General features: G+C 43.0%; 3 protein-coding genes, 2 non-coding genes and 1 pseudogene across 7 annotated transcripts; 4 read left to right on the top strand and 2 right to left on the bottom strand.

Moving 5' to 3' along the window:
* Nucleotides 1–89,768: 89,768 nt before the first annotated feature.
* LOC126281431 (geranylgeranyl transferase type-1 subunit beta) lies at nt 89,769–130,967 on the top strand. The gene is made up of 7 exons (XM_049980390.1): nt 89,769–90,686; nt 90,801–91,017; nt 91,103–91,235; nt 91,361–91,480; nt 110,607–110,717; nt 110,855–110,984; nt 123,323–130,967. The coding sequence occupies exons 1-7, from the start codon at nt 90,449–90,451 to the stop codon at nt 123,433–123,435; spliced, it is 1,062 nt and encodes a 353-aa protein (XP_049836347.1). The 5' UTR covers nt 89,769–90,448; the 3' UTR covers nt 123,436–130,967.
* Nucleotides 130,968–197,860: 66,893 nt separating this feature from the next.
* LOC126281178 (tumor necrosis factor alpha-induced protein 8-like protein) lies at nt 197,861–1,058,802 on the top strand. Of its 3 annotated transcripts, XM_049979869.1 has the most exons (6): nt 197,861–197,992; nt 534,958–535,165; nt 621,525–621,644; nt 1,025,507–1,025,661; nt 1,045,966–1,046,136; nt 1,053,208–1,058,802. In XM_049979869.1, the coding sequence occupies exons 4-6, from the start codon at nt 1,025,509–1,025,511 to the stop codon at nt 1,053,448–1,053,450; spliced, it is 567 nt and encodes a 188-aa protein (XP_049835826.1). In that variant the 5' UTR covers nt 197,861–197,992; nt 534,958–535,165; nt 621,525–621,644; nt 1,025,507–1,025,508; the 3' UTR covers nt 1,053,451–1,058,802. The 3 variants fall into 3 exon arrangements, with proteins under 3 accessions (XP_049835826.1, XP_049835827.1, XP_049835824.1); XM_049979870.1 differs by lacking the exons at nt 197,861–197,992; nt 534,958–535,165; nt 621,525–621,644 and adding an exon at nt 837,762–838,665; XM_049979867.1 differs by lacking the exons at nt 197,861–197,992; nt 534,958–535,165; nt 621,525–621,644 and adding an exon at nt 1,008,207–1,008,323.
* Nucleotides 455,718–455,824, top strand: LOC126282677 (U6 spliceosomal RNA). Its single transcript, XR_007551365.1, has one exon. It is a non-coding gene; the product is annotated as a U6 spliceosomal RNA (small nuclear RNA).
* On the top strand, nt 791,910–792,027 carry LOC126282716 (5S ribosomal RNA; annotated as a pseudogene).
* On the bottom strand, nt 1,042,250–1,042,321 carry Trnat-agu (transfer RNA threonine (anticodon AGU)). Its single transcript has one exon. It is a non-coding gene; the product is annotated as a tRNA-Thr (tRNA).
* A 17,645-nt stretch (nt 1,058,803–1,076,447) lies between the features above and the next one.
* LOC126281177 (secretory carrier-associated membrane protein 1) lies at nt 1,076,448–1,136,294 on the bottom strand. Its single transcript, XM_049979866.1, has 9 exons — nt 1,135,674–1,136,294; nt 1,135,462–1,135,563; nt 1,129,534–1,129,701; nt 1,118,549–1,118,627; nt 1,109,507–1,109,635; nt 1,080,451–1,080,607; nt 1,077,702–1,077,803; nt 1,077,496–1,077,622; nt 1,076,448–1,077,407 (listed from the first exon to the last, which is right to left on the bottom strand). Exons 1-9 carry the CDS (start codon nt 1,135,725–1,135,727, stop codon nt 1,077,246–1,077,248), a joined length of 1,080 nt encoding a protein of 359 aa, XP_049835823.1. The 5' UTR covers nt 1,135,728–1,136,294; the 3' UTR covers nt 1,076,448–1,077,245.
* Between the last annotated feature and the right edge of the window lie 17,139 nt (nt 1,136,295–1,153,433).

Here is a 1,153,433-nt window from a genome sequence, read left to right as displayed (position 1 = left end):
TGTGGCAGTGTGAAACATAAACTCATTATTTTCTGTTAACTAAACTTGTGGATTCAATAACGTGGCCATACCATAAGAATTTGCAACGCTCTCTATGAACCCAATTCAAATTACAAGCATGGTATAAGCTGACACTAGTGGCACGCCTAAACAAAACAAATCATCGTTCCGCACAAGTATGTCATTCGCCACACCAGTACATCAGATCTCAAGCCCGACGGGTGATATCGAAGTCTCAAGCTGAACCAATAACTATGCTGTCGTACTGCCCGTATCCTATCTTTCCTACGGCAAATCATTGTACAAGTCAAGCGAAAATTCTGTAGCTCAGCACCGCAATGACTTTGATGAGTGGTGCGTGTCGCCGGAAAGTTCTGTTCTGAAACAACCCTTTTTCCTTTCAGACCGCTGTAGGCAGATATCTCCCTTGCTTTTGATTGTTTGAAGATAAAGGGAAGCATGTGATGAGAACGATGTGTCCTGGTGAAATTCATGGGGCGGGCCGTACAATTTTCCATTCCCGTACTTATCGCTTCGATCTACATGTTGCCGAAAGGCTCTGTACGAATAATTTTGTTTCTGTAATCAACGTACAACGCTTAACTCCGAATTTGTTTGACTTTTTTGCATCATATTGCTGTTTCTCCAACCATTTCTAGTGTTACCAACTTACTAACACGTAAAGAGTTCGAGAAGCAGTAAACCAATTTAGCTGTTCTAGTTTTATATAATCACTCTGTTTCAAGATAAGCTTCCCCATTGGATCAATTTCTTACAACCGCGCAGAGCGGTGAGAACTTACATAACGGAAGGAACCAAGGTATATCTTTAATGCATGAAAATTTTTAATATTTCTAGAACAGAAAACACACACGGGAACACATTCAGTCGACAAGTTAAGTACAGACGATAGTTTCTCTTCTAACAGCAGTCTATCGCAGGTCACTGGAGCAAAAAAAAGGTATAATTCGACTGAAAAAAGGGCAGGTCAATCTGTTTTTCAAGAAAACACAGTTAACAGTAGGTCTATATCAATGACGTTATTTCGTCGTAGAATTGTGGGATATGTTTTACGATCACGCGTTAAGTCCATCTTGTGCATCAGGAACCCCTTCTATAGAAATCAATATGGATTCCACAAACATAGATGTAGCGACATTCATCTCGCTATGATAGTCCGTGAGATCCAGAGCGCCGAAGAACACGGTGCCCAGATGAACGCCGTGTCGCTCACCTTCGGTACAGCCCAGCACTGTACTTTAGTGGAGAAAGTAGAGCTTGTTGAGTAGCGGACCAGAAGTCTGGTTGCAGCACGTGCTAGCAGATATACCTCCAAACGTGTAGCTGAAGGTCCAAGGCAGCTCTACAGGGCCGTTATTGGTACAGCATCAGGGTGTAACAGGTCAAGTCCAGATATTTCTATTGGTGACTGTGGACGGTGTGCTGAAAGGCATTACATCAGTACATACATCAAGATCGCTCGATGTGAAATAGTTTATTTCATCACCAGCCTCGACAACATGTTGCTGTAATCCTGAGATTCTCAGATCTCCCAGAAATATAATTGTACATGATTCAGTCGACGTTCTGAGAACACGGTCAATACAATAACAGTTCCGCATTTGTTTGTAAAATACATAAAGCAAACCGATATATAGCTTTATTACTATATTTGGAGAAATTTCGCAGTACATCGATGAGATGATTTATAATTATGTTTCTGGGAGATCTGAGGATCTGAGTATGACGGATGGGTACTGTCAAAAACTGGTCTTGAAATAAACTATTTCAAATCAAGCGATCTTAGCTTCCAATATTATAAATTACAATATCAGATCGTCCCAAAAACATGTGTGAATTATATAACAACTATAGAAGGGACATTTAATCAGAAATGCATAACTTTCTTTCTGAAAACAGTTTTTCTATTCATGATCTCAATACACCATATTATTCTTCCCTCTTTTGACTACAAAAATCATAGTTTCCAACGTAATTTCTTTCAGTATGGTGGCCTCATGCCACTTCATTAGACGGGTCTATAGACATGCATGGTACCATAGCCAACGTCTTCGTGCATCAGTAACCTCCACATCATCCACATACTGCTTCACGCAAAGTGCCAGAGTGCATCTTACATTGGGCCAAAGGTATGGAGTTTGGAAGGTACAAGATCTGCGCTGGAGGGTGTCGGATAAGAAACAATGAAGTGTTGTGAGTTCCTCTTGGTTGCGCGGCCATTTTGAGTCCTTCTATTGTTACGGAGAAGGAGAATATAGTTAGCATTTTTGTGGCGATGAACATTCTGATGTTGTTTCTTGAATTTTCTGATGGTAGCGCAATACAGTACAGAGTGGAACGCTGCAAAAAGAGGGAGAACATCAAACAGAATAGCCGTTTCAGAGTGCCACAAGACCGTTGGCATGACTTTACCCACTGTGGGTGCTACTTTGAAGTTTTTCTTCGGAGGAGAGGTGATGTACTGCCCCCCTCCCCCCCCCCCCCCCATGGAATCCTGGTTTGTTTCCGGATCGGATGGAAGGAGATTCGCCTGTGTTAGTCTCATAACGGTCAAGCAGTTCTGCACAGATAGTCTTCATTGATATTTGTGGTTTTCTGTTTGGCAGAGAGGCAATTGGTGACGCCGCACCTTCGAGTATCCTAACTGGTGGATGAGAGTTTCAGCACTACCAACTCTGTCAATCTTCTCTAATGAGAGTATCCACCCACGCCCGTAATGCTAGCCAGCTAGTGGGAGATCGGACAGGCTTGTGTGACAGCCGACACGCCCAACGACTCACCACGCTTTTGCTCCCTGGCAGGTCTCCATAGAAATCTGTAAGCAATGCCCTGACAATCCAATAAAAGAAATCCACTGACAGTTTTACGTTATGCCCACTGTTTTGATGGCTGCTTATATCTCTGCGGCCTATAGGAAATACACGGAACTATAGGAGCGGGAGTGGTAATACTCCACAATGTTCCACAATAAATTCTGCATTTCTTCAAAGGCAATCGGCTGTAAAAAATGTGTTGCGTTGCTTACTGAACACCCCTCGTTGATATTACAAGTTGTTTGTTGTTAGGCTGGTTATTACCGCCAAATACAGGTGGCAAGAGCAAGCCATTAATGTCTATTTCCCCCTGGGCAGCAGGTCAGGTGTTGAAGTGTGGACGCATGGACGTGAAACGACTTATCTATAATGACTGGCGATGTCCGTTTGATGTGTAGTTACTGCAAGCAGAAAACATCAGGTTGTAACGTTTGTTACGTGTTTGTGGAAGACTGTGTGATGCAGAAAAAAAAACAACACACAAGTGTTGTATGTGTGGACATACTAAGGTATCACATACAGAATTATCTGGACTTTTACCTGTAACACCCTGTATATAAATGGTGTAGTCGATCATGACGAAAGTTCTGCGAGGCTGTTTGCAGACGGTTCTGGTTGTCTGTGGAAAGGTTGAAACACCAGGAAACTTGAATTGGTTCAGGAAGACTTGCAAAGGATGGAAGCTTGGTGTAACTGACTCTGATCACACAGAAATGTAATGCGTAATTCCAGATATCCATTACTTCTCTATTGCACTACTGGCGATAAATCACTGGATACATTAAGGAATGGAAAATACCTAATAATAGCTAGCAGATGACTAGCTAAGGTCTGTTGGAGCAACCTGAAGAGAACGATAAAACTCATCAGTGAAAGAAGTGGCTTTTAAAACATTATAATGATCAGTTCCTGTGTGTCGCTCATCAATATTCGAAATGGCTCTATGCACTATGGGACTTAATATCTGAGGTCATCAGTGCCCTAGACTTAGAACTACTTAAACCTAACTAACCTAAGGACATCACACACACCCATGCCCGAGGCAGGATTCGAACCTGCGAACGTAGCAGCCGCGGGGTTCCGGCCTGAAGAGCCTAGAACCTCTCGATCATAGCGGCCTGCCAACAATATTCGATCACTATCAGTTGCTAGAAAAGAGAAAGAAGATAAAGTGAAGAGCAACGCGTTTCGTTGGCAAGCTTGAGATTTAACTGAAATACATCGCAAACTGAAGTGGCAGACATTACAAAAGAGTCGTTGTGTGTCACAGAGAGGTTTTCTGTTGAGATTCTGAGAGCGTACATTCTGAGAATAGTCGTGCGCCATATATTTTTTTCTGATAGAAGCGTCACTAAAATCCGAAAAATTTAGAGTAATTAGGTTTGCTGAAAGCCGTTCTCCCAGCTCACTATTCGAAAATGTAACAAACAAAGAGAGAAGTGATAGATGTACCACAAGTACCCTCCGCCACACACGATAAAGTGGCTTACAGAGTATAGATGTAGCGGCAGATGGTTCGTTCAAGTTTCTTTGAATTTTCCGCGTTGCCCAAAGAGCAGAGGAATGGTCAGATGACGTGGGCTCAGAACGCCACTGGCACTTAGTTTTATTTAACAAATGTTACCTGGCGCTGCCCAAAATGATCTTCCATACATCAACGTAGTATAAAATATAACAAAAAATAGAGTGAATAATCAAGTGATAAAAGTCACATAGATAAGAAAAATTCTATCAACTGAGAATATTCACTGTATTGGCTAGTTAACTAATTTCAATGATACATTATCTAACACACGAACCGTACTACTTTTACAGATTCAGTTTGTCACAAGACAGTCCCAACAGTCCGAGCGTATAAAACACCTTAGCAGTGTCCTTCACTACTAGTTCTCGCAATTGCTTGGTTGAATAACACGCTTAAAACGACACCCTATACTTAAATAATCGTAACAGAAAATGCGAAAGGACGTGGTGCTTCCGAATTTTAAATGTGAAAACTCTTAAATCTTTTTAAATAAAACAAATGTTATTGACATTCTACGTCTTTATTCTTCATTTATACATATTTGCAACCCTCTGCCACTAGAGGTCTCCAAACTGTAGCGAGTTCGTCGAAACAAGAGCAAACTCTCTTTCAGCATCCCAACGCCATACCACACACAACCGCTGCGACTTGTGCATCAATTTGACGCCTTCTGTTACTTTTACCTCACTTTAATCTTCCAATAAATTCTATCCTATCTCACCACGGTTAATTACAAAACTGCTAAGCGTCTATAGCGATATTGTAAAGGTTGTAGACATATAACATGTAACTAACGACAGCAGTCGAGAATAGCACCCTGCTCTTTGCAGTCCCAGTGGCAGAAAGAGTGAATACAAGACACTGAAATCTCGTACATAGAATTACGTAAATGAGAAATGTATTTTAAGGAATTAAATGCTATACGGAACCTATCAGCTGCAGTGCTTCAAGGATCAATCACTTGATGCAAATGTGTTTACGGGAACAGAAAACAGAGATATATGATACACATATAACACACTCCGATTTGACAAAAATGGGTGTGCGAAGCTAGAAGCAACTAGAATCGTTTGGAAGCACTTGTGCGACGACAGAAGCCGAGCCGAGTGGATGCGCCAGTAGCGATGGCAACAGCAGCATTTGCCTCATACACAGTAATTTAGTTTATTTTTTTTTTATATGCTTCTGCAATGCAGGTACCTATAGCTGTGTATTTTACTGTGTGGACTAGTGGTTTCCATATTAACCTACGTTTCTGTTTTTGCGTAAATCTTGGTGCGTATCCCTGTGTAAGGTGGCATACTACTGTAATTTCCCCCCCTCCACCAGATCCATTTCACGCCACTGTGTTCAAATCTCTTGCTGGTACAGGGCAAATAATTTCGATCATTGCATTCTAGTTAGCATACGTATTTCGTGAAGCAGCTTGATCGGTAAGCAGTTTTTCTAGTAACAAGTAGCTGTAGAAACATTCACTTCAGTAGAGAAATTTTTTTCTGTTCAAGTGCTTGACATCTCAAGGTGCAGAGAGAAATCTTCACAGCAGTTTTTAGTGTTTATTTAATCTCCTCTTTATTATTTACATATATTCCACACTCCGTAGCGCCATTTGAGATGTTATACACTTTCGCTTTGTGATAGATGGCGCTGTAATAGTCACAAACGCGTAAGTACGTGGTGTCACGTAACATTCCGCCAGTGAGGACGGTATTTGCTTCGTGATACATTACCCGTGTTAAAATGAACCGTTTACCAATTGCGGAGAAGGTCGATATCGTGTTGATGTATGGCTATTGTGATCCAAATGTCCAACGGCCGCGTGCTATGTATGCTGCTCGGTATCCTGGACGACATCATCCAAGTGTCCGGACCTTTCGCCGGATAGTTACATTATTTAAGGAAATAGGAAGTGTTCATCCACATGTGAAACGTCAGCCACGACCTGCAACAAATGATGATGCCCAAGTAGGTGTTTTTGCTGCTGTCGCGGCTAATCCGCACATCAATAGCAGACAAACTGCCCGAGAATCGGGAATCTCAAAAAATGGTTCAAATGGCTCTGAGCACTATGGAATTTAACTTCTGAGGACATCAGTCCCCTAGAACTTAGAACTACTTAAACCTAACTAACCCAAGGACATCACACACATCCATGTTCGAGGCAGTATTCGAACCTGCGACCGTAGCGGTCGCGCGGTTCCAGACTGTAGATTTTTCGCACACGATCTATTTAGCGTCATTCACCAACAGCGGTAACGTAAACCGGCATAATATGCAATATTAGGTAAGGGAAAAGCCACGATGGCTGCGACAAGTGGAACATCAGCGACGTTGGCGGGTTAATGTATGGTGCGGCATTATAGCATGAAGGATAATTGACTCCCATTTTATCGATGGCAATCTAAATGGTGCAATGTATGATGATTTCCTACGTAATGTTCTACCGATGTCATTACAAGATGTTTCACTACATGACAAAATGGCGATGTACTTCCAACATGATGGATATCCGGCACATAGCTCGCGTGCGGTTGAAGCGGTATTGGATAGCATATTTCGTGGCAGGTAGATTGGTTATCGAAGCACCATACCATGGCCCGCACGTTCACCGGATTTGACGGCCTCAGATTTCTTTCTGTAGGGAAAGTTGAAGGATATTTGCTATCGCGATCCACCGGCAACGCCTGAGAACAAGCGTCAGCGCATTGTCAATGCATGTGCGAACATTACGGAAGGCGAACTACTCGCTGTTGAGAGGATTGTCGTTACACGTATTGCCAAATGCATTGAGGTTGACGGACATCATTTTGAGCATTTATTGCATTAATGTGGTATTTACTGGTAATCACGCTGTAACAGCATGCGTTCTCAGAAATGATGAATTCACATTGGAACAACCGAAACGAAATGTTCAAACGTACCTACGTTCTGTATTTTAAATTATAAATCCTACCTGTTACGAACTGTTCGTCTAAAACTGTGAGCAATATGTTTGTGGCTATCACAGCGCCATCTATCACAAAGCGAAAAAAGTGGTCAAACAAAAACATTCATATTTCTTTACGTACTACACGAATATGTAATAAAAAATGGGGGTTCCTATTTTTAAAAACGCAATTGATAACCGTTTGACCTATGTCAGCGCCATCTAGCAGGCCTACCATAGCGCCATCTGTTTTCCCCCTTCAAGCTACACAAGTTTCGTTCTTTGTAGTTTTTTCGTTTGACGCTTATTTCGTGAGATATTTGGCCCGGTCACGATCAATGGCCCCTTTCCGGAACCGAAGCCTCAAAATAGTTCAACTGAAATCATGCCAGGACCAGTGTGACCTACGAGTAAATACAGGACACATGAAGTTGGATTGGTTGGTTGGTTGTTTCGGGGAAGGAGACCAGACAGCGAGGTCATCGGCCTCATCGGATTAGGGAAGGACGGAGAATGAAGTCGGCCGTGCCCTTTGAAAGGAACCATCCCGGCATTTGCCTGGAGCGATTTAGGGAAATCACGGAAAACCTAAATCAGGATGGCCGGGCCTGGGATTGAACCGTCGTCCTCCCGAAATTGGATTAGCAATATTCGATGACTGCTGTCTTGTTACTGAGCAGCGACTTTCACACTGGTAAAAGTGATGGCGGTTTGCAGCATTGGCATGATGAGAACGAGCCATAGACAGCATACACCCTGTGGTTCTCCATATGTATGTTTCTGATTCATGTAAAGGGCACCAACTTTGTGGATACTATCTGTTGAACAAGTAATGTGATAATTACAGCAGACGATATGTTAAACATTGATCTCGAGGCAGATATTCTGAACAAAGCAGCGTCATCTGAAAAGCTTATGGGTGAGGGTATTCGTCCTTGTAAAATTTGCATCCAAGGCGAGATGGGTGCAATGTCCCATCCATGTGGACACATTACCCCCTACGTTAAATATGCACTATCCTCTTCCTCATTTGTTGCATTTTGGAAGCCTATAGCATCTACAGTTACAGTATTCATTCCACATAATTAACACAGTGCCAGCAAATAATGTAATTTTTTCCTTCCACAATTCACAAGTTAATATGTATCTGTTGTCAAGTACAATAAATCTCTTTTTTTTATGAGCAAGTACACATATACAATCCATAAATCCATTCACAAAGTTTATCATGCATATATATGTTAACCAGCGCTCTATAGAGTGTTAGTCATATACAGCAAATCTCAGACTGTGACATACCGATTTTATTTGGAATGCACAGTAGCTAATAGTATTTACATTCCAGTCGACATATGTGTCTATTGTTGCATAAGCTGATGGGCTTGCTTAAGAACTAAATATGCGAAATTTTTGACGTTTTATATGTAGAATGACATGATTTCAGTGCACTGTGTCAGCAGTATCGGAATGTTGTTGATGTCTAACACCAACTCAGCTCCAGCTTTCTTCTGCACTCAAATCGTTTACAGCACATGAGAACTGGACGACAGATGAAAATTTACTATCAGTATCATAGCAGGTTCCACTTATTGCGTTCGAGCGCCCAATCTGGTAATGAGTCTCTTGCATGCTGTGCCTCCGTCAGTTCTGTAGACATTGGGTTGGAAGCCCCTCTGCTTTTTGTCTACTGGTGAACAGCCAGATTATATTATATCTCCATACTGCTGTAATAAGGTACTCTGACAGAAGTACTACAATAAAACAGTGTTACTTTCCACAATACCGTCGACGGTACAGTCTGTCTATCATTATTTGGTACTCTGTCACACAAATCGTGGAATTTACCAGTAAATTATCCCGTTATATCATAATTCACCCAGATTTTTTTGTAGAATATGCTATGCTGTCATTAATTTATACACAGTGCACGTATTCTATCTTACAAAATTGCACTATAAATCTACGTTAGCAGAAACAGCCTGCTTCGATAGTACTATAGAGCTTTTCCTATGTGAAGCATAGTGTTTCAGTGGAGGTGACATCTCGCATATACAGTGACACCTACGATTTTTCTGTATGATAAGACAGTTAGGGTTGACTGTTAACGGGGTGACCTCTAATTGTAGAGTAAAACACATATAATATCCAGAATGAGATTTTCACTCTGCAGCGGAGTGTGCGCTGATATGAAACTTCCTGACAGATTAAAACTGTGTGCCCGACAGAGACTCGAACTCGGGACCTTTGCCTTTCATGGGCAAGTGCTCTACCATCTGAGCTACCGAAGCACTATTCGGTAGCTCAGATGGTAGAGCACTTGCCCAGGAACGGCAAAGGTCCCGAGTTCGAGTCTCGGTCGGGCACACAGTTTTAATCTGCCAGGAAGTTTCACATATAATATATTATTTATGTGATATCACATGCACAGGAGCGGGCAACGTTATTGCTAACCACCATACAGATTTTATAGAAAGGCCAGACGCGTGACAACATGATATTACCCCTCTCGAGACCGCTACAGAATTGATCGTGTGACTGTTCCCTGTGTAAGGTAATTTAAGTATGTACTTAATGACTCGTATATTTCTTCCCAGCTACTCTGTTATGAAATCAAATTATGTCACTTCGGCAGGTAATGCCTCACGGCTATTCCTACTGTAATTATATTAATTTATCTGTGCTTCCCGCGTATTAAGATTTCGATATGTTCGTCTCAGATAACTGGTACTGTCACGTTGTTACTCTGTAATGCTGAGTTGCCATACCTCGTAATATTTAGGCTACTTTATTTGATCTTGCTTACTGGAGATCTGAACATGAACGATTTTGTTCTGGTCTTGATATTCAGCGTATATTTAAGCTGAGGCAGCATCATGGGTTGCTGGAATGTCTAACTTCGTTTATGGCTGTGATCCACAAATTCTTTTAGAAAACAACGACTTCCACATCTATATATCTGTACATTAATGAGAATGGCTTCACTTTAGTGCGAGTATTGGCATTTGTTTAGAATTTATAGCAATGAGGGGTATAGTCATAACAAAGTTTTGCATTAGCCTTTAGGCGAATTACGATAGCTCTTTGTGTCTGTACCACATCGGTTTTTCGTGACAGTTTTGTTTATATTACAATAGACATGTACGCTCCTGGAAATTGAAATAAGAACACCGTGAATTCATTGTCCCAGGAAGGGGAAACTTTATTGACACATTCCTGGGGTCAGATACGTCACATGATCACACTGACAGAACCACAGGCACATAGACACAGGCAACAGAGCATGCACAATGTCGACAATAGTACAGTGTATATCCACCTTTCGCAGCAATGCAGGCTGCTATTCTCCCATGGAGACGATCGTAGAGATACTGGATGTAGTCCTGTGGAACGGCTTGCCATGCCATTTCCACCTGGCGCCTCAGTTGGACCAGCGATCGTGCTGGACGTGCAGACCGCATGAGACGACGCTTCATCCAGTCCCAAACATGCTCAATAGGGGACAGATCCGGAGATCTTGCTGGCCAGGGTAGTTAACTTACACCTTCTAGAGCACGTTGGGTGGCACGGGATACATGCGGACGTGCATTGTCCTGTTGGAACAGCAAGTTCCCTTGCCGATCTAGGAATGGTAGAACGATGGGTTCGATGACGGTTTGGATGTACCGTGCACTATTCAGTGTCCCCTCGACGATCACCAGAGGTGTACAGTGTAGGAGATCGCTCCCCACAACATGACGCCGGGTGTTGGCCCTGTGTGCCTCGGTCGTATGCAGTCCTGATTGTGGCGCTTACCTGCACGACGCCAAACACGCGTACGACCATCATTGGCACCAAGGCAGAAGCGACTCTCATCCCTGAAGACGACACGTCTCCATTCGTCCCTCCATTCACGCCTGTCGCGACACCACTGGAGGCGGGCTGCACGATGTTGGGGCGTGAGCGGAAGACGGCCTAACGGTGTGCGGGGCCGTAGCCCAGCTTCATGGAGACGGTTGCGAATGGTCCTCGCCGATACCCCAGGAGCAACAGTGTCCCTAATTTGCTGGGAAGTGGCAGTGCGGCCCCCTACGGCACTGCGTAGGATCCTACGGTCTTGGCGTGCATCCGTGCGTCGCTGCGGTCCGGTCGCAGGTCGACGGGCACGTGCACCTTCCGCCGACCACTGGCGACAACATCGATGTACTGTGGAGACCTCACGCCTCACGTGTTGAGCAATTCGGCGGTACGTCCACCCGGCCTCCCGCATGCCCACTATACGCCCTCGCTCAAAGTCCATCAACTGCACATACGGTTCACGTCCACGCTGTCGCGGCATGCTACCAGTGTTAAAGACTGCGATGGAGCTCCGTATGCCACGGCAAACTGGCTGACACTGACGGCGGCGGTGCACAAATGCTGCGCAGCTAGCGCCATTCGACGGCCAACACCGCGGTTCCTGGTGTGTCCGCTGTGCCGTGCGTGTGATCATTGCTTGTACAGCCCTCTCGCAGTGTCCGGAGCAAGTATGGTGGGTCTGACACACCGGTGTCAATGTGTTCTTTTTTCCATTTCCAGGAGTGTAGTTTAATAGAAAAATTGGAAATTTCGGATAAGGTCCTATGGAACCAAACTGCTCAAGTCATCGGTCCCTAAGCCTACATACTATTTAATCTGACTTAAACTAACTTACGCTGTGGACAACACACACATCCATGCCCGAGGGAGGACTCGAACCTTCGACGGGGGGAGTTGCACGCAGCGTGAAAATGCACCTGAGACCGCGTGGCTATCCCGCGCGGCGTATTTTAATGAACTATACAGACAATTTAGATGCGGTAATATTTAATTTGAGCTTGCAAGGTGTGACACATCTCACGATATGTATGATAAGTCGTTTTCTCTGAGGTATCACTCTGAGATAGCTTTTGGAAATACCACATCTCTCACTGTCACTGTCATTTGTCGTCGGTTTACATGTTCTTTTGTCGTCTAAGTAATAAAATCATCTTATTCTTTCCTTCCTTTCCTAATAAGGAGTGACGGCTGCTGATACATTCCATTGTCGGTGCCAAAAAAAGCTTAATTTGGTAGCATCGAACGTATTACGGAATTCTTTCAGTAACTCATATATTTCATAACATATTACACCAAAACAAAAAACGTATAGAGAAACAGAAATAAACTCTTATTACAAAAGCGCCCTTCTTATGCTCAGTGAGAGTTTAATATATTCCTGGAGAACATGATAGCAAACGTTTCTGTGACAGAGAGAGAGAGAGAGAGAGAGAGAGAAAGTGGTTGTTTTAGCTATCTTTTTCGCATATCTGCATGAGATATAAAACTTAACACTAACTCCGAAATTCTCTCTCACACGCACAAGTGCATGCGTGTGCACTCATACAAACAGCACAGTTCTTCATTGCTCCCAGGGTATGCGTGATCACTTTCACGTCTCAGTCGTAAGTAGGGGGTGTTTTTGATGTATGGATGCTTAAGACACCGGTGGAGATCGGGGCTGAACTACCACGATAACGACACTGCCAAACTCAGTTAACAATTGTGTCGCTCCTTCTTGTTGGAAAATAAATCTGTCACTCTCAAACTGAAGTCTTCAATTTTACACACGAATGACTTTTCACTGCCAAACTCAGTTAACAATTGTGTCGCTCCTTCTTGTTGGAAAATAAATCTGTCACTCTCAAACTGAAGTCTTCAATTTTACACACGAATGACTTTTCACTGCCAAACTCAGTTAACAATTGTGTCGCTCCTTCTTGTTGGAAAATAAATCTGTCACTCTCAAACTGAAGTCTTCAATTTTACACACGAATGACTTTTCACAAGATAGCATCTGTAAGGCACTTAGTCGCTCTTCTTTCATGTTGTTCCGTAGGAACGTTTTAATTCTCTTGAGCATTGAAAAGCGCCCCACAGCTTCTGATGGCGAGGTAGGCGCCGTGATAAGCAGTTTCAAAACTTTAACACTCTCGTCTAATGTGTCACAAAGTTGTTGCTCTAGAATCAGCGAAAGAAACGGAACTGCGCGAGAAACTGCTCTCAACTCATGCCTAGAAGAGAAGACTTGAAGCTCACCCTTGAACTTTCTTTTTTCCAGAAATGCATATGTGTCTGTATTTTCAAGGTATTTATCTGGAAAATTTGTGATGTATTTGTCAAACTGATTTACGTCAAATAACATGGCTGCAATGAGGTGTCCAGTAAACTGAAAGCGTAATTTTATTTCAGAAAGGATGGCATCGGACTCTTCCAAAGCATCTCTTTTTTTATGCCCATCAAGAATCCGTGGCTTCTTGGCCGGCATCGTTTCGTCATTTTCGAAATGAATCTCGTTGAGGATGGAATGAATCTCATCTCTGATGTTTTGCACTTCCGCTTTAAAGTTCTGGATGTCTTGTGCTTCGGTTGGTTCTGTTATCTTCTTCGTAAGCTGATTAAAAAGTACATGTGCATGACGCATTATCTTATAGTAAAATGACAGCTAGAAAATGAATTCGTTATCTTGAAGTCTTTGTTTATATGAACCAGCTTTTTCAATAGCAGATGTAAAGGTTATATGCGGAGTACCACAGGGAAACGTGATTGGAACGTTACTGACTACAATATGTACAAATAACCTAGTAAAAATGGTTGGATTCTCTTTAATGCTATTCGCATATGATGCAGTTGTCTATACCAAAGTAGCAACGCCAGAAGATAGTAAGAATTTGCAGAACGACCTGCAGAGAATTGATGAATGGTGCTGGCTCTGGCAGTTGACTCTGAACGTAAATAAATATGATATACTGCGCATACATGGGAAAAGAAATCCACTACACTATAGCTACACTATTGACGACAAACAGCTGTAGATAGCGTCTGCCGTAAAATATCTGGGCGTAACTATCCAGAGCGACCTTAAGTGGAATGACCATATAAAACAGATAGTGGGAAAAACTGACACCAGGCTCAGATTGATCGGAAGAATCTTAAGGAAATGTAACTCGTCCACGAAAGAAGTGGCTTATAAAGTGCTTGTTCGCCCGATTCTTGAGTATTGTCCATCTATCTGGTATCCCTATCAGGTAGGACTAATAGAGGAGACAGAGGATATCCAACGAAGAGCGGCTCGTTTCGTCTCGGGATCGTTTAGCTGACGAGAGAGCATTACGGAGATACTAAACAAACTCCACTGGCAGGCTTTACAAGAGAGGCGTTGTGCATTTTGGGGCAGCACTTTTCAGGAGATGTCGGACAACATTTTACTTCGCCCCACATATATCTCGCGTACTGACCACGAGAAGAAAATTCCAGAAATTAGAGCCAGTACAGAGGGTTAACGGCAATCATTCTTCCCACGGACTATTCGCAAGTGGAACCGGGTTGGAGGGGTCAGATAGTGGTACCGAAAGTACCCTCCACCACACACCTCGCTTGCGGAGTGTGCTGTAGATGTAGATGTAAAACATAGTTTATGCTCTCACTTGTTTCAATGTCTTTCATAATAGTAATAAGCTTTTCCTTGTTTTCAAAAACCTCTTTTACTACTCACGAATGCTAATTCCATCTCGTAACACACACACCTAGCAAGATTTTTTGAGTAATGCTATGAAACAGCTTTGATCTCTGTGGCTAGTTAGAAAAGACAGTTGAAATACCTGAAAGATGTGCAAAGAAGATGCTGGCTTTGGATTAACAGAGGCTGGCGTATACGTAATAAGGTTGAACTGATGCGCTTAACAATGGATGTAGTTTGCATTTGGGTATTTGACTTCGGTTTCTGAACATCATTCGACTTTCCACTCATAACTTTTGCATCCTCGTAACTTTGAACTACTAGTTTTGATCGGTCATCACCAATTAATGCTTCAGTTTCTTTCAGAATACTCTCAGTTATGGTATGAGCATATTGACTTTCTGGATTAACAAAGTTCCAAAATCTTTCAACAGGTTTCCCTCAACAACATAATGCAAGACAATAAGCAATTGAAATTCGCAAGACACATCTGTGGGTTCATCCGCGATTATTGCATCATAATCTGCACGTTTTATTTCTATACGTACTTCATCATGGTACACTTTCAACATGCATTGCAGTAGTTCGTTCTGAACAGTCTTAGAAACGCGTTTGAACACTGATACTTGACTGAGATGAAGATCTTTATGCAGTTCCACGCTGAACTGAATTAGATCACGAAAAAATCCCTTATGTTGAGCGACATCAGACCCATCATGGCGACGGGGAGCCAGTTCCAAACCACCGCAGAACCACATATAGTTTATAATTAAATTAAATATGTATCTATTCTTTTGTGCACGTTTGTTGTGGCTGTCAGTTGTTTGTCTGTATTGCGAATGTAATTTCTGCAGAATGTTGGTTCTGCCTAGAAATGAAAGACTAAGCCTATTATTTTTGTGTCACTTTGACATTTCATGTACTTTCACTTTAGACCATATATGCCCAATATCGCCGGCCGCGGTGGTCTCGCGGTTCTAGGCGAGCAGTCCGGAACCGTGGGACTGCTACGGTCGCAGGTTCGAATCCTGCGTCGGGCATGGATGTGTGTGATGTCCTTAGGTTAGTTAGGTTTAAGTAGTTCTAAGTTCTAGGAGACTAATGACCACAGCAGTTGAGTCCCATAGTGCTCAGAGCCATTTGAACCATCTTTTTTAATGCCCAATATCAGTTACTCCAGTCTTACACCAATGAACATCTCCCCCAAATAACACATAAGGAAAACAAAACACAGCATTGCTTTCTTCACAGCCAGAAATCCATTTGTTCTTTAGGTAAATTTCTGGATTGAGCTTACAGCATCGGTTTTTTGTTTTTTGCTGCAGATTCAGATTCAGGAGTGGCCTACCTACTGTTTTATATCTGACCTTTTTCACTATGAGTCCTGCCGCTAAATGGCATTTTTAATAACTCATTTATTTTGTTCGTGTTTGCTAATTTCACAGTTAACTGAATTTTCCCTTACAGATAACACTGAGCACACAGCTACATACGGTTAATTATCTGACCTCACAATAACTACAATGTGTTTGCACAGAACTGTATTACACAATCGTAACAAGTATAAACAAAAATACTACTCTGTTGTTTGGCCAAACGATACTCAACAAGTGGTGAATATATTTTATTCATGTCTGCTAATTTCACAGTTAATTGAATTTTCCCTTACAGATAACACTGAGCACACAGCTACATACGGTTAATTATCTGACCTCACAGTAACTACAATATGTTTGCACAGAACTGTATTACACAATCGTAACGAGTATAAACAAAAATACTCTTTTGTTGTTTGGCCAGACGATACTCAACAAGTGGTGAATATATTTTATTCATGTCTGCTAATTTCACAGTTAATTGAATTTTCTCTTACAGATAACACTGAGCACACAGCTACATACGGTTAATTATCTGACCTCACAGTAACTACAATATGTTTGCACAGAACTGTATTACACAATCGTAACGAGTATAAACAAAAATACTCTTTTGTTGTTTGGCCAGACGATACTCAACAAGTGGTGAATATATTTTATTCATGTTTGCTAATTTCACAGTTAACTGAATTTTCCCTTAACGGTAACACTGAGCACACAGCTACATACGGTTAATTATCTGACCTCACAATAACTACAATGTGTTTGTACAGAATTGTGTTACAAACATAACGAGTACGGTATAAACAGAAATACTACTTGTTGTTTGGCCAACAGATAATCAACAAGTCGTGTATATGTTAGCATTTTGTTCTGTTGATAAATATACCAATGTTGAAATAATGCCTCTTAGTTTCAAAATCTAAGGGCATAATTATATTAAAATTATATATAGCCATTTATAACGGTATTCAAATATATTATTTCTGTTTCCATTTAATTAAGCGTTAATTTGAATTTAGGAATGCATTAATATTAACTTGCAGGAGAATTGTAGAACTGGATTACAAGAAATTTGCGACCAGATGTATTCTAAGATGATCACGAGATGGCAGGTCGTGCTTCTATACGTTCTGCATTTTACTGCCCTCTGGCGGAAGGAACATAAAGAACTGAGTCAGACTAGCTGTGGCTCCATCTCCACCATTAGAAGCTCGTAGAAACCGAAGGCCAAGCCTTTCACACAGTACATATGAAGGCAGACGGTGCCAATCTGCAGTTGGCTCCAAACTTAAGAAAAGTACTATAAAAGCGCTTGCTGAGAAAGGCGCCTCTTCAAATCAGAAAATCCATAACTCGACACGATGTTTTATGCGCAATTCGCATAGATTTCTCTTCCTTCCTTTTTCATACAAGTGGTGCCATGGCGCAGTGGCACTACCTCAGAAGCCGCCCCTGCTAATAAGGCAATTGCGTTGCGCATGTGCTTCCGACGGTGTAGTTGGAATACTCACTTTATGAATTTAACCAAGTGAACATCGGTATTTTCGTGCTGCTGACATATTTTTTAGAAATACTGTAAGGAATAATATGAGACAAATACAGTCTATAAAGCTTTTAGAGAGCCTTCTGAAAGCAAACTGATGTTATTTCAGTAGGTCTGCATCATTTGTAAACATAGCAACAAATGGCAATGAAAAGCTTCATTTATATTTTTTCCTATGAATAATACGATGCGTTATCTTTGTTTCCTCTGAATTGGTGCATACGATCTTTTTGAAATACTGAAATGTACACTTCAAGGGGAAGTTGTGGATAGGCCTCATTCGTTAAATTCTCTCTATTTCCCTGCTTAACTTCCACGTATTTCTTTCTGCATTCATAAGCCTGGTCAGGTTAGCTCTACGCAATCAAATTGTTACGCCTATTTTCTAAAATATCAACTGTTATAAGAAACTGAAATCTACCTTTGTGACACATACTTGAGACTTTTTGGGCACTAAATTGGCGACATGTGTATGTGTCGGAATTATCTCACTTTTTTTCATGTTGCGGATGTATGCACGTCACTTTAATTGATTTGAGTCATACTGTGCCTTTCCACATCTATTAACCTCAACAAGCAACGTAAAAACTCTACTTCGCGCTGTTATTTGAGGATTTAGCTAAATAGTTGGATTCAGTTTGATAATTTGCCTACTAATATACTATTTTTCTGCTGTTATAAGACTGGTCAAGGTAGTTTTACAAAATCTAACTTTTATGCCTACATTCTGAAATTTGGGCTGTTGTTAGACATTGAAATATACTATTGGGAAATATAACTTTAGAATTTTGGACGCTAATCAGGGGAATATATGTCTGTGTGAAAATTACCTTTTACTCTCTTTGATATTGCAGCTTTATTGCAATATTCTGACCTCAAACAGCGTGTTTCATGTACTAACCTCAACTAACAATGTAAACCTCGCACTCTTTCATGCTGCTGACGTATTTTGCGGACATTTTAGAATAGTTGTGCCTTTTTACTGCAGATTAATATGTCAGTAACAGTGAGAACTACTTACTCACAATGCAACCAGTGACTTTAGGACGATTTTTAACATTGGAGCCATCAATTGGCGTGGTGGAAAGATCGAACTAAGTTCGTAACTTTTCACTGCAGCCATATACTCGTGACATAAGAAACTCTGCTTTCAAACTGGATTTGCTACGATATTTAAGGTTAAATTCATGTTAAAAATACGATTCCTAAATAGTTGTTTAAATTTTGCACGACAATGTTGGTTGTTAATTATTTATAGAGAAATATCGATTTTTCAGTGGAGTCATCTGCTGGTGACAGTGGAAAGTAGGATGTGGATGTGTGTGCCGCTACACTGTACAATATATTAAATCGTGCAACAAGTCAGACATAATACAAAGTAAAATGAAAGGTGAAAAAACTCTGAAAATGTACATGCAATTAGTCGTCATAACGGTAATTTTAATGAAGTGAAATAATAATGGTACAAACAGACTCTATAAGATAACTGTATAGGATCTTTGTGGTAATTGATTGTTCTTTTAATCACTGGCGAAAGAAACTAGAAAGACCAGTGTTATTACACACTCTCTGTTCTAGTCTCGAAGCTATCGCACGCTATGGCGGCCTTTTCGCATTGTAAGTTGTAAATTTTAAATAATATATGGTAATTTATGCTGATTGTGCAGTTTTCTTTCATGTAACTAGTGACCTTCATGCAGAAGTAAAAATATTATTTGTGAGGTTTTCAGTACGCTGGATAATTAACAAGAATGGCCGGACAATCGATCATTCTTGGCAGACATCTTATGTAGGAGTAATTTCATTATAATTTCGTTGCCTTCCGTCATCAACGGACGCTTTTAAAGGACTTGCACCATAATTCTTAAGAAAAAGAAAGTGAATATATTAATTTATGTTCTATCAAGATAAAACTAAGTAAGAACATTCAGTTAAGTTCAGACATTGGCCGCTTCTCGGCAAGTCGAAGATTATTACGTTTAAAAAAAAAGGAAAGACTTTCTTTCATTAAAAGGTTTCTTTTAATTACATTTCACTACAGTAAAGATATCCTGAAGCAATATTTTAATGTGATAACACGAAATACAACCCCTGAGACTATGTTTACGTTTTTTTGTCAGTATCAACGCTCCACGTAGACGTCAGGTTCAACAAATTCTAAAAGAGTCTCAAGCAATCACATGGCGGTGAGTCGCGCGCTGTTAAGTAGCTAAAGCTCATCTAACTATTTTATGAAAGTATAGATTCCCGTCTCTCATATTATCATGATTCTTTCTTGTGTCCGCTCCGCCAAATAATTCCTGTATTCACGCTCTTGCCTCGCGTAAATATCAGTAAAGTAAGGCAGTAAGATCTTCTTACACTCTTTTCATCACATTCGCTGAAAACACTGTAAGTATACTCGAGACGGTGTCCGGACCGGGGCGGTACCGGTACATGTGGACTTGCTTTTATTTATGTTTTCAGAGCTTATGGAATAGCATTTAAGGTAAAAAAAGCTCATTTTATAGAGAAATATGCTGTCTACTTGTCCCAATAATCTATGGCGAATGTTACATAGCTTCAAATCAAGGTTAGCAGTGTGAGGACCGGTGAGCCTATAATTAAACGAGTTTTTAGAAGCCAACACACCAAACAAAATTGACGAATTTTTTGGCACTTCAGGTACTTTACTGTATTTTGCTGCAGTCCTGGTTGCATGGGGCACCTGGTGCAGGATGCAGGGTGAGGAAGGGGATACTCCACGTAAATTTTGCAGAAGCACAGTGGATGAGGAGGCCGTCCCCTCCTTGACTTCTACACATGATAGGCTGTCATGATTACTTGAATTACCATGGAGATGAAAAAATGCTGATGCTAACATCAGAAAACAGAAAAACATGATGTGCACCGTCGCATGAGATTTCCTAGCATGACCTCTAGTTCAAGGTTGGCCTGTTCTTTGCATGTCCTACTACTTGTCGCTGCTCTGTTATAGACAGAAGCCTACATCTAAATTCATATTTCGCAAACCACTGCACAGTGCACAGTATGTGCTATGTCGTAGCATTATTATCGATTTCTGCGTTCCTATTTCAATAATATGCATAATGATAAAGTAAAAACGGTTGTCTGTTTGCCTCTGTATACATCAGAATCTCCTCTGTGGCCCTTACGCCATACATGTGTTTCTTAATGGCCAAGGAAGCCCTATTGCTTCATCTTTACTATATAAGGATTACACCAAAAAATCTGATACAAACGGACTGAAATTCATCGATATGGAATGAGCGTTTATAAGTATCTCCCTGTACATATACTGAAACGTCCCCTTAGAAAAATTATGCAAGACTGTGCTTAAACTGACACACAATATTTTTTTAGCGCAACGCAATCTGACTTTCAGTGATCCCTACAAGAGAATGGCCGTGACTAACATTAACCTATACGTTTCACAAATCACTTACCGCACAAAAATCTTCGTTACTCGAACTACTGCAATACAGCGAGCGCCACTACTGCCAGCTAACTAAAAGATTCAAACTATGGAAGTCACTAACTACTGATAGGCACAATTAGCAAATGAAAGATTTTAATAGAGAACAAACAATGTATTTACCTTAATAGTCATAATATATATGCATATATATCAGTTCATGACACCAATTCTTACAAATTTCAAAACTCCGCCATCTCTCTCCTCACATCCACCACTGCTGGCGGCTCACCTCCAACTGCGCAACGCTACGCGCTGTTAACATTCAGCTGCCCAACACTACAATGGCAGACAACAATGCAAAATAGCCACAGACTGCACACAGCACAGCCAGTGATTTTCATACAGAGCGCTACGTGGCGGCGGCGTTACCAATAAAAAAAAACCTAAACAGCCTACTTACAATACTAATCATCTTTATCCCATTCCCATGATCGCTACACAAGATATTCGATGACTTGATGGAAACAAGTCTTCGTTGAAAACATAGCGTTTTGTGAGAAATACATCGTCTTTTTTCTTCAAACTGGATATAATGACATAATGCCATTCTAACAGTATCACAGAACTTCCAATATGTACACCGTCTATTGAATCATTTACATTGGTGTAGCTGTTTTGCACAACCACGTACAATCCAGAGCTGCTAAGAGATTAGTGAAACAGTTAGGATTGAATTGCAGCGTTGATCCGTTTCCTCGCCCACGCACTATTCGATAGCGTCCTGACCATTATACCCTATTCCCAAAGAGCAGTTTGCAGTGCTCATTCGTGTAGTTGTACTTATTTTATTTTTCAGAAACAGACTCACCAGTATTTACACTCCGGTCCGTACTTTAATGTCACAGTATCTAGGTGACATGATGACATGATTTACGGCTGCTCGCCTGTCTCACGTAAGTCGATCTGTCAGTTCTTAGAGTTTGAGTTACTTCCTTTGACATTGCTGCAAATGAATATGACCCCAACACATACATTCTTCTTCAACACATTCCAGATGCTTACTGCTATGTGTTTTACTGCATTTAATGTTTCCAGTGTCAATGTACGGAATTTTTAGTCCCATTAGGGTGCAACAGATTTAATTACATTCAGCTCTTCACCTCTTCTTACAAACAACTCCGTTACCTGCTAACATCCTGCATCTAAAACAAACACGCTGCAATCCGCTGTACAGTGCGCGGTAGAGGGCACATCGTACCAATATTATCAATTGCTCTTCCGGCCCAATCTCACGAGCTGCTTGAATAAAACTAAAATATCGATATACTTCCGTACGAACCGTAATCCACCTTTATTTTTCTGGGAGAAATACTTCCTCTTTCCCAGACATTTCTTTTCAGTTACATATTTGAATATACACTAACGGCCATTAAAATTGATACACCACGAAGATGACGTGCAACATACGCGAAATTTAACCGACAGGAAGAAGATGCTGTGATATGCAAATGATTAGCTTTCCAGAGTATTCACACAAGGTTGGCACCGGGGCGACACCTACAACGTGCTGACATGAGGAAAGTTTCCAACCGATTTCTCATACAGAAACAACAGTTGACCGGCGTTACCTGGTGAAACGTTGTTGTGATGCCTCGTTTAAGGAGGAGAAATGCATACCATCACGTTTCCGACTTTGATAAAGGTCGGATTGTAGCCTATAGCGATATCGGTTTATCGTATCGCGACATCGCTGCTCGCGTTGGTCGAGATCCAATGTCTGATTGCACAATATGGAATCGATGGGTTCAGGAGGGTAATACGGAACGCCGTGCTGGATCCCAACGGCCTCGTATCATTATCAGTCGAGATGACAGGCATCTTATCCGCATGGCTGTAATGGATCGTGCAGCCACGTCTCGATCGCTGAGTCAACAGATGGGGACGTTTGCAAGACAACAACCATCTGCACGAACATTTCGACGACGTTAGCAGCAGCAAGGACTATCAGTTCGGAGACCATGGCTGCGGTTACCCTTGACGCTGTATCACAGACGGGAGCGCCTGCGATGGTGTACTCGATGAACCTGGGTGCACGAATGGCAAAACGTCATTTTTTCGGATGAAATCAGGTTCTGTTTAGCAGCATCATGACGGTCGTATCCGTGTTTGGCGACATCGCGGTGAACGCACATTGGAAGCGTGTATTCGTCATCGCCATACTGGCGTATCACTTGGCGTGATGGTATGGGATGCCATTGGTTACACGTCTCGGTCACCCCTTGTTCGCATTGACGACACTTTGAACAGTGGACGTTACATTTCAGATGTGTTACGACCCGTGGCTCTACCCTTAATTCGATCCCTGCGAAACCCTACATTTCAGCAGGATAATGCACGAGCGCATCTTGCAGGCCCACCACATTCTCCAGATCTCTCATCAACTGAAAACGTCTGGTCAATGGTGGCCGCGCAATTTGCTCGTCACAATACACCAGTCACTTGAACTGTGGTATCGTGTTGAAGCTGCATGGACAGCTGTACCCTTAAACGCCATCCAAGCTCTGTTTGACTCAATACCCAGGCGTATCAAGGCGATTATTACGACCAGGAGTGGTTGTTCTGGGCACTGATTTCTCGGGATCTATGCACCCAAATTGCGTGAAAATGTAATAACAAGTCAGTTCTAGTACGAGGGTCAGTCAAAAAGTAATGCCTCCTATTTTTTTTTCTACGTTTAATTGTCAGGAAATTTAAATGCAATTACATAGGTTGAAAACCACAACATCGAGGATCATTTTGTCATTTTTCAATGTAATCTCCGCCCATCTCTACAGTTTTGGTCCATCTTTGAACAAGGGCATGTATCCCAGCATGGTAAAAATCACAGCTCTGCTTCCTAAGCCATTGACGCACGGATGTTTTGACGGCCTCCTCATCTTCAAAATGAATCCCACGATGAGCTTCTTTTAGTGGCCCGAACAGATGGAAGTCTGATGGTGCCAGGTCACGGCTGTATGGGGGATCAGGCAAAACTTCCCATCCAATTTTGACAATCTCGTCAGAGGTGTGACGACTGGTGTGTGGTCTTGCATTGTCATGCAAAAGAAGAACATCTGCCATTGATTTTGTTGGGCGAACTCGCTGAAGACGTGCTTTAAGTTTTTTGAGGGTTGTGACGTATTGAACAGAATTTATTGTGCATCCCTGCTCCAAAAAATCAACCAGAATCACACCCTCTGTATCCCAAAAAACTGTTGCCATAACTTTCCCTGCCGATCGCACAGTTTTGAATTTTTTCTTCCTTGGCGAGCTTGTGTGACGCCACTCCATTGACTGCCTCTTTGATTCGGGTTCAAAAAAATGCACCCATGTTTCGTCACCGGTCACAAGTTTTTTCAGAAACTCATCTCCCTCCAAACGGAAGCGCTGCAAGTGTTGGGAGGCTATTGTTTTCCTTGCCTCTTTATTCTGATCGGTTAACATTCTTGGAACCCACCGTGCACAAACTTTTGAGTACCCCAATTGTTTAATAATCGTGATCACACTGCCTTTACTAAGAGAAATAATGCGACACACTTCATCTGCAGTCACCCGACGGTCACCACGAATGATGTCATCAACTTGCTGAATGTTGTGTGGAGTCACTGCACTCACCGGCCTGCCGCTCCGCTTTTCGTCAGTCAACGGTGTTTGCCCTTCAGCTTCCTTACAACGCCGAACCCATCGTCTAACAGTGCTGACATCCACTGTCACAACACCATACACCTTCTTCAGTCTTTCATGAATGCGTATGGGCGTTTCACCTTCTGCATTCAAGAATTCAATCACACAACGCTGTCTCAAACGAACATCGATGTCGGCCATCTTACAAACTTCTGCTGTGCTGCCACCTGTTGACACAGAAAGTTACTACTGCAGTGGATTTCAGAAGAAGGTTTGAGGAATGGCGCCAAATTCAAATTTTTCACTTAACTTAATTTTTTTAAGTAGAAAAAAAATGGGAGGCATTACTTTTTGACCGACCCTCGTATAATACATTCGCCCAATGAATACCCTTTTATCATCTGCATTTTTTCTTGGTGTAGGAATTTTAATGGCCAGTAGTGTAGTAAGTCAACTGTACGACTCCAGCAACAACCACATGATGCTTTCATTTTGCATGTCAGCAACGTAACACGAACAGATGTGGGCTCATATGATTGGTAGACAGCGACTATGCAGTGTTAAGCTGTCTAATCGATGTTACTGTTCACCAGTGTGTATCATTTAACCACAAAGAGGTCTATGTGTGCTAATGTCTTGATACCAGTAGACAGTGACCTCAAAGTTATAGTGGAAATTGAGAATGTATGGTGAGGTAAGAATTTGGGGCTCGCTCTAATGGATTGGGAGACGATGTGTGGCAAACTGATGTATATAGCCCCATCTTTGACAGCTGCATTCTTAGTGTATCAGTATCAACGTGTGTAGTTTTGCTATGTTACAATTAACAACATATTTCTAAAGCATCAAAGTGTCATTAACACATGTGGTCTGCAGCATGTATGTGGTGCAGTGGAGCGAGAGTAGATCTGTGGTTTTGATTTGCTTGAGGCGGTGGAGGCATTAAGATGGAGATGTGGTGTTCGTGATTTCGGTCACTCACTCATTCTAAGATGGACAGGAGTTCAACACAAGATGGTATACCTACTCCAACAGTTTCTGGATGCAATAAATGTGGAATACAGAGCATACAGAATACCATTATTTGTGTAATACTGTCATATAGTTTCCAATCGCCACTCAGTGCTCTTTAAGTACAGTGATGTTGTGTGTGATATTCCCTCTCACCATTAAAAAATGTTCCATTAAAACTAGAGTCTTCCATGTCATATACTTACGTACCGACTTCCTCCACATTTCGAAACGTAATTTGCTTACGATCAAAATACCCAGCGAAGCAGTGGATTCAGATGTGTGTAATATAATTACCAAACGTCTGTTGCAGCTATCAGAGTACAATGATGGTGTGTGTGGTACTCCCTCCCACCACTTACAAATCGTTTTCCATGTCATATAGTTGGATATAGACTTCCTTCTGATACAGAAATGTAATTTGATTAAGGAAGAAAAAATACCCAATAATTCAGCGGTGCAAAGAAATCAGATGCATGTAATGTGGGTTCCAAATGGTTGTGACGTATATTTAAGCACAGTGATGCAGTGTAGAGTGCTCCCTACCTTAATTAACAAACGCTTTATTAAAACTATGGTTTTTCGCAACATATACATCCAATACTGATATTAAACAACATAATGAAAAGGATAGTTGCTGCTCACCATATTGCAGAGGTGCTGAGTCGCAGAAAGGAAGAACAAAAAGACTGTTGGAATGTTAGCTTTTGGCCGACAAGGATTTTGTAAAAAATACACACACACACGCACATATACACATACAAAAGAAACTCACACAACATGACCACAGTCTCTGGTAGCTGGGGACAGACTCAGAGATTTATTTTCCGTTACATATATGAACATAGTAGGCCAACCTATACGATTCTAGCAACATCCACATGGTGCTTAGACTGCATTTTATACCGTGATGCACGGGCAGAAGAACAAGTTGCTGGGGATCTGCCTTATGTTTTAACTAATGATGAGACGTGTGTGTCTAGAGTTTTTAAGTTTTGTGATGTGTCTGGACTCTGGCCTAAAATTTTAGGCTGGATGTTTTAGTGTATTGCAGAGTGGCTGACTCCTCCCCTTTTTTCCTTGCGGTCAGCCAGCCACTTCCATCTGCTACATTGTTTTAGCTTCTTCTATCATTTTCTTCCTGTGTTGTCCATGTTTTACTGCTGACGCTCTGCTTCATCCCACGCTTTAGTGTGGGTGAGCACATGTTTTTCGACGATTATTACCCATGTTTTCTGTTCCGTTATATATTCCTCTTCTGGGATTTTTCTTAACACCCGTCTCACTAAGTTACTGAACGGGCGCTTAAGACCTTGCTGTCGTGCGCTCAAAACCCCTCTACTACTACTACTACTTATTTGGTATATCAAAGACGTAACATGAATACATGAGGTCTAATATGGCTGGTAGACATGGACTATGTAGCGCTGAGCTGTTAAATCTATGTTACTGTTCACCAGTTTGTATCATTTAACCACAAACAGGTCTTTGTATGTCAATATCTGTCTGTCTGGCTCCACCTGCCAGACTGTGGTCATGTCTGTGCGAGTTGCCTTTGTGTGTGTGTGTGTGTGTGTGTGTGTGTGTGTGTGTGTGTATGTTTTATCTATTTTTTACATAGTCCTCATTAACTGATGCCTAATGATCTGCCTGTCTTTTTGTTTTGCCTTTCTGCAGCTCAGCATCTCCGCTATAAGGTGAGTAGCAACAATCCTTTTCATTATATTTTAACATTCCATCCTGGATTTTCCACTATCCAAAACTGATGTTCGAAATATACGGTACTTCTTTATCGCTAACATTTAGGTAGGACGAAACTCGAACAGTCCACTTGCACAGATGTAAATCAGAGTTTAAAAATAATGTTCCTTTGAACAGAGGAAGATGTAAACGTCCTTCCCAAACGTTAGGTAGACGCACATAATTATCCGAATTCATAAACTATTAGTCATCTATAGAAGGCAATTGCAGTAGTACAGGCTGATGCCCTATACAAACATCAACCAATCCTGCTTTAGACGGATTTTTTATATTCCCCTACATGCAGACCAATTTCTCCTTATACATCTCCTGCTCATGACTGTGTAAAATGGTGAAATGTTTCTGGAGTGAATAGATTTCTGTCCTGGTGAAGTGCTGATATATGAATTCGTTCTTCCATCCAACATGCATGAACCTGTAGCGACCACATGGAATGTGCTTTAGGTTCCCACGTGGTCACTACAGGATCAGACATGCTGGGGGTTGTTGCTGCTGCAGGTCCAGAGGTTGGTGCAGGTCTCGATAAGATGGCACCTGAGGTTGCCACAGGTCTGGACAAATCAGAGGTCGGGATGTTGGTGCCTCACCCTGCAGTATTGGACTCATTGAGGGCTGCTGTAGAACAAAGACGAGGAAGCATTACATGTGGACCAAGATGCGAAAACAACCAATAATAATAACAGTAATAATAATAATAATAATAATAATAATAATCACAGACAAAGATGTGATAGGGGGTACTTACTTTTCGTTTCTTCCCCTTCTGCAGGGCTGTGTTGGACTGTGACTGCTGTTGAGGCTTCATGGTAGTTGTTCGTCTTCTGCTCCTGCTGCTGCTGCTGTTGCTAGCCGACTGAGCGAGACTGAGGTCCTAGATCTGCTGAGCCTGCCCTATACCTCCTCCAATGACGTTACCAGTTACTGCCATCCTACTGGCTGAAGTCTAATACGTTACTGGATTAAGGTTTCCTATAGGTTCCTGCAATTTTTCTCCCAGACCGCCACTTTGGATTACATCATAGGAGAGACGTCAGTGCACTCTGTTGGTGGTAGTGTGCTAGGTCAGTTGGACTCTGGACCTCATGGTGAACACAATGGACCTACTGCCTATGACAGTTCAAATTGTTTAAATAAAAACTGCATGCGAAAAAAGATTTATGTCCACTCTATCCAGCAGCCCAGCACAACCCGAGTCCCTTTCCTGCCAATTCTGAGGAAGAGGTGGTGGTCGGATGACTTAGGCTAGTTGAGGTAGCCCAAGTGCCCTTTTCTCCCTGCCAGACTTTGATCTTCCTGCCATTTTCTGCTAGAGGGGAGGGGGAGGGAGGAAAGGGGGTTAGGGTAGTGGAGAAAGACAAGTTCACCTATTTTCTCGCCAAAATCTGAACTTTCTGCCATGGTGTCATAGTGACATTGCCACATCTATCGCCGCCATCTTTGATCCGCCATCTTGAATAAATTTGACAACAATGCAACGTGCAGTGGTGGTAGCTTTGTCCCACTACTCCAATAAACGCTTGGATGGACATAGGCAAAATACAGTTCAATGTATTTAGTATATCTAATAGATAAAGATTGATGTTTGTTTGTACGTTTGTTCATGTGTTGTGCGCTGATTTACCATTCTTGTGATTGCGGTAATACATTGTCAACTTATTACTTGTAATTGCACAAGCTTTATAGGCATAGTGCATTTAACTTACAATAGATGGCGCACATGTTGTACCATGAAATGTATTTGAAACAACATTGAAGTAGTGAGATGTTTGAATGTGACTGAAACAAACAGAGATCGTTTTCTTGTGTCTTACTCATTTCAGTGCCAATGAATGTGAGTAATATCTAACTTAAATTTTCCAGTGCAAGAAGGAATTTTTATATTTTTTCAGTGATTCTAAGACCAATATTTTTGTTGTACAAACGCGGATCGTGTTATTTGCTTCGTCAAAAACTATGCCTCCCATACGTTCGTCACTCAGTAGATCTGCCATCGCAGCACGTAGAAATAAGTGAATTCGAGCTTCACATACAAACGAACTACAAGTGTTCACTGAAGCAGAATGTTTACCAGTTGCAAATTCACGGGCATCAGAATCTCAAGATTGTTGTTGTTGTTGTGATCTTCAGTCCTGAGACTGGTTTCTTGCAGCTCTCTATGCTACTCTATCCTGTGCAAGGTTCTTCACCTCCCAGTACTTACTGCAACCTACATCCTTATGTTTAGTGTATTCATCTCTTGGTCTCCCTCTACGATTTTTACTCTCCACACTGCACTTCATTGCTTAATTTGTGATCCCTTGATGCCTCGGAACATGTCCTACCAACCGGTCCCTCCTTCTTGTCAGGTTGTGCCACAAACTCCTCTTCTCCCCAATTCTATTCAATACCTCCTCGTTAGTTATGTTATCCACCCATCTAATCTTCAGCATTCTTCAGTAGACCCACATTTCGAAACCTCTATTTTCTTCTTGACCAAACTATTTATCGTCCATGTTTCACTTCCATACATGGCTACACTCCATACAAATCCTTTCAGAAACGACTTCCTGACACTTAAATCTATATTCGATGTTAAGAAATTTCTCTTCTTCAGAAACGCTTTCATTGCCATTGCCAGTCTACATATAATATCCTCTCTACTTCGGCCATCATCAGTTATTTTGCTCCCCAAGTAGCAAAACTCCTTTACTACTTTAAGTGTCTCATCTAATTCCCTCAGCATCAGCCAACTTAGTTCGACTACTTTCCATTATCTTCGTTTAGCTTTTGTAGATGTTCATCTTATATCCTCCTTTCAAGATACTGTCCATTCCGTTCAACTGCTCTTCCAAGTCCTTTGCTGTCTCTGACAGAATTACAATGTCATCAACGAACCTCAAAGTTTTTATTTCTTCTCCATGGATTTTAATACCTACTCCGAAATTTTCTTTTGTTTCCTTTACTGCTTGCCCAATATACAGATTGAATAACATCAGGGAGAGACTACAACCCTGTCTCACTCCCTTCCCAACCGCTGCTTCCCTTTCATGTCCCTCGACTCTTATAACTGCCATCTGCTTTCTGTACAAATTGTAAATAGCCTTTCGCTCCCTGTGTTTTACCCCTGCCACCTTCAGAATTTGAAAGAGAGTATTCCAGTCAACATTGTCAAAAGCTTTCTCTAAGTCTACAAATGCTACAAACGTAGAATTGCCTTTCCTTAATCTATTTTCTAAGATAAGTCGTAGGGTCAGTATTGCCTCACGTGTTCCAACACTTCTATCGAATCCAAACTGATCTTCCCCGAGGTCGGCTACTACCAGTTTTTCCATTCATCTGTAAAGAATTCGCGTCAGTATTTTGCAGCTGTGACTTATTAAACTGACAGTTCGGTAATTTTCACATCTGTCAACACCTGCTTTCTTTGGGATTGGAATTATTATATTCTTCTTGAAGTATGAGGTTATTTCGCCTCTCTCATAAATCGTGCTCACCAGATGGTAGAGTTCTGTCAGAGCTGGCTCTCCCAAGGCTGTCAGTAGTTCCAATGGAATGTTATCTACTCCCGGGGCCTTGTTTCGACTCAGGTCTTTCAGTGCTCTGTCAAACTCCTCACGCAGTATCATACCTCCCATTTCATCTTCATCTACATCCTCTTCCATTTCCATAATATTGTCCTCAAGTACATCGCCCTTGTATAGACCCTCTATATACTCCTTCCACCTCTCTGCTTTCCCTTCTTTGCTTAGAACTGGGTTTCCATCTGAGATCTTGATATTCATACAAGTTGCTCTCTTTTCTCCAAAGATGTCTTTATTTTTCCTGTAATGAGTATCTATCTTGCCCCATCCTTACATTTATCCTCTAGCCATCCCTGCTAGCCATTTTGCACTTCCTGTCGTTCTCATTTTTGAGACGTTTGTATTCCTTTTTGCCTGCTTCATTTACTTCGTTTTTATATTTTCTCCTTTCATCAATTAAATTCAATATTTCTTCTGTTACCCAAGGATTTCTAGCAGCCCTCGTCTTTTTACCTATTTTATCCTCTGCTGCCTTCTCTACTTCATCCCTCAGAGCTACCCATTCTTCTTCAACTGTGTTTCTTTCCCCCATTGCTGCCAATTGTTCCCTTATGCTCTCCTTGAAACTCTGTACAACCTCTGGTTCTTCAGTTTATCCAGGTCCCATCTCCTTAAATTCCCACCTTTTAGCAGTTTCTTCAGTTTTAAACTACAGTTCTTAACCAATAGATTGTGGTCAGAGAATACATCTGCCTCTGTAAATGTCTTACAATTTAAAACCTGGTTCCTAAATCTCTGTCTTACCATTATATAATCTATCTGATACCTTCTAGTATCTCCAGGATTCTTCAATGTATACAACCTTCTTTTATGATTCGTGAACCAAGTGTTAGCTATGATTAAGTCATGCCTTGAGCAAAATTCTACCAGACCTCTTCCTCTTTCATTTCACACCTCAAATCCATATTCACCCACTATGTTTCCTTCTCTCCCTTTTCCTACTCTCGAATTCCAGTCTCCCATGACTATTAAATTTTCGTCTCCCTTCACTACCTGAGTAATTTCTTTTATCTCATCATACATTTCATCAATTTCTTCATCATGTGCAGAGCTAGTTGGCATATAAACTTGTACTACTGTAGTAGGCATGGGCTTCGTGTCTATCTTGGCCACAATAATACGTTCACTGTGCTGTTTGTGGTATCTTACCCACACTCCTATTTTTTATTCATTATTAAACCTACTCCTGCATTACCCTATTTGATTTTGTATTTATAACCCTGTATTCATCTGACCAAAAGTCTTGTTCCTCCTCCCACCGAACTTCACTAATTCCCATTATATCTAACTTTACCCTATCCATTTCCCTTTTTAAATTTTATAACGTCCCTGGCCGATTAAGGGATCTGACATTCCACTCTCCGATCCATAGAACGCCAGTGTTCTTTCTCCTGATAACGACGTCCTCTTGAGTAGTCCCCGTCCGGAGATCCGAATGGGTGACTATTTTACCTCCGGAATATTTTAGCCAAGAGAACGCATTTAACGATGCAGTAAAGCTGCATATGCCCTCGGGAAAAATTATGGCTGTAGTTTCCCCTTGCTTTCAGCCGTTCGAGGTACCAGCACAGAAAGGCCGTTTTGGTTAGTGTTACAAGGTCAGATCAGTCAATCATCCAGACTGTTGCCCCTGCAACCACTGAAGAGGTTGCTGCCCCTCTTCAGGAACCACACGTTTGTCTGGCATCTCAACAGACACCTCTCCGTTGTCGTTGCTCCTACGGTACGGCCATCTGTATCGCTGAGGCACGCAAGCCTCCCCACCAATGGTAGCGGGGGGGAGGGGGGGGGGTGATAACGTGTACTTGGTACCTAATCACACGCGTCACAATTATAAAATCAGTATGTGGCAAAAAGGAAACAGAGCGTTACGAATTGCTTATTAATGTGGATCACAGCCACAAGACTGACATACTGCAACGATCGAAAGAGAACGTTTATGTGCTATCCAATCCCCAACTGCGCCAGTCAGAATCAGTAGGCCACCATGCAGCGAGAACTGAGACAGAAAATTCACGAGCTACTCGATCTCGACAAACAGTACATGTTGAGTTGAGTCTTGCAGCATTTCAGTTCCACGTTAACTACGATTACAGTTTTCATGCCAGTGTAAATATCAGCAATATGGATAAGACATGTGGGCATTGCAGTTTACGTAGTTCAACAATTAAACACCAGGAACGTGCTGCGCGAATGGCAAGATGAAACTGCTGGCGTTGCATCAACCACCTGATCCATTGTTCTTATTGCTTTTAGGCGACTCGCTTGATTCCAAACACTTTTTTGCATAACATTCGCAGATACAATACAGCGTTTCAAATGAAATCTTTTGGAGCTGACAAAGTTTTCCAAGATCATTACATTCTCACTTTCCGAATTCAAGGACACATACATGGCGGTGTTGTTAGATGTCTACCCGTTTCCGACCCTGTATGTAATTTTCTACACAAGGGTGATGATGACGCACAAGTCGATTATTGCTATGATGCAATTGGAAGCACTAAACGCCGAATTATATCCAAGTTGCAAACATTTTTCCGCCAACACATCGTACTGCTGAAGTTATTCAAAACTTACTGGCGGATAATTATGCCGTTCAAATACGAGCCGACAAAACACTACTCAGACAGCATGCTGGACGCTACAACGCATCAATGAATATAGGATTGTTATAGTTGGTGTACAACGTGATATGCATGAGATATTTCCTCAGCAATGAAATAATATAATTCAACATGTCGCTGAAAAACGTCGATCATACAATACGCTGCAGTATCCCATAATTTTTTGGATGTGTCAGGATGGATATTTTTTATACAGGTATCTTTCTTTCATTTTATTAAATGAAAATATTATTTTATTTTCAACTTTAAGATAGTAATGAACGTAATTTCAATTTTTCCGCTCTTTCTCTTTCTTTATTCTTACAGGTGAACAACTCAATAAAAAGTATCAACAATCAATTATTTTTCACACCACATAATAATACCTCAGAATGGAAAAAATCGTCTTCTCCAATGCCATCAACTGTTTCATCAATACATGGTAAATATATATGCTAAAATTAAATCCTAACGTTTGCTATTCATCCCATTAAATCTAACAACGTAGCGTTCAGAAGAATTCATTCATTTACGAGATGCAGTTGCAAAAGATGGAAATGTTTCCGATATTGGCAAAATGGTCATACTTTCAACAACGTTCAGTGGCAGCCCACGGCATCTGCAGAATATTCACAAGATGCCATGACATATGTGCGTACATATGGCAGCCCCAATTTTTTCATCACATTTACGTGCAATCCAGAATGCGCCGAGATAAAATAACTTCTACTGTGGTCAGCGTCCATCCGATAGACGTTATTTGACAGCACGAATAATCAAGCAAAACCTCGCTAAATTAATGGATTTAATTATGAAGCATGACATTTACGGTGAAACTCGCTGCTGGATTACGCGATAGGGTGACAAACGAGAGAACTCTATGAATCTACAGTCTCCGTCAATGGTAGATATTAAATGCACGTAAAAGTACCTTAGAGACATAGTTTATGTAATACACGTTGGTGATGACAGATGTCCACAATGCAGTCGCCGAAAACTAGAAGATGGAGGTTGTATAACAATGGATTGTGCCCTATTGTCCTTAATTATTGAAAACTTTAAAGCTCAGCTCATATCAACGTCGAACATTGTCATTTTATCGAGTCAAGTCGATCAAATATGTACGCAAATACGTCAACAAAGGCAGTTAGTAGTCAGTATTGATGGACCCGAAGCGCGCAACAATGAAGTGAGTCAATTACAAAGAGGTCGAAATATTAGCAACAACGAAGCTGTTTGACGTATTTTGAGTTTCCCAATTCACAGTCGTCATTCGAATGTTGCTTATCTCAGTGTTCGTCTTAAAAATGGACAAACAGTCTATTTCACGACAGACACTGCACGAAATGTTGTTGCTGAACCAGAGCACACAGCACCTACAGCATTTTCTGCGCTTTGTGAAGAAGGTATGCTTGCCAAGACATTATTGTACGCAGAAATTCCAGCGTACTATACAGGGTGTATCATACTTAATGGCGTAAATGCATACAGTTGCAAGTACACAATACTAGAAACAAAAAAGTCTCAGTAAACATAGGGTCGAAAATGACTAATGAGCTACGAGCAATTTTTCATCTTCGATACTGTGAAGCAAATCTCTTCTACTGCAAACTCTTTGCTTTCCACATTTTGGGAAGTAGTATTATGGACGAAAACAATAAAAAATGTCCAGTAAACATTTGCTCTAAAATGCATGCCTTAAAAGTTTTGAGCAATTGTTCATTAGAAGTGTTGTGTATCCAAGTAGCGAAGATGAGCATGTGCTCATAGTTCTCAGGGTATGCATTTTAGAGCACATGTTTGCTGGAAATTTTTTTCTTGTTTTGGTCCACATTACCATTTCCCAAAATATGTATAGCAAAGAACTTTCAGTAGAAGAGATTTGCTTCACAGTATCGGAGATGAAAAATTGCTCGTAGCTCTTAAGGTATGCATTTTCGACCCTATGTTTACTAATACTTTTTTGTTTCTAGTATCGTGTACTTTCAACTGTATGCGCTTACGCCATTATTTATGATACACCCTGTATATAGAATCCTTCGTTCAAGAAATTCAAAACACATAAGAAAGGTATGCCTGTTGAAGGCTATAAAAACTTGTATTCGTCTGACACAGTGGGCCGTATTTACACAGTACATCCAAATAACGCGAGAATTCTCGTCGTTAGTGCCAAAAGCCCTACTTCGTTTGCACCGTTTTCGTACTATTAGAAACGATGGTTCCATCGATTTTTCGGACAGTATTTTTTATCAAACTCTGCTCGAAATGGAGAGATGTGCGGAAACTCACATTAAAGACGAATATGCCCCACATTTTCAAAACAGCTATTGAACATTGGTGAGGGAAAAGTACCAGTTGATGCACCCACAAAATGTTTTTTATTTCCACTGAACTTCAAAGCTGTTGTGCCATCCATCGACCCACCACTTGTATCATCATCATGAAGAATAATTAGAGATCGACCATCTCCAGACAGGAGAAACTGCTCGCACACTAAATTGTAAGCATTAATTAATCTCTCTCAATATTTATTATTCGTTATGTGTGCGTATGCATTTTTCACGGTTTTATTTCTACCTCAGTGATGTAGATGACTTAGTGCTGATACATCTGAGCAGCAGCAGCAGCAGACGTCAAGCCAGCATGCTGACAGCCCCCACTCCAGCTCCCAACACGTCGGAGTGGAAATCAAGCACATTCAAGCAGCAGAAAAACTCCCTGATGCAGCTCCTGACACACCAGAGGTGAAATCATGTCCGGTTGGAGAGTTGTTTCCAGATTTCGAGTTTCCTCTGTACCCATCACCAGCACCAAGAAGTCACCACGCAGACAAGCTCCTTAATGCAGCGCCTGATAGGAGGATACGGACTTGTTTCCAGTGTTCGACTTTCCGCTATATCTAACGTCCGCAACACTCGTCGAGCCTCAGCTAAGTCGTCAGACAGTGGTGTTGTTCAACACTATTTATCAGCTGATCTCCAATGTATCAATACATTTTAATCTTGGTTTAGCACCTGGCATAGATTTCGAAGTTATAGCGTAAATAGAGAATGTCCAGCGAGGAACAAACATACAGTTCACTGATCTGAATTGCAGCCAACTATGAAGCAAACTGAAACACAGAGTGTTGCATCACAACTGAGTTCAATCCGTTCCCTCGAGACATCAATATCTTTGGTAGCAATAGTGTACCCATAGCCGACATGTTTGGGGGTGATACAATGAAGGTGACATACCAGTTCAAGGTGAGTATTTAAAGCGTTCATATATCACAAACCTGCGTGGTCTGTACATTGTTGTATGGATCGCCATGGAGATATTCAGACTATGGTGAAGTGGTTTAACATACCACTGATCAGTGATACTGTCGAGTACTAATTGGAGCACGAAGTTCACGCTGAGGATGAGAAGTTGATTGTGCATATAGTTGTGTGTCTGTGTGCTGTATCTAAGGTTGCTGGTATTACTCCTATAAACAGAAATTCTATACAAACAGAGCTTACAGAAGGCACTCCTAATTCTATTAGAGCGCCAGTTCGATTGCGAGAAATACATCTGCGCAGTATTGCAGTGTGATGAATAGGGTTGATGTAGAAGAAAGAGAATGACGATGCTTTTTAACAATGGTGATTTACTTCCCACAATTCACCAAGTAACAAGTGTACAATAACAATGTATAGAAGTTGTATCAAAAATACATACAATAAATGAATAATATCTTTCTTTTCCAAGTTGTTACATGTTTTACATTTGCAGAGTCAGTGACACTTTACAATTATTTGTTACAGAGCAAATTTATAGCCTTAATAGTCATAAACTATCCAAATGACAAATGATAGCGACCATTACAGACTCACGAAGACCTCAGTAGAAACTGATTGTAGTGGAGGGCTGAAATATTGGAATGAAACCAATAACCCACGGGTTGAACATGCTGTGTGGTTTTCGGGGTACGTGTTACTAAGTAGCGACCATTTCAATTGATCAAAAGTCAAGCGACATTTCTTGATACATGCCAATGTAACTGACTTACACATTAATTAGAGAGCCGGAGATGCTATCCGAGAGGCGTGACAAATAAATTTGAAGCAGTAGTTCAGTTTGTCTAACATTGCCTGCAGTTCCTTTAGATTTTTGGGAGCCGGCAAACTTTCGAAGGCTCGCAAAAGAGTCTGGGTGGGGTGAATACATAGCACATTAACGACGTGTCCCAGTTACTCTATTTCCGCTTGGAAGAAAGAGCACCTGTCTTTGAGACACTTGCGGCTTGCCGATAAGAGTATTCTTCGAAACAATCTGAGGAAGAATGCAAACTTGGCAGTCACTTCTTCTAAAAACTGATGAAAAACCGCCGATGCTACCGATGGGCAGGCGTTGAAGTTCAAATAACCTGAGTACTCATACAAAGGCAAATGGAGATAAGCATCCACCAAGGCTATCTTGGAAAAATAACCAACCTTGCTTAATCTGTTCATCAGTTCCTCTGGACGGGGCAAAGGGTACGTGTCTATCACTGTCTGAAAGTTCACAGCCGGCTTAAATTCAACACACTGTCGAGGACTGTCTGGATGTTTGCCGAGGATGACTAATGGGGAGGAGCACAGACTTGTACTGCTTGGCTTGATAGCCCCAGCTGTTTGCCGTTGCCGTAATTTCTCAGCAACCTGTTTCCTAATGGCAATGGCATTTACCTAATTCGACGAAAATGCCGCATATAATGCCGTGCAAGACGCACCAGACGTGTTTATGCTGGAGGATTCGGTTGACTTGTCGCCTTGTCATCAACAGTTTGCGGATCCCATTCGATAGCCATTTACTTTCGCCTGATAATGAGTAATTGTGCAGAATCAACTGTCATTATTGGTCCCTACCTCTATGCTGACACAAATCTGAACAAACCGAAAAGCGAAAACAAAAAATAAAAAACATTTGGCATCAAGGAGATTCAAACATGGCTCGCCCAACACAAATATCCTACTGTCATAAAGGTTTTCTGAGTATCGTATCGTGTCATAATGTAGAAGACTATACTGCACCGTATACCGATGACCATAGCAGTCTGGTCCCTTTAACCCCCTACAAACCAAACCAAACCAACCAAAGTTTCGGCCATAGTTACAGTGACCTACTTTTGGGTCTAACCATGTGTTTTAGCTGTGTGGAGTCGCTTGTATACTGTCATTACCGAGTATGAAATTACGTCATAATTTTAAAGATCATTGTTATGATTAGTCACCTGAGGTGTAACGACAGGACTTTATTGCAACAGCTTGCTACGGTGTGGAGGGAGTGGGGATCTGCTGTTGTCTGTTGCTCCTATCATTGTTTGCTAAGTTTTGTGAATGAGGCGTGGGCTCCTATTTTCCTCCTGCTAGACGTAGGAGACGCAGTACAGTTACTCGACGGTTATACTTGCGTCAAGTGTGCACAGTGTAAAGACTGCAACAAGGAAAACAATTTAATGAGTCCTGCTTACTGGCTAGGCAGCCTGACCTGACGAAACGTAAGAGCAGGGAAGCCATAGAAACACTACACCGACATAACAAAATGAACGGAGAGTATGTTTACAGACTTGCTAGAGCCTGGCTGGTGGCCCTCAGAGTCCAAAGAAACTAGATTGCACCATTTTTTTTCTTTTCCTCTGAGAGCCAGGGGGGGTGGGCACGCTATCCAACCTTCCTCCCAGGTATGGGTGCCCTTGCGCTCCTACCACCTCAAATGAATTATAGCAACAACGACCATTTGAAATTATGACGTAACGTCATGCTCAGTGAGCAGCTATGACAAAATATAAGCGACTCCACACGGATGAATCACGTCAGTAGACTGTAAGTTTAAATTAGATGAAGTAGTTTGTAAGCCTTGGGACAGATGACCTCAGCAGTTTGGTCCCATAGAACTTACCACTAATTTACAAATATTCTAAGACTGTAGACGAAGTTGAAAATTCTGACGTAATTAACACAAAATAAAAGGTGATTAACCTAAGTGATGACGTAAGTGAAGAAGCTATGGAAGATGATTTTGAGTATGGGGAAAGGTAAAACGAGGTATTTGAGTTATCAGCGTCAGAAGAATTTTTAGCACTGGATGCAAAAAAGTTGTGTAAAATCTGAATGTTGTAATAACAAATCTGCTTGTGAAAAGTTATTAGAATTTTGCGAAACACTGTAGCTTGAATGGTGGCCAAAGTATCTGGAGGTACTTTTCAGCTGTTTTAAAGTCAACCGAGGGAACTTGATACTTATGCTGCAAATTATGTTAATTCATTTGAAACATTTCACACTTTTGAAGAAAAGATGATCACAACTTTGCAGTAACGTTGAAGGAAAAGATTACTAATGAATGGGGATGTGAAGTTATGCTAATACTCGTTAAACAATGTTACAGAAAGTTGCTGGGAGTGTTAGGTTAGTTAGGAGACTGTCTGAAATTTTGATGGTTGAGTTGTGTTTGTGAGAGCCCGAGGGGTGGGCGCGCTATCCACCCTTCCTCCTAGGTATGGGCACCCTTGCGCTCCTTCCGCTTCAAGTGACCTATCGTAACAACGACCATTTGAAATTATGGTGTAATGTAATACTCAGTGAGCTCCTGGCACCGTGATCTCTGGCGGCTGGCTTCGATTAGATTAGATAAGTTTACATTCAGTTTTTGTTCCATGGACCCAAAAAATGAGATAATTCTCTTGGGTGTGCAACATGTCAGAAAGTATGATATAAAAACATAATCATTTGAATATAAAACTTACCACCCTAACAGTTTCTCAGGAGATAGTCGAAAATAAGTTAATGCAATGCAGCAGACTGGGACAGCTAATATTTACAGAATGAACACACATCTACATCTACATTTATACTCCGCAAGCCACCCAAAGGTGTGTGGCGGAGTGCACTTTACGTTCCACTGTCATTACCTCCCTTTTCTGTTCCAGTCGCATATGGTTCGCGGGAAGAACGACTGTCTGAAAGCCTCCGTGAGCGCTCGAATCTCTCTAATTTTACATTCGTTATCTCCTCGGGAGGTTTAAGTAGGGGGAAGCAATATATTCGATATCTCATCCAGAAACGCACCGTCTCGAAACCTGGCGTGCAAGCTACACCGCGATGCAGAGCGCCTCTCTTGCAGAGTCTGCCACTTGAGTTTGCTAAACGTCTCCGTAACGATATCATGGTTACCAAATAACCCTGTGACGAAACGCGCCGCTCTTCTTTGGATCTTCTCTATCTCCTCCGTCAACCCGATCTGGTACGGATCCCACACTGATGAGCAATATTCAAGTATAGGTCGACCGAGTGTTTTGTAAGCCACCTCCTTTCTTGATGGGCTACATTTTCTAAGGACTCTGCAAATAATCTCAACCTGGTACCCGCCTTACCAACAATTAATTTTATATGATCATTCCACTTCAAATCGATCCGTACGCATATTCCCAGATATTTTACAGAAGTAACTGCTACTAGTGTTTGTTCCGCTATCATATAATCATATAATAAAGGATCATTCTTTCTATGTATTCGCAATACATCACATTTGTCTATGTTAAGGGTCAGTTGCCTCTCCCTGCACCAAGTGCCTATCCGCTGCAGATCTTCCTGCATTTCGCTACAATTTTCTAATCCTGCAACTTCTCTGTATACTACAGCATCATCCGCGAAAAGCCGCACGGAACTTCCGACACTATCTACTAGGTCATTTATATATATTGTGAAAAGCAAGGGTCCCATAACACTCCCCTGTGGCACGCCAGAGTTTACTTTAACGTCTGTAGACGTCTCTCCATTGATAATGACATGCTGTGTTCTGTTTGCTAATAACCCTTCAATCCAGCCACACAGCTGGTCTGATATTCCGTAGACTCTTACTTTGTTTACCAGGCGACAGTGCGGAACTGTATCGAACGCCTTCCTGAAGTCAAGGAAAATAGCATCTACTTGAGAGCCTGTATCTAATATTTTCTGGGCCTCATGAACAAATACAGCGAGTTGGGTCTCACACGATCGCTGTTTCCGGAATCCATGTTGATTTCTACAGACTAGATTCTGGGTTTCCAAAAACGACTGATACGCGAGCAAAACACATGTTCCAAAATTCTACAACAGATCGACGTCAGAGATATAGGTCTATAGTTTTGCGCATCTGCTCGACAACCCTTCTTGATGACTGGGATTACCTGTGCTCTTTTCCAATCATTTGGAACCTTGCGTTCCCCTAGAGACTTGCGGTACACGGCTGTTAGAAGGGGGGGCAAGTTCTTTTGCGTACTCTGTGTAGAATCGAATTGGTATCCCGTCAGGACTTTCCTCTGTTGTGTGATTCCAGTTGCTTTTCTATTCCTTGGACACTTGTTTAGATGTCAGCCATTTTTTCGTTTGTGCGAGGATTTAGAGAAGGAACTGCAGTGCGGTCTTCCTCTGTGAAATGGCTTTGGAAAAAGGTGTTTAGTATTTCAGCTTTAGGATTGTCATCCTCTGTTTCAATGCCATCATCATCCTGGAGTTTCTTGATATGCTGTTTCGAGCCACTTACTGATTTAACGTAAGACCAGAACTTTCTAGGATTTTCTTTCAAGTCGGTACATAAAATTTTACTTTCGAATTCACTGAACGCTTCACGCATAGCCCTCCTTACACTAACTTTGACATCGTTTAGCTTCTGTTTGTCTGAGAGGTTTTGGCTGCGTTTACACTTGGAGTGAAGCTCTCTTTGTTTTCGCAGTAGTTCCCTGACTTTGTTGACGGTGGGTTTTTCCGGTCCCTCACAGCTTTACTTGGCACTTACCTGTCTAAAACGCATTTTACGATTGCCTTGAACTTTTTCCATAAATATTCAACATTGTCAGAGTCGGAACAGAAATTTTCGTTTTGATCTGTTAGGTAGTCTGAAATCTGCCTTCTATTGCTCTTGCTAAACAGATAAACCTTCCTCCCTTTTTTATATTCCCATTAACTTCCACATCTCATTAACGAATAACTATACTGAGAAGCAGTGGTTAGGATAAAAAGTTCATTGAACAGGTTTCTACAAGACGTTCTCGAATTTACACCACAAATGATTCTTATCACACTCCTTTGCACCCTACAAACTTATGCTCAATTTGAAGAGTTGCCCCAGAATATGATCCCATACTACATAATAGAATAAAAGTAAGCGAAAAATGCAAGTTTTTTATATATTTATATGTCCTACATATAACATCATTCTCATAGCAAATACAGACTTGTTTAGGCACTTAGGCAATTCTGTGGTATTTCTTCCCAACTGAATTTATTATCGAGTTGTAATCCTAGAAATTTAACACTGTCAACCTCTTTGAGGTGCATGTCTTAGTTTTGGAAGGATATCTCTTAGGTTCTGAACTGCATATAGTGGGTCTTCTCAAAGTTTAATGACAAAGAATTAGCTTTAACCACTTATTAATGTCAGTGAAAATTTAGTTAGCAGCTGTTTCTAAATCTATACTTGACTTGTTACTTATTGCAATGTTTATATCATCTGCAAACAAAGCAAACTTAGCATCTGGCAACATAACAGATGAGAGGTCATTAATATCCACAAGAAAAAGCAATGGACCCAAAATGGAACCTTGAGGAACACCCCGTGTAATTAATTCCCAGTCAGATAAAGACTGACTGCTTACTGCACAAGTATTTTGCAATGACACACTTTGTTTCCTGTTAGATAGATATGACTCAAACCATTACACAGCATTGCCGGTGACATCATAATACTCTAATTTACTTAGGAGAATGCTGTGGTTCACAAAGTCAAGGGCTTTTGACAGGTCACAGAAAAGCCAGTAGCTTGTAATTTATTATCTATTGAATTAAGAAAATTCTCACTGTAAGTGTAAATAGTTTTCTCTATATCAGAACTCTTCAGAAATCCTAACTGTGACTTGGACAATATATTATTTGCATTCAGATGCTTAAGGAGACACTTGAACACAACATTTTCAAATATTTTTGATAAAACTGGCAGAAGTGAAATTGGTTGATAGTTTGATGATATCTCTTTGTCCCTCTTCTTGTAAAGAGGCTTAACTTCAGCATATTTTAGCTAGTCTGGAAATGTTCCACTGATAAGGGGCTGATTACACAAATAACTTAAGGCAGACCTTAACTCACATGAGCACTCTTTGATTAAAATTGTTAATATGTTATCATACCTACTGGAATACTTAGATTTTAAGGATTTTATGATGGATACTTCATCTTTGGGACATGTAAGTGTCATTTCCATTTTACTGAAGTTATTTTAAAAACTGGTCTCAGATACTCCATTGCACTGTTCACCAAACCTCATAACCCCAAGCTGTCAGTAACAGAAATGAAGTAGTTGTTTAAGAGGTTTGCAACACTAACTGTACTTGTTACCAAAGTTTCATTTATTTGTAGAGCTATCTGTTCCCCTTCCCTTTTGGCTCTACCTGTCTCTGTCTTCACAATACCCCATACAGTTTTCATTTTGTTACCTCATGTAATGTTCTTTTTCTCATAATAAAGCTGCTTCGATTTCTGGATTACTTGCTTCAATGCTTTGCAGTTTTCTTTGTAATGCATTACAATTCTAACCTCAGGGCTGTTCCTAGATAGTAGATAGAGTCTCATTTTTGTCTCTCATGATATCTTTATTACTTAATTCACTGTTTATTTTTTTTTTACTTGTGTGTGAGTTGAGTTATCTTTAGGGGAAAACAATTCTCAAAACTGCAGGCAACTTTATTAATGAATGATTTGTATTTTCCATTTGAGTCAGATGTATTGTAAACAACTATCCAGTCCATGTACTTGAGCAATTTCCTGGATTTCTCAGTTTTTGACTTATTTATTAGCCTCCTGTACTCAGATTTAATAGATTTTTTATCCTGACAAGTTTCAACATTTAACACAAGATGCTGCATGTCATGATCAGATAGCCCATTTACTATTGTTGTTGTGAAATGACTTTTTTCCCTAGATTCGTCTACAAAGATATTATCAATAGCAGTCTCAGAGCATTTACATATCCTAGTAGCAAAGTTCACAGTGGGAACTAAATTGAATGATAGTGTTACTGACTGCAATAATTGTTCACTGACAGAGCTTTTCAATAAATCCACATTAAAATCCCCATCAACCACTATTTCCTTGTTTTTTGCTATGTGATGGGACAGCAGAGCTTCCAGATTTTTTATGAAGAGGTTAAAATGTACTGAAGGAGATCTGTATATACCTACTATTATAAAGGACTTATTATGAAATACTACTTCTGTTGAACAAGCTTCTAAGTGCTGCTCTGAGCAAAATTTATTAATATCAGTACGCTTGAAATGACAACAGTTTCTGACAAATATGGAAACTCCTTCTTTCTCCATATTTCCTCTACAGAAACAAGCAATCATGTAACATTTAAAATATCTATATCATTGGTCACATGATGTTCAGAGAGGCAGATTAATTCAACAGGTTTACTCAGTTCTAATTCTTCAACACAAACAAGTAACTCATTAAGTTTGCCCCTTAGCCCACAGATATTCTTATGCAATAGTGATAGCTGATTTTGTTCACTGGGTGAATTACAGCTGGATGAACCTAATTTTCCTGACAAGTTTTGAGTATCTTTAGTTTCAATCGGAGGCTGTTTCTGTGAATTGTGTACATTAAAATTGGCTTTCTGGCTGCCTGTTTTATCAATGTGAATATTGTTTTCAGCCTATCTCTGAACAGCTTTTGTTTCTGCCCTTCCTACCCAAAAAAAAACTGCTGATCTGTGAAACAGGCAAGAGGGTAATGGCGTTGCTTGTGCTGTAAGTTGTGGCTGGAATCGACTACTGCGCTAGTGGCCTCATTTTCTTGGCTGGCCGTTGCTACTCCTACTGAGTCTGTCCTCGAATGTGTTTAATTTCAACTTGATTAGTATGCAATGTTCTAGTGAGAGCTTTAGGTGATGTGATAAGTAACATTTACTAGGGCCTGGAGTGCTGATACACTCTGGTTGTAGGTTGCTACTGTCAGTGTTTAACTATCATTGAAAACAGTTTGGCTAGTCGAATTTAAGTGTGGCTATTTGCTGTAAGTCGCTTTGTGTTTTTCGTCAGGGATGGGGGGGGTGGGGGGTGGAGGGGGAACTCGATATACCGTTAGCCTGCTCGCTTGTTACTTTCATTTTGACTTCGTTTTATCGTGACTTCTGTTGTTTGCGTTTTGTCGGGACTTCTGCTGTTTGTGTTGGTAGTGGGTGTGGGGTCCTGGGTTGTGTCCTGCTTGTGCTGTCGTGTATTTTCCAACCACTTTGCCCGCACGTGCTGGCTGGCCACGTATCTATTTCGCTCGTGGCCTAATGTATAATTGGCCTTATGCACATAAGATAATGGATTGGTACTGCTTAGCTGATGTTCATTAATAGGTTGATTAATTCTACAGATGATGCGCTGTAATGAAGTATTGTGTTTCTAGTTACTTAAAGCAGATATCAGTTTGTTGTAGATACCCACTAGTTCTGGGATTTTTCGTCCCTATTCGTGATCGTTGCTGCTCCCGTTAGGGGTCCGTGCCCAGCCTGTATTGGAAACAGCTGAGTGAGCGGGCATCTGCCCCTGGGCGTAGTTTGTTGAATTCCGTGAGGATGCCTGGTCACATGAAATTTTATATTTTATATCCTACATTCTAGAGTGCCTTCCATTTAAGTAACGTGGTTGTGTGCCATTGTATCTGATTTGTTGTTGCCTTTACTCTGAATTACTTTGGTAATACCAGTCACTGCAGTAACGAAAGACTACATTTTCTCGTTAAATTTTAGTAATTTGTTCTTCAGATTGATCATAGTTTTTGAGTAAATAATTTTTAACACATTTCACCATATGTTTAATAGGCCATAAGTGCTGTGGGGTTTATGAATGTCTAAATTTTGAAGTAACTTGCCCTCATCTAAATGGTAAATTTAAAGATGTGGTAATTTTAAAAATGTGTTGATGGTTTTATTTGTTATTTGTCTTGTTTAAATGTGCCATTAAATGTTCAGTGCAACTGTCGATGATGACTGCCCGATGTGTCACTTGGCCCAGTCCTACCGCTCCACAGTCTATTGTGCTGAACTTGTGTCGTTGTGTAAAAGGTTGAATTCCTGTTCTGACACATCAGTGGTTTCTCAGGCTTTTTAGTTACCACACCTGTAGTAGCTTTTCCATCTGAATGTAAAACCGAAACACAACTCAACCATCACGTTTTGAGACAGTCTCTTAACTAACCTAACACTCCCAGCAATTTTCTGTAACATTGTTTAACGAGAATTAGCATAACTTCACATCCACATTTATTAGTAATCTTTTCCTTCAACGTTACTGCAAAGTTGTGATCATCTTTTCTTCAAAAGTGTGAAATGTTTCAAAAGAATTAACATAATTTGCAGCATAAGTATTAAGTTCTTTCGGTTGACTTTAAAACAGCTAAAAAGTATCTCCAGATACTTTGGCCACCATTCAAGCTACAGTGTTTCGCAAAATTCTAATAACTTTTCACAAGCAGATTTGTTATTACAACATTCAGATTTTACACAACTTTTTTGCATCTAGTGCTAAAAATTCTTCTGACGCTGATAACTCAAATACCTCGTTTTACCTTTCCCCATACTCAAAATCATCTTCCATAGCTTGAAAACCATTTATTCCTACATCTACATCATTTTCTTCACTTACGTCATCACTTAGGTTAATCACCTTTTATTTTGTGTTAATTACGTCAGAATTTTCAACTTCGTCTACAGTCTTAGAATATTTGTAAATTAGTGGTAAGTTCTATGGGACCAAACTGCTGAGGTCATCTGTCCCAAGGCTTACAAACTACTTCATCTAATTTAAACTTACAGTCTACTGACGTGATTCATCCGTGTGGAGTCGCTTATATTTTGTCATAGCTGCTCACTGAGCATGACGTTACGTCATAATTTCAAATGGTCGTTGTTACTATAATTTATTTGAGGTGGTAGGAGCGCAAGGGCACCCATACCTGGGAGGAAGGTTGGATAGCGTGCCCACCCCCCTGGCTCTCAGAGAAAAGAAAAAAAAATGGTGCAATCTAGTTTCTTTGGACTCTGAGGGCCACCAGCCAGGCTCTAGCAAGTCTGTAAACATACTCTCCGTTCATTTTGTTATGTCGGTGTAGTGTTTCTATGGCTTCCCTGCTCTTACGTTTCGTCAGGTCAGGCTGCCTAGTCAGTAAGCAGGATTCATTAAATTGTTTTCCTTGTTGCAGTTTTTACATTGTGCACACTTGACGCAAGTATAACCGTCGAGTAACTGTACTGCATCTCCTACGTCTAGCAGGAGGAAAATAGGAGCTCACGCCTCATTCACAAAACTTAGCAAACAATGAAAGGAGCAACAGACAACAGCAGATCCCCACTCCCTCCACACCGTAGCAAGCTGTTGCAATAAAGTACTGTCGTTACACCTCAGGTGACTAATCATAACAATGATCTTTAAAATTATGACGTAATTTCATAATGAGTAATGACAGTATACAAGCGACTCCACACAGCTAAAACACATCGTTAGACCCAAAAGTAGGTCACTGTAACTATGGTCGAAACTTTGGTTGGTTTGGTTTGGTCTGTGGGGGGTTAAAGGGACCAGACTGCTATGGTCATCGGTATACGGTGCAGTATAATCTTCTACATTATGACACGATACGATACTCAGAAAACGCTTATGACAGTAGGATATTTGTGTTGGAGTCTGTCACTTAGTTTTAAATTTGCAGTTGTAAAGTGACATTTCGGTTCCTCATTAAATAGAGTTATTTGGCAACTCGGTTCTTCTTTATATCTGAAAATTGATCCTCGAACACATTTTTCATATTGTTAAAGCTTTCAGACATTTATTTCACTAACTTACTTTTCACACAGTTAAAGACTGTAAGTAAGTAATTTAATATTACTTATTTCAACAAATTGCTTGCCTAGAGCTTGACTGTTACCGGAAATTTGAAGGCGTAGAACGTCACAGTTTTTGGCTAAAACATTTGTAGCTGTTCCCATTTCCCTCATAGGTTGTTGAAACAATTGTTTGTTTTCTGAATCTGCTGTATCTTCCAATCTATGATCCTGATGTCCTAAAACCGAATCGTCTTCCTCAAACATGCGCTGAACTGAATTACTTTTTTCTTTCTTTAGTGCCATTTTCAAACATTGACCATTAATGTTACTTACTAGGGAAACTCCCCATCCCAGCCCCTCGAATTTAGTGGTAAGACAGCCCAGTGGACAGACCGTCAAAAACTGAACTCAGATCAAGCATGTAAACAGAAAGAAGGAGTACTGGATTGTGAAAAAGAAACGGTGAACGGTTCAAGAACAACAAGTGTAACACAGAGCAACCAAGAAGGTAAATGGGGTTGTGCTGAAGTGATAACGTTGTTGGACTGCCACGCAGGCGAGCCATGTTTGAATCTCCCTCGTGCCAAATGATTTTTATTTTTGTTTTCGCTGTTATCTTTATTCAGGTTTGTGTCACCATAGAGGTAGGGGCTACAATGACAGTCGATTCTGCACAACTGCTCACTACCAGGCGACAGGAAGTGGCTTTCGAATGGGAACCGAAAACTTTTGATAACAAGACAACCGAATCCTCCAGCGCATTACATGCCTCATTTGGTAGGAATCTCTTATCGATACACCTAATTTGTACTCCTTGTAACTGAGTGAGACATGCCTCGTTGCCCAATACAGGCGTTCATAAGGATGTGAATGTGATCACTTCCACGCAAATGATGAATAGATAATAGTTTGTCACACAAGCTGCAACAAATGAACTCAATAGTCTCACAATAACACAGTTTCTCTATGCTCCGTCAAAACAAATGTTTTTAAAGTTTTTAAAGTTGAATTCCGCTTTGGAAGTCTAGGCTCATGAATTCCCTTGTTGTAACACAGTTCACACCCGTTTATTTGTTGTTTTCATTTCTGTGATACGTCTATGTGGTATCTCGCCTGCTGTTACTATTCATCAAATTTAGTTGCGACGGTAACATGTTTTTACTATATGACATATTCTACTACCAATGTACAGTATGAGAACTGCCAAGACCACAGAAAGAGAACAAATATTTTAATGACACGATAGACAGTTGATTATGTTGCAGGGAAATAAAGAATGGCACTAGCAAGTTTTGTAAACGGCACGCCCGCTTGACAGTACAACAGTACTGAAATTATGTATATAACTTATGTTATTTTTTGTCTGTTATGTCCGCTTTGTTCTCCAGTCCTGTTTTTCACAATCTTGATTGTTCTTCCGTTTCATCACCACTGTGTTGGGTTTTCTGTTCATCATAAAATTCTGTTACCTTTCACTTTTAATTTATCAGAAACTACTTCAGATTAACTTTTATTTGTATTATGTAATTACCTTGAATGACAAACACAAGTGGGATGCATAACTCAAGTGCTGAATATTCAATAATTTGTCTTCAAAACAAACACTGATCATTATTTTCGAAGTAAGTTGCATTGCATCATACACCCAAATCTAAAATTGTAAGTTATTTCAAGGTCATTATCTCGCTGTTGCTCTCACTGTCTTCTGTAAGGGAGTGATATTGTTCGCAGATCCTGTTCTAGTGTGAAGAAAATAAACTGAGGAAAGGATTGTGAATTTCAGGTAACATGTAAAACGTATCCAACGAAGTAAAGTTCCTGAACTTTAAAATATTACACGAAATAATATTTCACAGTCAGAACAATCACCACAAAAAACATCTTCCTTCAGTAGTTTTACAATAGCACTTGATCCTCATTAACAACCATGGTCCTACCAAGACTAACAATTCACAATAATGCTACCACAGTGACTGTACACACCCGAACCACATGTGAACACAGCCAGGAGATTTGGGAGGAGGAAGGTGGTGTCGTAAGCACAGCACGCATTACCAGGCGGCCCAGAGGTGGCTGTAAGTTGACAACCCACTCCAGGAACGGCGTAGAGCCCAGTGATTGCTGCAACAAGTGGTCGCAGCAGCGGTTGTGCCTCTAGAGGAGCGATATGCGCCGGCGTCACAGCAGAGCGGGCAGTTCCAAGTCAGCCAGACTACCGAGGGGACTGCCTTCTACTAGTGAACTTCTCGCCGCATCACCTGCTTCTAGCGACTCCACACAAGCCTGTCTTCATCGAACACTCCAGTGGCACAAGAACTGTTCACTGTCCAGCCTTAGCTTCTGGAATAATAGCTGAACCACAGGGTCTGCTGCCTCAGAGGATATGTAGAAAATTGAGTATTCGTCAATAACAGTGTTATCTTGTCACTAACCATTGTCAGTGTTTCAGTCTTCTCCTTATTCTTCTCTCATAGCGATTGCCTCAGCGCACTATAAAGAGTTGAGGAAGGCGCCGAGTAAAATCTCCTTCTGTGGTTATCTCAAAAGTAAGCTACAACAGCTGGCGCCAAGGACGGATAGGATCAGTGCAAATTACAGGAATAATTTTTGTTTTTGCCCTCCCAACCACCCATGTTGCTCGTTATTTATTTCTTCCTATTTCTTTTTATATGTCCAGTTATTAGTTTGTAGACTTTTGCCCTTAGAACAGACCCAAAAAAATGGTTCAAATGCCTCTGAGCACTATGGGACAACATCTGAGGTCATCAGTCCCCTAGAACTTAGAACTACTTAAACCTAACTAACCTAAGGACATCACACACATCCATGAATGAGGCAAGATTCGAACCTGCGACCGTAGCTCCAGTCTGTAGTCAGAACAGACATTTCTACTGAGATGAGTGTGCTATTTTGTGTCTGGTGTGCGCCCCAGATTCCTTAGAGACATGGCTTCTGTGTCACGAGACGGTTCTCTAATCCATGTAATTCATTTACAGAGCGAGCAAATCCAGCAGCTGTTGCAAGTCGTGACGCAGCTAACAACAACAGAACAATCTACAAGCAGCACTGCAGCCTTAGCCGCGGTTTCAAGAAACAGCTTGAGGGCTTGTCGGAATATCTAGCTCAGCTAATGATTTATACAGTGGTACACCATTTTTAAGGTGAGAAGAACACAATTTTTTTTTCTGTAGTGGACACAGAAGTTTACAGGCTCATGCTGAAATATTTTCCTGACAAGCAACCAGAAGAAACAGAGTTGGAGACTTCAGTTAGCAAGTTAAACACTCACTTTGATAAACAAGCACTCATGCCTGCTACAAGGTTCAAGTTTTCCGCCTTCATTGAGCAGCAGGTTTAACTAGGCATTGAAAGTTTTAGTGCCGATGTGGACAATCATACAGTGTTCTATGCTGCATGATGCTGTAACCCAGCTGCTACTTTGAAACAACCTGATCCTTCTTTAGATACAGTGTTCAGTTAATTGAGGGTTAGAGCACTTATGATTTAGCTAAGTGTGACATGCAAATGCCTAATATTAACGAAATGCGTAGTAACAATGTTCCTAGTCCTGCAGAACGTAAACAGTCCGCCCGACCCGCATGATACAGCGTCTGACGTCATGTAGGGGGACAAAGACTGCCATTCCGCGCCGACAGAACGCCGGTAGACAGAGAAACTTGCCCAAAGTGCTTTAGTCGCTAGGAGCGTGCTCAGTGCCCAGGTCGCGGCGCTGTTTTTTTTTTTTTGTTTTTAAACAATAAAAGTCATGTTCAGTCAGGGTGCATGAAAAAGTTGCGTGGACAGCAAATTCTCAAGCAACATGCCACTAAACCAGTTCGTATCATTAATGTAGTTACGGCACAGCCAGCCACGGAATAGTGCGGCCAAGTGTATGTAGTAAATGTTGTGAAAGGTCGCTCAAGTACAAAATTAGCAAACCCCAGTCGAATCATTTTCATATGCCAAACACGTCACTCCGACGCAAACACAGGTCCACTACTAAATCTCTGCCCACTTTCACCTGTCGTGCATTGTTGTATCTCACAACAACAGCCAGGAAGTGACGGTTCTCTGTTAGATGTGGGACGTAGCCACGAGAAGGTTTTTGTTGCTTTGACAGTAACAATGTGCGGATAGTGTATGCAGTGGCTGATAGGGGGATATGAGTGAACAGTGTGGCATTACATTATTTAGTAAGTTATTTGCAAAAAAGTATTGTATACCAGGAGTAAATCTATTGATTGTCTCTAAGTAGAAGTCTGTAAATATATGTGTATACGAATTAGCTTACTTTAAATTGGTCTAAACTTGTAAATACTCTGACATGTCCTACGGATGAATAAAGCTACTACTACTTAGAAAGATGTGAAATTTCAACTGCACACAGGTGCTTCATTTACACTTCTAAACAAACTTACTTATGAACGATTAAGTTCACCAGTACTGAGTCCAGTTACGCATCTGTTGTCAGCTTGTAACAGACGAAAAATTCCAGTTTCAGGATCTTTCAGTATACCAACTACTTTTCAAGGTGTAACGAAGACTGTTGTATTCACAGTGCTCTCTCCTAAATATTGGCTTAGATTCGTAGGACATTTGCGTACTGTCAATCCACAAGTCAGTGTTGCAGATTTCAACAGATATGTCCACAGACAAAATTCAAGCTTTGTTTGACAAATTTAACGAACTTCTTAGCTACGGTGTCAGTTGTCCGTACAATTTTTTAGCTCATGTGTCACTCAAAGACAATGCACAACCAAAGTTTCGTCGAGTTAGGTAAATGCCATTGCCATTATGGGACAGGTTGCTGAAAAATTATGGCACTGGCAAATGGCTGGGGTTGTCAAGCCAAGCAGTACAAGTCTGTGCTCCTCCCTATTAGTCATCCTCGGCAAACCCACAGAAAGTCCTCGACTTTGTGTTGATTTTAAGTCGCCTGTGAACTTTCAAACAGTGATAGACACGTACCCTTTGCCCTGTCCGGAGGAACTGATGAACAGATTAAGCAAGGTTGTTTACTTTTCCAAGATAGACTTCGTGGATGCTCATCTCCTTTGCCTTTGTATGACTACTTACAAAAATTTCTAGTTATTTACACTCATCTCAGGTTATTTGAATTTCAACGCCTGCCCCTCGGTAGCATTGGCGATCTTTCAACAGTTTATAGGTGACAGCGAAGGTTGCATTCTTCCTCAGGTTGTTTGGAAGAATACTGTTATCGGCAAGCCGCAAGTGTCGCAAAGACAGGTGTTCTTTCTTCCAAGCGGAAATAGAGTATCTGGGACACGTCGTTAATGTGCTAGGTATTCACCCACCCAGGCTCTTTTGCGAGTCATCGAAAATTTGCCGAAAAATGTAAAGGAACTGCAGGCAATGTTTGACAAACTGCCTATTTTTTTCTGTCTCGGGTTCTTCGGCCGACGTTCGTCTGCTGATTTTACTGACGTTTCGCCAGCACGAGTGGCTGGCATTGTCAAAGCTTCAGCCTCCGTTGCCGGTGGTGAACTGGAGCCGAGCTCGCGGCCACAGACTATGTACCTGCGCACCAACGTCCGAGGGCTTCTCCGCGGTCATTTCCGGTCCGGTTCTCCTCTTGCTACCTGTGACGGTCGTTCGCTGCAGTACGGGAAGCCAGGATCCGTTTACCTTAAGGCTTTCCTCTTGCTTGTTGAAGCTGTTATCGTGTTCGTGTATTTCAACGGCTTCTCTAAACAAGCAGGTGTGATAGTGCTTCTCTACAGCCAGAACTTCCGTGTCGGTGAATTTTATTCTATGGTCGGTCTCACTCAGCGTGTGCTCTGCCACGGACGATTTCTCCACCTATCCCAACCTGCAGTGTCGCTAATTTTCTTTGATCCTGGTGTTGATTGATCGTCCAGTCATTCCGATATAAACTTTTCCGCACGTGCATGGTAAACGGTATATTCCCGACATTGCAAGTGGGTTCCTTTTAGTCCTTGCCGATCTAAGACATTCTTTGATCTTCCTTGTCGGTTTGAAAAGGTCTTTCCGCCTTGTTTGTGCAATATACGGTCGATTCTGTCCGTCACTCTGTAAATGTATGGCAGAAAAGCCGCACCCGACATTTCTTTTCCTGATTTCTTACTTTGCCGAGTGTTTGGCTCTGTTACACTTCTAATGTAATTTGTAGAGTACCCATTGCTCCTCAGAACACTTTCCAGATGCATTTCGCGTGTGAGGTGCTGCGGCGCACATATTCGTCCTGCTCGCATTACGAACGTATGAATCGTGCCTCTTTTCTGGCTCAGGTGGTGGTTTGATAGTTTGTGCTGGTACCGGTCCGTGCGTGTCGGTTTTCGGTACACGCTATGTCCCAGGCTTTTGCCGTCCCTTGTGACCAGCACATCTAGAAATGGTAGTTTTTTGTCCTTTTCTACTTACATGGTAAGCCTTACGTCGGTGTGGAGCCTGTTCAAGTGTCTTAGGAACTCACCGAGCTTTTCTTCACCATGGTTCCACACAACGAAAGTATCATAGACGTGCTTGTACCACACCTTAGGCTTACAAGTCGCCGAGTCCAGTGCCTGTGCTTCGAAAAGTTCCATAAAGAAGTCGGCCACCACTGGACTAAGAGGACTACCCATGGCAACGCCTTCAGGCTCTTCGTAGAAACTGCCATTCCACGTGAAATAGCTCGTGGTGAGACATGCATGGAAGAGCTTTCTGATGGCTTGCGTAAAAATGGAACCGATGCTATAAAAATAGCCGTTTTACCATTTATATCGAGTATTGGGCTTCAATTAAATTTTGTTGTAGCATTGTTGATCAGTAAGACATCGTAATAGCAGATTCCAGTTGAAGATGCAATTCACGTTAGTGCATACACTCCCAGCTGCGAGTTAACAGGTTTAGAAATGCATTTGTCTGCCGAGCTGAGGGAGCGAGCGGGTTCAGGCCTACCTTCGTGACGTACGCGCCGCGGCCTGTCTTTCTCGTGGCCCTCGTCCCATGCTTTCTCGGACTCTCAGAACTAATGTACAAAAATTGGGCAAGCCCCAGTTCAGAACAAAGGCGTCTCCTAAGATGCTGTTTCCAGCCCCGATCTGCTTGCTTGCTGCTGTGCTTTCTACGGCCATGTCCAGACCCATAAGAATGTGCTTTCTACGGCCATCTCCAGACCCATAAGAATATTGGGAACCAGGCACATATTTATCAGGGGAACTACAATTAAATATTAGAATTGCTGCTCCAGACTGACACCCAGAAATATACTGGAAATGTCTCCTCTTGATGGCCGTGGTTCTGGAGCGAATCTAAACATCTGCAGCACACATAATTTTTCATGTAAAAAAAAAGAAAGAAAAGGAAGTCTTTCATTCCCCTTACAGGTATAGATGTGCTGAATCTATACCTCATTCACGATAGGACACACAGTAGCGATCACCAGACACTCGTACATACACCGCAAATAGTGTTGTACAAAAGCTAGGTCAGTTCCTCTCAGTACAAAGGTGTCACAATTTCTGGCTCCGAGCTGTTTGCTGCTTTCTACACCCATCTCCAGACTCTGGGATTACAAGAACACATGTATTTTCACATGTTTTGCCAGAATGTTATACCATTTACGCGATTCTTCTCGATATTACGCACATTGCATTATCGCTCGCATAGCAGTATCGCTAGCATAGTATAATTCTGGAGATATAGACTGGAAATTATTTCTCTATAAACCAGAAAATTTAGCGAGGTGGAGCGTGCAGTAAACCATTGATTAACTAGAAACGTATCCCGTCTGCGAAGGCCTTTACGCGAAAACTCGGAAAAAATAGAGGAAACTGATATTTCCACTCATGAATACCGATGTCGGTGATGTAACAGATTCCAAATCACTCCTATATCTTACGAAGTCAACGAAGGTTTTCTCATGTCTAGAGAACCAGAAACGTGTCTTCCACCCGTCTTTCACCTGCTGGATGCAGACACCATAATCGATGTTCTCTCAACTAAATAGAGACTCGAAATGTGCAGAAGCAGCCAACCGGAAAATTTACATGGGAGGGAATAATGGCCCATCACAAAAACACGTCCATATTAAATCTTCTCAAATTTCCTGACGATCACGAAAGCAGTCCAACACATACTAAGTATCAGTTCGCTATTCGGCCGTCTAGAGTATTACGCAGGTAAGTCACCTACATTCTCGCATCCCAACAGAGCTCTCCATTCGGACAGCTCCTGCCATAAGCGGGAAACGTGAACCATTCCCTCCACAGGCCACCGCCGCCTCTGCGTGCGGTGCACCCCTAGACAGAATTGTCCTATTAAACCAGCCACATATATTTCTGATTGTTAAATTTACAATTAAATATTACGATTGCGGTCTCAGTTGGATGAAGTTCGACTGTGAGCGAAGTATCGGAAATACACCCTGTTATCGGCTGTGACCCTGGAAATAGAAATGTCTGTACCATTCTTATGACTTGACACACTTTTCCCTTTGCTACCACAGCATTTCACGTCAAATTCATGCCTTCCTTACGACTGGACTTAGTCATTTCCTTTGCACATCGCGGAACATACACACATACTTTATAAGCCTGACACTCATGGGGAGCCTACCAACCCCGCCCCCCTCCCACCTACTACTAAGTATAATACATCGCCAATAACTCATAGCCGGCGAAACGAAATAATACCTACCGAAAATCAGCGATGGGTGGAAGTGTCATAAGTTTCACCAACTGCGACATGGTCGCGTATACCAACAGTGATCCAATACTGTCAAATGTTTTTTTATTCCAGTCTTTGATCACAATATGAATTCTTTAGACGATGGCCTGTTTCAGTCTGTAATGACCATCCTCAGATCACTTTAGGACAAAATGGTTCAAATGGCTCTGAGCACTATGGGACTTAACCTCGGAGGTCATCAGCCCCCTGGAACTTAGAACTACTTAAACCTAACTAACCTAAGGACATCACACACATCCATGCCCGAGGCAGGATTCCAACCTGCTACCGTAGCAGTCACGCGGTTCCGGGCTGAAGCGCCTAGAACCGCTTGGCCACCGAGGCCTGCTCTTAGGACACGTTGTAAAATAGATCTGACTATGGTCATTACGGATCGAAACCGGTCATCGTCTAAAGAATTCATATTCTGATCAAAGACTGGAATAAAAAAAACATTTGATGTCTCATAAGTTTTTCCTGCGAGTGGTACCATTGTGTCTTAGAAAGAGATGCCTAATCGTCTTACAAACGGCCAGATGTTAAAAAAACACCATCGCAACAACTACTGTATGTTACTGTCACAAGCAGACTTAGTTCTACAGGCACACACAAGTATCCATGTTAAAACCTATACTGTCTTTATAAATCGAGGTATTGCATTACTTCTGAATGAAGTGATCTTTCCAGATAAATACTGCGACACTGAATACAGGCGGTGATCGCTGGAGTGTATATTATCAGACCAAAAGTGCTGTTACACGTCGCCGACGATGCAACCTCGTGATAAAATCACCAAATGTAGAAAGTGATTCGGCTAAGGACCGTGGTATGAAGCCAGCATTTACAACTCCCTCATACCGTCGCTAGATATTTCTCCAATATTTGTAATGCAATCTGTCTCGATGCCATGTCAGAGGGTCGGTGATATATTGACTGGGTTATAGGCCATGGGGGATTGAGACAGACCGCAAACAGTAGATGATGTGCTTATTGAGGTAGTAAGAAATGTACACTAGCTTTTCAGATCTCTAGTGCTACGCTTTCCGGTAGAGACAATGTCTGTGATTTGGAATCAAGCCTTTCCATTCAACCACATACGTGCATTGGATCCTATGGAGAAGTCCTTTAATGATTACAGCCACTGGTGAATCATACACCTGGCACTCTCATATCTCTAAACAAGCCACCTTTTCGAACGTATCTGCTACATTAAAATTTTAGATAGTCCCTATCCATCTTCCAACTACCCCTCAGAATGTGTGCTGTCACCCTGCAGCTTTGCGCATGTGATCATTCCAATTTAAGTCAGAACTGGGCAGAAGTCGGAGACAGCAATATCTACCACATTTTACAGCCCAGGTAGAAACAGGCTAAGCTGCGTTAGTGCGATAGGACCGTCTTTTGACCATTCGACGGAGATAGTAACATATTGTCATAGCTCTGCCGACAGTACGCGATATGTAAGGTCAGCGCCAAAGGAAACCTGTTCCTGGAACACGAGGTAGTACAAAAGACAGTGCCAGAACTGAGAGAAGTCGACGATTTTGCTACCACATTGTGGTGAATCTCCAAACTACATACAGGTACTTCAGTCAGAAGCAGATCCGCATCCCTCAGCGCCTAGTCACGTCCATCAGCCCAACATGCTATCGTCCTTATTCTGTACCATCCAACAGAGAAAAATTACGAGCTAACTTCTTCCAACTGAGAACTCAATAAGATTTTTACCGCATATCTCCCCTCCCATATATCAAAAACAAATACCATCTGCCTGCCGGGATGGAGCACATGTGGCAATCCTATTTAGTATACAGGTATTGATCCATTGCACAGATCAGTGTAAAGGGTCAACGCCTGTATTCTAGCACGATGACCATATCACACAGACTACACTGTCAGTTACCATACATTTTGTTTTTTCGACCACGTGTTCGAGGTCTGTATCAGACTCTAAACTGACACTATCACTTCCTGATTCTTTGCCTCTCTCAGAAAACTAGACGTCGCATGGTGTAAATCATGTTGCTGCTGCTGCTACCTAACACACACACACACACACACACACACACACACACACACACACACAAACTCACACTGGATGATTTGAAATATAAAACAGTCACAACATAAGAAAATTGGAAGAGTTTTGCAGTATTGTCGAGCGTTTCCAAACTGCTGTCTGAAGGTGATTGACGACCTCTACTTTTAAACTCATTTGCCGTTGTGATGGGATAGCTGATGGCTCTGTGTTCCATTTTGACTGATTCCTAATACTTGATCACTGTTTTGGATGTAGCCATGTTGCCCCTCCAACAAAACCCTTTCTCGATGTCAAACAAGCTATGTCAGGCAATCATATGTGGTAACCACCAGCGTATCAGTGAACGGATGGGATGGGAAAGAGACTGTCGACATTATGTAATAATAAGCATCGCAGTTTTGCAATTTTACAGTAATTTCAACACTAACCAATGATGAGACAGCATGTTTCCCAGTTTCAGTATCATCGCTAAACCGCGCCTGCTATTCTTTGCGAGTACCATTACGCATGTAAATAAATGACTGTGCTGAACGTCCATTCATTGTTAATTGCTGAGTGGAGTAGTCTCGCGGTTTGAGGTGTCATGTCACTGGCTGCGCGGCCCCTCCTGCCTGAGGTTCGAGTCTTCCCTCAGGCATGGGTGTGGTGTTATTCTTAGCATAAGTTAGTTTAAGTAGTGTGTTAGTCTAGGGACCGATGACCTAAGCAATTTGGTCCCTTAGGAATTCACACACATTTGAACATTGTTAATTCTCGAACATATGCAACATCAAAGTATACCAGACAGCGATCAATATACACTCCTGGAAATGGAAAAAAGAACACATTGACACCGGTGTGTCAGACCCACCATACTTGCTACGGACACTGCGAGAGGGCTGTACAAGCAATGATCTCACGCACGGCACAGCGGACACACCAGGAACCGCGGTGTTGGCCGTCGAATGGCGCTAGCTGCGCAGCATTTGTGCACCGCCGCCGTCAGTGTCAGCCAGTTTGCCGTGGCATACGGAGCTCCATCGCAGTCTTTAACACTGGTAGCATGCCGCGACAGCGTGGACGTGAACCGTATGTGCAGTTGACGGACTTAGAGCGAGGGCGTATAGTGGGCATGCGGGAGGCCGGGTGGACGTACCGCCGAATTGCTCAACACGTGGGGCGTGAGGTTTCCACAGTACATCGATGTTGTCGCCAGTGGTCGGCGGAAGGTGCACGTGCCCGTCGACCTGGGACCGGACCGCAGCGACGCACGGATGCACGCCAAGACCGTAGGATCCTACACAGTGCCGTAGGGGACCGCAACTGCCACTTCCCAGCAAATTAGGGACACTGTTGCTCCTGGGGTATCGGCGAGGACCATTCGCAACCGTCTCCATGAAGCTGGGCTAGGGTCCCGCACACCGTTAGGCCGTCTTCCACTCACGCCCCAACATCGTGCAGCCCGCCTCCAGTGGTGTCGCGACAGGCGTGAATGGAGGGACGAATGGAGACGTGTCGTCTTCAGCGATGAGAGTCGCATCTGCCTTGGTGCCAATGATGGTCTTATGCGTGTTTGGCGCCGTGCAGGTGAGCGCCACAATCAGGACTGCATACGACCGAGGCACACAGGGCCAACACCCGGCATCATGGTGTGGGGAGCGATCTCCTACACTGGCCGTACACCTCTGGTGATCGTCGAGGGGACACCGAATAGTGCACGGTACATCCAAACCGTCATCGAACCCATCGTTCTACCATTCCTAGACCGGCAAGGGAACTTGCTGTTCCAACAGGACAATGCACGTCCGCATGTATCCCGTGCCACCCAACGTGCTCTACAAGGTGTAACTCAACTACCCTGGCCAGCAAGATCTCCGGATCTGTCCCCCATTGAGCATGTTTGGGACTGGATGAAGCGTCGTCTCATGCGGTCTGCACGTCCAGCACGAACGCTGGTCCAACTGAGGCGCCAGGTGGAAATGGCATGGCAAGCCGTTCCACAGGACTACATTCAGAATCTCTACGATCGTCTCCATGGGAGAATAGCAGCCTGCATTGCTGCGAAAGGTGGATATACACTGTACTAGTGCCGACATTGTGCATGCTCTGTTGCCTGTGTCTATGTGCCTGTAGTTGTGTCAGTGTGATCATGTGATGTCTCTGACCCCAGGAATGTGTCAATAAAGTTTCCCCTTCCTGGGACAATGAATTCACGGTGTTGTTATTTCAATTTCCAGGAGTGTATTTCCAACACATCGACATAGTGCATAATTTACGATCATACTCTATACAGATGGGAGTGCATTCTTAGGATAAAGTTAGAGACTTGTAACAGCACTGTTGGTCTCATAATATACACTCCAGCGGTTACCGTCTATATTCAGGGTCGCAGTATTTATCTGTAAAGACCACTTCATTCGGAGGTAATGCAAAACTTCGATTTATAAAGGCAGTATAGCTGTTAACATAGATACTTGTGTGTGCCTATAAAACCCAGTCTGCTTGTAACATACAGTTGGTTGGTTGGTTGGTTGGTTGGTTTCGGGGAAGGAGACCAGACAGCGAGGTCATCGGTCTCGTCGGATTAGGGAAGAAAGTCGCCCGTGCCCTTTCAGAGGAACCATTCTGGCATTTGCCTGGAGTGATTTAGGGAAATCACGGAAAACCTAAATCAGGATGGCCGGACGCGGGATTGAACCGTCGTCCTCCCGAATGCGAGTCCAGTGTCTAACCACTGCGCCACCTCGCTCGGTGCGTAACATACAGTAGTAGTAGTAGGGGATGCTGATAGGCTCACCACGAGCATCAGGCTTATAAATTATGTGTGTATGTTCCGCCATTCATGAAGGAAATGAGTATCTCCAGTCGAAAGGAAGGTATGAATTTGAGGTGGAATACTGCGATAGCAAACGGAAAAGCATGTTGTCATAAGCATGGTACAGATATTTCTATTTCCAGGGTCACAGCCAACAATAGGGTGTATTTTCGATAATTGGCTCACTGTCGAATGTCATCCGATTGAGACCGCAATTGTAAGTATAACAATCAAATATGTATGTGGCCGATTTCCTAGGATGATTCTGTCTAGGGTTGCTTCGCACACGGCGGCGGCCGTGGCCTGTGGTTGGAATGATTTACGTTTCCCGTCAATGGCTGGAGCTGTCCGAATGGAGAGGCCTGTTTGGATGCAGGAATGTAGCTGACTTAACAGGGTCATTCTCTTAGACGGCCGAATAGCAACTAATACTTAGTATGCGTTGGAATGCTTTCGTGATCGTGCGGAAATCTGAGAAGATTCAATATGGTCGTGTGTTTGTGTTGGACCATTATTTCCTCCCATGTAAATTGTCCAGTTGACTGCTTCTGCACATTTCGCGCCTTTATTTAATTGAGAGAATATCGATTATGGCGTGTGAATCTAGCAGGTGAAAGATGGGTGGAAGATACGTTTCTGGCTCTCTAGACATGAGAAAACCTCAGTTGACTTTGTAAATTATAGGAATGATTTGGATCTGTTACATCACCGACATCTGTACTCGCGAGTGGATATATAAGTTTCCTCTATTTTTTCGAGTTTTCATGTAAAGGTCTTCGCAGACGGGATAAGTTTCTAGTTACTCAGTGGTTTACAGCACGCTCCATCACACAGGTTTCGGGTTTCTAGAGAAATAATTTCCAGTCTGTTGTTGTTGTTGTTGTGGTCTTCAGCCCTGAGACTGGTTTGATGCAGCTCTTCATGCTACTATATCCTGTGCAAGCTTCTTCACCTCCCAGTACTTACTGCAACCCACATCCTTCTGAATCTGCTTAGTGTATTCATCTCTTTGTCTCCCTCTATGGTTTTTACCCTCCACGCTGCCATCCAATATTAAATTGGTGATCCCTTGATGCCTCAGAACATGTCCCACCAACCGATCCCTTCTTCTACTCAAGTTGGACCACAAACTTCTCTTCACCCCAATTCTATTCAATACCTCCTCATTAGTTATGTGATCTACCCACCTAATCTTCAACATTCTCCTGTAGCACCACATTTCGAAAGCTTCTATTCTCTTCTTGTCCAAACTATTTATTGTCCATGTTTCACTTCCATACATGGCTACACTCCACATAAATACTTTTAGAAACGACTTCCTGACACTTAAATCTATACTCGATGTTAACAAATTTCTCTTCTTCAGAAACGCTTTCCTTGCCATTGCCAGTCTACATTTAATATTCTCTCTACTTCGACCATCATCAGTTATTTTGCTCCCCAAATAGCAAAACTCCTTTACTACTTTAAGTGTCCCATTTCCTAATCTAATTCCATCAGCATCACCCTACTTAATCGACTACATTCCATTATCCTCGTTTTCTTTTGTTGATGATCATCTTATATCCTCCTTTCAAGACACTATCCATTCCGTTCAACTGCTCTTCCAAGTCCTTTGCTGTCTCTGACAGAATTACAATGTCATCGGCGAACCTCAAAGTTTTTATTTCTTCTCCGTGGACTTTAATACCTACAATAACGAATAGATTGTGGTCAGAGTCCACATCTGCCCCTGGAAATGTCTTACAATTTAAAACCTGGTTCCTAAATCTCTGTCTTACCATTATATCTGATACCTTCTAGTATCTCCAGGATTCTTCCATGTATACAACCTTCTTTCACGCTTCTTGAACCAAGTCTTAGCTATGACTAAGTTATGCTCTGTGCAAAACTCTGCCAAGAGGCTTCCTCTTTCATTTCTTAGCCCCAATCCATATTCACCTACTATGTTTCCTTCTCTCTCTTTTCTTACTCTCGAATTCCAGTCACCTATGACTATTAAATTTTCGTCTCCCTTCACTACCTGAATAATTTCTTTTATCTCATCATACATTTCTTCAATTTCTTCATCATCTGCAGAGCTAGTTGGCATATAAACTTGTACTACTGTAGTAGGCGTGGGCTTCGTGTCTATCTTGGCCACAATAATACGTTCACTATGCTGTTTGTAGTAGCTTACCCGCACTCCTACTTTTTTATTCATTATTAAACCTACTCCTGCATTACCCCTATTTGATTTTGTGTTTATAACCCTGTATTCACCTGACCAAAAGTCTTGTTCCTCCTGCCACCGACTTCACTAATTCCCACTATGTCTAACTTTAACCTATCCATTTCCCTTTTTAAATTTTCTAATCTACCTGCCCGGTTAAGGGATCTGACTTCCCACGCTCCGATCTGTAGAACGCCAGTTTTCTTTTTCCTGATAACGACGTCCTCTTGAGCAGTCCCCGCCCGGAGATCCGAATCGGGGACTATTTTACCTCCGGAATATTTTACCCAAGAGGACGACATCATCATTTATCCATACAGTAAAGCTGCATGCCCTCGGGCAAAATTACGGCCATAGTTTCCCCTTGCTTTCAGCCGTTCGCAGTACCAGCACAGCAAGGCCGTTTTGGTTAATGTTGCAAGGTCAGGTCAGTCAATCATCCAGACTGTTGCCCCTGCAACTACTGAAAAGGCTGCTGCCCATCTTCAGTAACCACACGTTTGTCTGGCCTCTCAATAGATACCCCTCCGTTGTGATTGCACTTACGGTACGGCCATCTGTATCGCTGAGGCACGCAAGCCTCCCCACCAACGGCAAGGTCCATGGTTCATGGGGAAGATTTCCAGTCTATATCTCCAGAATTACACTATGCAAGCGATACTGTCACAATAACTATAACGCTATGAGCTTAATATCGAGAAGTATCTCGTAAAAGGTATAATATTCTGGCAAAACATCTGAAAGTACATGTGTTCTTGTATTTCCAGAGTCTGGAGATGGGTGCAGAAATCAGCAAACAGCTCGGAGCCAGAAATTGTGATACCTTTCCATTGAGGGGAACGGACCCACCCTTTCTACAACTGTCTTTTTGGCTCATGTACGAGTGTCTGGTCGTCTCTACTGTGTGTCCTATCGTGAGGGAAGTATAGATTCAGCACATCAGTATCCGTACGGGGAATGGATAACTTCCTTTTTACATGGAAAATTATGTGCGCTATAGATATTGAGATTCGTTCCAGAACTACTACTGTCAAGATCAGATAATTCCAGTACATTTCTCAATGTCAGACTGCGGCAGCAATCCAATTTTTAATTGTAATTACACTGATAAATATGTGCCTGGTTCCCAATATTCTTGCCAGTCTGAAGATGGCCGTAGAAAGCACAGCAACAAGCAAGCAGATCGCGGCCGGAAGCAGCATCTCAGCGTACGCCATTGTTCCGAGCTGGGGCTTGCCCATTTTTTGTACAACAGTTCAGAGAGTCCGAGAAAGCTTCCTGTTTATGACGATTTGGCTCATGCCTCCATCTGGACGGGTGAATATTGAACTAATACGAAATTTGCGTTGAGTCGCCATCGGGACCGGGTGTGTCGCTTGTATATTCCGTGGAAATTTGAGAAGATTCAATTTGACGAGTATTTGCGCTGGGAGTATTGACAGCGTTCGAACTCCTACCACTCACGTCCTCCTGGGGTGCGGGGTCGTCCATGGCGGCTGGCCTCTCTCTGGCTGACATGCCCCTCTGCAGCAATGGTCATGGGCCGCATTTACGGCTGCAGTTTCCTCCGATGGCGGTGCACAGCGGCACGGAGTGTATGTGGGATGTATTTGACGATCTGTAGACCACTTGCAGTGTTTAACTGTAGGTGCAATATGGCCATCTGTACAAAACAGTTCTCCCATTGAAAGTTTCGTCTGCAGAAAAAAGTGGTGGACATTTCTCCCACAATGGCAGCATCAGTAATTTGCAGGGTAAATTCCGTAAGATCCAATCAGAATTCTCCATTCATTATAAGCCTCTACAAACTGGTTCGGACAAGATGGAGGCAAGGTATCTATGGAAAGTTCTGAGAAAGCAAGTGTTCAAATACAAGTTGAAGCAGACCATCCATCTCCGGTGGAGATTCCGTCACTCATCCGCCACTATAGCATTAGGACATCTCCAGATCAGTAGCTATATGACACCGAAAATTCTCGCCATTCTTCTCTTCGTTACGACAGTGCTTCGAATTCTGTTTGTGTAATTGTTCTGTTTTCCCCTGTCTGTGCTTAGACAGTGTTCTCTTTCCAAACAACAAGAATGCATTTATGATTAAAGGTGCTTTCGCGAGTGTGGACAGACATGATGGAGACTTTTAGCGGTGAGCACATTTACCATTCCCAAGACATATGTTGAAAGCAGTATGTCAGATTTCCAAGAAGGGAACATGTGATACCTCGTTAGGACCAACAGGAAGAATGCATTCGGTGCTATTGAGTTATTTTCGTAAATAGGTCCTGGTAGGGCGAGAATATCCTTGTTGCAAGCTGAGACATCACAACAACAACAAAAGCGACCGGTAACTATACCTGCGTCCGCCCCGAGCAGCTGAGTGGTCAGCACGAGAGGACGTCAATCCTAAGGGCGCGGGTTCGATTCCCGGCTGGGTCGGAGATTTTCTCCGCTCAGGGGCTGGGTATTGTGTTCTCCTAATCAGCATCATTTCATCCCCATCGATGCGCAGGTCGTCGAAGTGGCGTCAAATCGAAGGACTTGCCCCCTGCGAACAGTCTACCCCACGGGAGGCCCTAGTCACACAGCTTCCCGCTATTCCTGAAGCACTTTACGATTTCTGAGACTTGGCTCATATTTACATAAATGTGTGACATCAGTATAACATTGACAAACTTTTAGTTGTGCCTGCGAGAGTGAATCGCTATGAAAACATCTCGCTGAGGGCGATCCGCTATGTGACCATCTCGGTAGACATAGAAAGATAGGTCCCTTATCATTTAGCTACAAAATAGCAGGTCAGCAACTGGAAGCAGTTAATTCCATAAATTATCTGGGAGTACGCATTAGGAGTGATTTAAAATGGAATGATCATATAAAGTTGATCGTCGGTAAAGCAGATGCCAGACTGAGATTCATTGGAAGAATCCTAAGGAAATTCAATCCGACAACAAAGGAAGTAGGTTACAGTACGCTTGTTCGCCCACTGCTTGAATACTGCTCAGCAGTGTGGGATCCGCACCAGATAGGGTTGATAGAAGAGATAGAGAAGATCCAACGGAGAGCAGCGCGCTTCGTTACAGGATCATTTAGTAATCGCGAAAGCGTTACGGAGATGATAGATAAACTCCAGTGGAAGACTCTGCAGGAGAGACGCTCAGTAGCTCGGTACGGACTTTTGTTAAAGTTTCGAGAACATACCTTCACCGAAGAGTCAAGCAGTATATTGCTCCCTCCTACGTATATCTCGCGAAGAGACCATGAGGATAAAATCAGAGAGATTAGAGCCCAAACAGAAGCATACTGACAATCCTTCTTTCCACGTACAATACGAGACTGGAATAGAAGGGAGAACCGATAGAGGTACTCAGGGTACCCTCCGCCACACACCGTCAGGTGGCTTGCGGAGTATGGATGTAGATGTAGATGTAGATGTAGATGTAGATGTAGATGTAGATGTAGATGGTAGTGTTCAAGTGTGGCACAGACCCCACAAAGTCATGAACCCAATCTGTCAACAAGGGATTGTGCAATCCAGTATATGTAGACTGCTGGTACAAAGGCTATGCATCATCGCACCAGCAACGGTGGCTAGGTCGACACATGTTTAGACAGATATTTCCCATTTCTCAAGTATGAAAGGGTTGCTGCTGCCTCATGCTCGAGGGACCTGAAATGACACCTGCGCGTGGTTCGGCAGCTGACGGCCGCGTCATCGGTTTGCGCGGGGAGGGGGAGGGAGGGGGGGGGGGCAACCAGTGCATCCCCACTCCTGGAAGCGTGTGCGGTGGCGCTCTGTGCGGACCAGTGGACAGAGGATGGCGGGCATAGCGTGCCTCGCGATCGATAGATTTTTAACTGTGTAATCATGTGTGATATGTGTTTCATGACGGTATTCCTTGCACAATTTCAATAAAACGAAAAGCGATAGATTTAATTACTTCTTACAATACCTGCATCTTTCCAGACACCAGAGAATGATGAGCAAGAGAAATCACATCGCGTCCCCTGATTTTTAAATAAACAATATACCCTTGAATTTCCCTTCTAAGATCCTTCCTCTCCATTGCAGAGCCACTAAGTTTGCAGGTATAAGGAGGCGTGGGGTCTTGGGGAGGGGCCATATGGTGGAGGGATCGATTTCCTGAATAATTATTTAAATAAATAAGTAAACTATATTCTATACACTGCCTTCAATTCCATAAATTGTTTAAATAAACAATATTCCACACATTGTCTAAATTGCTTAAACAATATTCCATACACTTCAAACGATTTTCAGACTGTTGTGTACATAGTTCCGCGTAATCAGCGCGTACGCAACTTTCCCACTAGAGCGCGCCCCACTAAGCACAATGCAGGCGCAGCGCTCGTCTGTCTCCGCACTATGAGATGGCGCTGCCTTAGAGACGGACCAAATTCTGCTTCCGCCTATCCGCTTATTAATATGTAACGCAGCCAATGAGATTGATGCTAACGTAGAAGCTTTTCTCCTCACAGATCACACTCGCGCAGTGATACCTGAATGCGTGACGTATTATAACAAGTGTACAGACCTCCGATTAGTCAGTCTGCATTAGTCTGTACCAGTCTATAGTCCTGTTTCAGTCTGTGCCTAATAAGATTATCACATTCCCGTGCATAGCCATGAAGAGAAATGTATAGACACTTTGTCAAGTATCAGAGATATGAGAGAATAAGATTAATGTACCAAGACCAAAGGAACTTCAGATTGTCAATTGTAAATAGCATCCAGAATCAAGTTACGTAACGTTTATGCTTGTTATTATTTTAATAAATGTGTGTGAAAATTAATCAAGTTCTGTTTAAAGTTGGTCACCGTCAATCTGCTACTCTAAGCGTGCAAGTGGCATTTCTACCATCTGACCTAATGGCAGAAGATAAACATGCCACGATAAGACCACGAGACATATTGCTGACAGTCGCCTACTTCATTAGAGTGACAAGTCATATTATCTGACGGTGTGTGTACCGAAGGTCTTACAGTACGCACACCACACCGACAAACAATTTAACTAAATAAATAAACTATCTCATACACCCTCATGAATAATTAAACAGTATTCTACCATTGTCTAAATTGTTTAAGCAATGTTCCATACACTGAAATCGAATTCCCTCCTAATGACCAATCAGTTGAGTCGTTTTCCCGCCAATTTACGGGGTGTAGGGTGGGAGGGGAGGGGTGGAGGGATTTACCAGAGAGTGAGGGGTTAATTATTCGATCAGTTTAATTAAGAAATCAGTCAAATTGGTAAGAGTGAGAGGGGCTATTCCAATAACTCAGACCTGAAAGTGTACCTGTTTAAGTGAGAGGGAGGTTTCCTGAGGGTTGGGGGAGGGGGAGGAATGGGAGGTGGACAATAGGTTAAGGAGCTGTCAATGAAAAGGAAGGATCCTTTTAGCAGAGCAATAGGTCAAGTACCTGTCCATCAAAGGAGAACAATAGGTTAACGACCTGTCAATCAAGGGAGAACAATAGGTTTGCTCCTGAATGCATACCTGCCCCTGATGTAGGCAACCCACACTAACAAAATGCACCCACTCTCTCTTTGTAGCCCCTACTCTTGTAGCTGTACAGCTGTCTGTTGATGTACTGTTAGGTTGTGATTTCATATAAAGAACCAGTGGTGTTTTGGACTACTCAGGGAACAAGCTCTTCCTCAAGTTTTGTCCAGATGAGAGATTTTAGTTGTGCAGTCATGGTCAACGGTATGAGTCAATAATGTGAATTTCGAAGAGTTCTGATTTGATATTGGACATTTGGAGCAGGATGGAGCACAGCAGTTACTAGAGTTGTTACATCAATTTCTGGCCATTTTGACCAATCATTTGGGAGCAACAGATAGAAAAGGGTATAGAATCCAAGTCACCAATCAGATCCTTATCGCTTATTGCTACCCAAGATGCGAGAGCTGAAGGCGATTGTTGAAAAGTTGATCTCAGAAGGAGTGATTAGACATATACCTTTCCATATGTGTCTCTCGTGTCTTAATCCCCAAGACCAAAGTCAATGGGTGTAGGCCCCTTGTCGACTTCAGAATGTTAAATGCAAAGATGGTTTTGGAGTCAGTTCCCTTGCCTGACCTTACCACGTGGTTCACTTGATTTACAGGAGCATGACATCTCACTGTTTTGGATCTGAAACAGACTTACGACCAAATACCTCTGGCTTAAGAGTCGAAACCAGTGATTGCTTTCTGCAACGATTCTAATTCGTACGAGTTCAACAGGGTTCAACTTGTGCACATTTCCTGGATAACATTTTATGGGAGCAGAAATTTCATTATGTGTATAATTACCTGGACGACGTGGTTGTTTACAGCAATACCTTTGATGAACACCTTCAATATCTAAAGCAGGTGTTAAACTGTCTTAGGGAGGCAGGATTAATAGACAAACCTGTTAATATTAATTTAGCCTGTTCTGAGATATCTTTCTTGGTTACTTGGTTTCCACCAATGGTGTCAAGATCAACCATGACAGCACTAAGGCTCTTTATAATTTTCTGTCATACGAAGAAAATTGCCTGCTTTGTCAGTTTTTGCTGAATTTCGTCCAACTATCTGCTCCCTTGAAGCGACTGCATCGTAAAGGTGAACCATTCATGTGGTCTGATGTCCAACAGTCTGCCGCTAATGCTTTGAAGCAAGTGCTCAGCAATGCCCCGCGTTAGCCATTCCTGATTTTCAGAATCAGCTTATTCTCTAGACATATGCTGCCAATTCTGAAGTGTCTGCTATTTTGTTACAGGAATTTAATGTAGACTGCAAGCCAGTCACCTATGCCTCAAGGGCTCTGTCAGCGACGGAGGTTAAATACACCATGTATGAACTGGAGACCTTGATATTTGTTCTGGAGAAATTTAAGTCATTTCTTTTAGAAACTGACAGTCAGGCACTATCATGGTGTTGGCGAGGCCTCAAAAAACCGTTAGGATAGCCCAATGGGCATTCAGGATTTCAGCTTTCCATTTTGTGATGAAGCATATAAGGGATGTTTGTGATGAAGCATGTAAGGGGTCCTGCAATTGGCGGCAGACGCATTGAGGCAGATGATCGCCAAGCCTCAGGAGCCTGCTAAGATAGCACAGTCCGATGAGGATAACCATATTTGTGGGGCCGTACTCACAGAGATTCCTGCACTGTTGGCGAACTTGGGAGAGCAACAGCAAGGGGATCTGGTGTTCAATGATGTTAAACAACAGCTCCTTAGTGGGAAGGAGATAGCTGACTATCAGATTAACAAGGGAATTCTATATTATAGAATGTTATGATGGAAAGTTAAAGATATGGTTTCCTAAGGAATTGGTACCAGCAGTGTTTAGGTATTTTCACAATTCCATAAGGGGACATTTAAGACCATCATGAAAACTAAGGTTCACTGAATGTGGTCGTATTTGATTCTGCTGTTAGAAAATTGGTCCATCAGCGCCATGAATGTTGTTCAAGAAAGTCCTCATCGTGGTTTGCTACATTCTATTCAAGAATTCAGCCCCATGGACAAATTGTTCATAGGCGACTTAGCGCTGCTTCCACATACAAAGAATGGCAATAAATGTATAGTGGTTGTAGTGGATGCATTCACCTATTTCATTAGGTTGGTTCCAAGTAGGGAAATGATGACAGCTTTAATGAATCAGCACTTAGCAAGATATTTTCTTATTTTGCCCCCCTCCCTCACAAAGGTATTGGTCAGCTATAATGAGCCGACTTTCGTCTAGGGAATTCAGAAAATTCTGTTTTGGTAACGCCATATCACGTATCACCACAATTCTGCACTATCCCCAGCTGTCTTTTGTAGAGCGTATTAATTGCAACCTCATACTCGCCCTTATTTTTTATCGTAGCCACTCTCACTATACCTGGGATAGGGCCATTAGCTGTCTTGACTTTTCATTCAATTCTGTGGTGCATGAAGCACATAAAACAGCCCCTGTTAAATTTATACTGGCATTCTCAGTTGATTCTAATTCGTGGTCGATCAGTGACTTCTTGCTGGAGAAAATCGGTGCTAAGACCATTAGGAAGAACTGGATTAAAGCAATTAACAGCTTTAGGTTTGCACGAAGGTGAGAGGCTCGCACATATAGTGACAGTAGATGGACTGCCTCATTAAGGGTTGGTTATCTAGTCTACATTAAGTATTTTTGGGCTCTAAGCAGGGGCGCAGACAATGTCAGTGCAAAACTTGCCACGTAAGATTATGAGGACGGTAAGTCTCTTGGTAAGGAATGTAGCAACTGGTAAAACCCATAGGATACATATTAGTCAGGCTAAGACAGGACCCTCACAGATGAGTACAGGGTCAGTCCTCTCCCACGGCGTCGAGTTTTGGGGGGGGACAGCAACGAACTGTGCACACCCTCGATACATCGAAGTTCTAGGTAACTTCTTTGGTGCCACTTTCGCGATCTCCAGCGCGAAGTGGTGTGTGTGTGTGTGTGTGTGCGCGCGCGCACCTTCCCGTAGTTTTGTGCATAATATTTCGCGACTGGGAACGTTCAGTTTAGTTCGCCTTTCCGTCGCGAACTAGGTCGCTCTTTTAGTTCGTTAGCTCCCATCTCGGTTTCCAGAAAGACAGTTCGCTTCTTTTCTTACCGCTACTGCACACGCTCTTTTATTCGTTATGCTAGTCTTTTAAATAATGACCAGTGTTGCCAATGCCTGTATTATTACAGTTTGATGTCGAGTAATTAGACTTCGAAAGGGCAAATAAACCAGTTATTTACACAAATGGGTAAATGGGGTAGTCAACTATTTTACTTAACATACAGTGCACTCATAGTATTTTAATTTTAAAATATATTTATTTATTTATTAGTTCATTGTAGGAATATTACTTACAGAATGTGCTAAATGCGTTTTTTATGAATAAAAATACACTTTCATAAATAATCGACTTTTTAAACTTTTGGAAATAACCACCAAAAAATATTTCTGCTTTAGGTACAGGTTAAGTACTATATGGCACAAACAATAATACCTTTATCATTAACAGAAGAAACACTAACACTTATAATTTGTTACGAAACAATTAGACATAGAAAAATAACTATGACCCCTGAGTGAGATCGTATTCTAAAGCATACTTTTTGTGCTGTGCATTATCATTCTTTAAATAATCATTCTTCTAATTTTCAAGTGAAGTATTACAAAAATTTACATATTATTATGTAAAAACATTAATTTGGAAACTTCGTTCGTTGATAACAATGTTCTTCGTTCATTAAGGATTTGTCCCGTCGCCGAAAACACGTGTTCGTAGGGCACTGATGTCGCTACTATGCAAAATCTCTTTAACACATATGCATATACATGAGGGTACAACTGACGACGCTCGTGCCACCACTCAAGCGGATCTTTTTTTCGATCTAAATACTCTTCATTGAGGTATTTATCGAGTTCGCGATTATCAGCAGCAAGTTGCTTATCTGGTCTAGTGATTTTTCTTATTTCTTGGTCATACTCGACCCATATAGAGTCTTTTTTTATTTTCGTTACTGCTGCTACTAGAACAAGGCGCCGAAGGGTCGCTAGCAGTAGGATCGGCCACTAAAATATCTCGATTCTCCCTATGAAGTAAATGCAATCTGACAACTTTATTTTTGAGGCGTCGTATTGCAACATCACAAGCGTTTTGATTTTTAAATCCTCCCTGTCTAAATCGGGGGTCCAGAATAGTACACTCAGCGTATAGAATGTTATTCTCTAAATCTTTAAAGCGGTCTTCCATGCCTTTCTTGAGCACTGATTGCATTTTTTATTTTTAGAAGCATGCTTCTGCAGAAAACTGTTGACCAGGTTACAAAACACAATATCTTTTGACAAAGTCACATTTCTTTCGGCACTTATTTCTACCGTAATTTCATAGTATGGACTAAGTAAGGGCAAAACTCCTTCTACTATTTGCCAGTCACTTTCTTTTTATTGTTAGGTCAGAGCGCAGAAGTGCTAACGTAGCAATGACTGCATCCTTATCTTAATTATTCGCTGAAACATGTCAAAAGTAGAATTCCAGCGGGTATGGACGTTCTGTTTGAGCTTGAGGACATGCAGATTCATTTGCTGTTGTGTAGCAATCAGTTTTTTTGGCCTTGTCTACTACGATTGAAAAACTTGACAAAATTTTTAACTTGCGCCAAAACGTCTGATATTTCTTTAGTAGCTTCTTGTACAACAAGATTTAGAGAGTGGGCGGAACATGAGACTAATCGCCACTCACCACGTCTGACAGCAGATATTTGCAGCATTATCGCTAACTATAACAGAAACTTTGTGGGAAATATACCAGTCTGTCATAACGTCTTTAATGAAATTGCACAAGTTTTGGCTGGCATGCCGCTCTTTTTAATTAATACAAGCAAGTAAGGCCAACTGAAGTTTAGTCTCTTCATTTGTAAAGTGGGCTACAATGGCTATGTAGCTTTCATTATTCCTCGACGTCCAACCATCAGTACTGAGAGATAACGCAGATACAGCTTGCACCTTCTTTTGTACTTCATCCATTATGTCATTGTGAACCCTTGATATTAAATTTTCCGATAACGTTTTTCTTCATGGAAGTTTGTAGTTTGGCCAATGAGAAACTAGTTCTATCAGTTTTCGAAAATCTTTTTCTTCCACAATTAGTAGAGCGTGATGCTCTTTAGCTGCCATCTTGACAACTTGTCTGTCTATTTCTTCAACCTTTCGGACTGACGGTGGTATTCGAATATATTGGTTCATTGATTGTTGGGAGGCAGATACCGAAATAACATTCTGCAACGAGGATGTAGTTTGATTTGCTTGCAGTGAGTTTAAACTACACATTATCGGTGGTTGTCTTTCCATCGTTATTGGGATTAAAGCGTCTTTTATTTTCATATGCCGGGTTAAATTTCCGTTTAAGCCTCCTCCAATACTTATTAATGTTGAACAGTGGTTACATTTTGCATTTCTTTTATCTGTGTCTTCAGTGAAATGTTTCCACAAGGAACTATGTTTCCTTTTTGATGACATCGTAATAAACAGCCTAAAACAAAACATAGTAACCCTATAATCAACCGATACGCATTACCGTACTCCACATCATCGCATTGTAGAAGTCCATTGTTATGTGATGATAGTCATTTTACATTACACATTTTAGCCGCGTGGGATTAGCCGAGTGGTCTCAGGCGCTGCAGTCATGGACTGTACGGCTGGTCCCGGCGGAGGTTCGAGTCCTCCCTCGGGCATGGGTGTGTGTGTTTGTCCTTAGGATAATTTAGGTTAAGCAGTGTGTAAGCTTAGGGACTGATGACCTTAACAGTTAAGTCCCATAAGACTTCACACACATTTGAACATTACACATTTTAGGTACTGTACTTACCTTACACTGTGTACGATTTTACTTCTTGACACTATGGTTATATGTCAGACGCTGCAGTGCAGAATACCGTAAAACAGAAAATTCGCAGCACTGAACTATGTAACTGCAGCTGACATACGCTCCGCACTATATGACGCTCAATGGTGGGGGGAGGGGGGGGAGAAGGGGGAACACGTGATTTTTTAAAGTCTACTGCGGGCTCTCGCTGCGTCTCGCTTTTGTCCGTCGGTCTTCGGAAAAGAGCGAACGAACTAAGTGGCGAGGGTATCCGTGAACTAGTTCGCGTAGTTCGCCTGTGGGAGTGCTCTTCCGAACTAGTTCGTTCGCGAATTACGCGAGACTACCTTGACGAGCGAGTCAATGCTTATATCTAGTAGAAGCTAGTTCCTTGGAGAGCAGCGGCTTGGTGGGGAGGTGCGGGCACGAGTCACCAAAGCTTTTGCGACAGAACTGCATCCAGAGTGTATCTGCAGGTCACGGAGCTTGCCCGATGAAGACATTGGCAACACTGCAAGGCAATTTTCCTTGCCCATGCTGTCGATTACCTGCAATGACACCAGCAGGGTGGAGCAGCACAAACATGAGGACATAATTATGTCGTGAGTATCGCATTCAGTGCTGTGGAGTTGATTGTTAAGTGTGGTGCAAGTCCCCTTCGATAAGATGGGCTTTTGCCCATGGCTACATTTGTGCATTTGAGTTCAGCCTGTGGCAATAGGGCGACAATGGATGTAAGCCCCATCTGTTACGCATAAATCATTATTACTAATGAGTAAGAATGTAATGTCTTCTCGGGGTGAGAACTGGCTCCTTTTAACAGAATTAAGTGAGCCTACTGGGGCATTTTGTTTAGTCTAAATCAAGTAAACAGAGTTCAAGGATTCTTTCCTATTAGGCTATTGATTGGGAAGTTAAGATAAGCCGTACGACTGGTTGTTGAAGCGGGCACATGTGAAATTAATCACTAGTGGCAGAGTACTGGCTGTTAAATCATTTCTGCCTGCTATATGCCTTGTTCAATAAAGAGGGAATTATTGCTTGGCTGTAAATTATATGTATTGGTTTTGTCCACTATCCTCATGATCTATAATTACCTAACCTGAACTAATTGTTAGGTTTCAATTTACGTTAGTTGTGTTATGGCAATCTGTTAATGATTCATTCCTTCTGTTTAAGTTCTTATAAGTTTGTATAATTCAAAGGGTTCAGAGCGAAAGATATCAAAAAATAGTTCAAATGGCTCTGAGCACTATGGGACTTAACGTTTAAGGTCATCAGTCCTCTACAACTTAGAACTACTTAAACCTAACTAACCTAAGGACATCACACACACCCATGCCCGAGGCAGGATTCGAACCTGCGACCGTAGCGGTCGCGCTGTTCCAGACTGTAGCGCCTAGAACCGCTCGGCCGCCCCAACCCGCTGCCACAATGAAAACGATTTTTTAGCAGGACAAAGTGTCCTTTTTTCTTAAACGAGTTTTAAAGCTCTACAATTTGGAACATTAGAGGACAAAAAAAATCCACTTGATTTATGTGTGGAGTATGACCATATGCATGTTCAAATAGCGGATGGTAAAAATATGCCAGTTGTTGTGTGGGATGAGTATATAAACACATAGCTCCAATAGAGGTGTCACCACAGTTTTCTTAACTTATGATGTTGAACGAAGCTGAAAGGAGGAATTTTTTACAGAAGTAACTGGGCTGGAAGTACATACTAATATCTCAGCATAAAGACCAAGGACCTGTGCAGCGGTATTACATGCAATAAAACAATAGTCAAGATTATTCCATGTGTTACTTCAAATACAAGTCGTTTCTTCTTCTTCTGTGTCGGCAGGCAGCTGCGAAATTTGGAGAAGACTGAGCTGGACTCAATAGCGGACTCATCATGGTTGTCAAAAACACTGCATCAGCTTTGGGTGCAAGTTAATGACACCCTGATATGGTGGTTTTGCTGCCAGTTGGCCAGATAGGTACACCTCGTTAGTAGCTCTGCTTGGAGGTGGTAACCATAATGTGTGTGTTTTCCTTCATATGCTGAGTACTCAGTCCCTCCAAACACTGGACTGTCCTCTTAGGTGCACCATGATGTTCGATTTTGTTTAGTCCTGCTGAACGCTTAAACCAGCCCACCAGTACAGTAGGTCTTCAGACCTGTCTGACGCTAGAGTTTAGAACGTATCTGACCTAGACCAGAGTCTTTTTGGTAGACCCTCGGACTACACATCAGTGCTGAATGATTCTGGAAAGTTGTTCACTGCCAGCAAAGGTCTTTAATACCGCTATGTCTCCTAAGAGTGAGGAGGTACCTGTCTTTCAGACCCAGTAATGGTGATGAAATGTTTATGCTATATGAGCTATATGAGCTATAACATGGAAATTAAGCGTTTCCGGACACATATCCACATAACGTCTTTTCTTTATTTGTGTGTGAGGAATGTTTCCTGAAAGTTTGACCGTACCTTTTTGTAACACCCTGTATATGTAGCCTTCAAAATGGCGTCTGTAACATACATTCCTAGCAGAGAGATGTCACTGTGTTATTTATGGCAGAATACTACAGCACAGCAGATATTCCTAAGCACTTGCAGGTTGTCTACAGAAACCTGGCAGTTAGTGAGTCATTGGGCAAAGCATCTGTTATCATCACAAGGTTCTGTAAATCTGACCAATCTCCTGCGTGTTAGCCAGCCACACACATCTGTGAGTCCTGCAATGCTGGAATGTGCAGATGGACCACAATGAAACACATTGCTTCATAACTGTACTTCTCTGTTCATAGTGCTTACATACTCGTCCACCACTTCCGGTACTCAAATGTGTGTTTTCAGTGGGTTCCTCACCACCTAACAGAAGACCATAAAGCGTAACGAAGAAACACCTATGCAGAACTGCTTGACAATTTTTTGTCGAACGTCGTCACAGGCGACAAAACAAAGGCTCTTCACTTCGAACCGGAAACAAAATGAAAATCCATGAAGTGGCGCTGCACCACTTCACCTCTGAAGAAAACTTTCCTAGTCGCACCCTCAGATGGTAAAGTCATGGCGCCGGTCTTTTGGGACTCTGAAGAGGTATTCTGTTTGTTGTCCTCCCTCACACTGCAATGAACAACTCTAAAATGTATTGTGCATCCTGAGGAAATTGTAGAAACGACTCCAGCGTGTTCATCCGACAAAAATACAAACGAACTTATGCTTCTCCATGACAACACAAGCCCTTACACACACAAGTCTACACACCCAAGTGGAGCTCATAAAACTTCATTAGACTGTTCTTCCCCATCCACCCTACAGCTCAGATTTCGCGTCTTCCGACTTCCTTCTGTTTGGCCCAATGAAGGATGCACTTCACATGAAGCATATGTGGATTGTGGGAAGGTTATTGATACAAAAAGACATTGGCTCTGACATGCAGACATACAGGCCGTCCGAGTAAGGTGATGTAAGACAGTCGCATTGAACAGAAATTATTAAGAGAAATAGGATTTTGTACCTAAAAGAATGAGGAATACAAGTACTGTATTGGAATCACGAATTAAACGAATCTGCTTTCACAAAAGTGTGTAGCATTGCTTATTGAATGCCCTTCACAGGTGCATTTACTTTGAATCTTTTGTTCCTTTGATCACAAACAATCTTGTCCTAGCTCAACATTATTTTTCTAGCTTGCTTCTTTTCTCATTTTACACAAAAATCTCTTACTTAAAAGTACAAATCCACTACAAAGCAATTTCATCAACAGTTGCTTCCCCTGCATGATTTACCCTCTTCCTGAGGCAAAAGTTGACTACACAAATAAAAACTAGTACCATCATAATAAATGGTGACTGATATACTGATTGTCATGGTATTTTGTTTGCGCTTCTCTTGATATCTCTGGACATGATATAATATTAAATCTACTGAAATTTGCCCTTTTTCTGCAATGACTAACTTATCTATTCTTATCTATTGTCCTTAATAAATTAGGATCTGAAGTATTATTTAGGAAAGTTAGGTTTTGCGTGAGTAATATGCTAAAGGGTTTCTTTACCCAATACAACACTGATCGAGTTCCTGTGCATATAATGGTACCTGTAATCATAGCAGAAATGTGAAACGTTGTCCCAGCTATATCACACATCATTCTGTTGACAAATAATCCACTTTGTTTCAACTCTGTCATCCCCATTAATATCTTATTGTTGTAGCAAGCTGCTATTAATTTCTCTGGTGAAAACATAGAATATAACTGGTGATTACCAGTTCTCTGGAAATATGGCGCTTCCATAACCCTAGGAATTACTGAATTTCACATGATTCTTTGTCAGTCTAATCTGGACAACTGGTTACTAACTCCTTGACACAATTGCTATGATCTCCAATCGACATAAGAACATGTGCATCTCTTTGTTCTGACACAAGTAACACATAATTGTTTTGCACTTGTACCCACTTGTCGATAATTTTCCATTTTACTGGGTATCCATGGATTGTGAAACACTTTATGTACACAATCCCTCCCAGATCACTGCCCACATTGTCCCCTCAGATGGACCGTGATGTTGGATGCCGTGTAGTTGTGCTGAATGCTTTCAGACCCGTGTGACGCTGGAGTTTACGGAAGCTTGTGCCCTGGACCACAGGCTTGTTAGATCCTCGGAGTAAACATCAGTGCTGGTCGCTGTAATGACGTCAGTTCTGAATGCTGGACTCCATCGGCTTTGGATTCGGATTGCTGATCATCTCTTGGAGTAGTAAGTGTAAGACCAACAGTAGAACAAATTCACGTACAAGATGTCAGCATATAATAACCAGAAAATTGAATGCCATCGATCCTACTGATGGAGTGCTAAAAGCGAGTGGGAGTGAAGTATTTGTCTCAATGAGGAAAGGCTCTGCTCTACAATGTCATTCATAATGACGGAATGCCTTCTGCTCTTTCTGAGCTGTCACTCGTTCTTAGTTCTGCTATATTTTGTTAACGAATTTGTTACAGCGTCTTTACTGCTCATTCAAAAGACTGCTAGCCATTGTTGCATCCTGCCTAGTGACCCTATGTAATGTTACCAGAGTAACAAATGCGATTTGATCTGCATTGTTCTAACAATATTCTGCCGAGTGTCAAGGTGGCTGTCTGGCTGATCCAGTAATGTTGTTGAAATTTTTACGCTTCCTGGCTGGCGGACGGCGACACTTCCATGTGACTGAGTAAGGCTGCCTGATCGGACTTAGAAAAAAATTTACTCTCACGTTTCCTTCATCTCCATCTACACAAGCCACCGTAGTGGGGGCTACGACCTAATCCAAACAAGACAGTAAGTGTAAACATGCATATCAATAACAGAGAGGCCAAGAGAAAGCTGAACATCTGCATGAATAACCAGACCATTAAACATGAAGATATTCCTTGGTTCCTCGGAGTAAAGCTCAATCGGTCCATAAGGTACAGAGCCCATCTAGAGGATACAAAACAAAAACTGAAATCTAGAAATGCCATTCTTACCAAGGAACCACCTGAAGATGTGATTCGAATACCTTGAGAACTTCAGCCTTGGCACTGGTATACAGTATGGCCAAGTATTGTGCACCTGTATGGGCCAGAAGTGTGCACATATCAAAAATCGATATTCAGCTGAGAGTAACAATGAGAACGACATTGGGAGCACTGAGACCTGCACCTACAGATAGGCTACGAGTACTGTCTAACATAGCACCATCTGAAATTAGAAAAAAATCAGATACTATCAAGATAATGCAGCAAAATACTGGCAAATCCAAACCTTTCCATACACCAGTACCTGTCACCAAAAAACGCCTGAGATCTAGGTCATCTATATGGCAAAGACGTGAAGAGATGTTTCCCTTCGACCCAGAAAATGAATGGAAAAGCTTATGGAGTAGAAGCGTAGTAAAGAACAGAAACCTGGTTACTGACCCAAGCATACCAATAGAGGGTTTTAAGGTTTCCAGAAGAATATGGACTATACTGAACTGTGTGAGGACAGGTGTCGAAAGATGCAGGGAGATGAAGACAACATGCAGCCTTGCAAATGACCCTCAGTGCGAATATGGATTCAACCAATCAATGGTCCACTAGATAGAGTGTACTGTGCATGGTTTTAATGGTGAACTGGAGGACATACATAACCTCACGGACGATGCTACTGAATGATTTAAAAAAGTAAGTGATATTGTATAAAATATTGTGCTGTGTAATTAAGTAATGCTGAATGTGTCATTTTAATGCTGTAACGTCCTTGTTTAATACTTCGCCTTGTGAATGCCAATTGAGTAAATGAAATAAATGATCTATAGTAAAAATGAATACTTTATTGTTTTTATCTGTAACACTACTTTCCTACAGTGTTTGTTCTATATTGGTACTTAAAAAACAGACACTGAAAATTTATTATATCTTCCTTTAACCAGGCTTTATCCTTTTCCTCCTCTTTTTGAGTGCACTCTTCCTTTCTGATTTCTGGGCACACTTTGTTGGAGGCTGAACTTTACTTAAATACAATGGTAACAAAGGTAATAATTTTGGCACAGCTTCTAGTAAAAGCAGTGGTCTCTGATGAGGGAACTCATTCCCATCAGACTCCTTGCAAATCTCTGCTCTTGACACATAGTGTCAGTGAAAATACTTAATAAAAATAACAATTTAGTTTGATGGATTTCACTCACTTCTGGGAATGTTTTTTTTATTTGCCTTTGTATTTCCCTCTTCAGTAGGGAATCTAAACAATGAGATATAACCTTCTTCCTAGCTGGATTCCTAATTCCTTCTGCAAGCAGGAATGCAAAATTTTAACACCTTAAATCAAAACACTATTATTTAAGAATAACTGAGAATTCCAATTTGTAGTACTTAGACATTGCGGAACAAAGTCTACAAATTGTGATGAATGTATGGAAATGTAGCAGACAATCACTTACAGGATGATTCATGTACTAAATTTATAAATCCAAAACATTATTTTAAAGTTCAATGCAGAACTTTTGTTCCAATACAGTTGGCAAAGGTCATTCATGCTGCACAGCTGCACATATACATGTTAGAACACTATAAGCTGTTCATAATTCCATCCTTACATTGTTTTATCTCACAGGAGCGTATGATACTGTCCATCATCAGTTACTCTATGCAAAACTATACAATATGATCAAACAACGCCCACCTCGTTAGACTACTCAGCACCCTCCTCCAAAACCGAAGGTTTTTTTGTTGAGTTTCAAGGACAACGCAGTCGCTCGAGAGCGCAGAAAAATGGTCTACCTCAGGGAAGCTTCTTGGCTCTACTTCTCTTCAGCATCTATACCAACGACCAGCCATTGACCCCAGGCACAAGGAGATTCTTATTTGTGGATGACCTAGCCCTTGCTACGCAGAGCTCTTGCTCTGAAAGAGTGGAAAGAAACCAGACAACAGCATTTAGAACACTGTCAAGCTACTACAATCGGAACCAGCTCAGACCAAACCCTTCAAAGACACAAGTGTGTGTCTATCATTTAAGGAACAGAGAAGTTAAACGTGAGCTACATATTGCATGGTCAGGCATCCAACTCCAGCATCACCACGCACCTAAATACTTGGGGGTCACTCTCCATAGAACTCTGACATTCAAAACTCACTGCAAGGACACCAAAATGAAAATCTCCACTCGAAACAACCTTATTCGCAAACTAGCAGGGACACAGTGGGGATCACATCCACAAACTATTCGCTGTTCTGCATTCGCACTGTGCTTTTCTACTGCTGAATATGCTTCTCCAGTCTGGTACAGGTAATCTCATGCCAGACAAGTAGACATTGCTCTCAGCGGAACCTGCAGGTTCATCACAGGTTGCTGAAGACCTGCCCCAACTGATGAGCTCTACTGCCTGGCTGGAATAGCGCCACCGTGGAATAGTGGCTGCCAACAAGGAGAGACTGAAAGTGGTACAGGGTAGTGCCCATCCACTGCACGGACGTAATCCACCACAGCAACGACTGAGGTAGCGAAAGAGCTTCCTGAGAACATCCGAGAAGTTCACCATTTCACCAGAGAAGGCAATGCTGGAGTTATGGAAGAAGTCGACGCCTCACCTGCAGACGCCAGAAGCTGAAGAACTTCCACCTGGACACAACGAGAGCTGGCTGGTGTGGAAATTTTAAAACAGATTATGATCAGGAGTTAGACGATCCAGAGACAACCTGAAGGGATGAGGCTTCATAACAGAAGATACGTCCTGTGATTGTGGACAAGAACAAATCACGAGCCACATGCTCCAATGCCTTTTGTGCCCTACATCCTACACAAAGATTGATCATCTGCAAGCCACTCAAAGCACCTTGGAGGTTGCAAAGTACTGGGCACATGTAATATAAATACAATTTGTGTATATGTATGTACATATTTATTGATGTGTATGGCTACTGTAAATTTGTTTGTTTCTGATTCGAGAATAATACATGTTTTATCTTTGACTGTAGTTATGACTATATGCTACAATTTTTGAAGAGTCCAGTACGATACAATTTCACTCTAAAGTCAGGTAGTGCTTAAGGGAACGGGTCTGACAATACCAGGGGAAATTTTGAGAAATTTGTCAGTTTTGTAAACAGTGTAACTCAAAGAATAAAATTTGTGACCCCATATAATGCTTACCACCTTTTAAGACATCTTTTGAGAACATTTATATGTATGAACCACGGCTTTAGCTCTCACACTTTTCTTTAATGGTATATTTTTTCTTTTTTTCCAGGTGAAATAAACCATGCTAATTATTTATGTATATCACAGGTACACATTCCTCAAAAAAACAAAGTAGAAGGTTTATTTTTTCCTGTAGGTTCTTTACACTATTATCTTTAAAGTAGACTGCTGAAAAGATGGTGCTGTCATAAATTGTAAAAAAATTTTAATGTGATTATCCAAACTTTTGGAAATGAATTCAGAGTTTTTCTTCAAAAAAGCATTTTATTTTCAAAGTTAAATCACAAGGGCAGTCTACTTTTTAGTTACACATGTTTTAAAATAGTATACAAAATTTCAGCTCTCTGTCTGTAATAGTTGTTAGCCAAAGTGTATCAGACAATGAAATACTTTAATTTTCAAGAAATTCAAGTTAAATTTAAAACTTCCTTTTTCTATCAAACTTGTATGGCACTAATGCATCCCAGGTCCATATTTATTTTGTTTCCTGTGTTTTTCTTCCTCCCTTCTCTTTTTCACACTTCTTATTATTGCTTCTTTGATGGCTTCTAACATTGATTTTTCTGCTTCAAAGTGTCTCCCTCTTATCAATGGCTATTAGAGCTCTATGCATATTTAGTCCACCAGGTACTCCAATCATTTCCATAACATTAAGTCTTGACACTGCATTGTCACTGAAACATAGAACAGCATTTAGCACCTCTACTTCCAAAGTATTTAGTCCTACTAGAACGCTTCTTCATATCTGTTCCCATATACAGTTGTTGAAACTTTCATTTGGATTCTGAGTCCTCCCATGTAAGAATTTCTCTAATAATCTTGTGTCACTAAGATACCTATAAATAGGTATTATCATTTCCATTATAGCAAATGGCAAAGAACGTTTATGGTTGTAGGTCTCTCCCTGAGTAACAGCGTTCTGGTAGTCACACCATGAATCATTGCTAGGTGGCCATTGTGCATGACATGGTTTGTCATCTGTGGAGTATTTATGAAAGAAGGTAGCCCATACTGCCTTTGTCATTCCCTCAAGCTCATTTTTATTTTGTCTTATAGTTTGTCCATAATAATACTGCAACCTGTCTATTTCTTCTTCTGCAAGCCAACCATGTCAACTCGTGCACTTTTCGTCAGCTAATTTCTTTCCATTCAAATTCCTCTTCAAGTTCTTCAGTCCTGTACCTAACCTTTTCTGGACATGTCCGACTCTTTCCATTTTTTCAATTTTTGTGTCAGCATAAGGTTTGGTACCCTTTTGAGTCGCCATCTTTTGAGTCGCCACATTTCTCCAATGAGCTGTGAAATATCTTCAAAACACCTTCAAATTCCATCCCTCCACTATAACCACTAAAGTTAATCAAACACATATGATTTTCAGTTCCACTAGTACAGCCATGACAGTACTTGGTAATTTATTCCATATCAATGACTTTACCATTGTCCAATGAAGTAGTTCTCACTACATTATTTAGGGAACTATAGCCTCTTCGTTGCCAGGACGCATCCAGGACTGCAGTCATACATGTGTTGCTGTCATTCATGCCTACACTTTCCTGAACAGCATTTTTCATACTATCATTTGCTACTTCTTATAATTTTATGTACTTGTAAAACCTTGTGGAGAAGGTAAGCCCATAAGAGCATGGAAAATTTGTGCACTTATGTACTCTTTGCCTATACACCTCATAGCATAAGTAAATTTAATATTTGTGTTGTACACTCTCTGTTTAGTTATGCTACAATTATAAGCACACTCGCTTAAATCACAAAAATTATGAACAACTCTTCATTTTGATGCACAAACTCTTCTAACACTCATCTCCTCAATCACCTTCACACCACTATTCCTACATTACTTACGCTGCAAAACTTTATTTATTAATTCTGACAGAACAGAGAGTTCAACAATAACACAACCTGAATCAATAGTTGGCATCTCTATATTGTCAGCATTAATACTGTCAAGCCCATTGTCCAGATATTTCAGATTTAGCTTCGGAGCACTTGGAGTAGTTGAAGCCATTTCAAGTGTTGTATCACGTTGCATTTCAGTATTAGCAAAGTTAATGCGTTTGGTGAACCGATTTCTATAAAATTTAAGTTATTTAACACCAAACTTCTAAATTCTTCCAATGCTATCAAGTGGAATAAGAAATTCACTCTCACAATTACTTCGCTGTAAAGAAAATATTGACACCATAAAAACAGCAAACAATGACTAAACTTTCTGTAGAAACGGAAGATAAGCAGCTCTAAATCTTTCGCAGGTTGGCCAATTTAAGAGACTAAAATGTTTTAAAAACGAGACAAATGAGACCAAAACTCTATTTTAACAGAGCTTACTGTGTGCCATGGGACATCGTGATGCATGCAGCCACTTTTAAATTCCTCTAATTTTGGTATTTTCTGTGGTTCATTTTCCTGTTAGTAAACCTTTTTTCGTTCAGAAGACTACAGAGAATTTTTTAAGGCTAAAATTTAAAAAATCGATTTGTTGACAGTTATTCGCGTGCAGTCCCCTCAACGCAATAGTGCCACATTTCGGAATTTGGCCTCTAAACTGACATTATGTTAATACTTCGGTATTTGATAGTATAGTCGTCTTTCATTGCATTCCGTTGACGTCCATTGTGAATCGGTTTTCATTCAGTCTATTTATGGACGATATGTTAGGTTCTAACCGTCCCATTTTGTCAATTATGGAAAATTAGGTGATTAATCTACATATCAGTAAAACGTAGAATGCAGGAATTATGTTTGTTTACATGTCAGAAAGCACCCATTACTTTACATCACGACACCGTCACGTCAAGGTGCATTCTCGAGTATCTTCCGGTGAAAAATGGCTCTGAACACTATGAGACTTAACATCGGAGGTCATCAGTCCCCTAGAACTTAGACCTACTTAAACCTAACTAACCTAAGGACATCACACACATCCATGCCCGAAACAGGATTCAAACCTGTGACTGTAGCGGTCCCGTGGTTCCAGACTGAAGCGCCTACAACTGCTCGGCCACACCTGCTGGCTCCCGGTGAAAGTGAGGTTATGAAGTTACTGTCCTTGATACAAAAAGTCAGTGTATAGTATCAGAACTGAGGAACTAACAACGTCGAAATTTATTCATAGACTTAGTAAATAAAAACTAGACCGCGCATTGGCGCTAGTGTCGCGTCTGCACATTGAACGTGATAGAAGCCGCCATTTGCAGGGAAACAGTGCGTAACGATAGTTCGTTCATGTGCTGCTTTTAATTGTAACAGTAAGAATGGAAGAAAAGACGAAGACGGAAGCAATGTTATATTTCACAGGTCAGTCATTTCTGGTTGTCTGTTACTTTCTATTACTTGCATATAGTATTTTCATGGAGAAACAATACATAATGAGCGTTTTTTTTTGGTTAGGTTTCCCCTTAAAAATGATTTTCTAAATCGGAAATGGATAGTTGCTACTCGGAGAGAGACTGACAGCAAATCATTTGCTGTGCTCTCTTCATTTTGAAGAGAATTGTTACATGAAAAATTATGTAAATAGACATCAACTGAAGGACGATGCTATACCGACAGTATTTGGATTTCCAACTCATGTAAAAAAGTTATAGTGTCCTGAATATCGTGCAGTATAGGCCTAGGTTAAATAGTGTGTAAGTACTGTAAATGTATATAATTTTGAACGTTCCTTTTCCAGGTTACCAAGGCAAGGAAAACGCCAAAGCCCAGAAATGTTGAGACAGCAGAAAACGTATGTGTGGATGTGCACGTTTCTGGTTACACTGGAGACCACAATTATTCATTTCTATCAAGTCCAAGTAAGCTGAAAGAAAAGTTCGAAAAAACTAAAGAAAGAAGGAAGCAAAAATTGTGCAAAATAAGACTAAATAAATACAGTGAACAAAAGGTGCAAAAGACAGATGCAGAATGTTTTCAAATTAGCAAATATATTAGAAGAACTAAAAGCTAAAAACTTAGTAAACGATAAAGTAATCTCGTTTATTAACGCTACTCACAGTAACATGTTACTGGAGATGGCCATTACAATGTTGTATGATATAAATGTCAGTGTGTTAGCTGTTACTTGTGATGGACTTTCCACTTATATTGCAATGGCAAGGGAGTTAGGGGCATATATAATCGTACTGTCTGCCACTTTAAAAGCCAGCCGCAGTGGTCTCGCGGTTCTAGGCGCTCAGTCTGGAACCGCGTGACGGCTATGGTCGCAGGTTCGAATCCTGCCTCGGGCATGGATGTGTGTGATGTCCTTAGGTTAGTAAGGTTTAAGTAGTTCTACGTTCTAGGGGACTGATGACCACAGCTGTTAAGTCCCATAGTGCTCAGAGCCATTTGAACCATTTTTTTGATACTTTAAAAGTTTCATGTCATTATCTAATTAAAAAAACTCGATGTAAACATGCTCCACATTGTCAGGAAAGAGCTTTAGATTCTTAAATTTCGAGACTCTATGCAGACGTATTTCGGAAATTAGGAAACTTCATCCTTTTAAGTAGACTTTTAAAATAGACTCGAATACACAGTTTTTTTTAAACAAACATGTGTTTAATTTTTGCTTCAATTTGCTCTTGATGCGTCTTATATACTTCAAATCACAACCCCAGTACTAGGATTCATCCCTGCAAATGGCGGCGAGCAGCTGCTTCAATTAGGGGGCAGTTGCCTCGCTTCTCCGCTACAGCGTGATAGGGGCTTGAATTTATTAACATACCAAGAAAATATAATAACTTATCTTCTTGATCGATTTTGTGAGGTAAGGTGCTGAGATGGCTTCTCACATCAAACAACGTTTCAGAAGTTTACATTTATTTGCTAGCGAAAATATATAAATACAAACACATCAAACAATATTTATAAAGGAATTACAGAGCAATTTTACATTATCCACTATGTTTTCTTTATTACGTAACAAATAACTTAATAAACTATATTTTCTCCTTCATTAGAGCTGATTTGTTCATTTAAATGTTAGTCAAGGATGACTATTTATAAACTCACGTTCTTATTTACTTACAGTATGTACATCAGCCCTGTTCCCTTCTTGTAAAACCTAAATAATTTTTCGCTTTCAGGCATCTGATCTTGCTTGTGAAAAAGTACACAATGGTAATAAATATCCAATTCCTCGTAAAATATAGTCATGAAAAAAAGCAAAATAACAAATAAGGATTAGATACTACAAGATCCCAAAAATTCACTCCTACACCATGAGAACAGTGCGGCGAAAGTAGGTTACTTTCCCATGTTGCCAGACGACAACGGCGTCAAATTTTTACCCCTAAGAAACATTGACGTTATGTGACGTGACGATCCGTTGACAGCCTAGCTGAATACAAACATTTTAAATGCAATGCAGAATGTAAATACCGGTACACGAAACTGCAACCAGACACTTTTTTGAATATTATTGATTATTCCATGAATCGGTTTTCGAACCTCTTTAGGTTCATCTTCAGATGGTTTGTTGGATGTTACATCATTATTTCTAGCATAATGCTGGTCCTGGATCTGTGACAGTATCGCAATGATTATTGTTTATTTTGCATCCATATCGACAGGTAAACAATAATCATGGAGATACATTAAAGCCTTTTGCATCTTATTGTCACAGAGCATTATGCTATAAATAATGATGTAGCATCCAGAAAACCATCTGATGATGAACCTGAAAAGGTTCAAAAACCAGTTCATGGAATTATAAATAATATTCAGAAAAGTGAATGGTTGCAGCTTTATGTACTTACATTCAATTAACATTCGCGGGTTCTAAAATATCTGTAATGGATAAGCTTAATTAATTTATAATGTTTTTACGTAACGCGATGTGAGGACAGTGTGAACTGGCCGTAGCACATTGAACAAAGTCGATATTAATTTATCGAAAGTCAAGCTTGGAGTTGGCAGTGAACATCACCAAAGGACCAAAATGTCATGTTTGTTTTGATTCGCGGTATGCGGCGTGTTGAACAATAACTTGGGATTTTTCTGTGTGTGTTGTTTTCGATATAGTTCGTTGACGGTTTTAATTGTAATTTGTTTGTGGTAATATGTTATGAACGGTGCTAACTTACCACACATCTAAAATGATTTGTGATGAATCGGAAAACCAGTTAGCAAGAAAGCAACATATTCGCTATTTGCTTCGCCATCTCGATATTCTGCCTTCACGGTTAGCATATCATGATGCTGCTAGACTGACCATTTTGTTTTTTGCACTCTCCGGATTGGACGTTTTAAACGCACTAGATGAATTGAGTGAGGAAAAAAAGAAACACATAATAAACTGGATTTACAGTCTTCAGGTCGTACCGCAAGAGACAGGTAATTTGCCTTAAGTAAAGCTGTAGGGCATGTAACCTTAGAGTAAGCGCAGTCCTTTAAATAAACTTTAGAGTAAATTAATCATGTAAATAATTAAAATCATTCTTTCGACAGACGACAAAGAAAGCTGGAAGCGATGCGGTTTTCAGGGTTCGTCTACACTAAACTTTTCGCGCGACAGCAGCGATTGTTCAGGGCCATATGTGTGTGGTCATTTAGCAATGACATATACAGGTCTTGCAGCACTTATTATTCTTGGTGACAATTTGTCTCAAGTGAATAAGAAAGCAATTATTGCTGGTATAAAGGCTTTGCAACAAGAGGATGGTAGGTATGTACTGCCCATGTTACCCCTGATGACTGATCTCTGTTGATTCAGGATCAAGTTTATGATTAAAAGTGTTTCATGTTACCAGCTTTTGCGCAACACTTTCCGGCAGTGAAAGTGACATGAGGTTTGTCTATTGTGCTGCCTGCATCTCTTACATGCTAAATGACTGGTCTGGAATGGATGTAGAAAAAACTATCTCATACATCTTAGATAGTATGGTAAGTGAGATACTTAATTTGGCAGTACCCTAATTTTATGCAGCAAATGTCATTGGCAAATTTTGAGTTTCAAGGACTTGAAAACACAAATGACTGATTCAAATGTGTTTCTACATCTGTTATAGTCATATGATGGTGCAATTGGCCAAGGGCCTGATCTGGAAAGCCATGGAGGAACTACATTTTGTGCTGTTGCTGCCTTGGCTCTGATGGGTGAGCTTGATAGAAAAATTAGTCCCATTCAGGTATTTCATGTGTCTTTTTATTGTCCAAAAATACCTTTCTTTTCCCAGTTTTCTATTTATCACATTGCTACTCAGTCTCTGCAAATGAACTGTCATGAAACAGTAGAACAAAATAGGTTTACATGTAATTTTGGGGTCAGTTGAAACTACACATTTACTGACATAAGTGCTGTGGCATGTGACATAATACTTTTGCACATAGAAGTATCACAGAACATTGCCAATATTTTTTCTGTCTATATTTTTTGGACAGTCAGTGAGAGACTGAACCTTAGCATAGCCCAAAGATTAGCTTGAAAGGTGATAATTTGGTAGTGAGTGGTTAGAGCCAATGAATGTGAATACAAAATCTCAGTAGGTTGTCGTACTGATATTGTGCGAGGTCTAGGTTAGATTGCAAGGTGACAGTTTGAAAGTTGGTATATGCATATTATTTTTATTTAACAGTTGTCTTATGATTTCATATACAGATGCAGCTCTTCACTGAAATGTTTTTAGCACAGACATGTGTAATAGATAATATGTGTTGTGCACCAGTTTACACCTATATGAAGTTCATAGTCAACAGTAACCCCAGTTCGAAAACAGAAGTGACACTAAAAGATATTATACTAAAAGGAGAACTGACCCATGCTATCCTTCACTCAGCCTTAGTGTGCAACTGAAAAATGTGAGGAACTTGGTCATAAAATAATTGACCATCCATCCAGTGATGTAAAGGATCTTATAATTCCTAAAATTAACTTCAAATGCAAACTGAAATCATAGAGATAGAGCGAGATAAGTAATTGATCACAATTTTGATCCATGGAACAAATAACTTATTATAACTAGAGACTTTCATGAATGTTTTCTAGTTAAAAGCCATGAAGCCACAGTTACACATTTAATAACAATTTAGTAAATATTATAATTACAGTACAACCATCATTGTAGGCAAAATACTTAACAACAGCCTAAGCAGAGAGATACACATACATCATAGAAAAGAGAAAATTAGTCACAATGTAATTATTAAATTGTTCATATATTGACATTCATCATCAAGTTAATAACTCTTCTTGAGTTCTTCATTTATGTGGCCATATTTTCAGTGGTTGCTTTGCAATTCCTGAGGGTATTTTTGTTCCATCATCACAGCTACAAGAAAATGTGTATTTTCTCACCAGGTGGATTTCACTTTATTGAAGTAAAGTATCATCAGTGTTCTGCAATTAAAGGTATTTTGATATAATAAACAAGTCATATTGTAAATATCTTTAATTATAGGCCACTGATGATGCTTTACTTCATTGAAGAAAATGCATCTGTTGAGAAAAACGTGCATTTTCTTGTAGTTTTAACGAAAGAATAAAAATACCCTCAATAACTGTACTTCAAAAAGTAACACTTGACAGATTACAAGCACAAACATTAAAGCATCAAGTATCACCCAATTTCATTACCACCATCTTAAAACATTGTACAAAAACTATTTCACTTGCAAACTTATGACTCCTGCATTTGTATAGTTGTGAGTGTATAGAACGAGATGCCTCATATCCCCCCCCCTCCACCCTCGTATTTTCACTCAGACCGGTAACAAAAGCGTGAATATTGCTAGGAGCACAAAAAGCAGATTTTTTTGTCAAAAAAGTGAAAAAATTTAAAATATTCAAAATTTTTTGACTACAGGAAAGCTAGTCAACATAAATTTTGTTGCCAAAACTTCATTTTTCAGTCTTTCCAACCTCATAAAGGAGTTAAAAACAAAATCTTATCTCCCACTGTTTTCAATGTGTAATCATCACTCCCCACTCCGACCCTGAGAATTAGACTGGACTGTTTCAGTATTTCCATGTGCATTTCTTTCTACTTTGAACACCCATCTGCTGTCAATAGCTCTTTTATTTGCTGGATGTGCTACATAAATCCAAGTTCCATTGGTTGGCAGAGTGTGCAGTTCTTCAATCATTGCTTTTGTTTATAACTTTATAAGTTCTTTGAATTGAGTTCATTCAAAAACAATGTACCCTCCATTTCTAGTTCACCTACTGTCAATAGACTATTTAACAACCCTGGCACTACAAGAACACCTTTCACATTTATTTAAAATTTCATTCCAGAAATGGTAATTTTAACACCAACTCCTCAAGTCTTTCTGGCAAAGAAAAATGTATGTCTTGACAACCCTAATTCTTATTAGATTTTCCATTCCCTTGACATTCATCAAAGGAACAGATTCATGAACTAAATCCTCCATTGTCCCTGAGTCTGGAAATTGCTCCACTTTGTCATATGTAAGAGTTCCAGCAACTGCAGAGGACAAAAAAAAAAATTGTCTTCACTTCCTCATGCTCAAAAGATTGAGGTGATGAATTCCACAAGTTATAAGCAGTTTCCTTGTTCGAGGAATACTCCAAGTGACAGTTTGGAACTCATTTGAATGTATGTGAATCACACTTTCTTTCGTTTTTGTGAAGTATTCGCAGAAAAGCCTTCTGTGTGTGTTGTTCAGCTGTGTCCTGAGTTGACTCTCCAGCTCACATATGAGTTTCAGTCCTAAGTATCCAGTTGCTAAAATTTGAGCCATCAAAAAATGGCACTCTGTATCTCCCTGTTTTTGTGTTGTTGTTATGGATTATAGGCCCTATATTGAATTGATGAGCTGGTTTTCCACTGTTGTTACTGTCGTACTGTAAAACATAGCTATATGCACATAACCTGCTGTCATAATTATAAATTACTGTGAATATTATCTAGTGAAAAGCTGAGAAGCAATACTTAGATAAATAATAATAATTTACTAAATTTTAGAAATACACTCACTGCAGGCTGCATACTGAACAACAGCCAAAGCAGAAAGAGAGAGTTAGTTAGTTATATTACTTGTTCCATGGATCATGAATACGATTCTTTCGTAATGATGTGGAACGTGTCAAAGTACAAAAGATTCATTTATCCCAAATAATCTTTGTTAGTCTTATATACGGTACAATTGTTAATACTTACTGTATTTCTTTAGCCTATGTCTAAAAATTCATCTATGGAGTAGAAGGAGTTGTCATTCAGGAATTCCCTTAACTTACTTTTGAATGCCGATTGGTTGTCTGTCAGACTTTTGATATTGTTTGGCAAGTGACCAAAAATCTTTGTGGCAGTATAATTCACCCCCTTTTGTGCCAATGTCAAATTCAATGAACGGTAGTGAAGGTCACCCTGTCTCCTAGTATTGTAGCTGTGGACTGTGCTATTAATTCTGAAGTGATCTGGGTTACTAACAACAAATTTCATTAGGCTGTATATATATTGTGAAGCTACTGGCAATATCCCTAATTCTTTAAATAATTGTCTACAAGATGATCTTGGATGAGCCCCAGATATTATTCTGATAACATGTTTTTGTGCAATAAATATGTTCTTTCTTAGTGATGAATTTCCCCAAAAGATGATTCCGTAAGAAAGCAACGAATGAAAATATGCATGGTAAGCTAACTTACTGATGTGCTTGTCTCCAAAATTTGCAATGACACTAATAGCATAGGTAGCTGAGCTCAATCGTTTCTGTAGATTATCAATGTGTGTCTTCCAGTTTAAATTCTGATCAATACAGACACCCAGAAATTTTGAACAATCTGCTTTAGCTAAAGATTTTCCCCCACACTCTATATTTATTTCTGGTGTTATGCCTTTCCCTGTACTGAACTGTATGTACAGTGTTTTTTCAAAGTTCAATGAAAGTCCATTTGCGGAAAACCACCTAATAACTCTTTGAAAAACATTATTTGCATTTTCCTCAGCTGATTCTTGTTTTTTAGGCTTGATTACAATACTTGTGTCATCTGCAAAGAGAACCAAGTTTGCATCTTCATGAATATAATTAGGCAAGTCATTAACATATATTAAAAACAATAAAGGCCCCCAAGACAGAACCCTGTGGTACCCCAGTCTGAATAATCTGATGCCCTTTGTGTACTATGTGGTTTTACTGTTTCAACCTTCTGCATTCTACCAGTTAAATATGAAGTGAACCATCTGTGTACTGAACCATTCATTCCATAGTACTTCAGCTTATCTACGAGGATTTCATGATCCACACAATCAAAAGCCTTAGAGAGATCACAGAAAATCCCAATTGGTGATGTTCTACTATCCAGAGCATTTAAAATTTGATCAGTGAAAGCATGTATAGCACTATCTGTTGAAACATCTTTCTGAAAACCAAACTGACATTTTGTTAATAGGTTACTCTTGAGTACACTACTTTTTCAAACACTTTTGAGAAGGATGTCAGAAGTGAAATAGGACGATAATTGTTGACGTCTGTCTTGTCACCTTTTTTATACAAGGGTTTAACTATGGCATATTTCAATCTGTCAGGAAATATTCCCTGATTCAATGAGCTATTACATATGTGGCTAAGAACTCGACTTATCAGGTGTGGACAAGATTTTAGTATTCTATTGGAGATACCATCAGTTCCATGTGAGTTTTTATTCTTAAGTGAATTTATTATTTTCTTAATTTCAGACGGTGAGGTGGGTAGGATTTCAATTTCATTTGTTTGCACCGGGAATGCCTCTTTCATATAGAGTTCTGCCCTATCTGTTGAGCAGCTAGTGCCTATATTTTCCACTACATTTATAAAATGATTATTAAAAATATTTTCAACCTGTGATTTTTCATTTATAAGCTTTTCATTGTGCTTAACAGTAATACTGTTGTCCTGTGACCTTGGTTGCCCTGTTTCCCTTTTAACTATATTCCATATTGTTTTAACTTTGTCATCAGAGGTGCTAATCTCAGACTTGATACACATACTTCTGGATTTTTTTTTATAACTTTCCTTAGTATATTACAATATTTCTTATAATGGTTGAGCTTTTCTTCATCTCGACTTATTCTAGTGTCTTGGTATAGTTCCCATTTCCAGCTACAAGAAATTTTAATCCCTTTAGTCAGCCATGGTTTTTTTATCAAGTTTATTTGAATTATGATTCACTAATTTCTTAGGAAAACTGCTTTCAAATATACCCACAAGTTTATCATGGAATAAGTTAAATTTAACATTTGCATCAGGTTCCCAATAAACATCCTCCCTGTCTACCCGTTTCAAGCTTTCCTTAAATTGTTGAATTGTTATATGGTTAATTGGGCGTATTATTATTATTATTATTTTTTTCACATTACTGTATGGAGCAAAGTCATGAATTGAAAGTAGCTGTGCATCGTGATCAGAAAGCCCGTTCTTAATAGGATAGGTGCTTACTTCTTTTAATTTATCTTGGTCTATGAAAATGTTATCTATCAGGGTGCTACTGTCTTGTACAATACGAGTAGGAAAATCAATGACTGATGTCAGATTGTAAGAGCAAAGTAATAGTTCAAGGTCGTTCTTCTTGCTTGAGTGTTTAAGAAAATCTACGTTAAAATCTCCACAAATGATAATGTGTTTTCCTTTTTCTGACAGATAATGCAGCAAGAGATCTAGGTTTTTAAGAAACATTTGAAAATTTCCAAGTGGGGACCTATACACAGTCAAAATTATGAATTTACTACTGTCCAATTCAAGCTCACAAGCGCATACTTCAATGTGCTGTTCTACACAGAATTTTGCGGTTTCTATGTTTTTAAAACCATGTTCCCCCTTAACATAAATGGCAGCTCCTCCTTTCTCCATATTGTCTCTACAAAAATAAGTTGCTAGTTTATACCCATTAATATTTACATTTTCCATTTGTGTAGTTATATGATGTTCAGACAGGCACAGTACATCAACTTCTGTTGTATTTTTAATATTCTCAAAACAAATTATTAGTTCGTCTATTTTGTTCCTTAATCCCCTGATATTTTGGTGAAATATATTAACACAACTGTTTCCTCTACCTTTATTCGAACCATTTATTTTTTTACCTTTAAGAGCTGCCTGTGTGGACATCTTGTTCAACCTAACAGGCAGCTCTTAAAGGTAAAAAAATAAATGTCAAAGCAAAGAGAAAATTAGTCACTGTGTAGTTATTGAATTGTTTGTATTTTAATTTAAACTCAATTAGCTGTGGTAATATTATCAGACCAACAAATGAAAACTGTAGAATTATAAAAAACACCTTACACCCCCTTACACCACAAAACTTTTATCTTCTTAAGTGCAATGACGTTCCGTTGTCTGTACCAGAAATTTGTTACTTGCATCTTAGTTTTACATCTTTACTAGTGTAAGTGTGTAATTATTGAGCAGATAAATAAGAAGGGTGGTACAGAAGTGTAATAATTTATTTGGTAAAAGTAATTAATTCTGCAGGCAAACAAGGAAGATGTTAGTCAGTCATGACTTCTTCATGCTATTAGCATTAAACACACATATGTGACTGAAGGCTATTTTAATGCATGTGAACCTTCATTTAAATGTACAATGTTTTGTGGCTAGGATGGTGGAGATGAAATAAATAGAGAACGACATTCTGTTAAAAATGCTATTCTGATAACAACACATGAAATAGTGCTAGACTGAAGTGGATTTAAAGATGAAGACCACTATTATGATGAATGTAGACAAGACCGTGGAATGGAAAAAGGAAGCAATAAAATACAAGATCTAATCAGGTGGTATACAGAAATAGAGAATGGAGGGACAAAGTTTTAAGAAGGAAAAAAAAGGGGAAGGTATGAGGAGAAAGAGATCAATAAACTTTACCATAGGAACTGAAGCAGAAATTTGAAGAGAAGTTGACAACAAGTAAAGTATGATAGATTGTTACTTACAGCATAAGAGGCATTGAGCAGCAGACTGGTACATTTAAATGTAGGCTAAACTGTTAGGCAGTGTCTTCCATTAGGTGCAAAAGAACACTCAAACATGCAAAGGTCTGATTTAAGGCCCAAGCCACACAACTCACCACTTGGGGCACCATACTGAGAGGGGTGCCACAACTGCAAGGTTTCTATACATGATGTGCTACAATTAGTTGTTAAAACTGACATAGTTGAAGGTGTATGAGAGAAAAGGGAGGGAGGGGAGGGTGGTGCCAAATAATGAGTCATTTCTGTGGAAAATTGTTCTTGAACCAGACCATTACATGCACTTTTCACTCCCACATGACCAGTGTTCTCTGCAGGTGCTCAGGAAGAAAGAACTAAGGAATATATACATAAAATAGCAGAGTGTTAGGATAGACAGAGAAATTTTCGTACCGATAAAAAAGATGGTCTGCATAGATAAAGAATTTGGAAGGAAACTGAGCAGCTACTCAATTATATTTCAGACCCAAAGGTATATGGACCCACCTGATTGAAAGTATTGAAGTTAGTGAACTATCTGAAGAGTTACAAGAAACCAGGAATTGATGGACTAACTGGTGAAGTATTATGGGAAAAGAGGAAGCATTCTTCATAAAGAAATCCTTTAACTCCTGAAACTGATGTAGAAACGAACCCCAGAAGACTTGTCTTTTAGGTGTGACTCAACCAATACATAAGAAAATAGACCAGGATTGCAGTCCTAAATACTGAGAAATTACGCTCGAATGTAGCCTATAAAGGTTTGTCAGGTATTAGGTTGGTGCATAAGATTGTAGTGTTTTTGTTTCGGGTGTTGATATATGCTAGTTGCTATGAGTTTATGTATCAATTGTCAATTTTTATCTGCAATCCATTGCTGCTATGTGAGTTTACTTGTTGTTATTTTGAGATAGTGACTGGAGCTGTAGAAAATGGAGTGCCAAGTGAAGGAACTGAAACATTTTTGACATATTCTTGTGTTTGAGTTCAATAGAGGAGCCACAGCAGCAGAGGCAGCCAGAAATAGTTGCGCCATGAATGGGGATAATGTTATTGGATGGAGCATGGCAAAGAAATGGTTTTCTCATTTTGAGGAGGATCATTTTGACGTTAGTGACTCTTTACATTTGGGAATACCTTCGGATTTTGATGAAGATTATTTAAATGTGTTAATCCACAATGACGCATATCATCATACTTGAGAACTGGCGAATGCAATGAATTGTGATCATTCTCCCATTGTGCAACATTTGCTTGCAATGTAGAAGGTTGAAAAAATGGGTGTGGGGATGCTCTAAGGCAAAATCACAAATATCATGGGGTGGCCATATGTGTAGCTTTGTTTGCTCATCATTAATTGTCTTGTGAACAATGCCAACCATTTCTACCCTGTACCCTTACTGGCCATGAAAAGTGGTTTCTTAAGGCTTACATAAGGAAAAAAGGAAAGGTTGAGCACAAACAAAGAAGCAACTCCCCATACAAAGACCTACATGCACCCATAAGAGATAATGTTATCCATCTGGTGGAATGGCGACAGTGTGGCGTACTACTGATTGCTTTCCCAAGGGGTAACCATCAACGAGACATCTTGCTGATGCAGTCCTAGAACAGCTACCAGGAAGATGGTGTGAAGTGATGCTGTTCCATGATAATGCCCACCCGCATAATGCTAGACTGACAAAAAAAGTACTATACAGTAGTTAGGTTGGAAAGCCATTTTGCACCCACCTTATTCTCCTGACCTTGCATCCTCAGATTTTCACTTTCTCCACTCTCTGCAAAGTAACCTTCAAGGAACTTCCTTTACAGATGCGGAATCTAAAAATTACCACAGCATTGGCAGGTTGTTGTAAATAGCGAAGAAGAATATATTATCAATGACTTAAGTCTCAGTTATGTGTATCTGTTGTGTTTATTTAACTTATGAAGAAATTCTACAAACTTATGCACCAACCCAATACACTCTACAGTAAGCTAACTCAAAATGCGAGTGAGAATTTGGGATAATATCAGTGTGTTCTAATTGACCAACGACATACCACATATTTGTCCTGTTGCAAATACATAAAAGTCATATAAAGATAACGTTGAGCTTAATAACCGATACATAGACTTCAACTGGCATCCTAAATATACCTCGCTTGCTCAGGCAATCCCGACTGATTCCAAGGCTACAGTGTGAGTGGATGGAGAACTAAGTACTTGATTCAGCATCAGTATGGGAGTAAGATAAGGGGATGCTATTTTTGTAATGCTTTTCAGCCTCAATCTGCAAGCAGTTACTCAGAAACTCTTACTAGCACAAGAGGCAGTTCATTAAAGAGGTGAAGGTAACCACACAACCCTGAGGCCTGGCTATCAGTGAAATCAAGTCCAAGTACATGATGTTTACCAGGAAGTTAAATGACAATCTGAATAAAATATCAGCAGCAGGGCCCAATTCGGGGCAAACGCAGAACTGTGAATATCTGGGATATAATATTAATAGGAAAAATTCCATGCCAGCTGAAATAAAATTGCAAATCTTAAACAGTATTAAATGGTTTCAAGGTTTAAGGAATTACTAGGCTCCAGGGTGTTAAAGACAGACAGATTAAATGGCAAATATACTTGGTCGTGATCGTGCTAGTCATGACCTACACATGTAAAACATGGATATTAGTCAATATTGATGAACAGCAGCTCAAAGTATTTAAATACAGGGTGTTGCAAAAGGGGTGCAGTTCAGGGTAATAGTCGGTGCAGTTCTGGGTAATAGTCACAATGGTACTTGGAGATCTAGAACAAATGCTCAGTTGGACCATCTTATACAAGGAGCTGAGATAAAATCAATAAAAAGTAGCAATGTAGTCTAGCTTTGCCACATTCTTGGGATGGAATGTGAAAGAATGAAAAAAAAATTATGGGGACCAATTGGAAAGAGAAAGAGAGGACGAGCGTGAAAACAGTGGATATGTTGTATATAAGAGGAAATAAAAACTTGGGCATAGAAGATAGTGGAGAACTAGTGAGATAGTGGGGGCAGAATGGAGGAAAGTTATTGAAGAGGCTGAGATTCACACAGGGATGTAATGCCATGACAAGAAGAAGGCAAAGTTGAAGAAGGAGGAGGTATACAGTTACAAAATCACCTTTGACCACAAAATATTTGTTCTGAAGCACAATGAGGTTCATTGCCTATATCTCATGTTCAGATGCAGAAAGTTTCCAGTTGCGTCTTGATTTTTACATGTGGTATAAATGTGTTGATATAGTAGTAGTAATTAATTTTCTAAATGAATAAAAAAGACATCAATTTGTCAGCACTGCTTCATACTATCAGCAAAACCACACTTAGAAAAACACATACATGACTGGAGGATGTTTTTGTACGTGTCTACCTTCATTTACAAAATTTGAGGCTATATGACAAAGGTGACAATAGTATTCTGTTTAAGAAGAAAGATTATGGAACTTACAATTGGTTGACGTAATAAAATGCAGTCATTGTATTGCTAGGCTGCTCAAGGAATTAAATTCTATGTTCGTGTTTTCATCAATTTGTTTTTAGTAGAATAACTGCACAATTAATGGTGACAAACAAACAAATTACATTTTATTTATTACAGACCAAGTTTAGGCTTGTTGGACTATCATCAAGTAACGAGGAGCCTGTTGTTACCTGATGATAGTCAAATAAGATGATGATCATACATAAATTGTATGGTTTCCACCTTTAAAAAATAATAAATAAATTCTTCGTATGCTCGTCTTACATCTACTTCAGTTCCCTTGCATTCCACAGCCTGATTACTGGGTCATTTGTACAAATGAATACCGTATTTACTCGAATCTAAGCTGCACCTGAAAAATGAGACTCGAAATCAAGGAAAAAAAATTTTCCCAAATCTAATTGAAATTTGAGACTCGAAATTCCAGGGGAGAGAAAAGCTTTAGACGGCACCTCCAAATCGAAACAAAGTTGGTCCATTGTAACATGAGACACAATTTAGGTCGACTGGATGAATATAAAGCTACACGAATCGTAAGCTTAACAGTTAAGCTTTACCAAGTAGCCATTGCTATGTGTCACGTGCTCCGTCCTTATTTGTACAGGTACCCTTCCTTTTTCACATGCTTCGTTTGGTTTGAATTGATTGCTTATTTTGCTTTTACCTGGTAAGTGCCATTCTCTTTGTTATATGTGTTTACGCACTCTAAGCTGAAACTGCATTACTGCACTGTGTAATGCACTGATTGTCGCATTCTGATAATGAGTGTTTACAACCTGTCGCCATCGCGGCATGGCTTGCTTTTGAGTGCGCTACCACCGCTTACATTAAAAAAAAATAATTTTTCTGATAGTGAAACAATGCCAAGAGACTGCTATTTGTTGTTACTTAAACTGCTGCTTTATTTGATAATTATCAACAAGAACCAAATAATAAACTGCGTATGGTAGATGATGTTCTGAACGAGAGTTTAGCGAAAAGTTTTCTCCGTTTGAAAATCTTTGCAGACACCTCTTTAGTACATTACATTCTGCACACAAATTAGAGCCATCTTAGATTTAAAAATCTAGTCAGTTGCCGTGCTTCATTTCTGGCTGTATCACTATTCAGCATAAGAATAATACGAATATAAACATGACATGATATGTATATTCTTCCACATTTGCTGTTGTCTCAATCTAGTTTCATAGTTTATTAGGCAGATAGGATTTAAATGAGATAACAGCAAACATGAAAGAATACATGGCATAATATTTACATTCTTCTATCTTTTCTTTTAATTTATTTACTGACGCAGAGGTTTTGGCACCAGTATTTATCTTTGTGCCTGCAAAGCATGCCTGTGTTGTGCTACATATGTTCGACGGCAGAAGTTAGTTGTGGTGGCACCTACCAACATTTTTCAGAACTTCTGCTTACTTTGCACTTGATTCTATGCCGCAGGCGGTTTTTTGGCTTACAAAAAACGGGAAGAAGTGTGGCTTAGATTCGAGTAAATACGGTACTTTATAATTTTGGCTTCTTTTAACTTTGAGAGCTTTCTTTGCTTACTATCCTTTGCACTAACACCAGGACAGGATATGATATATGAGCCACGGGTGTTTCTGAGTTCACAAAATGATCAAATCTGTAGTAAACCTACAGATCTCTCCAAAACAGTAGCATCTCAGTATGTGGGATTACAGGAGTACACCACAATTCTCCCTTGGAAGGTAAAATTCTTGAATAATGACAATGAAATGAAATAGTAATGGGACCTCGTTTGTAAATAATAAGAAGTTGAGCACTGTAACAGGGAAGCCAACAGATTTTTGACAATCGTGACCACCTACATGTTGCATATCACCATAATTTATTTTTTGATTTTACTAGATGAAAGCAAAAACACTTGATAGTTTCCACACAAACATACTTAACACAAATGCTAGTCATGAGTTAATGCAACTAAATGCAGTGTATTGTAGACATTAATATTTTTGTCCTAAATGTTATGACATAACTAAAATTGATTGTGTTTCATTACTTACATCTAATTGTCAATTATAGATGTTCAGGAGTACTGAACTCACATATTCTCTCATAGAGTTTGGTGTGATTATAACCTTGAGGCTCATATGAATCACTGTGCCAAGTGATTAGAGATTATTAGTCTCCACTCAAATCCTTTGAATGACTATTGAAATACAGACACCATAGTATCTGCACAGGTGTAATATAGTTGGGATACAAAGTTGTCCTAGAGGTTGCCCACTAATGACTGTTATGCCTCGCCATAATAATCCACCTCATCAATATGTAGCTCAGGCTGAGATGAGTTTATCACACACACACACACACAAGCAGAAACATTATAACCACTTGCTTAATTGCCAGTTGGCCCACCTTCATAATGTATTGCATCGATTCTGCATGGCATGGATTTGACAAGTCCTCGCTAGGTATGTGGTACAGATGTCTACAGACAGATCACACAATTTCCATAAGTTATGGGCTGATACACTGTATTCATAATTGTCAGTGTCATTGGTTTAACATCTACTTTGGAGCGTTGTGTGCAACAATGTGTGCTAAACAGAGTACTGTGAAATGCTTGTGGTTGCACCACCATTGTATTTTGTTGTCATACCTGCCACTACTGATTGTCACCCATCCTGCTTTACAGAGTCAGACATCCATACCTCACATCATAGAATGTAGAGGTCTAAGACTTGTACAGTCTTAGACCTCTACATTCTATGATGTGAGGTATGGATATCTGACACATTCTCACCTACTCATGGCTTCACAGTCCTTCAGCCACTCTCCATAGATGCTCATGATAGTAGCACATGAACTGCCAACCAGCTTTACCAATTCTTAGATGCATGTACCAGGTGCTAATCCATAAATGTACCCTTCATTTAAGTCAGTTATGTCAATGGATTCCACTATTTGCGGCTAATGATTCCCCATTTGTCTCTGTGTTGGTCATTTACTTTCCTGACTTTGTCATATGCCCAACAGCATTCAGCCTGTGTGGGGGCAGTAGTTATAATGTTTTGGCTCATCAGTGTATATCCAGATAATGTGATGTCTGTATTTCCCTAGTCATTTGTAGGGCTTCCTTGTATCCTGAAGCCAACTCTCCAGTGGTTCAAATGGTCTGCAGGGCTGTAACTCAGTCCTCTTGAACATTGATGAGTAGAGATTACATTACAAATAAAGGGATATGAATAATTTTAACAATGATTTTTTAATACAATGAAATCAGAAGGGTGTTTTCACTGGTTTTCTTCTTTTTATATCCAGGAGGGTGTCTAGGAAATGGTAGGAACACTGATTCAGTGAAAGACACTGAATTGAGTCCACTGATAGGGACACTACCTCCCATAAAGGGCTTACACATAGAAATTATTACGTACACACACTGCGCCAGTCTGTAAAGGCCAGACTACACAGGGAATGTGTAACAAAGCAACTCATGGACAAGAAATATCATATTCACCTCATCTGTGCTGTGTTAGTTGCCACTGTAGTGGAGTAGAAATAAAGTCGATACTAAAGCACAGTTGTTTTGTATCTTTGCTATTTTATTTTCCTCAACTGTTTGAAAGTAGCAAATAAAAGTAACTGCAGTGACACAAACTCAAGACAACCATCACAAGTGTCAGTACATATTCGTGAAAGCATACTACTAATTAATTGCCTCCAGGCAAACAGCTGAGCATGCAGGCAGTAGTGGTGATTAGCTAACAACTCCCACAGGCAAGCAGGTGCATGTGTCCCAGTTTAGTTAGACTTGAGTGGCTGCTGAGAAATAAATGTGGAATTAACAGCCAAAAACATAGGATGTGGTCCAAAACCATCTGTCCTTTCTTGGCTGGTTACCATTAACAGTAGCTGCAGCTACAGAGCAGATGCCAGATGAGGTGGTGATATAGTAGCAGCTATATTTGTCAACATCTGCTGTATAAATTCACTCAGCATTGTTTTTCTGTATCACAGCCACCTGTCCCATAATGGTTCTTCATGCTAGCTTTTTACCTCACGGCCGATGAGACAGTTTGTTGGACTCCTCGGGGTCAGCTTGGGATGGTAGACATTGGTGACACTGTGTAAGCAATCATCAGAAAGGATGTACTTATGCTGAACCCCAAAGGCAGTGAGGTGCATACAGCCCAGTCCTCATCTGGATGTGTATGCCGCCAGTCACTGCTTTAACCTATGGTGCTAGCTCACAAACTCTACATCAGCCCCCCCCCCCCTGCTCCCCCCCCCCCCCCCCCCCCCCACGGAGCTCACAGTCCTATCATGAGTATATGCGCGGTGAGCATAGGGCCCCAAGCTATTGCAGCCTTCCTTCTTTCTGGGGCTAGCTATTGCAGCCTTCCTTCTTTCTGGGGCTGCATTTTCTTTCCCTTCCCCTCCTTTCCTGTCCTTTCTCCATCCCCGCTGCCCTCTCCTCTCTCGGTGTCCTTGTTTATATTGGACATGCTATCATCCTGACTAATTTGGCTTTGCAATTTAGTATTGTTGAGTAATTACCTCATCCTTTCGGCATCCTCTGGCCCCCCTCTAGGGTTTGACCTCCATTACTAAATTTCTATTCAATAGAGTGAGCTATTTGGGGAAGAGCACCTTACCTAGTGTCTCCAGTGTGTGCCCTCCTAGTTCCTTCTATCTTTTCCTTCACGTCATCGTCTGATGCTAGCCTACATAGCCAACACGGTAGCCAGCCCGAGTGGTGGGGTCACTATGTACCCTTTTGGTTTGTTTATAAATAAATAAATCTTCCGCTATCAGTCACAATTTTTCTTTATTTTACACACACAAAAAAAAAACACTTGAAAATGGGAATTATTTCTCAAAAAGTGTCGTGCGAAAAGTAAAATAAAGAAAAATCGTGACTGGTAGTGGAAGATTTATTTATTTATAAACAAACCTATTGTTTCTACAGTCACAGGCTTTCAAAAACCATTTATAATGGATCACCCTGAAAACACAGGGATCACACTTCTGATACCTGAGCTGTGACCTTCTCATGTAAGCCTAGGAGCTGTTGCTCGTCTTCCTGGAGCATTTTAACTTCCGGCAATGGCCACCTTGCCAGATGGCCCTTGCTGTGGCTGGGTGGCGCCCTTGGGGAGAGCCCCTGATCGGAGTGGGTGGTATCAGGGCAGATCTATGCACATGAAACACATACGAGTCCAGAACTCTGGCCGTTTTTGTATGGCCGTCTCTCTGAATGAAACTGATTCTTTTAGTGCTGCTCTTCTGCCCCTTCAGCCTTTCCTTCCCTGTCTGCCCTCTGGGAGGAGGGTCAGGCTCGGCTAGGGGCCAAACCTTTGCCCCTCTATCTGGTTTGTACCAGGACTGATGGGGATACTTTCACCAATACCAAACCTTTATTTTTTGTGGAACACCTTGAAGAAAAGTTTGGCGAAGTGGACTCTCTGAGCAAGATGCAGTTGAGTTTCTTGTTGATCAAAAATACTTCAGCTGCCCAGTCTGCGGCCCTTCGTGCCTGTGACCATCATGGCACAATTCCTGTGTCCCATTACCCCCCCACCAGTCTTTGAATATGGTTCAAGGTATAATTTTTCACAGGAAACTCATCCTTCAAACTGATGAAGAACTTAGGGACAATCTAGGACGACGGGGTGTTCACTTTGTTGAGCGTGTTCAGAAGGGCCCGAAGGACAATCGCATTGATACTGGCGCCTTTATCCTGGCCTTTGAAGGGGATACCCTCCCTGAGATTATGGTTTATCGGCTTATAAGAAAGAAAAGGAGATACAGGAGTATAAGTCCCTTGATTGTCTAAGTTTGGCTCATAAGAAGTATGCACACTTCATCCTGTGTCAATGACGTCTAGCTGTGCTTTAGTTACAACTTCACCCCTTCCTCCCTCTTCCTTACCCCAGTCCTTAACCCCTCTCCTACCCCCCGTCCACTGCAGTTCCCACACCCTCCCCTCCGGGTGCCGCTCCCCTTCCCCAGCCGGAGAAGTGTCCCTCTTCTTTGGTGTGTTCTGGTCAAGGACGCCCCTCCCAGAACCCCTCTTCCAGGCACCTTCCATGCCAAAGGTCTGCTGCCACACGACGACCACGAGAACGACAGTCTGTGGGCCCCCAGGTCGCCCGCTCTCTTTGTTTTCCAGACCTTGCTGCAGCTGGCTTCCTTTTGCAGCACAGCCCTCCTCAATCTCAAACAGAAAAGAAGAAGAAACAAAAGTCTCGGGACAAGGAGCCTCTGGTGTCGCCAGAGGTCCCATCCCCACCTTCGCAACCTGACTCTGACCTGCTGTCCATGGATGTCGCCCCCTCCTTGTTGGTGATTGATGGTGACCCAGAGGCATGACTGGCTTTAGCCTGTTCACCCCATTTTAATCACTGTTCTGTGGTTATCCAATGGAACTGTAATGGATATTACCGTCACCTTCCGGAGTCGAAAGCCCTTATTTCGCTTTACTCTGCATCTTGTGTGGTTCTACAGGAATCACATTTTACTGATGATCACTCGCTGGCCCTCCGTGGGTTCCGTGCTTTCTGTTGAAATTGGGTCAGCCCCTGTGGGCCTCTGGTGGCATTTGTACGTTGGTCCATATGGACGTTGCTAGCACGTGGATTCCTCGTCAGACTACGTTGGAAGTGGTTGCTGTTAGGGTCCACCTGGACTCTGGGGTGACAGTTTGCAATCTTTATCTCCCTCCTGACAGGACTCTTACACCTGCTGCCTTAACTGCCCTTTTCAGCAACTTCCTCCTCCCCTCCTCCTCCTCGGGGATTTTAATCTCATCATCCCTTGTGGGGCAGTGCATTTCCATCCTGTCGGGGTCTTCTCATAGACCAGTTTCTTGCAGACCACGACTTGAGCCTTCTTAATGATTGCTCCCATACCCATTTCAGTGCCGGTCATGGTACCTTTTCTGCCATTGATCTTTCTCTTTCTCCTCCCTCCTGCAAAATGCAGGAAGATCTGCAGTGGATACGCACTTGGTGTAGGGAATGGCAACTGACCCTTAACATAGACATATGTAATGTATTGCGAATACATAGAAAGAAGAATCCTTTATTGTATGATTATATGATGGTTTTCTTTTGTGTAATGAGCCACCCCCACTTTGTGGTTGTGGAGCCTTCCAGTCAGTAGCCCACATTTTGGTGGAATGCCCCCTTCTTTAGGCTCTGCCTACTAAGTACAGTCTTCCCCGCACTTTATCTTTAATATTGGCAGACTATTCCCAGAGGGTTGAACTGGTTCTCAGTTTCCTTCGTGAAAGTGGTTTTTATTTTCAGTTCTAAGGTTTTTAATCTCCCTCTGGAGTTAGGGACTGGGCAGTGAGGGTTGGGGTGTCTCCCACTGTAAGCTGTGTTTGGAGATTCCTGACTCCCCTCCCTGGCCAAGATCCTCTTTTCTCTCCCTTTTACTCTGTTTTTATCGCTTTTTCAATTTGGTTAGTCTCCTTTTACAATACGCACTTTTACATTCTTGCGGTTGAAAACTTTTGAATAGCACATGCTCTTGTCTATACTGTGTCATAGGTGGGATATTTCCTACCTCTAGCATAGCCTTGTGGTTGCCCACTTGCTGACTTCCCTCATTTTGTTTTCACTATAGACAACATGACAGCACCTTTTTTTTTACGATTATGACTCTTCTGAGATATAAATCCATCCAAATTGACCACCTTTGAAACAAGGGACTGATAACCTTGCTGTTTGGTCCCTCCAACCCCAATCAACCAACCAACCATCTAGATCAGCAATTTGAGGCCATCTGTTACAAGGCTGTGACTGTGTGAGTTGTAGTGAGCTGCTCTGTCAAACGTGTTGAGTAACAGAATGTAATCTTTCGTTCTCGATTTAATATTGCTGACACAACCCTAATGGTTAATCATTTCACATAGATGAATAAGTTGATGGCCTGCTGGTAGCCTTTGGGTCACGTAACCCATGAGTGGACGAGTCAGATCTCAGATGGCCTTTACAACATACTTGTGTTCCTGTATGAGATTGGTTCAATGTGTGGCTCAAGGGACAATATGGGAGAAGAGGAACAACAGTCATGGTGAGTGTCCCATTGGGAACAGCTATTGCACCATAGAGAAGTTATAGTTCAACACCTGAAGCCGTCGCACAAATGCATACCTTGTAGAATTTGTAAGCTAAAGCTCATGAGTCTGCAAAGGATAGGTTGAGGTAGTATCACCAACAATTTGAAACACAGATATTGAAAGTCAGTAGTATCCGACCAGAGTACAGATCACAGAAACATCTGTGGTGGTCACTCTTTATTGGTTAAAGTAACACGGCACAACAGGGAGAGACAACTTAAGTGGCACTCCTTCAGCACAGAGAGATGTACTCACTCAGCACTCAGTGTTTGAGGACCCAAGTTATCTTGTGTGGGCTTTGCACTAAAGACAATATGTGGCATTTGAAAGGTGATATAGTGTTCTTTATTGATGATGTGAATGTTCATTGCTGCTGATCTTCCCAGAAACACAAGAGGTTGGGAAGAAAGGATTGGAAAGTTATTGGCTTACCTTGATCTCTATATTTCTTCCAACATTCCAGCAGCATCCTTAAATCTTCGATAGGAGGAGAAATTATCTTTGTCTTAGAACTGTGTTCATGCTATAGTCGTATCATTACTTGCATAATATGCTGTTTTCAATTATGTATTCAGTTTGTCATTGAAATTAGTATTAAATGACCAATGGAAATTACACTTTAGTTAGCTGATAAGTAAACTCTGTGTAAAGTTTGGAGTGAGTATTTAATGAATTGCTAGTTTGTCCTGTTTTATGAGAGAAGATCTATCATGACAGATTGTGTAAATTTGCTGCTTTATTGATGTCTCCACTTACAGTAATTTGTGGTCTCTAATTTCAGCGTTCAAGATTGAAGAAATGGTTGCTGATGCGTCAGGTGACAGGATTTCAGGGACGCCCAAATAAACCTGATGACACGTGTTATTCTTTCTGGGTTGGAGCTTCATTGAAGGTAACATTTATCTGTTTTTTTTTTAAATTTTTGTCTGAACTTTCATGTCTGTGATGGTTTACTTTCTGTCTTGAAACTAAAATAAGTAATTCTTCGTAACTTAACCTCAGTACTGTTCCATGTCTTCATATTTTCAGATACTTGGGGTTTTTAATATGATCTCATACAAGTCTAACCGATTCTACATACTTTCTACACAAGACAGAATTGTTGGCGGTTTTTCGAAATGGATTGACACAACTTCAGATCCAATGCACACTTACTTAGGTATGTCACAGAAATGCAAGAAGCATCTAAATAAAGCCATTGAAATCTTCTGTGTTCATACTTTGTGTGTGTGTGTGTGTGTGTGTGTGTGTGTGTGTGTGTGTGTGTCAAACTACTGAGATTTTTTTAACATAATTGTTATTTTATGTGTAAAATCTTCTTTAAAATATGAGATCTGACAAAACAAAAATGAGACTGCTGTCTCTGTTAAGGAACTGCTTTGACGCCATTGGTGACACTGTAGTGTGTGGCAGTAGCTGGAGGAAGCGTTCTCTTCCACTCAACCTGTTAATGCTTGTGGTCTTGTGATTAATAGTGTGCATTGTAAAAGCAAAGTGAAGCATTCAAGAACATACATTCCATTATTTTCTAACCACATTTTGTCTGTATACCAAAAAAATTTGCCTGATGGAAGTGCAGTGGAATTTATTTTACTTTGCTGTAGTAATAAAAGTAAGTTTTCCACCTTAGAACTATTATGTGCTTCTGCAGAACCATTATGCTTGAAAGTTTGGCTTAATGGAGAGATTGCTGCACCTCAACTGACTTACTGACTTCAGCTGCTAGCTAACAGCGGTTGGCCAGTGCCCAGCTGTTCATGCCTCATCACATGATGTGTCTGTGATCTATCACACATGTTGTTACTCTTACTTTGGCAAGCATAAAATCATTTGTTGTTGTAATGTGATTTTCCATGTGAAATATCTACAATAAACAGAGCGAACATAGTGCAATAACAATCATAATGTGGCAGTTGCTCATGCAGCATATGGCAGAACATTAAAGTATATACAATCAATATTAGAATTTACCAGAAAACATGAAAATTTTACAGAAGTTTGCAGCATTTTGTTAGACATGCCCACAGCACAAAACCTATATGCCATGAGTGAGGAGTGTTCCTGCAGTGAAATTATGAAAATATAATTTATTTCTCATTTTAAGGGGCCTTGATTTGGTGTGAATTGTTCTCCAAATTTAGGAAGACCTTTGGGCACTGTTGAAAATGTTGTGGTTGGCAGGAGAGCCAACACCGTGTTACTAGAGGAGGCCGAAAGGCACACGTTTTAGCTCACGCAGGCTGGCGTGAGGTCTAGAACAGAACAAGGAAATAGACTTCAGAAAAACGGACGTAGCTGGTGGAATACTTAACTTTAATCCATTAATGATGAACGTCGCTCTTGACGGTACATGATTCATAATATCAATAGTAACTGAATATGGCGTCTTGCTAGGTCGTAGCAAATGACGTAGTTGAGGCTATGCTAAACTATCATCTCGGCAAATGAGAGCGTATTTTGTCAGTGAACCATTGCTAGCAAAGTTGGTTGTACAACTGGGTCGAGTACTAGGAAGTCTCTCTAGACCTGCCGTGTGGCGGCACTCGGTCTGCAATCACTGATAGTGGCGACACGCGGGTCCGACGTATACGACTGGACCGCGGCCGATTTAAAGGCTGCCACCTAGCAAGTGTGGTGTCTGGCAGTGACACCACGGAAAACGATTTAAATTGTTTTATCATCTTCATCAGTGTGACACCAGTTCATGGAAAAGTAATGAAATGCAACCATTTAACATTCGTGCCATATTTTCCCCTCAAGTGGGTTAGGTTCAAAGTTGGGTACTGCATGCTGTAATCCAAAAGAACAAAATTCAGTTGGTGGCTGCATCTACATTTATGCTGGAACATTATTGCTTGATTCATGAACAAAGTCTGTTATCTGAATGTATTACCCTGTTGCAACTATACCTGTTTGGTTAAGAGATGTGCATAAAGGCTTAACATCCTCCATGCCAACTCTGTAGAATTATCACTTTCAAGGGAGTACTACTTTGTCTGATAGGAACCTTCTAATTGACCAGCTTCTCACTGACCACGCTCAGTGCCTCCTGAATGATAGATCTCCCACCCACTTAGTGCTGCCCATGATGTCTCTCCAGCTATTGATCTAACAGCCTCTTCTTCTAATCTTGTAACTTCGATACATTGATCATTACATGGTGACACCGAGCGAGGTGGCACAGTGGTTAGCACACTGGACTCACATTCGGGAGGACGACGGTTCAATCCCGTCTCCGGACATCCTGATTTAGGTTTTCCGTGATTTCCCTAAATCGTTTCAGGCAAATGCCGGGATGGTTCCTTTGAAAGGGCACGGCCGACTTCCTTCCAAATCCTTCCCTAACCCGAGCTTGCGCTCTGTCTCTAATGACCTCGTTGTCGACGGGACGTTAAACACTACCTACCACCACCACATGGTGACATTTCTGACAGTGACCACTTTCTGGGAGTCCTGTCATTTCCTTGTCACTGCCAGACAGACCAACTACACTGTTGGGCTCTTCACAGTGCCAAATGGCCTTTGTATGTTTCTGCTGTTACATTTGCCACCTCTCTGTTACGTTGATGAGGTTGTGCAAGATGTCTTAGATGTGACCAACCACACTGCTGGAAGTGCTGTTCCCCTTCCTAAAGGGCTCCCCCCACCATTGACTAGTGCTGCAGTAGACCAAATCATTGCAATAGTTATTCAGGATCACCAATGAGCTCTGAAATGATCCAAATGACATCTTACACAGATGAATCTTAGTACTTTTAAATGACTTTATGTGATGGCTGTCTCTGAATGCAGTAAGAAGGAATGCTGGGAGCACTATGTCTCCTCCCTGGGATGTATGCCTCTTCACCTCAGGTGTGAGCTGAGCTCCACAGTCTCATGGGCCACCAATGATCAACAGCTGTTACATGTCTTGTCCTGAAGAGTGGTCTTTGGACCAGTTCATCAGTTCTTTCAGAACACCTGGCGACCCACTTTGTGACAGCATTGTTGTCCTCCTCCTGTCTACTGCAGAAGCGACAAGTTGAAGACATCCCCTTGTATATCGCTCCCCACCAATCCTATAATGAATTCTTCATTGACTAAGAACTACGTCAGACTAGTGCCTCATCCCACGACACAGTCCAAGGCCTGGATTCAATTCACAATCAAATGATCCAACTCCTGAATGGTCCACAAAGGCAACATCTCCTCAGGGTCTTCAGCCAACTATGGCTGCAAGGTGCCTTCCCCTTGGAATGGGAAGATAGGGCCAGCATACTCTGTAAGCTGCTTGAAATGATGGTTGCCCACATGTTATGCTGAATTCTTGAATCAGTGGACCTTTTGTTTCCGTATCAGTGCAGTTTTTAGAGGAACAATCCACAACCAACCACCTGCTTAGGTTGGAAACGGCAATCTGACAGGCTTTTTCTAAATGCCAGCACCTTTTTGGAATCTTTTCTGACCCGTATAAGGCATTCAATATCACTCATCCTCTATGAATGGGGCATTTGAGGCCCACTACCAATCTTTATTCATCAGTTTTTGTCTCTCCTATTGATCAGGGTTAGAGTGCCACTCTCTTCCTCATTGCCATCAATGGTCTTGTGACCTCTGTTGAGCCACTAGTCACCCCTGCATTGTATGTCAATGATTTTTTCATTTGGTACAGCTTTACTGCTGAATGCAAGCTCCAAAAATGCCAGCTCCAGAGAGCTATTCAACAGGCCTCTGCGCGGGCTCCTTCTCTTGGTTTCAGATTCTTACCTACAAAAAAATGGGTCTTGCATCTCTGCCATCATACCAAACTCTATCCTGACGTGGAACTACTTAGCTACCAGCAGCTGGAAGTTGTTATACAGTCCTATTTCTTGGGCCGCCTCCTTTTTTGATAGAAACCTGTCTTTGCTGCTTCATATCATTAGCTGAAGACTAGCTGCAGGCAGAAGCTTAACACACTCTGCTTCCTTGCCCACTTATCTTGGTGTGTGGATTGTGCTACTCTTATCCATATTTACCAGACACTGTTTTTATTGCGACTGGAGAATGGTTGCCAGGTTTATGGCTCAGCCTTAAAACTGGTAGACGTAGTCCATCATCGTCGTGTGCATCTGGCCATTGGTGCCTTTCGGACTAATCCCATAGAAGTCAAGCTGGGATCTTCTCTCTTCAGATTCAATGGTACCAGCTCTTGGTTTCTTATGCAATCTCCATTCGACAAGTCCCTCATCATCTCACATATCCCATTCTCTTTATGTATTAGAAGTGTCATCGTTGTCCTTATTCATGCCCTCAAATGGGATAACCAGTTGGAATGTGCCTTGGTTTCCTCTGCCAAGATCTCCGTTTCCCCTCCCTGGACTGTGTTCCTTGTGTTTTCTCATTCACTCCTCCTTGGATGATGCCCAGGCCACAGAGTAGGACCTATCTCTTCCTATTGGCTCTGTTGCCCCCATCACCTTTCAACATTTGTTGCGTTCAGTTTTTCATTAGTTCCCTCTAAGCAATGCAGAGACAGTGTGTTGGCCGTGAAATCTGAATACAAGACAGATCTCTATTTGATGTCTACAATGCTAATACTGTAATTTGAACCACACATCAGAAAGAATGGCACAGTTACACTGAAGTTAGTTCAGGTATTATATTGCAATATGAACAAGGCTGGTGTTGATGCTGCAGTACAATGTCGTTTGGCACCAAAAGGTCGAATGGTGGAGGCTGTTGTATATTCATCTACTGCTAATAAGAGTGTCAACTGCATTTATGTTTTACAATTCATAGAGTAACAGTGACTGCCTTCATCACAGCATTTACAGCTGAATTTGTTGATGATAATGTACACCACTCCCCCATGAACCATAGACATTGCCATTGGTGGGGAGGCTTGCGTGCCTCAGCGATTCAGACAGCTGTACCATAGGTGCAACCACAACGGAGGGGTATCTGTTGAGAGCCATACAAACGTGTGGTTCCTGAAGAGGGGCAGCAGTCTTTGCAGTAGTCGCAGGGGCAACAGTCTGGATGATTGACTGATCTGGCCTTGTAACACTAACAAAAACGGCCTTCCTGTGCTGGTAGTTCAAACGACTGAAAGCAAGAGGAAACTACAGCCGTAATTTTTCCCGAGGGCGTGCAGCTTTACTGTATGGTTAAATGATGATGTCGTCCTCTTGGGTAAAATATTCTGGAGGTAAAATAGTCCCCCATTCAGATCTCTGGGCAGAGAGTACTCAAGAGAAAGTTGTTATCAGGAGATAGAAAATTGGCATTCTACGGATAGGAGCGTGGAACGTCAGATCCCTTAATTGGGCAAATAGGTTAGAAAATTTAAAAAGGGAAATGGATAGGTTAAAGTTCGATATAGTGGGAATTAGCGAAGTTCAGTGACAGGAGCAACAAGACGTTTGGTCAGATGAATACAGACAGGGTTATAAATACAAAATCAGATAGGAGTAATGCAGGAGTAGGTTTAATAATGAATAAGCTACTACAAACAGCATAGTGAACGCCTTATTGTGGCTAAGATAGACACAAAGCCCACGCCTACTACAGTAGTACAACTTTATATGTCAACTAGCTCTACAGATGACGAAGAAATTGAAGAAATGTATGATGAGACATAAAAGAAATTATTCAGATAGTGAAGGGAGACGAAAATTTAATAGTCATGGGTGACTGGAATTCGATAGTAGGAAAAGGAAGAGAGGGAAACGTAGTAGTGAATATGGATTGTGGGTAAGAAATAAAAGAGGAAGCCACCTGGTAGAATTTTGCCCACAGCATAACTTAATCATAGCTAACACTTGGTTCAAGAAGCATAAAAAAAGGTTGTACACATGGAAGAAGCCTGGAGATACTGACAGATTTCAAATAGATTATATAATGGTAAGACAGAGATGTAGAAACCAGGTTTTAAATTGTAGGATATTTCCAGTGGCAGACATGAACACTGACCACAATCTATTGGTTATGCACTGTAGATTAAAACTGAACAAACTACAAAAAGGTGGGAGTTTAAGGAGATGGGACCTGGATGAACTGACTAAACCAGAGGTTGTACAGAGTTTCAGTGAGAGCTTAAGGGAACAGTCGACAAGAATGGTGGAGAGAAATACAGTAGAAGAAGAATGGGTAGCTTTGAGGGATGAAGTAGTGAAGGCAGTAGAGGATCAAGTAGGTAAAAAGAAGAGGGCTAGTAGAGTAACAGAAGAAATATTGGATTTAATTGATGAAAGGAGAAAATATAAAAATGCAGTAAATGAAGCAGGCAAAAAGGAATACAAACGTCTCAAAAATGAGATGGACAGGAAATGCAAAATGACTAAGGAGGGATGGCTAGAGGACAAATGTAAGGATGTAGAGGCCTATATCACTAGGGGTAACATAGATACTGCCTACAGGAAAATTAAAGAGACATTTGGAGAAAAGAGAACCACTTGCATGAATATCAAGAGCTCAGATGGAAACCCAGTTCTAAGCAAAGAAGGGAAAGCAGAAAGGTGGAAGGAGTATATAGGTCTATACAAGGGCGATGTACTTGAGGGCAATATTATGGAAATGGAAGAGGATGTAGATGAAGATTAAATAGGAGATATGATACTGCGTGAAAAGTTTGATAGAGCACTGAAAGACCTAAGTCAAAACAAGGACCCGGGAGTAAACAACATTCCATTAGAACTACTGACAGCCTTGGGAGAGCCAGTCCTGATAAAACTCTACCATCTGGTGAGGAAGATGTATGAGGCAGGCGAAATACCCTCAGCCTTCAAGAAGAATATAATAATTCCGATCCCAAAGAAAGCAGGTGTTAACAGACGTGAAATTTACCTATCTATCAGTTTAATAAGTCACAGCAGGAAAATACTGACCCTAATTCTTTACAGGTGAATGGAAAAACTGGTAGAAGACCTCGGGGAAGATCAGTTTAGATTCTGTAGAAATGTTGGAACACGTGAGGCAAGACTGACCCTATGGCTTATCTTAGAAGCTAGATTAAGAAAAGGCAAACCTACGTTTCTAGCATTTGTAGACTTAGAGAAAGCTTTTGACAATGTTGACTGGAATACTCTCTTTCAAATTCTGAAGGTGGCAGGGGTAAAATACAGGGAGCGAAAGGCTATTTTCAATTTGTACAGAACCAGACGGCAGTTATAAGAGTTGAGGGACATGAGAGGGAAGCAGTGGTTGGGAAGGGAGTGAGACAGGGTTGTAGCCTCTCCCCGATGCTATTCAATCTGTATATTGAGCAAGCACTAAAGGAAAAAAAAGAAAATTTTGGAGTAGGTATTAAAATTCATGGAGAAGAAATAAAAACTTCGACGTTTGCCGATGACATTGTAATTATGTCAGAGAGAGCAAAGGACTTGGAAGAGCAGTTGAACGGAATAGACAGTGTCTTGAAGGGAGAATATAAGATGAACATCAACAAAAGGAAAATGAGGATAATGGAATGTAGTTGAGTTAACTCGGGTAATGCTGAGGGAATTAGATTAGGAAATGATACACTTAATGTAGTAAAGGAGTTTTGCTATTTGGGGAGCAAAATAACTGATGATGGTCGAAGTAGGGAGGATATAAAATGAAGAGCACAAAACAAAAATGATGATAGTCACTTTTTTGTAACTTTTCAGGACGACGAATTTTATGCTCTTTCTCGTATATCATAAACGTTCACTATATAATTATCACAACAACATTTTTATTGTTCTATATCTATTCGATGTCTGCTTGTGTCTGTGTATGTGCGGATGGTGTGTGTGTGTGTGTGTGTGTGTGTGTGTGTGTGTGTGTGTGTGTGTGTGTGTGTGTGTGTGTGTGTGTGTGCGTGCGAGTGTACACCTGTCCTTTTTTTCCCCTAAGGGAAGTCTTTCCGCTCCCGGGATTGGAATGACTCCTTACCCTCTCCCCTAAAACCCACATCCTTTCATTTTTCCCTCTTCTTCCCTCTTTCCTGACGAAGCAACTGCCAGTTGCAAAAGCTCGTAATTCTGTGTGTGTGTTTGTGTGTTTTGTTCATGTGTCTGTCTGCCGGCGCTTTCCCGCTTGGTAAGTCTTGGAATCTTTGTTTTTAATATATTTTTCCCATGTGGAAGTTTCTTTCTATTTTATTTACATCATGTTTAGGTAATAATTGTGATACAATAAACACATTTTCAATTTTAAGGTACTTTATTATTAATTAAGAGCTTAAATTGGTACACAAAAAACATGATAAAAAGGATGGTAGTCATAAAAAACTTGGTGAAAACGGTGAAAGTCCACTATCTTTCTGTGCTTCCACTATCTTTCTGTACTTCTTCAGTGGATCTAGTAACCTGTAAACAGATTCTGTTTACTGTTTATAATAATTCTAGATTTTAACACATTAGGCCCTTATAGATTTTATTTTAATATTGTTACTTGCTGCTTATTTTTTGTCAATGAGAAAGTTCTTCAAAGTACTTTTGAGCAGATGGACTGCAAAACTGCTTCAGCTGCTGCAGGGCTGGGTACTTTCCAGGTTTTATTTTAATCAGATCTGGAAATAAGCAAAACTTTTGGGGTAAAACAAGGGAACCTACTGGTGGTTTTTGTCATAAAATAGTAACCTACCCACTTACATAGCGTGTTATGAATTTAACTAATAACATAACTAAATATCTGTCGCAATAGTGGCAAAAATATTTCCTGTACTGATAAGTTTTCATTACTTTCAAGGTTACACTATTGTTATGAGGTATATTCTATAACTCATTATAGGTCTATAGATTATTGGTATGTGAAAGCAAAGGTAAAGTGCTGAGTCATTTTCTCTCACCTTCACACAGAATTGGTGGTAAAGAGAAGGATGAATTATTACCAGGATCTTCTAACTCTCTTGAAAGCTTGGTAAGTTGGTGTTGTGTTAGGATCGGTGACATAAGAAAGTACCCAGTGTAAGATGATCTGTGTTCAACTAACCTACAATGGTCTTTTGAAAATTTTACTTCACGAATTGGTCGTGTAGCAAATGGGTATTTCTTGTGATAGTGATTTTCCAAAAAAGCAGTCCATTTTCTAAATAGGTTTTGGTCAGCTTCAATCACAGTGAAAGGCGAAGGCTTTACTCTGGCATTCTTTATTTCATTTACCCAATGTTCTGGTATCTCTGCTGTAAATTTGCCATTTATCAGGGCCATATCTCTATTGCATTCTAGGTAAGAGTGGCTGTGAATAGGGAATATGATTGTTATGCACTTTAGTTTTCTTAGGATTTGTACCACATAATGACAGAAGCAAAACATGGTGTAGTTCTTGTTCTGTCCGCTACAAGAATCGCAAAATATGTACAAGTTTTTGACATTGGACTGTAACATGGTGAAGAAATAATAGTGCAACATCGATACTACTTTGTCTGCACCTTTACCTCCTCCTGTTTCTGGGTAAGCAAAAAAAAAAAAAAAAAAAACAAAAAAAAAAAAAAAAAGAAGAAGAAGTTGCATTTCCTGTAGATAGGCTGTGGGCATTGAACAAATACAATGACAATTAATGGCAGTAGTAAATGTCATTTGTGCTCAAATTAGGTAAGCTTAAATTTTTTTGAAAATCAATGGTAAGTACCTCAGTTTCCTCCCATTTCCTTGAAATTTTCCTACATTTTCTCTTTGTGTCATAAAATATGTTAGCTTTCCTCAAGTGTGGTTGATTCTCACATTGTTTTGTCTTAATGCTGCTTAATATATTTGCTTTTTCCTTGTCATCATTAGTCTCTTCCAGTTGGAGGTTTAGAGCTTTCATTTCTGCTTGGTTTCTGTCACATTCACTGCAGGTGTCGCTTCTGGGATATCCAAAAGCTATGTTAAACTTAGGTACAAATATCTATATATAATATTCATAGGACACAATCTTACCACTAGACCTACCTGTCTTGTACAATGTGTACATTTTTTTCAAATTTAAAATGTTTGGCAAGTACATTTTTTTAGTTTCATCAAATCTATAATGGCTTATACGGCCCTTAAACGATGCAATGTGATCAACAACACTTTGCTTAACTTCTTCTTAGGTCCTACAATGTTTGTGATCATAATTTCCTCTCTTGTCTGTTGGGGGTTTCTTGGTCTGCGATTTTTGACGTCATAAACATTGATAAGCCCAGCCAAGTACATGGACTAAGCATCATTAGATTCTAAACTATTAAAATGAGAAATTCATCTTTTTCTTTCACCTTCACAAACTCTATCAAAACACTGTAGTCTTTTACATGTGCAATCGGGCCCAGTTTCGTGAGTACAGACTTCAAGTTTTTTCATCACATCTCTTATGCTTCCGTCGGATTTTCTCTTCTTTGTGCTAGGTTTACTGACGTTTTCACAATCTTCATCCACACTTGACTCACTTAATTCACTCATTTTCACAGAAACTACTACCAAGAACACAAGCTATAAACTTTGGCAACTTTCTAACCACAAACATATGCATACAAAACTAATGTGTACAAATCACCAGGCTTCCTCGTTTTCTTCCAGTAGTTACACAACACGTATTACATTAGCAAATAGTTCTGTTGCCACATTCACTCAAAGTAATCTTCCTGTACCTTGCAATACTTTATCAAATGAATTGATCCTTAATGATCTTGCATGCAGTTTGATCAGTTATCTTTCATGAAATAAAAATCATATGACAGGATGTCACTGACAACAGTTTCCCTTAGATGGAATTGTGTTCTCTCAAGTTCTGCCACGCATTGTCCTTGATCAGTATTAACATAGAACGTAGTGACTATGTCATTATGTGCCACTCTACAAGCTGAAGTTGAGAAGCAGCATATTCTACAATAGATCGGAGTGTCTCGGGGATCACATTCAGAATACATTGCGCAGTGCATCACTTCAGTTTGGCTAAATTCATAATTTGAGTGCAGAACACATCATCTTTCAGATAACTCCACAGCCAGAAGTCACACCAATTAAGACAAAGTGATCAGGACAGCCTGGCTATGGTAAAATGACGGCCGATAATTCTAGCATTTCCAAACTGCCTCTGCCACTGGCTGTGCATTGTTTGGAGGAGTGCTGTCTTGCAAAAAATGGTCTTACCCCCACTTCCACACTGTTGAAGAGCTGGAATGACATTGGTGTGCAAAAGATTCTCATAACATTTACCACTGACAGTGCACTTAATAGTACCTGCAGGACTTGTAAAATACCGCCCTAAGAAAAACAGAGCCTCCAACCTGCACCACACAGTCACATTTGCAAAATTATGTGGTGCCAATTGACGTGTGTGTGTGCATTTCCTGTTGCCTATATTCTCCAATTTTGTGTATTTACATGTCCTTGGAGATGGGAATGGACTTCATCTATGTACAGAGTGTTCCATGGCCATTCATTGCCCACTTCCATGCAAGCAAACAATTCCAGAGTGAACATTTGTCTTGCTGGCATTTAGCAGAAAGTAACTCCTGAGCATGGTTTATTTTTGTATGGACAGCAATGCAGGATGTTTCGTGTGATTTTGTGCACCATGCTCATAGGCAGATCCAACACTCGGGCAATTCTCTATGCACTGAATCTTTGCACACCACCGCTCGACCCCTCCTGCAACACTGTGGCCGCATCTTTAACAGACATCGGATCAGCTGTTTCCTCCTGTACCATGTACCACTTCAAAAGAACTTGTAAACATTTTCTCCAAACACTTTGCAGACATTGGACCAATGCCTTTTTTCAAACTCTTGAATGAATGTATGGAACTTCTGCAGGGCTACTGACAGTACACAATCCTTTGTGGAGGTAGTGATGTTGGGCATCCTGGGCACAAACTGAGGAACTGTCATGTCAGTGCATCTGTTGGTGTGCATGTTCTGATGCTTACAGCGCCATCTATTTTCTTTTTTTTCCCCAGTGATGTTTCCCCCTGCTTCAATAATATACTGTTCAAATTTGATGTCATTCTGGTCAATGGTTCTTGTTCTATAGCATTTTGAAACTGCAGCTTTAATTACAGACACCGTGTAGATAGCACTAGTAATGGCAGTTTAGTGTATAAAGTGTTTTGTCTTGTTTTGCTTATGGTCTTGTCTTATTATGGAATAACTCAAAATATGCTCCTGTTGGCTAACACTTCTTCTGCTATACCCTTCACTTATTATACCAAAAAAATCAACTTGGTGATGGGGTTAGTCCACCTCAACATATCCATCTTTTAATGTAAGTGTAACACATTTGTCCCAACATTAGATGACTTGTTGGAGACTTTGATTGTAGAAGTCTGCATTTTGGTTCTTCGGGAAACATTACACCATTTTATTTTGGATTTTCATGTGTCAGGCCACAGTACTGTGGCACAGGGATTTCAATGTGTACCATGACTGCAAATATACACTTGAAAAGAAACAGAAAATTAATAATGATAATTAAATCTTTGTTCACACTTTGTACTTTGGGACCTTACAGTAAATGCTTGAAAACATAGTAGCAGCTGTCTTTACTGCATGTAATTTCTACATCATATTCATATCCTCCAACAGTTAATTGAAAAACTTTACTTTCACAGGTCTTTGTGGCCTTAGCCTTATGGATGAAGAGCTGCTATTACCTGTTGAGCCCAGACTTAATATCACGCAGCGGGCATTTGCTACACTTAAGAAGATTCATGAAGAGTGGTAGAATGAGCAGCACAAATTCTGCTTCATTATATGTGTATTAGCTGTGCTAGACACAGGGGTACCAAAGTCCAAGTGGTGTTCTTTTTGTATGATGATTGGCATACTGTAATTTTTTCATGAAAAGTGCTTGAATTTTGAATTCTATGGTAAGTGCTTTTAGTTTGTGCTCATGGCTGATGCCTGTTTTAAATGAAGCAGTAGCATTTGCATCATATGTAAACACACAACTGCCTAATTATCCCTGAGATATTATATAGACAAAATTTCATGAATTTATAGGCTTTTGTGTCTCAGTTTATTACTGAAGTCACTTGGAACCCATTTGAACCGAGTCACATCAGTGACTTCTATAGCAAAAGACAAATTTCTGTGAGACATTTTTGTACTGTGAAAAGAAAAACTGTGTTTACTTCTTTTCCAAGAGCTGCTTTTATGTTGTTCCTATGATGCTGTTTTCCCCCACAGAAAAAGTAAGCATTGAATTGATCAACTGTGAGTTTCATTTTATGGTTGAATTACAATCTGTGATACCTTTATAATCCTAACAGCCATGTTAGTTTGTATAATGAAAGAAAAGATTTAATAGGCATGTTACAAAAATCTCTGTATTCCATTTAATTGAACAATGATTGTAATTGGTATTTAAGAGACACAAGAAATTTTGATTGGTTTTAAGCCATGCAGACTATTATCAGTACCTGTATAACATTAAGGTAACTATGATTTACATCAGAACACTGCATAGCTGTGTACATAGAGCTATTGCAGTCTCCCATTGTATTTAAGTACATACTTATGTAGATGATGAAACTTACTGATAAACAGGCATCTGATTATTCTGTGGTATGACTTTTACATGGGTAATTACTTAAGCAGCAATTTGGTCTGTATTAGCATCTGATTAGTGTCCATTTGTGGGTGTGAAATAATGTTTATAAGCTTTATGTATTTTTTTCCTTTTTCCTCATTTGTTAAAGGAAGCTTTTTGTAAGCTATGAGGACAAGAAAACTAATTAGATTCTGTCTGCTTCAGTTAGTCAGTATGATTCTCATGAGGGTGCTGAGGAACTGATATAAAAGATTTTCATTCATCAAATGACACACTGTGGACCATGAGAGCCCAAAGCACAGACACAAAGTTTTGGGAAAAGAGATGTTTGGAAAATCATATTTATAGACAAACCACCACTCTCATAGGTCTGAACTGTTTTTTTAACCAAGTCTCAACTTCTGTTATTACCTATGAAAAAATAATGTGCCCATTTTATGGTTGAAATATTAATTAATATTTAGGATTATTTTTATTATTAATGTTAAAGCTCAAAATTTCCATGTGGAGGGTGTGACAATAGTGTTGTTTGACAATTGTAAAGTTTGTAATTAATGTGAAACTAGAATTAGAACATTTAGAACAGATAATGAATGCACCATAAACATAATTATGACCTGTTCCAACACTTCATGTTCCTCAATATCATCATTGTCATTAAGCACATTCTCTAGTTTGACATTCAGTTAAAACTGCCACTATTCCCCTGATTACAAAATGCTACTGCTATGTACATGATGTAGACACTAAATTATGTTGGAAATGCTAGATGACACTTGAGCACTGCAGAGTAACAAAATAATGTGTTGTGCTTTGGGCCTATATGCAGATGAATATCTGAGAAATGGGTGAGACATACTTTTATTAATCTTCATGTTCACAATGTGGGTCTACTGATAGAGATAAAGCTGATTCACCATAAGAGCAATAGATGGCAGGAACATGCCTACTTGCTATAATCTAAAAGTCAGTAACAGTGTGTTTTAGCCCCTTATGGTTCTCATTACTTCAGATGTAATTAGTTATTGTGATTATGTGCAACATTTGGTTTGGAAGGTTCATTAGTTACTATCCAGATGCTATTTCTTATGTACAGTGTGACAGTAGGTGTTTAAGTTTATGCATTCTCTTTACAATGTAGTTGTGAGAAGTTCTGTATACATTACATCTGGTCAAAGTTATCATTGTACATAGCATTTTCAGAAATTATTAAGCGACATTATTCAGTAAAGAATATTGTTCATTAATAACATTATTTTGACATTTATAAGTAAATATTTCAATCAAATTAAATGTTTGATATGTTACCTTCTTTTGCAAGTTACTGAGAAAAAGTATTTACATGTGTCACTTCTGCTATGACCGCAGGGTTCCTATTTGTTAGTAATAGACTTGTCCTTTATGTATAGACCTATCTTTAAATCAAAACCTCACCTCTTTATTTAACAGGTGCTCGTTGTCATTTATTGCATGTTCCTCTTCATGAAATACAAAGCAGTGTATCCCATATAAATTCAGGAAGGAAAACGGGTAACTGAAGGTTTTTTACATGTTGTATAAAGCATTGTTTTGCTACCTTTGTTGTGAGGAAGTTAACTGATAAACAAGTTTTAAAAGCTGCCTTGGTGATTATTTTGCTTGGTAGTGATATACTAAAATGGTAAAAAGTGATGAGTGAGTGGATAATTTACTGTGTATGTCAAGGGACAATAAGTAATTTACACATTGACTGGCTTCTGTTGAAGCATTTTTAGTACACGCACAATAACTTCATTTCTTCTGCTGCTTTAAGAGCATGTAACATTAGTAATTGATGCTAATACATCTATTCAAAAAAGAGGAAAGAAATTATTCCAGAACAGTATTATTTACATTTGTGTATAGCCTTTAAAGATTTTTGTCTTTCATAATCATTCTAAAATGTTTTAGTATTGTGTGTTTTATTGCTAAGGCTATATGAAAAGCTTATATTTATTTGTGTAAAATTGGAGTCTTACGAGTATACATATCTGATTTTACTTCATGTTTGCATCAACAGGAAAATTCAGTTGAGAAAACTGTAAAATTACGAAGTTAAATCAAGAAAACTTTTGAAATTATAAGGAGATAGGATAAATACCTGACCAGAGTTTACCTTCAGAAGGTGAAGTTCATGTACTCGCTGACAGGAATATATCTCCTTGTAATATTAGAGTTACTGTGTTTATGAATGAAACTATAGCACAAAGTGAAAGGTTCACATAAATATATTACTGTTATCAATAACATACTATTTTTAAAGTTTTTATTATAGGGACCTACAAAATTGCATTGGTCATTTGTATAAGAAGAAAAAAGCATATTTTTGTCTATTTTATGATTTAAGAGTATTGTGTTGCATATGTAACATTTTCATGTGGGATAAACTATTACATAGTGCATATCTGTGGTGATACGTAAATATTAAGCTTCCTTCCTTTTTTCCCTTCACTAGATTTGGCCTCATAACTTTAATAGCCCTTCTCTTGTTGTGTATTGGACCTGCACTTCGCTCACTTGAGTTGTGTGCAACAAGAAGTTACAGGACACTTATTTTTGGCGAGAGTTTGTTTTAAAGTGGTTTTTGTAAGCACCAGTGGGACAGTAACAAAAATTCAATGAATGAGTGATTAGTATCAGTAAAAAATCTTATGGGTGATCTGAGATGTTACAACCATCAGTACATTAACTGTGCAAAATGTACAACAAATTTATAATCATTGAAATTAAACATGCTTTATGCTAATATACACTTATGGGCACTGTGCAATTTCACCAATATACACATTTTAAGTCATGCTAGTTTCCCTACCTCTATTAAAAATTTAACTTTGGCATTTACTCTCAGTTCTAAGGAAATTCATTTGACATCTCTATTGTGTAGTTGAACTGATAGGTCCATGTAATGCCAAAATTTGACACTGAAGAATTTACTCTAGATGTTTATGAAGCACCTACAGCTTTTTGTGTAGATGATAAGGCATATTTTCATATTTGTTTCTGATATTGTACTTTAGACATGTCATACTGTTGGCAGCTGTGATAGTTCCCCTCTGTGAGTGTCTCACAGTGCAGAACAAATAATGATGACAGTCATAATTCTAAGTTTTCAAAAGATGGGCTTATGAAGAGGTTCAGATCCCATGATGCATATTGTTCACACACCCACATTTTATAATTGAAAACATTGACTGCAGGTATTTGGTAACCCCATACGTATACAGTGATAATTTATCCATTTTGCTGTCTGCTGAGCTCTTTGCCAGTATGGAGTATGATATTTTATTATTTTAAGATAATAAGAATAGCTACACAATGATAGGTATCTTTATTCCTTTGATTATTTGTATTCCAAGACTCTCCAGCATCATATCTGTCTATTACTTATGTTATTTTGGTTTGTTTGTCATCTCTTGTGGCAAACCAGCATTGTATAACATTTGTAACTCATTTGAGATTTGAAACCAACAGTGGACATACACAAATAGCTTACCATAAAAACTGAGCAATATAATTCTACCATGTTTGCACAGTTTCTCCTTTCTTCTGCTTAATTAAATATCCCGTAAAGTAGACACAAAATGTTTCTATGATGTCACCCAATATGACATATTATTGGCCCCTGAAACTCAAATGCTGTGGTTATGTAAGTGAAGACTTTATTTTGTTATTTAGTGAGAAATGTGGACCTTATATTATAGAACTAGAAGTTCTTTAATTTGGGAAAGTTTGCGGGAGTGAGGCTACTCAGAGAGTATGGAAAAGCAGTTGCTGGTTGTCCACTCGTTTTTTTCTCCTATGTTCCTCTCGATTTCCTACTTAGGTCCTGAACAATCCTTTTCCTTATTATATATGGTAATGAAATCTCCTTGGTATAGATAATAGTGTGTGTAAGTTAACTACTCATCATATTGTTGAGCCATTCAGTGCTCAATAGGCACATAAACAAAATGGAAAACATTTCTAAGCTTGTGGATGAGTCCTCATACAGAGCTGACTGAAAACACACACACACACCTGCATTGGCAGTTTCTGGTTACAATTTCATAAGGGAGATTCCTTAGGAAGACTTCATCCGATAACTTTAATGAGATTAAAAAAAAGTACACTTCCTTCCATATTTTAGTTTAGACACAACTTTCATCATCTGTAGTAACTGTAACATAGATTTCAGGTTTAAAAAGCATGCATACATAGTTTCATACTTACAAATATGAAGTCCCTGAACATTTGTATATGACACCAGATGATAGCCTGCTTTTCAATGAACCCAAATTCTGGTACACACCTTTACTGCCAACACATTCTTTTCCTTTCTTCTGTTTTTTATAACTGTGCTGTTTACTGGTAACTAAATATGCATCGTGCTTGCAATAGAACATTATAATATGTATGCAAAGAATTGTTCAGTAATTCCATTCAGATTGTTGAGAAAAGGAGCTGCTCTTTTTATGAACGGTGTGCAAAAGTATTTAATGTTAGCATGTCATAGTATGTGGTATTCACATTACAGACAAAATAACTTTTTATTTGAAATTTAAAAAAGTGCCTTTTGTTCAACAAAATGCAGACTTTTTTTTCTGCCTTCAGTCATTTGAACAGCAGCATATGTATTTTCTTCCAATCAGTCAAAAGGTGAACAAAGCTATTCATAATGGAAACAGTTGGTCTGTGAAATTGAAGCCGAAAATAAAATTAAATAACCATTAAAAGTGAGTCATGTTTGTGGGAGCTATTTCTTTCATTTTTATCTATTTTAAATTTAAGCTTTTGCAGTTAGAAAGATACTCTTACTCTGAAGATGTATTGCCATTAGTATCTTTCCATATGTACATATAAACAATACTCCATTTTGGTAATTATTTTCAGTGTGTACATTATCTGGCTAATACCTTAGATTACAAAAACTATTGTCAAACTATGGACTAAGGGCAACTACATCAAATTTTCAGTTTCCTAATAAAATTTCGCATGAATGTGAATTACTACTATTCATGCTGTTATCAATTAAAGAACTCTGTGTGCCCTCATTTACTTTGGGTTGGTTGGTACAACAGTTAAAAAGTGTAAGGTATTGATATATGTATAGAACACACATTCATTTATTTCACATGCCAGTTTGCCCTTCTTGTTTATTTGTGGTCCGTAATTTCTCTGGTGTTGAATTTTAATCTACATATGTGGAATGCCACATACAACCATCGTAAGTAGAATACCTATTTCTTTCAACATACTGTTTGTAACAGATACACATTCACAGTGTGCTGCAGTGCAGATGACATCCACAACAACCTGTCCATGTAATAGCAGGTGTGTGTCATGGAAATTTGTATGTATTAATTATTTTGTCTTGCTTTCCAATATGCTTGACCCATTTAATATTGAAATTGCCAGAACTTGTTTGTGTCCTGACTTCAGATATTCAGAAGAATAATGAAAGTGATATATCAGAAGGATTTTACATAATAACTGCTAATTAAAAAAGGAATCACAGTTCTGACACTGCAAACCAATCACCACAGAAATGTTTCAAAGTATCCCTGTCCCAGCCTGTTGTAATTGTGGTCAACCTTTCAGTTACCATTCAGCTGATTAAGTTTTTGACTGGTGGCAAATGAATGTGCAAACAAGTTATTAAAATTGAGAAGTATTGTATTTATGGGTTAAATGTTTAATTTAATAGTTCACTTTATCTGGTTGATGTACCAAATAATGTTATTGACTCTACCAGGGTCCAAATACTGCTGGTTTCCTTGCCTTAATTTTTTCTATTTTAATTTCATTTCTTTCTTATTGTGTTGTGCTGTCATTAAATTCACTGCCACAGTTTGATGTATGTCAAATCAAAATCACATTTTAGTTTGTCACTTCACAATAATTATTCTCTTATAAGATACAATATGTTTACTGTTGAATCAACATTAAAAATGGTGTGTGTTACTGCCAAAAAAGGAAAAGGAGGAAGAAACAAAGATTAGGGAATATCTTAAATAGTTGAAGTTACACAATTTGTAGTATTGTTTCTGAGAAGTAAACTGAGGATTCTTGTTCAAAAGGTTTTGTTCTCATATCATTCAAAATCATGTGAGGTGCGATGAAGTGCAAGATCATTTACATGAACTGTTTGTTACTGTACATTTGTTTTTTTTCCAATTATTAGTGTCATCAAAATAGTACTTCAAATGATGCAAATAAGATTTGTTTAAGAAATTGTCTGTGGCCTCGAATCACAGAACACCAATATAGCCATAATGATTATGATCTAAATATTTTGTCATTTACAGTATTACTGAGAAGAAAAATAAATTTTAATGTCAGCAAATGACTGACTGGGGGTGCCTATATAACATATGCCTGGAGCTTATAGTCAAAACACCAAAATGTGATGCTTCCATATAATACTTGTAATATGATTGTTAATATTGTTATGTGAAATCCATCAAATTTTACAATTTGCCTTATATGAGAGCAATTTTACACATGAATGAAACACCATCAGCTGTAAGTCTTACCTGTAGATCTTTTCTTCCTTTTGAAAGATTTTGTACCAGAGAATAAAATGTAATGTGTATTCAGTTGCTAATTGGTTCTGTATTCAAGAATCTTACACCCATGTTAATGTTGCATTTTACAACATTGATCCTGTAATGTTAAGCATTTATGAATATATATGTATATAATCAGAATTTTTATTTCAGTGTCTTTGAAACTACCAGATAAGTCAAAAAGCTAGTTCCCTCCTTTTACATTCCTGACTCTGCCCAGGACACTTTTGCATTGTTTTTTTCCTGTAATGGGAGCATTTTTCAGTCTAGTTCCCTACTGCTACTGTATCATAATGTTGACATAAGACTGCCATAGCTTGGCAATCAATGTAGATTTTTATTGACTCTGGTGACGACTGATATGGTGTAGGGTTTTTATTGTCTTTCGAACCGTGTTGCTTATATCATGGCAATGTATAGAGGTTTCACAAAATGACTGGAAGACCATTAATTTCATGTATTTGTCTACCTTCTTACAAAATTTGAACCAATTCGCACAAGTCTGATTTTTGTGTGTAAACTACAAATGAAGCTACCTTTTTGAAATCAAGTTTTCAAGTTTATCATAAAAATGGGTTTTTTATTTATTTGAACCACTTGAAACCATTCAAGTGCATTTAATTCACGTAAGAATTAATTTTATGTGCTGCATTTAGATTATTGGATACTAATTTTCAATTTGAGTTTATCTAATTATCTATCTTAGTTCAAAATTTGAACTCATTCATACAACTTTAAAGTTTAGAAGTGGCACTTTTCAAAAACTTCACAGAAAACAAATTTTTTTCTCTTAAAATGGGAACTGTGAACACACAAGTGATGACATTAGCTGAGCATTAATTTCAGCCCAATTAACATCATTTGCAAAAGGAATTAATCCATTTGCCTGCCTGCCAACTCTGGTTCATTGTTGAAACCTTGCTTAATATATTGTAACATAGCTCAAGTAAGATATATTTGAATGGCTACAGACTGTTTATTTTTCAAAAGTAATCACTTTGTGTTAATACATTGATCCCACTGTGAGACAAGATGGTCAATGGCTTCATGAAAAAATGTCTGAAGTTGCCTATGTACATCGTTATCCAAAGCAAATTGATGGCCACAAAAATCTTTCTTCTGGGCTCCAAAAAAATCTGCAGGTTCACATGCTTTTTTAAGAGTAGTTTGCAAAAGTTTTACTTGGAAGCCCCTACATATCCTCCATACAGTCCTAATCTGTTCATGTGCAATAAAAAAGACATTTGTGGCAGTCTATTTGTTACTGACAAAGAGGTGTGCCCAGGGTCTGTAAGCAATTGCAAACATTTTTTCGTGGGAGCAGCAACTGTCTTGTCACACAGTTGGGTTATGTAGTAACAGTTACAGTAATTACTTCTGAAATAATAAACTGTTTACTTTTTTTTCCCCATCTGCCATGTTTTTACTTGACTGCCCCTTATACTGTACTTCCACTGTGTCATTGACATTATGCAGGCATTGCATTACATAAACTCACTTTTTCAGCTGTAACTTCTATAGCCAGTGATTTCTTCTCTTGTCACTCATGACTGGTGTATTGGCTAAACATTGGATGAATAGGTGTGGGGTTGGCATAGTTTTCCACACATCTGTTTTATCACCTACATGAACAATAAAAGTGCTTGCTATCAAAGAATGAGGATCTCATTTAGGGGCTTAATTCAGATAAATCTTATATTTGACAGAATTTAAACAAACGTATCATTCATTTTCTGCACCACACACGCAGAATTAATTTATTGGTTTGTTTATTTTGACCAAATTAAAGCGCTGAGGCCATGAAGGAAGTATACAGATCACATTTTAGCAAACATTGTTTCCTTGTATCTCTTATTTTTGATGAATTCATATTATGGAATGAAATATAATCATTGCACTGAGATGTATAATGATGATGATATTTGTTAACCTTCTCCCTGACCGAGCGAGGTGATACAGTGGTTAGCACACTGGACACTCGTTCCAGAGGATGACGGTTCAAACCCACGTCCAGCCGTCCTGATTTATGCTTTCCCTAAATTGCTTCAGGCAAAGTTCGGGATGGTTCTTTTGGAACGGCATGACCTACTTCCTTCCCTATTCTGATGGGTCTGATGACCTCACTGTTTGGTCCCCTCACCTGAATCAACCAACCAACTCTCTCCCTGTTGTGTTGGTTACTACTTTGGGAATCAGCATCAACAAAAACAAGGAAGGAGAGATGTTGTAATGGCCAGTGGCAGGAATACAAAGTGATGTGTACAAAACACTTCCAGATCAATAGAATACCTTATGAGGTGTCCTGATGTTGTCTTGTCTCTCCTATGTACAATTAGATTTACTCTCTATTACTCCTTGCAGTATTCTTGGTAAGTATTGTCATCCTATTACTTAGTACTTATGCTCTCAAAGTTTGCGACCGAACTTGGTGTGACCTGTGATTGGTTAAGTCAATATTGACTGGTAGTGCTGAACTCTGTCTACCTGGAGATGTGGCACGGCCTGCTTTTTTGATTGGTGTGCAAGTCAGAACACTGATGCCATTTCACGGCGGTGCTATGGTCAGCGTGCAAACGATGCTTTAGGACTGTGAACTTCCAAAGATATGATCTTTAGTCCAAAAACATGTCACATAGTTCAGCATATTTTGTTAATTGTTAATAAGTAGATATAATTACTGAGTGTCAGTAGGGAATTAACATGAAAAACTTTTCAGAAAATGTAAGATAGATATGTCAGTGGTTGTGAATGTTAAGGAAGAAGTAATAGACAATTTGAGTGATAAAATAGGATGGGAGAATAGTAAAGCACAACAGGAGCTGCAGGCAGATCATTGAGGCGAACCACTGTGGGACATAGATAACAGACCATGAACTGTGAGAGATTTGAACATTATATTGTTCCATATTTATGTAGTCTAGACAGAGGAACATTTTGAAATGTTTAACTGTAATTAAGTGGGATAGAGGGATTTTGCTCTGATGACAACAGATGTCATGTCCTAACAAAGTGTTACCATTCATTCTTTATTTTACAAAAAAGCTAGGCATATTCACACATTGTGTGACGGTATATCTTTTCGTGTGGACCACACATCTATCTGTCCAGTCAGTCCACAGTTTTTGTGCAGTTATATTTAATGTTAACAAAGTTCTTTTTTTCTTAAATGCTTTCCACTCTGCATTTAATATCCTTTCTAGTTTGGCAATGATCAGTTATTTTGTTGCCTAAATAAAAATATACTACTTTTAGTGTCTTGTTTTCTGATCTAATTCCTCAGCATTGCCTGATTTAATTCAACTACAGTCTGTTATTACCCTTCATCTTATAACTTCTTTTCAAGACATTATCCATTCCATTTAACTGCCCCTCCAAGTCCTTTTGCTGTCTCTAAAGGAGTTATAATGTTATCAGCACAGTTGAATGTTTTTATTTCATCTTACTGAGCTTTAATTCTTGTACAAATTTATAATTTTTCCTTGGTTTCTGTCACAGTGTGTTCAGTGCACAACTCAAATCATTGGGGACAGACTACAACCCTGTCTCACTCCCTTCTGAACTACTGCTTCCATTTCGTGCCCTTTGTGTTTTACAACTGCCATCTTGTTTCTGTACAAACTGTAAATAACTGTACATTCCTTACATTTTACCCCTGCTGTCTGAAGAATTTTCAAGAGTGTATCCTACTCAACATTGTCAAAAGCTTTCTCTAAGTCTAAAAGTCCTATAAATATAAGTTTGCCTTTCTACAGGCTACCTTCTGAGGTATGCCATAGTGTCAACCAGTATTGCCTTGTGCGTCCCTACATTTCTCTGTGACCCAAACTGATCGTGCCCAAGGTTGGCTTCTACCAGTTTTTACATTCTTCTGTAAAAAATCATGTGTCAGTATTTTGCAACCATGATTTATTAAACTGGTGCTTCAATAGTTTTCACACCTGTCACCGTGTGTCTTCTTTGGAAATGTAATTATTAAAGTCGTCTTGAAGTCTGAGCGTAATTTGCCTATCTCATTTATATTTCACACCAGATGGAATAGTTGGGCCATGGCTGGCTGTGCCAAGAACTCATCAATTGTGAGGGAATGTTGTCTACCCCAGGAGCCTTGTTTCCACATAGGTCTTTTAGTGTTCTGTCAAATATATCATATCTTCCATCTCCTCTTCATTAACTTCCTCTAGTGTTTCTCTAATATTTGACAGATTAGATTTTAATGTGGCTACAAAATCCAGTTCTTCATTACTGTTGCAAAAGGAGCTCACAACTGCTGTGACTTCTTATACAACCAAAAATTTACTTCTACCTTTTAGATTAGCTGATTTTCTTCTTATTGTGTCATAAGTAGGTGGGCCGCCTTTTAAGTTTTTACAGTTGCAATGAAAGAAAAACTTTTCTGGTGCAAATCATTTTCTTGTTTCTCAAAATATTTGCCTTCAAATGTGTTTGAACCAGTTGCGGAAACTTTTTTTCCGCTAGATGTTTTTGTGACAGCTGGTATTGTGAAGATGTCAAATGAGTTCCTTATACCAGAAGTCTTGTATTGATAAGTAAATGATAATTGTGTAGTGTGGCTCTACAGTAAGGAGGAACTGCCAGTTTCCATGACACACAAATTCAGTCCACAAGGGTTGCCAATGTTTAATGTGGGAAAAGGTGTCTGTCTGCTATTACTAGTTATCTTAGTCAGTCATAAAATGGATGTGTAATTGGGGCATTCCATTTACCGTAAGCCTGCACATAAGGATCTGTATTTGCAGGCAACTACCTGCCAACCCTCTTCACGTAATATGAATGCGCTTTGAACAGTTGTGTGCTGGGATCATGTTGTACCTGAACACAGCCTTCCAAAGAAGGTTTAGTGCCTACAATTTGTGTTCAAAAGTAATGGATATTCCCCCTCACTTTAATACTGCTCTAATGAGGAATGAAAATGACAATCAACAACACAAAGGAGAGGAGGAGCTATTCAAGCACAGAATGTTACTCCCATACGTGGGCAATACTTTGTCCAAATTAAGTAGAATCCTTAAGAAGCATCATATTAAGCCTTCTCGACTCAGTAAAGGTTGCTTTAGGTTTGTGGAAAGCTGAAGTCTACAAAATACCATGCCATAATGGCATAACCTACTTTGGGCAAATCATACACACAATGGTGGAAAGGTGCATGGAGGTCGAAGCTGAGTGTGACAGTGAAGCCATCTTGTCACATATAACAGGTGTAGGTGAAACTAAGTTAATTGTTGGATGTTTTTGTCAGCCACCTGATTCTGCTGTGGCAGTTGTAGAGTCATTCAAAGAACGTCTACAGTCAGTAGCGCGTAAATACTCAGATCAGGCAATACTAGCTGGAGGCGACTTTAACCTGCCGAGTATAGACTGGGATGTCTATGGATTCATTGCAGAGGGTACAGACAGACAGCTTTGTGAAATACTTTTGAAGACTATTCTGAAAATTATCTTGAGCAGCTAGCTCGGCAGCCAGCACACAATGGAAATATCTTAGATCTTGTAGCTACAAGTAAGCCAGACCTTATCAACATCAGTATAGAAACGGGGGTTAGCGATCATGTCATATAGGAACTCTCTTCTCTTCAGTAGTAATACAGCCCTTGGTGTACCTTGGCTTCTTAAACAATCTTCCTCCACACTTCTCAGTTATTTGCTGCTCTTTTCCACTCCAGGACTCCCATACTGGTGATATCCATTATTACCTTCCATCTTCTTCTAGGTCTCCCTTTTCGCCTAGCTGAATGGATCACACCTTTCATCATTTTCTTTGGAATTCTATCCTCTGCCATTCTCTCCAAGTGTCCTAGCCATCATATTGGCTGTGATGTCACAAATTTTACTACGTCCCTGCCTTGTATTAACTCTTGTAATTCGGCATTGGAGTGTATTCTCCAGCCTTCTTCCTCCCTTATTGGCCCATAGATTTTGCGTAGTATTTTCCGCTCAGTGGTTCTTAGTGCATTTTTATCGTGTTCTGTCAACATCCATACCTCTGACCCATTTGTGATAACTGGGCGGACTAGGAAATTATATACTAGCAGTTTTGTTTTTCTTGTAACAAGGCTGCTTTTGAAAAGTTGCACATTTGCAAAGTAAGCTCTGTTTCCTGCTTGTATTCCATCCCTTATAGCCTTTCCAATACTGTTATTTGTTATTAGGGCTCCCAAGTAGCTAAAAGAGGACACTCCTTTGAAGCATTTCCCATTGATGTTTAGGTTTTTAGGGGCTCTTCTGGCCTCAGATTGCAACATTATAGGAACTATGATTACAAAAGTTGATAAATCAGTCAAGAAGGTTAGGAGAGTATTTCTGCTAAATGGAGCAGATAAGCAGTTGTTAACATCTTGCTTGGACGGTGAATTGGCATCACTTAGTACCAGGAAGATGGATGTAGAGGAATTATAGGGAAAGTTGAAGCATATTGTAAGTTGTGGTCTGGAGTGTTACGTGCCTAGTAAGTGGGTAAAGAATGGAAAAGACCTACCATGGTTTAATAATGAAATTCATATGATGCTGTGGAAGCAGAGGCTGTTGCACTCTAGGTTCAAAAGAGGACACACAACAAGCGAAGGTTAATAGAGATTCATGTGCCTGTGAAAAGATCTATGCATGAAGTATACAACAAATACTACTGCCATACCTTAGCAAAAGTTCCGGCAGAAAATCCGAGAAAATTGTGGTAATATGTAAGGCTTCTGTTCAGCCCCTTTTGCCCAGTCTGGTGTGCAGTTAAAGACAGCACAACAAAAGCCAATGTTTTAAATTTCATGTTCAAGAAATCATTCACACTGGAGAACCATGCAAACATACTGTCATTTGACAGTGGGACAGACTCCTGTATAGATGACATAGAAATAAGCATACCTGGTGTAGAAAAGCAACTTAAAGATTTGAAAACAAACAAATCACCATGTCCGGATGGAATCCCAGTTCTCTATGACATTGATCCCTTATCTAGCTTGCTTTTATCATGAATCTCTTACCCAGCACCAAGTTCCAAGCGACTGGAAAAAAGTGGAGTTGACTCCTGTATACAAGAAAGGTAAAAGAACTGACCCGCAAAATCACAGACCAATATCCCTAACTTCTGTTCCGTGAACACATTCTCAGTTTGAATATAATAAACTTTCTTGAGACTAAGAAGCTTATGTCCACAAATTGGCTTGGTTTGAGAAAGCATCCCTCTCGTGCGAAACTCAGCTTGCCCTTTTCTCACATGATAAACTGCGAACTATGGATGAAAGGCAACAAACAGATTCCACTTTTTCTAGATTTCTGGAAAGTGTTTGACACAGTGCCCAATTGCAGACTGTTAATGAAGGTATGACCATATGAAATAAGTTCACAGATATTCTTAAATAACAGAACCCAGCGTGTTGTCCTTGATGGCGAGTGTTCAGCAGAGACAAGGGTATCATCAGGAGTGACCCGCGGAAGTGTGATAGGACCGCTGTTGTTCTCTATATACATAAATGATTTGGTGCACAGAGTGTGCAAGGTGTCAAAGTTGAGTGACTGTAGGAAGATACGAGATGATGTAGACAAAATTTCGAGTTGGTGTGATGAGTGGCAGCTAGCCCTAAATGTGGAGAAACATAAGTTAATGCAGACAAGCAAGAACAACAAACCTTTAATGTTTGGATACAGTATTACTAGTGTCCAGCTTGCACAGTCCAGTCATTTAAATATCTGGGCGTAATGTTGCAATTTGAGAACTGCTCGAGTGTTTGGGATCCATACCAAGTCTGATTGAAGGAAGACATCGAAGAAGTGAGGAGGAGGTCTGCTAGATTGTTACCAATAGGTTTGAACGAAACATCAAGTGTTGCGGTGATGCTTCAGAAACTTAAATGGGGATCCCTGGAGGGAAGGCAGTGTTCTTTTCGGGAAGAACTACTGAGAAAATTTAGAGAATTGATATTTGAAACTGACTGCCAATGCTGCCAACATGCATCACGCATAAGGACCATGGAGATATGAGAAATTAGGGCTTATACAGAGGCATGTAGACAGTCGTTTTACTCTCGCTCTATTTGCGAGTGAAGCAGGAGGGAAAATGACAAGTAGTGGTATAGGGTACCCTCTGTTGCACACCGTACGGTGACTTGTGGAGTATCAATGTAGATGTAGATGAACGCGATCGCCACACTTGCCTTTTGAAGGCCAGTGACCCAGCCATAGCTGAGCATTGTAGCTTCAGGATATGTTCTATGGATTATTCTACCACGAAATTTTTGGACACAAGATCCTTCTGGGACCTTGTTATCAATGAATCTGTGGAAATATGTCTGGTGTAAGATCTTAGTAATCATGGCAGTGACTGTCAACTTGATAAGGCATAAGAACTGGTGATTTCTTTAATATCTTAAGAAAGACAAACCTTTACGCTTAGTGCTATGTCTGCCGACCATTAATTTCATTACTTTCACCTATGACTTCTAAATCTGTAGGTACATGATGTTACATACATGCAGAACTTTCAGTTGTTTTGTCCTACACTTGCCATATCAATGAAACTTAGTGAAATTAGCTGTATAATATACAAATCCAATTTATTTATAGAAATGTTCTACTGAAAACTCAAAATGTTAGACAAAGTGTCAATAAACACCAAAAATATTTGTTACTGTAGGTTATCCGTCTTGAGCTGACTGCAGTCTAATTAAAAAGAATTACACGAGATGCTTTTTGCTTTTATTTATAAAGCACCTTCAGTGGTTATTCTGCAAATTGGATACATACATTTGTACATTTTTGATTGTTTTAGGTTAAAAACGGTGTTTTCTTTATAAACTTGGTCTGCAAGTTACTTATGGGGTTTCTTTACATATTCTGCTTCTTCTCTCCTTACTTACTGTCAAAAGGCTTCATTTCACACCTACACCTGGTAGTTTTTGGCATTCTGCAGTATTTCCTGCACTGCACTATTTACAGTTCACTTTCTTGAACTGTTTCTCATTCTGCACTGCCACAGTGTTTATGCCTGTTCGAATGTCTATGGAACAATACTTTCTCTCTTAATGACGAAGTGCCCCAAAATATGATGCCATATGAAAGCCATGAATGAAAATAGGCACAGTAGGCTAATTTACTGATATGTTTATCAGCAAAATTTGCAATAACCCTAATAGTGTAAATAGCTGAACCTAACCGTTTCAGCAGATCATCTATGTGTTTCTTCCAATTCAGTTTCTCATCAATGCACACACCCAGAAATTTAGCAACAGACTTCCGTTCATAGTGTATATTTATCAATGGTGTTATGCCATGTACTGTACAGAATTGTATAAACTGTGCTCACAGGATAAAATACAGGTACACATAGTGTTTAGTGAAGCGTTCCAATTACATACAGTAGTGCACACCAAACTTGGGATTTCACTCACATGATATGTCTTTCATAGATTTCTTGCCTCACTTATATACATGTAACAGTTCTTTAAACATGCTAACACTACAACTGTAAGTAAGAGTTTCTAGCCCAGAGCCTTGTTATTTACATTACACAGTTAACGTCTCGTTTGTCCCTGTGGATCTTGTTATTAATCATGAAATTATAGACCTTCTCATTGTATTTACATAAAGAAATTGGTATTTCATATTCATTTCTATAATTTTTCCTTGTCCTTTATGTGGGTATTTACATTGTACCTTCAAACTGATGGGCAAACGTTTAGGCCAGGTTAAGCTGATTTTGCTTTAAAATTTGTTCCTATGTGGGCTTAACACTATTTAAAGTTTGCACAACAGGTTTTACCTGTGTCATCTACATACAGCAGAGCAAAGATGTATACATGTGCATATGTATGTAAAGCAAACTGGAAATAAGACTAGCCCAGACAAAGGCGTACCTTAGTTTACATACAACTTTTCATTGAAATATTCATCATCATCATTATTTACAAATACCTATTTACTTAAAGCTAATGAATTAGTGCCTCATCTAGGCTCAAAAATTTCATCTATTCTATACACTACAAGATTGATGGCAGCTTTTGCCATTATAAGGATGATTCTCGGCAACAGTTGGCAAACCTGTCTTATTGCTTACAGACAATGCATCTAATTATACATGTAAAGAATGGAAAGATTTTTTACAAGGCAATAGTATTAAGCACTTCTTGATATCATTGTACCATCCACAAAGAACCCTCATTAGACACACTTTCTGAGAATTTAACAGACCAGCACACAGCACACACATTGGGTGGGATTCATTGAACCATCTGAACACATTGCAAATAACTTGCTAATTTACTTTATGGAACTACTGAATGACTATAAAGAAACCAATGATTGGATAAACCCATAATCACACTTGTCTAAAGAAGAACCTGCACTCAAAGAAAAGGTAAGAAATACAGTCCTCATACTCACAGATCATGCCAGAACCAGAAAGTACAATTATTACAAAAGGTTAGGTCATGTATAAAAATATTTAGCTGGAGAAACAGTATTACTCAAATATTATCTAAAATCATCTGCTTCACACAAAAGAAATAGCAAATTGCAATTACTGCACACAGGGCTCTATAAAAAAGTCAACATACTGCTCCCAGGTAGCTCTCTTTTGGCCTTTCCTAAATATAATAGAATTAAAGAACTTTACTGCCACCAGGACCATGAAAAAAAATGCCTGTGTGTAGTCGTAGTCATTCTGTTCTCCAAGCTGAAGAAGTATTAGGGGTACTAAATCTTTTCTGGTATCTTAGGTTTAAAAACTGAGAAAAAGGAAAAGGAAGCCAGTGATTTCACACTGTGTGTTTTTCACTGACTGAGTAAAATGTAAGAAAAGTAATGAAATGGAGTTCACCATTTTAGATAATCTTGCTGTAATATGTCCAGGTTTCATTAATTATAGCAAATACCATCTTATTTCTTGGACAGATTACTGAGATCAATTATTCGAAAACAGTCTTAATCGCATTTATTATTATTATACCACCAACAGGTTTCAATCAGACGTAGTGGTTATCTCCTGGGCCTTTACACTGAAATTATAATTTGGAACAATTTTCTGTTGCAACCATTTCCTGTTAAATAGTATTTTCGTATTTAATTTCATGATTGCAGTTTTAATTTTCCTAAAAGTCTTTAAATCTCCACAATGCCTGCAACAGAAAATTGCTCCAAATTATAATTTCACAGTGTAAATGCCCAGAAGATGACCCCGGTTGGCGGCATAATAATAATAAATGTGATTAAGACTGTCTTTGAATATTGATTAATCATACTAATCGCTGCTTCATCTCCACAGCCATGTTGTCAAAAAAAAAAAAAAAAAAAAAAAAAAAAAGATTACTGAGAGATTAGAGGTGGGAATGATTACATAACACATAACTACAAAGGAAATTACTTTACAACTCACCTTGCTGTGTATACGGTATACTGAAATGTAGTATGAACAAAAATATGAAATGAGAAACAAGAAAGTGGAAAACTGAATTTCTGAAGAGACTATTTTCCTTTGACAAAAGTCTGAACAGTAGTTTTAACTTTGCTCAAGTAGTCATTACCTTCTTGTTAGTGAACAGTTGTTATGAGAACATGTATACGGTATATTAGGCTTCAAGTTCTACTATGCAAGAAAATTGTCATTTAACCATGACTCTAGATGATTAAAGGTAACGTGAGCTTTCAAGGTGAATACTGAAAATGAATTTTAAATATTTCTGATGGAATTAATATTTTAAGTGTAGTTGTCCTATGTTTTACTAATTTATATTTAAGAAGTGAAATGCTTTGAGAAAGGATCATATAGAACTACCAAGTACTTAACACCACCTAATGCAGTGGGCATTGACCCTCCAATATCAAGAGAGACAATTTATAATGGCTGTGTTGGTACTATAAGGCATGATTCTGTGTAGTAGCACTTATCAGTAGACTTTGCTTTCTGACAAAGTAAACAAGTTTTCAATAGCCATTCAATATACCTTCGCATATTTGGAAAGTTGTAATATAAATTTAGTTCTGTTTAAAATTTTTTGGCACCATAGTGACCCAAAGTATAATGTGTATGTCAGACTAACATGTCTTTACAAGCAAGATGAACACACACATTCCAGTGATCATCATGAACATTACATCTGTAGAATAACACATTGTTTTGAGTTTTGTAATGCTGTAAAATTTTCACAGATGATCTTTATTCGACTTTGGATCTGCATATTGCAATGTGGCCCTGTTGCTACACATATACATATCTAAATAGTATTGTCTGCAGTTCGTGTCTTTCATCAACAAAATCCTGTAGTTATGATGTAAATAAAATAGAAAGAAACTTCCACATGGGAAAAATATATTAAAAACAAAGATTCCAAGACTTACCAAGCGGGAAAGCGCCGGCAGACAGGCACAATGAACAAAACACACAAACACACCCACAGAATTACTAGCTTTCGCAACCGATGGTTGCTTCTTCAGGAAGGAGAGGGAGAAGCATCCTGAAGAAGCAACCATCGGTTGCGAAAGCTAGTAATTCTGTGTGTGTGTTTTGTTCATTGTGCCTGTCTGCCGGCGCTTTCCCGCTTGGTAAGTCTTGGAATCTTTGTTTTTAATATATAAATCCTGTAGTTAGTTATCTGTTTTGTTAAATGTGAGAGATCAGTCAGTTGTTGCAGTAGACATGTCAAAGTGTCAGCTGCAACATTATCCTTACCTTTTACATGCATTATCTTGAAACTGTATTCCTGAAGAAAAGCCGTCCACCTTGTAATCCTGTGATACAATAATTTAGAGATTAACAGAAAGCTCAGAGTGTTGTGGTCACAAAATATCTTAATGTGTTTTCTGTAAGTGTAATAGCTGAACTTCTTGAATGCTCATATTATGGTTAGAGCTTCCAGTTCGATAGCTGAATATCCACATTTGCACATTGAAAGTGTTCTACTGATAAAAATAGTACGTTAACATCCCTTTCAGGCATAGCACCAAATCACAAAAAAAATGCTTCTATGTCAATACAAAAATCTAAACTCATGTTGGGATGGCACAAAATCTCATAATTTACCAAAGCATTCCTTACTGTATACAAATCTGGATGACATTTGTGTGACCAGTACCAATACAGATTTCTTCTTTAATAAATGTAAGAGGGCTGGACTATTAATGGTGAAAAAATGAATGGAAACTAAGAAATGCTTTGCTGTTTTGTTTTCTGAGTCTGAAAATTTTTCACTGCACTTATTTTATCAGGAACAGGTATTATTCCTTGAGAAGTTATGAATTTGCCCAAAAACTTAATTTCCTCACCATCAGACTTTTTCTCCAGGTTAACTGCCACTCCAGCCTGTGAATATGTAATGTCCTCTACAGCAATTCAAGGTATTCTTTCCACATAGCTCTTGCAGTCAGGATATAATTGACATATAATGTTACTTTATCTAACTATGGACTGGGTCCTAGGACAGTGTCTAGAACTCATTTTAAGTCCAAATGGCTAAACACAAAACTGATAACTTCTGCCAGCATTGACAAAAGTTGTTTATTTCCTGGATTCATCTGACACCAGAATCAGCCAATAGGAACAGTGGAGGTCTTAACTAGTCAAATAGTGTACAGCTTGAAATTTTTGCAATTGCTCTTCTAAACTATCAGGTTGCATGTGGACTGGTACAGTTATTTTAAAAATTGCTTGGGCATCCAGAATTAGCCATACTTGGCCATTAGATTTATCCACTGTTAGCAATGGACTGCACCATGGAGATTGTGATGATTCAATAATTTTCCATTGAAGCATTCATCTTAGTTCTTAATCAATAGCCTCTCATTTCATTCACAGGATTTACAGCAAAGTATATCATGGGCATCACGTCCCTGTGCTATTTCTAAAATTTTGTCTGCCCCATCCCCCTAGTAAGAAAGGTGGTACTGATTATTATCAAACCTTCTTCTTTTATTACTATTCAAATTCTGCAGGTGTTGGTCTGCACTACGTGCATCATGATGTAGAAGGTACATGACGTAGAAGGTGACGTGACTGGAGTGATGCGATAGCCATTAGGATGGTCACTGTTGTTATTCTGCGCACACGGCTGGCTTGACTGTGGCATGCTATTGTGGCCGTTATTTTTATGGTTGGAGACTTTCATATCTTCATGAATAAAATCAATAGAATCCAGAATAGAGATAAAATGCTCTAGAGCCTCTTCTGGATTATGAACAAGTTTCTTAAGAATATCTAAAAGTAACTTTGCCTTCAGAATTCTTAACACATCTTTGTGGGAAACAGGCTCATCCCAGTAATGACTTTCGTATCAGCATTTTTCAGAATATCTTTGGAGGCTTCCTGTTTAGTACGAAAGGGCTCCAGATTGAATATGTGCTTTCTCAATCTCTCTTGATGGTCTCTTGACCAATACTTAGATAAAAATGCTCTTTCATACCACTCATAAATTTTTCAGAGTTCTGTTCTGTCCATGGCCCAAGAGGCTCCATCAGCTTGTATGTGTCCTGTGGTGAAAAGGATCTTTTGGTGTTCACTCCAAGACTGTGGCAACACACCTTTTAATACTCATATAGTATACAATTTAGCAATAAGTTATTGAAATTTATTTTGTTGCCATGTGGGCAGAAGGATTGCCATAACTATCAAGAACTATATTAGCAGTCATTCAGGTGCCTTGATCTAAACACTTGACTGTAGATAATTCTTATTGCATGTTTACTACTTGTGCTCTTTCATACCACTCATAAATTTTTCAGAGTTCTGTTCTGTCCATGGCCCAAGAGGCTCCATCAGCTTGTATGTGTCCTGTGGTGAATCTGGTAAATCTTTATTTACAGTGACTCTGATTTGAGTTAATTTGGATTTTATGAATTTGTTGCAATTGTCTCACTTGGACATAGCAGCATTGGCAGAATCATATACAACATGTTTTCATTCTGAACCTAGTTTGTTATTCACTTCTGCCTCCTTTGGGGAGAGCCTCTGTGAATGGTTCTCTACAATATGTTTGCACTGATCATTGAACAGCTTTAGAACTTTTGCACCTTGTCCGTCTATGAAAGTATCTACATTATTTTCTAGCTTTTTAAGAGCACACTTTCATTGTTTTTGATGTTTAGACAATGACTGTACAGCTTCCAGGAGACCACAATAAGTCTCCTTTAATTGTGAAAAATCATCAACTGAAGTACTGTACTGTGCTGACAATGTGTTGAAATTAGCATTCAATTTTTCCGAGTCATCAGATTGTTTTTGTAATTCGTCTGAGATCCTTTTCTGTTGTGTTGATAAGTGATTAAAGTTCGATGATTGTTCTGTTCTAAGACCTTTTATGTTTTCTTTCATTGTCTGAAGACCTTGTAATAACAATGTAATCAGATCAGTTGAGTGACTACTTATTTGTGCATTTGTTTCTAATGAAATATCATCTGTAAGGACATTTACTTTCTTAAATTCTTAACTTCCACAGTACTGCATTCTCTTTGTTCAGGAACAGACTCCACCCTACCATTTTGTCCCATAGCCATTTTTGCTTCCTTGGCTATCTTCTCTGTAACATTTACATAAACCAAAAAGTATCTTTGCAAATATTTTGAGTAATTACAATCAGAAAAGACGTCTTCTAGATAATAATATTTAGCTTTCAGTTTTATCTGTGTGAATGCTCATACAACAATGCATGACAGGACTCATCATTACACATAAAACACTTCCAAGATAACCATCTTGTGGCTCACTGTTCTAAACATTACTTATTTGCAGTGGTAGAATGTAATACAGAAAATTTTGTTATTTTCATTAATGAATGAAGATTTCACTAGTGCATGTTGTACACAGCATGATAATTTAAAATTAACAATATTATGAAAAGGAAAGTTACTACTCACCATATAGCAGAGATTCTGAGTCGAAGGTAGGCACAACAAAAAGACTGTCAAAAATAAGCTTTCAGCCAGTTAGATGTTCATCAAAAATAGAGGACACACACACACACACACACACACACACACACACACACACACACACACACACACATACGACCGCAGTCTCACGCAACTGGCAACTGTAGCCACAGTGCGAGAGCAGCATCACCAGTGCATGATGGGAGTGGCGACTGGCTGGGGGTAAGAAGCAGGCTGGGGATGAGTGAAGACAATGACCTAAAAGGGCTACCTGTGAAACCAGTCGTGTGATCTACAAGCTAAGCTGCAACCACTGTCCTGCATTCCATGTGGGCATGAAAACCAACAAGCTGTCTGTCCACATGAATGGCCACTAACAAACTGTGGCTAAGAAACAAGTGGACCACCCTACTGCTGAGTACGTTGCCAAACATGGCATCCTTCATTTCAATGACTGCTCCACAGCCTGTGCTGTATGGATCCTCCCCACCGACACCAGATTTTCTGAATTGCACAAGTGTGAACTTTCCCTGCAATACATTCTCGTTCCCATATCCCTCCTGGCCCCAACCATCATTAATCATTGTCCTCACCCATCCAGCCTCTTCCCTATTCACTTTCCTGCACTACACAGCCCTCATTCCACCATTGCACCCAGTCTTTTAACTTTTCTCCTTTTCCACTACTCCCCCCCCCCCCCCCATCTCCCTTGCCCTTTATCTAACCTGCAGCACTTCATTGTCTGCCCCACCTACCCTACTATCCCTTCTCCTCCTCCCTCCCCACCCCAGCCTCCTCCTTACCCCCACCCATTTGTCACTCCCATCATGCACTGGTGCTGCTGCTCGCAGTGTGGCTACAGTTGTCTGAGACTGCAGTTGTGTGTGTGAGGTGCTTGTTGTGCGTATCTGTGACTCAGCACCTCCGCTACATGGTGAGTTGCAACTTTCCTTTTCATAACATTGTTACATTCCATCCTGGATTTTCCATTATTTAATTTAGGGTTAAGTGTTTCTTGTTGTCCTTACTTCAAATAGTCATGCACTGATGTTCCCAATAAATATTCCTTCAGATTATTAATAATAATTGAAATTTTCTTGCTCAAAGATTAGTTATTCGTTTTTCTTCCTGGTAATTTTTTTTAATGGATAACCTCCAGCAAGATGTCATAATGCAACATAGTATGCAGACAATGTTAGATGGTTAGAAAGAAATCCAGTCTTCCCCTGAATGTTAATGTTCAAATGTTGACTTCATGGAGGGATGACTTTTCAGAATAATGTTAGGGTAAAATCTAAGTGATCGCAGGCTAACTTTGATCACGCTATTTGCTCTTAAAGCCACAACAATGATGACAGATCAATTGCATCATCATATGAAGATGACTAACACAAATTAATTTTCTGAAAAAAATGTTAAAAATGAGATTGGAACAATGAATGAACCAAATGACAAATGAATGAAGTAAATATTTCATAATATTATAATTTAAGCCGAATTTTACATCATAAAATTACACAACTTTTTCCAGTGCATCCATTCAGAAGAAATGCTGCCAAGCAAGAGAAGAGAAGACAATGCTCGGACACTGGCATTTGTCTTTGAAAACAAGCCATTAATGAAAATATAGTCAGAGGACATATATAACATTTGTGCTATCTTTGAGATCAGGAAGCTGTGAGGATGATGATAAAACTTGGGATTACCGCTTGTTGAACGGCAGTACAATTGATGAAATTGGGATAAAATTGAAGCAGCATAGGATGATGTGCCTGCATATGTCATCCAGGCTTACTTTAACTTTATGCCCACCGAGGTCGTAGAGTCATTGTAGTTGCCAAAGGGAAGAGCTCTGTGTACTTAATTTCTCATCTTTTACACCCCCAAATCACATACAAATTTAATCATAAATTATTCATATTATAGTGTACACTCAAAATAAGCAAAATTTCTGTATTTGTTACCCTTCCTTGCATTGAAATTTTAATAACCAGCTGTGTATTTCAGTATGCTGCATAAAGAATTAATTATTATGAAACTGGTATATAGCATCTGTGTTTATACAACTTAAAATATTATAATAAGCAGGGACTCTACTACTTGTAAGTACTAACTTAGTTGTAGGTTAAAGTTCCTTGGTGGTGCACTCGGAACTGAAGTCACATAATCTGAATTTGCTTTTAATGGGAGTCATACAGTTCAGTGACAAACACAACACACCCAAATTAAAATTTTCATTCGAGTGATGACCAATTTATCCTACACCAGGCTACTAGCACTTAATGTGGCATTTCGCTTACCTGTACAAGCACATTGCTCCACGTGTCTCGAAGACTCATAGCTTGAATTTATCAGTTTCAATGTTGAAATCCTCAAAGACATCAGGCCTATATGTTGCCATTAGATCCAATACATTTCCATCATTAGTGGGTTCGTAACTATCTGTTCTGGGTAGTTTACAGAGAAGGCATTTAGTAAAGTTTCATAAGATGTCTTATCATGACCACCACTAACAAAACTGTAATTTTCTCAACTAATTGTCAGATGATTAAAGTCTCCACCAATGATTCCAAGTGAACTGAGGTTTTCTCTAAAGCTAAAATTATAGTTTTATGCCCACCACTGATACTGAGTCTTGCCCAAACAATCTCAAATGTGGCTTCAATTCCTATCTCAGTGGATTTGAGTTTCCTGTCTATTGCCACAAATACACCACCTCCATTTCCCATTTGCCTATCCTTTCAATGTACACTTAAATTTTCCCCAAAAATCTCACTGGTATCAATTTCAGGTTTCAACCAGATTTCTGTATCTAGTGTGATGTGAGCTCCACTGATTTTTATGAGTGCTTTAAACTCTGGTACTTTGAAACTTCCGGGCAGGTTAAAACTGTGTGCTGGACCGAAACTCGAAATCAGACCTTTGCCTTTCGCAGGCATGTGCTCTACCAACTGAGCTACTGAAGCACGACTCACACCCCGTCCTCACAGCTTTACTTCTGCCAGTACCTCGTCTCCTACATTCCAAACTTTACAGAAGCTCTCCTGCGAACCTTGCAGAACTAGCACTCTTGAAAGAAAGGATATTGCGGAGACGTGGCTTAGCCACAGCCTGGGGGATGTTTCCAGAATGTGATTTTCACTCTGCAGCGGAGAGATTCTGTAAAGTATGGCTGTAAAACATTACGTTATTTCCTAGTGGTTTTGGACCACAACGCTGTGTGTTAGGCTTCCCTCACAGCTCTGGCTTTCTCCAGATTTATCTTCACATTGACCTCATCCAAGGCCATCCGTGCAGGGAGGGACTCTTTGGGATAAGCCTGGACTTGTTTCTGTTGTCGGAGAAGTTAGAATGATTGAAAACAACACATTAATAACCACTCTTTGCTAAAAATTTACTGAATGGTCACTGACAAGTTGTGTGTGCAGTTTCGTTCAACGGACATTAAAAAAGTCAGTGCCATGCACACTAAACTGCCCTCCTGTTACTCGTATTTTGTTTGCCACTTCCTGCAAAATATGGTTTTGATGCTGTTCGCAAGCCTGCAACTGGTGCCGGACACATCTTTTCTTTGTAAATTTTTATACTGGGACTAGCTTATGCCTGTGACTTTGTCTGCACATAAATGACACAGGCACGGATGGCGGCTCACAAAGTCCTGCCAGTACATTTGATTGTTTGCAGCAAGCGATAATGTCCTATGTGGTGTAACAGAACATGCTTTTATGGCAAAACTGTAATAACTTTCTCACCGGTGTGTCTGAATGAAAGCAGTATCACATTTTAAGACAGACCTACAAAAAGACAACTGAAAATCGCATCCAATTCCATGCATTAGTTTTTGCATGGAGTGCATACAGACACACACACAAAAATTCTAAAAATAATTTTTGTCGCTTTTTGAATGATACGCTCAATGGTTTCCACTGCATCGTAAATTTATCCATATAATAAAATTGTAACTTGATGATGTCTGTACGTACGAGATATTTAAGAAAACTGAATTGGAGGGTGGTTTTTATAACAGCTATCGAACATTTCCATTTTTCCCACATCACTGATCATTTTTAGCCACTTCCCACAGGTTTTAATGTCATTATTTCTTCGTCAGACAATTGTTAGGCTCATTTTCATAATCTGCCACCACAAAATCACTCCTTTTAATACATTTACACCCAGTTTTTTCGAAATTTTCCCGAATTTCTCCACCCTTTAACCTGTTTTGGCAGTAACACAACCACCTAACCTTTGTGCACATCATTGTTTACCAATCCAAGTCACCACAGGATCAACATAGCTCAGCTTTAATGACCACTTTTTCACACCAGATCTCCAGTTGCTTTCTAGTTCACCTTTATCTCTCCCCATATAGTTATTTTCATTTTCATTTCAGCCTCATGTTACACTTTCCACCTTCTAACACCATGTCACCCTCACAACATCCCCACAACAACCCCGTTAAGTTTTATTTACATTCCCTCCGCAAACATGCCTTCGCCAAAAAAGGCCTCTGTACTTCTGCCTCTACTGACATCTCTGCCCAAACTCATTGCCTTTACAAATGTCTGCTTGTGTCTGTGTATGTGCGGATGGACATGTGTGTGTGTGCAAGTGTATGCCTGTCCTTTTTTTCCCCCACGGTAAGTCTTTCCCTCTCCCTTAAAACCCACATCCTTTCGTCTTTCCCTCTCCTTCCCTCTTTCCTGATGAAGCAACCGTTGGTTGTGAAAGCTTGAATTTTGTGTGTATGTTTGTGTATCTATCAACCTGCCAGTGCTTTCGTTTGGTAATTCACATCGTCTTTGTTTTTAGATATATTTTTCCCTCTATTTTATATATATATTGCTTAGCATTTGCGCAGTCAACTGGTAGTAGAATAGAATAGAAACTTTATTGTCACATAACATGTCATGTACAATCAGATAATTGGGACATACGTGTCTTGTCAGTTTAAAGCTACTTCTAATTTTAAGTACACAGAATAGTCACAGGTATTTTGTAATTTTAAGTACCACAAGTTGATTTAAAATAATAATGTTGAAAATAAAGTAAAATTATGAGTAAGTATTTACGTAAAGTACTTTTTTTAGCATGGCACTATAAAATGTAATTGTTATTTGTGACAGTCAGTCATTAATTCTTCTACACTGTAATAATATTTACTTGCTAGGTATTTTTTATTTTAAATGATGTCCAAATTCTTCTGGTTCATATTTTTTGAATTTTTCGTAGACTTTATTTCCCAGCCTCATTCCCATTCAGTAAGATGTCTTCTCCAGCAGTTTTAGCCTAGGAGTTGGTAACTTATACTGATGTTTGTTTCTTATTTCATAATCATGCTTAAACAGGTTATCCTCAAAAGTTTTGGGTTTTGTTTAGAAAGCCTAATTGTCTCATAGATAGAGAGGCCAGGAACAGCCATAAGATCAAGGCCCTTGAACAGAGGTCTACACGATTGTCATTTTTCTGCACTTGCCAGGGATCTAATGCTTTTTTTCTGTAGCATAAAGACTCTCTGTAAGTTTGTTTTCTCTGATCTCCAAAAAATTGTACCATATCTAATCACAGATACAAAATATGCATGATATACAACTCTTATGACTGGTGTTTCTATTGTACTGCTTGTAACATTCATTGCAAATATTAGACTATTTAGATAGTGACACATGGCATCTACATGGTCTGTCCATGATAAATTTTTGTTCAGCATTACACCTAGAAATTTGGTACACTTTGTGGTGGTAAGGTGATTGTCCTCATATGGCATTTCTAATATAATCTGTACAGCTTGTTTTATGATAAAGTGAGTGATTTGTGTCTTTGTTAGATTTAATTTCAGACCATTATCTCTCACCCAGACCTCAATTTCAGCAAGAGACTGCTGAAGATGACTAATTAAATTTTCACTTTTCTTGCAACAGACTATTGCTGTAGAGTCATCTGCATAAAGAATAGTGTCTGAATTTATGTTATTCAGCAGGTCATTTATATAATACAATAACAATATTGGCCCAAGGATAGCTCCTTGTGGCACAGCTTGTTCTTTCTTTTTTCCAGTTTGAGAAGAATCTCTTACCAGTTTCTTCTATTACTATTCTTTGTTTCCTGTTTAATGGGTAAGATGACATCCATCACAGGGAATTTTCACTAAAACCATATGCTTGTAGTTTGCAAAGAATTAGTTTGTTATCTACTGTGTCAAAGGCTTTACTTAGTCACAAAAGATGCCTGATACATTCATATGCTTATCTAGACTACTATAAAAAGTTCGGCTTGCACAGTGCAGTGTCCTCTTTCGAAACCATGCTGATTGTTCTGGATAATATTATGCACATTATTATAGTTAACTATCTAGGTATATGCAGCTCTTTGAAATAATTTGGAAACCATTGATTACAATGAGGTTGGTCGATAATTACTCACTTCACCGTGTCTGCGAAGTAAGTGTGGCACAGATAGCCTTGCTGACAGTAGCAGTCTACCAACAAGCTGACACAAGGACACACACAGACTGAGTGCCGAGTCAAGCCTGGAGAGTGCTGAGTAAGGAGAAGTGAGGCCAGCACGCTAATTTATGCTGCAATATACTGTGGGAGTAATAACAAAAAGCTACTACTGAGGGTAAAAAACACCCTCCTGCCGGATATATATAGTGGAGTGCAGGCAGCAACAGACAGAAGCCATTAGGAAGCAGTTCGGATCTGAGGACAGACATAATCCGTGTCCGAATGTTCAGGAGTCATCCATTCACTGCCAGATGTCAACTTCAGCTCTGGAGGACGGCCCAAGTTCGGTCGGCACCATGGCTCACTAATTACAGCGAGAACTTCCAGCAGGACCAGCTGCAGCGCGGTCTTGGTCACAGGTGCCACCGAGGACTGACACCCGGACTTCACAGCGACCCGGCCCCCATGGCGTATGGTCCGTCCATGATGGGACCTCACGGACATCGCGACTGATGGCTTCCCAGCTGCCAGTGCAGCAGGCATCGGCAGCTGACATCACGGATCTAGTTAAGATGCAGCTGACCTCATGGCTCCATGGGCGAGCAGCGACAAGTTCATCTCAACCACAGGGTATCCTGTCTTCAGCGGAGCACTAGTGGCCTGAGGCTACCGAGTGCGATCAGTGGTGCGCGTTGCGCACTTTGTCACAGAATCCACACAGCAGCAGCTACTCAGAGGGATCCGCAAGGCTGGGCAGCGATGAGGGAGAAATTGTAAAGAAAGTTCAGTACATAATTGTAAAACTCCATGCCGTCTCAGTCTTTGGCGCAGCCACTGTGTCTGCTGCTAACAAGTACTGCAGAACCCATAACACCTCAAAGAAAATAATTTCTTGACAAATAGCCAACACGGATTCAGAAAATATTGTTCTTGTAAAAAATCACAACTAGAACACAACTACCTCTTTATTCTCAGTAAGTAATGAGTGCTATCAAGAAGGGATGTCAAATTGATTCCATATTTTTATATTTCCAGAAGGCTTTTGATAGTTCCCCACAAGTGACTTCTAATTAAATTTTGTGCCTATGGAGTATCATCTCAGTTGTGTGACTGGGTTCATGATTTCTTGTCAGAAATATCATAGTTCATAATAACTGAGGCAAAGTAATTCAGCAAAACAGAAGTAATATCTGGCATTCCCCAAGAACATATTATAGACCATCTGTTGTTCCTGATATATATAAATGATTTAGGCGACAATCTGAGCAGCCCTCTTAGATTGTTCACAGATGATGCTGTCATTTAGTGTCATGTGAAGTCATCAGATGATCAAAACAAATTGCAAAACAATTTACACAACATATCTGTATGCAGCAAAAAGTGGGAACTGACTCTAAATCATGAAAAGTGTGAAATTGTCCACATGAGCACTAAGAAGAATCCACGAAATTTGAGTTACATGACAAATCACTCAAACCTAAAGACTGTAAACTCAATTAAATACCTAGGGATTACACTTATGAATAACTTAAACTGGAATGATCACATAGATAATTTTGTGGGGAAAGGAAACCAAAGACTATGGTATACTGGCAGAACAATCAGAAAATGTAACACATCTACTAAAGAGGTTGCTTAAACTAGGCTTGTCCACCCTCTTCTGGAATACTGCTGAGCACTGTGGGATCCAAACCAGATAAAACTGATGGAGGACATCGAAAAAGTTCAAAGAAGGGCAGCTGGTTTTGTATTATTGTGATATAAGGAAGTGCCATGTATATGATACACAAACTCGGGGGGCAGTCATGGAAACAAAGGCATTTTTATATTAGAACAAATAAGCCCTCAGTCACAAATATTAAGTCAAAATTGACCAGGTTTCGACGCTACTATGAGCATCGTCTTCAGAATTAGACTAACTGTTTTAAAACATATTAGGTATATAAAACATTAACAAAATTAAAGTTCGTACTGACAGGAAAAAGATGCAGTACTTACAAGTCACATATTAAAAAAGATCTAAGCCCAAAAGGCGATGTCATGAATAGTTGTAAGTAAGATGGCGAGCCGCTAAGGGCTGCTCGTACTTGGGTGAACAAGGGTTGCTACAACACTGCTGCAGGACCTTCTCATGAAATTTCAATCACCAACTCGCTTCTCAGAGGGTGAAAATATTTTGCTGGCATCCACTCACACAGGGAGAAATGATTATCATAATAAAATAAACAAAATCAGGGCTTGCACGCAAAGATTTAAGTGTTCATTATTGCCAAGCTGTTGGAGAGTTGAACAGTAGAGAAGTAGGTTAAAGGTGGTTTGATGAACCCTCTGCCAGGCACGTAACTTGTGAATTGGAGAGTAGGCCTAACCAAGTAGTTGTGAACGTAAATGTACTTTCTCTGTATCAGAAATCAGTTCACCATCAACATTACAAAAACATGACTCAGTTAATTTTACCTTATCCTGACAAGAATTAAGCCCAGCAGCTTCCATATCCTTGGTGTATAGATTTTCAATTACATTGCTGTTTGAAGTGTCATTACAAACAATTCTGAATTTCAAATCAAAACTCTTTGACACTTCTTGGTTATTTTCAAAAATTTTTCAGTGTGTCTATCTTTTTGTCCATATTTTTAAGATTAATATTAATTACACCAATTCCTTTGTTACTTTTGTCTGTTTTTAAATGCAATGCTGTCATATATTTCATTACTAGTGACTGAAAATCCTCCACTTCATGCTGTCCTTGCACTTTTTCATTTTCTTCATAAAACTCTTTATTTAACCTTACTTGTTGCACAACTATTTTCTTCCCCCTTTACACTACCATCTTCCTTGGGTGAAGCCCTTGACAGTTTGTCTATTATCTAACTAGCAGTAGCTTCAACATAAACAGATGATTCTTTTAATTTACATAGTTTTCTCTTGAAGTTACCAAGCAATATGATGAAAATAGATCTTAGGAAGAATAATGGCAAATTATTCACACCTCACAATAGTTAAAATGTGCAGTTTCTTCTCACTTTACCTGCAGTTAGAAGATTTTGATGGCCAGTTCCTGTTGTACAGTTCACAGTTTTTACAGGTAAGGAGAAACTCAATGCTCCTTCTATATCTTGTTCATCATATACACTGAGTTCACAAAAGTTATGGGATAATGATACGCACATTTTCAGATGGTGGTAGAATCACATACACAAGGTATAAAAAGGCAGTGCACAGGAAGAGCTGTCATTTGTATTCACATGGTTAATGTGAAAAGGTTTCTGATGTGATTATGACTGGAATTAATAGGCTCTGAACATTGAATGGTAGGTGGAGATAGATACATTGGCCATTCCATTTTGGAAATTGTAACGCAGTTCAATAGTCCAAGATCCATGGTGTCAAGAGTGTGTCTAGAATACCAAATTTTATGTACAATGCAGTGGCTGACAGCCTTCACTTAACAACTGAAAGCAGTGGGATTGGCAAGGAGTTGTCAGTACTAATGGACAAGCAAGACTGCATGAAATAACTGCAGACATCAATTTGGGATGTATGACAAACATATCTATTGGGACAGTGTGGTGAAATTTGGCTCGAATGGGCTGTGGCAGAAGACAATTGACACGGGTCCTTTCCTAATAGCATGACATGGCCTGAAATGCTTCTCCTGGGCTTGGGACCATATAGGTTGGACCCTAGATCACTGGAAAACAGTGGATGGGTAAGATGAGTCTCAATTTCAGTTAGTAAGAACTGATGGTTCTGCATCGATGATTTCAGCCATAAATAGAAATATTAAAAAAGGTAGGAAGATTTTTCTGTTTATCAAAAGTGACAATAAGCACATTACAGAGTACCTGACGGCTCAACACAAAAGTTTTGTCTCCAGGACAGATAGTGTTGAGGATCAGTGGACAAAGTTCAAAACCATCGTACAATATGCATTAGATGAGTATGTGCCAAGCAAGATCATAAGAGATGGAAAAGAGCCACCGTGGTACAACAACCAAGTTAGAAAACTGCTGCGGAAGCAAAGGGAACTTCATGGCAAACATAAACATAGCCAAAGCCTTGCAGACAAACAAAAATTACGCAAAGCGAAATGTAGTGTGAGGAGGGCTATGCGAGAGGCGTTCAATGAATTCGAAAGTAAAGTTCTATGTACTGACTTGGCAGAAAATCCTAAGAAATTTTGGTCTTATGACAAAGCGGTAGGTGTCCAGACACTCTGTGACAAAAATGGTATTGAAACAGAGGATGACAGACTAAAGGCCGAAATACTAAATGTCTTCTTCCAAAGCTGTTTCACAGAGGAAGACTGCACTGTAGTTCCTTCTCTAGATTGTCGCACAGATGACAAAATGGTAGATATCGAAATAGACAACAGAGGGATAGAGAAACAATTAAAATCGCTCAAAAGAGGAAAGGCTGCTGGACCTGATGGGATACCAGTTCGATTTTACACAGAGTACACAGTTTGGAAATAAAAACTTTATTTATGAAAATATACAGTACAATCACCAACAAACTTTACATATTCACACACACCTTTTCCTTTAACCCAAATGAATACAGACTCAATTAGAGATATTTTCCTCCTGTTACGAGTATATAAAGACAAAGCAGAAGGAGAGACATATGCTGATTTACCAAAGTCCTTATTCGCTAGTTCAGATATATGGTAGGTGCGAAAAGCAATAATGTATCTGTCCACAAAACTTTCAAGTCCAGGAACATTGGGTACTCCAGTACCACCACGAACAATGGCTACGGACAACAGCTGGAGACAAGAAGAATCGTATTCCAGTTAAGTCTGTCGCTGCTCAAGCCCTGCTGGATGGTCCACCACGAACAATGGCTACGGTAAACCATCCGTTACCATGACCAAATGAATCATTTATATCTAAACTAAAATTAAGTCTGCAACTGACGAAAACAGCAGGACCATCCAGCAGGGCTTGAGCAGGGACAGACTTAACTGGAATACGATTCTTCTTGTCTCCAGCTGTTGTAGCAAATTTGATGTTCTCGATGATCTTGTAGACTGTCTGTTTCGAACGGCAGCGGTATCTTCTGTACGGCATCTTGGCAGCGTTCAATGCAGTTGCCTGTGCAGCAGCAGCAGCGCGACATAGCCGCTGCGTGGCGCTCGCTCACTTATATACAAGTCCAAACACGCGTGACCTTGATTCGGATTTAGAATATTTCTGCCTGCTGGCGGAGCGTTATCCCGGATGCGAGCACTAGTAAATCTAGGTGCTCGCATCCACTGTGCGCCAGGCAGGCGCGCTGCCAAGATTGCGTAAGCTGTTCGGCGGATTGCGTCAGCGGTTTAAAGGAAAAGGTGTGTGTGAATATGTAAAGTTTGTTGGTGATTGTACTGTATATTTTCATAAATAAAGTTTTTATTTGCAAACTGATCTGTTGCGAAGCTGAGAACCAGGGAGCGTACATCTAGAACTGGGGGGCTCAAGGAGGCAACAGCATGTCATGCCACAAAGGCGGCTGACGCAATCCGCCGAACGGCTTACGCAATCTTGGCAGCGCGCCTGCCTGGCGCACAGCGGACACGAGCACCTCAATTTACTAGTGCTCGCGTCCGGGATAACGCTCCGCCACCAGGCAGAAATATTCTAAGTCCGAATCAAGGTCACGCATGTTCCGACTTGTATATAAGCGAGCGAGCGCCGCGCAGCGGCTATTTTGTGCTGCTGCTGCTGCACAGGCAACTGCATTGAACGCTGCCAAGATGCCGTACAGAAGATACCGCCGCCGTTCGAAAGAGACAGTCTACAAGACCATCGAGAACATCGAATTTGCTACAACAGCTGGAGACAAGAAGAATCGTATTCCAGTTAAGTCTGTCGCTGCTCAAGCCCTGCTGGATGGTCCTGCTGTTTTCGTCAGTTGCAGACTTAATTTTAATTTAGATATAAATGATTCATTTGGTCATGGTAACGGATGGTTTACGGTAGCCATTGTTCGTGGTGGTACTGGAGTACCTAGAAGAGCATAGCGTTCCAAAGGATTGGAAAAGGGCACAGGTCATCCTCATTTTCAAGAAGGGGCGTCGAACAGATGTACAGAACTATAGACCTATATGTCTAACGTTGATCAGTTGTAGAATTTTGGAACACGTATTATGTTCGAGTATAATGACTTTTCTGGAGACTAGAAATCTACTCTGTAGGAATCTGCATGGGTTTCGAAAAAGACGGTCGTGTGAAACCCAGCTCGCACTATTCGTCCATGAGACTCAGAGGGCCATAGACGCGGATTCACAGGTAGATGCCGTGTTTCTTGACTTCCGCAAGGCGTTTGACACAGTTCCCCACAGTCGTTTAATGAACAAAGTAAGAGCATACGGACTATCAGACCAATTGTGTGATTGGATTGAGGAGTTCCTAGATAACAGAACACAGCATGTCATTCTCAATGGAGAGAAGTCTTCCGAAGTAAGAGTGATTTCAGGTGTGCCGCAGGGGAGTGTCATAGGACCGTTGCTATTCACAATATACATAAATGACTTGGTGGATGACATCGGAAGTTCACTGAGGCTTTTTGCAGATGATGCTGTGGTGTATGGAGAGGTTGCAACAATGAAAAATTGTACTGAAATGCAGGAGGATCTGCAGCGAATTGACGCATGGTGCAGGGAATGGCAATTGAATCTCAATGTAGACAAGTGTAATGTGCTGCGAATACATAGAAAGATAGATCCCTTATCATTTAGCTACAAAATAGTTGGTCAGCAACTGGAAGCAGTTAATTCCATAAATTATCTGGGAGTAGGCATTAGGAGTGATTTAAAATGGAATGATCATATAAAGTTGATCGTCGGTAAAGCAGATGCCAGACAGATTCATTGGAACAATCCTAAGGAAATGCAATCCGAAAACAAAGGAAGTAGGTTACAGTACGCTTGTTCACCCACTGCTTGAGTACTGCTCAGCAGTGTGGGATCCGTACCAGACAGGGTTGATAGAAGAGATAGAGAAGATCCAATGGAGAGCAGTGCGCTTCGTTACAGGATCATTTAGTAACTGCGAAAGTGTTACAGAGATGATAGATAAACTCCAGTGGAAGACTCTGCAAGAGAGATGCTCAGTAGCTCGGTATGGGCTTTTGTTAACGTTTCGAGAACATATCTTCACCGAAGAGTCAAGCAGTATATTGCTCCCTCCTACGTATATCTCGCGAATAGACCATGAGGATAAAATCAGAGATATTAGAGCCCACACAGAATCATACCGACAATCCTTCTTTCCACGAACTATACAAGACTGGAATAGAAGGGAGAACCGATAGAGGTACTCAGGGAACCCTTCGCCACACACCGTCAGGTGGCTTGCGGAGTATGGATGTAGATGTAGATGTAGATGTAGATGGTAGTGTTCAAGTGTGGCACAGACCCCACAAAGTCATGAACCCAATCTGTCAACAAGGGATTGTGCAATCCAGTGGTGGCTCCTTAATAGTGTGGGCTGTGTTTACATTGAATGTATTGGGTCCTCTGATCCAACTGAAACTATCACTGAATGGAAATTATTATGTTCAGCCTGTCATGGACTTCACATTACCACAGAACAATGGAATTTCTATGGATGTCAATGTGTCTTGTCACAAGGCGACTATTATTTGCCATTGGTTTGAAGAACATTCTGGACAATTTGAGCAAATGATTTGTCCACCCATATCACCTGAAATGAATCCCATCAAACATTCACGCAACACAATTGAGAGGTCAGTCCATGCACAAATTCCTGTACTGGCAACACTTTCACTATTATGGGTGGCAAAGAGACAGCACAGCTCAATATTTCTGCAGGGGACTTCCAATGACTTGTGGAATCAATGCCACCCCAGGTGAAAAGAAGTACATAGATGTTATGCACTTACTTGACAGTTGCAGAGTTTTACAAGTGAGTGAATCAAGGATGTTAAGCAACAGGTATCCAAAGCCAGATTTTTGCAGTTGTGTTAACATGATTGCTGGACCCCATAGACGCTTTTGACATAGGCATTATATGGTTGATAGTGTGACCATCACTGGCGATTTTGGTGTGGGGAGGGCTATTTAAAGACTGTGAAACATAGCAAGTTGGGATTCAACCCATCTGTTACATTTTTTCCTTCCAAGAAAAACGAAAATGTTTTCTTATATTCTTGCTATATACGACACAGGTGCACATGTTATGTATCATATATACAGGAAGATACCAAATTGTTCTCTATACAAAAGCTCTTATAAATTGATATCTCAAATTTTTATAGTTATATTACTGATTATAATAAGTTTTACTGAAAACATTAGTTATTAGAAGTGACACCTAATTAATGTTATGGCAGATCATATACAGAGGGGTCCAAAAAATGTATCCACTGTTTAAAAGTCCATAGCTTGCAAACTAATTAACGGAGTTGTCTCATTTTTGGTGAAAGTGTAGCTTAAAGTCCAACTTAAAGATATCACTGTAGGTGTTCAAAATGATCACCATTAACATCCACACCCAAATGAAGCCGCCAAACTTCAGCACGAACTATTGACTGCAACGTGTTCAGCTGGATATTTGCACATCAATGTACGATGGATTCTCGAAGTTCACCCAATGTGTGTAGCTTTTGTTGATAAACGATGTCATTTAGTGTTCCCCACAGATAAAAGTCCACAGGAGTTAGGTCTGGGGAATGTGGTGGATACTCCACAGCACCTCTACGGCATATCCATCTTCCTGGTAGATTTTCATTGAGATATGCCCTAACACGATTTTGCTAGTAGGCTGGGGCACCATCTTGTTGAAAGTAAACTCTGCCATCTCCATACAAGTCTCAGATGGCAGGTAAAGTGGATGTCTGAAGCTTCTGAAGGTACATCTCACCGGTAACTGTGCCACCAAAGAAGAATGGCCCAATCAAGCCCCGGTAAGACAACCCACACCACACATTTATACCTGGCAAATTCACGACTTTGTCTACTTGCACATTCGGATTTTCGGCAGCCCAGTAGATGCGATTGTGGCATTTTACTGTACCATTGAGTTTGAACTGTGCCTCATCAGACCACACAATCATCTTTGCAAACTCTTCATCTTTGCACCCCATGTTAGTAAACCACTCAGAGTACTCCATTTTATGATCTGGGTCGTCCTCATTCGTTGCGTTTAGCAATCGTGGGATGTAGCACTTCCACTTTGCTGTCTTCAAAATTCGCCAAACACTCGAGCGACTCACTCCAGTTTCACGGGCACACTGTCTCACAGACGTCTGTGGTGAGTAAGTGAACTGTTGTAACATACAACGGGAGTTAGCTGGACTTGTTACTGTTACAGGTCATCTGTACCTCTTCAACACAGCCTTCGGCTTCAAGTTTGTCTTGAATGCGGCGAATCATTAAACGTGTTGGTGGCTCTGTTTGATACTCATTTCACCATTGCTGTTGAACATCATTAATGTTTTCATACTTAAAATACCACTTCAAAATTAAACTTCCTTTCATCGAATGTAAGCCTTGTGCCAGCCACGTTTACTCGAGTAATTAGGTGTAACTAAGAACAAAACACTGACTATCTGGGGACTGTCATCTGACAAAACAAAACAACCCAATACAATGCTTGTGTGGTGATTGCCGGAACTACAAACTATTACACTGCCAAAGATGAGACTACTCCATCAATTAGTTTGACAGTTATGGACTTTTAAACAGTGGATACATTTTTTTGGACCCCTCTGTATTAGGAAAAACTTTGTGAGCAATTAAGCAGCACTAATTTCAAAGTAGGCACTTCCAACTTCAGTTATACCCTCATGATGGAACAATTTAGAAAATATTGGCACCAATAAATGGTTGTTCACACTAAATGCAAAGTAATTTCCAAGAAATATAAGGCAGAATGAGTAATACTAATTATGCCTGTAATGATAATTATAAATCAATGAATAATAGTTTATTAGGGATGAAGGGCAAACTTGGTTGTCAGCAAGAAGTAACTCAGAATGTAGCTATAAGCAATTTTAAATTTGACAACAGATTACAAGAAATAAGATAAGATAGAAACTCACATTCAGTCAGAAAATTTTAAAGGGGGGATCACTGAGCAGATAGGGTTAGACATATGCATTCATGACTTTAAAATAGAAAAGGAGCTCATGAACCAGAAAACTGATAAATTATCAGAAGACCTTGGCAGCTTTAAGATGTATTTTGAGAATAACTTAAAGGAAAAAGTTAAAGAAGTGCAAGTGACAGAGCTCAAGAACTGATGGAAGGACTTTAGGTAGATATAAACAATGTGAAAACTGATTATATCTGGTCCAAGAATTCATTGTGGAGAAATTAGGGGACGGTTTTGATCATTAATAGGGACTAGCTGGAAGTTTAAAATTACAAAGAAAAAGTGATAGGCTTGATTTTGAAACTATCTGAAATCAATTGAAGAATATGTATTTTTTGTAAGAAAAAGGAGAAGCTCTTACACAAGAGTACAGTTATATGGAAAGTAGATTAGAAATGGGAGACGGGGGAAAACTGAATGTAGTGAGTATAATCAACATAATAGTGTCAGTACTTTGCACATCAGGTTTCCTGAAAATAGAACAATGGTTGTGAAACAAAGAGTCCTCATGTTCAACAACAGATTTGTTAGAGGAATGGGGGTTTGAAAGCAGGACAGGTTGGCTAAAAGATACCAGCCTTTAAACCAGGTAATGGAGTTCTCATTTTTAAAATCTTTTGATGGACAAGTCCCTTTGTCATGAAGCAACCATAAGAAAATACAGTTCACTTTAGGTAATTCTGAGAAATGAGGCAGGAATGCATAATTCTTAATATGAATGATTTTGTAAATTGGAAAGAATTTTGTAGACAATTTGTGGAAGAATACTACAATGCAGGCAACCAGGAGAAACTGTGCTTAATGTTGTCTGATCATAAACCGTATAGCCGGAGATGGTGAGGTTACAAAAAAATTTTAAGTGGCATTTAAACAAGTCCTTGGATAAACCAGTAGATGGAGAGCAATCAGTAAGAATACTGACCAGCTGCTTACCTATTTCCATGTGAGAAAAATTGTTGTCTAAAGAATGTGTTAAAACTGGTGAGGTATTGCATTAATTAGAGCAGTTAGAAAATTTACACGAGAATGAAGAGGAGGAATGGAACCTTACAAATAGAAATGGAGTTCCTGATAATAAAGGAAATTACAATGGGACTAGACGTGGTTAACAGTCACTTCTGTGAGACCAAAAGAACAAGGTTTCAGAACAGTAATAACAGGAGTCAGAATTTCAGCAGTGCTAGGTGCAGTTCATCCAGCTATTAGCAGCAAGTCATGACAGTGTTCTTTGAACATGTGGGAAATGAGAAAGGTTCTATGGTAGGGGCCTTTCTGCAGGACCAAGAGATGTAAAATACAGACCCATGAGACAATGTATGCAGACAATACAACAAGAACAGCAACTGGAAGAAGATTTATTAGAAGAAGAAGAAGGCTGTCCAGTGCAGAAAAATATAAAATCTGTAATTTTAGGCCTTGTAGAGTGATACGAAGTGCGGATAATTCTGGATTCTGCAAGTGAGATAATATAATAAAGGAGTTTTTAGAGAGATAGAAATATCCCAAGTATCTTATAAGAGGAATGACTGAGGTTGAAGGTAAGCCTATTAGGGAGGAAGTGTTATCCTGTGGTAGTCAGATCATGGTAATGTGATTTAAATTTTTAATGGTGCTTATTTAGACATGTTGATTCTATTGGGCCTTGACTGGTTAGAAAAATATATTGCTGTGTTAGAGTTCTGCAACCACTGATTAATTATACCTCTGCAGAACCAAATGCTAACAGTTCCTTTACTAGGGAGTGAAACACAGGAGAAGGCCATTCGAAAACCATGGGAAGTTTTTTCTAATCCATGTGAGGGGACAGAGCATGACACTAACATAAGTAACCAAGTTAATGAATTAGTGCAGAACGAAGTGGAACATCAGTTAAGGAAAAAGGTACAAAGCAGCTCATTGCTAAGTCATCAGGGAAAGGAAGAGTTATTGGAGTCTTCCTGAAATATAAAAAGGTATTGTCAGGTCAACCTCATGTTATTTAGGGTTATGGATGCCAGTTAAAATTAAAAGAAGTAAAACTGTTTTTTTTGTGTGTGTGTGTGTGTGTGTGTGTGTGTGTGTGTGTGTGTGAAACCCTATCCTATTCCATTTGCTCTTAAGGAACCCACAGGCAGGGAAATTCATAAAATAGTGAAACAAGCAGTAATTGAACAATCACTGGTTCCTTATAAATAATCACTTATTAGTTGTAAAAAAGCCACTTGGTGACATACAGTTAGTCCTTAATGTGAGAACTCTGAATCGATATGCAGTAGAAGAGAGAGACTGACCTATACCTATTGAAGAGATTTTGGTAAACGTAGAAGGAGTACAGTACGTAAGTTACATTGATCTCAATGCTGGAAACTGGCAGGTGGTGTTGCATCCCTCATCAAGACCAGTAACTGCCTTTTTATTTGAAGGTAGATCCTCTCCTATCAGTCTATGGTTTTCTGTTTGGTTAATGTCTTCATGATGATACTAGACCAAGCTTTGTGATCATAAGTAGTACAAAAACTTTTCATATGTTTTGGTAATGTTATGATCACCACTAAGACTTGGGATGAATGTAACGAACTACTACAACAGGTGTCAGATTGATTTTTAGTGAAAGAAATTACTATCAAACTGAGAAAATCATCCTTTGGGGTGCAGGAGATGAAATACTTTGTTAGTCAGACAGGTACAAAGCTGGATCCAAAGGGAACTGAAGTGGTTTCAGAAAACCATTGGTGTATTGCTTTCATAAGCCATGTTTTGAATACACATGAAATCAATCACAATGTAACCAAGAAAGAAGCATTAGCTCTTGCCTGGAGTTTCAAACATTTCTGTTATTTCCTTGCTCGTAAAAAAGTAATTATTTATTAACTAACAGTAAATTGTCACAAGAGAAACTAAAGAGAAGGGTTCTATTTCCCTTCCAATTGTGTATTGTCTATGATTGCTGATATGCTTTCACTTTTGCTAGCAGGTGTGGAAGAGGGTTTGATTAATAACAGTCCAGAGAAAATGTTTCACGTGTATTTTATGAAGGAACAAATTAAAAAATGTGGATGAACACACTTTAGCAGATAGTGACAGAACAGAGAACAGATGCATATTTGTCACAAGTATTTCTAGAACTGAAGGTGGGTAGCTAGCCAAAGAAAAGTGCAATCATTGGGTAACAGTTCACAGCATGTTGTTTTGGAGACAAAATGTACAAATCAATTGGTGGAAAATATGTGTTTCACAGCAGATAACAGACCAGTTAACCTCCTACATGTATGATGGTTACAGCCCCTTTGGCAAACTTTGCATATGATTAGTTTCAGCTTGTACATTGCAGGGAATGAAATACAGATAAGATATCAAAATTTCATTTAAAACTGAGAGCAGAATGATATCTCATTTTATTTTCAAGTTATTGGGTTTTACATCTGAAGGATGGTTGTGTGTGAAATGCCCATTCACGTCCTTGCCCAATGTGAATCATGTGGTCATAAAAACTGTCATATCTCAGAAACAATTCAAAATATCGAAACAAGGTATTCTGCAAATGATAGCACACATTGAGGCACATAAGTTGTGTGATAAATACTTGAAACAATTTTATTCACTGATATATGAAATAACTTGTCTGCAGCACTGAGAGTTGGGAGGCTCAGCATGCATATAGACATCCATAGCTGTGTAGGAAAACCCTAATGACTGTAGTGTAACAGGGCATTTTATCGAATACCCTACTGCACCATTAATATTCATACTGTTAGACTGATTGTGATAGCTGAGCATATGTTAAGTAGGGTAAAAAAAAAAGTAAAAAAAAGTAAAAAAAAAGTAAAAAAAAAAGACGCAGATACTGTGTGCCCCTATCTGTATCTGTACAGAGTGTAGGTGAGCAGTAACAATGAAGGCAGCGGCGAGTTGTCAGGGGATGAGGGTTATTCCCTTGCTGAACAAGGATATGGATGTACTTCAACACTCCAAGTTGGCAGTGTCGTGCACAGTTAGAAGTAAGGGGGACACCAAAAATGTCAGTGGGGACCCAAAAGAATTGTGTCACTTTCTGATGTTAAAAGATGGAACTTTGATCTACAGCCTATGGGTCACACATGTAATAGTGCATTGAAGGTTTAGACTAGTCTGAATACTAAGTAATGGAATCTGTCATTGTGAGAGGGAGGAAGAATTTAAAATATAGAGATGTGAAACCAAGTTCAAAGCTTATTTCATAGCTTGAAGAAGTCATCATGATCTCTTATTTCAGCATCATCTTGCAAAGGATTTAAGTTCAGAAGAAGAGAATTTTCATACACAGTGGTGGGATAGAGTAGCTGAACCACCAGAATAATTCATAAAGGAGACCATACACAATCAGTGTTATTTAGATGTACGAAAATCAATTTCCACATACAAAACATCGAGCAAAAAGTGTTGACAATGTACTTACATTGTAAGTACAAAACAAGATTTGAATATCTGTGACATATGCAACATTATGGGGAGTTTGTGAAGATGATACTCCATATTATTGCGGCCAGCAGACTATGCATCAGTGATTGTTACACAGTCATCAACTACAAGACTACAAGCAGTGTTAAGAGTTCAATGGTAGCTGCATCTGCAGCCCCATAGAGCTACAAAGACTTCGACATCACATCGGCAATGCACTGGCAATTTGCATCAACCTTCTCTGGCACAGAGTGCCGCAGGTTTCAAATCTGCACCAGACAGCATGAAACTCGATGACCACTAGAGGTCTCTGCAGCAGTCACGCCATAAGCCATGGCTGTGTGCACTCGTGGCCCCAAGTCTAACGTGAGGGTGCCACTGTGGAGCACGTGGTCCCAGTGGTCAATAGTGACACACCCTGTTGTGTATTTAGGCAGCCACCTCTCATGCAGCAAGGCAGTCTGGTTTTAAGTCAGTAGATATCTCACTCACAGACATTGTGTTTACGATGCATGTGCTTACTTCCTGTTTACGAGTGGACGCTGTTTTGCTTTCATGAGGTTTTCTCTTGTGACCCCACTGGTTAATACTTTGTTGTTAATCATGGTGTCTTGCTCAGTTGTCTGTCGTCGTGCTTGTCCTTCCATTCCCGTTCATCTGACTTGTTTGTTCATGGTTGCTCCCATTCGGTCCCACCGCGTTTTCATTAGCGGCAACCCCGCGACTGTTCCTGTTGTGGTTACAACATTTTGGCAACAAGGTAAACGGTAGTAGTATTAGCAAGGAGGCTAAGTTGGTCTGTCTTCTCGAACAATAGCAGCAGCTCCAGTTAGACATCTTACAAAAGTCGATGCGGTTGGTAACGGAATGCATTATCACAACAGTTTCCGAGTCCTCGGGTGTCCAATGCTTTCCCACATCCGCCATCGTTCACACCTTTTAATGATGCTAAAGAAGACTGGGAAAAATATTTACATCGGCAGAAACAACATTTCATGGCTTTTCAAGTCACAGGTGACGACTTGCAGCAGTTGTTGTTTTTGTCTTGGGCCTCTCCAGACACATTTATTCTTCTCCGCAAAATTCAAACCCTTGTCCGATCCTGTGGCTCTCTCTTTCCAGGAGATATGCCTTTTGCTAACAAACTATTATTCACAGTGCTACCATGTGGTTGCCTCTCGGCTGGAGTTCAAACAGCCTGGTCTATCATATTGTTACTGAGTCACAGACTTGTAGGATCTCAGCCATTGATGCGATTTTACATGCATCAGTCAGCAGTGTAATGCTTCATATGCGGACTCCCTGATCCGGGATGTGGTGGTTCAGTTGGCTCCTGATCCTGAGGTCTGCACTGTGGCATTGAAACTCAATAATCTCTCATTGGAAGAGATTCTCTGCATTGCCAACTCATTTGAAATAGCTCAGGTGGCTAACCAGTGTCTCATGACGTGGCCACAAGTGGTGGTGATGGATGCGTCTCTGCGGGTTCTGCCTTCATGACATGGACATGGCCTGGCCAACAGAGGCCAGTGCCGTCAGGACTCCTCTTTGTCTGATGTCTCTATTGCACCAGAACCAACAGTCCCCGCTCATTGCCGGTCACGTGGCCCACTTCCATCTTGCCCACAGTGCTTTACCACACACTATTACGCTGATTGCCCCCACCACTGGAAAACGTGTGTGCTGTGTGAAAAGGAGGCCTACACCTGATCTGTTTGTCAAAGTCGCTCAACTTGCTCCTGTCCTGCACTTACTGGGCCTCAGGATACAGTACATGCTTTGCAATCGGTCGTCCTGCTGGAGGAATCATCAGCACATAAGCTCTTCCTCACACTCCACCATTTACTGAGGATGCATTTCAACTGTTTGGCTTTTCAATTTCCAATGAAGTTAAGGCCTTTTCCACTGCTGTTCCTTTTCAGGACTTTGACGATCTGTGCTCGGCTTTTGCAACATTGTTTACAATGGATCTTGGGTGTGCTTCACATTTTCAGGCACACATCACAATTTGGCTGGATGTGCAGCCTCGCTTTTTCCAGGCCAGACCCATTCCGGTCTGTCAAGCAGGAACTGGATCAGCTCCAGGCTGCTGGCGTCCTATAGCCCGTGACATACAGTGCCTGGGCAACGCTGCTGGTGGTCGTACAGAAACCCAATAGGTCCCTTTGACTGTGTGGGGACTTCGGCCCTACTGTCAATGCTCAGTCCTTAGTAGACACTTACCCCATTCCCCAACAGGAAGATCTTCATGCCAAGCTGGCGGGGGGCGAGTACTTTTCTAAGATTGACCTGGCTGAGGCATACCACCAATTACCCTTAGATGCAAATTCCCAGAACTTCATGGTTATCAACACACCTTTCGTACTATACAAGTACAAGCGCCTTCCGTTTGGTGTCTCTTCAGCACCAGCAATTTTCCAACGGTACCTGGAGCAGCTTACACAGCCTATCCCAGTCTGTGTGAATTATCTGGATGACATCTTGGTCACCGGGCATTCTTGCCAGGAACATTTGCACAACCTCAGCACTTTATTTCATATTCTGCAATCTGCAGGTTTACACTGTCGGCTGGACAAGTGTTGTGTTTTCAACTGGAAGTGGAATACTTAGGCTACTGGCCTTGCAAAGATGCCATTTGCCCTTCAGATCGCAATGTCGCAGTCATTGAGGCCCTTCCTCACCCCCCAAGGACTTACATGAACTCCAGGTGTTTTTGGGCAAGGTTATTTATTACTTAAAGTTCTTACCCCAAAGTGCCTCCATTGCTCAACCCCTCAATTACTTGTGTCACGGGTGACTTTTGACTGGACTGCTGCCTGTGACCAGGCTTTTCTGCGTTTAAAGACGATGCTGCAGTCCCTCCCTCACTTTACTCCCTTCTCTCTGGACTGCCCCTTCATTGTGGTGGCTGATGCGTCAGCGTACAGCATTGGGGCAGTGCTCACACATAGGAATACCGATGGCTCAGAACAGCCCATTGCTTACGCATCTAAGACGTTAACCCCAGCATAACAGAACTTCTCCCAGATTGAAAAGGAGACCCTAGTGATAGTGTTCGTCATCCAAAAATTTCACTTCTTTGGGGCAAAGTTCACTCTCCTGATGGACCATAAACCCTTAGTTATGCTTTTTGGACCTCACTGTCATCTTCCAGAGAGGTTATTTTTACTGAATTACACTTACACCATCCAGTATAAGCCCACCGCCCACCTTGCTAACGTGGATGCTTTGTCATATCTCCTAGCAGGCACCGACCCTGCATTTGACCAACAGGATGTCCTCTGCTTTCACATTGATTCTGCCCGCCAGGATGCACTGAACGGTCTGCCTCTTATGGCTGCTTACATTGCCACGGGTACACGCTAAGACCCTATCTCGAGGCAGGTTCTCTGCTACGAGGTCCACGGTTGGCTCTCCTATATTACTCATTTGATTCGGACCAACTTCAGCCCCTGGCTCCACCTGCCCCACAGGCTCTCCATTGTTGATGATGTCCTTCTGTTGGCCACGTAGTCAGATACCCATTGGCTGGTCATCCCTCTGGATTTTCGACATCACATGCTCAATTTGTTACACCACGGGCACTGGGGTAGGTCCCACGTGAAAGTTTTGGCTCGCCAGCATGTGTATTGACCTGGCATTGATGGTGATATTTACCACCAGGTCAGCAGGAGCACTGTGTATGCGCGTCACCAGGCAAGGCCTCCCCTCAGTCATTCGCACCCTGTCCTGTGCCTCGCCAGCCCTGGGATCGCATCCATCTCGATTTTGCGGGCCTATTTTTGGGGTCCATGTGGTTGCTTATCATTAATGCCTACTCAAAATACCCATATGTCGTCCGCATGGTATCCACCACCACAGAGGCCACACTCACGGCCCTGGCCGAAGTTCTCGCCAATGAGGGCCTGCCACACACATTGGTGTCTGATAATGGCCCCAAATACATGGCATCCTACTTCCATGACTTCTGTCATGCAAACGGTATCAAACATATCCTTAGCCCGCAGTTCCACCTTTCCTCCAATGGTGCAGTGTAGAGGCTTGTCCGAACATTTAGACATCAGATGACAAAGATAGTCGAAACGTCTCCAACCACATCGGCCTTCACCCTGCTCTTGAACACATATCGTACCATGCCAATTGATGGACATGTCACCTTTTTTTTTTTTAAAAAAAAGCTCAAGTAACAATACTAATATAAATACATACAACACATCATTTGTTTCTATTAAAAAATTCATCAATGGAGTAGAAGCAGTTGGCCACTAGTAAGTCTTTCAGGCTCCTTTTAAACTGATCTTTATTTGTAACTAAATTTTTTATGTTTGCTGGCAAATTATTGAAGATGAGTGTTCCTGAGTAGTGGACCCCTTTTTTAACTAAAGTAAGTGCTTTTAAGTCCTTGTGCAGATCATTTTTGTTCCTGGTATTGTATGTATGAACTGAGCTGTTTGTTGGAAAAAGAGATATATTATTTAGGACAAATTTCGTTAAGGAGTAAATATACTGAGAGGGAAAGTCTTGAGTACATAGGAAGTAAATATCCAAATTATCCATTAGTTATATGTGGAGACTTTAATCAGGCATCCATTGAATGGGAAAATTATGTTTATCACAGGTGGCAAAAGCAAAGATTCGTGTGAAATTATTCTAGAAATGCTCTCAGCATACAACCTTTAGCAATTGGTTAGAAAACCAACTCAAGCTGGGAACATATTAGATATCCTGGCGACAAACAGACCTGATATTTTTGAGGAAGTTAATCTAGAAGAAGGCATTAGTGACCATAATGTCGTTGTGGCTTCTATGTCAGTGGAAGCTGCAAAAAAACCAAAGAAACAGCATACAGTTTTCTTGTTTGGGAAAGCAAATAAAAGTGTCATTAATGAATATCTTCATAGTCAGCTCCAAGCATTCACCGTGGGACACAAAGATATTGAGCATCTTTGGTCAGAATTTAAAAGTATTGTCCACCATGTGCTAGAGAAGTATGTGCCTAGCAAAAATATAGAGGAGGGGAAGGTTCCACCTTGGTACAACAAACATATTAGGTAGTTGCTGAGAAAGCCAAGAATTTTGCAGAGTCATTTTAAATGTAGTCCTGTCTCGCTGACAAACAGAACTTATGCAAAATGAAAGCTGCTGTCAGAAGGACAATGAGAGATTCTTTTAACGAATTTGAAAGCAATATTTTATCTGCAGATTCTAAAAATAACCCCAAAATAATTTTGTTGTACATAAAATCTGTGAACGCTACAAATAATTCAATACCTTCTCTTGCTGACAGTGTGGGTAATGTAACTGATAATGATAAACAGAAGGCCAAAATTCTCAACATAGTTTTCAAAAACTCGTTTATGGTAGAGGACTGCAACGCCATTCCCCCTTTCAATTATCGAACAAATGCAAGGGTGGCTGACATAGTGTTTAGTGTATCTGGGATTGTAAAATGGTTAAGATCCTTAGATGCCAGGAAGGCATCGGGCCCAGATGGTATGGGACTGTAAGAAGGCCCAGGTCGTAGCAATCTATAAAAAGGGTAGAAAGTCGGATGCATATAATTACCGGCCAATTTCACTAGACTCTAAGAAGCTCATCTGCAGAAACCAGCACGGTTTTAGGAAACAGTGGTAATGCAAAACACAGCTGGCCCTTTTTGTGCATGATATACAACAGGCTCCAGATACCAGCTCCCAGGTTGATGCCATATTTCTCGACTTTCTAAAGGCGTTTGACTCAGTTCCGCACTGTTACTTGCACCAAACAGTGCACACTTACGGTCTATCCAACAGCATATGCAACTGGGTAGAAAGTTTTAGCAGACAGGGAGCAGTGTGTCATCCTGAACAGAGTGACTCGAGCAGAAACAAGTGTAACTTCAGGTGTGCCCCAGGGCAGCGTAATAGGTCCGCTGCTTTTTACAATTTATATAAATGTTTTGGTTGATGGTGTTGACAGCGGCATTAGACTGTTTGCCGATGATGCTGTAGTCTACAGGAAAATAGTACCACATGAAAGTTGTGAACAAATCAATGAGGATTTGCAGAAAATAAATGGGCGGTATAATGACTAGCAGTTATCTCTGAATATTAGTAAGTGTAACCTCCTGCGTATAACAAGGCAAAAATCTCCATTAATGTACGAGTACAAAATAAATGCCCAGTCTTTTGAGGCGGTAACATCTGTCAAGTATCTGGATGTGACTATTCGAAATGATCTCAAATGGAATGATCAGATTACACAAGTAATGGGTAAGGCAAACTCTAGATTGCAGTTTATTGGTAGAATCCTGAAGCAATGCAGTCCTTCAACAAAGGAAATAGCTTACAGTACGTTAGTTTGTCCAGTCTTAGAGTATTTTTTGTCTGTATGGGTCCCTTACCAGTTGGGTCTGATTGAAGAGATTGAGAAAGTCCAAAGAAGAGCGGCAAGATTCATGACTGGTATGTTTAGCCATCATGAGAGCATTACAAATCTTATAGAAAGTTTGAAGTGGGACACACTTGCAGATAGATGACACGCTAAACAGAAGGGGCTGCTCACTAAATACTGAAATCTGATCTTCACCAAGGATGTAGAGCATATATTATTACTACCAACTTTCAAATCATGTAATTATCACCATTTAAAGATAAGGGAAATTAGAGCTCATACTGAGGTGTTCAGACAGATGTTTTTCCCTCGCACGATCCGTGAGTGGAACAGAGAAAGTGGAGGGGGGGGGGGGGGGTTGCGGGAATATTACTTTGGCATGAATTGTGCCCTCCGCCACACACTGCTTGGTGGCTAGCAGAGTATATATGTAGATGTAGACAACAACAGTCGACGAGCCTGGGTCTTCTCCCATCTGCCGATCACTATGGCACCGTCTGGGGCGTTTTCCCCCCTACACACAAGTTCCAGGGGGGAGGGATGTGGTACTGAGTGCGGTGGGTTTCGAATCTGCACCAGATGGCACGGAACTCGATGACCAATAAAGGTCTCTGCAGCAGTCGCGCCACAATCAAAATATGATTCAGGCTGCTTTATAGTGTATTTACATTACTGCAGCAGGTTCAGTGGTTGAGTGAAATTGCCTTGCTGAAAATGATTACAGTTAATCTTTATTAGGACTTTCAGGTCTCATCTCATTAATGGTGAATTTTTTAAGGTACTTTTAGTTGCTTTTAAAAACTTGATTCCTGTATTTGCTTTACAATTAAAGTTTCTAGTCATGTCTGTCTTTATGTCTTTGTTTCGTTCTGAAAGATGACACTTACATACTTTTCTAAAATCATATGGTAGTACCTCAACATAATATCAGATTCTATGTACTTATGAAGAAGTTTTTCTGGACAAACTCAGTGTTGTAGATGACTGCATACATAGCTTTAACATAAAAAATAAAGACCCATTCTTTTGTAAACCTTATCCAGTACCTAAAAGTTCAAAGCAGTGGTATTAACTATACAATGTACCCTATTTTAATGAAGGGTTTATGTGACTTATGGTAACAGATTTTTATGCCCCTTTATCAGTGGTCAGGGAAGGAGTAACATATATCTACATACTTTTAAAATGTTGGTCAAAATATGTCACACTATATTATATTAAGTATGCAAACACAGATACAATAATTAACTGTACATGCAATTACTTTGCAGATTTTGAGAAACAGAAACAGCTCTTAACTGACAACAGTACACAATTTACATGTCTAAATTTTAAGGAATTATTAGCATGGGGAGGCATACATCATATAACTACATTAAAGTATAAACCAAAACTGAAACCATGGTAACATATTATGAAAGAAATTGCAAGACTGTGTAGAACATATTATTCTACCAAACTTGGGCACAAATTAAACAGGAATTTCAGGTAATATTAAATGAGTTGCTACATCTGTCTATAGGTTTATCCCCAGCAGAAGTAACGGGCATAAATTTATTGGTGAACCCTTGCTTAAATTATTTAAATGGCCACACAACAGCATGACTGCAGGAGAAAAATGTAAAGAAGGAAAACATAATTTTTTTCCTCAATACAGTGGACTTCCCAGAAGATTTTTGGTGGGATCAGAGGCTGTCTCACAGTTAACAAAGTGACCTAACAAACACAAGAACATGAATGTGACTATCAAATCACATACTGTCACAGTGTACTAGAATTAATGACATTAACTGAGCCTAAACTTCAAGTATAGAGACAAATAGCTCCCAGAGGAATATAGATAGAGGTAAACTACTTACCTTTCTACAAATTAACACACATTGCATTAGAAATAAGCTTTTAGAATTAGAACACTTGTGCAACAAACAGGATTTTGATATTTTATCTATATCTGAACAGTGGTTAACCTAATATCAACTAAGTATATTTGTTCCCAAAGGATATGCTCTTGCAGACATAATGTGTAGAAAACAGAGAAAGAACGGTGGGGCTGGAATTTTTATCAAAGAAGGAATAAAATTTACCAGAATTGATTTATCAACATAATGCTCAGAACTGGATGGGAAGTTTACTTGTTTAAAACTAGAGGATGAAAATATAGTTGTAATTAGTGTGTGTAGGTCTCTAGACAGAGATGTAAATTTGTTTATGAAGAATATGTCAAGGATTGCTACATATGATTGTTTTAACATAGAAATGGCAAACATAAAGGGGCAAGTCACAAGGACATTTCTGAATATGCTAAGATCATTGGACCTCAATTCTAGCCTGCAAGACGGTATTATACTGAATTTCCATAGTGAAGACTTCACAGTCAGATTTGCAGGATTATGTCTGGCAGATCGTGATTCTTTACTCCTCATACTGTCTAAGAGGTAACCAATTAAAATCGAAGAACTTAAAGTGGCACTGGTAAGAGGGCAAAAGGAAGAGTACATAAAGTGTTTATTGAGAGACTAGTTGGTGCAAACTAGGACTTCATACACAATTGCCAGTCATGAAGCAGGGGAGCTGTTTGGCCTTTGATAACTCTTTAAAGAAATATGACAATATTATGAAAAGCATAGTTGCTACTCATCATATAGTGGAGATGATGAGTCACAGATAGGCACAACAATATTTTTGATGTGTCTATCTGCAACTCAGAATCTCTGCCACATGATGAGCAGTAACTGTCCTTTTCATAATATTGTCACATTCCATCTTGGATTTTCCATTTTTAATAAATACACATTTATGGTATTCTTGTTCGCTTTAAAAAAAATATATCTTCTAGTGCACCTAAAAATATATCAGATAAACCATTGACAGTTCTGATTGAATTTCATTTAAGGAAAACAACATACAATACATTTTATTGACATGTTTTGATAATGCACGAACTTCACCCTTACTGTTCAAGAATTGATATTGTTCCTTGTTTGACAGTAGATACACATCTTTACCCAACACAGTTCCTACTAAAAACAGATTGAATTTCAGCTCAGGCACCACTAAGTACTATGTTGATGAATTTAGCCTCATTCCATGCACACAGTTCAACAGTACTGCATCTAGTCACATCAAGTAACTTTCACTGAGATTTGCACACAGTCCAGTTTCTCAAACAATCCTCTCTAACTGCACATATGCTCACTTGCACTTGTATCCATGAAATACTAATCACCTAATCCTAATCAAGGTAGGATAATATTATCCTGGCCTCGAATACATCAATAAATTACTCAGCCAGGGATATGACTTTCTCAAGTCAACCCCTGAAATCCCTTGACAAAATTCTCCCCACACCACCCAGAGTTGCCTTTCGTCGTCCCCTTAACCTCCGTAACATCCTTGTTAAACCCTGCAATATTCCCAGACTACCTTCTCTACCCAGCAGTTCCTACCCCTGTAACCGACCCTGCTGCAAAACCTGCCCCATGCATCCCCCCACAACCACCTACTCCAGCCCCGCTACTGGTAAAACATACACAATTCAAGGCAGGGCCACGTGTGAAACTACACATGTCATTTATCAGCTGACATGCCTGCACTGCACAGCCTTTTACATTGGTATGACAACAACTAAACTGGCTGAGCGGATGAACGGACACAGACGAACTGTCCGCCTAGGAGATGTCCAATACCCAGTAGCGGAGCATGCCCTCCAGCATAATTCTAGGGACCTAGGAACCTGCTACACCTTATGTGCCATTTGGCTTCTCCCACCCAACACCAGTCCCTCTGAACTGCGGAGATGGGAACTTGCACTCCAGCACATCCTTTCATCCCGCCATCCCGCTGGACTGAACCTACGTTAAACAACCTCACTCCCATTTACTTTTTTAGTTTTCTCCTCTTTCCCTTTCCTCTTTAGCCATTCATGCATCTTTTCATCCTACATCTTTATACTATACACCTCTTTACTTCTGTATGCATCCTCTTTGGTTTGAAGCTGGCACAGTACCTACAGTAGAATATCTTTGGCTTCCCTCTGACAACCATGCCTCCATCCTTGCTACCTTCCCTGTTTTCCTTTCCCTGTTGCTTCATAACCTGGGTTGTGAGTAACTAAATCCACTTTCCCTTCTTCCCTTTCTTTCCCCTCTTTCCTCCCTGATGAAGGAACATTTATTCCGAAAGCTAGGAACTTAAATTTTCGGTTGTTTTTTGTGTTTCTATCGGCTGTACTGAGCTGAGGTAAGTACTGGCCAGCCCCTCTATCTCTTTGTTAGTAATTGTTTCACATAGTAAATTAAGCTCTATTATAAGTCTGTCTGTACAGATATATTTAACAATGTGATAGTTTATACCATTGGCATACAACAACAAAAGACACACAGGATAGACATAAAAAATGAAAAAACATCGGAAAATTGGGCATTAACATAAATGGAAGAGAAACAATGCTGCTACCTTGCAACAACATTAACATTATACCACTAACAAAGTGTAAACTTCAACAGTGTGAACAGGAATCATTACCATCATTAGAACAACATCTATGCAAACTTGTAAATAAAATGTTATTTAGGAGGGAAAACGCACAGGTGCAATATTAGGAGCTATGTATTCCACAATGTGTGGAGACCATGTTAGTGTGGTTCATCCATAAAGGTTGTAGTCACTTTGGTTTCATAAATGTATAAAACATATGAAAAAGTTTTACTACTGTAAGAAGTTAAGAAAGGAGGGTGTTAGAGTGATACGGACATGCCAAATTTGTCAAAAATTTAAGGAAGGTAACAGTGATATTAATTATAAAATGTATCATATTTTACTGAAGGGTTTATATGACTTAATTTGAACGGGTCTTTACGGTCCTTTATCACTGGGTAGGGGGGGGGGGGGGGGGGTGTTACATATATTTATGTGTTTTTTAAAAAGTTGGTCAAAATATGTCACACTATATTGTATTAAGCATGCAAACACACATACAGTGATTTGCAGTGATTACTTCACACAAGCTGGAAAACAGAAACAGCTCTTAACTGACAGCAGTACGCAATTTAAATGCCATAATTTTAAGGAATTCCTAGCTTTGGAGGCACATGTCATATAACTATATCAAAATGTAACCTAAGATTGAACCCATATGAATGTCTTATTAAAGAGATTGGAAGATTGTGTAAACATATTGCTCTACCAAACATTCCACTTGGTTACAAATGAAACAGGAATTTCAGATAATATTAAATGAGTTGCTACATCTGTCTACAGATTTATCCCCAGCACAAGTAATGAAGCATAAATTTACTGGTCAACCCTAGCTTAAATAATTTAAATGGCCAAATAACAATATGATGGCAGGAGAAAATTTAGAAGATATAGTAAGGAATCATTTGCAGCAAACAGCTGAAAGGCATTTAAGTAAATAGAATGAAAATGCAAGGACACTGACATTTAATATAGATGACTTAGTATTAGTGAAAAACAAACACCACACTTATACCATAAAGAAGGAAACACACAATTTTTTTCCTCGTTACAATGGACCATGCCAGATTCAAAAACTGTTTTCTTCGTCAGTTCCAATTATGCTCAAGAAAAAGGACAATACAATGTAGATATGCTGAACATTTGTAGACCACTACTTTGTTAAAAGTAAACAATAAAGAGAACAAAATTATCAGTTATTTCCGTTATGTAATATAATAAAATAACCATAAAATACTACCAGTTGTTATTGGTTAATTGTTAAATGCACATAATGTATAGCACCACTGATGTTGAGCTACACTGAAGAGCCAAAGAAACTGGTACACCTGCCTAATACCGTGTAGGGCCACCTCAAGCACGCAGAGTGCCACAACACGACGTGGCATGGACTCAACTAATGTCCGAAGTAGTGCCGGAAGAAACTGAGACCATGAATCCTGCAGTGCTGTCCATAACTCTTTAGGAGTATGAGGGGATGAAGATCTCTACTGAACAGCATGTTGCAAGGCATCCCAGATATGCTCAATAATGTTCATGTCTGTGGAGCCTGGTGGCCAGTGGAAGTGTTTAAACTCAGAAGATTGTTCCTGGAGCCACTCTATGGCAATTCTGGATGTATAGGGAGTTGCATTGTCCTGCTGGAATTGTTCAATTCTGCTAGAATGCACAGTGCACATGAACGGATACAGGTGATCAGACAGGATTCTTATGTACATGTCACTTGTCAGAGTCACATATAGACATATCATGAGTCCCAAGCCTCCACCAGCTTGAACAGTCCCCTGCTGACATGCAGGGTCGATGGATTCATGAGGTCGTTTCTGTACCCGTACATGTCCACGTCCATCCGCTCGATACAATTTGAAACGAAACTTGTCTTACAAGGCAATACGTTTGCAGTCATTAACAGTCCAATGTTGGTGTTGATGGGCCAGGCGAGGTGTAAAGCTTTGTGTTGTGCAGTCATCAAGGATACATCAGTGGACCTTCGGCACTGAAAGCCCATATCGATGATGTTTCGTTGAAAGGTTCACATGGCAGCAATTTGGGGAAAGGTTGCACTTCTGTCACACAGAATGATTCTCTTCAGTCATCATTGGTTCTGTTCTTGCGGGATCTTTTTCCAGTCACAGCAGTGTTGGAGATTTGATGTTTTGCCAGATTCCTGATATTCAAGGTACATTCATGTAATGGTCATAAGGAAAAATCCCCCTTCATCGCCATCTCAGAGATGCTGTGTCCCGTCACTCGTGCGCCAACTGTAACACCATATTCAAATTCACTTAAGTCTTGATAACCTGCCATTGTATCAGCAGTAACTGATCTAACAACTTGTCTTACATAGGCGTTACTGACTGCACCACCATTTCTGCCTGTTTACACACCTTCATATTTGAATATGCATGCCTATACCAGTTTCTTTGGTGCTTCAGTGTGCATCAACTTTAAGAAATCGTACAGATACAGTTACTGTACTGATTAGCTTCCATATCATTAGATAACAGATATCTAAAACTAAGCTCCTCCCGAGCAGGCCATGAAGGCTGAATGGCACCGACTGGCTGCCATGTCATCCTCAGCCCATAGGTGTCACTGGATGCAGATATGGAGGGGCATGTGATCAGCACACTGCTCACCCAGCCGTATGTCAGTTTCTGAGACCAGAGCCACTACTTCTCAATCAAGTAGCTCCTCAGTTTGCCTCACAAGGGCCAAGTTCACCGCACTTGCCAACAGCACTCGGAGACCAGATGGTTACCCATCCAAGTGCTAGCCCAGCCTGACAGCACTTAAATTTGATGATTTGGTGGGAATCAGTGTTACCACTGTGAGAAGGCCATAAATGGAAAAAAGAACACATTAACACTGGTGTGTCAGACCCACCATACATGCTCCGGACACTGCGAGAGGTCTGTACAAGCAATGATCACACGCACAGCACAGTGGACACACCAGGAACCGCGATGTTGGCCGTCGAATGGCGCTAGCTGTGCAGCATTTGTGCACCGCCGCTGTCAGTGTCAGCCAGTTTGCCGTGGCATACGGAGCTCCATCGCAGTCTTTAACACTGGTAGCATGCGCGACAGCGTGGACGTGAACCATATGTGCAGTTGACGGACTTTGAGCGAGGGCATATAGTGGGCATGCGGGAGGCCGGGTGGACGTACCGCCGAATTGCTCAACACGTGGGGCGTGAGGTCTCCACAGTACATCGATGTTGTCTGCGGAAGGTGCACGTGCCCGTCGACCTGGGACCGGACCGCAGCGAAGCACGGATGCGCGCCAAGACCGTAGGATCCTACGCAGTGCCGTAGGGGACCGCACCGCCACTTCCCAGCAAATTAGGGACACTGTTGCTCCTGGGGTATCGGCAAGGACCATTCGCAACCGTCCCCATGAAACTGGGCTACGGTCCCGCTCACCGTTAGGCCGTCTTCCGCTCATGCCCCAACATCATGCAGCCCGCCTCCAGTGGTGTCGCGACAGGTGTGAATGGAGGGACGAATGGAGACGTGTCGTCTTCAGCGATGAGAGTCGCTTCTGCCTTGGTGCCAATGATGGTCATATGCGTGTTTGGCGCCATGCAGGTGAGCGCCACAATCAGGACTGCATACGACCGAGGCACACAGGCCCAACACCCGGCATCATGGTGTGGGGAGCGATCTCCTACACTGGCCGTACACCTCTGGTGATCGTCGAGGGGACACTGAGTAGTGCACGGTACATCCAAACTGTCATCGAACCCATCGTTCTACCATTCCTAGACCGGCAAGGGAACTTGCTGTTCCAACAGGACACTGCACGTCCGCATGTATCCCGTGCCACCCAACGTGCTCTAGAAGGTGTAAGTCAACTACCCTGGCCAGCAAGATCTCTGGATCTGTCCCCCATTGAGCATGTTTGGGACTGGATGAAGCGTTGTCTCACGCGGTCTGCACGTCCAGCACGAACGCTGGTCCAACTGAGGTGCCAGGTGGAAATGACATGGCAAGCCGTTCCACAGGACTACATCCAGCATCTCTATGATCGTCTCGATGGGAGAATAGCAGCCTGCATTGCTGCGAAAGGTGGATATACACTGTACTAGTGCCGACATTGTGCTTGCTGTGTTGCCTGTGTCTATGTGCCTGTGCTTCTGTCAGTGTGATCATGTGATGTATCTGACCCCAGGAATGTGTCAATAAAGTTTCCCCTTCCTGGGGCAATGAATTCACAGTGTTCTTATTTCAATTTCCAGGAGTGTATATTGCAGACAAAGTATGGGAAATATGTTATTTTGGAAGAAAACGCATGCATACTGTGGAAAAACAAGGACAGTAGATGATACTTGAGACAAAAACAATTTACAGTTGAAACCAGTTTATGAACATTAAAAAAAGTGCAGTTAGATCAGTCTCTCCAAGCATTCTATAGTGGTTTGTTGAAATCAGTTTTCATTCAGTGAAACTAAAACAAGCTGTTCTGTATGGCATGATAACGCTCTTTGTCTTCCAGCATTTCAGTGAGTAACTTATTCAGGTGGCCTATAGATTTGACATAATTCAGTTTTCCTTGAGACATTTGAGCCTCATCTTTATCTACAATAATGATGGTAGCCAAAGAACTGAACTAAAATCTGTGATGGCCGGGACTTGAACCCATGTCTCCTTGCTTACTAGGCAGGTGTGCTAACCATAGCACCACCACAGCTCTATAGCTAATACAGCTACTTGGACTGTCCCGCTCCAGTGCCTTCCCTAATACAATCTTCAATTCATGTCTTCAGCTTATTTTTCCATTCTTGTATCATTATTGTAGCTAAAGATGGACTCAAATGTCTCAAGGAAAATTTAATTATATCAGATCCATAGATCACTTACGCCTGAGGCACAGGAAGGATTTCCTCACTACATCCAATGCTGGGGTGCTGTTCCAATACCAATACCAATAAGAAGGGTAAAATAAGCTGAAAACATAAAATGAAGTTTGCATTAAGGAAGACACTGGACTATGGTAGTCCATACAGCAGTGTTAACTATACTACTGTGATAGTGTAATGGCTAGCACACCTGCCTAATAAGCAAGGAAATCTGGGTTCAAATCCCAGCACTGGCACAAATTTGAATTCATTTCTTCAGCATCCATCATTATGGAGGTGGCGCCATTAGTGGGGTGAGGCGTGGAATGGGAATCTGTCTTTGGGGTCTGTCTTCTTTTCTTCTTCAATTTCAACAAATCCACTCTTCATTTTCCTTTCTTTCTTCTCCTATAGGAGGTCCGGTCTTATTTGCCTTATTTCCATAAGCAGTAGTTTCCACTGTGGAATCCTTCTCATTTCTGTTTACCTGCAGCTTGTTTTCAAAAGATTGCCGAGAATGCTCTGCTCCCATGTGACATAAGATATTGACAATTGCAACCATTAATTTAAGTCTCAATAGGTTTAGGCACGCCAAATATTTTTGGGCTATTAGGCAGGCACAAATCAGAATATGCATAGAGGTGATGCATTGAACACATGGCGACAGAAGCATCATTTCTTTGAACAGCAGATACATGGATCCAAGAAAACACTCTAGTTATGAACACAAAGTAGGATGAGGAATTATTGTATAAAATATTATAAGTATGTGGATTTCCTTTAAATAAAACGAGGTGATTACAGTATAAGGAAGAGTAAGATATGAAATAAGCAAGAGTATAGATTGACATCTGGGTATAGTCAAGTGAAAGAACCTCTTCAAAGCAATGTAAGGGGAAAAACAGGAGAAAAGCTGAGGAGGTGTTGTGCAATTGGTTCAAAATAAAAAGTGAGGTGTACTCACATTAGGAAAAGGTTTAAATAAAAGGGCAGATACACAGATCCATGAAAGAGACTGATCTATACAGTGGGTTATGTACATTTGGGAAAGAAATGGATTGTACCACATATTAGTAGGGAATTTGTATGATGCAGTTCACCTGATTAAAATGAGTTTGTACAGTATCTACCCACAGATGGGGATCAGCAATTATGCAATAAAACAATTTAAAGTTTTTGAGTGACAACTTTGTCTCCTTTTCCAGGATTTAGAATGGAGTTACATACTTTGGTAGTAAGATATTCAACAAGCTCCTGTCTACCAGAAAGCAATAAATTGGGAATACCTTCAAATGCAAATTAACTGAAAACAGTAGCTCATTAGCCACTCTTTCCACAAATTATCTGAATATTTAGATTCAGTGATTGAAAAGTTTTATTAGCTATATGGCAAATAGAAGCATATGCTATAAAGCTGTGTTACAAGTAGTAGTGTATTGTTAATATGGCACTATTGACAGAAGTCAGAAAATACTTTCTTTGAAAAATATCATATTCAGCTGTCTGCCTCCATAGCACAATAGTCAGCACAGCTGACTGCCATACAGAGCATCCAGATTTGATTCCTAGTACTGGCAGAACTTTTCCATGGTAATAGGACTGGAACAGAGTGCATTTAGCCTCATGGTGCTGATTAAGGAGCACCTCCAGGTCGCAGAAACTGATAACAGCAGGGAGAGTGCGGTGCTCACCCATGCCCCTCGATACTGTGTCCAGTATCTCCATTGGCAGAGGACAAGATGGCAGTCGGTTGGTATCAATTGGCTTGTTAGAGCATGTAGACAGAGTTTTACACAGTAAGCTACCAATAACAGATAAACAGCAGCTATCTAGCAAAACTGAGGAGGCAGCAACTTTTTTCAAAGTATCAACTTTTGTATTTACTCAATTAAATTTAGATAGTTAATGCAATATACATATTATGTTTCTATGATCCCTTGTATTACACTAATGTATACCTTGGATTGTTCCATATCCTTAAGCGCTCTTCTTCTTTACAGGGTATACTGAACACAATGAAAGAATTAATATCACTTTTACTTTTATGTGCGTCAATTGGTAGTACTACACATTTCTTTTCCTGTTGGTAAGCAGTGGCTGACAATTCTATCTCTCTACATAGTTATGTCACTTCAATGTAATTCACTTAAATATTTGTCCTACAGACCCCTCTCCACGGATTTTGTTTTATGAATAGAAATTATTACACAATTTCTGAATGTGACTATTTTTGCCAAAATAGTACATAAATAAGAATTATTCATTGACAATAAATAGAATTCCATAAGTTTAAATAAAGCTTTGTACACTCAGATACTTTGCGTGAAGGAAATCTGTTATGAAAAGAAATGAAAATTATGTACTTTTAGCAAAATCCAATCAAAAATATGTTCAGTTCACAAAGTGACAGTTGGGCTGGTGACTACTCACCTATACAAAATGCACAACTCCTAGAAGGTGAGTCTGTCTTGTTCTGTGTTCCAGTATAGACGCTCTGCCCTCAGCACCATCCTTCCTCAACTGTACCCTCTTTTCTAAACTGAAAAAGGAATCTGTATCTCTGTAAGCTAGGACTACTGTTGTTATTTATGTTTATGTTGTTCTACTTTTTTGTGCTGGAAAATGTGCTTCCTGAAACATGTAACGGCCAGCAGCACACCTGAGGTATCTGAATGTGTGACTACTCAAATCACTCAGTATTTTATACTGCTTTAGCAACAAGGCATAATAAGTAGAGCTTGCAGTACGAGGAAAAGACTGGATGAAGGAGCATTTAGAAACAGTCTAACCACAGAATATGTTGTGAAGCTGGTAATTTATTTTTATTCTTCATTGTTGTTTAAGAGTGGTTTTTATTTTAGAGTGTATCAGAAAGAATGACCTGATTTAAAAACTTCATATTTATTCATGGAAACAGTTTATGAAACAGAAACAAATTGCAAAATACTCATAAAATCTTAAGAGTTTAGTTACATTATTAAAAGTTCTCTGTGTCCACCACAGCAGCGTGGACAACATGTATAGAACAGGTAAATTCATCATAAATTCTATGTAATATGTATACAGTGACAGAAGTCACCACGGTTCTTATGCAGTTCTTCAACACATCTATGTCAGGAGATAAATGGGGGAAAGACTTTACTTAATTTACTTCCACAAGAAAAAATCACATTGGGTTAAGCCTGGAGATCTTGGCTGCCAAAAATGTTGGGCAGTGTCTTGTTGCCCATGTACCCTATACAACGTTGAGGCAGCATGTCATTGAGGAATTGTCATGAAATGTTGCCCGAGTGTGATTGAGTTCCAACCTGTTGGAATATGAAGACATTACAGACCTTCTCAAGTTGTGAGAAATGCCAAATCTGCAGCATTTGAAGATAGCATTTTACAGTCACCGTGTATTCCTAAAAAAGAACAGACCATGAACTCTCATAAGAGATGACACAAAAAAATGTTCACTTTAGATGAGGCCTTTTCATGATCAAAATTGCATGAAAGTTTTGAAGTACTGATAGCCTGACATTCTGATGGTTCACTTTACCACTAACATGAAATATACCTTCAGGACAGAAAATTAACCCTGTCAAAAATCGGTCATCTTCTATGTCTTCCAGTAGAGTTTTGCTGAAGTCGGCATGTTTCCTTTCATCACCAGCCTCAAGAGCTTGCTGTAGAGGATGGGCCAGTCGGAAGGAAAATTTTAATTTATTTTATTAGCTCCCAGATGTAACTTCATTCTTCCATTATGACCAAGCCACAGCCAGCAGTGTTGGCTGCCTGTAAATTCTTTCATCTCATGGTCTATTAAAAGGAAGTCAGCACCAAGGAAGGGCACCTTGATGATGTGCCTCCATCGTGAGCTGACGAAGTAACGCCGTCACAGGCGTTGCTGACCAAGTCACGCTCTGGAAAATTCCATTGCCGCCCCCACGGGTTTCTTGATCCCAACCAATCAGGGCGGAGGAAGCTGCGTGGTGCGCCGAATATACCCATCCGTTTGTCGCCAGGCCCGCTCTCTTGTTTTCTAGTTCTCCTGCGAGTCAGACGCGTGCCGTGTAGCAGTGAACATCTTCCACTTCTGCTGGTGCTGCGGCACTGTGGACTTAGTTTTCGCAGACACCAACCTTTGCCATACTTTACCTTATGGTTCACCCTCACCTCCCTTGGTCCGACAATGTATTCCCTGTAGCGTAGCTTTTGCCAATAAATGGCCTTACAAAAGAAACTTTGTCCTGATCTTTCCAAAACGCTCACTGCCGTCCAATCTGCCCATCCTGTACATTGCACTAATTGTAGCCTGAATGGTTTACAGACCAAATATAACCTTAACGCTCATCACACCGTCATATGGGGAATTACAAGTTCACTGCTTCTGGAGGGAATAGACTTTCCTGGACTCCGCACGACCTTTTGCTGAGTTATTTGCTCCGTTTAATCAGAAGTGCAGGTTCAGCCTAGATTCTTACATTTGCATAAACACCCTTGCTCATCAAGCTGACTGTTGCAACAAAGAATGCTATTTTGCCGAGATGGATCAATCTTGAAATGGTAGCGAAACCCATGCTGAAGTGTAATTGCTGAGTCATTCTTGCTAAACTGTAACACACAAAATACCTTCTTTTGAGCAGAGACCATCTTATTTCAACTGCTTGAGCAGATGCATGGACTGGCATCTAACAGGGATTCTCTAAAAATCTAGGTGATGCCCATTCAGTCAATGCACATTTCCGGTCCAGCATGGCCCTTGTTTCTTAATTATTATGTTCTTGTCATTAGGCTTATAGTCTAAATCATACACAGATATGTAAAATGTGAGAGTTCAGATAACAAGTCAGATAACATATGTAATGATAGTCACAAAAAAGTTATACGGCTTACAGTGGAAATTACATATAAAGCATTCTGTCAATAAGCAAATACACAGAGCTATGTTACTGACTTCACTTAGTAATACTTAAACACAGTTCACAAAGTATTACACACTATGAAAAACTCCTACAGAGGGTAGAAAGAGCTACTCAAAAGATAAAGTTTTAGCTGTTTTTCTTAATTTAGTCAGACCCATAATGGTTGATTTGACATGCAATGAAAGTTTATTGTATACTTTTGTGGTTGAATAATGTACTTCTCTCTGTATGATGCTGAGTGCTGAGATACTTTTATATTTTTTTGCAGATCATTTATGGTGAGAATCCCAGTCTGTTTGAATAATTTCTGCAAGAACATCTAGGCTAAAGTCTGCTCATAATTCTGATGACTCTCTTCTGTGCAGTAAAGCTTTTACTGGCTTATATGTCATAAGTGAATACAGTATCCAAAGTATGCAGATTTGATCGTATCCCAGTCACAAACAAAAGCAATTGAGTGAACAGCAAATACTGCCAAATTTAATTTTTTATATTGATCAAAGAGGTGAACTGACTGGTTTAGGACGTTATTAATATGTACTTCCAGGAATCTGAAAGACTCGGGTGTATATATTTCTTTGTCACCTCATTTTATTTCAACATATTCCTAGTTTTTGTGTACTGTGTACAACTGAAATGAATTGAATCTGCTTAATATTGAGGGACAGGCCATTTGAGCTGAATCAATGTAGAACTTCTTTGAATATAGTGAACACGATGTTCCTTATACTGCAGTTGAACATTTTGTAAATCATAATGCTTGTGAAACTTCCTGGCAGATTAAACTGTGCACTGAAGTGGGACTTGAACTCGATATCTTTGTCTTTTGTAGGCCAGCACTCTACCAACTGAGCTACCCGAGCATGACTCACAACCTGCCCTCATACCTTTACCCCTGCCAGCACCTCATCTCCTGTCTTCCAAACTTCACAGTTGTGCTGTTTGAGACTTTCCAGATGTAACAACTGCTTGATTGGTTCTCAGGAGTTGCTTTGGATAATGTTGTGGAAGCTGCACAATATTTCAACAAGACAGATGCTTGTCATATTCAGGTGCTTACTGACATGTTGCTGCAGTGGCTCGCCAATATATATGCTGGCTTGCTTGAAAAGTGTAGGCATCAAGTGGTGGGGCTATAATGTCATTGTAGCCAAATCATAGAGCATGGTGACATCCAGCACTCCCTGCCAGAGAAGGGGGTCACAATCTTTGCATGTATTATGCAAGCAAAGCGCAGCCACAAATTGCAGCCCATTGCAAGTGCAGGCAGAGTGTTGGTGCTCAGTTTAGCGTCCAGACTCTGGTTCCCTATCTGTGTTGACTCGGATTCATTTGCCTGTGGCCAACGATGCCTCATTAATTAAAGAAGCAGAAGTTTTCTTGCAAAACTCATGAGACTTGCACTCCTGTAAGAAAGTATATTGTGGAGAAATTGCTTAGCCACAGCCTGGGGATTGTTTCTAAAATGAATTTTCACTCTGCAGTGGAGTGTGCACCACTATTAAACTTCCTGGCAGATTAAAAATGTGTGCCAGGCTGGGACTTGAACCAGGAATCTTTGCCTTTCATGGGCAAATGCAGCACTAATTGAACTACCTGAGCATCACACACAACCCAGCCTCACAGCTTTACTTCCATCAGTATAATCCCATAGGCTGTGGCTAAGCTTTGTCTCTACAATGTCCTTTCTTCCAGCAGTGTTAGTCCCGAAAGTTTCACAGGAGAATATCTATGAAGTTTAAAAGGTAGGAGATGAGGTATTGGTCGAAGTACAGCTGTGAGGACAGGCTGTGAGTCGTGCTAAGGTAGTTCAGTTGGTAGGACACTTGCATGTGAAAGGCTAAGGTCCAAGGTTCGAGTCCCAGTCCAACACACAGCTGTAATTTGCCAGGAAGTTTAATATCAGCCCTCACTTCACAGCGGAGTGAAAATTCATTCTGCATCATCTGCAAATAAAGTGAAGTGTGCTTTTTTGGCTCACATGCTGTGGCAGGTCATTGATAAAGATTAATAATAGTAGCACTGAGCCCCATAGTACTCCATATTTCCCTGTGTCTCAATCAGAGCAGACAGGTGCTATTGCAGCACTACTTTCTGCTTTCAGTCAACCATATATGACATCAGCCACATCCCTAATTTACTATTTAGGCCTTAGTGCTTAGACTTCCAAAGCAGAATTTTGTGATATACACAGTCATATGCTTTAGACAGATCACAAATGATTACAACATATTGTTAATGGACTCAAGGAGTTAGATCATGAATCAGAAAATGGTGTGTTCAGTGGAAATACTCTTTTGGAATTAAAACTAATTTTTAATAAGGATAATGTGTTTATGGAGATGATCCACAATCCTCTTGTAAGTGAATTCCTCTGGGATTATAGAAAGAATTTTTACCAATGAAACTGGCTGGTAGTAGGAAATCTCAGCTTTGTCATCTATTTCGAATTATTGTTTGACAGTAAAATATTTAAGTCTGTTAGGAACTGCACCTTGATTCAGAGATTCATTAAATATATGACAGAGAACATTAAGAATAAATTTACAGCAGTGCTTCAGTACTTTGACATATATTGTCCACACCAGTGGTCTTTTCGTTTTTCATTTGGCTTATAGCCTTCTCAGCCACATCAGTTGTGATATAGGGTACATGCACCTAACTAATTTTGTTCTGCATTGATTTTTGTAGAAGGTTCATGGTTCCAGCCATTGACCTTTTACAACCAGTTTGATTGGCTACTGTCAAAAAATGGTTATAAAGAATCAGCAACTAAGTATTTCACCTCCACAACTCATGCCACCATTATCGCACATTTTGATACTTTCTGTTATACTATGAACTTTTTCCTATCTGTCTTTTTACCACCTTCCAAACTGTTTTATTCTATTATTTTAGTTGTCAATTTCACATGCTCTTGGATTTTTCAATTATATTCTTTAGGATGCTGCTCTATAATTTCCAGTGCTCTGAGTGACATATAAAGCATTCTCTTCGTTTTACAACGTGTTTTGATTTCCTTAATAAGCCATTATCTCTTGCAGTCACTTGGTACTTTCTGAAAGTCTCTTAGGAAATATGGCTTCAAACAGAGCAAAAAATGCATCCAGGAGTACATTAAACTTGTTATTGTTATTTTCAGCCTGACTTACTGCATCCCACTGCAGCTACTGCAAATGCCTGTTGAAGGTTTACTGACTTTCACTGTTGATTAATCTAAAGGATCTATTGATAAAAATACTCTTGTTAGCATGACTAACATCATGTATTTTCAACAGCTGCCTATCATGGACAGAAAGACCCTTTAAGATTTGGATCACACATATGTTATCAGTTCTGTTTTTGTCTACAAAGATATTGTTACCCAGGTTTGTGCAGTTTTTTGTCTCTCTCATGGGAAAGTCAAACTGTTCTCAGATTAAAATAAATCACTTTCAAAATCTGTCCTATTATCATTACAGGTAAGAAAATTTATGTTAAAATCACTGAGTATGATTATTTCTTTGGTTTTTGAGAACAGGTGAGTTAGAAATGATTCTACTCACTTGAAGAATGTGCTCAGCATTCCTGAGGGAGCTCTATAAGCAGTAATTAAATAAGTAGGCAGTGAATTAACATGGAATTCAATGCAACAGTCCTCAAAATGATGATGAGCACAATAATTCTTTATCTACAAGCTTAAATACTGTGTTATTTTTAACAACATGATCACTCCACCTTTCCCCATTCTATTCCTAGGGTAATAAGCTGCTAAGTTCTAGTTGTCTAGTTGTAATATTTCAGTCCTTTACTTCACGTAATGTTCAGGAAAGCATGACATACAGATATTGTTTACTGTGTTGCTGTCATTAATGCAGAGAGACAGCTGGCCAAGTTTGTTTCTTAGGCCCACTATATACAAGACTTGTCATTTCCTGAATCCTTTGTTTTGGTGGCAACTGTTCTGCTGAAATTTGAATTTGAGCTTACATGAAGGACATCTGCAGTAATTTGAGCTAGGTTAGTTCTGCAACTGATGCTGGGTCCCAAAAGTCCTGTAGAGTTGTGTGTTTCCTCGTTCTTGTGCTCTTCTACTTGCCTCTAATACTACTGATGGTGAAAGCCCATCAGATGGTGGTAGATCTTGCACTGCTGGAGATTGGGAAGGGACCAATACTGTTGAAAGATTTTGAGCTATTGATGAAAGGTCAACGACTGCTGAAGTTTCTGAAACAGCTGCTGCTGAAGACAGGAGCGCACCTATAGGTTTGATAGCTGTTTTTTGAAATGGTAAAAATCACTGTTGCTGTGGTAGTGTTTCTGTTTGTTCTTCCATTGTTTGCACAGATGTGGTTGGGCCATCTATACCTGTCATTCCTGGCAGGAGAAATGGGATGATGTTTACTTTAGATATTGATAGAACAGCTTTTATTATTTTGACACACGATTTCTTTACCCCTATTATTTCTGGGCAGGCCATGTTTTGTAAAGTGTTCTCTTACAGAGCTGTCAAGTGGTGCAAATTTTGTATTGGGAAATTATTTACATTTTTTATAGACTTCTGTTAGTGTTTGTGATTTCAATATAGATACAAAATTTTTAAGTCATGCCTCCATGGAACAGCCACAACAAAAAAATAAATATGTAGGTTACTTCAAAGTTTATCTTTTAAAATCCTTGTTGTGCATCTACCTTCATTGCAGTACATGTTGTTTGCACAACACACTTGCTTCCAGCCTGTAAAGATCTTTCACAGTTTCTTAGAACTTCAGATATAGACACTCAAGGCTTAGTGTTAGTACATAAAATTTCGGTGATTTCTCTTCATGGCTATTTACAAAAACATGTATTTTATGATTTATCTTTGGTACTTGGTTATATTTATGATTCACGTTTTCACCTTATTTTGCTACTTTCCCGATCACATATTTTACTTGTTTCTTTAACCTCAGATTCATAGTTCCCACATTACATTAAGTGGCATTGAGTGACAAGCATGTAAGCATAGGTACACCAAATTGTTTCTGGCTTATCCATAAAAAAAACATTTTAATAGCAGGTTACAGGTAGTTGACTTCATTTAGGACCAATACAAAGAGCTGCAATCTAGAAATGTGTGCATTTGAGGAAAGTTAAGCCAAGAACAGAACAAAACACCACCTCTGATTCTTAGGAGGCCTAGTGCAACTTAAAATTTGATACTTTTTTTTTTTTGAGAACTGCTAGTGTTTTAATTCAGTAGAATTCATTCAATTTCTAGCCAGTTATTGCAATTTTATTGCAGTTTGTGCTCATAGGTTATACAGGAGGTATTCAGCTAACTGCTTAGTTATTTTTCCCTGGACACATTTCTAGGATTCATCTTTCAAATGGGGATTCATTATTTACTGTGCAGACTATATGCAGTAAAGTGTTAGAGCAAAGGAGAAATGACTGGGGAAAGAACATTCTATTCTGCTTCTGTTAACACAGTGCCTTCAAAGAGATTCAGTGGATATATCAAACAGAGAAAACAGATCAGATGATTCATGAATCCCTTCTTATGCTACAAAGACTGAGAAAGGAAGACACATTCTGTAGGTTATCGTATTTTACGGAGAATGTCCGATGTTTGACTTAAAATTCCCACCATTCTTAAAAATGGCCATATATTTGATGCTGCGGGAAAACAATCTCTGTCTGACAACGCTGGATTCAACTGGCAGCAACAGTGCACCGAGGCGATGAACAAGAAGAGCTAAGGGGATTCACAGAGCTTGTTAACACTGTCTTCCTCCTCCCCACCATCACAAACCCAGACCACTATCCTGTGGTGTGTCATTGCAATCTATGCTGCCAGTGAACTTAAACTGAATGTGGTTTATGTTGTCAGTAACAGGGATTTTGAAGGTCAGTTCAGTTCTATAAACTAAGAATTTTTTTTAGTCTGGCTGTGGAATATAATAATAAAAATGGCAAAAAATGTAGTTTAAAAAATTGCTTAAAAATTAAGGTGGGTCTTCTTAGTCTGCAGCCTCTTATAGTCCATAAAACACAGTACCAGCATGTAACCGAGCAAGCTGACATGATGACCAAGCATGCTTGTTGAGAATACATTCTGTAAAATTAACATATCCTGTGAGCCACTGGTAGCTGTTGAGTCAGAAGGTTATGTGTTGACAAGAGGAAGAGTGAATGTTAGTAAAGGTCAATAATCTGTGGTTGCTAAAACCAAATGTTCACATGTTGAGTTCGTCTTGATGTTTACAGATATGGGATATAGTGACACACACCCCACTCTCTACACACATCCATTCTCTCTAGGAGATTTTGTCTGATCCATAGCTTTTCACTCTGAGGCCTTTTCTTATTGTGCATATCAAGTACATACTGAAATATACTGCATTTGCATGGTGTGTGCTCCATAGTCTCATAACAAGGCAGCTGTTATATGTGCTGTATTTTCACCATTAGGAAAGGTAACCGTGAACCAGGAAAAACAAAAATAGAGTTAACTCCAATGTGTTCCACCAAAAGTGTTTCAGTCTGTCACTAATGAGAGACCTGTTGGAACAGTTATATGTGGTTGTTACTAGCAATTTTGGGGAATCCCTGGCATAATTTTCATCAGGAATTTGGGGATCTATAGTAAGTTCATGGAGAAGATAGAAATAAGGTGACATCTGGAACTATGGATGCAGCAGCAAGAGAAGATAAACATAAGTGACTGTAAAGTGGTCAGTTGACTGTAAGGAATTGAGATGAATTAAATGATCTTAATGGAATTCAATGCCTGGTTGCATTAGAAGGGAGAAATTGGGATGGACTGAGGTAAGGTTCACATGGTCTACACCAGTGAGTAGAGTTTATGTGGCAGACAGATTCGTCAGTACCGGTATTAGATATCAGTTTGGAAATGTACAAACACAAAAGTAAATGTGGTTCTGCTATAGTGGTAGCACAGGTTGGGTCTGTGATATTATTACTCAATAGTGATGCAAAGTGTGAATGGAAACAAGTGAGATGGACACTCACTTAAACACTAACAGTTATTATTTTAGTGTGTTATTTCTGGTAGTTTTGTATTATCCTTTTCATGTTTAATGTGTCATTGATATACATTATTCTCCAGCCAAATATTTCTCTTGTATTTAGAGAACTGAGCAAGATGATATGATGGCCAAGAATGCTCGTCACAAATACGTTTTGGAAAATTAATCTGGATCTCAAAATTCAATTACTAATACTTTATAGGCCCTCAGGAAATGTTTGTTAGATGGACAGCTGGATTTAACAAGCATTAAACTGAACTAGTTTCACTAGGTACACATCAGTCATGAGACCAGTGACCCCTGGCAGTTTAAAGTTTATTAGTTATTGAGGAAGGGCTGCAGTAGGAAAGCTTATTATTACTGAGCAGTCAAACTAACAGATAGGGCATCCAGCTACCTGCTGAGCTCACGTGAATAGGAAGTGAAACAGCATGGCATCTCATTTTGCCACTGGCAGTGATTGTTGTTAGCATAATTTTACAGATGCTATTGTAATATAAACTGGGACTTACTTTGAATCTTGTTTCTCCTAAAATTTTATTGAAAAGTACTGACAATGAAATAGGTTGGTAATTATTCATTCCTGTCTCAATATTATTCTTACAGAGGAGATTAAAATATTGCACTGGTACTATCTCCTGGGGATGTCTTGGTTTTCTGAGAAAAAAGTAGCGTGAACAAAATTTTCATTGAATGCTTGTAATACCACTTTTCTCCTATAGGTCAGCTGCAGAGCTTCTGAATCTGCTATGCAGATTGTCACTGTTATATTGAAAAATGGATTATTATACATGTTACCACTTAGTGCATGAAGTAAGTTATTATTTGGTCATTTTCATCAATAATTAGTTTTCATTTTGGACTTGCATTCATTTTTAACAATATTTGAATCTTTTTAATCATCCCCACTGCTCCACTTTATTTTATTTAGTTCCTATTGTCAACCTTATTTTTAATGCCCATTTTACCATGTTGCTTTTGTATTGCACTGGTGCTACATTTTACAGCTTAACTGAGAATGATCTTAGTTAGTTTCATGTTCCATGGATCATTTGCATGATAAATTGTAATTCCTAGCCACCACATTTTACACATTACAGTAAGAGAAATTCTTCTATAGAATAGTACTGTCAAGGAGAAACGTTTTGAGTTTGTTTACAAATTTTACTTTGCTCTCTTTCAGACATCTTATATCACATGTTAAGTTATCAAAACTTTTAGTTGCATCATTGTGTACTCCTTTTTGTGGTAAAGACAACATTAATGTGGAGTAATGGATGTCACTTTTTCTTCTGGTATCATTATGTACCTCATTGTTCCTTTTGAACTGCAATGCATTATTTATCGCAAACTTCATGAGGGAGTAAACGTACACTGAAGCAGCAGTCAGAATGCCCAACTCTTCAAGATGTCTACAAGACGATGTGTAAGGGCCACATATAATTCTTATGGTACATTTTTTAGCAGCAAAGGCTTTCTTTCTTAAGGATGAACTATCCCAGAACATTATTGAATGATACTATGCAAAATATGTCAACTTACTGGTTTGTGTCTACCCAAGATTTGTTTTAGAAGTTGCAAAATGCGCTCTTTCCGTTTTAAACTCACATCAATGTAAACACCTAAGAATTTCTAAGTTTCCACCATAGTTAGTATTTTCTCATTGTTGGTTGCACTTATTACTGCCGTAGTACACCTAGATGAGCAGAAGTCTTTGTGAGATTGAGGGTGAGGCCGTTCGCAGAAAAACCAGTCAATGAAATTTTAAAGAACTTTGTTTACCACATCTTATGTTTCTGTATGTGTGTGTGTGCTTGGACTGGTTACAATACTAATGTTTTCCACAAACATAAGTAGTTCTACTTGTTGTATTTTGGGCGGGAAATAGTTTTACATACATATGGAACAAAAGTGGACCTAAGATCGGGCCTTTGGGAACCCATATGTGATTTCTCCCCAGCCAAAATAAGTCTTCCCGGACTACACTGTTGATTTACTAACAAGCAATAGAAATTTTATCTCCAATAACATTTCATTTAGAATTGTAATGAAATCAAACCATTCCGTTTTCCTCGTCAACACTTTTCAATTTGCAGCTTAAATGCAATCGTGCATTGTTGTCAACAACCACTGATGACTTTGGTATTTCATACGCCCTTACATTGTCTAGCAATGTGCTGTACCCCACAATAAAAGCATTTCTCAATGACGTATATAGAAAAAATGTGTGAGGAATAACTGGGAGACACAGACAAAGCGAAAGAGCCGCGGATGTCTAATACATACGAGAGAAATAAAACGTGAAATTCCTTCGGACTGATTGGGAAACTTTCCTCTCAGGAAAATGGCTTACTTCAAAAGACGTTTATGCTTGTAGTTGCTGTATGCACTTGTAACTACAAGAAAGCTCCAACAACAACATTCATAAACAGCAAATTCTATATACGCTCATCTGAATATGAAATATACGTTCAATAGCTTTCTCGCGCGTCACATGAGCGACTATCGATAAGCAGAGCATCGATACTCGACGCCATCGCTCGCGATGAACACTCATTGCGCCGGGTCGGTCGCAGGTGTAGTGTGTTTTCACACGACGGCGCCGCGAGGTGAACAATCGGACGGGGTTGCTAGGTAGCGTAGTAGTTGATACGTGCGTGTTCCGTGATTGATCTAACACGATTTTAGATTTGGCGCGCGCAGACGATTTAGTACGCTGACATCAGACAGGACGTCCGGTGAGTTACTCGGTAGCTTGACTTGTTTAATGCCGAAGTTGTACGTAAAATGCACGAGCAGAACAATCAGTCGTATTTCAATGAGTACATAGGCACCACAAATGGTCGCACCATAGATTTGTATTGTTGAAACATTACTTTTCGATTCTTAATCATAGATCTTGTATGCGATAGTTTCAGTTGTACTAAAGCTTATGATAATATACTTTAGTGCACGAGTTACCCAGCTGAACTTCATTGTTACCCTCCTCCTTTTTATCTTCTTTTATGTACTCTATGGTATATACATGTTGTTATTTCAAGGATTTATAGTAGCAAGAATATAAGTAAAGCATTTAGCGCGGTGGTTCTGGTCAACAAATGATATGACTACTTACCAGGGAAACTTCTGTTTCCTGTAGAAGACCGCCAACTTCATACGTTAGAGGATGTAACGTATTTTTATTGTATCAAACATTCTTCATGGGTAGGTTCTACCGCTTACATTAAGTAAATCAGTTTTCTATGCCAATTTTTATTGCAGTCGTTCGCTTTAATCTGATTTTCTGCGGAAATTTATCAGCGGACTTCGAGAAGAAAAACATTAGCTTTCAAAAAATTATATTTTACTGTCAAAACTTTACATTTTGCTGTGACGAAGCTACTCATTATCTTAAAATCTGCGTGAATGATAATGACGACAGCCCGTCTCTAACATACACCACCTGAATAAAATTCATTGCGCATTTTTCTGTCAGTATGAGACGTCAGACAAAAATCAAATGAGGCCCAATTTTAGGCGTCACGAGGAGATTTTACAGAATTGCGTTTGCCGAAGTCTGCATCTACTCTACTCTGCAAACCACCTTAAGGGATGCAACACGGGGTGCTTCTGGTAACATAATCATCTGTTCCCTTCCCCGTTCTGTTCGGGAACGGAACGACGGAAGAACGACAGTCAGTAATCCTCTGAATGGAATATAATTTCTCTGATTTTTCTCGTTGTAGTGACTTAGCGAGACGCTTGTGGATGTTTCGATTCGCATTGCAACGTACGCTCTCGGAATTTGAACAGCAAACTGCCCGTGATACCAACGCTTCTCTTGCGCTTGTAGCAGCTTCTCCTGGAGTTGATCGAACATCCCTGTAACGTTCTCACGCTTACTAAACGAGCCTGTGACGAAACGCGCCTCTATTTCTTCTTTTAAGTCAATCTGGTAAGGGTCTCAGACTGATGATCAGTACTCAAGAAGCAATTGAACGAGTGATATATAAGCTACTTCTTTCGTGGGTGAATTACACTTTCGAATATCTTCCGATGAATCTCAGATTTCCATCTGATTTCCTACAAGTACCTTCTCCTGGTCATCATTCCAGTTTAAGTCAGTCTAGAAAGTTGTTCCAGTTTCCAGCGATTTTTCGCCGTTAATGCGATAGGACAATAATGGTTTTCTTTCCCTGTTTATGTGTAGTGCCTTGCATTTATTTACGTTTAGGGTCAACTCTAATCCTTGCAACAACTGTCGAGTACCTGTAGGTATTCCGGCATTTCGCTAGTCTTTTGGCGTTGCGCTCTTCTGCAGACATTGCACGTCGTTCACGAAAAGCCTCGCGGAGCAAGTCCATTGTTAATGTTGTGGAAACACAAGGGAAGCACAAAAGCTAATCATCGCTCAGCTGATATGGACCGCTAATTCTATAGTCTAGAGGTCCTTACCATCTTCAAGTGAGGACACCTGTTGCAGCTCAGGTACACATATCATTGAGGGAATGATTTGTTGAGAGGGTTCGAGGTATTGTGGTGCCGTTGCTGCCCAGGAAACACTGACCACAAGAACGAACGATTAGGATACCACAGTACAAAGAACGCCGTCAGTGGTATGTGGAAGGTTCTTTGCAGTAAAGAGTCAAGACAGATGATGTATATCGAACAGTATTAACCTGATACAATTTTTCTGTATTTTGCAGCTGTGAGCGTGACTGTATGCAATAAACAAGAAATTTGAATAAAAACGCCTACAGCCACAATTTATTTCGTATTTTATTAAATTACACGGTGCATTTCTGACCCTGAGGGCATCTTCAGGTGCAAATCGTCTAATACATAATTCACATTTGCTCTTGAGTGATATGAAATGCATTTTCATGTTATGAGAAAGTTAGATGTTAAGTTTCGTATTTCGTGAATCAAGTGCGGAAATATGTCAGGAGCAATGGTAAAATAGAGAAAAACTTGCCGAACAGACAAGGAAGAACATTTTTAACCTTTTGAGGTCAGCATACGTTGGTTACACTTACTTTCGTCGCACATCACATCACTCAAGGCGCACATTTGTTTACAGTTGTTTAAAAACACTTTGCAGATAATATTGAAACCTGATATGATCAGAGATGAAGTTCATCATATAGTGTCAGAGATCTGAATTTTAAGACGTTGATATGCACAAGGAATAAACTTAAAATAAATCTTTAAAATTAGTAAAATATCTGTGCTAGCGAAATCTACTTCTTCGTTTAATATAAACTCAGGTTTTTTGATTTAGTGGAGGTAAATTTCCAATTATTCTGCTAGAATTAGGGTCTTACCATTAGCTTTATTGTGTGCTAGATTTAGGGTCTTACCATTAGCTTTATTGTGTGCTAGATTTAGGGTCTTACCATTAGCTTTATTGTGTGCTACTATCGAACTGTTTTCTGTCTTGTTGATCACATGTTTGGGTTCTAGCACATACCGAGCAATAAGCGATTTTTCAAAGTGAATGAGTCTGAAAGCATTTATGTCTTCTTGGAAATCGGTTTTGAAATTTCTACCTCTATTCCCAATATAGAAATCAGGGCAACTGCAGCATGGTACTTTATATACTCCATTGCTGTTGAATTTGTGGTTATCTGTTTCCGTGTTGTGGACTAGTAAGTGTTCTAACTTATTATTAACGGAGAATGCGATTGTGACATCGCTTGTTATGAAAAGGTTAGCATTTCTTTGTGATGTTAATTGTTTTGGCTATGTAGCCATTGTTTGTGGCAATACTTTTTATTGTGACCATTTAGGCTAGGTTGCCCTAAGGCTCATTAAAAATGAGTGTGCTCTGTGTAGCGTGGATCTAAAGGCAGCAGGTTTCTGTGCAGTGGATGGCCTGATGCAGTGTCTGTTGTGGTGTATTCTAGAATAGTATCTCATCTTAGCGGCAATATTATTCTTAGCAAACCAGAGTTTGTGTTTCAGAAGGGTTGCTCTACTGAGAATGCCACTTACATGTTCACTCACAAGCATTAAATAATAAAATAGCACCAATTGGTATTCTCTGCTCCCTCCCTAAGGCATGTGACTGTGTGAATCACAGCATTCTCGTAGATATAATAACATTTTATGGGATTCATGGTTTAGCCAACCAATGGATAATTTCATAACTAACCAAAAGAAAAAGTTGTGCTTAGTAATCACAGCAATACAGTCCAGGGACATACTTGAGACTGGGAACTCACATATGGGGTTCCCCAAGATTCAATCTTAGGTCCATTACTGCTCCTCATACATGTAAATGATCTTCTGTCTAGTATACTGCAAGGAGAGTTAGTTCTTTTTGCAGATGAAACTAGTACTGTAATCAATTCAAGCATACATACTGCAACAGAAGAAATGGTAACCACAGTTCCTAAAAGTGTCATTGGTTGATTTTCTGTGAATGGTCTCACGATCAAATTTAAAATAACTTGACAAATTCAGTTCTGTACATCTAGAGGTATTACATGGTGAGGGAGTAATAAATAGGATGGCAACTTCAAAATTCCGATACTGATGAGATATTCTAGTATTGATGAGAAATTAAATTGGAAAAGACACATTTGGAACTCCTAAAACAACTTAGTTCAGTCACATTTGTGCATAGAATCATTGCAAATCTTGGGTGGAGATAAATCAGTAAGCTGAGATATTTTGTAGGTATATTTTCATTCAGTAATGCCATATGGAATAATGTTCTGGGGTAATTCATCTTTAAGGAAGAAAGTTTTCCTTGCACAAAAACATGCTATGAGAATAATATGTGGTGCTCACGATCATCTTGTAGACATTTGTTTGAGGAGTTGGGCATTCTGACTACTGCTTCACAGTATATTTATTCACTCATGAAGTTTGTTGTATATAATCCACTGCAGTTCAAGAGGATCAATGTGGTACATAATTACAATACCAGAAGGAAAAATGACATCGTTACTCCATATTAATGTTGTCTTTAGCACAAAAAGGAGTGCACAATGCTACTATGAATTTTATATTTTTATGGAAAGAACTGAATGCTGCAAGTATTCCTTAATCTCCTCTTTTGCGCCATCATATAGTAGCAAAGTATCAACAATATACTTCCATTAATATACTATTTTACTTTAGGATCTACTTTTTTTTTAAAAGAAATTATTGTCCAGATGATTGAGAAATATATCTGCCAAGAAACTTGATATAGTACAGCCCATGGCAGGATTCTCTCTCAGTTGGTTAAAAAAAAAAGGTTCAAATGGCTCTGAGCACTATGGGACTTAACATCTGAGGTCATCAGCCCCTAGAACTTAGAAAAACTTAAACCTAACTAATCTGTGGACATCACACATATTCATGCCCGAGGCAGGATTCGAACCTACGACTGTAGCAGCCGCGTGGTTCAAGACTGAAGCGCCTAGAACCGCTCGGCCACACCGGCCGGCTTTCAGTTGGTAAACTTTCCCATTAAAGGTAAAGTAATTATGTTACATTGCAAAATGTCGGTGACCTCTGATGGTTCTGAAACTGATAACTTTTTGTGGTTTACTAAGTTTTTAAAGATTATATTCATTGTTTTTTCAGGTGGTGTATTTGCACACAAGTTATCTAAAACATAAATGTATGAATAAATCAATGTATGGCACACCTAAAAGATTAAAAATGTTCTTTCTTGTTTGTTCAATAAGCTGTTCATTGTTTTTCCACTACAGCTCGCATACTTCCGCACGAAATACGAAACCTAATATTTGAGTTTCTCATAATAGTAAAATACATTTCACATCATTCAAGAACATATGTAAATGATGTACTAGACGATTTGCACCCGAAAATGGACCCACAGGGTCAGAAATGCATCGTATTATTTAAGGAAACACGAAATAATAATGACTGAAGGCGTTTTTGTTCAAACCTCCTGAGTTTTTTCCGGCAATGTTGAAATTCAGCGGCGGTGGTGCGTTAGTCAATGGCTGTTTTTTGTCCTATGAAATAAGCTCGGACCGACAGCACAAGGAACGCAGCTGCGCGTTATATGAAAATATTTTAAACAATAGAATATTCCCCATACTTGCGCAATTGTTTACATTCGGATCTTTTCCCTACCGACTTATTTTTGCTCTGAAGAAAATCAGATTAATTTGCAGCACTGGTTTAACTGAAAGCCCTGACATTAATACCACGGACATCTTTGGGATGAACCACCGTGACGGTGGTCTGTGACAAATATTATTTATGCCTGAGGAAGATCAAGAAGAAATTCCGCCTTCAACGTGTCAAAGCTCGGCGGGAAAATGATACATCCATGTAGCAGGAAAAAGGACGTCGTACACACTATTAGTTTTATTGGTGCTGTCCTTGGAACAACAATGGTTCTATGGAGATTTCAGTCTACGTTTTTTATATTTGTACAGATTTTCCTAGGTATGGGTTTATATGCCATACAAGGCCATTCATTTGGTTTTGTCATTTGATATTTCCGGAGAGTACGGTATTTGTCTGAAATATTTTTAAGTATAAATCTTTGTAAATCGCCTTCATTATTTGGTGCTGAGACTACATCGTCTACAAAAATCAGTGCCTCTAAGTGCAGATTTCAGATCTCTTATTATAACATACATAGCCCATCAGTCCAAAAAGTTTCGAGACTGGATAAATTAAAAAAAAACCAGAGGAAAGTTAAGATGGTGGTTTTAATGGTCCCCGCACTTGGGTACTTGGATACTTGGACAGGACGTTCATATCACCATCTTTGGGATGTTGTCCAATTCGCAGATCACACTACCTTGAATGTCGATTATGTCGTCAAAATGTTCACCCTTCTTGTGAATTTGTGCACTTTATAGTTTTGTGATAGGTCGTATTGATAACTAATCTTGACACCACTGATGATATTTTCCAGAAAAAAATTATCTGCGTTTTGCATTTCAGTTAGGTCGCGGCACCAGTTCACGTTTGGTCGGTTTTGTTCGGGAATGTGCGGGACAAACTTTGCACACGTATGTCTCTTCTTCAAAACATTCTGTAGAACGTATCGATCAGTTGCATGAGAGATGTTGTTACACTGCAGTTTGTGATATAATAACGTCGACAAACTACGGCCGCACGTCCACTACCTGATACTGCCTACTTAGTACTGACAGAGGGAAAGCACATCAGCTCTTTTATATATATATATATATATATATATATATATATATATATATATATATATATATCAAGCTGCCACGGCAGTCACTGCGCTGACGTCGCTTATATGCCGGGAATAAAATTAGCCTCGGAATGTTTTAGGCGGATATATATAGCGTGAGTAGCGTAAGATGTAACATCCTTTTTATTTTGTGAGCGCTTCAAGATATCGAAATGAGGTTTTCGTCAAATAATAGTAAGCAGGAGGCCACATTGTTAATGCTTTTAAGTTTTGTGTCAATCGAAACATTGAAACAAATAAGCATTTTTGAATGTAAAGATACATGGTTTTAACGGCATTCGAAAGCTATTTGAAAAATGATTACAGTGATAGGACGCCCGTTAATGTCGTCGTTGTAACTTTTTACAAAAGTTTCCGAGAAATGCGTTAAAATGCAGATACGTGGTGCCAAAATCGCCTGTTTTGGTGTAAAGACTGCTAAGTCGAGCTCCGCCGCCATATTCATTGTCTAATGAAAGAGCAGTTTAACGGAATGGACAGTGTTTTGAAAGAAAGGGTATAAGACGAACATCAACAAAAGCAAAGATGTAAGATGAACATCAACAAAAGCAAAACGAGGATAATGGAATGTAGTCGAATTCAGTTGGGTGATGCTGAGGAAATTAGATTAGGAAATGAGACGCTTAAAGTAGTAAAGGAGTTTTGCTATTTGGGGAGCAAAATAACTGATGATGGTCGAAGTAGAGAAGATATAAAATGTAGACTGGGAATGGCAAGGAATGCGTTTCTGACGAAGAGAAATTTGTTAACATGGAGTATAGATTTAAGTGTCAGGAAGTCGTTTCTGAAAGTGTGTCTGGAGTGTAGCCATATATGGAAGTGAAAAGTGGACGATATATAGTTTGGACAAGAAGAGAATAGAAGCTTTCGAAATGTGGTGCTGCAGAAGAATGCTGAAGATTAGATGGGTAGATCACATAACTAATGAGGAGGTATTGAATAGAATTCGGGAGAAGAGGAGTTTGTGGCACAACTTGACAAGAAGATGGAATCGGTTGGTAGGACATGTTCTGAGGCATCAAGGGATCACAAATTTAACATTGGAGGGCAGTGTGGAGGGTAAAAATCGTAGAGGGAGACCAAGAGATGAATACACTAAGCAGATTCGTAAGGATGTAGGTTGCAGTAAGTAGTGGGAGACGAAGAAGCTTGTACAGGATAGGGTAGCATGGAGAGCTGCATCAAACCAGTCTCAGGACTGCGAAAGTACCTTGGACGCCTATTAGTGAACATTAATATGGAGTGTATGGCCACCCTTCGCATTTATGAGGGTTGAAGTCTGTTGGAGACACTTTCAGTAAAACGTGTCAACGTCTGTGGAGGAATATCAGTCCATTCTTCCTCTAGAACTGAAACCAGACACGGTAGTAATGTTGGACAGAAGGCCAGTTCATTTGAGCAGTTATTGCACACATATTGCCTCACGGCTGCTGCTTTGTGACAGGGTGCATAGTCATGCCGATACTAAAAATCGTCGTCTCCGAACCATTCCTCTACAGTGCACGATACGTAATGCTGTAAAAATGCGTTCATATCCTTTGGCATTGACCGTTTTCTTAAGCGAAATGAGGTGATCACACCCTAACCACGAAAAAAATTCCCCATACTCGAACACCACTTTCTCCGTACATCATTTGTGCACTACACGTTGAAGGCAGGTTAACGTTCTCCACGAATTCGCCAAATCCAGACCCTCCCAGTGGATTGCCACAGGACATAGCGTGATCAGTCATTCCAAATAACTCATTTCTAGTCATCCACTGTCCAATGGCGTCACTCTTTACACCATCTCAAGTGTCGCTTAGGATTTACTACAGAAACGTGTGGCTTATGAGGGGCTGCTCGACCATTGTACACCTCACGCACAATCACTGCGCTTCCTGGACTTGTGTAATTCACGTGTGCTTGCTTCCACTGATTCCATTGGTTCCTTGCAACCACCTTCCGTAATGCTCAACAGTTCCTGGCCGTCAGAACATGAGGCCTGCCTGGTCTTGATTTGGCTGCGGTTGTTCCTTTGTGTTTCCGTTCCACAGTCACAGCACCAATAGCAAACTTGAGCACCTTCAGAAGACTTGAAACATCCCTGACAGGTATGTTCTTCTGGTGAGGTCCAGTGACTCGTTCACACTGAAAGTCAGTGAGATCTCCTGAATGAGCCATTCTGCTGTTACTGCTTCTCTACTCACAACACGATAACTTCCTGCCTCCTGCTGTACTGTCGGGCCCACCTCTCATGACATCTAGTGATCGATTCCGCATTACACAGGGGTGTCCAGATAGTTTTGGACAGGTAGTAGATTAGATTAGAGTAGTACTTGTTCCATAGATCATGAATACGACACTTCGTAATGATGTGGAACGTGTCAGGTTTATAAAAGTTGTCTATGCAAGATATTACATTACACAAAATATTACATGACACTTAATACTTAAATTTTTTTCCCATGACACTTAATACTTTAATTTTTTTTTGGGGGGGGGGGGGGGGGGTTGGGGAGATTACCCACTTACTATATCCAAAAATTCATCTAATCAGTAGAAGGAGTTGCCATGAGAAATTCTTTTAATTTCCTTTCAAATGCTATATGGCTATCTGTCAGACTTTTGATGCCATTACGTAAGTGACCATAGACTTTTGTGGTAACATAATTTACCCTCTTCTGAGCCAAAGTTAGATTTAACCTTCAGTAGTTAAGATCATCGTTTCTCCTAGTGTTGTAGCCTTTTGAATTCGTTCGGATTGTTAATAACAAATTTCATAAGTGAATATATATATATTGTGAGGCTACAGTGAAGATCCCTAGCTCTTTAAATGTCTGCAGGATGATCTAGGATGAGCTCCAGCAATTATTCTGATTACACGCTTTTGTGCAATGTACACTCTTTTACTCAATGATGAGTTACCCCAGAATATGATGCCATACGAACGCACAGAATAAAAATAGGCGTGGTAAGCTAATTTACTGAGATGTATATCGCCAAAATTTGCATTGACCCTATAGCATAAGTAGCTGAACTCAAACGTTTCAGCAGATCCCCTGTGTGTTTTTTCCAGTTCAACCCCTCATCAATTCATACACCTAGAAATTTTGAATATTCTACGAGTACCTTAGCTACCGATTTCTGATCGAAGTCTATATTTATTAATGGTGTCATTCCATTTACTGGTAAACTGTATGTACTGTGTTTTGTCAAAGTTTAATGAGAGCCCATTTGCAGAGAAACACTTAATGATTTTATGAAAAACATCGTTTACAATTTCACCAGTCATTCTTGTCTGTTGGATGTGATAGCTATACTTGTATCATCGGCAAAAAGTACCAGCTTTGCAACTTCGTGAATATAGAATGCCAAGTCATTAATATATATTAAGAACAGCGGAGGACCCAAGACCGAACCTTGCGGCACCCCTACATCTACATCTACATGACTACTCTGCAATTCACATTTAAGTGCTTGGCAGAGGGTTCATCGAACCACAATCATACTATCTCTCTACTATTCCACTCCCGAACAGCGCGCGGGAAAAACGAACACCTAAACCTTTCTGTTCGAGCTCTGATTTCTCTTATTTTATTTTGATGATCATTCCTACCTATGTAGGTTGCGCTCAACAAAATATTTTCGCATTCGGAAGATAAAGTTGGTGACTGAAATTTCGTAAAAAGGTCTCGCCGCGACGAAAAACGTCTTTGCTGTAATTACTTCCATCCCAACTCGTGTATCATATCTGCCACACTCTCTCCCCCATTACGTGATAATACAAAACGAGCTGCCCTTTTTTGCACCCTTGCGATGTCCTCCGTCAATCCCACCTGGTAAGGATCCCACACCGCGCAACAATATTCTAACAGAGGACAAACGAGTGTAGTGCAAGCTGTCTCTTTAGTGGACTTGTTGCATCTTCTAAGTGTCCTACCAATGAAACGCAACCTTTGGCTCGCCTTCCCCACAATATTATCTATGTGGTCCTTCCAACTGACGTTGTTCGTAATTTTAACACCCAGGTACTTAGTTGAATTGACAGCCTTGAGAATTGTACTATTTATCGAGTAATCGAATTCCAACAGATTTCTTTTGGAACTCATGTGGATCACCTCACACTTTTCGTTATTTAACGTCAACTGCCACCTGACACACCATACAGCAATCTTTTCTAAATCGCTTTGCAACTGATACTGGTCTTCGGACGACCTTACTAGACGGTAAATTACAGCATCATCTGCGAACAATCTAAGAGAACTGCTCAGATTGTCACCCAGGTCATTTATATAGATCAGGAACAGTAGAGGTCCCAGGACGCTTCCCTGGGGGAACACCTGATATCACTTCAGTTTTACTCGATGATTTGCCGTCTATTACTACGAACTGCGACCTTCCTGGCAGGAAATCACGAATCCAGTCGCACAACTGAGACGATACCCCATAGCTCCGCAGCTTGATTAGAAGTCGCTTGTGAGGAACGGTGTCAAAAGCTTTCCGGAAATCTAGAAATACGGAATCAACTTGAGATCCCCTGTCGATAGCGGCCATTACCCCATTCTTGATTGTTCCCCAGTTTCAGAAATCACCAGTTTTTTGCATATTATGTGTATGTTAGTGCCATGACTTATTGCTGTATTTCCCACTGTTTAAAATGACTTCGCTTTCTGAATATAGATATTTTGTTTCTTTTTGTTACTAGAATTCTTGTCTTAGACCTTGAGTGAGTGCTCCTTCAAATATTTCTTGAGGTAAGATGCGCGATTTTTGAAGTGATTGGATCATACCAATACTTTTGGGCACGTGATCTATTTTCTAAGCATATTTTCGTGCTGTTCTGAGCAAACAAGGTCATGCGCTTCCCTTGCAAAATTACACATGTTTTCTCTTGCCCATAACTCATAAGACACACATGGAGAATCACCTACGATTGTTGTAAGTGGAACTATAGACCTAACTGGACACTATGCCGTTGAATTTTGTCTCATTTCTGGTACACTTTTGCAAAAAGTGTCAACGCCAACATTAACAAGTGGGGTATCAATGGGCTCGGCTTTTCTAGTGCATTAGAATGCCATTAAATGTAGGTCGTTCCTCCAAAAAAAAAAAAAAAAAATTAAAAAATCTTCCTTCAGTAGCTTGACTGATATAAGATTTGAATTATTAAGTACAGAGCAAAAATATGTGCCCTCTGCGTACTGTCAGTCGTCTAGCTTTCGTTTCGATATCTTCGTTGCTGCTTGGTAAGTACTCTGCATAAAAGATCGATTTCTACTGTATCTTGCTCATCAACACTCAGGGATTTTCGTAGGCTAATGACAGTGTTGGGAAGAACATGCGCATTTCACAGTATCGCCAGGTAATTCTAGGGAGGTTTCTATAGGATTTAAAGACATGCTCTACTTAGTGCTCATTATCTCAAAAGGTCATTTAATTAATCACCGTGTATAAAAAAGCAATTGTTGAAATATTCTTTCCGTGGATCTTAAACACATCGACTGTAATATTTGATAAAATGCTGCACCAATGCGTACGCCTCATCTCCAGCGAACAGAAAAGGCAATACAACTGATGTCTTCGGTAGTGGACAGTCTTACGGTATGCTAACCTCCTCTTCTTGTACCAAGGGAAATACGCTTGAAGACTAAGATCAACCACTTTCGCTTTCATTACCATATCCCCCAAAGTCGATTATAATAAATTTCTGTGAGGCTATGCAACTGCTTGTAGTACGATTGAATGAAAATGTTCGTAACTATAAAGCAATGTACCAGAATTTTCTGACATTATAGACAAATGTGTTTTCTGTCAGCATCATTTACTGTATTTGGAAAGTTCTGCATATTATGTACGTCATTTACAGTATTTAGAAAATCATCTTCAGAAGGCAGTCTCAGTTGAGTGACTGGAGGCAATCCCACAACGCTTCGGTAGTTGACTCCACAGTTCTTACAATGGTTTTGAATGCTATTTAAGAATGTCAGTGTCATATCTCGATAACTTCTTGTGATTCCTAGGAACCTGTAACAAATTACGTTTCACCAGCTGTTGATGACCCGTAAAAAATAACATTTTTGCATTGAAAATATCTGTAGATACTTGGGTTTTATTGCGCTAGATAAGCAAGTTACGCACAGTAACCATGTGGCAACCTACTCTCCTCTTTGCGTGAATCATTTACCAAAAATCTTGTTTCGATACCTCAAACCATTTATCAGATACCAGGGTGTTATGTATTTCATTCTCGCTTTATTGTTTTGGCGTGTGGGTGGAAAAGAGAGTGGTATATACAATCCATTTTATCCTGAGTTACATCCAACATTTAAAGAATAGTTCAATACGTTAACTACATTTGCTACGCAGCAGCATATGACCTAACGTGCACCAAACTAAAGTTCATGGCAGCCTCTATTTTTCATTGCAAACTATTCGACTTTCTCGCAGTAGTTTATCTAGTTTTGAAATACCAGAAAAACCATGACGATTGGCGAAATGAAGCAGTTCATCGTGAAGCTGACGCATAAAGCTATGAGATCCGCGAGAATCAATTTTCTTGCCGAGCAGTTTCTTTAAAATCGTTTGAGAAAGACTGTAGACCGGCCGGCATGCACTTTTGCCGTCCACGCAGCCAAGCAAGCCTGTGGGACGCCACACCACTCATTGGCTCCCTTCCACTATAACTGTATACGAAGCGCAGACATACATTACTAGACTGGCAATACCGTAAACAGTATCATTGGTGTCACTTCAGAACAGCAATTTGGCGGAGAGCGCACATTACATGTAAACAGCAGTTTATTTACTGATAAAACAATCGTAAGAAATGGGGATAAACTGATATAACTACGTTACCTCTAGTGTTCTGACAAAATGGTTAATGCTTGTTTTGTGTCTGGCTGTAATATCTGGCACAGCAGATGGGAGATACAAGAAAAAGAACTTGTCACAATGCTAGAATGACTAGAAACATCTTAGCCTATGTTTTTTCGATTTTATGCTTTATGTAATCCTAAATAATTAAATTACGGTTTGTCTTGTCGGAAATACTAGGAGTGGTTAAATACACTTCTGGAAATTGAAATAAGAACACCGTGAATTCATTGTCCCAGGAAGGGGAAACTTTACTGATACATTCCTGGGGTCAGATACATCACATGATCACACTGACAGAACCACAGGCACATAGACACAGGCAACAGAGCATGCACAATGTCGGTACTAGTACAGTGTATATCCACCTTTCGCAGCAATGCAGGCTGCTGTTCTCCCATGGAGACGATCGTAGAGATGCTGGATGTAGTCCTGTGGAACGGCTTGCCATGCCATTTCCACCTGGCGCCTCAGTTGGACCAGCGTTCGTGCTGGACGTGCAGACCGCGTGAGACGACGCTTCATCCAGTCCCAAACATGCTCAATGGGGGACAGATCCGGAGATCTTGCTGGCCAGGGTAGTTGAGTTACACCTTGTAGAGCACGTTGGGTGGCACGGGATACATGCGGACGTGCATTGTCCTGTTGGAACGGCAAGTTCCCTTGCCGGTCTAGGAATGGTAGAACGATGGGTTCGATGACGGTTTGGATGTACCGTGCACTATTCAGTGTCCCCTCGACGATCACCAGAGGTGTACGGCCAGTGTAGGAGATCGCTCCCCACACCATGATGCCGGGTGTTGGCCCTGTGTGCCTCGGTCGTATGCAGTCCTGATTGTGGCGCTCACCTCCACGGCGCCAAACACGCATACGACCATCATTGGCACCAAGGCAGAAGCGACTCTCATCGCTGAAGACGACACGTCTCCATTCGTCCCTCCATTCACGCCTGTCGCGACACCACTGGAGGCGGGCTGCACGATGTTGGGGCGTGAGCGGAAGACGGCCTAACGGTGTGCGGGACCGTAGCCCAGCTTCATGGAGACGCTTGCGAATGGTCCTCGCCGATACCCCAGGAGCAACAGTGTCCCTAATTTGCTGGGAAGTGGCGGTGCGGTCCCCTATGGCACTGCGTAGGATCCTACGGTCTTGGCGTGCATCCGTGCGTCGCTGCGGTCCGGTCCCAGGTCGACGGGCACGTGCACCTTCCGCCGACCACTGGCGACAACATCGATGTACTGTGGCGACCTCACGCCCCACGTGTTGAGCAATTCGGCGGTACGTCCACCCGGCCTCCCGCATGCGCACTATACGCCCTCACTCAAAGTCCGTCAACTGCACATACGGTTCACGTCCACGCTGTCGCGGCATGCTACCAGTGTTAAAAAGACTGCGATGGAGCTCCGTATGCCACGGCAAACTGTCTGACACTGACGGCGGCGGTGCACAAATGCTGCGCAGCTATCGCCATTCGACGGCCAACACCGCGGTTCCTGGTGTGTCCGCTGTGCCGTGCGTGTGATCATTGCTTGTACAGCCCTCTCGCAGTCTCCGGAGCAAGTATGGTGGGTCTGACACGCCGGTATCCAGGAGTGTAATTTATGTACATTTTAGGGGGTTTCATAAATCTAGTATTAACAGACGTAGCTTAATGATGTGTTTTTAAACAGTTTTGATCAGCTTTGGTTTTTCTTCGGATAGTATATTCGTTATGAAAGTGCTACAAGTAGAACGTGCTATTCGTCGTTGATAACAAGTGTCTTTATTCATTTGAGTGTTCTTACGAAAACTACTGCCTGCTTTAAACTTGCGTGTATGTAACTTGACGTCCTTCTCAGAACACGATTCTACAGCGTATGTGTTAACCTCAACTAGTGCGTGAATATTTTCTCAACTGCAGAACTTGACAGACCACCTCGTAAACGTCATTTGGTTTCTGAAATGCATGTAGGACGATACACAAACTTGCTGACGCCGCCATTTTACCTCAAGAAGCGTCAGGCTTCGGTAAAAGAATGCATCTTTGCCAAGATAATTTGTTGCAGTCTGTGTTGTACTACTACTATCAGTAGTATATTGACAACTGGCTGCTAAAAGCTTTCTAACAGCCTACAAAAGGCAGATTTTGTTTCAATACTAAATTCTCTGTTTCTCCACCAAGAGCCACATAAAGCATTTAACGCTGAAAGATGTATTTATTGCCTTTACAGACGATCAGAAAGCTTTTGACAAAGAAAATGTGAAAAATCTACTAACTGTGCCATGGGCCACAACTGATTATAATGAATGTTTGAATCTAATAAAGATAACAACGAAAATTTCCAATAAAATTGCCGAGTTTGATGTCATGTAGCCTCGCACTATCTTCACAGCTCAGGATCGCCGAGATTTTTATCATGCAAAGAAACGTCTGGGCCTACTCTTTGGGTTGTTTATGCCCACAATGCCACTCTAACACAAAAGTAGCACAGCGTAACCTGTTTAAGAAAAAGACTGAGCATTCCTGAGAATGCACCCCATCGACGCGCAAGTCGCCGAAGTGGCGTCAGATCGAAGACTTGCAACAGGCGAACGGTCTGCCCGACGAGAGGCCCTAGTCACACGACATTTACATTTTTTCACCTATGTTTTGCTGGCACCTACGAGGAGAAATATTCTCTACTGTGCCACACAAATGTCAAAACATGCAGAAAGAACAACTCAATTTGCCAAAGCGACAGTAACGCCACCTCTTCAAGATCGGTGCTATCGCTATCTGGACTGTTTATTTTCTATTTTCTCGGCTACCGTGGAACAATCAATACTAATGGAGGCTTTCCACACTGACATTTACTCAATCCAAGTCACCTTCTCGTTTATTTTCTATTTACCAGTATCGGCTATACTGACTTAATACCCGAAACTGATGACATGGCTGCACTGCAGGTTCGTTTAATCCGTGAGAGAGTGTCAGAGATACTGAAGGAACTGAACTGACAGACTCTTGAAGTAAGACGTAAACTGTCCCGAGAAAGTCTACTAACAAGGTTTCAAGAAGTGGCTTTAAATGATTCTCAAGGGATGTACTACAACCCCATACGTATTGCTCACATAGGGATCGTGAGAATAATATTAGAATGATTACTGCACGCACAGAGGCATTCAGTGAGTTTTCCCGCGCTGCATACGTGAATAGAATAAGAAGAAAATCTAGTAACTGGTACAACGAGACGTACCCTCTGCCATGCACCCCACGGTGGTCAGCAGATGTAGATGCAGATGTAGTAGTAGTATCCTGTCACGGGCACATGTCAGCTGGGCATCGTAACCGGTGACCAGAGTTTAAATAAAAACGCGACATGAAATGTAACAGAATTAATGTTTAACGATCTTTCGCTGAATTCTCTGCTGCATTATGTCGAAAATTACGACGTATTTGCAATAGCACTCTGGTGAACAACTAATACTATCGAACTCGCCTTTCTTTTCAGACATCCGAGATCGATTGTGACCACTCGATCTATTCCAAATGGAGTGCTTCAGACGAAAACTCGTTTGTGAAATTCTATGTAATAAAATATGATTCTGATGTAACATAACTGACACTTTCTGCCACTACATAATATTGCTTGTCATTATCCGCTCCTTTCCATATCGATTTTTTTGCTTGTATTTACCTTATTACCTTAGCTGGTTCCTTTATGTGGATCAAGTTATCATATTTGGCTTCAATTCATCATCTTTACTATCACTTACCGGAAGTCAGAACCAGGTGAAGTAACAGGTATTTTGGGGAACAGTTAGTGTAAACTAATCCGTCAAGGGCTGATGTGAGAACACTGCGCCGGCCGGGTGGCCGAGCAGTTCTAGACGTTACGGTCTGGAACCGCACGACCCCTACAGTCGCAGGTTCGAATCCTGCCTCGGACATGGATGTGTATGCTGTCCTTAGGTTAGTTGGGTTTCAGTAGTTCTAAGTTCAAGGGGACTGAAGACCTCAGAAGTTAAGTCCCATAGTGCTCAGAGCCATTTGAACCATTTTTTGAGAACACTGCTCGCGTAAATTGTGCCACCGTTTTAGCATTCCGTACCTCAGTCGGTAAAAACGGAACTCTTACGTGCCGCATCCACACCGGACGCGGCCACAGGCAGTGCTCCGGTATGCACGCGCCCGCTTCAGTAACAATGGAGAACAAGAAACGCTGTCCAAACAGAGCCGCGCATGAATGTACCGATACAGCGCAGAACTTGTTCGTTGTTACGCAGAACGGCGCCATTTGACGTCATCAACGGTCGCCCCGAGGCCCAGGAGAAGGACAGGGCGCGGCGCGTACGTCACGAAGGTAGTCCTGAACTCGCTCGCTCGTTCAGCTCAGCAGACAAAATGCGTTTCTAAACCTGTTAACTCGCAGCTGGGCGTGTTAAGTACTAACGAGAATTGCATCTTACACTGGAATCTGCTGTTATGAAGTCTTACTGATTAACAGTACTACAGCAATATTTAATTGAAGATCAATACTCGGTATTGTTTATAGCATTTGGTCTCTTCTACTTAACAGTAACCATCACATGCTGGAAGTGGTGCCTTATGCAACTGATAATAATTTTAGCATGATTTTATTTTATTGTACGCCAGTACAGCCGTAACAAATTCTAAGAAGGCCCATGGACTTTCCATCATTACAGTATTAGTAACAGTAAGCTTCCATAATAGCGGATTCCAGTAGAAGATTCAGTTTTCGTTTGTACGGACACGCCTAGTTACGAGTTAACACGTGTAGAAACTTAGTTTGTCTGCTCATTTGAATGAGCGAGCGAGCGCAGGACTACCTTCGTGACGTACGCGCCGCGGCCTGTCTTTCTCGTGGGCCTCGCGGTCGCCCAGCGCTGCGCCGAACCTCGCTTTCAAAAATGGTTTTTCGCAGCGCGGCCGGTGTGGATTACTTTGTTGTCCTTCTGTCCGTCTGTCTATCCGACTGTTACAAATCCTTTTCCTCAGGAGCGGATACACGTATCAAGTTGAAATTTATGTCACGAATTAGCTGAGTACCCGGCGTTCTTGGGTGTGTATTTCAATTACGTTATAGATCTGAGTGGTTTCTGGTCTGTCTGACATGTCCAACCTAACAGACACCACTCATGTATACAGGGAGAACATTAATAAAAACCGGCAGTCTGCAGTGACGGATTCCTGAATGAAAATGCAGGAAGAAAGGTCCTACAAATACGTGTTCGGAAATGCATGGTTGCCATGGTAGATACGCTGACGAATGACAGTTCCTCTGACCTCGTGCCGTTTGTTCCTTGAGTGTTGCAGGCTGTGTGATTGATGGAGCGTACTCTAAGGACGAGAATGGTCCAATATTCTTGTTGAGAACAAGCTGGGATGTGTACGGGCAAGCAGATCGAGATGTCTTGATCGTCTTTACACCTGGAGCATCGACAATGGCTTTCGTTTCCTACTGATAAAAGCGTCTGTATGAATTTCCGGCCGCGCAATTGGTTTTTTCCACCATTTTTTACATCTTGGGCATGTTGCTCTTCCCTTCGTTGAAACTACGATATTCCTGGGGCTCACGCTCGATAGGAAACTCTCTTGGTCCCCCCATGTGTCTTACCTGGAAGCTCTCTGTACGCGGTCCCTCAGTGTCCTAGGTGTCGTCAGTGGTAAAAAAAAAAAAAAAAAAATGGTTCAAATGGCTCTGAGCACTATGGGACTTAACTGCTGAGGTCATCAATCCCCTAGAACTTAGAACTATGTAAACCTAACTAATCTAAGGACATCACACACATCCATGCCCGAGGCAGGATTTGAACCTGCGACCGTAGCGGTCGCGCGGTTCCAGACTGTAGCGCCTAGAACCGCTCGGTCATCCCGGCCGGCTCCTCAATGGTACTTCTTGGGGTGCTAACAGAACCACTCTCCGCCGTTTGTACCCGTCCCTTGTCCGTTCGAAACTAAACTATGGGTGCTTTGTTTATACGTCTGCATGTCCGTCCCTCTTACGCCATATCAATACTATCCACCATTGTGGCATCCGTTTGGCCACTGGCCCCCTGTTACACTAGTCCGATTGAGAGTCTGTCCGTTGAAGCTGCTCAACTACCACTGTCCTACCGCCGTGACTTTCTCCTCAGCATGTATGTATGCCGTTTGTGTGCCATGCGTTGCAATCCTTAGATGCCTCCTTCTTTGATAATTCCTTCGATCGCCAGTGTCGGGCATGTCCCTCTTTTCTGTTATCTCCTGGGTTCCGCTTTCGCTTCTTTCTCCGGCGGCTTAATTAACTTCATACTATCAGCAACTTTCCCGGTGGACGTGAACCCTTCACCACCTTAGCTTCGTGAAGCGGCCTGTGTTAACCTTGGCCTTCATTCGCTTCCTAAGGACACTACTCCAGCATGGCTCTATCATCTTCAGTTTCACGACCTTCGCGTGGCACTTCGTGATAGTAGCTTTGTGTACACTGATGGCTCTCGGACTGACCATGGTGTCGGGCGTGCCTTCGTCATTGGCGCCCACGTCTTTCGATACCGGGTTCCGGCACACGGCTCAGTATTTACAGCCGAGCTCTTCGCGCTGTATCAGGCCGCGGAGTACATCCAGCGACACAGACTTTTCAATTGCATCCTCTGCTCAGGCTCCTCAGCGCCCTTCAAAGTCTATGTGCGCTACCGCCCATCCTTTAGTGGACCGGGTCAAGGAAAGCTGTCACTTGCTCGCTCTTGGTGGAGCCACTGTGTTGTTTATGTGGGTTCCTGGTCACGTCGGTCTGCCAGGAAACGAGGGTGCTGACGCTGCTGCCAAGGCTGCAGTCCTCGTACCGCAGCCCACTAGTTCCTGTATTCCCTCCAACGTTGCTTTCTGTCAGGAGGCTGTCAGGAGGTGGTGCCCCTTTGGCTTAGCCACTGGTCTTCCCTTCATGGGAATAAGCTCCGCATTATTAAGCCTCTCCCAGCGGCTTTGGACGACCTCCTCTCGGCCCTCCCGCTGGGAGGAAGTCTTTTCAAGTAGGTTGCTTATTGGGCATTGCCTTTTTAGCCATCGTCATTTGATAAGTGGCGCTCCCCCACCACTTTGTACACATTGCGCCCAAGTTTTAACTGTCCGCCACTTCGTGACGGAATACCCATTTTTTAACCGTTTACATTCCCACTTGTGTTCGCCGTCTTCTCTTACGTCAATTGCGATTGACGTATAGTCGGTTGTTAACTCCTCTCTGTCTTCGTGTTGTGTAGTTTTCACTTCGGCGCTTAAGATCCCAGTTGTTTTTGCGCCCTAAAACAAAACAAACAGGTAGATGTAACCGCTCGAGATCATGGGTCCTTTCAGATAGAGGAACATACAGGGAAGCGGTGGACTGTGCGTACACCATATTGTGGAGGATCAGGTTCTACAGGATATTGGGATATTGAGACGAACCCTATACCTGGCCGCTGAAACATGTCACTTCAAGGTAACTCTCCAAGCGCCGTAGAGTTGGTACTATAACTAACAAACAAGTGAGGAAATAATAACAGCGCCGAACAAAAGACGGTTCTGGCGTCCACGCTACCACAGTCCCCCGCTGACATGCGGGATCCATGGATGCGTGAGTTTGTCTCCAAACCCGTACATGACCGTCCGCTCGATAAAATTTGAAACGAAACTCGTCCGACCAGGCAACATGTTTCCAGTCGTCAACAGTGCAGTGTCGGTGTTGACAGGCCCAGCCGCGGCGGTGGTGGTGGTCTAAGTTCCCTATAACTGTTCTTTCACTGAGTCCTAGAGTTTTCGAGATACGCTCTAAAACTTTATCGTCCTCTGTCTTACACCATGTTGGCGTATCACTTGCCTGGAGCTTGTATTATACACGGGCCGGCTTCCATGTAAACATTGTATGTTAGTGCGCGAACGCCGGCTGTTGTGTTTTATTACCGTCTCGACTACAGTTTTTGTTTGTTACACAATCTCACCAAAACGATGTCGTTCACCAAGCGACAATCCGTTGCGCCGTGCAGTGCCATTAAATAGTCAGGCTTTGGAATTGCCACGGAGGACGCGTGAGTTTTACGAGCAAGAAAAAGAATTTGTTTCTGTTCATGGGCATGCGTCGATTCCTGCCGATAAAGTTATAAGGAAAGACTTTCAAGACAGTGAAGTAAACAGTGTGGAAGATATGTGTGAATGCATCCCATGGAGGCCTCTTTGAACATCTGTTGTGACTTGGATGAGATGCAGCTCTGCACTGTGTTCAAGGACGATTTACTGTTCTTGCACACTCACCGTCCATTTCCAGACACATGTTCATGGGACATTTTTTTCTCCGTTTCTAGTCGGAAATTCGTACCTGCAGTTTATCAGTTTTATTAATGATTTCGGTGCGGCAAGCGGGAATTTGAAAATTTGGGTCTGACAGATATTGTGTCCGGATGATCGACTGTGGCCAGAGCTTCCGACACCTTGGCATCGTCTTTACATGCATCACTCATCGTATCACGGTGGTCAACTTCCGGCGCGCCGTCCAAGTGACCCACGAGGCCTTTCAGCAACATCGCCTCCGTCGTCTTGATGCTTTACAATGTGAGGAAGATCTGAACGTACATATACACTGAAGCGCCAAAGAAACTGTCAAAGACATGCATATTTAAATACAGAGGTACGTAAAGAGGCAGAATACGGCACTGCAGTCGACAACACCTATATAAGACAACAAGTGTTTGGCGCAGTTGTTAGATCGGTTACTGCTGCTACAATGGCAGGTTATCAAGATTTAAGTGAGTTTGAACGTGGTGTCATAGTCGGCGAACGAGTGATGGGACACAGCATCTCCGCGGCAGCGATGAAGTGGGGATTTTCCCGTACGACCATTTCACAAGTGTAGCGTGAATATCAGGAATCCGGTAAAACATCAAATCTCCGACATCGCTACGGCTGGAAAAAGATTCCGCAAGAACGGAACCAACGACAACTGAAGAGAATCGTCCAACGAGATAGAAGTACAACCCTTCCGCAAATTGCTGCAGATTTCAGTGCTGGGTCATCAACAAGTGTCAGCGTGCGAACCATTCAATGAAACATCATTGATATGGGCTTTCGGAGCCGAAGGCCCACTAATGTGCACTTGATGGCTGCATGACACAAAGCTTTACGCCTCGCCTGGGCCGCGCGGAGTAGCCGGGCGGTCTACGGCGCCTTGCCACGGTTCGTGCGGCTTTCCCCGTCGGAGGTTCGAGTCTTCCCTTGGGCATGGGTGTGTGTGTTGTCCTTAGCGTAAGTTAGTTTAAGTTAGGTTAAGTCGTGTGTAAGCCTAAGGACTGATGACCTCAGCAGTTTGGTCCCATAGGAACTTACCACCACCGCCGCCTCGGCTAGGTCCGCCAACACCGACATTGCACTGTTGATGACTGGAAACATGTTGCCAGGTCGGACGAGTCTCGTTTCAATTTGTATGGAGCGGGCGGACGTGTGTGGGTATGGAAACAACCTTACGAATCCATGGATCTCGCATTTCAGCAGGGGACTGTTCAAGCTGGTAGAGGATCTGTAATGGTGTGGGGCGTGCATAGTTGGAGTGATGTGGGACTCCTGATGAGTCTAGATGCGACTCTGACAGGTGACTCGTACGTAAGTACCCTGTCTGATCACCTGCATCCATTCATGTCCATTGGGCTTTCCGACGGTTTCGGCAATTCCAACAGGAGACATGTCCAGAACTTCTACAGAGTGGCTCAAGGAACTCTCTTCTGAGTTCAAACATTTCCACTGACCACCAAACTCCCCAGTCATGAACATTATTTAGGATATCTGGGATGCCTTGAAACGTGCTATCCACCCCTTCGTACTCTTACGGATTTATGGACAGCCATGAAGGATTCATGGTGTCAACTCTCTCCAGCACTACTTCAGACATTAGTCGAGTCGATGCGACATCGTGTTGCGGCACTTCTGCTTGCTCGGAGGGGTCTTGCACGATATTAGGTAGGTGTACCAATTTCAGTGTAGTTTCCAAGCTGGTGGACATAACGCAGATCCTTCCTATGAGATCGGCGACTGGTCTCATTGGACTACTGCCCAGTGGCTGGTAGCATTTTTGAAGTCAGATACGATACACTCACCCTCCTCTGGAGATCTGGGGGATTTGGACTCACTGTCTGGTTTCGTGCAGCGGTGTTGTATCTGAGCTCCATGGGAACGTACTCACTTGTCAACTCTTGGACATTTATAAGCCGGGCTTCATGTCCCCGCCAGTGTCGGTGGGACAGGTTGCGCCCCTATTCGATTACAAGTCTATCTTTTTAGTGATCTTAGCTATAAACGCGCTGGCCTCCCATGTTTGCGCCTCCCACGTCCAAGGTATTTCTACATTCAAGTACTCCGTATCATACCTTGAAACAACGTTTACATCAAGTATCGATTAATGTGGTGCAAACTTCATCATTCGTACTTCCTACATCAGTCGGCTGTGGAAAATTCGCCACTAACTAGCGACTAGTTTCATGGACAGTCCTCTACGCTCTACCTCTCACTCGGTTGTCGATGGCGCCCATGACCTGACGATGGCGGCCCCTTCTCTGTCCATCTGCTTCTTTTCGCTTTCAGCGTTCACCTCCTCCTCCGTCGTTCGTAAAGTCTCCTCCCTCGTTAATAAAGTCTGGACGCTGGGTCAGCAAATGGTCGCCTGTTCCCTCTGTGCTCCTCGATCCGTGATCGAACCATATGCTTTCATTCGCCCAGTGGACGTGTGTTTCCCTGCAGTCAAGACCGCGATAGTCTGGGTCAAAGGATGGACAGTCGGCTACTTTTATGGAAACTGGGTCAAATCGCGGCTGGGTCTATGGACCGACTTACAGAATAAGCATACAGTGATTGAACGACATCCACGCTAGCGTGCCTATTTCATCAGTTACTTCCGTGCCCGCTCAGCTGGGTGGTTGGCTCGACTGCTGTAGAGGTGCACAACCAACAACCTCTCACGCCATATCAAGCCCTTGGCGGGCGCAGCGCCTGATGCCGCACTGTACTTGTTTTCCATTCCTGTCTCCGCCAACTATCACTGCTGTGTCACAAGATGAAATTTCATGGTTACAATTAAATGCCTCCTGCCTTGATTTCCCTTCCTATCGACTTCAAGTTGGTTGGTGGAGTCGGGACACCGTGGCCAGGCCTCGTGTGACTGATCCCTGCCTACTCCGCCCTCGCCCAGCCATCGAGCCAGAGGTGACCTACACGTACTCATACCCCATCATCTCTACCTTCTGTCTCTTACCAGGAACTGTCAATTTTTCTTAGTTGTAGTTTCTGACGTTATCTGCTGATTTGGTGTATTGTTTGTTTGGAAATAAAGGTTATATTCCACAAACAAAATCAGCATAAAAAGCAGAGTGCCAAAAAAAAAGGGTGTTAGCACGCTTCTGAAAAAAAACCACATGGTTAGGTAATATATGACATTCTACAAAAAGGAAGAAGTTAATAAAAAAGAGCAGTCGAAGCATTAGTCTACCAAACCGCTGATCCGTGTTCCATTGTCGGTCGTGTCATTTTTCCATTCGATATTTTTTTCGCGGTGTCTGATAATATGCTGAGAATCGGAATACTTCTTTTGGCCTTTCTATGAAGTAAAATATCGGGAGGTATGACAAGGAAACCCGGCGGGTAAGGCAAGCGTTGTGGAGAAGAGGAGCATTCGGGTTCGAGCCCCAGTCTGCCACAAATTTTCAACTTTCGCTGTACCATTGCCACAGTGCCCTGTATGACTGGAAGTCATTATTTCCTTCTTATCTCTTTTCCACCCCGTTTCTTATCACCCCAGGTATTCACAAATTCTACTAACCCTTCCCACTCTTGCTGTTCATCTCTGCCGGCCGGGGTGGCCGAGCGGTACTAGGCGCTACAGTCTGGAATCGCGCGGCCGCTACGGTCGCAGGTTCGAATCCTGCCTCCTGAATGGATGTGTGTGATGTTCTTAGGTTAGTTAGGTTTAAGTAGTTCTAAGTTCTAGGGAACTGATGACCTTAGAAGTTAAGTCCCATAGTGCTCAGAGCCATTTGAACCATCTTTTTCATCTCTTTTTCCCTCATATCATCCATCCCTTCCTTCCCCTTGTCACTGTCCACCTCCCCACCGACCACTTTCTGTCCATCCTCACCTGCCCCTCTCTCTGTCCATCTGCTACTCGCCCCTCTCTCCCCTGCTCTCTGCCCATCTCTTCCTCCTCTCTCTGTCCATCTGCTCCTCTTCACTCTCGGTGTTCATCTCCTCCTCCCACTCTATCTGTCCAACTCCTCCTTCTCTCATATCTCCTGAACTGTGTGTCGTTAAATGACATAATTTTGAAGGCACTCTGAGCGGCATAGTGTACTCTGTCTGCTAAATGTGCTGCGAATAGAGTTAGTAGCAAAGAAGGAATAAATTTAAATATGACGTCATGCCTGATGCGACGGTTTTATTGCATAAACAGCGAAAACGTAGTAAGTGATACATGTATCTCGTTCATCATTTTGTGGAGGTTGTCTATTAGAAAATATTTGTATACCTTTCAAATTGTGCACTTGACCATTTTCTAATCATTATTGTACGCAAAGAAAACGAAATCATAATCAGTGGGCAACGAATCATAAAGAATATACGGTAAATTGTTTTTTCCTAGCAAAGAATAAACATCAGATCTATCGAAAGATGCAAAGAAAGATCGTTCAATTTTTAATACACTATCTAAAATTAGCACGGACTTGACCATATTCTTGGACCTTTTAATCGTAAACGAAACGAAATCAGAATGTAATGTGTAGACACCCAAATCACAAAGCATAATTAATAAACTCGTTTTTCCTAGCAAATATACACAAAACCTGAATAAAATTTTCATTCTGCAGGGGAATGTGTACTGATCGAAACTTCCTGGCAGATCACAACTGCCTGCCGGACCGAAACTCGAACTCCGATCTTTGTCTTTGGCGTGCACGTGCTCTCCCAGCTGAGCTACCCACGCACGACACAGGACCCTTCCTCACAGCTGTACCTCCGCCGGTACCTCGTCTACTACCTTCTACACTTCACGGAAGCTCTACTGCGAAACTTACAGAACTAGCACTCCTTGAAGAAGGATATTGCGGAGATGTGGCTTTGCCACAGCCTGGGGGATGTTTCCAGAATGAAATTTCTGGCGGAATTAAAGCTGTCGGGACGCGACATGGACCGTGCGTGGGTAGCTCAGTTGGTACAGCACTTGACCCGAAAAGCAAAGGTCCCGAGTTCGAGTCTCAGTCCGGCACACAGTTTTAATCTGAGAGGAAGTTTCATACCAGCGCACACTCCGCTGCAGAGTGAAAACCTCATTCTGGAAACACCCCCAGGCTGTGGGAAAGCCATGTCTCCGCAATACCCTTTCTTCCATGAGTGCTAGTTATGCAAGTTTCGCAGGAGAGCTCCTATGAAGTTTGGAAGGTAGGAGACGAGGTACTGGCGGAAGTAAAGCGGTGAGGACGGTTCCAGTAGTGCTTGGTTAGCTCAGTTCTCCACCCAGGGGGCCAGGGTTCGATTTCCGGCAGGGGACTGGGTGTTGTGTGTCCATCATTAAGGCACACTCCAGAGAATGCCGACGTGACATACTTAGTTCTTGCAATGTATTTTCTACCCTTGATAAAGTATGCAGACTAAGGTTTACGGTCCATTGGCGTGTGAAAAACTGAAGCTTCTAAGTCAATGCAATCATGCAGCTGAAGGGGAAAATCGGAAAATTGTGGATTTGTAATTATACAACATGAAAAAATTGTTATTTGTTATACTACTGTGTGTCTGTCCGTCCGTCTATTAAGACCCCTTTTTTCCGCGGAACGGGTGGACGCAACAAGTTGAAATTTATATCACGTACTGAGGTCTACAGTTCCTTGGTGGTGTAAAAAAGCTTAAGTTTCTAAGTCAGTGCAACCAAAATATGCGGGCTTTAATGTCACATACTTGACGCAAAATCAGTCATTAAAATGTGTAGGGTATTTCGCCATGGTCTAGAATCGTGAAACTTGGTAAGAAGCAACGTTTCACATTACAAGTAATTATATCAGACGGAAAAATATTTATTTTGTCTTTTGTCAATCGACTTCAAACTTAAAATTAAAACAATCGCGGAAGCCCTGGAATTCCGGGAACCGATATTTTGCTGATATCAGCGTCGATAACAGGCAAAAATCGTCGAGATTCTGAATTAGCGGGTCGGATGAACTGCCTAATACATAATTAAGTTCATACAGAGCCCTCAGAGCGTGAGTCTAACACGCACCGGGCCATTTTTTGAAAGTAATGTCTTTTGAAGCAATTAAGATATTTCAACTCAAACAAAAGATCAAAATACCTTGATTCTGATGACTGTTTTTACTTAAAAGACGATGTTTCAATTATTATTAATTAATTAAAACATCGAAGTTATCATAATACTCTGCCTGTATGAAACTTAATTTCAGTGCCATAATTGTCTGACGAAATGATATCACTGATATACATCACAATAACATTGTCTGATTTTTATTTTTACATTTTTCTAATGATTTTTATAATTTTTGTATGCGTTTCCCCTTGCGTCCACTTTCTGCCCGATTCTATCAATATATTATACAGTGGATATACATGTAAGGAGAACCAGCCGTCTGTGAGGACCCCTCAATGCTATTTTGATCCACTGAATCATCTGTAAAATTGGCCTTCAGCGTAATCGGAAATTCTAGAAATCTAGAGTCTAGATTCGTAAGTCACAGCGTACATGTGACAAAGGTAGGGCTTGTTTGACGCCATGAGAATGACGTCACAAGCCACTAGCGTAAAATAGCACCTCAGCTGAAGGTAGGCAGTTTGATTGTGTAAATCATGGAATTCTTTTAGATAAGCTAAATCATTATGGTTTGAGTGGGGCAGTGCACAAATGGTTTAATTCATACTTAACTGGAAGAATGCAGAAAGTTGAAATAAGTGGTTCGTGTAATGTTAAAACAGCTGATTCCTCAAACTGGGGTGCTATCAAGCACGGGGTCCCACAGGGTTCGGTCTTAGGTCCTTTACTGTTCTTGATATACATTAATGACTTACCATTCCACATTGATGAAGATGCAAAGTTAGTTCTTTTTGCTGATGATACAAGTATAGTAATAACATCCAAAAACCAAGAACTAAGTGATGTAATTGTAAATGATGTTTTTCACAAAATTATTAAGTGGTTCTCAGCAAACGGACTCTCTTTAAATTTTGATAAAACACAGTATATACAGTTCCGTACAGTAAATGGCACAACTCCAGTAATAAATATAGAATTTGAACAGAAGTCTGTAGCTAAGGTAGAATTTTCAAAATTTTTAGGTGTGTCCATTGATGAGAGGTTAAACTGGAAGCAACACATTGATGGTCTGCTGAAACGTCTGAGTTCAGCTACGTATGCTATTAGGGTTATTGCAAATTTTGGTGATAAGAATCTCAGTAAATTAGCTTACTATGCCTACTTTCATTCACTGCTTTCGTATGGCATCATATTCTGGGGTAATTCATCGTTGAGTAGAAAAGTATTCATTGCACAAAAACGTGTAATCAGAATAATTGCTGGAGCCCACCCACGGTCATCCTGCAGACATCTATTTAAGGATCTAGGGATCCTCACAGTAACCTCACAGTATATATATTCCCTTATGAAATTTGTTGATAATAATCCAACCCAATTCAAAAGTAATAGCAGTGTGCATACCTATAACACCAGGAGAAAGGATGATCTTCACTATGCAGGGTTAAATCTGACTTTGGCACAGAAAGGGGTAAATTATGCTGCCACAAAAGTCTTTGGGCACCTACCAAACAGCATCAAAAGCCTGACAGATAGCCAACTAACATTTAAAAATAAATTAAAAGAATTTCTAGATGACAACTCCTTCTACTCATTGGCTGAATTTTTAGATATAAAGTAAGTATATATATATATATAAAAAAAACTTAATCATTAGTGTCATGCAATATTTTGTGTAATGTAATTTCTTGTACAGACATCTTTTATTAACCTGACACGTTCCACATCATTACGAAGTGTCGTATTCATGATCTATGGAACAAGTATTAATCTAATCTAATCTAATCTAATCTAATCTGTGGACCGAGAACGTTGAGTTATGTAGACCAGTGATTATGATTATTCGATGTTATTAAATAATATGTTGACAACACTGACTAAGATATGTGTGAGGTGCGTTTCTTTTTGCTCTGAACAATAATAAACAAACATTACTCAAGATTTATCTTTGTTATTTGTAAAGTTTAATATACACTTCAATCAAAAAATGGGTTGGCAACCCTGGACTATCAACGACACCATCTGGTCACGGGTGCCAGGCCACCACTACGTAAAGCGGGATTGTCCACCAGATGTCAGGAGAGGCGGATTCGGCAATGTAAATTGTGGCGGGCAGTATCGTGTTGCCAATTGAGACGCGGGAGCAGCAGAATGGCTCGGTCAGGAGAGCTCAGTGACTTCGAACGAGGGCTGGTCACTGGTTGTCGCAAAAGGAAGAAAAAATCTTTCATGGACATTTCAATCCTTCCAATGGTGCCCACGTTTACTGTTGTTGAGGTGTCTGTGAAGTGGTATCGCGAGCGAATAACCGCGGCCAAATCAAGACCTGGCAGACCTGTCGGACAGGGATTGTCAAGCATTGGGGAAGGTGTTTGTAAAAAATTGCTTGAAATTAGTGGAAGGAGTCGCTCGTGAGTTCGAAGTGTTGCCAGCAGTCTAGCTAGCATATTGACCGTGCTCATGAAGGTAGAAAGAATGGGGTATAGCAGTGGACCGCATCTCCGTAAGCCACAAATTTCTGCAGTCAGTGCTAAGCGACGCATGAGTTGTTGCGAGGAGCGACGCTACTGGATGGAAGATGACTGGAAAACAGTTATTTAGAGTGATTTATCACGCTGTACCCTGTGGCAAAACGATGGAAGAGTTCGGGTTTGGATTTGGCGATTTCGCGGATAACTTTACCTGTCATAATGTGTAATGTCCATATTGAACTGCAGAGGAGGTAATGTTACTGTATGGGAGTGTTTTTTGCGTGGTTAGCGTGTGGTCTTCTTATTGCGCGTAACGAAATGCTAAATACGGAAGGATATTAATGCGTTATATCCTTATTATTAGGAACAGTTCTGAGACTGCGATTCAGCATGGAAATCTACCCTGTCATAGGTGGTGGTGGTTAGTGTTTCCGTCCCGTCGACAACGAGGTCAGTAGAGACGGAACACAAGCTCGGGTTAGGGAAGGATTGGGAAGGAAATCGGCCGTGCCCTTTCAAAGGAACCATCCCGGCATTTGCCTGAAACGATTTAGGGAAATCACGGAAAACCTAAATCAGGATGGCCGGAGACGGGACTGAACCGTCGTCCTCCCGAATGCGAGTCCAGTGTGCTAACCACTGCGCTCGGTTACCCTGTCATAAAGCAGCGTCTGTGGGGCATTGGTTTGTGGGCTATAACGTTCCTGAACTGGACTGCTCTTCCCAGAATCCCGACCTGAACCCAATGGAACACCACTGGTAGACCATCGACTTCGCTACAGGCTCCAGCGTCCAACAGCACTGCCTTCCCTGGTTTTGGTTCTCGATGAAGAGTAGAGCACTGTTCCCCCACAGACACTCAGGCACCTCATTGAAAGCGTCCCCAGCAGAGTTCAAGTTGCCACAAAGGCGAAGGATGGACGCACTCCTATTAACGTCATGTAATAGGCGTCGGGATACGTTTCATGAGATAGTGTATATCCACAGGACTTGCGGGTTTGAGGCTTTGCTGTTGGGGACTCGCATTTTAAAAACTGTAGCTCGAGCTCAGTGCACATAAATAAATAACGTTATACTGCAGAAGCCTCTGAGCAACCACAACGGACTCGCAGACAGAACAAAAGCAGCGTCGCAAGAAAACCTTTCAACAAGACTGTGGCCTGTCAGTCACATTTATCAGGTTTGCCAGAACCCTACTTGGAATATTATGCGGAAGAGTACTGTGTAGTTCTCAAAGATGTGTTGTATAAATACAGGATTACCCAGAAAGTAATGTGTGTGTGTGTGTGTGTGTGTGAAATCGTATGGGACTTAAATGCTAAGGTCATCAGTCTCTAAGCTTACACGCTACTTCACCTAAATTAACCTAAGGACAAACACACACACATGCCCCAGGGAGGACTCGAACCTCCGCCAGGACCAGCCGCACAGTCCACGACTGCACCGCCTTAGACCGCTCGAGAAAGTATGCACAGCAATTTTTTTTTCTCACCCGAAAACAATGCTACGAAAGCGAAACGTTACGTATATATTATTTGAGGTATCCTGAGTGAGTGGGCCAAGTTTCCGTCACTTTCGACAGATAACGTAGCTTCAGGACAGTTTCAAAATAGCGTCTGTAGGTGATGAACGTTACAAGCAACGTGCCGTCATTGAATTTCTCTCTGCAGGGAAACAAACTGTGGGGAATATTCACAAAGCCTTGTGAAGTAGTCTGTGGAGCATCTGCTGTCGACAGAAGTACAGTAAGTTGCTGGGCACGGAGGGTTAGGTCACCAGAAGGCGGTTCGGCGGAGCTCCACGATTTGCAGCGGTCGGGGAGACCATCCACGGCGGTCATACCTGACATGCTGCAGCGAGCTGGTTTTGTCATTCGCGAGCACAGACTCCACTCGTGGAAGAGATTTTGAGGACGATGAGAAGTTGATTCAAACAGTGAAGCACTAGCTCAGCCACCAGCACAGGGATTGGTACCGACAGGGCACACACGTTCTTGTTTCGGGCTGGAGGAAGGCCATACAGTAGATTGGAACGCCAAAGATAAATGACAGCGAAATTACCAGGAAGTCATCAGAAATCCAGCCACCAAACGACAGCTCTTGAAACGTACAGCTAGGTTCTATGATCCACTTGGACACATGATGTAGCGTAATTTGCTAGTATTAATTCATGCCTTGTGACCTAGGAGCACGATGGTGCACTTGGATATCGAGCTTACCATTACTGTTGTAAGTACTTGTGCCCATATTATCGCTAGATACAGCTCGTGGAAGACGTAGCAGGTGTACGTATGCTCTGATACATTCAAAAAGGCATATGGAGCAGCTTTAGAGAAGAGCGCCCTAACTTATTTAGTGTGTAGCAAGAACGAACTTGCTCCTATTAAGAAGATGACCTTGCCACCATATGAAATTTTAGCAGCAGTAGTAGGAACCCAACTACTGTTTACTTCTGCCATGCAACAGAATTTAAAATCGCTCTGCGATATTATGAACATACATTACAGTCACACTAAGCTGGATATGCAGTCATCCAAAGAGATATAATGTTCTGGCATAACCACGAGCGCAGGAACGAAGAGGAAGGACACCAGATCAGAGAAGGAGTGAGGAAACGTCATCCAATAGTCCACTGACAAGGACCACACTGTGCCAGGAGCGGCAGCTGCAAGAAGTGAATGTAAGCGCCGCTCCTGCCAGCCTCGGGTCCTGTTCCAAAACATCCGCTCCCTCCACACCAACAAATACCTCCTTATGCTCACCGTCTCCCAAAACCAAGTTGACACCTTCCTCATAAATGAAACCTTTCTCCAGCCCTACCATACTATCTGCACCTCTCCCTATATCCTGGTGCTCCTGGTCCCTGAGTGCAGGGTGAAGTAGCCATTGGCCACATTAAGCACATCCCCATCCAGCCACAACCCCTCCTCAATAAGCCCACCGAACACCTTATCCTCAGCGTTGTTCCCTATGATTTCATCTCCCATGTTGACCACACCTTCTCCACCTATGTGACTTCTGCCGACATCAACATCCATAGCCGCTCCCCTGCCGCCCTTCGGCAGTGGCATCAGCTCCTCCTCACGATCCAAGGTGACCTTGTTCCCCTTCCCCAGCACACCCGTCCCAAAAGCAACATCACTCCCCATGTCTGCCAACCTCCTTGGGTGTATCGCCATCGACATCCTTCATCCCACAGATAGTGACCACCTTCCTGTCCTTCTCACCATAATGTCTGCTCACCACCCGCCTCCAGCTCCCTGCCCTTCACCCCCTCCCAAGGTAGTCCATGACTACCATTGCATCAACTGGGATACCTACAGGGAATCCATTGGGAACCAGGTCCAAATCCACCCTTTCCTGTCACCGTCCTGGCGACATCATCCACGCCTCATCCTTCCTTCAGAAGGCCATGTAGGCCCATGTTCCTACTAAAATCATCCACCTCACTGTACCACCCTCCTTCCACGGGCTGTCCTCCTCCTCTGCAAATCCCGCCGCCTCTGTCACTCCTTTCTGCACACTCAGACAGGGTTACACTCCAATGCCACCGACAAATACAGTGACATGTTTGGAATATCATTACAGCAAAGAAAAGCTGGGACCGGGGCCAGACCTATCCATGACTCAACGCCATCCTCCCTATAAACTCCTCCAACTACTAGTCAGCCTTCCACCACCTTACTGGTACCCATTCTGCACCCCATTACTCCCTTCTCCATATCGACTGCCACCTACCTGACAGTCTCAGTAAGGCCAACCACTTCACTTCCCACCTTTCTGAGGTCTTCTCTGTCCCTGATGATCACCACTTTGATTATTCCATTTCCCCCACTGTCATGGAAACCACTGATACCTCGGTTGCTCCCAGTCCCCAGTACTTAAGGCAGTTGCCCCCTCCAACATAAACACTCAAATCACAGCACAAGACATTAAACTTATACCCTGGTCCAAACACAACATGGCCACTGGTCACAACTGTGTCACCTACTGCCACCTCAGAGTCTCCTTCCTGAGTATCCTTGCCAATTTATACAATGTCATCCTCTTCTATCCTGACCTGTCGAAGACTTCCCACGTCCTCTTATTCCTCAGACCCAACAAACGCCCTTCTGTCACCTCTTCCTATCGTCCCATCTGCTTTTCTGTCTTCAGTAAGGCCTTTGAAGGTCTCCTGTCATATCCATCACCACCTTAATCAACACCATCTCCTCCATCTTACTCAGTGTGGCTTCCGAACCTCCTTCTCCACCAAAGACCAACTCCTTAACCACGCCCACCTTCTCTCCCTCCAATGTATCTTCCGTCACTCTGCCATTTTTGGTTCCCTCAACCTCCAAAACGCCTACAATCGCGTATGTCATCCCGGGCTCCTCTTTAATCTCCAAACCTATGCCCCGGCTATCAATTTTGTCCATCTGGTCGCTTCCTTCCTCTCACACCATCCTTCCTACGTCACCCTCCACGACACCAACTCTCGTATCTTTTATTCAACTACTGGCGTCCCCCAGAGTTCCATCCTCTTCCCTCTCCTCTATCTCCTGTACACCACTGGTATGGCCAAGCCACCCCCACCTGTCCACCTCCAGTATGCTGATTACACCACTTTCCTGGCTCTCTATCCTACCCTTCAATGGTCCCAGTACACCCTCCAAACCCACCTTGACCAGTTCACCACTTGGTGCAACCAACCCCTCCAAAACCCAGGCAATCATCATAGGCCGCACCACCCACTCCTCCTGTCTCCATGATTTCTACCTACCCATTTATGGTCGTCTCATCCACTTACCCCCCTCCCCTAAGATACCTTGGCTTCACCCTCGACTGTCACCTCACCTGGATCCCTCATCTGATCATCCAGCAGAAAGCAAGCCCATTCCTGCCTCCACCTCCTGAAACTCATGTATGGCCAGACATGGGGATTGCATCCTTCCACCATCCTCCACACCTACAAACGCCTCATCTGTCCTATCCTCTGTTATGCCAGCATTGCCTGGATCTCCACCCCCCCCCCCCCCTGCTCTTATAAGGCTCTCCAAATCCTAGAATGCCATGTGCTCCACCTTACCTTCCTTATCTGCTTTCTTTCCACCACACGCCTCCTGAACAACCTCATCCCCTTCCCCCACCTCCTCCTTTTCCTCCAACATATCCACATCCTTTTCATTTTCTGCACCGGTCGCTGGTGGCCGAGCAGTTCTAGGCGTTTCAGTCTGGAGCCACGTAACCGCTACGGTCGCAGGTTCGAATCCTGCCTTGGGCATGGATGTGTGTGATGTCCTTAGGTTAGTTTGTTTAAGTAGTTCTAAGTTCTAGGGGACTGATGACCTAAGATGTTAAGTCCCATAGTGCTCACAGCCATTTTATTAATTTCCTGCAGGCTAGATCCCTCCACCCCCTGGTGTCCTCCTTCCTCTCCACCCTCCTGCCCATTTCTGTGCCTCTATCACTGCATCCCTCCCTCTCTCCAACTCCACACCATCCATCTCATTCATCAGGGCAACTTCCAGCACCTCTCCCCCCCCCCCCCCCCTGGATGTTGAACTACGCTGTGACATCAACCCTTCCTACCAACTGTAGCCTGGTCTCGTTCCACCTCCCCCTCTCCCCCTCCCCCTCTCCCCACTCCCTCCCTCCCTGGGGCATCCCTTTTCCTCTCTCCTCCCAGAACGGATTTTCCTCCTCCCCCTCTGAGTCTTTGCATCCCCTCCTTGGCTGTTCCCCTCCCTCATCCTTTCCTCCCCAACCCCCTTTGGCGCGTACCCCACCCATCTCTCCTTGTCTCCCCCCTTTCTTCCCTTCTCCCTCGTCTCCATACACCTGGCAGATCCTCTCAGTTTGTTCATCGTCGTCGGTGTGCTATGTCAGTGTTTTGTTTGGTGCTGTTCTCCCATGGTGTCAAGAGCTGCGATTTTAACCGTTTGCTGGACTTGTACATAGTGTTCCTGTCAGTGATTGTTATGTGCCACGCCGCCCATCGTAACATTTATGCTCTGGCCGTACTTCGCCTTGTGTTTCTTTTAATCGTCACAGTGTGTGGTTTTTATGTACAGTTTTAGACTTTTATCACCATTTTTACAGTCATCCCCTTTTTATGCTATCTTCCATTATGTTTCCCCTTTTATATGACTGTTTCGGCGTATTTCCTCCTTTATGTTGTTTTGAATGTCTCCCTTTTATGTACTGTCTCTCGGCTGAAGAGCGGCGCCTATGCTGGTGCCAGCCCGCCCCGTATGGGGCATTGAAATTTAAAAAAAAAATAAAAAAAAGAGACTCAGCCGCTCAGATCGGCTCAGTATACGGACATCAGTGGACGAGTGTAGACCGGCACTCGCAGAACAGATTGTAGTGATCCGTATGAAGTGCTTACTTGGACTTTGTCTATAGCAAAGATCAATTACTGTTTGCATGAACTCTGACTTGGTCGCATGTTGCTCTTCGCTTGCGACATCTTTGTAAATACAAGTTACGTATTGCCAATTTGCTTTATAAAAATGAAACTACTAATGTTATTTGCTTCAATTGTTGTACAGCATTCCGAGAACGCAGCATCCCTTAGGCACCCTATAAGCGACGAGTAACATGGACTGCCTTGGCTTACACGCCCTCCTGAGTCATGGCCATCTGATACGCTGCCAGTGAACCGATTACCTAATGAGGAGGCGAAGAATATCCATACTGGAGTTATGTCGATATCTACACTGACCAGCCTCATGAACCTAGTTAAATTCAGCTCATACTGAAGGCTCATTCGTACTATAGCATGGACACTCCGGTCTCTGCACAACATTCGTGAGAAGGAGAAATCTTAAAGATAATTTAAAGCCACTGAACTATCAGCTGCTCGACTATATTGGATACAAGAACCCAGAAAGAATCCTTCACCAGAAAACTACACAGGCTTCAAAATAACTTACCACTGCCAAGAGAGCTAAAGATCACATCGAACAATCCTTTCATGAGAGATGGAAAGATACGTTTAGCACGTTGGCTGCAGTGCACTAGCCTTGACGGTTCCCACAATTGGTTATTCGAGAGGAACGCGTCCACCTCCATCACTTCGGCGTCCGTTCTGTACTATCCGAACTCCGAACTAAATTCTGGATCCCCAGAATTCGCCAGGCGATCAGAAATAATCCTACACTCTTACTTCCAGATAGGATACTGAAGAACCCAAGAGAAGAGAAGAAACAACCAACTGTCATGAAACCGCGGAATTCCAGGGGTTTTCTGCAATCTCGCTGGTTAATCTGTTGTTGAAGTGACACATGATGCTGATGGAAGCAGTCTGCGCCGAAAATGCGAACAACACTGGACTGATTTATTCCAGAGGCCCTCGAAATTGCTCTATAGCTGATACGCGAGTTATGATTAACAGCTGTCAGAACTTATGTGTCTTAACTCTGCTCATTGCAGCAGAAATGCCGCAGCACTGAAACGTGCAAGTATTTTTACTATGCAAATTCTCACTTGACTGCTTCTGTTGTGTCATATTTCTGGAACTCTGTGAAGTGACAAAGAGTAGTTTTTTACCTCAGGGAAAAGAGGTCTGAACAGTCTGCAATGCCAGTTCGCGAACTCTATTTACGCCGTCGCGTCAATGCCTCGAAATTCTCTCTCTCTTATTCCTGAGAAAGTTCTCCTTCATAGGGTTTGTGATTAATAATTCAGTAAGGGAATACTAGAAAGGAAAACTACTTGCACGAGGGTTATGATACGCCCGCTAAACTCGCTGGGCAAAACAGGTAATAGGATTGTGGAAAGGGCCGTGGGTTGAAGTCAGTTTCTGCTTCTAATTGTCATTTATCGTAATTTAGCAACTCTTTCACGGCTGAAGGCTACCAACAAGAAATCTTAACAAGATACAAATCCAATTAAGATATCAATAAATAAATTCCAAAACAACATACGCAAGGTGCAACACAAATGGCTGAGGTCCACAATTAAATTCCAAAATTTTAGAACATATTCCCATAATCCTTAAAGGCAGAAGGCCGCAGTGTTTAAGCTTGAAAGATAAATTTAAAAACTAATTTTGCAAAATTTTAAGAAAACAACAATAACCATAACCCTAAAATTTACAATAGCTGACAACAATAATTAAACACGGGTGGCACTCAGAATGCTTTCAGGGAGGTCGGTCTGCCCTCGTTCACTTAGGCGAGACAGGGGGTGAGCTCAACTACACTTGATCCGTCGGAACCCAACCAAGGGACAGCCACGGACCGACCGACTAGCGACTTGCTTGCCACCAATCGATACATGAGAATTCAAACACAAAATCTCCCTAACAGCGAACCACACAGTACGAATGGACGTGGCTTGGGTACTTGAAACCACTAGTCCACTCTGACGTCCTGGGTCAGTGAACCACGAAGCTCGTAGCGCTGGAACAGCTCCACACACGCTCCGACACAGCGCACAGACCGGCAGCGGACCCAGCCGACAGCACAGATCCCTGGTCCGCAGCAACCGACCGACTGCCCGCTGGTCCGTCCGCGACTGCTGCTCAGTCCCGACTGCACTGCTGGTGCGTCTCCCACTCACTTCCAGACACACGACGGCGGAAATACTGGCTCGGACCCAGCCGTGCAGAGGAAACACGCCCACTGGCTTAACGACATTCTTGCACCAGCAAAGAGCCGACTCAAGTTCCACAACATGGTAACTGAAGGGGCCCTGAAGCACTCAGAGAATCAGTTACGAGTCGCCCGATGAGACGACCGACCTCTCAGAGCCAGTATGCCGACAACATTTAACATAACTTGTCAAAGAAATCACGCCAATTACACACACAACCTGAGAAACACTTGCACGAAGACCTGAACGACACCCAACAGCCGGCGGCGGTGGTCTCGCGGTTCTAGGCGCGCAGTCTGGAACCGCGCGGCCGCTACGGTCGCAGGTTCGAATCCTGCCTCGGGCATGGATGTGTGTGATGTCCTTAGGTTAGTTAGGTTTAAGTAGTTCTAAGTTCTAGGGGACTGATGACCACAGCAGTTGAGTCCCATAGTGCTCAGAGCCATTTTTGACACCCAACAGTAAGTAAACACACACGAAGACAAATCGGGAGTCGATGCACACACACACAGCCGACTCATGTACGATCGGCGAGCCAAAAGGACGACCGACTGAGGATCCTCGAAGACCGTGACCGGGCTCAAGTCAAACGTGGAGGCAATGGTCAGTGCCAGTCGGTAGTTGCAACTACCGACTGGCAGGTCCGGACTGCGCTCCAAACGCGTTCCAACTGACTGGCAGACCCGAACTCGCGATCCGAACTGGCGATCCGAACTGCTTATCCGAACTGCCCTCCGGCAGACAACGACCGGGAAGGAACAGCAGTCGAGCAAAGATACTACGAGAAGGGATATATCGATACTCGCTGCTAGCGGCGGTCACTGTCAGGCATAGCAGCTACCCAGTGACAGTAGTAATTTAAATTAACGTAGTGAGGAGGAAGTACGTTAAAACCAGGGTGTAAAATAGACCATGGCGGGAACACGACCCACGCACGGCTCAGGTTGCACCGCAGAAAGTAATGACTCCTGGAAATTGAAATAAGAACACCGTGAATTCATTGTCCCAGGAAGTGTAAACTTTATTGACACATTCCTGGGGTCAGATACATCACTTGATCACCCTGACAGAACCACAGGCACATAGACACAGGCAACAGAGCATGCACAATGTCGGCACAAGTACAGTGTATATCCACCTTTCGCAGCAATGCAGGCTGCTATTCTCCCATGGAGACGATCGTAGAGATGCTGGATGTAGTCCTGTGGAACGGCTTGCCATGCCATTTCCACCTGGAGGCTCAGTTGGACCAGCGTTCGTGCTGGACGTGAAGACCGCGTGAGACGACGCTTCATCCAGTCCCAAACATGCTCAATGGGGGACAGATCCGGCGATCTTGCTGGCCAAGGTAGTTGAGTTACACCTTCTAGAGCACGTTGGGTGGCACGGGATACATACGGACGTGCATTGTCCTGTTGGAACAGCAAGTTCCCTTGCCGGTCTAGGAATGGTAGAACGATGGGTTCAATGACGGTTTGGATGTACCGTGCACTATTCAGTGTCCCCTCGACGATCACCAGAGGTGTGCGGCCAGTGTAGCAGATCGCTACCCACACCATGATGCCGGGTGTTGGCCCTGTGTGCCTCGGTCGTATGCAGTCCTGATTGTGGCGCTCACCTGCACGGCGCCAAACACGCATAAGACCATCATTGGCACTAAGGCAGAAGCGACTCTCATCGCTGAAGACGACACGTCTCAATTCGTCCCTCCATTCACGCCTGTCGCGACACCACTGGAGGCGAGCTGCACGATGTTGGGGCGTGAGCGGAAGACGGCCTAACGGTGTGCGGGACCGTAGCCCAGCTTCATGGAGACGGTTGCGAATGGTCCTCACCGATACCCCAGGAGCAACAGTGTCCCTAATTTGCTGGGAAGTGGCTGTGCGGTCCCCTACGGCACTGCGTAGGTTCCTACGGTCTTGGCGTGCATCCGTGCGTCGCTGCGGTCCGGTTCCAGGTCGACGGGCACGTGCACCTTCCGCCGACCACTGGCGACAACATCGATGTACTGTGGAGACCTCACGCCCCACGTGTTGAGCAATTCGGCGGTACGTCCACCCGGCCAACGGCATGCCCACTATACGCCCTCGCTCAAAGTCCGTCAACTGCACATACGGTTCACGTCCACGCTGTCGCGGCATGCTACCAGTGTTAAAGACTGCGATGGAGCTCCGTATGCCACGGCAAACTGGCTGACACTGACGGCGGCGGTGCACAAATGCTGCGCAGCTAGCGCCATTCGACGGCCAACACCGCGGTTCCTGGTGTGTCCGCTGTGCCGTGCGTGTGATCATTGCTTGTACAGCCCTCTCGCAGTGTCCGGAGCAAGTATGGTGGGTCTGACACACCGGTGTCAATGTGTTCTTTTTTCCATTTCCAGGAGTGTATTTAGCGACGAAGCGTCATTCACCAACAGCGGTAACGTAAACCGCCATAATACGCAATACTGGGCAACGGAAAATCCACGATGGCTGTGACAAGTGGAACATGACCGACCTTGGCGGGTTAATGTATGGTGCGGTATTATGGGAGGAAGGACAACTGGCCCCCATTTCATCGATGGCATTCTAAATGGTGAAATGTATGCTAATTTCCTACGTAATGTTTTACCGATGTTAGTACAAAATGTTTCACTGCATGACAAAATGGCGATGTACTTCCAACATGATGGATGTCACGCACATAGCTCGCGTGCGGTTGAAGCGGTATTGAATAGCGTATTTCATGACAGGTGGATTGGTCGTCGAAGCACCATGCCATGGTCCGCACGTCCACCGCATCTGACGTCCCCGGATTTCTTTCTGTAGGAAAGTTGAAGGATATTTGCTATAGTGATCCACCGACAATGGCATGGCAAGCCGTTCCACAGGACTACATCCAGCATCTCTACGATCGTCTCCATGGGAGAATAGCAGCCTGCATTGCTGCGAAAGGTGGATATACACTGTACTTGTGCCGACATTGTGCATGCTCTGTTGCCTGTGTCTATGTGCCTGTGGTTCTGTCAGTGTGATCATGTGATGTATCTGACCCCAGGAATGTGTCAATAAAGTTTCCCCTTCCTGGGACAATGAATTCACGGTGTTCTTATTTCAATTTCCAGGAGGGTAGAACGCGTGCAAAAAATCTCTCATCGTCCCGTAATTTCTCTTGTTCCCAGTGGCAGAACTGTACACGACGTTCAAACCCGTCGCTATGTAATTTCTGGTGTATATAAATATGGTACGGGTGCAATCGGTGTTCATGTAGCATTCTCAACACCGACGTTTTTGAGATTCCCGATTCTCGCGCAATTTGTCTGCTACTGATGTGCGGATTAGTCGCGACAGCCGCTAAAACACCTACTTGGGCATCATCATTTGTTGCAGGTCGTGGTTGACGTTTCACGAGTGGCTGATCTTTTCCTGTTTCCTTAAATAACGTAACTATCCGGCGAACGGTCCGGACACTTGGATGGCGTCGTCCAGGATACCGAGGAGCATACATAGCACACGCCCGTTGTACATTTTCTTCACAATAACCATACATCAACACGATATCGACCTTTTCCGAAATTGGTAAACAGTCCAACGGGTAATGTATCACGAAGCAAATACTGTCCGCACTAGTGGAATGTTACGTACTTATACGTTTGTGACTATTACAGAGCCATCTATCACAAAGCGAAAAAAATGTGGTCCCACTGAAACATTCATATTTCATTTCGTTCTACACGAATATGTAATAAAAAATGGGGGTTCCTCTTTAAAGAAAACGTAGTTGATATCTGTTTGACCTATGGCAGTGCCATCTAGCGGGCCAACCATAGCGCCATCTGGTTTCCCCCTTCAAGCTAGACGAGTTTCGTTCTTTGTAGTTTTTTCGTCTAATGCTTGTTTCGTGAGATATTTGGCCCGGTCGGTATCAATGGACCATCCTGTATATCCTACAAGGCCTGGTAATAACGTTAAACAGGAACAATAGCAATATACTTTGGTGGCTGATCTACTTGTCGCAGAACTCAAAAACTCTGATCATTTACTTACATGTCGTTGGCTTTTTTTGTCAGTGTATATTGAAGTCACTTACTGTCGTTAACCAATCGTTTAACCCATATTACATAGCAAAATAGATTGCATTTGATGTCGGTGCTCGTTTACTGTAGTCACACTGCAGAGCCCATAGTGGTATCGCCCTCCTCCTAGAGCTCGGGGGGGGGGGGGGGGGGGGGGAGGGAGAAGCGCGTTTCGGCGGCGCCCCGGGCCCCCGTGGCAGATGGGAGGCGGCAGGCCGTGATTAGCGAGCGGCTGGTATATATATACACCAGCGACTGTGGCCGGCCTGGCTCCGCGCTGTCTGCTCAGATCGATGCGTGGGCGGGCGCCGGAGGCCGGCCCTGTAAACACGGCGCCGCCGCGCGACGCCTGCTCCGCCGCCGAGCCTCCCCTTTCTCTCCCTGTCACCTGCTGCAGGGCGTCACCTCAGGCCGACAAAGGTCAGTGCCAGTTTCCTGATAACCCTTCCCCCGTGTCCGCTCTACACTCCTAAGAATTGCTTCTCTTCGAGCAGCAATGTACCTCTACTGGTCTGTGGTGAACGCGTGGGTGCTATTCTGCGCAACGGATTAATGTGAGATGTGCTCTTTACCCTGTAAGATGCAATTCCCACCTCCACACTACTACAGAAGTCAGACAGACGCTTCTAACGTTCTAAAGAGAAATGCCTGAAAAACTTTCAGCAATAAATATCTTCTGGAGTCGTCCGCTATATGGAAATTCACAAAATTTCTTACGTATCTAGTGGGATACTTGGGTACTGGAGTAGTGCTAGTTATTGTAAGAAAAACATGAAACTAACGAAAATTATTATATTTTTGCAAAAATTCTGAGAAATCACAATGGCACTTTTAGTTATGAACTGAACAAGTTATTTCTGGGTTCTTTTCGGAATGTGAAGTTACCTCTTAAAGATAGGATTCGCTAATGAAATATCTTTACAAAGTTTAAGATTGTTATCGACTTGCAGAGTGGCTGAGAGCCGCGCCTACTCAACTTGAATAATTATCCGTTAGAACGTTGCTAGGTACGGTCGAAGCTCTCGCGTGTGAAATGCAGTGAAGTGGACTGTTGTGAAGGAAATATGGGGCTTGCAAGAGCTGTAGCGCACAATACCGTAAGCTGCGATGACTGCTGTCTGCGCCGCTCGCTGCTGTCAAATAAGATAACTCTCGTTCTATCTGGATTGACCTTCGCCAATCAAACTCTCCCTACGCCTTGATGAAGTCAAGGACACCTATTCGCCCCTAGTCTAACTGTGGCGTGGTACACCGGTCAGATAACCAGTCCACCGCAATGCCACTCAAAAATTCGCTCGCAGGTGTTTAACTATAACTCTGTCCGTTCACACCGCACAATAAGTATGGTGGAAACACAGTGAACAACGCTTAATCACAAGGACTCAGTATAGCGTCGCACTCCGATTCGCTCTCGACAGAGGTGGTCTCCCTGTGAAGTACTGAGGAGAGACTTGTTCCTCGCTCTTTGAGTACACATACGAGTGCACACGCTCTCGTTACGTGTTTTTGTTCCAAGAGCGACAACGGAATGGCCCCTCTCCATGCCAGATGTGAAGGGGTATAATTTTCGGTCTCTTCCATTACTCCTTCAGCTCAAGGCGTCAGGAATATCGTCTGCCAATCAGCATTGCTTTTCTAAAACGGGAGAATGACGTTTCGTGTCAGGCGACCAATCCGGAAATCTGTAGCATCGGCGTTTGGCTTTTGCTGTCTTCCTGTGAAAACCTCGGAAACTGTGTGCTATGTTTGTAATGAATGCGTAGGCTGGGCGCTCCCACACTATGTGGTTTGCCTCTCCCAAACTAAAAGCTTTTGTGACTGTTGTGTCTTGAATGTGCGTGTGTACGCCAGCCTCGAGTATTTCAATCTTGGTGCACACTTGCGATTTACTTGTTATTTGCATATCGTTTACATGCATTAATACAACATTGACTTTACCTTGTCGAGTTTGGGTTCGAATGAACCGTCTTAATGTGCGTAATATGATTGTGAGGGCGAAATATGTAAACAATGAAGGTCAGGAGACCACGACGTCTTACACTGGTGTTGCATGGATCGCAAATTGCATGTTACGTCGTCGCATGAATGAATATATTCATTTTTTTTATTTTCGCCGTCTACCGCCATCACTTCTTTAGGGAGTCAGTAGATTGCAGGAGGATTAGGGCGAGAAAAGTTACTACACACACCAACAAACGCTTCGCCTCACCTCCTTATTCCAAGATTCATGGCACAGAAAACAAAAAATGGCTCTGAGACATGTATACAGGTATATTCGATTTCCATGTGTACTGATTACCACATAGAGGATAAACCACCTAAAACTTGCAGCGCAAATATTGCAGAAATCGGAAGTGCGATTGATGTGCAGTTTTCGCAGAATGGATTGATTGTCACGGGCTCGTATTGTTAGCCAATAAACAAATTGTAATAATGCATTGAAAGTATATTTTTTGTGCAAATATACACTCTTTCAAATGGAACATTGACATTAACAGACTAAAGTAGGGTAAATTAGAATCTCAGTGGCGTTTACTGCAGGATTCTAGTGCGAGTCGTTTACAAGGTATCGTATCTAGAAGAGATTCCCCACCGACACTCGTTTTTGCCCTCCTCCCGCGTAGTTCCTAAGTACGGTGTTGTTTTCGTGTTTGCCAAAAATGGTGAAATGTGTGTGAAATCTGATGGGACTTAACTGCTAAGGTCATCAGTCCTTAAGCTACTTAACCTAAATTATCCTAAGGACCAACACACACCCCCATGTCCGAGGGAGGACTCGAACCTACGCCGGGGCCAGCCGCACAGTACATGACTGCAGTGTAGCGCCCAGACCGCTCGGCTGATCCCGCGCGGCTGTCGTGTTTGCCTACAGCGTGGTTTAACCTGCTAGTCAGTTAGTGTGTGACAGTCCAAGCGAGTGGACGGTGGGATTTACAAATGCAGAAACGGGCGAAATGCTCATGGTGTATGGAGAGTGTTGGAAGAATGCAGGTCATTGGTGTCCACTGTATGCGGTGAGATATCCCAATAGACGTCAACCATCTCCGCACTTATTTATCAGACTCTTCAATCAGTTACGTGGAAGTGGTAGTGCAACATCCGGACAAAGTAACAGAAGGAAACAAGTTACGAACCGAGCGAGGTGGCGCTGTGGTTAGCACACTGGACACACATTCAGGAGGACGACGATTCAAACCCACGTTCCGCCATCCTGATTTAGATTTTCCGTTATTCCCTTCAATCACTTCAGGCAAATGCCGAGATGGTTCCTTTGAAAGGGCATGGCCGACTTCCTTGCCCTAATCCGATGGAACCCATGACCTCGCTGTTTGATCGACTCTCCGATATCAACGAACCAAGCGACAAGTTACGACAGGATAGGGGGAAATTAATGTCCTTGTTGCTGTTGCAGTTGATCCGCATGTTAACTCACGCGTAATCGCACGAGGCAATGGCTTGAGTCAGGCAAGTATCCTATGCACTCCACATCGACACAGGTTCCACCCTGTGACATCTTTCTCGATCAATAGATGCACGGAAACGGTTATGCAAATCGTGTTAACATCTCTACGTAGGCATTAAAACAGAATACTCCAGATGTATCAGGTGATGAAGCCGGATTTACCAAACATGGTCAGGTAAATCACCCAAATATGCACTATCGGTCTGTTGACAATCCTCGTCGGCTTCGTCAGGCGGAACGACAGAGTCCCTGGAGTCTAAAACAACAGTTGTGGTCCTGTGACGTGACGCATTGTCGTCCATAAATATTCCATCGTTGCTTGGCAACGTAAAAAAACAGGAATAGCTGCAAATGGTCTCCAAGTTTTCATTTGGACAAGAGGATCCAGTCCATTCCATGTAAGCACAGCCGATGTCGCTATGAAGCCACAGCCAGTTTTGCACGGTGCCTTGTTGACATCTTGCGTCCATGTCTTCGCGGGGCCTGCCCCACACACGAACCCTACCGTCAGCTCTTACCAACTGAAATCGGAGCTCGTCTGGGCAGACCACGGTTTTCCAGTTGTCTAGGGTCCAATCGACACGGTCACGTGCCAGCAGAGCCGCTGCAGGCAATGTTGTGCTGTTAGCAAAGGGTCGATCGTCTGCTGCCACAGTCCACTAACGCCAAATTTCGCCGCACTGTCCTAACGGATACGTTCGTCGTGCGTCCCACATTGGTTTCTGCGGTTATTTCACGGAGTGCTGCTTAACTGTTGGCACTGACAACTTTGCGCAAACGCAACTGCCCTCGGTCGTTAAGCGAAGGACATCGGCCGCTGCATTGCCCGTGGTAGAGATAATGCCTGAAATTTTATATTTTCAGCACACTCTTGAGAGTGTGCATCTGGGAATACTGAATTCCCTAACGATTTCCGAAATGCAGTGTCCCATGTTTGTAGCTCCAACTATCATTTCACTTTAAAAGTCTGTTAATTCGCATCATGCGGCCACAACCATGTCGGAAAGCTTTTCACATGAATCACCTGAGTACAAATAACAGTTCCGTCAGTGAATTTTCCTTTTATACGTTGTGTTTGTGATACTACCGCCATATTGATATGTGTATATCGCTAATCCATGATTTTTGTTACTTCAATCTTACCACAGCCTAGCACAACTGCTTCGCTTCAGATATCTCTAAAGACAGTTCAAAATTCGACTGTACAAAACCCTGATCCAGCCTGTTGTTCCGTGTGGCTGTGAGACATGGAGTATCCGGAAACAGGATTTCCATAAGCTCCTTGTTTTTGAGAGAAAAGTACTTCGGAAGATCTTCGGTCCCGTTCTGGATGCAGATACAGGGGAATGGAGGATCAGATGCAACCAAGAGCTTGAGGAACTATACCAGCAGCCCAACAGCAAACGAATGCAGTGGGCCGGCCATGTGGCCTGGATGGAGGATCACAGATGGCCTCGGAAGCTCCTGGATTTCACACCTACAGCAAAGAGATCGCCAGAGAGACCCAAGAAGCGTTGGAGGGATGGACTCCATGAAGATTTAAACCAAGTGTCAATAGATGTGAACGGATGGCGGATAGCAGCAATGGACAGAATACAGTGGAGGAGGAATCTTGTAGATGCGTGCGGTCCACTGGGCCTGATCACGTAGTAGTAGTAGTAGTCAATAAAATTTAACAGTTAATTATCCGCGATACGTAGACAACCAGCGATAATACTTATTAATATTGCTGTCTGCTAAATTCACTGTATCTGTGCTAGCACTCACATATGAAAACAAGTATTTTCCACTTAATGAACCTTGTGGCTATTTTCAGTGAATATGAGTTAAATAACTTCCATTTACATTCATTTAACTGATCGCTGCGTCTTGAAAAATACCAGGTACCCTTTTGGATATCACTTCTTACGTTTCTCACTGTTTTCATTTTAAATAATTCTTACAATGTAAGAATGTAACGGCTGAATCATCCATCAAGATTGAAATCAAAGTAGATTTATCCGTAATTTCGTCAGAAAGTACGTATAATTCAACTATTACTTTTTATCTCCATAGTCACTCCAACTTGGTTTATTCATCACCAAAGAATACAATTCAGTTTTCATTTATCACTACATCGACATTAAATACCCGTTTTACTATTTTCATTTATTTGAATTGTACAAATAGTCGTTGCGGGAGATTTTACGTAGCTTCGGGCCTCTTCTTGCGTTGAGCGGTCGTCGAACACCTGGAATATGAATCAGTCGAATGAATTTCCCGGGCCGCGCGAAGTCCAGCCGTCAACGCTCTCCCGATCTCCACAACATTTATGCAACAAAGGAAAAAACAAAAAACTTTGTAGTTTTACTTTAAACAATATGTACTAGGAAAAATCATTAACAAACAACATACTATATGTCGTTCCTTATAGTACATCATGTAGCCCGCCATTTCTTCAGTGGTACAGCACAAAAATCTGTTCCTACTGTAGGTTGTTGAAAGAGCGAAGCGTTCCTAGCGATTATATAAAAGCGCAGGTCATTAGCGTTTTAAAGAAGGGTCAACGAACACAGGCACACAGCTAAAGATCTACATAGCCGAGATTAGTATGTTGTGGAAATTTGGAACATACACTGAAGCGCTATGGAAACTGCTATAGACATGCATATTCAAATACGGAGATATATGAGCAGGCAGAAGACGGCGCTGGGGTCGGCAACGCCTACGTAAGACAACAAATGTCTGGCGCATTTGTTAAATCTGTTACTGCTACTACAATGGCAGGTTATCGAGAGTTAAGTGAGTTTGAACGTGGTGATGTCCTCGGCGCACGAGCGATGGGACACAGCATTTCCGCGGTAGCGATGAAATGGGGATTTTCCTGTATGACCATTTCACAAGTATGTCGTGAATATCAGGAATCCGGTAAAACATCAAATCTGCGACATCGCTATGGCCGGAAAGAGATCCGGCAAGAACGGTACCATTGACGACTGAAAGGAATCGTTCAACGTGACAGAAGTGCAATCAAAAAATGGTTCAAATGACTCTAAGCACTATGGGACTTAAAATCTGAGGTCATAAGTCCCCTAGACTTAGAATTACTTAAACCTAACTAACCTAAGGACATCACACATATCCATGCCCGTGGCAAGATTCGAACCTGGGACTGTAGATCAGCGCAGTTCCGGACTGAAGCGCCTAGAACCGCTCGGCCACATCGACCGGCTGAAGTGCAACCCTTCCGCAAATTGCTGCAGATTTCAATGCTGCACCATCATCAAATGTCAGTTTGCAAACAATTAAACGAAAAATCATCGATATGGGCTTTCGGAGCCGTTGGCTCACTCGTGTGCCCTTGTTGACTGCACGACACAAAGCTTTACGTCTCGCCATGGCCCGTCAATACCGGCATTGGACTGTTGATGACTGTGAACAAGTTGCGCGAGCGGACGAGTCTCGTTTCAAATTTTATCGAGCGGATCTACGTGTACGGGTATGGAGACAGCATTATGTATCTATGGACCCTGCAAGTCAGCGGGGGCCGTCCAAGTTGGTGGAGGCTCTGTAATGGTGTGGGTCATGTGTAGTTGGAGTGATGTGGGACCCCTGATACGTCTAGGTACGGTTCTGACATTTGACACGTACATAAGCATCCTGTCTGATCACCTACATCCATTCATGTCTAGTGGGCTTTTCGACGGATTTGGGCAGTCCCAGCAGGACCTAGAAACACGGCAAGGTTTCAGATAGATTAGGTTCCAGATAGATTATGTAAGACAAGTGTCTTAGTACGAAATGTAACCAAACAGTGTTGTACTAAAGTGACTGGACAGTTTCAGTTTGATATTGGCGACCTTGACAGTACATTATGCTCACTCCATAGATATTCTTACTTTATAAATAAGAAAGCAAGGAGCATCGAGTGGGTACACGAACAGTGCTGGCAACCACAGTAAGGGATGGCAACCACGTTGTCAGCATGTTCGCAACGGGCCACACATCTCCATCCACAGTGTAGTTCGATTCTGAGCATGCCAGAGTACAGCCTGGTCGGTTGAACGCCCTCAAATGTCTGAAGACGTCGTAGACCGAGTGAGACATACTTTTTTTTAATAGTCCTACAAAATCGACCTACTGTGCTTCTCGCGAGCTGGGCGTCTTAGATGTGTCTGTCTGGCGTACAAATTAACAATGGTCAAAGTACTAAAACACGCTGATAGGACTTGATTTTTCAGGTTTTCTCGGCGCGTTTGATTAATGGTATGTGTCCGCGTTTCTGCCGAGTTGTTGTTTCCATTACATGCACAATATTTCGACGACCGACCCAATCGTCTCCTTGAGCTGTTGCGAGTTTGTCGGTCGTGTGTACTCGCTGCCTGGACGCCAACCAAACTAGGCAGTGTGGCGTCCCCGCACTCCAACCGCGTGCTGATATTGTCGATGCCGTAGAGCTGCTACTGCCACAGCTCTCGCAGTGGAGTTGAGACACGATGCGCGATGGCGTAGATCCCCGTTGGTGAACGGGGACAGAAATGCGAGCTCGTACGATGGATGCTTCTTCTGATTTAAGATTGAATGATTCATTGCCCGGATATGCAGTAGTTGTTAAATCTTATCTCATCCGCATCGTACACACCACCAATTGCGAGGAAACATTGTAATTATCAGTCTTCTCGTACGTTGTTGGCTCGTTGCTATGGAGTTGTTGAACCTGTATGAAGCGAGATCCACAGATACTCTTTGATCACGTCTGAGTGAACCTACGCCGTAATGTTAAAAAAAATGTTCAAAAGTTATCTTCTCAATTAATGAAGTAGGTACTTTGATATTCAGATTAAATTGTCCCTGCTGAACAGTCTTTGGTTAACTATCATTGATTAAATCACTTGTGCCAGTGATATTTTTCATGTCTGGTGCAAAGTGATATCAAAAGTGCGTGAGAGTTTTTTTTTGGTCATGTGTTGTTTTTTATCTTTGCCGTAAGACTATAGGATCTCTTAGTTTTTGTTACTTCTCTGTTGTTTCTTTTTAGTTTCTTTTCATTGTGAGTTTTCACGAATAAATATTTTTTCGTTAACTAATTATACCAGACGGCTTTGCAATTATTTGCTGTCGGCAAGTCGCCTATACACTTAATAATGTAGTCCACGCTTGATATTTCACTTGGAACGAACAGTTTATTGTTCCTTGACCACTAAATATTTCATAACTTTCGCACCACAGACATACGCAGTTGGATGGTAAGGTCAGTTCTATTAAAATTAAGTTTCTTGACAATTACGACAACTTGACTCTTCAGCGTAATTGTATTATCTTCGTGAAGTCGTGTAATTGTGTCCTACTCGAGACTAATTGAGTGTAGTCCTTTGATATACTATCCACTCTTCTTTTAGTTCCAACTATTTGAAAGTCATGTCCAATATTCACTAGTTTCGTCAATAAAGTTCAATTAACCCTTTGTGCACGGTTAAACGCGTCTATCAGTTCCTGTCTCTGCTTAGAAAATCAGTTTCCGAAGTTCGTGAATCACGTCACGCAAGAAACACTTCTGAACGCAAAACAATCTCGCCGCGTTCCGTGCTCTCAATAACTGAGACAAGAATTGTTCTCTCACGTCTTTACAGGACGAGAACCAGCAAGCGACTTCTTTTTTGAAAGAGTATTGTAGGCGCATTGAATTTCTTCGTTGCGCTTTCAACTCTCTTCCACATAAAAGTTATCTCTGACTAACATTACCTTGGACTTAGCTTTCAAGATATTAATTGCAATTATCACTTGGATATTTGTCCATTAATTAAATCTGAGGTTTCTTCCTCCTATTTTCATAACAAAAACTCTCAGTGATGTATAATATTGTTGTTATCAAAACTTCTTGGGTTTAGCTTATCGGCAAAGGTGTCGTATTTGCCAAGATAACTCTTCCCTACTTCATATTAGGATATTCTGTCTTAATTGACTTTAAGGTGGTCGTTGGGGTGTTATAGCAGAAACCCGAACATTTACCATTAATAAATGATAGGATTTCTCGTAAGAGCTTCTCCGGGGTAATGTTACCTCAGTTGAATAAAGACTGAAGATATCAGTGGAATCACTATCTTTAGTGATGAGTCGATTTTTCATTTACGTGATAAAGTTAATAAACACAGCTGTAGAATTTTGAGCAGTGAAATCTACGACAAATCTTATAACATGTTCGTGATCGCCCAAAAGTATCGTCTTTTGTGCATTGACCAAGACTAATCAATGTAATAACGTACCTACATGCGCTGGAAAGAATTTTAATCCCGCTAATTGACGAAGCTGCCCAAGAACGCAGCGTGACCTTCATCATGCAAGATGGCGCACCGCCGCACTACCTCACTGCCGTCCGCTTCCAGGTAAATGGATTGATCGAAGTGCGGCGGCCGCATGGGCTGTGCGGTCACCGGACCTGACACCTCTTGATTCGTTTCATCCTTATCGGTTTCTCTAGAAGATCCCAGTGCAAGACACTGTGCCACAGCTGAACACATTACGCCTGACTTTCTGCAGCGAGTTTTCCAAGACATCGACTTCAGACGGGATGTCCGAACATAGCCAGTGTCCACAGGTCATAGTCTAAAGGTCAGCGCCGCACTAGATCGCGTGGTCCTGGTTTAGATTTCTGGCGAGGTCGAAGATTTTCTTCGTTCGGGGACTGAGTGTTTTTGTTTTCCTGATGATTTCGTATCGTCTTCTCCGACGTGCAGTTTGCTAAAGTGGTGTCAAATGGAAGGTCTTGCTCCAGGCAGCCGAACAACCCCTGATGGGGTCTTCCAGCCAATAAAGCCATATAATCATTTCATTTCATCGTAACTAATAGAAGTCACATTCAACCTGTATAGGTAAAATACTGGCCATTAAAATTGCTACACCAAGAAGAAATGCAGATCATAAACGGGTAGTCATTGGACAAATATATTATACTAGAACTGATATCTCATTACATTTTCACGCAATTTGGGTTCATAGATCCTGAGAAATCAGTACCCAGAACAACCAACTCTGACCGTAATAACACACTTGATTTGCCTGAGCAGTGAGTCAAACAGAGCTTGGATGGCGTGTACAGGTACAGCTGCCCATACGGCTTCAACACGATACCACAGTTCATCAAGAGTAGTGACTGGCGTATTGTGACGAGCCAGTTGCTCGGCCACCATTGACCAGACGTTTTCAATTGGTGAGAGATCTGGAATATGTGCTGGCCAGGGCAGCAGTCTAACATTTTCTGTATCCAGAAAGGCACGTACAGGACCTGCAACACGCGGTCGTGCATTATCCTGCTGAAATGTAAGGTTTCGCAGGGATCGAATGAAGGGTAGAGCCACGGGTCTTAACACATCTGAAATGTAGCGTCCACTGTTCAAAGTGCCGTCAATGCGAACAAGAGGTGACCAAGACGTGTAAGCAGTGGCACCCAATACCATCACGCCGCGCCGGGTGATACACCAGTACTGCGATGACGAATACACGCTTCCATTGTGCGTTCACCGCGATATCGCCAAACAAGGATGCGACCATCATAATGCTGTAAACAGAACCTGGATTCATCCGAAAAAGTGACGTTTTGCCATTCGTGCACCCAGTTTCGTCGTTGAGTACACCATCGCAGGCAGCGTCAAGGGTAACCGCAGCCATGGTCTCCGAGCTGATAGTCCATGCTGCTGCAAACGTCGAACTGTTCGTGCAGATGGTTGTTGTCTTGCAAATGTCCCCATCTTTTGACTCAGGGATCGAGACGTGGCAGCACGATCCGTTACAGCCATGCGGATAAGATGCCTGTCATCGCGACTGCTAGTGATACGAGGCCATCGTGATCCAGCTCGGCGAATCGTATTACTCTCCTGAACCCACCGATTTCATATTCTGCTAACAGTCATTGGATCTCGACCAACGCGGGCAGCAATGTCGCGATACGATAAACCGCAATCGCGATAGTCTACAAACCGAACTTTATCAAAGTCGGAAACGTGAAGGTACGCATTTCTCCTCCTTACACGAGACATCACAACAACGTTTCACCAGACAACGGTGGTCAACTGCTGTTTGTGTTCGAGAAATCGGTTGGAAACTTCCGTCAGGTCACCACGCTGTAGGTGTCACCACCGGCGCCAACCTTGTGTGAATGTTCTGAAAACCTGGTCATTTGCATATCACAACATCTTCTTCCTGTCGGTTAAATTTCGCGTCTGTTGCACGTCATCTTCGTGGTTTAGCAATTTTAATGGCCAGTTGTGTATAATATAAAATAGTACCTTGCTAAAAATAGGACACCAATACAAGGTCTGTAAATCATGTGAATAAAACTGTATGAATGTTCAGTTTTGTTAAGTCCATTTAGAAACATACTCCGTGTTTAAACAGCTCAGTTTCAGTAGCTATAGACCGTTTTCTGTAACAACGTTTACAGCAGCCGACAGATTCTGCGTGCCATTCAAACGATGACGCATAGGTCATGGCTGGCACTGAAAGAAGGGAAACCTGTCGCTACGTCATTTAGCCCTAAGAGCCCCACGTACAAGCAAGGGATAGCAGTAATCGGTCGCCAGGTCGCGCGGTCCTCCCGCAGACCGGTCTTGTCAGAGCAACTTGCAGACCTTTCGTATGTAAGCGACTCGCAGATCTCAGCAGGCGATTCCAGTGTAATCTGATGAATCGCATGACATTAAGAGTGCAAAAGGAATTCCACTGTTCAACCAGAAGAGACAACTGATAGCGGGAAAGAAGACATTTAAGGCCTGAGTGGGGGGAGGAACTATTCGATGACATGACACAACAAGAAGTCGGTGTCAATATGGAAGACTTAAGGGGTCCTACATTAGAGTCAGAGTTTAACAGAGCCTTGGAAGACTTTGTAAGGTGCCTCTTACATGAGGAAGACATTTTTACTAGTTTTAATAAATTATTGTCTCTTATTGATGTATTCACGATGGTTAGGAAGTGCTGTAGTCCGTAGCCAGCCATGAGTCGGAGAGTATTTCCCACGCTGGCTGGCTAGGTGACGAAGCGACCATATGTCGACCGTAGTGGGGTGGGGCTCGTCGCTGGACCTTAGCAACAAGCGTCAGCCTGGGAAATATACATGACGGGAAGTACCGCCATCTTGGCGCAAAGTCACCGATTTTGCTTATTTATATTTAATAATTAAAGTCATTCGTGACTACATGAATACTAGGAGAAGCCTCAGGCATTTATCATAATTTTGCCTCCTTAAAATTCACACCCGTCCATTAACAAATGGTTCAAATCGCTCTGAGCACTATGGGACTTAACTGCTGAGGTCATCAGTCCCCTAGAACTTAGAACTACTTAAACCTAACTAACCTAAGGATGTCACACACAGCCATGCCCGAGGCAGGATTCGAACTTGCGACCGTAGCGGTCGCGCGGTTCCAGACTGTAGCGCCTAGAACCGCTCGGCCACTCCGGCCGGCCCCGTCCATTAACAAATGCATATCTTAGTAAGTACGAACTTGCTCGGAAATCCACGAACTGTGACGAAACTACTAAGAGATACGGACTCTACGTCAAAGTCGGCAGTCGGCGTTAAGAGCTCTTCCTGTCTTGTTCAATGGTAGCCATACTCTCGGTTAGGAGTAGTTTGTGACATGAGTGTTTCATTATTGATCTAATAGGAATAAAAGTGATATTACGGCATTCTGAATGGTAATTTCGAGTAAATAGATACCCCAAAGTTCATCGACAGCAGTTTCAGATAATTAGCTTCCGCCGACAGAGACAGCCAATGCGCCATTGAAGAATCTGCACGGGACGACATTTACGCGAGCTGCACCGCGCACAGGTAGGAGGAAATCCGACGACACGACCCACCAAGGCGGATCAAGGAAGGTCCGACTTACACTCACAAATTCCTGGTGGAAATGCTGACCAGCTATACTGTACGTCACATATACCACCCTCTACGGACTCGCGGCTAAGCTGAGTAATAACAGTATAAATTTAGAAGCGAGGGGGATTCTTCAACTTGCAATCAAATAAGGTTCAAATGGTTCAAATGGCTCTGAGCACTATGGGACTTAACTGCTGTGGTCATCAGTCCCCTAGAACGTAGGACTACTTAAACCTAACTAACCTAAGGGCATCACATACATCCATGCTCGAGGCAGGATTCGAACCTGCGACAGTAGCGGTCACGCGGTTCCTGACTGTAGCGCCTAGAAACGCACGGCCACTCCGGCCGGCAATCAATCAAATAAGGTGGAAGGTATAGATAACATTCCTGCAGGATTTCAGAAATCAGTTGGAGAAGCGGCAACGAAACGACTATTCAAGTTGATTGTACACTGGCCAGTCACATTAATGTGACCAACTGTTCAAAGCTTGAACAGCAACCTTTTGCAGGGCAGACCACTGCGAGATGTACAGAAAGAGTCTGTGAAGTCCCGGGAAATACTGATAGGAATGAGGAGCCTTGCTGACTCCAGTGTCAGATTTCTCGATTGAGGAACCACGGTACAAACAGTCTGATCGCGGTCGTCCCACAGACTCTTAAGTGGGTTTTAATCTAGGGGCAACTGGTGGTCAAGGGAAAAAGTTAACCTAGCCCTGCTGCTCTTCGAACCACGAATGTGCACTGCGAGCTATGTGACACTTTGCATTGTCTTGCTGGTAGATGTCATTGTTCCGAGGAAAAACAAGCAACTATTGGCCATTAAAATTGAAACCCCACGAAGGTTACGTGCTACAGACGCGAAATTTAACCGACAGGAAAAGATGCTGTGATATGCGAATGATTAGCTGTTCAGATCGTTCACACAAGGTTGGCGCCAGTGGCGACACCAACAACGTGCTGACATGAGGAAAGTTTCCAACCGATTTCTCATACACAAACAGCTGTTGATCGGCGTTGCCTGGTGAAACGTTGTTATGATGCCTCGTGTTAGGAAAAGAAATGCGTACCATCACGTTTCCGACTTTGATAAAGGTCGGATTGTAGCCTATCGCGATTGCGGTTTATCGTATCGCGGCATTGCTGCTGGAGTTGGTCGAGCTCCAATGACTGTTGGCAGAACATGGAATCGGTAGGTTCAGGAGGGTAATAACGGAACGCCGTGCTGGATTCCAACGGCCTCGTATCACTAGCAGTCGAGATGACAGGCATCTTATCCGCATGGCTGTAATGGATCGTGCAGCCACGTCTCGATCCCTGAGTCAACAGATGGGGACATTTGCAAGACAACAACCATCTGCACGAACAGTTCGATGACGTTTGCAGCAGCATGGAGTATCACCTCGGAGACCATGGCAGCGGTTACCGTTAACGCTGCATCACAGACAGGACCGCCTGCGGTGGTGTACTCAACGACGAAACTGGGTGCACGAATGGCAAAACGTCATTTTTCGGATGAATCCAGGTTCTGTTTACAGCATCACGATGGTTGCATCCGTGTTTGGCGCCATCGCTCTGAACGCACGTTGGAAGTTTGTATTTGTCATCGCCATACTGGCGTATCACCCGGCATGATGGTATGGGGTGCCATTGGTTACACGTTCCGGTCACCTCTTGTTCGCATTGACGACACTTTGAACAGTGGACGTTACATTTCAGATGTGTTACGACCGTGGCTCTACCCTTCATTCGATCTCTGCGAAACCCTACATTTCAGCAGGATAATGCACGATCGCATGTTTCAGGTCCTGTACGGGCCTTTCTGGATACAGAAAGGGCCACCTGTCGGCACTCAGTGAAAGTCCGGTTGCTGTCCTGGCGTCCAAATTGCAGTCTTCATCGCTTATGAACAGCAGTCAGCATGGGTGCTGCGTAGGCTCATATCCAGCAACGTTCGCTGTTCGGTGGTTGAGGAGACACTGTTGGTAGCCCTTTGGTACAGCGGGGCTATTAGTTGCTAAACAGTTGCACATCTATTCGTCCGTGCAAATCTCAACAACCGTCATTCACCCCTGTCATCTATGGTCTATTGTGTACCACAGCTGCCTCAATGGCGATTTTGTATTGCGCCTTTTTGCCATGCACAGTATACGAGGTGCGACAGTAAAGTAATGAGAGTGATGTGAAAAAAACTGTTGCGTACCGTTTTAGTCAAGTTTAGTGTTGTCTCCTTCAAGTTGTTCCCTTCTGATTGCACACAATTTTTCCAGCGCTTCTGCCATTGATGGTAACATTTCTGGAACTCATCTTCTGTAATACCCTCCAAGTCACAGCTTTTTGGACACCCTGTGTGGTTTGAAAATGGTGTCCCTTGACCGCCGTACGGAGCGATATCTGGTGAATAAGGTAGCTGTGGTAGTACTGAAATTTGTTTTGAGGTTAAAAATTGCTGTACTGACAGAGCAGTATGGGATGGCGCATTATAGTGATGCAGAATCCAATTATCAGCAATGTTGTCATAGACACGAAGAACTCTTTTTACGAAGTCTTTGTAAAATTTCTTTGTAGTAATATTGGTTAACTGTTTGTCCAAGAGGCACCCACTCTTTATGAACAATTCGCTTGGAGTTTATAAAGCACACAAACATGCATTTCAGTTTTGACTTTGACATGCGAGCTTTTTTTGGTCTGGGTGATCCCTTTGAGCTCCATTGTGAACTTTGGCGTTTTGTCTGTGGATCGTACTGAAAAAAACCATTTTCATCATCAGTGATAGCACGACTCAACAATTCTGCATTGATTTCCATTTGCTGTAATAGATTGGCTGCCACATTTTTCCGTGTTTCTCGCCTCGCTGTTGTGGTGTGAGATTTTTGGGGACCATTTTTCACAAATCTTTCTCATACCAGATCTTCAGTTATTATAAGACGAGCCGTTTCTCGATTGACGTTCAGTTCTTCTGCAATCATTTTCACGGATAATCTTCGATCTGATCGGACGAGTTCATGCACTCTGGCCAAGTTGACATTCGTCCGTGAGGTTGATGGTCGTCCACTGCATTCTTCTGTTCAACATTCGTTCTGCCTTCACTAAACATTTTATGCCAACGAGAAACTTGAGCTCTTCACATATCCTCCTTTCCAAAAGCCTTCTGAAGTTTACCGTAAGTTGTCGTCGCATTTTCACCCAATTTAACACAATAAGGAATGGCATACCGTTGCGCAATAATATGCGGATCCATTTCCGTGACGAGAGACACAAACATGTGTTAACTTATTACAGCATAACTCATCGGATGTGCCTCTTGGACTAGAAAATAGGCGGTGGTCACATTTATGTCAGTGGAGAATGTAGAATCCGTGAGTCTGCAGACACACCATCCGACTTTCTGAAAATAGCATCCACAAAAACCCGAAGATAGCAAGAACACAGTCGGCTTTAGATCCTATTCATCCAAGTTACTAACAAGAATAATAGAGAAATGAAAAAGATAACTGAATATCTGGATCAGAAGAGGATTAGTTTTGTTGTAGTAACTCTAAAGACACCAGACAGGCAGTTCTGACATAGCGCAAGATAATTTCAGCAAGAGCTAAGAAAAACAAAGACACGTTCATAAGATTTATCGACCTAGAAGAAGCATTCGACAATCTAAAGTAGTGCAAAATGTCGGAATTCTCAGAAAAATAAGAATAAGCAACAGGGAAAGACGGATAACATACAATATGTATGAAAACCAAGAGAGTAAAATAAGAGAGGAAGACGAAGAATAAACTGCTCAGATTAAAATCTGTTCAATCTGTACATCGAAGAAGCAGTGACAGAAACTAAACAAAGGAATAGGAGTCAAATTAAGGGTGAAAAGTAATCAATAATAAAATTCGCTGATGGCATTGCTGTTCCCAGTGAAAGTGAGGAAGAACTGCTTAAACAGATGAACAGTCATATGAACACACACTAAGGACTGAGATTAAACCGAAGAAAGACGAAAGTAATGAGGAACAGCAGAAAGGTGACCAGCGAAAAACTTAAAATTGAAATTGGGGACTACCAAGTAGATGGAGTGAAGGAATTCTGAAACTTCAGAAGCAAAATAATACATCGCAAGCGCAGCAAGGAAGACGTAAAAAACAGAGTTAGATAGGTAAAGAAGGCATTCCCTGCTGAAAGAAGTCGGCTAGTATCAAAGATCGGCCTTAATCTGAGGGAATATATGTTTGAGAATGTACCTTTGGAGCACAGCTCTGTATAGAAGTGCATCATGGACAAGGGATAATGGAAAAAGAAGAGAATCTAACCATTTGAGATGTGGTGCTATAGAATGATGTTGACAGTTATGTAGAATGATAAGAAATAAGGAGGTGCTCCGCAGAACCGGAGATGTAAGGTACATGTGAAAAGTGTCAACACTGATTTTATTGCGACGCTGTCGTTCACAGATGAGGCGTTGTTTCAACGAAATCAGATTGTAAATTTTCACAATCGGCACATATGGGCAGACGTCACTCCTCACGCAGCCGTTGAAGCAAGTCATCAACAAAGATTTTCTGTCAGTTTTTGGGCGGCATTGTTGGGAACTGTTTAGTAGGGCCTCACCTTCTTCCACTAAGGCTAGACGGACAAAATTATCATAATTTCGTAGAGAAAGCTCGACTCGATCTGTTAGCAGATGGCCGGCCGGAGTGGCCGTGCGGTTCTAGGCGCTACAGTCCGGAACCGCGAGATCGCTGCGGTCGCAGGTTCGAATCCTGCCTCGGGCATGGATGTGTGTGGTGTCCTTAGGTTAGTTAGGTTTAAGTAGTTCTAAGTTCTAGGGGACTGATGACCTCAGATGTTAAGTTCCATAGTGCTCAGAGCCATTTTGTTAGCAGATGTGGCTATAACTATGCGACAAAACATCCTCATTTTAGTGTTAACGCCCTTGGGATGCTAAATAACAGATTCGGTGACAGATGTAGAGATCGACCAGTTGTCTGTGCTCCATGATCTGCGGACCTAAACCCACTGGAGTTGTATTGGACCGGGGGGGGGGGGGCATTTTAAAGCTAGTGTGTATGGAACCCCAGTACAAGATGTTCGGAGTCTCCGTGACAGTGTTATGGAAGGCTGCGAAACCATTCGCAATACTCCAGGGCAACATCAGATAATCCCAGATTAACTATGAGTTCGGGTTGATGCCTGTATCAGTAACCAGGGAGGGCATATTGAACATCTCCTGTGAGAAAGAGTTGGATGTGGTATGCTGGTGCATTCTGTTCGTGTGTGTTTTCGACGGAGAAAATGAATTGTAACGTGGAAACAAAGCGTTTCCAGACCCATGTTTATATAACGTAATTCCTTCCTCTATATGTGAGGAATGTATCCTGCAGTTTGTGCCGTACATTTTTGTTACATCCCGTATGTAAACTTCATGTAGAATGGCGTGGTTTGAGAGGCATATGTCAGTAGTATTAGCCCATTTTTGAACAGTAGCACCGCTGCAGCTCCACATTCCTGATGCAATCAAATAGTTTAAGCACATGAGAACTGGACGACAGATGACAAGTCACTATCACTGAACTATGGTAGGTTCTACTCATTGTATTAGAGTACCCAATCTGGTAATGTGTCTGCTACATTTGTATGCTTTTACTCTGTCGGTTTTGCTAGCATTGGATCGGAAGGACCTTGGGCCGTAGTGGTTCGGGCGACTTCATAGCGGGAGTGCTCAGTAAGAGTATCACTGCTGTGTGCCAGTTGCTTCCATGTGGTGTCTCTTTTGTATCCCGCTTGGAAGACGGCGCGTGAGTCTGCTCCTGTGATCTGCAAAATAGGCCGAATGAAGGAAGCGAGTAGGAGCAGGAGAGATAAAGGACTTCGGTACTGCATGTAAAGTAAAAGCAAATTTAATAGAGAATATTAGTCAATGACATATAGGTAACTTTTGGTAAAGATGAGCACGTAGGTGCGAAGCCGTTATCCATGTATCAAAGCTAACAGTTACTAGTAGTTGGACAAACTATCACTGAAGTAACAGAGGCAAAGGCTGTCATGGGTAGCCCCCTATGAAGTAGAAGCTAAGTGGCTTGTTCGTCTGCTCTTGATGAACCGGCGGAAAGCAGAGCGGCGCTCGCTGAGCTCCACACCGTCGGCCAGAGGGTGCTGTGATCGGCGTAGTTTGTCCGCTATCGCAGCGCCAACCTAGAGCGTGAACCTACGCTGTGGCATGGGAACTATCGACGCCACAGTGTCAGTTAACGAATAGCTTACAGGACAGTTGCTGTATGGTGTTTAGTAACGTTTCTGTAGTTTGTCTACTTGTGTACAGGTAGACCGTTAACTATATTCTGTCTTCGTACGGCTATAATAAGCTACTATGACACCTACGGAAGTGCTACTTCAAAACAGAAGGGAGAGGCGGGACATGGCTTTCCACAGTCTGTCAGCAGTACAGTCTGTTAGTCGTGCTCAGGTACTCTGTGTACACACATCACATAATATACCATTAAATTGTCCCATTACATTATTATGCTATGACATCATTAACATATATACAACACTCGTGGGTTTCACGTACTATTCTCACCAAACTACACTATCAGTCTTCATTAACAGAACCAGCCTGCTTCGGAAGTTGTATAAAATCGTTTCTAGGTGTAGCGTTAAGTTCGCTTGCAGGTGAGATCACGCATATACAGCGACAGCCAGAACTGTACTGTACGATAAGAGAGTTGGAGTTGACAGTTTAGCGTAAGTGGCCTCCAATTGTAGAGTAATATATTTTATGTGTCAGCTCACAAGCTCAGGAGAAGGCAACGCTATTGGTAACCACCTTATAGATTTTAAAAAGTATCCAGACATGTGACTTTCGAAACTTTTTACGCCTTCCTTGGCTGCAGAATGTGACATTGCCAGGCTGGAGACCAGTACACAGTGGATCGTGTGTTTGAGCTCCATACAGGACTGTTTAGGTATGCACAAGATGACTTGTACCTTTCTTTCCATCTGCTCTGTTATGGCAATTAATTACATCTCTTAGCAATTATTGGCGATTCCTCACCGCTATTACTACTGTAATCACATAATTTCATCTATGTTTTCCGTTACAAAGTCAATATTTTCATCTCTGCAAATCAACACTGCCATGCTGTCACACTGGAGTGTGAGGTACCACACCTCGTAATATTTACAACCATTTTGTTTAAGCTTTGCTTATTGGAAGTCATCTCACTCTTACCATGTTCGGTCGTATGTTTACAGAGCGGTCCAAGTAATTTTGCAGTTTGATACTTGGTAAAAAAAAGCACCTTCTTACTTACTTCCCTAGTAAGAGAATTGCGTGGTGTGTGTGTGTTTGTGGTGGTGCAGTTGGTTATAGGTTTTTATTTTCATAAGCAACAGTTTTCAGAAATGCAACGGTACAGACACAATGCTCACTTTACTTATTTAGAGACTTGTGCAATTTTCACGTTGCTGACGTAGTTTTAGAATATTGTAAGCAGTAATATAGGACAAATACAAGCTGTAAAGCTTTTAGAGCACCTTTTGATTGCAAACTACTGTCATTTACATGGCCTCCAATAAGCCTGTGTCAGTTGCAGTAACAGCAGTAATTTGACAATTAGTATCATCGATTATATTTTTTTTAGTGGATTACATGATGCATTATCTCCGTCCCTCCTAAAATGTGTTGTGATTTAGACCAAGAGTAGGCCTAATTAGTTGATCCTGGTCAGGTTAGTTTTACGGCATCGAAATGTTACAACTAACTTCTAAAATGTCGACTATTATTAGATACTGAGAAGTAGCACTGGGATTCATGCTTTAGAATTTTAGGCGCTAATTTGGCGTACACGTGTATGTGGAAATTAACCCGCGCTTTCTTTTACATTGCAGATTTATGTGTCATGACATTACTTGATTTAACTACTACAGCGTTCTTTTTTTTCCTGTAATAACCTCAAGTAGCAGTGCAAAGACCGTATTTTTCATCTTAGATGCGGGAAATAATTAATTTACGACTCTGTTGTGTTTTACCACCATAGATCTTATTGTAAACTGCTGTTATTGTTCAAATCATTATGTAAGCTTTTTTCATTTGTAATAATAGCAATACATGGTAATAAATAGCAGCGTTTATATTGTTTCTAATGAATAACATGATACGTTATCTTTGATCCTCTTAAATTGGTGCTTGCGAATAATGTAAATTCAGAAATATTTGATTTGAGTATGTGCTGTGACTTACATCAAGAGTAGGCATAATTAGTGACATTCAGTCCATTTGCCTGCTTAGTGCAATCATTTTAGCTAACACGTATTTTTATGCCGTTATAAGTCTGGTATGTTTAGTGTTATGACATCGAATTATTTGGCGTTGAAATGTAGCAATGGGGTACATACTTTAGAATTATTGGCACTAATGTCGCAAATATAGGTATGCGTGGAAATTAACTCACGCTTTCTTTTACACTGCAGATATATTTTTGCAATGCTGTGATATCACATAAATTGATTCGAGTTTTACTGCCTTTTTTATGTATTAACATCAACAAACAATGTAAACATCGCTCTTTTTCGCGCTGCCGAAGTTCTTTGCGGACATTTTAGAGCTTTTTCAACATCTAGATGTGGGACATAATTAATTTACGACTCAATTGCCTTTTTAACGGGTGTAGCAATTTATTGGTGGCAGTAAGAATTTGCAATACGAAGATCTGACATTGCTCGATTTTACATTGCAGCCATGTGCTGGTGGCAGTAGATGCTCGTTTCCTGCAGTGCAGCCGTCTGCTGGTGCAAAGAGCAATCAGGATGCGAAACAGGACTTGCTTTTTTTCGCATTTCCGGGATTTGTGGGATAGTATTTAAAGTGAAACTCATTTTCAACACATGCGCATTCCTAATACGTTATTTCTATCATAAGGGCAAATGTTTTAAATTGTTTGTAGAGACAGATGTCTACTCATTCTAATAGTCCACGGCGAATGATTTATAGATTTAAATGAAATTTACCAATGTGACATGTGAACCAGTCCTTAAACAAACTTTGGAAGGTAATACAAACTAGGTGGTAAATTTTTCGCCAATTCAGATGCTTTATCGTATTTGGTGGCCGAGCAGGGGTATGTGGATCGTGGTCGTGGGTCATGGGGCGGGAATCGTGGGGTGAGGGATGTTTCATGCCGGACCACATATGATAATGTGCATGCAAATTTAAAATTACTGGAGGAGGGGGGGGGGGGGGAGGGGGACCTTGGAATATGGGAGGATGTCATGACTCCTGGACTGGCCTTGAAGGTAAGGAATTTCTGATGCTGCTGTCAGCAAAACATGACATGTACAATCGCCTCAACTGTAGAATGAGACCACAGGAAAGAATACACTGATGCTGATGTCAGGACATTCTCCGCCAGAACTGTCCTTTCCACCCTACTGGGACTCATTTTATAACAGATTTGCTCCAATACATGGAGAGTCTAAAAATACTTTTGTATGGAATACCTCAAATAATAACCTGTTCATTGGTTTTATGTTATGGTGCTACAAGGAAGAGTTATTCTGAAAGAAAGCAAGATTTCTTCCCTCGATCACAGTTTGTTGTATGACAACTAGAACATAACTTCATGCTGGCGTGCTGCTATCAATCCTCTCTCCAAGTGCTGAGCGATATACGTGTGGATGGTTGCCTCACGTACACATATACATATCCCCGTCCCCTACTACGAGGGTTGCACAGAAAGTCATGCACCCCATCCGTTTTATTCAACAATTCTTTACTGAACATAATGAGAATTGCATACATGAATGGATGGTTTTCCATCACCATACCCTATTTTTCCACGTAATCTCCAACCCATTCTATGGCCTTCCTCCAGCGCGAAACAAGGGCTTGTATGCTCTGTTAGTACCAATCCTTGTCCTTGTGGCGGAGTCAGTTCTCCATGCGTGAGTCATCCCCTCATCGTCCTCAAAATGTCTTCCACGAATGGCATCCTTTTATGGCCCAAGCAAGAGGAAGCCCGGAGGGCTACGTCGGGTGTGTCAGGTGCAAATCGTGGAGCTCCCTCTTCAGCGTTTGTGAATATTCCCTACAGTTTCTCCCTCTGTGTAGTGAGAAATTCAATGTCGGCACGTTTCTCGTAACGTACATCACCTACAGACGCCATTTTGAAACTGTCCTGCAGCTGTGCTATTTGTCGGAAGTGACGAAAACTTGGCGCACTCACTCAAGTGGCTTCAACTAATATATACGTAACGTTTCGCAACGTTTCGCATTCGTAGCATTAATTCTGGCTGAGAAAAAAAAAATGCTGTGCATTACTGTCTGGGCAACCATCGTACTGTGATAACTGGATATAATCATCCTTGCGGTGGCTACAGAGAGGGGGTAACCTAACTGAGTTGGGGTCGCACACCTTCGTGGACGACATAATACTAAGTAACGGTCAAGAGACCACGTGATGGCTTTTTGTCAACCCTTTGAGTGCGGGATCTGTTAGCACAGTCTAAGAACAACGCAGAGGTAAACCTTTAATCATAGTTCACCTCTGTCTGAGTTTCACTGCATACAAACAACAGATGAGTGAGATTTACCACTTGACAACATACACTGGAGTCTGCCGTTGTGGAATCTGCCAAAGATTGTCTGTCCTTGATCGTCCTGTTATTGAGCAGACATCGTTCTGTTACAGTTGCAATTTTTTCTTGTATGACAATCACTACCATTTGACAAGTATTCTCGACTACTCAGTTTACTGCCGTGTGTAGATGATGCAATCGGATTGGAGTGCCGCTGGCTTGCTTAGGAAAATTATGTGCACCACGTCTGAGATAATAGCATTCAACTCACGTGTCAATGTTTTTATGATTTCTTCGGCCATTGCCCTTCCTCTGAATTTTCTCTGATTTACGGAAGACAGTATACTAGTGTAAAATATGTGTTTCCTAACGTCGGTCCAAATGAGAAGTCAGATGGGAGAGGAAGAAGGCGCTGTGCTGCTTCTGTGGAACTGGCTGGAGCCACGGGGTCCGTGAGCACAGCTCCTGCCGATCGATTTCGCTCTGCTCGCCTTATCACGTAAATCCTACAGAGCTCCGCACAAAAAGCGCCAAGAGATTGCAATGAAGGCGGCCTCTGGACAATGAAGCCGTGAGCCGAGCAATATAATGTGGTCTCGCGTGGCTTGATCTTCAGGTACAGTCCACAAGTAGTGTGGAGCTTTTTAAAGCTAGCTCTCAGTGAAAGCCTTTCTCACTTTGTAACGTCGTCGTGATCGTGTTACATGGTTGAAAACAGAAGAACTTCCAGTTTGAAAAATTCTCTGTTGTTTTACGAGATTTCGGTCTGTATCCGACCTAAACTTTGGCTTCAATGTATTTTGCAAATGAAAAGATCGAAATGGTTCTATAAGGTCCTCCAGCTTTTCCCAGTATTCTCGAATATTAACCAATATTTTTGAATCTTTTAGAAGATTCTCGTATGTTTTAGAACATAATTTGTAAAAGACACGTGTCGCATACTAAAGATCACCACAGAAACGGAAACGTTAACCATAAAAGAAAAAGACAAGCCAGTATTAATACCACGAATTCCATTCATTTCAGCTAGCTTACCATTCAGCTTTAAAAGGCTCTGATCTCCAATAAGATTAGCGTACAGTATGACTATTTCCGCAGCTCATGGTCTAGGGGCTAGCGTTGCTGCCTCTGGATCACGGGGTCCCGGGTTCGATTGCCAGCCGGGTTGGGGTTTTTCTCTGCCCGGGAAGTGCGTCTTTGTATTGTCCACATCATTTCATCATCATTAGTAAGAGTGACTAGACTGGATCATGAAAATAAAATGGACTATGTAAAAATTGGGACTTTGTTGAGCGCCCCACAAACCAATCATCATCATCAAACTATGACTATCAATAAAGCAGAAGGGCAGACATTCCAGTGTTGCGAAGTGAGTGTGAAAGAATCATGTTTCTCGCAAGAGCAAATATACACTAGTGGCCATTAAAATTGCTACACCAAGAAGAAATGCAGATGATCAACGGGTATTCATTTGACAAATGTATTATACTTGAATTGACATGTGATTACATTTTCACGCAATTTGGGTGCGTACCTCCTGAGAAATCAGTACCCAGAACACCCACCTCTGGCCGTAATAACGGCCTTGATACGCCTGGGCATTTAGTCAAACAGGGCTTGGATGGCGTGTACAGGTACAGCTGTCCATACAGCTTCAACACGATACCACAGTTCATCAAGAGTAGTGACTGGCGTATTGTGACGAGCCAGTTGCTCGGCTACCATTGACTAGACGTTTTCAGTTGGTGAGAGATTTGGAAAATGTGCTGGCCAGGGCAGCAGTCGAACATTTGCGGTATCCAGAAAGGCCCGTACAGGACCTGCAACTTGCGGTCGTGCATTATCCTGCTGAAATGTAGGGTATCGAAGGGATCGAATGAAGGATAGAGCTACGGCTCGTAACACATCTGAAATGTAACGTCCACTGTTCAAAGTGCCGTCAATGCGAACAAGAGGTGACCGAGACGTGTAACCAATGGCACCCCATACCATCACGCCGGGTGATACGCCAGTATGGCGATGACGAATACACGCTTCCAATGTGCGTTCACCGCGATGTCGCCAAACACAGATGCGACCATCATGATGCTGTAAACAGAACCTGGATTCATCCGAAAAAATGACGTTTTGCCATTCGTGCACCCAGGTTCGTCGCTGAGTACACCATCGCAGGCGATCCCGTCTGTGATGCAGCGTCAAGCATAGCCGCAGCCGTGGTCTCCGAGCTGATAGTCCATGCTGCTCCAAACGTCATCGAACTGTTCGTGCAGATAGCTGTTGTCTTGCAAACGTCCCCATTTGTTGACTCTGGGATCGACACGTGGCTGCACGATCCGTTACATACATGCGGATAAGATGCCTGTCATCTCGACTGCTAGTGATACAAGGCCGTTTAGATCCAGCACGGCGTTCCGTATTACCACCGATTCCATATTCTGCTAACAGTCATTGGATCTCGACCAACGCGAGCATCAGTGTCGCGATACGATAAACTTCAATCCGACGTTTATCAAAGTCGGAAACGTGATGGTACGCATTTCTCCTCCTTACATGAGGCGTCACTACAACGTTTCACCAAGCAACACCGGTCAACTGCTGTTTGTGTATGATAAATCGGTTGGAATCTGTCCTCATGACAGCACGTTGTAGGTGTCGCCACCTGTGCCAACCTAGTGTGAATGATCTGAAAAGCTAATCATTTGCATATCACAGCATCTTATTCCTGTCGGTTAAATTTCGTGTCTATAGGACGTCATTTTCGTGGTGTAGCAATTTTAATGGCCAGTAGTGTATATTGCGTTCGCGTATTGGATTTCCACAAAAATGTCAAATGTAGTCTATAACAGTACTAGCTGAGAACCAGACATTGCCCGACTATGTGTTTATTCCAGTCTACTATTAGTCCATCTCCTCTTTTGCCTTTTCTATGTACACCTCCACCACTCTCTATATTTGTCCACCATCTCAGGTAATGGTGATGTGTGTGAAATCTTATGGGACTTAACTGCTAAGGTCATCAGTCCCTAAGCTTACACACTTCTTTGCCTAAATTATCCTAAGGATGAACACACACACCCATGCCCGAGGGAGGACTCTAACCTCCGCCGGGACCAGCCGCACAGTCCATAATCCACCATTTCCACACCCCACTCTTTGTCCATCTCCTCCCGCCGCTTTCTCTGTCCATTTCCCGTCCCTCCCACTCTGTTGATCTCCTCCTGCCCCCTCCGTCCATCTGCTCGCTCCCGCTATGTCCATCTCATCCTCTCCCTTCTCTCTGTCTATTTTCTTCTACCGTTTCTTTTCATCCCCTCCTCCTCGAATCTGTGACTATCTCCTCCCCCTCGCTGTATGTCCATCTCTTCGTCCGCCTTTCTCACTGCACGTTATTATCGTCACCCTAATAGGAGGCTGGTGTTTCTCACCTCTTTCCAGACTGTAACTAACATGTGTACCAAATCTGACTGAAATATTTACAGGGATTTATGTTGAGCTTTTTCCTTGTGTCTTTGCCCGCATACGTCCATGTCAAGTGTATTTCACAAGTATTTAACGTATTTCACGCGTATTTGTACACATATTTCACCTGTACGTTTACAGAATTTTAGCCTACAATCTCATTTTCACACGAGTCAATGTTTCGTATCCCGTAAACGATATGCTGTACAATGATATAATTTTGGAGCTTATCCAGTGGTATATGTGCCTACTGTCTACGAAATGTGTTGTGCATAGACTTACCACGAGTATTAAAGAAGGTATAAATTAAAACGTCGTGTATGATGTGGCAGTTTCTTACGCATCTCAGTGCTTATGGCGTCATTATCTCGTGAACTATGTGTCGTAAAACGATATACTTTTCTAAGTGCGTACACGGATAATGTCCGCGAACTGTGACGCGAGTAGAAATAATAAAATAAAAATTGATGCATAATGCGGTAGTTTTTGACACATCTCAGTGTTTATGACCTCATATCTCCTGAAGTAAGTGCCGTACAGTAACGTAATTTTTCTGATGCATTGAGTGGTGTATGTGAATACTGATGGCAAAATGTGTCGTGAGTATAACTGGTAGTAAAAATGTAATAAATTAAAACGCCATGTTTCGAGTGTCAGCGAAAATATAATAAGCGATAAATGTTTTTCCTTTCCTCATTTTGTGGGGGTAAAGGTTTGAAATTATGTGTTAAGCTTGTTGCAAGACTCTAAGTACTCTCATTCCCAAATACTGGACGATCAGAGTCGTGGGCTACACTGCTTTTTCAACCCGGCCCTAATCCTTTGATAGGTTGGTGATTCTTACGCCCCACAATTATTCTTTGCAGACGGTAAGTCACGTTTGTTGGAGTGGCCATTTTCGCAGCAGATGTATATAAATTGCAGTTTTTTCAAAGAAACTGCCTTTTGCATGCTGCACATAAAATTTGTATTTTAATTTATTCACTCAGGCGCGCTTCGCCTTTTTTACAAGGCATCTTCAGTGGGTGTCACGTAACTTTTAATTCACTGCATCTAAGCAAACTGCTTGCTTTTTTACATCTGGCAATCAGGTGGACATCTTACAATTCACTTTCAGTTCACTGTTTTCATTACACATCCACTACATATACACTCCTGGAAATGGAAAAAAAGAACACATTGACACCGGTGTGTCAGACCCACCATACTTGCTCCGGACACTGCGAGAGGGCTGTACAAGCAATGATCACACGCACGGCACAGCAGACACACCAGGAACCGCGGTGTTGGCCGTCGAATGGGGCTAGCTGCGCAGCATTTGTGCACCGCCGCCGTCAGTGTCAGCCAGTTTGCCGTGGCATACGGAGCTCCATCGCAGTCTTTAACACTGGTAGCATGCCGCGACAGCGTGGACGTAAAACGTATGTGCAGTTGACGGACTTTGAGCGAGGGCGTATAGTGGGCATGCGGGAGGCCGGGTGGACGTACCGCCGAATTGCTCAACACGTGGGGCGTGAGGTCTCCACAGTACATCGATGTTGTCGCCAGTGGTCGGCGGAAGGTGCACGTGCCCGTCGACATGGGACCGTACCGCATCGACGCACGGATGCACGCCAAGACCGTAAGATCCTACGCAGTGCCATAGGGGACCGCACCGCCACTTCCCAGCAAATTAGGGACACTGTTGCTCCTGGGGTATCGGCGAGGACCATTCGCAACCGTCTCCATGAAGCTGGGATACGGTCCCGCACACCGTTAGGCCGTCTTCCGCTCACGCCCCAACATCGTGCAGCCCGCCTCCAGTGGTTTCGCGACAGGCGTGAATGGAGGGACGAATGAAGACGTGTCGTCTTCAGCGATGAGAGTCGCTTCTGCCTTGTTGCCAATGATGGTCGTATGCGTGTTTGGCGCCGTACAGGTGAGCGCCACAATCAGGACTGCATACGACCGAGGCACACAGGGCCAACACCCGGCATCATGGTGTGGGGAGCGATCTCCTACACTGGCTGTACACCTCTGGTGATCGTCGAGGGGACACTGAATAGTGCACGGTACATCCAAACCGTCATCGAACCCATCGTTCTACCATTCCTAGACCGGCAAGGGAAATTTCTGTTCCAACAGGACAATGCACGTCCGCATGTATCCCGTGCCACCCAACGTGCTCTAGAAGGTGTAAGTCAACTATCCTGGCCAGCAAGATCTCCGGATCTGTCCCCCATTGAGCATGTTTGGGACTGGATGAAGCGTCGTCTCACGCGGTCTGCATGTCCAGCACGAACGCTGGTCCAACTGAGGCGCCAGGTGGAAATGGCATGGCAAGCCGTTCCACAGGACTACATCCAGCATCTCTACGATCGTCTCCATGGGAGAATAGCAGCCTGCATTGCTGCGAAAGGTGGATATACACTGTACTAATGCCGACAATGTACATGCTCTGTTGCCTGTGTCTATGTGCCTGTGGTTCTGTCAGTGTGATCATGTGATGTATCTGACCCCAGGAATGTGTCAATAAAGTTTCCCCTTCCTAGGACAATGAATTCACAGTGTTATTATTTCAATTTCCAGGAGTGTATATATCCGTTTTTATAATTTGTGTGGATACTTTGAACTTTGAATGAATTGCATGCGATACAAGTCAGATGATGAAACGTACATATTTTAGATTCATTACTACATTATCTGATTTAAAGATTTAAAGTATTCAGAGTGCGGAATTGTGAACTAGACGTGATACGAACTTGGCAGTATAAAAGGTTGGGGAACTGTTGTGTTGTCAATAAAGAAGCAGTGACAGGAGAATGGCTCGATCAGGAGAGTTCAGTGACTTGAAACGTGGACTAGTCACTGGGTATCACCTGAGTAACAAATCCATCAGTACGTGAGGTCTGTCTGGTCTTAGTTTAGCAATGGTTGTCCTTTCACGTACCCACTTTAATATCACATCAATGGTCGACTTTGGCAGCTTTAGAAGCGTTCAAATATCCCTGATGGATTTTTTTGTATGGTTTTGCGCCCTAAATTAATACCGTCAGGTGCCCACGGGCGTTGATATATATCAACGGGGACAGGTGAAAAGGTGTGCCCTGACCGAGACTCGAAGCCGGGATCTCCTGCTTACATGGCAGACGCTCTATCCATCTGAGCCACCGAGGGCACAGAGCACAGTGCGCCTGCACGCCTCCCGCCAGACTCACATTCTCACCTTGTATGTCCACACATTCGTAGTGTCCCACCACAACACACTCATTACTCGTGGAAGACATTCTTACGAAGTCCCGTAAGAGTTCGGGGAATATGTGTGCATCCGCTCAGAAGAAGAAGGTATTGGCCGGTATTGCCAGAACTATTTACTTATATGGATATGGTGTCTGTTCTTTGGGACATGTCGGAAAGAACAGACACCATATCCATATAAGTAAATAACAAAAAAAAAAAATCGACAGGAATATTTAAACGCTTCTAAGGCTGCCAAAGTCGACCATTGATGTGGGTACGTGAAAGGACAACCATTCCTAAACTAAGACCAGACAGACCTCATGTACTGATGGACAGGGACTAAGGAGCACTGTGAATTGTGGATGTAAAAAATTACTTGAAATCAGCAGAAGGAATCACTCGTGAAGTCAAAAGTCATAGCAACAACCCACGTACCATAGTGATTGTACGTAAGAGGTTAAAAAGAACAGGTGACTATGGTAGAAATTTCTGTAGCCAGCGCTAAGCGACACTCGTTGTGTAAATAGCGATACCATTGGGCAGTGGATGACCGGAAACAAGTGATTTGGAGTGGTGAATATCGCTATGCTCTGCGGCAATCGGATGGAAGTGTTTGTGTTTGACGAATCCTGGACAGCGTCACCTGCCACCGTGTGTAGCGCCAACAGTGAAGTGCGGAGGAGGTGGTGTTACGGTATGGGGGTGTTTCTCGTTGTTAGGTTGTGGTCCCCTCATTGCCGTTTATAGAGAAAATGCTAAACGCGATATAAACATGTTTTATAGCATTGTGTACTGTGCACAGTAGAGGAACAGTCTGGAGACTATGATTTTGTCAGCGTACGACTGTACCATGTCAGAAAGCAGATGTGTGAGGCAGTAGTATGCGGACAATAACATTCTTGCAATCAATTGGCCTGCCCACACCACCGATCTGATCGCAGTGGAACTGTTTTGGGATGAGTGAGAATGTTGACCACCTCGAGCTTCAGCGTCTAAAATCACTACGTTCTCTAGTTTTGCTCTTGAGGAAAAATGGGCTACCATTCCTTCACAGACACTTTTTTTTGAAACGTCCCCAGCAGAGCTCAAACTGTCATAAAGGCGAAGCATGGCCGCACCGCATATCAATGTTCACTAACATGGTGTCCGGATAGTTTTGATCTTGTGCAAAAGTCACGGAATATCAGACCAGCTGTGTGGCTGGATTGAAGAGTTTTTAGTAAACAGAACACAGCATGTTGTTCTCAATGGAGAGACGTCTACAGACGTTAAAGTAACCTCTGGCGTGCCACAGGGGAGTGTTATGGGACCCTTGCTTTTCACAATATATACAAATGACCTAGTAGATAGTGTCGGAAGTTCCATGCGGCTTTTCGCGGATGATGCTGTAGTATACAGAGAAGTTGCAGCATTAGAAAATTGCAGCGAAATGCAGGAAGATCTTCAGCGGATGGGCACTTGGTGCAGGGAGTGGCAACTGACCCTTAACATCGCCAAATGTAATGTATTGCGAATACATAGAAAGAAGGATCCTTTATTGTATGATCATATGACGGCGGAACAAACACTGGTAGCAGTTACTTCTGTAAAATATCTGGGAGTATGCGTACGGAACGATTTGAAGTGGAATGATCATATGAAATTAATTGTTGGTAATGTGGGTGCCAGGGTGAGATTCATTGGGAGAGTCATAGGAAAATGTAGTCATCAACAAAGGAGGTGGCTTACAAAACACTCGTTCGACCTATACTTGAGTATTGCTCATTAGTGTGGGATCCGTAGGAGGTCGGATTGACAGAGGAGATAGAGGAGATCCAAAGAAGAGCGGCTCGTTTCGTCACAGGATTATTTGGTAAGCGTGATAGCGTTACGGAGATGTTTAGCAAACTCAAGTGGCAGACTCTGCGAGAGAGGCGCTCTGCATCGCGTTGTAGCTCGCTGTCCAGGTTCCGAGACGGTGCGTGTCTGGATGAGGTATCGAATATATTGCTTCCCCCTACTTATACCTCTCGAGGAGATCACGAATGTAAAATTAGAGAGATTGGAGAGCGCACGGAGGCTTTCCGGCAGTCGTTCTTCCCGCGAACCATACGCGACTGGAACAGGAAAGGGAGGTAATGACAGTGGCACGTAAAGTGCCCTCCAACACACACCGTTGGGTGTCTTGCGGAGTATAAATGCAGATGTAGATACAAAGAAATACATATAACGCTACTTGTAAAAGCGCAGAACTAAACGCACTGCCTCAAGTCACAGGCGGAGGCGGGCGGTTTGGTATTACAAGCTCTGCTGCACGCCTCCACGTGTTGCTGCCGGAGCGTCAGCCCTAATGCTATTCCGAACAGAGCTGCAGACCGGTGATTCCACTTGTTGTGATCTTGATTCGGGGGTGATGGGGAAGAGAGGGAGAGGGCGAGGGGGTGGGGCAGGGGACACGTGGGCTGGCGGCCGATCGATGGCAGGTGTCGTGGCGACGGCAAGGAGACGGCTGGCTGGACCGGCGCCAAGCGAGCAGTGCCGGCCGTAGCTGCAGCCGGGACCAGAGGGCGAGGGGCAAAGCACGCCGTTCACACTGCCCCGGGCTCACAGCGCTGTGCCACAGGCAGTCGCTGCAAGCGTGCTGTAGCGCAACCGAGACATCGACGGGTATTATTGTTGTTCTTGCGACATTTATAAAATGTGTGTGTGGGTTCCTAAGGGACCAAACTGCAGCTTCTCAACCATCTGACCACAAATAACATATTATCAAGAACACAGTTTGGATTTCTGAAGGGTTCTGATATCGAGAAGACTATTTACACTTACAGTGAAAATATACTTAATTCATTAAATAACAATTTACAAGCAGCAGGTATTTTCTGTGATTTGTCTAAGGCATTCGATTGTGTGAACCACAACATCCTTTCAAATAAATTAGAATTCTACGGTGTCACGGGCAGTGCTGCAAAATGGTTCAAGTCATACCTCGCTAACAGGAAACAAAGGGTGTCAGTGCAAGGGACTAGTGAATTAAAACATCAGTCATCATCAGAATGGGAAGAAATTACATGTGGTGTCCCACAAGGATCCATCTTAGGGCCATTGCTTTTTCTTGTGTACATTATTGATCTCTCATCAGCTACACTGCCAGGAGCAGAGTTTGTTTTGTTTGCACATGACACAAGTATTACAATAAATAGTATGTCGAGTGTAGTTCTAGAAAGATCTGCTAATGATATTTTCATGGATGTTAATAAATGGTTTAAAGACAACTGACTGACATTAAACTTCGAAAAGACTCACTATATGCAACTCAGAACCTGTAAGAGGTTCCCTCGCAGCATATGCATAAAGTATGAAGAAGAGCAGATAGAAGAGGTTGACAGTCTTAAATTCCTGGGATTACAACTTGACAATAAATTCAGTTGGGAGGAGCACACCACAGAACAGCAGAAACGCCTTGACAAATCTGTATTTGCAATTCGAGTGTTAGCAGACATAGGCTACATAAAAACGAAAAAGCTTGCATACTTCGCCTACTTTCATTCCATAATGTCATATGGTATAATATTTTGGGGTAACGCTTCAAGTCAAACAAAAGTTTTCAGAGTCCAAAAGCGTGTAATACGTATTATTTATGGAGTAAATTCATGGACGTCCTGTAGAAACCTCTTCAAAGAACTGGGTATACTAACTACTGCCTCTCAGTATATTTACTCCTTAATGAAATTGGTCCTAAATAATATATCTCTTTTTCCAACAAACAGTTCAGTTCATACATACAATACCAGGAACAAAAATGATCTGCACAAGGACTTAAAAGCACTTACTGTAGTTGAAAAAGGGGTGGTGCACTACTCAGGAACGCTCATCTTCAATAATTTGCCAGCAAACATAAAAAACTTTAGTTACAAATAAAGAGCAGTTTAAAACGAGCCTGAAAGACTTACTAGTGGCCAACTCCTCCTACTCCATTGACGAATTTTTTTAATAGAAAAAAATGATGTATTATATACACTCCTGGAAATGGAAAAAAGAACACATTGACACCGGTGTGTCAGACCCACCACACTTGCTCCGGACACTGCGAGAGGGCTGTACAAGCAATGATCACACGCACGGCACAGCGGACACACCAGGAACCGCGGTGTTGGCCGTCGAATGGCGCTAGCTGCGCAGCATTTGTGCACCGCCGCCGTCAGTGTCAGCCAGTTTGCCGTGGCATACGGAGCTCCATCGCAGTCTTTAACACTGGTAGCATGCCGCGACAGCGTGGACGTGAACCGTATGTGCAGTTGACGGACTTTGAGCGAGGGCGTATAGTGGGCATGCGGGAGGCCGGGTGGACGTACCGCCGAATTGATCAACACGGGGGGCGTGAGGTCTCCACAGTACATCGATGTTGTCACCAGTGGTCGGCGGAAGGTGCACGTGCTCGTCGACCTGGGACCGGACCGCAGCGACGCACGGATGCACGCCAAGACCGTAAGATCCTACGCAGTGCCATAGGGGACCGCACCGCCACTTCCCAGCAAATTAGGGACACTGTTGCTCCTGGGGTATCGGCGAGGACCATTCGCAACCGTCTCCATGAAGTTGGGCTACGGTCCCGCACACCGTTAGGCCGTCTTCCGCTCACGCCCCAACATCGTGCAGCCCGCCTCCAGTGGTGTCGCGACAGGCGTGAATGGAGGGACGAATGGAGACATGTCGTCTTCAGCGATGAGAGTCGCTTCTGCCTTGTTGCCAATGACGGTCGTAAGCGTGTTTGGCGCCGTGCAGGTGAGCGCCACAATCAGGACTGCATACAACCGAGGCACACAGGGCCAACACCCGGCATCATGGTGTGGGGAGTGATCTCCTACTCTGGCTGTACACCTCTGGTGATCGTCGAGGGGACACTGAAGTTCTACCATTCCTAGACCGGCAAGGGAACTTGCTGTTCCAACAGGACAATGCACGTCCGCGTGTATCCCGTGCCACCCAATGTGCTCTAGAAGGTGTAAGTCAACTACCCTGGCCAGCAAGATCTCCGGATCTGTCCCCCATTGAGCATGTTTGGGACTGGATGAAGCGTCGTCTCACGCGGTCTGCACGTCCAGCACGAACGCTGGTCCAACTGAGGCGCCAGGTGGAAATGGCATGGCAAGCCGTTCCACAGGACTACATCCAGCATCTCTACGATCGTCTCCATGGGAGAATAGCAGCCTGCATTGCTGCGAAAGGTGGATATACACTGTACTAGTGCCGACATTGTGCATGCTCTGTTGCCTGTGTCTATGTGCCTGTGGTTCTGTCAGTGTGATCATGTGATGTATCTGACCCCAGGTATGTGTCAATAAAGTTTCCCCTTTCTGGGACAATGAATTCACGGTGTTCTTATTTCAATTTCCAGGAGTGTATATTTATATTATTAGTAGTGTTATTTCAGCTTAAGAAAATTGACATGTTCCACACCCACGAGGATCTCCGCAGCACGGATCTATGGAACGAAAAACTAATCTAATCTAATCTAATCTACACACTACTTAAACTAGCTAAAACTAAGCTATGCTAAGAACAACACACACACACCCATGCCCGAGGGAGGACTCGAACCTTCGCGGGAGGCGCCGCGAGTCAGTGACATGGCCACTCCGCGCGGCCGACATTTATACCTGACTATGAACGTAAACTTCTGAAACGAAGTCTCTACGTAAAAACGCAAATGCTGGAAGTAGCCCTCTGTAGGAACACGCGAGGCAATAATTACCCTGCTACTTGTCTCAGTGGATAGGCTAAGGAAAGGCAAACCAACATGTACAGATTTGCAGATTTAGGGGAAGATTTTGACAGTGATTTGTCTTCAGTACTCTCTTTGAAATACTGAAGGTAGCAGATCTACACTACTGGCCATTAAAATTGCTACACCAAGAAGAAATGTAGATGATCAACGGGTATTCATTGGACAAATATATTATACTAGAACTGACATGTGATTACATTTACACGCAATTTGGTTGCATAGATCCTGAGAAATCAGTACCCAGAACAACATCTGGCCGTAATAACGGCATTGATACGCCTTGGCGTTGGGTCAAACAGAGCTCGGATGGCATGTAGAGGTACAGCTGCCATGTAGCTTCAACACGATACTACAGTTCATCAAGAGTATTAACTGCCGTATTGTGACGAGCTAGTTGCTAGGCCACCATTGACCAGACGTTTACAATTGGTGAGACATCTGGAGAATGTGCTGGCCAGGGCAGCAGTCGATCATTTTGTGTATCCAGAAAGGCCCGTACAAGTTCTGCAACTTGCGGTCGTGCATTATCCTGCTGAAATGTAGGGTTTCGAAGGGATCGAATGAAGGATAGAGCTACGGGTCGTAACACATCTGAAATGTAACGTCCACTGTTCAAAGTGCCGTCAATGCGAACAAGAGGTGACCGAGACGTGTAACCAATGGCACCCCATTCTATCACGCCGGGTGATACGCCAGTGTGGCGATGACGAGTACAGGCTTACAATGTGCGTTCACGCGATGTCGCCAAACACGGATACGACCATCATGATGCTGTAAACGGAACCTGGATTCATCCGAAAAAATGACGTTTTGCCATTCGTGGACCCAGTTTCGTTGTTGAGTACACCATCGCAGGCGTTCCTGTCTGTGATGGAGCGTCAAGGGTAACCGCAGCCATGGTCTCCGAGCTGATAGTCCATGCTGCTGCAAATGTCGTCGAACTGTTCGTGCAGATGGTAGTTGTCTTGCAGACGTCCGCATCTGTTGCCTCAGATATCGAGACGTGGCTGTACGATCCGTTACAGCCATGCGGATAACATGCCTGTCATCTCGACTGCTAGCGGTACGAGGCCGTTGGGATCCAGCACGGCGTTCCGTATTACTCTCCTGAACCCACCGGTTCCATATTCTGCTAACAGTAATTGGATCTCGGCCAACGCGAGCAGCAATGTCGCGATACGATAAACCGTAATCGCAATAGGCTACAATGCGACCTTTATCAATGTCGGAAACGTGATGGTACGCATTTCTTCTCCTTACACGAGGCATAACAATAACGTTTCACCAGGCAACGCCGGTCAAGTGTTGTTTGTGTATGATAAATCGGTTGGAAACTTTCCTCATGTCAGCACGTTGCAGGTGTCGCCACCTGCGCCAACCTTGTGTGAATGATCTGAAAAGCTAATCATTTGCATATCACAGCATCTTCTTCCTGTCGGTTAAATTTCGCGTCTGTAGCACGTCATCTTCGTGGTGTAGCAATTTTAGTGGCGAGTAGTGTAATACACAGTCTATAGCTTGTAAAGAAACCAGACGGCAATTATAAGAGTTATGGTACATGAAGGTGGGTGGTGTAGTTGAAAAGTGAGCGGGACAGGGTTGTAACCTGTCCTCGACGTTATTCAATTTGTACATCGAGCAAGCAGTAAACGAAACCGAGGAGAACTATAGAAAGGGAGGTAAAGTTCAGGGAGAAGAAAAAGAAACTTTGAAGTATGGCAATGACATCGTAACCCTGTCAGAGACGACAAACGACATGGAAGAGCATTAGGACGGAATCGATAGTGCCTTGAAAAGAGGTTATAAGATGAACAAAAAACGAGTATAATGGAACGGAATCGAATAAAATCAGGCACTGATGAGGGAAAGAGACGCTAAAAGTGCTAGGTGAGTATTGCCATTTGCGAGGCAAACTAACTGATGATGGCCCCACTAGACAGGACAGAAAATGCAGGCTGGCAACTTCTGGTAAAGAGAAAACTACTAATATCGAATGTAAATTTAAATGTTATGAATTTTCTGAAGTTATTTATCTGGAGTGATGGCTTTTGGACGGCAGTGAAACGTGCATGCTAAACAGTTCAGACAAGAAGAGAATACAGGCCTTTGAAATATGATACTACAGAAGGATTCTCAAGATTAGATTGGTAGATAGAATCAGTAACGAGTAAATAGTGAATCGAATCTCAGAACAAAGATATTTATTGCAAAACTTCGTTAACCCTTTGAGGCCCAACTATATATGTGTGTGCGTAACTAATTTTAAAACTTTTTTCACAAAATTAAGCTTTTTTATCATAGTAAGCAACTAATACAAGAAGAAATTTGTAAAAAGTAATCAGTCCATTGTTTTAAGGAGCTGATTTCACTTTGGAACGACTGGCACATACAATTTCCAACAACACATCATTTCATGTGATGTGTTTGAAAGCAATTTCCCATATGTAAACACTCTCATGAACTCATGATGCCTCAAATAAATTGTAGTCCTCAGCAACAAGCAAAAGTGGGCCTAAAATTTAACTAATTTATATCAAAAGCAAATACCGCCTCAGTGATTTCACTTCGCAACCAGTAATAGTACAAACATAGACTTATGTAACAATAACTTTATACTTACTTTCACTGTCAGTGATCTAAATATCATAGTTTCAGGCAGAAACCACAAGTACTCAAAGGGTTAAAAGAAGACGTAGGTTGATTGAACACAATCTGAGAAATAAAGGAATCGACAATTTTGTAATGGAGGAAATGTGGAGGAGTAACATATCACAGGGAAACCAAGGCTTCTCTAAAGTAAGCGTCTTCAAACGGATACGTTCGCTGTACTTAGGCAGAAATTGTGGGACTTGTACAGAACAGATCAGCGTGCAGAGTTGCGTCAAAACAGCAACAGAAAGCTATTTGTTCCTCCGTTTTGGCTATTTTGCTTTATTAAATCCAAACCGTATAACATTGTATTAAATGGCAAAAATAAGGGCTGGTTCAATAGCCCCCACCCCACCCCAAAAAAGAAGAGAGCCACATAATCTTTGAAACGGCACAGTCACGAGACTTTTCTGGAACCCTGTATAAAGGATCTGCCTTGACTGCCCAGATTCAGTTTCAGATGAACTGTCACAGACGCACCGACAGGCACGAAAGTAATTTCCATGTAGACCTTGTCTCCCTGTCTTAGTGTACAGAACTGGGTGCTCTCTACTGCCTGGCTCTCGGCTTCGCCTTCGATGCCGCCAACCCGCAATGCATCTGTACTTAGCGGGTTAGCTCAACTCCTGCGGTGAGGCTTTCTTCCACGGTATCCGGCTCAGCTCCCAGAAGTCTCCCGGTAACCAGCCAGAGAGCGCAGAAGATGGCAACACGGTCGCTCCAAGCATGCACCTCTTGCTTTATCAGCCGCATCTTCGATAACCACTACGAAAATTTGCAACCTTCCTGAGCGCGGGTAATTCTGTCCGAGCGGAGCCGCCTAGAGCCAGTTGTGTCTTCGCCAGCCAGCGACTGATGTACTATCACCGTTTGGACACCGGCTCGGATCGGACGTCGCACTCGCCACCCCGATGGTTGCGTTCCCGCGACCTGCGCTCCGCCCCTTGGTGTTTTTGTTTTGAAGACAGACTTTTCGTTGGTGTCAAGAGAACGTAATGTACTCACTCACGAAACTATTTTTCCTTTCGTCGAAGAACGGTTGTTTGTGACACACTTTTCCTTCACATTACTAAAAAGGATTTCTGGAGAACGTTTATTTTCTTTCCTTATACTGCGTCAGAAACAGCAGACTGTTCGAAGTTTTCTTTTTTAAACAAACAAAGTTTAATTACATCTACTTGTGATCTTGTGGAAGTATTCCCAGTGAGGAATATTTCAGCGTATGTATTCAACAAGCTCCTGTCAGATACAGACCAAAAAATATGGAAACTCGAAAACGTCAAAAGAAAAAGAAAATTGCTCATCAGCCATTCCCACATATGTCTGATTATCTGGATCCGGTGATTGCAGCACCAAGAGAAACAGAATGTCGATTCAAATATACCTCTGTTCTTATTTGCAATTATGTAATTGTTAATGCACGATGCATAACTAGATGAAAAATACATGGTACCTACAGGAAAACTAAAGAGACATTTGCAGAAAATAGAAAAGCTGTATCAATACCAAGAGCTCATATGGCAAATCAGTACAAAATTAGGAAGGGGAAGCAAAATGTGGATGTGTGTCTTGGGGGTCTGTGTAAGGGAAACACACTTGAGACAACATTATAGAAGGAGAAGAGGCAGTAGTAGATGATGATATGAAGATATGATACTGCGAGAAAAATTTGACAGATCACTGAAAGACGTAAGTGGAAGCAAGGCCTCTGGAGTAGAAGAGATTCGCTCAGAATTATTGAGATCCTTATGAGAGAGAGCCATGACAAAATTATTCTCCCTGGTGTACAAGGGGATTGAGACAGGCGAAATAACCTCAGACTTCAGGAAGTATGTAATAATTGCAGTTCCAAAGAAAGCGGCTGCTGCCACATGTGAATACTACCAAAGTATCAGTTTAGTAAGTCATGTTTGTCAAATAGTTATTTACAGAAGAACCGAAAAACTATTATAGATCGGCCGCAGGGGAGATCAGATGTGTTTCGCAAAAATGCTGGAACACTCGAAGCAATATTGGCCCTACTACGTACCTAAAAAGGTAGGTTGAAACAAGGCAAATCTACGTTTATAGCGGTTGTATATTTAGATAACGCTTTTGACAATGTTCACGGGACTACGCTCTCTGAAATTCTGAAGGGAGCGGGAACAAAATAGATGGAGCCTTATGTTATTTACAAGATGTATAAAAATCAGACTGCAGTTGGACGATAAGCAGATCATGCGAGAAGAGAATAGAAGCTTGCGAAATGTGGTGCTATACAAGAATGCTGAAGAATAGACGGGTAGATCGGGTAACTAATGCGCTACTGAATCTAACTGGGGGAGAAAGAAATTCATGGCACAACTTAAATAAAAGAAGGGATCGGTTCGTAGAACATATCTTGAGGCATCAAGAACCTGTGGATCTGGTAAGGAAGGAAGAGTGGAGGATACAGATTGTTGATGGAGACCAAGAAGTGTATACAGCAAGTTCAAGTGTATGTAGTTTGTGGTAGTTATGCAGAGATGAAGCAACTTGCACAGGATAGACTAATATGCAGTGCCGCTAAAAACCGCACTTTGGACCGAAGAACACAACAACAATATCCTCGCCTTGCTGAATTTCTCTCAGTTTGTCCTTTCGGATTTGTGTAGCGCTAGCAGTCATGCACACGTTCTTTTCGGCCACTTGCCGTTTTCCACAGAAACCGAATAGTAGCACTCACTTATTGGGTAGTACGTAACAGAAGATTGTATGTGTGGGCGGACGTCCAACCAGAGGGTTGACAATGGCAGAGATAATGAGTGCGTTTAGAGTTCGCTTTGGCAGCGGTCAGCCTCCCAAAGCGATACGTAAAACACCTTTGAATGTAAGAAACAGTTGTACAAAGACATGTGCAAATTGTACAAATGTTTAAGTACAGCATCCATAATTCTGTACGCTGGACAAAGCTGCTTCGCGTGTCTACAAACGTCTTTATGGCAACCTCTTCATTGCTTTGTAGATGGCTATTTTTTCTCCTACAGCTATTTGTGCTTCGCAGTTGAAAGCTGTCAAAAGCACTGCAACGGGTCAGGGATTTCCTTAAGTTGACTTCATTCTAGGAGAGCCTTAGTAATAAAAAATGAAGGTGTCAAAACTTCATTCATGATGCAACATTTTCTCTCTCATCTCAGTGTTTATGACGTTATATCTGTTGATCTGTGTGTGGTAATATGATATACTTTTGTAGATACATTTATATGTTGATACTCTCTGCAAAATTTATTGCGAATGGGTTTAGTATCACAGAAATAACAAATTCTTGGAGGTATTCACGGATCTCATTGTTCATGACGCTATACCTACTGAAAAGTAATAAAATTAAACATCATGCGTACTGCGGCAGTTTTTCACGCATCTAATTGTTTATGACGTCATATCACCTGGACTATGATAGTAGATGGTTCTTAACCACACAGGAATTTTTGCCTGACGGTAACGGATAGATATGTGTACAAAGTCTGGTTTAAATCGGTCCTGTGGTTTAGGAGGAGATGTGGAACCTACACACATACATACACTACTGGCCATTAAAATTGCTACACCACGAAGATGACGTGCTACAGACGTGAAATTTAACCGACAGGAAGAAGATGCTGTGATATGCAAATGATTAGCTTTTCAGAGCATTCACACACGGTTGGTGCTGGTGACGACACCTACAACGTACTGACATGATGAAAGTTTCCAACCGATTTCTCCTACACAAGCAGCAGTTGACCGGCGTTGCCTGGTGAAACGTTGTTGTGATGCCTCGTGTAAGGAGGAGAAATGCGTACCATCACGTTTCCGACATTGATAAAGGTCGCATTGTAGCCTATCGCGATTGCGGTTTATCGTATAGCGACATTGCTGCTCGCGTTGGTCGAGTTCCAATGACTGTTAGCAGAATATGGAATTGGTGGGTTCAGGAGGGTAATACGGAACGCCGTGCTGGATCCCAACGGCCTCGTATCACTAGCAGTCGAGATGACAGGCATCTTATCCACATGGCTGTAACGGATCGTGCAGCCTCGTCTCGATCCCTGACTCAACAGATGGGGACGTTTGCAAGACAACAACTATCTGCACGAACAATTCGACGACGTTTGCAGCAGCATGGACTATCAGCTCGGAGGCCACGGCTGCGGTTACCCATGTTGCTGCATCACAAACAGGAGCGCCTGCGATGAAGTACTCAACGACGAACTTGGGTGCTCTGATGGCAAAACGTCATTTTTTCGGATGAATCCAGGCTCCGTTTACAGCATCATGATGGTCGCATCCGTGTTTGGCGACATCGCGGTGAACGCACATTGGAAGCGTGTATTCGTCGTCGCCACACTGGCGTATCATCTGGCGTGATACTATGGGGTGCCATTGGTTACACGTCTCGGTCACCTCTTGTTCGCATTGACGGCACTTTGAACAGTGGACGTTACATTTCAGGTGTGTTACGACCCGTAGCTCTACCCTTCATTCGATCTCTGCGAAACCCTACATTTCAGCAGGATAATGCACGACCGCATGTTGCAGGTCCTGTACGGACCTTTGTGGATACAGAAAATGTTCCACTGCTGCCGTGGCCAGCACATTCTCCAGATCTCTCAACAACTGAAAACGTCTGGTCAATGGTGGCGGAGCAAGTGGCCCGTCACAGTACGCCAGTGACTACTCTTGATGAACTGTGGTATCGTGTTGAAGCTACATGGGCAGCTGCACCTGTACACGCGATCGAAGCTCTGTTTGACTCAATGCTCAGGCGTATCAAGGCCGTTATTACGGCCAGAGGTGTTTTTTCTGGGTACTGATTTCTCAGGATCTATGCACCCAAATTGGGTGAAAATGTAATCACATATCAGTTGTAGTATAATATATTTGTCCAATGAATACCCGTTTATCATCTTCATTTCTTCTTGGTGTAGCAATTGTAATGGCCAGTAGTGTACATACATTTCTGTAATACGTATATGTGCATTTCCGCAAATGCCGTGTCTCCCTCAAGATAGTTGTTTTCTGATGTATGAACCATGTATTCCACTGTTTTTCTGATCCAAGAGAAGTCGCCGTATGTGCAAGGGAAGGATGCCAGATGAGCACAAAAAATCCTGGTAATGGATAAAGCACCTTCGAAACAAGTCGCAATATGTGAAATTAAAACAAAATAAGCAGTGTGATTAGTGGCAGTTTAAACCAAATAATCACTAAAAATTAGCAGTTGGAAACATTTTGAGTCCAGTTAAGAAATTACGGCAGGCATAGATGAATGTCTTGCAGATTTAACGCAATTACATTACAGGGATGGAGAGTCTCAGAAGTAAACCGTTGGGAAAAGTGATGAAACTAAATAGAGCCTTCATCTAAAAGTAATCCATTTTTTATCGAAAAGACAATCTCCCGCGGTTGGCCAAAATGTTTTCACGTTGTTTTCTATAAATATTGTCCCATCATACTTTTTTTGCAGCATCTGCACCCTTAAGAGTATTGAACAACGTTCTTTAGGAGACATAGAAACAAAAAGGGAACATCAAGCAGGTAACTGGCATAAAGCTAGATAGCTACTTAATCACCAGCTAACTACTGTAGTATCGTGGCGAATAAATGGGTATTCAGCGAGCCACAACGGTTAGCTCCTACCAGGATAGCCTATGGCAACCTTGCATGACCTACCTGCTATGCGGATAGTATCTGCCGCACAAGCAGGCGCCCAGACGTCTTGCGTGACCGCGGAGAGACCCACAAAAGCACGCTCTGGAAGGTTCCCCACGCGATGGCTTTCGTCACTGACGTTGGCTCGATAATTCCAAGCTGACGTCGCGCTGCTACCCTTTTCCATGTAGACCACCATTGTCTCATATCTTTCTTGCTGGGGTGGGGTATACAATTCATTCACTGTACGTGCGTGCGTGCGTGCGCGTATGTGTGTGTGTGTGTGTGTGTGTGTGTGTGTGTGTGTGTGTGTGTGTGTGTGCGTGTGAGTCGTTTATGTGTGTACATGTGCTATAATTTATTTTTAGCAACAAAGTTTCCAATTATTAGCTTCCTTTCTCATTCTGTTAATAAAACGTATTGAAAAATCGGAAATTTGCCGCAGATGAAAAATATAATTGGATTAAGAGTCGAACCCAGAAACTTGATCTTACTGAATAGCCTGTCTCTACTTCATAGTGATCATCGTCGTCGTCTTGTTCTTGTTCTTGTTCTTCTTTCAAGGAGAAGACTGTACACCTGTTCTGGTCACAGTGAAAATTGTCAATGTTTCCTTGGTCTTCATTGTCTCTCCTATCTTTCGGTTTGTATGACAGAATATCTCTTAGCACCCTTCCGTCTTCAATTCTGTTCATGTGTGGGAGTAATCTTTTTTTTAATTTTCATTGATTACATCTTCTGCTTAGGAAATTATTCAGATCCCTCCAAGCATTGTCATTTTGAATCTATACAGCCTCCTCCTGTCTTTCAGGAATAGCAGTACTTTCACTTCGGATCCTTATACGTTACTGAGATGTTTAGTACTCGCTACCCTCGTCATTGAGCCACGATTCAGAACTGGCACAATCGTCACTTAATGAAATCTGATTATCGTTTCGGTTTCTAGTGCGCAGTTATGAATACACTGACACTCATCCCTCTTATGGGGTGGCAAATTACCAGAAGCACGAGATCTGTACGAGTGGCAGTAAATGAAGTACTCTCGTAAATGGTCTTGTTCAAGATATATCAGGAGAACGTGAATGCATCTGCACTTACTTTTGGAGTAGTGACACCTTCTGCACTGTTTATAAAATGAAGCGTGTTTACTTTTATGTCTGGTAGGAACTCAGTTCGGGCGGAAATAATATTTTTAGACAAAGCGCAAGTTATCTGACCCACAGTCGACGTCATTTCGCAAATTTCATGCAGGTCTACGTTTGACGAGTTTGAGAGTCTTATGCTGACATGGCAGTCCATGTACTAGTTTATAATATTTGTGACAGAAAACTCGAAGTATGTTAACAAGGACAATAGCAAAGAAAGACGGAGGAAGGATCACTGTTTTGCGAGCACTTCCTTCACCCCTCTCCGAAAAGGTGTGCAGCAGTTTGCAACATACAAGTGATGTCAGCTTTCACAATAATTGGGACGGCTACTCACAAACTAAAGTATTTGTGCTACTGCAGCTGCTGCCGCTGACCGAGATAATAGTAACAATAAAAATAATGACAATAATAGTGACAATACGAACAATAATTGTAGTGGCACATTAGGAAGGATTTGTAGGTGTACAGAATAGATATTTTCTCTTATAGCGAGTTCTGGGGAAAGGAAATTTAAGGAGACTGCATCGACTAAGAATATTGGAAAACCGAGAAGATTAGGTTGGAAGGAGGAATGTACCGGGGGGGGGGGGGGGGACATGTACGTAGAGGAAAATGGTAATTGTTATTGCTGCTTTAGTAGATATGTCTCTAATTGTCTTTCGAAGCTGGAGATGTTATTCAGTTCTTTACTATAACGTGGGAGTTTACGTCCAGAAAAGCGTAAGGTGCACTTCATTGTGTTATGAGGACGTAACTCACTGGAATAAGTTCTTAGTACACAATACTGTCTATGTATAAACATCAAAAAAAGTTTTGCATCACTTCGGTTAAGAGAGTTCCGAAACCTGTACAAAAAATTAGAATGGAGATCAACATAAGCTTCATTTCCGCCCTTTTTATTCCTCATTGAAACCAGGCGTTGCATGTTTCACCACCATGCAGCGAGAACTTCAGAGGTGACGGTCGACATTGCACCGGTACCTCTAATACCCAGTACCACATCCTCTTGCATTGATGCAAGCCTGTATTCGTCGTGGCATACTATCCACAAGTTCATCAAAGCACTGTTGTTCCAGATTGTCCCACTCCTCAACGGCGATTCGGCGTCGGTTCCTCAGAGTGGTTGGTGGGTCACGTCATCCATAAACAGCCCTTATCAATCTATCCCAGACACGTTCGATAGCGTTCATGTCTGGAGAACATGCTGTCAATGTTGAGCGATGTCGTTATCCTGAAGGAAGTCATTCAGAAGATGTGCACGATGGGGGCGCGAATTGTCGTCTACGAAGACGAATGCCTCGCCATATGCTGCCGATATGGTTGCACTATCGGTCGGAGGATGGCATTCACGTATCGTACAGCCGTTACGGCACCTTCCATGACCACCAGTGGCCTACGTCGGTCACACATAATGCCACCTCAAAACAGCATGGAACGTCCACCTTGCTGCATTCGCTGGACAGTGTGTGTAAGGCGTTCAGCGTGACCGGGTTGCCTCCAGATACGTCTCCGATGATTGTATGGTTGAAGGCATAGGCGACACTCATCGTTAAAGAGAACGTAATGCTAATCCTGAGCGGTCCATTCGCCGTGTTGTTGGGCCCATCTGTACCGCGCTGCATGGTGTCGTGGTTGCAAAGATGGACTACGCCATGGACGTCGGGAGTGGAGTTGCGCATCATGTAGCCTATTGCGCACAATTTGAGTCGTAACACGACGTCCTGTGGCTGCACGAAAAGCATTATTCAACATAGTGGCGCTGCTGTCAGGGTTCCTCCGAGCCATAATCCGCAGTTAGCGGTCATCCACTGCAGTAGTAGCCTTTGGGCGACCTGAGCGAGGCATGTCGTCGTCAGTTCCTGTCTTTCTGAATGTCCTCCATGTCCGAACGACAACGCTTTGATTCACTGCAAGACGCCTGGACACTTCCCTTGTTGTGAGCCAATCCTGGCAAAAAGTAACAATGCGGAAGCGATGGACCGTCTAGGTATGGCTGAACCACAGACAACAAGAGCCGCGTACCTCCTTCCTGGTGGAATGACTGGAACTGATCGGCTGTCGGACCCCCTCCGTCTAATAGGCGCTGTTCATGCCTGGTTGTTTACAACTTTGGGCGGGTTTAGTGACATCTCTGAACAGTCATAGGGAATGTGTCTGTGATACAATATCCACAGTCAATGTGTACCTTCAGGAGTTCTGGGAAGCGGGGTGATGCAATTTTTCTTTGATATGTGTATTTGTCTTTTACGTACACTAGATTGTATTGTGACAATTATAACTCATTAAATCGATAAAATATTTGATTAGGGGAACATCCGGAACTAAGGAACATATTTATGGAACAAAACTCCGCTTCAGCTGCTACTAATTTTCTTAATTTACCCCATAACTGATTTCGAAGCTAAAAGTTTCATCTTCAGGTGCCACCAAGTAATTACGAAAAGACGAATGTGTGGCGGTAGGGCCGGTCAGTCATTGGGGATCACACTCGCGTCAAACGAACTCATGGGAGAGTAGGACTAAAAAGCACAGCTCCTACATGGACGGCACGACACAGTTCGTTGCCATATTCGCTGTTCCAGCCGTTAAATATTCTTAAAAATAGAGAATAAATACCAATACACGACAAAGTTCGAGAGAAGGAAATTATTCTTCAAATGATAACAATAGAATATATTACATACTAGAGTACCCATGAACCCATGAACCATGGACATTGCCGTTGGTGGGGAGGCTTGCGTGCCTCAGCGATACAGATAGCCGTACCGTTGGTGCAACCACAACGGAGCGGTATGCGTTGAGAGGCCAGACAAACGTGTGGTTCCTGAAGAGGGGCAGCAGTCTTTTCAGTAGTTGCAAGGGCAACAGTCTGGATGATTGACTGATCTGGCCTTGCAACAATAACCAAAACGGCCTTGCTGTGCTGGTACTGCGAACGGCTGAAAGCAAGGGGAAACTACGACCGTAATTTTTCCCGAGGGCATGCAGCTTTACTGTATGATTAAATGATGATGGCGTCCTCTTGGGTAAAATATTCCGGAGGTAAAATAGTCCCCCATTCGGATCTCCGGGCGGGGACTACTCAAGAGGATGTTGTTATCAGGAGAAAGAAAACTGGCGTTCTACAGATCGGAGCGTGGAATGTCAGATCCCTTAATCGGGCAGGTAGGTTAGAAAATTTAAAAAGGGAAATGGAATTAGTGAAGTTCGGTGGCAGGATGAACAAGACTTTTGGTCAGGCGAATACAGGGTTATAAATACAAAATCAAATAGGGGTAATGCGGGAGTAGGTTTAATAATGAATAGGAAAATAGGAATGCGGGTAAGCTACTACAAACAGCATAGTGAACGCATTATTGTGGCCACGATAGATACGAAGCCCACACCTACTACAGTAGTAAAAGTTTATATGCCAACTAGCTCTGCACATGACGAATAAATTGAAGAAATGTATAATGAAATTAAATAAATTATTCAGGTAGTAAAGGGAGACGAAAATTTAATAGCCATGGGTGACTGGAATTCAAGTGTAGGAAAAGGGAGAGAAGGAAACGTAGTAGGTGAATATGGATTGGGGCTAAGAAATGAAAGAGGAAGCCGCCTGGTAGAATTTTGCACAGAGCACAACTTAATCATAGCTAACACTTGGTTTAAGAATCATGAAAGAAGGCTGTATACATGGGAGTACTATGGAGATACTAAAAGGTATCAGATAGATTATATAAAGATAAGACAGAGATTTAGGAACCAGGGTTTAAATTGTAAGACATTTCCAGGGCAGATGTGGACTCCGACCACAATCTATTGGTTAAGAACTGTAGATTAAAACTGAAGAAACTGCAAAAAGGTGGAAATTTAAGGAGGTGGAACCTGGATAAACTGACTAAACCAGAGGTTGTACAGAATTTCAGGGAGAGCATAAGGGAACAATTGACAGGAATGGAGGAAAGAAATACAGTAGAAGAAGAATGGGTAGCTCTGAGGGATGAAGTAGTGAAGGCAGCAGAAGATCAAAAGACGAGGGCTAATAGAAATCCTTGTGTGACAGAAGAGATATTGAATTTAATTGATGAAAGGAGAAAATATAAAAATGCAGTAAATGAAGCAGGCAAAAAGGAGTACAAACGTCTCAAAAATGAGTTAGACAGGAAATGCAAAATTGCTAAGCAGGGATGGCTAGAGGACAAATGTAAGGATGTAGAGGCTTACCTCACTAGGGGTAAGATAGATACTGCCTACAGGAAAATTAAAGAGACCTTTGGAGAAAAGAGAACCACTTGTATGAACATCAAGAGCTCAAATGGAAACCCAGTTCTAAGCAAAGAAGGGAAAGCAGAAAGGTGGAAGGCGTATATAGAGGGTCTATACAAGGGCGATGTACTTGAGGACAATATTATGGAAATGGAAGAGGATGTAGATGAAGATGAAATGGGAGATACGATACTGCGTGAAGAATTTGACAGAGCACTGAAAGACCTGAGTCGAAACAAGGCCCCCGGAGTAGACAACATTCCATTGGAACTACTGACGGCCTTGGGAGAGCCAGTTCTGACAGAACTCTACCATCTGGTGAGCAAGATATATGAAACAGGCAAAATACCCTCAGACTTCAAGAAGAATATAATAATTCCAATCCCAAAGAAAGCAGGTGTTAACAGATGTGAAAATTACCGAACAATCAGTTTAATAAGCCACAGCTGCAAAATACTAACACGAATTCTTTATAGACGAATGGAAAAACTGGTAGAAGCCGACCTTGGGGAAGAACAGTTTGGATTCCGTAGAAATACTGGAACACGTTAGGAAATACTGACCCTACGACTTATCTTAGAAGAAAGATTAAGGAAAGGGAAAGCTACATTTCTAGCATTTGTACACTTATAGAAAGCTTTTGACAATTTTGACTGGAATACTCTCTTTCAAATTCTAAAGGTGGCAGGGGTAAAATACAGGGAGCGAATGGCTATTTACAATTTGTACAGGAACCAAATGGCAGTTATAAGAGTCGAGGGGCATGAAAGGGAAGCAGTGGTTGGGAAGGGAGTGAGACAGGGCTGTTGCCTATCCCCGATGTTATTCAATCTGTATATTGAGCAAGCAGTAAAGGAAACAAAAGAAAAATTCGGAGTAGGTATTAAGGTCCATGGAGAAGAAATAAAAACTTTGAGGTTCTCCGATGACATTGTAATTCTGTCAGAGACAGCAAAGGACTGGGAAGAGCAGTTGAATGGAATGGACAGTGTCTTGAAAGGAGGATATAAGATGAACATCAACAAAAGAAAAACGAGGATAATGGAATGTAGTCGAATTAAGTCGGGTGATGCTGAGGGAATTAGATTAGGAAAAGGGACACTTAAAGTAGTAAAGGAGTTTTGCCATTTGTGGAGCAAAATAACTGATGATGATGGTCGAAGTAGAGAGGATATAAAATGTTGACTGGCAATGGCAAGGATAGCGTTTCTGAAGAAGAGAAATTTGTTAACATCGAGTATTGATTTAAGTGTGAGGAAGTCATTTTTGAAAGTATTTGTATGGAGGGTAGCCATGTATGGAAGTGAAACATGGACAAGAAGAAAATAGAAACTTTCGAAATGTGGTGCTACAGAAGAATGCTGAAGATCAGATGGGTAGATCATATAACTAATGAGGAAGTATTGAATAGAATTGGGGAGAAGAGAAGTTTGTGGCACAACTTGAGCAGAAGAAGGGATCGGTTGGTAGGACATGTTCTGAGGCATCAAGGGATCATCAATTTAGTATTGGAGGGCAGCGTGGAGGGTAAAAATCGTGGAGACCAAGAGATAAATACAATAAGCAGATTCATAAGGATGTAGGTTGCAGTAGGTACTGGGAGATGAAGAAGCTTGCACAGGATAGAGTAAAATGGAGAGCTGCATCAAACCAGTCTCAGGACTGAAGACCACAACAACAACAACAACTAGAGTTTAATCTTAATTGAACCTAGATGACAATTACATACAAAAAGTTCAAATTGCTCTGAGCACTATGGATCTTAACATCTGAGGTCATCAGTCCCCTAGGACTTAGAACTACTTAAACTTAACTAACCAAAGGACATCACACACATCCATTCCGGAGGCAGAATTCGAGCCTGCGACCGTAGGGGTCTCGCGGTTCTTGACTGTAGCGCCTAGAACCGCTCGGCCACCACGCCCGGCGCAATTACATACACAAGAGACACTTACATAATATTTCTACACCGTAGCACTGATCGATGACTAGACAGAAGTGAGCTACCGCTCGAAAAAAGAAACCGCCAAAGTATTGTCTCCTTTTTTCTTTGTGCCAACGAATACTTATAATGCAAGTCGCTGATATCTTTGACAGGATATCTGCATTTTTTACAATATCGATTTGAACGACATTTATGTTTGCTACGTCAAAGAAAGAAGACTCTTGTATGCACTACAGCTATGCTCCACTCTTCATACCACTAAGAAAAAAATTACATTTTCTGAAGAAACATTTCGAGCGAGAAGACATTCACTGAGTACTTTATTCCAACTGCTCCAGAGCATCCAGTTCCCAGTAAATGTGCTGCATCCCGCTTTGCGGTACATAGTTTCCTATTAATTCCAATGTGCACAACCGACTTCGCAAAAGTTTTTTTGGGGGGTGGGGTGGGGAGGGGAGGGTGGCGGGCTTGTCAGTTTTTTGGCTGGTTTGATGAGGCGCTCCGTGATTTCCTGTGCTGTGCCAATCTCTTCTACCTGTTACGCCCAACGTCCTCATGTGACTTTTCTGTACTTATTTCAGTCCATGTCTTCCCCTACAACGCTGGTCCTCTGTGGTTATCTCTAGTACCATGTAAACTATTCTCTGATGTCTCAACACTGGCCCACCTTCATGTCCCTGTTGCAGTTAGTCTATTCTACGTATTTGTTTCCTCGCCGATTCTGCGGAGAGCATCCTCATGTCTTGTAGTATCAGTCCACCTAATTTTCAACATACTTCTGTAATACCACAGTTCAAACGCTTCGATGCTCTTCTTTTGTGGTTTTTCCGTTGTCCTTGATTCACTTCGATACAACACTGTGTTCCAGACAGATATTCGCATAAATATCTTATCCGAGTTAAGCCCTGTGTTTGATACTAGTACATTTCTTTCGGAAAGTAGTATGTTCTTTGCATGTGATAGCCTAATTCTCCTTTGCTTTTTGCTTCGTCCGTCATGGGTTATTTTGCTGTCAGAGTAACGTAATTCCTTCACTTTGATTACTACGAGGGAGGATAGGAAAGCAACGCAGAATAACTTATTTCTCCCTGGTATTGCTGCTGGAGTGTTGAAACTTCACGACGATATAGTTTTAAGTTTGCACTGCAGATGGTATTTTGTTTTCATGGGCACCCTTAGCGAGAGAAGCCTGAACCACCAAACAGACGTGGCGCTCATGTCACTTTCCTCAGCTTGTGAAGAGCAGCGAGGTGTAGTTAGATATTTGTGAGCGAAAGGGCACAAACCGCGTGAAATTCACAAGGGCATGCTTGCCATGTATGGGGATAACTGTATATATCGTAGCAATGTCTATAGGTGGTGTGCACTCTTCCAAGAGGGCCGTGTGGAATTTAGTGATTCGCCACGCACCAGGCGTCCGGTAACAGCTGCAACCACGCTGAATGTTGGAGCCATTGAGGGAGCAATTTTGAACGACCGGCACATTTCCTACGGTGCAGCGTACGATATTGTTTATGACACGGTGAAAGTTAGTGCTCGCTGGGTGCCTAAGAACCAGACAGACTAGCGCCGGCGAAGGATGACGAGCCTGGATCACTTTACGCGTTACACCGCAGAAGGCCATGAGTTTCTGAAAGGAATCGTAACTGGTGATGAGTCGTCGGTGTACCTCTACATGCCCGAAACCAAGCAGGCCTCTGCTGAGTGGAAACATGCTGATTCCTCAGTACGAAAAAATTTCAAACTGACTCAGTCTGCTAGGAAAGTGCTTGAGACAGTGTTCTGGGACATGCATGGTGTGTTATTGGCTGATTTTTCTGAACGCGGGACCACTGTGAACGCTGCAGCCTACATTAAAACTTTAGTTAAGTTGCGTCGTGCCCTTCGTGACAAACGCCACAACATTAGTGCTGACCGTGTCATATTTCTTCATGACAATGCTGGTCCCCATGTTAATGCGCTTGTTCATGAGAAAATCGCCAAATTTGTGTGGGAGATGCTCCAGCATCCTCCACACACCCCGAACCTTTCATATGTTAGATCCCATGGAGTAAGTCGTGGTCGGCCAACGCTTTGTGAGAGATGCGGTAGTGAAATCGGCAGCCCGCAGATGGCTGTACTCCAATCAAACAGACTCCTACTTAAACTGTTACCATGATGGGAGAAATAGATTGACAATGTTGGCGACTATGCGCAAAAGTATGGAAAAGATGTGTTCATTTGTGTTTTTTTTCTGTTTTACCTGTTATACTTTTTGGTAATAAAATTATTGTGCGGTTCTTTCCGATCCTCCCTCGTACATTGTCCCCAATTTGATGTTAAGTTGTTCACTAACCTATTTCTGCTACTCCATATTACGTTAAATGCTATGAAAGTGTCTTTCTTTCACACATTGCCAAATGCAACGTCAAAACTGTTTCCATGGTACCTTCATCTGTTTTTAAACCCAAAGTGATTGTCATTTTACAAATATTCAGTTTTTTTCATTCCTCTATACATTATGTCGCGTCCCAAGCGTGGGTTTTGCGAGGGATTGAGCGACACGGTTCGTAAACGGGAATTAGCCGGTTGACCTAATTGAGAGGGAGACTTTTGATCTGTCTAAGATGTTAAATTCCCTGGTGTGAAGGTACAAGGCTAGGATGTTGGTAGAAGTAAACTCGTATGGACGTTATAAAAGCTCTAATTTATTCATAAAGAATACAGATCACCCTAACTGCGTAGTGATTGTACCTACAGAATAGCCAAGCCCATTACAGAGACGGTGACTGACTTCCACCGTTCTGGCTGCCTGATAGAACTTTCCAGCACTTTGCTGCCCACACTAGCACCCTACGTCAGAGTCCCGCGGTCGCTGCCTAAACGCTCATCGGCGACTATCTCCAACTGTCTGCCTGCAGCCCGCCCTCAGCCTAAGTCGGCTGCTACTCACGCTGACTACCGTCGCTGCCTAAACCCGAGAGAGAGAGATCCCCGGAGCGGCGTGCCTCCGAGTTTTGTTAGCTCTTCCCCTTCGACCCCGCCAGCGCTTGGCATGACGTAGCGTCGAGTGCAACTTTTCCTTATTAGGGATTGTTTTAGTATTAACTTCAGTACTTTTCTTCAGAAGCTGGGTGGAGGGGTAGAAGGGCCTCTCCCTATATGGTTACGCACTGCGTCCTGAGCCCTTCATTGGCTCCTCATGACGTAGTGCGGTCCCCACCTAGGGCCCTCTTTCCTTCTCTCTCCGCTCCCAGACTTCTCCCTCTAGCCAAGAGTGTTGATACTGCAAGTTATTGTTTATTAAGGGACCTGCCCACAGCGCCCTGTTTATCTTAATAGCTGAGTCTGCTTCCTTGCTTATCACGCGCAGCTGCTTGGCCGCTTGGACCGCCGCCTCGGCTATCTGGCTGCGTCGTTATCTTTTGTGACCCCTCTGACACGCCTGGCGTCCCCTGTTAACTCTATCTCCCCGTATGATTTCTGGTGTATCGTCTGAGAACAACTGCATTTAGACTTGGCTTTTCTGCGGTTACAACAATTATTCTGATCAGAAACTTGCAAGATTTTGCGATAGCTGTCGCACGTAATCTCCCTTTCTATTTCGGGATTGCATGGATGATATCCCTCAGGAAGTCCGATGATATTACTCCACTTTTATACACTCCTGGAAATGGAAAAAATAACACATTGACACCGGTGTGTCAGACCCACCATTCTTGCTCCGGACACAGAGAGAGGGCTGTACAAGCAATGATCACACGCACGGCACAGGGGACACACCAGGAACCGCGGTGTTGGCCGTCAAATGGCGCTAGCTGCGCAGCATTTGTGCACCGCCGCCGTCACTGTCAGCCAGTTTGCCGTGGCATACGGAGCTCCATCGCAGTCTTTGACACTGGTAGCATGCCGCGACAGCGTGGACGTGAACCGTATGTGCAGTTGACGGACTTTGAGCGAGGGCGTATAGTGGGCATGCGGGAGGCCGGGTGGACGTACCGCCGAATTGCTCAACATGTGGGGCGTGAGGTCTCCACAGTACATCGATGTTGTCGCCAGTGGTCGGCGGAAGGTGCACGAGCCCGTCGACCTGGGACCGGACCGCAGCGACGCACGGATGCACGCCAAGACCGTAGGATCCTACGCAGTGCCGTAGGGGACCTCACCGCCACTTCCCAGCAAATTAGGGACACTGTTGCTCCTGGGGTACCGGCTAGGACCATTCGCAACCGTCTCCATGAAGCTGGGCTACGGTCGCGCACACCGTTAGGCCGTCTTCCGCTCACGCCCCAACATCGTGCAGCCCGCCTCCAGTGGTGTCGCGACAGACGTGAATGGAGGGACGAATGGAGACGTGTCGTCTTCAGCGATGAGAGTCGCTTCTGCCTTGGTGCCAATGATGGTCGTATGCGTGTTTGGCGCCGTGCAGGTGAGCGCCACAATCAGGACTGCATACGACCGAGGCACACAGGGCCAACACCCGGCATCATGGTGTGGGGAGCGATCTCCTACACTGGCCGTACACCTCTGGTGATCGTCGAGGGGACACTGAATAGTGCACGGTACATCCAAACCGTCATCGAACCCATCGTTCTACCATTCCTAGACCGGCAAGGGAACTTGCTGTTCCAACAGGACAATGCACGTCCGCATGTATCCCGTGCCACCCAACGTGCTCTAGGAGGTGTAAGTCAACTACCCTGGCCAGCAAGATCTCCGGATCTGTCCCCCATTGAGCATGTTTGGGACTGGATGAAGCGTCGTCTCACGCGGTCTGCACGTCCAGCACGAACGCTGGTCCAACTGAGGCGCCAGGTGGAAATGGCATGGTAAGCCGTTCCACAAGACTACATCCAGCATCTCTACGATCGTCTCCATGTGAGAATAGCAGCCTGCATTTCTGCGAAAGGTGGATATACACTGTACTAGTGCCGACATTGTGCATGCTCTGTTGCCTGTGTCTATGTGCCCGTGGTTCTGTCAGTGTGATCATGTGATGTATCTGACCCCATGAATGTGTCAATAAAGTTTCCCCTTCCTGGGACAATGAATTCATGGTGTTCTTATTTCAATTTCCAGGAGTGTAGATTACACACACCAGTTTGAGTAGTCGTTTAGTTGCCACTTACACTAATGATTTCGGGAATTCGGAAGAAATGTTATCCATCCCTTCTGCGTTATTTGTTCACAACTTTTCCAAAGCACTGTAACTACAATAATGACGATAATACTGGATTATCTACGCTGGTACTCTCTCCACCTATACGCTGTGCAGCCATTTCTTCACTTTCCTACAATTCCTATTTATTTCAGTCCACGACTTACATTGCTGTATTTCTGCCATTTTTCTTTACATTCTGAATTATCCGTTCACTACCCGCGTACACTTTCTTTGCCGTTCCATCTTTTACTCGCGATGGAATCCCGTAGACCTGAACTATTGTTGTTGGTGTTGGGTGATGCCGACTCTGGTGAGAACAATCGTATCACTGAACTGTTCACAGTAACTCTATGTCACACCTTCCTATTCGTAAAGGGTCCTAATTCATTATGCAATTTTCTGCTGCTTTTGATATTATCCAGTGTTGATCCGACCAGAAATCCTTCTATCCATTCCGCTTCACTGACCCCCACTGGATCTAGATTGAGTCTTTACATTTGGCTTTTCAGGTTTTATAGCTTCCCTTCCATAAGTATGACATCACCTGCTCCGTCTCGCAAAATGTTAGCCTTTGTTTTGTTTTTTAATCTTTTTCCCAAGATTACATCCGTCTTGGTAGGCTCCTCTCGGAAATCCGACTGGGACACTAATCCAGAATTTTTGTCAATGGAAATCATAATGACGCTTTTTCAGTTACAGGCTTCACGTCTCGTGGATACACATTATGTGTCTTTAATGCAGTAGCTTCTATTGCCTTGGCGCGAGGGATTAGCCGAGCGGTCTAGGGCGCTGTAGTCATGGACTGTGCGGCAGATCCCGGCGGAGATTCGAGTCCTCCTTCGGGCATGGGCGTGTGTGTGTTTGTCTTTAGGATAATTTAGGTTAAGTAATGTGTAAGCTTAGGGACTGACGACCTTCGCAGTTAAGTCCCATAAGATTTGACACAATTTTTTTTCTGCCTTCTGCGTCCTCATGCCGTTGATAATTGCTAATTCTTCTGCCTGTTAAGGGCAGTTTTCAAATCATAGTACAAGAGAGTGACTTTAACCTCTGTTTGCTTCTGCGCCGTCTTTTGACAAGTTGTTGACAGAACTATTACCTAACAAACTTTGCATTACCCGGATATACATTTTACCAATTTGCTATTAGGAACAAAAGCAGAAAAAAAGGAAACTGTGTTTGTATTGCAGTATACCGGGCAGTTTCTGTGCTGCTTTGCGTGTCTGCTACGCGATTTTGTTTAGGTCTCTATCGTAACGTCTCTTCATAGCTCTGTAGATTGCAATTGTTTTCGCCTAAGCCGCTTATGCTTCACAGTTGAAAGCTGTAAAAAGCGTTGAAATGTGTCATGGATTTCCTAAAATTGACTCGACTGTAGGAGTGTCTTAGTAGTAAAGAATAATTGTATTAAAACATTGATCATGCGGTATTTCTTGACGCATCTCAGTGTTTATGGCGTCCTATCTCTTGAACTGTGTGTGGTATCATGACATAATTTTGAAGGTACGTCTAGCTGTGTAAGTGAATACTCTCTGCGAAATTTATTGCAAACAGAATCAGTAGCACAGAAGTAATAAATTTAAACGTCATACCTGATGTCTCACTTCTTCACTCCTCTCGTTGTCTATGATGTCATATGACCTTAACTCCGATAGGTAGGTGTTTCTTACCTCGACAGCGATTGTTGCCAGACAGTAAAGGATATGTGTACCTAGACTGATTGATGTGGAACATACACACACATGTGAGACCTTAACTTTTCGCGACGAATTGAATGTACAAATAATTTACGGGTTTGCTGCCGTGTGACGTCGTCGACCACCGCCGATATTTCGACAGGAGCACACCCTGCCATTCTCAAGGCACAATTGCAAGGAGGAAGCAATGTGCAGGGGAATTTAATAGCAAGGAAGATTTAAGTGCTCGTTTTTCGCGCGCGCCGTTCGAGAGTGGAACGGTAGAGAGACGGCTTGAAGGTGTTTCATTGAACCCTCTGCCCGGCACTTTATTGTGAGTAGCAGATTAATCACATAGATGTAGATGTAGAAATGTTTCAGAATATCCTGGTGAAATATCGAGATAAAAACTAACGATAAGCGTCCTCAGTACCAGGAGCAATAGTATTTTAGTCGACTAATTTGTTTGTCAGAACTACACCCTTTTTGTTTTCCTCTGCTCTTTTCACAACAATGTTACTGGCACTGGTATGTAATGAGCAAATCTGTTTTCAGTATTTACAGACCATTCGAAAGCTCATTTGAAAAGTAATAATGTTTCATTTAGCCTTTTTTATCAAGTCAGCAAATTTACCCCTGACATTTCAGATAGGAATCAGCATCGGAACTCAGTTTTGTGTCATTATTTCTAGTGTGCGTATTCTGCACTAGTGCAGAATAGAGGTCAAATGTAACGATCTATCTCTCCGTATTCCAGACACGTTTTCCATTTTAATTCTGTTACTTTTCCATAACAAAATGACTATTTGCTGCACATTTCAATTCATACGGCTGCCTCATTATAGTTATGAATTTAACAGAAAAAGTAATTAGGCAGCCATAGAGGCATTTGCAATTTTGTATTACGCCACGTGACTTATGCAAAATAATTTTTATTCGCTACAAAATACATGTTATGGTTTCAGCTACTATTTGCAAGATAAACATATCATGGTACTAATGAATCTTGAATTAAATAAGTGCTTTGCCTCTCTGGTTGAGACAAATGTAATGTTGGTTAGCATTTAACATTGTGGTAACGTTAATACCATGAAGAGGAAGAAATGAAGAATAATCCCGGAGAGATGCGGACATGGAAATACGCGGACAGTGATTTGCGGACACCTCCTGTGGCAGGTGGTTCGGGCACACATCAATCGGGATGACAGAAGGTCTTCCTCGAGCTGAAGGTGTCCGTAAATCTCCGCTTTCAAGCCGTCATGTCCCATCTTTCCCGATACCACTAGTACTAAGGGGGCTCTACCAGTTCAATATTTATTTACAATGCTGTATTGTACGTCGTTCAATATATTGAAGACATCATCACACCATCAACAATTATGTCCGTATTTCCATTTGACAGCGCGATAACAAAATTAATCATGTCGATGAACGATGAAGCCTTTGTTGCTACTTTATTAATTGTGACTGTCAAAAAAAGAGAAAAGGAAACATGGATACGTAATTGAATGTGAAAAAGACGACAATGAACTCGGTGTTAATTTTCTCACTGAAATTCGATGTCTCTCGCGCATTTAAAAAAAATTATTAATGATGCCACGGGGCAGCACAGAGAAAGAAAACATGGAAATTAGTGGGGGAATTTCAGCTGAAAAAACTGTTATGTGTAACTGAAATATATGACGGTTGGGAGGTCATTTGAGTGTGGTTTAGGATTGTAATACAAGCAAACGTTAGCAGTACAATTGTCATGAAAACATGCAAGGCTATTATATATGTCGTCCAGCAGTATTTTTAGTTAGTTAAAGAAAAGTAAAGAAACATTTTTTTTATTTTGTGATTATTATTTCTTATAACATGAATATCAATGCTACTTTCTTAAATATATAAAGATTTGGATTTTGATCAATACGTAACTAAGCATTGCTACAGGTAGAATCCAGCTTCCTTAGTCGTACGTGATAATTTCGCGTCCATGACGTGCGAGCTGTTGGTATCCAGTGGCCGAAAAGTGGAAGAATAGCCACCTCTTCAGACCAGGTAAATCCTTCCGTGAACTGGTTGTATCCGCAAATCTCTGTGTCCGCATTTCTCTGGACACCGAAATGAAGGAATATTATTGTTAACCGGCCGACTGCTGCAAGGTCACTAGAAAAGGAGAATAAGCTACGACAAGACGTGGAGAGGAACATAAGTCCGTCGTGTTCGTATGGAAGGAACTAACCCGGTATTCGCCCTGATACATTTGCCGAAAACAGATATGTCCTAAATGTGGATGGCTAGAGGCAGATCTGGGCCTCATTTCTGTCACAAACGAATCCAGCGACTTCAGCAGTGCGCCAGATATGTCGATGAAGGTGTTAGAGAACGAGTACTACCTAACATTTCATAATCAACTGACTGACCGCAACTTTGAGCAGAAAAGAAATCAGGGCGGTTGGATTCCTCTAGCCCATCTTCCAGTTGCTACCTGATGTGGACCTTAAAATATGTGGCATGTTCAGCTAAACGCCGTGACAGAATTTGTCTTACTAAATATTCACGTTGAACTCTACCTAATCTCTATTTCTGGCAGGTTAACTAGCCCACATGATTCCACACTAGTAAATGATAAAAACAAAATTACCTTACATCTACACTACTGGCCATTAAAATTGCTACACCAAGAAGAAATGCAGATGATCAACTGGTATTCATTGGACAAATATACAGGATGTTACAAAAAGGTACGGCCAAACATTCAGGAAACATTCCTCACACACAAAGAAAGAAAATATGTTATGTGGACGTGTGTCCGGAAACGCATACCTTCCATGTTAGAGCTCATTTTATTACTTCTCTTCAAATCACATTAATCATGGAATGGAAACACACAGCAACAGAACGTACCAGCGTGACTTCAAACACTTTTTTACAGGAAATGTTCAAAATGTCCTCCGTTAGCGAGGATACATGCATCCACCCTCAGTCGCATGGAATCCCTGATGCGCTGATGCAGCCCTGGAGAATGGCGTATTGTATCACAGGCGTCCACAATACGAGCACGAAGAGTCTTTACATTTGGTACCGGGGTTGCGTAGACAAGAGCTTTCAAATGCCCCCATACATGAAAGTCAAGAGGGTTGAGGTCAGGAGAGCGTGGAGGCCATGGAATTGGTCCGCCTCTACCAATCTATCGGTCACCGAACCTGTTGTTGAGAAGCGTACGAACACTTCGACTGAAATGTGCAGGAGCTCCATCGTGCATGAACCACATGTTGTGTCGTACTTGTAAAGGCACATTTTCTAGCAGCACAGGTAGTGAATCCATATGAAAACATGATAACATGCTCCATTGAGCATAGGTGGAAGAACGAAACTAAAACGAGCTCTAACATGGAAATCAAGCGTTTCCGGACACATGTCCACATAACATCTTTTTTTTTATTTGTGTGTGAGGAATGTTTCCTGAAAGTTTGGCCGTAGCTTTTTGTAACACCCTGTATTATGCTAGAACTTATTTGTGATTACGTTTTCACGCATTTTGGGTGCATAGATCCTGAGAAATCGGTACCCAGTACAACCACCTCTGGCCGTAATAACGGCCATCATACGCCTAGGCATAGAGTCAAACAGAGCTTGGATGGCGTGTACAGTTACAACTGCCCATGCAGCTTCAACACGATACCACAGTTCATCAAGAGTAGAGACTGGCGTATTGTGACAAGCCAGTTGCTCGGCTGTCATTGACCAGACGTTTTCAGTTGGTGAGAGATCTGGAGAATGTGCAGGCCAGGGCAGCAGACGAACATTTTCTGTATCCAGAAAGGCCCGTACAGGACCTGCAAAATGCGGTCGTGCATTATCCTGCTGAAATGTAGGGCTTTGCAGGGATCGAATGAACGGTAGAGACACCGGTCTCTGAAATGTAACGTCCACTGTTCGAAGTGCCGTCAATGCGAACAAGACGTGACCGAGATGTATAACCAATGGCACCCCATACCATAACGCCGGGTGATACGCCAGTATGGCGATGACGAATACACGCTTCCAATGTGCGTTCACCGCGATGTCGCCAATCACGGCTGCGCCCATCATTATGCAGTACACAGAACCTGGATTCATCCGAAAAAATTACGTTTTGCCATTCGTGCACCCAGGTTCGTCGTTGAGTACACCATTGCAGGCGCTCCTGTCTGTGATGCGGCGTCAAGGGTAACCGCATCCATGGTCTCCGAGCTGATAGTTCATGCTGCTGCAAACGTCGTCGAACTGTTCGTGCAGATGGTTGTTGTCTTGCAAACGTCCCCATCTGTTCATTCAGTGATTGGGGCGTGGCTGCACGATCCGTTACAGCCATGCGGATAAGATGCCTGTCATCTCGACTGCTAGTGATACGAGGCCGTTGGGATCCAGCACGGGGTTCCGTATTACCCTCCTGAACCCACCGATTCCATATTCTGCTAACAGTCATTGGATCTCGACCAACGCGAGCAGCAATGTCGGGATACGATAAACCGCAATCGCGATAGGCTACAATCCGACCTTTATCAAAGTCGGAAACGTGATGGTACGCATTTCTCCTCCTTACACGAGGCATCACAACAACGTTTCACCAGGCAACGCCCGTCAGATGCTGTTTGTGTATGATAAATCGGTTGGAAACTTTCCTCATGTCAGCACGTTGTAGGTGTCGCCACCGGCGCCAACCTTGTGTGAATGCTCTGAAAAGCTAATGATTTGCATATCACAGCATCTTCTTCCTGTCGGTTAAATTTCGCGTCTCTAGCACGTCATCTTCTTGGTGAAGTAATTTTAATGGCCAGTAGTGTGTGTATCTTTGTTCACGAAGTTTCCCTTGACATCTGAGGTTATCTTAATATTGATACAAAGAATAAACTATACATAATATGTCTTCATTTCTTTCTCTAGAGCTCGAATAACATCTGAATGAAACACACTCATTGATTAGAATTCCGACACGGCTAGGACCAGTGTTGCCACAATAAAAATCACGTCCAGGGGAAACACTGTTCCACTATCTAAACTGGATGTTGATCTTCAGCTAGCTAAGTGCACCAACCAAAGATGCTTGAACTTCGTATATTGCCCAACTAACCATGGCTAGAAAACAAAAGAGAATTATCTCCTATTTTGCGTCCACATAAACGTGATACACATTGCATGTATAAGATTTTTCGAGAAGAATAGGGTGAACTCTTTCAAGGCTAGTGAAAAATATTGGCCAGGTGGGAGTAGGATCCGCGCTCTTAGGTTCCGTACGAGCTTGGTTTAAACGGCTCTGATCACTATGGGACTCATCATCTGAGGTCATCAGTCCCCTAGAACTTAGAACTACTTAAACCTAACTAACCTACGGACATCACACACATCCATGCCCGAGGCAGGATTCGAACCTGTGAGCGTAGCGGTCTCGAGGTTCCAGACTGAAGCGCCTAGAACCGCTCGGCCACATCGGCCGGCCGTACAAGCTTAGTTACGTATATAGACAGTTCATCCACACTGGGAATCGAGAAGGTCGCCTTTTATCGGCGCTGATACCGACAAGATACAGATCCCGGGAATTCCAAGATTTTCGAGAATGTTTAATTTCGAAGTTGGATAACAAATGAGAAACGAAATATTTTTTCGGGTGATATAACTAAAATCTAACAATATTCTGATTTTTTCCCTTTACTTGTACCGTGGTACCTTGCTTATTCCAAATTTCATGGTTCTATGTCAACGGGAGGTACCCTATAGGTTATGATGACTGAGTTTCCGAGTATCAATATATGTTACATAACTGGCCGTATATTTTGATTGCATTGATTACAAGTTTCAATTTTTTACAACGCCGAGAGACTATAGACATCACCATATGACGTAAATTTCTACGTGACACGTTAACCCGTTCATGAGAAAAAGGGGACGAACAATTTTTTTATGTTGTACAGACGGGAGCAGATTAAACGCATATTTTTCACTATTGAATGACTGGGACACGGTTTGATAAAATTAATAAAAACAGGCATGAAGTGACAGTTTTTTTAATGCAGTTTTGAAATATACATACTTTATTTAAGTTCGAAAAATAATGTCTTGGAGATGACGTCCTTCTTGTTGGATACAAATTTGGATCCTCTCCTGAAAGTTACGCATGGCTCTCTCCAACATTTCATTCGCGCACGGCTTCAATTTCCTTACGAATGGAATTCTTCAGGTCTTCGTTTGTGCGAGGCTTGTTCATGTAGACTTTTGATTTTGAATATCCCCACAAAAAGAAGCCGCATATCGACAAATCGGGTGAGCGAGGGGTCCAGTAAACACCACCATATCTCGAAATAACATGTCCTGGGATCATTTGTCGAACCACTTCCATGGAAGCTCTCGCCGTGTGAGCTGTGGCACCGTCCTGCTGAAACCATATTTCCCTCATGTTCATCTGACGCCTTTCAAATTCTGGACGAAGGAAGTTGTTTATCATTTTAACGTAGCGCGCTGATGTCACATTAACTGCAGTTTCTTCCTCTTCAAAAACAGGGTCCAAAAATCCCCAGCTTTGTTAGCTTTAAACTGTGGAGAGGTCTTTGGTGTAATTCACGCTGGTTCTCCAGCGTCCAGTACCGTCAATTTTGAACATTGACGTAACCGACTACACGAAAATGTGCTTCATCACTCATGAAGACTCTAGCTTCTGCGTCTTCCGTAAAGATTTCATCCATTAAGCGACAAAACTCTCTGCGCTGCACAAAATCCCCTTCACTTAGCTGCTGGACGGTCATTATCTTGTACGGGTGAAACTTCAGATCATCATGTGCGATGCGGTGAAGCGAGCGACGTGACACACCCAGCGCTACAGCCAGTCGTGTAGTCGATCGTTTCGGACTAGAAGAGAACTGCCATTCTCACTCGGTCTACATTTTCCAGAGTACGAACTGAACGGGGAAGACCAGGTGGTTTCTTTTTCATCACAGGTCCAGTACTTCTAAACGCTGCAACCCATCGGAGTTCAATATTTCGATCGACGTCCAACTCTAAAATTTTGACGGAAAAGGCGTTGCACTGTGACTACGGTATCATTGTTTCTAAAGTACTGTTCGACAACGAACACACGATGCTCTACGCTCCAACACTCCATAGCGACTGAAAATGCATTGTATGGGCAGTCTGCCAACATTCATTCAAGGTCAATACCCCCTCTCGTCGGCGCGTACTAGCAGTTCAAAAAACATGCGTTTCCTCTGCTCCACCCTGTATGTTTGAAACTCACCAATTTTCGCATTCTTTTCCTTTAGTTGTACTGTGAAACCTTGCTTCTTGCCAAATTTCGTGATTCTAGGTCACTGGGAAATTGATGAATGAGTTTCCGAGTATCGAAATATGTGGCATAAATGGCCGTATCTTTTGACTGCATTGACTTAGAAGTTTCAATTTCTCATACCGCCAAGGGATCATAGACCTCAGTATGTGACATAAATACCTGAGGAGAACGGTTTCAGAAGTCGGACAGACAGCAGACGGAGAAGAAAGTGATCCTATAAGGATTCTACTTTTACCGACTGACGTACGTAACCCTAAAACAAACCTGTGATAATTGTGCTGCGTCATTAAAAAATTTCGTATTATCCAGATACTGACAGGATGACCATAAAATGGATTCTACTTGAATTCACTCATGCTTTACTCATACATTCCACTACCGTGCAAAATAACAGCATGAGAAGCAGAGGGAATCCAAAGTCTGGGTATTACATTAGCCAAACCTTCAAATACATATAATTCTTAAAATCAAGTGTTGTAAACAGTGCAGACGCCTCTTGAACGACAATGATATCGTTTATTCTGACATGCTACTACTGATACCTGTTACGTGTGAAAAAAGCATGGATTTACTAATTTTAAACTGATGTTAAAATGTTTGAGCTACATGTCAATATGAAATGAAAAACATTTTTACATACTTGGTCTCTGAAATGGCATATTTACTACTAGCATTTATGTTGCCAGTCAATTTCATAGAAACGCTTACCGCAAGCTTCACAAAATCTTTCCTTCAACAGGGCATATATATCGAGTTCTCAGGAAAGTGATCTGCACATATGGGTGCTACAAACTGTCTGTTTTGAGAAGACAGGTACATGTACAAGGTGAAGTGAGAGAATGTAAAATTCGTTCCATATGTGAACCATGCAATTACACTCCTGGAAATGGAAAAAAGAACACATTGACACCGGTGTGTCAGACCCACCGTACTTGCTCCGGACACTGCGAGAGGGCTGTACAAGCAATGATCACACTCGCGGCACAGCGGACACACCAGGAACCGCGGTGTTGGCCGTCGAATGGCGCTAGCTGCGCAGCATTTGTGCACCGCCGCCGTCAGTGTCAGCCAGTTTGCCGTGGCATACGGAGCTCCATCGCAGTCTTTAACACTGGTAGCATGCCGCGACAGCGTGGTCGTGAACCGTATGTGCAGTTGACGGACTTTGAGCGAGGGCATATAGTGGGCATGCGGGAGGCCGGGTGGACGTACCGCCGAATTGCTCAACACGTGGGGCGTGAGATATCCACAGTACATCGATGTTGTCGCCAGTGGTCGGCGGAAGGTGCACGTGCCCGTCGACCTGGGACCGGACAGCAGCGACGCACGGATGCACGCCAAGACTGTAGGATCCTACGCAGTGCCGTAGGGGACCGCACTGCCACTTCCCAGCAAATTAGGGACACTGTTGCTCCTGGGGTATCGGCGAGGACTATTCGCAACCGTCTCCATGAAGCTGGGCTACGGTCCCACACACCGTTACGCCGTCTTCCGCTCACGCCCCAACATCGTGCAGCTCGCCTCCAGTGGTGTCGCGACAGGCGTGAATGGAGGGACGAATGGAGACGTTTCGTCTTCAGTCATGAGAGTCGCTTCTGCCTTGGTGCCAATGATGGTCGTATGCTTGTTTGGCGCCGTGCAAGTGAGCGCCACAATCAGGACTGCATACGACCGAGGCACACAGGGCCAACACCCGGCATCATGGTGTGGGGAGCGATCTCCTACACTGGCCGTACACCTCTGGTGATCGTCGAGGGGACACTGAATAGTGCACGGTACATCCAAACCGTCATCGAACCCATCGTTCTACCATTCCTAGACCGGCAAGGAAACTTGCTGTTCCAAGAGGACAATGCACGTCCGCATGTATCCCGTGCCACCCAACGTGCCACCCCTGGCCAGCAAGATCTCCGGATCTGTCCCCCATTGAGCATGTTTGGGACTGGATGAAGCTTCGTCTCACGCGGTCTGCACGTCCAGCACGAACGCTGCTCCAACTGAGGTGCCAGGTGGAAATGGCATGGCAAGCCGTTCCACAGGACTACATCCAGCATCTCTACGATCGTCTCCATGGGAGAATAGCAGCCTGCATTGCTGCGAAAGGTGGATATACACTGTACTAGTGCCGACATTGTGCATGCTCTGTTGCCTGTGTCTATGTGCCTGTGGTTCTGTCAGTGTGATCATGTGATGTATCTGACCCCAGGAATGTGTCAATAAAGTTTCCCCTTCCTGGGACAATGAATTCACGGTGTTCTTATTTCAATTTCCAGGAGTGTACTTTCATTAACAACTTCAATTACTGTTATAGATCATAATATAAGGTTTAAAGTCGGAAATGGGCAAATAATCCTTAATGAAATACAGAGTGACAGAAACTTTTTGGCAACTGTAACACGGCAGACGATGAATGCACACGCGTCACCAGTCACACGGAAATTATACGCTCAGAGACCAGAGTTCTTGTGCTAAAGAGGTATTTACTAATCCATGTATTATAGAATCATTGGGAACCCTTGTACTGGAAAATTTTCATGTGAAACAAGTTGACATTAGATATATAACGTTGTTCTTGCATACTTGAACAGAAGAAACACTTTTACTCGATCACGCAGTAAAACATACACACACACACACACACACACACACACACACACACACACACACACACACACGCACACACACACACACTGTAATGTACCCCTCGAAAAGAATAGTTTTCCTGAAAGAAAGTGACTGAAATTAAATCCTCCGAAAGCTCGTTGTTCGGAGTCGATATACGAGTTTCGTCCATCACGGCGACTGCGGCAGGAGTAAAATAAAGAAATATGGAAATATGGTTATATAAATATCAGTGTTCATTAATATCAAATCTACTACTTGTCCAAAAAACCTCTTTTGCCCGCTATTATGGCCTTAGCTCGGAGTGAGGTGCAGAGATGTCAGTGGATAGTGGAAAAGCTTGGTGACGGGGGTTAGTGACAATATTAAGTGCAGTGCAACATAATATTTTTATTTATTTATTTATTTATTTATTTATTTAACCTGGCAAGATTAGGGCCATCAGGCCCTCTCTTACATCTAACCAGGCATTCTACTTATTTTACAGTCATATGTTTCAGTAGGCATGTTAAACTACATCCAATACAAAAAGTGAGATAAACAATTAGAAAGGTACACCTCGAAAAATACATTATTGAAGAGAAAGATTTAAGATAGGAGTGTTGGCAGCAGGGAGTATGAGGGAGACTCATGGTGAAGGGAGGAGAAGAATAGAGAGACATGATGAAACATAATTAAGGAAAATATAAAGGAAAAGGAGACTGCGTGGCTAATAGAGATAGATGAAGAGGAAGGCATCTCAGCAGCAAGATACGAGACGCTAGCTTTGCTATTTGACAGATGATTATTTTTTGCATTGCATTGCACAAAGGCAGTAATCGGACTTCGCGCCAAGAAAATTAAACTGCAAGGTTCGCCTTGTAAGAATGTGGTTATACTAATGGCGCGTATGGCCCATAATCGACTTGTCACCAAACCAATCGCTTCCCAACGTTGCTGAACTGCTGAAACATAGACAGAGGCTTTACATATTATTAGTAGAGGAAGTTGGTACCTTTTCCAAGAAATAAAATGTATTTCAGCTGAATTAATCTTACTATTGTACCAAAATTACAGACAGCTAGAAAAAGGTGTGATTACATATGCAAAGGGCAAGGAAAAGGATGAAGAGCATAAGACATTTCGTGGCTCCATTATTTTAAAAGATGAAAAACGGAACTATCTCAACACTGATATACATTAGTAGTAGTACAGGGCACAATTTTCTCTCTGATTTCGGGAGGCAGGTCGATTTGTTACAACACACATGTGAATTCTATACCAACGAAGAAGTTCAAGACATCCAAACACAGGTAAAGTGATGTGCGTAGTCTTCTGCGACAGGCAGGAGGTGGTTGTTTTGGATGTTTTGGAACCTAAAGCAACTGTCAATGCAGAACGCTACAAGAGTGACCAGAACGAAACTCCAAATTCCATATGAAGATCGCTTCTGCCTGCTACTCGATAACATGAGGCGCTACAACAGCTGTGCGATCGTGGAACTCACTACCGAACTTGGCTGAATTATCCTGTCACATCCACCGTACAGTACTGTACGGTCCACCGTACCTTCAGACTTCCATCCCTTTTTGGGGCCACGAAAGATGCACTACGTGACAACATTTTCCAGTGTCGAACGCTGTCGTCAACGGTGTAAGACAGTGGCTATCCTCAAATGGTTCAAAATGCTCTGAGCGCTATGGGACTTAACATCTGAGGGCATCAGTCCCCTAGAACTTAGAACTACTTAAACCTAACTAACCTATGGACATCACACACATCAATGCCCGAGGCATGATTCGAACCTGCGACCGTAGCGGTCGCGCGGCTCCAGACTGCAGCGCCTAGAACCGCTCGGCCACATCGGCCGGCGGGCTATCCTCAGATGGTTCAGGATTGCACGAGGGTGGGCGTCCAGTTTCTTGTTCGTCATTGACAAAGTGTGCTTTATATAGTGGTATGAATGTGTGAAGAGAAAGACAGTATGTAGGAGAAATCTTGCTCCATTTAACTGTATGTGGTACGTTCTGCGTCTGTCGTGGTTTCCATAAAAATAAACGGGAAGATTAGTTTCGGAATGCTCCTCTTGTTTTGTTGCACGGCGATGGCACTTAACTGCGAATGGTGTATGCCAGGGGAGTGTTGGCGACAGGCGACTCTAGCGAAGGAAGAGACATACAGTGCATGGCGGTGGGCATCTTATGTCATTACTAGTAACCCTTTCCTGTTCCAGTCGGAAATGGAGTGAAGGACAAAATGACTGTGAATATGCCTACGTACAAGCCCTAATTCCTCTCAACTTGTCTGCGTGTTACTGCTGCGAAATGTACGTAGGCGGCAGTAGAATCTTTCAGCGGTCAGCCGCAAATGCCGGTTCTCTAAACTATCTCAACAGCGTTTCGCAGAAAAGAAATTGGTCTTGCTCTCAGGAATTTCCAATTCAGGGAGCATTTTCGTAATACTCACGTGTTGATCGAATCCAGCGGTAACACGTCTAGCATCACGCTTCTGCATTGCTTCTATGTCTTCCTTTAAGTCGACCTGGTGCGGATTCCGAACACTCGAGCAGTATTCAAGAATGGGTCGCACAAGTATTCTGTACGCGGTCTCCTTCATACATGAGCTACGCTTCCCTAGAATTCTCCCAATAAAACGAAGTGCAGCATTAACCTTCCTTACTATCGCCCTGACGATACTGTTCCATTTCAAACTGCTTAGCAATGTTATGCTCGGATCTTTAATCGACATGACAGTGTCAACGAGTACACCATTCATACTGTATTTGAACATTACAAGACTGTTTTCACATAATCAACTGCGCTAACTTATATATTTCACATTTAAAGTAAGCTGCCGTTCATCACACCAAACAGAAATTCTGTAGAAGTCATCCCGTATTCCTCTGCAGCCACTCAAATACGACGCTTTTGCGTACACTACTGCATCATCAGCAAACAGTAGCTCAATCCGCTGCAGAGTGAAAATCTCATTCTGGAGACGCAGATTGTCAGATCGTTTATGTACCGTTTGTTTCACAAGTCGTGTTAAACAATTTTAATTTTAATAACCAGCAGCCTCAGTTCCACCGTTTCCTAGAATTTACCTAGCTTGCAGTCGGGATAAGCCAACCTTCTTCAGAATAACAGTACCTACCGTTTGTCCATAGTGGACATTGTCAAGCTAAAACTACAAACCCATAAATTATCGTCAGAATATAAAAACTTACCTGAAACTGCCTCGGCCCCACTTCGCGACCGCTATGCAGCAGCCATGAGTGCTGCACTGAAACTGACCGTATCGTCATGAGGCCCTCCTAGGCGGACACAATACCTTGCGCTTGCGCGTAAACTGTATGATAGTTACTTGTTGGGACAAGACGCGAACTTAACTCCTGACCTTGAATTTACTAGTAAAGTGAAATGAAAGGTATAGCTGAGGAAAAGGGCGTATACGTTATCCTGTGCATAACGTACTTAGACGAAGCATTCATTGGTCATGATATGACAGGCCATACCTTGTAAGCACATGATGTCTTCCTCATAAAGTTTCTGACAGGGCGGCGAAATGTTGAAAATATTTAAAATCGTGTTATACACTTCTAGAGGCTGTAGAGGGGACTTAGCACATAAAGTGTATTATAGGAATCCATCTCCGGAAATCGGAAATAACATCCAACGACGCTACAGAGCATCAGTGTTAAAGACGCCGGAGCCTGTAAATGTACGTTTATATACGGTGATACGGTGATATTGTTACTGTCTTTCTAGGATGATGGAGAAGGATGTATGTATCAAATTGAGGTGAGGGTCCATGTACCAGAAACCGTTCGGATACCTCTAACAGAGGCATACATTTACTGGTACTGTTGTTGCTAAGACTGTAGGGTAGGCAACTTTCAGAAGTGGTAGTGCGAACCAAAACAAGGAAAAATTTCCAGTAAACACAGGCTCTGAGGCGCATAGCTGAGAAGCTGTGAACACTTATTCATCTCCGCTACTGCGAAACACAGCTCCCCTCATGAACAAATGCTCTTAGTTCTTGAGGTATGGATTTTAGAGCCCATGTTTACTGGAATTATTTTCTTGTGGTCCATACTACCACCTGTGAAAGCTGCCTACCCTAAAATCTTAGCAAAAACAGTAGCGGTACATGCACCCCACCATCTTAGCAAAAACAGTAGCAGTACATGTATTCCAATGTTAAGAGGCATCAGGACGTTTTTCGCTTATAACTTTCGATTCTTTGGTTTCCAGTACATGGACCCTTACCGCAAACTGATGTATTTGTCCTTCTCCATGACAGTTGAAAGTTTGTAACATCATCACGGAATCACACTGCATATACATACATATGAAGGGCTTATTTCAATAGTGTACAAGTCCAGTTTTGTTCATATTGAGACACATGGTCCTAAAGTTAAAGGAGCGCTGAAAAATCTGCAGTTTAGATACCAGAAATATTCAAGCATATGGCTTTTTGCTACAGATGTACCTTTCTTTCCGTTTGTTTGGCTTATTAATTTCAGAAGCATTATAGACAGAAAAGTGGAGGTAATGGACTTTTACCACTATTGAAATAAGCCCTTCACATACAGGCGCCAGCGCCTGTAACTTTGACGCTCTGTAACGTAATTGGATGACGTTTGCGGACATGCGTTCTTATATAAAACTTGATGTACCAAGTTCCCTCTACATCGTCCAGAAAAGCGTAACATGAATTGTGAGAGATCCTGTACGTAAAGAACAAGACTGTCCTCTGAGATTTCCTGGAGAACTCTTAACGATATCCTTATCTGTAATGAACACTTGCTTTCCAGGACAACTTAATGGTGTTGTTGCTTAACAAGTTTTCGAGTCTGAGAACCTGCTGCGTGTGCTCGGAATTTTGTTATTAGTCTACAGCGGGCACCGTATCAAACGCTTACGGGCAATCCGAAGTAAGAGTGATTTCAGGTGTGCCGCAGGGAAGTGTCGTAGGACCGTTGCTATTCACAATATATATAAATGACCTTGCGGATAACATCGGAAGTTCACTGAGGCTTTTTGCGGATGATGTAGTATATCTAGAGGTTTTAATAATGGAAAATTGTACTGAAAACTAGGAGGCTCTGTAACGAATTTACGCATGGTGCAGGGAATGGCAATTGAATTCCAATGTAGACAAGTGTAATTTGCTGCGAATACATAGAAAGAAAGATCCTTTGTCATTTAGCTACAATGTAGCAGGTCAGCAGCTGGAAGCACTTAATTCCATAAATTATCTGGGAGTAGGCATTAGGAGTGGTTTAAAATGGAATGACCATATAAAATTAATCGTCGGTAAAGCAAACGCCAGACTGAGATTCATTGGAAGAATCCTAAGGAAATGCAGTCCGAAAACGAAGGACGTAGGTTACAGTGCATTTGTTCATCCACTGCTTAAATACTGCTCACCGGTGTGGGAGCCGTACGAGATAGGGTTGATAGAAGAGATAAGATCCAACGGAGAGCAGCGCGCTTCGTTACAGGATCGTTTAGTAATCGCGAAAGCGTTAGAGAGATGATAGATAAACTACAGTGGAAGACTCTGCAAGAAACGCTCAGTAGCTAGGTACGGGCTTTTATTGAAGTTTCGAGAAGATAACTTCATCGAGGAGTCTATCAGTATATTGCTCCCTCCTACGTATGTCTCGCAAATAGACCATGAGGATAAAATCAGAGAGATAAGACATACCGACAATCTTTCTTCCCACGAACAATACGAGACTGGAATAGAAGGGAGAACAGATAGAGGTACTCAAGGTACCCTCCGCCACACACCGTCAGGTGGCTTGCGGAGTATGAATGTAGCTGTAGATGTAGAATACGGCACGTGCCTGTTGCTCTTCATCCTTCATCCGTAGTTCGCAGGTCAACAGCCGGCGGTCTTGTGGTTAGCGTTGCTGACTCCCGAGAGCAGGGCTGGGAATTCGATTCCCGGTCGCGTCGGGGTGCGTGCGTTGTCCTCATCACCATTTCGTAATCATCAATGTGCAAGTCGCCAAAGTGGCGTCGAATAAAAAAGAACTTGAACAAGGCGCTCGAACTCTACGAGGACTGATGGCAAAAATGCCACACACACATTTCACTTCCTGACTCGCAGGATATTGTGCGACAAAAGGGCTATCTGAGTTTCGCACGAGTGATGCTTTACTAATCCGTGCTGATTTGTGGACAGAAGGTGTCCCGTATCAAGCCAGTTTAGATAGAACTGACCATTGAAATTGCTACACCACGAAGATGACGTGCTACAGACGCAAAATTTAACCGACAGGAAGAAGATGCTGTGATATGCATATGATTTGCTTTTCAGAGCATTCACACAAGGCTGCCGCCGGTGGCTACACCTACAACGTGCTGAGGTGAGGAAAGTTTCCAACTGATTTCTCATACACAAACAGCCGTTGACCGGCGAAGCCTGGTGAAACGTTGTTGTAATGCCTCGTGTAAGGAGGAGAAATGCGTACCATCACATTTCCGACTTTAATAAAGGTCGGACTGTAGCTTACCGCGGTTGCGGTTTATCGTGGCATCGCAGCTGGCGTTGGTCGAGATCCAATGACTGTTAGCAGAATATGGAATCGGTGGGTTCAGGAGGGTAATACGGAACGCCGTGCTGGATCCCAACTGCTTCGTATCACTAGGAGTCGAGATGACAGGCGTCTTATCCGCAGGACTGTAACGGATAAGGCAGGCACGTCTCGATCGCTGAGTCAACAGATGGGAACGTTTGTAAGACAACAACCATGTGCACGAACAGTTCGACGACGTTCGCAGCAGCATAGACTATCTGCACGGATACCATGGCTGCGATTACCCTTGATGCTCTATCACAGACACGAGCACCTGTGATGGTGTACGAAACGACGAACCTGGGTGCACGAATGTCAAAACGTCACTTTTTCGGATGAATCCAGGTTCTGTTTATAGCATCATGATGGTCGCATCCGTGTTTGGCGACATCGCGGTGAACGCACATTGGAAGCGTGTATTCGTCATTGCCATACTGGCGTATCACACGGCGTGTTGGTATGGGTGCCATTGGTTACACGTCTCGGTCACCTCTTGTTCGCATTGATGGCACTTTGAACAGTGGACGTTACATTTCAGATGAGTTACGACCCGTGGTTCTACCCTTCATTCGATCCCTGCGAAACCCTACATTTCAGCAGGATAATGCACGACCGCACGTTCAGGTCCTGTACGGGCCTTTATGGATACAGAAAATGTTCGAATGCTGCTCTGGCCAGCACATTCTCCATATCTCTCACCAACTGAAAACGTCTGGGCAATGGTGGCTGAGCAACTGGCTTGTCACAATACGCCAGTCACTACTCTTGATGAGCTGTGGTATCGTGTTGAAGCTGCATGGGCAGCTGTACCTGTACACTCCATCCAAGCCCTGTTTGACGCAATGCCCCGGCGTATCAAGGTCGTTATTACGGGCAGAGGTGGTTGTTCTGGGTACTAATGTCTCAGGATCTATGCACCCAAATTGCGTGAAAATGTAATCACATGTCAGTTCTAGTATAATATATTTGTCCAATGAAAACCCGTTTATAATTTGCATTTCTCCTTGGTGTAGCAATTTTAATGGCCAGTAGTGTAGAATGTGGGAGTGTGGAGCAGTGCAGAGTAGAGCAGGAAGCGGAACCGCGCGTGCTGCACGCTGGGAGCGCAACAGTTCGTCGTCCTGGCCGCCCGCCGCTCGCCGCTCGGCGCCTGCCGCCTGTTGCTGGCCGGCTGACGCAGTGGAGTCCAGTATAAAAGGCGGCATTGACGGCTCCCAGCCCGCCCGTGGCGCTATCTCCTCCGCTGTGCCGGACAGAGGCCGCTCTGTGGCGCTGCCTTCACAAGAAGCGGCCGCAGGGGGCCACGGCGGGTCGGCACGCTGCCCTCAGGGCACGCCTCCGCAAGGGATTTACACCGCGTGCTCTACACCCGTCAGACGGCTTCGTTTCCGAAGCGGCGAAACAAAACCTCGCTGCTCGTGTTTCTTTTTTTTCTCAGTGCATCTGTTATACCTGAGCCGGCGAAACATTGCGTTGGACAGTTCATGTTCGTCGAGTTACAGTACTGGCCATTGAAATTGCTACAGCAAGAAGATATGCAGATGATAAACGGGTATTCATTGGACAAATATATTATACCAGAACTGACATGTGATTACATTTTCACGCAATTTGGGTGCATAGATCGTAAGAAATCAATACCCAGAACTATCACCTCTAGCCGTAATAACAGCCTTGATACGCCTGCGCATTGAGTCAAACAGAGCTTGGATGGCGCGTACAGGTACAGCTGCCCCTGAAGCTTCAACACGATACCATAATTCATTACGAGTAGTGACTGGCGTATTGTGACGAGCAAGTTGCTCGGCCAGCATTACCAGGCGTTTTTAGTTGGTGAGAGATCTGCAGAATGTGCTGGCCAGTGTAGCAGTCGAACGGTTTCTGTATCCAGAAAGGCCCGTAACGGACCTGCAAAATGCGGTCATGCATTATCCTGCTGAAATGTAGGGTTTCGCAGGGATCGAATGAAGGGTAGAGCCACGACTCGTAACACATCTGAAATGTAACGTCCACGGTTCAAAGTGCCGAGACGTGTAACCAATGGTACCCCATACCATCACGCCGGGTGATACGCTAGTATACCGGTGACGAATACACGCTTCCAATGCGCGTTCACCGTGATGTCGTCAAACACGGATGCAACCGTCATGATACTGTTAACAGATCCTGGATTCATCCGAAGAATTGACTTTTTGCCATTCGCGCACCCAGGTTCGTCTTTGAGTACACCATCACAGGCGCTCCTGTCTGTCCCGCAGCGTCAAGGATAACCGCAGCCATGGTCTCCGAGCTGATAGTCCATGCTGCTGCAAATGTCGTCGAACTGTTCGCGCAGATGGTTGTTGTCTTGCAAACGACCCCATCTGTTGACTCAGGGATAGAGACGTGGCTGCACGAACCGTTCAGCCGTGCGGATAAGATGCTTGTCATCTCGACTGCTACTGATACGAGGCTGTTGGAACCCAGCACAGCGTTCCGTATTACCTTCCTGAACCCACCGATTCCATATTCTGCTGACAGTCATTGGAACTCGACCAGCGCGAGCAGCAATGTCACGATACGATAAACCGCAATTGCGATTGGCTACAATACGACCTTTATCAAAGTCGGGAGCGTGATGGTACGCATTTCTCCTCCTTACACGAGGCATCACAACAACTTTCCCAAGGCAATGCCGGTCAACTGCTGTTTATGTATGAGAAATCGGTTGAAAACTTTCCTCATGTCAGCACGTTGAAGGTGTCGCCACCGGTGCCTTCTTCCTGTCGGTTAAATTTCGCGTCTGTAGCCCGTCATCTTCGTGCTTTAGCAATTTTAATGGCCAGTAGCGTACTTTGGCTATACTGCAACAGAAATGTTGAACAGTAGCCTCTGTACACATATTTCCGTTCCACCTCGTAAATGTAAGGTACCGAGCAATAACAATTCCTTTTCTATTTAGCTAGCAGACGAAGAGCAAATAAACAACCGCATAATACTGTAGATACTCGTATAACAAAGCACACGCTTTCGTTAAAGGAGCAAATAAACAGGAAATAAACACTTATGATATATATATTTTTTTAGGGTGCATAAACAACTAGGGTCGTACGCTCCCGTGTCAAAACTATAGACAAAACTATAAACACGAAGACAAAGAGAGGACTACAGTCAATCCCAGTCGACGGAAGAGAAAACAGTTAAAGACAGAGACGGAGATCCAGAACTAAAAATTGAATGGCCTTCGGCGTATTGCTACGATGCATAAAAAGTAAAACGCGGTCGTCATCCCGCGCGTCGTACGCTAAAACGGCCTATAACTCAGACGACAAACACAAACGAGAACGTAAGCGGTTAAAAAATGGGCTTTCCGTCAGGAAATGGCGGACTGTCAAAAGTTGGGCGCTATGTGCAAAAAGTGGTGGGGGAGTACCACTTAACAAATGGCGATGCCTATAGAGACAGTGCCCAATAAGCAACCTTGTTAAAATTATCTTCTCGCGGCGAGAGGGCCGAGAGCAGGTCGTCCAAGTTGCCCACAGTCGGACTTAGTAAGCTGCCATGTGGGTGTGCAGGGAGGCGCGGTTGGAGTCAGCAAACGGATAGCACACGGGAAATGGTCACTCGAGTATGTGTCAGAGAGAATGACCCACTCGAGACGATGGGCAAGCTGGGCAGTGCAGAAGGATAGATCCAAATGGGAACAGGTGTGGAGTCTGAAAGGAACGTGGGTGCTCCTTTGTTAAGACAGAAGAGGTTAAGTGGATTAAGAAGGCCAAGGGGGCGCCTCTCGGACATTTTCTGGGAGAACCCCAAAGGGTATAGCGCTCATTAAAATCACAGAGCTGCAGAAAGGGGTGAGGTAGATGGCCAATAAACTGGAGGAAGTCTGCCCTGGTGACATCGTATGAGAGAGGGATGTAAACGGTACAAAGGGAAGAGGTCAAGTGGGGAAGGAAAAGGCGAACTGCAACAGCTTGAAGGCGGGTAACCAGGGATATGGGTCGCCTACGAAAATCATCCTGTATGAGCATCATGACTCCCCCATGAGATGCCGACCGCGGTGGGAAGGTCAAGACGGACCGGGAAGAAACTCTAGAGCTCAAAGTGGTCGTGAGGACGCAATTTTGTTTCCTGAAGACAGAGAAAACGTGGACGCTGCGGTTGTAAGAGCAGCGGTAAAACCTCGTTGTTGGATCGAAGGCCGCGAACGTTCCACTGGAAGAGGGTCATGACGAGGAAAAATGAAGGGGTGTTACGTCGGCGGCTGCCGAGTGCCAGCCTCCGAAGACTCGCTGCTACAGGGCACAGAGGCAGGTGGGTCCTGCTCCATGATGTCTGCAGAAGCGTCGGCATTCTTGTGCTGTCGGCGTGCGGAGTTCACGGCAGAAAATAAAGTTGGTGGTGCGCACGGAGGTCGGCCGGGCGAGGGTATAACGTGGCGACACCGTCGAAGAGGATCTCGGAGTCGGCGAAGGAGAAGACCGCTTGCCTTTGGTTGACTTCTTCGAGCCTTTCCAGTTAGCAGAGGAAGACACAGGTGTTGGCTGGCTGGAGGGATGTAGGAAGCCTTCACGAGAGTACGCCTTCTGTCCTTTCCAGCCTGCCGGTTGTGTAGCTGGTGACTTAACCCCGTGAGGCGAGAGTTTGGTGGCGCGTTGCACAGCTGGAAGAGGAGACGGGGACGCTACCATGACGCTGGGCGGTTTCACAACCGCGGTGCTAAATTTGAGGCCGCATGTCTGCGTGTCCACGTCCTTCGTGGAGCGAGATGTAGCAAGATCAGTACTGTAGGTGCCAGATGGTAGAACGCAGCAACTTGCGGGCGACCGGGTAAGGGACTTTTTCGTTCAGCCAGATCTCCTGGCGAGCCCGTTCATCGAGATACGTGGGGCAATCGTGGGGGGAGGCGGCATGTTCGCCATTGCAGTTGATTCAGCGTGGAGAAGGAGGCAGACAATCGCCCCTGTGAGCGTCCCTACTACATGTCACACATTTGGCTGGAAGTCGACAGGACTCTCGGTGTGACTGAAACTATGACACTGGTAGCAGCGCACCGAGTTCGGAATATACGGTCTGATTGTGATAACTTCATAACCTGCTTTGATCTTTGACGGAAGAACTACACTGTCAAAAGTGAGAAAGCGAGTGCGTGTGTAAACTAAGAAGGCCGATGGACGGCAATGACACCCTGATCAGAGAGGTACGTTTGGATTTCTACCTCGGTCAGATCGTCGAGCAGCCTAGTGTAAATAACACCACGGGAAGAATTCAGCGTTCAGTGCGCTTCGACACGAACAGGAGGAGCGAAGATGCAAGCAGTTGTGGTTGATAATCGGAAGTAGTCTCCAAAAGCAAACTGCCATTGCTTAAACGAGAGCAGGACTTCACAGGACCAGAAACTGCATCAACACATTTGTGGATAATAAACGAATTTAACATAGCCAAGGACTGGCCGTCTTCAGTACGTGAGACCACGAGGAATCTTGGTACAGGCTGGGAGGGTCTTTGAATCGTTAGCGTCATTCCATTTACATTTCGTAGCCGTTGATTGTGATGATGATCGGCTCATTGCGAGAAAATCCCCGATGATTACTAGCGTCTCCGATGGCGCGCTCCTTCCAACTGGGGGCCCCCTCCGAAGGGGGGCGCACCTGCCTTACGTGGTTGTTCACGTCTCAGGTCTCACTCCCGATCACCTAACAGAGGAACCAATCGGCAATTTGGGGAGGTAGTAGCTCAGACAATCACCCCTCCCTACGTCTGGGCGTTTGATGATGACCGATATCTTCAAAACAACACCGTACATAGTTTGCTTAAATAAATGACGGGCGAAATAGCATCTTCTCGCGCTAGGTTTTATTATGACAGTGATGCAATAAATAACCTATATTCGTAGCTTTTCACTCACCAAGTTACGGCGACAGTGGCGCAATTGCATCAGCTCCCAGCGTCACTGTTGTCGGAATCTGTGCCAAAACCGCTTTCTTCGTCGTCGTTACCAACACAGATCATTAACTGTTCATGGTCACTAATGATACCCACCACTGACGATACTGCACGAATAAGTTTTTCGATGTGCTCGACCTTTTTCCTCCACGAGGCTGCGTCCACACTCGCAAGAGGTTCCCCAACAGCCTTTCTCCCTCTGTTACTGTAAAGGGCTTATTCTTGTTCCTTATTTACGTCCCTTATTTACGTCTTCACATCCCTCCACACTAACTTGATGGGGTTGAAATGGCAGTGATATGATGGCACCCTTATTACAGCATGATACTGCTCCACGGTGACTTTGGCTACTACATATGCGGCTACTACATATGAAGGGCTTATTTCAATAGTAGTACAAGTCCATTACCTCCACGTTTTTGCCTATAATGCTTCTGAAATTAACTATCAAAACAAACAGAAAGAAAGGTTCATCTGTAGCAAGAAGCCATATGCTTGAATATTTCTGGTTTCTCAACTGCAGATTTTTCAGCGCTCATTTAACTTTAGGACTCTGTATCTCAAAAGGAACATAAATGGACTTCTACCACTATTGAAATAAGACCTTCATATGTAGGCACCATAGACTTATTTCCTTTAACGAGCGAATATAGCAGAATCTTCGTCATGCTCATATCCGCAGCAATATTTCGTGCCTGTAACGACTTGATCATAACTTCTTTGCAGTCGTTTGTGGTTGGGGCTTTGTTTGGTATCACTGAATGATAAACAGCATTTTGCATTACAAGTATTGCAAAGACAGAAACCCATTTTAACACGTTCCTGAACTACCTAAAAATCGCGTGTGGTCCATTTCTTCATGATAATCACATGTATTTTTGGACCAAAAACTAAAAGTGCATCAGGAGCAAAACCACTAGAAGAACCTGCGTGGATCATAATTAACCTTGCTCCTCCGTCAGTAAGTGAGGTCTGCCGGTTCTTGGTTTAGCTGTGATTGCTACTTGGCGTTTGCACGTCAGAATCACATCACCAACAGCCGAATTGCACAGCTTTAGAAAATTTGAAATGTCTGTGACAGATTTGTTAAACAGGCGACATCCATTGAAGCGCTCACGTCCGAAGTCACTGGGCTCTCCTGACGGACCTGTTCTGTTGTCACTGCTTCTCTGCTGAAAAACTCTTCACCTCCTTTTATACTGACTGGTTCGTCTCTCGTGACATCTAGTAGTCACTCCCGCATTACACAGTGATGTTGGATACTTGGCAACAGATGTGTATGTCGATCCGTCAATTCTACTAAGAAATTTGTCGATGGCGCACAAAGGGACGACCATCAACAAATATTTCAGACGCCACTTAAACTGTGCTCTATCAATATATAGGCATTTATGATTGCTGGTAAATAATAGAAATAACTTTTCCTTTACGGTGAACATCTTTTCGAAAGAGGGGCAGGAGGTCGAACGGACCTACTTGGAGCAGGAGAGGCACCACAGGACATTTTAATTTCCACTGTCGACACTTTTACAAATAAATTCATACAACTTTGTCAGGAAGACCAGGAAGGATCCAGGATTCACACTCATAACAGTGGAAGTTCAAGAACATAACGCGAAATTTCATCGTTTTTTCACTTACTATTGGCTTCATTTGTTGCTGTAAGTACACTTTTTTTCATAAGTAAGAGAGATTCTTCGATGAATTTTGCACAACATACAAACCATACTTACAGGTGTAAGAAACTCTAGAATTTATTTAAATTATGAAAAAATGAAGAACTGTTCCATTTTAAACTTCGTGTTTAGAAAAAAACTTAAATTTCATAGTTAATTATCTCAATTTTTATCACAGTTTTTAAAATATTTTGTCACTTCTGTAGTTTCCTGCGAACGTATCAGATGGGAGCTAGACGCTAAATCCAGTCCAACTCTAAGTCCTGGTGCTGGAAAACAAGCTGGAAATTCTTTGCAGATAAGGGAACTCTGTGGGATAAGGGGCGTATACTTCTGATGAAATAACTGAGATGAAAGACGATAAGGCCACTGTCGAACCCTATGAGGCACAAACACATTGGATGTAAGTTGTGCTATTATCCTGCATGTACCCTGCGCAGCTGAGTGCCACGAGAAACTAAGTCCCGTCCCGAGCGCAGAGTAACTCAGGTCCAGCGTCTGAGGCAACTGTCGAAGGAAACTCTCCAGTAGGACTAGCGACCCTGCTCGTGTAGGCTCGTCTGATGCAATCGCCCGCGATCAGGCGCGTCTCCCGTGTCCTGTCGTCCTTCCAGAACATTCTGCCATAGCTGGTCGTGTAGCTCCAGCGTCCCTTACCACAAAAACGCAACCTTTCCTGCTTCCCAGCGCTCTGGCTGACGTTAGGTTGCTTTCCTACATATTCATCTTATGCAATCGTATTCGTTTGTACTTACATCCGAGACCTATTCGCGACAATTTGGAAAATTCTAGAGTTTCATACACCTGTAAATATGCTTCGTATGCTGTGCAAAATTCATCGAAGAATCTCTCTTATTTATGAAGAAAAGTATACCTATAGCAACAAATGCAGCCGATACTAATTGAAAAAATGATGAAATTTCACACGTAAAAATTTTTTTTTTTTTAGTCATGTTCTTAAAATTACACTGCTATGAGTGTGAGTCTTGAATCCATCCTGGTCATGCTGACAAAGTTTTACGAATTTATTTGTAAAAGTATAGACAGTGGAAATTAAAATGTCCTGTGGTGCCTCTCTTGCTCCAACTCGGCCTGTTTGACGTCCTACCCCCCTTTACATTTATTTATTGTGTGGGTCGTGCAGGTACGAATGACGACATGGAAGAGATGATACGCCCAATTCAGGAGCATCACACGCACTGTTAGACCAATTAATTGAAACAACATACACGCTCTACAAAATCTAACTCTGCCACGCGTCCTTCTGGCTGCTGCATTGCGAAGGAATGGAAGCTCATCAGAAACGGAAGCAATTCTCTTTTATCACTGTGCAGCCAACAGAAAATATTGAAAGAGGAGACTGGAAAACTGACACAGACACGAATATGGATCAGTTTAACAGAATGTGTGCCCCAAATTTGCGCAAGCTAATGAGGTCGCTTTCATGGCGCGCAGTGGTGTGTATACAACCGCGAAACGCTGGGAGAGCAGGCCTGTAAACACACAGTTATGCGCAGCCGGGTGGCTCAGCCCGCCTGCTGGTGCGCTGCTTGCTATCGTTTTGTAGGGAGATGCAGGCTATATGTGACGGGGATCTGTAAACGCAGCACTACAGTGTACCGTTGCTCCCAGTCCTTTTTTATCAAAAATATATGTGAAATGTTTTACCAAAAAATGTTTCTTTTTCAAGTACAACATTCACAAACTAATAGAGCTGAAAGATTCATCGGTAATTCTTCCACACTTATCCGCAAACCTCCCTGAATACGACGGTAACACACAAAGTAACTTACACTTTATTCTGTTGGGCCAAGTAACATTTGGCGAAAATACATGTTTAAATCCGGAGGTATGCATAAAAAATCATCCGAAATTGTGCTAAACGCATTCTCTGAAAATTATTTCGAGTAGTTAGTTCATCAGCCCACGCGGATAGTAAACGGTTGTGAAAACACGCTTGATGTCTTAGCAACAAATAATTCTAAGCTACTAGCGAGTATCAAAGCCGATTCAGGGATTAGTGAACATAGGGTTGTCGTAGCCAGATTGAAAACTGTAACCTCCAAATATAAAGGATAATTATACCTATTCAAAAAAGCAGATAAAAATTTACTTGAAGCCTTCCTGAGAGACAATCTCCACTCCTTCCAAATTAACAATGTACGTTTAGACCAGATGTGGCTTGAATTCAAAGAAATAGTATCGACAGCAATTGAGGGGTTAACACCAAATAAATTAAATGGTTCAAATGGCTCTGAGCACTATGGGACTTAACATCTATGGTCATCAGTCCCCTAGAACTTAGAACTACTTAAAACTAACTAACCTAAGGACATCACACAACACCCAGTCATCACGAGGCAGAGAAAAAATAAATTAACAAACGACGGAGCTAATGCTCCTTGGTAAACAAAACTGGTCAGAACACTGTTGCCGAAACAACGAAAAAAGCTTGCCAAATCCAAACGAACGCAAAATCTCCCATATTGGCAATCTTTTACATAAGTTCCAAATTTCTCGCAGACTTCAATGGGAGATGCTTGTAATAGTTTCGACAGCGAAACTTTGTCTTGAAACCTGTCAGAAAATGCAAAGAGGTTCTGGTCGTGTCTGAAATATGCTAGCGGCAAGACAGAAAATCCAAAGCAGACTTAGTAAACATAGCCTTCCGAAGTCCCTTCACCAAAGAAGACGAATTAAATATTCCAGAATTCAAATCAGAAACAGCTGTCAACATGGGTAAATTAGGACTAGATATCATCGGAGTAGTGAAACAAGTTAAATGACTTCATAAAAGCAAGTCTTCCGGTCCAGACTCTAAATCAATTAGGTTCCTCTCTGAGTATGTTGATGCAGTAGCTCCGTACTTAACGACCGTATACTACAACCGCTCGCTCGACGAGAGATCCGTACCCACAGACTGGAAAGTTGCACAAGTCACACCAATATTCAAAAAAACTAATAGAGTGAATCCATTAAATTACAGCCCCATATATAACGTCGACATGCAGCAGAATTTTCGAGCATGTATTGTGTTCGACCGTTACCTCGAAGATAACCGTCTATTGACACGCAGTCAAGACGGATTTAGAAAACGTCGCTCTTGTGAAACACAACGAGATCTTTACGCACAAAAAGTGTTGAGTGTTATCGGCAAGGGATTTCAAATTCATTTCATATTTCTAGATTTCCAGAAGGCTTTTGACACTGTACCATGCAAGCGGCTTGTAGCGAAAATGCGTGTTTATGGAATATCGTCTCAGTTTGGTGGCTGGATTCCTGATTTCCTGTCAGAGAGATCGCAGTTCGTCCGAATTCACGGAAAGTCATCGAGTAAAACTGAAGTGATTTCCGGTATTCGCCAAGGTGGTGTTATAAGCCCTCCGCTGTTCTTTGTCTATATAAACGATATAGGAGACAGTCTGAGCAGCTATCTTAAGTTATTTCCAGATGATGCTGTTGTTTATCGCCTAGTAAAGTCATCAGAAGATCAAAACAAATTGCAAAACGATTTAGAAAAGATATGTGAATGGTACGAAAATTGTCAATTGACCATAAATAATGAAAAGTGTGCTGTCATCCCCATCAGTGATGTAAGGAATCCGTTAAGCTTTGATTACACGATAATTCAGTCAAATGTAAAGGTCGTAAACTCAACTAAATACCTAGGAATTACAGTTACTGACATATCAAATTGGAAAAACACACAGAAAATGTTGTGGGGAAGGCAAACCAAGGACGGCGTTGTATTGGCAGAACACTTACGCAATGTAAGAGATCTACTAAAGAGACTGCCTACTCTACGCTTGTCCGTCCTTTTTTTTTTTTTTTTTTTTTTTTTTTTTTTTTTTTTTTTTTTTTTTTTTTTTTGGAGTACTGCTGCGCGGTCTGGGATTATTACCACATAGGATTAACGGAGTACATCGAGAAAGTTCTAAAAAATAGAGGAGTGACTGTCACTGACATGGTACAGGGTTTAGGGTGGACATCACTAAAGCAAAGGCGGTTTTCGTTGCGGCGGAATCTTCTCACGAAATTTCAATCACCAACTATCTCCTCCTGAACAACTGATCAAATATTTGTGATAAGACAAATGATGGGAAAGTTCTATGAATATGATATAGATCTGCATTTCTTATTCATCGACTTCAAACAAGCCTTTGACAGCATAAATCGGCAAGAACTATACAGAGTACTGAAAGAAGTTGGCATATGTGCTAAATTAATAAGACTAATCAGAATGACAATGACAGAGACAAGAGCAAAAGTAAAGGTCGTTAACAGAACAAGTGAAAATTTTGACTTTAATAAAGGTGTGAAGCAAGGTGATAGTCTCTCCACTGTCGTATTGAATATAGCCCTGCATAGTGTAGTAAACAGAATCAACAAAAGAGGCACAATATTTACGAAAACTAGCCAGATATGTGCATATGCAGATGACATTGCTATAGTAGGAAAAAATACCAATACAGTCCTAGAAACATACCTGGCAATGGAAACAGAAGCCTTAAAAATTAGCGTCGTAGTAAATGAAAAAAAATGGTAATGTCACAATCTGACGCCAAAAGAACCCCTAAAAACCTAAACATCAATGGAAAATGCTTCAGTGGAGTGTCCTCTTTCAATTACTTGGGAGCCCTAATAACGAATGATAACAGTATTAGAAGGGCCATAAGGGAACGAATACAAGCAGGAAACAGAGCTTACTTTACAAATATGCAACTTTTCAAAAGTAATCTTGTTACAAGAAAAACTAAACTGCTAATATATAATTCCCTAGTCCGCACAGTTATCACATACGGCTCAGAGGTATGGACGTTGACAGAACACTATAAAAATGCACTAAGAACCACTGAGCGGAAAATACTACGTAAAATCTATGGGCCAATAAGGGAGGAAGAAGACTGGAGAATACGCTACAATGCCGAATTACAAGAGTTAATACAAGGCAGGGACATAGTAAAATTGGTGAAATCACAGTGAATACGATGGCTAGGACACTTGGAGAGAATGATGAGAGGTATGATCCATTCTGTTAGGCGAAAAGGGAGACCTAGAACAAGATGGATCGACGAGGTAATAATGGATATCACTAGAATGGGAGTCCGGAGGTGAAAAAAGCAGAAAATAACCGAGAAGTGTGGAGGAAGATCGTTGAAGAAGCCAAGGCCCATCAAGGGCCGTAGCGCTACTGAAGAAGAACTATCTCCTCCAAATGCGAAAATATTTTGTTGACGCCAATCTACATAGAGAGAAACTATCATCATACAAAACAAGGAAAGTCAGAGATCGCACGGAAAAATATAGGTGTTAGTTTTCTCCAGGCGCTGTTCGAGATTGGAGTCATAGAGAACTATTGTGAAGGTGGTAAGATGAACCCTCTGCCAGGCACGTAAGTGTGGTTTGCAGAGTATCCATGTAGATGTAGATGTAGCCACTGAATGCAGTATGACACTACAACGTGGGATAGACACAAGAAACTACTTGTAATTTAGTCACCGAGCTTCTGTAAACAAGGGTGGGAACGTTCTACTTATCGATAACTCCACGACGACCGAAAACTGCTCCTCGGTCACGCAACGTTTCGCGGACCGCTGTGTGAACGTTCTCGAAGTTGGAAAAGGGGTTGCCACCAGACGTTTTTTCAGCTTGTCAAAAAGATGGAAACCTCATGGCGGAAGATCTGGACTGTACGGTGAATCACCGTCACCAACGTCTGTGCTACCTTACTCAAATTGTTGGCACCATTTCACTACAGCTGGACGATGAAGCCTTTGGTCTGTATCCCGTCACATTTGCAATGCGAATAAGTGTGCAAATTGAAGGTTGCCGACAAGAGTCATATTGTCCCGTGCACTTCAACTGTGTACTACGTTTTGCAACTGCCGTACCACTGCCTTCCACACTGTGATGCACTTGTCTGTACTGCAGCAGAACTGTGTGTCTGCAGGGAACCCGGAACATGTACTCCATTCTGATATTACGTCACACTTGTTGCGCAATGGTCTAACTGTGGGACGCCATGTAGAACTTCCTTTCTGCAGTCCCTAAGTACGTGGGCTGATATGAAGCCGTTCATTTCTATGTTACAGGCATCTGCATTAGGGGAAAATGCACAGTACTTTGCGCTTTGAATGACCACCAAGCATAACTACCTCTCTGGCTAGTGTTTGTTCGTTTGTCCCAGCATACACCTCATAAAAGTAATTTTAATAGATGTGGACTGTGGCAAGATAACGTCCTAATGTACAGTCGTGAGGAATTTACTACTTTTGCACGATAAGGACGCTTTTAACATACTGTACTGGCCATTAAAATTGCTACATTAAGAAGAAATGCAGATGATAAACCGGTATTCATTGGACAAATATATTATACTAGAACTGACACGTGATTACATTTTCACGCAATTTGGGTGCAGAGATACTGAGAAACCAGTACTCAGAACAACCACCTCTGGCCGTAATAACGGCCTTGATACTTGTCGGCATTGAGTCAAACAGAGCTTGGATGGCGTGTACAGGTACAGCTGCCCATACAGCTTCAACACGATACGACACTTCATCAAGAGTAGTGACTGGCGTATTGTAACGAGCCAGTTGCTCGGCCACCATTGACCACACGTTTTCAACTGGTGAGAGATCTGGAGAATGTGCTGCCCAGGGCAGCAGTCGAACATTTTCTGTATCTAGAAAGGACCGTCCAGGACCTGCAACATCCGGTCGTGCATTATCCTGCTGAAATGTAGGGTTTCGCAGGGATCGAATGGAGGGCAGAGCCATGGGTCGTAATACATCTGAAACGCAACGTCCCCTGTTCAAAGTAGCGTCACTGCGAACAACAGGCGATCGAGACGTGTAACCAATGGCACCACATACCATTACGCCTGGTGATACGCCACTATGGCGATGACGAATACACGCTTTCAATGTGCGTTCACCGCGATGTCGCCAAACACGGATGCGACCATCATTATGCTATAAACAGAACCTGGATTCATCCGAAAAAGTGACGTTTTGCCATTCATGCAGCCAGGTTCGTCGTTGAGTACACCATCGCAGGCGCTAGTGTCTGTAATGCAGCGTCAAGGGTAATCGCAGCCATGGTCTCCGAGCTGATAGTTCATGCTGCTGCAAACGTCGTCGAAATGTTAGTGCAGATGGTTGTTGTCTTGCAAACGTCCCCGTCTGTTGACTCGGGGATCGAGACGTGGCTGCACGATCCGTTACAACCAACGAGGCCATTGGGATCCAGCACGGCGTTCCCTATTACCCTCCTGAGCCCACCGATTCCATATTCTGCTAACAGTCATTGGATCTCGACCAGCGCAAGCAGCAGTGTCGCGATACGATAAACAGCAATCACGATAGGCTACAATCCGACCTTTATCAAAGTCGGAAACGTGATGGTAAGCATTTCTCCTCCTTACACGAGGCATGACAACAACGTTTGACCAGGCAACGCCGGTGAACTGCTGTTTGTGTATGAGAAATCGGTTGGAAACTTTCCTCATGTCAGCACGTTCTAGGTGTCGCCACCGGCGCCAACCTTGTGTGAATGCTCTGAAAAGCTTGTCATTTGCATATCACAGCATGTTCTTGCTGTCGGTTAAATTTCGCGTTTATAGCACGTCATCTTAGTGGTGGCCAGTAGCGTAAAAGTAATTTTCATTGATGTGGATTGTGGCAACAAAACCTCTTCATGTACAGTCGTGAGGCGTTTACTACTTTTGCACGATAAGGATGCTTTTAACATATGTTATTACACTCGCATTTTAGGATGAACGTTTTACAGCTCCTTTGCAAACGACATCGTAACGAAAAGGACTTACAGTGACACTGGCCACTGGGAACAGAAGTGCTAGTTGCTCTTTGACTTGCGTCCGTTGGTCAAAGAGAAATGATTGAGCGCTGAGTAACTTGCAGCAGAGCGCAAAATCTTATACACTACCTCATCAAAAATATCCAGACACCTCTAGTTATGGGGAATTACCCATTAGATGTCATGAGAGACCGATGCAATAGCATAAAAGGAAGTGGTCCGCCAGGGACATTTCAGCCTTTCTGAAGATTCTCGAGTCGACTCTTGGTGAAACGGTTGTGAAGTGGATGCGTCAAGCAGCAACCACAGCCGAACAAAGCCCAGCACGCTTCATATAGTGTCGGACAGGGACTATCGAGCATTGCGGAGGATGGTTGTAAAAATCGCATGAAATCAGCGGAAGGAATAACTAGTGACCACTAAAGTGCTCTACCAGTAGTTCAGCTAGTGCAATGACTGTGCGAAAGGAGCTAAAAGGAATGTGATGCAGTTCGTAGAGCAATTCCTCATAAGCCGCACGTTTGTGTTGTCATTGCTAAGCGCACATGAGGCCGTGTAGGTGGTGGTGGGTAGTGTTTAACGTCCCGTCGACAACGAGGTCATTAGAGACGGAGCGCAAGCTCGGGTTAGGGAAGAAATGGGAAGGAATTCGGTCGTGCCCTTTCAAAGGAACCATCCCGGCATTTGCCTGAAACGATTTAGGGAAATCACGGAAAACCTAAATCAGGATGGCCGGAGACGGGATTGAACCGTCGTCCTCCCGAATGCGAGTCCAGTGTGCTAAAGGCCGTGTAGTAAAGAGCGACGGCAGTGGACAGTGCGTAATTGGAGACGAGTGATATGGAGTGGTGAATCACGTTTTACTCTGTGCCAATCCGCTGCACAATTGTGGGTCTGGCGAATGGTTATGGAACGTGTAGTGCCAACAGTAAAATATGGAGGCATATGTATAAGATAAGGTTTTTTTTCCGTCGGTGAGTTGTGATCCCCTTATTGCGCTTAATAACACGCTAAGTGCAGAAGGATATGAACACATTTTACAGCATACAGGAATTTATAGGAGGCATAGTTTCCATCAGCAGGACAATACACCCTGTCATAAAGCAGCATCTATGAGGCAGTGGTATGTGGACAGTAGTAGTTCTACAGTCCATGTCTGGGACCAGTTAAACATCAGGCGTCGCATCACTTCCGGTGACAAGATGACACTGTAACTGATCAGTACATCTACATCTACATCCATACTCCGCAAGCCACCTGACGGTGTGTGGTGGAGGGTACCCTTAGTATCTCTATCGGTTCTCCCTTCCATTCCAGTCTCGTATTGTTCGTGGAAAGAAGGATTGTCGGTATGCTTCTGTGTGGGCTCTAATCTCTCTGATTTTATCCTCATGGTCTCTTCGCAAGATATACGTAGGAGGAAGCAATATACTGCTTGACTCTTCGGTGAAGGTATGTTCTCGAAAGTTTAACAGCAGTCCGTACCGAGCTACTGAGCGTCTCTCCTGCAGAGTCTTCCACTGGAGTTTATCTATCATCTCCGTAACGCTTTCGCGATTACTAAATGATCCTGTAACGAAGCGCGCTGCTCTCCGTTGGATCTTCTCTATCTCTTCTATCAACCCTATCTGGTACGGATCCCACACTGTTGAGCAGTATTCAAGCAGTGGGCGAACAAGCGTACTGTAACCTACTTCCTTTGTTTTCGGATTGCATTTCCTTAGGATTCTTCCAATGAATCTCAGTCTGGCATCTGCTTTACCGAATATCAACTTAATATGATCATTCCATTTTAAATCACTCCGAATGCGTACTCCAGTAGTAGGGCAGCAGTAGCAGTTTCAGTGCAATTTCAAAGTCGTCACTGATCACATCAATTGTCGTTTCAGGTTACGTAACTGGGCATACTAGGTGAGATTCAAGGTCACCCACCTCACCTCCCCCTCCCCTCCCCAATTGACCTCCTGCTCACATACCCCCGCCGTTTTCCCCCGCCCCCATTGGCCAAAACAACAGAAGCAACCTAACCTCATTTCTCCTTTTCTAACTAGAGCACTTAAGTGAGTGCCTTCATTCATGAGTGGTGCACCATAAGGGGAGGATCAGGGCGTGGCAGTTTGTTAATAGCTAATGTTGTTGTAGTTATGTTAATCCATGTTACTCACAGTGTACGGAGAGAATGAGGGGGTTGGTATTTGTTATAAATAATAATAATAATAATAATTTACTTATTATAATTATGTAAGTTTTATCAGTCAGTGTCTAAATTAAAACTAAATTCCATCTGAAGAGGCCTTGGAAGGCCCAACGGTACCGACTGGCTGCCATGTAATCGTCCGCCCACAGGAGTCATTGGATGCAGATATGGAGAGGCATGTGGTCAGCACACTGCTCTCCCAGCTGTATGTCAGTTTACGAGACCGGAGCTGCTACTTCTCAATCAAGTAGCTCCTCAGTTTGCCTAATAAGGGCTGAATGCACTCTGCCTGCCAACGGTGTTGGCAGACCGGATTGGCACCCATCCAAGTTCAAATGATTCGAATGGCTCTAAGCACTATGGGACTTAACATCTGAGGTCATCAATACCCTAGACTTAGAACTACTTAAACCTAACTAATCTAAGGACATCACACACATCCATGCCCAAGTCAGGATTCAAACCTGCGACTGTAGCAGCAGTGCAGTTCTGGACTGAAGCGCCTAGAACCGCTCGGCCACAGCGGCCCCATCCAAGTGCTAGCATAGCCCGACAGTGCTTAACTTCGGTGATCTGACGGGAACCGGTGTTACCACTGCTGCAAGGCCGTTGGCTTCATTGGATGGATAGGGAGAGGATATGGGTGTGGGTATTTGTCAATAACAAACTAAATTTATTATTATTACAAATACATGCGCCTCATTTGAGGTGACAGCTGAAACCAATCCAAGCAGTTATGTAAGTATTCTCATTTTCCATATTTTTCCAATTTTTAGTATTTTTCCATATTATCCACAGTTTTACGTGTTTTACAAATTTTTACTATTTTTCATATTTTTCCACAGTTTCAATAGTCTATGTGTAAATGTACTAGAATGTACTGTATATCTTCTAATTGCAACGAATTACGTAGCAACAAATATGCTGTTGCTGAGACTTTAAATGTTAAACAAATACGACAAGGAATAGAGAAACCAAATGAACTCTTACACCATCCCTACTTTTCTAGTGCATGTGTTCAGCAACATATTGTAGGTATTAAAATGAGCGCATTGTTAGAAATAATGACATCGCGGTAAAATCTCGGGAAATTTATCGATCAGAAATTTCCGGACAATTATGCAGCTAAGGGCCATCCTCTCCACGCCGTCTCTAGACCAATAAGGAACAAGCTCTCACAACCACCATGCTTTTTTATCAGAAAAGTTGTTAGAATGACGATCTCTTGATCAGCTTGTGCTACCATAAAGAATAAGAAAAAGTCAGAAGATGATTACGATATCTAAATAAATAAATCACTCATTATTAGTGTGTGATGTCACTCTAAGGTTCGTATATAAATACGGAAAACATACAAGTCCCCACCACCCAAATTAGACTGATCAATGACCCTAGTGCAGCAAAGATAAACTATTTCTGCTTGCCAAATCATCGACTCTCCGAGGTCACGGCACCTTTGTCGCCATATGGTAAATGCGGCTGTAGAGAGATGCAGTGTTCGCGGGTACGACGGTACGTTTGCATAGCCACTCCTGTCTGAGAGGGTCAGAGCGTCTCCATCTCAAGTATATGTTAACCGTCTAGATGGGTGAAGTACCGACACGCCTCTCTGTGCAACCGACACTATTCAGTTTCAGAACACAACACGCTCATTGGCTGTCTGTAACGGCCGGGAAACGACCGAACAGTGACGCCCACAAGTCTCACTCCAGATAAATAATGCCCAGACTTACTTATTATCATTCGCAGGATGCGGCTAGGTGAGACTGTCGGAAGCCTACTACACCAGCGCTGCATTAAACACACTTGATATTCTCCGAGAGACATGCAAAGGAGGCTGGAAACGTTATTTCCTCGGTGTTTATTTCTTTGGATGTAAACCTCACATCACAGTTTGTAATGTTTCTGGCTGCACTTTGGTAAAATGTTTTGTTGCCTGCAGAAATGTCAAAATACTGTAACATACTCATAATTACCGGTCGTGTGACTAGGGCCCCCGCCGGGTAGACCGTTCGCCGGGTGCAAGGCTTTCGATCTGACGCCACTCCGGCGATTTGCGCGTCGATGGGGATGAAACGACGATGATTAGGACAACACAACTCCCAGTCCCTGAGCGGAGAAAATCTCCATCCAAGCCGGGAATCGAACCCGGGCCCTTACGATTGACAGTCTGTCGCGCTGACCACTTTTTTTTCTCATTTTGTTCGTTGCATCTGCTCGGGGCGGACGTCGTAAGACATCCGTTTAAGTTCGTTGTTGATCGATTAACTCAGTTTTTTTTATTACAGAGGGCAGCTAACCCTCTGAACGAACACGCTAAGCTGCCGTGCCGGCGCCACTCAGCTACAGGCGACGGACAGAACTACCGGTGAAGAATGCTTTGTCTAAATCAGTCACATAATACTAGATTTGGTAACGGTAGGTCCAATCAACACACGAGTATTACGGAGGTGCTTCGTGATCGCAGGACAGATCTTCTTATCGCGAAAATTTATATAACTGACATTTCCAACTATGTACGAGGGCGATGAATAAGCAATGCAACACATCTTACTTTCTCGGCCAGTTTTGGTTAAAAAATGTGGAATTTGTTGGGGGGACAGACTAGAACATTCCCACTTCAGTGTGTAATTTCCCCCCTCCTTCCTAATTCCATCTATTGTCCACATTAGTCTTTTATGAATATTTGAGAGGAGTGAAGATTAGAATAAACTTTCTAGTTTACTTAGCTTGTCATGTAGAGTTGGCTCCAGCTCTGATTCCTGAAGCTGAAAATGTCACATTTTAGATCCTCAAGGTTGGATCTAAATACGGGATAAGAAGCATCCTGGCCCGAGACGCAGAGTAACGACACCAGACAATGTTGGAAGGGTAAGGAAAGCGGCAGTCAGAAACCCAGGACGGTCAGCTTAGACGTCATGCTTGTGAGTTACGAATCAATCGTGAATCGGTTAGACGAAACTTGCATAATGAATTAAAACTCCATCCCTACAAAATGCTCATTGTCCAACAACTTAAGGAAACTGATTTTTCTGTACGAGAAGACTTCGCTTACAGAATGCAAGTGATTTTGGGATCGAATGAAAATGAAATTTTATTGATGAGCGATGAAGCTCATTTTCATTTAAACGGGATCGTGAATAAGCAAAACATACGTTACTGGGCTCCAGAGCATCCACGCCTTATCCACCAGTGTCCTCTACACTCAGAAAAAGTAACAGTCAGGTGTGCTCTTCGCTCAGTTGCCATTATTGGATTTTTTTTTTTTAAAAAAAAGAAAGCGGGGCCACAGTTACTGTTAGTTCGGTTTGTTACATTCGTATGCTTGAAACATTCCTGAAACCAGAACTACGAAGACGACGAATCCCTTTAAAACGCGTTTGGTTCCAGCAGGATGGGGCAACATCGCACACCGCAAACACTTCAATGACAGTTCTTAGACACATGTTTCCTGGCCAGATTATCTCACGTTTTGGCCATGTTCCTTGGCCTCCCAGACCTCCCGACTTGTCAGTATGTGACTTTTTTCTGTGGGGGTACCTTAATAACTGTGTCAATAACCACAAACCATGAAATTTGGACGAGTTGAAGAATGCAATCATTCAAGAAATTGCTACCATCTCTGCAGAGATTTTAGTACGTGTGATGGAGGATTCTGAGAAGAGACTTGAGTCCTGCATTCGAAATGATGGACATCACCTTGACGATGTTATTTTTCACAAATAACTTTGTTAACTAAAATGGCAAATAATGAGCTTTGATTTAGTGTAAATAAGCATGCATTAATTTTAAAGTTGGCTGAGTATTATTTCATTAAAAACCGTCCGTCTGCTGTGTGTCACCCTGTACTAGGCAGAGATTTTAATCTGTCGATCTACTTTTTTGCTAAAGGCATATACCATACATCAGGCTCCATACGGTGGTAGGCGAAGTACATCTCTTTTAAAAATGTAGGGAGAGCCATCATGATGGCCAGACCAACTCATATGCAATACGTATATTAATAGTGAGACTAAAAACAACGGAGATTCTGGGACATGTGTGAAGAATTAGGAAGCGTTTCAGTCTGATAGCCATTCGGTGTAAAACCTGGTCTAGTTCCCCATCTTCACAGTAAAAAGTTCTCTCGATCTATTTTTTTGCGAGCGGCCAAGGCACCATACGGTGGTTTGCGCAGTATGTGTGTACAAAAAATTTAGGGAGAGATGACATGATCACATGATCAACTATAAGCGTAGAGCGACATATAGTTCGGACCAGAATTGAAAAAAAAATCACGAAGAAACCTTTGACATATGCGTAGAATTAGCAAGTATTTGAGTCTGATAGTTGATGGGGCACACGCTTATGTAAACCCTGCACTGGCTTCCCGTCCCCTGGCAAAAAAATTCTACTGTGGACGAGCCGCAACATAGTTCTCACGAAACTCTGATGGATAATTTTTCAGGGAATGTGTGTTTAAGGTATCTTGTGTTATTATTGTGGACTGTGTCTGTTAATATGCGATTTCAGTCTTTCCCGGCGTATTCCACTGATGAATTCTTCTGGGCTTATCTTGCCGCAACGTTTCAATGAGTTTCGTGCCCATCACCTATCTGGCGAAGATGATGGGTATGAACTCATTGAAACGTTGCAACAAGACGACGCCACCACTCGGCTGATAACCCGAGAAGAATTCATCTGTGTCTGTTAATGCCAACTGGTAATAGCTTCAGGCAGATGAGCAAACTTTGTAACCTGAACTTTTAAGTAACACAGCACGAACATCTGAATCATCGTCCGAAACGTGGTATGTAAGTGATAAATAATTATGGATTAAATCGATCATGACGGGTAATCGTGGGTATCTTAAGACAGTATACTGCCATTAAAATAGAGTGGTGGTACTGTGGCACACTTCCATGTATAACATTATCTGTTGTAGCATTAGAGCAGTGTCTAACACACAAATTGAAGACATCGCGAACCAACCAATCACGTTACAATGCCCTCAGTGGCACTGTAGCGAGAAGGAAGTGCTGCTCTGGGCTGTATCACTAACCTGGTGTCTTGCTGCGTCGCTAAGTCCCTCGTAGCACAGTTGTAGCTCTCAGTCACCAGGTTCCTTGTAGGTGGTGATCCGGCTGAAGTGGAGTGTTTAGGGATGCCAGTTGTTAATTGTCAACAACGTTTGTACTATACTTGTTTTAATACAGAAATTGATTTGTCACACACGTCACAGAATCAGAATATGCAATATGGCGCCTCTGGGCTACACCGTTATATTCGACTCTTCATCACATTAACACAGGTTTGTGACTTTACACAATGATAGACACTGCCCACGACACGTGGCGTTCTGATAACTAATAACTTCACTTTATATCTTGTTTAACAGCTGAAATATGTACTCGCGGCCGTTCTTTTAGTCGCCCCGGTTACTCGAGCGTGCGTTTTGAGTGGCTCCTCGCGACTCACACCCCTGTCTTTCTGACGGACAAGAGACACCCCATCTCTCACCCTCAACCAATAGGGACATTTCGCTCGTTTCCTACATACATTTGTATATCCAAACTTTCAGCCAATGGGCGTTGTGACGGACGTTTGTCTCGTAACACTGTCACTGATTGTAAGATCCTACTCCCAAATAGTCGGATCTTGTCCCAACTAGGGTTGCACAACAGTGCCTCCTATGATTTCATCACTAATACTCCTTGCTGACGTTTAAATGTCAAATGTACATGCAGCCTTGCAGCTATTGAGCATTCCCGAGCGTATAAATGTGCGTAATACTTGGCTTAAATTCGTGAGGGGAATGCTCGTCTGCAATACAATGTTAGGCGATCCTTTTAGCCATACAGTCAATAGGTACTCTAATTAAGTCAAGACTGGAAGTGGTGTTATGATCACGTGACCAGCTTATAAACTCGTGTTACTTCTCAGCAGACATATCGCAGGATTTCGTATATATGATTTAATAAGTAATATCTGCTCGATAGAGAGGTTCATTTAAATATCAGGAAGACCAGAGTTTCCCTAGCTCTTTGCCTGCGAAACAATCATACCACGCCTGTGTTACAGAGCAGTGTAGCTATTCCTTGCACTTTCTGATTTACCGATAGGTAGACAATAACTATCACTAGATCGGAATAAGCTGCAGGTCCATGATGTAGCGACTAGACATAAGGGACGGAATGACACCACATATGCTTGAACGGTGGAAATGCATTCTGGAGAGACATGGTGACAAGACGAAATTGTCCTACTTCCACTAGTTCTGTGTGCGTGAGGAAATGGTAATGTTATTTATTTGGATTCTGAATGCTGTGATATTCTCTCACAATCCCATACATGCTTATTATAAGTCACATGTATTTGGAAGCGTTAAAAATTTCAAAAATGCTTCAAATGGCTCTGAGCACTATGGGACTTCTCAGGTCATCAGTCTTCTAGAACTTAGAACTAATTAAAGCTAACTAACCTGAAGACATCACACACATCCATGCCCGAAGCAGGATTCGAACCTGCGACCGTAGCACTCGTTCAGTTCCGGACTGAAGCGCCTAGAAACGCTCGTCCACCGCGGCCGGCGTTAAATATTTCGATGCAGTGTACAGTCATACATTCCATAAACGAAAAACGATACGTACAGATTACGTATTGACGCTACTGGAGATGAAATCATGAAAAGCTTGCTAATAGAGAACAAAAGAGCTCTGTACACGACAGTGGTAGCAAACGTTTTATCTACATGGCTTAAATTAGCACCTAATTCTACTGCTTGGCGTTTGTCTAACTTTTTAAGTCATTAATATTACTTTGGAGCAGTTTTTTTTTTTAAATTTTTCCCTCCGGCAGTATTAGTTGTGGGAAAAATACTCCTTTCGACACATGTACAATTGACTGTTTTGGAGAAGAGTTCATGCACCTGGAGAAAGAGAAGTTCGGAGATGCTGTCAGTGCTAAGAGCATTCATGTCTTATTGCTGCTGTGTGGAAGCTCACGCTCGTCACTTCACAGTCCATCAGGGACTTTCTGTATCGTTATCTGTCAGCTAGTTAGCGCCTGTCTCCGCCTTACGGTTTTAATGTTGAACATTTTACTGGCATGTGTTTTATTTTTACAATAAACAAATACACTTGATGTTATAAAGTGGTAGAGTTACATGTGAATTATTATTTAAAAAAATCTTACAGACTCAATTTATGTTCCGTCTACAACACAATTGTTTCTAAAGCTATTATTGCATATGACTTACCTACACTACTGGCCATTAAATTAGCTACAACAAGAAGAAAATAGATGATAAACGGATATTCATTGGACGAATATATTATACTAGAACTGACATGTGATTTCATTTTCACGCAATTTGGGTGCATAGATACTGAGAAATCAGTACCCAGAACAACCACCTATGGCCGTAATAACGACCTTGTACGCCTATGTATTGAGTCAAACGCCGCCGGTGTGGCCGTGCGGTTCTAGGCGCTTCAGTCTGGAACCGCGTGTCCGCTACGGTCGCAGGTTCGAATCCTGCCTCGGGCATGGATGTGTCTGACGTTCTTAGGTTAGTTAGGTTTAAGTAGTTCTAAGTTCTAGGGGACTGATGACCATAGATGTTAAGTCCCATAGTGCTCATAGACATTTGAACCATTGGGTCAAACAGAGCTTGGATGGCGTGTACAGGTACAGCTGCCCATGCAGCTTCAACATGATACCACAGTTCATCAAGAGTAGTGACTGGCGTATTGTGACGAGCCAGCTGCTCGGCCACCATTGACCAGACGTTTCCAATTGGTGAGAGATCTGGAGAATGTGCTGGCCAGGGCAGCTGTCGAACATTTTCTGTATCCAGAAAGGCCCGTACAGGACCTGTAACACGTGGTCGGTCATTATCCTGCTGAAATGTAGGGTTTCGCAGGGATCGAATGAAGGGTAGAGCCACGCGTTGTAACACTTCTGAGATATAACGTCCACTGTTCAAAGTGCCATCAATGCGAACAAGAGGTGACCGAGACGTGGAACCAATGGCACCCCATACCATCACGCCGGGTGATACGCTAGTATGGCGATGACGAATACACGCTTCCAATGTGCGTTCACGGATGCGACCATCATGATGCTGTAAACAGAACCTGGATTCATCCGAAAAAGTGACGTTTTTCCATTCGTGAACCCAGGTTCGTCGTTGAGTACACCATCGCAGGCGCTCCTGTCTGTGATGCAGCGTCAAGGGTAACCGCCGCCGTGGTCTCTGAGCTGATAGTCCATGCTGCTGCAAACGTCGTCGAACTGTTCGTGCAGATGGTTGTTGTCTTGCAAACGTCCCCATCTGTTGACTCAGGGATCGAGACGTGGCTGCACGATCCGTTACAGCCATGCGGATAAGATGCCTGTCATCTTCAGTGCTCGTGATACGAGGCCATTGAGATCCAGCACGGCGTTCCGTATTACTCTCCTGAACCTACCGATTCCATATTCCGCTAACAGTAATTGGATCTCGACCAGCGCGAGCAGGATTGTCGCGATACGATAAACCGCAATCGCGATGGGCTACAATCCGACCTTTATCAAAGTCGAGAACGAGATGGTACGCAGTTCTTCTCCTTACTCGAGGCATGACAACAACGTTTGACCAGGAGAACTGCTGTTTGTGTATGAGAAATCAGTTGGAAACTTTCCTCATGTCAGCAAGTTGTAGGTGTCGCCACCGGCGCCAACCTTGCGTGAATGCTCTGAAAAGCTAATCATTAATATACCACAGTGTCTTCTTTCTGTCGGCTAAATTTAGCGTCTGTAGTACGTCATCTTCGTGGTGTAGCAATTTTAATGGCCAGTAGTGTACCACTATCGTCTTCTGTGTCCTTACGTGTGACAATATGCCTGCATCAAATTGTTGTGTTCAGCCTTAAGATTGTCGACAAAAGAAATCGTAGCTTTGAAAGTTCAAGCCAAACATTTCAGACGCTCCTAGTGCCCCAATTTGCAGATGCCAATAGTGAACTGCACATCGTAAGACCTTCCTCTGTGAATTTAAGATGTTACATGCCTTCTATATTTTGTAATTGTGACAGTCTGTGTCCTTTTAAACGAACTCTTGCTCATCTTTTGATAGACACATAATTTTCCTGTGAAACGAGCTCCTGCTCACCTTTTGCTTTACACATAATTCAGGATTAATCTGCAATTTGATTTACTTTTAAAGAACTTACAGTGCCTCGTCAGTCTGCTATATGAACTGAAGCCACGATTATAACAGTCTTCACAAATGTCCTGTCATCCATATCTTCTAATACACGGGGCCATGCATACCCTCAAATACAATGGTCCTCGACTGCTACGACTGTTGTTGTTGTTGTGGTCTTCAGTCCTGCGACTGGTTTGATGCAGCTCTCCATGCTATTCTATCCTGTGCAAGCTTCATCATCTCCCAGTGCGCACTGCAACCCACATCCTTCTGAATCTGCTTAGTGTAGTCATCTCTTGGTCTCCCTCTACGATTTTTACCCTCCACGTTGCGCTCCAGTACTAAATTTGTAATCCCTTGATGCCTCAGAACATGTCCTACGAACCGATCCCTTCTTCTAGTCAAGTTGTGCCACAAGCTCCTCTTCTCCCGAGTTCTATTCAATACCTCCTCAATAGTTATGTGATCTACCCATCTAATCTTCAGCATTCTTCTATAGCACCACATTTAGAAAACTTCTACTCTCTTCTTGTTCAAACTATTTATCGTCCATATTTCACTTCCATACATGGCTACACTCCACACAAATACTTTCAGAAACGACTTTCTGACACTTAAATCTATACTCGATGTTAACAATTTCTCTTCTACAGAAACGTTTTCCTTGCCATTGCCAGTCTACATTTTATATCCTCTCTACTTCGACCATCATCAGTTATTTTGCTCCCCAAATAGCAAAACTCCTTTACTACTTTAAGTGCCTCGTTTCCTAATCTAATTCCCTCATCATCACCCGACTTAATTCGACTACATTCCATTATCCTCGTTTTGTTGATATTGATATTATACCCTCCTTTCAAGACACTGTCCATTCCGTTCAACTGCTCTTCCAAGTCCTTTGCTGTCTCTGACAGAATTACAATGTCATCGGCGAACCCCAAAGTTTTTATTTCTTCTCCATGGATTTTAATTCCTACTACGAATTTTTCTTTTGTTTCCTTTACTGCTTGCTCAATATACAGATTGAATAACATCGGGGATAGGCAACAACCCTGTCGCACTCCCTTCCCAACCACTGCTTCCCTTTCATGTCCCTCGACTCTTATAACTGCCATCTGGTTTGTGTACAAATTGTAAATAGCCTTTCACTCCCTGTATTTCCCCCCTGACACCTTCAGAATTTGAAAGAGAGTATTCCAGTCAACATTGTCAAAAGCTTTCTCTAAGTCTACAAATTCTAGAAACGTAGGTTTGTCTCTTTCCTTAATCTTTTTTCTAAGATAAGTCGTAGGGTCAGTAATGCCTCACGTGCTCCAACATTTCTACGGAATCTAAACTGATCTTCCCAGAGGTCGGCTTCTACCAGCTTTTCCATTGTTCTGTAAAGAAGTCACGGTAGTATTTTGCAGCTGTGACTTATTAAACTGATAGTTCGGTAATTTTCACATCTGTCAACGCCTGCTCTCTTTGGGATTGGAAATATTATATTCTTCTTGAGGTCTGAAAGAATTTCGCCTGTCTCATACATCTTGTTCACCAGATGGTAGAGTTTTGTCAGGACTGGCTCTCCCAAGGCTGTCTGTAGTTCTAATGGAAAGTTGACTACTACCGGGGCCTTGTTTCGCCTTAGGTCTCTCAGTGGTCTGTCAAACTCTTCACGCAGTATCATGTCTCCCATTTGATCTTCACCTACATCCTCTTCCATTTCCATAATATTGTCCTCAAGAACATCGCCCCTGTATAGACCCTCTATATACTCGTTCCACCTTTCTGCTTTCCCTTCATTGCTTAGAACTGGATTTCCATCTGAGCTCTTGATATTCATGCAAATGATTCTCCTTTCTCTAAAGGTCTCTTTAATTTTCCTGTAGGCCGTATCTATGTTACCCATAGTGATATAAGCCTCTACATCCTTACATTTGTCCTCTAGCCATCCCTGCTTAGTCATTTTGCACTTGCTGTCGATCTCATTTTTGAGACGTTTGTATTCCTTTTTGCCTGCTTCATTTACTGCATTTTTATATTTTCTCCTTTCATCAATTAAATTCAATGTTTCTTCTGTTACCCAAGGGTTTCCACTAGCCCTCGTCTTTTTACCTATTTAATCGTCTGCTGCCTTCACCATTTCATCCCTCAAAGCGACCCATTCTTCTTCTACTGTATTTCTTTCCCCCATTCCTGTCAATTGTTCCCTTATGCTCTCCCTGAAACTCTGAACAACCTCTGGTTCTTTCAGTTTATCCAGGTCCCATCTCCTTAAGTTCCCACCTTTTTGCAGTTTTTTCAGTTTTAATCTACAGTTCATAACCAATAGATTGTGGTCAGAAACCACATCTGCCCCTGGAAATGTCTTACAATTTAAAACCTGGTTCCTAAATCTCTGTCTTACCATTATATAATCTATCTGAAACCTTCTAGTATCTCCAGGGTTGTTCCATGTATACAACCATCTTTCATGATTCTTGAACCAAGTGTTAGCTATGATTAAGTTATGCTCTGTGTAAAACTCTACCAGGCAGCTTCCTCTTTCATTTCTTAGCCCTAGTCCATATTCACCTACTACGTTTCCTTCTCTTCCTTTTCCTAATGTCGAATTTCAGTCACCCATGACTATTAAATTCTCGTCTTCCTTCACTACCTGAATAATTTCTTTTATCTCATCACACATTTCATCAATTTCTCCATCAACTGCAGAGCTAGTTGGCATATAAACTTGTACTACTGTAGTAGGCGTGGGCTTCGTGTCTATCTTGACGAGAACAATGCGTTCACTATGCTGTTTGTAGTAGCTTACCCTCACTTCTGTTTTTTTTATTCATTATTAAACCTACTCCTGCATTACCCCTATTTGACTTTGTATTTATAACCTTGTATCCACCTGACGAAAAGTCTTGTTCCTCCTGCCACCGAACTTCATTAATTCCCACTTTATCTAACTTTATCCTATCCATTTCCGTTTTAAAATGTTCTAACCTACCTGCTCGATTAAGGGATCTGACATTCCACGCCAGTTTTCTTTCTCCTGATAACGACGTCCTCTTGAGTAGTCGCCGCCCGGAGATCCGAATGGGGGAGTATTTTACCTCCGGAATATTTTACCCAAGAGGATGCCATCATCATTTAATCATACAGTAAAGCTGCATACTCTCGGGAAAAATTACGGCTGTAGTTTCCCCTTGCTTTCAGCTGTTCGCAGTGCCACAACAGCGAGGCCGTTTTGGTAATGGTTACAAGGCCAGATCAGTCAGTCATCCAGACTGTTGCCCCTGCAACTACTGAAACGGCTGCTGCCCCTCTTCAGGAACCACACGTTTGGCTGGCCTCTCAACAGATACCCCTCCGTTGTGGTTGCACCTACGGTGCGGATATTTGTATCGTTGAGGCACGCAAGCCTCACCATTAACGACAAGGTTCATGAGGGGTGGGGGCTCGACAGTTAGTGTGGAGATAGTTGGTACTCACTTTGACTAGACTCTTTCTGTTGCTGTGGATATGAAAATCGTGGGCTGCTTGATGAGCCGCTTTTAGCTCGAGGTTCCTTCTGTCCTTCAGACTCAATATATCTGTCCAGGGTAGCGTCATGTATTTCTGTGTCGTCCCCATTATATTTCTGAGTTATTATGTTACGTAATATCTGCGCGCTATCTCTATCTTCAGCCACGATTTAACTTTCACTTTCAGCACGTTGCAACTTTGCTCGTAATATTTGGACCACATTCGTAGGATTAATTCTGTTCATGATAACACTGTACATTGCTTACAAAGCAACCCGCAACTGATCACTCAAAGAGGGACATTCGTACTACAGCATACCATTCACACAACTCGAGCACTTCTAAGTGGAGATACAACATGCCACCGTCTAATGACGCTAGCACACAAGCGTGGAGTTGCGTGGAAATGAAACAGAGCACTGTTGCTCTTACGACCGAGTGTTAGTCTAAGCAAGGTTTAGTGCGGTTCCGAGCGATCGAGGTCAAAGGCATCCCCTGTGAGTATCTGTTCTACATTCAGTTGCTCGCAGGGTAGTACAAGCCAAGCGGCGCAGTGCTTTGAGTGAAAGCTGAGAGGCAGCTTTGAGACCTGTGTGCGCACAGTTGCGTTTCCAGTTTGTGCTGACATTTACAGAGCCATTTACCCGTCTGTATTGTGGTAGGTCTGACGCTCTTGCCTTTACACTACGCCCAACCTGGCGGTTCGTCTGCGCTCTGTCAGTACGCAAAACACCGACTACGGTCGAGGAAACAATCCTTGGTCCGTGTTAACAGCTTTCAGGTGTACAAACAGGTTTTTCAGAGACCGCTACCGTTGTTAACACACTTAAATGACTAAATATTGCAACATGTTTCAAGGTACAACAGCTCCATCGGACCAAAACATGGCAGCACAAAAACCTTTACTACGAATACTCATATATTCCTCACAATAAAAAGTGAATCACTCAGGAGACTTGGTCGAATGTCAGTGAAACTTTGTACACGTACACGCCATCACTGGGGGTGGGGGGTATGTAAATGATTTGAGTTCCAATTCTCTGTGGCTGGTAGAACGGCTACCGAAGAGCATTAGTATTTTCCGTGTTTAGTGTTGTGAGCAGGCCTGGTAGAGTATATACAGAGTGTGAGCACCGGCACATTTTGTGTGATCACTGTGAAGGACTCGGAGGTCTCACGTACCGGTAAGGGACAATGTTATCAGCACCTGATAGCGTTTGAAAGGAGACGCAGTGTGGGTCTCCATTTGGTGGTTGGTCCGATCGTACAGTGTCCCGAATAGCTGGCTATTTGGACGTGACAATGGCCAGACGCTGGATAGCATGGGCGTATTCGTGGTCAACGATACAGTAGAACACGTCTGACCTCCACAAAGGAGGATCGCCACATTATGCGCCAAGCATATCGTAACCGCTTCACGTCTGTGCCTGCCATCCGAGAACAAGTAATGGATACCCATTGTCATCCCATTCCAAAGTAGTCGGCCTAGGGAATTTAAGTGACTCGCGAAGTCTGCCGTTAACACCACAGCACAAATAGCTGCGTTTGGACTGGTGCAGTGAGCGGGAAGGATGGATTGCTGGTCGGTGGCGTCGCATTTTGTTCAGTGAAAAGTAGCGCTTCTGCGCTAACCGGATGATCACGTCGACGAGGAAGGCGGCCACCTGAGAAGAGGCCCCAATTTACCAATGTTTAGGAAAGTCACAACGGTATCACTACTGGCGTCAAAATGTGGGGAACAGTAGGGGATGACTTAAGGGCTCAAATGGCAACGAGTGAGGGAACTCTGACGGGGTAGTGGTACGTCACGGACATCCCACGTAGTCATGTACTACCTCTCATGCGACAGTGTCGTCGTGCCATTTTTCAGCATGACAATGCTCGTTCGCACATGGTATTTGTAGGACAATCTAGGGCGTCATCCCCTTCCGCTACAGTAACAAACAATGGAAAAAGAGTTCTAGATTAATCTAGTTTAAAACTGTTTAACTTTAAGTAACATTTCTCTGTATCTGTGGATGTATTGTATGTATAAACGCCTGAAGATGAACAGAACATGTTCGACACGGGTTGCGTTACGTTAGATTAAACGTAAAATAAAAAAGTGACTGATAGCAGAAACTAGAAATAAATAATTATCTCACACGATCACAGTTCAAAGATATACACGACTGGCCATTAAAATTGTTACACCACGAAGATGAAGTGCGACAGACTCGAAATTTAACCAACAGGAATAGGATGCTGTGATATTCAAATGATTAGCTTTTGAGAGCATTTATACAAGGCTAGCACCTTTGGCGACACCTAAAGCGTGCTGACATGAGAAAAGTTTCCAACCGATTTCTCATACACAAACAGCAGCTGACCGGCGTTGCCTAGTGAGACGTTGTTGTGACGCCTCGTGTAAGGAGGAGAAATGCGTACCATAACGTTTCCAACTATGATAAAGGTCGGATCGTAGCCGATCGCGATTGCGGTTTATCGCATCGCGACATTGCTGCTCGCTTTGGTCTAGATCCGATGACTGTTAGCAGAATGTGGAATCGGTGGGTTCAGGAGGATCATACAGAACGCCGTTCTGGATCCCAACGGCATCGTATCACTAGCAGTCGAGATGACAGGCATCTTATCCCCATGGCTGTAACGGATTGTGCAGCCACGTCTCGATCCCTGAGTCAACAGATGGGGACGTTTGCAAGACAACAACCATCTGCACGAACAGTTCGACGACGTTTCCAGCAGCATGGACTATCAGCTCAGAGACCGTGGCTGCGGTTACTCTTGACGATGCATCACAGACAGTGGCGCCTGCGATGGTGTACTCGACGACTAACCTGGGTGCACGAAAGGCAGAACGTCATTTTTTCGGATGAACCCAGGTTCTGTTTACAGCATCGTGATGGTCGCATCCGTGTTTGGCGACATCGCGGTGAAGGCACACTGGGAGCGTGTATGCGTCATCGCCATACTGCCGTATCATCCGGCGTGATGGTACGGGGTGCCATTGGTTACACGTCTCGGTCACCTCTTGTTCGCACTGACGGCACTTTGAACATTTCAGATGTGTTACGACCCGTGTCTCTACCCTTCATTCGATCGCTACAATTCAGCAGGATAATGCACGTTACAGGTCCTGTACGGGCCTGTCTGGATACAGAAAATGTTCGAGTGCTGCCCTGGCCAGCACATTCTCCACTTCTCTCACCAATTGAAAACGTCTGGTCAATGATGGCCGAGCAACTGGCTTGTCACAATACGCCAGTCACTACTCTTGATGAACTGTGGTATCGTGCTGAAGCTGCATGGGCAGCTGTACCTGTACACGCCATCTAAGCTCTGTTTGACTCAATGTCTAGGCGTATCAAGGCCGATATTGCGGCGAGAGGTGGTTATTCTGGGTACTGATTTCTCAGGATCTATGAGCCCAAATTGCGTGAAAACATACTCACATGTCAGTTCGAGTATAATATATTTGTCCAATGAATACCCGTTTATAATCTGCATTTCTTCTCGGTGTAGCGATTTTAATGGCCAGTAGTGTTGCCACTATGTCTGAAATAAATAGTTACAACAGTTGTTGAGCAACACGCTTAAGCGAAGGAAGCAACGGTTTTATGAAACCTTTCCTAATCGAATCAGTGCTTGCATCCAGGCCAGCAGGGATTCAACGTCATATTGATAAGTGGGCTCAGATTTAAAAAATATGACTAGATATTGCAGTAACATTACATACCCTTTGAACCCGTGAAGCTTCATTTCGTTTCTACCTGCTCTTCTGGGTGGTTCAGTTCTTTTGTCAGGTGGTGTAGTAGATGCACTGAAATTGTTTGAATAAATAATGAAAGACTCCTGCTAACTTTGCAAGGAAACTATCACAATTGCAAAACAAAGCCGGAATAAGAAATACGATTACATGACCAAGTGAATGTAACAAGTAACTAATTTTTTGCGCCGGCCACTGTGACCGAGCGGTTCTAGGTGCTTCAGTCCGGAACCGCGCTGCTGCTACGGTCGCAGGTCGCAGGTCGCAGGCCTCGGGCATGGATGTGTGTGATGTCCTTAGGTTAGTTAGGTTTAAGTAGTTCTAAGTCTAGGGGACTGATGACCTCAGATGTTATGTCCCATAGTGCTTAGAGCCGTTTGAACCGTCATTTTTTGCACTATGCCCAAAAGGGGATCACAAATACAATTTCTCTCCTAATTTTACGTATTAAAAAAAGATTTCTTACATGTGCACAAACACACACGCGCCCGTACACACATACACACATACTTACAGGAAAATACAAACAGAAAAATCAAGAACAAAAAAAAATCTAATAAGTTTGCATTGCTTATAGAAACAAATGACACATTAGACGGTAGTTAAGTTAGTGTTACGTTACGAAATTAAACAAAAAGTGTGACTTTCAACCGTTTATCCATATAGATGTAAACTACTTACATTCGTGTAATGAATTACACGTTTTTACTTTAAGTACCTTTTCGTTTTACTGTCAAATGTTTTCGAGGACCGGTTTAAATCTGAAACGCAATACGTTAAAATGAAAAATCGGAGGAAGGGGAGATTACTGTTTACCGTGCCGACGACAACGACATCATTAGAGCCGTAGCACAACCTCAGATTAGGGAAGGATGGAGAAAGCGGCCGTGCCCTTTCGAAGGAACGATCCAGGAATTTGCCTGAAGCTGTTTAGGGAAATTAAGGAAAACCTAAATCAGGATGGCTAGGCGCGGGTTTGAACGGGCGTCCTCCCGAATGCGAGTCCAGCGTGCTCAGTGCGTCACCCCGATCAGGACGAAAAATCGTGTAATATTCTAGATCTCCCACTGCATGCAAAAAGGCGTTTACTTGCTAACTCAGCCAATATAGTAGTTTTCTGTCTTTTTATGTGCTGTGGCCTGTCCGTGGAGAAGGGAAATTTAGTCCAGACGAGACAGCGTTTTCTGAGTTTGCAGGTCTCTTTCTAACGCCATCAAATGCGTTGCAGACAGGAATTGTTATGATGAACTTGAAATAGATGCACTTTTATAGGACCTAATAAGACGAGCGGTTAGCAACCTATAGGGACGCAACTGGTCGGTGGCCGTGAGTAAGCTGCATTTGAGAGCCTATAGCGCATGCAGCTACTGAAAGAACGGATCAATACTTGTCGGAGCGTAACACGGAAATCCCCAAGGCAGGGAGCACACGTGGCAGGCTTCAAATTTTGTTAATTTTGGCTGTTACGACAAAATATAAATTTCATTTTCTTTTCATGATCACAGCGTATTGAGAGACCTATTTACGTAAATTGAGAGAAGTCCATTCAGTAGTTTTCCTTTAATTGAATGAAAATCGTCTCAAAAAATATTCACTAAATTTTGAGACAGTAAATTGACGATTTGCTTATACATGTCACTCTAAAAGAGAAATGTTAAAGTTACTTCTATACACAAACATATAAAACTGTAACAATTTCGCAACTGTTAGATTATGTATCATTATCAGGGAATCCACAGTAATTTGAAACAGCACAGTGGATACAAGTGGTTTAATCAGGAATGTGTTACGGATTTAATCTGTGTAACTTTACACATTTAATAACTTATTCATTGGCGACTCCATAGAGTGCTGTTTGCGCAACTACCATATACATGAAATTAGAAGGAAGGTCAGCGTTGGCTGTAATATTGATGGTTTATTGACAGCAAAATCGATTTTCAATCACATAGTGATCATTCAGTGCTGTGGTGAACACATTAAACTCATAGGCACTGTGAGTGCCTATGAGTTTAACCGTGAGTTATTGTAATCGTTTCATATAGCTTTGGTTACGGATAATAACTTGACACCAGTGCCTATGAGTTTAATGTGTTCACCACAGCACTGAAATGATCACTATGTGATTGAAAATCGATTTTGCTGTCAATAAACCATCAATATTACGGCCAACGCTGAACTTCCTTGTAATTTCATATTTAACAACTGTAATTAAAAAATCCCTGGGTCGAGGAATTTTTAAATGCACTGCCGAAAAAAAATTTGCGCACCCTTCTAGAGGTTCCCAATTCACTCGAGGTCCGTTGTTGCAACAGTGCATATGGACTACATGAAATGATTACATTTACAGAGCAATAGCATAAGCAGTTATGAGGCAAAGCAGGTACTGAACCATGCTAAAACATTCATCTTACTGCATGGTGTAGCCTCCACAGGCGGTAATGCAAGCGCTGACTCATTCACTCCACTGTTCAGATGGCGGATACTGTCCTGACATCCGTTATGCCGTGCCTGCTCAGCCTGTCCACGTAGTTCTGTGCGAGTTGTTGGTTGACGAATCGCACGACTCATTTCTCGAAATTTCGAAATTTGTGGTAAGGTCGTATGGGACGAAACTGCTGAGGTCATCGGTCCCTAAGCTTACACACTACTTAATCTAACTTAAATTAACTTACGCTGAGGAAACACACACACCCATGCCTGAGGGGAGCGTGACAAGGCGCCTGACCGCTCGCCTAAGCCTCGCGGCAGTCATTTCTCGTCCCATCATATTCCACACCTGCTCGACAGAAGACAAGTCTGGAGATCGTGCTGGCCAGGTAAACTGCTGCATGTCTTGCAGAGCCCGTTGAGTATCACGAGCAGTGTGTGGACGAGCATTGCCCTGTTGGAACAACACATCACCTTCCTGTTGCAAGCACGGCATTAGAACGGGTCTAATAACATTCTGCACGTGCCGAGAGCTTGTTCGCGCCCTCTCCAAGAACACCAATGGTGAACGAGAGTTTTCGCGTATTGTACCGCAGACCAGAAGACCTGGGGTGGGATCAGTGTTAACTTGGACGAATACACCCTACGAGGCAGTGGTCACCAGGTCTACGTCGTACGCTCAAACGACCATCACGTGCTGGCAGACAGAATCTGCTTTACTGTTGCCATTGTTCGAGGAGGTACTGGAGTACCAAGTGTTGCTGGACTTGAAAGTTTTGTTGACAGAGACATTATTGCCTTTCGCACTTACCATATTTCGGAATTGGCTAATAAGGATTTTGGTAAATCTGCATATGTTTCTCCTTCTGCCTTGTCATTGTATACTCGTAATAGGAGGAAAATGTCTGTTAACGAATCTGTATTCATTTGGGTTAACTGGAAGAATGCAGAAAGTGGAAATAAGTGGTTCGTGTAATGTTAAAACAACAGCTGATTCCTCAAACTGGGGTGCTATCAAGCACGGGGTCCCACAGGGTTCGGTCTTAGGTCCTTTACTGTTCTTGATATACATTAATGACTTACCATTCCACATTGATGAAGATGCAAAGTTAGTTCTTTTTGCTGATGATACAAGTATAGTAATAACATCCAAAAACCAAGAACTAAGTGATGTAATTGTAAATGATGTTTTTCACAAAATTATTAAGTGGTTCTCAGCAAACGGACTCTCTTTAAATTTTGATAAAACACAGTATATATAGTTCCGTACAGTAAATGGCACAACTCCAGTAATAAATATAGAATTTGAACAGAAGTGTGTAGCTAAGGTAGAATTTTCAAAATTTTTAGGTGTGTCCATTGATGAGAGGTTAAACTGGAAGCAACACATTGATGGTCTGCTGAAACGTCTGAGTTCAGCTACGTATGCTATTAGGGTTATTGCAAATTTTGGTGATAAGAATCTCAGTAAATTAGCTTACTATGCCTACTTTCATTCACTGCTTTCGTATGGCATCATATTCTGGGGTAATTCATCGTTGAGTAGAAAAGTATTCATTTCCACAAAAACGTGTAATCAGAATAATTGCTGGAGCCCACCCACGGTCATCCTGCAGACATCTATTTAAGGATCTAGGGATCCTCACAGTAACCTCACAGTATATATATTCCCTTATGAAATATGTTGATAATAATCCAACCCAATTCAAAAGTAATAGCAGTGTGCATACCTATAACACCAGGAGAAAGGATGATCTTCACTGTGCAGGGTTAAATCTGACTTTGGCACAGAAAGGGGTAAATTATGCTGCCACAAAAGTCTTTGGGCACCTACCAAACAGCATCAAAAGCCTGACAGATAGCCAACTAACATTTAAAAATAAATTAAAAGAATTTCTAGATGACAGCTCCTTCTACTCATTGGCTGAATTTTTAGATATAAACTAAGTAAAAAAAAACCTTAATCATTAGTGTCATGCAATATTTTGTGTAATGTAATTTCTTGTACAGACATCTTTTATTAACCTGACACGTTCCACATCATTACGAAGTGTCGTATTCATGATCTATGGAACAAGTATTAATCTAATCTAATCTAATCGCTGAAGACCACGGCTCGCCATTCTATCTCCCAAGTGATCCTCTGGCGCACTAGCCGAGCCGTGCACCTCGACGTTATGGTGTGAGGGACAGACAGGCTACCGATGTGGGCGCTCGTAGTACCACTGCTAATAATCGGTTCGCAGCGTGTTGACACGTCTGGACTCACAAGCCGTCTTATCTGTGCTGTGGTGTCTGTACGATCTGCCTCTGCTGCCCTTACAATACTACGATTCTTGCGGACGTCTGTGCAGCGTGGACGTCCAGAAGCTCGTCTACGGGTGTGAGAATGTTTATGTGACCACTGATACCAGCACCCCGAAAAATCCAGATCCATAACTTGCTAGTCCGAAGGCATTGCAATAGTAGGCCAATTTAGCTTTATATGTCCACCGTCTTCGTACCAATTCACCTAATATGCCACAATGTGCATCCCTTTGTCGCATTTCCCCTGGTCACCAGTCACCAGATCTCAGTATTATTGAACCTTTGTGGTCTGCTTTGGAGGGGAGGGCAAGTGCTCTCTATCCACCTCCATCATCGTTGCCTTAAGGAACAGAAGAGGAGGAGGACATTAGTATTTAACGTCCGGTCGACAACGAGGTCATTAGAGACGGAGCGCAAGCTCGGGTGAGGGAAGGATGGGGAAGGAAATCGGCCGTGCCCTTTCAAAGGAACCTTCCCGGCATTTGCCTGAAGCGATTTAGGGAAATCACGGAAAACCTAAATCAGGATGGCCGGAGACGGGATTAAGGAACAGAAATAATTGTATAAGATTCCCTCGAAAACCGTTAAGGACACCATTTTATCCGTGTTTTGAACGACAGCTGCTTTCCTAAACCTTATTAGGCGGAGTAATGTGTTGTTTTCCGTATTTTTGTCCACCACCTACACAGATCTCGCGAACTGAGCGTGATGGTAAAATTAGAAAGAGGCTCGAAGCGTATCAACTGTCGTTCGTCCCACGCAGTTTTCTCGAATGAAACGGCGAAATATGGAAAGTGACATGGGTGTAGGAAGTACCCTCTGCCTTCTTAACATAGAAGTATGAAAAACACACACATTTTTGATAATGTGGAAAAGTCACAGTCTTCATGACATTACATCTGAGAGTGCTAAAGACTGCATGGGAGTGTCGCTGTATACAGACGGATGCCTGCAGTGTATGTATTATAAGTTGATCATTACTGAACAGTTTTTCTCTTCCGCACGTGGCGTCGTTAGTACACTCCCCTTTCGAACACCTTGCTTCTCAGTCTCACCATCCATCAAAAAAGATCATCTACAATACCAAACATTACAAAAAAGGTATAAGGAAACGTCTTTATCTCATCTTCTGCAAGAACTTACTCTACAGGAGAAGCTTTTATGCAAACTTACAGAAACTGGTCACGGCGCACGCCATCCATAAAAATGATTACATGATGGGAATACATTGGCAAAATGCGATTAGGGTAGCAAGCTGAAAATCCACAATGCCTGTTAAGTGGGTTCCTAGCGATTCAATCACACACGCTTCATTTTACCATCCACAGCGTTATGAACTGAGTTTTTTCTGCTCCATGATTGATCGCATCCTGGACTACCTCTCGGTGAAGATGCCGTCGGTAAAGAATTGATTAATTTACAATTTATAGCAGGTAGAGACGGCTGCAGTATTTCTTCAGATCAGAAGTTGTATAAAAGAAAGAAACTGAATAGTTCATCTACAAGTGAACACCCTAACAGAGAGGTAAAGTGGTCCCCCTCCCTTCCCTAGGCATGTCTTATGACCTAGCCAAGCTTTTTCGGCGTACAGACGCACTTACTGCTTTCACTGCAGATGCCAATATACAAAATCAATTTATTCATAATGAACAGGCAGAGAAAAACTACTGAGGTGCTGGTGTTGATACTGGAGAAAAAAAAATTGATGTTGATTGTATCAGGGCTGACTCGTTTGTTAACTGGTTCTCACTGTACAGTAGTCTGTCGCACAAGCCGTACCACTGCATCTGCGTGAGCTGAACCTTCCTACAAATTACCACATCCTCTGTCCCAGCTACAATGCCAGATGAAATACTTACATTGACACACTATGAACAGCAGTCGGTCAGATATAATCTCCTCATGAATAGTAGCTTGACACTAACGACTAGGTGAGCTGGTGGTTTTATATCTATGCATGTTGTCCCTCTCTCCCCATCCCCACCCCAGCTGCTGTTGTCTACCAATCACCTTCCAAAACCTACCTTAAGGGTACTTCGCTGCATGAACAAGGCTAGAATAACCTTTTTGTATCTAAAATTAATATTGTAATATGTGCTTGATTTGCAATGAGTTGTAACTCCACATTATTAGTGTGTGTGCACGAAAGTGCTCCTCAACCCATGTGTATGCCCTGTACCTACCCTCAATATTGGGATCATAGGTCCTCATTTTTCTATAACTGCGCTGTGGAGCGGTTTGTGAGGTATTTCTTTAGATGTAGCTCTTTCTTCTACAAGTTGGTTGTCATAATGTTGTACATCAAGTGCGGTGTGTCTTACTGTGTGTCGTGTATTGTGCATTAGGTGTCGCAGTAGAGTAGTGTTTGTGCAAGATATACGATTCCGAAGCAGAATTGTTACAAGCCTTCCTAAAAGACAATTTCCATTCCTTCCGAACTGACTATGCGAATGTAGACGAGATGTGGCTCAAATTCAAAGATATAGTAGCAACAGCAATGGAGAGATTCATACCTCATAAATTGGTAAGAGATGGAACGGATCCCCCGTGGTACACAAAAAAGGTCCGAACGCTGTTGCAGAGGCAACGGAAAAAGCATGCGAAGTTCAGAAGAACGCGAAATCCCTAAGATGGGCTAAAATTTACAGACGCGCGAAATTTGGCACGTACTTCGATGCGAGATGCCTTTAATAGGTTCCACAACGAAACATTGTTTCGAAATTTGGTAGAAAATCCGAAGAAATTCTGGTCGTATGTAAAGTACACAAGCGGCAAGACGCAGTCAATACCTTCGCTGCGCAGTGCCGATGGTACTGTTATCGACGACTGTGCCGCTAAAGCGGAGTTATTGAACGCAGTTTTCCGAAATTCCTTCACCAGGGAAGACGAATGGAATATTCCAGAATTTGAAACACGAACATCCGCTAGCATGAGTTTCTTAGAAGTAGATACCTTAGGGGTTGCGAAGCAACTCACATCGCTTGACACGGGCAAGTCTTCAGGTCCAGATTGTATACCGATTAGGTTCCTTTCAGATTACGCTGATACTATAGCTCCCTACTTAGCACTCATATACAACCGCTCGCTCACCGATAGATCTGTACCTACAGATTGGAAAATTGCGCAGGTCGCACCAGTGTTCAAGAAGGGTAGTAGGAGTAATCCATTTAACTACAGACCTATATCATTGACGTCGGTTTGCAGTAGGGTTTTGGAGCATATACTGTATTCAAACATTATGAACCACCTCGAAGGGAACGATCTATTGACACGTAATCAGCATGGCTTCAGAAAACATCGCTCTTGTGCAACGCAGCTAGCTCTTTATTCGCACGAAGTAATGGCCGCTATCGACAGGGGATCTCAAGTTGATTCCGTATTTCTAGATTTCCGGAAAGCTTTTGACACCGTTCCTCACAAGCGACTTCTAATCAAGTTGCGGAGCTATGGGGTATCGTCTCAGTTGTGCGACTGGATTCGTGATTTCCTGTCAGGAAGGTCGCAGTTCGTAGTAATAGACGGCAAATCATCGAGTAAAACTGAAGTGATATCAGGTGTTCCCCAGGGAAGCGTCCTGGGACCTCTACTGTTCCTGATCTATATAAATGACCTGGGTGACAATCTGAGCAGTTCTCTTAGACTGTTCGCAGATGATGCTGTAATTTACCGTCTAGTAAGGTCATCCGAAGACCAGTATCAGCTGCAAAGCGATTTAGAAAAGATTGCTGTATGGTGTGTCAGGTGGCAGTTGACGCTAAATAACGAAAAGTGTGAGATGATCCACATGAGTTCCAAAAGAACTCCGTTGGAATTCGATTACTCGATAAATAGTACAATTCTCAAGGCTGTCAATTCAACTAAGTACCTGGGTGTTAAAATTACGAACAACTTCAGTTGGAAGGACCACATAGATGATATTGTCGGGAAGGCGAGCCAAAGGTTGCGTTTCATTGGCAGGACACTTAGAAGATGCAACAAGTCCACTAAAGAGACAGCTTACACTACACTCGTTCGTCCTCTGTTAGAATATTGCTGCGCGGTGTGGGATCCTTACCAGGTGGGATTGACGGAGGACATCGAAAGGGTGCAAAAAAGGGCAGCTCGTTTTGTATTATCGCGTTATAGGGGAGAGAGTGTGGCAGATATGATACACGAGTTGGGATGGAAGTCATTACAGCATAGACGTTTTTATCGCGGCGAGACCTTTTTACGACATTTCAGTCACCAACTTTCTCTTCCGAATGCGAAAATATTTTGTTGAGCCCAACCTACATAGGTAGGAATGATCATCAAAATAAAATAACAGAAATCGGAGCTCGAACAGAAAGGTTTAGGTGTTCGTTTTTCCTGCTCGCTGTTCGGGAGTGGAATAGTAGCGAGATAGTATGATTGTGGTTCGATGAACCCTCTGCCAAGCACTTAAATGTGAATTGCAGAGTAGTGATGTAGATGTAGATGTAGATTACTTGGACTTTCTTCAATGGAATACCAAAACATACATAGAGGTTGGTTGTCGTAATACGCTTGTGTAAGTGTGAATCTCTGATCGCTATGATTACGTTAGCACCATGTAATTTAACCGAGATACAAGACTATCGAATGCAAATGAATTGTGTTATTGTAGGTGGTTGGTTGCATCTATGTCGTTAAAAATAGTGTATCATTGCTGGAAGTATCACAGACGATTAGGAGACTACGTACAGGACGACCACAGGCATTTGTTATCCATGTGTGTGTACCCTTCCTGCACTAGATTAATTGTAAGGTCCTCTATCGAGTGCTCAAACAATGCTTCCTCTTCACAAATCTCGCGTAAATATCCACATCATATGTACTTTATGCAAATTGTTTTTATAGGGAGTTCATTCTCACACGAGCTATTTCTTCTGTTGAACACATCTAATCTTGTGAACAGAGCGAAAGCAATAGAACACCACACAGCACACTTAAAGATTAAGGTGCAATGTTGTATAAGGTAGATTCAATTGGAATGACAAAGAATTTTTTTTAATTAGCTGGCATAGACAGATTATTGGTGTGGTGTGCGTACTGTAAGACATTCGGTACACACACCATCAGATTATTTGACTTGTCTCTCTGACGAAGTAGGCGAGTGTCAGCAATATGTCTCGTGGTCTTATCAAAAAAAATGGCTCTGAGCACTATGGGACTCAACATCTTAGGTCATAAGTCCCGTAGAACTTAGAACTACTTAAACCTAACTAACCTAAGGACATCACACACACCCATGCCCGAGGCAGGATTCGAACCTGCGACCGTAGCAGCCTCGCGGTTCCGCACTGCAGCGCAAGAACCGCACGGCCACCGCGGCCGGCTCGTGGTCTTATCGTGGAGTGTTTATCTTCTGCCGTTAGGTCAGACGATAGGAATGCCACTTGCACGCTTAGAGTAGTAGATTGACTGTGACCAACTTTAAACAGAACTTTATTAATTTTCACACACATTTATTAAAATAATAAAAAGCAAAGACATTACTTAACTTGTTTCTGGATGCTGTTTACAATTGACAATCTGAAGTTCCTTTGGTCTTGGTACGTTAATCTTATTCTCACATATTTCTGATACTTGAAAAAGTGCCTATTCATTTATCTTCACGGCTATGTACTGAAATATGGTAATCTTATTAGGCGCAGACTGAAACTTGACTATAGACTGGTACAGACTAATGCAGACTGGTACAGACTAATGCCGACAAATGCAGACTGAGTAATCTGAGGTCTGTACACTCGTTATAAAACCTTGGGCATTCATGTATCACTGCGCGAGCGTGATCCGCGAGGAGAAATGGTTCTACGTTAGCAGCAATCTCATTGGCTGCGTTACATATTAATATGCGGATTGGCAGAAGCAGAATTTGGTCCATCTCTAAGGCAGCGCCATCTCGTAATGCGGAGACGGACGAGAACTGCGCCTGCGCTGTTGTGCTTAGCGGGGCGCGCTCTAGTGGGAAAGTTGTGTATGCGGTGACTACGCGAAACTATGTACACAACAATTGGTGTGTTGTTCATAGATACACTGGACTACTGACTGTGTGTTAATACATCTAGATTATGTGAATATCGAACTAGACTAAGTGTGATGCATTCTTCCACTTTAATTTTTTTGTGGGGAAGAGAGCAATGCTTCCCATTTGACAGATCTCACATTAATGTCCGGATGCTTTTGATCCTACATCGTTTTATAGGATGTGCATGGAAGCAGGTCGTCAATAATTTTGCTCTGCGTACAGTGTAAAGTAGAACAAGGACAGAGAAGTGGTCTTCCCTCTCCACAAAATGATACACTGCGTACATGGGCACATCAGTTCGAAAAATTGTTTCTAAGTCCTTCTCTGAGTTGTTTTGTGTGTGTATAGAGGTGCTCAAGCACTTTGAGTGGCTTGTCTAACACATATTAGGTTTCTAAATGTGAGTGTAGTCCTCAGTACACCAGTTGCTACATATCTTAACTGATTTTTAGGTAGCTGCAAACACATACAGTGTGCTAGCACTGTATGCGTTCGACTGCCATATGTACCTGCGAAAATCTCTCGTAATGCACATCATTCGTTGTGTAAAAGCATTACATTTTCAGTCGTCACCAGTGCATTGTGAGTAATCCTACAAGCAAAAGTTTACTCCTATAGGCATTAAGAATCACCGTAACAGGTGAGGTAAGCAATGGTAGAGGTCTGAACAGTGGTATAAAGGGAACTCAGTGTCTGGGATGTAGATTGGTGCGCTGTGGTACAGAATAGCTCGATAAATCTGTGGGCAAGAATATGTTAATACGAGTAAAAATGTCATTTTTATGCAGGTCAGATACTTCGATGTGTATTGGGCTACATTGTAATAGTGACACTAAGCCCTGATTGGAGGTGTGTGAGGTATTATTTGATAAATAATTCAGGTCCTTCTGAGGAAACTGCCTGAGAGCAGGGAGTCCCTGTCAATTGATCGCCCTCCACTCCCCATTATTAGTATTCTTGTACTTACTTTCCGTCTTCATCTGCTTTCTGGAGGCAAGGGGTCCTTGCTGATAGTGTATCACAGTGCTCTGCTCACCGCAGAGGCAGAACTCCCTATTGGTCGACAGCAAAATGGCCAATCCTCCCACTCCCCTCCCCCACCCGTGCCATTCCCATCCCCCTACCAGCCCACATGTTGTCAGCGACCTTGAATATGACATACACAATTGCGTCAGCTGTAATATGACACTGTTACACCTCCTTGAATACTGTTGGCGTGTATGAGTATCTCGTTCTCTCACTGACACCCTACTGTGATGCTAAATGTCTAGACAGATTCTGATGATCGTTTATCTCCGACTAGGTATTCTCTATATTTGATAACAGATCATCTGCATTCGTTTCTCCAGATAGTATGGATCTCGTATCCTTTGCCCACACATTTTCAGTGGGGCTGGCGTCTGGTTACTTTGGCATGAAAGGGAAAAGTTTTATTCTTTGCTGGCGTTGAAACCTTTCTAGAAGGCTCTGCTGCTATGAATGAGGCTAAGGCCCTCTAAACAAATTATCATCTATTAATTTTGAAAGGATATGTTTCTGAGTAAGGCAGTAAACCCGTATTTCTGGCTGAGGAATGCCGGCACGGTAGCTCAGCGTGTTCGGTCAGAGAATTAGCTCCCCTCTGTAATAAAAAAACTGAGTTAATCGATCAACAACGAACATAAACGGATGTCTTACGACGTCCGCCCCGAACAGATGCAACGAGCAAAAGCGAACAAAAAAGAAAAAAAGTCGATAAGGTACGCCTATGTGGCGGCGCTAGATGCAGGGATAAGATGGTTCGAATTCTGGTCGTGGAAAAAAATTTCACTGCCTTTATTTGGCCGGCAATGGGAGGAGAAGTGGTGGCATAAGGTTCCCAGTCACCAGACTTTGCAGCAGTGTCCAAGGGTTTTAAATACCAAACCTCTCTGCAGTGTCTAGTGAAACGACGGCGTGTAACACTGTTGATGGTGATCCACCTGTTGGATGGGGATGTTAAGCTTACCGGTCTCGTTGGTGCCATTTGCGAGGAGCAGGCCATTGCTGGCAGTGTATTTCACCCTTCCCTTCTAAATCACATCTTCACCATACAACACACACACACACACACACACACACACACACACACACCCTACATACATGTAGTATTAAAAATGTTGTATTGGGGCAAATTGTAAACAAATAAACAAAAAACTAATATAATACAGTTTTAATTTCTGTACAGTGAAAAAATTCGATCCCTGAAATGGCTCTATCATCTAAGCTTGCCGTTTAAAAGAAAAAGAGGTTTCAGATTGCATGGTATTTCTGTGGGTGCAGCAGACAAAAAACCGCACCCACAAGGGGAGGGTGTGGTGACGGGGATGGGAATCAGAGTCTGGAATGAATGGTGATGTACTTTAAGATGCTAAGTGTCTCACGCTAGTAGGCTTTCGTTCAGGATACATCCTTCTCAGACAGCGGACGAGATTAATTTAAAATAGTGTCACGTTTCGTAATGGTGAAATTGTCAAGTATGTCTGCTGTTAGGCTGGCCTGTTTGGGGTCTTGGGTTCTACAAAAATCTGTAATATTTTACTTTTTTATTTTCGTTGGCGTCGGTATCCTTTAGTGTTTGATAAAGAAAATAGAGGAGATGTTTACTGATTTTTTGTTGAGACTATCTTTCATGGCTGGAAACGCTCATACGCTCGCAAATTCAAAACGACAGCTAGCATTTAGTTTACTATTATTTTTCTCTCTTTCCTCTTGCAAAGATACAAGAAAGATATAGATCTGTTTTGTTTTTTGTTTCTGTTTTAGGGCGCAAAAACAACTAGGGCCATACACGCGCGCAGATATTCTCTGTGGTCTTTACACACGCTCAGTTGCTCAGTGTGCGGCATTTACCGAAGGTAACCATGGCCGCCACTGTCCCCTCTTCACGCGTCGTTATACTCGCGACTTTTAGTTCTTTTGATGTGTATACATAAATAGAAGGGAAATAAACCGTATGCAAAATGAGACGATGCTGAGGAAGCAAAATGCGAGGGTGAAAGTAGTAGACAAGTTTTGCTATGTGTGCAGTGAAATACCTATTAGCAGCAGAAGTAAAGCATACACAAAATGCAGACTGGAAATAGAAAGAATAGATTTTCTGAAAAGATAAATATACCAATACTGAACACAAATTTTAGTGTCAGGAAAACTTTTCTGAATGTATTTGTCAGCCTCCCTGGTGTTATCTGATGGTGTACGTTGTTATTGTTGCAAATAAACGTGACTACTAGCTAGGCTGTACCCACGATTTGCGTCTCAGAAACGATAATAATACTCCGTGGAGTATTATTCAGTTTTTTACTCTTTTAGACACTTGGTTACAGCGCATATCTGGCATAATCTGATCACACAGAATAACGGCTACGAAAACGCATTCTTCTTGCCACTAGCGTAGTCAAGACTTCGAAACGTCGTAGGCATTATTTGCCAGCTCTATTGGCTCAAATGGCTCTAAGCACTGTGGAACTTAACATCTGAGGTCATCAGTCCCCTAGAACTTAGAACTACTTAAACCTAACTAACCTAAGAACATCACACACATCCATGCCCAACGCAGGATTCGAACCTGCGACCGTAGCTGTCGCGCGGTTCCAGACTGTAGCGCCTAGAACCGCTCGGCCACCCCGGCCGGCTCAGCTCTATTGTCATAACAGTAATTTGCAGGTATGTGACTGATTTGTCCTGCTAAATTCTCATGCAGTTTTCTCGTCATTTCGATGAAATCTTTTGACTAATTCCCACTTAAGGTGTTATACAGAGTTAGTAAAGAAAAATCCTGTAGTCCAAGAAGGTCTTTTCATGCATAAGTAACTCCTCGTTCTATCTTTCATATGCTTCCGAAATCAGTTCTAATTTTAATGAAAAAATATCAATTCCTTTCACGACTGCTTTAACTAGGCTGCTAACTGTCACAAAGAAGTGACGAATGTCAACCCTCCATGTTATACGTGTTCCGGCAACCTCGCAGGAGTTGGTATAGTTGTTTGCTTCGTGAATACGAAGTTAAATCACCAACAAAGTTTCGAATCAACTTTTAGTGACATGAATTTGTATTTTGTCCAACCTCTCGGTATCAAACAAGACCGCAAAAATTACGGAAGCACTGAAAAAGGTTGTTAGTACGCATTATCTGCAGTAGGTCTGGAGGTGGAAACGAATGAAAATGCACAACTGCACATATGCACATATGCCTACTTCTTGAGTTCTGATTCTGCATCAGTAGTCATATACGAATCTTTTTCTTATGAATCCACAATTTTACGCCGATGTGTTAGTGTATTATCCATAATGTCTCCACATTTTGTTGGTATTCCTGATATTCTAGTTGTGTTTGACGCAAGACCAGAGAAAGATACAGTCCGTCGAGGCCAACACTGTTTCTTCCTTTGGGCAAGGAAGTTTTGCTCCCATTTTAATTTTCAGCTTTCACCGAAAGCCTGTCAAGACACGAGTTCAGTTCATTCATAGTTTCCAGTGTCGTAACCAGCTGTTGGTTTCAAGCTTTCTCTTAAATCGGCGTCTTGTAGTGTAACCTCACTGTGGGCTGGCGGAGCAGGCTCTGCATGGCGATGAGGACGACGTGAACTATCCAAGAAGGTCTTCATAGTGCGAGTGCAATTGAAACTTGGCAGTATTGCTGTCATTGTTTGGCAACTCTGTGGTCGTTCACTCGCTTTCGGTATGGGTGCTGACTGATCCTGCTAAATTCTCGTAACATTCTCTTTTCATATTGGCGAAGTAATCTGAATAGTCACCACGTTTGTATGACGTCGTGATAGTAAATTTTATTTTTCGACCCTCGGAAAGTCATCTCACGCTTAAAGTGCAACTGATTTTTCATTTCCTGTTGTGAACTTCTACATTAACATCTAGCAGAGCAATAGCAGAGAGTTGAACGCAGCAGTATAATGTTTGCTCCTTGGCGCTATGTTCTTTTCGTGGAAAGGGTAATTGCTGGTTCAGATGTCGTTAGACTAGCGAGATGTATCGCTTCTGTTTTCTCTTTTCTTCTGCACCGACCCAACGATCAGCCCATTTTTATTTTTCATGTCAACCTTTTTCTGTAATGCAATAAACTTCATTTGTCATTAGTTTCTTATTGTTACCATTATTATTGTTATTCGTTCATTTGCAAGAGCATTCCTATCGGTCCTTGGTATCGATGTACATGATCAGTGGATCTGCAAGAATGGAATATCGGTTGTTTCGCCTCGCAGAACACGCACCATTTAACCTCGCGCCTTGTGTCGGAAAAAGCCCAATAAGGAGAAATGACAACAGGAGGCAGAATTCTGCAACAACTTCTGTGGATTTTCCACCTTGACGACAGATAAATTCGCTTCGCAGTGCATTATTCAATAATAGAACATGTAGTACGGACTCTGTCAGTATTACAGATAGCTACAAATTTGTGACTATGACCATGGTTTACTGTTGGCTCAGCTACTTGTTTATAGTATTACAACAATAAATGGAAGACTATGTTTGATCACTTTGTGCTGCTGCTGTTCGAATGAGCCATACAAGTGGATAAATTATGGTTTATTCTTGCTTAGAAAAACAGCTACGTCAACTAATATGGAAATTTCACTGGTGATATTCGATTTCAAATACAATCCGTAAGCATTCTGGGAGCCTTGATCCATTACCTCGTTGGAGCAGGCATACTGGTCGTTGTAAGAGTACCAGGTGACAACACACAAGAAAAGTCGCCGGAAAAATTCGAAGGGCCCATCAGTGACATGCAGCGACATAGATTTGGATTCTTTTCATCTTTTAGGAATCCGAAAATATAGGAACATTACGAAAGCATTGAATGAACTAGGTAGTATAAATTACATGTGTAGATCTCAGGGTGAAAAACGTATGAAGGCGCAGAGTTGCACATTGCCCATTATTTGCAGTCTGTTTTCTGTGTTAATGAACATAATTCAAAATTTCTGCTCTTCTGGATGCTAGAATTACTTGATTACTGTGTGGCATCGAGTAATTAGTTAAGTGCGTCTCTTTTCGCTTCCATCCCCTCCAACACACACCATGTGATCAAAAGTATGAGGACACATGGCTGAAAATTAATTACAAGTTCGTGGCGCCCTCCATCGGTAATGCTGGAATTCAATATGGTGTTTGCCCATCCTTAGCCTTGATGATAGCTTCCACTCTCACAGGCATACGTTCAGTCAGGTGCTGGAAGGTTTCTTGAGGAATGGCAGCCCATTCTTCACGGAGTGCTGCACTGAGGAAAGGTATCGATGTCTGATGGTGAGGCCTGGCAACAAGTCGGCATTCCAAAACATCCCAAAGGTGTTCTATATGGTCAAGGTCAGCACTCTATGCAGACCAGTCCATTACATGGATGTCATTGTCGTGTAACAACTCCGCCACAGACCGTGTATTATCAACAGGTGCTCGATTGTGTTGAAAGATGCAATCGCCATCCCCGAATTGCTCTTCAACAGTGGGAAGCAACAACGTGCTCAAAACATCGATGTAGGGCAGTGCTGTGATAGTGCCATGCAAATCGACAAGAGGTGCAAGCCCCTTCCATGAAAAAGACGACCACACCATAACACCACCGCCTCTGTATTTTCACCCTGCCATCAGATCGCCACTTTGTGTACCTCGATCCGTCACTCCACACAACGTTTTTCCACTGTTCAATCGTCCAATGTCGACGCTCCTTAAACCAAGTGAGGCGTCGTTTGGCATTTACCGGCGTGATGTGTGGCTTATGACCAGCCGCTCGACCATGAAATCCAAGTTTTCTCATCTCCCGTCTAACTGTCATAGTACTTTCAGTGGATCCCGATGCAGTTTGGAATTCCTGTGTGATGGTCTGGATAGACGTCTGCCTGTTACACATTACGACCCTCTTCAACTGTCGGCGGTCTCTGTCAGTCAGCCGCGCGTGCGGCTGGTCCCGGCGGATGTCCGAGTCCTCTCTCGGCCATGGATGTGTTTGTTTGTCCTTAGGATGATTTAGGTTAAGTAGGGTGTAAGCTTAGTGACTGATGACCTCGCCAGTTAAGTCCCATAAAATTTCACACACATTTTTTTTTTCTGTCAGTCAGCAGATGAGGTCGGCCTGTGCCGACCGGAGTGGCCGAGCGGTTCTAGGCGCTACAGTCTGGAACCGCTACGGTCGCAGGTTCGAATCCTGCCTCGAGCATGGATGTGTGTGATGTCTTTAGGTTACTTAGGTTTAAGTAGTTCCAAGTTCTGGGGGACTGATGACCACAGCAGTTAAGTCCCATAGTGCTCAGAGCCATTTTTGAGGTCTGCCTGTATTCTTTTGTGCTGTACGTCTCCCTTCACGTTTCCACTTCACTATCACATCGGAAACAGTGGACCTAGGGATGTTTAGGAGTGTTGAAATCTCGCGTACAGACGTATGATACAAGTGACGCCCAATTACCTGACCACGTTCGAAGTTCGTGAGTTCCGCGGAGCACCTCATTCTGCTCTCTCACGATGTCTAATGATTAATGAGGTCGCTCATATGTAGTACCTGGCAGTAGGTGCCTGCACAGTGAACCTAATATGAAAAGCGTATGTTTTTTGGGGTATTCGGACACTTTTGATCACATAGTGTATTTCTGAATTCTCGTGGCAGTCGTGAAATTCTATTTTTATATGGCACAAGACTGTATATAAACGCGGCTGAATTCGAGATGCAAAGTGTTTGATATCTGACTGTTATGTATGATATGTATTGAATTTGAAACACGAACATCTGCTAGCATGAGTTTCTTAGAAGTAGATACCTTAGGGGTTGCGAAGCAACTCAAATCGCTTGACACGGGCAAGTCTTCAGGTCCAGATTGTATACCGATTAGGTTCCTTTCAGATTACGCTGATACTATAGCTCCCTACTTAGCACTCATATACAACCGCTCGCTCACCGATAGATCTGTACCTACAGATTGGAAAATTGCGCAGGTCGCACCAGTGTTCAAGAAGGGTAGTAGGAGTAATCCATTTAACTACAGACCTATATCATTGACGTCGGTTTGCAGTAGGGTTTTGGAGCATATACTGTATTCAAACATTATGAATCACCTCGAAGGGAACGATCTATTGACACGTAATCAGCATGGCTTCAGAAAACATCGCTCTTGTGCAACGCAGCTAGCTCTATATTCGCACGAAGTAATGGCCGCTATCGACAGGGGATCTCAAGTTGATTCCGTATTTCTAGATTTCCGGAAAGCTTTTGACACCGTTCCTCACAAGAGACTTCTAATCAAGCTGCGGAGCTATGGGGTATCGTCTCAGTTGTGCGACTGGATTCGTGATTTCCTGTCAGGAAGGTCGCAGTTCGTAGTAATAGACGGCAAATCATCGAGTAAAACTGAAGTGATATCAGGTGTTCCCCAGGGAAGCGTCCTGGGACCTCTACTGTTCCTGATCTATATAAATGACCTGGGTGACAATCTGAGCAGTTCTCTTAGACTGTTCGCAGATGATGCTGTAATTTACCGTCTAGTAAGGTCATCCGAAGACCAGTATCAGCTGCAAAGCGATTTAGAAAAGATTGCTGTATGGTGTGTCAGGTGGCAGTTGACGCTAAATAACGAAAAGTGTGAGATGATCCACATGAGTTCCAAAAGAAATCCGTTGGAATTCGATTACTCGATAAATAGTACAATTCTCAAGGCTGTCAATTCAACTAAGTACCTGGGTGTTAAAATTACTAACAACTTCAGTTGGAAGGACCACATAGATAATATTGTCGGGAAGGCGAGCCAAAGGTTGCGTTTCATTGGCAGGACACTTAGAAGATGCAACAAGTCCACTAAAGAGACAGCTTACACTACACTCGTTCGTCCTCTGTTAGAATATTGCTGCGCGGTGTGGGATCCTTACCAGGTGGGATTGACGGAGGACATCGAGAGAGTGCAAAGAAGGGCAGCTCGTTTTGTATTATCGCGTTATAGGGGAGAGAGTGTGGCAGATATGATGCACGAGTTGGGATGGAAGTCATTACAGCATAGACGTTTTTCGTCGCGGCGAGACCTTTTTACGAAATTTCAGTCACCAACTTTCTCTTCCGAATGCGAAAATATTTTGTTGAGCCCAACCTACATAGGTAGGAATGATCATCAAAATAAAATAAGAGAAATCAGAGCTCGAACAGAAAGGTTTAGGTGTTCGTTTTTCCCGCTCTCTGTTCGGGAGTGGAATAGTAGAGAGATAGTATGATTGTGGTTCGATGAACCCTCTGCCAAGCACTTAAATGTGAATTGCAGAGTAGTCATGTAGATGTAGATGTAGAGGTAGATATGTGGGGCACGGTTGATTCACAATTGCTTTTTATTCCATTGAAATAAACCATCAACGTAATTGTTTTACTCACTTCTATTTTGGGGAAACAGTAATCGTTATGGAAAATCATATACTTGAATGTTTCATATGCTGTATGAGCGAAGCCAATATCACTAGCCTTGCTACTCTATGCTGAAATTATATAGCATCGGCGGTAACAACCTCCTTCTATTATAGCTGAATTCCTTAATACAGAAAGCCGACACTAGCAATTATCAGGAGATAACGTTGCATAGAAACGAAAAGCATGCACACATCCCCTATGGAAGCCCATTTAAGACGAGCACGCCAAGAATTTCGTCACAGAGCTGCCTCTCACACAGCTAATAATTGGCAACATCGATTCAAATATTTGACAAATCTCTGATGGTGCATTTACTCACGTATGCGGTCCTGAATCGTCCCGCTAAATTTAATTGGCATTCCCTTTTCACATCGATGTCTCACGCTACATCATCCACATGTAAGATAAGACAATGAGACAGAACTTAATTTTTGGACTCCAGGTTTGCCGTACTTCACATAAGTAACAACTGTTCATATTTTTAGCATTGCATTACGAGGCTCAGCGACGAATATTGCAATGGTAATAAGACAACTGCTGCTACCAGCCTCTTGTTAGCTCAGTGGATCCACACGTTTTGCGATACAGGGACAGTGTGTCCAGAATGAGATTTTCACTCTGCAGCGGAGTTTGAGCTGATATGAAACTTCCTGGCAGATTAAAACTGTGTGCCCGACCGAGACTCGAACTCGGGACCTTTGCCTTTTGCGGGCAAGTGCTCTACCAACTGAGTTACCGAAGCACGACTTACTCCCGGTACTCACAGTTGTACTTCTGCCAGTATCCGTCTCCTACCTTAAGTAAAGTTAAAAAATACAAATAAAGTTAAAAAATACAAACATTTGAATATAATACTCGCAACCCTGTCCATTTGTCAGGAGATCATTAAAATAGGTGAATACATTACAATAAACTGGAACCGCTAATATTTACAGAATTAATATTCTGTCATAACGAACATAATTATGCACTTTTAATACATTTATCATACACAAAATACCTAATCTTGACTGTTGTGAAACAGTGCTGTTAAAATTGAAATCTAACAGATATTTTTTACTTAAGCTGGTCTAACAGTCCCTGTTAAGGTATTCATCTATGGAGTAGAAGTAGATGCCTATCCAAAAGACTTTCAATCTGTGTTTAAATTGCGCCTTGTCTGAAACCACGTTTTTAAGGGTTGCTGGCACTTTATTGAAAATGTGTGTCCCTGAATGTTGAACCCCTTTTTGGACCAAGGTAAGTGATTTTAGGTCTTTATGTAGATTGTTCCTATTCCTAGTATTGATGCTATGTATTGAGCTTTTGGTTGGAAATAGAGATACATTACTTACAACAAGTTTCATTAAGGAATAAATGTACTGAGAATACTGGTTAGAATACAAAGTTCTTTGAAGAGGGTTCTACTCGATGTTCTCGAATTTACACCAAATATGAGTCTGCATGCAAAAACTTTTACTCAGTTTGACAAGATACTGCAGAATATGATCCCATATAACATAATAGAATGAAAATAACAAAGTATGCAAGTTTTTTAAAAATTTATAGCTCTTACATTTGCATCATTCTCACTGCAAGTAAAGGCGTGTTCAGGCGCTTCAGCAGCACTGTGTATTCTTTTCCCAACTGAATTTACTATCACGTTTTCATCCCAGAAATTTAACAATCAACCTCTTCGATCTGCATGTCTTCAAATGTTATACACATGCTGGAAGGAGATCTCTTACAGATTCTGAATTGCATATAGTAGGTCTTTTCAAAGTTTAATGACAATTAAATTATTTATTAATGTCAGTGGAAATTTGATTAGCAGCCATTTCTGAATCTGTACTTAACTTGCTACTTGTTGCAATGTTTGTATCATCTGCAAACAAAACAAACTTAGCACCTTGCAATGTAACAGACGAGAAGTCATTAATGTAAAGAAGAAAAAGCACCAGACCTAAGATGTAACCTTGAGGAACACCACATGTTCCTCGTCAGATGAAGACTGACTGCTTGCTGCACATTTATTTCGCAAAACACCTTTTGTTTATTGGCAGGTAGGTAAGATTCGAACCATTTCACAGCACTGCTGGCGACACCATAATATTCCAATTTAATTAAGGGACTAAAGTGATTCACACAGTCAAAGGTTTTTGACAGTTCACAGAAAATGCCAGTAGCCTCTAATTTGTTATCTAATGAATTAAGCACGTTCTCACTGTACGTGTAAATAGCTTTCTCTAAATCGGAACCCTTAAGGGGCACAAACTGTGACTTGGGCAACATATTATTTTCAGTCGGATGTTTAAGAAGATACTTGACCACAACCTTTCCAATATTTTTGAAAAAGCTGGCAAAAGTGAAATTGGTCGATAGTTTATCCTCCTTCGTGTAAAGAACCTTAGCTTAGCATACCGTAGCCAGTCTGAAAATGTTCAACTGACAAGAGACTGATAACAGAAATAACATAAGATAGAACTCAACTCGCAATCTCGTAATCTCGTAATCTTTGATTAACTTCGTTGATATGTTATCATAACCATTAGAATACTTAGATTTTTAGGATTTTATGATTGATGCTACTTCTTTGGAAGACATAAGTGGCATTTCCATTTTACTGGAGCTGTCTGTAAAGAGTGGTCTTAGGTATTTCATTGCACTTTTTACTGAACCTGATAAAATGGTTCAAATGGCTCTGAGCACTATGGGACTTAACTTCTGAGGTCATCAGTCCCCCAGAACTTAGAACTACTTAAACCTAACTAACCTAAGGACATAGCACACATCCATGCCCGAGGTGGGATTCGAACCTGATAACCCGAAGCTGTTATTAACAGAAACGAGGTACTTGTTTAAGACGTTTCCAACACTACATGCAGTTGTTACCAATGCATGATTTATTTTTACAGCTATCTGTTTCTCTCCCATGTCGGCCCCATCTGTCTCTGTCTTCATTACATTCCACATAGTTTTTATTTTGTTGCCTGATGTACTTATCATTTTCTCGTAATAAAGCTGCTTAGATTTGTGCATTACTTGCTTCCATATTTTGCAGTATTCTTTGTAATGGATTGCAATTCTAATATCAGAGCCGTTCCTAGATGGTAGATACAGTCTCCTTTTTGTGTCACAAGACATCTTTATTCCTCGTATAATCCATGATTTTTTTTAGATTTCTGTTTGATTTGAGTTACCTTTAGGGGAAAATAATTTCCAAAAGAGGAAGTAACTTCATTAATGAATGCTATGTACTTTATATTTGAGACAGAAGTATTGTAAACATCTATCCATTTCATGTCTTTGGATAATCTCTTAAAATTTCCAGTTTTTGACTGATTTGTTACCCTCCTGTGTTCAGATTTAATAGATTTTTTATGCTGACAAGTTTCAATATTTAATACAAGATGCTGCATGACTAGATCAGACATACCATTTACTATTGGTTCTATAATTTCACTGTTTTTTCTAGATTTGTCTACAAAGATATTATCAGTACCATTCTCAGAGCATTTACATACCCTAGTTGCAAAGTTCACAGTAGGAATTAAATTGAATGACAGTGTTACTTATTGCAATAATCGTTCACTGACAGAGCTTTCCAATAAACCCACATTAAAATCACCAGCAGCCACTATTTCCTTTGCATGTTACTGGCTTCTTCACTGTTGTGAGCTATTTTCACAGCCTAAGAAGGAAGATGAGCAACATGAAATAAATCGTAATTGCATTATTACTCTGTATCGTGTCACGAGAGTCTTATACCAAAATACTCAGAAGATTTCCTATCTAACCAAAAGTGCTCGGACGCATGTTAGCGATGTGTCACCCTCCGCCTTTATGACGGCTGGAACTCTGTTTCAAACACTTATAATGATGTGTCTGAATGTCTGTAGAGGAATGACAGCCCATCCTTCCTCAATAGCGGAAACTAGAAAAGACAGTGATGGGCGCTGGGATCTGGAGCGAATTCAACATTTTAACTCATCCCAAAGGTGTTCCATTGGCAATTCAATAATGCCCACTAACCGTTGTCTCACAGATGTTGCTTTATCACAGGGTGCATTGTCAAACTGGACAATAAAACATCATCTCCGAGCTGTCCCTCTGCTGTACACAGTACACAACCTTCTCCTGGCACTTGCGAAATCCAAATCCTTCCATCTGGCAAAGTGTACAGCATTATTCATCACTCCAAATCACTCGTTTCCTGTCATCCACTGTCCAGTGAATGCTCTCGTTGCACCTAAAGTGTCGCTTATCATTGACTACAGAAACTTGTGTTATGAGGACCTCTTCGATCATTGTACCGCAATGTTTCTAACTTACTATGCACAGTCACTGTCGTATATGCACTACTGGTAGCACTTTGGAGCTCATTAGTGTTTCCTTCCGGTGATTTCAGGCTCTTTTCTACAGCCAGCCTCCACAGTGCTTGACGGTCTCTATTCGTCAGTACAGGAGGTCTTAGAGGTTTTGGTTTACCTGTGGTTGTTCCTTCATGTTTCCAGTTCACAATCACATAACCAGCAATCGACACGGACAGGTTTAAAAGGGTTGAAATGTCCCTGAAGCAGTTGTTGTTCAGGTGATAGATAATGAGTTGTCCAAGTTCGAAGTCAATGAGCTCTCCTGATCGACAGATTTCACTGTCACTGCTTCTCTACTGACAACACAATAATTTCCGCCCCATTTCATACTGGCAGGCTGTCTCTAGTTTATTTATTTACACTTCAAGCTCCGTAGGACCAAAATGAGGAGCAAATCTCCAAAGTCATGGAACACGCCAGTACATGAAATCATAAAATACAACTAATAAAAAATAAAAATAAAGTGTTAATGAACCCGTAAAAAGGCAAGCCATAACTTTAAGTAAACGCAATCAATAATACAACAAGAATCAGCTTAATTTTTTAAGGAACTCCTCGACAGAATAGAAGGAGTGACCCATGAGGAAACTTAAGTTTCAATTTGAAAGCGGGTAGATTACTGCTAAGATGTTTGAATTCTAGTGGTAGCTTATTGAAAATGGATGCAGCCGTATACTGCACACCTTTCTGTACAAAAGTTAAGAAAGTCAGATCCAAAAGCAGGTTTGATTTCTGCCGAGTATTAACTGAGTGAAAGTTCCTTATTCTTGGGAATAAGCTAATATTATTAACAAGAAATGACAGTAAGGAATATACATATTGAGAGGCCAATGTCAAAATGCCCAGACCCTTGAACAGGTGATAACAAGAGGTTCGTCACCTTGCGTTACTTACTGCCTGAACCGCCCGTTTGTGAGCCAAAAATATCCTTTTAGAACGGGAACAATTACCCCAAAATGTAATACCATACGACATGAGCGAATGAAAATAAGCAGAGTAGACTAATTTTCATGTTGAACGATCACTCACTTTAGATACCATTCGAACAGTGAAAATTGCAGCACTAAGTATTTGAACAAGAGCCTGAACGTGTGCTTTTCACAACAGTTTACTATCTATCTGAACACCTAGAAATGTGAACTTTTCAGCTTCGCTAATCATACGCCCATTCTGTGAAATTGAAACGTCATTTGTGTGTTAGAAACAGTAAAAACTGAGATTTACTGTGATTTAGCGTTTTTTTATTTTCTACAAGCCATGAATTTAGATCATGAACTGCAGTACTTGCACCCAACATCCTTTACTACCGAGCTAGCGTCATCAGCAAACAGAAATATTTTAGAGTTACCTGCAATACTAGAGGGCATGTCATTTATATAAATATTGAACAGGAGTGGCCCAAACACTGATCCATGGGGCATCCCCAAATTGACTGTACCCCACTCAGACCCCACATCACAGCCATTCTCAAAAGTGTGAATAATGATCTTTTGATGTCTGTTGCTAAATTAGGAGGTGAACCAGTTGTTAGCTACTCCTTGTATTCCGTAATGGTGCAACTTCTGGAGCAATATAATGTGATCAGCACAATCAAATGCCTTAGCTAACTAAAAGAAATATGCCTAGCGTTCTAAACCTTTTGTTTAACCCATTCAATACCTCACAGAGAAAAGGCAGTATAGCATTTTCAGTTGTTAAACGACTTCTAAAGCCGAACTGTACGTTTGATAGCAAACCGTGTGATATAAAATTATCAATTATCCTTATACGCACAGCCTTTTCAATATCTTTAGCAAACAGTGATGCCATAGAAATAGGTCTAAAATTGTCTACATTATCGCTTTCTCCTTTTTATAAAGCGCTTTAGTACTGAGTACTTTAATCGTTCAGGTAACCGATCATTCCTACTGCAAAAATTACAAATACGGCTAAATACAGGGCTAACATGTGTATCACAGTATTTTAATATTCTGATAGGCACTCCATCATATCCACTTGAGGCCTTAGTCTTCAGTGATTTAATTATTGACTCAATCTCCCCCTTTTCTGTATCACAGAGGAGTATTTCAGACATCAATCTCGGAAAGGCATTTGCCAAGAGAGTTGTATAATTCCCTGTAGAAACTAAATTTTCATTTAATTCACCGGAAATGCTCAGAAAATGACGTCCATCGTCGGTGACTATATCAGTGACCTGGAGAGAAGTACTATTCTTCTTATGTTTTGCAGAATCGAAGCCATTCTACTCTTGGCAGCTTGGTGTGGGAAGCCATCCAGCAAGACCTCATGTCAGGGCTGGCGGTGACCGAGGAAACTCTTAACTGTTCGATGCAACGTGACGGTCTTCTTGTGTCCATATGTGTTCTTTGTAAATCTGACTCGTTATTATACTCACTGAAATAGCATCACATACGTTCTGAACTTGTAAAGTATGATTTTGTTTCCTCCATCTCATCCGGGTGCTTCACTTTTTTTCTCAAGCGGTGTTTCTGGCGCAGTTACGTAACGGAGACGTCACGGAATCACGGACCTTCGATACCCTGAAAGCCGACAAAGAAATGAGCTGAGCCATTCGCCATTAACAAAAGCAAAATGGCTACTAATGTTTGTTCCAGCATAGACATTGACATAATGTGTGGTAACATACGGAAGCTGTGTGATTTCGTAACGCCTGCATGACATAATTCGGCCAAGTAAATAAAATGATACATGGCCTACGATAACTCATGACGATGAAGGCGGAGGAAGTCGTCGAAGCCGGTCGGAGTGTCCGAGCGGTTCTAGGCGCTACAGTCTGGAACCGCGAGACCGCTACTGTCGCAGGTACGAATCCTGTCTCGGCCATGGATGTGTGTGATGTCCTTAGGTTAGTTAGGTTTAACTAGTTCTAAGTTTTAGGGGGTTTACAAATACTAAGATGTCGATTTCACCAACAAAATCAACGTACTTATTGCTGAAGGGACAGATAGTAAGGAACCGTACAGTTAGAATTGAAGGCTCACCAGTTATAAGACGACAAGAGACTCGCTACCTGGGCGTCATCATCGATGAAAGGTGGAACTTCGGAAGGCACATTGAGTCCGTAACCCAAAAAGCACTACAAGTACTCAACTGCCTTATTTCCATAGGGCACAAACGATTTCGCCTTCCACCACACCTAATCACGCTATATCACAATAGTATACTAAGTTCAATAGTGGGTTACGGATCGGGAGTCTGGGCACACAGGCTCACAAGGGTGGTGCCTGCCATGGCAGTGAGAAGAGTACAAAGAAACATGCTGTTAAGATCTATAGGGGCGTACAGAACATCCCCAGGAAGTGCCCTATTAGTAATAATGGGGCTCTGTCCTCCTCCTCCTCCTCATAATCATCATCATTTAAGACTGATTATGCCTTTCAGCGTTCAGTCTGGAGCATATCCCCCCTCATAAAATTCCTCCACGATCCCCTATTCAGTGCTAACATTGGTGCCTCTTCTGATGTTAAACCTATTACTTCAAAATCATTCTTAAACGAATCCAGGTACCTTCTCCTTGGTCTGCCCCGACTCCTCCTACCCTCTACTGCTGAACCCACGAGTCTCTTGGGTAACCTTGCTTCTCCCATGCGTGTAACATGACCCCACCATCTAAGCCTGTTCGCCCTGACTGCTACATCTATAGAGTTCATTCCCAGTTTTTCTTTGATTTCCTCGTTGTGGACACCCTCCTGCCATTGTTCCCATCTACTAGTACCTGCAATCATCCTAGCTACTTTCATATCCGTAACCTCAACCTTGTTGATAAGGTAACCTGAATCCACCCAGCTTTCGCTCCCATACAACAAAGTTGGTCGAGGGATTGAACGGTGCACAGGTAACTTAGTCTTGGTACTGACTTCCTTCTTGCAGAAGAGAGTAGATCGTAGCTGAGCGCTCACTGCGTTAGCTTTGCTACACTTCGCTTCCAGTTCTTTCACTATGTTGCCATCCTGTGAGAATATGTATCCTAAGTACTTGAAACCGTCCACCTGTTCTAACTTTGTTCCTCCTAATTGGCACTCAATCCGTTTATATTTCTTTCCCACTGACATTACTTTCGTTTTGGAGATGCTAATCTTCATACCATAGTCCTTACATTTCTGATCTAGCTCTGAAATATTACTTTGCAAACTTTCAATCGAATCTGCCATCACAACTAAGTCATCCGCATATGCGAGAGTGCTTATTTTGTTTTCACATATCTTAATCTCACCCAGTCAGTCTATTATTTTCAACATATGATCCATAAATAATATGAACAACAGTGGAGACAGGTTGCTACCTTGTTTTACACCTGAAACTACTCTGAACTATGAACTCAATTTACTGTCAACTCTAACTGCTGCCTGACTATCCATGTAAAGACCTTTAATTGCTTGCAAAGGGTTGCCTCCTACTCCATAATCTCGTAGAACAGACAATAACTTCCTCCTAGGAACCCGGTCATATGCCTTTTCTAGATCTATAAAGCATAGATACAATTCCCTGTTCCACTCATAACACTTCTCCATTATTTGCCGTAAGCTAAAGATCTGGTCCTGACAACTAATAGTCGCACTTTCCTTTCAACAATACCTGAGAAGATTTTACCCACAACGCTCATTAAAGAGATACCTCTGTAGTTGTTACAATCTTTTCTGTTTCCATGTTTAAAGATTGGTGTGATTACTGCTTTTATCCAGTTTGATGGAACCTGTCCCGACTCCCAGGCCAATTCAATTATCCTGTGTAGCCATTTAAGACCTGACATACCACTGTATTTGATGAGTTCCAACTTAATTTCATCCACCCCAGCTGCTTTATTGCACTGCAATCTATTGACCATTTTCTCCACTTCCTCAAATGTGATCCTATTTCCATCATCATTCCTATCCCATTCTACCTCGAAATCTGAAACATTACTGATCGTATTTTCACCTACATTGAGCAACTCTTCAAAATATTCCCTCCATCTGCCCAAGGCATCCACAGGATTCACCAGCAGTTTTCCTGACCTGTCCAAAATACTTGTCATTTCCTTCTTACCTCCCTTTCGAAGACTGCTAATTACACTCCAGAATGGTTTTCCAGCAGCTTGACCAGTAGTCTCCAACCTGTTTCCAAAGTCTTCCCAAGATTTCTTCTTGGATGCTGCAATTATCTGTTTGGCTTTGTTTCTTTCTTCAACATAGCTTTCTCTGTCTACCTGACTTCTTGTATGTAGCCATTTTTGATACGCCTTCTTTTTCCTTTTACAGGCTGCCTTGATTGTGTCATTCCACCAAGGTGTTTGCTTGATCCTACTTTTGCACACTACTGTTCCAAGACATTCTTTAGCCACTTCTAGTACTGTGTCCCTGTACCTTGTCCATTCCTTTTCCAATGACTGTAATTGACTACATTCAACTAACTGGTACCTTTCTGAGGTCGCTGTTATGTACTTGTGCCTGATTTCCTTATCCTGAAGTTTCTCCACTCTTATCCTCCTACATATGGACCTGACCTCCTGCACTTTCGGCCTCACAATCCCAATTTCACTGCAGATTAAATAACGATCAGTGTCATCAAAGAATCCCCTGAATACACGTGTGTCCCTCACAGCCTTCCTGAATTCCTGATCTGTTATTATATAGTCAATGACAAATCTGGTTCCCCTGCCTTCCCAAGTATACCGGTGAATGTTCTTATGTTTAAAAAAGGAGTTTGTGATTACTAAGCCCATACTGGCACAGAAATCCAAGAGTTGTTTCCCGTTCCTGTTGGCCTCTATATCCTCTCCAAATTTACCCATAACCTTTTCCTACCCTTCTGTTCGATTTCCAATCCTGGCGTTAAAAATCACCCATGAGCAGGACACTGTCATTGTCCTTTACTCTAACAACTACATCACTGAGTGCCTCATAAAAACTATCCATCTTATATTGATCTGTCCTTTCACAATACGAATATACTGACACAATCCTAATTTTCTTGCTAGACACTGTCAAATCTATCCACATCAGTCGTTCGTTTACATACCTTATTGCAACTACGCTGGGTTCCATTTCTTTCCTGATGTAAAGCCCTACACCCCATTGTGCTATTCCTGCTTTGACTCCTGACAGGTAGACCTTGTATTCTCCCACTTCCTCTTCTTTCTCACCCCTTACCCGAATGTCACTAACAGCTAAAACGTCCAGCTCCATCTTACTTGCAGCCTCTGCCAGCTCTACCTTCTTCCCAGAGTAGTCCCCATTGATATTAATAGCTCCCCATATCATTACCGTTTGTTTGCCAAGTCGTATCTTAGGAGTCCCTGGTTTGTCAGTTAGAGGTGGGACTCCGTCACCTTCAAGGGTCCGAGGCATTTTGCTCTGATTGTTGCCAGCATCATATTTAAAATACCAGGGAAGCAGGTTGCTAGCCTTACTTGCCCCGAGTCCCATTGGGTTTTACCCCTAACGGTTGAGGGACTAACCGGTGGATCTGGTAGTCTTTTCCATATGAGCACAAAGGTGATCACGACTCAGAATATGTCCGAGATGCCCAGCCTTATTCCAAAGTAACTGGTATCCCGACTGTCGGGACCACTTACTTGGCCACTCATACGTTGCCCGTGGTTCATGAACTAGGACATGACTACAGGAACCCACACCATGAGCCACACTATGTCCTCTAGACATAAAAATACGAGAACAAGCAGCATGGTATTGGGTTAAGAAGGGGAACAACATGAAAATACAGTATTTTCCTGGGAGCTCTGGTGAGGGACAATGGAGAAATACGAAGAAGGAATCTGGGGAAACGGATGAATCTGGCAGAAGAACCTTTGGATTCCTGCCAAATGTTATAGAAAGGTTAGACATGAGGTATTTCGAGCCAACACGGGGTCTAATACACTTTCTCACTGGTCATGGACCCTACCCGACATACCTATGTCGGTTTGGGAAAAAGGCTACACCTGAGTGTGCCTGTGGCGCTTCGGAGGGCACTCCCGGCCTTGTGGTTTACGACTACCCCCTTTTCGATGATGTAGCAGTGACATTAAGACAACAACTTCCACATAACAATACATATGACCTATTAAGGCATGAAGAGACTTTTGAAACCCTAAACAGTTTGGCAAACGAGGTATCACGGAAAGTACTGACAGCATACTTGAAGGACTTTCATGACTGGAGACAAGCATTGAACGTGTCCTATTACCCTGATCCTATACCGCCTGTGCGTGGACTTTTAGTTGCAATCCGCCACGTGCAGGACTAGGGGGACCAGGGTACACTCATTTCAGACTAAAATGGCACCGGAATTGACGTAGGTTAGTATAGTAGTTGTAGTATTAGGTATAGGCATAAAGTTAGGAACCTGCAGCGACAAGCAATTTTGGCCTGCCCAGTGTCAGGAGCACGCTCATCGGGATTAGCTCGAAGAGCAGGGCCTTCAAGTAGGTTTATATCTAGGCTGACACACCTGTAACGCTGCAGGCAGTTAGGAATTAACAAGTAGGTAGGAAAACTTAGCTGGTAGTGTAGATTAATAACTGTAGACTGCTATTAACCTGAACTGTTACGCTGTCTGTAGCTCATAATAGTAAACATTGTATCATTTGTAATAACAATAATACACTCCTGGAAATGGAAAAAAGAACACATTGACACCCGTGTGTCAGACCCACCATACTTGCTCCGGACACTGCGAGAGGGCTGTACAAGCAATGATCACACGCACGGCACAGCGGACACACCAGGAACCGCGGTGTTGGCCGCCGAACCGCGCTAGCTGCGCAGCATTTGTGCACCGCCGCCGTCAGTGTCAGCCAGTTTGCCGTGGCATACGGAGCTCCATCGCAGTCTTTAACACTGGTAGCATGCCGCGACAGCGTGGACATGAACCGTATGTGCAGTTGACGGACTTTGAGCGAGGGCTTATAGTGGGCATGCGGGAGGCCGGGTGGACGTACCGCCGAATTGCTCAACACGTGGGGCGTGAGGTCTCCACAGTACACCGATGTTGTCGCCAGTGGTCGGCGGAAGGTGCACGTGCCCGTCGACCTGGGACCGGACCGCAGCGACGCACGGATGCACGCCAAGACCGTAGGATCCTACACAGTGCCGTAGGGGACCGCACCGCCACTTCCCAGCAAATTAGGGACACTGTTGCTCCTGGGGTATCGGCGAGGACCATTCGCAACCGTCTCCATGAAGCTGGGCTACGGTCCCGCACACCGTTAGGCCGTCTTCCGATCACGCCCCAACATCGTGCAGCCCGCCTCCAGTGGTGTCGCGACAGGCGTGAATGGAGGGACGAATGGAGACGTGTCGTCTTCAGCGATGGGAGTCGCTTCTGCCTTGGTGCCAATGATGGTCGTATGCATGTTTGGCGCCGTGTAGGTGAACGCCACAATCAGGACTGCATACGACTGAGGCACACAGGGCCAACAGCCGGCATCATGGTGTGGGGAGCGATCTCCTACACTGGCCGTACACCTCTGGTGATCGTCGAGGGGACACTGAATAGTGCACGGTACATCCAAACCGTCATCGAACCCATCGTTCTACCATTCCTAGACCGGCAAGGGAACTTGCTGTTCCAACAGGACAATGCACGTCCGCATGTATCCCGTGCCACCCAACGTGCTCTACAAGGTGTAAGTCAACTACCATAGCCAGCACAATCTCCGGATCTGTCCCCCATTGAGCATGTTTGGGACTGGATGAAGCGTCGTCTCACGCGGTCTGCACGTCCAGCACGAACGCTGGTCCAACTGAGGCGCCAGGTGGAAATGGCATGGCAAGCCGTTCCATAGGACTACATCCAGCATCTCTACGATCGTCTCCATGGGAGAATAGCAGCCTGCATTGCTGCGAAAGGTGGATATACACTGTACTAGTGCCGACATTGTGCATGCTCTGTTGCCTGTGTCTACGTGCCTGTGGTTCTGTCAGTGTGGTCATGTGATGTATCTGACCCCAGGAATGTGTCATTTAAGTTTCCCCTTCCTGGGACAATGAATTCACGGTGTTCTTATTTCAATTTCCAGGAGTGTAATAGCTGCTGAAACATATAACACTGTAGTAATATTACGACCCACTAATCACTAAGGTTGTGGGTTGATTTTGTATAAATATTATAGATGTTATTAATAAATATTTTTTTTAAGTTCTAGGGGATTGATGACCTCAGCAGTTAAGTCCAATAGTGCTCAGAGCCATTTGAACCATTTTTTTTAAGTCGTCGAAAACTTGAGATTGCATACAAATCTGACGCGGCAAGAAATCCGTGAAGCATCTATCCAAGAATCACAACTCTGTTCAGCACAATAATGTTCAAGTATGATCCAAATATCGCACAACGCGAATTAAAGGCAGCCTCCAGGACGGACTCTTCGTGCCAGCATCAAGAACGGTTTCTTGTTCTGAGGCTTAGTTCTTGGAGATCGGAGTCTGTTTGTCTGTAAGTCGTGCTCGCTCGGCATTGTCGACGGCCCTAGAAAACCTCAGCGACTGGCGATCGTTGCACACCCTAAAGCTGCCTTAGCTCACATGGTAAAGTCTCACTGTAGGGGCTTTGGTAAGTTCACCGAAGGAACGATTTGTCGGGCCTTTCCAAAACTGTATATTTTCTTATAGAGGTCGTGACACGAAGTAGCTCAGATTCAATATATGAAAACGGAGTTACTTGTATATTATAAATGGGATGGTGTTCTCAGATAGAGTTTCTTAAAATTAGAGAGAGGAACATTGAGGTTAAGGGGAGTCGTACCGCCCTATCTCGACAATGTTAAATTGGCTATATAAATGCTCCGTTTTCTCAGGAACTCTTGAGTATATAAATGTGATGTTTTTATCACATGTTCTGCCATCACCGCTGCCTTATACGATCGTGAGTCTCCATCCCCAGGAAGACTCATGTAGCGAACAGCACGGTCATACTTGGAACGTTGGAACATTTTCACTGCAGAAGCAACCTCCATCCCTCCACTAGTACCTTCATAGTTTCTCTGACAATTCATTTCGGGCTTAGTTTACTTTTCAGTACTCTTTCCCGCTTGCCTACAACCCTGACAGTACATGATCAACACATCAACATCCAACACTTTCCCATTGTCGATGCTGATAATAGATGCACATGAATTCTTTGACTTTAAACCTCTTGTTTGCCAAGATCCGTCGAATAATATTGATATATCAGAACTACAATTTTCTGTTACAGCCTGCTCTGCTGCCGTAGTCATTGAGTCCATAGCACACGTCTTGACACTACTTCTTTCTTTGTAGGGCGACTAGGGAGGTTCAGCAAGCCACAAAGAGGTATACCAGCATAATGGACTCTTCCTATGCATCTAAGTCCATAGAAGTATCTTAGATTAGTGTCAAAAAGTCCATTCTTTACACTTACTTCTGAAGTCTTGAAAGTCTTTTCGTTTTTGCAGTCCAAACATATTATTTGTAAAGTGCACACCAGACCATTGCGTTTAGATAGCTTTTCAGAAATTTCGATTTCCCCTCCACACATATGACAACACACTGTTTCACACAAAGCTGAAATAAATGTATGGAGATTAGTAATAATATTACAGTTTGTTTCACTGTCTGAAACTGCGTTGTATTTTGCATCATTACCCAGCAGTTTTTTTCTTGGAAGCACTCGGAGGAGTACACTCCCGGAAATTGAAATAAGAACCCCCTGAATTCATTGTCCCAGGAAGGGGAAACTTTATTGACACATTCCTGGGGTCAGATACATCACATGATCACACTGACAGAACCACAGGCACATAGACACAGGCAACAGAGCATGCACAATGTCAGCACTAGTACAGTGTATATCCAGCTTTCGCAGCAATGCAGGCTGCTATTCTCCCATGGAGACGATCGTAGAGATGCTGGATGTAGTCCTATGGAACGGCTTGCCATGCCATTTCCACCTGGCGCCTCAGTTGGACCAGCGTTCGTGCTGGACGTGCAGACCGCGTGAGACGACGCTTCATCCAGTCCCAAACATGCTCAATGGGGGACAGATCCGGAGATCTTGCTGGCCAGGGTAGTTGACTTACACCTTCTAGAGCACTTTGGGTGGCACGGGATACATGCGGACGTGCATTGTCCTGTTGGAACAGCAAGTTCCCTTTCCGGTCTAGGAATGGTAGAACGATGGGTTCGATGACGGTTTGCATGTACCGTACACTATTCAGTGTCCCCTCGACGATCACCAGAGGTGTACGGCCAGCGTAGGAGATCGCTCCCCACACCATGATGCCGGGTGTTGGCCCTGTGTGCCTCGGTCGTATGCAGTCCTGATTGTGACGCTCACCTGCACGGCGCCAAACACGCATACGACCATCATTGGCACCAAGGCAGAAGCGACTCTCATCGCTGAAGACGACACGCCTCCATTCGTCCCTCCATTCACGGCTGTCGCGACACCACTGGAGGCGGGCTGCACGATGTTGGGGCGTGAGCGGAAGACGGCCTAACGGTGTGCGGGACCGTAGCCCAGCTTCATGGAGACGGTTGCGAATGGTCCTCGCCGATATCCCAGGAGCAACGGTGTCCCTAATTTGCTGGGAAGTGGCGGTGCGGTCCCCTACGGCACTGCGTAGGATCCTACGGTCTTGGCGTGCATCCGTGCGTCGCTGCGGTCCGGTCCCAGGTCGACCGGCACGTGCACCTTCCGCCGACCACTGGCGACAACATCGATGTACTGTGGAGACCTCATGCCCCACGTGTTGAGCAATTCGGCGGTACGTCCACCCGGCCTCCCGCATGCCCACTTTACGCCCTCGCTCAAAGTCCGTCAACTGCACATACGGTTCGCGTACACGCTGTCGCGGCATGCTACCAATGTTAAAGACTGCGATGGAGATCCGTATGCCACGGCAAACTGGCTGACACTGACGGCGGCGATGCACAAATGCTGCGCAGCTAGCGCCATTCGACGGCCAACACCGCGGTTCCTGGTGTGTCCGCTGTGCCGTGCGTGTGATCATTGCTTGTACAGCCCTCTCGCAGTGTCCGGAGCAAGTATGATGGGTCTGACACACCGGTGTCAATGTGTTCTTTTTTCCATTTCCAGGAGTGTAGAAGGACTGTCACTACTTACAACCAAATTATCACGCCCTTCGCCGCTAACCACATTGTTTACAGCTGCTATATTTGTTCTGTAGCATCTGTTTCCTTTGTTTCGTATTTTTTAAACACTCCTTTTGGTCTAGTCATGACGGAAACTATCACAGCAAACACAGAAAATAAAACGCGGCTAGTGGATAACTGCTGTCGTGAAACACAAACAAATGTACAGTTCAAGGAGTTTACTGAGAAGTACCGCCAGTGTTGGAAAATTATGAAACGGACAGTTCTCTACAAAACAAAAGAAACCACAGCCTTCTAGAATAAATAGTTTCAGAGAAAAATGCCAATATGCGAAATGATGGAAAACGAAATTCTCGGAAATGTCATTGCATGATTATTTTCAAATATTTATTTAAAAAAGTAAATAATGGAATATTTCAATAAAACCAACACCAAATTAAGCATAAACATTCATATTTTCATAATTTGCATAAAATTAAAAATGTCAAATTTTGTCATTTGGGCGGTACGACTCCCCTTAAAGGGGTTTAGGAAGAGCAGGGGAGTAGTTTATGTGGTTTCCATATATTCTTGACTTACCTAGGCGAGTGATGATTATAGATTTTGAATTTTAATTTGTGAATCGTGATGTACGCCTGTCGTGAAGGCGCCTGCGACTAAACGTAGCCGTCAGCTGTCCAGATTTTGCCTCTTCCCGGAAACGTCACGCGATGTCTGTGGCGCCTGTGCATTAGGCAACCCAGCTCGGCAATCGGTGCGGAGTGGCTGCTAAATAATCGATGCGCCAGACAGGCAGGCCTGCACGCGCCCAGCCGTTGCCGTGACTTCCGTAACGGCGGCGCCGCGCCAGGCACGGGACTGACTTCCACTGCAGTAGGGACAGCAGAGGCAACTACACCTGCTAAAAGGCGTTTCTGCGAAGCCGTTTAGACAAAGCGAGCAGGACTCGCCCATTGAGCGTTCCGTAAAAACTTAATTACGCATATAGACAGTTCGTGCCTGCCGGGAATCGAATACCTCGACGAACTTTGCCTGTTATCGACATTGGCACTGGCAAGATATCGGTCCCGGGAACACCAAGACTTTCGAGAATGTCTTAATTTCAATTTTGGACTCGAATAACAAATGAAAAGAGGCATGTTTCTGTGATATATTTACAAATTAATAGTTTCTGATTTTTCATTTAGTTGTACAGTGAAACCTTGCTTCTTGCCACCAAACTTAGGTATTCTCGACTAGAGGGAAGTGCCCTATAGATTTTGATGAGGGAGTTTACGAGTATGAAAATGCACTACTGGCCATTAAAATTTCTACACCACGAAGATGACGTGCTACAGACGTGAAATTCAACCAACAGGAAGAAGATGCTGTGATATGCAAATGATTAGCTTTTCAGAGCATTCACACAACGTTGGCGCCGGTAGCGACACCTACAACGTGCTGACACGAGGAAAGTTTCCAACCGGTTTCTCATACTCAAACAGCTGTTGACCGGCGTTGGCTGGTGAAACGTTATTGTGATTCCTCGTGTAAGGAGGAGAAATGCGTACCATCACATTTCCGATTTTGGTAAAGGTCGGATTGTAGCCTATCGCGATTTCGGTTTGTCGTATCGCGACATTGTTGCTCGCGTTGGTCGAGATCCAATGACTGTTAGCAGAATAGGGAATCGGTGGGTTCAGGAGAGTAATACGAAACGCCGTGCTGGATCCCAACGGTCTCGTATCACTAGCAGTCGAGATGACAGGCATCTTATCCGCATGGCTGTAACGCATCGTGCAGCCACGTCTCGATCCCTGAGTCAAGAGATGGGGACGTTTGCCAGACAAGAACCATCAGCACGAACAGTTCGACGACGTTTGCAGCAGCATGCATGGACTATCAGCTTGGAGATCATGTCTGCGGTTACCCTTGACGCTACATCACACAGGCAGGAGCGCCTGCTATGGTGTACTAAACGACTGGTTGCACGAATGGCAAAACGTCATTTTTTCGGATTAATCCAGGTTCTGTTTACAGCATCATGACGTTCGCATCCCTGTTTGGCGACATCGCGGCGAACGCACATTGGAAGCGTGTATTCGTCGTCGCAATACTGGCGTATCACCCGGCGTTATGGTATGGGGTGCCATTGGTTACACGTTTCGGTCACCTCTTGTTCGCATTGACGACACTTTGAACAGTGGACGTTACATTTGTGACGTGTTACGACCCGTGACTCTACGCTTCACTCGATCCCTGCGAAACCCTACATTTCAGGAGGATAATGCACGACCGCATGTTGCAGGTCCTGTACAGGCCTTTCTGGATACAGAAAATCAGAAAATGTTCGACTGATGCCCTGGCCAGCACATTCTCAATGGTACACGCCATCCAAGCTCTGTTTGACTCAATGCCCAGGCGTATCAAGACCGTTATTACGTCCAAAGGTGGTTATTCTGGGTACTGATTTCTCAGGATCTATGCACACAAATTGCTTGAAAATGTAATCACATGTCATTTCTAGTATAACATATTTGTCCAATGAATAACCGTTTATTATCTGCATTCCTTCTTTGTGTAGCAATTTTAAGGGCAGTAGTATATTAAGCTTAAATGGACGATGTTTTTATTGCATTTGTCACACCGTCAAAGGACCATACCGTTTGGCATAAATTTCAACTTGACATATCTACTCGTCCCTGAGAAAACGGGTTTTTAACAATCAGACCGACATACGAACGGACAATAAAGTGATCCTATAAGCGTTTTGTTTGTACCGACTGAGGTACAGAAGCCTAAAAAATTCTGTAAAGTATTGGACACCAAAGAATAAAGATTGATATTGCCCTTATGGTGTGTAGCGGAGCGTGCTTTCTTGACCCAGAAGCGAATGTTGCATGGGGAGGAAGATTGTTGGTACATCTAAATCTACATCTACATACATACTCCGCAATCCACCATACGGTGCGTGGCGGAGGGTACCTCGTACCACAACTAGCATCTTCTCTCCGTGCTCCACTCCCAAACAGAACGAGGGAAAAATGACTGCCTATATGCCTCTGTACGAGCCCTAATCTCTCTTATCTTATCTTTGTGGTCTTTCCGCGAAATGTAGGTTGGCGGCAGTAAAATTGTACTGCAGTCAGCCTCAAATGCTGGTTCTCTAAATTTCCTCAGTAGCGATTCACGAAAAGAACGCCTCCTTTCCTCTACAGACTCCCACCCGAGTTCCCGAAGCATTTCCGTAACACTCGCATGATGATGAAACATACCAGTAACAAATCTAGCAGCCCGCCTCTGAATTGCTCCTAGGTCTTCCCTCAGTCCGATCTGATAGGGATCCCAAACGCTCGAGCAGTACTCAAAAATAGGTCGTATTAGTGTTTTATAAGCGGTCTCCTTCACAGATGAACCACATCTTCCGAAAATTCTACCAATGAACCGAAGACGACTATCCGCCTTCCCCACAACTGCCATTACATGCTTGTCCCACTTCATATCGCTCTGCAATGTTACGCGCAAATATTTAATCGACGTGACTGTGTCAAGCGCTGCACTGCTAACGAAGTATTCTTTTTCCTATTCATCTGCATTAATTTACATTTATCTATATTTAGAGTTAGCTATCATTCTGTACACCAATCACAAATCCTGTCCAAGGCATCTTGTGTCCTCCTACAGTCACTCAACGACGACACTTTCCCGTACACCACAGCATCATCAGCAAACAGCCGCACATTGCTATCCACCCTATCCAAAAGATCATTTATGTAGATAGAAAACAGCAGCGGACCCACTACACTTCCCTGGGGCACTCCAGATTATACCCTCACCTCTGTGAGCTCGAATTTTTTTTATTCTAACTTGAGAATCGTTTCGTGAGGTAAGTATTCTACGCTAAAACATTAGTCGTTCCCCCCCCCCCCCCCCCCCACTCTGCCCAAGAAACATCACGCTAATACCTCATAACACCGCATCTGAATTCGTGAGATCTTCAGGAGCGATGACACTGTTACACAAATGTCCTCTGCGTCCGATAGGCAAAGTTTTGATATTATGGAGAGTTAGGCATTCGACATGAGGTGGAGAAAATATCGAAACACGTAAAACACAACACATTACAAAGCCTAACATGACGTTGGAACACCGATGGCATTCAAAACAGCTTCCAGGCGTCTCTGAGTGGATAAATACAGGTTCTGTATGGTTTCCAAGGGAATGTTTACCATTCTTACTGCAAAATAGTGGCGAGTTCAAATAACGGGGATGCAGGTGCATAGCGATCACGCACCCGTCTCTCCAAAGTAGGCCACACAATATCAATAAACTGAGACTGAGGTGACCAGGGGAGATTTCACAGTTCATCCTAGTGACCACAAAATCAGTCCAAGACGATACGAGCTATATGAACAGCGGCCCTGTCTTCTTGGAACACAGGATGATTGGTTGATTTGGTGGAAGAGACCATCGTTCTTATCGGATTGGGGAAGGATGGGGAAGGCAGTCGGCCGTGCCCTTTCTAAGGAACCATCCTGGCATTTGCCTGAACCGATTTAGGGAAATCCCGGAAACCTAAATCAGTATGGCCGGACGCGGGATTGAACCGTCGTCCTCCCGAAAGCGAGTCCAGTGTGCTAACCACTGCACCACCTCGGTCGGTAACACATGATGACCATTGGGGAACAAACATTGTACCATGGTCGGTAGGTGACAATGGTCACATAATCTCTGTAACACGATTTTGCTGAGTAACTACGGAGCCCATGGAATAACAAGGCATGGTTGCCCAAATCACCTCCAAACCCTCACCATGTTTTAGTCTTGACACAATCAGTCTGCGCCGTAGGCCTGGGATGGTGTACGCCAGGCGTAAATTCGGGGGGGGGGGGGGGGGGGGGGGGGTGGAAGCAGTGTGAGATAAGACTTATACGACCAATTCAGTTTTTTCTATTGTTCCACAGTCGAAGTTTTATGGCTTCGGCATTCACATGAGTGATGTGTACGGTGTGGAATTCCATCGTACCCAGCAGTTCCCTTCTCCTGTAGCTCCCTTCGTATTGTTTTGGTACTGACAGGGTTTGTGAGGTACGATCTTCAGTTCTACAGCGACTTCTGCAGATGTCGTCACAGTCCTCTTCCCTCACCGTCCGTCGCCATCACTCAACACACGCTTTCGTCCGCATTGTGACTCAGCGGATCATGTTTCTCTGCCTGGATGCGGTATAAATCTTCGGTACGATGCCTCTTCAAACTCCAAACACTGCGGATACTTTGGTTACTATGGGCTTTCAAAAAGAATTAATGGTGGCCCTCAACTATGTACCCTCAGAGTTGAAAAATTAAAAGGTTTGGCTGGTTTCGTTATCTAGGGGCTGGGATACGTAGTTGTCGCATTACAAGCCAAATATTGCTGAGTCTACAGTATACAATATGAATATACACATGAATAGTAGAAGGTTCTTACCACTCGGCAATTGCGAATTTTGAATGTAACATAGAAATTTATAAATGAAAGATTGCAATTAAATAAAAACGGCAGGTACTGTTTTTAACGACTTTAAATGATGAGTACGATAGCAGAAGTACCTTTAAGAATGCCGTTTATTACTGCAAAACACTTATTTGTGTTGATGGTCCAGGCATTAAATAAAATATAAGGTGAATAACTACACGTAATTACTTATGCCGGCCGCGGTGGTCTCGCGGTTCTAGGCGCGCAGTCCGGAACCGTGCGACTGCTACGGTCGCAGGTTCGAATCCTGCCTCGGGCATGGATGTGTGTGATGTCCTTAGGTTAGTTAGGTTTAAGTAGTTCTAAGTTCTAGGGGACTAATGACCACAGCAGTTGAGTCCCATAGTGCTCAGAGCCAGCCAATTGCTTACGAGCAACAACATAGCTCGCGAGATATTCACTCCTAAACGCTTACTACGTCTTCACTGCAAAAGTCCTCCTGCGACCATGTGCAAACTGCTCAACACTCTCCGAGTATTTCCTACGACCGTCCGTCGCGCCTTCCCGTCCAACGCTCCTCTTGTCACCTGCGACCCGACGCTCCTCCCCAACTTCCATCCAGTCTGTCCATTGGCTTCGATAGTCGCCTACCGTAGTAACGAGTGCTGTGATTGGGTAGAGCGCTCCCACCATGTCTCCAATCCAGTGCGACCATATTGAGACACATACAGAATACTGGATTTACATTTACGCAACTTGAAATTAAATGAATATTTCCATGGCTGGACCATAAACACGCTTAAACATCATTATTGGTTCAAATGGCTCTGAGCACTATGGGACTTAACATCTTAGGTCATCAGTACCCTAGAACTTAGAACTACTTAAACCTAACTAAACTAAGGACATCACACACATCCATGCCCGAGGCAGGATTCGAACCTGCGACCGTAGCAGTCCCGCAGTTCCGGACTGCAGCGCTAGAACCGCACGACCACCGCTGCCGGCAAACATCATTATTAACTACATAAAAAAATCAAATAAGCATATATCAAAGGAATAGAAACAGGAGTAGACCAGTAGCCTAATGTCTCTGCGCTTTCTGAAATATTTGACCAATTTCTTCATGAATAGTATGTTTCGGTTTCGTGTTGTAGCCGCGACCGGAGCGGTCGTGGGGTTGCCGTGAAGGAAACCGTGGCGGGACCCATGGAGCGGCCCACAAACAACACAAGCGGGAGAGGACGCACACAAACAACGAAGGACAACCGGGCGAGACCTTACGAACCAAGACACAATGGAGTCACAAGAAAACCTCACGAATCAACCACGTCCACTCGTACACAGAACAAAGTAATGTAAATACGGTGTCTGAGGCGATATTTCAATAGACGCACGCAAAGATTAGACAGACTGACTGAGCGAGAGACAGGCACTTAAATACATTATCGGGGACGGCACTATTGGCCGCTGGGACCACGTGTTCCACTGTGGCGACCTCACATTAAATGTGGGCCAGGAGGCGCACGCCGCCACGGCTTACGGCGCGATGGTGCAGAGACCTCTAGGGGTCTTCGACGTCCATGCCGTCTGACGCGGATTCAAAATCCGTGGGAAGCGGTACCAGATATCGGATATAAACAAAGACACAGACGAATGAAAATATTTATAAGCATGCTGCTACGGTTTTTTCGTGTAACTGCGCAATCAACAGTAATAGGCCACTTTGACCTCCAACAACTCAAGTACTATTCAAGTTACATGCCTGTAATTCATACCAATTTAGGCTCACACTAATAGCTTACTAAAGACATGTCGACCAACAAAATCTGATGAACCGTTTAGATTTTGGGAATTCGTTCCTGGGCGTTACGCATATATTTACAGTCAGATACTGAACCTGAAACTAATAAAGATATTGAAAATCTGACTTCACCATCAGAATCGTCGTGCAAACAATGGTAATGTACATGTTTCTTTTAAGGTATCACGATTCCTCTGGCTGTCATTAATTTCTGCATGAACTGTGGAATATCTGTCATTATGTTTTCACAACGTCCACCACCTGTGGCACTCCCGGCACACAACTCTCCCTCTTCGACACAAAGCACAGTCCTCGACACAGTGTCAGCATGGACTTCCCAGCCACGCGGTCCGCCTGGACCACGCGCTGGGGCTACCCCTCTTGCTCCGGCCAATGTTCGGCACCACGAGGTTGCTAATGAACACCGGCTTGCCGAGCGGCCTGTGGGGCCACGCCAACTCCGAACTTAGAATACCAGCTGTACCGGTATGAAATGAGAGTTTTTTGTGAAAATGAAACACTAATTTTGAATTGAAAAGTAAAAACATTTTATTCAAAGTACTGACTATTGCTTGATATATATTTTGACCACCTTTCTGGCAATTCGTGGACACCACGCCAATAGAAATGTTCGTCTTTTGAAGCAAACCAATTTTCGACTTCTTCGGAGGAGTGGAAGTGTTCCTCAGCCAGTGCGTGTCCCATTGATGAAAACAAATACTAGTCGGAAGGGGCCAAATCTGGTGAATACGACGGGTGGGGTAGCAGCTCCCAGCCAAGTGTTTTGATTGCATCCTGAAACAGTTTTGCTTTGTGTGCAGGAGCACTGTCATGTAAAAAAAATTACTTTTCTATATCTTCTGGCCCATTCTGGTCTTTTTTCGATCAATGCACAGTTCAAATTGATCATTTGTTGCGTGTAGCGATTAGTATTCACAGTTGCGCCGGGTCTTAGACGCTCATGATACATCACACCTTTCTGATCCCATCAAACACAGATCATTGTCTTTTTGACGAATCGATCTGGTTTTGCAGTCGATGTTGATGGTTGTCCCGGATTAACCCATGATTTTTCCAGTTTAGGATCCTTAAAATAAATCCATTTTTCATCGCCAGTAACAATTCGATGCAAAATTGATTTTCGATCATGTCTTTGCAGCAAAATTTGACAAATGGTTTTTCGGTTTTCCATTTGTCTTTCATTCAATTCATATGGCACCCATTTTCCACACTTTTGGATCTTTCCCATAGTTTTCAAACGGTCAGAAATTGTTTGTTGTGCAACATTTAGCATTGCTGCCATTTGCTTCTGACTCAAAGTATCATCTTCATCCAATATTCCTTGCAATTCGGCGTCTTCTAACTTTTTTGGTGGTCTTTCATGTTCTTCATTTCTTACATCAAAATAATTATTTCTGAACAGTTGAAACCATCTTTTGCATGTTGCTTCTGATAGAGCATGATCACCGTATACCTCGACAATCATTCGAAACGACTCTGCAGCACTTTTTTTCAAATGAAAACAAAAAATTAATGCTTTCCGCAAATCATCACTTTCTGGTACAAAATTCGACATTGTTAACACGATGAAAACATATGATGTTGTTTGTTCCATGACTTGATGTATAATAAATATCTTTGACGCATGTCATACCAACAAAAAAAAAATTAAGGCTCGTTCACAACAAATGTTCCCTATCGACACGTTTGTATCTTAACGCTCATTTCATACCGGTATACCTGGTATTTTCAGGGCACCATAACTCGCCCGTTATCTCACAGTTACAGAAGCACCCACCATACGAGGACCAGAGACTTGCTTACGTTCGAAGTCACTTAGTTCCAACGTAATGCACTCCCGATTACACGGAACACTGTTCTGGCCACAACTGACAGTTGCAGTGTACTGAGTACATGGTGTAGGTGCCATTCGTGGTCAAATAAACAGCGCCATCTGCAGGCTTGGCCAGCATCTGCATTTATGTTCCAGCATGCATTTCTCGCGTCGCCGTTGACAGCGGATACCCTTTCCTCGTGGGTCTTTGTTCAGGTGTCCACTGAGTAAGATCTTGGAGCTAGCGTTCGTAATAAATTTCCTTATGAAGTCCGTGAAATTAACTCCGTAATCCATTTTCTGGAGCCTCTGTGGTAGGTATTCGTGTCTAATGCGGTCAGAACTTGGTTCAAAGTCAATAAATAGCCACCTTTGATTTCCACAGTTGTGCAGAAGTCGTCTCTGCAGTTATAACGCTGCGTCCAGGTATGGTGCTGTGCTGATACATCCCAAGGCGTTTATCAAAACTGATTTCATTCTCAGTTTGACCTTTCTCGATTTTAATCTGAAATCAGCATCGAGGACTACAATAGGCGTCATTTGATCTATCCTGTTGGCCTTTTTTCTTTGTGGGCATTACAGCCTAATATTGCAGCCAGGAACTCAGGTATTCCTTCTAGCGTTGATGATGACTTCGCTGCGGCGAGGAACAGAGTCCACGAGTTTCTTCATCGCAAGGCGCTACCAAACTGAAAGGTTGTCCACTGGTCTGTTTCACCACTGTTCCGCATACTTGCAGTCCTGTGAACACGGCTGGATTGTCCACAGCATACTCACCGTAAAAAGAAAGGGCAATACTTGGTCACCAAGAAAGCTGAAATTCTTGTTCATGTCCGCGGTAACCCCAAAGATCGCAACTGCCATATTGTTGCATATTGCATCAATAGGCACGATAAATTTGACTACAGAGGTTAACAGTCAATGCTCATATTTATTATTTGTAGGCTAGACCGGTTTTGACACTCACGTCTTTCTCAAAAGCTCTTAGTTGTTGGCTGCGTCAGTATGCAGTACGCACGTTGATCTTCTCGAGGTCTTCTACAGGAGGACTCTGCTACCACACAGTGATGCAGCCGCAGGTTAAGGGCTTTCCAGACTGACATACACATCTAAACGAGTGCAGCCAACAGGCACTAAATGCAAGCACTGATAGTTCACCTCTGTATATCTGGATCAGAATAACAAAGCGATTCACAACTGAGCATGAAAAGGGAGGACGTTGTCTGTTTGCCGCCACGTGCATATGGCTCCAGTAGCAGAAGCTGTGCGGCTCTGTGCTGAATATCTAAACTCATGCTCATAAATTAAGGATAATGCTGATACATGGTGAAACAACGTTCTGGTGGGCGGTTTGCGGGTTTAAATCATCTCGGGGTATGACCATGTGGTGCATTTGACCTGCGGTCGTCGCACGGTGGCGCTGGCAGCAGTCCACATACGCAGAGGTGTGTTGGTGCTTGTCAGAGTAGGGTGCAGCGAGTAAGTGTGCAGACGTTTTCAGACGTGCTAATAGTGACTGTGTGTTGAAAATGGCTCAAAGAACACATACTGATGACGTTATGAGGGGTAGAATACTAGGGCGACTGGAGGCTGGTCAAACACAGCAGGTCGTAGCACGGGCCCTCCGTGTGCAACAAAGTGTGCTCTCAACATTGTGGCAACGATTCTAGCAGACAGGAAACGTGTCCAGACGCTGCAGTACGGGACGTCCACAGTGTACAAGACCACAAGAAGACCGATATCTCACCATCAGTGCCCGCAGACACGCACGAAGTACTGCACGTAGCCTTGCTCGGGACCTTACCGCAACCACTGGAACAGTTGTCTCCAGATACACAGTCTACAGACGACTGAACAGACACGATTTATTCGCCTGCAGACATGCAAGGTACATTCTACTGACCCCTGGTCACAGGAGAGCCCGTGAAGCCTGGTGTCAAGAACACAGTACATGGTCAATGCAACAGTGGTCTCAGGTTATGTTCACGGACGAGTCCAGGTGTAGTCTGAAACGTGATTATCTCTGGGTTTTCATCTGGTGTTAACCAGGAACCAGATACCAACCAACTTGAAAGAGATATGTATGGAGGTCATGGTTTGATGGTGTGGGGTAGGACTATGATTGGTGCACGTACATCCCTGCATGTCTTTGACAGGGGGTCAGACAGGTCAGGTGTATCGGGACGTCATTTTGCACCAGTATGTCAGCCTTTTCAGGGGTGCTGTGAGTCCCACCTTCCTCCTGACAGATGATAACGCTTGGCCTACCGAGCTGCCATCGTGGAGGACTAACTTGAAACAGAAGATATCAGGTGAATGGAGTGACCTGGATGGCACCAATGACCTCGCTGTTTGGCCCACTCCCTCAGATCAACCAGCCAGCCAACATGTAGAGTATGTCTTGGTCCATTCTCCAAACAAGTTAGACGCTCTTTTCATCTTATACACACCCAACAGGGAATTCTATATGTTTAGGATGCATTCGCAGAGAAACGATCTGGAGGCTGTGAGATAAAAGCAGCTGAAAGGATCATAATGTCATTGCCTTCAGAAGAAGCTGCGGTTGCTGTAAGAGTACTAATGTTCCAAACTCGCCGCTAGAAGGACACGAACGCACACACAGATGACAACAGAGCGAACACATTCATGTGTCAACCATCCACTGCACTCAGTAGGGATGAAAACAGTGATAGGGAAGCTTCAAAAGAAGAGCAGTGGGGTTGCGTTTCGAGAAAGCGGAAGGAGTGAGGTGAGCGTGAGTTCATTGAAGAATGAGACAAGTGTATGTAGAGCACTGCATGTCTGACGAAAGAGTCAAGGCTTGGCACAAATGATTCAGGGAAGGATCGATAACATTGGCCTGTCGTGCACTGCCTCAAACGACACAGTCTTTTACCGATGCCATTGTCGAGCAGGTGGCCTCATTATTCAAGACTGGCGAGTTGTCTGCCAAGAGGATCTGCCCCGAACCGTTCGCCTGTGTGTGTGTGTGTGTGCGCGATGGTTTCATGGTTGGGTCTGTGGTCTGGGTGCGTCGGTTCGACCGCCTAACCGCTGTCTGCTAGCCTTGACCGCTACCTGCTACCCCCCCCCCCCCCCCATCACTTTGCCAGTGCAGGCTGGTGGGATCTGCCAAGCAGTCGCCAGTGCCACACACAGTCAGATGGGTCGGCGAACATGTCGGCTCACTAGTCGGCATGTGAATGGGCGCCTTTAGGGTAGCAATGATTGCCGCAGAGGTCAAACTGAGAGTCGGAAGTGTTCTCGCCACCGTTAAGGAGAGATTGAAATTTTGCAAAGTGTGCCCTCAGTGGTGCCTCACTGTCTTCAACCAACACAGGAAGCACGTCTTATGGAATTCATCTTTTAATATCTGCGGCGCTATCCAACGGAAGGGAAGTAGTTCCTGTCTTGAGTGGTCCCTGGAGACGAGACATGGTGTCATCACTTTGAACCCTAGTTGAAACGAGAATGTCTTCAGCGGAAGCACGCAGTGTCGATGACATCCAAAAAGAACCAAAACCGTTCACACAAGTGCAGGAAAAGTTGCGTTCACGTTCTTCTTTGATCAAGAGAGCTCCCTTCTTATCGACTTCGTGCAATGTCGGAAGTTCCATGCGGCTTTTCGCTGGTGATACTGTAGTATACAGAGAAGTGGGAGCATTAGAAAATTGCAGCGAAATGCAGGAAGATCTGCAGCGGATAGGCACTTGGTGCAGGGAGTGGCAACTGACCCTTAACATAGACAAATGTAATGTGTTGCGAATACATAGAAAGAAGGATCCTTTATTGTATGATTATATGATAGTAGAACAAACACTGGTAGCAGTGGCTTCTGTAGAATATCTACGAGTATGCGTACGGAACGATTTGACGTGGAATGATCATATAAAGTTATTTGTTGGTAAGGCGGGCGGGTGCCAGGTTGAGGTTTATTGGGAGAGTGCTTAGAAAATGTAGTCCATCAACAAAGGAGGTGGCTTACAAAACCCTCCTTCGACATATACTTGAGCATTGCTCATCAGTGTGGGATCCGTACCAGATCGGGATGACAGAGGAGATAGAGAAGATCCAAAGAAGAGCGGCGCGTTTCGTCACAGGGTTATTTGGTAAGCGTGATAGCGTTACGGAGGTGTTTAGCAAACTCAAGTGGCAGACTCTGCAAGAGAGGCGCTCTGCATCGCGGTGTAGCTTGCTCGCCAGGTTCCGAGAGGGTGCGTTTCTGGATGAGGTATCGAATATATTGCTTGCCCCTACTTATAACTCCCGAAGAGATCACGAATGTAAAATTAGACAGATTCGAGCGCGCACGGAGGCTTTCCAGCAGTCGTTCTTCCCACGAACCATACGCGGTTGGAACAGGAAAGGGAGGTAATGACAGTGGCATGTAAAGTGCTCTCCGCCACACACCGTTGGGTAGCTTGCGGAGTATAAATGTAAATGCAGATGTAGATGTGGGAAAACAGTGACTGCGCAGCGATACTCACGAACCTTGACTAATACTTGCAAAGCGATCCAATCGAAATGACAGCTGCTCACCTGCGGAGTCATTTCTGCACCACGGCAAAGTAAGTTTCCATACGGCAAACTCAGTGAAGCAATTCTTGCAGACGTTCAAATGGAGGTCCCCATTTTTGGTGAGCTAAACAAGACTCTGATAGGCAAACGATTCATCTCGGACAAGGACGTCAAGCAATACATTCGAAACTGGTTCACAACGCAGACCCAGGAATATTACCAGACGGACATTCACAGCCATGTGTCGCAGTGGAACAAGTGCTTTAACAATGCTGGGCAGTACTTTCGAAGTTTCAGTTTACAGGCCTTAGGATCGTTTTTACGCAAGCACGAGCAGAACAGCCAAGTAACATAACAGCAGACTCCCTCTCCCCTCCCCTTTCTCTCCCGGTCGCCCTTTTATGTAACCCTTTGCTCAGTGCTTACGGCCGGCCGTCCGATGCAGCGTCGGCTGTTGTCTAACGAGATGATGTGGGCTTCCCTGTTCGCTGCTGAGCCGGTTTTGCACAGGCTCTGGACTGGGCGCGCTATTGCTGCAAAAATATGGCCAGGCTGTTGTCGACGCGCATTTGTCTGAGCAGCCGTATTAGACGTCGAGCATTATTGTGTGTGGCGCAGCGCTATTGAAACATTTCTTCCTGCATACTTAAGGGTGAAAACGAGTAACTGTTAGTTGTTCTGCTACTACTCGTATTTGTATTTGTGGACGTAATATTGAAGCTTCCTCGGCCACCACCAATATCAATTCAATTGAGAACATAAAGACTCCAATATATAAATGAACCTAATGTCAAACATTTCTTTATTTAGTTGTTTGCTGTGATATCGCTGTTTGCCGCCAGAAGCAAAAGAAAACTGTACAACTGCTACTACAGTCACGTAAATGGGGAAACAGAAGAAAAATTACGTTAATTGCATAGATATAAAATGATAATCTTATGTAATTAGTCTAATTATAAATAAATATATGCGGTATTGCGTTACAACATTTGCACAATATTTGTGGAAATCTGTACACATTATAAATTAGAGTACCCCGCCGAACGTTTCTGTCTGTTAGCGAAGACTAATGTCAGGAATTATTGTAGAGATTTTGATTGGATAACCATTATTAGATATACTGATTCACGAGGAAGGTATATAATTGTCACTGCAACGCCACATATATAGTCCGATCGTACATACTTACTGTTATCGGTGCGAAGCCAGTTCAAATGGTTCAAATGGCTCTGAGCACTATGGGACTTAACATGTGAGGTCATCAGTCTCCTAGATCTTAGAACGACTTAAATCTAACTAACATAAGAACATCACACACATCCCTGCCCGAGGCAGGAGTCGATCATGTGACCGTAGCGGTCGCGCGCTTCCAGACTGTAGCGCCTAGAACCGCTCGGCCACAAGGGCCTACGAAGCCGGGGTAGGTCACTAGTGTAACATAAAAAACTAACATGTTGAATTTTTATGAACACAGCACTGTCTAAACAACGTATTCTTAAGAAACTTCCTGGCAGATTAAAACTGTGTGCCCGACTGAGACTCGAACTCGGGACGCTTTGCCTTTCACGGGCAAGTGCTCTACCAACTGAGATACCGAAGCTCGACTCACGCCCGTTACTCACAGCTTTACTTCTGCCAGTATCCGTCTCCTACCTTCCAAACTTTACAGAAGCTCACCTGCGAACCTTGCAGAACTAGAACTCCTGAAAGAAAGGATATTGCGGAGACATGGCTTAGCCACAGCCTGGGGGATGTTTCCAGAATGAGATTTTCACTCTGCAGCGGAGTGTGCGCTGATATGAAACTTCCTGGCAGATTAAATATCATTTCTTTCAGGAGTGCTAGTTCTGCAAGGTTCGCAGGAGAGCTTCTGTAAAGTTTGGAAGGTAGGAGACGGATACTGGCAGAAGTAAAGCTGTGAGTAACGGGCGTGAGTCGTGCTTTGGTAGCTCAGTTGGTAGAGTACTTGCCCGCGAAAGGCAAAGGTCCCGAGTTCGAGTCACAGTCGGGCACACAGTTTTAATCTGCCAGGAAGTTTCATATCAGCGCACACTCCCCTGCAGAGTGAAAATCTCATTCTGGAATCGTATTTCCTATTATTCCAGGACCGGTTTTGACTGAATAAGGCCATCATTAGTGGTGAAATATGTAGAGGATTATAGCTATCATAGCAACATCGGTTGCTTCGCGTCATGTCCTCCCCCGTTACCGTTTTCAACTCTTGTCGCTTATTAGCTAGCCTCTTTCTCATAGCACAGCTGCTGCATTTTGTAGTACCTTATACGTCCTACATACTTATATTCTGGTTTGGCTCTGCGTTTCTTTCATTTTTCTGTCACCTCAGCGACAGTTTTCAGCAAAGACTCGTGTCACAATACACTTATCGGCCAGAACATTATGCCCACCTACCTAGTACCCGGTGTGCTCACCTTTGATACGGATAACAGCAGCGACGCGCAGTGGCATGAAAGCAAAGAGGCCTTGGTATGTCGATTGAAGGAGTTGGTGCCACACCTGCACACACAAGTCACCTAATTCCCGTAAGTTGCGGGGAGGGGGGCGATGAGCCCTGATGCCACATTCAATCATAGCCCAGATGTGTTCGATTGGGTTCAGATCTGGCGAGTTGGGGGACCAGAGTATCAATTGGAACTCGCCACTGCGCTACTCGAACTGCTCCATCACACACCTGCCCTTGTGATATGGTGGTGCATTACTGTTGAAAAATGCCACTGCCGTCGGGAGACATGATCGTCATTAAAGTGTTTACGTGGTCAGCAACCAGTGTGCGATACTCCGCGGCCGTCATGGTGCCTTGCACGAGCTCCGCTGGACCCATGGATGCCCATGTGAATGCCCACAGACCATAATGGACCCACCGCCAGCTTGTCTCCGTTCCACAGTACAGGTGTGAAGGAACTGTTCCCTGGAAGATGACAGATTCGCGCCCTCCCGTCAGCATGATGAAGAAGGTTTCGGGATTCATCAGACCATGCAACGCTCTGCCACTGCGTCAACGTCCAGTGTCGAGGTCAGTCTTCTGTCGTAGTTGACGATGTCGTCGTTAGGAGTGTTAGGCACACTGTGTCTTCAGACACACTTCTACTCTGCCCAGAATTAAAGTTTGACGTTAGTTCCGCCACTACTCGCCGCCTGTCATGTTTTACCAGTCTGCCCAGCCTACGACATTTGACATCTGTAATGAGAGGTGGCCGCCAAACTCCATGACGTCTGGACGTGGTTTCACTTTGGTTTCGCCACGTGGTAAAGACGCTCCCCGCAGCACTCCTCGAACACCCAGCAAGTCGTGCCGGGTCCGAAATCCTCGTCCCGATCCGCTGTCCCATCACAACCTGCCATGTGTCAAATTCAGATAGATCGTGCGCTACACACAGAGAGCTCGCTCACTGATGCTACATGCACCGTTATTATCGTATGCATCAATTATAGTAATACACATCTAGCAAAAGAAAGAAATATGTATAAAAGTGAACATGTGAAATTATATACAGTACACAAGTTTTAAAACGGCTCAGATTACACTCGGATGTTGATGGACTCGATCCAGCGGAGTGCCTCGTGGGATGCTTGATGGAGCTTCTCAATGCCACCAGGGAAAAGTCTGATTGGACATTCATTCACAATGTGGCTGACTGTTTCGGTGTCACCACAGTCACACACACTGTCACTTGAAAAGCCCCACTTGTGCATGTTGTATTTGCACCTACCCTCTTCAGTCCGATATCTGTTTAACTGCACCCACACCTCCCTTGGTTGGTGGAAGCCTGGAACTGAAACTGTTGGATTGTCTAGAAGTTCGTGGTTTCGGGTTCTTGTAGCTTGTCACTCACGTTTCCACTCTGCATGCTGGTCGAATCCTGTAGATAGCATTTGGACTTCCATTTCATAAGCTGGTCTTCTAGATTTTAGGTGTTTCCTGGGCAGTGATAGCAAATCGTCATGAAGAGGGATCGAGTTATTTTCAGAAATTTCCTGACAGAGGTTGTAAAGAGCAGCCTTTCGACGGAGGTCTGGTGGACAGATCTTTCAAAGCACTGTTAGCCAGCAAGTAGGTGTAGACCGGACTGTGCCATTAATTACTCTCATAACTGAGTTCAGTTGGACGTCTACTTTCTCTACGTTGGCGCTTCGGAGCCAAGCTGGTGCACAGTATTCTGCTGCAGATTATACCAGTGCAAGGGATGCTCCTCGGAGGACTAATGTGGTTGCTCCCCATGTACTGCCTGCCAGCTTTCTCACAAGATTCACTCGTGTTTGTATCTTCTTGGCCAAGGTGGAGCGGTGTTTTTTGTATGTTAAAGTTCTGCCCAGAGTGACTCCCAGGTATTTTGGGCTTTCGTTGTATCTGACTGTGCCAAGAGGGCCAAACTGTGAACTGATCTTTGCTGATGAAAGGCGATTAGAGAGGTGGAACAGGCTTACCTCGGTTTTAGATACATTTTGTCTCAGTCGCCATGTCTCAAAATACTCATAAAGTTTAGTAAGGCTGTTCGTTAGTGACACACATGCACCGTGCATGTGTGTCACTAGCAGTCTTTCCTCGCCAGGTGACGCTGCTATCGTCTGGACTGGTTTACATCAACTGTGAGTTGGTGGTCATAATATTCTGGCTAATCAGAGTATGTACCCAATCTACCCAATCGATCCAATCTTTTCTTTATTGATAGTTTGTTTCTCGTCCTTTTGTTGCCGGATGTCTTAATTTCTTACTCGAGTAAACCGTAAGATTTTCTGCAGTCTGCAGTAAAACCACATTTCAAAAGCTTCTGGTTGTTTTATTTTTGTCTGCTCAATTCCCCACATTACGCAGTTTTTCAGAGCTCCGCTACATAGGTAGCCTTTAATGACTCTTCGCCCAGTCTAATATAGCTATTTTTCTTTGTCTATAGCTGTTTCCTTTAATAAAAGCTCTTTTGATTGTGCAGTCGTTCCTACTAAGTCTTTATTGCATCTTCCTTCTTCATCTGTTCTGCCTCCGAGAAATCAGAAATCATCCACCAGTTCTGAGGCATCCAGTCCATATTTAACATTTAGCCCCCCCCCCCCCAGCACATAAACCTGCTGGCAACACGATTACCTTCGTCTTCTTCCACATCGTTGTCCAGTGTGATGTTGTGCTCCGCTCCTATTCACTTCGTCATCTACGGGGTATTGGCTCTTCCTTCTCTCTCTGTCTCTCTCTCTCTCTTTTCTTTATTTACTTTTTATCTTTTATGCTGCCTGATACAAATTCCTCTTCCGTGCCAAATTCTTCATGTCAGAGTAGCATTTGCACCCGGCGTCCTCAGTTATTTGTTGGAAGAATTCCCATATCTGTCTTGCCATGTAGTTTTTACCCTTGTAGTGGTGTGACGTCTACAGTGCGTAGTGAGGACGGCCGTGATAGCTCGGGACGCCTGCAGTTCACCACCCTCCACGTAGCTGCAGGGGGGTGGTGGTGGGTGTCAGGTGGTTATCCGACGAGGTAGTATTGTCCAATAATATCTCTATTCCATAATAAACTACACCGTGATGACTGTTGCAGACTGGCCTCACCCAATATCAGCGTTCTGGTGTCACCATTTCAGTTGCAGATTATGTTACAATTACACTATACAACCACCACCTTTTTTAAAAAATATTTAACCATTGGAAACAGTCACTTCAGCCAAATTTGGCGCGTAATTCTCGAATTCATAGGATTCTAGAGACTAAGTTATAATGCGTTTTAATGATACACTGCCTCCTAGTAAGGAGGAAACGAAATGAAACTTCATCGAATTCTAAGATGTATGATATCACTTCGATGATAACAAAATCTAGACAAATTTACAGAGAACTTGGCAGTATAAGCCCGCTTATTAGTAATACATTCCACCACTTCTGGCCAGGCTACAGTCCATGATAAGGGGTAGGTCTATGGTATCCTGCGTACTTGCTCTGGAATGGAGTTGACGTCCGTGCAGGTCTCACACAAGTTCTATCAGGGACAAATATGGGGATCATACTGGCCATAGTAGTACCTCAACACATGCGTCTGCCCATGTGTTGACTAGCATTATCCTGTTCTTCACGCTTCTGACGTTTGAGCTAAGTACAGCTATTCACATGGTACACACCTACTGTTTATTTTACATTTTATGCGAGTCTTTTGCCCTTTTGGGTGTTCTGTATTAATGCTGGACCATGCCTCTTTAGGCAGTTTGTAGTTTTAGTGTTTTCCGAAGAAGGCGTGGTTATCCGCGCCGAAACATAGGTCAACGTCCGGCTTCTATTTGCAATCGAGGCGTATTCTTTATAATCATATAATCTTTCACGATTGCAATGTTAAAAGTTCTGTGTGTCAGACCCACCATACTTGCTCCGGACACTGCGAGAGGGCTGTACAAGCAATGATCACACGCACGGCACAGCGGACACACCAGGAACCGCGGTGTTGGCCGTCGAATGGCGCTAGCTGCGCAGCATTTGTGCACCGCCGCCGTCACTGTCAGCCAGTTTGCCGTGGCATACGGAGCTCCATCGCAGTCTTTAACACTGGTAGCATGCCGCGACAGCGTGGACGTGAACCGTATGTGCAGCTGACGGACTTTGAGCGAGGGCGTATAGTGGGCATGCGGGAGGCCGTGTGGACGTACCGCCGAATTGCTCAACAAGTGGGGCGTGAGGTCTCCACAGTACATCGATGTTGTCGCCAGTGGTCGGCGGAAGGTGCACGTGCCCGTCGACCTGGGACCGGACCGCAGCGACGCACGGATGCACGCCAAGACCGTAGGATCCAACGCAGTGCCGTAGGGGACCGCACCGCCACTTCCCAGCAAATTAGGGACACTGTTGCTCCTGGGGTATCGGCGAGGACCATTCGCAACCGTCTCCCTGAAGCTGGGCTACGGTCCCGCACACCGTTAGGCCGTCTTCCGCTCACGCCCCAACATCGTGCAGCCCGCCTCCAGTGGTGTCGCGACAGGCGTGAATGGAGGGACGAATGGAGACTTGTCGTCTTCAGCGATGAGAGTCGCTTCTGTCTTGGTGCCAATGATGGTCGTATGCGTGTTTGGCCCCGTGCAGGTGAGCGCCACAATCAGTACTGCATACGACCGAGGCACACAGGGCCAACAGCCGGCATCATGGTGTGGGGAGCGATCTCCTACACTGGCCGTACACCTCTGGTGATCGTCGAGGGGACACTGAATAGTGCACGGTACATCCAAACCGTCATCAAACCCATCGTTCTACCATTCCTAGACCGGCAAAGGAACTTGCTGTTTCAACAGGACAATGCACGTCCGCATGTATCCCGTGCCACCCAACGTGCTCTAGAAGGTGTAAGTCAACTATCCTGGCCAGCAAGATCTCCGGATCTGTCCCCCATTGAGCATGTTTGGGACTGGATGAAGCGTCGTCTCACGCGGTCTGCACGTCCAGCACGAACGCTGGTCCAACTGAGGCGCCAGGTGGAAATGGCATGGCAAGCCGTTCCACAGGACTACATCCAGCATCTCTACGATCGTGTCCATGGGAGAATAGCAGCCTGCATTGCTGTGAAAGGTGGATATACACTGTACTAGTGCCGACATTGTGCATGCTCTGTTGCCTGTGTCTATGTGCCTGTGGTTCTGTCAGTGTGATCATGTGTTGTATCTGACCCCAGGAATGTGTCAATAAAGTTTCCCCTTCCTGGGACAATGAATTCACGGTGTTCTTATTTCCAGGAGTATATATATATATATATATATATATATATATATATATATATATATATATATATATATATATATATATATATACAACCCCACAACAGACCATTCACACCGCCGCCGCCCCACACTGAACCCAGGGTTATTTTGCGGTTCGGCCCCCAGTGGACCCCCGCGGGAACGTCTCACATCATGAGTGTAAGCCCAATGTGAGCGTGGTAGAGTAAATATAGTGTATGCGTACATGGAGAAAGTGTTTGCGAAGCAATCGCCGGCATAGTGTAACTGAAGCAGAATAAGGGGAACGAGCCCGCATTCGCCGAGGCAGATGGAAAACCGCCTTAAAAAACATCCACAGACTGGGCGGCACACCGGACCTCTACAATAATCCGCCGGACAGATTCGTGCAGGGCACCGGCGCTCCTTCATGTCCAGAAAGCGGTGCGTTAGAAAGCACGGCTAACCGCGTAGGCTTTATCTTTGTTAGCAAACAGGAAAGTTGTATGTATGCCTTTTTGGGTTATGGTTTTAATAGTACTACAGGATCTAAATATGCAGTAACAGTAAAGAAAGCTCCTGGGTAAGCGTAGATAGAGAGAGGGTTGGGTCGGAATGGATACAGAAAGTGGAAAGGAGGATATGGACAGAGGGAGGCAGCAGTTTGAGATGGAGAGAGAGGGGCAAGAGGGATGGACAGGGAGGGTGGGGAGATGGAAAAAGAGAGGGAGAGGAGGAAAGGGGCAGAGCCAGTGGGGGAAGGAGATTATGACATAAATCGAATTTCCATACAAGTTACAAGCGTATGCTTTCTGTTTTCTTTCTTTTCCATTTAACCAGACTGAACCACAGCAACATGTGACCGGGAACAGTTATTAATCAGGTAAAATGTTACTTCAATTTTTATCGAGTATCTCTTTTAGGTTACAGTAAACAGAGAAGTCAAACATTACAACAAATACTACGATTGCAAATGAATTTTATCTATAGTGGATGCTGTCGAACTCCGTGACTGTTCCTTTATTGGGTGTAGAAAAATATCCGCTAACAGTCACAATAAAAGGTTATGTTTTTGTCACACGACCGGTTTCGGGCTTGCGCCCATCCTCAGGTATTCATACATTCATGCACATGTTTATACTGGTGGAGATCACTGTATAAACAAAAAAAAATGTTTGTTGGTAGACAGATACAAGTGGAACAATTGCAAGTGCCAAGGCATCATTTGACGAAAATTACCACAGCGTAACTACATTAAGCCGGCCGGCCTCCATCTTCTGTGTAAACGGTGGTAATATAACCATTGCTCTTTTAATACATCCTAGAATCACAAGTTAAATTTTGTCATTTGACAAATGCAATACACTGACACAAACGTTTCATTCTCTGAAAAGTAAGTGCCAATTTAGAAATTTTTCACTGATGCAGAGCCGGCTGCTGTGACCGAGCGGTTCTAGGCGCTACAGTCTGGAACCGAGCGACCGCTACAGTCGCAGGTACGAATCCTGCTTCGGGCAAGGATGTGTGTGATGTCCTTAGGTTAGTTAGGTTTAAGTAGTTCTAAGTTCTAGGGGACTGATGACCACAACAGTTAAGTCCCATAGTGCTCAGAGCCATTTGAACCATTTTTTGAACTACATTAATGGTGCTTCATCTTTATGTAAGTACAGATATATTTTCGTCAAATCATGCCTTGCCACTTACAATTGTCCCACTTGTATCTGTCTAGTCACCAGAAAATAATTATTTTGTATTTATACAGTAATCTTCGGTAGTATAAACATGTACATGAATGTATGGACACCTGAGGATGGGCGCAAGCCAGAAACCGGTCGTGTGACAAATAAATAACGTTTTATTGTGACTGGTAGCGGATAATTTTCTACACACTACGATCTCAGTTATTTGACCAATGGAGCACATTCGTAATTACTTCCGTGTCGATGTCTCTTTACCGAGGAAAACTTAGTGCATTCTGTTTTTCAGTCCAGCTTAGCTACATATGCCCTAGGAACATAATTACTTTGGAAGGCACCTACGCAAAAGCGACTATAAAACGTTTAGAATATCGGCAGATACCGAGTCGAAAATCATGGAAATGCGAGTGAATGTGGCTTTTAGAAAATCTTGTGAGCGAGAAATCCGTTCTGTGTTTGTCGTGGAAAAGACCGTGTTTTTCAAGGTAGATCAGAATATGTATTTGAATTCGGCACCAGCGTCCGAAAGAAATAAGAGGAAGGAGTAATGACAACGCAAAGATGTTAAAAACTTGAAAAGAATTTTGAGAGCTTCTCGACTGTAAAACTTCTCTGTACCCTATGTACAGTTTAAATATACGTGTTGCAATCCTTTATCGTACTTTCTCAAGCGTGATCACCCCAGCAGATTGGTGAGGAAGTCTGTAATTTAGATTCCTGTAGGGGCTTGGCACTTGAAGCGAAATGGAGTGTCAGAGAGTTCGAGAGCGCGTAAGGGAATTGGCGTTAGTTATTGAAAGACAGCCGCTTGAACTGATTTAGCGAAACAATAGCATTCGTAAATGTGGACTGCCAGTGTTGCAGCCACCGTGCCACCTCGCTAGATAATGAAACAAAATGAGCGCTAAACCCATAGGAATAAGATAAATAAGCAGAAGCAGCTCCGTCGCGAGAATGAGGCAAGGGAACCCCCCTGGCTGGAGGCGCCTGACGCTGACAAAGCCAGACACCCGCGCCTGGCTGGAAGCTCCCCGGCAGAATGCGTGGGAGCGCCGTCAGCGGCGACACAAACCGCGCCCTCGTCTTTTTCTCTCCTCGGCCTGCGCTTCGAAACTTTCTTCTCAGCGTCCCACTTTGTTCCTTTTCAGCCGGTGTATGTGACACTACGCCCGGCGTCGGAAAACCCACTGTGCCAGACCCGTCACTACTACTTAAGAGAGATACAGCAGCAACCGAGCAACCACTTTCCTCCTCCGATTTCGGCGTTAAGGAATTACTTCCGAAACATTGCCATCAAATATCACTGTCGCTGAAAATGTTGCTTATTTGGCACTTGAGATAATAACGAAAGATAAATCTCACTAATAATGCAATATTGGTGGCGTGCGCGCTATAATTAAAAATATGTATCACCCCACTGGAGGTGTACTAAGAAGAGAGCGCAGGTAAACAATTCATAAAAAGTTAATTAGTAAATATGTCAACTAGAGCCTCTTCCTTGGAGTAAGCTTGCGAGGTGCCAGGGTTAGCAGTGTATTTAACACTAAATTCTTCTAGAATGTTCATACGGAAATGATGCTCTAAGCCCCCCCCCCCCCCCCTTTTCTAACTCCGACTTTTGCTGTTGCACATGAATTAAGAAGAAACGCGAACTGACTGTAATCGACCCTGCAAGTGGAGTAGAAAAAAAGTTTGGTTGATAGAAATTAATTTGATAAAGGAAAGTTTCATTAACGTAGTGGGAAATGAAAGGGTTGCTCTACCGATCAACAGAATGAAAGTTCTGTCCAAAATAACAATTTGATTTATTATGACTAAACTCAAATTAATAAACAAAACACATGAAACATTTGCAATACGTCAGATTGGATACTCAAATAAATACTGTGAAGTTGAAGTTGTGCATAAACTAGATTGTGACATTTATGACCAAGTGGTATGTGGAGCCAATTCCTTTAAACTCAAATCTTAAGAGAAACACCAAGCCAACCCAACATTAATTGCTGCTACAGTAGTGAGTACTCAGATAATGAACACCCAAGACAGAACCATGTTACAAAAGACGAGAGCCGGCCGGGGTGGCCGAGCGGTTCTAGGCGCTACAGTCTGGAACCGCGCGACCGCTACGGTCGCAGGTTCGAATTCTGCCTCGGGCATGGACGTGTGTGATGTCCTTAGGTTAGTTAGGTTTAAGTAGTTCTAAGTTCTAGGCGACTGATGACTTCAGAAGTTAGGTCCCATAGTGCTCAGAACCGTTTGATTTTTTTTTTAGTAAAGACAAGAACACGCGCTCTCTGCTGAGCTCTGATTGTCACATAGCAAAATTCCCTAATCTGCCGGTGCTGCGGACATACATTACCAAGCTGTCTTCTTAACTGCCAGGACACGATCTGGCGTACCGGAGGCGATGGCTGGTTGCTTCGACGTCCCGTCGTGGTGATGATAATGTCGCGAGTATAGCCCGAAACAAATTATCCTGGTCTGGTTGTTCCAGACTAAAGACTTCCTAGCACCACAAATGCGCCTGTGATGGAAACGAATAAGGCTTGCTACACAATCACTGACTATACAGTGATTGATTTTAACAAGTGAAGTCACACAGTAACTCCAATACAGTCAACTTTAGCCAAACTGCTCAAGACAGACAACATAGGCTGTTTGTACGCAGAACCCTCAATTGCCAAATGTACTCGGAAAGTTAGGTTGAAGTCGAAACTTCAGTATCTTCGTCAAACAGTTACAATGAAAGTATATTAGACAGCCAACGGAAGGCAAGCTGTCCAGAGCAGCGAGAGCTGTCTTGTAACCTATTCCGACCGAAAGGCGAGAGCCGACTCTCTCAAGGGCACCCGTACAAGCCGAACACAGAACATTCCCGGTCCCACAGCAGTGGCCGTGGCTAAATGTGCCAATCAGAAACTCGAAAACCGGCGGAAAATTCCACTCTATTGTCGACGTACTACCATTTCACCAATGGAGATACTTGGCGCCAATTTCTGCAACGATTTTGCAACGTCACTAACTATCCCCTGAGTAAGCCAATCACAATTATGATTTTGCAGGAAACGCGAGAATTTTCCCGCCAAGAGTGCCTGGGAACACAAGTCATTCCCACGCCTCGCTGGTAGCCCGTCAGAAAGTGTTTTCACTAAGTTTCTGCGAAGTAACGGAATCTCTAGCCCCAGTAGCTCCTTCAGGCCCCTGTGGGCATGTCTTCCCTCTCTTATGACAATGTCGGCGTCTGGACAGCATCCACTCGACTCCCTCACACCCGTCGGCTTAACCCTTTCAAGATCAGCAGAACTCGCCTGTCACCGGACCACCCAGGTGACGAGAGACACTGCGTGGGAAGTCCGCGTGTGAAGCAATAGCAACTTTTCACCACATGCAGTTAGAGAGGAAAATATTCATATCTTCTGAGTTCTCAGTACTATCCATTTAATGACAATACTCGGCCATAATTTCCCAAATCGAATTACTCAGAGTAAGATATAAATATGAGAGGGAGCAAGTCACTGTGTACATCGTAAAGGTATGCCACCTCTCAAGTAAGTGATTAAGTCAGACTTGCATTTGAATGGCACATTAACTGTTTGTGGGCTAACAGCCCCAAGAAATAGCAGAGTTAATTTGTCAGTTTACTTTGGAATAAAAAAAATTATAACCAATAGAAAAGTTCACTCATGTTCCTGGTGCACATCTCGGCGGAGCCTGGTGATGATGACGATAATGTTTGGTTTGCGGGGCGCTCAACTGCGCAGTCATCAGCGCCCGTGCAAAGTCCCAATTTTTACACAGTCCATTTTCTTCTCGCAATTCAGTCTAGTCACTCTCACAAATGGTGGTGATGATGAAATGATTAGGACAACACAAACACCCAGTGGAAGCCAGTTGATTGCACTGGCTGCTCCAAGCGGAGGAGGTTGATGAGCCATGGACACGCTTGATACTCCTTGTTAGCCATCACATTCGTCTACATTTCTGAAACAGTGCATGCATCCCAATGGTTCTGTTCCATGGCCATCTCAGGGACCAGATATTACACTATTCGACTTCTCCTTCTACTGGAATCAAGAGAGGCCGGCCGGTGTGACCGAGCGGTTGTAGGCGCTTCAGTCCGGAACCGCGCGACCGCTACGATCGCAGGTTCGAATCCTGTCTCGGGCATGGATGTGTGTGATGTCCTAAGGTTAATTAGGTTTAAGTAGTTCTAAGTTCTAGGGGACTGATGACCTCAGATGTTAAGTCCCATAGCGCTCTGAGCCATCTGAATCAAAAGAGCTTAGTTTAGGTGAATACTACGTGGACGTATTTGCCAGAATTGCCGCAGCCTTGAAAGTAGTCTGACAAACTCCTGGGACTCATAAGTATATAATCAGCAGATTTAGTTTTTTATTCGTGAGGGGGGTTCATATAGTATCAACTAAGGGTGGGCGTCTGCCCTTCTCTCCGAGGCCTCCACCCTCCCTCCGATTTCACTCTCTGTCACCCTTTATTTGCATTTTGTTTGCCATCTTTTTCGTATGTTCCCTATGTGTGTCCATCTCACCTTATCTTTTTTGGTGTTCCAGAGTGGCTGGATCATTCTCTTTTATTCTTGTGATCAGCCAGTGCAGACCATCTGCTCTATGGTTTTAATGCCTTCCTCTACTTTTCCTTGTGGTGTACGTTTCCCTCCTTTTTGTTCGTTTCTTTCGTTTTCTCTTTCGTTGTAGTTCCCCATTCCTTTTACCTCCTTTTAATTTCCCAAAACTTCAGCCTTGTTTGCGTCAGGAAAAAGGGACTGATGACCTTGTAGTTTGGTCTTTTATACTCCAAACGAACCAACGAACTTATGTTGCGTCGCTCTACACTCTGCCGTGATCATGGTGGCCGAAATTTTGAACAACACCTGTAAGATGACAGTTCTGCATTTATTACGTATTGTGCGCTGGCATAACAGAGTGAACACAGTGTGTTGAAAGTGTACGTGTTTTGTGTGCGGCTCGTTGCATAACTCTGTTTTCGTGATCACACGTTTCAGGCCTTTTCATTTTTGTTAACCCATTATAAAAGAAACGAAGGTAACTAGGGCAACAAACAGAGTAAATCTTAATTTCGTTATTTCTCTGCAACGACTCACAAGAAACTAATAGTGCCTCATACCAAAATACTTAGACAATAAACCTGGACAACTCCCGACTTTTTGTCGTTGGATTTCGAGATCACACGGTCCACTGCTTAGCAACGAAATTATGAGCAGCCATCTAACATCACGTTTAACAACCTTTTGCCACGGAAAGCAGCTTGCAGTCTCGAAGTCCTTCGTAAGTGGGCTAAGGTTGAGGTAAGTAAAGTTTCGGACACAGACCACGCTAGTCCTATACATGAGGGGGAAGCGACTTGTTAGATCTGGAACAAAGGAAGGAACGTTAGGGTTTATCGACCCGCTTACGACAGTACCATTAGAGACAGACCAAAACCTCGAATTGGGGGAGGACTAGGAAGGAAACTGTCTGGGCTCTTTCAAAGCATCCATCCCAGTATTTTCCTCGCGCTCTTTAGAGAAATCATGGGAAACATTAACTTGAATGTTTTGACCGGGATTTGACCCACCGTCCTGCTGGACACGAAACCAAGGTCTTACCACTGCGCAACATTGGTCGGTGTTAAGTCTGAGCAGGCTCTCGATGGCACTGCTTTATGTCCGAAGGAGTGGATATCAGGTGTTTTTGGTTCAAAATGGTTCAAATGGCTGTGAGCACTATGGCACTTAACATCTTAGGTCATCAGTTCCCTAGAACTTAGAACTACTTAAACCTAATTAACCTAAGGACATCACACACATCCATTCCGGAGGCAGGAATCGAGCCTGTGATCGTAGCGGTAGCGCGGTTCCAGACTGAAGCGCCTACAACCGCTCGGCCACAACGGCCGGCGTGTTTTTGGGGTTATGAACGTCAACTGAAGTTCATCATAAGTTCTGCAGTACATTGTAACGCGGTTGTGCCGCCAGCCGCGGTGGTCTCGCGGTTCTAGGCGTGCAGTCCGGAACCATGCGACTGCTACGGTCGCAGGTTCGAATCCTGCCTCGGGCATGGGTATGTGTGATGTCCTTAGGTTAGTTAGGTTTAAGTAGTTCTAAGTTCTAGGGGAGTAATGACCACAGCAGTTGAGTCCCATAGTGCTCAGAGCCATTTGAGCGGTTGTGCCCTTGTGAACAGGAAGTTGCACTATTGGGAAAAAAAGCTATATGTGCTGATTCGAAAGGAAAGAACATATTTCATATCTTTATTACAGGCAAATTATGAAAGATAGAAACACACTGCGCATGTCACTGGGTAGAGCAAGGTCCAAAAGTTTTGAGACGACTGCGCTGTTGTTTGTTTGTAGCGACAGGGCGACAACACCACAAGAGAAATCATTTTGTGTGGTGGAATTTGTATGAAGTCAATACGCTGTTCAAGTGCAATCGGCATCCCGCTGTCGATTCAGCAAGAAGTCGGTTCTGCACAAGCAGATTTATGACTGGCGTACAAAATTCTTGGAAGCTGGTTGCACATTCAAAGAGGTGAGCACTGGTCGGCCACCCAAGCGTGATGAAAATGTCGAGTGTATCTGAGATGCGTTCACACGGAAAAGACGTTTCATCTATTGGATAAAGTAAACCGCCATATTGTAAGAATTGGGCGGTCACAAATTTCTGGCGTCGTCGTCGAACATGAAACAGACGGACCCCAACTGAATGTGTTTTGTGCCGTTTCTGTCCATAATGTTTATGGATCTTCTTTTTTGCGGAGGTAGCTGCGACTCGAATGTTATACTTGCACATGCTGCAAAATTGGTTGTTTCCTCAACTTCACGAAATTTTCAATGATTTCATTATGCATCACGGCGCTCCGTCTAATTTTCCCCCTGAGAGACGGCGTTATCTTTACAACACCATCCCACAACGCTGGGTTGGAAGAGGTGGACAACAAGATCTTCTTCACTGCTTTTGGCCTCCCAGGCCACTAGATCTCACACCTTGCAATCTTTTTTTCTGTCGAGGTATATAAAAGGCAGAGTTTTGTCCCGCCTATGGTAGCCACTCTTCAAGAGCTGAGATCGAATTGTTGAAGCTATCGATTCAGTAAACAGGAACATGTTGATTCATTTGTGAAATGAAATTGACTACCGTTCCGATGTTTCTCGAGCAACGGATAGTGCTCATGTTGCGTATATGCAGTTTATGGTATAATGTCTGTGCGAACATAATATTTTGAACCTTCCTCTATATAGTGAAATGAGTAACGTGTTCAATCTTTCATAGTTTGCCTATAATAAACAATCGAAACCACCCACAGAGTGGCGTAAGTCAGGGTCCCATGTATCACACCCTGCAGCCATTCACTCTGGTGGGCCCTAGTCTGCGACCAATCGAGAAAACAAAATTTGAGTCCCTTGGAAAGACTAGAGCCTTGAAATTACCAGTAATTTCAAAGCACCACCGAAGCGTAGCGGATAAGTTAATTCGTACGGATGCTGAAGACTGTCAGTCCGAATCCCGCGAGCTACAGTCTACTTCTTTCTTAGGTCGTTATCTAAATGATTCAGATCATTATTTTAAATCAGTTAATTGGTTTAACTGTAATTTGTTTCATTTCTAATCCTTGGTGCTATCATCTTAATCAGTACATCAATTTTGCGCTCTTTCTTACTTCCTTTCATTCGTTTTTCATTTGCAATCTTTAGCCATGAGATTTTTAATATCATTATTCATCATGTCATATTTTCGTCGATATTATTGCAGTCGTTGTTTCTATTACGTAATCACCTATTTCGCTTGAATTTTGTTGTATTTATAAACTTTGTTTCATTTAAATCATTCTCAGCATTAATTCGTCCATGACACAACAAAAATTTATAAATATTTCCATGATTACCATCCAAAAAACGTACATCATGTAACTAAAAATGAATTTTTGATATTGACAGATTATTTTGTCTTTTATTTTTTATTCAATAGATTGGGGGTTTTCAAAAATTTAAATAGTAAGGCAGATAAACAAAAATATTTAGTATCACACGGAGAAAGAAATAAAAGTTAGAGCAAATAAAAATTAAGTGAAAAAATGAAGGGGCAAACGATTAGAAAGGAAAGTAATTAGACGTAAACCGATTAAGTGATTTAAAATATCGATCACTGTCGTGTAGATTAAGACTAAATAAATGGCTATGACACGACGGGATTGAAATCCACAACCTTTCGCATACCAGGCATGTAATTCATGCGCTACGCAATGGCGTCACTTTGAAGTTACTGATAAATTTCAACACTCTGGTCAATCGCACGAAACTATGAAATACGGCTCTGTCGATTACTTGCAAACGGGAGCCCTCCAAAGCGAATGGCTGTTGGGTGTCATACTTTGAACCTAACGAGCAGGTGGTTTTAAAATACAGTTCTGTCGATTACTTGCAAACGGGAGCCCTTCAGAGCGAATGGTTGCTGGGTGTGATACTTTGAACCCTAGCCAACGCCACGAAATAGGTGGTTTTAAAGTCATTCTCAACTCTGGCGACCTCTCTTTGTAAGCGTACTTGTTATAATCAGTGATGAACGAGTGTGTCATTAAAAGTATGCTGACAGAGAATGTTTTGGGACAGAGAAGACGCCAGGATCACTCCCTTTCAGAAACCAACGACGGCGTTACTATATTCTTTTTAATGTTTGTTATCTAGCAAAGATTAACCTGACAAGTGCGTCCTTGCATCACTACTGCAGCTGCCACTGCAGTACGTTTTTTAGACTCGAGGGGGACGCTGTTGAGACGACAGTAGAGCATTGTAGAGGCTCGGAGAAACATGGCTTCCCATTTCACCGCGAGGCTTAATTTGCGCAGCGGCGCGAGAGTAAGAGTGGGCATTTATTTCTCCCCAAGGACGGAGGTCGGCGGTATTTACGCGTCCTCTGCAAAGTCCGGGGGCGTTCCTCGCACCGCTAGACGTCGCAGCTGCTGCCGCCGTGCACGTGGCAAGGTGGAGGACATCACGTAGGGTCACCCAGCGTTAACGACTGACTTGCGCTGCAAAGACGAAAAACTGAATGTAATAGATTTCACAACATTTGTTACGTTTAAAAAACATGCCTGTGAAAGAAACCGCCTTTGGTCACAAATGCGTGTTTCATTGCGTTACAACATGCCACACGTGGATGGGATAATATACACTACTGGACATTAAAATTGCTACACCACGAAGATAGCGTGCTACAGACGCGAAATTTAACCGTCAGGAAGGGATAATATACACTACTGGCCATTAAAATTGCTACACCACGAAGATAACGTGCTACAGACGCGAAATTTAACTGACAGGAAGAAGATTCTGTGATATACAAATGATTATCTTTTTAGAGCATTCATACAAGGTTGGCGCCGGTGGCGACACCTACAACGTGATGACACGAGGAAAGTTTCCAACCGATTTCTCATACACAAACAGCAATTGACCGGCGTTGCCTGGTGAAATGCGTACCATCACGTTTCCGACTTTTATGAGGGTCAGATTGTAATGTATCGCAATTCCGGTTTATCGTATCGCGACATGCGTTGGTCGAGATCCAATGACTGTAAGCAGAATATGTAATCGGTAGGTTCAGTAGGGTAATACGGAACGCCGTGCTGGATCCCAACGGCCTCTAGCTGTCGAGATGACAGGCATCTTATCCACGTGGCTGTAACACATCGTGCAGCCACGTCTCGATCCCTGAGTAAACAGATGGGGACGTTTGCAAGATAACAACCATCTGTACGAACAGTTAGATGACATTTGCAGCAGCATGGACTATCAGCTCGGAGACTATGGCTGCGGTTACCCTTGACGCTGCATCATAAACAGGAGCGCCTGCGACGGTGTACGCAACGACGAACCTGGGTGCACGAAAGGCAAAACGTCATTTTTTTCGGATGAATCCAGGTTCTATTTACAGCATCATGATGGTCGCATCTGTGTTTGGCGACATCGCGGTGAACGCACATTGAAAGCGTGTATTCCTCATCGCCATACTGGCGTATCACCCGGCGTGATGGTATGGGCTGCCATTGATTACACGTCTCGGTCACCTCTTGTTCTCATTGACGGCACTTTGAACAGTGGACGTTACATTTCCGATCCCTTCATTCGATCCCTGCGAAACCCTACATTTCAGCAGGATAATGGACGACCGCATGTTGCAGGTCCTGTACGGGCCTTTCTGGATACAGAAAATGTTCGACTGCTGCCCTGGCCAGCAAATTCTCCAGATCTCTCACCAATTGAAAATGTCTGGTCAATGGTGGCCAAGCAACTGGCTCGTCACAATACGCCTGTCACTACTCTTGATGAGCTGTGGTACCGTGTTGAAGCTGCATGGGCAGCTGTACACGCTATCCAAGCTCTGTTCGACTCAATGCCCAGGCGTATCAAGGCCGTTATTACGGCCAGAGGCGGTTGGTTCAAATGGCTCTCAGCACTATGGGACTTAACTTCGAAGGTCATCATTGTCCTAGATCTTAGAACTACTTAAACCTAACTAACCTAAGGATATCACACACATCCACCCCCTAGGCAGGAATCGAACCTGCGACCGTAGCGGTCGCGCGGTTCCAGACTGTATCGCCTAGGACCGCTGGGCAACCACGGCTGGCTGAGGTGGTTGTTCTGGGTACTAATTTCTCATGAGGTATGGACCCAAATTGCGTGGAAATGCAATGACATGTCAGTTCTTGCATAATATATTTGTCCGATGAATACCCGTTTATCATCTGCATTTTTTTTTTTTTTTTTTTTTTTTTTTTTTTTTTTTTTTTTTTTTTTTTGGTGTTGCAATTTTAATGGCCAGTAGTGTAAGTTATCTATTGCGTACAGGAGCATTGCACAACAGTTTTTAGGGGTTGTTAAAGGATGTGTTAAAATCGCGGTCAGATACTTGAGAAGTGATATCCTTATGACTTGTAGGAAGAGTAATAAATTTCTGTTTCTTCTGGTTCTCAATCAGAATTCTATCATTGTCAGAGATGCAACGTCACACATTTCCGTAAGTCTTTCACCTTAACAAATAATAATTAAAAGTAATTACGAACACGTTTCAATGTTAATAGCATAAAAAAATCTTCTTTACACGTGCTAATAAAATATCCTCACCTTTTAGTTCTCTTTCCATAAAATTATCAGTTGATAATATAAATCATTGTGATACAAACAAATTTGTCTACATCGTCTGAAATTTTATTCTTGTGGCATTATACGTCCTAAAATTCACACGATGAGTTACATGGAAAATGGCACCATTAGAATCTTGCTCGCTTCTCGTTAAATTTTTGCAGCATCCCATACCTACGTTAAAGAAATTCTGTTATTGTTACGGTTTTAAAGTAATGTGTGTTAGTGACACGAATAGACTATAATTTCGAACGCAGGGACCGTTTACTCTGTGTAGACCAGAGCATTGCCGCAGAATGTTCTGGCACGGCGATGTCACGGGGCGCACGCCACTACTGGAGCGGCTGCCAACTCACGTGTCGGCTCAGCGGCTAGAGCCCGCCGGCGGTAATCGATATCTCGCATCGCGCGACCACGCCGCCGGCCATCGGCCGCTGCCTTTCGCTGTTCTGATTCGACGCCGGGAGCGCCGACACATCGAAACATGTCGTCGCTGCGCGTCGTACCGACACTGAGACGTGAGGCGAGCAGCGCAGAGGAGGAATGCATTCTACGGATGGCAGACACGATAAACGACCATTCTACTGTTTCAGTTTTATCCTTACCGCACCTTTCATAGAGTTCCACAATTTATCTCGTAAACTTGGTTGGTTCCACTCTTTTAGTATGCTCGTTGAATATTTTTCATATCCGAATAAATTTTGGAATACTTTTCAACTTCCCTACTTCCTCTTAGTCTGTTTGTTCCTTCTTCAGTATAAATTGGGTTATTCCTCGCGCTTTTGGATTTTTTCAGTCTCGCAGTTTAAAATGAGTGTTTCAGTTACATAAAGACACTCTCCCACATAGAGCTGTTTGTAAAATCTTTGGCGTCAGATAGCATGTGGCGGAACCTGTTTCTAGTATTTCGTGACTTTAATTACTTATAAATGATATTTCAGGTAGATCAAAAAATATTTACAACCAGTTACCTATTTTCAGCGTAACAATTCGTTTGATCTCAAAAATGTTTATCCGGCAAATATTTGTTATTCTACGAAAGAAATCTCCACTTCACGTTATGTAGAAATGCTGTCTGTAAATTCGTGTGAGTGGAACTAAATTGCATATCATTTCTCAGATTTTACACAACTGTTACTTACGATGGAAGCACTTTTCTGTTGAAAAGGAACACTTAATCACAAAATACTACCTGCACACCACACTGACGTATGTCTCCTATTAAAGTATTTCATGTAAATCGTCACAAATAATTAGGCTTCATACATCAGCAAATAAGAAATTGATATTACGTAACGTGCTGTGAACACTCTTTTTAAAGATTCATTCGGAGTTGAATACTGTTTTTTAACGTAGATCCGGGACCAACGGTGCACATTTATTTCCGTTCATTTATAGCTAACAACATTTATGTTTTTTAAAAATCTCGATTCAAAACTGCCGCGGAGGTATTTTTACTAAGATGGCGGCAGACAGACGATGGTCAATTTGTCTATTGTTATTCTCGATTTATTTTATATGAAGTTAATATATTTAGATAAAAGTCTCTTGTTCTCTATTCTTTAGCATTTAAAATTATGCTCAATGAAAATGTTTCATATTTTTTATACCAGCTACTAGAAAACTCCGCTGTAAGTTACTAGTGCTAATGGCTGCGCTCCTAATTGCGGAGCTGAAAATAAACACTTAAAAACATTAATTAGGTTGGATTACAACTGAAATAAATACAAATACGCGTCTAGACAATAGCGACTCAAGTTTTCAAATAACAATTAGCAATATAGTTACAGGTTTTCTCTTTACAGACCTCACACGTCTCACGTCCGAAGACCTCACACGTTAGCACAGGAAGAACAACTGAACCACAATTATCACAGATAACAAAAAAAGATTATAATTGTCGTCCATGAGTGTAGTTCTCTGATAATCGTTTTAATTCAGACAGAAATTAAACTATTACAGAAATAATGAAATAATTATCGTCATTTTTACACGATACAGTCTTTGTAAACGTAGTATCGATAATATATGTTTAAGTTTCAACACTTAGTTCATTTTGACATCTTGTGGCTAGAACATAGTGTCGTGGATATTACACCTTCTTCACTAGCGCTAATCTTACTCCATTAGACTATTGTTTGTGGAGTAGTCTTAATAGTGAAGTCTACAAGCGCAGAGAAAGCACGAAGGAGGAACACCTCGCTCATATTTCACATGCGTGTGCTAAAGCAAAGGACAGTACGAATGATTGCATATCACCAACACAGTTGTTCTTTACAAGAGTTGCAAAATGCACTACAGTTCACGTTGGACTTCTTGAGGAAATGTACACAAATAAACAAAAAATTAGATCGCAATGTTTCATTTATGAGGTGGGTTCAATAAATAATGCAACATACTTCTTTCCGGAAAGCAGGTTTGTTTTATTCGGGATTCCAATACACCGTATTAATCCCCACTATTTTGTCTATTGCACCCTATTTATGAACATAATTTCCGTTAAGTGCGACGGCCCTCGCCGCCTTACTGTAAGGGCCTGTATACCCGCATGGTCGACGCCGGAGATAACGTCTTGCTGCGTCAATATCCTCCCCACCATCCACGTGCTGCCTCCAGCAGAGTGCATGTTTCATGGGGCCACGCAAATGGAAGTCGGAAGGTGCGACAAACTGGCCGTGCACCTTGAATACCCCAACTAGTGGACTACCGACACAGACGGCCTATTTTTACAGTGAGGTGTTTGACTGCGGTTTGTCGATCTCCTCGAGTGAGTGTCATCACGTTCCACATTGCAGAAACCGAGCGAGGTGGCGCAGTGGTTAGCACACTGGACTCGCATTCGGGAGGGCGACGGTTCAATCCCGCGACCGGCCATCCTGATTTAGGTTTTCCGTGATTTCCCTAAATCGTTTCAGGCAAATGCCGGGATGGTCCTTTGAAAGGGCACGGCCGATTTCCTTCCCCATCCTTCCCTAAACCGCGCTTGCGCTCCGTCTCTAATGACCTCGTTGTCGACGGGACGTTAAACACTGACCACCACCACCATTGCAGAATTCACAGTTATGTACCGAAAGTGGTAGATCGGACAGGTTTGCGCGACTTGCTGAACGAAGACAGACGCTCGCCCAATGACTCGTCTCGCTTTTGTTCACTGCCAGGTCTCGTTAATGTTCTGCAAGCGCCTATGAATAACTACGATACTCTGGGTTCATGAAAAAAAACTCGACAACAGCTCACTGCATGGATCGTGACGTATCGGAAAAAATGGCTCTGAGCACTATGGGACTTAACATCTGCGGTCATCAGTCCCCTAGAACTTAGAACTACTTAAACCTAACTAACACACATCCATGCCCGAGGTAGGATTCGAACCTGCGACCGTAGCAGTCACGTGACGTATCGGAACTCCATAAAACTAACGGAGGGTGAAGCGCGATGATTCCGCGTTGACCCACAACACATTCTTCATTTTTGCAATGGAAACTGTCCCAGAAAATATGTGTTGCTTCCAATAAGTAATTATTGAACGCCCCTCATACTGTCACCTGCAACTGCCCTATTGCTCATTGTTTTCGTGAGTTTCCTCGGAAACTGTTGATAACGGGTCATATGTTCATAACTATGACCTTTGTTGTTCGGAATAGGCCGCCGGTGTGGCCGAGCCGTTCTAGCCTCTTCAGTCTGGAACCGCGCGACCGCTACAGTCGCCATTTGAACCATTTGTTCACAATAACTAATACTCTCACCCCTGAAAGCATATACCTTTCTTCCTGACTCACCCTGTATAACATACGCAAAGATGTTTCTTGGAAGACTAAAGGTAGGTTATCACATCTCAATCGTAAAAGAGAGAAAAAATAGAGAATAGAAACTAAGCTGTTGTTTCTCCAAAATTATTCAAGACTTATATACAAATCAAATTGTAAATTGTAAATTTACAATTTGTACAGAAACCAGATGGCAGTTATAAGAGTCGAGGGGCATGAAAGGGAAGCAGCGGTTGGGAAGGGGATGAGACAGGGTTGTAACCTCTCCCCGATGTTATTCAATCTGTATATAGAGCAAGCAGTAAAGGAAACAAAAGAAAAATTTGGAGTAGGAATTAAAATCCATTGAGAAGAAATAAAAGCTTTGAGGTTCGCCGATGACATTGTAATTCTGTCAGAGACAGCAAAGGACTTGAAAGAGCAGTTGAACGGAATGGACAGTGTATTGAAGGGAGGATATAAGATGAACATCAACAAAAGGATGACGAGGATAATGGAATGTAGTCGGATGATGCTGAGGGAATTAGATTAGGAAATGAGACACTTCAAGTAGTGAAGGAGGTTTGCTATTTGGGGAGCAAAAAACTGATGACGGTCGAAGTAGAGAGGATGTAAAACGTAGACTGGCAATGGCAAGGAAAGTGTGTCTGAAGAAGAGAAATTTTTTAACATCGAGTATAGATTTAAGTTTCAGGAAATCGTTTCTGAAAATATTTGTATGGAGTGTAGCCATGAATGGAAGTGAAACATGAACGATAAATAGTTAGGAGAAGAAGAGAATAGAAGCTTTCGAAATGTGGTGCTACAGAAGAATGCTGAATATTAGATGGGTAGATCACATAACTAATAAGGGGGTATTGAATAGAATTGGGGAGAAGAGGAGTTTGTGGCACAACTTGACAAGAAGAAGGGACCAGTTGGTAGGACATGTTCTGAGGCATCAAGGGATCACCAATTTAGTATTGGAGGGCAGCGTGGAGGGTAAAAATTGTAGAGGGAGACCAAGAGATGAATACACCAAGCAGACTCTGAAGGATGTAGGTTACAGCAAGTACTGGGAGATGAAGAAGCTTGCACAGGATAGAGTAGTATGCTGAGCTGCATCAAAGCAGTCTCAGAACTGAAGACCACAACAACATCATCTACAAATCGTCTTGCAGAATTGGAAAAATAAGTGGTGTAGAATGGGAATTCATTTAGAAGGCCACACCGTCTATATTATTTTGTTTGCAGATGACCAAGTGTTGGTTGCGATCGATGAAAACGACACCTCCTATAGAGCGAGAAAAGTTATGGAAGATCATAGCATATGAGGACGGAAGATGAAAATCAAGAGAATAGAATACTTAACCACTGGACCGCAATCGGTAGATCTTGAAATATCAGACAATGTAACTATTGATGGTTGTGAAAGTTTTAAGTATCTAGGGAGTGTAATCAATGAAGGTGGAACATGTGAAGATGACTTACGCAACAGATTGATCTCAGAAAGGGAAGCAATATTAGAACTGATCTCCTTTTATGGTCCAGAAAAATGAATTAAAAATGAAACTTAATATATGTAAAACTACTATTGAGCCAGTTACCACCTATGGTTCAGAGTGCTGGGCGATGACGGAGGGGATTGAACCGGTAGAAATATAGTTTCTAAAACGGTCGTCAAGGACATCCGGTTTGGGACATAGAACAAATTAGGACGTACATAAATATTATGTATTTTCAAATGATATTTGGAGGCCTATTCCTTCTGCTTTTTTTGGTGCTGTTCGGATGCCCTAACACAGGTACGACAGGTCGTCTGCAAATGCTTCGCAGAATATCCTAGTTTTGCTTCTTTCTAATTTTGTTGGTTTGTCAACTTTAAGCTCTGACTTCACTTTTCCCCACGCTTCAATTACTTTTTGTAAGATGCAGTTGAAAGATAATGGAGAGAGTCCAACACCTTCTCTGCCTAATATTTTGTAGGATTTAGTGATTCACTAATAATTCCAGTGTTTTGAGATCCATATATTGTTATTTCAGAATTTGGGAGAGACTTACGGTCCACTGAGTAAAATTTAGAGCTACAAAGTATTATTACTGTTATTATTACTTGTATTATTGTTAAACAGACACTCCCAAAAAATGTAATATACGCTTATGCCTAAGTCTTCGGGTGTCTAAGCAGCACAACCCGTGATGCAAGAACCCATGGATACCATTAAATTTTGCCTCTTCTACACTCCTGGAAATGGAAAAAAGAACACATTGACACCGGTGCGTCAGACCCACCATACTTGCTCCGTACACTGCGAGAGGGCTGTACAAGAAATGATCACACGCACGGCACAGCGGACACACCAGGAACCGCGGTGTTGGCCGTCGAATGGCGCTAGCTGCGCAGCATTTGTGCACCGCCGCCGTCAGTGTCAGCCAGTTTGCCGTGGCATACGGAGCTCCATCGCAGTCTTTAACACTGGTAGCATGCCGCGACAGCGTGGACGTGAAACGTATGTGCAGTTGACGGACTTTGAGCGAGGGCGTATAGTGGGCATGCGGGAGGCCGGGTGGACGTACCGCCGAATTGCTCAACACGTGTGGCCTGAGGTCTCCACAGTACATTGATGTTGTCGCCAGTGGTCGGCGGAAGGTGCACGTGCCCGTCGTAGGGGGACCGCACCGCCACTTCCCAGCAAATTAGGGACACTGTTGCTCCTGGGGTATCGGCGAGGACCATTCGCAACCGTCTCCATGAAGCTGGGCTACTGTCCCGCACACCGTTAGGCCGTCTTCAGCTCACGCCCCAACATCGTGCAGCCCGCCTCCATTGGTGTCGCGACAGGCGTGAATGGAGGGACGAATGGAGACGTGTCGTCTTCAGCGATGAGAGTCGCTTCTGCCTTAGTGCCAATGATGGTCGTATGCGTGTTTGGCGCCGTGCAGGTGAGCGCCTCGATCAGGACTGCATACGACCGAGGCACACAGGGCCAACACCCGGCATCATGGTGTGGGGAGCGATCTCCTACACTGGCCGTACACCTCTGGTGATCGTCGAGGGGACACTGAATAGTGCACGGTACATCCAAACCGTCATCGAACCCATCGTTCTACCATTCCTAGACCGGCAAGGGAACTTGCTGTTCCAACAGGACAATGCACGTCCGCATGTATCCCGTGCCACCCAACGTGCTCTAGAAGGTGTAAGTCAACTACCCTGGCCAGCAAGATCTCCGGATCTGTCCCCCATTGAGCATGTTTGGGACTGGATGAAGCGTCGTCTCACGCGGTCTGCACGTCCAGCACGAACGCTGGTCCAACTGAGGCGCCAGGTGGAAATGGCATGGCAAGCCGTTCCACAGGACTACATCCAGCATCTCTACGATCGTCTCCATGGGAGAATAGCAGCCTGCATTGCTGCGAAAGGTGGATATACACTGTACTAGTGCCGACGTTGTGCATGCTCTGTTGCCTGTGTCTATGTGCCTGTGGTTCTGTCAGTGTGATCATGTGATGTATCTGACCCCAGGAATGTGTCAATAAAGTTTCGCCTTCCTGGGACAATGAATTCACGGTGTTCTTATTTCAATTTCCAGGAGTGTACCACAAAGGATTTGCATGCAACGTCAGTTGTTTGACACGTTACCTCTTTTTTGAAGTAATCAGGCGTCTGAAGCTGTTTTATACATGGTAATTCGACTCTTTAAAGAATAAGGGGTAGCGGTTTCTGGTCATTTACTATTTGAAAAAACACTGGGTTTGACGTGCCTAAGGCTTTTTTTAAAAGAATTAAACTCCCATATGTGAAACGGCTTCAGAGTTATGATTAACTTGCGTATGAGTTGATGTGCAATATAGCTGACGTTAAGCATGTTAAAGCCCGCATCTCGTGGTGGTGCGGTACCGATCTCGCTCAGGAGGGATTTTCTCTGCCTCGTGATGGCTGGGTGTTGTGTGATGTCCTTAGGTTAGTTAGGTTTAAGTAGTTCTAAGTTCTAGGGGACTGATGACCATAGATGTTAAGTCCCATAGTGCTCAGAGCCATTTGAACCATTTTAAGCATGTTAAAATTTTGTAGCTGAACATACAAAACGCTGCCTATGTTGAATGCACAAGTTTCGCATTATTCACCTATAGAATAAGGAAAAGTCAAAACAGATATTGAGAAATATTTACATTTTTCCGAAAGTTGGTTTTCTCCTAAGCTGTGAGTCGTGCAGTGACATAATTATGTAGGCCTCTTCAGTAGCATATGTGGATATTATCTGCAAATTGATAGGAAAGAGAGTGTTTAGTAAAGACGTAATAAATTAAGACATTATAACTGACGCTGAAGTTTCACTGCATGAACAGGTAAAATGTAGTAATCGACTCTTTGTTTCTCTCGTTATCTTGTGGGGGTTGGGAGGGGTGATGGGGGAGAGGGGTGTGTCAGCGTGAAAAATTTTCCAAATGGTTTGAAATTATTTGTGAAGTTTGTTGGAAGTCGCTAAGGGGTCTCTTTCTCAGATACTGGATGGATATAGTCAGGCTAAAAATGGCTCTGAGCACTATGGAACTTAACATCTGAGGTCATCAGTCTCCTAGCACTTAGAACTTCTTAAACCTAACTAACCTAAGGACATCACACACATCCATGCCAGAGGCAGGATTGGAACCTGCGACCGTAGCAGTCGCGCGGTTCCGGACTGAAGCGATATAGATACCATGAGCTGTGATGCTTCAAAACATGTACACAGTTTCTAACTTGGATGCTTGACACATTATGTTAAACCTTAAACTTAAGATTATACCTCTTAATGAGTAGATTATGATGGGAATTTTAATTTTAAAGTTGATTAATAGTTGTGTGAAATATTGAAAATCAAAATTTTGTTGCCTCTGGAAGCCATTAGACAGGAAGCCTGTAACTGGGACCGGGTGCTCGGGTGAGCGTTTAATCATTTAGCGTTACAGGCAGTTACAAACACTGGCTGCCGCGTGTTCCGTAGTGATTGTGAGACCCGTTTCCGTTATCGGGTTTAGGGAATGGAACTTGATATAAAAGTGTAGCTTGGGGACTTTGAGGGGAATTTCCGAGAAGCAGCCGTTCCGCGCATCCACGGCGTTGGCTGAGGTGATGGCTGCGACCTATAAACAAACGACCTGCTACTTGGCTATTCTCAGACGTCACGCGAGCCCTCCGACTCCACGCAAGCCGCAGTGTGGCTGCGGAGAGCCGGCCGCAACCTCTGCGGTATTGCAGCAGGCCTCCTTTCCCCCACCACTTCCCTAACGAGCTACCAACTGTAACCTCCTAACAGTGTCCTCCCAAAAACGCTACTTTCAGCCTCCCCTGTCTACAATCGTGTGCACAAGATATTACCACTTTTTTTTTAAAAGTCATCCGCCTTCTGACTGGTTCGATGTAAACGATGGATGTATTCCAATCTGTGTCTTCTAGTTTTTACCCTCTACAGTTTCCTATAGTACCATGTAGGTTATTCCCTGATGTCTTAACAGGTATCCTGTCATCTTGTTCCTTTTCTTTTCAGTGTTTTTCTAATGTTTCTATCTTCACCTTGCGGAGAACCTCATCATTACTCACCTTACAAGTCCAGCTGATTTTCAACATGATTCGCTACCATACAGTTGTGTGCTGCAGAAGTTTATTCTCAGTTGTATCTTCCTCAAATTAAGACCTACATTCGATACCAGCAGACTTATCTTGCCCAGGAATGCCCTCTATGTCTGTATAGTCTGCTTTTTAAATCCTCTTTGCTTTTTCCTTCATGTATTATTTCATTCCAAGGTAACAGAATTCCTTGATCTCCAGTATTGATGTCAAGCTTATCGCTAATGTCATCTCTGCTAGTCTTCATTATTTTCATCTTTCTTCGGCTTACTCTGTCCATATTTTGTGCCCAGTGTATTGTTAATTCCTTTCCATACGTCCTGTAATTCCTCTTCACTTTCAAAGAGGACAACAGTGTCATCAGCGAACTTTATTGATATCCACTCAACTTTAATTTCAAAACTAATCTTAAACATTTCTTTTGTTTCCATCATTGCTTCTTTCACGTATAAATTTAACACTAGGAACGAAAGACTACGACCCTGTCTTATACTTCTTTTTAATCCGAGCATTTTCTTCTTGACCTTTCGTACTTCTTGTACCTTCTTGGTTCTTGTGCATGCTTTCTATTATGTGTCTTTCCCTATAACTTATTCCTATTCTTCTCGTAATTTCGAACGTCTTGCACAAATTTACAGCGGTCGAACGCTTTCTCCAGGTCGGCAAATCCTATGAACGTGTCTCAGTTTTTCTTAAGTCTTGCCTCCATTATCAAGTGCAGATTCAGAACTGCCTGTCTGGTGCCCTCATCTTTAGGAAAGCCAAACTGATCGTTATCTAACAGATCCTCAATAGTCGCTTGATTCATATTACCTGTAATGATTTAAGACTTTCTAAGGAACACTATCACCCCTTCCGCCTAATTTGATACCAAGCCCTCCAAAGCTCGGTTCCACGCTACGTCTAATATTGTATCACCTTTTTCTTCTACATCAACTCCCATTTCTTCCTTAATCACGTGTCTTAGCCATCGTAGACGCCTTCAATGCATTTTTTACCTATTCGCTCTCTCCTCTGCACTCAACAGTGGAATTCCCATTGCACTTATAATGTTTATGCCACTGCCTTTTCAGTAATTCTCTCTGTTCATCGGTTTTCGAGAGATATTGCACATCTTTCGTGGAATATATGTAAGTTTTCATGTCCGTGCCACTCCTTCATGTGGTGAACGACCTCCTGACATTTAGTTCGCCCATCGTCGTATACGCTTCGTGTCTATTGTGGCCAAACGCATTTGTCCGGTGATTAATTGAAGTATTCAGTTAATCGATCCAAGACTAATATCCCCTCTCGTTGTTAGTCCCAGGTATCTGTTTATCTTCGCTGACTCCATTTGTGCCTCATTAATTCTGCATACAAAAGTTACTGCATTTTTCGTTTTGCGAGTCGTAGAGCTTTACATATGGTTTTCTTCGTTTACAGTTAGTCACAAGTTTTTGCTCCGGGTTACAATCATCTTATGGGTTAGACGCAATTTCTATGCAATTATACTTTCATCTGGACGATTATATCGTGATAAGTAACAGCGCCGCTTGCAAATAGCTAACGTTATCGGCCAACTGATGAGCGTTCAAGATGTGTCACACTAACTTTCAGAAGTTTGGAGGAGTATTTCTCAGACAAAAAGAACTCCTAACGATGTCTTCGAAAATCCTTTGTTGCAGATTTGTTAAAGAAACAATATTTACAATACTGGCCATTAAAATTGCTACACCAAGAAGGAATGCAGATGATAAACGGTTATTCATTGAACAAATACATTATACTAGAACTGACATGTGATTACATTTTCGCGCAATTTGGGTGCATAGATCCTGAGAAATCAGTACCGAGAACAACCACCACTGGCCGTAATAACAGCCTTGATACGCCTGGGCGCTGAGTCAAACAGAGCTTGGATGGCGTGTAGAGGTAGAGCTGCCCATGCAGCTTCAACACGATACCACAGATCATCAAGAGTAGTGACTAGCGTATTCTGACGAGCCAGTTGCTCGGCCACCATTGACCAGACGTTTTCAATTGGTGACAGATCTGGACAATGTGCTGGCCAAGGCAGCAGTCGATCATTTTCTGTATGCAAAAAGGCCCGTATAGGACCAGCAACATTCGGTCGTGCATTATCCCGCTGATATGTAGAGTTTCGCAGGGATCGAATGAAGGGTAGAGCCATGGGTCGTAACACATCTGATGACGAATACACGCTTCCAATGTGCGTTCACTGCGAGGTCGCCAAACACGGATACGAACGTCATGATGCTGTAAACAGAAGCTCGATTCATCCGAAAAAATGACGTTCTGCCATTCGTGCACCTAGGTTCGTCGTTGAGTACACTATCGCAGGCGCTCCTGTCTGTGATGCAGCGTCAAGAGTCATGGTCTACGAGCTGATAGTCCATGCTGCTGCAAACGTCGTCAAACTGTTCGTGCAGATGGTTGTTGTCTGGCAAACGTCCCCATTTGTTGACTCAGGGATCGAGAAGCTGCTGCACGATCCGTTACAGACATGCGGTTAAGATGCCTGTCATCCCGACTGCTAGTGATACGAGGCCGTTGGGATCCAGCTCGGCGTTCCGTATTACCCTCCTGAACCCACCGATTCCATATTCTGGTAACAGTCATTGGATATCGACCACCGCGAGAAGCAATGTCACGATACGACAAACCACAATCGCGATAGGTTACAATCCGGCCTTTATCAAAGTAGGAAACGTGATGGTACGCATTTCTCCTCCTTACACGAGGCATCGCAACAACGTTTCCCCAGTCAACGCCGGCAGGCTGCTGTTTGTGTATGAGAAATCGGTTGTAAACTTTCCTCATGCTAGCACGTTGTAGGTGTCACCACCGGTGCCAACCTTGTGTGAATGCTCTAAAAAGCTAATCATTTGCATATCACAGCATCTTCTTCCAATCGGTTAAATTTCGCGTCTGTAGCACGTCATCTTCGTTGTGTAGCAATTTTAATGGCTAGTAGTGTAGAAACTCTCAAGTTAGACACCCATAAAAGAAAAAACGTTCTCCGTTCGCTGCTGCACACTCACAAGCCCTCGTCGGATCGTGGACTGTCACAATCTTTTAAGCACCCCTGGCCAGTGATGAATCATTTCGCAAGCTTTTGGGACACATCGATGAGAAGTCTCTACTTTACATGTTCAGTAATGATTGTACTCAATGTAACAGCCTTACAAAAATGGACAGACGAAATTCCCTCTCCCTTAAACATAAGTAAATAAGCCCTCTCCTCTCCGCTATGTCCACGCTCCACCACAGCTCTACCTCGCTGTCGCCTCCCACATCTTATCACACCCCTCAAAATCTCCACCACTCCCTCCCCCGCCCCCCCCCCCCCCCCCCCGCCACCCACCACACACACAAATCGCTTCATATTCACTCTCATCTTCCCACTGTAGACTAAATCATTTCATTTAGAACGCAGCATGTCATTCTCAATGGAAAGAAGTCTTCCTAAGTAAGAGTGATTTCAGGTGTGCCGCAGGGGAGTGTCGTAGGACCGTTGCTATTCACAATATACATAAATGACTTGGTGGATGACATCGGAAGTTCACTGAGGCTTTTTGAGGATGATGCTGTAGACAAGTGTAATGTGCTGCGAATACATAGAAAGAAAGATCTTATATCATTTAGCTACAATATAGCGGGTCAGCAACTGGAAGCAGTTAATTCCATAAATTATCGGTGAGTACGCATTAGGAGTAATTTAAAATGGAAACGGGCAGCGCTTTGCATTGCCGTGCACGTCGCTCGGGCGAGCGTTTGATACCTACCCCCACAACTACTGCTCTAGGTGCACATTCCACAATAAGCTGTTGCCAGGGAGGTTTTGGTGGTATCTGTGAAACATACGAATAATGGAACAAATTGAGTACAATGCTCAGGAGTTTTTACGAGTAAATATATGCTGTAAACAAATAACAACAATTAAATGATTTATAATCACCTTTTACTCTCTGGGTCCTAGGGCTGAGCAGTTCAGTCAATCTTTCTGCTAGTTCTCCCACCCAGTCAAATATCTCCTTCTCGTCCTCCAGAAGGGAGAGATCACACTGCCTTTCATTAGCCACCATCCTAAGGAAATGCAATCCGAAAACAAAGGAAGTAGGTTACAGTACGCTCGTTCGCCTACTGCTTGAATACTGCTCGCCAGTGTGGGATCCGTACCAGATACGGTTGATAGAAGAGATAGAGAAGATCCAACGGAGAGCAGCGCGCTTCGTTACAGGATCATTTAGTAATCGCGAAAGCGTTACGGAGATGATAGATAAACTCCAGTGGAAGACTCTGCAGGAGAGACTCTCAGTATCTCGGTACGGGCTTTTGTTGAAGTTTCGAGAACGTACCTTCACCGAAGAGTCAAGCAGTATATTGCTCCCTCCTACGTATATCTCGCGAAGAGACCATGAGGATAAAATCAGAGAGATTAGAGCCCACACAGAGGCATGCCGACAATCTTTCTTTCCACGAACAATACGAGACTGGAATAGAAGGGAGACCGATAGAGGTACTCAAGGTACCCTCCGCCACGCACTGTCAGGTGCCTTGCGGAGTATGGATGTAGATGTAGATGTAGATAGTATTTGTTTTCATGAACTAAGCATAAGAGAATAACATATTGTATAAGATATTCAAATATATAAAATATAAAAAAAATATAAAAATCTGTAGCTGCCACTATTTAGTAATGTAGGAAACTGTGTGGATGTACAGTGGCTGAAGGATTTGTGAACATAGAGCTTTAACAGTAAGCTAGAGCATGTGTGAGCATAAACCTTTAACGATAGTTAAATTTTTTATTGATCGAGTTCAGAAACTCTGAGCACATAGACAAGGTTACACAATGAAGGTACTCACCAGTCATTTTACCAAAAGCGTAATATCTAACAACGGAATACAAGATACAATAATCTACCCTCTTCAATTTCTCTAACTTTACCATAAGAGGCGTAAAAAATATTACACCAAAAATAAATACGCAACAGTAAAAGAAGAACAAGAAAACACACAGCAATAAATATTATCCAAAAATAACAAAGCCTAAAATATATACAACTAAAGCCGACACTCTAACTAACACTAATCAAGCAATTAATAAGACAACAGAAATTAGCAATAGAATGAGTGATGTGAATAAAATCGACATGCAGCTAAGTCTTTCCCGATTTTAAGGTGTATCTAAGTTGTCAACGAATAAACCTTGTAGATTCAATGCCAAGATGTATCTTGGCCTTCCGAACGGGCTGGACTTAAGCTGTGAATAAAGCGTAGAATCTCATTCACTTTTCAAGCTGAGATACAGCTTGGTTCTTTGTAAGACGGTGGTACGGCATGCTAGTTCTTAACAACCGTCCTTCAATCTGCGCGACATGGCGATGTCCCTGCGAGTCAGACATGATAACCGTTATCAGATTCGGAGGGATTTCAGTAGATGTAATGAGCTGTTACGATTCGAAACTCAAAATGTGGGCTTTTCGACTGTGGAATTTATGCCAGTAAGTGATGAAACGCATTTAGTAGTCTTGATTTCCCGAAAACAGATGGAGATACTTCTTCGTTGTGTGGGCGATCCTAGAGTCCAGACTATCGTGGCCGAGGATTTTGGAGTTTACCGGACAATAGTATGTAAACCAGTGAACGATGTTATGTTTTAAAAGCTGATGAATGGATTCGATTGCCCCTCCAAATTGCAGGAGATTAATATGGCTAATCTAGAATGGCAAAAAATATTTCGACTGCCTAATGTTTAGGGGCTTTGTATTGCACCCAAACAGAAAATAGAAAACCAGGATTAAATTATGAGAAGTTTGTCAATCGCAGAGGTTTATACCGCTGTTAATGTGCAAGCGGCCGCAGATGCTGCTGAGAAATTTAGTAGCATAAGTGCAGGATAGCCTAGTAGCGTGCATGATGCTGGAATATGGAGATGCTGTCCAATCAGAAATATAATTCCAGGGAACTACGGGGATTTTGCTTAGTTTGTGATTCAGGATACAGAATATATCCATGTTTAGTCACTTAATTGAAGCCAGCAAGAAATGGTGATCAGCGACGATTCAGTTTGATCCGTGGCAGAGGAAGAGCGATAATGGAGAATGCCTTTGGTCAATTGTAGCAACGATTCGCGATCATCGGTGACTGTATAACACTTCCTTTAGAGAGAGGGAGAGAGAGAGACAGAGAGAGAGAGAGAGAGAGAGAGAGAGAGAGAGAGAGAGAGGGAGAGTCCAAACTAACAGTAACGTGTGCTGTACTGCGCAACATCTTGTGCACCTGAAAGATCACTTTCAGTTTCATTTGGAGGACGGGAAAGCTACAGAGACGGAGACGACGAAAGTGAATGTCCTGATGAACACGAGCCTACCGTCAGGCAGCTGGAAAGCAGTGGAAGCGAGGTTCGTGATAAACAGGAGCGGCAAAAATGCTCAGATTTATTTACAAGTTTTTTCTTGGTTTAATTCTGTGCTATTCAAATGTAATATGGAACATATGAGCACTGTAACAATAACCGAAAGTCGCTTAGCTACAAGAGAACAAATAAATGTACGAATTGTATTTTTATTTCTTTCTTTGAGACAATAAAGGAAGGAATGAAAAGGATTTGGTAATGCGAAAGTTTGACAATACAATTTTTATGTTTCATGTTGGAATTTTGTTTGTGTGGATTTATCCTCTGCAGTTTTTCTAGCTTTTTCTTTTCGTTTCCTATTTGAAGGTTTTGTAATTCCAATTATTTGATCAATATAAGTCTCTGAAGTTGTGGAAAAGATAAGATTTTTTTTCATTCAGTTTCTAATGCTGCAAGGTATTTTACTCCAGGCCGAATGTATGTTGATGTCGATCATGTTGCTGAATGAGCAACAACTGGGCACATAGCTGCGTATGAGATTTCCCTCTGATCTTCATTTCCATAGCAGTGCTTAGCAGCATTTGCTTCGTGCTTGACATCAATCGAAATAGCTCCTGCAACCATTTTAAAAACAGAATTATCTTCCTAGGGAAGTAATATGGATAAATCCTTTTCCCAGTCTTTAAGTTTAATCGGATTATTTCCTGTTTCTTCACATCGGTTTTCTTTTTTATTTGGCTCTTAATATAAGCGAGCAGTTTATTAAGCGGTGCAACACTGTAATGTTTGCCATTTCCGCGTGAGAATTTCTCTCTACAATAATATTCCATGCATTCTTTTTTCCGACACTACTTTCGGTATTCTAGATTTTGGTAACACGATCATGTGCTCAGATATCAAATTGACGAACAGTTGTTTGATAACTGTGGTACTGTTGCCATCTTAACTTTCAGTGGAAGACATGTCGACAATTGGCTCGTAACATAGCACGACCTGCATGTCACGATACACTGTGAAACAATGAAAATGTAAATCGAATGAAAATAGCCAATTCCTATCAGTTCTAATGTGATGATCGCAAATATCACAAAGACAATTCAAAATTAGCTCTGGTTTTCATTTTACACCGTTTTATTACGGTGAGATAATTATATACTGATTTTTTTGTTAAGTTTAAAAAAAATATTGTAGTGGTTTCTCAGAGCCATAATAGCTAGTAACAATGGATTATATTATTGTCCCTCGTCTTACATGTGTGTACTGTTTTGGATATAAACATTTTGATACCAATTTTAGTGATTTGTTTGTTTCCCTCCTCTTCACCTTTAGTGATTTTATTAATGCATGTAATAATTTTTGCACATTTGTTTCTAGATTAACTACTAGCTGTTCAAGTTGACTGCTATTTAAGTGAAAAAAAATTATGCCACGAGTTTGTGTTAAAAGTGCTTATATATTTTGGTATGTGTGTGGAGATCTGACATTTGTTTCACAAAAACAGCAAATAACACCATTAATTAAAACAGCTTACAGTTGTTATTTTGGTTGCAAAAGAGGTGATCAGAATAAACCCTGGGCTCCACATGTGATCTGCACTACTTGTTCAGCAACCTCAGGAATTGGATGCATGGGAAAGGACGTTCAATGCCCTATGCAGTGCCCATGATCTGGCGTGAGCCAATTTACAATGTCAGTGACTGCTATTTTTGTATGGTTCCTCCTATCAAGTAGGGCATATCTAAGAAGAATAAGCGGACAGTGATCTATCCTAACATTCCATCTGCCGTACGTACAGTTCTACGTGGAAAGGATTGCCAATACCTGAACCACTTACAGAGCACGAGATTGCTTCTGGTGGGGATTCTGAATGTCCTGAACTAAGTACATCACAAGATCCAGAGTTTCTTCCAAATATATCATCAACTTATCTACTGATAATCCACAAAAATTGTCTCAAAATGAGTTAACTGATCTCATTAGAGGTTTGGAGCTCTCTAAAGCTAAGGCTGAGATTTTAGCACGAAGATTGCAATAGCGCAATTTTCTGGAAAGCAAAGTAAATCTTTCATTCTGACGCAGAAGAGAGCAACAATTCACTCCTTTTTTTCAAATATGGAAGATAGTCTTGTGGCAGTGTAGACATAAATGGTCTGATTAAGGCTTTCAGAATTAATTACAACCCTGATGAGTGGAGACTCTATATTGATTCGTCAAAGTTGAGCTTCAGGGCAGTGCTTTTACATATTGATAATGAGCTTCCTTCCATTCCAGTTGGGCATAGTGTGCTTAGGAAAGAGTCATACCAAAACATGAAAATTTTACTTGGAGCCATCAAGTATGATGACCCTCAATGGCAGACTTGTGGTGACTTGAAAGTGGTTGCACCGCTATTAGGTATGCCGTTAGTGTATACTAAATATCGCTGCTTTCTCTGTGATTGGGATTGCCCAGCTCGTGCATCTCATTACAGTAAACACGAATGGCCCACCACAAAATCTCTTCAACCAGGTATGACGAACATTAAGAGTGAATCTCTAGTACCCCTAAAAAGATTCTGCTCCCGCCCTTGCACATCAAGTTCGGTCTGATGAAAAACTTTATTTATGGAATGGACAAAGATGGTGACGTGTTTAAGTACTTAAGGCAAAAATTCCCTTACTCAAGTCATGCCAAAGTACAGGTGGGCATCTTTGTAGGCCCACAGATTCGAGAGCCTTTTGGAGACCATACTTTTGATGGAATCATACAACGTGATGAGAAGCATGCATGGGAGTGTTTTAAGACAGTCTGTTTACAGTTCTTAGGAAACAAACGAGCAATAAATTATAAGGAAATGGTAGATAACATGTTGTCATCTTATGGAAAACTCGGTTGCAACATGTCATTGAAAATGCATCTTACATAGTCATCTTGACTTTTTCCCCAAAGATTGTGGTGCAGTAAGTAATGAACATGTGGAGCGATTTATGAAGATATTGCCACATTTGAGAAGAGGTGTGCCGGAAAGTGGAGTCCTATTATTTGAGCAGATTACTGCTGGCCTGTCATATGGAGTGTTCCCGAGTATGTGTATAAAAGTCAAGCTGAGTGAAGACGATCATCTTCTGAAATAATCTCTGAACGAAATATGTAATTGTATATACTGTAAATATGGACATTTAACATTTGTAATCCTTTATGTACATTTATGACCAGTTACTTTATATATTTTCTTTTGTGCTTTACATAGTTCTGGTACAAAGTAGACTTACATAGTATTTTCATTCATGTAATATTCTCTTCATTTTTCCTTAATAGTTTACTTCTGTACTTCCAGAATGTCACTGAAATTTATCAATGCATTACACATAACACAATTCAAGTAATTATTCACTTAAAATTTGCTATGCTGAATCTTGGAACGTGAATGCATAATAGTTAGTGAGTTATTTATACAGAAATGTAGATTACTTTTATATAAAAAAAAACTAGAGCTAAATATTTATGAAGATGATGATTTTGTATCATTTTATACCGAAATAAATACAACTAACTCCAAATCACGCAATTTACACACTTTCACTTCAAATTTGTTGTTCAGTCTAATCTACATGGTACTAATGTCTGGTATGAGTACAAAGGGTCGAGAGAGTTGGGGGGGGGGGGGGGGGGGGGAGAGGGACTGGGAGCGGGGGTAGACGAAAAATAGCTGCGATTTGTCGTGAACAGGCGAACCCTGACTCACAGCGAAGAGCACGTTGTGTGTTGAAACTTCCTGGCAGATTAAAACTGTGTGCCGGACCGAGACTCGAACTCGGGACCTTCGCCTTTCGCGGGCAAGTGCTCTGCTCCCCCGAAAGGCAAAGGTCCAGAGTTCCAGTCTCAGTCCGGCACACAGTTTTAATCTGCCAGGAAGTTCCATACCAGCACACGCTCCGCTACAGAGTGAAATTCTCATTTAAGATATATGCTGTCCTTGGACTGCATCTGCTCTTGTAGAATCTACTTGAATTTTCCAACTGAACGTTGCTGTCTTTCTCGGCTTCTAATTATTCACTTCACAAATAGTCAGCGCTAAATGTAGGTCCTAGAGACTACCAAGTAGATTCTATGCCTGATTCACATCACTCAATACAACAGTCCAAGTTAGTTTCTGATGGGCATAATAAGCAAGAACAACAAAGCAGTGAATGCTAGCAACAAGAACAGAGTAAAATTTCCCTGACCACAACAACAATAAAGTAAAATTTTCCACCTTTAATACACTGGTCCTACAGTCGCCTCACCATAGTTGAAAAATACAATTCTTGACAAGTTAATTGGCCTACATAGACACACTCGACTCCACCAAAAACTGCACTAATCACAGCCAACACAGTAACCATCATAGCTTAAAACACACCGCAGCTGACAACGCTAGATTCCTCGGCACACAGTGTTACTTTCCAGGCCTCAACAACCTACATCTACATCTAATATATATTCCGCTAGCCACCAAGCGGTGTGTGGCGGAGGGCACAATTCGCGGATCGCGCGAGAAAAAAACGACTGTCTGAGCGCCTCAGTACGAGCTCTTATTTCCCTTATCTTTGAATCGTGATCATTGCGCGATTTGAAAGTTGGTGGTAATAATATATGCTGTACATCCTCGGTGAAGATCGGATTTCGGAATTTAGTTAGCAGCCCCTTCTGTTTAGCGCGCCATCTATCTGCAGGTGTGTGCAACTTCAAACTTTCTATGAGATTTGTAACGCTCTCGCGATGGCCAAATGTACCAGTCACGAATCTTGCCGCTCTTCTTTGGACTTTCTCAATCTCTTGAATCCGACCCAACTGTGGTGGTGGTGGTTAGTGTTTAACGTCCCGTCGACAACGAGGTCATTAGAGACGGAGCGCAAGCTCGGGGTAGGGAAGGATTGGGAAGGAAATCGGCCGTGCCCTTTCAAGGGAACCATCCCGGCATTTGCCTGAAACGATTTAGGGAAATCACGGAAAACCTAAATCAGGATGGCCGGAGACGGGATTGAACCGTCGTCCTCCCGAATGCGAGTCCAGTGTGCTAACCACTGCGCCACCTCGCTCGGTGACCCAACTGTTAAGGGTCCCATACAGACGAACAAAGACCAAGACTGAACGAACTTCCTTTGTTGAAGGACTGCATCGCTTCAGGATTCTACCAATAAACCACAATCTAGAGTTCGCCTTACCCATTACTTGTGTAATCTGTTCAATCCATTTAAGATTATTTCGAATAGTCACACCCAGATACTTGACGGACGTTACCGTTTCCAAAGACTGGCCATTTATTTTGTACTCGTACATTAATGAGGATTTTCGCCTTGTTATACGCAGTATTTACAATTACTAATATTGAGAGATAACTGCCAGTCATTACACGACGCATTTATTTTCTGCAAATCCTCATTGATTTGTTCACAACTTTCGTGTGATACTACTTTCCTGTAGACTACAGCATCATCGGCAAACAGTCTAAGGCCGCTGTCAATACCATGAACCAGATCGTTTATGTAAAGCGTAAAAAGCAGAGGAGCTATTACGCTGTCCTGGGGCACACCTGAAGTTACACTCGTTTCTGTTGAAAAAAAAAAGTTCAAATGTGTTTGGAATCTTATGGGTCAGATTAAGGAAAGGCAAACCTACTTTTCTAGTATTTGTAGACTTAGAGAAAGCTTTTGACAATGTTGACTGGAATACTCTCTTTCAAATTCTAAAGGTGGCAGGCGTAAAATACAGGGATCGAAAGGCTATTTACAATTTGTACAGAAATCAGATGGGAAAAAATGTATGTGAAATTTATGAGACTTAACTGCTAAGGTCATCAGTCCCTAAGCTTACACACTACTTAACCTAAATTATTCTAATGACAAACACACACACACACACCCATGCCCGAGGGAGGACTCGAACCTCCGCCGGGGCCAGCCGCACAGTCCATGATTTTCTGTTGAAGTTATCCCGTTCAGGACGACATACTGCTCCCTGTCTGTTAGAAAACTTTCTATCCAACCGCATATGTCATTGGACAGACCGTAAGCTCGTACTTTTTGTAGCAAGCGACAGTGTGAAACTGAGTCGAAAGCCTTTCGAAAGTCGAGAAATATGGCATCAACCTGGGAGCCGGTATCTAGAGTCAATGTGTTGACGGCAGGCTACCACCAGCGCCTGCTACAAGTCCTGCCTCGCTGCTTTGCTTCTCAACTTCCTGCTTCCCAAGGTCAGGCTGCTGTCTCTGGAAGTCGTTAATTGTGTTGCTTCCTATCTGGCCATCTTGAAACTCGCTCCACTCCACCGAGGTTCCACCAGATGGCGGCGTCGATCACCCCGTCCTCTATCTACACGGCGCCGCTTTCGTGACCAAGCCTCTGGGCCGGCTATGCCAGGATGTAAACAAGCTCAGCCAGCGTGCCATGCGTGGCCCAGCGCCGGATGCCAAGACTTGACTGTCACCGTCCACAACCCGCGGTTCTAGCGCCGAGCTGATGCCACTTCCTTCGCTGTGTGTTCTTTAGCTTCCGTTCCTTAGCGCGATAGCAGCTGCCTGTGCTGCGAGGCACGGGTGCTCGCAACGCAACATCCTGAACAGGCCACTCCAGGCATAAGCAAGACTAGCTGGCATGCCCCAGACGGTTCGGTAGCACACGCTGCCCACGGTCCCTGGAGCTCGCGAGCGCCTATTTTGCTTTTGCAGACTGTTCTGTCATTGAGGAAGGCAACATCAGCGCTGGCGCCACAGTCAAGTGAGTCGGTAGGCCACTCGTGGCCTCAAGACGGAGTGCTTTTTTTTCTATGTAAACGGTGGTAACATAACCATTGCTCCTGTAATACATCCTGCTGTCTTCAGTACTGAGACTGGTTTGATGCAGCTCTCCATGCTACTCTATCCCGTGCAAGCGTCTTCATCTACCAGTACTTACTGCAACCTACATCCTTCTGAATGTGCTTAGTCTATTCATCTCTTGGTCTCCCTCTACGATTTTTACCCTCCACGCTACCCTCCAATGCTAAATTTGTGATCCTTCGATGCCTGACTTAATTCGACTACATTCCATTATCCTCGTTTTGCTTTTGTTGATATTCATCTTATATCCTCCTTTCAAGGCACTGCCCATTCCGTTCAACTGCTCTTCCAACGCCTTTGCTGTCTCTGACAGAATTACAATGTCATCGGTAAACCTGAACGGTTTTATTTCTTCTCCATGGGTTTTAATACCTACTCCGAATTTTTCTTTTGTTTCCTTTACTGTTTTCTCAATATACGGATTGAATAACATCGGGGTGAGGCTACAACCCTGTCTCACTCCCTTCCGAACCACTGCTTCCCTTTCATACCCCTTAACTCTTATAACTGCCATCTGGTTTGCCGCGCGGGATTAGCCGAACGGTCTCAGGCGCTGCAGTCATGGACTGTGCGGCTGGTCCCGGCAGAGGTTGGAGTCCTCCCTCGGGCATGGGTGTGTGTGTTTGTCCTTAGGATAATTTAGGTTAAGTAGTGTGTAAGCTTAGGGATTGATGACCTTAGCAGTTTAATCCCATAAATCTCACATACACTTTTTCCCATCTGGTTTCTGTACAAATTGTAAATAGCCTTTCGATCCCTGTATTTTACCCCTGCCACCTATAGAATTTGAAAGAGAGTATTCCAGTCAACATTGTCTAAAGCTTTCTCTAAGTCTACAAATACTAGAAACGTAGGTTTGCCTTTCCTTAATCTTGCTTCTAAGATAAGTCGTAGAATCAGTATTGCCTCACGTGTTCCAGTGTTTCTACGGAATCCAAACTGATCTTCCCCGAGGTCGTGTTCTACCAGTTTCTCCATTCGTTTGAAGAATCCGCGTTAGTATTTTGCAGCTGTGACTTAATAAACTGATATTTGGGTAATTTTCACATCTCTCAACATCTGCTTTCTTTGGGGTTGGAATTATTAATTCTTCTTGAAGTCTGAGGGTATTTCGCCTGTCTCATGCATCTTGCTCACCAAATGGTAGAGTTTTGTCAGGACTGGCTCTCCCAAGGCCGTCAGTCGTTCTAATGGAATGTTGTCCACTCCCGGGGCCTTGCTTCGACTCAGGTCTGTCAGTGCTCTGTCAAACTCTTCACGCAGTATAGTATCTCCCATTTCATCTTCATCTACATCCTCTTCCATTTCCATAATATTGTCCCCAGAACATCGCCCTTGTATATACCCTCTATATACTCCTTCCACCTTTCTGCTTTCCCTTCTTTGCTTAGAACTGGGTTTCCATCTGAGCTCTTGATATACATGCAAGAGGTTCTCTTTGCTCCAAAGGTCTCTTTTAATTTTTCTGTAGGCAGTATCTATCTTACCCCTAATGATATGCGTCTCTACATTCTTACATTTGACCTCTAGTCATCCCTGCTTAGCCATTTTGCACTTCCTGTCGATTTCATTTTTGAGACGTTTGTATTCCTTCTTGCCTGCTTCATTTACTGCATTTTTATATTTTCTCCTTTCATAAATTAAATTCAATATTTCTTCTGTTACCCAAGGATTTCTAATAGCCATCGTCTTTTTACCTATCCTCTGCTGCCTTCACTTTTTCATCCCTCAGAGCTACCCATTCTTCTTCTACTGTATTTCTTTCCCCCATTCTTGCCAATTGTTCCCTTATGATCTCCTTGAAACTCTGTGCAACCTCTGGTGTAGTCAGTTTACCCAGGTCCCATCTCCTTAAATTCCCAACTTTTTGCAGTTTCTTCAGTTTTAATCTACAGTTGATAACCAATAGATTGTGGTCAGAGTCCACATCTGCCCCTGGAAATGTCTTAGAATTTAAAACCTGGTTCCTGAATCTCTGGCTTACCATTACATAATCTGATACTTTCTAGTATCTCGAGGATTCTTCCATGTATACAATCTTCTTTCATGATTCTTGAACCAAGTGTTAGCTATGATTAAGTTATGCTCTGTGCATAATTATACCAGACGGCTTCCTCTCATTTCTTACCCCCAATCCATATTCAATTACTATGTTTCCTTCTCTCTCTTTTCCTACTCTCGAGTTCCAGTCACCCATTTCGATTAAATTTTCATCTCCCTTCACTACCTGAATAATTTCGTTTATCTCATCATACATTTCATCAATTTCTTCATCATCTGCTGAGCTAGTTGGCATATAAACTTCTACTACTCTATTACGCGTGGGATTCGTGTCTATCTTGGCCACAATAATGCGTTCACTACGTTGTTTGTAGTAGCCTGCGTCGACTCATATTTTTTTATTCATTATTAAACCTACTCCTGCATTACCCCTATTTGATTTTCTATTTATAACCCGGTATTCACCTGACCAAAAGTCTTGTTCCTCCTGCCACCGAACTTCACTAATTCCCACTATATCTAACTTCAACCTATCCATTTCCCTTTTTAAATTTTCTAACCTACTTGCCCGATTAAGGGAGCTGACATTCCACGCTCCGATCCGTAGAACGCCAGTTTTCTTTGTCCTAGAATCACAAATTAAATTGTGTCATTTGAACACTATAATACAGTGACACAAACGTTACATTCTTTGAAAAGTAAGTGCAAATTTAGAAATTTTTCACTTATGCAGAACCGGCAGCTGTGGCCGACCGGTTCTAGGCGTTTCAGTCCGGAACCGCGCTGCTGCTACAGTCGGAGGTTCGAATCCTGCCTCGGGCATGGATGTGTGTAATGTCCTTAAGTTAGTTAGGTTTAAGTAGTCGTAAGTCTAGGGCACTGATGACCTCAGATGTTATGTCCCATGTGCTTCGAGCCATTTGAACCCTTTTTGGACGGATGCAGAAAACGAACAATTCGTCACCAAACTGAAGATAACTCACCGAGATGATTTTTTGCGTAAAACCCACTGCCATGTCGTTAATTTACTGCTAACTAGCAAACTGAAGGACATGTAATATCCAGGAAACGTCAATGTAGTCTTTGAGCTGTAGCTGTAATTCTGAAACGTATTGTGCTAAAATAAGAAAATGAAATATTGTCACTGATACAAATATTACGAAACTATAAGTTAAAGTCGTGGGTGACCCGTGAACAGGGTAACTTTCCCAAAATCCTCGTCCGAAAAGGCTAATTGCTATAATTTTCAGTTTGCTTCTAGAACAACAATAGTCACTGTCTTAGATAAAAATTAAACTCTCCTTCACATCCTCCATTCTATTCAACTGACGGTTGGACGAAGAACAAGGCCATGTTCTTTTCAGCCAAATATGTCGTTTACTGGGTGTGAGACGGATTCTCATTTGGGAACATTTGCACAGGGGCTGTCGCTTTTGGCATTCGCCAAAGGAGACCTCCCGAAAAGCTTAAGTGGAACAGACGAATTGGACCTATTTTAACTTAATTCTGGGACAATGTTACGAACTGTCCCGGACAACAAATAAAATTTTGTGTGTGTGTGTGTGTGTGTGTGTGTGTTTGTGTGTGTGTGTGCGTGTTTGTTTGTTAAGAACAAGAGATATAAAAAGAGAGAGAGGGAGAGAGAGAATGGGAGGGAGAGGGGGGGAGGGGGGGGGGGCGAGCGGACGGCGGGAGAAAAAAAGATAAACACAGACTCTTTGGTAAGAGAAGTTCGAGGCCGTAATGTGTCGAAGCGAAGTTACTAAATAAAATTACTCAAGTATTATCACGAAAGATGAGAAGAAAATTGTAGACCATTATTACTGACAATTCCTGTCGCGCCGCCGCCGCCTTGTTGAACTTTCATCGAGAGATTGTCACGTACCAGGAAGCAATTAATAACTCAGAGAATTAGAATTATATTTTCAAATCTGGCTGCCCGCTTCAAGATATAGGACGGGCAATTAATTTTTAGTGTAGTCAGGTCTATCAAATCGTTGCCGTATTTCTTCAAATAGTAAAGTAATGTAGCATTGAAATAGCAGTGCTCAAGTTACATTTAAAAAAATTTTTTTTATTGGTTTCCTTAACAGGACGCGTGTCGAAAATATATCATCATTGTGAAGTGATTTTTTTTACATAAGCATGTTGTGTGACGTTTGTATGTGTGCTTTTCTGCTTCTCTTGGGCTGTGGTCGTCTTTTTGAGATTATACGGCATTGTGCCTCTTGAATTACGTAGAATAACACACACACACACACCCACACACACACGCAAACCTTCATTCACACAAATTGTTTTTCATTCTAAATATTCTGCTTCAAAATCAGTGTGGACGATCGTTTCACTGTGTTTGTATGTTATTCTGCGTAATGGAGGAAAATCAGCACCTTATAACTTCAAAAAGACGAGGGCGGTACAAGAGTTCCAGAAAAACACACATGTAAGCGTCACACAAAATGCTTATGCAAACAAAAGCATTTGACAATGACAATAAATTCTCGAAACGCGTCGTGCTAAGCTAGAGAATACATATAACTGGTGCGGTATTTCATTATTTCAATCATGAATGACACAGTTGCAAGCATTCGGGAAACATCGATTGTGATGAATGACATTAAATTACTGTATTAACTGCACCGAACAGTGGTTGGACAAAAATAAGGAAACACCACGAGAGATGCGTGCTTGAGCATAAATGCAGGTGTTGGCGTAGTCTACAGGTTGTACTTGACCAAGAAGTACCTGCAGAATATGCTCAGTACGTAGCGAGCGTCAGTTGTGGTGGCAGCAGTGTTCTGTGTGGTTGTGAGTGCTTTACGTCCGAGCTAAATGAATTAGAACGTGGCCGTGTTGTTGATGGTCGTTTGATAGGTGCTCCTGTAACCAATTTAGCCGACGTTGTTGTTAGTTTAAGAGGACTGTATCGAAGACTTCTACCACATACGGGGAAAGCGGGAAAACATCGTTAGTTAACTCACAACTGGGACGAAAGTGTGTGTAGAGTGATCGTGACAGACGGTCATTCAAGAGTATTGTGACGAAAAATAAGGAAACTACAGCTGCAGAAGTACTGTCCAATCTTCCCTGACTTCTTCGATCCCGTTGCTCCCTTTGAAACACGTAACTGTCCATATCATCCTAGTTGTCTAACTTGTCATCGGTCCACAAGTCCTCAGTAAAACTCAGTCTCCTTTTCTGTACCATGCTTGACATTGATTCTACGCTCTCACATAACTCTTTCGCGGTCCATTCACATTAATTTAACCATCGCCTGTGTTCGACGTCAATGTGCAATAATCACTCGCAGACGTCATGTGGCAGTACTAGCAGTGGAGATAATACACTACTGGCCATTCAAATTGCTACACCACGAAGATGGCGTGCTACAGACGCGAAATTTAACCGAGAGGAAGAAGATGCTGTGTTATGCAAATGATTAGCTTTTCAGAGCATTCACACAAGGTTGGCGCAGGTGGCGACACCTACAACGTGCTGACATCAGGAAAGTCTACAACCGAATTCTCATACACAAACAGCAGCTGACCGGCGTTGCCTGGTGAAACGTTGTTGTGATGCCTCGTGTAAGGAGGAGAAATGCGTACCATCACGTTTCCGACTTTGATAAACGTCGGATTGTAGCCTACCGCGATTGAGGTTTATCGTATCAAGACTTTTCTGCTCGCGTTGGTCGAGATCCAATGACTGTCAGCAGAATATGGAATCGGTGGGTTCAGGAGGGTAATGAAGAACGCCGTGCTGGATCCCAAGGGCCTCGTATCACTAGCAGTCGAGATGAGACGCATCTTATCCTCATGGCTGTAACGCATTGTGCAGCCACGTCCCGAACCCTGAGTCAACAGATGGGGACGTTTGCAGGACAACAACCATCTGCACCAACAGTTCGACGACGTTTCCAGCAGTATGGACTATCAGCTCGGAGACCATGGCTGCGGTTACCCTTGACGCTGCATCACAGACAGGAGCTCCTACGATGGTGTACTTAACGACGAACCTGGGTGCACGAATGGCAAAACGTCATTTTTTCGGATGAATCCATGTTCTGTTTACAGCATCATGATGGTCGCATCCGTGTTTGACGACATCGTGGTGAACGCACATTTGAAGCGTGTATTCGTCATCGCCCTACTGGCGTGATGGTATGGGGTGCCATTGGTTACACGTCTCGGTTACCTCTTGTTCGCATTGGCGGAACTTTGAACAGTGGACACTACATTTCAAGTGTGTTACGACCCGTGGCTCTACCCTTCATTCGATCCCTGCGAAACGCTACATTTCAGCAGGATAACGCTCGACAACATGTTCCAGGTCCTGTACCGACCTTTCTGGATACAGAAAGTGTTCGTCTGTTGCCCTGGCCAGCACATTCTCCAGATCTCTCACCAATTGAAAACGTCTGGTTAATGGTGGCCGAGCAACTGGTTCATCACAATACGCCAGTACATCTCTTGATGAACTGTGGTAGCGTGGCCCGCATCTCGTGGTCGTGGGGTAGCGTTCTCGCTTCCCACGCTCGGGTTCCCGGGTTCGATTCCCGCTGGGGTCAGGGATTTTCTCTGCCCCGTGATGGCTGGGTGTTGTGTGATGTCCTTAGGTTAGTTAGGTTTAAGTAGTTCTAAGTTCTAGGGGACTGATGACCATAGATGTTAAGTCCTATAGTGCTCAGAGCCATTTTTTTTTTTGTGGTATCGTGTTGAAGCTGCATGGGCAGCTGTACCTGTAAACGCCATCCGAGCTCTGTTTGACAAGGCGTTTTCAGTTGGTGAGAGATCTGGAGAAAGTGCTGGCCCGAGCAGCAGTCGAAGATTTTCTGTATCCAGGAAGGCCCGGACATGAACTGCAACATGTGGGCGTGCATTGTCCTGCTGAAAGGTACGGTTTCACAGGGATCGAATGAAGGGTAGAGCCAATGGTCGTAACACACCTGCAGTGTAACGTCCACTGTTCAAAGTGACGTCCATACGAACAACAGGTGACCGAAACGTGTATCCAATGGCAAACCATACCATCGCGCCGGGTGATATGCCAGTATGGCGATGACAAATACACGTTTCCAATGTGAGTTACCCGCGATGTCGCCAAACACGGATGCGACCATCATGATGCTATATACAGAACCCGGATTCATCCGAAAAAAATGACGTTTTGTCATTCGTGCACCCAGGTTCGTCGTTGAGTACACCATCGCAGGCGCTCGTCTGTGTGATGCAGCGTTAATGGTATCCGCGACCACAGTCTCCGAGCTGATAGTCCATGCTGTTGCAAACGTCGTCGAACTGTTCGTGCAGATGGTTGTTGTCTTGCAAACGTCCCCATCTGTTGACTCAGGGATCGAGACGTGTCTGCATGATCCGTTACAGCCATGCCGATAAGATGCCTGTCATCTCGACTTCTAGCGATACTACGCCGTTGGGATCCAGCACGGCGTTCCGTATTACCCTCCTGAACCCACCGATTCCATATTCTGCTAACAGTCATCGGATCTCGACTAATGCGAGCAGCAATGTCGCGATACGATTAACCGCAATCGCGATAGGCTACAATCCGACCTTTATCAAAGTCGGAATCGCGGTGGTACGTATTTCTCCTCCTTACACGAGGCATCACAACAACGTTTCAACAGGCATCGTCGGTTAACTGCTGTTTGTGTATGAGAAATCGATTGGAAACTTTCCTCATGTCAGCACGTTGTAGGTGTCGCCACATGCGCCAAACTTGTGTGAATGCTCTGAAATGCTAATCACTTGCATATCACAGCACCTTCTTCCTGTAGATTAAATGTCGCGTCTGTAGCACGTCATCTTCGTGGTGTAGCAATTCTGTGGCCAGTAGTGTAACTTCTTGGTATTTAGAGATTAAAAATATGAAAACTTTACTACACGTGAGTGTAGCGTCTGGTATAATAACAACTGATTCGTTGAACGATCGTCGAGTAGACACTGTTGGTAGCCGCTTGGTTCATCTGGGCGGTGTGTTGCTCAACGGTCGCACGCCTGTTCGCCCGTACACATCTCCGCAACCATCGTCCACCCGTCTAATCTATGGTCTGTGACGCAGCACAGTTGTCTTAACGGGAGTTTTGGAAAGCGCTATTTTGACATGCATCGCGTGTTTGAACCACGGCGGCACGCCAACAATTTACAAACTTAACCGTTTACGAAAGTGTTCCACCTTTGACATGTCAGTCAATGATCATGCGCTTTTGGACGTCAGATAATAATAAATCCCTCCGTTTCCGCCGGCCGTGTTTCAGTCCGGAACAGCGCGACTGCTACGGTCGCAGGTTCGAATCCTGCCTCGGGCATGGATGTGTGTGATGTCCTTAGGTTAGTTAGGTTTAAGTGGTTCTAAGTTCTAGGGGACTGACGTCCTCATATGTCAAGTGCCATAGTGCTCAGAGCCGTTTGAATCATTTGAGCCTCCGTTTCCGCTTTACGCCAATGACTGCACTGTTTTCCGCATCCCCCTGACACATCTTAAATACCGTCCACTGCTAGTGACAATGGTTATTGCCGTTGACGTCAAACATAGGCGGCTGTCACATTAACGTGATTATACCGTGTATTATTTTGGTAGCTTTGCTTTATTAAGTTCAGCAGAGTATATTTTCTCTGCCTGCTTTCGCTCATATTTTCGGTAACAGGTAGAAAGATCACACTGGAAACCTGAATTTGTGTGTTTTTATTCTCACGTTAATTAAAACTGATAGTCAGCACGTCATGTATCTTCAGGGCCGTTTGTAGAAGTCGGTCAAGGGGGGCAGGGGGTTTGGGGGAATGGAATATCGCTTAACGAACGGAGGGGATAGTTGGGGTCCTCCACCGACAAATTGGTAAAATTTGGTGTTGCTTAAATTAGTTTTTGGTAATTATTTTGGAGTTCAGGGTTAAAACGTGTCTACAGAATGTGTGTGTCCTGGAAAATAATACGATTTGACACAGATGTCCGGCGATTTCGAAGTTTTTGTCTGTGGTCAGCAATTTAAGTGTTGGTAGGCATACCCCGCATATTTACCTTTCCTGATTATTGTAAGTGGTACTTCTACTTTTACTATACATCCAATGTATATTAATAAGTAGCCGGCCGGCGTGGCTGAGCGGTTCTAGGCGCTTCAATCTGGAACCGCGAGACCGGTACGGTCGCAGGTTCGAATCCTGCCTCGGGCGTGGATGTGTGTGATGTCCTTAGGTTAGTTAGGTTTAAGTAGTTCTACGTTCTAGGGGACTGATGATCTCAGATGTTAAGTCCCATAGTGCTCAGAGCCATTTGAACCATTTATTAATAAATAATAAGACGTCCATTTTATGTTAAAGATATTTATTGGTTTAAATAGTAAGCAATTTTTCGCTCTTAATCTTTTGTTGAAATTCTTTGCTAACTATACTGCTACATAATTATAAAAAATGATTGAATCTGTTGAAGTAATATATGTGCTGCTTTCTAAAGTCATTTTATCCAGTGTAATATGATACTCCATTGGGCGAGAGAGGGCCGGGCTATAACCCCCATAGTGCTCCCCTTGCCACCGCCCCTATATCTTTAACTACATGTCTCAAGTATGGATGACCGCTCAATTTGAATGAATGTATGTGTAATAATAAATGGTTGAAACTGCGCCAATTCAGGCGGGATCTCTTGCCTTAGCTTTGCTGTAGCAGCCATGAAAGGCAGGCGAATATTATTTTCAAAGGCTGCTCCAATGGCCATGTGTTGTCGCGACACTTTCTCGCCGAAAGCGGTCGCGTCTCTCAAGGACTGGGCTGCGCCGTTGCCCATTTCGAATCCGATCACTGGAACGCCATCTTCAAAATTTCAGTCGTTGAAAGGCGTTAAAAATTTTAGGCCGAAATGGACAGGGGAAAAAATTAGCTTGATGACTGATCAGTACACGCCGGCCGAGTTCTGTCGCTCTCTGTATGCAGGGGCGAAGTACATAGTTTAAGGTTAGGAGACGCGGAGGAGGCGAGGCGCAGAAAGCAGGTGCTGCTCCGTTATCAAATAAGTAGTGATTGTTGGATGGGAGCTAGGTCGCTTTTGAGTTAAGTTTCTCTATAACAATGAAATTGCATCGTCACTAGGAGAGCGGAATTCTTATGAAAGATTATTTCAGTATCGTTTAAAGTAAACTCAAATGGAACCAAATTTGGTGTTTTTAAGCAGTCGCAATGCACTTCATGCACCGTGTGTCCAGTTGATAGTCTTTATTGCTTTCACTGTCACATACGAAGAGGCTTTAATGATTCATTTAGTAATATAAGTGATGAATTTTGTTATCAAATCTCTGTTTGTGAGTAGTTTGAACGTCCAAGTTCAAATGGTTCAAATGGCTATGGGCACTATGGGACTTAAGATCTGAGGTTAGAAGTCCCCTAGAACTTAGACCTACTTAAGCCTAACTAACCTAAGGACATCACACACATCCATGCCCGAGGCAGGATTCGAAGCTGCGACCGTAGCGATCGCTTGGTTCTAGACTGAAGCGCCTAGAAGCGCTTGGCCACCTGGGCCGGCGGACGTCTGGGTTGTATTCCTTTAGTCCGCAAATCCTTGGTGACTAATACTGATCGACGTCGGTTGCTCCTCTAGTACCACAGAATTATTTCTTTGTGGGCGTTCCATGTAAATGCAGTTTCAGGAGTACGCTCCACCTGTTCAATAAAAGTTAATAACGCAGTTACGAGTTCATTTAACTTGCTCCCACCGTGCACTACAGCACACTTCTACTTCTTCTTGTAGTGTGTAATTACAAACATTCTGTGAGAGAAAATTACTCAATTTGTTCCATGTCCAAACCCTGATCGCTCGTTCTAGAGTTCACTAACTGAAATTCTGTTGTGCAGTTTTCTCTTCGGCATAGAGACTAGGGGCTAATAAACACGCAATACTCCTCGAACGTCAGTCGACTTGACATTCAGGGCCGAGAATGTAATGTCAGTCACAGTATTTGCGTAACAGATAGCGCTCGGCTACAAGAAGCCGTTGTTGCAAGGCGAGCTATTAACCTCACGGTGCTCCGTGCTCGCTGACAGACGATGACACGGCAGCCGGTCGGTACTAATGGAGTTGTCAGGACCTGTGGACGTAGTTAGTTACATGTATATATCTGGTGTTCGATAAGTTATGTTCAAGGTAAGCTGTTTTTCTTCTTTCAAAAGTTGTTAACATTTCTTTGTTATTTGCGTATTCGTCACAATACTTTGGTGTACGTCATGCTTGCTGTACGCTCTGTTTTAAACGTTCTGCAGTAAACACACATTTCGCAAGCTTCTACCTTCTTTGCATATTTACTGTCAGTCGTCCAGAACCATGTAGAAGTACAGACCAGACGTAGCATGATACAAATCGAACTCTAAGGTTTAGGTCTAGCTCTACACTAATGAGAATTGTCTTGAATTTTATGAAAGCATTGCAGGCGGCCTCTACTCTAAACTTTTCATTCCATGTCTGACCTCCAGTCTTTACAGAGTCATGTTCCAAAGTACTTAAATATGACCACTCTTTATTTTGGGACCACTGAATCGTATATTTGCATTTGCAAAGGAGTCGGAGTGTCATTTGACAATTATGGAATGTTTCTTTTTGATGTTGATATGCAGACCTTGATTACTGCAGTAAACTCGTACTATGTTGACATGTTGTTGAAGATCGTCTACATTATCAGAAATCAGTACTGTCTCCAGAATGAGATTTTCACTCTGCAGCGGAGTGTGCGCTGATATGAAACTTCCTGGCAGATTAAAACTGTGCGCCGCACCGAGACTCGAACTCGGGACCTTTGCCTTTCGCGAGCAAGTGCTCTACCAACTGAGCCACCCAAGCATGACTCACGCCCCGACAGCTCTATTTTTGCCAGTACTTCGTCTCCCACCTTCCTAACTTTACAGGAGTTCTCCTGCGAACCTTGCAGAACTCGCACTCCCAAAAAGAAAGGATATAGCGGAGACATGGCTTAGCCACAGCCTGGGGGATGTTTCCAGAATGAGATTTTCACTCTGCAGCGGAGTGTGCGCTGATATGAAACTTCCTGGCACATTAAAACTGTCTGGCAGAAGTGAAGTTGTGAGGGCAGGGCTTCAATTGTGCTTGGGTAGCTCAGTTGGTAGAGCACCTGCCCGCGAAAGGCAAAGGTCCCGAGTTCGAGTCTCGGTCCGACAAACAGTTTTAATCTGGCAGGAAGTTTCATACCAGCTCACACTCCACTGCACAGTGAAAATCTCATTCTGGAAACATCCCCCAGGCTGTGGGTAAGTCATGTCTCCGCAATATCCTTTCTTTCAGGAGTGCTAGTCCTGCAAGGTTCGCAGGATAGCTTCTGTAAAGTCTGGGAGGTGGAAGACGAGGTAGTGGCAGAAATGAAGCTGTGAGGTCGGGGCGTGAGTCTAGCTTTGATAGCTCAGTTGGCGTACTCGCTTCGGCGGTACATATACTAAAATTGGAACGATACAGAGAAGAATAGCATGGCCCCTGCACAAGGATGACACGCAAAATCGTGAAGCGTACCACACATTTAGCCGGCACGGTAGCTCAGCGTCTTCGGTCAGAAGGGTTGGCTGCCGTCTGGAATAAAAATACTGAGTTAATCGATCAACAACGAACTTAAACGGATGTCTTACGACGTTCGCCTCAAGCAGATACAACGAACAAAAGAAAAAAAAATAGTTGGTAGAACACTTACCCGCGAAAGTCAAAGGTCCCGAGTTCGAGTCTCGGTCCAGCACACAGTTTGAATTTGCCAGGAAGTTTCAATCACTACTGTGCTATCAGCATAGTAAATATTTTTTATGGTGGCTTTATTAACCTTTATGCTACTCCCTATCTCAACAATTGCTTCTTGGATGACACTCTCCGAATACAGTTTCAATAATAGAGCACTCCTCTACATATATTAAGGAATTCGCTGACATTTTTATTAAACTTAACCTACTTTGTCTGATTCCAATGTAAATTTTCTAAACAGCAGATGTCTTTCTGATCTGTATCCACTTTTTGGGTATTGCCACAAATTTATGACGACATATCCCAGAAAAATTTAAACGCTCGTAAAACTCTAGGTCTCACTTCTTAGCATAACTCTCGTCATGTTTGCTTTATACCGCCCATAATGAACAATAGTGGGTAAGTATCCTTGCCACACCTAAACTAACTTGAAAATCAACGTTAAATTTTCTACGGGCCAGCCGAAGCGCACGCTAAAGACTGAGGCGGCGGAATGACGCTGTTGACTGTAGTGTCACATGGTACGCTGCTCCTTGCCACTGCACACCACTCCTCCATCACCGCTTCCTCGCGTGCACACCACTATAGTGCGGTACCACGACGATAATGGAGCGTGTCCTACCTGCCACAAAAGACTGGAACAAAGGACGGCTCTCTACAGCTTTAAAGCCACCTGTAATCTGCCGGTAATTCCGCCTTTGCTACTTCCTTTCTCGACACTTTTAGCTGCGCTGTTATCGGGGCTTATCTCTGATCTGCCCCTGGGCAGGTAGCAGGTGCACTCAGCAATCTGCAGTGTGTCTGGCGGCGCCCTCTATATCTCCGGGCGCTAATGTGACGCGTCGTTACCGGAACGGCGTCTCCGGGTAATGGCTGCGTCGCTTCCAGCTTCTGCTAGCGCTCCGCACGCTGCTGCACCACTGGTTCTATTGCCAGGACGAGCGTGCTGCATTTAAGCGAGCTACGTGAAAACTCTCTATATTAGACAGATAGTGTTTTTACACTACTGGCCATTAAAATTGCCGCACCAAGAAGAGATGCAGATGAAAAACGGGTATTCATTGGACAAATATATTACGCTACAACTGACATGTGATTATAGTTTCAAGCAATTTGGGTGCATAGATCCTGAGAAATCAGTACCCAGAACAACCACCTCTGGCCGTAATAACGGCCTTGATACGCCTTGGCATACAGTCAAACAGAGCTTGGATGGAGTGTACAGGTACAGCTGCCCATGCACCTTCAACACGATACCACAGCAGTTCATCAAGAGTAGTGACTGGCATATTGTGACGAGCCAGTTGCTCGGGCACCATTGGCCAGACGTTTTCAGTTGGTGAGAGATCTGGAGAATGTGCTGGCCAGGGCAGCAGTCGAACTTTTTCTGTATGCAGAAAGGCCCGCACAGGACCTGCAACATGCGGTCGTGCATTATCCTGCCGATATGTAGGGTTTCCCAGGGATCAAAAAGTTCAGATGGCTATAAGCGCTATGGGACTCAACATCTGAGGTCATCAGGCCCCTAGAACTTACAACTACTTAAATCTTGCTAACCTAAGGACATCACACACATCCATGCCCGAGGCAGGATTCTAACCTGCGACCGCAGCAGCAGCGCGGTTCCGGACTGAATCAACTAGTGTTTGTGCATGAGAAATCGTGTGGAAACTTTCCTCATGTTAGCACGTTGTAGGTGTCGCCACCGGCGCCAACCTGGTGTGAATGCTCTGAAAAGCTAACCATTTGCATATCACAGCATCTTCTTCCTGTCTGTTAAATTTCGCGTCTGTAGCACGTCATCTTCGTGGTGTAGCAATTCTAATGGCCAGTAGTGTATAAACGAATAAGACGAATAGAGGACACTGAAAGTCGGAAATAATGCTAATGAATGTACGTTCGGAATCCAGTGGCTTCCCCTATGCGTATACACTAGTGCAGTCATGCCAATGTTCAAAGGCTGTTAATGTCTCTGCCCCGGTAACAGCTCACGCAGTGAACAACAGAACGCAGTGTCCACATGTATAATTTAAATCGGTTGCCATGGCTCCAACCACATTTTCAAATGAAGAAATGGCTGACATCAGTTTCATGTACGGGTGTAACTAATGGCGACGTACGGAAGGCAGCATGACTGTGTCACGAAGCGTCTCCTCAGACAAGTCAGTCAAATAGCAGAACGGTCACTAGGTCTCATCAACGCCTCCGCGAGGCCTGTTCATTTAAAATCAACATGTAAAATGCAGATAACCGAAGAACAGTGTGGACACCACGGATGGAGGAGCGTGCATTACAACAGAAGCAGAACTGGGAACAAGTATCAGGATTGCTGATTAGAACGCATTTCCCCCTCCTTCACATGGCGGCTTTATATTAGGGACAGTTGTACCGATATAATGTTCAAAGTATGGTAGTCCTGGCTGCAACTGGCTTTCCAGCCCAATTGTCTACTGACACTGGGTCCCTACACAATGTGGAAATGATCCACTATTCGTCGTGCACGCGTTATTCACGGACAAAGTATGCTTTATCCGAGACAATATTATGACATTCACAAAACACAAGTTCGTATTTATGATTACGCACATAATATCATTGAGTCGCTGGTGATTGGTTGACAGGATCACATTTTCTTCCTGGCTGGCTTCCTGGTCGTGTATAGCTTCATTTACTGCAACACAAGCTAATCGACTATTGGGATGATGTTCCTTATGAGGAGAGGACGCCTATATAGTGCATGCATGACGATGCACAGGCACGCTTTTATGTAGCTCCTCAGGAATATGTGTCACGAATTTTCGGCAACAAGTGTATTGTCGTGGCTGGTCAGAGCTATGGCCTCCCATATCCCTTGACTTGAACGCGTTGGAATTCTTTTGTGTTGGGATATTTAACAGTTTTGATGTCGTCTACACGTGTTGATTGTGCTGATGAACTCCGGAACGCTTTTTACATGGTTTTCAGTGTGTATAGAACATGTCTGGGATTTTTAAACATGTGTGAACATCAATGAAGAGATGTGCAGCAGGCTGCCTTCACATGAACGATTGCCATGTGCGACAGCTACTGTAAAACGCCCTCAAGTGCATATCTGCAGTTTGGATTGTCGGGGACTCGTGTAGTTAGTCATAATTAGGGCCCGGATTTTAATGACAAGTCATATTTTTTTCTGAACTATAGGGTGAATTTTAGAACAATTTATACACAAATCTAGGCATTTTAGTGCCGAAAAATGTGTTTTGATTGTGCATATTAAGTCATATTTCAACAAACTTTAGTAATAGGCCATATTGCAGCTCACTTTTAATATAGTAGATCATATTTCCGTCAACTTTTGCCAAAATTGCATATACCGTTTTTCTCGTACCTTAGGGACACACGAATAAGAAAATGAATATGTTGCTCACGAGGCAATATTTAATGTGCTATTATGAAAGATAAACAGATACAGTGGTACACAGCTTTATTTCTCAAGACTGCAGCAGAAAATCGGTGTACCACAACAGTCGTTTCGCAAACATCAAACATTGTTGCGCACAGTCGACAATACGCTCTCAGAGCCAACAAAGGCGGCTTCTGCCGTAATAATCATCGCAGTCGCACAGGTGTTCCCAGTAATCAGTTTGAATACAGCCTCTGCCTTGTTCAACACGCCTAAAGAAAAGTGCTCCGACAGCGTGAAGTTGCGAGGATATGTTCGAGAATTTGGAGAGAAGTTCTTTAGTGCTGATGGGAAAATGTTATTTTGTAAACTGTGTGAAGTTAAAGTTAGTTCAGAAAAGCGCTTTAATGTGCAACACCACTGTAATACCGCTAAACACAGCAGCTGTGTGTAACTAAGTAATGAAAATAACAGCAGGCAAACTCTGTTACTTGAACAGACAGGTCAATCGTTAACCGCGCAATCATTCTGCAAGGATTTGTGTGAGTTGATGGTGTCCTGCAGCATCTCATTGGAAAAGCTGAAGAATCCACGCTTCAGACGGTTCTTGGAGAAGTACACAACACATCCAGTTCCAGATGAATCTACACTGAGAAAGAACTATTTATCCGTATGCTACAATGATGTGCTCAACAAAATACGAATTACTATAACTGAGCAAAAGATCTGGCTGTACATAGATGAAACTACGGATATTAGTGGGCGATATATTGCAAATGTTGTTGTTGGTGTTATAAAAGTTGATGGCCCTGGAGATATGTTCCTACTAACGTGTGAAGCTCTCGAGAGAGTAAACAATTCGAAGATTGCTATTGTGTTTGACAACTCTCTGAAGCTACTGTGGCCAGATGGTGTGAAAAGAGACAACGTTTTGCTGCTTGTAACAGATGGTGCTTCATATATGGCTAAAGCAGCCAAAGGGTTTCAGATTCTCTACCCCAGTATGGTGTACGCCACTTGCGTTGCATATGCGTTGCACAGAGTTGCCGAAGAGATGCGATCAAATTACCCTGACGTGGACAAATTAATTTCCTGTGGCAAGAAAATCTATGTGGAGGCTCCGCTACGGGTGCAGAAATTCGGGGAACAAGCACCTTCAACGCCCCTCCCACCTAAACCTGTTCTTACACGATGGGGTTCTTGGCTTAATGTTGCTAAGTATTGCTGCACCAACTACACCCAAATAAAGACAATCTTCTGTGAGCTTGATAGCGATGAATCAAGTGCTATCAAAATTGTGAAAGAAGTTTTTACAGATACATTGTCTCGAAACTTGGCATACGTCAACGCCATTTTTTCAGTGATATCAAAAGCATTCAAACGACTGGAAGCTGTTGGCACTTAGCTATGTGAGGCCCTGAGTATTGTGCAACATGTGCAGAGTGAGTTGGATCGAGCTCGTGGTCATGTGGCTGACAAAGTGAAAACCAAATTGCAAAGTGTTCTCCAACGGAATACTGGATACTCCACACTGTGCAAAATTAGTGACAGTCTTTCAGGGAAAGCCAGAACATTTGAAGATACTGAAACAAAACTGAGCTCCAGTGACCTGGCTGCCTTCAAATACGCTCCAGTGCCGTCTTTTGAAGTGGAGAGGAGCTTTTCCAGGTACAAAACTATCCTCGGCGACAACCGTAGATCTTTGACAATGGAAAACCTGAAAATGCACCTTGTGATCCAGTGCAACTTTGCAGATACTGAAGATTGAGATAAGGTATTAGATAATGTGAAACGCTTTAAATACTATGTATAAATAAAGACATTGCTTTACTGTTTCGATAGATGATCTTTTTACTGTACTTTGTGTTTAGAAAATAAAACATTCAGAAATTTAAAAAAAAAAGGTCCAGATTAGCCACAAACCCTACAGAAAGAAAGTGATTACAATATTTTGAGAAGTGAATTTTGTATTAATTTATGGTGAATGAAAAAATTAAATATAGAAACAAGAATGTTTTAAATAAACTTCTATGAAGTCATATTTTATTTTTAAGGTCATATTTATGTACCTTGTAGGTCATAAATGCTTGCATATTTCACTGTTTTTTAGGTAATTAAAATCCGGGCCCTAGTCATACTACTGCAGAAATAGGGGCCAGCGAGATATACAAGCCCTGCAACGAACTTGAGGAGTCGTACTAGCCAGCTTGTCCATCACACTTCGCGAACACTCGACTACATGCAGGACCCACGGGAAATCAATACTTAATTGGAAAGTTATCTTCTAAAGGTCTTAATTTTTGTCGTGTGCTGTCGAGAACCTATATCCATTTAAACAAGCAGAGAAGAATTATTACACTCATCTGAAATAGTTATTCGCTCTCCACTGGGGACGAATGCTAGCACTCGTAAGACCTGTAGTATCACGTGCTATGACATACGCGCCGCGACCTGTCTTCCTCGTGGGCCTTGATTTTTCGGACCTGTTTCTATTAGAATTTTCTGCGTATTTCATTCTCTTCTATACGCATAATTGCTTTGTATCTGTAATAGTAAAATACACTGTACCGGTGTATATTTGTCGACATATTCTCGACATGTTACTACTATTTTCTTTCTATACGCAAGAGACCGGTTCCCCTTTTGTTGTGTAGCTGTTACGTCGTACGGGTGACATCCCTTGATACACTGCCGTTTCACTGGTTGCGAGCACAGAAGGTGCAACTGCTCGACAAGAGTCACAGCGACGGCCACTTTAAGAAGGCACCAAAGCCGACAGAACTACATTGTTACGCCTTCCATAGACATCAGTCAGCTGCCAGAAGACATCATGTTAGCGCAGAGTCAATGAGCAAGCAACCTGTCATCACGGTCAGTGGCAGCCGATCACGCTGATTGTGTGTATTCATCCGAGTGACAGTATAACCAGCGCCACTGGGCCTCTACAGTGAGTCCACACTCAGCCCACAGCGATTTCACGGAAGCCCACGGTTTGGGTCCCTACCAAGAAGCCAACGAGTGCCTTCTGTGACATCGCCTGTTAAGTGGACCTCCAGGAAGCTCAGGATAGAACGTGGTAGTTATGGACTTGTGAAAGGAAGTGTCAGACACGGATTGCATTATCCAGCTGTGAATTTAATTATTGGAAATTATTTGTTTTCAGTTATACTGGAGTTTTCTGTTGAGCGATCTACTAGATACGGTTATGATACTTGGATTCTTTATTTGTGTAGTTATCTCTGACTCTACAGTGGCGCAGTCGTACTGACGTGACATGCTACTGGACAGATATTCACGTCACAAAGTAACTTCGTTATTTTCAGCGAAATATTGGAAACTGAGGTAAGGAACGAAAAGTGCGTGGTGCACTGGAACTCGATCACGGAAAGTTGCCTTTTGTGGGCAATGTCGTTACCGACTGAGCTATCCAAGCACGGCTCACGACCTGTCCTCACAGTTTCTGCCAGTACCTCTGCCCTACCTCCAAGCTTCTCAGAAGTTCTGCTGCACACTCTTTCTTCCGCATGTGTTAGTGCAGCAAGGTGTGCAGGAGAGCAGTGTGGAATGTGGACAGTAGAAGAGCCCGACAAAAGAGGAGCTGTGAGGACAGGTCGTTACTACTGCCTGGATAGCTCATTCGGTAAGAGCCCTATCCACGAAAGACATGATTCTGACGTGCACGTGACCAAAGCTTGAACGAAGTTGCAGAATTTTTTGGAGCATCAACGCCGACAGTCCAATGTGTCTACAACTAATAGAATACCTCCAACAACCTCATAACACGAAGTAAGTAAAGAGGTCTTGGAAAGATCCTAGCCGACAGGGGCCGGACACAAGTGTCAACTCCTCGTCAGTGACATCGGTTTCATGTGCAACAGGAATTGCTGAAATCAGTGAATACTTGTCCATCTCAACCACTGTCCCAGCGAGCATGGCGAAGGACTCTGCATCTCGGAGTCTGGTGTCTCACGAAAGGCGAATATTCACGGCGTCACATGAAACCGCGCTTTTACATTTGGCCGTAAAAGACAGCAACTGTACATTAGCTGACTCGATGCGGTTAGTGTGATCGGACGAGTCGCGAATGTGCCGCTTTTGAAACCGTGCATGGTTACGAGTGCACCGGAGACTTATGTCTCTCAAATACTTCTCAAGTGATCACTCATCCATCAAAGGTCATGTAAACACATGTACGGGTCCATTCACTGGGCAGTACTTCAACACAATCGTCAGACAGGACAGTGTCTTAGCGAGTGCCTCGGGACTCATCTTAAGTTTTCACAAACATGAGCCAAATTGGACATGGTGACGTTAGCCATAGTTCACTGGGTTTAGGAGTGTTAGTTTAAAGACTGGTCAGTGCCAGTGAAGGTTGAACTATATTGCCATAAGCAATCTTCATACTGTTGTTAACGATTGTAAAATGCCTACGAATAAATCATTGCATTTTGATGTCAATACGTTTTGCCATCTATTTTTCCATAGTTTTTCCTTAACCCTGTTTGGCTTGCTAATGAATCTGTGTAGTTGGTGCGTATAAGCGAGCAGCCTCGTAACAGCAAATGATTCTTCTATGGTAGAAGGTGCTCTTCGTGCCACATTTATATGTCTGATGCCAACTACATTTGACGAATACAACAACATGGACAGGGGCCAGGAAGTTTATTTCAACATTCTCGATGACCAAGTTGTGCCCATTTTCTTCTTCATGAATATGCTGTGGGTACTTCTATCTCCCAAGAGAACAACAGCCGTGTTGACAAGGCAGCACACATGTCCACGACTTGGCGAACATTCAAGCACCCTATCGCATCTGGATTAGCCCGCTATGTAATCCCACCTTAATACCATAGAAAGTGTTTCAGACGATCTGGACAATAGGCGAAACATTGCAATCAACATCCCCACAATTTAGTAGAATAACAGGATCTAATCACTGGATATTGCATACTGAAGAAACTTTTGGACTCTCTTCATTTGCGAACTGAGGCTTTCTTAAAGGCTAGAGCCGACGTTGCACGGTATAAGAGTGATGTCTCCTGCGGTTGACAAGTTTTTTCCTGCGGCTTTGTTATTGTTAACTTACTTCTGAGACAATGCTGTGGCCTGTCACATACGAGGGTTGGGACTTAAATAGTGGCAACTATTTATTCACAATCGATACAAAAGTGTTACATGCTTGCACCTGTTACTGTCCTTCAAGGTGGTCACCAGAGTTGTGTAGAATCCGTTGCCAGCGTTGTGGAAAGCGTAGTATACCGTTAGCAGAGCCTGTTCTATTGATGGTGCGAATGGAGCGGTCTACCGCTCGTCGAATATCTGGAACAGTTCTGAAGCGAATGCCACGAAGTGGTTCCTTCATCTTCGGAATCAAGTCAAAGTCACAAGGACTTAAGTCCAGAGAGTGTGGTGGATGGTACAGTATTTCCCAGTCCCATGACCGAACAGAGCAGCCACAACTTGCGCTGTATGCACACGCACATTGTCATGCAAAATGATGGGTGGGTTGCGCAGAAAGTGTCGCCATTTCTTTCGCAAAACTGGTCGCAGGTGATGCTCCAAAAACGAAGTCTGCCGTGGAGGAACGTTATGCGTTAGGATAACACCATCACAGTCGTACACGAGAATCACCATAACTTTCACCATACTGGGGCTCTGACGCACTTTCGACTTTCGCGGCGATCCATAATGACGTCATTCGTTGGATTGGCGTTTCAGGTTTGGCTCGTACGATATGGCCCATGTCTCATCCAGTGTTACGATACGGCGTAAGATTCTACAGGCAGTAGACCGGTCCATTCGCACCATCAACAGAACAGGCTCTGGTAACGGTATACTACGCCTTCCACATCGCTGGCAACTGAGTCTACACAACCCTGGTGACTACTTTGAAGGACAGTAACAAGTGCATACATGTAACTGTTTTGTATCGGATGTGAATAAATAGTTGCCACTATTTAAGTTCCAATCCTCGTATAAAAATTGTAGAAGTATGTATGTGATCTGATCATCATAACATTTCCAAGATCTGCATCAACAGACAGGATCGGCAGCGAGGCACTTTTTCTCGAATTTAATTACATGACTGAGAATCTTTTACATCAGCTGCATTAGGTTCAGTTTCGTTACCTAATAATTACAACTGGAAATTCGTGCCAGAACGGGACGCGAAACCGTATATCCCGCTTATCGCTAGTGGTCGCGTTAACAGCTTCGGTTATCCGTGCACGCTCCACGGACGGACGCCAACTTCCGTACGTCACACTGTCTACATCCTCATATCGTAGTCGACTGAAGTTTCTAGCATCGTGGTCCACTAATATTGAGTCAGCATGGGGAGCGTCCACGGATAGCCGAAGTTAAGCCAACCGCTTGCAATTAGCTGGAAATCCGGGTTCGAGTCTTGGTCTGGCACGAATTTTCATGCGTCACTCTCAGATAGTAGTCTGTACCTAGAGCAGCTGATATAAGCGAATCCGCAGCCAGCGAATTAATTTCGGTAATACACCGATCAGGCAGAACATTATGACCACCTACCTAATAGCAGGTACGTCCATCTCTGCCGAGGATAACAGCAGCGTCGCATCACGGGATGGGAGCAATGAGGCTTTGGTAGGTTGCTGGAGGGATTTGGAACCACATTTGGACGTACAAGTCACCTAATTTCCGTAAATTCCGGGGAGAGGGGCAATGAGCTGTGTCTGCACGTTCAATCACATTGCAGATGGTTTCCATCGGGTTCAGATATGGCGAGTTGGGAGGCCAGCACATCCATTAGAACTCGCCACTGTGTTCCTCAGACTACTCCATCACACTGCTTGCCTTGTGACATGGCGCATAGCATACAGTGCATCACAAAAGTATTCGACCACCCTCATTGTTCTTGAAATGTGAAATTCTCTTCGAACGTTTGAGGCCCACGAGAAGCAATTGCCGGTCGATTCTGTAGTGTGAATATTGTCTGACAATGTACCACAAGCAGTTCGCTGTATAATATAACTGACTACGTGTGAAACGTGCCCCCTTAAAAAAATTTTACATGACTGTGCTTAAACTGACACACACTATTTTTTTAGCGCAGCGCAATCTGACTTTCAATAAGCCCTACAAAAGAATGGCCCTGACTAACATTAACCTATACCTTTCACAAATCACTTACCTCGCAAAAATCTTCGTTACTCACGATACTGCAATAGAGCGAGCGCCACTACTGCCAGCTAAATAAAAGATTCAAACTACTGAAGGCACTAACTACTGATAGTGATAGTTAGCAAATGAAAGATTTTGATAGAAAACAAACAATGTATTTACCTCAAAAGTGTTCAAAAGTCATAATGTATATAGCAGTTCATGACATCCAGTCTTACAAATTTCAGAACTCCGCAATCTCTCTCCCCACATCCACCACCGCTGGCGGCTCACCTCCAACTGCGCAATGCTACGTGCTGTTCACATCCAGCTGCCGCTGCCCAACACTACAATGGCAGACAACAATGCAAACCAGCCACAGACTGCACACAGCACAGCCAGTGATTTTCATACAGAGCGCTACGTGGCGGCGGTGTTACCAATATAAGAACCTAAACAGCCTACTTTCACGTGGAATGTATATTTGCATTATAAGACACCACAACATGCAGTCACTTTATTATTCGGTAACATGTCGTATAGGCGGCGGTGGTGATGCTAGCTGTAGACCGAGCAGGCTCATTCTGTGCTGCGTTTCCGTGTTGTTAACACGCATGGTGCACAGCACGACGGAGCGGAGAGGAAACAATACGTCATTTGGAAAGAGATGATTTGTTATTTTGAGTAACGCTAAAGGAAGTTCCGAAAGACAGATTGCCGCATTGTTACAAATGAGTAAGAGCACTGTAGGGGACATTATACGAAGATTCAACAGAGAAGATAGAATTGAAAATAAACCAGAAACAAGGCGACCAAAAAATCTGAGCAGAAGAGAGGATACCGGAGTAATAAGAGAAATTAAGACAAATCGAACTTTGTTGGCAAGGAAAATTGCTGCCGCAGTGCAGCAGGAATATGGGAAGAACGTGCACCCTGATGAGACGAGAGGTGTATAATGGTCGAGTAAGCATGAAGAAGCCTGTGATAAAAGAGAGGAATAGAAAGAAAGCAGCAATTAAATAAAAGTATCAGCTGGTGGGACGTAGTAATTTTTGTCGATGAATGTCGAGTGCAAATGTTATCCTCAGACCTTGAGAAAACTACGCGAAGAATTTCAGTCGAAGAATCTGCAACTTACTTAAACACGGTGGTGGAGGTGTCATGATTTGGGGTTCCATGTCGTAATCTGGGGTAGGGGAATTAGTATTTATTTAAGGTAAAATGTACAAGCATAAGTACCTGAGCATCCTAAACGAGAAATTACCGCGAAGTGCTACAAGTTTCTGGCTTTCGACGACGTTCAAATTATATCAAGGCAATGATCCGAAGCATAAAGCGGAAACTGTGAGACTATGGACGCTGTATAACTGCCCTGCGGTTTTGGATACCCCTCCTCAGAGTCCAGACTTAAATCCAATAGAAAATCTGTCAAGTGAATTGAAGCGAAAAGTACGACAAACACCAGTGACATCAAAACATGGTTTAAAGGAAAAAATACTGGAAGAGTGGCGACAAATAAGTCCTGATTATACGCGAAAACTCGCACACAGCATTCCTAAACGCTTGGAACAAGTGATTAAGCAGAAGGACTGCATATAAGATATTAAAATGTAAAGGGTTGTGATTGTTATATTTGCCGCTCGAAAACTGTTGTGGCTCTGATAATGGGCTTGTTTCATTATGTATTATTGTTATATTGTTTGAGTTACGTTTGCAAATAAGAAAATGCTATTTGTTATTTATTACAGGTTCTTTATCATTTTGTGCCGAGGCTACATCTGTAATATGTGATGCCTGTATATAATAAAGTAAAAATAAGAATTAACATGGTGGCCGAGTAGTTTTGTGAGTCACTATATTTCAAAAATGCCACTTCTGTCGGGAAAAAATGATCGTCACGAAGAGAAATACGAGATCTGCATACAGCGTACGGCCTCCTTGGTTATTATGGTGCCTTACACGAACTCCACTGGATCCATGGATGCCCACATGAAGGTTCTCCAGAGCATAATGGAGCCGCCACCATCCTCCCGCAGAATAGGTGTCAAGGAGCTATTCCCCGGGAAGACGACAGATTCGCGCCCTGCCATTGACATGATGTAGAACGCATCGGGATTTATCAGATCATGCAACGCTATGCCACTGCGCCAGTGCCGATGGTCACGTGCCCATTTAAGTTGTAGTTTCCGATGTCGTGGTGTTAACATTGGCATATGCGTGGGTCGTTGGCTGCGAAGTCCCATCCTTAGAACTGTTCAGACACAACTGTACTCTGTCCAGCATTAAACTCTGATGTTAGTTCCGCCACAGATAGCCGCCTTTCCTGCTTTACCTGTCTGCCCATCCCTCGACGCCCGATACCTGTAATTAGGGGTCGCCACCCAAGCCCACGACGTCTGGGCGTGGTTTCATCCTGGTTCCGCTACTTGTTGAAGACACTCATCACGGCACTTCTCGAGCACCCAACAAGTCATGAAGTTTCCTAAATGCTCGTCCCGAGCCTCCAGGTCTTCACAATCTGCCCTCGGTAAAACTCAAATAAATTGCTCGCCCTCCCCATTCTGCTCACTGATACTACACTACTGGCCATTACAATTGCTACACCACGAAGATGACGTGCTACAGACGCGAAATTTAACCGACAGGAAGAAGATGCTGCAAATGATTAGCTTTTCAAAGCATTCATACAAGGTTGGCGCCGGTGGCGACACCTACAACGTGCTGACATGAGGAAAGTGTCCAACCGATTTCTCATACACAAACAGCAGTTGACCGGCGTTGCCTGGTGGAACGTTGTTGTGATGCCTCGTGTAAGGAGGAGAAATGCACACCATCACGTTTCCGACTTTGATAAAGGTCGGATTGTAGCCAGTCGCAATTGCGGTTTATCGTATCGCGACATTGCTGCTCGCGTTGTTGAGATCCAACGACTGTAAGCAGAAAATGGTATCGGTGGGTTCAGGAGGGTAATACGGAACGCCGTGCTGGATGCCAACGGCCTCGTATCACCAGCAGTCGAGATGACAGGCATCTTACCCGCATGGCTGTAACGGATCGTGCAGCCACGCCTCGATCCCTGAGTCAACAGATGGGGACGTTTGCAAGAGAACAACCATGTGCACGAACAGTTCGACGACGTTTGCAGCAGCATGCTCTATCAGCTCGGAGACCATGGCTGCGGTTACCCTTGACGCTGCGTCACAGACAGGAGCGCCTGCGATGGTGTACTCAACGACGAACCTGGGTGCACGAATGGCAAAACGTCGTTTTTTCGGATGAATCCAGGTTCTGTTTACAGCATCATGACGGTCACATCCGTGTTTGGCGACACCGCGGTGAATGCACATTGGAAGCGTGTATTCGTCATCGCCATACTGGCGTATCAACCGGAGTGATGGTATGGGGTGCCACTGGTTACACGTCTCGGTCACCTCTTGTACGCACTGACGCCACTTTGAACAGTGGACGTTACATTTCGGATGTGTTACGACCCGTGGCTCTACCCTTCATTCGAACCTGCGAACCCCTACATTTCAGCAGGATAATACACGACCGCATGTTGCAGATCCTGTACGGGCCTTTCTGGATAAAGAAAATGTTCGACTGCTGCCCTGGCCAGCACATTCTCCAGATCTCTCACCAATTGAAAACGTCTGGCCAATGGTGGCCGCGCAACTGACTCGTCACAATACGCCAGTCACTACTCTTGATGAAGTGTGGTATCGTGTTGAAGCTGCATGGGCAGCTGTACTTGCACACGCCATCCAAGCTGTGTTTATCATCTGCATTTGTTCTTGGTGTAGCAATTTTAATGGCCAGTAGTGTACGTGCACCGTTCGTGTCTGACTAAGCAGTCATTCCTCGCCAGATGCAGCTGCTGTCGCCCGGACGGGTTTATATCGATAGTAGGTCGGTGGTCATAATGTTCTGGCTGATCAGTGTATTTAGTTGCCCCATCGTCTACAGTCTATTTTCTTTCAGACAAGCATGTAAGACACTAACTCGTTTGGGAGTCGCGGAAGCGTGTTCAACTTGCTAGTCGGGCAGAGCGACCGCCTCAGACACAGGGAGCGAGCCTGACAGAGCGGAGCACGGGGTTTGTGTGTGTGTGTGTGTGTGTGTGTGTGTGAGAGAGAGAGAGAGAGAGAGAGAGAGAGAGAGAGAGAGCAGACGCAATAAACCGAGCCGGCAGCGCCAGACACGGCGGAGCGCCTGGTCGATGTCTCCGCCTGCCTGCGTGCCCCCCCTCCCCACCCCTTCCCCCACCACCTCTCCGGCGCCTCACCACCCCACATACACCTGCTGCTACTGACTGACAGCTCGCAATGCCTTTTTCTTCCACGTGTACCTTTTTTTTTTTTTTTTGTCTTTGCACGCTTAGTCTGTCCTGTCCCATCCGCAGCGAGTCTTATCAAGTTGTTGTAAGAGGAAAGGTCGATATTCCGGGATGTCGCAAGAACATTCGTTTCAGGTACAGAAGTTCACATAATCATATGCACTGAGCCAAAATGCTTGTCATAGCTTGCTATCAACAAGCGTCTCTTACATTTTGTTTTTTTAATTTTCTGTCCTTAACAAAGCGCGCCAGTTTTGAATCGCATAGTTTGTCGGTTGACCACATCGTTGTGTACCGTTTCGATTTCCATTAAAATTCTCACTGTCGCTTCGGTCAGAATTTCTCCCACTTCTGCATTGTGTGTCTATCCATGGAGCTGTTTACCATTCTGCAGCGTGTGCTAATGGTGGAAGCATTTTATCAGAACAGAGAAAATTATGCAGCAACTGTGAAATGTCTTCGTATGATTCTATTGTACAATGAATTACCGTATGAATCGACAATTTGGAAACTTACTGGAAAGTTCAATAAAACGGGTTCAATGGTGAACATTAGAGCCTAGCCGATCTGTGCGAAACATCGTGTTGTATTACAATGTTGGTAAACATTTTTGGAATAGAGTGATCAATAGATTATTATATTTTAACTAAAGTTCAGTCTTGATCACAACACTTATGTCTCAATAACATAGGTGACCGGTTTCGGTTATATTTATATAACCATCTTTAGATCCATAACGCCTTTGGAGGATGGTAGGCGGAGCTCTCTTCAGCTGCTACGAAGTCAGTTGATCAGCCATTATATTTGAAGATATGGCAGGACCGGATGTGACAACTGGTGGAAACAGAGGGTATGCGATGATAAAGAGATTTTCTAAGGCCTCATTTCAGTGGATTGGACGTTCAACGGTTGTGGTTTTCCGCAGGATGGTGCCACCTGTAATATTTCCCACGCAATTTACCGGATCGCCTCACGTCGCGTCATGGTGACCAACAATTGCCACCAAGGCCATGCGCCCTAACGCCTGGCGCTTTTATTTCTTTGGGGTTACCTCAAATTATTGGTGTACGTCAATAAAAGTCGAAACATCTGCGCATTAGAAGAGGAAATTCGACGTGGTGTGCGGGAAATTCAAGTTGATTCTTGTAAGGCAGTCATAGCGAGTTTCACGGACAGCGCAGTAGAGGAGATCGTATGCCTGACATCAATTTTCATACGTAATATGATGAGGTGTAATGAAGATGCTTATCTATTCTGTTATGTATTTCAAAAAAAAATAAAGTTCATAATTTGATATATTGAAATTGGCGAGCATTTGCAAGGATCCTACATTTATTTGTCAGGTTGCAAATTTACTATAGTTCATAATAAATTTCCAATAGTTCACAATAAATTTACTACAGAACACAGTCGTCATAGCTCGGAGTCAGTTTTGAGAAAGAGTAACTTCAACAAAGTGTACTTTTGTAATCTCAGGGTAACATTTTGTTCCGCTTATCTTCTCTACTGAAGTGGTATAGAGTCGGTTTCCATGGTAACTAAGAGCAAATGTGTCAGTTTTATTTATGCTTTATTTACACAAGCAGCGCCGTTACCGCATGTTCATTTTTAGATGGCTGTTTACATTTCTCTTACATTTGTTGCCGTTCATGGTTCAAATGGCTCTGATCACTGTGGGACTCAACTTCTGAGGTCATCAGTCCCCTAGAACTTAGAACTACTTAACCCTAACTAATCTAAGGACATCACACACATCCATGCCCGAGGCAGGATTCGACCTGCGACCGTAGCGGTCACGCGTTTCCAGACTGTAGCGCCTAGAACAGCACGGTCACTCCGGCCAGCTGTTGCTGTTTACATTAGTTGCTGGACTATTTCCGGTAACTTATGTAAACTGCATTATACGTAATGTAAATATAAACAGTTTTCATTGACTAACTATTGTAGCAACAATGCTTAATGCTAGGGCAACCTGCACGCGGATGTCACATTGTTTACGTCTCGCCTTATACACCCGGTGCTTCGTCTTTCATAGAGGATATGCATATTCCTCGACTACTACAGCGTATAATGGGAAAGTTTAGAGGATTGCGGGTGTAACTTGGAACTCGTATTTCTTTGGATAGGATTAAGAATACTGCGCGTCCGGTAGCACAATGAACCATCCCATGTCACAAAGGGGATGGTAAATGTCCGACGGGAGGAAATTTTCAAGTGTTTTTAGCGCTAAAGGAACTGCTTACTCAATTTTTTGTCTATTATTGAATAGACTAATATCGAATTGGATTCTTAGTCCCGTCACTGAATATATGTAAATCCATCGCTACTGCAGAGTATGTGGAAGATGCTGTCAGTTTGACAACAGACTCTCAATCCACACGACTCTCTTGCACTGCTGCCACTTCCCGAATAGTAGAAACCTACTGAAACTGTGGAATGGCAATAGACTATGTAGGAGGAAAAGACAGAGCAAGTCTTACACGACAGAAACTGAAAATTAGAACGGTATATGAAGAGCAGTTTCATCGAACTTGTTCCACCCGATTTGCCTTTCTTTCACAAAAACAGCAGCTTCTAGTTAGAATCTCATTCTCCTTCTTATTTTGATCGAAGCTGAGTACATAACAGGAATTATTTCAGTGCAGACGCCTCGAAAATATTTCCTCTTTTATCCAATATTTTGACCCGTGACAGAAGATTTGTGCCCTCTGACTGCTATTTTTTCTACTTACTTAGAAGTAGGAAAGATCTTATTAGCAAAACGATTAATTTAAGGGAAGTATGAGCATGCATTCAAGTAAATGCAACATTACAATCAATACTTTATAATCTCATGATACGATATGAAAGTATATTTCTACCCTGTCTTATGTAGAGAATACAAGTAATGAGAACATAAAGACTCACATTGCATGATGTAATACCTATTCAAGATCAGCAGGAGTTCTCGAAGTTCACAGGAACTCAAAACTACATTATACTTGCTATAAACGACGAGCAAAGATTTTGAAAATAATTTTACTGATGGCAGCGATTGTGCTAAAAGCACAAGCAAAGCTTGTCTAGTGAATTGTGCTCGCGTCAGTTACCGATTTAAGTAAGAACACCTGCGCACATGAGAACGTCCCAGGAAAACATGCTAATTTTCAGAAATGACTGTGAGATCGAAGTAACGGAAGAGAAATTTGGAGTAACTTCTTATTATTATTCAACAAACAAGTGAGAACTTTCCACAGCAAGGTCACATTTCTTCTCTAACGGAGCATTTCGAAAACAGTTCCACAAGGCATTTGAATTAGTACAAAAACGTGTCCCATATAAATTTAAATTTCCATCGTAATAACGAATAAGTAAGAAAGCAATGTATGCCATTGGCTAAATTGTCGTATGAATAAATTAAATGCCGATATTGATCCTTAAACGTGGAACAAAGCCTCTCGCTTTAAACAACTGATTTAACTATGATCACAGAGTTAATACATATGTAAAGCTGAAAACTCTGTGAATGAGATGTTACATCAATGCATGCATTCACGCTACGAGCTCACCGTAAACTACTGTAGAAATGAAAACGCCCTAGAAATGAAACAAATGGACTCATCGAAATACTGCAGGCTGTTTCTCGTAATGCACCTACCCCAACGCCCCCGGAAACACAAGTGTCCTATGTCGGACCGTCTAATCGGGCACACTGCTCAAACTCTGGTCTGCTGGGCAGACTTGCCCGTCGCTTTGTAAAGTGTAGCGTATACAGGGTGTCCCCGAAATGTTGCAACAAACTTCGAGGTGTTGTAGAAGGTGTCTTGAGGAACGAACCGAGGATAGGAAACCGCGTCCAGAAACATCGTCCAACGACGCTACCATTAGGCGGTCCATTTGCCAGAAAATCGTTGTGCGCTAACTAACCGCAGGTGAAATGTTTCGCAATGTTGTTTGTTATTCAGTGATCGCGAGTGATTGCTACGATCGGCAGTGGAGAAGGTGGAGCTATCTGCTGCGTAGACAGGCCTTGTCACCTATCTATGCAATGCTCTGCTGTCTTGGTTGATTACAGTTTGAGACACGGGTTTCCATCTGCAGTTTATTTATCTCCTGTGTACCGACAAACTCTGAAGATTTTGTAGGGTGCCAGGAGAAAAATAAACTGCGGATAGAAACCTGTGTCTGAAATCGTCATCCAACGAGACAACAGAGCACCGCATTCATAGGAGACAAGGCGTTTTTACACAACAGCTAGCTCCATCTGATGATCGTGGCAATCAGTCGCGACCACCGAATAACAAAGAACATTGCGAAACGTTCCGCCTACGGTCCGTAAGCACACAGCCGGCCGTTGTGGCCGAGCGGTTCTAGGCGCTTCAGTCCGGAACCGCGCGACCGCTACGGTCGCACGTTCGAATCCTGCCTCGCGCATGGCTGTGTATCTACATCTACATCTACATGGATACTCTGCAAATCACATTTAAGTGCCTCGCAGAGGGTTCATCGAACCACCTTCACATTTCTCTATTATTCCAATCTCGTATAGCGCGCGGAAAGAATGAACACCTATATCTTTCCGTACGATGTCTTATTTCCCTTATTTTATCGTGGTGATAGTTTCTCCCTATGTAGGTTGGTGTCAACAAAATATTTTCGCATTCGGAGGAGAAAGTTGGTGATTGGAATATCGTGAGAAATTCCGTCGCAACGAAAACGCCTTTCTTTTAACGATTTCCAGCCCAAATCCTGTATCATTTCTGTTGACTCCAACCCATATTTCGCGATAATACAATACGCGCTGCCTTTCTGTGAACTTTTTCGGAATACTCCGTCAGTCCTATCTGGTAAGGATCCCACACCGCGCAGCAGTATTCTAAAAGAAGACGGACAAGCATAGTGTAGGCAGTCTCCTTAGTAGGTCTGTTACATTTTCTAACTGTCCTGCCAATAAAACGCAGCCTTTGGTTATCCATCCCCACAACATTTTCTATGTGTTCCTTCCAAGTTGTTCTTAATTGTAATACCTAGTTATTTAGCTGAATTTACTGATTTATCGTTTAACCGAAGTTTAATAAAATCCTTTTAGCACTCATGTGGATGACCCCACACTTTACGTTATGCAGGGTAAACTGCCACTTTTCGCACCATTCACATATTTTTTCTAAATCGTTTTGCAGTTTGTTTTGATATTCTGATGACTTTATTAGTCGATCGTCGATCAACGACAGCGGCATCTGCAAACAACCGAAGACGGATGCTCAGATTGTCTCCCAAATCGTTTATATAGATAAGGAACAGCAAAGGGCCCATAACACTACCTTGCGGAACGCCAGAAATCACTTCCGTTTTACACGATGACTTTCCATCAATTACTACCTCTCTGACAGGAAATCACAGTTCCAGTCACATAACTGAGACGATATTCTATAAGCACGCAATTTCAATACGATCCGCTTGTGTGGTACAGAGTCAAAAGCCTTCCGGAAATACAGAAATACGGAATCGATCTGAAATCCCTTGTCAATAGCACTCAACGATTCATGTGAATAAAGAGCTGGTTGTGTTTCACGGGAACGATGTTTTCTAATCCCATGTTGACTGTGTGTCAATAGAGAGTTTTCTTCGAGGTAATTCATAATGTCCGAACACAACATATGTTCCAAAATCCTGCTACATATCGACGTTAACGATATGGGCCTATAATTTAATGAGTTACTCATACTACTTTTCATGAATATTGGTGTAACCTGTGCAACTTTTCAGTCTTTAGCTACATCTTTCGTCAAGCGAACGGTTGTATACGATTGTTAAGTATGGAGCTAATGCATCAGCGTACCCCGAAAGCAACCTAACTGGTATACAGTCTGGACCAGAAGACTTGCTTTTATTAAGTAATTTAAATTGCTTCACTACTCCGAGGATATTTACTTCTACGTTACTCATGTTGGCAGCTGTTCTTGATTCGAATTCTGAAATATTTACTTCGTCTTCTTTTGTGAAGGCATTTCGGAAGGCTGTGTTTAGTAACTCTGCTTTGGCAGCACTGTCTTCGATAGTATCTCCATTGCTATCGCACATAGAAGGCATTGATTGTTTCTTATCGCTAACATACTTCACATACGACAAGAACCTCTTTGGATATAGCCGGCCGTGGTGGCATTGCTGATCTAGGCGCTTCAGCCTGGAACCGCACAACCGCTACGGTCGCAGGTTCGAATCCTGCCTCGGGCATGGATGTGCGTAATGTCCTTAGGTTAGTTAGGTTTAAGTAGTTCTAAGTTCTAGGAGACTGATGACCTCAGATGTTAAGTCCTATAGTTCTCAGAGCCATTTGAACAATTTGTAAGCGCACAAAGCCACGTTTGCTGGAAAAGGACTGGCCTTGTGGCAGGTGCCGGCTCCTGTAACTTCGGCGCTCTGCAGCGTCGTTGGATGAGTTTCTCTACAGTGGTTCGTATCCTCAGTTTGTTCTTCAAGACACCATCTACAGCCTCTCGTCTTTTGTCCCAACTTTTCTGGGACAGCCTACAGATGTTCCTTCGCAGTACAGCGAAAGACTGTCATTCCTGAAAAAGAAACCCGTGCATACAGTGTAATTGTACCTAGCAAGTGACTAATACTCTACTGGCCATTAAAATTGCTACAACAAGAAGAAATGCGGATGATAAACGGGTATTCATTGGACAGATATATTGTGCTAGAACTAACATGTGATTATATTTTCACGCGATTTGGGTGCACAGATCTTGAGAAATCAGTACCCAGAACAACCACTTCTGGCCGTAATAACGGCCTTGATACGCCTGGGCATTGAGTCAAATAGAGCTTGGATGGCGTGTACAAGTACAACTGCCCATGCAGCTTCAACACGATACCACAGTTCATCAAGAGTAGTGACTGGCGTATTATGTCGAGCCAGTTGCTCAGCCACCATTGACCAGACGTTTTCAATTCCTGAGAGTCTGGAAAATGTGCTGGCCAGGGCAGCAGTCGAACATCTTCTTTATCCAGAAAGGCCCGAACAGGACCTGCAACATACGGTCGTGCATTATCCTGCTGAAATGTACTGTTTCGCAGGGATAGAATGAAGGGTAGAGCCACGGGTCATAACACATCTCAAATGTGAGGTCCACTGTTCAATCGCGATAGGCTACAATCCTATCTTTATCAAAGTCGGAAACGTGATGGCATGCATTTCTCCCCCTTTTCACGAGGCAACACAACAACGTTTCACTAGGCAACGTCGGTCAACTGCTGTTTGTGTACGAGAAATCGGTTGGAAACTTTCCTCATGTCAGCACGTTGTAGGTGTCGCCACCGGCGCCAACCTTGTGTGAATGCTCTGAAAGGCTCATCATTTGCATATCACAGCATCTTCATCCTGTCGGTTAAATTTCGCGTTTGTAGCACGTCATCTTCGTGGTGTAGGAATTTTAATGGCCAGTAGTGTATCTCGCTTAAAGACTTTTTTGATGGACGCCCTCCACTTCTCCATCGACAATGTATTCAGAAATTTCCTTGCAACGCACCTCTAAAGGTATAGTAATAGCCCCGATTAAAGAAATTACTGCTACACTCTGTGATGTCAACGGCCTCCATGACGAAAAAATATTCAAATAAAAAGGTTGTTGAAATCATGCTATGCAGCAATAACCATGAGAAGCATAGTGGTTATTATAAAGTAACTGATACACTGAAAAGGTTACCTGATCGCAATATGTTTCTATTTAAGTAATCTCTGGCAGGACAGAAGTATTCATTCCATACCCTCTCCCCTGCGTCACGGTGATATATGTCGCAGACTTATAAAATAAGGCCATACTAGCAGGATCGGCTGCGACGCTGGTAGAGATTATCCAAAGTACAGAGTTTCGCACAGACTTGTCGCGAAGTTTACTGTCAACAGTTTCTAAAAGAGTCAAGCGCCGTTGTTCCTCCTACATATACCGCGCGAGATAAGAGAGACTTGACGGGATGTGTACCACTAGCCTTTCTTCCCAAGCACCACTCGCGATGGAAAAAGAGAGAGGGTAAAGAGGAAAGTCGTGTACAGCATGTGTAAAGTAAAACTGTCCTGGTAAATATTCCATGCGCTTTAACAATGGGACTGCGTCTACTAGCTGTCCAGGGTGGCCGAGCGGTTCTAGGAGCTTCAGTCCGCAATCGTGCAACTGCCACGGTCGCAGGTTCGAATTCTGCCTCGGGCATGGATGTGTGTGATGTCCTTAGGTTAGTTAGGTTTAAGTAGTTCTAAGTTCTAGGGGACTGATGACCTCAGATGTTAAGTCCCATAGTACTCAGGGCCATTTGAACTGCGTCTGCTCGCCATCACCGATTTCACAAGTATTGCAGATATGATGTACAGCGTTTTTTAGCAGTATTCTGTCACGAAGAAATCAACAAAAATATTTTATAAACATTTCAGAATTTCGTACCTATCTAAATTTGGAATCATGGTTGTTTTGCAGGGCTTTGCCATAAATAAAAGTGACAGAATTGGGATCTCCGGGTGACCAAGCGTTTAGAAAAGAAACGGAGAAGAGCGAGCTGAGGGTTCCGTACAAACTTGATGATGTATATACACACACCAAAAAAAGTTTTGCATCACCTCGGTACCTAGGGTTTCGGAACCTGTACAGAAAAGTGGAACAGAGATCAACATAAACATCATTTCCGCCCTTTTTATTGCTCATGAAAACCACACATTGCATGTTGTACCACTATACAGCGAGACCTTCAGAGCTGGTGGTCCAGATTTCTATGATCACCGGTACCTCTAATACCCAGTAGTACGTCCTCTTGCATTGATGCATCCCTGTATTCGTAGTGGCATACTATCCACAAATTCATCAAGGCACTGTTGGTCCAGATTGTCCCACTCCTCAAAGGCGATTCGCCGTAGATCCCTCAGGGTGGTTGGTGGGTCACGTCGTCGATAAACAACGATTTTCAATCCATCCTAGGCATGTTCGATAGGGTTCATGTGTGGCTAACATGCTGGCCACTCTTCTCGAGCGATGTCGTTATCCTGAAGGAAGTCATTCACAAGATGTGCTCAATGGGGCCGCGAATTGTCGTCCATGAAGACGAATGGCTCGCCAATATGCTGCCGATATGGTTGCACTATCGGTCGTAGGTTGGCATTCACGTATCGTACTGCCGTTACGGCACCTTCGATTGACCACCAGTGGTGTACGTCGGTCCCACATAATGAACAGTTACACGCAGAACCGACTCGTGGCGATAACATACTAGATCTTCTGGTGACCAACAGACCCGAACTATTCGAAACAGTTAACGCAGAACAGGTAATAAGCGATCAAAAAGCGGTTACTGCATCGATGATTTCAGCTGTAAATAGAAATATTAAAAAAAAGGTAGGAAGATTTTTCTGTTTAGCAAAAGTGGCAAAAAGCAGATTTCAGAGTACTTGACGGCTCAACACAAAAGTTTTGTCTCAAGTGCAGATAGTGTTGAGGACCAGTGAACATAGTTCAAAACCATCGTACAATATGCATTAGATAAGTATGTGCCAAGCAAGATCGTAAGAGATGGAAAAGAGCCACCGTGGTACAACAACCGAGTTAGAAAACTGCTGCGGTAGCAAAGGGAACTTCACAGCAAACATAAACATAGCCAAAGCCTTGCAGACAAACAAAAATTACGCCAAGCGAAATGTTGGTGGGGAGGGTTATGCGAGAGGCGTTCAATGATTTCGAAAGTAAAGCTGTATGTACTGACTTGGCAGAAAATCCTAAGAAATTTTGGTCCTATGTCAAAGCGGTAGGTGGATCAAAACAAAATTTCCAGATACTCTGTGACCAAAATGGTCTGAAACACAGGATGACAGACTAAAGGCCGAAATACTAAATGTCTTTTTCCAAAGCTGTTTCACAGGGGAAGACTGACTGTAGTTCCTTCTCTAGACTGTCGCACAGATGACAAAATGGTAGATATCGAAATAGACGACAGAGGGATAGAGAAACAATAAAAATCGCTCAAAAGAGGCCGCTGGACCTGATGGGATACCAGTTCGATTTTACACAGAGTACGCGAAGGAACTTGCCCCCCTTCTTGAAGCGGTGTACCACACGTCTCTAGAAGAGCGTGGCGTTAAAAAGTATTGGTAAAGAGCACAGGTCTCCCTGTTTTCAAGAAGGGACGTCGAACAGATGTGGAGAACTATATACCTGTATCTCTAACGTCGATCAGTTGTTGAATTTTGGAACACGTATTATGTTCGAGTATAATGACTTTTCTGGAGACTAGACATCTACTCTGTAGGAATCAGCATGAATTTCGAAAAAGACGGTCGTGTGAAACCCAGCTTCACGAGACTCAGAGGGTCATAGACACGGGTTCCCAGGAAGATGCCCTATTTCTTGACTTCCGCAAGGCGTTTGATACAGTTCCCCACAGTCGTTTAATGAACAAAGTAAGAGCATATGGACTATCAGACCAAGTGTGTGATTGTATTGAAGAGTTCCTAGATAACAGACGCAGCAAGTCATTCTCAATGGAGAGAAGTCTTCCGAAGTAAGAGTGATTTCAGGTGTGCCGCAGGGGAGTGTCATAGGACCATTGCTGATCACAATATACATAAATGACCCTGTGGATGATATTGGAAGTTCACTGAGGCTGATGCCGTACTATATTGAGAGGTTGTAACAATGGAAAATTGTACTGAAATGCAAGAGGATCTGCAACGAATTGAATTGACGCATGGTGCAGGGAATGGCAATTGAGACTCAATGTAGACAAGTGTAATGTGCTGCGAATACACAGAAGGAAAGATCCTTTAGCTACAATATAGCAGGTCTGCAACTGGAAGCAGTTAATTCCATAAATTGTCTGGGAGTGGGCATTAGGAGTCATTTAAAATGGAATGACCATATAAAATTAATCGTCGATAAAGCAGATGCCTAACTGAGATTCATCGGAAGAATCGTAAGGAAATGCAATCCGAAAACAAAGGAAGTAGGTTACAGTACACTTATTCGCCCACTGATTGAATACTGCTCACCAGTGTGGGATCCGTACCAAATAGGGTTGACAGAAGAGTTAGAGAAGATCCAACGGAGAACAGCGCGCTTCGTTACAGGGTCATTTAGTAATCACGAAAGCGTTACGGTGATGATAGATAAACTCCAGTGGAAGACTGCAAGGGCTCGGGACGGGCTTAGGTTGAAGTTTCGCGAACGTACCTTCACTGAGAAGTCAAGCAGTACATTACTCCCTCCTACGTATATCTCGCGAAGAGACCATGAGGATAAAATCAGAGAGATTAGAGCCCATATAGAGGCATACCGACAATCTTTCTGTGCGCGAACAATACGAGACTGGAATAGAAGGGGAAACTGACATGTGATTACATTTTCACGCAGTTTGGGTACATAGATCCTGAGAAATCAGTACCCAGAACAACCACCTCCGGTCGTAATAACGGCCTTGATACGCCTGGGCATTGAGTCAAACAGAGCTTGGATGACGTGTACAGGTACAGCTGCCCATGCAGCTTCAACACGATACCACAATTCTTCAAGAGTAATGACTGGCGTATTTTCAGTTGGTGAGAGATCTGGAGATTGTGCTGGCCAGGGCAGAAGTCGAACATTTTCTGTATCCAGAAACGCCCGTACAGGACCTGCACCATGCGGTCGTGCATTATCCTGCTGAAATGTAGGTTTGCGCAAGGATCGAATGAAGGGTAGAGCCACGGGTCGTAGCACATCTGAAATGTAACGTCCACTGTTCAAAGTGCCGTCAATGCTAACAAGAGATGACCGAGACGAGTAACCTATCGCACCCCATACCATCACGCCGGGTGATACGCCAGTATGACGATGACGAATACACGCTTCTAATGTGCGTTCACCGCGATTTCACCAAACACGGATGCGACCATCATGATGCTGTAAACAGAACCTGGATTCGTCCTAAAAAATGACGTTTTGCCATTCGTGCACCCAGGTTCGTCGTTAAGCATACCATCACAGGCGTTCCTGTCTGTGATGCAGCGTCAAGAGTAATCGCAGCCATAGTATCTGAGCTGATAGTCCGTGCCCCTCCAAACGTCATCGAAGTGTTCGTGCAGATGGTTGTCGTCTTGCAAACATCCCCATCTGTTGACTCAGGGATCGAGACGTGGCTGCACGATCCGTTACATCCATGCGGATAAGATGCCTGTCATCTCGACTGCTAGTGACACGAGGCCGTTGGGATCCAGCACGGCGTTCCGTATTACCATCATAAACCCACCGATTCTATATTCTGCTAGCAGTCATTGGATCTCGACCAATGCGAGCAGCAATGTTCCGATACGATAAACCGCAATCGCGAAAGGCTACAATCATCACGGAAACGTGATGGTAGGCATTTCTCCTCCTTACACGAGGCATCACAACAACGATTCACCAGGCAACGGCGGTCAACTGCTGTTTGTGTATGAATGCTCTGAAAAGCTAATCATTTGCATATGACAGCATCTTCCTCCTGTCGGTTAAAATTTTTGCGCCTGTAGCACGTCATCTACGTAGTGTAGCAATTTTAATGGCTAGTAGCGTAAAATTCTAACTGGAATGAATTCTGTGGAATAAAAATATACGTAGAAGTTAGGATATTTTTCTGTAGTGTAATTCCTTGTGTAGTTCAAGCTAGTGTGAACATAAATGTCGCCATTACCGATTAATTGTAAGGGCCTTGAAATGAGAGCGTTTGTTGACGAGAGCGCTTTGCCGCTGCCGGCTGAATTTGCAGCGCGCAGTTGTGAATAAATAGCGCGCGGAACTTGGGCCACGACCCATGGTAATTGTGTGTCTCGCAGCGTTAATTTGCGCCGCCTGTGTGATGTATTCCCAGTCCGCCAGATGCGACCGCCCTCCACTCCGCTGCTGGAATAAGAAGAGACGCCGGCAACAGGGAGCCCCAGTAATGTCTCTCGACTCGAATTGTGTTCAGTACCTCCTTTCCACCGTTATTTCTTTCTGCAACAGGCGGGAAGAATAGGGCGCGATCAGATAGTAAACAAATTCTTTACTTGATGTAGGATTCTTGTAATCTCCTACGAGACACGTACTGCATTGATGGTGTGTGACTATTTATAATTACGCTGCCTGACAGAGAAGGTGAAACTCCCGGAAGACATGGTACGATGTCAAAGCAACCTCGTTCAGGTGCTCACTATCAGTGATGGGAATTGTAATTCCTTGAGAAGGATAGTACGGCCACCAGAGTGCGTTAGTGTTAACACCAGGCCTGTTACGGTATATAAGAGGTATCAGATAGTACCAGATGCAAATTACAAAATGTTTCAAGGAAATGTTCTTTAGCCGTCAGGAGGACAGCAATCAGCATGATGGCTTTCGTTGTACCTTTGTTTTCTACAAAGGTATGAACGGCGGTATGACTTTTTTAAATGGCATCCTGTATTTCGTATTCGGTAATTCATTTCCTCTCCTAAAGAACTGTTTAAAAATGTATCACAGCGTACCATTCACTGAAACACAACGTTCTTCATTACATAACATAACGTTGACTTTCAGCCCGGGATCAAAAACTCGTCCATTTGCTGGAGTTGTCAGAAAACAAATGAAAACCAAGTAAAAACATAATACAAAATTGACTTTGACTCTCCTGTACCATTGCCCAGGAGTAGAACATTCAAAGGTGCTCAAAGTGCTGACCCTGGACACCGATAGATTGGTGAATTCGTTGAATGAAAGAATTGTTTACTGCTTCCAGTGTTGCCTGCTGAAGAGAATTACAAGCAAGCACGATACGTTCGTGCTTGTCCTCTGGAATTGTTGGAATATCGCGATAGGCAAAGTCTCTAATGCATCCTCAAAGAAATAAGTCCAGAGAATTTAAATCAGAAGACGTAGCAGGCCAAGTAACTGTTCCTCCTCCTCGACCAATCTATCAGGCAGGATACCTTCGGTTCAGAACACGACGTGTACGCAAGGCTTTATGTGTTGGACATCCATAGTTTTGATACCACATAATCATTCTGGTTCTTAGCGGCACTTCTTCCAGTAGAGGAGCAAGAATTCGTCCGAGGAAGTTGGCATACGCTGTGCCGTTTAGACTACCATTGCTGAAGTAAGGGCCAATAATTGTGGTACCAGGCATCGTACACCAGACGTTAACTCTTCATTCACGCTGATGTTCCACTTGTATAAGCCATCGTGGGTTGTCGCTAGACCAATAATGCATGTTCGTTGTATTTACCTATCCTTTGAGAAGAAACATTCATTGGTAAATAGAACATTGGAGAAGAAGTTCGGGTGGGCAAAGACTTGCTGCTGTGCCCACTGGCAGAACTGTACACGATTCTGGAAATCATTCCCATTTAATTTTTGATGTAGGTGTACATGGTAAGGATTGAACCGGTGACTTGCAAGAATACGATGTACACTGGTTTTAGGAATGCCAATCTCGTGTTCAAGCTGTCGTGTGCTCATATGTGGATTCATATAAACGGAAGCGGGAACAGTAACTTCGGCAGCATCGTCTGTGCGAGTGCTTCGACGATTGCGTTGTCGAGGGTGGAAACTTCCCGTTCCCTGAAGCGTCCCCAAAAGACGAGAAAGCATCCGTCGGGAAGGTAGGTCCTTGTCAAGATATGGCTCCCTGTACAGTTCAGCTGGCTCTGCAGTATTTCGCCTGCCTTCAACAACAACAATAAAACACGTTATGTCGGCGCTGTTTGTGGGAACGACAGCCTTTACTGCATGCCTACTCTATACATAAGCATTTAAAAGGACTGAACTACTGTACCCAATGTACCCTACATAAGAAAACAGTATTGCAATTACTGTTCTGCTAACTTACATTCCCCATATATGAGTAGCATTTCTACCTACTCTTCCTTGATGTAGATGCTACTCATGCAACTCTTCATCTGATGATGGTTGCTTGAATGGCGGGTGTGCGTTCTAATTATGTTTACATTCGTCCTCTGCCAACGTCAGCACGTAGATGTGTTCCATTACCCCAAGTACCTGCATTAAGCTCCGGGAAACTTCAAAAGTGGTTCAAATGGCTCTGAGCACTATGGGACTCAACTTCTGAGGTCATCAGTCCCCTAGAACTTAGAACTACTTAGACCTAACTAACCTAAGGACATCACACACATCCATGCCCGAGGCAGGATTCGAACCTGCGACCGTAGCGGTCTCGCGATTCCAGACTGTAGCGCCTAGAACCGCACGGCCATTCCGGCTGGCTCTGGGAACCTCAACGTCAATGTTGTGTTACGTAATTAATAACATACACACACACACACACATATATATATATATATATATATATATATATATATATATATATATATATATATATATGTGTGTGTGTGTGTGTGTGTGGTGTTCAGTCCAGAGACTGGACTGGTTTGATGCAGCTCTCCATGCTACCCTATCCTGTGCAAGCTTCTTCATCTCCCAGTACCTACTGCAACACACATCCTTCTGAATCTGCTTCATCTCTTGGTCTCCCTCTACGATTTTTACCCTCCACGCTACCCTCTAATACTAAATTGGTGATCTCTTGATGCGTCAGAACATGTCTCATCAACCGATGCCTTCTTCTAGTCAAGGTGTGCCACAAATTTCTCTTCTCCCTAATTCTATTCAATACCTCCTCATCAGTTATGTGATCTACCCATCAAACCTTCAGCACTCTTCTGTAACACCACATTTCGAAAGCTTCTATTCTTTTCTCGTCCAAACTATTTATCGTCCACATTTCATTTCCATACATGGCCACACTCCATACAAATACTTTCAGGAACTACTTCCTGACACTTAAATCTATACTCGATGTTAACAAATTTCTCTTCTTCAGAAACGCTTTCCTTGCCGTTGCCAGTTACATTTTATATCCTCTCTACTTCGACCATCGTCAGTTATTTTGCTCTCCAAATAGCAAAATTTCTTTACTACTTTAAGTGTCTCATTTCCTAATCTAATTCCCTCAGCATCACCTGACTTAATTCGGCTACATTCCATTATCCTCGTTTTGCTTTGTTGATGCTCATCTTATATCCTCCTTTCAAGACACTGGCCATTCCGTTCAGCTGGTCTTCCAGGTCCTTTGATGTCTCTGACGGTATTACAATGTCATCGGTGAATCTCAAAGTTTTTATTTCTTCTCCGTGGATTTTAATTCCTACTCTGATTTTTTTTGTTTCCTTTACTGCTTGCTCAATATACAGACTGAATAAGATCGGGGATAGAGTACAACCCTGTGTCACTCCCTACCCAACCACTGCTTCCCTTTCATGCCCCTCGACTCTTATATCTGATATCTGGTTTCTGTACAAATTGTAAATAGCCTTTCGCTCCCTGTATTTTACCCCTGCCTCCTTCGGAATTTGAAAGAGAGTATTCCAGTCAACATTGTCAAAAGCTTTCTCTAAGTCTACAAATGCTAGAAACGTAGGTTTGCCTTTCCTTAATTTATTTTCCAAGATAAGTCGTAGGGTTAGTATTGTCTCATGTGTTCCAACATTTCTACGGAATCCAAACTGATCTTCCCCGAGGTCGGCTTCTACCAGTTTTTTCATTCGTATGTAAAGAATTCCGTGTTAGTATTTTGCATCCGTGGCTTATTAACCTGATAGTTCGGTAATTTACACATCTGTCGACACCTGCTTTCTTTGGGATTGGAATTATTATACACTCCTGGAAATGGAAAAAGGAACACATTGACACCGGTGTGTCAGACCCAGCACACTTGCTCCGGACACTGCGAGAGGGCTGTACAAGCAATGATCACACGCACGGCACAGCGGACACACCAGGAACCGCGGTGTTGGCTGTCGAATGGCGCTAGCTGCGCAGCATTTGTGCACCGCCGCCGTCAGTGTCAGCCAGTTTGCCGTGGCATACGGAGCTCCATCGCAGTCTTTAACACTGGTAGCATGCCGCGACAGCGTGGACGTGAACCGTATGTGCAGTTGACGGACTTTGAGCGAGGGCGTATAGTGGGCATGCGGGAGGCCGGGTGGACGTACCGCCGAATTGGGGCATGAGGTCTCCACAGTACAGGAGGATCCTACGCAGTGCTGTAGTGGACCGCACCGCCACTTCCCAGCAAATTAGGGACACTGTTGCTCCTGGGGTATCGGCGAGGACCATTCGCAACCGTCTCCATGAAGCTGGGCTACGGTCCCGCACACCGTTAGGCCGTCTTCCGCTCACGCCCCAACATTGTGCAGCCATCCTCCAGTGGTGTCGCGACAGGTGTGAATGGAGGGACGAATGGAGACGTGTCGTCTTCAGCGATGAGAGTCGCTTCTGCCTTGGTGCCAATGATGGTCGTATGCGTGTTTGGCGCCGTGCAGGTGAGCGCCACAATCAGGATTGCATACGACCAAGGCACACAGGGCCAACACCCGGCATCATGGTGTGGGGAGCGATCTCCTACACTGGCCGTACACCTCTGGTGATCGTCGAGGGGACACTGAATAGTGCATGGTACATCCAAACCGTCATCGAACCCATCGTTCTACCATTCCTAGACCGGCAAGGGAACTTGCTGTTCCAACAGGACAATGCACGTCCGCATGTACCCCGTGCCACCCAACGTGCTCTAGAAGGTGTAAGTCAACTACCCTGGCCAGCAAGATCTCCGGTTCTGTCCCCCATTGAACATGTTTAGGACTGGATGAAGCGTCGTCTCACGCGATCTGGATGTCCAGCTCGAACGCTGGACCAACTGAGGCGCCAGGTGGAAATGGCATGGCAAGCCGTTCCACAGGACTACATCCAGCATCTCTACGATCGTCTCCATGGGAGAATAGGAGCCTGCATTGCTGCGAAAGGTGGATATACACTGTACTAGTGCCGACATTGTGCATGCTCTGTTGCCTGTGTCTATGTGCCTGTGGTTCTGTCAGTGTGATCATGTGATGTATCTGACCCCAGGAATGTGTCAATAAAGTTTCCCCTTCCTGGGACAATGAATTCGTGGTGTTCTTATTTCAATTTCCAGGAGTGTATATTGTATTCTTCACCCTCAGACTTCACTGAGGGTATTTCGCCTGTCTCATACCTCTTGCTCACCAGATGGTAGAGTTTTATCAGGGCTTGCTCTCCCAACGCTATTGGTAGTTCTACTCCCGGGGCCTTGTTTCGGCTTAGGTCTTTAGTGCTCTGTCAAAGTCTTCACGCAGTATCATATCTCCCATTTCACCTTCATCTACATCCTCTTCCGTTTCCATAATATTGTCCTCAAGTACATCACCCTTCTGCAGACCCTCTATGTACTCCTTCCACCTTTGTGCTTTCTCTTCTTTGCTTAGAACCATCTGAGCTCTTGATGTTCATACAAGAGGTTCTCTTTTCTCCAAAAGTCTCTTTAATTTTCCTGTAGGCAGTATCTATCTTATCCCTAATGAGATATGCCTCTACATCCATACATTTTTGCTCTAGCCATCTCTGCTTAGCCATTTTGCACCTGCTGTCGATCTCATTTTTGAGACGTTTGTATTCCTTTTTGCCCGCTTCATTTACTGCATTTTAATATTTTCTGTTTTCCTCAATTAAATTCAATATCTCTTCTGTTACCCCAAGATTTCTACTAGCCCTCGTCTTTTTACGTACTTGATCCTCTGCTGCCTTCAATATTTTATCCTTCAAAGCTACCCATTCTTCTTCTACTGTATTTCTTTCCCCCATTCCTGTCAATTGTTTCCTAACGTTCTCCCTGAAACTCTCGACAACCTCTGCTCCTGTCAGTTTATCCAGATCTCCTTAAATTCCCACCTTTTTGCAGTTTCTTCAGTTTTATATATGTGATCACTTTTAAGGCGACGAAGATGCTCTGCATTCGTATGAGAGAGCCTTATCAGCACCTGATGGATTTTGAAAGGAGCCCAATTATGGTTCTCCTTTTGGCCAGCTGATCGAATCTGTATATATCCAAATTTGTGGGGCATTCGGATGTGACAGTGGCCCCATGTTGAACTGCATGGGAACAAATGGGTACCCATACTCGTTTTCAAGGTTCCAACCTGCCACGCCCCAATATAAGGGAGAATCGCTGTGGTATGCACCAGTCACATCGAAACCCTTTCGTATCTGTGCCTGCCATTGGAGAACAACATTCGGAATCTCTCCGACATTCTGTGTCATCGTCTGCCATTATTCGCTGACTAGCAGCCTCTGGTCTAGCAGACTGCAGTTCCGCGCGTAGGCTGCCGTTAACAACACGAAACAGACGACTGCGTTCGGAGCGGTGCCGTGACCGGGAAACAAGGGTTGCTCCTGAATGTGCATTCTGATTACTGATTAATGGCGGTTCGGCTCTATACGGAATCGCCATCGACGGCGTTTATGACGCTGACCTGGGGTGAGCTGAGATTCATTCAGTGTTTTGGAGGGCACAGCGTCGTGGTGTGCCCTACCAGCAGGTACCACTTCAGGGGACAGCTGGTAGTCAGTGAGGGTACCATGATGGCTGAACGGAACGTCACGGACATGTTGCCTCCTCACATGTTACCTCTCGTGCGACACTACTATGGTAAAAAAAATTTTTGACGGCACTATGGTCGTCCGGATAAGGTACTTGGCTCATCAAATGTCTGCGTGATGTTCCGGAACTCCCATGACCAGCAAGATTCTCAAATATGTCACCAGTAGAACACGTGTGGGACCTCCTAAGACTTCAGTACCGTCCCAGTGCAGTATCCAGGACATCAAGGAGTGTTTACAACAGCTGAGGGCCTCCTGGCGTTATGAGGGGACAAAACGTCTTTATAATACGCTTCCCAACCGAATCAGTGCATGCATCATGGCCAGACGGGATGCAGGGGCATACTGGTAACGGGGCACATACTGTCAAGTCCTTTGTAAATTTCATTCCTTTCTGTAGTCATTGAAATAACATGTTTCAACACGTGAAGCTTCTTTTAGTTTCCTGCTCCGCTTGTGGGTGTTTCACTTATTTTTGTTAGCTAGTGAATTTGTACTAAAGTTGAATTTGTCCACCCAGGTAGCCTGTTTCCTTTCATACGGTACCATCAGTGGAATGTCCTAGAGAGTTAATCTAATATCTATTCAGCTGTATTTGCTACAACGTCTTCTTTCGATGTGTACACTACTGGCAATTAAAACTGCTACACCACGAAGATGACGTGCTACGGACGTGAAATTTAACCGACGGGAAGAAGATGCTGTGATACGTAAATGATTAGCTTTCAGAATATTCACACAAGGTTGGCGCCGGTGGCGACACCTACAATGTGCTGACATGAGGAAAGTTTCCAACCGATTTCTCATAAACAAACAGCAGTTGACCGCCTTTGCCTCGTGAAACGTTGTTGTGATGCCTCGTTTCAGGAGGAGAAATGCGTCCCATCACGTTTCCGACTTTGATAAAGGTCGGATTGTAGCCTATCGCGATTGCGGGTTATCGTATCGCGACATGACTGTTAGCAGAATATGGAATCGGTGGATTCAGGAGGTTAATACGGAATCCCGTGTTGGATCCCAACGGCCTCGTATCACTAGCAGTCGAGATGACAGGCATCTTATCCTCATCGCTGTAACGGATCGTGCCGCCACGTCTCGATCCCTGAGTCAACAGATGGGGACGTTTGCAAGGCGACAACCATCTGCACGAACAGTTCGACGACATTTGCAACAGCATGGACTATCAGCTCGGAGACCTTGGCTGCGGTTACCCTTGACGCTGCATCACAGACAGGAGCGCCTGCAATGGTGTACTCAACTACGAACCTGGGTGCACGAATTGCAAAACGTCATTTTCTCGGATGAATCCAGGTTCTGTTTACAGCATCGTGACGGTCACATCCGTGTTTGGCTACATCGCGGTGAACGCCCGTTGGAAGCGTGCGACCCGTGGCTCTATCCTTCATTCGATCCCTGCGAAACCCTACCTTTCACGATAATGCACGACTGCATGTTGCAGGTCCTGTACGGGCCTTCCTGGTTAGAGAAAATGTTCGACTGCTGCCCTAGCCAGCGCATTCTCCAGATCTCTCACAAATTGAAGACGTCTGGTCAATGGTGGCCGAGCAACTAGCTCGTCACAATACGCCAGTCACTACTCTTGAAGAACTGTGGTATCGTGTTGAAGCTGCGTGTGCAGCTGTACCTGTACACGCCATCCAAGCTCTGTTTGACTTAATGCCAAGGCGTATCAAGGCCGTTATTACGGCCAGAGGTGATTGTTCTGTGTACTGATTTCTCAGGATCTATGCACCCAAATTGCGTGAAAATGTGATCACATGTCAGTTCTAGTATAATATATTTGTCCAAATAATACCCGTTTATCACCTGCATTTCTTGCTGGTGTAGCAATTTTAATGGCCAGTAGTGTAAATACGAGGGGCTTTCAATAGGTAATACAGCATTCTTTTTCTGAAAACAGGTTGGCTTTATTCAGGATTCAAATACACCATATTATTCCTCATTCTTTTGGTTACAAAACCCTGGTTTTCAACCCAGTCTCTGTTCAATGCGACGGCGTTACACCACCTCACTGCCAAGGGCCTGTATGCCCGAATGGTACCACTGTACTACTCGACGTCAGACCTAACGTCTTGCTGCATCAAAAACGCTCCCATTATCCACATACTGCTTCCCGTGAAGTGCATCCTTCGCTGGGCCAGGCATATGGAAATCGGAAGATGCGAGATCCGGGCTGTAGGGTGGATGAGGAAGAACAGTCCAACTAAGTTTCGTGAGCTCATCGCGGGAGCGCTGATTTGTGTGAGATCTTCCGTTGTAATGGAGAAGAAAGAATTCGTTTCCATTTTAGTGGTGACAAACACACTGGAATCGTTTCTTTAGTTTCCTGACGGTAGCACAGTACATTTCAGCGTTGATCGTTGCACCTTGAAGGAGGACGTCAAACCCCTTCAGAGTCGTACAAGACGGTCGGCATGACTTTACGGTTGAGTGTGTATCTTTGACTTTGGAGGAGAGGTGGTGTGAAGCCACTCCACACATTGCCATTTTGTTTTCGGTACGAAGTGATGAACCCTTATTCTATCGCCTGAATCGATGTCCGGTAGAAAATTGTCACGATCAGCCTCGTAAGGCGCAAGCAATTGCGCACAGGAGGTTCTTCGTTGCTCGTTATGGCTTCTGATTGGCGGCGAGGAATTCAGCGGGAACATACCTTCGAGAACCCCAACTCGTGGATGAGTTTGTAAGCACTACAAACAGAGACGCCCAGCAAAGTGAAACAAAGGAAGTAGGTTACAGTACGCTTGTTCACCCACTGCTTGAATACTGCTCAGCGGTATGGGATCCGTACGAGATAGGGTTGATAGAAGACATAGAGCAGCACGCTTCGTTACAGGATCATTTAGTAATCGCGAAAGCGTTACGGAGATGACAGATAAACTCCAGTGGAAGACTCTGTCGGAGAGACGCTCAGTAGCTTGGTACGGGCTTTTTTTGAAGTTTCGAGAACATACCTTCACCGAGGAGTCAAGCACCATATTGCTCCCTCCTACGTATATCTCGCGAAGAGACCATGAGGATAAAATCAAAGAGATTAGAGCCCACACAGAGGCATACCGGCAACCCTTCTTTCCACGAACAATACGAGACTGGAATAGAAGAGAGAACCGATAGAGGTACTCAAGGTGCCCTCCGCCACACACCGTCAGGTGGCTTGCTGAGTATGGATGTAGATGTAGATGTAGATTTTGACTCGTCCATCACCTCGATTTAGTATGTCTGCACGTTCCTACAGTGCAGGAATCACATGTGTGCGGCCGGCCGGCACGCGGGACAAGTTTGAACGAGCTTTTTGCGATGACGACAGAACCCTCGTCCAACAACTCAGAGGGAATTTGTTCACTGCCAGATCTCCGTAGACACTCTGGAAGTGCTTATAAATATCTGCGATGATCTGGTTTTCGCCAAAAGAAACTCTCTGCCTGGAGGGCACCTCCTTACAGACGCCATTTTGAAGACTACGTATAACGCGGCCACATATTGGAACTTCATGAAACTATGGGGCTGAACCGAGAATATCTCCCGATGTCCCACAACAAATTTCATATTATTTGAACAGAAAAAAATATATTGTGTCACTTATAGAACGCCCCTCATAGTAAAACCAGTGTTTTAATGGGAATGCAGGCTTTTTCGGAGAATTTCATTGCTGAAACCTTCTCGGATTATCTGCAGTCTGAAAATGACGAGTAGGGAACTCGTCGAAACTTTTCGCACACACGCCGTCACCATTGGGCTAATAATCCGAGATTTCATCAACCAGTGCTTTGTCACTGTTTTGTTTTACCTGCCATTTTTTATCCCAGGAAAGGAGTACGCGGAGGTAGTGATCGGTCTGTCAGTGGGTGTCATTCTTTTAATGTCCCCATAAAATTTAAGTCTTCGTTTCCTCATGTCACAATGTATGTCTGTGTATTCTTCTATTTCCTTACTACGTCTCAGCCTATAAGTTTCTCCATCAGTAATTTTGGGGCCTAATATTTTCTTAATATTTTTTTTCTTTCTTTTTAATTTCTTCAATATCTCTCTTTCTATTCCCAAAAGTGAAACTTCCTGCTCCATAAAGACATTCAAGTTTGATTACAGTGCTGTAATGCCAAATTTTCCTGAATTTAGAAAGTCATTTTCTTTTATACAAATTTTGTGTTTATCTTAATGCAGTTGTCATTTTTTGACAGCGAACTGGGTTTTACCTTTTACCAGACCGTTTTTTATATGATTTTCCCCCAGTATCTAAACTGAGCAACCCTTTTTATTTTTCCGTATTTAATGTTAAAAAACTTTTGTGTTTGTTTGTTGCTTGTCATATATTCCGTTATTTCGAATGATATTCGTAGTCCTACTTTTTCCGCATCTTCTATCAGAAATTCAGTTTATTTTTGGACTGTAGTAATACCCCTAGTTAAAATTGCCACATCACCTGTAAAGACGAGGCAACCTGCTCTAATATTACTTCTACCTAACTTAATTCATCGATTTGTATGTTGACTCGACTTTTGCTATTGCCATTCTGTAATTATCTTCTCCAGCACATCGTTAAAAAGTAATGAGGAGAGCCCATCTTCCTGTATAACACCAGTCTTTATATCAAATGGTTCAAAAATTTCTCCTATGAATTTAACTTTAGAGCAGGTGTCGGTTAACGTTTCCTTAATCAGTGTTAGAAATCCACTTTGCGACTGTCTTGTAGCAAGCGGCAAAGTGGTAAACGTCTGTTCACCACTGGTGCGGCTGAAATGTCTATTCTGGAATTAACCCTCCCAGTCTTAACACTCTATCTTCACTTAAAGAGTCTGCTCAGCCCCACCTGGTTCCAGGTACAGTCATCATGCAGCATTTTGATAATCACAATATTACTCCAGGTGGTCAATCCACCTCCTTTCGGATTATGGTGCGGCCAGGTTAAAATGCAGTGTGATTCAGCAAAGGATGTCTGAGCCCTCTGTCCGACTTATTGTTCACGTGGAAGGAAGAAAAACGAAATCCCACATACGAAAAATACAAGAGAATTTGGATCATTTTTGTAAAAATTGTAGAAATAAATACCAAATCTTATTGTACACTACTATTTTCTTCAATTTTTATAGCGATTCTTTACTTTCGTGCAACGATTTACTAAGATTGAGCTATACTTATGCCCACCTAACAGCGGTGTACCTTAAGTCTCTAGAGGAACGGAAGGTTCCAAATGATTGGAAAAGAGCACAGGTAGTCCCAGTCTTCAAAAAGGGTCGTCGAGCAGATGCCCAAACTATAGACCTATATATCTGAAATCGATCTGTTGTAGAATTTTAGAACATGTCGTTTCTGGAAACCCAGAATCTACTCTGTAGGAATCAACATGGATTGCGGAAACAGCGATCGTGTGAGACCCAACCCGCTTAATTTGTTCATGAGACCCAGAAAATATTAGACACAGGCTCCCAGGTAGATGCCATTTTCCTTGACTTCCGCAAGGCGTTCGATACAGGTCCGCACTGTCGCCTGATAAACAAAGTAAGAGCCTACGGAATATCAGAACAGCTGTGTGGCTGGATTGAAGAGTTTTTAGCAAACAGAACACAGCATGTTGTTCTCAATGGAGAGACGTCTACAGACGTTAAAGTAACCACTGGCGTTCCACAGGGGAGTGTTATGGGACCATTGCTTTTCACAATATATATATAACTGACTTAGCAGATAGTGTCAGAAGTTCCATGCGGGTTTTCGCGGATGATGCGGTATTATACAGAGAAGTTGCAGCATTAGAAAATTGTAGCGAAATGCAGGAAGATCTGCACCGTATAGGCACTTGGTGCAGGGAGAGGCAACTGACCCTTAACATAGACAAATGTAATGTATTGCGAATACATAGAAGGAAGGATTAAAAAAATGGCTCTGAGCACTATGGGACTTAACTTCTGAGGTCATCAGTCTCCTAGAACTTAGAACTACTTAAACCTAACTAACCTAAGGACATCACACACACCCATCCCCGAGGCAGGATTCGAACCTGCGACCGTAGCGGTCGCGCAGTTACAGACTGTAGCGCCTAGAACCGCTCGGCAACCACGGCCGGCCGAAAGAAGGATCCTTTATTGTATGATTATATGATAGCGGAACGAACACTGGTAGCAGTTACTTCTGTAAAATATCTGGGAGTGTGCGTGCGGAACGATTTGAAGTGGAATGATCATATAAAATTAATTGTTGGTAAGGCGGGTCTCAGGTTGAGATTCATTGGGAGAGTCCTTAGGAAATGTAGTCCATCAACAAAGGAAGTGGCTTACAAAACACTCGTTCGACCCATACTTGAGTATTGCTCATCCATGTGGGATCCGTACCAGGTCGGGTTTTCGGAGGAGATAGAGAAGATCCAAAGAAGAGCGGCGCGTTTCGTCACAGGGTTATTTGATAAGTGTGATAGCGTTACGGAGATGTTTAGCAAACTGAAGTGACAGACTCTGCAAGAGAGGCGCTGTGCATCGCGGTGTAGCTTGCTGTTCAGGTTTCGAGAAGGTGCATTTCTGGATGAGGTATCGAATATATTGCTTCCCCCTACTTATACCCCCCATGGAGATCACGAATGTAAAATTCGAGAGATTCGAGCCCGCACGGAGGCTTTCCTGCAGTCGTTCTTCCCGCGAACCTTACGCGACTGGAAGAGGAAAGTGAGGCAATGAGAGTGGCACGTAAAGTTCCCTCCGCCACTCACCGTTGGGTGGCTTGCGGAGTGTAAATGTAGAATGTAGATGTAGATGTAGATACGAAATATAGATGTATGTGTACCCTTTTAATAGATACCCCTCAGGTTGGCAAAATCTCTCTAAGATAGCAGGAGAAAGTTGAAAGACTACAGAACAAAGAGGAAGAAACTGCCTCATAGGAAGCTAAGGAGGAAAAAAATTAAGCAATTAACTCGGAACCTGGTGGTCGTCACCCCGTCTAAAATGCAAAGAGGGCAGATTATCCTGAGGAATCAAACATTTTAATTGTATCAGTGTTATAAGTTTTTCATGTAGTGGGCTATCTAAATACGTAGAACTAGGTAGATGCCATTCATTATACTTCTTATATGTACCCTATGAACTACTATAATACTTCGGATCTAATAACTCTAGTGTCAGTTTTTATTGCAAACGTGTGGATCAATATTTTCTCTTAAATTTTTCTTGAAAATCTTCCCACGATTTATATTTCTTTGAATGAGCTGTTCCCCATTCCACTGTGTCAGCTAAAAAATATCTTAATGCAAGATTTATTTATTTTTTTGTTACCATTTCATTTGTGAGGCACAGATCCAGAAAATACTCTTACAAAATACGTTGGGCGTACTTTTCCTTCCCGATTTAACTTTGGAAACTGCTTAGCACAACCAACTCCACTTCCTATTTGTAATTCTTCTAATAATTCTGGCGATTATCCAATGTTAGATGAAGCTACTTTACTTCTGTGTTCCTGTTTAGTGTCTTCTAATTCCGTCCACAATTTCTGTAACTCCCTCTTATTATTAATACTATCGTCCACGGAATTCGAGATAGCGTAGTTGCTATCCACTTTTTCGTGTTCTGTTGTCTCTGCTAATTATTCTAGACGCTTCTCCAAATTAGTTAAGGTATTTGGATCACCGGAAATTTAAATAAGTTTTTTAGTTAGCTCTAATATTTCTACCCTGTCTTGAGCCTCTGAGATTTGATTGGCTATAGTTTCGTACGGCTCGAAGATGATTTCTGTGTGTCATCATTTACATCTTTAAACTATGTTTTCACTTCTTGTCTAACTATATCACAATTACTCCTTTGGTAATTTGGCTAAGGTTATATATTTTTTCTCCTTGACTTTTGCTGTTTTAAAATAGTTCATCTAGTTTTCATAATGCTCTAAGTTTTTCTAGAATTTCCGCTAAAACCGTACTATCCACACTTCCGATTGTTACAGGCGTTTAATCTAAATTACCGTACGACTTAAAGCGTTTATCACTCTAAAAGCCTTGGTTGTATTTACATCATCACCCAATGTTAGTCAACGTCGTTCACAGTCAGTTACTACAGATTAAATGACTACACACAAATTCTGTAGGCGGTGCACTGTAAATCTCACCTACTTTGCCTCGCCAGCCCCTGTAGCGCCTTGTAGAAGACGTCCTGTGCTTAGCGCAGTCTCGGGCAGTCACCGTGTAGCCGCTACCTTAGTCAACTGAAGTGCTTCCGCCACAGCACCCGTCAAACCGGTACCCGAAAATCTTCTCTGTAGTCAGCTTTTCGTTTCGTGATTTACGCGCCGCGAACATATTCTAACACGTTAATAATACGAGTATCCGTTGTTGATCTAGTTGCTATGGTGAATTGGTATTCGTTATGAGCCGGCCGTTGCGGCCGAGCGGTTCTAGGCGCTTTAGTCCAGAACCGCGCTGCTGCTATGGTCGCAGGTTCGAATTATCGAAGCCCGAGGCAGGGCTTGGATGTGTATGATGTCCTTAGGTTAGTTGGGTTTAAGTAGTTCTAAGTCTAGGGGACGGATGACCTCAGATGTTAAGTCCCATAGTGCTCAGAGCCATTTGAAACATTTGGTATTCGTTTTGTTAAAGATCGTGACAGTCTATATTGTTTGGGTTTACTTAGAGTAACAATCCCTTTAGTTTGAACAATGTTGCTGTCGTTTGTACCGTTACAGCGTATACGCTTATGATACAGCTCTTGATGATTTGTTTACTTCTGTCGCCCTAGGCAACGACATAGATCTTCCCGTTTTCCGCAGAATTTTTGTTTTATATGTCTCTTTCCGCATCCTTCACTTAGGAGGCCACATGATGTGTTTTCCTCGTTGTGGGCTGACTTCAGGTGTTCGATATATTGCCAAGTCTTTACTCCTTCCCAAGTAATAACACTTAGCATCTTTTCCGAATTTTCCGGTCGGCGTCCTGTTTCCTCTTGATGTTGTAGTCCTGCTATGCAGTGCCACGTGTTTAACCGCGGGCTTCGTTTCCGTTTGCAGAGGGGCTAAGGTTATAAGAGAGCTTCTACATTTAAATAACTCACTGTGAAATCACAGAACACTGTTAAGTAATTCTTCTATATTCAAATAAGTTCTCAACACATAACAACTGATAATTAACAAAGCTTTTGAGACAACATGTTCATAGACGATGCTTCAATGATTCACCGGAACTATAAGTTCTTCCTTAACGCGAGATAACATGGTATGGAGTCTATATCACAACATTTGTTTCTCAATAGTGCTTGACCATTGTCGTCAGGCCTGTGGGGTCTTTCTAGTATGCCCGAACTATAGAATGATACGCAGGTGTTCAGAAAAACTTTTATTACTTTAACACTTGAAAAAAAAGATAAACATAAAGAACTCTAATTCACTATGCCAACAGCGGCAAAAATTATGCTCTAATACGTAGCGATACGATCGCGCTAAACTCACGTGGCAAAGAATGTCAAAGTGTTGCCACATCAGCCCCCCGATTTTTTAAAACCAGGTGCTCCCGGTATGTCAGGTAATTTACACTTCACTTGTCTACCTGCTCTTGTAACCACTGAGGGAACCCGATCCTGTTCTTCCTGTTCCTCTGTTTTTGTTTCTGGGTTTTCATCCATGTTCTCTGGCATCACGGGTTGAGTGCTGGGAGTGTCCGCGTCGATGTACGCGGGTTTGAGGCGCTCAATGGACAAGGTTTCTTGGTTGCCGTTCTTCTCGATTCTGAACCAGTGCTGACCTCTGTCTATCACTCAGTAGGGACCACAGTAAGGAGAAACGAGTGCGGGGCGTACTGCATCGCCTCTGAGTCACACATGAGATGTTTGCGTCTAGTCTTTATGCACAAACACCTTTCGTTCCTCATGCCTGACAGGGTTGGTACACTGGAGTCGCATTCTGCTGCTAAGTTGTTGTGCAAACTGCGTGTAAAGCTCTGAAGTGGCCAATCGAGAGGATTGTGGCGGGATTAATTCCCCTGGAACTCTCAACGTCGGGGTCACCACTGTGAGGTCTTTCTAGTATGCCCGAACTATAGAATAATACGCAGTTATTCAGAATAACTTTTATTGCTCTAACACTCAAAAAACAACGATAAACATAAACAACTCTAAGTCACTATGCCAACAGCGGCAAATATTATGCTCTAAGATACGATCGCGCTAAACTCACATGGCAAAGAATGTCAAAATGTTGCCACAGTCCTTTTCTCCATTGGAGTCCACAGCATCCCTAAAGCACGACAGCAAAGTGCAAGTGACTCGTCACTGGCCAGTCCAAATTACATAACCGTCGTCGTTTTCTGCGCTTTGCCCGCATTTTCCTTCTTCACGTCTGCACAGAATTCCAACAAACTTGGACACAATAGATGCTCTTTATACTACTAACAATGAATGTCACCTTTTCACACACACATTTTTAAAATGGTTCAAATGGCTCTGAGAACTATGGGACTTAACTTCTTTGGACATCAGTCCCCTAGAACTTAGAACTACTTAAACCTAAGTAACCTAAGGACATCACACACATCCATGCCCGAGGCAGGAATCGAACCTGCGACCGTAGCGGTCGCTCGGTTCCAGACGGTAGCGCCTAGAACCGCAGGGCCACGCCGGCCGGCAAGGAAATGCAATCCGAAAACAAAGGAAGTAGGTTACAGTACACTTGTTCGCCCACTGCTTGAATACTGCTCAGAAGTGTGGGATCCGTACCAGATAGGGTTGATAGAAGAGATAGAGAAGATCCACCGGAGAGCAGCGCGCTTCGTTACAGGATCATTTAGTAATCGCGAAAGCGTTACGGAGATGATGGATAATCTCCTGTGGAAGGCTGCAGGACAGACGCTCAGTAGCTCGGTACGGGCGTTAGTTGAAGTTTCGGGAACATACCTTCACCGAGGAGTCAAGCAGTATATTGCTCCCTCCTACGTATATCTCGCGAAGAGATCATGAGGATAAAATCAGGGAGATTAGAGCCCACGCAGAGGCATACCGACAATCTTTCTTTCCACGAACAATACGAGACTGGAGTAGAAGGGAGAACCGATAGAGGAACTCACCCTCCGCCACACACCGTCAAGTGTATAGCGGCGTATGGATGTAGATGTAATTAGATTTACCCTCTACTACTACTCTGAGAACGTAGGCTACTTATCGTCTTCCTGTTACTCAGTACTGATGTTCTCGAAGTCTGCGACGAAAGGAGCTCAACCAGCTTGGGCGGCTGCTAAAGTCAGCGTCGACAATGGGCGCTGAACTCTGTCTTCTTGGAAGTGAGGCGCTGCCCACACTTTCCATTGGCACTCGTATCAGCGCCTTCTCCATGCCGTTCGGCGGTGCTGCCCTGGTCGGTGTGCAGTCGATGCTTTCGGACTGCACATTCCATCCCCCCTCATCCTCCCGGCTACACTAACTCGGACCGACGCCCGGCGCCGACCGCCCGGCAGCGCCCCGACACCGGTCCTGCGCTCGGAGGGGAATGTCGGTCGTATAATTCCCAAAAGGACCCACACCCTGTTCCTGAGCCGGTTCAACGAAAAACGGAGAGGGCAGCAGTGACGATGGAGACTGCGACGGCGACGACGTCGCCAGGTCCGCGGTGGACGCCGGGAAGGTGAGCTGCTGCGGCGGCGAAGGCGATGGGTCCAGCTCCACCGGTTGCACAGGCGGTGCCGAAGAGGCCTCCGGGCGCGGCACGCCTGCCCCTAGATCCCGGTAGGAGGCGAATCTGGGGACAGAATAATCTGCGGAAGAATCTCACAATGGACATACACGTATCTGGTTCTGATGGCGACGCAGCAACCTAGCAAGACCTTGAATTAAATACAGGGTGTTCCAAAAAGGGCTTTCCAACTTTGACAATTCATATAAATTAATTCATAGTACCTACAGAGGTGATTTTAGTGTCAATTTGTAGGGAAATACGTCCAGTTTTCTCTCGTGTAGTTCGCTAGTGCCGAATCGCACAGTAAGGAGCGCTAGCGGCAGTTGCGTTAAGGGGGGTAGGACGTCAAACGGGCCAACTTGGAGCAGGAGAGGCATCACAGGACATTTTAATTTCCAGTGTCTATACTTTTACAAACAAAATTTATAAAGCTTTGTCAGCATCACCAGGAAGGATTCAGGTTTCGCACTCATTGCAGTGGAAATTCGAAAACACAACAAAATAATTTTTTTATGTGTGAAATTTCATAATTTTTTCACTTCTAATGAGTGCGTTTGTTGTTATAGGTACACTTTTCTTCATAAATTAGAGAGATTTTTCGATGAATTTTGCACATCATACATACCAAACTCGCAGGTGTATGAAACTCTAGAATTTATTTAATTTATGAACTGTTATAGCTTAAACTTCATGTTTAGGAAAAACACAAATTTTCTAGTTAATTACCTCAATATTTACCACAGCTTTTAATATATTTGGTAAAGTCTAGAATTTGATACACCTATAAGTTTGGTTTGTATGCTGTGCAAAATTCATCGAAGAATCTTTCTTACTTATGAATAAAAGTGTACCTATACCAACAAATGCTGCCATTAGTAAGTTAAAAAATTATGAAATTTCACATGTAAAAAAAATTACTTCGTTATGTGTTCGAACTTCCATTCCGATTAGTGTGAATTCTGAATCCTTTCTGGTCATGCTGACAAAGTTTTATGAATTTATTTTTAAAAGTATAGACAGTGTAAATTAAAATGTCCTGTGGTGCTCTCCTGCACCAAGTCGGCCCATTTGACGTCCTACCCCCCTTAAAGATTGCTGCCTCCAATGGAGCCGAGCGTGCTAGCTATGTGTCGGCGACAACAGTTCAGCGTAATTTACGTACCAAGTACGATAAAGATCCTCTTAGCAGGCCTACAGTTTAAGAGTGGCATAAATATTTTGTATAAACTGTGCGCTCGGTAAGACATGGGAGATCACCAGGTCGTCCAAGCACAGCTGACGGCGTCGTTGAGCGAGTGAGGCAACGTTTTGTCAGCAGCACTAAGAAATCGACCCGGCGTGCATCTCGCGAACTGCAAATCCCACATATGGCTGTTTGGCCTGTGTTCAGAAACCGTTTGAATTTGGAGCCAATCGGACTGACGATCGTACAAGGAATAAAAGAACTTCTGTGTGGATATGGTTCAAATGGCTCTAAGCACTACGGGACTTAACATCTGATGTCATCAGTTCCCTAGAACTTAGAACTACTTAAACCTAACTAACCTAAGGATATCACAAACATCCATGCTCGAGGCAGGATTCGAACCTGGGACTGTAGCAGCAGCGCGGTTCCAGACTGAAGCGCCTAGAACCGCTCGGCCACTCCGGCCGGCTCTGTGTGATTATGGTAAATCGATTAGGCCTACATTAGGATGAACATATCTTCGACAAAATCATCTTTTATGACGAGTCGAATTTTCACTTAAGTGGCAATGTTAATACACATAACTGTAGGATTTGGAGCAGTGAAAATGTACATAAAACATTGCAACGTCTTCGCGATAGCCCTCAACTGAACGTTTTTGTGCGTTGAGCAAGAACAAAGTGTACGATTCCTTTCCTTTTCCGCGAGAGAACCATAAATGGGATGGTGTACTGGATGTGCTACAACAATTTTTGATCACACAATCGATTAGGATGACCAAGAACGAAATGCTTACTACGTGCAAGATGGTGTACCATCCCTCTGCCTGGCTCACGTCCAGGATTTTCTCAGCGACTGCTTTCCAGACCAATGGGTTGGCCATGATGCGCCAATTACATGGCCCCCACGTTCCCCAGACCTGACACCACCCGATTTTTTTTAAAATGGAGACTCATCAAGGATATCGAGTTTGTACCTCCTGTGCCGAATGCTCTGCCTGAAATTAGAGCAAGAATTTACGCCACCACTGAGAAAGTTACACTTGCAATGCTACAGCGAGTTTGGAAAGAAATTAACTGGGATGTCTGCAGGATAACCAACGGGAGCCACAAACAACAATTAGTTTAAGGTACATGATCTGTTTCCCTGCAGAATAACACGAAACTCAGCTCTATATCTTCTTGCAATAAATTTATATGAATTTTTAAAGTTGTAAAGTCCTTTTTGAAACATCCTGTGCATGCAAACAGACAAATTTCAAAGAATCGTCCGTTCTCTTCCAGAGAAAAAAAACTCTAAAAAGAATAGAAACATTAGGCGCATAGCGATACTTGCGGAGCGTGGGTAGCGCCATGTGCTCCGGTGGGTGAAGCTACTGGCGCAGCGTGCGCCGACCACGTAGGGAATTCCGCCGGAGACGGACCGTCGCAACGCTGGGAGCGGTACGTTGCAAAGAAGAGCAGCAGCGATTGCTACCTGTGTGGGAGGCACGTAGTTTGGTCATCTGTTGCTTGAACGCACCTACAAATCGTTCATATTCCTCGTTCGACTGAGGATGAAACGGAACACTCGTAAGTTGAGTGATACCATTGGCGTCACAAAACTGTTCACAGTCCTCAGCCGTAACCTGTGGTCCGTTGTCTGTAACCAACACTTCAGGGAAACCTTCCAAGCAAAAACGAGATGACAAAGCCTGAATGGTACTACGTGACGGAAGCGAGTTCATGGGCACTGCAAACAGATGTTTGCTAAAAGAGACCGCAACAATAAGCCAACGAGTGTTTCAAAATCTACATCTACATCTACATTCATACTCCGCAAGCCACCCAACGGTGCCACAGTCATGACCTCCCTTTTCTGTTCCAGTCGCGTATGGTTCGCGGGAAGAACGACTGTCTGAAATCCTCCGTGCTCGCTCGAATCTCTCTAATTTTACATTCGTGATCTCCACGGGAGGTATAAGTAGGGGGAAGCAGTATATTCGATACCTCATGCAGAACCGCACCCTTTCGAAACCTGGACAGCAAGCTACACCACGATGCACAGCGCCTCTCTTGCAGAGTCTGCCACTTGAGTTTGCTAAACATCTCCGTAACGCTATCACGCTTACCAAATAACCCTGCGACGAAACGCGCAGCTCTTCTTTGGATCTTCTCTATCTCCTCCGTCAACCCGATCTGGTACGGATCCCACACTGATGAGCAATACTCAAGTATAGGTCGAACGAGTGTTTTGTAAGCCACCTCCTTTGTTGATGGACTACATTTTCTAAGGACTCTCCCAGTGAATCTCAACCTGGTACCCGCCTTACCAACAATTGATTTTATATGATCATTCCATTTCAAATCGTTCCGCACGCATACTCCCAGGTATTTAACAGAAGTAACTGCTACAAGTGTTTGTTCCGCTATCATATAATCATACGATAAAGGATCCTTCTTTCTATGTATTCGCAATACATTACATTTGTCTATGTTAAGGGTCAGTTGCCTCTCCCTACACCAAGTGCCTATCCGCTGCAGATCTTCCTGCATTTCGCTACAATTTTCTAATGCTGCAACTTCTCTGTATACTACAGCATCATCCGCGAAAAGCCGCTTGGAACTTCCGACACTATCTACTAGGTCATGTGAAAAGCAATGGTCCCATAACACTCCCCTGTGGCACGCCAGAGGTTACTTTAACGTCTGTAAACGTCTCTCCATTGAGAACAACATGCTGTGTTCTGTTTGCTAAAAACTCTTCAATCCAGCCACACAGCTGGTCTGATATTCCGTAGGCTCTTACTTTGTTTATCAGGCGACAGTGCGGAACTGTATCGAACGCCTTTCGGAAGTCTAGGAAAATAGCATCTACCTGGGAGCCTGTATCTAATAATTCCTAGGTCTCATGAACAAATAAAGCGAGTTGGGTCTCACACGATCGCTGTTTCTGGAATACATGTTGATTCCTACAGAGTAGATTCTGGGTTTCCAAAAACGACATGATACTCGAGCAAAAAAAGTGTTTTAAAATTCTACAACAGATCGACGTCAGAGATATAGGTCTATAGTTTTGCGCATCTGCTCGACGACCCTTTTTGAAGACTGGGACTACCTGTGCTCTTTTCCAATCATTTGGAACCTTCCGTTCCTCTAGAGACTTGCGGTACACGGCTGTTAGAAGGGGGGCAAGTCAATATGCACTGGTTGCTACGGCAGTTGAGACTTTGGCCACGCTGCAAACGTTTGGGGCGGCTCCGACAGATTTTCAGCACAAGCGCGACACTGTGTCATCGGTTCAATTTGGTCGTCCATGCCCGACCAAGTACAGTGCCGACGCGTTAACTGTTTTGTGCTCACAATTCCCTAGCGTACTTGGTGGAACAATCACAACATATCTACTTGCAACACTTAAGGAATAAGCACACGCGATTCTCCAGGCTCATTACGTCACACCGTACCGGACGGAGAGGCTACGTCGACGAGCAAAATATCGGCGCACAAAAGAATTCTGATTGTTTTTCGCAAATGGTCCCTATCAGAGTCTGCTTTTGTGGTCGGTGCAATTTTTCTGTAAAGCAGCGGAAAAGTCTGTAAAAGTCCAGTGTCCTACACATCTATCGGAATACAAAATGCGGCAGTAGCATCGAATTCAGTATCAGGATCACCAGTAAGACGAGAAAGGGGGGCAGAATTTGCATGCTTCGACGTGGGCCGCTACAATTTTTCGTACTGATACTGTGATAATAACAAAGCCGAACGCTGCACCCTCTGAGATGTGTGCGGCGAGAACAGGTTTGGACGGATGAAACAAAGACTGGGGTGGTTTGCGTCTGTCACTAGGTAAGACTTCCGACCAAACAGATAAAGGTGAAACTTGGTTCAAATGGCTCTGAGCACTATGGGACTTAACAGCTGAGGTCATCAGTCCCCTAGAACTTAGAACTACTTAAACCTAACTAACCTAAGGACGTCACACACATCCATGCCCGAGGCAGGATTCGAACCTGCGACCGTAGCAAAGGTGAAACTTTGTCATGCCGTAGATAATAGCGAGCGCTTCTTTCTCGACTTGGGAATAGTTACACTGTCTTGGTCAGTAACTCGGAAGTGAAAGCAATCGACCTATTTGTGAACCAAATCTGTGCTAGAGTACAGCACCGATTCCGTACGAAGAAGCGTTCACTGCCAAAATCGCAGGCTTTGCGGGATCGAAATGAAAAAGGCATCTGTCACTCAGCAAGGCATCTTTAAGTTTCTGGAGTGCACCTTGACTTTCTTTGGTCCAAATAAAGGGCGCATTCTTCCGGAGCAGACGATGCAACGGAGCCACGATCTAATCTGCGTTCGGTAAAAACCGGATGTAATATGTCAACTTCCGGAGAACTGACTGCAATTCCGTCACGTTCCACGGGAGGTCCGGGATGGCCATCAAATGTGATTGAAGTGGATTAACACGCTGTCTACTAAGAATATGGCGTAAGTACTGAATTTCAGTCTGAAAAAAGGCACATTTGTCTAGGCAACACTTCAGACGTGCAGTAGAAAGTACTTGAAAAAGCGTACGAATGTCAGTGATGTGTTCCTCCGGTGCACGTCCTGATAGCACACTATCGCGCAAGTAATTTCACCAGAATGGAACTTTTGCATTAAGCTGGTCTAAGTAGCGTTGGAATATCGCAGTCGCAGAAGCGCTACCAAAGGATAAGCGCAAAAATTTGAACAACGTTGAATGTCCTCTTCTAGCGAAATTTGCTAATACGCATCGCGTAAGTCAATTTTTCAGAAATAGAGACCTGCGACAAGCCCGTCCTTTAACTCCTCAGGGCGAGCATGGATAAGTTGCAATAATTGTTTGTGTACTCACAGTGGATTTAAAGTCAACACAGCCGGCCGCGGTGGTCTAGCGGTTCTAGGCTCGTAGTCCGGAACCGCGCGACTGCTACGGTCGCAGCTTCGAATCCTGCCTGTGGCATGGATGTGTGTGATGTCCTTAGGTTAGTTAGGTTTAAGTAGTTCTAAGTTCTATAGGACTGATGACCACAGATGTTAAGTCCCACAGTGCTCAGAGCCGTTTAAAGTCAACACAAGGCGAAGTCTTCCAAAAGACTTTGGTAAGATTACTAAGGGAGAAGCCCGTTGATTAGTCGGGATAGGAGCAACAACACTATTGTCCTTCCATTCCTTAAGTTCACTTGCGAATTTTCCTCTAAGTGCATGAGGGGCAGGACATCCCCGAAAAAGCTTAGGACGCGCATTGTCCTTCATTGTCACACGCACCACAAAACTATTTTCTCTTTAAAGTCCTTCAGGAAATAAATCAGAAGACTCCTGAGTCAATTGAGTAACGCTGTCTTTTGGAATGAAAGCAGAAACAAAGTATATTGCCCTGAATATGAAGACCGAACAAATAAAGTGAATCACAGTCTCGCGAACGCAGAATTGTAAATGTCACTATTCTGGTGAGAGACTGGACTGTGGCAGGCAAACTACATGTAGCAACCATTGAAATGTCATGACCGTTAAACGCAGTAAGTTGTGTGCAAGATTTTGGCGACTGTAGCGAACCCAGGTGTTCATAAGTGGCACGATAAAGCACTGTAACAGAAGCGCCAGTGCCCATCTGAAGTCGCACAAAATGTCAGGCAACGACCAAGTTCAGAAACAGCTTTTTTTTTTTTACTGTCGTTGCACTGAACCAAAGCAGGATCAAGGCACATCCTGAATTTGGTCTTTACTAGTACCGATAGCAGGTTTAGAAAGAAGAACATTCACTGAGTGGAAAGGTGCTCCGCGCTTACGAGAGCAAATGTGGCAAGAGTTCTTTTTCTGTGTTGCAGGCACACAGACTGCACATGACCTGGCTTTCCACAAGCAAAGCAAGCCGCGTTGCATGAAGGACAGTGTTGTCTTTTATGTGTGGAAAAGCAGAGGCGACGTGATTTCACAGCAGACACACGAGTTGACGCTTGCGTATTCTGTCTACGGCGTGGTGACCCGATTGCGTGCGGTGGTCGGTAACAAGGCCTTACCTGTTTGTCACTTTGCGTTACACTGCAAATAGGAGCTACCACAAAGACTTCAACGGCACTATCACACGTGTCCTGATGTTCGATAATCTGTAACACTTGCTTCTGTATAGAATCACAATGTTTAAGAATTTGTTCACGGAGCCTTTTGTGTGGTACATTGTATAAAATAGCATCATGAATTATTGCATCAGTATATTGCTCTTCACAGCTACGTTGAAAACAAAACTGTCGTGTAAAACACTGAAGTTCATTGACCCACTGACGGTAGTTTGTTCTAGCCTTTTCCGCAGTCGGAAGAACTTCTAACGAACTCCAGCAACCTGTACCCGATCCTAATAATACTTAGTGAGGGTGGATACTACACCACTGGCCATTAAAATTGCAACACCAAGAAGAAATGCAGATGATAAACGGGTATTCATTGGACAAATATATTATATTAGAACTGACACGTGATTACATTTTCACGCAATTTGGATGCACAGATCCTGAGAAATCAGTACCCAGAACAACCCCACCTCTAACCGTAATAACGGCCTTCATACGCCTGGGCATTGAGATTAACACAGTTTGGATGGCGTGTACAGGTAGAGTTGCCCATGCAGCTTCAACACGATGCCACAGTTCATCAAGAGTAGTGACTAGTGTATTGTGACGAGCCAGTTTGCTCGACCACCATTGACCAGACATATTCAGTTGGTGAGAGACCTGGAGAGTGTGCTGGCCAAGGCAGCAGTCGAACATTTTCTGTATCCAGAAAAGCCCGTACAGGACCTACAAGATGCCGTTGTGGATTATCCTGCTGAAATGTAGGATTTCGCATGGATCGATTTGAGGGTAGAGCCACGGGTCGTAACACATCTGAAATGTAACGTCCACTGTTCAAAGTGCCATCAATGCGAACAAGAGGTGACCGAGACGTGTAACCAATGGCACCCCATACCATCACGCCGGGTGATACGCCATAATGGCGATGACGAATACGCACTTCCAATGCGCGTTCACCGCGATGTCGCCAAACACGGACGCGACCATCATGTTGCTGTAAACAGAACCTGGATGCATCCGAAAAAATTACGTTTTGCCATTCGTGCACCCAGGTTTGTCGTTGAGTACACCATCGCAGGCGCTCCTGTCTGTGATGCAGTGTCAACCGCAGCCACGGTCTCCGAGCTGATAGTCCATGCTGCTGCAAACGTCGTCGAACTGTTCGTGCAGATGGTTGTTGTCTTGCAAACGTCCCCATCTGTTGACTCAAGGGTTTGAGACGTGGGTGCACGATCCGTTACAGCCATGCGGATAAGATACCTGTCATCTCGACTGCTAGTGATACGAGGCCGTTGGGATCCAGCACGGCGTTCCGTATTACCCTCCTGAACCCACTGATTCCACATTCTGATAACAGTCATTGGATCTCGACCAACGCGAGATGCAGTGTCGCGATACGATAAACCGCAATCGCAATAGGCTACAATCCGGCCTTTGTCAAAGTCGGAAACGTGATGGTGCGCATTTCTCCTCCTTACACGTGGCATCACAGCATCTTCTTCCTGTCAGTTAAATTTCGCGTCTGTAGCGCGTCATCTTCGTGGTGTAGCGATTTTAATGGCCAGTAGTGTAATTCCACCTAGGCTCGGTTGCCCTAAAAGCTGTCTAGCCCACAATTCATACGCCGCAGGATCGCCTCGGGTTTGCAACTGATAATACACAGCAGTGAATGTTTTGCTTACACCACGCATGCGCAATGCCATTTCGCCGCCGCTGGTTTGAACAACAAAAGAGAAATACGTTTCGACTCTGAGCGCGAAGTGGTGTAACAATTTTAATGGCCAGTAGTGTAAATCTTCAAAACGAACAACTCTGATCTACTAGTCAGGAGTAGCTTCTGAGCAACGCAGTATATTCCTGTGCCGGCTGTTGACAAGAAATAATAAAGCTTCACTCTACATTGCAATTCATGTGTAGCACAGTGAGCGTTGAACTGAACGTACCATTCGTTCCATTCCTCTTGTTGTGCGTTGGAATCTCAGAACGGTGGAATCCCCGAAGGCGTGTGCCGTGGATGTGGCTAGCTGTTGTGGCGGAGTTGATGCAGCAGTGGCTTGTACAGTAATGAGCTGCTTTACTGCCGTCATCAACTACGACATTTGGTGTGTTTCTGAAACTGAATAAACTGCCTTAGATCGGGGCCAGCAGCAACCGGAGGCGTAGGTGCAGTTGGTGTAGGAGGCGAGGTAGAGACCTTTTTAATGAGAAGAGCGCTGGAACAAAATAATTAGAAGCAATGAAAATACGGAAATATCAGAAGTGTTGCGACTAGTCTGCAAGAGACAACACAATTAGTAGCAATGGTCATCTGAAAGGAAAAAGAGAAATATTAGTGACGCGCTGTGACGCTGTTGGGTGTGGCCGGTACTTGGATGGGTGACTATCCTGGCCGCCATGCGCTGTTACCATTTTTCGGGGTGCATTCAGACTCGTGATGCCAATTGAGGAGCTACTCGACCGAATAGTAGCGGCTCCTGTGAAAGAAGACTATCGTAACAACCGGGAGAGCGGTGTGCTGATCACACGCCCCTCCTATCCGCAGCCTCAACTGAGGATGACACGGCGGTCGGATGGTCTCGAAGGTCCACTCGTGGCCTGAAGACGGAGTGCTGTGATGTAGCGGCGAAGAGCGAAGGCAGCATTAGTTCTGTAATCCACGGCGCCGTGTGTTGTGCCTGCGAGCAGTCGATGCCTTAGGACCTCACACGAGCAATGTGTTGCATATTCCTCTGTGTCCGTTTCTGTGTCTTTGGATGCTTCTCTTTGAGTGTGATTAGTACGATTAGAGCAGCGAAACCGGTATTACGCGACACACCTAACGTTTACAAGTCTTCACCAGGGGCCCAATCTTGGAAGTCTGGAACTTTAACTTTTTCATGATCCCTATTACGAGATACACCTACCATATGCAAGTCAGGTGGGGACGGCGTGACACCTAGAGGGAGAACAGGTGAAGCTGCGATTTTAGCTGACGGTTATCCGCCGGCGAGAAACAAGAACTGCTTATTCTGCCCTGGATTCGCTCATGCGCAGTACAGGAGGTGTATACTATACACACATGCGTATAACGCAACCTCCCTACTCTTTTAATGTTTTCACCAGTGGTCAGCAGTGAGCGGGCGAGATATACGTGATCTCTTGAGGACTCTTTTGGCTAACACATGAGAGATTCTACATCTTTTTCAGAGAATAATTTCTTATAAGTACAGTACCAAAACGAAAGAAAATTCTCTTATTTGTATTTCCGTTAAGAAAAGCTGTGTTGAAACCTGGCAAGAACCCACTGGAGGTGGATAGCTACCGCCTCATTAGCTTCACCAACCTTCTTTGCAAGTTGTTCAAACGCATAGTGAGCCAGAGGTTGTGTTGGCTACTTGAGTCTAAGGTCCTTCTGGCTCAGTCTCAGGGTGGGTTCCGTAAATGCCGCTCTGCCGCCGATAATCTGGTGAGCCTGGAGTCTGCCATACACACGGCCTTTGCCCGCCATCAGCATCTGGTTGCCGTTCCTTTTTATTTTTATTCATTTATTTATTTTTATTTATTTATTTATTTTATTTTATTTTTTTTGACATGCGGAAGACGTATGATACGACATGGCGACTTCACATCCTCACCACGCTTCATGGATGGGGTCTTCGGGATCCGCTTCCGATTTTCATTCAATATTTTCTGTCGCTTTGTTCCATCTGCGTGCAAGTTGCGCCCCCCCCCCCCCCCCAGTTCCTCCCGAGTTCAGGAGCATGGGGTCCCCCAAGGACCTGTCTTGAGTTTCTGCCTCTTTTAGTTGCAATTGATGGGCTCGCTGCAGCAGTGGGAACGTCTGTCTCAGCTTTCTTGTATGCTGATGACTTCTGCCTATATTATAGCCCCACCGGCATTGCAACTGCTGAACGGCAGCTTCAGAGCGCTATCCGCAAGGAGTAGTCTTGGGCGGTAGTGCATGGCTTCCAGTTTTCGGCTGCCAAGACATGCGTTATGCATTTCTGCCGGTGTCGCACTGTTCACCCTGAGCCATGGCTTTATCTTGACGGCGAACCTCATGCAGTGGAGGAGATGCATCGGTTTTTGGGGTTGGTTTATGATACCCAGTTGACTTGGCTACCTCATATTCTGCAGCTTAAACAAGCGTGCTGGTGGCATCTTAACGCTCTTCGTTGCTTGAGTCACACCAGATGGGGTGCCGATCGGTCTACCCTTTTATGGCTGTACCAGCTTCTTATCGCAAAGTGGAGAGAAACAAACAAATAAGCATGCTTATTGAGACATACAGCAAAGAAATGTGTCTATATGATCCTCTAGATACGCGGTTCTAATCCTGCGTGGACGTGGATTTTCACATTTGCTGTTGGCGAGTGCATCCTCAGTTTGGTTCAGTTGGTAGTGTCAAGCAACGCCAGATTTCACTTCGTTGTGTTGTTAATTAGTGAAAACAAAATTTGACGGAAATACTGAATAATTTGTGAGGAGTAATTGCAATTATGAGAAGATTTACACGAATGAATGTGAGTATATTTCTGCAAATCTCTTCAAGCCCTGTGGTAACTTCAGATGATTTGTTACGCATATTACATGTACATACTATGTGCCTAAAAATTAGTGTTCAAATGGTTAAAATGGCTCGAAGCACTACGGGACATCTGAGGTCATCAGTCCCCTAGACTTAGAACTACTTAAACCCAACTAACCTAAGGACATCACACACATCCATGCCCGAGGCAGCATTCGAACCTGCGACCGTAGCAGCAGCGGTGTTCCGGACTAAAGCGCCTAGAACCGCTCTGTCACAGCGGCCGGCTAAAATTAGTGTGTCCTGGCACAGTTGCAGATGGAGGTGAGAGAAGGATAAGGGTCATATTAATCGGAAATAGTAGATATTTCTGTCAAAGAGACAGTGTTTATGGTCGCTTTGGCTAATAATAACGTGTCTAATATTTATCTCAAAGTCTGGTGGAATTGAACTCGGTGAAATAGATGTTTCTGAAACAGAAGTTTTTAGAACCTTCTACAAAGAACAAAAAAAACACTTCTTTCCACGCCATTGTGTTCTAAGAAATTATTCACCTGTCGACATACGAACGTACGTAACAATTATTTATGTATGTTGAAAGGAGCAAAGAAAAAAAAACAGCTTGGAGTAGAAACCTCCAAGAAGGAGAGATATCTTGCGAAACAGCGGGTAGTCAGGAAGTAGCTTACTGTAGATGAGTGACTGGCTGTGTGACACGGAATAGGACACCAGTTTATGAAAAAGCGTCTGGCAGAACTGCAAGAAGAATTATTCGTTGTGTAATGACTGACAATTTGACTGTTGGTCGGCGTAACATGGATGATAACGTAAGTGGTTGTTGTAGTGAACTATAATCATTTTTAGTTCTTTGGAGGTAAATGTTAAAAGAATTCACCACTGCTTGAATGTTTCTGCACACAGAACGTTTCATATATACATATATGCTGTTGGTTCTTTGAGTTTTAATTTAAAGAAGAAAACAGTTTTAATGTGTATTATATTCACGCCAACAAAATTTCATATTATTTCTTGTTTTTAAAACTATGTGTAATGCTTCTGCTTAATAATAGTTCTTCTTATTTGTGTTATACTTTTTTAAAAAGCGCTTGGTTACAGAGCGGAATATTGTACCGCTAACAGCCCACCCACCGCCCAAGAGGGTTAGGGATATGAAATAACAATAAAGGAAAAAAAATTCCACGCTCGACCCCAAATAGTACGCAACGCTGGTGACGGCCTATGTGTTCCGTTAATTACGGAATTATCGCCCAGTTCTTTTTGCGTCGCGGCCACTGCTTGCGAACGGATACGAGCGATATTTCCTGCACACTGCCGGTTGCCGGGGAACAACAGTGTCTATAAACAATCATATATTTTACTCATTTACTGAAAATATTAAGTTACCTGACAGTGTAATCCTGGCCAGCTATTACGCCTCCTACAAACTTTAAGTCGGTTCAGAGACCATGCGCACGTCCATTGTAACCCACGGGACTAGTATAGGTTACCGCAATGCAGCTTAGAAACATCTATCAAATAGGAAATAAAATCATAAAGGTCTGACAATGAACACTCAAATGAACTGTGCTTTAGCTTCACGTGAATATTCTATCAAGCTCCAGAAAAACGTGTACTTAGCGGTATAATTAAAGACGACAGAGGTCTCTGTTGGTGTACAAACATTATCGGTAGTCACTTGAGAACCAGTGCTTACTGAATAATAGGTACGAAAAGAAGCGTTAATCCAAAAGATAGGCTGCCATCAATTGAAACATGCTAGTATCCCAGAAGATCGATACACGCAAACGTTGACAACTACTGTAGCAAACTACTATCGAAAGACCTCTTCCAAAACCCTAAGAAAATTGTACCTTCAGATGTTCCTTGGAACAAGAAAACTTAGATATGTTGTAATTATTCGACATATCCATTTTTTTATTTCGTTTGGCATCAAGGATACATTAATTGAATTGAACAGCAATGATGTTACTGGTAACACAATATGCATATACTACAAATAAAATAGATTACATTCATTTATGGTAATAAAATTCTTAGATTAGATCGATAAATCAATAATATACATATGGATAAAACACTAGGATGAGTTACATGTAAAAGAGGAAATGTGGTTTTTATAAACAGTAATATTGACAAACAGAGCTTCAAGTTGTATTAAAAACTATAGGTTAATATCTAAAGTATCCAGCCAGGAGATTGCTTCCTCAGAGACCTCATGTATGCTGGTCAGAGTTCCAGCATATTTCCTTAGGGGACACTCTGTGAGTATGTGGTGTATCGTTTGTCTTTGGTGTCCGCAGTAACACTTGGCACTTTCAGCAATTCCCCACTTATGCTACAAGTCCGGGTATCTTCCGTGCTTGGTGCGTATGCGATTTAGGGTGGTCCAAGACCTCCTAGGTAATTGGAATCCAGGAGGGACTCGTGTAGGATCAGCAATGAGACCTGCAGAATCGGGATTGGCTGCGAACCATTCCTGCCGCCATGATGTTTCTGGTTGGAATCCTTCAGAAGTAAGCCTTTTTCCAAGTCTCCAGGAGGGTTTTCTGGACTTAAGACGTTGCCTTTGAGTGGCATCACAGTCCTGGTGTAGCGGTAACTCGGGATTCTTGGAGCATTTCTCCCATTCCCTCTTCAACGCTGCTTGACGTCGTAACTTCGGTGGTGCAATATTAGGCAGAACAGGTAGCCATTCTGTGGGTGTGGATTTTATTGTCCCGGATACGCTTCTCATGGCTACATTCAACTGCGTGTCTACCATGGCTATAGGAGCGCTGTTCAGCCATACTGGGCTGCAATATTCCCCAAAAGAGTATACAAGTGAGAGGGCAGTTGTTTTGAGTACTGATGCCTTAGCTCCCCAGCTTGTTCCGGAGAGTTTGTGTAATATATTGTTTCTGGTTCTCATTTTTAAATCTGTTTCGGTTAGGTGTTTTCTATATGTTAGCGAACGATCCAAGGTCACGCCGATATATTTTTGGAATGGGTTTTGTAACAGCAACTGATTTCTAAAGGAAATTTGCGGTTTATAGCGAGCATGCCTATTACTCAGATGGAAGGTGAAGGATTCATTACCAAGAAGATGGCTGATACGGAAGTGAAAACGTGTTGAAAAGCAGCTAAAACTGCTTGAACTGTAGGCCCTAGGACCTTCCATTTAGAATTTGCATGTGAACTGAAAGAAGTTTCAACCGTTATTTTGATTTTGAACATAAAGGCTTACCTTGAAATTAGGTGATCCACTCGAAGGCATCAGCATGCATCCCACATTCGTGGATCATAAGAAAACCAAACAACTCGCGTTTTTCACACACAGTGTTCTGAGCCCTGAGAGGTAACCAGGTGGATCCGTTCTTACTGCATTCTCGAAGACTGTTGTGTTCAGTATCAGGCTGTCGCCTGTTAAAAAGATACGTTCGCATCGATGGTTTAGGAATGGTTAGCTTTGAACAAAAAATTTCGCGTATATTATATTGAGTGGAGAATCATTCACAGTCACGGAAATAATGTCTGATGTACGCACAGATATATCATAGACCCATTGGTGTTACTGTTACAACTGTTAATGACGAAGCGAAGAGTTTTAGTCACCATTTCAGGGAATTCGCATACGACAAGAAATTTTATCTGATATAGCTTGTAATATTATGCCGTGAGATCTTGAAACACTATCACAGCAGATGGGGGGGAAAGAATGTTCGAAATATTGTCTGCCGCAATATGTAGTCAGGGGGGCATAGTGATGTTACGTGGGATTTACATATGAAAGTACGGTGCGTCCACCCCCCACCCCCACTTCTCGTAAGAATTGTAGCCAACGCTTAGTTGATGTTGCTGCAATCGATTTCTTGTCCGTCGGTCGCGAGCTTTAAGCCTTGTACACACTAGTGCACGAAGTCGAGCAATTTTTATATCTAGACAACGTCTATAGACAATCAAGCGATTTTTTATCTAGACAACTGAGAGACATTTCTGGCCCATAGAGACGCATTTCCAACAAAATCGCAGAACTTTTGACTCATGTTCCAAATAGGACACATGAGACAATTCTTAGACAAAGTTGCCCAACATGTCGTAGTGTGGAAGTGTTGGTAGACAGAGCCTCTACTTATTCTCTTTGCGCCATGGTAACACTTCGTCGGTTTTTCTATTACTTTTGTTTTTATTATTGTTAAACATCAATTATCAAGGTGTGGCCACCGGGGAAAGTGTTGCACCCAACTGAAGATTTCCACGTAACGTCGTGTTTGTGGCTAGTTAGTAATTCCGAATATAAAATTCACAACAAGAAGTTGGATATCAAAGAACCGCCGAAACAGATGTTAGGTATGAGTGAGTGATGTCGGAAAAAAAACATACTGACCTCTACTTACAAAGTCGAAAGTTAATTACTGCCTAAACGAAGCCCCTCCGCAAACATTTGTCCTTTCCACCAACGTCTGCTCTTTCGATTTCTTCCAGCATCTATTATTGTCACTGCACAAGGAGCGTTCCCAAAAACGTGAGCCATATTTAGCAAATGTAGAGGAACAAGGCATTCAAGCGTGTACATGAGGTGAAGTATCTAGACTGGCTACATACATTGCCTAGCTAGATGTGTATAGACAGTTCCTCTACAATGTCTACAGACAAACGCTCGGTTTTGTATTGAAGTGCAGCAAAAAGCGTAAAATGACTTGCTAGATGTGTACAGATGTGTACAGACAGTTCCTTTACAATGTCTACAGACAAATGCTCGGTTTTGTATGGAAGTGCGCCAAAAAGCGTAAAATAATATGGCAAGTGCATAAGTTTAAATACTAAGCTTAATGATAATCGTAAAATGTTAGGATTATAATTAATTTTGTATTATGGTAAAACGATTTCTACAGATAGTTTCTCGTTTATATTTATAACTAGATTGCCGGTCATTAATCATTAGTTCCCGAGCACCGTAAAAGTCTCAAAATGCTTCACACGATTTTAGAATCCAAATGAGATCGCACAAATATGTTTTCCGAGTCAGCTTTAACAATTAATTCCATCTTTACGCGTAGTTGCACTTCACACTCTATTGCGCATGTTTCCACCTCGAAAACAGATCGTAGGCTGCCTTGGATTAACACAGCATCGCACAATTACGTCATCCGAGGCACTTTTTCGACGAACTGTTCCGTCTTGACATGAGACCAGATTTTAAATACGGATTCATGTATTGCCTCGTCGGAAACCGATCGTAGACAAATGGTGAGCTATCTTAGTACTTTGGTGTCTTTCCTCTCAGGGTGCACTTTTGATTGGTGCATCCTTTCCATCAATAAACACTGACAGTAACTACGATTAGCAATTGTCGTTTTCTGATTAGTTGAGTGATATTGAAATTATTATTATTAACAAGTTCTCAGTACAAGTAACATCAGCACGGTTGGAGCTGCATTTTAACATTTAAATAGTAAATATAAATAATAAAAGATTCGCTACTTGGCGCCCAGAGTTGTAGAGGCATCCACATTGTCTCTCCCTGTTCCAGTACGATAGGGCTCTTGCTCTCCCATCCGTTCCCACCCTATGTGAACATGTGGCAAGTCGTTGTATGAGTCTGCCTTGTGATCCTACCTACTGCTAGGGCCGGGCAAACATACTCACTTTCGAACGGGCTCGAGACTTCGCGATAGGCCGCAGCGTTTGATACAGTATCGAGCTTGTTCGAACAATCACGTGATATTTGTCTCGCGCGGCGTGAGTGCGACGGCTGCGAAAGAAACTACGAACCAGCCGCAACAGTAAGCTATTGCTCAGAACACATTTCTCAATTTCGTGAAACAGTGGAGGGAACAGCTTTAAATCCTACCACTGCACAAACTCTTATTGTGTTTGGACAATTTGAAAAATACCGAGATCTCATACAGTATGCATGGAGGTACGAACATCGGAGTTTGCACCCGTGGTCACAACAGCTTGACGGGGACGCTGCTACAGATCGTCGCGCCGCGAGATCTTCGTCCACCGGCCGCCGAGGGCCACGTAGCTCCGTCTCTTGGCCACATCCGCGATTCCCTGATCGAACTGAGCTACATGACCGAGGATCTACCGGCGAAAAGGGCGCCGAGCACGAGAGATTTCTAACGCATCTATCAGGCACGACAACCCCCGTAGCAACGTTGAACAATAACATCCAACCATCCGCTGGACCAGGGTGTGGCGAGCCGTCCAAACCCCGTACCTGCCCACGTACGCTCGTTCCTTGTGGTATGTTGTGGTGAACGGCAAATTAGCCACACGCCAGCGGCTCCATTCCATACATCTCACTGACAGCCCTTTCTGTCCGCACTGTGCAGTCGTCGATTCGGACGCGCACGGCCTGGCATGTGCTGTGTGTGACAGGCAGAGGCTGGGATCTTGCCCAACGTATGCTGGCGCTTCTGTTGCGACGACAGCCAGAGTCTGGCACGCCTGACGAGCTCCTACACCCAGATACCGTTTACTTTCCCACTACCAGAAAGAACGCCGTTAACTGGCTGAAGGGCATCGTTCTGTATTACATTTTGCAAGCCGCGCCTGGAAACGCTCTGGACTTGTGGGTCCGTCTGACGACGACTCATGAGGCGTTCCACCACCATGCATCCTACCGCACACGACTATCGAATTATTTAGGCGCATTATTCGAGGATCCTCCTGCCCATTGGGGCGGTCCGAGTACTAGACGGCACACTTGAAGATGATTCACGGCACACGATTGCTCCTCAGAGAAAACGGTTTAGACTTAGACCCTTACACTCATTACGCGAAGACGACTGGGAAGCTTCTGGTGGCGTTTGTAGGATCCAATTAAAACTAAGAAAAACAAGAATAAGAAGAACAAAAAGAATTGATTGGCTGCCACTAGTCGAAGAGGCAAACCCATACAAGATACGTTCCACATGCACCATACAGAGATGCAGACTGGCTGCCAGAGATAGTATCGTATCTGATCTCCTTTCTTCCACGGAGAAGACAGAGTAGTGACATGTATTAATGAAACAAGTCGATGTGAATAGTACTATTAATATTAAGGATTATGCCACTAAATGAATGCAGTTGCTGACTTCGGTAAATATCGCATGAAAATTGTCACCACAAAGTGAGTGTGTGGGTTTTATTTTTGTCAAGTTGCCCAATGGATTGATCCAACAAGTACCATTTGGCTCCTGCAAGAAACAATTTCCACTTCACACTACTACAGACGTCAGACAGACGCTCCTAATGTACCAACAAGAACTGCTTGAAAAATATTCGGCAACAAATATCTTCTGGAGTCGTCCGCTGTGAGGAAAAGACACAAAAATATTCTATATATTCTTACGTAAGTAGTGGGATACTTGGGCACGGGAGTATTGCTAGTTAGTGTACGAAAAACATTAAACGAAAGAAAAATATTATTTATTACAAAAGAATTCTGAGAAATCAAGTGAAAATTTTTCTTATAAAATAATAATAAATTTCCGGGTCCTTTTCGGAACAGTAGATTGCCTCTTATGGATAAGAATGCTATTATTTTACAAAGTATGGAAAGTTTCTTTTCTCCCTTTTCTTTAAGAATGTTATTTACTTGGTAGAATGGCTGAGAGCCGCGCCTACACAACTTGAATAACTTTCCTAGGTACGGTCAAGGCTGTCGCATGAGAAATGTAGTGAAGTGTAATGTTAGGGAGGACAGATGGGGCTCTCATACGCTGTAGCCCACAATAGCGTGAGCTGCGACGACTGCTGCCTGCGTCGCTCGCTGCTGACAAATAACACAACTATCTCTTTCTATCTGGATTGACCTCCGCCAATCAAACTGTCCCTACGGCTTGAAGTCAAGGAATCTTATCCGCCCCTAGTCTAACTATTGGCGCAGTACACCAGTCAGATACCCAGTCCACCGCGATGCCACTCAATAGTCGCTCGCAGGCGTTTACCTTGTAATCTGTCCGTGTTCACACCGCACAATAAGTGTGGCGGGCAACACAGTGAACAACGCTTAATCGCGAGCAACTCAGTATAGAGTGTCACTCCGATTCACTAACGACAAAGGTAGTCTCCCAGTGAAGTACTAAGGAGAGACTTTGTTCCTCGCTCTTTGCGTACACGTACTAGCGCACTCACTCTTCTTACGTGTTCCCGCTCCAAGAGCGACAACGGAACGGCCCATTTTTCTGGAAAAGTTGCATGGGTATATCATTTGCTGTGTTCCCTCACTCCTCTGACTCTTTGCGTCAGAAATATTCCGCCAGTCAGCATTGCTCTTTTAAAAGGGAGAATGATGTCTCGTTTAAGTCGACCAATGCGGATATCTGTAGCATCTCCGTTAGGCATATACTGTCCTCCTGTGAGAACTCCACAACTACGCACTCGGTCCGTGAAAAAATGCGTCTTTTGGGCGCTCCCACACAATGTAGCGGAATTTGATTTTCAGTCGAACACAGGGGCAAAAGCTGTCTTCTCTCTGGGCAGTCACTTCGGCCAAAGAAGGTATGTTGTTGACCCAGCCCAATGGGCTAGTTTCCTCTTTAGAACGAAAATTCCTGTGGCCGTCATGTTGTGTATGCCAGCCTCTACTTTTTAACCTCAGTGTACACTTGCGATTTACTTATTAGATTTGCATATCGCTTACATGAACTCATACAAAATTGACTCTACCTTATCGAGTTTGGGTTCTAATGAAGCGTCTTGATGTGCAGAATACGACTGTGAGGACGGATTATATATATATATATATATATATATATATATATATATATATATATATATATATATAACAAAGAGATAGAGGGGCTGGCCAGTACTTACCTCAGCTCAGTACAGCCGATAGAAACACAAAAAACAACCGAAAATTTAAGTTCCTAGCTTTCGGAATAAATGTTCCTTCATCAGGGAGGAGAGAGGGGAAAGAAAGGGAAGAAGGGAAAGTGGATTTAGTTACTCACAACCCAGGTTATGAAGCAACAGGGAAAGGAAAACAGGGAAGGTAGCAAGGATGGAGGCATGGTTGTCTGAGGGAAGCCAAAGATATTCTACTGCAGGTACTGTGCCAGCTTCAAACCAAAGAGGATGCATACAGAAGTAAAGAGGTGTATAGTATAAAGATGTAGGATGGAAGGATGCATGAATGGCTAAAGAGGAAAGGGAAAGAGGAGAAGACTGAAAAGTAAATGGGAGTGAGGTTGTTTAACGTAGGTTCAGTCTAGGGGGATGGCGGGATGAAAGGATGTGCTGGAGTGCAAGTTCCCATCTCCGCAGTTCAGAGGGACTGGTGTTGGGTGGGAGAAGCCAAATGGCACATACAGTGTAGCAGGTTCCTAGGTCCCTAGAATTATGCTGGAGGGCATGCTCCGCTACTGGGTATTGGACATCTCCTAGGCGGACAGTTCGTCTGTGTCCGTTCATACGCTCAGCCAGTTTAGTTGTTGTCATACCAATGTAAAAGGCTGTGCAGTGCAGGCATGTCAGCTGATAAATGACATGTGTAGTCTCACACGTGGCCCTGTCTTGAATTGTGTATGTTTTCCTAGTAGCGGGGCTGGAGTAGGTGGTTGTGGGGGGATGCATGGGGCAGGTTTTGCAGCGGGGTCGGTTACAGGGGTAGGAACCGCTGGGCAGAGAAGGTAGTCTGGGAATATTGCAGGGTTTAACAAGGATGTTACGGAGGTTAGGGGGACGACGAAAGGCAACTCTGGGTGGTGTGGGGAGAATTTTGTCAAGGGATGATCTCATTTCAGGGGTTGACTTGAGAAAGTCATATCCCTGGCGGAGTAATTTATTGATGTATTCGAGGCCAGGATAATATTGGGTGACAAGGGGGATGCTTCTGTGTGGTCTGAGGGTAGGAATATTATTGTTGGACGGGGAGGAATGTATTGCTCGGGAGATCTGTTTGTGGACAAGGTCTGCAGGATAGTTATTGGTGTAATTGTTGAGGGATTCATCACTGGAGCAGATACGTTTGCCACGAATACCTAGGCTGTAGGGAAGGGAGCGTTTGATGTGGAATGGATGGCAGCTATCAAAGTGAAGGTACTGTTGTTTGTTGGTGGGTTTGATATGGACAGAGGTGTGGATGTGAGCTTCAACAAGATGAAGGTCAACATCCAGGAAGGTGGCTTTGGTTTTGGAGAAGGACCAGGTGAAATTCAGATTCGAAAAGGAGTTGAGGTTATGGAGGAAATTAAGGAGTGTTTCTTCACCATGAGTCCAGACCACAAAGATGTCATCTATAAACCTATACCAGGCCAGGGGAAGCAGCTGTTGGGTCTTCAGGAAAGCCTCCTCCATGCGGCCCATGAAGAGGTTGGCATAGGATGGAGCCATCCTGGTTCCCATGGCAGTTCCCCTGATTTGTTTGTAGGTCTGGCCTTCAAAAGTGAAGTAATTATGGGTGAGGATGAAGTTGGTAAGTGTGATAAGGAATGAGGTTTTTGGAAGATCTTCGGGTGGGCGTTGGGAGAGGTAGTGCTCAAGGGCAGAGAGACCATGGGTGTGTGGGATGTTTGTGTAAAGAGATGTAGCATCTATGGTCACAAGAAAGGTTTCAGGTGGGAGAGGAGTGGGAATGGATTTGAGGCGTTCTAGGAAGTGGTTTGTGTCCTTGATGTAGGATGGGAGTCTGCAGGTGATAGGTTGGAGGTGTTGGTCTACCAGAGCTGAGATACGTTCTGTTGGGGCTTTGAAGCCTGCTACAATGGGACGGCCAGGATGGTTTTCTTTGTGGATTTTGGGTAATAGGTAGAAGGTAGGGGTACGTGGCTCAGGTGGAGTGAGTAAGTCTATGGAAGCTATTGTGAGGCCTTGTGAGGGACCTTGGATTTTTAGGATTTTCTGCAGCTCAGTCTGAATGGAGGGAATGGGATCCTGGGTAACAGCTTTGTAGGTTGAGGTGTCGGAGAGTTGACGCAGTCCTTCTGCCACATACTCCACACGGTCAAGTACCACAGTTGTGGAGCCTTTATCCGCCGGAATGATTACAATAGAGCAGTCTGTTTTCAGCTGCTTAATGGCACGGGATTCAGCTGGGGTGATGTTGGGGGTTGTCGGGATGTTCTTCAAGAAGGACTGGGAGGCAACACTGGATGTGAGGAATTCCTGAAATGTCTGCAAGGGATGGTTTTGGGGGAGGGGAGGAGGATCCCATTGAGAAGGCGGTCGGAACTGTTCTAAACGAGGTTCAACACTGGGTCTAGTATTTGGGGGCTGTGTTTGGGTGGTGAAGTGATATTTCCAGTTGAGGTTCCAGGTGAAAGAGAGGAGATCTTTAACCAGGGCAGTGTGGTTGAATTTAGGTGTGGGGCTAAAGGTTAAGCCTTTTGATAGAACAGATGTCTCTTCAGGAGAGAGGGATCTGGATGAGAGGTTTAGAACTGAATTGGAGTTGGTGATATGTGGCATTTGACTGTGGTTATAGTTGAGATTTGGTCTGTGTGGGGTATGTGCTGGGATGGGGAGATTGAGTAGGGTGGCTAGGCTAGGTTTGTTGGCTATGAGGGGGGTTTGTTGACGGTTCTGTTGTGGTTGGTGTTTGTGAGGGATAGGGAGAGGGACCCCACTTCTTAGGTGTTGCACTAGCACTGTGGATAGTTTTTTCAGGTGGTGTGTGGCATGGGACTCAAGTTTGCGGCTGGCTTCTAGGATGATGTTCCTGAGTGTGTTCTCCAAGCAAGGGTTTGAGAGGTGGAGGACTTTGAAGAGAGATAGGAGCTGTTGGGAGTGGTGGTTACATGAAGTAGTGTAGAGATTCAGGACAAGTTGGGTAAGGGCTAAGGATTGAAGGTTCTGGAAGTCCAGGAGAGATTGGTGGAAGGAGGAATTGCACCCAGAGATGGGAACTTTTAAGGTAAGTCCTTTAGGGGTAATTCCAAAGGTTAAGCAGGAACGGAGGAAAAGTATGTGGGATTGCAGTTTGGCTACGGTAAATGCATGTTTCCGGAATGAATGTAAATAATGTGGTATAGGATTAGGGTACATAGTGGGTAACTGGTGGGTAGGGAAATTAAATAACTAAAGTTAGAATAGTAATCATAAGAAGGAATAAAACACGGAAGGAAGGGCGAGAAAGAAAGAAATTGTGTTGGTAACGTTAAATACCAAAGAAAGACCACCAAACAAGAAAAATACGGAAAAAGTTGACCAGACCAAGCAAGTATGTCCAGATCAGGGGAAAAAGAACACACGCTGCTCAAAAACAGAGATAGCGAGTAGCGAAAAAAAGATCGCGCGTGACGCAAAAAAGATCGCGCGTGCCGTAAAAAAGATCGTGCGTGCGCAAAAAAGATCGCGCGTGCCGCAAAAAGGTTCGTGCGTGCCGCAAAAAGGTTCGCGGGTGGCGCAGAAATGTTCCAAAAAATGTTTCCTGTGGCAGAGAAAGATAGGCAATGGCACAAAAATATCACCAGCAACACGAAATCGACGGAATTGGATGATACTGATAGGTGTGGAAGAGATTGTTGGCAGTGATTGTTGGCTGGAAAACAGCGAATAACGAACGTTAAAACTATGGAATGTTAAATAATGGAATGTTAAATAAATAAATCAATAAATAGAAAAAGAGAAGTGGACTATAAACCGAACAAGACATTCCCTCCATTCAGACTGAGCTGCAGAAAATCCTAAAAATCCAAGGTCCCTCACAAGGCCTCACAATAGCTTCCATAGACTTACTCACTCCACCTGAGCCACGTACCCCTACCTTCTACCTATTACCCAAAATCCACAAAGAAAACCATCCTGGCCGTCCCATTGTAGCAGGCTTCAAAGCCCCAACAGAACGTATCTCAGCTCTGGTAGACCAACACCTCCAACCTATCACCTGCAGACTCCCATCCTACATCAAGGACACAAACCACTTCCTAGAACGCCTCAAATCCATTCCCACTCCTCTCCCACCTGAAACCTTTCTTGTGACCATAGATGCTACATCTCTTTACACAAACATCCCACACACCCATGGTCTCTCTGCCCTTGAGCACTACCTCTCCCAACGCCCACCCGAAGATCTTCCAAAAACCTCATTCCTTATCACACTTACCAACTTCATCCTCACCCATAATTACTTCACTTTTGAAGGCTAGACCTACAAACAAATCAGGGGAACTGCCATGGGAACCAGGATGGCTCCATCCTATGCCAACCTCTTCATGGGCCGCATGGAGGAGGCTTTCCTGAAGACCCAACAGCTGCTTCCCCTGGCCTGGTATAGGTTTATAGATGACATCTTTGTGGTCTGGACTCATGGTGAAGAAACACTCCTTAATTTCCTCCATAACCTCAACTCCTTTTCGAATCTGAATTTCACCTGGTCCTTCTCCAAAACCAAAGCCACCTTCCTGGATGTTGACCTTCATCTTGTTGAAGCTCACATCCACACCTCTGTCCATATCAAACCCACCAACAAACAACAGTACCTTCACTTTGATAGCTGCCATCCATTCCACATCAAACGCTCCCTTCCCTACAGCCTAGGTATTCGTGGCAAACGTATCTGCTCCAGTGATGAATCCCTCAACAATTACACCAATAACTATCCTGCAGACCTTGTCCACAAACAGATCTCCCGAGCAATACATTCCTCCCCGTCCAACAATAATATTCCTACCCTCAGACCACACAGAAGCATCCCCCTTGTCACCCAATATTATCCTGGCCTCGAATACATCAATAAATTACTCCGCCAGGGATATGACTTTCTCAAGTCAACCCCTGAAATGAGATCATCCCTTGACAAAATTCTCCCCACACCACCCAGAGTTGCCTTTCGTCGTCCCCCTAACCTCCGTAACATCCTTGTTAAACCCTGCAATATTCCCAGACTACCTTCTCTGCCCAGCGGTTCCTACCCCTGTAACCGACCCCGCTGCAAAACCTGCCCCATGCATCCCCCCACAACCACCTACTCCAGCCCCGCTACTAGGAAAACATACACAATTCAAGACAGGGCCACGTGTGAGACTACACATGTCATTTATCAGCTGACATGCCTGCACTGCACAGCCTTTTACATTGGTATGACAACAACTAAACTGGCTGAGCGTATGAACGGACACAGACGAACTGTCCGCCTAGGAGATGTCCAATACCCAGTAGCGGAGCATGCCCTCCAGCATAATTCTAGGGACCTAGGAACCTGCTACACTGTATGTGCCATTTGGCTTCTCCCACCCAACACCAGTCCCTCTGAACTGCGGAGATGGGAACTTGCACTCCAGCACATCCTTTCATCCCGCCATCCCCCTAGACTGAACCTACGTTAAACAACCTCACTCCCATTTACTTTTCAGTCTTCTCCTCTTTCCCTTTCCTCTTTAGCCATTCATGCATCCTTCCATCCTACATCTTTATACTATACACCTCTTTACTTCTGTATGCATCCTCTTTGGTTTGAAGCTGGCACAGTACCTGCAGTAGAATATCTTTGGCTTCCCTCAGACAACCATGCCTCCATCCTTGCTACCTTCCCTGTTTTCCTTTCCCTGTTGCTTCATAACCTGGGTTGTGAGTAACTAAATCCACTTTCCCTTCTTCCCTTTCTTTCCCCTCTCTCCTCCCTGATGAAGGAACATTTATTCCGAAAGCTAGGAACTTAAATTTTCGGTTGTTTTTTGTGTTTCTATCGGCTGTACTGAGCTGAGGTAAGTACTGGCCAGCCCCTCTATCTCTTTGTTAGTAATTGTTTCACATCTTTATATGAGATTTTCCATTAATTAGTTATATATATATATATATATATATATATATATATATATATATATATATATATATATATATATATATATATTTTCTGTACAAATTAGAGGTAGTGAGTTATACACGTGATGCCAGAAGTTGCTCATGTTCTTCGAATTACGCATCCGGTCATGAATTACTTCCAGAGTAACGTTCGCCTGTGCAGTATGTAATGTTTCAAAGGCTGCTTCTGATGGTCGTTAGCGACCAAGACGGAAACGGGAGAGGCGGGGCGGTGAGTGGCAGTGATGGGTTGCTGGCTGGCGAACCCGAGCGCCGCGGGACGGCCCGGGGACGGCTCGGTAACGACGTGTCGGCCCTATGGAGGCTTCAGTCCTCAGCCTTTCAAGCAGCAATGTTTTCTCCTAAATTTTGTGTGCTTGTTGCTGTATTCCATATTCTCTGAAGTCCCGATGCTATTGGTTTTAAAGGCGCCAACTATATCACTAACTGCGTGTACGGTCCGAATTCCCTGCTGTCACAACGATCGATCTCCTCCAAGGACTTACCACGAAGTCCTGATACACTCGAGGCAAAATTCTGTACCGCTTGACGTGAATCATGGTAAACATGTGCTGTGGCCCTCTCCACCAGACATCACGGCGCCTAGAGTATCAGCAACCAAACTGACAGCCAGCAGCCGTGGGTTGCCCGCTCGCAGGCACACCGAAGCACTACACAACCGACAGCCAATATTGATGAACGGCCACAACAGCAACAACAATAACAATACAGCAAAGACACCAGCGGCCACCAGGGGCCACTACCGGCCCACATAAACATAAGGAAGAGGTCGCTGCAGATCCCGGAACTATTTTCACACGTCAAACCACGTGATGGGAAATAGTTCCGAGGTACTCATTCGCCGAAGCGCTATAAAGGACGGCGCTCGGCTGCACATCGACAGGTCCCACGACTCGCACACGCTCAGTGAACATTCGCCGGAGATCATCGCCATCAGTGTCTCGTGTGTGTGCCTTCGTTTGTGTTTAGTGTTTTTTTTCCGTCGTCATGCCACCACTGTGCCGTCGCCGTCATCCATGTTATGTGTGCCGTGTCAGATAGTGTTAGTGATATTTCTCGTCCAGCGTGTACGGCTCCATGTTTTTTTGTTTTTTAGTGTCTATATTTTTAGCTCGCCGTTTTGGTTGTAGTCTCTGTGCCTCCTATATATAATACTTATTGTCCAACTCAAGGCTGAAGAGCGGCGTACTCTGCTGCTCACAGCCCGCCTTTGTATAAGGTGATCAAAATAATAGTAAAGAAGAATAAAAAACTGCACATCGGCACTTCATCGACCGCCGGCAGACGTGGATAGCTGCCGCCCCGGCAGCCCAGCTTGGATCTTCTCGCTGATCTCTGGATTAGGCTTGGTATATCGGAGAAGTCTTTGGCGGAGACTAGGAGGAACTTATTTCTGTTGTTTTCTATATTATTCTTGTATGTAGTTGTGATTCGAAGACGGATCACTATTTTGTGTTGGTGTTATACTTGGGGACTTTGTTTTGGTTAATTTAACAGTCCAAAAAATTCTTTTCGGACTATGATCGTTAGTTACTTCTGCTTACGCAGACATATCATAATGTTTCCTGGTGACCAGGAGAATTAAAGTTGAACTAAATAAGCCGTCGGTCACAATTTTTAGTCTTTTTGACCAGGTTTCAACACTTCTCTGAGTGCCTTCATCAGAAATTAAATATTTAAAGTGGCCTATAACATAAGTACAAATTTATGGGAAAAGAGATTTTTTTATATAAATGTGAAAGCACAGACTAACAATAAAGAGACAGTACTTACGTGTCACGTATAAAATAAATATCAAGCCAGAAAGGCTTTAGTCACAAAAATTTTAAAACTAATACATGAAAGGCGAGACACTGTGGGCCGCTCATACCTATAAAGCCTCAGGCAGCAACAGACTGAGCCGTCCGCGTTAGCAAGTTCGGGCAGGTGAACATTACACCAAGAGTGCCATCTAGTAGTCGTAAATATAAGTAGGCTACTTAACATTCAAAATATAGACAGCTGAATGATAAAATGAACAATATTTAGTTCGTGAACTAACAGGCAAAGTTTTATTTGACAACAGCAGACATGGTAACTTTTTTCTTTCTGTAAAAGCTTAGAAATACAGTTTCAACTGATTAACAGTACACAATAAGCAGTACTTTCACGTCACGTATAAAATAAATATTAATCTAAAAAGCTTTAGTCACAGATTTAAAGTAGAATACGCGGAAAGCAAGCCACTATGTGCTGCTCGCATGTGTCGAGCTACAGGTAGCATCAGACTGATGCAGACTTCAGAGCTGGGACATCAACAAATGTTAGCGTGCGAACCATTCAACGAAACATCATCAATGCGGACTTTCGGAGCCGAAGCCCCACACGTGTACCACCGGTGACTACACGAAACAAAGCTTTTCGCCTCGCCTGGGCCCGTCAACACCGATAATGGACTGTAGATGAAGGAAAATATGTTGTATGGCTGGACGAGTAGTTTCAAATTGTATCGATCGAATGGACGTCTATGGTTATGGAGACAACCTCACGACTGCATGGACCTGTATGTCAGCGGAGACTGTTCAGGCTGGTGGAGGCTCTGTAACGATGTGGGAGGCGTGCATTTGGAGTGATTTTGCGACCACAGATACGTCTAGATACGACTCTGACAGGTGACACGTACATATGCATTCTATCTGATTACCTGCATCCATCAATGTCCATTGTACATTCCGACGGACTTGGGAATTTTCATTAGGACAATGCAACACCCTACGCTTCCCGAACTGCTACAGAGTGGCTCCAGGAACACTCTCCTGAGTTTAAATACCTCCGCTGGCCACCAAACTCTCCAGAAATGAACATTACTGAACATATCTGGCCGGCCGCGGTGGTCTAGCGGTTCTAGGCGCTCAGTCCGGTAACCGCGCGACTGCTACGGTCGCAGGTTCGAGTCCTGCCTCGGGCATGGGTCCTTAGATTAGTTAGGTTTAAGTAGTTCTAAGTTCTAGGGGACTGATGACCTGAGATGTTAAGTCCCATAGTGCTCAGAGCCATTTTAAGCATATCTGGGATGCCTTGCAACGTGCTGTTCAGAAGAGATCGCCACCCCGTCGTACTCTTACGGACTTATGGTCAGCCCCGCATGGTTTCAATTCCCTGCAGCACTACTTCAGACACTACTCGAATCAATGCCACGTCGTGTTGCGGCACTTCTGCATGCTCGCGGGGGCCTTAAATTGTGTGTGTGAATTCCTAAGGGACCAAACTGCTGAGGTCATCTGTCCCTAGACTTACACACTATTTAAACTAACTTATGCTAAGAACAACACACACACCTATGCCCGAGGGGCACTCGAGCCACTGGCAGAAGGGGCCGCGCAATCCGTGACATGGCGCCTTAAACCACGCGGCCAAACTGTGCGGCGCGCAGGTTGGCTCTTCAGTGTAATTCGAGCATTTCCTATGTATGGTTGCCAAGAGTCGCAATATTTGACCTTGGAATTGGAAAGGCCGAAGGTGACTGCTCTATCCATTTACGGGGTGGCAGGTGATAATCCTATGGTCACTTTGTTTAATTATAATAGGCACTGTGCTTGCTTTACACGTACCTTCGCCGTTTCCAAGAACCGGAAAACTATTTCTGCGGTCAGCCAGGAAGCAATGAAGAACATACTGACCATAATTTCCAACCTACAGCTCCACATCACTCTTTGTGCTCACTGGAAGCTAATGTCCCTACTTGCTACTTAAGCGGCTGGATCAGGAACTATGGTTATATACAGGGTGTTACAAAAAGGTACGGCCAGACTCTCAGGAAGCATTCCTCACACACAAAGAAATAAAATATGTTATGTGGACATGTGTCCGGAAACGCTTATTTTCCGTGTTAGAGCTCATTTTATTATTGCTCTTCAAATCACATTAATTATGTAATGGAAACACACAGCAACAGAACGTACCAGCGTGACTTCAAACACTTTGTTGCAGGAAATGTTCAAAATGTCCCCCGTTAGCGAGGATACATGCATCCACCCTCTGTCGCATGGAATCCCTGATGCGCTGATGCAGCCGTGGAGAATGGCGTATTGTATCACAGCCGTCCACAATACGAGCACGAAGATTCTCTACATTTGGTACCGGGGTTGCCTAGACAAGAGCTTTCAAATGCCCCCATAAATTAAAGTCAAGAGGGTTGGGGTCAGGAGAGCGTGGAGGCCATGGAATTGGTCCACCTCTACCAATCCATCGGTTACCGAATCTGTTGTTGAGAAGCGTACGGACACTTCGACTGAAATGTGCTGGAACTCCATCGTGCATGAACCCCATGTTGTGTCGTACTTGTAAAGGCACATGTTCTAGCAGCACAGGTAGATTATCCCGTATGAAAATCATGGCGGTGAATCGAGGAAGTACAGTACATACTGACGAATCTAAATTGAGCTCTAACATGGAAATTAAGCGTTTCCGGACACATGCCCACATAATATATTTTCTTTATTTGTGTGTGAGGAATAATTTCCTGAAAGTTGGCCGTACCTTTTTGTAACACCCTGTATAAAAGTTTTGAGATTTTTACTGGTTGATGTATCCAGTAAAAGTGCACACCCACAAAATATAACGCTTAATTGTAACTAATAGCCTTCTCGGAAAAAGCACTATTAACATTTCAGAGGCTACATCTGCGGGAAGTTCCAAGTAAAGTGCCCTATCGCCCTTCTGATCACCAAAAAACTACTCGCCTAAAAAATGTAAAATAATCTCGCCACATGCCGCACAGTCTCGTCAACGTTACGGACGGCACAGTTACTTACGTGAAATCTAAGCAATCAAGGACGGTGCACACTCCTCGCGAGTTCCCTTCCTACTTTGACGGGAAACCCTTTTTGTAGCTACCCGGCTCTGACTTCGTCCAAGACAGCGCATGCGGGCGTTTGACTGACGCCGACATCAAGGTGCGAAGTGTCTCCTGCAGGTGCCTCTCTGACCGTATTCACACTACTGGCCATTAAAATTGCCACACCACGAAGATGACGTGCTACAGACGGGAAACTTAACCCACAGGAACAAGACGCTGTGATATGCAAATGATTAGCTTCTCAGGGCATTCACACAAGGTTGGCGCCGGTGGCGCTCACATCAGGAAAGTTTCCAACCCACTTCTCATTCGCAAACTGCAGTTGACCGGCGTTGCCTGGTGAAACGTTGTTGTGATGCCTCGTGCAAGGAGGAGAAATGCGTACCATCACGTTTCCGACTTTCATGTAGGTCGGATTGTATCGCGAGTGCGGTTTATCGTATCGGGACATTGCTGCTCGCGTTAGTCGAGAGCCAGTGACTGTTAGCAGGATAATACGGAACACCGTGCTGGATCCCAACTGCCTCGTATCACTTGCAGTCGAAATGACAGGCATCTTATCCGCATGGCTGTAAAGGATCGTGCAGCCACGTCTCGATTCTTGAGTCAACAGATGGAGACGTTTGCAAGACGACAAACATCTGCACAAACAATTCGACGAATTTTGCAGCAGCATGGACTATCAGCTCGGAGACCACGGCTGCGGTTACCCATGACGCAGCATCACCAACAGGAGCACCTGCGATTGTGAACTCAACGACGAATCTGGGTGCACGAATGGCAAAACGTAATTTTTTTCGGATGAATCCAGGTTCTGTTTACAGTATCATGATGGCCGCATCCGTGTTTGGTGACATCGCGGTGAATGCACATTGGAAACGTGTATTCGCCATCACCATATTGGCGTATCACCCGGCGTGATGGTATGGGGTACCATTGGTTACACGTCTCGGTCACCTATTGTTCGCAATGAACGGCACTTTGAACACTGGACGTTCCATTTCAGATGTGTTACGACCCGTGGCTCTACCCTTCAGTCGATGCTTGTGAAACCCTACATTTCAGCTGGATAATGCACGGCCGCATGTTGCAGGTCCTGTACGGCCCTTCTGGATACAGAAAATGTTCGACTGCTGCCCTGGCCAGCACATTCTCCAGTTCTCTCACCAATTGAAAACGTCTGGTCAATGGTGGCCGAGCAACTGGCTCGTCACAACACGCCAGTCACTACTCTTGATGAACTGTGGTATCGTGTTGTAGCTGCATGGACAGCTTTACCTGGTCACTCCATCCAAGCTCTGTTTCACTCAATGCCCAGACGTATCAAGGCCGTTATTACGACCAGAGGTGGTTGTTCTGGGTACTGATTTCTCAGGATCTATGCACCCAAATTGCGTGAAAATGTAATCACATGTCAGTTCTAGTATAATATATTTGTCCAATGGATACCCGTTTATCATCTGCATTTCTTCTTGGTGTAGCAATTTTAATGGCCAGTAGTGTAGTTTGAGATCCCGTAGTCACTGGAACGCCTTTGCTTCTATTACCGTCTGCTTACAGCTGCGTCAATTTTCTACGTCAGTTAAACGGAAAGAGTCGAGCGTTGACAGCGTGTGTCTTTGTGATTGGCAGGCAGTGCAGGAAGTGTCCGGCGCCCACAGCCCAGCGAGTCGCGAGCCCGCAACAGCCGCCGCCACCGCCAGAGTGAGGGCCTTGACCCTGTGGGATGGCCACCTGTTGAGGGGCGCCAGACCAGACAGCCGCAGCCCTCGCCACCTCCCAGCCGGCGCCTGCGCCTGCGCGGGGATCCGCCGCCCGCACCTTTCGCTACGTTCCGCAGGTAACCGGCCACTGACGGCCGCCCGACACTGGCAAACTGCCAGCACGCGTCTAGATCCTTGTGCTTTTACAATATGCGTGCCATTTTAGCTTCGACTACCCTCTGCGTCCTCTAGTTTGGGACTGTATCCCCACATAATGTGGAATGTAAACTCGGGCACTCATTGGTTCTCCACGATTGCAGTATAGTTCAACAAGCCACGAGCAGTGAACACAGTAGACCAGTGAAACTTCCTGGCAGATTAAAACTGTGTGCCGGACCGAGACTCGAACTCGGGACCTTCGCCTTTCACGGGCAAGTGCTCTGCTCCCGCGAAAGACAAAGGTCCCGAGTTCGGGTCTCGGTCCGGCACATAGTTTTAATCTGCCAGGAAGTTTCATATCAGCGCACACTCCGCTGCAGAGTGAAAATCTCATACTGTACACCAGTGTTTCACAAAGTGCGATGCGAAAACCTCTGGGAGTCTGCGGCATCCAGCCAGGAAGTCAGCGACGCCTAAAATTTGAAACTAGTTTTCAGTTACTGAAAAGAAAGCAATTAGAAATTATTCCTACGTTTGTAAATTTAAATGTTTTACTGTTTTACTAAATTTTTAGCCCTGCAGCCTGTCAACCCTTATATAGGACTACCTCAAGTGCGAGGAACTCCTTCTTTCTTTGGGCATTTATCCAAAAGCCGTTGTACATTAACGGCACAACGCCTCGGAATTTCGTAGATTTCATCTCCAAGTGGAGGAAAGCTACCACCACTTCCAGCAATTGCAGTTAAAAAAAGTAAATGTTAGTCATTCCTATGCTCAAAAGTATCATGCTTCCCCCCCCCCCCTCCCCTCCCCCCTTCCAACCTGGGATTTCTAAAAAAATCAATGAGCAACTCCTCCCAAGACATGTTCCTAGATCCGCCATTGTGAGTAGCTCTTGACTCAAATTCGACGCGGTTAATGTAAAATTGTCTTGGAAGATAGATCGCAACAACCGGATAAAAATACAGACATAAACAGGAAAGCAGATCTATTGGTTTTCAGCCGTACTGAGTGTAAAGAGACAACTTACAAGGAGCCTTTGTTCCGAACGGATACTCTTCGAAGAAAAAGTGTTTTGTGCGCTTAATGAGTTCATGATACACGAATATTACGTGGAATAAATGTTCAGCTACCAGTAGGGACGGAGCACGTGCTTTTGGATTTTCGAAGACAGCCATCAGAAATAAGTCATCATTGCTTCATACACAGAGAAGCTTTAGCAGCGACAAAAACACGCTCGAGGGTTTGAAATGCATTCTGGATGAAGTAAATCATGTTATCTAAATTTCCGTCTTTTCGCAGTTTTAAGTGAAGAAATTGATAGTGAACACACTTAGCTTTTCTTATAAAGAGGCAAAACCTTATGTCGTTTCTGTGAGCTGCGTGATCAAATGCGCTTGTTTGTTTAGGACAAGCAACATTCTTTTTCAAGCGAAAAATTGTGTGACTTCGGCTGGTTGCGTAAAGCGGCCTATTCGGTTGATATTTTCTACTTTCTCAACGACTTTGACACAGACGTGCAAGGAAGTAATGTTATAATATCTTCCAGGTTGAAAATAAAGTTGAAGCTACAATTAAGAAGCTGCAGCTGTCGCCAGTACGAGCGCAAAACAATATCTATTCATCATTCCCAATGATCAAGGACTTCATTGATTCTGCAGGTGGAAAACTCTCTACTGAAATGCACAAAACACTTGTAGGACAGTTGAGTGCATTAGCTGCAAGTTTCCGAGAATATTTCACTGTTCCACAACCTGGTATTTGTTGGACTTAGAATCCTTTGACTACTATAGAACTCAATGATGAGATGGTGACATGAGCGCAATTTTGATATCAAATTGATATGCAAATTAATTAAACTGATCAATTACTTAGCCCATGTTCAGCCCTACATTGGATGAAGTCATGTGCTTTCGTCAGCCTACATGTGGGTGCCAGTCCTGTCCTCTCTCCCCACCCTTCCCCCTTCCACACCTACCCTATTGACAAGAATTTCAAAAATGATGGTAATTTCCAATTTTGTGCAGGAATTTCATTGAAACTTTCCTGATAGATTAAAACTGTGTGCCGGACCTAGACTCAAACTCGGGACCTTTGCCTTTCGCGGGCAAGTACTCTACCAACTGAAGTACCCAATCACGACTCACGCCCCGTCCCCACAGCTTTACTTCCGCCAGTACCTCGTCTTCTACCTTCCAAACTTTACAGAAGCTTCGTTGCAGAGTGAAAAATCTCATTCAGGAATTTCATTGTCCCAGGGCTGTGCTCACGTCCCATCCCACCCCCATCCAGGAATTGGCAGGAAATTAAGAATGGCGGTGCCCTTTCTGGGACTTGAACACCGGTCCTCCTGGAAGGAAGTGCGCGGTTCCTAACGAAATAATACCACCGGAGGCGCATGAAATTGACAATAGCCAATAGGAACGCAGCATCTGATCACGTCGGGGATATAAGATGGGTCCAGCAGCTCTGCAGCCTCAGTTTGCAGTCAGTCAGTCAGCGTGAAGCTCCAGTCGAGATAGTCGAGCGACGCTCAGCTGCAGCAGCAGCAGAATAGGAACAAGTCGCAGAAGACTAAGCACCTGCTGCTTTTTTTTTTGGTTATCCGTCTACTGACTGGTTTGATGCGGCCCGCCACGAATTCCTTTCCTGTGCTAACCTCTTCATCTCAGAGTAGCACTTGCAACCTACGTCCTCACTTATTTGCTTGACGTATTCCAATTTCTGTCTTCCTCTACAGTTTTTGCCCTCTACAGCTCCCTCTAGTACCATGGAAGTCATTCCCTCATGTCTTAGCAGATGTCCTATCATCCTGTCCCTTCTCCTTATCAGTGTTTTCCACATATTCCTTTCCTCTCCGATTCTGCGTAGAACCTCCTCATTCCTTACCTTATCAGTCCACCTAATTTTCAACATTCGTCTATAGCACGACATCTCAAATGCTTCGATTCTCTTCTGTTCCGGTTTTCCCACAGTCCATGTTTCACTACCATACAATGCTGTACTCCAGACGTACATCCTCAGAAATTTCTTCCTCAAATTAAGGCCGGTATTTGATATTAGTAGACTTCTCTTGGCCAGAAATGCCTTTTTTGCCATAGCGAGTCTGCTTTTGATGTCCTCCTTGCTCCGTCCGTCATTGGTTATTTTACTGCCTAGGTAGCAGAATTCCTTAACTTCATTGACTTCGTGACCATCAATCCTGATGTTAAGTTTCTCGCTGTTCTCATTTCTACTACTTCTCATTACGTTCAGCTTTCTCCGATTTACTCTCAAACCATACTGTGCACTCATTAGACTGTTCATTCAGTTCAGCAGATCATTTAATTGTTCTTCACTTTCACTCAGGATAGCAATGTCATTAGCGAATCGTATCACTGATATCCTTTCACCTTGTATTTTAATTCCACTCCTGAACCTTTCTTTTATTACCATCATTGCTTCCTCGATGTACAAATTGAAGAGTAGGGGCGAAAGGCTACAGCCTTGTCTTACTCCCTTCTTAATACAAGCACTTCGTTCTTGATCGTCCACTCTTATTATTCCCTCTTGGTTGTTGTACATATTCTATATGACCCGTCTCTCCCTATAGCTTACCCCAACTTTTTTCAGAATCTCGAACAGCTTGCACCATTTTATATTGTCGAACGCTTTTTCCAAATCCTATGAACGTGTCTTGATTTTTCTTTAACCTGGCTTCCATTATTAGCCGTAACGTCAGAATTGCCTCTTTCGTACCTTTACTTTTCCTAAAGCCGAACTGATCGTCACCTAGCGCATTCTCAATTTTCTTAATGTCTGTTTATTGCCGTGTAAGGAAGATGAACTCTTTGCGCTTCTGTCAATGCTTGTGACGGTTTTTCTTCTTTGCTCATCACCCGTCCAGGCTCTCAGTTTGATGGAGCAGGACAATGAGCTGTTATTGTCGGTTGAGGACACCCAGCAAGCCCCTCACTGTGTGAAGTGCACCCGGAGTTCTAATCAGCATGACGCATGTCGGTACTGGACCCCATCATACAAGCCATCACAGAATATTCCAGTGATATCGCATGGACAAAGTGAGGATGTGGTGTATGAGAAGATACCAGTTAAGCCCCGTGCACCACTACTATTCACTACAGTGTATAATATTTACGTATTATAGTGTGTAATATTTACATATTAGTATAGGAGCAACAACAGACAGAGACTGACGTGTTGTGACAGAGATCTAGACTGCAGCCAAAAGAGTCAAAGTGCGGCTTACAGAGGGGTCTGGGATGAACTGTGTCGTTCCAAAGCTAACTTCAAGCAGCAGTTGACCGCCGAGTATCATCCGAGCCGTCCTCCTCCAGACTTTTATTGTGCTGATCTAACTCTATCACCACAGTGTACAATGACTCGGCACTCCATGAGAAATCAGGTAAGACATCCATTTTTCTACAACACTTCAACGTTGAAAACTTTTTCGGTCTATCCATTGTGGTGAAAAGACTGAACATTGGTTGCCTTGTGTTAAGGCCGTGCGTAAAGACATTGCAGAGTATCTAAGTATGTACAGTGTGCATGAATAGACTTCTAACAATGGGTTAATATAGTGCCAGCGATAACTAATGTACAGGCAAAAATTTTGAGAGAATACATCCTGAATTCTGTTCTTACAAGAAGGCTTTATTTGCTATTTTCTGTACTGGATTTAAGGTAAAGAAAAAGCCAGTTGATGTAGATCATCCTGGGTATGGTTATTGAATAAAAACATATACAACCATGAATGTTACAATTGAAAGAAAATCAGCCCTCGGTCTCTATTTTCAACAAATTAACCTAATTTCGACACTGCTAGGAGTGTCTTCCTGAGAATTTAAAACAAAGAATGGTCTATACGCTATAATATGGTCACAGAATTACTACTAAAAATTCTGTGACCATGTTTTAGGCCGGCTGGTGTGACCGAGCGGTTCTAGGAACTATAGTCTGGAACCTGTCGCGTACTGACGAACCGATTCCACAGACCGAACGTTAATAAAAATGAGGCCAGTGGATGTTCGTGATAATAGACTTATAGATACAGTATACAATCGTACGAAAATGTAAGACGGGCACAAACAATTTAATGTATGTATGCATGTTTGTGTGTATTTCAAAACACAAGAGATCTTTAGAGAAGTCATACATGCCAAACTGGTCAACCCGAGATATTCACTGTTTCCAAAGTGCAGAGAACGAATCCTAGAACCTACCTCCTAAAGGACAGCAGTCGTACTGAAACTGCAGGATGCTTTTACAGAGAAAAGTTATATCACTAAAGAGCTGGATCAACGCTGGAGATTTGCTATATGGAAGGGTAAGCAGACCACAACCACCTCAGTAGCATAACATGCGTGATAGGAAACGCATTAGAGGAGGAATTCTCGGCAAACTACCAGTCGAATTACACATTCCTGGATATAACTACCGTGGACCTCGAAAAAAACTTCGATGACGAATGACACGCAGTGATTAGGGAATAAATCTACCCAACGAAGCGTGTATCATACACGATACTGCAAGCACGACAAATACAGATCTTCACACCGCCGATCTAATTTTAGCTGATGAAGCAAATGCAATACGTGTGAGGAGGGATGTTGGTATAATCCAACGCATTGCATAATTTGCAGTTGAAAAAACCATACGTGGTAAAGTGAATTTGGGCTTGGATGTGAAGGTCAGCAAAGTTACGAGCGCTGAACGTAGGGCGCTAAGGAAGAAAATGACTAACAAAGGGTGCATGAAAAACTGTATCGCGACAGCACTGTATGCAGCTAAAAGCGCCCTGAAGCAGCAAGGAGCGAGAAAAAAGATCAACTAAACCATCCAGTGTTCTATCTAAGACGTTGGATGAAATTATTCCCTTCATATCCTGTCCTAGCCGATCTCTCAGCCGTGGGTTCACTGGCTGGAGGTGTTGCGGCTATTGCCAGGACAGTCAAGTACGCACACAACTCTCAGGGCCAACTGCAAGAGGCACGAAGACATAACTCCTGCATGATGGGGGGCAGGAGTCATCGGAAAGCGACATACTTGAAACCATACAAGAAAGGACTAGGTCTCTTCATAAACAAAAAATAAAGCCCCTTAGCAGTCCTACCAGACAGGGCGCTTACAAATAAAGATCTGCTTCAGTTTTTTAAGAAGAAATTCGTGATTTCGAGGTATGTTTACGCGGGACACATTACCGAAGACTATGTGAAAATCAGGAAAATGCGCAATTGTGAAACTGGATGTAGTAGGAGGACGTGGAACTCACTGTGTAGCGTTTGTTAAAAAAAGAAATACAAATAGTATCTCTTATTTCAATTCATTCGGCGACCTACAACCCCCAGAAGAATTACAACGGTACTTCACAGGCAGAAGACATATGTTCTACAATATTCGACTCTATCAAGACTTGTGGTGATCTATGCATCATGTTCCTTCTGACATTTACGAATGATATATAAGGATGGGTATTAAGCATCCATTCACCAGTTAATGTTTAGATGCAATGTCTGAATTTAAAAGAACCATCGTCTTGATTACGTCCTAATTATTTCTCACCAATTGATTTATGCATTGGAGTATCGCTCTAATTCAACTGGAGACATGCAACACCGTCCCAAATACCACAGACGCTAACTATAAACTACATCTGGAAATTAATGGTTGTAAGGACTGTGTGAGAACTCTCCATTACACTGAAAACAATATAGTCAACACTATTCTTTGCATTGTGTAAGCACTCAGATATCGATAGCAACAATCTGAGGGAGAAACATGGGAGATCGATTCTAAGCTTTGTTGTGACTGTCTGCGAGAGTGGAAGTAGTGTCAATAATGGCTGAGTGTAGATTAACGAATTATTTAAGTTCAAAGTTACATTAACATTTAGTAAGCACAGTATATTATTTAGACGTGGAGAATAATTATTATTATTCGGAGGATAACCGGCAAGCAAAACATGGTATTATCGCAAATTCGGGCTAAGAATCACGAACCTAACCGTGCAACTGCTTTTGCGTTATGCTTGCGAATCTTACCTTGAGTTCCATCTTCAAGCGTAGTTAAGCCATCTGTACCTCTCCTGGCTATGTAACTGAATCCGCTCGCCTGGTGCAAGTCTTTCGATTTGACGCTACTTCGACGACTGGCGCGTCGATGGGAATGAAATGATGGTGATTAGGACAACACAACACACAGTCCCTGTGCGGAGAAAATCTCCGACCCAGCCGGGAATCGAACCCGGGCCCTTAGGATTGACAGTCCGTCGCGCTGACCACCTCCTCCTTTTTTTTTTCGTGTGACTAGGGCCTCCCGTCTGATAGACCGTTCGCCGGGTGCAAGTCTTTCGATTTGACACTACTTCGGCGACTTGCGTGTCGACGAGGATGAAATGATGATGATTAGGACAACATAACACCCAGTCCCTGAACGGAGAAAATCTCCGACCCAGCCGGGAATCGAACCCGGGCCCTTAGGATTGACATTCTGTCGCGCTGACAACTTTTTTTTTTTTTGCAATAACAAACATAAACTGCTTCTAGCAAATTTTTTTTAATATATAGGACGATGACTTCATAAAATAACATTTTTCTGGGAAACGTAAATAAGTGGACTTTCCACTTTTTTTTACGTAAGTGTGAAAAAAAATCCTGTTTCTGTCAGGACAAAACAACAACGGTCTATGTTCCTCTTTCAGGCGCCTACCTCGCTAATCCCGTCATACCTCGGGTACGTCTTCACGTGTGTTTGTGGATCCTCTCCACTGTCCTGGTCCTTTCTTGTTCTGCTACTTATAGACAATAATTACATTCTCCTACCCGGGACACCCCAACTGGGTTGGGGATCAAGCAAGGCACTCCCTGAAAAAATTGCGTAGTATGTTCGATATCTCGGATGTCTCATAAGCTGTGAGTGATGTTCCTGTAATAAGGCCCAGAAGTCAAGCACATTCTTACTGCCGTCTCGGAAAAGATAACGCACAGTCAACCCTCGAATCCAAGTCACTGCGTTTGTCTTTGTTCGGGGATAATATGCCCTATCTGGGAGAAGTAATGTGCGTGGTTTTACTGTTAGCGGCCCCACCCGAAGGAGGAAGGCGATAATTTTTTTGACCAAACACCTTACGCCCGCCGAAGGACCGCATATCAGGCGATGCTCCTCTGTGTCTATAACATTGCACTGCGGACACAGTGGCTCGTCCGCCATATGAATTGTATGCAACCTGGAACGAGTCACGTATTTCCCATTTACCACATGATACCACAGTGCGCGCGTTCCCGTATCAAGGTGTGGGTGGTGCACTGTACGCCATACCACTGACCACGTTACCGTTGGTTGGCGGCGCTCTACGGCATTATTCGGCCGTCGTCGAGTCAAGATGTGATATATATCACGTGCCGTTGCCGTCCTGGTAGTCGGTAGTTCCATACGTACATAACTGTGTGCCCTTCAGACATGTCTGGTGTCGTGTCCACATCTTTATCATTGTGGTTACATAAATAGCCACTGCTAGGTCGCGTACGTGGACTAGTCCAAGACCTCCACGACTACGAGGAAGGGTGAGGGTTTCGTATCCTACCTTAAAAAGCAGACCCGTGGTCACAAAATATCCTAGTGCCGCCAGGATTCGGCGGGCCAGCACCACCGGTATAGGAAGAACTTGTGCCAGGTGGGGGATGCGAGAGGCTAGATAAGTGTTGGCAAAGGTGACCCGTTGTATCATATCCAGTGCCCTTAACCTGTGACTTCGGACACTCGCACGAATTGTTTTGCAGAAGATGTCTGTAACTCAGTGCCGCCGTGCGTCGAACGTCTGTAGTGAAGATAATTCCTAGGCATTTCATCTTGTTGATCGGCTGTAATGGTGCTACACTTCCTGTCGGGAGTCCTCTCCCGATGTTCATCGCTCCCGACTTTGCCATGTTCAGACGACTTCCCGTAGCCATACAATACAAATTAATCCAATGCAAGGAGGTTCTTGCCTCGTCGCCTGACCGTGCTAAAAACACTAGATCATCTGCGTATGTTCGGCATATAAACTTGTTGTGCCTTATCGTCATTCCTTGGAGTCGATTCCGGAGCCCGCAGAGCAGCGGCTCGACAGCGATGGCATACAATATCGTTGACAGCGGGCACCCTTGTCTGACCGATCGTGAGATGGTGATGGGCCCCACCAAGCGTCCATTGATGAGCACTTTGGATGCGGCTCCATGGATTAGTCTCATAACGACGGTGACAAAAGTTTCCGGAAACTTCATTTTTGTCATCACGTCCGTGAGATAGGCATGACTCAGCCTGTCAAATGCGCGATCGAAGTCTATCGATACCAATACACCCCGGAGACATGTTGATGCCAGTGCGATAACATCGCGGTAGTCACTGAGTGCCGTTTGTATATTGCTGTCTCCTCCTAGCTGGGTTTGGTCTAGTGAAATCACTTGGCGTATTACGCGTTTAAAGCGTGCTCCAAGTATCCTGGCGTAGATCTTGTAGTCGCAATTAAGAAGGGTCAGTGGCCGGTAGGCCTGTATCCCTGTGCCGCCAGATGGTTTGTGGATGAGGATGATCATTCCTTCCACGAAGGCGGGTGGAAGAGGCACGTTGGGAGACATCAATTCGCAGTACATGGCAGTCCATCGTGAAATCATGAGATCTTTAAATGTACGATAGAACCCTAACGGAAACCCGTCGGGCCCCGGCGATTTGTGCGACGCTCCCTTATCAATCGCTTCCATTACGTCGTCAACTGTGATTTCACCTGTTAACTCCAGGTTGGCCGACTCGTCGAGACACACGGAGAGCGTTCGTCGGATCTCATGAAAGGCTGGCTGATCGTGTTCCGCTTCTTCATAGAGATGACCGTAGTGTTCCACGAAAACGTTGGCAATATCTTTTTGCGTTGTCATGCGGCGACCATCTGGCAGTACGACCGTCTGTATTAAGGTTCTGCGGCTACGTTGTTTTTCTCTGATGACGTGATACATCGACGGTGATTCTCCAAGGACTCGTTCAAAGGCCCTTGCACGGATTGCGACTCCCTCCAGACGGCGGCGCGTTATGGAAATTATTTTGGCCTGTGCTCGTTTTATACCGGCTCGACGCTCCTGTGAAGGTGCTTGTACGGAAAGTTTGCGGAGCATCGTGAAATAAAATTCCGTCGTGTGTCGCCTCCACATCATCTGCTCTCTTCCGTATGCAATTAACGCTCGGCCGAATGCAGGCTTAACGCATTCCAGCCACCACTGCAACGTCGTCGGATATGTCGGGAGGCGTCGTTCACATACGTGCCAAGTGTCTTCGACTATGCGTCTGCACTCAGGTTCCCTGAGGTGTGCTGTATTCAGTTTCCAAACACTGAGACTGCTCCAAACTTGTTGACGATTCAGGGAGACCGTGCAAATATATGCTATGTGATCTGAAAAGGCGACAGGCCACAATTCCGCATCGAGGATCGCAGGTTCGAGACGACGTGTTACGTAAATGCGATCGAGACGACTTGCAGAGTGACTCGTGACGTAGGTGTATCCACGTCTGTCGCCATGTATCTTCTCCAATGTATCAATGAGATTCATGTCCTGTATGAGTTGTCGCAGCTCCGGGCATGAAGTATAACGTGGGTGTTGATCTTTTGGTGCGAGCACGCAGTTGAAGTCGCCTCCAAATAAGACATGTTCATACAGACCTAAGAATAGTGTTGCAATCTCCTCTGCGTAAAATCGGGATCGGTCGCGCCGTCTGTCGGACCCCGACGCTGCGTAAATGTTAACGACCCGTACTCCCAGCACTGTGAGAGCCAGTCCTCCCGCTGACGGCAGGTACACCACGTCCTCGGCAACTATGCCGCTACGTAGAAGTATCGCTGTTCCGCTGCCGCCGTCGGTAGTAGGTGTAATGTACGTATCGTACTCATAGAGGTCGGGGAAGCTCTCAACACATACTTCCTGCAGCAGAACGATGTCGACGTCTGACGCATGTAACATGTCTCGTAATAACTGCAATTTTACAGGCGCCCTGATCGTATTAATATTAATAGAGGCTGTTCGATATGCCTGCCGCTGTTCCTCAGTGCGTAAAGCGCACATGAACGCTTATGTTAATTTGTGTGCTGCTGCCCGGTGACCTGCTGTCTGTGCGTCAATCTGCATCTTCTGCGCGGTTAACATCCGGTGGACGCAGCACTCGCCATTGCGGGTGCGTCGTCAGTGTGTGGGTCAGCATCGGATTCATCGGCCCAGTTACTGTGCTGGAGGTCCAGCTCCCGTCGCGTCTCTCCGGCCGGGCTGACCGAAGGCGGTGGCGTTGCTGCGGTGGGTGGAGGGTCTCCTTCCGTCGGCTTTCCGTCCGGTGTGTCTGTATTCAACCCCTGTCTAGCGTGATTCGCGTCGTACTGCTGTGTGGGGGGTAGAACCTCCCGTTGCGCATCCGGATGCACTGTATCGACGGTACACCCAAGTTCGTCTGACATGGACTGCAGCAAGCAGGTATCCGACGGCGCTAGCCGTCGTTTCTTGTGGTGCTTCGGCGACCGTTGTTTGCGTGTGTGCGCCTCCGTATCCGAGTGCGGAAGTGACTCCCGGTGCTCAGGGACGAAAGCAGCTGTCGGCACAACCGCAGGATCAATTTCCATATCTCCTACCGATCCTTTCCGCTCGGTTAAGGGCGTCGTCGGCGCCGGAGCGGCAGAAGTGTGCGTCGTTTCGTCACTGGAGGCGGTCTCTGCTGCAGTCGGTTGCCGTAAACTGTCAGGATTCTGTATCTGGTCATTCTTCGGGATGGGATCTGTTCGAAATGCGTCCGCATACGTTAGTGGCAGCGGCGTCAACGTGGACGTAGGTACGGGTTCGCCGTTTGGAACTTGCACTATCCTCCGCTGCATACATTCGGAACGCACGTGGCCCTCTTTCCCGCATCCTGAGCATGTTTTGGGTTGTCCATCGTAGATGACTATAGCTCTGCATCCGCCGATGAACAAGTACGAGGGTACATGTTGTGTCAGTTCTGTTCTGATTTGACGCACCCCATTGAGAACGGGGTAAGTCCTGAAGTTGGACCATTTTTCCTGAACGTGGCTGAGCACTCTTCCATACGGGCGTAAGGCGTCCATGACCAAGTCAGACGGAACCTCGAAGGGAAGTTCGAAAATGCGTATGTTTCGTAAGCCCAGTCCTGCATGATCAATAGTTACTTCTCCAACATGTCCATCAGAGTGACGAAATTTGAGTCCATGTTTAGTATCTCGGATGATTCTGTCACATACTGCATCGTTAATCAGCTTGACGTAAACGACACTGCTCACTATGGAGAGGTGGATTCCGATAAGTTCGTCGTAGTCAAGTTTAACTTCGTCTCGTAGGAACCTTTCTATTTCGTAGGCTTTCGGTCTCGCATATACATTCGAAAAACTAATCTTGAGAGTCGACTTTCGGTATGCATGTGCCATTCTGTATCGAGTCGTCTAAACGCGCGAGTACGCCGAAGAGGTAAACAACTGCGCGAGCGCGAACTTCTCCGGCAGGGACGTAAACAGACGTCCGTGCCGTAGCACCGCCGAAGGCAGACTGTGTGCAAGTCTTTCGATTTGACGCCACTTCGACGACTGGCACGTCGATGGGGATGAAATGATGGTGATTAGGACAACACCCGGTCCCTGTGCGGAGAAAATCTCCGACCCAGCCGGGAATCGAACCCGGGCCCTTAGGATTGACAGTCCGTCGCGCTGACCAGTCGGCTACCGGGGGCGGACTGAGTGTGGTAAGATCTGCCATTACTGACGTGAAGGGAGCGTGACACGTCTTCTGTCTCCGAGCTCTCGACCGACACTACTACTTCCACTCTCACAACAATGCTTAGAATCGCGCTTCCATGTTTCGCCCTGAGTACTTACACAATGCAAAGAACAGCGTTAAGTTGACTATATTGTTTTCAGTGTAATGGATAGTTCTGACACACTCCTTACATGGTAAAAACGAAATTGTGGAAATTCAACCTGGTGCATACGATACTACCGATTTAAAAGAAATTTTAAAACAGTCTGGGAAAGGGAGTGAGCTTCTTGCTAACATCAGTACCCCTAAATCTGAAATAAGGACGGTGAATGCATCCAATGACTATAAGCAGAAAGCTTCAAGAGACCCACTACTGGGTTTCACAAAGGGATGGGTTTTGAAGACGGACCCTAGTAAATTTTACAAATCTCATCAGACAGTGGATATTCTACCTGTCAGAACAAATCGCGTTGAATGTAACATTGCAACGAACTCATATCTCAACGATAGATCGCTTCATTCAATTTACGAATTCTTTCCATCGGTTGGAACAGGGTATAAGATTGTTGAGATTCCTACCAACGCTGTATACCTCCCAGTGTCAGTTCAGACACTGGACTACCTGGAGCTGCGTATTGTGGATCGGAATAAATTACTAGCTTTGCTGGTGAGGGAGTCATTGTACGACTACGTCGAAGACAATATGAGCATAAGGTTTAAAACCAGCGCACACAGCGCACAGTACAGCACAGTATAGCACTTCGCAGCAGCATTGCAACGTGATAACACGTGCTAATTATAACTTTTATAAATCAATAGACTTGAAACCTCGCAGTGATGTCGCCGTTCAATATATCTTACCCAGTGGAATATAATGAGCGGATCATACGCCAGGAATACCTCTTACATAAGCCTTATGCTTCAACGACATTTAACAAGAACGATGAAATTAGAATTGTCATTTAGCACCAAGATGATTTAACTCTTCCATTCAAGGGTTTCATATATTTAGATGGATCATTTAAGAAAAAGGATGGTAGTCATACAGAGGGATCCAAGCTTACATGTAATGCTTTGGCATTCCTGTTCCGCGTAATACGATATGAACTTAATGGGGTAGAGATTGATCGTAAACGTGCTATCGGCATAGCATCATCCCTTAAGACATACGTCTCAACATCACCCTCGGATTTGAATCGTTTAGAAAATGCAGGATGGTTCATGCAGCGAATTATTATAAATGCTAAACAACAGCTTGTTCTGGTACGGAGTGCAAGGGTTAGCTACTCATACATTCAAAGAGTTCAAGAGGAGAATCATATAATCATCAGTAAAATTATACGGAAAATGCCACTCATCACTATGGCCGACGAGGAGCGTTTGAAGCTTTTAAAAGTTCCTAATACAGGTACATATCTGCCATTAAATTTCCGCTCATGGGAGGTTTTCGAGTACCCCGTGCTACCGATAGCGATAAACGTGGGCTATTAAAACCTGGAAACGCCGAGATTCATTATACTTGCTTTTCAGACCAATATAAGGGGGAGTTTAGCAAATTATTCCACCGTATTTGACAACTGTAATTTACTAATGCCAGAGTCTAATTGAATTCAGAATTCTATCCGTGTAGCAATTTCCTGCTACAGTGGGATCAGAATGTACACATTCTAACATTTGACATCTATGCAAGATTCCGTGCTTCTCACTTGAAGGTGTTGCGGAGGAAGGATGCCTACTCAGTCCACGGAAATTCAAGGAGCTGCCACAAATCATCATAATAGACTGTTCTAAGCATAATGAGATACTTAAAACTGAGCCAATAGATGTACGAATCGAACTTGAATCTTCATCAAATTTCCCAGAACACGCTGCAACGTACGCTCCAGTTCTACCTGACCGTGTGATTAACTATTGCCCACTTTCTGGTGTTGTGCAGCGTGCTATATAAATGACCAAGTGCTGTGGCGTGCCCAGAGCATTTCACAGTGGCAACCTGCAGTGTGATCGTCGTTGCCGACATTCAACGTTTCTGTGATGACGAGTCTAGAGAAATCATATTTAAAGATGTTGCACTCATAGCATACATAGAAGATGCTGGTATAACACAGACATCCTCAGCAAGAATTGCATCATCGAGACCTTTCAAGGATGTGAATTGTGCTAAAGAACGGAGGCATGCAAATTGTCTAATACAGTTCTTTCATGGACTTCACTGGACCGATCCTGGTATACCTTATGAAGAAATGATGACGTCACTTCGAATATTTGAACATCCTGAGACCATCTTTTACGTCAAAGGCGAGGAGATTATCACATGGCTACAGCGAATCTTCAAGTTTGCACCTATTTGAGACCTGGGATTCTCTGGATGTCCTGCTGTTCATTAGCTCAAGAAGAAGATGTGTGAAAATAGTGTTGTGTCTGTTTATGAAAATGTAAAATTATTTTTAAGTTGCACTAACAAAAATAAATGGATTATTTATCTCACGTTCTGTGTTTTTCTTTCTTTCTATCTAATTCCTAATTAGATAGTTTTTAGCTTTGTCCATACCCTATGTCTGTGGCTTTGGTCAAGCACAGGAGATATATTTTCAGCCATGTTTGCTGTATGTCTTTGGAAGCGACCATGATCACGCGCCGCATGTTCCCGAAAACCTATACGTGCAGCACGGTAGGCAAAATCCCATGCAATCATAACATATATTTTGTTTCCCGCCATCTTAAACGCCACCTCCCTCCTGCTTCAACTAGTATCTTGTGCGTCTTGCACAGCCTTTATATAAATTTGTAAGGGTAATTTAACGAGAGAGCAAAAAAAATTATTATTGTTATGTGAATGGATGAAAAAATGGCGAAAAATGGCTTTAAATACTTACGTTATTTACTCTTTCAGTACGAACTTTGTTGTAGAACCCTTTATTTACATGTGGTAATAAAAATTCATTTACACAGAATTAAGCACATTTAAAATTACGTGAACCTTAGGAACCCTCTCATGCTGATAAATTCAAACTAACTGATTAATAACATTTATTTGAAACTTATTTAAATTAAATTTTTTTACGTATTTCGGCCTTGGCACACATTTTCTAGATGCAGTGGTTTTTAAATATTTACTGAATTCTTTTCCGGCGTTAGCTATGGAACACAAGACTGTCCCTGTTAGCATAAAATGGTTAAATATTGCCAAGCCGACCTGAACGTTTAATTATCATTGACAAAACACAATTCACTATACGTCTAAGCTATTTGCTTTAGAAATGGAAAGAACCAACAGATTAACAACTTCAATGTTAATTATCCGCCTATGAATGCACAAATGTAAAACCAGTAATAAATTCAGTCAGCCTCAGGATCGCTGTAAAACAAAAATATTCCGTAATTCACTGCTAATTTTACCTGCTCCCGATTTACGGATTTGGTTAATTTTATAGCGGAACAATTTTTTAAATATGCCGCCGCTGCAAATCGTTCGGTCGCGCCACAGCCCAGCAACACCAACGACAATCGCTAAAAGTGCTGAAAATTCTTTAAAGAAATATTATAGATGACATGGGCAAGCTAATTTACATTAGTAATACACAATTTTGATAAATTATGATGTATTTAGACCATAACAATAATTGAAATAACACACCTGTACAATTTCTCCTCTATCGGCGGCTAAAGATAGATACAGACAAACGAAGTCTACTCATTCATATAATGCTACGTCACGGAATCCTCTCTCTCTCAGCTCTCGAGGAAGACGACAAAGAATACACATTATGTAGCGCTTTTTATACTACTGCTGATTTTGAATATCTCTTTGTAATCTTAAAACATTATTTTCATCTGTGGCTATATTTTACATTTTTTCATCGCAGATATTAACATATTTCGTAATTACATTATGAGTATAGAAATATTACAATCGTAAATACATCGCGAATATTATTACAGAAAATATTACAATAATAACCAATGTCCTTTACACAAAATTAAATAACATTTTTTGTTAAACATTACAGTACATTCGAATTGCTCCATAGCGGCGTACATAGTACAATTAAATGTCATTTCATTTTATTAATATTGTGTGTGCTGCCAGGGAACGTTATATTGCCCCCTGGCAGCATTTGACAAAGAGTTTCTTTAAAATTCTGTTTTTTTTTTTTGTGGAATGGCTCTTTTAATTAGTCCCAGGGTTATATACGTTCATGGCTCCCCCATTTAGGCGAAGGCAGACAGGAAACCTGGGCAAAACTGTGCCGGAGCCCAGCCATCCCAGTTGGTTCATGATTAATCTTGTCTCTTTAACAGTCATTCTTTTGAAATGATTTAGCAGTTTGTCATCAACGGTTACATAACATCACAGTCACATACAGTTCAACGAAAGTTTGTTGTGTGTGTTTAACAACTCGTAATTATCATTTTTGCGATATACTGCAAGGTCACTTGTCCTAGGATATATCACTTAGTTTTTTGAAATCATTTAGTACAACCTCACTTACATAATGTTCTCGCTACTTACGTGTTACAAATCCATCTCCTACGCTTGTTAGTGTTCATTTTCTCTCGGCAATTTACGGGTATACATAATAAGTGTTCAATGTTCGTCAAAAATCGAGTTCATTGACATGTTATGCAGTTTGTGTAAATATTTTGGAATATGTCAATAATACTGTAGTTGGTGAGCGGTGCGGAGTGATTGTTGAGCGGCGCTCGGCGCGGCGCGTCTGCTCCGTGTAGGTCACCGCCACCGGTGTTGACAGCTACGGCGCGGAGAGGCGTGTGGCTGTCTGGTCTGCTACGGGTTGCTGCGGCCGCTGCATGGCTGAAGTAGCCGGATGCGCGTTGTATATCAGCTCGCTCGTGTGACATCTTCTTGCAGTGCTCCAGCGAACATGCAACAAGTTCACAAACAGTGTACTATCCTTATGGGCAGTTTTCCTGCTGTGGGAAAGAACGCACACAGTTATTGGCAGTTATTATTCAGTAGGCCTTCACTAGTCTGGTTTGCACAGTAACGCGTTTTATGGGCACACAATATTTTTTCACCATGTCATGACTTGTCATTAGTCACACGCAAGTTTTCACCTTAGAACAAAATGTATCTCTGTAGTCAATGCGCTTTCCTGGCGTCCCTTGACACACAAATAATTTTTTTTTGTACACACGCACAGTACAAGTTATATTTTGACACTAGCTTGGTCCACCGTCTATTATCGGATCACTGTTTGTGTCGTGTTAGTTCCTTGTCCACTTGCACACACGGCGATGATACAGTTTCTTACTGCTTGTTCGAAACAACCTCGTGACGTATTGCTGCAGTTTTAACAGTCACTGTCTGTCTCTGCCACACAATACTGCACTTTTGGTTAAGTTTTTTCAGTTACAATGCCCTTTGTGCAATTTTTTGTAACAGCAGATTCGTAACTTTGTTCGCTCTTTACCGAGGTGTGTGATAATTGTGTACATGGTAACAAATATTAAAATTTCATATTAGTTTGCCCAAAAATCATCTATATTTATGTTCGAGTAGATTTTATTTGTGCATTCCAGCCGGATTCAGGCATATTGTTCAATAACTCCTTTGAAACTATGTCTCACTTTACTTGCAAGGTCCTACGTAACTACAGTGTAGTCTCTGTAGGCTAAAATTGACTTGGACTGTATCAGGCTAGCTCTTTTTACTGATTCGATCTGCACATGCTTCAATTGAAGCTTTTCTGTGCGTAACTTTGCGTTACTTAATTTTGTAATAAGTTTGCCTCCCACGGTGCCCTCGTGTCATTACTGGATGCATTACTCTCTTTGATAATACTGGTTTGAAAATAAAGTTCTCAGGGTCTCATTCTGTGCAGACATTTAGATCATGTTTAAGGTAACACTAATTAAAAAGAAGACATAACACAAATAATCACAAACAAAAGAGAAAGTCAATCATATTCTTATAACTAACTACTTCTACACTAGTACATTATCTCTACAGATCACATCATTAATGTTCATTCATTTCCAAAAGAATGGTGTACCTTTTTACACATAACACAAAGGACTATTAGTCATTTACTGTAGGAATATTTTCACATTCTTACGCGGATACAGTCCCCGTACTCTCCCTGATTGGGGATCTGCTAAGAGATAGCTACTATTTTCTTCTTGGACCAAGGAATGGAGTATGAGGCTCGACAGTAGGGTTTGTGAGGCTTCACCTCGATATTGCATTAATATCCCTGGTCGTTCTGAAAATACATCTGCATAGTCAGATAATTACTGTACCAAATTCCTGCAGTTGCATTTAGTTCAAATATTCGGACTGTGATACTTTGTTCACAAGTGCGTCCACATTTGCGTTTAATTGATCACCTTGTACGTCTGGATAATAGAGATTTTGTCCTAGAGAATGATTGTCTAAATGTAGTATCCAATGATTCGTACATTTTATGTTAATAGCATTACACCACTGATTCGTACATTTTATGTTAATAGCATTACAATTAGGCACAGGTACCTCTTCAGATCTGAGCATGGACAATTCTATCCTCCTACCCGTGTTCATCAAACTTAATTTTCCCCGAGAAAGGTCGATTACTGCGTCCCTTTCTCTCAAAAAGCTACCCCCAAAATGCAGGCTACCTTTAAACCCTTCACTACCAGGAACGAGCACGCTATGGCTTCTTCCCCTATATACATCTCTACCCGCACTTGGAGTTTAATTATTTGTCGCTGTGCGCTAATGGCTCCAGTGATTTTGCAATTGTTCACAGGGAAAGTCAGCATACGCTTTTCTTTCCCCAGTACTCTGAATAAGTCCATACTCATAACACTGACAGTAGCACCTGTATCTACTGTTGCTTGCACATCAATATTGTTAAGTATTGGTCTCTGTTATCGCTTGTACTTTGTCTTTGTGCTCCTTTATGCACGTGGGTGGTTCAGTTATTAATTCATGTCCCATCTGTACCCCGTCATTATACCTGAGGATTTCCGATTTTTTGTTCTGTGTCGGGCTGCTCTCGCTCCAAACCTCATCCGACGATGGAGAGCGTATCTCGGCTGAATCTAGTTTGTTGGATTATTACTGGTGGATGGGTGTGGTTGCTCTGTGTCGCTGACCTCCACTATGTGTAAGTTTTGTTGCTTCGTCCGCCACGGTTGCGCAATTGGCGCATTTTGTGGTGGCGGTCGGTTATTGTCATATCTTTCACTGTTTTGCCGGTCGGGACTGGGCCTCTGGTTCTGTGGCCAAGTTCGGTTTGCATCGTTATAGGTATTGGTGTTCCACGGCCCCTTGGCATTTTTCCACCTACTATTGCTTGGTGGGCCTGTTTCATATCGGTCGTCGAACCTCCTTTTCCGGTCATTGTTCACCAGCGGACTATTGCCGTTCCGGTCTCTGCCTCTATTCCAGTTTTGTACATAATCTTGTCTCCTATTGTTACCTCCGCCGTTTCCATTATTTGGTGGAGGCGTGTTATTTCGACCATTTCTGTAACCGTTTCCGTTACTTCTAGCCTGTTCAGAGGCTGCCTTAACATCCTCCTGAATCAGGTCAATTGAGTCCAGAATAGACAAGAAATGTTCCATGTCGTTCTCCGGTACGTGTATAGGTTTTTCCTTTACGTGTATCGGCAAGTGTGATTTCAAAAGTCTGATCAAATCGCGGGATGAAATCTGCTCGTCCCAGTAACGGGTCTTATTAATGTATTTCTCAAAATATTTTCGCAAATTGCCTAAACGTGGAGAATACGGCTCTGGATTATATACCTCTTTCCGTAATCTCTCCTGAATACATGTTGACCAATATTTGGCCAAGAATGCCTATTGAAATTGCTCATATGTGTCGCAACTGTCAGCTGCTTCGGTTGCCCATAATGCAGGATCTCCTTGTATGTAAGACATAACGAACTATATTTTCTGTGTATGACTCCAAACACTAGGCAAAATGTTTCTAAATCCCTTGATAAATACTACAGGGTGAACAGATTTCTTCTCCGTTGTAAAGATCTGAAACTGTCGGTTTCTAATCAGGCTTTCTTCAATCACTATTTTGGAGTGACATTTGTTTGTTTCGCTAACATTGGTTGCCTGTTCTGTCTCGCAGTCGCAATTTTTCACTGCTATATTTATATGCCTATCATTGTTCGACCTGACTGGCGTCACACACGCCTGTGCGTCGCCGCGCAACGAACTGTTTCACAGCTCCGCAAGACGATGGTTGACATTTCGCTGCCACCGCGGAATGTCAGTCAGGGTGTACCGCCCTATTTAGATCCCCGTGCACCTTCTCGTCTATTGCTTGATTGAGGTCGGTGTCTTTTGCCTCTAACCAGTTCGTAAATTCCTTTTCAATTTTGTTCGCCTGTTCGGATATTTTCTGCTCTATTGCTTGACTTGTGTCAATTTCTAATTTTTCCATCCTGTACACTGATTTCATCTACCATACTGGCGTTAGCCACCTGGATATTACCTACTCTTTCACTCAGTTCTTGCACCGCTTTGGGTATTGTTTCATAGTTTTGTCTCAAACTAACAATCTCACTTTGCATAGCTTCCAAAGATTGCATTAACTGCAAGTGTCTCTCATGCTGGCGTCGATCACGCTCTGCTTGTTCATGCATAAACGTAGCTTGGAAATTGAGCATGCGCTCGAACATAACTCTTAATGATTGCACTTTGACACCTCACCACTCTCTGGTCCGTGTCTAGTGCATGTGGGTGGCACAGTGTTTCTACTTTCAACTGAATCACTGGCTGGCAGTGGCAAAATTTCTTGCACTTCTGCCCCCAGATTCTCACATTGTACTTCCTGAACTACGCCACTAACATTACTTCGTGCCCCACTTTCTAACTCGGTATCACTGCTTGCTAACTGTTGTTCATTATCCATGTTTATATTTTTCTGACTACGCAATCTAACCATAGTCAACAAAAGAAACAAAATCTGAACTAAATATCCTAACACTCAGGTTTTGCTGACATAATCACACAGGAAATGGTCATTTGTTGAAACACACTTATTATATACTACGATGACTAACTACTCTAATGTCCTGTTATTTAAAAAAAAATTAACAACAAGCACACCACTAATGATCCGAGAACACCGCACTAAGGCTACTTTACTACCCACAGGACAACTACACTGTAGCTTTACCTTTTGGTGACCTATCTTAGGTGCAGCTGTCCCCTGGTATTGTGGTAGGTAATTCATTTTTTGATATAATGAGCTCTCTTCTTCAGCTTGCCTCTGGGTATATAGTGTTCTCATGCAAAAAAATCATATACAGGTATTACCACACAATATTGGTTAGGCAATACATACAATACATGAAAATATTATTAATTGTTATCCAACAAAGTTCGACTACAATAATTCCCTAATTATCTCATGGGTATTTTGTGGCCACTGTTTATTCGAGCCCCACGTTGTTGGGCGCCAGTTTAACGAGAGAGAAAAAAAAAATTATTATTGTTATGTGAATGGATGAAAAAATGGGGAAAAATGGCTTTAAATATTTATGTTATTTACTCTTCCAGTACGAACTTTGTTGTAGAACCCCTTATTTACGTGTGGTAATAAAAATTCATTTAGACAGAATTAAGCACATTTAAAATTACGTGAACCTTAGGAACCCTCTCATGCTGATAAATTCAAAGTAACTGATTAATAAGATTTATTTGAAACTTATTGAAATTAATTTTTTTCGTATTTCGGTCTTGGCACACATTTTCTAGATGCAGTGGGTTTTTAAATATTTACTGAATTCTTTCCCGGCGTTAGCTATGGTTCAAATGGCTCTGAGCACTATGGAACTCAACTGCTGTGGTCATCAGTCCCCTAGAACTTAGAACTCCTTAAACCTAACTAACCTAAGGACATCACACACATCCATGCCCGAGGCAGGATTCGAACCTGCGACCGTAGCAGTCGCACGGTTCCGGACTGCGGGCCTAGAACCGCGAGACCACACCGGCCGGCGTTAGCTATGGAACACAAGACTGTCTCTGTTAGCATAAAATGGTTAAATATTGCCAAGACGACCTGAACGTTTAATTATCATTGACAAAACACACTTCACTATACGTTTAAGCCATTTGCATTAGAAATTTAAAGAACCAACAGATTAACAACTTCAATGTTAATCTCCGCCTATGAATGCACAAATGTAAAACCAGTAATAAATTCAGTCAGCCTCAGGATCGCTGTAAAACAAAAATATTCCATAATTCACTGCTAAATTTACCTGCTCCCGATTTACGGGTTTGGTTAATTTTATAGCGGAACAATTTTTTAAATGTGCCGCCGCTGCAAATCCTTCGGTCGCGCCACAGCCCAGCAACACCAACGATAATCGCTAAAAGTGCTGAAAAGTCTTTAAAGAAATATTATAGATGACATGGGCAAGCTAATTTACATTAGTAATACACAATTTTGATAATTTATAATGTATTTAGACCATAACAATAATTGAAATAACACACCTGTACAATTTCTCCTCTATCGGCGGCTAAAGATAGATACAGACAAACGAAGTCTACTCATTCATATAATGCTACGTCACGGAATCCTCTCTCTCTCTCAGCTCTCGAGGAAGACGACAAAGAATACACATTATGTAGCGCTCTTTATACTACTGCTGATTTTGCATATCTTTTTGTAATCTTACAACATTATTTTCATCTGTGGCTATATTTTACATTTTTTCATCGCAGATATTAACATATTTCGTAATTACATTATGAGTATAGAAATATTACAATCGTAAATACATCGAGGATATTATTACAGAAAATATCACAATAATAACCAACGTTCTTTACACAAAATGAAATAACATTTTTTGTTAAACAATTACAGTACATTCGAATTGCTCCATAGCGGCGTACATAGTACAATTAAATGTCATTTCATTTTATTAATATTGTGCGTGCTGGCGGGGAGCGTTACAGTAAGGACTTGTGAAACAACAACAAAGATGTATGGCAACGAATAACAAGTTTTTATTCAGACATAAATATTCACAGCAGTAATACAGCTTTACATCCACAAAATACACGAAGTAATACTAGTTTAAATTCAGAGTCCTTGTTACAGTTTGAAATTTTTTTATTCACACTTCTTGGATTTACAAATAATAGTATTGGTTGATAAAAAAATTTACTGTACATTGCAGTACTGATTAAAACTACTGCGGAGGTATAGTTTCTCTTATACTAATACTATTACTAGTGAAATTCCACCCAAACCAAAGACTTAATTTATAAGTTGAACTGGGTGGCTCTAAAAGATGTCCACCTCAAGCAGCTGAAATAATTGAATAACACAATGAAGTGGATGGCCCTAAAATGATCATCCCAAACAACTGCACTAAAATGAACTGGATGAATCTTACACTTAGAACTAGTATGACTTGCGCAACTAGCGGTAGTTGAAACTTAAAAACTAATCTATTTACACATGCACTCACACAATCACACATGCACGTGATGTGGAAAAGAAAGAAATACAGTAAACAACTTTTTCTTCATTTAAAAGCCTTAACTTTTTTGATGATTTTGGTACAATTTCTATTTTTTACTTATATTACAAATTTTCAATTTTTTTATAGTTTTTCCAGCATTTGTTGCTTAGATGTTCATGCACAGATGTAATGCTACTAATTCAGGAAAAAATAAACAGAATATATTTACACACAGGCATACATATCTAAACAGGCATCCACACTCAGATGCACTCACGATCATGCACACAAACATGCATAAGCACTCACATGCAGGCACACCATATATCACACATCCAGCATTGACACTATGATACCAACGCTACGCTATTAGGCACAAGCTTTCACTCAGCCAGTCACTCAGTCAGTGTCTCTCTCATTCACGCTATCGGAGGCCCCCACTTCCCGTCACGCTTCAAGTAAATAGTGTGAGTATGGGAGGGTTTTGATTCTGTCATCACAAATTACTGTTTTATCGTCATGAGATGACAATCCGACTTTAGATTGCAGTACAGTGTACACCTCGTGGACTCACACTCGAATACTAGTATGCTGTACCAAATGTAGTGAAGTGCCGCGAACAACACCTTACTGGCATTGGTCTTCGATCGTGATGACACTTGATGCCGCACGTCACACACCCTTAGCCCACCTCTGGGTGGCTCCATCTACTGTGCGATATGCTTATATTTTGGATCTTAGACCCACAATCGACAATCCATCCACCTTTCTTTAAGCCAAAAAAATGTACAAATGTGTGTTAAATCTTATGGGACTTAATTGCTAAGGTCATCAGTCCCTAAGCTTACACACTATTTAACCTAAATTATCCTAATGACAAACACACCCACCCAAGCCTGAGGGAGGACTCGAACCTCCGCCGGGACCAGCCGCACAGTCCGTGACTGCAGCACCGTAGACCACTCGGCTAATCCCGCAAGGCTTCTTTAAGCCGATAATCTTCTTGTTCTGAGGGACAATACCATAAGGATTATCGGCTGCATATCCTGATGTGTTGAATTCATTACCGTGACACCTAATTACTTCATAGAGTCACAGTTCCTCACCCAATATATGAAGTTATTTGTATCCATATAAAGTAACATTGGTTCCACTATTAATGAGTTTTAGCAAACGCATATATGCTGTAAACAAATAACAACAATTAATTGATTTGTAATCACCTTTCACTCTCTGGGTCCCAGGACTGAGCAGTTCAGTCGATCTTTCTGCTAGTTCTCCCACCCAGTCAAATATCTCCTTCTCGTCTTCCAGAAGGGAGAGATCACATTGCCTTTCATTAGCCACCATCCTAAGGAAATGCAATCCGAAAACAAAGGAAGTAGGTTACAGTACGCTTGTTCGCCCACTGCTTGAATATTGCTCAGCATTGCGGTATCCGTACCAGATAGGGTAGATAGAAGAGATAGAGAAGATCCAACGGAGAGCATCGCGCATCGTTACAGGATCATTTAGTAATCGCGAAAGCGTTACGGAGATGATAGATAAACTCCAGTGGAAGACTCTGCAGGAGAGACGCTCAGTAGCTCGGTACGGGCTTTTGTTAAAGTTTCGAGAACATACCTTCACCGAGGAGTCAATCAGTATATTGCTCCCTCCTACGTATATCTCGCGAACAGACCATGAGGATAAAATCAGAGAGATTAGAGCCCACACAGAAGCATACCGACAATCCTTCTTTCCGCGAACAATACGAGACTGGAATAGAAGGGAGAACCGATAGAGGCACTCAAGGTACCCTCCGCCACACACCGTCAGGTGGCTTGCGGAGTGTGGATGTAGATGCAGATGTAGATGTACAAGTCATCAGCATTCCAGAATAACAATTATATTCTGTAACGATGACGGTCATATTATAATCACCTTTTACTCTCTGGGTCCCAGGACTGAGCAGTTCAGTCGATCTTTCTGCTAATTCAGTCAAATATCTCCTTCCCGTCTTCCAGAAGGGAGAGATCACACTGCCTTTCATTAGCCACCATCTCACGCTCCCACTCCAGTATTTCACACTCTTCGTAATTGTTGTTTTTGTAGAACCACCGATCCATCTCATGGAAGTCATCTACAACAAGATATTGATTATAAGAAGCAAAACAACAACAAATTTCTACTGAACTTGCATACAGAGAGATACTGATTATACATGACTACAAAAAGAAAAAGAAAGAAAAAGTTCATACCAGATGAAGTGAAGACTCCTGATCATCAATTCTCTTACTAGAATTTCACATTCCTCTTGATTGATAGCAACATCTTCAACAATGAATGATATATACAGTACTGGCCATTAAAATTGCTACACCACGAAGATGACGTACTACAGACGCAAAATTTAACCGACCGGAAGTAGATGCTGTGATATGCAAATGATTAGCTTTTCAGAGCATTCACACAAGGTTGGCGCCGGTGACGACACCTAAAACCTGCTCACATGAGGAAAGTTTCCAACCCATTTCTCTTACACAAACAGCGGTTGACCGGCGTTGTCTTGTGAAACGTTGTCGTGATGCCTCGTGTAACGAGGAGAAATGCGTACCATCACGTTTCCGACTTTGATGAAGGTCAGATTGTAGCTTATCGCGATTGCGGTTTATCGTATCGCGACATTGCTGCTCGCGTTGGTCGAGATCCAATGACTGTTAGCAGAATATGGAATCGGTGGGTTCAGGAGGGTAATACGGAACGCCGTGCTGGATCCCAACGGACTCGTATCACTAGCAGTCGAGATGACAGGCATGTTATCCGCATGGCTGTAACGGATCGTGCAACCATGTCTCGATCCCTGACTCAACAGATGAGGACGTTTTCAAGACAATAACCATCTGCACGAACAGTTCGATGCCGTTTGCAGCAGCATCAGCATGGACTATCAGCTCCGAGACCATGGTTGCAGTTACCCTTGACGCTGCATCACAGATAGGAGTGCCTGCAATGGCGTACCCAACGAAAAACATTGGTGCACGAATGGCAAAACGTCATTTTTTCCGATGAATCCAGTTTCTGGTTACAGTTTCATGATAGTCGCATCCGTGTTTGGCGACATCGTGCGACAATGCACATTGGAAGCGTGTATTCGTCATCGCCATACTGGCGTATCGCCCGGCGTGATGGTATGGGGTGCCATTGGTTGCACGTCTCTGTCGCCTCTCGTTCGCATTGATGGCACTTTGAACATTGGACGTTAAATTTCAGACGTGTTACGACCTGTGGCTCTACCTTTCATTGTATCCCTGCAAAAACCTACATTTTAGCAGGATAATGCACGACCGCACGTTGCAGGTCCTGTACGGGCCTTTCTGGATACAGAAAATTTTCGACTGCTGCCCTGGCCAGCACATTTTCCAGATCTCTCACCAATTGAAAACGTCTGGTCAATGGTGGCCGAGCAACTGGCTCGTCACAATACGCCAGTCACTGCTCTCGATGAACTGTTGTATCGTGTTGAAGCTGCATGGGCAGCTGTACCTGTACACGCCATCCAAGCTCTGTCCGACTCAATGCCCAGGCGTATCAATGCCGTTATTACGGCCAGAGGTGGTTGTTCTGGGTACTGATTTCTCAGGATCTATGCACCCAAATTGCATGAAAATGTAATCACATGTTAGTTCTAATATAATATATTTGTTCAATGAATACCCATTTATCATCTGCATTTCTTCTTGGTGTACCTATTTTAACGACCAGTAGTGTACTTCACACAACTGTTTAAAGTCTAACGGTAATGTACTTACGTTGTTGCTGCATTTAGACCCCCACCGGCCGACAATGTCCATCAGCTGCTGCTCTAATGTGCAACAGCGAGATCAAAAATTTCATAAACACTTATTACTTTCTGAAAACACAAGAGCTGTTTTATGGACTTGCAAACTATTGCACAGAATTTGGAGATGTACTTGTATGATGATAGCACGACCTTTTCGGCTTGCTAGAGACTTTCAGCTTTCATTTCTGGATTTAATGTTGCAATAGGAGGAAAAAGAAGAACTTTTATAGCCACTTGTTACGATACTGTATCACAATCTCGAAAATTCTGAATACTTCCGCTACTAAATTTTACAGCTGTCGCAGTACGTATTCATAATTTTTTATAAACACATTACGTGGCAGTTGACCCAAGTTGTACCGTTCCCCACCGCCGCTACCGCTGGCATCACTGTTGGTTGACTGTTTCACATTGCAGGAATCATATGGACACAACTAGGCACTGTCAAAGACATGATGATTGTCGTGAGGATTGGGCTTTATATACCTTCAGACTCCGCTATTTTGCAGAGGACCAATAGGAACTCAGAATGCCAAATGAGCAAGTTATAACTTGCCTTGTTTTTTTCTTCAAGCAGGCTTGGTGTAAGTGTTTGAGGATCAGATCACATCTGTAGGGGAGGTTTCTGATTAGTGGCTGGAAAACTGGACGAAGCTGCTACCTCTAGAAATTCACTCTTGTTCACTCTGAGGCAAAGAGATAGCTTAATACTTCTGATGTCGGCCACAAAAAAAAAAAAAAAAAAAAAAAAAAAAAAAAAAAAAGGTTTAAATGGCTCTGAGCACTATGGGACTTAACTTCTGAGGTCATCAGTCTCCTAGTACTTAGAGCTACTTAAACCTAACTAACCTACGGACATCACACACATCCATGCCCGATGCAGGATTCGAACCTGCGACCGTAGCGGTCGCGCGGTTCCAGATTGTAGCGCCTAGAACCACTCGGCCACTCTCGCCGTCGATGTCAGCTGCTTCCCATGAAATACATGTGGTTGTTAGTTAGGTTAACGCTGTGGGGTGAGGACAATAACTTCATCTTTTCCGTCTTCAAGCAGGCTGGATGCTGGTGGTTGATGTGGGGAACCAAGAAAATTCTGTGCTACAGATAGAGGCACCCTCTGGAAACATCCTTTGTTTGCTGGCAGGTGGCTGGAAAACTTGAATGCATCTGCTATCTTTAGAAAAACACCTTTTGTTCATTCTGAGAGAGGTGGGATAGTCTGGCACGTCTAATGCCAGCTGCATCCCTCGAAACATATGTTGTTTTAGTTAGGACAGAGCTGTGGGGACAGACACTAACCATCGAAAACAATTCTATTGTCTGTAGCAGATGCCCAACAAAGCACACGTTGAGAGCAGCATTGTACATTACAGTCATCTGCCGATTTCCAACAGCTGTCTTCCCCCCACCCCCTTCCCCCTGTGGCGGATTCATCGTGCAGATTGCCCAACACCGAGACAAGCAGCGAACGTGGTACGGGTTGTGCCGTCTAACACCTACGGAGAGTTACAAATATGCGTGGCGCAGCGTCCTTTCATCTCAAGCCACCTGAGCAGACCAGGAGGCAAGGCTAGGCATGTCGGGTCGCGTCCCGCGAGGCTAGGGAGCTGCAGCAGCCGTCGTGAATGCGGACCGAGTCTGTCCTCCTCTGCCCCAAAGTAATGCAAGGCGGCATGGTGCAAAAGGTGGGAAGAGATGAACCTTGGGATGCCAAATGACTTTGCAGTCACAGTGTATGAAACGACGAAGTAATCAGAAGTTAAACAATAGCACCCTGTCCTTCAAAATGCAAATTATGTACTTCTCAGAGCGTAATTCACCGATTTCCCGTCCTACGATTTCTACCACCTATTCCCGTTTTATAAATAATTTCCAACAACAATTTCCGTTAATATCACGTCCTCTGAATTGACAATTGAATTGTACAACAAAAATTCGAAATTTCCGCCAAAAGGTGAAGGGGTAGGGCAGGGCGTAGAGTGCGGGGACCCACGTGCAGACTGAGCAAAACACATGACTTCATGCTGATGCATTAGCTCCATACTTAACAGTCATATGCATCCCTTCGCTCGACGAAAGAACCGTATCCAAAGACTGGAAAGTTGCTCAGGTCACACCAATGTTCAAGAAAGGTAGCAGGAGTAATCCACTAAATTACACGCCCATATCGTTAACGTCGATACGCAGCAGGATTTCATAACATACAAGGTGTTACAAAAAGGTACGGCCAAACTTTCAGGAAACATTCCTCACACACAAAGAAAGAAAATATATGTGTACATGTGTCCGAAAACGCTTACTTTCCATGTTAGAGCTCATTTTATTACTTCTCTTCAAATCACATTAATCATGGAATGGAAACACACGGCAACAGAACGTACCAGCGTGACTTCAAACACTTTGTTACAGGAAATGTTTAAAATGTCCTCCGTTAGCGAGGATACATGTGTCCACCCTCCGTCGCATGGAATCCCTGATGTGCTGATGCATCCCTGGAGAATGGCGTATTGTTTCACAGCTGTCCACAATACGAGCACGGAGAGTCTCTACATTTGGTACCGGGGTTGCGTAGACTAGAGCTTTCAAATGCCCCCATAAATGAAAGTCAAGAGGGTTGAGGTCAGGAGAGCGTGGAGGCCATGGAATTGGTCCGCCTCTACTAATCCATCGGTCACCGGATCTGTTGTTGAGAAGCGTACGAACACTTCGACTGAAATGTGCAGGAGCTCCATCGTGGTTGAACCACATGTTGTGTCGTACTTGTAAAGGCACATGTTCTAGCAGCACAGGTAGAGTATCCCGTATGAAATCATGACAACGTGCTCCATTGAGCGTAGGTGAAAGAACATGGGGCCCAATAAAGCCATCACCAACAATGCCTGCCCAAACGTTCACAGAAAATCTGTATTGATGACGTGATTGCACAATTGCGTGCGGATTCTCGTCAGCCCACACATGTTGATTGTGAAAATTTACAATTTGATCACGTTGGAATGAAGCCTCATCCGTAAAGAGAACATTTGCACTGAAATGAGGATTGACACATTGTTGGATGAACCATTCGCAGAAGTGTACCCGTGGAGGCCAATCAGCTGCTGATAGTGCCTGCACACGATGTACATGGTACGGAAACAACTGGTTCTTCCGTAGCACTCTCCATACAGTGACGTGGTCAACGTTGTCTTGTACAGCAGCAACTTCTCTGACGCTGACATTAGGGTTATCGTCAACTGCACGCATTGCCTCGTCCATTGCAGGTGTCCTCGTCGTTCTAGGTCTTCCCCACTCGCGAGTCATAGGCTGGAATTTTCCGTGCTCCCTAAGACGCCGATCAATTGCTTCGAACGTCTTCCTGTTCGTTCCGGAAATCTGTCTCGATACAAACGTACCGCGCCACGGCTATTGCCCCGTGCTAATCCATACATGAAATGGGCATCTGCCAACTCCGCATTTGTAAACATTGCACTGAGTGCAAAACCAAGTTCGTGATGAACACTAACATGTTGATGCAACATACTGATGTGGTTGATGCTAGTACTGTAGAGCAATGAGTCGCATGTCAACACAAGCACCGAAGTCAACATTACCTTCCTTCAATTGGGCCAACTGGCGGTGAATCGAGGAAGTACAGTACATAGTGACGAAACTAAAATGAGCTCTAACATGCAATTTAAGCGTTTCAGGACACATGTCCACATAACATCTTTTCTTTATTTGTGTCTGAGGAATGTTTCCTGAAAGTTTGGCCGTACCTTTTTGTACCACCCTGTATATTGTGTTCGAATATTATGAATTACCTCGAAGGTTCAAATGGTTCAAATGGCTCTGAGCACTATAGGACTCAACTGCTGTGGTCATTAGTCCGCTAGAACTTAGAACTACTTAAACCTAACTAACCTAAGGACACCACACACATCCATGCCCGAGGCAGGACTCGAACCTGCGACCGTAGCAGTCGCACAGTTCCGGACTGCGCGCCTAGAACCGCGAGACCACCGCGGCCGGCTACCTCGAAGGAAACGGTCTACTGGCACACAATCAACATGGGTTTAGAAAACATCGTTCCTGTGAAATACAACTAGCTCTTTATTCACATGAAGTGCTGAGTGCTAATGACAAGGGATTTCAGATCGATTCCGTATTCCTGGATTTCCGGAAGGTTTTTGACACAGTACCACACAAGCGGCTCGTAGTAAAATTGTGCGCTTGTGGAATATCGTCTCTGTTATGTGACTGAATTTGCGATTTCCTGTCAGAGAGGTCACAGTTCGTAGTAATTGCCGGAAAGTCATTGTGTAAAACAGAAGTGATTTCAGGCGTTTTCCAAGGTAGTGTCATAGGCCCTTTCCTGTTCCTTATCTATATAAACGATTTGGGAGACAATCGGAGCAGCCGTTGTTTGGAGATGACGCTGTCGTTTATCGACTAATAAAGGCATCAGAAGATCAAAACAATCTGAAAAACGATTTAGAAAAAATTTCTGAATGGTGCTAAAAGTGGCAGTTGACCCTAAATAACGAAAAGTGTGAGGTCATCAACATGAGTGCTAAAAGGAACTTGTTAAACTTCGGTTACACGATAAATCAGTCTAATCTAAAAGCCATAAATTCAACTAAATACCTAGGTATTACAATTACGAACAACTTAAATTGGAAAGAACACATAGAAAATGTTGTGGAGAAGGCTAACCAAAGGTTGCGTTTTATTGGCAGAACACTTAGAAAATGTAACAGACCTACTAAGGAGACTGCCTACACTACACTTGTCCGTCCTGTTTTAGAATACTGCTGCGCGGTCTGGGATCCTTTCCAGGTAGGACTGACGGAGTATCCCGAAAAAGTTCAGAGAAAGGCAGCACGTTTTGTATTATTGCGAAATATGGGTTGGAGTTCACAGAAATGATACAGGATTTAGGCTGGAAATCGTTAAAAGAAAGTCGTTTTTCGTTGCGACGGAAACTTCTCACGAAATTCCAATCACCAACTTTCTCCTCCGAATGCGAAAATATTTTGTTGACACCGACCTACATAGGGAGAAACGATCACCACGATAAAATAAGGGAAATAAGACCTCGTACGGAAAGATGTAGGTTGGGGTTGGGTTGTTTGGGGGGAGAGACCAAACTGCGAGGTCATCGGTCTCATCAGATTAGGGAAGCACGGGGAAGGAAGTCGGCCGTGCCATTTCAAAGGAATCATCCCGGCATTTGCCTGGAGCGATTTAGGGAAATCACGGAAAACCTAAATCAGGATGGCCGGACAAGATATAGGTGTTCATTCTTTCCGCGCGCTATACGAGATTGGAATAATAGAGAATTGTGAAGGTGGTTCGATGAACCCTCTGCCAGGCACTTAAATGTGATTTGCAGAGATATCATGTAGATGTAGATGTAGATGTAGATGTAATTAATTGATCAATTTAAATAATTTGCATATCAATTTGATATCAAAATTGCGCTCGTGGCCCCATCTCCCTACTATGCATTACATACAAGTTATGAATCTCTCTGACACAGAACAAGTATTGGAACTATCCTGCAATTCATCATGATAAAAAGTTTTTAGGTAAAATTAACTTTGTAGCTTCTGGCTGCGTGTGCGCTGTGAGTACGAAGACTTGTCGAAAAATGCATTGCAAAATTTGATGCCTTTTCCTATCACTTACTTATGTCAGCAGACCTTCTCTGCTCTTTGCAGTATTAAATCCTTAAAGCAAAACCGTCTTAAGGTAGAATCGGACCTAAGACTGATGGTGGCAAAACTTATTCCAGATTTCACTGGATTATGGAAAACACAAAGAATATCATTGCTCATGTCACACATCTGAGAACATTACTTATCAAGTGGATTTCCTTTAAAAAGAAGACATTGATTTTCAGGTACTGTACTGTACTGTACTGAAGTACTGTAATTTCTCTGTTACTGTATTTCTGTAGTCCTACTGTCTTACTGTAAGTAACTGCATTTTCAACTGAAGTTTCGTTCGCCTGGCAACAGTCATGTATCTTTAGAAAAAATTACTTATTTCATTATTTTTCTTTATCTTTTCTTGTTAGCGGTAATTCTAATTAGTACCTTTTCTAATACCATGTGAAATTTCAGAGAACATTCCAAGGCGGTTCGCAGGTCACTTTCCAAATAATCAGGAGGTCCGCATTATCGGCAAGTTTGACAACGACTGCTCCAGACAGTTAGAACTAGCGGTGAATGATCTACTGTTTTTGAGAAAGTGGTGCTCCGCAGCACATAAATACAGTGATAGAAAAAAATCGTAGCAACAAAAATAATTAACATACAGTAATGAAATTTGGGGAATACATTTGTCTAGGTAACATTGTAAGGTGCAATATTTTGTGGTTTACTTATTCTAAGATTGAAGACAACTTTGTAAGTTGAAATAACATATTTAATGTCGCAATATTAGCACAAAAATACACGCTTTTACACAATGTGACAACAAAAAACAGTTGTCAGGATAACGCATTTTGTCAACATCAAAAAGTGAAATAATCCTGAACACAAAAATATTAAATATTTGCTCTCAGAAGGTTAAATTTTCGTAAACACGACAATATTAAAGTTTAACTAGAAGTTTCTTTACAAAATTGTTTCTACACTTACGTTATGATGTTGGACAATACTACGAAAATCGTCCGATTCCGGTTCAAAGTTCGGTACTATTTTTAGGTTGACAATCAATTCTATAGAGGATGGTTAGTTGTTTGACAAATTTAGCAAAAGATTACCCAAGGTCGCTCGAGTTTACAGTGGACGCAAGCTGGAGAACCAACAAGTTTACGACTCTTCACGTGGTATTTACCTTAAGCTGCGATGAGCTGTCGTCTGCTAGGCCGCTCTCTCGTGCTGAAATTCCTATAAAACTAATTACACCTTTGCTGATGTGGCGATATAAGCGTGCATGGTTGGAGCAGCGTGCATATTGTAATACCCTCTCAGTTCTCGCAAGAACAATTAACTAATTGGCTGGTTTGTTTCTCCACAGTTGGAGCTAAACGATGCTACAGCTAATTTCTAGCTGGATATCAGCCGCTGTGAACGTACTGTTCACACATATTACTCCTCTGTGTTGTACATACAGTTATGCACTCCATTCTACACTTGACGCCTGTTCAGAAAGGAGTTCCGAAAAATTTCCATCTTGTGTTACTCATAGCCAAACTTTCTCCCTACCTGGGTTCTTTCATTCTTCACATCACTGCTTTTTTCGACCAATAGCAGCGTTCCTCTTATTTTGTGGAAACTCTCTCTACCAATCGCAAGGCCCCTACCATTAAACTGCGTCGAAACTTCCTCTCTTTTCTCCTTCCTAGCGCGTTTCCGCCAATAGGACTTTTGTGCTCATTCCAGACGCCTAAATGCCTACATTGACTCTCTCACGTGTGTACCACTCTCCGGACATGTGATCGAAAATGCATCACTGGTCTTGTTCTGTATCTACTGTATTTGGAATTACGAAATGCAGTTTTCTAAAAGCTTTTTTTCCTGTCCTCCCTCAGACGGGCCGTTATACTCGCTCTTCCCATCTGAGTCACCTGGTTGGACTTTCCGCCTGGGACACTCCTTTAAGTGGTTTAAGCAGTATCCCCTGTAGTGTGGCCTTGCCTCTGCATCGTCCCTCTGAATTCCAAACTAAAACGCCTGTCGCTGCTTGTTTCACATTCCACTCAAACATGCTTTATAGGGATGGAGTGTTAATTACCGATTGAATGTCATCCTCTTTTGCATTACATACTGCTAGGCAAATTTGCTCATTACTGCCGAATTAAGTTAGGTGCCATATTCACCTTCCCGTTGTGATGTATAAAGCTCTCATGTAAGGTGCGAATCTGACCATTTATTCTGCCACCTTACAACATATTTAAGTGATTGATGTTGCAGGTTCACAGCTTACTGTAAGCGCAGGATAGCCATTGCAAATGTGAAATGCTGATACTTAAATAGCCACTGTAGTCGCCAGAATGTTGATTGCAAGCATGCAGATGTGCATGCATTGTGTTATACAGGTACTCGATGTTAGTTTCTGGGTTCCTTGCCCTTTGCACTTGGTTGGTCAATATAGCAACAGCTAATGCTGTTTGTGGATTACGCTGGATGTTGTGTTGGCAGAAGAGCCAACACCGTGTTACTGGAGGAGGCCGAAATGCACGCGTTTTAGCTTACGCAGACTGGCGTGAGGAGGGAAGAACTATACTGACGTGAGGTCTGGAACATGACAAGGAACTAGAATTCAGAAAGCGGACGTAATTACTTTGATACTTAACTTTAATCCATTAATGATGAACGTCGCTCTTGACGGTACATAATTCACAATATTATCTGTTAGTAACTGAATATGGCGCCTTGCTAGGTCGTAGCAAATGACGTAGCTGAAGGCTATGCTAAACTGTCGTCTCTGCAAGTGAGAGAGTATGTAGACAGTGAACCGTCGCTAGCGAAGTCGGCTGTACAACTGGGGCGAGTGCTAGGAAGTCTCTCTAGACCTGCCGTGTGGCGGCGCTCAGTCTGCATTCACTGATAGTGGCGACACGCGGGTCCGATGTATACTAACGGACCGCGGCCGATTTAAAGGCTACCACCTAACAAGTGTGATGTCTGCCGGTGACAGCATTCCTCCCCCGCAAGTCGGCGGACGGTTGAGGTATAAGGCCTCCGCCCGCTGTGGGGAGGACCCCATGTTGATGTGTGCGACGAGGTGGGGAGCCTAACAACAGGCGAGGCTGTGCCACCCACACCCTGCCATTCGGACCGCGAGGAGCTAGGGAACGCCTGAAAACCTGCTCCATGGTACACGCCAACATACGGTGTATGCGCCCGTAGAGAGACAGGAGGGGCCGAAGGGTCGACCTCCATCGGGCCGGGGCACCCGACGGGCGAAGACGACATATGGTCCGGAGCGGGCAAGAGTTCCATGTTGGAGGACAACTGGTCGCGGGAAGCGATCGGCGGTGCGTGTCCCAGGGAGGCGCCCGACGGCTGCAGTGATGCCTCCACTGCGGGCGTCGCCAGCGGGAGAACAGGTGGCGGTGGTGGCACGTCGCCATGGGGCAAAATGGAAGGCAGCGTCGGAAACACCTGGGGCTGAGGCGAGCCAGTAGATGGGTCGTCCCCGGAGCGCTGACGGGACGGCACCGTCGCTGAAAGCAGACGGTGAGCGGCAGATCCCGTGCCACGACAGAGGCGCAGCTGATTGAGATGCCGGCGCACCTCACCAGAGGCCCCCAAACTCAGATACATGGTGCGTCCGAGGCAGCGAAGAATGCGCCCTTCGAGTCAACGTCGTGAACCTCGGTAGCGGCGGTAGTAGACAACGTCGCCTGGGGCAAAAGCGGGTGTCTGCCGCTGCACTGGAACCGGATGCGGCGGATGTAGCAAAGACATCAAGGTTCGGTGATGGCGACCGTGGAGCAACTCTTCCGGCGAGCGACCATCTCGGGGCCGAGAGCGATACGAGGACAAAAAGAAAAATAACGCATCCTCCCGAGAATGTGACTCTTTCAACTTCAACATCTGTGACTTGAAAGTCCTGACCAATCCTTCAGCGACACCGTTTGACTGTTGCGAAAACGGCGCTGACGTCGGATGTTGAATACCATTGGCCTTGCAGAATGACTGAAATTCTGCGGACATGAATTGTGGGCCATTGTCGGAAACAATTGTCTGTGGAAGACCTTCAATGCAAAAGATAGCAGATAACTCTTGGATGGTGGCAGAGGATGTCGTGGAAGACATCCGGAGAACAAAAGGAAAATTACTGAATGAATCTATCACAAGCAACCACCGAGCATTCCAGAATGGACCAGCAAAATCGATGTGTAAACGTTTCCAAGGGGAAGTGGCTTTTGGCCATGCAAAGAATTTCCGCGGTGGTGCTTATTTTTTGTTCGGCACACACCATGCAAGCAGAGCACATATTCGTAATTGCAGCATCGATTCCGAACCAAGTACAGTGCTGACGAGCAAGTTGTTTCGTTCTCACTATACCCCAATGTCATTGGTGGAGATGCTGTAAGACAGAGGACTGTAACGAACGTGGTACCACAACCCTGGACTGATCATTATCAGAACGCAACAGCAAAACACCACGTCGAACAAAAAGTCTCTCCTTGTGAGCAAAAAATCGGCGAGCCAATGTGTCCCCGATCCGTGACTTTGACAACAGCCATTGCGTAGCAACAAAACGCAGAACGGTAACAAGGACAGGGTCGGCATTTGTGGCTGTAGCTACACGACGAAAATCAAGCGGAAACGATTCGACCACGACATCGGTTTTCGAATCAATGAACATGCAAGCAAGTTCGGAGGAATCGAATGCCTTATCCTCAGCAACAGGCAAACAGGACAACCCAACAGCGTTTCCGTTCTTAGCAGTGGACCGATACAAGATATCGTAGCGGTACTGCGAGAGGAAAATAGACCATCGAATGAATATCTGAGCTGTACGTGGAGGTACAGGCTTGTTTGGATGAAAACGCCATGTCACAGGTTTGTGGTCTAGTTGATTTTACCCAGCACACTCTGCAGATGCTTCAAATTCTGCGGCGAAGGCAAGTCTTGTATGACACGGAGGTGCGTGGGACTGGGATGTATGCCTTGGGCATTGAGTACATGGCCCAGTTATGACAATCCACGAGCAAAAGACACACATTTGTCCTTCCCAAAGCGAAAACCATTTTGTCGCAAGACCTGAAATAATGTTCTGAGATTGGCTAAATCTTCTTCTTCCGTCTTTCCGGAGATCACAATAATCGTCCGAATGGCAGCCGTTTGAATCGATACAAACCTGGGATTCTTCGTCCACCGGTATTTGCAAGTACGCATCTGCTAGGTCCAACTTCGAAAAATATTTGCCTGGGCACAGATTTGAAACTAGTCAATCCCATCCTCGTCGCCAATGTTGTGTTGGCAGAAGAGCCAACACCGTGTTACGAGAGGAGGCCGAAATTCACGCGTTTTACATCACGCAGACTGGCGTGAGGAGAGAAGAACTGTACTGACGTGAGGTCTGGAACATGACAAGGCATTAGAATTCAGAAAGTGGACGTAATTAGTTCGATACTTAACTTTAATCCATTAATGATGAACGTCGCTCTTGACGGTACACGATTCACAATATTATCTGTTAGTAACTGAATATGGCACCTTGCTACGTCGTAGAAAATGACGTAGCTGAAGGCTATGCTAAACTGTCGTCTCTGCAAATGAGAGCGTATGTAGACAGTGAACCGTCGCTAGCAAAGTCGGCTGTACAACTGGGGCGAGTGCTAAGGAGTCTCTCTAGACCTGCCTTGTGGCGGAGCTCGGTCTGCAATCACATAGTGGCGACACGCGGGTCCGACGTATACTAACGGACCGCGGCCGATTTAAGGGCTACCACCTAGCAACTGTGGTGTCTGGCGGTGACACCACACTGGAGTTATGATCTGATGTCCCAAATGTGCTCGATTGAAGACAGATCTGGTGATCGAGTCGTCCAAAGCAGCATGTCGACACTCTGTAGTGTATGCTGGGCAACTACAGAGGTATGTGCGCTACATTATCCTGCTGGAAAACACCCTCTGGTATGTTGTTAATGAATTCCAACACAATAGGTGAATCACTGGTCTTCAAACTAACTATTGATCACAACCGTTACAGCTTGTATTTAAAGCAAATTTGATTTGTGTCCTTATAGTGGCGCTCATAGGGCCGATTTTATGCGACTGGCGCGAACACTGAATAGACATTATCTTTCAAATGTGGAAACACGCCACTCAACTTTCGTTTATGTCAGATAATTCCCTCTTAGTGTCACGATTTCTTTTCGTCAGTGTATTTGAGAAACGTCATTATTCACCAACAAGTGAGAACACAGATCTGTTCCTGAGTATCCCTAACAGTTTGATATCTGATTTTGTATGATGTAACCCAAATGGTATCCTCCCGTGTTTCGGACCTTTTCCAAATATACCACCTCCCCTTGTGATCGTTGGACAGTGTGTTCGCTATTACTAGATGAATTTTATTGCAAAACTCATTTATTGCAAAACTCATTTCCACTACGAGACCGTTTCTTATTTTTCTTCCGCTCAACAGCATTCCAGTCCCCCATCATTATTAGATTTTCATATGTTTCAGTATCCTTATATAGTTTCTGTATCTTTTTACACTCTGCTTCTGACGGCAGCATGCACACCTGAACTGTTATTATTGGCATTTGTTTGGTGTCGATTCTCATGAGAATAATCCCATCACTGAATTGTTGGCAGTAATCACTGTTTGGCCTACCTCACTATTCACAGAGTATCCCATTTGAGTTCAGTAACTTTTTGATTTACCTTTCCTGATTTTCTAGCTGCCTTACCACATCCATACGCCACACTTCGATTATTCAGTCTTTTCTTATGATCATATCCACTTGGCAGTCCCCTCCTCTAGATCAGTATGAGGGATAATAGTTACTAAGTGTTGGATTTCATCTTAAGTGTATGAAGAATGTATTAGCTGTAAGACAGCGCCTTATGCTCCTAATCATTCCAGGGCAAACAAAGAAATTGATAAGTAAAAAATATTGTCATAAAATTTTTCTGGTAGTGTATGAGTGCGTCTTGGAAAGTAGCTTTTATTTGGTTACAAAGAAAATGCTAACATATGTAAGTTAACCGCCTTTAGAATACATATATCAAAAATAGTAACACACACTACTTCTCACCACACTTTCCTGCAACATTAAACGTCTAGTAAGGATACTGTACTAACAGTCTTGGCACAAATACGTAAATAATGTCAAACATGATGTACGTAGAGAACAAAACACGGTATATAGAATATAAACATCTCTTGATGCTTCAGAGAGAGATATAGCCTAACTGAGTACTAAGTAAGATAAGAACCGTAGGGAGAACTAAGAAAATTTATTCTGAAATAAAGGTGTAATTGACTATGATACAAAAATGGAAACAAACCGTGATACTAAAGAGCCGATAATGCTACCAGTTTTGAAAAAACAATTAAGCAGTCTACAAAGAAAGAAATTTATGGACCGGATGATGTGAACATAGAGTCCTTAAAAAACGACATTCCTTCTAGGATGAAAGAATGTTGGGGGAGATATGGTAAGGTATTCCACGTACGTGGCAAATTGCTGAAACCGTATAATGATTGACAAAAAGGTAAAAAGTATCGTGGCACATCTTTGCTAAATTTGGCGTAAAAATGTATTGAAGTATAATAAACACAAGAGTAAAGACGATATGAGAGATAACACGAGGTGAAGAGCAAGTTCATTTCAGGAAAGGTCACTCCTTTGCAGATAACATATTTAGTCTTAAACAAATAATAGAAAAACGCCGAAAGTACTTTTAGAAGCACATGCCGCACTTTTAGATTTTTAACATTGTCTTTCTCAACTGTACAGAGCTAAACTTCGGGACGCCATAAATGCCAGAGAATCAAATTTCAGAAAGACTATATAGAATTATACACCAGTTCTTAGTATAGAAAGTAGGAATCATATCAAATTGAAAACGGCACGTGAAGGACGCAGTGTATCACTGACTCTTTTTAGTATTGTATAGACCACATCGCAAAATTTATGAATAAATGTAAACACTGTAAAATTTTCGTGCATTGATCTGATTGATTCTGTTTGTGAACTCTGATAATATGAGATATCTTAGGAGGACCAGGATTTTTTCCAACAGGTTGATTGTAGTGGTCTAAATGCCAGTTCACTAATATCGTAATAGGATACCACAGTTCAGTTAATGAGATAAATGTTTAAAGAATTTTAACATGACAGTGTAACTTCGTATAGACAAGAGGTAATATTAAATCATTTGCTTTTGACCTTGGCTGACCAGTATTCGCCAAGCTGAAATTATTTCAAGGAACACATAGTGGTTAAAATCAGTAGTTTTAAGGGGGATTTGGGTTTGGCATCGTAAAAACAGTAGATGTAGATTTCTGAGAAATTCCACAGGGAATTTATCAAACAATAAAAGAATGAGCAACGTCAAAGACAAAGCACAGATATTAGCATAAATTCAACTGGTCCCCGAGTGGAATTAAATGTTTCAGTATCAATTGGAAGTTGCATGTCTTAGTTGTGCATAATCATTGCAGAATAGACATGGGGATACATATAATCCCAGTCCACAGAAAAAAAATAGTCGTTTGTACGTGCATTCAAGAAATAGAACTAGAAAGTGACGCAAAAAATACGCCAACTTATTAGTGACTTAAGACCGTATAACATGATCTCTGACACTGTTCATGTGAACATGACACCTAAACGTAAACACAATCTCCTAAATTCCGCCGCGTGGAGTGGCTGCACGGTTTAGGGCGTCATGTCACGGATTGCGTGGCCCCTACCGCCGGAGGTTCGAGTCCTCCCTCAGGCATGTGTGTGTGTGTGTGTGTGCTGTTCTTAGTATAAGTTAGTTTAAGTAGCGTGTAAGTCTAGAGACCGATGACTTCAACAGTATGGTCCCTTAGGCATTCACACGCATCTGAATATTTTCCTAAATTCCCTAAGTCGCGAAAACATCATGAATTTCGATCCATTGTAAAATGCATTTACTTTCCTTAATGTTCCTCAGAGCAATGGTAGTAAAATTAGTTTCAAAATCATTAAACAAAGGCATGGTTCCTATGTGCTACCAGGGGTACATAGTTGAAACTTGTCCTAAAACAAAGGCATGGTTCCTATGTGCTACCAGGGGTACATAGTTGAAACTTGTCCTACAGACAAAGCTACTCCCTTATAAGTTCCGAAAATTCGCTTACACACATAATTGTGCTCAAATTGACTACTAAAGTCCCTACAAACATCTTAATGCTGAACTATAAAATGTCAATCAGATTATTAGCTCACATACATAATATTCCAACATCTTTGCACCATTGCATAGTTAGGGGTGCACTCAGTTTCGTGATGCCAATTGAGGAGCTACTCGACCGAACAGTAGTGGCTTAGGTCAAGAATATCATCATAACGACCGCGTGAGCATTGTGCTGACCCCACGCCCCTCCTATCCACATCCTACTCTGAGGACGACACGGCGGTCGGATGGTCCCGGTAGGTCACTCGTGGCCTGAAGTTGGAGAGAGTTCATTGCATACTTAATTTCGACCACACCTTTCTTATCTAGTGCCTGGAAGAACAATGCCATCCAATGGTCTACAGATAAACTGTCTCTCACAGAGGAGGATTTGCTGCAGGCTTACTCGTACTTGCCGGCCCACGCGACAGCTCCCTTTCAGGCTGTGTCATCTGTTAGCTCGCAGCTCTGAAGGTAATTGAGCGTTTTTTCCGTGATAACACCGGTGCTGTTTTCCTTGTGAGGCCATGCAAGGTTCCCTGAATGCTCCCTGCACTGGCCAATCGGGAGTCCTGTTTGGTGTCTGGCGTCACAGCCTACAGCATGGGAATTCTCAAACAATGCCAGCTAGCCCTCGAGACCCAAGAGAATGTACAAACTTTTGCAAACGATTTTAAAGAAACTATTCAGTTTAAAAAATTATTCTTTCACAGCTCATAGATTAATTCATCATCTTCATCATGAACTGCCTATCAATTCATTAATTGTCATATTTACTATGATATTTCAGGTTTAAGTTAACTACTGCAAGAATTCCGGATAGTTTGGATTAAAAACAAAACAAAAAACCAAAAAACAGATCGCTTGAATTTGCATTTGGTGCATTTGGGTCATACGTTGCTACTTATGAAATTTAGCTAACATGCTGAATTATTCTCCAAACCTGGGAGTATATTGCTATCAGCAGTCTCTAGAAAATCGGTTTTATGTAAAGTACTTTGTCCCGACCTCGAGCCCAAGGAAAAAGACAAAATGAAATATTCATATAATTCTTCACATATAATAAACAAAAACCAAAATTAAATATTCATATAATTCTTCACATATCATAAACAGTTTCACATATGGAAACCAGATTTTGGCAAATGATAGCACTCAAAGAGGAGAGTATTTTGCCAGATGATTAATATGCGAAATTTTCCATATCTAACACAATATTCAAGGGACTACAAATTTTTTTCAATGAAATAATGTATTATTTGAGTGCCATAATAGCTGGTGAAATGAGGATTGTTCTGAGTATGGAATAATATATGTGAAGAAATTACCGACTTGTCTTTTCTTCAGTTGCTAGTTTAATAATACGCTGTTACATGCCACTACAGCAACTTCAACACCATTAGAATGTTTTGAGATGAATATTTATAAACTCTTCTGTATTTTGTCGAAGGAAGCAGATTTGAATGTGGCAAACAAGAGGAATTAAACATATTACTCAAATCCCGATACAGTCAAAATTTCTTTGAAAAAAAAAAAGATCTGGGCAAAATAAATAAATACTTCTATTGAAACCAAATCCTATGCCCCAGCGAATTTTTAATTTTTTGGACTGAAAATGACCATTAGGTTTTATTTATATATCTCAGTTATTTAACAAATATTCAATATATCAATACATACATATATATATGAAAACAATTTACAACACATAGCATGCTATCTTTAATTTCCTGACCCTTTACAGGATGAAGGATTGTTTTTTGTTCACCACAAACATCTTATGGTTCGTCAAAGACATTTGTTTACACTTTGACGGGTTGTTGACAGGATTCTGCAAATTTAGAACTTTTCGTATCTCTGATCACTGAGATACAGAAACAGAATTCTTTGCGCAGTTTCGGTCCACATCATTCTTTATTAAAAGCGCACTGAGTTAAAGGAATCTGTTGAAATTTCGACATAAGCAGCGATTTATTTTCACCACACTTCTTATTCCCTTTATTTTTCTTCAAAGAAACGTTATCAGTTACAAGTTACGACTAATACATAAGTTCCCTTGTTGCCATGTTAAAAAGTACTTCTTTCGCCAGAACACAGGAGAATTCATAAGTATTCATCTCACTAACACTCTAATGCAGTTGAAATTGCGACAAAATCATGAAACGGTAACTGATGGAAAGAAAAGTCTACAGTTTACGAAAATGTCTATCCTTGGTATGTAAATTAATTGTAATTTCTTCACATGTATTATTCCAAACCTACAGCAATTCTCGATTCACGAGCTATCAATGGCGGTTAAATAATACATTATTTCTTTGAAAAAATCTATAGTCGCTTGAATATCGCGCTAGATACGGAACGTTTCGCATATTAATCATACAGTAAAATACTCTCCTCCTTCTCTACTGCCGTTTACCACAATTCTGTTTCAGTAACTGAAGCTGTTAATGAGATGTGAGGTATTTTGTGAATATTTCAACCTAGCTTTTTCGCTTCCACACGAGTTTGGGATGAAGTGCCTTACATACAACCCACTTTCTTTAGTTGGTTGATAGTAACATCCTTGGCACTATAACGAACTTAATTGCATTATTAAATTAATTCAGCTGCTTAAGGTGGAAAATGTTTAGAGCCAGCCAGTTCAACGTATAAATTAAATCTTCTGTCAGGGTGGAATTTCACTATTAATAGTAATACTATTAGTGTAAGAGAAACTAAACTTCTGCAATAGCCGTAATCAGTACTGCAAAGTAAGGTAAAAAAATTTTTTCAACCAATACTATTATTTGTGGAACCAAGAACTGTGAATAAAAACATTTCAAACAGTAACAAGAACTGTGATTTTAAAATCAGCATTACTTCCTATATTGTAAAAACAACAAGATTTGTGGATGTAAAGCAGTTTTACTACTGCGAATATTTGTCTGAATAAAATATTGTTATTCGTTACAATACGGCTTTGTTGTTATTTGACGAATCCCTACCCTTACAGACGGTTATAAAGGTTGTGTAAAGGTGCACAAAGTACTAATTTTAAGCATGAGGGAGGTGGCGTTTTAGATGTAGTAAAACGAAATATATGTAATGGTGCATGGGATTTCGCCTATTGTGCTGCATGCATAGGATTTTGGGAGCATGCGGCGCGTGATCGTGTCCGCTTGAAAGACATGTAGCAAATGTGGCTGAAATTATACCTCCTATGCTTGAACAAAGCCATAGAAATAGGATCTGGGTAAAACTACATACCATCTTAGCAGGAACTAGGTAGAAACAAAGAAAAACATAGAATGTGAGGTAGAAATTCCATTTATTTTCATTAATCCAACTTAAAAGTAATTTTATATTTTCATTAGAAGACACAACACTATATTTATGCATCTTCTTCTTTTTGAGCTGATGGATAGCACGTGACCCGCAGAATTTGATGTCTTGAATAGATGCAAACTTGGAGGTTCGCTGCATCCGTGCGATCTTCTCCTCTCCTTTGACGTAGATGATGGTCTCAGGAAGAGCGAATGTTCTAAGTGACGACATCATTTCTTTATAACATATACCAGGATCGTCACAGTGGAGTCTATGAAAGAAACGTGTTAGACACTTTGCAGTCCGTATTTTAGTACAGTTCACATCTTTGAAAGACCTCGGTGACGCAGTTCTTGCAGGGAATGTCTCTGTTATACCAGCATCTTCTGTGTATACTGCGAGTGTGACATCTTGAAACATGAATTGTGTACACTCATCATCACAGAATGTTGGTCACTAAGTTCACCCTGCGAGCTGTCATTGTGAAATGCTCTGGGTATGCCACAGCACTTGGTCCTTTATACAGTACACTCCACGATACCAGTAACTGGGCACACGGTGATGTAGAACTAGGGCATACGCGGCAGTGTGTTCTGGGAAATTTGATGAGGACCCAGACTCGACTCGTACATCTATTTGTCCTGATTTGATTACCTCATTCTGCTTAGAACAGCCTATTGTGATGATTGGTGGTAGCTCCTTCAACATCCGTGGACTGAGTAGGCATCCTTCCTATTCAACACCTGCTTAGTACGAAGCACAGAACCTTGCATACATGTCAAATGCTAAACTGTATACACTCTGATCCCACTGCAGTAGTAAACTGTCATAAGGATGGAAATGTGAATCAAGTAGACTTGGCATTAGTTAAAATACAGTTGCCAAACACGGTGGAATCATTTGCTAAATCCCCCCCTCTGTTCGTCCGAAAAGCAAGTATGATGAATCTCAGTGTTTCCAGGTACACGAAGGTTTTAAAAGCCCATGTTTGTCTGCTCCCTGTCGGTAGCACTGGATACTCAAAAACCTCCCACGAGTGGAAAATTAACAGCAGATATGCACCTATATTCAAAACTTTTAAAAGCTTCAAACGCTCCTCGTCTGCCACAGTGATATGTGGCATTTTCCATATAAATTTATTGACGATGATCTGATTCTCCTCTTGAACTGCCTGAATGAATGAGTTGCTATCTGTTGCAATCCGTACCAGAATAAGCTCCTGTTTAGCATTCATAATAATTCGCTGGATGTACTCAAAGTACCCCATAAGTTTTATAGAGGTATGCATACAATAAATCGGAGGTACTCTTCTGCTGTTCTGCCCACAGGCTCGTCTATGAACCATCCTGCATTTTCTAAACCATTCAGATCCCAGGGTGAACATGAGACATGTATTTTAAGGGTTGATGCTATGCCAGCATTATGGGTACGATCAATCTCTTCCCCGTTTAGTTCATAACGTATTTCCTGGAACGTGAATGCCAAAGCATTACTTGTAAGCTATGATCCCACTGTATGACTACCATCCTTTTTCTTAAAAGATCCATCAAAATATACGAAACTCTTGCATGGAAGAGTTATAGTCTCCTGAGGCTGGATGACAATCCAAATTTCATCGCTATTTGTTAAAGGTCGTTGAAGTATAAAGTTTATGCGAGGTTCGCTCATCATATTCCACTGGGTGATATATATCGAGTGATGAAGTCATTGCGATATTTCAAGCCTACTGATTTAAGACACTCTTAGTTCGCAGGTGTTATCATCTTGCGATTCTGCTGCGAAGTGCTGTGGTGTGAGCTGTGTGTGCCGGTTATTTTACCTTACGCCCATCCTGTCTTAGATGTAGTCGTACAATGATTTCCTCATATGAAACTCAACAAGTTTGGTTATTCTGGTCCACAATACGCAGCTCCAGATAGTCCATTGTCTGAACTGTCACTGGAAGGTACATGGGTTGGTAGGAGTCTCAACAATCTTATACCCTGCTCCAACTGATGGGAAGAATCTGTAAACTGAAGGGAGGAATCTATCGTTGATATATGTGTTTGCTGCAATGTTACACTCAACAGTGATTGTACTGACAAGGATAATATCTACTATCTGATCAGATTTGTAAAATATACTGGGATCCATTTGCAGACCTGTCCGTTTGTGAAAGCCAGTAGTTGGCCTCTTGAGTCTTTCTGCTCAAAGTCAATCGATGTGATCACCGTCCGTATTTCAGATTTACGTGTACTGATGTTTGCACGGAGCTCAATTCCTTGTCTAGACTGTTTTAAAATTTCGTTTAAATCGTCAATATCGTATGCACCTCAACTTCGTTGTTAACATTAATTTCCAGATGCAGTTAATTGTTAGCCTCTGCGATATTGGGGATGGTGTTGTATGTCCCCAGTCCATTCGGCGCGATACTCCAATCTCCAATGCTTAAATCAGTTGGTGGGAAGTAATTCTCACGTATACAGACAATCGTTCTTTTGCAGAGTGCACGACATTGCATCTAAACGTCGATTGGTGAATGGGTGCTTAATACCTGGCCTTATACACTCCTGGAAATTGAAATAGAACACCGTGAATTCATTGTCCCAGGAAGGGGAAACTTTATTGACACATTCCTGGGCTCAGATACATCACATGATCACACTGACAGAACCACAGCCACATATACACAGGCAACAGAGCATGCACAATGTCGACACTAGTACAGTGTATATCCACCTTTCGCAGCAATGCAGGCTGCTATTCTCCCATGGAGACGATCGTAGAGATGCTGGATGTAGTCCTGTGGAACGGCTTGCCATGCAATTTCCACCTGGCGCCTCAGTTGGACCAGCGTTCGTGCTGGACGTTGCAGACCGCGTGAGACGACGCTTCATCCAGTCCCAAACATGCTCAATGGGGGACAGATCCGGAGATCTTGCTGGCCAGGGTAGTTGACGTACACCTTCTAGAGCAAGTTGGGTGGCACAGGATACATGCGGACGTGCATTGTCCTGTTGGAACAGCAAGTTCCCTTGCCGGTCTAGGAATGGTAGAACGATGGGTTCGATGACGGTTTGGATGTACCGTGCACTATTCAGTGTCCCCTCGACGATCACCAGAGGTGTACGGCCAGTGTAGGAGATCGCTCCCCACACCATGTTGCCGGGTGTTGGCCCTGTGTGCCTCGGTCGTATGCAGTCCTGATTGTGGCGCTCACCTGCACGGCGCCAAACACGCATACGACCATCATTGGCACCAAGACAGAAGCGACTCTCATCGCTGAAGACGACACGTCTCCATTCGTCCCTCCATTCACGCCTGTCGCGACACCACTGGAGGCGGGCTGCACGATGTTGGGGCGTGAGCGGAAGACGGCCTAACAGTGTGCGGGACCGTAGCCCAGCTTCATGGAGACGGTTGCGAATGGTCCTCGCCGATATCCCAGGAGCAACAGTGTCCCTAATTTGCTGGGAAGTGGCGATGCGGTCCCCTACGGCACTGCGTAGGATCCTACGGTCTTGGCGTGCATCCGTGCGTCGCTGCGGTCCGGTCCCAGGTCGACGAGCACGTGCACCTTCCGCCGACCACTGGCGACAACATCGATGTACTGTGGAGACCTCACGCCCCACGTGTTGAGCAATTCGGCGGTACGTCCACCCGGCCTCCCGCATGCCCACTATACGCCCTCGCTCGAAGTCCGTCAACTGCACATACGGTTCACGTCCACGCTGTCGCGGCATGCTACCAGTGTTAAAGACTGCGATTGAGCTCCGTATACCACGGCAAACTGGCTGACACTGACGGCGGCGGTGCACAAATGCTGCGCAGCTAGCGCCATTCGACGGCCAACACCGCGGTTCCTGGTGTGTCCGCTGTGCCGTGCGTGTGAACATTGCTTGTACAGCCCTCTCGCAGTGTCCGGAGCAAGTATGGTGGGTCTGACACACCGGTGTCAATGTGTTCTTTTTTCCATTTCCAGGAGTGTATATCATTCGTAAAAGTCAGAAGGAACATGATACATAGATGACCACGCAGGAATGTATTAAGGTCTTGATAGCACCGAAAATTGTACAGCACATGACTTATGCATGTGAAGTATCGTTCCAACTCTTCTGGGTGTTACAGGTCGACGAATGAGTCGAAATACTAGACATTATTTGTATTTCTTTTTTTTAACAGATGCTACCCAGTGAATTCCAGATCCTCCTGCTAGATCCATATTAACAATTCCGCATTCTCCTGATTTCACATAGTCTTCGATAATGTATCCCGCGTAAATATTCCTCGGAATCTTGAATTTCTTCTTAACAAAGTTAAGTAGATCTGTATTTGTAAGTGCCCTGTCTAGTAGGACTGTTAGAGGGCTTTCTGTTTGTTTATGAAAGAAATCTAGCTCTTTCTTCTATGGTTTCACGTATAGCTGTTTTCCTATGGGTGCTGCCTCCATCATGCGGTTATGTCTTCGTTCCTCCTGCAGTTGCTGCTGAGAGTCTTTTGCATTCTTGACCGTCCTAGCAATAGCCGCAGCACCCCAAACCAACTAAACCCACCGCTGAGAGGCCGGCTAGAGCAAGAATGAGGAAGGGAATACTTCCACTCGACGTCTAGGATATTGATAGAACCCTGGGTGGTTTAATTGGTCTTTTCTTTTCTCTCCTATTTCTGCTTCAGGGCTGTTTTAGATGCATACAGCGCTGTCAGGATACAGCTTTTCATGCACCCTTTTGTTTGTCATCTTCTTCCTTAGCGCCCTACTTGCAGCAATCATAACTTGACTGAACTTCTTCACACCCAAGTCTGACTTCACTTTGGCATGCGCAATTTCTTCAACTGCAAAGCCACGCGGGATTAGACGAGCGGTGCAGTCATGGACTGTGCGGCTGGTCCCGGAGGAGGTTCGAGTCCTCCCTCGGGCATGGGTGTGTGTGCTTGTCCTTAGGATAATTTAGGTCAAGTAGTGTGTAAGCTTAGGGACTGATGGCCTTAGCAGTTAAGTCCCATAATATTTCACACACATTCTGAACATTTGTTTCAACTGCAAATGCTGCAGTGCATTGACCTATACCAATAGCCCTTCTCGCACGTTTTGTCTTAGCTTTATGAGCTAAAATTTGATCGGCGGTGTGTGATGTTCTTTATTTGTTGCATATGCCATGTTGTATTCCATACAAGCTTCGTCGAGCACTTTTATCCCCTTATTACCACGTGCTAATCGATTTCACAGAACTTATATCCAGGTATGTGTAATTCGATTAGTAGTTTGTCGAGAATACCGCCTCTTCCTGCAATACATCTTGTATCATGCATGTTATGCTACTGAGGTGGTTGTGGTCTGCGCATCCTGTTATACAGCAAAACGTCAGCGTCGATCCAGCTGTTTTGTCATGCAGGAAAACAAAGCCATTTAATTAACACTCTATTCCCTCCACGCCGTAAGACGCTCTCTACAAGACACACATCTGGTTCCGAGCTCTTCTGCGACTCTTCTGTGTAAAAACAACTTGCAGTATCAATACCAACACTGTCCTTTAAGAGGTAGGTTCTAGGATTCATTCTTTGCACTTTGAAAACTGAATATCTCGGTTGACCAGTTTGGTATGTATAACTTCTCAAATTCTGACATGTGTTTTGAAATACCTACATACATACATACAGTAAATTGAACCATTTTTTGAACCAGTTGTTTTGGGATTTTGGAATATGTCTGAGTCAGATAAAATACGTCAACAGCCATACAGCGACCAAAACAGAAATATCGCCTAATTTGGTATTGGTTTTCCACAGCAATATCGTCAAATATAAACTGTGTTTGGCTTTACTTTTTTCAGTGGAGGGATGTCAATGAACTTCTAACCTCCCAACAGTTTACTTCCGTAACCTCGCAATAAATATGTGACTAACCTCCCAATGAAAATGCGACTCATATATAACCTTTCAATAATTAACTGACGGTGAACCTAAACACGTAAATCTAGACGTCAGCAATGCTGCGTCATCGCCCTGAAGAATCATTCTGAGTAAACTGAAAATTCTTACCTCAATTAAGTCACCGGATAATGCGTATATATCTGCTCCTATAAGAAACTTCTCTGGCACAGCCCAGTGCAATGCTGGCCGCTAGATTTGTCATGTATAAAAAGAAACAACTGATTTTTCTTTGCGATATTCGGGATGACCATGGATAGGAGAAATTAGTAAAATCTTTAAATCCAGATGAATGATTGTCAAAAGTTAATTTTTTAAGGAAGATTATTATTTTTTTAACATTTACATGGGACTTGATATAACAATAGTACAAAATCATTTGTTACAAATTACGTATGCGCGCTGCTATGAATAGTAATTCATGGTTTTACCTTATATTACACCGCACAGGCACCGCCATCGCTCTCCAGGACCGGCCGAACCGCCCGACGATGAGCTACTACTACTACTACTAGTACTGCTGCTGCCGACACAGCTCTCTGGGCTGCGATTCTATTGTAGCTTACACATCGCAGGCAGCGCGTAAGCAATCTATCGAAATTACATCTGCTCGAGTGCGCTAGCAATAAATTCCTTAGTCATGGACCTCTTACATAAGCCTCCACTGGGGGGTGAAAATTAGGCAGCGATGGTGAGTCAATTGGACTTGCCATGAGCAAGAAAATTTTCTATAACGTATTTAGTTTACTAAGTCTACAGTCACATAATATTATTGATAAATAATATAAGTGCAGAACATATTAAGAAATGACATAAAGTGCATACGCAATGAGTTAAGAACATATTAAGAAATGAAATAAAGTGCACATGCACTGTAAAAGTCTGTAGCATTTTTACGAGAATTAGGAAAGGAATTGGAAGGACAGCATCACGGTTGTAGCCCAGTGGGTTGCACATAACTGCACTAAAAGTCCATATATTTCTACAGAAGCACAACACCAAGTGAGACAATCTGAAGTTCTCTTCCTTGAAGTATTTATCAGTGTAGCCAAGACACTGAAATGTTGTATTAATATTGTATGTTATCATTTTGGTAGTACATTAGGTACACCAAAGTGTAGGACCACAATCACGTCTCCTTCGGTCAGAGTGGTGGACAGCTTTATGTCAACACCACACTCTTGTATAATCCGTACTCTTATATCAACGCGGAATTAGTGCAAAAAAACAAACATACTGTTCCATGACCATGAGGATGGACAGGACATACGGATATAGCAGTAATTGGTGATAATTAGGTCAGAAGGTGAAGGATACATTCTTATGACAGTAATCATTCAGACTTAAACTAGTGTATCATCCAATTTGAATAATTATTGGCACTCATTGGCCAGTTACAAAGCATGTATGTAGTATGTACAGAGTATTAAAAAACATTATTCATAAGTCATGTAATTTCAATAATTATTGGCATAGCATTTATAGAGTATGACAAACATTATTAAGAGGTCATCTCATTGCAGTAATTATTGGCACTCATGGGCCAGTTACAAAGCATTTACGTAGTATTATAAAACATTATTCACAAGTCATCTCATTTCAATAATTATTGGCACTCATTGGCCAGTTGCAAAGCTTTTATGTAGTATTCCAGAACATTATTCATAAGTCATCTCATTTCAATAAGTATTGGCACTCATTGTCCAGTTACAAAGCATTTATGTAGTGTCTATGGAGTATTACAGAACATTATTCATAAGGCATCTCATTTAAGTAATTATTGGCATATCATTGGCCAGTTAGAAAGTATTTATGCAGCATTACAGAACATTATTCATAAGTCATCTCAAATCAATAAGTATTGGCATTCATTGGTCAGTTACAAAGCATTTATGTAGTAATACAAAATATTATTCATTATTATTCAGAAGTCATCATTCAAAACAGGAGTTATTGTGTGTATCAACAAGCTGCTAGTAGCTGTATTTGATATCATGCCAGTGACATAAGACATATTTAAAATATAAGACATTGGAACTAGTACTCAAGGTGTTTACTCCAATAATACATAGACATAATGGAATCAGTACATCAGAAAAATTTGCAGTATATTTAGGACTAGAAATATATCTTAAACTGATAGCATTTTTTAGCTGTATACTGGTAATAGTTGGGACTAGTAATACTTTTTTTGTGCTAGCAACGCACTGCATTGGGATCAATAGTAAATTGCTGGGGCATGAAAATATTTGCTTTTGACTTATTGCTGGAAATAAGAATTATTAATGTCATTCGTCATGCGTCAGCTGTAGCAATGTTATCAAACAAGTATAGTATATCTGATCACACTCATGAATGGCAGAGACAACTGGTTAAAAAAAATGCAAGCACTAGAACACGTTTAATAACTAATTTCCTGTAGCATATAACATAAGGATATATTTCAGAAATCATTTCAATGTTATGAAAAGCTTCTCCTGGAAAAAATACATAGTGGATTATTAAGCTGAAAGAAGAAATATATATTATGTTAAAAGTAGTAAACTTTGAATTAACAGGTAATGAAACGTGTACCTAATATGTATGTACTCTTTCCAAAACATTCAGTCATTATACTATACAACTTATGACATTCTGTCAAAAACAACTGAAACAAATACTTAAATAACTACATAGCATCTCTTAACTAATAGAAAATATATAAACTTCATCATTATCATCATCTGCAAAGAAAAACCTCGTTATTCATGTTACCATATTCTTTATATAACTATTCATCATCATTTATTATCATCTGCAAAAAACAGACACTTCATTATTCATTATTCATGTTACCATTTTCTTCATACAACTATTCACTATCATTCATTATTTCATAAATTATAGACTTCCTTACTTCTAGCATATTTCATCAATAAAATTAACATGTGTAGTTTTGTCTGACAGCCTGCCACAATCGCCTCATATTCTGAAAGAAAAATAATTAGTCAAGACTGCTATCATATGATGCATGTAGTATATTCTTGTTAATGCTTGTTAATTCTGATCCATTTACTTTTCTTGAAAAGTATTGCATCTTCTTTCTTTTATTCTGATGGTAAAATTTCCATTTCATAGTAAACCACTGTGGTTGTTTAATTTATTTCTTTTACACCGTATTTCTTACTGAAAATGATGAATATGGATTAAACTTGCATTTAATTCATATACCCATTAAATGAAAACTTGTTTCTAGTAATATGACTAAGCATACAGCATAGCATGACAGAAAACGTCTTAGGTCAAAATCATAGACTATTTTCAAGTGGAAAAATGTACACACAATATCATAATGCAGTAGCAAAAAAATGTAGAATATTCAAAATATTGGGATATTATAAGCCAAAATGTCAAAGTCAACTGGTGTTTGTTACATCTTAAAGATTTCGTAATGAATACAGAGAAATTCTATTTTCGACAGCAAAACCATCATATATACATAAAAAATGGAAAATGTACATGGTCTGATATATAACGACAAGAAAAGCGACCTGCTAAGCTTACCTTGCCGGATACTTGCCAAGAAAAAATAAGATCATCATCGATAACGTTCATATAAATATCTGGAAACGGCATTACAGTGTGATAAATCATAACGTATATTCATTCAATAAAGAATTTAATATTGAAAATATGGTGATTGCCCTTGATTTTTCTGCTTCTCAAAGTTTCGACATGTACTACACTGTTCTCAAAGTTTCGACATGTACTACACTGGGGCAAGGAATGCTGCGAATTCTATATGCACCAGCGTAGAGAAGCTCAAATTTACTGCATCTACTCTTTCCTCTGTTAGACAAATAGTGTGTGCGTACTAATATCTTCCGTCTTATGTGAAATTCACCGCATGTACAAACCTGTTTCTGCTGTCTTCTGCGGCGTTCTGCGGCGCGTTGGATATTGTTGAGCGCAATGTCAATTATATCATGGTGGCGTAGTCGACGAGATGTAGGAAAAGATACTAATTCTTTAATTTTGTTGGGTGGTTCAACATTTTTCAATATAACAGTTGGAGATAGCATAGCAGATTCATTTTATATGAAGTTAATTACATCCTGGAATGAGAGTATGTGTGTGTCCCAATCAATATGTCTTTTATGGCAGTATATTCTACATAGTTTACCAATTTCTTTCATCAATCGTTCAGAAGGGTTCGAAGAAGCGTGATAGCTGGATATATAGATCGGAGAAATGTTTCTAGCTCGTAACATACGTGTCCATATCGCAGATCGAAATTTGTGGTCCATTGTCCGAAATTACTTTCAATATATGTCCTACATAAAATAGAAAATGTTTTACAAATGCATTCGAAATAGATTTAGCAATAGCTCTGCATAACGGAGTGAAGGTAAGAAATTTCGAAGTGAGTTCAACAGCGACAAAGATGTAACAAAAACCTCTATTAGATCTGGGAATCGGTCCAAAAATGTCTAAAGCGGCCATATGTCTCAATTAAATGGGTACAATAGGATGTAAAGGAGGTATATGTGAAGTCGTGTCTGATTTAGCTTTCTGGCAGATTTTACATGACGCTAAAACTTTGAAGAGAGACATACATGTTCAAAGCGGACTCTATCTGGATGTGAGAACTTTTGTCTTGCCGCAGTTGGATGGACCCATAATAATTCACGTATGTCGTCGGGTAAGTGTACGCCATTCGTCTTCCGGTCTTCTTGCACACCGTCATATCTCCAGTCACTTACAACGAAGTCTTCACGCTTCACGCACCCTGCCATAATACCTACTACGTCAGGTGCTGGCGGGCAACGGGTTTTTATAGAAAATAATGAATACTATGTCTTGCCACGAGATCGACTATGTTAGTCACTGGCTTGCATGGTCTTTAACAGAGTATTTAGTTAAGTGACAAAATTTCCTGCTATTGCATGTTTGCAATGGAAATATTGGAGGCAACAGCTTTAGTACTTGCAATATAATGGGAGGTAAGAAATAAAAACACGCCAGCGGCGGTGGTCGAGCGGTTCTAGACGCTTCAGTCTGGAACCGCGTGACTGCTACGGTCGCAGGTTCGAATCCTGCCTTGGGCATGGATGCATGTGACGGACTTAGGTTCGTTAGGTTTAAGTAGTTCTAAGTTCTAGGGGACTGATGAGCTCAGATGTTAAGTCACATAGTGCTCAGAGCCAATAAAAACACGTACATTTGTTCAGTAATCATACACACGATGCACTACATCAACAGTTTCTTTCTTTATCTTAAGACCAGTACAGAACACAGAAAATAAAGCCTACTTGAAAGCACAGAATTCAGCATGTATTCCTCTCAAATTTATTGGCAGTACATTAGTTTTCGTTGGCACCATATTGACCCACTGTTCGAAGTTGTCTACCTGCACACTGTTCGTAGTTGGATACTCAGCAACGTCCCTATACACAGCTTTAACACAAGGCAGCCTTTTGTACAGCACAGCTCTGGGACAAAGGAACTTGTTGAAACTTCCGCCAAAATTCGAAATTCCCTCCAATACGGGCTGCCCACAGCCCTGCCTCTTCGATTCTACGGCCAGATAAGAATTTAATTTCCCCTTGAATGCAATTTTATCATGTTACGGTGAAGCTAGCCAGTATCAACCCTTCCATTTAATAAAGTGACAACTCTTCTAACCACCGTTTTCTCTTGGCTCTGAGCACTATGGGACTTAACATCTGAGCTCATCAGTCCCCCAGAACTTGGAACTACTTAAACCTAACTAACCTAAGGACATCACACACACCCATTACCGAGGCAGGATTCGAACCTGCGACCGTAGCGCCTAGAACCGCTCGGCCACAACGTCCGGCGTTCTCTTTTCGTATTAAATATCTGTTTTAATTAACATAACACGGAAGATAACCAAATTACTGGTGTCTCACACTGTCTCCCATATATTTTCATGGAGACTGCGACAAATACAGAAAGACTTCAGTTGCATACACAGCAGATTACAGTGTGCGATTTGCAGGGAGGGGGGACTGGGGGGATTTCTCCCCCTCTGCATCAGACCATCCCCTCCTCTGGTTTTAGTTTATGCATCCCAACCTGGGATGTTTATTTCCCACGCACTGGAGTAAAACTTAATTTAAATTTGTGGAGCCTAACACTGAAAGTTTTTAATACAGTCTTACTTTTAATACTGTTAATATGTTTGCTTATTAATTTTGAAAAAGTGTTATGTAGTAGTCAAGCATTTCAAAACATTTAGAACTAAATCATCATTCTCATGTTGTCATTGTTGCTTTCGTCTAAGGTGCGTCATCCGTTTACTTGCGAGCTTGCGAGGGAAGTAGTGTGGCAGTCATACCGCAGCAGTCGCACCGCAGAGTTGGGTGAACTGGGGGCTGCAATTCCCACCCCGGGCCCTGACACAGGGTGTTGACCGGCCCGGTACCTGTGCGAACATTTACCGTTACGCCACCTTTTGGCAACGGTATGGCGCGGACTAACGCGCCTGGGACGAAAGCACAAAGTAGTGCGAAGTGAGCAACGTTACCTACCAGACGTGGGCGGACATCTGACTTCGCTAGCCGCGAAACACGTGGGTGGAGCTTAACACAGGCTCCACAGCATCGCGTACTCCAAATTAATTGGTGCCGTTCGTTCGTTGCCTCGCGTCCACCAAACGCACGGCGATCTTGACATGTTCCCGCTTCAGTAGCTTCATTAGTGAGTTGAGTGCGTCCGTGCCTGTAAGAAATACGGAATTTCAGGATGCCATTCAAACAAAGCAAAATTTCTGATTTCCTTAAGAGCAGATTCGAGGTGCTGGAACATCTACACCTGGCTCCAAATACACTCCTGGAAATTGAAATAAGAACACCGAGAATTCATTGTCCCATGAAGGGGAAACTTTATTGACACATTCCTGGGGTCAGATACATCACATGGTCACACTGACAGAACCACAGCCACATAGACACAGGCAACAGAGCATGCACAATGTCGGCACTAGTACAGTGTATATCCACCTTTCGCAGCAATGCAGGCTGCTATTCTCCCATGGAGACGACCGTAGAGATGCTGGATGTAGTCCTGTGGAACGGCTTGCCATGTAATTTCCACCTGGCGCCTCAGTTGGACCAGCGTTCGTGCTGGACGTACAGACCGCGTGAGACGACGCTTCATCCAGTCCCAAACATGCTCAATGGGGGACAGATCCGGAGATCTTGCTGGCCAGGGTAGTTGACTTACACCTTCTAGAGCACGTTGGGTGGCACGGGATACATGCGGACGTGCATTGTCCTGTTGGAACAGCAAGTTCCCTTGCCGGTCTAGGAATGGTAGAACGATGGGTTCGATGACGGTTTGGATGTACCGTGCACTATTCAGTGTCCCCTCGACGATCACCAGAGGTGCACGGCCAGTGTAGGAGATCGCTCCCCACACCATGATGCCGGGTGTTGGCCCTGTGTGCCTCGGTCGTATGCAGTCCTGATTGTGGCGCTCACCTGCACGGCGCCAAACTCGCATACGACCATCATTGGCACCAAGGCAGAAGCGACTCTCATCGCTGAAGACGACACGTCTCCATTCGTCCCTCCATTCACGCCTGTCGCGACACCACTGCAGGCTGGCTCCACGATATTGGGGCGTGAGCGGAAGACGGCCTAACGGTGTGCGGGACCGTAGCCCAGCTTCATGGCGACGGTTGCGAATGGTCCTCGCCGATACCCCAGGAGCAACAGTGTCCCTAATTTGCTGGGAAGTGGCGGTGCGGTCCCCTACGGCATTGCGTAGGATCCTACGGTCTTGGCGTGCATCCGTGCGTCACTGCGGTGCGGTCCCAGGTCGACGGGCACGTGCACATTCCGCCGACCACTGGCGACAACATCGATGTACTGTGGAGACCTCACGCCTCACGTGTTGAGCAATTCGGCGGTACGTCCACCCGGCCTCCCGCATGCCCATTATACGCCCTCGCTCAAAGTCCGTCAACTGCACATACGGTTCACGTCCACGCTGTCGCGGCATGCTACCAGTGTTAAAGACTGCGATGGAGCTCCGTATGCCACGGAAAACTGGCTGACACTGACGGCGGCGGTGCACAAATGCTGGGCAGCTAGCGCCATTCGACGGCCAACACCGCGGTTCCTGGTGTGTCCGCTGTGCCGTGCGTGTGATCATTGCTTGTACAGCCCTCTCGCAGTGTCCGGAGCAAGTGTGGTGGGTCTGACACACCGGTGTCAATGTGTTCTTTTTTCCATTTCCAGGAGTGTAATTTTCACATGTTTGGACCCTTAACGGAAGCACTACAGGAAAGAAGATTTGAAAGTGATGAAGACGTCATTGCTGCAGTGCAAAATTGGTTACAGAGGCAACCTAAAAACGTATTTTCTGATGAAATAAAAAAACTCGTAAAACGTCGGGAAAACTGCATTGAAGTCCAGGGAGGTTACGTACAAAAATAACGCATGTTTCAGTTTTCTGTCATCAGAATGAGTACAGCTTTTCACAAATGTGCCTTGACTTTTTGAATTCCCCTCGTATACCTGTATGTAGATGATTTTGTAAATAAGCTTTACCTATAATGTACTTTTAAAGATATAACAAGGGATGGCTTTTATGATAGTGCATACGCGTGAATAGTGAGTTTCGGCATTAACACCTATTTATAAATAACTGTTTAACCATGGGCAACGCCACGGCCATGCTAGTAACATATATAATTATACTAAACATCCCCCCCCCCCCCCCCCCCCCCCCCCCACTGGTAAAAGCACAAATCGCACACTGCAGCAGAAAAAGATCTCAAGGACAAGAATACACGCGCTACCGGAGCAGCTGCTACGCCTTTCTCCTTTGCTTTGCTTCCCAGCAGACAGCCGCTCTGTAATAGCAGCAGCCCCACGCTCCCCTTGCAGTCGTAATTGCTGGCTGCGGCGCCTCTGCCGCACCGCTTTGGCGCGGAGTGTTGTCATCCGTCGCAGTAATATCCCCGGCAGCGGCGGCAGTAAACAACCTCGCGGCTTCACGGCGCCCGTCCGCCTCGCTTTACGCCCTTCCTGACACGCCTGCAGACCTCGGATGACACGCCTTGCTGCTGCAAAGACAACCCGCTTACTGCTGCTCTCGACAAATATTCAATACTCGTACGTCAGCTGCAGTGCTTTCGCGAACTATGCAGTATTGCGTGCGGTAGACAATGGCCACAACCCTCACGTGGAGAGAACGAATGTTACTACTAAACTAACGAGAACCCCATGAGTACGGATGAATAAAAGCCAGAATCGTCTTGCACAACACTAGTCTTACGATTATTACGTAGAAGGTTCGGCTTATGCATTCGGCAGCGATCTCGGGTTTCCGCGTGACGTCACTGTCGAGAAGTGGTAGCAACCCAAGGCGGATTCTCACGTTCGCGTATGACACTGTCCCGCTCAAACTAACATCACTTTATGAAAAGTGGAGGACTTTGCAATGAGTTATGGATACGATAAAACATATTCAATACAGGAACTGACTTAGTATTTTTTACGCCACTGAAACTCATTTTTTGCTTTCCTTCTACTAACTGGATGTACGTATAAATTACGACTGCTCTGTATATACGGAGTGACACTTCTACAGAAAATTCTGCGGAAATCAAAAGTGCTATTGATGTGAGGTTTTCACAGAATGGATTGGTACTCAGGGGCTCGTATTGCTAGCCGCTCAACAGATTGTTTTAACACTTAGAAACCGTAATTAAATGCAAAAATGCGCTTTTATATGGAACAATGCCTCCTGACATTAAGAAACCAAAAGTAGACTAAATTAGAATGTCAGTGGTGTTTGTTGCAGGAGTCTTGTACGAATCGTTTACGAGACACTATATTCTGAGATGTTCCCACACAGTATCTGTGGTAGCACACACTAAAGAACAAGACGAGTACATACGCAAGGTATGTGGATTCTGACCAGTAACGAGACAATTGACCATCACACTTTGTGTTCAAACTCACCACCGGCAGCGGCAATATATGCTTCCAGTCAGGTATGGAACGACTGCTACATACGTGCTAGCATTTCCGCGGAGATGTTGTTGCATATCGTTGGGTGCAGTTGGTGTCTTCTCGTAGACAGCGTCTTTCAGCTTTCCCCCAGAAAAAAATCTACAGGCGCCAAATGGTTCAAATGGCTCTGAGCACTATGGGACTCAACTGCTGTGGTCATTAGTCCCCTAGAACTTAGAACTACTTAAACCTAACTAATCTAAGGACATCACACACATCCACGCCCGAGGCAGGATTCGAACCTGCGACCGTAGCAGACGCACAGGCGCCAAATCCAGGGAACGGGCCGGCCAAAGTACAGGTCCTCTGGGTGCAATCCACCGACCTGGAAACAGTTCGGAAAGACATTCTATAGTACTTCATGCACTATGGTCTGAATAGCCATCAAGCCGGCTGTTGTGGCCGAGCGGTTCTTGGCGCTTCAGTCCAGAATCGCGCTGCTGCGACGGTCGCAGGTTCGAATCCTGCCTCGGGCATGAATGTGTGTGATGTCCTTAGGTTAGTTAGGTTTAAGTAGTTCTAAGTCTAGGGGACTTACGACCTCTGATGTTGAGTCCCATAGTGCTTAGACCCATTTGAACATTAGCCATCAAGTCGGTACCACGAGTTCCTCCTAATCTGCGGAGGAGTGTCTTCTAGCATACCTCGAAGATGGTCTGTTAGGAGGCTGCGATACTTGGGCACGTTCAGTATCCCGTCTCTGAAAAACGCGCCTATGAGCTCATGTTCACTATCCAAAACCACACGTTCACGTTACGTGAACGCTGATGTTTCACCTGACAAAGCCAATAGACCAATAGTGCCTGTTTTCGGCTGTTAATCTGGCCTTGACTGGTGAATGTGTCTTCATCCCTAAACAAGATACATGATACACCTGGAGTATCCCGTTGTAATGGCTACGTACAGAAGCTAACACGATTCTCGTAATCGTTGCACGTTGCATGCAGCTCCTGATAGAGAGAGATGTGATAGAGATGGAAGCTATGTCGATATAGATTGCGTGGGGCACTTCCTCGTGCGATCGCGCGGGAGCCAACGTCCGGATCTACTAGAAGAGCAGAAAGGACACTAATTTCTTCCTCTTCTGTCGTCACTTGTTTTCTTCCGTTATATTGTCTGGGTGTCACAGTACCACTTTCACAGCCGGCCGCGGTGGTCTCGCGGTTCTAGGCGCGCAGTCCGGAACCGTGCGACTGCTACGGTCGCAGGTTCGAATCCTGCCTCGGGCATGGATGTGTGTGATGTCCTTAGGTTAGTTAGGTTTAAGTAGTTCTAAGTTCTAGGGGACTGATGACCATAGCAGTTGAGTCCCATAGTGCTCAGAGCCATTTTTTGAACCACTTTCACGTAACTGGTTGAAGAGGATGATAAATAATTGCCAAGATGGTTGACATCTGTTGGTATATCTTGCTGCCTACACCGTACAAAAAAGGAACTGCATTCTTCCTACTCTCTCCACACACCATAAGCATATCGGCTTCTTATGCGATGGTAAGTCCCATCGTCCAGCGACGACCTACTGCTTGGACTGTCACACAATGAGGGACTGGTAAGTCACACTGTACTCGTGGAACACACAAGCACAGTGTAAGCGAGCATAACAACATCGTACCTAGCAATAAGGCAAGTGTCGTTGAGGGAACATTCCAAAATACGATATCTCGTAAGCGACTCGTACTAGAATCCTGTAACAAACACCTCTGACATTCCAATTTATCCTACTTATAGTTTGTTAATGTCAGCAGGCATTGTTCCACTTAAAAAGTGTGTATTTGCACAAAAATACGTTTTCTTAAAGTTATTACAATCTGTTGACAGGCTAATAGTACGGCCTCTGACTACCAATCCATTCTGTGAAAATAGCACCTCAATAGCACTTCCCATTTCCGAAATATCTGCGATGCAAGTTTTACGTGATTTACCCTGTATAATGTGTCCCAGAAGGAGTCAGAGATAATACTTTTGAATACATTGTGGGAGTGAACAGTGATGAAGGTGTTACAAATATTTACTATCAAAAACAGTCTTGATCAAAATTTATTTATTACGGTGACCGGTTTCGACCACTAGTGGTCACCGTGATATATAAATTGGGATCAAGACTGTTTTTGATAGTAAATAGTCAGAGATATGACAGGAACGATCATTCGAAGCAAAGAGGTCTAGTTAACACGGGCTCTAAAAAACGTGCCTTGAGAGCTATGAGTACTTCTTCGTCTTCGATATTGTGAAACAAATGTCTTTGAAAGCAGACTCTTTGCTTTCCATATTTTGGGAGGAGATAATATGGACCAAAGCAAGAAAACACTGTCTAGTAAACATAGGCTCTATACCGTAAGAGCTATGAGCACTTTTACAGTTGTTGTTGTTGTTGTCTTCAGTCCTGAGACTGGTTTGATGCAGCTCTCCATGCTACTCTATCCTGTGCAAGCTGCTTCATCTCCCAATACCTACTGCAACCTACATCCTTCTGAATCTGCTTAGTGTACTCATCTCTCGGTCTCCCTCTACGATTTTTACCCTCCACGCTGCCCTCCAATGCTAAATTTGTGATCCCTTGATGCCTCAAAACATGTCCTACCAACCGATCTCTTCTTCTAGTCAAGTTGTGCCACAAACTTCTCTTCTCCCCAATCCTATTCAATACCTCCTCATTAGTTACGTGATCTATCCACCTTATCTTCAGTATTCTTCTGTAGCACCACATTTCGAAAGCTTCTATTCTCTTCTTGTCCAAACTAGTTATCGTCCATGTTTCACTTCCATGCATGGCTACACTCCAAACAAATACTTTCAGAAACGACTTCCTGATACATAAATCTATATTCGATGTTAACAAATTTCTCTTCTTCAGAAACGCTTTCCTTGCCATTGCCAGTCTACATCTTATATCCTCTCTACTTCGACCATCATCAGTTATTTTACTTCCTAAATAGCAAAACTCCTTTACTACTTTAAGTGTCTCATTTCCTAATCTAATTCCCTCAGCATCACCCGATTTAATTTGACTACATTCCATTATCCTCGTTTTGCTTTTGTTAATGTTCATATTATATCCTCCTTTCAAGACACTGTCCATTCCGTTCAACTGCTCTTCCAAGTCCTTTGCTGTCTCTGACAGAATTACAATGTCATCGGCGAACCTCAAAGTTTTTACTTCGTCTCCATGAATTTTAATACCTACTCCAAATTTTTCTTTTGTTTCCTTTGCTGCTTGCTCAATATACAGATTGAATAACATCGGGGAGAGGCTACAACCCTGTCTCACTCCTTTCCCAACCACTGCTTCCCTTTCATGCCCCTCAACTCTTATTACTGCCATCTGGTTTCTGTACAAATTATAAATAGCCTTTCGCTCCCTGTATTTTACCCCTGCCACCTTTAGAATTTGAAAGAGAGTATTCCAGTCAACATTGTCAAAAGCTTTCTCTAAGTCTACAAATGCTAGAAACGTAGGTTTGCCTTTCCTTAATCTTTCTTCTAAGATAAGTCGTAAGGTCAGTATTGCCTCACGTGTTCCAACATTTCGACGGAATCCAAACTGATCCTCCCCGAGGTCTGCATCTACCAGTTTTTCCATTCGTCTGTAAAGAATTCGCGTTAGTATTTTGCAGCCGTGGCTTATTAAACTGATAGTTCGGTAATTTTCACATCTGTCAGCACCTGCTTTCTTTGGGATTGGAATTATTATATTCTTCTTGAAGTCTGAGGGTATTTCGCCTGTGTCATACATCTTGCTCACCAGCTGGTAGAGTTTTGTCAGGACTGGTTGTCCCAAGGCCGTCAGTAGTTCTAATGGAATGTTGTCTACTCCGGGGGCCTTGTTTCGACTCAGGTCTTTCAGTGCTCTGTCAAACTCTTCACGCAGTATCGTATCTCCCATTTCGTCTTCATCTACATCTTCTTCTATTTCCATAATATTGTCCTCAAGTACATCGCCCTTGTATAAACTTTCTATATACTCCTTCCACCTTTCTGCCTTCCCTTCTTTGCTTAGAACTGGGCTGCCATCTGAGCTCTTGATATTCATACACGTGGTTCTCTTCTCTCCAAAGGTCTCTTTAATTTTCCTGTAGGCAGTATCTATCTTACCCCTAGTGAGATAAGCTTCTACATCCTTACATTTGTCCTCTAGCCATCCCTGTTTAGCTATTTTGCACTTCCTGTCGATCTCATTTTTGAGACGTTTGTATTCCTTTTTGCCTGCTTCATTTACTCCATTTTTATATTTTCTCCTTTCATCAATTAAATTCAATATTTCTTCTGTTACCCAAGGATTTCTAGCAGCCCTCGTCTTTGTACCTACTTTATCCTCTGCTGCCTTCACTACTAAATCCCTCAGAGCTACCCATTCTTCTTCTACTGTATTTCTTTCCCCTATTCCTGTCAATTGTTCCCTTATGCTCTCTTTGAAACTCTGTACAACCTCTGGTTCTTTCAGTTTATCCAGGTCCCATCTCCTTAATTTCCCACATTTTTGCAGTTTCTTCAGTTTTAATCTACAGGTCATAACCAATAGATTGTGGTCAGAGTCCACATCTGCCCCTGGAAATGTCTTACAACTTAAAACCTGGTTCCTAAATCTCTGTCTTACCATTATATAATCTATCTGATACCTTTTAGTATCTCCAGGGTTCTTCCACGTATACAAACTTCTTTCATGATTCTTAAACCAAGTGTTAGCTATGATTAAGTTGTGCTCTGTGCAAAATTCTACTAGGCGGCTTCCTCTTTCATTTCTTAGCCCCAATCCATATTCACCTACTATGTTTCCTTCTCTCCCTTTTCCTACACTCGAATTCCAGTCACCCATTACTATTAAATTTTCGTCTCCCTTCACTATCTGAATAATTTCTTTTATTTCATCGTACATTTCTTCAATTTCTTCATCATCTGCAGAGCTAGTTGGCATATAAACTTGTACTACTGTAGTAGGTGTGGGCTTCGTATCTATCTTGGACACAATAATGCGTTCACTATGTTGTTTGTAGTAGCTTACCCGCATTCCTATTTTCCTATTCATTATTAAACCTACTCCTGCATTACCCCTATTTGATTTTGTGTTTATAACCCTGTAGTCACCTGACCAGAAGTCTTGTTCCTCCTGCCACCGAACTTCACTAATTCCCATTATATCTAACTTTAACCTATCCATTTCCCTTTTTAAATTTTCTAACCTACCTGCCCGATTAAGGGATCTGACATTCCACGCTCCGATCCGTAGAACGCCAGTTTTCTTTCTCCTGATAACGACATCCTCCTGAGTAGTCCCCGCCCGGAGATCCGAATGGGGGACTATTTTACCTCCGGAATATTTTACCCAAGAGGATGCCATCATCATTTAATCATACAGTAAAGCTGCATGTCCTCGGGAAAAATTACGGCTGTAGTTTCCCCTTGCTTTCAGCCGTTCGCACTACCAGCACAGCAAGGCCGTTTTGGTTAATGTTGCAAGGCCAGATCAGTCAATCATCCAGACTGTTGCCCCTGCAACTACTGAAAAGGCTGCTGCCCCTCTTCAGGAACCACACGTTTGTCTGGCCTCTCAACAGATACCCCTCCGTTGTGGTTGCACCTACGGTACGGCCATCTGTATCGCTGAGGCACGCAAGCCTCCCCACCAACGGCAAGGTCCATGGTTCACACTTTTACAGTATATTATTATTATTACTATTTTTTATCCAGGACAGTACAATAAGATTATGTATGAAATCAAACGTCTCTACAATATATACATAGGATTTTATACAAGTCAAATTGGTGTTGAGATCCAGAAATTGGCATTCTTGATTGCTGGAACATCTGCTGCGATCAGGTCATCAAGTGTGCAGGATTCAGGCAACTTCGGACAGACCAAGAGGTTTGCATCATCTTGAGATTCTCCGCATTCTCAGGCTGCATCTCCAGAAATTTATCCCCGTAGTTTCAAGTTTTGTTTGCTCTCCATCACTCCAGTCCGCAGTCTGTCCAAAGTCTTCTACGTCTGACAGGGTAGTTGGAAACCAGCAGCAGGCTCTTTCTTTAGGTTTTGGCTCTTGCTTCCAATTATTTTGTCCCACCAAAACTGAATTCGACGAGTGGAAGGTGAAGATGTAACTTTACGATGTTTGCAGCCTTGAACACGGTGCTTCACTTCCAAACACGGGGTGCCTGGGATCGCTTCCCTGTTTTTTCTTTTCAGCTTCTGGCGCTGTTCTTCGTCTTATCTCCGAGGGTGCTATTCCTGCCAGCTGGTAGATTTTGTCGACTGGAGCTGTTCGTAGGCAATCTTATGATGCAGCCTGTCTCGTTAAGAGCAATACCAACATGCTTGGTCTGTGCAGAGTCCTACCAGACTGGTGCTGTATATTCGACTGTGGAGAAACATAAAGCTAGGGCAGATGTGAGTGCGTAGGACATTCGGTTGAACTCTCCATAAGCTATTAGTGAGCTTCCATATTATATTATTTCGGCTGCATATATTGAGCTTTGTTTTTTCGCAATGATCTTTGAAAGTGAATATTCGGTCAAGCTTTACTCCGAACTATGTAGGGGTGTATGTACGTTGTAATTGCATTCCCTTCCAAGTTATATCCAGTTTTCTTCTAGCTTGTCTATTTCTCAAGTGAAACGCACACACCTGTGTTTTGGATGGGTTAGGCTTTAGGTTGTTGTTGCCATAGATATTTTGTCAGGTATTCGAGGACTGAAGTCACTTTCATTTCCCCCATCTTCAAATGTACGTCCATGGGCTGCAACTGCTGTATCGTCGGCATAGATGAAAAATATTGTATCTGTCCCAACAGGCTGGTCATTGGTGCAGATAGTGTACAGCACAGGCGCCAGCACACTGCCTTGGGGGAGACCATTTTTCTGTAGTCTCCGTCGACTTCTCTTGTTCAGGATGACGAAGAACAGCCTCTTTTGAAGTAAGCATTGGGTGAACTGCATTAATCGATAGTCCTTGGTGATTATATAAATCTTCCTTGTGAGCTGCTTGTGATTTACTTTATCGTACGCTGTTGTTAGGTCCACGAACGCCACATCTGCAATTTGCCCTCTCTCGTATCCGTTCTCTTTGTGTTGAGTTAGGTTGATGATCTGGCCACAAGTTGATTTTCCTGGCCGAACTCCTGTCTGTTGTATGATTAGCCTCCGGTCTACATAACCTGATATGCAGTTCAACAATATTCATTCCTACAGTTTGTATAGATGGCACAGATGAGAGATTGGTTGAAACTTCTCGGGATCTGTCGAACCTTTCCCAGGTTTCAGTGAGGCTACCACTTTCGCTTTACTCCAGATTTTGGGTATCTGTAGTCTATAAATTCAATAGATAATCAGATTTAAAATCCACCTTTTAGTGCGTGGGCCGAACCTCTTTATTTGTTCTACTCGCATATCAAATAACCCTCGAGCTTTGTTATTCTTCATGCAACGCTTGGCGTCCTCTAGTTCTGCTAATGCGAAAGGGCAGGCAATAAAGTCATTTTCTTCGACATATCTTTGTAGTTTGGTTTTGACATATCTTTTCGTTTTGCCATTTAATAGCAGATGATGAACTACTTGATCAGGAGTTACTTTAGCCATTTCAGCAGGAACTTTAGTGTGGTCATCGTTGAAATTTTTCAAGAGTTTCCAGGCTTCATGGCTGCTATGCTTCATGTCTAATTGTGTCACTTCACTGCAGCACTTTTCCCTCCTGGAAGCAGGTATTTCAGATATAAACTGTTCACCTGTGTTAATTGTTTCTTCAGAAAATGGGTCCTCATTGAATAGTTGTTCATATTTTTTCAGCAGTGCATTTGAACCTTTGTTACGTTCTGGAATATATGTAGTTCAGCATTCCCTTGAGATATGTCTTCGTGATATGGTTTTCACTAGGTCGACAAACTGGTTATTCATTTCTGGCATGGATTTCACATTTTCCACTTCCTTATCCAGATCTTTGCTAAATTGCTCCACTGTCCTCTCTTAAAATTAAATGGTCTCTTGAATGGGACTCTTTCTGGTACCACAGCTGCTTCCACAAAACGATTTATAAGTCGAAGTTGAGAATGTGAGATTAGTTCCATAACATCTTTCTTCGACTGGTGTGCTGTATGTTCACTTACGAAGATGTTATCAGAGTTATATCCGGAGCGCCACCTTCCAGTGTTGAAAGAGGGTGGTTTCTTAGGATCGTGTCTGAGCTTCAATTCCATGCTTTCGGACCAATCTTCAAGATCCTCTCCATTCTTGTTTGTGTCCACGTAGCCTCATGATGTGCTGTAACAATTGAAATCACCCATAACCAGTTTTGTTGGTTTGCGGCAGAAGTTATTTGGTTCCTTGAAAATGAAGTCTGTCTTTGGTGGTTTACATACCGATGTTACTGCGCATGACTGAACTTCAACGGTCAAAATTTCTATATCATCTTCTGCCATTATGTCTGTGGATAGGTTTAGAAGGTCCGGTTTGGCGAATATTGCGCTACCATATTGGGCGCTTAGTCTTTCAACGATCAATTTCATTCCATTTATCTTTGGATTCGGTTCATTGTGGCCTCTGTGGGTCTCTTGTATCAAAAGAAAATCACAATTTGTGTGTTTGCAGATGTCTGACAGCAGAGTTTCTTTCTCATGTGATACTCCTTCAGTGTTAATGAAGACTACTGGATTTGGTAAAAGCTTTTTGGGATTCTCATTTTTGTTATCCTGGTGGTGGAAGGATCTGCCGCTAGGATGACTCAACTTGGTTAGTAGAAGAGATATGTTTCACAATAGCTAAGATGAACAGGTGATCATAGCTCGTAATTTATGCTCTTTAGAGCCCATGTTTACTAAAGATTTTTTTCTTGTTTTGATTCATACTTCCACCTCTAAAAATGTAGAAAGGATAGAGCCTGCATTAGAAGTGATTTGTTTCATAGTACCGAGGAGGAAGAAGTGCTCATAGCTTCTGAGGTGTGCATTTTAGAGTCCACATTGACTAGACTTCGAATGATGGTTTCTGACATATTCTTGAATACTCGCCATTCTTTCTGGGACACTGTGTGTGTGTGTGTGTGTGTGTGTGTGTGTGTGTTCTGTATTAGAAAACTGCCATTTTGTGCATCACAATCGGCATTAATGTTTAATATATTTTTCATGTAGATACGAAGTAATAAGAAGACACCATAGTCACAGTTAACAGACAGCCTCACAATAATACAGAAGCCTGAGATTAATCGACACATAATAATCAAAATGTCCGAATAACAACGAAAAGAATTAGACATCCATCTTTTTTAAAATATAAAATCCTGATAGCTGTATGTTGATCACGTTTCTAGCACAAATATGTTTTCCTAGACAAAGAACGTGAAATAAGGTTTTTCCTTGTATCCACCCGACCCCAGTGGCAATTCTTCTTGCACCTAACGACACTTAATTTTTATGCCTCTGAAGACGTTTTGTAGAACTTTATGTACCTACGTCGTTATTGGTTTGCACTGTGTTAAAACTGAAGTCCTGGCATAGCTTCCTCTGCGAAAGCACGAACATGTTTTTTATATAAATGAGCACCACACGAGGTTTCGAACCCAGGATCAGCGGACTGTCTTAGCGCGCCTCCCGGCCTACCCACACTCCCACCGACCGCCATCTATTCCCAGTCCCTGTCCATTTCCTCCATGCTCGCTGCTCTGACAGTCCTGCAGGAAGTCGATGGATAAGGGGCGTTTAAAAAAAAAAAAAAAACGAGCCGGAATCTGGAATGCGCAAACCGGTGACAGGAGGGTAATATCGTGGCGTGTGTAACGAGGTGTGGTTCCGACCAGAGCGTGGAAGTTCACAGTCCGTCGCTAGAGGGCACGGATGCACGTCACGTGACTATACAGAGCTAGCAGCAGCATGCATCAATCGTCCAATGCCGCCAGTCGCATTGTATACAGTGATATGCAAGCGTCAAACGAAGAGCAAAGAGGTGTTGTTCGTTTTCTGACAGCGGAAGGAGTAAGAGGAATGTACATTCATCGACGAATGTCACAAGTGTACGGCGAACACTGCATGTCCCTTGCAAGGGTCAAGGCGTGGCACAAGCGCTTCAGGGAAGGACGTCTGTCCTTAGCAGATGATGCTCGGTCTGGAGCACCACACTGCATTACTGATGACATCGTCCAGCTGGTGGATGCACTCATTACTCAGGACCGCCGAGTAACAGTGAATGCCTTAGCCGCCGTGGCCGGTCTGAGCGTCGGAAGTGTTCACGCCATCATGAAAACGACTGCACATGTGCAGAATGTGTGCCCAGTGGGAGCCCCACAGTCTTCAACCACACCAGGAAGCATATCGAATGGCCCACTGTCTTGCTCATCTGCAGCGGTATGCTCGGTAAGGGAATGCATTCCTGGCACGAGTGGTGGCTGGAGATGAGTCTTGGTGGCATCACTTCGAACCAGAATCAAAACGACAAAGTCTCCAGTGGAAGCATCCAGGGTCACCACCACCAAAAAAAGCCAGGGGCATCCACACGAGTGCAGGAAAGGTTATGCTGACGTTCCCTTGTGTCACAGTGAGCAAGTGTCTCAACAGCCAGGGTCAATACTTCTAACATACAGGTACTGCTTTCTGTAATTATGGCTCCAGCTCGTTTCTTTCCGAACCTCCCTTATACTTACGCATCCGTACTGAAGAAGGTGGATCGATTGCTCATATAGACGAATCAGCTGTATGAATATGTGGTGTCTGTCATCTCCAATAAGTCCGATAGAATAGACACCACGAAGTGATATCATTGTATGACACATAGATCAGGAGATACGACGTCATAAACACGGAGAAGAGAGAAAACATGCTGCATCATGAATGACGTTTAAATTTTTACTTCATTGCTACTTACTATATTCGCAACATATCTCGGTGACAATATTCACATAAGCCGCTAAATGTATCTGTACAACTATATAGATGTACGACACATAATTCAAGAGCTACAGTGTAATCTCATAAATAATGAGATACGTCAAAAAATGCCGCATCATGCACTAAGTTTTAATACATTAATTCTTTACCGATAAGACACTTCTACAGTGGATTTAACGTAGAAGGAAATCACTGACACCTGGTAGCGCTTTTCTTCAACTGCGAAGCGCAAACGGCTGTAGGTGAAAATGGCCGTCTGTAAAGCTATGGCAGGCGCTGCCACAGAGATGTTTTTAAAATCGCGCTGTAGACACGCGAGGCAGCTGCACTCAGAATACGTAAACTGCCTGGGATCACGTTTCTTAATTTGTATACTGTGGTTGTGCCCTCTCGTAATGTTTTGTGGTTCCTGGCTGGATGAAGAGACGGAGGTATAATAGGTGGGTGGCCGGTTTCCTCTCACTACACCACAAAATACACCCGTGGTTATAATACAGTTTATTAGAGGAGTCAACTGAGTGCTTAACTTCAATGATGTGCAGTCTGAAGTTCTGTGGCTAACAGCATTCAAATAACATGTACTAATTATTGAATATTTTATCTGCAGATTCTAAAAATAATCTATGAACGCTATGAATAATTCAATACCTTCTCTTGCTGATAATACGGGTAATGTAACTGATGATGATAAACAGAAGGCCGAAATTCTAAACCTAGCTTTCAAAAGCTCGTTTACGATAGAGGACTGCAGCGCCATTCCCCCTTCCAATTACCGAACAAACGAAAGGATGGCGACATAGTGTTTACTGTGTTTGGGATTGTAAAACAGTTAAGATCCTTAGACGCCAGAAAGGCATCTGGCCCAGACGGTATCCCCGTAAGATTTTATGTTGACTGTGCTACAAATATAGCACCATTCTTATCTGTGATCTATCAGAGATCATTGGAACGGCAGAAACTTCCACAGGACTGGAAGAAGGCCCAGGTCATAGCAACCTATAAAAAGGGTAGAAAATCGGACGCACCTAATTACCGGCCAATTTTACTGACATCGATTTATTGTAGAATCATGGAACATATTTTGTGTTCAGATATAATGACCTTTCTAGACCCTGAGAAGCTCATATGCAGAAACCAGCACGGTTTTAAGAAACAGCGGTCATGCGAGACACAGCTGGCCATCTTTGTGCATGATATACAACAGGTTCTAAATACCAGCTCCCAGGTTGATGCCATATTTCTCGGCTTTCGACAGGCGTTCGACTCAATTCTGCACTGTCGTTTGCTACAAAAAGTGCGCGCTTACGGTCTATCCGATGACATATGCGGTTGGATAGAAAGTTTTATAATAGACAGGGAGCAGTATGTCTTCCTGAACTGGGCGACTTCAACAGAAACAAGCGTAGCTTCAGGTGTGCCCCAGGGCAGCGTAATAGGTCCTCTGCTTTTTACGATGTTCATAAACGATCTGGTTGATGGTATTGACAGCGGCCTTAGACTGTTTGCCGATGATGCTATAGTCTAGAGGAAAGTAGTATCACGCGAAAGTTGTGAACAAATCAATGAGGATTTGCAGACAATAAATGCGTGGTGTAACGACTGGCTGTTATCTCTCAATATTAGTAAGTGTAACCTACTGCGTGTAACAAGGGGAAAAATCCCCATTAATGTACGAGTACAAAATAAATGCCCAGTCTTTGGAAGCGGTAACGACCGTCAAGTATATGGGTGTAACTATTCGAAATGATCTCAAATGGAATGATCAGATTACGCAATTAACGGGTAAAGCGAACTCTAGATTGCGGTTTATTGATAGAATCCTGAAGCGATGCAGTCCTTCAACAAAGGAAATAGCCTACAATACGTTAGTTCGTCCAGTCTTGGAGTATTGTTCGTCTGTATGGGACCCTTACCAGTTGGGTCTGATTCAAGAGATTGAGAAGGTCCAAAGAAGAGCGGCAAGATTCGTGACTGGTACATTTAGCCATCACGAGAGCGTTACAAATCTCATAGAAAGTTTGAAGTGGAACACACTTGCAGATAGATGCCGCGCTAAACAGAAGAGGTTGTTCGCTGAGTTCCGAAATCCGATCTTAACCGAGGATGTAGAGCATATATTATTACCACCAACTTTCAGATCGCGCAGTGATCACCATCCAAAGATAAGGGAAATATGAGCAGGTACTGAGGCGTTCAGACAGTCGTTTTTCCCTCGCTCGATCCGGGAGTGAAACAGAGGGGGATGGGGGGGGGGGGGGGGGATTATGACTTTGGCGCGAATTGTGCCCGTAGATGTAAATATAGAATCTTGTCCGTGTCCATATTGCAACTATACACAATGATAACGTTCCCTCACAGCTACCTAAGGTGAGAGGCGACGCCTATCAGTGTAGAAGACTAGAGCACAGAGCGACGAATTGAGGTGCAGTGCGAACTGAGTCCCGATCCGATGTACTGAGAGATTGACACAGCTCGGTCGGCGGCGGCGGCCAATATGCACGCATCGGCGTGCAGGCTGGGGGCGTGTCTTGGCCTTCTCTCGTCATAGGCGCGCCTGCTTTACAATGTTTCATAGTGCCGACTGGTGTGCTGCCGAAGCCGTACGCACACTGTCATCATACATTATCCATGTTTCTTTGTACGTCTGCTTCATAATTTCAAACGTGTTTTCACGAAGACACGAAAATGAAATTTCTTCTATGCTACACTACAAACACAGTTCATTTTTTGTCGTCGTTTCTAATAAAAAAAACTGGCATAATGAATACCGTAGCAATGCAAGGTTTGTCAGCTCAATTAGGTATGAGGGTTACTCCAAAACAAATGCACACTATTTTCGGAAAAATACAGTTTTCATTCTGCATGTGTGGAAGTTTTACAGTATGTAGATACATCCTTCGCGATTGTTTTCAAACTTAGTTCAAACTGTTCCCGTGAGTGGCGCAGTCACAGCATGTCTTCCAGATGGCTGCTACACTTTACGTTCGTCAGAAGCAACGTACTGTCATAGAATTCCTGTGCTGTGAAAATGAGACAGTGGGAAACATCCACCAAGGTTGAAAAAGGTGTATGGAGATGCTGCTGTCGATCGCAGTACAGTTAGTCGGTGGGTAAGCAGGTTACGTGATGAAAGCGGGAACGGCAATATTGAGGATTGTCCTCGTATCGGCAGGCCTCGTACTGCACATACTCCAGACAATGTGCAGAGAGTTAACGAATTAGTGACTGCTGACAGACGCATCACAGTGAACGAATTCTCACGCTACGTTGGGATAGGGGAAGGAACTGTGTGCAGAATACTGAAAGTGTTGGCGTTAAAAAAGGTTTGTGCTAAGTTTGTTCCCAGGATGTTGACAATGGCTCACAAAGAAACAAGAAAAACGGTATGGAGCGAACTTCTGGAACAGTACGAGAATGGTGGAGATTAATTTCTTGGAAGAATTGCGACAGGTGATGAAACATAGCCCCATCATTTTTCACCAGAGACGAAGAGGCAATCAATGGAGTGGCATCGTGCAAATTCACCCGAGGAAAAAGAAATCAAAACCACACCTTCTGCTGGAAAAGTTATAGCTACGGTGTTTTTCTATTCCGAAAGACTCTTGCTTGTGGACATCATGCCAAGTGGAACCACCATAAATTCTGATGCATATGTGACGACACTGGAGAAACATCAAACTCGACTGAGTCGTGTTCGACCACATCGGCAAAAGCAGGATGCTTTGCTGTTGCACGACAATGCACGGCCACATGCCAGTCAAAAAACCATGAAAGCGATCACAAAACACCCGCCTTACAGTCCTGACCTGGCTCCATGTAACTATCATCTCTTTGGGAAACTGAAAGACTCTCTTCGTGGAACAAGGTTCGAAGATGATGGCTCCCTTGTGCACGCTGCCAAACAGTGGCTCCAACAGGTTGGTCCAGAATTTTACTGTGCAGGTATACAGGCGCTGGTTCCAAGGTGGCGTAAGGCAGTTGAGAAGCATGGAAATTATGTGGAGAAATGAAAATATTGTTCCTAAAGGATGTATCTACACACTGTAAAACTTCCCCCTCGTAATATTGAGGAGCAAGTTGTCAGGGGATACATAGGTTCCATATGACACATCCTTTATTTCATAGTGTCGGTGTTGCTGTAAACGGTATTGTACACTACGCTCCACTTTTAGCTCTTGTTTTGTTTTATGAAATTGTCTTCTAGCAGCATATGATGAGAAATGTTTCCTTTTGTTGTTCCTTACTTTTAATTTACTATTTCTTTTTCTGCACTCTTGTGATAAACTACTGACTTCGAACTTCTCTGTTTGTCGAATTATCGGTCGTAGTAACATAACCGTATAACACAATCACTTGCAAATTTACTAGTTGTAGCATAGAAGTTATCCGAAATACGCATTTATGTACAGCCATTATGACAGTCACGATGAAAATCACTCTTTATACTCTTATAGCTGAATCGCAAATACCTTGCCTGGCGACAGTGGGAATTTGCACCAATCCACACGTTGTCACTGATGGTGATAGCTGCCTACTGCGCATTGCAGACTGGCGACACCCAGCTCAGCTCGCAGTCAGCTTCAGATGTTACGGCTGACAATTATGGCTGCCTTTGAGCGCAACAGGCCGCATATTTGCTGTGGAGGATTGGGTGCACCATTATTAGTCATGCTTTGTTCACAATCTTTTCCGTCGCAGCGCTCGAGGGGGAAAAGAATCTCGGACGCGCTGCTAGCACGCTTTTTGCCTCCTGCGTTCTCAATACGTGTCGCACTCTCTATGATACTTCCTTTATTCTTATCACCAGCGAGCGTAGGTAAGTTGCACTGATGAGTTACATCAAAATCGAATTTTCTCTGTAGACCTAGACACAGAGCAGTGACAATAATTAACATATATCGTAATCTGTTAAATAAACTGCACTATTACACTAACTAGGCATAATGACTTAAGGAAACACATTGGCCATCCAGGAAATTTCTTTTAAGTGTACAGGGTCTTTTAAAACGTATGTCACATGTTCCTAGATGAGGCAGTATTGGTCAAAACCAGAAAAAAAGTTTCCGTAATGGTATATCCGGAAATCAATAGCTGTTGTGATATGGGCCAATCTGTTCTCTCGTTCCCCTCTCTCTGTCAGTAGAATTTGATGCTATCAGGGACGGACAAACGTTGCACGCGGCTCATGAGAGCACAGCGCTGCACGTGTGCTGCTCGCATGCAATCGTCGACCGGGGCGGTGGCGAGAGCCGGCAGGTTGCGGCTGCGTAGTGCCAGGCCAAGCTGCGGACGTTGATGCGAAGCGACCACTACGTAGTGAACGCTGGGATTTCAAGAACCGGAAAATGCAGAGTGGATCAAGGAAACGGAGAAGTGGATACCTGCTATCTTTCAAAAGGGAATGGGAGAATCATTTTTTCTTTGTGCAAAAACGTGAAAATTCGAAATGTTTAATATGTGGCAGTATTCTCGGTGGTCACAAGGACGAGTAAAATTTATTATTGGATTCTGAGCGGATGGGGAAATTGACTGACCTTAAGAAGAGTGATATGACGATACTAGATGAATCTGACAAAAGTTGCTGCTGTCACGAGAGATCTGCGGCTTTCTTTCGTCATGTCTCTCATCTCACTGATTTAACATTTTCTGGAGCACTGTTTTCAATTATTCAGGACGACAACAATGATAGCCCAGCGGTACGTGCAAGTTATAAGGTTGCGCTTAATATAGCGAGAGCTGGAAAACCATTTGCTGAAGGTGAGTTTATAAACGAGTGCATCAACGATGCTGCTGATTTACTTTGCCCACTGAATACAAATCAGTTTCGAGCTATCACTCTTTCTCGGCGGACTGTAAGTCGTCGTACAACTGCCGTGGCAGGTGACGTTTACCGTCAAGTAAGGACTGCAGTGCGAGAGTTTATTGCATTTTCCGTCGCATTTGATGAGTCCACAGATATTTCAGGCACCGCATAGTTAGTGAGTTACGTCCGCGACGTGGACACTGGTCTGTACATAACAGAGGATTTTTGTAGACATGATATCTTTAAAAAGCACGACCACCGGCGAGGACACTCAAAAAGCCGATGAAAAAGCTGTCGATTCAGCTGTTGAAAACTGGGAACGTTTGCTGTCAGTGACAACAGAAGGAGCACCTGCAGTGAAAGGGGAACATATAGGATCTGTTGGATTACTAAGAAAAAAGCCTCAGCGTACAGAGAGTCATTGTTCAGCATCCACTGCATTTTGCACCAAGAAGTACTCTGTGCAAAAGCAGCAAAACTGGGAGACGTCATGCAGGTGGTTATTCGGGCAGTTAATTATTTGAGATGCGACAGGCTTACACTTAGTTTCACACATATTTAGCTGAAACTGGGGAAAAGTACTGACACACAGTGGTTACGGTTACTACGAGCCACACCACAAGTTGGGAAATGGGGCCAAATTTCTGGTAGTTTACAGAAACTGACAGTACGGCAATAAAAAACCTTTTAAACTCATCGCTAACGGCACTCAAGTAATTTACAGCAATGCAACAGTTTAAAAATTTCTTTTATAAACGGCAGCCAAGTCAGCAATACAACAGCTTAAAAAAATTTTTTTTAAAGAACACAGAAGCTAACAATCGGCAATAACAGTCTTTCAAAACACGCCGTTAACGGCAATCAAGTAATTTATAGCAATACCACAATTTAAAAATTTTAAAGAACATTAGTAAACAGGCTACCAAAGTAAATACAGAACTTTGTTAATAAAGTACGGTGAGGTAGTGAAGCTACCAACACCGCCATTAAAAAAATCAAAGGTCTCAGCAAACACACGATTACTGGCCATAAAGGAATGGAGTAATTTAAAAAGTTTTTAAACAAACGTGTCCTGGAATATCATTAGAACATAACAGATATGACGGATGTGTAAGGCGGCCACAAATCACCCACTCTGGGATGCTCAGGCTAGGCAGAATGCTGACCAATTTAAATACGGCCGTAAAACAAATGCAACTCTCAGGCTTGTTAACATCCCACCAAGGTGAAGTGAACAGCAACTACTCGTGGAGCGATTCTGTATACAACCAACCCGCGCGGAGCTCTACCGTCAACTCGACCCGCTGGTTACACACAACCGACATACATCACGTGGCGACTCGGTACAACCGACCCCGCCTGGCCTGCGCTGGCGAGCCACACTGCCCTCCCGTGTCCACCAGACTCCCTCAGCGCACGCCCCTACTTCCGCGCCACCACACGAAGTTGCCACCGGTCAAAGATCTCACTTCCTCCATAGCAGTTTCCCGGAAGCAAACACGCAGATATCGATAGCAGAGAGAAAAGACAACCAAGCAGCCACCTAATGACAGACAACATATCAAACAAACATATCAGGGGAAGAAAAGGAAAACCAATACAATTAAAACACAAGGTGTAGCACGAGTCGACACACCACTCAAACACTGTGACATACCATATCACGGTGTGAAGTCCGCTGGCTTAGCCGAGGCAATGTACTCAAAAGATTTTTTGAGCTGAGAATACCAATAAATCAGTTTTTAAAGGACAAAGTTAGAAGATCCAGAGTGTGTTGCTGACCATGCATTTTTACTGGCCATTACCGGACACATGAACGCACTGAACACAAGTTTGCAAGGAGAAAATCAGATAATTTGTCAAATGGCTCAAAAGATGCAAGCTTTTACTAGTAAGTTTGAGCTGTGGGGACGACAGCTCTCGTCAGGGAATGCAGTGCATTTCCCTATTCTGTCTACTGTGCGAGAACAGAATTGCAAAGAATATGTTTCCGTACTTAGTACAATAAAAGAAGAATTTCTCAAGCGATTTGGGGATATATCATATTTATCCCAAGCTTTTTAATGTTACTCGAAACCATTTGCTGTTTCTGTGGATGATATTCATCCCAATTTGCAAATGGAATTAATGGGTCTACAGCGTAATTATCGTCTGAGAGACAAGTTCCTTTTGGCAAGACATGTAATAGACTTTTATCACGACTTTTCGCTGCAAGAGTTTCCTCGTCTCCATTGTGAAGATAATGTCAATGTTTGGCTCGACATACGTTTGTGAAAGATTTTTTTCTGTTATGAAAATAAGTCTCGGTTAAGAGCAAACATCAGTGGTGAAAATCTACGTAACTGTTCGCGTTTCTCTGTATGTAGAAATTTTGTTCCACACATTAAACGTATTGTCAACGCCACCTGTGACAATTAAAGAAAACGTATCGTAGGTAATAGGGTATCTTTCAAATCATGATTTCTTTTAAGCAATCCTACTAACCTTATTCCTTCATTAAATAAAGCAAGCTAGGAAACAAAACACATTACAGGGGAAGGAGTGGAGAGACGGTATGGAGGGTAGGGGAGAGAAGCTGGTGGCCAGCTTGCCCCTGTGTGCACGCAGAACACATGATAACTGCACACGTGCAAGTGCACCGCACACGTGCAGGATTCCTCCCCGCCCCTGCGTGCTGCGAGTGCATACCAAGTATCCTGACATATTCTTCAGCCCTACTTCGCCGTAATTCGCGTACTGTCTCAGGTACACCTGGCTCCGCTCGCCACGTGCACTCATCACACGACCCCCTGAGGTCTGCACACTGTCGGTGGGTTGCGCGTACACCGGTACCTTTAAACGTCCCCACAGCGAGAAATTCAACGGTTTCAGGTCGACTGAACGGTGAGGCCATGAAGTCACACCTCGAGCAATCAATCGCCCGTGAAACGAGATACTGCCATGTGATCCGTAGAGAATCGGGTGGTGGTCCGACACGCATAAACAACAGTCGACATTCTGCAAGTGCGACCGTCTCCAATAGCGCTGGCAATTAATCCCACAGAATTCGGTGATGCACAGCACCTGTTAATCTGATTCGTAAAGTGTGTGGCCCTCTGAGTCCATCACTGACAATTTCTGCCCATACACTGATACTAAAGTGATTCTGATGCCTCACCTCCATGACATCTCGAGAATTTTCATCTGGCCACGCGTGCGTATTGTGGTAAATTACTACGCTTGCGAATCCTGAATGAACCGCAAATCAAACGCAGGCTGTGAATAGGCCTACAGATATTCGATGATCCGTATCTCATCAGGTATTGGTTTCCAGATATACTGAAAGTTTTTTTCTTATAAATGCTATTGCGCTACATCAGCTGAGCGTGTTCAGTGCTCATTACTTTCTCAAAATAAACAATAAATTGTGTTTATTTTACTATGGCTTCAGTTTCTGTTACAAGTGGGTTAAAAGTTTTTTGTTTGTGGTAGGAAAATGAGTAGTAAAATGGGACACTATTTTCCGGACTACATTGCCTACTTCCAAACCGTAGCCTTCGATGTAAACGTTACCGTACATTTCGATCAGCGCACACGCATACAATAGCTATACGTACAGAACAGGAATGCTTTCTCATGATCCAGTAACTTCACCAAAACTGTTAGTATCAGCTCCCTTCAAAAGTACGTTAACATTTACAACGAACGCTGTGGTTTGGGAATGGGCAATGTAGTCCGAAACTAGTGGGGAGAGAGATGGCAGAATTTTAAGTGCGGACGATCTGGACGTGTGTCCGCCAGAAAGAGTAAACTTGTAATACTGGATATCATGAATTGATATATTATGACTTTTGAACACTATTAAGGTGAATACATTGTTTGTTCTCTATCGAAATCTTTCATTTGCTAACTATGACAATCAGTAATTAGTGCCTATCAGTAGTTTGAATCTTTTATTTAGCTGGCAGTATTGGCGCTCGCTGCATTGCAGTAGTTCGAGTAACGAAGATTTTTGTGAGGTAAGTAATTCATGAAAGGTAAACGTTATTGTTAGTCAGGGCCATTCTTTTGTAGGGATTATTGAAAGTCAGATTGCGTTGTGCTAAAAATATTGTGTCAATTTATTGATGATCTGAATAAGTAAAGAGAGAAATATCTGTGCACGTTCAATTTTGCTCAGCTGTTTCAAAATCAAATATCGTAAGGGGTTTATCAGCACAATCATTCATAAATTTTTCCAAGGGGATGTTTCACGCCGTCATTTGCAACTTAAATGGTGAAAATCGAGGGACCGTTGGAGACAGAGTGGAGGTCAGTCATGCTTGATGATGAAACGTGGTTTTGCCCCGGAGCCACTGATGGCCGTATGTTGGTTAGCAGGCCAGTTGACAGCCTGCAACCAACCTGCGTGGTAGACGCACTGGAGTTACACCTGGAGTTATGATCTGAGGTACGATTTCGTATGACAGGGGGCTGCCCTACTTACCATGACTGCAAATCTCTACGTCAGTCTGGTGATTCGACCTGGTGTGCTACCATTCATGACCAGCATTCAATGGGGTGTTTTCCAACAGGATAATACTCTCCCACATACCGCTGCTGTAACCCAACCTGCTATACAGAGTGTCGATATGTTGCCTTGGGCTGCTCGATCACCACGTATGTCTCCAAACGAGCACATATGGCACATAATCGGATGACAACTCCAGCGTCATCCACAGACAGCATTCGCCGTCACTGTATTGACCGACCAAGTGCAACATGCATGGATTCCGTCCCGCAAACTGACGTCCGGCTTTTGTACAACACAGTTCATGTTTATTTGCATGCCTGATTTCAGCATATTGGCGGTTACACCTATATTAATTTACCAGAATTTCACATTTGCAACAGCTTACCTCCCACTTATATCAACCTGTGATCCAGCTATGTTAATCACTTAAATATATTACCTACAGAAATCTATTCCCAAAATTTCGTTACACTACATTATTTTTTGGTGTTGCAATTTTTATCTGTCAGTGAATAAGGAATAGAGTGGACACAAAATTGAACCCTGTGGGGCTCCCTTTCAGATTTATCTCCAGTCACTGAAATTGTCTATCCTTCCGAAATTTTTTGAGTTATTCATCACAACGTTTTGCATTCTGTTAGTTAAGAATGATTCAAACTAGATTTGTGTAAAGGCACCAATTACATAAAACTTGCGTTTTTCTACGAGAGTAACATGATCTACACATCCAAACACCTTGGGAAGATCACGAAAAGCTCCAGCTGGCTACATTTTTCTATTTAATGCTTGTGCTGTTTAATGAGAGAATGAGTAAAAAGCATTTGCAGTTGACCAACCCTTCTGGAATCCAAACTGTTATATGCTAAGCATCCAGAATGAGATTTTCACTCTGCAGCAGAGTGCGCGCTGATATGAAACTTCCTAGCCGATTAAAATTGTGTGCCGGGCCGAGACTCGAACTCGGGACCATTGCCTTTCGCGGGCAAGTGCTCTATCATCCGAGCTACCCCAAGCACGACTCACGCCCCGTCCTCACAGCTTTACTTCTGCCAGTGTTTCGTCTTCTACCTTCCAAACTTCACAGAAGCTGTCCTGCGAACCTTGCAGAACTAGCACTCCTGGAAGAAAGGATATTGCGGAGACATGGCTTAGCCACAGGTATCGAGTTCGAGTCTCGGCCCGGCACACAGTTTTCATCTGCCAGGAAGTTTCATATTCTAAGTAAATTGTTTCCACTTAATTGTGAGACTACTATTGAGAATATTACTTTTCTGAAAATTTGGAAGAAAATGTCAGTGAGTAAATTTGACCATAGTTGTTTAAGTATGTCTTGTCATCTTTCTAGTGAAGAGATGTATTACATATTTTAGCCTGCCTGGAATAAGTCCTTGTGTCAGAGATACATTGCATATGTCACTAAGGACATTACTTTTTGAGCTGGAATAACTTTTCAGAATTATGTTTGAAATTCCATCAGGATTCTGTTTGAAATTCCATCAACACTACATGAGCTTTTGTTCTTTAGAATTTTCAGAATTAGATTAATTTCATTGAAGGATGTTGGCTCTACATCTATTTTTAATATAGTCTCATGCTTCTGGCACTGAACCATGTAATCATGGTTTTGCTGCTACATTTAGAAACTGATCTTTAAAAGTACTTGCAACCTGCTTATTACCTGTCACGACAGTGTCACTTAGTTTAATTTTTGTGGTATCTTTTACACTGACTGACTGTTCTGTCTGCTGTTTGACAATGTCCCACACAATTTTAATCTTATTATCTCCGTGATTCATTTCTGTCAGGATGTGCATACTTCTGGACGCTGTAATGACTTTCCTTACTACAGTATTTTTTGTAATATGCCAGTAATGTCTGATTTTGGCTTACTCTGGCCTTTATACAAATTTCCCTCTTCCTCCTGCATGAGATTTCAATTCGCTTAATTATCCATAGCTCACTTGTTTTTTTTTAATCGATCTTCGGAACCACTTTTTAGGAAAGCAATTTTTAAATAGCGAGACAAATTTAGTATGGAATAAATTGCTTCAGTTGCCGCTTTCGATACATCATCATCTCATCATCATATAATCTGTTTGAAAAAGAAAGAAAAAGGCAGTAGTAAAATACTTAGAAACTAAGTTATAAGCCAAACTAAGTTCTGTACAAAACACAATACGCTACATAGTAATACTTCAAGTGAACAGGACCGGAGAGGCACCACATTGTAAACATATCTACGTTCGGATCGTTGGAACTGAAAGTTACAGTTATTAATGTAACAGCATAAAGTTGATAATTGTTGAGTATCAAATATAAGACTAAAATATTTGCAATATAAAACTGATTGTTAGAGAAAACACTCCAAAAGTGAAAACTTGGAAAAAGTTACCTAAGTATTGTCTTTTTTTCTTTCTTACTTTGTTGAGGTGCATTTTGTCCTGACTCATACTTGTCTAATAATAGTTCGTTGCTACTATTGCACATCTGCAGCAGTAGTTAATCTTGTAGCAATTTTCACTTTATATGGGTAAAATCAAGCGGAGATTATCTGACTTGACTGATTGATTTCAGTACAGGTATTATTGCCGTTGTATTCTGAAAAAAAATAAACATTAATGTTTAAAACAGATTTTATGTTGTTTCAATAGTCCTGATATTTATCTTGAAAGAGACCATTTACACAGATGTGTGCTATACGATAGAACCACATGGTACTAATTACTGTTGCACGTGAAATGTGTTAAGTGTCCCTAATCCAAATTCAGTTTCGTGTGACTTATGCAGCAATTCATTGTTATAAAGTATAAGTAAACCAGATGTGATACACTTTTATAAAAATAGGTCATGAGCTTACAATGGAGCACAGCGCCGCTTGTTTGTACAGTTTAGGCAAAATAAAACACTCCCGGATACATACCACACCCCTTAAATTAAGCAGTCCAACTTACTCCTGGATGGAGACATAAGGTAGGTTGTCTGTCTTAAGGTGCGAGATGTGTTTTGTGGTCCACTTTCATTTTGCACACCCTGTAGATGGTACAGTGATGTAACAAGTGTGTGACACTGTTGTCGTTTTTCCAGAGCAGAGAAGCACCAGGCTGGCGGGCTGGGGGCTCGTGTCGCTGGGCCGCTCCACCCTCCTGGAGCTGGAGGGGTGGCTCATCTACCATTGGCTGCAGTCCACCGCGGACTACCCCTGCTGTGAGTACAGGGATCTTGTCAGCCCGCTGCACAGCTTTTAACTTACAGTATATTATCCGCCCAGGCATCTCGCCTCTATTTGCCACCCAGATTCTGTAGCCTTATAGGAATGAGCTTACACATTTGTGAATTATCCAGCCCAGACTCTAATATTCGAAATAGTGAGTTGAAAACCTATCGTAATCTTGAAAAATTAAGCTAAATATTCAGTTAAAGTGTTGAAAGAAGTTTCATCCAGACTTTCAGCCAGTATTCAGGTATGATTACCTGAAAAAGCCATCTGATTGGCACTTTTTAACGCGCTGTAGTGCCTACACGACTGTTGAAAAGTTTCCGGGGAGTAAACTGATAGATCTTAGGTAGAAATACTATTGCTTTGATGATGAGGTTTATAATGACTTTCATCTTGTAGACGAAATTCGTGCAGAACAAATGTATTTGCCATATGTTCGATATGAAACTAACCACCCATGGGAAGAATTTTTTTATTTCTGATAAATAAGAACGAAACTTATGTAGATAGACAGATCTGATGACGTCGCTGCTCCGTATTGCATACATCAGCGGACTGCATCATAACAAATTGCCTGAAAGCTGTACATATTGCGAAAAGCAGCAGAAGAGAGTCTGGTGAAGTAAGGCAAGTACTTGTACGTGGATGAAGATGGAAGGAAATGATTACGACAACAAAGACACCCAATGAATGAATATAGTCTCCGACGTGGCCGAGAATCGAGCCCTGGACCCCGCGGTCTGGAGACAGAAGAGCTTAGTACTAGACGCAGAGCTACAGACTGAGTTACCATTTCTTTCAAACACCCATGGATTACCTCGTAAACCTCGACGAAACTGCACAGTTTGCTGCTCCAGTTCAACACTATTGATAGCAGTGTGGTACACTTCACTTTTGACATGATCCCATATGGAAAAATCAAGAGGTTTGGGGTTAGGTGATGTTGGAGGCCAAGGTACAGGGCCTGACTAACCTATACGCACATCTTGGAGCATATTGGCGCGTTACATGTCGTCTGAAATCAGCAGCAAAATTTTCCGGTGCCCATCACTTATTCACTGCATTCCTCAGAATGGCCCTGGGTAAATTTGAGCCCAACTAGAAGGAGACTTAATTGAAAAGTTTATATTCCATATACATTTCTACTAATCAGAACAATATTTCAAACCTGACGTTAGCAGCAGCTCGTAACCGTGCACATGCAATTATCTTGCAAGTAGCTCATTCACAGACCCATGTTTACTGAATGTTTTTGTTTCTGCTGTCGAGAAAAGTCTCAGTGTTAACAGGGTACTGTTACTGGACTCTTCGTGCGTACCTTGAACGTCTTAGGTTTTCCATGATGTAAGAGAAAGTTTATCAGGAGATCTGAAAGAGAGAGAGGAGAAAACATTACACTTGTAGGATAACTAGCAAAACAGAGTGTATAGGACTGTTTGTTACTAAAGAAGAAGCCAATAACTAAGTAAACACAGTTCTAACTGCTTGAAAGTCTTGGAGTTGAACAATTTTCTGGATAGGATACACGGAGTACCCGTAACCGTTAGGGAAGAAAATATAAAAATGCAGCAGCCAACTGCTTCTTGTATAGCCCTAGTTATATCCAGACGCTTTCGGATTTTTACCTACCTTCAGGTGGCGTAATACATTTGTACATTTCTTCAATACTACATTTTTGGCGACTATATTTTCAACGTTGCAGCTGCATTTCATTCTGTAACCTGTAGTTGCAAATATAGCATTTATATTGCATAGCACACGCACTTTTAGCTTCGAAGTATTGGTTCTGTAAATACAGATACAAAACAGGGACTACACGTTACAAAATGAAAAACGGCTGCAGTGTTGAAGTCGTCAGTCTTTCGAATGGCCTGATGCTATCGTACAACTTTCGCTATCTTTGCTCCTGTCCTCGTCTCTGTGTATCTACTACTCCTAAATCCTCTATAATTTCCTTTATTATTTTCCCTTTTATCGCTCCTTCCGGTCCCAAAACAACTGTTCATGAATATCGTTTAGGCTGTTATAATGTTGCACCGCAGGGCGCGGGCACTGTCTGCAGCCTTCATCTCACTCGTGCGCATGCGGAACTAGTATAGGCTATGCGGCAGCCAACCTTTTACAAGCATTCTGTGTGTGGTCAAACAACATAACCAACCCGGCACGTGTGCGCTGGATCCCCCCCCCCCCCCCGCCCCAGAACCGTCACATTTTCGAATATATCTCCCTCGTCTGCTATGTTTAGCACTGCTTTATTTCTCACTTCACCTGTCCAGTTAATTTTTAACGTTTTTCAATTTCGTTTCTTTACTATAAAATGCGGTCCAGGCATACGCTTTAAGGAACAACTTCCTCAATTCCACGTCAAATTTGAATATCAGCAGATCTCTCTAAATAAAGAAGGTTCTCTTTCCTTTGTGAACATACCGGGTGATCAAAAAGTCAGTATACATTTGAAAACTAAATAAATCACGGAATAATGTAGATAGAGAGGTACAAATTGACACACATGCTTGGAATGACATGAATTTTTATTAGAACCACAAAAAAAACGGAAGTTCAAAAAATGTGCGACAGATGGCGCTTCATCTGATCAGAATAGTAATAATCAGCATAACAAAGTAAGACAAAACAAAGATAATGTTGTTTACAGGAAATGCAATATGTCCACCATCATTCCTCAACAATAGCTCTAGTCGAGGAATAATGTTGTGAACAGTACCGTAAAGCATGTCCTGAGTAATGGTGAGGCATTGGCGTCGGATGTTGTCTTTAAGCTTCCCTAGAGATGTCGGTCGATCACGATACACTTGCGACTCCAGGTAACCCCAAAGCCAATAATCGCACGGACTGAGGTCTGGGGACCTGGAAGGCCAAGCATGACGAAAGTGGCGGCTGAGCACACGATCATCACCAAACGATGCGCGCAAGAGATCTTTTACGCGTCTAGCAATATGGGGTGGAGCGCCATCCTGCATAAACATCGTACGTTCCACCAGGTGTTTATCAGCCAGGCTGGGGATGATGCGATTCTGTAACATATCGGCGTACCTCTCACCCGTCACGGTAGCAGTTACAAAACCAGAATCACGCATTTCCTCGAAGAAAAAAGGCCCGATAACGGTAGATGTGGTAAATCCAACCCATACCTTGACTTTTTCGTAGTGCAATGGAGTTTCCACGACAGTTCTAGGATTTTTGGTAGCCCAAATTCTGCAGTTGTGGGCGTTGACAGCCCCTCGGAGCATGAAATGAGCTTCGTCGGTCCACAACACGCTACTTAACCAATCGTCATCTTCCGCCATCTTTTGAAACGCCTACGCCGCAAATGCCCTCCGCTTCACTAAATCGCCAGGTAACAGTTCATGATGCCGATGGATTTTGTACGGATAGCATCGGAGGGTACGCCTAAGTGCCAACCAAACAGTAGTGTATGGAATACCGGTGCGACGTGCGACGTGCGACTGCACGAGCGCTGACTTCCCCGTGCATAGACGAAGCCGCTAGTCTCCATTTCTTCCTGAACTGTCTCAGCAGCATTGCGCCTTGTGATCGGTCGGCCACTACGGGGTCTATCGTCTAAACAACCCGTGGCTTCGAACTTCGAAATCATTCTCGCCACAGCTGCATTTGTCAACGGACCTTCAACCGTTCGAATCCCCTTCCTATGGCGATAGGATCGTAACGCTGAACTAGCACATTCCCCATTGTGATATTACAGCTTCACTAAAAGCGCCTTTTCCGGTAACGTCAACATGCTCCGACTTGGCGCATCTGATTATCTGCTGCTGCTGCCTGACAGGGACAGATGAGTCCCTGTGGGTCGGTGGAGTCTAAGCCGGAAGGCTATTCGTCCAGTCTTACGGAGCGTGCGATGTGGCCTGGCTTCATGTTTGATGCCCTGTCAGTCTGCTGGGACGATGGTCTGGACGTGCTGGCAACTCAGTGGTCGCGAAGCAGGTGGGGCCACCTGGTCGCGTTAAGACGCTGCACCCGGTGGCCCATGGCTCGAAGGAGCGGATTTTCGGACTGCGCGGTCTTCTCGTAAAAGAGCCGTGCAGCCTGTCGAAACCTGTCTCGAACAGTAGGGATGTTGGAGATGCGGTTGAGGTAGTCCGACGGGAAGTCCCGAGGGAGGTGCAATGCCAGACGTAAAATCCGGTTCTGAAGGCGTTGCAGGCGGTCGACGTGGGTCGCTGCAGCATTGCCCCAAACCACAGCGGCGTAGTCGATAAGCGGGCGTATAAGCGTAAGATTGAGAGTAACACCCAGTTCTGGCGGGAGCGCAGGTGTCTGATTGAGAAAGGGGTAGAGTTGAGTCAGTCTACCCCTGACCTTTTTGACGATGTCGTCGATATGGTGTCTCCATGTGAGCCCTCTATCGAGCGTCACACCCAGGTACTTGGCGGTATTGCCCCAAGGTACGGCGGTTCCCCTGATGGTGATCTGCGGTAGGTCGGCTGGGAAATGCTTCTTGGTGATAAGGAGGGCTTGCGTCTTAGCCCCATTGAAGCTGAGGCGCCACCTCCTGGCCCACTGAGTAAGTGTGTCAGCCGCTGCCTGCATGCGTCGTTGGAGCAGAGCTGCATTCATGCTGCGCGTGTACAGCGCTGTATCATCCGATGAACAGTATGGGGCAGAGAACGGAGGCTTGGGGAACACCAGCCCTAACCCGGCGGCGCGTCGACAGGTCCTCTGTGCGTACATGAAAGCTTCTGTCGGCGAGGTAAGATTTTAAGAGAAGGACATGCGGCAGGGGCACACCGAGGTCCAGGAGCTTGATGAGAAGCCCCTCATGCCATACAGAATCGAACGCCCGTGAAACATCCAGGAAGATGGCTCCGAAATATTCCCGCCGTTCGATGGCATCAAGGGCCTCTTCAACGAGGCGAAGCAGTTGGTGCGTCGTTGCGTGTCCAGGGCGAAAACCACAGAGATACAGCCTTTCAAAGACTTTGCTGACAGCCGGCAGCAAACTGATGGGGAGACGAGGGTCCTTCCCAGGCTTTCGGATGGAGACGACCTCGGCGTGTTTCCACTCCTGAGGATAGCAGCCAGTGCGTACGATGGTATTGAAAAGGCGAGCCAGGTGTTCAGCGGCTGTCGGTCACATTCGTCGCAGCATTTCATTTGTAATCTGGTCAGGGACTCCTGCCTTGAGTTTGCTGAGCCGCCGAAGTTGATCAGAGACTTCATCAGCATCCACGTCTTCGATACGTTCGTCACTCGTAGGGGCAGCGAGGAACACCGGGAGACGTTGAGCAACCAGGCGAACGTGATCCGGATCCATGGGGTCCATGACAGGCTGGAAATTTCGTTCGAAAACGTCAGCAATGGCGTTGGCTTTGTCCACGGGGCTGCTGACGATGTGTCGACCAACTTGTAACGGCGGAATCCGCTGACGCCGGCGGAGGAAGAGCTGTGTGGCTTTCCAGGCGGTACCATCGTCAACCCGAAGAGTGGCCAGGCGGTTGGACCATTCCTGATGGCGGTGGTTCGCAACGGCAACTTTCATGTCCCTCGTTATACTGTTGAGAGCCCTCTTCATCGCAGCGTTACGCGTCAGCTGCCATACACGAAAGAGGAAGTTTTTGGCAGTTATTGCCTCCATGATATGCGGTGGTAGTTGCCGGGATCGAACAGGCGGGCCAGATTGCGGCCGCGGCGTGGCTCGGAGTACCGCTTGTAGAGTACAGTCGTGGAGGAATCTGGCACAGCCATCAACCCCAACATCGTCCGCGTTAGGTGTGTCACGGAGACTCTCTTCCAACAGCGCCTGATACTGGTTCCAGTTGGTGTTCCTGGTAGACATGCCTCTCTGCATCACTGGCTGGGCATCGACGTCGATGTCAAATAGAACTGGGACGTGGTCCGAAGATAAGGCAGGGCGGGTGCTGGCGGATATAACATAGGGCACCCCCTTTGCCACCGCAATGTCGAGTACGTCCAGAGGCCCACCATTGTCGAGAAAGTGGGTGGGTTCATGAGGTCCGAGGATGAAGGCATTCCACCACTGGGCCGCTCGGAGAAGTTTGCGTCCGTGGTTGTTGGTGGCATGGGAATGCCATTCGGTGTGCTTAGCGTTAAAGTCACCACCAGCAAAGAGCTTTCCAGGTAATGCCAGCAAGGCTTCAACGTCCTGGAGGAGTAACTGTCGGACAGGCGGGCGGTAAACTGCAACAAACTTGATGCACCCATGCGAGGTGTTGACAGCTACAGCAGTGGCCTTCATCGCTTGTAGCCATGGAAGAGGAACTTGATGGTGCACCAGGGAAGTCCGGACGTAGACTGCAGTGCCACCGCCATGAGTTGGCCTGTCAGTCCGGTAACACACGTAGCTGGCAGCCCAGACATGGACACCAGGCTTCAGAAAAGTCTCGGAAACCAGGCAAATGTCGACGGCCTCATCCCGCAGCAGCTGTCGAAATTCGCCATCTTGGGTGCGGATGCCTTGGGCATTCCACTCACAGAAAGTGACGCCTCGTTGACTACGGGCCATGCTGGGAGGCCAGTGGTCCGGTGGAGATCTCCTGAACGACTGCACTGACAGCGGCAATGAGTTGCCGCGGGATATCTTGGAGAAGCTCCCGAAGTTCTTGCAAGAGGAGCTTCATTTCGGCCATTTTGGAATCGGCCGCCTGGGATGGGACAGTAGGAGCTCGTGAGTGTTGAGTCGGGGTCGCCACGACGTCAGCCTGTCGTCCCTGTTGGGAGTGGTCGTGTTCGCCCCGGTCGTCACCCTGCTGCCGTGCAGAGCGCCGCGCCAAAGGTCGCGCTGTGGCCCGTGGACGGCGGTTCATCTCGGCGTTGGTAGCAGGTGCAACAGTGGCAGGCTTCGGCGCAGGTGCGGAGGCCTGTGGTGAGGAGCCAGAGGTAGTAGCACCAGCAAAACTGACGCCAGGTCGGACCGGTGCAGGCCGCTTTATGGAGCCAGGTCGTTGACCACGGCTTTGTGCCTCAGTCCGCTCGAAGGTGGAACAGCCGCGGTAGGAGGCCACATGCTCCCCACCACATCCAGCGCATTTGGGCGGGCCATCTGTCGGCTGCCGTGTGCAGTCTCGACTGGCGTGCTCCCCCGCACACTTAAGACAGCGTGGGGGCAGCGTGCAGAACCGGGCCACATGCCCAACCATTTGACAGTTGAAGCATTGCGGTTCTCCCCTCTTCGAGCGCAGCTTTTCAGTAGAGACAGGTGTCGCCGCGATCTTCGTGACCTGCCACAGCCCGCGGTTGTGTGGGACATCACAGGTGACCACGAGCACCAGCGGATTCTCCTTTCGGGTGCGGCGAGAGGGTAGGCGGGTTATCGACCGGAGACCAAATCCATAGCCCATGTCCTCCAGTTGTCGCCGGACGTAATCCAGGCTGTAGTTTCGAGGGAGGCCCCGAAAGACGATCTTGAGTGTCTTGTCCGTTGCAGAAGGGTAAGTATAGAACGGCTTTCCGCGTTCCCCGAACGTAGCCGTAACTTTTCTGTAATCTTCGGCCGATTTTAAGGTGACCTTATAGAGGTTGGCGCCAGCCGGCTTGATAATGACGTTATCTTGGCCGACAAGGCGAAGTAGCAGCCTGTAGAGGCCGTCGTAGTCATCCTTGTGTTGGACCGCAATGGGCGGCGGTTTGGGTTCTCTCTTCTGGGCAGGCATCTCCACACCGTCAGCGAGCTCCTCAAAGGCGTTTGCCGTCTGAAACGGCGGCGCTGAGGAGAGCTGCGCCTTCCTGGCTGGCCGTTTGACGAGTTGAAACCCTGCGTCTTCGACGGCGACATCGGTCTGTTTCGCCTTTTTTGCCTTTAGGAGGGGCGCAGGTGGTTCCTGTCGCAGTAGTAGCGCGCCATTTCGTTGTACTGGCGGCGGCGGGAACGTCATTTCTTGCTGTCGACTCGTCGTCCGAATCGGGCAGCGGAACTTGCAGTGCATCCGAAACGTATTCCATTTCCGTATCCATATTCAGTGCCACGGTCGGCGTAGGTGGGAGGCCGGATGGGGCCGCCGACAAAGCGGGCTTTGCCGGACGGCGATCCGCCACACCTTTCGCTGTTCGGACATTCTCTTGCTCCGACATCTCTTTTTTTCCCTTTATTGTTATTTTAACCTGTTTACAGGCAGGCCTGCAGCAGCATACTACGCCGCTCTTCGGCCGCAGAGAAATATACAAGACAGAAATGATGACAATGTGAGATGAATAGATGGTGGGCATATAAACGGAGACAAACACTTTTTAAAATACACGGAGCCGTTCACGGGCGTAGAGTCCAAGATAAAAATTGTTCAGGCACCGGGACACATACATTGACGAAAGTTGTCTCACGTGAACGCAGGTGCAGAAAACGAATAACACTGAACCACTTAAGCACAAACGACGGCACACACAGAAACACGAGGCAGTGATCTTCAGCACGCGAATGTTCAGTAACCGTGTATGAGTCCGGGGACCTGCCAAGAGAGGAGGAGGGGAGAGGGGTGGGAGAGGGAGAGGGAGAAGGAGAGGGGAGAAACGATACCATGGGTAGGGGAGACAGGGGGAGGGGAGAAGGGGGGGAGCCCGGGGGAAGAGGGGTGGAGGAAGGGGATGGGGGAAAAGGAAAGAGAAGGGAGGGAGGGTGCCAAGAGGAGAGACCACAGGAAGTGGGGGCGGGTAGGATCAAAGTTGATAGGAGGGGTAGATGGAGGGGAGGAGGACATCATCAGGGAGGGGGATCTGCCGGAAGCCACCTTGGGAGAGGATAAGGAGGGTGGAGAGATGGAGACCGGGTGGGACGTGGGAATACAGGCACGGCAGCGGGCGTGGTTGGGAAAGGATGGGCGAGACAAGCGGGTGAGGAGGGTCGAGTTTGGGGGAGGTGTACAGGATCCGTATCCTTTCAAGGAAAAGGAGGAGGTGGGGGAAAGGAATGAGATCGTACAGGATCCGTGTGGGGGAGGGGAGACGGATGCGATAGGCGAGGCGGAGAGCATGGCGTTCAAGGATTTGAAGGGATTTATAAAAGGTAGGGGGGGGGGCGGAGATCCAGGCCGGATGGGCATAGCAGAGGATAGGGCGGATGAGGGATTTATAGGTGTGGAGGATGGTGGAGGGGTCCAGACCCCACGTACGGCCCGAAAGGAGCTTGAGGAGGCGGAGTCGGGAGTGTGCCTTGGCTTGGATTGTCCGGAGATGGGGGGTCCAGGATAGGCGATGGTCGAGGGTGACGCCAAGGTACTTGAGGGTGGGAGTGAGGGCGATAGGATGGCCATAGATGGTGAGATTATCTCTCTCATGACAGCTCCTTTTATACACGATTGTCATATGCAGTCACTGACGTTTTGCTGTCCAGCACCATCTGTCGGACATTTTGTGAACATTGTTTTTTTTTGTTCTAATAAAACCCCATGTCATTCCAAGCATGTGTGTCAATTTTTACCTCTCTATCTACATTATTCCGTGATTTATTAAATTTTCAAATTTATGTTGACTTTTTGATCACTCAGTACTTCTGATACCTTAGTTACTTCAGGCACCCTTTTCTAGATAAAAGAATTCCTTTACATATTCTACTACTCCACCGTACCTCATTTTGATTTTAAACAAGTGGCTATTTTTCTACTAGTCGTCGTCATGGTTGTGGTGGTCTGCTCAGTACAGCACTTTAGGTCCCAGTTTCAAACCCAGGCAGGGGCGCGGAGTTTTACTAACTCCAGTCCCTTTAGGAGGGCCACAGGTGCACTCAGCCTGCTATCATCTGGGTACCATGGAGCTTTCGCAAGGGTAAAACGCTTCTGGGGCGAAGGGTCCAGTACCCTCCCCCTTCTAGTGCCATAGCGGAGAAAGGCTGCACTCTGCATGCTGTCAGGCCAATAGCCAACTCATTGATTTGCGTCACAGACTTTACCTTTACCTTTCACTACTCTTTATCACTCTTTGGTCTGTGCTCAGTTTATCCTCAAGCCACATACTGTATTCATCCATTCCTTCCAACTGGTCTAGGTCATCTCTACGTCCGGCAGAGGCATACCGCCTGGAATAGGGCCATAGCTAGCAAAGCACTTACAAATGAACCTGCAACTGACGACAAATTGGACCAAAAATCAGTCACTCCCAGGAGATCTCACGTTAATACCGTGCCACACCGCGTCTAACCAGCTACACCACGTCCAGATAACATCACTCTTCGATGATTAGATCCACTACAGCTACCATATTATGAGGATGTTATTGGCTACGTTTCAACAGCTGCTCCAAATAGCCTCAGACATTTTCTATCAGATTCTGACCGGGTGATTTAATGGAGTAGTAGAGTTGCTTCAGCGTTCCTCAGACCAGTTTGAAACCAGTTGCTGTCATTTTGGAAGATGTAGAAGAATGTAGAGTAGCTGGTCACGGAGAACACTGAAGTGAACATCTTGATTCATGTTCAGGGTAACTTGAATGAGTGGGGCCAAGTCATGGTACGAAAAAAACACTTGCAGTCTGAATTGCACCACCTGCTCACAGAGAGTGTAACTCCCGACTCCAAATGTCCATTTCATGTACTTCCCTTCCAGAGTCCACTGGTGAACTGGTTGAGATCGAACTGCATTCACTGACAGCAGCATCTGCTGTAGAGCTTGAAACCGATTATCGCTCACAAGGCGTGATGCTTGTCCCCAGTCTCTGTCAGTCAGTATCTTTACATGGCTACGAGTACACTATTCTGGGTTGATTCAGCAACAAATCGGACAACTTTATTCAACGTGTGATCATGTGCACATCAGTAGGGCAGCGGGACCAGTTCAGAGACAGGTAAATTTCGGTAAATTTCGGGCGATGTATCACTTCCAGAGCGTCGCTTCCCGTCACGTCCGGTGAGCACCATTTCCAAAACACACAGCCAGGCATTGAGAAAAGTTCCAGGATTTCGATATGCTGCAGCTTTGTTAGCAATACATGCTTGTGACACCATACAGCCACATACGGCCACAACTGGCAAGTATTAGTTATCGAGGGCCAGATCAAGGCCACATAGCTATTTTATCACATCCGGTATCATGTTACACATCCGTTGTCATATTACACAGGTTCATTGGTGCCCCTACTCCGTCTCCCACGAGGAACCACTGGGAACTGATCAAAAGGACCCATGTGAAACCACCAGGCAACTGTGCGACCTATATTCAAGATCCTTATGTAACTCTGTAATGGTCACATGACTTAAAATTGGTGGGAAACCCATCTCAACCAATGGGACCAGTGAAGTTCAAGCACCCTCTTCTCCTTCTCCTTATCATCTTTCATAATTAGCTCAACCCTTCATTAGAGGTCATAACATCGCTCTCTCTCTCTCTCTCTATCTATCTATCTATCTCTATATATACACTACTGGCCATTAAAATTGCTGCACCAAGAAGAAATGCGGAAGATAAACGGATATTCATTGGACAAATATATTATACTAGAACTGACATGTGATTACATTTTCACGCAATTTGGGTGCAGAGATCCTGAGAAATCAGTACCCAGAACAACCACCTCTGGCCGTAATAACGGCCTTGATACGCCTGGGCATTGAGTTAAACAGAGCTTGGATGTCGTGTACAGCTACAGCTGCCCATGCAGCTTCACCACGATACCAAACTTCATCAAGAGTAGTGACTGGCGTATTGTGACGAGCCAGTTACTCGACCACCATTGACCACACGTTTTCAGTTCGTGAGAGATCTGGATAACTGCTGGCCAGGGCAGCAGACGAACATTTTCTGTATCCAGAAAGGCCCTACAGGACCTGCAACAGGCGGTCGTGCATTATCCTGCTGAAATGTAGGGTTTTGCAGGGACCGCAATGTCACCAAACACGGATGCGACCATCATGATGCTGTAAACAGAACCTGGATTCGTCCGAAAAAATGACGTTTTGCCATTCGTGCACCCAGGTTCGTCGATGAGTACACCATCGCAGGCGCTCCTGTCTGTGATGCAGCGTCAAGGGTAGCCGCAGCCATGGTCTCCGAGCTGATAGTCCATGCTGCTGCAAACGTCGTCGAACTGTTCGTGCAGATGGTTGTCGTCTTGCAAACGTCCCCATCTGTTGACTCAGGGATCGAGACCTGGCTGCACGATATGTTACAGCCATGCGGATAAGATGCCTGTCATGTCGACTGCTAGTGATTCGAGGCCGTTGGGATCCACCACGGCGTTCCGTATTACCCTCCTGAAGCCACCGACTTCATATTCTGCTAACAGTCATTGGATCTCGACCAACGCGAGCAGCAATGTCGCGATACGATACACCGCAAACGCGACATGCTACGATCCGACGTTTATAAAAGTCGGAAACGTGATGGTTCGCATTTTTCCTCTGTACACGAGGCATCACAACAACGTTTCACATGGCAACGCCGGTCAACTGCTGTTTGTGTATGAGAAATCGGTTGGAAACTTTTCTCATGTCAGCACGTTGTAGGTGTCGCCATTCCACCAACTTTGTGTGAATTCTCTGAAAAGCTAATCGTTTGCGTTTCACAGAATCTTCTTCCTGGCGGTTAAATTTCGCGTCTGTACCACGTCATCGTCATCTTCGTGGTGTAGCAATTTTAATGGCCAGTGCAACCGTTCGCTGAAAGCCTCCCATCAATGATGTAGTTACATCATGACCTTGAACATAACTCGCACAGTTGCCTGGGCGATTCCACTGGGTACTCTTGATAATTTTCCAGTTGTTCTCTGAGACGCGGGAGTGGGAGCACCAAGGAGCCCAAGTGTGTATAGTGACACGAGATGTGTATCATGACACAAATATCCACGCAAGCCATTCATCTGCAGTTATTCCACACAAGCGGCTGGCACATACACAACGTTTTAGTGCCATGACCTACGTCAGCAGTGAAGGGTACCAGTTCTAGAAGATCTACAGCGCCCCAAAGCGACCAGCGTGCTGTTTTGAGAGGGTTACCAATATTTTGTACAGTTAGCTTATACGCCTCCGTGAACAAACGGCGACTGTTCCAGACTGGTGCGTTGCGGAACAATTGTGGCCCCGTGTGCCAGCCACGTGATCGCAGCCGCCACTGGCTGACACGTGACCTGCGCACGTCGCCGGGTTAACTGCAGGAGCGGCACACGCCCACGTGTCGCGCCTGTACGCTGCATCGACGCCCAGTATCTTCAGCCAAGGTCCATAAATCACGTCTCATTAGCACTGTGGAGCGAGCGCGCCATTACGCTGCCTCTCACCAGCTATTTTTAGTAGCTGAGTTCCTTGAGTGTGGGCGACCACCCAGCTCCTACAGTTTCACACCCTGAAGGTCCATGTTTTGCTCGCGACCTAACTTCTCCTCCATTCTCGCGTTTTCAACTACATTTTCACATTTACTCTCCGTGCCACCTTAAGATATAAGATACAGGATACTTCGTGAACCACTGGCATTTCTCCACTTTTCTACTCCAGTCGCAAATGCTGACGAACCTCAAAATGAGTTGGAAACTCTCTAACTTTACCACCATGACCTCTGCAAGAGATAAATGCTGCCTTACGAAACAAATGCAGCACACAAAATGGGAGGAGACTACAAAATGAAACTACGCGTGTTGAGAGGGTATGATGTGTTATTTCAGTGATTAAAAAACAGATGCAAATTTACAAAGAACTTGGCAATATGAGCACACCTATCGGTACGAGTCCACTGATCAGTGTGGTGTTGCACCCTCTCTGACCCTCTGGTTCGGTTGGGAAGGGTGTCATAAAGCCATTATATTCTCTCGTGAGGCAATCTGGCTCACAACTGTTGTAACTGGCCCTTGATATCCTGAACGATGGCAGTGGCATGGAACAGACGTCTGAGCTGGTCCCACAAATGCTCTTCTGGGGACAGATCTGTGAATCTTGTTGGCCACAGGGGGACCTCATCATCACACTGAGAGTTCATACAGACACCTGCCATGTGTTTACGAGCATTGCCCTGTTGAAAAATGCCACCACGAAGCTGTCACATGAGATATAACACATGAAAACGCAGGATGTCTGTGATATACCGTACCGTCTCTGATATTACCCTACCCTATGGCACCAGGAGTAACACTGCTGAGCTTAACCAAAACATTAGAAGTATCGAACCTCTTCCCAGCTAGCTGCCATACACGCCGACAGTGCTTATTCAGGGTAGCGAAGAACCGTGATTTATTGCTGAACACAGTTCGACGCCACTGATCACCAATCCATGCTTCCCGGTCACTGCATCACTCCAAATGCAGCAATTTGTGTGAGTGACGTGTATGGCGGCTGTAGTCTGGCTGTTACTAGTCACTGACCAGTGTTGTGGGGCGACACACAGTATGTTGCAGGAAGTCCATTACCTGTTCTCGGATGGTGGCTGCAGGGGTGGAGGGGTCACGATGCGCTCGGCGCAGAATACGTCGATCGTCCCCTGTGGTGGTCAGGTATGGCCGATAAGAATTTTGAAGGCCAGTACGCTTGCCCCCGCGTTCCCCTGCAGTCCCACAAATTTGGATACTGCACTACTCGACCAACCGGCCTAACGGAGACCCACAATGTGACCCATTTGGAACTCTGTCAGGTGCTGATTACGCTGTCTAACACGAGCTCATGGCATCACCGTGTTCTTCACAGCGATCCGTCAACATCTGATACTGTTCATGCCCCTTATAGAAATATACCAGGCCTGGCAATAGCACTAAACACGAACGACAGTAACGCATTCCACCTGTCACAGACAATTGAAAGTCTAATCATTTACATACCTGCCGATGATGCGTACGTGTACCAAGTTACGTCGACACTGGACCATTTCTCCTGGGTGCTTCGTTTTTTCCGTCACGCAGTAGAAAGAAATGTATCGCCAGGTCTCTAGGGATGTACGTCGTCAGAATTTCAACACTAGACTACACCGTATCGCTCAACTTCTCTCTCGTAGCTACTAGATGTGGATGAGCATCTCCTCGGCGCTTTTGCGCCTAGCAAACAAATGGTGACGAGATATTCACTTTCAATTGTAAAGCTGTTCGGTGGAACAAATAGACAGCTCAGGCCACTGGTACTAATATTGCACAGCACCCTCGGTCCAGATATGCTGGTGTGGGCCACAGTCGAAGATCTTATCCATATCTACTTCCTCTGTTGGTCCCCATACTATATGAATGACGATTATTTAGATACCGCTCTCCCACTGAGCACGTCAGTGAAAGAGGAGAAAAGTACGCTCGCCACAAAACATATTACTCATCCCCCTAAACGAGCACACTGGAAACTCTGCAGCACTGTAGATGGCGCACAACTGTTAGCACACATGCCATCCTCGACCGCTGAAATGAGTCGCGCCAGTACAGTGATATTGATCGATGTGGAGATACGACAGAATGGCAAAAAGAAGTTGTCTGCTTGCACGTGCCCATGACGAACCGTAAATAAAATTGCCGGATTTCGTGCTGTATCGATCCTCGTGTTCAAAGACCAGCGTACTAAGACCGAAGCGAAAGTGCAAAAAGTGAAAAATCGGTCATGCCTCGATTTTCACCATCCTGCTCAACATTTTGAACATGACGTACTTCGCCGCCAGTTGTCTTCTACGACTGCTCACACTCATTCAAAAAGCCCACCGAAGCGAGACAACAGGTAAAATGTTCCAGCTGTGTCCCCGTGACTTTTTACTCCGTCCAATTACAATAAATTTGTGCTGGGTGTGTATCACTATGACCGCGTCGCAATGGAACAAAGCAAACAGTGGAAGCATGTGGATTCACCACCACCGACAAAGCCAAATGCCCAAGCATCGTCGGGCAAGTTAATGCTGATAGTTTTGTACGACTGCCTTGGTGTTTTGTTCACGCACTACTGCTGAAGCCTCCTGACGAGATTACATGAGGCTGTCAAAGCCAAGCATAGACTGAATCTGCCCGTGCTGGGGTTTTTGCTCTACGACTGCGCCCCAGTTGATTCTGCCATGGATGCCGTCGCACATTCTAATTCTTCTGGCTATCAGTTTCTTCTCACCCCCATCTCCCTCCATATTCTTGCTCTTTCCTCGAATCAAGAAACCAGTGCATGGCAGGCACTTCCAGAATGGCGATGAGGCGATTTTCGAGTTACAACGTTTCCTACACAGCCAAAATGAATACTTCTACAACCAAGGCCTCCAGCAAATCGTCTGTAGTTCGGAAAAAATTGCTGCGTTGAAGGGTGAAACGTAGAGAAGGAATGACACTGCCTCCAACGTAATGGTCGCAGAATTACTTACAATTAATACACTACTGGCCATTAAAATTGTTACACCACGTGCTACAGACGCGAAATTTAACCGACAGGAAGAAGATTCTGTGATATGCAAATAATTATCTTTTCAGAGTATTCACACAAGGTTGGCGCCGGTGGCGACACCTACAACGTGCTGGTATGAGGAAAGTTTCCAAACGATTATTCATACACGAACAGCAGTTGACCGGCGTTGCCTGGTGAAACATTGTTGTGATGCCTCGTGTAAGGAGGAAAAATATGTACCATCACGTTTCCGACGGATCGTAGCATGTCGCGTTTGCGGTGTATCGTATCGCGACATTGCTGCTCGCGTTGGTCGAGATCCAATGACTGTTAGCAGAATATGAAGTCGGTGGCTTCAGGAGGGTAATACGGAACGCCGTGGTGGATCCCAACGGCCTCGAATCACTAGCAGTCGAGATGACAGGCATCTTATCCGCATGGATGTAACGTCTCGATCCCTGAGTCAACAGATGGGGACGTTTGCAAGACAACAATCATCTGCACGAACAGTTCGACGACGTTTGAAGCAGCATGGACTTTCAGCTCGGAGACCATGGCTGCAGTTACACTTGACGCTGCATCACAGACAGGAGTGCCTGCGATGGTGTACTCATCGACGAACCTGGATGCACGAATGGCAAAACGTCATTTTTTGGATGAATCCAGGTTCTGTTTACAGCATCATGATGGTCGCATCCGTGTTTGGCGACAGCACGGTGAACGCACATTGGAAGCGTGTATACATCATCGCCGTACTGGCATATCACCCGGAGTGATGGTATGGGGTGCCATTGGTTACACGTCTCGGTCACCTCTTGTTCTCATTGACGGCACTTTGAACAGTGGGCGTTACATTTCAGATGTGTTACGACCCGTGGCTCTACCCTTCATTCAATCCCTGTGAAACCCTACATTTCAGAAGGATAATGCACGACCGCATGTTGCAGGTCCTGTGCGGTTCTTTCTGGATCCAGAAAATGTTCGACTGCTGCCCTGGCCAGCAAATTCTCCAGATCTCTCACCAATTGAAAACGTCTGGCAAATGGTGGCTGATCAACTGGCTCGTCACAATACAGCCGTCACGTATCTCGATGAACTGTCGTATCGTGCTGAAGCTGCATGCATAGCTGTACCTGTACACGCAGTCCAAGCTCTCACTCAATGCCCAGGCGTATCAAGGCCGCTATTGCGGCCAGAGGTGGTTGTTATGGGTACTGATTTCTCAGGATCTATGCTCCCAAATTGCGTGAAAATGTAAATACGTGACAGTTCTACTATAATTGTCCAATGAATAACCGTTTATCATCTGCATTTCTTCTTGGTGTAGGAATTTTAATGGCCAACAGTGTACTTCCAATTAATACTTTCCTACTACCCTCCGTATTTTCGTCTTACAAATCTTGCAAGACGTCATCTTAAAGGCAGTACGCCGGCCGATGAGGCCGAGCAGTTCTAGGAGCTTCAGTCCGCGCTGTTGCTACGGTCGCAGGTTCGAATCCTCCCTCGGGCATGGATGTGTGTGATGTCCTTAGGTTAGTTAGGTTCAAGTAGTTCTACGTTCTAGGGGACTGATGACCTCAGATGTTAAGTCTCATAGTGCTTAGAGCCATTTGAACCATTTTAAAGGCAGTACGTCTCTTTTGTGAATCCAAAAAATTTAACTTGCAGAAGCTGAATAATGTTAAACGCTGCAAGTCGGGAAGTGAATGGCTAGTTTCCGGCTGCTCGCCAGACTAGAAAGCATGGTTTCTTGCGGCATACTGTAGAAGCTAGTTGCATGCAGCGCCTCTTTATTATCTGCTGCGCCCCTGACACAGTGCTGACACTTCTGAGGGACGAAGTGGCGAGGCAGCAGCACAGCACACGCCAGTAGCGCAGCCACCCTGCCCAGCCCCCGACGCGTCACCTGTAGCTGGCTGGCACGGTACTTTTGTTTTGCAGCAGTTGTGCACCCTTCCCCCGTCCCCGCACCGCTCGCACTCCCTACGTCCGCTGCCGATGTCGCCGCCGCCGGGTGAGTATCACGCAACGCAATCTTCTCCTCACGCGCACGCCTCTTCGCTCTCATACGAGGGCGGCTCATTAAGCACCCGTGTTAGCGATGGAAATGACGTTCTTTAATTTTTTTATTTTATTTTTCATCGCAGTTCCCATCGTCTGGAATGCCTCAGGAAATTGTGGTAGCACCGCTCATGTTCTCTGCATACATAAACCATCTTTCAGACAGGATGAGCAGCCATCTGCGCATATTTGCTCATGACGCTGTAGTGTAAGGGTGAGGGGATGGCTTGTATAGAAATTCTGTTTGGTGAGATGATAGGCAGGTTGCGTCATATGTGGAAAAATGTAATTTGATGCAGACGAGAAGGAAAAACAGTCTTGAAATGTTCGAATACAGTATTAGTGGTGTTCTGCTTGACGTCGGTTAAACACCTAGGCGTAAGGTTGGAAGCCGACGTGAAATGGAACGAGCACTTGAGGTCGGTTCCAGTTTATTGCGAGAATTCTAGTAAAGTGTATCTCATCTATAAAGGATTTCGACTACAGAACACTTGTGCGACCGATTCTTGAGTACTTGTAGACTTTTCCGGGTTCCCACAAGGCTCGATTAATGGAAGACTTTGAAGCAATTCAGAGATAAACTGCTAGATTTACTATATGTAGGTTCAATCGAAACGCGAGTATTAAGGAAATGTTCTGTGAACTCAGGTGGGAATCATGGAGGGAACAAGGTATTCTTTTCTCGAACACTATTGAGAAAATTTAGAGAACCGGAATTTGCGATATTTTCCAGGCCGATCCTACTACCAGTGAAATACATTTCGAGTAACGGCCGCGAAGACAAGAGAAAGCAGGGCTCTTGCGGCAGCAAATAGAGAGTGCCAATGGAAGCGGAAATGGTTCAAAAACCAGTAGTATAACGTACCCATCTCCATGCACCGTGTGATGGCTTGTGGAGTACGTGTATAGATGTAGATATACACTTTTCCCAACGTTCTTTCTTACTTTCATTCGCTTACGCCATAGTCCCGCAGCGATCGCAGGGTCGGCGTGGTTACAACGGATTTGACAGTGTTAGTGTTAGGGATGGCAGGATGCCCTTCCTGCCGCCACCCCGTATCCCCCAGGGCTGAATCAGTGTACCCCAACTGTCTGCGTCTAGTCTAAATCGTAAAATAGTGCGGACGTGTTTCAAATGTCTGCGGCGCGTTTAACTGAGGCAGAACGTGGGGATCAGGCCGGTATTCACCTAGCGGGATGTGGAAAACCACCTAAAAACCACATCCAGGCTGACCGGCACACCGGCCCTCGTCGTTAATCCGCCGGGCGGATTCGATCCGGGGCCGGCGCGCCTAACCGAGTCCAGGAAGCACCGCGTTCGCGCGCTCGGCTACCCTGGAGGGGGACACTTTTCCCAACGTTCTGACCCTTGTTAAATCCTCCAAAAAATATCAGATGTCGAATTCTAAAAGACTATTCTCATTAGCGCAGAATTTTTATACCTGCGAGCCATTTATTGACGTTTCTGAACCGTAAAAAATTGCAGGATGCTATGCCATGCCAAGCAAATGTGGGGTACGGTAGTAATAATATGCGCTGGTACGCTCTCGTGGTGAAACAGCAGCACACTCTTCGTCGCCGTATGGGGCTGTCTTTCCTTCAATCTCTTTTCGAAGCAGCCCAATGTCCCGTTGTCGTATTACTAAAACGTCTATTAGTACGACGCTCCTTTTTTAGGGTCATCAACGTTGTTAAGGGTAGCTACAACCTCCTCTCCTGTGCCATCTTCAATTATTTGTTAGATATACGAGGATTACTCCATTCAAGTCCCTGTATTCCTCTACAGTTTTTACATATACAGTTCCCTCAGGTGCAATAGGAGTCATCTTTACATGCCTTAATACAGGTCCTATCAATCATGCTTCTTATGCTCAGCGTTTTAAAATATTACTTTCCTCTACGATTCTGCGAGAACCTCCTCATTTCTTGTCTCGTCAGCCCATCTAATTTTCAGTATCCGTCAATATCGCCACATCTAAAACATTTCGACTTTTCTTTTCCCGTTTTCTCACAGTACATTGTTCACTTATGCGCAATACTGCCATCCAAAAGCATATTTTCAGAAATTTCTTCCTCGAATTAAGGTCTGTGTTTGATATTACTGGACTACTTTTAGCAAGGAATTCCTGTCCTCTTCCTCTTATATCATCTATGCTGCGATCGTCATTCATAATTTTACTTCCAAGGTAGCAGAATTTCTTCACTTCGTCTATTTCATGGTCCCCAATTCTGATGTCAAGTTTCTCTCTAGTCTTATTTCTGTTGTTGGCCGTTACTTTCGTCTCTCTTCGATTTACTCTCAATCCATTTTCTATACTTATTCTATACTTCATTCCATTCAACTAGTCTCACTTCTTCCTCACTTTCACTGGTGATAGCAGAGTCATGAGCGTATCTTATCAATGATATCCTTTCAACTTAATTTCAGTCCCACTCTCGAGCACTTCTGTTAGTTCCATCATTGCATCTTCGATGTATCCTTGTCTTACATCCCTTTTAAATTTCGCTCTTGGTCTCTCATTCTTGTTCTTCCATATCTGTTCGTTCTTCGTATTGTATTTACCTATAGCGTTTATACACTTTTCTGAGAAGACCAAACAAATTGCACCAGTTTACAAAGTCGAATGCTTATTCTAGATTGGCAAGTCCTACGAACCAGTCTTGGTTTTTCTTAAATCATATTTCCATTATGCACTCTATGCATCCCAAAAATCGTCGCTGTTACTTTTTCAGTCTCTGGCACTGTCTTGGCCCTCCTGCGAGCAGTTCAACCGGAAACTAGTCTGATTTTTATCACTGGCTGGGTTCCAGGATACATTAATGAATCTAGGTCTTTTAGACAATGAAACTCGTGTAAAGCGTTCCAAACAGAGCTTGGTAGTGGAAGTCGCACCGACTTGCTCTCCACTGTCAGCAATCGCGATATCCTACGGACTCACATATTTATCACCGCCATCTTATCATGTAAAAGTAAATATAAATTGCCGTTCCTGTCTACAAAGCTATGGCCTTCGTATAATTTCGTTCGTCCAACTACAAGAATCAGATAGTGGACTTTTTCAATGTTTTCTCCGGTTCCTGGCCTGCTGAGAAATTGTCGCACAAAAGCGGATACTCGACCACGTTTAAATTCGTTGAATAATATCTCAACGTTTGCATAAACAGCATCCAGTTTCGCTCTCATTTCAACACGCACTTTCCCATCCAAAAGCGAAGAACCATATCACTGAGCGATACAACGCTTCAATCCATTTCGGCGAAAACCACGTAGCACAGCTTACTGAAACGACTTTCAAGTCCAGACTAAGTTATAAATAATTGTCATTTTTGTTTCAGCGTCGTCTAGCAGATAACCTTGCACGATTATAATACGAATTGCGTTAACAATAACATGTGCCTTCACACACGGGTATTTATTGAGCTGCACTCTCCAAGTGCACGTATGCTGTGTAATCCAGTGCTAACACCTTTTCTGCTTTCCTGATTAATAAAATACAGTAATGTTTCTGCTTTTGAAAAGTTCTTATCAATAGTTGTAGTGTAGTGTTTGCTCGCTACGGCTTAATTACAACTTCAGACTTACAATATTGTGAGCAATCAGGTAATTTTGTCTATTTTAGGATAAGACACGAAATTTATTCCTTCATGATTGTGGTTACTGAATTTTACATGTACATTCAATTTGAAGGAATCAAAAGTCTGCTACTAGAGCGAGTACGCCAACTCATGGGGGTAAGTAGTCAAGAAATATATGCAAGAAGAGCCCTTAGTGTTCAAAGCTGCAGAATATATCCTTTTGTGCAATGTTGTCAGTGCTGTTACTGCATAAGCTTTTGAGATAGAAAATTTAGCGACTCTTCTGCTACAACCAGACTCACTTTAAGTGTAAACCTAAAATATTTTCTGAACATCTGAAAATGCCAAAATAAAAGCTGTCAGTGAATGAGAGTACTCAAAGGGACGAGTGTTTTGCTGTATGGTCAGTTCTTGTAAGCTTTTTACCCGCCAGTAACTAATTAGTTATTTTCTACCCATCACTTGCACAGTTTATAGAATTTCCGTAGAATGATATTAAACTAATCATGTTTAAATACATCTGCATGCAGACGATTTATAAAGAACAATCTAAAATGGATGAGACATATAGTGAACTCGTTATAATTATTTCTCTAAATCACAGTTTTCGATCAAATATCTACAAATAGTGGTAGAAGACTAATAATATGCGACAACGAGAGCAAACAATAAGAAAATTGTGAAGAAAAAGGTTCGGAACATAAAAACATTCTTATGTTTCGTAAATGAAGTTCTAGCGCGACCTCCAGCATGTGTCCAGATGAGATGAAACGCAGATGCCAACAAAAATGCGAAGAACTATCCCACTGGAGATGAAAAAGCCAAAACGCATCTGGGAGAAATAAATACAATGCAGCAAGAAAAGGCGGTTTTTATTTACAAAACAAAGAGCTTCGTTTCGAAAAGAAATATGCAACTAACATAATTAAATATGTAATTAACCTGCACTACATAAACTACAAGTTTCAAAACAATAGTGCTTCTGTCGAAGAATAACCATGGCTCAGTTCGATTTCAGATTTAGTTTCTTATTTGACATGCATTTTATATCATTGCTAAAATGATCAAAGATTTTGACAGTAGCGTTGTACTCGTCTTCCTACGGTAAACTTAATTAAGAGTAAATAAAGTAATTTCACGTTTTAGTATTATGATTTCAGACGTCGGTATTCCTGATGAATTTCCTGAATTATTTACAACAGATCTTCATGAGAGAATATGATATGCGTTGTGATACTGTACCAAACATCCTACCACCTTGTTAGTTATCTACAAGACGATCGTGGGAGGACATAGAACATCATACTTACGTATTTCGCTCTTACGTGTAGTGGAAAGATTATCTCTTGAACACGACCCGGCCCTTAGTACAGTTGCGTAGGAAGTCATAGAATATAAACAGGCAGTGTATATTAATTTATAGATTTGTTTTTCTAGATCACTTTTCATGGCAACAAATACAGAAGTGATTGAGCTGTATCAAGCCCATGTCTTGTGGATATTTTTGAAAACATTGGAAGCATATTACACAAATTAAGGCTACAAATACAAACATAAAAAAAACTTTGCATCACCTTGGTTCCGGTACAGAAAATTGGAATAGAGATCAACATAAATAAACATCATTTCCGCCCTTTTTATTGCTCATCAAAATCACACATCGCATGTTGTACCACCGAACAGCGAGACCTTCGGAGGTGGTGGTCCAGATTTCTGTACACACCGGTACCTCTGAAACACAGTGGCACATCCTCTTGCAGTGATGCTTGCCGGTATTCGTCGTGGCAAGCTATCCAAAAGTTCATCAAGGCATTGTTGGTCCACATTGTCCCGCTCCTCAACGGCGATTCGCACTAAATCCCTCAGATTGGTTGGTGGGTCACGTCGTCCGTAAACAGCCCTTCTCAATCTATCCCAGGCATGTTCGATAGGATTCATGTGTAGTCGAGCGATGTCGTTGCCCTGAAAGAAGTTATTCACAAGATGTGCACGATGGGGGCGCGAACTATCGTCCATGAAGACGAATGCCTCCCCAATATGCTGCCGATATGGTTGCTTTATCGGTCGGAGGATGGCATTCACGTATCGCACAGCCGTTATGGCACCTTCCATGACCACCAGCGGCTTACGTTGGCCTCACATAATGCCTCCCCAGAACAGCAAGGAATCTCCACCTTGCTGCACTCGCTGGACTGTGTGTCTAAGGCGTTCTGCCTGACTGGATTGCCTCCAAACACGTCTCTGACGATTATCTGACAGTGTGTCTATGGCGTTCAGCCTGACCGGATTGCCTCCAAACACGTCTCTGACGATTATCTGGTTGAAGGAGTATGCGACATTCATCGGTCAAGAAAACGTGATGCCAATCCTGAGCGGTCCATTCGGCATGTTGTTGAGCCCATCTATACCGCGCTGCATGGTGTCGTGGTTGCAAAGATGGATCTCACCATGGACGCTGGGAGTGAAGTTGTCCATCATGCAGCCTATTGCGTACAGTTTGAGTCGTAACATGACATCCTGTGGCTGCAATAAAAGTATTCTTTAACATGGTGGGGTTGCTGTCAGTATTCCTCCGAGCCATAATCCGTAAGTAGCGGTCATCCACTGCAGTAGTAGCCCTTGGGCGGCCTGAGCGAGGCATGTAATCGACAGTTCCTGTCTCTCTGTATCTCCTCCATTTCCGAACAACATTACTTTGGTACACTCAGAGACGCCTGGACACTTCCCTTCTCGAGAGTCCTTCCTGGCACAAAGTAACAATGTGGAGGCGATCGAACCACGGTATTGTCTGTCTAGACATTGTTGAACAACGGACGACACGAGCTGTGTGCCTCCTTCCTGATGGAACGACTTGAACTGATCGGCTGTCTGACCCCCTCCGTCTATAGGCGCTGCTCATGCATGGTTGTTTACATTTTTGGGCGGGTTTAGTGACATCTCTGAACGGTCAAAGGGACTGTCTCTGTGATACAATATCCACAGCCAACGTCTATCTTCAGGAGTTCTGGGAACTGGGGTGATGCAAAACATTTTTTGATGTGTGTAGGTGCAACCAGTTATTGGATAAGATGTTTGTTCACTTCCATTAGCAGTTTAGAGATCGTTCATAATGTTTCATATGAGCATGGAGAAATTCTTAAGGCATAGTACTTGTCACAAGAGGCATATTTACTGCGATGAAATATAGAATACAATTCGTATTCTGCCTCGAGCAGTAGCTGTTCAGTAAATTATGTAGATCTTATTGTAATCTACTTTCATTATCTGTTTTAATGATGGCAATCGAAAGGAATATAGTAACATAATAATTTCAGATATATTGTCGTCTTGAACACTAGCAACTGCCTGCAACAATAAGTTTTAATAAACATTTCAAGTCACCAAAATTTAAAGTATATTACCAATTTTATTTCACCATCTTGACACGCTATCCAGGTAACTGGCAAACGGAGTTTTCAGTGGTACTACAGGTCATTTGAGACGCTTGAACCCTAAATGTTTAGCGTGTACATTTTTGAAAGATACAAGTTGTATCTCTCGTGTAGTGGACGTTGCTTGGTTTCATGAAGTACGTGGACTAAAGGCCGTGTACCGTTAGGTAGCAAAATGTCTCTGGACTAGGAGGACGTGGACCTATCTCAAACATTCTCTGGCGTTAGGGAACGTTTAATTTACTCGTTGGCTGTTATCACAGTCCTCCAGCACTTATCTCCAGAGACCTGCTCTCCAGCAACATTAGTGGGCCTTACTCCTAATTGAGTTCCCTTTGAATCCCCTGTGAATTTCCGACGTTCTGTCAGTGAAGCGCAACAATAGAGACTCTTAAATTTCAAATAAAACAGTGACTAGTCGCCCACATTATGACTTACTGTAACCACTTTCGTTCGTCACAACGGAGCATCATCAGATAATCAGTATCCTAGCAGACACAAGGTAGACTGAAAGGTACCTTGCGGTGCCACAGTCAGACACTTTTGTTTTGACTAGCAACGAATTACAGTACCAGATGCAGTTTTTTTTTAACCTACAACCGGTTTCTGCCACCAAGACAATTTTAAGGTGGTTATATTATTAAAGATACACAATAATGTTCTAAAAAGCAGGGTACAAATGCAGCGAGTTATCATTTAAATTTTACAATGGAAACGTAAATAATGTCTGAACTTGTGGATGTACAGAGATACAGACAGGTGAGGCATGACGTGACGAGGCAGAGCTTAAATGGGGGATAGGAGGTTACAGGGAGGGCCTGTAGAGGGCAGAGAAGGTGGACAGCGGGAAGTGATAAAATACATGGACTTGAAAGATTTGCAGTTGGACATGCGAATAACAATCATGAAAAGAAGTAATACGAAGAAATTAATGGAAACAGACGACGCTCAGAGTTAGAAAGCCAGCGACAGCAAACAATAAACGTCTCACTGCTCGCAAACAAGTTGTTTTCGGGACTGAAAGCCTCAAGCACGGGGTGACCCGAAAGTCTGTCGGTGGACATGCCGCCGCCTTCACACCCCATCCACCTTCTCCAGTACGCCGATGACACCGCCTTCCTTGCCCTTGCCCCCACCCTGCAGTACCCCCAACACCTCCAATCCCATCTAGACCGGTTCACCACTTGGTGCAACCAGTGGTTGCTTAAGGTCAATCCTTCCAAAACCCAGGCGATCACTGTAGGCAAAACCACCCCTTCCCTCCGCCTCCTTAATTTCTACATCACCATCTGTGGCCGTCCTATCGCCCTCACCCCCACCCTAAAGTACCTTGGTGTCACCCTTGACCGTCGCCTCTCCTGGAACCCTCACCTCCGGACATCCAAGCCAAGGCACGCTCCCGACTCTGTCTCCTCAAGTTTCTTTCCGGCCGTACTTGGGGTCTGGACCCCTTCACAATCCTCCATACCTATAAATCCCTCATTCGCCCTATCCTTTGCTACGCCCTCCCTGCTTGGATCTCCGCTCCCCCTATCTTTTACAAATCCCTTCAGATCATAGAACACCATGCTCTTTGCCTCGCCTATCGCATCCATCTCCCCTCCCCCACGCGGATCCTGTACGACCATATTCCCTTCCCCCACCTATTCCTTTTTGTCGAACGGATACAGATCCTCTACACCTCCCGTAAACTCGATCCTCCTCACCCGCTGGTCTCTCCCATCCTCTCCCGCCCCTTTCAGCTGCCGCGCCTGTACTTCCACGTCCCACCTGCTCTCCATCTCTCCACTCTCCATACCCTATTATACTATAAATGAGATGTGATTACATTTTCACGCAATTTGGGTGCATTGATCCTGAGAAATCAGTACCCAGAACAACCCACTCTGGCCGTGATAACGGCCTTGATACGCCTGGGCATTTAGTCAAACAGAGCTTCGATGGCGTGTACAGGTACAGCTGCCCACGCAGCTTCAACACCATACCACAGTTCAGCACGAGTAGTGACTCGCGTATTGTGACGAGCCAGTTGCTCGGCCACTATTGACCAGACGTTTTCAGTTGGTGAGAGATCTGGAGAATGTGCTGGCCAGGGAAGCAGTTGAACATTTTTTGTATCCAGAAAGGCCAATACAGGACCTGCAACATGCGGTCGAGCATTATCCTGCTGAAGTGTAGGGTTTCGGAGGGACCGAATGAAGGGTAGAGACACGGGTCGTTACACATCTGAAATGTAACGGCCACTGTTCAAAGTGCCGTCAATGCGAACAAGAGGTGACCGAGACGTGTAACCAGTGGCAACCCATACCACCACGCCGTGTGATACGCCAGTATGGCGATGACGAATACACACTTCCAATGTGCGTTCACCACGATGTCGCCAAACACGGATACGGCCATCACGGTGCTGTAAACAGAATCTGGATTCATCCGAAAAAATGACGTTTTGTCATTCGTGCACCCAGGTTCGTCGTTGAGTACACCATAGCAGGCGCTCCTGTTTGTAATGCAGCGTCAGGGGTAACCGCAGCCATATTCTCCGAGCTGATACTCCATGCTGTTGCAAACGTCGTCGAACTGTTCGTGCAGATGGTTGTTGTCTTGCAAACGTCCCCATCTGTTGACTCAGGGATCGAGACGTGGCTGCACGATTCGTTACAGCCATGCGGATAAGATGCCTGTCATCTCGACTGCTAGTGATACGAGGCCGTTCGGATCCAGCACATCGTTCCGTATTACCCTCCTGAACCCACCCATTTCATATTCTGCTAACAGTCATTGGATCTCGACCAACGCGAGCAGCAATGTCGCGATACGATAAACCGCAATCGCGATAGGCTAGAATCCGACCTATATCAAAGTCGGAAAGGTTTTGGAACGCATTTCTCCTCCTTACACGAGGCATCACAAAAACTTTTCACCAGGCAACGCTGGTCAACTGCTGTTTATGTATGAGAAATCGGTTGGAAACTTTCCTCATGTCAGCACGTTGTAAGTGTCGCCACCGGCGCCAACGTTGTGTGAATGCTCTGAAAATCTAATCAATTGCATATCACAGCATCTCTTTTCTGTCGGTTAAATTTCGCGTCTGTAGCACGTCATCTTCGTGGTGTAGCAATTTCAATGGCCTTTAGTGTAAGAAAAACTTGCATACTTTCATTATATTATGTCATACGAGATCATATCTTGGAATAACTCGTCAAATCGAACACACGTTTTTAGAGTGCAAAAGCGTGTAATGAAACTCATTTGTGGTGTAAATTCATAATGTAGAAACCCTTTCAAGGAACTGAGTATTTTAACCATTGCTTCTCAATATATTAATTCCTTAATGAAATTTGTTGCAAAGAATATGTTTCTATCTACAACTAATAGCTCAAGACACAGTATCAATGCTAGGAATAAGAATAATCTACATAAAGACATAAAATCACTTACCTTGGTCCAGAAAGGAGTACAATATTAAGGAACACACACTGAGGAGAAAATATCGGTTGTGGATTCCGCCGCGGACTTATTCCACGGGAGTTGTCAGAGCGTGGCAGTCCGCAATTAACAAATTGTAGCACTTGAATTGGACACCCCGAATAATTCGTAAACCGTTCAAGGTATGGAAACAAAGTTTCCGGCAAATGACCATACGTAAACGGCAAGGACAAGTCATTTGCAGTATTGGTAATGTTGGCCTTTTGTTTTTATTTGTCGAGATGTTGAAATCTCTTGCAAAAAGTTCAGTTTTATAATGTTTGTTAAGTTTTGCTTTGAAATGTTTGCAAAACACAGGCGCCATGTGTAACTTTAGGGTTCTCCAATTGCCTCAAAACATTGCACATACTTCGTGCACTATTTCTCACATCTACGAATTTCTCATATATGTTATAAAATTAAGCAAGAATGAGAAGTACAGTGCAGATTTTTAACAATCTTGTTCGCTTTTCATTGTTTTCCATGCGTAACGTGCATTAATTCTCATCTTACCTTGTTTTCTTTATATTTCAAGTATTAAATTTGGTTGATTCTTTTTTCAGTAAATTATGTATTTTATTTTGTGACCTTATTCTCCAAAATATAGCTTTATTCTTCACCTCAAATACAACAAACTGCGTACTGGTTGCACAATAACAGCCGTTTTACTCCTGTAACATGTTGAACTATGACTGCAGAGTACTGTCGCTGTGCGGTTTGACACTGTAATCACCAAAAGAGAAGTGCCCCATCTGAATATCTAGCACATATTGTTTTTGTTTTGATACTTACAAGTTTGTTATGTTTTACAATATTATACTTTATGCAGATATTTTTATACGTTGATTGGACTGACTCTCACAATATAGATGCATATTTCCATGTAACTCGTTAATTTTTTAAATAAATGTCTTGAATAAACACAATTTATTATTCGTGTTGTACATTGTTCTAAGAGATGGCAGTCGACTTAGAAACACAAAAACGAAAAAATATGTCTACCTAACATTCGTAATTTATGTAATTTGATGTGAACCAATTTTGCAACAAAACTGACTTTTCTTTGTCACGTTGTTTCACCAATGGGCAAACAATAATAGCTGACTCAATTAGAACAATAACATCAAAAGAGGCTAGGTGACAAGACGGTGTATATCCTCCGCTACAGGCGTAAATATCGTCGAATGGTGCCGCTCTAATGCTGGAAACAGTGCAGCGTGCGGATTCTATTGTCTCTACATTTGTGACAGCGCGTCAGGTGTGCGAGTCGGTAATGAAACTTGCTAGATAGTCTTTTAATTTTTGGTGAGTTTGATATGAATGCTAAAGAACCGGTGAAATTATTCGTTGAAATGCATCCCATTCGACACTACTTAAATTACCGAGATGCTTTTGCAGAAAAAACTCACTCTTAGACAATATCTACATCTACATGGATACTCTGCAGATCACATTTGAGTGCCTAGCAGAGGGTAATAAAAGCTTTATATCACAGTAATCTTCTTTCCACAGGAGAAAAATTTTATGTTCCGCGAAAACATCTACGACTGAAAAAAAGAAAAACGAGCGTTACCAATATAGCAAATTAGTTGCCCATTACCTATTACCATTTGCCGGAAAAGCCTTTCCGATACTTATTCGTTGAAGAAACAAACAGAGCGTCGAAGTTACATGATTTACCTGTTGTGAAAAGCTGATCTGACGGATAACGTAAACAGGTCCACGAAACGTACTGTGGACGATGATGTGTATAATTGGAAACATTAAGTACAGGAAGTAACAGTTGACTTTCAGCACAAATAAATATATCTTATTGCACATAAATAGACTGAAAAATACATCTATTTTTATGTTATATGCTATTTTCTTTTAGTTTGCCAGCTAGCTATGAAATAGACCAAATGTGGCACGTGAGTTGGCATGGATATAGCATATAATATCGTAATTTCAAATTTGTTAGTATAACTAAGGATTATGTATTGAAGGTACAGGGGTATCTATATAGAATATCTCCATAAATCATATCAATTTTTAAAGAAAGAAATAAAAAATGCCATACACTAACCTTTGGCCATCTGGCGCGCTGCTATACATTCTACATCTACATCTTCATCCAAACTCCGAAAGCCACCTGACGGTGTGTGGAAGAGGGTACTTCGAGTACCTCTATCGGTTCTCCCTTCTATTCTAGTCTCGTATTGTTCGCGGAAAGAAAGATTGTCGGTATGCCTCTGTGTGGGCTCTAATCTCTTCGCGAGATATGCGTAGGAGGGAGCAATATACTTCAACAAAAGCCCATACCGAACTACTGAGCGCTTCTCCTGCAAAGTCTTCCACTGGAGTTTATCTGTCATCTCCGTAACGCTTTCGCGATTACTAAATGATCCTGTAACGAAGCGCCCTGCTACTCCGTTGGATCTTCTCTATCTCTTCTATCAACACTATCTGGTACGGATAGTATTCAAGCAGTGGGCGAACAAGTGTAATGTAACCTACTTCCTTTGTTTTCGTATTGTATTTCCTTAGGTTTCTTCCAATGAATCTCAGTCTGGCATCTGCTTTACCGTCGATCAACTTTATATGAACATTCCATTTTAAATCACTCCTAATGCGTACTCCCAGATAATTTATGGAATGAACTGCTGACCCATTATATTGTAGCTAAATGATAAAGGATCTTTCTTTCTATGTATTCGCAGCACATTACACTTGTCTACATTGAGATTCAATTGCCATTCCCTGCACCATGCATGGATTCGTTGTAGATCCTCCTGCATTTCAGTACAATTTTCCATTGTTACAGCCTCTCGATATACCACAGCATCATCCGCAAAAAGCCTCAGTGAACTTCCGATGTTATACACAAGGTCATTTATGTATATTGTGAATAGCAACGCTCCTACGACACTCCCCTGCGGCACACCTGAAATCACTCTTACTTCGGAAGACTTCTCTCCATTGAGAAGATTGCTGTGTTCTGTTATCTAGGAACTCTTCAATACAATCACACAATTGGTCTGATAGTCCATGTGCTCTTACTTTGTTCATTAATCGACTGTGGGGAACTGTGTCGAACTTTTCACAAGTTGGCCAGTTATTGTGATTGTAGGGCTTCTCGATGTTGATACCTTCATTTTTAGTAACGTATAAATTGTTTTGTGTGCTGCTATCGTTAGATTGTTTTTCAAATGCCAGTTACTTAGTCTTTCAAGAACTAGCCTACTATTTTACTCTAATTTAACGCTTGTGTTGGGAGATACTATTATTAGCATATCATCTACGTAAAGAATGCACCCTCTAATGTTTGTTATACTCTGAAGCTCTATTCCAACATCCGAGAATTCTGGACCACAGGCAGAGCCCTGCGTAATCTTGTAAGCTGTTACGGGAACACCTCGGACAATCCATCTGTTTTGGTCTTTTGAACTGTGCAGGCCACCATAAATTATCAAACGCCCCAGAATTATGCCTATGACATACTCGACTTCTGAGGTGTTCGTAATATTCATTGCGTAATTCATCGCATCCTCGGTAGATTTCCCTCTCCTGAAACTGTACTGAAATGGGCTCATGCTTATTGCCTGTCTGTGGGTCGCTCTAGCGGCGACACAGAGGCTTTCCCTGTAGTTTAGGTAGAGCATTTACCAAACATAGCGGCCTGTAAGGTTTAGGCTCTCTTGGGTCTTTGTCTTCCCTCTTCATTTAGTATAATGGTATTCGAGACTTTTCCAGATTTTGCGCCCGTCTGTGCAAAAGACTGTCCTTTAATAACACTGTCATATATGGTACAATTTGGTTCACTAGATGATGAAACACTTGTGCCAAATTCTGTCAGTTCCTGATGCTTCCATCTTCTTTAACTTCATTACTGCCAGCCTACCTTCCTCCTGGGCAAATTGAATAACAACACTGTTATTCACATGTCGCTCTAGTAATTATAACTGAAGCTGCTGATGGTGCTCTGTGTCTTCTACCGTTGTATAGGCCGGCAACAGAATTCTATGTAGGTAGTGCACTGATGTCTCCCAGTCTATCGTCATCGTGCCATCGGCTCATCTCAGGCTTGATAACGGGTAATCGAACCTTGTTTGTTGCGAGTTCGAATGGAAAACTCCAAACATCTATTACCATCTTGTTCTCGACGAATGCGCTTTCTTTGGTCTAAGATTCCATCATACTGTCGTTTAACTGGTCGACAGAAACTCAGCGTTCTTCGTCGTTCCGTTTCGCCTAGGTATCTCTGGTAGTATCTTCTCTCCTGCCTTGTTCTGCGTCTTACAGACTGTACGACGGGACTGCAGTGAATTTTAAAGCCTTTTGACTTCCTAACAAATGTCGGGATTGCTTTTCTTGCGACTTCTGCAAATGTCGCACCAAATCATGGGATTTAACTGCAACATCAAATTCGCATCCTTACAGTTGATGTCTCTTGAATTTTACCTTTAAAAGTTTCCAATCCGCTTTGCTTAGATTGTGCAGCCAACGGTGGTGGATGTTAGCGTCTAATTATCTGCGCCTGTTATGGTGAAATTAATGAGATTATGTAAGTCCATCACAGATGTCCCAGTTTTCAAGGACGCAATATTTTTTGATTAGACCATTGAGAGTCAACGAAATTTCGTTTAAGGAACCATTTCGGCATATGACACATATGAAATAAGGAACTTGCGGAATGACTGCATCAAGTTCTTTGGTCTCTGCTCAGCCTGAACGGTGAGGTGTGCCACCTGCTACGGTAATTCAAGCCGAGAACGATCATGTGCAGATGAAACAAATTAAATGAATATAAACCGAGGGAGTCAAAAAGATACTGTAAGGTAGACTTGGGTCGGTCATAAATAACTAAAATATATTTTTAAATGAATGAATTCAAAGTTTTATAAAAGTGATGATATCTTCTTTCGCAGTTATGCTGTCAGGGCAAGAGAAAACAGGTGAGGGGTTCAAATGCCTGTCTATCCGCCAGGATTTATGTTCTCTGCCTTTACCTAAACAGATTAATGTTAACGATGGGTTCGTTCCTTTGAGAAGGACACGGCCGAATTTCTTCCATATCCGTTACCTCTTCCAACGATTACGTCATCCGAATAGACCTCACGGAGCTACACGACTCACACTTTTGAAATGAAATGGAGTCAGTGACAAGCAAAACGAAAAAAAAGGAAGTAAAAGTTGAAAGAAGGGAAAAAGTGAAATGGCACTTTCAGCGAACACCTGGAGTTATACAATTCTTTTTACAAGATAGCTGGATCATCTAGAGCGGCCAGATTAAAAAATTAAAGTGCAGGGGAACGAATTGATCAACATCGCTTGGCTACTGGACAAGACGTCATTCACTGAGCCGCTTAAATGGGAATATCAGCTGTGTTCTCGTTAGCGCGGATATAATTAGGTCTTGTGACATCCTCAGTGGCCTCTTCTGCTTTAGCTGTCCCTGTAGAGGCGGCGGGGCGGCGGGAGTTGACTTGTGGGCGAGAACGACCAGCTGCCACAGTCGATAAGGCACGTGGCTGCTGCCTGCTGCCTGCCACTGCCAGCTGGAGGGGGGGGGGGGGGGGAGGGGAAGCCTGCTGCTGGCGGTGGGCTCGGGCGAGCTCTGTAGCTGGACCTTCGGCTCCTAATGTGCCGGTCTGTATAATTTTATGTGGAATCGTAGTACTTCAACGCGTTCCATAAAGAACGTCCCGAGTCATACGATCAGCCAGTTGGTCAGGTACTCTGTACAGATTGAGTACAACATCAGTCGAACCCATCACAAGTGTCACCCTTATAACTTTTACAAATTGCCTCTGGATGATTCTATTGAGAGGTGACATCACTATTCTTTTAAAGCCTGTCCCTTTTATTGTTAAAACGTCCGCCCCCGGTAGCTGAGTGGTCAGCCGGCACGGTATCTCAGCGTGTTCGGTCAGAGAGCTAGGTGGCCTCTGTAATAAAAAAAAAAAAAAAACTGAGTGAAGGATCAACAAACGAACTTCAACGGATGTCATGCGACGTTCGCAACGACCAAACACAACGATCAACAACGAACAAAACGCAAAAAAATGAAAAAAAGAAGAAAAATGTGGTAAGCGTGGCGGAATGTCAATCCTGATGGCCCGGGTTCGATTCCCGGCTGGGTCGGAGATTTTCTCCGCTCAGGCACTGGGTGTTGTGCTGTCCTAATCGTCATCATTTCATCCTCATCGACGCGCAAGTCGCCGAAGTGGCGTCAAATCGAAAGACTTGCACCAGGCAAACGGTCTACCCGACTGGAGGCCCCAGCAACACAACATTATTATTATTATTATTATTATTATTATTATTATTATTATTATTGTTAAAACGATGACAGGTCATAAATTGGGTGAGTATATTGTGAGCGTTTAAGGAAACAAAGTAATGAAAAAAGGGATACTTCAACTCAATGTTTTTGTTGGATGAATTTTTTTATGTTTTCCGTAAAATCGACAACAATATCTCAAATCCCTTCCTTGAAGTGTTGGTAATCAGCCAGCTTCATGAAAAATCAAGTTTTCTGATGGTCTGGGAACTCGCCGCAATCAACCCCGTAGGGAACAAGAGACTACGTTACCAGCAAGTAGCACGTTTACCAGTAGTGTCAATGTCTAGCCATAGTATTTGTAGTGCACAATCACATCTGCAAGACTCATGTAACGTGAGAAACAACAATGTCAGCCGCTAGAACAAGGGTTTACAATTGCATCGTAAACGAAACTGAGACACCTCGGTTATCCACAGGACAGGACAGGTAACTTGAATTGTGGAAAGGGGACAAAATAATGGGTTGTCAGTTCCACTCAAACATACAATTTCATTATTTGATCAAACATTACAAGATTCAAAAAAAAATTATTTTAAACACACAGCTTTAGCCTTTGGGACTTAGTTACCGGCTGAAAACCACTTTAATTTTAAAATACACTCCTGGAAATGGAAAAAAGAACACATTGACACCGGTGTGTCAGACCCACCATACTTGCTCCGCACACTGCGAGAGGGCTGCACAAGCAATGATCACACGCACGGCACAGCGGACACACCAGGAACCGCGGTGTTGGCCGTCGAATGGCGCTAGCTGCGCAGCATTTGTGCACCGCCGCCGTCAGTGTCGGCCAGTTTGCCGTGGCATACGGAGCTCCATCAAAGTCTTTAACACTGGTAGCATGCGGCGACAGCGTGGACGTGAACCGTATGTGCAGTTGACGGACTTTGAGCGAGGGCGTATAGTGGGCATGCGGGAGGCCGGGTGGACGTACCGCCGAATTGCTCAACACGTGGGGCGTGAGGTCTCCACAGTACATCGATGTTGTCGCCAGTGGTCGGCGGAAGGTGCTCGTGCCCGTCGACCTGGGACCGGACCGCAGCGACGCACGGATGCACGCCAAGACCTTAGGATCCTACGCAGTGCCGTAGGGGACCGCACCGCCACTTCCCAGCAAATTAGGGACACTGTTGCTCCTGGGGTATCGGCGAGGACCATTCGCAACCGTCTCCATGAAGCTGGGTTACGGTCCCGCACACCGTTAGGCCGTCTTCCGCTCACGCCCCAACATCGTGCAGCCCGCCTCCAGTGGTGTCGCGACAGGCGTGAATGGAGGGACAAATGGAGACGTGTCGTCTTCAGCGATGAGAGTCGCTTCTGCCTAGGTGCCAATGATGGTCGTATGCGTGTTTGGCGCCGTGCAGGTGAGCGCCACAATCAGGACTGCATACGACCGAGGCACACAGGGCCAACACCCGGCATCATGGTGTGGGGAGCGATCTCCTACACTGGCCTACACCTCTGGTGATCGTCGAGGGGTCACTGAATAGTGCACGGTACATCCAAACCGTCATCGAACCCATCGTTCTACCATTCCTAGACCGGCAAGGTCCAACAGGACAATGCACGTCCGCATGTATCCCGTGCCACCCAACGTGCTCTAGAAGGTGTAAGTCAACTACCCTGGCCAGCAAGATCTCCGGATCTGTCCCCCATTGAGCATGTTTGGGACTGGATGAAGCGTCGTCTCACGCGGTCTGCACGTCCAGCACGAACGCTGGTCCAACTGAGGCGCCAGGTGGAAATGGCATGGCAAGCCGTTCCACAGGACTACATCCAGCATCTCTACGATCGTCTCCATGGGAGAATAGCAGCCTGCATTGCTGCGAAAGGTGGATATACACTGTACTAGTGCCGACATTGTGCATGCTCTGTTGCCTGTGTCTATGTGCCTGTGGTTCTGTCAGTGTGATCATGTGATGTATCGGACCCCAGGAATGTGTCAATAAAGTTTCCCCTTCCTGGGACAATGAATTCACGGTGTTCTTATTTCAATTTCCAGGAGTGTAGCTGAAGGTCAATAACTTAAAACGTGAGCATAATCAAAAATTTAAAGGCAAGTCTTATCTCAAAACAGTTTTTAGTTAGGCTGAAGTAACAAGTTAAATTCAAATTGGCTAAAGGCCAAACACTTAAAAGTGCATAACATTAACTTTTTTTAAAAGTACCAAAGGTTTACATGAAACAGTTCTTTAATTTAGGGTGAAGGCCTTAGAAACAACTCAAACTCATTATCGACTGAAGACCAACACTTAAAATTCAAGAACATTAAAACGTTTAAAAAGCCAAGGTCTTAAGTGAAACAGTTCTTTAAACTAGGCTGAAGGCTCTAAGAGCAAAACCATGATAAATTTTAAAAAAAGGCTAGATGCCATACAAGCACAAAAAAACAAGAAAAAATTTAAAAAATAGGGCAGTACGCCTAAGAGCGCTTAGATCTTCGAGAGTCAGCCTGGGATTCAAACACTAATGCTCGCTCAGGTGAGACAAGCAGTTGGGTCAACCATTCACGACAGTCAACGGACCCAACGACAAGATAACTTCCACTTCACCTGACCAGGGCACAACAGGGAGTTCAATGGACCAACGTAGAAGATATTGGCGCCGCCTGAAGCAATCATACATGGAGCTGTCCAACTACACACCATGCTGGACAGCAACAACACGATGAGGAAACTACACTGCCTGAAATTTACGTCAACACCCAGGGCAGGTAACCGGCCACAAGGCAGAAGATTCCGCTGGTGCACTTCAATTCAAATAACCAAACACAGTGAAACTCCACCAGAGGGTGGCTAGAATTTTCCAACTTTCAAACCACGTTGTTTGCTCGCAGGAATATCCCAACAGCCGACAGCAAACTCCAAATGACACAATGTGAACAGTATTGACTTGCTGATAGGTAAAGTGGCAACTCAACTTTCGTGACCAGGGCCAGTGAGCCACGGACCTCGCAGCAATGGGAACAGCGCCACACCCTCCGACACCGCGTAGAGACCGCCAGCGGGTCCCGGCCAAACTACGCCCCGCCGATAATTCCTCGCTGCTCCACGCCAACCGACCGACTGGTCGCACACCGTCCAGCCGGAAACTATAATCCCCTGGTCAAAGATAATCCAAGGTGCGAATATCGATACACACCGCTGCTGCCAACCGCGGAAGGAGAGGATAACAGTATAATCGCGATAACCGCAGGAGAAGAAACACAGAATCGCAACGAAGGTTTAATCCAGCACATAGCATGAACCAGCCATGGCTAAGAAACCTGCTATCAAATGCATTGGCTCTTAATTGCAAAAACTGACAGGCATACTAGTTATTTGTCGGTTACAGCGCAGTGTACCACGAATGGTGAGCGATGGTTTCAGTAAACCGTATCTATTGTTTGGCGTAGAATCCGAATATGCCATAAAAATGATGGTTCCCATTTGAAAACAAAGTTGGGGGTCCCCAAGCAGGAGGGTTGGTTAGAAGGTGTCTAGCTGTAGCACAGACAAATGTTCCCATTACTAATATTAACTTTTCATACGAATTGTAGTTTTCGAGATGTTTAGTTCTCTCAACTTAAAAACAAATACCGTGTGTTGAGTAGCGTAATTAGATTGTGGCAGCTGTGGCGCGCGCTCTGGATGCCGTGTCTGTCAGCGCACTATTTTTGTGATAGGCGAAAGAAATGAGGAAGGGCAAAAGAAAACTGGAAGCATTCGCATCAGGAGCGCTACAAATTCGTCGGGCAAAACACCGCACCGCTCGAACTGTCAACACAACTGGCACTGCTGAAACGTCCCCTTTGAACAATTTATACAAGACTGTGCTTAAACTGACACACAATATTTTTAGCGCAACGCAATCTGACTTTCAAAAATTCCTACGAAAGAATGGCTCTGACTAACAATAACCTATACGTTTCACAAATCACTTACCTCACAAAAATCTTCGTTACTCAAGCTACTGCAATACAGCGAGCGCCACTACTGCCAGCTAAATAAAAGATTCAAACTACTGAAGGCACTAACTACTGATAGGCATAGTTAGCAAATGAAAGATTTTAATAGAGAACAAACAATGTATTTACCTCACTAGTCATAATATATATAGCAGTTCATGACACCAATTCTTACAAATTTCAAAACTCCGCCATCTCTCTCCCCACGTCCACCACTGCTGGCGGCTCACCTCCAACTGCGCAACGCTACGCGCTGTTAGCATCCAGCTGCCGCTGCCCAACACTACAATGGCGAGTATTACAACAATGCCAACCAGCCACAGACTGCACACGGCACAGCCAGTGATTTTCATACAGATCGCTACGTGGCGGCGGCGTTACCAATAAAAAAACCTAAGCAGCCTACTTACACTGCTAAGAGTATTCTTCAACTTCCACATCACTGGCAACGGGTTATACACAATGCTGGTGACTACTTTCAACGTCAGTAAACTTTAAAACACGTATCTGTTTTGCACGAGCTGTAAATATATAGTTGCCAATCCCCGTATATTCTCCAACAGATGTTTCACATTTGAAAATGACGACGTTGTTCGTTGAAATTGGTAATGTAACACATTGTTTTGAAGGAGGGTTAAATGGCTCTTTATATAACCTCACTCAGGTTCTAGATGGTTCACCACTTTAAGCTTTTAGGGGACTCCAGAAAACATTTATCGCATGCGTAAAGAAAGCTATCGTTATGAGACTGTATGCAACACTGCTAACGTATAGGTTATGCCGTTGGGATCTTAACTGACCAAGTCTACCAGGAAACTACCGTCTACCATAGTCTACTCTTATTTACGATAGTCTGCGGTAGCATACAGTACATCTACATCTACATGGCTACACTACAAATCACACTTAAATGCCTGGCACAGGGTTCATCGAACCACCTTCACAACAATTCTCTGTTCCATTCTCGAATAGCACGCGGAAAAAACGAACACCTCTATATATCCGTGCGAGGTCTGATTTCCCTTATTTTGTTGTGATGATCGTTTCCCCCTATGAAGATCGGCGTCAAAAAAGTATTTTCGCATTCAGAGAAGATATTTGATGATTGGAATTTCATAAGAAGATCAAGCAGCAGCGAGAAACGCCATTGTTGTATGACGTGTACCGCATATCCTATATCATCTCTGTGTCACTATCTCCCCTATTTCATAGTAATAGAAAACGTCTTGTCCTTCTTTGAACTTTATCGAAGTAATCTGTTAATCCTATCTCGTAAGAATTGCAGACCTCGCAGCAGCTTGTGAGATATTGTGCAAAAAGCGTTCTGGACATCGAGAAACACGGAATAAATTTGAATCCCTTGTCGACAGCACTCAACCTTTCGTGAGAGTAAAGAGCTAATTGTATTTCACAAGAACTATTTTTTTTTCTAGATGCGTGTTGACTATGTGTTAATATACCGTTCTCTTCGAGGTAATTCATAATGTTCGAACACAAAATATGTTCCAAAATCCTGCTGCATATCGACGTTAATGATATGGACCTGCAATTTAGTGGATTACTCCTACTGCCTTTCTTGAAACTGGTGTGCCCTGTACACATTTCCAGTCATTGGGTGCGGATATTTCATCCAATGAGCGGTTGTACTCTACAGGCCATTAAAATTGCTACACCAAGAAGAAATTCAGATGATAAACGGGTATTCACTGGACAATTATATTATACTAGATCGGACATCTGATTACGTATTCACGCAATTTGGGTGCATAGATCCTGAGAAATCAGTAACCAGAACAACCACCACTAGCTGCAATAGCGGCCTTGATACGCCTGGGCATTGAGTCAAACAGAGCTTCGATGGCGTGTACAGGTACAGCTGCCCATACAGCTCCAACAAGATACCACATTTCATCAAGGGTAGTGACTGGCGTATTGTGACGAGCCAGTAGTCGGATACCATTGAACAGACGTTTACAATAGGTGACACATCTGGGGAATGTGCTGGCCAGGGCAGCAGTCGAACATTTTCTGTATCCAGAAAGGAGCGTACAGGACCTGCAACATCCGGTCATGCATTATCCTGCTGAAATGTAGGGATCGAATGAAGGGTAGAGCCACGGATCGTAACACATCTTAAGTGTAACGTCTACTGTTCAAAGTGCCGTCAATGCGAACAAGAGGTGACGGACTCGTGTAACCAATGGCACCCTATACCATCACGCAGGGTGATGGCGATGACGAATACACGCTTCCAATGTGCGTTCACCGCGATGTCACCAAACACGGATGCGACCATCATGATGCTACAAACAGAACCTGGAGTCATCCGAAAAAATAACGTTTTGCCGTTCGTGCACCTAGGTTCGTTGTTGAGTACACCATCGCATGCGCTCCTGTCTGTGATGCAGCGTCAAGGGTAACCGCAGCCATGGTCTCCAATCTGATAGTACATGCTGCTGCAAACGTCGTCGAACTGTTCGTGCAGATGATTGTTGTCTTGCAAACGTCCCCCTCTGTTGAATGATGGATCGAGACATGGCTGCACGATCCGTTACTGCCATGCGGATAAGATGCCTGTCATCTCGACTGCTAGTGATACGAGGCCGTTCGGATCCAGCATGGCGTTCCGTATTACCCTCCTGAACCCACCGATTTGCCGGCCCTGTTGGCCGAGCGGTTCTAGGCGCTACAGTCTGGAACCGCGCGACCGCTACGGTCGCTCGTTCGAATCCTGCCTCGGGCATGTTCTAGGGGACTGATGACCTCAGAAGTTAAGTCCCATAGTGTTCAGAGCCATTTGAACCATTTGAACCACCCACCGATTTCATATTCTGCTAACAGTTACTGGATCTTGACCAACGCGAGCAGCAAAGTGTCGATACGGTAAACCGCAATCGCGACAGGCTACAATGCAACCTTTATCAAAGTCGGACACGTGATGGTACGCATTTCTCCTCCTTACACGAGGCATCATGACAACGTTTCACCAGGCAACGCCGGTCAACTGCTGTTTGTGTATGAGAAATCGGTTGGAAAGTTTCCTCATGTCAGCACGTTGTAGGTGTCGCCACCGGCGCCAACCGTGTGTGAATGCTCTGAAAAGTTAATCATCTGCATATCACAGCATCTTCTTCCTGTCGGTTAAATTTCGCGTCTGCAGCACGTCATCTTCGTGCTGTAGCAATTTTAATGGCTAGTAGTGTATATGATTGTTTAGTATGGCGCTATTGTATCAATATACTCTGAGAGGAACCTAATATAATCTGGACCGGAAGACTTGGTGATTTAAGTTTCTTCACTGCTCCGAGGATCTACCTCTAAGTTACTGATAATGGCAGTGGTTAACAGTAGTTTTCCAACTCTAATCGCAACTGTTTGAAAGCTTCAATATATCGTCAAAACAAACTACGGTAGACAACAGGCATCACTGCGCACACGTCATGTGAATTCGTAAACTTGAGCCAGCTGCAGAAGCCAGCGCCAGCCCGGCAGCTGGCGGTCGGTCGGTCAGCGCTCTGACAGGTGGCTTCACGGTGCGGCGCAGCGCCGCAGCCATGATCCCGCGAACCGGTCAGGGACCACTGCCGCGCGCCTGCATGTCTCATGTCAGCTGGCAACTGGCGTCTCTCAGGGATCGACCGCGCCAAAGCCACGGCCGTGGCCGTCCGCACAGAATGACAACGACGCGGTACAGCGACGGCCTCGTGACTCCTGCCTTGGCAGCTGTCGCGGCGGCAGCCAGCCAGCGAACCCGGTGGTCTCCATGCATTCGCAAGTGCTGGTGCCACAGTACACGTCCCACCGCAGATGGATCAGTGTGAGTTTCAGATGTGACCCTACTGAGCGCTCAGCATACCCAGGAGCGTCACATTTATAAACTACAGAAAAGATTATATAATATACTCAAAACATGGTTTGCACTAGAGATGGGTCGTTTGCGAACTAACGAGTCCGAAGGAACGGTTCACCAAGATGAACGGAACGAGCGCGGAACGAATTCTAATGAGCGGTCTTTCATAGCTCACTTCAGTCACGGCTTTCTAAATTATAATTCCCGGAAACGAGAAACGGTCGGTATCGTTCCCGAACGCCACGTCGGCCAGTCTGGTTCCCGTCTGTCTCGGTCTCGGTCGGGTCTTTCTACTTATAGTTCCCTGGAATGGGAACGGGCGGTCTCGTTCCCAAACGGCACGTCGGCCAGTCACGTTTCCGTCTGTCTCGGTCTCGGTCGCGTCTTTTTACTTATAGTTCCCAGGAATGCGAAACGGTCGGTCTCGTTCCCGAACGGCACGTCGGCCAGTCACGTTTCCGTCTGTCTCGGTCTCGGTCGCGTCTTTCTACATATAGTTCCCGGGAACGGGTGACGGTCGGTCTCGTTCCCGAACGGCACGTCGGCCGGTCTCTTTCCAGCCTCGGTCTCGTTCCCGTCTCTTTCTCGGTCTCCCTCTGCCGGACTCGACTTTCTTCGCGTGGCTACTCATCGCAATTCCACAGCCAACTGCTCATAGTTCAGTATCGAGTTTTTGTTGTTCGTTCCCATCGCTTCGCGCGCCCATTCTAGATCTGATTCAAACCTTTTTGAACTCTGAACTTCTGGTTCTTTTCGTATTCTATTCAGCTTCCACGACCGGTAGTTAAAATGTATTTTATAATTAAGTAAATGACATAAAAATTACGTGGTATGTAATACGTACATCTTTTCAGTTAACAAAACGGCGTATCAGCTTACTTCACTATATCGACAAACAGCAGAAGAAATACTTGTAAAAAGGCAAAGATTTTTTTGTTGTTACACATGCAAAGGACGTCGGCACAGCACACACGAGTTTTTTTTTTTTTATCTGATGTACAAGAACATGTTCATTGCTACGGAAGGCAGACCGACTTCCAATCGAATGAAGCTCGCGCTTCTTAATTGAGTGTGTGGTGTCAGATTTTGTAAAGATAAGATGATAACTCCTACAATATTATTTCAGTGGAACAGGGTGGCGCACAAAAAATTGTCCCCGATTACAAGCTACTCATTGTCGCTTAGAGTCGTCGTCTATTGTTTCGAAGTTGTTTACATTAGCTTATTTGTTATTTCTTCACTGCCTAATTATTACATGTTTATCTATTCTGGTCGTAGCGGTCAACAAATCGTACGTAATTGGCGAGCAGTCTGTACTCAAGGCCGGTTATTCGTGCGCCATCTTATATTATCTCACTGCGATCAGCCATAGAACGCTACAGTTGGCTAAACGAGATGTTTTTCAGAATCACGAAAATTACAAGTCTGTGAGAATTGTGTAATGAATAAAAACTCAGTACTCCAGGGGGGAGCCAAGTGCCTCCTCTTGGCGCCTTCCATCTTCAGTCACTTATGCTACTAATTTTCAGTTTTTCAGTAGAACCGTAGACCAGACACAGTGAACGGTGAACGAGTAAAAATGAACGATTCCCAAAAAAGAGAGTAATCACCAGTGAACTAGTTCCCAAGGATGAACGAATTTGCCCATGTCTACTTTGCACCACCCCCTGCCTATCTGCGAACGTAGACTATGCAATCAAAAGTATCCGGACACTTCTTAGTTGAGATTAATGTGGGTTTGACGACGCATCGCCTTTACAACGGCTTGAAATCTGCTTGGGACACCTGCAATGAGGTGTCTGTATCACTGTAGAGGAACAGCAGCCCAGTCGTCTTCAGAAGCCTAAACCAGATATTGTAATCACGTTGGACACTGCGGTCTGGAGCGAAGTCGAAGTCCTGACTCATTCTAGAGGTGTTCCACTGGGATCAGGGCGAGAATCTAGGTAGGCCAGTCCATTTCAGGACTGTTATTGTCCACAAACCGTTGCCTCATACTGATTATGCTGCTACTTCTTCTCCGTTGAAAGCACAACACTCTCCAAGTGCTTTTAAACTGGCAGTGGTAGCACATTGAGCGTAATGTATCGATGTTTTTCGTGTGTAAGTACTACTACTTGCAGTTTTCTCGATTCCCCACCGTCATTTACAAGTCCACTACAACCCTATCGTATCACACTTCTGTGGGGTGAACTCATTCTTTTTAACACATGAATAATGCACGAACAACTTCATAACAAGTTAACGTAAACTTAGTACGTATCAAAAGCGTATTTGTTTCAGTGTCCTAACTGTAAAACATCGAAATGTTTTTATTTATTTAAACTCATGTGATTAGGGCCATCAGGCCCTCTCTTACATAGGACCAGTTTCAACCATACAGTGGTTTTCTTATACATCACAATTTCCTGTTGTTGTTGTGGTCTTCAGTCCTGAGACTGGCTTGATGCAGCTCTCCATGCTACTCTACCCTATGTAAGCTGCTTCATTTCCTAGTACGTACTGCAGCCTACATCCTTCTGAATCTGCTTAGTGTATTCATCTCTTGGTCTCCCTCTACGATTTTACCCTCCACGCTGCCCTCCAATACTAAATTGGTGATCCCTTGATGCCTCAGAACATGTCCTACCAACTGATCCCTTCTTCTAGTCAAGTTGGGCCACAAACTTCTCTTCTCCCGAATTCCATTCAATACCTCCTTATTAGTTATGTGATCTACACATCTAATCTTCAGCATTCTTCCGTAGCATCGCTTTTCGAAAGTTTCTGTTCTCTTCTTGTCCGAACTTTTTATCGTCCATGTTTCACTTCCATACATGGCTACACTCCATACAAATACTCTCAGAAAGGACTTCCTGACACTTAAATCTATGCTCGATGTTAACAAATTTCTCTTGTTCAGAAACGCTTTCCTTGCCATTGCCAGTCTACATCTTATATCCTCTCTACTTCGACCATCATCAGTTATTTTGCTCCCCAAATAGCAGAACTCTTTTACTATTTTAAGTGTCTCATTTTCTAATCTAATTCCCTCAGCATCACCAGATCTAATTCGACTATATTAGATTATACTCGTTTTGCTTTTGTTGATGTTTATCTTATACTCTCCTTTCAAGACACTGTCCATTCCGTTCAACTGCTCTTCCAAGTCCTTTGCTGTCTCTGACAGAAATACAATGTCATCGGCGAACCTCAAAGTTTTTATTTCTTCTCCATGGATTTTAATACCTACTCCGAATTTTTCTTTTGTTTCCTTTATTGCTTGCTCAATATACAGATTTAATAACATCGGGGAGAGGCTACAACCCTGTCTCACTCGCTTCCCAACCACTGCTTCCCTTTCATGCCCCTCGACTCTTATAACTTCCAACTGGTTTTTGTACAAATTGTAAATAGCCTTTCGCTCCCTGTATTTTACCCCTGCCACCTTCAGAATTTGAAAGAGAGTATTCCAGTCAACATTGTCAAAAGCTTTTTCTAAGTCTACAAATGCTAGAAACGTAGGTTTGCCTTTTCTTAATCCAGCTTCTAAGGTAAGTCGTAGGGTCAGTATTGCTACTGAATCCAAACTAATCTTCCCCGAGGTCGGCTTCTACCAGTTTTTTCCATTCGTCTATAAAGAATTCGTGTTAGTATTTTGCATCTGTGGCTTATTAAACTGATAGTTCGGTAATTTCCACATCTGTCAAAACCTGCTGTTTTTGGGATTGGAATTATTATATTCTTCTTAATGTGTGAGGGTAGTTCGCCTGTTTCATACATTTTGCTCATCAGATGGTAGAGTTTTGTCAGGACTGGTTCTCCCATGGCTGTCAGTAGTTCTAAAGGAATGTTGTCTATTTCCGGGGCCTTGTTTCGTCCTAGGTTTATCAGTGCTCTGTCAAACTCTTCACGCAGGATAATATCTCCCATTTCATCTTCATTTACATCCTCTTCCATTTCCATAAAAAATGTTCAAATGTGTGTTAAATCTTATGGGACTTAACTGCTAAGGTCATCAGTCCCTAAGCCTACACACTACATAACCTAAATTGTCCTAAGGACACACACACACACACACACACACACACACACACACACACACACACACACACACTCATGCCTGAGGAAGGACTCGAACCTCCGCCGGGACCAGCCGCACAGTCCATGACTGTCGCTCCCTAGACCGCTCGACTAATCCCATTTCCATAATATTACCCTCAAGTACCTTTTTATTAGTCTTCGCCCGGAGATCCGAATGGGAGACTATTTTACCTCCGGCATATTTTACCCAAGAGGACGCCATCATCATTTAACCATACAGTAAAGCTGCATGCCCTCGGGAAAAATTACGGCCGTTTTGGTTAGTGTTACAAGGCCAGATCATTCAATCACCCAGACTGTGCACCTACTGAAAAGACTGCTGCCCCTCTTCAGGAACCACACGTATGTCTAGCCTCTCAACAGATACCCCTCCGTTGTGGTCGCACCTACGGTACGGCTATCGGTATCGCTGAGGCACGCAAGCCTCCCCACCAACGGCAAGGTCTACGGTTCATGGGTGGGGGGGGGGGGAGGGGCACAGTTTCCTATGACATAATAATTTTAATATTGCAAACAGTATTAAAATGATTTGATATCTGCTGAAGCTACAGTTCGAGTACATTATACTGCCTATGAACTAATAAAGTTTATACAAGCAGTAGTTGTGCTACTGCAGATGGTGCCACTAATAGCGATAACAGTAATAATAGTAAGAAGAACAATGACAATAATAATAATAATAATAATAATGGCAGACATAAAAATTATTTAGAAGTGAACAAGATAGATCTTGTCTGATAAAGAAAGTTCTGAGGAAAGGCTGTTTAAGGATATTGCACCATTTAAGAATATTGAGACACGAGGAAGATGTAGTTGGAAATAAGGATGTAAAAGGGTAACGAGTGTGTACGGGGACAATGGTAATCCTTATTGTTGCTTTAGTACATATGTCATTATTTCTGAAAGTGGAAAGGTTATTCAGTTCTCTACTACAATGTGACACGTTATTCCAGAGTAGGGTTCCTGCTACTGACAAGGACTTCGAAAAGTGGCTGAACTATGGAGTGGGAAGAAAGGATTTTGCTCTGATGGGAACGGTTGTTTCTACCTCGTTGTTCATATCAGAGCGTTAAGGTCGAAGAGTGATACGGTTGACAGTGTTCGTAGTTCAGACAGACAAGGCAGGGACTATGGACATTTGTGGGCTTGGCTGCACACAGACAGTATGGGTATGCATATGATGGTGAAACATGATCAAAGGGTCGAATATCGCAGATATAACGAACGCCGTCATTCATGACCAGTTCCAGGCGCCGTGAGCTTTCCTGACAAAGGCCTTAGAGGATAATAGTTTCTTTTTCAGTTCGGAAGAGAAGAGCGTTTCATATTTATTTAAGGCATAGAGCGATGCTGATGCCTTCTTGCACACTGCACGTACATGCTCAGTCCCATTTATATTTTCGTCTGGTATCACTCCTAGACTCTTTGCTGAAACAGAGAAGATGATATTTGTCCCATTTATGGTTATATACGGTTTCACGATACTTCTGGCCAATGAGCCTGGAATGACCAACCAGCCCCACTTAAGTTTTGAATGGGTTGAACTTCAACCTTGTATGCTGTACCCATTTTGATAACGCACACCGGTTGGTACTGAGATTGTCGATAGCTATGTTCAGGTGAATTGGTTTTGCACTCGGTTGCAAATGGAAGTCATGAACGTACATGTGGTACTCGTATTAACAGTGGGGCAGAACAGATCACATGTCATATACGTACTATAAAAAGAGTATACGACCTAATATCGATCCCTGGGGGACGCCTGGTACTACCCGCCTCCATTGTGACTTCATGGTCCCATACGTGTTTCACTGCTGGCGAAAGGTCAGGTAAGAGTAAAAACATTACACTGCATTTGGTGAAAAAATCTGGCTCCTAAGCTTGACAAGTAAAATATCGAAATCGACAGTGTCAAAGACTTTGTTGAAGTCTAAGAAGCATTATTGGAATATCAGTGTATTTGTTTAAATAACGCTTTGGGGTGGTAAGAGTAAAACTTTTAAAGTCTCATAGTTGCATGTGTATTTCGATGACAGTCTTGAAAAGTGAGTATTTGGAATACTGAGAGAAAATAAGATAGTTTCAAAATTGTGAACAGTGGTCGTAGATAGTCATACGTTGGACTAATTGCACAAAATGTCACTGGCTACAGCACTCTGCGGCAAACTGCATATCGAAATGCAAATATCACTAGAATTTCACACATCAACTGTAGTGTTAGTGTGTCTGGCGTCATTTTTGGGTTACAAATTATATTAATTATAATAATTCAGCCCAGTCCGACATTTATATATCACCCACTAAACTTAAAGGAGTGAGGGAGAGGAGGGGGCCGTTTTGGGCCATAAATTATGGTAGTTAAGACGAGATTTGATCATAAATTAGACTTGCGTAAACATAACTATGAGCACAAGTGAACAGGTTGTTTACATTAGGGTTATAAATTACACCGGTTTGTTTACATAAGAAGGCTAAGCCAAGTAGCCATTTTGGTTACACAAGGAGATCAAGGGACCCTTTCTTCCAGAACCGGCACTGTCCCACTGATCATATAGTCCCCGACATTTTCTGTTGGATTAAGTGTTCTGGCGTATCGACAAGCGCCGGCATGAAGATGGAGACCTCAAGAGCAGAGAGGGCTGTGAGAAGACGTCAGCCAACAGCACGCTGACTAGGACGTCACCGCCACAGGAGCGGCATCTACCTGAAGAGAATAATCCCCAAGACTGGCGATGTTTTACAGCAGCTCGAAATTTAGCGCGGACTGCAGTGCGAGATGCTTACAACAGTTTCCACAGCGAAACTTTGTCTCGAAACCTGGCAGAAAATCCAAAGACATTCTGGTATTACGTGAAGTATATTAGCGGCAATAAACATACAATGCCTTCTCTGCGCCATAGCAATGGAGATACTATCGAAGACAGTGCTGCCAAAACAGAGTTACTAAACACAGCCTTCCGAAATGCCTTCACGAAAGAAGACGAAGTAAATATTCCAGTATTCGAATCGAGAACAGCTGCCAACATGAGTAACGTAGAAGTAAATATACTCGGAATAGTGATGAAACTTAAATCACCCAATAAAAGCGAGTCTTCTGGTCCATACAGTATACAAGTTAGGTTCCTTTGAGAGTATGCTGATGCATTAGCTCCATACTTAACAATCATATACAACCGTTCGGTCGACGAAAGATCCGTACTCAGAGACTGGAAAGTTGCACAGGTCACACCAATATTCAAGAAAGGTAGCAGGAGTAATCCACTAAATTACAGGCCCATATCGTTAACGTCGATATGCAGGAGGATTTTGGAACATATATTGTGTTCAAACATTATGAATTACCTCGAAGACTGACACGCAGTCACCATGGGTTAGGATATATCATTCCTGTGAAACACAACACGCCCTTTATTCACATGAAGTGATAAGTGCTATTGACAATGGATTTCAAATCGATTCCGTATTTCTGTATTTCCGGAAGGCTTTTGACACTGTACCATACAAGCGGTTAGTAGTGAAATTGCGTGCTTATGGAATATCGTCCCAGTTGTGTGACTGGATTTGTGATTTCCAGTCAGAGAGGTCACAGTTCGTAGTAACTGATGGAAAGTCATCGAGCAAAACAGAAGTGATTTCTGGCTTCCTCAAAGGAAGTGTTATGGGCTCTTTGCTGTTCCTTCTCTATATTAACGATTTGGGAGACAATCTGAGCACCGTCTTAGGTTGTTTGTAGATGACGCTGTCGTTTATCAAGTAATAAAGTCACCAGAATATCAAAACAAATTGCAAAACGGTTTCGAAAAGATATGTGAATGGTGCGAAAATTGGCAATTGACCCTAAATAACGAAAAGTGTGAGGTGCTCCATATGAATGCTAAAAGGATTTCGTTAAACTTCGGTTACACGATAAATCAGCCAAATACAAACGCCGTAAATTCAACTAAATACTTAGGTATTACAATTACGAACAACTTAAATAGGAAGGAACACATAGAAAATGTTGTGGTGAAGACACTTCGAAAATGTAACAGATCTACTTAGGAGACTACCTACACTACGCTTGTCCATCCTCTTTTAGAATACTGCTGCGCGGTGTGGGATCCTTACCAGATAGGACTGACGGAGTACATCGAAAAAATTCAAAAAAGGGCAGCACGTTTTGTATTATGGCGAAATATGGGAGAGAGTGTCATAGAAATGATACAGGACTTGGGCTGGACATCATTAAAAGAGAGACGTTTTTCGTTGCGCCGGAATCTTCTCTCGAAATTCCAGGTGTTCGTTCTTTCCGCACGCTATACGAGATTGGAATAATAGAGTATTGTGAAGGTGGTTCTATGAACTCTCTGCCAGGCACTTAAATGTGATTTGCAGAGTATCCATGTAGATGTAGATGTCCATGTAGATGTAGAATACAAGCGCCGCTCCTGCCAGCCTCGGCGGGACAGTAGAAGACGGACTCTACTAGACCCGGACTTGTGATCCATATCCATTACTTGCATGGACATTGGATATTGTGAAGGACATTGATTATATGTATGTCGCCAAACGCTTGCAACAGCACTGTAAACCAAAGTTAAGTACTGTCAATCATCTTTATTGTAATAAAAACCTTTAATGTGATACGCTTGAATTGTTGCGCAGCTAACCGAGAAATGAGCATCCTTTAGGCACCCTATAAGAGACGAGTGGGCAGAACCCCACACTAAGATCGGCTGATTTAGCGAGCCATTCATGGTGCAATAAGAAGCCTGTATGTTTGTCAAATCAAAAATTACGCAAGCAGCTCTGTGAACACTGCCACTGTAATTTTCGAAGACGGAAGTGTCCAAAGCATATTCATCGTGCAGATGTAGAGAAAAGGACAACATCTGATCACTGTGGGTGTTGAAGTAAACACCTTGGTCTTTGTTCACTATGTAAAGCTCCATGCCGTTACACGAACCACCCCCCCCCCCCAAAAAAAAAGACCAATTCCGGCCTGAATTACACCCTCCACTCACTGATGATTAATGCCTCGTTAGACGGTTGTTGCTATCGGCATGTCGTGTCTTGAAAAGATCTCAGATCACGCCTCGTCTGGCCACACTACACGACTCAAGTCAGCTGCTCTCCAGTTTCTGTGTTGTATGGCCCGAAGAAGACGTATATCCTTATGTACCGCTGCGGGTAATTGCCTTTTTAGGTGTCCAATTCCACATGTCCACCGCATGCAGTTCTCTCCACAGCGTTCACTCGCAAACTGCTTGATTTGGTCTTGCAATCACTGACACCATCAACTCCTGACGGTTTAGGAACCAATTACCTTCGAGAGGAAGTGGCTCTCGCTTCTCGGTTGGGATCTCTTTTACGACCGCTGTTCCTACGCCGTGATACATGACTACGAGTTGTACACCCTTCTCTTGTAGACTGTGTTAATAGACTCATAAGGCATCTTCAATCAGAGTATGGTCACGTTACCATAATTCATTTCTTCCATTCTCTCGCTTCCCCTTGTCGATCGATCTTAGGGCGCTGATACCATCTAAAGAGTGGCAGATACACACGCTGCGCTGCTATAACATACGTCAGCGATGGAGGGTTACGTGACCACCTACTACCATTTCTACACCATCTTAAATTTCTCTTCCTCCTCCTCTTGTGTTCTTTCACGATTCTCCACGGGGTCGATATTGTTACATCGGTTTTGACGACGTTAATGCCATCTGGAGGGAGGATGCCCTTCCAACGCCACGATTGCTCCTGTAAAGAATCTGCGATCCCCTCTGTCTGTGTAAATCTCATCTAAAAATACGATAACGTTGTCAAAGTATTTTCAAAAGTGTACCTAATATGCGACGTGGGTACCATCTTGGCATTCACCTTACTGGATGTAAAAAGCGCCTAAAAACCACATGCAAGCTGGCTGCCTCATCAGCCCTCGTCGTTAAGCCACCAAGCTTATTTGATCCGGGGCTCACTCGCTTTCCCGTGTTCCAGAAGCGGCGCATTAGTGAGCTCGCTTATCATGGCGGGTCACCAGTTTCATACGATCATCACTGCTCCAAATCTACCAGTGTACGCTTTTCACGTCTGGACTGATATTTTGGGCGGTGCGTTTATGTTCCCTCAGTAGGGTGTGCTATCGTCGACTCTTGTCTCCGAGTGGTTAGAAGACAAGAATATTTTACAGATCTACATCTACATCTACATCTACATGACTACTCTGCAATTCACATTTAAGTGCTTGGCGGAGGGTTCATCGAACCACAATCATACTATCTCTCTACTATTCCACTCCCGAACAGCGAGCGGGAAAAACGAACACCTAAACCTTTCTGTTCGAGCTCTGATTTCTCTTATTTTATTTTGATGATCATTCCTACCAATGTAGGTTGGGCTCAACAAAATATTTTCGCATTCGGAAGAGAAAGTTGGTGACTGAAATTTCGTAAAAAGGTCTCGCCGCGACGAAAAACGTCTATGCTGTAATGACTTCCATCCCAACTCGTGTATCATATCTGCCACACTCTCTCCCCTATAACGCGATAATACAAAACGAGCTGCCCTTTTTTGAACCCTTTCGATGTCCTCCGTCAATCCCACCTGGTAAGGATCCCACACCACGCAGCAATATTCTAACAGAGGACGAACGAGTGTAGTGTAAGCTGTCTCTTTAGTGGACTTGTTGCATCTTCTAAGTGTCCTGCCAATGAAACGCAACCTTTGGCTCGCCTTCCCGACAATATTATCTATGTGGTCCTTCCAACTGAAGTTGTTCGTAATTTTAACACCCAGGTACTTAGTTGAATTGACAGCCTTGAGAATTGCACTATTTATCGAGTAATCGAATTCCAACGGCTTTCTTTTGGAACTCATGTGGATCATCTCACACTTTTCGTTATTTAGCGTCAACTGCCACCTGACACACCATACAGCAATCTTTTCTAAATCGCTTTGCAGCTGATACTGGTCTTCGGATGACCTTACTAGACGGTAAATTACAGCATCATCTGCGAACAGTCTAAGAGAACTGCTCAGATTGTCACCCAGGTCATTTATATAGATCAGGAACAGTAGAGGTCCCAGGACGCTTCCCTGGGGAACACCTGATATCACTTCAGTTTTACTCGATGATTTGCCGTCTATTACTACGAACTGCGACCTTGCTGACAGGAAATCACGAATCCAGTCGCACAACTGAGACGATACTCCATAGCTCCGCAGCTTGATTAGAAGTCGCTTGTGAGGAACGGTGTCAAAAGGTTTCCGGAAATCTAGAAATACGGAATCAACTTGAGATCCCCTGTCGATAGCGGCCATTACTTCGTGCGAATAAAGAGCTAGCTGCGTTGCACAAGAGCGATGTTTTCTGAAGCCATGCTGATTACGTGTCAATAGATCGTTCCCTTCGAGGTGATTCATAATGTTTGAATACAGTATATGCTCCAAAACCCTACTGCAAACCGACGTCAATGATATAGGTCTGTAGTTAAATGAATTACTCCTACTACCCTTCTTGAACACTGGTGCGACCTGTAGGTACAGATCTATCGGTGAGCGAGCGGTTGTATATGAGTGCTAAGTAGGGAGCTATAGTATCAGCGTAATCTGAAAGGAACCTAATCGGTATACGATCTGGACCTGAAGACTTGCCCGTATCAAGCGATTTGAGTTGCTTCGCAACCCCTAAGGTATCTACTTCTAAGAAACTCATGCTAGCAGATGTTCGTGTTTCAAATTCTGGAATATTCCATTCGTCTTCACTGGTGAAGGAATTTCGGAAAACTGCGTTCAATAACTCCGCTTTAGCGGCACAGTCGTCGATAACAGTACCATCGGCACTGCGCAGCGAAGGTATTGACTGCGTCTTACCGCTTGTGTACTTTACATACGACCAGAATTTCTTCGGATTTTCTACCAAATTTCGAGACAATGTTTCGTTGTGGAACCTATTAAAGGCATCTCGCATCGAAGTACGTGCCAAATTTCGCGCGTCTGTGAATTTTAGCCCATCTTCGAGATTACGCGTTCTTCTGAACAGATATGTTTGAAAAGACATAGGAGGCTGTAAGTAAATGAATAGGACCACTGACACCCGTGCGCGTCTACACTGGCGCTTGTTAAGGCCATAAATACAGAACCCAGCTACCTACACAGGGTAATTTTTTCCACCGTGTACGAACTCTAGGGACTGATCGAAGAGAGGATACGGAACAAAAGAGGTCTAATGAACTTATGTCCGGAAATGCATGGTTTCCATGCTAGAGACCATTTATTAAATCATACCACAGTCACGGTATGCATGGTTTCCTCCTAAAGGCTGGTATTGTTCTTCGTACGTCATGCCCTTGCGCTCTCTCCTACCATAGTAAATGGTAATGCTGTATCCGATTCACTTCTCTTGCTGACTTACCTCGTAGTGGATGTGATACAGTGGTTCCGTGTACGAATCGACAGCTTGCCGACATGGTGTTTACTTACGCAATGGCAAATGAAACGGGCGGCGGACAGCAAGGTTGTATCGGGAGTCCTATCCCCGCCGACAACAACCACAGCATTCAATTTTTGCAACAGTGTTTCGTCGTTTGTCTGAGGTAGGGCCGTTTCAGTAAGCAGGAAATGATGAACGACGTACCCGAAATGTTCGGACACCATACTTGGAGGAAAATGTGATTAAGACTGTGGAAGGCGACCGCCGTGTCAGTGCCAGGGAACCGGCTTGCCACTGCAGGGTAAGCCAGACGACGGCGTGGGACATTCTCCAAGACAATTGCTACTACCCTTATCACTTACAGTGTGTGCAGGGCTTGCTAGCGACAGACTTTCCACATCGGGAGCAGTTTTGTCACTGGCTTCTTTACAAGGCAATCACAATTCCGGTATTTGTGTCATCCATCCTATTCACGGATGAAGCCACCTGGAGTGGTAGTTTCAGCTTTCATAACAGTCATCTGTAGATTCGTATGCAAAACCCCATGACATGGTGACATCGAATCATCAGCATCGGTGCAGTGGGAATGTGTTGGCCGGGACAATTGGCGACCGTATTTTGGGGCCAGTCTTCCATCCACGCCACCTAATAGACTGAACTATCGGCGTTTCTTGCGAGTGAATTTGCCTCCCACTCTGAAACAGATGCCATTGATGACTGGAAGGATTATGTGGCTTCTACATGATGGTGTTCCAGCCCACTTCGCCGTTAACATCTGGATGCGCACCTCAATCGCGTCTTCCCTGGTCGACAGATCGGACGAGAGGTCCATTTGCATAGTTTGCTCGTTCATCGCATCTCATCCGTTCTATTTCTGGTTATGGGGGCAGCTCAGAAGTATCGTGTATGCAGAGTCCGTCTCAGATGTGGAGATACTGAGGCAGCTTATTCATGCTGCCTTTGTTCGGATGCAGCCTGGCCGATGTGAACGTGTGAGACAGAAGATGCTTACGACGCGTCAACGCATGCGTTGAGGCCCAAGGAAACCATTTCCAACACATATTTGAAATGTGGCTGCATGGGACACCGCGTATTAGACCGGTCTCTGTAGAGTATGACTGAGTAAATGGTCTTTAGGATGGAAACTATGCATTTACGTACATAAGATCATTAGAACTTTTTTGTTCCGTTCCTCTCATCGATCAATACCTAGAGTTTATATACAGTGGAACAAAATCACCCTGTATTGTATGCGAGTAACGAGAACAATTTCCTGTTCAAAATGCATTTATGGTTGGGCATTTATAGTTATATGTATAATCTAGCATATAGATAAATAAAAGTAGAAGGTCGGAAAATGTACACGTCCTCCTCCATGTCGTTGAGGTGGTAACGCGTTATGATAGTTAACTGTATGTAAATGACGTGAATTGTGTTGGTAACTTGAATTACATTAGACTTCAGCGTCTTAATAGTGGATAACTGCTGTTATATGGCGGTATTAGATACTGGACTACATTTCAACAAATAGATGGAACACCACTGTGTTCCATATGGTGCTTTACAGTGGAACAATTCAGCCTGTTTGCAAGCTGTAAGAAACTGCAGATGCTGCAAGACTCCGCGACCCTCACCCTAAATAATGAAGAGGTTTTACAAAAACATGACTGTGTGACGGAATTTTTGCTGGACATATAGTCTCATTCCTTCGCTGACTAAGGAAACAAAAAAGTAGGTAAATATTTTCAACATTTAGCGGCCCTGTCAGCATCTGTATAAATATTAATTTTAAGTTTAAAAATCAACAGCCTCAGTTACACAGATTGCCTAGATTTACCTAGGTTTCAGTCGGGATAACCCAACCATCTTCAGAATAAAAGTAACTACCGTTTGTCCAGTATGAACAAACTACCGTTTGGCCACTATAGACAAAGGGTAGTTACTTTTATTCTGAAGAAGGTTGGTTTATCGCGACTGAAACCAAGGTAAATCTAGGTAATCTGTGCAACTGATGCTGTTGATTTTTAAAATTAAAATTAAAGAAGTAGGTAATTATATTCTTTTGATCTTAATTACAGCTCTGATGACGGCAGTGGCCGAAATGACGTTATAAAGTAATATATTAAGCTCTACTGGACTGATTTATTCACAAAAAATGTGGAAGACCACGACATGTCAGGTCAACATAAGTTTAACCTCCCGTCGAGAATTAAAAAGTGTCTTAGAATTTATAATCGAACAACGTAGGAACGGAGGAAAAGCGTCTCTTTTACTTTTGCTTCCGTCGTGACAGGGTTTTTGGAGATGCTTTTTTTCGCACACAATGCAAGTGGTTGGAGTCTTCGAGAAAAGCTTCAACGTCTACTTCCAATACTGCGCGGAAGATGTAGATGGTACGAACGCGTTCACTGCACAGTGATGTAAACGATGAACGGGCTTCACCATGGAACGGACCCAGGGGACAGGCGAGAAACGTCCCACGGACTGTGAAGCAGCTGTCATAACTCCAGCGAGCAGTGGCTCGATGTCCAGCCGTCGCATTTCCAGGAGTCACTGGGACGACAGGCCAGCTTCACGCAGTCTTCTGCGAGTCTCCCCGCAACACCCATCAAAGTTACGATGGTTGGACAACGACGCACTTATCATTTAGAGTGAGCGCTTGCCCTGTTGGATAGACACGGAAAGATGAATGATTCGCAGGCTTTCTCATGACGACTAAGGCGATTCACACATCCTGTTTACGCGACGGGCCCGTGACGGAACTGGAGGGAACGCCTCCGTCAACTGGTGGGGTGTTCACACTAGGCAAAACGCCAACAACACGTAAAGCCGGTTAGTTCAGTACTTAACGGCGGAAGCAAGGTTACGAAGGATCGTACGTCACACGAAAAGTCTTAACATAGAATCAGCATTAAGAAAGTAGTAATTGCAGCTTATTCATGCTGAAACTCAAGTTCATATAGATATTTTTAATCATGCTCTTATGGTAAATTTTCCATACAACTGAGAACTGTCAGAATAAGACAAGTGTCGTCCAGAACATCATAATAGAATTTAAGCTCTTTTCCGCTACTGGAAGAAAATAATAAGGAATAGCGAGGATCCACTATATTGCAAGAGCACAGTTTCATTTCCTTCTCCAAAGACGTTCCGTCACAGCTATGACATCTTAAGTTTTTTTTTTTCCTTCACAAAGTGTCACGAAAACAAACAAACAAACAGAAAACAAATTCCAGTACTACCACAGGAGCGAGAGTAGTGAGAATAAGTTAACTCCTAATGTTAGCAGATGGCCAGCGTGAATCAGCCTTTATGATCCAATATACGAGCCGAGCAAAGACTGGAATGGTAACGAGTAAAAAAAAATGGTTCAGATGTGCTATAAGCACTATGGAACTTAACATCTGAGGTCATTAGTTCCCTAGACTTAGAACTGCTTAAAACCTAACTAACCTATGGACATCACACACATCCATGCCCGAGGCAGGGTTTGAACCTGCGACCGCAGCAGGAGCGCGGTTATGGACTGAAGAGCCTAGAACCGCTCGACCACAGCGGCCAGCTGTAACGAGTCCTGACGTTTGATGCTCACTGTAAAGATTTTATCTCTACGTCTGCCTTCAAAAACTACGTGCACTCAGGGACCCTGGGATCAAATTACTTCTTACCGAAATTTACGTAGCAGCAGACTATGCGTGGACATCGGCATTCGACAACCGTACAGCGGTAGATTGGCGGAGATTTTTCTCGTGACTGTGTGATAACAAGCAAAACGACCTTTTTCACCGTACATTTGAAATTGCCTTTCTTACTCATGAAAAGTGGCGCACAGATAACTTTATTTGGTGATGATCTTCTTTCTAACAGTCTTGTTTTGAATTGTGCTTATAACGTTTCTTATACTTAAATTTACTATTCATATTTTCTTTTCAAATGTCTATTTGATTTACATTTTCTCTCAATATTTCTACTAGTAGGTAATATGTTTATCATAATCTAATCATCATTTTATTATTATTATTATCATTAAATTATTTCAGAAATATAACTTTGTTATTAATCATATCAAGAAACAAGTTCGAAGAATCTTATAAACAGCATCTAATTTTAGACAGTTAATATGAAAATTGCAATAATTATTAATATGGATGTCATACTGGCTATTCGCTATAGAGAAAGGGGCTGGAGGTACCTCTGGCACCAATTTTCTGTAATAACAAGCAAATGTTCGTGTGACGTTGATCTCCGACTGCACTTCACCGACTGTGAAATGGTGGAATATAACAGTGTTTCATTATTATATACAAACCCGCCGTGAGCAGATTTCATGGGCAAAAGTGATTTCCTTGGGCTAATATGATTTTTGGAGAACTGTGCACCCCAGAAGGCGTTTACTGAAATGTATTGTTTATCTACGAGGCGTTTTCGGGAAGTAAGGTCCGAATAGGCCAAAATGGAAACCACTGCGAAAATCCGATGGAACATTGCACAGATGTGTTGCGCAGTGTCTTTAATGTGCCTGTCGATCGCTGTATGTCGCTCTTTTCAGTTCAGGGCGCAAAGGGATCACGTAGAAGCCTAAAACAAGTACGTGGATTTGGTGCGAGATTTCGCCTGAAGCTGTGCGGCCAACATAACATGTATGTCTTGCATTTCTTTCTTCAAGACACTTTTCAGCCGCATTCTTCAGGGAAATGAAGACGCTCCTGCTGTGTTTTCGATGAAAAGTGTTTGATTACCCACAATACAGCCCTTAACTGGCTCCTTCCGTTGTTCATATCTACTCATATGGACCGCTGGCTACGAAGACAACATTTTGGCACAAACAACCAAAGGCAGACCAGCGTAGAGAATTGGCGGTAATCACAGGCGGCTGCTTTCTGCGACGAGGATACTGGAAAGTTTGTACAACGCCACGACAAATGTCTTAAGTCAGAGCGGCGACTATTTAGAGAGGTAGTTGGAAGGTGTCGCTAACTGCTGCGAATAAAAAATTTTTGATTTTCACTGTGGTTTTCATTTCGCGACCGATCTGATCTTACTTTCTGAACAGCCCTCGTATAAGTGGGAAACAGCTTGCGATAAAGCACCGGTATTTGGCCTACAAGCAAACATAACCATCTACAAAAACTTTTGAAAAACATTATATTTCACTGTCATGATCGGTTTTGGACCATTCTGCCTATCTTCAGTTGTCTGCAGCTCGATCATTACGCTGCCAGTTTCGTCAGTGGCATTTCGTTTGCTCCCCGGGTATTTTCCTGTGAAAGACGCATTGTTCTTCTATTGCACATATGAATTGAATAATAATATATGATTGAATGTTAATAAAACAACTGTTTCCATCTGAAAGATGAGGGTACTTGCCGTAGACCATTCATGGCAGTTGGCTGAAGTTTTCTTTGAAAAATGGTTGCGGCTGATTGCGACCTCGCTCAACAATCTGTAATAGTACTATTTAAACTTAGACTTAAAGCAAACTTACATTGTGTCCTAAGGTGTCGTATAAAAAGGTCGTCTTCGTAATAAGGGCTGTCTTTCCCTTTTAATGCAGAATTCACTCAGTTTTTGCTGGAAAATTGAGAGTTAGTTACCTGGGAGGTAGGCAGCCCACATTACCGCCGTGTGTATCGTGCGAACTGACGTCCTGGTTTGTGACCATATCCTAATGCAGCAGCCTTACAAAACTGAGAAATTACTGCGGGAAAGAACATATCTGTATAGCTGTCATTTTTATGCGTTCGTTTGCTTTGCTGTTGCCTCATCTGGCAGCGAGATGGTTCTTCACTGGGTGTATCACAGAGTGGATCAACGAGAAGCTGACAGGCATACGTATCACGTATTATGAAGTAATGTACGAGTATGTAGTGTCAGCTGTACATTGTCCATGCGCGGCTCACATCTCGAGTACACTGTAGCCATGTACATCTGCACCTACATAGATACTCCGGAGACCATCGTACTGCGCGTGGTGTAGGATAGCCTGCACCATTAGTAATCAGTTCCTTTCCTGTTCCGCACGCATCTCGTGGTCGTGCGGTAGCGTTCTCGCTTCCCACGCCCGGGTTCCCGGGTTCGATTCCCGGCGGGGTCAGGGATTTTCTCTGCCTCGTGATGGCTGGGTGTTTTGTGTTGTCCTTAGGTTAGTTAGGTTTAAGTAGTTCTAAGTTCTAGGGGACTGATGACCTCAAATGTTAAGTGCCATAGTGCTCAGAGCCAGAGCCTTTCCTGTTCCAATCTCAAATAAATCGAGGGAAAAACTACCGTCTATATGCCTCCGTATGAGCCCTATTTCCTCGTATCTTATCTTCTTGGTCCTTCCGAGCAGTGTATGTTGGCGACTGTAGAATCGTTCGGCAGTCATCTTCAAATGCCGTTCCCTAATTTTATCAACAATTTGTGTTCGAAGTTAATTTGATAAAATAGCCGCACTGGAAACGTGATTAGTTCCGTGCACCCACTTCCACATCCAGTTGTATGAAAATTTGTACCAGGTTGTTGTTTACGTATGTCTCCAACACACAGAACTGCAAGCACGACAGTAGTGTAGTCTGCCTAACACTCTAACAACCGCCCATTAGCTTCCCGCCTCAATATATTATTTCTTCATTAGCAGTAAGGATTAAAACCCACTATCATTGAATTGCTCCTTACGTGCTGCTTTATAGCGTACAATGGTAACGTCCTTCACCTACACAGTTACAAAGTTCTAGGCAACTTCATGAAGGTGTATAGTCTGCGTAATGCCTCATTGCGTGGTGGCATGTCTCGTGAACATTTGAGTGTACGCTAGGTACTGCTGCATAATATGTTTCAAACCAACATTATGAAACCTCCCTTTAGAAAAATTTATGACCCCTTACGTTATTTGATTTTCAGATGGTTGAGCAAAACTGAAAGTACTCAGACATTTCTCTCTTTACTTATTCTGATCATCACTAAACCGACACACAATATTTTTAGCTCAACGCAATCTGACTTTCAATAATCACTAAAAGAGAATGGCCCTGACTAACAATAACCTATACCTTTCATGAATCACTTTGTTACTCGAATTACTGCAATACAGTGAGCGCCAATACTGCCAGCTAAATAAAAGATTCTGACTACTGAAGACACTAACTACTGATAGGCACAGTTAGCAAAAGAAAGATTTTGATAGAGAACGAACAAAGTATTTACCTTAATAATATTCAAAAGTCATCATTTATATATCAGTTCATGATATACAGCATTACGAATTTACTCTTTCTGATGGACTCGTCCAGATCGTCCCCTCTCAAAATTCTGCCATCGCTCTCCCCACATCCACGACTGCTAGCGGCTCACCTCCAACTGCGCAAGCTACGCGCTGTTCACGTCCAACTGCCCAACACTACAATAGCGAATATTCCATCAATGCAAACCAGCCACAGACTGCACACAGCACAGTCAGTGATTTTCATACAGAGCGCTACGTGGTGTTACCAACATAAAACCCTAAACAGCCCACTTACAACATCTTCCGGGGCGTCTGGGTCCGTTAAAAAACAAAAATGATCTTTGTACTGGTTTTAGGCTGTTTTCAATCTTCTCTATGTACCTATTAGACCCAACATTGGGTCAAATGGCTCTGAGCACTGAGGTCATCAGTCCCCTAGAACTTAGAATTACTGAAACCTAACTAACCTAAGGACACCACACACATCCATGCCCGAGGCAAGATTCGAATCTGCGACCGTAGCGGTCGCGTGGTTCCAGACCCTAGCGTCTAGAACCGCTCGGCTACCCCGGCCGGCCAGACCCATCATTAACTATACCCTGTTCATCATATTATGATCTTGACATGCCCTACTATTTTTCCATCTACTAACCCATTCCAGCTTAATTATTCCTGGATGCCGTAAGAGATGTCCCACTAAGGTAGATGGATTCTTTACGTCATTATTCATCAGTTCTCTTTAATAATTCTTCATTTCGCAGTCTGTCTGTCCACGAGCTTCAATTGTCGGACTAATTGTCCGATACCTTTTACATTCATCGCAACACGCCTTTTTTGGTAAATTGAACTTACAGCCAAAATCCTCCACTATCTTTTTCGCTGCCTGCCCCTACTACTTTTCCACTCCACTGGTTCTTCCAGCTCCTTTAGACCCAACTATCTCTATATTGTAACACAGAGTAAAATGTATTCACCTCGAAAAATGCTCGTATTTACTCCTCATTCTCATTTCTAACAATGGAAATGTAAAACGTCAGAGATATATTTATTGGAAAATGATTTGTTTCAGTCATCCACGTGTCATTTCGTGTCTAATTTTAACTTACTTGTTCCTGTGTTGCTTTCTGATTCGTGTTATGTGGAGCGATCATTTTTTCAGGAGGATAGACTGTAAGTACTATTGAAGTATCTGCGCTAGCAGAACAGAAACGCGAAAAACTCAAGTCCAAAACAATTTATTGGGCTCACCAAAACGAACCAATAATGCAGTCTCCAAAAGAACAACAGACTCGATCCCAACTGCAGATCGTCACAAATATAAAACAACAAATAATAATAGAAAAGACCTGACTCTTCAATGGGAGGGATCACAATAAAACAATTCTACGAGGGCTGTCCAGAAAGTAAGTTACGATTGATCGTGAAATGAAAATCACAGTGAAAATCAGAAATGTTTCATTTGTAACAGTTAGCTACACCTTTCAGCTACTTCTCTACGTAGTCGCCGTTCTGACTCAGACATTCGTCGTAGCGCTGTACCAACTTTCCAATACCCTCATCATAGAAGGCAGCCGCCAGTGCTTTCCGCCAATTCTCTACTCTGGCCTAAAGCTCGTTGTCTGTGCCAAAATGTTGTCTTCATAGCCAGCGGTTCGTTTGAACAGAGATGAAACTCAGTGGGAGACAATTACTGGCTGTATTGTGGGTAACCAAACATTTCCAATTGAAACGATGCAGGAACATCTTCATTGCCCCTGCAGAATGAGGCTGAGAATTGTCTTGAAGAAGAAACCGCACGACAGTTATGTAATGTTGGTTGCATAGCTTCAGGGGAAAAATTCTCACCAGGCCCTCGTACTTGGCAGGAGACACTATTTTCTATTACGTCTTTACGCACTCACTAAGAGCTCAGGAATGAAAAGATCGACATAATTCTACCTATAGTCAACTAGAGACACTGCCCAACACATCTTTGCAAAGCCTTATCGGATTTTCATGGTCGTTTCCATTTCGCGACCGATCGTAACTTACTTTCTGGACAGTCCTCGTACAATGTCAAGATGTTCGTCGACTTTACGTCCATCTGCAAGACATCGGCCAGTCTGGCAGTGGCTGCTGGGTGGCAGCTCTGTATACTTCCAGGCGATGCGCCGCCCTATAAAGCCCGTTTGGTGGATTTTGCAGCAGTGCCTGGCATATCAACGTAGCTCCTGGGCTAGCTGCGACCTCTGGTGAAGCTGTTCTGAAGGCTCTGCGATCGGGGAGAGGTCCCTGGCGGCCGTTGGTAAGGACCTGGTGTTGTGTTTTGTTGTGTCCGCTGGTAAATATTTGTGTTGACAACACAGACGAAGTAGATTTTCCTGGTGAATATACTCCCTGTGATGCAGGCATCCCGTGTTGGTTGGACGTGAAGTGGGATGCCAATGCAGTAGGCGCTACGGTGTATGAAGTGGGCGGCTACAGCAACTATTTCATCTGGTTGTTGCACATTAACTGGGTAAATTGAGTTACCAAGAGCCGTTTAGGCAAATGACATTTCCCACTCCCAATTTACGACAAGGAAAAATGATGGTAACAAATAGTAAAGTAATAGTTGGTGTGGAATAGGTCACGAAACACATACTGTGGACGGTCGTTTTGTTTCACTTTTGTGCAGAGTTGAATGCAGAGGTGTGCGGTTTGAGCTCGGAAAGGTGCGACACCGAGTAAACGTCTGAACCTGCTATGAGCGGGGCCTTTTATGATGACGATGATCTGTTTATGTGGCGCTCAACTGTGCGGTCAACAGCGCCTGACAAAGTCCCAATCTTTACATAGTCCAGTATAACCACTTTCACGAATGCTGATGAAATGATGAGGGCAACACAAACACCCAGTCCCCGGGGAAAGAAAATCCACAACCCGGCCGGGAACGGAACCCGGGATACCGTGATCCAGAGGCAGCAATGCTAGCCACTAAACCACGCGCTGCGGACGGGCCTTTTATGTTTTGACGTTGCGGCTTACTGATGTCCTCAGTGTCCAAGAATGAAAAAATTAACGACCAAAGGAAGCTATAAAAAGTGAAGCGTCACTTGCTTCTTGTCGAGCCTTCAAGGCAGATGTTGTATCTGCTCGAAGTTACGAAGTAATCGTAATCTGTACACCCACTGAAACAAATAAAAGACCTTCAGTGGTGAATTGTTAAGGTCATTTCGTAGGTAGAATAGATATCGCTTTTCCTTCCACCAAAAGGGAAGAGTTGAAGTCTCTTCCAGGGTTACACAGGATTCTACGGAATACTGCTTTACAGGTCCTCCACATACAGCAGATAATTACGGCGACCGAGTTACGTTAAAGATGTTACAGATGTGAGTGTTCTGATCCATCTTCAAAGAACGGGTCCAAAACATTTCACACAGAAAACTATCATCGACGTTCAGCAGTGATCCAAACTTGAATTCGAGTCTTGGTATTTTCGTGTTAAACCTGAACAACTCGAAACATTTTATAAAGTTCTCTCGCGTCCGGACTACAGTAACGATAGATCTTCTGATCAGTGATAGTCACTTTGCCATTAAATCAATAAATTTAGAAACAGGCCGTGAGCTAAGCATAGTGGCGAACTCTCGTCTTACTGACATCATAGATTTGATCGCTGTTTCTGAGCGTAAAAAAACTATAATTGCTGGTCAAGTGAATTCTTCTAGCACTGAAGATCTCATTTGTTTTCTGCAACATGTTGTTTACACTTATTGTAATCTGAACAATAAGTTTTGTATCTGCTTTATTTGTGTCTGATATAGGAGATATACCCTATATAAGAGATAGATAAGACCCAACGAAGAGCGGCACGTTTCGTCACGGGATGGTATAGTCGGCGCGAGAGCATTACGGAGACGTTCAACCAACTCCAGTGGAAGACGCTAGAAGAAAGGCTTATTACTGAAATTTCGGGAGACTACTTTCCGGAAAACGTCGGACAAAATATGACGTCCTCACATATGCGTCTCACGCAATGACCACAACAAGAAAATTCGAGAAATTAGAGCCAGTAGAGCGGCTTGCTGACAATTATTCTTCCCACGAGCCATCCGCGAATGGAACAGAGAAAGGGGCATCAGTTAGTAGTACCAGAAGAACCCTCCGCCACCACATAGTCAGCTAGCCTGTGCACTACTAATGTACATACGCTCTGGAAACCGTTTAAATCACACACCAGCCTGCGTGTTGATAACGTCATTTCCTGTTACTCGCCATAAAATGATACGTAAGCTTTCAGAATAACGAGAGCTAAATGCTGTACGAGTTTTAGTTTCCGAGTTATTCAAAGCTACATAAACTTAGTAACGTCTCTTTACATGCAACATCCTGACACATTAATATGTTTCTGTAAACACATCAGTGGATCTAAATTGGGTCGAAAATCTGGGTCCTGAATGAGACAGGAACGGAAATTGAGAGTAGCAGAGTAAAGGGTAAAATTCTTAACTCCGCTTTCAAATGTTCCTTTAAAAAGGAAACACTAAGATAATTTCCCCAATTTAATCCTCACATCACTGAAAAGATGAATGAACTAAGTATTAGTGTCAGTGGTGTTGGAAAACATCTAAAATCGTTAAAATTGAACAAAGCTCCAGGCCCCGATGAAATCCCTGTCAGATTCTATATTGAATTTGCGGCTGAGTTAGCCCCCCTTCTAACTGTAATCTAACTAGAACTTCTAACTATAATTCCTTGAACGAAAAACCGTGCCCAATCCTTGGAAAAAGGCACAGGTCACACGCGTTTGCAAAACGGGTAGTAGAAATGATCCACGAAACTACCGGTGAATATCCTTGACACCGATTTGTTGTAGAATCTTAGAACATACTCTGTGTTTAAACATAATCTTGAACAAAATGACGTCCTCAATGTCAACCAGCATGGTTTTCGAAAACATCGACCATGTGACACCCAGCTCGCACTTTTCTCACATAGCATACTGGATGAAGGCAACCAGGTGGATGCAGTGCTTCTCCATTTCCGAAAAGATTTGACTCACTACCGCACCTGAGCTTATTGTCAAAAGTACGATCGTTTTGGGTATGAAGTGAAATTTGTGACTGGATTGAGGACTTTTTGGTAGGAAAGACACAGCTTGTTATCTTGGATGGAGTTATTTTCAGATGTAGAAGTAACTTCGAATGTGCCCCAGGAAAGTGTGTTGGGACCCTTGCTGTTCATGTTATATATTAATGACCTTGTGGATAATATTAATGGTAAAAATCTGACTTTTTGTAGATGATGCAGTTATCTACTGTATAATGAAATACTGTCTGAGAGAAGCTGCATAAATAGTCAGTCAGATCTGGATATGATTTCAACATGGTGCAGAGATTGGCAACTTGCTCCAAATGTTCAGAAATATACAATTTTGCACTTCACAAAACTAAAAACGTAGTATCCTATGATTATAATATCAATGAGTCACTGTTGGAATCAGCCAGTTCATACACGTACCTGGGTTTAACACTTTGTAGGGATATTAAATGGCATCATCACATAGGTTCAGTAGTGGGTAGAAAAAGTAGTAGAATATTGGGAATGTGCAATCACTCTACAAAAGAGACTTCTTACGTACCACTCGTGCGACCCATCCTAGAATATTGCTGAAGTCTGTGGGACCGGTGCCAGATACGACTAACAGGGGATATTGAGTGTATACAGAGAAGGGCACCACGAATGGTCACAGGTTTGTTTAATCCATGCGAGAGTGTGACAGAGACACTGAAGGCACTGAACTGGCAGACTCTTGAAGACACACGCAAACTATCCCGAGAAAGTCTATTAAAAAGTTCAACGAACAAGCTTTAAATGATTACTCTAGGAAGATACCCCAACACTCTACATATCGCTCACATAGAGATCGTGTGGATAAGATTAGAATAATTACTGGATTCACAGAGGCATTCAAACACTCAGTCTTCCCATGACCCATATGTGAAAGGAACAGGAAGGACTCTTGTAACTGGTACAATGGAACGTGCCCTCTGCCGTGCTCCTCAGGATGGCTTGCACACTATATATGTAGATGCAGAAAATTCTTAAAAGGTTATTCAGTTTTTAATTGATGAAACTTAAGCTTCAGTTGACAGCACACGACTGGTATGTCAATGTCGTGTTACACATACACTTTGTGATCAAAACTATCCGGACATCCCGAAAACCATACGTTTTTCATATTAGGTGTACTGCGCTGCCACCTACTGCCAGGTACTCCATATCGACGACCTCAGTAGTCATTAGTAGACCGCGGATTTTAGGTAAAAACCTATTTTGTTCCTCAGTTCCTATTTGCATAAAAATTTGTACTTATACGTTTCATGACTATTTACACTTAATAGCTTTAATTCTATAGGACCTAAAAAAGCCTATTTCGACGTTAGTGCCTATTTTTGCTTATTTCGGCTTTAGTATCCTAAAAAGTGCCTATTTCATCGTATAAATCAGTGGCTCCAAGTTTTTCCACACTATACGACAGATGGAAAAAAATATTTTCTGCCCAGCGTGTAACAAGGTGGCTAGCTGATATACTTCGTATTTGCCTAACACTTCGGTCTTTTTTTATTTTTTTATATCGTTATCCCTGTTAATACCAGATACTCTTTGTATGTGTTTCATTATTCATATGTAAAAAATAGATCACGGATCTTTAGGTTAAAACCTATATTTTTTTCCTAAGCTCCAAAACTACTGACAGTCTTGGCCGTTACATTGCAAACCTGATTATTGGCAAACTAGATCCAAATGCTCCATCCATGGCTCATTTGATTTACCCCAAACAGCTTGCAAAAACTAACCAACAAACAATAGCACCGTTTGTGAACAATGGGCTTAAGGTGTTATACCCAAACGGAGTGGATGAGAAAAAGGTGCTTCTGGCCGTCACTGATGCTGCTGCATATATGATAGCAGCGTTTCAACTATTAAAAGTATTCTACCCATTGATGCTGCACGTAACTTGTGTAGTGCATGGGATCAACCGCATAGCAGAGCCAGTAAGGCTACCATTTCCTAAAGTAAATAAAGCAATATCTATGGTGAAGAAAATTTTTGTTAAGGCACCATCAAGAATACAGGCATTCAAAGAACAGCTTCCAGATGTCCCATTGCCGCCAGAGCCCGTTGTCACCCGTTGGGGCACGTGGCTGATAGCATCAGAATACTGTAGTACGCATCTCTCAGCTGTCCAGAAGGTGGTTGAAAACATACCGGAGGATGCTGCATCCGTAACTGCAGCAATGGAGTTACTCAAAGATTCTTATCTTTGACTTATCTTACATTAGGGCCCACTACACATTTATGGCAAGAATAATTTCACAATTAGAAGGCTCAGGGAGACCTATCTACGACAATATTTCTTTTCTTGAAGAAATCAAAATGAAAATTGATGAAGCTCCAGGTGAAGTAAGGGAAAAAGTACGGGCAAAAATGCAAACGGTTTTGCAGAACACTGGCCTGAAGGAGTTGTGTGCAGCTGCCGACATACTTAGTGGAAAATCCAGCACTCCTGACTACAGCATTCCTGTCCAACATGTACCGAAAATGAAGTACGCCCCTGTCACATCTGTTGATGCAGAACGTTCTTTTTCAGCGTATGAATTGGTTCTGACTGACAAGCGCCACAGTTTTTCACTAGAAAACCTAGAAAAGATTTTGGTTATTTATTGTGAAGCCAACTATGGCAGGAATATGTGAAACTACGAATGTATTAATTAAACCATTGCCACATCTTTTTTACGGATATCTTTTTCTTGCAGGAACTCAAAAATATTGTGAGTTATGTTCAACATAAAGTTTGTTGATTGCTGCGCTCTGTAACTGTGTAAATATTCATTCCCCTTGTTTTAATGACTAATAAGATGTTCATACTGTCAACACTGTGTATTTTAATTTATTTTTATCTTCTCTGCATCATTTTTATTAGAGCCTATTTTAGGCTTTATATAGCCTAAATGAACTACTGAAGGAGCCTATTTTAGGTGCCTAAAACACACTTTTTTACGACCTAAAAATCCGTGGTCAAGTCATTATACATCGTCAGAGAGCAGAATGGGTTGCTCCGCAGAACTCACGGACTTCGAACATGGTCAGACGATTGGGTGTCACTTGTGTCATACGTCTGTACGCGAGATTTCCACACTCCTAAGAATCCATACGTCCACTGTTTCCAATGTGATAGTGAAACGGAAACGTGAAGGGACACGTACAGCACAAAAACGTACTAGCCGATCTCCTCTGTTGACTGACAGAGACCGCCGAAAGTTGAAGAGGGTCGTGATGTATAATAGGCAGACATTTATCCAGACCATCACACGGGAATTCCAAATTGCATCAGGATCCACTGCAAGTGCTATGACAGTTCGGCGGGAGGTGAGAAAACTTGGATTCCATGGTCGAGCGGTAAATGCCAAACGACGCCTCGCTTGGTGTAAGGAGGTTAAACATTGGACGATTGAACAGTGGAAAAACGTTGAGTGACGAATCACGGTACACACTGTGGCAGTCTGTGGGTATGGCAAATGCCCGGTGAACGTCATCTCCCAGAGTGTGTAGTACCAAGAGTAAAATTCGGAGGCGGTCGTGTTATGGTGTGGTCTTGTGTTTTATGGAGGAGGCTTACACTCCCTGCTGTTTTCCGTGTCACTATCACAGGTCAGGGTTACATTGATGTTTAAGCACCTTCTTGCTTCCCACTGTTGAAGAGCAATTCAAGGATGGCGATTGCATCTTTCAACACGATCAAGAACCTGTTCCTAATGCACGGCCTGTGGCGGAGTGGTTACACGACAATAACATCCCTGTAATGGACTGGTGGACTGGCCTGCACAGAGTCCTGGCCTGAATTCTATAGAACCCCCTTGGAATGTTTTGGAACGCCGACTTCGTGTGCCAGGCCTCACCCACCCACATCGATATCCCCGCTTTCCCCTCAGTGCAGGACGCCGTGATGAATGGGCTGCCATTGATTGAATCTATGCCTGGGAGAGAGGAAGCTGTAACCAAGGCTAAGGGTGGGCCAACCCCATATTGAATTCCAACATTAGCGATGGAGGGCACCACGAACTTGTAAGTCATTTTCAGTCAGGTGTCCGGATACATTTGATTACATAGTGTATGTACTCAGTGGTATGTATGGGACATGTACGTTGTATTACTCTTGACTGTTGTGTTATTGTAACATATACAGTACGTGTAAACGAAATATGTTTATTTGTCAGGCCATCAGATGATGGGATAATCTCTAAACACGTGATGACAAAACACAATAAAGGAATTCACAAGAAACCAGCGCATAATTTTAAGGCACCTTACAGAATTTTTAAATTCTATTTCATGATTACATTAGCGGATGACTTAAACTAAACACATTGTAGCTAAAAACTTAATTAAACATGATTGTGTTCATAACGGAATACTCTTGAGTTAACTACTGCTTTCAGTTTTTAAAGAGTAAATACTATCCTCATATGTTTGACATTATTATATTCATTTGTTTTGCTGTCAGAATAAGTGATGGGTTGAACGCATTATATATGTGACGTATGGTTCAAAATGATTAAAATGGCTCTAAGCACTATGGGACTTAACTTCTGAGGTCATCGGTCCCCTAGAACTTAGAACTGCTTAAACCTAACTAAACTAAGGACATCACACACATCCACGCCCGAGGCAGAATTCGAACCTGCAACGGTAGCGGTCGTTCGGTTCCAGACTGTAGCGCCTAGAACCGCTCGGTCACACCGGCTATGTGACGTATGTACTTTGGAATTTGAAATAATTAATGATCAATGAGAGTATGAATCAATTGTGTAATCGAGCAGTGATTCACACACATGGTATGAAATGCTGAACGTAAAGCTGCCAGTTTGAGGCTTCCAGAAACAAATTCGTTCCTTCTATCTATAAGAATAATGCTGAAATTATTTTGAGTTTATTTGCTTTTTGGAAAATACGAAGTTTCGAAAATGATTAAAGAAAATTTCGGTGTTGGAAATTAGTCCAAGAAGGAAATTATCGCGCTGTCGGTGAAAAGCTATGAACGTTATTTGCTACAGTATGTTGCAGCCAATTAGAGAGGTGAGCGCTAGCGCTTTCTGGAAGCAACTTTAGTAGCGTGAAGCGTCAAGGTCTCGTAACTTTGTAAAAAAGTTGTAATTTGCTTTTGTTGAGAAGGACAGTGGCTCGGAAAGTGATGAGATCGGGTACAAACAACTTCTCTGAAAGTATTGAGATTTATGGAGAATTTTTTAGCTCTTTAAATTCCGGGTAACATGATACGCAGTAGCAGTTCAGAAACTTTAAATTACTGAATATTGGTGAACTGTGTAGTACTGAGCGAGCATACAAAACAGCGTCTGAACTTTCCAGTTGACTGATAAAAGTTGTGGTTTTTTGGACAACATGTGGCGAGTTTTGTACTTATGCTGGCTACTAGTGAGAGATTGAACATTACAGTAGAAACTACGAGCAAGTATATGTTCGTACGTCGAGGTTAAGGCGGACTTGGTAGCAACATGGGTGGCGTTAAAATGAGATTATAGCACAGATATTTTAGACAAGAAAGTGTTTTATTTAGTAGCTTTAATCGGACCTGATAGAATGAATCATGTATGCAGCAGGAAACACAGAGTTTAATGCACAATTCCGACACGTGTAGTGCTGCTTGTTTGGGAGACAGGTTTTCCATACTGAACCGCATAGTACGCCGCTTCAGGGAAAGCCGAGTTTCGTAATAGTTCCAAACGAAAGTCAAAAGAAAGGACCCTCGCCAATGCAGATTGTTAGATGACATTTCTACACTCAACTACATATTTAGTGCGGTAACTCAGTTAAGGGGTTAGTTGGATACTGGGTAACTCTGGGAGTTTGTGGATGTTGATCTCTTTGCTAGAATATAAGTGCCCGAGACACTAAGTTTGAACAAACCCGTAATGTATAGGACAGCTCACTTACGCTAGTAGTCGCAGGAGAACCGTTGCAACATTTATTTAAATTTATTTTGTCCCAAGAAATCTCTTCACGGCGAGGTAGAGTACAATACGAGTACTAGCTATGAAGGCACATCAGTGGTTGGCGGAGATCAGTAAGACGTTAGAAATTCGTCAGTGGCTGCTGTTTCTTCTAATCTGTGCGCACTAATCACACTAAGTTGCTGCTCCAGTCAAGTGATGCTCTGTGCCACACGACACGTTGCAACAAAGGCAGAGACACGCGACTCTTAATACGTGCGACACTCGTGTTGTCCCTAGAACGACAGGACACACAATAAGAGAGCACGAACCACGTTCCCGCTTCAGTTACATTCAGTAGCTGTTCTGAAGAGGACGTTATCATGTCTTACCTTCATTTAAAGCTCAGTAAACTGAAAAACAAAAAGAAGTACTGGGTGCATCAGGACGCTATTATAAACAGCAAACATACTTCGGCTGTGGTTCCTCGTGAGCTCTCTCAGCGCGAAAACAAATTACACCAATTTACACTTTTTAGAGCAACTAACATGAGCTGCTCTAACAAAGCAGGATAACAATTTTCGACTTGCTATTTCTCTTGCTGAGAAACTACTTATTATAATAAGGTAAAACGGTGCAAGTGTGTGAGTGACATTTACGAGTAAAATGCCACTATGAAAAGTTGACTTTTATGAAGACCACCCATATGGTACGTACACTACTGGCCATTAAAATTGCTACACCAAGAAGAAATACAGATGACAAACGGGTATTTATGGGACAAATATATTATACTAGAACTGACATGTGATTAAATTTTCACGCAGTTTGGGTGCATAGATCCTGAGAAATCAGTACCCAGACCAACCACCTCTGGCCGTAATAACGGCATTGAGTCAAACAGAGCTTGCATGGCGTGTACAGGTACAGCTGCCCATGCAGCTTCAACACGATACCACAGTTCATCAAGAGTAGTGACTGGCGTATTGTGACGAGGCAGTTGCTCGGCCACCATTGACCACAAGTTTTCAGTTGTTCAGAGATCTGGAGAATGTGCTGGCCAGGGCAGCAGTCGAACATTTTCTGTATCCAGAAAGGCCCGTACAAGACCTGCAAGATGCGATCGTGCATTATCCTGTTGAAATCGAGGGTTTTGCAGGGATCGAATGAAGGGTAGAACCACGGATGGTAACATATCTGAAATATGCCGTCAATGCGAACAAGAGGTGATCGAGACGTGTAACCAATGGCACCCTATACCATGACGCCGGGTGATACGCCAGTATGGCGATGATGAATACACGCTTCCAATGTACGTTCTCCGCGATGACGCCAAACACGGATGCGACCATCACGATGCTGTAAACAGAAACTGGATTCAGCCGAAAAAATGACTTTTGCCAGTCGCGCAGCCAGGTTCGTCGTTGAGTACAACATCGCAAGCGCTCCTGTCTGTGATGCAGCGTCAAGGGTAACCGCAGCCATGGTCTCCGAGCTGATAGTCCATGCTGCTGCAAACATCGTCGAACTGTTCGTGCAGATGCTTGTTGTCTTGCAAACGTCCTCATTTGTTGACTCAGGGATCGAGACGTGGCTGCACGATCCGTTACAGCCATGTGGATAAGATGCCTGTCATCTCGACTGCTAGTTATACGAGGCGGTTGGGATCCAGCACGGCGTTCCGTATTACCCTCCTGAACCCACCGATTCCATATTCTGCTAACAGTCATTGGATCTCGACCGACGCGAGCAGCAATGTCGCGATACGATAAACCGCAATCGCGATAGGCTACAATCCGACCTTTATCAAAGTCGGAAACGTGATGGTACGCATTTCTCCTCCTCACACGAGGCATCAAAACAACGTTTCACCAGGCAACGCCAGTCAACTGCTATTTGTGGATGAGAAATCGGTTGGAAACTTTCCTCACGTCAGTCCGTTGTAGGTGTCGCCACCGGCGCCAACGTTTTGTGAATGCTCTGAAAAGCTAATCATTTGCATATCACAGCATCTTCTTCCTGTCGGTTAAATTTCACGTCTGTAGCACGTCATCTTCGTGGTGTAGCAATTTTAATGGCCAGTAGTGTAAAAGAGAAAGACAAAGCAGGTGCGCTAGCATAGCGAGTGCCACCAGCCTCGTGTACGCCGCGTCACGTCCAACCTCGTCTCAGGCATGTCTCACATGTATAAAAGATTCGTCTGACGAGGATCACTGAAGTATGTGTTCCGCAAGAGAGGCTATGGGTCACGTGGTATGAAGTAGGCGTGTTCCAAGGATAGGAAACGTGAAGATGTTGAACATTCACCGCTTACTTTCCTTCCTTTCTGCGGAGCTATAGCCAGAAAAGGTAGGCAGTGTCCTGGGAAGACGAGATACAGGGTCTATTTTCCGATCTTCTAAGAACATCAAATAGATGCTACGCTCTGTTAACGACGAGCTCGGCCTCAGGATCCTTGAGAGAGGAAGGAATTACATCGGTCAGCCCACCCTCACCGTTTCCGGCTGCTGTGTAGAACATCAACGGCGTGTTAAAATCGACAACTGGAGAAATCTGCTGTTGCTGAGCACAGCCTCGCGAATATATATAAAATACTATTTGACGAAAAAAAACGTTTTGTTCTGGGTTTCTAAATACTGGGATTCTGTAATTAAAGAGGCTGCAGAAATAAGAACGTGTGAGATCTTCAACCGTGACAGCGGGTATAATCTCAGCGGTTCATGGAAGCGAGCTTTCCGGGCAAAGAAGAGCCAGATATATTCGCCGCAATGTTTGACTTTGGCCGGAATGGTGAAGCGACCAACGCCGACGTTGACGCCATCTGCGAAGGCATGACGTAATTACCGATCAATCAGAAGCCGTCTATGCGCTATATAAGGACACCGCAGCAGAAGTTTTTAGTAGAAATAGTCAAGGTCGTCCTTCTACGTATTTTTTGCAAAACCATTTGTCATTGTCACCTTTTATATATTTTACCCATTTTTAAATACCTTTTGCTGAAGAACGATTTTTATCCGCTGCCAACACCTTCTCGTTCTGCGGAATTGAAATTACAGTAAAGAAAAAAAATGTAGTTTTGACAGTCAGTTGCTCCTAACGAAGACGGAGGGTGTAATCTTCGAAATATCTTCAACATTTCGCTGCCCTATCAGCAACTGTATAAATATTAATTTTAATTTTAATAATGAACAGCCTTAGTTACACCGTTTACCTAGAATTTACCTAGGTTTCAGTCAGTTCCAGTATAGCACTCGCAGTCGCGGAGTGGGGCCGAGGCAGTGTCAGATAAGTTTTACAGTTTGACGATCATTTATGGATTTGTAGTTTTAGCTTGATGATGTCCGCTATGGACAAACGGTAGATACTGTTATTCTAAAGAAGGTTAGGTTATCCCGACTGAAACCTATGTAAAGTCTCGGTAAACGGTGCAACTGAGGCTGTTCATTATTAAAATTAAAATTAATCTTCGAAACTTCGAGATTTTACCCTGAACTGACGCGGTAAGAAGTCCGAGAATGTTTTACGCAACAGTAACGTCGTGAAAGATTTCGTTCTCGTATGTACCACATATTTATTTGAGAGTGGAAAGAAGGTATGGATCTGCTTCCAGCGTAAACAATAATTTCTGTATGTTACCTACATTTTGCATATGGCAATGTACGATGTAAAATGTACCAAACGTCAACCGGCCAGTGAATCATTTTTCAGTAAAATCTTTTCAAAATGTGGACAGTGATTTACTTCACGTCGAAGCGTGGGCAATAGCAATGTATGAGATGAAAAAAATCATTTTTAGTAAATAATTTCCTTAGAATCAGATGAGAAATAATGCATAACGGAGGATACATGCGAATCTAAAAACTGTGCTTTTTCAACTATTTATGCAATAAGTAAAACATTTACTGGGAAACAAAGTAGAGAGACAGAAGTAGCTTTGCTTCATTTACATTAAACATTCTTGGAGGCACATCAGGACTCGAAATTTGGTTTTCCCCTTCAATCCGCGTGTATTGAGGAGAAACCAGCGTTCCGCTTTTGGTAATGACAGAGATATCGCTTTCATCCCAGTGTGAACTACGTATCTATGTCCCCCACCAACGTAGGTTGCTTCGCAAGTCACATCATGTATCGATCTCATACTGTATCGCCTAAGTGGGCACCGTGGCTGTGTTGTCTCATTGTTTTGATGTAGGACGATATTATTGTGATCAACAGGTTCAGTTTAAAAAGTGGTTTCTATTGACATCCCAAACGTGCTTTTTGATAAACAGTGTCCCTTGACTGAGGTGGCACACTTGACTGCTACCAGCATAGTAAGGGAAACAAGGGCGGATGTGAGACCACTAAGACAACCTTAGCACTCATCAACTTAAGTGAGTCATTGATTGAATTACTGCTCATTCCAAAAATGCCTATCGTGTCTGTGAACCGCTTAGGGTCTCCTTCGATACATGAGCGGCTGTGGCGAGTAAGCCAGAATAACAAAGCTATGGCAGGAAGTCATCGGTAGTATCAGACATTGTGTATGGTGTCAGTGAACAATCATGCATCTGTACAGTGTGTGTCGAGCCATCTTGGTCAAAACCAAGCCCGTTTTTTGTTATTAGGGAACACTACATGAATTCGAGATCCTGATGCCGGGTTCTGTGTGCGATCGCTTCAGGTGCCACGTCTTTGCTGGTATTCATAACATTCACCTCAACATTGCGCTATTATGTTGAGAAGAGTTCCACCGCCGTCCTTGGCACCAAACCACGATACTCCAGAAAGAGACCGCCAAACCACACTGGTGTTACAGTCAAGTCCGAAAAAAGGAGCGATCCCGGATTCAACTGCACTCCCTTTGGATCTTGGAAGGAAAGTTGAAGCTTTGAGCTGCACCGTGGACTATGCCCAGCTGCGCAGATGGCAACGCACGTCCTGCGAGAGGCAAGCGCTCTAGTTCAAGTGCCGATACAGCACGCAATTCAATTTCAACTCCTCATAAATATTCATTGCAGCTCACACTCCAGTAAGAGTAGGAAAAAAATCTATCTCACTGTTCCCGATATTTCGTATAAATTAGCCATACTTACTAATCAACCCCCCTATGTTGACAACACTGTCTGAAGAAAGGAAATTCCAGGAACACTCTCCAACGAATGAACTATGTTCTGCCTGTCATATGAAGCACCAGAACGACAAACCCTCATTTATAGAAAAAAAAATTCGACGATGTTGACTCCAATTGACTCTTTGGAATTCTGAAGACAGCGACGATAAAATACAGGAAGCGAAACGTTTTCTTCAGCTTGTACATAAATTAGACATGTCGAAAAGGACATGAAAGGGAAGCGGTTCTTTAGGCACGGTTCTAGGATGTCCTCCTCACTTCAGTGTGTGTACATAATCAGGAAGCCATCAAGGAATTTGGAAAGTGTAATGTTTCCTCCATTCTAACGTGCTAATTTTTTCGATTTTAAATTTAAATAAAAAGTAAAATGTTGGTGAAGGAAGGAAACATCACACTGCCAGAAAGAAGAGTAAACATATAGTTGTGAAAATTAGAGAAACACATTGCACCCAACACGGCTCTTTCGGCATAAAATATTTCTGCGTGAGAGCAGTTCATTGCTCATGAGAATTTTGCTATAGACCCAGAAGTCGCCGATGGAAAGCAGTAAACTTGATGACACAAAACCGTGTTACTGATAATTGGTAATCGCAAAGAAATAGTTTGCGTACTAATAATAATAGCCGGCCGATGTGTCCGTGCGGTTCTAGGCGCTTCAGTCTGGAACCGCGTGACCGCTAAGGTCGCAGGTTCGAATCCTGCCTCGGGTATGGATGTGTGTGATGTCCTTAGGCTAGTTAGGTTTAAGCAGTTCTAAGTAGTTAAGTCCCATAGTGCTCAGAGCCATTTGAGACAATAATAATAAGTACAGACGAACATCGTTATAAGCATAGGTTGCAGGTTCGCGCGCTTATGGCGCGCGATTCTTGCGCCACCAAACTGATTTCCAGCTAATTTAAAAGACTGAAAAAAATATACAAAAAATTTCATTATTACAGGTGTGCACGTTACGTATTCAGCTACTAACTTAATATCGTAAATGACTTAAATATATTCATCGTACAATGGACAATTCGGTCTTCTACTGAGGCTCGAACAAAAGAAAGAATACTGATTATCTGTTCACCTATTTTTCAACAAAAGAAAATAAAAATTCTCGCAGATAATTATGACATCGAAATAAAGTTCACACTCTAAAATATAATCTTATCGCTGATATCGTTGCAACACATAATTTGTTACAAAGGGGGATTAAAGTTCAGGGGGAAGACATTAAATCTTGAAGGTTTGCTCAGGAAACTGTGATCCTGGTAGAGACGACAAAAAGAGGACAAATGGAAGATCAGTTGAACTGTATAGGTGGTATCTTCGTAAGTAGTTATAAGAAGAACATCAAATGTAGTAAAACAAGGGTAATGGATTATAGTCGAAGTAAATGAGGTGATGCTGAGGGAATTAGATAAGTAATTGAGACATTTAAAGTAGTAGACGTATTTTACTATTTGGACAGAAAATTAACTTACGAATGAAAGGGGGGACAAATTGCATACTAACAATAGCAAGAAAAGTGCTTCTGAAAAAGAAAAAATGTTAACTAATTAAACAGCAAACTCCTATTACTTTGGTTAATGCGAGCCCGGGACTGCATGTATAATAAACAAGATATGCTTTTAACGGAAACTGCTGTTTAGTACATTTACAATAAATGCAACGTCACATCAATTGAACGCCAGTTTTATAACGTACACGTTACACGATTTTATTTCGTACCATTTGCTTTCGGTTCATATTCGGAAAATAATGGTCCAATTTGTTTTCTTTCTCTTTTTCAGTCATTTTCTTTCAAATGGCTCTGAGCACTATGGTACTTAACATCTATGATCATGAGTCCCCTAGAACTTAGAACTACTTAAACCTAACTAACCTAAGGACAACACACAACACCCAGCCATCACGGGGCAGAGAAAATCCCTGACCCCCGCCGGTAATCGAACCCGGGAACCCGGGCGCGGGAAGCGAGAACGCTGCCGCGCGACCACGAGATGCGGGCTCATTTTCTTTCATGAAGGCGACTCTCGTATCTCGAAGAGTCATAATATCGGTAGAAACAAACGAACTTTGTCATGCACACTCTAATTACAGCCCAACACATTTCAGTTTCTCGATCGCCTCTTGTTCGCTCTCTCCTTGTCCCGAACACAACTTGTTCGTTTTATTCGCCTCACTTAGGTTCTCAGTTCCCGGTTCATAGGCATCACGGACGTTGTTGTCATCTGCGTGTTCACAACCATGAATTTGTGTTCTAAATCCAAAATATTCGTTCTAATTATCACAGAATGCTTCAAGCTTCGTTATTTATTTTTCCAAAAATTGCCGAACTGCACACAGATAATCTGCACCCGCATAATCGTGAGCGTGCTGTGTTAACTCAAGTGTTTTTTCCTGAGAGTATTTGTCTGGAGTGTAGCCGCATATGGCAGTAAAAACGTGGATGATAAACTGTAAAACAATGAGATTAGTTGACAGTACGCGTCCTGAGGCGTCAAAGAACGGTTAATCTCACAGTGGAGGGACATGTGGGGGAGGGGACGGAAGTACAACTTGTCGAGGGAGAAGGAGACCTCACTACAACAAGCTGGTTCAGACGGATGTAGGCAGCAAATGGTTATTTAGAGATGAAGAGGCTTGCAGTGCAGAGGACAGGCTAGCGTGGAGACCTGCAGCGACACTACCTTGGTGTTGAAGACGACAACAACACAACGAAACTCCAGTCTACTGGACGTGCCCCACTCACCCACAGCGTACATACACAGACGCCCCCACCTCCCTCTGACCGGAAGGGGTAATTAGGCGGCGAGTCTCTCCAGCGACTGGGCCACCTCACCACTCTTCACCTCACGCTGTCAGGTTCTACATCTACTTCTACATCCATACTCCGCAAGCCATCTGACGGTACCTTGAGTACCTCTATCGGTTCTCCCTTCTATTCCAGTCTCGTATTGTTCGTGGAAAGAAAGATTGTCAGTATGCCTCTGTGCGGGCTCTAATCTCTCTGATTTTATCCTCGTGGTCACTTCGCGAGATATACGTAGGAGCGAGCAATATACTGCTTGACTCCTCGGTGAAGGTATGATCTCGAAACTTCAACAAAAGCCCGTACCTAGCTACTGAGCGTCTCTCTTGCAGAGTCTTCCACTGGAGTTTATCTATCAACTCCGTAACGGTTTCGCTATTACTAAATGATCCTGTAACGAAGCGCGCTGCTCTCCGTTGGATCTTCTCTATCTCTTCTATCAACCCTGTCTGGTACGGATCCCACACTGGTGAGCAATATTCAAGCAGTGGGCGAACAAGTGTACTGTAACCTACTTCCCTTATTTTCGGATTGCATTTAATTAGGATTCTTCCAATGAATCTGAGTCTGGCATCTGCTTTACCGACGATCAACTTTATATGATCATTCCATTTTGAATCACTCCTAATGCCTACTCCCAGATAATTCATGGAATTAACTGCTTCCAGTTGCTGACCTGCTATATTGTAGCTAAATAATGAAGGATCCTTCTTTGTATGTATTCGCAGCACATTACACTTGTCTACATTGAGATTCAACTGTCATTCCCTGCACCATGCTTCAATCCGTTGCAGATCCTCCAGCATTTTCCATTGTTACAACCTCTCGATATACTACAGTATCATCCGCAAAAAGCCTCAGTGAACTTCCGATGTTATCCAGCAGGTCATTTATGTATATCGTGAATAGCAACGATCCTACGACACTCCCCTGCGGCACACCTGAAATCACTCTTACTTCGGAAGACTTCTTTCCATTGAGAAGGACTTGCTGCGTTCTGTTATCTAGGAACTCTTCAATCCAATCACGCAATTGGTCTGATAGTCCATAAGGTTGCCGTGATGATTGTGGGACGGAGATTGTCCGTTCTGACGTTTTAGTTCACTAAACACTCAGCTCCTTTCCATTACTTGCGACAGCGGCTGTAGCATTACTATGAGAATATTAGTATTCGAGTCCTATTTAGACTAAAAATAAATGTCAGACAGGATCGCGTACATTTACATGGGCCAAAGTTATAAATGGCAATTTAAATCGTTGTGTTTCTTCCCACCTTTACTCACTGCTCCTCGATGAGATCGGAGATGAAGATGATTATAATCTGTTCTTTCGTATCGATACATCACAAGGTGTCTTGTCGGAGAAAAAGCTTATTAGATAACATGTAATGTAGTGATTAGTTAGAAAATTTGTAATAAAGGTGAACACTCTTGTAAAAATTTAGCATTTCAAAACAGGACCTGTTGATATAATACTCTAAGATAAAAATAGGCGACGCACCACGAAGGAATTATCCGAACGGGACGGAAGTCGGCAGATGTGATGTTCATGTACGGAAAAGTAAATGAGTACAGTTTCAGAAATATTGGATGATTTCTTCAAGAGAAAGAGCTTCACAAATAGAGCGAGTAAATACTGCGTTGGTCCACCTCTGGCCCTTAGGCAAGCAGTTATTCGGCATGGTATCGCTTGACAGCTCATAATGCTTGACATGCTCATAATGCTCCAAATATTTTTAGTTGGGAAGAGTTCTGCGGACCTTGCTGGCCAAAGTATGGTTTGGCAAGTATAAAAACAAGCAGTACATCTACATCTACGTCATATTCCGCAAGCCACCTAATGGTGTGCGGCCGTAAGTACTTTTGGACCATTAAATGAGCCCTGCTCCACTCGTGAATAGCGCATGTGAAGAATGATTGTCGGTAAGCCTCTGTTTTGGCTATACTTTCTCGAATTTTCTCATCGTGGTCATTACATGAGATGTGTGTGTGTGTGTGTGTGTGTGTGTCTGTGTGTGTGTTCTCTCTCGAAATTTCAGTTCTAAATTTCCCAGTGATGCACGACACCTCTTTGTAACGTCAGCCAATGGAGTTTGTGGAGCATCTCCGTAACGCTCTCGCGTCGGGTAAACGACCCCGTGACGAAACGCGCCGCTCTTCGTTGGATCTTCTCTCCCTCTTCCATCAGTCCTACCTGGGAGGGATCCCAGATAGATGAATAATACTCAAAATCGGTCGAGCAAGCGCCTTATAAGCCATTGCCTCCGTGGATGAGTTACATTTCCTTGAGGTTCTTCCTATGAATCTGAGCCTGGCATCTGTTTTCCACTGTTTGTTTTATCTGGTCATCCCACATAAAGTCGCTCTGGACAGTTACTCCTGGATATTTTGCGGCAGATACTGTTTCCAGCGGTTAGTCATCAATAGCGTAGCTCTTGGTTGTCTGGCCATATGGAGGGGAACAGTCAGGTTGGTGCCCCACTGCTGTTCGGGGTGTCTCCAGACACATCTTCAGCCTGGAACCTCATTGAGTGGAGTAAATTGTCTTCAGTGATGAGCCCTGCTTCGAACTGATCCCCGATGATCAGCTTACATGTCAGTAGGATAAGCCCCCATACACGACGACAGTTTCTGCTGCACGTCTTCGTTCTTGTACAACCCTACCTTGGCCAGATTGCCGCACGGCTCCCTAATTGAGAACGTTTGGAGCATTTTATTCAGGGTCCTCCAACCATCTCGTGATTTTGACGATCTAACGCTTCAGTTGGACAGAATCTGGCACGACATCCATCAATGCATACCAAGTCGAACAACTTCCATAACGGCCAGTGGTAGATCAAAGAGTTATTGACATGCTCAATTTGTGAAGATCTTTCTCTTAAGTAAACCATCCAAATTTCCTGAAATTGTAATCATTTATTTATCTGTAGGCGTACATCACATCCACCGATTTCTGTGCCATTCGTATAATTCCTCCGTCGTGCGTTGCTTTTTCTTTGTTTCTTGTGCTTTTAAACAACACCGTGGTTCAGGTCGAAAAAAATCGATTTTCGGTTTCCCTCATATTTCGATAGATTAAGATTTTATTTAAGTACTCTGAAAAGGATTTTGCTGAAAAAAATTTTTTCGAGCATTTAAAGAGCAACATCTTACCACGTGTGTTTATGTGCCACGCCCACTTGTCTGTCACCCGCTTTTCTCCATATGTTTTAGATCTTTATATCCCCTACATTGCACGTTAGGGATTCTTTTTACTCCCGAATGGATTGGCTATCCTTGGAAAGCAACTGTCGGTATTCTTTTGTTTCTGCTGTTTGTAAACAACACGCTTTCAAACACGCGGTTAGTTTTGTTTATGTGTGATTGCGAGTAGTTGTTATAGAAAACTTGCAGGTATACTATGGGCAAGCAATTTGGATAAATAAAGAAAATCTGGAGGCAATGAAGAGAAATGTATGGGCCATATTCTTCCGTAAGTTCTCTACTGATGATAAGCCATCTCATGGATTGTGTCCATCAGGAGAAAATTCGTGGTGCAAATACAGTAGGGCTCAGGCAACTGGAGTATCTTATTCTCACCAGTATTCTCTTCCTGCTGCTGTTATTACAGCAACTAAACCTATTTTCAGAGACTTGGCTCATCCTGACCTTCTAAGGAAATGTCGGCACGGGCAGACACAGAACCCAAATGAATGCTTCAACAGCATAATTTGGAACCACCTTCCTGAAACTGTATTTGTAGGCATGCATACAATAGGAGTTCATGATGCTGTTACTATATTCTATTGTGATAAAAGTGGAAAATGTTATGGCTACTGAAAAAGCTGGGAATTAATCCTGGTGAACATATGATCACTGGGCTGCAACATTGGGATAAAATGAGGACAGCCGATGCAGACAGGACTGCAAATAATATGGCCAAGAAATCAAGACAAACTTCCAGGAAAGTGAAAAAGAAGCTGGAAGGCCTGCTAGAGGCCAAAGAACGGCCATCATATGCAGTGGGACAGTTTTAATTAACAAATTTCAAAAGTTTTTTTTAAGTAATTTCCCGCAAACTAAAATTTTCAGTACATATGCCCCATTATATCAGAAACTATCATAGATAAATGAATGGAATTTTCAGAGACGCTGCATAACATAAACATCCACCTCTGATACAACATTCATTAATATTCCCCCATTCGGAAGTTCACAAAAAAAATTTTTGCAGAAAAAGCTTAATATATTTCGTTAATGCATTTAGAAAAGTATTTCTTAAAAACTATAAAATGGATCAAGTAGATGTTTGTATTGTTGACTCTGTTAGCATCATGTAACACACAGCAAAAATATTAAGGTCCTGCATCAAATAGTTTTTTGCAGTAATGGGTCAAATACTTGCCTAACTTAACATGGGTTAGATAGGCAGGGTGTGGTCCCCTTAAAGGAGATGACACGGTGATAAGGTAAGCTCTGGGACAAAAATAAACTATTTAAACAAATTAGTTGCGAACACTGTCGGTAGTTCATTTCTTGAAATAAATATTGTAACAGTGCTAACCTTTATTGTAAAATTTATCGGTAATGAATAATTATATGTTGTGTAATATGTTTTTTTCTACAACAGGATATTTATGTACAATGTCCGATTCAAAAGAATAAAATATAATCGCCTTTCCTTGCGATCCCATCGAGGACCAGAGAGTAAAGGTGGAACGATAACAGCGATTGGCGTAGTAGCCGTACACTGTCTTATTACGATGTACTTTTCCTCTAAGTAATCAACATATATTAATACCAGTGGAAAAAAGTTCCCATCGGAGCATAAAAATGCAAATATGTTAATGTTTTATTTAAAATAAAAGATTATAACTTGAAAGTGGGGTACCAGTTACCTCGTTCTACCTTCCCCAGCACCTTCAAAATTTTCCTAAAAATTTTGGCATGCCAACATATTCGCTCTTTTTTTAACGTGCAACTCACCTCAAACTCCCACAAGCTCCCCTAACTATAATTCACTCACACTTACAGGTCCGTCGCCCTAAATCGCTCATACCTACCCAATCCCAGTTGCCCTTTCTCACTCACTTATTCACCTAAGTCCTTGTCATCATGTCTTTGTATCTCTATGTCATTGACGCATGTGTTGTCGCAACCACAGTCCCCTTCGTTCTGTCCTACGACTACAGTCTCCTCTTACTGTTATTCTCTCTCTCGCGCCCTCTCTTACTGCTAATATTTCACTTCTACATTTCTACTGCTGTTGTCTCTTCTCGCTATCACTACGTCTCTCTTCCTCTCTGTGATTTTCATCCACTCGCTTCTCATTATCACTGGCTCTCATCCACTTCCACTTCTTTCGTCTTTATTCCCCCCTCCCTCCTAGTATCGTCTCCTTTACTCTTTTCCTAGCACTATCCTATCAACTATGTTCCACTGTGTCCCTCACTTTCTCTGTCACCGGCACTGTCTCCTCGCTCTAGAAAATAACACAAACACTACTATTATTTATTACTTTCCTGGCTCTTTGCCACTGCCAATTCCCTTCTGTCTCTTAACATACACTCCTGGAGATTGAAATAAGAACACCGTGAATTCATTGTCCCAGGAAGGGGAAACTTTATTGACACATTCCTGGGGTCAGATACATCACATGATCACACTGACAGAACCACAGGCACATAGACACAGGCAACAGAGCATGCACAATGTCGGCACTAGTACAGTGTATATCCACCTTTCGCAGCAATGCAGGCTGCTATTCTCCCATGGAGACGATCGTAGAGATGCTGGATGTAGTCCTGTGGAACGGCTTGCCATGCCATTTCCACCTGGCGCCTCAGTTGGACCAGCGTTCGTGCTGGACGTGCAGATCGCGTGAGACGGACGCTTCATCCAGTTCCAAACATGCTCAATGGGGGACAGATCCGGAGATCTTGCTCGCCAGGGTAGTTGACTTACACCTTCTACAGCACGTTGGGTGGCACGGGATACATGCGGACGTGCATTGTCCTGTTGGAACAGCAAGTTCCCTTGCCGGTCTAGGAATGGTAGAACGATGGGTTCGATGACGGTTTGGATGTACCGTGCACTATTCAGTGTCCCCTCGACGATCACCAGAGGTGTACGGCCAGTGTAGGAGATCGCTTCCCACACCATGATGCCGGGTGTTGGCCCTGTGTGCCTCGGTCGTATGCAGTCCTGGTGGTGGCGCTCACCTGCACTGCGCCAAACATGCATACGACCATCATTGGCACCAAGGCAGAAGCGACTCTCATCGCTGAAGACGACACGTCTCCAATCGTCCCTCCATTCACGCCTGTCGCGACACCACTGGAGGCGGCTGCACGATGTTGGGGCGTGAGCGGAAGACGGCCTAACGGTGTACAGGACCATAGCCCGGCTTCATGGAGACGGTTGCGAATGGTCCTCGCCGATACCCCAGGAGCAACAGTATCCCTAATTTGCTGGGAAGTGGCGGTGCGGTCCCCTACGGCACTGCGTAGGATCCTACGGTCTTGGCGTGCATCCGTGCGTCGCTGCGGTCCGGTCCCAGGTCGACGGTCACATGCACCTTCCGCCGACCACTGGCGACAACATCGATGTACTGTGGAGACCTCACGCCCCACGTGTTGAGCAATTCGGCGGTACGTCCACCCGGCCTCCCGCATGCCCACTATACGCCCTCGCTCAAAGTCCGTCAACTGCACATACGGTTCACGTCTACGCTGTCGCGGCATGCTACCAGTGTTAAAGACTGCGATGGAGCTCCGTATGCCACGGCAAACTGGCTGACACTGACGGCGGCGGTGCACAAATGCTGCGCAGCTAGCGCCATTCGACGGCCAACACCGCGGTTCCTGGTGTGTCCGCTGTGCCGTGCGTGTGATCATTGCTTGTATAGCCCTCTCGCATTGTCCGGAGCAAGTATGGTGGGTCTGACACACCGGTGTCAATGTGTTCTTTTTTCCATTTCCAGGAGTGTATTTCACCTCATACCGGACATTACTTGTAGAAGTAGAATAACTCTGTATCTTGGAAACGGAAAAAGATATCAAAAAAAAATTCAAGATTGCTCGAGATCGGGATCGTAGGAATATAAAGTAAAAAATTCAGCCATTTTCTCTGCATAGCGGTCTTGGAATCCTCGGCTCGATTTTGGTCAGCTGGCGACGGCGAAGATACAGTTAAAAAAACTTTTACGGAGTTTTCGGAGGAAACACCCATGAGCTAATGGTGTGTCCATAGGTCCTATCAAGCCCACCGAACGCCACATCTAATGCATAAAGAACCAACCGATCTTCTCCATTTGCCTAAGCAGGAGGATGTGTGTAATATTCATACTTTGACCCTGTGCTGAAGGGTAATGACACTAAGACGATCCTTCTACTGTCTATGCGAATGGCCACTACCCCAAGGCCTACCCAAAACACTTAACCCAACTTTTTCTTTACCAATAGAACCAAAGGTACGATCACCGGAAAATCCCGTTTTTATATGCACGTCTGGAACACATAAAGTACCGATTACTCTCATTGTAACTCTACACGGCAAACAACCAAAGATACCGAAACACACACACTAAGTAGAACAGAAACTGTATTGATACTTCCGCTCATACTCCAAACTGGTGGTATGTACTTCCGCGCGAGGTCTCGTAGTTCTGAGATTTTCCCTGAGGTAGTCGCCGAGTATGACCATGCTATCGCTCTCTCTGTTGCTGCTGCACTTTTCAGAGCCTTCGCATGGCTTCTGGTGGTTTCTACGCCGTTACATCTATGCTGTGAGTTCACAGCAGGGCAACACTTACTTGCATTCACTTCTGTCTCGGCTCTGTTACGTCTTTTAAGGCGAACTTCAAATCGTATTGTCAGTGTGTCATCTGTTTGTCTTCATACAACGGAGTTTTGTTTGTTTTTATGTATAATCCCATCCAAAAAAATTGCATTCGGTGCTTCTATGCTGACGAAAATATAAAATTTGTCTTTATAGTCAGTTCATACTAGGATGACCGGCTTAGACTCTAGATTCACAATTAACATATAAAAGTATTGTTCGTAAACTGCTCTAACTTCATAAGAGTACAATATACACTGTATGTAACAATTAACGGAGGACATACTATTTAAAGCTTGTTACAACGGGTAGCTCGTCAAACGCAATATAAGCGCAGCAGTGCTCCCGATGTTAACAGGTAGCTTTTATAGAAATTTGGCTTTTCTCCTGATCGGTGATTACTAACTGTCTTCGACTCACCTTTACGCTTGATTGTGGATAAAGCTGCGACCTCATCTTACGGTTTAGCGATAAATGCTGGAAGTCAAGAATTGAGCATAATTTCCCATTGCAAAAATAGGTACGATACTTCTTCAATTAATGTAGCATGTATTCTTGCTCTCAAATACCATAACTCTTCACGTTGACATCTCTCGAAAACGAGCACTACAATGATCATTCGACTTCAGTGTAAAAGTCAAATTGACAGTTTGAAATACAGGAAAGACTGCTAACATATTTGACAGATAAGTGCTTGTCTTATGCTTTGGTAACATCGTCACCATTGACAAGGCACGCTCTTTACTCGATTGCGTGCCACGAGTCTCTAAGCCAGGAGGCGGAAGCACGGAATAACTCAACGCCCAGCAGCACCGCAACTCGCGGTAACGCTGCAGTCGCCGTGCCACAGTAATGTACGGTGTCCCCCCGTATCAGTTTACATGCACAAACAATAGGCAAAACGCAAACGGCTTTCGACTCCACACTAACTAATAAATGGTTTCCACTGTCGCAATCATCTTTCGTCAGCTAGACGGACTTCGACCAAGATATCATTTACCAAAGCTGCACTGCAGTGAATACTGTGTCATTAAAACTGGTATGCATTCTGTGATGTTATATTTTAAGACAGAAGCAATCACTCGTCAGCTACTGCTTACAAAGGCGCGCACAGTTATATAATTAATTTTATCATATCAAACAAAATTCGACATTTATGTTAAATATACGTATGACACAAAGGAGACAGAAGAACTACAAGTTAAAAAAATATTCAATTTCAGTACCACATCTATGTACACTACTGGCCATTAAAATTTCTGCACCAAGAAGAAGTGAAGATAATAAACGGGTATTCATTGGACAAATATATTAAACTAGAACTAACATGTGATTACATTTTCAGGCACTTTGGGTGCACACATCCTGAGAAATCAGTACCCAGAACAACCACCTCTGGCCGTAATAACGGCCTTGAGACGCCTGACCGTTGGGTCAAACAGAGCTTGGATGGCGTGTACCGGTACAGCTCCCAATGAAGCTTCAACACGATACCACAGTTCATCAAGAGTAGTGACTAGCGTATTTTGACAAGCCAGTTGCTCGGCCACCATTGACCAGACGTTTTCAGTTGGTGAGAGTTCTGGAGAATGTGCCAGGGCAGCAGTCGAACATTTTGTTAACCAGAAACGCCCGTACAGGACCTGCAACAAGCAGTCGTGCATTATCCTGCTGAAATGTAGAGTTTCACAGGGAACGAATGAAGGGTAGAGCCACGGGTCGTAACACATCTCAAATGTAACGTCCACTCTTCAAAGTGCCGTCAATGCGAACAAGAGTTGACCGAGACGTGTAACCAATGGCACCCCATATCATCACGCCGGGTGATACGCCAATATGGCGATGACGAACACACGCTTCCAATGTGCGTTCACCGCGATGACGCCAAACACGGATGCGACTATCATGATGCTGTAAGCAGAACCTGGATCATCCGAAAAAATTACGTTTTGCCATTCGTGCACCCAGGTTCGGCGCTGAGTACACCATCGCAGGCGCCTGTCTGTGATGCAGCGTCAAGGGTAACCGCAGCCATGGTCTCCGAGCTGATAGTTCATAATGCTGCAAATGTCGTCGAACTGTTCGTGCAGATGTTTGTTGTCTTGCAAACGTGCCCATCTGTTGACTCCGCGATCGAGACGTGGCTGCACGATCCGTTACAGCTATGCGGATAAGATGCCTGTCATCTCGACTGCTAGTGATACGAGGCCATTGGGATCCAGCACGGCGTTCCGTATTACCCTCCTGAACCCACCGATTCCATATGCTGCTAACAGTCATTCGATCTCGACCAACGCGAGCAGCAATGTTGCGATACGATAAACGGCAATCGCGATAGGCTACAATCCGATCTTTATCAAAGTCGGAAACGTGGTGGTACGCATTTCTCCTCCTTACACGAGGCATCACAACAACGTTTCACCAGGCAACAACGGTCAACTTCTGTTTGTGTATGAGAAATCGGTTGGAAACTTTCCTCATGTCAGCACGTTGTAGGTGTCACCACCGGCGCCAACCTTGTGTGAACGTTCTGAAAAGCTCATCATTTGCATATCACAGCATCTTCTTTCTGTCGGCTAAATTTCGCGTCTGTAGCAACTCATTTTCGTGGTGTAGCTATGTAATGGTCAGTAGTGTACATTGTCTAGGAAGATGAAGCTGTCGCCAGCATGTTGATTGCAGATCTGAACAATAGCTTGGAGGACACTTCCGCTACGGCACAGTCCCCAAATATAACTTCGATAGCGACAAGAGGCATACGACATTGTTACTTGACGCGAGGTTTAAGTCAAGGGCTCTGCCAATGTGATTAGGCCGGTCCCCGTTAGATCACGGAAGTTGAGCACCATCTGGCGTGGACAGTACTTTGGTGGGTCACTATCCAGGTACGCCGCATGCTGTTGGCAATTTCCCCTTTGCCTTTACGTTATAGAGGACACGAGGGGTGGTGGCGTACAGTTCCTGATCACGAGTCGTTGTGCCAATGTCCTGGGTTTAATTCCAAACCCCTTCGCAGTGTCCTACGGAGTGAAGTCGTGCGACAGCGTTGATGGTGATTCGCACGTCTGGTGCGGACGTGACGATCGGCGGACCACTTGGTGCATTTCGAGAGGAATAGGCTACTTGCTGGAGCAGGGTTTCATCCTATCCCCTCTCTAACCATCTCCAACACGAAGATGGCACTACACTACGATCACATCATGATGGTCATCTACATTCCACACACCTCTCATACATCGCGAAGAAAAGATGCTTGCGGAAGTGGAAGATAGGGAAAACCCTTTCTGATCAGGCGGCTGCCCGTCGGGACTCCCAGCCATTCATGCTGTACGACTTTACTTTTACCAGCCCAGAGCTTGAGGGACCCAACTCCCTGCCGAAACCGTGACTGTACACCTGAAATGCATAGGCACCTGATCACGTCCACACTCTTCCACGACGACCATCTAGTGTGATACAAATCCTCCACCCGATGTCATTCCCGTTGCTCCGCTGTCCACCATTTACGCCAATCTTAGTGCAGTGGAATTTCCAGTGTATTTCGCAATGGATTCTTCGAGGCCAAATCGATCATATCGAGGCGGTAACGAGCGAGGTGGCGCAGTGGTTACCACAGTGGACTCGCATTCAGGAGTACGACGGTTCAAACTCGCGTCCAGCCACTCAGATTTAGGTTGTCCGTGATTTCCCTAAACTAATCTAATCAAATTCCGGGGCGGTTCCTCTGAAAGGCGCGACCCATTTCTTTCCCCATCCCTGACACAATCCGAGCTTGTGCTCCATCTCTAATAACCTCGATGAAGAAGGGGCACTAAACCCAATCATCCTTCCTTTTTCGTGGCGGTTCCGTGCTGTCTTCGTCGAAATAGCCGTCCCAGTCCAGAAAGGTAGCGCGCAGTTCTGCTGTTTTCTCCTCCGTGTACGCAAGAGCGGTAATTCGCAGCCTGCAGTCATCAGTGGGTGATGAGGTCAGGCGCCCACTGCGAGTCATATCTTCAGTGTTCTGTCTCATGATAGCAATTTGATCTTGGAATGATTCGACCGTAGTTAGTAACAGTTCGGTGGTCAAATTCCCATGCTCAAGAGCCTTAAAGAGACAGTGCACGTGTGTGCTTGGAATTACCCTTCAAGGCACACCGACAGACTGAACTTTGTGCACAAGCCGGATGGACATCATGGCAATAGTGAAAAATCTTTCGACCAGGGTGAGGTCCTCAGGTTATCACTTGTCTGTTGATGATAAATTTTTAGTACAACAATTGTCAGCCGCGCGGGATTAGTCGAGCGGTCTCAGGCGCTGCAGTCATGGACTGTGCGGCTGATCCGGAAGAAGGTTCGAGTCCTCCCTCGGGCATGGGTGTGTGTGTTTGTCCTTAGGATAATTTAGGTTAAGTAGTGTGTAAGCTTAGGGACTGATGACCTTAGCAGTTAAGTCCCGTAAGATTTCACACACATTTGAACATTTTTACAACAATTGTCAGACAAGAAACATAAAAACACGTATGTTCCTCAGGGTAGCGTATTGGGTCCAATTCTCCTCTTAAAATAATTATGTCAATGACTTTCCAGGCGGCTTAAGACAATGGAGAAAAAGTTGTTTTTTCTAATGACGGCAATATCACAATCACTGGTAAAACTGCAGAACTCCTACTGGAGAAGGCAAATGAAACTCTCAAGGATGTTTGCGATGGGGCAGTATCTAATAAATAAACATTGAAAACAAGGCAAAGGGTATGTATTTCGGCATGAAGGGGGACAACAAGTCTTTCGAATTAATCATAGAGGACTAATCTATAGATTACGAAACATACAGAAAGTTTGTAGGAATGAAAAGTGATTATCAAATAATATGGAAACACACAAAAATATTGTAAAGAAGAATGTCATCAGCACGTTATGCTATTATGATTCTACCATCAGTTTGTAGCAGCCATTGTCTTGTAGATATATTATTCCTACGTGAACTCAATTCAAATGGTTCAAATGGCTCTAAGCTCTATGGGACTTAACATCTGAGGTCATCAGTCCCCTAGACTTAGAACTAGTTAAACATAACTAACCTAAGGACATCACACACATCCATGCCCGAGGCAGGATTCGCACCTACAACCTTAGCAGCTGTGCGGTTCCAGACTGAAGCGCCTAGAACCGCTCGGCCACAGCGGCCGGCTGCACTCAATTCTTAGCTGTGGAATTCTTATCTGGGGATCGAAGGTACAAAACAAGAAAACAGTTTTTAAAATTACAGTGAAGGGCCGCAAGAATAGTAACTAATAGTAATAGTATTGGTGATAGTGGTAGTAGTAGTAGTAGTAGTCAGGCTCATTTTAAGTATCTGATTCGATTTAATCTGCGCAGGGAGACAAAACAACAGTGGTATTAGCCCAAAACTGAGTTTATTGTGCGGCTTCTCTCCCTGTCAGTCCAGTAAATTCAGCCACTACCCTTAAACAGTAGTGGGAGACCCTTTACTAATTCTTTATTAGACACAGTTTCTTCAGAAATTAATGACCCAAACATTCTGAATGTTTTGGCGTCCAACGCGTGGCACTGGAAGACTAAATGTGGTATGGTTTATTCCCCTTGTCACACAATCTACACTTACAGGCTTCTTTCTCTATAACCAACGTATGCAGGTGTTCCTTAAGTTCCCATGGCCTGTTACTACTGTTATCTTGAGAAGAACTTCTCTTGAAATATGGTTTCGGAATCAATAGTTAGCCACGTTTTTGTTACTGGATCTTAGTACTAGTATTTTACGTGCTGCCTCCTGATACAACTGCGCGGCTTTGATTTCACTGTCGGCTTGGTGATGAACAGGCTCTGCTCCAACAAACGAAATCCTTGTTCCTCCCTATGAGCTTGTTCGTAGCCACAGATTCCTGAGTGCCACGGACCCACAGTAGGTTTACCCTATTGGTTTCCTCTAGTCTGGCAAGGGCTTCGTGGCTTTCTGCAAAGATCTGTGCTCTCTTTGCAGAGCCTGATGGAGATTTCAGAGCTGCTTGGCTGTGCGAATGAATGTCGATGCCAAGATAATTGTAGCACTACGCAGATGCTCCTCCAGACATACTCTGATAGCAAATATTTCCGCCTGGAATGCCGTAACCAGCTTGCCTAGAGAGACTGCTCTCTCACGTCTAGGCTGTACCCGGACACTCCGGCCCCAGACAGTATTGTGATTCATTCCCCCATTGCTCCATGTTTCATTGCATTCAAGTTCTAAGGCCTCCGATTTTTTTTCTAATTACCTACTCACGCGAAATCGATGAAACTGGCGTTACTTCTCGACGTAATCGCCCTGCAGACGTACACATTTTTCACAACGCTGACGCCATGATTCCATGGCAGCGGCGAAGGCTTCTTTAGGAGTCTGTTTTGACCACTGGAAATCGCTGAGGCAATAGCAGCACGGCTGGTGAATGTGCCGCCATGCAGAGTGTCTTTCATTGTTGGAAAAAGCGAAAAGTCACTAGGAGCCAGGTCAGGTGAGTAGGGAGCATGAGGAATCACTTCAAAGTTGTTATCACGAAGAAACTGTTGCGCAACGTTAGCTCGATGTGCGGCTGCGTTGTCTTGGTGAAACAGCACACGCGCAGCCCTTCCCGGACGCTTTTGTTGCAGTGCAGGAAGGAATTTGTTCTTCAAAACATTTTCGTAGGATGCACCTGTTACCGTAGTGCCCTTTGGAACGCAATGGGTAAGGATTACGCCCTCGCTGCCCCAGAACATGGACACCATAATTTTTTCAGCACTGGCGGTTACCCGAAAGTTTTTTGGTGGCAGTGAAACTGTGTGCTTCCATTAAGCTGACTAGCGCTTTGTTTCTGGATTGAAAAATGGCATCCACGTCTCATCCATTGTCACAACCGACGAAAAGAAAATCCCATTCATGCTGTCATTGCACGCCAACATTGCTTGGCAACATGCCACAGGGGCAGCCATGTGGTCATCCGTCAGCATTCGTGGCATCCGACCTGGATGACACTTTTCGCATTTTCAGGTCGTCATGCAGGATTGTGTGCTCAGAACCCACAGAAATGCCAGCTCTGAAGGCGATCTGTTCAACAGTCATTCGGCGATCCACCAAAACAATTCTCTCCACTTTCTCGATCATGGCGTCAGACCGGATTGTGCGAGCCCGAGGTTGTTTCGGTTTGTTGTCACACGATGTTCTGCCTTCATTAAACTGTCGCATCCACGAAAGCACTTTCGACTCATCCATAACTGCATCACCACATGTCTCCAACTGTCGATGAATTTCAATTGGTTTCACACCACGCAAATTCAGAAAACGAATGATTACACGCTGTTCAAGTAACGAAAACGTCGCCATTGTAAGTATTTAAAACAGTTCTCATTCTCGCCACTGGCGGTAAAATTCCATCTGCCGTACGGTGCTGCCATCTCTGGGACGTATTGACAATGAACGCGGCTTCATTTTAAAACAATGTGCATGTTTCTCTCTCTTTCCAGTCCGGAGAAAAAAAATCGGAGGCCTTAGAACTTGAATGCACCTCGTATCTTAAAAGATGGAAGTTATTATATAGCTAGTCGGAATTTCCCCGACCATTCCTATATTTATCACGTTCATTACATTGGTGAGGGATTCTGGATGTGTTTACTACACCGAGTGAGTACGTCTACCAATCTCTTTGGCATATCAGGGAAATTATTATTAAATATAAGGTGTACAACTTTGCTTCCGCCGTTTTTTCCCCAACATTTGAGGCTTTAATGAAATAAATTGGTTACACATGTATCATTCAAAGTATTTTCCATCGCTGGCCACTACTTTCTCTCATCTTTCGGACAGTGTACGAATCCCGCGTCGAAAAATCTATACATCTTTTGAAGCGATCCACGAATCGACTTCTTCATGAGATCGGAAGTGTTGGTCAGGTAGGTCATGCGCCATTGATCTAAACAGGTGATAGAGGGAGCAATGTCTGGAGAATAGGAGACTACGGCGGGTGTGGTAGGACTTCCCATTTTAACGTTTCCAAGCACGTTTTGACCTCTTTTGCAACGTGGGCTCGAGCGCTGTCGTGCTGCAAAATCACTTTATCGTGCCTCTTGCTGTATTTCGGCCGTTTGTCTTTTAATGCTCTGCTCAAACGCATTAACTGCGTTCGATAACGAGCACCTGTGATTGTTTCACCTGGTTTAAACACCTCATAGTACACAACGCCGACCTGTTCCCACCAAATGCAGAGCATGATCTTGCAGCCGTGAATATTCTGTTTGGCCGTTGACGTGGAAGCGCGAACGGGATATCTCCATGATTTTTTGCGTTTAGTGTTACCGTAATGAACCCATTTTTCATCTCCGGTCTCGATGCGATGCAGAAATCGCTTCCGTTTTTGCCTCTGAAGCAAGTGTTCCCAAACACATAAACGCTCACACGGGACCCAAGTTCCTTTTTTCTGAATCATGCCCATAGCCTTGAGACGTTTTGAAATGGCTTGCTGCGTCACTCCCACTAACCGTGGCAATTCTTCTTTAGCTTGACGCGAGTCTTCACTCAGCAATGTCTCCCATTCTACATCTTCGAAATCATTCTCTCTTCCACCACTGTGCGGGTCTACGACGTTAAAATCACCGTCCTTGAAGCGTTGAAACCACTCACGACACATTCTTTAACCAATAGCGTCCTTACCATACGTACTTGAGACATTCGATGAGATTCAGCCGCTGTTTTCTTCATATTGAAACAAAACAGCAACACCTCCCGCAAATGTCGAGAATTAGGCTCGTAAACTTGACATTTCCAATCAAGAACAAGTTTATGATGCAGACACAAATCGACTAATGCAGGGCTTTCCAATGCGTGGTCCGCGGACACCTTAGGGGTCCGCCGGCTCTTTCTAGGGGGTCCGCGGCCACCTTTCACCAAATCGTGTAAAATAATGAGGAAAATGATTGAATAAAAATTTGAAAATCAAATTCATCACTTCTTTTTCGTGTGAAAAACATGTCTACTTTTACTTCAGGTCGTATTCCTAAGCAGCCTTTGCGGTTCCTAAGTGAGAACGCATACACAGTTTAGTGCCGGAAAATGCGGCTTCTCTGATCGACTGTTTCGCAACAATACGCTGGTCGTTTGTGCGCCGCCTCAGGGCGCTAGATGCGCTGAAACCTTTTACGCATGCGCGGAGTGAGCTTTGTAGACCAATCACAGCGCTCGCTGGCACGTATGTGTCCCCAGGCATCATTAAATGTTAAATTTGCTTTGTCAGAGCACTACCTATTTCATAAGTCAATTGTTGACCAGTTTATTACTTCTAACATGGATCGGTGTCTGAAGTCGGGATCATTGAAGAAGGATGCAGTTTCTCCATCGCCTTCACAACAGAAGTTTCCAGTTGAAATGAATGAGGAGTGAGGATGATCAAAGGAAGAACGATCACAAGAAGCTCCACAGCCGGATTTATCACGTGAATACGCTGCCAGTACTCCATTGGTTGCAATTTCCTGTGGAAGTGGAATAACCAAAGAGCGTAAGTACAACGAAAGCGATTTAGAAATGGGATTTATGGAGACAAAGGAAGGTAAAGCTCAGTGTGTAATTTGTGCGCGAGTCCTTCCGAAAGGTTAAATGGTTCCAGTTAAACTGCACCGTCATTTTGAAGGTACTCACCCGGATTTGCAGGCTAAGGACATCGATTTTTTCAGAAGGAAGAGTGCTGAACTAGCTGCTTCTCAGCATAGCATGAAAACTCATGCAGAAACAATTAATGAAAATTCATTAAAAACTTTTTTCTTGGTTAGTTATCGAGTGGCAAAAACAGGCAAAGCTGATACCATTGCAGAATATCTCATAAAGCCGTGTGTAAATGATATTGCTTCTTGCATACTAGACGAAAAGGCAGTAAAGCTTGTATCTTCTGTGCCATTATCAAACAATACTGTCAAGAGACGCATTGTTGACATGTCAAATGATGTGAAAGACACTCTTGTTTCTCGCATCCAACACAATTCATTTTCTCTGCTGATAGATGAACCCACTGATGTTGCAGGATTAGCGATTTTATTGGCTTTTGTCCGTTATGAATATTCTGGATGTTTTGAGGAGGACCTCTTATTGTGCAGACCACTACCTGCCAGCACAACAGGTGCTGAAATATTCCGTCTATTTGATGATTTTTTTTTAAGGACTAACGAAGTTTCATGGTCTAATTGCACAGATGTGTGCATAGGTGGTGCAAAAGCTATGACGGGTCCTACAGTCGGAGCAATAACGAAAATAAAAGAAAACGCCAGGAATTGCGCAGTAGTCATTGTGCTCTCCACAGATACGCTTTAGCCACAAAATAGATGCCTGTTTCGTTCAAATCATTATCTACATAAAATCAAGGCCGTTGAAGTCAAGACTTTTCACAATACTGTGTGAAGATATGGGAAGCCTTCATCGTTCTCTGCTTCTCCACACAGGAGTGAGGTGGCTCTCAAGTGTGAATGCACTCTCTCGGTTTTGAGAATTAAGATTGGAAGACTTAGCTTTCCTTTTGGAGCATAACACCAAATTAGCAGACTTTATTAATGACGAAAATTAGCGATGTATGCTTGCCTATTTGTCAGATATTTTCTCCAAAATGAACGAAATGAATATTTCACTCCAAGGGCAAAGTGAAACAAAAGTCTCTGCTATCGACAAAGTTCGAGCATTCAAGAGGAAAATCAATTTTTGGGCAGAGAGTGTCCAGGAGGGGGAGGTCGAGTGTTTTCTCTTCTCAAGGAGTTTTTGAAAAACGGAACATTGACGCTTCGGAACAATTTGTTTCATCAAAACCTGTAACATCTCCGAAGCTTGATGTCATTGTTGGAGCATTATTTCCCAACAGCTGAAGATGAGAAGCTGGAGAAATATGAATGGGTGGTCAACCCATTCACTGTATCCAAAAAGCCGAACATTCTATCAACAAATGAATATAAGTTGTTGATAGAAGTTGCCACAGACCCTACCTTGAAATCACGTTTTGACATTGACGGTTACTCACACGGTTCCGTTTGGTAACAAGAAATACTATCCCCTTGTTGAAAAGGCAAAACGTGTACTTTTCCGTTTGCCACAACATACATGTGTGAACCTGGATTCTCGATCTATGCTGCCCACAAAACTAAGTACTGAAACTGTCTAGATGCGGAACCAGCCATCAGTCTCCAGTTGTCAAGAATTGAACCCAACATTTCAAAATTGTGTCAGCAGAAGCACCCTCAACCATCACATTAGGATTCCATTATTATTCCTATAGAATTATCTATAGTAAAGAAAAAAGCATTTTTCTTCGTAGATGCTCAGTGAACGTATCTGAACTATAACTCTGTAGGAATTTTGTTTCTGTCTTCTGTCATTGCTGGCATTGATATTTTTGTTACGAAAATTAAAATGATCTCTAAAGCTAATTTCTTTTCTTTATAATATATTCCGTCCTCTCAGTTAAAAATATGGCCTGCCTATACTTCAGTTACAATTACTTGTATTACTTTGACACTATATTGTGGCAACTGGCTGCGAGCGTAAACAAACGAGGACTTTTCACGTGCCATCTTGTAAAAGGTAAACCTCCTCTGCCAGAATTGTTTCTTTTGAGAAAAAAAAGACTTACGTTCTGTGAACTGCTTTGTCTTCTAATATAGAAGTAAAAGTGTTTGTTTGTTTTCGTAATTTGTTTACAGTCGAGGCTGACTGCCACGATATAGTGTCCAAGTAGTAGTTGAAGTTGTCAGCTGCGGCTAAACTGTTGCCAAGCCGCCTGCCAGTTGCAACGCCGCCTGTTAGCTGCCGGCTATGGACTGACAGCTGCCGTTCAGTAGATACGCAAAGTCGTAAAAATAACTAGACGTTCCGCGCTGTTTACATGGGCACGAAAATCGATCGTGGAACTGGAAAACGGCTTTATAAAACCAGATTTCCAAAACCGATTTTTAAGTGTTTACCTGACCAACCAAAAGAGGAACTGCGACATAGGTTTACGAAATCCAGTTTTGGAAATGTATGTAAACTGCGTGAATGTATTCCCACACATTCCACAACAGATGTCACAATAGCCCTTTAAAGGCAATTCCTTGGCCTCTTTTCTTTCGTGCTGTGTTTGTATCCCGAATCATGGGTCTGCCTCTTTTCTTCACAGCCAAGCGGAATGGCCGCGCAGTCTAAGGCGCCATTCATCGTGGATTGCGCGGCTGCTCCCGCCGGAGGTTGAGTCCTCCCTCAGGTATGTGTGTGTGTGTGTGTTCTCCTTAGCGGAAGTTAAACTTAGGTTAACGTAAGACTAGGGACTGATGACCTCAGCAGTTAAGTCCCATAGACTTTACATACATTTGAACATTTTTCTTCGGATTTCACGAAAAACCACACACACACGCACACACACACACACGACTGTTACGAAATGTGCATGCTCCTTACACAACAGTAGCCAAACAGTGAAAGTGAACAGACCACAAGCGGCAGCTTGTCAACAGCGAACAGTTTGGTCGTGACGTTGATTGCTCTTGGAGGAAGGCAGCTCCAGCGTGTGAAACGTCAATTACCAAGTAATTTTAATCAGACTATAGTGTGTTGAACAAAGGGAGTAAATCCACTAGTAAGTGTCTGGATACAGTGAGAATTCAAATTGGATCGTTAATTTAAATTTGTTTTCCTTCATTTCTAAACCAAAGACTATTGATATTCAGGGGAGGGGGTGATTGGGAACATGGCACTTGCATTAACAATCTTTCAGTTCCCATGGGTTTCGCTCTGAAATTTAAAGTTACTGTGCTCTTGACTGACTAGGGGTCCGCCATGGATTTTCGACTGAAGAAGGGGTCCGCCAGCTGAAAAGTTTGGGAAGTCCTGGACTAATGTATGAATTAGGTTATACTGACCGAGGTCTAAGCTAACCGCCTGACGTCTGCGATCCGTTTCTTTCGACTGCTACTTACCGTTGTCGCCACCTATAGGCAAACGGCGGAAGCAAAGTTGTGCACCTTTTATTTCAATTACAGTTCCGTTCATAGTCCTGGACAAAGAGCCAATTTAGAGTTACATTTACCAATAAAAAACCAAAAAACTCAAAAGAGCATTTTCTGTCAGGAATGTTATAATAAACTGCTTAAGGAATTGAAAAATATTACCAAAATATACCTTGTAAAAAAGCAGCTAAAGCATATATGAATGGTACAGAATTAAAGATTGCGTAAATGAGTCAGAACAGTGGTAAATAATGAAGAGAGGTAGCTACAACATCGTGTCACATCACAATGGAATGTTTTTACAACATAGTAAGATCTATAGTGCTAGAGAGCAATGTCTTGTCATTCTCCTGAGCTCAGCAACTCATTCATCATGGGAAGGTGTTGCTGACTCAGTTTTTTGCGAGGACTGGGACGTAAGTGGTATTGTTCACCGGCCTGAAGCTCATTTTCTGAGCAGACTGGAGTTAGTGCAAGTGCCGTAGCAGTATGTTTGTGGTCCAGGAACCAACAGCGAGTGCTGTTAATGTGTGCAGAGATAAGGTGTAAAACTGTGTTTCATAAGTTGTATGAAGGAAACTTTGTGTAAATCTAAGAATATTGTACATTAGGAATCAACCGCACGGTGCTGTGCAGTTTTAAGATACTGACCTCATATTCGGGAGGACTGAGTATATTCTGTTCGGCTACACTAATTCAGCTTTTCGTGAATCATTTCAGACAAGTTGTGGGATGATTCATTCATCGAGACCACGGGCGACAACTTGTCCTATAGTCATAGAAACATACTTGCATGTTCTGCATGTATGTACATATTGAGCACTGTGAGATGGTCCCTCAATAAATAAACGAACAAATAATACCTTACAGAATATTCACGAACTGGAACCTTTTCGTCCTGCTCGCGGCTTGCTGGAATTTTTCAGAAAGGACTAAGTTTCACTACTGTTATGAGTAGCGTATGAAAGATGAAATCAAAAATCTCATGGGTAAGCAATGAAATACCTAAAAAATACTTTAGTGGCTGTACGCACGCCTAGTTCTTTTATACTGGCGTGAAAGCCGAACCATGTTAAGACACGTCAGCAGTGTGGTCATGGGGACACTAGATGAGCCGGCCGGAGTGGCCGTGCGGTTCTAGGCGCTACAGTCTGTAGCGGCGAGACCGCTACGGTCGCAGGTTCGAATCCTGCCTCGGGCATGGATGTGTGTGATGTCCTTAGGTTAGTTAGGTTTAAGTAGTTCTACGTTCTAGGGGACTGATGACCTCAGTAGTTAAGTCCCACAGTGCTCAGATCCATTTGAAGCTTTTTTTTTTGTTTTTCTTGTTTGACACCAAATGAGAATATGGCCTAATAAAATGTAAAATAACTTTCGAAGTCCACTGTGAATTATCATGTGTGACTGAACAAGAAGAAGAGTCAAGCACTCAAAACAGAAGAGCAACGCGCTCGTTCCGTCTAAATCGGTGTTATGAGTAGCGGGCGCGAACAAGCCACTGCGTAATGAAAAATCGAAGCCAGTGAGCGCTTTCCCGTGTTGGTCTCCGATACAGGTAGTGTAAAAGCTCGCCGGCAAATGAAACACAACAGATAAAATCTCTTCGCCTTTAAAAGTGTAGCTGTTCCACGTCACATTTTTAGGAATCGATGCTGCCAGAAACAGGGGTGCTCTCTGAAGTTCCAGGTCAGCTGCAACACAGGCCTGGTAGCAAGCAGGTGGCGCTGCTGGGGTAATGCGTCACTCTTCGTCGGCCCTCCTCTACTTCCCCTATCAGCGGTCACCGAATGTGAGCAATACTCTTGTGCTGGTCTAATCAGGCCTTTGTAAGTCTCATTTTGTGGTCTGTCATGCGCCGTTCCTACAATTAGTTTTATGTGTTCGTTCCGCCTTAAATACGTCCGTACTCATACTCCCATATACACTCCTGGAAATGGAAAAAAGAACACATTGACACCTGTGTCTCAGACCCACCATACTTGCTCCGGACACTGCGAGAGGGCTGTACAAGCAATGATCACACGCACGGCACAGCGGACACACCAGGAACCGCGGTGTTGGCCGTCGAATGGCGCTAGCTGCGCAGCATTTGTGCACCGCCGCCGTCAGTGTCAGCCAGTTTGCCGTGGCATACGGAGCTCCATCGCAGTCTTTAACACTGGTAGCATGCCGCGACAGCGTGGACGTGAACCATATGTGCGTATAGTGGGCATGCGGGAGGCCGGGTGGACGTACCGCCGAATTGCTCAACACGTGGGGCGTGAGGTCTCCACAGTACATCGATGTTGTCGCCAGTGGTCGGCGGAAGGTGCACGAGCCCGTCGACCTGGGACCGGACCGCAGCGACGCACGGATGCACGCCAAGACCGTAGGATCCTACGCAGTGCCGTAGGGAACCGCACCGCCACTTCCCAGCAAATTAGGGACACTGTTGCTCCTGGGGTATCGGCGAAGACCATTCGCAACCGTCTCCATGAAGCTGGGCTACGGTCCCGCACACCGTTAGCCCGTCTTCCGCTCACGCCCCAACATCGTGCAGCCCGCCTCCAGTGGTGTCGCGGCAGGCGTGAATGGAGGGACGAATGGGGACGTGTCGTCTTCAGCGATGAGAGTCGCTTCTGCCTGGGTGCCAATGATGGTCGTATGCGTGTTTGGCGCCGTGCAGGTGAGCGCCACAATCAGGACTGCATACGACCGAGGCACACAGGGCCAACACCCGGCATCATGGTGTGGGGAGCGATCTCCTACACTGGCCGTACACCTCTGATGATCGTCGAGGGGACACTGAATAGTGCACGGTACATCCAAACCGTCATCGAACCCATCGTTCTACTATTCCTAGACCGGCAAGGGAACTTGCTGTTCCAACAGGACAATGCACGTCCGCATGTATCCCGTGCCACCCAACGTGCTCTAGATTGAGCATGTTTGGGACTGGATGAAGCGTCGTCTCACGCGGTCTGCACGTCCAGCACGAACGCTGGTCCAACTGAGGCGCCAGGTGGAAATGGCATGGCAAGTCGTTCCACAGGACTACATCCAGCATCTCTACGATCGTCTCCATGGGAGAATAGCAGCCTGCATTGCTGCGAAAGGTGAATATACACTGTACTAGTGCCGACATTGTGCATGCTCTGTTGCCTGTGTCTATGTGCCTGTGGTTCTGTCAGTGTGATCATGTGATGTATCTGACCCTAGGAATGTGTCAATAAAGTTTCCCCTTCCTGGGACAATGAATTCACGGTGTTCTTATTTCAATTTCCAGGAGTGTATTTAATTGATGTGACGGTTCCAGCGTTTGTTCGACAATCGTGTAGTTATACAATTTAACGGATCTTCATGTCTATTTATGAGTAATTCCTTACATTTGTTTATGTGGAAGGTCAAATGCCAATGCCTTCAGCATGATCCTTTGTGGCTCTTCCTGCATTTCAAATGGTTCAAATGGCTCTGAGCACTATGGGACTCATCATCTGAGGTCATCAGTCCCCTAGAACGTAGAACTATTTAAACCTAACTAACCTAACGACTTCACACACATCCATGCCCGAGGCTTCCTGCATTTCGCTACGACTTTCTAGCGCTGCAAGTTTTCTGTGTGCAACAGCATCATCTACGAACAGCCTGATGGAGTAATGGTGAGCTTTCGGGTGTTCATCTGAGTTGTTGTTTCCATTTTCTGCGCAATATTTCGACGACCGACTCAGTCGTCTTCTTCAGGTACAGCGATTTTTACTGTTATGCACACACGTTGCCTGGACTTCAACTATACTATTGTTGGTCTTTGTAGCCGAGTTCGATTCCCGACGTCCACTACGTTCTTTGGGACACACTCATACTTCTTGAAAGTCAAATTCAGTCATTGTTTTCCAACTCTGATGAATGTGATGGTAGGGGAGATTTTAATAAATTGAGTGTCGGACCGCGAGAGTCATTTAAACTTAACTCTCCATTCCTCTCTACTGCGTTGTCTGACATATTTATTTCGATAGACTCCTTAACTATGCTGTCCCAGGCACTTGGCATTTGCACCACGACACTGGTCTCACCGTATTTCATTATTATATTCGAGGCGGCTGTTTTAGTCGGATATGTCGTTAATGATTTTTGTCTCTCTCCTCGACTGTTCTGACAGCGAGCCCCAAGCAAGACATGTCAAATATGAGTGGAATGTGACACACACCCTGCTTTCGGAGACCTAGATCGTCTGTCTTACTTGCAGGGAGCGAAATGCACTGGATGCCAAGTTTTCATAGGATTCTACCGATCTTTCCGGCTTTTGGGCCACAATAAGGCAGATAATCTTTTTTTAGCTTCTCTTCCTCGGCCTCAGCCTCAGTTGTTTCTCAGGCGTTCTTGATTTTGACTACAACTCCCGTTCAGCTTGATGCCCTGAATACCCATTCCTTTGGAACCCCAGCCGTAGATTTTGAAGTCTCCGACGAGGCTATCCTTGTTTGAAAGTGTTCGAAATCAGAGTCTTCAGAGTGGATCAGAGTCTTCAGCATTGAATTGCTTTGCGATGGATGGTGATGGCTCGAGGGGTGGAGATAAGATCAGAGTGGGTAGGTTTTCAACGTACACTCTGGCCCAGGGGTCCGTCAGATCTTCTCTTAACTAACATGTCTAAGAAAGGTACACTACTGGCCATTAAACTGCCATACCAAGAAGAAATGCAGATGATAAATGGGTATTCATTGGACAAATATATTATACTAGAACTGACATGTGATTACATTTTCACGCAGTTTGGGTGCATAGATCCTGAGAAATCAGTACCCAGAACAACCACCTCCGGCCGTAATAAAGGCCTTGATACACCTGGGCATTCAGTCAAACAGAGATGGGATGGCGTGTACAGGTACAGCTGCCCGTGCAGCTTCAACAAGATACCACAGTTCATCAAGAGTAGTGACTGGCGTATTGTGACGAGCCTGATGCTCGTCCACCATTCACCAGACGTTTTCAATTGGTGAGAGATCTGGAGAATGTGCTGGCCATGGCAGCAGTCGAACATTTTCTGTATCCAGAAAGGCCCGTACAGGACCTGCAACATGCGGTCGTGCAATATCCTGCTGAAATGTAGGGCTTCGCAGGAATCGAATGAAAGGTAGAGCCACAGGTCATAACACATATGAAATGTAACGTCCACTGTGCCGTCAATGTGAACAAGAGGTGACTGAGACGTGTAACCAATGGCACCCCATACCATCACGCCAGGTGATACGCCAGTATGGCGATGACGAATAGGCGCTTCCAACGTGCGTTCACCGCGATGTCGCCAAACTCGAATGGGACCATCATGATGCTGTAAACAGAACCTGGATTGATTAGAAAAAATGACGTTTTGCTACTCGTGCACCCAGGTTCGTTGTTGAGTGCACCATCGCATGCGCTCCTGTGCTGCAGCGTCAAGGGTAACCGCAGCCATGGTCTCCGAGCTGATAGTCCATGCTACCGCAAACGTCGTCGAGCTGTTCGTGCAGATTTGTTGTCTTACAAACGTCCCCATCTGTTGACTCAGGGATCGAGGCGTGGCTGCACCATCGGTTACAGCCATGCGGATAAGATGCCTGTCATCTCGACTGCTAGTGATACGAGGACGTTGGGACCCAGTACGGCGTTCCGTATTACCCTCCTGAACCCACCGATTCCATATGCTGCTAACAGTCATTGGATCTCGACCAACGCGAGCAGCAATGTCGCGATACGATAAACCGCAATCGCGATAGGCTACAATTCGACCTTTATCAAAGTCGGAAACGTGATGGTACGTATTTCTCCTCCTCACACGAGGCATCACAACAACGTTTCACCAGGCAACGCCGGTCAACTGCTGTTTGTGGATGAGAAATCGGTTGGAAACTTTCCTCATGTCAGCACGATGTAAGTGTCGCCACCGGCGCCAACCTTGTGTGTAAGGTCTGAAAAGCTAATCATTTGCATATCACAGCATCTTCTTCCTGCTGGTTAAATTTTGCGTCTGTAGCACGTCATCTTCGTGATGCAGCAAATTTAATGGCCAGTAGTGTAGTTGGCCGTCTTCTTCTAGTTTCATCGTGGGCAGAATTGAAATGTTCCTGGAACTCTCGAAGCTTTTTCGCTCCGTGTGACCACACATCAAATATGTCGTCCACGTACCGATAGAAACACGTGAGTTTCAACTTGGCGTATTCTAGTGCCTTTGCTTCAAAGTGTTCCACGTATAGATTCACTACGACAGGCCATAACAGACTACCCATCGCCAAACCATCGGTTCCGTCGACCAGAAAATAAGTTAATCTCAGAACACGCCTAAGAGGTTCTGTGAAACGATTGTCGAATTTTTTACGCGGTGAGTTAGAGTATGACGTAGGCTGATGGACCTCATTTATGACTTGGTCTTATATACCAGTAACACCTCCTCCCTTAATCACGAATGCTTACAGAATCCAACTCCCATGTACAAAACTGCTTGAAACCTGTGACTACTTTACATATTGGTTAATGTGTTGAATATTTGACGTTAAGTTTGTAAAAACGTTATGGTGAAAGATGCAAAATCGTAATTCTTTTTATTTTATTAGTTTCCGATTTTTCGCCCACCAAACCAAAATCAAATCTTTTGCATGCATCTCAATGTTTATCAGTTTATTATCTTCTGAACTAGGTGTCGTACAATGATCCAAATTTGCAGGCGCATTCAGTGGTGTATGTGGGTGCTGTCTGCAAAACGCGTTGCGGATAGAGTTATGTAAAGAAGTAATAAATACAAACGTCATGCTTGATGTTGAAGCTTTACTGTATCTTCTTTCAGTGTTCAACCCTGAGGTTGGTTTGCAGCAGAGCGCCGTTTCTGTCTTCTGTCTGCCTTCCTCTTCATTTCCACCTATGTGTTACATCCAGTGTCATTCATGATCTGCCGCATGTATGATATCCTTGGTCACCCCCGCCGATTCCTTCCCTCAATAGCTCCTTCTGCTATTGTTCCAATGATGTTGTTGTGTCGTAGTATGTGCCCTACAAGTTTGTCTCTTCTTGTTTGGATGTGCCTCCACAGAGATCTGGTTTTCTGTACTCTTCTAAGCACCTCTTCATTTGTTACTTTGCCTCTCCAACTGATGTTCATCATCCTTCTCCAGGGCCTCTACCCGTCTTCTCTCTTCTCTTCCAATTGTCCAAGTTTCACATCCGCATAGGGCGACACTCCAAACGAAACCTTTCATGATACGTTTCCTTATTTTCAGACTGATGTTGTTACTGGTGAGTATCTGTATGAAAAGCGAAAAATGTATTATTCGATAAACGTTTTTCGTTTAATTATTTTGCGGGACGGGGTGAGGTCTGCTAGCGAGAAAAAGTTTCGAAAAGGTTTCAATATGTATAATGTTTGCGGAAGTCGTTAAGTGCTCTCATTCACAAATACTGGATGAATACAGTCTGTGTAATTCGCGCGCCGTTAGGTGAGCTGCTTCAACACATTCACACATTTCTAACTTTAATATTTGACTTATAGTGTTAAGCCTTTATTGTAAGATTATGCCTCTTAATGAGTAGATTACGACAGCATTTAAATTTTTTTTTAATTTGGTCAATAATTGTATGAAATACTGGAAATCAATTTTTTTTATCCCTGGAAGCCGTTACATAGGCAACCTCCTGCTGACATTAGGTGACCAGATGGCCGTGCTAGTCGTTTAGTGGTACATATTGTTAAACAAAACAATCTGCAGTTTGCGTGCAATCCTTCCGGGCGCGATGCGCGGCCAGTTTGTAAAATAAACGTCACGTCCGATCCGTTTTTACAGGTGACCTACTTCAGCGGAGTGATGTACACAGCCTGAAGCGTGCGGGTGATTCAGTGCAGCATTCGCGGATCGAAACCATTGTTTACTTCTCGCGATTGCGACGTGCTTGTCGATTTTCTGGAAACTGCCCGTTTCTGTTTTTAAATCAGCTTACCGCTTACAACTGCAGAATCCAGCGAGCGCTCCCTCTCCAGTAAGTATCGATTTTTCTTAATGTTCTGTCTGACAGAGAAGTTCTTGTTTCATGAATTTGTGAGGAGATAAACCTGTTCATGTACAGGAGACGTCGTATTGTTATTTCACCTTAAGTTGCAGCGTCTGCGTAAGGGTTGCCCAAAAATAAATTTTCCTGTCGCTTTACTCAGAAAGAAAACGTACTTGACCAGAAATATTTCTGTAATAGACGAAGTCGTCATTGGGTAATTTCTCAACATATCTACCATTAGTGCTGAAACATGCGTCTTCCCGTGTAGTCACTTTCGTAGTTCTGTGTCTCGGAAGAAGTGGTTAAAGAATTAATACGAATATTTATAAGATGCTTTTAAAAATTCTCTAAATTGATGTAAAGATGTTTAAGTATAAATTACTTTTTATGAATGTATCACATGATTTTACAGACAGTTTTCTTAAAAATGTAGAATGCTGACGTGGATTAAGTGTTATGATAATAATTTAGGGGTATGTAATTATATGGTAGAGTAGATCCATCCCTTAATCTGAGATGATACTATCGATCTGTACTACCATTGCGCCATCTGATGTACTTATGTAAACTTAGATCGTATACGCTGGGATATGTCAGTTGTAAAGCGATGATGAATGTGCGCAAGTGTAATGGATGCAATAATATGTGTGTACAGAGCTGTTGTTTGAAAACTGACATTCCTACCTCTAATATAGTTCACGATACCAATATGGACCACTTACTGCAGTGAAGGAGAAGATTGTGTAATGATGTAAATATAGGTATATTGCTATTCCATGTACTGCAAATTTACGTGTGCTGTTATATTACATGCTGTGGCCTAGCATTTTCGGTCCCACCTTTTGCAAATCCGAAGATGGCAACAAAGAATTGTTGAAACCGGTTATTAATATGAAAAAACGATTTTAGCGAGCTTGGCTGCTGAAAATGTATTTAGTGTTCAAGAGGAAACAAGAGTAGGGTTGAGGAACGGGAGAGACAAGCTCAGACTGGAAAATGATGGAAATAAAACAGGGCCTATTCGTTTTGAAAGGAACCGTTTTGTTATTTGCCTTAAGCGGTTTAGGGAGACCTAGAAAAAAGTCAGCCCGTATGACCGGACGGTGACTTACACCTTGGTCGTACAGAAAGCGAGTCAACGACTGCGCCAACCCCTTCGGTGTGTCGTAGAAGATAGCCGATTGTGATCGGAGATGCTGTACGACAGCCGACTGCACCTTTTCACCTTTGTCAAAATACAGGGTGTACAGAAAGTCCGGGAATACATTCAGTCATTTATTGCACAAGAACTAAACATTGTGCAGATTTCATACAATATTGCACGTTGAAGAGAAACTCTGAAAGTTGTATTTTACAAAAATTCGATATGCGAACACCGATTTCTTTGGACTCCTTATGAATGTCTCTCGTACGCGCTCGACTTTCACTTCACTCGCACTGGAACTTCTCTTTGCCGGGCACAAGGAACCCGTCGTAATGAATTTGTTATGCTAGTGGTAAATGGCCTTCCTTGTTGGTGGCTTCTTACCGTACTTGGTTCTAAACATTCGTTGAACAGCTGTAGCACATTTGTTTTTGTCGAACTCCAACACACAGAGAGCTCATTCCGCACCTGAACTCGCCATGTTTGCGACTAGCGCTGACTATCGGCAAATTACCAAACTACGCTGTGGCGGTATACACCGAAAAACAAACTTTCAGGGTTTCTGTTCAAAATGACATATATATGATATCTGTACAATGTTTGGTTCTTGTGCAATAAATAATTGAGTGTGTTCCCAGACTTGACGTACACCCTGTAGTCAACAGAGAGGAGTTGTTTCTAGTGTAAAGAAAGGATCGAAACCGATGGGAGCAGAATGTATACTTCACGTAGGTAAGGCTGCCCTCAACCGAAAGTTTGATTACGGCGCCACGGCCTACGTGTCCTTCCCCTAAAGCTCGCGAAGGCAGGATACGATTATTTGCAGCGGGGGCATTCAGTCACTCATCGTTTCCGCGCTCCATACAGGACCGAAACGAGAAGAAACCCTAAGGAGTGGTTCATGGAACAATGAGAAGTATTCCCATAAAACAAACTGTAACGTTGTTCAACCTGCGTGAATAACTACAACAATACGGCACCAAACCTAACTCTAAATGATGATGCATTTTCGCCATTTGGCTACTGTTGTGCTGATCAGCGCATTGTTCACGTGAAAGAGACTTCCTGTGCCAATCCTTTCGCCGTCATGCGCTCGCACAAAATTTGAGAATTTTTTGCTCGTGGCCCTGAATGTTCTTTGGATGATATAATGATGGATCCAAATTCCTCCCTTAGTTCCAAATACTAGGAAAATGGCGAATTGGGCACTGAAGGATTCTCCAACATTTAAATTTTGTCAGAAAGCCAACATTCGCAACAAGAACACGGGTATTTTTCGTGTCCAATTTTTTTCCAGACTACGATATCAGTAATTCCTTCGCTATTTTCTTGTGAGGCGGTTGTGTTTCTACGACTACTTTTTCTATTTTTAATCAGAACGTACACATTCTCAGTGCAGAATGCTCAAAGTCAAACGGGTTTAAATTCTTGAATCTCTTTTTCCTCATTTTCTACTCCTATTGTCATTCTAACAACTTTAGCTGGCCGCTGATGACCTCGACGTTGAGCGCCCATACGCCCCAACTTTAGCTGGCTATCTACAGGTACTTAAATCCCCGTCTCGTCATTCTAATTTAGGTTTTCACCAAGGTTTCCGTGAATCATTTTTTGTGAATATCGGATCGCGCTGTCGAGAAATTTAAGATTTATACGGGAACATTTTCACACGTAGTTAGGGAAGGTCAGGCCATCAAGTCTCCATCCCATGACATCGAAATATTTGTGACGAAAACGATTCCCATTACTGGAATTCGAAGCGGGTACCTCTGTGTAAAGAGCAACACCACTACCGTAAATTAGTAGAGGTGGATTCGTCAGTGATATTTTTTCCTTGAAGTCCCTTGATTTGACACTAGCTTCCCAGTGGTCTTGTACACTGCTCTTCAAAATTTAAGGACGAGAATGATAAAATAACATAAGACATTAAATAATCGGTGTAACTGAATAAAAGCGTGGGAGCACGTCGCGAGATGTCGTCTACTCGTGCACAGAACGCCGGACATCGCATGGCGACGAGTCATACCTGCTGCAGCTCCAATGGGGTGGCCCCACAACACGAAACAGTGAAGGGGACCACACCCTGCCTATCTATCCCATGTTAATTTAGGCAAGTATTTGACCCATCTCTGAAAAAACTATTTGATGCAGGACCTTAATATTTTTACTGTATGCTACATGATACTAATAGTCAACTGTACTATAATCTACTTTATCGATCTTATAGTTTTTATGAAATACTTTTTTAAATTTATTAACAAAAAGTATTAAGTGTTTTTGCAGAAACATTTTTTGTGAACTTCCTAATGGGGGAATATTAATGAATGTAGTACCAGAGCTGGCTTTTTATGTTATGCAGAGTCTCTGAAAATTTCATTCATTTATCTATGATGGTTTCTGATATTATGGGGCATATGTATTGAAAATCTTTGTTTGCAGGAAATTGACTTTAAAGAAAAAACTGTTGAAATTTATTACTTACAGTTAATTAAAACTGTCATGTTGCATATGATGACCCTTCTTTGGCCTCTAGCAGATCTTCCAGCTTCTTTTTCACCTTCCTGGATGTTTGTGTTACTTTCTTGGCCATATTAGATGCAGACCTGTCTCCATTGGCTCTCCTAATTTTATCGCAGTGTTGCAGCCCAGTGATCATATTTTCACCAGGATTAATTCCCAGCTTTTTCAGTACCCAACACTTTCCAATATTACCTCAATTGAATCCTAGTGTCATTGTATGCATGCCTACAAATATACTTTTAGGAAGGCGGTTCCAAATTATGCTGTTGAAACATTCATTTGGGTTCTGTGTCTGCTCATGCCGACATTTCCTTAGAAGGTCAGGATGAGCCAAGTCTCTGAAAATAGGTTTAATTGCTGAAATAACAGCAGCAGGAAGAGAATACTGGTGAGAATAAGATTCTCCAGTTGCCTGAGCCGTATTTGCACCACGAATTTTCTCCTGATGAACACAATCCATGACGTGGCTTATCATCATTAGATGACTTATGGAAGGATATGGCCCAAACATCTCTCTTCATTGCCTCCAGATTTTCTTTATTTCTCCTAATTGCCTACTCATAGTATACCTGCAAGTTTTCTATAACAAATACTCGAAATCACACTTGAAGAAAACTAACCGCGTGTTTGAAAGCGTGTTGTTTACAAAAACAGCAGAAACAAAGGAATTCCGACAGTTGCATTCCAAGGATAGCCAACACACTCAGGGGTAAAAAAAAAATTCCTAACGTGCAATGTAGGGGATATAAAGATCTAAGATACATGCAGAAAAGTGGGTGACAGAAAAGTGGGCGTGGTACATAAATACACGTGGTAGGAAAATGCCGTTTAAATGCCCGAAAAAATTGTTTTTCAGCAAAGTCCTTTTCAGAGTACTTAAATAAAACCTTAATCTATCGAAATATGATGAAAACCTAGCCCGCATCTCGTGGTCGTGCGGTAGCGTTCTCGCTTCCCACGCTCGGGTTCCCGGGTTCGATTCCCGGTGGGGTCAGGGTTTTTCTCTGCCTCGTGATGGCTGGGTGTTGTGTGATGTCCTTAGGTTAGTTAGGTTTAAGTAGTTCTAAGTTCTAGGGGACTGATGACCATAGATGTTAAGTCCCATAGTGCTCAGAGCCATTTTTTTTAATGAAAACCGAAAATCGATTTTTTTCTACCTGAACCATGGTGTGGTCCCCTTAAACCAAAAGGAAATGACACAGTGTGTATCAGTCAGCGAGCAGATACGATGTACTGTGGTACTGTTTTCTACAAAATGGCCAGAGGCAACATTTGCATGATTTCACAGGGGTAGGAGTCATCGGGGAACTAAAAGAGGGACAAAGTGTGGCATATGTGACGAAGGAGTTTCGTAGTGCTCGCAGCATTGTTTCGCGTGCGTGGGGAGCGTTCCGAATCACAGGCACTCGTTTCCCAAAGAAAGAAGCTCAACTGCGGCACCAGATGACCATCACATTGCTACCTGCACGTCGACGGCACCGTTTACGAAGGTGCCAAGAGCATAAGGATTGGGCCAGCAAGGAGAGGAGTCACGTGCTCTTCTCGGAAGAGAGCACATTCATTGTGGGTAGTGATTCTGGGCGTACCCTCACATGTCGGGAGAAGGGAACAAGTAATGCACCGAAAATGATCGTTTTAGTAGTCCGGGTGCTGTGGTGGAAGAGGCATAGATGTTGCATGGTCGTACTGATCTCCAAACCTTTGAACGTGGAACACACACCGATCAGCATTGTTATGACACTGCACTCATTCCCCACGAGCATCTTTTCCGTGCTGCATGGGGCCGTAACTTCATTTTTATGAGTGACAATGAGCGACCGCATGAACAGCGCAGGTGGAGGAGCAACTGGATTGTGAGAATGTTGTGGGAATGAACTGCGCTGTCCGTTCTCCGGCTTTAATCCCGTCGCACACGTATGGAATGCGTCGTGGAGACGTTGTAGGACGCCGACGTGCACCAACGACCCATCCAGCAGATGCCAACGGCGCCGTTGTAGGAATGGAACGCCCTGCCAAAGCAACTCCTCACCAGCCTTGTGGCCAACAAGGGAGCACCTTGGAGAGCATGCGTTGCCGTCCATGATGATCACACGCCCTATTAAGAACCATGTCCTTCCATTTGTAACGTCCAGGGGACGCGGTGACTTCTTCTTCTTCTTCTTGCTTTACGGCCTCTGTAGGACCATGGGTAGCCCCTTCGTGGACTGTATTTTCCTCTTCTTCTCCCAGAACCTCTTCATTCTTTCTCTTCTTCTCTCCCGCTCTTCTTCCGAGATCTTCAGTTTCCGTTTGTCATGTCGGCTCCACTGGTGACACTCTAATCTTTTCCTGTACTCTTCTCTGTCATTGATCTCCGGCATATTTGTCGGTGTATATTTGTTCCTCCAATTTTCCTTTCCTTCAACCTTGATCCCCAATTCCAACCACTCCTTCCGAAGTTCAACAACCCACTTGGTTCCTGTCTTTCCCCTTGTCCTCCCTGTTGTTTTCCATACTCTCTTCGCCATTCCGTCCATACTCATCCTAACTACATGTCCAGCAAACCTTGCCCTTTTGAGTCTGATTTCCCCAGATATTGTTCTCATGGTCTCATGTTTCCTAGGTCTTCGCATCCACCTCTCTCCACCTCTTTTGGGACCTAGTATTTTTCTCAGTATTGTTCACTCTTCTTTCTCTAACGGTTCTGCCCCATTTTTTCCTACCGTCATTGTCTCAGCAGCACACAGTACTGCATTCCTTACCGTTGCCTTGTAGTGGCTTATCTTTGCCTCTGTGGATATATTCTTTTTATCGTATATCTCTCTCATCATGCAGAAGGCTGACCTCATTTTCTTTATTCTCTCTGTTATTCCCTCCTTGCTCTTGTTCCTTCCTGTTATAAATTCTCCCAGGTATTTAAATTTGTCCACCATTTGCACAGTGACTTCCGGTGTTTCCCAGTCTGCAGTGGTTTTTAATGTCTTTGTCTTGTTAAAGGCGATCCTCAGTCCCATCCTTCTGGCTACTAAGTTGTCGAGTTGTGTCTTTGCGTCTTTTTCTGTCTCACTATTGCTATGTCATCTGCAAAGGCTGGGCAGTCCACTTGAGCCCTGTTATTCTCTTTGTCCCCCACATGGGTCTTTGGTATTCCCTTTGTAAGTAGGCTGTTTAGGTTTTTTTATTTGTAACACCACCTCTGTATGAAAATCACTGGCTGTGCTGTGGGCAGTCGGTGGCTGGTTGGCATTGTTGTAATACTCGCCATTGTAGCGTTGGGCAGTTGGCTGCGGCGCGTAGCGTTGCGCAGTTGGAGGTGAGCCGCGAGCAGTGGAGATGTGGGTAGAGAGATGGCGGAGTTTTGAAATTTGTAAGAATGGATGTCATGAACTGATATATATATATTATGACTACTAAGGTAAATACATTGTTTGCTCTCTACCAAAATCTTTCATTTGCTAACTATGCCTATCAGTAGTTAGTGCCTTCAGTAGTTTGAATCTTTTATTTAGTTGGCAGTAGTGGCACTCGCTGTATTGCAGTAGTTGGAGTAACCAAGATTTTTGTGAGGTAAGTGATTTGTGAAACGTATAGGTTAATGTTAGCCAGGGCCTTTCTTTGTAGGGATTTTCGAAAGTCAGATTGCGTTGCGCTAAAATTATTGTGTGTCAGTTTAAGCACAGTTATGTATAATTGTTCAAAGGGGACGTTTCACCATTTCCTCGTTTATTGATCTCCACTGCCTGATTTCTTCGTCCAGTGCCATACTGAACAACAATGGTGACAATCCATCTCCTTGTTTAACACCAGTCTTGATCTCAAATTCTTCTCACAGTGCTCCTCTGAATCTCACCCTTGCTTTTGTGTCTGTCAGAATTTCTTTTATGCGTTCTTGTGTAGTTCCATCAAGTCCTCTGTTCGTCAGGATCCTAACAAGAGTCTGACTTGAGTGTAATTATTGTCTTTGACTGAAAGTGTCATTTCTGTTCATCTCACTGCATATTTCTGACCGTTATCTTCTGTGCTAAACTGTTGCCAATGTTTCATCGAGCTATGTTACTTGACAGCGACACGCCATACGAAAGTTGCTTTCGTCCATAAATTTTGCACACCATTGTATTTTACACGCTCAGAAGAATCAGATATCAATTGAGACAGCGTTTTCGGTATTTAAAAAGGGTGAGTCAGGCAGTTAAAGAATGAAGGCCACACAGACGTAACCTACGTGCACACAGGACGCAGAGATACGACGGACGCCAGTTGACCCTTGTTGTTGGCTATTCAGGCAGCTCGGTACGACACGATGTGGACTAGAACTGCTTGCTGGATCCCTCACGTGTTAGTCCTAAGATCGTTCAATAAATAATTTGCCACAATTTTTTCTCAGAGCACATTTTTTCTTGACAGAATTTGACTAGAATACCAACCGCTATTTATTTTACGTAGTATCCATCAAGCTCCATGGCCTTACGCCAGCGTTGTGCAAGAGCATGTATTTTCTGTTGGCAGAAGTCCTCGTAGCCATGTTTTCGCTCTCGTTATCCTCAGTTGAGCCCCGTGGAGTGACCCTTAAGTGGTCCAAACATATAGAAGTCCGAAGGCGCCAGGTCTGGGCTATAGAGTAGATGAGGTAACCGTGTCCTAGCTAATTTCTAGATGTGTTCCTTGGTTCTGAGAATTGAGTGTGGGTGTGCATTGTCGTGTTGGAGCAAATTCCTTATGGATTCTTGTCAGACCGAACACAGTGGAAACGATTCTTGAGTTTGTTCAGAGTCTTCACATATGCTTCTGAATTGTTGAGAATGACACCACCAGTGTATGGGGTATCGGTTGTGCTGTTTACCATACCCCTATCATACCGAGTCCACGTTCCTGATGACCTCCAGAAAAAGGAAACATCCCATATGATAACGCAAATTAATTTAAAGGAAATAATAACGTTCGTTTGAGTGCAAACGGAAATATGTAACTGAAATGATAATTAAGAGGGATCTCCCAGACAAATATGAAAATATGGGTACCAGACCACTCACATTAATGAGAGGAGTAACCAGCTATCTATAACAGAAACAAGCGGTCACTATAACATCAATGTACGAGTTAGTTACCCGCTGATATAACTGAATGAACATTTAGTATCCGGACAAAGGACCGTAATTGTAAGATCCTACCTTGGCAAACCTGAATGGGCACGATAAAAAAATAATTACGAGAGTACTTCGAAGATGACATCAGTGACTGCAAGAGTTGTTAGCTGGATGTGTGTGATGTCCTTAGGTTAGTTAGGTTTAATTAGTTCTAAGTTCTAGGTGACATGACCACAGATGTTAAGTCCCATAGTGCTCAGAACCATTTGAACCAAGAGTTGTTAGCTGATTACAGAAAGAACACGGAAAAGTAGGTATGGACACCAAAAAGCACACGAAAGTGCATATGAAAGCAACTAGCTGGCTGTGAAGAGTTTAAACTGTATAACTGGCTCCTGAAGGGAGTGAACTAACTTCACTTTCCCATTGCACTGGTGTAGCAACGCTGACCCATCTTTCCAAATTCGCGTAACACGAATGCAGCACGCATCAGCGGTACCATTTGGGGCTTTGAATTTAGCTCGCTCTCTGTACTCAGTGCTTCAAGACCCATCTCAACAGACATCTTGACTCTTCCATCTGCCAGTGCCGAATCATAACTCTCCTGTAGCCTAGCAGCAAGTGTTTACTCCTCCATCTCCTAGCAGTGTTGTCGCCCTGATACTTCCGTCAGAGCAGGAATATTGCTGGCCAATAGACGCAGACATCCGAGTTCCGTCTAGTAAAATTCAAATAATAAGGTTAAACAAACTCCTACTCTTGCGGATTTCGTCATTAGTGTTGTGATGTGAAGAAGCAACCAGGAGACTCCTTCAACTCCGCAATACGATTCTGAAGCTGAGAAATAAGATATCTCTCACGCTGTTACGTAGCGTGGCCGCCGAGGCAACGGCGGTTCTCAAGCTCTGGAAAGTGACACCCGGCTAGATTCTTTATCCTTCTGCCAGAGTCTTTCCCTGGCGGATACCTGTCTCCGTTAACCGCCCAGGGTGTGTGGGATGGGGGAACGCCAAGGCTGTGTTGGCTGCCTGAGGCTGAATTTCAGCCCTGGACTAACAAGTTTACGACCCTGCCTTTTCCTTTAAGAAAATTCTTGTCTTTTCCCAGTCAGCTCGTAGGCCCTTAGCTCTGCTGTCCCGCACCGTACTAAACGAGAAGCGAAACGAAGGCAATAAGAAGGAGAGTAACTGGTGGTACACAATATAGTCTGCAACTATGGAGCAGCATAAAAGAATGACTACGTTGATCAAGGGGATTAGCATATAGTGTGTTGTGTGACAGTTTAAGAGAAAATCTGCAACCTAATAACTGCACCAAAACATTTTTACCTACATCATACTCCGCAAGCCACCTAACGGTGTGTGGCGGAGGGTTCTTTCGGTTACCACAATCTGATCCCTCCACCCATATTCCACTCGCAAATAGTGCGTGTGAAGAATAATTGTCGGTAAGCCTCGGTATTGTCTCTAACTTTTCGAATTTTCTCCTCGTGGTCAGTACTTAAGATGTATGTGGGGGGAAGTAATATGTCGTTCGACTCCTCCTGAAAAACGCTGTCCTGAAATTTCAATAGTAAATCTCTCCGTGATGGACAACGCCTCTCTTGTAACGTCTGCCAGTAGAGTTCGTTTAGCATCTCCGGAAAGCTGTCTCCCCACCTAAACGATCCCGTGACGAAACGCGCCGCTCTTCGTTGGATCCTCTATATCTCCTCTGTCAGTCCTACCTGATAGGGATCCCAAACAGATGAACAAGTGCCTTATAAGCCACTTCTTTAGTGAATGAGTTACATTTCTTTAAGATTCTTCCGATGAATCTGAGTCTGGCGTCTGCTTTACCCACTATCTGTTTTACATGATCATTCCACTTAGCCGGCCGCTGTGGCCGTGCCGTTAAAGGCGCTTCAGTCTGGAACCGCGTGACCGCTACGGTCGCAGGTTCGAATCCTGCCTCGGGCATGGATGTGTGATGTAGTTAGGTTAGTTAGGTTTAAGTAGTTCTAAGTTCTAGGGGACTGATGACCTAAGATGTTGAGTCCCATAGTGCTCAGAGCCATTTGAACCATTTGAACCATTCCACTTAAGGTCGCTCTGGATAGTTAAGCCTAGATATTTTACGACAGACGCTGTCCTCAGCTGTTTGTCGTCAATAGTGTACCTGTACAGTAGTGAATTTCTTTTCCTACGTATCCGCAATATGTTACATTTATTTAGGTTCAGGGTCAACTGCCAGAGCCTGAACCATTCACCAGTTCTCTGCAGGTCGTTCTGCAAATTCTTTCTATCTACTGGCGTTGCTACTTTGGTATAGAGAACTACATAATCTACGAATAGCCTTAAAGAGCATCCGACGCTTTCTACTAGATCATTTACAAATATTGTAAATTGCAACGAACCTATCACACTTCCCTGTGGTACTCCGGATATTACCTTTACATCTGTCGATTTAGTTCCGTTCAGAGCGACGTGTTGAGTTCTATCTGCAAGAAAGTCTTGAATCCAATGGCAGGTCTGCTCTGATACTCCGTAAGCACGTACTTTTTTCATTAAACGCAATGTCAAACGAATTACTGAAGTCAAGGAACACGGCATCAGCCTGAGCGCCGTTGTCCACTGCGCTGTGGATCTCATGGAGGAACAGAGCGAGCTGAGTTTCGCAAGATCTCTGTTTGCGGGATCCACGTTGATTTTTAAAGAGGAGATGCTCATTTTTCAAAAACATCATAATTCTTGAGCACAAAAAAAGTTACATAATTCTACAACAGACTGACGGCAGCGATATATGTCTATAATTGTGTGTTTCTGTCTACGGACTTTCTTGAAAACGGGAATGACCTGCGCTTTGTTCGAGTCGTTAGGTACCTTTCGCTGCTCAAGCGATCTACGACTTGTTCTGAAGCCTTTTCGTTACTAAGCGATTGTAGCTGCTTTGAATGCCGCCATCGGTTATCTCAATATCTGCCATTTCGACGTTGTACGACGATTGAAATGAGGGACAGTGTCACGATCTTCCGCGGTGAAACAACTTTGGAAGACCGAACTCAATATTTCGGCCTTCTCTCTGCTATCTTCCGTTTCGGTGCCAGTGTGGTCGCTGAGAGAATGAATAGATGATTTTGACCCACTTACTGATTTTACATGCGACGAAAATCTCTTAGGGTTTTTACTCAGGTCGTTTGACATTGTCTTACTTTCAAAATCATTGAATGCTTCTCTCATTACTCTCCTTACGCTCATTTTCGCTTCGTTCAGCTTTTGTTTTTTCTTCTCTTGAATCTGAGATGAAGTGCTCTTTGTTTACGTAACGCTTTTCTAAAACGGCTATTAAATCATGGTGGATATTTCCCATCCCTTAAAACCTTACTCGGAAATAGTTGCCTAGGACGCATTGGATGATGCCTTTGAATTTTTTCCATTTGTTCTCCTCATCTTCGTCCTCATCATCGAATATTTGATACTGACTGCTGAGATATTCTAAAATTTGTATCCTGTCACCCTTGCTGAGCAAATATATCCTCCTACCTTTCTCAACGTTCCTTGTAGCATCCGTAGTCATAGATGCTGTCACAGCCTTATGATCACGGATACCTTCCTCTACGTTAACTGATTCGATACGTTCAGGTCTGTTGTCGGGAGGTCTAAAACGTTATCCACACGAGTTGTTTCTCTAACAATGTGCTCAAGGTAACATCCACCCCCCGTCGCATGGAATCCCTGATGCGCTGATGCAGCCCTGGAGAATGGCGTATTGTATCACAGCCGTCCACAATACGAGCACGAAGAGTCTCTACATTTGGTTCCGGGGTTGCGTAGACAAGAGCTTTCAAATGCCCCCATAAATGAAAGTCAAGAGGGTTGAGGTCAGGAGAGCGTGGAGGCCATGGAATTGGTCCACCTCTACCACTCCATCGGTTACCGAATCTGTTGTTGAGAAGCGTACGAACACTTCGACTGAAATGTGCAGGAGCTCCATCGTGCATGAACCACATGTTGTGTCGTACTTGTAAAGGCACGTGTTCTAGCAGCACAGGTAGAGTATCCCGTTAGAAATCATGATAACGTGCTCCATTGAGCGTAGGTGGAAGAACATGGGGCCCAATCAAGACACACCCAGCAATGCCTGCCCAAACGTTCACAGAAAATCTGTGTTGATGACGTGATTGCACAATTGCGTGCGGATTCTCGTCAGCCCACACATGTTGATTGTGAAAATTTACTATTTGATCACGTTGAAATGAAGTCTCATCCGTAAAGAGAACATTTGCACTGAAATGAGGATTGACACATTGTTGGATGAACCATTCGCAGATGTGTACCCGTGGAGGCCAATCAGCTGCTGATAGTGCCTGCAGACGCTGTACATTGTACAGAAACAACTGGTTCTCCCGTAGCACTCTCCATACAGTGACGTGGTCAACGTTACCGTGTACAGCAGCAACTTCTCTGACGCTGACATTAGCCGTCCGAAGTGGCCGTGCGGTTCCAGGCACTGCAGTCTGGAACCGCGAGACCGCTTCGGTCGTAGGTTCGAATCCTGCCTCGGGCATGGATGTGTGTGATGTCCTTAGCTTAGTTAGGTTTAACTATTTCTAAGTTCTAGGGGACTATTGACCTCAGAAGTTGAGTCCTATAGTGCTCAGAGCCATTTGAACCATTTGACGCTGACATTAGGGTTACCGTCAACTGCACGAAGAATTGTCTCGTCCATTGCAGGTGTCGTCGTCGTTCTAGGTCTTCCCCAGTCGCGAGTCATAGGCTGGAATGTTCCGTGTTCCCTAAGACGCCGATCAATTGCTTCGAACGTCTTCCTGTCGGGATACCTTCGTTCTGGAAATCTGTCTCGATACAAACGTACCACACCACGGCTATTGCCCGTGCTAATCCATACATGAAATTGGCATCTGTCAACTCCGCATTTGTAAACATTGCACTGACTGCAAAACCACGTTTGTGATGAACATTAACCTGTTGATGCTACGTACTGATGTGTTTGATGCTGGTACTGTAGAGCAATGTGTCGCATGTCAACACAAGCACCTTCCGTCAATTGGGCCAACTGAAGGTGAATCGAGGAAGTACAGTACATACTGACGAAATTAAAATGAGCTCTAACATGGAAATTAAGCGTTTCCGGACACATGTCCACATAACATCTTTTCTTTATTTGTGTGTGAGAAATGTTTCCTGAAAGTTTGGCCGTACCTTTTTGTAACACCCTGTATATGAGTCACATTTTTTATTAGGAGGTTAGTCACACTGTAGTATTTGTTGGTTAAGGAATTTATCTGTTGCGAGGTTACACTAAATGTGAATGCTATGCATTGTATTTTTTTCTGTTGGGAGGTTACAACAACTATCACTGTTGCTGGTCGTCATGGAAACCATCCCTCCTCCTCTTCATTGGCAATTTCGGGGCCTCCTAGCAGTGGGGATGATATCCAGGAGCTTCCGTGACCACCTGTCGTCTTCCATCGAGCCCCATGTCCAGGTCACTGCACTCGCTTGCTTCCGACGATTCATGCTACATTGGTATCTCGGTAAAGTTTATGTAGTTCATGCTTGTGTCTCATCCTCTATTCACCCGTTTTTGCATCTAACACCGGACGAAAGATCTTTCTAAGCACTCTTCTCTCAAATACGAGATGTTTGTGAAAGTCCTGCTTTCGTATAATCCACGTCTCACAGCCATATAGTAGCGCGGGTTGGATCATGGTTTTATATAGCCGAATCTTCAACGTCTCGAGAGACATCTGGACGAAAATAGTTGTGTCAGACTCGGGAAGGATCGGTTTCCTGCCAGGATTCTGGCATAGATCTCTACTTCGTATAACGAATTCTTCGTAAAAAGCCATCCCGGATATTTAAATAGGCGGACTCCCTTGTAGACCGATCTCCCAACCGCAGAGGCGTCAACTGCATCATTACCATACAGTGCACACAAACATTTGTGGATATTTCTTTCCCGTCAGTCAAAAATTCAGTTGCACTACGTTGCTTCTAACCGGTGAAACGCCATTCACTACAGCTCTTTCATCTGCCACAATTGTTCGAAACGTAGCACACGTATAGGAGAAACATCAAATATGAACTCCTAGAAAGGATATTTTCCCGTATATACTGACAGTTGTGAGAAAAAAACTGGAGCATTATTGAACAACCCGCGTAATTAACTGAAAAGAGACTGGAATCAACTTCACGAAAACTATGGGCTATTCATTCTGTAGTACGTTTACCATACCGAAATCCCTGACCGGCCAATCCTGACTTAGATCTGCAGTTGTCTCGCTACGATCACTACAGCACAGTACTGCCTCGGTTCCTTCGAAAAGCCCCGTCGATATAATTACCAGAAATAGTTCAGTTCGAAACTGAAGTTGGTCTTTAATGATCTCGCGGAAAATACTTAGCTTCCATCCTTCTTGTTAGTTAGCATGTCACTTAAGGCTATTTTTACACAGGCGACTTTGTGGTCGAAATGGACGGCTCGTAGTGGGTGCGCCTCCGTGCCTGCGTGTAAATCAGCAGACAACCATTTCTGTAATAGATCAGTGAGGTCAGTGATCAGCCCACTGTGCAGATTGCAGAGTTATAAGCTGAAGAGTACGTACGCACAGAACAAGGGACGGTGACGACTGCTGCTAACGTCGGAATTTATACTCAATTCTCGCCGCGTTCACTCATGTTACGGTAATGAATTTTGGGTCTTCTTCACGTTCATTTCATTTCTTACTTAGTTTTCGTGACATATGCAAAGGTTCCATGAGTACTTGACATTTTTTCCCACAAGCGTTCTCCGACAAGAAAGACCAAATGCTTTATATATACGTTTTGCAATAGATGGAGAATGAAATTCATTTCAGTACAGAAAAAGTCATATGTGACGAACGAGAGAAATAGTTTCAGATGTTGTTAGGCACTTAGGAAGATAAAAACACAAGTTATAAAGTATAACTGGTGCTGAAACTTCCTGGCAGATTAAAACTGTGTGCCCGACCGAGACTCGAACTCGGGACATGTGCCTTTCGCGGGCAAGTGATCTACCATATGAGCTACCGAAGCACGACTCACGCCCGGTCCTCACAGCTGTACTTCTGCCAGTATCTCGTCTCCTACCTTCCAAACTTTACAGAAGCTCTCCTGCGAAACTTGCAGAACTAGCACTCCTGAAAGAAAGGATACTGCGGAGACATGACTTAGCCACAGCCTGGGGGATGTTTCCAGAATGAGATTTTCACTCTGCAGCGGAGTGTGCGCTGATATGAAACTTCCTGGCAGATTAAAACTGTGTGCCCGACCGAGCTTCTGTAAAGTTTGGAAGGTAGGAGACGAGATACTAGCAGAAGTAAAGCTGTGAGGACCGGGCGTAAGTCGTGCTTCGGTAGCTCAGTTGGATGCCGGCACGGTAGCTCAGCGTGTTCGGTCAGAGGGTTACGCGCCCTCTGTAATAAAAAAAGAAACTGAGTCCAGCGATCAAAAACGAACATAAATGGATGTCTTACGACGTCCGCTCCGAGCAGAAGCAACGAACACAGTTTTAATCTGCCAGGAAGTTTCAGCACCTGTTATACTTTATAACTTGTGTTTTTATCTTCCTAAGTGCCTAACAACATCTGAAACTATTTCTCTCGTTCGTCACATATGACTTTTTCTGTACTGCCAGGAAGTTTCATATCAGCGCACACTCCGCTGCAGAGTGAAAATCTCATTCTGGCTATAACAGATGCTATTTATTGCCTTTTAAATATTGTTTTATAGACTTGTGTGTATATATTTTCTCGAGTAAACAAATGTTGGTAATTTGAAATGTTTGGACGACACTTTTTTTACTCTTTGAACGGTCAGAAGCCTGGAGAATTTACCGCAAAATTTTTGTGAAGAACATACGCAATACATTTTGATTTGGTCTTTCATAAACTCCGTTATCTTTGATAGCTCTTTGAGTCTGTTACTATATATCGACTTCATGCAAGAAGGACGGTTCCTCAGAACATCACTTCCAACTTTCATGCGCCGAACTGCACAGCAGCCAGCTGACACAATACTCGCAAATTTGGCGCCGACGTCTAAACAACAACCTCTAGTCGTGATTAGCGGGACACTGCAAGAACAATACTCCAGGAGCGCTTCAGTAGACATGCTCGCCTCGATTAGTCGACAGATCTGGGGTGTAATAACATTCGTGGGGCTCCTGGGTCAAGAACATCAAGTACGGCTGTCTCCCTCTCCTACACGCCACACGCACGCATACACACACACACACACACACACACACACACACACACACACACACACACACACCGCAAGATAACGGTCGTGGGCTCGCCGTGACTCTCGGCTAATGCCATTAATGAAATGAAATGTCGTGTGGCTAGAGCCTCCCGTCGTGTAGACCTGTCGCCTGGTGCAAGTCTTGTGAGTTGACGCCACTTCGGCGACTTGCATGTCAATGAGATGATATTGATGAAGACAACACAACACCAAGTCTCTAAGCGGAGAAAATCTACAACCCGGCCGGGAATCGAACCCGGGCCCCTTTGCGTGGTATTCCGTCGCGCTGACCACTCAGCTACCGGCACGGACAATGCCATTAATGTCATACACACACGTACACACAGCAAGATTACGGTCGTTAGACTCGACGTGACTTTCGGTTAATGTCCGATGGCGGCTGGACTTTCCGGCAATCAGGACGCTCTTCACTAGTCATGAAAGTGAACTAAGATTCGTGCAACGAAATTAGAGCAAAATGGCACCCCTATATGAGTAATTGGCCTCAGTAATGACTGACGGCCCTAGCAAAATCACTAATCAACAGTTCAAAACAATGGTTCAAATGGCTCTGAGCACTATGGGACAACATCTGAGGTCATCAGTCCCCTAGAACTACTTAAACCTAACTAACCTAAGGACATCACACACATCCATGCCCGAGGCAGGATTCTAACCTGCGGATGTAGTAGTAGCGCGGATCCGGACTGAAGCGCCTAGAACCGCTCGGCCACAATGTCCGGCTAATCAACAGTGGCACAGGTAACTTACCTACAGAAATAATAGCAAAAGGAAGTACAGTCACTGAACTGTTTATTTTACTAACATAGGCACGCACGTAGGGAAATAGCACATCCAGAAAACCTATATTCTAAAAAAAAAAGACTAGCAGTACACAGATGAAAACAATAAGCTAGCTCGTTCTCGTTTTATTCACGTATGAGAAGGATGCAAGGACACTGAAGACGGATTGTAGACGGAAACTATGTCGAGAAAGTGTACCTGCAAAGTTTCACGAACGGCTTAAAACGATGATTCTAGGAGTTTACTACAACCGCCTACATATCGTTCCCATAGGAATCGTGAGAAACAAGATTAGATAAAGCACAGAAGTATTTAAACAACAATTCTTCCCGCCCTCCACAAATGGAAGGAAAGGAAAAAAAAACAGTGTACAGTGGGAAGTACCCTCTGCCATGCACTTCATAGTGGTTTGCACAGTATGGATGTAGATACAGAAGGAAAAATGGAAGATTGGATGAAAAATCTTACTTCAGGAATCATACTGTAATCGATGTACATCGATTTGACAGAAATACAGTAACCGCGTTATAAACGTTACAAGGAGCTGGTGACATGCAGTGTAGTAAGCATCCACTCGCGGACCGCGGAAAGAAATAAATGAGTAATAAAATCATGAAGAACGATGCTACGCGAAATCAAATGTTACCACTACGCTCCGAACAATGCCTGATCGACACCAATAAATACATCAGACATGAAGCAACACTTACCCGCATACACCTAAAACATGTTCACTAGACGAATCTGTACGGCACCAGAGTCAGACCCAGAGGTCGAAGCGTCTGTCCCGATCATAGTCTGAACCCAGAGTTCCGTCTCAGCGTCTGCGGAAGAGTGTCACATTGGCGCAAGTGTCTCCCTTGAGAGCTCGCAAAAAGAAAGTCTATCAAAATTCTTTATTTTGACTCATGGCCTTCCCATGGAATGAGAGAGCGTGCCAAATCTATTATCAGCTAATCAAAACGAGTAGCTGCTTGTTGTACTATCAAACTAGACAAAATTGCCGTTTAGAATACCCAGTCTCTCCTGGTATGTCGGAAAAATCAGCGCACCAGTAGTCTAGGAGTTTTGATAAAATATCGATATATCTCTATACCCATACATTTTCCAAAAAGCTTCGATATATATCGGATGTGCTATTTCAGCTATATTTGACATATCGATATCGAAATGGCGATTTCAATTGCCGATATTTTTATTTTATACTATATTTTTTTCGCAATTTTCGGTAAATATTTGAAATTGCTCTTTTGGAATTGAAGTAGAACATTATTTTAGTTTCACTGTGCGAAAGAGTCTTACTACTTTTTGAGCATTCTTCACGTCCAGTCTTTCTGTTTGACCGTGTGAAGCAAGTATAGACGGCACAAAAAAGAAGTCCGATTGCTCTGGCAGGTGGCGGTGTGAATAGAATAACAATATTTGCGACATAGCACACCAGATGCACTACAAAACCATTTGTAACGCAACTAGTGTGCCATTTCTTCACATCGGCTTTCCTCAATAACGGTTGTTGAAAATGAACAAAAATCCGAATGACAAGTTTGGTCTTTGCTGTGAGCGGAGACATGAGGGAAAATGCTACAGTTGCTATTTCGCAAGCGTTTGCAGAAATGGAAAAACAGAGAAGTCGTCGTGAAGTGTTCTGGACAAATCCGATGTGTGACGAAACCGACGGCGGACCCATCCGCCACCTTTTCTTTTGTGCCACTTACATGCAGCTACCATTGTTAGCAAGGTGGTTATCGCCAAACGTGAACGTGCAGCGCTCTAATTCGGATAGGCAGGCTGCTAGTTTGTTGATGTACAGAATATCTAATAATAATTCAGTGCTTAAATAAAGAGCTTTAAAACCGGCAGTATATTTACAATGTGCATCCCAATATTTTCATATGCCGGTACGTCGATATTTTGTCAGTTGATGTATCGATATATCCATACTTTTCCGATATATCGATCACCGATAATAACTACTAACTATCGATGTATCAGATACCTGACATTTTTAGAAATGTCAACAGAATTGCCATCGGCCAATCAACGTCAGCAACCAGTGGCTGCCCTATAAGCAGCGGAGTCTACTCTTCCGATTTTCTCCTCTCTACTGAAACTCTGAACCGTCCGACCAGGCCAACGAAAACACAAAAATATCGCGTATTAAGTATATGAAGTGTGCAACGTCTATGCGCGGCACCAAGTAGTCGCACTGGCCCCGTACGGCAGCACACCTCAGACGCACCGTCAAGGTAAGACGCCGCGGAGCCGCCATTAAATACGTGGACACGTCATTTTCGTAGTCGCTTTTGTCCAGAAATTTTCACGGCTGGACGGCAAAGGAAATACAATACGCCGCCGCCACCCCGTGCTGTCTCCCGGAAGCGGCAGTCTTGGACTGCCACTCTCCAGGAGACTTCGAAAGTAACCGACAGAGCAATGACACACTGACCCTATCGTTGCTACATCACACAGCTTTTGTTACATCTGGAAAATCAGTATTGTTCCTGCACTGCCGTATTAACATGTACATTATATTACACAGAAAAGGGCGGTATGAGGGTACTAGTTACTTGTTAGACGGCCAGCCGCGGTGGTCTAGCGGTTCTAGGCGCTCAGTCCGGAACCGCGAGACCGCTACGGTCGCAGGCTCGAATCCTGCCTCGGGCATGGATGTGTGTCATGTCCTTAGATTAGTTAGGTTTAAGTAGTTCTAAGTTCTAGGGGACTGATGACCACAGATGTTAAGTCCCATAGTGCTCAGAGCCATTTGAACCATTTGAACTTGTTAGACGGAAATTATTTCCACCATAACTGGATATTCTTATTCTTATTCCGAATTATTGGCAGAATTTTTCCTATTTAGTGACCGAAGTAGATCTATATAAAACGAGCCAGACATTAAGTTGGCGCCGCCGGAGTGGCCGTGCGGTTCTAGGCGCTACAGTCCGGAACCGAGCGACCGCTACGGTCGCGGGTTCGAATCCTGCCTCGGGCATGGATGTGTGTGATGCCCTTAGGTTAGTTAGGTTTAATTAGTTCTAAGTTCTAGGCGACTGATGACCTCAGAAGTTAAGTCGCATAGTGCTCAGAGCCATTTGAACCATTTTTAGCCATGAAGTTGGCAGACGCGTTTCAACACACACACACACACACACACACACACACACTAGATTACATACTTCCACAGCTCCTCTCCTCCTTCGTGAGTCAAAAAGAGAAATGTAGAGTGTCCTATGAAGAAGGCAATTTTTAGTTCAGTAAGAAAACACGTGATTTATTTGAAAATTGTAGTATGTCAATAGGAATCACAAAGACTGCAACTAAACATGAAACAAAACATAAGGGAAATGTCCTCCATGACTGCGTCTTCACATCCACTCTGTGGTCAAAATTTTCGGCGAATCTAGAGCCAAGTTCCGCTTGAATTTGACCAGCGACGTGTCTAATTTCTGCCTAGAGTTGAGGGATGGTTCGTGGGTTGTTCACATAAAGACGAGATTTGACATACTTCCACAAAAAGTTCATGTGGATTCAAATCAGACGATCTCGGTGGACAGTTCTGATCGCTCCTGTGAGAGATGAGACGAGCAGGGAATCCTTCTCCCAGAAGCCTTGCTTCAACGGCAGTATGAGGTTGCCCCACGCTGTTGGAACCACATGTGTTCCACATTCCTCGAGGCCATACCAGCACCAAATAATGACTCGTTCTGGATAAAGACACTTCTCACTGACCATTCGTGATTCTCCGTGCCTCAAATCCGGCAGTTTTGTTTCTTCACATGACCATTATGCTGCAAGTGATTATCGTCTTATGAAGATTATCTTCTTATGAAAATCACTATCGAATTCTTGTTTTGTAAATACCCAATCGGCAAATGTTCGACGATTCAAATGGTCCATCGGCTTCAGCTCTTGTGTTAATTGTATAGTAAAAGGATGCAAATGCAAATCTTTTGTTAAAATTCGATGTAAACTGTTTACAATTAAAAACAATCTTGATCACAATTCATTTATTACGGTGACCGGTTTCGAATCACTAGTGATTCTCCAGCAGAATATCTTCAGACCAATGAGTAAGAACCTCCATCTGCTGGACTCAAGCAGGAGGTTCTAACTCTTTGGTCTGAAGATGACCAATGAGTAAGAACCTCCTTCTACTGGACTCAAGCAGGAGGTTCTAACTCTTTGGTCTGAAGATGACCACAGTAGTGGTCGAAACCAGTCACCGTAATAAATAAATTGTGATCAAGACTGTTTTTTGATAGTAAATATTTGTAACACATTGATCACTGTCACTCCCATAATGTATTCAAAAGTAATCGATGTAAACTGTTTGTCGGAATGGTTAACAGCTGAACAACTGAGAACGGCGGCAAACGGACTGGAACCGACTTTCTCACTGACGAGAGCAACATTCTCTACCGATCGACGAGGAGGACGTCCAGGTGATCTGATGTTTATGTCGATCCTGTATTTCTAATTTTTCTTACCACTTTCTGCACTGTTGACACTTTGTTTACCAAAAATTACACAAAGTCTTCGCTGTACTTGACGTGCACTTTCAAAATTTGGATGCGTCGATCCATCGTGTATCGCTCGATGTTAGATGATGATAATACGCACAAATACCAACTGACAATGACAATCGGTTAATGCAATACCAACAGATGACAGTCGTTTAAATTTCAGGTCCGGCAACCTAACAAACTGCAAGAGGAGCTCAATTTAAAAACTGCTTTCTTTATGTGACACCCTTCGTGTAACAAAAACATTTTTAAAAAAAGACTACTTCATTTTTAAAATTTGCTGAAGCGAAACTTAATTTTTACAATTTTCCCCTGAGCTACCCATGCACTAACAGCTCTTCATATCCGTTTAACAATAAATTCTGCACACGAGCTACGACACATGTTAATTAAATACAAAAACAAACTCTCTGATCAGGATACACACTCCTGGAAATTGAAATAAGAACACCGTGAATTCATTGTCCCAGGAAGGGGAAACTTTATTGACACATTCCTGGGGTCAGATACATCACATGATCACACTGACAGAACCACAGGCACATAGACACAGGCAACAGAGCATGCACAATGTCGGCACTAGTACAGTGTATATCCACCTTTCGCAGCAATGCAGGCTGCTATTCTCCCATGGAGACGATCGTAGAGATGCTGGATGTAGTCCTGTGGAACGGCTTGCCATGCCATTTCCACCTGGCGCCTCAGTTGGACCAGCGTTCGTGCTGGACGTGCAGACCGCGTGAGACGACGCTTCATCCAGTCCCAAACATGCTCAATGGGGGACAGATCCGGAGATCTTGCTGGCCAGGGTAGTTGACTTACACCTTCTAGAGCACGTTGGGTGGCACGGGATACATGCGGACGTGCATTTTCCTGTTGGAACAGCAAGTTCCCTTGCCGGTCTAGGAATGGTAGAACGATGGGTTTCGATGACGGTTTGGATGTACCGTGCACTATTCAGTGTCCCCTCGACGATCACCAGAGGTGTACGGCCTGTGTAGGAGATCGCTCCCCACACCATGATGCCGGGTGTTGGCCCTGTGTGCCTCGGTCGTATGCAGTCCTGACTGTGGCGCTCACCTGCATGGCGCCAAACACGCATACGACCATCATTGGCACCAAGGCAGAAGCGACTCTCATCGCTGAAGACGACACGTCTCCATTCGTCCCTCCATTCACGCCTGTCGCGATACCACTGGAGGCGGGCTGCACGATGTTGGGACGTGAGCGGAAGACGGCCTAACGGTGTGCGGGACCGTAGCCCAGCTTCATGGAGACGGTTGCGAATGGTCCTCGCCGATACCCCAAGAGCAACAGTGTCCCTAATTTGCTGGGAAGTGGCGATGCGGTCCCCTACGGCACTGCGTAGGATCCTACGGTCTTGGCGTGCATCCGTGCGTCGCTGCGGTCCGGTCCCAGGTCGACGGGCACGTGCACCTTCCGCCGACCACTGGCGACAACATCGATGTACTGTGGAGACCTCACGCCCCACGTGTTGAGCAATTCGGCGGTACGTCCACCCGGCCTCCCGCATGTCCACTATACGCCCTCGCTCAAAGTCCGTCAACTGCACATACGGTTCACGTCCACGCTGTCGCGGCATGCTACCAGTGTTAAAGAATGCGATGGAGCTCCGTATGCCACGGCAAACTGGCTGACACTGACGGCGGCGGTGCACAAATGCTGCGCAGCTAGCGCCATTCGACGGCCAACACCGCGGTTTCTGGTGTGTCCGCTGTGCCGTGCGTGTGATCATTGCTTGTACAGCCCTCTCGCAGTGTCCGGAGCAAGTATGGTGGGTCTGACACACCGGTGTCAATGTGTTCTTTTTTCCATTTCCAGGAGTGTATGTTCAGCTATAAGGAGCAACCAAATGAAAATGAGACAGATGGAAAAACTAAGTAAACTGTTTGTTATTTCATAATAAATCGCGGCAACTATTCATATATGTATGCCAGTCAATGACTTCATGGATACATGTTTGCTGTTGTCTCTGGAACCATGACTTTACGCAGGCGTGCACCTCTTTGTTCGCACCAAACCTATGAAAATCACATGGAGAGAAATCGGGACTGTATGGAAGATATTTAAGGACTTAGCAGAGAACATTTTCAGCGTACTCGAAACAACCTTGGCAACATGTGGAGCCATCATTGACTTTACACTTTATAACGTAGGAAATGTTACGCTGAATTAAACTTACCAACGTTTATTTCAGAAGATATCACCAACGTAGATCCACAGGTCACAAATGCTAGCTGAGCACAAAGTCAGCTTTGAAGACGAGTGCCTCAAAGGCCATCGGTGAATATTCATATCATTATCCACTTGCTCGCTGTTATCTGAAGAGTCCCCACTTCGAAACATAAAAATGATTTTCTCACTTAGCAGGGAAACTACCGTCAATAAATTAATACCAATAAAAGCGACTGTCTGCAGAAAATAAAATAGTAATCATCATTTAACACAGTGACACATATATTTCACAGTGTCACTTAAATCCTACCTCCGACGAGTGCTGTGACCAGAAACTTTGTAGAAGTTTCGATACATAGACCTGTTTCCTAACTAGCCACCTAGCCTCTATATAGTCATTAACGACTAAATTTAAATTGCGTGTTGATTCTACTTTCCACACTACTGCAAACGCCGCTCATAACGGATGCTTCGTCTTAGCCCTGGCTGAAACACTTGCTCACATCTAGTACCCCCTTTCATTCTGTAAATTGAGTTAACTGATTTTCGTACCTAATGCAGACTCATCTTTGACCTAGATAAGGGAAGTGAATTAGAGCCATATCTTTATGCCATAATGATTTAACACAATTTGGTTTCTCTTGATTGATCTGTTTTACTGTTTTTCCTCTTTTCGTTTGTATTTTAAAATTTCCTGAATTTTTCCTATTTTTCCCTCTTTCCCGAGACACCTACCCTTGGGGCATTGCTCCGGACGATCCAGCCAAGTTACGCTCCTGTATTAGCGCTGGATAGTTTCCTTAATTGTGTAGTGATTACTTTCGACATATCATATTAGAGTTAACATACCGTGGGGTGACGCAGGTCTCCGCCATACAGGGGTTTCTGCAGCGGCCCGCGCCATTGCTTTGCATCAGTTTCAAAAGAGGCGACTGCCCGGCAACATTAATGTGTCCGTCACAGTCATCAAAATCTTAAGAAAACCGTGAACTGTTGTAAAAGTGTAGCACTCAGAAGATGAGCCGCCAACAAAACAACAGAGGTCCCCCAATTCCTGGCATCCAAAATACAGGCGTCAAATGGAGTGCAGCTTTCTGCAGGCACATTACATAAAATCTCACAAGGACACAGATTTAACGAATACGCACCTAGTGTTATGTGTTAACCCAGGTTTGAGCAGTTCATGGCCCATCGAACATACGCCGGTGTGAGGTGGAGCATACACCATTCAGTTAAGTAGTGGTTTTGACTTTGTACATATGTACTGTTTGTGTTTTGCTTTTCTTTTTCGTTTATAAATGTATAGCTATGGTGTTCTTTTAATCATTGACAAAGGTCTTCTTAGGCACTTGTGGTTTTTTATTGTTGTTCTGAAGAAAGTGTAATTATCTACGCCGAAACCTGAGTTAACACTTAACACTAGGGGTTTTTCTCGCAATCGAGGCAGGTTTTTAGTTTTTTAATATATTAACCAACGATTGCTGCCGCGCAGCGATGTTGAAGGTTCTGAATATGGAGATCTTCGGCACTGAATTAATATTCAACGTACTTTGATTTTGAAAACCAGCAGTCCAGACCACTTATCAAGGTTTGTCGGACGCAGTTTGTGTTGGAGATGTATGAATATGATGTACCATACCTTGCAATTTCAGTAATATAGCAGTACCACAAATCCTACTTTTCTCTACGAATATTCCTTGCCAAGTTACCTCTGCATACGCTCGTAGGGACATTGTGTGACACGTCAAATGTACTGTATCACTATAGTGTCTTGAAACACACGTTTTCCACGCACATGTCATGTTGTTGTTGTTGTTGTTGTGGTCTTCAATCCTGAGACTCGTTTGATGCAGCTCTCCATGCTACCATATCCTGTGCAAGCGTCATCTCCCAGTACCTACTGCAACCTACATCCTTCTGAATCTGCTTAGTGTACTGATCTCATGGTCTCCCTCTACGATTTTTACCCTCCACGCTGCCCTCCAACACTAAATGGGTGATCCCTCGATGTCTCAGAATATGTCCTACCAACCGATTCCTTCTTCCAGTCAAGTTGTGCCACAAACTCCTCTTCTCCCCAATTCTATTCAATATCTCTTCATTAGTTATGTGATGTACCCATCTAATCTTCAGCATTGTTCTGTAGCACCACATATCGAAAGCTTCTATTCTCTTCTTGTCTAAACTATTTATCGTCCACGTTTCACTTACATACATGGCTACACTCCACACAAATACTTTCAGAAATTACTTCCTGACATTTAAATCTATACTTGATGTTAACAAATTTTTCTTCGTCAGAAACGCTTTCCTTGCCACTGCCAGTCTACATTTTATATCTTCTCTACTTCGAAAACCATCAGTTATTTTGCTCCCCAAATAACAAAACTCCTTTACTACTTTAAGTGTCTCATTTCCTTATCTAACTCCCTCAGCATCACCCGACTTATTCGACTACATTCCATTATCCTCGTTTTGCTTTTGTTTATGTTCATCTTATACCCTCCTTTCAAGACACTGTCCATTCCGTTCAACTGCTCTTCCAAGTCCTTTGCTGTCTCTGACAGAATTACAATGTCATCGGCGAACCTCAAAGTTTTTATTTCTTCTCCATGGATTTTAATACCTACTCCGAACTTTTCTTTTGTTTCCTTTATTGTTTGCTCAATATACAGATAGAATAACATCTGGGATAGGCTACAACCCTGTCTCACACCCTTCCCAACCACTGGTTCCCTTTCATACACCTCGACTCTTATAACTGCCATCTGCTTTCTGTACAAATTGTAAATAGCCTTTCTCTCCTTTTATTTTACCCTGCCACCTTCAGAATTTGAAAGACAGTATTCCAATCAACATTGTCAAAAGCTTTCTCCAAGTCTACAAATGCTAGAAACGTAGGTTTGCCTTTCCTTAAGCTTTCCTCTAAGATAAGTCGTCGGGTCAGTATTGTCTCACGTGTTTCAATATTTCTACGGAATCCAAACTGATCTTCCCCGATGTCAGCTTCTACCAGTTTTCCATTCGTCTGTAAAGAATTCGCGTTAGTATTTTGCAGCTGTCACTTGTTAAACTGATAGTTCGGTAATTTTCACATCTGTCAACACCTGCTTTCTTTGGGATTGGAATTATTATATTCTTCTTGAAATCTGAGGGTGTTTCGCCTGTCTCATACATCTTGCTCACCAGATAATAGAGTTTTGTCAGGAATGGCTCTCCCAAGGCCGTCAGTAGTTCTAATGGAATGTTGTCTACTCCTTGTTTCGACTTAAGTCTTTCAGTGCTCTGTCAAACTCTTCACGCATCTTCATCTACATCCTCTTCCATTTCCATAATATTGTCCTCAAGTACATCGCCCTTGTATAGACCCTCTATATACTCCTTCCACCTTTCTGCTTTCAGTTCTTTGCTTAGAACTGGGTTTCCATCAAAGCTCTTGATATTCATACAAGTGGTTCTCCTTTCTCTAAAGGTCTCTTTAATTTTCCTGTAGGCAGTATCTATTTTACCCGTAGTGAGGTAAGCTTCTACATCCTTAGATTTGTCCTCTATCCATCCCTGCTTAGCCATTTTGCACTTCCTGTTGATTTCGTTTTTGAGACGTTTGTATTCCTTCTTGCAAGCTTCGTTTACTGCATTTTCGTATGTTCTCATTACATCAATTACTCTTCTGTTACCTAAGGATTTCTACTAGCCCTCGTCTTTTTACCTACTTGATCCTCTGCTAACTTCACTGTTTCATCTCTCAAAGCTACCCATTCTTCTTCTGCTGTATTCCTTTCCCCCATTCCTGTAAATTGTTTCCATGGGGTCTCCCTGAAACTCTGTACAACCTCTGGTTCTTTTACTTTATCCAGGTCCCATCTCCTTAAATTCCCACCCTTTTGCAGTTGCTTCAGGTTTAATCTACAGTTCATAACCACTAGATTGTGGTCAGAGTCCACATCTGCCCCTGGAAATGTCTTACAATTTAAAACCTGGTCCCTAAATCTCTGTCTTATCATTATTTAATGTATCTGATACCTTTTAGTATCTCCAGAGTTCTTTCATGATTCTTAAACCAAGTGTTAGCTATGATAAAGTTATGCTCTGCGAAAAATTCTACCAGGCGGCTTCCTCTTTCATTTCTTAGCCCCAATCCATATTCACCTACTATGTTTCCTTCTCTCCCTATTCCTACTCTTGAATTCCAGTCACGCATGACTATTCAATTTTCGTCATAAGAACTAATATATTTTTATAAGAATTCCTACCAATAATAGAGGAATCTCAAAGATGAAACCCTATTTCAGCCAAAAAAGTGTTTTGCCTTTTAAATCATAGGTGTCTTATAAACGGATGAAGGAAGTGGTTGTTTCGCTAAAAGTCGAAATATCTGTGTGTGAGTGCTATCAGACGTTCATTTGTTTCTGGTCGCTACCAATCTAAACTTTCAGTATTGCTTGCAACGAGAATCTTCACTAAACAGATCAATAAATTTAAACCAATATAAAGATATAATGTGTCACAAGGTTTACCAAATACCGCTACCAGTCACAAACCTGACGACTACTTAAAGTATTCAATTAACAACATCTTTTGATGTTAGACCTCGTCGTAAGGCCCCAGTGGCTCTACAAAAACATTGAACACTAGTGCACGTAGATACTGAAGTCCTTTTTTTCTGTTTGGTCTTGGTATGCGCTGTACAAATGCTGTGGAGAAAGAGAAGGATAATTTACAGTCGAGATGGCGTAAGACGTTTCCTGACTGTCAGCAGCACTGTTGGCAGCTTTCAACTTTGAAGCTCAAACGACTGCAGGCGAGAACAGTAGCCTATAGAGCTGTGACAACACTTAGGCGTCGCCATAGAGACATTTACGAAATCGCGCCCAACATACTGCAGCTGCCAGGGATCAAATGGTTCAGCCGGACGGCGTGGCCGAGCGGTTCTAGGCGCTTCAATCTGGAACCGCGCTTCTGCTACGGTCGCAGGTTCGAATCCTGTCTCGGGCACGGATATGTGTAATGTCCTTAGGTTAGTTAGGTTTAAGTAGTTCTAAGTTCTACGGGACTGATGACCTCAGATGTTAAGTCCCATAGTTCTCAGAGGCATTTGAACCATTTTCAAATGCACTATGGCACTTAATATCTGAGCTCATCAATCCCCTAGACTTAGAACTACTGAAACCTAACTAACCTAAGGACATCACACACATCCATGCCCTAGGCAGGATTCGAACTTGCGACCATAGCAGTAGCGTGGTTCCGGACTGAAGCGCCTATAACCGCTTGATCACAGCGGCCGGTGGGCCAGGGATCAACTTACGCCGACTTTACTATAATAAAGGGCGGCGTACCTTTGTACGTTGGTCTTTTTTTACACGAAAAACTATAAGTAACAACTCACATTGTTTCTTGTGAAGTGGCCGACTTCTTACGATACGTTAAGATAGCTCCTTCTCTATGACTCTTTTAAACTAGTCAGCCACAGTTCAAAAACTTTTAAGGATGACTTGAAAGACGATATCGTGGACTAGTCAACAATGCAGAGAAACAAGATGACGGTCAAAACAAAGCTTGTTTCGATTTGGTGCAAATGGCTCTGAGCACTATGGGACTTAACATCTGAGGTCATCAGTACCCTAGAACTTAGAACTACTGAAACCTAATCAACCTAAGGACATCACACACATTCGTGCCCGAGGCAGGATTCGAACCTGCGGCCGTAGCTGTCGCACGGTTCCAGACTCAAGCGCCTAGAAGCGCTCAGCCACACCGGCCGGCTGTTACGATATGACTTCCGATTAATCAGTCATAGTGTTATCAGTCACTTGCAATGTCTTTTGCACATCTTTCTGTCACGGCATTGATATTGCTCGACGAAATATATCACAAAATGAGAGAGTAACAATTTTATGTTAAAAAGGCCACTACAGAAGTTTATGTTAAGGGAATTACAAAGGTATTGTAGTGATCTAGATTCACATACAATCTCAATTTATATTTTTATGTATTTTCTGTTTTAAGAGTATTGCCTTGATGTTGGTGAAGAAATGTGAGTTCTTAATCTTCCTTTTTTTATTTAGGATGTCGTTTTTCCGACTTTTGGCCAAGGAAGAAAATTTGCATTTCCACCAAGATCTCCATTTTCCAGCTTTTTTCTAAACTTTGCAGTACTTTATGACGACTTCAGACTCCATTAAATGTAACTTTTCAACGAATTTTAACTCCACTTGTTACGTCTGCTTTCGTTTACAGGTTTGTATACAGGCACACTGAAAAAAATGGCTCTGAACACTATGGGACTTAACTTGTGAGGTCATCAGTCCTCTAGAACTTAGAACTACTTAAACCTAACTACGGACATCACACACATCCATGCCCAAGGCAGGATGCAAACCTGCGACCGAAGCCGTTGCGCGGTTCCAGACTGTAGCGCCTAGAACCGCTCGGCCACTCCGGCCGGCTAGGAACACTGAACAGAGGTCGATTGCTACCCGGTGTTGACTGGATGTTTCGCACTTCTTTACATCAGAATGATTCCAAAACCCACCTTTGATTTGGGGAATGACATCACTTGGCTGATATATTTTAGCTATTTTTCCCAATTTTTCTTTACATTCTAATCCTTCTTGATGTTTCGGGGGCCAGAAGCCCCGTATACTCGGAGACCCAGCCCAGTGACGCCACTGCGATGGGGACATGAATGTGGCTGGTATATGAGGAGCTTTAGGCGCCAGCAACCGCCGCCAACTGCAGACGAGTAATGAAACGCGGCCCCCAGATTGGCAGCGTGTGAGGCACTGCGCCCCCCCTCCCCCCCCCCCCCCCCCCCCCCCCCGCGTTCCTCGGCGTACCGCCGCCAGATGCCACGCCGCGGCCGGAACTGGTGACCCACATTTAAAGGAAGTCAGCACATGTCGGAGCGCCAGCCACCAGTCAGCAGCCACCAGCCGGCTGGCCGATATTGGTTCCCAGAGGCGCAGTTCAAGGGGGCGTTGGCTGGCAGCGCGTAGAGAAAATCTGTCGGAAGACACAACGTCAGTGATAACGTGACTGCATCCAGGTTATACGGAACTCCATGGCTTCACAACATTGTACGTTACAAGTTATGGTACAACAAAATAAAGATACATCTACGGAGGGTACTTTGCTTAGCAATTTCTCAATTTTCTAGTTCCAATCACGAATGGTGCGCGCGTAGAGAAATTATAGGTAAGCCTTTGTGGCAGTAAGCCCGAATATACACTACTGGCCATTAAAATTGCTACACCACGAAGATGACGTGCTACAGACGCGAAATTTGACCAAAAGGAAGAGGATGCTGTGATATGTAAATGATTAGCTTTTCAGACCATTCACACAATCTGCTGATACGAGGAAAGTTTCCAAGCGATTTCTCATACACAAACAGCAGTTGACCGGCGTTGCCTGGTGAAACGTTGTTGTGATGCCTCGTGTAAGGAGGAGAAATGCGTACCATCACGTTTCCGACTTTGGTAAAGGTCGGATTGCGATTTATCGTATCGCGACACTGCTGCTCGCGTTGGTCGAGATCCAATGACTGTTAGGAGAATATGGAATCGGTGGGTTCAGGATGGTAATACGGAACGCCGTGCTGGATCCCAACGGCCTCGTATCACTAGCAGTCGAAATGATTGGCATCTTATTCGCATGGCTGTAACGGATTGTGCAGCCACGTCTCGATCCCCGAGTGAGCAGATGGGGACGTTTCCAAGACAACAACCACCTGCACGAACAGTTCGACGACGTTTGCAGCAACATGGATTATCAACTCGGAAACCACGGCTGCGGTTACCCTTGACGCTACATCACAGACAGGAGCGCCTGCGATGGTGTACTCAACGACGAACCTGGGTGCACGAATGGCAAAACTTCATTTTTTCGGATGAATCCAGGTTCTGTTTACAGCATCATGATGGTCACATCCGTGTTTGGCGACATGGCGGTGAAAACGCATTGGAATCGTGTATTCGTCATCGCCATACTGACGTATCACCCAGTGTGACAGTATGTCGTCCCATTGGTTACACGTCTCGGTCACCTCTTGTTCGCATTGACGGCACTTTGAACAGTGGGCGTTACATTTCAGATATGTTACGACCCGTGGCTCTACCCTTCATTCGGTCCCTCCGAAACCCTACACTTCAGCAGGATAACGCACGACCGTATGTTGCAGTTCCTGTGCGGCCCTTTCTGGATACAGAAAATGTTCGCCTGCTGCCTCAGCCAGCACATTCTTCAGATCTCTCACCAACTGAAAACGTGTGGTCAGTGGTGTCCGAGCGACTGGCTCGTCTCAATACGCCAGTCACTACTCTTGATGAAATGTGGTATCGTGTTGAAGCTGCATGGACAGCTGTACCTGTACACGCCATCCAAGCTCTGTTTGATTCAATGCCAAGGCGTATCAAGGTTGTTATTACGGCCAGAGGTGGTTGTTCTGGGTACTGATTTCTCAGGATCAATGCACCGAAATTGCGTGAAAATGTAATCACATGTCACTTCTAGTATAATATATTTGTCCAATAAATACCCGTGTGCCATCTGCATTTCTTCCTGGCGTAGCAATTTTAATGGCCAGTAGTGTCCTTTCGACCGTAAGTTTTGCACACCAGAGTGTTTTCAATGAGAGTAGCCTGAAAATAAGTGACACTATAAATGAGACGGAAGTCGCTGCATAGAGCCTAGACATTGCCAGCCCGCAGTAGTGGATGCGTCCTTTCCTGGTGCTGTTCCGCCACGGGGACTGGGGAGAGCCCATCGCACCGCCAGCCCACGACAGTTATTTGCGGCTTCGGCCAGCGAGCCAGCCGTTCCTTGGCGCGCCGTGGGAAATTAGCGAGCGTGGCCGGCGCCCATCTCCTGGGCAGCCGGTGACGCGGGGCAGCGCGTGGCCTTACCCTGTCCCTGGCTGTGAAATATTGTTCCCGCCTCCCTGGTGAACTGCTCCACTGACGTTTACGCGGTCCATATTTTACAGCAGTATGTGGCCGCAATAATACTGTAGTTAATATTGCAGCAATGCGACCATATTACGGTATGGCGTGACAATATTACTAATAGATCAGCCTATTATAGGCTGTTGCAGACGTATTGTCGAGCTGTTGCTGGTGTTTTTGCACCATGGGCGGGGGGGGGGGGGGGGGGGGGGGGGACATTTCATGTTACTAAGCCACATCTACCGGCCGGCCGTGGTGGCCGAGCGGTTCTAGGCGCTTCAGTCCGGAACCGCGCGACCGCTACGGTCGCAGGTTCGAATCCTGCCTCGGGCATGGATGTGTTTGATGTCCTTAGGTTAGTTGGGTTTAAGTAGTTCTAAGTTCTAGGGGACTAATGACCTGAGATGTTAAGTCCCATTGTGCTCAGAGCCATTTGAACCATTTAATTTGAGCGGTGAAAAAATGTTTTTGTATTTCACCTCATTTCGAATGATGCCGCATATACATAGAGGCACTCAGTTTATTTGTTGTCGGTAGGAACGCATAACTGTGCAAACAAGGTAACCACGAATGCCATAAATGTGAACGGACCGTACATCCACGACCAGAGCAATGTGACACTGACGCTGAAAAGATTAGCCTGTCCTTGGCTAGAGGTGGTGCAGTTTAGACAAAATTTGTCATTCCTGCCGTTCCTGTAAAAGAGAGAAAGGTATATTACCACTCTTGTTGATTGGTCCTAGCTGGTGTAACCAGAACAAGATAAAGATACACTCTGGCGAGGGATTAGTAAACTTAATCCCTCAGCAGGTCAGGCCAAGAGAAAGCAATGTAATACAAAGACCGAAATCTGGTAAAGGTCATTCCCGCTGCCACTGTCGCCGCAGATCGTCTGCAGTAGGGGGTCAGTCCGTGAAAAGTGAACGTTTTGTTAGTCTAACACTTCCTGTTCCTTTTTTGTTGGCAGATTACCACAGAGGAAACTGAATATTATTTTTCGTCCGTTTCAGTCGCACTGAATTCTGCTGCAGTGGTTACCGGTACTATTAGCAAGGTATGTGGTTTGAGAATGGCCCTGGCAGCGCGAAACCGGCAAGCTTGTAGCAGAATTTTGTATCAGTGAAACTGAGACGGATGAAATAAAAAATTATCCAATTTCCTAAGCAGTGACCAGTTGCGGACTTGCCAACCCGACGCAGCGTACCCCGCATAAGCAAATCATCAAACCTTCGATTCTATATTGTTCATATGCAGGTCTGTCTGTTTATTTTTTTATGTTCATCTTACTACTTCAATGAACATTGTACAAATGTGATGTCCGTAACCATGGAACGAGCCAATAGCGAGCCATAATTTTTTCCTATCTAGATTCTGAAGACGTATAAAAGTTTTTGAAGGCTCATCACTTGTGACTTCAGGTCCCTGTCCGACAGCTCCGCCCTCCCCCTCCCCCTCTCCTCTCTCTCTCTCTCTCTCTCTCTCTCTCTCTCTCTCTCTCTCTCTCTCTCTCTCTCTCTCTCTCTACGTTACATGTTCAATATCTCTGCTCCTAGATGTAGAGCAGTTTTGAAATACATAGTTCTATCACTGTGCTGACGAACCACAGTAAAAATTAACAGACATTTGATTGTTATTTCAATATAATTAAATAAATTTCTTAAGTCCTTCCAGAAAAGGGCCGCAACTCCCGGTACCAAAAGCATATTGACGAAAAGTAGGTCTACACTTTAAAGAGATGCATCAAACTTATATATGAATCGGCCGTAACCAAAAATTAAGGTGATCACGTCTGTGTGTAACTAGTATACTGTCTTTCATATACCTATTGATCTTACCAGATCTCCGAGGATTTGCTTTTAAGCGATATGTTCAAAATCGTGTTTCAACCTTCTGAGTATGGTATGTGCAGTTCATAGCTTAAAGTTTCGGAAGCAGCTAACTCACTTAAAAAAAGACCGCACCCACTGAGCCCGATCTCTCCTTTTCGCGTTAACTTTCTTCCTTGTGAGAAGCAAACGCTGGAGAAGGAAGGAAGAACATCGAGGTCATTAGAGACGGAGCACAAAGGGATTACGAAAGGATTGGGGAGGAAATAGGTGGTGCACTTTTGAAAGGAACCATCCCGGCATTTGCCTGGAGTTGTTTAGGGAAATCACGGAGAACCTAATGCTGAAGTGGCCAGACAAGGATGTTGCAAGACACCTTTGCGAGGCTATGCTATCGTCAATATGCAGTTTTTAATGGCTCATGTGCACGTAGTCTAAAGTTACTCGAGAAACTTTCGACTTACTCTGTTTTAGCAACTGTGATATCTCATGACAAAGGAAAAATTAACGTTTTCACTATATGATTATTGTAACCGTGTACACTTATGAAACTTCCTGGCAGATTAAAACTGTGTGCCGGACCGAGACTCGAACTCAGGACCTTTGCTTTTCGCGGGCAAGTGCTCTACCACTCTAGCACTCCTGGAAGATACCCTTTCTTCCAGGAGTGCTAGCTCTGCAAGGTTCGCAGAAGAGCTTCTGTAATGTTTGGAAGATAGGAGACGAGGTACTGGCAGAATTGAAACTGTAAGGGCCGGCCGTGAGTCGTGCTGGGTAGCTCAGATGGTAGAGCACTTGCCCGCGAGTTCGAGTCTCGAACGGCACACAGTTTTAATCTGTCAGGAAGTTTCATATCAGCGCACACTCCGCTAGAGAGTGAAAATCTCATTCTGTGTACACTTATGTTACTAACGGTCATCAAACGCTATTTTGCACCATGTCAGCTCACATGTGAGTGTGTCTGCAGGGCAGTACGATGACAGTCTGCCTTCTACGATCATGAGTGCCATGTGGTGGGTCTTCGGCCAGTCATCGGTCTTCTGCTTTATTCGATGTGTATCGCCACGAATGTCTCTCTTGTGACAATCTCTTCATCTCAGGGTAGTATGGACACCTTGCGTCCTCAATTATTTGGTGCATACATTCCAGTATCTGTCTTCCCCTACAGTTTTTACCGTCTACAGTTTCCCCTAGTACCATGCATACTATTCCTGATGTTTCAACACATGTCTTATCATCGTGTCCCCTTGTCAGTGTTCTTTCCCTTCTTCGCCGATTCTGCCAAGAACTTATTCATTTCTTAATCTGTAACTCCACCTCGATTCTCTTCTGTTCCGCTTTTCACACAGTCCATGATTCACTGCCATCCAATCCTGTGCTCCAAAAGTACATTCTCAGAAATTTCTCCCTCAATTTAAGGCCTATGTTTGATACAACCAGACTTCTTTTGGTCAGTAATGCTCTCTTTGCGTGTGTTAGTGACCTTTATATGTCCTCCTTGCTTCGTCCGTCGTGCGTTATTTTGCTTCCGAGCTAGCAGAAATACTCCATCTACTTCGTGGTCCACAATTTTGATGCCAAGTTTCTCGCTAATCTTATTTCTCCTACTCATCATTACGTTCCTCTTTCTTTGGTTTACTCTCAATCCAAATTCCGTACTCAAGCTCTTTATGTTCAACAGATCCTGTAATTCTTCACTTTCACTGAGGATTGCAATGTCATCAGTGAGTCCAACCATTGATATTCTTTCACCCTGAATTTTAATCCCGCTCTCCAATCTTCCCATTATTTCCGTCATTGCTTCTTCGGTGTATACACTGAACGGTAGGCGAGAAAGACTGAATGGCTGTTATACACCGTTTTTAATCCGAGCACTTCGTTCTTGGTCATTCAGTCTTTTTCTTACCTCTTGGTACATCTTGTACATGTCGCATATTTCCCATCTTTCCCTATAGCTAGCTCTTGTTTTTCTCAGAATTTCCAACCATTTCACACTGTCGAACGGTTTTTCCAGATCATCTGATTCTACGAAAGTGTCTCGATTTTTCTTAAGTCTTACTTCTATTATCAATTCTAATGTCAGAACTGCCTCTATTGTGCCCCAACCTCACGTAAGAGATCCTCAATTTTCTTTTCCAATATTCTTTTTCAACTATGGGTTATTTGGTTAAAAAAGCTCAGTGGTCGATTATCTTGCCCTATAAATGTCACACTATTTAAAAAGACTCATTGCAAATTAGAAATAACGCATCCAAATCCTCCAATTTTTCGATATAATGTTGTAGTCTCCGCACCCCCCTTTAGAAAACTGACTGGTCTATTTACAAAGACATATTTAGCTCTTTTTCTGCACTGTGTAGTTAAATAACAAAAGTAATTAGGTTTAGAGAAATTCAATGGACAGTAGAAATCTCGACAGTCAGAAAAGAATTTGCTTTCAAAACACTAGGAAGGTGATAGAGGATTTATAATTTAGCTCTTATAAGTCCTCGACCGTACACTATGTGATCAAAAGTATCCGGACACCTGGCTGAAAATGACTTACAAGTTCTTGGCGCCCTTCATCGGTAATGCTGGAATTCAGTACGGTGTTGGCCTACCCTTAGCCGTGATGACAGCTTCCACTCTCGTAGGCGTACGTTCAGTCTGGTGCTGGAAGGTTTCTTGCGGAATGGCAGTTCATTCTTCACGGAGTGCTGCACTCAGGAGAGGTATCGATGTCGGTCGGTGAGGCTTGGCACGAAGTCGGCGTTCCAAAACATCCCAAAGGTGTTATATAGGATTCAGGTCAGGACTCTGTGTAGGCCAGTTCATTACAGGGATGTTATTGTCGTGTAACCACTCCCACAGGCCGTGCATTACGAATGGTTGCTCGACCGTGTTGAAAGATGCAATCGCCATCCCCGAACTGCTCTTCAACAGTGGGAAGCAAGAAGGTCCTTAAAACATCAGTGTAGGCCTGTGCTGTGATAGTACCATGCAAAACAACAAGGGATGCAAGCCCCCTCCATGAAAGATACGACCACACCATAACACCACCGCCTCCGAATTTTACTGTTGGCACTACACACGCTGGCAGATGTTCACGGGCATTCTCCATACACACACCCTGCCATCGGATCGCCACATTGTGTACCGTGATTCACCACTCGAAACAACGTTTTTCCACTGCTCAATCGTCCAATGTTTACTCTCATTACACCAAGCGAGGTATCTTTTGACATGTACCAGCGTGATGTGTGGCTTAAGAGCAGCCGCTAGGCCATGAAATCAAAGTTTTCTCACCTTCTCCCTAACTGTCATAGTACTTGCAATGGATCCTAATGCAGTTTTGAATTCCTGTGTGATGGTCTGGATAAATGACTGCCTATTACACATTACGACCCTCTTCAACTACCGGCGGTCTCTGTCAGTGAACAGGCGAGGTCGGCCTGTACACCTTTTTGCTGTATGTGTCACTTCACGTTTCCACTTCACTACCACACCGGAAGCAGTAGACCTAAGGAGTTTAGGAGTGTGGAAAACTCGCGTATAGATGTATGACACAAGTGACACCCAATTACCTGACCACATTCGAAGCCAGTGAGTTCCGCAGAGGGCCACATTCTGCTCTCTCACGATATCTAATGACTACTGAGGTCGCTGATATGGAGTGTTTGGCAGTAGGTGGCAGCACAATGCACCTAATATGGTGCAAATGGCTCTGAGCACTATGGGACTTAACATCTGTGGTCATCAGTCCCCTAGAACTACTGAAACCTAACTAACCTAAGGACATCACACACACCCATGCCCGAGGCATGATGCTGTCCGAGGTATCGAGCAGCATACATAGCATACGCCCGTTGGGCATTTTGATCACAACAGCCATACATCAACACGATATCGACCTTTTCCGCAATTGGTAAACGGTTCATTTTAACACGGGTAATGTATCACGAAGCAAATACCGTCCGCACTGGCGGAATGTTACGTGATACCACGTACTTATACGTTTGTGACTATTACAGCGCCATCTATCACAAAGCGAAAGAAGTGATCCAACTAAAACATTCATATTTCTTTACGTACTACACGAATATGTAATAAAAACGGGGGTTTCTATTTTTAAAAAAACGCAGTTGATATCCGTTTGACTTATGACAGCGCCATCTAGCGGGCCAACCATAGCGCCATCTAGCGGGCCAATCATAGCGCCATCTAGCGGGCCAACCATAGCGCCATCTGGTTAGTAACTTTCCTTTGCCAGATACGTTTCCGATGCGTTAAAGATCTAGTTATTCTCAATTTATCATACACACATTTAAATGTACGACGTCTAGGGTGAATACCTTTCAGCGTATAAGTCTATAGCTCTCACTGAATTTCATTGGCATTCTCCGTTAATGAGACGCATATCCACTTGTTCTTAGAAGGAATGCGTCATTCACATCAGCTTGATTCGACGATACTAGTCTTACGGTTCCTATTAGCGTTGTATTGCGAAACCGTCGAATAGTCTTTACGTGTCAATGGCGCATTAGATGGATAAGCCGTATTCGGTGAATATTTACTGTTTGCACGATATACGAGAGAGAATTGTCTGAGAAGATGCTTCGAAAGTGCTGAAGTGATAAGGAAAGCACTCAATTCATGATAAGAAGATTGCACCACTGCATTTATACCAATGATCATCACTTCGAACACCTTCTGTAAATGGACTTTCATGCCACCTTTGTGACCTTCGTTGACCTTCAAAGACCTTAGTGTTGCACAAGTATCAGACTATAGCATCCCATTTAAAAAAAAAAGATAAAAAAGTTGATCTTCATATTTCTGACGCGACCCCACCTAGCAACAAAATACCAACGTCATGTTATGGCCCCCGTTGTCTCATGCAACATTTGTTCCACTAACTTTTTAGCTACTATCATACTTTCTGTGTTATTCTAGGTGGCAGTAGTTAGTGACTCACCCTGCATATGTAGTACATAAATGGGAAATATTGCAACCGATTATCTCTAAAAGTCCTTGGCTAAATTACTTCAAATTTATATGAATGAACGGGCGTAGACTAATTATTTTAATATATATAATGTATAAATATATATGTGTTTGTAAAGGGGAGATGTTGTTACCACAAATCTCGATACGTTCTTCACCGATTTACTTCAAATTTTGACACGATACACTAAGAAACATTCAATGGACATAGGCTACATATTTTTTCAGACGGTAATGTACAGTTTTCTGTTGAAACTCACTGTCAGAAAGAAAATGTTGTGCTGTGTTGTGAAAATGTGCGGTTACCTTTTTTTTTTTTTTTGCAGTCAGTGTCAACTATAATAGGAAGGCATGTAAACCATCTGACAAATGGTTTCTGTCTTGTATATTCTTTCTACTTATTAAATATAATTTCAAACAGAACTTGCATAAACATCAATCTATTGTTTTGCTTTCTTCCTCGCTGTCGGTTTCACAGCAAACAAGAAGTGTGTATCTACCGCTTATCAGGTTTTAACCTTTTAATGTTCGGATTCGGATTATAAGTTTCCGTCTCTTAAATCTAAGAATAGATGATCAATGCAGCTAGCCGCTATCTCTGTGTAATGTCATGTCTGTATAGACGTGTATCTGTTGTCTTTAAGATCCCTTCACCTTCACACATAAGTCTACACAGTAAAGTAAGGCCCTCCCAGTTCTTGGCTGATCCGTGATAAGACAAGCGAAAAATTAGACTAATGGATGATTATTAGTATTATCTCTCTTTTCATTCGCTCTCTCCTTGATCTATGTATAGTTTTTAATATAAGATTTCATTACATCATTTAGTGATAAAAAGAATCAGCCAAATAGAATCTTTGGTGGAGTCCTTCGTCTTGGTAATCAGCGGCTGGCTTGCTGTAAGAGATCTTTACATTTATTATTACTGTTAATATCTACATCTACATTTACACTCCGCAAGCCACCCAATGGTGTGCGGCGGAGGGCACTTTACGTGCCACTGTCATTACCTCCCTTTCCTGTTCCAGTCGCGTATGGTTCGCGGGAAGAACGACTGTCTGAAAGCCTCCGTGCGCGCTCTAATCTCTCTAATTTTACATTCGTGATCTCCACGGGAGGTATAAGTAGGGGGAAGCGGTATATTCGATACTTCATCCAGAAACGCACCCTCTCGAAACCTGGCGAGCAAGCTACACCGCAATGCAGAGCGCCTCTCTTGCAGAGTCTGCCACTTGAGTTTGCTAAACATCTCCGTAACGCTATCAAGGTTACCAAATAACCCTGTGACGAAACGCACCGCTCTTCTTTGGATCTTCTCTATCTCCTCCGTCAACCCGATCTCGTACGGATCCCACACTGATGAGCAATACTCAAGTATAGGTCGAACCAGTGTTTTGTAAGCCACCTCCTTTGTTGATGGACTACATTTTCTAAGGACTCTCCCAATGAATCTCAACTTGGCATCCGCCTTACCAACAATTAATTTTATATGATCATTCCACTTCAAATCGTTCCACACGCATACTCCCAGATATTTAACAGTGTTTGTTCCGCTATCATATAATCATAAATAAAGGATCCTTCTTTCTATTTATTCGCAATACATTACATTTGTCTATGTTAAGGGTCAGTTGCCACTCCCTACACCAAGTGCCTATCCGTTGCAGATCTTCCTGCATTTCGCTACAATTTTCTAACGCTGCAACTTCTCTGTATACTACACCATCATCCGCGAAAAGCCGCATGGAACTTCCGACATTATCTACTAGATCATTTATATATATTGTGAAAAGCAATGGTCCCATAACACTCCCCTGTGGCACGCCAGAGGTTACTTTAACGTCTGTAGACGTCTCTCAATTGATAACAACATGCTGTGTTCTGTTTGCTAAAAACTCTTCAATCCAGCCACACAGCTGGTCTGATACTCCGTAGGCTCTTATTTTGTTTATCAGGCGACAGTGCGGACCTGTATCGAACGCCTTACGGAAGTCAAGAAAAATAGCATCTACCTGGGAGCCTGTATCTAATATTTTCTGGGTCTTATGAACAAATAAAGCGAGTTGGGTCTCACACGATCGCTGTTTCCGGAATCCATGTTGATTCTGGGTTTCCAAAAACGACATGATACTCGAGCAAAAAACATGTTCTAAAATTCTACAACAGATCGACGTCAGAGACATAGGTCTATAGTTTTGCGCATCTGCTCGACGACCCTTCTTGAAGACTGGGACTACCTGTGCTCTTTTCCAATCATTTGGAACCTTCCGTTCCTCTAGAGACTTGCGGTACACGGCTGTTTGAAGGGGGGCAAGTTCTTTCGCGTACTCTGCGTAGAATCGAATTGGTATCCGGTCAGGTCCAGTGGACTTTCCTCTGTTGAGTGATTCCAGTTGCTTTTCTATTCCTTGGACACTTATTTCGATGTCAGCCATTTTTTCGTTTGTGCGAGGATTTAAAGAAGAAACTGCAGTGCGATCTTCCTCTGTGAAACAGCTTTCGAAAAAGGTGTTTAGTATTTCAGCTTTACGCGTGCCATCCTCTGTTTTAATGTCATCATCATCCCAGAGTGTCTGGATATGCTGTTTCGAGCCACTTACTGATTTAACGTAAGACCAGAACTTTCTAGGATTTTCTGTCAAGTCGGTAGATAGAATTTTACTTTCGAATTCACTGAACGCTTTACGCATAGCCCTCCTTACGCTAACTTTTACATCGTTTAGTATCTGTTTGTCTGAGAAGTGTTGGCTGCATTTAAACTTGGAGTGAAGCTCTCTTTAATTTCTCAGTAGTTTACTAACTTCGTTGTTGTACCACGGTAGGTTTTTCCCGTCCCTCACAGTTTTACTCGGCACGTACCTGTCTAAAACGCATTTTACGATTGCCTTGAACTTTTTCCATAAACGCTCAACATTGTCAGTGTCAGAATAGAAATTTTCATTTTGATCTGTTAGGTAGTCTGAAATCTGCCTTCTATTTCTCTTGCTAAACAGATAAACCTTCCTCCCTTTTTTTATATTCCTATTAACTTCCATATTCAGGGATGCTGCAACGGCCTTATGATCACTGATTCCCTGTTCTGCACATACAGAGTCGAAAAGTTCGGGTCTGTTTGTTATCAGTAGGTCCCTGATGTTATCTCCACGAGTCGGTTCTCTGTTTAATTGCTTGAGGTAATTTTCGGATCGTGCACTCATATAATGTCACTCGATGCTCTCTCCCTACCACCCGTCCTAAACATCTGAGTGTCCCAGTCTATATCTGGTAAATTGAAATCTCCACCTAAGACTATAACATGCTGAGAAAATTTATGTGAAATGTATTCCAAATTTTCTCTCAGTTGTTCTGCCACTAATGCTGCTGAGTCGGGAGGTCGGTAAAAGGAGCCAATTACTAACCTAGCTCGGTTGTTGAGTGTAAACTCCACCCATAATAATTCACAGGAACTATCCACTTCTACTTCACTACAGGATAAACTATTACTAACAGCGGCGAACAGTCCACCACCGGTTGCATGCAATCTATCCTTTCTAAACACCGTCTGTACCTTCGTAAAAATTTCGGCAGAATTTATCTCTGGCTTCAGCCAGCTTTCTGTACCTATAACGATTTTCAGCTTCGGTGCTTTCTATCAGCGCTTGAAGTTCCGGTACTTTACCAACGCAGCTTCGACAGTTTACAATTACAATACCGATTGCTGCTTGGTCCCCTCATGTCCTGACTTTGCCCCGCACCCGTTGAGGCTGTTGCCCTTCCTGTACTTGCCCAAGGCCATCTAACCTAAAAAAACCGCCCAGACCACGCCACACAACCCCTGCTACCCGTGTAGCCGCTTGTTGCGTGTACTCGACTCCTGACCTATCCAGCGGAACCCGAAACCCCACTAGGCGCTCAGCCTGGACCGGGCGACTGCTACGGTCGCAGGCTCGCATCCTGCCTCGGGCATGGATGTGTGTGTTGTCCTAAGGTTAGTTAGGTTTAATTAGTTCTAAGTTCTAGGCGACTGATGACCACAGATGTTAAGTCGCATAGTGTTCAGAGCTATTTGAACCGAAACCCCACCACCCTATGGCGCAAGTCGAGGAATCTGCAGCCCACACGGTCGAGAACCGTCTCAGCCTCTGATTCAGACCCTCCACTCGACTCTGTACCGAAGGTCTGCAGTCAGTCCTGTCGACGATGCTGCAGATGGTGAGCTCTGCTTTCAACCCGCTAGAAAGACTGGCAGTCTTCACCAAGCCAGAGAGGATTTCCTCCGATCCATAGCGACACACATCATTGGTGCCGACATGAGCGACCACCTGCAGATGAGTGCACCTTGTACGCTTCATGGCATCCGGAAGGACCCTTTCCACATCTGGAATGACTCCCCCCGGTATGCACGCGGAGTGCACATTGGTTTTCTTCCTCTCTCTTGCTGCCATATCCCTAAGGGGCCCCATTACGCGCCTGACGTTGGAGCTCCCAACTACCAGTTAGCTCACCCACTGCGACCGCCCGGATCTTGCAGACTGAGGGGCAACCTCTGGAACAGGACAAGCAGCCATGTCAAGCCGAAGATCAATATCAGCCTGAGACAAGCCTGAAACCGGTTTGTCAGACAAACTGGAGAGACCTCCCTTTCTGCCCTCCGGAATGTACACTCCTGGAATTCATTGTCCCAGGAAGGGGAAACTTTATTGACACATTCCTGGGGTCAGATACATCACATGATCACACTGACAGAACCACAGGCACATAGACACAGGCAACAGAGCATGCACAATGTCGGCACTAGTACACTGTATATCCACCTTTCGCAGCAATGCAGGCTGCTATTCTCCCATGGAGACGATCGTAGAGATGCTGGATGTAGTCCTGCGGAACGGCTTGCCATGCCATTTCCACCTGGCGCCTCAGTTGGACCAGCGTTCGTGCTGGACGTGCAGACCGCGTGAGACGACGCTTCATCCAGTCCCAAACATGCTCAATGGGGGACAGATCCGGAGATCTTGCTGGCCAGGGTAGTTGACTTACACCTTCTAGAGCACGTTGCGTGGCACGGGATACATGCGGACGTGCATTGTCCTGTTGGAACAACAAGTTCCCTTGCCGGTCTAGGAATGGTAGAACAATGGGTTCGATGACGGTTTGGATGTACCGTGCACTATTCAGTGTCCCCTCGACGATCACCAGAGGTGTACGGCCAATGTAGGAGATCGCTCCCCACACCATGATGCCGGGTGTTGGCCCTGTGTGCCTCGGTCGTATGCAGTCCTGATTGTGGCGCTCACCTGCACGGCGCCAAACACGCATACGACCATCATTGGCACCAAGGCAGAAGCGACTCTCATCGCTGAAGACGACACGTCTCCATTCGTCCCGCCATTCACGCCTGTCGCGACACCACTGGAGGCGGGCTGCACGAAGTTGGGGCGTTAGCGGAAGACGGCCTAACAGTGTGCGGGGCCGTAGCCCAGCTTCATGGAGACGGTTGCGAATGGTCCTCGCCGATACCCCAGGAGCAACAGTGTCCCTAATTTGCTGGGAAGTGGCGGTGCGGTCCCCTACGGCACTGCGTAGGTTCCTACGGTCTTGGCGTGCATCCGTGCGTCGCTGCGGTCCGGTCCCAGGTCGACGGGCACGTGCACCTTCCGCCGACCACTGGCGACAACATCGATGTACTGTGGAGACCTCACGCCCCACGTGTTGAGCAATTCGGCGGTACGTCCACCCGGCCTCCCGCATGCCCACTATACGCCCTCGCTCAAAGTCCGTCAACTGCACATACGGTTCACGTCTACGCTGTCGCGGCATGCTACCAGTGTTAAAGACTGCGATGGAACTCCGTATGCCACCGCAAACTGGCTGACACTGACGGCGGCGGTGCACAAATGCTGCGCAGCTAGCGCCATTCGACGGCCAACACCGCGGTTCCTGGTGTGTCCGCTGTGCCGTGCGTGTGATCATTGCTTGTACAGACCTCTCGCAGTGTCCGGAGCAAGTATGGTGGGTCTGACACACCGGTGTGAATGTGTTCTTTTTTCCATTTCCAGGAGTGTATTTCGCCCCCTGCCACCCCTCGAGACGACCTCCCACTCTACCACAGGTGAGGGATCAGCCTCAATGTGGGCAGTATCCTGGCCAGCCACAGTCGTAGTCCGATCGGGGTATGCGTGGGACGAGCTGGCCGTCCCCGACAAACCCCCATCCGGACCCCCACAGTGATGCCCATTGGCAGCAGCCTCAAGCTGTGTGACCGAAGCCAACACTGCCTGAAGCTGGGAGCGAAGGGATGCCAACTCAACCTACATCCGAACACAGCAGTAGCAGTCCCTATCCATGCTAAAAACTGTTGTGCAAAGAACGTCTGAACTAATCTACAGAGAGCGCAAACAAATCGACTCAAAATTTAAACGGTTATTAAAGTACAAGATTGCCTAGTAAATGCAGTAATGCTGCTACTTGCGTACTGGTGACACACTGCTCGGCGGCGGAAGGAGACTACGCGATTTTACACTATTCAGGTATTAAAACGCGATGCTTCAACTCTCAAATACTATATTACGCCCGAAATTTATGAATTAAACAATGCAAGTACCAAAAAAACGCAAAGAAATTAAGAATTAAACTATGTAACAAAGTGAGCTAGGAGTATACGACTTACTGCTTCAGCTGCTTATCCATTGGCGGCAGGGAGCACACTGCAGTCAGTCGGGAGAATCATTCGTTTGGATAATTAGTTCCTTTTACGAAAGATTGCGAATTCTAGATGTGTACGAAGCCTTTTCGGACGATTTAACACAGAGATTGCAGGCTCTCTTCGACGCAGCTGAAACTTCCCCACTAATTACAGGGCCAACGTGATCAAAAATGATTCAGAAAAATCTCCTTCGTTCATTCCCTCCAGAACAAAAAAGTCACAAACCTTATTTATGGAGGAAATAGTGTATTAAATCCATCTCCATTACATGTCCAGATCTCCGGTGATTCCCCGCCTTAATTATTTTCCTTTTACAATCTCTTTCTCTTGAAAACAAACCGCTAGCGGCACAAATGTTAATTGGCTCGCTTTAGCGAGAAGAAAAGCAGAATATGTATCTCTCAGAAACACGTCAATCCCTCAACAGATACTCCAGAAGCTGTCCTAGTTACCACTCTTAACAACCACGAAGAATGCATATATGCATCTGTGTTATTTCAAAGAATAAATGCACTAGAAAATACTTTGGCGTCGACAAGCTGTCGCCGCATATATTACGAGAAAATCAGATCAGATAACTTTTCCAAAGTGAATGAATGTGGATGGTTTGATTGAAAATGATTAATTGGTGCGTGGTAGAGGGTATTTGCTGTGGGGACATTACAAGTTTATGGTTAGATTACTAAGACGAAATCTAAGTACTTCAAAACTTTGTAATACTGCCGGTTCATAGATTAAAAGTATGTGAAATGTCATTAAAGCTACTAACCTCATAGATCCAGCAGCTGAAGACTTCTGCCCCATAAACCAATTATCCCAGTCGATTTACCCACTCATTTTAAGCGACTTCCATTACTAATCAAGGTTTCGTCCACAATAACAATAAACAAAGCTAAGGGCCAGAGAGGGGAGAGGAGATAGGAAGGGGAGGGGAAATGGACAAACGCTGAGGTGACAAAAGTAATTGGATAGCGATATGTACATATATAGACGGCGATAGTACCCGTACACAATGTATGAAGGGGCAGCGCATTGGCGGAGCTGTCATTTGCACTCAGGTGATAAATGTGTAAAGGTTTCCGTTGTGATAATGGCCTCACGACAGATACTAACAGACTTTGAATGCGGAGTGGTACTTGGAGCTACCAATTTCAGGCATTACCTCTCGCCTCGGACAGCTATGACGGTACAAACCCCCGTTACTAGATGAATGATTCTAGTTTGCAAGGATTGCTTTGTGGAGAGCGAGCGCGCTACATGGAGCGTGATTCGGGGAGCGCGTGGTGCGCCCGCACGAGATTTGCAATGGTCGGTGTGATGTCTCCGCCTGGGGGGCGGCCACGTGGCCCGTACCTTGGGGCATTGTTTAGTTTTCCGCGCATTACGCGCAAACTATGTAACTTGCGGTGAAGAGCAATGCGGCAGTGGATTGTCGCCAGCAATATGCGCCTTCTGAAAGATCGGCCTTTATTTCAAGTCACGAGGCGCAAAAGTTATAGTAACCTAAAAATGGGTTAATATCATAAATACTGAAAGATTAATAAAAATAGTAAATAACAACTTACAGGAACGAGCGAGCACTTATTAAAAACGTCTCGTCATAGCAGATCGAGTGCCGTAGTCATATGTTAAGATTCATAAATAATTAAACCCGTAAAGAGCAATAAACAAAGTTTGAGGTGAAATTGTTTATAAAATTCAATAGAACATTCATGACGTAAAGAACAGCACTATATAATATTTTGGGCGGCATCACACGTATTTCAAACTCGTTAAATTATACTATACATGTAACTTGCAATAGTTTTCATTGCTTGCAAATTATTATTAACATTTTACGCCCATTATTGATTAATTATTATAGATATGAAGATTTTGTGCAGCGCAATGTATAGATTGCTATAGATTACCTCTAAAAACAGTGCCAAATGCAGATCTATGTTGAAACTTTGCAGCACAGATGTAGACAAACAAATTTGCGCTAAGTGTCGGAATTTTGCAAAAACTAAAACTTGATTTACGGGTGATAGAATAATCCTGGAAATTAATGTAACAAAGTAAATGAGATGTACTTTTTAGCGCGGTTCCGATGGTGTACTTATTTCTGTCGAGGGACGTATGTATCAAATTTTGTAACCTTAACTGGTGAGACTGGTCCTTAAATAACCAGGGGGTTGGACTTCCGAGCCTATATAAGCGAGGGCCATCTTGGCCAGGGTCAGTCGTTGGTCAGTCGTTTTGGAGGATGAGTAGCGAGCGAGCCCCACTTGAGGGTGGCCCATGTGCTCATTTGAAAATTTTTTCTCTCGCCGGTTTATTTCGACAAAGAGTATTGTTTAATAGTGCAAGTGTGTAAGCATATATTTGGTGAACTGGAAGTGCTACGATTATTTGTGTGAGTGCGAATTACGAGGAATACATCGGCGTAAGTGAACATGTGGCGATCTGTGATTTCGCGCCAAAACTGCTAGAACAAAGAGGACTTGTGGTTCTCTTCGAATTGATTCGTTCATAGCAACCTACATTACTGCTATTGGGGGCTCGGAGTCAAATTATTATTAAAGTAAAACTGTAAACCGTCTGCTACGGTCGCAGGTTCGAATCTTGCCTCGGGCATGGATGTGTGTGATGTCCTTAGGTTAGTTAGGTTTAAGTAGTTCTAAGTTCTAGGGGACTAATGACCACAGCAGTTGAGTCCCATAGTGCTCAGAGTCATTTTTTTTGTAAACCGTCTCACAAGTGCCAATTTCATTGTGTGAAAGAAAAGGACAACACCAATAAATACTAATTGAACTGTGTCGTGAAAAACTGATTTTAGTATAATAATCGCCTAATTCTTGTTCCCTAGCATAAACTGTACTTAAGTCTGAGTGAATAATTAATTCAAAAAACTATAACAAATGCGCGGGTGTGGAAGAGTACTTAATGCACCAAGTGTGGAAATCATCCCCTGAGACTTACGTGAGGGCCAAAATTTGCAATAACATTTTTAACCAACAGTTGTGCATGCACATTCGTGTGGACTCTGCAATCGCACTTCTTCATTATTTTACCACCCCGTCTCACAACGCACTGGCCAGTGGCCTTCACTTAACGACCGAGAGCAGGGGCGTTTGCGTGCAGTTGTCAGTGCAAACAGAGAAGCAACACTGTCTGAAATGGCCACAGAGATCAATGTGGGACGTACGGCAAACGTATCCTTTAGCACAGTGTGGCGAAATTTGGCGTTAATGGGCTATGGCAGCAGACGACCGACGAGCGTGCCTTTGCTAACATCACGACATCGCCTGCTGCGTTTCTCCCGAGCTCGTAACCATATCGGTTTGACACCAGACGAAACCATGGACCCAAGTTGTCCACAAAGCACAGTACGTGGTGGTGGCGGCTCCATAATGGTGTGGGCTGAATTTACATGGAATGAACGGGATCCTCTCGTCAAACTGAACCTATGGTTGACTGGAAATGTTTATGTTCAGCTACTTGGACTTCACGTTCCCGAACAACGATGCGCCGTTTCACAGGGCCACAATTGTTCACGATTGGTTTGAAGGACATTCTGGACAGTTCGAGTGAATTATTTGGCTACCCAGATCGCCCGAAATGAATCCCATCTAACATTTATGGGACATAATCGAGAGGTCAGTTCGCGCACAAAATCCTCCACCAGCACGACACCGCCTGCTGCGTTTCTCCCGAGCTCATAACCATATCGGTTGGACACCAGACGAAACCATGGACCCAAGTTGTCCACAAAGCACAGTACGTGGTGGTGGCGGCTCCATAATGGTGTGGGCTGAATTTACATGGAATGAACGGGATCCTCTCGTCAAACTGAACCTATGGTTGACTGGAAATGTTTATGTTCAGCTACTTGAACTTCACGTTCCCGAACAACGATGCGCCGTTTCACAGGGCCACAATTGTTCACGATTGGTTTGAAGGACATTCTGGACAGTTCGAGTGAATCATTTGGCTACCCAGATCGCCCGAAATGAATCCCATCTAACATTTATGGGACATAATCGAGAGGTCAGTTCGCGCACAAAATCCTCCACCAGCACGACATCGCCTGCTGCGTTTCTCCCGAGCTCGTAACCATATCGGTTGGACACCAGACGAAACCATGGACCCAAGTTGTCCACAAAGCACAGTACGTGGTGGTGGCGGCTCCATAATGGTGTGGGCTGAATTTACATGGAATGAACGGGATCCTCTCGTCAAACTGAACCTATGGTTGACTGGAAATGTTTATGTTATGGACTTCACGTTCCCGAACAACGATGCGCCGTTTCACAGGGCCACAATTGTTCACGATTGGTTTGAAGGACATTCTGGACAGTTCGAGTGAATTATTTGGCTACCCAGATCGCCCGAAATGAATCCCATCTAACATTTATGGGACATAATCGAGAGGTCAGTTCGCGCACAAAATCCTCCACCAGCACGACATCGCCTGCTGCGTTTCTCCCGAGCTCGTAACCATATCGGTTGGACACCAGACGAAACCATGGACCCAAGTTGTCCACAAAGCACAGTACGTGGTGGTGGCGGCTCCATAATGGTGTGGGCTGAATTTACATGGAATGAACGGGATCCTCTCGTCAAACTGAACCTATGGTTGACTGGAAATGTTTATGTTCAGCTACTTGAACTTCACGTTCCCGAACAACGATGCGCCGTTTCACAGGGCCACAATTGTTCACGATTGGTTTGAAGGACATTCTGGACAGTTCGAGTGAATTATTTGGCTACCCAGATCGCCCGAAATGAATCCCATCTAACATTTATGGGACATAATCGAGAGGTCAGTTCGCGCACAAAATCCTCCACCAGCACGACATCGCCTGCAGCGTTTCTCCCGAGCTCGTAACCATATCGATTGGACGCTAGACGAAGCCATGAACCCAAGTTGTACACAAAGCACTGTACAAGCTTGTGGCGGCTCCATATTTGTGTGGGCTACGTTTACATGGAATGAACGGTATCCTCCGGTCCAACTGAACCTGCGGTTAATTGGAAACGGACGGCTATGCAGGCAGCATGGCTCAGTATTTCTGCAGGGGTTTCCAACAACTTGCTGAGTCCTTTCCACGCCGATTTGTTGCACAATGCCGGATAAAAGGAGATCCGACACGATATTAGGAGATGTCCCATGAGCTTTGCGATCTCAGTGTAAAACGGGGAAGAAGGACATGAACAGATAGAGAGGGAGGAAGAAATGGACAGAGAGAGGGGAGAGAGGAGTCGATAAACACAGATATGCTGGGAGGAGGAGGAGATTGACAAAGAGAGGGGTTTGAGAACATGGGCAGAGAGAGAGAGAGAGAGAGAGAGAGAGAGAGAGCGGAAGCAGTCTAGAACACAGATTCACTTGCCATACAAATTTAGTAATTCCGAATCATTGTCAGGTTCGCTAGTTAAACATATTGCTTTTTGTAGAACATTGACAACTGTAGTAACTCATATCAACTTTCCTTTTCCTTCTCGTACTCTCCCATACGAAACAACTTTTAATTTACATGTACACATTTAGTTGGCACTACTTTAGCAACGAGTGTACGTTATGACACAGAGACATTTGCAACTCTTGCACCCATCGAAAAAGAGTCTGTGTTGAATTCAACTGTTTGTTGCCAAAAGTAGATTTTAGCATGATGCGTAACCAGAGAGACTAAGCCGAATATCGCACATAATACTTGTCCCACAATTGGCAACATTTCCACTTGCTCTCGAAAACTTGTTTCCCATTCTAAACTTGAGCTATGTTGTCCCCACTGAAATAATTTTTTATCCCCTATTGCTCACATTCTGTATCTCGGCGTTTTCAGTCTCCTCTTCTGCACGAGGTACAGACTCGCAACCGATACATAAGACGTAGTATCTAGTAAAAACTTATACTCTCTTTCATTAAACCAAGCAGTCAAGCAACAATTCCTCTCTGCCTACGTTTTTACCACTTTACTGCCCATGCTTCCCGACGGAAGGAACTTGCCCGTTGGCGTTTAACGTTTACTTTTTCGCACTGTAGTTGCCCTGTTTCCTAAATTCACAGTCCCGAGCCTTATGCCCAAACTTGTCAATTATAGCAATGTGATTGACAACACTGTGACTTTATATGCCCCTGCTGACCACAACGATTACTTCTTTACTAGATCTGAATATCTTCCATTCAGTACACACCCTAGTTGCACTGACCACTTGTAAACGCGTATCAATACAAAGCGCTGCGGCTAAATCTCAGGGTTTTCTGTTCGCACCCGTCGTGAAAAATCTGGTTGGATTCCTCTGAGACACATGTCCAACGCTCTATTTTTTTCTCCTTCGAGCGAGGCTCTTCAGGCGCTCAGTCCGGAACCGCGCGACTGCTACGGACGCAGGTTCGAATCCTGCCTCGGGCATGGATGTGTGTGATGTCCTTAGGTTAGTTAGGTTTAATTAGTTCTAAGTTCTAGGGGACTGATGACCACAGATATTAAGTCCCATAGTGCTCAGAGCCATTTGAACCATTTTTTTTTAGCGAGGCTCTGCCCGCATCTGGTTTATGTCTCAGCTTATAAGCATGTGCATTGATTTTGCGTATTCTGACAGAAAATGATTCCAATGTTTCGTTTAGCTTGTATGTTAAACTATGAGTTTCTCCCTGAAAAAAATCGAGTACTGGTTTGTTTTCTATACCTCTGATGCAAAACCTGCGATAACTCACTGAGTGTGGATTCTTATTTAGCACTTCTTGGTACAAGATACACGTTGTTGCCTGATACATAACTTGCCCATCCGCAAGCATGTTTCATCTGACCAGCTTCTTAATGCGGCCGTGGCTAATACATCGTCTGCAAACACAGTAACTTCCTCCGATGTTTGCCGGAGAAGGAGTTATGTAGTTCATAGCGATAGGATCAATGGATGCAGGGGCAAAATTTACGACAGTAATTTCATTCAAAGAAGATTGTGGTTGCTGTTGTGCCAATAAAGCTTCGAACTGCTGACTTAGCTGTTTATTAAGTGCTTCCTCTCGTTCATTATCCTCTAGTAATTTGGAATTTTGCTCCGTAAGAGCGTCTATCACCTCGTTAATACTAGCTGAAAGTCACTGTGTTGTTTTTGTGCAGTTTGACGTTCCCTTTTTTACACGAATCAGACAAGTACTGCTCCCAGTAATAACTCAGCAGCCACACTCCTGTCATCCTATCATTTATTCTTGTCAGTGTTTCGCATGTATTCCTTTCCTCGCCGATTCTGCGGAGAACTTCCTCATGATTACTTCAAAATTTCCACTTTCTTCCGTAGTGCTACATCTCAAATTCTTTCCACAGTCCATGTTTCATTAAAAAAACATTCCGTGCTCCAAACGTACATTCTCAGATATTTCTTCCTCAAATTAATGCGTATGTTTGATACTAGCTTACTTCTCTTGGCCATGACTGCTCTTTCTTCCAGTGCTAGTCTGCTTTTGATGTCCTCCTTGTTTCGTTCTCCGTGGGTTATATTGCTTCCAAGGTAGCGGAATTCCTCTATTTTTCTATTTAGTGACCTCTAATTCTGATGTTAAGTTTCTCGCTGTTCCCATTTCTGCTACAACTCATTACTTTTGTCTTTCTTAGATTTACGCTCAGTCCATATTCTATACCCATCATACCGTTCATTCCATTCAACGGGCACTAATTCTTTTTCACTTTCACTGAGTATAGCAATGTCATCAGCAAATTTATCGCTGACATCCTTTCACCTTGAATTTTAATCTCACTCTTGAATCCTTCCCAGCCGGCCGCGGTGGCCGTGCGGTTCTGGCGCTGCAGTCCGGAACCGCGGGGCTGCTACGGTCGCAGGTTCGAATCCTGCCTCGGGCATGGGTGTGTGTGATGTCCTTAGGTTAGTTAGGTTTAAGTAGTTCTAAGTTCTAGGGGACTTATGACCTAAGATGTTGAGTCCCATAGTGCTCAGAGCCATTTGAACCATTTGAACCAATCCTTCCCATATTTCCGTCATTCCTTCTTCGATTAACAGCTTCAACAGTAGGGGCGAAAATTACGTCCCTGTAGTACAACCTTTTTGATCAGAGCACATCGTTCTCGGTCTTCCAATCTTCATGTTTCGCCTTGGTTCTAGTGCATATTGTATATTACTCGTCTCCCCTATAGCTTACCCCTGTTTCCATCGGAATTTCGAACACCTTGTACCATTTGACGTTGTTGAACGCTTTTTCCAGATTGGCAAATCCTAGACAGTGTCTCGAGTTTTCTTCAGTCTTGCTTCCGTTATGAACAGCAATGTCAGAACTGCCTCTCCGGTGTCTTCACCTTTCCTATAACCAAACTGATCTTCATCTAACAGATCCTCACTTTTCTTTCCCTTTCTTCTGTATATTGTTGTTGCCAAAAAATTAGATGCATAAGCTGTTAAGCTGATTATGCGGAGATTCGCACACTTGTCGGTTCTTGCTATGTTCGAAACTGTGTGAATGACATTTTTTCCAAAATCTGATGGTATGTCGCCAGTGTCATACATTCTACGCACTAACGTGAATAGTCGTTTTCTTCGCAGTTCCCCCAATAATTTTAGAAATTCCGATGGAATGTTATCTATCCCTTCACCTTATTTGACCTTAACTCTTCCAAAGCTCTTTTGAGGTCTTATTCTAACACTGGATGCCCTATCTCTTCCTTATCGACTCCTGTTTCTTCTTCTATCACGTCATCAGACAACTCCTTCCCCCCATAGTGGCCTTTAATGTACTCTTTCTATCCATCCGCTCTCCCCTCTGCATTTAAAAGTGAAATGCCCATTGCACTCTTAATGTTATCGCCCTTGCCTTTCATTTCACAAAAGGTTGTCTTGATTTTTCTTTTTCATTTCTTTTTCGATCATTTCTTTTCCGATTTCTTCACATTTTCCATAGAGCCATTTTGCCTTCGCTTCCGCGCACTTTCTATTTATTTAATTCCTAAGTGACTTGTATTCCTATATTCTAGGATTTTCCTGGAAATTTTTTGTACTTCTTTCTTTCTTCGATCAAATGAAGAATTTCTTGTGTTGTCCTTGGTTTATTCGCAGTTACCGTAGTTATGCCTATGTTTTCTTTCCACCCTTCGTGACTGCCCTTTTTAAAGATGTCCATTTCTCTGCAACTAAACTGCCTACTGGCTATTCATATCGCATTATCTATAGCCTCAGAGAATCCTTCGCTCCTTAGTACTGTCGTATCCCACTTCTTTGCGAACTGATTCTTCCTGACCAGTCTCATAAACTTCACCCTGCTCTTCATCTTTACTAAGTGGTGATCTGAGTCCGTATCTGATCCTGGGCACGCCTTACAATCCAGTATCTGATTTCGGAATCTCTGCCTGCTCATGATGTAGTCTAATTGGAATCTTCCCGTACCTCCCGGCCTTTACCAATATACCTCCTCCTCTCGTGATTATGGAACAGAGTATTCGTTACTACTAACTGAAATCTACTGCAGAATTCAATTAGTCTTATCCTCGCTTCTTCCCACAACGAAGCCCATACGCTCCCGTAATGGTTTCTTCTACTCCTTCCCCTATAACTGCATTGCAGTCCCCCCATGACTATCAGATTTTCCTCTCCCTCTACGCACTGAATTACCTATTCAGTATCCTCATATACTTTCTCTGTCTCTTCATCTTCTACTTGTGACGTCGCCATGCATACCTGAACTATTGATGCCGGTGTTGGTTCTGATGGGGATGGTCACTGAACTTTTCGCAGTAACTCGTTCTCTGCCTACTTCCCTATTCATAACGAATCCTGCTCTCGTTATAACATTTTCTGCTGCTGTTGGTGTTAAGCTATACTCGTCTCACCAGAAATCCTTGCCTTCCTTCCATTTCACTTCACTGACCCCCATTATATCTAGTATTTAGGCTTAGCGTTTCCTTTTTCGGATTTTCTGGCTTCCCTATAACGTTCATACATCTGACATTCCACTCCCCGACCCGCAGAACGCTACTCTTTAATTGGTTATCCAAACTTTTCCTCATGTCAGTCCTCTCCGGAGATCCGAATGGAAGACTAGTCCAGGACCTTTTACCAATCATCACGACATTTTTTCAATAACAAGCCACATGTCCTGTGGTTACAAATTGTGTGTCTTTAGTGCAGTAGTTCCCCTTGCTCTCTACATCCCCATGCCATTTGAAACGTCCCCTTAGAAAAATTATTCAGGACTGTGCTTAAACTGACACACAATATTTTTGGCGCAACGCAATCTGACTTTCAATAATCCCCACAAAACAATGGCCCTGACTAACATTAACTTATACCTTTCACAAATCACTTACCTCAAAAAAATCTTCGTTACTCGAACTACTGCAATACAGCGAGAGCCACTACTGCCAGCTAAATAAAAGATTCGAACTACTGAAGGCACTAACTACTGATAGGCATAGTTAGCAAATGAAAGATTTTGATAGAGAACAAACAATGTATTTACCTTACCAGTGTTCAAAAGTCATAATGTATATAGCAGTTCATGACATCAGGTCTTACAAATTTCAAAACTCCGCCATCTCTCTCCCCACATCCTCCACTCCTGGCGGCTCACCTCCAACTGCGCAACGCTACGCGCTGTTAACATCCAGCTGCCCAACACTACAATGGCAGACAACAATGCAAACTAGCCACAGACTGCGCACAGCATAGTCAGTGATTTTTCATACAGAGCGCTATGTGGCGTTACCAATAAGAAAACTTAAACAGTCTACTTACACATTGATCACTGCTAATTCTTCCGCCTTTTAGGGACAGTTCCCTATCCCAAGGGAAAGAGATTGCCGTGAACCTCGGTCCTCCGCCCTCTTTGACGAGATAGTTGGCAGTATGATGATGACTTCTTATGCCCAAAGTCTTCGGCCATTGTTGTGAGTTTTATTCAAAATTTAAGCAGTGGTCAGTTTAGAACGTGGGACCCAGGACGTTTTGATTAGAAGCCAGAGACGCTATTTCCCCTATTCTTTACCCCTAGACCACCCATATAATATTCAGCGTTCTCCTGAAGTACCACATTTGAAGAGATTATTCTGTTGTCTGAAATACTCATTAACACGTCTGAGTCCCGTACGACGCTACATTCCAGACAAATACCTTCAGGAAAGACTTCCTCTTTTTCACAAATTTTTCCTTTATGTTGCCAGTTTATATTTTATATCCTCTCTATTTCTGTCGACATCATTTATTTTTCTACCTAAATATCAAAATTCATCTACTAATTTTAATGCCTCATTTCCTAATCCAATTCCTCTGCATCGCTAATTAAATTCTACTATGTTCAATTAACCGTGTTTTTATTTTCATTGATGTTCATATTCTAATCTCTTTTCAAGAGAATCCATTCCATTCAGTTGCGCTTCCATGTTCTTTGTAGCCTGTGACAGAATCGGCAAACCTCAAATGTTGTACATCTTCTCCTTGAACTTTAATGCTCTTTCCAAATTTCTCCTTGGTTTGCTTTACTGCTTGCTCAGTGTTCTTGTACACATTGCTTAACATTGTCTATAGGCTCACTTCCTTCTGAGCCGCTGCTTCCCTTTCATGTCTTACGACATAACTACAGTTGTACATAATCTTTCACTCCATGTAGTGTAACTCTGCTATTTTCAGAATTTCAAAAAGTTTATTCCAGTTAACATCATCTAAATCTGCAGATGTTCTAAACATATGTTTGTCTTTCTTTAACCTATCTTCTAAGATCAGTAGAAAGATCACTGATGATCATCGGATGGCACTGATGGCTGGTAGCCCCACCGGGGAATTTAGGCCGCCGAGTTGCAGGTCCTTTCAGTTAACGCCGCATTGAACGACTTGTATGTCGATGACGATGAATACAACTCAACAACCAGTCCCCGAGAGGAGAAAACCTCCGACCCGGACGATAATATGAACCTGACCCCAGTGCATGGAAGTAAGACGCACTGCCTACTCACTTAATGAGGCGGACAAAAGGTCAGTATTGCCTTGGGTGTTCCTACATTTTCCGGAGCCCAAACTTATCTTGTCGTCGCTCGGCGTTTACCAGTTTATCCATACTTCTGGAAACAATTGGTGTCACTATTTTTGAAGAATTGATTTATTAAATTCATGGTTCGGTAATACTCATAGCTTTTAGAACCTGCCTTCATCGGAGCTGGAATTATTATATTCTTCTTGAAGCCTGGAAATATTTCCCTGTCTCTTATATCTTGCATACCAGGTTGAATAGTTTTGTCGTGATTGTTTCTTCCAAGGACCTCAATAATTTTGCGGGAATGTCTTAGAAGGCTGCCATGCGGCATGCAAGGGACCCGTGTTCGATTCATGACCAAGGATTTTTCCTTGTTGTGAATAAAGACACGATGTGGACTCACCCTCATGATGCCGACTGAGGAGCTACTTGATTGAGAAACAGCAGCTCCAAGGTCTGGAAAGTCGGCAAAACAGCCGGGAGAGCGATGTGCTGAGCACGTGGCCCTCCATATCGCATCCACATAGTCGTCTGCTCCAGGGATCCAGTTTCCACATCCACATCAATACTTCACAGACAACATGAACACCTGAGGGTACCACCAACTCATTCGCCCATCCGTGTACCACTCGCGCATGGCGCGTGGAAAAAATGATTGTCGGTAAGTCTCTGCATTTTCTCGTCGTGTCATTTTGTGAGATGTAGATGGGAGAGTGTTATACGTCGTCCGATATTTCCCAGAAAGTGCTCTCTCGAAATTTCGGTAGCAAACCTCTCCACGATTCACAACGAGTGTCTTGTAGTGTCTGCGAATAGAGTTCCTTGAGCGTCTCCTTAACGCTCTCGTGCCGACTAAACAATCCCGTGACGAAACGCACCGCTCTTCTTTGGACCTTCTTCTAGGAATCCTTCCTCGTAAGGATCGCAGAGTGATGGACAATACTCTAGTGTCGGTCTAACAAGCTCCTTGCAAGCAACTTCTTTACTTTTCCTTAATATTCCTTCCGGAATCTCAATCTGCCATCTGCTTTTTCTACTATTTGTTTTAAGCGGTCATTTCACTTAAAATCGCTCCGGATAGTTTACTCCTAGATATTTTACGGTATATATTGTTTCCGGCAGGCTACGACCTTGCCGCAGTGGATACACCGGTTCCCGTCAGATCACCGAAGTTAAGCGCTGTGGGGCGTGGTCGGCACTTGGATGGGTGACCATCCGGGCTACCATGCGCTGTTACCATTTTTCGGGGTGCACTCAGCCTCGTGATGCCAATTGCGGAGCTACTCGACTTAACAGTAGCGGCTTCGGTCAAGAATACCATCGTAACGACCGGGAGAGCGGTGTGCTGACCCCACGCTCCTCCTATCCGCATCCTCAACCGAGGATGACACGGCGGTCGGATGGTTCCGGTAGGCCACTCGTGGCCTGAAGACACTGTGCTATTGTTTCCAGCAATTTGTCATCAAATTGTTGGAATGGCTCGGAGCACTATGGGACTTAACATCTGAGGTCATCAGTCCCCTAGAACTTAAAACTACTTAAACCTAACTAACCTAAAGACAGCACACACACATCCATTCTCGAGGCAGGATTCGAACCTGCGACCGTAGCAATCGCGCAATTTGTCATCAGTAGTGCAGTTGTACGGTAGTGGATTTCTTTTCCTATGTATGTTACATTTATTTCCGTTCAGGGTCACCTGCCAAGGTCTGCAACATTCATAAATCGTGCGTAGGTCATTCTACAAATCGAAACTGTCTTTTGGCTTTGTTGCTTTCTTATAAACAACCGCATCATCTGCGAACATTCTTACAGAGCTCCCGAAATTTCCTTCTACATTTTGTACATTGTAAACAGAAACTGCCCAGTCACGCTTTCTTGGGGTAATCCGGAAATTACTTTTTACGTCTCTTGATTTTTCATCTTACATCTTTCAGTATTCTGTCAAATTCTTCTCCCAGTGTCTTGTCTCCCATCTCATCCTCATGTACCTCATCTTCCCTTTATGTAATATTGTTTTCAAGTTAGTTTCCCTTGTACAGCCCTAGCCCTTCTCTCATTATATTCCTCCCATCTATTAGTTTTCCCTTCTTTGCGCCGGCCGGTGTGGCCAAGTGGTTCTAGGCGCTTCAGTCCGGAACCGCGCGACCGCTACGGTCGCAGGTTCGAATCCTGCCTCGGGCATGGATGTGTGTGATGTCCTTGGGTTAGGTAGGTTTAAGTAGTTCTAAGTTCTAGGGGACTGATGACCTCAGATGTTAAGTCCCATAGTGCTCAGAGCCATTTGAACCTTTTTTGAACCCTTCTTTGCTCTCTGTCGCCATCTTAACACTTGATATCCATACACTTGCTTCTGTTTCCTCCGAAGGCCTCTTTAATTTTCCTATACGTGGCAACTTTATTTCCCATATTCATGCAAGCTTCTACAGCCTTGCATTTGTCCTCTACCAAAATCTGTTTAACCACTTGGCATTTTGCACCAATATCATGTTTTAGACGCCTGTATTCAGTTTCGCCTACTTCATTTGCTGCGTTCGTCAATAAATTCAATATCTCCCGTGTTATCAAAGAACCTCTACAAGACCTTGTCTTTTTACATATTTTATCTTCTGTTGGATTCACTATTTCATCTCTCAATTCTCTCATTCGTTTCCTAACGTATTTCTTTCCGTTGATTCTGTCAGTCGTTACCTAATCCTCCTCCTGAAACTCTCAGTAGCGTCTGGTTACTTCAATTTATCCAGTTCCCATTGCCTTAACTTTCTACCTTTTTGCAGTTTTAACTTGCAGTTCATAATCATTAATCATAGTCTAAGTCCATACCTGCCCCTGGGAACGTCTTACAATTTAAAATCTGCTTTCGAAATCGCTATATTACCATTCTATAATCAATATAAAACATTCCATTCTTTCCAGGTCCTTTTCATGTACACGACCTTCACACACGATTCTTAAACCAAGTGTTAGGAATGATTAAATTACACTCTTTCATTCCTTTCTCCTGTCCATGTTCTCCTACTTTTTTTCTAAGGTCCACGGTCCCTAGGGTTACACACAGCTTAATCTAACTTAAACTAACTTACGCTAAGGACAACACATACACCCATGCCCAAGGGAGGAGTCGAACCTCCGACTGGGGGAGCCCCGCGAATCATGGGAAGGGGTCCTAGACCGCACGGCCAACCCAAGCGGCATTCTCCTACTATTCTTCCTTTTCGCTACAATTGAATTTCAGTTCCCCATCGTCTCTTAACTGCCTGAATAATTTCTTTCATTCGCTCATACAACCTTTCAATCTCTTCATCATCTCCGGAGCAAGTTACTATATAAACTTGTACTAATGTGGTGAGCGTTGGTCTCGTGTCTACCTTGGCTACGATAATCCGTTCACTATGCTTTTCATAGTAGCCTACCTGCCTCCTATCTCGTTATTTATTATTGGACATACTTCTGCATTACACCTATTTGATATTGTATTTAAAACTGTACTAGCCTGACCAGAAGTCTTGTTCTCTCTACCACTGCCCTTCACGAATTCCCACTCTATCTAACGTCAAACCGACCATTTCCCTTATTAAATCCTGTAACTTATCTCCACAGTTAAGGAACCTAACATCCCAACAATCCTACCCGTAAATGTCAGTTCTGTTTTTCCTGATGACTACGTCCTTTTGAGAAGCCCACAGCAGTAGATCCGAATAGGGAGCATTTTACCTTCAAAGATTTTTACACACGATGCAAGCATCAAGAGTAAGTCTGACACAAGAGCTGCTAGCCCTCAGGAATATAATACCATCAGTAGTTAAGGGGTTAACAGGCATAACACGCTGAGTTCGGAGCCTATTTTAGTTTAGTTAGTTAGTTAGTTAAGTGGTCCATTGATCAATAACACGGAAAACCGTTATCATGTGGAACGTGTCAAATGCACAAGAAATGCGCTCAGGAAACAAGTCTTTTTCCTTATAGTGTTATACCTAAATATTTCTATTATCTATCCCATTCCCTTAAATGGCACAAAATGCATGTATTATATCTCCAGATTTATTTACTCATATTCAAGAATTCATCTATGGTATAGAAGGAGCTGTCAAGGAGATATGATTTCAATTTGTTTTTGGAACTATTACTGCTGTCTGTCAGACATTTTATTTTATCTGGTAATTTATCAAAAAGTTTTATAGCAGCATATTTTAGTGTCAAAGATAGGTTAAGTAAAGGGTAGTGTAGGTCTTTCTTTTTTCTAGTATTGTAATCATGAATGTCGCTGTTGATTTTAAACTGGTCCATGTTGTTGAGAAAAAACTTCATTACTGAGTAAATGTACTGTGAAGCAGTTGAAAGAATTCCTAACTTTTTAAACAGATGCCTAAAGGATGTGCGATTATGAACCCCACACATTATTCTAACTGCTTTCTTTTGAGCAGTGAATACCTTTTGCCTAAGTGTTGAGTTGCCCCAGAATATTATTCCGTATGACATCAGAGAGTGGAAGTATACGAAGTATGTTAGCTTACTAATTTGTACATCCTCAAAATTGGCAATTATTCTGATTTCAAAAGTTGCTGAACCTAGTCGCTTTAGGAGATCCAAAATATGAATTTTCCAATTATGATTCTCATCAATACGTACACCCAAAAACTTAGTATGCTCTACCCTGGCAACTGATTTCTTTTGATGTGTTATGTTTATTGAAGGAATTATACTTTTTGCAGCAGAAAATTGGATGTACTGTTTTTTTTTTTTTCAAAGTTCAGAGCAACCCCCTTCGCAGAAAATCAATTAATAACTTTTCCAAAGACCTTATTTGTATCATTTTCTATAGGACTTTCTTTTACTGGATTAATAATTATGCTTGTATCATCAGCAAACAGTGTCAGTTCAGCACCTTGTTTCACATAAGAAGGGAGGTCATTCACATATATCAAGAACAGGAGGGGACCCATGATCGAACCTTGTCGAACACCTAATGTAATTTCACCCCAGTTAGGTTGGTTGGTTGGTTGGTTAGTTGGTTTAGGGAAGGAGACCAGACAGCGAGGTCATTGGTCTCATCGGATTAGGGAAGGACGGGAAAGGAAGTCTGTCGTGCCCTTTGAAAGGAACCATCCCGGCATTTGCCTGTAGCGATTTAGGGAAATCACGGAAAACCTAAATCAGGATGGCCGGACGCCCCCAGTTAGGTCAAGTGGCAAACTCCTTTGAATCACTTGAAGCATATAAAGAGACTTTTTGCTTCCTGTTCTGCAGATATGACTTAAACCACTCATATGCTGTTTCATTTATACTATGGAATTGTAATTTCTCTAACATAATGACATGGTTCGCACAATCAAATGCTTCGGATAAGTCACAGAATATTCCTACTGGCGACATTTTATTATTTAAAGTCTCTATTATGTGGACAGTGAAATTGTATATTGCTGTCTCAGTGGAACAGCATTTGTGAAATCCGAACTGTGATTTACTAAGTATCTCATTACTGTTCAGATGGCTAACCACTCTTGAGTACATCACTTTCTCAAAGTTTTTTGAAAATTTTGTAAGCAAGGATACTGGCCGGTAGTTATTGACGTCTGTGGTTTCCTCATTTTTGTAGAGAGACCTGACAATTGCATATTTTAACCTGTCTGGAAAAATACGCTGAGTCATTGATGTATTAAATATGTGAATCAAAGCATCAGCTGTCCTGTTGTTCTTCTGTTGAGGCAGCAGTTTCGCGTGCTGGCGACCACTTATCGTCTATGAAAAACTAACACCTGTTACTGAATATAACCAGAGGAAAAAGTGCTACTGACCTTGCTGATGAAATTAGTGCTTATAACAGTCCACTGGAAAAGACAGTAAAATGATATCGAAAGTGAGCGTTCGAAATTTTTTTTAACACCGCTGTTGTGGTTACCTTATACGTATCCCAAGATGTGATCGGACGGCAAATATCAAGCGAAAATGTTCGGAAACAGTTAGCAGATACGCTTTCTTAAGAAGGAACTCCAGTCAATGTCGATGCAAGAAGAAACAAACATCAGTTGCAAAAAAGTAGAAAAAGGCACTTAAAGTACACTACTGGCCATTAAAATTGCTACACCACGTAGATGACGTGCTACACACGCGAAATTTAACCGACAGAAAGAAGATGATGTGATATGCAAATGATTAGCTTTTCAGACCTTACACACAAGGTTGGCGCCAGTGGCGACACCTAATCGTGCTGACATAAGGAAAGTTTCCAACCGATTTCTCATACACAAACAGCAGTTGACCGGCGTTGCCTGGTGAAACGTTGTGATGCCTCATGTACCGAGGAGAAATGCGTACCATCGCGTTTCCGACATTGATGAAGGTCGGTTTGTAGCCTATCACGATTGCGGTTTATCGCATCGCGACATTACTGCTCGCGTTGGTCGCGATCCAATGACTGTTAGCAGAATATGGAATCGATGGGTTCAGTAGGGTAATACGGAACGCCGTGCTGGATTTCAACGGCCTCGTATCACTAGCAGTCGAGACGACAGGCATCTTATCCGCATGGCTGTAACGGATCGTGCAGCCACGTCTCGATCCCTGAGTCCACAGATGGGGACGTTCGCAAGACAACAACCATCTGCACGAACAGTTGGACGACGTTTGCAGCAGCATGATCAGCTCGGAGACCATGGCTGCAGTTACCCTTAACGCTGCATCACAGACAGGAGCGCCTGCGATGGTGTACTCAACGACGAACCTGGGTGCACGAATGGCAAAACGTCATTTTTTCGGATGAATCCAGGTTCTGTTTATAGAATCATGACGGTCACATCCGTGTTTGGCGACATCACGGTGAACGCACATTGGAAGCGTGTATTCATCATCGCCATACTGGCATATCACCCGGCGTGATGGTATGGGGTGCCACTGGTTACACGTCTCGGCCACCTCTTGTTCGCATTGACGGCACTTTAAACAGTGGACGTTACATTTCAGATGCGTTACGACCCGTGGCTCTACCCTTCATTCGATCCCTGTGAAACCCTACATTTCTGCAGGATAATGCACAACCGCATGTTGCAGGCCCTGTACGGGCCTTTCTGGATACAGTAAGTGTTCGATTGCTGCCCTGGCCAGCATATTCTCCAGACCTCTCACCAACTGAAAACGTCTGGCCAATGGTGGCCGAGCAACTGGCTCGTCGCAATACGCCAGTCACTACTGTTGATGAACTGTGCTATCGTGTTGAACCTGCATGGGCAGCTGTACCTGTACACGCCATCCAATCATGCCCAGATGTATCAAGGCCGTTATTACGGCCAGAGGTGGTTGTTCTGGGTACTGATGTCTCAGGATCTATGCGCCTAAATTGCGTGAAAATGTAATCACATGTCAGTTCTAGTATAATATATTTGTGCAATGGATACCCGTTTATCATCTGCATTTCTTCTTGGTGTAGCAATTTTAGTGGCCAGTAGTGTGGATATGTTTCTGATTGTTAAAGGACAAACACAAAAACACTCGAGTGCAGTGCTGCTAGAAAATTAACGAAACAGTCAGTCACCTTTTGTAATGTGTGTAAATTTAAGCCGCATTTCGTATCGAATGTTTTAATTGGCTTTATTAAAATTATATTTGTTTTTTAACGTTGCTAACACCGTTTCCATACACTGATGTCCAGACGTAAAGTGCACTGTATAGAGTAAAAGGCGTCGGCGTGCAGGCAGCTTTCGTGCTGGCAGAGGGCGCCGCTGTCGCCGTACGCCGTACGTGCACCTGTAGAGGAGCCGGCGGCGGCGGCTGGTGGAGCGCTTATCTGCCCCGGGTCGTCAACCGTGGATGCACAGCTACCAGCGGCCGTCTCTGCCAGATAGCGGCCGCTGTTTGACTTCCCTGCCCTGCTCTATCACATCGTTGCCCTTGTCCAGAGACGACCGCGACAGAGGAAATTGGTCTTGCCTACCTGTTCCCTAGCTAACACGCCACTTTCCAATACCGAGCAGTTCTCTCCGTCTCCCTTTTATGTTGTCGTATGCACGATTTTCTGCATTAAAATACACTGCTGGGAAGAAAAATTAGTACATCTGGAAATATGACGTCGATTTTGGTTTCCCAACGGCATATGCTACTTGGGGTAGAACATGCGCTGATAATGGTTTCTACACATCTACATCTATACCTACGTGATTACTCTGCTATTCAGAATAAAGTCCAATGAACCACCTTCATGCTGTCTCTCTACCCTTCCACTCTCGAACGGCACGTGGGAAAAAACGAGCACTTAAATTTTTCCGTGAGAGCCCTGATTTCTCTTATTTTATCGTAATGATCTTTTCTCCCTATGTAGGTGGGTGCCCTATAGTTAGATTTTACATTAAATACAAATATTTAAGCAGAATCTCTTGCTTGGCGAACAGTCTCGTGTCACTCCAAAAGAGCACAAATCACTTCTGTTTACGAAACCTGAAAATATACACGGTGTTTCAAAGTTTTTGCATCAAACGTTAAGCGTAATATATCACGTCATGGGGAACACCGTTTGTTAGAGACAAAATGTCTACTGGCGCTTCCCGGAGAAGCTGGACGCCTTTTTGTAACTGGTTATTCCCCTGAAGGCAACAGGATATAGGCACTCACTCTGTGGCGTGCCTACGCAGCTTGTTGTTGCCAATCAATCAGTTATGTGATCCGCGTGAAAGGGGATAGCCCGAGGAACATTTAAATGCCTCATTCGCTTCTACATTTTCCTCCTGCACTTACAAACACTCATTCTTAAGATCTTTTTGTCGAAATCGTTCTATCAGTTTACTGGTGTAGGAAATATGGAGACGCAGCGCACCTGCTAGGTAAATCCTGCCTGTCTCTAGAGCACAACCAAAGTTGTGCAACTTTTGTATTGTGGTGTGAATGGCAACCTACGCATGGGACGCTAATTTCGAAGTCCCGACACTGCTAGTCTCGGACCAATGGTGCGGCAAGACACAGAATGTTGCAGGGCAGATTGTCCACTACTCGTTTTCGGAAGACAGGCGTAGATGTGAAGAGATCACAATGTTTTCGGTGCACAGCATGGCGACCCTCCCTCCTGGTGGTCAAACATCATGGACCAGAGCCCCGACGACAGAGGGCAAAGAGGAGACACGGATAGCTGCTTTCCCTGTGAAACGTCAACGACGCTAGTAAAACATTACTAGGGTTCAGTTATTTATTCACAATGTTTACAAGCCATCTTCCTTCCGTACCAGCCTCTGTTGTTGCTTATTCAGCTGCATTTTGGATTCCATCTGACGTCGTTAGAGTCAGCCCAGAGTTTGCACGCCCGGAAGTTGTTAAGGACCCAAGCGGCGAGGTGGACGGCTATTGAGCGAGGCGGCGGCTTCCTAGCGCGAAGTGGTTCTTTCACTGGCTGTTGAAGTGTACTCGGTTGCACTGCGAATACTACAATGACCCTTGTAGACTCATCCGCAGTGTACCAGGTGCCGGTAGTCGTGTGATCGGTTGATCTCCACCATATCCTTGGTAAGTGACAGCACCCGAAGACACTTTAGTGTTGAAGAGGAACACGAACTACAAGAGGGCCTGTTGCTGGTTTCCATGTCGAAATCCAGCACTGGCAGCACTCTGTGATGTGGTGTTGTGGGAAGACAATTAGTTCCCCCATCCATAGCAGGCAGGAGGTGAGCAGGATGAAGATCATCAGGTGAGGGCCATCATCCTGAGTACATCTTTGGCTCGTTCAGAGTCTGTGCTGCAACATCTAGGACATAGATTCACTACCAACCATGGAATCAGGTGCTATTACTACGAATTCCATTGATCCAAATGATTAGCTCTTCACTAGAGCTCGGGAGCTGGTGTACTGAAAGGGTTCTGGCATGAGGCTATGATGAAAAGCTCAGCACCTATCCTCCTTATTCTTCTTTACTCACTTGACAGGCTGTTAGCTGCTGTGTCAGTTCCTGACTACGTGCTCTTGAGAAAGAGATAGAGTTTCTTTCAACATGTATTACCAGCTAACGAATATGCTTGTCTCGTTTCCTTTCGTTTTCTGCTGAATGTCACGGCAAGAAAGGAAAAATGAATTGATTGTTGGTGTTAATAACGATCACCCTCCTTTACCTCCTCTGCTTTCTGCAGATGATGTGCCACTCAGCACATTTGTTCTGTGCATGCAGTACACGTGAGGTGCCTAGTTGTTTCCACTGCACTGTGTGGAATACGAAGGTTCTGTTATAGTTCACTAACCTGCTGTCTTCAAGTTGATGTCCGCAGCGCAGAAAACAGCACGCAGGTCGTACGTTCTGTATCTTGGGGCTGAAACTGACTTTTGGCGAGGTTCTGTTCTGAAATAACGTATCACTTCTTTGGGATGCCACTTTTAATATAGCCACACGAGAAGACTACATGATCTTAATACAACACCTTTTCAAACACATGCTGCCACAGACAACATGACTATACATCTCGACTGCCTAATCCAGATTGACGAATAGGAACTTAAATAAAAATTGGAAACACATCCTACGACAGGCAACATATCTCGACTGCCTAATCCAGAGTGACGAACAGCCCGAAACACTTCGCGCGCCATACCAGGGGCCCTATTCTGTATCGATCGGTCGGTGTTGTAGTTTAGCCTTGGTAGTGCCGTCATTTGCGGTTCTTTATCGAAATATCCAATGCAGTAAGCTACTGCGACCTGTTACCGAACGGTCCTCCCATCGATTTTAGGACAATTGTACCGAGAGGTTTTGGATTTCGGTGTGGCCATGACGATTGGTGAGCTGTGGTTTATGTACACCTATAATTTGTTTTTTTAAACATATTTAGCGGTTTTAGCTTTGGATTTAGTGATTATGTTACTAAAGAATCACCAGAAGACGCATCCGGTTGGAAAGTGAGTTCATAATAAACTATTTTCCTTTGTAAGAAATATTGTTAGGTTAGCTTGTTACTGTCAATGATTACATAAAAAAAGAACGTTTTCGGTCAATATTCTCTCAAAATACGTGTTGCTTTTATGCAAATAAGAGTTTAAAGATCATTAAATATCAAGACAAAGAAGAGTTTAAAGATCATTAAATATCAAGACATCGGCTCTGCTTACGTGTATTACATGAGTGTGGACTGACGTTACTAGTGACTTTGTGTACTTTTTCCCACAAATGGTTTAGTTACTAACTATCGAAAAATTTACAACGTTCAAGTAACAATGGAAAGCAGCTATGTGAAGCCTGATATTGGAAACCTTCCAAACCATCACTCATTTATGACTTACGCAGAACCGTTTGGCAACGAAGTCAGACTACGTTTCTCTACGTAATAGTACAAGAATCAAGGACTGCGCTTGAACTCTGTGGCGTGCGGGAATGCGATGCGAAAGGAAACGGGTTCGCGCACGTATGGGTGCCAAGAATTTTTTTTCCTCTTCGCAAATGCAATACGTTCTGAGACATTGTTATTCGTGGAAGTTAAGACATTTCTGCAATATTCGTTATTACTTACATGTTAGAGCGCACTCCCTAAGTAATGATTTCGTGAATTCTGTGTGCTTAAAAAATAAATATGAAACTGCTGTGAGTGAAACATCCGACAGTGACCTTTATATTTTTTCTTATCAGAAATAATTCACCATTTTTTCCGAACATGTAGCCATTTCCGACTATGCGGTTAGACAGAAATCTAAAAGAGCACAACTTAAATTACTGGGAATGTAAGTAGCAGCAGTCATCTTCATAATCTTGCTTGTCACAAGTATCTATCTGAAATCGAATCCTCGACAACAGTAGACAGAGATGAAACATTTCCACCGTAATATTTTTAGACTGTAGCTCCATATACGAAACATTTTCATTCATAAGATGCATGTTATAAACTTCGTGGACCTGCAGGAACTCTCGAAAATGCGTTTTTTTTTCAAATTTGTTTTTAAGACCCAAATTGTTGATGTATTATATGGGAAAGTGGGCTACTTAATCATTCGCATCTCAAGGAGCGAGTTATAACCACATTCTGTTCATCTTCTTATTCGTTGAAACTCTCAGACTCAATTTTTCGGGTCTTTTGATAGATGTACAATGTGATACTACACACTATTCTTACCTCATTTTCCGAAACGCAAAACCCAAAACACGATGTCAGTGTGACTGAGAATAAGATATAATACAGAATACAGTCAAATACGCTATCGTTATTATGCATGCATGGAAACATGCGGTCAGGGAAACTGTAAAAATGTCTATGCATTTCAGCTGAGAATCATGGAAATGAATATACTGTGTCTGATACTGTTAAGCAGGAGGCAAGACCAATGAAGGCGCGCACATCAGCTCGATGGAGTGCGGCGTCATGCATTATGGCATCGTAAACGCAATTTTCGGTACTTCGAACAATAGCTCGCCTGTGTCGTCTGCTAACCGCTTTGTGCTCGTGGAGCTGTGCGCGCTGCAGTGCGCATGCGCGGATCGGTGGCCCCTTTTCATTGGCTTGCGCGACACGAACCGACAACAGCGCTTCGGTTCTCCAGACCCGAACGGTATCGCTTCCGAAATGCATACTGAATAACGCAGAGGCTCTAATTCGAGTACTAGACCGTTCGGTGCTCTTGAGTACCGAAACGATCGGTACAATGGCGGAAAGATACAGAATAGCCAGAGAAGGCGTGACCCAAACGCTTCCGAAGTGTTTCGTATGCAATTTCGTCAGTCTTTTGTTTTTTATTTAAATTGTTTTTAACAATTCTAAAATGACTGATTGGTAGCTGTTGAGAGATATTTAAAGTGAAGTCATTCCAATGAGTAGGTTAACTAATAATAACAACTATACTTTTAACGTTTCGGCGCCCTTGGTCCGAACACAGCAGCCAATCACAGAGCAGTAGCATCATGCAGACGGTCTTTCTCACGGGAATAGTTCCGAATCTAACATCTGTCACAGGTACCTCACACCACATTTCGTCATCTATATACTTCTTGCATCTCCCCGCTCTGGGAACAGCTTCTTGGAGCCTAATATGACGGCTGACTTCTTCTTCTTCTGAAGTGTCAATCCAAGGATTGGTTTGCAACAGCCACAATGGCAGCTTGTCTCCATTCTGTGCATCTTTCAGCTTTTCTCTTCATTTCTTTGTAGATGTTACATCCCGCATCCTTCACGATTTGGTCCATGGACTTCCTCTTGGTCTTTTTCCCTCGACATATCCCTCTATGATTGTGTTCAGGAGTCCTTTATGTCTTAATAGATGGCCTCAAATTGATTTCTTCTTTTAACAATGAAACTCCAGAAGCTTCTCTTCTCACCTGCTCTTTCCAGAACCACTTCGTTTGTGACATTGTCGATACATTTTATTTTGAGCATGCATCTATAGCACCACATTTCAAAAGAATTTAGCTTCTGGTCTTCCTCTGTCCCGACAGTCCATGTTTCACACGCGTAGCATGCCACACTCCACACATATGATTTCAAAAACTCTTTTCTTGATTTCAACGGTGATGCTCTTAGATGTTAAGATGTTTTTCTTCTTGTTAAAGCCAGAAATATTAAAATGTGTATCCTCACTCAGCAGACAGTGTCGTAAAATGTCTACAGCCTAAACCACTTGCGATATGCTGGCTCTCTTCCGGCTCCAACCTCTGTCTCTGGCATGAATTTAGTTTGTCTGTGGCAGTATGAAAAAGTTTTGATACGTTTTTTTTTAATTTCCACTGTTCTGTGCCAGAATGTCTGTACTGTACTGTGACATCCGAATGACCCCGAAAGCTGGATATAACTGGCCAAATAAAGCCCCACATTGAGGCCCCTTTCAAACTGTGCCAGGTGCTGATAATGTTGTCTCGAACGAGTACGTGGCACTTCCATGTCATTCACAGAGATTACTCAACATCTGATGCTGTTTACGCCCCTTATACGTCCTACCAGGTGCACTGTGCTGGCAGAGGTATATGCCACAGATTACTGCAGCTTTGTTCATTCACATACCGCCGATGGAGTGTATCTGTACGAAGCTACACTACTGGCCATTAAAATTGCTGCACCAAAAAGAAATGAAGGTGATAAACGGGTATTCATTGGACAAATATATTATACTAGAAATGGCATGTGATTACATTTTCACGCAATTTGGGTGCATAGATCCCGAGAAATCAGTACCCAGAACAACCACCTCAGGCCGTAATAAAGGCCTTGATACGCCTGGGCATTGAGTCAAACAGAGCTTGGATGGCGTGTACAGGTACAGCTGCCCATGCAGCTTTAATACGATACCACAGTTCATCAAGAGTAGTGACTGGCGTATTGTGACAAGCCAGTTGCTCGGCCACCATTGACCAGACGTTTCCAATTGGTGAGAGATCTGGAGAATTCATTGGCCAGGGCAGCACTCGAACGTTTTCTGTATGCAGAAAGGCTCGTACAGCACCTGCAACGTGCAGTCGTGCATTATGCTTCTGAAATATAGGGTTTCGCAGGGATCGAATGAAGGGTAGAGCCACGGGTCGTAACACATCTGTAATGTAACGTCCACTGTTCAAAATGCCGTCAATACGAACAAGAGGTGACCGAAACGTGTAACCAATGGCACCCCATACCATCACGCCGCGTGATAGGCCAGTATGGTGATGACGAATACACGGTTCACCGCGATGCCGCCAAACACATATTTGACCATCACGATGCTGTAAACAGAACCTGGATTCATCCGAAAAAATGACGTTCTGCCATTCGTGCACCCACGTTCGTCGTTGAGTACTCCATCGCAAACGCTCCTGTCTGTGATGCGGCGTTAAGGGTAACCGCAGTCTTGGTCTCCGAGCTGGTAGTCCATGCTGCTGCAAACGCCTTCGCTGGCTGGGGTGGCCGAACTGTTCTAGGCGCTATAGTCTGGAACCGCGAGACCACTACGGTCGCAGGTTCGAATCCTGCCTCGGACATGGATGTGTCTTATGTCCCTAGGTTAGTTAGGTTTAAGTAGTTTTAAGTTCCAGGGGACTGATGACCTTAGACGTTAAGTCCCATAGTGCTCAGAGGCATTTAATGGCCAGTACTGTACATTGTCATCTGACCTCATCTTCTAGGTCTTTTTGTCGTGATATTCTACATGTACATCTTCATCTACATCGATACTCCGCAAGCCACCTGACGGTGTGTGGCGGAGGGTACCCTGAATACCTCTATCGGTTCTCCCTTCCATTCCAGTCTCGTATTTTTCGTGGAAAGAAGGATTGTCGGTATGCTTCTGTGTGGGCTCTAATCTCTCTGATTTTATCCTCATGGTCTCTTCGCGAGATATACGTAGGAAGGAGCAATATACTGCTTGACTCTTCGGTGAAGGTATGTTCTCGAGCTACTGAGCGTCTCTCCTGCAGAGTCTTCCACTGGAGTTTATCTATCATCTCCGTAACGCTTTCGCGATTACTAAATGATCCTGTAACAAAGCGCGCTGCTCTCCGTTGGATCTTCTCTCTGTCTTCTATCAACCTTATCTGGTATGGATTCCACACTGCTGAGCAGTATTCAAGCAGTGGGCGAACAAGCGTACTGTAACCTACTTCGTTTGTTTTCGGATTGCATTTCCTTAGGATTCTTCCAATGAATCTCAGTCTGGCATCTGCTTTACCGACGATCAACTTTATATGATCATTCCATTATAAATCACTCGTAATGCCTACTCCCAGATAATTTATGGAATTAACTGCTTCAAGTTGCTGACCTGCTATTTTGTAGCTAAATGTTAAGGGATCTATCTTTCTATGTATTCGCAGCAGTTTACACTTGTCTACATTGAAATTCAATTTCCATTCTCTGCACCATGCGTCAATTCGCTGCAGATCCTCCTGCATTTCAGTACAATTTTCCATTGTTGCAACCTCTCTATATACTACAGCATCATCCGCAAAAAGCCTCAGTGAACTTCCGATGTTATCCAGAAGGTCATTTATTTGTATAGTGAATAGCAACGGTCCTACGACACTCTCCTTCGGCACACCTGAAATGACTCTTACTTCGGAAGACTTCTCTCCATAGAGAATGACATGCTGCGTTATGTTATCTAGGAACTCTTCAATCCAATCACACAATTGGTCTGATAGTCCACATGCTCTTACTTTGTTCATTAAACGACTGTGGGGAACTGTATCGAACGCCTTGCGGAAGTCAAGAAACACGGCATCTACCTGTGAACCCGTGTCTGTGGCCCTCTGAGTCTCGTGGACGAATAGCGCGAGATGGGTTTGACACGACCGTTTTTTTTTGGAAACCCATGCTGATTCCTACAGAGTAGATTTCTAGTCTCCAGAAAAGTCAGTATACTCGAACATGATACATGTTCCGAAATTGTACATCTGATCAACGTTAGTGACATAAGTTTATAGTTCTGCACATCTGTTCGACGTCCCTTCTTGATAACGGGGATAACCTGTGCCCTTTTCCAGTCCTTCGGAACGCTACACTCTTCTAGAGACCTACGGTACACCGCTGCAAGAAGGGGGGCAAGTTCCTTCGAACTGGTATCCCATCAGGTCCAGCGGCCTTTCCTCTTTTGAGCGATTGTAATTGTTTCTCTATTCCTCTGTCATCTATTTCGATATGTACCATTTTGTCATCTGTACACCAATCTAGAGAAGGAACTACAGTGCAGTATTACTAACAGCTGATGGTTATCCTAACACAGCAGCGCATATATCGAAATGGTTCTAAGTAACTGCATAATAAATCTGGAAAGAAAAGACAGAAAATTTTCTCGCGTGTCTGCGCCTTGAATTTGTTGTGCCATTACAAGTCGCAAGTCACGTTGAGAAGTACGTTCCGCGTGATGCTCCAGCTGCTTCCTCAGCGTGCGCCAACCGCGTGTGGCGTGCACCGCGTTGCGAAGCACATCCCGTGTGGGCCGTCATTACGTGCGGCCGTCCTCGGGTGGGTGGCCAGACTGCGTAAGAGGAAGAAGTGTGCCCGCCGGCAGCTGGCCGCCGGCCGCTACAGGATGACGCGCGCGCGTGCGCTCAGAGGTGATTCAGGCGCGACTATCAGCGATAAGAGCGCGAGCCGTCAGCGACCGAGCTGCGGCAGGTCAGCGCGGCGAAGCTGCCGCGCCAGCCGGGCGACAGCCAGCCGGCCTCCCCAGAGCACCTGCCGAGCTCAGTAGTAGCTGCGTTCCCAGGACAAACGCTCCGTGCCTCACGTTCCCTCCACGATTTTGGCTACGAGCCTGCTCGTCTGCGCATCCCTGCCCGAATAATCATACGGGATTTGGTAAGAAAAAAAAAAGAAAAAAAAATCGCCTCCCAGGATGCATCAAGCTAATATCGAATAAGCACGCCCTTTCCAGTAACTGACTTTAAATTTCGTATACAGAGTGGTCCATTGATAGCGACCGGGCCAAATATCTCACGAAATAAGCATCAAACCAAAAAACTACAAAGGACGAAACCCGTCTAGCTTGAAGGGGGGAAGCAGATGGCGCTATCGTTGCCCCGTTAGATGGCGCTGCCGTACGTCAAACTGATATCAACTGCGTTTTTTGTTTTTAAATAGGAACGCCCATTTTTATTGCACATTCGTGTAGTACATAAACAAATACACTCCTGGAAATGGAAAAAAGAACACATTGACACCGGTGTGTCAGGCCCACCATACTTGCTCCGGACACTGCGAGGGGGCTGTACAAGCAATGATCACACGCACGGCACAGCGGACACACCAGTAACCGCGGTGTTGGCCGTCGAATGGCGCTAGCTGCGCAGCATTTGTGCACCGCCACCGTCAGTGTCAGCCAGTTTGCCGTGGCATACGGAGCTCCATCGCAGTCTTTAACACTGGTAGCATGCCGCGACAGCGTGGACGTGAACCGTATTTGCAGTTGACGGACTTTGAGCGAGGGCGTATAGTGGGCATGCGGGAGGCCGGGTGGACGTACCGCCGAATTGCTCAACACGTGGGGCGTGAGGTCTCCACAGTACATCACTGTTGTCGCCAGTGGTCGGCGGAAGGTGCACGTGCCCGTCGACCTGGGACCGGACCGCAGCGACGCACGGATGCATGCCAAGACCGTAGGATCCTACGCAGTGCCGTAGGGGACCGCACCGCCACTTCCCAGCAAATTAGGGACACTGTTGCTCCTGGGGTATCGGCGAGGACCATTCGCAACCGTCTCCATGAAGCTGGGCTACGGTCCCACACACCGTTAGGCCGTCTTCCGCTCACGCCCCAACATCGTGCAGCCCGCCTCCAGTGATGTCGCGACAGGCGTGAATGGAGGGACGAATAGAGACGTGTCGTCTTCAGCGATGAGAGTCGCTTCTGCCTTGGTGCCAATGATGGTCGTATGCGTGTTTGGCGCCGTGCAGGTGAGCGCCACAATCAGGACTGCATACGACCGAGGCACACAGGGCCAACACCCGGCATCATGGTGTGGGGAGCGATCTCCTACACTGGCCGTACACCTCTGGTGATCGTCGAGGGGACACTGAATAGTGCACGGTACATCCAAACCGTCATCGAACCCATCGTTCTACCATTCCTAGACCGGCAAGGGAACTTGCTGTTCCAACAGGACAATGCACGTCCGCATGTATCCCGTGCCACCCAACGTGCTCTAGAAGGTGTAAGTCAACTACCCTGGCCAGCAAGATCTCCAGATCTGTCCCTCATTGAGCATGTTTGGGACTGGATGAAGCGTCGTCTCACGCGGTCTGCACGTCCAGCACGAACGCTGGTCCAACTGAGGCGCCAGGTGGAAATGGCATGGCAAGCCGTTCCACAGGACTACATCCAGCATCTCTACGATCGTCTCCATGGGAGAAAAGCAGCCTGCATTGCTGCGAAATGTGGATATACACTGTACTAGTGCCGACATTGTGCATGCTCTGTTGCCTGTGTCTATGTGCCTGTGGTTCTGTCAGTGTGATCATGTGATGTATCTGACCCCAGGAATGTGTCAATCAATTTTCCCCTTCCTGGGACAATGAATTCACGGTGTTCTTATTTCAATTTCCAGGAGTGTATGAATGTTTTAGTTGGACCACTTTTTTCGCTTTGTGATAGATAGCGCTGTAATAGTCACAAACGTATAACTACATGGTATCACCTACCATTCTTCCAGTGCGGACGGTATTTTTATCGTGATACATTACTCGTATTAAAATCGACCGTTTGCCAATTGCAGAAAAGGTCGATATCGTGTTGGTGTATGGCTATTATGATCAAAATGGCCAACGGGCGTGTGCCATGTATGCTGCTCGGTATCCTGGACGCCATCACCCAAGTGGTGGTCGTTAGTGTTTAACGTCCCGTCGACAACGAGGTCATTAGAGACGGAGCGCAACCTCGGGTTAGGGAAGGATTTGGAAGGAAATCGGCCGTGCCCTTTCAAAGGAACCATCCCGGCATTTGCCTGAAACGATTTAGGGAAATCACGGAAAACCTAAATCAGGATGGCCGGAGACGGGATTGAACCGTCGTCCTCCCGAATGCGAGTCCAGTGTGCATCAGCTAAGTGTCCGGACCGTTCGCCGGATAGTTACGTTATTTAAGAATACAGGAAGTGTTCAGCCACACGTGAAACGTCAACCACGACCTGCAACAAATGATGATGCCCAAGTAGGTGTTTTAGCTGCTGTCGCGGCTAATCTGCTCATCTGTAGCAGACAAATTGCGAGAGAATCGGAAATCTCAAAAACGTCGCTGTTGAGAATGCTACATCAACATCGATTGCATACGTACCATATTTCTATGCACCAGGAATTGCATGGCGACGAATTTGAACGTCGTGTACAGTTCTGCCACTGGGCACAAGAGAAATTATGGGACGGTGACAGATTCTTTGCACGCCTTCTATTTAGCGACGAAGCGTCATTCGCCAACAGCGGTAACGTAAACCTCCATAATATGCACTATTGAGCGACTGAAAATCCACGATGGCTGCGAGAAGTGGAACATCAGCGACCTTGACGGGTTAATGTATGGTGCGGCATTGTGGGAGGAAGAATAATTGGACCCCATTTTATCGATGGCAAACTAATTGGTACGATGTTCTACCGATGTTACTACAAGATATTTCACTGCATGGCAGAATGGCCACGTACTTCCAACATGATGGATGTCCGGCACATAGATCGCGTGCGGTTGAAGCGGTATTGAATAGCATATTTCATGACAGGTGGATAGGTCGTCAAAGCACCATGCCATGGCCCGCACGCTCACTGGATCTAACGTCCCAGGATTTCTCTCTGTGGGGAAAGTTGATATGCTATCGTGATCCACCGACAACGCCTGACAACATGCGTCAGCGCATTGTCAATGCATGTGCGAGCATTACGGAAGGCGAACTGCTCGCTGTTGAGAGGAATGTCGTTACACGTATTGCAAAGGCATTGAGGCCGACGGACATCATTTTGAGCATTTATTGCATTAATGTGGTATTTACAGGTAACCACGCTGTAACAGCATGCGTTCTCAGAAATGATAAGTGCACAAAGGTACATGTATCCCATTGCAACAACCGAATTAAATTTTCAATCGTAGCTAAGTTCTGTATTTTACTTTAAAAAACCTACCTGTTACCAACTGTTAGTCTAAAATTGTTAGCCATATATTTGCGACTATTACAGCGCCATCTATCACAAACCGAAAAAAGTGGTCCATCTAAAACATTCATATTTCTTTACGTACTAAACGAATATGTAATAAAAAATGTTGGTTCCTATTTTTAAAAAACGCAGTTGTTACTCTTTTGACCTACAGCAGCGCCATCTATCGGGCAAACCATAGCGCCATTTGGTTTCCCCCTTGAAGCTAGACAAGTTTCGTCCTTTGTAGTTTTTTCGATTGATGCTTATTTCGTGAGTTATTTGGCCCGGTCACGATCAATGAACCACCTTGTATAGATATACGTACAAATTTGATAAACACTATAACTTTTTTGCTATAAGTAGATGTAAATTTGTACTTGGATAGTCAAAAGTGACAGTTGTTAACGATATGTACAAACTATAGTTGGCTGTAAGGTCATCAAATCAAAATCTATAAATATATAAATAAAATCGACTACACTACGTAAAATATGCCAAATATGCAAGGTGCTCCTGGACGAACGGTCGGTATTCAGAGATATGGCACGAACGATCAAGCAATACAGTCCCATAAACATGGGCTCTAAAATGCATATCCTAAGTGCTATGAGCACTTTTTTCATGTTCGACACTGTGAAAAAAGTCTGTCCAACTGCGAGCTTTTTCGTTCTATATTTTGATAGGTAGTAGTACGGACTAAAACGAGAAAAATCTCCAGTAAACATGGTAACTCTAAAGTGCATATCTTAAGAGCTATGAGCACTTGTTCATCTTCTCTACTGTGAAAAGACCTTTTCTACTGAACAAGTGCTCGTAGCTCTTAAGATATGCATTTAGAGCCCATGTTTATTGGACTTTTCTTAAACTTACTGGCACATGAAAACTGCGTGCTTGATCGAGACTCGAACTCGGGACCTTTGCCCTTCGCGGGCAAGTGCTCTACCACGTGAGCTACCCAAGCACGACTCACAGCCTGTCCTCACAGCTCTACCTCCGCCAGTACCTTGCATTCTAACCTCCAAAAACTTGCCCGCGAAAGGCAAATGTTCCGAGTTCGAGTCTTGGTCCGGCACGCAGTTTTGATCCGTCAGGAAGTTTCATATCAGCGCGCGCTTCGCTGCAGAGTAAAAATTTCATTTTGGTCTTTTCTGCTCCGAATGATCGTTCCTGTCATATCTGTGAATAATGACCATTCCTCCTCGGACACCCTGTATAATACAGCCGAACCCCCTATTCTTTAAAGAATCGAACTCCCATGTATAAAACAGGTCCAAATTTCTGTTCACTTTACAAATGAGTTAATGTGTTAATTATTTCACGTTTATGTACGTAAGCGACAAAAAGTATAGGAAATGGTTTAAAGTTTTTTTGGAAATCGTTAAGTAGTTTCATTATCAGACACTAGACGAATACAGTCTGGGTAATTTGAGGTCTATTTTAAGAAAAAGTTCGCTATACATACAAATTTAATAAAAACTGTACCACGCGGGGAAGGGGGGGGGGGGGGGGGGGGAGCGAGAAGAAATATAGGAAAAGCAAGTGCTCTCATTCTGAGATAGTAGATGATAAAGTCTGGGTATGTGCACTATTGCCACGTAAACGCTACAAATACACCTACTACGCCTCAAAGAAGCCCACTGAAAATCTTTACAAACTTGTGGGCTTATTTTATTTTTCGATATGGTGCAATATTGTACACAAAAGATTTTGCTGAAGCTGCAGTTATGATCGAGGAAGTGACGTAGCGACATACACTCTTTTCATAACACGTTATTAAGCTTCGTAAAAATCAAGTAAATGATTCTGCTGTATGTTTAACAGTCGTTAATCGGCCATCTAACGATAGTCGTTCTCACATTTTTGTTTTGTTTAAACGACACTTCTTCATGAATTCACTGTGTTTACAAATGTGCGTTTCTCATTTCGGGAGGTTAGTGATTTCACTACGAGTGTTGTGTACGCGTGTCGGTTTTGTACGTTCTGTGGTTGTACAACGTGCTAGTAACGCAGGTTTTTATTTTATTTTATTTTATTTTATTTTATTTTATTTTTTTGTGTCGTCAGTCTACTGACTGGTTTGATGCGGCCCGCCACTAATTCCTTTCCTGTGCTAACCTCTTCATCTCAGAGTAGCACTTGCAACCTACGTCCTCAATTATTTGCTTGACGTATTCCAATCTCTGTCTTCCTCTACAGTTTTTGCCCTCTACAGCTCCCTCTAGTACCATGGAAGTCATTCCTCATGTCTTAGCAGATGTCCTATCATCCTGTCCATTCTCCTTATCAGTGTTTTCCACACATTCCTTTCCTCTCCGATTCTGCGTAGAACCTCCTCATTCCTTACCTTATCAGTAGACCTAATTTTAAACATCTCAACTGCTTCGATTCTCTTCTGTTCCGGTTTTCCCACAGTCCATGTTCCACTACCATACAATGCTGTACTCCAGACGTACATCCTCAGAAATTTCTTCCTCAAATTAAGGCCGGTATTTGATATTACTAGACTTCTCTAGGCCAGACATGTCTTTTTTGCCATAGCGAGTCTGCTTTTCATGTCCTCCTTGCTCCGTCCGTCATTGGTTATCTTACTGCCTAGGTAGTAGAATTCCTTAACTTCATTGACTTCGTGACCATCGATCCTGATGTTAAGTTTCTCGCTGTTCTCATTTCTACTACTTCTCATTACCTTCTTCTTTCTCCGATTTACTCTCAAACCATACTGTGTACTCATTAGACTGCTCATTCCGTTCAGCAGATCATTTAATTCTTCTTCACTTTCACTCAGGATAGTAATGTCATCAGCGAATCGTATGATTGATATCCTTTCACCTTGTATTTTAATTCCACTCCTGAACCTTTCTTTTATTTCCATCATTGCTTCCTCGATGTACAGATTGAAGAGTAGGGGCGAAAGGCTACAGCCTTGTCTTACTCCCTTCTTAATACGAGCACTTCGTTCTTGATGGTCCACTCTTATTATTCCCTCTTGGTTGCTGTACATATTGTATCTATAGCTTACCCCTACTTTTTTCAGAATCTCGAACAGCTTGCACCATTTTATACTGTCGAACGCTTTTTTCAGGTCGACAAATCCTATGAACGTGTCTTGATTTTCCTTCAGCCTTGCTTCCATTATTAGCCGTAACGTCAGAATTGCCTCTCTCGTGCCTTTACTTTTCCTAAGGCCAAACTGATCGTCACCTAGCGCATTCTCAATTTTCTTTTCCATTCTTCTGTATATTATTCTTGTAAGCAGCTTCGATGCATGAGCTGTTAAATTGATTGTGCGATAATTCTCGCACTTGTCAGCTCTTGCCGTCTTCGGAATTGTGTGGATGATGGTTTTCCGAAAGTCAGATGGTATGTCGCCAGACTCATATATTCTACACACCAACGTGAATAGTCGGTTTGTTGCCACTTCCCCTAATGATTTTAGAAATTCTGATGGAATGTTATCTATCCCTTCTGCCTTTTTTGACCGTAAGTCCTCCCAAGCTCTTTTAAATTCCGATTCTAATACTGGATCCCCTATCTCTTCTAAATCTACTCCTGTTTCTTCTTCTATCACATCAGATAAATCTTCACCCTCATAGAGGCTTTCAATGTATTCTTTCCACCTATCTGCTCTCTCCTCTGCATTTAACAGTGGAATTCCCGTTGCACTCTTAATGTTACCACCGTTGCTTTTAATGTCACCAAAGGTTGTTTTGACTTTCCTGTATGCTGAGTCTGTCCTTCCGACAATCATATCTTTTTCGTTGTCTTCACATTTTTCCTGCAGCCATTTCGTCTTAGCTTCCCTGCACTTGCTATTTATTTCATTCCCCAGCGACTTGTATTTCTGTATTCCTGATTTTCCCGGAACATGTTTGTACTTCCTCCTTTCATCAATCAACTGAAGTATTTTTTCTGTTACCCATGGTTTCTTTGGAGCTACCTTCTTTGTACCTATGTTTTCCTTCCCAACTTCTGTGATGATCCTTTTTAGAGATGTCCATTCCTCTTCAACTGTGCTGCCTACTGCGCTATTCCTCAATGCTGTATCTATAGCGTTAGAGAACTTCAAATGTATCTCGTCATTCCTTATAACTTCCGTATCCCACTTCTTAGCGTATTCATTCTTCCTGACTAATGTCTTGAACTTCAGCCTACTCTTCATCACTACTATATTGTGATCTGAGTCTATATCTGCTCCTGGGTACGCCTTACAATCCAGTATCCGATTTCGGAATCTCTGTCTGACCATGATGTAATCTAATTGAAATCTTCCCGTATCTCCCGGCCTTTTCCAAGTATACCTCCTCCTCTTGTGATTCTTGAACAAGGTATTCGCTGTTACTAGCTGAAACTTGTTACAGAACTCAATTAGTCTTTCTCCTCTTTCATTCCTTGTCCCAAGCCCATATTCTCCTGTAACCTTTTCTTCTACTCCTTCCCCTACAACTGCATTCCAGTCGCCCATGACTATTAGATTTTCGTCCCCCTTTACATACAGCATTACCCTTTCAATATCCCCATACACTTTCTCTATCTGTTCATATTCAGCTTGCGACGTCGGCATGTATACCTGAGCTATCGTTGTCGGTGTTGGTCTGCTGTCGATTCTGATTAGAACAACCCGGTCACTGAACGCACCCTCTGCCTTACCTTCCTATTAATAATGAATCCTACACCTGTTATACCATTTTATGCTGCTGTTGATGTTACTCGATACTCATCTGACCAGAAATCCTTGTCTTCCTTCCACTTCACTTCACTGACCCCTACTATATCTAGATTGAGCCTTTGCATTTCCCTTTTCACATTTTCTAGTTTCCCTATCACGTTAAAGCTTCTGACATTCCACGCTCCGACTCGTAGAACGTTATCCTTTCGTTGATTATTCAATCTCTTTCTCATGGTAACCTCCCCCTTGACAACATCGCGGAAGGAATAATTACAGTCCACGTAGGCCAGGATCCAACCGCTGCCGAATACCGACATGTGCAGGTAGACGTTTCTGCTTCTTGGACAAACTACAACATGACCTTCTAACAAGCAAATAACATCCAAGTGCAACTGCTGGCCATGAAACTTGTCAGATGATCTTTCCTAATATACATAATGTAGGTGGCGTTATAACCAACGGCCTTGCAGCAGTGGCGACATCGGTTCCTGTCAGATCACCAAGTGAAGCGCTGTTTCGCTTGGCTAACACTTGGATGGGTGGTCATCCTGGTCTGCCGAGCGCTGTTGGCAAGCTGGGTGCACTCAGACCTTGTGGCGCCAGTTGAGGAGCCACTTGATTGAGAAGTAGTACCTCCGGTCACGAAAACTGACAACGGCCGGGAGATGGGTTTGCTGACGACATGCCCCTCCGCATCCACATCCAGTGACGCCTGACACGGCTGTCGGTCGGTACCGTTGGCCCTTCTGGGGCCCCAGCCACTGTCCAGAGACGGACGCGGTCGAACGCACGGCCGGCGCTGGGGCTGTCAAAATGTCGCTGACGTACGTGGCTGCGGCCGGCAGAGCAGCGCAACTCGCCCCCCCCCCCCCCCCCTCCACCCGATCCCACCCGTGACGTCAAACAGTATCCCGGAAACGAAAAGCGAGAATTTCGCGCGGACTGAAAACTCAAGAAATGAACGTTGAGCCACACACACCGATTTTAATCAACGGAAGATGAGACCTTCCAAAAATACCGAAAACTGTGTAGTTCTACTTATCGAAATCCGTTCCGGATGGCATAAATAACGTGGAAAGGGGCAGCTGAAACTGACGTTACCAAGAAGAGAGACAAATCATGTCCAATCAGGTTGACGAACAAAGAGCAAACTCGCGATGTTTCATAAAGAAAAAAGACTTCACTGAAAGGGCAGTCAGGACCAGAGAAACAAAAACAACGGAAGCAATCCCTGTCTCAGCCCAAGTAAAAGAACCAGCAACGTAAAAGACCCAGCAGCCAACTGTCTCACACCAAAAAGGGGACAATTTGAAGTAAGAAATTAAGATAAAACCGTAGGTGCTCTGGACTGAACCATTAAAATGAAAGCGAAGGAGAAAAATCAGAAATTGACAACTAATGGATCACTTCAAATTTATGTAAGTTTGCAGGCTTTCGTGGCCATTGTCACTGAAGTCAAAATCTTCTGGGTTATTAGGCCGCGTCATGTTTCTTCTAAAATGTTCGACGTTTCGACCCCTCTCCTGGGATTATCCACAGGATCTTTTGGTGTCCACTACTGCTATGACAGTAGTGTTCTAGCAATAGTGGACACCAAAAGATCCTGAGGAAGATCGCAGCAGAGGCGTCGAAACGTCGAACATTTTAGAAGAAACATGACGCGGCCTAATAACCCAGAAGATTTTAATTTCATTTCAAATTTGATTGATACAGGAAACGATGATGATAATACCTTCATGGAATCAATCCAGAGTCGTTGTGGTAAACAATGGAAATCGACAGTATTGCTGTACTAGGGATTCCGTAGAAATACCGGAACACGTGAGGCAATACTGACCTTCCGACTTATCTTAGAAGAAAGATTAAGGGCAGGCAAACCTACGTTTCTAGCATTTGTAGACTTAGAGAAAGCTTTTGACAATGTTGACTGGAATACTCTCTTTCAAATTCTAAAGGTGGCAGGGGTAAAATACAGGGAGCGAAGGGCTGTTTGCAATTTGTACAGAAGCCAGATGGCAGTTATAAGAGGCGAGGGACATGAAAGGGAAGCAGTGGTTGGGAAGGAAGTAAGACAGGGTTGTAGCCTTTCCCCGGTGTTATTCAATCTGTGTATTGAGCAAGCAGTAAAGGAAACAAAAGAAAAATTCGGAGTGGGTATTAAAATCCATGGAGAAGGAATTAAAACTTTGAGGTTCGCCGATGACATTGTAATTCTGTCAGAGACAGCAAAGGACTTGGAAGAGCAGTTGAATGGAATAGACAGTGTCTTAAAAGGAGGATGTAAGATGAACATCAACAACAGCAAAACGTGGATAATGGAATGTAGTCGAATTAAGTCGGGTGATGCTGAGGGAATTAGATTAGGAAATGAGACAGTAGTAAAGGAGTTTTGCTATTTGGGGAGCAAAATAACTGATGATGGTCGAAGTAGAGTGGATATAAAATGTAGGCTGGCAATGGGAAGGAAAGAGTTTCTGAAGAAGAGAAATTTGTTAACATCGAGTATAGATTTAATTTTCAGGAAGGCATTTCTGAAAGTATTTGTATGGAGTGTAGCTATGTATGGAAGTGAAACATGGACCATAAATAGTTTGGACAAGAAGAGAATAGAAGCTTTCGAAATGTGGTGCTACAGAAGAATGCTGAAGATTAGATGGGTAGATCACATAACTAATGAGGAAGTATTGAATAGGACTGGGGAGAAGAGAAGTTTGCGGCACAACTTGACCAGAAGAAGGGGTCGGTTGGAAGGACATGTTCTGAGGCATCAAGGGATCACCAATTTAGTATTGGAGGGCAGCGTGGAGGGTAAAAATCGTATAGGGAGACCAAGAGATAAATACAATAAGCAGATTCAGAAGGATGTAGGTTGCAGTAGGTACTGGGAGATGAAGAAGCTTGCACAGGATAGACTAGCATGGAGAGCTGCATCAAACCAGTCTCAGGACTGAAGACAACCACAACAACATATTTACTTTTTCTTTTTCTTCTTTGAGTGACATGAAAATACAATGCAGTCAAACGTAGTCTAGTATCAGCTCCAAGTATCTGATTTTTTTCTTCCACAGTATATCGATAGCGTTAGTTCTAATTTTAACGTCTTAGGTACACTTCTATGCGAGGCATCGGGGGTATAAATGCACATACACTACTGGCCATTAAAATTGCTACACCAAGAAGAAACGCACATGATAAACGGGTATTCATTGGACAAATATATTATACTAGAACTGACATGTGATTACATTTTCACGCAGTTTGGGTACATAGATCCTGATAAATCAGTACCCAGAACAACCACCCCTGGCCGTAATAACAGCCTTGATAGGCCTGGACATTGAGTAAACAGAGCTTGGTTGGCGTGTACAGGTACAGCTGCCCATGCAGCTTCAAACAAGATACCACAATTCATAAAGAGTAGTGACTGGCGTATTGTGACGAGCCAGTTGCTCGGCCATCATTGACCAGACGTTTTCAATTGGTGAGAGATATGGAGAATATGGAGAAAGTGTTGGCCAGGGCAGCAGTCGAATATGTTCCGTATCCAGAAAGGCCGGTACAGGACCTGCATTATCCTGCTGAAATGTAGGGCTTTGCAGGGATCGAATGAAGGGTAGAGCCACGTGTCGTAACACATCTGAAATGTAACGGCCACTGTTCAAAGTGCCGTCAATACGAACAAGACGTGACAGAGAAATGTAACCAATGGCACCCCATACCTTCACGACGGGTGATACGCCAGTATGGCGATGACGAATACACGCTTCCAATGTGCGTTCACGGCGATGTCGCCAAACTCGGATGCGACTATCACGATGCTGTAAACAGAACCTGGATTCATCCGAAAAAATGACGTTTTGCCATTCGTGCACCCAGGTTCGTCGTTGAGTACACAATAGCAGGCGCTCCTGTCTGTGATGCAGCGTCAAGGGTAACCGCAGCCATGGTCTCCGAGCCAATAGTCCATGCTGCTGCAAACGTCGTCGAACTGTTCGTGCAGATGGTTGTTGTCTTGCAAACGTCCCCATCTGTTGACTCAGGGACCGAGACGTGGCGGCACGATCCGTTACAGCCATGCGGATATGATGCCTGTCGTCTCGACTGCTAGTGATACGAGGGATCCAGCACGCAATCGCGATAGGCTACAATCCTTCATCAAAGTCGGAAACGTGATGTTACGCATTCCTCCACCTTACACGATGCGTTACAACAACGTTTCACCAGGCAACGCTGGTCAACTGCAGTTTGTGTATGAGAAACCGGTTGGCAAATTTCCTCATGTCAGCACGTTGTAGGTGTCGCCACCGGCGCCTAAATTTAGTGTCTGTAGCACGTCATCTTCGTGGTGTAGCAATTTTAATGACCAGTAGTGTATTTCTAGTGCTGCCTGGGGACCATGTACTGAGCAACACTACATCAGCATTTACTTCATTTGCAGACTAGTAATTACAGCTATTACGAGTAGTATATTTTTACGTTTATTCGTACACAGGGCACCAGGCAGCCATTGAAGTTTTTCCCTGGGCAGCAGCTCAGGTACTGAAGTGTGGATGCAAAAGGATAGTCTGTTCTGACTGATTTAATCCACTTCCTTGTGTAGTTGCGACCGTGCAAAAATACATCAAGTGGTAAAGTAAATGATAAGTTTGCGGGAAGGCAGTTGGAAGCAGAGATAAAACAACTTACACACTGAAGTGCGGACATATTAAGGTATCAATGTTCACAGTATTTGTACTTATACCGCAAAAACCCTGTACGTAGAAAGGTTGGCATCAATCATCCCAACAGTCAGAGTGACCTTCCAAAAAGGGTCCATGGTTGCATGTCGTCTAGATCTTCCTGAATTTTTGTGCAATATTTTTTATGTTGTAGCTGCTTCTATACATGGCTGTGTTGTCGGCAGAAGAAGACAATCGGCCTCCCAATTGTTGTGGAAAGTCGTTCGTGTAGAGAGTAGGGCTGTTGATAAAACATCGATGTATCGTAACTATTTCTAAAACATATCGATATGTATCGGCCATATTTATTCCGCCTTTTATCAGCATATCAATATCGAAACGATAATATCTATTGCCGATATTTTTATTTTATATTATATTTTTTCTCAGTTTTCGGTAAATCTTTGAAGCTATTCTTTTGAAATTGTAATACAACATAATTTTACTTGCTCTGTTGGAAGGACTCTTACTACGTTTTGAGCTTTCATTACGTCCTGTCTTTCTCTTTAACAGTGTGAAGCAAGACCCGACATTCCACTGTATTTGATGAGTTCCGACTTAATTTCATCCATCCCAGCCGCTTTATTACCCTGCAATCTATTGACCATTTTCTCCACTTCCTCAAATGTGACCCTATTTCCATCATCATTCCTATCCCACTGTACATCGAAATCTGAAACATTACTGATCGTATTTTCACCTACATTGAGCAACTTTTCAAAATATTCCCTCCATCTGCCCAGGGCATCAACAAGATTCACCATCAGTTTTCCTGACCTGTCTAAAATACTTGTCATTTCCTTCTTATCTCCCTTTCGAAGACTGCTAATTACACTCCAGAATGGTTTTCTAGCAGCTTGACCCCAAGTCTCCAACCTGTTTCCAAAGTATTCCCAAGATTTCTTCTTGGATGCTGCAATTATCTGTTTGGCTTTGTTTCTTTTTTCAACATAACTTTCTCTGTCTACCTGAGTTCTAGTATGCAGCCATTTTTGACTGTGTCATTCCATCAATCTGTTTGCTTCATCCTACCTTTACACACTACTGTTCCAAGACATTCTTTAGCCACGTCTAGTACTGTGTCCCTGTACCTTGTCCATTCCTTTTCCAATGACTGTAATTAACTACATTCAACTAACTGGTACCTTTCTAAGATCACTGTTATGTACTTGTGCGTGATTTGCTTATCCTGAAGTTTCTCCACTCTTATCCTCCTCCATATGGACCTGACCTCTTGCACTTTCGGCCTCACAGTACCAATTTCACTGCAGATTAAATAGTGATCAGTGTCATCAAAGAATCCCCTGAATACACGTGTGTCCCTCACAGCCTTCCTGAATTCCTGATCTGTTATTATATAGTCAATGGCAGATCTGGTTCCCCTGCCTTCCCAAGTATACCGGTGAACGTTCTTATGTTTCAAAAAGGAGTTTGTGATTACTAAGCCCATACTGGCACAGAAATCCAAGAGTTGTTTCCCGTTCCTGTTGGCCTCCATATCCTCTCCAAATTTACCCATAACCTTTTCATACCCTTCTGTTTAATTTCCAATCCTGGCATTAAAATCACCCATGAGCAGAACACTGCCCTTGTCCTTTAACAACTACATCACTGAGTGCGTCATAAAAACTATCCATCTTATCTTGATCTGTCCCTTCACAATGCCAATATACTGACACAATCCTAATTTTCTTGCTAGACGTTGTCAAATCTATCCACATCAGTCGTCCGTTTACATACCTTACTGCAACTACGCTGGGTTCCATTTCTTTCCTGATGTAAAGCCCTACACCCCATTGTGATATTCCTGATTTGTCTCCTGACAGGTAGACCTTGTATTCTCCCACTTCCTCTTCTTTCTCACCCCTTACCCGAATGTCACTAACAGCTAAAACGTCCAGCTCCATCTTACTTGCAGCCTCTGCCAGCTCTACCTTCTTCCCAGAGAAGCCCCCATTGATATTAATAGCTCCCCATCTCGTTACCATTCGTTTGCCGAGTCGTATCTTAGGAGTCCCTGGTTTGTCAATTAGAGGTGGGACTCCGTCACCTCCAAAGGTCCGAGGCATTTTGCTCTGATTGTTGCCAGCATCATATTTAAAGTACCAGGGAAGCAGGTTGCTAGCATTACTTGCCCCAGGTCCCATTGAGTTTGACCCCTAACGGTTGAGGGAGTAACCGGTGGATTTGGCAGTCTTTGCCGTCTGAGCACAAAGGTGACCACGACTCAGAATATGTCCGAGATGCCCAGCCTTATTCCAAAGTAACTGGTATCCAGACTGTCAAGACCACTTACTTGGCCACTCATACGTTGCCCGTGGTTCATGAACTAGGACATGACAACAAGAACCCACACCATGAATAGCTACACAGGATAATTGAAATGGCGTGGGAGTCGGGACAGGTTCCATCAGACTGGACGAAAGCAGTAATCACACAAATCTTTAAACATGGAAACAGAAAAGATTGTAACAACTACAGAGGTATCTCTTTAATCAGCGTTGTGGGTAAAATCTTCTCAGGTATTGTTGAAAGGAAAGTGCGAGTATTAGTAGAGGACCAATTGGATGAAAATCATTGTGGGTTTAGGCCTCTTAGAGGTTGTCAGGACCAGATCTTTAGCTTACGGCAAATAATGGAGAAGTGTTATGAGTGGAACAGGGAACTGTATCTATGCTTTATAGATCTAGAAAGGGCATATGACCGGATTCCTAGGAGGAAGTTATTGTCTTTTCTACGATATTATGGAATAGGAGGCAAACTTTTGCAAGCAGTTAAAGGTCTTTTCTTAGATAGTCAGACAGCAATTGGAGGTAAATTGAGTTCATGGTTCAGAGTAGTTTCAGGTGTAAGACAAGGTTGCAACCTGTCTCCACAGTTGTTCATATTATTTATGGATCATATGTTGAAAACAATAGACTGGCTGGGTGAGATTAAGATATGTGAACTCAAAATAAGCAGTCTCGCATATGCGGATGACTTAGTTGTGATGGCAGATTCGATTGAAAGTTTGCAAAGTATTGTTTCAGAGCTAGATCAGAAATGTAAGGACTATGGTATGAAGATTAGCATCTCCAAAACGAAAGTAATGTCAGTGGGAAAGAGATATAAACGGATTGAGTGCCAAATAGGAGGAACAAAGATAGAACAGGTGGACGGCTACAAGTACTTAGGATGCATATTCTCACAGGATGGCAACATAGTGAAAGAACTGGAAGCGAGGTGTAGCAAAGCTAATGCAGTGAGCGCTCAGCTACGATCTACTCTCTATTGCAAAAAGGAAGTCAGTACCAAGACTAAGTTATTTGTGCACCATTCAATCTTTTGACGAACTTTGTTGTATGGGGGCGAAAGCTGGGTGGATTCAGGTTACCTTATCAATAAGGTTGAGGTTACGGATATGAAAGTAACTAGGATGATTGCAGGTACTAGTAGGTGGGAACAATGGCAGGAGGGTGTCCACAATGAGGAAATCAAAGAAAAACTGGGAATGAACTCTATAGATGTAGCAGTCAGGGCGAACAGGCTCAGATGGTGGGGTCATGTTACATGCATGGGAGAAGCAACGTTACCCAAGAGACTCATGGGTTCAGGAGTCGGTGGTAGACCAAGGAGAAGATACCTGGATTCGGTTAAGAATGATTTTGACGTAATAGGCTTAACATCAGAAAAGGCACCAATGTTAGCACTGAATAGGGGATCATGGAGGAATTTTATAAGGGCGACTCCAGACTGAACGCTGAAAGGCATAATCAGTCTTAAATGATGATGATGATGACTATGAAGCAAATATAGGTGGCACAAAGGAGAAGTCCTATTGCCGTTGGGGGTGACGGTGTGAAGAAATAGCTGACCAATTGCATTAAAAAACAATTTGCTGAAAATGATGAACAAAAATCTAAATGATAAGATTGGTCTTTGCGGTGGGCGGACACATGTGAGGCTGAATGCTGACGTAATCAGCTCTCGGGGCTGCCAACGTTTAACTTCACCACGCAATTTTGTCTCTACAACTGCTAGGTCACTGGTGTTGGCAGAGATGGAAAAAAAAATAAACAGAGAAGTCGACATGAAGTGTTCCTGACAAATCTGATAAGTGACGAAACCGAATTATGGACCCAACGGACACCTTTTGTTGGGCCACTTAGGGTAAGGGCCCAAAATATCGTCTACCATTATTATTTCCCTGTTTATCAGCCTCTTGGTTGGTGAAATCAAGCTTTAAACTGAATATTAGTAGAAACTATCCTTCTTTGGTTTCCATAGGCCAAATTACTTCTAAAGCTATGCTACTTTGAGTTATTTTGGAAAATTTAGAAAGCGTTGACAGGAAATTGTCTGAGAGTGGGTTCCTAATACCGCTTACCCCTGTTCCTGTTATCGCCCAACCACCGAAATTAAGAGCACAGCCCATATTTGTTTAGCTTTTGTAAGTGGTTTTGAACATGGTTCTCGGAAAAAAATTTAAGTTAAAAGTAAGACCAAATCAAATTGTTTGGAATTTATTGGAAAACTATAACGCAATTGTACAATTAGATGGGATTATTTACAGCAGGATTATGTAAAACATATTTGAGAGTTAGTTATTTAGACTGAAAGAACATATCTATTTTTTCCGCTCGTCACTCGCTGCATCACAAAATTTGTGATTCCAGTTGGAACACGAAGAGCACATAAGCCACTGTTCTCCACTAAAATCGTAGGAAAACTTCTTATTACAAAACGCTCAGTGGGCATCTGTAGAAGCATCATCAACATCCAGATCATTATCGTCATCGGTGTCTGTCAGTGAAGGTTCACTAGCAAGCTCACTGTCAGAAGAACTTGAGATGATTGACTTTCTTTCAACTTTCCTCTTGACGGCAGGATTCCTCTTTCGTATTGCTCCACTTTTTGAAGCCTCATTGGACTTGTTTGTGCCTTTAGAAGCATAAAAGGTTTCCAACTTCTTATTATAAGGTCTCCCCACACTTTCTTTTGTGAGATGCTGGTTGAACCTTTGGTACAGCTTTCATGTCTTTGGGCGAGACTAAAGGATGGAGTGACATGGAAGCAGATGAGGAATGAGATTCATTTTTAGCAGCAGACGGAAGTTCTTAGTCAACAACATGTGAAATAGGCCTACTTGCTAGATCAACTGTGGCAGTATTTGCAAGTAATTGAGGCCGACACCGAACTTCAGAAATAGGCTGTAGTCTATTATCGTTTGCTTCATAAATAAAATCAGCTTCAGTAATTACTGATTCGTCGTAAGGATAGATACCAGGGCACGAAAACCATTCAGTGCATTACTCATGGTTGCTGCTCTAATGTATGCTTCGCCCACGAGTTCAGCGACGTCCTATTGAGTCACAATTCTACCCTCATTATTGGAAGTCCACTTCTCAATTTCTTGATTGTAGAAGGTTTTAAATGGCTTCATGAAGGCAACATCCAGTGGCTGCATCATATGCGTGCTATGAGGTGGAAGGCAAACCATTATGATGTGATTTTCTCTGGCAAAGTTTATAACGTCTAGGTTTCTTGTGTGTGAGTAGTGTCCATCTAGGATTAAAACAACTGAGTCTTTTGCAGTAGACTTTACAAAAGAGGTAAAATGCTTCATCCACTTACAAAGCAAATCACACTGAATCCAGCCTGATGGGTGAAATCCTGGAGTAGCTCCAGGAGGGAATCCTTTCATTAGCTTCAGGTCCTGCTTCTTTCTGGGGAACACTATTAGCGGAGGAATATACTGGCTGGCAGCTGACATACAGGTGATGATGGTGTTCAGCTTTCCTCTCTCTGCTGATGACATTTTCTAGACTGCCGATTTTCCTTTTGTGCAAATCACCTTCACATTTTTGTTTTTGACAGTTGTTATTCCAGTTTCGTCAACATTAAATGTTCTAGCATGGTTGAACTTGATTTTATCAAGCTCTGCTCTAAAAATACAAAAAAATGACCACACATTGTCTTGAGTAAAGCCTATGATTCTAGCTCTTGACAGTCATTTTGGCGTTCGCATTGTTAACTGGTAACAATTTCTTTTCATAGACACATTCAACCACTTGCGACCTGCCATGCTTCCTGTTTTTGAAAAGGGATGGGGCAGATTGTTCCTTAAGGCAAGTAGGAATGCCATCAGCTTTACATCATTTCGCGTCAAACTAAAGACTTTTTTTTCCATTTCCGTACAGTACTCAACCAGCTCTTTCACAGCTTCAGGTGTCAACCCAGGTTTCCTTCCAAGTTTCTGTCTTATAACTGCAGCTTCCTGTTCATTCTCCCCTTTGGCACATCTTTTAATGTACTCTCGGATCGGTGATCTCGATACTTCAAACGTCTTTGACTCTCTCAGCGTGACTTTTTTTTTTTTTTTTTTTTTTTTTTTTTTTTTTTTTTTTTTTTTTTTTTTTTTTTTTTTTGCCGCCCAGCATGCAGTCTCAAGATTCGACGTGCTCCAAGTCTGTCACTCAAGAGCGTACCGATCTGAACTGGGGGGAGGTGGGGGGGGGGGGGGGGGGGGGGTGCAGGTCATACTAGTCTCAGAAAACAAATCAAACAGTAAACCAGTGAAAAGCTGGTTATAATAAACATTTTAAATACAAGAATGCACTTGTACAAACATGCACCATTTCTTATTAAATAAAACAGTAAACTATTCAAAACTGCGATATCTTCTGGGGGGGGGGCTGCCCCCCCCCCCTGCCCCTTGCTGGGTACGCCCATGCTGTCACTCCTTCTTTTCCCTTGGCATCTTGTGTATGAGTCCTACAACAACAAAAATGAGTAACTGAATAAAATAAATCATTTTGAAGGAGAAAATAGGTTTGAGATAAGTACGAGATATATCGGTTAACAAATTAAAATAGCTGCTCCCAATGTCGTCCACTGGCGATATTACGATCCAGTTGATGCGCGATATTGCTAACACAGTACAATCAACCAAAACATACACGTTACTGTTTTCCAAAACACCTTTTGTCGCTATTAATAATACGATTTCAATCCTTATTTAACATACTTCCTAGTAGGATAAACGAAATTATTATCAGTAAACCTGGTAGTTCCCTCGTTTTGCTGCAGGCAGTAAAAACGATTGACACAGCCGCAAACACTTCAAATGCTACACTGTTTCCGCTATTACTCTTAGGAAGCTTGCAACTAGTGCCGTCTGTAGCAAAACTGCAGAAGCTCAAGTTTACTACACACTCATAGATGGCACACGGAACAGCTTGAAAATACAAATAGGTGATATTAGGCGCAGGGGCGATATTTGGGACACCTTGGGACACAATGCAGTTGCCATTGTTAGTAAAGTGATTATCTCCAAGTGTGGACGTGCATCGTTTTCAAAAAATGGTTCAAATGGCTCTGAGCACTATGGGACTTAACATCTATGGTCATCAGTCCCATAGAACTTAGAACTACTTAAACCTAACTAACCTAAGGACAGCACACAACACCCAGCCATCACGAGGCAGAGAAAATCCCTGACCCCGCCGGAAATCGAACCCGGAAACCCGGGCGTGGGAAGCGGGAACGCATCGTTTTCCTTTCAGTCCTTGTTCCAACGGGGATAGGCAGGCTGATAGGTTGTTGACGTACAGAATATCTCATAATAAATCGATGCCTAAAACTACAGCTCTAAAACTGACACTATATTTACAATTTGCTGCCGATATCTTTATAGGCCACTACGTCAATCTTTCTTCCGACACGATATCAATATATCGATACTTTTTCGATATACGGCGCCCCCATCGTGATATTCTTTTAACTATCGATATATCGGACTCCTGATATTTATAAAAATATCAACGGTCCTGGTAGAGACAGTAAAGTAAAGGGCCTTTGACTCAGTTTTGTGGGACTCCTGCAGCTGTGCTGCGTATTTGGCTATTGTTACGTTTTATAGTTGCGAACAGCTGTCCGTTTCGCAAAAAGAGAATAAAATTTTGACCAAATGGAGACGGCAACCAGTGTGGATGTCTTTATCTGCGAGTCCCATGTGCCAAACCTTATCGAATGCGGTTTTAGGGCGAGTACGGCTCTCCCGGGCGCAATGTATTTATTCGCAGTATCGCGCAAGCGACCGCGCCCGGCGCACACATTGGTTACGCCCACCACAGCGCCACGAGACAATCTGTTGGCTGGACAACACGAGTATCTCTGTCCGCGCGGCGAAATCGTTGATTAAACTTCAAGATCGATAGTCGGACTGGGCGGTGAATCTGAATCGCTATCAAATACCAACTGCTGAATAATCAATACGCGGGGAGATAGTGATGTTTAACACATCTGGCGTTGAGTTAGGCGATAAATTTGCATTCGTAAGGCAGCTGAGAAACATTACAGTTGGACACTGAAACTAAACACAATGAAGAGAATCTGAACGCGGAACTGGAACGCCGTCTTCGAAAGTATATTCGCATTCAATAAAAATGTATTTGCCTCCTACTCCCCTGTTACCATCAAACAGAAACTGTAAATGTGATGGAAAAAAATGAGAGTCGCTCAACAGAGAATGAAAAGAAAGATTTTAAGAATAATAAGTGGGATAGGAAGTTTAGTAATTAAGTAAGAGAGAAATAAATCCAGTACTTGAAGATGTAATATGCAGTGTAGCTGGGTTTATTGAGGAAGACAAAATTATGGACGATGGACGATGTAATTTACCTGAGTTCCTCATTGTAAGAAGAGACGTAGGCATAATGGAAGATGTGGGTAGATGAAAAGGCACACCATAGACTGTCATTTCACATCATAACACACACGTCCTGGATGTCACACCTAGAGGATGGAGATAGTGACATATGCCACAAGATGTGCTCTGGTGAAGCAGATGAACAAGTTTGTTTCTATACTCTGGCTTCTGCAAAACTCGGCGTATTTCTTTTTCTGTTTTCCCAGAGATGTTTCGGCACCTTTGTGCCATCTTCTGTGGGTCTCGATTTATTTCTGTAAAATGTTCATGGTTGTCTTTTTACTTTAGGCATAAAAACTATTACAGGTATATTTTATTTATTTCGTCCCGATTGTTAACTTGAAACAACATTACTTCTGAAAACTGGAGTTCTACACGTTGGCTAGTTATTTTGCTTTTTATCTTTTGACAGTGTGTCATCTGCGGAGAAGTCACAAGGAATTTGCTTATTTTTTAAAATACTTTCTCAAAAGCAGTATTTATGTATATTTTGTACTTCCATTTTTTCGTTAAGCTGTGAATTTCTACGTGTTTTTTTAGTGTAATTATATACACTGTTTTCTACACCTTTCTATATTTTACCCACCTATTTTCACACGATTTATACACAAAAACGAGATTTGAGAAAACAGTTTTTAGAGCTGAAATAGGAAAATAACCATGAACTTTGTATGATATTTTACAGAAATAAATCGAGACCCACAGAGGATGACACACTGGTGTCGAAGTATGTTTAGGTAAAGAGAAAATAAATACATTGTGTTTCGCAGAAGACGGAGTATAAAAACCCAAATTTTATTCGCAAGCACGTGAAAGTCAACAGGAGCACCCAATCCCAGCAAGACGACAATCGGATAAATAATTGGACTGACTGACTATTTTTAGACATTTCTCTAACTAGTGTAACGTGTAAAACATTTTCAGAAAGCATTCTCACCAATTTTCGGTTCATTCTTCAAAAACCAAGTTTATGAACTGCTCGCCTACCTTTATGGTGGAATGCTATTGTAAATGGCCTAGTTCCTAAAAGGATGGAGCTCAAGAAGCCATTGACGTTAAAAGTGATTACAACTGTGCTTGAAGACTGTGCACATCTCTGTATGAATGACTGTCGGTTGAAGAGAGTATGGAATGTTCTAGGAGCAGGTCCCATATTTCTCGAAGCATAGCCCAAGTGAACATCAATGCCTTACGTCATACGTTGTGTCGGCTTTGTGAATCCTCCATCACACACCCTTCTACCGAAGTATAACGAACACAGACACCAAGGCTCCAGATTCGTGGAAGACGCGTACTGGCAGCTTCTAAAGTAACTGGTAGCTTGTCTCTGGGTACCTGCGAATGAACGTGATCTTTGTTTCTTCAATCGTGCCAGTAATTGGATTAACTCATTATAAAAACAAGAATGCAAATCATATCTTCTACAATGTAACACGAGAAAGAAGTTAAAGTAATTGTTCCAGACGATCATCCTATTGAAATCTAAAAAAATATATACAAAATACAAAGATAGTAAGTGAATGAATACAGAATTTCCCCGCTTTTCGCACCAGGAACGGCATAGTTGTCCGTATTGAAAACAGCCTTTCTGAAAGTCTCTGCTGCCATTTTTTTTAGGGCGACCGCCTCTTCAGCATTTTCCTGGACAGTAATCCAACATCTTACTAGGCCGTCTTTTGTACTGCGTTCTCCCATCCTGGCATAAGAAAACAACTGCTAATTGCTACCTCTGAAAATTGCGGTATCCTAGGCATAAAACCTAGTTCTGAAGTCTTCTTTTCTTCCACGTTACATTCGTGATATTCTTGTTGCTCGATCATTTGTCCAGGTCTATTAGCACCTTGATGGCCAATATTCTGACATTTGTAAATGGTTCAACTACAGCCTTATTCCGTATACCTGTATCTTTGTATTCTTTCTTCCCAATGTTGACTATATGAGATAAATGAGAGTTCTTATTCTTCCCGAAGCCGAGGAAACACTCTTCCTGATTAATTGTCACATTGCCCATTTGCTGTCGTAACTGTTCTGTTTTAAACTCTTTGTGTGTGTGTGTGTGTGTGTGTGTGTGTGTGTGTGTGTGGAGTGTAATACACAAAATTACTGAAAAATGTGATTATTTAAGTCCTGTATTGCGCAGTCGGGTAAACGGTGGTGTGTTTCCTTACATCACAGTGGACTGCTTTCAACATAGCAATAGTATAGCAAAGAATTACTTTATAACTTGACTTTCAGCACCGTGGCCAATATTGACTTTATACAGAAATGATTGCTTTTAGAAACAACTCTAACATACAATTCTAGCATTACGATGCCATTACGGCATTATCGCATTAGAACATGGTGTAGAACAGATCTGAAGATGCTCATTACTGACTGAAACCGGTCATCGTCGAAAGAATTTATATTCGGATCAAAGACTGGAACAAAAAAACATTTGACAGTGCCTAGATCACTGTTTGTATTGGCAACAGTCTCGCAGCTGGTGATGAAACTAAGTAAGTAGCTGTATAGCATGTATCGTCACAGTAAAATATTTCTTTTCCAGAGCGATAAACTTAATTTAAAGGCTGCAAATAGAAGTGAAATTATTTACAGTAAACTATAATATGGCATTCTATTGAATAGCTAAAATTGCACAAACAAATAACAACGAACCGTTTATATGTGTAAACTATCCTGTCAGATCTAGGGATAGTGTTTACATTGTGAACAGATACAGTATTTGTACACTAAATGGAACCAGCATTGAAAATGAGACATTAGCTGCCCAGAATTTGTAAAGTACAAGAATACAATCCAACATGTTTTATTCATCCACAGTTCACACTATGTCCACTCTTGACAAGATACCGAAACTATGCTGTTTATAAAACTCGTAAGACACCCGTAGACCTAACCCAGATTCATATAACATAGATAAATTTAAATTTCACAAGTGTCAGCGTAGTTTAAGCTGCTACATAAAGTCTCACAAAGGGCCTGCGACCATCGTATGAATTGTGAGCGTATCCTTATCTGGCCGCTAATAACAAGGATGCACTTCTTAAAAGTTTATTTACATGTTTCGGCCATGGTTCATTGTCAGAACATCAGAGAAGAACCTGATACAGAATATCATGTGAAAAAATACCTACCGTAACACCATTTCACACGATACTCTGTATTGATTTCTTCTTCGATCTGATGATGAGCCATGCTCGAAACGGGCAAATAAAGAAAATTCTGTGTGCACAGATCCGATCTGTGCAACGTATTTTTCGTGAAAATCTCTGCATAAAATCATGATAAAGGTTTCGTACTAATATATAATTTAATTATCAATATCTTTAGTACAATAGTTACACAGAATAGTCTAATGGTTGCAGAACAGATAAATCACAGGTTTGGACTGCCACTGTCCGATGTGTGCCCGATGAGCCAGCTAGGTAGTCGCATTGCGCCGTTTTTCCATTTCCTTCTCGACGCTGCCGTAACTTTCGCATTGGCTTGCCACTTCTCTTTTTAGGCGTTGTGGATTCCTTTCGACCGGAGCTTTCCCTTGGCCAGCGTTTTCTATCATTCCGAGCGTATGTACTAGACATATGGATCGACATCTTTCATTAGTAGTGCCTCGTAAGCCCTTCACAATAACACCCGAATCAATGTCTTGGCTACACGCGTTTCTACACTACAAGCGATACTCGCGTTCGAAGGGATTCGAGACAGTATAGAGCTTGTTCGAACAATCGCGGCACGAGTTCTAGGGATAAGCAAGAAACTACGAGCTAGCCACAACAATAAGATAGGGCTGCGCATAAATTTCACAATTTCGTGAGACAGTGGAGGAAAAAGCATTAAACTCTACTACTGCACAAACTCCTATTATCAGTTATTATTGATTTTCCATCTTGAACTTACTGCAAGTAAATCAAAGAGAACTACAGCAGACGCCTTTCTCTTTGGTTATAAAGCATCTTCCGTGGTTACTCAGCAGATTGGATACAAATATACATTTTGGTTGTTTTAAATCAAAAACGGCTATTTGTTTGTAAAGTTGCAGTGCAAGTTGCTTACAGCATTAACATATTCTCCAAACCACTGCCTCTTCCCTCCTTGTTAGCAGCGGTTCACGTCGAAACACATTTGCGCTTGGCAGTTTTTGCCAGATTGCATTTGGGTTATTTACACTTCACTTTTGTAAACTGAACTGAAATTATTATATTTCTCACTCTGCACTCTGCGAGAGACGGATGGACCTTGCACTAGGATGTGGGCGCACCGGTAATCGCTGTTGCTGACTCCTGTCCACTGACAGCCGTTAATGTCTTAACCGCCCCCGGGTTAACAGTGCATTTCGCAAGTGTAAAGTATGTCCGCAACTGAAATTTCAGCAAAATACAGGGTGTCTCACTCAAACCTCCCTGACTTCAAAGACCCAGGAAAAAAACCCACAGTAGATACGACTATGAAAAATGCACCACATTGTAGAGCATCTCAAAGAATTTATTTATTTATCATCAATACTCCTCTACATGTGAACCATTTGTAGCACGAAGACTACTGAGTCTATTTTAATTCTTCTTTATAACATCTCCTCTGTTACTGTTGCAATCGCATTAGTGATACGATGTCGCAACGTAGGAATATCGTCCACTTTGGTCGCATACACGCGGTCCTTCACGAATCCCCACATGAAGGAATCAAGCGGCGTAATGTCGGGTGAACGTGTTGGCGAGGCAATGGGTCGTCCGCGTCCGATTCAACGACTGGGAAATTTCCTATGCAGGAACTCGCGAACAGCCGTTGACCAAGGCGGCGGAGTGCCATCTTGTTGAAAAATGATGTTGGGTTGCAAGTATTGTATCTGCGGGGACACAAACTCCTCCAACATGTCCAGATGCACTGACCCATTCACTGTTTGTTCCGCAAAAAAGAACGTTCCAATAATTCTGTCGTGCATTAGCCCGCCCCAGACGTTTAGTTTAGGGCTATCAAGAACATGTTCTATGACAACGTGCGGATTTTGCGAACTCCATATCCGAACATTATGCCTATTAACCCTTCCTGATAGATGAAAGTTCGCCTCATCGGAGAATAAACATCTTTCCAGGAAGCTGGCATCCATATCAACACGCTGCAGCATATCCGCAGCAAATTGTCGGCGTGGTTTGTCGTTCGGCGTCAGATGTTGCAGAATTTGCACTTTTTAAGCACACATACGAAGTAGCTGGTGAACTACACGATGCAGTGTTGATCGAGGTACATCAAGTTGCCTAGATGCTTGACGAATTGACTTACGTGGGCTTCTGAGAAACGTTTGTCTGATGTTCTCCACTGTCTCTTCTGAAACTCCGTAACGTGCACCGCCAGAATGTCTCAGAACACTTCTTGTTGCCAGAAACTTCAAATATCATTCCTTAATTGTTTTCACATCAGGTGAATCACATTCATACACTCTACGATACTGAATTTGCACAGTAATCAGCGATTTTGTTTCTGCAAACCACACTATTGCTTGTGTGCGCTGCTGTGGAGTCGCCATTTTCACTTGGAGAGACCTTGATGCACTCTGGCGACGATAATTGGCACTTCAGACACGGGAATATAAATTCTTTGAGACACTCTACGTGGTGTAATTTTCATTGTCGTATCTACTGTGGTTTCTCTCTCGTGGGTCTTTGAAATCAGAGAGGTTTGAGTGGGACACCCTGTATATACCTAGAACGTTTAAATGTAAAAAATAAAAAAGCGTTTTATGTGTAACAGCTTTTAATAGCTTTTAAATGCTTTTAATAGCACACTTCGCCCCTGATCTGCATGTCCTGTCGCAAATTCCACACACTGTGATTCGTCGAGCACACAACTCACCGCCTAGAGGCCTAGACCATCTAGACTACAGGCTTGCGCGCACACTTGTGACGTCACATACTGATGGCAGGGTCTGTATCGGAACGCTCCTGTTAAGCACTCTGCAGCTATACGAACTTGACGAGTTTTAGAACTGAGACCGCATAGAGATACTCGTGCTTTCCTCTCCTACCTGTCCTTGTAATGAAAGTATGGAAATTTATATCATTGCGTAAAGTAACTGAACAAAACTGCCCTATGTTATTTCAAAATGTAAAATTATTTTGACGATTTGCCTTAAATATGCGTTTCTAGGCTTGAATATAAACTATAATTTTAAATTCTGTCTTTTACCTCAGGAGCTACGCTTTCTCGCAGTAAAAAATCGTCAGTATGCAACAACTAGCAGACGTTTCCGGTTTTAAATAAAGCAGCTGGAGCTCCAACAGAATTTAAGAATTTGTTGCCCTGGTTATTTTCGTAAATTTTTCTCTCCACTTCAAAATTTGCTGATCTCACACGAAACTCAAATCATTCGACGAAATGGAGCACCTCCTGACAATGTTCAATAAATCAAAAAACTCGAAAAATATTTTATTTCCCTGTTTCAGCAGAACTTTAGAACTTTAAACATGAAAAGATTGTTTCGCCTATATCCTTGATTGAAATTCGTGTCACAGAGTGCTGTTAATTTAATTATAATGCACTTACCTCAAAATTCTGCTTTCTATACTGCTTAATCTGTCGAACACTGAATCAATGAAAGCAGTTTTCTAAGGTAGTCTACTCAAATGGAAAACTGAACAAAATAATTCTGTAGCTCTTCCAAATAAAAGTACTGGAAACTAAATAGTCTGGTAGGAATGATAAGGAATACTAAATATTTTCGAGTCACACTAATTAATATAACTATTCTGTGTGACAATAGTGGCAAATATGAGAGACATTTCCTAGCCAGCTTTGTATTAACCTCGCAGCAATGGTACAGAATTAAGAAGCAAATGATACTGGTACATGATACGTAACTGTTTTTAAAAACAATTGGTAAATGTGGGGCAATGGAAACAAATAACACGCAACAAATTTTTTGTCATTTACTTACCCTTGAATGATGTGTAGACACAAATTCCTGTCTGGAATAGCTGCAATCCAGCGATTTCTCAACTTCGCACATTTGGGAAATCGAAACATGTGCACTTTCATGCCTTTTTGGGATTTATAATTTCCCTGGCAAAAGGGAACGCAGCACTTGTATCCCATACTTCGAAGAACTGTAGGCGAATACTGTATGAAATACAGGGTGTTACAAAAAGGTAAGGCCAAACTTTCAGAAAACATTCCTCACACACAAAGAAAGGAAATATGTTATAAGGACATGTGTCCGGTAACGCTTACTTTCCATGTTAGAGCTCATTTTATTACTTCTCTTCAAATCACATTAATCATGAAATGGAAACACACAGCAACAGAACGTACCAGCGTGACTTGAAACACTTTGTTACAGGAAATGTTCAAAATGTCCTCCGTTAGCGAGGATACATGCATCCACCCTCCGTCGCATGGAATCCCTGATGCGCTGATGCAGCCCTGGAGAATGGCGCATTGTATCAAAGCCGTCCACAATACGAGCACGAAGAGTCTCTACATTTGGTACCAGGGTTGCGTAGGCAAGAACTTTCAAACGCCCCCATAAATGAAAATCAAGAGGGTTGAGGTCAAGAGATCGTGGAGGCCATGGAATTGGTCCGCCTCTACCAATCCATCGGTCACCGAATCTGTTGTTGAAAGGCGTATGAACACTTCGACTGAAATGTGCAGGAGTTCCATCGTGCATGAACCACATGTTGTGTCGTACTTGTAAAGGCACATGTTCTAGCAGCACAGGTAGAGTATCCCGTATGAAATCATGATAACGTGCTCCATTGAGCGTAGGTGGAAGAACATGGGGCCCAATCAAGACATCACCAACAATGCCTGCCCAAACGTTCACAGAAAATCTGTGTTGATAACGTGATTGCACAATTGCGTGCGGATTCTCGTGAGTCCACAGATGTTGATTTTGTGAAAATTTACAATTTGATCGAGGAAGTACAGTACATACTGACGAAACTAAAATGAGCTCTGACATGGAAATTAAGCGTTTCCGGACACATGTCCACGTAACATATTTTCTTTATTTGTGTGTGAGGAATGTTTCCTAAAAGTTTGGTCGTAGCTTTTTGTAACACCCTCTATATGTCACTTTCACGTGTTACACACTTTCAACACAACATACACGCCAACAGGACTGCAGACTGAAGATAAGATGGCCAACAGTTTGTGACGTCGCGTCCCAATATGGCCGCTGTGAGTAGGCCCTGTATCTGGAAGGCTTTGCCTAGACCTAGAGGTCCTGCCGGTGCACGCAGGGAGCGCAGCGTGACGTCACGGGCAGCTGTCATCGCAGCGCAGCCAGCGAGCGGCCAGGTGGCCAGTCCGCTGGGGCTGCCCCTCCTAACCGTCGCGCCGCAGCCGCTGGCCTTCCTTCAAAAGCGGCCGCCCGTTGGCGCTGTAGCCAGTCAGCGCGCAGCTGCCGCCACGAGGGGGGGACACTGTGCCGGTGCGTGTGCCAGTGCGTTAGCGCGTGCCTGCGTCTGCGTGCGCCCGCGTGTTGGCGCCTCCAGCCCCGCTACAACGGTCTGCAGCTGACTGACAGCACCCGCCAAACGCCCGCTGGAATCCGCGCCCGCCACAGCCAGTACCGCTTCAACCGTGCCACCTGTGGAAAAACGCAGCTGTCAAAGAGACGCACCTGCTATTCCTCGACGAGTGTTTTCTCTGCTCCTCGCAAGTGCCGTTAGTTACCACACGCAGTATCCGAGCGCGCTGTGCAACGTCCTTTCCCTACTGGTCCGCGCGGATTTGACGTCACTAAAACACAGTGAAGTGTAGACTCTCCAGGAATTCTCCCAGAAGAAGATATAGTCGAAGACCAGGTGAAAGGATTGCAACGGTTCCAGTAAGTTCCGGAGCGTGGGCGCGCGCGTAACGTCATTATTGCCGCGTCAAGGACGTTCCAGTGTGCGGATCTTGGATAGCGTCCAGCGACCGTTGCTGGACCAGCTCCGCGCAGCGTCTGGCCGCTCGACTACGTATTTTGCAAAAACCAGAACTGCCGCGAGCCATGGCGCTGCTGTGTTTCCAGCGTGCGGGGACGGTAATTGCAGTCTCTGCCGAGCGGAGGCCAGCCGTTTGATATTGTGTCGCGTGTGTTATTGTTCCTCGCTCTCTACTGTTAGCTCTCGCCCCGAGGCATTGTGCTGCAGCGTTTAGTCGTGACACGAGCCACGAGAAACTACGACAGCGCACAATAATTGTGGTGGTGTTTCGTCTCGCAGGAGGCGGTATCTTTTCAAAACAGTCTCCAAAAGTCAGTCAAGATTTCGTCCGCCATTCGTTCCCGCCTGACAGGTAAGAAATTTACTTTCCTGCTGAATGCATTTACGTTGTCGTTACCTACCGCTCTGACCGCACACACACACACACACACACACACGTGCGAACAGGCGAAGCATCTTAACTGTTTCGCATGTGCGTATGCCGCCAACGGTTGCTTGGCAAAGGCTATGTGCCATGCAAATCCTTTCTACCTATTCTGAGAGTGAGCGTATTGAGAAAAGTTCCACAGGGCGTTATGACCGTTCGACTTGACTGCTACACATGAGTAGAAAAGTGGAGTTTGGCTGTCTAGTTACTGTTTGCGAAGTCTGTAAATGTTAGCCCATATAGTGTCCGTGAGCCATTTGTGGACGTTTATGAAGCATTTTTTTTTTTTTTTTGCCTAATGAATTGATGATGATGTCATATGAAGCAGTTTTCGTATATGGTTTGATAGATTCCCTCTCGTATCTTGAGAGTTAACATTAATCTTTTCTTAAGGGCTGAATATCCAAGCAAGGACATCTGCTGTAAGATTCTTGTATATCATTCAGTAACGCAAAAAGTGTCCCATATCTTCAGCAAAGGTATAAAACTTTTTAGAAATAAGTCGTGTTGCATCTACTTCCGAGGAGTGAATGTAGCGTAAAGATGTAGAATTGTGGAGGCACCTTGCGTGACATTTTTGCCTACACATTTAGCTCTTCACTTTACATGGTGGACGAGCGGTGTGTTGACTGCTCTGGGTAAATGATGGTTTGAAGAGGAACACAGAGGTATACTTTTGCCATGCTAATAAAAAGACATGCAAAACAATTATTACATCATGACGTATATAGGGATCAGAGAAACGTAACCAAGGTACACAGGAAATATAGAGCATTTGTGTGACAAATATGCAGCACTTTCTGTTCAGCTAATGGTGCTGCACTAAACCGGCATCTGGCATTGGCTGTTTGTTATTACCAAGTCAGTCGTATGATTACAAAAGTAACAATTATTAGAGTTACAGGAAATCTATTTTGCCTCTCCTTTACCGGGAGGAATCGGATCGAGTGTAATAGAGTCTTTTCTATTATTTACGTAAGATAGGTCAGAATGTGGAACCCTGATCCATCCATTTTCGCACAGCTTCCGCCTTGTATCTTGGAGGTTTGCAAGAGGAGTCTAGAAACGGCCTGTATACATGAACACCGTTCGGTACAAATCTCTGCTTGGCGAAATCTCTGATTATTTGGAAGAGGCAACTTTACCTCGTGGTGGCCGTTTGAAATAAAAAATGACAAAGGTGGTGATGTAGTGAGAGTAAAATACTTGTTGAACAAAATAGTATTAGAATGTGTTTTCGTTACTAAATGATTGTGCGCCAATTGTTCCAGTAAATCTATTTTTTTCATCCTCTTGTATGCTCTGAGCAGGAAACCCGTCCTTTTTGGATCCTCACAGCAGACAGTGTGTAATGTTGGAGAGGCTCAAAAAAAATGGCGCTGAGCACTATGGGACTTAACTTCTGAGCTCATCAATCCCCCGGGACTTAGAACTACTTAAACCTAACTAACCTAAGGACATCACACACATTCATGCCCTTGGCAGGATTCGAACCTGCGACCGCAGCCGTCGCTGTAGCGCCTAGAACTGCTCGGCCACTCCAGCCGGCTGTGGGAGAGGTATCAGACAAGAGTAGAATTAGGGAAATAAAAAGTGCTTGCAGAGTACAGACGTAATAGTAGATCCAAATGCGACTACACTGAGGAACTAATTGTCACTAATTTGAAGCAGTAAAGGAATAACAAGATTAAGCTAAAATAGGGCGTGACGAAGCGGATTTGACACTTGAGTTCATCAAGATTAAGTTGAATCCTCATAGGGCTGTAATTTTTGTAGAATAGTACCACAGTTATTTGATGGTACGTTTGAGGCGTGCATGATAAACGCTCATAATACTTCAGTTTCATGGTCCACTTCCAGGGCTCTTATTATGGTCTCGGTTCTATTTGCAACGTGCGAACATTCCACGTCATATGTCGCAAATGTACCAGTCACTCAGATTTGTGTTCTTCCGTATTGTGGATAATAATGACAGAGAAATTAGGCTTCTTATTGCACCCCAAGCTCAGACATCCCCTTCGTATATTATTTTCACGTCAGAATATATCCGGATTTTGGCAGTATTTCTTGTATTTAATCGTTTCAGCATCACAGTCCACAACTGTTGAGGGCTCTCCTACTATACGACTGACGTGGTAGTAATAAATAGCCAATGCCAGAGGCCGGTTTAGTACAGCACCATTAGCTGAAGAGAAAGTGCTACATATATGTCACACAAATGCTCTATATTTCCTGTGTACCTTGGTAATGGACATTGTTACGTTTCTCTGATCATTATATACTTCATGATGTAATAACTGTTTTGCATGTATTAGATTTTTCCATACTTTCAGTTTTCAAAAATCGGGCAAAACTGACCGTCCGACGTTAAGCAGTTGAAGCGCTGTAAGTAAAAGGAATGGCGATTTGACTACAGTGAAGAGCCGTGTCGCCGTGCGTGTCAGGCCGGCCGCCAGTTCCACCCCTGCCTACGCATCCACTCTCGAGTGTGGAGTGCGTGAGTCACGGTGGAGCGCCGTTGAAGCTGCCTTGCTGTTGTCATAGGGAAGGGGGCAGCGACGCACAGTGTGGGACGCAATCTGCTCTCGCGCGCATCACCAGACGCGTTCGCCCGGTGGCTGGAAGGCGCGCAGATTCCGGTAGCCCGGCGCTGACGTCACCTGAGGTCACTCCGCTCGCTTCAGCCGGCAGCGGCCGACTGGCAAGTGGTGCTGCGACAGCAGCGCTCACCGCGGACGCCACAGGAACTAGGCTGCCCGCCGACACACACTTGTCGCTGGGTTTTTTCTGTCCGTACGCTTGTGTGTATCCGTGGTCCGTTTCCGGATCGCTGCAGCCTCTGTAACTCTGAGAAAGGCACAGGCGCCGCTCTGTTGTACAAGTAACTGTTTATTATACAGGGTATATCATAGTTACGTTAACTGTCACGTGTGAAAATGTACGTTAGTTTGTCGGTGTGGTCTTTGATTACTGATCTGATGCAGCTTTTCACACTGTTCTTGATCTCTGCATAACTAATACAACCTACATTAATTTGAACTTGCATATTGTATTCACATCTTTGCCTCCTCTACTTCCTTCCATCAACAATCTGACAAGTCCTTGATGCCTCGGGAGGTGCCCTATCAGCCGATCCCTTCTTTTTATTTCAGCTGTGCCATAAATATTTTACCGCTATTCGCTTTACTGTCTCCTCATTACTTATTCAGTCTACTGCACACATCTAATTTTCAACATTCATTTGTAGCGCCACATTTCAGATGCTTCTCTCTTGTTCTCGTGTGCGCTGTTTATTTCCACTTTTCAGTTCCGTGCAAGACAAATCTCCAGACAAATCACAAATGACTTCTGAACATGTAAAATGACATTAGGCGTTAACAAATTCCTGTTTTTCAGAAACGCGTTTCTCGCTGTTGCCGGACTACATTTTATAGCCTCTCTACTTCGCCATCATTTTGCTGTTCAAATAGCAAAACTCATCCGCAACCTTAAGCGTGTCGTTCCTAGTCTAATTCCGTCAGCATCACCTAAGTTAATTCTACTGAATTCCTCGTTTTGCTTTTGTTGATATTCATTGTGTATCCTCCTTTCAAGGCACTGTCCATTCTGTTCAACTGCTTTACCAAGTCCTTTTGCTGTCTCTAACAGAATTACAATGTTATCGGCAAACTTCAAAGTTTTTATTTTTTTCTCCCTACTCTTCTTTTTCTCCTATTCGCTTTACTAATTCCTTATTAGTTATTGTTCTTCCTACTCTAATTTTTCCTCGATTTTCCTTTACTGCTTGCTCAAGTACAGCTGAAATAACATCGGCTATAGCCTATAATCCTGTCTTACTCCCATGTCAACCATTGTTTCCTTTCACGCTCCTCGACTCTTATAACTGCCGTCTGGTTCCTGTTCAAGCTGTAATTAGCCTTCTGTTCCTTGTATTTCAAAAAGAGTATTCCAGTCGACGTTGACAAAGCCTTTCTCTCAGTCTACAAATGCTACAAGTGTTGGTTTGTCTTTCATTTACCTATCACCTAAGAGATGTCGTTGGGTTAGTATTGTCTCGCATGTTCCAGCATTTCTCTGAAATCTAAACTGATCGTCCCCAAGGTCGGCTTCTGCCAGATTTTGAATTCTTCTGTAAAGAATTCGTGTTAGTATTTTGCAACATTGACTTATTAATCTGAGAGTTCGGTAATATACGCACCTGCTTTCTTTGGAACCTGCAGATGGAACGATTTTGTCAAGGCTGGCTCTCTCAAGGCAATCAGAAGATCTGTCAGAATTCGTCAACTCCGGGGCCTTGTTTCGACGTAGGTCTTTCATTGCTCTGCCAAATTCTTCACTCTGTATCATATATTCCATCTCACTTTCATCTACATCCTTTTCTATATCCATAATATTGCTGTCGAGTACATCTCCCTTATAAAGATTGGTCCATTGATAGTGACTGGGCCAAATATCTCACGAAATAAGCATCAAACGAAGAAACTACAAAGAATGAAATTCGACCAGCTTTAAGTGCGACACCAGATGGCGCTATAGTAGGCCCGCTAGATGGCGCTGCCATAGGTCAAATGGATATCAACTGCGTTTTTTTAAATAGGAACCCCCAGTTTTTATTACATATTCGTGTAGTACGTAAAGAAATATGAATGTTTTGGTTGGACCACTTTTTTCGCTTTGTGATAGATGGCGTTGTAATAGTCACAAACACTTCATGATACATTACCCGTGTCAAAATGGAACATTTACAAATTGCGGAAAAGGTCGACATCGTGTTGATGTATAGCTATTGTGATCAAAATGCCCAACAGGCGTGTGCTGCTCGGTATCCTGGACAATATCATCCGAGTGTCCGGATCGTTCGCCGGATAGTTACGTTATTTAAGGAAACACCAAGTGTTCAGCCACATGTGAAACGTCAACCACGACTTGCAACAAATGATGATGCCCGAGTAGGTGTTTTAGCTACTGTCGCGCCTAATCCGTATATAAGTAGCAGACAAATTGCGTGAGAAGCGGAAATCTCAAAAACGTCGCTGTTGGGAATGCTACATCAACATCGATTGCACCCGTACCATATTTCTATGCACCAGGAATTGCATGGCGACGACTTTGAACGTGGTGTACAGTTCTGCCACTGGGTAGAAGAGAAATTACGCGACGATGACAGATTTTTGCACGCTTTCTATTTAGCGACGAAGCGTCATTCACCAACAGCGGTAACGGAAACCGGCATAATATGCACTATTGGACAACGGAAAATTCACGATGGCTGCGACGTGTGGAACATCAGCGACCTTGGCGGGTTAATGTACGGTGCGGCATTATGGGAGGAAGGATAATTGGCCCCCATGTTACCGATGGCAAACTAAACTCTGCAGGGTATGCTTATTGCCTACGTAATGTTCTACCGATGTTACTACAAGATGTTTCACTGCATTACAGAATGGCAACGTACTTCCAACATGATGGATGTCCGGCACATAGCTCGCGTGCGGATGAAGCGGTAATGAATAGCATATCTCATGACAGGTGGATTGGTCGTCGAAGCGCCATACCATGGCCCGCACGTTCACCACATCTGCCGTCCCGGATTTCTTTCTGTGCGGAAAGTTGTAGGATATTTTCCATCGTGATCCACCGACAACGCCTGACAACATGTGTCAGCGCATTGTCAATGAATGTGCGAACATTACGGAAGGCGAATTACTCGCTGTTGAGAGGAATGTCGTTACACGTATTCCAAAATGCATTGAGGTTGACGGACATCATTTTGAGCATTTATTGCATTAATGTGGTATTTACAGGTAATCACCTGTAACAGCAGCCGTTCTCAGAAATGATAATTTCACAAAGGTACATGTATCACATTGGAAAAATCGAAATAAAATGCTCAAACGTACCTACGTTCTGTATTATAATTTAAAAAACCTACCTGTTACCAACTGTTCGTCTAAAATTGGGAGCGATATGTTTGTGACTATTACAGCGCTATCTATCACAAAGCGAAAAAAGTGGTCCAACTTAAACATTCATATTTCTTTACGTACTAAACGAATATGTAATAAAAAATGGGGGTTCGTATTTAAAATAAACGCAGTTGATATCCGTTTGACAAAGGGCAGCACCATCTGGCGGGACAACCATAACGCCACCTGGTTTCCCCCTTCAAGCTAGACAAGTTTCGTTCTTTGTAGTTTTTTCGTTTGATGCTCATTTCGTGAGATATTTGGCTCGGTCACGATGAATGGACCACCCTGTATATACTCTCTATACAGTCTTTCCATCTTTCATATTTCCCTTCGTTGCTTGATTGGTTTTACATCTGAGCTCTTGATACTCACACAGCTGCTTAGTTTTTTCCAAACGTCTCTCTGATTTTCCTGTAGGTGGTATCTATTTTTCCCTTAGTGATGTATGCTTCTAAACCCTTACATTTGTCGTCTATCCATTCCTGCTCAACCTGTTTGCACTTCCTGTCAATTTGGTTTTTTTTAGACGTTGTATTCCTTTTCATTTGCTTTATGTGCTGCGTCTTTAAATATTTTTTTCTTTTCATCAATTAAATTTAATATGTCCTGTGATATCCAAGGATTTCTACTACGCCTTTTCTTTTTACCTATTTGATCCTCTCCTGTTTTCACTACTTCATCTCTCAAAACTACTTGCAATATAAAGTTCATAAGCAACAGTACAAGGATAGTTTGAACAATTCTGGAAACGAAGCTAAAAGATATGCCTTACTTCAGTGGATCATTTTTATTTTTAAATGTATTCTCTCTGTAGAGTGACGTATTTCGGCCAGTTATGTTTCAATGCCTTGATCCCATCACGAAAATTCAACTTCGGCTGCCACTTCTTAAATTGAAGAGAATGTCCGTCCACCGAGGAAAATTTTGAGCCTGAGGAAAAGATTGGAGCTAGTAGAGCCAAACCACACATGTTTCACCACCTGTGAAGATGTTCGACAAAAAATTGTCGCACTCAGCTTCGTAACGCGCAAGCAGTCCTGCGTAGATGGTCTTTCGTTGGTCTTTAAAGTCTCGTGTTTGGGCAACCGCGCTGGCACACTCCGTACTTACAGTACCCCAACTGGTGGGCCAGTGTTCCAGCACTACTGACAGAGACACGGTCTTTCGTTGGTCTTTAAAGTCTCGTGTTTGGGCAACCGCGCTGGCACACTCCGTACTTACAGTACCCCAACTGGTGGGCCAGCGTTCCAGCACTACTGACAGAGACGCTGAATTGTGCAGCTAGGTCCTTGCTTACGAACCCCTGAATCACCTCGAATGAGAGAGCGCGCACGTCTAACATTGCAGGAGTCACAGCTGTGTGCGACCGGCCTCTAGAACGGACGGGTATGTACGACCTTGTTGTGGTAATGGCAGACGCATCATCCACCTGCTCAACGTGCTTTTGTTCACTGTAAGGTCTCTGTAGACATTCTGCAAGCGCTTATGAAGATCTGTGATTCTCTAGTTTTCCTCCAAAAGAAACTCAATGGCAGCTCTCTGCTTGGAACGAACCTCCGTTACAGATGCCAATTTGAAGGATACGATAGCGCCGCCACTTATCGGGGCTTGTAGGGGCTGAAGCGGGAGTACTGCACGATGTCCCACAACACATTCCAAATTGTTCAACCTAAATTGGCGTAGAAAACAACATATGTGTCGTTACTTATTGAATTCCCCGTGTTTTTTTAATTTGATATATCAGATAATTCGTAGCCTATGAGAAACCTCCACACCGGAAGCCGGTCGCCTACCGCCTGTTGCCGCTTCCCCGCTGCTCCGCTCTTCGGAATGTTGCAGAGGATTTTTTCCAACAGAATTTACTGAATAAGTGTCTCTCGGTGTACATGCCGCGTCAATTCAGGATAAAACTCCAAGCTTTCGACCACTACCTCCATGGCCGTCGTCAGGGCTAAAACTGACTGTCGTAAACTAGCGAGGCTCACGGCTTCTGATTGGTTGGAATACGTCATAGCCACAGCGATATGGCGCGGCATATACACCGAGACAGTCTTATTCAAGAAATACGTCGCGAAAGACTTCGTAGCCAACAGAATTTACTGTCTAATTTGCGCACCGCGATTGAAAGACACGTACGTACATGGTCCGATAGTATCGTCGCATATTGCTGATATGTAGAGCGAGGAAAGACTGAGAAACATTTAGACTCTAGGAAATAGAAGCGAGAGCGAGAAGCAACGCGTTTTGCTCAGACTTCCTCCATTTTTAATATCTTTTGTTACTTCGTCACAGTTGCGACACTCGCTTCTTGGTACTGCAAGAAGAGGCCAGTATCTCACAAACAGGAAACCACATTAAAGAAGATTAAGGTTTTGCTGTCCGTCGACGGCAACACCATTGAAACAGGAGTTCGGATTGGGGAAGGATGTGAGGAAGTCGTTCATTCTCTATAAAAGGGAATATACCGGCATTCTTCTTTTAATGGTTTGGGGATAGCACTGGAAACCTTAACCTGGATGGGATGACGGGGATTTGAAACGCCTTCCTCCCGAATATGAGTCCAGTGTTTTCCTGCTGCGACGCCTCGATCGTCGGATTATTTCGAAGGCTGCAGAATACGGCAAGAAAGGAAGAATGAATTGATTGTTGGTGTTAATAACGATCATCCTCCTTTACCTGCTCTGCATTACTGCAGATGACGTGTCACTGAGCACATTTGTTCTGTGCATGCAGTACACGTGAGGCGCCTAGTTGTTTCCACTGCACTGTGTGGAATACGAAGGTTCTGTTATTGTTCACTAACCTGCTGTGTTCAAGTTGATGTCCCCAGAACAGAAAACAACACTCAGGTCGTAGGTTCTCTATCTTGAGGCTGAAACTGTCTTTTAGCGAGGTTTTGTTCTGAAATAATGTATCACTTCTTTGGGATGTCACTCGCGTATATAGCCACACGAGAGGACTACATGATCTTAATACAACACCTTTTCAAACACATGCTGCCACAGACAATAGGACTGTACATCTCTACTGCCTAATCCATAGTGACGGACAGCCCGAAACACTTCGCGCGCCATACCAGAGAAGGCGTAACCCGAACGCTTCCGAAGTGCTTCGTCTGCAATTTCATCAGTCTTTTGATTTTTATTTAAATTGTTTTTAATAATTCTAAAATGACTGATTGATAGCTGTTGAGAGAGATTTATATTAAAAAGTGAAGTCATTCCGATTAGTAGTTTAACTAATAGTAGTAACTATACTTTGACGTTTTGGCGCCCTTGCTCCGAACACAGCAGCCAATCACAGAGCAGTAACATTATGCAGGCGGTCTTTCTCACGGGAATGGTACCGAATCTAACATCTGTCACAGGTACTTCACACCACATTTCGCCATCTATATACTTCTTGCATCTCCAGTGGTCTGGGAACAGCTTCTTGGAGCCTAATATGATGGCTGACTAAGCCAGAAATATTACAAGAACACCGCCAAATGCTCACCAACAGGAAGTCGCCTTTCGCTTTCTCGGTCCGCTTGTGTTATAGCCGCTCTCCCACGCCATCGTAGCGCGAAGGCCTCAAGAAAGACAATACTGGTAAATTAAAGAGGAGGGTCAGTCAGGCGTCAAGGATACCTCTGCTCGCGCTTTTGTCATTCGTCGCTCCACGTAATTATACATTCGAAAGCATGGTTAAAACGAGGCCCTTGGTTGCTGTGGCTTTGGAAGGACATGTAGCTGCTGTGTGCTTGAAGACGTCCAGAGAAAATTTAGATAAATATTTGAATAACGTTATCCCAATATTTACAGTGGTTGGACAAGAATGTGGAACTTCGCGGGAAATGCATGCTTGAACATAAATGCAGATGCTAGCCAAATGTGCAGATTGCGCTGCTTTATTTGACCACGAACGGCACCTGTACAATATTCTCAATACACTGCAAGTGTTGGTTGGTTTGGAGACTAAATGGACTAAACTACAGGGTCATGAGTCCCTTGCAAGTGTCTTCATGGTCCGAACAATGTTCTGCGTAGTTCTGAGTGCATTTCATCGCAGCCAAGTGAATTCGAACGTGGGCAAATTGTTGGTGCTTCCGTAACCAAGGTAGTCAAAGTGTTAGGTGTTTCAAGAGGCACCTTATCGAAGATTCATACCGCACAGAGAGGAAGCACGAAAACACATCTCCTCTAAGTCACAACTCGGACAAAAGTGTGAGTTGCGCGATAATGACAGACGGTCATTGAAGAGGATTGTGAAGAAAAATAAGAGAACGACAGTTGCGGAAGTCACTGCACGCGCGAATCCTGTCAGCACCAAATCAGCATGAAGGGAGTTCCATAAGCAAGGAATTGCAAGGCGATCTGGGAACACTCAACAGCGATGCAGATGCGCCAACAGGGAAACGTCGTGCCGAAGCCATAAAACCAGGACTGTGGAACAGTGGAATAATGTCGTTGGGTTGGATCAGTCTTGTTGCACACTGTTACCAACTTCTGCCGGAGTTTACTTCCTAAGAGTAAGACATACGGGGGTTCGGTGATGTTTATTTATTTATTTTATTTAAATGTCGAGTTCCGTAGGACCAAAGTGAGGAGCAAATCTCCAAGGCCATGGCACGTGTCAGTACATGAACTTACAACATAAAAAGTAATAACAGATAAAAGTAAATGTTCATGAACCTGATAGAAAATCAGTCCATAAGTTCAAGCAAACGCTATCAGCAATCAATGAGAATCATCTTAATTTTTCACGGAACTCCTCGACAGAATAGAAGGAGTGACCCATGAGGAAACTCTTCAGTTTCAATTTGAAAGCACGTGGATTACTGCTAAGATTGTTGAATTCGAGTGGCAGCTTATTGAAAATGGATGCAGCAGTATACTGCACACCTTTTTGCATAAGAGTTAAGGAAGTCCGATCCAAATGGAGGTCTGATTTCTGCCAAGTATTAACCGAGTGAAAGCTGCTTATTGTTGGAAATAAACTAATATTGGTAACAAGAAACGACATTAAGGAATGTACGTATTGAGAGGCCAATGTCCAAATACCCAGACTCGTGAAAAGAGGTCGACAAGATGTTCGTGAACTCACACCATTATAGCCCGAACCGTCCGTTTCTGAGCCAAAAATATCCCTGTAGAATGTGAAGAGTTACCCCAAGACATAACACCATACGACATAAGTGAATGAAAATAAGCAAAGTAGACTAATTTACGTGTCGAAATATCACTCACATTCGATACCGTTCGAATAGTGAAAATGGCAGTATTAAGTCTTTGAACAAGACTCTGGACGTGGGCTTTCCACGACAGCTTACTATCTATCTGAAAACCTAGGAATTTGAACCGTTCAGTTTTACTGATCATATGCCCGTTCTGTGAGATTGAAACGTCAGGTTTTGTTGAATTGTTTGTTAGGAACTGTAAAAACTGAGTCTTACTGTGATTTAACGTTAGTTTATTTTCTACAAGCCATGAACTGAGGTCATGTACTGCTCTACTTGAAACCGAGTCAATGTTGCACACAACATCCTTTACTACCAAGCTAGTGTCATCAGCAAACAGAAATATTTTAGAGTTACCATAATACTAGAGGGCATATCATTTATATAAATAAGGAACAGGAGCGGTCCCAACACTGATCCCTGGGGCACCCTCCACTTGACAGTACCCCACTCAGATCCCACATCACAGCCGTTATCAACATTGTGAATAATGACCTTTTTCTGCCTGTTGCTAAAGTAAGAGGTGAACCAATTGTGTGCTACTCCCCTTATTCCGTAATGATCCAACTTCTGGAGCAATATTGTGTGATCAACACAGTCAAATGCCTTTGTTAAATCAAAAAATACTCCAAGCGTTCGAAACTTTTTGTTTAGCCCATCCAGTACCTCACAGAGAAAAGAGAATATAGTGTTTTCAGTTGTCAAACGACTTCTAAAGCCGAAATTTGATAGCAAATCGTGTAATATAAAATGATCAATTAACCATACATACACAGCCTTTTCGATAACTTTCGCAAGCACTGATGGCATAGAAATAGGTCTAAAATTATCTACATTATCCCGTTCTCCCTTTTTATAAAGCGGCTTTACTACTGAGTACTTCAATCGCTCAGGAAACTGACCATTCCTAAAGGAAAAATTATAAGTATGGCTAAATACAGGGCTAACATGTGCAGCACTGTACTTCAATATTCTACTAGACACTCCATCATAACCATGAGCGTCCTTAGTCTTCAGTGATTTGATTATTGTCTCAATCTACTTCTTGTCTGTATCACAGAGGAGTATTTCAGACGTCACTCTCGGAAAGGCATTTGTTAAGAAATTTACATGTTTTCCTGTAGATACTAAATTTTTATTTAATTCACCAGCAATGCTCAGAAAATGGTTGTTAAATACTGTACATATATCTGGTTTATCAGTAACAGAAATACTATTACTGCAAACTGACTTAATATCGTCAACCTTGTGCTGCTGACCAGACACTTCCTTGGCCAGCCACATTGTGGTATTCCATGTGCCCCACGTTACTCTGCGCTGTATCTGACTATTTTGGCTGATCAGGTTCATCCTATGGTACAGCATTTGTTCCCCAAAAATTATACTGTGTTCCAAGATCCCATAGGGCCCCTTTTCCCTGCTCGCATCGCGCTAGACTGGGTTTTTGACTACAGGGATGAATTGTCCCTTCTTCCCTGGCCACCAGGGTCACCAGATCTCAATATTATTGAGCCTTTGCGTTCTACGTTGGATAGACCGCGATTGCTATCCACCTTCACCATCGTTAGCTGAACTTGTTACTATTTTATAGGAAGGCTGGAATAAGCTACCGTGGTAAGCCATACGGGATATGTATTTATCCATTCCAACACGACCGGAAGTTGTTTTGAATGCCAGCGGTTTTCCTACACCTATTAGGCATGGTAATGTGTTGCGGTTTTAGTGTTTCCATGTTTTTAAGTACCACGTGTATGTACCTCTGGAGCATAACATTGTACGGACGTGAACTGTGGGCTGTGGGGGAACTGGAGAAGTAGAGAACTGGAGCTTTTGAGATATAGTGTTATGGAAAGATGCTGAAAATTCGGTGGACTTATAGGAATCGAGGAAAAAAAATGGCTCTGAGCACTATGGGACTTAACATCTGAGGTCATCAGTCCCCGAGACTTAGAACTACTTAAACCTAACTAACCTAAGGACATGACACACATCCATGTCCGAGGCAGGATTCGAACCTGCGACCGTAGCAGCAGCGCGGTTCCGGACTGAAGTGCTTAGAACCGCTCGGCCACAACGGCCGGCGAGAATTGAGGAGATTCTACATCTACATCCATACTCCACAAGACACCTAACGGTGTGTGGCTGAGGGTACTTTGAGTACCTCTGTCGGTTCTCCCTTCTATTCCAGTCTCGTATTGCCCGTGGAAAGAAGGATTGCCTCTGTGTGGGCTCTAATCTCTCTGGTTTTATCCTCGTAAGTAGGAGGGAGCAATATACTACATCACTCCTGGGTGACTGTATGTTCTCGAAACTTCAACAAAAGCCCGTACCGAGCTACTGAGCGTCTCTCTTGCAGTCTTCCACTGGAGTTTATCTATCATCTCCGTAACGCTTTCGCAATTACTAAATGATCCTGTAACGAAGCGTGCCGCTCTTCGTTGGATCTTCTCTATCTCTTCTATCAACCCTATCTGGTACGGATCCCACACCGATGAGCAGTATTCAAGCAGTGGGCGAACAAGTGTACTGTAACCTACTTCCTTTGTTTCCGCATTGCATTTCCTTAGGATTCTTCCCATGAATCTGAGTCTGGCATCTGCTTTACCGATGATCAATTTTATATGGTCATTCGATTTTAAATCACTCCTAATGCCTACTCCTAGATGATTTATGGAATTAACTGCTTCCAGTTGCTGACGTGCTATATTGTAGCTAAGTGATAAAGGATCTTTCTTTCTATGTATTCGCACCACATTTCACTTGTCTACATTGAGATTAAATTTCCATTCCCTGCAGTATGCGTCAATTCGTTGCAGATCCTCCTGCATTTCAGTACAATTTCCCATTGTTACAACCTCTCGATATACTACAGCATCATCCGCAAAAGGCCTTAGTGAACTTCCGATGTCATCCACGAGGTCATTTATGTATATTGTGAATAGCAACGGTCCTACGGCACTCCCCTGCGGCACACCTGAAATCACTCTTACTTCGGAGGACGTCTCTCCATTGAGGATGACATGTTGCGTTCTGTTATCTAGGAACTCTTCAATCCAATCACACAATTGGTCTGATAGTCCATATGCTCTTACTTTGTTCATTAAACGACTGTGGGGATCTGTATCGAACGCCTTGCGGAAGTCATGAAACACGGGATCTACCTCGCCCCATGAGTCTCGTGGACGAAAAGCGCGAGCTGGGTTTGACACGATCCTCTTTTTCGAAACCCATGAAGATTCGTAGAGAGTAGATTTCTAGTCTAGGTTCTCTTAGATCCGGCGACGACTAAAGTAGGTGGAAAACATTGACAAGAAGAAGGGGCAGGACGTATGTTAAGACACCACGGAGTAACTTTCATGGTACTAGAGGGAGATGAAGTTGATACAAACAGTAGAGTAAAATAAAGACTGGAATACATCCAGTCCTCAACTCTTTTCGTATAAACTCACCAAAATGTTCAAATAGTTATGTTATCAGCATACATCGTTCGCAACAAGTCTATTGCATTGTCAACACAGTCCGTAACTTAGAACTCAAAAAAACTCTCTCTGCCAAACATTGCGTCAAAATATAAGGGGCACTCAAACGAGAACCGAATACCCGGCACAACTGGGCTATGGAATGTATCCAGTCAAAGGTAATCACCACACGCGCTAAGACAATTACACTACTGGCCATTAAAACTGCTACACCAAGAAGAAATGCAGATGATAAACGGGTATTCATTGGACAAAAATATTATACTAGGACTGACAAGTGATTACATTTTCACGCAATTTGGGTGCATAGATACTGAGAAATCAGCACCCAGAACAACCACCTCTGGCCGTAATAACGGCCATGATACGCCTAGGCATTGAGTCAAACAGAGCTTGGATGGCGTGTACAGGTACAGCTGCCCTTGCAGCTTCAACACGATACCACAGTTCACCAAGAGTAGTGACTGGCGTATTGTAACGAGCTAGTTGCTCGGTCACCATTGGCCAGACGTTTTCAATTGGTGAGAGATCTGGAGAATGTGCTAGCTAGGGCAGCAGTCGCACATTTTCTATATCCAGAAAGGCCCGTACAGGATCTGCAACATGCGGTCGTGCATTATCCTGCTGAAATGTAGGGTTTCGCAGGGATCGAATGAAGGGTAGAGCCACGGGTCGTAACACATCTGAAATGTAACGTCCACTGTTCAAAGTGCCGTCAATGCGAACAAGAGGTGACCGAGACGTGTAACCAGTGGCACCTTATACCATCACGCCGGGTTATACGCCAGTATGGCGATGACGAATGCACGCTTCCAATGTGTGTTCACCGCGATGTCGCCAAACACGAATGCGACAATCATGATGCTGTAAACAGAACACGGATTCATCCGAAAAAATGACGTTTTGAAATTCGTGTACCCAGGTTCGTCGTTGAGTGCACCATTGCAGGCGTTACTGTCTGTGATGCAGCGTCAAGGGTAACCGCAGCCATGGTCTCCTAGCTGATAGTCCGTGCTGCTGCAAACGTCGTCCAACTGTTCGTGAAGATGGTTGTTGGCTTACAAACGTTCCCATCTCTTGACTCAGGGATCGAGACGTGGCTGCACGATCCGTTACAGCCATGTAGATAAGATGTCTGTCATCTCGACTGCTACTGATAGGAGGCCGTTGGGATCCAGCACGGCGTTCCGTATTACCCTCCTGAACCCACCGATTCCATATTCTGCTAACAGTCTTTGGATCTCGACCAACGCGAGCAGCAATGTCGCGATACGATAAACCACAATCGCGATAGGCTAGAATCCGACCTTTATCAAAGTCGGAAATGTGATGGTACGCACTTGTCCTCCTTACACGAGGCATCAGACCAACGTTTCACCAGGCAACGCCGGTCAACTGCTGTTTGTGTATGAGAAAGCGGTTGGAAACTTTCCTCATGTGAGGACGTTGTAGGTGTCGCCACCGGTGCCAACCTTGTGCGAATGCTCTGAAAAGCTAATGATTTGCATATCACAGCATCTTCTTCCCGTCGGTTAAATTTCGCGTCTGTAGCACGTCATCTTCGTGGTGTACAATTTTAATGGCCAGTAGTGTATTCCACTCGGAGACGAGACTATCAGTTCCTAAAAACCGGTGTCCATGCATGCCTTTCTTCTGATTTCGGGCTGCACAGAGAGTGTTCCAGTGTTTAAAAAAATGCTGAAGCGTAGCCTTCGTGTGATTGGCAATTGGAGGCGGGGGGGGGGGGGGGGGGGGGGGGCGTTATCGCGCAACAGGCTACTTCCTCTCCTCGTAGAGCCCCTCGAGCGGGGAACCACAACCAATGCCCAATGCTGTGAAGACGCTTTGCTGAACACGTGACGCGCCAGCACGTCAAAACGGCCTGGAATGCTCTCGGACGGAATCAACCTGTTGCACGATAGCCGGCCAGTGTGGCTGGGCTGAGCGGTTCTAGGCGCTTCAGTCTGGAACCGTGTGACAGGCTCGAATCGGGCATGGATGTGTGTGATGTCTTTAGGTTAGTTAGGTTTAAGTATTTCTAAGTTCTGATGACCTCAGATGTTAAGTCCCACAAGGCTCAGAGCCATTTGAATCATTTGTTGCACGATAACGTCCGCCCTCACGCTGCCAACAAGACGAATGCTACACTTCAGGTATATGGTTGGGATACACTACAACATCCTTCGTATAATACGGACCTTTCAGTGTGCGGTTTTCACATCTTTGGCGACCTTAAGAAAGGCAGTCGGTCGAGGAATGCAAGAGTAGCTGCGGTTGTGGATCCGTCAGCCGCCGACCGCGTTCTGCGAAGCAGGAATCGACCATCCCGTCTTCCAGTGCGATAGTGTCGTGATTACTTGTGAATGGAACGATTCCATGCTCCAGTAGTGGCGGTAGTTCAGTTTTCATTTGACTGCCCCCCTTACTGACAAAGTCAATAATGTATTAACGATAATTTTCGAAGGTTTTACATTGATATTAAAATGTGAACTGTGATATCAATATTTTTGGTACATTAAAAGGTAGAAATTCATGCGATCTTGCAGACTATGATTTGTATTTGTATTTATAATTATTATTTTAACAAACTCTATATTAATTAAACATGACTAACATTTCGCTTTCTTCTGAGTATTTACAAAATGCCTAGATAAACTTCACATAGGGCAGAGGAATGCTAATAACCGCAAATAATATGGATATAACAAGTTCCCCTGGAAAAGCCGAGATAGGCACGAAAGCTAGCAACAATTTCCGTTGCAAAAATGGATGTCAGTGCTATAAAGTTTACAGGGCATTAATCCTGGGTCGTTGCAGGCTGTATCTGCATAAAGCACATGACAGAGGTGCTTTATGCTATATCATAAATTAGGATATCTCCCTGGTCAGTTCATCGATGGAGGAAATGGAGAATGACAGTTTGCATGCCTCAATGCGAGGTCATATTTCTGCGATTTTATCTTCGTGAGTCTGCGAATTATGCTTAGTTAAGTTCCTGCGAGATATTGGACATCTTTCCGCTAAAGGAAGCAAGACTGTAGTTCCACGTCCTGCTGATAACCTCAGTGGATAAGGAATTTCACGTTTGGTGGGCTAAAGACGGGGAAGGAAATCATCCACGCCTTTTCCGAAGGGCCATCCCAGCATTCGCCTTAAGCTATTTAGCGACATAGGGCAGTGGTTAAGAAACGTTTCCATCACCCAGATGCAGATTTTACTTGGCTTCCCTTACTCGCTTCAGGCAAATCGTGGATGATACGGGCACGGCCGATTTCTCTCTCCAACCTTCCGCAATTCGAGCTTGTACTCCCTCATTAATGAAAGGACATTCGGCTCTTAATCTTCACACCTTCCTTACCGCAAACCCAAATCTAAAAGATCGGAGTGGAATTTATATGACCACTGACCCTCGCTTAGTATCTATCTTCGTTGTGTCTTTGACGTTTAGCAGAAATGACACAGCTCCGTATTTTAGGACCATTTGTATCCAGCTTTAGCGGATCGAACTTCGTTACTTCTCTTGTTACAATTTCAAGAGTGGATATCCCATATGTCTGTTGTGTAGTGAGACTGTTTACGTAGCTTGCTAATGACAAGGCAGCTAGTATTAGTAGTAGCGTCAGATTTTATTTTTTATTTTAGTTATTTATTTTTTGCGTATCTGCTGTTTCACATAAGGAAGCGCTGTCTGAAAGGATTTGGACGAACATCCAAATATTAATAAAAAAATTATGTGTGCAAATATTATTAACGTGCTTTAAATGTACGGAAATATGGAATTCATCAGTTCTCAAAGCGAAAATAATGTGTTATCGTATAACCACAATACCAGTGAGTCTCAATTGGAATCGGTCAATTCGTACATACGGGATGAACAACCTAAAACTTGCCACCGCAAATACTGTGGAAATGGGAAGTGCGGTTTTCACAGAATGGATTGGTAATCAAGGGTTCGTGTTGTTATCCAACCAACAGATTGCAATAATACTTAGAAAGTGTATTTATTTTCCAAAAATAAGTTTTTTTAAATGGAACAAGGCCTATTGGCATTAACAAACTAAAAGTATAGCAAATTAAAATTTCTGTGGTGTTCTCTGCAATATTCTATGGCGAGTTGTTTACGAGATATCGTAGTTTGAAAAATTCCCACGCCGACACTTGTACAATACGTGTGGTAGCACAAACTAAAAAACAGTGCAAGTGTTTACCTAGTTATGTGAATTCTGAGCAGTAAAGTGACAATTTACGATCACAGATGGTGTTAAAAACGACCGCAGGCAGCGGCAATACAAACTTCCAGTAGGGTAAGGTTCAAATGGCTCTAAGCACTAAGGGACTTGACATCTGAGGTCATCAGTCCCCTAGGCTTAGAACTACTTAAACCTAACTAACCTAAGGATCTCAAGTTGATTCCGTATTTCTAGATTTCCGGAAAGCTTTTGACACCGTTCCTCATAAGCGACTTCTAATCAAGCTGCGGAGCTATGGGGTATCGTCTCAGTTGTGCGAGTGGATTCGTGATTTCCTGTCAGGAAGGTCGCAGTTAGTAGTAATAGACGGCAAATCATCGAGTAAAACTGAAGTGATATCAGGTGTTCCCCAGGGAAGCGTCCTGGGACCTCTACTGTTCTTGATCTATATAAATGACCTGGGTGACAATCTGAGCAGTTCTCTTAGACTGTTCACAGATGATGCTGTAATTTACCGTCTAGTAAGGTCATCCGAAGACCAGTATCAGTTGCAAAGCGATTTAGAAAAGATTTCTGTATGGTGTGTCAGGTGGCAGTTGACGCTAAATAACGAAAAGTGTGAGATGATCCACATGAGTTCCAAAAGAAATCCGTTGGAATTCGATTACTCGATAAATAGTACAATTCTCAAGGCTGTCAATTCAACTAAGTACCTGGGTGTTAAAATTACGAACAACTTCAGTTGGAAGGACCACATAGATAATGTTGTCGGGAAGGCGAGCCAAAGGTTGCGTTTCATTGGCAGCACACTTAGAAGATGCAACAAGTCCACTAAAGAGACAGCTTACACTACACTCGTTCGTCCACTGTTAGAATATTGCTGCGCGGTGTGGGATCCTTACCAGGTGGGATTGACGGAGGACATCGAAAGGCAGCTCGTTTTGTATTATCACGTAATAGGGGAGAGAGTGTGGCAGATATGATACACGAGTTGGGATGGAAGTCATTACAGCATAGACGTTTTTCGTCGCGGCGAGACCTTTTTACGAAATTTCAGTCACCAACTTTCTCTTCCGAATGCGAAAATATTTTGTTGAGCCCAACCTACATAGGTAGGAATGATCATCAAAATAAAATAAGACAAATCAGAGCTCGAACAGAAAGGTTTAGGTGTTCGTTTTTCCCGCTCGCTGTTCGGGAGTGGAATAGTAGAGAGATAGTATGATTGTGGTTCGATGAACCCTCTGCCAAGCACTTAAATGTGAATTGCAGAGTAGTTATGTAGATGTAGATGTAGATGTAAGGACATGACACACATCCATGCCCGAGGCAGGATTCGAAACTGCGACCGTAGCAGTAGCGCGGTTCCGGACTGAAGCGCCTAGAACCGGCCGGCCCAGTCGGGTATGGAACGACTGCTGCACACATGCTGGCATTTCAGCAGAGATGTCCGACCAGACTGCAGTAATACATGGCCGCATACCATCGGATGTAGTTGGTATGTCCTTGTAGGCACAGTGTTTCATGTTCCCCCCCAAAAAAATGTCTACAGGCGTCAGATACGGGGAATAGGTCGGCCACGGTACAGGTCTTCTGCGTCCAATCTAACGATTTGGAAACAGTTTGTAGTTCTTTGTGCACTATGGGCTGTACGGCCTACATGTTGGTACAACAGGTTCCTCCTAGACTGCAGATGAACATCTTCCAGCATCCGTAGAAAATTGTATAATAGGAGGCTGCGATACTGGTGAGTTGTCTTCTGTCTATGAAGACATGCTTAGCCTCTATGGACGCTGACGTTCCACCTCACGAAGCGAACAGGGATTGGTCGAAGGTTCAGTAGTGTGTGCTTCAGTGGTTGACCTGACCGTTATTGGTAAACGAGCTTCATCGCTAAACAAGATGCATGACACATCAAGAGTGTCCTGTCTTCATGTCCATGTACAGAAGACGGCATTCTCCTGCTTCCATGCTGCTCTTGATAGAGAGAGACGTTATAAGGATAGAACCTATGTCGATGGAGAGTGTATAGGACAGTAGCCTGCCTCACGCCATTTCCTCGTGCGATCGCGCAGGAGTTAACGGGCTGATAACGGCAACAGCGGCAAGAACATTGATTTCCCGTGTTCTGTCGTCGCTTGTTTCCTTCTGTTACGCTGTGCAGGTGTTGCTCTACCACTTTCACGTCATTGCTCGAAGAGGATGATAAATAAATGCCGAGATTGTTGACATCTCTTGCGATAACTTGCCGCATACACCGTACAAGAACGAACTGCGTTCTTCTTACACTCTCCACACAGTTGATTTATTATGACCTCGAGAGCGCCTGGATTTCCTTTTACCTATTTTACATCCGCATTTAAGTCTCTGGCCGCGTCCTCGTGTTCGCGTCTGAGACTTATTACTTCTTGAGCCATTTGTGTTTGATTTTCAGAAATTTGCCCTGTCTTCCGAGACATTTCGCCTACTTGTGCCGACACTGATTCGTGACTTTTATGTGTGTCATCTACTCGCGTATGTATGTCATCTAATCGTGTTGACACGGCTTCCTGTTTTTTATTCACCTATTTGAAAAAAATTTAGCGGAGATGGTACTCGTCACGATTCGTAGTTGCTTTTGTATAGTGGGAAGATTTTCAGCAACTTCTAATTCCTCAGTCCCACTAGTCTCCAATTGTGCTTCGCCTACTTCCTTTAAATCCATGGCTACACACGTCAATTTCAAATCTCAGGCTAGTCGTCACACGGAATACGGATAAATATTCAGGGACGCATGCCCCTCACGCTTAAGCGGCAGCCTGCTGTGATTACTCTTGGCCGTTGTTCCACTTACCTACAGCACTACCCGCTACGATACATGCCGTAGGAAAGGAAAATTGTTCACTTAGTATCGGTTGGAAACTATTCACTACACTTGGGTGTTCTGCAGGTAGATAAACAACTAGGACAAAATGAAGTATGTTGCTCAGCTGAAACGTCGATTTTGAAGAATTTGCTTAGCTCTTATTCGTTTGTGGCTCATGTTGTTGTGCTCTCTTTCACCCATTCTGATTGTTTTGATTTACTCCCAGTTGAGAAGTGCTCATTTTGGCATTTCACTTTTGCATATTTCTCATCTTGCTAATAAAATGCTCCTTAGCTTTTTACAGTTGAATTGATTAACATGGTCTCATTTACTGTTTGTTCATTTCAGCCTGTTCATGTTTTGATGTTCTTTAAATACTGTCATAATTATCGGAAGCATTTCTTCCCTTAAACTTGTGTAAAGTATTCTCGATGTAGGATTTGTTCTGTGACACAGGTGTAAGGTTTTGAATATAAATTATATACGAAACTGTGCTTTAAAAGGAATTTATTTTTTCAGTTTTTACTACATCAGACTACAATTTTGTAATATGAGGGAGAAATCTGAGTGGCGAACTCATGGAAATAGTCTTAAGTGATCCCCTTTAAAAATAAAAATTTGTGAGTCTGTTGGCTTTTTCAATGGTGCATTGAGTTCTGCAGCTGACGCCCTGTTGTTTTTCGTCATAATTCTCTTCAATGTCCGCTGTCACGATCACTCAATAAACACCGTCACCCGCTGAGGGTAGAAGCTGAAGCAATAAATGCTTAACGAAGATAAAGTTAAGACTTATATGTTTCCGGAGAAATGTTATTCTACTTGCATGCGCGTTGTGATGTAGCAGATGATGATTTCCCGCGTACCCTGTACCCGGTAAGAATCTTGATAAGGCGCCTCTTGAAACACCAAATCCTTCGACTCACATGGTTACGGAAACACTCACCAAAAGAAACACCAACAATTTGACGTCGTTCGAATTCACTCACAACCACGTAGAACTTTGTTCGGACCATTGCAGACACTTGCAACGATTTGAGAGCTTTGTAAAGGTGCCGTGTGTAGTCAAGTACAACAGCGCATTGTAGAGTCTTGGCTGGCAACTACATGTATGTTCAAACATGCATTTCTCGTGGTGTGCGGTATTTTTGTCCACCCCCTGTATTTCACTTATATTTCCACGAGATAAGGAGCCCAGTTGAAGTTTTTCTCTAACCGTATCTGAGTTAAGTATTTGCCTACATCTGGCGTAATAGGGCTACCATTTGTGGGAGCTCTTCTTCTGACGACGTTACTGTGATTTGTGACGTTGTTACTTTGTAATTATTTGGTCAACTTCCAAAGATGTTATGTATATTTAGTTCCATAAAAAAGTCGTCATCATAATTCAGCTGTTAAAACGTTAGAAATTATTTGTGAGCGTCAGAATATTCACCCATTATCCACTATAACTCAGCAAAAACTTGTCTTGGTTATCAAAGCGACAATAATGGAAGTATAAGAAATAGACGGCAATGATTTAATCAGAAACATTTTGTCAGAAAGTTGTCTGTGACTGGTCTGATAGATGCAGATTCGATTGCGTGAACCAGAGTAGGTCCGCGTCTACTTCCGCACAGTGCAGCTGATTCGGTTGCGACGGCCTCGTGTGCTGAAGGTCTGAACCCGCATCTCACTATGTGACCGTCTGTTTAAAGCGACACACTGGGCTTTTGCTGGCCCGTCTGTGCTCTGGCAGCAGCTGCCCCTAGCGGCTTCACGGCGTGTACCTCCTGCCTATATATTATTATTATTATTATTATTTTGTTTGCGTCGAAACCCTGTAGGATCACGCAAAGCATTCTGCCTCATTTGAGTGTTCTTTCTAATCTTCCACGATTCTCTCATTGTTTCTCCATGAAGTCTCTTTCTATCTTCTGTCCACTTTGTTCCTGGTTTCTTTGGGACTTCATTCTCTGACCTCACATTTCACTTGTGTGTCTTTTCCTGCATACATTTCTGTCTTCAGTTTTTATTGGATCGAGTTTTGCTGCTTCTAGGTCCAATTTGACTTGCGTGATCCATGGTACTGTTGATTTGACCCCTGGTACGTATGTTAGAATTCTCTCGGTGACTCGTTTTGGTGATTAGCCTGATGATGTGCCCATAGAACTTCAACCTTTTTCTGACATCTGCTGCTATGTTTGACAGCGCGTTCATTACAGATGGAACACAAGCAAGCATTAGAAAGGTCGGGGAAGGAAATCTGCTGTGCCCTTGTCAAAGGGCCTGGAGCGATTTAGGAAAATCGCGAAAAATCTAAATCTGCATGGCTGGAAGGGGATTTGAACCGTCGTCCTCCCGAATGCGAGTCCACAGTGCTAACCACTGTGCCACCTCGCTCGCTTGTGAGCTGGACTCGTAAAATCATTTTATGACTTTCGAACTTGTATGAAACTATTTTGGAACAAACGGTAAAAGATTTTGTTGCTTCCATACGGACACAACACAATAAAAGAAATCAAAGACGCGTACGAAGGCGCACAGTCATCATTCCTGATCATAACGATTTGTTGTAGAAGGTAAGTTGAAGAAACACAAAGCCGCATTTGTACCATTTGTGGATTTTGAAAAACGTTTTTGACAATGTTGATTGGAAGACGCAAATTCTGGAATTATCAGCAACAAAACACAGGGAGCGAAATGTTATCTACAACTTCTATAGAAACCAGACTATAATAACTCTAGGCGTCGGAGGGCATGAAATGAAGACATAGCGAAGGAAGAGAGGCAGAACTGTAACTTATCCCCCACGTTATTCGATGCGTGCATGGAGCAAGCAGTGTAAATGAATAAAATAAAATAAAAAAGTTAGAAACGGAATTGAAGCTCAGGAAGAACAAATAAAAACTTTAACATTTCCCAACGACATTGTAATTGTGCCAAGAGATACAAGAGGCTTTGGAAGATTGGTAGAATGGAAGGGAACAAGTTATGTGATGGACATAAATAATCTGAACAGTAAGGGTAATTGAATGTTGCAACATTACGTCAGGTAATACTGAGGGAGACTAGATTACGAAATGGGACACTTGCGAAGTAGCAGAGGAACAGCTATTGCTACGTGAGCACCAAATGAATTCACGTTCGCAGAAGTAAGCAGGAGATAGAAAATAGATTGTCAATACCAATAAAACCTCTCTTGCAAAACAGTTAAAGAGACACATTTTAGTATACAAAATAAGTTCAGATATTAGGAAATATGGAAACAGCGCAAGAAATACACGCTTGAACATAAATGGGAAAGTAGTCAATCCTGCAGGTTGCGCTGTTGCATATGACCAGGAACGGCACCTGTGCAATGTCCGCAGTACGTTGAAGTGCCTGTCATGATCATAAAAACGTCCTGTGTAGTCTTTGAGTGCACTATGTTGCAGCTAAGTGAATTCTAACTAAGCAAATTGTTAGTACTCGTATGATCGGTCCTTCCGTAACCAAGGTGGCAGAAGTGTTTGGTGTTTCTAGGGGCACCACATCAAAGATTTATATCGCATACAGGTAAAGGGGAAAACAGCACCCGCTAAGTCACAACGTGGACGAAAATGTTTGTTGAGTGATCGTAACAGACGATTATTGAAGAGGAATGTGACAGGACACTTACAGAAGTGACTGCAGAACTGCATCTCGCACTCGAGAATCCTGTCACCACAAAACCAACACGAAGCGAACTCCATAAGCGGGGAATTTCAGGGCGAGTTGGAATTCCAAAACGGCTCATCAGTGGTGAAAATGCCCCTAAAAGGAAAATGTGGCGCTGAAGCCATAAAGCCTGGACTAGAGAGCAATGGAAGAAAGTAATTTGGCCGGATTAGTCTTGTTTCACATTGTTTCCGACTTCCGCTGTTCACTGAGCTCAAATCGTCCATACTTGGTTTTGTGAGCACGTAGATGAATTGTCCCATCTCCCCTGGCCACCACGTCACCAGATCTTAATATTATTGAGCCTTTTGATCCATTTTGGAAGGAGGAGTGCGTGACGGGTATCCACCTTCATCATTGTTAGCTGAAATGGCCACTATTTCGCAGGAAGAATGGTACAAGGTTCCTTTGAAAACCATCCGTTCCGAGACTACTGGAAGCAGTTTCTAAACCCAGGGGCCGCGCGGGATTAGCCGAGCAGTCTAAGGCGCTGCTGGTCCCGGCGGAGGTTCGAGTCCTCCTTCGGGCATGGGTGTATGTGTTTGTCCTTAGGATAATTTAGGTTAAGTAGTGTGTGAGATTTGGGACTGATGACCTTAGCAGTTAAGGAGTGGTAACGTGTTGTGACTTCGGTATTTCCATATTTTCGCCCGCCCTTTGTAGATACTGAAGGCGTTTGTTTGGATTGTTGCCTAATATGGAAGAGGAAAGTGGTTCAAAATGGTTCAAATGACTCTGAGAACTATGGGACTTAACTTTTGAGATCAGTCCCATAGAAATTAGAACTACTTAAATCTAACAAACCTAAGGACATTAAACACATCCATGCCCGAGGCAGGATTCGAACGTGCGACCGTAGCGGTCTCGCGGTTCCAGACTGTAGCGCCTAGGACCGCTCGACCATACCGGCCGGCGAGGAAAGTGGACCAAAGTACAGACATGAAGTAAATAGAAGCTTTCGACGCTGTAGATTCGATGGGTAGATCCAGTTCCCGATAAACAGGTGCTGAATGGAATTTGGGAGAAAAATAATTTATGACTCAACTTTACGAAAAGAAGGGATCGGGGGACAGGGCACGTTCTCAGGCATCAGGAATTGTTATTATGGTAATAGAGGGAGTGGGTGGTGAAAGCTGAGGAGGAAGGCTGAGTTTGAATGTAGTAAGCAGGTGGAAATGTACGTAGGATACAGTGTCGGAGGAAACTGTTACAAGATAGACCAGCTTGAAAAGAAGCATAAAACCAGTTTTCGGACTACAGGCCTAAAAATGCAATCTACAAAAAGGACGTTACTGACACACGGCACACGGATAACTTACGAACTATTTCAAGTTCTTGTTCGGCATTCATATATGATACCATTTTATACGTGTGTACGAGTGCTATCTATTAAGGATGGCCGGCCGCTGCGGTCGAGCGGTTCTAGGCACTTCAGTCCAGAACCACATGGCTGCTACGGTCGCAGGTTAAAATCCTGCCTCGGGCATGGCTGTGTGTGATGTCCTTAGGTTAGTTAGGATAAGTAGTTCTAGAGTCCAGGGGACTGATGACCTCAGATGTTAAGTCCCATAGTGCTCAGAGCCATTTGAATCATTTTTAAAGAATGGATAGTAGGACAAAAGACAGATATAGAGGTAAAAAGGTCAGAGAACCTCCCGTTGACGCTGAAATCGCTAGAGACAGATAAATTGTCTCTGGTTAAAAACTATGACAGAGTGGCTGTCTCGTTGTGTGAGGTTAGCGATTCGAATTCTCGGATATTATGAAAGTTTTAAGTATACAATTACTGTGTACGCCCTCTAGAGTTACGGGGGAGATTGAAGCAAATTCCTACATTAGCGTCTGATTATTGTGAGGAAATGTAATAGTACACTGAAAAAATATACTTTACATTCATGTGTGAGCCGTACATGCAAGATGGCTGAATATTCTAACTTGATTAAATGAAAGCTGACGTAGATTGCAGAAAACCTTGTGAGTAAACATCTTGGGGATTGAGAATCCGCCTCAGCTATAATTAATCTTAATGTTATCAGATCACAACCGGGTCGTGGGACACCTACGGATATGGTTTTCAGTGTCACTAAACCTGTTGTCATCTGATTGTAAAAAGATAAATGCATCTGAAGCGGCTTCTTAAATCCGCAAGAATTTTAAAATGCATCATTCCTATATTAGACTGTGGAAAGTTACAGTAAGAATGGAGGGGCCTTAGGAGGAAACTAACTTGTCTCTAATCCGTGCCTTAATCACTTCTGTAAATCACTTCTGTATGTCGTAATCTCGTGTAAACTCAGAGACTGCGTATCAAACGCCAGGTGCTTTGCTTTGAGGTTTTAATTGTAAAGTAGAAAGTCCTACAAACGTCTTCATTTTGTGGGGTTGTATGGAAGAGACGCTAAGATATTGAAAGGTGAGGATTCGCAGCTTCGGCAAGAAAGGGCCACGGAAATCTCGTACACACACGGACAAACATAACGCGCTCTGGCATCTCACACGTCAGAGATTTACGCGGGTGTTTTGATTGCTGCCAACGTACACTGTGCTATACCGGTACCCACATATTTCCTGTTCTGTCACAGGCCTTGCGAAACTTCCGCCTCTCCTTATGCGCCAGCAATACTACTTACTGTTTCTCCGCTCCAGGGTTCCAGTCCATGGTATGACGTGTGCTCTCGTTCTGTGTTTAAACTGCAGAGTATTCTGCGACTCGTAACCTGACGACAAGCGGCAAGTGCTTTCTTGACTCTTGTTATAATCTCAAATCAGTTCCGCACATCCTATAATGGCTGTAAGCATCAGATTCTGCCGACATACGTAGATGTTTGGAGTGGATTTGGAGTGGATTATATTGTCGACGATTATCATAATTCTGTAATTTTAGGAGATGAAGCTATCAGTACAATCTGGGGACTAAGTGACATTCAATGCCATGACGTTCATCGTTTTCCCCGCCTCCCAAAAAAAAAATTGGCTGACGAAATCCAAGATTAAAACGATATTGTTCTCCTTTTTCGACAGCAAGGGCTTGACGCGCCATGAATTTCTTCCCCAGAAAGGTGAACAAGACGATGAACATCATGCCACTGACTATTGCTTGGTCTCCGTATCGCATTGGTAGGCCCGCGTCTCGGTCTCCTGTAATGATTCGGCTATCCAACAACGCGCGACCACGGTGTTTCGAGCGATTCCACACGAAGCGTGTGATGCAGTTTCCACAGCTTTACAGAAGATGTCAGAAGGGTGTTGTAGCTAATGGCGATAACTTTGAAGGCCAGTAAAAATATTTTGTTTGTAACTCTTGTCACCTTTATTTTCTGAGGTCATTCACCGGACTTTTCAGACGCACGTTATAGGAAGACGGGAAAGAAAACTTATGCGAAATTATCGATTGAATACATAAAGTCTGAAAATGACTCCGTGATCGTATTTTTAGCACTTTATTTTACAGATCCGTCTCGATCACACAAAATTTTACACGTCACTATCACCAGTTTCGGCTACTGCTATCTTCAGATCTATTGCAAACAAAAACAGTGTGTAACCAACAATTCCACGTATAGTAAGTCAGTAGATATTATAAGATGCTCGTTTTGCCATGTCAAGTACACTACTGGCCATTGAAATTGCTACGCCAAAAAGAAATGCAGATGATAAACGGGTATTCATTGGACAAATATATTATACTAGAACTGACATGTGATTACATTTTCACGCAGTTTGGGTGCATCCATCCTGAGAAATAAATACCCAGAACAACCACCTCTGACCTCAATAACGGCCTTGATACGCCCGGCCATTGAGTCAGGGCTTGGAGGACGTATACAGGTACAGCTGCCCATGCAGCTTCAACACGATACCACAGTTCATGAAGAGCAGTGACTGGAGTATTGTGACCAGCCAGTTGCTCGACCACCATTGACCAGACGTTTACGGTTGGTGAGAGATCTGGAGAACAGGATCTGCAATATGCGGTCGTGCATTGTCCTGCTGAAATGTAGGGTTTCGCAGGGATCGAATGAAGGGTAGAGCCACGGGTCGTAACACATCTGAAATGTAATGTCCACTCTTTAAAGCGCCGTAATGCGAACAAGAGGTGACCGAGACGTGTAACCAATGGCACCCCATACCATCATGCCGGTGATACGCCAGTGTGGCGATGACGAATACACGCTTCCAATGTGTGTTCACCGCAATGTCGCCAAACACGAATGCGACCATCATGGAGCTGTAAACAGAACCTGGATTGATCCGAAAAAATGACGTTTTGCCATTCGTGCACCCAGGTTCGTCGTTGAGTACACCATCGCAGGCGCTCCTGTCTGTGATGCAGCGTCAAGGGTAACCGCAGCCATCGTCTCCGAGCTGATAGTCCACGCTGCTGCAAACGTCGTCGAACTGTTCGTGCAGATGGTTGTTGTCTTGCAAACGTCCCCATATGTTGACTCGGGGATCGAGATGTGGCTGCACGATCCGTTACAGCCATGCGGATATGATGCCTGTCGTCTCGACTGCTAGTGATACGAGAGATCCAGCACGGCGTTCCGTATTACCCTCCTGAACCCACCGATTCCATATTGTGTTAACAGTCATTGGATCTCGACCAACGCGAGCAGGAATGTCGCGATACGATAAACCGCAATCGCGATAGGCTACAATCCGACCTTTGTCAAAGTCGGAAACGTGGTGGTAAGCATTTCTGCTCCTTACACGAAGCATCACAACAACGTTTCACCAGGCAACGCCGGACAATTGCTATTTATGTATGAGCAAGCGGTTGGAAACTTCCCTCATCTCAGCACGTTGTAGGTGTCGCCACTAGCGCCAACATTGTGTGAATGCTCTGAAAAGGTAATCATTTGCATATTACAGCATCTTCTTGCTGTCAGTTTAATTTCGCGTCTGTAGCACGTCATCTTCGTGGTGTAGGAATTTTAATGGCCACTAGTGCAACTGTAATTAATGACTACGCATACCGCATTTTAACCATTTTTGGAATACTGGTTAATCATTTACACTAGCTATAGTGTCTTCTGCTGGCCTCAGTTTCCTTGTATACATACCAGACGCATTCTAATCATCACCAGCACTTACTATGTACGTACATGTTTAATTTGACGTTGATACTATATCGGAATATTTTATGGTAGATATGGCTGATATAAATGGCTGTTAGTCATGTAAACACTTTTCTTCTCTCTTATGTAGCACCAGGACTTTTATAGATTTAGCGTCAGCAAAGTGAATTTAATTGAGAACACACTCTTTTTGTTTGTAACAGATATGAAGATGGCAGTAGCCGAAACTGGTAATAGTGAAGCGTAAAATTTTGTGTGATCAAGACGGACCTGTGAAATAAAGTTAGGCGAAATTGCTAACATAATATGCGAAATAGCAATCATTGAAGAGTAATCGATATTTTTTGCATACAGCTGCTACTGTTGTCTTCAAGTGACGAACCTAGTCCCATTTAATGCGTCAATATTTCGTTAAATTTAATCTACAATGAAGCATTCAGTTTTACAATATTCACCCGGTTTATCTTGTTGTTGCAGACCTCGATATACCGGAGATGACTACACTCAGCAGTCATAATTAATAAATAAAAGTTGCTGATTATTAATCAGACATTCATGTTTATGTAAAGCTATCGCCGGCCGCTGGACTCATTTCTGATGCAGCAGGTTGCTTAAAAACATTTTTGGTGATTTAATGCCTCATAAAATTATTTGCTCGAGTTGAGCGCAGCGCATCACGGTACAGCTTTCACCGTTAATTCAGCGTGGAGTTAATTAGTTTTAGGGCAGGGAACACATTACGCGCTATTTACGCTTGAAGCTGCACAAGTTGGTCGACCATTTCTCGATTATTCTTCCGAATTCCAAACTCGATAAATTTATAGTTGTGCTCCACAATCCACTGTGGCGGAGCGATCGTGCCGTGCCCCAGTCGTTTCTGCCGCCTTTCCTTTCCCTTTCCCGCTCACGGAAGACCGACTGTCCAACTGTGTAAGATCTAACCCCTCATCACTCTACGGTGGAGAAAGTAGTGTGTCACTTCACTGATTTTAGGATCGAGGCTCTGTTTATACACAACATCTAAACTGGAGCATCTGCCACTGGAAATTGAAGAATTTTTGCTTCACTTTCTAATGCTGATCAAAAAAAACGTGACAAACTGAGCCGTTTTTCCCTGAATATCATGGCTCTTCCTTTAATCCAACGCGGTTAAATTCGCACCAGCGAGTAATTCCCAATAATGAGTTGAATGAGTGACGTCCTTCGTGGATGAGTTGTAGTTTGCGGTTGTCTTACATAACAGGCTTACTCACAACTAGCTTATGACTGACTGCGTCTTTGATGGTGCAGTGAAACCCGTATCTAGTCTTTTCGCCAGTTTGAACGCGTGGGGTTAACTGAATTTGAGTTATGTTGAAAGTCAACTTCCAGTATTTCGAAAAAGAGTTGATCTCTTGCATATTAGCCTTGTGTCTTTATCTCTAAGGATTCAAGAAATTGCCGGCCAGGATGGCCGAGCGGCTCTAGGTGCTACAGTCTGGAACCGCGCGACCGCTACGGTCGCAGGTTCGAATCCTGCCTCGGGCATGGATGTGTGATGGCCTTAGGTTAGTTAGGTTTAAGTAGTTTTAAGTTCTAGGGGACTGATGACCTCAGAAGTTAAGTCCCATAGTGCTCAGACCCATTTGAACCATTCAAGAATTTGATGTCCAGTCGATGACAAACGCTTGACGAATACAGGGAGTAGACAAAAATATGGAGACACCACAAACACAACACATTACAGTCCCTAATATGATGTAGGAAAACCGTTGGCATTCAAAACAGTTTCCAGTCGTCTCAGAATGGATAAGTAGTGGTTCTGTATGGTTTTCAAGGGAGTCTTGCACTGTTCTTCCTGCACAATGGTGGCAAGTTTAGGTAACGATGATAGGGGTGGATACCGATCACGGACCCTCTTCTCCAAAGTAGAATGAAAAGGCTCAGTGATACTGAGATGTGATGATTGTGAAGGCCGGGGGAGGTACAGCTGATACTCATGCTGGACTATGTGAGCTGTGCGAACAGGAGCCCTGCCATCTTGGAATTCACCATCACCAGTGGAGGAGCGAACCTTGTGCAATGTCCTGATCAGCCAAAATGGTCACATAGTTCTTGGCAGTGATGCGACCTTGCAGAGTAACAACGAGGCTTATGGAATGCCACGGTATGGATGCGCAGATCATCACCGAACCTCCACCACGTTTCGGTCTTGGAACATAAACTCGTCCAGAAGTTGGAAACAGTCTAGAACAAGACTTATCCGATCCACTGACTTCCCTCTAATGCTCCATAGTCCAAGTTGTATGGCTTCAGCTCCACGTTTTCTTTTTACAGGCATTTGCATCACCGATGACTGGGTTCGGTATTTCAGTTAGCCCTGCAATTCCCTGCTCCCTTGGTGTTGTTTTTTATGCTGACAGGATTCTCGAGTGCGACATTCAGTTCTACAGCTGTTGTTCCCTTATTTTTCGCACAACCCACTTTTGTCCGCATTGAGACGTAACGGATGTTGATTTTCCGCATTCCCTGTATGCGGTATACATCTTCGATACAGTGGCTCTTGAAATACCAAACATTTCGGCTAGCTTCGTTACGGAAGCATCTACCATACGAGGACCAGCCATTTGCCCACGTTCAGATTCGTCGAGCTCCGACATAATACACTCCCAGTTACACAGAACACTTTTCTGCAAACGACGGATCTTTGCAACGTGTGAGAACATTGCGCAAGCGCCGTTCGTGGTGAAATACAACACCGCAGCCGGCCGAGAAGTTCTAGGCGCTACAGTCTGGAACCATGCGACCGCTACGGTCACAGTTTCGAATATTGCCTCGGGCATGGATGTGTGTGATGTCCTTAGGTCAGTTAGGTTTAAGCAGTTCTACGATCTAGGGGACTGATGACCTCAGAAGTTAAGTCCCATAGTTCTCAGAGCCATTTGAACCATTTGAGCCACTTCTGACATCTGCTGTGAAGCTGTGGAATCTGCATCATACGCTTCTTGTGGAATCTCTCGAAGCACCGTGGTCGCGCGTTGTTGGATAGCCGCATCATTACAGGATACCCGGGGCTACCAATGCGATCCAGGGACAAACCAATATTCAATGGCATGATGTTCATCGCCTTGCTTACCTTTTTGGGGAAGAAATTCGTGGTGCGTCAAGCCATTGCTGTCGAAAAAGGAGATCAACATCATTTTAATCCTGAATTTCGTCAGCCAACTTTTTTTGGGAGGCGGGGAAAACGATGACCGTCATGCTACTGAATGTCACATAGTCTCCAGATTGTACTGATAGTGCTAGGCTTCATCTCCAAAAATTACAGAGCTATTTGAACCAGAGCCATGTTCAGAGCTCAGAGCCATTTGAACCATTTGAACAACACCGCAACCTGCAGGCTTGGTAGCCATCTGCATTTATGTTCAAGCATGCATTTTTGTCCAGCCCCTGTACAAACAATGCTTGGAGTGTTTGACTACGTAATGGGGAATTGACCACAATCTTTCGAAGGACAGGTCCAACGTACGTCGGGAACTATTTGCCGCAAAGTGGATACTTGGAAGGGAACGAACCCAGTGTCTGCCGAATGCGAGGACTGTGCCGCGGACCCCCTCGGCCTCCCTCCTTCGAGGCGTTTCGAGACAGGTCTTCGTCCGGGAATCTCACTGACTGGAGTGGAATTGTCTTCAGTGATGATTCCGGCTTCGAACTGAGCCGCGATGTCCAGCGTGGGCGTGTCTGGAGAAGACCGGGACAGCGACGGGGTAAAAACGGCTCGACAAGTGGGAGTGATGGTATGGGATACCATTTCGTTTCGTAGCAGAAGCACTTTGGTTCTCATCCACGACACCCTTAGAGAATAGAAGTTGGTCGAGCATATTCTGCATCCCGCTTTGTTGCCCTTCGTGGCAAGCCATCCTGGGCTTTACGTTGCAGCAAGATAACGCTCTCCTGCACGGGTGAAAGTTTCTGCTGCTTGTCTATGCCTGCCAGCCCTACCTTGACCAGCAAAGTGGCCCAATCTCTCACATGTAAGAAACTTTGGGACATGGCCCTCCAAGCACATCAAGATTTTGACGACCTAACGCACCAATTGGACAAGATTTGGCACGATATCCCACAGGAGTACATCCAACAAGTCTGTCAATCAGTGCCAAGCTGAATAACTGCTTGCATAAGGGCAGACGTGCTGAGTTTGTGAAGCTCTTCTTCTCGAATAAATCACCCAATTTTTTCTGAAACTCTAATGATTTGTGTGTACATGCACATCACATCTGGATAATTCCTTCGTGATGCGTCACTGTTTATATCTTTTGAGTGTATTTTGCTCTCTCTGCAGTCACGCGTTTCTCGACATCTACATCTGAACCAAGCCAGCACCGTGTGTGTTGACATAATCAACACATAATCGAGGCAGAAGCCCTAGAAGTGGACCCTCTTAGCTGCAACTGACCCTGCCATTCGAGTAATCCGGTGCTGGAAGGAATGAAACAAGCACTGGACACCGCATAACAGCGTCCTCCACCAGAGCGGCTGGTGTGTCGTGGGACCGCGTCACGGCAGCTGCCCATCGGGACAGCAAGCCGGCAGACGCCGGACGTCTGGGCGCCGTGCAGATAGCAGGCGCCTTCCCTGATAGTCACTGGGACTCGCTGCAGCTGCTGTCCTCGCGGCCCCGAGTCGCAGCAACTTGTGGGCGTGTTAGCTGGCGCCGACGCTGCAGCCGGAACTACTAGCATTGACCCGCTTACCACACTAACCCTCTAACGGCTAATGACATATACAGGGTGGCCCATTGATCGTAACCGGGCCAAATATCTCACGAAATAAGCGTCAAACGCAAAAACTACAAAAAACGAAACTTGTCTAGCTTGAAGGGGGAAACCAGATGGCGCTATGGTTGGCCCGCTAGATGGCGCTGCCATAGGTCAAACGGATATCAACTGCGTTTTTTAAAATAGGAACCCTCATTTTTTATTACATATTAATGTAGTACGTAAGGAAATATGAATGTTTCAGTTGGACCACTTTTTTCGCTTTGTGATAAATAGCCCTGTAATAGTCACAAACATATGGTTCACAATTTTAGACGAACAGTTGGTAACAGGTAGGTTTTTTAAATTAAAATACAGAACGTAGGTACATTTGAACATTTTATTTCGGTTGCACCAATGTGATACATGTACCTTTGTGAACTTATCACTGCAGAGAACACATGCTGTTACAGACTGATTACCTGTAAATAGCACACTAATGCAATAAATGCTGAAAATAACGTTCGTCAACCCCAATGCATTTGGCAATACGTGTAACGACATTCCTGTCAACAGCGAGTAGATCGATATCCGTAATGTTTGCACATTGCAGGGTGTTTTAAAGGTCCTCATGCCACAACAAGGGAAAAAAACGCTATGTTAAAATTAAAGATTTCTTCGATCTTCAGCTCCTACCAACTGCACTGTACCTCTGTAACGCCAGTTGTTACATTCTGGCTACATGTCAGTGGAAATGTTCAAAGTGACCTCCTTCTGGCTGAATACAGGGCACCGTTTGTCGCCCCACTGAATTCCGCATACGATCAGAAATGCCTGCTGTAACTCGTACCGTCTGAATGACTGCCTCAATGCATGCACTGAGAATACGTTTATCCACAACAGCGGTCGATACACGAGAGACTTTACGTGACTACACAGGTGAAAGTTCAGGGAGTTTTACGAGGGTAACTCCAAAAGAAAGGCACACTATTTTTTAAAATACATCTTTTATTCTACATGTTTGAAAGTTTTACAGTGTGTAGATACATGCTTAAGGAACAATATTTGCATTTCTCCATATAATTTCCAACCCTCTCAACTGCCTTAAGCCACCTTGGAACCAGCGCCTGTATACCAGCACGGTAAAATTCTGGAACAACCTGTTGGAGCCACTGTTTGGCAGTGTACACAAGGGAGTCATCGTCTTCAAACCTTGTTCCACGAAGAAAGTCTTTCAGTTTCCCAAAGAGATGATAGTCACATGGAGCCAGGTCAGGACTGTAAGGTGGGTGTTTCGGTGTTGTCCATCCTTGTGACCGCTTCCATGGTTTTTTGACTGACATGTGGCCGTCCATTGTCGTGCAACAACAAAACATCCTACTTTTGTCGATGTGGTCGAAAACGACTCAGTTGAGCTTGAAGTTTCTTCAGTGTCGTCACATATGCATCAGAATTTATGGTGGTTCCACTTGGCATGATGTCCACAAGCAAGAGTCCTTCGCAATCAAAAAGCACTGTAGCCATAACTTTTTCAGCAGAAGGTGTGGTTTTGAATTTTTTTTCCTTTTTGGATGAATTTGCATGATGCCACTCCACTGATTGCCTCTTCGTCTCTGGTGAAAAATGATGGAGCCATGTTTCATCACCTGTCACAATTCTTCCAAGAAATTCATCTCCACCACCCTTGTACTGTTCCAAATGTTCGGTGCATACCGTTTTTCTTGTTGCTTTGTGAGCCACTCAACATCCTGGGAACCTACCTGGCACAAACCTTTTTTAACGCCAACACTTTCCGTATTCTGCAAACACTTCCTTCCCTTTTCCCAACGTAGCGTGACAATTCGTTCACTGTGATGCGTCTGTCAGCAGTCACCAATTCGTTAACTCTGTGCACATTGTCTGGTGTGTGTGCAGTAGGAGGCCTGACGCTGTGAGAATAATCCTCAATATTGCCGTGCCCGCTTTCATCACGTAACCTGCTTGCCCAACGACTAACTGTACTGCGATCGACACCAGCATCTCCATACATCTTTTCAACTTCTTGTGGGTGTTTCCCACTGTCTCGTCTTCACAGCACAGGGATTCCATGACAGCACGTTGCTTCTGACAAACGTCAAGTATAGCAGCCATCTTGAAGACATGCTGTGACGGCGCCACTCACGGGAACAGGTTACTAAGTTTGAAAACAAGCGGGAAGGATGTATGTACACACTGTAAAACTTTCACACATGCAGAATGAAGACTGTATTTTTACAAAAATAGTGTGCATTTCTTTTGGAGTGACGGAGGGTGGCCAAGCAGTCGGTCCGCCTCTACCTATCCAGTGATCAGACAAATGTGCATTCTCGCGGTGCCTCCGGGCAGACAGAATGAAGCGTGCGGGAGCACCTTCGTGCAACAAGTACAGTTGTCGACGCGATACAAGTGACAAGTCTTCCAAGTAGTCAGGCAATGCAGTGCTGAAGAAATCTGTATAGTTCTGTTCAGTAAGCCTCCTTGGAAGGACGTTTGGTCCCAACGTGTAGTTGCCATCAACGACTGCTTTGACGATAATGGAGAACCTCTGTTGGTGAGACGATTGGATAGTTGCTTACCGATTCGTGTCTATCCACTCCCGGTGGTTATGCAAATTTTGGTTCAAATAATGGTTCAAATGCCTCTGAGCACAATGGGACTCAACGGCTGTGGTCATTAGTCCCCTAGAACTTAGAACTACTTAAACCTAACTAACCTAAGGACATCACACACATCCATGCCCGAGGCAGGATTCGAACCTGCGACCGTAGCAGTCGCACGGTTCCGGACTGCGCGGCAAATTTTGGATTGCATCCTGTGTGAATGTGGCTTCATCTGTGAATAAAACAACAACTGCTTAGTTGGGCGTCATAACACATTGCTGCAGGAATCACTGGCAGGACGTTACTGTTGGAGGATGATCTGCAAGAGACAAGGGTTGTACACACTGCAGATGGTATCGATACAGCATTTTTTCACACATATATGTCCAGGTCGTCACGTGCTGATGCCAGGACTTTCCACCACAGCGCTGAGTATATTGCCCTCATCTCTGGTGTACGTCTTGGCAGACCCCTTCTGCCTGATGGACATGTGAAACTCCCGTATTCACATAGGCAGCCATGAATTCCTGCAATGCCTTTCGCTCTGGTAATCTGCCAAATGGGCAGAGTTCCTGGTACAAGCGACGTGCCTTCAATGCACTGCTGTCCGCCTAAAGAGTACATGCAATGCATGGTCAAGATCTCTTGGTGTACATTTGCAGACTGCGAACCACGTACACAGGCAAGTACAAACCACCCTATATACTTATTTGCTAATGGCTACGGATACATTTTACATTCAAAAGTGGTTCAAAAGGCTCTGAGCACTATGGGACTTAACATCTGACGTCGTCAGTCCCCTAGAACTTAGAACTACTTAAACCTAACTAACTTAAGGACATCACACCCATCCATGCGCAGGGCGGGATTCGAACCTGCGACCGTAGCGGTCGCGCGGTTCCAGACTGAAGCGCCTAGAGCCGCTCGGCCACAACGGCCGGCTAACACTCCTAGCACTTTTGCGTCACTTCAGAGCAGACTGCACATCACAATTACTAACCACACCTAAGCCGACAGCTTCGTATTTAACTGGTGATCACTGCACTTCAGTTGCGTTTCCTGAAGAATATTCAGGCCCAAATCACACTGATTCACAAATTTATTACTTGTGTAACACTTGTAACCGGCATCTTGCGGTTTCCTCCTGCAGTGCGTTCTGCGTAACATGATTGAACAACTCTGTAACTATGCATTTCCGCCGGACTCGTGCTGACATAGCCTTTATTTCTCCTCGTTATATGAGGAACCCATTCCTGAAGTTTTAGCGCCAAGTTTTGAAACACCCCCTACAATATAGTGACTTTTCCTCTTTTGAACAGCAATGGTGTTGTAACAGTTCATAGGAGTGCAGCCGAAGCTACTTTTACGACATGCTGTGTTCTATTTCTTGGGAACTGTTCTGGCCAGTAACAAAGCTATTAGGATATCCCGTTCGTTCGTATTTTGTTTATTAGGCGACAGTGTGGCAGCCGTAAACTCCAACACAGTTCTAGGTACAGAATACTACATTGCGAATTGATATACTGCAGAGCAGCTCTCTACAAAAGCTGTGGTTCGTTAGCTTTAGTACAGTACATAAATAATGTAGTAAATGGTAGCATTGATAGGTAAAGAGACATAAATGAATTATGAGAGAGAAACTGGGAGACGACGACTTCTCCGTAATTAGAACCACACATCGTTCAGTGTTCGTGTGAAAATCAGTTGCTCGTCTAACTTCTCGCAATCACAAAGAAGTCTATGTAATTATCATTGTTACTTTGTACTCTGTAAAATGTTCTTCGTCATGATCGAAGTCAATTGCTTCGTCCTGTTATTGATAAGTGCTAGAGTTGTTTGGGAATAACGGAAACATGGTTTTATGTTCGACGAAGTATTAAAGCGACATTTGATATGTTTTTGTTCTGTGCTTTTTTTATTGTACCTTTTTTGAGGAAATAGCTTTTTCCGTCGCTATATGATAAATTTGTATTGCTTTTTTTATTTTTACTTCAGCATCCGTCTGTTTCACGTTACAAATCGAGTGAAACCTGAATGGAACACTGACAGTTTCAGTTTTGCTATAAATACTTTTTACTTTTAAGTAACAGACTCGAGGAAAACCATCCAGAACAAAATTGTTCCGTATGTCGCGCGGTCTACATCTACATGGATACTCTGCAAATCACATTTAAGTGCCTGGCAGAGGGTTCATCGAACCACCTTCACAATTCTCTAATATTCCAATCTCGTATAGCGCGCGGAAAGAATGAACACTTCTTTCCGTACGAGCTCTGATTTCCCTTATTTTATCTTTGTGATTGTTCCTCCCTGTGTAAGTCGGTGTCAACAAAATATTTTCGCATTCGGAGGAGAAAGTTGGTGATTCGAATTTCGTGAGAAGATTACGTCGCAACGAAAAACGCCTTTCTTTTAATGATGTCGAACCCAAATCCTGTATCATTTCTGTGACTCTCTCTCCCATAATTTGCGATAATACAAAACGTGCTGCCTTTCTTCGAACTTTTTCGATGTACTCCGCCAGTCCTATCTGGTAAGGATCCCATACCGCGCAGCAGTATTCTAAAAGAGGACGGACAAGCGTCGTGTAGGCAGTCTCCTTAGTGTATGTCTGTTACATTTTCTAAGTGTCGTGCCAATAAAACGCAGTCTTTGGTCAGCCTTCCCTACAACATTTACTATGTGTTCCTTCCAGTTTAAATAGTTCGTAATTGTAATACTTAGGTATTTAGTTGAATTTACGGCTTCTATTTTAGACTCATTTATCGTGTAACCGAAGTTTAACGAGCTCCTTTTAGCACTCATGTGGATGACCTCACACTTTTCGTTATTTAGGGTCAATTGCCTTCTGATGACTTTATTAGTCGATAAACGGTCCTCACTCAGTTTCTAGACGGTTCACCGCTTCCGGTTTCAAGAGGTATCTATTAAGACACTGATCGCACACGCAAACAAAGCGATCGAAATGAGGTTACGCCCTACAGCTATGCAATGCACCAAACGTACAGCTAACGCGGTTACGATCTTAACCGACCAAAACTACCGTAGTCTGCGCTTCCTTACGGCAGTGTGCAGTGGCTTACGACAGTTTTGCAACTCTAATTATGATACATGTGAGGCTGCTCTAGACTGCTGGAACAGTTAAATGTTTCACCCTTCGTGGAGATGTGCCTGTCATTTCCTTTACACTGCAGCCGTTCTCGGCGTTCTCTTGTCCCATTATCGTAACCCATTCGAGTTACTAGGAACATAACGTGTTAGAACAGTCATTTTCTTTGTCCCCTTTACCAGCGCGCTAATTATTTCAGAACGTGTGACGACGACTGTAAAAATACTCGTAGTTCCCTCCGACACGCTTCGCTCGACGCGGTGTGTAGGTAACTGTGTCTCACTGCTTCGACTCTTTCACTGTTCTGCCGTTGTGAGCTTTTCACGCACATCGTGTTTCCGGCCAGTGTTTGAGTGCCACAAAATCCGCCTGTAGCCGATCGCAGGCTGCACCCATCGTGTTGTTATCATCCTCACTACGATGACTGTTTTGTATGCAGTTCTCCACGCTAGTCTAGCATGTGCAAGCGTAACTACTGCGAATTACATCCATTTCAAACTGCTAGCTCTAGCAACCGCTTGGTCTCCTACAATTTGTAGCCACCCCCCCCCCCCCCCCAAACACACTTTCCAAGTTTTCCGAACTGACGATTCCTTGACACCTCAGGATGTGTCCAATCAACCGATCTCTTTTAGTTAATTTCTGATTTCTCTTCTCACAAATTCCATTTGCTACATCCTCATTAATTATTCGACATATCCACATAACGTTCACCGTTCTTCTGTAGACTACATATAAAAATCTGCCATTATTTACTTATGTGGACTCTTTATCGTCCATTTTCACTTCCGTGCAAGGCTATACTCCAAAAAATATTTCCTGCCACTTAGATTTATATGCGATTTTAAACAATATAGTAATTCCAATCCCAAAGAAAGCAAGTGCTGATAGGAGTGAACATTACCGAACTCTCAGTTTAATAAGTCACTTCAGCAAAATACTAGGACGAATTCTATACAGATGGAAAAACTGGTAGAAGCCGACGTCGGAAAGTACCCCTTCGATTCCGTAGAAATGATGGAACACGTGAGGCAATACTAACCCTACGACTTATCTTAGATCAAGGAAAGGCAAACCTACGTTTCTAGTATTTCTAGACTTAGAGAACGCTTTTGACAATGTTGACTGGAATACTCTCTTTTTGAAATTCTGAAGGTGGCAGGTGTCAAATACATGCAGCGAAAGGCTATTTATAATTTTTACAGAAACCAGATGGCAATTATAAGAGACGAGAGGCATGAAAGGGAAGCAGTGGTTGGAAAAGGAGTGAGACAGGGTTGTGGCCTATCCCAGATGTTATTAAATCTGTACATTGAGCAACCAGTAAAGGAAACAAAAGAAAAATTTGGATTGGGAATTAAAATCCGTGGAGAAGTAATAAAAACTTTGAGGTTCGCCGATGACATTGTAATTCTGTCAGAGAGAGCAAAGGACTTGGAAGAGCAGTTGAACGGGATGGATAGGGTCTTGAAAGGAGTGTATAAGATGAACATCAACAAAAGCAAAAGAGGATTATGGAATAAAGGCGAATTAAGTCGAGTAATGTTGAGGGAATTAGATTAGGAAATGAGACACTTAAAGCAGTAAAGGAGTTTTGTTATTTGGGGAGCAAAATAACTTATGATGGTCGAAGTACAGAGGATATAAAATGTAGACTGGCAATGGCAAGGAAAGCGTTTCTGAAGAAGAGAAATTTATTAACATCGGGTATAGATTTAAGTGTGAGGAAGTCTTTTCTGAAAGTATTTGTATCGAGTGTAGCCATGTATGGAAGTGAAACATGGACGATAAATAGTTTGGACAAGAAGAGAATAGAAGCTTTCGAAATGTGGTGCTACAGAAGAATGCTGAAGATTAGATGGGTAGATCACATAAGTAATGAGGATGTACTGAATAGAACTGGGGATAAGAGGAATTTGTGGCACAACTTGACTGGAAGAAGGGGTTCGGTTGATAGGACACGTTATGAGGCATCAAGGGATCATCAATTTAGTATTAGAGGGAAAGCGCGGAGGGTAAAAATCTAAGGAAACGAAGGCAGCAATACACGAAATAGATACAATAGGATATAAGTTGCAGTAGTTACTCGGAGATGAAGAAGCTTGCACAGGATAGAATAGCATGAAGATCTGCATCAAACTAGTCTTTGGACTGAAGACCACAACAACAAAAACCAATTTTTCTTTTTCAAAAATGTTTTTCGTTTTTGCTGCACAAATAACACCACTCAGGTACTTATTTGAGTACCTCATGCTGTAATCTAATTCACTCAGCATCGCGTCATATAGTTCCACTGTATTCCATTACCCTTGTTTTAGTTTAGTTGATAATCATTTTGTAGCCTCTTTTCATGGCAGCATCAGTGGCCTACAACTGCTCTACCAAGTTCTTTGCCGCTTCTAACAGAAATTGTAATGTACTCCCTAACCTTATATTCTTTTTTTTATTTCTTCACGTTCCTGTAAAACAGGGGATCACTCAGAGCATCCTGAAATATCCTGTTAGCATAAGGGTGCGCAGTTCGATCTGCCATCACGACGGCAGTGATAACGCGATTTGTGTCGCACACATCGTATCCTTGTAGACATACATGTTGCTGCCCTTTCCTCTGGAAATGTTGTTTCAGCGCAGTACAATGGAATACTTCGCCAACGTCTTCGGGAAAGATAGTCTCCGAGCGTTAGCAGTAGCGATGTGGAATAATCAGATCACGCCGAATTTACTCGTGGAGCGAACGAAATTGAAATTCCTTCTGAAGCATAACGCTGCACGCAGCAGATCCCGTGAAACGGCGCCAGATTTACGCCGCAGACCGTTCTTCTGCTCGGAGTAGGACAGCGAACATCTGGGGAGAGCTGCGCTGTTACAACTTTTTGTTGACACGGGCGCTGTGTTCTGGACTGCGCTGAGCTTCCGCTGTTAACAACCGCCGACCGCTGTTCCAGTGACGCTCCAGTGTAACAGAGTTGCAGGAACTAACAAACTAATGCAGCACCGACTTATAGACACCAATTGCAAGTTTCTGTTCAGCACTAAATTCTGAAAAAGTTGTACACAGTTAACGTTGGAACACTTAGACAACACATCTATAGCATATACCAGTCCATTAGCAAAATTTTCCTAGATATTAAGTAATCTTGATTCTATTCCACGTAGTGGCTGATTGCAGTGCATCCGTAGATACGCAGTTTATTTGGCGGAGAAAGGAAATTCACCTAGCGGCTACCATTTTTATGTAATAACACTGTTCCTTTTTTTTTTGCACTACTGCCCATTAAAATTGCTGCATCACGAAGATGACGTGCTACAGACTCGAAATTTAACCGACAAGAGGAAGACGCTGTGATATGCAAATGATTAGCTTTTCAGAGCATTCACACGAGGTTGGCGCCGGTGGCGACACCTGCAACGTGCTGCTATCAGGAAAGTATCCAACCGATTTCTCATACACAAACAGCAGTTGACCGGCGTTGCCTGGTGAAACGTTGTTGTGATACCTCGTGTAAGGAGGAGAAATGCGTACCATCACGTTTCCGACTTCGATAAAGGTCGGATTGTAGCCTGTGGCGATTGCGGTTCATCGTAGAGCGACATTGCTGCTCGCGTTGGTCGAGATCCAATGACGGATCGTGCACCCACGTCTCGATCCCTGAGTCAACAGATGGGGACGTATGCAAGACAACAACCATCTGCACGAACAGTTCGACGACGTTTGCAGCAGCTCGGACTATCAGCTCGGAGACCACGGCTGCGGTTACCCTTGACGCTGCATCACAGACAGGAGCGCCTGCGATGGTGTACTGAACGACGAACCTGCGTGCACGAATGGCAAAACGTCATTTTTTAGGATGAATCCAGGTTCTGTTGCCGGCCGCGGTGGTTCGCGGTTCTAGGCGCGCAGTCCGGCACCGTGAGAGTGCTACGGTCGCAGGTTCGAATCCTGCCTCGGGCATGGATGTGTGTGATGTCCTTAGGTTAGTTAGTTTTAAGTAGTTCTAAGTTCTAGGGGACTGACGACCACAGCAGTTGAGTCTCATAGTGCTCAGTGCCATTTGAACCATTTTTGAACCAGGTTCTGTTTACAGCATCATGATGGTCGCATCCGTGTTTGGCGACATCGCGGTGAACGCACATTGGAAGCGTGTATTTCTTCATCGCCATACTGGCGTATCACCTGGCTTGATGGTATGGGGTGCCATTGGTTACACGTCTTGGTCGCGTCTTGGTCGCGTCTTGTTCGCATTGATGCACTTTGAACAGTGGACGTTAACATTTCAGATGTGTTACGACCCGTGGCTCTACCCTTCATTCGATCCCCGTGAAACCCTACATTTCGACAGGATAATGCACGACCGCATGTTGCAGGCCCTGTGCGGGCCTTTCTGGATACAGAAAATGTTCGACTGCTTTCCTGGCCACACATTCTCCAGATCTCTCACCAACTGAAAACGTCTGGTCAATGGTGGCCGAGCAACTAGCCCCTCACAATACGCCAGTTACTACTCTTGATGAACTGTGGGATCGTGTTGAAGCTGCATGGGCAGCTGTACCTGTACACGCCATGCAAGCTCTGTTTGACTCAATGCCCAGGCGTATCAAGGCCGTTATTATGGCCAGAGGTGGTTGTTCTGTGTACTGATTTCTCTGGAACTATGCATCCAAATTCCGTGAAAATGTATTTGTCCAATGAATACCCGTTTATCATCTGCATTTCTTCTTGGTGTAGCAATTTTAATGGCCAGTAGTGTTTAATATGTAACGGAGCTGTATGGTCTTAAGACGGTCTAGTAGTACACTTTATAAAAATTATAACTTTTTTTTTCCTCTTCAAAATATACTATATAATCCTTACGTATGTAAAATGAGTGTTTGTCTTTCTGTTATGAACGTATGAGCTCAAAAAGTGATAACCTCATTTACGTGCGGTTGTTTACACCATGATCGGCACTCTCCGGAGTAAGTTTGTAGCTATATTGTTATCCAGTAATATTGTACCGCCTTTCTTTTAAAATCTGACATTCCTGAAAGCTCCCAATTGTCAGTAGTCCTATTTAACAGTTTGTTTAAAAAAAGTGAGTAGCCTATACAATAATTTTAGTGCATAAGCAAAGTAATTAGATTAGAACAAATAAGCCCTCGGTCACAAATATTAAGTCAAAATTGACCAGGTGTCGACGCTACTATGGGCGTCTTCTTCAGAATTAAACTAACTGTTCTAAAACATATTAGGTATATAATACATTAATAAAATTAAGGTTTGTACTGACTGGAAAGAGATGCATTACTTACAAGTCACATTTTAAAAACGAAACTTCCTGGCAGATTAAAACTGTGTGCCCGACCGAGACTCGAACTCGGGACCTTTGCCTTTCGCGGGCAAGTTCTCTACCATCTGAGCCACCGAAGCACGACTCACGCCTGGTCCTCACAGCTCTACTTCTGTCAGTATCTCGTCTCCTACCTTCCAAACTTTACAGAAGCTCTCCTGCATATCAGCGCACACTCCGCTGCAGAGTGAAAATCTCATTCTGGAAACATCCCCCAGGCTGTGGCTAAGCCATGTCTCCGCAGTATCCTTTCTTTCAGGAGTGCTAGTTCTGCAAGGTTCGCAGGAGAGCTTCTGTAAAGTTTGGAAGGTAGGAGACGAGATACTGGCAGAAGTAAAACTGTGAGGACCGGGCGTGAGTCGTGCTTCGGTAGCTCAGATGGTAGAGCACTTGCCCGCGAAAGGCAAAGGTCCCGAGTTCGAGTCTCTGTCGGGCACACAGTTTTCATCTGCCAGGAAGTTTCATATCAGCGCACACTCCGCTGCAGAGTGAAAATCTCATTCTGGCTCATTTTAAAAAATCTAAGCCTGAAAGGCGACGTCATGAATAGTTGTAAATAAGATGGCGAGCCGCTAAGGGCTGCTCGTACTTGGGTGAACAAAGGTAGCATCGAAACCTGGTTAATTTTGACATAATATTTGTAACCGAGGGATTATTTGTTCTAATATAATTCTGACACGGCCACTGAACCTTAGCAGCTATGTTCAAAGCTTTACAAAATAATTAGTTTATACGATTGAGTGAAACTTTGTACAGTTGTCGTTACTTTCTCCTTCAAAACGATAATCCGTCCTAAACTCGCATCAGTTGGTGGCACCAGTTGGTGGCTCCACCAGCCAGGCACGAAGAAGGCAGTGATTACCTGCAACTCAAGGATCGTTTATGGGTTGCTCACTAACTGGCAAGAGATTTATGTGACCGTTTACGAGCTGCTCGATCGCGTGCTTTGGAATCACAAGGGCAACGAGCAGCAGTAAATTTAGCTAATCGTTTACGTGAACGTTTCCCCACAAATTGTCAAGAATTACAAAAATCATCGATGGCTTTCCGAACGTGTTATTTTGGCACCAGAAAACACCGACGTCGGTGCCCTCAACTACACCATCCACGAACAGATTACCTCTCATACAACTGCCACTTTTCGCATCATTCCGATATTTCTTCTAAATCGTTTTGCAGTTTATTTTGATCTTCTGATGACTTTATTAGTCGATAAACGACAGCGTCATCTGCAAGCAACCGAAAACGGCTGCTCAAATTGTCTCCCAAATCGATTATACAGATAAGGAACAGCAAAGGGCCTGTAACACTACCATGTAAGGACAACCCCCTATGGTCTTCTGTAGTCAGCATTGTTTCAGAAAGAGAACTATTTCCGCAGGCGTGAGTCCCGAAACCGGTGCATAAATTTCATGTATGTCAATGTACATTATTAACCAACTTCATTTCTTCATAAAACAGCAAAGTAAACATGTTAGTTGAATAGGCGATGTACGCCGCCACTTGAAGATGGGAGTTAACTGTTTACGGATAAATACGCTGAAGTGACTTAAGTCATGGGACAGTGATACGACAGTATCGTGTACACAAGGTATAACAGGGCAGTGCATTGACGGAGCTGTCAGTTGTACTCCGGGGATTTGTGTGAAAAGGTTTCCGACGTGACTATGGCCGCACGATAGGAATGGTAGATAGAGCTCGAGGCATAGGACATTCCATTTCGGAAATCGTTAGGAAATTAGTATTCCGACATCAACATTTTCAAGAGTGTGCCGAGAATATATAATTTCAGTCATTAGCTCTCACCGTAGACAGCTTAGTGGTTAACGGCCTTCACTTAACGACCGAGAGCAGCAGCGTTTGCGTAAAGTTGTCAGCGCTAACAGACAAGAAACACGGCGTGAAATAACAGCAGAAGCAATGTGGAACGTGCGATGAACATATCCGTTTGGACACTGAGGCGAAATTTGGCGTTAATGGGCTATGGTAGCAGACGACCGACGTGATACCCTTTGCTCACAGCACGAAATCGCCTGAAGCGTCTCTTCTGAGCCCGTGACCATGTCCTATGGACCCTAGGCAACTGAAAGACCCCGATCTAGTCATATGAGTCCTGATTTCAGTTGGGAAGAACTGACTGTAGGGTTCGAGTGTGACGCAGACCCTACGAATCCATGGACCCAGGTTGCAAACAAGGCACTGTGCAAGCTGCTGGTGGCTTCATAATGGTGTGAACTGTGTTTACATGGAATCAACTGTGGTCTGACGGAACCGATCTTTGACTGTAAATGTTATGGTCGGCTACTCGGAGACTATCTGCAGCCATCCACGGACTTAATATCGCAAAAAACGATGAAATTTTTATGGATGAAAATGCGCCGTGTCACCGGTCGACTGCTGTTCGCCGTTGGTGTGAAGTTCTGCACAATTCGAGCAAATGATTTAGCTGTCCAGATCTCTCTCTCTCTCTCTCTCTCTCTCTCTCCCTCTCCCTCTCCCTCTCCCTCTCCCTCTCCCTCCCTCTCTCTCCTCAGCGATCACAGGCCCTGTAGACCACGCGCTACAACAACGAACTGCTTCCAGCGCCTTCTGTCTCTCGCAGCCTCTCTCCACCCCGTGGAAATTCCTAACGCTGCGATGTCCTTCTCTGTGTCGTCTTTCCACCTTGTACGAGGTCGGCCCAATGGTCTTGTTGCCTAGAGAGTTCATTCAACTGCTTTCTTGGTGATTCTGTTGTTTACCATTCTGGCCACATGTCCAGTCCATTGCCGTCTCCTAATGGCTCTGAGCACTATGGGACTTAACTGCTGTCGTCATCAGTCCCCTATAACTTAAAACTACTTAAACCTAACTAACCTAAGGACATCACACACATCCATGCCAGAGGCAGGATTCGAACCTGCGACCGTAGCAGTCGCAGTCTCCTACTTTTTAATTTCTGGATGATAGTGGGTTGCTTCATTAACTGATAAATTTCATTGTTCTTTCGAATTCTCCTTATACCATTCTCCAACACAGGTCCCCGTTAACATCTATGGTCATCAGTCCCCTAGAACTTAGAACTACTTAAACCTAACTAACCGAAGGACAGCACACAACACCCAGTCATCACGAGGCGGAGAAAATCCCTGACCCCGCCGGGAATCGAACCCGGGAACCCGGGCGTGGGAAGTGAGAACGCTACCGCACGACCACGAGCTGCGGACCATTCAGTTTTTCTTTTTCATTCTTTGTAAGCGTACAGCTTTCTGATACGTACAGTACTATGGGGCAGATAATAGTGTTGTATATATTCATCTTTGTGGTGATTGACTAAGTAGTACTTTTGAGTGGCTTGCTTTGTGAGTACGGTCATCTTGACCCTGAGGCCATATCCATTGTTACGATATTTTTACTGTTGAGTTATTTTAACTGGAGCACTTTTCTGAATTTAGAATGTTGGTGAATTTGTAAGTAAGGATTTGGGTTCATGACTCGAGCTATTTCCATATATTCGGTTTTCTCTTGGTTAACCAAAAGCCCGATTCTGCTGGCACTGTGCCTGAGAGATCTGTATATATCTTTCAGTTCTTCTTCAGTTTCACTCAGTAACACTATATCATCTGCATAAGCCAGGAGGTTTCACTGTGTTCGCTATCCAGATCAGCCCGTGCACAAAATCCTGGACCGACAATACTTCGATAATCATGGACGGCTATAGAAGCAGTATGGCTCAATATTTCTGCAGGGGGCTTTCGTTGACTCCACGCCACGTCGATTTGCTGCACTAAGCCGTGCAATAGGAGATCCGATACGATATTAGGAGGTATCCCGTGACATTGGTCACCTCAGTGAACATCGTTCGTTCGATGAAACTGTAGATAGTTACGGCGTTTCTTTTTGCTGTCGATTAAAGTAGCTTCGGTGTACTAAAGCCATCATCTACAAATAAAACATCAATTTATTCCTCTGCAATGAATAATGTAGTCACGTATTACAGGAATTACAAGTTTAGCCGCTGAGACATGTAGGATAACTTCCAATTTCTTGTTTACGGCATTTTTAGTATCATGCGTAACAGGCAGCACTGCTGGTGTTGGAACCCTGCCGTAGTTTCGCTGATCCGCCGCCGTCATTTCTGCGCCAAAGCAAATATGGCCGTTTGTTACTCGCGCGTGACAGACGCCTACTGAGAATTCGTGAGTCATACTGTCTGGCGAGCGGAAGTCTAACTGAGGTTTATGTCGTCATGCCCTGGTTCTTATCAAGGAGAAACCTCTCGCTTCGACGATGCCCTCTCAGAGCCGTCGCTGAAGTTCGTGAAGCCAGTTAGTTTCGGCCCGCTACACTCATTAGGCGCGGCCAGAAATACACGGCAGCGGCGCCCCCTGTTCCGTCTCCACCCACCTTTTCATCATCGTCAGTGCTTCATCCGAGCAGTTAACCTCGCTTTTACTCGTGATACAGCGAGGCAGAATTTTACTACACACTCGCAGCTTATATTTTTATTTCAATGTAACTTTCACATCTCCTAAGGGACACCGCAAAAGAAAAAGAATATACAGGGTGTTACAAAAAGGTACGGCCCAACTTTCAGGAAACACACAAATAAAGAAAAGATGTTATGTGGACATGTGTCCGGAAACGCTTAATTTACATGTTAGATCTCATTTTAGTTTCGTCAGTATGTACTGTACTTCCTCGATTCACCGCCATGATTTCATACGGGATACTCTACCTGTGCTGCTAGAACATGTGCCTTTACAAGTACGACACAACATATGGTTCATGCACGATGGAGCTCCTGCACATTTCAGTCGAAGTGTTCTTACGCTTCTCAATAACAGATTCGGTGACCGATGGATCGGTAGAGGCGGACCAAGTCCATGGCCTCCACCGTCTCCTGACCGCAACCCTCTTGACTTTCATTTATGGGGGCATTTGAAAGCTCTTGTCTACGCAACCCCGGTACCAAATGTAGAGACTCTTGATGCTCGTACTGTGGACGGCTGTGATACAATACGCCATTCTCCAGGGCTGCATCAGCGCATCAGGGATTCCATGCGACGGAGGGTGGATGCATGTATCCTCGCTAACGGAGGACATTTTGAACATTTCCTGTAACAAAGTGTTTGAAGTTACGGTGGTACGTTCTGTTGCTGTGTGTTTCCATTCCATGATTGATGTGATTTGAAGAGAAGTAATAAAAGGAGCTCTAACATGGAAAGTAAGCGATTCTGGAGACATGTCCACATAACATATTTTCTTTCTTTGTGTGTGAGGAATGTTTCCTGAACGTTAGGCCGTACCTTTCTGTAACACCCTGCATTTCGTGAATTCCACTTACTAGTAAAAAAGTTCTATTAATGTTTAAGCAAATGATATTATCTTGATTGGACATCAATGTAATTTCTATTAACATTTCACCATAACGCGTTTTGGAGTCTCCAGTCATCAGATCTGTCAGCAACAGTGTACAGTACCCTGGCGCCTCCTGCTACAGTCCTGCTACCAATTTGGACTCCCCCAGCTCCAGAACAACCCATTCTACTACCGGTTTCGCCCTTCCACTCACCAAAAAGTAGCTCCAAACTTCAGACACGCAGAGCCTCGACTCTGGACATCTCATTGTCACCGGCTGATTCCAACCCTCGCTTCCATCATACTGAAAGCCCCTGACGCTCTCTTATTTTCTTCCATATAAGCTCCCCAACATATATACCAAAGAACATCTTTCTCCGACTACACTTCTAGCTTGTAGGAACCCAGTCTCAGCCCTGCATTCTTAGCCCATGACTGGACCTTTTTTGGTTAATAAGAGCCACCGTCTCCCCAAATTCGCACGGTAGTTAATAAAAGTAACCTCTTCCCCGATTGTTTAAAGAATCGGTATACGAAAAGCTGGTTTTTCACGCCTCTCGACTTTTATGACGTCATATCTCCTAATCTACGTGTCATTCACTGATTTAATTTTGCAGGTACATTCAGTGGATAATGTGTATGCAGTATCAAAAATGGGTTGGTATTAAAGAATTAATGAATTATAATATTATGCTTCATGCTAAGGTTGTACTGCACGAACACCGAAAATGTGCACGGCCCAACAAAATTAAAGGATCACTTATTCGAAACCTCACGATTTTGTATCATTCCAACGAATAAATTTAAAATATGGCTGAAAGGTGCCTGTAACATTCTTCTGTAACGACGCAAAAGTGCGGCGCCGTGAGACACCGCCCATGGACTCGACGGTGCTTCAGACAGAGTGTCACACTGGCACCAAATTTCACCACAATTCTGCTCGACGCCATCGTGGACGTGTAACACGATGGGAAGGTTGTTACAACGCCATTTCCCCACAGTTAACCCCTTCTTTTGATGCCTCTGCGATGGAGGTCAGAGCCAGGACGAACAGCGCTGAAATCATGCGATTTTCTTGTGAGTGGCCTAGGAAACATTTCAGACGTAGCGCCGCTCAGAATCGAAACGAAAAGGCCTCAGGGAGTGGCAAAAGGGCGTCAGTGAAATCGGACCCTACCCTGGGACGCAGAGTCACACACATTTGGTGGTCGAAAGCGACAAGTCAGAGTGCGATCAACAAAAGGGCGTACTGGACCACATTTGGCACTGTTGACGGCTCATTGGCGATTCAACCCATCTCGACAGACATAGTGGGCTGAAACTCAAACAAATGGTTCAAATGGCTCTGTGCACTATGGGACTTCTCAGGTCGTCAGTCCCCTAGAACTTAGAACTACTTAAACCTAACTAACCTAAGGACATCACACACATCCATGCCCGAGGCAGGATTCGAAACTGCGACCGTAGCGGTACCGCGGTTCCAGACTGTAGCACCTAGAATCGCTCGGCCACTCCGGCCTGCGGCTGCAGCTCCATTGAATATGTTCTCTCCTTTGGAGTGCAGTGCGACCGCAATTTTTGCTCTGGTGTTAAGGATGGAACGACTAAGGACTATTCAAAACCATTTAAAGAAATTTTAACCTGATCTTAACTAGCAAAGGGTCCTTATGTTTTTCTCATTCGTCTGTTTCTCGTGCTCCTATGATGTGACCGTGGAGAGGTGCAACATTGACACATGCATTAATAAAATGGCAGAGGATCCCTCTAATACACCACCAGTCCTCAAAATTCTAGGTGGCACCAGCATGCATTTATTGCGTATTTCACAAGTGTGTGCCGGCCGCGGTGGTCTCGCGGTTCTAGGCGCGCAGTCCGGAACCGTGCGACTGCTACGGTCGCAGGTTCGAATCCTGCCACGGGCATGGATGTGTGTGATGTCCTTAGGTTAGTTAGGTTTAAGTAGTTCTAAGTTCTAGGGGACTAATGACCACAGCAGTTGAGTCCCATAGTGCTCAGAGCCATTTGAACCATTCACAAGTGTGCCTTTACAGATAAAACCTGCAAAATACTCCTAGGCGCCTCCAGGCAGACAACTGGCCTCAAACATGTGTCAAATGGTTGCTTACAGGCAGGCCCCCTGCGAGATTTTCTCAGTAAAGGTACAGTTTTAAAATTCTCAATAAATGTGGTTCGGTGGCACCGAGGCTTTTGCCAAACTGGGGAGTCTTAGGGGTTTTTTTGCAGCTTTATTCTCACCTGTGTCCATGTCACACCCCTCTGTGAGCACACCACAGGAGGCCATGAAAGAGCAGCAGTGAAAAAGTATAAGGACTCTTGGTTGCTTCAGATCACATTAGTTTGTCAAAAGGTTTTGTACAGTTTATAATGGTTCCAACCTGCGAAAGGAAGCAAAAATTGCAGTCGCACTGCACTTTAAAGAGATGTGATCGCATTCATTTGGGATGCAATCCCACAATCTCCATATAATAGGGTTAAAATGTACGAGGCTGTCAGCACTCAAAGGTTGTCGACAACTTCTTCCTATTGCTCACACACTGTGAACTGCACTTTTCGACCGCCAAATATATTGGAGTCAACATCCCATCACCATTTATGCCCTTTATGATACCCACTAAGGCCTTTTCGTTCCGATTCTGAGCAGCGGTATGTCTGAAAAGTTGTCTTCAGCCATCGATAAGAAAACCGCGTGATTCAATGTTGGGCATCGCAGATATGACCTCTGTCGCAGAGGCGTCAAAAGAAGGGGTGAAATGTGGGTAAGATGGACTGTGACGAGATTCTTGTCGCGTGAAACGTCTGGGTTAGGGTTGGGCAGAATTGTGGTGGCATTCGGTACCGATATCACAGCACTAACCCACCTAGCACCTCATATTTATTCTAGGTTCTGGTCTTTTTTTGCAAGTGCCGACACCTTGCTATTTGAAGCGTCGACGTGCCCAAGGGTGACGTCGCACGCCCCGCGCCTTTGCAGCATTACGCGCGAAGGTTTTCGGCACCGTTGAGCTCACGTGACGGTATGTGACACAATTACGGGGCTTCGAAACAGTGATCCTTTAATTCTGTTGCACGTTGTAGTAAGCGGTGAACTGCCTCCTAAATTTCGCGGTTTTGTGGACGGTCTCAGTGAAAAAATTTCAACATGCTTTGAAATTATATGCGAGATTTGTTGGAAGTTGCTAACTCTTCTCATCCTCATATACTGGAAGAACATAGCGTGGATAATTTGTGCGCCATGAGTTACACAATGCCAAGACATGTACATAGTTTCCAAGTTTAATTCTTGAGTTGTTGTCCTAAACCTTTAACGTAAAGTTATACATGTTAATGAATAGATTATGGCAGCATTTTAAATTTTAAAATTCGGGAAATAACTATATGAAATACTGAAAACTGAGTTTCTTTCTGTCTCTGGAAGGCATTAGGTAGGTGATGTGCCACTGGGACTGAGTGACAGTTTAGCCTACCAATCCTATAATTCGCCACTGACCACAATTTCGCTCTGCGGCTTAAAGTTGTTATTACCTACACGTTTTGTGCAGAACACGAATTTCCTGCTTTTCAAGGGCTGTCGCGTAAGTTTTTGGACTATCCGAACACGCCTCCAAGCCTGATCCAAAGTAGAGCTGGTTTGGGGACCCGGTTAACCGTTAAGTTAGTAAGGATTTCCTGCTACCGGTGATTTACTGCACTTCCTTAGCAGGCGACGAGCAATCTGAGATCAGCCGGAACAAACAGAGCGGACAATGAGAGCACCTAACTAGAGCAGAGGCAGAGTGCCCGATAACTGCGCTCCGAACGTGTTTATAGGTGCTGTTCTATGGGGAAAAAAACCGAGGCTCTCACTTGACGAAAAACAGTGCTACGTTAATGTGAAATAAGTTGTACCAAGGTACGTAGTCCACGTTAAACTACAACTGAGAGGATGCGTCAGTTGTAAGGACGTAAGAATGCAACAGTCTCCCACCTGTAATATGACGGTACCTTGTAAAGCGCAGGTGTTCAGACTAATCTCCAGGATGAGGAGAGCTGTAGCTTTTATGTCAAAACGAAGATCAGACGTCTAGCAACTGCTTTAAAAAGCCGACAACCAAAAAGCTTTCATTGCTGTGCGAAAATGACGATTGTTTATGAGGGACTGCAAGATTACTGTTGATAAAACGTTTTCTTTTAATATGACTGGGTAGAGACAACATTTTTTTTAGTTACATTGAGAAACTTAGATTTCATTGTTTTCAATTACTTTTTTCCTGATTTAGCCGTCAAAACTAACAATATTCATGTTCCTTCAATCGAAATTTTCAAACTTTTCATTCCCTTCTAACAGTTTCATCCTCTTAGGCAACAAAATCTGCTTATATGCAAGTAAACACGTATCAGTTTTGCTCATAACAAAAATACTACGAATTTGGACGTTTTTTCCTATGAGTTCAAAAGACAGCAATATATATCATACAGTTTTCATCTTCTCTGGATTCTAATCTCTCTGGATCCCACAAAAAACGATAATTTCTGAATATTTTTATACCCAGGTGTATCAAAAATTTCAGACGAAAGCAGAAGGCAACCAGATGATCCACGTGTTTGAACTTCCTCCTCTTCCTGTACAGGTGGATGAAGTCGGAAAGACGCGAAACTTCCGCCTCCGGAACAGTCGTACCATGAGCAGCCCTAGCTAAGACTTTTATTTACACTGATGACTCCACCTATGATTTCCATGCAGTATAACCGTAGCTCCTCCCACGGAGTATATGGGAATCAAATAGCACCACGGCGGGAACGAGTTTACTTGAAAACTATGGCTTACGTTATCACAACCGCAAAACACTGCCAAACAAAAAACAGTGAACCACCCGTAAGACTTGGTCGGTGCATTAGTATCATTCGTGTTTATTGTTGTTACGAGCGTTGGTAGGGCATATAAGGAGCGTGAACAGCGTCAGACATTGGGTAATCACGGTGAAGGGCACAGAGTTGCTGTGTACTCGTGTGAGACAGTGTTATGAGCACGTGAGAGAGTTTCAAAGTGGGCTCATTGCGGGACTCCATTCGGTCCGCTGGTTGAATCGTGGAGTATGCAGATTTGTGTGGCATTCGGATGTGACATTGGCCCGACGTTGGATTGTAAGAGAACGTGAGGGCAGGTCTTTTTTTTGTCATCAGTCTTATGAATGGTTTGATGCGGCCCGCCACGAATTCCTCTCCTGTGTACTTCATCTCAGAGTAGTACTTGTAACCTACGTCCTCAATTATTTGCTGGATGTATTCCAATCTCTGTCTTCCTCTGCAGTTTTTGCCCTCTACAGCATCCTCTAGTGCCATGGAAGTCATTCTCTCATGTCTTAACAGATGTCCTATCATCCTGTCCCTTTTCCTTATGAGTGTTCACATATTCCTTTCCTCTCCCATTCTGCGTAGAACCTCCTCATTCCTTACCTAATGAGTCCACCTAATTTTCAACTTTTGTCTGTAGCACCACATCTCAAATGCTTCGATTCTCTTTTGTTCCGGTTTTCCCACAGTCCATGTTTCACTACCATGCAATGCTGTACATTCTCAGAAATTTCTTCCTCAAGTTAAGGCTGTTATTTGATATTAGTTGACTTCTCTTGGCGAGGAATGCCTTTTTTTGCCATAGCTTTTGATGTCCTTCTTGCTCCGCCCGTCATTGGTTATTTTACTGCCTAGGTGGCAGAACTCTTTCATTTATTTCGTGACTATCAATCCTGATATTAAGTTTCTCGTTGTTCTCATTTCTACTAATTCTCATTACCTTCGTCTTTCTTTGATTTGCTCTCAGTCCATACTGCGTACTCATCAGGCTGTTCATTCCGTTCAGCAGATCATTTAATTCTTCTTCATTTTCACTCAAGATAGCAATGTCATTAGCGAATCGTATCACTGATATCCTTTCACCTTGAATTTTAATTCCACTCCTGAACCTTTCTTTTATTTCCATCATTGCTTCTTCGATGTGCATATTGAACAGTAGGGCTGAAAGGCTACATCCTTGTCTTACACCCTTTTTAATACGAACACTTCGTTCTTGGTCGTCCACTCTTATTATTCCCTTTTGGTTGTTGTACATATTGTATATGACCCGCCTCTCCCTATAGCTTTTCAGAATTTCGAACATCTTGCACTATTTTACACTGTCGGACACTTTTTCCAGGTCGACAAATCCTATGAACGCGTCATTTTCTTTAGTCTTGCTTCCATTATTGACCGCAACATCAGAGTTGCCCCTCTGGTGCCTTTACCGTTTCTTAAGTCCAACTGATCGTCATCTAGCGCGGGACGCCATCTAGGGCAGGGGTAGTTATCAAGATTCCGGTCGACTATGTCTGAAAAACCGAAAGGGAATATCGCCGTATCCTGCACCAAGCACACTGCAACCCATCTACAACTGCGCCTGCCATACGAAAACCAGTAATGGACTCCGTGCAACATTCTGTGTCATTGGCTGTAGGCTAGCAGCGGCCAGACTAAGGAATTAGTGCTCCATGCGCGGACTGCCGCTAAAACCACAGCACGAACGGCTGCCGTAACCGAGGAGCACGGACTGCTGATGCACGTCGTCGGACTGTTTTCAGCGACGAATCGCAGTTCCGCACTAACCCAGGTGATCGTCGTCGGCGAGTATGGCGGCGACCTCTGAGGAGAGGTCCCGTTCTTCCAGTATCTTGGAAAGCCACAGCGGTGGCGACATGGTGTGGACAGCCATCGGGGTGACTACAGGTCTCGGCTGGCGGTGACCGACTGAACTCTGACGAAATAACATTACGTCAAGGACATCCTACGTCCTCATTTGTTACCTCTCGTACAACAGGATTGTAATGCTTGTCTAGATATGATACGTGTCTGAGCCGTGGCGGGACTGATGCCAGGGGCTATCTTTGGTTAGGCACTATCGATTCCCTCTGGCAGAAGTTTGGCTTTTGGGCCGGGGCCGGCTCAGGATATAGCGGGCAGTACGGAGTGGAAAGGGTCAACAACGTCGGGCACGGCACGCGGACGTGCGCGTAGTAGCGAGACGTTGGAGAGACGACAGCGAGAACGGTGTGCCTTGGTAGGGGCGGCAGTTGGCGCTTGATCGTACTGGGGTCAGCAACAGCGGGCCGGCGCTGTGGCTTCTTGGCAACCTCGTGAAGCTATGCGTATGCGCGCTTCCGTGAAGGAGCAAACTGTTACTACCGGACTAAGCAACGTTTGGTGTCTTCGCCACATTGCTCCAGCAGCTGGCATCAAGTTAAGTAATTCAAGTCCTGCCAACGATTAGTGAAATATAATGATGATTGCTCTGAGGCAGCAAAGCGTTGCAAGGACTGTGATGTGATATTTCATACCTCTTATTAAGTGTGTGCTTCGCTCCTTAATAGTATTGTTTTTACTTCAGCTGGCAAGTGTCTAAAACATTGATACGTGTGCGCAGTCTTACCGAACGATGTATATTCCGTGTCTAAAGGTTGCCGTGTGGTACCTTACAGACCCACATAAGTTGCTCCATGTGATGCTTGGGTTTTAATGAGCCAGTTCCGTTTGCATCATTCGTGTACGTGGTTCTGCTTAAAGGAATGAAATCAGTTTTATTATTGTCAGTTTTATCGAAGTAGCTGTCTATATAAGTTTGAGTATAAGGTGAGTTGTTTGGTTCCTTGTTATCGCTTCTGATTTATGTTTGAGAGATCGGAAGCAGTGTACCACTGAAGTGCAGAGCCCCCCTTTTTAAATTACTAGCGGGCGTACGGGCGGTGGACTTCACCTGAGCTCGCGTGTACTGTTTGGTTCCGATTTCGGTGCTCTGAACGGGGTGGAAGTACAAATGGAGTCCGGATCTTAATTCGAAGATAAGTACTCAGTCGCCTCCACCGTTCGTGGCCAAGACGCGGCCTCACAATCTCGGGCCTCAGTTACTGTGCAAGCTGCAGTTTTCTAACACTTGTGGCTAGCGGAATCTCCAAATCTGGCCCCGACAGAACGTGTCTGGTACCAGCTCGGACATCACCTCTATCTCAGTGCCAGTATAGCAGTTGCAACATTTGTGTGCCAGCTTGCCTTAGAAGAGGATACAATGGCTTTAAGACACCCTTCCCAACCGAATCAGTGCATTCACCCACGCCAGAGCGGGTGCAACGTCATACAGATAAGTGGGCTCATACGACCAAGTTCTTTCTAATTCTGACTCGGTAATCACTGAAACAGTATCACATACCCTCTCAAACCGTAAAGTTTCATTTCGCTTCCTCGTCCCCTTCTGACCGCTTCACGTTTATGTGTCAGCAGTGTACATCAACTGAACGAATTTCATTTAAGTGTAATGAACGGATCCATGTGGATGGCATCAGGGTTGATACACTGACATGATATTAGTGAACGCTGGTCAGAAATGTTGAACCTAGAATACAGAGGGGTCCAAAAAAATGTATCCACTGTTTAAAAGTCCATAACTTGCAAACCAATTGACAGAGTTATCTCATTTTTGGTGAAAGTGTAGCTTAAAGTGCAACTTAAAGATATCACTGTAGGTGTTCGAAATGGTATCCATTAACATCTACACAAAAATGATGCCGCCGAACTGCAGCACGAACCCCAGACTGCAACGTGTTCAGTTGGATATTTCCACATGAATGTACGATTGATTCTCGAAGTTCATCCAATGGCGCGGCTTTTGTCGATAAACGACGCCCCTTAGTGTTCCGCACAGGTAAAAGTCCAGAGGAGTTAGGTCTGGGGAACGTGGTGGATACTCCACAGCACCTCTACGGCCTATCCATCTTTCTGATAGATTTTCGTCCAGATACGCCCTAACACGTTTTTGGTAGTGGGCTGGAGCACCATCTTGTTGAAAGTAAACTCTTCCGTCTCCATACAAGTGTCGGATGGCAGGTAAAATGAATGTCTGAAGCTTCTGTAGGTACACATAAGCCGCGCGGGATTAGCCGAGCGGTGTAAGGCGCTGCAGTCATTGACTGTGTAGCTCGTCCCGGCGGAGGTTTGAGTCCTCCCTCGGGCATGGCTGTGTGTGTTTGTCCTTAGGATAATTTAGGTTAGGTAGTGTGTAAGCTTAGGGACTGATGACAACAGTTAAGTCCCATAAGATTTCACACACATTTGAACATTTCTTTTGGCGCACCTCACCAGTAACTGTGCTGTCAAAGAAGAATGGCCCAATCAAGCCCCGGTAAGGCAACCCACACCACACATTTACTCCTGGCAAATTTGAACTGTGCCTCATCAGACCACACAAACATCTCTGCAAACTCTTCATCGTTTCGCACCATGTTAGTAAACCAGTCGCAGTACTCCATTCTACGATCTGGGTCGTCCTCGTTCATTGCGTGTAGCAATCGTGGGATGTAGCACTTCCACTTCGCTGTCTTCAAAATTCGCCGAACACTTGAGCGACTCGCTCAAGTTTCACGGGCACAGACTTCTGTGGTGAGCGAGTGAATTGATGTAAACACACGACGGGAGTTAGCTGGACTTGTTACTGTTACAGGACGTCCAGATCGTTGTTTGTGTACATCTTTAACACGGGCTTCGGCTTCAAATTTGTCTCGAATGCGACGAATCGTTAAACGTGTCGGTGGCTCTGTTTGATACTCATTTCGCCATTGGCGTTGAACCTCATTAATGCTTTCGTACTTAAAATACCACTTCAAAACTGACTTCCTTTAATCGAATGTGCGCCGTGCATCAGCCATGTTTACTCGAGTACCTAGGTGCAACTAAGAACAAAACACTGACTGTCTGGCGACTGTCATCTGACAAAACAAAACAACGCAATATAACGCTTGTGTGGCGATTGCCGGAACTACAAACTATTACACTACCAAAGACGAGACAACCCCGTCAATTAGTTTGCCAGTTATGGACTTTCAAACAGTGGATAAATTTTTTTGGACCCCTCTGCATTATGAGTTTGTCGTGACTGTCAGACTGGGATAAACTTAAATCCTGATTGATTTGACGACACTGCATCATCGTTTCAGAGAGTCCACTTCAAATAAGGTACTCCTACGGTATATCATTTTCCGTACTTCATTTACGATGACGTAAAGAACGTCTTTCTATGGAATAGTGAACTGTTCGTGCATTTTAGGGGTAGACAGCGTTCAAGGTGACTTGTCAGACATCGTGTCCTAGGTGGACTCGTGCTCGGACTAAATCCCCGTGCAGCCAGCCGCGCACAGGTTTTGTACGGTTTTGTTCACCCTCTCAGACAAGCCACGGCCCACTGGCTTTGCAGTTTCTGTCCAACTGAACAAGAGTAACTAATGAAAACTGTAGGAAATTTATGGTAGGAGTGATTCCGTCGGACTGCTATCAGTGTTTGTATACCTATAGCTAATGGAAAATAAAAAATGAACATTAGCTCCTGTAGTCTGGTGCTGCTATAAAATAGGCAACAACTGTCACGATGCTACTTGAGCACCCTATCCACCCTGCTCGCCCTTATCGCCGACGTCTGGTTTGCAGAATGATAACAGCCTAACGTTGTCGTTTGCAGTGCCACGATGTATCATCACAATCCCTATGTGACGTGGACTGAGACTGATATGGGCCACAAGTGGCCACCGTGTTTAACGAGATTAAATGAGCATGTGGAAGTCCGTGGTAGCGTAAAAGTTCCGAGAAAAGTAATGAAAGTAAATCGAGATGATTTGTCAGTGTTTAGGGCTGTGTTCTCTCTCGTTACCAAACAAATTCATCTTAGCCGCACTAATATCTGACACATGTGAACAGCGAGTTAGTAATGGATGGACTATAATTAATCACATTATAGTAGCGATTTTGAGACTATGTGTGTGTCTTGCTGGTCGAATGTAATTTATGAAAAGAATTAAATTCATACGGTAATTAATGGGCCAATGACGATGAAATCAATGAACAGGCCATGATTAGGGAAAGTGTCTGACGACCGACGCATAGGTTCTAAGCCCGGGTTGCATCCAAGTCGCAGCTTAGAGTCTGGATAATGTCATCAGCTATTGTGGCCGAAGACTTCCGCCTTAAGTAATTACCGTCATTCTTCCAGTAGACTTGTCAAAGTTGGCCGAGGAACGGATGGAAGTTAAAGGGGTTCTCTTTAACTTAGGATGGAAAGCTGCCACTAATCAACGGCAATGGAATGATCAGTGACTCCAGGATGCACAATACAACGGAAACTAGAGACGCAAAGTATAGCTCCAGGACATGTAGCCTTCTGAAAACACATCATGACCAATTCCTTCGCAAAGCATTCCAGAGGTTATCTGGAGATGGATTGCATGAAGGGGTTATCAGGGGGAGAACTAATAAAGCTAACGTTCTATTAATCAGGGTGTGAAATGTCGGAGTTCTGAAATCGTCATAACAACCAAATTTTCGTCATGAAAATTTCTCCCGTCAGCGGCATTAGGGTTGGATACTACTGGGCGGGCGCCATCGCACTAGCGTATCCTGACAAACTCAGCTTCAGGGCGGTCTTAGTGGCTACGGATATAACCACACCTGCAGGAGGCACAGCACCAATACCGTGTAAACCCGTCTCTGCCTCGATGATGGCGTCATTTCAGCGAGGAGAGAGTCCACGAGTTTCTTCAGATAGGGTGCCCGAGTGTTCGCACAAACCAAGAAATATGGGTACAGCCCTTTGAACGTGGCTGTTGTCATCTCGGAAGACAGGAGAGTCCATAGCACACTCGTGGTGAAGATGTAGAAAAAAAATTTAACACTCGGTCACGAAAATGCTGAAATAATTATCCTGCCCCAAGTTCACAATAAGATGAATTAGTGGGCCCAAGTCATGGTACGAAGAACACTCTCAAAATATCACAGAATGGGTTGACATTGCCCCAACGGTTAGGATCTTTTATGACAATTGTTCGTACTCCATGTTATGTGGCTGCGAGTGGTACTCCATTTCAAGCAGTTGACTGGGCCCATTTACTTTCGTGAACAAACTCTTGCCTGGCACCATTGTCTTTCGTGGGCAAGCGCTTGCCTGAGATCATTGTCTCTCAAAGGCAAACACTTACCTGGGACCACTGCCTTTCGTGAACAAGCTCTTGCCTGGTACCATTGTCTTTTGTGGGACACCGCCTTGCTTGTGATCATTGCCTTTCATGGACAAGCTCTTGCTTGTGATCATATCCTTTGAAGGCAACGTCTTGCCTCGGACCATTGCCTTTCACAATCAGGCAACATCTTAGATCATTGCCTTTCATGGGCAATCTCTTGCCTGGGACCATTGCCTTTCTCAAGCAAGCACTCGCCTGGGACCATTACCTTTCGCAGCCAAGTACTTGTATGGTACAATTCCTTTCATAGACAAACATTTCCCTGGAACCATTGCCCTACACATGAAAGTACTTGTCTGGGACTGTTGCCTTTTGCAGACAAGCAGCTCTCTGGGACTATTGAGTTTCATGGGCAAGCTGTTGCCTGGGAACATTGGCTTTCATGGGAAAGCGCTTGCTTGGGACCGGCCGGCCGGTGTGGCCGTGCGATTCTAGGCGCTTCAGAATGGAACCGCGTGACCGCTACGGTCGCAGGTTCGAATCCTGCCTCGGGCATGGATGTGTGTGATGTCCTTAGGTTAGTTAGGATTAAGTAGTTCTAAGTTCTAGGGGACTGATGACCACAGATGTTAAGTCCCATAGTACTCAGAGCCCTTTGAACCATTTTTTGCTAGGGACCATTGCCTTTCATGAGCAAGTACATGCTGGGAACCATTGCCTTTTAGGCAAGCACTTGCCTGCCTGGGACCATTGCCTTTTATGGGCAAGCACTCGTCTGGGACCATTACCTTTCGCAGCCAAGTACTTATCTGGTACAATTCGTTTCATAGACAAACATTGCGTGGAACCATCGCCCTAAACAGAAAAGTATTTTCATGGGACCATTGCTTTTCACGAGCTAGTTCTTGCCTGGGACCATTGCCTTTCGCAGGCAACGTCTTGCTTTCACAAGCTAGCTCTTTCCTGGTACCATTGCCATTTGTGGGGAATGGCTTGTTTGGGATCATTGCATTTCATGGGTGAATTCTTTCCTGGGACCATTGCCTTTCGTAGGCAAGCACTTGCCTATGAACATTGCTTTTAGCAGGAGAAGCACTTTCTGCGAAAGACATTGCTACTGGGTTCGAGGCCCTGTCCAGTACACCGTTTTGATCCGCCAGGAGGTTTCAGATCAGTACACTTTCCGCTGCAAGCTGAAAATTTATTGATTCTGCCAACCTCGACATGGATGCATCTTACTGCACTGATTCTCCTCAATCGACATCTACGTTTACATCCGTACTCCGCAAGACACCTTACGCTGGCTCTCCTATTCCCGCCTCGTATTGTTCGTGGAAAGAAAGATTGTCGGTATGCCTTTGTGTGGGCTCTAATCGCTATGATTTTATCCTCATGGTCTTTTCGCGAGATATACATAGGAGGGAGCAATATACTGCTTGACTCCTCGGTGAAGGTACGTTCTCGAAACTTCAACAAAAGCCCGTACCGAGATACTGAGCGTCTCTCTTGCAGAGTCTTCCACTGAAGTTTATCTATGATCTCCGTAACGCTTTCGCGATTACTAAATGATCCTGTAACGAAGCGCGCTGCTATCCGTTGGATCTTGTCTATCTCTTCTATCAACCCTACCTGGTACGGATCCCACACCGGTGAATAGTATTCAAGCAGTGGGCGAACAAGTGTAGTGTAACCTACTTCCTTTGTTTTGGGACTGTATTTCCTTAGGATTCTTCCAATGAATTTGAGTCTTGCATCTCCTTTACCGACGATTAATTTTATATGATCATTCCATTTTAAATCACTCCTAATGTCTACTCCCAGATAAGTTATGGAATTAACCTGCTATATTGTAGCTAAATGATAAAGGATCTTTCTTTCTATGTATTCGCTGCACATTACATTTGTCTACATTGAGATTCAATTGCCACTCCCTGCACCATGCGTCAATTTGTGCAGATCCTCCTGTATTTCAGTACAATTTTCCATTGTTAGAACCTCTCGATATACTGCAGCTTGATCCGCAAAAAGCCTCAGTCCGATGTTATCCACAAGGACATTTGTATATATTGTGAGTAGCAATGGTCCTATGACACTCCCCTGCGGCACACCTGAAATCACTCTTAATTCGGAAGACTTCTCTCCATTGAGAATGAAATACTGCGTTCTGTTATGTAGGAACTCTTCAATCCAATCACACTATTGGTCTGGTAGTCCATACGCTCTTACTTTGTTCATTAAACGAATGTGGGGAACTGTATCAAACGCCTTGCTGAATTCAAGAAACACGGCATCCACGTTGGTACTCGTGTCTATGGCCCTCTGTGTCTCGTGGACGAATAGCGCGAGCTGGGTTTCATACGATCGTCTTTTTCGAAACCCATGGTGATTCCTACAGAGTAGATTTCTAGTCTCGAGAAAAGTCATTATACTCGAACACAATACGTGTTCCAAAATTCTACAACTGATCGACGTTAGATATATAGGTCTATAGCTCTGCACATCTGTTCGGCGTTCCTTCTTGAAAACGGGGATGACCTGTGCCCTTTTCCAATCTTTTGGAACGCTACGCTCCTCTAGAGACCTACGGTACGCCGCTGCAAGAAGGGGGGCAAGTTCCTTGGCGTACTCCGTGTAAAATCGAACTGGTATCCCATCAGGTCCAGCGGGCAATCGACACGTTGATTGCCTGCCATGACTCACGTTAGCAGCGGAGGGTCACATGAGCGATCTTGTGCTCTTTTAAGAGCACCAATATTTTATCCGATGAGATTGCGAGAGAAGCAGAGATCAAACCACTGGAAGACGGTCCTCAATTACATTTTCTGCGCGGTCTCTGAATTACAGTGGTTCCTGGAAACGGTCTACAGCCAGTTACTCGCACGACTGCATTTCCGACTGTGATACTGTTCCGCGTGTCACGGAACGGTTGACTCGTACGCCCCTTCCTCTCTTTGCGTTGTCTACGGTCGCAGGTTCGAATCCTGCCTCGGGCATGGATGTGTGTGATGTCCTTAGGTTAGTTAGGTTTAAGTAGTTCTAAGTTCTAGGGGACTGATGACCATAGATGTTAAGTCCCATAGTGCTCAGAGCCATCTGAACCATCTCTTTGCGTTGTACAAATGAGGGAACCTGCTTGTGGCGGCGGGAGGAGGTAGTGAGCTGTGGGCGCCTCTCCTCTGCTGCCCGCCTGTCAGCTCGCTCTACCGCCCGCCTGCGTTCCGGCGCCTTTTTGCGGCCGCAGTGTCCGCCTGCGCCAGCGCCGGCCGCCGGCTTTTTCCCGCCGCCACTTGTGCCGGGGCGAATTACGTCGCAGCCTGCATCCTGCCGCCGCTGCACGCGCGTCGCGCTCCCTGCTGGCTGCCAGCCGCTTATATTGCCTCACAGTACCACCTGCTGTCCTAGGCCAGGCGTGTGAAGTGTTATTACGGGCTTTAACAATGTCAGAAGCACGTTAACAGATGGACAAGTATGTAGAGATTGAAAGAATGGCGTGGAGAAATAAGGTCAACGTAGTCTCCCAATAAAAAGTTTATACACAAACGAATAGTCAGATCAGCTACCAGTGTACATTACTTTAAATAAATTGGGGAAGTTGAAAACTTGTGCCGAAATGGGATTCGAACTCGGGTCTCCTGCTTACTAGGTTGAAGCGCTGACTACTGCGGCATCCGGACAACCAGATTATCAGCTTATCACACACTACTGGTGCAGTGCTCTTTGCCCATTATCTTTGTTACTCGCGGCATTTTGCCGATTCCCATAAGCGTTCCAGGATGGTGCACATCCGCAATGAAGTGATCAGTTGGTCGCCCTCACCTTAACTACACTACTGGCCATTAGAACTGCTACACCTAGAAGAAATGCTAAGGATAAACGGATATTCATTGGACAAATATATTATACTAGAACTGACATGTGATTACATTTTCACGCAGTTTCGGTGCATAGACCCTGAGATGTCATTACCCAGAATAACAACCTCTGGCCGTAATAACAGCCTTGATACGCCTGGCCATTGTGTCAAACAGAACTTGGATGGCGTGTACAGGTACAGCTGCCAATGTAGCTTCAACACGATACCACAGTTCATCAAGAGTAGTGACTGGCGTATTGTGACGAGCCAGTTGCTCGGCCACCATTGACCAGACTTTTTCACTTGGTCAGAGTTCAGGAGGATGTGCTGGCCAGGGCAGCAATAGAATATTTTCTGTATCCAGAAAGGCCCGTACACGACCTGCAACATGCGCTCGTGCATTATCCTGCTGAAATGTAGGGTTTCGCAGGGATCGAATGAAGGGTAGACCCACGGGTCGTAACACATCTGAAATGTAACGTCCACTTCCACTGTTCAAAGTGCCGTCAATGCGAACAAAAGGTGACCGAGACGTGTAACCAATGGCATCCCATACCATCACGCCGGGTGATACGCCAGTATGGCGATGACGAGTATACGCTTCCAATGTGCATTCACCGCGATGTCGCCAAACACAGATTTGACCATCATGATGCTGTAAACAGAACCTGGCTTCATCGGAAAAAATGACGTTTTACCATTCGTACACCAAGGTTCGTCGTTGAGGACACCATCGCAGGCGCTCCTGTCTGTGATGCAGCGTCAAGAGTAACCGCAGCCATTGTCTCCGATTTGATAGTCCGTGCTGCTGCAAACGTCGTCCAATTATTCGTGCAGATGGTTTTTGTCTTGCAAACGTCCCCTTTGCAAACGACTCAGGGATCGAGACTTGGCTGCACGATCCGTTGCAGCCATGCAGACAAGATGCCTGTCTTCTCGACTGCTACTGATACGAGGCTGTTGGGATCCGGCAAGGCGTTCCGTATTACCTCCTGAACCCACCGATTCCATATTCTGCTAAAGTCATTTGATCTCGACCAACGCGAGCAGCAATGTCGCGATATGATAAACCGCAATGGCGATAGGCTACAATCCGACCTTCATCAAAGTTGGAAAGGTGATGTTACGCATTCCTCCTCCTTACACGAGGCATCACAACGAGGTTTCACCAGGCAACGCCGGTCAACTGCTGCTTGTGTATGAGAAATCGGTTGGAATCTTTCCTCATGTGAGCACGTTGTAGCTGTCGTCACCGGCGCCAACCTTGTGTGAATGCTCTGAAAGCAAATCATTTACATATCACAGCATCTTCTTCCTGTCGGTTAAATTTCGCCTCTGCAGCACATCATCTTCGTGGTGTAGCAATTTTAATGGCCAGTAGTGTATATACATATTGTCCATTCTTTCACTTACTTGCCCGTGTTACTACGGAACCCCGAGATAATGGAGGGCGTCTGTTGGCGATGCTTTAAGGGTCGCATTGCGTGACACGTCAAGGCTTCCTCCTGAAGTCCCCTGAGAGCCGAGTAATATACTACTAAAATCGCGTTGGAGTTTCTGCCTTACACATAATCGTGCCGATGGTCATTCTCTGCAAATCAGGTACATAATGGACAAAATTATGTTCGTCACACACTGCCGCCCATCCGAGTTGAGGATATAAACGTTGAACGGCCTAGTCTATTGCTGACTTCCTGCATGTGGGATTGTAACCTGTATGTGCTGTACAGTAATTTCAGAAATTGTTCACAGCATTCCTCTCCAATGCAGTTAAGTCCCATAAGGTTTCATACAATTTGGAAAAAAAAATTATTTCTCTGTTGCATTGTTGAATCATATCGGATTGTCTCTTAGAAACTGTATCAGCTCTCTTCGAAAGTTGTGTTGCCTCTTTACCCGTGACTTGCGAGTAAAACCTGCCTCGTGACTGGACAGTGTGTTGATACTGCCGGTCTCGTCTGGATCTGCCTGCATCCGTCCTCGACTGCCGCTGACCGCATCCAGTTCCTTTGTTTGTCCATTTCCGACACATGTTAGCCGGCTGCCTACCTCGGGCTAAATCTCATCCGTCTACTCACGAAGGACACTTTCTCTTAAAATCCTTATGTGTCGTTCGACAGTCGTATAATATTTTCTTAGCCGTTCCTCCCCATACTTAGGGCAAAATGTTGTACCTTGGAACATTTGCAGATTTTCGTTTCTAGCCAACCCGGTAATAGAATTTTGATATATTTTCTTATTCCATTTTTAAATAATAGCATTCACTTTTAATGTTCTGCAGTCTTTTTCTGAAATGACTAAAATTTTCTAGAAAAGTAATGTTTTTCCCAATGTGAAAATGTGTTCCAAGGTAGAACAGGGTTATGTGACCAGGAACAAATAATATATTGAAATTGAAATTTCCCCATGGAGAATATCTTGCCAGTACTGTACTGAATAGTCTATCTGTTACATTATCACTTCAAGACATCTTAATAATCAATAACTTACATTAGATTACGTATAATTATTATCTAAAACTAGCCGCGTGGGGTAACCGCGCGGTCTTCCGCTCCGCCCGTCATCTTAATAATCAATAACTTACATTAGATTACGTATAATTATTATCTAAAACTAGCCGCGTGGGGTAACCGCGCGGTCTTCCGCTCCGCCCGTCGAAGTTTCGAGTCCTCCCTCGAGCATGTGTGTGTGTGTGTGTGTGTGTGTGTGTGTGTGTGTGTGTGTGTGCGCTGTCCTTAGCGTCAGTTACTTTAAGTTAGATAAGTAGTGTGTAAACCTAAGGACCGATGACCTCAGCCGTTTGGACCCATAGGAACTTACCACAAAATACCTAAAAAAATTAGATGTAATTAAGTATATTTTGAAACAGAAGCTACTAAAAATAATCCAGATTTCCATATTCAAGACAGGGTTAAATTTTAAGACGTTAAAGAAACTCTGCAAATATCAAATGTTCCATCATACAAGACCTTCTACCGTTTTAGAATACAAGATGAAGCAAGACCGAGGAAGTATGGCCTAAGCGTCCACATGTTATACAACTAGTTTTGAAAATTTCTAGAATTTAATTCAACATTAAATTCTGTAAATGTAGAATTAAGAATACTTTCGAAATAGCTTTACTATATTATGCAGTACTTAAATGTACATAAGTAAAAATATTTACAAACTGTGAACAAAACACAACCTCTTGTTCCTCAACAAAAAATAGCAGAAAATGCCGGAAACTGCTTAGATTGTCTCTAGTGCACATACCTTCAGGTGCTCTTAAACCCTGTCATTAGACTGAAACACGGAGCAGGAACCATCAATTGTTCCTAGCTATGCTATTCACCAGGTACAACATTCCCCCCTACGTGTATATAAGTGTATGTATGCGTGTGCGTTTCTTCCAGAATAGGTCTGGAACTGCTGGAGCGATTTCAGTCAAGTTTGCTACACCTGTGTCGTGCTGTCTGGAAAACAATACGGTGGTGTGGGACAGCCCTATAAACCCTAGATCTTGGTGTGTAGCTTCTGTAACACCTGTGGTATTTGTAAGCAAACTTTGTATATGCCCATAGTGAAACCGAAATCCACCGACAGTATTGCGAATTTTGCAGAGGGATATTTTCTGAGTATTTTGGGTATAAGAAACACCTGGTCTCCGGTGGAACGTTACAGAGGAATTGGATTTAAGAGAATGATGTCGTTCCGACCAGCCTGTTGTTTTAAATGGTAAAATGGCTCTGAGGACTATGGGACTTAACATCTGTGGTCATCAGTCCCCTAGAACTTAGAACTACCTAAACCTAACTAGCCTAAGGACATCACACACATCCATGTCCGAGACAGGATTCGAACCTGCGACCGTAGCAGTGTCGCGGTTCCGGACTGAGCGCCTAGAACCGCTAGACCACCGCGGCCGGCTGTTGTTTTAAAATAGTCCTTTATTAAGCTCTTGCACCTAGTTCGGAGCCTTGCTCATTCTCAAGTACATTACGTGTGTGGATACGTCAGTTTCCATATAACGGAGATGCTGAGTCGCATATAGGCACAACAGAAAGATTTTCACACTTAAAGCTTTCGGCCAATGGTCTTTATCAACAATAGACACACATACGCACACACACACACTCACGCAAACGCAATTCACCCACACGACTGCAGTCTCAGGCAACTGTGTGTGTGAATTGCGTTTGCGTGAGTGAGTGTGTGCGTATGACTAGGGCCCTCTTCATGCAGGCCGTTCGCCGGGTGCCGGTCTTTCAATTTGACGCCACTTCGGCGACCTGCAGTCGATGAGGATGATAGGATGATGTTGAGGACAGCACAACACACAGTCCCTGGGCAGAGAAAATTCCTCGAAACAGCCGGGAATCTAACCCGGGCCCAGAGGATTTACAATGCGTCACGCTGACCATTCAGCTACCGGGGGCGAATAGCTTTAAGTGCGAAAATCTTTTTATTGTGACTATCTGCGACTCAACACCCCAGAATAACCACCTCTGGCCGTAATAACGGCCTTGATACGCCTGGCCATTGAGTCAAACAGAGCTTGAATGGCGTGTACAGGTACAGCTGCCCATGCAGTTTCAACACGATACCGCAGTTCATCAAGAGTAGTGACGAGACAGTTGCTCGGCCGCCGTTGACCAGACGTTTTCAGTCGGTGAGAGATCTGGAAAATGTGCTGGCCAGGGCAGCAGTCGAACATTTTCTGTATCAAGAAAGGCCCGTACAGGACCTGCAAAATGCGGTCGTGCATCATCCTGCTGAAATGTAGGGTAGAATGTAGGTTGAAATGAAGGGTAGAGCCACGGCTCGTAACACATCTGAAATGTAACGTCCACTGTTCAAAGGGCCGTCAATGCGAACAAGAGGTGACCGAGACGTGTAACCAATGGCACCCCATAATATCAGAAATGGTTCAAATGGCTCTGAGCACTATGGGACTTAACTTCTGAGGTCATCAGTCCCCTAGAACTTAGAAATACTTAAACCTAACTAACCTAAGGACATCACACATAACCATGCCCGAGGCAGAATTCGAGCCTGTGACCGTAGCGGTCACGCGGTTCCAGACTGTAGCTCCTAGAACTGCGCGGCCACTCTGGCCGGCCCTTTACCATCACGCCGGGTGATGCGCCAGTATGGCGATGACGGATACACGCTTCCAATGTGCGTTCACCGCGATGCCGCCAAACACGGATGCGACTATCATGGTGCTGTGAACAGAACCTGGATTCGTCCGAAAAAATGACGTTTTGCCATTCTTGAACCCAGGTTCGTCGTTGAGTACACCATCGCAGGTGCTCCTGTCTGTGATGCAGCGTCAGGGGTAACCACAGCCAAGGTCTCCGAGCTGATAATCCATGCTGCTGCAAACGTCGTGGAACTGTTCGTGCAGATGGTTGTTGTCTTGCAAACGTCCCCATCTGTTGACTCAAGGATCGAGAAGTGGCAGCATGATCCATTACAGCCCTGCGGATAAGATACCTGTCATCTCGACTGCTAGTGATACGAGGCTGTTGGGATCCAGCACCGCGTTCCGTATTATCCTCCTTAAGCCATCGATTCCATATTCTGCTAACAGCGAGCAGTAATGTCGCGATAGACTACAATCCGACCTTTATCAAAGTCGGAAACGTGATGTTACGCATTTCTCCTCCTTACACGAGGCATCACAACAACGTTTCAGCAGGCAGCGCCTGTCAACTGCTGTTTGTGTACGAGAAATCGGTTGGAAACTTTCCCCATCTCAGCACATTGTAGGCGTGGCCACCGGCGCCAACCTTGTGTGAATGCTCTGAAAAGCTAACCATTTGCATATCACAGCATGTTGTTCCTGTCGGTTAAATTTTGCGTCTGTAGCACGTCATCTTCGTGGTGTAGCAATTTTAATGGCCAGTGGTATGTCCTAATGACCAATAACGTATAACAGAAAGGTGTAGAAAGTTACTCAAGGAACATTTTTTGAGAGTATTAACACTGTCTGTGGTTTGATGAATGCAATGGGAGAGCTGAAGCTGCTAGCGGTGTCGCAGCTTCAGGCACTTTGTGAGATCGCAGTGTTGGCGGTGGAATGGCGGGGAAACTCCGACACGCTACACGCTCGGTGGAGCAGCGGTGGAGAAGGAGGAACTGCATGGTTGGTCCATTTACCAGCACTGAGAAGTGGGCCTCCCGAGGTTACTTGCGTTGAAGAACGCTTAAATCAGTAGTCTTTAACAAAAATTAGTCCTCCGTTCTTGCTAATGTTTCTAGGCGAATTTGTTTTCCTAGTTTCTCGCAGCATATTCGTTGGGTTCCTCACGACTTACTCTTACATCCTCTTTACGATGCAGACAGAGAAATGTGGTCCATTAGCCTTGCTTGGCGCCCTTCTTCGTAGTAATGAGGAACAGATCGGGCACACGGTTTACATGAAGCTAACGCACGTAAATGTAATCGACTGCTGTAGCGACACACGGAGAAGCCATTCTGTTTGTGGGTTTTTTGACATTAAACTCTCTAGAGTGTGACAAAAGAAATTCTCAGAAATTTCCTCTCCATATTGAGGCCAATGTTTGATACAAGTTTGTTTCTTTTGGCCAAGGATGCCCTCTTCGTCTATGCTAGTTTGCTTTTTAAGTGCTCCTTGCTTCGTCCGTCATTTATTATTTTTGCATCGAAAGTTGTAGATTTCCTTCACAGTGCCTACTATGTAATCACAAATTTTGACGTTAAGTTTATCGCTGCTCTCACCTTTCCTATTCCCCATTGCTGTCGTCTTTCTTCGATTTACTCTCAAGCCATATTGTACACTCATTAAACTGTACATTCCATTTAATTAGCCTTGTAATTATTGTTCGCTTACACTGAAAATAGGAATGGAAACAGCAGATCTTAAAGGTCATGTCCTTTCAGTCTGAATTTTGGTCCACTTACCAGATTTCCTTCATCGCTTCTTAAATACACGGGTCGAACACTAAAAGAGGGAGACTTCATTCCTGCTTTGTGCCCGGTTTTAATCTCAGCTGCATATTTCGTTATTATTGTTCCCCGTAAGTTCTTCAACACAAATGCCCTCGATACAGGCGGCACGCTGGGCCAGAGGCAGAGTTTCCGTGTGTCAGAGACGTGTCCGTGGCTGTGGCGGCCATCATTAATGCACGCTGCGTGCCGGCGAGCGGCGGCGCCAGGAATAGGATGACCTGTGACCGCTCTGCTGACAGTCGGCGCTGCCCTCGCTGCCGGGCCGGCACGTACAGCGGAACTAAAAAAAACAAACGAAAACAGAGCTGCAGGCATTCGGCTGCCGAGACCCTGTACTCCGTCCCGTCGTCCTCACCCTAAAGGGTGGTTCACAGTAGGTCAGTAAATCAGCCGAGCAGCGTGTGATTTAGCTGCTAAACGTGTGCGGACCACATTCTTTACTCAAGCAGTTCACCACAGTGCTTTCGTGGTCATGGTACAGCAGGTACGGATAGTAACCAGTCAGCGATCTCCCCATCCCTGCCCTCACTGGCGCACCGCTGGTGAATAGCTGTTTACAACGCAAAGAGAAAGCCGCCTCAGATCGCGTATTCTTCTTATCATCATCATCATTATTATTATTATTATTATTATTATTATTAGCAGCTTTGCCACAGTGATAAAGCTAATTCCCGTCAGAGCACCGAAGTTCAGCGCTGTCGGGCTTGGCTAGCGCTGGGATGTGTAACCGTCCGGGTCTGCCGAGTGCTGTTGGCGAGCGGGGTGCACTCAGCCTTTGTGACACCAATTGAGGAACTATTTGACTGTTAAGTAGCGGCTCTCGTCACGAAAAGTGACAATAGCTGGTAAAGAGCAAGCTTAATAAAAAATATAAAAGAGTAAAGATCACCTCCTAACAAAGTCAAAGCCAGTAATATACTTATAAACACAATTATAGTATGCACCGGTAAAAAAATCAAAGTAAAACCGCCTGTGCCAAATACATCTACTTTTATACTCCGCAAACCACCCAACGGTGTGTGGCGGAGGGCACTTTACGTGCCACTGTCATTACCTCCCTTTCCTGTTCCAGTGGCGTATGGTTCGCGGGAAGAACGACTGCCGGAAAGCCTCCGTGCGCGCTCAAATCTCTCTGATTTTACATTCGTGATCTCCTCGGGAGGTATAAGTAGGGGAAAGCAATATATTCAGTACCTCTTTCAGAAACGTACCCCCTCCAAACCTGGACAGCAAGCTATACCGCGATGCAGAGCTCCTCTCTTGCAGAGTCTGCCACTTGAATTTACTGAACATCTCCGAAACGCTATCACGCTTACCAAATAACCCTGTGACCAAACGCGCCGCTCTTCTTTGGGTCTTCTCTATCTCCTCTGTTAACCCGACCTGGTACGGATCCCACGCTGATGAGCAATACTCAAGTATAGGTCGAACGAGTGTTTTGTAAGTCACCTCTTTTGTTGATGGAGTACACTTTCTAAGGACTCTCCCAATGAATCTCAACCTGGCACCCGCCTTACCGGCCGGCCGCGGTGGTCTAGCGGTTCAGTCGCTCAGTCCGGTCGCAGGTTCGAATCCTGCCTTCGGCATGGATGTGTGTGATGTCCTTAGGTTAGTTAGGTTTAAGTAGTTCTAAGTTCTAGGGGACTGATGACCACAGATGTTAAGTCCCATTGTGCTCAGAGCCATTTGAACCATTTGAACCCGCCTTACCAATAATTAATTTTATATTATCATTCCATTTCAAATCGTTCCGTCGCATACTGCCAGATATTTTACAGAAGTAACTGCTACCAGTGTTTGTTCCGCTATTATATAATCATACAATAAAGGATTCTTCATTCTATTTATTCGCAATAAATTACATTTGTCTATGTTAAGGGTCAGTTGTCACTCCCTGCACCAAGTGGTTATTCACTGCAGATCTTCCTGCATTTCGCTACAATTTTCTGATGCTGCAACTTCTCTGTATACTACAGCATCATCCGCGAAAAGCCGCATGAAACTTCCCGACATTATCGACACTATCTACTAGGTCATATATATATATATATATATGGCTCTCCACATTCGCATCCAGTTACGTCTATCAGCCGAGGATGATACGGCGGTCGGTCGGTACTGTTGACCCTTCCGAGGCCCGTCCGGACAGAGTAAAGTGTTTTAGAAGAGGTAGAAGCAGTAGTACGAGTCTCATTCGGAATTTAATACCTACCGTTTATTTTCTTGTAAACAATAACAGATACAAAACTCACAATAACACCTTTAAACAGAGCGAGCTAAGAGATGTGTGCTTTCACTTTTGCACGCAATCAGGACATGTCGTTATGTACACTCTAAGACAAAGGACGCACCACGAAAGAATTGTTCCAATGGATCGGAAATCGGTAGATGTGTTGTGCATGTACAGACAAACAAAAGATCACAGTTTCGTAAAAATTGGATCACAAATTGAGAAATTCAGTAACGCGCTGGTCCACCCCTGGCTCTTATGCAAGCAGTTATTCGCTTTGGCATTGATTGATAGCGTTGTTAGATGTTCGCCTGAGGGATATCATGCCATATTCTGTCCAGTTGACGAGTCACATCCTAAAAATCTAGAGCTGGTTGGAGGTCCCCTCCCATAATGCTCCAAACTTTCTCAGTTGGGGAGAGATCAGGCGATACTGCCAATTCAGGGTTTGGCAAATACTAAGACAAGCAATAGAATCCCTTGTCGTGTGCGGGTGGGCAGTGTCTTTCTGAAAAGTAAGCTCAGGATTGCTTGTCATGAAGGGCAACAAAAGGGGCGAACAATATCGTCGACTTACCGCTGTGCTGTAGGAGTTTCGCGAATGTCAACCAAAGCGGTCCTGCTGTGAAATGGCAATTTTTTACCACCACTCCTGGTTGTCGAACCGGGAGATAGTCAGGTTATACACTTTCTCAATTTGTGAAGCTCTTTCTCTTAACTCATCCATTTGTAGTCATATGTTTGTCTGTATATGCACACAAAGCAGCTGATTTTCGTCCTATTTCAATAATGGTACGTGTTTTTTTGCACTATTGGCAATTATGAACAAGAACCTGCTCCATGGTGGGCTGGTAATGACCTGAAACAGCTGAGGCTCACTTTAAGAGGACCACACCCTGCCTATCTAATCCATGTTAATTTAGGCAAGTATTTGACCCATTTCTGAAAAGAACTATTTGATGAAGAACCTTAATATTTTTACTGTATGTTACATGATGCTAATAGAGTCAACTGTATTAAAATCTACTTTATCCATTTTATGGTTTTTAAGAAATACTTCTTTAAATTTATTAACAAAAATATTAAGTTTTCTCTGCAGAAAATATTTTTTTTTGTGAACTTCCTAATGGGGGAATATTAATGAATGTAGTCCCAGACGTGGATTTTTATGTTATGCAGAGTCTCTGAAAATTTCACTCATTTATCTATGATAGTTTCTCATATAATGGGGTATATGTACTGAAAATTTTAGTTTTTCGGGAAATTGACTTTAAAGAAAAAACTTTTGAAATGTGTTACTTACAGTTAATTAAAACTATTCTGCTGCATATGATGGCCCTTCTTTGGCCTCTAGCATGTTTTCCAGCTTCTTTTTCACCTTCCTGGATGTTTCTCTTGCTTTCTTGGCCATATTAGATGCAGACCTGTCTGCATCGGCTGTCCTCATTTTATCGCAATGTTGCAGCCAGTGATCATATATTCACCAGGATTACTTATCAGCTTTTTCAGTACCCTACACTTCCCAATATTACCAAATTTGAATGTAATAACAGGATCATGAACTCCTAGTTTCATTGTGTGCATGCCTACAAATACAGTTTTAGGAAGGCGGTTCCAAATAATGCTGTTGAAACATTCATTTGGGTTCTGTGTCTGCCCGTGCATACATTTCCTTAGAAGGTCGGGATGAGACAAATCTCTGAAAATAGGTTTAATTGCTGTAATAACAGCAGCAGGAAGAGAATGCTGGAGAGAATAAGATTCTCCAGTTGCCTGACCCCTACTGTATTTGCACCACGAATTTTCTTCTGATGGACACAATCCATGACATGGCTTATCATCAGTAGAGGAGAATATGCCCCAAACATCTCATTGCCTCCAGTTTTTCTTTATTTCTCCTAATTGCCTGCCCATAGTACACCTGCAAGTTTTCTATTTCTGTTTTAGTTAACCGACCCTGTCCGGTGAACAATTTTCCATCTTCTAATTTTTTTCCTCTCATATCAACAGTTAGTTTTCTCAGCCTTGTTCCCAAACGTTTTTGAACATGGCCTACACATTCTATTTTGCTAATAATCGCATCTCCATGTGTCTTAGAGTTGACAGTGGGTGGCAGAAAAGTGGGCGTGGCATATAAACACACGTGGTAGGAAAATGCTCTTTAAATGCTCGAAAAAAAATTTTTTCAGCAAAATCCTTTTTAGAGTACTTGAATAAAACCTTAATCTATCGAAATATGATGAAATCCGAAAATCGATTTTTTTCGGCCTGAACCACAGTGTGGTCGCCTTAACTATAGCATCTGAGTGTGGAAAATGTTGGTCATATAGTCCATCTGTAATAGGCCCGAAGACTAAAAATGTTAAATGAGGGTTGTACTGTGTATGGTACAGGACGGTCCACCCAAATTTGTCAGCGAGTTCTCTGGCCACAAAAGTTCTGTGGGACCTGGCGTTATCGTGTTGCAAGCTAAAGTTCGTTTTCTCCTTTGACCTGACGTCGGAAATTCAGGCTTTGAGTGTAGTCAGTGTCGTCTGGTAGTGCTCTGGACTGACAGTTGCTTTTGGTTCCAATAGATCCTTAAGAACCACACCACGCCTATCCTATTCCAGCAGACTGCCCACATCTCTTTGCCTACAGACGGGTTGTTCTGAACTACTTCTCCATCGGAGAATTCGAACGTCACTACCTCGTGGATCGTCTTTCGGATTCTGGCTCCTGTTCGTGGCACCACTTCTCATCTCCCGTGAAGATGATGTTCAGAAATATGTCGTTTTCGACCGGCCAGTACAAGCCAATTTCCTTTCGATGATTTTTTTTTATCCTGTGTAAGCATCTGCTTGACCCATGAGGCACACAGTTTGCGTAATATCTTGCCTAAGTTATTACAACTGGCATTCAGCTGTACATACAGTTTGTTGGTCATAATCTACCGATAGTTACGGATGAGATGTTTGACATGCTGTTCATTATGATGGGGTGGCAGCTGAGTAAGGTCTACCGGGATATGGATCGACGTTCACATCCTCCTCAACCATTATTCAAACGCGGTACCTGCCGCCTCACATTACTTACACCCCACTGTACTATTTCTATACACCTTTAGCGAGAATCTATGGTTTTCAGTTGGCACGATTTGTGCAGAAGTGAGAAATAGAATAACACATTCTGTTTTATACGAATCTTGATGTCAGACGCCACTTTGGAACGTTCCCCTGCTGCTACTATCACAGGAGAACTGAACCATCGCGCTAGTGGTCATCGTTCCCCTAGAACTTAGAACTCCTTAAACCTAACTGACCTAAGGACATCACACACATCCATGCCCGAGGCAGGATTCGAACCTGCGACCGTAGCGGTCGCGCGGTTCCCGACTGTAGCTCCTAGAACCGCTCGGCCACACCGGCCGGCCTACCAGGACTTATATTAACTGACTTAGGGAAAGCACAGAAAACTTAAATCTGGATGGCCTGATGCAGAATTGAACCCTTGACCTCTTTCGGAGTATGCTGATGCATTAGCTCCTACCTAACAATCATATACAACAGTTCGCTCGACGAAAGATCCGAACCCAAATACTGGAAAGTTGTACAGGTCACACCAATAACAAGAAAGGTAGTAGGAGTAATGCACTAAATTACAGGCCCCTGTCGTTAACGTCGATATGCAGCAGGATTTTAGAACATATATTGTGTTCGAACATAATGAATTACCTCGAAGAAAACGGTCTATTGGCACACAGTCAACATGGGTTTAGAAAAAATCGTTCTTGTGAAACACAACTAGCTCCTTATTCACATGAAGTGCTGAGTGCTATTGACAAGGGATTTCAGCTCGATTACGTGTTTCTGGATTTCTGGAAGGCTTTTGACACTGTACCACACAAGCGAAATTGCGTGCTTTTGGAATATCGTCTCAGTTATGTGACTGGATCTGTGATTTCCTGTCAGTGAGGTCACAGTTCGTTGTAATTGGCGGAAAGTCACCCAGTAAAACAGAAGTGATTTCTGGCGTTCCCAGGGTAGTGTTATAGGCCCTTTGCTGTTCCTTATCTATAAAAACGATTTGGGAGAGAATCTGAGCAGCCGTCTTCGGTTGTTTGCAGATAACGCTCTCGTTTATCGACTAATAAAGTCATCAAAAGATCAAAACAAACTGCAAAACGATTTAGAAGAAATATCGAAATGGTGGGAAAGCCGCAGTTGACCTCAAATAACGAAAAGTGTGAGGTCAACCACATGAGTGCTAAAAAGAACGGTTTAAACTTCAGTTACACGATAAATCAGTCTAATCTAAAAGCCGTAAATTCACTAAATACCTAGTAATTACAATTACGAACAATTTAAATTGGAAGTAACACGTAGAAAATGTTGTGGGGAAGGCTAACCGAAGACTGCGTTTCATTGGCAGGATACTTAGAAAATGTAACAAACCTACTAAGGAGACAGCCTACACTACGCTTGTCCGTCCTCTTTCAGATTACTGTTGCGCGGTGTGGTATCCTTACCAGATAGGACTGACTGAGTACACGTTTTGTATTATCGTGAACCGGCCGCGATGGTCTAGCGGTTCTAGGCGCGCAGTCCGGAACCGCGCGACTGCTACGGTCGCAGGTTCGAATCCTGCCCCGGGCATGGATGTGTGTGATGTTCTTAGGTTAGTTAGGTTTAAGGAGTTCTAAGTTCTAGGGGAACGATGACCACAGTAGTTAAGTCCCATAGTGCTCAGAGCCATTTTTTTTTATTATCGTGAAATATGGGAGAAAGTGTCAAAGAAATGATACAGGATTTGGGATGGACATCATTAAAAGAAAGGCGTTTTTCGTTACGACGGAATCTTCTCACGAAATTCCAGTCACCTACTTTCTGCTCCGAATGCGAAAATATTATGTTGACACCGACTTACATAGGGAGGAACGGTCACAAAGATAAAATAAGGGAAATCATTGCTCGTACGGAAAGATATTGGTGTTATTCTTTCCGCGTGCTATACTAGATTGGAATAATAGAGAATTGTGAAGGTGGTTCGATGAACCCTCTGCCAGGCACTTGCAGAGTGTCCATGTAGATGTAGATGTAGAAAAGCGAGTACAACGTCTCTACCTGTGCGCTCACCTCTCTCGCTGTCTGCGTGGGTTTAGCCGTGAGTGAGAAGCACTCAGTTTGCCCTGCTGTGTGCTCGTAAAAACGACAAGTTATTGCCCATACAATCGTCTTCGTGTCACTTTTGGACTGCTATTCTGCTAATATTTCGGTTGCTCTACAGCTGACTCATGGCGTCGGAGACAGCTGATAATTCTAGTGCTACTTATGGAAAGGCTGCAGCGAAAGCCATTCCCGGATGCAGATAAAGAATCAGAGTCGGATGTGGTCGAGGGAAAAAAAGTCGCGTCTGACACACCGTACTCAGGCGTCCACCGAGTCGGCAACTCGCCTTAAGCTACAGCAACGGAATACGTCGCAGGAGCGAAACGGTGTCAGACCGGGAAAATGAAAGGTATAACGGCTACGTGATAAGGTTTGCATTTTATTCCGCTGTAACTCTCCTATTTTGTTCCTATGTTCGTGCTAAACGGATAGATTTTTTTTTCTGTTGAAATAAAGCCCGTTCTTGTATTACAAAGTTAATCGTACAGAAGAGTATATTAACGACTGTCAGAAAAGCCGTTGTCCCCCACTAAACAGATTTTCTACAGAATGCTAGATTCACTTCTTATCTATCAGAGGTACGCGTAACTAGCACACACTCAACTACGCTCTCTCTGTCATACTACATAATAAGATATTCAAAGAACAGGCAACTGTTTCAAAGTAACGTATGAATAACGATTAGTGATGCAAGGTATTTGGCAACTATGATGTAATTGTGACACTGGCCCTGACAGGAGACGACTGTGACTTCTAATTTTGTATGACATTCAGTGTCTAGCAGTTCAAAACGGCTTAATAAGCACTAACCGTTCTCTGCTCTGTTTTAGCTGTCCTTGTGAAACAATAAATGATACTGAATACTATTCAGTTAGAATGATTTGTCGAATACTGTTGCCAGGTTGTCAATCAAATACATCGCTTTCTGTATATTGTACTTTTACATCACATAAACACCTACAGTAGATGAGTTATTTTGTTATGTTTAATTGCAAAAGAATTAACTCTCGAAAGTGACAACTTTTTGCTCTTTTAATACTTTTAATTTTGATTTTGCTCTCAGATCTGCAAAGTTAATTCTCATAAATAGGCATTGACGTACAAACTTCTCGTAATCTGTAACGTCTTTTCTTGTCGCCTCTGAAAAGTGAGTTTCGTGAAAGACGAGAGATGGGTCAGAGAAGACATACCCTTTTTGGACATGCCTTGCAATGACGTTGCCTCGCCGAAGATGCAATAAAATCTGAGACCGCTGCTACGCCAAGACAAAATGGACGCTCTTGGTAATGCCATACTTCGAATGTTTGACATTCATAAACAGCAGATTAAAATTCAGTGTAATGGAATTTGCGCCTCGAGTCTACCGTTTGGCAGTTTGCGACATGCTGAAAGTCTCAACATTCACGTAATGGTGCTAGGATAGGAATTTGATGTCCAATTAGTGCAAAACACAAGTAATACGGTCAACAGTGTACGCCTGTTCCATGGTTATTTTATCAGAGTGTGTATATTTATTTTATGCCACACACATACCATTTAAAATGCATGAATGTCTTCTGCAGTCGTTCAGCTTATTGCTTAAAATGGCACTCTCCTTAATACAACCCTGCAGGGAAAAAATCACAGTTCGATACGCTGCAGCACCTAGTCAACATAGATCACAGTTCTTATCTGAAATTCTCACTTACTAAACTTCGTCTTTAATAACCTTCGGATTCGACGTAGCAGTAACCTCCATTTGCATAATAATGAGGCTTAGAATTTTGATATTCCACAGCCTCAAAGCCGTCTTAGTTTAGCCAAGTGCAGCCAAAAGAAACCTTGCCGAACCAGTTCCGAAACTATTAATAGTTTCAACATACTAGTTTTCTTGTGGACACTACTCAACTGTTTCCTGAACATGGCCTAATAAGCCGAAAACCATTCGATGTAAAAAAAATACCAATAGAACAAAAACTCATTTTGTTTCTTTTCAACTTTAAACTACCTTTTCTCTGTCTGTACTGTCATTACTCGAGTCGAAAAAACTTGGCTACCGTTTACTGTGACGAAAAGAGCGCTCTTTTAGTTGATTTCATGGAAACATGAAACATGGGACAAGTACATATGACGTGCAGTGTGAAACGCTCACCAACCAGATGCTTGGAAACTGTTGTCGTCCTCCACTGAAATACACCGAGCGAGGTGGCGCAGTGGCTCCTATGCAGTACTCTCATTCGAGTGGACGACTGGTAAACCCCCGTCTGGTGATGAGATTCAGGTTTTTCGTGATGTCCCTAAATCGCTCCAGGCAAGTGTCACGACCGATTTCCTTCTTCATCCTTCAGTATACCGAGCTTGTGCTCCGTCTCTCATGACCACGCCTTCGACAAGACGTTAAACTCTAATCTTCCTTTGTTCCACTACAATGCACCGTTACACACGTTGTCCGTGCCAAGGCTCACCTTCACCTTCATCATCATCATCATCAACAACATCATCTGATTGCAACACAGGCCGCTCCACCACCGCCCTGCTGCTGTCGTGGTTTTCTACTCTCTGCCTTCTGCTGCTCCTTTTAGCCACTTTTCCTTCGCCTTAATCTTTGTATCTTGATTTCCATCTTTATATTGTACATCACTCTTGGTATCTCATCTATTCTGTTCACATGACCACACCATTTTAATTTTTTCTCCTCAATCTTCTGTCGCAGGATTTCTGCATGTATTATCTCCATAAAACTCTCATTTCTCATCCGTTCCATTTTTGTTACACCTATTTGACTCCCAACAAGATTCGATAAACTTACTCGCACATTTTTTTCCCCTTTCCTTCGTGGTGCAGATTTCTACGGGATGCAACAGAACTGTTAGATAATGCGGTTCATCCATCACCTTCTTTCATTGTTCCATATCATCCCGCTCACACACTGAAGCCCATGCTCTCGTCCAAGTCGTGGTTGAAAAGTAACGACATGAAGTCGGATGCTGCCCGTAGGGGCTCAGTACGGCGGGCCTCCGTGCCCCGTGGAGCGCTACTTTTCGACCAACCGTCCGACACTCCCTAACACGTACCCTACGATCATCTGAAATAAAGGGTCGGTAGAGAACAGTTTCAAGGTGAGGAACTCCAGACTGCAGTTGTGAACTGTTACTGTTCCCAGCGGACAGCGACTATTTGGATGGATTAAAGTTACTGCAATGTTAACGAAAATATGACGCGAGTCAGTGCTGTTGACGTTAGTTTTTCGATCAATATTAACTCGAAGATTCCTTCCTAAAGACGGGAACATATCCATATACTCAGCACCCTACTACTGATAACATTGGCTCTCATACATGTTTCGAGGACTGATACATTCCTCATTTCCCTGTATTGTTATCATATTATCCCTTATTTCGAATGCCGTGCACCTTGCTTTCAAATTGGATCAGTTAGTGCGGTACATGTTTTTCGGCACTGTTAGAAAAGTATCTAGTGGATTGATTCTGATGGGTCACTGTCTGCTTTCGTTCATATGGAATAACAGCTTCAGAACCCAGTTGTGCACTACTTCTTGTAGCACTCGTGCCTTACCTGCAATGTTCTGCATCTTGACTGCCAGATTTATTGATCCCAACAAACTTTACACAGACTGGTTACATGATGAGTTCTGCACAGCACAAATGTTTCTCACAAGTACATCAGATGGATTTTTGCAAACTTCATTTATGCTGAACTCAATATTTTATTGCAAAAAAAAAAAATGACGCTTAAGCACTTTATACCGTGAAGGAAGCAATTACATATCACGAAAGGTATGTAAACCAAGATTAATATTTATTTAAGAATTATAACTGTTTACCAAATTTGCATATGATCTGTGAATTTTGTATTTCTTTCCATGTGAAAATGATACTGATTTCTGTTAGCTCACAGCTCATCGAAAAGCTCGTAATATACACACTCTTGCCCTGAAGTGTGAGAGACAGAATACGCACCCTAGCTTTTTTCCTTAGCAGTAGGCATTTGTTATTTAACCTTCCATTCCTCGATTGCCACATTCGACGAAGTGTTGCCAAATAAACGAGAATCGTTTCCTAATTTATATGATGAAATATATGGTCCTTAATTAATGAAGAAAAAGGGTTAACGTCGTCGTCTTCGGTGCTGCATGACCCGGATCCAGTTCGCAGTAAGTAAGTTTGGAAATGGGTACCCTCAGCCTCTTGAGGCTAAAACCGATAAAAAGATTTTTCAAAAAAGAATGTATCTGCTGGGACCGAACGGTCTTTGCTTTTGGAATACTCCTCATACGTGGTTGACGGTATTATTAGAAACTGCACAGTCTCTGTGCTCCAGAATCCATGAATGTGCTCTCAGTGATATGGAAGATGGTTAAAAGTTTCTGTCACAAACATGAAAATTATCCTCTCTCAGTCGTGTGCAGTACGATTGATAAATGGAAGAAGCTTGCTGGCATAGTGGATTGCGAGTAACTTAATTCAGGGTGCTAAAAATGAACTAACGTCATTCGAGCGTGCCAACAATTAATAACACGTTCAGCAGTGACTGTATTACCGCTAAAAGGTACGGAAAATTAACTTGCAGTGTACAAAAGCACTTAGCTGTAGTAACCTGATATTTTACAAACTGAAAACAGCGTCCGAGTGTATCGAGTTAAAATATTGACAGCTTCGAATGGCGTGTATTGTCGTTAATGTAGAATCAGTCCCCTGAGTGATCCAGCGAAAAAGATGAGAAACTGGCGACATGTACTATATCACACAGAATCACCATCTCTGTCATTTAAATGAAGTGTTTCCGTGTTTCGCTCTGGTTGGGCAAGAGTTGTCAGAAGGTTCAAATGGCTCTAAACACTATAGGACTTAACATCTGAGGTCATCAGTCCGCTAGACTTAGAGCTACTTAAACCTAACCAACCTAAGGACATCACGCGCATCAATGCCCGAGGCAGGATTCGAACCTGCGACCGAAGCAGGCGCGTGGTTCCGGACTGAAGTGCCTAGAACCGCTCGGCCACAGCGGCCGGCCAGAGTTGTCAATTTACACTGTCTGATTAAAGATGTGCGGAAAGTAAATGTCAGGAGGGGTGGTCCGGCCAGTATAAAAGGAGGCGGACAGTATTGCGTTATCGGCAGAGAAGCAGGAACAGCAGAATCGGTCGGTCAGGTCAGTGACCTCGGACGTAGAGTAGTCACTGGATGTCACCTGAGAAACGAGACCACCAGGGACATTTCAAACCTTCTAGAGATGCCGAAGTCGACTATTGATGAGGCGACTTGAAGTGGAAAAGAACAACCGCAGCTAAAACGAGTCCAAGCAGACGTCACGTGCTGACGGACAGTGGTTGTCAGAAGATTATACGAGGGTGAGTCATATGAAAACCTTAAATATTTTTATAAATATTATTTATTGTGTAGAAATGGTACAAAGCTGTATCACTTTTCGACGTTATCTCCCCCACGTTCAATGCAAGTCCTCCAGCGCTCACAAAGTGCATAAATTCCTTCAGAAAAATATTCTTTTTGGTCGTCCGCGCAACCGCTTATTCGTACCTCTTCATCAGAACGAAACGTCTTTCCTCCCATTGCGTCTTTCAGTGGTCCAAACATATGGAAATCACTTGTGGCAAGGTCTGGTGAGTATGGTGGATGAGGAAGACACTCAGAATGCAGGTATGTGATTGTTGCAACTGTTGTATGGGCAGTGTGGGGCCTTGCATTATCATGTCGCAAAAGGACACCTGCTGACAACAATCCACGTAGCTTTGATTTGATTGCAGACCGCACATGATTTTTAGGAGATCTGTGTATGATGCTCTGGTGACAGTGGTCCCTCTAGGCATGTAATGCTCCAAACTGACGCCTTTTTCGTCCCAAAAGAGAGTCTGCATAACCTTCCCTGCTGATGGTTCTGTTCGAAACTTCTTTGGTTTTGGCGATGAGGATTGGCGGCTTTCCTTGCTCGCTCTCTTCGTTTCCGGTTGTTGGAACTGAACCCAGGTTTCGTTCCCAGTAACGATTCTTGCAAGGAAGCCATCACCTTCTCGTTAAAAGTGCCGAAGAACTTCATCACAACCATCAACAGGTCGTTCTCTCATTTCAGGGGTCAGCTGCCGTGGCACCCATCTTGCAGACGCTTTGTGAAACAGGAGCACATCATTCACAATGTGGTGTGCTGACCCATGAGTAACCTGTAAACATGCTGCAATGGCATTCAGTGTCACTCGGCAGGTTTCCTTCACTATGGCTTCAACTACTGCAATGTTCTGTTGAGTCACAACTCGTTGTGCGTGACCTGGACGAGGAGCATCTTCCACTGAAGTCACACTATGTGCGAACTTCCTACTCAATTCGTAGACTTGCTGCTGTGACAAACATGCGTCACCGTACTGAACCTTCATTCGTCGATGGATTTCAATAGGTTTCACACTACGCAAAAGCCGAATAACAAACGCTGTTCTTCCCTGGAGCAAGTCCCAAGTGGTGCGGCCATCTTTATACATACTGCGACAGTATGTGTGCATCTGCACTATGCTGCCACATAACGGCGCGAAATTTCGATCTGTTATTACAAATTTAAGGTTTTCATTTGACTCACCCTCGTATGACATCAGCGGAAGGAATTACCCGCGAGTTCCAAAGCGCTACCAGAAGTCCAGCTAGCATAATTGTGCGCAGTAAGTTAAAAATTATGGGGCAGAATGGTCGATCAGTTCCTCCTCATAAGCCACGCGTTTCTGTAGTAAGTGCTACGCGGTGCTTGAGGTGGTGTAAACAGAGCGACATCACTCGACAGTGGGTGATTGGAAACGAGTGATGTCACGCTATAGCTTGCGTCAATCCAGTGGAAGGTTTTGGGTTTGGCGAATACCTGGAGAACATACTAATACCAGTAGTGATGTACGGAGGAGTCTGTGTTGCTGTAGGGGAGCTTCTGCCTGCTTAGTTTGTTAAATGTGGAAGAATATAGACACATCTTACAGCGTATTGTTGGAGAACAGTTCGGAGACGATGACTGTTTTGCATCAGCATGACAACACATCACGTCATAAAGCAGCATGCTTGAGGCAGTGGTTTGTGGACAATAACATTCCTGAGCACAATGAACACCTTTGGGATGAGCTAAATGACCGATTTTGCTCCAGACCCCCAGGTCCAACATTACTACCTTCTCTCGCTGTGGCTCTTGAGGAAGAATGGGATGCCATTCGTTCAGACTTTTAGGACACCTAATTGAAAGTATCCTCAGCTAAGTCCAATCCGTCATAAACTCGAAGGGGGTCTAATCAATGCTTTGAAAGCTTCTAGCCTCTCACGTGAAACCGTGTGCGTCCTGCTTGAAGGACAATTTCGTAAATTGATGTTGAATATAAAGCCTATCCACAAAGTGCACGTTATTTCGAAAATATTAGCTATCTAGTTGTCAAGCAAAATGGATACAACATCGAAAAATCTCATCCGAAGGCAGCTTAAAGCGCCTGACCGCTGGTGACGTATTGAGCGTCATACTAGGCAGAAATCTCCCCAGATAACAGATAAAGGGACAGCGCCCCTGCTGAGAATCTGACGCTGACAGAATTCCCATGCGCTGTGAGTGACTCACAAGTCCTACTTATTTCCGCCAGCCTTCTTATGTGCACAACGAAAGCGTTGACGCATTGTAAGATACTGGCCTCGCATTTTGGAAGGACTGTGTTAACATCTCCGTCAACTCATTCAGATGCAGGTTTCCCTTGGTTTATCTAAATTTTTTAAGGCAAATACCGAAAGAAATAAAAAGGATGCGACCGGGTCTTCTTTTCATCTTTCCCCAATCGGAGCTTGTGACGTGCCACTAATGACTTCGTCCTTGAAAGAAAGTTAAAGCCTCTCATCTTCCTTCCTTCTTATTACGCGCACAGCTCTTCAAAAGTTTGGTAAATGACGACATGAGTAGACTAGAAATGTGCACGAATTTACTGTCGCACTCGCACTATATCTACGAGCCCTTTTTTGTGCATGCTGCCACAATCACCAACAGTAAATGAAACACCAAATCATAAAATCCATGTCACAACTTGAAGAGATTCAGTCGTCAAAATTCCAAATCCCGTGTCGTGTGTGATGCTTCCGACTTCCTCTAAAATTACCTACCGCTGTGAATAAATATAACTAAACGAATAATTAGGCAATAGACAAAATTTCCTAACTAGTGCCCTTTCTACACTGGGAGAGACACTTCTTATATGGCACATTCATGAGTCTCAATGAGGAGTTTTCTTTTCAATTCCATGTATACATGCCTTTCTATCCTAGATCGCCAACGTGCGCTTATACAGTGGTGCTCCCACCGAAAGTTGGTGCTTCGAATCCTGGTGGTCCAATAAATTGTCATCACCAGTATTTTAGCAGTCCACCTCCGTAACCGAATGACGAGTACGGGTCTGCGTACTGCTCAGAGTACCTGGGTTCGTTTCCCTATGAGGCCATGGTGGACTGAGGACTGGATTTCGGTGTAACTGAGTCACAGCAGCATTGAGCATTAGCGGCTCCAGTCTGGAAAAGGCAACATTAAAATCATATTATTCTTGGTTGGTTGGGTGGTTGAATGGGGAAGGGAGCCAAACAGCGAGGTCATCGGCCCTGTCGGATTAAGGAAGGAAGTCGCCAGTGGCCTTTCAAAGGAACCATCCTTGACTTTGGCTGCAGCGATTTCGAAAAAACCGAAATCAGGATAGCCGGACGCAGGTTTGAACCGTCGTCCTTCAGAATGCGAGGCCAGTGTGCTAACCACTGCATCTTCTCTCTCGGCATGTTATTGTTGAAGAACAAAGTTTGCCAGATTTTTATTACTGCTAAGACTTTCGACAGATCTGCGATGTCATCATCGAATCTGAAAGTCACATAGTGATGTTGCGTCAAATTGTAATAAAAAGTAGCAGGGAACATCAGAGATCTTGCCGCGCTTGATTCTTCAAGAATAATAATAAGTCAGATCGCCCTCAACGATTGACGCAATGACAAACGTATATATCAAAATTAAAAAGCTGGAAGACTGAAGTGATAACTATGTGCGACTGTATGTTGATATCCTATGACCCCATATGATGACAGCTTTGAACAGCCTTCGAGGCCTGATCGTAGACTCAACTGTGGGTAGTACTTCCTAGTAATAAGAGCACTGGACAAAAAATTAGTTAATTCTAGGAGATATGACGCTAATATCGTACAATACTTCCTCTAGCCTCGATAAGGGGCTCAGTTCGTTGAGGACACTCCATAAGTGTCTTGAAGTATGCAATATGAAACTGAAGTCATTCAGTGGTGATTAGGTACCACAGAACTGCCAAACTGTTAGAAAGTTGATAGTTACGTTTCACCTGCTGCTGCAAATAGTTTCTGACACTTTCTTTGAGTTTAGATCGTGTGTTGCAGCGGCCTAGTGGAGCTGTGAATGGGTGCGTGAGTGATCGTTCAACCGGGATCTTATACGTGTCGCCCGGTGAACGAGGCTGTCGTCATCTCTGGAGTGTCCACAGCGCACTCATCATATAGACGTAGAATGGTGAAATACACATCCTGATTTATGTCCACGGCAACCAGAATGTCGCGGCCCAACTCATGGTACAAGAAGCGCACTCAGAGCTTCACAGAAGTACTACATCCTCCACTCATTACCTCTTAAACTACTCACAGGGCCGTCTCGGTGCAAAATAGCGAGTTACTGGCCCACAGGTTCGAATCCTGCGACTCTACCTGATTAACAACATACATTAACTGGTCTGTGGCATAGTTTAACATTTTCGTTGCAACTATTTCATACTGTTGCACTAAGTGACCTTATTCAGTAAGTGTCCTTCTACACTACTCGCATGTGTTTTAGCATGTATCGCATACTACGAAACCTACTGTATCGGGTACGCCACATGATCCAATACAGCTTGTTTCGTTACAGTATACAGGGTGATTTTTTTCCACGGTGTACGAACTCTAGGGATTGATCGATGAGAGGATAGGGAACGAAAAAGGTCTAATGAATTTTTGTCCGGAAATGCATGGGTTCCACGCTAGAGACTATTTATTCAATTATGCATTGTTACAGAGACTGCGATCTAATACTGTACCATGCAGCCACAGTTACAGTATGTGTTGAAAATTATTTCGATGTGCCCCAGCGCATGCGTGTACACGCCGTAGCATATTCTGTCTCTCACATTGACATCGACTAGGCTGCATCCGAACAGTGTCGAGGGCAGCATGTATACGGGGCTCCAGTGTATCTACATCTGGAATGGGCTCTGCATACACGATAGTTTTGACATGACCTCATAACCAGAAATCGCACGGGTTGAGATCCGGTGAACGAGCAGGCCATGCAATTGGACCCCCTCGTCCGACCCATCGACCAGGGTAGACACGATTGAGATGCGTCTGGACTTTAACGACAAAGTGGGCTGGAGCACAATCAACATAAACCTTCGAATCATCAATTGCACTTCTTCCATCAGGGGAGACAAAGTCATACTGTCGCCAATAATCCTTGCTCACACATCCGGCTGCATGGAAGCTGATGATTCGCTGTCACCATACCAAGGGGGCTCTGCATAGTATCCCACAGATGAATTTAATGAAGGTGAATACCATGCTGTGAATATGATGGATAACACAAATCCGGGAATTTTTGTCGCCTGGTGAAGAAACCAGTGACGAAACTGCTCCCTATGTGGAAAGTCTGTCGCTTGTAAGCACTAGACACGCTGTTAAGTGATACGGGTAGTAACGGTCGCCATGGGGAATGTTCCACAAAGTCGACTGGCTTACCCTGCACTGGCGGGCCAACTGCCTGGTACTCATACGCCGGTCGCCTTCCCCAGTGTTAATCACGTTTTCCTCCAAGTCTAGAATTCGAACATCTCGGGTACGCCCTTCATGATTTCCTGCTTCCTGAAACTGCGAAACAGTGACAGCGTTGAATGCTGTGGTTGTTGCCGGCTGGGATAGATCTCCCGATGCAACCTTGCCGCAGGCCGCCCGTTACCGTTTGCCTTTCCGTATGTAAACAAAATGTCGACAAGCTCTCGATTCGAATACAGAACCATTGTGTAGAACGCTGTATCATATCCACTAGAAAGTGTGCCAGCAAGAGAAGTGAATTGGACACAACATTACCAGTTACTGTGGCAGGAGAAGGCGCTAGGGCATGACTGTGAGGAACAGTACCACCTTACAATGCGTACTGTGGCGGAGGGTGCATGGTAGAAAGCGTATTAGACTGCCGTCTTTGTAACTGTGATAGCTTCAGAGTATGAAACCATGCATTTCCGGACATAAGTTCGTTAGACCTTTTTTGTCCCATATCCTCTCAGCGAACAATCCCTAGAGGTTGTAAACGGTGGAGAAATTCACCCTGTATAAATTATTAGGATTTTAATCCTGTGTGTGGGTAAAACAGCCATCAGAGTGCTTTACGGTTGTTCGTGTTTAGCGTCGTTACCAGGCCTGGTCGGGTATATAAGGAATGTGGACAGTGGTCGGATGTTCAGTGGTCTCTGTGAAGGACACGAGAATGTGTACTCGTGTGTTACAGCGTTATCAGAACCTGACAGAATTTTAAAGGGTTTTCACTATGGGGCTCTATTTCGCCGGTTGGCCGCATCGTGCGTTATCGAGAACTATGTGGCATTGGGATGTGAGAGTGGCCCGATGTTGGACTGCACAGGAGTGTGAAGACAGACATGCTCGTCCTCAAGGTGCCCGTCGACCAAGCCTAACGGCCACAAGGGACAATTGCCGTGTTGTGCATAAAACACTCCTTCACATCTGTGGCTTCTACCCGAGAACAAGTAATGGGCTCCCTGGAGCACTCCGTCACTCACCATTGGTAGAAAGCTAGAAACAGTCGGACTAAGTAATTACAGTCCTATGCGTACACAAAACAGATGGCTTAATCATAATATGTAGACTGTGAAGTTTTACATTCTGCCCCCCCCCCCCCCCAAAAAAAAAGCAGAAAGATGAATGGAAATAATGAAAGTCAACAAACACATGACACAGAATTCCAGCCACGTATTACACGATCAGACTCAGTTTCCCATTTTCCTCCTAGTTAAATTAAGTTTTCGTTACAAATATTACATTCTGACTATAAGTTCATTTCATTTCTCATAATTTGTCATACGTATCTTTACACAAAAATTCTGTTTAACTCCTTTTTTAGTTAATGTAATTATTGTGATGTTTTCCTATGTAAACGCTTGGTCATTCCTTTATGTTCTGTACAAATAATACCTGTTTAAGTCGCACATCCTGTTTATCTATGTTTGAGATGTCAGTTGTCACACGAAGATGGCTTGTCTCATGAAGATGGCCTGAGAAGCCGAAAGTCGATTCGTGACCAAATGAATATAATTTTGCTGAACATAAGGAAGTACATCCTTTTTAATATTATTATCATGTTCTCCCAAGCATCGACGGAAAATTCAGTTAGCATTATTCTAAAATTATTTATTTTACTTTTTTTGCCTGAATGAGATTTTCACGCTGCAGCGGAGTGTGCGCTTATATGAAACTTCCTGGCAGACTTTTCTTGCCTCTCTCTCTTAGCTCTAAAACAAACTAATGTGACCGCTGATCGTACATTAGTAAACGAAGTTTGCTCTTCGTCGATGGAGAACAGAACTATTACCTTTGTTCTTATTTTTCGTTATAGGTCTGCTTTGCCCTTGCTTTTGTATGCCAGTTTACTTCACATCATGACGTACGTTCGTAAACCAGTTAAGTCTGCCTTAAAAGGCGGTTCAGTGTGTTGTACAATTCGTCTAGTCAGCCAGAAGTAACTTATTCATTAAATGTGCCTGTCTAATATTAATGTTGTAAGTGAAATCAAGGGGAAAATGTTTTCGCTGTGTTTGTGTCCATCGTAATTTAAATGTTTGTGCTGACGATGTGTTGTTGTTTGTCTTTTTTCCTCATTTCTTGATTTCTTCACTTACTTTCATCGACCCCAGCACAAGTGTTTCTGGTCGATACGTGCACTGCCGGCCGCGGTGAGCGAGCGGTTCTAGGCGCTTCAGTCCGGAACCGCTTCAGGTTTGAATCCTGCATAGGGCATGGATGTGTGTGATGTCCTTAGGTTAGTTAGGTTTAAGTAGTTCTAAGTTCTCGTGGACTGATGACCTCAGATGTTGAGTCCCATAGTACTCAGAACCATTTGAACCATTTTTGATAGGTGCATTCTGAACGTAGTAGTGTATTTTGGAAATTCTGGAGAGTTAGATTTTGTTGTTACCATCGTTTTGAATCATAAGTCATCTTTCTTATTATTGCTCTAGTAGCGTTCTTTCCTCTACGTTACGCTGGGTGATTACTTGTAGATACTAAAGTTTGTTTTATTCATTTGCCCGCACTTCGTGCTGAGGTTCTGTGGTGCATCACGCTACTAGTCATTGACTGTAATGACAAGAGACTTTAATGAGGCATTTAACAATAGTTTGTGAAGTTTCTGGTGCTGATTCCCCGACAAAAACCCAGTCATTGTCAGCTCTACGTACAGCGTTTCTGTTCTGACACATTGCGTCAGAAGGCTCTCCCCTCCATAGTCTACTTAAGGAAATGACTAGAAGGAATACAATACCCGAAATTTCCACATTTTATTGTGTACTGTTTAAAACCTGTTGCGTGATGACGATGGAATGCGTGTGTTCACGATATCTTGCACTGACCAAAACAGAAGCAGCGATATAAGGTAGGTATCGCAGCAGAATCACATCTACAACATTGCGTAACAGATAAGACTCGATAGAATTCGAAAGCGTCCATTAAATTCCCGCGGAGCCGTTATCGCGCTGTCGATGTCGCCGTCAGGCCGTCGTATCCGGCAGATAACGGTCCATTTTACGACCGAGAACGCGGACTTTCCGTCCTCCGCAGCGCTTTACGTGTTCGAGTGGAAAGAAGTAAACGCCGTGGCAGGTACTTACATAGCGTTGTTGCACGAGAGAATATGTACGAAATACAGCGGCACCGAAAGACTAGCCTGTCACTCAACTGGCTCGGAGAACACACCGTTCGCTTACTATTCTGCAGTCTCTATACTAACAGTTTCAGTTTGTACAGAAACTTTATAGGTTTCTCCTTTGTTTATCTGGGTGACCAACTGCTAGGTCTGTGAGAGTCAACTGTCCACTCTTCTACCTTACGAGATGTCCTTTCCGTCTCAGTACAATTGCTGCAGTCCACACCATCATCAATCTGCCTTACGTACTCAAATCTATGTCAGACCCTCTGATTTTTTTCCCTCTAACATCCCTTCAACCACAGCTTTCACCAACGATTCATGTAATATGTTACTTTACTTTATTTTACATGTGGCAAGGGCCTTATCGACCATACGCCTGCTCTATGAGCCACTTCCACTTCTGCCTGTCCAATGCGCTGTTTGTCCAGTTGCTGTTGCTGTTCATCCTAGTTGTGTCCTCCCGAATATTATGCCGCCATCTGATTCTCGGTCTCCCTCTTCCACTCGTTCCATCTATTGTTCTGCTGTATGCCATTCTAGGTAGTCTAATCTCTGTCATTTTTGCTATATGGCCTGCCCAATTCAACCTTCTCCTCTTGATCTTACAGCCCTCTTATTTCTTCATTTCTTCTTATTCTCCATTCCATGTTATTTTCGTCGTATACAGGTCCAAAAATGTTCCTTAGTACTTTTCTTTCGAATATTAACAGTTTTTCTTCATTTTTCTTTCTAAATATTAATGTTTTACATCCATATAACATCACAGGTACAATGGTCGATTGATATAAGTGGATTTTGTAGTTACTGCTAAGCGATCTTTTTCTTAGAATTTTGATGAAACTAAAAAGTGTCTTGTTTGCTGTTGATAAACGGGCATCTATTTCTATATCTGTTCTGTTGTTATTACTAAAAAGACTTCCTTGGTATTTGAAGTGGTCAACAGTCTTGAAATTGAATCCATCTACAGTCAGAGGTGTATCTTTTATGGTTTCCTTACTTATGGCCAGGTATTCTGTCTTTTCTTCATTAACATGTAATCCTGTTTTCTCAGCAATTTTGTAGTAATTTTGCATCGTTCTGATTAATTCTCTTTTGGAACTACTTATTAGTGCTACATCATCTGCATACGCAAGTCTTGTAATGTTCACATCCTGTAGCTGGATCCCTTGTGGACTGGTTTTAGAAAATTCTTTATAGATTTTCTCTAGGACAAGGTTAACTAAAATAGGTGAAATGGCATCCCCTTGTCTCAGTCCAGTGTACACCTTAAAATTTTCAGTTTTATGCGACATAAAGTTTCATCTATACACATTTTAACTAATCTGATTAATTTTGATGGTATTTTAAATTCCTTCGTTATATTTAGGAGCGTGTGTCGGTGTATGCTATCATAGGCCTTTTTAAAATCTACGAATAATATGTGGACATCTACATTGAATTCCCACGCCTTCTCAGTTACTTGTCTTAGGGTGAATAAGTGATCTAAAGTGGATCTGTTTCTGTGGAAACTGCATTGGTAGTTCCCAGTGTTCTTCTGTTATTGGTTCAGCCTGTTTAACAGGCAGCTCGATAAGATTTTGTAGGTGACATCCAGTAAGGCAATTCCCCTGTAGTTATCACAAACAAGTGGATCATTCTTCTTAAATATGGGGCACACAATTGCAGTTTTCCAATCTGCAGGAATGGTTTCTGTCTTCCAAATTGTTTCTGTTAACGCCTTTATTTCTAATTCCAGTTGTGGGCCTCCATTCTTTAATAACTCAGCGTATATCTTGTCCTCACCACAAGCCTTTTTATTCCTTAATTTCTTTATTCCTTTCTGTATTTCCTTTACTGATGGGGTAGTAACTGTATCAGCTGTATCAATTGTATCAGGTGTGGTAATATGTATCCAACCAATATATCTCTTCGTTTCATACTGTTCTTCATAAGTCATTTTTTCTTCTTCATTCATCCTCTGCCAAGGACAGCATACATAGCGGAGCTGTAATGAGACCAGTACAGTATTTTGCTGAACGATAAGCAAATAACTTTAAACAAAGCTTGCTGATTCTCTTTCAGTTAATGGGCCCGTTTCGTTGCGACCCCATGAGGCTGTTTCAAGGACGGCACTGTTTACTCACCTCCGCTAATTTATCTTGGTAGCAGTAACTACTATTTGCTCACTGTCTTGCTAAGTAAAAAGTTGCTCAAGAAAATGGCTACTAAAACGATAGCAAATTTTCACGTTAGTGGTTACTGCATGAGCTGCAGTGTAACGTATGAGGTGGCGCAACGTTGTCTGGAAATTGACATTGGAACTGTATTCCACATCTGCATACATAGTCCTCAAGCCACCGTGCGGTGCGTGACGGAGGGTGTGTTTTGCCACTACTAGTCATTTCCTTTCCTGTTCCACTCGTAAATGGAGCAAGAGTAAAACAACTGCCTACATACAACCATAAGAACACTAATTTCTCTTTAGCTTCGTGACCCTTACGCGAAATGTATGCTGGGTACGGTAGAATTGTTCTGCAGTCGGCTTCAGATGACGCTAAATTTTCTTAATACTGTTCCGCGAAAACAACGTCGCCTTCCCTCCAGGGATTTCCATTTAAGGGGACCACACAGTGGTTCAGGTCGAAAAAAATCGATTTTCGGTTTTCATCATATTTCGATGGATTATAGTTTAATATAAGTTCTCTGAAAAGGATATTGCTGGAAAAAACTTTTTTCGGGCATTTAAGGAGCATTTTCCTACCACGTGTGTTTATGTGCCACCCGGACTTTTCTGTCACCCACTGTTAACCCACCCACTGTCAACTCTAAGACACATGGAGCTGCCATTATTAGCAAAAAGAATGTGTCGGCCATGTTCAAAAAGTTTGAGAACAAGGCCGAGAAAACTAACTGTTGATGTGAGAGGAAAAATATTAGAAGATGGAAAATGGTTGACCGGACAGGGTCAGTTCACTAAAACTGAAATAGAAAACTTGCAGTTATACCATGGGCAGGCAGTTAGGAGAAATAAAGAAAATCTGGAGGCAATGAAGAGAGATGTTTAGGCCATATCCTTCCATAAGTCATCTAATGATGATAAGCCATGTCATGGATTGTGTCCATCAGGAGAAAATTCGTGGTGCAAATACAATAGGGCACAGGCAACTGGAGAATCTTATTCTCACCAGTATTCTCTTCCTGCTGCTGTTATTACAGCAATTAAACCTATTTTCAGAGACTTCGCTCATCCTGACCTTCTAAGGAAATGTCTGCATGGGCAGACACAGAACCCAAATGAATGTTTCAACAGCATAATTTGGAATCGCCTTCCTAAGTCTGTATTTGTAGGCATGCATACATTGAAACTTACTGAAAAAGCTGAGAAGTAATCCTGGTGAAAATATGATCACTGGGCTGCAACATTGCGATAAAATGAGGATAGCCAATGCAGACAGGTCTACATCTAATATGGCCCAGAAAGCAAGAGAAACATCCAGGAAGGTGAAAAAGAAGCTGGAAGACCTGCTAGAGGCCAAAGAAGGGCCATCATATGCAGCAGGACAGTTTTAATTAACTGTAAGTATCAAATTTCAAAAGTATGTTCTTCAAAGTCAATTTCCCGAAAAACTAAAAATTTCAGTACATACGCCCTATTACATGAGAAACTATCATAGATAAATGAGTGAAATTTTCAGAGACGCTGCATAACATAAAAATCCACGTCTGGTACTACATTCATTAATATTCCCCCATTAGGAAGTTAAAAAAAAATTTCTGCAGGGAAAACTTAATATTTTTTGTTAATAAATTTAAAAAAGTATTTCTTAAAAACTATAAAATGGGTAAAGTAGATTTTAGTACAGTTGACTCTATTAGCATCATGTAGCACACAGTAAAAATATTAAGGTCCTGCATCAAATATTGTTTTCAGAAATGGGTCAAATACTTGCCTAAATTAGCATGGGTTAGATAGGCAGGCTGTGGTCCCCTCAAGTTCCCGAGTCATCTCCGTAATACTTGGGTTTTGATCGCTACTACTGGTGACAAATCTAACAGGCTGCTGTCTTCCTTTAATCCGACCTGGAGGGGATCCGAGACACTCGAGCAGTACTCTAGAATGGGTTGCACTATTGTTCTATGGGTAGATCAGTGACACTTTCCCAAAATTCTCTCTATAAAACGAAGTCGGCCGTTCGTCTTACCTGCTGTCAACCTGACGTGCTCGTTCATTGCATATTACCATGCAAACGTTGCGCCTAGATATTTAATTACGTAACAGTATCAAGCAGCACACAACTAATGCTGTATTCGAAATTCAGATTTTTTTTCCTACTCAGCCGCATTGACTTCTACACTCAGAGCACATCAATTAGAAATCCTGTCTAAGTCATCCTATATCCTGCTACAGTCACTCAATGACGACACCTTCGTGTTCACCAAAGCATCACCAGCAAACAGCCATAAACTGCAGTTCAGCTAGCCCACGAGGTCATTTATGCACATAGAGAATAATAGCCATTCTATCATACTTCACTGGGGCACTCCTAACGCTACCCTTGTCACTGATGACCACTCGCTGTCGGAGATGACATACTGGGTTCTATTATTTAAGAAGTCTCGAAGCCATTCACATTACTGGGAACCTATTTCACATCCTTGTACCTTCGTTAAACCAGTTTGCAGGGGACACTGTGTTGAACGCTTTCCCATGACGACAATCTGTTTCCCTTCTTTTTTTTCTTTTTTTAACACACTAGATTACTTTCTTGTCTGTCTGTCTGTTTGGTGAAAACACCCAACGAGCGAGACTCGAAATTTTAAACTTCTGTAGGGGTGGGTTGCAAAGGATTGGTAACACTGGAGATCTCGGCTGCCCTGCAGGACAGGTGTTGGTAGCCTCGGAATGCACTCCAGGCGGCAAGAGAGGAGCTCGATGTTGCTTGCTAGACAGCACTGCTACACCTGCGAGCGCTAGTATCGCCTCAGCAGCACTGTCCTCGTGACACCACAGTACTTGCCTGTCAGTTAGTGCCTGTGTGCAGACTACAAACCTAGCCACACTGTGGCTCTGCCTTCAGTTGTGTACTCGCTGCGCTCTTGTATCCTTCTCATTATACCGGATGGGTTTCGCCTCATATTTCGCTACACCTTATGGTTTCGCTCTTGGATTACTCTTTAGAACTTCGTTTTCCTGCCATACCATCTCTGTTTTCTGTTTTCCTCTTTTTCTTGCCCTTTTCACAGTCGGTTAACCACTGTTGATGGCCCCCAGGCCCAGGCCAGTTGGCTAGTCTCTCCTTGTTCTTCGAGACTGTCTCAATCCGTGTCAGACACCGATCACATTAGTTTGCAATAATAAAATAAAAATCATACAAAATTATTTTTTCTTACTTCCTTGCTATATTTTTTAGGAAAATAATAATTAAACAAAGTGATATATTATTAATTGGTATTCTGTTTCAGATATGATAAGAAGCAAAGACACTGAAATAAATATGAACTTTAACACATCTCTGTCTTATAATCTGAAAATGTTTAAAATCTATTAAGCACAAAAAGACTAAAAGCGAAAAATAATTATTTAAATAAAAATCTATGTTCCGAAATCGGACTAAAAGGTATAAGATAGTTTCTCCTGGCCCCAAACATATTCATAACATCAAAATAGTCCTAAAAATCTGTGATTGTAATTTTGTATACCTATGAAAATATTTGTAAAATTTGGAACGAAAAGTTGGGGTAACATGCGACATATGATTAATGCAGGATCTGTTCACTTCCTGTCTATTTTCTTTTGCATACTACCCATGTTTTTCGTTTTAATCTTACTATTATTTTCATAGCTATTAGAAATTCACGATCAGAAATTTTCAGAACTAGCTGTATGGGATAGGAATCTGTACGGAGATAGGAGAAATTACTTTATACATTTTAATTAGATTTAAAAACATGTTGTATAAAAAATTATTTTATTGGAATAATTATATTCTTTTGTATCGAAGCCTCGTATGTTCGAACCCTTTTATTGATGATACCACTACATGACTCTATAGATGACTGCACCACAGCTGGCAGGGGCGCCCAAGTGCAAGATCTGTATACACTGCGCATCACAATTACCGGCCAAAAGCTGACACCAGTCCAGGGAGGACGGTAGCACCGAATGATAAGTCGCTTGTGTGGAAAAAGTTGTCTCGAACTGTACGTGGATGGCTAAAACAGCGTCAAGCATCTGATTACTTTACAAATAAGTTAATTTGTTAAATATTTGACCTTAAGGATGTTAAATCTTTATGATTGAATGTGCAAAACCGTGATTGATACTGTCTACAAAATGTGTTGCGAATAACGTTTGTAGTACATAAGTAATAAATTAAAACGTCATGCATAATACTGAAGTTCTACGCCAAGAACTGCGAAAATGTAATAAGCGATGAAGTTTTTTCCTTTCATCAGTCTGTGAGGCTGTCAGCGGGAAAAAGTTCATGAAAGGTTTGAAATTAATGTGTAGCCTTTATTAGAAGTCGCTAAGTGTTGTCATTCTCAAATAGTGGATGAATAAAGTATGGGTAATTTCTGTGCAGTGTGTTACAAGGCGCCGGCCGGTGTGGCCGAGCGGTTCTAGGCGCTACAGTCTCGAACCGCGTGACCGCTACGGTCGCAGGTTCGAATCCTGCCTCGGGGATGGATGTGTGTGATGTCCTTAGGTTAGCCAGGTTTAAGTAGTTCTAAGTTCTAGGGGACTGATGACCTCAGAGTTTAAGTCCCATAGTGCTCAGAGCCATTTGAACCATTTTGTTACAAGGCCTCTACACATATACGCAGTGTCTAATTTTAATACTTCACTTATTTTTTTAAATATTTCATAATGCTTTCAGCTACCATTCTCTTTATTTCATGTGCGGCTATACAATTTTAGCCTTAGGTCATTTTCAAGTATCTAAAACGGAAGAATTAGCTATACTTTGGATACATTAGTGATACTCGTGATTTTGATGTAAGAACAAGTCATATCTGTAGATATACTAGGCGCGTTATAACTTACTTTATGGATGATTTTTAGCAGTAAATTATGCCATATATGTTGTTGCTCCTATGTCTCCATGTTATTCTCATAAAATAAATCCGAGATGTTTCACGCTATTTTAGGAGCACGTTGCTTTCGAGTAGTTGTTGCAAAGTTCTTATATATATAAGGCCCATGTTTTAATCTACATAACACTAGGAAGATTATCATTATTTTACAGAAATTTGTTAATTAACCCGCATTGGTTTTCTTCTCAGTTATATCCAACTAACGTTAATCATTTGTGTAAATACGCCAGTATGTAATGTCTTTAAAAAAACTTGTTCTTTTATTGTGGGAGCGCATCATTTTTGAATAGTTGGTACAAAGATATTATAGGTGAAATATAATACAGCGCTCTAATGAAAGAACACTGAAAACTATGAGAGTCGAGTAAAAACTGCTTTGTGGTTGCGTGATGTTTTGCATATTTATTAATGAGTGTCGAAATAACGAAAATAAATGCCACTGGAAACCGTGAGATAGGCAACCTCCAAATGGAATTGTGCAGCGTTGTTTAGCTGTTAGGTGATACAGATAGTACTTCGGATTGTAGACTTCACACAGTAGCGTAATCAGTCCTTTACTCGTCCCCCACTAACCAGTGTTAACGATACTCTTGAGTTGAGTTTCATTGGGCGTCCTAACCATGCACGACACAGCTTGCCTGTTCGCCGCTGCTACTGCTCATGGAGAGGGTGCGTCCGATGTTCTTGTGGCATCATAAGCCTATAATGCTTTGCGCTGCTCATTCGCTGTAGCTCCTGTTGCGGTAAAATTCTCCTTTGCTCTGTAAACGCTGTCCGGGAGATTTGCGCAAGCACAGCGGCACATCTTGAAGCGCTTGCACAGAAAGCAGATGGTACTCATTTCTCGGGCCAGTAACGGTGTTTGTTTACCGGCCGATGAGATTACGGCAGTATATCCGCTGCTGCTCTCCACACACACACACACACACACACACACACACACACACACAGACAAATAGCCGCGCGCTATCTGTAACACAGTGACGAATGATACCAGGCATTTTCCCGCCGCTCACAGCTCGTCCACTCGACAGTGCGCCACAGGGCTCACCGGACACAAAATGATATTTATTTCTCACCAATCATCCGTATAATTATGTTAAGAGGTTCTTCATTCCCTTCTTGGCAGAAAAAATTCATATGTAATAGCGAACAGCAAATAATCTGCCTTTTTCCCCACTAATATTTTTTTAGTACACAGGTTTTATCAGTGTGTACTTTAACACAGTCTGTTCTCTTTTTGGCCTGTTTTCGTACTGTTCAATCTGTAATCTGTACACTATCTGGTCAAAAGTGTCTGTACTTCTGTTAGTGGACGTTAATATGAAACGTGTCCACTTTTAGCCTACGATGGCTTAATCTCAGCTAGGGACACTTTCAATGAGGTATCAATGTCTGAAGAGGTATGGCTGCCCATTCTTGATCAAGATGATGATGATGATGATGTGTGGTTTTTGGGGCGCTCAACTGCGCATTTATCAGCACTCGTACGACCTCCGCTCTTTACCCAGTCCAGTATCGCCACTTTCATGAATGATGATGAAATTATGTGGACAACACAAACACCCGGTCCTCGGGCGGAGAAAATCCCCAACCTAGCCGGGAATCGAACCCGGGACCCCGTGATCCAGAGGCAGCAACGCTAGCCACTAGACCACGAGCTTCGGTCTCTCGATCAAGAGCCGAAAGCAGAGAAGGTGGTGATGTTGGACCCTGGGGCCTCCAGCGAAGACGACGTTGTAACTCATCCCAGTAGGGTTCCATTGGAGTCAGCTCTGGACCCTGGGTAGGCCAGTACATTTCAGGAATGCTAACGTCTTTGCCTCGCAGATGATGCTTTATGGCAGGTCGCATTGTCATGATGATACAAACAATCGTCCTCTCCGAACTGTTCCTCTGTTGTATGCAGTACACAGTTCTGTAAAATATTTTCACATCTTTCCGCTTTTAGCTTTTTCTTAAGCGCTATGAGGGGACCACACCTTAAGCACGAAAACAAGGCCATACCTCAAATGGTTCAAATGGCTCTGAGCTGGGACTTAACTTCTGAGGTCATCGGTCGCGTAGAACTTAGAACTAGTTAAACCTAACTAACCTAAGTACATCACACACACCCATGACAGAGGCAGGATTCGAACCTGCGATCGTAGCGGTCGCGCAGTTCCAGACTGTAGGGCGTAGAACCGCTCGGTCACCGCGGCCGACGCCATACCTCAACTCCAAACCATGAGTACTTCAGTGTTGGCACGACACATGACGACAGGTAACGTACCTCAGCCATTCGCCAATCACAAACCGTTCCAGCGGATTTTCACAGTGTATCGCGTGATCCATCACGCAAAATCACTACTTTTCAGTTGTCCACTGTCCAGTGATGTAGCTCGTTACACCAACTCGAGCGTCGCTCACATCGTTAGCACTCACTACAGATACGTTTGGTTTATGAAGAACTGCTCGATCGCTGTACCCCAACCTTTTTACTCGCTAAGCACAGTCATTGTGCTAGCTGGACTGTTTGTAGCACTTTGGAATAAGTGAATGATCCCTTCCGCTGATCGCATGCGATTGTCATACATACACCCTCCGCAATGCTCGATAACCTGTGCCCGACAGTACACGAAGTCTGCTTGGTCTTGGTTTAGCTCTGGTTGTTCCTTCTCGTTCCACTTCACAACTACGTCACCAACTTGGATAGGTTTAGAAGGGTTGAAATGTCGCTGATGGATCTTGTACTGCAATGACTAATCCACGTTCTACATCAATGAGCTACCAGGTTTACTGTTACTGCTTATATACTGACAACACAATACTTTTTTTTCACTCGCAGCTCCTCCGCTCGTGACTTCTAGTGGTCATTTTTTTTTTTAAATAGAGATGTCGCTCCACGCCCGCACCAACGTGCTGACCAAACCAAAAGTTCTACTGTCACCTCCGTCAACATGTTAGTTATCTAATAGGTGGATCACAGGATGCTGGGCTGTGATGTTATCCGTGCTTCTGGGTAAGACTACGCATTAATACGGTCCATCAGTTGATAGATAGTGGACGAAACGCGAATGCAATTTGAACAGCAGAGGGGAAAAGGTGCCAAGGCTCGTGCCATGGGAAAAAAACCTGAGCGACAGTGGGATGGGTAGTAAGAGCAATAGTGACTTGCTATCTGCGATAGTTCATGCAAGGTTGGTTTGTTAATCTGGGTATCATGCATCATTACCGTGACAGGCGATGGCGATGTATCCGAGTTTGCTGCAGCCACTGCATTACTGGAACAATCAGGATCGTTATATATTAGTGGGAGATCGGCCATAGATCATCTCATTGTGTGTGTGTGCGTGGGGGGGGGGGGGGGGTGTAGCTTGTCTGCATGTAGTACACGGTACGGCTTCCCTGCGTGGTGCCAGTTATTCGGCAAGTTTGTTCCAACTGGATATCCAGTAATGGTGTCTGATTAACAGGGGCTCACCTGTACCGTTGTGTTTGCGTGTACTTGGCAATAGATGTTAGGTCCTTGCAAGTATGTCTTTTGGTCTTTTATGTTTCCATCTATGGCTGTGGTCGTAGTTCCCCAGATTGAGAATAAACAGGTTCTGCGAATGTCTGGAGTTTCTGTATAGCCTTGTGGTGAGTTTGTGGATTACCTCCGCGAGAGTCTCAAGTCGGTATTCCCGGTGAAGGTCCGCGATGCTGTTTATCGTGAAGCATTGCTTATGATTTTGAGTACTTTGTTTTGTATGAGCTGTAGACGGCGCAGGCGTATCGTTTACTTTAGCTAAACAGAGCGAGGTGGTGCAGTGATAACACAATGGACTCCATCAGGACATCGGTTCAATTCCCGTCCGTCCATCCAGCTTCAAATTTTCTTCGATTTCCCCAAAGAGTCTAAGAAAATTCCAGGATGGTTCTTTCGAAAGGTCACGGCCGATTTCCTTTCCCATTTTTCCACAATCCAGGTTTGTGCTGCGACTCTCATCATCTCGTCGTCGACGGAACGTTAAACCGTAGTCTTCCTTCCACATTCCTTTGTAGCTTAATATTCTTGTTCCTAACATTGGCTATTGGTTACCGTAATACTTGTCATATTACACTTCTCTAGGCTGCAATCTAAATTAATTCTCTTAGTTGAGCGATTGACAGTAGCATTTCGCTTGTTTGCTTTTGCGTGTTTTGTGATTAATTAGTAGCTCACTTGAGCGCCCTTATCTTTGCTGCCGCCTTAGTTTAATTTGTCATTCAAGGATAATAAGTTGAAGATAGATGATATATATATATTTGGGGAACAGGAGGGGGGGAGGGTGTCATCACTTATCGGACTGGTTTGACATGACCCGCCATGACTTCCACTCATGTGCCAACCTCTTTATCTCACAGTAGCACCTACACCCAACGCTCACAATTATTTGTTGGATACATTCCAATCTATGTATTTTCCTACCGTTGTACCCTGTACAGATCCCTCTAGGAGCATGGTACGAGGTGGTGCAGCAGTTAGCACACCGGACGCTCATTCGGGAGAATGATGGTTCAAATCCCCGTCGAGCTATCGAGATCTAGGTTTTCCGTTACTTCCCTTAATCGCTCTACGCAAAAACCAGGATGCCACGGCCGATTTCCTTTTCCATCGTTAAAACAGTCCGAGCTTGTGATCCGTCTCTAATGACCTCTATGAAACCGGAACATTACTGATTTTCCTTCCTTCAAAAAATGGTTCAAATGGCTCTGAGCACTATGGGACTCAACTGCTGTGGTCATTAGTCCCCTAGAACTAAGAACTACTTAAACCTAACTAACCTAAGGACATCACACACATCCATGCCCGAGGCAGGATTCGAACCTGCGACCGTAGCAGTCGCACGGTTCCAGACTGCTCGCCTAGAACCGCGACACCACCGCGGCCGGCTTTCCTTCCTCTAGTACTATGGAAGTTACTCGCTGACCTCGTACCACATGTCCTCTCACATTGTCCTTCTTCTTGTCAATGTTTTCCACATCCACGCATATTCTGCGTAGAACCACCTTATTTAGCCCCAGTGCTTCGACTCTTCTTCTCAGCTTCCCCCACCGTCCAAACGAAAGAGAGCTGTATCATTATCTGTTGGCGTCCTTTTTATATAGAAGCAGACGCGATAGTCCACGGTCACAGTAATTCTGTGAGTATTCATTTTAATAAAAGGTGAGCTACATGAATAATTTGAACTTGTCTACAATGTTTTATATGCTGTTTAGCTTGTCTCAATAAATTACTGTAAATTGGTATGTAGTGGCAGCAGTACCTGTTTCTCACATCTGCCGCTGGTCATTCTGTCGACACGTTCACTCCACTAATGGAGGGAGCGAGGTTTGTTCCTCCCACGCAGTGACAACGTGAGGGCGAGTAGAGAAACATGTAGCCGTACAGATTGACATTTTTCAAGCATCATGATGCTTTACACACATCAAAAGAATTTTTGCATCACCTCGGCTCAGAAAGTTCCGAAAGCTGTACAAAAAATTGGAATAGAGACCAACGTAAACGTCAGTCCCGCCCTTTTATTGCACGTTGCACCACCATACAGCAAGACCAGAGGTGGTGGTCCAGATTGCTGTGCACACCGATCCCTCTAATACCCAATAGCACGTACTCTTCAACTGATTCCTGCCTGTATTCGTTGTGGCATACCATCCACAGGTTCATCAAGGCACTGTTGGTCCAGATTGTCCCACTCCTCAAAGGCGATTCGGCGTGGATCCCACAGAGTGGATGGTGGATCACGTCGTCCATAAACAGCCATTTTCAATATATCCCAGGCATGTTCGATAGGGTTCACGTCTGAAGAACATGCTGGTCACTCTAGTCGAGCGATGTCGTTATCCTGAAGGAAGTCATTCATAAAGATGTGCACGATGGGAGTGCGAATCGTCGTCGCCGGCCGGAGTGGCCGTGCGGTTCTAGGCGCTACAGTCTGGAGCCGAACGACCGCTACGGTCGCAGGTTCGAATCCTGCCTCGGGCATGGATGTGTGTGATGTGCTTAGGTTAGTTAGGTTTAATTAGTTCTAAGTTCTATGCGACTGATCACCTCAGAAGTTAAGTCGCATAGTGCTCAGAGCCATTTGAACCATTTTTTGAATCGTCGTCCATGAAGGCGAATACCTCGCCAATATGGTTGCACTATCGGTCAGAGGATGGCATTCACATATCGTACAGCCTTTATGGCGCCTTTCAAGACCACCAGCGATGTACGTCAGCCCCACATAATGCCACCCCAAAACAGCAAAAACCTTGCTGCCCTCGCTGGACAGTGTGTCTAAGCCTAAGGCATTCAGCGTGACCGGGGTGCAGCCAAACACGTCTCCGCCGATTGTCAGGTTGAAGCCATATGCGACACTCATCAGTAAAGAGACCGTGATCCGAATCCTGAGCGGTCTATTCGGCATGTTGTTGGGCCCATCTGTACCACATTGCATGGTGTCGTGGTTGCAAAGATGGACGACGCCATGGACGTCGGGAGTGAAGTTGCGCATTATGCAGCCTATTGCGCACAGTTTGAGTCGTAACACGACGTCCTGTGGCTGCACGAAAGCATTATTCTACATGCTGGCGTTGCTGGCAGGGTTCCTCCGAGCCATAATCCGTAGGCAGCGGTCATCCACTGCAGTAGTAGCCCTTGGGCGGCCTGAGCGAGGCATGTCATCGAGACTTCCTGTCTCTCTGTACCCCTCCATGTCCGAACAACGCCGCTTTGGTTCACTCAGAGACGCCTAGTCACTTGTTAAGAGCCCTTCCTGGCACAAAGTAACAATGCGGACGCGGTCGAAACACGGTATTGACCGTCTAGGCATTGTTGAACTACAGACAACACGAGCCGTGTACCTCCTTCCTGGTAGAATGACTGGAACTGATCGGCTTCTAATAGGCGCTACTCATGCATGGATGTTTACATCTTTGGGCGGGTTTAGTGACAGCTCTGAACAGTCACATTCAACGCCTGTCTTCAGGAGTTCTGGGAGCCGGGGTGATGTAAAACTTTTTTTGATGTGTGCATTTGTGAATGCGAGACGTAGCTATACAGCGCGAACATCCGAAAAATGCACCGTTGCCACGTTAGATGGCGCTGACGAATGACAGTTCCTCTGATCACGCGGCGTGTGTTCCTTGTGTGTTGCAGGCTGTGTGATTGACACAGCGTACTGTAAACAGGAAGATGGCCTGTTATTCATGTTGTGAACAAGCCGAGATGGTGACTGTGTACGGCCAAGCAAAAGGTCGAGAGGTAGCACGACTATACCAAAACAAGTACCCTAACAGCCACCAACAACATTACACAAAATTTCAAGCTCTTTTTGGGCTTTGCGTGATTTTGGGTCCTTTGAGACAGACGAACATGCAGGGAGTTTGCGTACATCAGATTTGGAGGACCAGGTTCTACAGAATATTTAGACGAACCCTTGTGCAAGCTCCAGGCAAGTGGCCCGCCAACATAGTGTGAGCCCAAGTACGGTCTATCCGGATGACAACCACTACTATCCATATCACTGCAACCCTGCAGAGGCCACGTTGTAACTTGGATGCCATACAGCTCTGTACTGTGTTCCTGGACGTTAAAGCACACCGCCCATTTACGGAGACAAGTGCATAAGACCTTTTCTCCTCCATTTCCAGTCAGCAATCTTCCCCTGCAGTTTGTCGGTTCTATTAATGCTCACTCTGTATTTGTAATTATCACCGCCGTGACTACCGTCAGTCAACTTAGGCTACCTCTGCAAACCAACACTGTAGTGATACGTGCATAGATAGTTGGCCATTATATATCCACATATAGACAGAACGACGTAGTTATGCTTATTCTATGTTAACACGGATGTACATTACCGTCCCTCAGAACTGCTGACATTATTGGGAGAGGCAATCATGACAAAACTATCGAACCAACAGTTTAATACGTCACGGCTGAAAAATACTCTAACAAATTATTTACGGAAAGGTGTGAAAATTGGTAGAATGTATCCTGGGAACGATCCGTTTGGGTTCTGGGGTCATGTAGAAACACTGGAGTCCATGGTGAATTTATAAATTAATTATATAAACTGAAGAAACGCCGGCCTACGTTTACAGATTTAGGGAAAACTTGTGACAATGTTGAGTGGAATACACTTTCTGAAGTTCTGAAGGTAGCACAGATAAAATGTTCAGATTGTACAGAAAACAGACTGCAGTTATAAGAAAGGAAGGGGATGGAAGAGAAGTAATCGTTGAGAAGGGAGTGAGACAGCCTATTCTAGATGTTATTCGATCAGTACCTGGAGAAAGCAGTAAAGGAAACCAAGGAGCTACTCGGCTACAGCTGAAGGAGAAAAAATTGAAACTTTAACGTTTTTCTATACCATAGATCGCAAAGGACTTGGAAGGTCTATTGAACGGAATGGGTAGTGTCTTGGAAGGCAGAATATCAACAAAAGCAAAACAAGAGTTCAGAGTAAAACAGTCGGATTATGTAAGGTGTTACGTGGGGCACTAGGTTATTAAATGAGATACTAAAATTAATTGGCGAGTTTTGCTATTTAGGCAGCAAAATGACTTATGATAGAAGAAATATAGAGGATTCAAAATGGAGACTGACTATAGCAAGAAAAGCAATTCAGAAAAAATAAAATTTCATAGAATATAATGTAAATTAAATTGTTTAAGTGCAGTGCAGCTTTTTGTGGGAATGGAATGTGGATGATAAGCAGAACAGGCAAGTAGAGAATCGAAGATTCGCAAATGTGGTGGTACAGAAGGGTGCTGAAGATTATGTGGGAAAATCTAGTAACTAATGAAGAGGTACTGTATTGAAATAAGGAAGAATGAATTTATGACACAACCTGACTAAAAGAAGGGATCGGTTGATAGGTTACATCCGGAGACATCAAGGAATCGTCAGTTTGATAATGGAGCGAAGTGTGGCAGATAAAAACTGCCGAGGGAGACCACGGCTCGAATACAGTAAGCAGGTTAAGGTGGATTTAGATTTAAGTAGCTGTGCAGAAATATAGAGGCTTGTGTGGAGAAATACATCAAACTACAATATAAATAAAAAATATACACGGTGTCCCATAACTTCAATGTTATATCACTCGTCTTGTAATTAACTGATTAACTGATGCACCAATTCAAAAATCGTTATTCTGGTTCTGTAATCAAGTCTTTTAAGTGCTACCTTTGTGGCACGTACAGTATCTAACCTATTTCGAAGTTGGCCCAAACCTATTGTGACAGCGTCACCTGTCTCAATAGCTGCCGTTATTCTTGTCTTCAAATCACAAACCGTTGGCTTGTCATCTACATCTACATTTATACTCCGCAAGCCACCCAACGGTGTGTGGCGGAGGGCACTTTACGTGCCACTGTCATTACCTCCCTTTTCTGTTCCAGTCGCGTATGGTTCGCGGGAAGAACGCCAGAAAGCCTCCGTGCGCGCTGGAATCTCTCTAATTTTACATTTGTGATCTCCTCGGGAGGTATAAGTAAGGGGAAGCAATATATTCGATACCTCATCCAGAAACGCACCCTCTCGAAACCTGGCGTGCAAGCTACACCGCGATGCAGAGCGCCTCTCTTGCAGAGTCTGTCACTTGAGTTTGCTAAACATGTCCGTAACACTATCACGGTTACCAAATAACCCTGTGACGAAACGCGCCACTCTTCTTTGGATCTTCTCTATCTCCTCCGTCAACCCGATCTGGTACGGATCTCCCACACTGATGACCAATACTCAAGTATAGGTCGAACGAGTGTTTTGTAAACCACCTCCTTTGTTGATGGACTACATTTTCTAAGGACTCTCCCAATGAACCTCAATCTGGTACCCACCTTACCAACAATTAATTTTATATGATCATTCCACTTCAAATCGTTCCGTAGGCATACTCCCAGATATTTTACAGAAGTAACTGCTACCAGTGTTTTTCCGCTATCAGATAACCATACAATAAAGGATCCTTCTTTCTATGGATTCGCAATACATTACATTTGTCTGTGTCAAGGGTCAGTTGCCACTCCCTGCACCAAGTGCCTATCCGCTGCAGATCTTCCTGCATTTCGCTACAATTTTCTAATGCTGCAACTTCTCTGTATACTACAGCATCATCCGCGAAAAGCCGAATGGAACTTCCGACACTATCTACTGGGTCATTTATATATGTTGTGAAAAGCAATAGTCCCATAACACTCCCCTGTGGCACGCCAGAGGTTACTTTAACGTGTGTAGACGTCTCTCCATTGTGAACAACATGCTGTGTTCTGTTTGCTAAAAGCTCTTCAATCCAGCCACACAGCTGGTCTGATATTCCTTAGGCTCTTACTTTGTTTATCAGGCGACAGTGCGGAACTGTATCGAACGCCTTCCGGAAGTCAAGGAAATTAGCATCTACCTATAACAATTGCAGTACGTGTAGAAACAGATGACGGCGCTTTAGGAATGCAAGGTGCACTGTTACGCGTGGAATTCGCAGTTTTTTGATGTCTTAAGAGCAGATTTCTGTGATGAACGCTGGAACAACTGTCGAATTCTCACCGTTTCTTCGCCACTTTTCCTTGGCCTGCCTACGTTGTGCATCAGATCCACACTCTCTGTTTCCATGAAGTCCTTTTGCAATTTTCTTACGGAAGCCGACAGGGAGACTGTTTGCGTATCGCGCTCTGAAATTTCTCTGAATTTCTCTGAATTTCAATAAATCAAGACGCACACTGTGCCTTTTCCTGTGCCAATTACAATCTTCGATTCATTTATGTTACTCAGGACACCGTGCAACAACAGAGAAAAATTTTTTTCAGCCACGTTGCTCTTGTCAACTCGAAAGGGAAAACTTGTGAGGCAAACTTTACTAAGTCTAGTTACTGAAGTTTTAAAGTACCTTTTGGGACGTGCTGAACTACTAAACTTGTTCAACAGCAAAGGAGTTTCTTTCATTTGCTTCATTTGCCCAGTGTTAAACTCAAGAGTCCTTTCTTAATAACAAGAAGCCACTACGACCTCGCTTCAATCATTCGTTGTGCCCTGTGCGCCCTCAGTATCCACTTTAACTTCTGTGAACTTTTCTTTTGTTGGACTTTCTAAAGACTTGGCTTCGTTCTTAATTAAAGAAGGGTAAGGTAAGTTTGGAGAATGGCGAAGCACTTAAAACTTCGACGTTACAGGAGCATCGCCGGTACAATTTCAAAATAACTCGCACCGGCAGTCAGCGCATTGATTGCGTATTTGGCCAAATGAGATTTCGACGTACTTGCGGAGCACCTACTTCTCGAGAAAATATCGTCAGGCAATAATAAAAAACATGTCATTCAAAAACAATAGCACACTCTGCTGCAGATTCAAATATTCATTCTGGATGGAGTTGGGGGGTGGGAGTTGGGAGGGGGGGGGGGGCGGAGGAAATGCAATGTTTCGCCACAGACTTCGACGCACATCTGGGAATGTAAGCGGACAGATAATGTCCAGTGGCAAAGGACTCTCTTCCGAGACGCTAACTGAAGACATGAAATAACAGATATTGTTCAGAAATATGAGTTCTGTGCCGTCTCACTTTACCTCCACCTTCCGAGAAAAGATTCACAAGCTACTAATAGAAATATATTGAAGACGTCTTACTTGGCTCGCTAAGTAGAGAGAGCCTGCCGATGAACCACCAAATATCCTCCCTTTCTGGCCACAGGCAGGCTCTCCGAAATTTTTGGACAACATGTTTGTGGAGAGAAGCAGCGATTAGTATAATTAATCTATAATTCAAAAACAGCCTTAATCGCATTTATTATTGTTTTTATACCGCCAACCGGTTTCAACGTGACGTAGGGGTCATCTTATGGGCGTTTACACCATTGGTTGACTGCAGGTGGTGTCACTCCTGTCTACATAACGTCAGGAAAACTATCAATGCGATTAAGACTGTTTTTGAATTATTGAGGCTCTCCGAAAAATCACAATTTTTTCCAGCAACCTAAACCTCATACTCCCAGTCCTTTTGCGATTCAGTGCAGGAAAAGGTCCATGGAAAAATACAGTTTCAAGTAAGCCAGACAAATATTTGCCACCCCCCGGAAACTGTGTAACAGTGCCCCTAACATTGACAGTGACCTACGTTGGGCGAGGAAGAGAGTCGATAGGTTTCTTCAGGGATGCTATACCCAAAGGAAGCACAGGAAGATTAGAGTTTAACGTCCCGTCGGCAACGCAGTCACTATAGACTGAGAACAAGCTAGGGTTACGAAAGAATGGGCAAGGAAATCGGGCGTCCCTTTTTCCAACGAACCATCCCATTTGCCTGGAACAATTTAGGGAAGCCACGGGATATCGACATCAGAATGGCCGGACGGGGATTTGGACGGTGGTCCTAGCGAATGAGAGTCCATTGTGGTGACCACAGCGCTACGTCGCTCAATTACTATACCGAGCTGCAGACACTCATCGGTTAGTGGATCCCAAAGCCTTACACCTGGTATTCCAAATAGTTCCACACATGTTCTGTAATACACTCTGACAAAAACAAAAAAAGACCCACCACGAAGGAATTATACGAGTGGGAGACAAATACGTAGATGTGATGTACAGACAAACAAATGATTACAATTTTAAAAAAAATGGATGATTGATTCCAGAGAAACAGGTTCACAAATTGAGGAAGCCAATAACGCATTGCTGCACCTGTGGCCCGTATGTAGGAAATCGTTCGGCTTGGCAATGGTTGATTGAGTTGTTGGATGTCCTCCTGAGGGATATCGTGCCAAGTTCTGTCTGATTGGTGTGTTAGATCCTCAAAATCCCCAGCTGGTTTGAGGGCCCTGCCCGGATGCTCCTGACGTTCTCACCTGGGGAGAGACCCGGCGGCTTGCTGGTCAAGGTTGGCAAACACGAAGGCAAGCAATGGAAACTCTCGTTGTGTGTGGGTGGGCAGTGTCTTGCAGAAATGTGAACTCAGGATGTTTTGCAATGAAGGGCAACAAAACGGGGCGGGCCAGGGTGTCCGAGCGGTTCTAGGCGCTACAGTCTGGAACCGCGCGACCGCTACGGCCGCAGGTTCGAATCCTGCCTCGGGCATGGATGTGTGTGCTATCCTTAGGTTAGTTAGGTTTAAGTAGTTCTAAGTTCTAGGGGATTGATAACCTTAGAAGTTAAGTCCCATAGTGCTCAGAGCCATTTGAACCCATTTGAACAAAACGGGGTGTAGAATATCGTCGACGTATCGCTTTGCTGTAAAGTGCCGCGGATGACAACCGAAGGGACCTGTGAAATGGCACCCCAGACCATCACCCTTGGTTGTCAGCCCGGACGGCGGGCGACAGTCTAGTTGGTATCCCACCACTGTCCGGGGCGTCTCAAGATACATCTACGCTGGTCATCGTGACAGTTTTCGAAGCGGGACTCATCACTGAAGATAGTTCTGCACCACTCGGCGAGATTCTAGCCCGAATGCGCCTGACACCAGTGCAAACGTGCTTGTTGGTGTGTAGAGGTCAATGTTAGTGGGCACAAAGGGCGCCGTGAACTCAGCTCCCTTTCTGTAAGACGCCTATTAATGGTCCTTGGAGTCATTGTAGGGCCAGATGCACGTCGGATCGATGACAACGATGAACCGGAGCACTGAGTGCCTCTCTCACGGTTTGATCGGTCCTCACGTTCGGTGATCTGTCAAGGCCGACTGCTTCTTTCTTGACACTGTGAGCGCTTCGCCGAATACACAAGCCGGCTTCTTTGAGCCCATCTATACAAATATTACATTACTGGCCTTTAAAGTTGCTACACAAAGAAGAGATGATAAACGGGCATTCATTGGACAAATATACTATCCTAGAACTGAAATATGATTACATTTTCACGCAATTTGGGTGCATAGATCCTGAGAAATCAGTACCCAGAACAACCACCTCTGTCCGTAATAATGGCCTTGATACGCCTGGGCATTGAGTCAAACAGAGCTTGGATGGTGTGTACAGGTACAGCTGCCCATGCACCTTCAGCACGATACCACCGTTCATCAAGGGTAGTGACGGGCGTATTGTGACGAGCCAGTTGCTCGGCCACCATTGACCAAACGTTTTCAATTGGTGAGAGATTTGAAGAATGTGCTGGCTACGGCAGCAGACGAGCATTTTCTGTATCCAGAAAGGTCCGTACAGGACCTGCAACATGCGGTCGTGAATTATCCTGTTGAAATGTAGGGTATCGAAGGGATCGAATGAAGGGTAGAGCCACGGGTCGTAACACACCTGAAATGTAACGTCCACTGTTCAAAGTGCCATCAATGCGATCAAGAGGTGACCGAGACGTGTAACCAATAGCACCCCACACCATCACGCCGGGTGATACGCCAGTATGGCGATGACGAATACACGCTTCCAATGTGCTTTCGCCGCCATGTCGCCAAACACGGATGCGACCATCATGATGCTGTAAACAGAACCTGTATTCATCCGAAAAAATGACGTTTTGCCATTCGTGCACCCAGGTTCGTCGTCGAGTACACCATCGCAGGTGCTCCTTTCTGTGGTGCAGCGTCAAGGGTAACCGCAGCCACGGTCTCCGATCTGATAGTCCATGCTGCTGCAAACGTCGTCGAACTGTTCGTGCAGACGGTTGTTGTCTTGCAAACGTCCCCATCTGTTGACTCAGCAATCGAGACATGGCTGTACGATCCGTTACAGCCATGCGGATAAGATGCATATCATCTAGACTGCTAGTGATACGAAGCCGTTGTGATCCAGCATGGCGTTCCATATTACCCTCTTGAACCCACCGATTCCATATTCTGCTAAGAGTCGCCGGCCGCGGTGGTCTGGCGGTTCTAGGCGCGCAGTCCGGAACAGTGCGACTGCTACAGTCGCAGGTTCGAATCCTGCCTCGGGCGTGGATGTGTGTGATGTCCTTAGGTTAGTTAGGTTTAAGTAGTTCTAAGTTCTAGGGGACTGATGACCACAGCAGTTGAGTCCCATAGTGCTCAGAGCTATTTTTTTCTGCAAACAGTCATTGGATCTCGACCAACGCGAGCAGCAATGTTGCGATACCATAAACCGCAATCGCGATAGGGTACAATCCGACCTTTATCAAAGTCGGAAACGTGATGGTACGCATTTCTCCTCCTTACACGAGGTATCACAACGATGTTTCACCAGGCAACGCCGGTCAACTGCCGTTTGTGTATGAGAAATCGGTTGGAAACTTTCCCCATGCGCCCGCATCTCGTGGTCGTGCGGTAGCGTTCTCGCTTCCCGCGCCCGGGTTCCCGGGTTCGATTCCCGGCGGTGTCTGGGATTTTCTCTGCCTCGTGATGGCTGGGTGTTGTGTGTTGTCCTTAGGTTAGTTAGGTTTAAGTAGTTCTAAGTTCTAGGGGACTGATGACCATAGATGTTAAGCCCCAAGTGCTCAGAGCTATTAGAAGCATTGAAAAAAATTCATTTCCTCATGTCTGCACGTTGTAGGTGTCGCCACCGGCGCCAACACGTGTGAATGCTCTGAAAAGATAATCATTTGCATGTCACAGCATCTTCTTCCTGTCGGTTAAATTTCGCTTCTGTAGCACGTCATCTTCGTGGTGTAGCAATTTTAACGGCCAGTGGTGTATTACCGGCCATACAGCAATATCGCCAGGTAAGGTAGCCAGATTACAGAAGCGTTACTGGCAACACCACCGCGGCTGCACAGTGCCGTAAAGCACTGTCCGTGTGAACGCAGCTGTACGTAAGGTGAGGTGGTGGCTGGCGCGCGGCTCCTCACCGCGGTCGGAGGCCTGAATGGCAGTGGAGGAAGGGGGAGGATTGCGACGGCGGCAGAGCCCGCGGCCCCCAGGGGCAGCAGGGGGCGGGCGGCCCGTGGCCGTGCCACGCCGAGCCACGCCGGCTCGCACCCGATCCGCTCGGATCGAACCAGGCCAGATGGGCCGCCGAGGCAGAGGGTGAGGTCGCGACGCCGGTCGATAGGCGGCGACACCGAGCCCCCACCACCGCGCTGTCGCTTTTTATGCCGTCTGCCACCGCCGTTGGCGCTGCGACTTAACTTTCTCCCGGGTGGAAACTGTGCTCCTGTCACGGTCGCCACTATTATGACACAGTGTCAGATTGGTTCAGATGGCTCTGAGCACTATGAGACTTAACAACTGAGGTCATTAGTCCCCTAGAACTTAGGGTGGCGCACGAAATGTGTTACCAATTGTTTCTTTCACAGTTTACGACGCACATTAGATATCCCACCGGGATCTCTACCGCAGTACCAGCAGACCTTGGAGAAACAAATGAGTTACGAAATGACGTGTAATTCACGCTACTGCTGCTAGGAGACTAGAAAGCAGCAATGGCTGACAAAGGAAGACTGACGACACAGCAACGATCGGCAATTGTGTTACTTTTTCATGAAAGGAAAAGCCTTGTTGTGACTCAGAGGCGTTTTCGACAACAGTTTAACACACGATGGGTCCCTTGCAGGAAGATCATCCACAGGTTGTACGATAAATTTGTACAGGAAGGAACAGTATCTTAACATCTTGTAGAATTTTAATACTGTATGTTGTCTAGTATTTTGGTATCACAGTTGTCAGAGAACTGAATAATATTTGCGCGACATCATCAGTTAATGGTTCAAATGGCTCTGAGCACTATGGCACTTATCATCTGAGGTCCCCTATAACTACTTAAACCTAACTAACCTAAGGACATCACACACATCCATGTCCGAGGCAGGATTCGAACCTGCGACCGTAGCGGCCGCGCGGTTCCATACTGAAGCGCCTAGAACCGCTCGGCCACTGCTGCCGACTGATACGTATTTAACAAGCACTAAATCACAACAAAGGAAATCTAATTTATGTAATGGCTGAGTTCAATAAAAGCAAGAATGGATGATCAGTGGCGAAAAATTCATTCGTTGAATGGGAACGAGACCAAAGTCACACACAAAAAAAATTGGAATTAAGTATTGTATTTCAAAGATGCTCAAGCGGAAACCAAATTTGAGGAATTAGCGACTTCTGCGATTACTCTCCTAATACTGCCTCACTCCAGTGCCGATATTGGGAGACTGTTTAGCAGTATCATTGTAATAAAAACAAGCAGAGGATCAGAATGAAGTTAAATCTTTTAACTGATATATTAAGAATAGGCTGTGGTTTGAGGTTGGAAGGAAAGTGCTGCAACGAATATGAAATTCCAATAAATGTTGTAAAACAAATAGGCACCAAGGAACCCTATCAGTCTGAAACCGACGATGATGACGCAGACAAAAATGATTCATCTGAAGAAGACGAATTCATTTAAATAGTTAGTTGTTGTTATAGAACTTTTTGTATGTTCTTGACCTTGACTTGCTGATTTAATGATTGTGAATATTTTATTACTTAATAATAAATGAAACTAATTGCTAACGTACTTACTGTTTTCTTTCATAATAATCTTAAAAAAATTAGTGGAAATTTTAGAGATTACGAGAGTAGGGGTATTTTTGTTAGTGTTTTTATGGTGGTTTTTGCACTTGAAACTGGCGAGCTCACTTTAACTGTTGGTAACACTGAACCAAACGCTCTAACAGCATAAACACGGAGGATGGCTACGAGTTACCAAGGGCCTGGATGCCAGCGATTCCAGCCTGCCGAACCGCATGTTTTGCCCAGCCACTAGCACCGCATGAAGCGAGTTTAACAGCAGCAACAGCGGTCACGAGAGAACTGCCGCGTCGCTTCAACCTTTCGCTGCAGGAAAACACTACCCCCGCGTACAAGGTGCCGATTTGCTTTGGCCTACCAATCAAGTACGAGAGTTACCTACCAGTCACCTCCCAGAGTAGCACGTCAATAGTCTATCGTGCAGCCATCTCCCTCTACAGCCATCCCTCTCCATAGCATTCTTTTTCAAACTGTCCAATGACATTGCAGATATGTGACGTCGGTAGCCACCATATAACCGAAATAGTGTACGGAGTGTTCGTAAACTGCCTTTACAAACTTCTAGGACTTCTAGAAGGGAGTGAGTACATGTACGGAAACGTACCGTTTCCGTTCTACGACGGTTTCACTTCGGATGTGTAGCGCGTCGACGTCTGCTGAGGGAAAGACAAAAGTTTCGGAATTACTTATACTGGTACGCAGTAGGATAGATAAGATGTCGCGTACTACGTCAGACGGTTACCTGATGTCATTTAACGTCTGTGGGTTCGTATGCAAAGTTTAATTTACGAGACCTCTGTAGAGACAGAGGAAGATCTGCTGGCACGAGTTCTGGGGGCTGCACTAGAAATAGAAGAGACGCCAGGTGGGGGCGGAGAGTGTGCACCAAGACACGCTTCGTAGGCACATCGAGCTGCTGTTGTAGAGCACCAATTCTGTTCTATGTCTACAGCATGCTGGATCCTTTTTTATTTTGGAGTAATTTAAACACGTAAGGTTTAAGTGTTCGTGCAAGCAAATGTGCTTAAGTGCGAAACGGGTGTTTCGGTGTGTTTCCTTTCGAATTCTTACGTACTGCTTCAGGCATAATACATATCCTCAAGCAGCAATGTATGAGTTAAACTTCTGACTTAAAACCGTCGTAGAACAGAAACTGTACGTTTCCTGACATGGGTTGCTGTTCAAAATGTAATATACTCACTCCCCTCTACAAGTCTTAGAACTTTGTAACGGGAATTTCGAACTTCCTGTATAGGAGAAGACACTCAGCGGTATTCAGCACTTAACCTCCCTGAAGAGAACCGCTGCAATGTTGGCCGAAACGTCAGCAGTTTAGTTGCTATAGTGTTTTATAATGCTGCGACCTAATACCCAAAATTATTTTATTCAGAATGACCCTGACCGTGGAAGCCTAAGAACTTATAACTACAAAATTTTTTTGGTGAAAAAGAAACTAGAACTTGGCGATGTACAAGGCAGTGTTGATTATGGGCGACAAAGGCTTATTGACATCGTTCAGAATGCTATGGCCACATACACACCTAAACTAGGAACAATCCATGTTATTATAATGTTGAAACTGTCACATGTACGTCCTATTTTAAAGAATACAGGTCTTTCTTTAACTTCACAATAAACTAAATGGAAAATGAATGCGGTTGCATCGGCTCGAGCGTCTTTCCATCGCATTCACACTCCGCGGCAGCGGTGTACTATGAATGCCTGACTCACCACTGCAGACGACGCTTCGACCGGCCCGTGGTGAGGGTCTTGCGCCCACGTTACTGTGGTCGGTGATTCACTGAAGTGTGGCCCGTCTGTTTAAAGCGGCGCAGTCGCCAGCGACGCATCTCACCAACCAGTCGTATCAGCGGTGGTTTCACCCTATCAAGGTACTCTCGTTTTGTTGATTCCATCCAGTTTGCCTACGGTATTCTTCTTCTTTTTTTGTGGTCCTACAGTTCGCTGTGAATCTTGGTCTCTTCAACATTTCTTCATCAGTTACCACGATCCACTCCTCGACTTGGTATCCTCTAGAGCCCATTTTCTGCAGGTCCTCCATGACTCCATCGATCCAAGTGGTTCTCGATCGACCTCGGAATCTTTGATCTTCTGGATTTCCTTCCGATATCCTTTCAGATACTACCGTATAACTCATCAGTGCCATCTGCCCCTTCCCTCTCAATCTGGCTATTTCTAATAGGTGGATGTTTTTAAAATTGTTATAGGCGGATCTTTACATACAGTGCATAGCTCATATTTTTAACTCCTCCTCTATCCACCTCTTTCATTGGTGAGCAAACAATTCTTCGATGCACCTTTCTCTCAAAGGCATATAGCGTTCCAATATCTTTTGATGTCAATGACCAAGTTTCCCAGGCATATGTTAGCACTGGTCCTATAAGTGATTTATACAGGGTGTTTCAAAAATGACCGGTATATTTTAAACGGCAATACAAACTAAACGAGCAGCGATAGAAATACACCGTTTGTTGCAATATGCTTGGGACAACAGTACATTTTCAGGCAGACAAACTTTCGAAATTACAGTAGTTACAATTGCCAACAACAGATGGCGCTGCGGTCTGGGAAACTCTGTAGTACGATATTTTCCACATATCCACCATGCGTAGCAATAATATTGCGTAGTCTCTGAATGAAATTATCCGAAACCTTTGACAACGTGTCTGGTGGAATGGCTTCACATGCAGATGAGATGTACTGCTTTAGCTGTTCAATTGTTTCTAGATTCTGGCGGTACACCTGGTCTTTCAAGTGTCCCCACAGAAAGAAGTCACAGGGGTTCATGTCTGGCGAATAGGGAGGCCAATCCACGCCGCCTCCTGTATGTTTCGGATAGCCCAAAGCAATCACACGATCATCGAAATATTCATTCAGGAAATTAAAGACGTCGGCAGTGCGATGTGGCCGGGCACCATCTTGCATAAACCACGAGATGTTCGCAGTGTCGTCTAAGGCAGTTTGTACCGCCACAAATTCACGAAAAATGTTCAGATAGCGTGATGCAGTAATCGTTTCGGATCTGAAAAATGGGCCAATGATTCCTTTGGAAGAAATGGCGGCCCAGACCAGTACTTTTTGAGGATGCAGGGACGATGGGACTGCAACATGGGGCTTTTCGGTTCCCCATATGTGCCAGTTCTGTTTATTGACGAAGCCGTCCACGTAAAAATAAGCTTCGTCAGTAAACCAAATGCTGCCCACATGCATATCGCCTTCATCAAACCTGTGCACTATATCGTTAGCGAATGTCTCTCGTGCAGCAATGGTAGCGGCGATGAGAGGTTGACGCGTTTGAATTTTGTATGGATTGAGGTGTAAACTCTGGCGCATGAGACTATACGTGGACATTGGCGTCATTTGGACCGCAGCTGCAACACGGCGAACGGAAACCCGAGGCCGCTGTTGGATCACCTGCTGCACTAGCTGCGCGTTGCCCTCTGTGGTTGCCGTACGCAGTCGCCCTACCTTTCCAGCACGTTCATCCGTCACGTTCCCAGTCCGTTGAAATTTTTCAAACAGTTCCTTTATTGTATCGCTTTTCGGTCCTTTGGTTACATTAAACCTCCGTTGAAAACTTCGTCTTGTTGCAACAACACTGTGTTCTAGGCGGTGGAATTCCAACACCAGAAAAATCCTCTGTTCTAAGGAATAAACCATGCTGTCCACAGCACACTTGCACGTTGTGAACAGCACACGCTTACAGCAGAAAGACGACGTACAGAATGGCGCACCCACAGACTGCGTTGTCTTCTATATCTTTCACATCACTTGCAGCGCCATCTGTTGTTGAAAATTGTAACTACTGTAATTTCGAAAGTTTGTCCGCCTGAAAATGTACTGTTGTCCCAAGCATATTGCAACAAACGGTGTATTTCTATCGCTGCTCGTTTAGTTTTTATTGCCGTTTCAAATATACCGGTCATTTTTTAAACACCCTGTAAATGTTAATCTTGATGGTCATTCGTGCGCCGGAGGGGGATGTTAAGTTCGGTGGCTGCCTCCGTGTTGTTCCAGAGGAGTATGTTCTGTTCCGACACTTCTCTCTCTTGGATATCATCAAGCAAACACTAAACTAGAACTCCACAAGCACTCCTCAGGAAAGGGCGTTACTGTGAGCGAACAAATAAAACTTTTAAAACAGGGGTCCCCGACATGACCTGCAGCCAGCGGCCCGCATGCGCCCCAAAGAAAGTATTAGTGCAGCCCATCAAGTAAGCAGCTATTACACGATCGTTTAAAAAATCCATAAAACTCCGTTTAAGTAAAGTTCTAATAAAAATAATATTTTCAGTTTGAAAGTCCCGTCACAGTATGCTATTCTCTCCTCTCTCATTGGTCTATTCCATTCCACCCCTCCTTTTTTTCTCGGCTATTAGAGTTAGTGTTAAGTATATTATGTACAGCCCAAAAATGCTGTATGACCCAGGTAAGCTGAAAGGTTTGACGCACCTTCTTATGGTGAAGCAGCTCAAAGTGATGTTAGCAGCATCCCAGCCAAATACTTCATACGAATTTAGTTTTTTTCCCATTTATTGCTGTCTTAGGACATGTCCTATTTAACCTAGCTTTTCTTCTGGTCTTGTTTTGCCATCCCCCTACCCCCCCCCCCCCCCCCCCCAGCTATTCACGTCTTACATGTCCATTACTTACTCTGTCAGAGGGCACATTTCAAAAACTTCAACCTTTTGTAATATTTTTCGTCCACATTTCACTCCTATTCCAAACAAATACTTTCAAAAGAGACGTCCTTTTTTATTTTTAGAACTGCTATTGCGCAATACACAGCTGTATCCGTATATTTTATTAGAAACAGTCGATTTCGGAACAGGATCAGGCCATAATCGGTTCCAAAAAACAACCATCTCATCTTTGCATTTTCGTAACTGTAATAACAATTACCAGATGTACATTGTACAACACTAATAATAGCTGTTTATGTGCAACATATACACAGCTATTATTAGTGAAGTACAGTGTGGATCTGATAGCTGTTACGCCAAACACGCAAGTGAATAACTGAGATGGTTTTGGGACCCGATGATGGTCTGATCCTACACTGAAATCGTTCGTCTCTGATAAAATAAAGCGATACAGCTGTGTGTTACATAACGCACATATGAACATTCATTGAAGCAGTGCAACACTACCTGCGTAAAATACTTCTTTTATGTTCGATGTTTTCGATTAAAACATTACTTTTTATTGACAGTCAGTTTGTCATGCTTGTTATGGAGGATGCTGCAGGACCTCACCAACAAACGCGAAAGGATGATTGATAACACAAAGACGATCATTTTTGTCAAGGAATATACACGTTTCGGTCCGCCGTTTACGAGTTACGCGTATTTTCATGATACGCACTGGTACCTACCGATCTGTTGCGCAGCTTCCAGTGACAATGTCATTCTGTGCTGTCGTGCCAGTCCCGTCTCTCAGCTTGTGTTGTAATACTGTATCTTCAGTGTCGTGTATCTTTCTGGTCCTGAATAAAAATTTTCTTGTCGTTAGTACTCAATGAAACACGGAGTATGGATTTGCTGAGCTCACTGACATGTTTATCTGTTACGGCGTACCTACGAAAATCGGTGCCTTACGAGAGTTTGCTTCCGCAGCCTGTTGTTGAGGACAGGCGTGACAAGAGAGTACGAGGTTTTGAGGGTGAAGTGATACGACGATTAAGAATGAACCTCCAAGCAGCACGCGCGACACGGCCCATGCTTTGGCAACAACTCAGGTATCTGAAGAGTATTGCAGTACAGCGTAACGGTACCATCTTCAGACGATGCAGGTTTCAGGACCAACTGATTGCCTTGTTTCGTACACTGACGATTGAACGAGGTTGCCTCTCACGTACATGTTTTATTGGCGGATGAGGTCTTCCTTACACCACGTGAGGAGTAATTTAACAGCAGGAACAGCAACATCTGGGACTATGAGAGCCCGGATGCCGTTGGTTGCTTTTTGAACGCACCAGCGAAGATTCGTCGTAAACATGTCGGTGGAAGTTGTGAATAATCGTCTTCTGGGACTTGTAATACTGCCACGTTTGTTAAATGGAGCAGCTTCCTTAGAGTTCCTGCATACCACAGTTCTGGAACTGCAGAGAAAGCTACGCTTACCGTGAGTGCAGGTTGTTGTTGTGGTCTTCAGTCCTGAGACTGATTTGATGCAGCTCTCCATGCTACTCTGTCCTGTGCAAGACACTTCATCTCCCAGTACCTACTGCAACCTACATTCTTCTGAATCTGCTTAGTGTATTCATCTCTTGGTCTCCCTCTACGATTTTTACCCTTCACGCTCCCCCCCCCCCCCCCCCCAATACTAAATTGGTGATCCCTAGATGCCTCAGAATATGTCCTACCAACCTATACCTTCTTCTAGTCAAGTTGTGCCACAAACTCCTCTCCTCCCCAATCCTATTTAATACCTCCTCATCAAAGCTGCATGTCCTCCGGAAAAATTACGGTTGTAGTTTCCCCTTGCTTTCAGCCGTTCGCAGTACCAGCACAGCGAGGCGGTTTAGGTTAGTGTTGCAAGGCCAGATCAGTCAATCATCCAGACTGTTGTCCCTGCAACTACTGAAAAGGCAGGTAACTGTCGATTTTGGGAACACTGGATAGGACAAGGAGATCCTCTTACATGGCCAGCTCGTTCTTCTGACTTTATGCCCCTTAATTGCTTCATTTGGGTACATGTGAAGGCTATGGTTTACGTTACTCCAATTGCCACCAGAGATGAATTGATAGCTCGAATGATTGATGCATTCCACGAAGTTCAACCGAATCCTGACGTGCTCTTCAGAGTCGGACGGGCATTGATACAAACACGTACAGCATGTATTGACGCACTTGATACATGCGATGTTTTACGAACCTGTGACCACTGGAGTCAGTGCCACAAGTTCCTTCAAAAAAATAGTAACACTACACACACACAAATGCCATATTAACAAATGTAAATCCACCTGGTGATGGAGGTTTAAACCTTTGAAACGCCTCGTGGAGATAAATAAACAGTGACTGGTAACAGTAAACTTGTTGTTTCATTTAATGTCAATAACAGCAACGGTAAAGCCTTACCTAAAATGTTGACACATATAGATATCCTTCTAAATTTCATACTTTAAGGCAATGTCTATCGTCTAGAAATTTGTTAAGCACTTCATTTTGAAAACTGATTAGATGCAACTTTCCAGACTAGTCTACCTTGTGCATGTCTATTCATCCCTGCGTAACACCTGTAACCTGCATTCTCTTGAATTTGTTCATTGAAGTCAAGCTCCTCCTACAATTTTTACAGCCCATACTTCCCCCCATGCCAAACTAACAATTCCTTGACGCCTCATGATGTACCCTTTTCATTCATCCCGTCTTTTAGTTAAGTTGTGCCATAAATTTCGATTTTCCCAATTCTCTGCAGTACCTCCTCTTTGGTTACACGATCTACCTATCTAATCTTCATCACTCTTGTGTCGTACTAGATTTCAAATGCTTCTATTCTCTTCTTGCCTGAACTGCTTGTCGTCCACGTTTGATTCACTTCCCTGTAAGGCTACAGTCCAGAGAAATATCTGCGCAAAAGGCTTCCTAACGTTTAAATTTATATTCGCTTTCAACGAGTGTCTCTTTTTCAGAAATGCTTTTCCTCCTATTGCCAGTCTGCAATTTGCATCTCCTCTATATCGTCCATCATAAGTTATTTTGCCCCCCCACCCCCCCCATGAACCATGGACCTTGCCGTTGGTGGGGGGCTTGCGTGCCTCAGCGATACAGATGGCCGTACCGTAGGTGCAACCGCAACGGAGGGGTATCTGTTGAGAGGCCAGTCAAACGTGTGGTTCCTGAAGAGGGGCAGCAGCCTTTTCAGTAGTTGCAGGGGCAACAGTCTGGATGATTGACTGATCTGGCCTTGTAACAACAACCAAAACGGAATTGGTGTGCTGGTACTGCGAACGGCTGAAAGCAAGGGGAAACTACGGCTGAAATTATTCCCGAGGGCATGCAGCTTTACTGTATGATTAAATCATGATGGCGTCCTCTTGGGTAAAATATATTCCGGAGGTAAAATAGTCCCTCATTCGAATCTCCGGGCGGGGACTACTCAAGAGGATGTCATTATCAGGAGAAAGAAAACTGGTGTTCTACGGGTCGGAGCGTGGAATGTCAGATCCCTGAATCGGGCAGGTAGGTTAGAAAATTTAAAAAGGGAAATGGATAGGTTAAAGTTGGATATAGTGGGAATTAGTGAAGTTCGGTGGCAGGAGGATCAAATGGTTCAAATGGCTCTGAGCACTATGGGACTTAACACCTGTGGTCATCAGTCCCCTAGAACTTAGAACTACTTAAACCTAACTACCCTAAGGACATCAAACACATCCATGCCCGAGGCAGGATTCGAACCTGCGACCATAGAGGTCGCGCGGTGCCGGACTAAGCGCCTGAACCGCTAGAACACCGCGGCCGGCGGCAGGAGGAACAAGACCTCTGGTCAAGTGACTACAGAGTTATAAACACAAAATCAAATAGGGGTAATGCAGGAGTAGGTTTAATAATGAATAGGAAAATAGGAATGCGGGTAAGCTACTACAAACAGCATAGTCAACCCATTATTGTGGCCAAGATAGATACGAAGCCCACACCTACTACAGTAGTACAAGTTTATATGCCAACTAGCTCTGCAGATGACGAAGAAATTGAAGAAATGTATGATCAAATAAAAGAAATTATTCAGATAGTGAAGGGAGATGAAAATTTAATAGTCATGGGTGACTGGAATTCGAGTGTAGGAAAAGGGAGAGAAGGAAACGTAGTAGGTGGATATGGATTGGGGCTAAGAAATGTAAGAGGAAGCCGCCTGGTAGAATTTTGCACAGAGCACAACATAGTCATAGCTAACATTTGGTTTAAGAATCATGAAAGAAGGTTGTATACATGGAAGAACCCTGGAGATACTAAAAGGTATCAGATAGATTATATAATGGTAAGACAGAGATCTAGGAACCAGGTTTTAAATTGTAAGACATTTCCAGGGGCAGATATGGACTCTGACCACAATCTATTGGTTAAGACCTGTAGATTAAAACTGAAGAAACTGCAAAAAGGTGGGACTTTAAGGAGATGGGACATGGATAAACTAAAGGAACCGGAGGTTGTACGGAGTTTCAAGGAGAGCATAAGGGAACAATTGTCAGGAATGGGGGAAAGAAATACAGTAGAAGAAGAATGGGTAGCTTTGAGGGATGAAGTAATGAAGACAGCAGAGGATCGCGTAGGTAAAAAGACGAGGGCTAGTAGAAATCCTTGGGTAACAGAAGAAATATTGAATTTAATTGATGAAAGGAGAAAGTATAAAAATGCAATAAATGAAGCAGGCAAAAAGAAATACAAACGTCTCAAAAATGAGATCGACAGGAAGTGCAAAATGGTTAAGCAGGGAGGGCTAGAGGACAAATGTAAGGATGTAGAGGCTTATCTCTCTAGGCGTAAGATAGATACTGCCTACAGGAAAATTAAAGAGACCTTTCGAGATAAGAGAACCACTTGTACGAACATCAAGAGCTCAGATGGAAACACAGTTCTAAGTAAAGAAGGGAAAGCAGAAAGGTGGAAAGAGTATATAGAGGGTCTATACAAGGGCGATGTACTTGAGGACAATATTGTGGAAATGGAAGAGGATGTAGATGAAGATGAAATGGGAGATACGATACTGCGTGAAGAGTTTGACAGAGCAATGACAGACCTGAATCGAAACAAGGCCCCCGGAGTAGACAAAATTCCATTGGAACTACTGACGGCCTTGGGAGAGCCAGTCCTGACAAAACACTACCATCTGCTGAGCAAGATGTATGAAACAGGCGAAATACCCTCAGACTGCAAGAAGAATATAATAATTCCAATCCCAAAGAAAGCAGGTGTTGACAGATGTGAAAATTACCGAACTATCAGTTTAATAAGCCATAACTGCAAAATACTAACACGAATTCCTTACAGACGAATGGAAAAACTAATAGAAGCCGACCTCGGGGAAGATCAGTTTGTATTCCGTAGAAATACTGGAACACGTGAGGCAATACTGACCTTACGACTCATCTTAGAAGAAAGATTAAGAAAGGGCAAACCTACGTTTCTAGCATTTGTAGACTTAGAGAAAGCTTTTGACAATGTTGACTGGAATACTCTCTTTCAAATTCTGAAGATGGCAGGGGTAATTTACAGGGAGTGAAAGGCTATTTACAATTTGTACAGAAACCAGATGGCAGTTATAAGAGTTGAGGGGCATGAAAGGGAAGCAGTGGTTGGGAAGGGAGTGGGACAGGGTTGTAACCTCTCCCCGATGTTATTCAATCTGTATACTGAGCAAGCAGTAAAGGAAACAAAAGGAAAATTTAGAGTAGGTATTAAAATCTATGGAGAAGAAATAAAAACTTTAAGATTCGCCGATGACATTGTAATTCTGTCAGAGACAGCAAGGGACTTGGAAGAGCAGTTGAATGGAATGGACAGTGTCTGTAGAGGAGTATATAAGATGAACATCAACCAAAGCAAAACGAGGGTAATGGAATGTAGCCGAATTAAGTCGAGTGGTGCTGAGGGAATTAGATTAGGAAATGAGACACTTAAAGTAGTAAAAGAGTTTTGCTATTTGGGGAGCAAAATAACTGATGATGGTCGAAGTAGAGAGGATATAAAATGTAGACTGGCAATGGCAAGGAAAGCGTTTCTGAAGAAGAGAAATTTATTAACATCGGGTATAGATTTAAGTGTGAGGAAGTCTTTTCTGAAAGTATTTGTATCGAGTGTAGCCATGTATGGAAGTGAAACATGGACGATAAATAGTTTGGACAAGAAGAGAATAGAAGCTTTCGAAATGTGGTGCTACAGAAGAATGCTGAAGATTAGATGGGTAGATCGCATTACTAATGAGGAAGTATTGAATAGGATTGGGGAGAAGAGAAGTTTGTTCAAATGGCTCTGAGCACTATGGGACTTAACATCTGTGGTCATCAGTCCCCTAGAACTTAGAACTCCTTAAACCTAACTAACCTAAGGACATCACACACATCCATGCCCGAGGCAGGATTCGAACCTGCGACCGTAGCAGTCACGCGGTTCCGGACTTAGCGCTTTAACCGCGAGACCGAGAAGTTTGTGTCACAACTTCGTTAACTCATGCTGCATAAATTAAATAATAATAATAAATGTCAGTTTTCGGTTTGCCGTTGCCTCCCGTCATTTCTCTTTTCTTTGGTAAATTTCCATAGTACTTCTGCTTTTCCATCTATCTTTAGTCCAGATTGTATCCATTATGTTTGTGCATTTCTTTTTTCCTATGTCTGTATACTCGTTATCTACGATTGTGCGTATAGTGCATATACACTAGTAAAGTATGTACTTGTCCGTTACACTGATTCATTCATCTATTGAACATGTGTGTAATTCGCTTTCTGTTTACGATATCCCATAATACAGAAATTTTCCAGTTTATATCTGTTTTACATATTTTGTCTGTCATGTTCTTTGGTGCATTCCGTGTTTTTTTATTTTACTTTCTTTAGCATTTTAGACAGTTTCTTGAGTATTTTAGACAATCAGTCTGCCATTTCTGCGGTGGCGTATACGACGACAGTGGTCTCTCGAAAAAGATCGTCGCTATACTTGTAATAACCTTCGCAGTCCTTTGTTTTTATCAGGCAACGATACACAGGATGAAGCGAATGGAAGCAAACAAATGCAGCCGAGGTAATGTGAAGCAGTTTGCATATCGAACTGAAGATTAAATACACGGCGTTTTTCATCAAGTCTTCATGAAAACTCGCCACCTCCCCTTCGTTTTAACTTTTTAAATAAGTGTATTTTGATACGTCAGCAAGGAGAAAATGACGCACATGAGGAGATTTTCAGAAAAACATTATATACGTCACATATGTATAGTGGTAACCATTTATTTTGTATTAACTGAACACTTTTTAGGCTTCTTTATCAAACAGTATTATTACTCTATTACGCAGTTTTCGGTAATAAGCATTTTTCTAGTACACCTGCCCCAAATATGAGAACTAAGCACATATAAGCATGTCAGCTTGGTAATCTATCGATTCTTGACTTAAACAATAAAATTTATCTCTGATGACAATTTTGACAGTTACGTACGGGTTTACAAAATTCATTTGGACAGAATTCACAGTAACTAGGGCGGAACAAACAATCGTTTGAAAAATGTACAGAAGTGGGGATTTTTGTCATTGCCATAGCACTACTACAATGTATGTTTAGTTAACGTTATTTTAAACGCTCCCATAATGGATTTTCAGGGTGTATACGACTCGGGACAACCCAGAGATCCGGGAAAATCCCGGGAATTTTTTCATACGGGAGAAAACCAGGAAAACCCTTGGAATTGTTTAGAATTCCGGGAATTTTTCATTGTTTTCGTTTTCAGTTAAATTTTTGTGATTTTGACTGGTAAGAACCAATACTCTAACAAAGGATATTACTGTATCAAGATTCTGCAGAATAATACTGCAGCAACAAAACATGAACGAGAGAAAAAAAAATCGAAAATAAAACTTAAGTTGCAAAGGAAATGCGCCGTATACAACAACAAAACACAGTGTTCATACAAGCGTCTGCCAACAGCGCAGTGTGTCGAGGGGTTAGGAGGAATATGCAATGCTTCATAATAACAAATTGCATCCGATGAGCGTGACGTGACAACTGTTTAAATCAGAGTCGTTTGAGCAGTTGCGGGCTCTTGCGCATGCGCAGTTTAGTCGCGTATGAGTAGTACCTTCTCCCGCTTCTGGTTACAGAAGTGTGGCTGGACGCCACTACTTAATATTGCCCCGGTTCGGAAATAAGTAAATCTGGGGCTGATGCACAGAGCAGTCCGAGTTGTTGTGGGGAGGTGGGTCGTCTCCACGTGACCCGTGTTTACGTTCAGTGATTTTGTTGTTTCGTCTTCGTTTATTGCTCTCACGTTAAATAATGATGAAATGGATTTTTGTGGCGGGAGCTATCAAATGAATTAAAAAACGTTCGCTCAATAACGGAAGGCTAACATGTGATATTAGTTTCAGATTTTATTTCCGCTTTTATGACAGAACAATGAAGTTATTTTTGTCGGTTTGCCATAGAGATTTGGCTTTTATTAATATTTTCTGCTGAGGCAGTCAGTTTATTTGAAATGAAGTGTTTAATTTCACACTCTTGGCTGGTTTCAACTGTTCGTTGCATTTTAAGTGCATGTATGGCATCATACCATAATAAAGAATCAAACATGAGATAATACAGCACTGGTACTCCAAGAAAATTTACATCCGAATATGGACATACGAATGCGCACTTTAAGCCGAATTGTGCATTTTAGTGTGGTTCACGAAATTCCGATGCTCTTGAAGTATCCTCTGTTATCTTGTTTCTTTTATGACATAATGTATGATCTTTTAATGTTTTACACGTACGAACATTGGGCTTCCTGCGTCGTCGTAGCTGTGCAAGCGCGATGACGCCTCTTATCTGGCGCTCTCTTGCAACTGCTGAAACGAACCTATTTCTAACAGGTCGCGGGAAAATATTGCGAGTGGTGGTTTGAAAAGCGTTACATTCAAAGCAAATTTCCTTTTGCGGAAGATGAACTATGTGCGAGAATGTACGATGAATTTCTTAAAGCACAAAGCGTTCGACTCCATTTAAAAATTAACTGTTTGCGGACGACCATTTAGAAGAATTTCGAGCCCAGATCAGACATTTACGTCGTTATTAAAAATTTTACTGGCACATTTGTGTGATGTATCTTAATTTAAACCGTCAACTTTTCTTTTTTGTGTGTTCGCGCTAGCTAAGAGTGATCTTGCTATTGGCTGACTACATCACGTGTCCTATGCTGTCTTCAGCTCGCGAGATCAAGTGACATGAGCTATGACTGGCTTACAAAAGCACATCACATTCTCGATTTCAATGCTTCGGAAAGTGACATGCGGTGTTTGGTGGAATTCAAATTTATACCTTCGTAATACGAAAATATTCAGCTTACATGCCCCCCCCCCCCCTTCCTCCCCAGAGTTTCGTTTTCTAAAGTACCTGGAAATTCTACGTTGGTATGTAAAACCATAAACATTCTAAGGATTGATGAGTTTTACAGTGCCGAGGAAGAGTAAACTGTCACTTAACATGAAAAAAGTGTATTTTCACCTGGGAGAAAGCGTATTTTTGACCGGGAAATCCGGGAATTTTTTTTCCTTGCTCACGTATACACCCTGATTTTGTAAATCCATTTGTAATTATCAAAATTGTGGACAAAGAGTACTTTTGAGTCAAGAATCGATAGATTTGGAATCATTTGTGCACCAGGAAATGGGTTTATTACCATAAACTTGGGTCGTATAGTAATAATAAATTTTATGATACAGGGCTAAAAATGTAGTTTCCTTCAGTTAAAACAATGTACAATGTTCATCAAAAACACAAAGTCGAATCAGTTAAAATAATAAATTTCTTTTTCAGGACAGTAAAGTAAAATTGTGAAGTAAAGTTGACGTAATGGGTCGTTTTTCCTGTTATGTGTTCTAAGACTGCGTTTGTGAACGCGATGTCATGTACATAGAGTCCCGCACGGTGACTGCGGTGCGTAGTGGTGACGTGGGAAGCAGAGGCAGAAACCGCGCTAATGGAGAGAACCGGCAACAGCAGCAGTAGCAGCAACAAAGCTGTCGACCAAGTGGCATATCCCGAGAACGACACAAGAAGCTGTTAGTCCCGGTTTGTGCCAGAGCAAGAAGAAGCGAACAGGCAACAGCGAACTAGAATTCCGTCTGGTCGAAAGGATGGGCGAGGGCGAGCCAACTGCATTCGATTGTGTTCCGGTCGCATTCGCTAGTGCTCGCCCGTGTTCCGCTGGTTGTTGGTCTTTTGAAGAACTATCAAAGGACATTCGCGTCCTATCAGCTGCAGCGCTAACAGGACAGAAAGCTATCGTCAGACGTCTTGTCTGGCCGGTCGCTGTGGCCAAGCGGTTCTAGGCGCTTCAGTCCGGAACCGCGCGCCTACTACGGTCGCAGGTTAGAATCCTGCCTTCGGCATGGATGTGTGTGATGTCCATAGGTTAGTTAGGTTTAAGTAGTTCTAAGTCTGAGGGACTGATGACCTCAGATGTTAAGTCCCATAGTGCTTAGAGCCATTTGAACCATTACATGTCTTGTCTACTCCTATTGTTGACATGAACTGTGTGAGCGACAGAGGAACAGAAATCTCGTAGGCGCTTCTACGATACAAGAAATGCGCAACACAAACGCGCAAGGAAAAGAAAGATGTTTGGTAGAAGACTGCCGATGCACTCAAAAGGTTCAACTGAGAAAAACGATAAATTCATTAGACCAGAGGTAGTCAACCTTTTTTACCCGCCGCGCACTTGTGTATCTCTGTTAATAGCAAAATGTTATAACGGCCCATCGGTTTCACAGTAATGGTGATTTATACAGTAGGGAAGTAACTTTACTTTACAAAATTTATAAAGCAGACTTACGGTAAGTTAAAGCACATAAAAATATAAGGGGCAATCAAAAAGTTTCCGTTCGGAGGCAGTACAGCCTAGAATCAGTTTGCCAGTGAGATGATTGAATCAATCATCCCCCTACGCACCAGGTAGTCAACCTTTTTTACCCACCGCGCACTTGTGTATCTCTGTTAATAGCAAAATGTTATAACCGCCCATCGGTTTCACAGTAATGGTGATTTATACAGTAGGGAAGTAACTTAATTTACAAAATTTATAAAGCAGACTTACGGTAAGTTAAAACATATAAAAATATAAGGGGCAATCAAAAAGTTTCCGTTCGGAGGCCGTACAGCCTAGAATCAGTTTGCCAGTGAGATGATTGAATCAATCATCCCCCTACGCACCAGGTTGAAGGTATCCGTTTGGTAAAACACCGTTAAAAAGTTCGTAACTGCCTGCAGCTCGTCCTCGTCCGACAGGAGTTATCGACCCTGGAAGGCCTGTTTTAAGGTACCGAAGGCGTGATATTGGAATGGGGAGCGATTAGAACCACATAGGAGGGCCGGTGCTCGAGCATATCCCACTTGAATCGGCGTAATTTCTCATCTCTCCCAGACGGACCGCCGTCAGAACTTTGCGCACCATTCCACAAGGTGGTTTCCGACAGACATACTGCCCCATACACATATTTCATTCCCCGATGTACGTCTAGCGGTATTTGTGATAGGGCAGCGGCACGTTGGTCCTGTTTGGAGGCATTTGGTAATAAGATCGCCATACTTCGTGTTTGGATTCCGTAGAAATATTGGAACACGTGAGGCAATACTGACCCTACGACTTATTTTAGATGTAGATTAAGAAAAGGCAAACATACATTTCTAGCATTTGTAGACTTAGAGAAAGCTTTTGACAATGTTGACTGGAATACTCTCTTTCAAATTCTGAAGGTGCCAGGGGTAAAATACAGGGAGCGAAAGGCTATTTACAATTTGTATAGAAACCAGATGGCAGTTATAAGAGTCGAGGGACATGAAAAGGAAGCAGTGGTTGGGAAGGGAGTGAGACAGGGTTGTACCCTCTGCCCGATGCTATTCAATCTGTATATTGAGCAAGCAGTAAAGGAAACAAAAGAAAAATTCGGAGTAGGTATTAAAGTCCATGGAGAAAAAATAAAAACATTGTAATTCTGTCAGAGACAGCAAGGGACTTGGAAGAGCAGTTGAACGGAATGGACAGTACCTTGAAAGGAGGATATAAGATGAACATCAACAAAAGCAAAACGAGGGTAACAGGATGTAGTCGAATTAAGATGGGTGATCCTGAGGGAATTAGATTACGAAATGAGACACTTGAAGTAGTAAAGGATTTTGATATTTGGGGAGCAAAGTAACTGATGATGGTCGAAATAGAGAAGATGTAAAATGTAGACTGACAATGGCAAGAAAAGCGTTTCTGAAGAAGAGAAATTTATTAACATCGAGTATAGATTTAAGTGTCAGAAAGTCTTTTCTGAAAATATTTCTATGGAATGTAGCCAAGTATAGAAGTGAAACATGGACGATAAATAGTTTGGACAAGAAGACAATAGAAGCTTTTTAAATGTGGTGCTACAGAAGAATGCTGAAGATTTAGATTGGTAGATCACATAACTAATGAGAAGGTATTGAATAGAATTGGGGATAAGAGGAGTTTGTGGCACAACTTGCCTAGAAGAAGGGATCGGTTGGCAGGACATGTTCTGAGGCATCAAGGGAGCACCAATTTAGTACTGGAGGGCAGCGTGGATGGTAAAAATCGTAGAGGGACACCAAGAGATGAATACACTAAACAGATTCAGAAGGATGTAGGTTGCAATAGGTACTGGGAGATGAAGAAGCTTGCACAGGATAGAGTAGTATGGAGAGCTGCATCAAACCAGTCTCAGGACTGAAGACCACAACAACAACAACATACTTCGTGTTTCCGCATTTTACCGCACTCACATCAGAAAGACACAAATGTCACACTAATGCCTTGCATACCTGTAGGTGCTTATATACCCACATCGGAGTCGCACTATGTTGCATATGTGCTGCAGCAACGCCCTCAAACTAAACTTTCGAATCGCCGCTTATAATTACTTACCTAATACTTCATGTCAAAATTTTATGAAACCCTAACGATAATGTTTATAAACCCCTTACCGCCATCGCTCACCATGAAAGCAGATTCACTAGCTCTGCGTTAGACGCTTTCATCAGGAGGGAACCCAGTGGGTAAGCACAAGATTTGTATTTGTTTCTATCTCAATAGAAAAGCACATAAAATTTCCACGAAAATAAGCTAATGGGAATTTTTGTCATGATGAGTCAAAATATATGAACGACCTGATCATTCTAAATTCATGGTAGCAGTAATTACATGGCTGATGTATCACTGTTATGTTAGAGAATTCTGACTATATCTAAAACTGGTGTATCCAGGATCACGCTATTTGCCCTCTTACAAACTGTCTAGCAGATTAAAGCCTATGTGACAGATGATATGTATATTTCACATTTAATTAACCATATTTTATTGACATTATCTGCCTAACTCATTAATGAAATATTTTAAGTACTTCGTGCATGTGCTTGCTGACATCAGAAACTGTCTGATTTATAGAAGCTACTGAAATGCGAAACAATCAGCAACGTAGATATTCCCATATGCTACTAATCGGAAATGTAAATGCTAGCCGTCAGCTTATGATGGTCGTCAGTGATTAGTGTTCCCCTATTAAATCCCTCCCCATTTGTAATGAGAAGCCAGCAAAACACGTCAACTGATATATGTGCGAGGTTTTGGAATAACGCTAACTAAAAATGTAGTTCAGTGTGCGCACAAACTCACAGCCCAAACATTTTTTTTTCTACGCCATTTTGCTTACTTCGTCAAAAACATGACTCTTACATTGGAATAAAATCCTCTCTGAATATCAGAGTTCTGCATGATTGGTGTAATGTTGTATACAACTTGACAATTGTTAGCGCTAAAAAGCAATAACGCAGCGACCATGGGCTATACTCGTTGTCCCGTGTTCTCTTCCGTTCCTTCTGGTGTAAACGCTTATTCACACGTACAAACGAATGGCTGTGAATACTGGAGAATTAATTGTCGGCGGATGCCCGTTCACTAGTGTTCCCTTCCATTCGTTCCAGTGCAAACCAAGACTTACGTTGGTGCTTCTGTGAATATACTTGAGGATCAGCAGACACTAGGATTTAGTGAGCGGAGTGTCTGAAGAACGAGTAACGTTCGTGGGAGTTCCTTTAGCGTAGAGCATTGTAGGATGAGTAGCACGCGACGATGGGAACTAGTTTCGAAACAGCTGTTACGTCCACGAGGGAAGGGAGGCGCAGTCGCTGGGAGCTGCTACGTAACCACGCGGAGAAAGGAAGAGTACGCTAACTGAACGCCGAGGTATCTTCGCTTCGTAGTAAACATACTTTAAACTTTTCTTTTAGCACTTCTAATGCCGTTTCCTTTATGCAATAGAATATTTATTTACATTCCAGAAAAGTTTCGGCTTTTCTATTAAAGGGACTGTCAGCATGATACATTTTTGTTTTCACGTAGCCGGCCGCGGTGGTCTCGCGGTTCTAGGCGCGCAGTCCGGAACCGTGCGACTGCTACGGTCGCAGGTTCGAATCCTGCCTCGGGCATGGATGTGTGTGATGTGCTTAGGTTAGTTAGGTTTAAGTAGTTCTAAGTTCTAGGGGACTGATGACCACAACAGTTGAGTCCCATAGTGCTCAGAGCCATTTGAACCATTTTTTTTGTTTTCACGTATAACTTCAAACAATTTCACCACAATTTCTACCTATAGGTATTACGACATTGCAAGTCTATTAACAATGGTATAAATGTTTGTTCATTTCCATAAGAGTGTAAAAAAAGGGAAAAAATCTTTACTGCAAATGTCAGTGTCTGTTATCAGTTGGTAGAACGCTTCTTCAGTTTTACCCATAACATGTGTGACTGTTTTACCAACACTGGTTTTGTATTTCAGGTGAATCACACAAATGAAGGTAACCAATACTATAGTCACAGAGTCTGTATCTTCTTGCTCCAGCATAATACTCTCACTCCAGATACAATGACCGTAGACGAATTTCAGTGCAGTTGCTTGAAGCAACAATGCCTTACGAGGACTAACAGTTAATATCAATATCAAGTTGTTGATTTGAATTAAACTACTGAAAATTAATGTAACACAGACTACAACAAATTGCTGTTCCAGTCCTATTGTTGAGAAAAATCAAGAAAAATAACCACAAATGCGGAGCAGAGAGCAGCCCAAGGTGATCAGCTTTGGTACGTTTCAGTATCACAAGTAATAATAAAACTGTATTCTTCATGGAAATATCTATGGAAGATTATTTTAAAATAAAATGCGAAAAGTAGTTCAAATAAATACTAAGCAGCAGAAAGAAAAAAACTTTTAAAACTTTTGTAACAAATATTTTTACACTTGCTGCGAAAAGTAACCGCACCAACAAACTTGTTAAAAAAAAAACATCGAGCGAGGTGGCGCAGTGGTTAACAAACTGGACACGCATTCTGGAGGACGACGGTTCAAACCCGGCCATCCTGATTTCGGTTTTCCGTGATTAAGCAAATACCGGGATAGTTCCTTTGAAAGCGCACGACCAATGTACTTCGCCATACTTCCCTGATCCGACGGGACCGATGACCGCTGTTCGGTTCCCTCTCCCCAACCAACCAACAAAAACTTAAACATACAACGAGTGACGTCACTCAATGCACAAAATTTCTCTTGCGATGTGAAACAGAAAAAAAGAATGCCTAGAAAACTTCGCGGATGCCGACCGTCGCGTCATCCTGTGCCACATTGCGTCATTCAGAGGTATGGAGGTATGCGCTACGGAGGAACATCGGTTCGACACACTTCTCTCTCGGTCATGTTGACTTCCCAGACCATAGAGCCACTCCTTCTTATTAAAGTAGTTAGTTACTTGTTTCAAAAAATGGTTCAAATGGCTCTGAGCACTATGAGACTTAACTTCTGAGGTCATAAGTCCCCTAGAACTTAGAACTACTTAAAGCTAACTAACCTAAGGACGTCACACACATCCATGTCCGAGGCAGGATTCAAACCTGCGACCGTAGCGGTCGCGCGGTTCCAGACTGAAGCGCCACTCTGGCCGGCTTACTTGTTTCATAGATCATAGACCTATACTCTGACGGTAGGCAGATATGATAATCCTGCATCACCGCTCGTGGCAAAGTCCTTGCATAGATGGTTTGCCACTGTCTTCCTCCGATCTGTCATGTATATATACCTATCGTGTGAGTGACTGTGAGGACTGATTGTACAGTGTAGTGTTGGGTTTGTGTTGTTATGGATGAAGAGAAGGGAGGAGGCGAAACCCACAGCTGGCGCATTGCCTGCTCCTCTCGTATAGCACCGAGGGAACCGTCAAGCTCAGCGTCACCACCTGACGGACGGATCACCATCAGCAGTGTCTCATACCCCCACTTCATGGGATAATGCGGAGAGCGTTGGAATTTAATCCAGGACGCTGGTGTGAAGGGTGATCAGGAACTTCATGCCAACCTCTCTCCTCTCCCGCCGGCCAAAATCTGGCAGTGAAAATTTTCCACTATTAGGATATGACCGGCTTACCTCCAGGTCGAACACCTCCAGCGTCCGTTAGCGACGTCGCCTAAAGAAGTACTTATATGCATATCAAGAATTTCTCTGTGGTATAGAATGAGGTGTTAAGGAGAAGCATATTCAATCTACTCTTGAAAATATTTCTCCTGCCTGTCGAACAGGTTATGTCCATCGGTAGATTGTCAAGGGGCTTTATAGCTGTGCGTTTCGTCCCTGTCTGTGCCCATGTTAGATTCGTTACAGGGTAATACAGATCCTTCCCCTCTAGTATTGTACCTGTGAATATCTATTGCTCTCAGTCTCTGCCTAATCGTTGATAAATTTGAAAAATGAATAAATGTATTTTGAGGCTGTGCTTAATATTCCCAACTGGTTAAAGAGATCCCTGAAAGACGTATATTTTTTAACCCCACACATGATTCTAATTGTTTTCATTTGTGCAATACGTACTTTTTGCCTAAGTGAAAAGCTACCCAAGAATAGTATCCCATAAGACATCACAGTATGAAAATATGCGAAATGCGTTACCTTACTGACTCTTGTGCCACATAGTTGGCAATTATTTTTATGGCAGAAGTTGAACCTTACCGTTTAGCATTTCTGTTATAAGGTTTTTCCAGTTTAAGTTTTCGTCACTTTCATACCTGAGAACTTCGAACTTTCTACCATGTATGTTACTTCTTGTTGGTGTCTTGGTTAACAGCAGGTGGGATATTTATAACAGAACAGAGCTGGATGAGCTGTGTTCTTTCAAAGTCTGAAGCTATTATGCAAAATCAGTCAGTAACTTTTACAAAGCTATCATTTACTATTTTGTCTGTTGATGCGTCGATTTCACAACAATGCTTGTGTCATCTGCGAAAAGGGCTAATTATGGTTCAAATGGCTCTGAGCAGTATGCGACTTAACTTCTGAGGTCATCAGTCGCCTAGGACTTAGCACTAATTAAACCTAACTAACCGAAGGACATCACATACATCCATGCCTGAGGCAGGATTCGAACCTGCGAACGTAGCGGTCGCTCGATTCCAAACTGCAGCGCCTAGAACCGCACGGCCACTCCGGCCGGCGGCTAATTATGCCTCCTGATGCAAATACAATGGCAGATGATTGACAATAACTAGATAAGCCTTGAACGACTTTGTTAGTAATTTCTCCCTGTATAGATGACGTGGCCCCCTCTTTGTTTAACTCGAACAGCATAGCGTAATTTTCTGCATTCTACAGCATGCGCACCGTTTTCGTTTCTCAAATTTTAAACGAGAAACTGGATCTGACTGTTAAAGCTTACAGCCAGCACATTTTTGGCCATACTCATTACGAAAATTATAGATTTCCTTCCTTTATTTCAAAGACTCAGCCATTTTATAATACTGTGATGTGCATTCAACGCTAGTACAGTCAATGAAAGAAGATCCCTGACAGTTGCAGTGGGCTTGGGATGGCTACTTCGCTCGTGTGCATCAACCAGTCAGGTAATGCTATTTTGTATGTGCGCTATCGCAACACCTGTGTTGTCACAACTCAATAGACGACTGACTATTCATTGTTCTCGGGTGCAGCCCTTTGCGCTTCACGTATGAATGAACCGTGAAAATGTGGCCAGCGATAAAAATTCCTTCTTTTCATTACTTTGTGTGGGGTGTCAGCGAGAACAAATATCGAAAAGGTTTGAAATTATGTATAAAATTCGCTGGAAGTAGCTAAGTGCTGTCATTCGGAAATATTGGACGAAACTTGACTTGCGCGTCATGAGTTACGCTGCTTCGAGACATACACGCAGTTTCTAACTGTAATATTTGTCTTAAAGTCTCAGACCTGTACGTAACATACGTCTTAATGAGTACATTATAATAGCATTTTAATTTTTTTAATTCGGTTATTAACAGAATGAAATTATGACATAAAAATTTTTGTTCCCTCTGGTAGTCATTAGATAGGCAACGTGCAAGTAAGACTATTGGGTAACCAGTTTAGTCATTTAATAATACAGGTAGTTAATAAGTAGTATTGAATACCATAATGATTTCAGTTCTTTTCATTTTTAATGTCATCAATTAATTAAATCACTCATTGCATATTAAATAAATAATAAACCTTATATGGCGCGTTATAGGCTTTTAATCCGAAAATTGTTCTAAAATGCTCTTTTTGCGGTTAATTATTACAAAATTTCCTGTGTTAGGGCACTGGGTCGTCCTGGTGGTATATATAGTCCAACAAGAAAATTGTTGCGCCCTTCCTGACACCACCACTCTCCCCGTGGCGGAATCGCTCTACCCAATCTGTCTGAATTTAGAGGGAATCTATGTTCAAGTGCGGTAACGTTTTTCTAAATGCTTGTGGAGCGTGTATCTGGGGCCAGACGTGAGTTCCAGCCCAGTATTTACGTAGTTGGATGTGGAAAACCTCCTATAAACCACTTCCAGGCTGCCGGGATTACCAGTTCTCGGCAGTAATCCGCGAGACGAATTTGATCTGTGGCTGGACGGGCTTCCCGTATCACGGAAGCGGCGCGCTAAAGTGCACGGGTATCCGGGCGCGTCCTGGTGTGCCGTAAATGAGGAAAAATATTTCGCACAAGCTGTCTCACCCTGAACTAAATTTTTTATTGTTATTCTACGTAAAAAATGGCAGTCCCACTGACCTTTAAATCCAAGAAGTGAGCCTTTACGTTTTCCTGTGTGCCTGCAAATGCCACGAGGAAAGAGCGGCAAGTGTGACACAATCCCGCAGGCTGCAGTAGTCTGTACCGCTGACTGCATTGTAAACAGGACGGCCACGTCACGTTCTTCCTTGAGAGGTGGGCTGTTGTTACCGTGACGAGGCGGCAGAGTCTGCCACATACGGAAGTGCGTGGTTCATAAGTTCTTACTTCCAGAATGAAATTTTTCACTCTGCAGCGGAGTGTACGCTGATAAGAAACTTCCTCGCAGATTAAAACGGTATGCCGGACTGAGACTCGAACTTGGGACCCGAGTTCGAGTATCGGTCGGGCACACAGTTTTAATCTGCCAAGAGTTTCTTATCAGCGCTCACTCCGCTGCAGAGTGAAAAATTTCATTCTGTAAACATCCTCCAGGCTGTGGCGAAGCCATATCTCTGGAATATCCTTTCTTCCAGGAGTGCTAGTCCTGCAACTTTCGCAGGAGAGCTTCTGTCAAGTTCGGAAGGAAGAAGGCGAGCTACTGGCGGAATTAAAGCGGTGAGAACGGGTCGTGAGTCGTGCTTGGGTAGCTCAGATGATAGATCACTTGCCCGCGAAGGGCAACAGGTCCCGAATTCGAGTCTCGGTCCGGCACACAGTTTTAATCTGCCAGGAAGTTTCAAGTTCTTGCTACTTTCGGTGTCCGGGCAAGAACGTCTAAAGTCCCTTTTTCTGACATTATGCACCATCAACAGCCTTGTCGTTGCATTCATGCTGGTCATCTTCAGGCTAGCCCCACTTAAACATGTTTACTTTATATTCTGAGACACCTGTTGCTGATAGTCAGTGCTCTCCGCAAGCTATATACTCAGTTACTGCGCTTTTGGGATTTCTTGTTTGGGAAGCAGGTTTCTATTTTGCAGTGAGTCTAATTACAAAGATACGCGGCAGGTCTCGTGTCGGTCTCCTATCTGTAATGTCCGTTGGATAAAGCTCTTCGTTGACATAAAATGAGTTGGAACTTTTCAGTGGTTGTATGTGAACCGCCCTGTTTCGCCGGGTACTTTCCGTCTAATATTTTATGGTGCTACGGCCGCAAGTGGGTAAATTTTGTGGACAGGTGTAAGCCCCGGGCATCTCGCGAAAATCCTGACAGTTTCATTAAAAGCCTACATCTACATATATACTCCGATAGCCACTAAGCTGTGTGTGACGGAGGGCACAATTCGCGCGAAAGTCGTATCCCCCCCCCCCTCTGTTCCACTCGCGGATCGCGAGAGGGAGAAACGACAGTCTGAACGCCTCAGTATCTTTGAATGGTGATCATTACGCGATTTGAAAGTTGGTGGTAATAATGCTCTACATCCTCGGCGAAGATCGGATTTCCGAATTTAGTGAGTAGCCCCTTCCGTTTAGCGCGTCGTCTATCTGCAAGTGTGTCAATGAGATTTGTAACGCTCTTGCGATGGCTAAATGTACCACTCACCAATCTTGCCGTTCTTCTTTGGAGTTTTCATCCACCTTTAGTATACGATGCTATCCACTAAAAACACCGAGCTGAACACAGACCGTTCAAATTAAGCGTGTCCATAATAATAGCATTATTTATGAATACCGAAGTTATTTATGTAGAAACGATGTGCAGCATCCAGAGGGAATAGTGGCACAATGTGGGTATACAGGGTGTTACAAAAAGATACGACCAAACTTTCAGGAAACATTCCTCACACACAAAGAAAGAAAATATGTTATGTGGACATGTGTCTGGAAATGCTTAACTTCCATGTTAGAGCTCATTTCATTACTTCTCTACAAATCACATTAATCATGGAATGGAAACACACAGCAACAGAGCGTACTAGCGTGACTTCAAACACTTTGTTACAGGAAATGTTCAAAATGTCTTCCATTAGCGAGGATACATGCATCCACCCTCCGTCGCGTGGAATGCCTGATGCGCTGATGCAGCCCTGGAGAATGGCGTATTGTATCACAGCCGTCCACAATACGAGCACGGAGGGTCTCTACATTTGGTACCGGGGTTGCGTAGACAAGAGCTTTCAAATGCCCCCATAAATGAAAGTCAAGAGGGTTGAGGTCAGGAGAGCGTGGAGGCCATGGAATTGGTCCGCCTCTACCAATCTATCGGTCACCGAACCTGTTGTTGAGAAGCGTACGAACACTTCAACTGAAATGTAAATCGTGCATGAACCACATGTTGTGCCGTACTTGTAAAGGCACGTGTTCTAGCAGCACAGGTAGAGTATCCCGTATGAAATCATGATAACGTGCTCCATTGAGCGTAAGTGGAAGAAACTAAAATGAGCTCTAACATGGAAATTAAGAGTTTCCGGAAACATGTCCACATAACATCTTTTCTTTATCTGTGAGTGAGGAATGTTTCCTGAAAGTTTGGCCGTACCTTTTTGTAACACCCTGTATAGGATGGACCTTGAGAAAGTACGTTACACATGTCGTCCCACGCTAAGACCGTTGAGCAACAGGATTGGTGCATCGTCAGATGAGAGTACAGCTTCAGGGTTTCCTGCAGACACGATTCTGCTTCGGTACGGATAACAGGAGCAGCACATAGTGGAAGTAAAATGGCGCAGTGACTGCAAAGGTGCTCCAAAATTAAAGTACGCGGAACAGTACGATTCTTGTGGGCAAAATGTCTAAGCTGCAGACACAATCACAGTGAAATTGTGGTGGTACACAGAGCAAATGCCCACATCTCGTGGTCGTGCGGTAGCGTTCTCGCTTCCCGCGTCCGGGTTCCCGGGTTCGATTCCGGGCGGGGTCAGGGATTTTCTCTGCCTCGTGATGGCTGGGTGTTGTGTGTTGTCCTTAGGTTAGTTAGGTTTAAGTAGTTCTAAGTTCTAGGGGACTAATGACCATAGATGTTAAGTCCCGTAGTGCTCAGAGCCATTTGAACAGAGCAAATGCAGTGTAGCGTGCAGCTGCAGTGAAATGATGGCAACAATTTGACCGAAGCCGAACAGGCGTGGGTGACGCTGTTCGGGAAGGAAAGCTATCAGCGGGGACCACAGACGACAGAGTCCAGGTAAGCGAGGAACTGATTCGCAACAATTGCAACTTTTTCCGACAGTGAGGACGTTCTCTCAGCAGGTCTCGAGCGGCCCTATGACCGAGGAGCAACTGAACGATCGGTAGAACACTTCCACCGTTGGTTTAGAGATATGGTGACTATGCTGGAAAACAGTGCCATGCATCTGAATCAGTTTGACTTGCCGTTCAGCGTTTAACAAATAGTTGCTTGGTCTGCCATAATAGTGTGTAGCTTACTATTTGAAGTTCTCTCGTGTTACTGAGCAGCTTCCTGATGACGATCGTTTTCCGCACTTCCAGTTCCCTGTTTATCGCTGCGCTGTCCTTGTATACGACAGGGTTCTCTGCGACGCCGCATCGCGCTTCCTTCGCGTCCTGGCGCAGTTCACCAACCCGCTACGACTGTGATAATTATTACTCGTACGCAACTTTTAATCGTGGGTATAGTATTAGGAGAAGACTACGAAAGATCTCAGTACTCATCAACAACCGTATCGTAATCTGAATGTTATCATAATTTTACTATTTACGCCCTAATTCTGTTGGTACTGTGTGGCTGTAAGTGATAAGTTCACTTTACGTTCCTCATTTGCATGTGCATCTGCAACTTAAACACGAAGTCGAACGCGTTTATAAACATAAAAAAAGTTTTGCATCACCCCGGTTCCCAGAACTCCTGAAGATATTCGTTAACTGTGAATATTGTATCACAGATAAAGTCCCTTTGACCGTTCAGAGATGTCACTAAACTCGCCCAAAAATATAAATAACCATGCATGAGCAGCGCCTATTAGACGGAGGGGTCAGACAGCCGATCAGTTCCAGTCGTTCCATCAGGAAGGAGGCACACAGCTCGTGTCGTCCGTTGTTCAACAATGTCTAGACAGACAATACCGTGGTTCGATCGCCTCCACATTGTTACTCCAGGAAGGACTCTCGAGAAGGGAAGTGTCCAGGTGTCTCGGAGTGTACCAAAGTGATGTTGTTCGGAAATGGAGGAGATACAGAGAGACAAGAACTGTTGATTACATGCCTCGCTCAGGTCCCCAAGGGTTACTACTGCAGTGGATGACCGCTACCTACGGGTTATGGCTCGGAGGAAACCTGACAGGAACGCCACCATGTTGAATAATGCTTTGCAGCCGCAAGATGTCGTGTTACGACTGAAACTGTGCGCAGTAGGCTGCATGATGCGCAACTTCACTCCCGACGTCCATGGCGAGGTCCATCTTTGCAACCACGACACCATGCAGTGTGGTACAGATGGGCCCAACAACATGCCGAATGGACCACTCAGGACTGGTATCACATTTTCACCGATGAGTGTCGCATATGCCTTCAACCAGACAATCGTCGGAGACACGTTTGAAGGCAACCTGGTCAGGCTGAACGCTTAGACACACTGCCCAGCAAGTGCAGCAACGAGGAGGTTTCCTGCTACTTTGGGGTGGCATTGTGTGGGGCCGACGTACGCCACTGGTGGTCATGGAAGGCGCCGTAACGGCTGTACGATATGTGAATGCCATCCTCCGATCGACAGTGCAACCATATTGGCGAGGCATTCGTCTTCATGGGCGACAATTCACGCCCCCAACGTGCACATTTTTATGAATGACTTCCTTCAGGATAACGACGTCGCCCGACTAGAGTGGCCAGCATGTTCTCCAGACGTGAACACTATCGAACATGCCTGGGATAGATTGAAAAGGGCTGTTTATGGACGACGTCACCCACCAACCACTGAGGGAACTACGCCTAATCGCCGTTGAGGGGTGTGACGATCAGGACCAACAGTGCCTTGATGAACTTGTGGATAGTATGTCACAACAAATACAGGCATGGATCAATTGAAGAGGACGTGCTACTGGGTATTAGAGGTAGCGGTGTGTATAGTAATCTGGACCACCACCTCCGAACGTCTTTGGGTACAACATGCAATGTGTGGTTTTCATGAGCAATAAAAAGGGCGGAAATGACGTTTATGTTGGCCTCTGTTCCAATTTTCTGTGCAGGTTCCGGAACTCTCGGAACCGAGGTGATGCAAAACATCATGATGGTTGAAAAATGTCAATCTGTACGGCTACATGCTTGTCGGTTGTGCGAACCCTCTGCCTTCAAGTACATACTCGAGTAGTTTATTATGTAGTCGAAACAGCGGTTGGTCAGTTATCGCATGACACGGACAGAATTATCCCATACATACACTGTCTCCTCAAAAGCATCGAGACATGTATTAGTGGACCTTAACGTTGGATGTGTCCACTCTTCGCCTGCATGACTTCTTGAACTGTGCGGTGGGCCGTTTAATTGCGGTGTCTGTCTTTGGAGGAATGGCAGCCCGTTCTTCCTCAAGAGCGTAAACCAGAAAGGTGACGTTGGACGTTGGGGTCTGAAGCGAAATCGACGTCCTAACCCATCCCAGTGTTGTTCCATCGGGTTTGGGACGGGAGTCCGGGCAAGCCAGTCCACTTCAAGAATGATATTGGTGACAGATCATTTCCTTACAGGTGCTTTTATGACAGGATGCATTCTTATGTTGATGCAGTCCTCGTCTCCAAGCTGTTCCCCTACGGCAAAACCCGTAAAATGTGTTCATATTCTTCTGCAGTTAGCGTTTACTTAAGCGTCATAATGGGACTATACCCTAACCATGTATTCATAATTTCTTCCCTAGTTCACTGTTGGCACTGCACATGGCAGCTTAACAGCACGACTGTGCGCGCTGGAAAAGTCACGCTCAGCTCCCAAAGTTCCAGAGAATCAGCTATGCGTGAGAGGTACAATTTACTGCGTCACACCACTATGGATAGCAGTACTCCACAAAAACCATGTGACTAATTGGCGTTGCGTTGACGAGTGTTTGGCGGGGGTAGCTTGCATGTAGTTTACGTTTACATTTGCACATAAGGGCGAGCGGAATGCGTGTGAAGAGTTGCGTCCCCGCACTGGCAGCCTGTGGCTGCGAGCTTCTCACCGGAAGCGCTGGAATAAAAAGAAGGGCACGCGAGGGTAGGCGACACGCGTAGCCCGTCTGTCTTGCGTCGTGTTACGTACGGCGCGGCGCGGCCTGGACAATGACCCGACTGGACTGCGGCTGCCGACCTTGGCATCACTTGCGGCGAGAAACCGCTCAAGGCTACCTCCTCTCGCCTCTAATCCACTCACCACTTTGTCTTCCCCAGCAAAGGTCACGGGACGCAACGAGCCGAAGAAAGACGTCAGCTGTTGACATTCCAGTACAGAACGCTACCATTTAGTCGAAACTTCGGTTAACCGGAAGCATCCCAGTCGGCGCGGCGTATCCAAATTCACGCGAGCGCTGTATAAAGTCCGCTGCTCGTGGTCCCGCGGTAGCGTTCTCGCTTCCCGAGCACGGGCCCCGGCTTCGATTCCCGGCGGGGTCAGGGATTTTTCCTGCTTCGAGATGACTGGGTGTTGTTGTGTCGTCTTCATCATTATCATTCATCCCCATTACGGTCGGAGGAAGGCGACCCACCTCCACTAGGAGGTCTCCCGCATCGTCCCCCTACGCTCCGTCACGGAGTATAGGAATTCATCATAACCATCGCCGTATAAAAGCCCCGTTGGCGGTGTCTTGTCCCGTGCCAACCGTCATTGTTGTTGTCCTGTGTTGACCGCTGAATATTTGCTTGCGACGAGGCTCGTTGCATATCGAATGTGTTTGCTACTGAGCAACGAATATTCCACAAAAACTGAAATATTGCCTCCTTACTGCCTAAACATTTCTTTACTCATATGCTTTTTTTCTGCGCAATTAGTTCGTAGCCAAATCGATAGCTGTCGAATCTCTCCAATTCGCTACCTTCGGTGGCTTCGACCGCGAGCGTGACTGTCTCTGTCGTGTTAAGATTTGAAACCAGGTGGAGGTGGAGGTGAAAAAAGCCGAGTCTCCATCACTGTACACTGTACGAAGTCGGCAGCTAAGTTTTGTCATTCACGAAGCATCTTTTTAACAGTTGGAAGATTTATTGTGTTAGTATTACACATGATGTAGTAGATTTGACCTATTTTCTCCGAAATTCCCAATATTAATGCAATGGTTAAAGCTTTTACATTGAGTCAAGTGAAAGGATAACTAACAGTTCTTTCTTGTTACTGACAATAGAATTACAGTACTTCAAATAATTTCTGTTTTTGTCGCACTTGAGTCATCTTAAATAGCGCTTCCACAGATATAGAAAACAAAATATCAGTTTGGCAGGAAGCATTTAGTTTTTTGTCGATTGCTCAGCAATATATGGACCTGTTTTATTATGCTTTTGTAAGAAATGACAATCATTTCTGTCCTTAATGTCCAGTTCTTAAACAAAATAAGAGTTTATGTTTTACGTCTTCTGCTTAATCCAGTGCAGATATTGCAACAATATCAAGATAATAGGCATAATATATTAGAAAGCATGCTTTTAGAGGAAACTCTTGTAGTGAGATATTGACATTCTGTCGTCTCAAAAACTTCGTTATACATCGACTTTTAAGATTTGACGATAGGGCTGTCATCTCTCCCGATATATTGGGACGATAAACGTTGTCCAGACATCACGACAAGACCCAAGTTTGTCCCGATTTCGCGAGATACTGTTACGAGCTTGGCTCAAATACTGAAGTAACGCAATCAGTTATCTCATCATGTAAATACAGCCGCAGTTAGTTTTACTTATGCCATCAAGTTTATGTTGACGAGGTCGTCTCACAGATGGCGTTGCGTTTTGTATATCATGTATCGACGCTCAAAGCACCTTCTACGTAAAGCGCCATCAATCGAGAAAATATCAGCTTTCTACTATAGTACAGGGCTGGAACTATTGAAGCAGCGCCACGCGGAAAAATCGAGCAGTTCCCATTTGAATGGCGATCTGATAAGACGATTCTTTCTAAACTTAATACGAACAACGAGTGGAAGTGATTAGTGCGTGTATATAGGGCGTGAAGTGTATACTGTCGTGTTCTTCTATGACTGAAGTGTTATTGTCTATTGCTTAACGTCTACTAAACTTATCGTAGCTTACAAAAATGCCTAACGGTGAAAAGAGAGCGTGTCATTTTTCGAGTGATTACACAGAAGAGTGATCTTTTGTCTAGCAAAAACGTACGGGATCAGGAAGCGTTATGTGAGATTTGTAGCTGTTTCAGCTCAGTAATTTACGGAGGTAAGGCAAATGTGAGGCATCACATTTCTACGAAGAATCATACAGTTAGATTCACGGTAGCAATGACATCAAAGTCATTTCTGTATTCATGATTGATGAAGACACCCAGGCACAATTGCTCGTTGCTGCTACAGAACTAACAACAGCTTACAAAGTTGTCAAGCATCATCAGTCCCTAGTTCTTTCGACCGTGACGTAAGACTGAATGTAGCAATGCATCCTGACTCAAAAGTCGCCGCCAAGAAGTCTGCAGCATGGACCACACTCCGCTTACGAATTCATAGAAACGTTACAAGAAGTTTCATTCCTTTAGTGGTTCAGTCCTTTCCTGAAACTGACGGAATCCAACAGGAGCTGTTGCAGTTTGATTCGCTGAATAACGAAATATCGGAGGCAATTACAATGTTTTATCTAGAGACTTTAAGACAAATTCCATTAGATAAATTAAGCGCTTTTTGTGGAGACAGTAGCAAATAGCAACTTCGGAGTGCTTCATCGACGCGGCAGCAGAATGTGTTTCACCACATTAAAAAAGAACTAGAAAGCACCCCTGGTCTAGGGGTAGCGTCTTTGATTCATAATCAAAAACGTCTTCGGTCCCGAGTTCGATCCCCGCCACTGCCTAAATTTTGATAAATAGTCAGAATTGGCGGCCGAAGACTTCCGGCATAAGAGGTCAGCCTCACTCTGCCAACGGCCTTGTCAAAGAGGGCGGGGGAGCGGATAGAGGTTCAGGGCACTCTCTAGTCCTAGGAGTGGGAAATTGCCCCTAAAGGCGGAAGAATCAGCAATGATCAACGACATGAGGATGCAGAAGGCAATGGAAACCACTGCATTAAAGACACGTAACGTGTATCCACAGGACATGTGGCCTGTAATGGAAGAAGTGTCATGATGATCTCTCCATTGGAAAAAGATTCCGGAATAGTCCCCCATTCGGATCTCCGGGAGGGGACTGCCAAGGGGGAGGTTACCATGAGAAAAAGATTGCATAATCAACGGAAGGGTAACGTTCTACGAGTCGGGGCGTGGAATGTCAGAAGCTTGAACGTTGTAGGGGAACTAGAAAATCTGAAAAGGGAAATGCAAAGGCTCAATCTAGATATAGTAGGGGTCAGTGAAGTGAAGTGGAAGGAAGACAAGGATTTCTGGTCAGATGAGTATCGAGTAATATCAACAGCAGCAGAAAATGGTATAAGAGGTGTAGGATTCGTTATGAATAGGAAGGTAGGGCAGAGGGTGTGTTACTGTGAACCGTTCAGTGACCGGGTTGTTATAATCAGAATCGACAGCAGACCAACACCGACAACGATAGTTCAGGTATACATGCCGACGTCGCAAGCTGAAGATGAACAGATAGAGAAAGTGTATGAGGATATTGGAAGGGTAATGCAGTATGTAAAGGGCGACGAAAATCTAATAGTCATGGGCTACTGGAATGCAGTTGTAGGGGAAGGAGTAGAAGAAAAGGTTACAGGAGAATATGGGCTTGGGACAAGGAATGAAAGAGGAGAAAGACTAATTGAGTTCTGTAACAAGTTTCAGCTAGTAATAGCGAGTACCCTGTTCAAGAATCACAAGAGGAAGAAGTATACTTGGAAAAGGCCCGGAGATACGGGAAGATTTCAATTAGATTACATCATGGTCAGACAGAGATTCCGAAATCAGATACTGGATTGTAAGGCGTACCCAGGAGCAGATATAGACTCAGATCACAATATAGTAGTGATGAAGAGTAGGCTGAAGTTCAAGACATCACTCAGGAAGAATCAATACGCAAAGAAGTGGGATACGGAAGTTCTAAGGAATGGCGAGATACGTTTGAAGTTCTCTAACGCTATAGATACAGCAATAAAGAATAGCGCAGTAGGCATTACAGTTGAAGAGGAATGGACATCTCTAAAAAGGATCATCACAGAAGTTGGGAAGGAAAACATAGGTACAAACAAGGTAGCTGCGAAGAAACCATGGGTAACAGAAGAAATACTACAGTTGATTGATGAAAGGAGAAAGTACAAACATGTTCCGGGAAAATCAGGAATACAGAAATACAAGTCGCTGAGGAATGAAATAAATAGCAAGTGCAGGGAAGCTAAGACGAAATGGCTGCAGGAAAAATGTGAACACATCGAAAAAGATATGATTGTCGGAAGGACAGACTCAGCATACAGGAAAGTCAAAACAACCTTTGGTGACATTAAAATCAACGGTGGTAACATTAAGAGTGCAACGGGGATTCCACTGTTAAACGCAGAGGAGAGAGCAGATAGGTGGAAAGAATACATTGAAAGCCTCTATGAGCGTGAAGATTTGTCTGATGTGATAGAAGAAGAAACAGGAGTCGATTTAGAAGAGATAGGGGATCCAGTATTAGAATCGGAATTCAAAAGAGCTTCGGAGGACTTACGGTCAAATTAGGCAGAAGGGATAGATAACATTCCATCAGAATTTCTAAAATCATTGCGGGAAATGGCAACAAAACGACTATTCACGTTGGTGTGTAGAATATATGAGTCTGGCGACATACCATCTGACTTTCGGAAAGGTATCGTCCACACTATTCCGAAGACGGCAAGAGCTGAGAAGTGCGAGAATTATCGCACAATCAGCTTAACAGATCATGCATCGAAGCTGCTTACAAAAATAATATACAGAAGAGTGGAAAAGAAAATTGAGAATGCTAGGTGACGACCAGTTTGGCTTTAGGAAAAGTAAAGGGACGAGAGAGGCAATTCTGACGTTACGTCTAATAATGGAAGCAGTGCTAAAGAAAAATCAAGTCACATTCATAGGATTTGTCGACCTGGAAAAAGCGTTCGACAATATAAATTGGTGCAAGCTGTTCGAGATTCTGAAAAAATAGGGGTAAGCTATAGGGAGAGACGGATCATATACAATATGTACAACAACCAAGAGGGAATAATAAGAGTGGACGATCAAGAACGAAGTGCTCGTATTAATAAGGGTGTAAGACAAGGCTGTAGCCTTTCGCCCCTACTCTTCAATCTGTACATCGAGGAAGCAGTGATGGAAATAAATGAAAGGTTCAGGAGTGGAATTAAAATACAAGGTGAAAGGATATCAATGATACGATTCGCTGATGACATTGCTATCCTGAGTGAAAGTGAAGAAGAATTAAATGATCTGCTGAACGGAATTAACAGTCTAATGAGTACACAGTATGGTTTGAGAGTAAATCGGAGAGAAACGAAGGTAATGAGAAGCAAAGAAATGAGAACAGCGATAAAATTAACATTAGGATTGATGGTCACGAAGTCAATGAAGTTAAGGAATTCTGCTACCTAGGCAGTAAAATAACCAATGACGGACGGAGCAAGGAGGACATCAAAAGCAGACTCGCTATGGCAAAAAAGGCATTTCTGGCCAAGAGAAGTCTACTAATATCAAATACCGGCCTTAGTTCGAGGAAGAAATTTCTGAGGATGTACGTCTGGAGTACAGCATTGTATGGTAGTGAAACATGGACTGTGGGAAAACAGGAACAGAAGAGAATCGAAGCATTTGAGATGTTGAAAATTAGGTCGACTGATAAGGTAAGGAATGAGGAGGTTCTACGCAGAATCGGAGAGGAAAGGAATATGTGGAAAACACTGATAAGGAGAAGGAACAGGATGATAGGACATCTGCTAAGATATGAGAGAATGACTTCCATGGCACTAGAGGGAGCTGTAGAGGGCAAAAACTGTAGAGGAAGACAGAGATTGGAATACGTCAAGCAAATAATTGAGGACGTAGGTTGCAAGTGCTACTCTGAGATGAAGAGGTTAGCACAGGGCCGCATCAAACCAGTACGTAGACCAAAAAAAAAAAAAAAAAACGCTACTGGAGTCTTAACTGTCGGCATTGAAAAAATTAATTATTTTTCAATATGCACTGGATGGATAGAGAAGCTGAAAGAGTTCTACTTATACATTGATGTCAATCATCAGACTCTTGTCATTCAAAAATTAGATGGCTGTCGTTAATGACCGCAGTTTTAGATTCCATTAAAAATTTATTGACGTCGAAGACAGGCCACCTAAAATAATTTCAGATTTTTTCAGCAGCCGATCAGTGAAATTTGCTTCTTGTTTCTGCAGTCAAACTTGGCTCTGTTGAAAAAAATATATAAAAAGCATCGAGAAGAATGAAGTCTCGATAATTAAAAAATAAATATATTAATCGACGCTCAAAGATGTCTGAATAAATAGAAGACCGCCAATTTCATTGACATGCAAACCAAGATGAATTTGAACAAGTTAAAGAAGGAGAACCCTATCCAAGAAATAATTACTTTGATTTCAAAATTTGATATTATGGCTTTCTATACCATAGCATTTGATTATCACCCCGTGGAATAAAGGTGGATTTACATTCCTAAGGAAACCAAAAATCCTGAAGGCTAATGCCAACTGCTAAAGTTATGAAAGTATTTGCTTTTTATTCGAGCACACAACGCTACTGTGGAAAGAATACATATTTTCGATGCTGGCCCAGAGACTGTCGAATCAGTCTTATGCTGCCTGTTTAACTACAAGCTGATATACATACTTTTATTAAAAGGGAAAGGTGTACAGGTACAGCTGCCTATGCAGCTTCAACACGATACCACAGTTCATCAAGAGTAGTGACTGGCGTATAGTGAAGAGCCAGTTGCTCGGCCACCATTGATCAGACGTTTCAATTGGTGAGAGATGTGGCCAGGGCAGCAGTCGAACATTTTCTGTATCCAGAAAGGCCCGTTCAGGACCTGCAACATGCGGTCGTGCATTATCCTGCTGAAATGTAGAGTTTCGCAGGGATCGAATGAAGGGTAGAGCCACGGGTCGTAACACATCTTAAATGTAACGTCTACTGTTGAAAGTGCCGTCAATGCGAACAAGAGATGACCGAGACGTGTAACCAATGGCACCCCATACCATCACGCCCGGTGATACGCCAGTATGGCGACGACGAATAGACGATTCCAATGTGCTTTCACCGCCATGTCGCCAAACACGGATGGAACCATCATGATGCTGTTAACAGAACCTGGGTTCATCCAAAAAAATGACGTTTTGCCATTCGTGCACCCAGGTTCGTCGTTGAGTACACCATCGCGGCGCTCCTGTCTGTGATGCAGCGCCGGCCGGGGTGGCCGAGCGGTTCTAGGCGCCTCAGTCTAGGTTCGAATTCTGCCTCAAGCATGGGTGTCCTTAGGTTAGTTAAGTTTAAGTAGTTCTAAGTTCTAGGGGACTGATGACGTTAGAAGTTGAGTCCCATAGTGCTCAGAGCCATTTGAACCATTTGTAGTGTTTGGTAACGAAAGCAGCCAGTAACGAACTCACCGCGAGCTGGTAAACGCGCCGTTGTAGCTCGATGCACACACACACACACACACACACACACACACACACACACACACACCTCAGTTAGCCGAGGCCGCCGTCGGGGGTTTTTCCTGATGCTGACCTCATGAGGCCGGCCTTCTCCTGTGAGGAGAGCGAGTTCGCATCCAGGCGCGGGGCCGGCGCTGTACCGGTTTCGCGGTCGTTAGCATAAAGCGCGGGAAGTGTGTGCTGCCGACGTGGACAACTCCCACTTTCGGTGAGGGCCGCCACGCACTAAATACAGGAATAACTTACGCACCTCCAAACAAGCGAATTTCTTTCCTCAGTCGACTTCTTGGCGGCAAGTACTTCTCCTGCAGCGCTCGTGCCGTTTTGTACCTGTACTGAGTCTCTTCTGTTACGAGTGGCCGTTTACGTTTACACGCCACGACAAAATAACTTATTTTGGGAAAGCTGTCTGCTGTGCATTTTGGAACCTGCACGAAGAAATTGAGGTTGTAAGGGACCATCCGTTGTGACCAAAACAAATTTCATTGTGGAGGTGCGTAACAAAGAACGCTTGGTAAATTATGCACTGAAAGAGTATGAAAAGTGTCGTCCCAACATTTCAGTATATCTGTAGATCTAGGTCTACATCTAAATCTACACGAATACTCAACAAATCACATTTAAGTGCCTGGCAGGGGAATCGTGGAACCATCTTCACAATAATTTTCTATTATTCGAGTCTCGTACAGTGCGCGGACAAAACGAACACCTATACCTCTCCGTGCTAGTTCTGTTTTCCCTTATTTTATTATGACGATCGTTTCTCCCTATGTATGTCGGCATCAACAAAATATTTTCACATTCGGAGAAGAAAATTGGTGATTGAAATTTCGTGAGAAGATTCTGCCGCAACGAAAACTGCTTTTGTTTTAATGATGTCCACCCCAAATCCTGTATTGTTTCAGTGACACTTTCTTCCCTATTCCGCGATAATACAGAACGTGCTGTGTATCTTTGAAGTTTCTCGATGTACTCCATCAGTGTTGCTGGTAAGTTCCTATGGGACCAAACTGCTGAGGTCATCGGTCTTAGGCTTACACACTATTTGATCTCACTTTAACTAACTTCCGCTAAGGACAACACACACACCCATGTCCGATGGAGGACTCGAACCTCCGACGGGGGGAGGCGCGCTAACCGCGGCAAGGTGCCCTAGACCACGTGGGTACACTCCGTGAATCCTATCTGGGAATGATCCCACACCGCACAGCAGTATTCTAAAAGAGGGCAGACAAGCGTAGTGTAGTCAGTCTCCTTGGTAGATCTGGTACATATTCTAAGTGTTCTACCAATATAACGCAGTCTTTGGTTAGCCTTCCCCATAACATTTTCTGTGTGTTCGTTCCAATTTAAGTCGTTCGTAATTGTGACTCCTAGGTATTTAGTAATGTTGAATTTACGGCCTTAAGATTTCACTAATTTATCGTGTAACCGAAGTTTAACGGATTCCTTTTAGCACTCATACGAATGGCCGGCCGCAGTGGCCGAGCGGCTCTAGGTGCTTCAGTCCGGAACTGCGCTGGTGCTACGGTCGCAGGTTCGAATCCTGCCTCGGGCACGGCTATGTGTGATGTCCTTAGGTTAGTTACGTTTAAGTAGTTCTAAGTTCTGGCGGTTGATGACCTCAGATGTTAAGTCTCATAGTCCTGAGAGCCATTTGCGTGTCTGTCTTGGCTATAATAAAGCACTCACTATGCTGTTCATAGTAGCTTATCTGCATTCCTATTTTCTTATTCGTTATTAAATCTACTCCTGCATTGCCCCTATTTGATTTTGTATTTATAACATTGTATTCACCTGACCGGAGGTCCTGTCCCTCCCGCCACCGAACTTCTCTAATTCCCAGTATATCTAACTTTAATCGATCCATTTCCCTTTTTACATTTTATAACGTACCTGCCCGATTAAAGGATCCACCATTCCACGCTCCGACCCGTAGAATGCCTGTTCTGTTTCTCCTGATGACGAGATCGTTCCAGAGTAGTCCCGGAGATGCAAATAGGGGACTGTTTTACCTCCGCAACATTTTACCCAAGAGAACGCCATCATCATTTAACCATACAGTAGAGCTGCATGCTCTCGGGAATAATGACAACGATAGTTTCCCCTTATTTCCTGCCGTTCCCAGTACCAGCACAGGAAGACCGTTTTGGTTGATGTTACAAGGCTAGATCACTCAAGCATCTATACTGTTGCACTAGTAGAAGGCTGCTGCCCCTCTTCACTGACCAAACGCTTGTCTGGTCTCTCAGTAGATACCCTACCGTTGTGGTAGCCCCTACGGTACAGCTATCTGTACCGCTGAAGCACGCAAGCCTCCCCACCAACGGTAAGATCCATGTGGTGGAAGGGGAAGGGGGAGGGGCAGGCTTTCTCGCCATCAGTAGTTATTTTGCTGCCGAAACAAAAAATCTCGTCCACTACCCTGAGTGCCCCATATTTAAAATTTTTTTATTTATTCCCTCAGCATCCTCTTGTTTAATTGGACTTCTCTACTACGTCATGTACCATCTCTGACAGAATTGCAGTGTCAGTTGAAAACATTTTTTTTATTTTTTCTCTCGGAACTTTACTTTCCTTTTCAATTTTCTACTTGCTTTCCTTTACTACCAGTTCAGTCATCAAACTAAATAACATCCAGCCTCACTCCCTTCTCAACTACTGCTTTCCTTTCCATGTTCTGGTACTCTTATAGTAATTGCATTCTGATTTCTATGCAAGTTTTAGATAACCTTACAGAGTGTGTTTTCCAGTAAACGAGGTCTCTAAATCTACAAATGCTATATATATAAACTTGGTTTGCCTTTCGTGAACCTAAGATAAGTATTAGGATCAATATTTTCTCCTGTTTTCCCACATCTCTCCAAAACCCAAACTGATCTTCCGTGAGGTTGGCTTCTGTCACTCTTACCATTCTCTACATAATTCATGGCAGTATTTGGCAACTTCTGGTAACCTCCGCACCCATTAGTGCCTCCGTTCCGTACTGATTGCTGCCGCCGAGTCCTGTAATAAATCTCAAGTATTTAAACTGTGGTTTCTCAGTTGCTTTCACGCGCCGTCGTAAGACAATGGGAAGCTGCCAATCGAACCCAGTCTACCACGCCACAGTGGTCAATGAGTACAAGGACCGACAATGAGTCAGCTGCGGTGCGAGGTTGTGGCTGTGCCCTTGGGCGCTCGTAGAAACGTATCTAAGAGGGGGCAAAATTCCAAAATTTCAATTTTTTATATAACTGATTAATATTAATATGGACGTCACATTTTTTATTCAACGATCTGAAATTACACCCTCATAAGATTAAATTCACGGTATGCAACAAGTTATGGAAAAAAAACTAACAAACATTCACAAGAAATATTTATTCATATTGCCACGAAGTTAGGTTGAAACTCAGAATTAAAAATCTGAAATCGAAAAGAAAGTCAGACGAATTGAGAAACTCCATTGAATGTCAACAAAAATTAGCAACAATAGACAGACTTTGACATGAAGAAACAGGGAATAAACTTCAAAAAGCCTTCTCCAACTTAAATGACAACAACAACACTTCGTTTGCTTACAGAACTTCAGAACTGATGGTGTTATTGGATGTACCGGATTTTTTCGCGTTCAATTTTTTTTCCTAAAGAAATTTGGGACTTCAAAGGGTCACGCAGACTGCTGCCGATTGTGTGTTGTGCCGGTAATCAGCGCATCAGTGTGCTGGATCCGCCCCTTTCTGCAACACGATAAAAGCGTTACGAGTAAGTGCCGAATAAGAGATTGAGGGTACGACAGGCGTTGGACAAAAGTATAGAAAATTCGTGAGAAATAAATTAGATGCTAATGAAACAGCACGTTGCGCTGTTGTGCACTGCTCGCCATTAAAATTGCTACACCAAGAAGAAATCCCGATGATAAACGGGTATTCATTGGACAAATATATTATACTAGAACTGACATGTGATTACATTTTCAAGCAATTTAGGTGCGTAGATCCTGAGAAATCAGTACCCTGCAAGTAATAAAAGCCTTGATACGCCTCGACATTGAGTCAAATAGTGCTTGGGAGGCGTGTACAGGTACAGCTGCCCATGCAGCTTCAACACGATACCGCAGTTCATCAAGAGTCTGGTGTATGGCGACGAGCCAGTTGCTAGCCATTGACCAGACGTTTTCAATTGGTGAGAGATCTGGAGAATGTGCTGGCCAGGGCAGCAGTCGAACATTTTCTGTATCCAGAAAGGCCCGTACAGGACCTGCAACATGCGGTCGTGCATTATCCTGCTGAAATGTAGAGTTTCGCAGGGATCGAATGAAGGGTAGATCCACGGGTCGTAGAACATCTGAAATTTAACGTCCACTGCTCAAAGTGCAAGCAGGTGACCGAGACGTGTAACCAATGGCATCCCATACCATCACGCCGGGTGAAACGCCAGTACGGCGATGGCGAATACACGCTTCCAATGTGCGTTCACCGCGAGGTCGCAAAACACGGATGCGACCATCATGATGCTGTAAACAGAACCTGGATTCATCCGAAAAAATGACATTTTTCCATTCGTGCACCCAGGTTCGTCGTTGAGTACACCATCGCAGGCCCTCTTGTCTGTGATGCAGCGTCAAGGGTAACCGCAGCCATGGTCTCCGAGCTAATAGTCCATGCTGCTGCAAACGTCGTGGAACTGTTCGTGCAGATGGTTGTCGTCTTGCAAACGTCCCCATCTGTTGACTCGGGGATCGAGACGTGGCGGCACGATCCGTTACAGCCATGAGGATAAGACGCCTAGCATCTCGATTGCTAGTAATACGAGGCCGTTGGGATCTAGCACGGCGTTCCGTATTACCCTCCTGGACCCACAGATTCCATATTCTGCTAACAGTCATCGGATCTCGACCAACGCGAGCAGCAATGTCGCGATACGATAAACCGCAATCGCGATAGGCTACAATCCGACCTTTATCAAAATCGAAAACGTGATGGTAAACATTTCTCCTCCTTACACGAGGCATCACAACAACGTTTCACCAGGCATCACAGGTCAACTGCTGTTTGTGTATGAGAAATCGGTTGGAAACTTCCCTCATGTCAACACGTTGTAGGTGTCGCCACCGGCGCCAACGTTGTGTGAAAGGTCTGAAAAGCTAATCATTTGCATATCACAGTATCTTCTTACTGTCGGTTAAATTTCGCGTCTGTAGCACGTCATCTTCGTGGTTTAGCAATTTTAATGGCCGGTAGTGTACATGTTGTTGTTGTTGTGGTCTTCAGTCGTGAGACTGGTTTGATGCAGCTCTCCATGATACTCTATTCTCCATCTCCCAGTACCTACTGCAACCTACATCCTTCTGAATCTGCTTAGTGTATTCATCGCTTGGTCTCCGTCTACGATTTTTACCCTACACGCTGCCCTCCAATACTAAATTGGTGATCCGTCGATATCTCAGAACATGTCCTACCAACCGATCCCTTCTTCTAGTCAAGTTGTGCCACAAGCTCCCCTTCTCCCCAATTTTATTCAATACCTCCTCATTGGTTATGTGATCTACCCATATATATTTCAGCATTCTTCTGTAGCGCCACATTTAGAAAGCTTCTATTCTCTTCTTGTCCAAACTATTTATTGTCCATGTGTTCCCTTCCATACATGGCTACACTCCATACAAATACTTTCAGAAACGACTTCCTGACGCTTAAATTTATACTTGACGTTAACAAATTTCTATTCTTCAGAAACGCTTTCCTTGCTATTGCCAGTCTACATTTTATATCCTCTCCACTTTGACACTCATCAGTTATTTTGCTCCCCAAATAGCAAAACTCCTTTTCTACCTAAAGTGTCTCATTTCTTAATCTAATTCCCTCAGCATCACCCGACTTAATTCGAGTACATTCCATTATTCTCGTTTTGCTTTTGTTGGTGTTTATCTTATGCCCTCCGTTCAACTGCTCTCCCAAGTCCTTTGCTGTCTCTGACAGAATTACAATGTCATCGGCGAACCTCAAAGTTTTTATTTCTTCTCCGTGGATTTTAATCCCAACTCCGAACTATTCTTTTGTTTCCTTTATTGCTTGCTCAATATCAGATTGAATAACGTCGGGGATAGGCTACAACCCTGTCTCACTCCCTTCCCAACCATTGCTACCCTTTCATACCCCTCGACTCTTATAACTGCCATCTGCTTTCTGTACAAATTGTAAATAGCCTTTCGCTCCTTGTATTTTACCCCTGCCATCTTCAGAATTTGAAAGAGAGTATTCCAGTCAACACTGTCAAAAGCTTTCTCTAAGTCTACGAATGCTAGAAACGTAGGTTTGCCTTCTCTTAATGTTTCTTCTAAGTTGAGTCGTCGGGTCAGTATTGCCTTATGTGTTCCAACATTTCTACGGAATCCAAACTGATCTTCGCCGAGGTCGACTTCTACAGTTTTTCCATTCGTCTGTAAAGAATTGGCGTTAGTATTTTGCAGCTGTGACTTATTAAACTGATAGTTCGGTAATTTTCACATCTGTCAACACCTGCTTTCTTTGGTATTGGAATTATTATATTAGTTCTAATGGAATGTTGTCTACTCCGGAAGCCTTGTTTCGACTCATGTCTTTCAGTGCTCTGTCAAACTCGTCACGCAGTATTATATCTCCCATTTAATATTCATCTACATCCTCTTCCATTTCCATAATATTGTCCTTAAGTATATCGCCCTTGTATAGACCCTCTATATACTCCTTCCACCTTTCTGCTTTCCCCTCTTTGCTTAGAACTGGGTTTCCATCTGAGCTCTTGATATTCATGCAAGTGGTTCTCCTTTCTCCAAAGGTCTCTTTAATTTTCCTGTAGGCAGTATCTATCTTACCCGTAGTGAGATAAGCCCCTACATCCTTACATTTGTCGTCTAGCCATCCCTGCTTAGCCATTTTGCGCTTCCTGTCGATCTCATTTTTGAGACGTTTGTATTGGTTTTTCCTGCTTCATTTACTGCATTTTTATATTTTCTCCTTTCATCAATTAAATTAAATATTTCTTCTGTTACCCAAGGGTTTCTACTAGCCCTCGTCTTTTTACGTATTTGATCCTCTGCTGCCTTCACTATTTCATCCCTCAGAGCTACCCATTCTTCTTCTACTGTATTTCTTTCCCCCGTTCCTGTCAATTGTTCCCTTATGCTCTCCCTGAAACTGTGTACAACCTCTGGTTCTTTCAGTTTATCCAGGTCCCATCTCCTTAAAATCCCACTGTTTTGCAGTTTCTTCAGTTTTAATCTACAGTTCATAACCAGTAGATTGTGGTCAGAATCCACAGCTGCCCCTGGAAATGTCTTACAATTTAAAACCTGATTCCTAAATCTTTGTCTTACCAATATATAATCTATCTGATACCTTTTAGTATCTCCAGGGTTCTTCCATGTATACAACCTTCTTTCATGATTCTTAAACCAAGTGTTAGCTGTGATTAAGTTATGCTCTGCGCAAAATTCTAACAGACAGCTTCCTCTTTCATTTCTTAGTCCCAATCAATATTCACCTACTATGTTTTCGTCTCTCCCTTTTCCTACTCTTGAATTCCAGTCACCCATGACTATTAAATTTTCGTCTCCCTCCACTACCTGAATAATTTATTTTATCTCATCATACTTTTCATCAATTTCTTCGTCATCTGCAGAGCTAGTTGGCATATAAACTTGTACTACTGAAGTAGGCGTGGGCTTCGTGTCTATCTTGGACACAATAATGCGTTCACTATGCTGTTTGTAGTAGCTTACCCGTACTTTGTAGTAGCTTACCCGTACTCCTATTTTACTCATTATTAAACCTACTCCTGCATAGTGCACATAGTGACTATTAAATTCACAGAATTTCAAGACGCTGTCGGCAACACTAAGTAAGTAGTTTAGTAGTATCGTACACAATCATTGCTGGACATTAGCCAGAATTCTACAATGAATAAAAAAATCCTGTACCCGTCTTCCAAGAGGGAGCAGACGACCCCACTCTTTGTCGCGACCCACCCTTCCCTACTCCCCCCCCCCCCCCCCTCCGCCATCTTTCGGATGCCTACTGCTTCACCTGTAAGGTGAACAGGTAACTTCACGCTGCAGCTTGCCTTGTAGAGTAATGACAACTCTAGACTAAATAGACAAGCAGGTGCCGTGATGGACGCCCCGCCTGATCGTACGTCATCGGCCGCCGGAGAGTTTCCGGTGGCAGCTGCTGCTTCATAGCGAGGACGGCGCTTATTTGGAGTCGCGAGTGTTATGTCTGGCCAGTGGTTTGTTTCTCCAGTGCGCCTCTGATGCTCTGCTGTCTGTTTCCCATTCTGAGCGCTGGAAGTGCGTCACTCGGTGCGAGCTGCGCCGCGGGAGTGCTCAATGTCCAGCATGCAGGGCAGCGGCTTCTACTCCGCCTCCACTGACGACAGTTAAAAATGAAGTCACTCACAGTCCGACACGTGCCTGAAAGGACTGTTAAACTTGTAAGGGATCTCTTTACCGGTGAATAACAAAGTGAGTGCTGCGCTGTTTTGGAACTTCCTGGCGTATTAAATCTGTCTGCCGACTGGAACTAGGACCTACTCTCCTACTGAGAAGAATAGAGAGTAGAACAGAATAATTTTTCTGTCGTTATGCCATTAAGGCAATAGACAAAGTCATATATATAATACAATATAATTCATGTTGCAATAGAGCAATAGGTTTGTTATTACAGTGTAATATTACAACTGATGAAATCCTAGAAAGCCATACTTATAACACAATATAATTAGTGTTGCAAAAGAGCAATAGACTTTTTATTACAGTATAATATTACAATTGACAAGGTCATACATATTGTGCAATATACTTCATGTTGCAAAAGAACAATGGGTTTGTTATTACATGGTTATATTAGGATTGGTGAAATCCTACAAAGTCGTACTTATATTACTATATAATTCCAGTGGCAAAAGAGTAATCGGTTTGTTATTACAGTGTAATTTAACAATTGATAAAATCCTTTATGTCGTAGAATGGGTAGGCAACTAACCAGTCATACAGTGCTTGTTTGAATGGTTGCTCTGGTAAATCTTGCATAGCTAGTGGAAATTTGTAAAATACTTTGTGCCCCATTAGTTCATAACTGTTCAGTGATTTTGAGTGTCTGTGGAATGGAATATAAATACATCTATTCGTCAGAGTGTTGTAGCAATGTATATTTTCTCTGTGTTTAGCTTTGGGTAGCTTCTTTTTCGTTTTAATCTACATTATATATATATATATATATATATATATATATATATATATATATATATATATATATATATATCTGTGTGTGTGTGTGTGTGTGTGTGTTTACTACTGTCATAATTTTTTGTTCAGAAAACAAAGGTTTACAGTGTGCCTTATATGATGAGCCTGTAATTACCCTAATAGCTTTCTTCTGCAGTAGTAGGATCTCACGCACAAAACTGGAGTTTCCCCATGAAATGATACCATAGGTTATTATGCTTTGGAAGAATGAGAGATAGGATACTCTAACATAATTTTTAGGTACAAAATCCATTAGTCGCCTTAACAGATAGATTACCCTAGACATCGTACCACTAAGATACTTGACATGTTGCCCCAAAATAATTTGTCAACCAAATATACCCCTAAAAACTTAATATAACTAGGACCATCAGATGGTAGCGTGACTTTTAGACTAAATACTATCTGCTGAGTTTTATTTTCACTAAGCAAAAATCAATTTGCTTTAAACCAGTATGATGCTTGAGCAATTATCTCTCTAACACAAGTTTTAAGGCTATTGAGGTCGTTACTGCTGTTCAGAAAAGGAGTATCATCTGCATAAAGTACAGTTTTTGAGTTAATACATGACAGCAGATCGTTAATCATTATTAGGAACAGGAAAGGGCCCAGTACAGAACCCTGTGGGACACCTACCTTAACTAGTTCTACACTGGACAATTCTTTGCCAACACAGACAGCTTGCTTACAGTTCTGTAGAAATGATCTAAATACACTACTGGCCATTGAAATTGCTGCACCACGAAGCTGACAAGCTATAGACACGAAATTTAACCGACAGGAAGGAGATGCTGTGATATGCATATTATTAACTTTTCAGAGCATTCACACAACGTTGGCGCCAGTGGCGACAGCTACAATGTGCGAGACATGAGGAAAGTTTTCAACCGATTTCTCATACACAAACAGCAGTTGACCGGCGTTTCCTGGTGAAACATTTTTGTGATGCCTCGTGTAAGGAGGAGAAATGCGTACCATCATGTTTCGGACTTTGATAAAGGTCGGATTGTAGCCTACCGCGATTGCGGTTTATCGTATCGCGACATTGCTGCTCGCGTTGGTCGAGATCCAATGGCTGTTAGAAGAATATGGAATCGGTGGGTTCAGGAGGGTAATACGGAACGCCGTGCTGGATCCCAACGCCCTCGTATCACTAGCAGTCGAGATGACTGGAATGTTATCCGCATGGCTGTAGCGCATCGTGCAGCCACTTCTCGATCCCTGAGTCAACAGATGGGGACGTTTGCAAGACAACAACCATCTGCACGAACAGTTCGACGACGTTTGCAGCAGCATGGTCTATCAGCCCTTAGACCATGGCTGCAGTTACCCTTGACGCTGTATCACAGACAGGAGCGCCTGCGATGGTGTACTTAACGACGAACCTTGGTGCACGAATGGCAAAACGCCATTTTTTTCGGATGAATACAGGTTCTGTTTACAGCATCATGATGGTCGCATCCGTGTTTGGCGTCATTGCGGTGAAAGCACATTGGAAGCGTGTATTCGTCATCGCCATACTGGCGTTTCACCCGGCATGATGGTATGGGGTGCCATTGGTTACACGTCTCGGTCACCTCTCGTTCGCATTGACGGCTCTTTGAATAGTGGACATTAAATTTCAGATGTTTTACGACACGTGGCTCTACCCTTCATTCGATTCGTGGGAAACCCTACATTTCAGCAGGATACTGCACGACCGCATGTTGCAGGTCCCATACGGACCTTTGTGGATACAGAAAATGTTCGACTGGGGCCAGCACATTCTCCAGATCTCTCACCAATTGAAAACGAACGGTCAATGGTGGCCGAGCAACTGGTTCGTCACAATACGCCAGTCGCTACTCGTGGTGAACTGTGGTATCGTATTGAAGATGCATGGGCAGCTGTACCTGTACTCGCATCCAAGCTCTGTTTGACTCAATGTCCAGGCGTGTCAAGGCCGTTATTACGGCCAGAGGTGGTTGTTCTGGGTACTGATTTCTCAGGATCTATGCAACCCAATTGCTTGAAAATGTAATCACATGTCAGTTCTAGTATAATAAATTTGTCCAATGAATACCCGTTTATCATCTGCATTTCTTTTTGGTGTATCAATTTTAATGGCCAGTAGCCTCTAGCACAACAACGCTGTGGCTGAAACAGTCTATTGTCGAGCAGTTCTTGGCCTGAAATGACAGCTGTTTCGCACACGCTATGATGTTAATTTCTGTCCACTAGGAAAGGCACCTGAAAGGGAAGCGCTTTCGCGCTGTAGCAGAGGTGAATCGTAAATCGCTGGAGGTACTACGCAGCGTGACTGCGGACGACGACGAGTGCCGTCCCCTTGCGTCGCTGTTCATTAGGGCGAGTGCTTCCGCGCAGAAGTGGCGCCAGTAGTGCTCTGGAGACACGTGACGCAAGTTGCAGGTGCGGTCGGACGTTCGCTCGCTGCTTCTGGGGCCGTAGAAACACCTGCAAGAGGGGGGCACAAAGACTTTCTTCGAGCAAAGATCTTTGGCGGTCTAAACTTCTTCTGTTGCGCATGCGCAGTAAACCTTTTCAAAAATAGATTTCTGAATTGTTGAAACGCTTGTCTTCTTTCCTACATATATGGCCAAGTGAAATGGTAGCGATCAACGCAACAGTTCTTTCAGTTCATGGATGAAATGGCAGGTAAGGCATGTTCGTTTCCGCCTGCAATACAATTATCGGAAGCGGTTAATCCGTGCTCAGTCAGTGATTTTACGCCACAATACGTTTTTTTTTTTTCGGCGTAAATTAACTGTTAGCAAATTTACGTTGAAGATAATAAAACTCTTTTATGTGCGCATGACTATACAGTACTTTTAAAGCAGTGGAAATAGCGGGTCAGTGACATAAAATATGTTTTTTTTCGAGAGTTTGAATAATACATTTGACGTAATGTTATTAAACCACATTTCACCTGTTAAACATCGGAATAAGAGATTTATTCGCGAGCTCTCCCCCTCTCATGCGGTCAGCTATGAATTATTACCGACTTGCGCCACAATGAAGTCGACAGAGATTATTTTCTATACATTGTTAACAAGGCTCGCGTACAGTTCGTCTGTCGAAGTAGGCCGCTGCGCGAGCCGGTTGGACAACCAGAATAATCGCAATGAAATTTGTTTCAGTTAACGTTAGTGATAATCTTGCTCCCATAGTGCTCTTTTGCAGCCTGTTTATGTTGCTTTCACTAATTTGAGTTCAGGCAGTATGTATTTACAATCTTTTCGTGTAACACGTTTCGAAGTTGTCGTACATTATTTGTCTAACACATCCTATTATGCCTTGTGATTTTTCTCTGCCGCCGAAATATGCAGTATTACGTTGCCAGCTTCCTGTTCTTTTAACGATGTGCATCAGGCTCTCCTAACCGGTGTGCGTCAACGTTGAGCTGTGTTGCTTATTTCTGTGAAATCATCGTCAAATTTTGTTCTATCCACAGGTCTGAATAAATATGTAGTACGAGGCTTATTACCTCTTAACAACTTCTTTACAACTAATTTCCAGACAGACTGAACGGTCAGTGCCTGTTACGGCGGGGAAGTGTTGAGTTCCACATGCCCCTGGTAAAAATTTGGAGCATTGGTTATATTTTTCTTGCCACTTGCCACTTAGTTAGATTCAATGTATATAAGGCGTAAGTAGGCAGTGGGCCTTTTTTTAATTTTGTGATGGAGAAACCTTTTATTCGGAAATGCAATGTGAATGCTATTCATAAGATTCATCTGTGGCTGGTCGTGTTTTAAGTAATGTATATTATGTTATCCATATAACTGTTCAAAGATAAGGTGTGTAGATCCCGTTAGTGCTTTAAATTTTGAAATAAAATTTTATTATATCTTACTTCCACATAGTATATGAAAATAAAAATATAACATTTAAAAACTTAGTATGGCACACATTGTTGAAAAGGTGTTCCTATAGGTGTCTCATGCGATTTTAAATCGATCCCATCTATAATAATATCACACATATTTGAGACTGTATTATTATGTTATGTGTGACTAAAAGTAGTAAATCGTAACTGTATTAAATTCCGGATTCAAATGACTTTTTGTGTTGCACGTTACACACGTGGACGCATTTTGGTGCAAGAGGCCTACACATGCACACATGGCCTACAAAGTGATTTCATTCATTCGTACACCGTGTTCCAAATATCCCATAATTAAGGAGAGCGCTCAGGGATGTGGAACGTGTTAAGTTATACAATAATAAACAGTAATAGCCACCGAAGTCTCTTCTCTAAAAGATAAAGATTATGGACAGTGTTAATCTGTTCAGACTGATGATTATGGGGATTATTTCCAGATTAATTAATATAAAGAGGTCCACTTCAGTTTTACTAGTGATTTATTTAATCCTTTGCAATTGCTGAATATGTAAGGGTATTGAATGCAAGTGCTAATCCCTTTCTTCCCCCTTCTCTGTCCATCCCCTCCTCCATATCTTTGTCCATCTCCTCCTCCTCCTCAGCATCTCTGTCCACCGTCTCATCCCCCATCTTTCTGTCTTTTACTCCCTTGTCTCTCTCCACCTCCTCCTCCACTCAATCTCCATCTTATTTCCTATGTACCCTTTATGCCCAATTCCTCCTGCCGCCCCCCTCTCTCTTTTTCTTTCTCTCTCTCACATCGAGGCTTTTTTGTTGTTAATTCCCAACAAAACATCGATTGCGCGAATTGAAGTCGCGTAAAATGAATAGGTAAATTGGTTGGGATCATTAGTATAATGGGTATGAGAGACCTTTCCTGCTGCTGGATGTGTGAGGATAGCAGCTTCAATGATATTGCGTATAGTTTTAATCTGCAGACAAAGTTTCATAGTGGTATGCTAATCGGAGCTGATAAGCCAGAAATAAAACTTTCCTGTTCTGTATTAAAACCGACTTGAAGAAAAAAACAGCACATTTTTGTGTAAACAATTTTTGTTTGAAATTATATGTAAGAAGGAAGAATATATAACAGGAGAAACAATTTTTCTAATGGTTTAAATGCTCTGCTATCATAGCTAAAACTGGCTGCGAGAAAGAAAAAACCGCACATTTTCCTCCATAGTACAGCATACTATATAGTATTTGCTTTATCGCAGTCTGTTTTAACAGAAAACCTATACATTGTTTTTTTTTTCTTTTCTTTTTTAACAGAGCCTACGTACGTCTGAATGTTTATTAGTGTATCGTGTTCAAATTTTAAGGAAGATGGCCAAGAATTTTTCGAGATTTTAGGTACCAGCTTTTCCCTGTTATACAGGGTATATCAAAAAGATCCACCGGTTTAAAAAAATCATGACTGTTATGTTATTTGAGATATGTGTGTGGACAATGCACTCTTGCAAAGAGCACACACTCGAGTTTTACACGGTGCCCACTACGTAGCAGCAATGTGCACGCACTTCAGTTGTAAAAATAGTGTCGGTACAAAAGAAAGTGTTTTGTGTTCTACATTGTGCGCAGTGCGGTTCAGTAATAACTGTTCAGCGCGAGTTTCGTACTAGGTATGATGTGGATCCTCCTATAGCACAGAGCATTAGACAATTGCATGGACAATTCCGAGAAACAGGTTGTTTGTGTAAAGGCAAATCGCTGGGCCTTCCCCGAGTGTCTGACACAGACGTTGAACGCATCCGCCATAGTCATTGACTGTATGTGATTATTTGGTGTGGGGGTTTATAAAAGACTATGCTTATGTGCCTCCATTACCAGCAACAATGAATGAACTCAGAGATCGTATAACACCTGCTGTTGGAAGCTGTAACTCAAGACATGCTCGCTACAGTGTGGGAACAATTTGAATACCGCATTGACATATGCCGTGCATCTCAAGAGAGGCATATTGAACACCCATGAAAAGATATAAAAAAAACTTTTTTTATTAGTTTCAGAAATATAGACGTGCCAAATCGGATAAATCTTTTTGATGTACAGTGTATATTGTATGTAGATATCGATATACACCATGTATATTAAAATATATAGATTATGTCCGTCAGAACGTTTATTACAGCATCGTGTAATTATTTAAAGTAAATCGACCAAGAAATTTTCAAGATTTTTGCCAATAACGATTCTATAAAAATTAGATGTAAATCAGACAAGAACTTTTCGAGATTTTTGGTAACAACGTTAAACAGCGACTTACCGTATATTTTAGTACAGATATGTAATTTAGGAGAACAACAGCTACTTAGAAAAGGCAACTACTTCTTTTACACTACCCAGCTAAAGTTTGTATCTAATACTTCAAAGCATTTATCTGCTTCACATAGAACCCTAACATATTTTTGCACACTGCCAAAATCGAATCCTGTTTAATGCTTTTATAGTAAAGCATAATCTGCATCGCACAGTCCAAATATTGTTATGTAATCTTTTACTTTCCTTTTTAATATCAGAGCAGTTTCAGTATTCTGTCTTAGTCTGCCAGCGACAAAACTCCTCTCTGAATCTGAGAAGGGGATGCAGCCTGTGTGGAAACTATATTTACTTCTAGTATTGTTGTTGTGGATTGAGCACTTCACTCCATATCCACTCTATTTTTAACTACAAATATATTGTCATGTAAGATGCTTCCTCAAGAAATTCGGTTATCAGCTTTGCATAATATCCATACTGTCCATTTCTTTTTGCCTTACATGCATTTCTCCTGAAAATTATGCCATTGGACAGAATTGAATGAAAATATGCGAGCAATTCCATCTGTAGGTGCTGAAACTATACAATTTTCCCTCAGAAACATGTTGAGTGGTGCAAAGCTGCCTAAATTCATTGACGCATGAGTTATGTGGTACAGTGAAACTTTCATGAGTGACAACAAAGTGCAGCAATGGTGCAGCAAATTTGAAACGAGATGTAGAAACGTTCGTCATGCAGCAAGTCTGGAAAAGAATGTCAACCGATTATCTTGTCCAGTGAGTGAATCAGGCGATTCGAGAAAATCGACAGTTTGCAATTTCTTTGTTGAGTGATTTATTTCGCGAAATTTCAAGCAAAGCTCTTTGTACCATCTTGAATGAGAGACAGATGTGCGAGATGGGTTCTCAAGATGCTGTCCGACGACCAGCAAACACAGCGAATGGGCACCGCCTTAACGTTTCTCCAGAACCACTACGATGGAGAAGATTTTTTGAACAAAATTGACACTGGAACGAGACATTGGTCCATTTAGAAAATGAAGAAACAACAGAGCAGTCCTAACAGTGGATTCAACCTCATTCCACGAGCAAGTGATGAGAAAACGTTTGGCTGCTGTGTTCCGGGACCGAAAAGGAATTTCGTTGTTGGAATTCATGGAACGCGGCACGACCATCGCTGCAGCGTGACTCTTCAACGTCTACGTTGGGTAACTCTGAACAAGCGAAGAGGACTGTTGTCAAGAGCCATTGTTCTTCTTCATGTCAATGTTCGGCTGGACGCTCCAGCTGCGGCAAAGACGTTTCTGCAGCGCTTTCGATGGGAGGTGTTGATCGCTCAGCATGAAGTCCAGACGCGGCTCCCTTTGATTTTCATCATTTGCTGACAGTAAACGCGGGACAGGAGGACAGAATTTGGGACAAAAATGGAAATGGGCGTACGGCATTGTGGGCCGTAGAGATGGGCAAACTGAAACACGTAACTGTTTCGAAACAAATGAAACAGTACACTGTTTCGAAACAGTGAAACAGTTTGTGTTTTGTAATCTAATAAACCTACACATTTTATCATCTTGAATGTCTACTGTATAAGTATGACCATATAAACGCAAATGAGGTGCGAGAGCGCTAGACTTGGGCGTCTTGGCAGTTTCGTGTTTCCTGCAGCAAATGCGCTGCTTTTGTGTTGTGTGACTTTCATACTTTTCAGTTGGGTGAAGACAGCCATAGCTGAAGACAGAACAACCACCACGAACGGAAATGGAGGTGGGAGCAAACTGCAGAAACAACGGATATGCTACTGAGAGTCCCACATTCCGTTAGTGTGGGTAATATACCCATCCTGCTAATTTACATGCACACGAAGGGAATCATTGTGGATAATAGGCACCGTGACTATAGACTCACAAATAACGCCAAATAATTCGAATAAATAACAAAATATAACAGAAAAAACTTTGTCTTTCAAGGTGTTTCGAACCGTTACTATAAATTCACCATGCTTCCCAGCCTTTCCCGTTCACCATTACACTATCAGTGATTGTCAAACAGATTGCTTGCAATCACACCTACATCAAATTTATGTATATGTCTAATAACTGTCACTCTGCGCCTTTTTTTATTCAAAATGTTGTAGGCTTACTTGCGTTTCTTAATATGATTACTGTACATGAAAAGAGAAGCATATGTTATTAAAAAAAGTGTAATTTAATCGAAAGATTTTCACATATTTATTGTTATGAATGTGAATAGTATGCGTTGTTTTATTGTTTGGTTAGTGTTTATAAAGCAGATGTTACGCCATTTCGTAATAGGGCAGTCAGCTAGAAACGAAGCTTTATTTTCGGATATCTTAAGCTTCATGCTATTGCTTGTCAAAAAGATTTCGACACTCTTGAAAGTGTTTCATGAAGTGTTTATGTTGTGTTTCAGTACCTGTGCCGAGCCCGAATCTCGTACGACACAGAGCGGAATGAAACATCACTGTTTCGATACAATTAGGCCGCTCCAAACACAGGTGGACTGAAACAGCCTTATTTTGAAACAACGATACAGTTTCTGTGTCTGGCTCGAGATCGAATCTGGTGCGATTATCCGAGAAAGGGCAGAATGAAACACCCCTATTTCGAAACAGTGAACCACAGCCGTTCCGAAACACTGAAACAGTTGAACGTATCGATACCCTGTATCGAAACATAGAAACAGTGGCCAAGTTTAGTGGGCTGGGGGCTGGGAGTCCTCTACTCGGCCGGCCGGAGTGGCCGTGCGGTTCTTGGCGCTACAGTTTGGAACCGCGCGACCGCTACGGTCGCAGGTTCGAATCCTGCGTCGGGCATGGATGTGTGTGATGTCCTTAGGTTAATTAGTTTTAAGTAGTTCTAAGTTCTAGGGGACTGACGACCTCAGAAGTGAAGTCGCATAGTGCTCAGAGCCATTTGAAGCCAAGTCCCCTACTCGGGGATGTTCAGCTGGCGAGGCCAAGTACTTTTTGCATTCGACACCACATTGGGTGACTTGCGCGTCGGAGACAGGGATCAAATGATGATGCAGGCAACACAACCCCCAGTCTCTGAGCGGCGAAAAATCTCCTGACCCAGCCGGGAATCGAACCCGGGCCCCTTGGCATGGCATTTCGCCACGCTGACCACTCAGCTGCTATCGGGGGGCGGACAGCATTGTGGCACAGACAATGACCTGCTAAACAGCATAGGGAATTGGCTGACAGCACAGTTGGCTGCCTTCTTATGACAATGGTACTGGAAAGCTGGTACCACGAGACGACAGATGTGTGAACCAGAGCGGCGACTATGTAGAGAAGCAGCCGGAAGATGTTACAAATAAAATCTTTCTGATTTTCACTGTGGTTTCCATCTTGCGACTTATGGACTTAAAACACCGTGCTGCCTCGTTACCTTGCCAGTATTTCAACAGGGCGTCAGTACAGATTGCACACTTGAACTTGCCTGTGTGATGGGTGAAAGTCGGCTAAGTGGCGCTCCGGAATGTGCACGATAGTTGCAAACCCTAACGGCGTCACCTTATTGTGCAATAAGCAGTCATTCTGTATGTAGTCTTGATTGTGTTGGACATTGTTTGTAATGACTGATAATATTTACATAAATAAGGAGAGAGAATATACCTGGAACTTCTAGCGACTCGCTGTCGACTTTCGTGTCACTTCTGACACGCATTTATTCATTACATGTTCGTTCCTAGAGTCCGTCGCGGGAATCGCATGGTTTTCAAATATGATTCAGTTAGTTTTGCGTAAAAATATTTTCATTTATGCTAGCGCATTGGCTAAGATGTTGGGAATACCATTGCGCCATTTATGATTTGAAGATCTCAGATTTTGATACTGGTATTTAGGTTTATTCTTGCTTCTAACCGGTTCTGGATCTTCAAGGCAGTGTGGCTAGTTAACATATACTCGGGACTGGAGGTTTATCTCCACAAAAATAAGTGAAATAAGCTTGGATTGGGAAGCGAGTAGGCCAGTGAAGATTGCCATATCCGGAGATAATGTGGCCTGGAAACTGATTTCGTAAGACAGCCATGAAATTAGGAACCCGGAGGTGTGGAGCATCGCAACTGGAATACTCGGTAGGAGTGACGCACAAGCGGACTGTGAGCTGTGACGTCACCGTGGACCTTCCCGCTACGCCACACGGCATTGAAGCATATAGGTACGCGCACAAATATGAAACCTGATACGCAGGTATGAATGTAATCGAGATATTCCAGGTTTTAGTTATTATTGTTATTATTAGTACGCTCTGTATTGGTTAAACCGTTTTTCTATGTTCGGTGAAATGCTAATGCAATACTTCCGAGCTACGTCTTTTTGAAATTTTGCTAAAATCTTTGGGTTTTCAAAACACTAAGGCTTAAATCAGTCAAATTTGATGGAACGCTAAGTTGCGTGAGTCTCCTCTCTAATAGTGACTTCACAAGGTAAAGGCTATTTCTATACACCTCTGACGAAAGATAACACTTTATGACGTAGGCAATGTAAAGTCGCACCCTTTGCTATATCTTTTGATGACCCGTTAGTAAACCACTTATTGTTGACTGGGAGAAAAGGAGCCCTGAATCACTTTTTGAGCATGTTTAATTTCATGTAACTCTCTCCTACGTCGAGAGAGACGATCCCATAAACTGCGTTTTTTTGCCTCGGGTCTTTTATTTGTTTTCATAATTTCAAAATGTTGGCGTAACCTCACATTGGCGCATTTGCAGCAGTGTTTGTTTTCACGGTTATTGTCTAGTTGTAGCTTCTTCAATAGTTAGTAATATATCTACCTCTAAAATATTTTGTACTTGTTTACGGTAACGTGTACCCGAATATTTCTCACGTTGTTAGGTCCATTACTACCCTAAGTCAGCACCAGAGGATGGTAGATGTGGAGCTGGAACAGCATCCAGTATTAAACTTGGGTTTCTCACATTATTAGGTCCATTACTACCCTAAGTCAGCACCAGAGGATGGTAGATGTGGAGCTGGAACAGCATCCAGTATTAAACTTGCGTTTCGAAGGAATATTCAACAGTTCACATTTCAGATCCGTTTCATAATCCGAATCAGTGAAATTATTGAGCGGACATGAGCATTTTCCACAGAAAACGAATATCCATGTTTACAAGCATGTATCCATTTTCGTTTCATTTCATTGTTTTTAGGAAACATGTAAAACTTAATTCCCAACATACGTAGTTGCAGTGATTAGTACAACTCGCGATCACGCAGCAAACCATTATTTTACACTTGAAAACTTATTCTAAAAATCCCGCAATATACTGATAATTATGACGTAACTCCGAACTCAGTCGCCAGTTACTAATAAAAGTCCACACTGCCGTAAGCAACATTGTCATCGCTCGTAAACCCAATTACAACACAATACGTTACGGCAATCGCGAGGTACCGAGTGTTGGTTGAGTTCATTCTGACGTCAGCGGCGTGGATTGCTACTTCGCATACACCTTATGATCCTTGGCGTGTATGTAGCACTCGCAACACGCGAGCGAACCCCGTCGTTAGGCTCAAGTGCAGACACCCATAACTCGCTCAGTGCATTCGGGCGTTTGTGCTGTACTGACAGGGCCAGGTAGCTTCTTCTTCATTACGGAGTTTGTTGAAGTTTTCAACCCATCTCAAAAGGGTGTTGCACTCTTGAACAGGTTGGCGGAGGGGAATATTGAAATGGGTGCAACGCCATGTTGTGTATGCGTCCAGATTCACTGTATTGCGGCTAATCACCTGCGAATGAACGCAAGATGGTTCACGTTCGGCGACATCGTGACAACGAATTTCCAGCTCTAATGGACAAATCAAGACCAGTTTCCGCTCTCTGAAGCCAATCGCTCGGGCGAACTACCCAATATAAAAACATGCTATTTCGGTTACGGGTCCTGTGCAACCTATAAAATGTCTGCTCTGGGAGGAGGAGGCGAGGCTTGTACCGGCAGCCAGTGTGCAAGCTGCCTCCCCCAGCATTATCCGCTCAGGGGCCAGGTTAAAATGTGTTATCTGTAAATGCATTCTTTGCTATTGATCTACTGATATTCAACAAACACCAAAAACAGCAGCGAATCTCTGGCTGTGCTGTTTAACCAACGTTTCTTCGTCCATTTTTTAACGTATGCTAACGAAACTACGTGAAAAAAGGGCAAGGCAAGCATTCAGAAAATTTTCATATTCAACATATTCGCAAAGCATGTTATGACATCACAACATACTATATTCTTAATTCGCACGGTTTACCAAGGGATGTCACAGAGTTAATTTAAGACCTTAATGACACACGTTAAGAAATAAAGTTGTACCCACAAAAGAAAGCCCATAGGGACCGAAAAATTTATTGATAAAAGAGTTGCATTTTGCGTTTTGCTGTAGATGTTACTATAAAAAACAAACTTATTTTACAAACCATATGCAGAGTGGTATGAAATCATCTCAAGCTTGTAAGGTTGTTGCAGGGTAGGATGTGCTGAGAAATAATTTTCAGGGAAAAAATTTGACTCGTTGCGCCGTTTCCGAGTTAATTAGCACTGAAGTTAGCCAAACAGGATTCCGAACGCACAAATTCAAGCGGCCCCCCAGAGACGGTGTCACCAAACGTATTCTTCATTTGGTTTCCTAAAACCGAACAAGAGAGCGACACGAGTATTGGGCATGGGACGGTAATAAGGATCGAACCCGACCCAAAATTTGAGCAGTTTCATGCGCTATCATTTATGCAGCGTGAACAACTAACACTAATTGTGTCTGGCGGGCCGCTTCAATTTGCGCGCGTAACAACCTGACTCATAACGGCGCAACGTATGAAATTTTTGTCTTAACAATTATTTCTCAGCACAATCTACCCTGCAACACTTTCCAGACTGTTTCTGACCACCTTGTATGCAAACAATGCTTTTCTCGTAGAAACACTGTCATGGCTGCACAAAGCGTAGATAGCGGAATTCGAACTGTTTTGAAATCTGTTAAACGTAATAAATTGGTGAAACGATAAGAGTAAGAGAATACATTTTTACGTTCATCTTGGCACATGCTCGGTATAAACAAAGATTTACATAAAATCCTAAATAAAAAAACACTGCTCATTAAATGGTCGAATAGAAGAAACACACATACGCTAAAGAATTACATGCTCCGCGTTTCGTAAGAGTAATAATGGAACTCACGTAAGATGTTTAAGGATGTTAGTGTAGTATTTAATATACCTAAGCAGCATGTGGCTTCATTCAAATTGTTTGTATTTTCCGTGTTTCGAAATAGACACATATCCTATAAAATAATTTCGAGTCGTATTTTCATTGAGTGAGTGAATTGAGAACGGCGATAGGCGTTCAGTGCACACCTAAAAGTCACTCGCCTCCCGCCTTTCATGTCTCACTACGGTCGAAAGCACGGAACGAAGAGAGTACTACTGGCGTGCCACTCAGTTTGGTAGAGGATGGAAGGCTTCGAAGGATTTTATTTTATTTATTTATTTTCTCTTTAGGCATCACTGACGTTACAGCCAGCAACAGTTATAAACAGTACAGAGTTAACATAGAAAAAGTAGTTCAAATGGCTCTCAGCACTGTGGGACTTAACTGCTGTGGTCACCAGGCCCCTAGAACTTAGTACTACTTAAACCTAACTAACCTAAGGACATCACACACATCCATGCCCGAGGCAGGATTCGAACCTGCGACCGTAGCGGTCGCGCGGTTCCAGACTGTATGTAGTGCCTAGAACCGCTCGGCCACTCCGACCGGCAGTTAACATAGAACTTAAAGTTGAAGTACAATGACAGAGTAAGCTTAACTTTGGGGATGACAAATATACCAAGGAGATTACATTACATACAAGTATGTCTTTACAGTATTTTCATATGGCGTACCTTATTCAAGATAGTTTGATTCTATCCAAGCTGCTTCCATAAGAGTACTTGATCAACGTGAACTTTAAGTACCAACATTAAATTTTTATGCCAGCTTCTTTTCAGTAAACCGCTATTCAAGCTACGCGTATTTGTATCGAATCGGTAGAGTAAAGAGGTCACACCTGTAGGTAGGGCAAGAGCTCATGCAACCAGATTCCTGTACAGTTCTTCTTGTGCTTCGTGCATCGTGAATGACAGTATTACACGTCAATTTTGATCCTCTTCACAATGTCTAAAAACCGGAATTTTTATTCGATGTACATGTAGGGGCAGTGTCCGTGTCGCAGCCTCGAATAGTCAAACCACGGTCGAGGACAAATGTCCGGTTTTACGGGGCTCCAGTTATGGTAAACAGCTTTCTTGATCGTAGGTTTCAAATCGGTATGAGGGACTGGTGTTAGACAGAATCGCCCTTCAGTGATGTTTCTCCTTGCCGCGTGCTCCGTCACTTTGTTACGTAAAATTCGATGATGCCTGTTTATTCACAGCAAGTGGACATCTGTGTCATTTTTCTTCCTTCTTTGATGGCTTCCAATATATCCTAAATGTATGAGTCAGTCTGTTTGTCGAATTTTGGTATATGTATATAAATGGATGTGAATGTGCAGTCATTTGATAGGTGCAATTAGAGAGACCGAAGGACAGATATAATCCAGTCTCTGTTCCGTGTTAGAGACATCTGTGCTTTTAAATCGTGTCGAAAGTGTTACACTGGAACAGCATTAAAGAAGATGCCAAACGGATACCGAAACCAAAATAATATCATGTCCTGTAAGAGATTTCGCTATCGTAGCTTCTGCTAGAAGAAGAGTTCAGTTTCTACTTTCTGTGTGAAGCGCTTATGTAAATCTACACGCTATAAAAGTTAATGACTCTTTACAGCCGGCAGGAGTGGCCGAGCGGTTCTAGGCGCTACAGTCTGGCACCGCGCGACCGCTACGGTCGCAGGTTCGATTCCTGCCTCGGGCATGGATGTATATGATGTCCTTAGGTTAGTTAGGTGTAAGTAGTTCTAAGTTCTAGGGGACTGATGACCTCAGAAGTTAAGTACCATAGTGCTCAGAGCCATTTCAACTTTTTTTTTTTTTTCCTTCACGGATGCCAAGCTTTGCATAAACAAAAAGCGTTCCAACGGTTCCAATTTAATTCCACGTAGCCAGTAAAAAAAAAAAAAAAGAAAGAAAGAAAGAGGCGAATCGGATAAGCGGGGCTATAGTTATTAGCTCTTCTTAAACCCAGTACTGAATTCGGCACATCTCAAACGGATATGCCTGTACATGGAATAGCATTTAAACGTGGTTTCTATTTTGTCATTACTAATTATTAGTTTGCGTAGTAATTACAACAAAAATGATTTTATAAACATATATTAGGCCTAACAAAAAATTAATGTATTAAAGATCCATTTCTTTTTCCATGCAATTAAGGAAAAGCTGATTGTTGTGGTGACTGTTAAATAGCTTTCTTTGATTTAGCTCGCAAGTTGCAATACCTTCTAAACTTCTCACACTACTTAAGGGCCGGCGGTTCTAGGCGCTACAGTCTGGAACTGCGCGACCGCTACAGTCGCAGGTTCGAATCCTGCCTCGGGCATGCATGTGTGTGATGTCCTTAGGTTAGTTCCGTTTAAGTAGTTCTAAGTTCTAGGGGACTGGTGACCTCAGAAGTTAGGTCCCATAGTGCTCAGAGCCATTTGAACTAATTAAGGTATAGGGGCATTGTCTTTTCCAAATGTATTTCCGACCAAAAAGCGGTTATGCTTTCGTAATGAAATATTTTCATAAATCTGTTCGTCTACTGTTTCACCTTCTTAGGGCTTGAATTTTCAAAGACACTGATACACGTGTTTCTTATTGAGAACTCACCAAGTTTCATAGGAGAAGGTTTAAGAATGTATTAATAGTCACCCACTATTTCATTGCCTTAGGAGTTGAATTTTCCAAAAATGCTGAAACACCTGGCCTTTTTTCGTTATTTCTGGCCGAGAAACCAAATACCAATCTTCATAGTTCTAGCTTCGACCTTGCCTTACTAACAAAATGTTTTCAAGAAACATTTAATCCAATATCCCACTTCTTAGGAATGGAATTTCGAAAAATCACGATTTAAACGATGCGTACAGTGCAAGGTCAAAACCTCCAGTATGAAATTTTTGTCCTTACTGGTTTGGGCTGGGCGTTGATGCGTCAATCAGTCAGGATATGCCTTTTATATGTAGAGATAGTTATGTGCCACACAACAGTATCAGCATTGCATAAACACAGAGGTGAAAAATAGATTTTTTTGCATATTCGGCCATAAAGGTTTTAGGTGTTTAACATCAAATATTTAACACACTAATTCATTTGTAAAGTAATGACATTTGAAGCTGTTTTATACATGGGAACTTGATTCTTTAAAGAATTGAAAGTTTCTTCTTAAAGAGTAGTTACAAATAGATCATTTATAATTTTTATTATCAGTAGCGATATGTCTCGGATAAGGAAGTCAACTTTGGGTTGGGTTGTTTGGGGGAAGAGACCAAACAGCGAGGTCATCGGGGAAGTCGGCCGTCCCCTTTCAAAGGAACCATCCAGGTATTTGTCTGGAGCGATTTAGGGAAATCACGGAAAACCTAAATCAGGATGGCCGGACGCGGGATTGAACCGTCGTCCTCCTGAATGCGAGCCCAGTGTGCTAACCACTGCGCCACCTCGCTCGGTGGAAGTCAGTTTTGTTCAAGAGGTGACTACGTTGTGTACGACACTTGATTTTAATAGTTACACGTTATTTTGCTAAATTGGTGTTTAATTTGTCGATTTCTACTGCATCTCTTGGTGTCTACAGGGCAATGGAATAAATGAGTGATGTGCTAGGGGGAAAAAAATCAGTTGTGCGATCCAGATTTCACTCGAGTTTTAAACTGGTTTAGCAGAATTATCGTCAATATGAATTGTAGCCCATCCCAAGAACTGAACCTCGATTCCGCACTTGGCTGTATGAACTGATTTTCCCTTTTGCTTTCGACAGAACTGTAAATTTTTGTTAAGAATAATGCATCCGCTACCCCTTCACCGTGGGGAGGTCGCTGTCAGCGGCAAGAGGAGAGGGGAGAATCTTACGGAAACGCGCAACACTGGTAGCAAAGTCCGTGCGGAAAACATACAAGGGCCACTCCAAAAGGCACACTATCTTTTTTAAATCCGTCTTTTATTCTACATGTTTGAAAGTTTTACAGTGTGCAGATACATCCTTTAGGAACAATATTTTCATTTCTGCACATAATTTCCATCCTTCTCAACTGCCTTACGCCATCTTGGAACCAGCGCCTGTATACCCGCACGGTAAAATTCTGGACCAACCTATTGGAGTCACTGTTTGGCAGCGTGCACAAGGGAGTCATCATTTTCAAATCTTGTTCCACGAAGAGAGTCTCTCAGTTTCCCAAAGAGATGATAGTCAAATGAAGCCAGGTCCGGACTGTAAGGCGGGTGTTTCAAAGTTGTCCATCCGAGTTTTGTGATCGCTTCCATTGTTTTTTGACTGACATGTGGCCGTGCATTGTCGTGCAACAGCAAAACATCCTGCTTTTGCCGATATGGTCGAACACGACTCAGTCGCGCTTGAAGTTTCTCCAGTGTCGTCACATATGCATCAGAATTTATGGTGGTTCCACTTGGCATGATGTCCACAAGCAAGAGTCCTTCGGAATCGAAAAACACCGTCGCCATAACCTTTCGAGCAGAAGGTGTGGATTTGAATTTTTTTTTCGTCGGTCAATTTTCGTGATTCCACTCCATTGATTGCCTCTTCGTCTCTGGAGCCATGTTTCATCACCTGTCACAATTCTTCCAAGAAATTCATCTCCACCATCCTTGTACTGTTCAAAAAGTTCGCTGCATAACGTTTTTCTTGTTTCTTAGTGAGCCACTGTCAACATCCTGGGAACCCACCTAGCACAAACCTTTTTTAACGCCAACACTTAAAGGTATTCTGCAAACATTTCCTTCCCCTATCCCAATGTAGCGTGACAATTCGTTCGCTGTGATGCGTCTGTCAGTAGTCAGCAATTCGTTAACTCTCTGCACATTGTCTGGCGTATGTGTATTACGTGGTCTGCTGCTGCGAGGACAATCCTCAATATTGCTGTGCCCACATTCATCATGTAACCTGCTTGCCCACCGACTAACTGTACTGCGATCGAAAGCAGCATCTCCATACACCATTTTTCAACCTGTTGTGGATATTTCCCACTGTCTCGTTTTCACAGCACAGGAATTTTATGACAACACGTTGCTTGTGGCGAACGTCAAATATAGCAGCCATCTTGAAGACATGCTGTGACGGCGCCACTCACGGGAACAGGTTGAACTAAGTTTGAAAACAAGCGGGAAGGATGTATCTGCACACTAAAACTTTCACACATGCACAATGAAAACTGTCTTTTTACAAAAATAGTGCGCATTTCTTTTGGAGTGACCCTCGTAAGTCTTCTTATTGTTAGGTAGTAAGTAGCCCATTGTTGGTCACGCACTTCTGCTTGGCCCCTCTGTGGTTGGTGAAAGTCGGCTGATTTCGCGCCTCTCCGAATTGTTTACTGTCCCTGCCAGTGCCAACATTACTACGTAACACTATTGTGCAGCGTAACGATAAGAAGACGTTGTGAATTAGTGTCGATCCATGTGCGAGGGTGGCTGCTCTGGAGGCAGTCGACATGACAGGCATCTTATCCGCATGGCTGTAACGGATTGTGCAGCCACGTCTCGATTCCTGAGTCAACAGATGCACGTTTGCAAGACCACAACCATCTGCACGAACAGTTCGACGACGTTTGCAGCAGCATGGAGACCATGGCTGCAGTTACCGTTGACGTTGCATCACAGACAGGAGCACCTGCGATGGTGTGCGAACCTGGGTGCACGAATGGCAAAACGTCGTTTTTTCGGATGAATCCAGGTTCTGTTTACAGCATCATGATGTTCGCATCCGTGTTTTGCGACCTCGCGGTGAACGCACATTGGAAGCGTGTATTCGCCATCGCCGTACTGGCGTATCACCCTGCATTATGGAATGGGGTGCTATTGGTTACACGTCTCGGCCACCTCTTGTTCGCATTGACGGCACTTTGAACAGTGGACGTTACATTTCAGATGTGTTATGACCCGATGGCTGTACCCTTCATTCGATCCCTGCGAAACCCTACATTTCAGCAGGATAATACATGACCGCATGTTGCAAGTCCTGTACGGGCCTTTCTGGATACAGAAAATGTTCGACTGCTGCCCTGGCCAGCACATTCTCCAGATATCTCACCAATTGAAAACGTTTGGTCAATTGTGGCCAAGCAACTGGCTCGTCACAATGCGCCAGTAATTACTCTTGATGAACTGTGGTATCGTGTTGAAGCTGCTTGGGCAGCTGTACCTGTACACGCCATCCAAGCTGTGTTTGACTCAATGCCCAGGCATATCAAGGCCGTTATTACGGCCTGAGGTGGTGGTTCTGAGTACTCATTTCTCGGTCTCTATGCACCCATATTGCGTGAAAGTGTAATGACATGCCAGTTCTAGTGTAATATATTTGTCCAATGAATACTCTTTTATCATCTGCATTTCTTCTTGGTGTAGCAATTTTAATGGCCAGTAGTGTATTTGTCAGTACTTTCTGTGTACTGTGCGATGTTGTTTCGTAAACATATTTCACTAATTATCGTTGCGTCTTCATGAACCGCCTGCAAAGAGGTCAGTTTGAGCTACTTTGAGTGATTGCATCCTTCCGCTGTTGCAGCCATGTCGGAGGGCTTCCGCGCGCGGGACATTGGCCTGCGCGCCCAGAAGAAGATCCTCGGCCGCATGGCCAGCAACAAGTCGGTGGCGAAAGTCTTCATTGACGAAACCACGGGCTCGCTACTCGACAACGTCTACCGGCTGGCCAAAGCATACGTGAGTACCACTAGAGATCAGTTTCACGTCGTTCATACGACGAACGCAGCAGAATTTTAAACTTTGAATACTAGTGTTGAATGGCACGCTGTTGCTGTTGTGGTCTCCAGTCCAGAGACTAGTTTGATGCAGCTCTCCATGCTGCTCCATCCTGTGCAAGGTTTTTAACTACTGCAATCTACATCTATCTGAATCTGCTTAGTGTATTCATCTCGTGGTCTCCCACTACCGTTTTTATGCTCCACGCTTCCCTCCACTACTAAATTGGTGATACCTCGATGCCTCAGAACGTGTTCATCCAACCGATCCCTTCTTTGGGTCAGGTTGTGTAACAAATTCCTCTTCTCCCCAAGTCTGTTGAGCACCTCCCCAGTAGTTACGTGAACTGCCGATCTAATCTTCAGCATTCTTCTGTAGCATCATATTTCTATCCTCTTCTTGTCTAAACTATTTGTAGTCCATGTTTCGCTTCCATATATGGCCTCCATACAAATATTTTCAGGAAAGACTTCCTGACACTTAAATCTATATTCGATGTTAACAAATTTCTCTTCTTCAGAAACACTTTCCTTGCCAGAGCCATTCTACATTTTATATCCTCTCTACTTCGACCATCATCAATTATTTTGCCCCCCCCCCCCAAAAAAAACGAAAACTCATCTACTACTTTAAGTGTCTCATTTCCGAAACTAATTCCCTCAGCATCACCTGATTTAATTCGACTACATTTCATTATCTTATATCCTACTTTCAAGACACTGTCCATTCCGTTCAACTGCTCTTCCAGGGCCTTTCCTGTCTTTGACAGAATTACAATGTCACCGGCAAACCTCAAAGTTTTTTCTTTCTTCTCCATGGATTTTAATTCCTACTCCAAATTTTTCTTTTGTTTCCTTTAATGCTTGCTCGATATACGGATTAAATAACATCAAGGATAGGCTACAAATCTGTCTCACTCCCTTTTCAATCACTGCTTCCCTTTCGTTCCCCTGGACACTTATAACTGCCATCAGGTTCTGTACAAATTCTAAATAGTCATTCGCTCCCTGTGTTTTACTCCTCATACCTTCAGAATTTGAAAGAGAGTATTCCAATCAACATTATCAAAAGCTTTCTCTAAGTCTAAAATGCTAGAAACGTAGGTTTGCCTTTCCTTAATCTATCTTCTAAGATAAGTTGTGGGGTCAGTATTGCCTCGCGTGTTCTGACATTTCTACAGAATCCAAACTGATCTTCCACGAGGTCGGCTTCTACCGGTATTTCCATTCGTCTGTACGGAATTCGCATTAGTGTTTTGCAGCCATGACTTATTAAACTGATAGTTTGGTAATTTTCATACCTATCGACACCAGCTTTCCTAGGGATTTGAATTATTATATTCTTCTTGAAATCTGAGGGTATTTCACCTGTCTCATACATATTGCTCAGCAGATGGTAGAGTTTTGTCGTGGCTTGCTCTCCCAAGACTTTTAGTTGCTCTAATGGAATGTTTTCTAGTCGTGGGGCCTTTTTTGACTTGGGTATTTCAGTGCTCTGTCAAATTCTTCACGCAGTATCATATCTCCCATTTCATCTTCATCTATGTCCTCTTCCATTTTGAGACGATTGTATTCATTTTCGTCTGCTTAATTTACTGCATTTTTATATTTTCTCCTTTCATCAATTAAATTCAATATCTCTTCTGTTACCCAAGGATTTCTACTAGCCCTCGTCTTTTTACCTACGTGATCCTCTGCTGCCTTCACTATTTCATCTCTCAAAGCTAGCCATTCTTCTTCTACTATATTTCGTTCCCCTGTATTTGTCAATTGTTCCCTAATGCTCTCTCTGAAGTTCTCTACAGCCACTGGTTCTTTCATAATGGACAAAATATTAATATTAATACATCCTCAAAAGAACAAACTGATTGATTTGAAACACTGCAGATGGTTTAGAACTGATACCAAGTGGTCATATAACCCTCTACTGCTGTCGTGAGTTATGGCAGTGAAATGGTGTGTATTAATCACGTAAACAAAGTTGACACTCGGTGCAGTGGCCGATGGGAGCGACTGTAAATGGGAAATGCCTTTACTGTCGCTCCCATCAGCCACCGCATCTAGTGTCAACTTGGTTTGCACGTGCACTATGTGCCCGCTGGTTATATGGAATCAGCGCAGTAAGATGTGGAGACATGACGGACTGGCAAGAAAGGAGGTATGGTGTATAGATGTGCCCCTCCCCACACTGAGAACCAAGGTTCGCGATTTGTTGGTGTATCATTGCAGACGGTCCAACATGCCTACAAAGAATGGTGCTCACCAGCAGCCATGTAGCACTGTGTAAAAAACTGACTGTAAAAAGATGCTAATCGACAGGAACATGAGATGAGTGATATGTCCTCTAGTGACAGTCAATGTCAAACATAAGTGGAATTATTCAAGGTTGGAAAACTAACAGGCTGACCAAAAACTGACAGAAGAATCCGTGAATATGACCAACAGAAATGGCTTCTGTCAGTGAACACGTCAACCAATTTCCTGACAAAAGTTGCGAAGGGAAATGCGTGTAGCTGACATTTGGAGTCGGGTACTTTGCAACAGGCCTTTGCCGACAGTGGAACGTACAGCTGCACGTCTCGAATAGGCCACGATAGTAATTGAACGTAGGGGTGTAGAGTGGTACGGCAAGCTGCAATTTTGCCTCTTCTCATGTTGTGTAAGGCATAGAGTGAACCGATTGCCAAGTGTGGTGCTTAGCCTGCAGTGTGTGGGTCATGTGGCTCAGACTGGAGGTGCTTTTAGGGGAGTTTTGCACCATGATTTCGGCCCACTCATTAATTTTACTGTTAACGTGAACCAAGGTGTTTATTCCATCATTCTGGTTGACCAACGTGGGCGTGTTTGCAGTACACTCATCATGAAAATGTACATGACTACATTTTCACGAGGCGTGAACTGCAAACTCTCCCGTCTTCCAACATCAGAACAGTTTTGTTCACAGAACGGGTTTGTCACTCAGGTGCCCTATCATACTTTGGCTGACCCACTATACCACCTGACTTCAATCCATAGAAAATGTCTGGGACTATTGGGAACAGTGGGTAAAATGTAGCAATCAACATCTTTATGAGTCAAAACTTTCTGGCATCATATTATTGTGTGTCAGACTTTGACTCAAACGTGTGACCTTGGCAGTGTGTGGCCAAGAGCACCGGTACTCCTCTGGATAGTTCAGTGTGGAGCACTTACCCGCGGAAGGCAAAGGTTTCAAGTTTGAGTTCCAGTATGACACACAGTTTTAATCTTCTGAGAAGTTTTAAATCACTTACTCCCTGCAGAGTGAAAATTCGTTCTGAACATCGCCATAGTTTTGTAGTTGTACAGGATCTAATTATCACTCAGTGACTTCACCTGGATATAGCACGGGACGTTAAACACTAACCACCACCACCTGGATATAGCATGCATTAAGAAACTTGTGTAACCTCTTCCTTGCGGAATTGAGGCCATTGCCCAGGCTAGAGACGGTGTTACGTGGTATTAGCGCGATCTCCCCTGAGGTGACTACATATACATCTACATATACAGGGTGTTACAAAAAGGTACGGCCAAACTTTCAGGAAACATTCCTCACACACAAATAAAGAAAAGATGTTATGTGTCCGGAAACGCTTAATTTCCATGTTAGAGCTCATTTTAGTTTCGTCAGTATGTACTGTACTTCCTCTATTCACCGCCAGTTGGCCCAATTGAAGGAAGGTAATGTTGACTTCGGTGCTTGTGTTGGCATGCGACTCATTGCTCTACAGTACTAACATCAATCACATCAGTACGTAGCATCAACAGGTTAGTGTTCATCACGAACGTGGTTTTGCAGTCAGTGCAATGCTTACAAATGCAGAGTTGGCAGATGCCCAGTTGATGTATGGATTAGCACGAGGCAATAGCCGTGGCGCGGTACGTTTGTATCGAGACAGATTTCCAGAACAAAGGTGTCCCGACAGGAAGACGGTCGAAGCAATTGATCGGCGTCTTAGGGAGCACGGAACATTCCAGCCTTTGACTCGCGACTGGGGAAGACCTAGAGCGACGAGGACACCTGCAATGGACGAGGCAATTCTTCGTGCAGTTGACGATAACCCTAATGTCAGCGTCAGAGAAGTTGCTGCTGTACAAGGTAACAGTGACCACGTCACTGTATGGAGAGTGCTACGGGGGAACCGGTTGTTTCCATACCATGTACAGCGTGTGCAGGCACTATCAGCAGCTGATTGGCCTCCACGAGTACACTTATGCGAACGGTTCATCCAACAATGTGTCAATCCTCATTTCAGTGCAAATGTTCTCTTTACGGATGAGGCTTCATTCCAGCGTGATCAAATTGTAAATTTTCACAATCAGCATGTGTGGGCTGACGAGAATCTGCACGCAATTGTGCAATCACGTCATCAACACAGATTTTCTGTGAACGTTTGGGCAGGCATTGTTGGTGATGTCTTGATTGGGCCCCATGTTCTTCCACCTATGCTCAATGGAGCACGTTATCATGATTTCATACGGGATACTCTACCCGTGCTGCTAGAACATGTGCCTTTACAAGTACACACAACATGTGGTTCATGCACGATGGAGCTCCTGCACATTTTAGTCGAAGTGTTCGTACGCTTCTCAACAACAGATTCGGTGACCGATGGATTGGTAGAGGCGGACCAATTCCATGGCCCCCACGATCTCTTGACCTCAACCCTCTTGATTTTCATTTATAGGGGCGTTTGAAAGTTCTTGCCTACGCAACCCTGGTACCAAATGTAGAGACTCTTCGTGCTCGTATTGTGGACGGCTTTGATACAATGCGCCATTCGCCAGGGCTGCATCAGCCCATCAGGGATTCCTTGCGACGGAGGGTGGACGCATGTATCCTTGCTAACGGAGGACATTTTGAACATTTCCTGTAACAAAGTGTTTGAAGTCACGCTAGTATGTTCTGTTGTTGTGTGTTTCCATTCCATGATTAATGTGATTTGAAGAGAAGTAATAAAATGAGCTCTAACATGGAAAGTAAGCGTTTCCGGACACATGTCCACATAACATATTTTCTTTCTTTGTGTGTGAGGAATGTTTCCTGAAAGTTTGGCCGTACCTTTTGGTAACACCCTGTACACTCCGCGGTGTGTGGCGGAGGGCACAATTCGCGCCAATGTCATACTTCCCCCCCGCTGTTGACTGTCTGAACACCGCAGTACGAGCTCTAATTTCCCTTATCTTTGAATGGTGATCATTCCGGGATTTGAAACTTGGTGATAATAATATATGCCCTACATCCTCGACGAAGATCGAATTTCGGAATATAGTGAGCAGCTCGTTCCGTTTAGCGTGTCGTCTATCTGCAAATGTGTCCCACTTCAAACTTTCTATGAGATTTGTAACGCTCTTGCGATGGCTAAATGTACCAGTCACGAATCTTACCCCTCTTCTTTGGACCTTCCGGATCTCTTGAGTTAGACCCAACTGGTAAGGGTCCCATACAGACGAACAAAACACTGGACGAACTAACATATTGTAAGCAATTTTATTTGTTGAAGGACTGCATCGCTTCAGGATTCTACCAATAAACTGCAATCTAGGGTTTGCCTTGCCCGTTACTTGTGTAATCTGATCACTCCATTTGAGATCATTTCTAATAGTCACACCCAGGTAGTTGATGGATATTACCGCTGCCAAAGACTGGGCATTTATTTTGTACTCGTACATTAATGGGGATTTTCACCTTATTATGCACAGTAGGTTACACTTACTAATATTGAGAGATAACTGCCAGTCATTACAACACACATTTATTGTGTGCAAATCCTCACTGACAACTTTCGTGTGGTACTACTTTCCTGTAGACTACAGCATCATTGGCAAATAGTCTAATGCTACTTCAATACCATCAACCAGATCTTTTATGTAAATCGTAAAAAGCAGCGGACCTATTACACAGCCCTGGGGCACACCTGAAGTTTGTCCGGTGTGCTTATTAAAACTTTTCATTCACTAGTGAGAACATTTTAATATCATTAAATACCCTAACCTAAAGGTTACAGCCACAATATGCATTCATTCAAAAATGACAGTTAAAAATGTGAATATTGCTGCAAAAGAAATGGTAAAGTCTATGAAAGTGTTATAGGCGTCTGCAGAAGTTTATATAGTAGGGGGCAGATTTTGAAATTGTTATTTTTTATGAGACTTATTCGATGAATCAGAGGATGGGCCAGAACCTCAGAACTTAATTTGACATGCAGTATGTAAAACTTAATATATCTCGAATATATACTCAATATTGTTTTGAAATTACACAGAGGTGACCATGTCAGACTTCCTTTTGCTCGGTGTAGTGCAGCACCTTGATGTGGCATGGACCCAGCAAGTTGTTGGAAGTCCCCTGGAGAAATATTGAGTCATGGTGCCTCTATAGCTGTCCATAATCGCAAAAGTGTGGCCAGGGCAGTATTTTGCGCACAAACTGACCTCTCGATTAAGCCCCATAAATGTTTGATGGGATTCATGTTGGGTGATCTGGGTAGCCAGATCATTCATTTGAATTGCCCAGAATGTTCTTTAAACCAGTCGCAAATAGTTGTGGCTTGATGACGTGAAAATTCCATCATTCTTTGGGATCATAAAGTCCATGATTGGCTGCAAACGGTCTCCAAGTAGCTGAACATAAACATTTCCAATCAGTGATCAATTCAGTTGGATCAGAGGACCCAGTCCATTCCATATGAGCCAACGTCAGTGTGCACAATGCTTTTATGACAGTCTGAGTCCATGGCTTTGAGGGATCTGCACCACACTAAACCTACCACCAGCTCCTACCAACTGAAAGCAAGACTCATTTGACCAGGCCACAATTTTCCAGTCATCTAGGGTTCATGAGCCCAGGAGAGGTACTGAAGGTGACGTTGTGCTGTTAGCAGAGGCACTTACGTGGTCATCTGCTGCCATGTCACTGCACTGTCCTAACAGATACACTCAATGTATGTCCCACCAATATCTGCCATTGTTTTATGAACTGTTGTTCGTCTGCTAGCACTGACAGCTCTGTGCAAACACCGCTGCTCTTGGTTGTTAAGTGAAGGTCATCAGCCATTGTATTGTCCTTTGTGAGAGATAATGCCTGAAATTTGGTGTTCGGCATTTTCTTGACACTGTGGATCTTGGAATACTGTATTCCATAACAGCTTCTGAAATGGAATGCCCCATGCATTTAGCCTCAGCTACCATTCCATGTTCAAGGTATGTTAATTCTTACTGTGTGGCCATAATCACGTCTGAAACCTTTTCATATGAATCACATAAATACATTGAGAGATCTGTCAATGCACTACCCTTTTATACCTTGTGTGCAGTATGCTACTGCTATCTGTATATGTGTGTATCACTATCCCATGACTTTTGACACCTGAGTGTAAATTACTTTGATTCCAAAATTGAAGCATATGCGGAAAGTATGCTGTTTGATATAATCGATGTGAATATGTAAACTACTTTTTCAGTTAATGATCTGTAATTAGACACTCGTATGCTTATCTGCAGCGCATCCAACAAATTAGGAAATAGAGCTGGAAATGATCACAAAAGCTATTTTTATTTGTATACAAGTAATCTCGGGTTGATACTGAAAAAAAGTTTTTTCATATAAAACTCGTCCTATTAACGGTTTTATTTCATTATCTTCATAATTTCGATTTTTGAGGTCGACTTACGTATTACTAAAAGTGGTCTGAAAGCTAAATTTTTGAACTTTTTCAGTAAAGAGTAAACCAGGGGAGACGAATGCTAGAAAACTACCGTCAGACTGGGGTGTATGTATAATGCAGCCACATTTAGCTTCTCCGTGGACTTCGAACTGGTCCTTCCTGCCGGGCATCTGTGAAGCTACCACCATACCAAGGAACTGGCACAGTTTAATCTGAATGAAGTGACAGCCACACAAGCCCCCCTCCCCCTCCAGCTCTTAGTTAAAGGAAAAAATATAGTGAAGTCAGCTGCTTTTCTCTAAATAAAATTATTTAATAGTGGTGTTATGTATCTTTTTTAACAGGTTGGGAACTGGAACTTTTTTATGACTACTTACAAGTCTCCATACGTCTTCCAAAATATTGAAAATACTCCATTCCTCCATATTATAGCCCCCTCTCCCCATACATACTGCCTTACGGGCACCCATGATATAAACCAAAGTTATGTAGTGCCTGCTAAATCTGCAGTGTTTTCCATTGTATTTGGCAATGCTAAAGTTAGCATTAGTAGCACCACAGGTAATCATTGTTTGGAAATGTGAGAGACTTCTGTAATGAATAAGAAGTCTGCATCCCAAATTAAAGGAAGGGGCAAGTGCCTCATCTTGCCCCCACCCCCCACCCCCACCTGCATTAAAGAATGTGGCCAGTGCCTCATCTTGCCCCTCCCCCTTTCTGGATGCATATGAAAGATGGATAAATTATCAACATATACAGTAATTATTTCTCGTGCTAGCAAGGCTTGGATTTTTAAATGTTATACAAGGAGTGATGTGGTACAGAGGTAAAGGTATTGGACTTGCATTCAGGAGGAGCGGGCATGAGATTTCTGTGTGAACACCCAGGCTTTGTGCTGACGTTTACACTTACTAACACTCTGTATTGCGTATTCACCGAGTATGCTAGCCGTGAACAAGAAGTACAGAATCACACTGTCCAAGAGTAGTCCAGGTCTTAGGTGGCAGTTGTTATCACAAAGCAACTGGTGTAATATGCAGATACAGGGAGCACAACAAAAGCTACCATTCCAGAAACAGCGCTCACTTTTTTCAGGCAGTTCAGCCATGGCATCCTACCAGCAAACACTTCAAGCGTGTGGCTTCTTCCCAGCACTTGTCTTGTGGCAACCAGTCACAGCTCACAGCACCATCGGCTGTGTGGGCAACAAGTGTGGACTGATTTCAGACAGTTACGACAACTCCCATTTCACTCTCTGAATCAGTTACACGTTTTGTTTCTCCACAATTTCCTCAAACCACCTAAGCCTTATGACAGGATGGTTCCTTTGAAAACGATGTGACCGATTGCCTGTCTCGTCCGTGTCCAGTCTGAATCTGTATTCTGTTTCTGATAATCTGCATGTACATGGACATTAAATCCTAATTGGCCTTTTGTCCTTCTAAATTGTATAGACATATTGTTTGGAGGACACGTTAGTCTTCATTTATTTGATCGGTCTAAGCAGGAAAGGCATGAACTTATGAAAAAAGATGGCAAGCACTTTCGGCTGCTTGCGATGCTGGGTACAGATATACCATTGGAATGAGCATAGTTTCCCTTCCTAACAGACCCTTGTCTTTTTACCGACAGCCCTCAAGCCTATGGAACATATTTTGGCCTGTTACAATGATTCTCATGAAATGCAGGTCCTCCACATTTTAAGTGAGATACAGTGCCTCAGAGCCTTTTCATAGAAGAATTTCAGCACGTAGAAATTGTGTTTTTTTTTTTAAAATGGTATGTATTTTTTGCCCTTTTAGTAGTCCATCATTAATCTTTTTAATTTAAAATGAAGATAGTTCTTATGTTGTTTTTCCCTCATCTTTGGTCAATTTTTAAGAGTGCTCTTGGCCGAAGAGTGTGGTATTGTACTGCTGACAGCCCACTCACTGTCCCTATGTGGCATGCAGGGAGTCATAAAAAAACCTTTGCCATGAGCTTAGCTTCCATATACAGTGTGATTCTGTACCTCTTGTTCACTGCTTTTGTGTACATTGAATATGCAGTAAAGACTGTTAGTAAGTGTAAACTTCAACACAAAGCCTGGGTGTTCACAAAGAAATTTGATGCCCGCTCCTCTTGAATGCAAGTCCAGTACCTTTACCTCTGTACCATGTCACTGCAGCCTTGCTAGCAGCTTAGAATCAACCTGAGACTCTCACACAATTAAAGTACATCACTGTTTGTTTACATGTGACAGTTAGAACAAAACTTTAAGATTATATGCAATTGCTCTGCTTTACAAATAAGTTTGTTAGTATTAACAATGGAGAATAATTGTTATTGAAACAGAAGAAAATCACTGTGAGAAAACATGAGTGAACGATGTGTTCATGAGAGAACCAACCTGCCTCTCTGCTGCTCTATTGTTCTAGCCACTGCAGGAACTGAAACTGACAGTAGTACAGCAACAGTTGAAATGCTTGACTCTGTTTTCAAATGTTCCTTTACAAAGAAAAACCCGTGAGAACTGCCCCAATTTAATCCTCGTACCACTGAAAAGATGAATGATAAGTATTAGTGTTGATAAGAAACAGCTGAAATTGTTAAAATTCAATAAATCTCCAGCCCCCAATGGAATCCCTGCCAGATTTTATACTGAATTTGTGGCTAGATCCCTTCAGCAAAAAACCTGTGCCCACTTCTTGGGAAAAGGCACAGGTCACACCTGTCTAGAAGAAGAGTAGTAGAAGGATCCTGAAAACTACCATTCAAAATCCTCATCAGCGATTTGTTGTAATACCTTACAACATATTCTGAGCCCTAACATAATGAGGAATCTTGAACAGAATGACCTCCTCAATGCCAACCGGCATGGATTTTGAAATCATCGATCATGTGAAACCCAACTGGAACATTTCTCATGTGGTATACTGAAAACTTTGAATGAAGACAACCAGGTAGATGCAGTGTTTCTCTATTTCCAAAGCATTTGACTCAGTACTGTATGTATGCTCATTGTCAAAAGTACAATCATATGGAGTATCAAGTGAAATTTGTGACTGAATTAAGGGCTTTTTGGTAGGGAGGACACAGCATGTTATCTTGGATGGAGAGTCATCATCAGATGTAGAAGTAAGTTTGGCTGTGCCCCAGAGATGTGTGTTGGGACCCTTGCTGTTCATGTTGTATTTTAATGACCTTGCAGATAATATTAATAGTAAACTCAGGCTTTTGCAGATGATACAGTTATTTATAATGAAGTACCGTCTGAGAGAAGCTGCATAAATATTCAGTCAGATCTTGATAAGATATCAACATGGTGCAGAGATTTACAACTTGCTCTAAATGTTCATAAACCTAAAATTTTGCACTTCACAAAACGAAAAAATGTAGTACCCTATGACTATAATATCAGTGAGTCACTGTTGGAACTGGTCAACTGATATAACTACCTGGGTGCAACACTTTGTAAGGATATGGAATGGGGTGCTCACATCGCTTCTGTTGTGGGTAGAGCAGGTGTTAGTTTTTGATTTATTGGTAGAATACTGGGGGAATGCAATCAGTCTACAAAAGAGAATGCTTGCAAATCACTCTTGTGGCCCATCCTACAATATTACTCAAGCATGTGGGTGACTCATACCAGATAGGACTAACAGTGGGTATTGAACATATACAGAGAAGGACAGCATGAATGGTCACAGTTTGTTTAATCTGTGGGAGTGTGTCACAGAGATACTGAAGGAACTGAACTGGCAGACTTTTGAAGACAGACATATACTATCCCGAGAAAGTCTATTAACAAAGTTTCAAGACCCGGCTTTAAATGATTACTCTAGAGATATACTACAACCACCTATGCATCGCTCAGTAGGGATTGCGAGGATAAGATTAAAATAATTACTGCATGCACAGAGGCATTCAGACAATAATTCTTCCCATGCTCAATATGTGAATGAGAGAGAAAGAAACACTAATAACTGGTACTATAGGACGTACCATCTGCCATGCACATCACGGTATTTTGCAGAGTATAAATGTAAATGTAGTTGCAGATTTCCCATCATGATGTAGTGACCAGTGATAAACTGCACCATTCAGTTTTCTAGCACAATATGTCTTATCTTCTCAACCCAAAACAAATGACACACAGAAACACTATTTCCACATTATTGTTCTTATCTTCTGTTCAGTATTAAATGGCAGATTACTTAAATCTAGTGTAATGACCTTCTTTTCCCTCAAAGTATAACAAAAACTGTGTTTTTCTTTTCTTTTCTGTTGTGGCATCTCCAGGTGCTTGGTGCAGTGGTTTTGTTTGACAGCTGTGTTTTCTGTTTTACGTCAGACAATTATGAAATTGCAGTCGGACCTGCTTCTTGCAACTGCTGCCTGACATTTCTGGAATCCATTCACTAATTCAATGTAATTATGAAAATGCCAAACCACTAGCAGCTGACAGAAGAAAATGAATTATCACCATTCCAGTGAATTTTTCTTTCTCAGTCACATACACCCTAAATTACATTCACTCCAGGGGTTGTCTCTCTCCTCCGTAGGTATGTATATGGCTGGTGTGAGTCTCAGAGCTATTGCAGAATTTTTATCTTCATTTCCCATGTTGCAGTTCTCTGTTCCCCTCTTTCAAATATCTATCAGATTCTTTTGAACCCTGTGTTAAGCCTTCATGTCAACCTGTTCTTTAAGTTCTGAACTGGACTGCACCCTTTGCTTTCTTCTATCACAGTTCCGGTAAATTAAAATCTAATTCCCATTTTCGGGTTTGAACCACCTTTTCTCTTTTTTTCAAAATTTGGATGGTAGTGCAGGTCATTTAGGAAAGGACACTTCAGATGGCACCAAATGCATAGCATATCATGACCACCACCACATCTCCCATACATGGACAACTACTCCTGCCAAGCAGCCCAAGCAGTAATGAATCGAATGTGATGGGGGTCGTCGTATGTCCTCTCGACCATAGCTCACTGACAATCCATGACTCGTATAGTTGGTACCCGAGCGATTAAACCCGCCCCATCCCTCCTTGCATAAGGGAAAGAGTAGGTCGATGCCTATCCTTTTATGCCACCAGGACTCTGATCAACGGCTATCAACCCAGGTGGACATGCTGGGTGATGGCCATGGTGTTAGCCCTTGACCAGTGTAGGTGGCATTATGATGGACACCTTAATATTTAGCATAAATATTTAGTTATGTTACCACAATAGCCTCCAAATGTTGAAGGGATTGACCTCATTTGCAAATATATCATCACACCAACAGCTTGTACCCCCTGTCAGCTTGAAACTATGTACATCAACTCCTGGCAAAAATTGTATGTCCATCTGCATATTTTAAAGCATTAACCAATGTATAGCCCCAACGTTTAGGCAGTTATTACACGTAACAGATGTAATTTTAAGACCCCCCTGCTTTGTAGAGTTTGCTCTCATACAATCACTCCTTCCACGTTCTCCCTGCGTCTCACTTTCTCTTCTTCTCCCTCTGCCTCCAGCCTAACTGTGAATCTCAACTAAAATTGTTATTTGTGTATAATTTTACCACTGTAGCCGACATACTAATTGTACTGGAAGTTTATAACGTGCCACTTGGTTGTATAAACGAGTATGAAGTTTAAGCTACATTAATGTGTCAAAATAGGATTTATATATCACCAGAAACATTTATTCCATCATATGCATTCGACACCTCAAAACAAATATCTCCAAAATCCTTAAAAAATTTATTCTGTAATAATGTTGTTACTATGTATATTATTTGTACTTTGTGATAACGTTTTCTCTTCTGCTATACGATATCTGCACCATATAGTTTCCTAACGCTATATTTTTTTATAAAATATGACAGTATACATATGATGCATTACAACAGTGAAAAAAACCTGTGGCCTCTGTAGGTATTCTATTTTACTTATTTTATTTTTACTGTTAGATAAACATGTAGTTTATTGTCAAAAGTAACTCAGAACCATGTGCTGAAATAGTGTTTTGTTTCTCCACTAGACAGTGCCGCAAGTTACTCCAAAATGTTGTAATGCAAAACACACACACACACACACACACACACACACACACACACTCACACACACACACACAAATGTCATACTAACAAATGTAAATCCATCTGATGATGGAGGTTTAAACTTTTGAAATGCATCGTGGAGAGAAATAAACAGTGACTGGTGATAGTAAACTTGTTGTTTCATTCTGTGTCAATAACAGTCACAGTAAAGCCTAACCTAAAATGTTCTTATTTAAAGTAGAGGAAATATTTAATGAAGTTTGAAATTATGTGTAAAGTTTGATGATGCAAGTCACTAAGTGGTCTTATTCTGAATTGCTGGACGAATATGATCTGCACATTGTCTACACCTATACTCTGCAAGCCACTGTGAAGTGCATGGGAGAGGGTATCTCCCATTCCATTTATGTATGGAGCATGGGAAGAATGATTGTTTAATGTCTCTGTGTGTGCTGTAATTAATCTAATCTTGCTATCATGATCCCTGTGTGAGTGATACAAAGGGAGTAGTAGTACATTCCTAGAGTCAGTTCTTGAAACTTTGTAAGTAGGCTTCCTTGGGATAGTTTATGTTTATCCTCCAAAGTCTACAGTTCAGTTTCTTCAGCATTTCTGTGACACTTTCCCATAGATCAAACAAAACTTGTGACTACTTGTGCTGCCCTTTTACTTTACACGTGACTAAGCCTGCATGATTGTTTCATTCCATGTCCCTACTAAGTGATACAACCGGGGATTTATTTGAGTTGTCTAATTCCAGCTGTGACTCATTGATATTACAATCGTAGGATTCTACACCGAAGCACCAAAGAAACTGGTATAGTCATGCATATTCAGTTACAGAGATATGAAAACAGGCAGGATACAGTGTTGCGGTCGGCAATGCCTATATGAAAAACAAGTGTCTGGTGCAGTTATTTGATCAGTTACTGCTGCTACAGTGGCAGGTTATCAAGATTTAAGTGAGTTTGAACTTCGTGTTATAGTTGGTACATGAGTGATGGGACACAGCAACTCTGAGGTAGCAATGAAGTGGGGTTCTCTCGTATGACCATTTCACGGGTCTACCGTGAATATCAAGAATCCTGTAAAACATCAAATCTCTGACATCACTGCGGCCAGAAAAAGATTCTGCAAGAATAAAACCAACGATGACTGAAGAGAATTGTTCAATGTGACAGAAGTACAACCTTTACGCAAATTGCTGCAGATTTCAATGCTGGGCCATCAACAAGTGTCAGTGTTTGAACCATTCAATGGGACATCATTGATTTGGACTTTTGGAGCCAAAGGCCCACTCGTGTACCCTTCATGACTGTACAGCACAAAGCTTTACGTCTTGCCTGGGCCCATCAACACCGACATTTGACTGTTGTCTTGTTGATTACTAGAAACGTGTTGCCTGGTCGGATGAATCTTGTTTCATATTGTGTCATGTGGATGGATGTGCACGAGTATGGAGACAACCTCATGAATTCATGGATCCTGAATGTTATCAGGGGATTGTTTAAGGCTCTGTAATGGCGGGGGCTTGTGAAGTTGGAGTGATATGGGACCCCTGATATGTCTAGATACAATCCTGACAGGTGACACGTATATAAGCATCCTGTCTGATCACCTGCATCAGTTAATGTCCATCGTGCATTCTGAAGGACTTGGGCATTCCAGCAAGACAGTGCGACACCCCACACATCCATATTTGCTATAGAGTGGCTCAAGGAACACTCTTCTGAGTTTAAACACTTCCGCTGACCACCAAACTCCCCAGACATGAACATTATTGAGCCAAACTGGGATGCCGTGCAATGTGCTGTTCAGAATAGATCTCCACCACCTCGTATGCTTACAGATATATGGACTGCCCTGCAGGATACATGGTGTCAATTGCCTCCAGCACTATTTCAGGTAGTTGAGTCCATGCCACATTGTGTTGTGCCACTTCTGCATGCTCGCAGAGACCCTACACAATATTTAGGCAGGTGTACCAGTTAATTTGGCTCTTCAGTGTATGTTTCTTTTTTGTTTTGTGGAGTACACAATTTTGCATTTCTGAACATTTAAAGCAAATTGCCAATCTTTGCACCACATTGGAATCTTATCAAGATCTGACTGAGTATTTGTGCACCTTCTTTCAGATAATACTTTATTATAGAAGACTGCACCATCTACAAAAATTATAATACCATCTGCAAGGTCACTAACATAAACATGAACAGTAAGAGTCCCAAAACACTTTCCTAATGTGCACTCGAAGTTGCATCTACGTCTGTCAATGACTGTCCATCCAAGATAACATGCTGCGTGCTCCCTACCAAAAAATCCTCAGCTGAGTGACATTTTCTGCTTGCTGCCTCATTTGATCATAGTTTTGAAAACATCTGGATGTGCTGCTGAGTCAAATGCTTTTCAGAACTCAAGAAATGCTGCCTCTATCTGACTACCTTGATCCAATGCTTTCAGTATATCATGTCAGAAAAGCTGGGGTCCGCATGATCAATATTTGTTCGAAATACCTCATTATGTTTGAGCTCAGAATATGTTGTAAGATTCTACAACAAACTGATGTCAAGGATATTGGGTGGTAGTTTTGTGGATCATTTACACTATCTTCGATAAGGCTAGAAGCTGAAGCAGTGAATTAAAATTTGTGTCACGGCTGGCACTTGAACCCAGTTCTCCTGCTCACTAGGTAAATGGGTTAACCTCTACTTCACTGAAGCAGTGTGGCTACCAAAGCTGTATGGACTACCCTAGTCCAATTTTTTGTGTTAAATCCTGTGTGTACCTCCATCATCAATAAGGATAGAAGCTGAAGCAATGAATTAAAATCTGTGCCACAGACAGGACTCGAACATGGGTCTTCTGCTTACTAGGCAGATGTGCTAACCACTACACCACCATAGCATTGTGACAAGATTTCCCCATTATATACAAGGCTTAGGTGCTATTCCAGTGCTGGAGAGCCTCAGCAATACTGTTGACTTCAGAAGAGGAAAATGGGCTGAAGGTGTGAACTGAAGTTTGTGTTAGGGAGAACATTGGTCTAGGGTAGCCTGTGGTAGCCACAATGCTGTGATAATGTAGTGGTCAGCACATCTGCCTAGTAAGTGGGAGACTCATGTTCAAGTCTCAGCCGTGGCACAAATTTTAATCTATTGCTTCAGTTTCTATCCTTATCAAAGATAAAGTTTAGATTCATATGTCTCCATCCATCAGATCAGCTTCTACTATCCTTCTTGTAAATTGATGTGAACTGTGCTTTCTTCCAAATGCTGAGCATCCCCCCCACCCCCCTCCTCCAAGGAACTCCCATAGATTGTAGTTAAAAGGGGGGCTAACTCAGCCACAAATTCACTATAGAATCTGATAGGGATACCATCGACCCTGGAGCTTCGTTCAGTTTTAACAATTTCAACTGTTTCTTAATATCACTGACACTAACACTTATTACACTCATCTTTTCAGTGGAATGAGGATTAAATTGAGACAATTCTTGGTTTTTCCATTGCAAAGGAACATTTTAAGACGGAGTTAAGCATTTCAGTTTTTGCTTTACTACCCTTAATTTCAGTTCCCACCTCATTTGTGAGTGACTGACAGTAATCTAGATGCCACTAACAGCCCTTACATACAGCCAGAATTTCTTTGGGTTTTGTAAAAGATCATTTGACAAGATTCTGCTACAGTTAACATTCAAAGCTTCACGCATTGCTCACTTGGTAACTAAATGCATTTCATTCAGTGTCTTTCTTTCTATAGCCCAATGCTTTGTTTTACCTATTGTGCAGTAGTCTTTGTTTCTTTAGAAGTTTCTTTGCTGTGACTGAATCCCATGGAGGGTCCCTCATATTACGAATTATTCACCTGGATGCATATCTGTCCAGTGCATGATCAGTTATTCTTTTAAACTTGAGCCATAGTTCCTCTACATGTTCCTATCCTGTGCTAAAAGTTTGAAGTTCCTCATTGAGCTATGAGTCTACTGATAGTTTGCTGAAGGTATGTATATCTTTCTACATGTTTTAATTATCCTGTGTATTTGGTAATGATTGTTGCCACAATCGTGCCATGCTCACTGATACCAGTCTTCATGTGGACATTCTCAAAGAGGTCAGGTATATTTGCTGTCATTAGATCTAATATATTTCCATCAGGAGTGGGGCTCCAATCTATCTGTTCTCAGTAGTTCTCAGAGAAGACATTTAGTAATATTTCGCAGGATGTATTGTCACACCCATGACTAACAAAACTGTAATTTTCTCAATTGATTGTTGTTTTCTTAAAGTCTCCACCAATAATTACAGTACGACAGGGGAACTTATACACGAATGAACTGAGGTTCTCCCTAAAGTTTTTGGTTAGGTCAGGAGGTGTGTATGATGGGCAACAAAAGGATCCAATTATCATTTTATGCCTACTCCTGATACTGAGTCCTGCCCAAACAGACTCACATGCAACTTCAGCTTCTATCTTGGAGGATTTGAGTTTCTTCTCTACTGTGACAGATAAATTTTCTACAAAAATTAGCTAGGTATTTGCTTGCAGTTAGTTAAGCTGCCTCGAGACATACTCACTTTCTAACTGTTATATTTGTCTTACTGCATTAAAACTTTAACAAAGATTACATCTCTTAATGAGTAGATTATGAAAGTGATTTAAATTGTTAAGTTTGTTCAACTGTGCAAAATATTGAAAATAAAAGCTTTGCTGCCTCTGTTAGCAGTTAACTTAGGAGACTGCAATATGACCTTAACCCATGAACCAGGATAGATGTTCAGATTACCAGCTATTCATTGTAATCTAATTAACCTATGGATATGTCACTTGCAGGTCAGCAGCACATTCTGTTTTAGACCTACTATACCCTGTACACCATAACTGAGGCATCATGGAGGTGTTTGCATGAACATTATTGGTAATCTCCTTGTTGAAAGAGATATTCCACCTTTAAAGATACACCAACAACAATTCTTAATTAGTTATATGGTTAAGATATATTATAGACTAGAAAATCCCTGTTTCATGACATTTTTCCAAAACCCCAATATTCATCTCATTATGAATCACTTGAAAATGAGACGAACAGCAGTTATTTCGCATGGTTAGTGGGTTGTTAAGTCCTTTAATTTATCACATTATAAATGCTGTTGACCACAGGCTTATTACACTTTGGTCTATGAAATTGGTTCTGCTGTTCGTGCATATAGACAGTCCACCTCTCAAGTAATTGTTAACATGATACTAGTGTCTTAGCTCTCTAGGAGTAAAAAGTTTTTGTGACTTGCAAGTGATGCTGAGAAAATTATTGGCACTACATGATTTCCCTTTTTTATTTAAAATGCTTCTATTTGCTGGAATTCTCATACACAAGTTTACATATTTAATTTACTCAGAGTTTTAATAGACAAGAAGAATTACAAGCAGATGGAACAGCTGGCCAGTGCTTACTTCCAAGAAGTGAAATTTGTAGCACTGCTGATAGACACATTTAAAAGTGTTAATAACAATATGTAACTTTTGGAAACTATAATACCTTCCTCAGGAAGGAAGGAGGGATACGTTGTGGCGGGTAGGAAAAGAAGGAAAGATCACTTGGAGCATCATTTGAGAAATACCTACCTATAGTGAGGATGCAGTACTATACAAAAACATGTAATGAAGTCATCAACATATAGTGCAGTGTGTTGTCATAAAAGATGATCAGAAGATTTTAATATAGTATCACTTCAGAATCTGAAGCTTTTCGCCATTTAAAAAGATACCTCATTATTGGCACTGGCGTCTCCTGACTTTCCACCATCAAGCCTCCATAATTATTATAAAAACTGTTGCACCATGTGTATATTTCTCATGTTAAAAACTTGTAGCGTGTTAGTAGACTTGGCTAGTACACTAAACTCGATGAGATTGTTCAGTCAGGACAATGGAATAGAATCAGACTTTGCACCATAGATGCACTGTCTTTCCGAATCATTTTATGCAAACATTTTTATGGTTCCTTTTCCTTGGAAAATACAGGATGGAATAATTACAATATTATGATAAGGGTAGATCAGTGCTCACCATATAGAGGAGATGTTGATCACAGACAGGCACAACAAAAAGACTGCAATACATTTGAGCTTTCAGCCAAAAGGCTTTCTTCTAAAGCAGAAAATACACACACACTATCACACAAGCACAAATCTCACACACATGACGAATGATTGCCAATGTATAGCAGTCTTTTTGTTGTGCCTGTCTGTGACTCAACATCTCCTCTATATGGTGAATAACAATACAGCCGTTACATAATATTACCAGTAAGTCAAACAGGAAATGATTATTTTATATATTTCTCTCTTTTATTTTATTTTTAAAGTGAATTATTGCTGTTGTTATATTTGTTCCTGCCTTATAATTATTTACCATATTTAATTTCATTTACTTATGTCTTGCTGTTAACTTTTGCCATGATTTACATTGCTTCTACCACATATTACCCATTTACCTTTACAGTGGTTTACAGATAAGCTAAATTTACATTTATTCTTTTTTTTTTTCAACAGACTGGAAATCGCAAAGAAGCGGAAAAGTTGGTGAAGAACATCATAAAACTGGTTGTGAAGTTAGGAGTGCTCTACAGAAATGGGCAGTTCAGCAATGAAGAGCTGCATCATGCAGAACGCTTCAAACAGCGGTTTCATTCAACTGCCATGGCTGTTGTTTCATTTTATGAGGTATGTATATATCTAAAGATATACAGTGACAGCAGAACCTGTGTTCTGATGAATACTTTGTATTTGTATGATTATCTCATAACATCGCAGATGAGAAGGAGAAGAATGTATGAAAAATGTGACTAACCTTAAAAGAGATAGATTTTGGAAAAAGTGTTAAGGCTACTGTTCACAGTGATTCATTAATGTTAATTCATTCAGCAATTGTTTTTTGTAAATCTTGCCATGAAAAAGAACATGCAGGGACATGCTAGGAGTCAAATCATGCACATACAAACAGAAGTAACTATTAAAAACTGCATTAATAATTTACTTTTGTTAAAACTGCTATAAACTATTTGTCCTTATTCAGTCTGCATTTTACAAAATATTGTAACCCCCCCCCCCCCCACACACACACACAGAGGGAGAGAGAGAGAGAGAAAGAGAGATCCTAGTAATTCCAAACAGGGGTGGCAGCTGCACGGGCTAGGAATAAGGTATACGGGTACCAGAGCCGGTGAGGTACAGCGCACAGTGAGGGTAATGTGGAGACATGGATTGAGAGGGGAGACAGGAAAGGGAAATTGGTGGGTGGAGGTGATGGGGACAGTGGGTCAGCAGAGACTGAGGCCAGGAGGGTAATGGAAGTGAAAGATGTGGTGCAGGGATCACTCCCATTTGTGTAGCTCACATAAGGAAGGAAAGATCCAGTTGCCACTGGTTGTGAAGCAACCACTGAACTTGAGCGAGTTGTGCTCAGCTGCTTGTTGTGTCACTGGGTGGTAACTTTATTTTCAGCCATAGTTTGGCAGTGGCCACTCATTCTGGTGGGCAGCTTGGTTATCACACCAACATAAACAGCTGTTCAGCAATTGCACCAGAGTTGGTATGTGTCATACATGCTTCATAGGTGGCCCTGCCTGTTAGGATAAGCCCGTGACAGGACTGGAGTAGGAAGTGCTTAGTGGATGGATTGAGCAGATCTTCACTTTGGTCTTCCACAGAGTTGTGATACCTGTGCAAGTGTGTGGGAGCTGGAATGTCATAGCCATCACATGCCTATATTTATACTGCCTAGTGGCTCCCTTCCATCCTACATCTCACATCATCTGTCCTGCAGTTTACATTTATATTGTCTCTCCTTTATTGTCCATCCTCATCTGTTCCTACCTTTTCCTTCTCACGTCTCCGGCCCTGACCACGGTGGTCATGTGTGACTTGTGAGACCTTGTGACACCAGTCAGGGCAATTTCAACACTGTTGCGTGCTATTTTATGAACCACCCATCAACCAGATCACAGTTACAACACTATTCTATTAACAAACCACTAAATTTCATCTCCAGTTGACCCAGTCCTTTTCACACATTGCTTCCATCAGAATTTTATGTCTTTCCTTTTTTGTTTCCACACTGACTATAACTTACATGCAATAAACCACATACAAAAGGATGGAAGGAATTGTGGTGAGGGCAGTAGATAGTCCTGTGACATGAGTTAAGTTACATGACTATTTTATTGCCCTCAGCGCAATTTCTTCCACCCTTTTCATTTCCTAAACTCATGCTTTGTTATCCAGTTCCCTTTACCACTATTTAAAGCTTTCAGTTGTCTATTTCCCCATGTCATTTCTTATTTTCCTAGCACCGTCCCAGCCTAAACAGATCCTGCTCCATCTATCTGCATCAGTTCAGAAAAGTGCCCCTTTTCCTAGCTGAAGCCCAGTGCCACAACATGTTCCTTAAACACAGCCTAAGCCATAGAATCCCCCTGTCCCGAATACCTAACCATAAAAATCCCTTTTCAGGAACTGAGCCTTCCTTTCACAGTGATCTTGATCTTTTTAAATTCTACCAGTCCCTATTCCTCACACAAACCTGTTACTGCAAAAGCCCAACTCCATGGCACAGGCAATCTAGAACCATCTCTGCTCCCTCTGAAAAATACTGTTACTGTGCAATCCTGACTACATGCACCTTTTTTCCATGTTTGAAATCCTTGCCCTGCAACACCTGGAAGATCATCCCAGACATCAACTCAATTAATCTTCCAACATATGGACATTCTACCCTCAACTTACCTATCCTACCCATAGTGAAACCCCTCACCAATCCCTCATAATAGCACCCAAATCATGCGTAGCTGACATTTTAAATTTACCACATCCTCCAAAACTCTCTCCCTTGAAATTCAGAATCCAAACAGACCCAAAATACTGTTATTAACTTTCCACAAAAAAACTCAACCCCCTCCCCAAAGTATTAATTCTGTCCAAAGGTGTCACCTTCAGCCCTGCACCCAAGGTTAACCATGTGGAAACATCTCTTCTACAGCAAAAATTCTCTAGCCAACCATGGATGGTGTATCTGCAGTGAGAAGAATTCTCTTGCCTAGTATGCTGAAAGTCTCGCTAGGGATTCTACAGACAGGCACTACTCCCTCCCCCCAAACCTAGTCTGCAAACAGTTTTCTCAGGCCACATCATCACACTCCCCTAATCCTCCCACCTCCCCCAAGAATCAGCTACAAAGAACTGTCCCCTCATCACCCTCACCTAGAAAACTGAGCAATATCGCATGACAGGAATTTTTGACTATGTATCATCACGCTTGGAATTAAGGGAGTTTCTACCCAAGATTTTTCCCACTCTTCCTAAAGTGGTATTCCATTGCCCTCCCGTCCTACGTCCTCCCGTGTTTTCTTTCCATTGCATTTATCAGATCACTTAAGTAAAATCATGAACATAAACATTTCTGTGTATGGCTGTTAACTGATTTCGTTTGGTTTGCAATGGGAAGTTTGCCCAATTGTCATTTACATGTACATCTATATGGCCTGTAGCAAGGAGTACGTCATGTACCATTATCATTACCATTTCTGGCTCACCTTCCTTACTATCCCATATCGTCTTTGCATATGTCATTTAAAAACAATGGTGTTTTGTTGAATAAATGTATTGATACCCACAAAGAGATTAACCCACACTGCTGGAATAACAGCAACTCAGAATCAAATTTGCGCCCCCCAAGATTCTGTTGCTGACCCACAAATGGTCTTGACTGAAGTAGTTCTCATTTAAGGGCATTCAAGTTTTCCCTCTCTATTTTTTAATCGATGTTTCCTGATGAAATAAATAAAATGAAATGAAATGATCATATGGCATTCATCGTCTGGAGTTCCCACATGGCTAAGTTCGGCCAAAAAGTTAAGAGTCTATTGCTAGGGGTCTAAATCAAACACAACAGTCACAGCAAATACAATTATTGAATAGGAAACAACTGTGATCTAAAAAAACTCATATTACATGATTCTAAACAATTATCAATGATTAACAATATCATTTCCAAACAGTTAACTCACTGAAACAGATAAGCTGATTTAGAAACACTTGTATAAATGCTAAAAAAAAATATTTTTTGAATCGCATTTTAATTTATCTTTTTTAGCATGCCTCAACAATGTATTCTAAATGAAATATTATGGAATGTACCATGGCTTACATTTCTTGAAAGTGAATGTGAAGTTTATTAGGATTATTGGTAGCATTGCCACCTCACCAATTTTTGACAGGATTGTCTACATATTAGAGTACTGTCCAGGAACCTTTGTGCTGAATTTACACTTCATGAGAACAAAGTGAAACAGTGATATGTGACTTTCCTCCCTCGGGTGCTAAACATGGTTCAGAACACACAATTTCCTGTTAAATTGGTTATTATTAGGTAGAGAAGTTGCCAGCAGCACATTTCATGTCCAGCTTGAACATTTACGAATTGGAAATGATCATTGTTCTGAAAAGGTGTTTTGTGCTTCCTCTGATGATGAAACAGTTCATCAAGTTCGTCCTGATGAAAAATGTTACAACAAAGAACCAAGAAGTTTCAGCAAAAATTGGTTAGAAAACAAAGATTTTTTCACGTGACAGATGAAAGAAAAAGACTTCACAGCAAAATGTGTAAATTTGCCCCATCATGTTTGTGATCAAATTTCAATGAAGAAAACTTGTAGTGGCTCATCAGAAGACACAAAAACACATTCTGGCACAACAGCAGTGCCACAAAAATAAAATTGGACAAGTGCTAGTACGACTCACGCTCTCAGGGTTCCATACAAACTTAATTATGTATACATGATGTAAATAAAATAGAAAGAAACTTCCACATGGGAAAAATATATTAAAAACAAAGATTCCAAGACTTACCAAGAGGGAAAGTGCCGGTAGACAGGCACAATAAAATAACACACAAACACAAAATTTCGAGCTTTCGCAACCAGCGGCTGCTTCGTCAGGAAAGAGGGAAGGAAAAGGAAAAACCCACATCCTTTCATCTTTCCTTTTCCTTCCCTCTTTCCTGACGAAGCAGCCGCTGGTTGCGAAAGCTCGAAATTTTGTGTATGTGTGTTTGTGTGTTATTTTATTGTGCATGTCTACCGGCACTTTCCCGCTTGGTAAGTCTTGGAATCTTTGTTTTTAATATGATTATGTATACAGATAGTTATTCTATCTGAAGAATCGAGAATATCTACAGTTTTGATACTGGCAAGATATTGGTCCTTGGAATTCCATGAATGTTGTATGATATAATTATGAATTAACAATTTTCAGATTTTTTCATTAACTGATACTATAAAACTTTGCTTTTTGACAAATTTCATAATTCTATGTCAGTGGGAAGCACCCTATAACTTTTGATGAGTGAGTGTGTAGAAAAAACGTGACCTAATCGGCCATATCTTTAGACTACACTGACTTGGAAGCTTAAATCTTTTATGCTGCCAAGGACCACATACTTAAGTATGTGACATAAATTTCATCTTCGTACATATACTCATTCCAGAGAAAAAGGGATCTTAATAGACAGACAGACAGACAGACAGACTGACAACAAAGTGACCCTATAAGAGTTCCAATTTTACAGATTCATGTATGGAGCGCTAAAAACAATCACAACTTTCTTTGTGAAGAAATGTATGTCCAATGTCATGATACGTGCTGAAGTTGCATCTGTTTATTGCAGAGTAAAATGTGGCCTTAGCTACAAGTCACAGGATTATCATTGCATCATTCCTTGTTTCCAGATAGTAATACTGGATATAAAATTTCATGTGGAAGAACTAAGACAACAACTATATCGAAAAAATTCTTGGCTCATATAGTCATGATGAGCTTCATAAAGTTTTTTGTTTTTTATTTATTTTTTTTTTCCCCCTCCGCACTGAGGAAATATAAAACTGCAGGATACATCAGAGATTGCTAGATTTTTATGAAGACTCCAAAGAAATCCACAAAGATATTTTTCATGGAATAGAGAACATTAAACAATCCAATGTCTTTCATCTTAACCAAGTAAGGTCCTATAACGCTGACAATGCTCTAGTGAACTATGGCAAAAAAAATCTGTTTTTGTGTTACTGAAAAACAAAAATCTATTGACTTTGAGAGCCAGTTGAAACTGCCTCACCATAAACTAATAATACCGTAAAACTTGGTCTTAAAACATTTCATTATGATGCTCGAGTTCTCAAAATCGACAGTGAATTTTGTTTCTCTGTTCCACATGTTCAATCACTGAGAGAATTTTAGAGTTAGTGGAGATGTTTAAAATGGCACTCACTACATCCTGCAATTGACAGAATTGTATACTGCTGGTCTACCAGCAACTATTTTATTTCAGAGCTTGAGAAAGATTGTTCAAGACTGATTTGGTAGTTTGTGGCATCAAATGTGCAGCATGATGCTGAAGATACTGAACTTCTTTTCCTGAAAGCTATTGGTTTTCTGCACTGTATTTTACCCCAGTTTGAAACTGCCATTAGAAAACTGGAAAACAGCTTAGTTACTTCTGTTGAGTTGGACAGAATAATAAGCTACCTTAAGGGCAACCTAGATAGCAGGAAGCAAGATAAACTATTAGAAAAGAAATATAATGAAGCTGTGGAAGAAATAGCAAATCACAGACGTTGAGCTCTGAAAACGAGTCACAATTTTTTTTTGACACATTACATTAATTATTTATCACAAAAATATGACTTTTATGAGAACAATGTGTTCAGTCTTTTTGCTTAAAGAACAGGAAGATTTTCATCTGCAATGGCACTGTGTTTTAAATTGAATTTCAACCTCGATGAAGATCAGTTATGCAGTGAATTCTGTGATTTCCAGAAGGCATAAGCTGGGCATGACAAAAAGTAAAGCAGAAGACCAGGTTTGGGTAGATTTCATTTTCTCAGTTGCTTAGCGCATGTTACACATAATTTCAGTTCCTGCCAGTAAATCGTTTGGTGAAAGAATTTTCAATATGATCTAGAACCAGCGATCAGAATAAAGAAACTGGATGTCCAGAGCTATGGTGAAAAGCGAACTTCCAATAAAAGTGAACTTTTCTGAATGTTGGGGTGAATTCCTGAATCTTCTTAAAAAGGAAGGGGGGGGGGGGGGCAGTAAAGGACTACTGAAAGCAGCAAAGAACTACACAAAATAGGCATTCAAAAATACAAAACAGTGGTCATGTTACTTTTGGACGTTTTCTTCAAGATTTTTTTCTCTCTGTTTTTTTGTCTAGACTTTGAACTGGACTTGTTATATTGCATTTAAATGTTCATTAAAAAATTCATTCCTTGTATAAATGGCAAATCTGTACATTATAAGTAAGAGTGAAAATGAGAAGACTTTCTCTTTTATTTTTGTGTTAACACAATGTTAAAACTACATTTTGGTATGTTTCAAAATTATACATACAACAAATTGAGGACATTACTAATGATATTTATTGTAAAATATTAGCATTTTCTTCACTTCATTTGATTGAGGCTTTCTTGAAAGATGGCATCCCTAGTTAATAGTGTTTCCGAAGTGTAGTAATAAATAATTTGTTATTGTGTGTCTTATTACGTTTGCATTTACATATTTTATAAAGAGGATAGTTAACTTGTTCATTTAGAGAATAATACTAGAAATTTAGGATATTAGATTTTTAAAATGAAACTGCCACCAAGTAAAAAAGGGATTAAGTGGCACATTGATTTCCTGTGCAAGTACACATGATATAGTTGTATTTTTTTCCACACTTATTCTTATTTCATATTTCAGGTGGATTTTAGTTATGATCGTATGTATCTTCTAACTGCCCTGGCTGAAGCTCGTACAGCGCTGGGTTTACTGGTTGGACGCCACCTTACTGACAAGAGCATCACACGAATTGACTCAATTTTCAACTTCTTTGGTGATCCCCAGTTCCTCGACACAGTATTTCGACGAGATTCTGAACTGCGGCCAGAACTAGGGCGAGTGGTTGAAGACATGAACCGAGCAATGGATGAAGGTGGCATGTAGTGACTGTGACATTCCCTTCTGGTTGTCTGTCAGCTTCAGGTAGTTGTGTGTGCACCAATAAAAGTAAAGGTACACTAGACTGTTGGGACAGCTTATCACCAGCGATGAAGATTATCTACCACTAGCTGGAACAAATGAATCTATTGCTTATTGGATGAGAACCACATTGTGTTAATATTGCCATAAAGTGTATCAGCATTTTTTAAAATATCTTGCCAGGTATATACATTGTGAAAAAGAGGTTGGTTTTTGCAAATTTCTGTACTACCTCTGTAGAAGTACAGAATTCATTTTTCTCCCCAAAGATATGGCCTTGTAGGCAGCCACATTCCATATCATTGTTGTAGAGTGGTATAGTTGTCTGCTGAACTAAGTAGCATGAAGGCAAGTCCCAGTTCTTTCGCTGTGTGCTTTGATTTTTTCAATAACTCACTAATGCATCCTCACAGCCTTCTTACATTTCACTGGCAAATTTGACAAAATCAGTTTGATTTTGCTTAAAAAATTTGCTACAGTTTTATAACTTAGTAAAAAAATCTACAAATTTCAAAATGTTTCTCAAAGCTTGTTTTTAAATAGTCTGTAATGACTCATTTCAGCTTTGTGTAAGAAAAGGGACTTGAATAAGAGGGCTACAGTAAGAGAATACTTAACTCACAAATGGAGATACGACTGGCAAAGAAAAAATATACTGAATATGGATTCATCAGTTTTTGAACCCACCATATGATTGTCACAAGTGAAGTTATTTGTCACTCCTGCAACTACAATAATTGTCATGTTCTGAATTTTGCACCTAGTTTTCTCCACAGTTCGAGCTATACTTCCCGGATAAAAATTTGTGTAATATAACATTTCATTAAAGAACTTACAATTGTACATATACTAATCTACATGCAATCCCTATACAATATCAGCATCTTTCATTGCAAGAAGTCACTGCCATATTTTGAGAATTTATTTGATTATAAAGTTGTGTCAATAAACAAATATTTGCTGCATATATTTTGATAAACTATTTGACTAGTCTTCTAGTAATGTGCACATCAAACTGTTTATGCACTGTGTCATTTTATAAAAACCTCATACAAGTCACTGCCTTTGTTTTGCTGATGTTTGTTCAAGCAAGTGAAATTCACAGAGAAATGAGATAAGATAAATTTATTATGAGTAACTCATAAATGTGTAAGATAACATTTTGCATCTGTTAATTTATGTACATACATATCACAAATGACCAAGGTACATCCAAAATTTTGTAATGCATCTATACAATGTAACCATATAGTATTATAAAATGCATTAAATAGTGTAGAAGTGTCAAAAGAAACTAAAAAAAAAATACTTTCAGAAAAGGTATGTATCTCAGTGAAACAATAGGAATCTGTTTGATCAGCAACATTGTGGTAAAGCCCTATGGACATTTTGAATAAAAGTCTTACACTTTCACAGTTTTACAAAAAATTTATAACATTAACCAAGGCACACACACACACACACACACACACATTTTGAATAAAAGTCTTACACTTTCACAGTTTTACAAAAAAATTATAACAGTTAACCAAGGCGCACACACACACACACACACACACACACACACACACACACACACACACACACATACACACTCACTCACTCTCTCTCTCTCTCTCTCTCTCTCTCTCTCTCTCTCTCTCTCTTTCTGCTAATTCTTCTGTCTATCCTATCTTAATGCCTTTGTTTGAAAATATTTTCTATGAGTGTGCTTACTTTCCATCTGCTAGTGTAGTGGCATTGGACTAAGAGAGCTTATCTTGCATGTATGAAAATACAACCAAACATGGGAAACACTAGCTGGGATAGTTTTCATATCTTACAAGTTAATTTAAATACCTTACAACAATATAGGAATGCATGCTCAATTGTGACCCTTGCTATAATGGAACTGCCCCACTCATTTTGCTCATTGGTAGTGAAATCAAGTAGTATGACACAAGTAGTTATTTGTTTTCCAAGTTGTATGCATCCTGTTCAAAGCATGTGTGTATTCTGCTAACATGTAGTTATAACTCCTGATCACTCCAGTAAAGAAGGCAGTAATTTTTAAATACCTTCCTAATTCCATTGACTCTGTTAAAAATCTAGTTAAAAACCATTTGAATAGAATAGTCACATGTATCGTGTAATATTGCAGACATTAACCCATTTTATGTCATAAGCATGCAAGTAAGAGACTACCTTCTGGAAACCAAATAGAAGCATGCCATTGGCCTTCTGCTGTTTGTACTGGTGACAGATTTTACACTTGTCATAACTACAGGCATAAATGAATTTTGTAGATCAGCCAACCAAACATCAGTAAAATGTATTCTGTCAAAAGATACTTTGTAAACTACAGTGAAAAATTTTACTTTGCTGTATTTGAGACTTGATGAAATGATATGCATTGTGGCATAATAATAAGAGTGTAGCTGTCCTTTGTGATAACTTGATTTACTGTTTATGCACCATTCATGTGATAAATTGTGGGGGGGGATTGAAAGGGAAAAGAAAGAACAAAAATTATGAACTTCAAAATTTGATGCTTCTATTTTACGAGGCTCAAGGGGAACAAATGGTTGCTGGTACAACAATGCAATAGCTATTTTTAATTAACTGAAAGCTCATGCAGAAGCATAGTCATATCTAGATTTATGCTCCAAGATATACAGGATGTTTTTTGTGCTTTCTTCATCTGTCAAATGAATTATTGTTGAGCCTAGAGGGGAGCACATATCTTGTACGAAATTGTATTACTATGTCTATAACTATTTATTATACTTGATCCTGCTTGTTATCAGGTGTAGTACACAATGCACATAGTTATTTTTTCCTGTATGTCTACTCATTAATGTAATGTAACTTATCCTTTGTGCATATTATATTACTCCATACCTGTGACCATATACAAAATGAAGGCAGTACATTCCACTTCCATTCTGTGCTAGGGTTTTTACAGTGCAAAGTTACGATTTTTGTTAAAAATAAGAATACAGGACCCGTATACGGGATAACTTCTTATTAATATGTCACTTTCAGCAATTTCAGTAACTTTAAATTGCATTTTCAGCTAGTAAAGACAAAATAAGATACTATATTTTGATACTGCACTTCAAAATAAGACAATAAAGAGTCCGCAGAAGGATACTGTTCCACATTGAGAAACAGGCTTGCAACAATAGTAATTTCTCTATAAATTAATATTACCATAGACCATTCACATTAATTTTCCTGTTGCAGTTTTTACTAACTAAAATCATTGGAACAATATTTAGGTCTATGATGAATATTTACATAAAAAACAAATAGAAAGCAGAAGTTAAAAGCTTGAAACTTAACAAGACCAAAATAAAATATTATACTAAATGGGCAAAATAAGGTAACAGAGAAGTGGTGCTGTAACTTTCATATCCTTTGAAAGTATAGCATCTTTATTGTGGGTGTTTCTTAATATCTCCCATCAAAAATACCTTTGATTTCAGGTTTTTTTTTAGTAATTTTGTTCTTACATTGAAACATATTTTTTATTCTACTTCTCATTGGTCTAAGGTAGCTTTGTATTTTTAAAAACAAAACCATTACAGAACATTCATAGAAAAGTTCTTATTGATTCCATTTTTATGAAGCTTTTAATTAACAACTCATGCCAATTACTCAGTCAACCCTGATCATCAAATGAATTGTAATGCACAGGATAATTTTCATAGTGGTACTCTTGAACATAACAGTAACACACATTGTCATGGCTAATTTTGACAGTTACTACCCCAGTTTATTTGGGGATGCCACTAAATCTGTTAACATGTTGCCAACTTTGACAGAAACAGTTTAAAAATGAATGGTGTAGATGCCATTACGTAAAGCCTTTGCTGCTCCTCGTAGACCTTGCATCAGCAAATCAATACGACACCATCAGTCTCTTAGTGTAGTTGGCAGCTATCACAGCACCTAGTCTTTGACAAGGCAATGGTCGTAGGGTATATACGAGGGTAATCCCAAAAGTAAGGACTCCTATTTTTTTTTATAAGTACATAGACCTGTTTATTTCTACAGTGGTTTACATCAGTTTACAGCTTTAAAATTTAGATATTTTTCAATATAATCACTATTTCTGTCAATGCATTTTTGTAGATGCTGTAGCAGTTTTCGTATGCCCATGCCATACCAGCTCACCGCCATGCTATTCAGAAAGTTATGAACCTCATCTTTCACCTCGTCATCGGAGCTGAATCGCTTTCCAGCCAAATGTTCTTTTAACCTATGGAACTGGGTGCCCAGTCAGGACTATAGGGTGGGTGGTGTTCCACTAAAACCGTTGGAGGAGAGCAATGGTTTGCCGAGCAATGCGTGGGCGAGCGTTGTCATAGGGAATGTGTACCCCCTTGCTCAGCATTCCTATTCTCCAGTTCTGAATTGCCCGTTTGAGTTTTTTCAGAGTCTCACAGTACCTCAGCAATCCTGCTCCGACGACGAGGTGAAAGCAAGAGAATCATAACTTTCAGAACAGCATGGGGACGAGCTAGTATGATATGGGCATACAAAAACTGCCACAGTGTCTACAATAATGCTTCGACAGAAATGGTGATTATATCGAAAATGTTCAAGCTGTAAACTGATGTAAACCATTATAGAAATAAACAGATCTATGTACCTAAAAAAAATAGGAGACCTTACTTTTGGGATTACCCTCGTATGTAAAATACCAAGTCAGCCAAAAAGTTTGAAAATCATCCTGTGAATAATTGCAAGCAAGTCATTTTTTTTAGCTTTTTATGCAGTTCCTACTACCAAGAAAACAATGTTAATAACATTGGATGTTATGTTTCTTTCAGTAATTGAATGGAAGTGAAAATGCTGTAAAGGAAATATGTATGTTACTCCTCGAGGCATAAAAGATTGTTTGTTGTGAATGTGATTAATTGCTCAATATTTTGTTACTTATGTTGTCAACACTGGTCTAAATACCGAAATACGTATGGAATTTTGTAATGCCAACAATACCAAATCATTTTCGCTTCTATTATTTATTGGCTATGTGCTCCACAAGTTAACTGACGGTTTTCGAAGACGAATTTTATTAGTGTGCTAAATATCAGTGTACACTGAAAACACTTTAGCACTGCTTCTAGTGTGAAGATCCATATTTATACATTTGACCAAAAAAGACCATATCTAGTATAAGACTCTTTTGTATGAAAAAGTGTATCACAGTAATCTCACTATTGTAATGAATGTTTATAAGTCTGGTAGGATGCTTGTAAATGTATGATATTTGTAAACTTTTGTAAAGCACTGTTTGTATTTTATTGTTATTAAACCAGTCAGTTAAAAGTTATGACTTCTGACCTGAAAGTACAGGGTGTTCCACATAAAACATGCCTCATGCTTAAGATTCTAGTAACAATGAACTAACAAAAAAAGAATAGGTAATAGTAATGTTCAAAAACATGTAGTTCCGTGTTTATAAGAGATGCTGGAAGTGGTGGCGATGGGCATCCAGGTATTGGTGACTTCATGTGGAGCAGTTCAATTAGTAATGATTAATTGGTACATGAGGTGTAAATTTTATGTGGGACATCACTCAAACCTTACACTTCCCACAGCAGATTTGCAAAACTCGTAACAACCACAAAGTAATGCTATGCTCATTAAACTTTTCTTTTCCTATTTTGATTGGCAATAGTAAGGTGCAGCAAAATTGGGGGATGGGGCAAAAGGGAGAGAAGAAAGTAGCATCAGACACTCAGCCACTAACACCAGGACAGTAAAGATCCATTGCTTAAAAACAGCTTTCTTTTCCACATTTCCCCATGAGGAGAAATGAGCATACAAAAATGGGCTTTGGTTCAGCTACTAGATTTAAGAATAAGCAGCCATCATGGCAAATCTTCAGCACGTGATCACGCAATGAAGCACAAACTGAACACCTACCCTTTAGATCGTGCAGACATTTTTAACATAAAGCATGCATTTGCCAACTCAGCTTTGTGAAGTAACAACTTTGCCAAACAAAGATCAGTATTTTAATAGGATGGATAAAAACCGAAAACTGGGCCAAACAAAGATCAATATTTCAGTAGAATAGATAAAAAAAATGGTGATAAAGAGTGGCACGAAAAACACAAAAACATATGGAAACACATGATCTTTTGGAGGCAGTGGCTCCTTCTGGCAGAAAGATTCAAGTGAAAGGAATGGGGATGAAGAAAAAGGTTTAGGAAATAGGAAGATTTACAGAAAAGTCGGCCAAAATCTTGGATCGGGACAGACTTACTGGAGGGGATAAGGAAAGACTGATCAATAATTGTTATATTATAATAGTTGACTTCATATTTTTACTATGTACTAATTATACAATCTTTTAAATATTAATATGATTTGTAGGTTTCTGTACTGACTTTTCAAACCGTTTTTCTCAGGTACAGTTAGATCTGTCAGAGCTTCTAAGTCAATGCTATCAAAAGATATGACCATTTGTGACATACATTGATACTCGCAATCTACATCCACAAGGATACTCTGCCAATCACATTTAAGTGCCTGGCAGAGGGTTCACAAACCACCTTCACAATTCTCTTTTATTCCAATCTCGTATAGCACACGGGAAGAATGAAAACCTGTATCTTTCCATGCGAGCTCTGATTTCCCTTATTTTATCTTTGTGATTATTCCACCCTATGTAAGTCGTGTCAAAAAAATATTTTCGCATTCGGAGGAGAAAGTTGGTGATTGGAATTTCATGACAAGATTCCATAGCAAAGAAAAACACCTTTCTTTTAATAATGTCCATCCCAAATCCTGTATCATTTCTGTGACACGTGTTGCCTTTCTTTGAACTTTTTTGATGTACTCAGTCAGTCCTATCTGGTAAGGATACCACCGTGCGCAGCTGTATTCTAAAAAGAGTCTCCCTAGTAGATCTGTTACATTTTCTAAGTGTCCTGCCTATAAAACACAGTCTTTGGTTAGCCTTTCCCACAACATTTTCTATGTGTTCCTTCCAATTTAAATTGTTCGTAATTGCAATTCCTAGGTATTTAGTTGAATTTGCGGATTTAAATTAGACTGATTTATCGTGTAACTGAAGTTTAACGCGTTCTTTTTAGCACTCATGTGGATGACATCACACTTTTCGTTATTTAAGGTCAACTGCGCCTTTTCACATCATTTAGATATTTCTTCTAAATTGTTTTGCAGTTTGTTTTGATCTTCTGATGACTGCGCCTTTTCACATCATTTAGATATTTCTTCTAAATTGTTTTGCAGTTTGTTTTGATCTTCTGATGACTTTATTAGTCAATAAATGACAGCGTCACCTGCAAACAACCGAAGATGGCTGCTCAGATTGTCTCCCAAATAGTTTATATAGATAAGGAACAGAAAAGGGTCTATGACACTACCTTGGGGAACGCCAAAAATCACTTCTGTTTTACTCGATGACTTTCTGTTAATTACAACGAACTGTGACCCCTCTGACAGGAAATCACAGATCCAGTCGCATAACTGACATGATATTCCATAAGCAGGCAATTTCACTACGAGCCACTTATGTGGTACAGTGTCAAAAGCCTTCCGGAAATCCAGAAATACAGAATCGATCTGAAATCCCTTGTTAATAGCACTCAACACTTCATGTGAATGAAGAACTAGTTGTGTTTCACAGGAACGATGTTTTCTAAACCCAGGTTGACTGTGTGTCAGTAGACCATTTTCTTCGAGGTAATTCATAATGTTTGAACACAATATGTGTTCTAAACTCCTGCTGCATATCGATGTTAACGATATGGGCCTGTAATTTAGTGGATTACTCCTACTACCTTTCTTGAATATTTGTGTGACCTGTGCAACTTTCCAGTCTTTGCGTACAGATCTTTCATCGAGCAAACGGTTGTATATGATTGTTAAGTATGGAGCTAATGCATCAGCATACTCCGAAAGGAACCTAATTGGTATACAGTCTGGACCAGAAGACTTGCTTTTATTAAGTGATTTTAAGTTGCTCCACTCTCTCATTAAAAACGTATGCCTCATCTTTTCCGCATGAAGCTATTTCTAATTTGGGGGGGGGGGGGGGAGTGTCATTTCAGATTAGCCAATGTCATCCCCTTGGGCATTATCAAGTAACATCACAAAATATAATGCTACATATTTACAGTGTGTCTGTATACAGACTCTTTACTAAACTTCCCCAAGAAACTAAAATGGACCATTTGTCTTCCCTACTACCTCCCTTAGGTGCTTAATCCATTTCATATTGAATTGCAACATAGCACATGCATATTTTATTGATATGACTGTCAAGCAGCACACTACTAATGCTATATTAGAACAATATGGAATTGTTTTTCCTACCCATCTGCATTAACTTACATTTTTCTACATTCAGAGCAAGCTGTCCTTCATCAAATCAACTAAAAATTTTGTCTAAGTCATGTTGTATCCTTCTACACTCACTCAATGATGACAACTTCCCATACACCACACTGTCATCAGCAAACAGCTGCAGATTCTGGAAGCTGCAGATTGCTACTCACCCAATCCATCAGATAATTAAAAGTATACAGAGCACAAGAGCAGTTTTATCACACTTTCCTAGGGCACTCCTGATGATATCCTTGTCTCTGATGAACACTCACTGTCGAGGACATTAAACTAGGTTCTATTATTTAATAAGTCTTTGAGGCGCTCACTCGCATAGCTGGGAATCTAATTCCTAATTCATACGCTTGGACCTTCATTGACAGTCTAGAGGGGGAGGGGGAGGGGGGGGGGGGGCTCATGTCAAATGCTTTCCAGAAGTCTAGGAATATAGAATCTGCCTGTCGCCACATCATGTGAGAAAAGGTCATTGTGCTTCATAAATCCATGCTGCTTTGTGGACAGAAGCTTTTCTGTTCCACAGAAATTTCTTATATTCTAACTTGGAAAACATTTAAGAACTCTGAAGTAAACTGATATTAAGGATATTGATTTGCGATTTTGTGGGTCCTTCCTTTTACCCATCTTATATTCGGGAGTCGTCTGCATGTTTTTTTTTCTCATTTAGCTGTACAACCTTTCTGTATGAATGATTTTTTAAACTTTAAAGTTAAAACTTCAGCTTTCCTTTTGCTGTCTTCTGTTGCCACAGCAGACTGGTCAACGAGTGACTGAATAGAAGCCTTCCATCCATTTAGCAATTTCGTGTAGGACCAGGATTTTCTCGGGTTCTCATCAAGATCTTTTGCTAAGGCGTGACAGTGGAAGTTGTATGCTTTGTGCATCAATCATTTTACATATACATGAGTTTCTTCTAACTTTTGCATGTCTTAATTTCTGCGCTCTTTTTTTGAACTGAGGGTGCAACAGTCTGCTTCCTCAGCATTTTCCAAATTTTATCAAATAACTGTGGCTCTTTTCTGTCCTTAATCCACTTACTCAGCATGAACTTCCCCAGGTTGTGATTTACAAAAAGTTTAAACTTTGTCAATAATTCCTCTACATCAATCCTACTCAACTTAAATGATGTTCATTCATTGTCTTAAGTCAGATGCTTGCAATTACTTATCTTCTCCCTCTAGTTAAGAAAGAAGTATACAGTTGCAGGGAGAAGATGTAGTGCTTCCATCATTCCTTCTTACTGTGTTTAGTTAGATATTGATCCTCAGCATGAAGCCACTTGAAAGTGAAAGTTGATCTATGAAGAATGTCACTCGAAACATTGCAGGGCTCTTCGGTGATTCTGAGTAGTTATTGCAATGTTCTTGGTCCACCAAGGCACTGGCTAGCAATGTAGGGAGACCTGTAGAATTGGAGGGGGGGGGGGGGGGCTGTAGAAAGGGGAATAGCAGTTCCAGTGGCATGGGTGACTGCATTTGAGGCATCTTGCACAATGTTGTCAGTACAATCTGACAAGGAGAGGGGTGAGAGCGGCAAAAGTAACTGGAGGCTCGCAACTGCCACTTTGCTCTTCAAAACACCCTCTGTATTGTAAATGGTCATTCTAGCAGTGACAAGAAAGCAACAGTATCGAAAGTGGTAGGTGTTACAACGTTTTGATGTAGTGACTGAAATAGCACAGCCACAAGGTTGAGAGAACGCATCATTAGGCAGGTAGCTGGAAAGGTACCATGGGGAGAAAGGGAGGGAGAGGGTGGGGGGAGAGCATAGTTGTTAAGTTGGTCTGTCGAAAAGCCCCTACCAGACAAAGTGATACTCCTTCAAAGGGTGCTGTGCACTAAAATCCTGTAGCCTACCTGGAGGTAAATGAACTTTGCAAATGATAACCGCTGAGGTTGTTTGCACCCACACCACTATTACTTTCAGTGTGGTACAAATGGGAATCCAATCACTGATGACATCTGTGCAACCAAAGCACAGGCTCCTCCAGATGCCCTCACAGGGCCAGCATGGTTCCAACAGAATGCACAATAACCACAAAGTGTTGTGGAATAGTTATCAGTGAAGTGCATTCCTTGTTGAGCAATGCAAACTGCAGAAGAGGAGGATGTAAGTTGTAGTAGTTCTGACAGGTGACAAGCTACAGTTCCACTGAATGATCATGTTACTGCTGCCCAAGTTAGGCATGAATGGGCCACAAGGACCAGACATGCCCCAGGATCATTGCCTAACACCGAAAGGAACAGAACCCCTTAAATGAGAATTGGCTCAGAATCCGATTGCATGGGGGATCTGGCACCTCCGGAGTCACCAGAGAAGCCTTGTTCCCATTCTTCTTCTTTTAGTTCTTTGGTGGCTGGGATTCTTGTAAGGGACTATCCACAATGAGTGTAGGAACAAATGAAGAGTAGGCATTCCTAGGACCCACAGACCGCAGTTGCTTCAGGCACTGGCTGGTGTCGGCCCTCTTGATATGTTTCCAGGGAAATGAGTCCCATGAGAGAGCCCTGTCACCATTAGAGGCTGGAATAGGGAGCTGTTCCTCAGACAGGATGTGGGTAAGAGTTCCCAAAGAGAGGAGGGTGGTGGGAGAAGCAGTTAGGAAAAAAAGAGATAGTGGGTGTGATGACTGTGACTTTCGCACAATAGGTCATATCAGTATGATGTAGGGGTTCGTATTTTGTCATGCCTCAGTATACAACACAAGGTCACTATTAGGTGTGTGAGGAAAGTAATGAGGCTTTTTTTTATCAGCGAAAAGTTTTTATTTTTTCAAACAATATTGTCCTCTTCAAAGTATTTCCATTCAACAGCTATACACACCATTGGAATTTTTGTTCCCAGTCTCAGTAGCTGCTACAAACAGCATAGTGAACGTATTATAGTGGCCAAGATAGACACGAAGCCCATGTCTACTTCAGTAGTACAAGTTTATGTGCCAACTAGCTCTGCAGATGACAAAGAAATTGAAGAAATGTATGATGAGATAAAAGAAATTATTGAGTTAGTGAAGAGAGACGAAAATTTAATAGTCATGGGTGATGGAATTCGACAGTAGGAAAAGGGAGAGAAGAAAACATAGTAGGTGAATATGGATTGGGGGGGGGGGGGGGGGGGGTTGTTTTGGGGAAGAGACCAAACAGCGAGGTCATCAGTCTCATCGGATTAGGGAAGGACGGTTAAGGAAGTCGGCCGTGCCCTTTCAAAGAAACCATCCTGGCATTTGCCTGGAACGATTTAGGGACATCACGGAAAACCTAAATCAGTATGGCCGGACGCGGGATTGAACCGTCGTCCTCCCGAATGCGAGTCCAGTGCGCTAACCACTGCGCTACCTCGCTCGGTATATGGATTGGGGATAAGAAATGAAAGAGGCAGCCGTCTGGCAGAATTTTGCACAGAGCATAACTTAATCATAGCTAACACTTGGTTTAAGAACCATGAAAGAAGGTTGTATACATGGAAGAACCCTGGAGATACTAAAAGGTATCCGATAGATTATATAATGGTAAGACAGAGATTTAGGAATCAGGTTTAAATTGTCAGACATTTCCAGGGGCAGCTGTAGACTCTTAAGGGAACAATTGACAGGAATGGGGGAAAGAAATACAGTAGAAGATGAATGGGTAGCTCTGAGGGGTGAAGTAGTGAATGCAACAGAGGATCAAGTATGTAAAAAGATGAGGGCTAGTAGAAATCCTTGGGTAACAGAAGAAATATTGAATTTAATTGATGAAAGGAGAAAATATAAAAATGCAGTAAATGAAGCGGGCAAAAAGGAATACAAACGTCTCAAAAATGAGATCGACAGGAAGTGCAAAATGGCTAAGCAGGCATGGCTAGAGGACACATGTAAGGATGTAGAGGCTTATCTCACTAGGGGTAAGATAGATACAGCCTACAGGAAAATTAAAGAGACCTTTGGAGAAAAAGAGCGCCACCTGTATGAATATCAAGAGCTCAGATGAAGACCCAGTTCTAAGCAAAGAGGGGAAGCAGAAAGGTGGAAAGAGTATATAGAGGGTCTATACAAACAACATTCCATTAAAACTACTGACGGCCTTGGGAGAGCCAGTCCTGACAAAACTCTACCAGCTGGTGAGCAAGATGTACGAGACAGGTGAAATACCCTCAGACTCCAAGAAGAATATAATAATTCCAATCCCAAAGAAAGCAGGATTTGACAGATGTGAAAATTACCGAACTATCAGTTTAATAAGTCACAGCTGCAAAATACTAACGCCAATTATATACAGACGAATGGAAAAACTGGTAGAAGCTGACCTCGGGGAAGATCAGTTTGGATTTCGTAGAAATGTTGGAACACATGAGGCAATACTGAACTTACGACCTATCGTAGAAGAAAGATGAAGGAAAGGGAAACCTACATTTCTAGCATTTGTAGACTTGGAAAAAGCTTTTGATAATGTTGACTGGAATACTCTCTTTCAAATTCTAAAGGTGGCAGAGGTAAAATACAGGGAGCGAAAGGCTATTTACAATTTGTACAGAAACCAGATGGCAGTTATAAAGAGTCGAGGGACATGAAAGGGAAGCAGTGGTTGGGAAAGGAGTGAGACAGGGTTGTAGCCTCTCCCCGATGTTATTCAATCTGTATATTGAGCAAGCAGTGAAGGAAACGAAAGAAAAATTCGTAGTAGGAATTAAAATCCATTGAGAAGAAATAGAAACTTTGAGGTTCGCCGATGACACTGTAATTCTGTCAGAGACGGCAAAGGACTTGGAAGACCAGTTGAACGGAATGGATAGTGTCTTGAAGGGAGGATATAAGATGAACATCAACAAAAGCAAAACGAGGATAATGGAATGTAGTCAAATTAAGTTGGATGATGCTGAGGGAATTATATTAGGAAATGAGTCACTTAAAGTAGTAAAGGAGTTTTGCTATTTGGGGAGCAAAATAACTGATGATGATTGAAGTAGAGAGGATATAAAATGTAGACTGGCAATGGCAAGGAAAGCGTTTCTGAAGAAGAGAAATTTGTTAACATCGAGCACAGATTTAAGTGTCAGGAAGTCGTTTCTGAAAGTATTTGTATGGAGTGTAGCCATGTATGGGAGTGAAACGTGGACAATAAATAATTTGGACAAGAAGAGAAAAGAAGCTTTCGAAATATGGTGCTACAGAGGAATGTTGAGGATTAGGTGGGTAGATCACGTAACTAATGAGGAGATATTGAACAGGATTGGGGAGAAGAGAAGTTTGTGGCACAACTTGACTAGAAGATGGGATCAGTTGGTAGGACATGTTCTGAGACATCGAGGGATCACCAATTTAGTATTGGAGGGCAGCGTGGAGGGTAAAACTCGTAGCGGGAGACCAAGAGATGAATACACTAAGCAGATTCAGAAGGATGTAGGTTGCAGTAGGTACTGGGAGATGAAGGAGCTTGCACAGGATAGATTAGCATGGAGAGCTGCACCAAACCAGTCTCAGGACTGAAGACCACAACAACAACTCAGTAGCAGTGCTGAAAGGCATCAACTGGTTGGGGACTTTTAAATGTTGGTCACATTCTTTTGAATCTTCTCCACAAGCCCCCTTCCCTTCCCTCCCCTCCCTCCCAAAGAAAGGAAAAAAAAATCACAAGGACTCAGATCAGGTGAAGGGGGGGGGGGGGGGCTGTGGGAACAACAGAAATGTCTTTCGAAGTCAAAAATTCCACGATGAAAGTGGCCGTCAGACATGGGGCGCTTTTGTCATGATACAGCATCCACTTGTCTGCGATCTCAGTTGATTTACACATTTCCTGGATATCTTTGTTGACAGTTTGTTCTGAAGGAACAAATTCTTTATACACGGGACCCCTACTGTCAAAACAGCAAGTGAGTGTTGTTTTCATCTCTAATTTGCTCATTAGAGGTTTTTTTCCCCCCGGTCAAAGAGATGTCTCAGTGGGCCACTCTTCACTTTGCCACTTTGTCTCTGGATACTACAGGGTTCATCACCAGTGATCACACAACTGAACCTAAGTTTAACAGGCCACTTTAATAGTTAAATCTCAGTCTGGTCTCTCAAGAGCATGCACATGTATGATATTTCCATCAGTTTTTGAAGTTGAAGGTCTGCCTGAGCAAGGTTCATCTTCAACATGTTCTTGGCTTCCCAAAAATGATTTGTAGCATCGAAAAACTTGTGCTTTTGATACGTAATGTCCCCTATAGGACAGAGTCAACTTTCCAATGGTCACACTCGTGGATGATCCATGTTCAACACAAAACTTGATGGCATAATGTTACTCTAAGTTTTGCTGTTTCATTTTTGTAACACACAACAAAAACACAAATTCACTGATGGTGTTCTCATGTGATGGCTATACGGAGCTGAAACTTGGACTGAATATCTGTAAGGGTGAACACAATGGTGTACACAAGTAGAACGACACAGCGTTGCCCGGTTGCTCGTGGTGTTATCAGTCTCATTATTTTTCTCACAAAGCTTGCAGGTTTATATTCCTTTATTTTTGTTTCTTTCTTGAAGCCTCTGCAAACCAATGAATGTGGAGGATGGAGTTCTGTGTAACTGACACACAGAGGTGCTTGCTCAGGACTACCTTCACAGAGTGATGATTCACAGTTGCCACATTTTGGGTATGCCATGCAGTTGGATGATGTACAACCGAAGAATAAGCATTGGAACCACCTCGTGTGTTGTGGAATCTAAGGTTTTGCATCACTCCTGTATAACATGACTGTTCCCAGAAGGACATTCCCTTCAAAGGCTAAGATAAAGATGCCTGTATCTGTTCGATTATCCTTGGCATAAAATGTATGCCTCACCACTTGAGATCAGCCCGTAGCTCCTCGTCTGTTTGGAGCATAATGTCTATGTGTAAAATGATTCATTGGGCTATATTCACATCTTTTGTGGAGCAATAGTCACTGATATATCACCCAGACAACCACAAGCCAGAAGGGCTGTAGATTGCGCAACAGAGGCAGCTTTAATCAATGGTGATTCATTTCGGATATTTCCGAAGACTCACCTACTTCATATTTTATTTTCAAAATGTTCTGCAAAAAATAATGGCTTTGTCATAGTAAAAGTATCCCCACTGGATGAATTGTTTCGTTCCCAGACATTTGGCTTGTCCCTCTTCACAGGGGTCAGCCGTTGTAGGGAGAGCAAAGTGTTGTAACTGTTGATATTGAAATCTGTACCTGTGTGATGAGATGGCAAGATCAGAATGACTATTGTTTTGATGTAATTTAATATGTTTCTATTGCTAAACATCATCTTTGATGCCACCTGCGCCAGTCAAGGGCTCTTCCTGCAGGCACCATTCAATTGCAGCAAATGCCATCTGGCACAATGGCCATTGCCAGAAGCCCTGATGCTACAAGAAGATGGGCATCTACCCCTTGGTTTGCTGCAAACTATCCTCTCAGTGTGATCCCTGTGTTATCAGAGAGCTCAACCAAAAGGGAACGTAACAGTCCCACAATGTTGGATTGGTTACTGTGTTTGCCTTGAAGTGCATATAAAAATCTGCACAGGTATTGTGTGCAGCTGACCTCTATCATTGCCTGTAGTAGGTGCAGTTCAAGGTGTTCTTCCCCAGTCAATCCACACTACAGGAGAAGGGGACCAAAACTTACATCAGCTTTAAGGTGGTGAATGAATGAATATCCCAAGAAAGGAAAGAGAACCTGGGGAATAACTACGTCAACATCAAAGGCTTGACACCAAGAGAAAGAGTAAGAGAAGGAAGGATAGTCAGATATGAGAGATTGCAGCATAGCAAGCTCGCCCTGCGTGTATTCATAAGAGTCATGAGTGATGTAAAACAATCACAAACATGGGATGGAATGACAATATGAATTATGATAGATTGCTATTCATCATAGCCATTGAAGAGCTGAAAGGCAATTACATTCTTTAGTTATTGCATAAAGTCCATTGGATGGAGAGAGAGAGAGAGAGAGAGAGAGAGAGAGAGAGAGAGAGAGAGAACACACACACACACACACACACACACACACAGAGTCATATCATATCAGGGTGCTGAGGTTCCACTGGGAGGGAGTAGTGACCTTGGCCAGGGTAGGGGTACAAAGGAGGCAGGAATAGGGACAGATAACCAGAGTAAGGATATGGAAAGATGCTGTAGAAGCATGAAGGGATGTGGTTGGGGAAAAAATGGGGGCCTGCTAGGTGAAGCATTGGGATTGCTAGGTTGGGGTGGGAAGGGGTAGGCACAGAGAAATGACTTTGCAGGTGAGTTGGTGGGACAGGTACGTGTGAGGCTGGAATAGGAGCACAGGATGGAAGAGACAGGTGGAGGACAGGGACTAGTGAAGGTGGAGGCAAGACCAGAAATGTGATTAGTTTCAGGATGAGTTCCTTTAGCTTGTGTTGGTGTGGAGGATCCTGATGGCAAAGACTGCTACTCATGCATGGAGCATGCCATGGACAATTGTTGTTGTACTAAATTACAAAGGTGGACAAACACGCTATTGATCAGATGGTTGCAATGTTCTGGATCATCAGTATAAAATATAAATGATGTTAGCTCAAATGTATTATGTATTGTGTAATGGCAGAACTTCATGAAACAGTAAACAGTGGAAAAAGAATGCTTTGATTGCTTAAGAGCTACTAAGGAAATCAGAATAATCAGCTCTTGGAATCTGATGTTTCAGAACTATAGCAGCTTTTAGGCAATGGCACGTCAAGATGCAGCTGTTGCTGATGCCAACAACATTTTTTACAATGATTATGGAAACTATAGGAACTTCAACAGTTCTTGTCCAGACTTTAGGCTAAGCTGTTCCAACTTGAATTCCCACTTGTGGGCAGCCAGGCACAGGTGAGTAAACAGATGATGCACATACAGTTCGGCAGATGGGCCATAGCATAGGGGGATCATACTGCCCTGGCCAAGCAGCAGCAGTCACCAAGTAACTCGATCCACAGAGTGTGTGCAATAGGGTCACCTGGTGGGCTGAATATATTGCATATGCCTGCCTGCGGGCAAACTGAGAACCCCAGCCTTGTGGGGGAGTTTTGGAACAGCCTGCCTTAGGCATTGCGGATGTGGAGGAACAGTGTTGATGTCCATGGTATTCATCTGAAAGATATATATTTTAAAAAATCCCTGTACAAAAGAAATAACTAATTCAACTGCTGCTATCTTTCTGTTAAAGCTCAGTACATCTAAGTACACAGTAGTTGTATTCAAAACAAAGATCCTGAGAAAAACAGACCTTTTTACCAGTCATTTGAATAGAGCCAGTAGAAAATACAGTTTCCCCGGTGAGACTTCCTTCCCAAATGATATGAAGGGTTCTAGCTGTTTGCTCCTGAGCTGGAGTACACCTTGTACTAATTTCACAAAAATGAAAGTTCTATAAAGCAATTGCAGGCATATTGTTGAGTCAGAAATGTGGACAATGGTAAGGAGGTTGAGAAAAATTTAATACTGAAATTTTGCACTGTATGAAGTCTATAAACTCTTTGGCTTGGTCTGGGACATATTTTGCGTGGGATAATACTTTTGATTTTTGTGTGCTTGTAGATACGTTGCTATTTGGAACAACAGGAATTTGAATTTTGTCATGTCAAGTGTGATTTTTGTGTGATGCAGCTGGCGTGTTGACTGGTGTAGATAAAGTTCTGGGGAAGTTTTACAGTTCAGTTGGACATTACATTTTGCTGCCTAGACTAAATACCAGTTAATGACCTACCTTGTTATTCAGGATCAGTGCACAATAACCAGTCAACCACATACAAAAGATTATTGTCAGTCCAGTGCTACATCTTCATGGGACAAAAAGTACCAGATTAAATGGTATGCATGTCACAGATATCAGCTCACAGTTTAGCACAGTAAGTATTTTATCTAAACTGTAGTTCTGCGAGACATTCCTGGCAGAGCATTCTATAGTGCCATTATTACTGCTTATTGTTACAACTGTTAGGCAAATTTATGACTGACCATGGAGGAAGCTTGTTACCTTCCAGATGCAAGTACACTGTCTTTACCCACTAAGATTGTTTTACTTGCAGCCCAGTCAAAGAGGACCAATAATGGTCAAATATGGGAAAAATTCATGTCACATTTTTGTGTAGTAGTAGAGAGGAATGTCATGAACAACATACTAAAAATCTTGACTGCTGGAATTTGAGTGTGAGAGTGGGGGCCATTTAAGATCATATTTTTCTTGCAGAAGATAGGAAAAAACCATAGATTATTAAAAATAGCAGATTAAGAACAAAAATTAAATGTGTGTACTCCATCTAAGTGCAACAGAACTGCATTAAGGGACAGACTGTGTCCTGTGGGAGTGCAGAGGGTGGTGGGGGTTAGAAGATGCACGAGAGTGGAAGGCGCGGTGCCTGACTGGTCACGCACTTCCCCCCTCCTTTGCAAGTCTTCAAACTATGTCACAAGAAACACCTAAAGGGTGTTTCACAAAGTTATCCAAACCTTCTGCAGCTCACCTTATGAATCACTGAGCAGTAAACAGACACTTCTGGGGGTGTTTACTTTCCACAAAGCGTGTTAACTCTACAGTGAACACAGATGCAAGAATAGGACAGATTCCACGTAAATCCCCACACACTGTACCACAATGTGAGGCAAAATGGACTCTTAGTCATCCTGACAGGAACAGTCTTCCAGTAAAGGTGACTCCTTCCACCATGAGTGGTCCTGGAGTTTACAGACTATACCTCCTATACCACCCTAGCATTTCCCATCCTGTTCTTTTTATGTAAGGAGACACAATAACTTACTGAACTCACATTTATACACTTAGGCAACAAAAGTCATGGAAAAGTGATGTGCACATATACAGAAGGAGGTTGTATCACATACACAAATATAAAAGGGCAGGCAAAGCAGTAATTTTTACTCAGGTGACTCATGTGAAATGGTTTCCGACATGATTATGGCTGCACAAAGGGAATTAGAAGACTGAATGTGGAATGGTAGTTGGGGCTAGATTCATGGTACATTCTGTTTTGGAAATTGTTAGAAATTAAATATGCCGAGATCCACAGTGCCAAGAATGTGCATAGAGTACTAAATTTCAAGCATTGCCTTTTACCATGGACAATACCTGGTTGATGGCATAGAATTGTCAGTGCTAACAGATGATCAACACTGCGTGAAATAACTGTAGAAATCAATGTGGGATGTATGAATGTATCCTTTAGAACAGTGTGATGAACTTTGGCATTAATGGCCTATGGCACGAGACAACTGATGCAAGTGCCTTTGCTAACAGCACAACATTGACTGCAGCGCCTCTCCTGGGGTTGGACCTTAGATGACCAAAAAACCAGGGGCCAGTCAGATAAGACTCGATTTCATTTGGTAAAGGCTTAGAGTTCAAGTGTGGCACAGACCCCACAAAGCCATGGACTGAAGTTGTCAACAAGGCACTGTACAAGCTGATGGTGGCTCCATGATGGTGTCTCCTGGTCCAACCAACCCAATCCGATCCGATCATTGACAGGGAATTGTTTGACTACTTAGAGACCATTTGCAGCTTTTTATGGACTCCATGTTCCCATACAGTGGAATTCTTGTGGATGACAAAGCACCATGTCCCTGGGTCACAGTTGTTTGAAGAACATTCTGGACAATTCGAGTATATGAGCTGGCCATTCAGGTCACCTGAGATGAACTCCATTAAACATTTAGGGGAGACAACTCAGAGCTCAGGTCATGCACAATCTCCTGCCCTGCCTTTTGCAATTATTTGTGGCTACAGAGATAGCATGACTCAATATTTCTGCTGGGGTCTTCCAATGACTTACTGAGCCCAAGTCACATCAAGTAGATGCACTCCGTCACGCAAAAGGACGTCTGGAACTGATATTAAGAGGTATCCCATGACTTGTCACCTCAGTGTACAGTGGAGTTCTTTTCAGTTTATTAAAAGTACCTATTTTAAGTTGTTAAGTGAGCTTTTATGTAAAGTATTTTCCCATAAACATGTACTGTTGGTGGGAAAGGGATTTGATTGGTAATTTACAGTGTATTACAGAGGTGTGTAACCACAGTGATCACCTGGTGGTGAATTAATGAATGGCAAAAAAGTTGCTGCACCACTCTCACTGGTAAACCACATAAACCTCTTCCATGAGACTGCTGGCACTTTTAGAGCAGGCTCAACTGAGTGTAGTCACCTACCATACATCCACAGAATATATTGCATGGAGGGTGTCAATGTATCTGATGGAATAGGGTTGATCATGTTCAGCTCTAGAACAGTAATTTTCTATAATGCATTGCTTGACTTAGGCTGAAATTTCTGAAGCCCCCAATCCATATGTGACCTCCTCCTGCTGCAGAGGAAACCAACTTAATCTCTGGGCCTTCAAATGTAGAGGGAGCTGAGGCTCAGATGGTGCATTTTATATATCTCCTAATGGGAAAGATATTCCATACATTGATAGTGGAGGCCATGAAATCGACACGGTCTAATACATATCACTAATGTGTTACACTTGGTGCAGACGTACTTGTGATAGTTGACAATAGCTTGCTTAACAGCTGCAAATAATGCCATTATATAAACACAAGCTCAGTGAAGTTATTTCGTCTACTCACATGAGAGAACTGGACAGGAAATGCTGGGGAGGTACAGTCTGTCTAAACTGAAAATCGAGAAGTGTTTGGGGTTCAGAAAATTGCCTTTCCCAGAAAATGCGCATGCTGTTGCACAGGATGACTAAAAATCAACTGCCCTGGCAGTTTAGAAAAGTGTGCAGGGATTTATGTATATTCTGTTTATGTGTACTACTTTTATTACTGTTACTAGTAACACAAATCTATATTGCATATAGTGCTAATGCACTTTGTGGAAAGTAAATACCCATGGGAGTGTGTGCACACTGTGTTGCCAATGATTCGGGAGGCGAGCTATGGAAGCATTCGTATAACTTTGTTTATCACCCTGTTGCTGCTATTTGTGACTTGGTGTGGTAGATAGGTGGGAATCCTGCTCTCTTTGGTTTGCGGACCTATGTTGGAGAGAAATGCATCACGACAATCTGGCAACCTATGTTCTCCCACCCTTTTAACTATCTCCCTTCCCCTCATATTCCACCCTTTTACATCCCCGAACACTATTTATCGCTTAATGGCATTCTACAGTACTAAGATGTGGCACACATATCTATTATTTATTTATAACCAACTTTTTTGACAATAAATGCTGATTTTACCATTAAAACACTTTAATTGCCTGTGATTATTCCATTCACTACAAGAAAGAAACTAAAGCTCTAGAGAAAAAAATAATACACACAGTGTTTCAACTTTCCCTTACATTTTCTTCTACATTTCTGTTTACAGTAGAGCATCAATTAACAAAGGAGTTGGAGAGTGGTGTGTTCTGGTAACTGATTTGTCGGATAATCAATTACTTGCTTATACATATTGTACCAGTACTTGTTGGGACATAAAAGAAAGAAAAACAGAATTAAACACACACTTTTGCATATATCTTTATCACACATCTTACACAACACACAAAACTGACTGCATAAGCAAGGCTGAAAAGATCAATATAGCCATTACACTACACTACAGTTATGATTAAGTCCACAATTCGTTTTTGTTTCTAGGCCACAACTTTTTGTGTGTTGCTAAATTTTGTATTTTTAAGGCAGTTCTGGATAGCTGCCTCCAGGCAGTGAAAAGGTTCCTCACTGGATGTCACTTTCTCAGCACATCATCACTGGATTTTGGTCACTGATGACACTGGGGCTTATTCCATCACCTGTCTATACTTGTTAGCCAGTGTTACCAACATCACATTTAAGCCAGTCTTTAATATTTTACTTATCACAGCCTTCAAATCCTGAAGATTCTTAAATCGTCCACCCAGTTAACATACAAACTGACTGACTGGAGACTCTTCAGTTGTAGCAATACATTCATCTTTAGGAAGGAGTTTATTCCAAGCTTTGAGCAGTATTTAAATCCTGGTTCTCTGCCATTTTTCTGTGCAATTTTCCATCTTTACTGTCAAATACATCTGAATTTTGTAATGGCATTACTGTTCTTTTTAATATTCAGCATAGCGTCATTTACAATTCCATATTCCTGAACTAAGCTTGGTCCATTAACACATTTCTTCAACTGCTGCATTATTTTAATAATATCAGAAACACTAAGAACAATGCATTCATGTTTGGTCATCACCGCACAATTTGTCACGAGCAAAGGTCCACATTTCAACAAAGAACAATGACAACAGTTGGCAAAGAAAGGGAAACCACATAACTGGTCAACAAAGTGTAACTCCTTCGTGGCATGTGCAAAAGTTGCCGCCTGAAATTCTTCTGGGACTGATGGACCACCTACTGCGCATTGTTAGAGTTCTGGAAAAGAGAAAGTTCCTGTTACCTTGTTATTTCCAGATCAATTCAAACAATTTCTGCCTCTTTATCTGGGGTTTGCAATGCCTTAACTTTCCCTTCAGTAATCAAATTGTTTCAGTAATATCCAGTTTCCCTGTTTTCAGAGTTTCTGTCAGTTTTTAGAAAGATATATCAAAATGTGAAATACTGAAATGTCAAGCATTTGAATGAAAAAATAAGACATGCTCACACAATATGCTTAATAAAAAATATTAACTTTATTAAAAATAAAATTGCAATATAAGTTCAAAGTTCATGCCTGCCTTTATGATCATAATCACTTGTACAACTTCTGAGGCACAAAATAAAGCACAAGCACAATAAGCCATATCATATTTTCTCTTTGATTGCCACTAGGAAAGCATATGAGCTTTCTAAAGAAAACTAAGTACCAATGAAATACTCAACTGACAGATTAATACCAAAGGGCAAAAGACAAATACATTATATTACTGATTTATTACATAAAGTTAATTACAACTTTAGAAATGTCAAAACTGTAATGGAGGGATAAATGTGGAAATACTACATACAGAATTATATAATATTTCCATTTTAAATTCTGTTATGTGCCAATGATATTTATATACAAATTCTCAGTACCAATGTTACACATGACACACAGAAATGCTACCTTCGCCACAGCTCAAACGTGTGAATTAGTCAACAGTTTTTCTTCAACAACGACACTACGATTAGTAAGCACAGACTTCATAATAATTTTATAATTAACATGTGCTTTCAATAACAAAATTCAATACAAAACTGTGTTAAGAAACAGCTGATAAACCTCTGTACGTAAGTACACATTTTCACGAATATATGTATAAAAAATTGTGTAAAGTCAACTGAACACACTTTGAGTCACTGATGTACAACCAAGGGAGCTCATGAGAATTTGATTATTTCCGTACACCAAGATAAGCTAGAAAGGTGTACATTTTGTCTACTACATGGACAATTTGAATAGCATACATTCCTTTTCAGTCTTCATTCAGTAACGGCTGCTGTTGCTATTGTTCATCTGGGCACGGACGGTAGCAGCAGCAGCACTGGTTGCAGCATTCTGAACATGTTCATTGCGTAGGAACTCCGATGTGAACTCCTGTTGAGCTTTAGCAAAGCTTGCACCAGTACTCCGATAAATCCGATGGATCTGTATTTACCAGAAATTTAAGTCAGGACAGTCTGCAACTATAGGTCACAAAAATGCAAACAATATTGTGTTTATAAGAACTACTTGCCTTTGACAACAGCAGCAAATCAACGCATGCGGCCCCAACAAAACCAATAGCAACAATTAATAATATCACACCCACTGCAACACCTGCTCCACCAGTACTAAACTGCTGTACAGCAAGGAGGATCCCACTGCAAGAACAACACATTTTTTGTTTATTCCCTTTCAAAATTAGAAGAGTCACAAGACATAAGTGATGTTACTACTTACCAAGTACCTGATCCGTGGATGCCAATTGCTTGTATTACAGTCACAATAAATTGAAAAAAGAAAACGAAGAAAAATACCATGAAGTTGAAAGAGCTATCACTCCTGAAAGCAGAAAGCAAAGAAACAATAGTTCCAAATGCTACAAAATCCACAATCCATACATAAAAGTTATAACCCTAAAATATATTGAACAAATAGGATTACTGGTACTGTGTTGCAAATAGCAAGAATATACATTAGTGAATCAAAATATACAATTGCCTTCACTTCTCTAACTCTAGTACAGAACTCTTCTCTTTACTGCAAGGTTATTTGTTTTTCATTATTCTTTTTTTCCTCATTCATTAAATTTTCCTTCCTTCTCAATATACTGCTGCAATCATTATCAATATTTCCACTGATTCCAACAGATTCATTAACTATTATCCTCAATGATGAGGGCATTACACTGGGCTTTAAAGCATGTTTCTGCACCTACGAAGTTTGAGTTAGAAAAGAACTATGAAGTTGCAGTGAAAACTAACACACATATATTATATTAGAAGCAAACAATTTCCACTAAATATGGATCTGCAAATAAGTTATTTACAAGAAAACTGCAAATGTGTGGTTACAAACCACCACTTATTCCAGTAACAAATAATGTGCAATTTTGTTTTCACCGCATGTGAGTATGCCTCCACCATTAGGAGATTAAATGTTAGGCACAGAAAAATGCGTCAGACCAAGGCCTACTGCCTAAACATCTAAAATCACCAAGGATGTTAAAATCAGCTGTGAAAGCCTACTTTGTACAGTGTGTCCTCTGTCTAAATACCTTACTACTTTGCGAGTTCTCTTGGAAGAATACATACTGAGCACTTTTCAGTTTTTTAACTTGGCTGTCCAACTTACATTACAGAACTTTTTCCTGCAGCCAATCCTTCCATTAATTATCCATCACAAGTACTTGAGTTTGTGTATTTTATGAATGGCTCTAACTAATGGAATGCTTTCAGGTGTCAAGCCAAGCTACTGATTTCGTTTTATGGTTGGAGTCCAGGCAGTAAGTACACATAACACAGCTCACTGCACATGAAGACCACTGTGTGTCATCTAAGTATCTCGCAGAGAAATGAAACGAACAACTCAGCTGAACACACTAAAGCATACCATTAATCATACTGAGAATACAGTAGAGAGAGAGAGACAATTTACACAAAAATATTCAACATCTTTTACTTTTAATGCCCTTTTATAACATTATATTGATCATAGTTTAAACCTCTAGAGATAGATTTTTATGTTGATAAAGTTATTAGAATTACTAAGAGGAACTATATACCAACATAATTTGCCACTCTTGACTTTAGTTATGGGCAAAAACTGGATGTAAGGCTGTACTTTTATCCCCTTTTTATTTTCAATTATTACAGTATCTGCATGTTTGCAGAGGCTAGATAACAATGTTCATTGCATTCTTAATACAGAAATCTTTTTGGCATGTTGTTAATTCTACAGGGAAACTGCTCCTCTCAGCGATTCTACCCCAGCAAACTTTATTGTCTTCTTATATATACCATCATCACAACTTTAGTTATGGTAGAACCTTCCACCTACTGCAAGAATCTTAGCACTCTGACCAGTCTTCGAAATCATCCCAATATTCCTCTGCCAACATCTCCTCTTAATTCGAACCTATGGTGATCTTATTTCCCTATACTTTATCTAACAGATACTCATACCATACACCTTAAACATAGTATTCTCCATATTAGTCTTATTTTCTTTAATGGGCTCTGAAATCCAATCATAAGCAAACAAACAAACACAACAGAAATCATTGTAGTTACATGCACTCTGCATTAACTGTTAACTTCTCCTTACTTCACTAAGTCCCTTGTAGTGTCTGGCCTTAAGAGTTTGTTGAACATCTCCAGAATGCTTTCATACTTACTTTCCCCTCAAACTCCCTTACTTGAGGGACAGCTTCTTAAATTATTTTCACTGAAACATGTCAATTTCAACCCATAAAACTTACACCACTGTCCACCGACCCATGTAGTTAACTCATCAGTGCCCCAGTTAAAAATTATGTAATGCATACTGAAAACATTACGTTACAAAAAGCTATTTGCAGATATACTTTCTATTGCTCTAAATGTGTTACTTTACGCCAGAACATCTACTAGCGTATTTGTGATAAGGTGTGTGTGTGTGTGTGTGTGTGTGTGTGTGTGTGTTTTTCCACATTATGTGAAATGAAAATTTACTTCCCAAGAAAGAATGTCTATATGAGTCCAAGCTTAGTACAGAGTTTTTTCTTGTCACAGATGCTGAACTCATTTACACTGCCCAAACTAAGTACATAGGCTTGATATTTACACACTCATCCGACGCGTAATTTTAAAAATCAATTACTCATGGCTCACTCAAACCTACGAATTGTTGCAACAATTCTTCATCATTTCTTCATCATCATTTCCCCTCCAACTCTTCCCTGCCCCCCCCCCCCCTGCCCACAAGAAAGAAGGCAGCAATACCTGTGGTGTTAAACAACTAGGGGAAGGGGGGAAAAAAAAATCAGAACAACAAAAATGTGTGTAACAATCTTGCAGTCTAGATAAAATCTGGATGGAAAGGGGAGGTGAGAACGAAAGGGGGATATATAAAATTATGAATGATTAATGCCTTGGCATTGGTGACTACTCAAAACACATGAAATCTGATTTCAAATACACTAAGTGTTTGCACTACGAATAACTCATACCTGAAGGCCTTATAAGCTGGTCTGTACCAGCATAGGAATGAGAATGGTGTGAACAGAATTAGATACAACAGTCCCAGTCCAAATGTTGTGAAGTCAGCCACACTAAACATTAGCAGCAGGCCACCAAACACATTCAGCAGCATTATACATGCGTGAACTGGAACAGTGGTGTGCATTCCTAACATTATTCTCTTTCAAGAGAAAAAATACAAACAATATCACTAGCAAATTACTTTTAACATTCAAATGAAACATTATCTGGCTTAGAATCTCAAAACCTTAAAAATCTAAATTAATAATAAAAATTTTCTGAAAGATGTAACTGCCATTTGTCTGTACAACAGGTTTTATTCCACAATCTAAGATTTTGGCCTTAGGCCATTATCAAGTGTTACAGTTGCAACAGATTCAAGCACAATAAAAGTACAAGTATCAGAAAAATAGCACAGCAAAGAATTAACTCTATGTATGGATTTTCTTATTAAAAACAAAGATTCCAAGACTTACCAAGAGGGAAAGCGCCGGCAGATAGGCACAATGAACAAAACACACAAACACACACACACACAGAATTACTAGCTTTCGCAACCGATGGTTGCTTCTTCAGGAAGGAGAGGGAAAGACGAAAGGATGTGGGTTTTAAGGGAGAGGCTAAGGAGTCATTCCAATCCCGGGAGCAGAAAGACTTCCCTTAGGGGGAAAAAAAAGGACAGGTGTACACACACACACACACACACACACACACACACACACACAGACACAGACACAGACACAGACACAGAGAGAGAGAGAGAGAGAGAGAGAGAGAGAGAGAGAGAGAGAGAGAGACACCCCGTGTGTGTGTGTGTGTGTGTGTGTGTGTGTGTGTGTGTGTGTGTGTGTGTGTGTGTGTGTGTGTGTGCGCGTGCGCGTGCGCGTGCGCGCGCGCGAGTGTACACCTGTCCTTTTTTTCTCCCCCCCCCTAAGGGAAGTCTTTCCGCTCCCGGGATTGGAATGACTCCTTACCCTCTCCCTTAAAACCCCACATCCTTTCGTCTTTCCCTCTCCTTCCTGAAGAAGCAACCATCAGTTGCAAAAGCTAGTAATTCTGTGTGTGTGTTTGTGTGTTTTGTTCATTGTGCCTGTCTGCCGGCGCTTTCCCGCTTGGTAAGTCTTGGAATCTTTGTTTTTAATATATTTTTCCCATGTGGAAGTTTCTTTCTATTTTATTTACATCATCATTAATATGGATTTTCTTACTTACATATTATAAATCATTAGTCTTGACTAGAACTCAAATCATTATCAAAACATGTATCTTTGGTTACATAAACCCATTTTGTTAAAAGTAAAAGTGAGAACATTTGAATTATATGCTAGTTTACTGGCAATTAGCATAACTTGCTTGATATGGTTGTGTAATGAAACAGATCAGCAGATCACAAGTTTTAAACTTTGCTACACTGTGCCTAAGCAGCCACTAATAAACATAAGTGAATGATAAAAGTTTATATAAAGGCATCCCAGTTTGCAATATGCAATCTGTAGCCTCCCCCCATGAACCATGGACCTTGCCGTTGGTGGGGAGGCTTGCGTGCCTCAGCGATACAGATGGCCGTACCGTAGGTGCAACCACAACGGAGGGGGTATCTGTTGAGAGGCCAGACAAACGTGTGGTTCCTGAAGAGGGGCAGCAGCCTTTTCAGTAGTTGCAGGGGCAACAGTCTGGCTGATTTACTGATCTGGCCTTGCAACATTAACCAAAACGGCCTTGCTGTGCTGGTACTGTGAACGGCTGAAAGCAAGGGGAAACTACAGCCGTAATTTTTCCCGAGGACATGCAGCTTTACTGTGTGATTAAATGATGATGGCATCCTCTTGGGTAAAATATTCCGGAGGTAAAATAGTCCCCCATTCGGATCTCCGGGCGGGGACTACTCAGGAGGATGTCGTTATCAGGAGAAAGAAAACTGGTGTTCTACGGATCGGAGCTTGGAATGTCAGATCCCTTAATCGGGCAGGTAGGTTAGAAAATTTAAAAAGGGAAATGGATAGGTTTAAGTTAGATATAGTGGGAATTAGTGAAGTTCGGTGGCAGGAGGAACAAGACTTCTGGTCAGGTGACTACAGGGTTATAAACACAAAATCAAATAGGGGTAATGCAGGAGTAGGTTTAATAATGAATAGGAAAATAGGAATGCGGGTAAGCTACTACAAACAGCATAGTGAACGCATTATTGTGGCCACGATAGATACGAAGCCCACACCTACTACAGTAGTACAAGTTTATATGCCAACTAGCTCTGCAGATGATGAAGAAATTGAAGAAATGTACGATGAAATAGAAGAAATTATTCAGATAGTGAAGGGAGACGAAAATTTAATAGTAATGGGTGACTGGAATTTGAGTGTAGGAAAAGAGAGAGAAGGAAACATAGTAGGTGAATATGGATTGGGGCTAAGAAATGAAAGAGGAAGCCGCCTGGTAGAATTTTGCACAGACCACAACTTAATCATAGCTAACACTTGGTTTAAGAACCATGAAAGAAGGTTGTATACGTGGAAGAACCCTGGAGATACTAATATGTATCAGATGGATTATATAATGGTAAGACAGAGATTTAGGAACCAGGTTTTAAGTTGTAAGACATTTCCAGGGGCAGATGTGGACTCTGACCACAATCTATTGGTTATGACCTGTAGATTAAAACTGAAGAAACTGCAAAAATGTGGGAAATTAAGGAGATGGGACCTGGATAAACTGAAAGAACCAGAGGTTGCACAGAGTTTCAGAGAGAGCATAAGGGAACAATTGACAGGAATAGGGGAAAGAAATACAGTAGAAGAAGAATGGGTAGCTCTGAGGGATGTAGTAGTGAAGGCAGCAGAGGATAAAGTAGGTACAAAGACGAGGGCTGCTAGAAATCCTTGGGTAACAGAAGAAATATTGAATTTAATTGATGAAAGGAGAAAATATAAAAATGCAGTAAATGAAGCAGGCAAAAAGGAATACAAACGTCTCAAAAATGAGATCGACAGGAAGTGCAAAATGGCTAAACAGGGATGGCTAGAGGACAAATGTAAGGATGTAGAAGCTTATCTCACTAGGGGTAAGATAGATACTGCCTACAGGAAAATTAAAGAGACCTTTGGAGAGAAGAGAACCACGTGTATGAATATCAAGAGCTCAGATGGCAGCCCAGTTCTAAGCAAAGAAGGGAAGGCAGAAAGGTGGAAGGAGTATATAGAAGGTTTATACAAGGGCGATGTACTTGAGGACAATATTATGGAAATGGAAGAGCATGTAGATGAAGATGAAATGGGAGATACGATACTGCGTGAAGAGTTTGACAGAGCACTGAAAGACCTGAGTCGAAACAAGGCCCCCGAAGTAGACAACATTCCATTAGAACTACTGACGGCCTTGGGACAACCAGTCCTGACAAAACTCTACCAGCTGGTGAGCAAGATGTATGAGACAGGCGAAATACCCTCAGACTTCAAGAAGAATATAATAATTCCAATCCCAAAGAAAGCAGGTGCTTACAGATGTGAAAATTACCAAACTATCAGTTTAATAAGTCACAGCTGAAAAATACAAATGGGAATTCTTTACAGACGAATGGAAAAATGGTAGATGCGGACCTCGGGGAGGATCAGTTTGGGTTCCGTAGAAATGTTGGAACACGTGAGGCAATACTGACCTTATGACTCATCTTAGAAGAAAGATTAAGAAAAGGCAAACCTACGTTTCTAGCATTTGTAGACTTAGAGAAAGCTTTTGACAATGTTGACTGGAATACTCTTTTTCAAATTCTAAAGGTGGCAGGGGTAAAATACAGGGAGCGAAAGGCTATTTATAATTTGTACAGAAACCAGATGGCAGTCATAAGAGTCGAGGGGCATGAAAGGGAAGCAGTGGTTGGGAAAGGAGTGAGACAGTGTTGTAGCCTCTCCCCGATGTTATTCAATCTGTATATTGAGCAAGCAGTAAAGGAAACAAAACAAAAATTCAGAGTAGGCGTTAAAATTCATGGAGAAGAAGTAAAAGCTTTGAGGTTCGCCGATGACATTGTAATTCTGTCAGAGACAGCAAAGGACTTGAAAGAGCAGTTGAACGGAATGGGCAGTGTCTTGAAAGGAGGATATAAGATGAACATCAACAAAAGCAAAACGAGGATAATGGAATGTAGTCAAATTAAATCGGGTGATGCTGAGGGAATTAGATTAGGAAATGAGACACTTAAAGTAGTAAAGGAGTTTTGCTATTTAGGAAGTAAAATAACTGATGATGGTCGAAGTAGAGAGGATATAAAATGTAGACTGGCAATGGCAAGGAAAGCATTTCTGAAGAAGAGAAATTTGTTAACATCGAATCTAGATTTATGTATCAGGAAGTCGTTTCTGTAAGTATTTGTTTGGAGTGTAGCCATGTATGGAAGTGAAACATGGACGATAACTAGTTTGGACAAGAAGAGAATAGAAGCTTTCGAAATGTGGTGCTACAGAAGAATACTGAAGATAAGGTGGATAGATCACGTAACTAATGAGGAGGTATTGAATAGGATTGGGGAGAAGAGAAGTTTGTGGCACAACTTGACTAGAAGAAGGGATCGGTTGGTAGGACATGTTTTGAGGCATCAAGGGATCACAAATTTAGCATTGGAGGGCAGCGTGGAGGGTAAAAATCGTAGAGGGAGACCGAGAGATGAGTACACTAAGCAGATTCAGAAGGATGTAAGTTGCAGTAGGTACTGGGAGATGAAGCAGCTTGCACAGGATAGAGTAGCATGGAGAGCTGCATCAAAACAGTCTCAGGACTGAAGACAACAACAACAACAGCATGTCATGGGGACAGGTAATGGGAGTATTTATTAAACAAGCTGGTTACATTGTATTTGAGATGATCCAACTAGAAAAATCCCATGGATTGAGGTTGGGTGGTCTTTGAGGCCAAGGTACAGGCTGTGCTCTACCAGACTGTTTTGGACCATATTGGCATGTTAGATGTCCTATATGAAGCAGCAAAATTTACTTGTGCCTATAATTAATGTGCCACATTCCCCTATGTTTCCCACGGTAAAGTAGACTATGGATGAAATTTGAGCCCAAACAGACGAGGGTAAAAAAGTTTAAATTAATTTCAAATACGTTTGTCCTAATTAGAATAGCATTTTAAACTGATGTCAGTGGCTGTTTATAACCACAATGACTCATTTGCATGCTCATATTTGATGTAATCACTTTAACCAACATGCATTTTTGGATGATGTGGCACTTATTTGTTAAATCTTATGGATTACTGTATGCCCTGTCAACATTTTCAGTTCAAGAAGTTTTCCATTTCTTTTCAGCATCCAGCTATCAATAAAGTATTTTGAAGAAACAGTTATCTAAACCCGTTTTACAATGTCTCAATGGTACCCATTGGCATAGCTGAACACTTGCCTCATTGCTTCATATAATACACTGAAGAAGTGTGTGACGATGTTTATGAAGTTAGCAAAGATTCTAAAGCAGATGCTGTTGGAAGGAACAGTAACACTTATTGCCAGAAAACTACAAGAACTCCAATTTCTTTGCTGTACAGAGATCTATGCATCTCACTGGAGCTGTTGGCAGTTTTTGAAGAAGTTGGAAGAGGGCTTCAACAACATAATGGATGCAGAAGTGCTAACTGTCAAACTTTGATCTCAGTTGAAAATAGTAACTGTTCTCGAAAGGACAGATACCATTGATGACCGTGCAGCTTCTCTAAAATAAACGATAATTGAAATCCTCAGCTGCCAACAGGTGTTATATTAGGAACACTACAAATGTAGATTGTGGACAGTTGGGAATGTGGGTCTCACGCGAAGCATGCAAGGGATAAGTCCCTGCAGTCTCACTATTTGTCTGTGTCCTTGGTGGTTCAGATGGATAGAGCGTCTGCCATATAAGCAGGAGATCCTGGGTTCGAGTCCCGATTGGGGCACACATTTTCAGCTGTCCCCCATTGAGGTATATCAACAACACCTGTCACCAGCTGAGGGTTTCAATTAATTGTCATTTGATCTCAGTCATGCATAGAAAAACAAAGGAAAATTTGTAACAGGGGAGAGAAGAAGCAATTAAACTACAAGTTTAACAATGAACCTGTTTTTGAAGGTGCAGTAGAATGCTCATTAAAGTACATTTTTTCGAACATCGTCGATACAGCTAGCAGCTCACTGAAAGACGGATTTCAGCTTATGAACTGTCATAATAAGAGCTTCAGATTTTATTTATAATCTGCAGATATGAGATGGTGGAAAACAAAGCCACATGCATTGATTTGAGACTTAAGTGAAGGTGAAGAATGTCAATTCAATGGAAAGGAACTAAATGATTAAGTTTTGATTTTACTGCCCATTCTTCCAGCCACGAGGCTCATTATTTTGTAATGCAATTTTATTAACTTTTCCCCAACACTTCAGCAAGCTTATGAATCATACTGACTTCACCCGTATCTATAGCTAGTCGTAAAATGAATTTTTCAAAACAAGCTGATAATGGCATATCTTAGAGCAACACCCTTTGAATAACAATTTCATGGACTTAACTTTCGCAATTGAAAGCAATAACTAAGCCAACAAATTCCGATTCTATTTTGAATGATTTTGCTACGCTAGAAATATTACATTACAATACAATGTTTGCATAGAGGGGAAAAATTGTCAGTACATATACTGCAAAACTATGGTAATTTTACCCAACTTGCATTAATATTTCTCTTTTGTATCTCAGAAAAATTTGTGTCATCAAAAGACAGACACACACACACACACACACACACACACACACACACACACACACACACACACACACACACAAAACTATTGTGTGAGGGGTAGAAGGACAGGGAGTTAGGTTTAGGCCTGGGAGGTTACGGGAGCAAAGGAAGTGCTGAAAGGATACTCCCATATGTGCAGCTCAGAAAAGCTGATGATGGTGGGGGAGGATCCAGATGGCATAGGTTGTGAAGCAGCCACTGAAATCCATCATGTTATGCTCTGCTGCATGTTGTGACACTGGGTGGTCCACCTTGTTTTTGGCAACAGTTTGGCAGTGGCCATTCATTCTGGTTGACAGCTGGCTCGTCATACCAATGTGAAACACCATGAGAGAAGCATAGGGAGGACTATAATGTGGAGGTTGGGTGGGCAGCAGAACATCACTTTGGGAGGGAATGGAAGTATCTTGGGTAGGACATCACTCATTTCAGGGCATGATGAAAGGTAATCAAAGCCATAACGAAGGATGTGGTTCAGTTGTTCCAGTCCCAGGTAGTACTCAGTGGGAGTTATTACTGCAGATGTGTCTAACATGGGTGGCCACATTGTACGAAGGGATTTTTTGGTGTGGATTGGGTGGCAGCTATCTAAGTGCAGGTACTGTTGCTGATTAGTGGGGGTGGAGCCATCTGAGAGGATGATTTATGCCCAGGGAGGTGATAGGACAGATGGAGGAAGACCTGATGAAGTGGATGGGAGAGGAGGTCTTGAAACTGGAAGAATGAGGATAAGGTGTCCTGGCCTTGGGTCCAGATTATAAAGATGTCATCAATAAACCTGAACCAGACTAAGGGTTTGGTGTTTTGGGAAACTAGGAATGTTTCCTCTAGGTGGCCCATGAAGAGGTTGACATAGGAGGGTGCCTCATGGGTGCCCATGCTGTGTCACGAATTTATTTGTATACCTTCCCTTCAAAGATGAAGTAGTTACGGGTTAGGATATAGTGGGTTAGGTGTATAAACTGGAGGGTTTGGATACTGCAGGGCACTGGAAGAGGTAGTGTTCAATCGCGGCAAGGCCATGGCCATGAGGGATATTGGTGTATAAGGAGTTTGCTTCTACAGGGAGAGTACGGACCCTGGCGGTAAGGTTGTGAGGATGGTGAAGAGCCAGTACAGGAAGTGGTTGATATCTAATGTGAGAGGTCAGGTTTTGGACAATTGGTTGCAGATGTTGGTCAACAAGGGCAGAGATCTTTTTGGTGGGAGCACTGTGACTGGCCTTAATGGGCCACCCAGACTGTTAGGTTTGTGGATTTTGGGGGGGATACAGAGGGTAGGTGTGCAGGTTGTTGTTGTTAGGGTGAGTATGGAGATGGATTCGAGGGAGAGGTTCTGGAAGAGCCTAAGGATTTCAGCAGTGATTGGAAGTTATGTATGATGTATGTATGTATGTATGTTTGTTTTTAGGACACGAAAATAATTAAAGTCATACACACCCATGTCAGAACTGTAGAGCACGAAGATGAAAAAGGAGTTAAAAAGACTACTCATTAAGCCCAAGCAATGGAAGGAAAGTCAGCTAGAAACAGGAACTTTCTCTTTGAGAAAGTGCCACAAAATACACCACGAGAAACAGAGGTGCGGAACTAAAGATTAAATGTCCTTCGCCATATTGCTACTATCGACAAAAAGTAAAATCCGGTTGACAGCCAGTGTCGATAACTAAGACAGCAAACCTAAATCAAAACATAAATGGTTAAAAATGGGCAGTAAGTCAGGAAATGGCGAACTGTCAAAGGTTGATGACAATGGACACCAAGTGGTGGGGGGTCACCACTTAAATGGCAATGGCTAAAGAGACATGCCCAACATGCAACCTAGCTAAAATGGTCTCCTCGAGGTGAGAGGAGGTTGGCCACGCCACTGGGAGAGACTTAATTTCCCAAAGTTTGTTCCCATGAAGCAAAGAGACATGGAAATGCCAAAGTGACACCACCTGCTGACAGATGGCAAGAGAACATCAGAGGCACTGGAAGAACTACCAGGCTGAGGTACAAGGACTCCATGGAGAACTACAATAGATGGCAAAATCGTGAATGGAAAGGGAGCTGGAGATGCCTGGTGGAGACAAGCCATAATAGGGTTAATGGTGATACAAAGAAAATGACACTCAGGAAAGGTGTCTGACAAAGCACAACCAATACCTATCTTGAAAACTCTGTCTTTTTAAAAATTCCTGAAGGAAATGGCAGGCAGCCTATGTGTAGAGTGTATGAAGGATACAAATCCTCCAGTAGGCATCATAGGCTTTTTCCCAATCAGAAAAAACAACCAGTCTGGTATTCCTGCAGAAAACCATTGTGACATGGGTTGACAAAGTGACGAGATAAGTCAACTGCAGAATGGCATGCTCGAAATCTGCATTGAGCAGTGGTCAGTAAATTGCGAGACTCGAGCCACGATACTAGCTAGGCATGAATCGTATGTTCCATCACCTTGCAAACATAGCTGGTGAGAGAAATGGGACGGTAACTAGAAGGAAGAGGTTTGTCCTTACCGGGCTTAGGCATGAGTATGACAGCGGCTTCACACCAGCAACTGGGAAATGTTGCTCCCTGCCCATATGTAATTTTATGTATGAAGGAGAAAGTGCTTGCTGCAAGGGAAAGGGGCTGCAACATCTGAATGTGAACATCATCCCTACCTGGGATGAAGGATTGGGATGAAGTGAGAGCATGATCTAGCTTCCTCATAGTAAAAGCAGCATTGTAGCACCCATGATTCTGACAAGAGAAGGGTATCGTCCCACCCTCCTTCACTTATTTCCAATGAGGAAGGCAGTGTGATATTGGGTGGAGCACAAAATAGGAGCCCAAGGTGTTGGAAATAGCAATAGGGTCCGCTATGACAGTCTGCTACTGTCAGGCCGGAAATTGGGGAATGGACCTTGGTCCCAGAGAGCCATTGGAGTTTGGCCATGACGGAAGAGGAAGTGGAACTGTTAAAGGAACTAGTCAATGAAATCCAGCTAGCTTTTTCGCTATACCAAAGAATACAGTGACAAATACAGTTCGCCGTTGTAGAAGGATGGTTAAAAACATGGACCCAGCATGTCTCCACACATGAATTGCGTCATGGCATTACTCAGTCCACCAAGGGACCAGGTCGTGAAACGGTAAAGATGGAGTGTGAGGAATGGAACGTTCTGATGTGGTAAGGATAAAATTTGTGAGGTATTCTACCTGGTCACCCCAACTGAGGAAGTGATGTTTGTCGAAGGCCACCAGAGGCGTAAAGCCTCCAGTCTGTCTTAGAAAGCTGAAATTTGGGTTTGCACATAGGTGGGATAGGAGTCAGCAAATCGATGGCACAGCGCCAGAGAGAACGGACCACTAGAGACGACAGGCAAGTTGGGCAGTGCAGAGTGGGAGGTCCAAATGAGAATAAGTGTGAGTGGAATCTGAAAGGAACGTGGTTGTTCCCATGTTAAGGCACACGAGTTTAAGTTGATTGAGAAGGTCAGCCAAGAGGGCACCTCTCTGACAGGTTCTGGGAGAGAGCCCCACAGGGATGGTGCACATTAAAGTCACGAAGCAGCAAAAAAAAGGGGTGAGGGAATTGCCCAACAAGCTGGAGGAAATCTGCCCTGGTGACACCAAATGACAGAGGGATGTAACCTGTACAAAGAGAGAAGGTGGAGTGAGGAAGGAAAATTCAGACTGCAACAGCTTGCAGCAGAGTGTTCAGAGAGATGGTTTGACTATGATCATCATCCCAGATGGGCAGCATGACTCCCCGATGAGGTGAAATGCCGTTCTCCGGTGAAGGTCAAAGCAGACCGGAAAGAAATGCAGGAGATCAAATTGGTAGTGAGGAGGAAATTTTGTTTCCTGGATGCATAGAACATGTAGTCACTGCAATTCCAAGAGCAGCTATAATTCCTCGTTGGATCTATGGCCGCAAACGTTCCATTGGAGGAGAGTCATGATGAAGAAAAGGGAGGAAGGAAAGAACGAGGGGATGTCACCTTGGCAGCTGCCATGTGCTAGCCTTTGAAGACACACTGCTACAAGGTGCAGAGGCCAGAGGATCCTGCTTCACGTGATCTATAGAGTGTTGGCATTCTACCTTGGTTAGTCTGGGGAGTCTAGGGCAGAAAAACAGTTGGCACTGTGCACAGGCGACACTGAGGTCAGCAAGGTGAGGATATCCTGCGGCGACACGATTTAAGAGGATCTCAGAGTCAGCGAAGGAGAAGACCGTTTGCCTTTGTTTGGTTTCTTGGAGCCTTTGCAGTTGGCACATGATGATTAGGATGTTGGTTGGCTGGAGGGACATGAAAAGTCTTCGTGGGAGTATTCCTTCTGTCCTTTCCAGCCTGCCATTTGTGTAGCAGGTGATTTCGCCACTTTGGTGGCTTGTTGCACAGGACAAGCGGCTAGGGCACTTTGGAATTCCCACTCACTGAACATAGCATTGTACGATTCAGGGTGGTGCGTGTGAAATGAAAGGCTCAAACGTTCTAACCATTCTTTCAGGGAGCAGAAGTCCAGTGGGTAATTCAAAATGAAACATTGAACAAAATGCTCCACTAAGTGGTTTGCAATTGTGTCAGAGTATGTACTGACTGCTCCATTCAGTGAAAGTGCAGGTATGCTTACGGGGGTCTGGTAGCCACAGAGTCGCCTAATCTTGGCCCAAACCTGCGATGGATAGGTACGGAGGCCAATGGCGGAGACGTACCTTCCCCAGCACTCCTGCTTGTGTTGGTGAATGAGGTGGCAGGCTCACGCATGGAGTCGTTTAAAGGCGATGAGGTGTTCCAATAAAGAATGCCGCTTGTGATGCTGGAGTGCCTGCTTGCGATCTTTAATTGCTTCAGCGATCTCGGGCGACTACGAAGGCACAGTCATACGCCAAGGGGACACAGAAGAACAGGGAATGGCAGATTCTGCAGCAGTAACGATGCCGGTGGTGACCGAGTGAACCGCCGCATCAATGGCATCATTGGAATGAGGCTCAACAGTGACAATGGAGGTGAACAAGTTCCAGTCAGCCTTATTCATAGCCCATCTGCAGGGCCGTCCACAAGAGTGATGCTGTGGCAGTGGCAGAAAGATAGGAAAGTGGTCACTACCGCACAAGTCGTCATGCACACTCCCTAACAGGCTAGAGCTGCAGATCGAAAGGTCGATGGCTGAATACATGCCATGCACCACACTGAAACGTGTGAAGGTACCATTATTTAAAACAGATAGGTCGAGCAGTGCCAATACTTGCTCAACGATGCTGCCGCGGCCTGTTGCCACTGATCCACCTCAAAGAGGGTTGTTGTTGTTGTCGTCTTCAGTCCTGAGACTGGTTTGATGCAGCTCTCCATGCTACTCTATCCTGTGCAAGCTGCTTCATCTCCCAGTACCTACTGCAACCTACATCCTTCTGAATCTGCTTAGTGTACTCATCTCTCGGTCTCCCTCTACGATTTTTACCCTCCACGCTGCCCTCCAATGCTAAATTTGTGATCCCTTGATGCCTCAAAACATGTCCTACCAACCGATCCCTTCTTCTAGTCAAGTTGTGCCACAAACTTCTCTTCTCCCCAATCCTATTCAATACCTCCTCATTAGTTACGTGATCTATCCACCTTATCTTCAGTATTCTTCTGTAGCACCACATTTCGAAAGCTTCTATTCTCTTCTTGTCCAAACTAGTAATCGTCCATGTTTCACTTCCATACATGGCTACACTCCAAACAAATACTTTCAGAAACGACTTCCTGATACATAAATCTATATTCGATGTTAACAAATTTCTCTTCTTCAGAAACGCTTTCCTTGCCATTGCCAGTCTACATTTTATATCCTCTCTACTTCGACCATCATCAGTTATTTTACTTCCTAAATAGCAAAACTCCTTTACTACTTTAAGTGTCTCATTTCTTAATCTAATTCCCTCAGCATCACCCGATTTAATTTGACTACATTCCATTATCCTCGTTTTGCTTTTGTTAATGTTCATCTTATATCCTCCTTTCAAGACACTGTCCATTCCGTTCAACTGCTCTTCTAAGTCCTTTGCCGTCTCTGACAGAATTACAATGTCATCGGCGAACCTCAAAGTTTTTACTTCGTCTCCATGAATTTTAATACCTTCTCCAAATTTTTCTTTTGTTTCCTTTACTGCTTGCTCAATATACAGATTGAATAACATCGGGGAGAGGCTACAACCCTGTCTCACTCCTTTCCCAACCACTGCTTCCCTTTCATGCCCCTCGACTCTTATGACTGCCATCTGGTTTCTGTACAAATTATAAATAGCCTTTCGCTCCTTGTATTTTACCCCTGCCACCTTTAGAATTTGAAAAAGAGTATTCCAGTCAACATTGTCAAAAGCTTTCTCTAAGTCTACAAATGCTAGAAACGTAGGTTTGCCTTTTCTTAATCTTTCTTCTAAGATAAGTCGTAAGGTCAGTATTGCCTCACGTGTTCCAACATTTCGACGGAATCCAAACTGATCCTCCCCGAGGTCTGCATCTACCAGTTTTTCCATTCGTCTGTAAAGAATTCGCGTTAGTATTTTGCAGCCGTGGCTTATTAAACTGATAGTTCGGTAATTTTCACATCTGTCAGCACCTGCTTTCTTTGGGATTGGAATTATTATATTCTTCTTGAAGTCTGAGGGTATTTCGCCTGTCTCATACATCTTGCTCACCAGCTGGTAGAGTTTTGTCATGACTGGCTCTCCCAAGGCCGTCAGTAGTTCTAATGGAATGTTGTCTACTCCGGGGGCCTTGTTTCGACTCAGGTCTTTCAGTGCTCTGTCAAACTCTTCACGCAGTATCGTATCTCCCATTTCGTCTTCATCTACATCCTCTTCTATTTCCATAATATTGTCCTCAAGTACATCGCCCTTGTATAAGCCTTCTATATACTCCTTCCACCTTTCTGCCTTCCCTTCTTTGCTTAGAACTGGGCTGCCATCTGAGCTCTTGATATTCATACACGTGGTTCTCTTCTCTCCAAAGGTCTCTTTAATTTTCCTGTAGGCAGTATCTATCTTACCCCTAGTGAGATAAGCTTCTACATCTTTACATTTGTCCTGTAGCCATCCCTGTTTAGCCATTTTGCACTTCCTGTCGATCTCATTTTTGAGACGTTTGTATTCCTTTTTGCCTGCTTCATTTACTGCATTTTTATATTTTCTCCTTTCATCAATTAAATTCAATATTTCTTCTGTTACCCAAGGATTTCTAGCAGCCCTCGTCTTTGTACCTACTTTATCCTCTGCTGCCTTCACTACTACATCCCTGAGAGCTACCCATTCTTCTTCTACTGTATTTCTTTCCCCTATTCCTGTCAATTGTTCCCTTAAGCTCTCTCTGAAACTCTGTACAACCTCTGGTTCTTTCAGATTATCCAGGTCCCATCTCCTTAATTTCTCACATTTTTGCAGTTTCTTCAGTTTTAATCTACAGGTCATAACCAATAGATTGTGGTCAGAGTCCACATCTGCCCCTGGAAATGTCTTACAACTTAAAACCTGGTTCCTAAATCTCTGTCTTACCATTATATAATCTATCTGATACCTTTTAGTATCTCCAGGGTTCTTCCACGTATACAACCTTCTTTCATGATTCTTAAACCAAGTGTTAGCTATGATTAAGTTGTGCTCTGTGCAAAATTCTACTAGGCGGCTTCCTCTTTCATTTCTTAGCCCCAATCCATATTCACCTACTATGTTTCCTTCTCTCCCTTTTCCTACACTCGAATTCCAGTCACCCATTACTATTAAATTTTCGTCTCCCTTCACTATCTGAATAATTTCTTTTATTTCATCATACATTTCTTCAATTTCTTCATCATCTGCAGAGCTAGTTGGCATATAAACTTGTACTACTGTAGTAGGTGTGGGCTTCGTATCTATCTTGGCCACAATAATGCGTTCACTATGCTGTTTGTAGTAGCTTACCCGCATTCCTATTTTCCTATTCATTATTAAACCTACTCCTGCATTACCCCTATTTGATTTTGTGTTTATAACCCTGTAGTCGCCTGACCAGAAGTCTTGTTCCTCCTGCCACCGAACCTCACTAATTCCCACTATATCTAACTTTAACCTATCCATTTCCCTTTTTAAATTTTCTAACCTACCTGCCCGATTAAGGGATCTGACATTCCACGCTCCGATCCGTAGAATGCCAGTTTTCTTTCTCCTGATAACGACATCCTCCTGAGTAGTCCCCGCCCGGAGATCCGAATGGGGGACTATTTTACCTCCGGAATATTTTACCCAAGAGGATGCCATCATCAATTAATCATACAGTAAAGCTGCATGTCCTCGGGAAAAATTACGGCTGTAGTTTCCCCTTGCTTTCAGCCGTTCGCAGTACCAGAACAGCAACGCCGTTTTGGTTAATGTTGCAAGGCCAGATCAGTCAATCATCCAGACTGTTGCCCCTGCAACTACTGAAAAGACTGTTGCCCCTGCAACTACTGAAAAGGCTGCTGCCCCTCTTCAGGAACCACACGTTTGTCTGGCCTCTCAACAGATACCCCTCCGTTGTGGTTGCACCTACGGTACGGCCATCTGTATCGCTGAGGCACGCAAGCCTCCCCACCAACGGCAAGGTCCATGGTTCATGGGGGGAGGCAAAGAGGGTTATGGGTGTTGAAGTCACCCAATAACAGAAAAGGTGGCGGCAATTGGGCTATCAGCGCAGCCAGGACATACTGTGGGATGTCACCATCCGGTGGAAGATTGAGACTGCAGACAGTAACAGCCTCAGGTGCCCACACCCAAACAGCGACAGCCTCTAAAGGTGTTTGTAGAGGGACAGATTCACTGTAAAGGGAGTAAAGGACGTAGATGCAGAAGCCACCAGATACCCTCTCATAAGCTGCCCGGTTCCTATAATAATCCTGATAGCCACGAAGGGCGGGGGTTCGCATCGCCGGAAACTAAGTTTCCTGAAGAGCAATGCAGAGGAAAGGGTGAAGGCCGAAAAGTTGTAAGAGCTCAGCAAGACGGCGGAAAAACTGCTGCAGTTCCACTGGAGGATGACACTGTCCAAGGCCTAGAAAGGTGTGAAGGGACCGAGGAGGCAGATTACGCCACTGGGTCACCTGCTACCACCGATTGAGTACCTGTGCGAGTGACATCCACTGTGAGTCCGGCGAGATATAGGTCCTCAGTGGACGCCAGAATATCTTCCTCACCCTTAGATGCAGAGCTTTTAGGTTACGGTTGGGTGGATGCCACCGCAAGTTCCTTCATCTTAACTGTCTTCTTCTTGGACTTTTCTCGCTGCTCCTTGGGTTATACTGGCTGGGAGGACTTCACCGATTCAGTCTCCGGGACGGAGGAGGAAGGCGAAGCCCTATGACCAGCTGCTTGACGGCACTTATGCCACTGCCGAGTGTCATCCTACCCACTTATGGAAACGTGGGAAGGGTGGGACCGAAGGGACCCCTTACGAGTGAGAAGAGCCAAAGAAGTTGCACCCTGCTCCTGCTTAGAAGCGGGGACGGACTTCCCCGATGGGTGGGGGGGGGGGGGGGGGGGGTGTGTTGCTTCTGCACCACCTACTTTGGGAGCAACAGGGTGGGTAGTGCCCCCATAGGCAAGGGGGCACGTAGAGTTGTACGGCTCGGTTAGCCGACTGGGATTCGCTGAACTGATGGGGCTATCATGGTTGTCGTAGCGGCGGCATATGATGAAGTCATTCGCACAGGATGGAGTCGTTCAAATTACCTCTTAACCTCAGTATAGGTCAGTCGGTCCAGGGTCTTATATTCCACGATTTTCCACTATTCCTGTAAGATCCTGCAGTCTGGCGAGCAATGTGAATGATGCTCTCCTGTAAGATCCTGCAGTCTGGTGAGCAATGTGAATGATGCTCTCCGCAGTTGACACATATGGCAGGCGAGGCACATGGAGTATTGGGATGTGATGGGAGTCCGCAATCTCGACATATGAGGCTGGAAGTACAGCGGGAAGACATATGGTCGAACTTCCAGCACTTGAAGCACTGCATCGGGGGAGGGATATAGGGCTTGACATCACAGCGGTACCACCATCACCTTGACCTTCTCCGGTAAAGTATCACCCTCGAAGGCCAAGATGAAGGCACCGGTAGCAATCTGACTATCATTCGGACCCCGATGAATGCGCCAGACGAAACGAACACCTCGACACACTAAACTGGAACACAGCTAGTCATCAGACTGTAAAAGAAGGTCCCTATGGAAAATAATACCCTGGACCATATTCAAACTCTTATGGGGTGTGATGGTAACTGAAACATCCCCAACTTGTCACAAGCAAGTAACCTCCGTGACTGAGCAGAGGATGCTGTTTTTATCAATACTGACCCAGAGAACATTTTGGACAAGCCCTCCACCTCCCCAAACTTGTCCTCCAAATGCTCTATGAAGAAATGAGGCTTTGTTGTCACGAAAGACTCACCATTATCTCTCGTACAAACTAGGAACCATGGCGAATAAGTGCCACTACCATCCTGAGTGTGGCCAGGGAGGGGAATGATTTGGGATCTTATTTCCAAGTGTTTAATTGAGCCTGAGAATGTTTAGAGACTGCTGGCAGCTGGCCACCAGCAAGAGATGACGTACCACACTTCATTGTGGGTCATTGGCCCTGACACCACCCACTCCAACCGAGGGCCCTCCCTAAGGGTGCCATCCAGCCTCAGCAAGGGCCACCTGGCAGGATGGCCATTGCCGGGAGTCACGATGCCCCCAGGGAGATAGGCATAGACTCCTTGGTATACATCGGGAATTAATGGTGCAGGCATCAGCAGAGCAATCCCTGTGTTGTCAGGGGGCTACAACCAACAGGGTACATGGCGGTCCCACCACAACAGACTGGCTACCGTGCTGGATATTAGGTGCAAGGAAGTCCATGGTCGTAGTCGCTGCAAAAAGCAACACTGCATAGTGCATGGTGGAAATCGCACCCAGGACTGTATCCTCGCCCAAGAGATGGAGACCAAGATGGACGGCAATGTTACAATGAGAAAGCTGGCTGAAGGTCTCAATGCACGATGAACACAATGCAACATGTAAGGCGCCCTTCCACAATTAGCTCGCTCTTCGGAAGAATCTGGAAATATGGAGGTCAAACCCGACAGGGGACCATCACATATAGGCCGAAATGTTTGAGACTGGTTTTAGTTGCCTATTACGACAGGCAGGAATATTGCGGGCCTACTCTAACCCCCAAACCTGCAGGGGGCTATGACACTCTGATCAGAAAGTTTGGATTTCTGCCTTGGTCAGACCATCAAGCAGCCTAGTGTAAATAACACCATACGAAGAAGTCGCAAGCAATTTGTGTGCTTGAGAATTCCAAGAAGTCCCTGGAAACGAAAGCATAACTGGGTAAACGAGAGCAGGATTTCACATGGCTGGCAATTGCACAAACAGCTTTCTGAATAATAAACAGGTGAACTGTAGAAAAGGCTGACTGTCTTCAGTATGCAAAACTATGAGGAACTGAGGTGCAGCTGGGAGGGTCTTTGAAATGTTAGTCCCATTCCGTCTGCAGTGGCACACTTCTTCCAGTAGGAGGTGGGGAGGGGGAGGTGGGTATGTGAGGTGCCCTCAGAGGTGGGCTCACACACCTTAGGTTATTGTTCATACATTGTGAACACCTGACAGAGGGACCAATTGGCAACTTGGGAATGTAATAGCTCAGGCAACCATCCCCCCCCCCCCCCCCCCCAGGGCCTGGCCTGTATCAGGGGGTATGTGTGAACCCTACCTGTTGACCCGGGGCTGGGAATTATGCGTTACCCAGTCGCGTGTTGTGCTTCAGACATGTGGGCTGGCCTTCAGAAGCACACAGGGAGGAAGAAGGAGAAAGGAAAAGGGGAACCTCAAACGCTGAAAGTGGGGGGGGGGAACACATTAGAGAGACTATTCTGATATCAGACCACTGAAAATGAAGAACACGTTCCCAAAAATGTCCCAGACATATTCCCCAAGGGAGGGGAAAAAGGATACGAGGAGAGACATGCAGCATGGAAGGGAAAAGATATTGCAAAACTGGCGCCCTGTGGTAGCCAAGCACGAACTCACTGAAGTGTGGTGGGGGAGGGCGGATATGTTGGACTTCTGGGATGGGGCCACTTTGGCAGAGCTTTTAGGTGGAGGTGTCCGACAACTGGTGGAGATCCTCTATCAGGAAGTCAATCCAGTTCATCGCAACAATGGTGGAACCTTTGTCTGCCGTGTCAGGTCAGGATCTGTTTTTACATTGTACAGGGCAGTCCTTGCTTCTGAAGGTTTGTTGTTTTAGGGAGGGACTGGGGAAGGATGGTGAGGCCATGTTGAAAGTTAGGAATTCCTGGAAGGTGACCAAGGGATGGTTAGGCAGGAGTGGGAGAGTGTCAAAGTTGAATGGTGGTAGAACTTTGGGCACACAGGGTTCAATGTTAGAATTGGATTGGCTTTGGTCCGAGGGGTAGGTAGCAAAGAATTGTTTCAACTGTGGGGAGTCTGAGGACAGTAGGTCTTTCACAAGTCCAATGTTGTGAAATCTGGGAGTAGGGTTGAATGTGAGACTTCTAGATAGGACAAACTTATGTGAAGGTGAGGATTTTGGTGGAGATGTTACCAATGGTGTCCAGGGATTGTTTTGGTTCTGGATTTTGTGGTGTGTAGGTAGGGTGTTTTGGAGGATGTGGTAGGTTGAAAAGGTCAGCTAGGCAGAGTCTGGGTGCTGTGAGGAGTTGATGAGAAGGAACACTGGGAGTAGGGTTGGGGTGGGCAGTGCTGCCCCCGAGGAGAAGGATTTCAGCAGGGTGGATAAGTTGTGGAGGTGATGTTTTGGATGTTCTTCTAGGCACTGGGGTCTCAGAGTATCTATTTGGGCGATGAGGTGTAGGTAGTGGGGATTGCATAGTAATAGTATTTTGTGGAGGGAGTGAAGGTGGTTCAGGGATGCCTATGCCATGGAGTTATGTTTTTGTAGAACAAGGCTTGTGAGGGAGAGGGACTGGTGGAATCTGAAAAGGTGGAGGTAATTGCGGAAGAAGGTTGCTTGGTGAAACTGTGAGGTCATCGGTCCCTTGTTCCCGGTAAAATAATTACACATTGAAAGGAGAAAAGAAAGGAACGGAGAAGGGAAGAATCAGAAGAACAACAGAAGGACAACTGACACTACCTTGGACAAAACAGGACAAGAAAACCCCAGAGAGAAGAAATAAACAGGTAGAGAGGTTAAAAACAAGACAGCAGATGACTGTGGCTGGCCGACCAGGAGAAGGGAAAGCCAGCCACTCTGTGACTTTAAAACATCCATCCTAAAAACAGAGTGGAGAAGACAAAGGAACAAAGGAAATGTGCTAAAACTTATGATAAAACCCACCCTCACCTGTAAAATGTAAAGCTGAACTAGCCGATGAGGCTAAAATTAACAGCAATGAGTCTGGTAACTGAGGAGTCTGTTGCATGGCAGCCAAAGAAGGGAAGCTCACCAAGATATGGGCCAATGAGAGCCAGGCGCTCCACCAATACTGAAGTGGGTTATCACGGCGCCGGATGTAGCTGTGTGTCAGCCAAGCGTGGCCAATGTAGAGCCGTCAGAGAACTACTGAGTCCCTGTCAGAGGCCCACATGAAGAACTGCCACACATTCATAGTCTCCTTAATGGCACACAGTTTGTTGTGTGTACTGAGGTTATGCCACTGTTTTCCAGAGCTGCAAAACCTTACAGTGTAGTACTGAATGCAGGTCAGTTGCAGAAAAGCCAATTTCCATAAGCGGTTTCCGCATAGCCTGTTTGGCCAGCCTGTTGGCATGTTTGTTGCCTGGGATTCGGACGTGACCTGGGGTCCAGATAAATACCACTGAATGACCAGACCGTTCCAGTGCATAAATGTACTCTTGGATGGTCACTACCAAAGGATGACGAAGTAGCACTGGTCGATAGCTTTTAGGCTGCTCAAGGAGTCAGTACACAGAAGAAACGACTCACCAGGGAATGAACGGATGTGCTCAAGAGCAGGAGATGCAGCCACCAGCTCGGCAGTAAAAACACTGCATCCTTCAGGCAAGGAATGCTGTTCAATATGTCCTCCATGGACATACACGAAACCGAGGTGACCACCAGCCATCGATCCATCGGTCTAAACCACTTCGTGGCCTTGGTACTTGACAAGCATTGAAAGGAAGTGACAACGGAGAGCCATGGGGTTAACCAAGTCCTTAGGGCCATGCGAAAAGTCCAGGCGAAGCTGCAGCCTAGGTGTACACCATGGAGTTTTATGTTAACATACCTCAAGTATAGGTGGTAAAGGCAAGAACTCCAGTTCAGAAAGAAGGGATCAGACACTAACTGCAATTGGAAACCCTGGACCTGGGCTACCGATGACGGAGACGAGCTGCCGTGGGTGGGAAATGGAGACGTTGATTCGGATGTGCAGGAGAACTGCAAACATGTGCAACTGGCCAGCAGTTGTGCATGCCTAACCTGCAGTGGAGGGACTCAGGCATCCACAAGGACACTGGTCACCGGACTAGTCCTAAAAGCTCCTGTCTCTAGGCGAACACCTCAGTGGTGCACTGGGTCGAGTAAACGCAATGCCGAGGGTGCCGCCAAACCATAAACCACACTCCCATAGTCAATGCAGGATTGAACAATGGCTCTGTAGAGCTGCAGCTGGGTGGTCTCCACCCCAGTTTGTGTTGCTGCAAGCACTTCTACTTAAGCTGACGAAGGTGAGGAAGTCAAGTCAATTGGGCGTTGAAAACCAGTCCTAAAGGGGGAGGGATCGTGTTTTCTGCCACAGAAACGACTGTTGTAGTCACCTGCTCAACCATCAAATCGATGTTACCATGTGGGGAAGATTCAACGGTGACAAGGGATGTGGAAGTTTCCCAGTCCACATTGTTCAAAGCCCATCTGGGCATGCATCCATGGGCGCACAGGAAGAGGGGGAAATGGTCACACACACATCATGTGCTCTCCAGTGGACAGATGGGAAAATTCCTGGGCTGAAAATTAATAAATCAATGGCTGCATAACTATCATGAGCCACATCAAAATGTGTGGTGGCCCCAGTATTTAAGAGGCAGAGGTTGAACTGAGACAGCAAAGTTTCGGCCAGTAAGCACGGTGCCACTCCACAAGAGGTTATGGGCATTAAAATCTCCCAAAGGTAGGAAAAGTTTAGGGAGTTGATCAATCAGTGCAGCTAATAAATCCAGGGATACTGCACCATCTGGAGGAAGATTTACATTGCACACAGTTATTTCCTGTATTGTCCTTATTCTGACAGTCACAGCTTCAAGAGGGATTTGAAGGGGCACAGGTTCACTACAGACTGAGTTTAGGACATAAACACCAACTCCACCTGACACACTATTATAGTCACTAGGTTCCTGTAGTATCCCTTATATCTGCAGAGGGCAGGGGTTCACATTGGGGAGAACCAGGTTTCCTGGAGGGCAATGTAGAAAGCAGGTGTAAAGCTGAACAGTTGCCATAGCTCAGTCAGGTAGTGGAAAAGACCACACCGCAATTCCACTGAGGGATGATGTCATCGTAAGACTGTGAAGGCATGGAACATTCAATGGGTCAGTTTACACCTCAGGGTGACCTGTTGCCACCGACTTTTTGACTGGGCAGTCTATATACATTGGGTCTGAGGGTCCGGCGAGATCTAGGTCCTCAGCGGACCCCAGAATCTCCACCTCACCCGCAGAGCTAAGTAGCAGTGGTGTAGGTGCCACCTCAATTCCCTTGGCCTTGGGGACCTTCCTTTTGGATTTCTCTCACTGCTCCTTGGGTTTCCCTGGCTGGGAGGACTTCATTGATTCAGTCTCCAGAACTGAGGATGAGTGTGGAGCCTTATGACCAGCTACTTTTGGGCTCTTCAGCCACTGGCAAGTTTCATCTTCCCCACTAGCAGAAACCCGGGAAGGGAGTGACCCAAGGGACTACTTCCTGGTGAGAGGAGCTGAAGAAGACACGATTCTCCGGCTCAGAAGTGGGGACTGATATCCCCAAAGGGTGGTGGTGGTGGGGGGGGTTGCTCCAAAAGTAGGTGGTGCAGGACCAACAGGGAGGGAAGTGCCGCCCGCCCCCCCCCCCCCCCACGCACACTCACTGTGGGCTAGGAAAGAGCTGGCAATCAACTAAGCACAATGTAGGGAGACGCGTTCGTGCGTTGCACACGAGTGTACTTCTCCTACAAGCATGAAAAAGGAATTTCATTCTGAAAGCTAGTCAAGTCTGTACCTTTTGTTAATGCACCCATCGATGATGCAGCACTTCTGCCTTCAGGTGAGTCATCTCCTTTATTCCTAAATAATTCCTTATTCTCGTCCAGAACTCCCGTACATAATCAGAAAAATCTGTGGTTCTCTTTTCAGATGCATAAATAAAAATTCTGATCATGTTTTCAATTCTTGATTATTTCTATGGTAGATTTCCTATAATTTAACTTCTTACATATTCAAATAAAACATACAATTTATGCATTAAAACAAAGATTCCAAGACTTACCAAGCGGGAAAGCGCCGGCAGACAGGCACATGAACAAAACACACAAACACAAACACACACACACAGAATTACGAGCTTTCGCAACTGGCAGTTGCTTCGTCAGGAAAGAGGGAAGGAGAGGGAAAAATGAAAGGATGTGGGTTTTAAGGGAGAGGGTAAGGAGTCATTCCAATCCCGGGAGCGGAAAGACTTCCCTTAGGGGAAAAAAAGGACAGGTGTACACACGCGCGCGCGCGCACGCACACACGCACGCACGCACACGCACGCACACATATATCCATCCGGGATGGCTATGAATCTCTCTCTCTCTCTCTCTCTCTCTCTCTCTCTCTCTCTCTCTCTCTCTCTCTCTCTCTCCCTCCCTCCACGGCTCCAAAAATACAGATATCACATGGGTAGATTTTGGGACTGTAAGGTGGATATGTAAGGGCTTCCCCATGAAACTTCTGCAATATGGTCTGAACAACCTTGGCAACATGCAGGCCTGCTCACTTTCGAGTTAGTAACGTGTTCCATGGGTCATTTTGCACAACAGATTGTAATGATGTGGAACAAATCATTATAAATTCAACATCACACATTAATTTGTACGTACAGTTACCTTCTGAATATTTTTTTTTGTAAAGAAAGGTCAGTAATTCCTATTCGACACCTTTCACACATTGCAATAATAGAAATTATTCTATGGAATAAAAGGAGTTGTCAAGGAGAATCTTTCTCAGTTTGTTTTCAAATTTTACTTTGCTGTCTGTCAGACATTTTATATCACTGGGTAAATTCAAAGAAAACCAGTCAATGATGCTTTTAAGAACTTTATTTATCATTTCGTCTGTTTCTGTATGTATGCTTGGATTGACTACAAAAAGAACTAATTTTGTTTATTGTATACAAGACTGAGGATCGTTCCCATATATAGGAAACAGTAATGGATCTAAGATTGAACCTCGGAGAACCCCATACGTGATTTCTCCCCAGTCAGAGTTGTATCCCTAGACACTATTGCTTGAATTACTAAGTACAGCTTTCTGCATTCTTTTGGTTAGGTATGACATTATCTACTGGTTGCCTATACCATCAACCCCATTAAAAAATGTTGATTTATCTATTATACTGTGATTCACACAGTCAAATGCCTTAAAGAGAACACAGAAAATACCCTCTGGTGCGATTTCATTATTTAATGCTTGTAAAATCTGATGAGAGAACATGTAAATAGCATTCTCAGTAGAGCAACTCTTCTAAAACCCAAACTGTGATTTGCTAAGGATACTATTGTTGCTAAAGTGAAATACTATTAACGAATACATTATCTTCTCAAAAATGTTTGAGAATTACTGACACCTCTCTTACCTCTATTCTTAAACAAGGGTTTTAACAATGACTAATTCAGTCTCTTTGGGAAAATGTCTCAATTTATAGTGATGCATTACATATTTCAGATAAGAAGATAAGAATGAGCTTATACAGGGTGTATACAGGGACAAGGAAAAAAAAATTCCCAGGTATCCCGTTTAAAAAATATGCTTTTTTCAGAGCAAAAATACACTTTTTCCGTGCTAAGTGTCATGCTTTCCCTCGGAACTGTAAAACTTGTCATTCATTTGAATGGCTAATGTTTTATACGCTGGCGTAGAACTTCCCAGGGGGCAAGAAAGCCAACCAACCAAACAAAGGGGTAGAGAAGTTTTGAAATGACCTTTGATTTGCAGCAACATATATTATGCATATTTTCGTATTACGGAAGTATAAATTAGAATTGCACCAAACACAGTGCGTTAGTTTCTGGAGTGTTGAAATCAAGATTGCTATGTCCTTTTGTAAGCCAGTTGTATCTCATGCCACATCATCTCACCAGCCGATGACAGCATATACTCAAAGCATAGGACACGTGCAGCCACACTTCAAAAAGCGATCATATGCGAGTCAACTGTGCATGCACATGAGCCCGCTGGCAACTGGTCAAATGAAACTAATGTAAACAGTTGTCACGTCACGCTAATGAAAAGCAGGTGCACAGTGTTTTGTTGTAAATGGCACATTTCCTATGCCCGTAAGTTTAATTTTCTTCCCTCTCATTCATATTTTACTGCTGCAGTCAAATTCTCCAGTAGCAGGCTACAGTAACATTCTTTGCTAGGAAATCAATTCTTGCCGGTCAAAATTACAAAAATTTAACTGAAAGCTAAAACAATGAAAAATTCCTGGAATTCAGAAAAAATCCCGGGTTTTTCCCGGTTGTCCCGGGTCGTATACACCCCGTTATAACAAAGGAATAAATTTTTACTATTCTATTGAAAATACCATCTAAACACGTGAGCTTTTATTTTTCAGAGAATGTATATTTTTCTCAATTACAGAAGAAGTTGGTGTACATTCATATGATTGAATTTTATGAAAGTTACGTTTTCAATATACTGCTCTTGAACTGTCTGTCCCTACGCTTTCTACAATATTTAAGACATGTTATTAACTGCATTTGCTACCTCTGATTCGTCTTTTATAGCCTTTCCATTCAGTTTAATAGCACTGCTGTGGAGTTCTCTGACTGGTTATCCTGTCTCTTGCTTCACTACATTCCATATTGCCTCAAGTCTGTTATTGGATATACTAATTTCCAACATTATGTGCATGTTCTTTGATTTTTAATAACCTTTCTCAGTAACTGAGTATTTTTTTGTAGTGTGCAACTACTGCAGGATTCCTACTTGTTCTTGCCAAAAGATACATTTCCCTTTTCCTTTCACAAGATACATCAATCACTCTAGTGATCCACAGCTTTTTATCTGGCTGTTTAATGTCCCCCCGGACCAGCTTGCATGGAAAGCTATTTTCAAATAATTATATTAATTTACCATGGAATAGATTAAAATTTATGTTAGCATTTGGTTCATTACAATTTTCATTCCATGTTATCTGCAAACTATTCTTAAAACATCTGTCTTGAGTTATTAATTATTCCAACTGATTTCCAATGAGGAGTATCCATACCGCAAATAATGAACGGTTTACTTACTTTTTCCCCCATATATATCTTTTCATCTGCCTGCCCATTACATTTTCAGAGGCCTTACCAAGAGCCCAAGGAAGGCTACTAATGTCTAGGGTAGAACCAAATGATATACCATTTGCAGGGAAAATGCCTGTGGTAATGACAACGCTTTCCAGTTTAATATAAGGTAGAACGCAGCTTTGAACCCACTCAATATACAACAGCCACTTCAGGACTGGTTCACACTATGACAAATGAAGAAATTCCATAATTACACACCACCTCCACCACTCAAGAAATATCAAGAACATAGTAGCATGGCAAAGCAATTGAGGGCTGAAGCTGATGCCTCAATAGTTTCCTTTCCACTAAACAAAGTAACAGTTCCAGGCCACCCACACTATAACTTTCAGTTGTCACAACTACCGAGTACGGCAAGAAATCAGGTTGCTGAAATTTTGCACCATTTGTAAAATGACACTCAGCCGAACACTTGAGAACAGCTCAAGAGTATCATTTCCTTGGAAAGCACCATGACTACACACACATCAAAATGATATGACCATCTCCGAAACACCATGAAGCATTTCACCCAGAAGATTCTATAGCTGCAATGGTGGAAAATTCAATGATATGGCAGTTACTTCATCATGAACAATTTAGAAGCATGTCAAATTGGGACTATATGGGGCTGTTTGATGGGAGAGTGTCCAGTGGCCTGGACGAATCTTGAATTTGGTGGCGTACTCAGGAATAAGCCCTGTCAGGGGGTGGCCAGCCTTAGACAGCGTGTCTTAACAGAAGACAGAACAGGCAGCTTAGCTGAGGTATTCAAGTGTCATTAAGTCCTTGGAAATAAACATGACTAATTAAAAATTGCTAAATGACATTTTTATTATACTGTCTAAGCGATTTATCCAATAAACATGTTACTAAAGAGACCACATGCTTCTGAAACTGATGATGTTTGAGATTTCTTGATGACTCTGGCTTGGGGTGCTCAATAGAAAGGTTATTAGCGCCTCCCCGAATATGAACATGTTCATTTAGTGAAATGAACAAACCATTTCCTTGCATGCATAATTACTATTACACCACACAAAATTATTGGCAATTTTTTGAGAATGTCTAACAACATCAGGTGTTAGGAGGGCAAGGAAAGGCATCATTCTAGGAGATGGAGGATCAATACTCCTGACAATACGCCATTTCTTGAAATTGCATCTTGCTCTTAAGGACAAATAAAATAACTATACTGAAGTAGAATAACTATATGATGGATTGCAAAAAATTAATTGTATTCCTTATTTTTCCAATTCAGTTTTGCATATTTTTTATTTAATCATGCTTCCTCACACCGTGCAGAGTGTTTCATTAAAAAACTCAGTTTCAGTTATTACAACTATTTACTGCACTGCCAGTAGCAGTTCACACAAAGTGTAAAAGTGGCATCTACATGTAAAACTTATTTCAACTGAATGTCACGTGAATCTGGACCTGCACTTTTGTATAATGACAAGCCAGTACATTGTAACTGCTTACTAATGTGCTGGTCCGGCTTGAGAATACTCTACAGAAGTGATTCTGCATGGCATCAATTCGTCAAGTCCTTGGCAAATTTTGGAGGTTTGTGGCACTGTGTCTATGCACAGGTCAAGCAGTTCCCATAAATTATCAGTCAGTGGTTTATAGATACGGTGTTGACACCCAACAGTGTCCCTCATTCGTTCCATCAGGTTCAGATGAATTTAATCTTGCCCAAGCCCTGCACGAACACACGCAAGTTTGTGTGAATACAGTTCATGTAATCCTCAGTTGTCATGCTGTCTTTGATTACTACCAAAGGTCCTGTAGCAATCCATGTGGATCTAACCCCAGCCCCCTTCCCCCTCCACAGCATAATAATGCATCCATCGGCCTGCATCTGGGATTATGTGCATGTTTCAAGCAACTACTCATCTTGATGGTGTATCCGGCTTCGACTTGCAACCTGGTGTAACAGGAAATGTTATTCATGGAAACAGCAGCAAATTTTTACTTTCCCTTGGTCAAATCCCTATGATCCAGTGCCCACTGTATTTGCAATTGACTGTCACTGCTTCAATTAAAAAACATGTACAGGTTGTCTGCTGAATAACCACATGATCAACAATGTATGCTGAACAATGTGCTCTGGAACATTTGTGCTTGTAGTAGCACTGTACTCGTCATCAGATCTGTCATAGGTCACCACCTACCCTGTCGTATGAGGCAGGGAAACCTTTGATCTATATATTCTGTGATTAAGTGTTAACATCTAATACCTTGTGTCCTACCCATGGTTTCATTGGCACTCACCGACTTTCCGATAGGCGCTAATGACAACGCGAACAGTTAACTAGCTTCACTATTTCCAAAATGCTCAGTCCAATGGTACAAGCCTTAACCGTCTAATATTTCTCACAGTCACTTATTCCAGTTTATTTCCTCATTTGAAGGTTATATTGCAGCTAGTGATTCCCCATTCACCACTATTCTGTTTATGTGCTACTACTTCCTGTGTAATGTACCCACAACTCCACAAAAGAGTATTCAATCTTATGGTGGTCATAATATTTTGGATCAGTGTAGGTTGTTGTAGTCTTCAATTAACATCCAATGCTAATCCATAAAATAAGTGAAAAAACTATAAGAAATTCATATAAACTTAACAGGCATAATGGGATGCTCAAACATGCCAAGAAGTTCAGGAAGAGGTGAGGAAGGGAGGATAATTACAGTTAACACATAACAGTTTAAAATGAATAAAAAGATCTGAGGAAACTTACACATCCAAAGATAATACAGGTAACGAACAATCTTCTGGAACTCTAGTGGTATGTCAACATTAATATCTTGGTAGAAACATGGTTGGAAACAGCACTTCTCTGGTAGAGGTGGCCAATTGTTACGACGAGCTGTGGAAGAGAGACAAGAGTTAACTGAAATCTACATTCCTATATTCACCCCCCCCCCCCCCCCCCACACACACACACATACATATTGCATTGTTGAGTGCAACAGGCAGGAGACTTGCTTTGTTGGCACTGCTCATTTTCATGATTTCAGCTGACAAATTCACACTGTAATGTTTTTATTCGGCACGCGAGTGTAGAATTGACACAAACATCTAAGTAAAAATTATGTACAATTTGCATATTTATTTATATGTAAAAGCCGATGTCTGAATTCTCCTCTGAGAGAGACCACATGTAAAAGATTCATGTGCTGACTGGAAATTGTAGATTCACATATTTTACTGTTTGTATAACTTTTACATAATCTTTCACTGTTGTATCATTACTCCTTTGTATTGTGATACATTGTGAAATTTCAAACATTTACCAGTGCCACCAAGAACTCTTACTGTTATTAACTGTATGATTGTAGCAGCTTATAAACTTATCTTAGGCCTGTCCTCTTTCAACGCAATCTTTCTCTAACTTCTTTGTACAATTGTGTGAGAAACATTTTTGAAAATTTTTGGATGCTTAAAAAACTATTTGCGTAAGTTACTGGTATGAGTGTTTTGGATAACTTATTTTGTAGCAAATAAGCGTTTGCGATTCACAGTTAATGCCAAAAAATAAGTCACCCCAAATAAATGTGCATTTCTGAGAATGTGCGTAATCTAATTTGCAGCAAATATTGTAACTAACAAACTGTGTTACATTTAGTTTCACCTGAAGGGTGAGTATCTATATTTATCATAAATTAACTATTTTCAAGTTCACTAACAACTGTAACTAACCTAAAAAAGTTTCAGCAAACTAGTAATTTTCACCAAAGGTTTTCCTGTTGTCTTAACAGAAATCTATTTTGTTTATTTGCTTAAATTCTTATAGGAATAACTATTTTTTAGTTCAACAGAGTAAAAGATAATTAGCAGGTTTAGTTTTAAAGTTATTTGTTCACTATCCTATAATACATTGCACCAGTGAAAATGCTGTTCTTAAATGCAGGACACATTTGTCAACATTCGTAAGCTGCTGGAAAATGCCCTGACTACTGAAGAATGATTGGCATATCTGTGTGTTGGAAGAGCTCCCAAGAGACTGGTACCTGTGGTACAGTCTCTCTGAAAGTGAGCCAGTGGGACTCATTTCACCTATTTTGGGCAATCCTGTTTAGTGCGGTGTCAAGAAGTGGCAAATGTGAAAGGATATGGTCTATTAAGTGTTGGCAGTTCAAACGAACAGCAAATGGTGGTACCTCTTACAGAGAGAAATGGCATCAAGGGACAGGAAAGGACACTGGATGGACTGTGTGTATACCTTGGGGACTCATTCAACATGCCGAAGAGACTACTCTGGCAGCCACTGAGGGAATAGGATACAAACAACTGCAGGTTTTGCCGCACTTCGGAACAAAAGATGCCCGCCATCTCGGCTCTGAAGTCATACTTGGGTAATTCCAGCAACTGGGAGAGAAGGTCGAGAAGATCAGCTGTGCGCACCAAATTTCAACAAAGCTCACTATCTGCAGCACTGTCCACAGAAGTGATCCAGGCCCCTTGGTTCTGAATGGACCAAAGACTTCAAAGGTTGTGTGATGAGCTAGGTTACAGCTTACTGGAATTGCGCCATAGCATTAAGAACTGTAGGATCCCCTTAAGTGGGTCAGCTGCACACTACACATCAGCAGCTGCTACACAGGCAGCTGACTTGTGTGTGCGGTGCACACAAGGGTTTTTAGATTAGGTGACTCTCCATCCCATCCAGGTAAAAATAGCTGTATCCCATCCAGGTAAATACAGCTGTACAAAACCCAGAGGTATCAGTGTAAAATTTAAAGAAATGTCTCCCACAGGTATAAATGTTAAAATCCCATTGGTTAACTGCCAAAGCATTCACAACAAAGTGCCTGAGTCTGAAGTGCTTCTGGAAAGCAGTGAAGCTTACATAATACTAGGTACAGAAAACTGGTGTGAACCTGAAACTGATAGTGAGATTTTTGCTGAAAATTAATGTGTGTATTGGAAGGATAAACAGGTGGGAAATAGAGCTGATGTATTTGTCGCAGTACACAAATTTGAATCCTTAAGAAATAGAAATTGAAGCTGCATGTGAGACTGTTTGCGCAAGACTCAATATCAAGGGTTAGCATAAAATGCTACTTGGATGCTTCTATCACCCACCACACATCCCCTGATGTGATCAAAAACTTTAGAGAAAACAACAGTTCTTTTGTACATAATTTCCCCAGTAAAACCATAATCATCACTGGGGACTTTAATCACCCAACAATAAATTGCGAAAAGAACAGTTTTGTTAGTGATGGATACAAAAAGGCATCCTGTGGAACATTATTAAATGCCTTCTCTGAAAACCACCTAGAACAGATAGTTTGGAATCCTACTCATATTGGAAATACACTGATCAGAAAAAAATTTCCAACACCAAGAAGAAGTTGTATGACAAACTAAAATTGCTAAGAGTGTTTCTACATCTGAAAGATGATGTCTTTTCAAATTTTGTGCCAGTCACATAAGAGTGATGCTAGTAGCACCACTACGAGGATGTAAATAAGGTTTGCTTTAAATACACACTGCAACAGTCGAGAGCATTAGTTATCTTTGAGACTGGACATGGTGAGTTGACGTTTGTCAAGAATGCCTATAAGGTGACAAAGACGCCATTATCAACACCTCAATGAGTGAACGAAGTAGTGTAATAGGGCTATGAGAAGGTGGATGTTCCTTTTGCAATATTGCACAAAGTCTTGGCAAGACTGTAGCCACTGTACATGACTGCTGGCAGCAGTGGTCACAATGTATAGTTGCAAGAAGTCCAGGCTTCCGATGACCACGTGGCACTACTGAAAGATAGGACTTCTCATATTCAGCATATGGCTGCATCTGCAGCAGCAATGGGAGCAGCAGTTGGCACCACTGTGACATAACAAACTTACCAGTCAGTTACTTCTAGGACAGCTCTGAGACAGATGCCCTGTAGCATGCATTAAACTGACTCCTAATCGCTGCCATTTGCAACTTCAGCCGGTATCAAGTGAGAGCTCATTGGAGAGTAGGGTAGAGGTCTCTTCTGTTCTCTGATGAAAGCTGGTTCTGCATTGGTGCCAGTGATGGCTGTGTGTTGGTTAGGATTAGGCCAGCTGAGGACTTGCAACCAACCTGTCTGTGTGCTAGACACACTGGGCCTACACCTGAAGTTATGGTCTGGGATGTGACTTCTTATGACACCAGGAGTACTCTTGTGGTTATCCCATGCAGCATGGCTAGAAATTTGTACAACATTATACTGATTTGACCTGTTATGTTGCCATTCCTGAACAGCATACCAGAGGATCTTTTCAAAAGGATAACAGTCACCCATATACCACTGTTGTAACTCAACATGCTCTACAGAGGATCAACATGCTGCCTTGGGTCACTATCACCAGGTCTATCTCCAATACAACACATATGAAAGACATATTTACACCAGGGACTGTAACACTTTCTTTATTTTATGATTGCAATTTCGGCCTTAGGCCGTTATCAAGTGAAGATGTTATGGCTATTAGGCCATGTCAACCTAAAATGAGCCGAGACATTTATATGTCGTCATTACCATAAAAAACATTGCTGACACCGTTATGTATTGTGAACACACATATCCATATGTCATGAAACAACAGTCTGTAGACACTCATGTCCATCAGCCCATCACTAGTCACATATGCTTTAAACTGCAGTGGCAGATTACTGTTTTGGTGAACTAGGTGACTAGTGACAGGCTAACGTACCTTAGTGTGTACAGACTATGTTGTCTTATGACATATGGATATGTGTGCTTGCAATATATAACAGTGTCACCAATGTATTTAATAGTAATGATGATGATGGACATATGTGTCAGCCCATTTTAGGTTGACATGGCCCAATAGCCATAACATGTTCACATGATAATGGCCAAAGATTAAACTTGCAATCGTGAAATAAAGAAAGTGTTACAGTCATTGGCATAAATATGGTATCTTTTATAAAGTTCTGTACGACTGTGAATCCCAGGTATAAAAAGTTAATTAACAACACATATGGTACACCATCAGACAACTACTCCAGTGCCATCCACAAACAGTTAACTGGCCCTGTATTAACTGACCACCAAGTCCAACAGGCACAGAACTCCATCCCACAAAACTGACATCCGGCACCTGTACAACACAATGCATGCACATTTGCATGCTCACATTCCACATCCTGGCTGTTATACCTGTTATCAATATACCAGCATTTCATTTCACATTTTCAATGGCTTATCTCGTGCTTAAATTAACCAGTGGTCTTGCAATGTTAATCAAATATGTTAAATAGACAAATGTATCCCAAAATTTCATTACTCTGCATTAATTATTTTTTGGTGTTGTGATTTTTTCCCTTCAGTGTATACCAGACCTAACAGCAACAAATAGACCTTATGTCTTTGAGGATGTCCACATTGAAACTGAGATCAGTGTGACAACTAAAATAAGCAAAAAGATATATATGTTCAGTGAACTAGATAAAAATTGGTAGTGTCATATCTCAACAAGGAGCTTTAAACTTTCAACACAGGGCAGGACCATGTACAGGAACTACAGCTCAAGTTTATGCAGATATCTACATAGCAGAACAGTTCATAATGGGAGATAACCTCCATGGTATAGTCAATGTCAGGAGATTATATATAAAACCCCACAGACACAGACTACTGCATTATACGTGTAATACAAAGCATAGGACTATAGATAGAGAGATAATGAATCAAACACATTGGGCTGTCAAGAGCAATGCATGAAGACTTCAATGACTACAGTAGCAAAATACTGTCAAATGAAACAAAACCCATCTACATCTACATCTACATGACTACTCTGCAATTCACATTTAAGTGCTTGGCAGAGGGTTCATCGAACCACAATCATACTATCTCTCTACTATTCCACTCCCGAACAGCGAGCGGGAAAAACGAACACCTAAACCTTTCTGTTTGAGCTCCGATTTCTCTTATTTTATTCTGATGATCATTCCTACCTATGTAGGTTGGGCTCAACAAAATATTTTCGCATTCGGAAGAGAAAGTTGGTGACTGAAATTTCGTAAAAAGGTCTCGTCGCAACGAGAAACGTCTATGCTGTAATGACTTCCATCCCAACTCGTGTATCATATCTGCCACACTCTCTCCCCTATAACGTGATAATACAAAACGAGCTGCCCTTTTTTTGCACCCTTTCGATGTCCTCCGTCAATCCCACCTGGTAAGGATCCCACACCGCGCAGCAATATTCTAACAGAGGACGAACGAGTGTAGTGTAAGCTGTCTCTTTAGTGGACTTGTTGCATCTTCTAAGTGTCCTGCCAATGAAACGCAACCTTTGGCTCGCCTTCCCGACAATATTATCTATGTGGTCCTTCCAACTGAAGTTGTTCGTAATTTTAACACCCAGGTACTTAGTTGAATTGACAGCCTTGAGAATTGTACTATTTATCGAGTAATCGAATTCCAACGGATTTCTTTTGGAACTCATGTGGATCATCTCACACTTTTCGTTATTTAGCGTCAACTGCCACCTGCCACACCATACAGCAATCTTTTCTAAATCTCTTTGCAGCTGATACTGGTCTTCGGATGACCTTACTAGACGGTAAATTACAGCATCATCTGCGAACAGTCTAAGAGAGCTGCTCAGATTGTCACCCAGGTCATTTATATAGATCAGGAACAGTAGAGGTCCCAGGACGCTTCCCTGGGGAACACCTGATATCACTTCATTTTTACTCGATGATTTGCCGTCTATTACTACGAACTGCGACCTTCCTGACAGGAAATCACGAATCCAGTCGCACAACTGAGACGATACCCCATAGGTCCGCAGCTTGATTAGAAGTCGCTTGTGAGGAACGGTGTCAAAAGCTTTCCGAAAATCTAGAAATACGGAGTCAACTTGAGATCCCCTGTCGATAGCGGCCATTACTTCGTACAAATAAAGAGCTAACCCAAAAGAAATTCTGGTTGTATACAAGTACGGGCTGTTGGTGGCACCGAAGTTACTATCAGTCACTAGTGAAGGAGACAATTGAAATTAAGGGCAGCAAAGCAAAAGCTGAAATGCTTACTCCATTTTCAAACATTCCTCTTACAAAGGAAAACCCAGGAGAACTGCCCCAGTTTAATCATTGTACCTCTGCAAACATGGATGAAGTAAGTATTAGTGTCAATGGTGTTGAGAAACAGCTGAAAGTGTTAAATCTGAACAAAGCTCCAGGGTCAATGGAATCTCAATCAGAATCTACACCCAACATGCAGCTGAGCTAGCCCCTCTTCTAACTATACTCTATTGCAGAGCCCTCTAACAAAAAAATATGCTAATTAGTGAGAATAAAGTGTGGGTCACAGCTGATTACAAGAAGGGTAATAGAAGTGATCCACAAAGCTACCATCCAATGTCCTTGACATCAATTTGTTGTAGAGCTCAAATGCAATGAGATATCTTTAACAGAATGACCACCATGCAAAACAGCATGGATACTGTAAATATCTATCATGTTAAACCCAACACACTTTTCTCACATGATACACCGAAAGCCTTGGTTCCAGGCAACTTGGCGGGTGCTGTACTTCTTGATTTCCAAAAAACATTTGATTCAGTACCACATATATGCTAAAGTATGATCACATGAAGATGTCAAGTGAAATCGGTAATTGGATTGAGGAGTTTTTGGTATAGAGGACACAGCATGTTACTTCGGATGGAGAATCATCATCAGCTGTAGAAATAGCTTAAGGTGTGCCCCAGTGAAGTGTGTTTGGATACTTGCTGTTCATGCTCTGTGTTAATGACCTTGTAGACAATATTAATAGTAATGCGAGACTTCTTTTGCAGATTATGCAGTTGTCTAATAATAAAGTACTGTCCAAAAGCTGCTGCTTAAATATACAGTCAGATCTCGAAAAGATTTCTATCTGGTGTAAATACTGTCAACTTACTATAGATGTTCAGAAATGTAAAACTATGCACTTCATGAAACAAAAAAACATAGTATCCTACGACTAATATCAGTGAGTCACAGATGGAATCTACCAACTCATACAAATACCTGAGAGTAACACTTTGCAGGGATATGAAAAGGAATGATCACACAGGCTCTGCTGTGGGTAAAGCAGGTGGCTGACTTTGGTTTATTGGTGGAATACTGGGGAAGTACTATCAGTCTACTAAGGAGATTGCTTACACATCACTTGTGAAATCAATGTAGCATATTGCTGAAGTATGTGCTATCTGTACCACATAAGACTAACAGGGGATATTTAATGTATATAGAGAAAGGCAACGTGTATAGTCACAGGTTTGTCAGTGATGGGAGCATGTTACCGAGATGCTGAAGAAGCTGCACTCACAGACTCTTTGAAGACAGGCATAAACTAATCCAAGAACATCTTCTAACCTAGTTTCCAGAACTACCTTTAAGTGACGACTCTAGGAATATACTACAACCCCTACAGATCACTCATATAAGGATTGTGAGTACAAGATTAGAGTAATTACAGCATGCCTAGAAGCACTCATTTAATCATTATTTCTGTCCTCCATATGTGAACAGAACAGGAAAAAAACCCAACAATTTGTACACATCACTGTGGTTGCAGAGTATAAATGTAGGTAAAGCTAGCTAGTTTTCTTTCCCTTCTGCATGTGCCTGTTGATGACTCGACGCTTCTGCTATTTGGTGAGTGGTTTCATTTCCATCTGAATTATTTACATTTTACCATGAATTTCCTAGGATTTTTATACAGGCATCTGTTTTAAAAGCATTTATGCAACTACAGCACTTCGACAACCTTCCAACTTCTCCATTGTATGGAGGTAAGTTGGTGCTTTCCACACACTGCTCTGCTTCATCCCATCTGTAAGATACTGTATAAATAACAGAACTGACTGTGCACATGAGGCATTTAATATTGTACTTTGCTGTCAACTTACTAATTGCAGCATCCTCCCAGAACACCATCCCAACTTACTTTAAAATCCCACATGCAACTAAACCTAGAAGATTGTCGGTGCACCACCTGCCATAAACCTATTTCCCACTGATATTTCAGTCTTTTCCTAATGCCTCACCTGTGGCCGTACACCAAAACTCAATCATGCTGAACTATCATGATCTCTCTTTCATCCAATTTTTTGGCACCAAGTCCTTTGGCCAAAACCAGCCAAAATCCAAATTGAACCTAGCTTCTCACAGTTCATACCTGGACCCAATTTCTGAATTAAAGCCTCCTATAGAGATTTTACATGCTCTACAGTCTTTCAGCTATGCACATCCACACTGCCCTTGGTAGTTTGCCTGTGTCCTCTCATCCTCACTTCCCCGAACTCTTCCGAAGAACTAACTTACCAGCACAGAAAACAGCCATCCACAACTTTAAACAGGCCCCAATCATCTTTGTACTGAACAAAGGTTCCACCGTTGCCAAGATCACGTGGCACAAGGTAAGCTGTCAGACTCTCACCTATAAACAATGTATACAGATTTAATCCAATACGCACCACTTAACTTACTCGGGGCCCATCCCCAGGACCTTAATGCTGAGTCCATCTCCTTTGTCACTCATTACCAATACAATGAAATGGATATTCATGAACAAATTTTAATTCTACTGTGTACCTTCCTTAAGAATGTCAGTAATTTCCGTGAACAGCATTTTCACCCACTTTTGGACAGCTCCAGGTAAATGCTCCACAATTCCTTTACATTTCACTACCAGTAATACATGTAACAACCACTGCATAACTTCAACAGAGTAGATAAATGTTCTATCAGAATTAAAATTATTAAAGCAATTTACCGTTATATGGTGCATTCTTCAACTCCTCTTCTCTGCGGGCCAACTCCTGGGCTTTTCTTTCAAGTTCTTCCTGTCTTCGCTGTGTAAAATCAGAAAAAAGATTAAATTACTATTGGAAAGAAAGAGTAACTATTTCCTCAAACATCCTATTTCTAATAGCAAACAAAATTTGAACTTACCAATAATTTTCTTAACATGAATACTGTCAGACATTCATGTGTAAATGAAAAGCATTGTCTAAATTTTTGCTAAATAAGAAGAATAAACTATACTATTAATAAGATAAACTATGCTCATACTAATGTTCTGATGCATGGCATTAGTCTTAGAAACGAATCTAAGGAATATTGTGGTACACATTTTTATTTCACTTTCTAGGCATATATTCACAATCTATTTCAAATTTTGCCACACATGGAAGTGGCAACTCGCCAACTGTTACAATGAATTTTGATGACTACACCTGTCAACTTTTCGTAAAACAGTCCTTGTCAGCAACCTTGCAATTATAAGTGAACAATTCACAGCCGATTGTAACTTTGGAAAATCATTAACTTGTGCACTTAATTGTAGGTGTAAATTACTTGTACCCACTTATGAAGACTTCTAAGTTAGGGACATGTAACACCTTATTTTCTACTCTTCATCTTAATTGCAGAAGAGTGTCATCTATCCAATAACAAAAGATAATAATGGTTCACTGATGTCTCTAAATAAAACTCTGTGAGTGTTATTGATTGAAGGATGATCAATGGCAAAAAATAATTCCTTCCCTGCCCCAAACAGCCATAAAACCAATTCAAAGAAAAAGTAAAGTTGGTCTGATATGTAGGTCACAAAATACTAAAGTAGTACTGGCACATGAACTATTTTGAGCATTCCAGCTCAAGAAATTGTGTTCAAGGTGCAGAGTGCTGACAAATGGGGGGGGGGGGGGGGGGGGGTCTGAAATTTGGGCTACCGATCTTAAGTTTTGCAAGGATGTTCCATACTGAAAGTAACGACAAAGGTGTTACAGCTCTTTGCTATACACTCCCGTATCTCTGAAAAATAAATAAATCAAGGTCACAGTTAATGACAGAAAAATGGTATTTTCAATGTTATACATCACAATATTGCCTAGAAACAAAATTTATTTATGAATGTATTATATTGTCCAAAGTTTGTAAAGTCTGTGTTACTAATGTTTTGAAGTTTTCATGCTGTAGCTTCAATACCCATACTTCAACATTTTATCAAAGACAGATTGGCAGTCAAGTGATCAAAGCGTTAGACTACCAAACTACTGGTCCCTGTTCAATTCTTGGTAGTGGCTTTTTTCCATTCAAGAATTTTTTCAGTGTATGTGATAATGGGAGTACCTATCTTTCCTTTTTTTTAAGTAAAAAAAATCAGGTGTGTCCAATAGTCAAATAAGTATATATAATGTACTGAGAGTTATTTTCATTGTGATACAAGAAGCTCTACAAGAGGACTTTGCTAGGTGACAATGCTCAACTGACCTGAACTGTGAGTGATACTACCAAAATGTACCCCCTTTTTGTCAACAGGGTCACATTTGCTTTTCCCAACAGGCATGGAATTTTTTGTGCCATTTCAAAATTTCACAGCAGAGTGCAGAATTAAAAGTAGGGTGGATGCTATCAAAATTTATGGACTGGTCCATGATCAGTTGTCCACAACTGCCTTTCAAAATATGCTTTCATACACTTCGTACAAAATCCAAATTGATATCTGAAAAATCTGATTTTAGATATGTGAATCATAAGTTTCCACGAACAATGTAAGCAAAATACACCAATGGGGTAATATTTCATTCATATGTTGCACATGGTGAAAGAAGTATTTATGTTTTGCCTGCTTCTATGACAAGTTTTATGTATCAGAATGAAAATTACTGTCAGTACCATATACATACTTAACTTTTTATTAATCACAGCTCCCAATGTTTTACCTAAAAAAAAGAAAGGAAGGGACAAAGAAAAGTATTCAGATTATCAGTATATTAACATTACACTGAAATATAAAATGAAACTAAACAACAACCAAGAACTGAACATGGACGAGCATTTTGACTGTCTAATGCCTTTACCGCCAACATCACACTGCAGAACACTTAGAACAATTTGATACCCAAACTGCAGTGGTAAACACAAAAAATGTTAGTAACTAACATTAGTAACTTTGGACTCTATATTATATTACTAAAAAGGTTTGTTTTAGATGCTATTTCAATGTACAACATTGAAAATAGAGTTTTCATAATCAGCTTTGACCTCATTTATTTCAAAAACTAGGGAGTGTCTAACAAAGTCAAAACATGATGTAAATAAAATATAAAGAAACTTCCACATTGGAAAAATGTATTAAAAACAAAGATTCCAAGACTTACCAAGCGGGTAAGTGCAGGTAGACAGGCACAATAAATAAAACACACAAACCATCACACAAAATTTCTAGCTTTTGCAACCGACGGTTGCTTATTCAGGAAAGAGGGAAGGAGATGGAAAGACGAAAGGATGTGGGTTTTAAGGGAGAAGGTAAGAAGTCATTCCAATCCCAGGAGTGGAAAGACTTACCTTAGGGGGGAAAAAAAGACAGGTGTATACTCTCGCACACGCTCGCACGCACGCACACAGACAGACAGTCTATTTTAAATGTAGAGAGTGCTTGCAAAATCTCATCAGAATTTGTGACCCACCTGTCAGATCCTCCCCTTGTGGGAGATTTTTCTTACCACTTCTAAGAATCTTGTGACTCCCATCTCCCCTCCCCCCACTCAATTCCTGAAATCATGGAGCACAACATCCAACTATCACCACATACGTTCAAGCATGCTTTAACTAGCCACATGTTCCTAGCCTCCAACTACTCCTTTTGCTAGCTGTAAAAAATTCTCCATACCTCATGGCTCTTCCACATTTGATTCATCAATGTTCTATTGAAGACAATTGCTCATGCCTGCTAGTCTGCAGAATTTGAGAACAGTAATTTCACATGATGGTCTCAAGCAGTGAATTTGATGAGAAATAAACAAATTTGAGTTCTGAGCTTCGATGTTACTGTAGCTGAAGCCTTGCATATTCCTATGTACTGTAATATCATAAGGACATTCTAGATGTATGTGCCACCCCAATTAGTAAAGAATTTGAAAAATAAAAAATGAAAAAGGGAGAAAAGCAAGAAACTTTCCAGTTAGGCCATCATAATTAAAGACGACATACACTGGGCTGTTGTTCCTTTATAGTTTCCTCCTGATGTAATTACAGTTTGAATAAATTATATGCATTTATCATGTAAAAGTACTTAGGACATATCCACAATGAGTACTAATGTTTTGATTTTTATTTGGGATACTAACAAATGTGCCAAAGCACTCCATGAAATTGCTAATGACACTCAACTTCAGTAATGCAAATCCAAGGACAAGGATTTTTTTAATGTGGCATTTTGTGGTGACTGAACTGTTTTAGGTTTTTTAAATGTGCTATGGCACAATTTAAGAATAAGAAACTACTTTTATGGAAAATTTCAGTTCATATTCAACTGGGCACACTAAAGGCATACAGGTTTCACCCATGACTTATAGAAGCAAAAACCAATGACTAAGAAGAGAGAGACTAATATCATAAAGGAAAGGGGGGGGGGGGGGGGGCTGAGGACACTTTCCTGTAGGAGATAACAAAGTCGAGTCCAAGAAACCATGAATTAAATAAAACAGAAAGAAACTTCCACATGGGAAAAATATATTAAAAACAAAGATTCCAAGACTTACCAAGCGGGAAAGCGCCGGCAGACAGGCACATGAACAAAACACACAAACACACACACAGAATTACGAGCTTTCGCAACTGGCAGTTGCTTCGTCAGGAAAGAGGGAAGGAGAGGGAAAAATGAAAGGATGTGGGTTTTAAGGGAGAGGATAAGGAGTCATTCCAATCCCGGGAGCGGAAAGACTTCCCTTAGGGGAAAAAAAGGACAGGTGTACACTCGCACACACACACGCATATCCATCCGCACACACACAGACACAAGCAGACACAAGCAGACATATTTAAAGGCAAAGAGTTAAGGGCAGAGATGTCAGTCGAGGCGCAAGTACAGAGGCAAAGAAGTTGTTGAAAGACAGGTGAGGTATGAGCGGCGGCAACTTGAAATTAGCGGAGGTTGAGGCCTGGCGGATATCGAGAAGAGAGGATATACTGAAGGGCGAGTTCCCATCTCCGGAGTTCGGATAGGTTGGTGTTGGTGGGAAGTATCCAGATAACTCGGACGGTGTAACACTGTGCCAAGATGTGCTGGCCGTGCATCAAGGCACGTAGGTTTGCCCTTTCTTAATCTTTCTTCTAAGATAAGTCGTAAGGTCAGTATTGCCTCATGTGTTGCAACATTTCTACAGAATCCAAACTGATCCTCCCCGAGGTCTGCATCTACCAGTTTTTCCATTCATCTGTAAAGATTTCGCGTTAGTATTTTGCATCTGTGACTTATTAAACTGATAGTTCGGTAATTTTCACATCTGTCAGCACCTGCTTTCTTTGGGATTGGAATGATTATATTCTTCTTGAAGTCTGAGGGTATTTCGCCTGTCTCATACATCTTGCTCACCAGATGGTAGAGTTTTGTCATGACTGGCTCCCCCATGGCTGTCAGTAGTTCCAAGGGAATGTTGTCTACTCCGGGGCCTTGTTTCGACTCAGGTCTTTCAGTGCTCTGTAAAACTCTTCACGCAGTATCTTATCTCCCATTTCGTCTTCATCTACATCCTCTTCCATTTCCATAATATTGTCCTTAAGTACATCACCTTTGTATAAACCTTCTATATACTCCTTCCACCTTTCTGCCTTCCCTTCTTTGCTTAGAACTGGGTTTCCATCTGAGCTCTTGATATTCATACACGTGCTTCTCTTCTCTCCAATGGTCTCTTTAATTTTCCTGTAGGCACTATATCTTACCCCTAGTGAGATAAGCCTCTACATCCTTACATTTGTCCTCTAGCCATCCCTGCTTAGCCATTTTGCACTTCCTGTCGATCTCATTTTTGAGACGTTTGTATTCCTTTTTGCCTGCTTCATTTACTGCATTTTTATATTTTCTCCTTTCATCAATTAAAATCAATATTTCTTCTGTTACCCAAGGATTTCTAGCAGCCCTCTTCTTTTTACCTACTTTATCCTCTGCTGCCTTCACTACTTCATCCCTCAGAGCTGCCCATTCTTCTTCTACTGTGTTTCTTTCCCCCCTTCTTGTCCATTGTTCCCTTATGCTCTCCTTGAAACTCTGTACAACCTCTGGTTCTTTCAGCTTATCCAGATCCCATGTCCTTAAATTCCCACCTTTTTTGCCGTTTGTTCAGTTTTAATCTACAGTTCATAACCAACAGATTGTGGTCAGAGTCCACAGCTGCCCCTGGAAATATCTTACAATTTAAAACCTGATTCCTAAATCTCTGTCTTACCATTATATAATCTATCTGATACATTTTAGTATCTCCACCATTCTTCCATGTATACAACCTTCTTTTATGATTCTTGAACCAAGTGTTAGCTATGATTAAGTTATGCGCTGTGCAAAATTCTACCAGACGGCTTCCTCTTTCATTTCTTAGCCCCAATCCATAATCACCTACTATGTTTCCTTCTCTCCCTTTTCCTACTGACAAATTCCAGTCACCCATGACTATTAAATTTTCATCTCCCTTCACTATCTGAACAATTTCTTTTATTTAATCATACATTTCTTCAATTTCTTCGTCATCTGCAGAGCTAGTTGGCATATAAACTTGTACTACTGTAGTAGGTGTGGGCTTCGTATTTATCTTGGCCACAACAATGCGTTCACTATGCTGTTTGTAGTAGCTTACCCGCACTTCTGTTTTTTTTATTATTCATTATTAAACCTACTCCTGCATTACCCCTATTTGATTTTGTATTTATAACCCTGTATTCACCTGACCAGAAGTCTTGTTCCTCCTGCCACTGAACTTCACTAATTCCCACTATATCTAACTTATCCATTTCCCTTTATAAATTTTCTAACCTACCTGCCCGATAAGGGATCGGGCATTCCATGCTCCGATCCGTAGAACGCCAGTTTTCTTTCTCCTGATAACGACATCCTCTTGAGTAGTCCCCGCCCGGAGATCCGAATGGGGGACTATTTTACCTCCGGAATATTTTACCCAAGAGGACACCATCATCATTTAATCACACAGTAAAGCTGCATGTCCTCGGGAAAAATTACGGCTGTAGTTTCCCCTTGCTTTCAGCCATTCGCAGTACCAGCACAGCAAGGCCATTTTGGTTAATGTTGCAAGGCCAGATCAGTCAATCATCCAGACAGTTGCCCCTGCAACTACTGAAAAGGCTGCTGCCCCTCTTCAGGAACCACATGTTTGTCTGGCCTCTCAACAGATACCCCTCCGTTGTGTTGCACCTACGGTACGGCCATCAATATCACTGAGGCATACAAGCCTCCCCACCAACGGCAAGGTCCATGGTTCATGGGGAGGTAGATGCAAGTCGCCCTTATGAAATCAATACTAGATTAATTTTTTTATACTAGATTAATTTATGCCTTACGATCCATTGGCAAGGGCATGGCTGCAGGGAGAACATTTTCTTCACATTAACCACCAAATGAATTTGAATAACTGACTGCCATATTAGAGAAAGCAGTATCTGAGGTCAGCAAGGAAAGCATGAAACCAGTTGCTAGGGAAGCAGTGGAAGAAAATGATGGATGTTCGGATATTTTAGTTGCACTTGATGGAAGTAGGCAGAAAAGAGGACATACTCCTCTGAATGGAGTAGTGACTGCCACGAGTGTAGACATCGGTAAAGTGTTAGATGTGGAGATAATGTTTAAATATTGCAAATGTTGTAAAGTCAATGAACATAAAGAACATCTGTGTGGCTAATTTTAGAGGAACAAGTGGTGGTATGGAAGTTCATGGAGTACAACAAATTTCGTGACTCTGTAGAAACAAGAGGCGTACAGTATACCAAGTATTTTGGCAATGGTGACAAGGTATACAACAATGTGGTGAACTCTAAGCCATATGGAGATGCCATTATTAACAAAATAGAATGTGTAGGCCATGTTTAAAAACATTTGGGAACAAGGCTGAGAAAACTGACTGTTGATATGAGAGGGAAAAAAATTATCAGATGAAAAGCTGTTGACCGGACAGAGTTGGTTAACTAAAACTGAAATAGAAAACTTGCAGGTATACTATGGGCAGGCAAATAGGAGAAATAAAGAAAATCAGGAGGCAATGAAGAGAGATGTTTGGGCCATATTCTTCTGTAAGTCCTCTGCTGATAATAAGCCGTATCATGGATTGTGTCCATCAGGAGAAAATTCATGGTGCAAATACAATAGGGCACAGGCAACTGGAGAATCTTATTCTCACCAGCATCCTCTTTCTGCTGCTGTTATTACAGAAATTAAACCTATTTTCAGAGATTTGGCTCATCCTGACCTAAGGAAATGTTTGCATGGGCAGAGACAGAACCCAAATGAATGTTTCAACAGCATAATTTGGAACCACCTTCCTGAAACTGTATTTGTAGGCATGCATGCAATGAAACTAGGAGTTCCTGATGCTGTTATTACATTCAATTGTGTTAATATTGGAAAGTGTTGGGTACTGAAAAAGCTGGGAATTAATCCTGGTAAAAATATGATCACAGGGCTGCAAAATTGTGGTAAAATAAGGATAGCTGATGCAGACAGATCTGCATTTAATATGGCCAAGAAAGTAACACAAACATCCAGGAAAGTGAAAAAGAAGCTGGAAGACCTGCTAGAAGCCAAAGAAGGGTCATCATATGCAGCAGGACAGTTTTAATTAACTGTAAGTAACAAATGTCAAAAAGTTTTTTCTTTAAAGCCAATTTCCCACAAACTAAAATTTTCAGTACATATGCCTCATTACATCAGAAAATATCATAGATAAATTAATGAAATTTTCAGAGACTCTGCATAACATAAAAAGCCAACTCTGCTACTATTATTCATTAATATTTCCCCATTAGGAAGTTCACAAAAAAAATATTTTCTGCAGAAAAAACTTAATTATTTTTTGTTAATAAATTTCAAAAGAATTTCTTTAAAACTATAATATGGATAAAGTAGATTTTAGTACAGTTGACTATTAGCATCATGTAACATACAGTAAAAATATTAAGGACCTGCACGAAATAGTTTTTTCTTCTTCAGAAATGGGTCAAATACTTGCCTAAATTAACATGGGTTAGATAATTACAGTGTGTTCCCTTAAAGATAGCAGAAGTATCTCTAACAACAGTCACAATAACAATGAAGAAGACATGTATATGATTACATTTCATATGCTGATATGGAATCAACTGGAGAGAGACTACTAAGCCCATGTGGAGACATTTAAGCATAACATGTTTTAGTACAAATAAAGAAGCAATGGGAAGACTGGTTAAATGGATGTAAGTGCAACAAAACTCCTAATATAAATAAATCTAGGGGGTTTGCCCTCCATGAATTAAGAAAACCCTGAGGGTAATGTTAAATGAAGCAGAAAAACCTTTACAACTTTAGGAAGGAACTCCTCCAGTACTGTCCAATACTAAAACCCGTAAGAAGTAATGCATGCAACAACAAAAATAAACCAGTTACTACTGTAAACAATGAAGTTGGCTTGTATGTTTCACCTTATTTGAAATCATACACCACAGAATTGTTCGAATATTCAAATTTTGATTAATTGTACAGTCAATTAAATGCTGAATATTTATAAGAAGCCTGCAACTTCTCTTCCGACTATTAAGAAAAAATCAATAAAAGGCAACTACAGTAGTAGTTCCCTAGATGAAGATCCACTTTAAGAACGTAAGCCGACAATATCTGTCTAGTGACCTAAAAGAGCTGTCTCTGGGATAGAAGAAATGATGATAGAGGATACACATGTATTAGATTGACATGAAAGCTAAAACCAAATCACTGAAGACAGAAGTTTCAGAACTCCATCTCAGTAACACATATGCAAACTATCGTCCATATGTAATATTCAGAGACAGTATTTGAATACAACAGTAATCCAAAGACTCTGAGATATCACTTTGGCTAGGCCACTTGCAGACCGACACCATCTTCAGAACAGGGAAGAGCTGCAACAATTTATAACAAAAGTTAACTATAACTATGCGGGACACTGACACAAACATTTTGAGAAGTTAGTTAGTTACATGTTCCAATGATCAATAACATGGAGAAACTGTTATGATGTGGAACGTGTTCAGTTGTATGGCTCAACAGTTCCTACACACACACACACACACACACACACACACACAATGTTCAGCTTTGACAACCAGGGTGTGTTATACCCAGTACACCTCTGCATAAGCCAGCTCAGTGGCTCTCAGTACTTAGCAGCATCACTCCGCCTCACGTAAGAAGAAAGCAAGTAATCATTCTAATATGGACACGAATGCAGAACTACTAGTCGTCCTACACTATACCGTTCAGCAAGGATTTATTACCAAACTGAAATTTCATAAAACAACCTTTATAATTGCCATGAGCCCACTAACCAGCACTTTCAATTCTGTGGGTATAAGAAATTTAAGTGGGCATCTTCACCATATCAATATTCTTGAGTGTCAAAAACAACCATCAAACACCATCATGTCACCTTATGAGGTGCAAGACGGGGAGAACAATGATATTTTATACATAAATGAAAATAATCCATTTCTGAAAATATAACTTGACTGATAACAAATCTGCTCACCAAGCAGTGGCAGGAGAAAATACACAGACATTAAGGAAAAGAAATGTGCCACCTTTTGAAGCCATCTAATTATATGATATTTTATACAGCTGGTGGTGAGTCTCCACAGCTGCGACTGCACAAGCAGTGCCACAATACCCTACATGTCTGCCCCTTGAGCACTTTCACTGACTACCTGTAAAAGCTATGTCAAACTGGGTCCAAAGCATTTGAGTGGCTGGAAAACCTGGACTTCTATCTTTGATTTTTGTTTTATTTCTAACTAGATGTTTGTAATTGTTAATATATTTGACTACCCAAGATCCAACATTAAAATAAATTCTAAAAAGCATTCTGTTTTCTTTTCCCATTTAATCTGTGTACATTTTGTGTAATGCAACCTCCAGTCCAGCCAACTGACAAAGCAAACAGACTATGGTAAAACTGAATGGCCATTTAGAGCATTATGGTAATTTACTGGAAAGTGAAACGTTCTCTCCATTAGTGAAAGAAATGAAACTTCACCAATACATCACTGGAAATACTTCTCAATCATGGTACTGAGAGCTTTCTGTGAGATGTCCAAATACAACCATTGTGAGAATTTAGCAATCACCTTTCAGTTATTTCTTAAGTTCCAGTCTGGCATAGAAATTTCACATACATTTTTGGTTAACAACTCTAATGAATTTGCTGTACCATTTTTGTGATCAGGACAAAAATTGCGGCTTTAATCTTCTCTGAATATGGCAGCTACACACTACAAAGTTTTTAGAAGGCTGCTTTACACATTTAAGTTCAATGGATAAATGTTTAATCTTGCCGACTGTTAAACAGTGTGTAGTAAGAGCTAATCTAATGTACTTTGTGATAGCTACTGTAACTGGTACAGAAACCAAGTATCTACAAGATTTGTAATGTCAGGGCTGTGAAGCAAATAAATCATCTTCGTGTAATCAGATATACTGCGAGTCTAAACAGCCTTCCAAAGATTTATGATTATGCCATAAAATTCTGTGATCTTAGTACATACATACCTTGAGTTCCTGCACAGAAGCATGTAAAAATAAGATTTCTTGAAGTAAAGCTAACTATCTTTAACATCACTTAATCTTAAACTTCTGAACATTCCAGAAGAGATTTATTTATGATAATTCATCAATTAGACAAATACCACACATGTATCCAAGTCATCTGCAACTAACGAGAATATTCACTCAACACACAACCAAACCTGGAATTCTGCTGTTGTTATCTGTGGCTGTTGCTGCTGAATTTGCTGACCACTTCGAGTATATGGCGGGGGTGGAGCCTCATGCGTTGGCTGCATGATGGCTGGCTGAGCTGCTGGTTGTGTTGCACTGGCATTTAGGTATGGCGGAGGGTTCGCTGCACCTCGTACCTGCCAAATTACAGATGAAATTACACAATTTATTCCCGCAATTGTCAAAGGAGATACTTAATTCTAATTAGCAGGGGAGTTAATAAATGTCATGGAACAAGAGCCACTGAGTGACAAACATTGATCTTGTTACTGGGGGGGGGGGGAGAGGGAGAGGGAGAGGGAGAGGGAGAGGGAGAGGGAGAGGGAGAGGGAGAGGGAGAGGGAGAGGGAGAGGGAGAGGGAGAGGGAGAGGGAGACAATGGTTCCTACAGTTCCAGGGGTTAACGGAAACATCCGATTCCACCCGTCTGCTTTGACCAATAACGTCACCAATATGGTGGAAATGACCATTCACAACAACTCCCATACGGCGACTATGACGTCATTATGTAAACATAACATTAAACACAAAAATAGATCGAAAAACAAACACACATTCTCCAAAAATGTAATGAAACTAATGGGACAAGCAGTGGAAACTGGGGTTTTTGGGTGCGGACAAACTAAAAATAAACACACGCCATTATACCAAACAACAAAAACTGTAAAATAAAACGGCCACAACCTTCCCAAAATCTACTAAAAACAATATCCACTGGATTATAACAGTTCCATTGACCTACATAGGTAGGTCAACAAAAACTACCACTACCAAATCATGAAACCCAAAACTACAACCACGTCCACAATCACCACTACCTCAAAAAGCACAACAAACCAACAAAATTGGAATCTAACACTTCCGTTGACCTATATAGGTCAACAACAAATACCGATACCACACTGTAACTCTCAAAACTTTCACCACCACCACAATCCCCTAAAAAACCTAGTAAATCAAAATTGGAATCTAACACTTTCCCTCAACCTGTTATCCTTACGACATCTCCACATATAGCCGTCCCTGATCAGAGACAGTGGAACTTTAATAAGCCTGATTTCTTCACGGCACATTGAACACTTCACAACTTCAGCCAACAGGCCGATAAGCTGAAGAAATTTTATTAGAGACAACGCACTGTCCCCCATCATCGCCAGCAACCGAAAACTGTTGACCTTGTCAGTCATATCCATACCTTCCAAAGACAAAGTGATATACCAAAATTCACACACTACGAACAGAAAAAAACCTACAATAATGTTGATGTAACAAAACCAAAATAGTTAACGCACTGAAAAATATTCCGTTGAAAGCACCGTCACCACCGATACCATACACATGCAATGCTACCATGCAAATTAACCCACATGCCACATAACACTAACTATAAACACACCCCCAAAGAGAACCACTGACCGCAACAATACGCCACCTATAAATATGCCACACATGCGAATTAAACCAAAAACATCACCTAACACGCAACACACCACCACAGAGCACCACCGATCACATCAAAACAACACCTACAAACACACCACTCCCACAAACTAAACTCAGCGCCGTCATGACATCACACACCACAACAGCCTTATGTCAACAGGTGGAATCTGACGCTTCGGTTGATGCCAGTTGCGCACATAACATAATACAAAGATAGGATAGTGAGAAAATAAGAGTAGGAGATAAGTACAATGAGTTGGAGACAACCTAGTTGAGACTAAAAATGTAATTAAAAATTATAATGGTAGTGAGCCTGTTTGGATAAAGTGGGTCGGCACAGCTGCCCCCTTTCTTGAGGTGGGTGTGTGTGTGTGTGTGTGTGTGTGTGTGTGTGTGTGTGTGTGTGTGTAGAGAGGTGGGGGAGGGGGGGGGGGCATGGCATGGTTTCTAGCAGTATGATTTGCAACCAGGTGGCTAAGCTTGTTTCTGATCACAGTTTGGCAATGGCTGTTTATACCCTGTACAGTACTAACAAACTACCGTGAAGTCTCAGAACCATTGTGGAAACATGAGGTAATGGCTAAGCCACTTCTACAACAGTTACCATGCAAGTCTACGGGCGTTTTATACACTTGTGAAGAGGTTTTGCAACAATAATTGTCATATGTTTCTGATGGAGGTAAATAATAGCACTCAAAGTGCAGAGTGATAATGGCCTCGTTTGCTCTTAAATTAAAGGTGGAAAGAGCATACAAAATTGTTAAAACACTCAATTCAGTTATATCATGTTCAAAGAGTAATTAAAACTGCCTATAATATTGGAGCAGTGCCATGAACCTACCTTGCACTATTACAGAGCCTAAAAGATATGGTCTCGTGTTATGAGGAAATTCCACTCTGGCAAACCATTTATTCTTCAAATGGTGGCAATAAAAATAATCAAATGAATCTCACATCAAGAGTCAGGTAAGTACTTTTTCACAGTACTTAAAATCTTGATCCTACCATGTACCCACATTTATGGAATTACGTTTTCTAAAGGTACACCAGGAATTCTCATGAATTGTTAGTGTTAAACAATCAAGCACAAAGATAGGAAATAGGAACTAGAAACAATTTTCTTAAGTATACACCAAGTGACATAAAAAAGTGCTGTAAGAGAAAATTGTCAGTTCAATACCAAACAAAGTTAAAGAGCAGCAGAATGACATATTTAAAATAAGAACTAAAAAATGTTAGTTAGCAAAATTTCTATAGTATTGGAGAATACACATCAGTGATAACAGAATAGCAGCTACTTCCTTCATTGTAGATAACTGAAATGCTTTTTTTTTTTTTTTTTTAAATAGTAATTGTATTCACACACTTATATAAGGGGGCAGTCAAATAAAAATGAGATAGAAAAGTAAGAAAACTTTTGAAATAATTAAAAGTATGATTTATACCGCTTTGAGAGAAACTCAGCCATTGTCTTATGGGAAAACTTGTGTGGTTGCCTGTGGAACCACAACTGTACTCAGAGGTGCACTTCGTCCAAAGCAAATTGACTGCCACAAATGTCTTTCTTACGACTTCAAAATTATAGAAATTGCTTGACGAGAGTTTGGGACTTCACAGTCAAACTTGGTAACATGTGGCCATCGATTTGCTTCGGTTTGAGGTGCACACCTCTGTACAACCATGGTTCTGTATGCAACTGCAGACATTTTTCCATGGAGGCAACAACTGGTTTGTCACAGTGAGATGAGTGTATTTCTGGTAACATATGATGAACACTTCTGAAATAATAAATAGTTTACTTACTTATTCTTACCCTTCTCATTTTGATTTAACTGTCCCTTGTAAGAAAACTTCTAACTATACTGATTTACATTCTGAATTATTTCTGGCTTTAATGTTGTACACAAGAACAAATCAATAACCAACACAATTGAAAAATTGTTTCACGTATTACTCTCTACGATAAATCCTAAATCATTGTATACAACAACACTAATAAACCAAATTGGTTGAGCACTTGAATCTGACTCCAATAATTAGTTTCTTTCAAACCACCACAAAACCATTAGTCACCAAACAAACAATGTGAATATCCATTATGATTTTTGTAGCATAGTCAACATCTGTCCTAAACATTAAGAAGATCATTTTCAGTGTGTTCAAGAAAAATTTTACAGACGATGTGGGCACTAACAATAGTTTGGGACCAGTATAAATGAATGAGAATTTAGACAACAAGTGACGAGAGAAGCAGTATGGGAGCATAAAATTTGCCTCCGTCTCAAAGACTGGCAGTCGACACCTGTGCTTAGTGCTTCAATGACAGCAGAAATGATTCCTTCGTATTGTATTCAAAACATATGATGGACCTGGATTAGCCTCTTCCAAAGGAAGAGAAATAATGAGCAACACAACCCAAAGCATTTGGGAATGGCTACTGAGTAACTGCTTGCTTAGATTGGCAGGATCGTTAACTCTGTAGATCAAACTCAATCTCTAGCAATTTCTTACACAACCATAGTTCAAAACAAATTTCCCATCCCATTAAATTTCCAAATAATATGAATGTTATTGTTACGAGTTGCTATATGTTATTAACAGACATAATAGAGATATATTGTAGAGCTTCCGCAACTGCTTTTTCACCGTCACATTAATTACGTTACCATACACAGTATGACTGCTTGACTGTCTTACACTGCAACCACTTCATTTGTGCCATATGACTGTGTTAGTAAAATGCAACACCACACAGAAAACACGAGCAATTTCAGTCCACCACCAGACGTGCACTTCTTCCACTGAAATAATTATCATCACTGTTGTACACAGTCAGAAATCACACATCTAATTCTTAGTTTACTCACTGCCTGTAGCTGTTTCTGCAGTTTTTTGCTGAACTATGTCCATTACTCAAATCTGTTAGCTGCCACAATAGTATATGTCTAATTCTTGTTAGTCAATATCTATAACAGGGACCATCTTTGCCACATCATGTCTGTTACTCCTCTGTCAAAGAGAGAAGATTATCAGCACTGGCACAAGGCACTGTTGCCCACTGAGCAGCAATAAACAAGCAGGGCTAGATAACAGACTTGTTCATCACAATTGAACTGAATATATGCTTGGTGCAGAAATGAGACGAGGAGAATTGATTGGAAGCACTGTTCCAACATAAGAATTGTTTAACTATAATGCCACACTTCTGGTCATGGACCAATATATCTAATATAATATAATTATTTGCCACTCATGAAATCCACTCTACATTAGGAACACTGATCATTACGCCATTTTTCTCTCTACTATGGATCACTTTCACTCAGTGAATGCCTCCAACATAAATCTCTTCAGGCATCAGGTGTATAAATGTAAACAAGATTGCTTGCAGCCTATATGTCAATTTCTCATTACTTTGGACAATGCAATAAAAGTCCCTTGTTTTGTTTTAATGCCTTTACTCACTTACAGCCTCATCCATTGTTTCATTTAAAAACTTAATACCCCAACTATGTATACCGCTATGTTGGCAACTCATGAGTTTTACACACACCATAAAGTCCTTTTCCATATTCTATGGTTACAAAAAACACCCAACGAAAACATTAAGCACAGGGTGGGAGTAATCACTGTAAAGGATATATACATGTCTGCTCTACAGTGCAAACAGATTTTATACCTTTACTCGATACTGGGTATTTCATGTCATAACAAGTAATATACCTGAATGTTATGGCTATGGTTCTGTCTTAAGCTGACCAATCTCAAATATTAAAACCGATATACTAAACCACTAGCCTAGTATATACCAGTATACAGTTTGGCAGGGAAAATAATCTCAGCCTCTACGTAACTTATATTATTCCTTCATAATTAAAATCACTTATTTCCCTTCAAGAGAGATATAACTACATTTATACTGATTTTTCTTCCAGCCAATATCCATCATGTATTGCCCACGACACAGAAAACACACGAGCTGGATTTAACAGCGCAATACAGCAAATCAAATGATACAACTGGGCAAGGCACAACTTTCGTGCTTGTGTTTGGATCCCAAACAAAAAGCCAGTCTGACAATCTACTGCTAATAACGCCTACTGCAACGAGCGTTATATCGTCAAAATACCGCATATACCATATTTTATCATTGTCAATACGTGCATACCACGTCTAACACAAATTGACATCCAAATCACAAACTGTGTGGCGGAGTGACCATAATCCTTAAAATCAACAATGGTAAACTGTCGGCAACAAATAGCACTTCGTACGTGACACCTCAACACTGGCGTTACCTCTCATTAAATGATAACGCCCATATTGCTAACACGAGAGCACTGACACACAACAGGCTTATATCGTTGTTCAACAACGTAACAATATGGGCAATTACAATGCTACGTGGCACACATCTGAATATAGTCTAACACAGAGGATAAAAATTAACATACTGCAGGAAATCTCTGATCTCCCTGGTCGGCGAATGGATTATAATCTTCAAGACCTCTCTGTACACTGCTTGTATTACTGGTCACTTGTTGAATTGCTGGATCCTACAGAAGAAAAATAAAAAAACACGTTAAAGTGTTACTAGATCATATGACTCTCGCACACGTATGTCAAACATTCGTCTAAACAAAGTCAGCCCATACACATTGCTTACCGCAAAAGGTTCTGTTGGCTCCCCAAAGGGATTTTCATCAAAACCAGCTGACATTTTTAATTTTGTTTACTTGCCCCTACACTTAATGTGGTGTTCACTACAAATAACGTGATAATATAATATGCTTATCCTGTTTTAATCCATTATCAGATGATGTCGAGACACCACTGCGCAAGATTATGTCGTCACAACGACACTCCAATCACGTATCGAATGGGATTGATGGAGCGGTTTCTTTAAATTGCAGTAACAACACAATTGGGCTATGCGAGATATAGCACAAATCTCATTTCACATAAGCACATTTATCAAAGAGAACTGTAGTTTTAAAGTAAATATATATATCTCCCTCTCCGTATGACAGTTAACTAACAACTTCTTATGCAATGCTCACTGGTCCTACATGTCAGAACTTATCTTTCAGAGCACTTCAACGGCGAAGTATTTCCACATTTGAATTTACTGATATATTCCAAGTTATGTGCGGGATTAGGTGAAGCCAGTAGCAATGGTCCATATAATATCTGATCACCTCATAAAATGATAAGCTCGGTTTAGGTTGTCTATGGCGAACAACGTGAGTGTAGAGTTACATTCCTAGGGCGAGTTTTGTCCAGACAGCAAGTGACTACACTAACTATTCGGAAAGATATGCTTCTTCTAAAAAAAAAAGGCGAGTTCTGTCTCGATACCTGGAGCTGAAATTCATTTGAAAACATCTACAGTTAACAAATATAATTCAATGTGATAGATCAAAAATGTATGCAAAATTGGAAATCGAAATAGGGTGTTACTCTTTTACAGGCAACAGTCTCATAACTGAATCACATGAGCATGCCTCGTTGTTCACTCCATTAACTCCTGTTACGTTGCTACAAGCGTGGGGTATTTTTTATCCATTAGAAAAAAATTGCACGATACTATTCAGGGAATGGGAATGTACATGCACACATCACAACATAAGAGTATTTCAAAGATGCAATAAATGATTTTTGAGATTTAAACACTCACTTCTCATAATGACAAAAAATGAATCTCAGGAAGACTGTGCGTTCTGAAGAGTCTGTCTTTTATATCTAATCAGAACCGTTGCCGGAACATACTTCACAAAATGAAAATTAATGTACCTTACATGTTAACCTGAAACAAGTGTTGGTGGTAGTTTTGGCTTTCTGGTCCTTTTCACATGGACGCATTTTGCATCCCCCGGAAGAAAATCCAGCTGTATTCTGTCTTGGCTCTTCTGTTGCACTCTCGCAGCAGATTTGATAAGTTAGGGGAACTTTTTCTTGGTAGTGCGCATTTGTTTCACCGACTGCCATACTTTCCCTTATATTTTGCTTCAGATATTGCAGAGACATCATCTGAATCATTACTATCTACCTCTTGCTCAGTATCTGAACTATGCTACTTCCCTGAAATGTGGACATTTTCGCTCTCAGGCTCATTATTCTTATAATGTTTGCACTTTTTTTTACACAGGATGCCATGTCGTTATCATGTTCGAAACCGCAACTTATTCCTAAAGTTAAGTTTCTGAGTTATCCCAGGCTTGGGGTATCTTTTACCCAGACACTACAAGACAAAGCCTTACTCAACAAGACAATGTGAGAAACGGGATCTCACAAACTGTTGCAAGGAGGGACTGTTGGTTGAAAGTTATGTAGAAGATTATAGTTGTAGTATTTGTCTAACAATGCTGTTAACATGTCGAAGCCACAGGTGGTATATTTTAACCCATGCATGTGCTTGTGGGTTTATAGAAAATAACCCCAAGAGTCAGTTTGACGTTATTCACCAAAAGATTAGCTATTTCAAACAAAGATTATGATGTAAAATTGTCTACAACACTATGCAATTTTAGTTTCAGATGAAAAGTGTAATTGACTCCAGTGAGCAGAGAAGAGTAAGTGACAATGACTGATTCAAATAATTTATGGCTGCAAAATCCTATACAAGTCCAGTACAGGAAAAATACTTTAAATTTAAATTGCCCAGACAGTTTTAAAGATTTATTTTAGACATTTTCTTTTACGAAGTGCTTCTGACAAGGAGAAGAGAAATAGGGGATTATGCGGCTGAAAATGACGCTGACAGAGAAATCAAAGATGAGTTTTATGAAAACTTAACAAGTCTGATAGAAAGTATTAGTTTCCACAAAGAAATAATTTTGTGGCAGCCATACCACAGACCCATGTGGACAGCGGCGCGCCATTATTCACACCTGATCACAGATTTTATTCTTAGGCCAACATGGTGTAACACCTGTGGGCATGGAAGAGACAAAGCGAAAGCCAGTGCAAGCTAGACCTAGATTATTTCAACTGTGGACCATGCTGGACGAGTACAACACTCACTCCCCCAATGCATTCAAAAGTTTGACCAGGTCGTGATCGTTTGCTCTGTGCCACAGAGTCCTAGAGAAAAGAGGTAATTTGCGCATTTGGCTGGATACATGTCTCTCCACGAGTGCAAGGTCATACTATGCGCTTGATCACTGAAAGAGTGCATGCTCCGAGATCATTGGTTGAGCTATTTACTGCAGTCAAGTGTTAACTGTGTGAGAACATTCAGACAATACTTCGCGAGTTTGTTAGTGTACCGACCTTTGCAAATAAATGTGTTATTACGTAATCAAATGTTTAATCAGTTACTGTCGCCTGAGCCTAAATTCGGAACTTAGTGCGTGGTCGTAGCAACGGACTTGGAAGCAGTGAAAATAGCCTGTTTCCCACTTCATCCTGACGTGATCTGTAGGCAAACAAGTGGTGATGGACTGGATCAGTGGAAGTGACGCAGAACCATGAGTCGATTCCCACACAAACATTTCTGTGTTTTCCATAGCCACGTGTGCTCGTGATTTGAACATTGAACATTTATTCTTTTTGTGTGCATGTTTTCTTCGTCTGTGTTTTTCCCTGTGCTTGAGAACTTTGCTATTGGATTATGACAACTAATGATGAACTCCAAAGGGCAAGAGAAGAGCTGTTGGCATGCATTCTGCTCCTGGAGAGCGAGCTACAGACATGCTCTGCATGCGGGGAACTGCCCACTTGGAGCCAGCTCATGAGAATTTGTGCACGCAAAACAGTGCTACATCGCCACTGGGGTGACATGTAGCACAGGATGCATGCTGGTTAGGCTGCCTTCCTTTTGGCCCCTTGACCCATTCATGTGATTTAGTCAAGTGCAGGTGGTTTTCCTAAGTAACAACGTTACTTTCAAGTTCGCCATCTATGGACACGTAGTGAGCCAGCTCAATCAGAACTACCTGGCCGAAGCGCAGGATATAATTACTGCCCCACCGACTCACTCCTCATATAAACGGCTGAAGGAGGAATTAATCTGAAGGATTTTGTCTTCTGAAGAACAACAGTTGCATAAATTGCTATGCCAAGTCGAATGTGGTGACTGGAGACCTTCTCAGTTCCTGTACCATCTCTGAAGCCTTGTGCAGTCTGACGTGAACCTGACTCACTGTTGTGTACTATCTGGGTGTGCAGCCTATCCACAAAGGTGCAAGCAGCAGTAACTGAGTAGACAGATATGCAGCTGGATGCCATTGCAAACTTGGCCAACCAGGTACACGTTGTGCTGATAATGGCGCCTGGTACCATGGCCGCAGCCATGTATGACACTGTGCACCCCCAACTCCACGGTGACATACATTTCCTGCATCCACTGCCCCATACTCCAGCTTACACCAGGTAGTGCAGAACTTGGCTGCCTAATTGGTGGCTCTCACCGTACGGGTTGATCGGTTGGCACCCTCATTGCCAGAGGAGAATAGCGGATCTGACTACAGGCGACACAGCTTGTGCAATCGGTGACACAGCGACAGACATTCTAACGTGTCTCTCCTGACAATGGAAGCACCTCCATGTGGTTACTGTTGGTGCCCTACCAGTTTTGCCAAAAAAGCGACTAGGCGTCATTCACTGTGTTCACACCTAAATGCCAATGGTGGGTGGGTTTAGACCTACCTAGTTGCAGTACAGTATCAAAGCTGGAATGCGAGGGTTTTGCCAAAAAAGCGACTAGGCGTCATTCACTGTGTTCACACCTAAATGCCAATGGTGGGTGGGTTTAGACCTACCTAGTTGCAGTACAGTATCAAAGATGGAATGCGAGGGTGGGGGGGGGGGGGGGGTTGTAAGGTACCTAGTCGACATTCGTCCAGATTTGTCCATTTTCCCTCAGACGATGTTAAGATACAGCAGGATCGTGAAAACTCTGTGTCTCATGACTACAAACAAATCTGCCATAAAAACGTATGGTACTCATCACGGAAATGTGGACCTTCAACTGTACCACACATTCAAGTGGAGGTTCACTGTGGTCGATGTCAATTACCTGAACCTGGGCTTGGATTTCCTCAGCCACTACAAGCTGCTTACTGCCATCACAAATGCCCAACTGATCGACTCCATAATGAGTTTGAAGATAACAGGAGAATGACAGCAGGCAGTGTTCTTTAGTATAACACCTGTGGCCTGCTCCACACTGTACATAAACTTCCTGAAGATATTAGCAGAGTTTGATTGCCCATCAGAAGCACCGAGGTAAGTTCAGAATATAACACTTGAACACATTATTACCATGCCTGGTTCTCCCATTTCGTGCTCCCCACTTTGCCTTGCACCCAGTAGGGTCGTAGGTCAGGCTGACTTTGAGGTCACGCTGCAACAAGGTGACCATCGAGCAGTGCGCGCTCCTCGTACTTCATACTTCCATTCAAGATGAAGTGTGGGCAGAATGATTGATTGAAGGCCTACTTGCTCACTTTAAATAGTCTAATCTTGTCTTCGGAATCCCTTCAGAAGCAATACATGGTAGCTGTAGTGTAATCCTAGATTCATCACTTAACGTTATTTCTTGAAACGTTTTTGGTTGGTTTTGACGAGATAGTTTTCATCTACCTTTAAGCGTCTGACAGTTCACTTCTTTCAGCATTTCCGGGACATTCTGCCATAGTTCAAAGAAATATATGATCATTTTTGCTACCCTTCATTGCATATATTCAGTGTCCCCTCTTAGTCCTGTTTGGTATAACAATATTTGAACAATATTGTTAAATGGGTCTCATGAGTGTTTTGTAAGAAATCACGTTTGTAGACTGCATTTTTCCAGTCTTTTAAAGACCGATCAAAGTCTGCCAGCTGCATTACCTACCACTGAGCCCATATAATAGTTCCATTTCATATCCCTATGAATTGATACATCCAGGTATTTGTATGAGTTGATCGGTTTCAACTGACTCACTGATGGTTGGTTGGTTGGGGAAGGAGACCAGACAGCGTGGTCATCGGTCTCATCGGATTAGGGAAGGATGGGGAAGGAAGTCGGCTGTGCCCTTTCAGAGGAACCATCCCGGCATTTGCCTGGAATGATTTATGGAAATCACGGAAAACCTAAATCAGGATGGCGGGACACGGGATTGAACCGTCGTCCTCCCGAATGCGAGTCCAGTGTCTAACCACTGCGCCACCTCGCTCGGTGACACACTGACATTGCAGTCACAGGAGACAATGATTTTTGTTTTGTAAAGTGTAAAATTTTACAATTCTTGAGATTTAAACAAGTTACCAATCTCTGAACCTCTTTGAAACCTTATCAAGGGCTAACTAAATATTTCTGCAGATTTTCTCTAACAGTACTCCATTACACTTAACTGCATGATCTGCTTAAAGACTGTGTTTCCTCTAGATATTGTCTGGAAGATCATAAAAACACAGTGAGGATCCTAACACACTTCCCTGGGGCGCACTTGAAGTAACTTCTACATCTATTGATGACTTTCCATCCAAGGCAACATGCAGCATGCTCTCTACCACAAAATCCTCAATCATATAATAAATTTCGCTTGATACCCCACACAAATAGACTCTTGATAATATACGTAGGTATGGTGCTGGCAAGGGAACATTCCCAGGTGCAAAGAAACGATCTTGGTGAAACCAGGCAGCTACGAAGAGGGATGAAAATACTGTAATACACTTCTGGCCATTAAAATTGCTACACCAAGAAGAAATGCAGATAACAAACATGTATTAATTGGACAAATATATTATACTAGAACTGACATGTGATTACCTCTGGCCATAATAACAGCCTAGATGCGCCTGGGCATTGAGTAAAACAGAGCTTGGATGGCGTGTACAGGTACAGCTGCCCATGCAGCTTCAACACGATACCACAGTTCATCAAGAGTAGTGGCTGGCATATTGTGACGAGCCAGTTGCTCGGCCACCATTGATCAGACGTTTTCAATTGGTGAGAGATCTGGAGAATGTGCTGGCCAGGACAGCAGTCGAAAATTTTCTGTATCCAGAAAGTCCCGCGTACAGGACCTGCAACATGCGGTCGTGCATTATCCTGCTGAAATGTTGGGTTTTGCAGGGATTGAATGAAGGGTAGAGCCACGGGTTGTAACACATCTGAAATGTAACGTCCACTGTTTAAAGTGCCGTCAATGCGAACAAGAGGTGACCGAGACGTGTAACCAATGCCACTCCATACCATTACGCCGGGTGATAGGCCAATACGGCGATGACGAATACACGCTTCCAGTGTGCGTTCACCGCGATGTCACCAAACATGGATGCGACCATCATGATGCTGTAAACAGAACCTGGATTCATAGGTGCACACAGGTTCGTCGTTGAGTTCACCATAGCAGGCGCTCCTATCTGTGATGCAGCGTCAAGGGTAACCGCAGCCATGGTCTCCTAGCTGATAGTCCATGTTGCTGAAAACGCCGTAGAACTGTTCATGGAGATGGTTGTTGTCTTGCAAACGTCCCCATCTGTTGACTCAGGGATCGAGACGTGGCTGCACGATCTGTTACATCCACGCGGGTAAGATGTCTGTCATGTCGACTGCTAATGATACGTGGCCGTTGGGATCCAGCACGGCATTCCGTATTACCCTCCTCAACCCACCGATTCCATATTCTGCTAACAGTCATTGGATCTCAACCAACGTGAACAGCAGTGTCGCGTTACCATGAACCGCAATCGCGGTAGGCTACAATCCGACCTTTATCAAAGTCGGAAACGTGATGGTACGCATTTCTTCTCCTTACACGAGGCATCAGAACAACGTTTCACCAGGCAAAGCTGGTCAACTGCTGTTTGTGTTTGAGAAATCGGTTGGAAATTTTCCTCATGTCAGCACGTTGTAGGTGTCGCTACCGGTGTCAACTTTGTGTGAATAGCCTCAAAAGCTAATCATTTGCATATCATAGCGTCTTCTTCCTGTCGGTTAAATTTCTAGTCTGTAGCACGTCATCTTCGTGGTGTAGCAATTTTAATGGCCAGTAGTGTACATATTTTTCCTTTTTTTTTAATTTCAAGGCATTTTGGCATGTTAGGTTTAGAGGGAATATCTTCAAAACCATGATATTGTAGTGGCAACTTCTGCCACCGAATGTAACAGCAACACTAAATGTAGCGGGAAGAGGTAGAAGGCACTGTATTAAGACTCATCCGAGATTTCCAAGTGAGTTATTGTTTCCAGTTACAGTGCCCCCGTTCCGCTTGGTCTGTGTCACAATGCTGAGGACACCTCCACTATCTGTGAAACGGCTTGGTGCGGAATGGCTGCCCCAGCGACCTGTGCACATTCTACTGTGTGTCGGCCTCGTACAGCAGTGGAGTTGCGGCGTCATCAGGATGCCGGCAGTCATCTCAGCGCTGTGCGTTCCTGCCGACTCAGCCCTGCTCAGTGTGAGCCGCAGGCGGGCTGCTGCGTACTCCTCGCTGACACGGCTAGCAACAAGCGCCCGCAGTCTGGCGTCCGAATCTGCGACCCTTGCCTTGAGATGCCTCCGGCATGTGTTGGAAGCCAGGATGACTGCCAGCGGTAACGAGCCGTGGAGTAGCCCGCCGCTGGTTGGCTCCGGACCCCGCATTGGCTTCAGAGGGTCGAACCAGCGACCCACCGTGAACTGGAATGCTGGCGCCCCGTCTGCTGCTACGTGTAGCTGGTGGTGTGACACACCTCACCATTCAGGAGAGCTGCCACACTTGAATGAATCTCGTTAGAAATCTGCACCTATTATACACGGCTGTGCGCCTCTGTTTTGCCATACACGCCGTTTCACGTAACGTACTCATAACACGCTAGTTTGGCCAGTGGGCCCCTTCTGCCTGTGATTTGCAACATGCAAAACTGCTGCATATACTCTTTCAGCAATTTGACGGCCCTGTGCCCTCTATTCTACTTTGCAACTGTTGGTATGCGTAACTCACTGGAATCCGGCCCGCACCTAGCTGTAACTTTGCTCAGAATATTGCACAAAACTAACTTTCTCCATCCTAAACGGTGGTGCTGCTACATTATTTCCCTCTTTGGAAAGACCCGGCCCCCGGGTCGATCCTTAACTAGCTCTTAACTTGTTTGGGTCAGCACCTATGGCGTATTACCTTACTATCAGAAAACTTAAATGTGGTCTTTTGGCCCTTAAAACCATGACATGAAACAAAACGTAAAAATTCCTTTCTGGGTGACCACTGCTCGATCAATCCCTTACCTACTCGTCTCATGCCCTTGGTATCCAACCCACTGGGACTTTGACTACCCTTGGTTCTCTCTGTCTGATCAGAAAGAAAACAACACATAACAAAGTTAAGGCTTCGATGACACTTGGCTCAGAGGTGTTCAAAATGATCGTTGTTTGCCGTTGCCTTTTCCTATGGTGAGCTACACGTTGCACAAGCTGTTGGGCTGATATCCACCCCTCATGCTCTAAAATGAACTGGTTTACGAATCTCAACAGAACTGGCTCCAGAGTTTGATTTAACAAGGTCAGATTCTGCCTTGGAAAAAACTCTAAAGTGGCTTCTGGCCAGTACAGTTGTGGCTGTGTAACATTCAATTGCATGACTCCTCGAGTTGACGTTGGCAGGTGGAAGGTTGGTCCTATTATGTTACACTTAGTTCCACTGATTAAAATTCCGCTCCCCTCGAGCTCTATATGTTTTGATTCTGCAAATACTCCCCGCTCAAAACAACTTGCTACTACTACCAAATTCTCGTAGGTGGACGAGATCCAATGCATCCCGACCCGTTGCAAGCTCAATTTTGGTTCCACAATGTCCTTTGGAGAGTCCATTCCTTTCCTTCTGGCTATAAATAACTGAACCGTGCACATGTCCCATATTTGTAGCTTCACAGATTTTCCTACTACATTCATTATTTTTGATTCAAACTCAACACGGATTGTGTGACTGCTTTCGTCCTTAAACTACATTATATGAACTGGCGCAATTAACACGACTTTCCTGACCCAGCACTGTCGATAACAAAAAATTTAAACAGGAAATCGTAAGACTCTGACATCGTTCAACACATATTTACTACGGCTTGGGCTCAAAATTTACTCCGACGCATTTATTTCTCCAGAACTGCGTTTGATTTCTCCTCTAACAACACTCCACATACGTCAGACGCTACACTTCCCTTTTCAGTGACCTGAGGATAGAGATCACCATCACCGTTCCTCCCTCTTCAAAAAGGCTGCTGCCCCAGCAGGCTCAAAATACTCGAAAACGCATATACGAAAATACAATGCCTAATTAATCTACGCAAAACCGATAATGCATAATAAGAAAACAACAAACTACAAATACTCTACTACTTTCTGGATCACACAGCATACGGTACTTGATGCTGTACTCTATCTTCCTGGTACTTAGCACCTCTCTTCACTCTCTCATTCTTCCTTTTTCCTTCCTGTGACACACCTGGAATCACATCCAGACAACCCTTAGATGGCCTTAACCGCCCAGTGTGTACTATCGTTGTTCTATTTGGCAACTGAAGCTTATTATTAATGGGGGATGTGGTTTCAACAACTTGGTGTATACCTTGATACCTTTTTGCGTATGAGGGCTGGACAGCATTACCCGTTGCTCCACGCTATACTGCGGTAAACTTCCTTTCCGCTTTACTGGGTCTTCCTTCCTTTCCAAAGCCTTTGTATATGCCTTTTGTACCCGTTTGCAAACATCCCGAATTGTTCTTGCGAACTGACGGACAGATTCACCAGTCCTTCCTTTCTTGTAGCTTCACTAAATCAAACGGTGATGGCATTTTTCGCCAATACACTACCTCATATGGAGACAAACCGGTATTTGTATGGACTTTTGCATTGTATGTGCATACAATGTACTTCAAATACTCGTCCCACTGATGGTGGTGAGAATCCAGACAAAAACTCAGCATCTTCCAGATTGTTCTGTGTACCCATTATGTCCTTCCATTCGCCTGTGGATGCAAAGCTCCAGTCCTCAACTTCTTTATGTTCAACCATTTACACAGTTCCTTCATTAAATCCGACATGAAGTTGGTCCCTTGGTCAGTAATTATTGTCTCCAGTACACCAAACTTCAAAACCCAGTTGTTTACTAACACTTGCACGACCATTGCTGCCTGTTGATTTGGCATAGTCACCATCTCCACATACCTCGAAAAATAGTCTATCATTGTCAGAACGAATCTGTTCCCTGATGGTGTTCGCCAAAAGGTCATACGACATCAATTCCCAACATAGGAAATGGACATGTTGCTTCCAGTAATCGTTGTAGCTGTATCTGTTTCTGACTCAAATCCGCACTCTGGGCACATGGTATACAATTCTTGACATGCTGATCCACGTGTCCTTTCCTACCCCTCCACCAATATCTCTCCACCACTCTCCTATTCGTCACTCTACACCCTCCATGACCAGATAACATGTGATCATACGCTTCCTTTAAAACCTCATCCCTCAACTTCGCTGGCACTACTACCCTTGGCTCTAACTTCGTTTCCCTGCACAGAAGACTGTTGTACATATTAAATTGTGGCTGTGTCCGATACAATTTACAATCGTTGTCCGCGTCCTGTAATTCTTGCGATACTGCTAGGTCATAACCTATGACTTCAACTTCTGCCACATTCCATTTAGTGCATCCACATTACTGTGCTTCTTCCCAGGCTTGTGGACCACCTCGTAGTCGAATTCAGTGAGCCACACAGACCATCTAGCGAGTCTAGATGGCGGATCCTTCAACCCCAATAACCACTTCAACGCAGCATGATCTGTCACTACCCGAAATCGTCTCCCACATAAATAACATTTAAAACATGTGATTCCGTAGATTACACTAAGCATCTCCCTCTCTGTTGTTGAGTAATTCCTCTCTGCTGCATCAACTGCCTAGACGCAGAGGCTACAAGATATTCTTTCCCATCAATTTCCTGACTAAGAACACACCCTAATGCTTGATTCAATGCATCGCATGCTAGTATAAACTCCTTTTCAAAATCTGGAAACGCAAGAACCGCACTTGATGTTAACACTTCTTTCAGTTTGCCAAATGCTTTCTGACACTCTTCGGTCCACTCAAATTTCACACCCTTCCATAACAATTGCGTCAATGGTTGTGCTAAATCTGTAAATCCCTTCACGAACTTTCGATAGAAATTGCAAATTCTGATGAATGACTGCATTTCCTTAAGTGTTTTCGGTTCCCAAAAATCCCTTACATCCTCTACCAACCTTGAATCTGTTCGTACTCCGTCCTTACTGATTATATAACCCAAATGTTTTACTTCTTCTAATGCAAAATGACACTTCTCCAGGCTCAACGTCAAATGAGCTGCTCTTAACCTTATATAGACTTCCCTTAATCGCTGTCTATGCTGCTGCATACTACTTGAAAACACTATAATGTCATCCAAATAAACAAGACACTGCTGTGGTTTCAAACCCCTCAAGACACTGTCTAGGAACCTCTGAAACGTTGCTGGAGCGTTTTTCAAACCGAATGGAATTCTGATGTACGGGTAATGGCTTCCAGGAGTAGAGAAAGCAGCTTTTGGACGATCCTCTGGAGCCACCTCTAACTGATGATATCCACTTGTCAAATCCATCGTAGAAAAGTACTGGCACTGTCCTATGTGATGCAAAGTCTCCGATATGTTTGGAATGGGGTATTCGTCTGTTGCTCTCTTATTATTAAGGTATTGGTAGTCACAACAGAACCTGTATTTCTTAGTTCCATCCATAGATTTTATAGGCACAATGACAGTGCCCGTTCCCCAGCAACTATTACTATGCTCTATAATAGTGTCCGCAAGCTGCTGATCAATGAAATCCTCCACAATGGGCTGCAAATACCTCGGTATTCTGTATGGTTTACGGTAAACAGGTGCTTCATTTCCAGTTGGTATCCTATGTTGAACTAATGAAGTTGCAGCCGGCCGTTGCGACCAAAGGGGTTCTTGGCGCTTCAGTTCGGATCCGAGCTGTTGCTACAGTGGCAGTTTCGAATCCTACCTCTGGAATGGATGTGTGTGATGTCCTTAGGTTAGTTAGGTTAAAGTAGTACTAAGTCTAGGATACCGGTGATCTCAGATGTTAAGTACCATAGTGCTTAGAGCCATTTGAACCATTTTTAATGGAGTTGCTAGTAACAGCTCTTGTGGAAAAAACAAAGCCTTAAATTCCCACAATAGTTCTTCCATATGCTCTCTTTCTCCTCCTTTCAAATGCTCAATTTTGTCACACAATGCAGTTCTATCGGCAGTTAGTGGTTGATCGCTTCGCCTACCTCTCTAACACCAGTCTTCATCATCTGGCACATAAAAATTTGCTACTAAAACTTTTTTCCTCAAATTAGCGTCTACAGCGCTAAAATTATCCACGTAATGGGAACTACTCACCCATCGTTCTCCTTTTCTATGCGTACAGCACTACATTTCACAAAACAACCCAATGGACCCAAAACTTTATTATCATCCAATGGCTCAATAACACATACTGTACCCACAGATAGATTTGACTTCACATTTACCCAAAGAGACTTTCCAGAGCCACTAGACACACACTCATGCGAATTAAGCCTTAATGCTAATGTAAGCTAGTGTTCATGACGTTGAACATCCCCCGTGACAGCTCTGCACTGACAACAGTTTCCGTTAGCTGAAATAACATTCCACCAAGTTCCACAGTTCGTTGTCCAAGGTCAATTTTGGCATGATATTAATGGAAGATATCTACTCCTAGGACCATGTCATAGCCCTCGCCTACCCATGGTACTACCTCGATGCATGCATCAAATAGGACTTTCCCTATTCGAAAGCCAACTGTCACCGACCCCAAAGGAGTGACCTCCTTATCCCCCATGCCAGGCAGCCTATAATGTGGTGAGTCTAGCTTCCTTCATACCATTATATTCCTAGTAGCCACTGACACTTGCACCTCTGTGTCCAAAAAAATCTTAAACTTTTAGTTCCTATTGATCCTAACACTCAACATTCCACCTCTGCATACGTATTCATAGCATTAAAATTAAACGGGAGCTCCCTTAGACGGGTCTTGGGCCCCCTTAGTCATTCAACACCTCTTCTATTTGCATTTCTCCATACTCCACGCTGCTGATTTCCACCCCTTCCTCTATTCCTTGGTGACTGGGTACATTGCCTCTGGACATGTCCCGTACAACCACAGTTATAATATTTTATACCCACTGCAAATACTGTTTGCCTCTCGCGTACCCCTGTTGCAGCGTCTGTTTCCTCACATTGAATTGCCAGCTGAATGGCCAAATACAAATCATTCGGAGTCCCTTCAGGCACTTTCCGTGACATATGCGCTGGTAACCCTCTCAAAAATACATCAAGTGCCTTTTGCTCGGCGTCATGCAACAGAACACTATTCACTTCATCGCTCTAACCCAACTCGTAAGTATACTCATTAATCTCCCTTATCATGTCCGCAAATTTCTCCATCATTTCCCCCTGTCTCTTTGATATTATACTTAACCTCTCTCTAAAGTACCGAGCGCTATTCTGTTTTTTTGTACCTCTGCAAAAGCCCTTCCTTTAACTGCTTAAAATCTCCTGCCTTCCTTAAGGCCTCAGAACACCTTACATATGCTTTTGCTTCACCCGTTAATCTAATCTTGGCTATATGTAACAACTGCTCATCAGACCAACCATTCATCACCGCTGAAGTCTCCAAGTCCTCTAAAAACGGACGCACATCCTCATATGCCTAGCCAGAAAACGGAATAATCAAATCCGTGGCAGCTGGATCAATCTCCTGCACCCTAGGAAACAACGACTGATCAGATGCGGTTTGCTGTTCACTTCTATATGTTAATTCATTTCTCAACTGTGCATTGTCTGCTGCTAATTGTGCTACGATTTTCCAATAAAATCGGTACTGCTTCTGGTTCTGACACACCTTGCATCTCTGACTCTGCCATTGTGTTGCTTTCGTTCTCAGTTAGTCCTGAAACAAAACACTTAAGTACAAGAATAACCCACTCCCTACACCTCAGTGTCATCATACTCGGTAACATCATACTCAAACCAATACAAAAGTAATTAAATGTCACGAAAAAAATAAATCTTACTTCCCCAAATACACTAACACTTATTCTGACAAAAAAATAATATGCCTATGCAAAACATCTAAAACGGCCTGCCATGAGCCATACTCAAAAACAAACAAAGGTAAGGAAATATCAAATACTCAAAAGAAAACTGGTCAAAACTCACCACATCTTGTATATGCACTGCAGGTGGTGGACTCGAATGTCGTGCTGGACACACGACGTCCACCATTCTGACACCAAATGTAGTGGCAACTTCTGCCACCGAATGTAATAGCAACACCAAATGTAGCGGGAAGAGGGAGAAGGCACCATATTAAGACTCGTCCGAACTTTCCAAGTGATTTATGGTTTCCAGTTACAGTGCCCCCATTCCTCTTGGTCTGCATCACCAGGTCCTGCAAAGCTGAGGACACCACTTTGCTGTCCACAAATAGCTTGATGCGGAATGGCTGCCTCAGCGGCCTATGCATGCCCTGCTGTGTGTCGGCCTTGTACCGTAGCAGAGTTGTGTCGTCGTCAGGATGCCAGCAGTTGACTCAGCAGACTGCATCCCTGCCGACTCAGCACCATTCAGTGTGAGCCATAAGTGGCCAGCTGCCTGCTTCTGGCCGGCGTGGCTAAAATCACGGCGACGACAAGCGCCCATGATCCAGCGTCAGAATCTGTGGCCCTCGCCTCAGGATGTCTCTGGTGTGTGTTGGAAGCCAGGATGACTGCCAGCAATAGTGAACTATAGACTGGAACGCTGGCACCCCATCTGCTGCTATGTGTAGCTGGTTGTGTGACACACACAGCCATCCAGGAGAGCTGCCACACTTGAATGAATCTTGTTAGAAACCACCTAATTATATGCAGCTGTGGCGTCTGTTTTGCCATATGCGCTGCTTCGTGTCACGTACTCATAATGGCCTGTGTGCCCCTTCTGCCTGTGATTTGTGACATGCAAAACTGCTATGTATACTCTTTCAGCTATTTGGCAGCCCTGTGCCCTCTATTCTACTTCGCAAGTGTTGGTATGCATAACTCACTTGTTCTCACAAAACTAACTGTCCCCATCCTAAATGGTGATGCCGCTACAATATATAAATATATTTATATGAATATAAAAGTTGAAATGTGTTTACATTCTATAATCAGCTTCTGTAATACTTTGAAATTTTGCAAAATGCACGAATTCCATTAATTAATTTTGATAAATGGGAACATTTCTTACAACATAAATTGAAGAAGCTTCCATACCACATACATCCTTGGGCAAGAAAGCTGGTTTCTGGAATGACATTTTAGGGAAATAAACTGTATGCAATGTGCTGTCAGAGTATTTTCAACATACCTAATTAAAATAACTAACTGTTCATTATTATTCAAATTATTTGTTTTACTTATTCTTGGTTTATGCTTTAAATTGTTATTTTACATTTTAAATCCATGTTTTTTTTGTTTTTCTAGTTTATCATTTCATTTAAGTGTATTTTGTTAACTAAAAATAATAAGTAACTGCATATTACAATATCATCATTACAGTAATGATTGTAAAGAAAGTCATTAAACGATTGTTATCTGCAAAGAAATGCTTCAAACATAACTTCCTTTTACACCTTGCACATGACATGAAAGAAATTCCTTCACACAATACATGCATATGACAACATGATATACAACAAATTTAAGTAAGATCCTCAAATTCTGATGGGTGATACTCTAAATATTATGAATTGGACCAGGCGTATCATTGGAAGACCCTGGCGAAGAGATCTGATTATATGGTTGTGACTAGATATTGGTTATATAGTTTCTCAATTGGAGACTAACATCATAATCGTTCAGCACAACTCGATTTGAAAATCTTCTGACATAGATTGAGCCTTTTTGGATCTTTGGGTGAACTAGTTCCTTGTTCTCCAGTATGACACTCCAAACAGTTCTTTCACACTGATCATCTGAAGAATTTAAGAATTATATAGGTTTTTCTCCTACACTGGAGCAGAAAACATCTGTCAAGTATCTTTTGACACAGTCAGATATTAGATAACCAGCTTTTGATGCCATCACAAGAAAATTTAGGGCTACAAAAAGAGATTCCAGAGTTCTTGGTCCAAATTACTCATTATTTTCTTTTAACACTATGAAAAGGAGGGGGCAATCACTGAGAAAAAAATATGTGCTGAGTGTCATACTTGAGGAGAAGGAACTTGTTACTCTGGTGATCCCAAAAGACTCATTGGGACAGGTTCAGCTGATGGAGGTATATAACTTTTGACATTGGAAGAAATTTATGAGAAAACTATCAGATCCCATTCTGGTGAATGATTGTGATGTCAGTCTTCACTTGAGAAACAATATAATCAAGCTGCAGTCACAGATACATAATCAGTTTTTCCAGAGCACTGAAATATGCATGGTACAAATCAGGATATTTAGAGGATCAACTGTCACAATTTGAGAATCCTACTGAATTCTGTTTTATATTGTATTGTCCTCTGGGCACTTTATGTGAAGAAATTTCCTTCATACCAAGTGCATTGTGTAAATAAAGTTATGTTTTAAGCACTCCTTTACAGATAATCATTATTGTAATGATTTTGTATCAGAATTTAAACGTAAAATAGCAGTTCAAAAAGTAAAACAAGAATAAGTACAACAAATAATTAGAATAATAGTGAACACTTGATATTTTCATTAGGTATGTTGAAAAAACTAAGAGAGCACATCATGTTCAGCTTATTTTCCAAATAATAGTTTTTTAGAAACTAGCTTTATTACACATGGTTTGATGTGGTGTGAAAGGATCTTTAATTTATGTTGCAACAAAAATTTTCATTTTTCAGAATTAATTAATGATGGAGGGGTATTTTCCACAATTTCAGATTGTATAGAAGTTCGTTATACAGTTGCCAATAACTTTAATTATATTTAAACTTTTGTATGAAACACACTTTTAATATGTTTCGAAGATTTCCCTCTAAATGTCATATGCCTAATTACCTTTTTTAATCCCTTAAAAGTAAAATTGCGCAAAAACGAAAAAAATATATATTGAATTATTTTGACCCCTCTACATACCCACCAAATTTCATCAAGATCATTTATTTACACCTGTGAATTTTTCCTTGTGAGTGAAATGCTTTTTGGAATTGTAAAGACCCTGTGTGGGGTCCTCACCATTGATGATGTAAAATACTACACAAGTAAGACTTTAGCAGTGACATGAGTTTGGTCCTCCTGCATAGAGGAATATCTATGACGCTCTAGCCTGCTCAGTTTGCTATGAATAATTGTATTGTGTGCATGTGTTTTTGTAGTAGGTAATAAAACGTGTGTTACATGCATTTACTAGGATTCTGTTTCATTCTGCTAGCATTCCCCCACT

Source organism: Schistocerca gregaria, chromosome 7 (assembly GCF_023897955.1).
Source record: "Schistocerca gregaria isolate iqSchGreg1 chromosome 7, iqSchGreg1.2, whole genome shotgun sequence".
Classification (NCBI taxonomy): Eukaryota; Metazoa; Arthropoda; class Insecta; order Orthoptera; family Acrididae; genus Schistocerca; species Schistocerca gregaria.
This window is presented reverse-complemented; position numbering and strand designations above follow the sequence as displayed.

Excerpts from the sequence above, each read along its gene's own strand:
- LOC126281431 (XM_049980390.1), top strand. The coding sequence starts at position 90,449 with ATGATTTGTGATGAATCGGAAAACCAGTTAGCAAGAAAGCAACATATT. Across the intron at positions 90,687-90,800 it reads GGTCGTACCGCAAGAGACAG|ACGACAAAGAAAGCTGGAAG; the intron begins GTAATTTGCCTT and ends TTCTTTCGACAG. Across the intron at positions 91,236-91,360 it reads CATACATCTTAGATAGTATG|TCATATGATGGTGCAATTGG; the intron begins GTAAGTGAGATA and ends CATCTGTTATAG.
- LOC126281178 (XM_049979867.1), top strand. Across the intron at positions 1,025,662-1,045,965 it reads ACCGGCTGGCCAAAGCATAC|ACTGGAAATCGCAAAGAAGC; the intron begins GTGAGTACCACT and ends TTTTTTCAACAG. Across the intron at positions 1,046,137-1,053,207 it reads CTGTTGTTTCATTTTATGAG|GTGGATTTTAGTTATGATCG; the intron begins GTATGTATATAT and ends TTCATATTTCAG.
- LOC126281177 (XM_049979866.1), bottom strand. The coding sequence starts at position 1,135,727 with ATGTCAGCTGGTTTTGATGAAAATCCCTTTGGGGAGCCAACAGAACCT. Across the intron at positions 1,135,564-1,135,673 it reads AGCCAACAGAACCTTTTGCG|GATCCAGCAATTCAACAAGT; the intron begins GTAAGCAATGTG and ends TTTCTTCTGTAG. Across the intron at positions 1,077,623-1,077,701 it reads ATCCACGGATCAGGTACTTG|TGGGATCCTCCTTGCTGTAC; the intron begins GTAAGTAGTAAC and ends TTGTTCTTGCAG.